The sequence below is a fragment of the Pongo pygmaeus genome, chromosome 6 (assembly GCF_028885625.2).
Source record: "Pongo pygmaeus isolate AG05252 chromosome 6, NHGRI_mPonPyg2-v2.0_pri, whole genome shotgun sequence".
Taxonomy (NCBI): Eukaryota; Metazoa; Chordata; class Mammalia; order Primates; family Hominidae; genus Pongo; species Pongo pygmaeus.
Window position 1 is genome coordinate 119100047 of NC_072379.2, and position 1088230 is coordinate 120188276.

General features: G+C 36.2%; 4 protein-coding genes and 2 non-coding genes across 18 annotated transcripts; 4 read left to right on the top strand and 2 right to left on the bottom strand.

Moving 5' to 3' along the window:
- Window positions 1-29763: 29763 nt before the first annotated feature.
- KCND2 (potassium voltage-gated channel subfamily D member 2) lies at window positions 29764-521236 on the top strand. The gene is made up of 6 exons (XM_054495780.1): window positions 29764-30878; window positions 503644-503806; window positions 512277-512372; window positions 513258-513350; window positions 516496-516743; window positions 518581-521236. Exons 1-6 carry the CDS (start codon window positions 29764-29766, stop codon window positions 518756-518758), a joined length of 1893 nt encoding a protein of 630 aa, XP_054351755.1. The 3' UTR covers window positions 518759-521236.
- On the top strand, window positions 430991-431097 carry LOC129041770 (U6 spliceosomal RNA). Its single transcript, XR_008503923.1, has one exon. It is a non-coding gene; the product is annotated as a U6 spliceosomal RNA (small nuclear RNA).
- Window positions 521237-560039: 38803 nt separating the features above from the next.
- On the bottom strand, window positions 560040-629520 carry TSPAN12 (tetraspanin 12). Of its 7 annotated transcripts, none has more exons than XM_054495642.2 (9): window positions 629429-629520; window positions 629018-629184; window positions 627907-628042; window positions 611190-611272; window positions 609936-610071; window positions 586876-586950; window positions 581609-581716; window positions 577713-577856; window positions 560040-561616 (listed from the first exon to the last, which is right to left on the bottom strand). In XM_054495642.2, the coding sequence occupies exons 3-9, from the start codon at window positions 627970-627972 to the stop codon at window positions 561311-561313; spliced, it is 918 nt and encodes a 305-aa protein (XP_054351617.1). In that variant the 5' UTR covers window positions 627973-628042; window positions 629018-629184; window positions 629429-629520; the 3' UTR covers window positions 560040-561310. The 7 variants fall into 7 exon arrangements, with proteins under 7 accessions (XP_054351617.1, XP_063523865.1, XP_054351616.1 ...); XM_063667795.1 differs by lacking the exon at window positions 629429-629520 and adding an exon at window positions 629399-629416; XM_054495641.2 differs by lacking the exon at window positions 629429-629520 and having other exon boundaries at window positions 629018-629355.
- Window positions 629521-721722: 92202 nt separating this feature from the next.
- On the top strand, window positions 721723-749270 carry ING3 (inhibitor of growth family member 3). 4 transcript variants are annotated; one of them, XM_054495645.2, is made up of 12 exons: window positions 721723-721934; window positions 722174-722245; window positions 724322-724422; window positions 726579-726644; window positions 739096-739192; window positions 740975-741046; window positions 741894-742013; window positions 742299-742456; window positions 743368-743561; window positions 745051-745243; window positions 747569-747607; window positions 749089-749270. In XM_054495645.2, the coding sequence occupies exons 1-12, from the start codon at window positions 721907-721909 to the stop codon at window positions 749203-749205; spliced, it is 1257 nt and encodes a 418-aa protein (XP_054351620.1). In that variant the 5' UTR covers window positions 721723-721906; the 3' UTR covers window positions 749206-749270. The 4 variants fall into 4 exon arrangements, 3 of the variants coding, with proteins under 3 accessions (XP_054351620.1, XP_054351621.1, XP_063523867.1); XR_008503729.2 differs by lacking the exons at window positions 739096-739192; window positions 742299-742456; window positions 743368-743561; ... (1 more) ...; window positions 747569-747607; window positions 749089-749270 and having other exon boundaries at window positions 721780-721934; XM_054495646.2 differs by lacking the exons at window positions 739096-739192; window positions 740975-741046; window positions 741894-742013; ... (3 more) ...; window positions 747569-747607; window positions 749089-749270 and adding an exon at window positions 727182-727998 and having other exon boundaries at window positions 721726-721934.
- A 12915-nt stretch (window positions 749271-762185) lies between these two features.
- Window positions 762186-1077471, top strand: CPED1 (cadherin like and PC-esterase domain containing 1). Of its 4 annotated transcripts, none has more exons than XM_054495963.2 (23): window positions 762186-762599; window positions 763078-763557; window positions 790354-790537; window positions 821556-821662; window positions 839053-839128; window positions 872951-873083; window positions 875071-875239; window positions 900158-900300; window positions 901648-901720; window positions 902917-903084; window positions 904194-904298; window positions 905878-906047; window positions 909577-909647; window positions 911788-911838; window positions 916591-916777; window positions 917739-917907; window positions 1014616-1014733; window positions 1021754-1021890; window positions 1043841-1044061; window positions 1044322-1044423; window positions 1044829-1044916; window positions 1049044-1049190; window positions 1075461-1077471. In XM_054495963.2, exons 2-23 carry the CDS (start codon window positions 763309-763311, stop codon window positions 1075671-1075673), a joined length of 3081 nt encoding a protein of 1026 aa, XP_054351938.1. In that variant the 5' UTR covers window positions 762186-762599; window positions 763078-763308; the 3' UTR covers window positions 1075674-1077471. The 4 variants fall into 4 exon arrangements, with proteins under 4 accessions (XP_054351938.1, XP_063523869.1, XP_063523870.1 ...); XM_063667799.1 differs by having other exon boundaries at window positions 762356-762599; window positions 763402-763557; XM_063667798.1 differs by lacking the exon at window positions 762186-762599 and adding an exon at window positions 762609-762962.
- Window positions 971193-971296, bottom strand: LOC129041754 (U6 spliceosomal RNA). The gene has a single exon (XR_008503910.1). It is a non-coding gene; the product is annotated as a U6 spliceosomal RNA (small nuclear RNA).
- Window positions 1077472-1088230: the final 10759 nt, after the last annotated feature.

The window sequence follows — 1088230 nt, forward strand, 5'->3', positions numbered from 1 at the left end:
CATCAGATCACAATGTAATAATTAAGGATTTAAAGACAGTTACTGCAAAGCATTAAACCAGAATGATACAGTTTGCACAGGTCACATTCCCATAAAGTTAACTGTAATCTAGAAGCATGAGGGAGATGGAAAAAGGGGCATGTAACATAAGCATTTAATGATAGTGCAAAAAAATGCAAAATCCATAATGCAGAAAAATCCCACCACATCTCAAAAACTAATACTTCAATGTTGTCAGACACCTGTGTTTCTCAATGGTAACTTCAAGGGGGAAAAAACATACATATATATATATATATATAAAATTGAACCTGATATCCAGCATATGAGTTTATCATGTAATTCCTCTCTACTAACCAGTGTTTCTTCAGTATACTCAGGGTAAACGTCTAAGTACTTGTATGGCCACAACACCCTATTGATCTGAACCTGTCTCTCTTACCAATTCGTCTTCATCCTGTATCATTCTGTTCCTTTCTTACTCATTTCCAAGCATGCTGGTCTCCCTGTTCTTGCTTAAAAATGCTAATGAGGCCCTTTTCTCTTGGCTTTAGCATTTTCTCTTATCTTCCTGGAATGCTCTGTTTCCAAATATTCACGTTTACTTTTCTCTTACTTCTTTAAGTTCTCTGCTTGACTGGCACATTACTGGAGGGGTCCATCCTGACCTCCTTAGCTAAAAATCACTCTCTCGTGTGTGTGTGTGTGTGTGTGTGTCTGTCTGTCTCCTCTTTCTCTCTCCATTCTTTCTTCATTGTCTTCATAGAATTTATCCATACTTTTTGTATTTATATTTATGCATTTATTTGTTTATTTACCTGTTTATTTTCTCATCACAGAAGACTATGTACTCCATGAAGTCAGCAACTTTATTTTGTTCACTGCTGCACCTTCACTGCATAGAATGCTGTCTGTCACGTAGCCGATGCTCAATAATATTTGAGAGAGTATATCAAAAGTCTGAAGCAATATAGTCTTGAGGTCATTTAAGTGTCAGGCTCTGTGTTAGACCTTTCTGGAAGCCACCCCCTTTAGCACATTTAACAGGCAAGGAAATGTGGAAATGGCAGGGACTAGATAACTTGCTCAAGGATGCTACTACTGCTCCTCAATGGAAACATTTTAGTAGAACATTAAACCACAGAACAAGAAGAAAACATTCTACTGAATAGTGGGAAAAAATCTAAATCATATGTTTATATAATACTAAGGCTGAGATATTTTACATGCTATGGAAACGACTTAAAATTCCTTTTGTTCTGTAAATGTCAGTGAATTCACTAAAAGGCAAAAAACTGATAAGTGATCTCTGGTGCTAAAGCCCCAGATTTTTCTTCTCCAATTTATCCTATCTTCATACTAATGTTCATAAAACAAATCTTTTATCATACCTTGTCCCTGTTTTTGAACTTTTTATTTTTTAACTTAAAACAAAATGAGATGGTGTCTCACTATGTTGCCCAGGCTGGCCTCAAACTCCTGAGCTCAAGAAATCCTCCCCCATCGGCTTCCCAAAGTGCTGATATTACAGGTGTGAGCTGCTGTGCCCAGCCTCTTGAACTTTTTATTAACAATTACATCAAGGCCAGAAGTCCTTGCCTGACTTTCAAGATATTTCATAAATTCAATCCCATTTTTCTTAGTATTTTCAAGAAAGATAAATCACACTTTAGTCAGATCAGCGGCCTCAATGTTTCCATCATCTCCTCCTGCTCCAAAAGAGATACACGCACTATACCCATTCTCATGATACAACTTTTAATCTTTTCCATTTAAAAAAACAAAAAAAATTCACACTTTAGTGCTGTGGTAGGTAGAATTCTAAGATGGCCTTGAAATTTCTCCATTCTGGGGTGAACACACCATAATAATCCACAGAACCATGTACATGATGGATTATAGTCCATCATTGTGTTATGTGGCACAGTGGACTTTAAGAAAGTTAGTTTACCCAGGTGGGCCTAACTTACTCAAGAAAGCTCTTTAAAGCGGAGAGTTTTATCTAACTGGTCACAGAAATATAATTCACAAAAAGCATGAAAAACATGAGAGAGACTTCATGCACTACTGCTGGTTTCAAGATGGAGAGGACTGTACGACAAGGAAAATAATTGACTTATAAGAATCGAGAAAGCACTGGCTCACAGTCAGTAATATGGGTTTATCAGCCTTATATATGTCAAGGAACTGCAATCTACCAACAGGAATGAGGTTAGAAGTAGATTTTTCCCAGAGCCTCCAGGCAAGAATGTAGCCTAGCCAATGACTTGATTTCAGCTTTGTGATACCCTGAGCAGAAAACCTGATCACACTGTGCTGACCTTCTGACCAGCAGACTATGGTATAATAAATAAATATTATGTTAAGTGCTAAATTAGTGGCAATTCGTTATTCAGGAATAAAAAATTAATACAGTGCCTAATTGCTTCCACTTTACCACCACCATTTCATAAACATTTTGGTTAAGACCAGGCTGGGCATTCAGCAAAGTAGCCAGAGGATCAGTGCCTTAGTAGTAGTGCTGAGCTCTCCCTAGAACAAAGCCTATGCTAGCCACGCACGAGCAATGAGTAAATACAGACTTCAAAGGGATCAAAGAGTCTGCAGATAATTTAAATACATAAAAAGTTAAAACTGACATTCTTTAAAGAAGCAGCAAAATCTAGAAATACAACTATACGACACTCACAATCTACAGCATACAATCAAAATATACTATGAAAGCAAAGAAGCGAGAAATGTGACACATAACCAAAAGAAAAAAATCAGCCAATAGAAAAAGGTCCAGAAGTATCAAAGATGGTGGTACTAAAAGACAAAGATATTAAAAAATTTATTACAAATTTGTTAAAATATTTAAATAAAAACATGAACCTACTGAGAAAAATAAATGGAAAATATAAGAAATGCCTAATGGAATTTTTAGATGTGAAATATACAATAATGAGATAGGATTTAATAGCAAATTAGATATTACAAAAAAATCAATAATCTTAAAGACAGCAATAGAAACTATCCAAAATGAAACAGAGTAAAAAAGAATGAAAAAGGAACACAGTTTTAGTGGCCCATAGGAAAATATCAAGTTGTCTATCATATATACACATATATTCTTAGGAAGAAGAGTTGGCAAGAAAGTATGTAAAGATGTAATAGTAAAAATTCTTCTAACTATGCTAAAATAATTAGTAAATCCACAGATCCAAAAGCTCAATGAGCCCTAGGCAGGGCACACACAGATACACACCACAGCAAAATTAAATTGCTAAAACCAAAGATAAACAGAAATTCTTACAAGAAGCCAGAAAAAAAAAATACTAAATCATTATGTACAGTGAACCCTATATGAAAAATAAAAATAATCACAGACATCTTAAACAAACTATGCAAGACAATGGAATAGCTTTAGAGTACTAAAAGCAAAAACCTGGCAAAATAAAAGTCTTACAAATTGAAAAAGAATTAAAGTCAACTTTATAGGCAGACAGGAATGTGTACATTGAATACTGTATATAATAAAAAATTACTTCAAAAATAAATGTGAAGTAAAAAAAATTTTGATAAAAGCTAAATGGATGTGTCATTGACAGACAAACATCACAAGAAATGTTAAAGGAAGTTCCTTGGGTGGGAAGAAAATGATACCAGGTGGAAAGTTGTATTTCCTGAAAGGAATAAAGACTGTTAAAATAATAAATATGTGAGTAAACAAAAATAGCTTTTATTATTTCTAATTCCTTTAAAAGGCCCAAAAGTATACGTTGAAGATCATGTCACTTAAGTAGAAACAAACATTGTGACAAAAGTTGGGTGAAAACAGGAGGGTAAAAATTGAAGTATGGTGCTTAAGTATCATATATGAGAAGTGATACAATATTTCAAGGCATACTGTAATTAGGTAAAATGTTTGTCTTACACTCTTAAACAGTATTAACAAAAAAATTTATAGATAATAAGTTGATAATGAAAATAAAGTCAAAAGTTAAAAATAACTTAAAATACATTAACCTATAAAACAATAGTGTAAATAAAATTATATTTGAAAAATACTAAAGTCATGAAAAAATAATATAGGGAAAGAGATAAAGTAGAAAATGCTAGTTAGAAAAAATGAAAACAAAGAGCAAGATGGTAGATTTATACCTAACCACATTCAAAGTTACATTAAATGTTAATGGTTTGAAAATTCCAATTAAAGGGCACAGATTTTCAGACTTCATTTAAAAAGTAATCTCAACTAATGCCTCTGAAAAAAATGCATTTTAAATAGAAAGATACAAATAAGTTAAATGAAAAATAAAAATATAAAGTATGCAAATGCTAACATAAAATGTTGGAAACACTATATTAATATCAGGCAAAATATAATTTATTACAAAAGTGTTAACATAAAGTGATATTTCATAATGACCAAGAGATCAATCAATCAAGATGACAATATAATCCCAGTTGTGTATGTACCAAATAAGTGAGTTCCAAAATACATAAGCAAGAAGGGACATAACTGAGGAGAAATAAACAAATTAAAATTATACTTTGAGATTTCACCACCCTCTCTTCAATAATGGATAGAGTAAGTACAGATAAATCAGTAAGAATATAGCTGATCTGAAAAAAGTAAAAAACTATCACTCAAACTGTCTTAATTGGTATCTATAGGACATTCCACCAAAGCATAGCAGAATACAAATTCTTTGAATTACACACGGAACACTCACCAAAATAATCCATATTCTATTTAATAACATAAATCATAATGAATTTTAAAGAACTCTAGCTGTGCAATGTATATTCTCTAACCAAAATGGAATTAATCAATAAATCAACAATATATTACTTGGAGAATTGCCAAATTTTTGGAAATTAACATACTTATAAATATCATGTGGGGTAAAGAGAAATTCAGGAAGAATTAAACTCAATTAAACTGAAAATTTAATATAACAAAATTAAATTTTGCAGCTGAAGCTGGGATGCAACTAATGCCTTCTCTATAAGAAAATTTATGTTACATATACTTACATTTAAAAATAAGAAATGCATAAAATAAGAAACCTGATCATTTGCCTTAATAAGATTCTTTACAAAGAAAATTAAACCTAAACTAAGCAAAGAAAAAAAATAGTAAATAGCAGAAATCAATGAAGATGCAAATGAGTACACAGTGGAGAAGGGTGATAAAAAGCCCTCAAAATTGAAAAATCTGTACAATTTATAAACCTGTAGCTATAATTGTCAAGATAAAAAGAGATGACACATTTTTAATATTAAGAATTATAGACAGAAGATCACTACAAATTCTGCTCATATTGGGTGAAATAAGTATAAGCAAATTTATCCCTAAAAACTGTTTGTAACTTTGAAGATTATAGACAAATTACTTGATGGACAAATATTATTTCATGACCAATAGATACAAATACTTTCTATTTCATATAAGTGAAATATCATACAATTGCTTATCTTTCTTTCTTTTTTTTTTTTTTGAGGTGGAGTCTCACTTTGTCTCCCAGGCTGGAGTGCAGTGGCACGATATCGACTCACTGCAATCTCCGCCTCCCAGATTCAAGTGATTCTCCTGCTTCAGCCTCCCAAATAGCAGGGATTACAGCCCGCCACCACACCTGGCTAATTTTTATATATTTAGTAGAGATAAGGTTTCACCATGTTGGCCAGTCTGGTCTCGAACTCCTGACCTCAAGTGATCTGCCCACCTCAGCCTCCCAAAGTGTTGGGTTTACAGGCATGAGCCACCATGCCTGGTCCATATAATTTTGTATACATGATATAGAAAGTAATAGCTTTATACATAATTTGTAATGAATTTGTAATTAAATACTTCCTCCCACAGAAAAAACTCCATACCAAGACAGCTTCACTGGTGAATTTTATCAAACATTTAAGGAAGAAATAATAATACACTAGTAGATCTCTTCCTGAAAATAGAGGAAGAGGAACCAGTTCCAACCTTATGTGGGCAGCATTACTTTGATAGCAAAACCAGATAAAGCTATTACAAGGAAACAATTCTATAGACCAATATCTTTTACAATCACACCCTTTCATGTTCTGTGGTGTGACCTCTACTTAGGCCAGCGCTGAAGATGAGCTGGTTTTCATAGCCCCATTTTCAAACAACCCATCTCTCTACCAACATACCAAGATACCTCAAAATACAAATATTAGACTTAGCAGAGGAGAAAACCTATGTCTTCATGGCATTCCTGCTGTCATGTTTCCTTCAGAAATAAATTTTCTGCTATTAAAGTTTATATTTAGAAGAGATACTCTGTTCATGGTATTCTTGCTTTCTACTGTATATGAAATGAAATTAACCTGTTTGAGTATGAAAAGAAACACAGATGTCATTAGAACTCTGTAAATGTCCCACAGTTAGACTGTATCCAACCTGAAAAATATTTTCATGGGAATTGATAGAGATTTATGGAGATATTTTATGAAAAATGTTTGAATTTCAGTTGCTTCCAAATATTTGCCCTTTCTCCTTTCTGTTTTCAGAAATTACCACCTTTGCTAGGTCCATAAGCATTGAACTAATTAGGAGTCAGTGACTATGGCAATATAGGTTAGACTAGAAAAGCCATATAATTACTATTTGCATATAAAACATTAACTTTTACTTTGTTTCCATCAAATTAAAGTCATCATAATAGTTTTTTAATGATTACATTTGCTCTTATTAGAAGTGTTTGCACATTGTTATATAAGCCAAAAACTCAGGCCAGTTTTACTGATATCCCATCAGAAAATGATTTGAGGACTAAAGCACAGTGCATCCAGGTTTTTACCCCATAAAAATGAAAACAGTATGTTATGAGGTGCTGATTACTTTCACTCTTTAATGTGTTATCTAGACTATCTGTGGCTCCCAGTTGAATAATACACATATTAAAATGATTTTGTTGGACTGGGTCGTTTACAATCTGCTGTATTTTTTATACATCTCATTCAAAAACCTTTGGTAAGTTGAGGATTAGTCATAGTAGTTTTTATTAAAGACTTTTAAAATATACATTAATGACTGCTTATATTATCCACTTGTTCAATTTTTCAAGCTCCAACATTAGTTTTATGTGTTGTATGCTCTCTGAAGATTTTTCTATTTTGCTCAAATGACTGTAAAATTGTATATAGCTGAATATATCCCTCTTGACATACATATGAATGGGCTCAATAGCTTAATGTAATCCGCCTAAAGATTGTAAGAGTCTGCCTAAACATAAAAATTCAATGACAAGTATATTTTATAAACAGAAATTGATGAGAGAATATATCTATGTAGAGTCTAGACAATCTGCAGTTTGTGACTTGAAGTCAAATTATATTTTTCTTTCCTAAAATACATTTTTTTTACTATAAGTGGAAATTCACTAACAATATTCTATTCATGGGTGAGAGAAATGCCACCAAAGTGTTGAAGACAGAGAGTTTCACACAAGTCTAATAAATTTGGAAAAGATAGCATTACCATTCACCATCCTGAATTCCAGTTCTAAGTAACTTAGCTAATTGTGAAGCAGAAATCCACATATAAGCAATGAATGTTTGTGTTAAACTTATACTAGTAAATTATTTTTATAGTGCCATTTAGGTCATTCAGTTAATTCCACATTCTCTCATTAATATCTATGCCTATAAACGTGGCTTTAAAATGATGGATAGAGTCAAAGTTTTTTTTAAGATGATGTTTTATTACCTTTTCATAACTTGGCTTGTTTTAAATTATGTTTAGTCACTTGATAAATGCTTCCCCTGTTTTCCTGTTTTTAAGAGATAATGTGGCATGAAGCAGTAAAAAGTACTGTACTTAGGGTCAGAAGAAAGCACCTATTCTGCCTGTCATGTGAGGTGCAAAGACAAATACTATTTCATTCTTGCATAATGTAAAATATGATAAATACGATTATACAAATATAAGGTTCCATGGGAGGAAGCACACAATGTAAGGTTTTGAAGAAAAAAAATTAAAGAGTAGGATATATATGAATAAGAAGTTGCCAGGTAGAGAAAGGAGAGGAATGGCATGAAAATGAGAGGAAATCAGCCACAATGTGTGCAAAGAAGTAAGAAACAAACAAACAACGACAACAACCAAAAACAAGACTAAAATCTGCAGTGTTGTGATGTGACTATATTACAGCATGTGTATGTTAATGGTGGTTTTGGGGTTGTGGGGAAGAGGAGGGAGGTGCACAGTTGCAAAAAATAAAGTGGGACCATAGCAGATAATATTGTAACTTTATGCTCCAAGCGATGGTGAGCTCTTAAACAAAGATTAAGTGGAGTGAAGTAAAACTTTTTTTTTTAATCTTTAATTTCCAAAATATCATTGTGCACTGCAGACTTTATCCAGGAGGAAAAAGAAACTGTTGCAGGAAGGCCAATTTTAGAAAGCTAAGAGGGTTCATAGTAGAATAGGAATGAAGAAAAATTAATAGATTTGAGAGTAACTTTATACCTTGTTACAAATAGTTTACCTTTACTTAGAAGGGTAACTACTAAATTTTAATTGCCTTAACACAGAAGAAATCCAAATTCAAATTCTTTTTTTACCCTTTTATCATAGATCCAATGGCCACACTGTTATTTTTGAAAGGAATGCCATTTTCCCTTCACTCCAAATTTCCCACTTCATTATCTAAAAATCGTTCCTCTCATTATTATCCTAACACTCAATCTCAACGGATGAACATATTTATCTTCTTACCTAGGTCAGAATTCATTTTTTCTTCTCCTTGCTCCCATGATATTTTGCTCATATGTTCCATTCTTATTTTTTTGCTACCTTTACCATATTATAGGAGCCTTAGAGGTAGGGTCCCTGCCATGTCTGGCAATCTGTGACAAACATTCCCTTGATCATAAACACTCAATAAATGTATGGTGAAAGGAAAAATAATAACTCAACTACAATCTAGATAATGTTATCTTCCAGTGATAAGACATTGACAAATGATATTTTTGGTATAATATAACACAGGATCACTATTTGATTTTTATGAATGTATGCATCTTTACTCATGTCTATATGTAAAAGATAAACCTAGTTTAAAATCCCACAAATAAATGTTAGTGTTGACTCTTACAGTCAAATGTATTAATATATATCCTTTCATATTTATTCTAACTTTGTGAACTTTTATTATAATGTCTATCTTTCAGGCCAGTTTATTCAAGTTACCATTTCTACTAATAGTAAACCATTACTCATATACATTTTTACCACATTTAAGCAACCACATCCTTTCAATGACTAAAATGGAACACAGGAATGGAGATTTATACTTGATTTTACCTGATATGGTTTGGCTCTGTGTCCCCACCCAAATCTCATCTCAAATTATTATCCCCATAATCCCCATGTGTTGAGGGACGGACCTGGTGGAAGGTGACTAGATCATGGGTGCAGTTCCCTCCATGCTGTTCTCATGATAGTGAGTGAGTTCTCACCAGATCTGATGGTTTTATAAGTGGTGATTTCCCCTCTTCTCTCCCCTGCCGCCTTGTGAAGAAGATGCCTGCTTCCCCTTCCACCATGATTGTAAATTTCCTGAGGCCTCCCTGGTCATGTGAAACTGTAAGTCAATTAAACCTCTTTCCTTTATAAATTACCCAGTCTCAGGGAAGTTCTTTATACTAGTGTAAAAACAGACTAATACAATATGATGGTTTATGAATAAGTATGTGAGTAATGAGTCCTGATGTGTTACTATAACTGCACCTCCTCAGTAAAGACCATTTTTGTGCTATAAGACCTGGTGTTTTTTGAAAAAGTTCAAATCTTTAGTATCTGTTCATTCATTATTTTATAAACATTACAAAAACTTATACCTCAGAAATATGGTAATATTTTCCCATACATTGCAGTTGTAATAGATTGTACTTTTCAGAAACAACTGCAATAATATTTCCAGTTTCACATCATCTTCTAGAATCTTGCCACTCTGCCATTATAGGATAGTGTTGAACTCCCCTCGCTTTGACCTTGAATGGGCCTGTTGAAGCAATAATAAACTGATAGTGACACTATGTGACAGCCAAGATTAGTCATCTAAGCAACATAGTTTCTGTCTAGCTCTTGCTCTGGATAGGTGCCCTTGGAACTCAGCCATCACACTGTGAGGAAGCCCAAACCACATGGAGAGATCTGCATGGAAAGGAGGTGAGGCTTTGAGCCCTAAGTCCTGCCCAAGCTCCCACCTGAAAACTGCAACCAATTGTTATTTACATGCATGTATCACATGACTTCCTCACCAATATGTGTATAATGTGACTTCCCACCCACATTATGGAACAATGAACAAAAGAAAATGACTTGTAGTTTTGGGGCATATAGTATTGAAGTGGTTAAAAGGCAATAGTATTCTGAACAAAGTAAATGAAATTATTCGTAAGAGGTACATCTTGCATTAATAGAACATTTCCTTGTAATGTGAATGTGACCTCCAGGACAGTCAAGCTTATTCTGTTTAGTTGGCTTTTGTATTATGAGTGCTTAGAACAGACCTCGACCCAAAGTATGGACTCGGTACATAAAACAGTGTATTTATAATGAGAGATGGATATGGTTTGGATTTGTGTCCCTGTCCAAATCTCATGTCAAATTGAAGGAGGGGCGTGGTGGGAGATGATTGGATCATGGGGACAGATTTCACCCTTGCTGTTCTTGTGATAGTGAGTTCTCATGAGATCTGACGGTTTAAAAGTGTGTGATACTTCCCCCTTTGTGCTCTCTCTCTCTCTCACTTTCTCTCTCTTTCTTTCTCTCTCTCCCCTGCTCTGCCATGGTAAGATGTGCTTGCTTCCCCTTTGCCTTCCATTATGCTTATAAGTTTTCTTTTTTCTTTTCTTTTTTTTTTTTTTTTTTTTTGAGACAGACTTTCACCCTTGTTGCCCAGGCCGGAGTGCAATGGCATGATATCGGCTCACTGCAACCTCCACTTCCCAGGTTCAAGTGATTCTCCTGCCTCAGCCTCCCAAGTAGCTGGGATTACAGGCATGTGCCACCACACCAGGCTAATTTTTGTATTTTTAGCAGAGATGTGGTTTCTCCATGTTGGTCAGGCTGGTCTCAAACTCCTGACATCAGGTGATCCACCCGCCTTGACCTCCCAAAGTGCTGGGATTACAGGTGTGAGCCACCACGCCTGGCCGCTTGTAAGTTTTCTGATGCCTCCCAGCCACGCTTACTGTTGAGCCTGTGGAACTGTGAGTCAATCAAACCTCTTTTCTTCATAAATTACCCAGTCTTAGGTAGTTCTTTATAGCAGAGTGAGAACAGACTAAATTCAAAAATTGATACCAGAAGTGGGGTACTGCTATAAAGATACCTGAAAATGTGGAAGTTACTTTGGAACTGCATAATGGGCAGAGGTTGGAGAACTTTGGAGGGCTCAGAAGAAGACAGGAAGTTGTAGGAAAGTTTGAAACTTCCTAGAAACTTGTTGAATGGTTGTGACAAAAATGCTGATAGTAATATGGACAATGAAATTCAGGCTGAGGCCTTCTCATATGGAGATGAGGAACACATTGGGAACTGGAGCAAAGGTCATTCTTACTATGCTTTAGCAAAGAGACTGGCAGCATTGTTCCCCTGCTTTGGGGATCTGTGGAACGTTAAACTTGAGAGAGATGATTTAGGGTATCTGGCAAAAAAAATTTCTAAGCAGCAAAGCATTCAAGATGAGACCTGGCTGCTTCTAAAAGCCTATGCTCCTTTGCATAAACAAAGGAATAACCTAAAACTAGAACTTACATTTAAAAGGGAGGCAGACAAAAGTTTGGAAAATTTGCAGCCAGACCATGTGGTAGAAAAAGAAATTTTTTCCTGGGGAGATATTCAAGCAGCCAGCTGCAGAAATTTGCATAAGTAAAGAGGAGCTGAATGCTAATGACGAAGACAATGGGGAAGATGTCTCTAGGGCATTTCAGAGATCTTCACAGCAGCTCCATCCATCACAGGTCTGAAGGCTTAGGAGAAAAAAAATGTTTCTTGGGCCAGACCCAGGGACCTGCTATCCTTTGCAGCCTTGAGACATGGTGCCCTGCATCCCAGTCACCCCAGCTCCAGTCATAGCTAAAAGGGCCAAGGTATAGCTCAGGTCATGGCTTCAGAGGGTGCAAGCCCCAAGTCTTGGCCGCTTCCACATGGTGATGGGCCTGCAGGTACACAGAAGGCAAGAATCGAGGTTTGGTAACCTCCTCCTAGATTTCAGAGGATGTATGGAAATGCCTGGATGTCCAGGTAAAAGTCTGCTGTAGGGGTTGAGCCCTCATGGAGAACCTCTACTAGGGCAGTGCAGAGGGCAAATGTGGGGTTGGAGCCCCACACAGATTCCCTACTGGGGCACTGCCTAGTGGAGCTGTGAGAAGAGGACCATTGTTTTCCAGACCCCACAATGGTAGATTTACCAACAGCTTGCATCGTGTACCTGAAAAAGCTGCAGATCCTCAATAGCTATGGGAGGGAGTGTACCCTGCAGAATCACAGGGGAAGAGCTGCCCCAGGCCTTGGTAGTCCACCCCTTGCATCATCATGCCCTGGATGTGAGACATAGAGTCAAAAGAGATCATTTTGGAACTTTAAGATTTAATGACTGACCAGCTAGGTTTCAGACTTGCATGGGGTCTGTTAGCCCCTTCATTTTGGCCAGTTTCTCCCATTTAAAATGGCATTTATCCAATGCCTGTAAACCCAGTGTATCTTGGAAATAATTACAATAACTTGTTTTTGACTTTACAGGCTCATAGGTGAAAGGGACTTACCTTCCACCAAAGTCTTAACTGAGACTTTGGAGTGTAGACTTTTGAGTTACTGCTGAAATGAGTTAATACTGGGGGACGGTTGAGAAAGGACAATTGTATTTGGTAATGGGAGAGGGACATGAGATTTGGGAGGGGCCAGGGGCACAATGATATGATTTGGATTTGTATCCCTGCTCAAATCTCATGTGTCAAGTATGAAGAGGGGCCTGGAAGGAGGTGATTGAATCATAAAAGTGGATGTCCCCCTTGCTGTTCTCTTGATAGTGTGTTCTCATGAGATCTGATGGTTTAAATGTGTGTGGCACTTCCCCCTTCATTCTCTCTCTCCTGCTCTGCTATGGTAAGTTGTGCTTGCTTCCAACTGGCTTCTGTCATGATTGTAAGTTTCCTGAGCGCCCCCGACCCAGTCATACTTCCTGTTAAGCCTGCAGAACTGTGAGGCAATTAAACCTCTTTTCTTCATAAATATTCAGTCTCAGGTAGTTCTTTATAGCAATGTTAGAATGAACTAATACAGAGATATAGAAATCAAGGCTAAAAAAGAATAATAAAGGCTTTTGAAAAATATACACAATCAAAATTTTTGCAAAGTGAAAATTGTCAGAATGTTATCTAAATTTATGAAAATGTTAATATACCTAAAAATTAGAAAAAATGTGTATTTAAAACTATAAGAATCTTAAAATCTAATATACATTACTTTCCCATTCATGTTTAATTTCAAATATATGTTATCTTATGTTAACCTTCAACATCATTGTTAAGTGTGTATGTTTTTTATTTAGTTGTCTGTATTTGCTTATTTAATATTTTACTAGTACCTAAAATAGAGGAATTGATTTAACATCCCCAAAATGTATTTTCATCTGTTTTTTAAATATCATATAATATTTGCAATTTTGATTCAAAAAGTACTAAGTTACTTTCTCTAAAGCAACTATCCTCGTGATTTCTTTATTCATAATATTGATTACAAGGTAGGTTGTGTCTTTCTTAATGTTTTCTCCTAAATGAAAAGGTCCCTGCAGACATTATAAATCCAAAGATTCAGATTCAGTCATGTATTTTCCCATTTTACTGACCTGCAATGAAGCACATCTTTTCCAAGCAACACATAAGGCATTTGGGGAAAATTCCATAACTATAAAAAATGTTTATTATTTACTCTGCATTGTGTTGCATAGCTCATTCAAAGTATGACTGACAAGAAGACACATTAACTCAATAGTCAGGGGAAATAAAAATCAGCGTGAGAAAAATTATTGAGTGAAAAGTCACTGAGTACCATATTATTAGCCATTTTGTATTTCTATAATATAAATTTATCTGTGATAAATCTTGGAAACTTCCCACAAAGAGATTCATGTATGTCCTAAAAATTAACAAAACTATTAATTAGTGTCATTTATAATCACTGGGCTCAATCAATTCAGATAAAATAATGTGGGTTACATTTAAAAAAATTATTAAGACATGTAAAACATCATCTCATTTAGGAAAATGATATCTTGGACAAAAAAATTTATGAAATGATATAATATTCTATTAAGATAATATTTTTTATTTTATTTTATTCAAGTCATTAGATATAAGTTCCTTAAAATTTGTCACGTGATAACATTTATGGTTTAAACATTAGAAACACTCTATGGTTGATGTTAAATCGAGGTTAGTAATATACCACTTTGAAATTATCTCCTACGGGAAATTCCTGACATAAAAAAATTAACCCACCACCTATGAATTTACCTCTTCTATTATCAAAATTTATAAATAGGATAAAAATGTGTCATAGTCTATTGCAACTATTAAGCTGAAAAGCACTTTGATATGATTCAGCATCTAAAAATGTAGAATACCAGATAGCTCCATGGTAAATGAATTTCCAGTGTATTAATTACTTACAATAATAGCACCAATAAGTTTGCTCAAAGGTATGACTAATGATAAAAGCCTTTTTCATTTTACCAAATATCCATTGATAATATCTTAACATTAGTTATTCCTCAGCCAGAATACTTCCTAAAGTGTTAAGAAGCAATATTTCTTAAGGACCTCTGAGCATTGCCTTCTGCTTATATTTTATGACACTGCCTTCCTTTAACATAATGCTTCAGAAATGACAAATTATGTGTGGATCCCACCATGCTCCTCAACATCGAGTGTATTCTTACTTCCACGCTTTATCCTATACTGTCTTCTGCCATTTCTGGGCAGCTTTCTCTCCTGAATTTCATCTTAACTTGATAAAACTGGACTTAGTTTTAAAAACTCAGTTGAGGAGTGCGTTGGCAGTCTCCAAGACCATCCCCACATTCATAGATTCCCTAGAAAGACTCACAGGATTCAGCATTTGGGTGTACTCACCACAAAGATTTATTACAGCAATGTAGTAAGGATACACAGTTGGATCATACTGGGAAAAGGTACAGTGTTAGGAGGAATCCATGTGATTTTCTTACGCTTTCTTCTTCCCATGAGGTGTCACACAGTATCCTCTTCCAGTAACAAAATGCAGCAATATGTGTGATGTGTGCTATGTTTCTGCCCAGTGAAGCTCATTAGAGACCTAGCTGGAGGCTGGTCATGCAGGTATCCTCTGCTTAGAATGTACTAACATTACTGACTCCCAAAAGAAAAGCAGATGTTCAGTATAAGCCATATTGTTTGCACAGACAAAGCACAGTGAACCACCTTTATCAGTTAACTACTGACTGGGAACCAAGTTTCTAGATGTCAACCAAGGGCCAACCTTTTAAATAGTCTTTCTAATTTATTTTATTTTATATTTTATTTTATTTATTTTATTTTATTTTATTTTTTGGGGAGGAGACAGAGTCTCGGTCTGTCGCCCAGGCTGGAATGCAGTGGCGCGATCTCAGCTCACTGCAACCTCTGCCTCCAGTTTCAAGGGATTCTCGTACCTCAGCCTCTTAAGTAGCTGGGATTACAGGTATGCGCCACCATGCCCAGCTAATTTTTGTACTGTTAGTAGAGACGGGGGTTTTGCCATGTTGCCCGGGCTGGTCTCGAACTCCTGGCCTCAAGTGATCCGCCCACCTTGGTCCTCCAAAGTGCTGAGATTACAATCATGAGCCACCAAGCCCGGCCTCAAGTTACCTTTCTAAAGATAGCAGTCTTAGGCCTGCTATATTAGTTTTTGTTTTTTGTTTTTGCTTTTTTTGCACAGGAAGTAATCCTCTAAAGAATCTGTTTCTGATTCCTGGAAAGTTAGCTGCTGGTGTTCAGTGCTCCCAGACTTAAATATTTCATAGCATTTTCTGCTTTGGAGTGCAATAGCCAATATATTTAGCCTTCTCTCCCATATTACTCCTGAATATCTTTTATATAGAACTTGGAAAATATAACTCACTTGGGAAAAGTCTCTTGAAAGGATCAGAAAGTCCTATTTCTACTTAATTTAGTATTTATATCTTATCCCCTTTTCCATCCTATTCTCTTCCTAAATAATTCACTGTGAATATCATTAAATAAGTAATTTATCTTCTTTGCCATTGTTAGTACCATATGCAAATATGTGTCAAGGTGTCAAGTAGAAAGGAGGTAGGTTGAGCTGTGGTGGCCTGAAGTAGGGTGTTAGAGCTGAGTCTGGTAAGCAGAAAATCCAGAGTAGGAGCAGACCAGCACAGGATGCTGGAATCCAAGTAGGATGAGGATGAGGAAGGCATCACTATTGGTAGGCACCCCAGCATGTTGTGCCAGAGCCCAGTAGGGTGGGAGGGCATTCAAACAGAGGGAGAACCAAGGCACAATTGTGGATCTTGGGGCAGGGAAAGGAGGGTGTCTACACAGGGATGAAACAGTGGTAGCGGTGGCTGGCAGAGTATTGGAGGCTAAATGAAGAGTGGCAGTAGTGGGTGTATATTTAGAAAGTTAATATAGATGTAGATATATATTTACATGTATATATTTGACTTATATATGTATGATTTAAAAGACTATATATAGCATATTTGTTTCTATTCTCCATGGTCCTAATATATAACAACAGAATTTTTTAAATATTGTTATATTCTTTAAATAAATATTCCGCTGGTTATTTTGATGAGAATGTATTTCTCAGTTAGGGAGAGAGAGGTTATAAATGTATTATTGCTGTTGATATCGAACATATGTTTAAAGCACTCCCCCACCCCCACCCTGCCAAGATAAGCTGACTGCATCTAAGAGAACTGGAAGTGAAATTGAGGATGTAGAACAAGACACTAATTTCCAAAGGTTTAATATCAAAGAGCAAATTTCTAGAAGATCTAGGACAGTAACCTCAAGTCTTTCATTAAACTCTTCCATCTCCTGCATTTAGAGCCTACTACAACAGCTATCTTAACACACCAGTATGAAAGATAGCCATCTTTTTCCCTAAATACATTTTCCTTCTACTTCCTGTTTGTAATAATTATTCTTCCAGTCACTGGGCTCAACATCTGTCACTTATCTTTTTCATCTTAGCCTTCCATACCCAACATTCAGATCATCATTCATAGCAACATTTTTTCTCACAAGTCATCTTATGCACATTTCATTTACTTTTTTATTGCATCCTTCAGTTGGAGAAGTCTCTTTTTTTCTCTTAGTTTCTTATTTAGATTTCTTCTGCACATAGCTGTAATAAAATGAAGAATTTTTTTTTAATTTTCTCTAAAAATTGGTTAGAGAAATAAACAAAGAAGAAGTATGATCAGTGTTGGAATCTTTTAATTCCTTTCTCCTCTAACTTTGCCATTTCTTTTACCATGCAAGCAATACTTGCTTTTTCTACAGTATTTTCACCTCACATCATACAGTGTCCATGTGTCTTTTTTCTGGTTTTTTTTTTTTTGGAGATAGAGTCTCACTCTGTTACCAGGCTGGAGTGCAGGGGTACAATCCCAGCTCACTACAACCTCCACCTCCTGGGTTCAAGCGATTCTCCTGCCTCAGCCTTCCGAGTAGCTGAGATTACAGGTATATGCCACCACGCCTGGCTAATTTTTGTATTTTTAGTAGAGACGGGGTTTCACTATGTTGGCGAGGATGGTCTCGATCTCTTGACCTTGTGACCCGCCTGCCTCGGCCTCCCAAAGTGTTGGGATTACAGGCGTGAGCCACCACGCCCTGCCATCTTTTTTCATATTTTACACGTTTTAAATATGTTTATTGTAAAATATTTTTAAAATATGTTTAAAATATTTGTTATTTTTTCTATCCCCTTTTGACTATACAATCCTTCACTAGGATAAAAAAGCTACACTTTCCAAATGTCTTTATTCAGAGAAAAACTTATATTTCAAAAAAGTGCTATTGAAAATGAGACACATATAGACAAAGAACATCAAAGACAATTACTTAATAAGCATTCCAGGTTTGTTGCTCTCCACAGATCCTTTCTGCATGGAACTCTGTTTAAAATCAGTTGGAGTTCTGCCCCCACAAAGTTTCACACAAGGGAAAAAGAATAAGAATTTAAACATAAACAAGTAGAACAAACTTTAATAAGCTCTCTCAATGAGTATTTACCTGAGGGACTGGAACAGCTGCAATGTAAAACCTGCTTAATAACCCTCTATTAAATAGTTTTCTTGGTTTAAATTAAAATCTAAATGCAGGCTAAGTCATAAACAAAAAAATTACATATTACCATTTTCTAAAAGTGGGGTAATTAAGGACTCTTCTTTTAACTAAATAATTTTAAGTATTCTATTGTTTTGCTTTTCTTTAAACTCTACTACTTTGAGTGATTTATTAAAGCCGACCACATAATGGTGTACAAAAATAATGAATTGAATATACTTTGTGTATCAAAGTGGCTTGATAGAGCATATCAACTGGTTTTAAAGAAAGTAAACAAGCAAATTAATCGCCAGTTTTCTCGCAGAATGTGGCTTCTTAAATGATGAAAACCTTGTAAGACTTCTTTCAGGTTTTCAATGGCCATAAATGATTTGGAAGTAATTTATCTTCTTCGCCATTGTTAGTACCATATGCAAGAATTTGCTCTTCTCCAGTTTTAGAAAAATAAGACTTTTGTTTCTTCAGAACCCTTGCAGCTTCATTCTCATTTGTAGTCACAATTCTCAGTTTATGGCACTGGAATTTTTCCATAGCAATTAATCCCAAAGTTATAAATATAATAATGAGTCCGAGAAGCAAATTTATATGTTCCTACTTATCTTTCCTCTTTTCCCATTTCTGACAAATAAACAGTTTCTTGGAGAATGAAACATTTAGGGAACAGATTCTGAAATGAAACTCATAAGCGAGATTACTTTTGTATTAAAAGAGATTTCCATGTTCTCTCTTTCTCTCATTTGTTTTCCCCCAGATGTCAAGCTCCATCAGGGCAGGTTGATCTTGAAAACTTGGGTCATTCCACTATTCAACTTGGTGCCTTGCACATTGCGACTGATCAATAATAATCATTTAGAAACCGATTTTTTCCTTCTAATTTGCCCCCTGCATTCTTAAGTCATAGGCACAAGTGCATCAGCATTCATGATACCAAGAATATTTTAATAACAAAATTATTATTTTTACCAGATTTATTAAAGTATGGTTGATGTACAAAACCCACACATATGTAATATGTACAATTTGATGAGTTTGGCCCATTACCACAATCAAGTTAATAGACATATCCAACACCTTCCGAAGTTTCACTGTGCCCTCTGTTTTGGGTGGTAAGAACAGTTAACATGAAGTCTACCTTCTCAACATAAATATTCTTTATATTAAAAGAACCACTGAGTTCCTTCATAACAACAGTCATCTCATGAGGCAGAATTGAGACTGTAACATGATGGTTAGATTTTGTATACCTATTTTCAAATTTGCTAATCTTAACAGAATTCCAATCACATAGTTTGTGACAGATTCTCAGAATAGCATTGTGGGAACTTTGAGAATTTAGTCCATTTCATTATATAAAATATATTTAAGACTTTCTGTATATGAAGAATAAAGTCCCTGTAAATGGGTTATTTTTAATAGGAACTCTTCAAGGTCTAAAACTTGAAAAGGGGAAGATCTTTTGAAGAGGACTTTGCAAAAGACTTTGACGGTATTAATAAATGGGATAAAAGAAGTTGAGCTCAGGTTGCCAACTCGTCTTTTTAATAATAGTCTAAAGAAAGACACAGGGTCACTGCCCTTTCCCTGAAGACCATATCCTAGGGATACTGTGAAGTTTTTGAAAACTCAAATATGGTTTAAGTATTTAACTAGCCTTAGCTATGCTGTGACTTTTATATGTACCCCTTATCTTGCTAGTATATCAGATTTTGTTTCCCCAGGGAACAAAGGTTAAAAACAAACAAACAAACAGACAGACGGCTGTGTATGTTTTCCAATGAATAAAGAGTACAAAAAAATTACCATAGGATAAAACTCCTCTGCCAAACCCAAAATAATATGGAACCCAGAAAGTAAATTAAAAATATACTATATATTTTTTCTACATAGTCATAGTTTTTATGAAATGTTTACAGTTCATGATCAAATATTTTGGTATTTTTCCTTGGTAGTTTTTTCTTTGGTAGTTCACAATATAAACAAATATAGTGTTTTATGAAAAAAATTAATACATAAAAATTTGAAGCTGCTAGCCTTCAGTCAAAAGTTAATGTCCATAACTCAATGACTGGCTGAAGGTTTTGCTCATTTTACATGTTGACTGAATTTCTTTTTTAATTCAGAACTACTATCTTTCAAAATTAAGATGAAAGTATGTTAAAAATAATCTAATAGAGACTCAAAAAAAGAGTCATCTGGAAAGAGATTCTAAGAATGTAGTCAGGTATACTAAACTTATCTTATTTAAAATAGATCATCTAGAAATTTAAATCCATCCTTCTGGGAAGTTGGTATAACTGGTTAAAATATGGGATGAGTAGATGTGGTGCTCTCCTTCCCTATGAGCACAGACTTATTTCCTGCCCTGTCAAAGACCTCAGAGAGATACCTGGGGGACAAGTAAGAGAGTTTACACCTATCTGTGCAAATTTATCACCAGTATTGGGAAAAACAAATTGGCATGCAGACTTTACTACTGCAGACGTCTGTTGATGTATTTATGGAGCTAAAATAATATATACTTTAGGGTCAGAAGTCCTGGCAGTGAGTCAGCTTCAGCCACTTAGTTGTATAATATAATCCTGGAAAATGATTTAACCTCCTTGAGCTTTGTTTCCCTTTGGGAAAAATAAGCATTGGAATAATACACATCTCACAAAGCCTTTTTGAGAATTAACTATAGTAAATACATTGAGAAAGTACTTTTTACAGAGTTGTACAAGTGTGGCTCATTGCTAAGGTAAATTTTTTTATCCACTGAACATCTTGGTAGTAAATCAGGTTGATTCTTTATGAACATTTTTCTAGAGAGTTAGATTAATAATCTCTAATGGAAAAAAAGGTATATATTAACTCTCTAATTAGAGTATTTATTCACTCATTCAACAAACCTTCACTGTATTTCTACCATGTGCCAAGCATGATAACAAACACTTAGGATCTAGAGCTAAAAGGCCAATGCCTTCTCTCAAGGAAGTTACAGTGTAGTGGCTAAGAAACAGAATGACACAAACAGGTCTTATTCGAGCTGTTACAGACTCTGACAAAGCAGATAAGTTGGACATCATTTTGAAGAGGTTAGTCTGTGGTTCCTGGAGGATGTGAATCTTGAGCTGAGTAGCTGATAACTGCAGGAAAGGATGCATGTACCAAGACCCAGGATCAAGGTAAAACACATTAAATTCTGCAAACTAAAAACAGCTGAGCCAGACTGTGAAGTAGGTTAACGTTAAAATATCATGAGATGAGGTTTACAGAGTAGAGGAACTAGAGATCCTGAACAGTCTATGTTCTCTTCTAAGGATTAATTTAGGAAAAAAAGGAAGGCTATTGAAAGGGGTGAGATATGATTATGAGTTCATTAAAACATAACACTCTAAATAAACGGTATACACATTGCAAAGAAAGAAAACTGACCCTATTTGCAGGCTGACATGATTTTGTACATAGAAAACTCATGCATTAATAAGGAATTACAACAAAATTGCAGGATACAAGATCGATACACAAAAATAAATTGCATTTCTATGTGCTAATAATGAACATATGGAAATTGAAAATTTAAAAAACACAATACTATTTATAATTGCTCCAAAGGTAATAAAATATTTAGGCATAAGCCTAATAAAAACATATATAGCATCTTGAAAGTCACAAAATGCTGACAAAATAATTTAAAAAAAATGAAGAAACATACCATGTTCACAGATTAAAAGACTCAAAAGACATAAGCCTAATAAAAACATATATAGCATCTTGAAAGTCACAAAATGCTGACAAAATAATTTAAAAAAAATGAAGAAACATACCATGTTCACAGATTAAAAGACTCAAAAGAAAGATTATTAAGGTCAATTTCCAAATTATAATATAATATCTACTAAAACTCCAGGAAAGTTTTTTTGTTTATAAAAAAATTAACTCAAAATAGATCATAAACTTAATTTTAAAATGTAAAACCATAAAATATTTAGAAAAAAGCAGAGAAAATCTTCGAGTCTTGGCACTAGGAAGAGTTCTTAGACTTCACACCAATAGCATGATTCACAAAGTAAAAAATTTCTAAATTGGAGCATATCAGGATGAAAAAAAATTTTGTTTTTGCAAAAGTCCCTGTAAAAAGGATGAAAAGACAGGTTACAGACTAGGAGAAAGTATTTGCAAACAACATATGTGACACAGGACAATTATTTAGAATATATAAGGAACTCCCAAAAGTCAACAGTATAAAACAAAACAATCAAAATAAAATGCGCAAAAGGGTAACACATTTTACTGAAGAGTATATGCAGATGGCAAATACGAGCATAAAAATATGTTCAACAAAATTAGCCATTAGAGGAATGCAAATTAAAACCACAATGAAATATCACTACTGTCAAAGAAAAACCTGTCAAAGCTGGAAGGACACTAGTTATAGCGGAGATCAATTTGTACAGAGGTCACCAGGCATTTTAAAGGAAGAATGAAGGAATGCAGGGCTGGTGAGCAGAGACTCAGTAAAGTCAGGGAAGTGGAAAAATTACAAAAATTGGAAAGGGGGGTTGCTCCATGTTAAACCCATCTGAATTTGTTACTGGTGCTTATAGAAAGCAGGCTCCTACCCTCCCACAGAGGCTGAACCATAAAGCAGGCCCTCAGCAAGCACTGAATTTACTGGCTCCTTTACCTTGGATTCTCCACCCTTCAGAACCATGAGAAATAAATTTCTGTTGTTTATAAGACACCAAGTTTATGGTATTTTTTATAGTAGTTTTACTGGACTAACAGAGTATCAGTGTTAATTTCCAGTATGTGATTCTATACTATAATATGCAAGATGTTACCTTTGGGAAAAACTAGGTGATATACATAAGGAATCTCTATTATTTCTCACAACTGCATGTGAATTTATAATTATCTCAAAATAGGTTTTTTGTTTGTTTTAATTCACTCTAGGTGCAGCGTAAGGATAGATAGACGGTAATGAGGGTGGAATATGTAAGACCTATTGGGTCATTGGCTATGTCTGGGTGTTTGCTGGGGGGGAGGGGGTAGTAAAGAACAGGATGACCACCAGGTTTCTTTGTGGGACTTCATTGATCAAAAGAGAAAAGAGGGAGTAGATGATTGGAAGAGAGAGATGATGCATTCAAGTTTGATCTTGCTGAGTTTGTTTTCCTTGTAATCAACCAAACAGAGTATGTAAAATGAGAAGAGTAAAGAATAAGAATCCCTAAGCAAGGGAGATATATACAGTGCTCTTCGAGAATTTGTATGCCTACTTTTCATATAGCATTTCAATGCATGAATGAAGACTAAAATATCACTATCATCTGAATATCAGAATAAGGGGATTTTTGAATTCAGAGGGAAGAGTAAATACAGACAGAAATATAGCAAATAACGACATTTCAGTCAATGATGAATCCCATATACACAGTGGTTCCAGAAGATTATAATGGACTATTGTGAATGGAATTGCATCCTTGATTTGACTCTCAGCTTGGATGTTAGTGATGTGTAGAAATGCTACTAACTTTTGTACATTGATTTTGTATCCCGAAACTTTGCTGAAGTTGTTCACAGAGACAGGAGCATTTGGGCAGACTATGGGGTTTTCTAGGTATGAAATCATATAGTTTTCAAAGAGAAGTAGTTTAATTTCCTGTCTTTCTATTTAGATCCCTTTTATTTCTATCTCTTGCTTGATTGCTGTGATCACTGTGGAAAGCAGTCTGGAGATTTCTCAAAGAATTTCAAATAGAACTACCATTCAACCCAGCAATCTCATTACTGGATACATATCCAAAGGAATAGAAATTGCTCTGCCCTAGAGACACTCGCACGTGTATGTTCATCACAGCACTATTCATAATATCAAAGACATGACACCAACCCAGATGCCCATCAATAGTGGACTAGATAAAGAAAATGTAGCACATATGCAGTATGGAATATTGTGCAGCCAATAAAAAAACAAATCATGTCCTTTGCAGCCACATGGATGGAGCTGGAGACCATTATCCTAAGTGAATTAACACAGAAACAGAAAAACAAATACCACATGTTCTCCCTGCTAAGTGGGAGCTAAACATTGAGCACATATGAACACGAAGAAGGAGACAGTGGACACCGGGGCTTACTTGAGGGTGGAGGGTAGGAGGAGGGGACTATTGAGTATTATGCTGATTACCTGCATGACAAAATTATCTGTACACAAAACCCCTAAAGCACACAATTTACCCATGTAACAAACCTGCACATGGACCCCTTGAACCTAAAATAAATTTGGAAAGGAAAAAAACAAAAAGATTATAAGGGAGTTGAAAAATTCCTGCTGCCTACTGATGCACAGCCATTGTAATGTCCTCGCCTAATGTGTTAGTTACTCAGGTGTTTGTGAAGATGCTGCTGTGCTGCCAGTCCTGCAAAAGTACAGCACATACAATTATGTACAGTATATAATACTTGATCATGATAATAAACAACGATGTTACTGGTTTATATATTTACTATACTATACTTTTAATCATTATTTTTGAGTGTACTCCTTTTACTTACAAAAGAAAGCTAACTGTAAAACAGCCTGAAGCAGACTCTTTCAAGAGGTATTCCAGAAGAAGGCATTGGTATGCCTTGGTATTGCATGAGTGTTACTGTCCCTGCAGATAGAATGAAGAACATTCAGTAGGAAAAGATGTGGATATGGAAAACAGTAATACTGATAATCTTGCCCCTGTCTAGGTCTGTGCCAATGTAATTGTGTCCTAGCTTTTAACAAAACATTTAAAAAGTTTAAAAAAAGTGCAAAAATACCCAGCACTTTGGGAGGCTGAAGAGGGTGGATCACAAGGTCAAGATCGAGACCATCCTGGCTAACACGATGAAACCCCATCTCTACTAAAAATACAAAAAATTAGCCAGGCGTGGTGGCAGGTGCCTGCAGTCCCAGCTACTCGGGAGGCTGAGGCAGGAGAAGGGCGTGAACCCGGGAGGCAGAGCTTGCAGTGAGCTGAGATCGCACCACTGCACTCCAGCCTGGGTGACACTCCGTCTCAAAAAAAAAAAAAAAAAAAAAAGTACAGAAATAGAAGAAAACTTACAGAATAAGGATATAAAGGAAATATTCTTTTGTACAGCTGTATAATGTGTTGTGTTTTAAGCTAAATATTATTACAAAAGAGTCAAAAAGTTAAAAATTGAAGTTTTTAAAGTAAAAAAATAGTAAGCTAAGGTTAATTTATTATTGAAGGAAAAATAAGATTTAAAAAATAAATTTAGCATAGCCTAAATATACAGTGTTTATAAAGTCTACAGAAGTGTACAGTAATGTCCTATGCCTTCACATTCATTCACCACTTACTCACTGATCACCCAGAGAAACTTCCAGTTCTGTAAGCTCCATTCATAGTAAGTGCCAAATAAAGGTGTACCGTTCTTAAAAATATTTTATACTGTATTTTTACTGCAACTTTTCTGTGTATAGATATGTTTAGAGATTCAAATACTTGCCACTGTGTTACAAATTGCTTACAGTGTTCAGTACAGTAACATGATGACAGGTTTGTAGTCTAGGAGCAATAGGCTGTACCATATAGCATAGGTGTGTAGTAGGCTATACCACCTAAGTTTGTGTAAGTACACTCTATGATATTCAGACAGCGATGAAATCCCCTAAAGACACATTTCTCAGAATGTATCCCTGTCATTAAGCAACACATAACTATGCAAAAGTATCTAAGGGAATTCCAAATACAGGCTGGATAAAATGAATTGCATTAGCATTATGCATTACAATAAAAAATAACCAATATTGAGTACACTCCACGTGCTAAGTATTTCACTGGTGTTCAGAAGTATGATCCTGTTTCATCTTCACAACAAGCCTGAAAAGTTAAATTTCATTATCTATAATTTCTAATCATAGAAGTTAAGTAATTTGCCAAATGAAACAAAGCCAGTAAGTAATTTCTTAAGCAAGATTTTGAATTTAGATGTGTTTAAGTTCTCAGCCCACATTCTTTCCACTATATCAAGAAGCTTGTTGAAGATGCAGGAGGGCAGATCCCCATACCTTCTTAAAAACTGTACATATTATGTTCTTGCTTCTTTGGGGCTTTTGTGAAGTTAAACTCCTACTTTTACATTTGTAAGTATTCAGGTTCCTACACAGTTTTAAAGGCTCTATTTAGATTCCTCGCCCCATCTTTACAGGAAAGCATGCCATTATTGGCATTGATTAAACATTCATGGCTCTCCACCCTCTGGATTCCATGCCCAGCACCTGTCATAGTGCCACCTTACTGTCTGGACTAAGGAGGGGTTGGTTTTCTTATATTAATTGGTAGTAAGCCCCTCATTTCCATTTTCCAGGTAACATGCTCGTGTGTTTGTTTTCAGGTTTGCAGGCTATATAGATTGGTTAACAAGCATCTTTCACTTAAACAAACAGATAAAGAGCAGGTGTCTTCAGTTCCTTGTCCTCAAACTTAAATGGTGCATTAGCTCTGACTTCATTACTACTGACGCAGGATTCCTTAAATCTCTATTCTGTAAACAAATAAACAAACAAAAAATACCTTTTTATCTCTACAGAAAATCCTGTACATGATAAGGATATTTTAAATTCTCTGGTTATTCTCTATACTCATTTTTTAGTTTATATATTTTCTTTGACGTATCCCATTTCAAATTTTCAAGGTTGACACATCATGCCTATAATTTCTAGGGCTTAAAAGTCAATTTCTGTAAAGTACAACACACAGTCCACTTATTTTACAAACCAAGGGCAGTCAAACCAAGCCATGAAAAGTAATTTTTAGGTAGAAATTAGGCTACTATTCTTAATCAATACAGATGAAGCCTCATTATTGCCAAAGATCTTAATTACTATGATGATCATGATTCAGTAATCTAGATTTAATTTTCAAAGGAATTTCAAAAGGAAACTCTCCACATCTCATCCCACAACTATCCAAATGCAGACTCAAGCCTAAGTAGTACATGTCACATAAACACAAAAAAGGTGGGTGGCAGCGAAGGGGACTGGGGATGTTTATGTGATCTGACTCTCTGTTGGACCAGTTAATTTTGATCCTTCACCTTCCTAAAGCATCCAAACCTTAGGTGCAGATTTAACTTCTCGCCATCCACGCCATCTAGTGGCTTGTATGTGTTACGTTTGGTTTTAAGGATGATTCCTAATGACTCGGGGGCAGGGTACGCGAAAAACAAAAAGGTTGGTCGCGACAATTTTCCTGTGTCTCTCTACCTCAGTATCCCCTCATACGAACACCTTTAACTCTCTTAACTATTTTAAATATGCGCAGTGATGCGCAGAGAGGATGAAGGGGACGCAAACTTTCAGAGACGCACGCCCCTTGACGATGACATTTAGAAAAGGGCTCCACATCCCTGTTATTCGTAAAGGACGGGAAAAGGAGTTGTGTCAAGACCTCGATCGAGGAGAGTCTCTGATTTTTTGGCAAGTTGGGCAGATGGCATATTAATCCCTGCAACGTTAACAATCTGGTTTTGAAAATAAATAAAAAGAGAAAGAGGAAATGCACTTAAAAATTCCGCGTCGGGGCTTTGCGGGTCTTGCCTTCCAGTCGCCCCCAGAAGACAACCAATTCCTGCGCATTCCGCTCCGCTCACCCTCCTTCCCAGCTTCTCTCGCTCTCTTTCCCCCCATTTTCCCACGCTCGCCTTGAACCGGGACTCGGGAAGCAGAAGCAAGGCACGGGTCCCCTTTCTCCTCTCCTCCACCAAACCACTGCAGCCCAGCGCTTGAAGCTTCCCTTTGTTCATCCGAGGCTCGCTTTCCTCCCCAGCAGATCCACCTGGATGCTCTCCCTCGGTGACATTTTGCGCCGGGGCTGGTGGGTGGCTGGGGTGGAGCGAGAGGAGCCCGAGGGGGCGGGGGCGGAGAAAGGTCAAGCCGAGGGAAAGGCAGGAGACGCCTTTCCTAACCTGCGTGGCGGGGCGTGCGCGCGGTTATTTATTTATTTTCTCCTTATTTATTGATCGCACTAGCAGAGCAGCGCGGGGAGCCCGGGGAGATGCAGGACCACCCACTGGCGGGGAAGCAGCTAGCAGCCCTCCCGCGCCCCCGCGCTGCCGAGCGCCTTCTGCCTCCGCGCTCGGACGAGAGCCCGTGCCGGCCCCGGCCCCGGCCCCGCCGCGCCGCCGCCGACCGCCCGGCCGCCCCGCAGCCCCGCCGCCCCGCAGCCCCGCACCGCGCTGGCCAGGCTCCCGCGACAGTGGCCCCGCAGTAAGTTGGCAGGAGCGAGTCCCCTCCGTTCTCGCCTCCCCCGCACCTTTTGAACTTGTTGCTGCTGCTCTGCTCGCCTGCGCCTGGCTTTTGGAAGGTGAAAAGGAGGAGGGAGGCACGGAGGGATGGGGGAAGGGGAAGAAGAGCTCGCTTGAGCTTTATTTATGCTCCCCCGGCGGCGCATCGGATTCGGCTGCTCGCGAGCTGCTTTCTCTCCTCTTCCCTTTCCGGGTGCACGGCGAGGAGAAAGTCTCTATGCAACTAAGCCCCGGCGCGCACTTGGCCAGGTATGTACCGCGGGCGCGGCGCGTTCTGCGCGGAGGCAGATGCTGCTGCCGCCACGGCGGCGGCGGCTGCCAGCTCCTGGGCTCTGTAACTGTCACACTGCACCTGAGCTGAACTTGAAAAGAGAGTGAAGGGGTGATTGGGCGAACGCTTTTGGCAGACACAGAGGGTGTTTGTAGACGTGGGGGAGGAGGATCTGTATTAACGCCCCCCACCGTAACCACTGCACATCACCTCCATCTCTGCAAATACAGCCCGAGGAGTAGAGGCAGCAGCAGCTGGACCCCAAAGAGAAACCTGGGGCAGCGGCTGTGACCGCATCTCCCGAGCTACAACAACAGGTCGCCTTTTTGAGACTCCTTTGGCGGGAAGGGCTACTTGGAAAGGAAGGTTTGAAAGAGTGAGAAGGGTAGGTGTAAGGGTTCCCTAATTCGTCGAAAGAATTCTATTGGGTGACTCTCGTTCGTCTTCTCTATCCTACACTCCACAAACTGACCCCGTATTATCCAGACTGTGCCGGGGAGAAATCAAAGACACCTGTTTGAAGAAACAGCTGCACCTGTGTGCTTATTTGTGCCAGAGGGTGGCCTGGCTCACCTGCTGGAAGAGATTTGGCTGGGTTCTGTTGGGGGTGATTGTTAGGACGTTGTATTTTGTTGTCATTATTCCAAATACCTGTCTTGGAGGGAAACTTGCCCTTCTGAGAACTGTGACTTTACCAGGAGCCCTATCTTGGAATAAGAGTGACGCCTCTGGACCACGTTTCTCACTAGTACTTTGCTTGACTGGAGGAAGTGGGTGACTTGTGGCTGCTTCGGTGACCCATTGTAGACGTCTCGTTACCCTTCTTCTCTCCGCTTCAAGGAATCATGGCGGCGGGGGTGGCAGCGTGGCTGCCTTTTGCAAGAGCAGCGGCCATCGGGTGGATGCCTGTGGCCTCGGGGCCTATGCCGGCTCCCCCAAGGCAGGAGAGGAAAAGGACCCAAGATGCTCTCATTGTGCTGAATGTGAGTGGCACCCGCTTCCAGACGTGGCAGGACACCCTGGAACGTTACCCAGACACTCTACTGGGCAGTTCTGAGAGGGACTTTTTCTACCACCCAGAAACTCAGCAGTATTTCTTTGACCGTGACCCAGACATCTTCCGCCACATCCTGAATTTCTACCGCACTGGGAAGCTGCACTATCCTCGCCACGAGTGCATCTCTGCTTACGATGAAGAACTGGCCTTCTTTGGCCTTATCCCGGAAATCATCGGTGACTGCTGTTATGAGGAGTACAAGGATCGCAGGCGAGAGAACGCCGAGCGCCTGCAGGACGACGCGGATACCGACACTGCTGGAGAGAGCACCTTGCCCACCATGACTGCAAGGCAGAGGGTCTGGAGGGCCTTCGAGAACCCCCACACCAGCACGATGGCCCTGGTGTTCTACTATGTCACAGGGTTTTTCATTGCCGTCTCTGTCATCGCGAATGTGGTGGAAACAGTGCCGTGCGGATCAAGCCCAGGTCACATTAAAGAACTGCCCTGTGGAGAGCGGTATGCGGTGGCCTTCTTCTGCTTGGACACGGCCTGCGTCATGATCTTCACAGTTGAGTATTTGCTTCGCCTGGCTGCAGCGCCTAGTCGTTACCGTTTTGTGCGTAGTGTCATGAGTATCATCGACGTGGTGGCCATCCTGCCTTATTACATTGGGCTGGTGATGACAGACAATGAGGACGTCAGCGGAGCCTTTGTCACACTCCGAGTCTTCCGGGTCTTCAGGATCTTTAAGTTTTCCCGCCACTCTCAAGGCCTGCGCATCCTGGGGTACACACTGAAGAGTTGTGCCTCAGAATTGGGCTTCTTGCTTTTCTCGCTCACCATGGCTATCATCATCTTCGCTACAGTTATGTTCTACGCAGAGAAGGGGTCCTCGGCTAGCAAGTTCACCAGCATCCCTGCAGCCTTCTGGTATACCATCGTCACCATGACAACACTAGGGTAGGTGCCATAATGGGAAATGGGATGGAGGCTGGGTATGGGTGAGGCGATTGTGGACCCATTAAGGTTACATGATAACTCCGGGGAAATCATTTGTTTTCTTTCCTGAGTTTAGGAAAGCATTATCTAAATGGTTTGGCAAAACTCTTTTGATCTGTGAAATGGGTATAATACACACGTTGAAGTATTAAGGCATTGCTGGCAAATGTTGATGATTGATGCCTGAAAGTGATAAAGATACAAAGAAATTTTAGAATTCCTGAATAAATGAAAGTAGTAGCAATATTTATATTAATACACAAAAATATTATGACAATGAAAAACAAAATCTATGCCCTAATAAAGACACAAATATATACAATGTATATTGAAATGTCTAGAAAGTGGTTCAATGCATTTAAATGAAAAGTTTCCAGGTATACTTGAACTATTATTTTCATATGAATAGATACTTATGGTGTACATTTTTCCTCTAAGAACCATAATTCTTATTTTACATCATAATACATAGATTGTAGATGTAATTATCAAAGTATTTTATAATATATATGCACCTATTCATATGTATGCACTTTAATTATGGTTGATAGGTTATTCAGTGTTTTAGAATATCAGAGCTGAAACTGATCAACTCTACAATATGCAGTGGAATTAAATTTGTAACATATTTCAAACTCTAGGTTCATAGTTTCAAAAAAAGAAGCAAAAGACTGTCATCCACACATTTTTTTTTAGAATCTACAGATCCCATCAGGCAATGGGCCCACACCCATTAAATACACATAGAAGATAGAGCAGTATCTGGTAAGATTGATGGTCACCAAGGCTGGCTGTATTATAAAATTTGGGGTCCTAATTTCCTTTTAGAATTTTTTTGTGCGTTCTTTTTTGGGGGTATAATGAAGTTCTGCAACCAAAGGGACAAATTTCTAAATTCATGCTGTTGTTTTTAATAGACTTTTAGGGCTAGAATTGAGTTTTTTTAGGTAGTAGAGAAAAGGAAAGGAGGCAAATGATTAATAATGTTAAACTGCCGAAAAGTAGCAGCATTTTACATATTAGAGAATCTAATAAAATAAAATGGTTAGATCCTTTTACTTTTATGAGTTCTTAGGTAAGCTGGAGAGTGATGTGAGTGCCTTTTCTTCAGCTTTATGCTACTATTCTTGCATGGGTAATCAGTTCAGTGAGGATTTGGTAATGGCTATAAGAAAAAAGTTATTCCCAAGGCTACTCTTTAAGCTTTGTGTTTCTGGATAATTTAATTGGCTTCTTTAAATGACATTGTGGTTAAAGTCAACTTAATTTTATTAGACATATTGTGTTGTACAGAATTTCTCATGTCATATGGCCAACTAATGGAATATTTTATATATGAAGAATTTTAGGCTAGGTTAAACAAGAAATTGTGGTAAAGAAAAATACAATGATTTATGATTTTTATTTAGTCTCATATTTTTTGAAGACCTACTGGTACATTTAAAAAAATGAATAGTGAAAATCCATGTTCTACTTCTTATATTTCCTTTTTATCTTGTTTGCAAATTTGTGACAGTTTATAAGGATAAGGATGATGCAGAATGCCTTCGCAGTGTAGGTGCTTATTCTTTATCAGAGAGGTTTGTTTTTGTTGTCTTGTCATTTTGTAGCAGGAGATCCTTATTAAAGACAAATGGGTAGTGCAAATCACCATCATGACGTCAAATTAGAAGTACACCTGAATAAAAAAGATTCTGTTTTAATAGGAAGGGAGAACTATTAAAATGAAATACACTTTAAAAATTTGGTACATATGGCTGTGTTTCTTGAGGTATCAGTGAATCATTTTAATGCTATATAGTGTCTATATGATTGAATATAGGTATAAAAAGAATGTTGATGAGAATTCTGATTTCATGTAGCTAATAGTTCTATACTAGACTTGAGAAGTTAGCATTATTTTAAAACTTGTTTCTGGAAATGATTTTCCAATTTTTATTTTATTTTGAATCTTATTTTTGTTTCAAGGAAAAAATGAGGCAACATTAAACATTAGTGATAATTTTTTTATTATGTAAATAAAATACTTAAAAGCACCCATTTTTGAAAATATTTAAGAAATTGAATTATAATGCCTGAGTAAAATCTATGCAGTGGATTTAGTTCACATGTTTCATAGGTAAGTAAGTGGATTAGAAGCATTGAATACACACACTTTCTCAGAACTTGGAAGCTAAGTGGAAGTTACTTTAAAGACTTAGCTTCACTGAAGTTGAACATTTTAATTTTCAGGAAATTAAGCTAATTAATGATCCTGATGGAATAGAGCAGTCATACTTTTAAGATGTGGAAATGTCAATGTAATCAAAATGAGAACATATATGGACACTTGACAAATCATATGCTTTATAGTATAACAGAATTTCATAGAAAAATGTCTTTAATTTCTCAGCAAAATATATTATGTATTGTACCCTGAAGAAATAGATTCTTATAAGCCCTGCCTTTTTGGTGCCATCTTTGTGACTCAGAGTTATTTAATAATACAAAATATTCAATAAAAGCCATTGCCTAACTTTATTGTTTAGGCTGTAGTTCTACACTTAGAGGATGAAGTGTAAGGTGCAAACTTTCTGGGAAATAATAGTTGAAGCCAATATCCAACTATGTCTGAATGATTATCAGGAGTTATCTGAGCTCTTTTTATGTGGCTATTAATTTTAACGGAGCTAAATGTTCTTCAATTAGTGATAATAGAAGTGAAAATGTGATTGTAAACAGTGGTTATTGAAAGTTCCAGCTCATATGAACATTATCTACATGAGAATAAATAACCAAGAGCTTTGTCATTCAGGACTGGCAGAATCATTTGCAGCTTCTAGACTATTTTAGACAATATTCAGTTGGATTTATGATCTAAACAACTGAGTGTGTCTATCTTAGAACCAAGGTGTATTTGTATCACCATTTTATTTGCTCCTTGAAATATCAAATATATCAGTAGACTATAATTTGACTATGCTTACTGTATAAGTCATTACTTAATCTATCAGAAAAATGAACGCTTTAAAAATAGTTTTCAGGCTACTTAATTTCCTACTAAAGTAGGAAACATAGAAAGAACAGTTTAAAAAAATGAAAAAATAATGTCAGAATTTTTTTTAAGTGTTTAGATTGAGTAATCATGTAGCTCTGTTCCTCCATTTCATCCCTTCTTTCTGAGCACATTTCATAGGTCCCTGAATCACCCTTTTATCCACCCGGCTCCCCTTTCCATAATGTAAACTCTAGTTACTGCCATTAACTGCCTTAGTAGAAAAAGAACCTGGAACTCCTCTTTTGTCCTAAAGTCCTTTGGAAAATAACATCAAGTTGTTATTTTTCATTTAGATTGTAGTACTCAAATCTTGCTAAACTTAGGAAATTTCCAAGTGTTCACCAATAATCAAAAACTATTTTGTAAAAATATACTAAACAGTGTCAACCTTCAGTTTACTATTGCACCTCATACACATGATCTGGAAATTAGAAGTGGTACCAGGTGGCACATTAAATAATTGAAGGGTTATTATTATTAAGTAATATAAATATTTGCATTCTTGGTCTTATTACCCATTTAGACAATTTCTTTAAAAGAAGGGATCATATTACTCATAATATAAAACTTAAGAATTTCAGAAGTGTTATTTTTGTGGTCCATATCACTTTAATTTTAAAACAAAATTGTTTTCATCAAAGTTTTCAATATGGGAAAGTTGCTATATGGCATTTCTGTAAAGTTTATGTTTAGAGAGAAATTTTATTAATGATATAAATTATATTCTGATTTCAGAACAAATTTGGGAAAGTAAAAATTTAATTTATATTATATATTTATCTAAAACAAATACGGTGGCGTTACATCTTTGCTGCCAGAAAACTTAGCGTAATTGCCATATTTCAATTTTTGTGTGTTTGGTGAATTACTATTTTAAGGAACAACAAAAAAGCAGAAAAGTTTTCACTGAAATTTTCATAGCAATGTATCAGGGAAATTCCTTTTTTAGAATGGCATACTTTGAAATAATTTATCATATGTGTATATATGATCATATGTATGATATACGATAATATTATGTTATAATTATATATTACTAAAGAGAAGGATAAACTTTTAAATACTATTCTCCTGATACCTGTCAGTATTCTTATTATATATCTTTGGGTAATGTTGGGAGTATATCTTGCAGAATCATTTATGTAGAGACTTAAAGTTTACCCAGCTGTTACTGGAATGGGTGAAATTATCTTCCCTTGTGCCAACATCTATACATAAATATTGCTAGTGCATTAATATAAAACTCTATAAAAGGTAGGAAGTACCAAAATTTATCTTTCTGGTGAAGAGCCATAGTATGAGTAACATCTATTTTTATTTTGACATACTATGACATATTTGTGTAAAGTTCTTTATAGAAAATGTTAGTTGATGGAAGTTGAAAATGAACTTTTAAAGAAATGTAGAGAAATGTGGTATGTATTCCTCTTTTAGCATTACAAGTAACCAAATCTTGTGTGTCTTAATTTTGTTTTAGCCATCAGTTGAATTAGAGACAATATTTGATGTGGAATTTAAAAATATGTATGTTAATCCAGACTGTAGTACTTTAGCATTTACTTGGTTGCCAGACAGAGGTATTTCAGAAAAGGGTTAATATGTGTTGTTTCAACATAGTACCCTAGAGAAAATGCTATTTTTAAATTTTCAGTGGGTCTGTTGTGCTATTCTTTTTTATTTTTAATTTTCCTTTAGACTACTGATAAACTGTCTTATTTTTATATTTACATCATTTACTTCTGAACATTCCTCTCAATTATACTCATCTTTGAAAATGAGTCACTAAAGTCCAAATTTCTTATTACCTGATTTCTACATTCCTAGTGGAAGAAAAGTGACCCATCATTTATTTAAAATTCATAATTTTGTACATTTAAGAATTGTGTGGCTTGTCCATAGTTACATAGTTGGATAGCAGCAATATTTTTTGAAATTTCACTTTTATACTCATTTTCTTCTGAAGACCCTAAAACATTATCTAGAAATATGTTATAATAATTATCGGGACTGCTGCTGATTATACAGGGATAAGAGAAGGAATACATTTGCTATTTATTCTATTAATGTAGTGCATTTCTCTCTTAGTTCTATTGATGTGACTCATTCCACATTCCTCAATATCACTGCTGGCTCTGCATTTATTCAAACAGCACTGGGGTTTATCATGATGGTGCCCATCTGATATAATACAACCTTGTATTCTCATCCAGTGAACTTTCAGGCCGTTTGGCGGCAAACTACTCAATGGTGAATCTTTTACCTGGCCTGATGGAAAAGAATTCAGTTATTTTGCCCTAATTTCCTAAAAGGGTTGGCCTATGAGTCATTAAAAATGTGCAATTTAACTTCTCTTTCATTGAAAGAACACAAATGGTGAAATAAACATTCACTGAAAAGGAAGTATATTTTTTCCTTTAAAGCTGTGATAATGAATTCATTCCCTTTCCTCCCTTCTACTCTCCATATGTCTTATGTTGTTTTCTAAGCAGGGATACACACACACATGTATGAATGTATGTATGTATTTATGTATGTATGTACGTATAAGCATTACTCTCCCACTAGCTTCTGCAGCTAGGTTTGATGATGTGGGATAGCGTCTGATATTAAAAAAAAAAAAACCCAGGGCGAAACACCATTTTTGTGCATATTTGCACTGCTCTTTGAATGTTTTGCCCTTTAGTTTTCTCCTTTGAGAGGCAGCCTTTACATTGACCTTCTCCATGAAGGCTTTTCAGCCCCCTAAGCAAGCCTACGTCATCTATAGTTGGAATTGTGCTTGATATTAGTAAGTGCCATTTTTATATATAATTTATGTTTTTACCTCTTGACTTTCTAACTAAATTGAAAGGCTTTTGAGGTTTGAGTGTATACCTTCTGGGGAGTTATTACCTAGTTCGGTGCTCAAATGTAGGAAAATATCTATGTTAATGTGTTGCTGATCATGGTGTGAGATGGCACTTGTACACCATGGAGAGCTCCTTAGCCATGGAGCTGTGCCATCTCAACATTAGCAATAATCTGCTACTCTTAAGCCAAATTATTTTTCTTTGTTCAATGTTAAAAGCATTTACATTTGTTATTTGAACATTTTGTCCTCTCATCTACTAAATCTACCCTTTTAATTTTTCTCTTTTTGACTGGAAGGGCTGTGAGACCTCAACTTTTTCATCCATAACTAACTACTCTGCAAAGGCTAGAATTAATGGCTGCCAATTGCCATTTTCTTGAGCAGTTTGATTTCTGGTGAAGTCCAGGTAAATTGCAGATGCCTTTGGGAAGCATATGGAGATGTTTCATGATATAAGTGAATCAACATAGAAATATACTACCTTCCCTTGAAAGCCCAGTTCCTTATGTAAATACGAGTAGCTTAAAAAGCCCATGGGTCAACAGATACTTTGATGATGCTTCATCACTAGAAAGGTGTTCTCTCTTACCAGTAACACAAGTGGGAACTCTTGTTTTTCATCCAGGTTTTCTCATTTATGTATAAAATAGAATTGTTTAAAATAGGGAAATATTGTCTGTAAATGACATAGGAGATAGATGCAATTTCTGTCAGGAAAAGCTCAATGTAATCACCATCAGGAAGAAGTTAACTGTCTAAGAAATTAAAAGGCAGATTACAAAATGTAAAGATAAATGTAGGTATATATTCTAGCATAACGCAATCCACTTTGCCTTGGGAATTTTGACAAGTCTATTATGTAATGATCTAAATCATTAAAAGTGTGGGGGGAGTAGGGAATGAGTTACTAGAGGTTAATAATGAGAAAAAATAACATTGAAAGAGTAGGATGACAGTTGAGATAATGTCAAATAGAATGGGAAGATTTTGTTCTAAAAGTAAAAGGTCTTGTCTTTTTTCGCTTTTATGTGGACCTAATTCTTCCATCTTCTTCATTTTCTTCACTTTTAACAATATCAGTAATAGTGCTCTTGGAAACCCAAAATAATACCGGTAACATACACTCTCAGGGAATCAAACTGTGGCTCACAGAGTTCAATTCAACGTAGTAGATCTTTGTTGATCACTTGCTACCTGTCATTGACCACAGCAGTAACCAAAAGGTCAACTTTCTCACCTTAAGAACTATTTAAAACTAAAATAGTGGAAGAGTCAGAAATAAAAACGTAAATATATGATATAATGCCACATAGAGATGAGTGCTATGAACAAAATACATCTGGGTAACAAGCCTGCTATTTTGCATAGGGGACAAACAAGGCTTTTCCAAGGGGTTGGCATTTAAGCCAATGGCTGATTGAAGTGATGAAATGACTTTCTGACTATCTGGATGAAGAGAATTAGAGGAAGAGAGAAAAGGAGTACAAAGACTTCAAGGTGGGATGAAGTTTCATCAATTCCATCTAATGTCCCTGTAATAGAAGCAAAGAGAGTAAGGGGCTTAGTAGCAAATGGAATCTGAAAAGTAGTTAGGACTAGACTATGTAGGATATGATAGACCATAGTAAAGACTTCTGATTTCATTTAAGATGAAAGGGAGCCATTAGAGAGTTGTGAGCATGGTAGGGATAGGGTATGATTTCTGTGTTAAAAGGAGCACATGCTCTAAAACATTTAAAACATTTTTAAATGGTCAAATTAAAATTATTTACCATGAATAAATTTTCATCCTTCATTAGTTTGTTATATTTACCTTAGCTTAAAATTTATATCCAATTATTCAGGAGATTATCTAAAAAATGAGTATTTTCTAATACATAAGTAAATTGTTACTAATAACACAAATAAAACTAGTTCAAATGAAAACTGAATTCCATATTTTAGCTGAAAAGACAAGGCTAGTGCTCAATGGATATGGAATTATTTGGGAACTGATACAGATAATTATTTCTTTTGAATACAGATTTGCATACTTAATAGTTGCCAATTCTAATATTAGTGTTCAACAATATTATACACATTTTGAATTCTAGTTAAAGGATTTTCATTCCTTTTTTGTCACTTTGCAGTAGGTACATATATATCTTTTCCAGGTGTTTTGTTAGTTATATAAGCCTGAAAGACAAAATGGCTTACATATCTTAAAATCTGTGAAGATTGCCATAGGATATGTATTTTTCAACACAAAGTAAATTGAGACCATGTTTATAGCAGATGTATGATGAAAACTTGCAGAAGCAATGCTTTGATAAGAATCACCATGCTGAAGAATAAACTATAACCATGAATGGATAATTGGAAATACATGGGTTTGGAGAAACAAAAATTGGATTAACATCATAAAAATGCAAAAAAGGGTATGCTTTCCAGATAAACAAATTGTGAAAATAGTTTTTGAATCTAGAGGAATTCAATGTGGCATCTCACTTTGGCATGCTGTTTCCATGAAGACATTTGCCCTCTAGATAACTCTGCATCTTACCCAGAAGTTCTTTCCAGAGGCCTATTTCCTGATAAGGAAGCAAGGATTCATGGGGACTAACACACACACACACACACACACACACACACACACACACACACACACGCACTCCAACCATTCGCTGGTTTCCTTTCGTCATGCTGTAGAAATTAAGGCTGTCTAACCCTATACCATCTTAGTGCACTTTGGAAAAATGAAATTCTTCTCCATATTGTTTTAGATAGCACATTCAAACTTATGAAAATATGTCTAGATTGTATCAAATGAGGTGTTTTTGTATTCTTCTTAAATTAGATCAACCTAATAATGCACATTAGACACAATATTGAATCAGAAAGGAATGTGCCCTATAGGCTCTTCCTAATGTTTGATTTTTTGCTTTGGTCTAGAAGTATTAGAGTCATGGAATTTTGACTTGCTAGGCTCATTAGAAATCATTTTGTAGAAACTTCTCAGTTTATACTTGAAGAAACTAAGGTAGAGTGTAGTCATGAAATTTATATAAAATTATAGGGTCTAGTTAGTGGAAGAATCTAAGCTAGATTTCTGGAAGATCATTTCAAGTCCAGTGTTCTTTACAGCACAATACATGGGAGGGTTCCCCCATTATATTTCTTTCTCTACTTTATGCCTATCTCCACCATTAAACAAAATATTAAAAACATAACAGAGCAGCATCACCAAGCAGTGTATGTGCAGGTCTAAAAGTTTCCCCGTGTTATAATTAAAACTCTGATGATGACTTTGTATTTTATTTGTAATATTTAATCTAATGAGAGACTGAACTAGTAACAAAGATAAACAAATTCATGTAATACATAACAGGAGATTAAGAATATTGTTCCACTGGTAATACTTCTACTGTGACCTTTTTGAGCTGAGAAATAAAGTGTAGCAGTTGTAACTTGCATTTTATTCAACTCATTGATTTGTCATTGGATTCCTTTTATTTTTTCAACCTGAAAATATTTGCTCTGGTAATAACACTGTATTTATATTTTCACAATGCAGAATATTTTATTGTCTTCAGTTATGTGTTTAAATTCAAGGCTGAACATATCATAGCCAATAATACAGAAAACATCAAACCTGAAAATATCTCACAAGACTAGTTTACTTATTCTTGTGAAATTAGGTATGAGAATTGATGTTGATAGTCAGTTGGTTTTCAGATACTTTATTGTACCTGAATATGCAATCAAGAAAGTATTAACAGTCTTTTTGTTCATATTGTCTATTTTGTTAGAACATTACTATAGTTAGAAAAAAATGCACTAATTTCAAAACATCTCATAGACATTCACAAGAGGATACATCACTGTGAAATAGGACATAAGAATAGATGTCAAAAAGAAATTACTTCCATTTCAGTAAATTCTTAATTACAGAAATTCAAATGAATATTTTTCCAATCTTTTATAGATTGCCTTGCATTTTTTTAATGTTTACAATAAAGGGCAGTTGTTTTGAAAAACATAATTAACTTAGAAGTATACATGTTGATCTGTTGTCTGCTATTACTTTTTTAATATAGAATTTCTGCTTTTGCATTTAAAATTGTATTAATTTGATGCAAAATCTCAGAAGATAACACAATAAATATCCTATTACAAAGAGAAAGAATGTAGTTTAGAAAATGGCTCTCAACTCTTCTTTATGGAAATAGGACACTTTATTCACTTTATTCAGGGTTGGCATGGTCCTAGAGTAGTCATAAGTAAAGTGCCTATCAATTTAGCAAAGAACTTTATTATTTTTATGGAAAGAGTCCAAATACATTCATAGTTATCTAAATGAAAGGTAAGATTTTTTTATTTTAAAAAAACTAAAGGGAGGATTTCTTTTTCAGTCAAGTAGCAAATGTTGGCAATATATTCTGAAATACACTATATTAAGCAAAAACTATGAATAAATTAAGAAATCACTTTATAGACCACTCACATTCCTTTTACTTCTGTTTCCTTTATTATTTTCCACACTATTTAATTCACAATTTTTGGATCTGTACATATTGTTTTAATATTACTAAAATATGTGTGAATGTGTAATGTGTACTAAAATATGCATTTTGGGAAGCACACACATATACACCAATACAAAAATGTACAGATGTGTAAATAAATATTATATACGGATGCATATGTTGATATATAGCTATATGCCCAATCTTATTTTGCTGGGAAGACATAACCTATTGATGATAATATTTTTAAGAAGATTTGGGGTTGTGGGAGATAGGAAAAGCCATTTTAAATTTCACTTTGCAAAAGAGCATTACAAATAGGTGCTATATGAGGGATTGCTATTATATTGTTATTACTATTGACTATATAACAGTATTAAATATAGTACATATTTGCCTTGCATTAGAGTAAGTCTCTAGTGTATCACATCAGTAGACAATTAAGCAGGAAATAATTACTGAAGAGTTGTTGATTGATGACACACCATAAATCAAAAGGAATTTCCTATTTAGAAATTGGAATTTTGAGTCACCATACAAAACATATTTTTAGGTTAGACATCCAACATTTAGTGATTTTGGGTTACCAAATTATAAAAATCTTATGACTCTAACAGACTTGTTTTGAAATTATATACTTAGTCATTCCTTCGTTACTTTTTTACTCTGTGCATTTTCAAGGAGGAGTTGCAACAGTCTATTGTCAAATAAACAGAAATGATTAGGCAAGCATCAAGTATTAAAGGTGACAGAAAATGATGGAGAATAAAAATTATGTTGAATAAAACATTGCTGAGCATAAAATCAGCTTTGAAATTCCTGGCGGACAAAGAAAAGCAGGAAGTATAGTATTACATGTTTCATAGGTATTTAAGAAAACAAAGTATCTTATTTCATGAAGAGTTTTTTAGAGAATATTATCTAATAGAAATTTGGGGCAAAATCAGTACAAGCAGGTTATTTAACAACATAATGAAGTGTGTCTGCACCAGTAGTTTCACAAAATATTTAGAAATATTTATAAAGCAAAGTGAGAATATTGTATACACATAAAGGTGTTTTCATAAGAAATATACATAATTATCAAAATACATAACTCCCAGATGATTGTGAGATTCATATATAGAGTTTAGTAAATCTAGAGTGATGTGTCTTAATATAGACTGAGGATCACCAGGATTAGGATTACCTGGAATACTTATTAAAAATGAATATTCTGGGAGTTCACCTAAAGCAATTTAAATAGTCTTTGGAGGTAGGAACCATGATATCAGCATTTTCAATTCTCACATCAAATATAAGAACCACTGAAGAATGCCCTCTCAGCCTATTTCTATCATTATCATCCTATTTTGACTTGAGCTGGAAGTTTGAGTGGCAGTTAAAGCAAACCATTTAAGGCTGGATGTGATGGCTCACACCTAGAATCCCAGCACTTTAAGAGGTGGGTGAATCACTTGAGATCAGGAGTTCAAGACCAGCCTGGCCAGCATAGTGAAATACTGTCTCTATTAAAAATACACAAGCATGGTGGAGTGCACCTGTAATCCCAGATACTTGGGAGGCTGAAGTAGGAGAATCACTTGAACCTGGGAGGCAGAGGTTACAGTGAGCCGAGATTGCACCCCACACTCCAAACTGGGTGACAGAGTGAAACTATGTCCCAACAACAACAAAACATTTAAAACTATGATCTAGTAGCTAAAGTGCTTGTTTTCAATTTTATTTATTAGATATTATAGATAGAAAATCAGAAGTCTTGAATACAGGTAAAAAATCAATGCTTTATTGCAAAAGCCGTATCTTATCATGGCTAAGGTATAAGATTTCAGAGATAACAATCATTAGTCAGTGTTTAGGAGACCAACTGGACTAAAGAAAATACAGTTGCTTCCTTTTGGGAATTTAGGATTGTGAGCTTTTAAAGTTACTGATTTTCTAACATTGTCAAGGATAGGTAGACTGAGCTTTCTTTAGTGGAGGCAGAAGATAATGGACCAATTGGTCGAATAAAAGTAAAGAAAATGGACTTAGATAAAAGCCTCTGAACAAAGGAGGAGCTTACGAAAAAGAAGATGGCACAAAGTATGAAGACACTCTAAATCTTATGAAACTAGAATATTCTTTGGGTATGTTTTTTCTCCTTTTACTCTTTCTTTCTTTTATATAAACAGAAGTTGATTTGAAAGGATTTACTTTCCAAAGAAGATAATTTTTAATCACATGTAAGGGCTTTCAAATGTGCAGGACCTAAAGATAGAAAACAAATTACTGGTGGATTCTTAGATTATAATTGAGCATAAGGGAAGTTTTATGTAAAAATCCACTGAATGGCTGATTTGATGTTGAGATGTTTAATTGGCTTTTCATGGATGTTAGCTTGTCCAAAATGATCTCATGTTCTTTCTTGATAGACATATGAAATATACAATAATCTTTTTCTCATGAGGTCCAGGTGTAATGAGAACTGTCTTACAAAAGGCTGATTGAAGATTAATATGGCCAGAAATTGAAATTCATTTCCTGTATTGGAGGATGCTGTCTAATTAGTTGTGGTTACAGGATTTTTGAACATTAGGTTTGGTAAAAAGATGAAACCTATAGTCAAAAGTTATGATCATAGAAGTCTGGTTAAATATAACTTCATGCAAACCCAAATGTTACTTAGTTAAAATCAGGAGGCCTGATGTAACAGTTTTGAAATCTTGGTTTGAAATGAGGTTAGTTAGATGATGCAGGTTTATCCCAAGTCAGATAAATAGAGAAGAGTCTTATAACCCACTTGTAAGGCCTCTCTTCCTTAACAAAGTATATATGGTGGGAGAGAGGAAGGCAGAGGTGGGAGGGCAGACACACACACACACACACACACACACACACACACACACACACACACAGAGAGAGAGAGAGAGAGAGAGAGAGAGAGAGACTAGGAGAAAGAAAAGTAAAGAGAAAGAAAGTGGGGGGGGGGGTAAGGAGATGATTTGATTCTTACAATGGGACAAAGAATAGAGTATACACATATTGGGCCCCTATTCTGTAGCAGGCACCATACCTTGTATGTAAGCTGTGTTATGTTTTCATGCTGTCCGCTGACTGTCCCCCTTATTTGCCACATTTCAATTCTCATTGGCAAGAGAGCTAAATAAAAATAAGCTAAATATGCAATAAAATGGAAATATCATAAAATAAGGCCACTCCACTAAAAATTTGTTTAAGTTTAAACAGCCAGGGCTAACCAAAAAAATCAAGCAAACACTTTTAGTTAAAGTAAAAAGGAACCAAGAACAAACAACAATAGAACATGGCCTGAGAAGCAAGTCTGAATTTTGAAATATGAAGTATTTCTGGGAGGATAACAGGGAAAATAAAAGAAAAACCTATGTACTTAATCTCATGTCCCTTATCAGGTATCCTAGTAAGAGTTACCTTACACTTCTACCAAAGATTCGAGTCTTGAGACACAAAATAAACATGTCCTCCTACTGTCCTGCAGAAATGATCGGTGGGCTTGCCAAGAACAGCAGCTATTCTTTCCCTTCACCTTAGGCCAGACATAAACGTCAGCCAAGTACCACACACCATGCCTGGAAGCATCGACCTGCATTTTTAATTTGGGATATTAAAAACAAAATGGCTTCCAACTTTTCATCCAACATCTATTTTGATTGGATCTATGATTCTTGTTCACCTTTATTTTAGTTGGTTTAGAGGGAACTGTTTCACTGAAGCAATGCACATACAATTTAATTTTAATAAGTTGTTTCGAAGCTCACATTGTGTTTTTGCTTGTTTGTAGTATCCCTAGGCACCAAATAAGAAAATAAATAGTTCATAATTTTATAATGCTCTATCTGGGGCCTTGTTATGTTTTAAGCTGCCTCAATATGCGTGCTGACAAAGTTCTCTCTTCAAAGAACTTCACACTTTAGTTAAAATCTCCCCCACAGGTTTTTTAACAATGCCTAGAACATTGCTTTGCCGATCACAGATGCTGAATAAAGATTTTTTTTTATTTTTACTGTAGAGTTTAAAGGTCCATTCAATTTTAGAAATTTATATCACTCATAACCCTTTCTAGCCACTTCTTCAACCACATATCCTCTGACATACAACTACCTACGTACAGAAATAAAGTTTCCATAGAAGCAAAGTCCTCAGGTCAATATACATTAAAATAATTATACATGAAATAAACTTAGAATTTTGAGACCTTTTTGATATGCTGACTCATTCCTCTGCAAAACTCTCTTCCAAATACTTATTTATGCTCTTTCACCGTTGAAAGAAATCCGTTACATTTCTGTGCTATTTTTCTCATCTCTATGCTTTTGGCTCGTAGCTATACATATCTGTCCCAGACCATTCTTATGAATTTCAAACAAGAATTTCCAGCTTTATGTCATCAGGAAATATTATACCCTTGGCTTTTCTGGACAATCAGTGGAAACAATAGCCATATGGAGAATATTTCCAAATCTAATGGAAAATCATTAGACATAGAATATTGTCTAGCTGACATATTATTCAATATCCTGTACATTAAGAGGTACACATATATGGAAATATATATATGCTTTTTTTTCTTGTATGCCAACTTTATTAAAATTTGGATGCTTCCTGTTGTGGCTAATGAGAAGATTTCTCAGGCATATACAGGGTCACCAGTAATGGGTGCCATGACCAATTAGTGCTGTTATCCATAGGTTGGGGATAGAAGAAAATTTTCTTACCTGACATAAGCAAAATCTCAGTGGCAGAAAAATGAAGAGTGTATTCTGGGCACAGTAAGTAGATTTATTTGGCACTCATATATCTTTTGAATATTGACTGAACAAAAATCTGAAATCAGTTGTCACTTTTTGAATCTTAATAAATTCTGCTATGAATGGATTTGAAAGTAATCATTGTAGTACAAGTAATCCATTTATAAATTATATTTGCTCATGTATTTGTATTTTATCTATGTGATTTGCCCATCATAAGCGCTCAATAAATACTGGTGTAAATGAAATAAAAATGAAAAATTATCTTTCTGTATGCATAGAAATTTGATTCATTTATGAAGGTGGAAATGTAATTTTAGCAGGAAGATGGAACAGATTGCATTAGATGGTATTTGAACTTTATTTTATGGTCTTAACACTTGAGCCCCCCAAAAATCTGTGATATTTGACATGGCATTACTTTATGTCTGTAGTACTGTACTGTTTAACTATCTTTTGCCATCATTAAGATTATTATTTATTAATAATCTGAAAAATTGGTGTATATTAGGTGTTGAATAGAATTTAACAACTTGAACACAATTGTTTAGCAGAAACAAACGAATATGATGTCCAGAAACACAGAACAACAAATGCTCAGTCATATACAAAGCATAGCAGGTAAACACAGAATCCAGATTTCAGTCAACCCAGTGTGCTGTTTCTATGTGCTATAGAATATACATGACACTATGAAGAAAGATATAAGTATAAGGGATTAAGTTATGTGCAGATCTGGGATTTTGAACCAAAGACCTGTGACTTTAAATCCTGACTCTTCACATTGGCTGATTCTACAGAGCCTGGATGCAGTTAAAAAACGTGTTTATGTTTTTATGATAGAAAATTTGTGGGGTCCTGTTTAAGGCTCTGAAATGACCAATTGTTTTCTTGAGTTGAAAAGAATAAAAGTCAACCATCAATTTTTGTAGTCAAATTAGAGCTCATGGAACATAGAAATTGCAATGACGTTTGAACCTGATTTTCCTTCTGCCAGATCCTCCTTTCCTTCTTTTAAACCTGTCCTAGCAAATGTCCAGGATACATGTAAACTAAATTTTCAGCTGATTTCTATACCTGTTGTTTTTCTGTCTCTTATTTCTTTGCTAAAACATAATCAGTATTTTTGCCAGATAGTTTAAGATCCCCCATCGCTGTTGTAGTTTAAATAATGTGCAACACAAAATGATAAATAATGCAATATTACCGTTGATATTATATATTTTTTATAATGTAAATCTGTCATTTTGTAGATAATTATACTGAAATATAGTAAATGAATATTTAACCACTGTAAATGTTCTACTTGTATTTTGACACATTTCTCTGATAAGAAAGCAATGATTTAAATATTACTTTTTATTTTTTTAAGTGCCCATGCTGTCTTTGTCCTAATTGATATTAATTCATTTACAATATTATCCAAATACCTTTTGTTTTACCTTAGTGGCAAGTCATTATATTCTATCATATTTACCTAAATTTAGTGACATGTTTCACAGATATAGACTTGTAAGTGAGATTCTTCAAGTGGGTAGTTCTTTTTCTTCAGAGAATCACAGGATCTTGAAATTAAAATTTTCCTTAGAGAAAACTTTTCCCTGTTCAATCTTCTACCCATTTAAAGTTTCTCTTTATACTGTATTTTCTACATTTATATAGCCTTCTATGAACTTTTCAAAGATTCTGTGTAATTGGAATTTTAAGGCAACCCATTTCTTTGCAGCACAGCTCAAATTTTTATCAAGTTTTTAAAAATTGAGCCGAAGTGTACACCTTCTACATTACCCATTTATTCAAATTAGGTATTAAGAGGTTAAACTGAAATTGTTTTCATTTTCACATCCTTTCCAAGGTGATACTTGGAGAAAACTATTATGTTCCTCCTTAGGCTTTTTTTACTGGGGTTATCTTCCCTAAGTCATTCAAACTTTTGTTGTATAATGTGATTTCTTGACCTCCTGATTGCCTTAATTTCAAGTCCTCTGAAGCTGATCTGACTGGAAGAGAGTACATTGGAATCATGACCTACCATGACACCAACTCTGTATCTCTGAGTAGATTCTAAGTGCATTGACTTGTATGGGTCATGTGGTAAAATATCAGGTCTTTTACTTTTATTTGAAATGCTATAAAACCTTTCTGTTCTCTCCTTTCTTTATACTGTTGATTCATAGTTGAGAATAAACTCTAACATATTTTTAAGAAATTCTTGTAAATTTCATTCCGTGAACTAATAAAAATGTATTGTTTGTGTGCTACCTAGCTGCATAACTCAAATGTCTCCATTAGTCTGTTTAATTGGATTACAAAAATTAAACGGAATACACAATAGACAATATTCTTCTGGAAAAGCTATAAAGGAGACTCTTCATTAGTGGAAGTGTTTGTCCAGATCATTGTACCTGAAAGCATTTGCCCAGTGCAACCAGACATTTAAAACCCAGAAGGGAAGGAGAAGAGAAGGAAGACTCTATAACAAATTCTAATTGAATTGTTCTGGCACCCATGTACTGTTCTGGTTCTGCTTGACCAGAGGCTGAGGATAATTCAGCTTTCTGATGATTTTTCCCTTCACTTTCCAGGAGGCTCATTATTGATGAGCCTATTAGGACAACTGGGATGGACAGAGGAAAAGGGTCAGACACATATGGCTTTCCTGTTTCTTTTCGTTTGACCAGATTCATTTGAAAGGATGAAATGCAATCATCATTATTATCATCGTTATCACAGAAGCTCTCACTTAATGAGTAATTACCCTGAGTCTGCACCATACTCAGCTCTGCTTAACATATATTGCCTTTGATTATATGTTAATCTACAACATAAGTGTTACCTTTATTTTACAGTTAAAAAAATGTGACTCAGAAATGATTGATGTTAGTTCTGTCTCCCAAACATGTGCATTATCTGTAGAACCACATAGGGTCAGCAATTATTTATATTTGTCAAATAATTAGTAGTTGTAATGTCAACTGTGAGTCTAGATGTAGAAATGCTGTTTAAAAAAGCTTGGTTCAAAGTATGTTACAACCAGCAATGACAAAACTAAATTCTCTGCTCTTGAAGTATATTTAGACACCACCATAATATTCTACTCTTGCATTCGTTTGTGATTTGCAAAGTTTAATATTTCTAATTGAAGTCACTCAACATAAAAAGGCAATTCTCAATACAACCATTCTAAAATAATTTAGTGAAAAGGTGGGTAGATCATGGAGGCTTGTTTATTTCATCTTTGTACAGAAGGAAATAATCCTCTAAGGTGTTTTGGATGTTTGAAGTTATCTAAGCATCATTGAAATAATACATGACTGGTTAAAATATACATTCATTATAGCAGAAAGGACTGATTATGTTACTACTTTAGAAATTGAGTTTATATTGAATACAAACAGTTGTAGACTCTTATCTGGATTGCTTATTGGTCATGTCAGCAATAATGAATATATTTATCAAGTATGAAATTCATTTCAGCTTACCCTTGTTAAATGGATAAACACTATTTTTAACAACTGTAATCATTTTTCTCCTATAATTAATTGTATTTATTATATTATCTCTCATTTATAAAATCACTCGATCTGATTATTAGTGCCATATAATATAAAAAGTTATGATTATGAAATACATTTACATATTTATAAAGACATTTTTATCTAACTGAAAGTTTAGAGAGAACATACATATAGGTTCCACCAAGCACCTTAGAATGGTTTCAGAATTTACTGAACATTAATTAGGACTTGATTAAAAACCATTCCTATAATGAAAGAATTTTAAAAAATCATTAATGTGACATAGATTTGAAGAAACATATTCTTATTAGCCAAACACTTATTCATCTTATTGTATGTTTACCTTGTTTATGTTTCTTTCATCTATCTATATAAAGATATATACATACACACATATACATATATACACATCTATATACATACACACATATATACACATACATATGGGTGTATGCCAATAAAATATGTTTGCAATGTATCTTTAATTATCTTGTACTCTTGCCTATGTTAGAAACTCTTGAAGGTCAGGACGTGTATCTAACTTCATTTGTTCTGATACTCTGGGCATTGAATACATTCTTTTGCTGAGTTTTATGTTGGTTTTGATGAAAATACACAGTATTTTATTTATAAAGGGGAGTTATCTTGACTTGTAGATAATGATTTTCAATATGTAGCAGTAAGAATTCATATTGATGCCAGGGAAGCAAATTCAATAAAACACCAGTTTAGTTCGGCTTTGGCTGCAAGATTATTGTAATATTCTGTTTCAGTATTTATTAGAAAATATCAAGATCTCTTCTTTCATTTATTCAGCAAATATTTGAGTGCCTACACTGGGCCATGTGTTCTTTCTAAGTGTTAATGATACAAAGATTAATGAGGCATATTTTCTGCCCTGAAAAAATATGTCATAGAGTAGACACACACACACACACACACACACACACACACACACACACATTATACATTACAGTGTAAAGAGTAAGGTAATAAAACTTATGTCAGTAAATTATGGTGCTTGGGGAGGGACACCTAATCTCGTGAGGAGTTTCACAGAAGGCTTGCTAATGGTAGGTTCTGAATGAAGCATTTGAGGATGAATATGAGCTATCAAGAGGAATGGGAATAAAGAGTGGGAAGAATATTCCATATGGAGAGAATGGCAAATCAAAGGGATAAGGAGAATATTTTTAGCCATAATATACAAATACCTGTTATTATGTGTTAATTTACTAGTAATTCTACTAAGATTTTTACCTGGATCCTCTAATTTATGCCTTACAGAAACTTTATGAATTAAGTGAAATTTTTCTCACTATTTTGCAGATGAGATAATGCAAACTTGAGGTGCAAGTGTAGGGGAAGCTGAGAGTCAAATGCAGTCAGTCTGACCCCAGAATCCCTGCTGTTAAACACCCCTCTATCTACAGTCTTACCATCTTGGGTTGGGACATTCCAAAATTCAGAGTCACTATTAATTATTTCCCAAGGAAGAATTCACAAACAATTGGACTGGAGTCCCACAACAAAGGTTCATGGGAATATTTGAGGTGAACACTGAATACTCAAGTATAATCTACAAAAATTTGAACACTTTCTAATGTATAGTATTACATATTTAAATATGTTTTTCACACATTGAAAAATTTGGCCTATCTCTTTTTCCTGCTGGAAAACTTATATATAGTCATTCAGTCTCCTTTTGGCAGGGTCAGGATTTCAGTTATGTATGATATGTAAAAATTTTGAGTGTTGTATTTCGGGTTGACATTTCTTCCAACTTTGGAAAGCTATGTTTTACATATCATGCTTTTCCAACTGGAGTGTTTGAGGTTATACTTCTAATTGTGACTTTTGTCCTACAAAATTTCACAAAGTTTCTAAGTACTGGATCTCATTAAGTTTAATTCCTAGGACCATGGAGAGAGGAAATACCTATTTCAATTTAATCTCTCAAAAATGAATTTTCTATTTCAATTAATTCTCCTGAGAAAGACTTAGCTCTAATAATTAGTTTCACATTATATTACATTTTTATAAACCAGAATTCAATATGTGCCAATAGTATGATCATATGGGAATGGTAATTGTTTACTTAAGAAAGCCTTTTTAGTTCATAGTAAAATGGTCTAATAATGAATTCTTTATAGTCATTCTCGTTCTCTGAGTGGTACTCATTACAGCAATTGGGAAGATCACTTTAAATGCAGTACCGTATTACACATAGTTGCTAAGAGAAGCAGTTTTCCAATATTTAGAGAAATTAAGCGTCAAGCATTTGAAATAGTCATTGGATCTGTTGGCTAGGGTAGAATAAAACACAGCCAGACCTGTAATTAAGATATCAATTTAAAAATCAAAGAATAAACAATTAGAATGCCGAAAACACTATGCTTCTTATCCATTTAGCAATTATTTTCTAAGAATTTTTAAGCAATTTTTTTTAAGAATTGTAGCTTTGACATGAAAAGGAGGCATGATAACACAACTCTTTTTATTAGCTGAAAGCTTTAATTTGACATATTTTTATGATATTGCTTTAAATCTTTTTTTATTTTATTGTTTATTTGTATAATTTTATAGGTACAAGTGTGATGTTGTTACATGGATATATTGGGTAGCAATGAAATCTGGGCATTTATATGTATCCATTACCCACATCTTGTACATTGTATCTATTAAATAATTTGTTATCATTCACTTCTCCCCCAGCTCTTCCAAATGTCTATCCATCTGTCCAAATGTCTAGCCAATGAGATAGACATCTCTAATGTCTATCATGCCACTCTCTATGTCCACATGTACACATTACTTAGTTCCCACGTATAAGTGAGAACATTGGTATTTGACTTTCTGTGTCTGAGTTGTTTTGTTTAAAATAATGACCTCCACTTACATCTGTGTTGTTGCAGAAGACATCATTTCATTCTTTTTATGGCTGAATAGTATTTCATTGTGTACCTATACCACATTTTCTGTATGTGATCCATCGATGAACACTTAGGTTGATTTCATATCTTTGTTATGGTGAATAGTGCTACAGTTAACGCAATGCTACAGTTAACACAAGAGTGCAGATATCTTGTTGATACGATGACCTATTTTTCCCCTGAGCACATACCCAATAGTGGGATTGCTAGATGGAATGGCAGTTTTATTTTTAGATTATTTAAAAATAATTTCTCTGCATCATTATTATTTTTTAGAAACTTAAATTTTAAACATTTCTACTCATATAAACTTCTATTTAACTTCTGTTAAATGCACTTCTGTTCACAAATGACTATGATTTCTCATGAATTTTCAAGCCTCTTGTGCTCTAATTGAAATATTTTGAAGAACTTTTTTGGATTTTATGTTTGTTCTGTTGAGTAAAAGTCATCGTAAATAATATTAATTTTGCATTTTTAAATTAGTACTCTTTCAAACTGTGTTAATGCCTGAAAATTTAGTTTAGCACTGTCCAGTAGAACTTTCTGTGATGATGGAAATGGTCTACATTTGTTCAGTTCAGTACAGCAGCCACTAAACACATGTGGCTGTTCAGCATCTGGAATGTGGCTAGGGTGATTGAGGAATTGAATTTGTAATATTGTTTAATATTACTTATCTTAATTTAAATGGTTCTATGTGGCTAGTAGCTGCTATGTTGGATAGATCAACTCTTGTTACTACATCTTAACAGAGTGACTAATTAAGTTTTGTATTTCCAAAGATGCATAATTGAGATATTAACTTACACAGACATACACATCAAAAAAGAGTCTCTCTACACATGGGTATTACAGACTTCTCTAGGTGACATCCTCTCCCTCGCTAATTTTATGGTAAACAGTCACCAAAAGGGGAACTCATTTAGCTGGAACATCCCAGTCATGTTACTGTGTTATGATGGTATTGAAAACTATAGTAGATTTTCACATTGAGAAGAACCAGAAATGTGAAATATACCAGTCTAGTGACTAAAATTTTTGACCAACTGTACTTTTCAGTCCAGGTGTTTGGTGATTGATGTGTTCATGATTTTAAACTGAATATCAGCGTTATTTGGATGATGGATGATTGGAAGTGCTTCTTTGTGCAGCCATACATTTCTGGTGTTCCTGCTAATAATCTCTAAAAATAAGTGTTGAGAACCAGTCCCAAAAAGTTTTCTGTGATAAGAACATTGATTTAAACATTTATTTTAGTATCTTCTTAACTGAATTCAAAACAATATATGTTAGACCAAAGTAAGAAATGTTTCTGTCAAAGCCTAATCTTGGAAAAACTACATAGAGAATTAAAATCCATTTTTCTTCTGCTCATGCAAATTAGTAATACTTGAGCACTACTATTAGAAAGTGTAGCAAAGTCTTACGCTTTACCTGTTATTGCATTGGTTCTTGCTGAATCACAGGTGTAAGTAAAGAAATTGAGAATGGAGGCCTGGCGTGGTGGCTCACGCCTTTAATCCCAGAACTTTGGAAGGCCAAGGTGGGTGGATCACTTGAGGTCAGGAGTTCGAGACCAGCCTGGCCAACATGGGTGAAACCCCGTCTCTACTAAAAATACAAAAAATTAGCAGGGGGCAGTGGCAGACGCCTGTAATCTCAGCTACTCAAGAAACTGAGGCAGGAGAATCACTTGAACCTGGGGGGCAGAGGTGGCAGTGAGCTGAGATTGCGCCACAGCACTCCAGCCTGGGCAATAAGAGCAAAACTCTGTCTAAAAAAAAAATTGAGAATGGATTCACTGCTTAATAGTAAAGTATATCATTTAGTCTTGCTTGTTATTATTATTTTCTTACTAAGACTTTTTGCTGTCTGGTAAAAGAAATAAGTAGACACATGCCATTCACTAACATAAATAAATGAGTCATGATCAGTGAGTTAAGAGCTTAATAGGAAGTGAGACTTATTGTTACCAGATTTTCACCATTCTCTCTTTTGTGTGAGTGTGTGTGCGTGTGTGTGGTATGACTTGTGTGTGAAAGTTCTCCTGGATGTCTAAAGTTTTCACTACCTTGTTCTTTTAATAATAGTCACTCATTTCCAAGCATAACATCTATGTAGTTTAGAGTTAGGTTCAGCTATGAGTAATAGAAAACCTAAAACTAAAAATTATTTAAACAAGAGACATTTCTTTATTTCTCAAATAAAATTGATATTCTAGAGCTGCTTTGGTTATTTCTTCATCAGAGACAGAGGCTTCTTTCATCAAGTTCTCTACCAAATGAAACATATGATTTTCACCTTATGATCGAGGTGGCTAATTGAGCTCCACATATAATATCTGCATTCCACAGAGTAGAAAGAAGAAAAGAAAGGAAAAGAGGCAAAGTCCTATGATACTTGTCATTGAAGAGATTTCTTGGTAGTTTCCACATAAAATTATTTTTTTCCAAGCCTGAATATAGCCAGGCCTACTTGCAAGGTGGCTGATCCAGAGGTTTTTGACAGAAAATATGAAGTATTAAGTTCCCAATAGTAAGGTTTTCTTTGAAGAGTAATGTTGAAATAGAATGACTTTTCTGCCTTGTTGTAGAAATAGATGATTATTTTGGCATATATTATTACTATTTATAGTATATATAGCCAGAGCTCTGCCAGTAAACATGCAGAAATTTTTAAAGATATGCCCTAGGTTTTAGCAAAGTTAACTTTAAGGAAGAACCATTGCAAAAGAGGTTGGTGACATTGAGTGGGACAATGACACCGGGCTCTATAAAACACCTGGTAAGGGACACAATTTTTTTCAGAACAGTTTGAAAGAGATTCATTCCATTAGATTGACTTAATTTGGAATTGACCAATTCATGTTAGTGGGATATTATAATTTTATGCTTCCACTGTGTTGTGTCCAGAAAATGCAGGTGTTCAGGGGAAGTCAAAACCCTAGATGAACTCTTTGCAGCAAATACATGAAGGAACTAACTAGTATGTCCATAGGAATGGATTATACATTTATATTAATATCTTTAAGCCCTGGATTTGCATTCTGATTGCTGTCTTGGCAGAAAACCTTAGAAAATAAATAAAGAGCATTTGGATTCCTATTTTAAGAATACTGGTGTATGTTGTTTTCATTTCAAAATTATCTGAAGCATATTGTTTGTGTTTAAAATATATAGTGAACATGGATATTATTCAGAGGAAAAAACACTGAGTAGTGAACAGATCTAAGATTATATTCTTGATCAAGTTATTTTTATAGCGATTGATGCATTATAAAATATTCTCATTAATCTAACAAAATGTAAAGTAACTGTAATTAGAGTGAAAGTTTTTATGATCATCTAGACACTTAAAATCTCTTCTCTTCCATATTGTTCATCTTCACTAAGATTCTGATTTTTATAGGCCAATTTTGCCCTTAGACACACTAGGCACAGTGTCTGTGGCCCGTATTACTTTTAAAGGATTCATGGAAATAGTTTTCTTACATTTAAAACAAGAAGGAAAAACTGAACTTTTAGGTCAAGAAATTATTATTTAGTATTAATATGCTCATTTTTACACCAATACAGTTGTAAAGTATGATTTTTAATTGCTTAAGGGGGGAAGGGGCCCACAAAGGTAAAAGTCCTCAGGGCTTCAAAAGTTATAATGCAAAGTTGTAATACACACCTGGACAGCCAAATAAGAATCTGTAGCAATATCTCCATTTTTCATGGTGAATTATATACAACAATAAAACAATAACAAATAAATAATAACTAAAATGTCTATAATATTACCTATGGGCCAAATGTTGTTTTAAATGTTCTACAAAAATTATCTAATTCAATTTCTACAACAAGATTCTGAGGTAGGTAATATTATTATAGTTATCTTCATTTTACATAGTCTTTGCCACTCACTTCTAGGCAAGATCATGGGAAATCTGCTTAGCAGATATTAGCATCTGCTTTTGAGCAATAAACATACATATTCTGTAACCACTGGCATTTTCCCCTCAGTAAACAAATGAAGTAGAATTTGTCTTCAGGTAAATGTCGAATTTCTCCTGTCATATTTCTCAAAGTTACGTTTTTGATAAGTCACCATCTAAAATCTTTAACAGGTCTTAAAGGTTTGCAGGGTTTTTTTTCCATCTTAATAATAAGTGCTAGATTCCTGCAAATTTATTTAATTCTGGAATTGCATACTTTTTTATAAATAAATACTATGACTATTGCCACACTGTTGGGCCTGGTTGCATAGCAGCCTAGTTTCTTTTGAGGAATAATATGTTGTAACTTCCACAAAAATATATGAAAATTTTATTATTTCAATGATATTTGAACTTTTTCAACTTAAGAATTGTGCTTGAGTTGTGAGCTTAAAGGAGGCATTTGTGTGAGCTAAGATTCAAACAGAAAACATAAGTTAAATCTTCCTTAAAATAAATAACAAGAATGAAAAAATACTTTTTCTGACATCGTTTTGTGCATCACCCCTATAATACCTTCCTAAGAGAACATAGAGAACTGAGAGAGGTAACCATATGATTACTTTTTTCCAAAAGGTGTGTTTTCTGGAATCATATGTATGATTTCAATATCCCTGCATTATGTGTTTCATTTCTATATTTTTAGTTTACTTGTTAGAAAATGGAACACCAAGCTACAGACACATTAATATTTTGACATGTTACTGTGAGATCCTATCATCTACATTATATATTTACATGTACAACATATGGTATAAAGAACTTTACCTAGTTAATTCATCCACAATAATCAATATCAGTAGTGAAGACTACCTAAAAGTTCAAACCAGTTATGTGATTACTTATCTAGTTACATTATTACTTTTATAGAATAAATGAATTATTTGCATGAACTATGCACTTTAAGATTTTTTGTTTGTTTGTTGCTGTTGTTTGAGACAGTCTCACTCTTTTGCCCAGGCTGGAGTGCAGTGTTGTGATCTCAGCTCACTGCAGCCTACGCCTCTGAGGCTCAAGTTATCCTCAGACCTCAGCCTTCCAAATACTGGAGATTAGCGGTGTGCACCACCAGGCCTGGCTAATTTCTTTGTATTTTTTGACGGGGACGGGGAGGTGGTGGTTTGCCATGTTGCCCACACTAGCCTCAAACTCCTGAGCTAAAGCCGTCCTCCTGCCCTGGCCTCCCAAAGTGCTGGGATTACAGGCATAAGCCACCATGCCTGGCCAGCATTATTAAGTAACACATTGAACACACTATTAAAAGGGTGTCTGAACGATGTTCTATGTATGGTTAAAATGTCGGAGTTTAAAAGAGTGATATACAAACAACTTATTTCAGTTGTATCACAATATAAAATTCTTCTTGTTAGGACTTGTGTACAAACTGTATTTAAAAACGTATTTCTGAAAGAGGAATTTTTCAGTGGTCTTATCTGGATTACCTTTCAACCTTTACCTATCTTAGGACCAAAGCCAGATTTTCAGAATGAATCACTAATTCAGAGAACTTGAGTAGATTTTAGAGATTCCCTAGTCTAATGCTCTCATTTTATATATGGACAAAATGAAATATATAAATGTGAAATGATCTCTACAAGGTCATACAACATTTAGAGGCAGAGATGGAACTAAAAGCAAAATATTAGAACCTCAGTTTCATCCCCATCCTCTACACTTCACTTTGTTACCTGTACTGCATTATACGATTCAAAGTTCTATTGCTAATAAATTTTGCTTTGTTTGGCAGACAGTTGTTATAAAAAAAGGTGAGAGATGGATATTACAAGTCAAAATGACTAGAAAAACTGTCTTGTCAGTAACATTTCCATAGATTACAGAAGAGAAAGGTGAAATAATTACTTTATGAAGAGAGATACTGCAGAATTTGATAAAGAGTAGATTATGAGTTTTGTTTCTAGAGATACGCAACCAAAGTTACCTATAATTGTGAAAGTAGTCTATGTCTACATATTATGAAACAACAAATTGGCTATCTTTGGCCATAGAAGTACAGAAATGTATTTTCAGACAGAGCTGTTATTTCCCTTTTTTGAAAGAAGAGATCTAAGAAGTTAAAGATAAAATCATTAAATACCTGTCTTTGAAAACCTGTATAGCATATGTGCTTTCTTCTAATGTATCATCTTAAATCATGTTTAGCCTCCAAAGTAATATTTAGAAAATAAGTTAGTTTATCCTCAATAGTCTGCCAAAGACAAAATTTTTACTTCAGCAGGATTCGGGGAAGTGCATTTCCCAACTTCATGCTCTCTTTGGACATTCCAACATTTAAAACTATTCTCAAGAATGTTCATCCAGAGCAGCGGAAGACAAATTGAATCTCTGCTCTCCTGATCATCCTTATGTGGGTGAAAGAGAGAATGTATCTCTCTACTCTCATTCTGAATGCATATACATATCTTTCTTCTGTTTGTCAATGTATCCTTTAAAATAATGACAGCACAAGTGAATAACAGGAAAATATTGAACTGACCAACAAAAAGCACAGTGGGATCTTTTTCCTTCTCTTCTGTCTGTGGGGAGTGTTAAATATCATAACACGTGTACAACATTTAGCCACATGACCAGCATAGACTTAGTGCTCAATTACTGTTGTTATTAATTGTGCTTCCAATGGTGCCTTTAGTTGCATTAATAAAGCTTTTGACAGAGAGTGTCAAAAATTATTCTGAAACAACTAGACCAAATTATACTTGTACCAGCAATGAATGAGAATGCCTGTTAGTATGGTAGGATAAGATCTTCAGGGCCAATCTGTCACTACCACAGTGGCATAAATGTCACTGCTCCCTGGGGCTTTTTGATTTTGTTCTTTTTTAGCATGTCTTATATGTGAAGAAATAGAAAGCACATCTATTTAATCATTGCAAACATATACTTAATAATGATTCTAACAAATATATAGGAAGGGGAAGTTCGGTATTTTGAAACTAAAGAATATACAGCACACAGAATAAATAATGACTTTTGGAAAGATGTTTTCTGAGACAATTTTCTTGACAATGTAAAGACCAAACTGAATTACGTAAGATTTTTCTTGGTGATACTGCATATTGATGGAGACCTATAACACAATCCTCAATGTGTGGCCTCCATGCCGGCAGCATTGGCATCAATCACCTGGGAACTTGTTAGAAATGCTTGCTAACATGCACCACACCAGATAGACTGCATCAAAAATGGTGGGTGGGGCTCATCAATCTTCGTTTTAACGTGTACTCCAGCTTATTCTGATGCCAGTTAAGGTTAAAAAGCACTGAAATACAAATCAACTCTCTCTCTTTCTCCTTCCATATTTCTCTTCTTTCCTCTTTTTCACAGTCTCTTTCTACATCTTTATTTCTCTCTCTATTCCTCCCTTTCTGTTCCTCCTTTCTTCCCCTGCGAATTGGTGGCTGAAACTAGTCATTGCACTGTTGTTAAATTAGAGAAGTCGCCTAATTTGACCTAAGTATTCTGATGATTCCAAAGAGAGCCTGGGCAGGCGATAGGAGTACTTGTCTCTTCATCTCCAGCTCGGCATTGTTTTCACTGCACCGAGTCTGCTAATAGGTTGAAATGCTCTTGAAGAAACCTTCTTCTATTGTCAATATTATTGTCCTTGGAGACATTGTCTCTCTGAATATAATAGAATTTCAAAGCTTACTGATTTAATCTTTCATGCTTCAAATCCAGACACTGTTCTATTCTAGGTGAAAAACTGCGATTTCTTTATTATTAAAGGAAGAATTGTGTCTTCCTAGCTATAATTAGTTATATCAGCCTTCACATCAAAAGGGTAGTAATTTTCTGAGCCAGAGCTTTGCAAAGTAGCAAGAAAATAATTTTACAAGTGTCTTTTTCAAGAGCATGAAAATTATGAGGCTGTAGGTTCAAACTATTCTGTTGAAAATGTGCCCAAGTTTAACCAGACATAAATTCATATTTTACTTTTTTCTTGTGGGCCTAGCTATGTTGCTATGACATTTTATCTCACCTGAAGTCTCCATGAAGAGATGGCTAGATATAAGGTAAATTAAAAAAGTAGACAACCTGCAATAAAATAAATTAAGTAGGTGACAGATCTTCAACCGAGAGACAATGAGGGATTTTTTTCCCGTAAGTCTTAATGAAGCAATGATAAAGGCTTACCTGTTTTGTCTGTTTACTTTTGCTTCCCATTTCAGTTTCCCTTATTCTCAAACACATCTTTTAAATGTGTCTTTCAAAGCACATTTCTATTTGCATTTTATATTTTCCTATTCAAAATCCTCAGTGGCTTTGCAAGGGTCTACAGATTCCTCATTCTTTCCCCAACCTTCCCAAGTATTTCTTCCTGGATTTCAAGCTTTAAGTGGTACTTCTCTAATTGAATCCAAATGTGTCTGTTCCAAGCATAGGCCAGGTTTTCCCAGAGGTATTATGTAGAATTACAGTATTTATAAACTCTTAGCAACAGACTTCATTATTGCTGACTGAACTTTGATTTGGTGAGCAAGTTCTCAACATGCTGATTTTGAATCCATTTTAGGGGTCCAAACCCTTGTGGCAATGCAGTGTGTGAGACTCCTTAGACTTACCTGGCTTCCACCTTTGGCAAGTTTCCTAACATCTATAAGAATGGTACTAATCTTCAAGTGGGGATAAATGGCTTTACAGTAGAATTGTTTGGAAATTCGTTCAGATAACATAGGTAAAGTGGCTAGCATAGAGTGGACATACAGTCAGTGGTAACTGTGACTGTTTCCTGCATTCAAGACTTTCTCTAGCTGGATCCTCCACCAAGAATTTTGTGTCTCTTACCTTATCATCAGAAATCCTATATTGCCTTAATATTGTGGTATATCTCAATCCCACCTCCTCCATAAAACAGCGCTTAGTTAGACATTGCCGTACAAAAATTTTAGATCTTTTATGACCATATTTCTTTTTATTTATTAGTAATCAACTGTATTTCTTTCTCAAACTCATCCTTGATTTTTTTTCTTTAAAACTGATATTTTTGAACAATGGTTTAGTCTTTGTTTTGAGCTCCTTGTGGTACTTTGTTTAAAACAATTCAGTAATGAATTAAATGAAGTTTTAATTTTTTTAAGAATAGAGAAAACAACAAAGTTTAGATGGCAGTGAAACAAAACAAGTTGGAATACCCCAAAAATGATTCTGGTCACACTGATTATGCAAATAGTTTAATATAAATAATTAGTGATATTTCTTCTTACCATTATAAAAAATAGATATGTTTGCAAAAATGTCTCTAATTTTATAAAGCCATATTCAAAATCGACTAATAATTGTCATAGTCCTCAGAAACTTTCTCTATAAAACTCCGTGTTTATATGTGTATATAGAGCTTTTTCAAATATTGACTTCTATACCGTTATCATATTTCTCTTGAGCATTATCTAACTGCATTTAATACAATTGAATAATTTTTTTAAAATTCAAGAGAATATTATTAGTTCATAAATAATATTCAGTATCAAAATTAGTGAAACACAGATGTAGTGACTATCCGCAGAGTATTGGACTGTGGTCTCTCATACAGGTTGTGAATCCAAGCAGCTCTTCTACCCTGACTCCGGCAAAAGATAAGATATTTACTCTTTGAGGAAATTCAACTGCATTTTAAATTGTAAAAAAGAAAGAATATTCAGGCCTAAATAGCATTAGATCACTCTAAGGTTTTGATTAATGTTAAAGTTTATTCATACGTTTGCTTTTAAATTTTATGCTGTGATAGTTTAGAAGTAGATTTTCATGTCTAATATAATATTTTCCCCATCTACAATTTTTTTCCAAACTCTGATGTCATTTTTTTCTATCTAATAGACACAAACCCCTTTGTTTAACTTCATTTTTATATAGAGAAAAAAAAAACCTTCACATCAAATAAGGGGAATAATAACTAGTATTTTTCTAGTACTTATTTTTTCAGTGAGGGGAATTTTCAGCATAAAGTGAAATTTTTTAGAAAATAGCAAATGAGAGCTTTTTTTGATGCTGTTTTACAAGGTGGTAAAAGTACACAAATTTGGGGACGGTGATGTACCTACCTGTGACTAGCTTACAGGCTTCCTGAAACTTGTACCAAAATATTTTGAACATAGTGTATTCACAGTGTTGTGAAAATTGGTTAAGAACTACAACAGGCAAGATGCCTTCCTCTTCTTGAAAATAATTCCAAGAACTGGAAGTTCCATATCCATCTCATTTCTGAAATGAGACAGTCTTCTCAGTAATAGAACAATGTTCAACAAGTAAGTGTTTAGATGTGCCTGTGTGGTCAGATGTATGTTTTATCACAGCATGCATTACTCATGTTGCATATTCTATTCAGAAAGCATGCCTCAGCCATCTGAGTGGAACATATCAACGTGTAAAATTGGAGTTACTCTTTAGAACTGAAGCAAGCTTTAATAGATGCTGCGCAAGCTTCTGAGACTAGACACCGTGAAGATTCTCTGGGCTATTTCATTAACAAATTGTATCTCTGCAGCCTGCATTTCTCTACATATTTATTGAACAGATAATAGGAAATAACTTCTTTTTTGTGAAGTCGTAAATAATATGGCAGAAGGATATTAAACCCACTGAGATGTGACAGAACTAAAGCTTGTGGGTTTTAGAATTTTATGATACAAGCCTTTTTTTGTTCCATGAGTACATGTAGAGTAAACAGATACATTTGAATTGTTTATGTGGACAATTATAAATTTGACAATGCAGCTGCTGAAATGAGACTATCTCAAACCCAGAACTCTTTCGTGTACTTTTCACTGAAATACCACTTACTGAAGGGCTTTACTAAAGAGAGAGACAGAAAAAAAAAAATCTTTCTTAGCCATATCCATAGTGCAGCTTCAAATGACGCAAAGCCTTTTATGATTATAAAGGTAGTTTTATGGCCATGCTTCTCATAATCACTGTATGGCTCCTATAAAGGTCATAGGAGGGCTCTGGTTTTTCTAGTCTAACATAGCTTTATCCTGTTTACTGAAATAGTTCCAAGCAGTGCCATGCCGAGATGATACATTACAATTCTTACTGTTATCAGCATGAGAGCTCTTTCAGTTTGTCTTTTGAGAACTTAGCCGGATTTTACAATTATTTTTAACAGTAAGTGAAGAAAAACTCAAATAGAGATAAAATCAGAGAGTTAAGGTTTCAAGTGGCCTAGGCATTGTACTTGTTTTTTTTATTATCACAAACAATTGCCTTGAATTATATTGGTCCACACAATTTGTTGACTCAAATGTTGTTTTCAGTTGTTACTGATTAGAGATACATGCCCTGGATATAATCATTTTGGTTTTCTCATTAAAATGTCATATTGGTCTTGTTCAAAGAAGTGTGGGACAGGAGAAAACTGCCTTGTAGGCGGGTATATCTAGAATAAATTTTGTCCATGGCCAATTATCAGCTGTGTAAGTGATAAGTTGTTTAACTTCTCTGAGACTTAGTTTCTTCACCTGAATAAAGCAAATAAAGAATTCTTGTTTAACAAATTAAGTTGAACATATCTCTACCCCCTTTCTGAGTTTCTCATTACACTAAAAGCAAATGAATTTTGAACTGTACAAACCTACAAGGAAAAAGAGACTTAGGGATAGAAGATAACAGCAAATGAATGTTTATTATAAGATTTTAAAAAATGGGCTGGGAAATATATGGGCAGTGGCAAATTACTCAGTGGATTAGAACCAAGAAGACCTAAGTTCTTTTTACAAGGAACACAAAACAAGACACCAAAGGCTCAATAAGTGGAGATATTTGGTATTTTGGAAGACATGAGTGGGTAATGGCTTAAAGGTCATTATTGGGAAGAACTAGACCTTGCGATCCCACTGACTCACCTGTGCATTCACGCAATCACTCTTCGCAGATTCTGGCAAAAGTTAAGATGTTTATTCTTTGGGAAAATCCAAGAAAACCTTTGAAGGAAAAGAACAGAGGTGAGGCACCATACTGAAAATAAGAGTATTTACAGAAGGCATACTTAATATTTTATATGTGACTGGATGTATCTCTAGAATAAAAGAAAGCAATGTGCATGAGAATGAGTTTCTCTGGTACATAGTTTAAGTATAATAGAAAACATATATATATGTGTATATATATATGTATATATATTTAATTTAGTTGAAAACACCCCCCATATATATATATATATATATATATATATATATATATAATTCTGACACAGATCATTATGTGCCAGCTCTGTTCTAAGTACCTCACAAATATTAACTCATATAATCCCCAGTATCACCTTATATGGTGGTGTTATTGACTGGACTTCTATGTTCAGATTCACTTAACACCTCTAATCCAATCTCTGATCTTGTCACTCTCTAGTTAAAAACTAGTCACTAAAAACTCTCTGTATACAATAAAACTGAAACTTTAAATTTTGGCATACATGATCCTTCATTGTCTACAAACCAGTCACAGAGAATTTCTTTCCATAGGCCAAAGTCTCTCATAATGATTTGCCTTTACACACACTGTTCCTTCTAGCTTTTACTCTTTGAAATCTTGTGTACTTCACAGATTTTTACTGTGTCTCCAAATCTCAATTTTTACTTCTTCTTTGATTCCTTTCCTGACTCCCTCAAGAGGGAACACTGAGTACTTTACTTCCATGCTAGCAGAACACCTTGGACATGTCCCTATGATAGCACTGATGGCACTATCACTGTACTCCTGAGAGAGGGGATGGGACAGAGGAAAAGATAGAATCACGTTAGTAACACACAATGTTAATTTTATAATGAAATGCTTTAAAAATATGTAAATAAAGGATAAATGTTCTATTAAAAACTAAGTTACTTGTGTTAGTCTAAAATTGCAAAAATTATAGGATAATATAAACAATCATGCAACTGCTAATTATATTTCAGTTAGTAGCACACCATATGTTATTTACAGAATCTAAGGACAATGAAGAACAATTTAACTTGATTTATCCTCCATTATATTTTTCTTTAAAAGAATTTTTTTCTTATATTAAGATAATTGGCATCTGTCAACTACAATTTGCAAAATACTCGTATAAATGTCTGGCTCACAACATGCAGAATAATATATTCAGAAGACTGAGTCTGTTTCTGTGCCTTTATTTCATACCATAGAATCAATGGTAAATATAATTGTGTTTAATGTGATTAAAGAAAAACTAATGTGGATTATAGAAAGCTATATAGAGTGGTCGTGGGGGCTCATGCCTGTAATCCCAGCACTTTGGGAGGCTGAGGTGGGCAGATCACTTGAGGCCAGGAGTTCGAGACCAGCCTGGCCAACATGGTGAAACCCCATCTGTACTGAAAATACAAAATTGACTCGGCATGGTGGTGCATGCCTGTAATCCCAGCCACTCGGGAAGCTGAGGCACAGGAATCACTTGAACCTGGGAGTTGGAGGTTGCAGTGAGCTGAGATTGCGCCACTGCACTCCAGCCTGGGCAATAGAGGGAGACTCTGTCCAAAAAAGAAAAGAAAACTCTGTATTACATATATTACTTGTATTTGTATGTATGCACACATGTATGTATGTATATACATGTATATGTGTGTATATATAATAGTGAAGTATATATTACAGTTTATATTTTGTTAAGTTGGCAAATATCTTTGATTGATTGTGTTCTCATTTTCATGACATATACGGTTTGTTTCCTTTTCTCTATTTAGGTTCCTGATTAACAGAGCGTAGACATATGCTGTATCTTCCTATTAGCAAAACTGTGCTCTTTAAGAATTTTTGCTGACATAACCAGAATTTTTGTGGCATCCAATAAAAATGCATGTTTTAAAGGAGGTATTTTGCACAGTTTTGTAAATAATTATCCAAATTGCCTTTGTTACAAAAATCAGAGAAAAGAAGAACAATAGAAGTAGTTTAAACATTTGCCAACATTTTTCATTACAATGATAGTAAGAATTTTAATTAATGATAGAGGCAATTGGGATAGAATAGGACATTGAGGAAACAGCATTAATCTGAGGAAGACTGGGAGTGAGCCCAGAGTTTGCAAAATGCCTCCTTTTAATAAAAGCAATGACTAATATTTATTAACCACAACATTACAGTAACTATTCTGAATGGATTATCTCCTTTTTAAACTTTTATTTTAAGTTCAGGGGTACATGTGCAGGTTTGTTACATAGGTATACTTATGTCATGGGGGTTTCTTACACAGATTGTTTAATCATCCAGGTATTAGGCCTAGTACTCATTAGTTATTTTTTCCGATCTTCCTCCTCCACCCTCTACCCTCCAAAAGGCCCCAGTGTGTGGTGTTTCCCTCTATGTGTCCATGTGTTCCCATCATTTAGCTTCCGCTTGTAAGTGAGAACATGCTGTATTTGTTTTCTGTTCCTGTGTTAGTTTGCTAAGGATAATGGCCTCTAGTTCCATCCATGTCCCTGCAAAGGACATGGTCTCAATTTTTTTTTTCTTTTATATTTTGAGATGGAGTTTAGCTCTTGTTCCCTAGACTGGAGTGCAATGGCACAATCTTGGCTCACCACAACCTCCACCTCCCGGGTTCAAACAATTCTCCTGCCTCAGCCTCACGAGTAGCTGGGATAACAGGCATGCACCACCATGCCTGGCTAATTTTGTATTTTTAATAGAGATGGGGGGATTTCTCTGTGTTGGTCAGCCTGGTCTCGAACTCCTGACTTCAGATGATCTGCCCACTTCGGCCTCCCAAAATGCTGGGATTACAGGCTTGAGCCACTGTGCCCGGCCCTTAGGTATTTTTTTTTCAAAGACTGCATAGTATTCCATGGTGTATATGCACCACATTCTCTTTATCCAGTATATCATTATTGATGGGCATTTAGATTGATTTTATGTCTTTATTATTGTGAGTAGTGCTGCAGTGAACATGCACATGCATGTATTTTTATAATAGGAAGATTTATATTCCTTTGAGTATATACCCAGTAATGGGATTGCTGGGTCAAATGATATACAACAGGTAATTTTTAGCCACATTTTATAAGAAAAGCAAACTGACTCGAAATTGGAAAAGTACTTACTAAGTTCATGCAGCTAGCAAGTGATTTGTAGAAGATATCTGGAAAGGATATTTGATTCAGATTTTGATCTTTCTAAATTGACATTCATGGCTATGGCGACAAAAATTCATACATTCAGCCTCAAAGAATTACTTGAATTCTTCACTATTTTTCCCAGGTGTTGTTCATGGCCTAACTCCTTCAGTAGTAGTTCTAGCTTAGCCTTGAGTGAGTGAGCATAAAGAGGCATTATCATCCATGAAATTACAGAAGATAACACTCAGATACATAGATACTGGTAGTCCTAGAAATAATAGCCACAAAATAAGTTGGATTTGGAGATATGGATGGATTAATGGGTAGTTGGCCTACTGTTCACCAACTATTTTAAGACCAAAAAGGAAAACTTTTGGCATTTTCTTTTTTAGAAAAAGACTGATGACATCCTTCCCAACATTTGTTGTAGATCTGACTTCTAGCTCTGACAGCATTACCCATTCTAGAAGCATCTCTAATGTGACAGTTTAACCAGTATGAGGGCTTTTCCGTTGCAGGAATCCGATGATGTGGATTTACGTAGGGAGTCTGTTGATGCACTTGGAACTTTTATTAACCCCATGGCTCCCATGGGGCCAAACGTTGTCTGCTCTATTTCACACTTTCATTGTTCTTTGTGATCTCATGAAATTTTCTTTATCTGGCTTGCCATAAAAGTTGGATTGAAACATATTTGATGATAAGAGATGCCTGTGGTATAGAAATTTAGGTTGCTAATACTGACTGGGAAAGTTATCTTAAATTGATTCATAAAGATAGTTGTTCGTCTTATTATCATAATAGATAAAATATTTCTATTGTATATGTATATAAATGTATGCATGACAATTAAATAGATAATAGGCAGCTTGTTTCATTATAAAGGTAAAGACATTTTGGGAAGGAAAGCCTTTGTTATTCAATTTTTTTTGAAAAGAAATATTATTAAAATTTTAAAACTACATTGTGATAATTTTGAACATAGAAAGCATAGACCAGATTTTCCGTGTCTCCCTCTTTCCTTTCAGTTAGTCGCAGAAAGATCTGAATGGCAAGGATAGAATGACGCCTTGAAGTAGTAGCAGCTGGGGCTGTGTTGAGTGCCATAGGCTGCCTTGTTGGTAGTTTCCAAATTACTTCTAGGTCTGTCTCTGCTGGTAGAATACTGAAGCATTGCTCTTCTTTAGAAAACTCTGCTCAAGATGTCTCCTGGGATTTTTTTTTTTTTTTTGTAGATTTAAAGAACAGTATCCTTCTTTGGAAACATGCAGTATTTTTAGAATCCTGTGATATTCTACTGTAAGACATAAGCCAACAGTTTATACATCCCTGTCCAGGAAGTTGAATAATAAGTAATCCTGGGAATTTAAACCTCTATTTTAAACCTTTGTAAGGAGACTTTTATTTCTTCAGTATAAATACAAAAAAAAAAAAAAAAAAAAAAAGCCAACATCATCTGAGCTTCTACTTGCTTCAAAAAGAGTCCTATACTAGGGTTTAAAAAATCAACAAATACAGTAAGGACACTTTTATTTCTTCAGTATAAATAAAAAAAAAAAAAGCCAACATCATCTGAGCTTCTACTTGCTTCAAAAAGAGTCCTATACTAGGGTTTAAAAAATCAACAAATACAGGAGGAAAGAGAAATATTCAGATTCAGTGAATTTATTTCTTTTTGAAATTACTTTTGTATAAAATGTATAGGAATTATGTTTATTTTCAAAATGCATTGAACCCGGGAGGTGGAGCTTGCAGTGGAGCTTAAATTGCAGATCGCACCACTGCACCCCAGCCTGGGTGACAGAGCAAGACTCCATCTCAAAAAAAAAAAAAATGCATTTTTTTGGTTAGATTAAGGCAAAGAGAAAAGACAATATGGTTCTCTTTGTTTTTCCCTAACTCTAGGTTAAAAGACTAATTAGTAAAATTGATAATGTATGGACAGTGTGGGAGAATAAATGCGTAATCAAATTAGTGCTTAGTAATTATTTGGCATTTCATACATTTTATTGTGTTTATACCACACTACCATAAAGAAGAAATTACAAATCGTATTTTATGCACAGATAAGCAGACTTTAGAGGCTTGACTGGTCATTTATACAGCTAATATATGTCAGGGCCCATATAAGCGATGGATCTGTATACAACATAAAGGATGCCTGAATAATTACAAATTTGTTTTCTCTATAGTATAATATTACAATGCAAAGCAGTGAATAATAGTAGTCCATTGTCAAGATAAAGGTTATGTAACTTGAAATATATAGTAGTCTCTACATAGATGTGGATGAATCCACATTGAATATGAAAGTATACAAAATGTTATTTTAAAAAATTCAGTATGTTAAATTTCATCTCCTCATTAGCTGTTATACCTTGCAAGCTTAAGTCATAGAGCTCTTTCTTTACTGAAATAATGCATGTTATCACCACTGAAACTTTTTTTTTAAAGGAAGCATGCACAGCACACACATGTACACATACACACACATACACGATCTATGGAAGATATAAAAAGTACAATTGTTGAAAGATATATGGAAGTAAATTATCAATTTACCAATTGATTACAGCTTAGTTCAACTTAAATTGCTTTGTAAAGGGGAAAAAAAGCATCTATTAATATGATTTATTTCAGATCCATGCAAGCTTGAAAGAATCGAATCTCTCTGAGCATTTCATTAGGGTTTCTGCTGTCTTCCACCTTCCCCACCACCATTCATTGACATGCTTAACTCAACCACGACGGGAGAGTTTGAACAGACCCAAGAGTTTTCTGTGGGAATTTGTGCATCTGTGGGAAACAGTACTTGACTTCATATTTACTAAACTTGAATCTGAAAAATCCTTTTTCTACATAGCATGGATGCTTCTCAGTGTCTCTAGGCGGTTAAGCCCTAAGGGTATCTTTAACACAGTGGAACCAGAAACAATGTAAACCTTGAATTTTCCACAGGAAAGCAAAAGGCTAAGGATCAGGATGACACCTACATTGTATACTTCTCCAGTGAATCTCGGTATTGATTAGTTTGCCAGATACAGAAAATAACACACGTAGTACCTATGAAATTTTCGACAAATTCTGGTGCCACCCTTATGGGGATAGTCCCTAAGGCCCCCAGAAAGTCAGTCACTTGAAATAGTTCCCCTCTATCAGCATATTGTAAATTTCATAGTCATAAATCATTGGTGTCATTGTAGGGAAAGTCAAGCAGTGAGACACAAAATGTCTTGTGGTTTTTCCATAAGCTGTGTGTGTGTGTGTGTGTGTGTGTGTGTGTGTGTGTGTGTGTGTGTGTAATATTTGAGATTTTTAAGACATTGTGAGATGGACTAAAAATTTGATCCATTGAAAACTGATGAAAATTGAAGATGATTGAATCTTTAGGTAACATTTCCAAAGGTGTTTGTGGATGTATCAGAATTCCAGATTTCTGGAGGGAGGAGGCACACATTGAAACATAAAGAAGGAAAGTATACAAAAACAAATTCATACATACCTTAAAAATTCATTGATGGTGCTCAAAGGAGGAAAAGGTGGAAATATTTGTTTATTCCAAAAAACTAAATACATTCGTGGTTCATAATAGATCATAAAAAACTAAAATCTGGCGTTTATCTTCCATTTTAGAAACCTAAAAGAAAAAACTATACTCTTTTACATTTGCCTTAACATCTCTGTCAAGGGTTGGAAATCCAGGTGCTTCTGCTTTCTGTACCACTTTTCTTTGTGTCTATTAAAATTCCAATTTTGCTTTGAGAGAAAGAAGAATGACTCTACTTCTCAGAATATTTAGCTAGCTATGTGATGCAGAGGCAATTTTCAGATTTACATTCTTATCACTGCTTCTGTAAGCTCAATTATTTTAACAAGGTCTTTCCAATTTCCCCTAATGTTTTTCATAACTACCTTGAACTTACATTTAAATCAAAACTCATTTGTGAAATAACTCATTTCTCCTAGACTTTTGAAGCTTTCAGCATCACACGTGTAGGAAGTTACTGTTTCTATGTGTAAAATGGGTGCAGCGCACCAGCATGGCACATGTATACATATGTAACTTACCTGCACATTGCGCACATGTACCATAAAACCTAAAGTATAATAATAATAATAATAATAAAAGAAAAAAAATAAATAAAAGTTTGGTATAAATGTTTCCTTTTTAGTCCAATGAATTTATTAAGTGTTAGCCAAAGCGACTCATGTAAATTTTAGGTTTGCATTTTTATTAGTTTATTTTCAATTTGTGTTGACATATTGGCCACTTTTTCTGATTACGATGAAAAAAGACTAAACTAAGCCTTTAAAACAAGTGTACTAGAAGTGTCCATGTGTAAATTTTTTCATTTGACCAAGAATGATATCTTTTTTTGTTGTACTGAATTATTGTACTTTATGTTAAGGATTTAAAAAAAATCAGATTGTGACATCCTAATTGCAGATAATTTTTTTTCTTTTTTTTTTTTTGAGATGAGGGCTCACTTCATCACCAGGCTGGAGTGTAGTGGTGCAATCTCAGCTCACTGCAACCTCTGCCTCCCGGGTTCAAGCGATTCTCCTGCCCCAGCCTCCCAAGTAGCTGGGACTATAGGCGCGTTCAACGATGCCCAGCTGATTTTTTGTATTTTTAGTAGAGACTAGGTTTCACCCTGTCAGCCAGGATGGTCTTGATCTCCTGACCTCGTGATCCACCGACCTCAGCCTCCCAAAGTGCTGGGATTACAGGTGTGAGCCACCACGCTGCGCCCTAATTGCAGATAATTTTTATGAATCATTTATATATTCAATGCTTTATTGAACAGAAGTATTATATGTATCAAACTTCTTCAATAAACTGTTAGGAATACTTTGACCTGCTTTTATTATGAATTGTAAATGTTCTGAAAAAAACATCAAAATGATGGCATCAAATTCTCTGACATATGCATTAATTGTAAATTAGGTAATTTTTGTATTAATATTTCATTAACCTTTACAGTATTTCAACCACTATGTATATATATGTATCATACCTAACTCATGGCAATTGTGTCTTTAATTATTAATTGTCTTTAATTATTACATTTTTCTCCAAAAAAGGAATGCATTTTTCTGTATTCAGTGTGAATTATGTATCTTTTACCAACAACATCTCATTCTAATTAAAGGTACCTATTACATTATATTATTTAGTTCTAATATACCTTATTAGTTACTAGTTACCCAAAATTTAAGGATAGGTTTAGAATACTGCAAAGTACAACAAATTGGTTTTCATCCTTATACTTCATCCCCATTTGATTTGTGTGACTCTATGATATGGCTGAGATTACAGTACATGGCTTCAGAAATTAAATTGTCTTTAGAGATTATTGCTTCTGTGCATGTGTAATTAAGTGTACTCATTATTGTCTATAAAGCCGTAAAACCCCACAGTTTTATGGGAAGAATATAAAGCCAATGATTTCAAATCAATCAGTTGGAGAAAATTCTGAGATGTTCCAACATAGTTTTGTGAAAAACTGTAAGATACACAATCTTCCTGCAGTCCGCCTAGACAGATAAAGTAGTAAAGGCTCTGCCGTATTCATTAAACAAGCATTCATTAAGCACCTGCTGTGTATTTGCCACCATGTTCTCTAAGGTGTGAGGGTTGATGTCAGAGATGTCAGAGGGTTATGAAATATTAGATTTGAAAAGAATTTTAGAGAAAATCTTGTCTAATTTTTATTCTTTATTGCTGAGACCTGGAAAATGCAAGTGACTTCAGTTCTCACATCTAAAATTAGTATCAACACTAGAATTAGAATGCACAAGAGAAAACAAAATTATATTGAGTGGACCTAAGAGTCGGAGTGGGTGTTGGGTCGACTACAAATAGTAAAGTGTAAACTATACAAATTACATAGTGATGCCATAGGAAGCAAAGTCAAAGAATGATTACATATAAAATTTGATTTATATCACTAAGTCTAGAACATAATCCTAGGCTCTTTCAAAAATAATGTCGAATACTCTCATTGATTCTATATGAAAGATGAATAGCATTCTCTGTGAATTGGGGCACTCATAATGACCAAAACTGTGCTGAATCAATACTTTTATAATACTTTAAATTTAATAAATTATAACATCAGTCACAACACTTATGTGTTTTGCAACATATTTATTTGCTTTGATAGCATTGTTACTTGTTCATTTGGCCTGGAAAATTCCTTGAAATAACTCCATGGTGTTCTAAATCCAGAGATTGAGAACCAAATAAAATCTGATGAGAAAGTTTTTTTCTTCAGTGGTGTATTTAACATTTTAGTGCTTCAGGATTAACTTCCAGGTCTCATATTATGAAGAAATACCAGGAAGGAAATACTTTTTACCAATATAAACAAATGAAGTTCATATTGAATACTAGCATATCAGATTCAGAAGATGGCTTTCCACATGTTTATACTGATCTTTGGAACAATGCATTAAACATTTAGAAACAAATAGAACATCATTCACTTGTTGGGTGAATAGGAAGATTAGACATAGCAATAGGAAGATTAAACAAACTAACCTTATGGTAAACTTCAAATATCGTAAAGATGATTTGTAGTTTAAAATATTCACCTATAATTTTGTACTATTATCATCACTAGAATTCAACAGATTTGCTCAGTTTTCCTTTCACCTATTACTTCTCACCCCTCTCCTTCCCTATCATAGTTTTACTACATGGAAGCATCAGAGCGTTTAATTTTATATTTTCTAAGCTACGTTTCCTTCCCATTAAGCTAGTTAATAGAGATGATTCTATTATCTTTCTTCCTGAATGAACTCTAAGTTTGCTATTTGGTTTTTTTCTTATTTCCTCTAAGGCCCTAAAATAATCTCAGGCATCCCTCCAAAATCATTGTGGAGTAACAAGGGCATAGCTATAGAGGTACTTTTTATTTTTAATAGACAAGTAGAAAAAATTACACATTTTTAAGCAAAAAAATCAAGTAAAAAATGGGACATATACCTTGCATTTACTCTTCCATCACATATACTTTCTATATTAGAATAGACATTCTTATTAACATTAGGCACAGGCTCTGGGAATTCAAATTTCTTCATACAGTAGATAATCTTTCAGACATATTGGTTAGGAAAAGGAAGGAGAATTGGATACAGTAACCCAGAAGCAAGTTCTTTTTCTGCTTCTAAAGGCAGGTCAAAATAAATAACACTTTTGCCGATATATCTAAAACGTACCATGTTTTTACCTCTTCTTGATTTAAGCCATTGAAACAACACAGTAATTTCAAACATTTCGGAATCATTTCAAAAATATTGTCAAGGTAATTAGATAGCCAAGAAAATAAGTTGTGTCAAGAAACTAAAGATACAATTTAATGTAATTATGGTATTTTTTCCATTCTTAATATAAACATTTTACCATCCATTTAACATAGTAGAAGCCATATAATCGATATTATATTTTATGTTTTTAATCTATATATTCTAATTAGTATCATGCTACTTTTAAAGCCATGCAGTTTTTTGTTTTTTGTTCTTCTTTAACATGCAGAGTTTAGTTGGTTAGCATTGAATGGTAGACAACACGTATTAGTTTAGGCCTATGAAAATGCAAAAGTGCAAGATTGTTATTAATTTGATTTAAATAAATACTGAAATTAAAATGTATTGAGTCACTCAGTCTACCTGAGTGGTCCTGTTTCATCTTGTGCTTGTCGGTTGGTACCACTTGTACAATAACAAACATTGAAAAAAATTTGAATTGGGAGTATGTGCTAGACACTGGAGATACACAGAAATTGAGTAGGGAAGACAGGCACATAATATAGTAATATAAGTATAATAATGGATTGCATAGAAGTACAGAGGTGTTACAAAGCAAGTTATTGTATCTGCAAAGGAGAGTTAAGGAAAGATTAACTTCTATAAGGAGTGTCACTTTGGTCTAGCCTAGTACTATGGATGTGACCCTACCATTGTTTAAGGTTGGAATGGGCACCCAGGGACTAGCAGATGTGAAACCTGTAAGTGTGAGAATTTGGTATGTCTAAGGAATGGCAAGTGGTTCAGTGTGTGTGAAGCTTATAGTGCAGCCAGGGTGAAGAGATGTAGTTGGCAAATTAGGAAAAAGGCCTTTCCACTCTACAAAAGGACTTTCTCTTTATCCTGTCAAAGACAGGGGATCACTAAGGAATTTCAAGACAAGAAGTAACAATGTAGCTGCACTTTGGAAAATTGATTGAAGCAGGGTTGACACTGAAAGCAGGAAAGCCAATTAAAAGTTTGTTGTAGTGGTTTCAAAGGAAGAAAATGAGAGTGAAAATGTAGTAAAGAAGAGAGACGCATTTAGAAAGCAAAAGCAAAGAACTAAGAGTCTAAGTGGAAATAGGATTTAGAGGAAGGGAGGTGATCGCTCTGTCGCTAACCTGGCTGATAGAGTCAGGGGTAGAACCATTAATCAAAATACAAAAATGCAGGAAGAGCAAGTTTATTGGAGGAGATAAGTTCACTGGGGGTATATTAAGGTTAAAGCGTCTGTGGAAATGTAAGCTTCCTGCAAGGAAATAGCTTATGAATGAGTGAAGAATTTTTCAGTGGGCTTTTGTTTCTAAGCTTAGAATCTAGGTCAGAAGTGAGTGTTTGACAGTGCCCAATTCATAATACCTTCCCAGCATTAAATGCTAACTTTTTTTTCCTGTATGTATGCATTTGTAAATTAATCCATTCAAGATATTTTTGTAGATTTTTGCTATGTAGGCACTGTATATGTATCAGTAAAGAACACAGTCTCAGCCCTCCACTATTTTAATATAGTAGGAAATACTAAGAAGTAAACTAATAATCATAATAATGTGTGACAAGTACAGATTTACTACATTCTCATATGCAGTTACATCTATCTATGTTTTTTCTGTATTCATCTTTGGATTTTATTTTGTTTTGTTTTGTTTTTGTGTTGTTACATTGTTCAGGGATGTCTTGAACTCCTGGTCTTAAGCAATCCTCCTGCCTCAGCCTCCCCAAGCTTCAGTATTATAGGCATGAGCCACTGCTCCTGGCCTAGGATTATTTATTTATTAGAAAGTTACTGATTTTTAACATAATTTGTCTAAGGGCTTTATATTTTTGGATATCAGTATGCTTTGTTAATTTAAAAATTTATTATCCACTTCTTATATTTGAGTATTATTTGTTTTTCTTGTTATTGAAACTATAAAAATGTGTTTATACTTTTAAAATATCTCATATTAAAGATTACAAAGGTGAAAGTACATTGCATTGTGCCTAGCATGGAATATACACACAAGCAACACTTTTTTCTTCCATTTATTGACTTTGCTCTGGAGTCCTTTTCTTTACATATACTGCCTAATGTTCTTTTTATGTCCAACACACTTGCTGTTCCATATTTCATGATTAAGTCTTTTATAAAGGAAACCAAATTTTGGGTATCTTTCTGTCCTCACCAACCTAATCACAGTTAATCATTTCTCAATAAGCATTTGTTGAATACAAATGTTGAGTATAACATTCGGAAGATGCTAAAATACATAAAATATGTTCCAAGTGCAGTATGGAATCTCAGAGAAGATGATGTTAATATTAATGAGAAAATATGAGTAGGAAATTCCCACAGAAATATCTACAAAAAATGATAAGGATATTGCAAGTAGAGAGAACAAGTTGATGATTCATAGGCATTAAATTATGTGTATTAAAAAAAGTAAAAAATCACAAATACCTTTAAATTTAGAAAATAAAGAAAACAATATCAAGTAAATTAAATATTGATATTGCAGTAAAAAACCTTTTTTTTTAAAAAAAGCATAATTAAAATCGATGGAGGAAATAAGATGTTCTAGTTCATAGCACTTTTCTATGTCAAGTATAAGCTACTTGGATTTAATAGGCATATAACATTTAGAAATATAATGTAAATCAGCAGCCACTTGTTCTATATTACTTTGCAGATGGGGAAACTGAGACTCATGGATATAAATTGCTTCACATAGGTAGCACATCCTCAGTGACAGGGTAAAAACAAAACCCAACTCCCTTTTTTTGTCTACTGCTCTTTCTGCTAAACATCATTGACAGGTATAGCATAAGTTAAAGTTTATAGTATTTTAAGGAATACAGTTTATAAAGCAAACAAAATTATTTCTAGTTATTTCTAATGTAACTTATGGTTGTGATTCTACAATTTTGCATAGTTTGCATAATGAGATGTTATGCATATTTCAGATATTTTTTTCATTTACAAAGGAAATATTTATTTTAATTTTGTCACTGGCATTGTCTAACATTTAAAAAGTCTCCATATTCTGTTCTCTGGGTGTTAACTCCGGTTAAGAATGAAAGATGGCACTCCTCTGTGTTAGCTAGTTGTTAGCATTTTCTGTGTCTTGAGTAAAACTCAGTAACTTTGTCTTTTGATAACAGAAAATCTGTTTGAATACATGGTATTTAAGGGTGAGATCAATCAATTCTTGGCTTTTTATCTAGTGCCATTAAATTGAAAATTTTAAATTAGATTCTAGATATTACTAAAATGAATGCTTTACTTTAATTATAATTTTCTGATTTATAGTATAAAATAAATAGTTTTAAAACAAAGTCATTGATAGCACAATGATATTTTGTTTTTAAGTTCTGGGATACATGTGCAGAACGAGCAGGTTTGTTACATAGGTATACATGTGCTATGGTGGTTTGCTGCACCTATCAACCCATCATCTAGGTTTCTAGCCTCATATGCATTAGGTATTTGCCCCAATACTCTCCTTCCCCTTACCTCCCACCCCCAACAGGCCCTGGTGTGTGATGTTCTCCTACCTGTGCCCTGTGTTCTCATTATTCAACTCCCACTTATGAGTGAGAACATGCGGTGTTTGGTTTTCTGTTCCTGTGTTAGTTTGGATTAGCACGATGGTTTTAATTAATAGGTGAAAGTAATAACTTGGAAGAAAAACTGATGGTATTTTAAAAATAGAACCAGCCATTTAAAAAAAGTGTTGTTGGTTTGAGTTGAGATTTTTGGAGTTTATGATCACTGAGGTGGCATTGATGTGTACTGCTATGTGGGGTCAAACTTTGGTCCTAAAGGAACCCTGTATTCACAGCAGGAGAAGAAAGCTGACATCAAAGGGAAAGCAGGAGACTAATAGTTCAATTACCAGTGAAATTAGGTACACTGGTTTTCAAAGTTTTTCTTAATTGTACGAATTGATTTTTTAAAGACATGAGCTTGATAAATGACATGTGATTGGGCTCACATAAACATTTATAAATGAAAGTATCTTTGGGATCATTTTGTTTACTTAAGTTAATGTACTATTAAAATATCATTGTATAGAAATGTAAATACATTGAGTAAATATAGAACAGTTTATATATTAAATATGCACTTGACTGGGGAGGACTAATGAAGAATGTACCTATGAAGATGTTGCCTACTCTTCCTTTGGGCTGCCTAGAAAGAGCACTCTGATAAATTCAATGTAACCTTTTTAATACAGTTTATTAATAAATGTTTTATTACTTTATGACAGAGAGTGGAGTAGAGAAATGACACTCATTTTGACTTTGTTCATTGACAGCTGGTAAACAAAGAGGCAGACATTTCTGGCTTAATTACAAAAAAAGAAAAGTGATTACAATAATATTCATAATAATCTATTTTTAAGTGACTTTTTCTATTACAACAATGTGCATAGATGTGCATAAACATTCATGCATATTTATAAAGTAAAATCAAGACTAATTGGTAGCTCATTGTTGAAGGGAAAATATATTCTATCTTGTCTTCAAAATAGAGAATTAGAAGAACACTTCAAGAAAGTTGTGCAGATAATTATATTCAGATTATATGAGAATATGGATATAAAATGATTAAAATAAATATTAATATTTTTCTTCCACATGTTCTGCAAATGTGTATGGAAATATAAATATTTGTATTTGTTTGTCTTTATCTTTTGTCTTGCCTACAGGAAAGTAAACTGCAGGAAAGCAGCAATATGGTCTGCCTTGTTTACAGCAGCATAACCTTTACTGCTAACAGTGTCTAGACCTTGGGGGTGGTTCAGTAAGCACTGATAGGTGAATGAATGATGTACTGAACTATCTAATAAGTGCAGAACAAAACAAATGTGATCTGTTGCCTTCATGTCTAATAGATGTGGCAGGGCTAGGATTTAAAAAATCAAATACTTACATCAATAAATATTTATTTACAATTGTTAAGTGATGAGGAAAAATGCCATTTTTTTAGATTTGAATGTTACTTTCTGTTGACAATAAATCTTTCTTACACATTGTAATAAACTATGCAATCTACAAAGCTTACTATATTACTTAACTTTGGGATCAACAAGAGAAAAGATTTTAAACATGGACTCTATTACTTTTCTGGCAATTTACATTCTAGAATTAAGAGTGTGAGTTTGAGTATGGTTACCCATGGTGACCTATTAGCATAAAAGGTCTTTAGAGACTGCAGATGGTGTAACACAGGATGTACATTAAACCTTTTGGATGTAGATGTGCCAACATAAGTTTTCACACACAAACTTAGGAGGAAACTTAATTATTACTAAATTCAGAATGTGTTTGTAAATGTTTTTATCTCCACATTTATCTAAAACATTATTTAATAGAGACAAGTTAACATTTAGAATTCCACCTCCTTCCTACCTGTATGAAGAGTGATTCTCCCAAAACTGTAAATAGGAGTATTCATTATTTCAACACTATAGACAAAACCTTGCTAGAACCAATCCTGAATTGCAGCAACTAAAGAAATTTATGAATTAATAACACTATAGGAAGTAATCAATTCTAATATGAGGTGCATAATATACTATTTGACATATTTATAGCCTTCCTTGTATCCTTGTATTTATTCAACTCTGTTTCATCAGGAAGGGATGGAAGATATGCAAACTCAGATCTTTGAAAGGAAGTACATTATAGTGCATATTGTCTAATCACTCTCACTGCAGAAGTTGCCTTTTTTTTTTTTTAGAAAGTTTTAAATATAACCTTCTTTTAAAAGCAAACTGTTCTTGGTCACTTAAAAGTTCTTGGGATTTATTTTTTAACTGAGTTACATGTAAAACTTTTTGAAAATATTTATTCTATAAGATGTTCCATGTTCTGCTGAGCCTTTTCTTCCTTGGTTGAGTTTGAGAACATGCCGTAGCAACTATGTCCCTAAATCTATAGGTTCAATATTGTCTCAGATCGCAATGAGAACCTACCAAGCTCTACAGCACATAATCACCTATGGAGAACTTTGTCTTAATTTCTCAGTTACTTCCTGTCATTATTCTGCCTGCTACAGCCCTTGTGTTTCATGATACAATGTCATGTTATTCCCAACTGGACCTGGTGGTGGTATTGTTCAATAGCTCAGTCTTTATTGATAGAGTTTCCATTGCTTAGTTCCATACAGAGCTCTTATGAGGTATTGTTATTGAAACAACATTCCATGTCAATAAATATTCATCTATAAAAAAAAAAAAAAGAGTTCCAGAGTGTTTAAGTAGGCAAATTCATTATTAATTTTTTACTTGATACTTGATAGTATTTATTGGATATTAACTTAGTGCTAGGCTCTGTGAATTATCTAGTTTTTAGGAAAAAACAATTGGGGTTAGCATAAAAGGTCTTTAGAGATTACATTTTATTATCCTCATTTTATAGATGAGGATTCTGGCAGTTACAGAGTTAAAGTAACTTTCCAACAGCCATTCAGCTAGTAAAATCAAAGTTGACAGTTTAACCAGGATAGTCTCTTTCCCATGTAAGCATGTTTAAGGACTATACTATTAATAGATGATGATGATGTGTTACAACCTCAAGAGAAAATATTTTATCTTAAATAATGAATGAGTGAGTGAATTAGTACATGAAATGTATCTTAACACCAAAGAAAGGGAGGAAAAAATTATCAAAATATGATGATAAATTTCTGATCTACAGGTAGCTTATCTTTCATTTTTACATTTTCTTCTTATCTTCAAAATAAGGAAATCATTTTCTGAGCTTATGTATAAGAAACATAGATTTTAAATATACGTTAGAAATTATCTTAGTTATATGTTCTTGATTGTGTAAATTATGCAAATTAGCAGATGATATTTCAATAAACATATATTTAATAATGGTGAAACTCAGCTTTCAGTATTATTTGACAAATCATGTTTTTATCTCTCTAAAGTCATTTGGGAAATACCATAAAAATATCTTGCTATAAATTGTTCAATTGGTTACTTATTTGCCCTGTCTTAATTCAGTTTTAAATTCCCTTAATCTAGATAATGGGCAGCTACTGCAATCTACTGTCATGGAAATAAAATAATATTTTGTGGAAAGATAAAACTGAAAGATAATTAAAATATAACTAGCTTAGTATTTTTTTTTTTTTTTGAGACGGAGTTTCACTCTTATTGCCCAGGCTGGAGTGCAATGGCATAATCTTGGGTCACTGCAACCTCCGCCTCCTGGATTCAAGTGATTCTCCTATCTCAGCCTCCCGAGTAGCTGGGATTACAGGCGCCCACCACCATGCCCAGCTAGTTTTTTGTATTTTTAGTAGAGACAGGGTTTTACCATGTTGGCCAGGCTGATCTCAAACTCCTGACCTCAAGTGATCCACTCGCCTTGGCCTCCCAATGTGTAGCTTAGTATTTTTTTATAACCACCCATACCTTCTGAATCAGGACCTTAATATGAATTTTCCTTGCCACCTGAAAATTAAGTTAAATCTCCCAAGTGTTTATTCTGATGCTATTTTTATTAAAACGGTAAATTTAATAAATTTTGAAGGAAAAAAACTGTTGCATTTCCTAGTTGAAAATTGAGGAATTTTGTTCAATAAAATGAGGGCTAATATATCTTTTTCTGGTCATTTTGTATTTTCTGAACTGACACTTGCTTTCTCAAGATTTTTTTGACAATGAGGGAACTATTCTTAGCTCTAGAAGTTGCGGTGATTTGATAAAATTGTTTCAAACTACCCTTAAACTGGATATTTTAGGTACCAAATAGTTGAGTTACTCTAGGCAGTGAAGGAAGTACTTTCTGCTGTTATCCATATGATTAAGAGTTTTAAAGAGTGCAGTGAATTTCTTAATTTAGACAAATGTGGAGAATGCTTGCTGATTGTGCTGCAAATTTGTCCAGGACTCATGTTGTTTAATTATTCATGACTTTAAAAGTAGCAAACATTACAATTTTGCATCTGTAGATTATTAATAGAATGCTCTTTTAATAGGATGTTCACCACTGAGAAGTGTTTGTCATTTGTTAGTTTGCTTTGTTTTGCTATAAATTAAAAAAAGATCTATAGAGGATGTATAGAATAATCAATCCAATGTCTAGATTGACACTGCCTGGGTTGAAAACTCAGCTCCCCATTCACTAGATATGTGAACCTTAGGTAAGCTTCTTAAACTTTTTTTCTGTCAGTTTCTTCCTCTCTAAAATGAAGGTAATAAAATACCTACTCTAGGTGAACGTAGGGAGAAAAAAAAAAAGAACTAATCTATCTTAAATACTCAAGTGCCTGGCGCATAATAAAAAAAATAGGCCAGGCGTGGTGGCTCACACCTGTAATCCCAGCACTTTGGGAGGCTGAAGCAGGTGGATCACCTGAGGTCAGGAGTTCAAGACCAGCCTGCCCAACATGGCAAAACCCTGTCTCTACTAAAAATACAAAAAATTAGATGGGCATGGTGGCAGGCACCTGTAATCCCAGCTACTTGGGAAGCTGAGGTAGGAGAATCGCTTGAACCTGGGAGGTGGAGGTTTCAGTGAGCTGAGATTGCACCACTGCACTCCAGCCTGGGTGACAAGAGCGAAACTCTGTCTCAAAAAAAAAAAAAAAAAAAAAAAAGCATTAGCTAACATTACTCTTCTCAATATAGTCCTTTTCATCAAACTCAAACAAAAGCTTCAGAAATAAGAAAAAAGCACCAGAAGCTGTGGTACTTATATTCATTATTCTATCAAAGGCAATGGATGGGTACCATTTTAGAATGAAAAATTATAGAATAATCTTGCAGGTGCAGAGCAATTAATATATGTAGATGTTTGGTTGTTTTATTATTTTTTAATGCCACTGTTTCTAAAAATGCATGGTGCTTTCAAGACCTCAATAAGGATTTTAAAAATACCTTACAAACTATCAATGTTGTTAGTTATGTAAGATCCACAAAAACATCTAAATGAAATTAAAATGAGGAAGAAAAAAATTTCCAACTGAAGATTGAAATAAAAAGAAAATGAAGCTGAAAACGTTTTAAAGAAAATAGTTTTTGCGTGATTCTTTGTTCTTTCTTAATCATTGTGTAAGATTTCAAAACAATATTATTTTCTTAGGTTTTGATATATTACGTTCTGAAAGTTAATCAGTCATAACAGTATAAAACATTTGAGGATATGTTTTTCCAAACTTATATTTTAACCATATGTTCCATTCCTTTTTCACTCTCATAATTAGAAAGATAGTCATGTTGCCCAGAACTTAAATTAAAAGAAAGAAAAAGAAAAATAGTCATTTTGAAGCAAATTAATACCTTTTGGTTAAAATTAATCATTTTTGTGATTTTAATTTGTAACAGAAAAGGATCAAGGTAAATGCCCTTTGCTGTTCCTTTCTTTCTTTTGTCTTTTTTTGAAAAACAAATTCTTTTTAATTTTGATGTTTGTACCTTTTTACCTCGGTAGTTTTTAAAATTATTTTATCTGTATCCTGGGATCCCAGAGATGCATTTTAATTACAAAAAAAAAAAAAGGAAAAAAGAAAAAGAGTGAGAGAGAGAAAAGAACTTGTGCGTGCGTTATATTTGAGGGAGGTATGAGAAAAGTAAATTTTGCTGTCATATACCATATTAGCAGAAATGATGAGATGATTGATTTTGTTTGTGTTAGTTTTCATAACCCCACAAGTAAGTGAAGAAATTAACAGTGATTATAAACTAATATCTATACTTATAATTTATCTTCTAGAACAATATATGAAAAGTTGTCATATTAAAGGAAAAATGTCATCATAATGAATTACCTTGTGGGTAACTTGGAAGTGAAAATCTCCAAAGAACTCTCAAAAATCACCCTGATGTCTCGGCTGCATATTGTGTCATATCCTAAGACTTTAAAATACCTTTATTTTATCCCATTATTTCTAGTCATAGGCTCCCCACTCTCCTTTTTTGTTTCTCTTTTAAAAAATTTATTTGTATTTTATTCTCCTGTTCGACTTTCAATTTATTCACTCCATTATCACCACCTCTTTGGAGAAGGGGATGTTGTAAAAGCCTTCTTCTACATCTTCCTCTTCCCTAGACTTTCGGTTGGCTTTAAAAATATCAGTGTCTGTCCTCCCCTGCAACCTCATTCAATTGAAATTGATATCATTAGTTATCTCCAATACCTATTGCAATGGCATTAGTAGAATGTAAGTTAAGCAAGTTAGCTTCTGAAGCAGCTCTTGAATTCTTCTTACCAAGTTACAATAATGATAACAATTATTACACCTTAAAAGACTAGAGAAAGGCAAATATACACTTTTGGGATCATTTTAAAATGTTCATAACTTTCAGTCTATTATCAATTCCTATTGCAGTATTTCCAAATGTGAGTACCAAGGCAATACACCATGTATATTTTATTCATATTTTAAAATCAGTGATATACATTTACAAACCAAGTTTGAAAGGACTAATTATGTCAAGTAACAAAAAGTAGGTAGATGTGGTTGACATCTCTTAGAATGTTCTTTATTAAATGTAAGAAACCCAAATGCAGTTAGCTTTTCATTTAATCAAGCAGTGTTTTTAGTATAAATGAATGGCTATTGAAGCCTTTATAGCCTGTATGCTTTCTTAAATGCCTCGCTGAATGTTTAGCACTCCGGCATTCCAATTTGGAGCTTCTTTTAAAGGAGCCTTTCATAAAACTTTGGACAGAAACCTGCTCTAGAGGACCATATGGCTTATTGTACAAAAGAGAAACAAATTATAAAAGCTCATTGTTACTTGATTGCTTAACATTTTTCTCTTCTTTTTATAAAAACAAAGATTAATCAGTGACCTACTTTTGCTTATACGGCCCAGAAAGTCAACAATTTATACAAAGCTTTATATTTAAATTATTTTATAACAAGCAAAAAGAGACCTAGACAAGCCTTTTAAATTAAGCAAACTCTTATCCAAGATAATAAACTTATTTAACCCATTCAATATCATTTCACCTTACATACAGTTTAGAATTATTTAGATCCATCTACCCATCCAGAACTGTTGTGAGTAGTCTTAAGAGTCTATGGTATCTTCTATAATTTGTCTTCATGACATTCCATACAGCATTGTCTGATGATTGGAAGAATATGAGTCTGGAGAACAGAGATGTGGATCTCTTTCTGTTTCAGTCACTTAGTTACCGCGTTATTTGGTGTGTTAAGAAAATTGAGGCATAGTAGGAATGAGTTATTTATAAAGGGGGTTAAAGTTATTCCTTATTTTCTTCATAGACTTATTGTAAGGAACAAATGAAATACTGTTTTCGAATTGCAAAGGGCTTACAAATATATGAGTTATCATACTAGAGATTAATTGATGTAATTATGTTCAAATGAGTTTTTGCTACTTGGCCTCATCTCACCCAGGGTTAGTTTCTCTTTACACTCAGGTTAGCCATCTTGCAGGTTGTTACTATCAATTACCAGAAGAAATAGAAAATATAACATGGACAGATTCTAAGAAATTCAACTCCATTTGTTCAAAAACAGCACAAACCTTACTCAAACCAACAAACCCTGTTTATGATAAAGCACTTTCGGATTTTTGCCGTAATGGCACAGTTCAAAGCGTAAGAAAAATTCAATAAAAATTTGTGGAAATGATTTTAATAAAATTATTTGCAGAATACAATGTGCTGATTGCATAAAATTTGACACTCTAAGATCTATTGACTTTATTATTATTATACTATTATTTTGATCAAAACAGATATTTTAGCTAGCCACTTCCATTCATAGCAACACTTTGGTTCTAGATTCAATAGAGTTATCTATTAGCATTCATCAAAATAAATTATGGTTGCTCAGTATTACATTGTGGCATGGGTTTGTAGACAGTCTTTCAGGGCTGGTTTCCAAAATATTTTTCAAACATCTTTCGGCACTTTAGATCTTAACCATATGTGACTACGTTTTTTAAAAATATATTTTAACATGTCATGTGTATATAATCATTTTGATTTTCTGTGAATAAATTATAATCAGAATTTTGTATGCTATAGTATAAAGGCAGAAATAGAAATTGGGTTCTTGAGGTAATACCTTTGTTTATGATTTTTAAGCCAGTTTTATTTTTGTTTTCTGTTTCAGTGGACAGCTCTGTAAGAGGAACATAAGAAAACCTGAGTGGGCTTAAAAAAGGTGACAAGGGGTCTTGAATCCATGTCACATGAACATTAAGAGGAGTAAAATAGTTATGGCTGTTTAGCCTAAATAGAATGTTCAACTATCAAATAGAAGTGTTGAGATGTTTGGGTTGCCATTTCGAAGAGTGATTTTACTTATGTACATATTAGAAAGGCTAGAACTAACACAACTCGATGGTGGTTGCAGGGACATTAACATCTCTTTAACAAAATGATGGATTTTCCAAAAATTTCAGTCTCATAACTTAGAATTGCTTTATTTTTCTAATAATTCTCATTTATTTGGGATAGATCCTCTATGTTTCTGCAGTAATGAATATGTCCTTACTAGAGTTGATAACTAACTGTCCCTGACTTGAAAGATACCTATTTCAGTCAAGGTCAGAAATAAAAATTACTTTCTCAGAACCTGCAGACAAACCACTTAGTAACACTCTGTAAAACCACACTTTCCATATACGGGTGTTTGTTCTAACAGTCTAGGCATCATAGATGGTATGCCAAGGCTCCACGGAGGTCACATGGTTTTCAATAGTGCCAAGGTGATATATATTTCACCTCACCTTAAAATTCTAGTAGGGTACTGGGTTCAGCAGTAGAAACAGTTTATTTGCATCACCCCCAGGATGCACTGTGGTAAAATACAATGAGTCTTCTTAATATGTAAGCAATTCAGGCATAGGATTTAAATTGTATTACAGTAAACAGAGAAAAGTTAGCATTTTTTCCTTTTGCCAGTTCTTTCTTCTAGAATAGGATAATGTCATGGTTCAGTAATCCATTCTCCAACATGGATAGGACAAGCACTGGATGTGGAGATGACTCCATGAAGAGTACAGCTTGACCATGTTAAGTCTGTCAAGTCATACTCACATCCCCACTGAAGAGGAAAAGGCTAGGGGAATAAAATTGAGTTTAAAAAGTAATCCTGGCTGGGTGCAATGGCTCACACCTGTAATCCCAGCACTTTGGGAGGCCAAGGTGGGTGAATTACCTGAGGTCAGGAGTTTGAGACCAGTCTGGCCAACGTGGTGAAACCCCGTCTCTACTAAAAATACAAAAATTAGCCGGGCGTGGTAGTACATGCCTGTAGTCCTAGCTACTCTGGAAGCTGAGGCAGAAGAATCACTTGAACCCAGGAGGCAGGGGTTGCAGTGAGATCATGCCACTGCACTCCAGCCTGGGTGACAGAGCGAGACTCTATCAAAAAAAAAAAAAAAAAAAAAAGAAGGATAGGAACCATATAAATGAACCTGATAGCAGGCCTTGGTTTGTCCATGGCTTTTTAAATTTTATTTATTTATATATTTATTTATTTATTTATGTATTTATGAGACAGAGTCTTGCTCTGTCGCCCAGGCTGGAGTGCAGTGGTGCAATCTTGGCTCACTGCAAGCTCCACCTCCAGGTTCACGCCATTCTCCTGCCTCAGCCTCCTGGGTAGCTGGGACTACAAGCACGCACCACCACGCCCAGCTAATTTCTTGTATTTTTAGTAGAGATGGAGTTTCACCGTGTTAGCCAGGATGGTCTCAATCTCCTCACCTCGTGATCTGCCCGCCTTGTCCTCCCAAAGTGTTGGGATTACAGGCGTGAGCCACCGTGCCCAGCTGGCTTTTTTAAAGAAAAAATATTTCTTCCTTTTCTTCCCTGGCAGCAATAGTATGGCGATTGCCATTTACAAGTAAAATTTCACCAAACTTTTTACATTAGAAACACAGATTAATTACTAGACTCTTTTAAATATTTTTTTTCTAGTATGCTCAAATAGTTAATCAAACTTAGGAAAGAACAAATAAGCAATATCACAAATAATATTACATAAAGAGTAAAAACATTCTAATGCAAAAACTCAAAACCATAATTCCTAATTTTTTTTGGCTAACCATTATTTTTTAAGGTGGGATAAACATATAGTTATGTATTTTTTCTTTTAAAAAAATTTTCATCACAAGAATTAGTCGGAAGTAACCAAATGCACTGCTCAAGAATATTGTAGAATTTATTTAAGGGCAATGTTGATAGCTAAATCAGATAATGTCTATAGATATTTTCAAATCTAAGCATCCTTCATTCTGTTAATAATTACCCTGCTTTCCCAGTCCCAATCTCTTAAATTTGGGATTTTCTGAAGATTGGTCATATTGTCATCCAATTTGAAAATGCCAACTCCTCTTTTTATTTTTCTTTTCAGGGTCATATATGTTTTAGAGTGGGCTTTTTCCAAGTCTCTTGATACGGTCCATCTTGTGATTGCATGTGTAACTTCTTCCTTATGAAGACATTGTTCTTTGAAGCTAGGCTCTATATATTGTAGAGTTGAATTTTATTAGCATTTATTACTTTATTAGTATAGGGATGTAGATAGTAGCTATAGTATTTATTTTATAAATGGATAAATAATTACATAAACCATTTGGATTTTAAGTTTTAATGAAGCCAGTAAAGTCCTTCTCCATGTAGAGATAGCGTTATTCCAGTTCTTCGCTGATTATCTTTCTGAAAATAAAATCAGTTGTTCTAATGGTAGAAGCCCAAAAGAGATGAGAAAAAAAAATCACTCTTATGTGTGCAGACATAAGGGTGCATACATATCAGCTAGGATGTGTGTTAAAATCCTCAAATAAGTGGAAGATTAAAGGAGAAGCCCAAATCAGGGTTTTTAGAAGGATCTCTAGAAGGCCACTCTCCTGAACCCTAAAACACTAAAACTGAATTTTAAAAAAGTGGTCTAATAAATTAGTTTCTCTCTAGCAAGGCTTCGTTTACAACTTAAACTCTCTATCTCCACCTGAAAGGGAAGATTGACTATACACAAAATTTAGTTAACTTTTGTTTGGCTGTTTTTTTCTTGGAAAATTCATATGAAAAGTAAAACAAAGAAAAATAATAGATGCCTCTCCACATATATACCTTTAAGGTTTCTCACAATTTTGAGAGCTTACCATGCTACAAGGTGGAAGCCATTCCTTTAAAAAAGTATACTATTTAATTTTGAAACAAGAGGAACTGGGTAATATTATTTTTCACCACCTAGAAAACCAAATAAGGTTCTTTTTATTTATTTAGTCTTTGCAAATAGGTAATTTAACACATTCAGGATATTGTGAAAGAATTGCCATGCAGGTAGTAATTTTGGCAATTGAAGTTGAAGTCATTTTTAAATCTCCTATTCAAGCAAAGATTATCAAACCTAACATGTATGTAAAAACATCAGGGCCTAGCAAAGATTTTGTTTAGTGAGGCTCTCTCAGCTCAGTGTATACAGTGGAGCAGTGTGGAATATTAGAACATTGCCACTAGGGGCAGGAGACCTGAGTTCTGTTAATGAGTAGGTATTTTTAAGACTTTCACTTCTATTTCTCCGTCATCAAAACCAGGAGATTGTAATAGACTATAGTAAATTCTCTTCCCACCCTAAAGTCGTATATCTGTAACTTTAACTTTCTAGATCAAGAAACTAATAGGTGTATGTGTATAAAGATGCAGGTAAGCAAACACATGCAAATACCATGTGCATATAATGAAAAATAAGCACAAGTCTAGAAAGAGCAAAAGGAAGAAAGGTGGTAACTGATTATTCGTTTATAGAAGTTGTAATGAGGTGTGATTACTGTTTTGGAAACAAACTTTATATATTTTCTGACATTGTATCAAGAACTTTCTTCTGAGAAATGATCCTAAGACACTGTATTCTTTTGAAGTTTTAAAAGTTTTTATTGAGCTGCCCAGAAAAAAGTCTATTTGAACATAATATGCTGACATGGTGCATCAAAAATGTCAAGCTGTTTTACATTTCAGAGTTTCACAGTAATAAAAATTGTCCTTTTATCCATTAAATATAACATCTTTACACAGGAAAGCTCTGATATGAAGATCTTTAGAAATTTTAAGAGTTAATGGGTACTTAGCCGTTTGTTATTCCTGATTGCTGTGCTGTCGTTAGGCATCATAATTATGAATATTTCATTGTCTCATGTCATTTTATCACTTTTTAAATTCATTTGTGTCTTAGTGTGGTATACTAATCACAATTTCAGAACAACTAAAATATGAAAAACCTTTACAATTCAGACATAGTGTTTGGGTTTTGTTTGTATCCAGTATCTCTTACTTCTCACTAGGTAATAGAAAGTACAGTGACTTTTCTAAGTTATATAGCCAATCTTTCCCTGACTTATTTTGGGCTTTGTTTTTTATCTAAATTTTGTACGTTTTTGCTTTCATTCTTTTTTAAGGGCTTTGTTTTTTATCTAAATATCGTATGTTTTTGCTTCCATTCTTCAACTATTTAATGTGAAGATAGATTTTTTAAAGCATAGTGAAATGGTATTTTGAAGTTAACTGTAGAATCTTCTACCATGTTCTTTTTTATTATTTTTTTGTTGTCTATAGGCCTAGTATTTCTTGGGGATATGATTTTATCAACCGAAATTTTTCTTATAATGAGAAAACTTACAAAATAATTTTAAATTTAAAATTATGTTTTAAATTTTTTGAAGTTTGTCTACATCTATAGACATTTGATGTTTTTTAATTGATTTTAGTTGTATAATTGTTTTAAAATTGTCAGTTAATAAAATAGTTATTTGGTTTATTTAGCAAACATATATTTATATACACTTATAATTTTCTATAGAGAGTTGGGTGTAGTAAAGAACACTAGTCTACTAGAAAAGAGACCTGGTGTCACATTCTAACCTTGCTACTATCTTTTTTTTTTTTTTTTTTTGAGACAGAGTCTCACTCTGGTGCCCAGGCTGGAATGCAGTGGCACGAGCTCAGCTCACTGCAAGCTCCACCTCCTGAGTTCATGCCATTCTCTTGCCTCAGCCTCCTGAGTAGCTGAGACTATAGGTGCCTGCCACCACACCTAGCTAATTTTTTTTTTTTTTTGTATTTTTAGTAGAGATGGGGCTTCACCTTGTTAGCCAGGATGGTCTCGGTCTAACCTCATGATCCGCCCGCCTCGGCCTCCCAAAGTGCTGGGATTACAGGTGTGAGCCACAGCGCCCGGCCCCTTGCTACTATCTTTAATAGCTATGTAATCTTAGGCAACAGTATATAACATTGACTTTTAATTTTCTCATTGCAAACCATGTAAAATGTCCCCCATTACTGCAGTATTCAAGCACAGACTAGAAAACCAATATGAAAAAAAACACGTAGAAGAAATATAAATATTGCATGCATTGTTGGATTATACCACCTTTAAGGTTCCTCACAAATTTGAGAGCTTATTATCCAATATACATAATTATTAATTATCCTTTAGATGTAGGCTGTCATATTTCAATTAGTGAGGACAGATTTCCAATTCTCTTTAGAAGGCTGTGTGTGTGTGTGTGTGTGTGTGTGTGTGTGTGTGCGTGTCCAGGTGAGTAGAATATAAGTTTGAGCAAGCTTATGCTTCACTATTTTATATAGTAAATATTTTCTGAACATCTACCAACTGTCTGGGACTATTCTAGGCACTTGGGTTACATTAGGGAAACCCACACATGAGCGCACATAGACATGTGCACACACACACAAATTATTGAGATAGTAGAGAGTGGTCAGTGCTGTTGAAAACACAGAGCAAAGGGAAGGGAAGGGGATCAGGTTGCATTTTTAAATTAGGTGGTCAAAATTGGCCTCAGTGAGAAAGTGGCATCTGAGCAAAGACTTGAAGTTTAGGGGAATATCTAAGCAGATATCTGGAGGACAACACTCTAAGGACTAGTAGCAGTGCAAGCCTTCAAAGCATGTGCATGTCTGGTATGTTCACTGTATAATAAAGAGGACAGGTGGCTGAAAGTAAATGAATGAGGGAGCCATTAGGTCAGAAAGGGAGTCGAGCCTAATCATATTCACTGTAGTGTTTTGCGGTGCTTGTAATCACTTGACTTTTACACTGAGATGAAGAACTAGTAGGGGATTTAGAGCAGAAGAGAGACTTACATTACACAAGGATCACTGTACCTACTGGGTTCAAAAGTAGTTTGCACATAGATAGAAGAAGGAAAACCAGTTTAGAAAGGAATATAGTAATCCAGGTAAGTGATAACTGTGACTTGGTATCAGGGTGGTAGCAATAGAAAGTTTGAGAAATAACTGGGAATTCTGCATATATGTAAAGATATTACAATAGGATTTCCAACAAATTGGATGTGTATATGAGAGAAGGGAAAGATCTGAAATGAAGCCAACATGTTTGTTTCATCAACTGAGAGGATGCTATTGCCATCCACCTATATGAGAAATGAGAAAGAATCTTAGTGGAGTAAGTTTGTAGGGGGCAAAGGAAATGAAAACTTCAGTTTTGGGCATGCTAGTTTTGAAATATCTGTTTGACATCTCAGTGAAATGTCAGGTAGGCAGGGATAATAACGTGGTTAGAAGAGAACAAATACTGTGGTGTCATGGAAGCCAATAAAGAAAGTATATCAAGGACAATGGACTTGATGTTGATAAGCCAAGTATGGTAAGAATTGAAAAGATGGCCATTTGATTTTGCAATCTGGAGTTCATTGGTGATCTTGACAAGGATACTTTTGTTGTAATTATCAAAGGAAACACCTGATTGGAAAGGATTACAAATTATAAGAGGATGGAACTAGTGTTACTAGCAATGGTCAACACTCTTTAGCTATTTTGTTGTAAAAGGGAGAAGACAACTGGAATTAAAACTAGTGGGCAAAATGTAGTTTAAAGCAGGATTATGTTTCAGATTGGAGAAGAATAACATTTTTGTTTTGCTGGTGGTGATTACTGTGACTATATAAGGAAAAAATAGTGATGCAAAGAAAAAGAAATAATTCCAATGTGTAGTTTTAAATAGGTGAAATGAATTGTATTTGTGCATAAGGGAAGGTTTTACTGAGGAGTAAATATTTTTATCTCAAGAGACTTGATAGAGAACAGAGTATATGAGTTCGGTTGTGGGTAGATATATGAGGCAGTGAGACTTTCTGAAGCTTCTCCCTGGTTACTTCAATTTTATCAGTGGAAAAAGCAGCAAAGTCATGAACTGAGAACATTAGGGTGGAGGTGTTCAGAAGAAAGGAAAAACTGTGAAATAGTTCTCCAAGATAGTGGAGAGTACATGGACTGGTTAAATATATTATATTGTGGGCAGCTGTAGGAGTCCTCTAACAATTTGTCAAATTGAATTTAAAGTGAGATCATTAAGACCTGTGTGTTTCTCTGTGCATCTTTAATTGCACAGGTGCAGGTGTTGAAGAAACAGTGAGTTAGATTTATGTAGGGCTGTAATTTTGCCTAATAAAAGATGTTAAGGGGCCTTGAAAAATATGCAGGATCAATTGATTGAAGGTCATGTTGGCATCAAATGATTGTTAGAGTTGGGATACTAGAGCAAATGAGCTAGAAAGATAGAAGATGATGGTCAGAGACATAGATGCATGAAACAGGAATTATAGAAGTATGGACACTACTGGTAATGGATATGTCTATAAATGACCTGGACTTATTTGGCTGCAATAGAGTGGAGGACAAGATGTTATAGGAAAGAAGATGAAGGAATTAAGAGGCCAAATTTTAGGAAGGATAACATATATGTGTTTATTGAAATTGCCAATAACTAAATTAGGAGTCATGTTGAAGAGAGTGGCAGTTAGGCAGGAGATAAAATAGTTGAGAAACAAGAAGGGGTTAATTGCAATATCATTAAATGGTTGCAACAATGAAGATAATGATCAATATAATCTGCTGACCGGAGATTGAAAGCTGGGGTTTACAGGGAGGAGAGGAATATAGTATAGAAACAATAGTAACAATAGAAGTGGCCATGTGTCAATGTGATCCCATCTCATGTGATTTTTAAAATTTTATTATATTTATCATACTGTAGGAATCATTAAGTAATGAAATCTATTTGACTCATGTGTTGATATTTAGAATGGGGAAGTAAAAGTAAGTACAAGGTGTAATGAAAGAGTACATGGATGAGAATCTTTGGAGAAAATTTTGTGCTAGAGAGAATTTGCATGAAAGAGTAAGTTAGATGTGGGTTCCAATCATGGCTCTGCCATTTATGAATTGAGTTCTTCATTAAAGTGTTTTGTCTCTGGAATGGGATAAAAATAACTAACTCTCAGAGTTGTGAGCGATAAGTACAATGATGTATGTAAAACACCTGGCATAGAATAAGCATTTGGTGAATGCTAGTTCTCTCTCACAAAGGAGAGATTCAAATATTGAATGCATTTACAGGGTACTGTAACAAAGATAGACTTCTGAGGTAAACAATTTCTATTTCTATCACCACTGATAAATGATTCATGAACTCATTCATACACCAACTGTGTGTTATTTCAGTGACTTGAGAATGTGTTTTTGGACTCTCAAAGATTTTCTTTTCAATTTCTGGCTTTGTATTGTATATTAAATGTATAAGGTACAACAGTCATAAGAAAATCAGGACATTATCATTTTCTTTTGTAGTAAATACTAAAGCATTAATTTCTTGTATTTTTAAAATGTGTGGATATATAATAGCATTATCACTGAGTAGAATCTAAATGCATAAAATGATTATTTAGAGTATTTTATGAGTAATAGAATGCATATAATATAATAATATGGGAAATTTAAAGACAATGCAAATTTTCTATTAAACAAATACTCATGTTGAATGAATGTTATTAAGTAATTGTAGTTGCTTATAGAGATAATTTGAAAAAGCATTGGGATATATTTCCAGTCTTGCATGATCAATGAGAGAAGTGAAAAATGAACACAGAATTATAAGAATATCTTAGAAAGTGGTCTATTGGGGTGGAGAAAGTAGCTCTATTCCATATAGTTATTGAGGCACCTATGATCTCTGCCATCCACTAGAATCTTTTCATCCTTGTTGAATCCTCTGTATGTGGCCATTCGAAAAGTATAAAGAAGGAGGATGCATAAAAGATTTAAAAAGGTTTCAGGGTTATGTCTCAAAAGGATGCACACTGTTTTTGGCCACATGTTGATGGCTAGGACTAGTCAACTTTGTGGGCCATCCAGATGCAAAGAGGCTGTGAAATGCAGTCTAAATATGTGCCAGTGTGTGCCAAGGAGAAGAATGCCTGCATATGGATGAACTAGCTAGTCTATTCCAGAGTTGGTGCATTACTAGATGCTAAATCAGAAGTTATATATGGACTCTGTGGCGTAAAAAATGTAGAAAATGGGTAGAACATTTTAAGCTACCTCACTACCAGATAGCCAGGTAATGCTTCACTTTGGTGGACTATCAGAGTAGACCTTAAACGACACATCAATGTGGTTTGTCACAAAAGGCTGGAATACATTTTTTAGGGAGCAGGAATTAATCTGTAGTGTATTCCAACAACATGATTAGTCTGAAGAGGAAATAGGCTTTTATTGGTGAAGGAAATCCTCATATACAGATAGCAAAGGTAAGTGGGACCAGACCAGGGTCTATCTTGGATATCAGGATGAGAAGTTGTGTTATTATTTGGAAACTATCTTTTCAGTTATGTTATTTTAAGCCATAAGTAAAATAATGTTGGTGATACATTTAATTAAGAGGTTTATAGCAAATGCATTTATAATACTGAGTTCTACAGTTGGAATTTTTTATTTTATATTACCCAGAATGGAACACTATTTTCACATGATATTCAGGGTTGCTTCTGTTTATGGAAAGCACTATGTAATCATATGCATGTGCACTTGCAAATGAGCCTTTATGCTTATTGCCATGAAAAGGTTTAGCACCACAAGTATCATTCTAGACATCACTGATAGATCCATAAGGTCTTTACGGCTGCAAAGAACTTTCGAGCTAATGCAGTTCAAAGCAGTCAGATGATTTTTCGAAGGAATCATAGATGATCTTAAATCTAGATCTATATACAGTTCTCCTAAATTATGAGGTTCAAAATTGTTAAGAAAGGAATCATATTTCCTATTTTCATAGTTATAGCAACTGAAGTGTGTATATTGTACATAGAAAGGATCTGGACTAGATTCTTATTACTTTGAAAAATAGCTTATTTTAGCCACAGTTTAAGATAAAAATAATAATATGACACACAAGTGGATATACATTAGAAAACAAATTGTGGAGAATAGACTGTACCGCCTACTCAGAACTGAACCAGACAAGATAACACATAAAAGAACAGATATTGTAGTAATGAGAGCACAGCTGCTTAGGATTCTACTGAAATGTGGGAAACATTATTCGTGGAACAAAGAAAAACAACTAAAGAGAACAGCTTTAAACCAGCACCTTCATATTTAGCCTCATATTGCATATTTTACATATTTTAATCATAGCCCACTTCCTTCCAAAATAGGCTTGAGGCCGTTTATAAGAAGATAATGTTGCAATAGCAGCGACTCAAGGATGAGATAGGATGGGGTAGTGGTGCAATAGTACCACATTAATCGTACTAGATTACTAACACTAGAGGTAAACTTTTATTTAGGATAAACTTTTGGCATTTAGCTTCTTGGCACTCAAGTCAACAAAGAAAAATAAAATGATACTCGTATTGTTTGGTAGAAAGAAGGAGTGTGTGGGCTTTTTCTTTCTTTCTTCTTCACAGTTCTGATCTCTAAGAGGAACTTATTTTGCAATTCTTTAATAAGGCAGTTTTACAAGACATGACTTCAACATCATCCCATAAATAAATACTGAACTTCTATTTCCTGCCTAGCTCTCTACTGAGTTCTTTGGACACATAGATGAATAAGAAGCATCCTTACCCTTAAGGAGCTCACAGCTAGGATAAACTTAATTGGGCAATAAATGCAATAAATAAGTTCCTTGCAAGACAAAATGGTGGCCCAAAGGAAAAAGTGGTCAGCAAGGTCAAAGAGAGAAACCCTCATAGGGGAAGAACATTGAACTGATCTTAAAGTAGGAGTGTAGATCAAGGATTAAAAAACAAATGAGAAGAACTTACTCTAATCTTAAAACAAAACAAAACACCCACAATGTATAATTTTATGCAGACATTCATAGAGAATTCCTTCAGAGGGCCAAAACAATATAGTCCAGGTGCCTAAAATGTAGGATAACTTGTTTGATTAAAAATACTGAAATTTGAGAAATGAGTGGTTAATTGGTCCCTTCAGCTCTGTTTGAACGTAATTGATCATATAGTGTTCTTCTGGTGGTATGTCTGTTCATCACATAACTAGTACGATTAAGACATTTGTCAAAAAGTAATTTTTTAAAGTGAAAGTCTAGATTAAAAAACATTGTGGTAACATCTATGTAGCATAAAATTTACTACCTTAACCAGTTTAAAGTTACATATGTTCACATTGATGTGCAACCAACCTCTAGCAATTTGTCATCTTACAAAACCGAAACTCTGTATCTATTAAGCAACAGCATCCCATTTCCTCCTCCCCCACTCCCTGGCAACCACCATTCCACTTCTTCTGTTTCTATTAATTTGACTAGGTCTCTCATACAAGTGGACTACCTTATTTCACTTAGTATAAAATCCTCAAGGATTATTCTTGTTGTAGCATGTCTCAAAATTTCCTTTCTTTGAAAGGTTGAATAGTATTTTATACATTTTGTTTATACATTTATCCATAGATGGACACAGGGTTGCTTTCACATTTTGGTGATGGTGAATAATGCTGCTATGAACATAACTGCACAAACATCTCTTTGAGATCTTGTTTTTAATGCTTTTGAATATATACACAGAAGTTGAATTGCCACATCATATGGTAATTTTATTTTTAATTTTTTTCAGGAAGCATCATACTGTTTTCCATAATGATTGCACAATTTCACATTTCCAGCAACAGAACAGAGTTCCAGTTTTTCTACATACTCACCAACACTTGTTATTTTATGTTTTTCTGACAGTGGCCATCTTGATAGGTATGGTGATATCTCATTATGGTTTTGATATGCATTTTCCTAATAATTAGTGATATTGAACATCTTTTCATATGCTTCTTGGTCATTTGTATATCTTTGTTGGAATATCTGTTGAAACCCTTTGGCCATTTTTTAATTGTGTTATTTTGTTGTTGAGCTGCAGGGATCCTTTCTATATCCTGGATATTAACCCCTTATCAGATATAATGATTTGCAAATATTTTCTCCCATTTTGTAGGTTGCCTTTTCACTTCGTTGAATGTGCCTCTCAAAATTTTTTGCCTTGAATGAGTTCATAGAAAATCCATTACAGTATTTGAGATTCATGGAATAGGGAAGATAAGTCATTGTCCTGGGAAAGAAAATGGAAGTATGAGTTACTAATTATATTCATTTCTGTTTTAAAATATTAGCTATTAATGCTCATTTTGACAAGGATAAGGTTAGGGGCTTTAAGTCCATAAGCCCAGGACAGATTTTGGTGCTTCTTGACATATTTAATAAAAACAAAGACATTTTAAATAAACGATTAACTTTTCAGAAAATGAGAAAACTGTATATTTGTGTCTAAATTTAGTAGTCTCTTTAATTTGTTTTGCTTTTTCTCTTTTTCAATTTTCTCTTCTCTCCTCTCTCTCTCTCTCTCTTTCTCCTCTTCTCTCTGTTTCTTTCTCTAAATCCCTTTATATTGCTCTTGCTTTACCAGTTTCTTGACCTTCTTGTTAGGTAATGTAGCACAGTGCCTTGATGAAAAATGTGACAGAAGCTTCTTTTAGACATTCCACTGATTGACATGAAAAGAATTATTAATAACAGCTGTCATTTTTGTAGCAAATACTAAGTGCTATTTTGTTCTCTGCTCTGGAAAAGAGGAGGATGTGAGAGGTTACTTCCCACATAGTTCCTTCCCTCTAAGGGATTATAGTCTAATGGGAGGACAATAAAATTGGGTAAAATATGTTTGCTAGCCTTCAGTGTCTCATGGCTCTTTTTTTTGTTTGAAGCTATAATATGAGCAACATTTACCTTAACAGTTAAGCCAAATCTTCACACTGTTTTGAATAAGTTACTTCTAAAAGGGTTTAAGCTCAAAAAATGTTATCTTACTTTTGTGATCTGTATGGGCTGTCACTTTGATGTCTTTCTTTTTATTTCTTTTCTGTTTTTGTCTTCCAGTAAATAGTTGTCATACCTATAAGCAGGGTCTTTAGCCCTTAACTACTTAAGTATTCAGAACAGGTTTCAGACTGTGTATATATAGTTATGATAATAAACAGGCCCTATTCTAACCCAGCTCTTAAACTTCTGCATCTGGGCATGCTACTTATGTGTAAATGAAAACTAAATAGAACTGCATTAAGGAGCTAAGTAATCTCAAGAAGGAAGCGCTCATGTTTGACAGTAAGAGGTACATTTTTCAGGCCGGGTGCCGTGGCTCAAGCCTGTAACCCCAGCACTTTGGGAGGCTGAGGCGGGTGGATCACCTGAGGTTAGGAGTTCGAGACCAGCCTGGCCAACATGGTGAAACCCCGTCTCTACTAAAAACACAAAATTAGCTGGGCATTGTGTCATGCGCCTGTAATCCCAGCTACTTGGGAGGCTGAGGCAGGAGAATTGGTTGAATCTGGGAGGCAGAGGTTGCAGTGAGCAGAGATCACACCATCACACTCCAGCCTGGGCAAAAAATGTGAAACTCCGTCTCAAAAAAAAAAAAAAAAAAAAGCTGCATTTTTCAGATAAAGATTATCATAGTCTGTTCAGGCTACTATAACAAAGAACCATAGACAGAGTGGTTTATAAAGAAATTTATTTCTCCCAGTTCTGAAGGCTAGAAGTCTGAGATGAGGGTGCCAGCATGGTGAGGGACCTCTTCCAGGTTTCATACTGCTGAAATCCTAGTGCATCATCACATGGTGGAAAGAGAGCAGGAACTCTCTGGGATCTCTTTCAGGAAGGCACTAAACTCATTTATAAGGGCTCCACTCTCATAACCTAATTTCCTCCCAGAGACTGCACCACCTAATACCATCACATTGGGGGTTAGGATTTCAACATATGAATTATGGTGAGACACAAACATTCAGTCCACTGCAAATATAAACAGGGAATCATCAGATATGCTATAATGCTATCTATTTGATTCCAAATATTGTAGATAAATCTCTTAGATGCCCTACAATCCACCGTTTAACAGAATAGTTATTGTTATAGATGAATCTGGTTAGTTTTCCTCCCTAAACAAGCTGATAGAGGCATGGTTTCTGGGGAGGCTGAGTTGCCTTGAAGCCCTTTCATGATAGAACTTTAAGCAGTCATTTCTGATTGTTTTTATGAAAGCCTATCATGATTATTTTGTTGTTCAAATGATATTAAAATATTGACAAGACTATCAATTTAGAACCAAGGTAGGCACACGTACCTTGACAAAGATGCCATATATCTTGACAAAGGCTACGTCATCTTATCTAAGACAGGAACACTAACTAACTACCTTTATACGTGCAACATAGCTAAGCAATTGTTTCTTTGATACAAGTAGGGATTCACATAGGCAAATTACTCTATGCTCTATGAGTTCTGATGGAAACATGCATTACAACTTCTTTGTGAGCAAACACATTCTCATCAAAAAGGAAAGCTATGACCTCATAATCGTTTCCTGCTGTACTGTAAGATAAGATGCTGTAGCCATTATTGAATATATTTTTAGGGATTATTCATATCTTTACTTTTAGAAATAGAATATTGTGTATTTCTAAATTTATATAGTGAAAGTATTTGTTTTACTGTTGCTACTTAATTTCTGTATTTTATTATAATGTCCTTAGTAGGTAGGTGTCACGTCTTACTCATCAGCATTTCACTGGCAGTAGAGTAGGATTTGCACATAAGTAGCTTACCTAGGGGGCTCATAATAATATACCAAATAATATTTTCTGAATATATGAATGAACATGTTTACATATCTATCTGTGGTATAGCTTCCCAAGAATAATTTTAGTTAGCCCACTACAGAACTAATACCATTATACTCCATTAATATCTTACCACCCCTCATAAATATGGGAAACTTATACTACTTGCAATTGCCACTTTCTTAATTCTACAAAGAAATTAACTTTTGCTCTTCTACATCCACTATGGAAGACTCACCATGCTTTTCTGATGCCTTTATGTGGCTGATTAGATGGACATCTGAAGTAGTGAGAGGGACATAAGACCACCACCATTGCCACCACATCTAAGCTGCTATACACACACACAAACACACACACACACACACAGACACACGAGGTTGCTTTCCTAGGGAATGTGAGCATTTTAACAATGTCTTTCTGGAATTAATGCACCTGTCTTTGTTGTTTAACCCAGTGAGATAAATTATTAGTAAAATGTCCTGAACTACTATTACTAGAGTTTCTGATAATATCCTTGCATGGATTTTCATTTCAGACCACATTCGATTTTGGAATTTTTTTTTCCTGGAGTAAATAGCTTTCATGCTGATAATTCAGATTTGACCTGCTGTTAAATGTTTCTCGGAGAACCTCACTATCAATTAAGGGAACTTTTGAATTTTTGTGTTATTGAAGATATCATGCAAGTTAATTCATTACACAAATGTTTTTTGAGCCCCTGTTATAGTCCAGATATCTTTTATGTGTCACTGAACAAAATATAAAAGGACTCTGGCCCCCTTGGATCTTTAATTTTGTTAATTTTCTTATTCATCTTATTCATTTATATTATTGTTTTGCTGTCTGTTAATCCTTTTACTTTAGTCCACTGCAGATATAATAAGAACAATGAAATCTTAATGATTTTTACTACTTATTCTCTTTAGTATCTTTTAAGTTCCTTTGTGAATGCAATGTAGTTGAATTAATTGAATTAATTATTTTTGATATGTATATATGCTATATAGTAAATGAATGTGTCTACATTATTTATTGGATAAGACTTTTATAACTTTATATAACATAAAGAATGTTTTACAGATTTTTCAGACATATAATAATATCACTTTGTGAGGTAAATGTATCAGGGTTTATGAAAACTATGAAATCATTAAAGTTTTTATCTGCTGCCTTTAAATTCAGATTCTATAAGTGTTTCATTCAGGAAAGCAGACATCATTTTTATTGAATGAATATAGTTCATTTTCTCAACAAGTTTATTTTATTAAATTGCAGAATCCTATGCTAATACAGTGTTAACACTGCAAATTTTAACCTTCATAACTCAAGATAGTGAAAAGGTTTTCATAACAGCATTAATGTTCCTACATTTCTTATGCCTTATAATAAAGTGTACATTTAGCACACTAACCAGCAATACAGGAATTATATATAATCAATGTTGGACAAGTTAATGTTACAAAGAGGATCTTAACTTTCATATCCTGTGATTTGTTTTTAAATTTACAGCTTTAACAGTGCACTAATGGAATACATTGCATTTAATTTTCTGATTTTTATGAAGCAGACAAGAGCAGATAATAAAGATGGAAAAGTTGATAAGTATTATTTCAGTACAATGACTATTTTCAGTAGTGAATTTAAAGATAACCTTGTGAATTTTTAATCAGTGCATTTGATTTCAGAATATTTTGCTTATAGCACATCTATGTTGTTTCCAACACAGCTTGTTAGTCAATTTCAACCTAAGGACAGATTTCTGTTCCCATGATAGCCTATAACTGAACACTTGTTAACATCCACAGCAAGTGAAATCAATTGCCAACTTCTAAATTGTGTTTCCAGTCATACTTCTATTTTGACAACCAGGTCCACTGGATATATTTAAACATGAAATTACTTATAAACTGAAACACAAAAATAAGTCTAAAGAAAAATCTATCTTAAACCAACATCTCTATTGAATGTTTGTTATAAAAAGTTTTAAGTGTAGTTATTGAAATATAAATGTCTTTTAATTATTTACAGAGAATTACTTAATCAAGTGGGTTTTTTTGGTTAAAATCTTATAGAATTATTATCTACATTAAATATGTAGATTATTTTATTACCATAGAAGAATCACAGAGTTGTAGAAAGCTTATTATATATTTTGTATTATGCATTATATATTAAACTTCATTTTATATTGCAAATTATATTTTATATTTTATACTGTATGACAATACACATCATATTATATATTTATATGTGTGTATATATATATATATCCAGTATATTATTTCAGGATATATATTATGTATCATATAATTTTTTAAAAATCATTAGTTTAAATGGGATCATCTCAAAAAAATCCAAGAGCATACACACACACACACACACACACACACACACACACTCTCTCTCTCTCTCTCTCTCTCTCTCTCTCTCACATCGCAAGGTTATAATCATTACAGGCTCTTCCTAAGTCCCCAGCAGTGTTGACAACAAACACAATGTGCACCAGGAAGAAGCATGCAGTAAAATTGACAGTGTGATTTAAGGATGTTATTTATTGGCTCTTGTTCAGGGGTCAGATACGCAGGTTCAGAGTTGGGGACTTCATATAATTTATTTTCAACGTTTATATAAATGTAGACCTCGTAGGCAGTTGCCTTCATTGTGTGATTTGACATGTTCAAAAAATGTCCATGCTGAAAACTATATCTCCTCCAGTCTGTCATGGACCCTGCCATTTCCTGGCACTATATACTATATTCTCTGCTATTTTCTTTTCTTTTTCTTTTTCTTTTTTTTTTTTTTTTTTTGAGACAGTGTCTCATTCTGTCACCAGGCTGGAGTGCAAGGGCACAATCTCAGCTCACTGCAAACCTCCACCTCCCAGCTTCAAGCAATTCTCCTGCCTCAGCCTCCCAAGTAGCTGGGACTGCGGGCACGTACCACCATGCCAAGCTAATTTTTGTATTTTCAGTAGAGACAGGGTTTCACCATGTTGGCCAGGATGGTCTTGATCTCTTGACCTCGTGCTCCTCAGCCTCCCAAGTAGCTGGGACTATAGGCGTGCACCAACACACCCAGCTAATTTTTATATTTTTAGTAGAACTGGGGTTTCACCATGTTGGCCAGGATGGTCTTGATCTCTTGACCTCATGATCAACCCACCTCAGCCTCCCAAAGTGCTGGGATTACAGGCATGAACCACCAGGTTGGGCCGTCTCTGCTATTTTCTATAACAGTGGTCATTAACCCTGTCTATATCAAAGATTTCTTATGAAAATCTGAAGGAAGCAATAGTTTTCCCAAATACATACATACATATATATTTTTCCCAAATACATACATACATATATATTTTTCCCAAATACATATATACATACATATATATTTTTCCCAAATACATACATACGTATGTAAATACATACATACATATGTATGTATTTACGTACATATATATGTATGTATTTACGTACATATATATGTATGTATTTACGTACATATATGTATGTATTTACGTACATATATATGTATGTATTTACGTACATATATATGTATACATACACATATATTTACGTACATATATGTATGTATTTACATACATATATGTATACATACACATGTATTTACATACATATATGTATACATACACATGTATTTACATACTATATATGTATACATACACATGTATTTACATACTATATATGTATACATACACATGTATTTACATACTATATATGTATACATACACATGTATTTACATACATATATGTATACATACACATGTATTTACATACTATGTATGTATACATACACATATACACACATACATATATACATACATATATACATACAAATATATACACACACACACACATACACAACGTTCATGAAACATTGCATATATTTTCATGAATTTTATAGAGCATCCCTATCCTTCATAAAGCCTACTTATGGGAAGGTTAAGACTTTTACTGTTATATGAGTCTTTAGAAGAAATGTGTTTTAAAAAGTGAGCTTAGAATTTTGCCAACCTAGGGACAATATGTTAGCAGGGTAACCTTGTTATACAATTTAGCTTACATGTGTTAAAATATTACAATGTATTTTAAACTGGTAATTCGGTAGGATTTTTAAAAATTGAGAAATATGACTGAAAAATGCAAACAGTAATAAAACTAATTCAGTCTACATTTGTAGATAATTTAGAGAAAAATTCTCATCAGTTACTGATAATCATTATTAAACATCAACTATATTTCAGATATTGAAATAAGTGAATATAAATTAAAGTTGAGAAGATCATATTCTAGGAGTGAGAAAGACATGTCAGATTATATTTACAATAGAAATGGGAGAAAATTTTAAGAAGCGAATTGACAAAATAATAATCACTAATATTTATTAATTGTGTGCTAGATTTCAGGCTTGTATTAACCCTATAAAAATTCATCTAGATAATACTGTATATGAATTTCTGATTCTATTTTTGTGACAATATGAGATAAATACTTTTTTTTTTTTTTTTTTTTAGGCAAACTATAACACACAGCCTGAGTAATTTGCTAAGGTTGCTCATCTGGGAAGGGATGAAAGTAGGAATTGAGACCCTGGCTGTGTGAAACAGAGCCTTCGTCTCTGAATATTGTGTCATCTAGATTTGCTTCTTCAAAACCTACCTATAGTAGGACAATGGAGACTGAATGGGAGGAGGAGACTAAGGAAGGAAATGAGTTACAGGGAAGTTTGTTTGTTTATGCTACAGGCTTTTAGTAACTCAATCTTTATGTTAGACAGAAATGAAAATACGTAAGAGATTGTACTGAGTGACTAATTAGATGCAAAGGATTATAGAGAATGGAAAAAGCAATAGTGACTCCGAGGTTCTTGACTTAAATGACATGGAAAATGATGGTGTCTGAGATAGGAAATGAAAGAAGAGCTTGGGGAAAAGGAGGAAATGTGACCAAGAATCAGTTAAGATTCTTGAAATAGGACTATCTATAGGGCATCTAGTAGACCATTAAACATATGGGTCTGTAGCTCAAGAAAGGGTTCAGGAATGCTCAGACTGTGGGCCATAGACCTATGGGGGTCTCTGAGATACTTTTAGAGGATCCATAATGTCAAACTAGTTAAATAATATTCTAATACATTATTTGCCTTTTTCATTCTATTGATATTTGTAGTGATGCTACAAAGCAATAGTGGGTAAAGGTGCCTTAGACAATTGAAAGCAGTGGTACGAAACTGTTATATTCTTCATCTCCACATATTGTTTAAAAATTAAAAACTAGTTTCACTTAAGAATGGGGATACAGCAAAAGTTATTAATTTTATAAAATCTCAACCTTTGAGATTTTAATATCTTAATATTTTGTGTGACAAAATGGGAAATATGCATAGAGTACTTCTGCTTCATATGAAAGTACACTTATTGTCTCGAGTAAAACACTTGTGCCCTTATTCAGTTGACAAACTGAACCAGCCATTTTTTTAATGCAATACCATTTTTTTTCTTGAAAGAACAACTGACATGTCAACTATGGTTATTCAGACGTGGGCATTTGGCAGACATTTTCTGAAAAATGAAATGAGCCTGTCACAGCCACTACTATGAGTTTTGCAACTTTCCAATATTTAAGGACTTTTTTGATAATATTGGTGGTGATGTTGAAGATGTGTTTTCTATATAGGCATTATATAATGAAACTTGTCAACATTTCAAAAATTAGTACGACTGGGAGGACCAATATTTTACAGATGTCCAATATAGGATGTTACAAAATTGTGCATGATAAAACATATATTCAAAGTGCAAGCTACAAGAGTGGTTTAAAATGTAAGAGTATGGAAAGCCCATTGCTATGGTTTCAGAATCCATGTTGTAACTACACTTTTGGCAACGGACACTTGTCAAAATTTGGTATGCTGTCGAAGAAGACTATCCACAGTTATCTGAGAAAGCTATAAAAGCCATGCATGATGGCATGGGCCTGTGGTCTTAACTACTTGAGGGGGAGGTGAGGTGGGAGGATCACTTGAGGCCAGAAGTTCAAGGATGCAGTGAGCTATGATGGCACCACTGTGGCACTTCGGCTTCCACCTGGGTAACAGAGGGAGACGCTGCCTCCAAAAGAAAAAAGGAAGAAAAGAAAAGAAGAAACATTTTTGCTTTAGTAACTTTAATTAGAAATTATCAAAAGAAAACCCATAACATTGAATATATGAGATACATTATATAAACTATAATATTCTTCAGCTTTGATAAGTATCTAGGTGTATGTTTAAATGAGTAACATTAAAACACTTTTTAGGGGAAAGAATGAAGAAATCAAGTCAATATGCTAGTAAACTTAATCATTCTTCTTGAATTATATCTGTCCAGACTATGAAGAAATGACCCTCCTCTCCTGCACTTGCTTTTTCATTGAAGCTCTCTAACATACATATACAGATATTCCTTGATTTACAATGGGGCTACCTCTCCATAACCCCATTTTAAGTGGAAAATATTGTTAAGTCAAAAATACCTCTACTACGCCTAACATTGTAATTACCCAGCCAGTGTTAAATGTGCCAGAACACTTTCAGCAGAGTATTCAATAATTACATGAGGCCAGGTACGGTGGCTCATGCCATAATCCCAGTGCTTTGAGAGGCAGATGTGGGTGGATCACCTGAAGTGAGGACTTCAAGACTAGCCTGGCCAATATGGTGAAACCCCATCTCTACTAAAAATACAAAAATTAGCTGGGCGTGCTGGTGTGTGCCTGCAGTCTCAGCTACTCTGGAGGCTGAGGCAGGAGAGTCACTTGAACCTGGGAGGTGGGGGTTGCAATGAGCTGGGATCATGCCACTGCACTTCAGCCTGGGTGACAGAGTGAGACTCTGTCTCAGAAGAAAAAAAATTACATGAGATATTCAGCACTTTATTATAAGACAGGCTTTGTGTTAGATGATTTGGCCCAGCATCATAAGAGAATATTGTACTATATACCACTAGCCTGGGAAAAGATCAAAATTCAGAATTTGAAGTACGCTTTCCCCTGAATATCTGAATATGTATTGATTTGCATCATCATAAAGCAGAAAAAGCATAAGTCAAACCATCATCACTAGGGGACTGTCTGTATCTTCTATGAGGAAATTCATGCAATAGAAACCACGTCGTCATCGAAATTTATTGTTATTTGGTATTTCTGAGTAACTTTCACTTGATATAACTTCTAAATCTTCCATGTAAATTCTTTGTAAATTATAATACCTCTATCTCCTGAGTAAATTTACATAATTAATGTATACCTAAATAGATAGAGAACATCGAATCCATCTTTGTTTTCTCTAATCTTGTATAGTAAGGAGCATTTAAAGTGTTATAGTTCAGAGGCAAGAGCTCCTGGAATATCAAATAACACATTTAGATGAGAAAAAGTTATTAGAAAGGACAAACCAGTCTCGATGGGAGTATGAATTGTGTGATTCCTATGTGTTAACCTTGAATTGAGGGAGGGCACCTAATTTTTTATGCCAACCCCGTATGACTAATGCTGTAATGGAAAACTACTGAGATGCAATATACTCCCTGAGCATAAGGAATGCTATCCCTGGTGATTATATGATTATAACATTTTTTACAAAGTCATGAAATAATGTGTGCTCCCCTAGGTATGCCTTTAACATCATGTAAACTATAGTTACACTGCTGAGAGTGTAGCTACTATAAGGATAATAGCAAGTGTTAGGTTCTTTATAAACATAAAATCTGAAGACGTTGTAACAGGAATGCTAAATCATAAATAAATACTTTGAATGACCATATGTCCTGCAGTAGTATATCATGATAGGTGAGAAATGATATGATCATAAAATTGAAATCCTGTAACCATGATTTAATTGAAACATGATTAATCAGGGTAAAGGGGCCCAGTCTGGCCCACTGTTGGGGTGTAATCACATGTAGAATTTGGGGAAGCCATAATATTGGATAAGTCAAGAAATAACATAGTAAAATGGGAGCATGAAAACAACCACAATTTCCATTTCCTCATTATTTCTTGCTATTCGCAACTTCTTGGATTTTCTTATCCAGGATGAACTAAGGATCTATTTCACAGAAATTCTTACTAGCACTCTCATTCTCTCTATATCATTATTATTTTCTTTTACCATACTCTCCAGACTAATCACAAGCTCCATGTGAATCCAGTCTTTCTCTCTCTTGTCTTATTATTTCCAGGCTGGTTAGCATTACTGGGGTTGTGAGAGGAACAAACTACGTGACCATGTGCACAGGTGTTATTAAAAAAGACTTCCAGGCTGAGCTGTGCTTTTCAGTACTGCTTTGCAATCCTTTTGTTTTTCCCATAGTAAGCTCTTTATTTTCCCATCCTCCATATTTCATGAGCTTCTTCAGATCTCTTGTAATACATTCACCCTTTTTTTCAGGTTAATTTTTTTTCACTAATTTATTCTTTTTCTAAGTGAACACTAAAAATCATCAAAATAACTAACATTTATTAAGCAAGTGCCACCAGAAATTAAAATCAGTGCTTAAGCCTCTTTTACTTCTAATAATATTGAAAAGTAAATGTTATTATCCAAATTTTTAAATGATGAAACTGAAGACCAATATACACAGTTACTAATTGAAGGAGACATGATTCAAACTCAGGATTTTATGACTCCCAAGTCAAAATTATTTTCGTTACAATGTGTTTTTCCTATTTTATACTGGTATTTTAAGTGATTTTTACCCTCCTATCCCATCAGTAGTTTAAATCTTCCTAAAGAATACTTTCGTCTATAAGAATTTGAATTTATTTGTTTATTAATGTATGCCTACATGCAATCATCTTATGTTATTGCAATAAATAAACTATTCCTAGCATTGTAAGATATTTTTAGAAATTAGATAATTTTGATTCATGCACTCCAGAGGATCAGAGTCAAAGAAGGAAGAAAAGATCATTATTTAGTAAATACAGGCAGTATATTATTTTGCCAGGCTTGCCATAACAAACCAGATGACTTAAACAAAAAAAAATTATTTCTCACAGTTCTGGAGGCTGGAAGTCCAAGATCAAAGTACCAGCTGGTTTGGTTTCTCCTGAGGCCTCTCTGCTTGCAGACAGTCCTAAGTATACTGATGGTGCCTCTTTCTCCTCTTATAAGGATATGAGTTCTGTTGGATTATGGACCCACCTTATAACTTCATTTGACTTTAATTATCTCTTTAAAGGACCTATCTCTCAATACAGCCGCATTGGGGGTAGAAGCTTCATCATATGAAGTTTGGAGGGACATGGTTCAGTCTGTAATTGACAGCAAGTATAATCCTTGTCTTCAGTGAGTTTTAAAAGTATTATGGGTGTTCAGAAAATTGGAATATGGTGGAGGTGAGGTGATTCTGATAACATGCTAGAACAAAAAAAGATATAAGCTAGAATTTGATGGATGGGTATGATGTGAAAAAGCTGACACAGAGGACAGAATATTCTGATATAAATTAACTACAAGAGCAAAAATACTTATTAGGAATTAGCAAGGTGTGTATAACAGGTGAATAAGATGTGTCAGTACAGATGGTGATGACCTTGAAAAATCCTCTCGAAGTTGTCATTAGGATGCTCCTTGTAGTTAGAATTATTTTTCTCTCTCCTTTTTTAATCATAGCTAAGTCTAACAGAGATTTAGGGGTTTTGTTTTTATTTTCAATGCATAAATCTGCATTGGATTGATGTGAAACTAAAATGATCTGCTGGTGGTACACGGGATAAGCAGTCGTCATTGTCTCTTGCACTGAATTCAAACTTTTCAGATTTTGGTGCTTTAATGACTTCAATTTAAGATTTCCTTTTTTTTTTGTCTAATCAGTTTTCTTCCTTTCTCCTGATATGAATCTTGTGTTTTTAATCAGCTTAATATCAGCAATATTGCTGATACTGCTAATGTACAGAAAATACCTAAGTCTACCCTGATGCATTTGCTCATCAATTTCTCTTGCCCGAAAATCTCTACCTAACTTCTCTTTGTGAATCCAGTTGTTTTGTTAAGGCTACCTTCAAACCCAACTACTGCAGAAGTCAGCCTTGCCTAAGGTTCGTAACCAGTGAATTTCGAACTATGTGCAGACTGTACTCTTCTGTAAAGTATTTGATAATATGCTATCTTGTACAAATCTCTGGATATTTCATACAGGTAAGTTATGTTTCCACAACTATATGCAAATATTTTCTTTTTTTACTACCTACATTGCTTAGCATTGCATTGTGCACAAAATGCATACATTGTAAACTTAATATTGACTATAACAGCAGAAGCTGTTCTGTGGAATAGGTCAGATACTTTAAAATAGAGAGAAAGAGAAACCCTTACAAGCCACAGGTGGCATTCGTTGATCTTTATAGTGTGACCCTTCCTATTGTGCTTTATTTTGGATTGATATTAATGGTATTTTACAAACTGGAATAAGTCAGGTTAGCATGTTCAGTGCTTCATATAAGGAAAAAGATTGAGCTCTATATGAAGCCTACCTTTTAAATGGCCATTTTTGGAAAGATTTTGTGCTCTGTGCACAATTTTTTTCTTCATTCTGTTGCCAAAGAAGGCACCCTTCCTCTCTTCATAACAAAACTTATTCTGTATATGTAATAAAGATAATACATGTGCGGAAGGAAATTGTTAGAAATTTGCCTCTCTGGTGGCCTTTGACCTTTTCATTGTAGCATGACTTGGACCACCACCAATATGGGTTGCAAAATGGGTGACATCTCCAAACATTTTAGATAAGACTTTATAATATGGTAAGATCTTATGTGTCCTTGCAATGTTTAATACACATACAATTTGAAAAAAATCTCATGTTACATCTATTTTGTATAAATGGTAAGGTAAATGTAGTTCCTCGTTATTCCCTTATCTTTTCCAAAAGAGGAATTACCAACTATAAATTAAGAAGGTAGACTGTAAGAACTTCTTTTGATAATAAAAAAGACTTAATACGGGAAAAGTTTCTGCATCAAAAAGCTTTTAAGCAGAGGATCTGATATAGTTAGGCTCTGTGTCCCCATCCAAATTTCATTTTTGAATTGTAATCCCCATAATACCCACATGTCGAAGGAGGGACCAGAAGGGAGGTGATTGGATCATGGGGATGGTTCCCTGATGCTGTTCTTGTGATAGTGAGTGAGTTCTCATGAGATCTGAGGGTTTTATAAGGCAGTTTTTCCTGCTCTTGCTCGCTCTCTCTCATCTGCCACCATATAAGCCGTGCCTGCTTCCCCTTCTGCCATGATTGTAAGTTTCCTGAGGACTCCTCAGCCATAAAACTGTGAGTCAATTAAACCTCTTTTCTTTATAAATTACTCAATCTCAGTTTTGTCTTTATAGGAGTGTGAGAATGGACTAATACAAGATCTAAGTGTGAAAACTATTTAATATAGCTTTTTCTTTTGGAGGCAGTATAACTCTCCATGCAAAATTCTGGTTAGGCTGCTAAGAACAATGCTGATTATTACTATCACCAGCTCATTTTCACTAAAAATTAATTCAATACATATAATTTACTGAACTTTATTATCATCTAGTACTCTTATAGGTTTTGCAGGGAAAGGGCACAAAGGTACATGTCTTGATATCAAGGAGCTTTAAAAGGTTATCCTTTGGTTTTATAACTTTTCTGACCAAAAATTTCCAGTGATATCCTAATATTGATTGGGTTTATCAAAGCCTATCTTTGATCTCTATCTGCCCTTTCTTCATCTTATTGCATATGCCATGCTCTTATCACATCATATTTTGCCTCAATGTTTGATCTGGAGGCTTTGGAAAGACTATCCATTTTAAAAACTGCAAAATTTAACAGGATATACTTAAAGTCTGTAAAAAGATTAAGACTTTGTGCCAGTACTCTGTGGCTCTATAATATTTACTTTGAAAATAGACTGAGTATTCTAAATAAATTTTTAATGAAGCATCCGATTTAGATAATTTGAGACAGAGTGAAGTTGTATTTTGGGTATTTTTCTTTCCTGTCATTGACACTTTTAAACATATTTTCACTAAAAATATGTGATTTGGCTCTTCTTAATCTTGATGCCAGTGTTACATACTTTTCAATTTAAACACACCAAAACTAAAACTTTAGATATAAGAAAACAATGGATGGAAACGCATAGCTTCCAAAAATGGAAATAGACTTTTACTTATTTACTTCATCAGAGACTTGATATCATTTTTGTTTTTCTTTTTCTACTTTGTGCTATTTATGAGTATAATCTGTAAGCAACAGGTTACATTCTTTTAAAATACTTTTGCAGTCAATATAATATATATTTGTTTAAATGAAATTCATGTCAGCTCAAATACTCCTCTTTTCTCTGTACCCACACATATGATAAGACTTTCAATACTGGTCCTTGTGGCTTGTCAGTGTAGCTCTATACAAGGGTGGTGAGTTTTTCAAAATCCCCAAAGTAGTACCTCTGTTTTGACTGTCACAGAAGCCTTTAGTTTGGCAGGAAACAGATTACCAGGTAAGCCAAGTGTGAAATGCCTAACCTTAACCTTGAAAAAATGGGGCTGCTTAGTAAGTTCTCTTTAGCTTGTTCTAACCTAAAAATTCTCCTTTCTAGTTCTGAAGCAAAAAAGATCTGTTTCCCACTCATTTTTATAAGCAGAGCTCAGTCCTTAGGAACAATTTCTTGTTTCATTCTTGGAAATGGGACAAGTTCTCTCTCTCTCACTCTCTCTCTCTTTTTTTTTTTCCTAATGAGATGAAGCTTAGAAATAAAACATAAGTCAATTTCTCAGTAGATTATCTGCCTACATTAAATTTTCAATATATCACCTTCCTGTGCTTAGAAGGGCAATTTGTAAAAGCCATTGATTTGAGGATGGAGAGTTGGGATTTGAAGCATTCAGGGCAGGTGAGAATTATGAGCAACAGCATCATATGGTGAGTGAGTTGCATGTTAAGCATGTTGTGAGAAAAGGAGAAGGCCATGATAGAACTTTGAAAAGCAGAAAGGCGAAGGCAGAGTGTTTAAATGTACAGCTTCAAAAATTTTACATATTGATTTGCTATTAAATATAATCACCATTAATCCCTATTTGACTCATTAATGTAATGAGAGAACCTGGTTGAAAGTAGCTTCCAAAGTAAGTTCTAATTCTATTTAAAGATTATTGTGAAGCTAAATATTTAATTACCGTAAAGAAGTCTAGGCTATTTCTGTACTGTCAGAACTGAATAGGATTTACAGCTCCCCATGAATCTGGTGCCTTTTCTGTGGATCCAATAAACATCAATGATTTTGGGAGAATTTTCTGAAGAAGATACAGAAAGAAAGCTAAAAAATTATAACCAAATCCATAATCTTTCATTTTCTATAACTAGGAAGTTATAATTAAAGCTATTTCACCTTACCTACCTGGGTGAGATTGCATCTCTCATTTGATCACAAGACTTTCCATATGAAATTACAGCTAAGCCTGTAGTAGAAGAAAGAGCTGCTGCAAAATCTTAAAGAATTTTTTTCTAAATTTTTATTGTCCATTTCCCTCTCCATAAATAATTTTTGGAAATATTGTAATGTTATCATTTTTATATAGCCCAACTCTACTCATGTAAATGGCTTTTGAGGTAAAAAGTTTCTCTAGTTTAAATCTCAGACTATCTTACTGGTGTAAATCGTTTATCTGCTTGACATTTTATAAGCCGTCGTATTCATCTTGAGGTTAACTGAAGGTCTCCAAAGACATCTAATTAGGAAAGGAAGGAAAAGACAAAGTTTTGTTTTCAAGGCCAGGACAGTGGTGACCCTATGCTAAAAGTCTGGCATTTAATTGTATTTCCAAGTAAAAATATGTAAATAGAATGTGAATGTTGCAGTGTATGAATTATAGCAAAAGCAGGAAATCAGCTGAGAGGCAGCATGCTCTAATAGCTTACAGGAGCTCTGGGTTCTAGCTCGAGCTCTGTAATAACTAGATGACTGACCTTTTGAAAGTCATTTATCCTCGGGCTTCAGCGTTCTCAAGTATAAAGTAAGAGGTTGCTGTAGATTCTGCCTAAGATTCTGTAATTTTGTGACATAGGCTATACTTTATGGCTTCCTTCTAGCATCAGTTCAACAATGAAATATATTTTATCTTTGACAATTTTTCAGTATGTTTTCTGTTTTTCCGTTGACCACCTCTATAGGTTGGATGCAGGGTGAACAGAACCAGGAAGGTCCAAGCAGAGTATTTTCCCTAGGAAAGTATTAATTGGGAGATAGAGAGGAGTACAGCTGGAGAAAGAGGAAGGAGAGAAGAGAGTGATAATGTCTTTTAGAGTGACTCTTGTATAAACCCTTGGATGTCAGGCTGGGTGTCGTGGCTCACATCTGTAATTTCAGCTTTGGGAGGTCGACGTGGGAGGATCACTTGAGCTCAGGAGTTTAAGACCAGCCTGGGAAACATTGTGAGACCTTGTCTCTACAAAAATATGTTAGCCAGGTATGGTAATGCATGCCTGTAGTCATAGCTACTCGGGTGGCTGTGGAAAGAGGATGACTTGAGCCTGCGACATAGAGGTTGTAATGAGCTTTAACTGTGTCACTGCACTTTGGCCCTTGAGCCTGGGTGACAGAGCAAGATCCCATCTCAATAAATAAATATATATACATATATTTATATGTATATACATATACATATATATGTGTGTGCATACATCCTTGGATATCTAAGAATCTGTCAAACCACATATGCCCAAAACTAAATTTCTGATATTCCTCATAAAATCTCCTCTAACCACATTTTAGCAATATTAGGGAATAGAAACCCCATCCTTCCAATTTCCAGGAGAAACATCTTGCAGTTATCCTTGATTCCAAGCTCTTTCTCTGACACCTCATGTAATCTATGGCATTATGTTTCAAATAATGTATCCAGAGAGCAACCACTTCTCCTTGCTTCCACACTGGTCAGCTATTTTGATCTCTCACCTGGTATTACACTAGTTGCCTAACTTGTGTCTCTGCTCAACCCTTGCTTCACTTGAACTGCCAAAGTGATTCTGTCATACCTAACTTTGATCATGTATGTTACCTCTCTACTAAGGACCTTGTGATAGCTTCCAGTTTTACACAGAATAAAAATCAAACTCTTTACAGTAGTCAACATAGCCCTCCCTGATCTTCTCCTACCCTTACGGTCTTATCTGACATCACATCTTTCTGTTCCTCTGATAGATCTCCTCCAGCTGTTTCTCTTGCTCACTCTGCCCTTCTCGCTGGCATTCTTACTGCTTTTCTTATTCCTGGAACACAGGAGAGGCCTCTGCACTCAGATGCCTTTGCCTAGAACACTTTTGCCCAGATATTCACTTGGCTTAATCTCATCCTTTAAGTGTCTGGTTTGCCACTCTGTTTAATCCTCTGCCTTTGTCTGTTTTGTTTACTGATGCATCCCAAGCACTTAAAACAGTGCCTGGCACATAAGAGATACTCAGTAAATATTTGTTGAATGTATTGTTCTTAGATTCCATATTTCTACCACTTTGAGTTGACTTACTTTCACAATTTCTAATCCCATCTTAGTGTATCTGGTTTATGAATTTAACACTGACATCAATTTTGTACTTTGTTTTAGGGCCAAGTTCTCTGGGGGGAACCCCACCATTTCCCTCTGTGTCATCAACCATACTATCCTAAGTGCTCTCCAGAAAGAAGGCTGGTTTAGTAAATGGAAGTATTTTTGGTACTATTAACTCCAGAGAAAAGCAGTGGGAAGGGTAGTAGGTCAACTTTCAAAGCAAAACCATTCACAGACTAGGAGGCATAATTTATGGACATAATAAGCTGGGATAATGACAGGAGGATTATTGAAGATAAAATATCCAGTGGTACTTGGTAAAACACAATAGGGAATAATTTATTTAGGATTAATGCAATAGGTATAGGGAATGTGAGGTTTTGCAATGGGGGAGAGAAATTGGACTCAGCTCCCAATATAGCATGGGCAACTGGGAATTTATAGGAAAAGAGTGGGGTAGAGGTTATTGGACAGACATTATCTAAGAGGAAACATCATTATTGGAGAGACATTATCTAAGAGGAAACATCAAGGGTAAGGAGGATTCTGGCTAAACTGACCCCACAGTATTTTTGCTGAAGACAGGCCAGCATGATCAAACATCACCTGGGGGGTGGTAGAGGATGAGGAACCTAATCAGACATCAAAGATGATCAGATATTGAGGATGGGGGGTTCTTGCCAGTCAGACTTAGCAGGGTTATTTGCTAAAACTGTATTTGACAAGGAACTGCACAGATGGGCCTAGGAGAAAATTCAGAAGCCTAACTAAAGTTTGGCCCAGCAAACAATTTTGTAAAGAGCAAAAAGATTATAAGAAACAAAATAGAAAAGTTATCAATTGTAAAAAGAAAAATGTTAAAATGCAAAATTGATATTGTAGACAGGTATAAAAATGCATTTAAAGACAAAATAACAAGATGGTGAGTATGTGAGAAAGCCAAGGTAAAGCTCATAGTTATTATTTATTTCTTCGTGTTTTGCTTTGAGATGAAAGTAAGGAAGGGAAAATGGAGGGTGGGAGGGAAGAAAGAGAGGAAGGAAGGAAAGAAGGAAGGAAGGGAGGGAGGGAGGGAGGGGCGAGCTAATTCAGGGATACTAATTGATGAAGCCTGCTTTTGAGATGTCTCCTGAGCCGAAGTGTCATTTGTAGGTATGGACAGGAAGAATGTAAGGTTAGGCAGAAAGTTAAGACCAAGGATCATGTCAGACAGTAGCAATCTAGCAGGTTTTTTACTGGGTCAGGACCTGAGGAACTAAGAAGACTGTAAGGCCATGTATACATAGGTCAGTGTATCAGCAAGAGCTCCGTTTTCTCTTTTCAGTCCCTATTCAGGGAAGACAGAAGAGGCAGAAATGTATTTACGTTTATTACAGCCAACGGTTTAGTCAATGTCCTGAACAAGCCTGCGTGCCCCTGATTAAGGTAAGGGCAGAGGTGCTGGACCTATGGGGAATGAATGCAGAAATGAGAAAATATTGAGATGTCAATTGTACAATTACTAAATACTTTTTGACATGCATGGTTAAGGTTATAGGAAAGAAGGAAATTGAAAGATGCACCTACAGGAAAAGATAAATGAGATTTTTGAGCAAAATGCACATGTTCTAAATAGAAGCTCCATGGATAGTATTAATGTAAAGTTCTATAAGTAAGTGAAATGGATGTTCAGGTAAGTAATTAAAACAACATAAATATAACTGAAAAATGTTGAAACTTTGTACAGTTTACATAAGAATAAAATATTTAATAGAAATTTTAAAATATTATTACAAACTTTAGTTAAAATGTTCAGATTGAGAAAAAACTTTGAGGGGGTGGATAACTGTGCCCTTTATCAGCAATTTTAGACAATTGTTAATTATAGTAGAGATGATTCCAGTTAGTAAACAGCATTGTGGTGAATCGCAGAGTCCCATGAAAAGTAAGCTTTTTCTTGATAGAAGAGAGTCATTGAGTTATGATAACTAAATACAAGCAGGGTAATGTGTATAGGAAACATTAAGCTAAGAGTTAAAGAAATTTTGGCTGGGCACAGTGGCTCACGCCTGTAACACCAGCACTTTGGGAGTCCAAGGCAGACATATCACTTGAGGTCAGGAGTTCGAGACCAGCTTGGCCAACATGGTGAAACCCTGTCTCTATTGAAAATACAAAAAATAGCTGGACATGGTGGCACATGCCTGTAATCTCAGCTGCTACTTGGGAGGCTGCTACTTGGGAGGCTGAGGTGGGAGAATTTCTTGAACCTGGGAGGCGGAGGTTGCAGTGAGCTGAGATTGTGCCACTGCACTCCAGCTTGGGTGACAGAGCAAGACAGAGGGAGGAAAGAAAAGAAAAGAAAAGAGAAGAAAGAAACTTTTTTCTCCCAAGCTCTCAGTGGAATAGATTCTCTATATGGTGCTGCTTCCCTCCCTTCCTGCTGGAACCCAACATGTGACAGAACAATGCTCTGTGGTCAGAAAACAACTTTCCTAAAAAGCAGGACACCAGTTTGGTTCTAACTTTCTTACAGCTACCTAAACATTGTCTATTCATTTTAAAAGAACAGATTGGACCAAATTATTTCTAAAATCCGAATCTCTGTCATTACTATGTGACCTTGGGTGTAATACCAACTTTTGTGTCACTTTTCCTCATCTGTTAGATTGTTAAGTGGGATAATAGTTGTTGACCTTGTCTATCCATTCCTTTCTTCCTCCCTTCCTTTCTCCCTTCTTTCCTTCTTAGAATCAAATTAGATAATATACATGAGAGCACTTTAAAACTTAAAAAATGTGGTGTGTAACCACAGGCGTAGTTACAGTATCTAAGGGAATGTAGGTTTGCCGCTATTGCGTGCGTATTATGTGCCAAGGCCAGTGCTATGTCTTCATAATACATTATCCTTCCCAGATTTACATAAGGTGGTAGTCATACACCTGCTACAGACAAGAAACCTGGAATCCATGGGAGTAAAGGGACTTGTTTAAGGTCAAAAGACAAATAGAAGAATTTAGGATTTGAACCCAGGTCTGCCTAATTATTTTCTGTGGTTTTAAGAGAAGCAGTTATGAAGCGAAGCAAAATGATCTATGTATGCGGTTGTTTTCCTGTTGTGTTCTGAGAAAAAGTAATGATGACTTTTCTGTTTCCTTTAAAAAAAGACTAAAAGGGTCTGACTAGCTGCCTCTATGGTTTAGAACCAGGAGATAATTTTGAGAACAATATTCCTTTTCCCTTATTATATTTGCATTATTACAATATCTCATCACTAGAACCTGAAGTTTTAATAAGGCTCATAAAGTAGGTGTTGAGGAGGGAGTGCCTCTATGGGAAATTTCAGAAAATCCGTAGTTAAAAATAATAATAATAATAATAATAATAATAATAATAATTTAAATAGGCCCTCTTCCAAATAAGAACTTCTGTGGTTAACATCTTTTCTTTTTCTTTTTTTTTTTAATGAAGGAGGGATTTATTGCAAAATTTTAGAAATGTTATTCTCATTACTAAATAGCTATGGGTTTGCTTCTCAGAAGAAAGCCAGGAGATTCAGCTTGTAGTGTGAGTTAGTTTCAGAAACTAGTGACCAATTACTTTTATAATCATTTTCAAAAGGACCAAGTAGCAATGAGGACACAGCTGATAATAGCTAAATATTTCGGTTTCATTGTCCTATCAAGGTGACTAGGGAAGGACTGCATTCTTCCTGATAAATATCTGCTTTACAGGTTTAAGTTCCTTTGGGATCTTTGTTGCCAGAGTGTAAAAGGCCTGGGATAGTTGTTTTATTTGATACTAATTCAGCCCGGCAAGCCATAACCAGGAGTGTCACATCTAAATGCCTGGACACACTGCTCATCTTTTCTCTGTGATTGGTCTCACTTTATAGTACTGTCAAGGTTCATTTGATCCGAAGCATTTCAGCATCAACTTTTACTTCTCCCTGGCTTCAATGAAAGAAATTTCTGTGATGTAAAGATTGAGGATTTCTTAGCCATTAATAATTTTATTTATATTACTCTTCAGATTCTTCTGGCGGATCCAGCGATAATTTTTCTTCTTAGTGGTGAAACTGCTAATTGCTAGTTGAGGATAAGATGGGGAGTTTTTATTTTTAATGTAAGTTTCTTGGGTTTTAAGGTATTTCTTGACAGTTTAAGTATTTTTTTGTATGGAAGCCCAACTACTACACTGAAAAAATAAAAAATAAAAATAAAAAACTAACCCATGTATCCTTTGTATAAATTTTAAAAATCGATTAAAGTGCTTCTTAGTAAACATGGGAATGACCAATCATCTTTTTCATTCTAAAAGTGACTTTTCTCTACCAATGGAAATCTGATTGTAAGTTAAAAAATATTTGACAGCATTTTTATTTAGAATACAATTTGCAGATTTAGCCTATACTAAGTGCATAAGCTCTCCATACATTTCATTTAAATTTGCAGAAGTATTCCTTTTTACTAATTCTCCTTTATCATTTTCAGTTTGGTTGATAATATGAAGATGTTTATAGGAAATTTGACTGTAAGCCAAATCTCTTGGAAATAATTATTGTCATCCATAAAGAATTAAAAGGTTGAAATGTGAAGAAGACTGCAATAAAGACATAGAAGCCTTTCATGTAGGATAAAGGACAGAATTAAATTAAATATGGCAGTGAGGAGAAGTTAAACCACTGTGTTTTACTTCAAACATTTTTACTTAATCAGATTTCAGTTATTCGTTGTCCTTCAAGATTAGGTTTTCTGTGGATAACCTGCAGTTGCTCATTTGCCAAACTAAGCTGGAGCTACTGTTTGTTCACACCAGAGTTTGTTAATGGTTGTTGTAGTAGAGATGGTATTTGGTGTTGTTTTTGTTATCTTTGATCCTTCTTTGATAAATGTACAAGAGTTAGAGTTTGAGAGTTAACAATTTTGGTGGGTTGAGATAATTTTTTTTTTAAATACAAAGTTTTGACAAGCATAAAAGTTTCAAATTAATACTTTTTAGGATCATCTCAAAGTGTCAAAATGTGCAACAATCAGCTTTGTTGTCCTAAAAAAAGAAATCTGCAAAGCGTGTGGTTAATTAGGTACCTCTTATACTTTGCTTCAGTTTATTTTCAACTCTAAGTTAAAAAGATGTCCCATCAGTGACTGGTTTTATAAGAGAGAAGATACTATTTTAATCTTCAAAAAACAACAGCTTGCGGGGGTCAATCTTTTAAAGTACATGCTTCACTGGTTGCAATTATTAATCAGTTTCCTTCAGGAAATATATGAAATTAAATATTAAAGTACAGATCTAAACAAAGCTGCAGTCTCAGGGCTTCTGAGGGCGTGATTTCCTTATTAGCTTGAAATAGCTGACCTTCCTCAATCCAGATGTAGAGTCTGCATGAATATGAAATCCCTCATTTTATCTGTGTACTTCATCATTTGGGCTTTATTTACCTTTTGGCACTTTCTTTCTTTTAATAGGCACTGTTTCTTAGACGTTAACTTTCCATAATGGCATTGTTAACTGCTAACCAGTTTTGTTTATTAAAAAGAAACTTTCACAGTATGCTCAGTTTGTTCATTCACTCAGACAACAATATTTATTTACCACCTGTTATGTACCAGGCAGTACCTAGTTACTTGGAATCAGTGAACAAAACAAGAACACTTTCCTCATAAAGCTTGCATTTTTGTGGCAGATAAAAGATAATCATGAACATATATCATACATATATCACATTACATACTATGTTAAAAGGTAAGTACTGTGACAAAAATGAAAAAGCAAATGTAGATGTGAGTCATAGGGGCCAGAGTATGTATGGTGGATGGGGAAGAGACTTGCAATTAAAACAAAACAACACAAAAGGATGGTCTGTTTGCCTTCCTATGAAGATGACATGTGGATAAAGATGTGAAGAAGGTGAAGAACTTGGCAGTGGGGATTCCTGAAAGAAGATCATTCCAGGCAGAGGACTGAGCTAGAGCAATGGCCCTAAAGTAAAAGCATTTCCTGGAGTGTTTAAGGACAAACTGAGCAAGGAGAACAGCTGCCTGGAGTATAAAGTAAGCAGAGGAGGAATAGCAAGAAAGGAGATCAGAAAGGGGCAGAGGAGGCGTGGCCAGATGCAGATCCTGGAAGGCACAATTGGCTGATGTTCTTACACTGAGATAAATGGGAAGCTACTGCAAAGTTTTGGGCATAAGTGATGTCATCTGACTTATTTGCAATCAGGATGCATTTTGAATGTAGAGTCAACAGAATTTTCTAATGGATTAGAATTGAATTCAGACAGACACAAAAGTACATGTGTTACCTACAGAAGCCATGGACACCTTGGCAAATAACATTCCTAGCAAATAATAATAGTGATATTAATGGTAAATAATGACATCCATATTATTGCCATTGCCAGATACTCTCTATTTTACATGAGAGAGTAAACACTCAAAACATCCTGTAAAGGATTAATTGTTATTATTCCCATTTTACAAAAGAAGCTGCAAAGCACAGAAAAATCAGTTCCTTGTCCAAGATAACAGCGGAAAAGGGACAGAGTTGGATTTAAATCTTGGCATTAGAGAATATGTGCTCATAATCTGTACTATTCATGTTTTGAAACAAAGATTATACCAGAGCCCCAAACAGGGAAAGGTAACAAATACCTCTTATTTAGAATCAATTTTCTTTTGCTTCTTTACAAGGAAAAAAATAACAGAGCTGGTAAGTGTTGACGGTGCTGAAGGTGAGTGATTTTATTACTCCGGATAGGTTAGCTTATGCTGTGGGAACAACCAGTCTGTCAACAGAGGTTTATTTCTCCCTAGTTGCAGCTCTGCTTCTTACTGCCTTCATTTTGGACCTCAGGCCACTGAAGCAGTCCTTGTCTTGGGACATGTCTGTATCATAATTGATGGGAGAGAGAACATGCCACACCATACACTTTCTCTTTAAATCTTCTATCTGGTAGACCGAATGTGCCTCTGCCCACCTTTCATTGGCCAAAGCAAGTCATGTGACAATCCCTGAGTTCAGCAGAGCCTTGCTATATACATGTCCCACAGACAGGACCCACAGAGAGGGAAATGAAATAATTTCTGAGTAGATTCTGATCTACCACAGGGGCACTGCCTTATTTTTAATCATGCTTACATACTTTGCAGCTGCTAATCTGCTGACGTTTTCCAAAGGTGGCAAGGACTATAAATAAAGAAAAGATAAAACACAGTTAATGTATTTCTTGGACTGGAAGAATTCTTAGACTATCTAAACCAGTGCCTAGAGGCAGAGAACCCTTGTGAAGAAATTTGATTGATACGTTTCCTGATTGAGGCCATGGAGTTGAGTGGGAGGGAGCCTTCTGTGGATTTTTTTCAACAAGTTGATTTTAAGATTCCATAAGACCGTTTCTTCACATTCACTCAACGTTCACTCACTGATTCACCCAGAGCAACTTCCGGTTCTTCAGGTTCCATTCGTGGTAGATATTTTATACAGGTGTACTTTGTCTTTTATGCTTTATTTTTACTGCATTTTTTATATTTAGAGACATAAATACTTACTATTCTACTACAACTCCTACAGTATTCAGTAGAGTAACATACTATGTAGGTTTGTAGCCTAGGAGCAATAGGCTATACCATACAGCCTAGGTATCTAGTAAGCTACAAACTCTATGTTTGTGTATGTACAGTACACTCCAGGAATGTTCACACAATGGCAAAATTACATAACAACACATTTCTCAGAACGTATCCCTGGTGTTAAGCAACATATAACCGTATATACCACCTTTTCTTTATCTCTTCATGTGATGAGGACACTTAGGTTGATTCCATATCCTTGCCATTTTCAATAATGCTGCAACAAACATAGGAGTGCAGATATCTGTTGGACATACTGATTTTATTCTTTTTGGTTATCTACCCAGTAGTGGGATTGCTGAATCTTTGGCATTGTTTCAGATATAAGGTATAAGATCTGTGACAGAAATTTTCTTGAGATTTAGGATAATTTGATGATACTCTTATAAGTGTAATTTACTCCCTTTCTTCAAGTACTATTTTGCTAGAGATTCTCCAGTGTGCAAGGCATTCACTCTAATTTCTCTTTAAACTCCATTCCTCAACACTGCTCCACTTCTCTTATAGATCTAGAAGTGGTATAAATCAAATTGATCTGAAAATGGAAAAAATGCAGAATTCTCTCATAAACAGTTGGTTTCAAAATGTAATATTACAGCTGTTAGTTCACTGGGCAATGAGCAAAGTTTGCTTTTTAAAATCTGAATTCATTTTATTTACTCTTTGCAAATAATTTACTTCAATACATTTAAAAACTCAAGTTTTGTTTTGTTTTTGATTTTAAAGATAAAAACATTCTCATAGTTTTCAGACCTAGAAAAACAAACTTTGTATTGTATTGTAATGATTTTCAGTTTTTTACAAAGAACTACCTGTTTTATTAAATTGTAGGCCCTTTATGTAACAAATCTCCTTTCTTTTCCTTTATTTGAAATGATAACTCTAGAATTTTCACACAAATAATCAAAACTGTGAATAGAAATTCATCTTTTTGTTTAACTATGAACTTCTTTCTTACCTGATAGGTTTCTTTTTCCAAAGAGGAACAGGACTGCTAAATTTAGTACTGTCAAATACCCCAGGATCAAAGCTCTCTGCTAAGTCCCCAAAATGGAATAGCTGCCACCAGCCTTTCAACTACAAGTCTTTATGAATCTGGACTTTTTGGACTGAAGTTAGTCTGTGAATTGAATTTCCTTTATAAAGTTTTACTTCGGATTTGTGCCCTTAGCTTCATTTCCCCTCAGGGATCCTGTAACTTCACAAGAATATTCTCTGGAAAATGATACCTTTCAGTGACTTGTGCCTGAGTCCTCTCAGAATGTTCCTATTCATTGCCAATGCTCCAAGACTTCCTAGTGTAATTCATTATTAAATTCAGAATATAACTTATTTAATTTTTATAGGGATTATTTATATCCTGGCATTTCCTCATTTTGTTGTTGCTTTCCTCTGATCTAAGACTAGATTTTTGAATATAGTATTGATTTACTTCATTTTTCTTCCATAAATAAGGTAGTAGAATACAACAGTCTTTTCTCTTTGGTAGCTAGAGAACAGAGCCTGCCCCTAGGCCGTGCTCCTATTTCTTACTGGTATAAACTGGCACAATACAATCCAGAATAGCCAGTGTACATTCATCATATCACATTGGAAAGCAGGAAACTATGTTATAAGAAGTGATTCATATGCAAATCTGAAAAGCTCTTTACCTACTCCTTAGAAATGACTTAGCTTTAAATTGTTCCTCATTTATGAGAACAATAATGAACTTAATTGTTCTTCTGGAATATCTGTGCTGTTGTAAGGAGGAACCTTCCATACTTTTAGGATGCATCCAAGAGCTATCTCCACACTGGGAAGAAAGTGACCATCAGTATAAACACTTAAATCCTTAGATATCTAATACCTTTATAATTTTGAATGTATAGACCCATGGATAGACCTGCCAGTATACATAGACAAAATTAAAATGTTCCATATGTTAATGAAACTTGTTTGGCTTTTTCTTTAAAAATTTATTTTGTGTATGGAGGAGAGTATTAAATTTGAGAAAATTTGCTGACAGATTTTTCCTACTCACTATTGAAGAATTAAGGCAGTACCATTCAAATTACACAGCTTTGAAGTTTATCTGTTTCCATTATGGTTTTTTAAAAAAGATTTGAAATTACATGAAAATCAAATATAGATAGTAATTATATATTCTATTGCATTTTGGGGCTATTTAATAAATCCAGAAATAAAAGCAATTAAAATAGTTGATCCTACTGCTAGCTTATTTATATTTTAAAAAGTTGCTTTCATAATTACCATATTTTTTGAAAGTGCAGTTTGAAAGTAATTCAAAAGGTGGCTTACAAATCCCTTTTCCAGGAGGTTTTTATCTTATTTTGTCTGTGATGAAAAGAAACCTATCTATTTTTAACTTGGAACTACATTATTATATTTTGATTAAATGTAATTTTTGGTACTTATTCACATGATTTTCACACTATTTTTAACTCTTAAAAAAATTCTAATGCTTATGACAATTTTTACCTCATAGTAGATATTCAAGTCCAAAAGTTATGGATTTGTAACCACTCAGTTAAAGCTTTTGTATTTTAAAGAAACATTTTACAATTCTTAGTCGGCTTACTTTTTTTACAATCCAGTTTGGTGCCTCCCACTCCCCCAACCTCCGCAAAAGTGGATTTGAACTAGGGTTAATTACGTTTTCTGTGATAATTTGAAGATATTTCTTAGTTGAATTACTTGAAGTACCTCCATATAGGTATCTTTCTCAGCCTTGCTGTACATGGGTTTCATCTTTGAAGTTGCCAACCAGGTAAGCTTCTTAATATATACTTTGATCTTAATTAAGAGACTTGCTTTAACGATTTCCCATTGATTTTCAGATAAAATTTAGACTGTTTAATGGGCAACTCAAGTCCTTCTTCATGTGGCTTTGCCTTTCCTTCCAGCCTCATAGCCTGTAGGGCGTATTCTAAATTACTAAAGCACTTTTCTTGTCACAAACACACTTTGCCCTTTGGCATTTCTGGATCATTGCATTTCTTCTGCCTGAGTGTGCATCTTTCCCTTCACCCATGCTGCTAGATTTTAGTAATCTTTTAAGGTGTATATCTGATATTTTTTTCTGATGAGCTTCACCAGTTGTCTTGTATTTAGGCCAAACCACTAGCTCTTTTCAGTGTTTACACTGTCTCTGGCCCTTCCTGGAAAAGGAGCTAGTCAAATCTCTGCTTTACAGTCTTCTCTCCATGAGAACTTGGGCTTCTTTAAGAGAGATGTCTCTTGCCTCATGCCCAGCTCTTGAATAATGCCAGGAACATATTAGGTACACAATACATGGTTTTGTTTTTGCTATTTATTGATTTATTTTGTTGTTGTCATTTGATAAATAATCCACAACCAGTAAATTAAAATCCCTGAAGTATCTTAGACTATGGAATTTATGATTTGTGTAGATATTGCTTGTTTCTAGCAGAACAAACATTTTTGCAGGAATAAGTGAAATAGCTACCTTTTCCCCCACAAAATACTATTAAAAATATCAGCGTATTGAAAAGTTATTCACCAAGGATTTCTATCCATGCCACTTCTAATCAAGATACTTGGAAATTTAGACTCCTTTCAGTCTCCTCTATGTAAATACCAGGTGGCATAATGCTTATTACATACCATACAGAATCTTTTTAGATCAAAGAATCATTGTTCAGTTCTATTTCTTGTCAGTTTAAACGTACCATAACAGTGGAAATATGCCTTTTCAATATGCTGCATGAATTTATATCAAGGCTTGATAGCTGAACTGTCAGAAATCCTAAATTCATCAGAGAGGGCATTATTTTTATATAGATAAAAGGATATGGTTCTTCATTCTATTACACGAATTGTCATCATAATATTACAGTTAAAGCTAATGAACCATTCTCTGGCATTTGAAAAGCCAGTTAACATGGTGTTTTCCTGATGAAGCTCAAGTTTATAAATGAATTAAATCTATTTGCGTGGGTGTTGTAATGATTATGATATTATTCCTCAATGTTATAAAATAACTACTTTCTGCCCCCAATTAAGGCCAGCATGACCTACAAAAGGAAACAAGTCATATTCATTTAATCAAAATAAGATGTGTAGGGCTTTAGTGGGAAAATAATCCTATAAGGAAAATTAGTTGTCATAGCAAACATTTCTTATTGAAATCTGAGTTGTATATTGAGCTTAAAACAGAATTTGCTGTCATTCAGTGCTAACCAAGCATAGACAGAGCCACACCCTTGATAAAGTTCTAGGATAAGTAAATTCATGTTCAATATCCTTTGCTTATCTCCCAGTCAAGAAACTATCAAAGAACAGTATCAAAAATAATTCCCAGTGACTTTTTATCTGTATTCTATCTCTTTTTTTTTGAAAATCCATTGAATTTTAGATGAATTCTGGTTGTCATAAGAAGGGCTGTGTTGGATGGAGGAAAGGCATGGTTATACTATGAGCTAAGAACAATTGTCAGTCCTTGCAAGCATCTTCTGCCAACTTTTAAAGAACTAATTTCGGATTTTCTTTGACTTCTTAGGTGAATAAATGATTTAAAAACCTCAAATATGTTCACTTACTGGTACTTGCTCTCTGCCTATTGTTACAGTTTTTAAAATATTTTGACTTATATTTTGATATAAAATAAAATATAAATACATAGGCACAAAATAGAAATATTAAATAATCTATGAAGTGAAAATAAATATATATGATATGTATTTATATATCATTATAAAATATAAAAATACATTTGCATTCTATTAGTATCCCTAGTCCTAAACTTACCCTCTTTGAAATATTGAACTGAATGGTGATATTTAGTTTTAGCCAAAGCTCATTGATCCATTTAATTCAATTCAATAGCAAATTCTATCTTTCAAGAATCATGAAAAACTTTAAGTTCAATCCATTTTATCTCAACTGAATGCTAAAATGACAGCATTAAAAAATCACCTATCCTGAGTTTTTCAAATTTCTGTATGTTAATTGTGTTCTTTAAAGCATTCACACAACTCGCTATTTTATATTTGCTCAGCTGTTCTGATATTGTATTGGAAGAATCTATAGCCCAGATTTTTTCTCTCACCTAGAGAGATGTGTGTCTTCAGTTCACACAATTTCCCTTAATGTTTCACCTGAAGTTGAAGTTAGAATGTTTTCAAATTGCAATTTGATGTTTTGTTTAGCATTAGATACAGTGTTGAAGAAAGTGCTGAAATTGAAATCTGAAAAATTGGGTTCAAATTCTGACTCAGCTATGTATCAGCTGTGTGATTTTAGATAGATCACATATCGTATAAAAGTTAATTTTGTCCTTCTAAAGCTGAAAGTAATAATGCTGACTTAACTCCCTCTGAGGATTTTTTAGAAGGATCAGAGAAATATAGGATATAGATTTATTTTTGAGTGCAAGTTATGATATAGAGCTGAAGTATTTATCTTAGAATATTATAGTTTGTTCCTTCATTTACTGTGTGAAAAATACATCCAGAGAAGGCAAACTACTAGAAGTGTAGTGGGCTCAAGTTTTGACAGCCAGAAAGAGTTTGTGGTGAGATTGTTAAAAATTTGATTCCCTCACCTCTTGAACAGATTTCTAAAATATTCTGTTTAATCATTGAGTGGTATGTTGTTAGATGCTTTCATAGATAGGACAGAATTTTTAAGTTTATTGGTTTTGCAAATAATTGTCATTTCTCATTTCCCTCACCCCAATAAAAAAAAAAGAGTGTATAGTGTTAAGGTAACAGTTTAAGGAGTCAGACAGACATACATTCATATTCAAGCCTGACATTTAGATTCTTGAACTCTCAGCTTATTTTTATTTGTAAGAATGGGAGTCAGTGTATTATTTTATATTATCATTTTAAATGGCAAATATTCCAGGAATCTGCTGCATTCTTTCATATTTCCATAGGTTGACACATGCTCTCCCTTCCTGGAAGGCTCTTTCCCAGTCTATCCACCCAGAAAGCCTCTGTGTGTCCCTTCAGCTTAATCTCAGAAGCTACATTGTACTCAGCAATGCCTTCTGTGACGCATCAGCCAGCTTATATGTCCCTTTTTGTATGCTCATGTCACATATGTAATGTGACCCCCCACTAAAGCTATTAAATTATTGGCTCATAACTTTTTATTTGATTGTTTTTGTCCAGTTAGGCTGTATACTGTTAGAGGAGAGAGAATGATGCATAGGAGGTAGCATATGAGTAATGAATGAATGAACACAGGAAACACTTAAGCCTAGAACATTTAAGGCAAACAAATGTTTCTCTCTTTTCTGTATGTATATATGTGTGTATTTGTGTGTTTGTGTAATTTTAAATATTAAAATTTATATTTTAAAAGTAATTATATATGCAATGTTTTAAAATTCATCTTCTGATTGTCACATGCCATGATTAATATTTTGAGGGCTGAAAAGATGACTTATACTAGTGGCAGAATCATGAAAAACCAAGTATGATATTTCTTTCTTTTAGGAAGTGCAGATTTTGATAAGAACATTTGAAATGTAAATTTTACACCAGGAATCACAAAGTTTATAGGTTTTCCATGATTAAACTTACCCAAACTAAGGTGGAAGTTTTTTTCCATGAAATATTTGGTGGGAGTTAGGAATAAGCTGCAGAATTTCTTTAGTGGCTGCTGTATTTTCCCCAGTGACACCTACTGCATGGGATTTTAAGTGAATTAGTAACTAAATACAGTGAAAAGCCTTTTGTTAAGTGCATAAGATATTTGAGATAATCGGTATTATTACTACAGCAAAACTACGTGTAAAGCAGGTTCATAAAAATGTGACTCTTTACTGGATTGCCTTGTCATATAAATCTTTAGGGATGATTTCTGCTTTCAACATAACTTTAAAATTCATTAAGTAATAATTCAAAAATGCCAACATCTCAAAAATCTGGCAAGAATAATTTGCCTTCTTGTTAGGACTCTTACCTTTTGAAAAAATATAGAATCTCATATACTGGAACTATTCTAAGGACTGAGAGGGTGATAAAATCTTAGTTGTAATATTACCTTATAAGTAGCAAATGGCTCATGTCTTCTACTTTAATCTATGCTGGAAATTTATATGCGTGTTTCAGAGAAGAACTCATTTGTAACTGAAAATACAATAAAACTGAAATAAGTGGCCAGAAAATTTTAATAGTTATTTAAAGGCAGACAGATCTCTACTCATGCACAATTTTTATATATGAAATGCTTAATATAAGTTTTCTTCAAAGTTAACTCTTTCTTACGAATGGAATAAAATGATTCTAACATACATCATAGCCCAGGAAAGTAAAACAGTGTATTTTCTATGTACCATGGAATTTCCAAACTTGATATTATAGTTAAGATGAGTTTGAAAATCCCACAATAATATTTTGGTTATTGGCATACCAGCATAGAAGAAGTCTTTCATCCATATGTAATAACATATGTCAGGGAAATAGTAATGATTAATGAATAATTCTTGTCAGTATTTGGTTGAGGGAATCGTGGTACAGATACATTAGATAGTGTGTTGTGTTTAAGGTCACAAATGGCCTTCAGTTTAAATTCTGTAACCCTAGCTTCTTTATTAGCTCACCATACTTATTTGAAAACCATATTAAATATAGTTGATTTCAATAAAATAAAATATACTCAAACATCTCTGGGTGACTGACAGAGAAACTTCAAATTTGCCTTTCTTTAAGTCATTCTTAAAACGTGTCATCCTCAACTTATTTATGTCTGTGGCCCATTACTCTTTTTAAGAGATTTGATTCTTATTCCTCCTTGTTGAGTATAATGAAACTAGAGTTTACAAAGATCTTGAGTTAGACTACATAATGTTCTGCCTAATGTGACTGGGGCAAATATGTCTGATGTCTGGGCAGGGGCAGGGAAACACTTCTGCCCTGTTTTTCAGCCTCTCTCTGCCTGCTGTGGCCAACTGAAAGATTCCTGTCTAGATAGTGAAGCCACAAAGTCAAGGCACCTGAGATTACTGAGACACACTATTTAAAATAGCTGCCCTGGAGTTTTGTAGATACAGAATTTACTTTATGTCAATGAAAGTTAGATATTTTATTAATACATATTATGATACTCCTATGATATGACACTAGGCCTTGGAGTTTGTTTGTTACTACAGTATAACCTACTCTATCCTGATTTGTACATATTTTCATATGATGTATCAAATAAATTACAATCAATAAATATATCCAATACATGAAAATATGAATTTATTAGGAAATAAAGTTATAGCAAGTATCATAAATTTGGTCAATATTAGATAACTTTCAGAAACAGCTACTGCACAAAGAAAAGAACACTGATACCCATACATATTTTATATAGGAATATTATAAAACCTTGCCAGAATTACTTTACTAACATAATCATTAATAATACTAGAAATAGAACCAAGGTGGACTGCATTTATGTGACACTCTATGTGCTGTAGAATGTCATTGTCTTTGTCCATTTATTTATGCCTTTCCTGTTTCCATTTATAAAGCACTGTATTTGTTCTGAAGCAAGTAGGGTCCTAGGTCAGAGAGTGTGTAGATGATGAATTGGAACCTGCCAACTGGGGACCTGAAGTGGCTTCTGATACAGGACAAATTCCAAAGTAGTATAACTTTGGGAAGTAAGAAAAATAAAAGACAATACCAAACAATTGAAAGAGTCACATAATAGCTTTTTAAGCCTAATTCATCATTAGATAGATAATATTTAATAAACCTAATTTCTTTTTGTGTGTGGCTTTGCTTTTTTGTATATAGTTTAGCATTTTATTGCTACACATTTACTAATGTTATGACATTACATATTTTTCTGAGAAAAATATCCAGTTGTTATATAGATGTTCACCACTTCAGAGAAAAATTATTGACCATATCGTAAAAAAAAGATAGGTGTAAGTTGATTCCCAAAACCCAAACTGAGCCTGCATTCTACCCTATATACATAATCAGGAATGCAGAATTAAGTGTTCATATTTATGTGTTATTAAAAATTGTTTTAGATGTATTTACCTCAAGAGCATTGATAACTTTTTAACAATAGTGAATTAGTTAAATAAATTATTTTAAATTTACAAAATGGTTTCTTAAAAAGTTTTCAAAACCAGCAAAGATTTAAAGAAGCTTTTTACAGGCTGGGGTTGGTGACTCACACCTGTAATCCCAGCACTTTGGGAGGCTGAGGTGGGAGGATTACCTGAGGACAGGAGTTCAAGCTCAGCCTCGCCAATATAGTAAAACCCCATCTCTACTAAAAATACAAAATAGCTGTAATCCCAGCAATTTGGGAGGCTGAGGCAGGAGAATCGCTTGAACCCAGGAGGTGGAGGTTGCAGTGAGCTGAGATCACACCACTGTACTTCAGCCTGGATGATGGAGTGAGACTGTGTCTCAAAAAAATTAAATAAACAAGTAAAGATATTTCTTACAACAGATTTAAAGTTTTGAAAAATTCTCAGCATGCGTTGCTAAAGAAAGAGGTAACAAAATATTACACATAATACAATTCTTATTTTCCAAAAGGTAATTATATTCTGTAAGTATTTTTTGCCCACGGGAAGCAACTTCAAGTTTTATTGATAATAATATGATAGACAATAAAAATAAGACATGGTGAATTTATTTCTGGCTACATTCTGCTAAATGCTTTATTTTCTTTTTAACTTGATATAATGTGAGGAACAAAAGAAAGCCTTTTTGGCATTACATGGACAAATAAAAATAAATTAATGGGGTAGAGTAATACATAGAACTGTCATTTGTAATTTCAGTTATACCCGGGGAAGATTCGATTATCCTCAGAGAGAAGTAAGATCTCCGAAAAGTTAGCCAAAATTAGAGGTTAAAATGATAAAGAAACAAAACATGCCAAAATTTTGAGCAAATGGGTTCTATGATATGTAACTATAAGGTTTGATTTGATGGAATATTTCTGGTAAAAAGTCTTTTTAAGTATGTACAAATTTTTATTTAAATGACTTTTCCCACTCAATTTTAAGAAATGAAAAGGAGAAAACAAGTAATTTCTTACGAGGTTTAACAGTAAACTATTCAAAAAGTGATAAAATTCAAAAGTCAAATCTGTCATTTTTGTATTTACAGAGATAAGAGCATAGTTGGTAATTTTGTGTGCTTTATTTACTTTGTAGTTCTATCCAGAATCCAATCACATTTGTTATGCTGAACACGTTTTTATTTTTTCTTGAGGAGTTTGAAAAACATATAGCTGATTTGGAAGCATATTCCAACCAGGAGAAAGTGTTGTTTTCCTTTCTTTTTAAATTCAAGGACATAAGGACAAGTTTTTAGAATCTATTAGTAAGGGTATCCAATACTCTTCAACTCTCCCCACTTAATCTTCTCATTGTCTAAAGTTTGAATATGAAGCCATGATCCTAATTATTCAGATACTGAATAGGACACATAAGAGCACAAGGATGAAAATTTTATAGAGCGTAGATTTCTATGTTCTGAACAAGAATATGGTAAATTATGCTAAGCTACTAGAAGAGTACAAGCATAGAAAAACATTCTATTCATTATAGAATAATTCTAATACATTTTTGTAATAAATGAACTAATAATTTCTGTCATTATTATAATTCAAATATAAATGTAATCATGGTGATTTTTGAAAAATCTTACTGGCACATGTTGATAAAATTTTACTTTAGAGCAGAACAGGATGTCTGCTGTATTACTCTTGTTAATTTCTTACCTTTTTGTAATGCTAAATTAATGATCAACATTAACAAAATGTTTATAAACAACTTTAGTATCTTTTCTTGAGTATATTTTCTTACCCTAACAAAAGCTAAGGATCAATTTAAAAATATCTTCCACTAAGTAACAGTCACAATAGAATTATACTATACTATTGTGAACACTTTGGGGGTACTTGCTCAAAATAAATCCCTTGGAGTAATTCCAAGGATTACTCTTTGATTATGTTTTAGATCACCTTTCTTTGTTCTTAAGAGTATATTTTGGTTTTGATATGTATTATGTTACTCACAGTCTTTCTACTTTTCTTCTGTTCAGAGTTCGAAAATCAGCAGTCAATATTTTTCAGTGGAGATGTTTACTAGAGTCCAATGTCAAGATCAAACGTTCTCATAATCTTAAATGACATTACCTTTCCTGTCACTAGTTAGCTACACCTAAGTTTGCAGTTCTCACCTATGACCCACATGATTTTAAGGCAAATTTCTCATGAAGAAGATTATTTAAAAGTGAATCCAAAAGTTTAGATGATACAAATTGTTCTGAAATTAATTCTGAGTGATATCCTACCACTCCTCATTCAATAATCCCCTTTGGATACAGAATGCATTATTTAAGTTACTACCTTTCCTATTTCTTTTTGCTCTTTTTCATTGGCAGATTTTCTGTCTGTCTTATCCACTTCTGTATCAGCCAATGGCATCTAGGCTGCAAAGGTTGCCTTTCTGCCTGCATTTATTCTGAATTGTCTTATTTTCCATTTGGCACCTTATAGTCGTTAATTTATTTGAACAAATTACTTAAGAGAAGAAACAATATATGTGAATAATATTCAAATTAAGTTTTTCTTCTTTTTAGTTAGAAAATAGAAATTAAACTATTGGAGAATTTTAAATGCATGTGAAGCATTATAGTGCACTCACTATATGGAATTTTAATACTAATATGTTCTAAAGCTTAGTCAAAAGTCACCAACTTGTTGACTTATGATTACAGAATGAGCAAGGGGTCTTAACTTTAGTAAAACATTGTTGAATATACCAAAATAAGCAACATTTGATCCCACGTTCGATGTATACGTACATGTAACATGTAAATGTCTGTATACACCTCCCCACACATGTGTGTGAACTGGCTTATCCCTTTATATCTCAGCTCAGAAGAAAAAAATTCAGTGTAAAGCTTAACTACAGGAACAGTCTCTTGCAGTGTCAAATAAGGTATAATTATTTAAAAGGCAAAATATACTTCACAGTGCACCTTATAATCATTTTAGTGGCGTGCTTGTTTATATGTGAGAAAGACTGGATTAGTGAGACAAGACCTATCTGCGTTATCAATCTAATTAAATTACATCTGGCAAATGTACAAGGATTGTGTATATCCCAAGTCAAACCTTGTTATCCAGGAGAGATTGCTTCTGGGACACCTGCAGATAACAAAATCTGCGAATGCTCAGGTCCCTGATATAATATGGTGTGGTATCTGCCTACAACTACCCCATCCTCCCAAAGACTTTAAATCATCTTTAGATTATGTATTATACCTAATGCAAGGTAAATACGATGTAAATAGTTATGTTGTATTGTTTTCTTATTTGTATTTTTATTGCTATAGCGATATTTTCATTGTTTTCTTCCCCCCAAACATTTTCTGTCCATAGTTGGTTGAATCCATGGATGTGGAACCTGGACAGAGGGCTGACTGCAAGTTATATCTAAGAAGTTATACACATAACTTATTAGTTGTACATCCATTGTAACTTTTCTTATTAAATATAAACAGGAAGCAAAAGATTGTCAAAGTGGGTATTATTTAAATATATGAGTTACCACTAGCTCCATCAGCAAAAACTTCTCCTTGCTCTCCACCAGTGACACACATATGCTCTCAGCATGCATCTTAAGCTCCTATCCCTGAATAATATGTTCTGTAGTGTTAACTTGAGTTTCTGTAATTATGTCACTATAATACAGCACATTGCATACACATGAAATATCATACCTTTATAACTATGTCCACTTTTTTACTGGATCTAAATATCTTTTACACAGAATACACATGATTTTTTCTAGAACTTTCATTTTCCTGCCCAGAAGATATCAAACAAAATATACCTTAAGTGAACCCTTGTTTGAAAATAAAACTCTCAACTATTTTGAAGGAAAAAATCCAGAACTAGCTGATATGAGTGCCATTTACATTTAGCTTGTCAGAACTTAATAACATGGCTATGCCTGGCTGCTGAGAAGGCTGGAAACAGCCATACACAAGGAGAAATTGTGCCTAGCCAAAACTCTGTTCTTCTGGAAAAAAGATTGAGTTTTGGGAAGACGAGCAGTCTTTTGTAGTCTTTTCTACCTTCACAGTTTGTTTGGTTACTCTTGGTTACTCTGCTTTGTGTAAACAAAGCGATTTGTATATAACTTTTTTTTTTTTTTTCTGAGACAGGGTCTCACTCTGTTGCCCAGGCTGGAGTGCAGTAGCACAGTCTTGGTTTACTACAACCTCCGCATCTCAGACGCCAACAATCATCCCACCTCAGCCTCCCAAGTAGCTAGGACTACAGGTGCATGCCACCACGCTCGGCTTTTTTTGTTGTTGTTGTTGGTAGAGACAGGGTTTTACCATGTTCAAGAACTCCTGAGCTCAGGGTCATCTCCCTGCCTCAGCCTCTCAAAATGCCGGGATTACAGGCATGAGCCACCATGCCCAGCCCATTTGTACACAACTTTTAAAACATAAATCCCGTCATTTTGTAAAGATGAATATCTTGAATGCACAAATTCCTTATATGTCTCTGAGTACCCCATGCAAAAAATTAAAAAGTAGGGACTTAGTAAATGTTGGTCGAATAAGTGACTTTTCTGAGTTTAGAATCATCCAAGTCGTCACCAATCCATGTTTACCCCCAACGTAAGTAAAACATAGCAAATAAATAGATGAATGCTGAAAAGGGGGAACATTTAACTTATAATCTGCCATAAGAGAAAGGTCACTCGGTTATTCTAAACTCTTGGCCATCAAAGCCAATAACTTATGTAGATAAACAGAAACAAAAACAAAACCGTATACAGTTTCAAAGGACATGATGTTTTCATTTGCAGACTCATTAATGCTTTATAAATAGCCAAACTATGAATGATGTCTAATTCAAGACAACATTAAAGGTTTTGAGGAAAGAAAAATGTTCTTGATATACACAGTTTTCTCTGCCGTATAACAGTATTTTTGTAGGATCCTCCTTCACTGTACAATTGTAGCTCAGTTGGCTTATGCATTGGTTTCCAGCCGTTCTTCATTGAGCTCTTTTCATTCCAGCCCATAGTTATTTTCAGGCTCAACTGGAAATGAGTGCAGTGATCACCTGATGATACTAATTCCATCTAGACTTCTTTGTATTCTGAGACTGAACACACATTATTTTTGGCTTGACACTTTTTTGTATTGATCCTAAGAATTCTGTGCAAGGCTCACCTTTTCTGTCTAGCCTCAGGAGTCTTTCAGGATGATACAGCCATTAAAATGTAGGTTTGATGATAGGGCAGACAAAAGTCAGAAGCATTTGTATAGTGCATTATTTACCTCAGGAGTCATTGTACTTGGATTTCAACTTGAAAGAAGACACTAGAATATTTCAGGATATGGAAACATTTTGCTATAATAAAAATCATATTTATTTTTATTTTTCTCCCACACCATTTTATTACGTTCACTCTTAAGTGGTCTGCTTTATATGATTATGTAGGAGTGATGCATCCCAGGTTAATCATTTATCTTGCCCATGCATTTCTCCTCTCTGCCCTTCTTGCCTCTTCCCCCTCAATGGTGCTTCGGAGCACAGGGTTACCTTGGAACTCAACAGACCTTTTTTTTTGTCTGTCTGACAACCACAGGTATCCATGAACAGGCCCCTAAAAAGGACCCAACAACAGAGTAAATACAGTTACAAATATTCTTTGGTACTCAATTAGCAATGCTTCTTAAAAAGCCAAAAGAATTAGAATTATGACATCCCTTTCTTCTATATTTAGAAAATCAGAAATATTTGTGAGATTCAGTCTTCCTTTCTTAGTTTTTTAACCTAATAAACACGATTCATCACATGTGTATTCTACTAACAAATGTTGACAGTTCCACAGATTTCACTGTTACATGAAACATTTCATCACTCTTAGCCCCTCTTTATTGTCTTAACCTTCTTTATGTTAAAGCTACTTTCCAGAAGTTTCCTTGAAAGAAATGGAGGAGAAAAATATCAAGGAATTATATTCTGTGCAACATTATTTTAACAGGTATCAACATTCAAAGTATGACAATAGTTAAAGGATGTTTCTGTCCTCACCGACTTCAGTTCTTTATTCAGTGCAATTATTCCAGTGATGAGACCACTCTAACAAAATTAACTAAATCATCATGAGCATCATCACTTGCTTAATTTTTCTTCAGAATATTTATCACTGTCTAACATACTATGTTGCTGATTTGTTATTTTGTTTATCTGTCTTCCCCCACTAAAATATAAGCTCCTTGAAAACAAACACTTCTAATCTGTTTGGATTACCACTAAATTCCCAGCAGCTAGAACAGTGTCAGCCACATAGTAGACTCTCAATAAATATTTGTTTGAATAACTGAGTGACACAGTGAATGAATATGCATATGATATATATTTAAAATGACACATTAGTTATGAGGTTTTCCAAATTACCATAAAAATATTCTGGTATAAATCAAAATTTATGTAACTTTGTTTTGCCTGTTAAAGGAGGTAAAGATGATGGCTTGAAAACATAGTCAAAAATGTGAAGATTAAAATTGCTGTTTTTAAAAAATAAATAACTTAATAAAGAGTATTTTTAATCATTTTTTTTTTACATTTGAGTGACTATATTTATTGCCTATATGTCATCTCATAAACGAAATAGGGACTTTTACATAAATTTTTAAGCACATGGTATTCCTCATAGCTCTACCCCTGTGTCTTCTCATTATGGAAGCTATTAAGAAAGCAGCGTGAAATCCAAACTGTATTTTATAAATTGATTAGGAAAATAATTATTTAAAATGTTCTTTTGTGAATGACAGGTGGGGAAAACGTGATTTGCAGAATGTTGGACTAAATGGCTATACTCTCTTAACTTTCTTTTCTTCCACAGTTGAGAAGTAAGTGGTGAAATTTTGTTTCAGTTTTATGATAGAAAAATAAATCTCAACTGAATCAACGCCCTGTCCCTTCTTAGTAGGTTGCTGGTGATAATACATTAGTATTTTAAAAAATATATTATTGCTAACACTAATGAAGATTTTACAGTGTCTCTAGGTCATCATTCCAAACAAACACAAATCAACATATATTTATATAATCAAAAAAAGATTCTTAGGGTAAAACTCTGATACAATTTTGTTAACTGGCTGTTGCCTCTTTTCCATAAAAATAGATTTTTGTAAATGTGTTTATACTTTTAAAGTTCTGATAGAATAAATTGATCTATTGAGTCAATTCTTGTTTGAATGTTTACTAATTCTTGCTGGGAAAAATAAATGGAAGTTTAGAGCATCTAGCATCTATTTTGAATTTCTGGTGATGTAGAAAATTTTATGATAGTATAGAAATTAACTCCTCCTCCCAAGGAACCTTTTTTTTTATATAATTGAATAAAATCCAAGTTTTAAGTTCAACTATAAATCCATAGTTTTAAGTTCAACTGTGTAGTGTTGTCTATATTCATTGAGTTGTACCTGCTTATGCAAATGAAAGTTTAGTAGATATTTGGGTCCAACAGTATCTGCATAATTCATAGCTCTCTATTCAGTAACAACATGGGGTATTGTACAAAGTAGATGCCAACAAATATATGCTAAATGAATATATGTGTGAATTAGTTTCTTCTTAGCAAACCAGAAGCCTAGGGCTCTGACTCAGACTGGAGTGAGAGAGGAATAAATAATAGAGATGGAGGTGGAACCCATTTGTGATTTCAGGGAAAGAACAAAAGGGAACGAGAATCTCAAATACAGTTGGAAAACTTTAAATCCATGGGGGCAAATTGAGGGCCAGACTCACACTTCAATGAGGGTTCTGCAAGAGAAACCAATCCAGATGAGCTAGAACCAAGCTCCCCATGTGGGCATCCATGGGCTCTGTGTATTCTCTACAAAACTTCTGTTTTGGACTGAGTGGTACATTTTTGTTGATAATCTCAAATAAATTAATATAATCCTGCTGTGGATTACTTAAATGGTTATATGTTATATATAATAACTGAAAATTTTATAATATATTATATTCTTTACATTATATCATTTATATATACATGTACATATATATATACACACACACACATACATATAGTAAACTGCTAGATTTTATTTCTGAATTTCGCATTTGCATGTATAAATATTTTGATGCATATACATTTTGTTGCCATGCTGGTCTACTTTAATTGTCTAAGACTATAGAGAAAAGAAGTAGACAACACATACATAATTCAGTTCCACTAAACACAGGCCAACTGGTTTTAATCCACAAAGAAGATAGTACATTGCCAAATAGGGAAAAAAAAAGATGAGAAAATGATATTCATATAGTGCTTTTGGTAGGATAGGCTTACTGAAGCCAAAAGGTCCATAATTTAGCAATTATTTACATTTCAAGTTGCTAAAACGTTTCTTTTTATTATATATATGCCTAAGATATACATGATGTTTTGATACACATAGTGAAATGATTATTACACTCAAGCAAGTTAACCTATCCATCATCTTACATAGTTATGTTGTGTGTGTATGTGTGTGTGGCAAAAGTCCCTAAAATCCACTCTCTTAGGAAATTTCTAGTATATGGTACAATATTATTAACTATGGTCCTCATACCATACGTTAGATTTTTAGGTTTATTTATCTTATACATTTGCAACTTTATTCCCTTTTACCTCCATCTCCCCATTTCAGTCCCGCCATCCTCTCCCTACTCCTAGTAACTACCCACCTTTCTATTCTGTTTCTATATATTTAAGGTTTTTGGTTTGTTTGTTTGTTTTAGATTCTGTATATAATCATTCTTTACATTAACTTATTAGTTTTACTCATGTTAACCTAACTTTTGTTGGTATTTTAAGTATTGTTATATTTAAATTCTGCCATTTTAGTTATTTTAGGTTTGTGATAATTTTAAGCAAAAGATTAACGTAGATTGACATTGAAGGATAGTTATGAATATAGAAACAACTAAAATGTATCCTGGATTGTTGAATAATTTTTTAAACTTTTATATAGATCCCCAGACATTCTCAAATTTCTGTTCAATAAATGGAGCCCTAAGAAACTCCCTTGATCACCTATTAATGAGAGAGAACTGGTTTGGACACTATAAACTTATGTTCACCATAAACTTATGTTCATGGTCTTTATTGGATAATGGATAGAAATGATTATTTCCTCTTAGAATGTTTTAAGTTTACATTAATTAATGAGGGGAAAATCAGCACATGTTGGTAATTCCTTGAATTAAATACTCTATTTTTTACTACCTGGTTCCATAAATATAGTATGTACTAGCTACTAATGGAAACATAAAAATAAATAAGACACAATCAGAATTTCAAAAATAATATATTCTTTGTTCATAAGGATAAAATTTTTACTACCTGGTTCCATAAATATAGTATGTAGTAGCTACTAATGGAAACAAAAATAAATAAGACACAATCAGAATTTCAAAAATATTATATTCTTTGTTCATAAGGATAAAATTTGTAATGATGATGATGGTGATGATGGTGATTTCCATCATTTGTGGAAGATTTACCACATGCCAGTACTTATGGTCAGCACTTACATATGTTATCTAAGTTTAATCCTCACAGTACCCTTATGAGATACCTAAATTATTTTCCCTATATTACAGATAAGTAAACCAAGTCTTAGAGAGCTGAGGGGATTGAGCCAAATCACACAATTCTTGCAAAGTGGAATGAGATGGGATTCAGTTCAATTCCTATGCTATATACTTCTCCCATCAAAAGTTATGTTAAAGCATTTCAATGTTTAAAATTCATTACTAAGTAACATAGCCCAAATAAATAATTATGATTTGTTTCCTTCATTTTGTTTATCAAAAAATAAGTTTATCTTTGTTCATCATTTTTTACTTGCTCAATAATAGATATATAATTTGTCATTCCCTGGTTAATTTAAATGTAAAATTTGTATGAATTATAAATATGTTTCTTCCCTATGAATCCAAATGTCTGAAGTCATACTTAGTCAAAAACTTGGTTATGGCAAACAGAAAGATTTTTTACTGCACTTTTAAATTTTTTTAAATTTTACTTTAAGTTCTGGGATACATGTGCTGAATGGGGCAGGTTAGTTACATAGGTATACATGTGCCATGGTGGTTTGCTGCACCTATCAACCCATCATCTAGGTTTTAGGCCCCGCATGCATTAGGTATTTGTCCTAAAGCTCTCCTTCCCCTTTGCCTCCACTGCCCAACAGGCCCTGGTATGTGATGTTCCCCTCCCTGTGTCCATGTGCTCTCATTGTTCAACTCCCACTAATGAGGGAGAACATGCAGTGTTTGGTTTTCTGTTCCTGTGTTAGTTTGCTGAGGATGATGATTTCCAGTTTCTTCCATGTCCCTGTAAAAGACATGAACTCATTCTTTCTTATGGCTGCACAGATACCTTGGTGTATATGTGCCACACTTTCTTTATCCAGTCTGTCATTGATGGGAATTTGGGTTGGTTCCAAGTCTTTGCCATTGTAAATAGTGCGGCAATAAACATATGTGTGCATGTGTCTTTATAGCAGAATGATTTATAATCCTCTGGGTATATACCCAGTAAGGGGAGTGCTGGGTCAAATGGTATTTCTGGTTCTAGATCCTTGAGAAATTGCCACAATGTCTTCCACAATGGTTGAACTAATTTATACTCCCACCAACAGTGTGAAAGAGTCCCTATTTATCCGCAAGCTCGCCAGCATCTGTTGTTTCCAGACTTTTGAATGATCACCATTCTAACTGGTGTGAGATTGTATCTCACTGTGGTTTTGATTTGCATTTCTCTAATGACCAGTGATGATGAACTTTTTTTTCGTGTTTGTTGGCCACATAAATGTCTTCTTTTGAGAAGTATCTGTTCATATCCCTCGCCCACTTTTTGTTGTGGTTGTTTGTTTTTTTCTTGTAAATTTGTTTAAGTTTCTTGCAGATTCTGGATATTAGCCCTTTGTCAGATGGATAGATTGTGAAAAGTTTCTCCCATTCTGTAGGTTGCCTGTACACTCTGATGATAGTTTCTTTTACTGAGAAGAAGCTCTTTAGTTTAATTAGATCCCATTTGTCAATTTTGGCTTTTGTTGCAATTGCTTTTGGTGTTTTATTCATGCAATCTTTGCCCGTGCATATGTCCTGAATGATATTGCCTAGGTTTTCTTCTATGGTTTTTATAATTTTAGGTTTTACATTTAAGTCTTTAATCCATCTTAGGTTAATTTTTGTATAAGGTGTAAGGAAAGGGGTCCAGTTTCAATTTTCTGCATATGGCTAGCCAGTTTTCCCAGCACCCTTTACTGAATAGGAGATCTTTTCCACATTGCTTGTTTTTGTCAGGTTTGTTGAAGATCAGATGGTTGTAGATGTGTGGTGGTATTTCTGAGGCCTCTGTTCTGTCCCACTGGTCTATGTATCTGTTTTGGTACCAGTATCATGCTGTTTTGGTTACTGTAGCCTTGTAGTATAGTTTGCAGTCAGGTAGCATGATGCCTCACACTTTGTTCTTTTTGCTTAGGATTGTCTTGGCTATGCAGGCTCTTTTTGGTTCCATATGAAATTTAAAGTAGTTTTTTTGTTTTTTTTTTTTAGTTCTGTGATGAAGAAAGTTGATTTTACAAAAATTCTTTAAGTGTTTATTATCTTCTTCTAAGAATAAAAACCTTACTTTTCTTCAAATCTAGACCTACTAATAGTTTTGAGATTTGTTATTTGAATGTTATGAATAATTTTGGCCTTATATTTACTTTTTCTCTAGACCATGTTATGTAAAAATACGTTTTTCACAACCAAGCCTGTGTTAATGACTTCAAACTTGTTTCCTTACTGGAGTGATTCTTTTGCTAATCCAGAACTGCTCCCCCAGAACTGTCATAAGCCACCTCTTGCTGCTGCCATGTTTGTGCTATAAGTAGTTAGTTCCCAGGAACAGGGCTAGTTATTTTCATCTAACATTAATGTATTTAGGATGGTAAAATATCAATATCATAAAATTTAGGAACACCATTATCCCTAAACTATCCACCAATCACTATGTGTACACTGTAGAGTCTAGCATTAAGAATATATATTTAAAACAATACATTTATCAGATAAAATAGCATGAGCTTATTATTATATTACATTGTTTCCGCTCTTTTTCTTCAAACATTGTAATAAGGATGTTTGATACAATGTGAAAAATAACAGTTAATAAAATTTGATAGCCTCACTGTCTCTTATGTTTTCTAAACTGTCCAAAATATTTAGACCTTTTGAATGAATGATGTTGAGTTTGTTTTTTTATCCAATGGCACTTACAAACTGTATGACCTTGGGAAAATATTTAATTTCTGTGAATCTTAGTCTACATGTATTTTTAAAAATAGGAATAATTGTAGATAACTGTCAGACTTGTTGGGAGAAATAAATCGTACCAATATGTATATTGCCTAACACAGTGCCAAACTCATCGAGAGCACCATTAATGTTAGTTCCTTCTACCTAATAATCCATGGAAAATCATTCTAAACTCTTTACTTTTAACTCTTAAACTTAGATACCTTTGGAAAGATAACTTTTTGATAAGTATCATCTAGAAATGCATTCACTTCTCATTGTTCTTTAGCAGGTGAAATGTGTGTGAACTGTTTTAAAGTTTTATGTGACGTCTACAATGTTGTAGGTTCTTTCTTCCCTCTTTATTGTATACCCATGTATCCTTGGTAAACTATGATTTATTTAAGCACCATCCATCCTGTGCTAGCTGATTATGGAAATATATGAAGATTTAAAATTTAGAGATTTCAGGCTGATCACTTTGTCTTGGTGTTTAGGTTACAAATTGGTTCATGTAATAATTTTCTTAATTTCTCCCAGAACTGTCTCCAGATAATGCCATCAAGCAACATGGTGAATAAAACGTATTACTTTTGTTTTTTAGATTCTAAAACATATTCTGAGAAAAATATTTGCAATTCTATTGTGTGTAGCAATCCAACGACAAAATTCTCTAACCACCATAGGCTTAAAAATGATGAAATTTTTGGAAGTAATTTTTTAACTATTTCACAAAACATATCATAAGAGAGAGAAAAATGTGATAAATTATATCAGGCAGATAACTTACTGTCTTTTTCAGGCCGTAAATTATGGTTTTAAGTATGTATGTACCATAATGAATTTATGTTAAAAATAATCAGAGATGGGAGGGGCTCGTAGTGTAATCATCCGATGGGCTCTTCCTGCCTGCTGCATAGACAAAATCAATTCACTGAGACCGCATCATTGAAGTAAAGAGTTTAATTGATACAAGGCTGGCCACATAGCAGATGGAGTTATTACTCAAATCAGTCTTCCTGAAGGCTCAGAAGTTCGGGTTTTTCAAGGATAGTTTGGTGGGTAGAAAACCAGGAAACTAGGAAATAGGTGTTGCAGATTGGCTGGGGATGCAATCATAGGGGTGTGGAAAAGGGTCTGTTTGCACTAAGTCTACCTCTTGCTGGAGGGGCCACAAGACTAGTTGAGTCGTGAGTCCTGATGGGGTCAGCCTGAAAAATATCTCAAAAGACCACTTTTAGGTTCTATAATAGTGATGTTACCTATAGGAGCAATTGGGGAACTCACGAATCTTGTGACCTCTGGCCACATTACTGAGTAGAAAGGGATTATAGAAACTAGGCCTACATTTTAGCAGGCCTTCAGGACCCTCCCATAATCCTAATCTTGTGGCCTTTCATTAGTTTTACAAAGCAGTTTCAGCTCCAGAACAAGGAGGAAATCAGTTTTAGGGAGGGACTATTATCATTCTGTCTTCAGAGCTAAACAATAAACTAAATTTCTCCCATGGTTAGCTAGCCCTACACCCAGGAATAAGCAAGGGAGAGTAGTCAGCCTGTGAGACTAGAAGCAAGATGGAATCAGTCATGTTAGATTTCTCTCAGTGTCATAATGTTTGCAAAGGCTGTTTCAGTAGTGACTATCAGAACTTCCTGCAGTCAAGTAACCACTTAAACCACCTAAATCAAGTGACTGTTCATGTACATTGGATGAGTGAGAAAAAAATAAGTTTCTTTTAATTTTTCTGGGAATAAAACATATTTCTCTGGCTATTTGGTGTCAGAAACATGCTACTCTATACCACTCTACACCTTTCAAATTAAGGATACCAAGTTTAGATTCCCTGTCATTGAAACTCTCCTATGATAACTCCCCAAACATTTATATGCTGGATGTTTAGCCATGAAGAAGTTTATTCTGGGAAATTCCCAGTTTTGTATATCATTGGAGGTAACATTGTTTCTTCAATAACATAACTGTTTTGTGTCTTTTCAAAATAGTCATTGTATGGTAAACTCTAAAAGAGTACTTCCTGTTCTTTAGTTACAATTTTACATTGTATGTAGTACACATTTGGGGCAGCTTTCCGTAGCTATTATTTAATTTCAAACTCAGTATAACTCAGTATAAATAAATGTTAGCTAGATGGATGGTTCTGGTTTTATTCCTATTTCATTTTCAAGGTAGGAAAATTAACATTGGCTTGGAGTACTGAAGAAGTAATTTTTCCAATTACATGGAAATTGCAGTTTTCCTTCTCTTACTACAGTCACTCAAATTTTATACAAAATTGGGGCCTAGCCTGGGAGAGTTCTTGGCTTCACCAGGAGATAATTCAAGGGTGATCTGGTGATCAGAGAAGCAATTGTTATTGAACTGGTACTGCTCCTTGTGGAGCAGGACTAACTCATAGGCAGTGTGCCAGGGCTGTTGGCACGTGTATTTATACCCACTTCTAATTATATGCTAATTAAGAGGCAGATTATTTTGAACTTTCTGGAAAATGGTGGGGAGTTTCCAGAATCACATAAGGTAACTTCCAGGCTGTTGCCGTGGCCCATTGCCATGGCCATTAGTAAACTGTCATGAGGCTGGTGGGAGTGTCATTATGCTGAGCTGTGAGGACGCTGGAGGTTGCTTTCCTCACAGTCTCCTGGGGTTGCTGGCCTCTTCACTGCATGCTATTTTGACCAGATCCTGCTTTTATCAAGGTGTTGGTGACCAGAAAAAGACTCCTACGGGCCTCCTACCTCGTCCTCATGCAAGTAAACTGCCTGTTTTACCTGGGACTACATTTTATGTTCTCTCAGACATCCAACAGAGCAAATTCCAGCAGTTCAGCCATATTTTGTGTAAATAGATTACACAAATTTAATAGCTGAACTTTTAAATAAAGTCAGATTAATAGGTACAAGTCCAGGGCCTGATATGGCCACTTGCTGGCAATTGCTTGTTTAATTTGATTCATGGAGACAGCCAAGTTGGTCAGTGTCAAACCCAATATTCACCCTTTGACCTAAACGTATATCCTGTGTTGGTCAAATTAATTGTAAGATCTGTTGGTTTTCCTCCTAATTGTTGAGGACAATATGTGAGACTCTGTAGAACTTCACAGAATCGACTGGCGTGTCTCAGCTTAGAGTTTCCTGATTTACATCCTCAGGGTCAAAAGGCATATTTTATGTTAAATGTCCATGGCACACTCCTAATTTAGCCTTGACCAACTCCAAATGATCTACTCTTTTAGGTTAGTTGTAATTGTTGTATTTCGACATTAATATTAAGACTTTATACTTTGGTTTCTTTTTTAATAGGAGATTAGTCAACTGACTTGAATTTTTCACTGGGTTTATGTTTTAATTGGATACATTAATTATTATTTGTGAGTTTCTACTAACATCAGAAAACAGAGGGACTTAGAGCCATTTCAGTTAGAGAGGATAATATTTCAGTACTCCTGGGTTTAAATGTGTGTGTGTGTGTGTGTGTGTGTGCACATGTGAGTCCTAATGTTGTAAACTTAATGATTTCTGTATGTTTAACAAATGTGAGCCATTGGTCCTAGGTAAAGACAATGGTAAAAGCAAGAACTCTCCAAGTTAATGCCTTACATACCACAGACATTATGACCATATATTTCCACAGAGCAGACACCAGTGGGTTTTTGTTGTTGTTATTTTATTGAATGACTTGAAGCTTGCTAAATGACTTTACTGTCTTATTTTATCAGTATTTAGGCTGATAAAATGTCCCTCTAGGCTTTGGGAAGTTAAGCTGTCTATTTTTAATTATTTTCAATTTGCTTTAAGTTAATCTTCCCAAGTTGTTCCTGCATTGCTTATCTGATTTTCTTTCTTAGTTTATCTACACGATCCTAGGAAAGAAGGCCCTATATCTATGAACACATGCCTACACTGTAGAATAAATACTAAAGTATTACCTTGACCCTGCACTAGGATGAAAGAGACTATGGACCAGCCAATATGATTGTCCATTTAAACAACTAATATTAGCACAAATCAAGTTCAGTTTGGTGTCTTCCATTAAACTCATTCATCAAAATAGAAAATGTCATTTCAGTAAGAAGCAAAATATACCCAAGAATATTTCTACAGTCCCTGGTAGGTATGATTACAAATATCAACAAATTCTCCACTTATCTGGTCGGTAGTTGATGCTACTTTCACTTACTCCACTGATATAGTTAAGGTCTTTTGGCCACAACTACAAAGTACGGATTAAAAAGTTAGAAATCATAAAGATTGTTTCTTTATTCTGCATGTGTGATGAGCCTCCCAAAGTTATTGACTTTAAAGTTCTCAATTGTAGTATTATGTCACTTCTACATTTTGCTAAGTTTAGTAATATTCTTCAATTTCTTTAAAATGTGTTGATTAACAGCTGAATCATAATTTTTGTTGCTCTGTTTACTTGATGATCAAGGCCAAAGTCCAGTAAAAAGTGACAGGAAGTGTATATTCAGGTTGTAGATTTAGCATTTCTGTTAGATGAATTTTGTAACCTACAGTTTACTTAACAATATATAATTAACATTGTTCCCCATATGATTAAATATTTTTCTATATTGTCATATTGGTAAGATATTTCATATGTTTTACCTTTCTACCTATTTAAATATATTTGTGTAGTAAATATAGAGTTAAACAATTAAAATTATTTACTGTTAGCAAATTCCTAAATTCCTAAAAATTGATTGCTGTTTCCAAGGACTTGTATAATTTTGAAAAAAAGCACATATACATACCTATATGTGTGTGTATATAAGTGTGTGTGTGTATGTGTGTGTATACATATACATATATATGTTTGCTCTTTTTCCAGCCAAATATGTTTTAGTTAATTATATTTCAGCTAGCTGGTTGTAAAGTTGGCTATTTTCTGAATGCATAGCATGGCAATACTAGGAGATTTTATATGTATATACATATATACACACACACACATATATATATTTAACAATAAGATGACAATGACCTCATAGAAGTGGTAATTGAAAATAAGAACTAATACATCTTGTAAATGAAAAATAGCAAAAATATATATTGAGAATTATCTTGGAAATCATATGAAGCTTCTCTTCTATGATCATTAATTCATTCACCTTTTCAAAAAATTATTTACTGAGCACCTACTATTTTCCAGGCACTGTGCTAGATGACTAGGATACAAAGACCAATAGGCCATGATCTCAACTCTGTGTCTGTACAGAATATGTTTACATAAAACAGATTCACTTCTATAAAATGGCTGCAAGAGATGCCTGAATGAAGTGTCTCTAGAGGGAGTGAGTGGGGAAGTTTGTGGAGGCTTTACAGAAAAAATAGTATTTGATCGAGCTCTACTAGTGTAGGTAGGAGTTTGTCAAAATGCAAAGATATACAATGCAAACAGTAAAAGGTGTTTTTGTTTGATTTGTTTTGTTTTTAATGAAATGAGGTGGTAGTCAGAAGCATGTTTTGTGTCTACCTTGAATGTGGAATCACCCACACCTTGCTAAGAAGTTCAGTAATTTGTGCAAAAAGTGAGAAAAAGTTTTTCAATAAAGAAGTGACAAAATGTTTGTACAAGGAAAGTACCCTTAATGGACTAAAGTAGAGGAGAAACTGGTGGCAAGGAAACAATAGGGAAGCTGTTAGAGTAGGTCATAGGATAGAGGTCATGTCTTAGACGTGGTGAAAATGAAGAGAAACTGATAAACCAACCAGCTTGATACACTGCCCAGTTCTCTCCCCTCCATAAAGCCTTTTTTAAATCACTCCAGCTGAAGCCAATCTCACCTTTTGCGCTCTTTGCTTGTACTTCCTCTTAACACCTACTTTACATTATTTTAAATTATAATACGTATGTCTTTTTCTCATCAGCTTACTGGACATAAGGCCTTTATTCATCTTGTATTCCTGTTAGTGTTGGCTATTGTATATACTATATAGTAGAAGCATAATATTTTTAAATATTTTATATTTAATATGATATTTAATGATTAGTAGTTGTAACAGCATATTTGGCTCAGTGATAACTATTATAGCATTCATCACATTATATCATCTCCCTGACAACATGGGATCAGACTCTGTGATCAGAGCCTATGGCGTATTCATGATGCTTACACTACATAAGAGAAAAAAAAAATTAGAGAAAAAACATAGAGAAAAAAACATTAGAGGAAAAAAACAAAGGGCATCTTGCATTTGAGAAAATATAGGTTTTACTTTACTACTTAAAAATAAAAAATATTAGCTATCCTGTAATTTATGTAATCTGATATAAAACCTTAAACTTCTCTATATATAGTATTGTGATCATTGTATTAAAATTTCCCATGTTTCCAAAAACTCCACTTAAACATTTGGAAATACTTAACAATAAATAATGTATAGATGCTTCAAAGATTTGTTTTTTATAATGTTATTCTTCACGTAATAATTTTCATATATATTTGTCCAATAATTTATCCCTAGCTAATTTTATTTTTACCTTATTTATTTATATATTTATTTATTTATTCATCTGAAACAGAATTTCCTTGTGTCACCCTGGCTGGAATGCAGTGGTGTGATCTTGGCTCACTATAACCTTGGCCTCCCAGGTTCAAGCAATTCTCCTGCCTCAGCCTCCTGAGTAGCTAGCTGCAAGTACAGGTGCCTGCTACCACGCCTGACAAATTTTCATATTTTTAGCAGAGACAGAGTTTGACCATGTTGCCCAGGCTGGTCTCAAACTCCCGATGTCGTGTGATTCTCTTGCCTTAGCCTCCCAAAGTGCTGGGATTACAGGCATGAGCCACCGCACCTGGCCTCTAGCTAATTTTATAAATTAAAATTTCAGTGACATTGTGTCCAGGAAACACCAAAACTCAATTATATTATTTCAAAACATGTTATAGTGCCTTATGGAACAGCAGCAAAAATAGGGGTCAAAGCATTTTGACTATTAACATGGCTCTTTTGTTTTGACTTTTTAGGTTACACCTGAACACAACAATTTGTATATTAACACATATGACATATTCAAATATCTGAATGCAAAAGGGTTCTACAATAAGGAGGAGTACTTTAGGCTTCTTGGAGAAAATTTTAAAAAATGTATTTTATAATTTTTTTTCACTATAAACAGCAAACAACCATACTCTAATAAAGCAAAGTCATGTCACTAAAGTACTCAGCTATCAAACAACTTTTCAGAATCACCAGAACTGAAAGTAACACCTGTCCATGTGTATCTATTGACTTGTCTGTCTTTCCCACTGGAATGTAATGCACTTTTTTCAAACTGTCTTTATAATCCCATAGCCTATTAAATGACTGGCACCTAGAAAGCAACAAATTGTTTGTGAAATCAATTAATAAAGTAAATAATTATTTAATTAATTAAACTACCACTGTGTTTACCAACAATCCTCAAACTTTAATGTGAATAAAAGTTATGTGCAGAACTTAATTTTAAAATGCAGATATCTAACTCCTGCACATATAGATTCTAATTCAGTAGGCTATGCAGTCTGTGACTGTGCATCTAAGAAGGACACCAGTGTTTCTGATTTGGAGCAAAGATCACTCTTTAAAAATATTGATATAAATAACACTAATGTGATCAAGAAAACTTCTTGATTCACATAACCTTTAGCAAATCTTTGGGCAATTAAGTGTTAATTGATTGTGAATAAAGAGGGTCAAATTAAATGAGCACTGCATGTACTATTAAAAAAAAAAAAAAAAGAAGAAGACCTAAAGTAACCATGGGGCACTCTGGTAAAACTTGTGGCTCTAACTTCTCTGATTCTGTGCCTCTTAGATTTGTGAGGTCAGCATGAGTAGAAGGTAAAAGACAAATTTGGTAATATGGACAGATTACAGGACAGCCTATGGATCCAGTGTTCCAATTGGACTGCATTTGGTGTCACTATCCCATGGTTCAAACCAAGAGAAAAGCAGGGAGCAAAAAATCTAGGACGGATAGCAGGGTAGCATCTCAAGATACAGACCATGCAGCGGTACTGACATCAAAAAATGGCCTGAGTGTGACATCTAATCTCAAGACAAACCTGTCTTTTTTCAGTTCCTATTTTAAGTTGCCTTTTTCATGTTAGTAAATGGGAACTAGGGAAGTATGTGCTGTTCCCAGAGTTAGATATGCTTTTGAGGTATTGGCCATTGTGGAAAGTTAGGTCTAAAACATTTATACTTTCTAATTCACCATAAAACCTTTTAAAAATACTGTACAAATTTATGGACTCTGAGCCAGTTCTACTAAATCAGTATTTCTAGGGAGTACACAGTGGGAATCCATATATATGAGCTATTTAGGTGATTCTGATGATTGACCAGGTATGGGAGCTGTGGATTTCAAAAGCTTTGATAGATATTTCATTATTAGAAATGTTACTTTATTTATAAGGGGTCAGTCCTCTTCCCCCTATCTTTAGCCACACATTTCTGCCTCTGACACAACTCCTCTCCTCATCTGTTGTCTTAGTAGCCTTCTATCCAAAATTATCTTGTTGTAGACTTGCTTTGTTAGGTATTCTATCCCTTTCCTATAGTAGCACTTTCCTCTATTCAGTTTTCCATCAATTTTGAGTCTAAGACTTATTTTTCTATCCTTTCTTTCTCTCTGAATAACTTATATCCTAAAGCACATTGAAATTGCATGTCATATTGTTATACATACCCCACCACTCTTTTTAAGTATATCCGCATTGGTAGTACATCAGCTGGGCTTAATTTCTAAAAACAAAATTAGGGCCCGATGGCTCAATGTTTCTGAATAAGTAACCAAAATTGTTATTGCTATAAGAATGTAAGAAAAGGGTGACAAAATGGTGAATTGCTTTAACAAATGGAAAATGAGTTCAGAATGAAGCAGAATGCCTAAGACATTTTACATCTTGACTTGTTTTAACAAGATTCTAATGTTTTGTAATTCATTTATGGAATAGTTATAGCTTCCCATTGGCTCCGTGCTCCCATTTACTCAGCTACTGTAAATAATAGCCATCAGCAAAGCTTTTGAAATCTTCAGATGAAAGGAACTTAAATTAAGGAAGCTTCCCGTGTCATCCCTTCCCCCACAAAAAATGATGCTAAGAAAACAAAGAACGGGGAGCACAACGGAATGATATAGTAACTGAATGCATTCCAGCTTTTGAAAACGATAAACATTTATTTTGTGACCTGAGTAGTTGTTTTTAATTTTTTTAACTTTTTTTTCTCAGTTGAAGCAGGCGATAGTGGATATTATCTTAAGATATGAAAGATATTGAAGGAGGCAGTATCAAGTCAGTTACACTATGTGGATTAATGTTGCAGTAGTTTCTTTCTTTGGTTATTGCCAAGCTAGTTGCTATTTTAAGAGTATTAGTCACGTGCTTCTGTACCTGAGAGTGAAATTTTTCTTTTCCCTCTAAAGATGATTCATTTTGTTTCTTACAGGAAGAACTTTGATAATAAATTCCAGTGTACTTTTTAAAATGTTCCCAGGACTTAAAATGAACCTGCAAATATTTAATTTTATATTATATTTTTGACATAGTTTGCTTACATAATCTACATATTTTGAATAGATGATTAGACCAAAGGAGCTTGCAGTAGATAAGGTTATAATCTTAATGAAGATTAAACATCTTCTTTTAAAATCTGCTTATATTACTGTTGAGTGACAGAATAGATATTCAATCCTTTAAGCCAAGAATGTATAATGGGACCAGTATGTAATAAGTAAACTTGGGAAGCATAACTGGAAATACAGAAGATACTGAACTTACATAACAATATGTTTGAAGTTTAAACGTTTTCGCTTTCCACAGTCTGGCTTTCTCTCCTGCATTGTCCATATGTAAAGATGACTTAGCCAAAGCTCCCAAGCTCCCAAGAGTTGACAAATTCTCCCTTCCAGGGATTAACCCAAACCAAATTATAATATCTTAATCCCAATTCCAAGTTCCTAAAAGAGAGAATTTGTGACTATGGAGGATACTCTTCTCCCTCTGCCAGCTAAGATGTCTGAAGAGATGGAAGCTACAGACTGGCCCAGAAATTTAGTCAAATCACCTTATTATTCATGTTTTGTTTGTTTGTTTGTTTGTTTGATTTAGAGACAGTGTCTCCCTCAGTCACCCAGGCTGGGGTAAAGTGGTGCGATCTCGGCTCACTGCAACCTCTGCCTCCCGTATTCAAGCAATTCTTCTGCCTCAGCCTTGTGGTAGCTGGAATTACAGGCGATGGCAACCAGGCCCAGCTAATTTTTTTTTTTTTTTTTTTTTTTGTGTGTGTGTGTGTATTTTTAAGAGAGGCAGGGTTTCATCATGTGATCAGGCTGGTCTCAAGCGTCTGACCTCAAATGATCCATCTGCCTAGGCCTCCCAAAGTGCTGGGATTACAGGCATGAGCCACCATGCCCGGTGATTTTTTTTTAATGTAAGACTTATAATTGAAAACAATTTCACATTCAAAATTTTAATTTAATTAAAACAACATGAAATACAAGTAAATAATTTTGGGGAAGAAAATACATTTATATAATTATATAACAACACATATGTCTAATTTTATTGATCAGAGTGACATTTTAAAAAGTTTTTTCCAGATATAAACAATGACTGTTTTCTGTTTAGTGAAATAGAAATTTAATTCTTCTTCTGCCCATGAAAAAATAAAATATCAAGATTTTTAAAAATAATCTCAAGGTATTTTTGCACATCATTGAGACTAAAGTGAAGAAAATAAATCATTTTCAGGATTTTTGTTGTGAAAATACAGACATGATTTTTTTTTCTGTAAAGCATATTCATTAAAACTATGCTTGGAAATTAACATTTCAGCAGAAACCATACATAAAATTTCAGTTTATTAACACAAAAAAAACTAGAGAGTTTGGGCTTTTTTGTTTTCCTAATAATGACATTCTGTTTTATTTTCTGACAAGTTTACTGACAGAGCTTTAGAGGTAACTTAACAGTATCTGTACTTACCTGTCAGCCAGGAATGAGTCACTCCTGAATTTACTAAAAATGATATTATCAACATGGTTTAGTAATGAACCTTGCGGAAGATTTTATGATACTGTATGACACCAGACCCTCTCATTAGTGCCATGGGTTTCATTAGTACATGTCATTTTTTCCAACCTTTGCAGCATCACTGATTGAATACAGCATATTCTGAACATCTCTACATTTGTGACATCTCTTAATGTCACATTTCTTTATTTTTACGGAAGCTGTTCATAGCTTGTTGGATTATCTAAACATGTTTAAAAGATGAGGAAATACTGTAAAGCAAGGAAAATGAGAAAAATTCATAGATTTTGCAGGGAAAAAAGAAAGAAAAACTACACAGATAAATTAGGCCAGGGAAGTGCTTGTTTCCTGTTAGTCCTGATACCCGTGGAAGGCAAACTTCTATCAGGGCATGAGGCTGTGATTCAGGCTAGGGTTCTAAACCCAGCTTTGCCAGTAATAACCTGTGTTACTCTTAACCTTTCTTAGATTCATTTTTTGATGTGTGTGATAGAGGATGAAAATTCTCGGATTCTCTTTTATTAGCATTGATTTTTTGGGGTGACCTTTGTGAATCTTTTTCTATTTTGTAGCTCCTCCTCCTTCCTTCCGTTTCTTCTCTTTCACAAATATTGATGGAGCAAATAACAAATGCCCTGTATCATAATGGGCATTGCAGATAAAATTAGGCACCTCATTTTATATATGTAAAGATAGATAATATAATTACCATACACAAGTAGATTCAGTCACTCCAAAGTCACATTTGACTATGGAAAATCCGTTTGGGAATGAATTTAACAAAGTCTGGATGCTGTTGTTTATTTGCAGTTAACAAGATAATGAAGAAAAATTGTCAGATTTGTGATTTAAGTACTTCCATTTATATTTTATGAATTATCTTAAGGAAGCAAAAGATCTACATTTTTTTCAAAGGGGCCAGAATTAAAAATGTCCAGTACAGGTTTAGTCTTTTAAAAGCCAATGCAAGTAATAAAGGTTGTGTTAAATTAAGTCCAGTCCATCATTAGTCATTTTCAATTTTAAAGCTAACATTTACCATGTGCTAGTTCAAGCCAACTTTACAAAGCCTGTCACTGCTGATATCTAATGTGGTGAATCCCACTTGAGTTTCTAATGTCTTCTCCTGACATTTCTTCAGGAGTGACTGATAGTGCCACAGGTCCAGGTGGACTGAATAGTGGGGATTGATACTGATACAACTGAAGTTTAGAAACAAGAAAGAGTTATGGAAAACACATCTTAGTGAAAGATCATGTCTTATTCTGATGACTTGCTTAAAATACAGCATGATTTTCCCGTGATGTTAGAGAAATAACACATTTCCATGTATATTTCCATAAATGTTTCAAGTAAAAATGGATAAATAAGCACTAAAAGATACCATTCACATGCACACAGTTATAAGGTTATATCTGCAAAATTTATAACTATAGATGTCACATCAAAATCAAAATTAAGAGAACAGATATTTTTAAAAACCTTGTTTGTCAGGTAGTTACTGAACTACTTGTCGTCATAGGACTAATTTGTCTTTCTAAAGGCAAAATCATGAGAGATATTAAGTGTAGAATGAAGGTAGGAGTATTCAATACATTTTGTAGTATTGGTTTAGACATCAGGAAAGCTCCTGGGAAAATTCCATATGCTAGTGAAACTATAAATTGCATTGAGTGTTTATTGGTTTCTGTCATGGTATAGTAGGTATTGGTTAGTGATTTTTTAAAAAAGGAAAATTCATTTGTAGCTTTCATTTCTCAGTTAGGTGTTTTCAGGAAGGTGCATTTGTCTTATGAAGGTGGTATAAAGGGACTACTTTAGCATTCAATTCTTATCACAAACAGATATTCTAATGTAATATATATATTTTTTCCCAGGGAAACTAGAGAGGCATATGATATCTGGTGAATAACTATGGCCCACCAATAGTTAAATAGAATGGACACAATTTACTTTTACTTCTTGAAAAAAATTTTCCCCATCGAAAGGATCATTATTTCAAATAAAATTCAAAGTGGTGTATTTAAAATACACACTTTTTTCTTCTAGTAATCTCAAAATAAACCTAGTTTGTACAACATAAAAGATGTAAATAAACTCTCAATCATATGAAATTTTCTTTCACTGCATTAATATTCAGTGAAGCTTGTGATTTTAGCGAATCTCTTCTGCTGGTTTAGAAGGAACAACAAAATATCAGGCTTTTATGGTGTGCTTCCAATACTGCCCTGGGTAGACATGGGGAGAATTCAGGTCATAGAATTTAATGACTTTTTTTCAAAAGCAAAACACATGCACACTAATAATTTAAATAACCTTTCTTGTCAACAATAGAAATATGTGACACAGCAGTAGCTGATTAATAGTAAAATTAATGGTGTAGGCAATAATTGCTAAAGGAGTTCATAAGAAAAGATTGCTTCGCTGGAGAGTTGAGATACACATTAATGCAAAGTTAGGAATTGAGCTGAGAAATGAAGAATGGAAACAGGGCCAGAGAGTCATTCTAGGATTAAGAAGTGCGAGAAATGCCCACAGCTAAGGCAGAGGGATAAGAAAGTAAAATGATCGTTTTTAAGATAAGAATGAGCATGGCTATATGAAGGGTATCTGTATAGAGTAGAAAAACTAGAAAATTAGCTTAGAGTCAGGATATGATGACTTTTGAATGCCTGGCTATGTGATTTTGTCTTTATCTCTTAAATCAGAATTTCACAGAGCACAGTCTTCAAAACAGTAGTTTCATAAGATGTGATAGCTATTCCTCGGGGATGCAGTAAGGGCATGAGTGAGATTTTGAAGTTCAAATATATTTGGGAAATTCTCAATGAAAAAAAAATTTCCTGTAATACACCTTCATGGGGCTATGGTTGTATTAATGTGCATTGTGCAACTCCAAGAGGAAGACAGAGACCAGATGAAGCACCAAACACATTTGAATGTGAAATATTTTTCCATGAATCATCCCACAGCATAGATGTGTACATAGAACAAAACTTAGGAAATACTGTTTTTTTGTCGCTGTTAAGCAGGAAGGTGAAGAAGTTTCATTGGCTCTATTGTGTGCCAACAGTTTATTAGAGAGTAAGAACGTAGAGATACATAAGAAGTAGACATTATCTTGAAAGAGCTCATAGTGTAGTTATAAACAATCCCCCAAAAGTGTGACAGCACTTGATGCATGCAATAATAAGACTCCAAAGGGAGAGGCAGGCATACTGTAGTGTTTAGGCACATGGACTTTGGATCCAGACCACTGATGCTTGAATTTTGGTTCCATCACTAACCAGCTATGTGCTATTGGATAATGTACTCTGCTTCCTGTGCCTCAGTTTTTTCACCTGTAAAATGGACAAACTAAGACCAACTCCAGATGATTGCTATAAAGTTTATAGTGCACATAAAGCATGTTAACAGTGTCTGGTATGTAATAACTTCTATGTAAATATTCAGTTATTATGTATACATGATACATTATGATAGTTATTATGTATATATGATACATTATGTATTATGTATAAAAACCTTATAAAATATAATAATATAATATAGAAACCTTATAAAATTATAATCATATTATAAAAACATTAACATATAAAAACATAAATGCTTTCATGTCTTCCAGAAATATGAAATAATTGTACATTTCTCAAGCATACTATATGAAGAGTTAAGAGATGAAAGATGAGGCTGGAGAGATGTAGATGTTTTACTGAAAAGTTTGCACTTTATTGTGTAGGTGAAGAGGAGTCAAGGAATGATTCTAGGAAGAAAATCATGATCAGATTTACAATTTCAAAAAGTTATTCTGGTGACAAGCCAAGAGGCTCTTGCTCTTGCAACACATGTTTGAGAAATGGGGGCCTGTACCAAGGCTGGGTCAGGTAAAATGGAGAGAAAATATCTAGTCCAAAAATATTTAGGGAATATAATTTTAAACCCATCATGATTGAAGGGATTTGAAGGAGAAGGAAGAATTGAGAATACATGTTGAGTTTGTAGCTCGAAATACTAAATGAAAAATATCATCACTAATCAATTTTGGAGAACAAAAGAGGAGCAGAATGGGATGTGGGTTAGGAACAGTGCAGGAAGACAAACAGTAAGATTAAATTTTTGTCCTTTCAAGTTTGAGGTCCTAATGGTACATACAGGGGGATCTACCTAAGAGATAATTGAGACATATATCTGGAGCCGTGGAGCAAGATCTTATTATAGCTAGAGGTAAAGATTGGTAAGTCACTATGATACCACAACATATAACATGTAAAGACAGGGGAAATGATGAGAATGCCTTCACAGACCATATACTCAAGACAGAAGGATCACCAAGGGTATGATCTGAGAAAAAGAAATACACAACAAAAAGTTTAAGACTCAAATTATGCAAATGGTGTTTTAGAAGTTGTCATATGCTCTATTAATGTTCAATTCAAAATGGGACTTCCATTGTTCCCTCAGGAGTCATTGTAATCAGCACTCCCCTGCCCCCCAACAGACACACACACATGTGCACACACACACACATACACACAGAATCCAACGTTCTTACTTATTGAGGGACAGAATCAGAGACAGGGTACTCTTTGTCCCTCCTTCTTGACATTATTATATAGATTTGTTTCTTCAAATAATTCCATAGTACATATTTGAAGACCACTATCTACCAAACACGGTGACTTGAATATGCAATATGTGGATTATTTAAATTACATGATATGAGTGCAAAAATACCTTAAGGAGAAAAAAGTATTAGAAAAAAAGAGACAATGATATGTCAAGTATTACTCTGTACATGTTTCTTAAGAAGGAGGGAGGCTGGGAGGTCACGCTAAGAGCAAATGCACATGCTGCTCTTTCTATGTAAGTCTCAGGGTCATTGCTACATATTTTAGTAAGACCAAGGAAACGTATGTGATTTATTCCAATTTGGAAAACAGAATCCTGCTGGGAAATGATGTGACATAGTGGAACAAGGCATTGGTGTCAGAGAGATCTTAGTTGGTTTTATAGCATCATCCCTTTCTTGGTAAAGAACTTTGGAAAAGATATTTAACCACTGTGTGCCCCTATTCCTTCATATGAAAAAAGTTACAATGTAATATTCACCTCAGATTGTTTATCAATTCACTAGCTGATGATCATTTGGCTATTATGTTATATGCTATGGTTCTATGAACATTGATAAACATTTTTGTAGACATATTCATATTTTTCTTCATAAAATATCTGTTTGAGATTGCTAGATAATATCAAATGTTTAACTCTATAAGAAGTTGCCAAACCACTTTCCCAAATTTTTTGCCACATTTTGCATTTCTGCCAACAATGTATGAGAGTCTAGTTGCTGTAACATCCTTGCCCAAATTTGCTGTGGCCAGCTTTTGTAATTTGAGTCTAAAGGATGTGTAGTGATCTTTCATTGTGGTTTTAATGTGCATTTCTCTAATGATTAAAAAATGTAAGCATCTTTTCATGTTTTTTGGCCATGCTTTTTTTTTGGTCAAAATGATGTTTAATCTTTTGACCATTTATTTGATTGGGTTGTTTGCCTTATAATTATTCAGTTGTAGGAGTTCTTCATGTATTCTAGATACAAGTTCTTTATCTAATACATGTTCTGCAAATATTTTCTCCATCTGTGGCTTGCTTTTCATCTTCTTAACAAAGTCTTCCTAAGACAAAATTTAAAAATTTTGATCAACTACGGTTTATCATTTTTTGTTTCAAAATTTTTGCTTTTTAATCTTGTTTTGGAAGTATTTACCTGATCCAAAGTCACATAAATCTATGTTTTTCATAATTTTTTGATCTTGGCTCTTATGTTTAACTTTATACTTCATTTATAGTTATTTTTATGTGATATGAGATAAAAAGTCAAGGTTTATTATTATTCCTTTTTGCATGTGGATATTACATCCAACTATTGTAGTGACAGTTGTTGAAAAGATCATCATTTTTTATTGAGTATACATTTGCCATTTGTTGAAAATCAACTGACCAAATGTATATTGGTCAATTTTCAAAGTGTGTATTGTTTTCCATCAGTCTATATGCCTGTCTTTATGACAGCATCACACCATTTTTACAATGTAGCATTATGTTATGTCTTTAAATGAAATAATGTAATTTCTCTAATTATGTTCTTATTGTTTAAAATTCTTTTTTGGCTGTTATAGGTTCTTTGGGTCCATGTAAATTTTAGAATCAGTTTGTCAATTTCTATAAAAATATGTTGAAATTTTAATTGAGATTTTATTAAATATGTAGATCACCAATAGTAGTATCTTCGTAATAGTGTGTCTTCTAATGCATGAAGATGGTATATCTCTACATTTATTTATGTCTTCTTTAATTCTTTTATTTATTATACTTTAAGTTCTAGGGTACATATGCACAACGTGCGGATTTGTTACATATGTATACATGTGCCATGTTGGTGTGCTGCACCCGTTAACTCATCATTTACATTAGGTATATCTCCTAATGCTATCCCACCCGCCTCCCCCTACCCCACAACAGGCCCTGGTGTGTGATGTTCCCCATCCTGTATCCAAGTGTTCTCATTGTTCAGTTTCTACCTATGAGGAAGAACGTGTAGTGTCTGGTTTTCTGTCCTTGCAATAGTTTGCTCAGAATGACGGTTTCCAGCTTCATCCATGTCCCTACAGAGGACATGAACTCATCCTTTTTTTATGGCTGCATAGCATTCCATGGTGTATATGTGCCATATTTTCTTAATCCAGATTATCAATGATGGACAGTCGGGTTGGTTCCAAGTTAGGAAAAGAGGAAGTCAAATTGTCCCTGTTTACAGAAGACATGATTGTACATTTAGAAAACCCCATCATCTCAGCCCAAAATCTACTTAAGCTGATAAGCAACTTCAGCAAAGCCTCAGGATACAAAATCAATGTGCAATAGTCTTCTTTACATTCTTACAGCAATGTTCTGTCTTTTTCAATGTAAAAACCTTGAGCATTTTAATAATTTATCTCTATACATTTCATGTTTTTAGATGCTACCATAAGTGGTGTTTTTTAATTTAAATTTTCAGTTGTCCACTGTCCTTAAAGATCATTTATATAGACCCTATGAGGAAATGTCATTTTTTTTCTCATTTTTACTTTGTTTGATACCTGGTCACTAGTTCAACCTATTCTTTTGCCATGACTTTTTTTCTAGAACTTTACTTCAGATCCAGATTTTGGTGGCCTCAATACATTTCAGTTCACATTTAACAATGATACAAAAGTTTAAAAGAAGAAATATTTCCTTTATAACTATAGTTTTCTATCAAGTTAGGAAAATTAATTGGAAAATAGATAATGAGAGCCTGATGTCAGGGGACTCAGATCTACGCTTTGAGTGACTATGTGTATATGTGGGGGAAATATAAGGAAATACATAATTTAAAAACTTTGTAAGAAGAGGAAGGATGAGTACCAATACACAGAAAGTATATGAAAATATACTAGAAAGAACATAACAACTAATATTTGTTTTTTACTCCAAAACTTTCACAGTACATTCTTGAGCATCATGTAATCTGTAAGCTATGTTACTTATTATTTTACAGATGAAGAAATTGAGTATTGGAAATATAGTACATTTTTTAATATTATGGGAATAGTAATCGGTACCTAGGCCTTGTGAGTGTTAGCTCTTTTGACCAGATGGGTTTCCTCTCAGTTTACCTAGATAGGACTTTTGCAACTCATGTACCTAATTGCATCTTTCAAGATGTATATGTGGATGTATTTATCCCTGGCTAAGCACCATCTAGCAACCAGATGGTCAGATAGGTAAGCTTTCATTAATATATATGAACTTCAAACAATATTGTACTACATTTTATTTTTTACTTTTGTTCCATCTGGTCCAAAAGTATCTTAAAAAGAAGGCTTCCCTAGGATTGTTCAATTTTCTCATAAACAATAAAGGGACTGATTTATAATAGCTTAATTGGATTATAGCTGAACTTTATAATTGAGTCACTGAGAAGTTACACATTTAAATCAAACAAACAAATGCAAAATAAATTCAGAGTTATTGCATTAATATAAGCTTCACACAGGTTCCTGTCTTGAAAATTCAGAATGGTTGTCTTGTGATTGGGTTATTCTCAATCTTACTCTTAAGAGTCTCAGTTCTGTTCGTGTATTGTAAAGGTCTTGTGCCATTTCCTTTTCATATGTATTGCAGAGAGCTTAAGAATATCACTACACTTTATGAAACTGGCAATTAGTCTGTTTCCAAGACTTTACTTTTGTATTTGGACTCAAATTCATTATTTCCACCTTTCTTACTCCTTTAAAAAATTACATATAGTATTTGTATTACATCAGTCCTCCTGTTCCTCCATATCTTTTCCTTTTCTGTTTCTGCTTTTTTCCTTTCAGCCTGAAAGATAATTGTCTGGCTGACTTTCCTCTAACCCTGAGCTTCCCACCCTGTGTGGTCATCAAGCCTTTTTGTATTGCTAGCTTTTAGTAAGGCTATACGTTCACTGAAGCTGTAGTGTTTGAAATATATTCCAGAATGCTTTCTCCACACAGTTTGGGAGCTGTTAATTTTCTCAGGAAATTTCATCAGTTTTGCTTTCTGGTAGAATGTTATTCTGGAACACCAGCCCAAACTCCTAGTGCTTCCATTTTAAGATTTTTTAGGCCACGCTAAAGCAGCAGCCCTTTAAAGTCTAGAGCTTCCAGGAAGCTTTGCCAGCACTCCCTTACTGGCAGATCACTTTACTCCAGATCACTTGTTCTTGTGTTCACATGTTAAACACAAATTCTCAGCTTTTAGTTAGTTTTGTTGAAATCTTAACTAATGAAAATGTGGCAGTTGCTTGCAGTAGAATTTTGATATTATATGTGTTAAGTAGATATTGTGACTACTAGCACCAGCATCCCAATACTGTAATTATGAAGAATGTTTATTTAAGAAGTAAGACATTTAAAAGAAGATTCAGTATTCATAACATTGATATCATTGATAGTGGCTAATTAATAGAAATCCACTAAGCAATCCATTGAAATTATAAGGTACTATTTTAGCATAATAAAACATTGAAGAATTAGTGAAGACTATGGTTAGATTATCTACAGCACCAAATATTAATATTTCATTTAGATAAATTATTTTTTAACTAAAATTATTTTTCAGCAGAATCATCAAATATTAACTAAACTGTAATTTCTTCTGGGTTAATTTGTTTACCTATGTCTACCTTTGTATATTATTAGAAAAAATGTGTGGTTAATTTTTCTAATTTTTGATATATAATATCAATATTTGTGTTCAAAATATATGTACATATGCATACATACTTATGTATACACATACATAAATCTAGAGAAAGAATAATCTCAAACTTTTCAGTATAACACATGTAAACAACCAGATTATATATTTTTTATTATAGCTTAGTAACAAATTAATCCCTTTTCATGCAAATTGTCCTTAAAATTCTAAAGCAGCATTGTACTACAGTTTATAAAAAAACACCAAAAAAAGATTTTGTAGTTGATTGGAAAAGAGAAATTTATGTTACTGCTTGTTAGTAGACACTTCCTATCTGCATATTTTAAATAAATGTTTCTTGTTAGCTGACTAACATTGGCTTACTAGGAATTTTTTTTTTCTATGGAAGGCCTAGATGAATCAATGTTTCCGAGATGCTTTTATGGCATTAGCATGTTTGGCACTGTTTTAGTCCTTAAACTAATTGATTATGTTTCAGATATTTCCTAAGACAATTTTCTTTTTTTTTTTCAGAACATGTACAGTAAGTTAATCTATTAAACTGAAGTTCATTTTTTTCCTCTTATGTTAAGTCTGATGATGAGGTTATAAGTCTCTAGTGCTAGAAAAAGAAAACAGAAAATACAAATAAAACCTTCTACTAATGGATAATTTCATCTCACTTTATCATTATTGATGCTTTTTTTATTTTGAGAATGGTATAAGTTTGCCATGCTTTAAAACAAACAGTGACAAAAAAGACACACTGTAATAGTTAATTTATACAGAGAGTGTAATTCCAAAGGCAGAAAATTTATGATACTCTATATTTGAAAGGAGTTTAAATGGATTATCCTACTTTTCACCTGGATCAAAAGCCATTTGAGATTGTTCCAAAAAATTTTCAGTCAACTGTCAAAAAATAATTACCAATTGTCCAATTACCATTACTCCCATTTGACTATTTTGTTATTATGAATCATTTAATTAACATTTATTGATTATACATATTTCAGTTTTCCTCTGCAATGCAATTCCTTCCATAATTGTTGGTGCATGTTTAACTGAATGGTCTTATGATAACGTAACTGAATGGTCTTATAGAACCTTGTATCACATTTTGATCTTATCTCTCATAAGCTTCTCTGCTACATTTCAGGCAGTCTCACAGCCATGCTCTGTACTTATCAAATATCATGACATCTCCGCAAATCACTAATTTAGCATTTTACTTTGTAGCACAACTTTGATTCTTGAAGTACCCTCCCCCATACGATCATTCTTTCATTTTGTTGTCACCACTTTTTCCTTGATTCCATTGTCATCGGCCTCTCTTCGTCCCTTAGTTTGATTGTTGAAGTATCCACATTTAATTATTTTTCCACTTCATCATGTCATCTTGTGCCTTCATACTACCATCATAGGCCTTTCCTGATTCATTAACTTCTCTCACCCTTCCCTTCTGCCTTCTTTTCCCTTCTTAACCAGCTTAGATTACATGGATCATTATGTCAATAAATACATGTCAATATCCCAATTTCCTTTGCCCCATTAGTTCTGGCCTTCCAATCAAGAAAATCATCAACCCCCAATGAAATCAACTACCTGTGTTTTCTGTCCTATGTCAGTGCAGCGTAGCTTAGCTAGTAACAATAACAATGTACATTAAACTACTACCACTATAACTACTTTATATTTGTTAGCTTTGACAGGACTATCAACATTGCCATGTAATCATACTATGTTTTGTCTCTCCTACCCTCTGAAAAGATTATTTCAAGCTTGCTCTATTCTCTACAAAACTCCAAGTCCCTGTTACTCCCTTCGTTCTGAAAATGACCTGGCCTGAACAAAAACAAAAACAACACCAAAAAAAAAGTTCTTGTAAAAGCTTTCAATTTTATATGGGAGACAAATGAAGTTACAGGGAGCTCTTCAAAGCAATTTTCTTAAAGTGTTGCTGTCATACCCCCGCCTGCATCTGCACTATCCACTCCTTATCCCAGAGTTATTAAATCCAATAAAAGTTTTTGGGTATTCTGCCTACTTTACCACAACTTCCTTCTTACAACACTGTTTTATTTTTTTCTATACCAAGGTAAATTTTTGTTCGGCTCCTACCTCTCTGCACCGATTTTAACAAGGCCTTTGCTTGCCCATTTTTCTCTACTTTTCTGTTGAGTGTTGGGATCTTCTAGGCTCAGTCCAGACTCTCCTTTCCTTTTCATTCTGTAGTCTTCTCCAGACCAACTAAATTGATGAATGGCATTAGGTCAAAACATGTCATTCATGCCAGTGACCCATGATTATATCTCCAGTCCAGTTCTCTCCTGACCTTCAGAGGAATATATTCTTTGTCTTCTAGATATTGTCACAGATGTTCAGAAGCACATCAAATTCAGTTAAGTTCAAAGCTACACAATACTACACCCCTACCTTCCTTGTGTGTTCCATTCTTAAAGAAAGGGACAGCCATCCATCCATTTACAAAATCAGAAACCGAGAAGTCATTCTGAACGTCATTGTTTCTTTTGCCCTTTATCCAATCCACTAGCAAGCCATATTGATATATTTTACCTCCAGAGATATCTGAGTAACTGTTTCTCCACATTTCTACCATTATGACACCCAAGTACAGCTGCCATCCATCTTCTCTTGCCAACATTGCTTCAATAGTATCAATAATGTTCTCTGTAACCTGCCCATATCTTCTCTTGGAGCTCTTTTTTTATACATATATAACAGCCAGAGAGAGTTTTGAAAAGCTAATATTATTACTAACCTGTTTATTTCTTAAAACCATTCTGCCCCACTTCATTCTCCAGCTACATTGGCCTTTAATCAGCTGTTTAATGTGCCAAACCTATATCTGCCTCAGAGCCTTTGCACATATTTTTGCCTCTACTTCAAGGGCACCCCTACTCACACACACATAGCTCCATTGCCACCACCCTTAGCTATCATTTTTACATAGCTCAAAAATCACTTCTTCATAGCAATCTCCCTTGACACTCCAGATGAGATTAGTCTCCTACAATTGACTTTCATAGTATTACATATATGTTTTTCATAAAAGCTGGTTTAACAAGTGTGTATTGATCCAATGATAAAGTTCCATGGCAAACAATCAGTTCAATTCAGTAAACATTTACTGAGTGCCTACTATATGCCTGACCCAGTGTGTTGCTCTCACAATCAGAGAAGACAGCCACATATTTTAAAATAAGGAAAATTATGCTTTAAAAGTACAACCCTCATTTCAACTGGCTGAATGTTTATCAAGTACTTATCATATGCAAGATACAAGGGAAAGAAATAAACCCTCTCTGGAGGGACTCATAGACTAGCAAAAAAAAAAAAACAAACAAAAAAACAGGTACATTAAAAATAATTATAATCAGTTATATATGATGCAGGTATTTAGAAAGCCTTGTTTTTCCTTTGAGGCAGAGTCTTGCTCTGTTGCCCAGGTTGGAGTGCAGTGGTGCAATCTCAGCTCACTGCACCCTCTGCCTCCAGGGCTCAAGCAGTTCTCCTGCCTCAGCCTCCCAGGTAGCTGGGACTACAGGCATGCACCACCATGCCCAGCTAATTTTTGTATTTTTAGTAGCGATGGGACTTCACCATGTTGGCCAGGCTGGTCTCAAACTCCTGACCTCAAGTGATCCACCTGCCTCAGTCTCCCAAAGTGCTGGGATTACAGGTGTGAGCCACTGCACCCAGCCTAGAAAGCTTACAGATCAGAAAAGCTCAGGTCAGTCCTGATAAATATTTTAAAATAAATACCTCTTAAATAGATAGGACGTCTCATTCCTAAATCTATGTTATCACAGAAAATATTGTGCCCCTCAGGCAAGAAAAAGTTTAGTCTGTGGAAATCAAATTTCAAAGAGACTTATACAGAATCATACATGTGCTTTTTCCTGCTTGTTAGAATAAATCTGAACTAATCATGCCCCATCCCCCTCATTTCTCCTAGCTTTTCATTTTTTCAGATGACTGAAAAGATTTATTGAGACCTTACGGCTGCTCACTGCCTAATAAAGTTCTCCCTCAGTCATCCTGCTAATTTGGTTGACTGGTCTATTTTTAAAAATTAGCAGTTTTCAGAAACAGCCTCCAGTATTGTGGCTGTGAAAAATCTGTTGAGAAGAAATAAAAGGCTAAAACAAAATTTAATACTGTAAGCAAGTATAAATTTTTTGGAATGATATACGATCCTGTTTTGTGGCAGTTTGGTCCCCGAGGCAGGAAAGAAAGCAATCTGATTTTCTGAAACATTCAAATTTCTCACCTAAGCTCAGCTAAGAATACATCATTATGGGAAGCAGAGTGGAAACGCACCATTTTATCCTTTAATTTACAGTGTCAGTGGGAACAGCACAACACAGAATCCAGAGTTCAAAGAGAGAAAAAGATCTGGCTTATGGTGGATATAAACTTAATTTCTTTGAACCGGGAGTCCAGGCCCTGCTGTGTAGATTTAACAATGGGCATTCTAGACTTCTTTTAATGGCCCTTTATTTTAGAAATAGGATAAAATATTCATGTTAAAAAACCCACTAAATATCCACTTGGTAAAAGCCCGATTCAAGAAACATTTTTTGTTGGATAATCAAGTATTTTACTTGTTTTAAGATAGAACAACTTCTTTAGATTGTCCTTCATTTAATATAGAAGGTCAATTCTGCTTTCTACCTCAGTTGTGATATTAATCTCTCTATTTCATTCTAAATCCTATTAAGAGAGTAGAAGCTTAACTTTATCATATTAATGCCAAGATCTGGGCAAGCATTTATCTAGATATAAACAAGGATATACGCCTTTCAGAAGGTTATATCCTCATTGTGATAATGAAGAAAGGGGCTTATATGTTAACTACCGTGATTCCACAAGACAGAGTGTTTGGGAAGCCCCCTTTCACATTTTTCTAACCTGATAAGCAAGAAAACATAAGAAGAAATTATTTTGAAATACAAAAAAAACAAAAACAAAAACGAAAATGTGGCTCAAGTATAGGCTACTTTCAGCAACCCTAACTCTGCCTTGTACTGGACCTAAGAGGCATCTGCTGTTCCAATGGGTCTCAAACCAGGCGGTTTGTTAAGATCACCTTGGGCAGGGGTTGGTTTTTAGAAATACTCATTACTCAGATGACCCCAACACAGAGATACTGGTGAAATTTTCTGGGTGGGGACCCTGGCATGGGTGTTTTTTATTAGTTCCCAGGTGGTGTTTATATTCAGCCAGGCTTGAGAATCACTGGCATGTCTGACCCCAATTCACCAATCTATCAATTAAGCAAGGAGCAACGTTCAGGTTAAATAAACAGCTTAGAGTATCAGAGGCTCAACTCTGAGAATGCCATGTAGCCCTCATCCGTACCCCACTCCATGAGTGGCTGTACTCTTTTATTTACTGAATTGTTCCACCAAACAGATACATTGTTTTGGTATTTTAACTATTGCTGGAACAAAGCATTAAGTTATTCAAGCAGGCGAGAAATTCAGTGGAAAAAAAATCATGTGTTAAATCACTTGCTTGGCTAAACTGACAGTTGGTTTCTGCTGAATATTGAGTCGGGAAACCCTTACCCAAATCCTCTGTTGATGAAATAATATATCACTGTACCACTGAATCTCTCTGTCTTTTAAAATATATATGTATAATTGAATATGAGCAAATCTCTGCATTTATATTTTCTTCCAAAAAAGTACTGTTCCTGTTGTCAAATTGGAACATATTGTACTTCCTATATATATATATCACCCACAAGTCATTTTTAAACCTGGATCACTGTCTATCCTGAAATAAAAGGTCTACTACTAGGAAGGGGCGGCTTTATCCTCCTCCATTCCTCAAAGCTTCAAATTCCCATCTGCTATGCATTGCTAAAGGGCCTGATGATGAATTTCCCATTGCTTTTGCATTTTTAAAAAAATTAAAAGAATTGGTCAAAGAAAAGAAAATCCTTTGTCTATGACTTATATGAAATCTAAGTATATTTAGAATATAGTCCAATCTCATTTGTACTGGCAATGTGTTACAAGTCTTTTTGTATACAAAGGAATCTCTTTGTAATCCATTTGACCAAGCAGCAGGATCCAATATGAGACCGCTCTTGGTGCTCCTCCAAATGGGTGCAAAACCACTAGAGCATTTTGATTCACAATGTGGGGAAGATGTTATATATGTAAAACACACATATATGTACACATGTGTATATATTTTACATGTACATGCGTGTATGTGTGTATATATGCATATATACATATTACACATGATATATATAGAAAATCTGGCAGGCTAGTAACCCAGTGTATCCTCTCCTGTGAGGACACAGAAAAAGATAAAAACCAAAAACACGATAAAAAGCTAATGGTCACAACCTGTAGTAAGAATCTAAAAATTCCACTAACAATCAGGCTTTTGGAACCAGATTAAGGAAACTAAAAATGGCTGGCCTAAATAAACTTCACTCCCACTGCCCCTCACTGCCTGACAAAAAATAGTAGGAAGATAATATTTTTTTCTTTCTTTTTTTTTCCCTCCCTTCATCTTACTAACTAGAGAATCAAGTTTATTCTACAAAAAAAAAAAAAAAAAAGAAAGAAAAAAAGAAAAAACCGAAGGGCTGTTCAGTTTTTCCATGATAGCTCTGAATTTCCTAGTTTCTAAACCTGTTTCTTTTTTTTTAAATGATGGTAAAAGTGAGGTACATTTGTGTTGTTATGAGTACTACATGTGATTAGTCTATGCAAGGCCTTTAGTTAGTGCTTAGCATAGAATATTTACTGTATAATTATTAACGATTAATATTGCACTGCAAGAAGCATACTTTCATAAGCAGACGTTTTACTAATTTTTACATCTACTCAGAGATTAAAAATTACAGAAAACTGAGAGAAGCCACAAATTTATAAAGAAAAGACCCACTACCAGTGGTTCAATAGAACAGGCTCAATAGAGCAGTGCCTGGCAGGGTGGAGGTGCTCAACAATTATTTGCAGAATTAATGATAATAGGTCTTGATAGAGAGGGAAAGAAAAACGAAAGAGCTTGGTGATGGTGCGTGTTGAAAGAGCAGTTTTCTGGGTACTATAGAAGTTTAGCTTGCTGGAGACAATCATGCCTCAGTACAGCAGAGAGGTACTGGGTGCTTACTTGTCAAGTACAGTTTCAGAAGGGTGCATATCCATCAAGGGTGAGGAGTAGGGGGAAGGGGTGTCTATGAAAGGAATCTGCTCAACCTGCAAATAGAGAGTAAAATCCGTCATTTGTCTCTTGATGACTATGGAGGCTGGATAAATTTTCATTATTGGAGTATAGGTAAGAGGGAAAAAAATTAATTCAAACTTTTTAAGAAATTATAAAGACCAAGGGAAGAGAACATCATTTTGAAGATGATTGCTGGCAAAATCATACCTCTGAAAAGTATTACCGTCAGAATCACGCATTAGTAATCATTTGACATACATAAAATCATGAGCTCTATGTGACATCGGCAGAGATTTGCAAGAGAACAAATTGAACTGTGGAGTGATATTGCTGTAATAATAACAATATATGTAACAGTTACAGTGAGAAGTATGATTATTAATAATGTGGCAAGTATTTGTATTTGATCCTATCAAAAATAAAATGCATCAATAATGGTAATGATTATGTCACTGAAATACAGTTAAAATTATGAAATTATCTTGCAATTGTTATATTTCCTAATCATAGCATATGCAAGTCAAGTGCCTGCCACTTCTGTTAATGTCAGATATGACTGAGGGGTGATGCTCAACTATCAATAACAGCAACAATGTCAGCTGTCCTTTCTATGTGTATTGAGCATGTTAGCACTAATGTCATGGCAGTTCTAAATGTAGATAACTACCTCTTCTCTAGAGATGATGAAACTGTGGCTCTGAAAGGTCAGGCAATTTACCTAGAGATAATGATGCAGGAAAAAGCTGTGTCTGTGGCCAGGACACTTCTGCATTTTCACTGAAGTGACCTGCACACGCACAACACTCTCTGAAACTCAGGTTTCTATTTTGCATAATGGAAACATGAACACATTCATTGCAGTGCTATTTTGAAGACAGAATGAGAAAGGCAGTGTGAAAGTGTTTTTAAACATTTCCATGCTGTTGGATCACACTCTCTGTGATGACACCTAAGCATCTGCATTTCCCAAAGATTCATAGGTGATTGTTAATTTTCAGCCACCATTCGGAAATGCCTTTTGAAGAGAATCTGGCATGAACCACTCAGTCTCACATACTCCCAGAGTTTGATTTATATAGTATTCTCATTTTTAGTTATGGCAATACAAATACTAGTCATCATTTCAGGCTGTTCTCTCAAACTTTGAATCGCTAGGCTAATTACAGGCTACATAGCAAAATAAGGCCCCTCCATCCACAATCCTGGCATGAATTAGCAATGTTGGCCCACTTGCTCCCTGCAAGAAAAGTGTTAGGAGCTGGTGGACTAGTGGCCACTTTTCAGGGAGCTGGGCAGTTGGAGATCCCATACCAGAAGGATGGCAGCTGGGAAATTCAATATAGACCCAGCAGGATGGAAGAAGGGCAGAAGGTTGTTCAGTACCTCTTCCTTACAAAAGCTTTAGGAAAATCATTAAGTTTATGAAATGCTAAATGTGAAAAAAGGAGTGAAGGGGTGGATCCTCTCATCTGGGCCTGACATATGTAGCAGGGTTGAAATTGTTAATTTCTAATGCAGATATGCCAAAATCTGTACCCGCTTTCTGTAAGTTGTCTAAGTATCCTCATGAGTCTTACCATTCTGGCTGGTAGAAAAGAACATAAAGTTCTCAAGCTTCTTTTAAAATTTAAAACTTTTTGTTGTTTTTCTTGAAAACGTTTCCAAAGAATCTCAAGAAACTCTGTGATGAATTAAAATTCCAAATCCAACTTTGAGCTGTTTTTTCCTTTTCTTCTTCCTTCTTCAGCACGGTTATCCTCATGAGATTGGCGAAGGCCTCGTCTTCCTGGCCTGTCATCTGGGTTTGCGCTGTTTCCACCCTCAAGTGGAATGGTGGTTCTCATCTTTTCTGTGGGCATCTGGCATTGGTGGCTACTGAGGCTTTTTTATCCCACTTGTTTGTATATATTCTGTATTAGCAGCTCCAATTGCTGAAACTATCCACTGGGAGAACCATAGTATCCCCATCCTTTCCATCCTGTTTTCTGGACTCTACCTCTTCTTTCACAGATGCTGTAAAACAGGCTCAGAACCTTCTTCCGTCTGCCCTCCACCTTGCTCCGCTTTCTCTGGGCTTTCTCACCCACAGCCGAGGCAGTGTGGTTATTCCGCTGTCTGTGAAGGTAGCTCCAAGGGCAGCCATCTGGCTCTCAACACAGCTATTTTTCTTGTACCCATTAAAACACTGCAAGATTGGAAATTTCTTCTACTCCAGGAGTCAAGATAGAATATCAGAGTAAAGTCATCTTACTGTCATTTTTCGTCTGCTTAGGATGTTCCTTGTTTACAGGGAGCACACTTCAAGGCAGTTTGTCCCAGGTCTCATTCTGCATTGAGACCCCCTTCAGACATTTCTGAACTGCTGCTGTATAGTGTCACTGCCTGCTGAATATGGGACTTCTTTCAGCAACTCATGATCAACATATATTGCACCTTGATATGAAAGAAGCAAATTGCCTACAACAGGGCTTTCCCAGACTTATTTGTTCAGTTTTCACTACCTTATAGTTTTGATCCCAAATGGAGGGCTTGGTGTCTGACCTCTGGCTTCACTCTTCTCTGTTCCAGCCACCTTTCCTAAACCAGAAGGGCATTGATATACTTCACCTTCCTGTATTATGAAATTTCCCTGATTAGTCTCATTGCCTTCTCCAAATGTATCTTTCACCCTTCTTTTAACTTGGGATCATAACACTGGAAGGTTTGAAGGTGAATACGATTTATTCATCAGTTCAATGCTATCTAAAAGATTTTCCTTTTACATTAGATTTCATGCAAGAATTTAGGAGAGGCAGTTCTTTGGAGGTGTCAGAAATTAATTGTCACTCCACATCTTCCGCTATCTCCCAAAGTAAGAACATGCTGCCCTCTTAAAGTCAAGCCTCATAGTTTATAGCTAAATAAATGAGTGCTTGGACATTGTTGTTTTCTCCCATAAAGCTGTGTACCGTGTCTCTGAATGGTCTGAATATAAGAATCTACCCCATTTAAAATGGGACACAGTTGAAACTGGACTAACTGGTCTTCTTTTACCTTCCTTGACAGGCAGGAAGTATTTCTGTCTCTGGAAGAAACCATTACAGTCATACTGCATTACTGGCTCTTGTAGCAGAATGATACATTTTATTGCCTTGTTTACTAACCCTTCTTGTTCTGGTAACACTGCTGGCATTTTAAAATTTGGCTTTCTATCAAAGCCAAACTGCTTCTTTTAGTGGTTTTCTTTATTTTCTATCAGAGCATTTTAACCCCACTTGAACAAAACCAGATATAAAACTTTTGAATAGAGAAATCCTCACAACCTTTATAAGACAAATGTGCTTTGTTTCTCATTAGGTTTAGCTATAAGGTACTGTCTCTAGTTCTTCTAAAGGGATAAAAACATAAAATTGGTAGATTATCCTATAGGCCACTCAGAAAACGGCTAATTACTTTGTAATTTTCTCTAAATCCTGGCTATCACAGTGACATTGACAAATTATTTTCAGTTTTGTTGAGATTGATGACAAATTTGATGTTTGTTCTAATATAAACTTGAATATAAGGGAGTGATAGGTTAGTGGTTAAGAAGTGGGTTTTGACATCAGATCATTGGCATTCAAGTCTCAACACTACCACTGTTGGGTCTGTGATCTTGGGCACACTAATAATGTCTGTAGTAAGATTACCATCTACAAAATGTAGATAATATTTACCACTTGATAGAATTGAACTAAAACAACATGAGATAAAGTATGTATAGAATCTGGTTCAGCATAAGATCTCTATGGAAAGAGTGAATATGTTATCTAATGGGTTATCAGATACAATTTGCAACAACTAATTAAGATGGTAATATCAGCATTACTATGTAAACCAATCACCACAAATTAAAGTGGTAGGATATTTTGGTCACATTCACTTCTGTTAATGGTCATAAACCTAGTTCTAGAAGCCAAGAACAGATTTTGTAGGAAAAAAGACGTATTTGATATGGAGCTGTAGAGTTTCTTGAAGTGTCTCTTGAATTGTATTCCCTGATTAATAAACAGTGCCTTCCTACACATGGATTTGATTTCATCTTCTACTTCATACTCAGAGTCCACTAATCCCCTGTAAGACATTTGAACCTAGCTACTAGAAAAAATAATAGGAAGCGTAAAAACTAATGAAGTTACAAATAAATTAACAGCTTACTTGACAATAAATGTGAAGTCAAGTTTAATCTACCTCTTAATCTAAGGAAAATTAGTAAGAGACATTTTTGTCTGCACAGCTTTGACATTGAGCTATATTTGTGCTTTCATGCAACGCAGATTTTGCTAGTTTATTTCCACAGTTAATATCTGCCTCTACCATAGATTTGGCCTGAAAAAATATTTCCAGGAAAAGTTTACTAAAAAGGGTAACAAATGGATTTCATTTTGTAGTGAAACTTCAGAATCATTTCTCTCTTCCTGTTTTTTCAAAGGGATACATGCATAATTCGTTTACTTTGTACTGCATATTTTTATATTCTTTTTCCTCTCCTTATGCTCTTTACTGCTATGTTTATATTTATATAACAGGTGCAAACTGAGCATATAATGGAATGAAAAATGCAGTAATTTGGCTCACCCCTTCCATCTAGGTTACTAGAAATGCAGCTTGCCAACTCACTTCCAAAGTACAGAATATTTTGCCACCTAGGAAAGACATATTGGAATGAATATACAAAATATAACATGCACATGCACATGCAAACACTTACGTAGCCAAGGCCACAGATACGCGATGCTTGCCTGCGACAATATTTCTGAACAGCCATTTAATCAACAACTATATTTGAGGAATTAATATGTTCAGAAATGTGACATACGGTGATCATACACTTGTAATAAACACAGGAATTCTGCCTTCGTGGTGATTCCAGTGCCAATATCACCCATTTCATTTCCAGCTACTGTTACTGAGTACTTCAGCTACTATTTTACTGTAGACATTTTCCAAGCCGAAGGTCTCTCGCAGGGTTTTCTCTGTAACTCAGTTCTACTGGAATTCTCCCATTGCCTCTTAGCACAGCAACACTGTACTGTAAGCATGCTACGAAGACCTGTTCTCTGGTTGTAGACTGCACCATTCACTGAAGTGGCATTACTCTCTTCATGAATGTGCTAGACCTGGCCCAGCTGCCATGCTAGAGCACGTTTTCCCCTGGCTTGTGGGGGATAAGCAAACTGACCTTCTCAATCATTTTGACTGCTACACCTTTCTTTTGTTGTCGTTGTTGTTTTAATTTCCTCTTACATTTCTGGATTCTTCTACTTTCCTCTTTCCCCTATATTATTTTCCCATTTCTATCTTAAGGAATATTATAAAACTAGCACCTGTTAAGTTCCCTCTTTATATCACAATTATCCTAGGTGTATCAATAATTAATTGTATTTTTAAAAATGAATAAGAAAATATCTTCTAGGTCTGAAATTGGAAGATCACATAATTAAATTTGTATGTAGTTATAATGCTTCACTAAATGGAAAGAAGAAACAAAATAAAAATTAAGCTGAATTCCTTAAACATATAATATATCCTTAAATTTAAAATATATTTTACAAACTTTGACCTCCCAAAGATATAAAAATCTGTCCAAACTTAATTTGTATAACATTCTCTTATGTCTCAAAGATAGGATTCCCATCTACTAGAGATCGAATGGAAGAAAAAAATAGGATTTCTTCATGTTCCAACAGATTTATATAACTTTGAAAAAATTTACATTTTTGTGTTTCCAAGATTTTGATGATCAATTTAATTTGGATTTGACTCTTAAAGTTTAACTGACAAAGCTAAATTAAAATGTTTTACCCACATTTCCACATTTTCTTCCTGCCACCTTAGAATGCACTACTCCCTTTGGAGACTGTTGTAAAAGCTGATGTATTTTTTTGTTTGTGTTTTTTTTTTTTTTTTTTGAGTTGGAGTCTCACTCTGTTGCCCAGGCTGGAGTGCAGTGGCACAATCGCAGCTCACTGCAAGCTCTGCCTCCCAGGTTCGTGCCATTCTCTTGCCTCAGCCTCCTGAGTAGCTGGGACTACACGCGCCCCCACCACGCCCGGCTAATCTTTTGAATTTTTAGTAGAGTAGATGGGACTACACGCGCCCCCACCACGCCCGGCTAATTTTTTGAATTTTTAGTAGAGATGGGGTTTCACTGTGTTAGCCAGGATGGTCTCGATCTCCTGACCTCGTGATCCGCCCTCTTCGGCCTCCTAAAGTGCTGAGATTACAGGCATGAGCCACCGCGCCCGGCCCAACGTACTTTTTATTGGCAAGTTTCCTTTGCATTTCTAGTATTACTCCTGGTGAGTGGAAAATTCTCTAAAGGAAACGTCTTCATTGTCAAATGCACCTGATGAATACAGAAAAATCCTAGACTGGTGTTTTAAGTTGGTCATGTTTTCTCAAGCTTTCTTTGATGTAGACAGTGGTTTCAGAGTAAATCCTCCAGTGTTTCTCGTTGTCTTCCTTACAGTTTGTTTCATGTTTGCTTTCCCTAAGCCAGTGCTATTTTACTGTTTTGATCATACGCCAGTATCTGTCAATATTTCATACAAACCTATAACACAAAAGGACACCAACTTCCTAGGATATAGCACGTAGTTTATATCTCTCACCCTTTCCTCACATCCCCTGCCATTGTTCAGTTACACCATTTGTAAGCAGACCCTTGACAGTTTGCCCCTGTGGACTGCACTGTACCATTCAAGTATCATTCAGCCAGTCAGTCAACTTGATGAATTTTAGCATGAACCTCGGAATAACAGTTTTTTAGTCTCTACATGAGAACATTCTTCAGACTATTAACATCTGCAGAGGGGAAGAATGGCCATAAAAGCTGGGCATATCAACATTTCAACCACTACTATTAACAGTGCCAAAGCTCTGGTATCAAGTACAATGAATTGTGAATAGACTATTAAAAGCTGACAGCAAATGAATAGCTGTGACTCTTATCTAAATTGACAAAGATGCCTATATCTCTCTCTCCTTTTCATCTTTGACATTTATGAAAAGTCTTTCAAGACTATACATTTTTGTAGTGATAGTATCCTTCTGTATGATCATAAAATTGTGACTTTCTATTTTGTATAACGATAGGGTACATATATAGAGTACATCTGGCAAACTCTAGCTGATACAATTGGTTTACATCTTATATGAAAGTTTGGGGAATAGGAAAAGGTATACATGTAAAAAAATTCCTATTAAATTATCAGAACTATAATTTTAATTTGAATATTACAATCACTTGAACATAAAGTACATTTACCATATTCCATTTGATGGAATAAATATAAGACATCTGCCAACTCATTCTTTAAAAATCGATGCTATAATTGTGATTCCAAAAAACCAAGTCAACACGTAACTACTTTAGTTGATCATTTGATGACTACTAATAATACTTACTCTTCTATTGCTTAAGATCTAACATGAGCCAAATGCAATGGAACAATCAATTCCAATGTGGTGTAATAAATGCTATAATGAAACAGGTGCGAATACTATGGAAACAGAGTTAGAAGATGACTAAGTGTTAACTAAGGTGAAACCACAGCATTAGGGACCAGAGTAGGAAGTAAGCATTAGGAGAAACAAGTGAAGAATGTTTCACTCAAAGAGACACCATGACTAGCAATCTGAAAGAAAGATCATATTTAAGAAACTGAATATTTGTTTGCTTTTCTAATAAAGTTGATGTAGGTGTGGCAAGTGGCAGATGGCAAAAGACTGAAGAATTAAATAGGGTCAGATTACAAAGCTTTAACTTATGATAAGTCACTTTGGACTTTATACTAAGGTCAATGCTAAAGAGTAAGTGAATCAGTGAACTTTGGCTCTAGGAGGAAGGCAAGACCAGCACAGTGCATAACATTTAGAGATTATTAAAGTAATCGAGTTCAGAGATGTTTTCTGAACAAATGAGCAGCAATGGTTATAGATTTTCAATCAAAAGAAAATTGAAATCAATTTAAAACTTAGTTTCTTTTAATTCTGGGCTATGACAAAATACATAAATACCCCTTAAATATGCCTTAAAGGTCCTTTATTTTTACCTCTCCAATTGTTGCTCTTTACTACTCCTGATTTTCCATCACAAAACCTCAAAATAAGGAATTGAGATGTTGCCAGGTCCTAAGGAAATAAGTGCATGGGGATAATTGTCAAGAAGTTGGGAAGAAGGGAGAGGCTCAGTCCTAGAGAGAAGAAAACTAGTTCAGTGTTGTAGCTTTTGAATGTTAGGTTTGTATAGAAGAGCCGAACTCACGGTGTGGTACACAGACCTCTAGGGGGTCCCTAGGACATTTCAGGGAGTCCACAATATCAAATCTACTTTTATAATATTACTAAGGTGTTATTTCTTTCCGAGAGGTTGACCTTTTTACTGATGGTGCAAAATCAGTGGTGGGTGAAGCTATTGGCAGTTAAGCAGTAATCAATTGTTGTAGTCATTGTATTCATCACTTACAATAAATAAATAAACAAAAAACAGTTCACTTAACAATGTCCTTGATAAAGAAGTAAATTACTAATTGTATTAAATCTCAACCCTTGAGTACCTGTCTTTTTAATCTTATGACCAAATGAAAGTTACACAAAAATAGCTTGTGCTGCATGCAGACAGTCTCCAGGAAGGAGGAAGAGGTGGAGGAGGAGTGGGGCAGGAAGAGGGGGTTGGAGAGGGGGGAAGGGGAAGAGGAAGAAGAAGAACACCTGTGTTATTGTCTCAGTCAGTTGTGAGTTGAACTCATCAGTTTTTCCATGGAGTGCCATTATTGTGTGAAAGAACTAGTGAATGACAAACTATGGTGATTTAGATTTGGGTATTTGACAGACATTTCAATACTGAATAAGGTGAACCTCTCACTTCACAGAAAACCACTGACAGTATTTGTTGCCAATGATAAAATTTAAATGTTCAAGTAAAAATCAGAAAGTTGGAAAATTAGTGTCTGCCACCATAAGCTTGACATCTAATAGAGACTTTCTTGATGAGATGGGAATGATGTTTTAAAAAGATATATTATTTTGATTTAGTATAATAAAATAAGTCAATATTTGGAAGATGCGCATAACATAGTAAACTAATATGTTCAAAATGATCTATGCATGATTATGCATGGATAAAAAATCCATTCAAAGAGAATGCTATACCAGCAGATTTTAATATTACACAGTTATGTGTTCTGTGTTATTGACTTAAAAGTTCTTTGTATTAGTTTCTTAGAGTCTCCATAAAAAATACAACAGCCTGGGAGGGTTAAACAGAAATTTAGTTTTTCACAGTTCCGAAGGCTAGAGATTTGAGATCAAGGTGCTAGCATGCTTGGTTTCTTCTTAGGCCCCTCTCCTTGGCTTGCAGATGGCTGCCTTCTCCCTGTGTCCTCACATGGCCTTTTCTCTGCGTGTGCCTCCCTGGTGTCTCTCCTTCTTCTTATAAGGACACCAGTTCTACTCTAGAGTGCAACTATTATGACCTCATTTAACTGTAATTCCCTTAGAAGCCCTATGTTCAAATATAGTCACGTTTAAGGATAAGACCTCACCACTTAAGGTCTCGAGTTTGAGACCAGCCTGGCCAACATGGTGAAACCCCATCTCTACTAAAAATACAAAAATTACCTGGTATGCACCTGTAATCCTAGCTACTCAGGAGGCTGAAGCAAGAGAATCACTTGAACCGACAGAGAAAGACCCTGTCTTAAAAAAAAAAAAAATCTGATTATAGATTTCATGTTGAAATCAACTTGTGAGAACCTAGCACTTGTTGAATTTTAGTGTAATATCAAAGAAGAATGCTTATAATTACCTGACAAATTATTGAAATTCAAATTCCTTTCCCAACTACATATTTTCATGGAGAGATGTTTTATTCACATACATTAACCAAAACAGCATATCATAGAAAAATTCAGTGCAGATATGAGTATACAGCTGTCTTCTGTAAGCCACACATTAAATTTGCAAAACTTTACAACCACACCACTATTCCACTATTCTTTTTCTTCAGAGATAGTGTTATTTATCACAAAGTGTTATGTTTATTTTAATTGGTAAAGGAATTTTTATTATTTTTAATGAATGAGTTAATAAATTTCTTTATGAATATCTAATGTGGCAAATATCAATAAATATATCACACATAACCTTAAGCTCTTTGGGTTCTCAATAATTTCTAAGTGTCCAAAGAGTTACTGAGACTAATATGTTTAACATCTGCAGCTTTAAAACATCAGCTTGGATTTTGACTGTCTGTGTTTAGAACTTGTGATCTTCCTGAAGATGATTCATCAATGTCAAAGCACAAGTAAGAAGAAATTAGTAACTGGTAAAGAAGCCTGAGGAATGCCTGTATTTAAAGCCAGAAAGAAGAGAATGAGCTGGCAAATAATGATTAGTAATACCTACCTTTTTAAAGTACTATACTAGGCTCTAGGTACACAGAAATGAGCAAAACAAATGCAGCCCATGCCTTAACGTAGCTTATGGTCCAGTGGAAAAAGAAAGGGAAAACACCTTTTCATGGACGACCAGAAAAAAACAATTTCAAGGAGGGAGTAGTGAGTACCAATTATTGCAGGTAATTCAATTAGATGAGGACAGAAACATGGTCTCTGTGACATCAGGGAGTTTAGTGAAGGTGGGCTTGCTGAAAGCAGTGAGTTAAGAATGCACATGACTTCTCCACACCTGCCTTTTCAGCATTCAGGAATGGATTATCTCGCAATTCTTGTGTCAGATGAGAGAGGAAAGTTGTCCAGAGCCATTGGAGAAAGGAAAGCTTCTTGATTACTTAGCCTCAGTATTATTTTTTGTTTCCCATACTCCTAAGATGCATATTAACCATGAATTAGCAGGACTTGTACTTTTACATTATCTAACCCTGCATTTGAATTATGTCTGTTGACAGACATCAAAAATATCCCACTTAACTGTCCCTTATGTACCTCTCCTCCCTTTCTTTTACTCTCCCTCTCTTTTCTCTATCTCTCACACACGCTCACATTTGCACACACACATCCACGCACATAATCTTCCATACTCTACTGTTTCTGTAACCTTGGATATGTGTAGTAGTAGGAGGGTTATCGCTTCATGCAACAGCATAAATCACTCTTGATGAGTTCTAATTCCTAAAACAAGTGGCTTCTGGATGAATCTGCATTTAACTTCATTAAATAAATGCTCATGTATCCTAGATATGTCTTCTGAATCAATCAGAACATGAATATTTTCACTGTGACAAACCTTCAAATATTTGAAGATTGTCATTACTTGTTCCTTGAGTATTTTGTCCCCCAATGTAAATATCACCATTTATTTCAAGCAATTCTCAAATGACAAGATTTTCATTACTATATCCATCCTGGTAACTCCCCTCAGGACATATTCTAGTGTACTAATATCTCCGTAAATATTGCCCCAGAATGGCACAGTGTGTTTTCAGGTGTGTTCACAGTAGTATATGTACATTGGGATTCTTGTGCTTCTTGACACAGACACTTCATTGCTTTTAATAACCTAAGAAAACATATCAGTGTACTGTATTTGTCTAGTATTGTGTGGATAATGCTTAGTTTTGGAGAGGCATGTGGTAAAACAGGATACTTATTCATACTTTTTATGTGTTTGCATGTATGTGAATACACACACACACACACACACACACACACACCCCCCTCATTTTCTGAATGTAACTTAAAAATAGCTTTTAAGAGAAATGAAAACAACTTTTTGCCAAGTGGCACTACTACTGATAATTATGGGTATAATTTGTTTTGGGTTTTTTGTTTGTTTATTTGTTTTTTTGAGAGGGAGTCTCACTCTGTCTCCCAGACTGGACTGCACTGGCACGATCTCGGCTCACTGCAACCTCCACCTCTATGGATATAATTTTTATCAAAGGGAAACTTCCCTGGGGTTGCCTTGCTTGGACACCCCTCTCTGTCCACTAGAGAATTATTCCTCTCATCTGCAGTCTCTTCCTTTTCAGTCTGTCTCCTGTCTTTCTTTCAGATCTGTCATTCTAGGTCCAAATCGACTCACTTCACTGCACCACTTCAAAACCCTTCACGGTTGCCCATCAATTTCAAGGCCAAATCTCAACTCCTCATCTGACTTCCATGGCCTTTTACACTCTGGCTCCTGCTGCTGTCTCCCTCCTTGCTTCAATCACACAGGATGTGTGGCTCTCCTACCTCTTGCTGTGACTTTTCAGACACACAGGAAGGAGATTTGGGGAGGTTGAAAAAGGTACAATAATCCATATCATCTGGAAGCTTTTTCAAATGGTACATGTCCTTCTCACTCTTCTCAGATATTTCATATTTCCCAGCAGGGTTGAAGAACCCTGTTGAGCATGACTGCAGCCCCCAGGCACTGTTAATACTGAGAGGGTGCCACGTCCCCTAGCTGTATGAAAATAGATAAAAGATGGAACAGTGCTGCTCTACCTGTATAAAATCCAAATCTTTCTTTAGAATTCTACTCAAATATTAAGGCTTCTCTGATGCCCTCTCTGTCTCCTATTATCAGGAGTTATGTAGCACATTGTGTTTGGTTAAACTATTTCAGATGACTGATCTGGCCGTTTTGGCCCACAAGAAACTCACTGTAATATGCTTCAATCTGCTGGTAGATCCATACACACACATCTCACTGCATGTTATCCTTTGTTTATAAGCCTGTCTTGATCTTAGACTGTTACCCCTTGGTGTAAAAAATACATCGCATCCCTGACAACCAGCACTATTGCCTGGCATGTAGTAAATGCTCTGTACGTATTGAATAAAATGATATTTTCTATTAAAAAAATTAAACCTAATATCCAATAATAGTAGAATAATGATACTTTGTAGCCATGAAAAGTATAAGTTGAGCATTAAAATCATGAACAGCTTGCTGTAGTACTTATAGTCTAACAACAAGTTTAAAATATACAAGAATGTTTATGCAAATAGACAAAACATGAAATATAAGAAGTTTTAGGGTGAGTGATGGGATTTTTTTTCTCATTTACAAGTATTTTTTAACTTATTATACATAGCAAGTATGTGTCATACTATTCGCTCACTACCAAGGGCATAGCATGTCTTAAATCTTTGTACATCCTTGCAGTTAGCACAATACATGTGTGTTACAGATGATCAATAATGATCTGTTGAATGAAAATTTTAAGTGCCCTAGTGTAATGTAAGGGAAATCATAGTCAGAAAATATTTTGTTAAGGGACCTCAATGAGCCAAATCCAAACTTGCTTTATTGAATTAAGAAGCACTGGTGAAAGAAGTAAAAATGGGTCCTATACCATTCACCTTCTTATTCCCAAACCCCACAACCTGTATACTAAGGGTGATTATGAGGCCAAACTTCCTAAGACAGTTTGACTAAAACACAAGAGGCATGTATAGGAGGAAAAATTTCAAGTTCTTGTTGATTTTGCTTTTTGACTTTTTTGTCCCCTTTGTGCTGTGGGTAAAATTATCAAAAGGATAAAAGCAGAGGTGCCTATGCCTAGTACTTCCATTTCTTTGAGTGCTGGCAATGTACAGTTTTCTTGGATACCTGGAGCAGCTTAAGAATCCACTCTTGACCCCTGTTTGTCAGCACTCTGTCTCCACTCCAGAATGAACAGAGGCTATGTTTCTAGAAAAGCCAACTTCTTCTTTGTTGCTATTTTCTTTCTCATGTCTTCTTCCTCCCTCTATACTAATTTTCTCCGCTGTGAGGCTCGCATGAATTAAATCGCAGTGAAACGTAGTGGCAACTACAGTGAAAGAAGAAATGGTTAAATCAAGAGCTCCTATTCTGGTTGGAGTTTATTACTTCCTTGTCTTTGGACAGTGGCCTCTTGTGGGGACACAACTGAGAGAGATCGTCATAGCTCATGGGTCCCAATGTGGTGCTTTGACCTAATTAGTTTATTTTCACTGCTGTGTAAAAAGATCCTAGAGGAAAAAAAAATAGACTTTTCCAGGTGTGAGCTATTACCCTAAAATAGCATTTCCCACCTGCACTAGTCTGTGATCATTGTCCATTAGTAGATGTCAGAGGACACATTTTCTTCTATCCAAGACTCACAGGATTGGAAGACTTGAAGAAAAAAAAAAGAATAATGGTATATTTTCATGGTAGGAAACTATTCCTATGTAATCTGTAGGAGGAAAATATAAAAAACCTATCTTGCACATTTTAAAACTAGCATATAGAATAACAAACAATAAATTTTATTTATTTATTTAGCGAGACAGAGTCTCATTCTGCCACCCGGGCTTGAGTGGAGTGCAGTGGCTTCATCTCTACTCATTGCAACCTCCACCTCCTGGGTTCAAGTGATTCTCATGCCTCAGCCTCCCGAGTAACTGGGATTGTAGGCGTGCACCACCATGCCTGGCTATTTTTTTTTTTTTTTAATTTTTAGTAGAGACAGGGTTTCACCAAGTTGGCCAGACTGGTCTTGAACTCCTGACCTCAAGTGATCCACTCACCTTGGCCTCCTAAAATGCTTGCATTACAGGTGTGAGCAACCGAGCCTGGCCATAAGCAATAAATTTTAGACAAGCTACCTCTATTCTTTCCAGTTTACATTATGTTTTAGAAAGCCATTTTTTTTAACATTTAAAAGTAACCAGGTACAGAATAAGAAAATCATCTCATTTTCTAAGGGGAACAGTATAAAGCAAACTGTAATGATGATTAAAACAAATGAATAACCCTATTACAAAATTAATTGTGCATTTGTACAATTCAGAATCAATCAAGACTTAGATTTTACATTAATAATAAGAAAAAAAATCAAAAGGGATCTGAACCACCAAACAGAACCGTAATATCTTCTGGCATGTCTAACCAGTGGATATATATATATATAGCCAGTCTCAATGAAGCTCATCTTCTCTGCCTTTTCTCACTCTCTCATTCCAATGGAGTATGTTTGTTTGTTTGAGTGTTTGGGCAATTGATGTGTTTTTCCAGTTCCCCTAGTAGAGCTGATTGCACTGTTAAGCCACTGTGCAGTATATTAAGGAGAATTAGATCCCAGAATTTAGAATTTGCAGCCATGTGGTACCTTTTCTAATCAGATGAAAATGTCAAGAAATTGGTCTAAGAGTAGAGTATGAGAGCCGAAATGCTGAATATTCTCAATTTCAATATAAATAAAGATTTGAGAATTATAGTGTTTGAAACTAAAGATACAAACAGTAACAAAAGGGAAGATTTTAAAGCTTTATTTTTGCATTTGAGGTTTATAAGCTATTATTGCTACTGTATATTTTAAAAATATATTCTTTCCAATAAAAATATTGGCCATCATTCTTGTTGCCAAGAATAAGAAGAATATTTAAAAAGTGAAGTATGACATGAAGTAAACAAATATTTTCATAATGGACTTTAATATGTACTCATCATTAAGAAATTAAAGATAATCTGTAAATAAAACAATGATGATATAATGGTTTAGAGGGTTAAGATTTAGGAAGTAGTAGAGAAAATAATTATCTGCGTTATGCAAATATAATCCTTAGAATGCAATATTTGATTAATAGGAGTTGTCCTATATGTCATTCATAAACTTGTAACAGAGAGAAACCTCTGCATAAGCTCAGGTGTTCAAGTATGCAAGAAACACAGTTTTCTGTATTTTTGCTCTTGCTAAACTTAATTTGTATTCTGGGCCCTGGTTTCATCAAGTGGCAGAAACTCAATCTCAGTCAGCCCTAACTGACTATCCTCCAGGACTCTGTCTACAAAATGCCAGGTGGGGGGGCCATCTGGCCCTCAGTGTCATCAGCCACCCCTGCTGGCACCCAGTGAGACTTCCTTATTCCAGTCTGCTCTGTGGTCACTGGTCCTTGTGGGTTGCCACTGCAGCCTCCTTGTCCTCATTCCAAGGACACATTAGGCCTTCTGGCTCTATGAGTATTTTTCATTGGAGAAATTTTGCTTCTGCTGTACTGCTTCAGGCTAAAGGAAACTCTGTCAGCTGTCTCAGCCCACATGCCCCGTCAAACTTTGCTCTTTGAGAGACCCAATTCATCAAAGGTTTTAGTCATTCTCTTTCAGTATGGAGACTTGATCTATGGATATCAGTAAAGCACTCTCTTTCTCAGTGATGTCACAAATGTCTAGACATTTCATTTTTGCTGCTCATTTTCTTCCTCTTCTCAGCCTATCGAACTTTGCCCTGGAGAGAAAGCAAATACGGGAAGAACAACTTCTTTACTATGAATTCTTCCAAGTAATTTTGAATTTTTGAACTCAAAATCTAATGGGTAATTTTATTTCTGTTGAATTTTAATGTATCAGCCACTACTGGAGACAATCAATATACAACTTTTTTTTTTTTTTTTTTGAGTCAGAATCTTGCTCTGCTGCCCAGGCTGGAGTGCAGTGACTCGATCTCGGCTCACTGCAACCTCTGCCTCCGAGATGCAAGCGATTCTCCTGCCTCAGCCTCCGGAGTAGCTGGGATTACAGGCATGTGCCACCATGCCCAGATAATTTTTGTATTTTTAGTAGAAACAGGTTTCACCATGTTGGCCAGGCTGGTCTCAAACTCCTGGCCTCAGGTGATCTACCCACCTTGGCCTCCCAAAGTGCTAGGATTACAGGCATAAGCCACCGTGCCCAGCCCCAATATAGAACATTCTAACTGCTGTCTGAATTAGGGGGAGGGCCATAAGCTAAAAAAAAGATACTAAGTGCAGAATTAGCATTGATAATATAATGATAAACCAACCCCCTAGAGATAAATGTTTAGGTAGTCAGATAAAATTAATTAAACCTATGCTAATGTATTTATACATATGATACTGAACAGTATAGTGACGTTTCACTTATTTCCATACTGGATACTGACTGATATAGAATATATGTTTCTAGATTTGAAACTTTTTCTTGTAGTAACCATTGGAAAAAACTGAAAACATCAGCCTCACAACAGAATGAAGCTCTGTGTAATCAAATTCTGAAAGCCTAAAGAAATGTGATCTGCCTTTATCCAATAATAAATTTTGAAGTGCCTCTGAGAATTAATGCCTCTTGGATGATGCTCCCTAAAAACCGCTTCTCTGACCTGAAGAATTAGATGTTGGAGAGCAGAGATTCTGGATTGCAGTACATGATGAAGGTCTGGAAAGTTTGGCTTTTATTTTGGTCATTGAAGTTAAGGCACATGCTTTGGAAACCAGATGAGTGGCTGTCATTTTTGGCAAATGATTATGAAACTGAAGATACTTTAGAGACGACCAGCCCATATCCCAACAAAGGTATTCATAGGCAGCCTTGTCATTTTTCTCCAAGAAACAATTTTAGATATTTGGCAGCACATGATCAAGTGCTTAATTTAGTACCCAGAATCTCACAACATACATAGTATTAGTAATTGAGAAAAATTTAATCCGGGTATTGTCAGGAGTTGGCCATGGGGATGGAACAGTTTTCGCAATCCTTTCTTGTAACATCCTGTACTTGCTGGTATGACTCTTGGTATAGCCTCCTGATAATAATGTGTTCACTGCATTCAGCCTTAAATGGAATCATCTTATATAGGCCAATTTAAGTAATATTTTCCAAAGATAAAGGCAATAATTATGTGTAGAATAGTTACACTAGAGAAATAACTAATAGTAAATAGATTGATAGATATATGGGATGGATGGATAGATGGATATATGGGTCTAAATATCACCTTCAGAAAATAATTTGATAGGCATTAATACTAGTGGGTTTTTTTTGTGGCTGCTTCGTGGTCATAGTAATAAAACCATATGATGTGCATTGCAAGAATTCCTGCATATTAATTAAATCTAAAATGACTTGACATCATAATGTCACACATGAAAAAATATATTATGGGAAGGGGAAAGTAGTGATCTACCAGGATGTCTTTGCTTTGATTCCTGTGGCATTAATAATCAGATTTTATTGTGCTCATTCAACCTGACCCAGCTTGTTTCTTTTCATTTTCTAACTAGATACAGGAAAATCTTCTACAGGTTAATTGCATGTTACATAAAAGAGAGTTTTCTATGTCCCATTTTCTCTGAGTTGTCTGTTACATACACATTTATTTTTAGAAGGCATTTATTATTTTACAACTATTATAAAGCTTATATTAATCTTTACATAATAAAAATGCAAACAAAGCCCACTCTGCCATTCATTCTCAGCATTAAAAATAATCCTGACTTTGAAAAATGAGCCTCAAAATCAAAGAGCTATTTCCAGAAGAATTAAATGAGTAAGACTGTATCTGTTTGTTGCTGCCACAAATAAAGAGAATATACATATACATGCCCTACTATGTGCCATATACATGTCTCTCAAAAATTTCATACCAATTCAATTTTCACAATAACCTGTAGGCTTGTTTTACTAGCATAGATGAGCAAACTATGTAAGAGACCAAGGTCATGAAGCATTTTCTCTGTATTTTCTTCTGTTAGTTTCATAGTTTAGGACCTTACTTTTAAGTCTTTAATCCATTTTGAGTTGATTTTTGTGTATGGTGAGAGACAGGTTCTTGTTTCATTTATCTGTATGTGGATATCCAGTTTTCCAAGCACCATGTATTGAAGAGAGTGTCTCTTCCCCAACTGGTAAGCTTTCATATATCCCTAGTTTACATCTTTCCATAATGTCTCTTCTCTGAAGATATCTCCTATTATTTTATTCTTGCAAAATAATCTCTGTAATATCACAATCTATTTTTCAATAAGCCAGTTTTCAGAAATGCTCAAAATTTGAGACTATCAATTATTTCTGTTTATAGTAATTCTTCAGTTGGTTGAACAGTAGTTAGGAACCTTCTTGCTGTTGATTCATCTTCTAATACCCACACAGATGTAGGTACATGAAAATAGAACAATGCAAGAACACCTCACATTACATCACAACTGATAATTTCATGGAAAAAAAATAAACGATTTCCTTAGCTTTGGAAAAGATGAACTAGTTAATGAGGTACTGGATAATTTTATATAAATTTTTAAATTGTGCACTGTTCTGTAGAATCAAAGAGACCTGCATTTGCATCCTGAATTTTTCTTTTCTAGATGTATTAAATTGCACAATTCCTATTAACATCAATGAAATTCATATGGTAAAATTAACACTTACCTCGGTGGAAACATGACCTCAACTGTCATTGGGCATGTTACTTTTCATGGTGTGTGCTTTTCTCCTTTAATTTCAGGCAATTTAATTTTCTGCCCACTTCACAAAGAAATGTCAGGCTGAAAGACTAGAGCATTGATGTTGAACATCTTTCTTCACACATTGTACTTACAGTAAAATTGATTTTGTTATCCTTGATATCACTAAATAAAGGCAAGAGATGCAATATTCTTTCATATAAACTCACCTTTGAAAATAGGAATTTGAGGACAAATGACAGTCATATTCATAAAACATCTTAGTAGAAATGTGAAATTTTAAAAGTAGATTTTAAGAAAAGTAACAAATAAGTAAATTATAATAAAAGTAAACAAATAAGAAAAGCCACTATTGAAAAACAGTAATATTTTTGTGTTCCTCTAAAATTTCAGGATGGACTACATAGAAATTCAAAAGTGATGAATACATGGATTCTGTGTTTCTATTAATTTTCATAAGTCAAATAGAGAATAATGGTTAGGAGGACAGTCTCTGAATCTAGACTGTTCACAGATTGGGTCTACCAGTTACCACCTCTGTCATCTTAAGCGAGTTACATCATGTTGCTGGACCTGTTTCCTTATTGAGTAATTGTAAATACTGGAATTAGTCCTTCATAAGATTGTTATGAAACTGAAATAAATTAATTTAAAACACTTTTAAGACTGCTTAGCACATAGTGAATGGAAAATAAATGTTCATTATGTATATTATCTTATTTTAAACATGATAGAGATTTTATTGGAAGAAATGAAAGATAAACCAACAGTTATCACACTAGTTTCATTGTTATGCTCTTTCAAAATATATCTGGCATGATTATTATTTTTATTATATATGAAGGAAAAGGAAATCAACATAACATGTATGTTATATAATTATTTTTGAGGACTTGATTTGTAAATCTCAGTAAATAACCAAGAATGGAACCTATTACTTTATCTGTATGAAATGTTTTATCTACTTACCGCTCTCTTAACCCAAGACAGCTATTCAATCAAGCTGCTTGAGGACCATTTATTATGAAATTTTGCATGCTTATCACCTAATACTACTGGCTTGGCACTAGTAGGCACTCAGTAAATATTTGTTTAATCCATTAACTTTTATCAAAACAAATATTCCAATTTATTCATATATCACTCCATCTAGCCAGTGCACCCAAGCATCCTTAACCATGTCCTGGAGTCTTTTCTCTTTTGTCTTTTTTATCTGAGGAGCAGTCTGAGCTTCCCTACCTCCTGATTTGTTTGCAGTGCTGCTAGTCCACCCTAATCTCTGCCTGCTCAAGCTTCTCTCAATGCAATTCAGAGCAATAGAGTTTAGCACTACAGTGACTTAGATGTATGTTGAATTTGATCTTTAAATAAATCATATGCATCTTAAGGGCACAGATGAATTTGATGATTCTTTTGTGACATCTTGCAGTTGATCCTTAACAAATAATTATTAGTTGATAACAATCAACAACCAATCCAGTGTTTATTCTTACCTGCCGTGTTAATCTCTCCATGTGAATCTACTTGAATTATTCTCTTTTTGTTTCAGTGTTGGAGTGTAATTGTTCCAGCATAAAAGAAAGGAAGATTTCCCATATTATACCATATTATAAACACACACACACACACACACACATACACTTATACACTCATACATACAAACATATACGTACACATATATATTTTCATGGGAAGTTATGGCAGGATTTTAACTACTGATTCAGGAACACTAAATGAGTGCATATTTCCCGTATACTCATAGATGAACTGGAGATTAATTCAGGTTACACTGTACTCAAGTTTCTCTTGTTATAGGGGAAGGCGGATGGCAGAGCAAATACTTTGGAGTTCACTATGGGTCTAACCTAGCTAATAATTAGTTGTAAAAATCATTAAGATGGAATCGACATAATTTCACTTGCCATTCTAACATGGCATTTTGCATTTCTAAAACTTGATTTAGCTGGACCGGAGTTTCTAAAGAATTACTTAAAGAGATTCAAACTTCCGTTCAGAGTTATGAAACAGTGCAGTGTTTTACTTTATGAATTATAACCAAATATTTTATAATAAAGATAGCTGACATGAATTGAAGGAGAAACTGTTTTATCCCCATTTTATATGTGAGGAAATTAAAAGCCCAAGAAGTTAAATAATTACTCAAGAAATGGATAAGCCAGTACTCAAACTTAGGAAGTTGGCCCCAAAGCCCACACTTATACAATACTGACACTACTGGCAGATATCACTAGTTACCTAAACAAGAATCCATGCCACCCAGTTCCTTTGTGAGATCCCATCTGTGTGACATTCACATTCTTAGTCTCTCTAAAGGCAAGAATGGATATATAACTTAGTTCTGGCCAATGGAATTAGAAGAAATGCCTTCTAGGTCTTTCATTTTGTACCCTGGTGAAAGAAAAAAAAAAGAGAAAAAGAAAGACTTGTTAAAAGAAGCTCAGTTTTCCCCCTAATTTTAGACATTGATGTGTGAAGATGTAATACTTGGAGCTTCTGTAGCCATATTGTAACTGAAAAGAAGGTCAAGAAAATTATGGAAGAAGTGACTCAGAGGCCATACATTTTTAAGCATCTGAACCAACCCTGTACCTCTTTTCTTATGAAAGTCCTGTCTGTGAGAATAATCAACTTTATTGCTTATTGCTATTTTTTTATATTCTTATCTGCAGCTCAAAACCGCCTAACAGATGAAAATATGAATTTCTAATTTCTAAGACATTTTACATTTTCAGTCTATAAATATAACATTTTATTTATTCTTATAAACAAAATTAGTATTCCCAAATGAATATTTCTAAGCATCTTAAATTCTTTTGGGTTTTCAAATGGATATGATTATATTTTTAAGACTGATTTTTTTTTATTATTTGTTTTTCTATATATACTTTATTATCTTGGCCAGACATGGAATAAACACAACAATTTTAGTTTTTGAAGTTCAGGTTTTACTAAATATTTTTGAGATTAGATAACCACCTTGATTCATGAATTATTAGTTTGAAAAAATGATTTATATTGCATTGAGAAACTGGACCAAAAAAACCTTGATTTTTTAAAAATTATTATTGTAGTTTAAGTTCTAGGGTACATGTGCACAACGTGCAAGTTTGTTACATATGTATACATGTGCCATGTTGGTGTGCTGCACCCATTAACTCGTCATTTACATTAGGTATATCTCCTAATGCTATCCCTCCCCCCTCACCCCACCCCACAACAGGCCCCGGTGTGTGATGTTCCCCACCCTGTGTCCAAGTGTTCTCATTGTTCAATTCCCATCCATTAATGAGAACATGCAGTGTTTGGTTTTCTGTCCTTGTGATAACTTGCTCAGAATGATGGTTTCCAGCTTCATCCATGTCCCTACAAAGGACATGAACTCATCCTTTTTTATGGCTGCATAGTATCCCATGGTGTATATGTGCCACATTTTCTTAATCCAGTCTATCATTGATGGACATTTGGGTTGGTACCAAGTATTTACTATTGTGAATAGTGCCGCAATAAACATACGTGTGCATGTGTCTTTATAGTAGCATGATTTATAATCCTTTGGGTATATGCCCAGTAAAGGGATGTCTAACTAATTTTATGAGGCCAGCATCATCCTGATACCAAAGTCTGGCAGAGACACAACAAAAAAAAGAGAATTTTAGACTAATATCCCTGATGAACATTGATGCAAAAACCCTCAATAAAATACTGGCAAACCGAATCCAGCAGCACATCAAAAAGCTTATCCACCACAATCAATTTGGCTTCATCCCTGGGTTGCAAGGCTGGTTCAACATACTCAAATCAATAAATGGAATCCATCATATAAACAGAACCGAAGACAAAAACCTTGATTTTTTAAATGTGGATCTATTTGACTTTTTATTTCATATAAGAATCACTGTTAGGAATATGAAAGTATATTTCAGCTTAAATGTAGTGACATTCTGCTACCCTATATTTAAATTGAACCTAAATTAAACTTGTATTAATCAGTATCTGTCACATGAACTCTACCAGCTCCCTTTCACCTAAACAAACAGTCACACACAATGAAACAGAAATCTTTTCTCAGCCGGGCGCGGTGGCTCATGCCTGTAATCCCAGCACTTTGGGAGGCCGACGTGGGCGGATCAGAAGGCCAGGAGATCGAGACCATCCTAGCTAACACAGTGAAACCCCATCTCTACTAAAAATACAAAAAATTAGCCAGGCATGGTGGCAGGTGCCTGTAGTCCTAGCTACTTGGGAGGCTGAGGCGGGAGAATGGCGTGAACCCAGGAGGCGGAGCTTGCAGTGAGCCGAGATCACGCCACTGCACTCCAGCCTGGGCCACAGAGCCAGACTCCGTCTCAAAAAAAACAAACTTTTCTCCTCTTTAAAGATTTCATCTTCAGATAACCCCATACTTACCCACATTACCCTACTGGCCTTTCTCTGACCGGATTGACGATAAGAATTAAAATCATTTAAGGAGATTTTAGATCTGTGTAAGACAGAGTAATCTGTTCCTAGTTTGTCTGAATTTGTGTTTGTTTTCATAAAACATTGGTTTATTAAGAGATAAACATTTTAAATATTTGAAAATACATCTTCATTTAAAGCTAAGAGTTTAATTTCATTGTGGTAAACTGGGATGTGAAGACTTACATTTATTAACATTAATAGAAGCAAAGGCATAATTTCTAAGCCATTAAGATAAGATAATCATTCCTTCCAGAGAATTTCAACTGAAGATCAGAAAGTCCTTAGTTAAGCCTGCCACTCACTCTATAATTTACTTACAGTGCCTGACTACCTATGACATCAAAGTACATAATGCTACAGCCCATTTCAAATATGAATCTTTAATGACAAAGTGACAGTTGCAGCCGTAAATAAAAGCATTATTTTCTGTAAATAAAAGCATTGAGCAAAACTCAGAGGTTTAGATATATCACTGCGATCACTCTTTATAATATGAAATATTGAAGAGAACAAATTGATAAGAATGCCAAAGGCAAGACATCATATGGTGTCTTCTGAAGATTCTATTAAAGACACACTTAAATACATGTATTTGACTCCAGTGAAGAAAGCATTTAACTCTAGTGAAGATCCCATTTGGGAGTTGAAGTAGCACTCATTCTCTACCTAAGTACATAATAGGGGTTCAATAAAAATTTACTGGTTTGCACCGGGCACAGTGGCTCATGCCTGTAATCCCAGCACTTTTTGAGGCCGAGGCGGGTGGATCATGAGGTCAAGAGATCGAGACCATCCTGGCCGACATGGTAAAACCCCATCTTTACTAAAAATACAAAAATTAGCTGGGCATGGTGACATATGCCTATAGTCCCAGCTACTCGGGAGGCTGAGGCAGGAGAATCGATTTAACCTGGGAGGTGAGGTTGTAGTGAGCCGAGATCGCGTCACTGTACTCTAGCCTGGTGACAGAGTGAGACTCCATCTAATAAAAGAAAAAAAATTACTGGTTTGAACTACATGGGGTGATGGAGTGGAAAAGGAGAGGGGATGGGTTGGGAAAGGTGTAGCCTCAGGAAAACTAGCAGAGAAGGAGGACTAAGACCTCACAGACAATGGAGAAACGTCCTTCATGAATTTATGTGGGAAAGACACTAAACAACTATGTATGTACACCAACGGAAACCCTGTATTCAGCTGCAGCATGCATCCTAAAGTCCGTGCCACATGATCTGACTTAGAATCATTAAAAGAAGACAAAGGAAATACAATTTGGCCAGCATAACTGTGGAAACATTTAAAGGAGTAGGCTTTAGATCTTGTTTGGAATAGAGCTAATTTCCTTTGTCTGATATTTCCATAAAGAAATGACCTACTGATCTACTGCCCAAGAGAGAACAATATTAAAGGGAATTAATATTGTTGCTGACACCTCTCCTAATCAGCCTTCCCTTAAATGCAGGTGGAGCGATTACTTATTGATGATATTAAGGAGCCTGACGTCCAATGGCCATGCCACAAGAATCAGTGGAATTTCTTTGGGCCAAAAATAGAAAACAGTCCTCTAATTCCTGGACTCATTCTCACTCTCCTTCCTTCTCTTCTCCTATCCCTCTCTTTTTCCTTCTGTCTATTGATTCTTCCTCAAGCAAAGCATCACCTACCCTCTTACCCACAGTGGTCCATTTGGGATTTGAAGTAGGATCCCTGAGTTTTCCACTGCTGCATGTAACAATTACAAAGCCATACTTTATCTAGATTGTTATATGGCCCCTGAGTCTGCCTGCAATTTGGTTAGAATCTATAGGAGGAAAAAGGTCAACAGCTTGACTTACCCTAATGTCCAGTAAATCACCAAATCCTAGGAAGCACGAGTTATTAAGAAAAATATATATATTAAGAATAACTCTGTTGACAGAGTAGGGCTTTTGAATGACAGGCATTTTTGTTATATAATTCTTTGCAGAAGAAGTGAGAAATCAATAAGGCCATGTAGCTTATTTAGATGTTTCTTATAAACAATTGAAACAATACAAATAATAATAAACACTATTGATTGAATATATACCATAAGACAGGCACTGTACTAGGCCCTATACATTTATTACATCAATTTTTCCAAACGCTTTCAAGCTATAGATTGACAAACTCTAATTCCTAAGTAATGACTATGGTTTTGCGCAGACGTAAAGGCAAATGAATGACATAACGTTTATAAATAAAAAACACATGGCTCACATGATCTTACCTCCCCTCCATGCCTATTTCAAGCTTTCCTCATCAGTTGCAGCACAATCACTACCAATCAGTTGGCACTGACCAAGAGAGATGAAATTTATTCACCATCCTGGTGCTGTTGTAACTCGTGTGGTCTCAACTCTTGATGTGCTATGCTCCAATGTCACTGAAAATTCCAGAAATCTCACCAGCTTAGAAGAATTTTCAAACAGCAGGTCACAGGCTAAGCCAATAGGTACTGATTAATCAAGAGTCAACTTTAGCACTCTTCCTGTTTTGTGAACTATTTAGGTAGTCTATAAGGCTGATTATTCAAACTACAACAGAAATCAATAACACATTTTTAATGAAAAAATATTTTTAAATTTGATCACTTTCTTCCTATTTAATCTTCTTATTTTACGGACTATGAGAGACAAGAAATATGAGTATATAGAACATATAAGAATATAATGGAAACATAATTGAACTGCATAAAGTTTTAAAATTGAAGAGCTATCAAGCGTAGTGACTTAGAGCATAGGCTTTGGTATCAAGTAGCTCTGGATTCGTGTTCTGGTTCTTTCTTTCTGCATCCTTGTGCAAGTTACTTAATCTCTGTATTCCTTAACATCTTCATCAGTAAAATAATCAATGACAGCCATTGCATACACTTGGTGGAAAGATTGAGTGAAATAAGGTATTTAAAAGGCACTTACACTTGGAGCCAAGATAGCCAACTAGACACAGCCATTTGGAACATGTGATGCTGAGGGACTGGAACATCAGGTAGACTGGCAGATTCCAAGCAGATCTTCAGAGGGAAGGCACTGGGAGTGGACAGAGGGAGGATACAGACACTGGGCCAAAGGGGAGGGAAGCTGGGAAACCTGCACAGGGCTACTGAGCACCAGGACCTGTTCCTGGTCTCCAGCGACTCCTGGGGAAGAAGTGAGTTTAATAGATAAGGAGTGGCTTGCTCTCACAATGAACTTCTGGAATCTGGGCAGCAGGAAGCCATGACGCCCCCATGGACTCTTGAATTGGTGATGAGAGATGCTTAGAGCAGTGCTGAGAGCGGGCTCCAGCTAGTGAAGATCACAGAGGGTTTGGTGTGTCAACGTTAGCAGTGAAGCATGGCCAATGATACCCATCGTCCAAGGCTCACCATGTTCTCTAGGAGACTTTAGCCATGGGGTAACTGTTGGAACTAGGTAGAGCAGGACAGTCGTGCACCTGAGATGGAGCCAGTGCCATATGAGCCCCCTCTGTCTGCTGGCCTCTCCTGGGGCCCCAACCTGGCCACTCCTGCTAGACAGCATGGCCTCAGATGCCCAAACGGAGTGCTCCTCAAGAGTCCTCATCGTAGCTCCTTTGCCAGTGACTATGCCTGACCAATGGAGAGCTCCAGTAGACCAGCCGTTGCCAGTGTGCACCAGCCCACCTGATCATCTCTCTATTGCAGCCTGTACCATGCCACTTTGCCCGCACACACTCATCCAAAGCCACTCCCCAACTGCTTTGCTGGTGCATGTGTTTGGACAGACCTCGCCTCTTCTCCCCCACCAGTGAGAGCATGTACCATGTCATACCACCACTGCCAGAATGAGTGCAACCCACTGCCCTCCCCCAACTGATTTGTGAGCACTCAGCCATAACACCATTGTTGGCATGAGCACACATATGGACTCCAGAAACCCTGTCCCCTCTCCTCACTCCAGTGTTTCTGCCACCACAGTGAACCAGCTCATGACACTGGGGGGCCCATCCTCCCTGTACCACCAACGTAAGTGAGAACATGTGCAGGAATGCTGGTGACCCCACCCAATCCTGCACTACCACTGCCACCATTGTGAGTGTGCATACAATCCACCGTAAAACGATCCGTAGCAAATTCAAAAAACCAAATTCATACCAAACACATGCTCAGACTACAGTGCAACAAAAATAGAAATAAATACTAAGAAAATCACTCAAAACCATACAATTACATTGAAATCAACCTGCTTCTTAATGACTTTGTAGTAAAAAATGAAATAAGGGTAGAAATCAAGAAACTAATGAGAATGAATATATTACATACTAGAATTTCTCGGACACAGCTAAAGCAATGTAAAGAGGGAAGTTTATACTTCTAAACACTGATATCAAAAAGTTAAAAAGATTCTGGGTGCAGTGGCTCACACCTGTAATCCCAGCACTTTGGGAGGCCGCTTCAGCAAAGTTTCAGGATACAAAATTAGTGTACAAAAATCAGTAGCATTTCTATAAAGCAACAACATCGAAACTGAAAGCCAAATCAAGAATGCAATTCCATTTGCAGTAGCCACAAAAGGAATAAAATTCCTAGGAATACAGTTAACCAAGGAGATAAAGGATCTCTAAAGCAAGAATAATGAAACACTGCTGAAAGCAATCAGAGCCATCAAAAACAAATGAGAAAATATTCGATGCTCATGGATAGGAAGAATCAGTATTGCTAAAATGGCCATACTGCCCTAAGAAATTTATAGATTCAATACATTTTTTTATCAAACTGTCAATTATATTCTTCACAGAATTTAGAAAAAAACTATTTTAAAATGTATATGGAACCGAAAAAGAACCTGAATACCAAGTTAATCCTAAGAGAAAAGAACAAAGCTGGAGGCATCAAGTTACCTGACTTTAAACTATAATTACAAGGCTACAGTAACCAAAACAGCATGACACTGGTACAAAAACAGACACATAGATTAATGGAACAGAATAGAGAGCTTACACACTACTGGTGAGAATGTAAATTAGTTCAGCTATAGTGGAAGGCAGTGTGGCAGTTTCTCAGGGAAGTTAAAAGAGAATAATCATACAACCCAACAATCTCATTATTGGGTATATACCCAAAGGAATTTAAATTGTTCTACAATAAAGACACCTGCACACGTATCTTCATCACAATGCTATTCATAATAGTGAAGACATGGAATCAACCTAAATTCTCATCAATGGTATACTGGATGAAGAAAATGTGATACATACACATCATGAAATACTACATATCCATAAAAAATGAATGAGGTCATGTTTTTTGCAGCAACATGGATGGAGTCGGAGGTCATTATCCTTAGCAAACTAATACAGGAACAGAAGACCAAATACTTCATGTTCTCACTTAATAGTAGGAGCTAAAGACTGAATACATATGGATACATATGTACTTCAGGGTTAAGGGTGGGAGGAAGGAGAGGATGGAAAAACTACCTATTAAGTACTATGCTTATTACCTGGTTGATGCAATAATCTGTACACAAAACTCCTGTGACATGCAGTTTACCTATATAATAAACGTACACATGCACCCTTAAACCTAAAACAAAAGTTAAAAAAAATAAAAGCACTTAGCATGGGGTCTGTACACTTATGGGCAATTATTATTATCTATTATTGTTGATTATTACGGAAAAACAGAAGTTGCAGAGTGCAAAGCCTTCAAACCATGAACCTTATAAAGAAGGTCAACAGGCTCCTCAATGTTTTCCTTTTCAACTTGGCTTTTATCTGACTCACATGCATGAGTTTGACTATAAAATTTCATTTGAATCAAGAATAATATGATACTTTGTATTTTAAGATGATTGGTCTAATGAAAGTCTATTTCTCTAGAAGTAATGACTAGGTGGGTGACATTGGGCAATTTACCTAACTTCTCTAAAATGAACCCATTTCTATGAAGTATTGGCATCAGTTTGGATAATATTGAATAATCTGTATGGCTGTCAAGGTATGTTCTTTAGTTGATATTATTTGGCATTGATTTGGCACCTTAAACTTCAATTCATTTGTACTTATATTTGAGTTTTACAATATTAATATCTTCATATCAATATAGCACCTAGAGAAATTCAACTATTTATTTCTGTTTTCTTGGCTAATTTTCTACCTGATAACATCACAATAATAATGCAATTTCATTACTATACTGATTATTATACTAGCTACAAATTTGAAATCATATGCATGATAATAACATGTATAAAGCAGCACAGTAAAAATATACTTAATCTTGCTATTTCACCTTTTAGACTGTGTTGCTTTTACAGCTGGCATTGAGTGTCTGTGGCTTTTCCAGGCACAGGGTACAAGCTGTCACTGGATCTACCATTCTAGGGTCTGTAGGACTGTGGCCCTCTTCTCACAGCTCCACTAGGCAATGCCCCAGTGAGGACTCTGTGTGGGGGCTCCAACCTCACATTTCCCTTCCACACTGCCTTAGCAGAGGTTCTACATGAGGGCTCCACTCCTGCAGCAAACTTCTGCCTGGACATCCAGGTATTTCCATACATCCTCTGAAATCTAGGTGGAGGTTCCACAACCTCAATTCTTGACCCAGGTGCACCTGTAGGGCCAACACCATGTGGAAACTTCCAGAACTTGGGGTTTGCACCCTCTGGAGCAATGGCCTGAGGTATACATTGGTCCCTTTTACTCATGGCTGGAGCAGCTGGGATCAGGGCATTAAGTCACAAGGCTGCACACATTAGGGGATCCCTGGGCCTGGCCCAGGAAACCTTTTTTTCCTCCTAGGCCTCTGGGTCTGTGAAGGGAGTGACTGCTGTGAATATCTCTGACATACCCTGGAGACATTTTCTCCATTGTCTTGGTGATTAACATCAGCTCCTCATTACTTATGTAAATTTCTGCAGCAAGCTTGAATTTCTTCCCAGAAAATGGGTTTTTCTTTTCCACTGCATCATCAGGCTGCACATTTTTTCAAACTTTCATGCTCTGCTTCCTCTTGAGTTCTTTGCCACTTAGAAATTCCTTCTGCCAGATACCCTAAATCATCTCTCTCAAGTTCAAATTTCCACATATCTCTAGGGCAGGTGCAAAATGCTGCCAGTCTCTTTGCTAAAGCACAGCAAGAGTGACATTTACCTCAGTTCTCAATAATTTTTTCATCTTCATCTGAGATCACCTCAGCCTGGATTTTATTGTCCATGTCACAATCAGCATTTTAGTCGAAACTATTCAACAAGTCTCTAGGAAGTTCCAAACTTTCCTACATCTTCCTGTCTTCTGAGCCCTCTAAGTCTCTAGGAAGTTCCAAACTTTCCCACATTTTCTTACCTTTTTCTGAGCCCTCCAAACTGTTCCAACCTCTGCCTGTTATCCAGATCCAAAGTTGCTTCCACATTTTCAGGTATCTTTACAGCAGTGCCCCAATCTCTGTGGTATCAGTTTACTGTGTTAGTTGGTTCTCACACTGCTAACAAAGGCATGACCAAGACTGGGTAATTTATAATGGAAAGAGGTTTAATTAACTCAGAGTTTCGAAGGGTTGTGGTGGCCTCTGGAAACTTACAATCATGGAAGAAGGGGAAGCAAACACTTCCTTATTGATATGGTGGCAGCAAGGAGAAGTTCAGAGCCAGGAAACCATCAGATCTCATGAGAACCAATTCACTATCACAAGAACTTAAAACAATTGAGATGTTTGGTAAACCAAGCATGTCCCTAAGCTGCCAAGAAATGTACCCCCAAATATGCAGCAGAACTAATATCATAAAGAATGTGTATCTAACTCAAGAGACAGAAGGAAATATTAAGTGTCTGCGCATCTTATATACTAACTCTTTATACTATGTTTTTTGTGTAGATCCTTGCAGGGAGACTTCCAGGTCACAGGTTTGGGTCTAAGACACAGGAAGGCTGAAGAAGCAAGTATTTAACATTTTTACCTTTACAAAGACAGTTTTTGATACCAACCAAGACTCAATAGATGAGAAAGTTGTCATAACTAGAAATAAATTCAGATTCTAAATGGTCAGAATAAAAATGCCCACCATAACCACATACAGTGTGTCAAGTCTTGTACCTACCCACAGAAAATGGAAATGAGCAGTTCATATTCCTTGATTTCCCAAGTAACTGTCTAGATAGAGTGATCCTCAAATACAAAACTTGAATCTTATGTGATAGGAGCTATGAAAATATAAAAAGAGAATCCAAGGCTGAGAGGGTGAAAATATATGCCAGAATTATTTGAGAATCATCCAGTTATTAACTTTAAATCAATAAACTGAATGGGCAGTCATCCTGCATAGAAAATCCTTAATGTCATTCTTTAATGTTTTCTTTCTCTCATATATCATATCTAATCCCCCAGGAAATCCTCTTGACTCTTCCTTCAGACTATATCCAGAAAATAATTATTATTATTATATTATTAGCATTATTATTATTATGGAAATACAGTAGGAGAACAGGTAGGAAGTAATAATTATTAGATTATTAAATCATATATAATTTCTAGGAAACATTATTTCCTAGTAATATCAGTATCTAATATATTATTATTTTTTTTATTACTTCCTACCTGGTCTCCTACTGTCTTTCCATAAGAGTTTACTCAAAATGAAACATTTAAAGTTGAAATGCATATACCTCAGAACCTTCCAATGGCCTGCAAACTCTCCCAGAAAACAAGCCCAAGTACTTAATATGGCCTGTCAGGCCCTACAAAATCTGGCCTCAGTTGCCTCCACCATTACTACTTCCCCCCTCATTCCCTGAACTCCAGCCAGTTACTCCCTTGCCGTTCTTCCGACATAGGATCTGTGCTCCTGCCTTACGGTGCTTGTTCTTAGCTCTTATTGTGTTCTTATCTGTTCCCTCTGCCTGGAATGCTCTTCCCCCAATTATCTGCGTAGCATGTTCCCTCACCGCCTTTAGTCTTTACTGAATTACACTTTTTTAGTGAGCCCTTCCCTGGACACCCTATTTCAAATTTGAATGGCTGCCTCTGCCCACAACTTGACATTTGCCATCCCACTTATTTGCTTTAGATTTTTCCATAGCATTATCACTTTCTAGTCTTTTATATCATTTATTTATTTTGTGTACCCTTTGTATACCTCCTCCTTTAACATGTAAGATCAATGAAAGCAGGATTTTTGTTAGTGCTGTGTCCACATTGCCTAAAATAGTAAGTTCCTGGCGTATGGTGAATACTCACAACTATCGTCAAATAAATGATTGAATAATAAGCGTCTACCAGTTATGTGAACAGACCCCAAATGAAGGATAAAAACACACAGAAATTCTCCTTTCAGCTTTACTTTTTCTTTTTGTGCCTCAGAATTTATTTTCCTAGTAATTTCAGTATCTAATATTTGGATGTTGTATTTCTATCCTCATCCCTGTGAACTCACAGTCCAGGAATCCTTCTTCTTCTTCCCAAAGTAAATGCCAGTGTAAAGACACTTTTTGTCTGCCAAATATCAGAGAACATAGAAGAAGGAGAAAGCTGAGAGTGCATCTTGTACTTGTTTCTTTTTCAATGCCTTCTTCCTCTTACATTTTTTTTTCTACTAATGATTCTCATCTTCAAATTTAATGTAGGCAGAAAGATAAAAGCTCTAGGAGAAGGAAATGCTTTCCTTGCTCCAACTTGAAAAGAGAGAAATCCTTTTCCTAGCTATATTCTAGGGTACCAACTTCCTCCATAACTAAGCATGTTATTGTTATCTCGGGGTAGACTTAGTTGAGCTCCCCTTAGACAGTGTTATTAAATGTGTACTATAGACCAGACACTCTTTAGGAGTTTTCAAAGCTGGAATGTAATTTAATTCAAACAACAATATTACAGGTCTAAATTATTATCCCCACATTATAGTTTAGAAACTGAAGTTGGACAAAAATAGGAAATGTGCCTAAGGTCATCTATCTAGAGACGGAGCTTATATCCAAACTCATGTCAGCCTGACTCCAAAAATGGCTCTTTTTCCACTTTCTTGCATCCTGATTGCAAGTATCTCTTCAAACATCAGGTCTTCTTTTTCATCATTTCAGTGTTATTCTCAGCCCCCAAAGGCATCCTTAGGTTACTAAAAACTTAAAGAGAATTTATTTCCCCACCAAGAACTTTTTTTTTTTTTACATTTTAAAATTGGAATCTAGAATATAAACCACAGAAACAATTATCCATTTATTTCGAACCTGTGTAGGGAGGTAAGTTACAAAAAGAGATAAAAACAGCTTGTGAAGGTATCGGAGGCACTTGCATACTGATGCTCATTTTATTCTATTAGCTAAAGAGAAACTAGAGGCAGTCACACTAATTTGAGGTTCAGTCTGCCCCTGACCACTTTCTTTCTATCTAAACAAAAAGAAACGCATGGAAGACAAAGATCTAAGAGGCTTGGCACTCTTCTTTACAAATTCAACCAAGAAATGTAATTCTCTTTCTTATAGACCATTAGAATAAATTAATACCTTCCCAGATAGTTAAGGGAGACTTTTTTGTTGCATTGATATATTACTTGGAAAAAAGGAAAAATGTGCCCCTTGTTTCTACTTCATGCTTTATTGTTAAACCTCTGTCTGCCTTTTGTTCCACTGTCGCCCTGTACCCTGGATGTTCCTAGATGCCAAAATTCACATGAGACAATGTGCTGCCTATTGTTAAACATATGCCTGCCTCCTTGGTTGCGGCTGTGTTGTCATTAGTACCTTTGCCCTGAGCACCCTAGCTTAAAGAGGTTTCTGTTGCAGCTCCAGCTCCTACAATGATTTGTACCTATCAACAGGATCGCAGATAATTAGCATTGGTGGCTTGTCAGCTGCCACTGAGATCACTCTGATTCTCTGTGGAAAATATCCACAAGAGCAGACACTTTTTCACTAGGGTTTCTAGAGCAAATTATAATTACTTCTTTTTTCAAATAAGAGAAAACATTTCTTCCATCACTACTGTGTCTTCAAGCAGTGAAAAACAAATGGTATTTCAGATATTTTGCCCTCCATCCCCTAGCCACGTTTCATTTTGAAGACCCACAGATTCTTACACCAATGCCCTATTCGAGACTACATGGCTCTGTTTATGAGCTTCCTTTTCATTCATGTTATTTTTTTCACCATGTGTATGATTTTAGATATTTAGGGATGCTGCTAAATATTTGAGGTGCTGTTTGAAATTGACAGAGACTTTACTAACTGTCAGGGTTTTCTAAGAGGTTCAGGCTGCTTTTTCAAAGAAGACTAAAAATATGTATGTAGATTAATGGAAATTGTGTTATTTTTGCAATGTAGAATGCTATTTTCATTTTTTTTTAAAAAAACAGATTTCTGTTCCCATTTAATTCTGCTTTTGTCACCTTTCTAAAATCATAATCTTCCCACTCCTGTACTTGTAGTTTTCCATTGCAGAGCTAACAAATCAGTGGGTATGCTTAGTAAATGCAAGAAATTTTAAAATATACTCAAGAAAGTTGGATTCTTACATTCATTCCTCTTTTAAAATAACCAACAAATTATTTTCATCAATATAAATGGAGATTAAGGCACTTAGATATAAGAAATGTCAAATATAAAATTATAAAATTAAATTCCTCTTACAATGCCACAGGATGTGTAAGAAGTGCTAACAGGTTTTTAGTATTATATCTCTCTTTAGTATTGTATTAGTATCTCATATTGTATCTCTCTACAAATGATTTCATTAGTGTTATTTCCTTAGCACACTTCAAAATGTATTGTCCCATAAAATCCTTCCCCAAAACTTGGATTCTTTTTTTTTTTTTTTTTTTTTTGGTATGCAATAGTCTAAAGAGTTAAGGCCTTCAACATTTATTTAAAATTTGATACCTGAAGTTGAATCTTATAGGCAAGGTTATTAAACCTGAGAAAATTAATAAAAATTGAGTATCATCCTTTTTTAAAAGAAACATGTTCAACATAAATGCCTGCCACTCAACTCTCTTGTACAAATTCTAGATTCTGAGATTCATTCAACTTTGCCTTGAGAATAAATTTACAGGTAACAGTAAGCATACTAAAGAGCACAGACATTGAAAACCCTAACTATGATGGGTTTCTGGCCAAGAGGAATATTACTATTTCTAATAATTCTCTTTTAACAGAATAATATTTATGAGTACCTAAACCTTTAAAATGATTTTTAAAATGTAATATTAAAGGAAATAGGATAGTATATAATCTCTGCCCTGAGCCCTTTCCCTTGGCTGAAATAATCATTTACCTTGTTACCTTATCCTATATTGTGATAATAATTTCTATTTTTCATATACCTTACAACTTCTTTCCATGAAAAGAAATAAAACAAGACTGTAACTACTATAAAGGCATAAGAGATGAAAAAATAAACTTTACAAATAAGAACCATAAGACAAAAATCATACCACTACAGTTGATTTTTATATTTTCAATGAAGTGTGCAAATATTGAATATAAAAAGCAAATAACAGAATACTAATCATGGTTGTACTCTGCTTTAATCCTGTTTTCCATATACCTGTTTATCCAAACTTACTTTTCTACCGTCTGTATGTCAAGCAAAGATAGGCCATGCTGCAGTAACAAATCACAGCGTCTCAAAGCATAGTATAACATAAGCTTATTCATTCTCTTTTGAAGTCCTATAGAGATTGGTGAAGGTAGCATCTAACTTTCTAGTTTGTTTTAGTATCCACTTTTTTAATGTATTCTTCCCCTACCCATACAGACTAAGATGATTAAACCATGACTTTTAAACCTTGGCAAGTATATTTCATCTTTCAAGACAAGAAGTATGTCCTTTTTTTTTCAATTTTGATGACATAGTATGGAAGAATGTAATAATTGAATCTCTCAAAGTAAATGCAACTGATACCCTCCTTCTTTAAAGTTATTTTAAGAACTTTAATTTTTCACATGTATAATCTCTAAAGTTAGATGCATAGGTATATAAGCAAGCATTAAATTTTTATTCATTAACTTTTGCAAACTACTTTGTATTGAAAAGTATTGCCAGTAATACATTGTGTTAAGTGTAATTTTTCTATACATTTGGGTCACTGATTCTTTCATGTTTTGATGTCACTTAGTCTAACATAAGTGGCATTTTTTTTAACTAAAGTGCCTAATTTGTATAGTAAAAACAAAATTATTCAGCTGTCAGTCTTTTCTCTTTACTCTTGGGTTGTAAATTATAGGTTGAAATTTACTAGCAGCCACAGTATTTGATTTGCAGAAAGAAGCAAAGGAGGCATCTTTGATCACCACATCTTTTACCATTTATATCTTGCTTTATCAAAATTGAAGGTGACATCGCAGATTATATTATTCCTAGAAAAGGACTGCAGGTTTGAATAGCCATAGGTCTGGCTTTCTACCATAGAAGGGAAATCTTTGAATACAGAAAACTATGCACGTTTATTATTGAAGGGTAAGAATTGAAAGGTAGATAGATGATAGATGATAGATAGATAGATAGATAGATAGACAGATGGACAGATGAATAGTAGAATACCCTGACTGACTACATTGGATAAATAAAATGTTTCTTAGTTTTGTTTTGTTTTTTTTTCTGGCAGTTGAGCCTTTTGCTTTCCGGAAGAGCATATACCAAGCCACCCCAAAGCACGTCACAGGATTGCCTGGTTTCCCCCTAGCTATCATTTAGACTATACTGCTATATCAAATTGTATTGTCAGGGTTTTTGCCTCTCGATGAGTCTGTTCTTGCAAGCTAGTTGGATATTTTGATTTGACTGGTCAAGGTAAAAAAAAAAACAAAAAACCCTACATTTCCAGAGAGCCAAGACAATAGGATGACTATTAATGTCACGTGATTTTAAAATTCTCATTTATTTATTTGTTCCTTAGACGTTATGTGAATAATACACAATATCTGTCTTTGGGGGCTTAAAAGCTAATGGTTGAAGAAGCAGAGATATGTAGAAGTCGTAATAGCTCTATGAATTTTAGGGGCACTTCATTTGCTGAGGTGAAGGAGATAGTTGGAGCAAGCTTAGTGTATTCATTTCTTTATTGATACCCAACAAATTAACATAAAATTAGCAGCTTAAAATAAACAATTAGTTATTATCACACAATCCTCTACATCAGAAGTCTGAGTGGATTTGACTGGGTTTTCTGTTCTGGGTCTCAGAAAGCTAACAAAAATTTTGGCTAAGTTCAGCTCATATCTAGAGGCTCAGGGGAAGAATGCACTTACATGCTCATTCAAGCTAATGACATAATTCAGTTATTTGTGGCTGTAGGTCTGAGGTCCTTGTTTCCTTGCTGCCTTGGGGCCAAGGGAGCACTTTCTGCTCCTGAAAGCCACCTGCCTTCTTTCTCATGTATTCCCGTCCATCTTCAAAGCCAGCAACAGCACTTGGAGCCCCCATGTTTCAAATATCCCTGACTTCTTCTGTCACCAGCCAGAGAAAACTCTCAACTTTTAAAGGGCCCATGTGATTAAATTGGATCCATCTAGATAATCTCCTTATTTTAAGGTCAACTGGCTGGCAACTGTAATTACAACAGTAAAACCCCATAACATAATCATCAGAGTAACACCAGCGGCGAAGGTCACGGAAGACGTTCCAAAATTTTGCACACCACACTTGGAGAAGTCTTTTTTACAGAGGTAGGTAGGATTGAACCCCAATAATTTGGAGGAAAGGACAGAGACAATGGGGCATGGAAATTTATGTCGTATTTTTAAGGAAGGTGGGAAAGTCCACTGTGCTTATCTCAAGACAATCAAGTGATACTTATCTTGGGTTCTTATGCAGTTTCCTAGATTTTCATTTCTATGTAGCGAAGAGCTAATAACATAAGGCAAAATGTGTAATTGATGTACCAAAGTCTGCTATAGGATCATAGAGAGTAAGCACAGAGAAAAAGGGCATCTGATTCAGCCCTCAGCAACGGTTGGAGGTATTAGGAAAGGTTTCCATGAAGAAACCTGAACTGAATTCCTATTAAAGAATAGGAATATTTGCCAAGTAAGTAGATGGAGAACAATAAATGGGCCATGAAAAAAAAAGAAACAAAGATCAAAGACATTAAAGATTTAGAGAAGAAGAAAGTGGCAAATACAAGAAGAGTTTCAGTGAAAACCTGATGTTTGATGAGATTAGTTTGCATGTGTTCAGTTTAAGGTGTTTGAAACAAAGAAGTGGAGCTGCCTAGCAGTCAGTTAGACCTGTCTGTCTGTCTGTCTGTCTGTCTGAAAACCTTCAGAAGTAGAGCTGGCTAAATATATTTAAAAATTAAGTTAAACTAAATGATGTGAGCATCACCTTGTATTGGTAGTATTTCAAGTCTTAAGTATGAAAGAATTACCCCAAAGGAAAACATAAGAATATAGGAGTGAGAATCAACTTGCTATAGTAAAAGAGTAATGGGAAGTAAAGAGAATAGAAATATGGGTGGAGACTACTGTTTCATTAAGCTTGACCTGGAGGGAAATGAGTAATACAATATTAGCTTTAAAAGGGTAGATCCACTAGAGAAGGATTTCTCAAAGCCAATGGCAACACTGTTGACATTTGGAGATAATTATTTGCTGTGTGGGGCTGTCCAACGCATTATAAGATGTTTAATAGCTGTCTCTGAGTCCTACTGTCTAGATGTCAGTAGCACCCCCTGCAACCCCCATGATGAGACAACCAGAGCGTCTCCAAACATTGCCCAAATGTGTTCTTGGAGAAAAACCACTCCTGGTTGAGAACCACTGCTCTATGATACTCATGTTAATTAGGCAATCAATAATACCGCAGTTAGAAGAGGATAAGACTGAATATTGTGAGTGATCCAATGGGGAAACAAAAGCATCTGTTGAAAATAGAAACGTTCAATGAAGGAGTAAAATAAACCTAGGAAAAGATAGAGAGTAATACTGTTCACAGGCTTTGAATAAAAACTAAAATAGGTTGGCAGCCAGTGATAGCATAGCCAGTGATTCTTTTATCATTGGAGATAAAGAAATGAAGCCAAGTATCTTTTTTTCGACCTGAGGACAATCAGCACAATACTTCCAGGTATGTCCTGGATCCCAGCCTTTCTTGCAAGCCTTTTTTGCCTTCTCGAGATCATTCCTTTAGCAATGCTTCCTTTACTCTCTCTCTCATTAACAAATTACCCCTCTCTACAGCTTATTTCTGTACCAAAATAACTCAAAATTCTGAGAAACACTGCTTGTGCCCCCAACATTAAAGGTATATGCTTTCGTTTCCTATTGCTGCTATAACAAAGTTTCCCAAACTTAGTGCTTAGAACACAAATTTCCTCTGTTACAATTCTGATATCCAGAAGTCTGAAATGAGTCTTGTGTGTCTAAAACCAAAGTACACAGGAGTCCTGCATTCCTTCTGGAGGTTCCAGGAGAGAATCCACTCTCTCGTCTTTTCTAACGTCTACCTATCACCACATTTCTTGGCTTGTGGCCCCTTATCCATCTCCAGAACACGTCATTTCAACCTCTGTGTCCATCGTTCCATCTCCATATGTCTTTGTCTTTTTTGCCTCCATCTTAGAAAGACATTCATGATTCCATTGGGCCGACCAGAATAATCCAAAAGATTCTTTCCACCTCAAAATCCTTAACTTTATCACATCTTCAAAGTCACTTTTGCCATTTAAGGTAATGTAGGTTCCAGGATTAGGATGTGAACATCTTTTGGGGAGCCATTACTAAGCCTAACACTGTATATTAAAAAGGAAAACTGTGACAATATGATGAGAATAATATAGGTCAGAGACATAGGTTAGAGGAAGAAGAGTTAGACTTAGATGACATTTCAACTGAAAATAAGCCAAACCTTGGTTGTGATATATGGAATAAAAGAGACTGTCCTTTCCATCAGTTTCTTGATTCTCAAGACTAAACTAGAACAGAATCAGTGTCCTTAAGAGAATTGTGCTGGGGTGGTTGGTATTCACTGCATTTTATTTTCATTTTTATCAATCTACTAGAAAATCTAGCTGCTTAATTTCTGGTGCGTTTGGAGGCCATCAGGTGTTCTTTAAATGCAGCCTCTCAAGAAAATAAAGTTTCATCAAAATCATCTGGCAAGTCTACATTTACAAGGGAACAGAGTGGCAGACCCAACCTATTTGGGATACATATTTCATGCAATATGGTATCGAGTTAGGCACAAATGCTACTAATCTCTTGTTTGAAAATGGTCAATGGAGGTCGCTTTATTGCTGCACGTTCTATTATTAGCCATATAAAATTTGCAGTCTGTTTACTCCTTTTTGTCATCTGTGTTCAGTTTCATAATAAGCTATACACAACACACGTTCTACTAAGCACTGACACAGGAAAGAAAACGATTGTAACCAGAAGTGGGTGTTGATGCCTAATACATGTAAATGTAGCAAGAAACCATTAGACAATGAAAGTTAGCTCCCAGATGGTACCACCATCTGGGAACATAAATCCATAAAGGTACTTTTGTAGTATTTTTGCAATAAAAAATCAGGCCTCACTGAGAATTTTTAATAGCCACTTACGAAGTTCACTGTTAACATTAGTGTTGATAAATGACAATTATATGTATATATATATATATACAAAGTTACATTTATGAAGGTAGGCTCTAGAAGCTTTAGGCCTCTGTTAAAGGAAAAGTGTATCATAAACTAATTGGTCTCTAGGAGAATGTTTGCAGCTGGTTTAGTAACTGGGATGTGAAAAATTTTAATTCCATGTAGTATAGAAAACAATGTTTGTATATAAAGATTTTTCTCTTTGTTTTCCCATTTAAATCCCTCCAAATATTAACTAAGTATTTAATTTTATTTTACATACTCATTGCAGAGCCAGGTGAATAAGAAAAAGAATTAGTAATTTATTTTCAGCTTTAAAGTAAATAACAAATTAAGTCCTTCTGCTGTAATATGATTTTCTCTACGGCGGGTTGGAAAATGAGAATGACTTCGTCTGAACATCATCATAAAAGGTGTCCTTCTTAACATCATTAAGTTAACCATGATGTAGACCCATGGCATTCCCCAGACAGTATGGTAGTAATTGTTCTCTCTACGGATAATTTGCACAAAACTCCCAAATTTATACTTGTGATATTCCTTTTGGAAACAATACAAGTGACGTCTATTTAGAAACTTATTTTCTGTAGGCTATTTTTAGAAAATTGTATTCTTTAATGGATATTTAAAAGGCCAAAGCAACAACAAGCCTATCTATATGCCACGATTTTATTTACATGTTTATGTATTTTTTAACACTGAATTGGTTCCACTGTTGCCGTTTTGTATGGAATGAGAGTTGAAGAACTTAAGGGCTGAATTTTAATGTGATCTGAGAAATGTGCAATAAACAGCAGACAGATTGATTTCCTGGAAACCTGTCATAATGCGATTGCACAGGATATAGGCCCAGCTCCAGGCTTATTCTTCGTTGATTCCCTGACTGCAAGCAGGGATACTGCTGACCATGAAATCCCCCTTGTTTCCATATTAGAACTTATTTAGGAAACATGACACTTGTTGGGAGATAACAGCAGATTCTGGAAAGATCTTTGTGGTTATAGTGTGGATACACACACACACACACACACACACAACACAGTACCTCTCATTCTCAGAGTGCCACTCTCTGGCTTCAAGTCCCTATATTTGAAAATTAAATTGAAAACTTACTAACTTTTGATCCATTATGTATTTTATTGGTATAAATTCTTCAAATGTCAAGCATGAGTAATTCACAAAACAGATGAATTGGATCCTCTCATTTGTGAAGCTCAGCACTTCATCTTTGTCGTAGCTCTGTAATGGAATAGGTTTAGTTATTAGCTGAATATAATTTTATAAAGATGTGTATTTGAAAGTAAAATGGAATTCATGATTTCATCCACGAGTGGCATATTTAAATTCTGCTCACAGCGAAGTGTTACATATAATTTCATCTTGGAATTTTAAACATCTTTAGTAGATGCACGGATTTTTAGCATTAAATATGTCCTGTGTGTTCATTCTTAGCTCCCCAGTGCCAGAAACATCAATAAAAGGATATGGGAGAGTCTAACAGCACTAACGTTGTTAGAGAAATCAGCATTAGTCAATGCTCTGTTTCAGCAGCCTCTGGTGAAACAGGATTGGAAGCTCAGGAACCGGTTCCATTTCTGTCTGTTTTTGTCTGCCAGATGCATAGGATATGTCCCCAGAAAGGTTTAGTGGGATATGACAGAGTCGAAAACCAAATTAGCAGCCCTGGACTGTGACTGTGAACTGGGGTGAAATAGATCAGCACAAATTTCTCCCATCTTCCCTGTTAGACCAATTGTGAGTGTTTTTCTGTTTGAAATCATTATAAATCTGAAACGAGTAGGCTAAATAAAAAACTACCAGACTAACTGCATGATACTAGTGTCAGTTTACTCAAATGCAAGACCAAAAAACTATCTTCTGGTTCATAAATAAGACTGAAATTTTATCTCCTATAAGTAGCATAAAAATGTCACGCAACGTGTTGTTTCATTTTATAGATTAAGAATATCGGCTGAGCATTACTCTTAAGAGTTGAGATTATGGCTAGTAATTTATCTCTGATGGGGTGGAGTACAGTAGAATTTCACTTCTTTTTTTCACTTGCTTAGTACGGGGCATAGACATGGTATCTAAAATTGCTTTCCTTTTAGTTTCAAGAAGATTAATATTTATTCTACACTTGCATATGAAAATTGGTACACAGTGTCTCATGTTCCAAGACACACTCATGTAGTAACAAATTAATAAAGTTCAAGGTTTGAATAGCACCTTTCACCCCTACCACTAGACGCTATAACTAATCAAAATAAAGAGATAAAATTTATTTCTAAATGTTAAATAAATGAGTTGTACACCAATGAATGTGTGACAACTAACAATGTCCATAAGTCTGGAGCATTTCTTCTTGTAGGCTCTACCTTTCATTTTCTACTCTGCTATCAAGCACTTTAGCATAGTGTGCCTTGCCTTCTCATCTAGGTGAGCTAGTATCAATGTCTTCTTTATGCATATTAATGTTTTATGTCCTAGATCTAGTGCAATTATATCATTTTTCCTAATTTAACCATACAAAGGATGTTCTCCTCTCACAGTTCCTTATTCAATTTTCATAAACTTTTTAACTATCTGCTTTGTTGTTGTTTGTTGTTTGTTTGTTTTTGTTTTCAGAGAAAATAGTAAATTGAAATGAGGAAGGAACTAAGTGACCTTTAACTTCCAAAGATTTAGAGAGTTGATGATTCTATAAGAATTAGTAACTATTCTAGAAAAGGCATCGAACAGGAATTATTATATATAAGGAGGGAAAGAGAGGGATGGATCTCATGGAAACTCAATCAACTTGCTATAATATTATGTATTTCATATTACATGATATTATATTTAAAATATGTAATATGAGTAAATCCCATCCCAATTTTCACTTATGAATTAGTGTTTCAGTTATGACTGAATTAAGCCAGTTGGTAAGTTTTCACAGAGCTTAGTAACTTCCCATACAGTTCCCTTTAACTCAAGAAAAAAATGTGTACTCTGGGTGTGGATAATATTAAAATCATTATACATTATAAGTAAACAATGAATAAACATGCAATACACCTTGGTTGGTTAATATGCTGATAGAAATTTCAAGTTACTGGGCTGTCACCCCAAATTCTAGGCAAACTATACTTAACTATTATATAACATGTAAGTAAGGAAATTCTTGAGTGGGCCACTATGTTTTAATATCTTAGGAAAGATTACACTTCTTCTTTTCAATTATTACCTCTTGGGGATCAACTGGAAACTTAAGTTATTATCTTTGTCATCATCATCTTTCCTTGAATTGCAGACAGCATTAATTTTTTCATATATGGTATTAATCCTCAAAATAAAGGTAACTTATTGTGGCAGACGTGCAAACGGCAGCAAGTTATGATTTGCTTGACTGGAATATGAATTATACATTCCTCTAAATGTGTAATTGGAGAAAAAGATTTTATTAAAGACATCTTCAAATGATCTCTAAAATAGTACATGCAGGAAATATTGATGCCATGGATCTGGAATCACCTGCATTTGATATTGCAGGCAAGGTATACACCTTTTTTGACTTGGGTAGCATTCTAATAATGAGTGGACAGAAATTTGAGCTCTTTACTGTCACCGCCTATTTCACTTGTAGCCTATTTAATCTCTCTAAGACTTTAATTTACTATCACCTCACAATCACTGTCCTCAGGGTCTATGTCATGAGGAGACTGATGATGACAATATTACATTATTTCTTTGAAAAATAATCCTGTTGGACAGGATTCTTAATTCTACCCTCAATTACAGAGTACTAGAGTCAACATCAAATATGCTTTCTATTACTTTTTGATATTGAATATTATAGAATATTGGAGCAAACTGTAACCATATGGTAATACTCAGTAAAACAAAATGTAAGAAAAGCAATGACAAATTTTTAGAGGGGTGACGGTATCATGAATTGAAAAAACCTCAAAGAACAACTAGACTATAAGAATATTTATTGTGTGTCTCTACGCCATGGAATACTATGTAGCCATAAAAAATGATGAGTTCATGTCCTTTGTAGGGACATGGATGAAATTGGAAATCATCATTCTCAGTAAACTATCACAAGGACCAAAAAACAAACACCGCATGTTCTCACTCATAGGTGGGAATTGAACAATGAGAACACATGGAGACAGGAAAGGGAACATCACGCTCTGGGGACTGTTGTGGGGTGGGGGGAGGGGGGAGGGATAGCATTAGGAGATATACCTAATGCTAAATGACGAGTTAATGAGTGCAGCACACCAGCATGGCACATGTATACATATGTAACTAACCTGCACATTGTGCACATGTACCCTAAAACTTAAAGTATAATAAGTTTTTTAAAAAAAGAATATTTATGTGTCAAAGATTATCTCAGTTAACTATCACTTTAACTCTTACTGTTATTATCTCCATTTTAGAAATAAAAAGAAAAAACCAGATTCTGGAAGATGATGTCATTTACCTGAGGTTATATTCCAACTATATAGTTGGGGGTTACCTGAGGTTATATAGTTGGAATATTACCTGAGGATATATAGTTGGAATATAACCTCAGGTAAATGACATAATCTTCCTGAATCTTGTTTTATTCTTTTTATTTTTAAAATGGAGATAATAACAGTAATAGTATATAGTATAGTTGGAATATAACCTCAGGTAAATGGCATATATATGTAGCAGTGGGGCAGGGCAGGATTCTTGCTAAAAAGAAAATGCTGGAATAATGTGAATGCAGGGATGGGTAAATAGTGGAACAGGAAAAATGGCAGATTAGAGAATACCTGGATTTAGAGCTCATTGTGCTGTAGTGGAAGCTGCATGGGTTTTTGAATAACATTGTTCTAGTAGTGAATCTCTGTCATCAGCTTCTGATCATGGGCAATTTGCTTTATCAAACCCTAAGTTCTTGTAAAATAGTGTTAATATTTTTCACCTGATTGTTGTGAGACTTTAAATACACACACATACACACACACAGTTTTTTGTTTGTTTGCTAACTTGGTTGGTTGGTTGATTGGGATTGGCTGTTTTGTTTTTTTAACTTTATGGAGGAGACCTGGAGTCTTAGGAAACACTCAAGCTTTGCAACAGACTCAACTCAGTGAACCAGGATCTTGACACTTAGGAATCACCAGGACACAGAATGGTATGAACGATGGCAGATCCAGGATTGGCAATAATTGTAAGTTTGTGAAGACAAAGTGGTGGAACTAGGGAAGACATACAGGAACAGCTCCAGCCATGGACGTGGAAATAAGCATGGGGCCGAAATCCATAGCAGGAGAAAATAAGGGCCCATGAAGAATTGTGAGCAGTTAATAAAGACTCTGAAACAAAAACTAAAATAAAATTCACCTGTCAAAATGTGACAGTAGTGGATAGGAGTTCACCGACAGCAAGGATGGCTGGAGGCTGACCCTGGAATGTAGAGCTTTCTGGTCACAACTGGCCCTGAGAGCTTGGACCGTAAGGACCAGCAGATCAGCCCAGCTTTCAGGGTGGAAGGAGTGTCCAGCTCAGCTGCAACACCCACAGAGGGAGAAAACCATGGTTCTGCGGGGCATATGAGAGACGAGGATGGAGCTTGTGATTGTGCTGGTGTAGCAGTGTATAACTTTCATGGATAAAAATATTCACTATGTTAGATATTCTTCCCTAACCTAGAATAAGATCCAGAGCAGTACTGGCTTTAACCACAGCACTCATCGTCAATCTCACAGGAAATAACGTGTCTGGTGACAGCAACAAAAAGCATCATTATAGGAGAGGATTTGGGTCTAGTTTTGTGTCTCAGACTCTACACTCTCTCTGACTGAAAGGCTTTCCTCCATGATCATTTGGCTGAGTCTTTCTAGTCATTCAGAACACTGCTCAAATGTCATCTTCTCAAAAAGGCCTTCTCTGATCATCCCACCTAATACTATCTCTTCCTCCACCCCCAGTTATTCTTGTATCAGGATAGCAAATTTCACTCAAACACCAACTCCTGCTTAGCAGCAATGTAATTTTTGTGTGTGTGTGTCAAGTCTATAATTAACCAGGCCTCCGTCTGGTGTACTCTATGCACTGGATAATGAGAAAAAAACAAATAAAATAAACTTTTAATCCAATCCAAAGTTTTTTTTTAAATGAAATAATCGTTACAGTGTATAGGATTATTCAACTTTCATGGATAAAAATATTCACTATGTTAGATATTCTTCCCTAACCTAGCTTCCCTCCCTAAGCAAATCACTGGATATACTGGGAGAGAAAGGAGGTTCTGTGGCCAGGTAGTAAGAAGGGAGATTCAGGAGTCGTGGGAGGAATCAGCAACTTAGGACTTCAGGGTAGTGTTCTTTATCCAGGTAGTTGCTGCTTGTCCTGTTGTTATTCTTGACTGAAACCTGCAGTGGTGTAATTTGTGATGTGATCTAATGGTGCGTCTTGCAGGAGCTCTACTCACCTCAGCTGTCGCTTCCCTGTGGCACTCTGTGGTCTTGCTGGGCTTCTTTGTCAGCCCCAGCTTATGTGGAGTACTGTCCTCTCTAGGAAGCCACCTGCCCCCATTCTCTTTGGTGAGGCCCTCCTTGGTGATTCCCCAGCACAGCTCTGAAGTCAGTGGGCACTGTGGACACCACATGGCAGCTCAAGCATCCCACTGCCTGGCCATTCTGCTCTGCCAAGCTTGTGTGGAGGTGCATGTAGGGTCATCTGAATGGTGGCTTCCTTTCAGAATTATTCTTTTTGTTGTTGTTGTTGTTTTGAGACAGAGTTTTGCTCTTGTGGCCCAGGCTGGAGTGCAGTGGTGCAATCTCGGCTCACTACAACCTCCGCCTCCCGGGTTCAAGCAATTCCTCTGCCTCAGCCTCCAATGTAGCTGGGATTACAGGCACGCGCCACCATGCCCAGCTAATTTTCTTTTTCTTTACTTTTTTTTTTTTGGCATTTTTGATAGAGACGGTGTTTCACCATGTTGGCCAGCCTGGTCTCAAACTCCTGACCTCAGGTTATCCACCTGCCTCAGCCTCCCAAAGTGCTGGGATTACAGGCCTGAATTATTAATGAGGTGTAGAAGCAGGAGCACTCTCTGCCCTTCCTGTTTCTCTGATTTACCTAACACCCTCTATCTAATACTATCCCATTACCTCAGCACGAATGCCCTCATCTAGCTTCTCCAGGGAAAGATCCCAGGACACATAAAGCTTATTTGTTTCTCTACATATTGTCACTCTAGTCTTTGCTAAGCAGAAGCATGATCATCTTCATCATCTTCTTACATCAAGGTTTTCAATTTTTTTTTTTTTTTAAGATACGGAGTCTTGCTATGTTGCCTCCGAACTCCTGGGCTCAAGCAGTCCTCCCACCACACCCTCCCAAGTACATAGAACTATAGGTGCACAGCACCACGCCTGGCTAAGGCCTTCACTTTTAACAATTAAGGGCCTGTTTTTATATATCACAACTGAGCAATTTAGATTTCACTCTCTGTGAAATGTTGCTGTAAGAAATCCTAATTGCCTTCAGACATTTTGTTCAGAAAAGTCTTGTGTTCACAAACACAAAGGAAAAAAAGGGAGGGTTGATCATTTTCAAACATTTTGCCCTTAAGAACCAAGAGGTAATTGTATTTCTCACTATTTAATTTAGTTCTGAACGTTGAACATAAACACATAGGGATACATTCCAGTGTATATGTATCAAGAGAATGATAAAGTTAACTAACATTTGTTGAGTGACCACCATGCACATTGTACTTTTCGTCACTTCCTCTTCCCTTAAGTAAGGATCTGTATAGCAATCTTGCAAAATGCTAACCTCGTAGTAGGCTAAATGCCCTATCCCTTTCTTTATTTGTAACTTAAAATTTAAGTAAATTTTTAAATGTCAAGGCATTTTTTATTTCCATTTTCCATATCTGATGTTCACACCAATCCTGTTGGTATAAAGCAAGGTTGCTAGTAGGTCTCCGTTTTACAGACGAAAACAGGTTCACAGAGCTTAAATGACTGATTCTGATGTCAAATAACAACATGGTGGAGCTATGAATAGAATGCATGGAAGGAATGCCTTTTTGCTCTTCACTTGCAAGCTGCCTCATGTTAACAATTATCATATGGTCATGTAGCATTATAGTAAGCAACAGAAAATTAATTGTGCCCATATACAAAGTGTGTAATGCTGTGGCAATATAATTCTGAATATCACTCTTAACACAGATCACCAATTTGGTTAAATTTGGTTAAAAATAAGCCAGAATAAATAGAATATTATAACATTCCCACTAAATCACTTCCCTGTTCTTCAAATCACATACTGACAATTGCCAGAAAATGACGATGGTAAGATGGGAAATAGATGAAGTTTCAAAGGCAAATACCTGTCACCACAATCAATCCTTAAAAATGCTTCTGACTTGTATTAGAAAATAATGCATCAGGTTTTAACATGTAGTTACTTTATAAGTGTTTTCCGTTTTGAGTTTCTATGAGGCCCCAGCTATGCACAGAGGGAAAAATTAACCTGGCTCAAATTCTCCCACCACAATTTCCTAGTTGTGTGACCACAGGCAAGTCACTTAATCTTTCAATATCTCAATATTGAAACCTTTCAGCCTTTCAATACCTTTTCTCTTCTGTGTTATTAGTCTCTATTTGATGGGCTGGTTATGAGGCTTAAAACACATAAACCAACTTACAATGGGCCTGGCACAGGGTAAGCAATTCTTAGCTGTTCCTAGAGTATAAGCTGCTGAGAACAGAAATTCTTGTCTTTGTTCAGTATCATAACTCCAGAGTCAATAACAGGCACTTTCAAATACATGTCAATTAATTAGATACCTAGTGTTTAACCAAGTAAGCAAAGTAACCAAGTAAACAATGTGGAGCTAACTAGCCACCCTAGTCATTTCATATTATGAGCCCTCTAAGTCAATTAATACATTAAACTTGACCTCCCCTTATTCATATTAAATTATTGTTTTCCCACTATATGATGTATGTGCCTGTGTGTGTGGGAAGGGAGAGGGGAGGTAGGTGGCAAATATTGCTTTTATCCATAACCTCACGAATTTCATCCTTACTCCTACTTTCAAAATATCCATTATACTCTCTTTCCAAAAGAGATTTGTGTTGACTCATATTATAGGACAACACAGCCTAATAAAATGGTAATAGGAAACTACAGCCAATAAAAGGAAAAGAAAGAAATACCTAAACTATAAGAGGAGCCGCTGGGTTTGAGCATCACAATTGACTCTAAGCTTTTGCACCACCCTTAACTTTTCCAAATGCCAGCGAGAAAGGCTGGCCTCATCTGTTGACTAGAGTGGTAAATTAGGTAGTCATCACCACAGACCATTTTTTAGAAGTGGTTGGATTGTTCTGCAACACCAGTGTATTTCTCACTGTGGCCTAGCATTGGTGCATAATGGTAAGCTACAGATATGTAAGAGAGCAGTGACAGAATAGCTTGGATTTGTTTAGAAATGCTCTTACTGTGCACTGTTATAGTATGTTGACTAGCTTACTGTATGCTTACTATGCACTGAATAGCTTAGAGTGGCATTCTGAGCAATGAAGCACTACCATTTAATTTTAAGAGACAGAGAAGAACACCAAGCGAACGCTAATGTAAACTATGGACTTCGCGTGATAAAAATGTGTCAAATGTAGCTTCCTCAGTCGTCACAAACATACCACTGAGGTGCTGGATGTCCATTGTGGGGAAGATTATAAGGGGGAGGAGACAAGAGGCTTATGGGGTCTCTTTGTACTGCTCAGCTTTGCTATAAACCTAAAGCTGCTCTAAAAATGAATGTTTATTAATCTAAAGAAAAAATTCTGAATAATTTACAAAATCTATTGTAAAAAATTACAAAGGGGGCACTCATCATACTACCTTCATGTGGCTATAGTTTTAATTGTCTTTTTGGTGCTTGCTTTTAATTGTCTCTTTTGTTTGCTTGAGATTCAGTAAATTTATATGGTAAATATTAATTGGCTGAAAAAAAAAGAAGAGGGGGAGAAAGAACTATATAGAACTGCTTACACTCTAAGGCGGTTGGTTGGGAGAAGGGTCTGCAGTCAAGCATGCTACACAAATTGGGACAGTATTTATCTGAACTTGAGTTGACTGAAGTAAGATAGAGCCAGCTGAATAGTTCAGCAACACATGTTGGATATTTGTATTCCATGCTTGAAAGGTAGGATCAGCATGAGTATCTATAATTATTACAAGGCAAACAAACTGAAGTCAAAACTGGTAAGAGTTGCTTTCTTTTTAAAAATTATTGTCACAAACCTCTCAATTTATTTCTCATCACCAATGTTTTTCTGTTCAAAATTCTTTGAATGGATTCTATCCATTATATTTGAATGCTAACAATGTAATAATGATAATAATAATAATGTTATTCTAACCATTCATTCATCATGCATTACACATTAATTCAACAGTAATTTGGAACAAACATACACAAGAAATACACCTTATAAAGTCTATTTGATTTATAATTACTCTATTAGGTTTTAGGATCACCCCTAAATCTAGCCCAAATAAGAAATATGTTCTAAAACATTTGCACTGAAGTATACTAGAAGGATAATAGATATGGTAATATCATATGGTTTGTGACACTTTTAAATTGTCCTTTATCGCCCATAAATTTTCACTTATGTCACACATTTAAATTGACTCTATATCACCCATAAATTATCACTTAGTCATACTACTTATACCGTTGATATCAGTAAGTTCTGATAATTTTTAGGCAAAAAACCTTGTCGATGAAGTAGCATTTTCCTTGGAACCAAGCACTGCTAGTATCATCATCTTTTCTTTATTCCAAAGGCCCATGGAAAGAGTGGAAATTAACTTACCTTCAGTGTAAATAATGAATCATGAAAAAAGATTGATTTTTCCAGTGTAGTATGAAAAATGAAGAACTTTTTTAAAAATTTAAACCTCTAACAGGTGGAGATTTGCATAAATATTTTTGAATAATGTAATTATAGCTATAAGAAAAAACTGAGTTGAAGTAAAAAGCCCTACTAACAATTCATATGCCTGACTCTATAGCAGTTTCTTTACTGGCCTGTAGCTATAATGTTTTCTATCATGCTAGAGGGACAGGGTCTTTTATCTCTTTCTTAGACAAGCTGGGAAAATAACCATCCTGAAGATTTTGTAAGTATAGCCAAGTGAAATAGAAGGAAAACTTGATTCTCTCTAATTTAATAATATGGTAAACCATTAACATTTTCTCTTGATTATGTGTTTTTACACAAAGGATAGGACCTTAGAGTGTTCTCCTTGGTTCAAATGATAAAATTCATTTGAATTTTATAGGAACCAGGGAAATAAGTATTTTCTGCACCTTTGCTGTAGGGAACAATTGAAATAAATGTATTGAAATTCATGACTCACACTTGACTACAAGCAATATCAACATAAAATGCGTGGTTGTAGTGTTGCAGATGTGTTGTGAGGCATTATGCTTATAGTCTCATCAGCTAGAAACAAAGGAAAAGCAAAATCTCCTAACTTTTTAGCTAAGAAGCTTACAATGTGTCCTCCGCTACCTTGGGATTTGTTTTTAAGAAAAAAATATAAACATATGTTATAAATTCCTGAGTTTTTTAAATTTCAAATAGGTAACATGCTCGTAGAGTTTAAAAAGGTAATATTTATGTTTCAATTAAACATTTAGAAGATCATTTTCATCTTACACAAATTTTACCAGTATACATGTTTGATTAAAATATTTATATATATATGTTTAACATTATGTTTAAGGTGAAAATTATACCAAATGTTTATAAAATTTCAGCTTTCTTGTATAATAACATTGGCTTAATATTTTAAAAGTAGATATATTATCAAACATTCAAATCTCTGGTTTACTATCTACTCATGGAAATAAAATGGTGTTTTCTTTACCTTGATTTTGAAACGCTTTTTAATTTTAGTGAGTTTGTGAACTGATAAGAAAGAAGTGGCTTGGTGTGGTGGCTCATGCCTATAATCCCAGCACTTTGGGAGGCCAAGATGGGCTGATCACTTGAGGCCAGGAGTTCGAGACCAGTCTGGCCAACATGGCAAAACCCCATCTCTAAATATATATATATAATACACACACACACACACACACACACACACAAAATTAGCCTGGTGTGGTGGCACGTGCCTGTAATCCCAGCTATCAGTGGCTGAAGCACAAGAATCACTTGAACCTAGGAGGCAGAGGCTGCAGTGAGCCGAGATCGCGCCACTACACTCCAGCCTGGGTGACAGAGTAGGACTGTCTTAAAAAAAAAAAAAAAAAATGAAAGAAAGAAGTATGAGCTTATAGATTTACAAAGAAACTAGAAATGTATTTAACTGCAAAGAAATGTTTATTCCTTATAATGAACTTATAACATCAAAATATATATTATTATTTTCAACAGTTTTTTTATGGTATAGATATGAAAAATATGGTGAAAATATAAAAAATTATCTATTTTTAAGAAATATTTAAAAATGTAGGCTAGAGATCTCTAAAATGTTTATTCTGATAATTCTCAATATGAATTTTCTGTCTGGTTTGCATAAATACCCCCTCTCTTAATGGAGAAATAGAATACTCAAATATAGAGGAAATATGTAAGCCATTATTACATGGGGGCAATAGGAGGATGAAGAATACTGATACCGGCCCCCAACAGAAACTCCTGTATTCAATAATCAAGAATTTTATTCATGAAAAGACTTTAAGGTTTAAACTGATGAGATTACCATGATTCTTTGACAATAGAGATCAATTTTCACATGGCAAATAAATGAGCAAATTGAATATCGACTATATATAATGAGTTCTGCATCTGTGCTAAATTATTCTTTTACCACACTGAAGACTGAATGGATTAATCTATGCAGAATGGATTAATGCTGTTATTGCAGGAGAGGGTTCTCTGGAGAGTGGATTCCTGATAAAAGGATCAGTTCAGGTTTTATTTTCTCTGTTTCATGCATGCACTTCCACCTCCTGTTTTCCATCATGGGATGACTCTTGCCAGATGCCAGCACCACACTCTTGGACTTCTCAGCCTCCAGAACTGTGAGCAAAATAAACTTCTGTTCTTTATAAATTACCCAGTCTGTGGTACTCTGTTATAGCAGCAGAAAATAAACTAAGAAAGAACATCGGTACCAAGAAGTGGGGCTGTTGCTATAATGAATACTTGAAAATGTGGATGAGACTTTGGAATTGGGTTATAAGTGGTGACTAGAAGAATTTGGAGGAGTGGGTTTAAAACAGCCTAGATTGCCATTAGTGGAACATCAAGTATGATTCTGTTGAGTATTCAAAAGAAAAGAAAACTAAGGAATGTCTAAATCTTCTTAGAGATTACTTAAGTGGTTGTGAACACAATGCTGGTAGAACGCCATACCAATGCTGGTAAAGGCCAGTCTGAGAAGGTCTCAGATGGAAATGAGGAATACGGTATTGCAAACTGAAGTAAAAGCTATCCTTGTTGTACAGGAGCAAAGCGCTTGAGTGAATTGTGTTCATGCCTGAGGGCTTTATGGAATGTGGAATTAAGAATGATGAACGAGGATACCTGGTGGAAGAAGTTTCTAAGCAGCAAACCATGTAGGCTTTTGCATGGCTACTTTTAACCGCATAAAATGAGATGAAGAAGAAAGGAATGACTTAAAGGCAGATTTTTATAATTAAAATAAAATTTAAGTGAAAATGTTTGGAAAATTTGTGGCCTGGCCATGTAAAGAATGAAAAGGCTGTTTAAAAGGAAATACTAGATATTATTGACCATTTACTAAAGACATTACCTGGGATAGAAGGGATCAAGGTGGTATTCATTAAGACAATGAGAGAAAGACACTGAAGGCATTTTGGAGATCTTCTAGGCCACTCCTCCTATCACAGGTCCAGAGTTCTAAGAGGGTGGAATGGTTTTCATGGGTGAGCCCTGGGTGCCCTCCATGAGCTCATTGTCAAAGCCCATCTCAGAACTCTGCTCCCTGCATTCTGGAGCAGTGCTTTTTAGCTTCCTCATCTTTGGCGCAGAGGGACCCAGGTGTAGTTCAATCCACCACTTCAGAAGGTACAAGCTGTAAATTTTGGTGGTGTCCATGTGGCACTAATTCTGCAGGCATGCAGAATTCAAGAGCTATGGGGACACAGCTACTTCACCTAGATTTCAAAGGATGTCACAGGTATTATGGGGGTTTAGGAAGAAACCTGCTACAGTGGCAGAGCCATCACAGAAAATTCTCATTAGGGTAATACTCTGTGGAGCTACAGGAACAGGGCTACTGGCAACAACACAGAACTATCAGGTCACCAACGTGCAACTCCAACCCATGAGAGCTGCTGGATAGACTAAGCCCAGCAAAGCTATAGGGGCAGGGTTGCCTGAGGCCTTTGGGGTCCATCTCCAGCCCCACTGTATCCAGGAAGTAGGACGTGGGGCCAAAGGAAATTATTTTCCAACTATAAGCTTTAATATTGTTTGTTGGGTTTTAGACATACTTGGGACGAGTTAGCTCTTTCTTTTTGCCCTTATCCCTGCTTGTCATACCATTTTATTTTGGAAGTAGATAACTTGTTTTGGCTTCATAGGTCAAAAGCTGAAGGCAATTTGCCTAAGAATGAATCAGTCCTTGAGTCTCACCCATATCTTACTTAGATGACACTGTGGATTTTGGACTTTTGAACTGGCGCTGGAACCGGTTAAAATTTTAGGTCTATTGGGATGGAATGAATGTATTTTGCATTGTGAGAAGGACATAAATATTGGGGGCCAGAGAAGAAATGATATGGTTTGAATATGTCCTCAAAATTTCATGTGTTGGAAACTTATTCTCTCATGAAACAGTGTTGAAAAGTGGAAACTTTAGGAGGTAATTAATCCATGAAAAAATTAATGCTGTTATCATGGGAGTGGGTTAGTTATCTTGGGAGTGGACTCCTGAGAAAAAGAGAGCTCTCATGTGCTTGCTTCTTCCTCTCACCTTCCACCACAGGATGACCCTTGACAGATGCTGGCACCATGCTCTTGGATCTCTCAGCTTCCATAACTGTGAGCCTAATAAGTGTTTGTACTTTGTAAATTACCTAGTCTGTGGCATTCTGTTATAGCAGCAAAAAAAGAGGCTAAAACAACACTTTAAGAATTTTTTATTTTATTTCTAATAATAATTGTTGTTGCTAGCACTTACTATGTTCTGAAAACAATGATAAATTGCTTATGATTAATTGTGTCACTTATTACTCATGACCCTACTATTGACCCTGACTACTCATGACCCTTATTATTATCTTCATAGTGCAGGTGAGAAAACCAAGGCTTGGCAAGGTGAGGGGACTTGAGAAACTTCACAAAATTTCTAAAAGGTATTGTTGGGATTCAAACCCAGGGAAGCCTGATATGAAAGCGTAAGTTCTTAATCTATGTCCTATAGGGCTTTTCTAGATAAAGGCTTTATGCTTTATCGATTATGGATTGAACTTCAAAAACCCTCAATTAGCCTTTTTTCCTGACACTATCAGAGTCTTTAAAAATAATGTGTTATTTGTACCAGATCGTGAAAGGTATGTGGCTTTCAACAAAGGGAATGTTGAAGAAAGAAACACACAAAAAGGGAAACATGGTGATTTAGAGTTTGTACGTATCAAGTTTGAGATGCCAGAATGACATCCAGGAAGAAAAGCTCAATAGGCAACTGAATGGGAATCTGGGTCCCTCATCAATTTAAAAGGTCAGAGCTAGACATATAGATCTGTGAGTTGTTGGCATGGAAGTGATAGGTAAAACAATAGAAATATCTGAGATAGTCTGCAAAGAGAAATCGGAAGCTAAAAAACAAGGCTGATGAAGGATTCCTGAAAATATCTGCATTTGGAGAAAGATGGAAATAAAGAACTCAGCAATGGTGACTGGGATGATTCATCGAAGTGAGAGGAGGAAAATCAGAAACATGAAGCGTCAAAGTAACCAAGAGTAGGAACAGTAGAACAAAGAAACAGTAGGAGAAAATGTTTTGGAGATGTTTAATAGGGTAAAAGAGTCAGTTGTTGAAAATTAGAAAGATACTGCTAGGCTTAAAGAAAGCAATTTCATCAGCTGGTAAAATGAACGACTGATTGTGTTAGAGTGGTTAATTAAGATGAAGTATTAGACATGTCGAGTGTAGAAAACTGTTTCTAGAAGTTTGACCAGAAAGAGAAGCATGGGTATGAGCAGGTTTCTGAGTGGGAAGAAGAATCTGGAGAAGATTGTTTTGCTTTGCTTTTTAAAATTAGTATTAGCCTGTAGAAATTTGAGTATGTGACTGCTGAAGAGAAAAAAAGCTTGTCAAAGAAAGACTGAATGAACAAACCTGGAGATAAATAAAAGACAAAAGAGATTGATGAGGAGCAAGATCCTGGAAGACACAGAGTGAGAAACTCTCAGCAAAAAGCAGGAGAGGTGAGCTTTAAATGTGAGAAGGCAGTGCCGCCTTGGAGATAGGAAATGAGGGCAAGACACGTGAGGATACAGGATACATTCATGGGAGTCATGAATCTGTTTCCTTTCCAGTAGTTATGATCAACTAATCATAAGTTTTTACTTTTAGATTTAGGAAGGATTTATAGATAGAACTACAGGTGCATGACACTGTTCCCAGCTAATTTTCTATTTTTTATAGAAATAGGGTGCCACTGTGCTGCTCAGGCTGGTCCTGAAGTCCTGGCTCAAGGGATCCCCTTGCCTTGGCCTCCCAAAGTGCTGAGCCTCTGTTCCTGGCCTCTGATTTATTATTATATAATACAAATATTTTTATATAATATAATATCATACAGAACCTCCAACTAAGAGATGAAATCTGCTATATCTGTGGCCCCTCATTTTACTACAGAAACTTGTCAAGGTTTTAATACTAAAAGTAAAGCTACCAAAATGATAGCTTTAGAGGCTCTTTTCTTTCTAATAAAATAAATTATACAAACACACATACACTCCTATTTTAAGATTCAGGCTTACATATATTACACACACACACACACACACACACACACACACACACACACACACACACACAAAGAATTTCCTTTGTAATGAAGAAAAAAATAAATTGAGAGATTATCCAGCAAAAAATTAAAAGTAAAATTTTTGCATTTTATTCAACACTAAAAACTTGTTTGTTAATATTTTTAGTTTTAACTGAAGCAGGAAGTAATCCTTCATTTAATGTATTTTTTTTTAAGAGACAGGGTCTTGCTTTATCGCCCAGGTTGGAGTGCAGTGGAACCATCATAGCTAACTGCTCACTGCAACCTTGAACTCCTGGGCTCAAGTGATCCTCCTGCCTCAGCCTCTTGAGTAGCTGAGACTACAGGCAGGTGCCATCACTCCCAGCTAACTTTTTTTTATTTTTAGTAGAGATGGGGTCTTAGTATTTTGCCCAGGCTGGTCTCCAACTCCTGTGCTCAAGTGATCCTCCATCCTCAGCCTCCCAATGTGCTGAGTTTATAGACATGAGTGACTGCACCCAGCCTCATTTAATGTAATATTTGCAGCTATTAACATATTGTTACAATAATGAGTGAGTTTAGTATGATATTAATGGTGAAATTACTGAGTTTGCATTCTGGACATTATTTCAACAACTTGTAAAACTCTCACCTAGATAACAAATCTTAAAATGCCCAGAGTTAATTATCCTGGAGTAAGAATATCTCAATTGTCCCCTCATATAATGCCAAGAAGGAGCTGACTCCATGGTAACATATCAAAGTTTAGAATGGAAATACAATTCCTACTCTACAGGTACCTGGTAATGACATATGCCCAGTTTTTCACGAAGAAGATAAAAGTGTAGTCCTTGATTTGCTCAGACCAAAAGGTGACCTCAAGGTGTTTCACAGATGACCTGACTCTACTGAATTTCCTATGGACAAAAACCATGTGCTAGTTATGTAGATGACAGTAGAGGATGCTTTTTAAGTCATACTGGCTAAAAACATTTTTAAAATTCAGAAAAATTACCACCTCATCATAAAAGCCTACTCTAGCTATTCTTTCTAAAATATTAACTTTCAGACCCTTCCTAATGGGTCTTATTTATTATTCTTCCTAGATAAACTGCACATATAACATGTTTTTTGTTTCTCTTTTCTGTCTCTCTTCTCAAGAAAGTAAGCTACATGAAAGAAGGGACCTTGTGGTGGTGTTTACTGCAGTATCACTAACACCTGGAATACAGAAAGTGTTTGATAAATATTTTAAATGCATAAATAAACGCATGAACAGGTCTGAACTGTTTAGAATTCACTCACCCAAGAGTTATTGTGTTTTTGATGTATATATAACATTAAAATTTGTGACAGGCTGACTTTTAAATATATGTTATTTGATGGTGAAAACTATACCTAATATATTTGATTGCTATATATATAATCTTTGGTGGGAACAACCCTTATGCAAATTAATACTAGAGATTTTTGGTGTAAGTGAAGATATATGCTTAGCTCTATTGTATCCTGAAGGCCCAGAAAGATTGTGATAAAATAGATGAAAACATAAAACCAGGGAGGTCAAAGAGAATGGGATGGAAAATTATGTATGAGAAATACAGAAATTTTGAAAGCTGAAGAGGCAACCTAGGAGTGGTAGCTGACTTTGTAGAACTAAAACCAATAAAACCTGAGCCTTCAGGGGGTGGGAGCCAAGAGGATGTAAGGTGATTCATGCTGCCAAACCTTAGAAAAACTCAGGAATTGTAGCTACCAAATTCCTGTGAGGGTGAAAAGGTAAGGTAAGGAAGATTGATTGAAAATTAAGATAGGGGTTAGTTAGCCAGCCACCAAGGGTACAGGGGAAGAGGACCAGAGGTTTACTTTCCTAAAAGTTTGAATCACAAAGCCAATATGCAAATTCATGGACTCCAGACCCAGGTAGATCATCAAGATGAAAACAAAGGGGATGCATTAAAATTTCCATGCTTAAAAATGAGAAATTATAGGCCTTTTTCTCTGTCTGGTTGACTTGTTTGTTGTCTTTTTTTTTTTTTCTAGTTTGAATAGCACTGGACTTAATCTGAGTCAGTTACAGTAAGTGAGACAATGCAAGGGGAATTTGTAAAATACTACTACCTACCAAAGCTGTTCTTTTAAACATATGTATAATAAGCCCAAAATATATGGGACTAGAACTTGAGGAATACTAGATGTTAAAAAGGAAAATCAATGTTAGCTTTCAATCCCAATTTAAATGAATTGAACTATTAAAAAATCAGAGGTACAAAGGAAACATGCTGCCACGGAACAATTTCAGTGTTCTTAACTGACGTAAGCAAATTGGAACTATAAGAAGGATCAAGGCTGCAAATGGCTTTGAAAGCCATAAATTGTAAAATCAATATGCTAAGCTACTGGAAGCCAATGTGAAAAACACAGTGCAGGAGCACTCTCGCCATCCTGCCTGGCTCTCCCCAATGCCTGGCATCTGCATTTGTAAATTAAATTTCAACAGGTTTGGTTTTCTTGCCAAATAGATCTACTGCCCTTACTAGAAAAAAATAATGTTCTTTAAGTAAAGATTTTTTTTAAAAAAAGAAGGATACCCTTAATATTAGGACAAGCAACAATTTAGCTCTCAATAACAGAAACTGAGCTAAATAACCAAAGCTCAGGATAGAATAAAACAAACAACAGTTTAAAAAATGGAATAACAAGAAAAATGAAGAAAGTGAAAGAGATGGGATAGAATGAAAAAGAAATTGAGAAGAGGGAGAGAAAGACAGAGAGACACAGAGACAGACACAGAGAGACCGAGGGAAACTCTGGGAAATAGAATGAAATAAAATGCCATCAACTATTTGCAGTAAAGCTGAGGCTCATAGGACCCTCTTTATATCAGGATCAATAGTGTTCTAAGGTTGGGTGAGATCTCTGAGGCTTTGTCCTGTTCTTCTCCATCTGTCTCCCTACCTAGGCGGGAGGTCCAAATGCAGTGACCATGTGTGGTCTCCCCAGTCCCTCTCCTTCCAGAGCAGATAATGATTCATGTGGGAAGACTAGTTAGTATTTGGACACATCACCATCACTGTCCCTGATACTCTTAAAAGGGCAAGGTAAGGAAATATTGAAATTACACCTCATCCCATTGCCTAGACTTCACTTCAGCTCAGGCTTTTTTCAAATAACATGGAAGATATCCAAAGATTCTACATAACAAGTAAAAACCAAATTCAAAATTAGTTATGTACAGCCAGGTGTGGTGACTCATGCCTGTAACCCTAGCACTTTGGGAGGCCCAGGCAGGCAGATCGCTTGCGCCCAGGAGTTTGAGACTAGCCTAGGCAACATGGTGAAACTCCATCTATACAAAAAAAAAAAATTAGTTCGGCATGGTGGCAGGTGCTTGTAGTCCCAGCTACTTGGGGAGCTGAGGCAGGACAATCTCTTGAACTAGGGAGGTCTAGGCTACAGTGAGCTGAGATTGCACCACTGTACTCCAGCCTGGGCAACAGAGTGAGACCCTGTCTCAAAAAATAAAGTTATTCATTATGGAAAAAACCCATATAAAAGGCATGAAGTAAAAAGGCCAAGAAAATAGTAACAATGGCTTTATTTTTATAGAAGCATTAAAAGTGTATTTTATCATTTAAATGTTTATAAAAGATTATATTAAATATTAAAATGACATTTGGCGATATAAAATAAGATGTACTATAGATTTGTTTTGTTTTGTTTTCCATCCCTCTGCTTCAGGACGAATGTGCTCTTGATTTGGAAAAAAAAGTTACCTCCATTCTTTTTATTTAATTTTTTTTCTTTAAGTAAAATTTTAATTGATGTGTGATACATAGAAAGAAAAATGCAAAATGTGTAAGTGTACAGTTCTATGAATTTTGTAAAGTGAATATATTATTGTAACCACAATGGTAACCAAAACATTAACACTATACAAAAACTCTTTTGTGACCCCTCACAGGTTATTTAACCTCTTTCATGTTTATTTACTCATTCTGTGTCCCCCTTTATTATTCTTTTCTAGGGGTTTAAAATACATCCTTTCCTGAATTGTCTTTTTGGTTCATTTATTTTTATTTGAAAGAAAATATTTAAAAATCTTATTTATTTAAATGAAAGTAATATACATGGAAAAACTGACACATCAATTATGACTTAATTTGGGCTCCTAGCCTACTGGTTAAACTACATTATATTGTCTAGACTTTTGAAAAAATAAACTCATATTCAATGAGTTTCTCCAAGGAACCTGTCCAATTTTCTCCTACCGTTTCAGAGTATAGAATGTTAAATCATTAGGATAAATAGACAATTACAGGTAAATGTTAACAAGCATCACAATTAGAATTACTACTCTGCTAGAAATAAATTTAGTTTTTTTGTGTATGTATTAATATTCTGTATGTTAAACATGGGCCAAAATAATACTATGTTCCCACTGAGAATAGTTTATATTTGTGTAACTAATACATCACATCTTCTCATCTAGAACATGTAGCATACATGGGAAATAATTCATACATAAAAAATGCCTTGTATATCTGTAGATCAGTCTGTTATTATAACTCTATAAGTGAATACTCTTAATTTGATATATGCATGAACTAGGTATATGCATAAGTCATATACAATGTGTTAATATGATACATGTAATACATATACAATATACAAATTTAAAAATTAATAAATTTAATAGAAAATATATTTTTTGATTAATGAATTTCTTTTGAAACATACACATTCACACAGTTGTTGGAGTTACAAATGTTAAGCCACAACTTCTAACTGAAATAAAATAGTCATCATAATATGCTCTAAATGAATAACTTTCAGAGAAATCCTGTGATCATTACAAAGATCTCCCTCTGTTCCTGATGGATCCTCCAACTTGCTGACACAGACATGTTTTATAAAGTTATTTTTTCATATTGCATTTACAGTGATTTCCATAGAGATTAAAATGCTTTCATTTAAGTTGCTATTATTCACTCACTCACATCCTATCAAAAGCAGTGTTAATCTTGAATTGGTAGTATTTCATTCAGTTAAAGAAAACACTTGGCTTCATGCCCCATCCCAAACGTACATAGAGGCAATGTCTGAGTTTTAAATTTATAAATATGTGGGTCTTGAAAACTTGAAGAAATTAGTGAAAAATACTTACATTTCTATTGTGGGCCTGCTATGATAATTCTAGCATAAATAGAGAAAATTTCTGAAAACATTTTGGAAATTTTAATCCAACACCTACCCTGATAGGTGGGCCAGCCAGATGCAGCAAAAAGAAAATGGAGAATGGGGCAAGTCGTCGTTGTCACTCCAAAAAAAAGAAGTGTCCTCATTAAATGAAGCTCAAAGCCTAGGCTTTCTCAGAGTGGCCTGGAAGTCTGATCCCTGGAAGGCAGACCAGAATGACTGTCTTCACAGCAACCCTGGGCTGAACAGCAATCTGGCCAAGCATATTACCAACAAAAATCAGGGATTTCAGTAATACGTTAGTATCAGTAATTTGGATGGAAATGAAATTACAACAATTTTCCCCAAAATTTCCTTGATATTTAGCAGTTCTTTCAGTTATGAATCTAGGCAACAAACACATTGCTAATCACCATACAACTATACCATTGTATCAATTGTACTGTAGTAGTTGCATATATCTTTAAATTTCATTTAAGCTCATCACGGTTTTGTGATCCCAGTAGTTATTAGACCAACTCTGAGAACTTATTATATAATTTGTTGATAAGCATATCACAATTTTAGTTCTTGATAAATTTATAACTGAACTTCAGTATTACTGTTTTTGTTTTTGTAATCTTATGTATTTTACTATATGGACTTTAAGAACCCTATTAAGAGAAGGAATGCATAGATTTCACCAAAATACCAAAGGTGTACGTGGCTCATAGTCAAGGCACTCAGAATGCAGACCACAAGTTAAGCAGCAGCATCATATCACATAAAGTCTAAGGTGCAGGGTGATATTCATGGCATACCTGTGTGGCTCTAGTCAGTACCTTAAGCACTCCCTAGGAGGTTGCAAAATGTCCACAAAGGGATTGGGAGTGATTGGGTGAAAGAATTATTTACATAAAACACATATGGATAGCTCAAGAAATATTATTTCTCTCCCTTGTCAGCATTAGTCGTCAGCACCTGGTACAAAATTCCTGCTGAAGTAAGTAAACCTGTCGTCTCATTGCTGAAGTTATAAGGAGATTTTGGGAATCACAGCAGAAAGTACTTCCCCCAGAGGTCACCCTTTCAAACCAAAAGTGGGATTTAGTGAATGATTAGTGACTGCTAAAGATCCAGTGACTGAAGTACTACTACCATGCTTTCACGTTGCTGAGACAGAGGTGAGAAATCCTGCCACCCATGCTTCTAATATAGGAGCATTTAATTGTACCCAAATCCTCAAAATTAAGCAGAAAATTTTGATCAGATAGATTTACAATTAGATTCTGAGTCACATTTAAGAAACATGAACACGTATTACATACCAAGTGTTGGGGTTCACTAAGTTGAAGATACCACAAGGAGTAAGAAAACTGTCTTACTGGGTAAGTCCATATTCCCTAAAATTTAAGTGTACTAATTAATTTTGTGACACGTAGTTATCGGGTGCCTACAGTGCACAAGGAACTAATGTGTTGTTCCTACAGAAATAGTGCATATGTACGATGATAAGAATTATAATATCATATAGAAAGGTTTTCTAGCATTATAGAAAAGTTTTTCTTCTTCTTGTAGTGATAACATATTGTAGTTGGTAGTCATCATGCATAATCAAAAGGTAATTTTCTTTAGTAGAACTATATGTGTTAAAAGGTTTACCTAGGCTGATGAAGATACTAGCCTACATTTGTGGCACATAACAGAGCAAATTCTGTACAGAGAATCACAGGAAACAGTCGTATCTAAGTATTAAAGGCACAGGGATAGTATTAAATCTTAGCAAAATATGTGTGGGTGTTAGTGATATAAAAGCTAATTTAAAAAAATGAATTCTGAAAACTGTCCAATTTCTTCATTTTTATTTCAATCTTAATTCACATTTCCTATATTTAAAATTTTAGAAGCGATTACGAGAAGTTTGAAAGTGTTACTACCTATTTATGTGATTAGTGCAATTTGGTAATTAATGTAAATAATCACCATCTAGCAATTGTGGTTTGTTATGTTTTAATAAGATATCTAGAATGTAAAGAGATTTTATGCAACAATAACATTTTTAATTTAAATCTCTAACCATTTAATTTAAATCTAATCAAACTTTTAATTGACTGTACCTTGCAAACTGATGGTTATAGTTCCCTGTTTTGAAATGAAAAAGTGTTTTCTTTGTGTCTTGTATAAGCTGATTCCAGACATCAGTATTTGCCTGACCATGCTATTTCATGGCCATCAATCAAAAGAAAGTAATTTATTTCTCTGGATCTTGGAACACTTCAATTCCCATCACTACTCATTCCTGTGGAATGAGAAACTAGTAAAAGGCAAAACACACACACACAAGTCTGTGTTCTCTGTGGTAACATAAAACCATAATTTAATATGTTATTTAGAAAGAAAGTCTTAAGGTAGGTGAATTTCTTGAAGTCACTTTTAGACAAACTTTTGAGTACCACACCAAAACTTGATGTAATCTTTCTACTGAACCATTGTCTTCCATATTGTGTGTGTATAGTACATACATGTATGTACATGCATACTCATATGTACATATATGTATATATGCCTTAGTCTATCTGGGCTCTTATCTTTTAAATACCATAAGCTGGGCAGCTTATAAACAACAAAGATTTAGCGCTCACAGTTCTGGAGGCTAGGAAGCCCAAGATCAAGACACCAGTATATTCAGTGTCTGGCAAAGGCCCACTTTGTAGTTCATAGATGGCACCTTCTGGCTGTGTCCTGAAACGCAAAGCAGCTCTCTAGGGTTTCTTTTATAAGGACCCTACAGATGCTCCTCAGCTTACCATGGGGTTACATTCCTATAAATCCATCATAAATTGAAAATATCATAATCTTAACAAGCATTTAATACATCTAACCTACCCAACAACATACCTTGGCCTAGCGTGCCATAAATATGCTCGGAACACTTCCATTAGCCTACAGTTGGGCAAAGTTATCTAACACAAAGCTTATTTTATAATCAAGTATTGATGATCATATTTAACTTATTGAATACTGTTCTGAAAGTGAAAAACAGAATGGTTGTATGAATACTTGAGGTATGGTTCCTATTGAATATGTATTGCTTCCCACCATTGTAAAGTCAAAAAACTGTAAGTAGAGTCATTGTAAGTCAGGGTCATCTGTAATCTCATTCATGAGGGCTCCACCTCCAAAGCCTCCATCTCTGAATACCATCACCTTGGGTGACACTAATGCCTTGGGGGCTTAGAATTTCAACATATGAATTTTGAGTGGACACAGACATTCAGACCATAGTAATATTTGTATAAATAATTCTTATATACAATTAGGTATATAAATAGATCTATATCATATATATATATATCTCTCCTAAAGTTTCTGTTCTTTTCCCACACACTTCCCTACTCTATTATCCCTTAAGCATCCTTTAAAGCAATGATAAATATTTTCCTTCTTTTCTTAATGATTTAAGATTTTTTGGTAAAAGGAACATGCTAATATCTGCAAAATAGAGAACTGTATAATTGAATTATGATACTGATCGTTGGGGATATAACAATGAAGAAAGTAATGTCTTTACCCTCAGGGAACTTGAAGTTTAATGGGGGTAAACAGATATGAGAAGAAATAATATGCAATTTCATGAAGAATTCTTGCAAATACATAAGAAAAAAACAAATAACCAAATAGAAAATTGACAAAGGACATAAACAGGCATTTCGTTTTCACAGAAAAACACAGACACCAGAAACCTATAAAATGATGCTCAACATTATCAGTAATAAAAGAATACAAATTAAGATCATAACAGGATTCCATATGACACCTCCTCGATTTGCAAAAATTGAGAATTTTAACAAGGCCAAGTGTTGCTGAAGATGTGAAATGATGCACACTCATATATTGCTCATGGGAGTGGAAACTGGTACCACCACTTTTGAAACTCTTGCACATTTCTATTAGGAGACATGATCAAAAGTGTTCATAGGAGCATAATCCACAGTAGTGTTAAACTGCATATATCTAAATATGCAATTGGTAAATAAATCACAAAATATTTACATAATGGAATTTTAAATAAGCAGTAAAAATTGCTGAACTACAGCTAATTATATTCAACTGAATAAATCTTATAAAATGGTGAAGTCGTAAATAAATGAAAAGTGTCATTTGATAACAGAACGATATTTTTAGGAAGTTTAAAGATAGGATGAACTAAACAATATATTATTTAGGAAAATATGCATATGGAGTAAAAACTATATTTTAGAGCAATAAACTAATAAGTAAAGCAAAGTTTAGCATAGCTGTTTCTTCTGGTGGGGAAGGTGGAAGATGGAGTACAGAGGCAGCAATCAGGTGGCTTCCAAGACCAGTAATTTCTAGGTGTTAAGTTATTTTGATGGGTTTTCTGATGTACACTTTATCATGATGCCTTATACTTTAGTATGCACTGCATATGTTTATTTCTATATATTGTGACACCATGCTTGAAACAATTTAAACAAAGTCATTTTGTCACTTGAAAATGACTCAAAAATAGCAATCTTTAGATCACATTACAGAAGGGTTGCAGTTCTACTGAAGAGAGAAATCACCTGGAAAAGCTATATGTAGGTCAGACTAACATTAAAGATAGTAACATGTTAGGCATGGATCAATATAGGAAGTCATATCATGTCTTATGAACACAGTTTTTGTTTACCTTAAAAATATGTTTATGTTTCCAGAAAAAGCCTCTTTAAACAATTCTAAAAATATTCAAATTCTCTATTAAATAGCCCTGCTGTGAAATCCAGATGATTTTGTAATCTGCTAAAGTATGGCTGGAGATATATATTCTAATGCAATTCAAATTCTACAGAAATTTGTGTGCATGGCATGCTATTTTATTTTTCAGTGTTCTGGACTAATGCATCTTTATGGAAAATGATTATATCACAGCATTTTAAAGTAGATAACATGTCTTAAAATAGTCAAAATATATGTAAATCAGTATATCAAGTAAGACCTAATGGAATCATTTAAACAGGCTTATTGAAGTTTGACCCATAATTGTGATTGTACCAGTGTGTTGTCAATTTTACTTCCCACTGCTAGTTGATCACCAGAGAACATAAATAGCCATGGAGTGTATAATTGGTGCTGTGTTGCCACAAGTAGTTATTTAAATTCAGCTTCTTTCTACTCCCCTGAAATCATGTGCATTAGTAATAATAAACCTGGATGCTTTGGAAATATAAACAAATCTTTGAAAGATGTAAGGTTTTTTTAATATTTTTTTTTCCTGAGCCATACTAACCTGTAAACATTCTGTGTTTACATTTTATAAAAGCTAACATTTAAGCCTATTCTATAGGAGTAGGTAATTCTGCTTGTTTTTAGGCACTGCACTGTTTTAAAAATTACTGAGATCAAACATTTCCTTTTTTAAAAGGTATTAGAAACACACTGTTGGATATTTTAAAGCAGGATAGAATGACAGCTTTTTTTTTTTTACCCCAATTCAGTATGATCTAGCTCTTTGATGAGACTTACTTTATCATTGTGAGATAAGAAACAAGCCTGTCAAACCAATTTGCTAAGGTCACTGTGTCCCTTTCAATCAAGAAAGTTGGGGCTATAATGTTACTGACCCAGAACTATGCAGGTTGTGCATTAGCATAATGGCTGATCAACCTAATGCATTTTAATGCCATTAACTTTTCCCCATACCCTGGAAGGAAAAGAAAATATAAAAGGTTACAATTTTAGATTTGTCGTTGGTAGATTATCTTTTTCCTAAATTTCATAGACTAAAAGTGAATGAAGGAAGCTGCATGCACTTATTCTGGCTAAGGTCCAGACTGAGAGGTAGATTACTGAAAAGAAAGGTGAAGACAACAGTTCAAAATATCTCACCCATGCCCTGCCCCACCTACCTTAAGCTTAGTAGGCAAAAATGAGGTCTCACAAATAATAATTCTGTTTTTAAGGCAGCAAAAATGGTTTAGAATTTTCTGGGCTTTGAAAAAGTAAAATGTGTGTCTATCATATGGTTGTTTAACAGGCCACATTCCGGGGACCAGTAGCAAGCATGTGACATAAGCAAATGCTGGGAGGAGGTTGAACTAACATGAGAAATGGGCAAAAATCCCATTAAAAAAACAGATTACTATAGACAAGCAGATTCAGAATTCATACAAGTAAGATGAGTTATTATCGAAGGCTGTTGAAATTAAGAGGGCAAAACTATTGGCTATTTGAAGCAATAGTTTAGTAAGAGGAGGTAGAAGCATCCACTCTGAGGCGGAAATCTGTCTCAGCAAAACCCGTCCTGTAAACCTGCAACACTCTCCCTGAAGAAGTTGCCCTGATGGGTTTGGAGCATTTGGATCTCTAAGCCTCAGGCTTACTAGGTAGATCGTAACCTCTCTCTATACCCTTTTTGTGTCTTCCTTGCTTCTGGTAAGGCCACAGTTGGAGTCAGATGAGAAGGCCACATACTCTAAACTGACTCCACGTTGCACCAATGTGGTACTGCCACCTACTTCTTAAAGCTTTTCTGTTACATATATACATATATTTTTATTTTTTTATTTTTTTTGAGATGGAGTCTCGCTCTGTTGCCCAGGCTGGAGTGCAGTGGTGCCATCTCAGCTCACTGCAGGCTCCGCCTCCCAGTTTCATGCCATTCTCCTGCTTCAGCCTCCTGAGTAGCTGGGACTACAGGTGCCCGCCACCACACCTGGCTATTTTTTTGTATTTTTGGTAGAGACGGAGTTTTACCATGTTAGCCAGGGTGGTCTCAATCTCCTGACCTCATGATCCGCCTGCCTTGGCCTCTCAAAGTGCTGGGATTACAGGCATCAGCCACCATGCCCAGCCTTCTTGAAGCTTTTCTTAATTCCACTCATTGATTGTGGCCTTTCTCTTTTCCAAATCTCTGTTGTACTTTGTAATAAGTATTATACTCCAGTTTGTGTTATAATTAGTTTTGTTTTACCTTTACTAAAGATTCTAGCTTTCCCAAGAGTTGGAATTGCAGATAACTTGTATACTCATGCTGTACTACCTAGTACAATGGCCTGTTGAGCTGAATACAATTCATTATTCAATACCATGAAAATATATTAATCTGGCTTAATGATTATGATAATGGCATTTGAGTTTGTCTAGGTTCTTCTTAAGATAAAGATAATTTACAAGAACTGTCATATGTCTGAGACTATAATAACATCATTTCTCTGATAAGTGTTATGTGTAGCATATAAAAATAGTAATTAATCATTTCCTTTTTTAACTAGACTGAAATTAAAAATAAAGGATATTGGTAACATTCAGAGATAAAAATAATAAGCACATCAGAACACCCAATTCTATCATTAGCTCTTTAATTGCATTATTACTGGCTGTGGACAAGCTTTCAATGTCCCTTTTGTTTGACATACATTTTAAGTATTTATCTTGCCCTTAAAAATCCCTTGGAGAGTCAATATGGCCACAATTGGGAAATAAAATATTCATGGGGACGCATACGTGTTATTTCTTAGTCTTGGAAGACTTTCTGGAAGAGGTGAGTCCTTGAAACATTTAACAAGATAGGTTTTAACAAGTTATATTTCATAAGATTAGTTTTACATGTTTATTTAAGTTAGAACTTTCAAATGATAGAGGTTTATACTTCCCTAATTTCAGGAGGCAAGTATAGCTCTGCTCCATAAAGTGCTGAGGGCTCCATGTACCTTCCAGCCATCCACTTGGCCACCCTAGGTCTAGTCTTTGTTCTTATATTCCAAGTTTGTAAATGTAGCTTCAGCCATTACACTCAATGTCCATTCAGCAGGATAGAGGCAAAGACAATTTAAACAGCTACAGAGGTCGGAGCACTAGTGTGGTTTAAGGAAGCACTAGTGTGGTTTAAGGAAGGGTCCCAGAAGCTGACACACAGGACATTTCTAATTGCATTTTTTGACCTAAATTAATCACATGGTCATACAACACAAAACAGCCTGATAAAATAGTTTCACTTCAGGTGGATATATGTACTCAGGCAAAACTCAGGTGTTTTACTTTTGTGGAAGGAGTGTGGATATTAGAGGACACCTAGCAGCCTCTGCAAAACACAGTACACATTAAAATAAAGTACTTAAAAAATAAATTAATGGAATGACAATAGAGGAAGCAACAAGATCTTAATGACTTTTGCAATTTATAATACCAGATTTATTTACTGTCACTTGAAAGAGATATCCATTTATCAACATTTTAAAAACTATCAGGTAACACTTCTATTGAAATAGGGATACTATACCTTACAACGGACAGCAGATCCCAGGGCCTATTGGAAAATCATTTAATAAGTAAAATGGTAGCAGTATATTAAGGCCAGGTGTGGTGGCTAACAGCCTGTAATCCCAGCACTTTGGGAGGCTGAGTCGGGTGGATCAAGAGATCAAGAGATCGGGACCATCCTGGCTAACATGGTGAAACCCTGTCTCTACTAAAAATATGAAAATTAGCTGGGTGCGGTGGCATGCACCTGTTTTCCCAGATACTCGGGGTGCTGAGGCAGGAGAATCACTTGAACCCGGGAGGCAGTGGTTGCAGTGAGCCGAGATTGCCCCACTGCACTCCAGCCTGGCAACAGAGAGCAAGACTCCATCTAAAAACAACAACAACAACAAAAAAAACACTCGACTGGGCGTGGTGGCTCACGCTTGTAATCCCAACACTTTCGGAGGCCAAGGCAGACGGATCACCTGAGTTCAGGAGCTTGAGACCAGACTGGGCAACATGGTGAAACCCTGTCTGTACTAAAAATTCAAAAATTAGCTGGGCATGGTGGCAGGCACCTGTAATTCCAGCTACTCAGGAGGCTGAGGCATGAGAATCGCTTGAACCCAGGAGGCAAAGGTTGCAGTAAGCCAAGATCGTGCCACTGCATTCCAGTCTGGGTGACAGAGCGAGACTCCATCTCAAAAACAAAAACAAAAAAGTAAAATAAAATAAAATAAAAGGCACTGTGGAAACCTGAGCATGTTAGCATCTATCTACAGGAATTAAACGTAGTCCATGAGGATTAAGCTGACTGATATATACAATTTTGTATTTTGTTTAAGGAAAATGAATTGCACTAGATACTATTTTCAGCATGATCACTTGAAGATGTAAGTAAAATATTAATATAATATTCAGTTCATAGGAAATTTTTCTTCTGGTCTAGCATAAGAAATCTTTGATTTGACTTGCATTTTAAATTATGGACAGGAAGCAGTTCATATGCATGATTCTTGTATTATAAATTATATTCTGATTGCCTAACCTGTCAAGTTTCTATACTGCTAAATATTCAGGGGAAGCAAAGGGAAGAAAACCTCATTATATACAGAACTGTATTTAAATGAATTCTCTGATAAGGGAAAGTTTACAAAGCCAGCTTCTATGAACTTATGGAAATTAATGAGTATTCAAAAATATATTTGTGGTTTTTTATTGTAAATAAATTATAGCTCAATTATAAAACAAATAATAAATCATTTGTGTTAGCCTATTCATTTCATTTTATATTTAAATTTCCAAAATAAGACAGAAAACCATGTATATTTTTCTTATTTTCACCATCAGTAACAACAAGACATTTTATTTCTATTTTGTACACTGTGTTTGGGATTTCTGCAAAGTACATTAAAAGAAGCATTGAGCTGTATTTCCCAAGAACTTAAAGTCATTTTCAAGTAATAATTTTCATCATGGAAATTCTTATAGGTAGCATGGAGCTTTTACTCATATTTTCTTTATCTAGAATACTTTTCTCAGTCTGCTTCAATTCCCTTTGCTCCTGTCGTGCCTCCAACATACACCCTTTTCTTAAAGCAAATCCTACTTAACTTTCAAGATCCAGCCGACATGTCATTGCCAAAATGTTTTATGCTGTCCCCACCTAGAAGCCACGCCTGCCTCTTTGCTCTTCACATAGGCTATATGATAGATTAAATAATCTACTTCATCTATCATATAGCACAAAAATGTTTTTTTTGTTATAGTACTTTTCTCTTCATCTTATCTGTCCTATTAGATGACTCATTTCTTGAGCACCAGTCTCTACGTGATTAACTTTGGTACCACCATTGTCCCCACCTAGCATGGGGTGCCCAGCACATAGTGAATGCTCAAAAATGAAATGCAATAGCCATAGATGCAAAAGAAAAAAAAAAGAACTTAAATCAATACTATCTTTAATTTGCATCTTCATAAAATTATGTATGTGGGCTTTCTTAGTCCCAAATGTTTTATTTCCTCTGAGTGTTCTATTATAATAATTTTCTCAATTAGAAACTACTGTAGGAGGTCAGAAATTCTCTCTAATATGAATTTTTGGTATGAATCAAAATTTTATTTGGACTAAGAGCATAGTCCAGAAGTGGGAAGTGATTACTTATTCTGTGGCTTACAAAATTTCAGAAAGGAAAGGCAGAGATAGGTACACACCGTGCTTAGCATATAATCTTCACCAATCATCTTTTACATAAGTAAATGTTCATGTCCCTTAGGTGCTTTGCATTGCCATGAATATTTTAATAGTACCTATTCTTTTCTTTTCTTATCATGTGATAAGTACAGTGTGTTTTGGGGGATAATCTAACTTGATGTTATGCCCTCACTATTGGGGCATTAACGCAAAATTCTTGAATGTAGTCACAATTTTCAGTGTTAGAAATTCCCAGGTATTTGTACTTCTTTGAAATTCTTCCAAAGAACACTATTTGAACAAGATGTTGGAACACTTTAAATATCTAGGGTGAGTCAATGCAAAAAAGAAACGAACAAACCAACCAATCCAACAAGCAACAATAACAACAGCAAAATTAAACTAAAATTATGTTTGAGTTATACAACATTATAAAAAATGCAGAATTTCACCAGTTAGATAACTTGCTATTTTTGCTTCATTTGGTTGATCAACTTTGCTTTTCTAAATATGTGTCTGTCTGGGAGTTATGATTTAAATTATATTTATTTATATTATAGATTTAAGTTAAATTATATTTAAATATATGGTTTAAATATTATTGAGAATATTCTACCTATAATACCAATGTCTATGAGTAAATATTTACTTTTGATTCACTTTCCATTCTATTGTACTGTAAATAACGGTTAAATCCTATATTTGACTTCTGGCTAGAATGTGTCCTTTTTGTGTGAAAAAAAATACAATGCCTAATCTAATAGGCTTCATAAGAACTCATCAAATATATACCCTAAAGCTATATTTTGAGGGTTTTGTTTGTTTAAGTAAGATTACTTACTCTAGAATCTGTTAGTCCATTTTCTTTGTTTCTTGGCTATACCACTCTTTGTGCTTTGACATACATCATCTTGGGGAACAGACTCACAGCACAGTAATGACCTTGCCAAGGACCAAGAGGTGTTTCTTACAGAATTATAATTTCTTGTAACTCGATTTATGTGATTACTGTGTAAAACAGAACTTGTTCAGCAATGATGGATGGCAATGCTGCAGGTGTTGACTGATCTTTAGAAATATTTATATGACAGGTCCCTTAAGATTTTGTACATTGTAGAAGAGAATAACTGCACACAGGAAAGATATGAGTTGTGATTGAGGTTCCTGAGCAATGCAATTTATTATCATATTTCTTCCACGCCCAGTCTGAAAGCTGAACATTTGCCAACGCAATGGCAACAAGCAGCATTTAAATAAATGCCCTCTGCCCTTTCAGAGCATCACCTTCACAAGAAAATACTTATAGTTTTGAAAAACATAAACTGAAATTATTTGTAAAACTGAAGAATATATTTAAAATAAAAATCTGCTTGAATTATTTAGCTTATAGACTTAACATGTCCTTTGATAGGTTCCTTGCCTGGGGACTGCAGATATGCTTAGACACACAAACATAAGAAACTCGATAAGCCAATCCTGACAATTCTACTTTGTTTATAGAATTTCATTCCTTGCTCTAGGGGATAATATATTTCCTACTGTATTCCCCTGGGTGTTTCAAATTTTAAAAAATCTTCATTTTTAAAATTTAATTTTTCGTTAAATATTCATTTGGGGTGACTAGAAGAAAAATGTTTTGACTAAGTTAAAGTTTTTCAGAAGCATATACTTTGATATTGTTTCCTCCAATCAATTAAGCAACGGCATAGTCACAGAAAAACAATCTGTAGAAAGAATACAGTGTTTTTAACAAGTTCTTTGAGTCCTCTGGACAATGAGATGTAATCAGAAAACATCTTTTAGTCCCTAATGCCTCTTTTAAATTTGTTCAGTGGAAAGAGTTCTCTAGCCAACGGTTGGAAATGTGGGAAGCCTATGGCTGTTACTGTGTTTATTAGCAAACTCGGTCCCATATAATATCCAATTCTGTATATCAAAACCCTGATTTATTTATTTTTTCCTTCCCAAGCTGGGTCCTGCTAAAAGCTGGCTGTTAGCTTAGAGACCATAGGGTATTGCCTTTCTCCTCTCCTTCCCCTATGCTAAGCTTTCACCCCTTTCTTTCATCCTTTTGTTAACTAAGATTTCTGGCCTCAATAGGGTTGCAGAAGGATTAAGAGGAGAGCAGAGGGGAGGGTTAGGACAGTTTTTACTAGACTGGCAAGAAGGCTCCATCTTCCCTAGGTCTAGCAGGTATTTAAGCTTTCTTATGAGAGACTGGGGACTGTCACCTATAGTTCTCTTGGTCTAGATGAAAGTTTCTCTAGGCCAGTTGGTTGCTTACTCCTTCAGCAACATCCAGGAACTCAGCAATACATTTCCAGCTTTGGTCTGCAGTGTCTTGCCCCTTCAGGTAGCTCTGTGGAAGAAGACTGCATGTTCTTTTCTTGAACAAAACTATGAGTATGCAAGCTAATTGCCACACATCGGCTACTCTGCTAAACTCCAGCACCAAAGCAGTTAGGGAGCTTCTTTGCTGCTAGATTTCCTGAGTAGGTGCTGGACTCTAATTTTATTTGTATCTGCCAACTGCAGAGGACACACATACAGGCTTTCCCAGTGGTACCATTGAATCTTGTCTCTCTTGATGTGAGGTGAAGTGGGAATCGCTCTTCCTTCTTCCTTGGTGGGAACAGTTAGACTCACAGCACAATTCCGTCCAGGAAATAATCTCTGCATATCTTGTACCTCAGATTTACTTTCCTAACCATTTTATATGTTTGAAGTAGGTAAAAGGAAACTGGTTTTTCAGTTTTTATTTACCCAGTTTGAAGTACTTGCAAGGAATGCCCACTAATCTGTTATCTATTGCCTTAGGGTCTAGACTGAAACATCCATTTAAGAATCTTGTTAAAGTAAATATAATCTACTGAACCTCAGCCTTTTAGTAGTGCTTTTGCAAGCATCCTAAAATGGATCACATAAGAAAAAAGCAAGGGAGGCGGAAGAGGAAGTTCATATGTTGGAAGCATATTGTGTGATTTTGCTACAATTTTCCATTTTATTTATGAAACAACAAATGACATTTAAAATGTGGCATTAAATGCTATGGTTAAGATAAGAGTGAAACTAATCCATGCTAATATTTCAGAGTTTACATTTCAAAATTTGAGATTACAAATTAGTCTCTAGAGTGAGAGAGAGAGAGAGAGTTGAAAGCCATGGCCAAGAAACAAGGAGGTGAATGCAGAGACTTATATGTACTTTTTTCAGTCACTTTCTAAGTCTCAAATTCTTTTAAACATAAGTGTTCCAAACTTTCTGTCTCCCTTTGCAACATCCTCCCTCATATTATTTTTCATTTTTCCACCACTTCTCTTTCCTTGACCCTTGTGCATTGTGTCCTTTGCCTTCATTATTTATTTACGAAGATGATGAAAGCTTGCCCACGATTCTGCTCATAATTCCTCAGTATCCTCTATATTTAGTTCCCTCTTGATCCCAGTGCCCCAGCTCTTTAAAACTAAAAAGAGTCTAGATGTTCATACATACACGTCAGTAGGTCTACTTTATACGAAGCCTGTGGCTTATTCAATTTGTGGGGAGTCACTTTATGCAATAGAATACAAAATAATGAATATAAAATAATGTTCAAGGCCTTTGGAAGGGACCCTTTCAAGCAAGGGGCCCTGAAGTTTCATTAGCTTCACCGCAAATCCGCCTCTGCATCCATATATAAAAAATCTTGAAAAATCTTTTGCTCCTTTCTTGTATCTTTCTAAAACAGTCATAATTAGATAGCTGCTTTGCTATGCCTTCCCTTAGGTTATATAAGAATAAATAATGAAAGAGATTTGTTAGTTCAGATCTTCAAGATCTGATTCTTAAGTGGGTGTTAAATATAAAAGCTATATCCCAGTAATTAAGTAACTCTTTTTGGTATGCACAAATATATTATAGTGTACAAAAACATAATTTTGGCTCATTCAACACCCTCACACTTATATAACTAATAATGGTGCCAAAGTGGTATTACTATGTCTCTTAAAATAATTCTTTAGTTCAAAACATGCAATAAATAGAATGATTTTTGAGTTATCAGAGAGTCCCTTATTTGGCTAACAAAATTACTTCAACACAGTGAAGCGTGGAACATGCTAGCTTTCTTTTGTTTCGTTATTATTTTACATAAACCTTAAAATTATAAACTCAAGTATGTGGATCTATTTTTATCATTCATTGAAAAAAAACCTTTATACTGCTTCTTATTGTAAATACCTAAATTTACAATGCTTGTCCCTCATCATATATTTGATGGCAGTTAATTGTTAGTTGGTTTTAATTATACATCATAGTCTTTGTTCTGGAGACAATCCAAAGAGTAGATCATCTTGGTGTGTAATTTACTGAAACAGTTTCTAGGCAGCCTGCCATACTAAAGACCATGTGGTACAATTGTCATTAAAATTAGAAAAATATTGGTATACATGTTTGAATTAAGGATTAGAGGGTGGCTCTATAAATTATGGAAAGCTCTGCAAAGTATTAATAAGGTTTGAATTCAGCCAAAGCCTAATTTCCAAATATCTTTACAATACACAGATGCATTTTTTTTGTACCTATGGTAAGTTTTTGGTGAATGCTGCTTCTGCTTGTAGAATTCCAGATCACTCATGAATATTGGTATACTCTTTTTTAGCACGTGAGTAGGTGGGTAAATATTGTTAGTGTTTGGTTATTGGATAAGACACTTAGAAATATTGTTACACTACAAAATATAAAGCACTTTTGCTTTTAAAAATAAAGGGCCCAAACTCTGGTTAATATTTTCTTTAGTTACAGGTAACATTTTTGCAAATTTAAAAAATGCTCAGACAGTATTTAAAGTCATAAATGTATTCTCATGAAATATAAAAGAACTGCTCTGCTAGCTACCATTGAATAACATAATTAAACACTATTTTATTTTCAAAACTCAGTGAAAGTATGTCAGGTGAAGACTGGCATGAGGTGGCCAAAGATAACAGCATTCTATAACCTTCTAAATAAAAGATGAGTCCTCCCTCCCTCTTCCCCTTAACATCTATCTTAGGAATCTTCAAAAGCAAATCTCAGGGCAGAGTACGAAGGAAAAAAAACAAGACGGAGAAACAGAATCTGTAGTAAAGCATTCAGTTGCAAATGAAACACTGCTAAACTTAAGGGTTTTTCTTTATTTTAGTGTTATGCCGAAGCTATATTCTTTTATAGTAAAATATAAGGAAATATAGAGAAACGGCATGTTTGTAATAAAGTAACAACAACAACAAAAAAGAAACCCTGTGTATTTGTGTTTCCTAAAATCAGATTTTATCATGTCATTGAAAATGCTAAGTTTCAGGGGTCTTTTGATATGATCTCTTGCCCATGGACCTGTTTTAGCTGACACACTCTCCAGCTTTGATGGTTACTCTATGGGCCTTGCTAAACCCAGAGAGATATTAGAATAAGCTATGAATAGCTGTACAGTGGTAAGAATTCTGGACTCAGAGTCAGTGCAACACAAAAATAAGAAAAAAGTACTGTTAGAGAAGAGTAGGGTCATAAGGCCTGACCTACTCACTTCTGTCTAATTTTATGGACCATTATGTGGCTGGATGCAAGTTGTTCTTATAACATATAATCCCGTCTAACCTTTTTGAAAACAACACATTTGACATTCAAATATATTTTATTTTCAAGAAAATTAAATACATTTATTATTTAATTTAATGTTTTTATTATTTAGTATTAATAAAACAATTTCAAAAGTATATTATTTATTGTATTTTCTTCCAATACTTTAAACTGATTGTTAATTTTAAACCATTTAAGGAAAAAATACAATCTTACCTTCCTTTTCAAAGCCAGAGGGAGGTGTAAGCTATGATTTTTGAAATGTTTTTTTTTCTTCTAGTTTAAAGAGGAAATACATAGAGAGTAGGTATATTAAAAAGTGAGTAGTATGGAACTCTAACTTCATGTAATAAATATTGAGTTCGATCCAAGTGCCAAAAATATGCTAGATGGTGGGTACACAAAGATAAATATGAATCATATCCTTAAGCAGCATATAGCCAAAGACAGTGGCTGGTTAATTAGATTACAGCACCATACGAAATGATGCTGAGATCAAAGATTCCACTTACGGCCCAATTAGCTCTTCTTTGTTCTATGGCCATAGATTGCATACAGATGAGATACTTTCATGGTTTTGTGCATTTTTACTCTATCTCCTGCCAAAAAGAATTTGAAAGAGCATACAGCAAAGACAAACATAGTACTAAAACTCTGTAAGGTAATAGAAAAAGCTTTCGAGACCCTATTTCATAAGACCAAACTTAAAAAAAAACACTTATTTTCATTTCAGTCTATGGAAGTCATGGAAACAAACGTACTGATGAACTTAGTAATCTGGAAAATATTTAAAGCTGTCAAACGGTTGTAGTAAAGAAAGTGAACAATTCCCTAATTCATTTGTTAGGAAGCGAGTGATAAATATAGAATCTAGTTTTCGTATAACAGATACAATACAAAGATAACACTTTGCAGAATTGAGATTTCTTAGTTGTAGCTAAACTATCTGTAGACAGAATTTTTTTCACAATAGAATTTCTAGTTAAGTCCTCTCTAATTTTTTTATTTAATTACTATCTATGTTGTTTACTGAAGTCTTTAGTAGTCATCCTTTTATTTATTTATTTTCTGAAGAAAGCCCACAAAAAAGAAGGAGCCAAGGATTGTATTTCTGACTAAATTGTATAGGGTACACCTGTGCATTTACATGTATATTATTTATTACATGGACATTATGATAAATTAACCAGTTTATTCAGTCAGTTCAGTTGAACATTTATTCAAAATGGTTATTCAGTCTTACTTAAGTAGAACACAAATGATCATAGACCACATTCTTCCTCTTTTAATCAATATATTAAATATTTTAAGGAAAGAGAGTTTTTCTTGGTCTGGTTCTTCTAACACAGACTTCAAAAGGATAGCAGGATGGAGAAGCTAGATATATAACATATACTTTTATGAATAGGATTTATAGTACTTTACAAAATATATGGAGAGTGGAGACATCTGTTGACTTTTCTGTGTTAACCTATGTGGCAGAGACTTCTAGTTACCCTCAATACCTGTGCTCTTCTTCACTACTAATACTGCCTTGCTTTTCAGCTGGGCTTATGGCTACATGGGTAAAGACTACCTCTTTCAGCCTTCTTTGCAGTTAGGTGTCTCCAAGGGATAGATTTCTGGTGAATGGGATGTAAGCAGAAGTCTTGAATGTGCAATTTATAAGTTTTCCTTATGGAATGTGAACCTGCCCATTGCCCTTCCTCCTTCGTCTTGGTTGGAATGCAAATATGATGACTACTGCCGCAACAACTATCTTAGAATACGAGGTGACCTTAAGAAGACTACATGTTATGCAGTATCAAGATAGAATATGTCTGAATTTCCTATACCCTCAGGCTCCTACTAGCCCTATACCTCCTGAATTTTCAGCCTTTGGGTGAAAAGAAATAAATTCTTATCTAACATAAAACACTGTTTTTTTACATTTTCTTTTGCTTTCACTAAAACCTGATAATTAAACAACACATTAAAAACATTTCTACATAATGTGACTGTATTATTTCCTATGTTTAAGTTGATTTTTATGGCATTTCATAAAAAAAAGCTCACTGGGAGGGTAAATGCCAGATATTTGAAAGTTTATTCTGAAGCTGTGTTTTCATTAATTTAATGATAAGCTTATCTTCTTTAGAGTTAAAAGGTATTAAGAGTCTATATTGCCATTTTGATCATTTTAATGAATTTCAAAGGCTTTTTTTTTCTTTATTAGCTGCCGTGAAAACTAAGGCACATTTACAAGATTTTAATTAGTGTATTATTGTGAAACAAAACTAATCAGCAGAAAGAATTGGACGTGTTTTTCTTCTTTTTAAATTTGTTACTTTAGAACAAAAATTTCTTATAATTAAAAAGAATCACACTTTTTATTATGAATATCATGTTCTTTGCTGATGTCTAGAGTTTAATATTCTATTAGAAAGCTGCCTTCTAAAAATCATTGTTACATATTTCTATTATCTGGGAGTTGAAATTTCCAATCAGAAATGGGTATATAACACTTTCTGAATCTTTGTTATTTTTTTGTAGCATCCCAGATGAGATGATAGATTTTGGTTTCATACTCGAAGGAGATTGCCAGAAAGATGTTTTCAAGGAAGGTAGCTGTAGATATAATTCTCCCATTTATTCTGCCCTCTGACTATAACACACTACTTATTCGCATTATGATGAAAAGAAATAAAGTGTTTTAAATATTAAATTATATCTTCCAAAATGATTGCTCTAGTACCTTTAACTAATGTTCTAAAAGGAAGCCAAAGTCAAAATCAATGTGAAAAAAGTGCAAATGCCTCAAGTTTCAAAAGGCCTGTTTTAATTCTTCACTGCATAATGTTAATTTATTTAAAAATTGGCCTGAATAATATGTAAAATAATCCTTATGGATTATAGAAAGCCTATTTTGCCACAAATATGACATATTTTTTCTGCCAACATTGTGGCATCTACCGATGCTGTCACTGAGGCAAAATAGATGAATCCACTTTTATCCTCCAGATACACACTTTTAGATTGGAAGTTGCCTTTCACGATTTTTTTTTTTTTTTTGGACATCCTTTTTAAAGAAAGGAGTGGTGAACAGACTGCTTTGCCCTCAGCTGCACCATTTCCAGAGACTGGTGCTGATTGCAATATTAGAAACAAAACATATTTGTGAATTTGCAAGTAATATAAACTACCAAAATGGGAAAGAGGTGTTACTGCCAACAGTTTTCCAAGCAGCATATAGACTATATTAATTTAAAACTGATTTTACTTGTAATTATATTCATAATGTAAGAGTGTTAGGTAACTGTCACAACCAATGGGAACTGAAGGAGTGATGACTACTAAATGTGATGTGGTATTCTGGATGGGATCCTGGAACAAAAAAATAATATTAGGTAAAAAACTTAAACATTTGAGTAAAGTATGGACTTCAGTTAATAATAGTGTATCACTATTGCTTCATTAATTATACAAATGTGCCATAAGAATATAAGATGTTAATAATGGGGAAAATTGGGTTTGGGGTATATATATATATATATACTCTCTGGAATCTTTGTAAATCTTCAATAAATGTAACATAATTCTAAAATGAAAAGTGCGTTTTAACGAATACTTTATTACATTATCCAGAGATAGATATTCAAAAGTAATCTCTTATCCGGGGTTGAATTGCCATTTAAATTTACTAGCTTCACAGAGCTCAAGCTTCTTACTTCTTTTGGCAACACACCACAGTGGTTCTGTGGCTTTTTAACAGTCAAATGCTGTCTTAATTTTGTTGTTGATTTTGACATTTATTGTATTTGTACATGGAATAAGAGTTGTGCCATGAGATATTAATAAGTTTCTACAATAGTTTTTTGTTGTTTACTTCAATGCAGCTGAAACAGAATTTTCAGTTGTAAAATTATTTGCCAATTCACTTCTATTCGTGTACTTGAAATGGATTTTGCCTTTTGTTGTGAAAATAATTTCCACGATTCCTTCAATAAGGAATATAATACCTAGGAATCAATGTTTTGATACCGTCTATTATAGGATCAGCTTTGGTTCATTCTTCTAGCCAAACACTTGCCAAATAATGGAGCTGTGGAATAGCTGTTGTGCAAATACTATCTCTACATCATTGGACATCTAGCTACAAGACCCTACAGGAAGCAATCCCTTTTTCCCCTATCATTTCTTGTGCTTCAGTATTTGAAGTTTAATATTCACACTTTCCTATGTGACACAAATCCCCTAGTACATGCTTCACTAGCACTAATATTCTTGCTGAGAAGGCTTAAGTCATTCCTAACCCTAAAGACTCTCCTGTCAGTGAAATAGGTTGATTATAGCATATTAAGTACAACATATTCTAGCTGTCAGAGACACTAGATGCTGTTCTAAGCACTCCGCATACATTAAAGTTCATGTTTAACAAACTTCTTGGCATTGACACTACTATTAGCTAAATTGTAGAGAAGAAGAAGCTGACTCCAGAATGTTGAATTCACTTGCTTAAGATAACCAATTATGAAGTAGTGGAGGGTTTTGAACCCCTGTAGTCAGAGTTCAGATTCATGTCGCACTTTGCCTCCCAGAATCTTGTCAATCCAATGAAGATGTGGAGGAAAACATTATTTAATGGACTTAAAACCTAAATTCAAACCCAACCTTAGCTAAAAAGTCTTTAAAACACTTTATATACATTTATTCATTAATAAATGTATGCAAGTTAATTAGATGCCAGTCTCCTAAAGTTTTCTTATGAGGAGGGTGATTTGATGTCACTTTTAACAACTCTCTATGAATTACACAAATTCTCTACCTAAGGAGCACTAAATTATTTCCTACATTCAAAACTATTCGACTACTGTAGCTGTGGGTATACTGATTTTTAGAAGGGTTTAAGATGTCAGGCATAACATTCACAAATTACAAATTTAGCCTTCCTAATCAGTTTTTTCTACTTCAGCTTTTCTCCTCCGTCAATTCTCCATGCAGCAGCCTTGTCCCTCCTCCTTCTACCCCCAACCCCTGGCCACCTCCCCTGCCCCATGAGTCTTTGAAATCCAAAGCCAATCCAATACCCATGTCTTCCTACGGCTTCACATTTCATAGAAAAACCCAAATCCTAAAATACTCTGCATGGCCTCCCATGACTTGACACCTTTCCCCATCTCTCTCTCTCTCTCTCTCTCACACACACACACACACACACACACACATACACACACACACTTCTCAGAGCTTCTTTCTAACTACTGACTCCTTACCAGCCCCCCTAGTCTCTTGCTATTTTTTGAACGTGTCATGAACACTACAAGTTTGTTCCATTTTTTGGAGCATTTTTTAAATCTGGAGAACTCCATGGTTCACTCTCACTTCCTTCACATCTCCTCTCAAAACATCGTCTTATCAGGGAGACCTTCCCAAATCTTCCCTCACCCTACCCACCCAAATTCTTATTACCATGCTTTGTTTTTCCCCAAAAGACTTAACACTATCTAACATATGACTCTACATTTAATTGCTCATTTGTTTATCTGTCCTGTCCCCAAGAATGTGATCTCCTTGAGGACAGAGACTGGTTTTGTTTGCTAGATATCTCTAGCACCTGGCTCACAGTAGGCATTCAATAGTTATTTGTTGAATGAATAATCAATGAACAAATCCAAAAAGAACTGTACAATGTATGAATTGTGTAGTGAGATACATGCAATAATTGTTTTTATTCTTTGGTGATGTATACATCCCCAGAATGATTTTTACATAATTTGAATACAGTAAATTGTTACTTTGTCATTTTCTGCAGGGGAAAGAATGTTTTAGATTCTAACTGTGCCATATTTTATCACTGGGACAATATTTACCTGTTTCATCTTTTTGATATTGTTTTCTTGACTGTAATTTGAGGATACTGGCACCTATCCCTATCTCGCAGATTTTAATGAGGAGAAAACACTTAAAAGATATTAATTTAGTTATATGGAAATATTAGGCTAATATACAGCTGTGCATCATTGAGAGCATTTATGCTCCTAACAAAACTGAATTTCAGCCCACTTGTATTATATCAAAATAGCACCAACTCCGCACCACTTCCCAAAACTGGCACAAGTGGAATTTCTCCAGTTATGCTTCCTTTTCATTCAGTTCTTGGAGCAATGTGAGATAAATTGCCTTTGTCCTAACCCGAATGTGTGAATTACCAACTAGCATTATTTATTCATACCAATGCTTCCCTTCATTGACACTGAATAATTGAGAGTTGATTGTGTTTAGGAAGATCAACAATCCCATGGTTACGTTCACTTTTGAGAGCAGAGAACTCACCAACCTTGAAAAGAATTAATGTATTTCAAAAAGCACAATGTAAGTGCCCAATTTTTAGCTACACTAAAAATTAATTATATTAATGAAAAATATAGATTAAAAATTAAGAACTGGTAGAATTATAAATAATAGTGGTAAGTGTATGTACAGTTGTTTATTTTAACTATTACATATAAACATTTATTAAATATAAATAAAAACATTTTTAGTAGCTATTATGGTCAGGTTTTTAAATTTTTTTATTTGTTAGTAAACAAAAAAAAAGTCATTGAAGCCATTGGGCTACATTAGCATCACATCAACTTCTCCTAACTTTCAGGAATTAGGAAAAGGTAGCAATTATAGTCTTAACAATTCACTTTAGAATCAAATAATTAATCATTCATTGCCCATGGCACTAATAAGTCATAAGTCTTGTGGAGGCTCATTATGAAGAGAAATATGTAGACGGGTTCATTTAGGTAATCCTTTCTGAATGTTGATGAGGTTATTTGTAGATGATACTTGCATGTTAGGATCAATTATAACAAATTAGTGAGGGATTTTTTTCCCCTTTTTCATAAAGGCAGGGAGGATAGAGTCTGTCTGAACTAACTAAGAATTATAGTTTTAGGATGCCTTTGAGGTTTCTCTCTATTTTATTATTATTTTTTTTTTGAGACAGATTCTTGCACTGTCTCCCAGGCTGCAGTGGGGCAATCTCAGCTCACTGCAACCTCCACCTCCTGGGATCAAGACATTCCTGTGCCTTGGCCTCCTTAGTAGGGGGGATTAGAGGCATGCACCACCATGCCGAGCTAATTTTTTCTATTTTTAGTAGAGACAGGTTTTCGCTATGTTGGCCAGGCTGGTCTTGAACTCCTGGCCTCAAGTGATTCACCCACTGCCTCAGTCTACCAAAGTGCTGGAATTACAGGAGTGAGCCCCCGCACCCGTCCTTCTTTGAGGTTTCTTCACAGGTGAAGTGAGTAATGAATGGAGCAATTTTTTGATGAAACACAATTTTTATATCTTAATCTATTAACCTGATCAGCTCATAAAATTCTAATAACTATGCACAAACATGCTGAAGCAGGTTTTGACATGTGTACCTGAAGCATGTTTTGAGACATGTACATTTGGAAGCTTTTAACCTTAAAAGACTTTGAAGTCAACAAATACAATCATTGTTGACATTTTATCATTATTTTTCTTCTCACAAGGAAATAATATGTGCTTTTGAATTCTCTAAATTCATTTAACTTTTTAATTCTCTATCCCACTTATGATACAGATTTAGGTTGTATCTATGTGAAAATTAAAATTTTTGCATTTTTACACATTTGGATACTCTATTTTGGAAAACAAATTATTGGACTGATTGATTTCACTAAAGTGATCCTCCGGTTACATTACTTGGAACTGACTAGTTGTTTTGGTTTAGAAGGATACATTTAAGTAGGTGAGTATAGTATAAAGATATGAAAAAACCATGTTCTGTTTTAAATAGTTATAATAGTTGAGAGTTTGGTTTGTTGGTTTCGTTTTTTGTTTGTTTTTTACTTTTTTTTACTTTTCTAATTGTCAAATTTTTGTTTTTTGCACATGTAAGTATAACAGAATGTGTCATTCTGGTAAAATTCACATTTAATATGAAAACATTTATTAAGAAACCAACAAAGCCACTTAAAATATCCATCCAAAGGTCCTACAAATTAAAACTACTCTATAGTTCAGGAATTGTTTTAAAGACAATTTGATTTAAACCGTGCCACTACTCTAGCAAAACACACAGGCTAACATTTAATGTGTTATTACTAACAATTTAAACCCACTAGTGAGCACTTAAGTGTGAATTCATTAATAATAATGTCCCAAACTTTGGCCTTAGATGCTCACATGTAGTTTTCATTGAGGTCAATGGGATATATACTAGAAGGACTAAGCAACTGATACACTGATTTATTTTTTATCTATCACCTACTAATGCTTACAAGGTGTAAGTTCCTGGAAAAGATGTGGCAAATCTGAATTATATAAGTTAAATCTGATTTTCACATTCAAAAACTGAGGTGATTGAAAATTTTGCTCATGACCGGTGACCTGCCCATATTCTTACCTGTCCACACCAAAAACTCAAAAGACGTGCAGTGCTTTGTAACTGTCAAAAATATTTTTCTAAAAAAACTGTCAAAAATACAGGAAATCAGTTGTGAGGCAGAAGTCATCGTTCAGGTTTCTCAAAAACAGTATATAAATTGCAAATGTCTGAATACAAACACCCCACAAATACATGTCACACTAAGCCCAGGGAATTCATATCCAGATCCTTATGGTTTAAACCAAATATTATAGTAGTCAATTCTAATTTATATCCCTATCTAATATAAGTATTTATAAAATGTGTTTAAATAGGACATTTCAGTACACAATCGTGAAGTTTTTTGGTTGGTTTGTTTGTTTTTTACTGATTTTTAAAGTAGTATACTTTTATAGCAGTGGTCCCCAACCTTTTTGGCACTAGGGACTGGTTTTATGCAAGACAATTTTTCCATGGACAGGAGCTGGTGGGGAATGGTTTCAGGATGAAATTGTTCCACCTCAGATCATCAGGCATTAGTTAGATTCTCACAAGAAGCATGCAACCTAGATCCCTCTCACCTGTAGTTCACTATAGGGTTCATGCTCCTCTAAGAATCTAATGTGGCCCAGTTCCTAACAGGTCACAGACCTGTACTGGTCTGTGGCCCAAGGATTGGGGACCCCTGTTTTATAGCAACAAATTAGATAGTAATTGTGTAGTACCGTAAATGAGTTATTAAGTTAGGAATTTCATTCCTACTTAAAATGCATTCTTATTTTGTTGCATTTTTTAAACTTTTTCTTTCTTTGTAATATTATTTAATAATATGAAAGTCCTCCAGCTTACACTTTGCATTTTTTTCATACCCAAAATGACAGATATAAATTGCTCTCACTCTTCCCCTTGGGTTAACCACCCTCCAGCCCAGTTGACCTACTCATCTTCCCTATACTTGCTCCTGCTTTCCTGCCTCTGCCACTTCCTCTTCTGTTTTTCTCACCTTCACTGTCACCTCACATCAAAGTATTCCTTCACGGCTCAGTGGAAACACATATATTTTGTGAAGCCCTCCCTGATCTCTCCATCTGGAAGGGAATATTCCTGTCTCATGAGTTTTTATTGCTGTATCGGGCAGAAAAACAGAATCCACACCAGTTGTATTACAAGAGATCAGTTATATTAGAAATTGTTTAAATAGATGTGAGAAGGTTAAAGGGAAAGAGGAGAACCCTAAGGTTATGAAGAAATAGTAGTTGCAAGAAGATATCACCTCTAGGACTGGGAGAACAGAAAAAAAAGATTGGGGGTATTAGAACCTACAATCTCTGACGAAGGTTCCCGTGGAGCTGAGACCCACACCTTTGGAGGGATATGTTCCCCTGCTAATGCCTCAGGAACTCAGAGACTCCCACAGAGTTGGAACTCACCACCCCAAAAAGGAGGCATCCCAGCTGGCTGGGGCTTGTTTCACCTCCGGGATTGAGAGAAAAATGAACTATGGAGCTAACAGATGCTGTGAAAGTGACAAGCATGAGGTGATGCCGAGGTGAGGTTGATAGGAGCAGGAAGCCAAACATTGAAATGGCAGATCCTTTCCCCTTCCTTCAGCCAAGTCCTCTCTTCATGAGATAAAACTAATCAAGAATCAGAAGAAGAAGAAGGAGAAGGAGAAGGTCTGATAGCACAAAACAAAGTATAGGAGGGTAGATTTGACACGCGAGATAATGCATAACCAGCACCTTAGCATTTTAATTATACCTCTTCTCAGCACTTTCTTTCTTCTGATGTAGTCTTCTGTATTATATTATCTCCCGTCAGTCTCTAAGATACTTGGAAATAATATCTGAGTAGGATTCATATTTTGATCTTCCAAATTTCAAGTAATACTGTTTAATAGGGAATATATGAATTCCACCAAATTAAAGGCCTTTCCTTTTCAATTACAAGTACTGAATGTTTTATTATAAAATAAGAGCACTAGAAAATTAGTTTTATTCCTTTATTTGGCACTGAAAATAATTTTCCTAGGATTTTATTATGTTTATTGTAATACACTTATCGAAACAAATACACCCCAAAAGAGTGTCCTTTTTAAAATGTATCTTTTAGTAGTCCATATAATTATACAGATATTGCTTCAATTTCATGAAAGATTGTTGTTTCTTAGTCCAGTCTTACTTTTTTCTCCCTTTTCCAATAAGAGAAAGTGACACTAGAATCAGAAAGACACCCTGATGGCTTTCTAAATCTGAATGAACTGAAGAAAGAGGCTTCATAGGCTACGGCATGAAAAATCTGGGGTTCAAAATGAAGATCTTTATGTTACTCACATCCAGAAATGACTTACTTGCAAAAGTCTGTGTATTTACTGCCTGACTCTCCAAGTGCTGAAAGTGGATCATATGGGGTTGGATTGGCCAAATTCCATTAATAAAAATTTCCTGAATTTAATTTGATAGAAAACGGGAAATCTAGAAACAGTAGGATTGAATATCTACATATATGAAAATACAAATACAAATACAAATACATAAACTCATGCGGGCTTTTGTATTATACTTCTGAGCTTTTTAATAGAGGGAACATGTTTTAATGCATAGAAGTGTTTTACGATGAAATCTTTCTGTAACAACTAATTTGAACAGGCTCTAGAGAAGTGTTGTGTAAAACTACATAAAATTCTGGACATCCTGGAGTTGTTCTGAAAAGAATTCAGCATTAAAATATATTGTCAAAATTTTATTTTCTCCAAAGGAAACTATTGGATCCAGTAAAATAATTTTATGTTCAGCATGTCAAGTTCTACTTTACGAAATAATGGTAAACTAGGAATTGATTATTCATTTTACAAATTATTGACTATGCAATTACTTTTATTAAAGTAACTTCATTGTACATTTAAAAAGCAATTCCATTTACCAAAATTGGATTTGCACACAATTTTATAGTTAGTGATTTTTTTCTGTGAATTTATCTGTGTTGACGGACAATCATAGTTAGAACTGATGAGAATCAGACTCTGTTAATGATATAGTCAGTATCCTTTTTAGATAAAATGAGTAGTATTTTATTCTTAGTATATTGTTGAGTCAGAATCTTATATTCTATGACTATTTTTGTAACTGTTGTTCACAAAAGCTATACATAGCTAAAGTTCAAGTAATAATATCAGTAAACTGTGAGATGTCAAAAAGTGATTAGTATTCGATTGCTACAATAAGGAGTGCAACATAATGGTAAAAAAGTACAGGATTTAGGTTAAAATGCAATCTTTTTGACTTACAAGCCGTGTGACCTTAGAGAAATTAATTGATCTGAACCTCTCAGTGTACAAAGTAAGGAAACTAATATCCATCTCTTAAATTTGTTATGCAGATTAAAAATATTAGTAGACCAACTGCTTAGCACATTACTTCAATAAAGGGGAGCTATTTTGAATTTTACCACTACTGCCAAATTTAACCATTTGTTTTCATCTATCTTCATTACATAGGTATACATGCATAACTTATTAGGTTTTCATTTTAGGAGTGCACTTAGATATAAAACCTCCTAAATTTCATGCCAGTTTTCAATCTCCTACTATTCTCCTTACCTGAAAGCATGATGTGCTGGTCACGTAATACATCGTTTGAATTTTACACTGGCATGTACCAGATGTCTTCTTAGAACACATAAGCGTGCATTTTGTTCTCTGCATTCCTTACAGTTACCCTTTCTGGGCCACAGTACTTTCAGCTATTTGTTAATAATGTGTTCTTTGGGATCCTCATGGCCCAAGAGTATACAGTTATTCATACCTGAAGAAAGAGTTGTTAAATAGGGATCTGTGGCCATGTCTCTACACAAAGTGAACATCGGGTCTGGGGAATTAAAAAATGAACAGGAAAGCACACTTGTGGCATTGTACTAGACCCTTTACACATATTATCTTATGATCAGAATGTATTATTATTCTGCTATACATTTTTCTAAGGCAAATCTATTCCATTATTTCCATCCAGAGATGTTTTCCCAGTAAAGGAAATTTGACTGACTATATAGTGTTAAGTCACAATAATTTTTATAATGGAAATCTTTTTAAAAATTTGAGACATTGTGGTAAATGTCCACAACTTAAAAATAAAGTTACCTAAAAAATGAAGCAAATAGCTTAGGTATCAAACAAAAGATGTTAAATCAACAAGTTCTTGCAATTTCTCCCATGAATTATCTGGAAAATTATGATGATTCTTTACTTCATTTGGTAGATTTTTCCTAAAATTATCAGAACACTAAATCATCAGCTAGAATGAGATTCAAGAATAAAGTTATGTGTACAGTTTATATTCATTTATTTTATAAACACGTTGATATGAAGTTAAAAAGCAATGTTAGAACGAATCTAAATTTCATTATAGCTGCTCTATAGGCAAGAAATGTGGAATATAAGCTAAAGAAATAGCAATTGAAGAACTGAAACAATAGTTTGTTTCAACATGATCGCTTTTTGCCATAGGTTTACCAAAATGTCCACACTTTAATACCCGGAACTTGTGGATATGTTGGATATGTCCTTTACATGACAAAAGAGACTTCGCCAACATAAAAAAGATTAGGGAGCTTAAATTAGGGATGTTATCATGATTTATACAGGTAGACCCAATATAATCACATGAGCTTTCAAAAGCAGAGACCTTTCTATGACTGAAGGAGAGAGAAACAGAAGAGAAAGTATGTCAGATTTGAAGCATACGGAGGACTAGACATGTTGTTGCTAGTTTGCAAATGGAGAGGCAATGTGATACAGAATATGGTGGCCTTGGCAGTACGTGGTGGTTCCCGCCTGTAATTTCAGCACTTTGGGGGCCAAGGCAGGAAGATCACTTGGGATCAGGAGTTCGAGATCAGACTAGCCAACGTGGTGAAAACTCTTCTCTACTAACAATACAAAACAACAATAACAAAAAATTAGCCAGGCCTGGTGGTGGATGCCTGTAATCACAGCTACTGGAGGCTGAGATAGGAGAATCACTTGAACCCACAAGGCTGAGGCTGAGGTTGCAGTGAGCTGAGATCGTACCACTGCACTCCAGCCTGGATGACTGAGTGAGACTTTGTCTCAAAAAACAAACAAAAAAAAAAGTGCTGGCTCTAAGTAGCCGAAGAGCAGCTGCCGGTAGCTGACAGCCAGCAAGGAAACAGGGACCTCATCTCTACCACAGTGAACTAAATTCTGCCCACAAGCTATCTGAGCTTGGGAACAGATTCTTCTCTAGCATCACACCTCATAATTCCACAGAGTCCAGGCTAACACCTTGGTTTCAGCTTTATGAGAACAGGAGCAGAAGAACTATCTGATCCCACCTGTGCTTCTGACGTAGAGAACAGTGAGATAATAAATTGTCTTTTAAGCCACTGACTTTGTGATAATTTGTTATGTCAGCAGTAGAAAACTAATTATATATATTTCCCCAATTCTCTTTCATATGAAAGTGTTATTTCATTAATATAGCCACCATAATTTAATGGATATTTTCCAATAGGCAAAACTTTTAAAACAAAATGAAATCTATTTTTATGTACTTGGGATTTTTACACTTGAGCCTGATCCATTTGCTTCATATTTATTTAACATAGTTCCTAAAATTCTTACGTGATTGAAGCTAATGTAATATTTATGCAATCAAAGTTAATATTAAGACATATAATGATTTTGTCAGGTAAGCCATGAATATAAATTACAAATTATCATGATTATTAAAGATCATAATATTTGCACGAAGAAAATATTTTTTCAAAAGTAATGATTGCTGTCATTAATTTGGTGAGTATACTTTCACAATGAATATATTAACAATAGTTCTTTATGATGAATAAGTAATACTAGCCATATAACACTGAGATAAAAATATTTACATCATGAAAGGAAAGCACTTGTTTACATGATATTGTCTACCATTTGTGTATAATATTTATGTATAAGTAGCAGTGGATAAGGTATTTAAAGAATATTGTAATTTCAGTAATCCTAATTGTGATAATCTATGTTTATGAAATACTCCTAAATATAAAAAAAGTTACACATAAGAAAAAATTTAAAAAGTTACACATAAGAATACCTTTTACTTTGATATGTTGATATTCATTGACTTCTGCACAAAGTGAGAGAAAAATAACTCACTATATCTATATGTATGAGAATAGAAGTCTTCATTTTACAAATGTTTCCTGAATGGGATAGAGGGATAAAGAGAGTCCTTGACTTTGCGCAGGTTAGAGGAAATACACATGAGAAATGGTGAATAAAAGGAAAAGAAATAGCAATGGAAAGAAATAAAAAGAGTATATGAGCTCAGGGATGTTCCTGAAGAAGAATAGAGAATATATAATAGAGGCAAATGGATACACCTGAGTGAAGAAGTGTGATAGTAAGCAGATTATGAGACATGAGGCAAAAGTTCACAATAAGTTGCTAGTAAATGAAAGAAAAGATGAAATAGAGACAGACAGACGAGAGACACAGAAAGAGTTTGCACATGTGCATTAGCTAAGGTAATCCTAGCTGTTATTACAAATAATTTCCACATTTTTAATGGATGAACCCATTAGTTTCTTTAGACCTGATGTGTCAAGGTGAGTGGCTTTCTTCCATGTAGTGATTCAAGAACCCAGATCTCATTCATCTTGTGGTTCTACCAAACTCTGCATTGTCTCTAATGAGACAAAAGAGAATGGAGAAAGTATACTCACTTAGTAAGCAATCTGTACATATGCCCTTGGTGGAAAATAGTAACAGGACCAACCCTGGATGCAACATAGAGTAGGAATTGTTGTCTATAAAGTACACTTTAGAAAGAGAGTCATTAAAGGACAGTAGTTTTCTGCAAATTAAGCCCTGTTAAAATCGTATTGCTGTACGTGAAAGCAAAACCTATAATCTTAGCACCACAGCATAAAAATACTATAAATGTAGTGAGAAGAAAATAAATATATTCTAATTTAAAATAACCCTAAAATGTATAATATTCAGTTTCAAGGAATCATAAAACCTAACAACTTTGTTTTCAGACTGCAATGTAAGATGTCCAATTTTTTTAAAATTATTTTAGGGTTATATTACAAATGTTTTTCTTATTTTTCAAGTATGCCTCTCATTCCGAAAATTCATCTTTTACCTGTGTCAGATTTATTTTGTGAGCCTAATCAAATTTTGTGGGATATTTTATTCTTCCTTGGGCCTTCAAGTTTTAATGCATTATTTTTAATTAAATATTCAATATATTTAAGTCTACATATTAAGTCACATTCAGCAAAGGTGTCGATAAACTTGAATTTTTAAATACAGTCAACTGTCATTTTGAGGTGTTCATTTCTCAATCTCTAAATTGAGCGTAATAATATATGTCTCCTTACCTCATAGTGCTGTTGTGAGATTCAAATGAAGAAAATATAGGAAAGATATTAGAACATAAAAACTACTTTATAAATGCAACTCTTTTTCTCTTTCAATATTTTCCATCTGTAATATATATGTGAGTGTGTATATAGTTCGTATACACTCATACACATATATAAACACATGTATACCTAAAGTGTACTTGTAGTGTTATAGCAAAACACAGAAAAATAATCTATTGTGTAGGTTGGGCGAAAACTCTGTTTTTTTGTACTGGGAGTTGTGACATTTCTCGATCCTGTATCATCAGCTATTCAGTTGCCTGAAGGCAAACTCTACACCCAGTGATCTCTCGGGTTGCTGTCCAACTCTATTACTCTCTGAACAAATAAAGTCATAATGATATGGAATTGCATTTCACACACAGTTGCAACAACTCACCCTTTCTAGTCTCAGCTTCCAATCTGACTTTTTGTGGCTTCAGCTCTGGGCCTCCCTTTATGGTTTTCTCCACCACTCTTCCTAATCACTCTCTCCTGTAACTCCATTTGTCCCTCTTGTCCTCATCCTGTTGGCAGGAAGTGAAATTATTTTCTGCTGCAGTCCTGTATGTTAGCTTTCGTTTGAGCTTTTTAGAAAAGGTCTTGTGTAAGCATGATTCAAAAATCCAAGGTAATCTACCCCGTTGGACACAAAGTACAGTATTAGAAAAGAATGCACAAAGACTGACTTCTCAACCAAGGACTTATGGCGTGACCCTGAGAGAATCATTTAATCTCCTCAGGCTTTCGCTAAGGGAATTACTTTAGTTACGCCTTCCAAGGTAGAGATATTTAAAGATCAATGGGATAATATATGTAAAGTGGCCTTTGGAAGAAAGCAGAGGGGTAAACAAGAGTTCTCACATCCTCTCTTTACTTTTACATTCTTTTCTTTTACTTTTACATACTTTTACTTTTACATCATTCTCACATGCTCTCTTTACTTTTACAAATGAGCACTCTCTTGTGCTTTGTTATGATTACCATGTAAGTTGTTCACTTTCAAACACTGCTACAAATCAGAAAAGTAATTGTTCAGCAAAAGTTATAATAACAATCCTGAGAATCATTCCTGATAGCCCAGAAAGTGTAAATAAAAGTCATGAATATTCAGATTCTTTATATTCTAAATCTCCAATTTGATAGAGCTACTTTATGACATTAGACAAATCATATCACTGCCAAGTCCCAGGTTCTATGTCTCTGAAATATGGTAAATTTAGTGCTGGTTTCATGAATAATAAAGTGAATCTCTGTAAAGTGCTCACTTTATGGAAATACTAAATAATAAAGGGATTCCTTGCATTCTGCCAATTTTCAGTAATGCCTTTTGCCTTCGTTACTTAGACATACCTGTCTTTTGATTCCTATTCTCAATTTGTAGTATTTTTTACTAGACTGGGCAATTGAAGCAACCAGAGATAGAAGACACAGAGCCCATGTAGGTGAATGATACAGATGAGGTGGGCAAGTGTTTCCAGTTAATCAAATTTTGCAGTTTTAGGAAATGCAGTCTGTGTGCATAATGGACTTTGAACATAAAATCACCCGCAAAACTGAGGGAAGCCAACTAGTCCCTACTCTAACCTGGCAAGGCTTAGAGTCATTATGCTTTAACCATCAGCTAAACCTGGAACATTTTCACAAACTACTTTGTGAGACTGGACTATGAAAAAATAGTTTATTGGCAGGGACAATTCAGAGTGAGAATCACCCCTGATTGCCTTTGGGTTGCTAGAAACACTTGTTAATCTTATAACAGATACACAGTTCAGAAGGTTTGCTACTGTCTAGTTCTCCTTTTTTCAACAATTAAGTTGGTAGGATCACAAACATAATCATTTATGCTAATTATTTCCCCTGCCTGAACAGGCGTATTTTTCTAAGTCTTGACAAAAAATGGGGTTTGAACATATGTGGAATTCAGAAATCCAACTTGTCTAATCAAGAATGCTATGGTATAAACTGTAGCTTTAAAAGTCTTATTGAACTTTTATTTTCATTTCTTTAATCTTTGAAGATACCAATTAATTTTGTGCTTTCTAATGAATATCATATGGATTTTTAAACATTTATAAGTAACCAAGAGGATTAGTAAGTTATCCCTCTATGTAAATTTGAGCCTCTTGGACTACTGAGTACAAAGAGACTATGTAGATTCAAACCTTGGGTCTCAGGCAAGTTCACCCCAAATGCCAGATCTTGCATAAAGGCTTTTGCAATTCATCTGGTAGGGAGGAAAATAACATGCAGTTACTGTATACGTGTCTAATCTCGTCTTCCACTAGTCTATAAAGTTCTAAAAGTTCAAAGCCATGATTTCTTCATCCCTGTCTCTTCAGATAAACCAAAACTTGGCTTCCTACTGCATGTAGACTGACAAACAAATCTTTATTATGACTTATAAGTAAAGAAGACATAGCATTTATCTCGTCTTTCTGAGTGAAAGGAGGCACAGTTACTAATTACTTGTGTGACAATAGCATCAACTGCTAAACTGCCTAACAGTCCTGGGCAAACTGGGCTATACAATGACTGTACTTATACTGGATTCTCCATGATTTGAGCACTGCCTGGTTCCCAGACTCATTCACATCACACTCCCCGTACACACACTGAGCTACACTCATGCTAAATTATTTGCAGAGCCCACAGGAATGATGATCTCTCTCATGTGTAAACGTCTGAATAAGATTCAGCCAAAATGGTAGTTCTCCACAATCTCTTCTTTGACTCTCAGAGAAAGCAAAGTGAAATTACCCTGTCAATCATGGTTTTAAATATATTGTTATATTCTGTTCTATAAATGTCTGTTGACCTCACCATTAGCCCTACAGCATTCTGTGAAAGTTCTACATCTTTTCTTTTTCTGTTACAGATTTTTTGGCATATTGTGTGCATACAATTAATTGTGGTGTTCAGTGAAATAATTATTTTAAAAATTTATGGTAATCCAAACTGGAACCCAAATATTATGTTCTGTCTGAACAATGGAACTAGACCATAAAATTAAATGGCATCAACCTGCCTTCAAATTTTATATCTCGGAAGTGACCAATGCATGATCTTTATACACTGACTCACCAATGATGTCTCATAATTTATTAAAGGTAAGCAATTAAATATTTGTAGAAGGTTACCACCTGTTCTTAAACTGAGCCGATCCCATTTCAGAGTGGTAAACCATTCTGTGATTGTGTTGTTTCCACTATCCATGTTTAGACACTAACTTCATTTCCTAGAAGCTAAATTCTTTAACATTAACACTTATATCCTAACTGTGCTAGTTTTCCTGCCACACAAATAATTTTATGCAAAAATACATGGAAACAAAATTCTGCATGTGTTTTTAATAATAAAACAGATTTCCAGATAATTCAGAAAAAAAGTCTTATTTCATTAAAATAATAAACTTTAAAATACTAATATAATATTTTATATTTAGTAGTTTATATATATTTAGGTAGTTTTTTAAATGGACTCAGTCATCCATTTAGGTTTAATATAATTCTTTAGAGTTGACATGATTTTTATGTCACAAGTTTAACATTTTGAAACACCTCAGTGAGAAGTGGAAAAAAATTGCTATTCTTGATAAGCCAAAAAAAATACACACACACACACACACGTGTACACACATATATGCACATATACACATATATAGTATGTATATACAATATATACATATTATATATTGTCCACATATATTTATACACAGATATACACACACAAACACACACACACACACTATGTGTATGTATGTGTATGTCTTTGGCCTATCAAGAATAACAATTTGTTATATATGTGTGTATATATATTTTAAAATTTATTTATATATATATATTCAGCAACATATATATGGAGTAAAATGTAAAAAAGTATAGAAAGTTCAAGAAAAATATTGTTAAAAATCAATATTTTTTCACATATAAAAATTAGAGATTCAGCAATGTCTAAAAAGGTCAAAATCAGGCCGGGCATGGTGGCTCAGGCCTGTAATCTCAGCATTTTGGGAGGCCAAGATGGGCAGATCACCTGAGATCAGGAGTTGGAGACCAGACTGGGCAACATGGCGAAACCCCATCTCTACTAATATACAAAAATTAGTTGGGCGTGGTGGGATGTGCCTGTAATCTCAGCTACTCAGCAGGCTGAGGCAGAAGAATCACCGGAACCCGGGAGGCGGAGGCTGCAGTGAGCCGAGATCACACCACTGCACTCCAGACTGGGCGACAGAGCAAGACTCCATCAAAAAAAAAAAAAGAAAAAAAGCCAAAATTGAGGAGAACAACTAAAGACGTATACTAAGAATAATAAGGTAAGGAGCTAAAGATAGGAGTAGAGTCTGATAGCAAAATAAATTGTATAACTATTACTTTGCTTTTAAAAGTTTTTGTTTCAATTCCACGCTAACTTTTAAAATATATTTTTAAAGGCTTTTTCTTTGACATTTAGTCTTCAGACAGTATTAATATGACTATAGCCATTATTTGTTTAAAATGTAATTTCATTTTCCATAATTACCATTGTAACTATTGTGCTTTTACCTTAGAGTCTTGTTAATTCACAATAATGACAGAAAGATAATTGCTGAATTTTGAAAATTACTAAGTATCTGAACAAATATAATAAAAGTCATTGATATTTTAGCTCAGGATATACTTTATTCACTCATGTTGGCAATTTTAAGTTAGCTTTTAATTATTCTAACACTTGGATTAGTCAATACCCTAATGCACATTCTATGAAGCTTAAAATACTCACAAGAGATACTTTCTTGCCAACAAATTGTTTGGGTTAGCTAACTTAGGATACCAAACATCTCAAAGGAAAATTAATGAAATCTGCTTTCTTGGGAATGTGTTCAACGTCGGGATAGGAAAGATATTTTACACCACGTCTGTCTCTGAGGACCTCACACTCTTGTTTTACTTGGAACTTATATTTCCTTTTAATACTTATAGATCTCTATTAATTCCCAATTCAGACTTTGCGTCTTTAGTCATTCTGAGTTAGTGAGTTATTATTATGATTTATCTTGAACTATATTTTAGCCTAAATAGCTTCTACCTCATGTTGGTTCCTGCCAGTGTTCCTATCATTGTTTTAGATAAAATAAAATAAATTCCCAGGCTCCGTGATGCCTACTAACCCTTTCCCCAAATGTTTGTTTGCTATTGTATTCAAATTCAAGTTGCCAATCACTTGAAAATTCTTAGATATTATAATTATAAACTATTCTTTGGGGAAGAGGCTTTAATGTTTGGAGCTGACAATGGAAACTGAGATGTTTACGTTCTGAGCCTAAGTCATGAAGTATACCAGGGCATGCAACTTACCTGCTTTGAACCTCCCTAGTTATAAATAGTTCTGAATTCTTACCTTTTTTCTGGGAATGTTCTTAATTTATTTCAGAAAACCTACTTGTATTCAGAATGCTATGGCTATATAGTTTTAAATCAGCATAATAGAAGCTAGTGTAAGTGAAATAAATTCAAAATTCCTGCTTACAATTCTGAGGGCACAATTAAGTAGCTGGCAGGAAATCCCAGTCTTTTCCCCAGGTGGCCACAGACTTGGTGAATTCATGCCTTTGCAAGATTTGAACTGACTCACAAATCCCTCTATCCTTCATATAATTCTCCAACAATAACTTTATACAAGCTTTTGCTTGCTAAGGCAAGTGAACACAATGTGCTTAGCGTAAAGCCATTTATCCATTCAATAATCATTTACTAAATGAATTAATGGAAGAAGTAAACCTATAATAAATGCCCAGTTGACCTACACCACCTCAGTGAAGTCAAACTGAGACTTCTTATGTTTGTTTTTAGGTACACAACCCTGTCCAAATGCTCCTTTAGAAATATTTTCAATTTCCTTATGTTAATAACGTCGTTGTAACCTCATGGTGTTTATTGTGTTATGCCAGTACTGTGGATTCTGGCCATGCATGTTTGGTTGCTGTTCTCCATCTTTCCTTCCCTCTTTACAAGTGATAATCACCCCCTACAAGCATGGAATTTTCCACACTCGCTAAAGCTTTTCCCACAGTATAACATAAGTCACTCCCTTTTATCTTGACCCAATGCACTCTCCCCAGGTCAGGTTCTTTAGTATGCTGACATAAGACTGTGAACTATATATTCTCTTTTATGAATTTTCATGTACAATTCACCAGACATCACTTTCTGAATCTGATTTGATTCATAATTCAACTGATCTATTTTGATTTTGCATTTTAGAAAAACAGCATAGTGTAGAAGGAGAAATGGATCTTAAATCAAAAGGTTTCAGATGAATCTCAACTAGGAAATTCATGTGGCTTTGGAGAAAAATAATTCCATTAAACTCTCCTAAATTTGACTCCTAATATACAGAAGAAAAATTACACATGAAGTTAAAAAAGTAAGGATATAAGCTTTATCTTATAATGACCTACTTAAGGAAATTTCTTATGATCTTCTTTTGTTCTGATTATACCCAACAAAAGACTCCAAATATAATGATCAGTATCCCATGCACTCCAAAGGAAACAGATGGAATTATTTTGAGAAACTTCAAAAGAAAGAACCTGATATTCTGTTGATTTATTTTTTAACATATTATGTTGCCAATAAACAATAAAAACAACTAAGAAATCAAGCCTTGCAGGGAGGAATGATTTAATTTCATTATTAAATGCCAAGTTTTGATAATTCAATGTGGAAAAATGTTTATCTACATATATAATTGTTTTACGTAATTTTTAAATGCTATGATATTCACACTGGACACAGCTCTATTTTTCAATATAGAGAACTCTGATTTTTTTCAATCTTTCTATTTCTATTGACATGTCATTAATTTTTAGAAGGAAAATAAGCTGAACTAAATAACTATCTGGAATCCATTTTGATAAGGTAATACGACTTCCTTATAACTGGAAGTTCATAAAATATTTGACATTAATTCAATAATCACAACAATGGATCATTTTAACTTTCATAACCAATAGAGCTCATGATAATATATTGAAGTGCATCAGATTCATTGAGTAATTATGATGGCACTTTATCAGATCTGCACAATGTACTGGCGGAGGAGTCACATCAATATATTTACCCTAACGTATATCGTTACACAGTATATAATAAATTTTCTATTTTATGGTGTTCTGGGAACTGAGGGAAATGATTCAATTAGCAAGAACACGTGAACTGGGGGAAATTAAATCAACTTTAATAAAAACATCTATAAAACATGTTGCAAGCTAAGTATAGTGGTCATTAGGGACCTCATTCCTGGAAATCAATAAAACATTTCCAGGGTTATATGTTTATAAGTTCTTGCATGTTGGTTGGACTCAGCTCAAGGGCATCCTTAAAACTGCCAGACACCTGAGGACTCCTGACTTTAGGTACACTACATCTCTAGTGAGGTTGCTAAGTATACATTAGCCCTTTGTGTGGAACTGGGCATGAGAAAGCTTCCCAGCGAGTGAAATGTGAATTTAACACATCATTGGTAGGTAATGCAGGCAGAAAGAACTCAGGAAATATTTTGTTTTTCCTAAACGCCCAAGTGATCAGATCCTGCTGCTCGTTCATGATTATGGGACTGTGGATAGTTTCTATTACCTCTTTGTATATTTGTGTATTTTTTCAACTTTTCTAAAATAACTACACCTTTTTAATTGCCGTTAAAAAACAAATAAATAAATTCATGTACATTTTAAAGAAAGCAAAAATGCAAGTATAATGTCTGTCTTTACTGCCTCCTCACTCTTCCCAAATTCCTCTTCAATTCTATTTCCCTACATATAGGGAAGTATAAGGACATGTTTATGAAATGAATAAATGGATGAATGTATACATATCTTTGCAAAATAGGCTAAGTCATAGATCCCTAGGAACAGACAGATTCGTAGAGCAGGGATATTTATCCGTCTGTTTTGATCACAAAGAGTTGCTGTGACCTAATTGTGGAAACTGATAAAATAAATACATTTTTAAAATGTAGTCTTGATTTTTGTTATTGTACTATACAATAAGCTATTACAACAATTCATATATAGTTACTTTTTTCTGTGATTTTATTACTTCTCTGCTACAAAGACAAACATTGTTCCAATACTCTCAGGCCCACAGGGAAGAAAGAATGATTTTCACAGTAGTTTATACAAATATTACTCTTTAAATTGGATCAGGAAAGCTTCTTTTAAAATGACAGCAGTTATAGAATTGAGACTCTCAATTGTAATATAAAATTAAATTTTAAAATTTTCTTAGCTGTGCGGAATGATTTAGTGGTTAGAATGGAAAGGAAAAGAACTTGTTACATATATAGAAGAATTTTTTAAAGTGATTCATTATTTAAAAAAGCAAATTGATGACACATTTTAGAAGATTGCTTAGCAATAGATTCTTCTAGTTTGGAGTTATTAAATCAATCCACTTAAAGGTACAATTTGCATAAAATATTAATTTATGGTCATGTAAGATATTATGTGTCATTTAGAAGTAAATTAAATTGAGATAGGAGTCAGTATCTTGTTTTCAGGACTCTGTTCTTAGTATACTCAGAGTAACCAGCAACTTTTAGAACACGGGGCAGAAATTAGCTAACCCAGTAGAGATAACACAAAGCAAATAAATGAAACACAAAGATGATACACATTTTGCTGCAATGATTACATCCTTCTATGTAACCATGGCTACAGTATAACAAAATTTTTCATTCCCATTTTGGAATTCGCTCTTTCCTAGTAATGCATAATGATAACACCTGTTCCATCTACCACTTTCTCAATTTCTCTGTCTCTTAACTTCAATGTGCTGACCTATGATTTATATAAGAGAATAAGGCTATAGGATTTTTTAGACCTCCAAATTGACAATCATGTTAATAAACCTGTATAGCTAATTGCTTCCTACAGTTATTTTTTCTACTAGTAACTAATACATGATTAAAAGCTGGAAAAGTATATCTTATGAATTGATGTCTCTTAAAAAATATTTGGACAAATTCTCTGCTTAATATTTTTCTTCCTTGGCTCTTGGTAGCTTTCACTACAACCAGGATCTCCGGTGAAGGTAGAACAGAGCAAATGGGAGAGTGAATGTTTCTCTGGGAGCATCTTGACCTATTTGGAAAATAAGCCGAGGGCGTGCTTTCTGTCTCCTTTCTTGCCTACCCCTCTTGAGATTCCCACAATCTCAGTTGTATTAAGGTTTGACATTAGATAGAATTGAAGTTTGTGCTTAAATGAGAAAGATGTTCTTCTAGGAGCTTATTCAGCAATAAAACTGAACATTCTGAAATATTGGAATGTAAAAGATGCCAGGATTTCAGATGAGCTTGGGCCATTTCACCTTCACCCTGTTCTCCTCTTCTAGAAAGTTTTCATAGCAGCATTCCAGCTGTGTTTCTTCCAGTTGAGTTTGAAATGCCCTATTACCTTGGCTAAATTTCAACTATGTCAGTAAAATCCCTAAGAGCAAATCAAGCTAGCAGCAAAAGTGTCTTTCCTAGATAAACAGACTGTTGACCCCTGAGTACGAGAAGACACACTCTGCCATCAGGATTATTTCATAGTCAGGTTTGATGAATACAGTCATTTTCTTGTGCATAGGCATTCAGTTTTGAACTGAAGTTGAAAATCACTTTAACCACCTGTGTCCTTGGACTAAACAAAGTCCACAGCAGCACGTGTGGCGCACACTCCTATGCTCTAGTGTGACCCACAACCAGATTCACCACTCTAAAATTCCCGAGACTAGCCTCAAAAAGGAGGCTATCCATGTTCCTCTAGGAATGATCAGGCCAGGCATGGTGTCTCATGACTGTAATCCCTGTATTATGGGAGGCCAAGGCAGGAGGATCACTTGAGCCCGGGAGCTCAAGACCACACTGGGCAACAGGATGAAACTCTGTCTCTAAAAAAATTTAAAAATTAGCCAGGCACACTCCTGTGGTCCCAGTTACTCAGGAGTGTGAGGTGAGAGAATCACTTGACCCCAGGGGGTCAAGGCTGCAGTGAGCCATTATCATGCCACTGCATTTCACCAGCCTAGCAATAGAGCAAGACCTTGTCTCAAAAAAATAAAAGAGAGAAATAATTAATAAGATGTACTATTTGTAGCACAACAGAGTGACCATTGTCAATAATAGCTTAATTGTACATTTTTAAATAACTAAGAGTATAATTGGATTCTTGTAATACAAAGTGTAAATGCTTGAGGGGATGGATACCCCATTCTCCATCATGTATTGCATACCTTTATCAAAATATCTCATGTAACTCATAAATATATATACCTATTACGTACACACAAAAATGTAGAATAAAAAAGAAAGATCAGGACTAAATCCACCATGCAATACAGGCTCAATTACTTCAGCTTCTATAAAAGCCCATTTCTTCTACTCCTGAAACAGATTATTCAGAGCAGGTGATTTCTCATTATTACCCGCCATCCTTCTTTGAAGTAGATATCTAACATTGTCATTGCTTCCAAAGACATCATCTATTAAAAACTTAACCACACTGCTCTTTCATAATTCTCTCGGGTAACTCATGAATATCTTCCAACTATTATTAGATTCTTGGTCATTTCTTCTAAGGAGCTTGTCTTTTATCCTACTGCATATATTCACTCAGGTTTTCCCTGTACTAGGTCAACACTAATCATCAAACGCAATATGTCCAAAACTTTATTTTTTATATTTTACTGTCTACCTCTTATTATATTTCTACCTCACTTTATTTGACCATTATTCAAATAATAATAGAATAATATCAACCATTATTCAATCCCACAAGTACCTGCAATTCATTGACACTACCATATTATTATTATTATTGTTATTATTATTTTTACTGTCTCTCACCCCATTTAACCTCACTTACTGCCCTTTTACATCGCTCAGGGTACACGATTCATCATTAGAATACTTCCTGGTGTCCTCCCTCATGTTCTTTGCCTGTTTTTTCCGTATACAACTCACCTGTCAAGTCTCAGCTTTGGTTAAATCTATTTCCACTCTTACTGCCAGCCTATATGTGAGCGGCTGAACACTGTTGGAGAAAACCAGCAGTTTTACCAATGGATGTTAAATTTATGGCCACGGATTTATGGTTCAACACTGCTCAGAAATCCTACCGCATTTCTCTAGTCAATTCACGATTCTAAACTATGAAGCAACTACTCCATACCTTCTCTCCTCCAACATCGTGTCTCCTCCCCACTCCTGATTCACTCAGCTGATTACCTTGATTTTTATATCCCTTAAAAAAAGGCAATTCAATTAGAAGTTTATAATTCTTCCACAACCAAATCTATGAACCTGCCTTTACCCATGCACTTCCCTATTACTCTTTCAATAGATGAACTGCCTCCAAAGCTATTGAAATCTAGCAACTTAAACTACATCCCATCTGTTCCATGCACTTAAAGTCCTTGTGCTTGCCATTAATTCCACCTTTCTCCTGTTCTTATCAGCATAAAAACTTTCTGTAACACTCCCCATCTTAGAAAAGACCTTCCTTAGAAAAGACCTCCACAAATATTCCTCTCCAGCTGCCACCCTTTATAGAAAAACTGTTTCTATTTGTATTACGGCTTCTATTACCTTCTTTCTCGATATTTTTACAATCAGGCTTTGAAGCCCACTCTCCTCTTGAAGGTTCTCTTTTCTGGGTCACCAGTAACATCAATGCTGCTCATACCAGCGGTCAGTTCTCAGGCTTCATCTTAATTTGTATATCACTTTTATTCGACACAGTTAATTACTCCTTTACAAAAGACTTTATATACTTGTCTTCTATGCCACCATGGTTTCCTGGATTTTGTTTGATTTGTTTGCATACTTTATAGTTTAATTTCTTGTTTCTCTTTTCCTTTCCAAGAAATGCTGTGGTTCTACTTACCTCTTCTCTCTTTAATCTACATTTATTCTCTAGGTGATTTTATCTAGTCTTGTGGCTTTAAAGATTATTGTATAATCTGTCAGGGCTCCAGATTCAAATTCTCCTCTGAGTTTCACTGAGCTGATCATTGACTGGGCAGGTCAAACAGAACTCTGATGTATGAGATGAGGAGGACTAAATCCTATTTTTAAAATTTATTATTAAAAATCAGAAGCAAAAATGGTGATTCTAGCTAAATGTATGCAATAATTATTCTAATGTCAATCATATTGTAAAGTTTTCTCTATAATTTAAATACATCATTTCTTTTAAATTAAAAAATAAAATCCATGTTTTCATTCTTTATATCTAGTGAATATTTATACATGTGAACATGTGATATAGCTACATGGAAATCAAACAAATAAATACACATATAAACAAGTTTTAGTTTAAAGAATAGACAATGAACTTTAAAATCAGTTAAACCTATAGTTTATTTTTACTGCATATTTTAAAACAGTTAAGCCTATAGTTATAAATAGTTATTTTATATATCCTAATATAATTGCTGGTATAACACAAAAATTGTTATAATACCCTGGGTCTAAAATTTTGTATTTTGTAATAAAAATCTATATGTCACCAAGTCAGTTTTGACATACATAATTTGAGGAAACTAGGATCAAGTTAGTACAACAAAAACAAAATGAAAATGCCAAACTGAAATAAAAAGATCATGTATTCCTTCAAATCACTACAGAAACAAAAGATAAGCCAGATTACTAAAAGTTAGTTGAGAAATGATACGAAAAAACCATGAAAATACAAATATATTAAAAAGCAAGAAGAAATCAATCAGTTATGAAAATAAACAAATGGAATAAAATACCCAATTAAAAAAAGATATGCATGTTATCTGAGTTATATATAAAATAAAATAGCTCTAAAATAACTATGAATAGTCATGATAGAGGCAAATACTCACAGGGAAATATAAAATGAAGATATAAGATAAGCTGCTATATTGTCATAATGTCTTATTGTATTAAAGAGAATAAATGCATATGTAAACACACATACTCCCCTGAAAGGATGTAAAGTAAATTTTACAGTAGTTCTCTGATAGAAATTTGACAAGTGATTTTACTCTCTTCCTTTTACTTCTCTGTAGTTTATTATTTTTTTTGTCAATAGCATTCTTTAACATCAGCAAAGGTTAATATCAACACACTATTTAAATAAATCACTGCCCACTTTCAAAACCTTCAGTCTCAACTCATTTACAAATTATTTCACCTTAAATTCAAGGACTTCAAGAGTCTACTCCACATCTCAACTTTCCAATTATTTTTTTGACCTCTCTGTTATGTGAAAACTTTTCTAACCAAAGAAGTCTACATTATGATCTTTATACATGGTGTACATTCTCACCTTTTGCCGAACTTGCAATACCCTCAAAAGCCAGCTCAAATTTTGTTTTGTCCATGAAGCCTTTGAGATTATCTTAACCTTTGGAGATGTCATCGCCATAGTTTCTCATAGCATTTTTAATACTATTGATCTGGCACTAGGCTAAGGATTTCTAACATTTAAAAAAATTTCATATGTGCCCTATTTTTATGGTGTATGATTAAGACAATAGAGCAAATATGTTGCATCTGGCTCAGAGCTCTACATGCTCTTGTTAATGATGGTACTGCTCTTAAGAATGATAATATGTATGTGGACTAACAAATTTATTACTAATGTAATGGATATATAACTCTGTAATGTATGGGTTTTATGGCAAACTACTATTGGTCATATTAGTTGGATAATTGGATCAACCTTGCCTCTTCCTGCCCAGATCTGTACATGATGCCCTCCGTCTTGACACATAAATGATTCCACAGTTTTTTACTTGTGGTCTTTCAGCCAAAATAATGGAAGCTAATAGCTTGAATATCAATTAGATGATATTATTTTGGTTAAATAATGACTGGCACAGAATAAGTAGTTGTCTCCTTTTGAACGTGACCAGTTTAAAGAAGGATTGATAGTTATCCCATCCATCAAAGAATGGTGAGGCCAAGAAACTTCGCTAACTCCCTGATGTGTTTGATGCACTATGTCATCCACAACTGAACGATTTTGAAAAGAGCCTGTTTTATTTAACAACATTCATGAAAGTTTAGAAAATGGATATTAGGAATGTTTTTTGTACAAATCTACACAGAGCAAGTTTAAATAATTTGCTTAAATAATTTGTGTAGATATTCCCACCTCGAAGAGGTGAAGTTTCATTACTGCCCCTTGAATGTAGGCTGTGCTTGGTGAATCCCAAGAGTAGAGTCTGAAAAGGGGGAGGGGCTGATTTTACAGTGGAGAAGCTGGAAAAACATTATCTTATCCATGTGATCAAGGTTAACATCCTCACTGATAAGTCATGTCGATAGCTCATACCATTGCATGATGTAATATGAATAACACTTACCTCCTTACCTACCTAACCCTCCTTACCTAACCCGGTTCATTCTCCTTACCTAACCTGGTGTCAATCTAACCACAAGACAAACTCAAACTCAGGACATTCTAAAACCACCAAATGAGTGTTCCTCAAGGCTCTTAAGGCCATCTAAACAAACAAAATCTGAGAAACTGCCCCAGTGTAGAGGAACCTAAGGATGCATGACACCTAAATGAAAGGTGGTGTCCTGAGTGGGATCCTGGAAGAGAAATGTTTGCATTGGGGAAAATTAACTAAGTCCCACCAAGTGTGTTCTTTCAGTTGATAGCAATGTATCAATGTCAATTTCTTAATTGTGACAACCTATGTACTATAGTTAATGTAAGACGCTGGCAATAGGCAAAACAGAGTGAGAGGTACATACTAACTCTCTGTGTTATCTTTGCAACTTTGCCATAAATCTAAATCTACTCTCAAATAAAAAAAAGGTTATTTAAATTTAAGGATGTCTCTTGTACTGTCTGTTATAAAATACTGTTCAATGTTCATAGAAAATACTCCACATACCACAAGTGGAATGATAAAAGAAATAATTTTGACATTTTGTAAGTAATATTTTTAAATGAAAAATGTGCTGGTTAAAGAAGAATGTATTCTGGAAAGTCATCCTATCACTCCAGCAAAATTGTTTTTTATGTATAGTCTTTGATTTTAAAGAGTTGTAACTGATACAAATATAGTTGAAATACATGTCTCAATAAATAAGAGGGAAAGTGGATGAATCTCAATAAAACCTTGTTATTATAGTAATCTTCTGGAGAATTATGGGCTGCTCTATATCCTTTAGATGTCTTCATTCTGCTATGGTTAAAGCATGACTTACTTCCATCATTGTTCCTTCTTACAAATAACAATATATACACATTCTGTGTGCTTTTCTCATCTGACATACATAGCTTCAGAACGTAAGTTTATTCTGCTTATTTGGACACTTTTAGTCACAAATCATTTCTTATTATTTTCCTGCCTACCATTTCATTACCGTTTCTGGTTTCTTTGAAAAAAGTAACTATAGGTAGACTGTCTTACACACCCTTATTTAATAGGTGTTTTGTGGCAACATTTAGATGAGGACATGCTATTGGTTTCTTGGAAAGTTTAGTTTGGAGGTGGAAGGTAACATCACTTACTACAAAATTTTTATTTTTATAAAGGAAAAAATTGAAACAGAGAGGGAGAGGTCACATACTTAAGAGTACATACCTGATGGAAAGAAGGTCTCAGAAGCCTGCCTCCCACTGCCGTGCTGTCATGCACTGCTCACAAAGTACTATTCATAAGAGTTGTGTTCCCAATGTTTGGGATTTTAACAAGACTATTTAAATTTCTAGTTCTTATCATTTCGAACAGCAATACATTGATATTTTGACAAAAGGGGCAACCATTCTAAAATTGTACCCAGCGTCATTTGTGGCTGAGAATAGGAAATAAATGAATGTGCTATCCGTAGCAGGATGAAGGCATCCAGCTGGAGATAGGCCGTGATGCTCAGAAGACCCTTGCGTATTCCATAATGCTAGACTGTTTTCATATGCATGTGTATGTGTGTTGTGGGGGTAGGCAGCTGCAATATAATTAAAAGAAATGCAGGCCACTAATTTTGGTATTTTATTCAGTCTCCTGCTAGAATCACCAGGTAATGTGGCCACTAGTTAAGCTAGTCATCCATTTAAAGCATTTTTGAAGTAGAAAATAATAGGCATACCTGAGAGATACTGTGTGGTTCAGTTCCACACAGCCACAATAAAGTGAATATCTGAATAAAGCAAGTCATGCAAATTGTTTGGTTTCCCAGTGCATATAAAAGCTATGTTTACACTATATTGTAGCCTATTAACTGTGCAGTAGAACTATGTCTACAAAAACAATGTATACACCTAAATTTTAAAATATATATATATTGCTAAAAAATGTTAACAATCATCTGGACTGTCAGTGAGTCTTAATCTTTTTACTGGTGGAGAGTCTTAATTGATGTTGATGGTTGCTGACTGATCACGGTGGTGTTCCTGAAGATTCAGTGGCTGTGGCAATTTCTTAAAATAATGCAACAATGAAATTTTTCATACTGATTGACACTTCTTTTCACTAATGATTTCCCTAATAGCATGTGATGTTGTTTGATAGTATTTTTCCAAGAGTAGAACTTCTTTTAAAATTGGAGTCAATCTTCTCATACCCTGCATTGCTTTATCAACAAAATTTATGTAATATTCTAAAGCCTTTGTTGTCATTGCAACAATATTCACAGTATCTTCACCAGGAATAGACTCCATCTCAAGAAACTACTCTTTTGCTCATCAATAAAAAGCACATCCTCCTCCACTGAAGGATGCCATCCTTCAATCATAGGATGGCAGCAATTCAGCCATATCATTAGGCTCCACTTCTAATTCTAGTTCTCTTGGTATTCATGGTACATCTATAGTTACTTTCTCCCCTGAAGTCTTGAACTCCTCAAAGTCACCCATGAGGGATGTAATAAACTTCTTTCTTTTTAATTAATTATTTTTTTCAGATATGATGATGATTCACAATATTTTCTTTTTAATTTTTTTTAAATTTTTTTTCTTTTATTATTATTATTATTATTATTATTATTATACTTTAGGTTTTATGGTACATGTGCGCAATGTGCAGGTAAGTTACATATGTATACATGTGCCATGCTGGTGCGCTGCACCCACCAACTCGTCATCTAGCATTAGGTATATCTCCCAATGCTATCCTTCCCCCCTCCCCCCACCCCACAACAGTCCCCGAAGTGTGATGTTCCCCTTCCTGTGTCCATGTGTTCTCATTGTTCAATTCCCACCTATGAGTGAGAATATGCGGTGTTTGGTTTTTTGTTCTTGCGATAGTTTACTGAGAAGGATGATTTCCAATTTCATCCATGTCCCTACAAAGGACATGAACTCATCATTTTTTATGGCTGCATAGTATTCCATGGTGTATATGTGCCACATTTTCTTAATCCAGTCTATCATTGTTGGACATTTGGGTTGGTTCCAAGTCTTTGCTATTGTGAATAATGCGGCACTAAACATACGTGTGCATGTGTCTTTATAGCAGCATGATTTATAGTCCTTTGGGTATATACCCAGTAATGGGATGGCTGGGTCAAATGGAATTTCTAGTTCTAGATCCCTGAAGAATCGCCACACTGACTTCCACAAGGGTTGAACTAGTTTACAGTCCCACCAACAGTGTAAAAGTGTTCCTATTTCTCCACATCCTCTCCAGCACCTGTTGTTTCCTGACTTTTTAATGATTGCCATTCTAACTGGTGTGAGATGGTATCTCATTGTGGTTTTGATTTGCATTTCTCTGATGGCCAGTGATGGTGAGCATTTTTTCATGTGTTTTTTGGCTGCATAAATGTCTTCTTTTGAGAAGTGTCTGTTCATGTCCTTCGCCCACTTTTTGATGGGGTTGTTTGTTTTTTTCTTGTAAATTTGTTGGAGTTCATTGTAGATTCTGGATATTAGCCCTTTGTCAGATGAGTAGGTTGCGAAAATGGTCTCCCATTTTGTAGGTTGCCTGTTCACTCTGATGGTAGTTTCCTTTGCTGTGCAGAAGCTCTTTAGTTTAATTAGATCCCATTTGTCAATTTTGGCTTTTGTTGCCATTGCTTTTGGTGTTTTAGACATGAAGTCCTTGCCCATGCCTATGTCCTGAATGGTAATGCCTAGGTTTTCTTCTAGGGTTTTTATGGTTTTAGGTCTAACATTTAAGTCTTTAATCCATCTTGAATTGATTTTTGTATAAGGTGTAAGGAAGGGATCCAGTTTCAGCTTTCGACATATGGCTAGCCAGTTTTCCCAGCACCATTTATTAAATAGGGAATCCTTTCCCCATTTCTTGTTTTTGTCAGGTTTGTCAAAGATCAGATACTTGTAGATATGTGGCATTATTTCTGACGGCTCTGTTCTGTTCCATTGATCTATATCTCTGTTTTGGTACCAGTACCATGCTGTTTTGGTTACTGTAGCTTTGTAGTATAGTTTGAAGTCAGGTAGTGTGATGCCTCCAGCTTTGTTCTCTTGGCTTAGGATTGACTTGGTGATGCGGGCTCTTTTTTGGTTCCATATGAACTTTAAAGTAGTTTTTTCCAATTCTGTGAAGAAAGTCATTGGTAGCTTGATGGGGATGGCATTGAATCTGTAAATTACCTTGGGAAGGATGGCCATTTTCATGATATTGATTCTTCCTACCCATGAGCATGGAATGTTCTTCCATTTGTTTGTATCCTCTTTTATTTCCTTCAGCAGTGGTTTGTAGTTCTCCTTGAAGAGGTCTTTCACATCCCTTGTAAGTTGGATTCCTAGGTATTTTATTCTCTTTGAAGCAATTGTGAATGGGAGTTCACTCATGATTTGGCTCTCTGTTTGTCTGTTATTGATGTATAAGAATGCTTGTGATTTTTGCACATTGATTTTGTATCCTGAGACTTTGCTGAAGTTGCTTATCAGCTTAAGGAGATTTTGGGCTGAGACAATGGGGTTTTCTAGATATACTATCATGTCATCTGCAAACAAGGACAATTTGACTTCCTCTTTTCCTAATTGAATACCCTTGATTTCCTTCTCCTGCCTAATTGCCCTGGCCAGAACTTCCAACACTATGTAGAATAGAAGTGGCGAGAGAGGGCATCCCTGTCTTGTGCCAGTTTTCAAAGGGAATGCTTCCAGTTTTTGCCCATTCAGTACGATATTGGCTGTGGGTTTGTCATAAATAGCTCTTATTATTTTGAGATACGTCCCATCAATTCCTAATTTATTGAGAGTTTTTAGCATGAAGGGTTGTTGAATTTTGCCAAAGGCCTTTTCTGCATCTATTGAGATAATCATGTGGTTTTTGTCTTTGGTTCTGTTTATATGCTGGATTACATTTATTGATTTGCGTATATTGAACCAGCCTTGCATCCCAGGGATGAAGCCCACTTGATCATGGTGGATAAGCTTTTTGATGTGCTGCTGGATTCTGTTTGCCAGTATCTTATTGAGGATTTTTGCATCAATGTTCATCAAGGATATTGGTCTAAAATTCTCTTTTTTGGTTGTGTCTCTGCCAGGCTTTGGTATCAGGATGATGCTGGCCTCATAAAACGAGTTAGGGAGGATTCCCTCTTTTTCTATTGATTGGAATAGTTTTAGAAGGAATGGTACCAGCTCCTCCTTGTACCTCTGGTAGAATTCGGCTGTGAACCCATCTGGTCCTGGACTTTTTTTGGTTGGTAAGCTATTGATTATTGCCACAATTTCAGCTCCTGTTATTGGTCTATTCAGAGATTCAACTTCTTCCTGGTTTAGCCTTGGGAGGGTGTATGTGTTGAGGAATTTATCCATTTCTTCTAGATTTTCTAGTTTATTTGCATAGAGGTGTTTGTAATATTCTCTGATGGTAGTTCGTATTTCTGTGGGATCGGTGGTGATATCCCCTTTATCATTTTTTATTGCATCTATTTGATTCTTCTCTCTTTTTTTCTTTATTAATCTTGCTAGCGGTCTATCAATTTTGTTGATCCTTTCAAAAAACCAGCTCCTGGATTCATTGATTTTTTGAAGGGTTTTTTGTGTCTCTATTTCCTTCAGTTCTGCTCTGATTTTAGTTATTTCTTGCCTTCTGCTAGCTTTTGAATGTGTTTGCTCTTGCTTTTCTAGTTCTTTTAATTGTGATGTTAGGGTGTCAATTTTGGATCTTTCCTGCTTTCTCTTGTGGGCATTTAGTGCTATAAATTTCCCTCTACACACTGCTTTGAATGCATCCCAGAGATTCTGGTATGTTGTGTCTTGGTTCTCGTTGGTTTCAAAGAACATCTTTATTTCTGCCTTCATTTCGTTATGTACCCAGTAGTCATTTAGGAGCAGGTTGTTCAGTTTCCACGTAGTTGAGCGGTTTTGAGTGAGATTCTTAATCCTGAGTTCTAGCTTGATTGCACTGTGATCTGAGAGACAGTTTGTTACAATTTCTGTTCTTTTACATTTATTGAGGAGAGCTTTATTTCCAAGTATATGGTCAATTTTGGAATAGGTGTGGTGTGGTGCTGAAAAAAATGTATATTCTGTTGATTTGGGGTGGAGAGTTCTGTAGATGTCTATTAGGTCTGCTTGGTGCAGAGCTGAGTACAATTCCTGGGTATCCTTGTTGACTTTCTGTCTCGTTGATCTGTCTAATGTTGACAGTGGGGTGTTAAAGTCTCCCATTATTAATGTGTGGGAGTCTAAGTCTCTTTGTAGGTCACTCAGGACTTGCTTTATGAATCTGGGTGCTCCTGTATTGGGTGCATATATATTTAGGATAGTTAGCTCTTCTTGTTGAATTAATCCCTTTACCATTATGTAATGGCCTTCTTTGTCTCTTTTGATCTTTGTTGGTTTAAAGTCTGTTTTATCAGAGACTAGGATTGCAACCCCTGCCTTTTTTTGTTTTCCATTTGCTTGGTAGATCTTCCTCCATCCTTTTATTTTGAGCCTATGTGTGTCTCTGCACGTGAGATGGGTTTCCTGAATACAGCACACTGATGGGTCTTGAGTCTTTATCCAATTTGCCAGTCTGTGTCTTTTAATTGGAGCATTTAGTCCATTTACATTTAAAGTTAATATTGTTATGTGTGAATTTGATCCTGTCATTATGATGTTAGCTGGATATTTTGCTCGTTAGTTGATGCAGTCTCTTCCTAGTCTCGATGGTCTTTACATTTCGGTATGATTTTGCAGTGGCTGGTACCGGTTGTGCCTTTCCATGTTTAGTGCTTCCTTCAGGAGCTCTTTTAGGGCAGGCCTGGTGGTGACAAAATCTCTCAGCATTTGCTTGTCTGTAAAGTATTTTATTTCTCCTTCACTTATGAAGCTTAGTTTGGCAGGATATGAAATTCTGGGTTGAAAATTCTTTTCTTTAAGAATGTTGAATATTGGCCCCCACTCTCTTCTGGCTTGTAGGGTTTCTGCCGAGAGATCCGCTGTTAGTCTGATGGGCTTCCCTTTGATGGTAACCCGACCTTTCTCTCTGGCTGCCCTTAACATTTTTTCCTTCATTTCAACTTTGGTGAATCTGACAATTATGTGTCTTGGAGTTGCTCTTCTCGAGGAGTATCTTTGTGGCGTTCTCTGTATTTCCTGAATCTGAATGTTGGCCTGCCTTGCTAGATTGGGGAAGTTCTCCTGGATAATATCCTGCAGAGTGTTTTCCAACTTGTTTCCATTCTCCCCGTCACTTTCAGGTACACCAATCAGACGTAGATTTGGTCTTTTCACCTAGTCCCACATTTCTTGGAGGCTTTGCTTGTTTCTTTTTATTCTTTTTTCTCTAAACTTCCCTTCTCGCTTCATTTCATTCATTTCATCTTCCAGGGCTGATACCCTTTCTTCCATTTGATCGCATCGGCTCCTGAGGCTTCTGCATTCTTCACGTAGTTCTCGAGCCTTGGTTTTCAGCTCCATCAGCTCCTTTAAGCACTTCTCTGTATTGGTTATTCTAGTTATACATTCTTCTAAATTTTTTTCAAAGTTTTCAACTTCTTTGCCTTTGGTTTGAATATCCTCCCGTAGCTCGGAGTAATTTGATCGTCTGAAGCCTTCTTCTCTCAGCTCGTCAAAGTCATTCTCCGTCCAGCTTTGTTCCGTTGCTGGTGAGGAACTGCGTTCCTTTGGAGGAGGAGAGGTACTCTGGTTTTTAGAGTTTCCAGTTTTTCTGCTCTGTTTTTTCCCCATCTTTGTGGTTTTATCTACTTTTGGTCTTTGATGATGGTGATGTACAGATGGGTTTTTGGTGTGGATGTCCTTTCTGTTAGTTTTCCTTCTAACAGACAGGACCCTCAGCTGCAGGTCTGTTGGAGTACCTGGCCAGCTGTGTGAGGTGTCAGTCTGCCCCTGCTGGGGGGTGCCTCCCAGTTAGGCTGTTCGGGGGTCAGGGGTCAGGGACCCACTTGAGGAGGCAGTCAGCCCGTTCTCAGATCTCCAGCTGCGTGCTGGGAGAACCACTGCTCTCCTCACAGCTGTCAGACAGGGACATTTAAGTCTGCAGAGGTTACTGCTGTCTTTTTGTTTGTCTGTGCCCTGACCCCAGAGGTGGCAATTTTTTTTTAATTTTTATTTTTTCCAGATCAACTTCTGTTAAATTCCTGATAACATCAATATTTGACCTCTTGCAAATCATGAATGTGCTTAATGGCATTTAGAATGGTGAATACTTCCAGAAGGTTTTCAATTGATTTTGCCAGATTCATCAGAGGAATCATTCTCTATGTCAGCTATAACTTTACAAAATGTTTTTCTTAAATAGTCTTGAAAGTCAAAATTACTCCTTCATCTATGGGATGCAGGATACATGTTATGTTAGCAGGCATAAAAACAGTGGTGATCTTCTTGTACATTTCTCTCAGAGCTCTTGGGTGACCAGGACCATTGTCAATAAGCAGTAATACTTAGAAAAGAAACTTTCTTTTTTTTCTGAGCAATATGTCTCAATATTGGGCTTAAAATATTCAGTAAACCATGCTGTAAACCCATATGCTGTCATCAAAATTTTGCTGTTTCATTTCTAGAACACAGACATACTAGATTTAGCACAATTGTTAAAGGCCCTAGGATTTTCAGAATGGTAAATGAGCATTGGCTTCAAATGAAGTCACCAGCTGCATTATCCCCTAACAAAGTCAGTCTGTCCTTTGAAGACCTGCTGCCAGACATTGACTTCTCCTCTCTACCTATGAAAGTCCTAGATGGCATCTTCTTTTAATAGAAGGTTGTTTCCTTTACATAGAAAATCTGTTGCTTAGTGTAGCTACCTTCATCAATTAACTTAGCAAGATCTGGAAAACTTGTTGCAGCTTCCATCTATATTAGCAATTACTGCTTCACCTTGTACTTCTATGTCATGGAGATGGCTTCTTTCCATAAACCTGATGAACCAACCTGTGCTAGCTTCAAATTTGTCTTCTGCAGCTTCCTCACCCCTCTCAGGCTTCAAAGAATTAAAGAGAGTTAGGGCCTTGCTCTGGATTAGGCTTTGTCTTAAGGAAATGTTGTGGCTGGTTTGATCTCTTAGCCAGACCACTAAAACTTTCTCCATATCAGCAGTAAGGCTGTTTCACTTTATTATCATTCATGAGTTCACCAAAATAGCACTTTTAATTTTCTTCAGGATCTTTTCCTTTGCATCCACAACTTGACTGTTTTGGGCAAGAGGCCTAGCTTGTGGCCTATTTCAGCTTTTCACATGCTACGCTCACTAAGCGGAATCATTTCTAGCTTTTGATTTAAAGTGAAAGACGTGTGACTCTTCACCTTATTAGAACACTTGAGGACACTGAGTAATAATTTCAATATCATTGTGTCTCAGGGACCACAGAGGGCAAAGGAGAGGGAGAGAGTTAGGGGAATAGCTGATAGATAGAGCAGTCAGAATATACACATTTATTAAGTTTGCCATCTTACAGGGACACAATTCGTGACACCTGAAAACAGTTACAATAGTAACATCAAAGATCACTGATCACAGATTACAGTAACAGATATGATAATAATGAAAAAGCTTGAAATATTTTAAAATTTATAATGTCACACAGAGTCACAAAGTCAGCACATGCTGTTGGACAAGTGGTGCCACCTGCACCTATACCACAGGCCACTGGGACAACTATGAGTGCCACCAAAAGCTGCATGGCCATGGTGGGGCAGGAAGGCCCTGTCTCTCTGCCTCTGAGGGATGGTCCCCAGCTAATAGCCCACTCTCTGTTTGAGCTCTTGGGGCCACTAGCACTGGGCACTGCTGGCAGCTGGGCTTTTGATGTAGACCCACCCTGAGCTAGGTTCTTCTTCCCCATGTTTTATACAGATGGACCAGAAGCCACCTTCTTCTTCCCCTGCTAGCCAGGGGCTCTACACAGACTAACCTAGGCACTATAAAGACCAGCCAAACCCCATGGGCAGGGGGCCGATATGGACCAGGGGACTTTACCCTGACTGATGCACTTCATGAGCTCAGTGAGAAGGGCCCTATATTCACCTCCACTGCTCCCAGGGTCTGTGGATATATGGGCTGGAGGACTGCCCAGGCTCCCACCTGTTTATTTATTTAACTTATTTCAGTGCTTTATAATAAAGGAAACACTAAACAAAAAGAAAATGGTGCTCATTAGTCCTGCTCAATGCAAGGCTGCCACAAATCTGTAATTTGTAAAATCTGTAATTAGTAAAGTAAATAACAAGAAATTGAGATATATAATATATTAATTATAAGTAATGTATATCCATTATATATGTTATTATAGATAAACACATATAGACTATATAACCATATTGTACCTAATAAAGCAACAATAAGAAGGGTTGATTATAACCAAAAAGTCAACTAGATAGACAATTGATAGATAGATATTACATAGCATATGCATACATCTTTATACTTTCTCATGAACAATTAAATCCTAGTATTACTGTTTGTTTCAGTTGATTTGCATACTGCCTTGGGAGTTCAGAGACATCTCTGGCAGCCAGCTGGATTTGGTTGCCAAAAGCTTTCAAACTCATGGAATCAAAGTCATCTCTGAAGAGAGCTTTGGGGCTTATGATCAGTTTGCTGATTTCTTGCAAGGATATCAATGTCTGCAATGCACATGATAGAAAAACAGGGAGCTCACTCTGAGCCTGCCAGAACAGTGCTCACAAGGCATCAGAGCCACGAAAGGAACACTGAAAAACAAGGCTCTCCGTGGCACTTGCTGGCGTCCCTCCTGGAATTGACAAGGATATGACTCAAGCATTTCACAAACTGGAACCCATTAATGGAGACACAGGAACAACCTTTAGCTATAAAGTATTTTAAAAAAGAAATTTATTGTATATATACGTTACAACATGATGTTTTGATACACACATAGATAGTGAAATGATTAATATATTCTAGCAAATGAACATGTCTATAATCTCTTAGTTACCAATTTTTTGTGGCAAAAGCACATAAATCTACTTTTTTTAGCAAAAAATCCCAATCCCAATACAATATTATTCCCATGTGATTAATTAGTTCCCTAGACTTACTCATCCAACATATCTGCTACTTTGTATCCTTTGTTAACTTCAAATAGCATTTAGAATAACTTGGTATCCCAGTTAACTCTGAAATCTTAATATGACAACTCAATGATGCATGCCATGCCAGAGACGAAGAGGGCTTAAAATATGGAAAGGTAAGGGCTAGCTTACTCTTGAAGAAAATTTTCTTCAACAAAATTAGCCACCATGCCTGGCTAATTTTTGTATATTTTTGTGGTGACGGGGTCTTAACATGTTGCCTAGGCTGGTCTTGAGCTGCTGGGCTCTCAAGTGATCCACCCGCCTTGACCTCCCAATCTTGTTGGGATGGGAGTTAGAAAATGAAATAGCTAGAGGATAAAATGAAATAAAGTGTACTTGTAACACTGTTCAGCAACAAGTGTTATATAAGAAGTAAAATGTTATTTAAGCTTACCTTATGATACAATATTATTAAAATCTCTTTCGGACTATCTCCACGAATTTCCCTGTTTTGATATGGGTATATAAACTTGATATATCTATAAATTTACAGTATATTTTATGTCTTTAAGTTTCATATCTCAATATAGTTACTTAAATATTATCCAGCTGGTTTGAGAAGACCCATAGAGAGCAGCTTTTCATCATACCTTGTTGATACACTAGCTTTGACTATGTTTTTAAAACATGTCAAAATTTAGGAGTGACATTACATTTTTCTTAATTAGAGCTTCAGACATTTGAATGATGCCAAAATCTTAGATAAGTATTTGTATATGCAGTGATACTCAAATTTCCCAAACTTCTTAAACAGGTCAACTGTAAGAGAAGTTGTACCCAAGGAAGCTGCCTTCTAGAAGGATTGCTGTGTCTACACAGGCAACTTCCAACCACTATAATAATAAGTCAATCAAAATAATGGATCAAATTTATCAGAATAAATGTTCACATGTTTGACTGGTTTCTTTGAATAGGATTCACTCTCTAAAAAAAAAAATAACAATTTTAAGTACTTTCAGTGTCCAAATTTGTTAGTTCCTGTTATATAACTAAAAAATATTTTGTAAGAGTGTAATGTTAACTTACTGACTTGATAGTTTCAAATTGACTCGACTATTCATTTTTAAATGTCTTTTCAATTTATTGAACATTATTTTATTATATTATTAAAAATAATTCAGGATATGAAAACGTAGAACAATATCATTCCTTTATCCTTCTCCCCACCCTAGCCCGTGCTCTATTTCAGATTTCCCTCCAGCACTTTTGTAAATATAGTGAAAAAATAGTAGAAAAATACACAGTCATAAAATAGTCCCTATTATTGATTCAAAAATCATGAAAGTGCCCATCGGGTTGCCATGAAGTTTTTAAACCTAGACACCCAATTTCTGTCCTTATTTTAACTTAAATAGATGGAAGAGAGAGAACTCTAGCTCCTTTGAGTTACTACTGCTATATAATAGATCAATTGTTCCCAAACCTCACTGATAATCAGAAACAACACTGGGAAAGCTTTATTGAAAAAAAAAAGAGGTGCTCTGATTGACTATATTTATTAAGATAATGAAGGAAATGAACTTTTTTTTCCATATAGACCAGGTCATGGATTGCATCTTTAATGTGGGTCTTTCTCTACCTATGCACATACCCACACTAACAGTAGCTGCAACAGGACCTTGTGAAAGAAAGACCAGAGAGTTTACAAATTCAAATTCCAAAATCCTAAGTCTGGAGAAGGATTTTCTATGCTCATGCATGAGACTAGCAAGTTCCAAGCACAAAAGGTCCTTCAGTTGGCTGCCACCAAGACAGACCATGGTCAACTCATTTTCCAGCTGCCTTTTTAGCTGCATGTCTGGAAGCACCAGATAATCTGAGAGCAGGAGGAGGATCTTGGTCTCAGTGGATTGCATAAGCATGGTGTGATAATTCTTCAGCTCAGGAGCAAAGAGAAATGGGCCATATTATGTCATTGATCATCAACTTGTATGTACATGTGTATGTTTAATAATTAATTTATAGGCACCCAGGGCAATTCATTTGAAAGTAGTTTATAACCTATGTCATATTGAATCTTCTATTCAGCATCTTTCTTTATGATGAAGGATAAATCATTATAATGTTCTGAATGTTTACATTAAACACATAAACCATTTTGCAGTCATTTATTGATTTAATGTAATGTTTCTATGACCTATTTTATTAAATATTTTTAAATACTTTGACATCAGTAACATGGGTCAAGTATTTGCTTAACACAAGTGGGTAAATTAATGGTGCTATAAATATAACCTGAAACTTTAGATCATCAGGACTTTGTCCTCCAGTTTAAAAGGCAATAAAATTAAAGACATTGTCACTGTCAATTTTCAGATGATAATATCAATACATTGGATTAGATTCAAATTTATTGCAGTGTGTGCTTACCAAACATTGAGTAATTTGATTGCATATTCAAGTGGTCAATAATTTTTAAGTAATTTAGAATAAGTTTTTTAAGAGGGTTTTGGAGAAACAGTCACACTTGACACTATTCATCTGGCTCATTTTTATGTCACCTTATTAGGGTGAATCAGTTATAAAATAAATTGATTTATTTTATTCTTCTCCAAATGTATATGTTTTCAACTGTATTGATCCTACATAATTGCATGTAAAATAATAAAATTACCCATATAAGTCTCCCAACTTCTCTCACATCTACAGCATAAGGAGTGTGACCTAATGCTAAAGCAGCTCGAATTGAAATGCCCTAACCATTCATCCATGTTCTATACCATTCATGTCAACCCGATTCCCTTTTATTATGAGATTTGTCCTCTCAGTGCCTGATCCCTCAGGGAACCAATTGAATACTTTTATTTCTAAATAATTGAGGAGACAACATTTTCCGATGGTCTATTGGTAGCCATTGCTTCAACTTGGAAACCTGAGCACATGGCTTAGAAGGGATGGTGAATACCAAAATGATGTCTGTTTTAACAATTCCTTGCATTACAATGTAGCAAATAGCAACTATTTATTGCTCACTTGCTGTCAGTCAGGCAATGTAATAAATAATTCTGTGATAGCAGTCCAGCAAGGTAAGGATTATTCTTGTTAACTGGACCATTTGACCCAACTTACTCTTAAGGAAAGTCAATTTTGGTAATTTTGCATCCAGAAAAAGATAATACACACTTCTACATATGCACACATACACACAGCCCTCATACAGTATTGACATATATTTCAGACATTCACTAAGGTTTTATTAAGGAGGTAAGTGGTTTCCATTGCATGTTTCATGGAATTTCTTTAAAAATCCAAGCAACATAACCTCAAAATATATATATATAACAGATGTTATCTTCCAGCTTCTTTCTTTGATCTGCCAACATCAGTCCCTATGGTTTTGCCCTTTTTTTTTCACTTCCTCTCTGGCTACTTCTGTCTCCTTCTCACTCCAGTTTTATGACCTCCAGGGTTTCCTTGTTTTTCTCCAGCAGAGCATGCCTGTTTTTGTCTTCTTTAGTTATCCTCTTACTGCGTGTCGATTTTCCAATTAGGACTAACAACTTTCCTCCTTAAGAGATACACAAAAAAAAGAGAAGAAATTAAAATATTTTAGAATGATTTTCTCTGTCACATTTGCACTTTACGGATAAGAAAAATGTAGTTAAAAATGAATTTCTGAGAAGTCAAGTAGCTTGTTCAGCTGGTTAAATACTTAAAATACTACTTTAATACAAATTTGAACGGATGATTATATTCCAAAATTTTGTTTTTTCCTAATATGTAACATTGTCTTATTGTGGTACATCTTATGTCTAAACCTATGAGCTTTAAAAAACAGAGACTATTGTAATGTATGTATGATGTGTGCTTTATTTGAAACCCCTACTGATTTTCAAAACTAGTCTATTCCTTTTATCTTTCCTTTTTAAGTAAGGAGTACATTGCCCATATAAGCACCTACTCTGCAAAAAGTTTGGAGATTTGTTTTCAGCCAATCTGTCTTCTGAATAGTAACTATTACTGGACACAACTGACTCTCATCCATTTTTTATAAGAACCCACATTTTTTGCAATTATTATCTTCTATGAATTTTTTGATTATGTGTATAATTGGGATAGACCATGGACCTAACCAACTAGTCTGGAAAATTGTGAGAGAATGGACATGGAGATTACTACATGACTCCTGAGAAAACAAATGTTGATGATTACTGTCTGCTTCCACAACCAACTTGAATTATGAGTTCTGACAAGAAAAACATTAGAATTAATGGGAAAATGTTTATTCCTCTCTGAACAGGCTACCAAGAAAAAATGAAGATGTTTTTATTGAGACAGGAGTATACCGTAGAAAACAAATTTCTTAAAAGAGGTGAGGTTATATGTTAAGGCAAATTACAATAGGTTAGGAGCAGCAGGAAGCAAGACAGAAAGGTAATTACAGCTGAGAGGATTAATATAAATTATTATAAATGGCTCATGCTCGGATTACATTATGTGAGACCTAGAATCTTATCTTGTACATAGTTTTGAGCAAAGATGTCATTTAATTTACATCTGTACTCTTAAGATTTTATTCCCTAAAATGGAGTTACAAGAAGTACTATCATCACTAAAATATTTATTTTATCCCAAATTGAAAATTATCTAAGGAAAGAATTTTAAAAGTATAACCATTCATAAACTAATAATCACTATGCAATCACAGGATTCTGGAATTATTTTCATTAGGGATTATAATTAACCTAAAATTAGCAGTGGACTCTTGACCTTGGCCTTGCAATTGGTTGATTCTTAAAAATGTATGAATCATGGCCACAACTGCAACAATAGTTCAAACACAATCAAATTCTCATGGCATATTTTGCTCTTTGATCTTGGTAATAATTTCTGACCTTGATAATCATTACACGTTTTCCCACAAATTCATTCTCAATGACTTTTGCTCATTTCTTAATTCTTCAGTGACTGAAAAAGCTAATTCATTAATGTGGGAGTTCAAAATCACCTGGTTTTCTTGGGAAATTAAATGATAAAAGATGATAAGAGATACTGAGCCTAAGACTGCTGAGAATTACCTTATTTTACCTTGGAAATAAGTGCAAGTCTGATTATTAAAATATTGAGTTAACTTCTACTTAGAGAAAACCTCTGAGAATATTCAGTACTAGTAGTTCCTTCTTGCTCCTGAAAATGACTTTAGAGATCTTTTCACATTTCTGTAAACTCCTTCACTCCCTTCTTCTCTTATATATTCAAACAAACATTACCATAGGTGTAAATATTTAGATTCTAGTCCTAAAACATGTATTTCAAAGGAAAAATGTCTTGCAAAAGAAACTAGATTTATGCTGTCACCATGTGCAGAAATTACTTCTGTTTCCCACCCATCAATCTCAGCCATTTTTTGTGCCTACCGCTACAGTAGATAGGTTCTGAGAATGAGATAGTACAAGATCAGACAAAGCAGACATCTGTCTTCTCAGTCTAATATCATTGATGCTAAGCCAGGTCCCATAGAAAAGACTGGAGAGCCCCAAATTATATGGAGTTATTTGAGTGTTAAAGTATGCCTTATTCAGAAATAACAAAATAAGGATTAAATATCTGGAGAAAGGTTTTCATTCTGTAAATTATATCAGTAAAATCTTCTTTTCTGATTCTGTAAAGCTTTATTTTTGAAGATGAAATAGATCCCAGGTCAGCAATGAAAGTTGTTCAGGGAAAAGAATTGGAACAATCTCTGCGATAAATTAGTCATATAAATAAAAATTTTTTCATACTTAATTTTTCTCATTGATCTGATTTAAATTCTAGGCGTACTCTGCGTATCTCTTGTTGCAGAAAGCAGTTCAGCCAGCAGAGAGTTGGTAGACAACGAAATGTGATGTAGGGTCTAACAAGCATAACTTTAGAAAACAAGATAGAATTTATGGATGTTGAAGCAATTTTTAAAAAATATTTGGAGGGAGTTATAGAGAAAATGCCATTCTGAAAATAAATGAAGAATATGGTATAACTTCTCATTCAGTGACTGTTGTTCAAAAAAAAAAAAGAAGAAGAAGAGGAAATCTGATTTGAATTAAATCTTCAGGTCATTAATTTGTGAATTCATGGGTAGCTGCCTAACTCTGAGCTGATCACATACCAAAAAGTGTACTTAAACAAGAAATGAAATGATGGTCTATAAGGAGAGATTGCTCAAGAAACTTAAATTGAAACATGCAAAACTAAAATATAAAATAACATTCACAATATATGTAAATGCTTAATTATTTTCCCAGTTATATTGAAAAGATAAATATCAAATAGTTATCACCTGGTTTCTGTCTACCCCTCCACGGGACACAAAATTCAGGAAAGTAATGATCTTCTTTACTTTTGAAAATCAGATGTATTAATGGGTCTCAATACATGTTGATTGAACACAGTTCTAACCCTGATACTGTAGTGTATATGGAGTGGCAACGTGGAGATAATTGGAATAGGAACATCAGCGTAATGCTGTTCTTTCCGTGAATTTCAGCAAAGGGATCTACTTTCTAATAAGAAAGAAATAATTTTATATTCAGTTTTTAAAGTGACTCACATTTATCATTTCATGGCCCTATCAATAACCTTGTGAATTAAGAGAAGGAAGGCTCACTTATTTCTGTTTTTGAGATTAGAAATCCAAGACTCAAAACATTTAAGTGATTTTTCCAAAATCAAAAGACTACTAAATCTTAGATGCAACACTAGAAACCATCATGTTCTTCTGCCATACCCTTCCATATACATTCGTGTCCTTTATTTGTATTTTTCAAAATTCTTCTATCTCCTGGGAAACATCTCCTCACACAAGATCTAAGATCTTGGAAATGTTTAAGTTACGATTTGGAGAGTTGGGTTGACAAATTATTGGACAAGAAATCATTCATCAAGTTCCCAAATGATAATTATCTACGTGGCTAGGAATGTAAAACACAATATAGATTTTAAGTTATATTCAGCATATGAGAGAAATTATTCACTCTACACATTTGTACCTGATATAACATGTATTTCATGCTATCTGCAATGTAATATCAAATATAAATACTTGTCTTTAAAAATTGTGCTCTCATCATTTGGATTCTCAGTGAATACCAGACAATATTTATATTTTGTTTTACTTTTTCTCCTCTGTCTCACTATGCCCATGAGATCTAGATTATGTTATCAAAATCAGAAATGATAACAGCTGTCTCACAACTGATATTCTTAAGTAATTGTAAACTATAAACACTGGCAGTAGATTCAAAACAATTAACTAAAAATAAAGTATAAAATATACGTAGAATTATAAGAAACCTACCTGATTGCTCTGTAATTGCTTATATTTAAATTTTCCTTCTGTTAAATAAAAACAAATCTTAAAAAGTCAAAGATAGAGAGGTAAATTGTGAATAAATCAAATTTAGCCAGCCTTGGAGGTACTTGACCAAAATCCCTTGGGCTTGCATCATGAACTTCAATAAGAGCTCAATGACGGAAATCATTCTCCATTCTACTCTAATGTTAACTGAAGAGGTTCTGCCTCTGACTTAACTTTCTGTAAAAGTCGGTTTTTGTAGGTCATATTGTCCCTGAGCCTCCATTTACTTTTTGACCCTCGCTGCAAAAGAATCTTCACTTCTCCTATTGCTCTGGCAAAATGAGAAGCAGAAACTCATAGATATGTTTGTTGTGGTCCTAATAGAAGCAATTAGAACTCTCTGTTCCCTCCAATTTCTCTCTGTTGTTGCTATTAAAGTGTCCAGTACATCTAAGGGTGATATAGGTTTCACAGTCAGCCTGAGGATGTGAATAAATTATTTACCCATCTTAAAAAAAAAGTTCTCTACTTAAAATAACTCTAGGCAACTAAGAATGATGCTGTTCTTCTATGTTTAATTTTAAGTGCCAAAAAGACTAACAGGTGCTTCCTACATGTTCTTTGTATTGTCTGTGTTATAGAATGTCATCACGTGATTGATATGCATTAATATTGACTTGAGACATAAGTAATATATTAAGAATGTGAGGCAGTCAGCTTTGTTCACCTTTATATGTCTTAGAGATTTCTAGATACAGCCTTTCTCAGGACAGAGAGAAGCGGCAGTATTTCAGAGACAGACTCTGACCTCAGATTCTGTCACAAACATGTTGTATATCAGAGACCAAGAGCCCTTAACTCCTGGGAACTCATTTGCACATTTCTATGATAAAGCAGTTGTTCTGGCTATATGATCTTTAAAGATTTTTCTCATTTCTACAAAGAAAAAAATGTTTCTCTAGCCAGTAACTAAATGCTCCAGAGAATTGCCTGAAGGAAGTGGCTAGTAGGATTTCCAACAGAACATGGGTTTATGTGGCTAATCAAGATCCACTTTAGGAGCCATAGGAAAAATCTAGAGATGTGTTCAAAACAGCCATGCTCTCTCACTTTTGTGGAAACTGACCTAAATCACAGTGTTGGATGAAAGAGAAGAAATACAGGAAGATAGTCTTATTTCTGACTCGTGAACCAGTCAAAACCATTGCAGAAACCATTTCCTTCTTTTCCTTCATCGACTACTAGGGAAGCAAGTAGAGTTCTTCTTTAGTTTAAATGGCATTGTCAATCCTATGCAGGATGAGTTAGAAAAATCTAAAAGCCCTGCCTCCTCAAAAAATGGCCTTCTCTCCAGCCTGCCAGAGTAACCACCTGGCCAACCTGGAATCCCTAAAGAGATTGATTTCTTCTCAATCAAACAAGGAAGGTCTTGCCTCCCAAAAGCTCTCAGTGCAAAAAGAGGATTCCACGACAGTACCCAGCAGTACAATGTGCACATTTCGTATTTGTCAAATGAATGAATTCAACAGAAATGAAAGAACAGGGGCTCTTGTAGCTTTCCCTCAGGAAGTATGTTATCAGATTCAATCACTTTACCACAGCCTGATGAAGGGAAGTGATACACACATAGCATTTTAGTGAGTTGCAGGGAGGAAAATGGAACTGTTATTGGTGGCGTATCCATGGCTGATGAAGACTGTAAAAAGGGATGGACCAGAGAGGCAGACAAGGCAGATGCTGAGCATCATACAAAAGTGAGGGATACACTTTGGGACTGACCGAAGAGAGGTGCATAGCTCATTGACTCTGTGGCACCATTTTTGTTTCAATGCCTGTTTCTGTTTGGCTCTAGCATTTAGATGTAATCTTTTTATTGGACTTTGGATTCAAATAAAAGTACTCTGATGTAGGAGTTGAATCTTAACAAGATTGGTATCTGAGTGAAACTGACCCCACATCCATTAAGATGTCAGAAGCCAGAGAAACAAGGGCTGACCCTTTTGAAGAGAAAGCAGAAGTTGCACATCGGATTTAGATGTGGAAATTTTGAAAGGAAGACACATTCAAACTGTATTATAATTGAGCGATATTGGAAATTAGCAAGCATGCCATTTTAAGGGGGACCTCTATCATGTTATTGGATTTAATAAAACATTGCTTTCTGCTCTACAGATCAGTCACAAGGATTTATAGAAATTAGCTATTTTCTATTGAGGACATAGATGAAATATGTAGAAAAATTAAATGGGAGGTGAAAGCAAGAGAAAACAGAAAGGTGAAGAGAGTCACTTTCTCTAAGCCTAATAACACATTCCTGCCCAGACTTCAGTCTTTGCACACTCAGTGTTTGTGTGTTGATTAGCACTGTTGTAGTTTCGTCTGTTATTACTTAACTGACATGTTGCTGCAAATTATAGCTAGAGCACAGTAGTGGGTTACAGATACAAATAACATTTAAAATAATTTCTTTCCTTTATACCTAGAGGAATTGTGAACTCAACAGCAGGTTTTCCCTTTACTCTAAAAGCATCCGTCCTGCTAACTGAGTAAAATAGCTGTTTTTCAGTTCATGCTGAGTTTTAAATGTAATGTGTTACAAGGTGTTTATTCTCTCACCGATTAGATCCCATTAGCATTAATGGGAGTTGCCTGAACAAGTGCTCCATAAAGTAATGAAAATATCATCTTAGGATGCTTTTTTGTGTAATGCTTTACTTTTTAGAGAAAATTCTTTTCTTAACCTCAGCTATTGTAGGTGCCACATCATTTGTTGTACTGTCAGATTTTTTAATAGTATTAACAAAATGAAATAGAAATAGTCATAAAAGCATAAAGATAAAGGAGAGTTGGGAAGAATAGATCAAAGCATGGATAATTTAGCAATCTCCTCCAAGTGCAGAGCCAATCTCACATGTAGCTGGAGTTAGAAGCTGCCTCTATAGAGGGATTTTAGGTTCGTTCAGCACTCATCATCTCACCACCCTGCCACCCCCACTGCACGCCATAACCAATAATTACAGGTTCTGCTTGCTCTAGTGCCTTTTTTTTTTAATTTTAAAACTGGAGTTAATTTTCTCTTCTTTTTTAAAGTTTGAATATCCCTAAAAGGACAGTGTATTTTCAAGATAGCTTAGTGAGGCATGCAGTGAATAGAATTATTATTTCTATTTTACCAATGGGGGAAAAAAATGAGGTAGCACAACATTCAACGGTAAGTCAGAAATTGACCAGAGATTGTTGTCTCTTAGCCCAGTGATCAGAATAAAATGATTGGAATTGCCCATCACCCCATTTCATATTTTGCTTTAAATAAGGATACCCACAAGAAGTGGTCAAAGGAAAGATGCAGAATTAATCATGTTCAGTTGGTCAAATATCATTGCAGGCTGATATACCTGCAGATTTTTCTAAATAGTGCTTGACGTTATTTGATTCCATTTTATGTAAAGAAACAGGAAATGGTTTTACAAGCCAGCACTTTGTAGTCAACCACAGAAGGCTCAGGCTGTTTGTATTCACACATGCTCTTCTAGGTCTCCAGGGAGTCATTTCAGGATAAAACATGCCTTCATAGCTCCCTGCCTCTAGAGCAAGAACAGTTTGCCTTTATGTTTGTGGATCCTATCAGTTTGAGAGAGAACAAATTCTGAGGGAAGAGGCAAAGTAATATGTCACTTTCATATGGACTTTCCCAAATAAGCACATGAAAGGAGTTGGAAAAGCAACCCGGAAATAGCACTTCTCAAATGGAAATACCTTATTTTAAACGTTCAAATTGGGGTGTTAGGATCAGCAGTGGACATTCTCCAAAGAGAAGATTGTGTTATGTTGAAAGTCCACAATGAAAGAGAAGTAAAGAATAAAGAGAATTTGCAACTATTTATTGTAGAGAACCAACCAATTGGCATTAAATTTCAATATAGCCTCACGGCTTTCTTTTTCTATTCATTTAGAATTTTAAATAAATGTGCAGAACTCTTTCTTTTTATACCATTTTCAAGAGAGATTCTCTGGGGAATAAAGGGAATAGAATAGTTACTTGAAAATATTTGAACAATTTAAGAAAAAAATGATTCCCACCATTTTAAGCATATAAAAATTTTCTACTTACATAAAGTGCTATACAATTATAAACCATTTCTTTCTATTAAAGGTAGTTTCCTAAAAACCCCTCATAGTGAGCAGCTCAACATATGGATATATAATTCACAAGTTTTCTTTATTTGTTCATATTTGTTCAGTCATTCGTAAATAGTTACCGTGTACCTTCCTTATGCCAGACAGTATCCTAGGTATTGGAGATGTAATTTTGAATCATTCAAAGTGAGTGGAGAAAATTTGAGATTGCATTTCCACCTGGTAGTGACATTGTACCTCCGAGTCAAGGTTTTTCATGAAATGGAAATCATCACATTTTCTCAGTGCAGAGAAAGATATACTATTGCATTTGTTTTATTGCAACTTAGCTTTCATACTTAAAAAAATTGTCACAAAATACTGTTGTAAAAGTCAAATGATTCCTTAATAGGTAAACCATGAGAGGTTTGGATTTATAGCATTCTTAATTTTCCTGCTATCAAACTGTGCCTGTTTTTTAAAGTATAGCAATGTATGATAGCCACAGCCTGTAACCTGTGTATCTAGTCATTCATCCATCTAATATTCATGGGATGTTCATTTTGTGCCAGCCACTTGCTGTGCTCAGGAACTCAAGAAATGAAGATGAATGAGACAAAAGCCTTTGCCTCTAGTAGCCTCTGGAGTTATAGCACTTTCTGGAGGTCATCAGAAAAATCAGGAGACAGAATGCTAGTGCTTGTTGTTGCAATGCATTTCTCTTCTACCCTCAGGCATCAAGACATTCCAGTTTGACAAAGAATACAGGAAACCTAATGGGAAATCAAATGAATATATCTGAGAAAATAGATTGCAATAAATGTCTTCCCCCAAGAGAAACAAAAGTATCTTATAAGAATATGCAAATTCTAGTATGAAGTTTTCCTTATAATCCCATATATGTGATTAATAGTGAGACCCAAATATGTTAAAATTTCAATCATATTGTACCACAAGAATTTACAAAAGTTACTTTCTATTGGATTAAGAGAATAACCATTGTGTTTATTTACTGGATGTGAAAGAGTAACTAATAGTGAGAACAGATTTCTAAATTTCACACATTTTACAAATTAATACTATGTTTTCCTGCCACTTATCCCTGTAGGGGAGGAAGAATATATTTTCTTTCTACCTTTCTAGTTTCTTGTCCGGGTTCTGTAACAAAATGCAGATTAACAAAAGAAAAGCATACAAATGTATTTGATATGAGTTTTATGTGACATGGGGGCCTTCTTAAGGAAAAGAAGACCTAAGAAAGAAGACCTAAGAAAAACCTGAGTGTTTCTGTGCTAAGTTTGATGAAAAATGAAAACTCATGGAAAAATGTGATAGAACAAAGGAGTGTGAGCTAAGAGCAGTAAACTGAGAGAAACAGAGCAAGGCTTGTTCATCGGGATTCCTGTTGGTGTCCTTGCATCTTCAGAGATAAGGGTGCCCTTCCCCTCTGAGTGTAGGGAGGTCACCTCTCACATGAGGGTCGCTCCAGGAGAAGGTTAGGGAGTCCTGCATACACCTGCAATTTCTTAAATTGATTCAGCTTGAAATAGTCACTATGCCAGGACACCATATTTTTGGGTAGCATCTTCTAAAGCCCATCACTACTCCTTTGAATATTTCACTCTTTTGTCTATAGTTTTAAAACATTTGTAATTTTTTCCCAGCTTTATTGAGGTATAAGTGTCAAAGAAAATTGTGTGTATTTAACATGTACAATGCGATGTTTTGTTATACGTATACAATGTAATTATCACAATCAAGCTAATTAACATATCCATCACCTCACAGTTACTTTTTTCATTGGTGAAGACACTTAAAATCTATTCTTTTAGCAGATTTCAAGTATGTAATACATTATCATTAACGTGTTCCTCCTACAACCAAAAGCCTGTATTCTCTGACCAAAATACCCCCATTTCCTCCTCCCATTCAGATCTTGGCAACCACTAATCTAACCTCTTTCTATGAGTTTGACTTCTGTAGATTCCACATCTAAGTGAGATCACACAGTATTTGTCTTTCTGTGTCTGGCTTATTTCATCTAGCATGTTTCCTAGGTTCATCTATGTTGTTTCAAATAGCAGGATTTGTTTCTTTTATTAAGGCTAAATGACATTCCATTCCTGTAGCTGTATCTAAGATAGATAAAGAGACAGATAATCACATTTTTCTTATCCATTCATCCACTGATGCATACTTAGTTGTTTCCAAAATCTTGGTTATTGTGAATAATGTACTTGTTTTAAAGCACCACTTTAAAACAAGTTGTAAAACACTTTGTTTTTACAACTAACTTGTTAGGTCCCTTGACTTCGTGGCTTTGTACCTAGAAGGTATCTTGCAATACCTTCTGTATACTGTGTATTTCATATACTGTTTCTGCTGCTACAGCTGCTGATGAGGTTGATAAATTATCATCTCCATCTATTTCTAAATGGAGAAACAGCTTGCATCTGTTGAGATGATTGTAGGTCATCCTGTGAGTACAGAGATTAGATCACTCAGGAAATGAAGATGATTCTCATAATACTTATTGGCTGAAGTGAGATTTTAAAGCTATGGACTGGAATTATACACGGGAGAAAAGGAGATTTCTAGCAGGTTTTTACACCCACATCATATGGCTCAGAAACTGTTGTGAATTGGGCTTCCATACTAGGCATTACTAATGTCCCTTCTCTCCCTCAAGAAAAAAGTTATCATACAGATCAGTTAGACAAAAGCTTGGAGGTGTTCTGGGATCATCTCTTCCTTTGATTTCTTGACCTTGGTAAGCAATTCACATCCTCAAGGACCTATATATTTAATGTACATCACATGAGAATTAAAAGTGTTTTGTCATTACTCCCACTAGGGTTAGCCTATTTTCCTGCTGACCTGGAGATGATTCAAAGCCCAATCTTGGCCACAAACACACACCAAATATTAAATAGGAGTTTAGGATTCAAAAGGCAGTAACTCACATAGTAGTTAAGAAAACTAACTCAATCATATCTTTTAGTGTAAATATGATGATGTTCTTCCTGCTATTCCTGGCCAGTTTCACACCATTTCAAGTATAGGTTAGAGCAGCGGTTCTCAAACATTAACTTGCATCAGAATCACCTGGAGGGCTTATTAACCACAGGTTGCTGGCATCCAGCCCCAGAGTTTCTGGTTTACTTGGTGCTGAGAATTTACATTCTTTTTTTTTTTTTTTTTTTTTGAGACAGAGTCTCTCTCTGTCGCCCAGGCTGGAGTGCAGTGGCACGATCTCAGCTCACTGCAAGCTCCGCCTCCCAGGTTCAACTGATTCTTCTGCCTCAGCCTCCCAAGTAGCTGGGACTACAGGCGCCCGCCACCACAACCGGCTAATTTTTTGTATTTTTAGTAGAGATGGGGTTTCACCGTGTTAGCCAGGATGGTGTCGATCTCCTGACCTCGTGATCCACCCGCCTAGGCCTCCCAAAGTGCTGGGATTACAGGCGTGAGCCACCGCGCCTGGCCGAGAATTTACATTTCTAACAGATTGCCAGGAGATGCTGATGTTATCTAGTCTGGAGACCATACGTTGAGAAGCTCTGGATTAGAGAAAAGTCTCATGAATCTATGGACTTAGCCATAGAATTATACATAGTTAGCTGCTGATTCCTCCATAGATGGTTCCACCTTTCCTTCTTTGCAGTTACCTGGGATTTCTCAATGTCTTCTAATCCCCTTTCTTCACTCCCATACTCAAAGGAAATGGATCTAAGAATGAAATATTGAAAATCTATGAAGTCCTGATTGGTGCAACAGTTAGCTCTATGGTACTCTGCTTTCACTATAATCTGAATGCAAATTTAAGTATATGGTAAAGAACAATTCTGTTCTGTTAATACATCCACCCAGGGATCTGCAGGTCTTTTATCTTCTGATTCCCACACAGGGGCAAGAGTGCCTCATATTCCCAGTGTCTGCTGACCCCTAGTGGTTTGTTATGCCTCCTGCTACACCTAGATTAACTTTTATAAACTAAACTCATAGAGGATTTGGGTTTGGGGTGATTGTAATAGTGAATAATTCACAATATTGACCATCATATTCAATCTGGGGGTACATACATATTCATATTTTTTCCTCCTTTGAATATGGTTTTTGAGACAGGGTCTGGCTATGTTCCTTAGGCTAGTCTTGAACTCCTGGACTCAAGCAATCCTCCCATCTCAGCCTCCGGAGTAGCTGGGATTACAGGCACATGCTCCTGCAATTGGCTCTTGCTTTGAATATTCTTAATATAAAGTAACAATTGATTGACAAAGCTTTCTACTTCTTGAAAATACAATCTGTCAGGTCAACTTCTTGCAAATTCAGCACAGTGAGTTCTCTAAAAAATCCAACTGTTTGCTCAAGATTTATTTTATATAACTGTAGAGATTAAAATCTGAGTGTAAAAGCAGACTTTATGTAGTTCCAAAGATGTAATTTAAAGGCATATTTAAATAGGTATACAGTGTAAATCAAATGTGAAGATAATGACAGTTATTTCAGGGAACATTTAAGTCAGATTAAGTTTCCAATTGAGCTGCTCAATATCCCTGAATATGAACAGATCTGCCAGAAAATTTGCTGGCTGTACTACAGCACAGAGTTGTTAAATGAGTATACTTATAAATAAACAAAATCCAGAGAGATATTTTCCCTGATGGACAGAAATGATTCAAATAAAACAAAATGCATTAAATATGCCATATTGCTTATATTTAAAAATTATAATTTTCAATGTTTAAAACACAAAGGAGTTTAAAACTGAGAAGAACAGTATTAGAAATGACTGGTACTTCAGTAATTCTTGAATCAAACGTAAACCTGAATTCTTGACACATGTAAGTTATTAGAGAGTACTGATTATTTATACAAATGTTTCTATACCATCATCTTGTGTATTACTTCAAAGAGATTGATATTAGGTGAAAAATAATGCCAAAAAATCCCTCCAACACTATTTGTTGCCCTTCCATCTCTCAATGCGTCCAAAGTGAGGGGCATAGAGAACACTAAAATGAATAAATTCCCCTGGTGAGCCAAAGAGAATAAATAGTCTTCACAATGAACAATCTTTGTATTAAGTGTTGGCCTGATCACCCCACAGTACAAACACGCAGAAACTCTCACTTCCTACCAGATTAAGGTGACCCAGCCATTCTGCATGCATAATTACAGAGAAGAGAACTCAATAAAGAGCCTTCTCTCAAGAAGCACACAAGAAGTCAGCTCAGGGAAAGCAGAGAGGTCTTACTGTGTGTACACTGTTTCAACATATAAGGATCTCTCTTTAGACAGATAGATCACTAGCCAGGAATTTGCTTCCCTTTTATCCCTATTTCAAAGTCTTTTTCTGGCAGGTTCTTTTAAGATCTCATCAGATATGTGGGTATAGTGCTTTACTCACTATGACGTTTTACTTTTTTGGGAGGCAGAATGAGGACTTGCTACTAAAGCACAAATTGTGAAGAGAGAGTATTTATTACACTTTTGCACAGAGAAACAGTATTACCCGAAAAAAAATATGTACCTGCAAATGACCTAGACTTACAATATTAATAACAGATTTACCTGCTTAAGAGACATGAAATATAAATCACTGTAAGGAATTTGTGATGCATTAGCGTTGCATAAAGCAGGGTTATCTTGGATAGAGATTTGTCTCTCTAGTATCTTCATTTCAGTTGGAGATTTTGCAATGTTGTTTACTAATGTTTCACAAATGTTATAGTGCATATTGATAAACCAACAATGTGAATCTCTAAATATCCAGCTCTTGAAGTTTACAATCCAGGATTTTATCTCTGAACTTTGTAGGATGGCTGCTAGTCTTTCATTTTTTCTCTATGTTGCTTACTCCAATCAATGAGAAATGCTTATCAAAACATTTTGTGTGTTACTTAGAAAAAGCTATACAGATAGATTTCTTAATTGATACATAACAGATGTACATATTTTGGGGGTACATGTAATAGTTTAATACATTCAAATAATGCATAAAGATAAAATCAGGGTAATTGGGAAATCTCTTACCTTAAATATTTATCTTTTCTTTATGCTACAAGCATTATAATTCATCTTTTCTTGCTATTTTGAAATTTACAAGGGATTATTTTTAAGTACAGTCTCCCTATGATTTATTGAACAGTAGTTCTTCAAATATGTAATTAGACAGAAGAAATAAGACTTAGTGTTTTAGGTATCTTTAACATCGTATACAAAATGATGGTATAAAACAATTCATATAATTGATATTTCGGTTTCACTTCCCTGCCTTTAATCATGCTGTTGGTCCCACTTGAAATATCCATTTATTTCCCTCCTCATGTAAAAAGTCAAAATTCACCTTTTCCAAGGAGTTCTCCCTAACCTATCAACACCTATAATTTTCTTCTTTTTATGACTGATAACATACTCACTATTTGTGCCACCAACTTTTTTACTACATTAGATCTATATTGTTAATTGATTTGCAGGTCTCTCCATCTGCAGTGTAGGCTCCTTAGAAGGTTCAGAACTTTGTTTTCTATTGTTCCTGAATTCCAGCTCATGGAATGGTAACACTTAATAAGTGCTCAGTAAAAATTATTTGAATTAAATTTAATGTCAACATCCAGTGTCATCCTAGTTTTGCTGGCAGATGTAGAGGCCTCTAAGAAGTAATGAGCAACTGAAAAAGAATAATTCTTACATAGTGGTTCCTAAATACCAAATTCCAAACTCCTGATGAAATATATGATTTGAAATTTACAATAGTCCTAATTGGCTAACTTTCTGCAACCTGGCAGAGAAAATTTACAATACAGCCCTCTTAAATTTTTATTAATGTTTCCCCTGATATCTTTATTATTAATAATTTTTTCACAGATGTCCAACTTTTTCAGAGACCTTTCAAAATTGTCATACAAATTTTTATGGCATGTTTGGTTATGTTTTCATATAGCTTGAAAATCAACACCAGGATACAACTCCAACCAATTATGATCTGATTCTTATAAGGTAAAATTTTATTTCAGGCTTAAATAAAAGTAACTAGAAAACTCTGCAAGGGCAAGAATATAAATGGCCCTGATGAATCACAAAAGGAGAGGCATTGCGATCATAGGTACTGGGATACAACAGTCAAGAGAGGGACAACCATCACACCCTTAAATTATAGCATTCTTGGTGATATCAGAAGCTCCAGAAACCTATTCCTCCTACACACAAACACATCCTCACACTAACTGTTCACCCACAGTAATGGAGGGGAACATTAATACCTTATTTTCAGCTCAGAATTAATTTTATATATCTGTGCATAACTGGATTCCAGGAAGAACTAAATGGGATCTGTAGGATGTATGTGAACAACTAATTAGCCACAAAGTTTCTTATAATATCTTCACTTGAATGATTCTTTCATTGAAAATAATGGTCTACATCCTATGGTGAAACAGATTGAGTCAGCTGTTCCCTCTCTGAGCTTTTCAAGTGGTGAGCTGATGAATTTGTCCTTTATAGGTGGGATAATTTGGGCCTTAAATTTCTGTGTTTTTTCCTTTCTAACGGTTGCCTGTTTCCTTAAAATATCTACTCTCCTTGGCTGTGTATACTCAACCTAGTCTGATGAGAAGCAAACTAAAATATCTAGGAAATTATTATATCCAACAGGGAATAATAGTATAAAAGGAGATGAATAGTCCATAGCATCATGATAAGACCCTTTGGTCTACAAATTATCTGAGTATATGAAATATTGATAAGTGAGGTAGCCAAAGTTCACAGAGTAAGTACTGTGTGTGTGTGTGTTTCTGTGTGTGTGTGTGTGTGTGTGTATGTGTACGTGCATGCACGTGCATTACTGACAAGTAGACTTAAGCAGTGGTTGAAAAAAATTGGAAATGTTAATACATCCCTCAGAAGTTGAAGCACCTTTTATGAGAATATGATTAGCTCTAACTGCATAACTGTGTTCTTTGATGAAATGATAATCATACCACTACCAGAAGCAAAACTTGTATTTTCTAATAATTTTTCAAATGATTTTCATGGTGATAACCATTCAACTACAACCAATGATAATAGATAGAATTAGCCGAGTGTGTTGTATTTGCCAGGCATTGTGCACACACAATCTCACTTTTCATCTACCGGACAATTCCAAGTGGTCAGCAACTACGCTTGCAGAGTAGTCAGTTCTTCTCATTCTGCAGATGAAAACACAAAGGCTTAGGCAGATGAGCGAAGCTTCTGAAGATCATCCAGGTAGAAAATGGAAAAGCAGAGACTCAGGGCTGAATATTAGCCACCAACTAGAGGATAGGATTTATGCCAGAGGCTATTCTATGATCATTTGGTATCTGGTTTTAACAATATTTTCTGAATTAAAAAATTAGGAAAATAGCCTGATGGGAACAGCAATTTATACTCAGGAGGAAATGAAACAGCATGTTTGGAATTCTAATTCTATTGGATAATTATTACACTATAATAGTTTATGCTTTTGAGCACAGGGCAGATTCCAGTCTATGATACAGTGAGCTGCCATACACTAGAGTTTGGCTTTAGTTAAATGTGATCTTTGAAACATGATACATAAGTCTTCTGCATCAGAATGTGAGTTCATGAATTGATTTTCTCTTGGTAACCAAGAGAAAATTAAGCAAGGCCTTAATGAATAGTAACTTTGATTTCCTAAGGACATATTGTGAGAAATCCACCGTCCTTTGGAGCAGAAAGTTCTCAGATGAAGGGCAATGCTAACGTGAAATAGATGATTTCATGTTGTATTCAAAACAAGTTTCTATACACTGTGGTAGAACTGGAATGACTTTCCTATTTCTCTACTGAAATCATAATATGAATGTCTTTCATAAAATAATAATTTTAAGCAAACGGCATGTTGGCCAAAATTGTTGGGTTGTTCTCTGTTAAAATTTAGCATTAATATGGCTAACTCATAAATAATTCAACATTGACATACACACTGCTTAGTTTCCACAGAAAAATATTTTTCCAAAGTCCCAGAAATCATTTTTGCAGTTCATTTTTATTGCACAAAAGCTTGCCATATATTAATCAGCAGAAGAAATTTTAACTATTCAGTAGTTTTAAAAGGCTACATTTAAGACTTGCTACTTGAAGTGGAATGATGAATCAAATTTGATGTAAAATATTTTGCCTTTAAAAATCCTCCAATGAAATAATCAGAGGGAAAAGCGACAGTAAAATGTAGAACTTGTCATTTTTAAGAGCCAATATCATCTTAAATGATAGGGATTCAGTTTCTATGGAGCCCTTCTTGGGCTCAAGTTCAACACTTTAATGTGATAATCAGCTTAAGCTAAAATTTTTTGCACTTTTGGACCGAAAGGTTTGGTGTTTGAAACAGATGCAAATTAATGCTAAGACAGGAGAAATCTTGCAGAATTCAATTTAAAGAGCTACCTTCCATAAAATTCCGTCTACCGGCCTGTCTCATCGAACGAAGCAACAGGCAGGGAAGCCAAGGTTGTCAGTCTAGTATTCTCCTGCTTGAAATTTTCTACACCATGTGTTCCTCTCAGTGTCTCACATTTTAAGCATTGAGTAATTGCTCAAATTTATTGGACTCATAAATGTTAAAAGATTATCGAGACAATTCTAATCCAGTTTACTAATTTTAGAGAAGGAAATCGAATTCAGAGAAGTTGTATGTGACTAGCTCAATGCTACAAGAATTTGACCAAGTTACCAAAATGTTCAATTGTTATACTGAATGTTGATTAGTCTGTAAGTTAGCCATTAGTACTGTCACATTACTGCAATTTTGCAAACAGTAAAACTAATTAACAAATATACCAATATGTTTGTGACCAAACAATCTTTTGAAACAATTACCTCAAGAGGATATAGAAACAGTCTAGTAATTGGCAAAATGTTTTGAGTCACCTTTTCAGAACCAGATTTTATTACACTAATCCATTAATTTATTTATGACAACAGCAATTGAGAGCTTACTCTGCATTCAGCACTGCAAATAAAGAAGTAAAAGATGGTGTGTCCTTGTTCTTATGGACAGCAGGAAAAGTAAAAACAGATGACAGGAGAGATGAGTAGGAAATATGGTAAATAAAATTGGAAGATTGATTAGATATAAGCTATGCAAGTGACAGCAGAGAAGGAGAAGGTTATTGATAATAATTTACATATACTATATTAGGCACTGATCTAAGTCTTTATCAAAACTAATCCTCAAACCAATCCTATGAGGTATAACTATTATCATCTGTATTTTACAGGTGAGGAAACAGAGACTCAGAAAGGTTGAAAAACTTGCCCAAAGTTGCAAGGCTGGGCTATAAACCCAGGAAATCAACTATAGGGTCCACATTCTTAAACATTAAGCTACCTGATTTTTTTTTTTTTTTTTTTTGAGATGAAGTTTTGCTCTTGTTGCCCAGGCTGGAGTGAAATGGCACAATCTCGGCTCACTGCAACCTCCGCCTCCCAGGTACAAGCGATTCTGCTGTCTCAGCCTCCCAAGTAGCTAGGATTACAGGTATGTGCCACCACATCCAGCTAATTTTTTTGTATTTAGTAGAGACGGGGTTTCACCATGTTAGTCAGGCTGGCTGCGAACTCCTTACCTCAGGTGATCCACCTGCCTCGGCCTCCCAAAGTGCTGGGATTCCAGGCATTCGCCACCGCGCCCGGCTGCTATCTGATTTTGATAGACTACTTATGAAGGCTTGAGAGTCTAAGCATATAACAGTATTTCTGAAATAAATTGGGTATGAAGGACTAGAAATCAGTAATGAGGAAAGGAAAAAGATGGTCCGTTTCTTTATTTGGACAGATTTAACGTATCTGTTAAGGAGTCAGCATTTGTAAATATTCATCAAGGCTGCAGACATCTCTTTGAAAGTTATAAGCACAAGAGGACAAGAGGTAGCAGTTAAAAATATGAATATGGCCAAGTTTCCTCAGAGAGCATATTGAGTGAGAAATGGGGTTCCCTGAAGTACAAACACCAACATTTAAGGAAATATAGCAGAAAATAAGACAACAAAATTAACTGAGATAAAGATGTCAAAAGGAAAAAAATAATAAAACATGAGAACGTTATATGAGGAATTCAAGAACAAGGGCATGTTTCACGGTATTAACTTCAAAGAGAATTCAAGAAAGACAAGGACTAAACATTGGGAGTTGATAACAAGGAAATTATTCCAGCGAAAGAGTAAAAATCTATTCTGTGGTATGTAGAAGCATGATTTTGAGGTGATCAGGAGTTAGTGACAAGATGACCTCCTTTGAAGAAACTTTATTACCAAGTGAAAAAAATAGAGTGAGGGGAAGCAGAAAAGGATTTTTTTTTCTGAGTAATCAAATCTTGATGTTTGTATAAAAGAGACTGCATCAAGTTGATATCTCACTTTTAAATGATAAACTTTAATTGTATTCACAAACAAAAAAGTCTCTTAAGGGGAAATTACTTGCCAACATTTGAGACATTTAAAAAAGTATGTTGCAAACCCTAAGATTAATTCCATAAAATAAAACTCAGATGTATTTTAGTAAATGTACATAGCACCGGAAACTGCACTTGGCTCTAAAGGTCAATAATAAGCAAATACAGACACAGTTCAGAAATGAATTTTGGTAAACAAAGATAATATGCCAAATTACTATAAGATAATGAAAGAGAGCATATTTCATTAATAAATTATATAAGGTATTTTGTGAAAGGATATTTGGCAGCTGCAATAATATTTAGAAAAAGAAATGCTTCAATCTATCTGCAATACAATTAAATTTGGATTAGAAATGTCGCGCAAGTCATGCAATATGGAATTTGTATATTCTTGGTTTATTTTAGACCCTGATTAAGCCATATCTTGTTTATCATAGTTAGAGGTTCTAATGTTATTAACGTTTCTTCTAAAATAGGATTCTGACACATCTATAAGAGAAAAGCTTGATCACCATTAGACAAATAAGTAAACATTCCCCCTTTCCATTATTATAAAGAATACGCACATTGTAAGTTCAAGAATAGTTTAGAAAAAAAATACTGAAGTAGTAAAGGGCCCATAAAACACTTCCTCTTGTATTTTCTATCTCAGATTACAACACTGTTCACTTAATTGCCCAACATGTTAGAAACTGTGCTATACCCTTCATTTCCCCATTGCCTGCATAAATCACTACTCCCATTCAGTTCTACTCCTTGTGTATACATGAAGCCTAGCTATCATCTAGATTTGCGTTATCATTTTCTTTAGTCTTAGAACAAATCAAACTGCTTTCAATTCTGCTCTGTCTCGATCTCAATCCATTCCACAGACCTAGGGATCATTCTGAAATGGAAATCAATATCTTCAATGTCTTTTGATCATCAACAGATGGAAGCTCAAGATTCTCAACATGATTTTAAAAAGCTTAATGATCTGACTCATGGTTTCTTCCATCTCTGCATTCAGGCCAAACTGAACCCTCACAGTATTTCAAATACTCCAGGCACAATCCTATTCCAGCCTTTGCAGAAACTGGCCCGTCTCCATGTAATACCCTATCCCCATCTTGCCAACTTCTTTACCAGGCTAATGCCTACTCTTCTTTCATTTGCCCAGATAGATATCTTCTATACAAATCCTCCCTCAAAGTTACCAGAATGAATTAGGCATCTCTCCCAAAGTTCCCCCTTGAAGCCTGTACTTATCCCATCAGAACATTTATAAAACTATGCTGAAATTACCTCTTTACATATAATCTTTCTACATGAGGCAACTTAAAGACAAAGAGTTTGTCTTCTTTACTTTTAGGCATATACCAGCAGAAGAATAAACGAATAAGAAAAACTCATTTTTATAATATACCAATAAATTTGGACAAATAACTTTCTCTCCACAAGCCTCTGTTTACACATCTGTAAAAGCATAGAATTATAGAAAAGAGAAAAAGATATAATAAAGCTAGAACCCATCAGTAATAAGGCAAATTTTAATATATGCTATATTGTTGAAATTTTTGTAGTAATGATTCCTTGTGAAAGCAATATCACAGATAAAGCTGCTTTTATAAGCAGCTTGAAACAGCAACATGATATTCTTCTTGTGCAGGACTCCATATTCCAGATTTGAGCTTTCCTATCCACATTTTGACAGTCCATCAGTCAAAGAATTCCCTGCAGAAAGCTACAATAGTAACCCAAGAATTACTGGCTAGCTACTAAGAGTTTGATTCAATAGATTAGAGCTGTTTGAATAATAAAGATGTTACCCAGCAAATATATAAATACATATTCTTCTGCAATAGAATTCTTAATATACAAGAGTATAATAGAATAAGACAACCTTAAAAATTAACTTAACTCTTTGGAGATTTCTGCATAGAATTGCTTGTGGGTTGTATTCATTTTACCAAAAAAAGTATATAAATTTAAGGGAACAAATTTGTGCTGTATAAAACATGATAAATATTAAGAATTGTGTTTAATAATTCTTATGAAATTGTATAAGCCTTAAACATCTTACCTCTAATTTCTGTGCCTAATAATTATATAGAGTTTATAATAAACTATACAATTTATGTTCTCACTCCTAGAAATTCTGAGTCAGTACTCTGGTTCAAGGCAGAGGAATTTACGTTTTAATGAGCACCTCAAATGATTCTGGTATATCTTTCAATCAGTTCACACTTTAGTATCCTCTCCATGAAATATGTGCATCTTTGTTTCTTATTTTAGTTAATATACTGTCGAATATACCTACTCATGTAGAGTAACATTTGTATATTCTTGTAATGCGAGGAAGGGGATTCTCATTTTCCATATTCAATTTGAGTTCCAATAATATTAATATATTTTCTTATGTTTTAACTAGAACTCTACATATTAGGAATAGGTAGCTACAGAACAGACAATGATAATGATGTTTTCACATGACTGTTTGCCAAATACTGGTATTAAATTAGAAGATGGAGTGAAAAGCACTGAAAGGCACATGAGAAGAGCTGTTCTGCCGTGCTTTTCTGTGACCTTAGGCAAAGTATTTTTGTGACCTTGGACAAGGCATCTAATGGCTGCGGACCCTAAGAGCCATATCTGTGAAAATGGATTGGAGTTGTTTAAAAAGTATAATTGTATTGTGTATCTTATGTAATGTAGTCTATTCGTAACAGAAAAGAGAAGGAATGAAACTGTTAGGGAAAATAAACATTCTAGGATGGTACCAACTTCTCAGTCTGCATCTTTAGTAAAGGGAATGATGGCAAGGCCTTATCAGATACTCATCCAATAGATAAAAGTATTAGTTCATAATCTAGTTGTGTAACAAGGTTTCTATGAAAAGCTGAATTAGGATCCATTAAGTGCTAACCAAGTTGATTTGGGGAATTCTGGATATAAGAGTAATTCTGCATAGGTGTGAAGTCATAGTCCATTCTCTGGACACAGAGATTCCGTGGTTTTTAAAATAAAGTGAATATCTATTAAGTCAGTGAAAAAGGGTCATGAGACTTCTTTCTACAGTATTCCTTCTTTGAAGGATAGAAGATATAATTGAATATCCTTGCAGAGGATATACCTGAGAAGGAATTTGCAAGATTCTGCTGCTGTTCTAGACTTGGGAAATACAAGTATGAATCGTTGACAAATATTTTAACTTTCAATAGTCCCACAAGGTGAGAGTGATTACTCAGTTTTTCAGTGATCTAACACAAGGATTACATAATTGTTTTCTAATTCCTGAATCTAGAAGTCATCCTATTTATCAAGCAAAACTTAAGAGACTTAATAATGAGTTCTCCCAGACCACAACACCTATCTTCGGGGATAGCTGATGGTTATCATAAATAGAAACAACCCCCAAGGAACTTCTGGTACCAAAAATGGTGCACTTGCTCAAGGACTTGTACATTTTTTTCTACCTATTACTGACATAGGTATGTCAACTCTGCCACTTTGGCATTAATAATATTTTACCCTGAAATAACAGAGTTGTTCATGGATTGGGGAATAGGGAAATAATTAATAGGGATAAGAGACCTTGATCTCATTATTCTAAACTGCTTTAGGTAAAACAGTCTGGATATTAATACATCTTTTAAAATATTTGTGTCACCACTTTTTGTGTGTGTGTGCACGGGTATTTTGCCTTTTTTTCCCTTTTAAGATGAGGTCTGGCTCTGTTGCCCAGGCTGTAGTGCTGTGGCACAATCGTGGCTCACTGTTGCAGCCTCCACTTCCCAAGTTCAAGAGATCCTCCCACCTAAGCCTCCCAAGTACCTGGGGCTACAGGCACATGCCACCATACCTAGCTAATGATTTTATTTTTTATGGACACAACAGGGTCTTGCTATGTTGCCCAGGCTGATCTCCAACCCCTGGGTTCAAGCAATCCTGCCTCCTTGGCCTCCCAAAGTGCTGAGATTATAGGCATGAGCCCGGTCTTGTGTCACCTCTTTAGCAAGAATTCCCATTACTATTTTTGTAAGGGTCACTAGGCTCATAACAGTTAAATAAATTGACATGACAGAAATACAGATATGTAAAATATATATTGTATATATTATTATTATTATGGTTTCTAAATCTTGTCCCCCATATATTTATTATTTTTGTTAAGACACTTAATTTTTAATAACTTTAAGTTATGTATCTTTCTTCACATGATTTTGATAGAGCTTTAAATATATTTACATTTATACCTAAAACTATCACAATGGGCTAAGTTGCTGGCTCATTTGTTAAGTTGATGATTATGCTTCACAAATGAATGCTTTTAAAAAACAGCAAACATTTTGTCTGTGTATAAACCTGTGTTGCATTTTTAGAAATGGAAAATCATTTTTCATCAGAACATCTATTATCAGATTTATTTATTTGAAGGAAAAAAAATGTTATGAAAGAATCCCCATGTTCCTGCTCCTGTGGTGTGCTTATCAATGTTCAAGGATCATTGAAACTAACACTATTATTTTCCCTTCAACAATTGAAATGATTGCTGTGTTTTTGCATGGGAGTAGAAATGTTTTTCTTTCTTAAAAATCTATAAATATTACCATACTTCCAGCCTGTGGACAGTCATACGTAATTATATATTCTTAATATAATTTCCTAGTAATCCCAAATCTCAGTAGAGATGGTATTCTGTTTATATTTGTTGCAACATCTCCCTCCACTTAATACAAATGACTGCATTGTGTGCCTTTATTGTTTTGAAATCCATGTATCTGTCATCACAAAAATAGCCCAGGATGGAGATGAACATAAATTTGTCAACATTTAGAAACTTGAGCTGCAGATCTCTGTTTCAAAGAGCAATGTGGTAAAGCACTTCCAGAATTTTAGCTACCAAGGTGAGGACATCCCATAAACTTCTGCAGTCACCTATTTTTATATGTAAATGCTTTCAGAGAAGCACAAATATCTAAAATGAGCAAATGCTTTTATCCTCCCAGTATAAAGCATTGCTTATAATTGCTTCCTGATATGATAATTATGCAGTGTATTATTTTCATTAAGATTTATGTTTTTTATTAAGATTTATATTTCTGCCTGCAAAGCTAGCTACAAATTTTAAATCTTGCACACCAACATCATGGGGGTCATCATGCCAGAAAAGAAAACGAAACTTTAGAGAATAAAATTAGATATTTGTAGATAAGATCACAGTCCATAACCTCAAACCAGGTAGGCACACAATTCTTTCATCTTTCTCTCTATTTAGATATACTTTGCATCAATGATGCATGTAATATTCTTGAATTTAAGCAGTTTTTGCACAAAAGATTAATTTAGCACTTCCTTATGTGTGTTTTTGGTAATAGCCTTAGAAGAAAAATGTTTGTCACAAAGCAATTTCCAATTTAAAGCATCAAAAAAAATTCAAGAACACTTAAATAAGCCTTTTCTCAACATAAATAGAGGAATTACATTTAATGACTGTGAGACAGACAGCAAATAAACTCTGTTCTAATTCTGAAGATTAATATTGTAGTAAATTCTGTGGAGTTGCATGAAGACTGCTGTATATTAAGCTAAAAAATTATCAGGCCTAAAGCTCCATAAGTATTTTGTGATTAATTAAAAATTATTGGACTCTGGAACTGCTGATACTAATGAAACTTACCAGATTCCTGTTTATACTTAGCAAAATGTGCAATTTCGTTATTAGGATAAAAGACCAATCGAGAAAAAAATATCTTCTTGAACTTCAAATAATTTAATTGATATACAGGAAGGAGAAATTAAGGGATTCTATTTTCTTTCAAAATACATTTGTTTCTTACTTTAGGGCAAAGTTTTATTAAAATTAAACCCCAGGACTTCCAAAAGAGTTGCTTAAAATATGTGGCAAATGTTCCAACCATGGAAATATTGCTTTAAAGTACAATTAATAATCAGGATTAGAACACCTTGCCTTTGTGTTGGGAAATGGATTAGTGCATGGGTTCTGAGCCAGACTGCCTGGTTTCTAACTTCCCTTGATTTGTTCCCTTTAGTAAATTGCTAAACCTCTCTCTGTCTTCAATCCCCTTATCAATAAAATGAAGGTGGTACTTCATAGGGTTGCTTTGAGGATAAAATAAGTTAATTTAGAAAGTGCTGTATAAGTGTTTGCTATGGTGAAAATGATCATTATTAATTTCGTATTTTGGAATTGATTATTTCATAAGGGCAGGGGCATAATTTTTTTTAAATTTTGTTTCCCCTCGCAATTCTTAGAATAAATATTCAATAACTTTGGCTGAAAGAATGATCAGTCTTTAACCTCTGGTCGCCCTGTCATTTACTAACACCCCCAGCACTTGCAAAGGGTAAACAAACAGGAGTAGAGTGAAAAATAAAATGTTAATGTTAGGACATAGTTATGATTTCAAACTGATCTAGGAGGAAGTTTGCAAAAACAAGTACATTTATCTTTAAATGTACCCGTACTATGCCTATTCCTTCTACATAAAGATATTTCTGAGGTGACCACATCGTATGTTCCAGTTGTCATCTTCCTCAGCACAGTGTAAGCAAAGACTACAAGTAACTGAATGCTCTGGTTTCAGACTTTCTTGATTAATGACAAGAGAAGCAAAATACCTTCCACTGGAGTATTACTAACAATACAATTTCTAATGGTTAATCATTGCCTCTGAAAATTATCTAATTATTTCCTGATTGCGTCTCCTTACTTATACAAAGTAAAACTTAATATTCCGAATTATTTGTCTTATTTTGGAGGATTTTATATTGGTACAAGTCAACATTAAGAACTCAGAAGAAAAGAAGTTTTAGCCTTCTGCCTATTTACAAGCCTGCCTGTGCCTGCCCCACCAAAATTCCCAGAACACATGCAAAATGTTCCTGAATCACCAAAGAGAAACCATTAATTGTTTAAAAAACAAAACTGACTTTGGATCAATAAATACAAAATACTGTCATAAAGAAAACTTTCTTTATGTTTTCCAACCTAGTGTTACTTAAAAAAAAACGGAGTCGGAGAATAGTAAAGAAAGTAAACAATAATTTTAGCTTAAATTACCTTTCCAGTAAAACACAGTATAATATTTCTCTAAGATGCTTTTGTAAAGTCTGTTTATAAACTGAGATTCTAAGACAGAAGATAGTTAAGGTTGATTTGTAATTGTCTGGCAGCTTGCACAAGACCACAACAGTGACAGGTTGATGGAGCTGTAATAGGGACAGGGGATCTTTCGGATGGAGATTGATTTTTATTTGACAAATGCTAATGATGCTCAAAACGAAACAAAACAAAACAAAAAAACACTGAAGCGCTCCAAGCAGTGTTAGGTAGCGCATTAAGGATATTTAGAGAAGTGTCCGTGTCCCTTTTTGTGTAAATATTTATTTTTATTGATTTTCCTCTTCTTAACATTGTGTAAATAACTTCTGTTTGAACATAATTTTTGAATATCTGCACAACAGAAAGAAATTAGATGTTTGCAAATAGACAGTTGAGCCCTAGTGATATTTGGGGTTCTCCCTTTTTAAAAATATTTGTATTTCACAGAGTGAAATAACAGACCCTGGAGACTCCCGAAAGTGGGATGATGGGAGGTGGGTGAAGGATGAAATATTACCTATTGGAGACAATGTTCACTGTTCAGGAGACTGGGTAAGCTACAACCCAGATTTTACCACTGTGCATTATATCCACGTAATACAACTGCACTTTTACCCCCTATATCTATAAAAAGTTAAAAAAGAAAAAACAGCTTGTGATCCTCTGTAAGAAAGCATGCTTACACTTGCCTTGATAGCTGCATATGTGTTGAACCTATGTAGTATGAACCAATAAAAAAAGAAATGCTTTAATAACAAAAAAAGTCTATTTCAGATAATCTTCATGTAATTTTTGCATTTTTCTCTTTCTCTGTCAATGGCAATTATTTTTTCCTAAATCTCATCATATCCTCTTCTATACCCAGGTATAAATAACATATTACCTTTCCTATGAAAGATGCTTCTCAGGTGAAGGACTCAACTACTCCATTATTTAATATAGTTTTATTTCTATAATGATTTTCTCACAGTGTCACCTTCATCTTCAGATTTCTTAAAATTCCAGTCATCAGGCAGTATTTTTCTCACAAACATAGCACCACCAGCCCTATTCTTAAAGCTAAGAGTGACCTTTCTTTTTCTGTCCAGTATCCAAAGCGGTATAAACAGTTGGTGTTTCTTAAATATGTCTTGTGTTAATAATGTTATAAATGCTTGAAAAATAAAAGTACCACTGTGATACTAACAGTTCCTCAACTTTGTCTATATGAGGAGTCTCTGCACGCTGCTCAGATCTCTACCGTCTTACCATGTCTGTGAGTAATGGCTCCTGGTAGCCCTCAGCTTCCCACAACTACACCCCCACGAGCTTCACCGAAACAGATCGTATAAGTACTTCTTCACAGCTGCACACATTCTGATATCTACATGGTTGGTGTACAGACTACATGTCCCCAGACATCTTTTCCTAGTTCAGCCTTTATTATGTTTAGCCTTTATTTGTGACTTATCCATTGATCTAATTTTAAAGTTTTGAATTGTAGAGAGAAGCCAAAATATGAATTAAAGAGAGAAAAAGATAGAGAGAAAAATATTATGAAGTCTAATAAATGAATTAAAACCGAAATCCAAAAATTGATATGGAGGGAATCTTGGCTCCAATTTGATGCCCTCAAGTTTTAGGCTCTGTGCCTTCCACATAGCAATGATTCAATAGGGGTTTGTGAAAGGAACAGAGGGAGAGAAAGACAAGGCAGAAACCTCGCTTTTCCTAGAATCTGTTACTGCATTGAGGATATCTTACCTTTCCATGCTTCTCACGCTCTATTCTAGAAAAATGTGAGGAGGAAACAATTTAAGTTTAGATTTTTATTTTACATAAAGCATCATAGCAAGAAATTACTCCTTGGGGCCCCTCTGCATGTTTAACATCTGTCTTCTCTTTAAAAACCACATAACTCTTTCTCAATGAAGCATCTTCCACAATATACATTACCTAAACATCTGGCTAAGTAAAACCAATTATACTATTAAAAATAAACCAGGATTTGCCAACAATATGATCCAGTAGTGTAGTCTTCCTCAAAGTCAGATATTTGTACTCTAAACACAATTGTCTGGAATCCTGATTGGATTTTTCAACTAGAATACTTTTTCTTCTTTCTTTTCTATAATATCATTTAATCTCTACTTTCAAAACCTGATTAGAATGGTAAAACTAGGAATACTGACAGAAACTGTAACAACAGTAAGCAGACATGCCTAGCTTGTTAACTGGGATTTTTCCAGCTTTATTTTCCTGGCTAATTCCTTTATTAGTGTTGTGTATCTGATTTGCTTTCATGTGCCTATCAGCTGGTTAATTGAAAAGAATGATTGCCTTGATCCTTGTCATGTAAGTTCAGTCAGAAGCCTAGGATGGAGCTGGTGCTTGCCTTTTCCCATCCTAACTATGAATGGTTTTTTTTTCAAGTAAATTAAAATACAGCCCATTGATTATTTAAAAATTGTGCAAAGGCCATCTGTTCAAAAAATATTTTTCTACATTAATGTGAAAGAAGTGAATGTGTAGGTACATAGGTTGTAGTATTGGACTGCAGAGTGAGTTCAAAGGCAATTCATTCTATATTTTCACTATTTACAAAAACAATGCAGAGTTGTATGGTTTCTACACAGATGATTTTTTTATGGTTTATTACTTATAAAATGCCTTATGCGTATGTCAGGCAATACATTGCCCTACTTATTGTGACATTTGATGATTTATCACCATTTAATAGTTTGAGAAAGTGTGAACATAATATATATATATTTTTTGAGACAGTCTCACTCTGTCGCCTAGGCTGGAGTTCAGTGGCGTGATCTCGGCTCACTGCAACCTCCAACTCCCAAGTTCAAGTGATTCTCCCACCTCAGCCTCCTGAGTAGCTGGAATTACAGGTGTGAGCCACCAAACCCAGCTAATTTTTGTACTTTTAGTAGAGACGGGGTTTCACCATGTTGGCCAGGCTGGTCTTTAACTCCTGACCTCAAGTGATCCACCCGCCTTGGCATCCCGAAGTGCTAGAATTATAGACGTGAGCCACGGTGCCCAGCTAAGTGTGAACATAATCTATATAACCAGTTTAATAAAATAGTTTGAAATGAAATCTAAGGAGGGAGATTAACAATTCCACACACACACATATGCACACCCACAAACATATGAGATATTTTTCTTTTTAAAAATGCTATTATTCTCTTGATTTGTAAACTATTTACATGTTTAACATAAAACATGCTTTGATTTTGATAAAATATTATTTGTTAGACTATAAGAATCCTTTTTAGATTATATGACATTCAAAATAAAGTGTACAATCTGGAATTTTATGGTATTTTCCCAATTACAATTCTCGAAATTCTATCTTTAAAAATTCTGCTAAAACAGCAAGATTTGAGTATTTTCATCTTCCATAGCAGTTAAAGTTGCACATAGGAGCAAAATAAGTACTTTATGTCAGTAATTTTAGAATGCTTTACTTTTTTCTTTTTTGTGTTTTATATTATACATTACCACAGACATTACCAATCAGATTTCAGATGCAATTGTAAAATACATATTCAAAATAGCAACAAGTATTGTTCCCAATGCTCAGGTTTGACTAAAATGTTCAAAGTCTCTATCAGAAATATGGAAAGAAACAAATTTCCGAGGTTAGCCCATCTGAAGTTTCTATAGCACTGTAGACTGAAATGAGGCCTAGCCCTGAAACAAGTGTTTCCCGTCTTGCATTTTCCCCCGTTAAGCTTACTTGAAAACTCCTAAGCTCTATGCACTAAAGTGGGCTGCTCCTCCTAGTAGTCCAGAACATTTAACATTTTTCATACCAAGTGAAGGAAAAGGGTTTGGGAAATAGATCTTAAGTTGGCAATTGGAAGGACATTTCATTCATTAAGAAGTTGTTTAGTGCTATCAATTTGACAGTTTGGTAAATGCAAGAAGCCTAAAAGGGTGAACGTCTTTATCAGCAAAAGAGACATTTGCATACCAGATATAGTCACAAAGTACTAACTTTAATAAGTAGTCAAGCAAGATACCAGACATTGATAAAAGCACCAATTCTATAATAGCCCACTTTAATAAATTACAGTTGAGAAGTTATTCTCAAATTAAAAGAAGAAAATTTAGAATCCTGTGACAAATCCTGTCTTCACTTTTCTGTATACCATTCATTAAATAACTTAAAATTAGGTATTAAAAATACATGTACATCATTTTAACAAGTAAATCTCTGCACTTTTGTCCCTCTGCACTTTTGTCCCCTTTGTTAAGTGTATTAGACACTTAAAAGAAGACTAAGTTAATGATCCTTTTAGAATGAGGAAAAAATAGAACTAATTTGAATGAATCCTAGGAAACATTAAGGTTTAAGATGCTTGACTTTTTCTTGTTCTTTCACTAAATAGGTAAAGGATACAATTTTATTTTTCTACAGTAGAATCTAATCTAAAATGTGGCAAAATGACATTGTTGACAGTTGTTTATAATCCAGTTAAATGTATTTTGGGTGTATATTGACCACCTTAGCTTGAACTCAACCACTGTAAAGTGTCTTTGACCATGCAATGAAAAGAAATATTTGTCAACAGCCAAGACTTGGATATCATATGTGAAAGGTGATTTAAAATTCCAATGGCAATACTTGACAAGGCACAAATGAAAGCAAAAATAAAGGTAAATGTGTCCAATAATGCCATTGGTTACAATATCTGCTAAAGCTCGCATGGATTTAAAAGGAGAGAATCTTAACATTTAATAAGAGGCTATTCTACACAATATCAAAAAACTAAAATAAATTAATCAAAAACTTCTAGACGGGTGGTTCTCAAACTTAGCTTCACTTCAAATCATCTGGAGCATTAAAAAAAATACCAGTGTCTGAATCTTACTCTCAGGTATTGCTTTTGTTAGACTGGGGTGCAGCCTGGGCGTTGGAATTTTTATAGCTTCCAGGTAATTCTAATGTGCACCAAGGTTAAAACTCACCATTCCAGATTTTTTTTTCTCTCTCTCTGCCCACTCCCCTTTCTCTATCTTTCTTCAAATCACTTTTGCAACATCAACAAAACAAATAGCTGTTGTTTGATCTTTGGGCAATCTATGTATGATGGTTTTCAGCTATTTTTACAGCTATTTTTTTCTATGTAAACAATGTAAAAAATACAGCTTTTTTGAATTTTTAAAAAATTTCTTACTTATAAATAAATATGATCTTTAATGTGAGGACAATTCCATTCTTTACACTTACAAAGACATATAATTAAAAAAATAAACAACTACTCTTATAGTGTGTATTAGAGTTCTCTAGAGGGACAAAACTAAGAAGATAGATATCAGTATCTAATAGATAGATATTAGTATCTAATAGTATATATGAAAGAGTGTTTATTAAGGAGTATTGACTCACATGATCACAAGGTGAAGTCCCACAATAGGCCGTCTGCAAGCTGAGGAGCAAGGAAGCCAGTCCAAGTCCCAAAACCTCAAAAGTAGGGAAGCCAACAGTGCAGCTTTCAGTCTGTGGCCAAAAGCCTAAGAGCCCCTGGCAAACCACTGGTGTATGTCCTAGAGTCCAAAAACTGAAAAACTTGTCCAATGTTCGAGGGCAGGAAGCATCCAGCACGGGAGAAAGATGGAGACCAGAAGACTCAGCAAGTCTAGTCCTTCCACGTTCCTGTGCTTGCTTTTATCCGAGCCACGCTGGCAGCTGACTAGCTGGTACCCACCCAGATTGAGGGTGGGTCTGCCTCTCCAAGTCCACTGACTCAAATGTTAATTTCCTTTGGGAACACCTTCCCAGACATACCCAGGAACAAACTTTGTATCCTTCAATCCAATCAAGTTGACATTCAATATTAACTATAGCATAAAGTCTCCTTACAAAATAATTCCAGCCATCCAAAATTTGTACACCTGGCTATATGATGCTCAGAAACAGCTTACTTAAGTAGCTTACTTAAGGTTTGGGTACTTAAATCAAAAGAATACGCTCTTTTTTAGCCCTGAATGTCTGGCTATGTTTGGTTTGACCAGAAGTAAGCTGGTGACTCTGGTATCATTATATGGATAAGAACACTCTTCACATGCCCTTGCAAGAATATTTTCCAACTCTATCCCTCAGCTTTCTCATATCTAAAATAAATGAGTTTAACAAAGTCATGTCTAAGGTTCTTAAAAATTCTCAGGATGTACACTCTATTTTTTTCACATTAGCAATTTTTTCCTTTGTATATGCATATAAAGGTATACATTCCTCTGTTACAAAACTAAGCTCGTGATGTAGACAAAGTTGTATATCCTGATTCTCTCACAACTTTATGTCATTGCTGGTTGTGAGTGTTATGCATGTTGTGGATATAGAAAAAATTACCCCCCAAAAGTCAATAATCATGCTATCTCACCACAACCATTTTGATATATTCTTCTTCAGCAATTTTTCAGAGTTACTTAGATTTTATGCATGCACACACACACATACACACCCACACAATATTTGAAAAATAATTTTGTAGTAGGAAAGATGAAAAAATTTTGAATGAATTAATATTACAAATAGTACTAACACCAGCAATTAAATATTTAGTAGAATTTCTTTCTTGTTTAATGTTATAACAAAAATATTTTACAGTGCCATACAATTATAAACCGTATTTGAAATGCTACACAATTTTCCATTTTACAAAAGGTTAGCTCTTGCCCTACTGCTAAACATTTAGGTTGATTCCATTGTTTTAATTTTGTAAATAATGTTATGTAGAACAACTATATGTTTGCCGTTGATTACCTCTAATTATTTCCGTGAGTTCACAGAGCATGAAAATTTTTAAAGTATTTTTATTCATATTGCCAAACAAGTACAAATGTAAACTTCCTGTAGCAGAATGTTAAAAATCTCACACTAACCAAAATTGAGTACTATTTTTTTTTCAGTTGTATGAGTGAATGAAGGATTTACTTCTAAATCTGTTTTCTTCATTCTTCCAAGAAACTGTATCCTCTATCCTTAGGCCAATATCTGAAGGTGAGAAGAATCCACAGATGATTACAGTCTGATAAAGACTGATGTGCTTATTGCTTACTGTTTTACTCTTTTAAGTAAAGTGAAAATATGAAGATATACAAAAATGTAATAATGATTTCTTAAAAAAATAATAATGGAGAGGCTGGGCGCGGTGGCTCACACCTGTAATCCCAGCACTTTGGGAGGCCAAGGCAGGCTGATTGCCTGAGCTCAGGAGTTCAAGATCAGCCTGGGCAACACGGTGAAACTCTGTCTCTACTAAAATACAAAAAATTTGCTAGGTGTGGCAGCGTGCACCTGTAGTCCCAGCTACTCGGGAGGCTGAGGCAGGAGAATTGCTTGAACCCGGGGGGTTGAGATTGCAGTGAGCCAAGATCGTGCCACTGCACTCCAGCCTGGACAACAGAGTGAGACTCTGTCTCCAAATAATAATAATAATAATAATAATAATGGGACATTTAAAGATCAATTTAATATTTTAAGAAAAAAACTAAATGAAAAATCTGAGAAGAAAGAAAGAATAATAATATTACTGGCAATATGAATTAAAAGCTTCAAAAGTTTTCATACTTTGAACTCATGGAAATAGAGGTGATCAATTATTGCAGAAGATGATTTTCTTTTTATTTAATTTATTTAAGTTTTATTCATAACTTACTATGAATGTACTGATTGTGGAAGATATCTTTCCTGGAACACACATCATTTCTACAATTCTATAAGTGACTTTCTCATACCTCCAAAGATAAGAGTGAAGATCTGCCTGCCTACCATATCAGCCTGTGTAAGAGAAACTAAGTTAACTCTGCCTCCCTGGACTCAAACAACAATAACAACCACAAACAAACCAACACCAAACCTTGTTTTTTTGGTTTTGTTTTGTTTTGAGATGGAGTCTTGCTTTGTCACCCAGGCTGGAGTGCAGTGGTGCAATCTCGGCTCATTGCAACCTCCGCCTCCCGGGTTCACACAATTCTCCTGCCTCAGCCTCTCACGTAGCTGGGACTATAGGTCCCTGCCACCACGCCCGGCTAATTTTTTGTATTTTTAGTAGAGACGGGGTTTCACCGTGTTAGCCAGGATGGTCTTGCTCTCCTGACCTCGTGATCCACCTGCATTGGCCTCCCAAAGTGCTGGGATTACAGGCGTGAGCCACTGCGCCGGCCAAAACCTTGGTATTTTTAAGAAAAAATACATTTTTGGCCAGGCATGGCAGTTCACACCTGTAATCCTAGCACTTTGGGAAGCTGAGGCAGGAGGATCTCTTGAGTCCAGGAGTTCAAGACAAGCCTGGGCAACATGGCAAAATGAAGAAGGAGAAGAAGAAGGAGAAGGAGAAGAAGGAGAGGAAGAGGAAGAAGAAAAGAAGGAAGAAGGAAGAAAAATTAGCCTGATGCAGTAGCATGTACCTGTAGTCACAGCTACTTAGGAGGCTAAGGTAGGAGGATCAATTGAGCCTGGGAGGTCAAGGCTGCTGTGAGCCATGATCAAGCCACTGTGCTCCATCCTGGGTAATGGAGCAAGACCCTGTTTCAAGAAAAAAATAATAATAATAAATTTTAGTTAAGATTATATTCATTCAAAAAAATCCTTTTCCAAACCAAAGAAACCGCAACTTAAAATTTAACTCATTTTATATTGCCTTTAAAGTGCTAATCTAGCACATTAAAACCTATCACTTCTGGTTGCCCCATGAGTTCATGAGTCTACCATTGGCCAATTAATCACATTCTGTCCTCAACAAAGTAATAAGATATGTCACTTAAGAAATAAAGTTTGTCCAGCCTAGCAAACATGGTGAAATCCTTTCTCTACTAAAAATACAAAAATTAGCCAGGCGCGGTGGTTCACACCTGTAATCTCAGCACTTTGGGGGCCAAGGTGGGCAGATCACAAGGTCAGGAGTTCAAGACCAGCCTGGCCAACATAGTGAAACCCCATCTGTAATAAAGATACAAAAACATTAACCTGGCGTGGTGGTGCACGCCTGTAACCCAGCTACTCAGGAGGCTGAGGCAGGAGAATGGCTTGAATCCAAGAGGCAGAGGTTGCAGTGAGTGAAGATTGCACCATTGCACTCCAGCCTGAGTGACAGGGTGAGAGTGAGCCAAGATTGCGCCACTGCACTCCAACCTGGGTGACAGAGCAAGACCCTGTCACACACACACGCACACACACACACACACACACAAGCAAAAGAAAAAAGAAATAAAGAAATAAAGTTTGTAAAGATATAGATTTCTTTCTTATAAAATAAAATTTTTTCCTAGATATTCACTCCAAATCAAACGCTTTAATAAGGAAGTTTTTCCAAAGATATACAGAGTCCATATGTTTCTAATGTTATTTAAGTTAAATAAAAAACATATATTTTAACCATAATAAACCATAAATAAACTATAGAAAGAGGATAGGGATAAAACTGGGCGATTTTCCTCTGCTTTACCTCTCCTTTTTTTTTTCCTTTTAAGCAATAAAATAAAAATAAAAATGACTTTTTGACTATACTATTATTATTCTTTTCTTTATTCTCAGATTTATCTTTTAGTTTTTTTCTTAAAATATTACATTGGTCCGGGCACGGTGGCTCACGCCTGTTATCCCAGCATTTTGGGAGGCTGAGGTGGGCGGATCATGAGGTCAGGAGATCAAGACCATCCTGGCCAACATGGTGAAACCCATCTCTACAAAAAATACAAAAATTAGCTGGGCATGGTGGTGCTTGCCTGTAATCTCAGCTACTCAAGAGGCTGAGGCAGGAGAATTGCTTGAACCAGGGAGTCGAAGGTTGCAGTGAGCCAAGATTGCGCCACTGCACTCCAGCCTGGAGACAGAGTGAGACTCTGTCTAAAAATAAATAAATAAATAAATAAAATTAAATAAAATAAATAAAAATTAAATTGTCCTTTAAATTCTCCCACTGTTTTTTTTTTTAAAAAAAAATCATTATTACATTTTTATATATCTTCATAAGGACCTTGGAATCAAGATCCATTTTTTAAAATAGTAAAACATTATACAATAAGCACATCAGTCTTTACCAGACTATAATTATCTGTGGATTCAGTTTTTCTCTGTTAAGTATGGTAGAGCCCAAGAAAAGTTGGGCTTTTGATAGGATTGTGGAGGGGATTCACTGCATAGAGCATATGTTGGAGAGCTGGTAATGCCTTTAGTGGTCTAAGCTGGCCATCCTGGCTCCATTTCTGATACTGAGAAGTCTGTGGTTGAGGATTAGTCTCAGATCCCTCACACTTCCCTTGATTATACTGATGCCTATGCATAACATTTCACATGAAAATCCCAGTCTCTGTCCCATCGCTCACAGATATTAATTGGTTGTACTAGTTCAATCAGGATTTATGTATCAGCACAGCATAACCCTCTTACACTTTAAGATTTGTCATCAGGCATTAGGAATTTCCAATGAGGGAAAATGTTTTCATAGAGTAAGAAAGACACTAAACGGAATTTTAGTGTTTGGGAGAACAACTCGTTATCCAACTAAGCTATTAAACCTATTTGGCATAGCCCTCTTAAAGCATAACACTTTAGGTTTGCCTAAAAGGAGAAAGAAAAGGAGAAGGTGACATGGTGCTGGAAACAGGCAAACCGTCTCTCTTCCTTTCCCCACTTTCCTCTCTCCTCCACCCCATCTTCCCTTCCACCTTCTGCTCCACAAGCTAGCAGACAGCAAAACCGGCCGGAAATTTGAAAACTGGCAGAACCCACCAATCAGAATCAGGGTACTGCATACTCAGGTGATAATTATTCAGGCAGTCCTGCATTGTTTACAAACACCTGCCTCTGTACCAAATGTCTAATGTTCTCTTTTGATTCTTGAACACATTTACAATTCACTTTTTCTTAGAACTTGTGTTCTGTTAATAAGAAAGATATGGTTTTATTTTATATTGTAAGAAACTATTTTTTATGCTTGACAAGCTACTTTACTATCTTATACTTTCTGCCTTGTAATATGAAGTTGGAATCTAAAAAAAAAGCCCCCAAAACTTTCATAACTTGTTTTTATTATGAACTTGCTTTTATTATGGCACAATGATCAACTTCTAAAGCTAGTGAGTTTTCCATCCCTAAAAGGAGTCAAAATAAAAGGCCAAATCACCTTAGTGTAAGGATAGTTGAACATGGATTCTTAAATTCAGTAGAAAACTGGACTAAATTGTTTCTACATTTTATTTCAACTCCAATAATTCATTTAAGCCACCTATTTTCAAAATTATTTGAGATAACTTTCAGTAAAATATATGTGGTTGGTTGATTCAAGTGGAAATTGAAACTACAACTTCTGAGAACTCAAGATTATAATTATTCCTAATATAAAGTCTTATTAGAAGATATAATAACGAGGCATACCCAGCTAGGCAGAGTTTTCTAAGCTTATTCGTACATTCTGAACAAATTTGCCAAATATGACTAGTGTCAACAGACTGCAGATTTTAGAGCCAATTGAATGTTCCTCTCTCTAAAAGCAAGTTTCGTTTGTTTCTTGCTTTCCTATAGAAACCTTATTGAAATATTTAGTATCTGAGTTTGATAGTTTTATATCATAGGACATTCTTAGCAGACAGTATCTTGCACCCAGTAGGTAGTACGTATAAGTGTATGCATTGAATCGAATATCCTGGAACAGACAGTCCTTATCCAATTCTGTCTTCAAATGTCTTATCTCATTCTGAAGAATGGATATAAATCCTGATGAAGTCCTAATTAGATAGTAAAGGAGGGATAGAATAAAACAATAATGAGCACAAATAGCAACAATCTAGTGCCTGTCTGTTTGGAGAGAAGCAATCTTCCACCTACATTATTTTCTTTACAGAAGAAAAATGTAGTTTGTAGCTTTAGTGTTATGTTCAAACAAAGATTAGGGAAGAAGAACAGGCAGCAAGCTAATTGCCTGGAATCTAAAATTGGTAGATCTTAACAATTTTTTTTTTTTTGATGGAGTCTTGCTCGGTGCCCAGGCTGGAGTGCAATGAATGGTGTGATCTCAGCCCACTGCAACCTGCACCTCCTGGGTTCATGCAATTCTCCTGCCTCAGCAGCCCAAATAGCTGGGATTACAGACATGCACCACCAAACCCAGCTAATTTTTTCATATTTTTAATAGGGACAGGGTTTCACCATGTTGGTCAGGCTGGTCTCAAACTCCTGACCTCAAGTCATCCACCCGCCTCAGCCTTCCGAAGTGCTGGGATTACGGGTGTGAGCCACCGCACCGGGCTGATCTTAACAATTTAACAAGGTACAAATGAAAAAGAAAAGAAAACCTTCAGTCCTCTTAATATTTAAGGGTAATCTATGTCACTCTTCATCTAGAACATTCAATGTAATTGCTTCCAGTCTTTTCTCATTAGATTTTTTCAGAACCTTCGCCTGTGGTCACTCTGAGCCCCAGTTCTACAGCAGTGTTAATCACTTCCTCCTCGCTGTCTCTAAAAGATCCCAAGACCTCTCCACTGTGATTTTTTAAAAAAATCAAGTAACCCTTCTCCTACTAGCACCTCTTCCATTTTCCTCCTTTCTAGCAAATCTAAATGTTCCCAATTAAGTTTTTCTCTCCTTTATTTTGACCGTTATGTATACTCTCCTCATTCTTAATATTCTGTAGTCAAGCTGTGCCCTCCTTCTGTACTGATAACTGTTTTAAGGACACAATGATCATTTGTTGATTAAATTAGTGGTTGTTTTCCTTCAACCTCCTGCTGTGTTTTCTACTATTGGCCACTTTCTGCTCCAACCACACCTTAGATTGGTGTAGAATTTGTCTACTGCAAGGCCTTAGGTCTCTTTAAAGTACTCTGACTACCCCTCCTCTGCCTCTTTCTCCGTCCTCCCATTCCATAAAGTGGCTTTTCCCTCAAGATATAGACCCAAGCAAATCTTTAAACAATTATAAACAAAATATATTCTAAGATATATAATTAAATAATTCTCCGCTGACATCATCTCTTCATCTCTTGGTCAGTTTTTGTTTTATCCTTGGGCCCAATTATGGCCCAGCAGGTATTTTATTATTTATATCATTCATATATTTTTCTTCCTTTCCAGTCTCATTTTTAGCTACTACACACCTATAGAGCTCTCAGAAGGACTTCCTGTAGTTTCTTTAGCTTATGACATTAGTTTCTCATCCTATCTGGTTTGCATTGCTCTGTGCGTGCGTGTGTGTGTGTGTGTGTGTTTTATGTGCACATATCTTGTTTCCTCAACTTCCCTGTCAGCTCCTGGAGGACAGAAAGTATATTGTACATTTACAGTGTAACCAGTAGTTCTGGCAGAGTCTCTTACTTATAGTTAAGATGGTATAGATACTTGTAATCGCGAGGGCAGTGGATAAGTACTCAGTCACTGTCAGGAGCATGGATAAGGAATACAGCGTAGCTCTTTATCCATTGCTTCAGATCTCTACTCAGACCAACACATCCTACAGAGCAGGACCTACCGACACATTCATCGCCAGTTTTGCTAATTCTTCTTGATGACTATTTTCATTTCTATCCCAAATTTCTATTCAAATATTGATTTTTTCCTAATGAATTTTATAATATGGATATAATGTTAGTCAATTTTTGAAACTGAACAACAAATTGTTGATTTGGAGCATGTATATGTGTGTGTGTGTTTTATATTGTATTAGTTTGTTAGAGCTGACATGAGAAAGTACCATATACTGGGTACTATGAAAATCTATTTCCTCACAGTTCTGGAGAAAATGCAGAGAAATTGAGGTCAAGGTGTCAGCAGAGTTGGTGCCTGTGAGGTCTCTCTCTGGCTTATAGATAGCGGTCTTCTCCCAGTGTCTTCCCATTGCCTTCCTTTTGTGCCTTTCTGTGTCTAAATGTTCTCTTCTTATAAAGACACCGATAATATTAAATTATGGTCACCTTAATGACTTCATTTTCACCTAATTAGCTCCTTCAAGGTCCTTTGATATGTCCAAATAGTAACCTTCTGAAATACAGGGGTTAGGAATTCAGCATATGAATTGTGGGGGGGACACAATTCAGCACATAAAATTTAAGTGGAAAAGTAATTGTGTGAAAAAAAGCAATATAGAAAGAGAAGAGAAGACATTGAACTTTGACGAAGAAAAAAAAAAGAATCACAAAAAATGTAATCAGTCATCTACCCTAATGTCTGAAGAATTCAGCAGGGAAGGTGTCAACCACAGGACATCAGGGATGTCATGGGACTCAACACTGCCATTTCAGTGAAGAAAAGGAAGTAGCTAATGTATCCAGTGAAATTCCAAAGGGTGTTAATCATATCAGTTTTTATTCCCTTGAGAAATTCTCTTGAAACTGAGGTAAACATCTGGAATGCACGATTGACAGAGACATATGGAGCTCATGCTTTAATAATATAAATATGCTTTTTATCCTCTTTGGGGGCATAATTTACGTTTTGAATTACCTCATCACACATATGCTGCCTTTGTGTATCAGCAGTTTAGCATTCCATGCAGATCTGAAACTGTGCCTAGACCTGGGTGATTTATTGATTGTGTTCGGTCATGGTTTTTACTGATCATTTCTAGTCTCACATTCAGGTGGCTCTTTCAGCACATTTTAAAGTTTCCTTGCTGCTATCCCTGCTGTTATTTCTTAGGTGACTCATGTTGTAATTTTCCAAACTGACTTTCTTCACAGTGAGAGGAAAAGCATTCGCACAGCTAAAATGGATTTTATGTTCAATGTCATTCTAAACTATCAGTGAAAAAAAGTTGAACAGGTTAGGTTTTGAAACAGGTACATGGGGAGCATTATAAAGGGGTTCATTTAGGAATTAGCTACCTGCAGAACATCTTCATGTCAGAAAGATTCCTCGAACTCACAGAAGCGTAATGGGACTCACAGCAATACTAGTCCTTAGTGGCAATCCTAAATACATGGACCCACTTTCTCCCATATCACTATATGTGACATTCTGCAGACTGTGCACACTCACGTGTGCACGCACACACATGCATGCGTGCACACACACACACTTTGGGTGAAAGATGCAATATTAGTTAAAGCAAAAAAAAAAATCATAAAATATGCAATTGTATTGGGTTTGTAAAAGAAGAATACCCTATTAATTATCATGATTGACGTTGAAATGACCAAAAAATTCAACAATAGAAAAAGAAGAAAAATAGGGAAACATGATTTTTTCAGTATATTTGCCTTAATTAGAAGAGTGACTTTTTCCAAGTGGATGATCATACTCTCTTTGGGGTGGTGGCATATAAGAAGATTGAGTTTAGACAGGGCTTTTTCTAACTCTGAAGGCATCTCATAGTTCCTGACACACACTTAGGTGTGCCTCTCTTCTTGAGAGTTACCAGGTATAATAAAGGCATTATTAACACTTGCTTTTTCTGCCTAAGGGGAGTGTAGAGACTTTTTTTTTTTAAAAAAAGAAAATCTCCTGGGAAATATTATATCACAAAACTCACCTCTGTGAAGAAATGTCTTTGGTTGGATGATTCTCAAGAAAATATAGATGGAAGAACAGAGGCAGAGAAAGAGCAGGGGATGGGGCGTGGAGTGCGGGACAGGAGATAGTGAAGGTAAAGAAAGTCATCATGGTTGACAAAGGAGTTTGATGTGGTCTGATTTGAAATTATTTAAGCAGATGAGAAAAGGGAGGTGCACAAACTTACATACTTCCTAGGCGTGTCTTGGGCAGACAGAATGAATAGAGAAAAGAATGCAGAGAAACATATCGTGCTAGGACATAGTAGAGAAAGCATGGGTCTGAATTCAGGTAGATAAAAAGAGCATCAGTTTGCACCATACATTAAGTAGGTCAGAGATCACACATTAGGTATCAAGGGGAGAAAAGAGAGTAGGAAATAAGTAGAGGGCAGGTGTCATCCATATAAATAGGTAAAGAATGAATTCCAGGAAGCAGGGCAGGGAATCAAGAATCTGGGCCAGGGCACTAAAGAGGAAACAGGATCACTGACACATCTCAGTGCTCAGCTGTTTGAACCAGGGACCTGTACCAAAAGTAATATTTGAACGCAACGATAATGAATCTTAATCCCGTAAATGCTCATCTCTAGGAAATTAGATGATCTTTCCCGGTGTCTATGAGCCACCATTGTCTATTCATTTAGTCCACATTAATGAGAAAATTCTCCAGGTTTCACCGTGGAAAATTGGCAGCTTTTGAAGATTGATCCTTCAACAGTCATATGGCTCAGTCCAGCTCAATTGGTAAATTCTGAGCTTATTCTCATAATCCTTTCTCAAGAAAAAATGCTACAGGCTGCTTGACTTGATTTCTATAGATTGTTTTTTCTATATAGGAACTATGTGGTCAGATTTTTATAAATTTTAGGTATCACACAATATGAAACACACAGTAGCTGTATACTCACACACAGACACACACACACACACACACACACAGGCATAAAATACAGATGGCTACAGAATGATGATAACATTGCACCTTCTTATGAAAAGTGCACCCATATGTCCTAAAGTTAAATTAGTGCTATCCAGTGATGTTTGACCCTCATGTATTTTTTACTGAGGTCTTTTGATTCTCATTTCCTCCATTTAAATAATGAACTCCTCTTGTTTTTGTCAAATGACAAAAAAAATTTAGTCACACATAAAATTCATCAAAATCTTTGTTCATTATCAAACTTGTAAGATAAGGTTAACATTATTATCAAAAATTATTATAAAGGAATCCTGTATTCTGTAATTGATCTTGCATCAAAAATTGACAGGCACAAATGAAGGATTTTTGTCACTTTAAGCTAGTAATTCTCCCTTTTCTTTACTGTATGAGACCGTATTATTGCACATTTTGTAGACTGTCAAATAAGCAAAGATACTTTATTAGTGATTCGCAGCATTTTATTGTTAAGATTTTCACTGCTTTCTCAAAGGTTTCCTGACATGCAGGGATTTTTTTCTTCTTCTTCTCATTTCCTACCAGTGTAGCATTTTAAGTAGGTGTTATAAATCTCTGCCAAAGGCACATTCATAGCCCTGCTTGAATAGTTTCATTTAGACTAGAACTACCCTTACTTTTCAAGTCCCTTCAAGATCTTTATCATAGTGAAATAACACTTTGTTTTCATTAAAGGATAAAGCACAACTTTATAAGCCCCCAAAGTAACGAATACAGATTTCTTTAATTTTTGGAGTAGATTCAATATTAAATCTTATTATTAAATTAATTGTAAATGTCTACTTGAAATCCAAATAGGGATTTTAAATTATTTTTTAAATAGAGAAAGGGACATGTATATTAAGTATATTTTAATACATTTACTATTTTAGCTCTATAAATCACTCTTGATGACTGCATGCTGTAAACATTTTTCACAAAGGCAAACAAAATGCTCATGTCTTCTTTGGTAATTTTAGTCAAATGTGCTCTAATAGACTTGTGACAAGTATGTTTTTCCCTAATCCAAGACTTCTAATTCAGGCCACAAATATTACTTCAAAACATACCAAATCCAGCAGAGAAATATATTGAGCTGGAGTTTCCAGAAAGGAAAAGTGGAGATAGAAATCTTTCACAAATTCCATTTACAACCTTGCCAAGTAGACACCAAGAATACTAATCTCTTGAAAGGTGTCATAACTTTTCAGAATTTTAGCCGGAAGGCAGCTATATAGTATTCTTCTTGATCTGTTTCATGATCAGTAAGAATGGTTTATTCATGTGGTTATAAGTGACCGGGGAACGCATCTCCTAATGACTTACAGGATTTTTTTTTTTTCCAGACGAATAGATTTCCTAACAGATATATCTTTTGGGGAAAAAAATCAAATGTATCAGACATAAGATGACCTTTCTCTTTCAACATTTCTTTTGTAACATCAGTCACTCTGTTCTCTTCATATAATGATGAAAAACCACCACTTTCAGTTTTATAAAAGCTTCTATCTTCACAATGAGCCATTTTCATAAAGCATTACACTGCCTTTAGGATAAATGCATGTGGTGCATGTTACAGCCCCTACTGTGTGCTGATGCATTTATTCTTTTTGCTTTAATTTTTAGTGTTTCAAATGATAGAAAAAAATATATAGTAGCATTCATAAATTCAACAGGCACCTCCTACAGGTTTTGCGGTAAACTCTCAGATCACCTAAAGTCTGGAACCTATGTTTAGAATCCTGGGGTCTTTTGCTTATACAGTATGTTATAAATATATTTATATTCATGTTCATTTGTAAAGCCTAAAATGTCAGTCAGTGAAAGGAACTCTCTTCACCCAGTAAATGACAAAACTACCTGTTTTTATCTTAACGCATGCTCTTCTCTCCTCAGTTGAATATTTTTACAGATATAATTCATAGGATATGTTTCTGTGGTATTTATGTAATACAAATTTACATTATATTTAATTAAATCTTTACCCAAATAAAGTGAGGAATTAGTGGCATCCCTTGGCTTTATATTCTAACAGGTGTGTGTGAGGTTTAAAAGTTCCTATATCATTTTAACTGATATTTTGTAATCCTAAATTCCAGAATTAAAATGCTATGAATGATTTTATTTACCCTTTCATGGGGCGTATACCGTGATCATTGATTTTTATTGCAGCCAGGAATAATAGAGGGAGGCAACTGTGCAATGTGTGTGTGTGTGTGTGTGTGTGTGTGTGTTTCCTTGAGTGGGCTGCTCAGACAAGAATCTAGGATCAGAATCTGAGATCACCTACTTTGAACCCATAATCTTGAAATAGAATCTAATAGAAAGCTGCTTGTAGAAAGATAAGCAGAGCACTATTCACCCTGCTATTTATTGGGGAGGATGTAACTCGATTCTGTTTCACAGCTGCATTTACTCCCACCTCCTCCTGACATCTGTGGGCTAAGGGAACACAAGCTTGTGAAGAAAACTGTGTTCAGTCACCAATTACAATGAAAACTCTAAAAGAGGGTGGAGGAAGGAATGGCAAAATAGGAACTGGAACAGGACAGGAACAGGAAGAGGACTGAATTAATTTTATGCCACTGCCTAATGTATATTTTTAAATTTTCCTTATCTGATTTCTTTAGGCTTGGGACATAATTGTCCACCTGCCTATCTGATAGAATTTTACTCAATAAATGCCTCATATAGCCATGTCTTGAGGTTTGAGAATATTATCTCTTGTGCTAAGTTGAATAAACCAAAATTACTCCTTACCATGGAAATGTGTGTTTTCATAAATGAAAGCAATAAAACATTAACCAAAAAAGCCAGATCAGAAAGATTTTTCTGAGGACACAGGTCAAAGTGGACAAATATTATGTAACCCTAAATTTGGAGCTAACACACATGTTTATTATTTTACAAAGCTGAACTCAGTCATGCAATAGCTGTAGACTCCATCTTTCTAAGGTTAGAAAGTAAGTGAACATAAATAGGAATAACAGAATTATAAGTGAATAGTAGAATTATAAGTACACTAGAATAAATGTGTACTAGGATATGACAGATTCACCATGTCAAATAAATAGCGGAAGTGAATGATAAGTATACAAAACACAAGAATAAATAAAAATTTAGGCCTAAAATTTAGTTTTTACCATTCTTACAAAAAATACACATTTAATAGGCAATAAAGTATACACAAATATATTAAAGAATTTGGTAAGGTGTAGATGTTTTTTAAACTTTAGGATCAAGAACACTCGGCATGCATTTACTATAAGTGTTAAGACTTGTCAAGGAGACAGACAGAGTTGCTATTGAAGTCCTTTCCAGCTCATTGAGCCTAAAACCCTTAAATGCTGGGACAAGGCAGCTGGCAGTAAAATAAATTTAATGATCATTAACTTTGCTATTTTGATGTCTATTTTAATATACCAAATTTGTCTTTTATGAGTTCAATTTATTTTTAAATAATTTATTCTCTAGGAAAAATAAATGCCGTATTTTTTAAGTGAAGAACAGAAATTGTCTTTCTAAATGAATTCTATGAATGAATTTATCATATCTGGACTCAGACTTTGGGCAAGTCTCCTAAACTCACTATGTCTCAGTTTATTCCTATGGAAAATGGGGTTAATGGTAGTGCTAACATCATAATGTTGAGAGGGAACCTGAGTTGGAACATGTAAATGCTCAATAAATTACTATTATTATTGTTGCCACTTTATGCACTTTCAGTCAGAAACAGAGCTCTAAAGTTCAAGTCTTGCTTGTATTCCTTAATTTTCACAAAGGCTCGTAATTTCCTTTTTTTGTTTTTGTTTTTGTTTTTGTTTTTGAGACGGAGTCTCGCCCTGTCACCCAGGCTGGAGTGCAATGGCGGCGAACTCGATCTCAGCTCACTGCAACCTCCGTTTCCCAGGTTCAAGAGATCGTGCCTCAGCCTCTCGAGTGGCTGGGATTACAGGCGCATGCCACCATGCCTGCCTAATTTTTGTATTTTTAGTAGAGATGGGGTTTCACCATATTGGCCCCACTGGTCTCGAACTCCTGACCTCAAGATATCTGCTCGCTCAGATTCCCAAAGTGCTGGGATACAGATGTGAGCCACTGTGCCTGGCTAGGGCTCTTAATTTCACCTACTTCACAGTGGTTTGCACAGTGTATCTGGCAAGAAGATACAGCTTCTTGCCAGAAATTGCATGCCCCAAATCCCTGCTGTTAATCCTTACCAAAGTCTGATTGTGGCAAATAATATTAATAAGAAATTGAAACTATCTATTCATTTTATTAGGGGAATTCTGGATGTAAGGAAAGCGCTTCCAGGAGTGAAAATGTCACTGGATTTTCAGATTTACATTTTCTTTCATTAAATATATTGCAAATGTAATTTTGTGTCTGTATTTTTGGAGAGAGAAGTTCCAATCAGAGCTTTCATCTGATTCTCAAAAGAATATGCAGTCCCAAAGCCACATCTTTTGTGAGACATTCTGAGTATTCTAATTTTATCCTAGCATCAATTCAGGCCCTCAGAAAATTATATATATAGCTGTACTGGCTTGTTCTTTTCTAGAATTTTTTACTGAATCACACTTTAGTGCTATGGATTTCTTATCTAGTTTCAGTTGTATTCATTATGTAGATCCTTGTCTAGGATAACTTGTTATGAGAACTTCATCAGAGAAATTTTTTATGTTTCAGTATCAGAAAAAGTTATGAAAAACTGTCTTGTGTTTATCTTTTAAATGGTTGAATTTTTTTTTTTCTTGGGCTCCTAGAAAATCTATACTGCAGGTTTTCTGTGTTAACCTTATTCTGGATTAATTATTTTTCCTACTATGATAATGCTTCATCTCAATTTCCCACACATTTTCTTTGGAAAAGTAAAAAATTGGTAGCTTTTTTCCCAGTATATATCACCCAACATGTTCAATGTCTTTCGGTAAAGTAATGCTTCAACTTTTAACCTACATAATTAGAATTAGAAATGAAACACGTTTTTACAAATTTGGTGAATGCTTATGAGATAATTGGGGATTTGGCGTTAAAATAACATATTGGTACATTCATAGTTTGCTGTATTCTGAATCAGTATTCACTGAGTATCAGCGGTAGTGAAAAAGTGGATTGGCCTACAGAAAGAGGCAATATGATTTCATCGAAAGTGTCCTGCTCATGAAATTAGACTTACTCTAGTCCAAGCTCTGCAGACTCAGAAAGAAGTTTATCCGCTCCATGGCTAGAAGATAATAACACCACTACACCTATTCACCTCACAATACTGTGTTAGGATAAATAAAGTAATGCAGTGGGAAGTCCTGTGAAAGGCACTATAGAAATACAATGTGTTTATACCTATAATTTGAAGTACATGTACTCAACTACCTTGCTTCATACAGAATCATAACCATGCTCAACCTTACACTTTTAACCTAGAGAGCTCTCAAGCAATATAAATTTATTCACTCCATTCAGTCTCCTTTTACTACCTATTAGTTATATAATATTGGGCTAGTCTCTGAGCCTCCCCATTCCTCAATCTTCTCACAAGCTTATGAAGAAGGATAAATAAGATAAAGCAAGTAAAATGTGATACTTGCCACTATGTGTGAAATACGGTAAATCTTGGCCATTATTATTAACATTAATTCCTTCGACGTAATAGATGTTACAAAGCAAAAACCTATTTCATTAAGTAAAAAATATGTACACTCCGTGCAAATGGTTTTTATAGAATAGCAACTGGTGGCTGACAAGATTTTATAAACAATATTTAATGAGATTCTAGGCGCTGATTAAAATGTAATGAAAAAAAGCTTTAATGTAAATATTGCCATTCTAGGTATCCTAGTCACCCAATTTCAGTTTAACGGCAGTGGATATAGTTGAGAGCCTTTAATGAGGCAGCTGCTAATTGATTGTGCTGTCAAGTATGTTTAGTCACCAAGTGCGGGATCCGGCCGCATGCGACAATTCTGACAAGACACCGTCCTGCAACAGTAGAGACATGTTTTTGTTGTTGTTGTTGTTGGTGGTGTTTTCTCTAACATAAAGAAGCAAATAAGGCTGGGTGCAGTGGCTCACGCCTGTAGTCCCAGCACTTTGGGAGGCAGAAGCCGGTGGCAGATCACTTGAGGCCAGGAGTTTGAGACCAGCCTGTCCAACATGGTAAAACCCCATCTCTAAAGATACAAAAATTAGTGGGCGTGGTGGTGATCCCAGCTACTCAGGAGGCTGAGGCAGGAGAATAGCTTGAACCCAGGAGGTTTCAGGGAGCCAAGACCATGCCACTGCACTCCAGCGTGGATCATAGAGGGAGACTCTGTTTCAAAAAAGAAGAAGCAGCAAATAGACCAGAATGCTCTATCAGTCTATCAATTAATTATACAATATTTGAAAAAGTTTTCTTTGACAAAATTTCTTATCGAGTCAAAAAAGCACATTCGTCTTTCTTCATCATGAATCAGTATGCATGCCTCAGCCTTTGTTCACAGAGCTCTTTACTGCACGTGTGACCTGGTTGGAAACAAGTTACACAGATTGTAAAGACTAGTAAAAAACGCTGATATTTACTAATAAATTTAGATTCATTTTTATCTAAAGAAAATTAAGATATACACTTAGAGTGTTCACAGTACTACTCAAAATTTTCACTAGTCTTTTTAAATACATTTAGTTTATGAAAATATTTAAGAATTTTAATATCTGGTGGGATGATAATATAATCCTGATAAACACTATTCATGCTCATATTTTCTAGGAGAATAGAGAGATATCTGTTGTCAAAACTTACTGAGAAATATCAAACATTATAAGCAAACAGTTTTTGTTAAAATGATCACAAATAATGGCCAACTTGAATACCAGCAAAATATTTGATTCCATAAGAACAAATATTAAATAGGTTCAAAAGGACTCTATGAAAACCCTATTTCATTTAGCTCAGCACTAACACAAAAATGAAAGAAAATTTTGCACCTATTAAATATTCCTTCTCAGAACAGACGTTGGAACCCAAATAAGATGCAGTACGTGACAGCTGATCCAATCACATACTAATTTATCTCTTCATTGTTTCTAAGAAGTACTTGATTTGGGGTAGAACAACCTCCTGATTGATTCACCAAACAGAATTGATTTCAAAATGCACATTCAAGGAACTAAGTAAATTTCCCTACCAGATGAGGTCAGTCTACAGACATTGTCCCTGCATATATTGGAAAAGAAGAATATCACAGAATCCTATCAAAAATAAACTTCCTGTCCCTTCCCACTGTTATTAAGACCAAGCCAAGCAGTTGACTATCATAGGAATGCCACCTCCTAGCTACAAACCCAGCTAATAGACAGGCAAGAAAAATTCATGCAAACAATTTAGGCAGCGAGAGAGCTCCCCACCATGATTATTATTAATGATTGTTCTATGGAAATAACTTTACTGGACTCCAAAATGGAATGATGCTAGAATATATATAAATGACCATGCGTAAATAAATAAAAAGTGTAAGCAGACCATTGTCCGCACCTAAAGTATAAATATGGCCCCACAGAGAGCAAAGGGTGGTTCTCTAATCCCTTACCCACTTCATTAGAAGGAAATCAATCCTTTTGCTGGAAATCTGGCCCTTCACTCCAATTATTCCTCAAGGAGAGAGAGGGAACGATTTGTCACATATTACCAGAACAGTGCTGTACCTCTACTCAGATGACACATTGACCACCATGTCCTGCTGCCTCTGCTGGGCTGCCCAGACCAGTACAGCCTCTGCCAAACTGCCAGAGGCTTGGCGCTCATCTCTGTGACTCACCAGGGACTTCTACCTCTCATAACCAACCAGGTAAGTCAGAAGGCAGAACTTTTGGAACTCTGATACATAAAGGTATGATCCCAGGGATTTCCAAACCTCATTGAACATCAGGATCATCTGATAAACTCTTTTCAAAATAGACTTAGAGATCTCATCTCCAACTGACCAAATATAAAGTTCAAAGAGTAGATTTCATGAAATCTGTGCTTTGAACAAGTTTCTCACAGTAAAGGCACACACTAAACGCACAAGTAGTTATTAATTCCTAGGTAGATAGTGGAACCCCCTTGTCTGTAGCATTTCAGGTTGCTTTCACAAATTACCATAGACTGGGTGGCTTAAGCAACAAGCATTTATTTGTCACAGTTCTGGTGGCTGTAAGTTCAGGATCAGGAAGACAGCATGGTCAAATTCTGGTGAGGACCCTCTTTCATGTTGCAGACTCCTGACTTACTGTATCCTCACATGGTAGGGAATGGACTAGAGAACTCTCTGGAGGCTCCACTTTCTTGATCTAAATTACTGTCCAAAAGCCTCATCTATTTCAACGTGTGAATTTTCGAGAAACACAAACTTCAGCCCATAGCACCCAGCATACAGATTGGCATTGGGAAATCACAAATGCCACAGCTCTTTTTTGCCTGTGGTAGAACAACAACTACTTCCTTGCCCCAAACTTACTGAGACAGCTAAAGAAGTTCTTAAGCGTTCATTAAGAGAATGGAAGCCGGGTGCTGTGGCTCACGTCTGTAATCCCAGCACTTTGGGAGGCCAAGGCGGGTGGATCATGAAGGCAGGAGTTCGAGACCGGCCTGACCAACATGGTGAAACCCCGTCTCTACTAAAAATACAAAAATTAGCTGGGCGTGGTGGTGTGTGCCTCTAATCCTAGCTACTCAGGAGGCTGAGGCAGGAGAATCGCTTAAACCCGGGAGGCAGAGGTTGCAGTGAGCCGAGATCGTGCCACTGCACTCCAGCCTTGGCGACAAGATTGAGACTCCGTCTCAAAAGAAAAAAAAAAGAGAGAGAGAGAATGGAAATCTATGTGTCATAAGTACCTAGCATTAACTCTACAGAGAGATGTTGCCTAAGTCTCTTCCATCCCAAGCATCACACTCATCCACCTCAGTTCTACTAAAATCCATACATAGGCCGGGCGTGGTGGCTCATGCCTGTAATACCAGCATTTTTTGGAGGCCGAGATGGGCAAATCACTTGAGGTCAGGAGTTTGAGACCAGCCTGGTCAACATGGTGAAACGCCATCTCTACCAAAGTACAAAAATTAGCCAGGCGTGGTGGCACACACCTGTACTCGCAGCTACTCAGGAGGCTGAGACATGAGAATCACTTGAACCCAGGAGGTGGACGTTGCAGTGAGCTGAGATTGCACCACTGCACTCCAGCCTGGGCAACAGAGTGAGACTCTGCCCCAGAAAAAAAAGAGAAATGTAAACCAGAACTGTTAAAGAAATTACTGTGTCATTGCTAATATCTCAAATACTGCATTGGGCTTACAAGTAGCTAAGTCCAAACAATCTCAATGATATTTTTAATCCCATTTTTGAGGGCCCATTGTGTAAAAATAATTGAACTTTAAAATGATGGACTGAGTTTTTCTTTAAGCTACACTGTGAATTCCTCAAAAGGTGAAACTTTCTATAAATAGCAGCCAGCACATAAAAGACACTCAAATAATATGAGCTAGAAAGAAGAAAGGAAAGAGGAAAGGAGGGAGGGAGGGAGGAAGGGAGGCAGACAGGCAGACAGGCAGGAAGGAAGGAAGGAGAAATGGGGGAAGGGATGAGGGAGAAATCTCTGAGTCAATGAATGAATGACTTCATTAATGTTGACCTTATATTTGCCGTTTTGTTAGTCTTCGTGAAACCAGACCCCAATGTTTTCGGCCTCTTTATTACTGTGATGTCAAATGAATTTTTCCAGGTGGTCTTTGTTTTGATAAGGGCAACTTTGCCCTTATTTTGTTTACTTAGTTTCACTGTATTTCTCAAAAATGTAGGTAAGGATATATCCAATTTTTTTAAGAACTCTTTTATAATTATATTAACTTTTGGGCTTTTAAAAATGAACTAAATATTGGCCCATCACTGCCAAATTGTTACTTATATAGATAATTATGATACCAGCCAATGTCTGCTTAAAAAGTAATAAAGCAGGAATGCATTTGCTTCAGAGTTATGAGGGATCAGTTTGTGTAACTGTATATGAGTTAAATGTTAAGAATTTGTGTAATTGTGTATGAGTTATATGTTAAGGGTGAAAGTAACATTTTATGTTAAAGTTATTTAAAAATTGTGTGTGTCGTAGAGCTTGTTATGCCAGTTTTTGTTAAAGGAAGGAGACATAGAAAGGTTCTTAATCTCCATAAAGTCGCACCAATTGTATATGCCAAAGACAGATTTTGAACTCAGTGTGTTTGATCTCAAAGCATACACTCTTTCTAGATAAATATTATTAGGAATCTGGATCAGCATTGAGAAGAATATTCACAGATGTCTGGTAAATAAAATCTATGTAATGGTACCTGATAAATATTTATCACATCCTATTATGGTTACCATACTGTTAGTTCCTGTGTAATTGTTATATACTAAAAAATCAGTAAGATTCAGTGTCCACCCCAATGAAGTTCATGGTCTACATGGAAAAATAAAACAAGTGCACATGTGATTATACTACATTGTGCTGAGATCTGACAGAGAGATAAATAATCCTCGTTAACATATTTTTAGCAATTCTATGTGTGAGGCACTGTGCTGAAGAATATATATCAACTTCACAGGAAAGTCAGAAAACTTAGACTTGAAGACACTAAGTGACTAATCTATGACTGAAGCTCAAAATCAGGACATCTATTTCTGGCACACTTAAACTTAATTACTGTTTTATATTTCTTCCTGGGTAACAAAGTGGAGTACAGACTGGAATAAGGGAGATCAGTTAGTTTACTACAATAATCAATATGAAAGATGGTAAGGACCTGAGCTAGGAACGGCAGCCCTGGTGGAATTGGAAATGAATTAGACAAAAGACACTTGACAGAGAGAAATGAGCGCATTGATATCTGACTGGATGTAGAGGAAGCAAAGAGGGGTATTGATAAAAGACAGGGAGGAGTCAAAGATCAAAGTTGCTAGCCCAAACAAAGAATGGTCTGAGTTTTAAAAAATATATTCCAAGAAGAAATTTATAGGGAGGAGAAATGGGTTTAATTTTTGATATGCTTCATTTAAATAAAAGATTTCATGGATTCAATAAATTGGTCTTTCTAATCAGTTAAGACTCAGGAATAAAAATAAACGAAGACATATATGGCTGGAATGTCAGCTGATATAAATGCTATCAGCTGTGGAAGAACACATATATTATTTCATTTTCCTTAATGAAATTCTGAATGGCCAATTAAAGTGCATCCCTTACAAGGGTCTTATATGCTTGGGCATGCAGAACTTTCTGAACCTTAAAGAGCTCTATAATTCTAATTACACCATGACCAACAAAGATGTGGGAAATATCTTTTGGGAAAGTGAAACAACCTAAGTGATTCCCATCCTAAAGATCTTGGGAGAGTATCCCCAAATCCACCATTCTTTTTGTTTTAAATTGTATGCAGAAGAAGGCTATTTGGGTAATATACATATTGGGTAATATACATATTGGGTAATATACATATTAGCTAATATACATAGGAAATTAAAGCCCTAGTCAGTCTTGTTTCCTGAGTTGACATGTTGTCTTAGAAAACAGTCTGTGCTAAATTGCCACAGCTGTGATTTAGGTATCACAGCATCAGCCTTCTGTCCCTAGGGGACTCTTCTTTAAGTCAAAAGGACTATCTGGGCTGGAGTGGGAGATTTGTTTGTAGATTCTAAAAACCACCTCCACAAGAGCATTTAGCCTCCCCTGAAAATGTGAGTTTTCCTTCAGAGAGACAGCATTAACCCCAAACCACTACTTTGGCATGTCCAGTTCTGCAGATAAAAAGCCTAATTTATTTATATTTCTTTTTCTTCAGTAACTATTTGGAGAAAAACTAAAAAGAATGAAAATTAAGAACTAAGAACAATTAATTGTTCCATTGAAGAACAATTAAGTGGTTTCAATGAGGAAAAGTCAATTCATTCTTTATGACTTAAAATTTAATATCATTTATTTTTGTGTAAAAAATCGGTAGCATTAGTGGGAATATTAGCTCTAATCCTACAAGGTAATTCCTTTTACTGTTGAATAATGGAAATATATTACTGCTCAATGTTTAATGCACTTAAGTGGCAGCTCTGTATTTGTATTGTTAGATTATCATTTTATATAGGGAAGAAACATGGTTTATGTAGCTCTTCTTTATATAGGATTGCTAGATCATTTGATAATGGTATATTTAATTTAATAAACTGCCAAACTATTTTCCCATGGGCTTCCATATTCTGCATATTCACAAGCCATGGATGAGTTTTCCAGTTGCTTCACTCTCTTGTCACCACTTAGCATTATCAGGTCTTGGTGGGGCAGGGGGGAAGGGGCGGGTGGCATTGGTTCGTTTCATTGTGTTTTTCACTTTAGACAAGTAGTTTTTCAGATTTTTCATGCATTTTAAATAATTGGATTGTTTGTTCTGTTTTTGTGGTGAATAAAGTTATTTGTATTGTCTGTATACATGTCTTTATTGCATATTCTCTTGCAAATGTTTTCTCCCAATCTGTTGCTTGCATTGTTACTTTCTTAACAGTCTTTTAAAGATAAATGTTTTAATTCTTAATGAATATTTAGATAGGCAAATAATCCATCAGTTTTTATTATGTTAATTGATCATGAATTTACTGTCATATTTAAGAAATCTTTTACTAATCAAGGTTACTTTTGTCTGTGTTTTGTTTTACCAGTTTTACAGTTTTATGTTTTACATTTAGGTAACTGATCCATTTTGAGTTAAATTTTGTGTATGATATGATGTATAGATTGAGGATCACTTTTTGGAATGTGAATGTGCAATTGTTCCAGCACTATTTGTTCGAAAGATTATCATTTTTTATTAAATTGCCTTTGCACCTTTGTAGAAAATCAGTTACACAGATATATATGGATCTATTTTTAAATTGTAGTTGGTTCAGCACCACTGTGTCTTGAATACTGTAGCTTCATAATAGGTCTTGAAATAAGACGAATTCTCTAACATTCCTCTTCTTGTTCAAAATTAATTCTCTAACATTCCTCTTCTTCTTCAAATGGATTATTTGCCTATCTAAATTAATTTTTGGAATAAAATTATTTGTCTCAGAAAAAATCTGCTGAAATCTTTTCTAGTATTGTATTAAATTATTTGACAGGCTTGGGGAGTTGGTATTTTAATGGTACTGAGTCTTCCAGTGCATGAATTCAGTGTATTTCTCCATTTATTTAGGTATTTGTTTCTTTTATTAATGAGTTTTGTGTTTGTCAACATAAAAATCTTGCACATTTTGCTACATTTAAATTTCTGCATTTCATAATTTTGGTGTGTTTGAATATTTTTTAAAAGAAATTCCAAGTGTTTCTTGCAAGTATACAAAAATAAAATTAATAATTTTCATTTTGCTACCTTGTTAAACTCACTAGTTCTAATAGCTTTTATGTAGATTTTTGACATTTTTCTATGTAGAAAATCATATATCTGTGAATACAGGCTATTTTATTTCTTTGTCTTTGATCTGCATGCCTTTTTATTTCCTTGCCCCATTCTACTGACCTCCAGTAAAATGATGAATAGGAGTAGTGAGTGCAGACATTTTTGCCTTATTTCTGATTACAGGAGGAACGTGTTTTTCTTTCGCAGTTAATTATGATGTTGACTCTAAGTTTTTTGTAGATATTCTTTTTCTAGGTTGAGAAAATTGCCTTCTATTTCTATATTGCTGAGAGTTTTTATCATGAAAGAATGTGAATTTTGACATTTTTCCTTGCATCTAGTAAGATTATCATATTTTTTTAATTTAGTCTATTGAAACTGGATTTTTTCATTTAAAGAACAGTAAGAGTCCATACTGGATAATCACAAGATGAATGTTTCATGGGAGAAGGTGGAGCCTGTTTTCAGAGGTTTATACACTATATATTTATGGAATGAAATCAGACTTCAACCTTTCAATGACACTCCATAATCCATCCCTTGTATATACTGAGGAGACAGATACCAAAAAGCTTTTTTAGTCTCTGTAAGTCTTAAAGAAATTCATCCAAATATTAATTTATTAATAATTTAGTTCTGCTCTTTCAACTTCAAAATTTAGAATACTAAAATTAAACACAGTGCCATCAACTCTTAGAGTTACTAGATGTGTAAAATCTTAAAATGTGTCTCACTAGAATAAGTTCTACTAAAACCCAACTTCTGTGGACAGAGCATTAGATATTTCAGAATGCCACATTTCCAAATGAACCTTAAACTTCATTAACTTTTAATGTCAGTTAATCTACTAAGTTTCCATTCAAAAGAAAGCCAACCGACTGTGAAAGTAAGTTTAAAATTGATTTTTCAAAAGAAAAGGGACAAACAATGATTTGTCTAATTACCGGATGAGCATCCTTGCTCATAGTAAGACATCATTTGCCTTTATTTATTAGAGATTTGGGGAAATTGATTATAAATTTCCTTGGTTTTTAATTCTAAATAACTTCATACATGATTTTCAAAATTTGATATAATATGCTGATATAGCAAATATGTTATTGTTGTTTATGTATTATCTCAATGAATGTTTGTTAACTGAACAACTGAATGAAACAGTAAATCAATGGTCGTGTATAACTTTTTACTGATAAAAATATAAATACCCCATTATGTATTATACATTCCTAATTTTTATTTATTCATAATTTTAGTGCAACACTATTTAAGTTTTTTATTTGTGTATTTTCCTTAGGATTCACACTTTTTCTTATGAGTCAGATAATATGTTTTAATAACACTTAGTTAATAATCACTATACACATTTCTTAAATTTTTTTCTGTGCAAACCCTTATGCTAGGTGCTGAGAAGAAAAAGATAAACGAAACAGTGTATACCTTCATGGAGTTAATATGCTATTCTAGAGGGGGGAATTAGATACATAAATAAGAGTTACAATATTGTAAACACCTTCAAAGTTGGTACTATATTTTATTTACTCATATTTGTGACCATTGTGCTAAACCAATGCTTACCCCAGAATGCACTAACATGCTTGATGCTGCAGTGATAGAACTCTTAAAAAACTGTGAAGGGAACACAAGGGAGCCAATGAACAATTATTTATATTAATAAAAAGTCTGTTCAGAGGAAATAACGTATTAACTGAATCCCACAGGTGGAAGAAGGATCGAAAGGACATTCAAAGTAGAATGGCATAAGTAACGTGTTTTTTTGTGCCAAAGAAAGCAGTTTTGAAGACACAGCTGACTCTATCATGTAGGACAATGGTTGTAAAAACTGGCCATTGTTTATAAGAGTTAATCTCTGGACAGCAAATCGAGATTTAGCCTTCTCTACAGGAAGTGCAGGTGGCAGCTAAAGAAGTCTAACTCTATGTTATGTTGCACATTTTACAACATGTTAAACTAGCAACAAATGATTTGAGAGTTGACCTTGAACTATTGTGACAGTCCTTTAGCACTGCAAAGCCACCCTGACCAATTCTTTCTACCTCTGCCCACAAAAATGTGAAATTTAGTTGAAATTGTCAACTAAAAGCATTAAAACTCTCTACCCACACTGAACTACACTGTCCCTTAGAATATATAACCCTTTCTCACCTAGCTAATTTATAGATTCACCTGCTCACGTGTGAGGCCAATATAGAATTCCATTCAATGATTTTTGCAATTTGATCAGCTTGAAGAGGTGGATAAAGGAAATCTTCAAAAATGAGACTGTCTAGTGAAGATAAAAGCATATAATGTAGGATTTGCAGCAGCAGCCATCATTAGTTATTGCTCTTCCCTACAAACTGAAAAAAAGCTGCAGACTTCCATACCAACTGACAGAATGATTGCTTCCATCCCAAGCCTCTGTGGTACAGATGTAAGTAGTAAAGTCATGTAAATAGCAGTAAGGGAAAATTTCAACATTCTCTACATTTATCACATTTCCTCATTTTAGAGAATTCATGAGTATTAAATAGGATATTGTGAAAAATGTTCATTCTCAATGATCATCAAAGTGTGGCAAAATTCATGGTGATGAGATTAATGTCTGTTACCTCGTTTTTTTCCACAAGTGCACCACTGAGCTTTAGTGTACATTTTTCTTGTTTGTTTTCCTCTTTGCCATTCCACTCCAGTCACACAGGCTTCCTGCAATCATCTATTCAATATGCCTGGACAGAGGTATATGATGTCCAATTTTCTATGACCCAACCTCAGCATTGGGAAGCCAGTTATGGAGATGCTGAGCAGAGAGAGGGATTCATGCAGGTAACCCAGATTAGGACACCCCCTTTCAACTACAGCAATAAAACTAAAATGTTACATAGTATTTGGAGTTTTTCATTAAAATTATAGAGTATAAATTTATAACCTAAAATATTCAAAAGAAATGTGAAGAGAATCTCCTTTAGAAATGTAATCAGCCCCAAGAAATAACTACTTCACATCTCTTGAGGATTGAATGTCCAAAATTCAGAAAGACATTGGCTGAGAATGTTACATAGTTTTCACTTTCTTCTCCAGTTGTTTCTGTGGATACATTTTAAACAAATTCTTGAAATAAAGTAGAGAAGATAGGAATAAAGACTCACATACAGAAGCAGTTTGTGAGAGTAAATGTTTATTCTTAGAAATCTATTGAAATGTTCCCTTCTACTCCTGGAACAAAGATGAGAAGGAACTCAACACAAATTGTGTGAGGAATTCAATTATTAAACTAGATGGAAATGCTTTAATACAGCACAATATTTCCTGGAAAAATATTATGTAGCCAACTTATGGAGCCTGATATAATAGAAATAACACTACTAAATAACACGAGTAAACGGAATGAAAAGATCTACCTTACCATACTCATTGATATGTGACCTATTAGAAGTTACTTAAATCTCTGATTCTTCATCTTTTCATTTGTAAAATTAAATCATAATAGAACATAGTTTGCTATTTCATGGATTTTTATGAAGCTCAAATATAGTAATAAATGTGGAAGCAACTATAAGTTCTTTCTAGCTCCTCAACCCCATAGTTTCTTTCTAGCTTCTCATCCTGGATAGAATATATGAGACGTGCCCCTTCTGAGTTGCACTTTTTCAAATCCCCCCAAGTGGGCTGCACCTACATGTGCTGGAGCCCCAGACTAGATCATTTCTGTAAGTTGGGCTTCTAGATTTTCTGAGCAGTAAACAGAGATGGCCTTGAGTTCAGTCTATACTCATGCCCTGTATATGCAGTGGGGTCTGGGACTGCTGCCCAGCACTGAGCTTGATATGTATGACTGTTTAGTAATCCAGGGAGAAGCAGCATAGGGCAGTAGAAAGAGCTAAAGGTCAGCAATGAGATAGGCATGGGATCAAATCCTAGCCCTACATTTATTAAGCATTTCTGGCTTTGACCTCCTCCCCTGACTCCCTGGGGAGAGCCAAACATCATATCCCAGCCTTCATCAGACACCTCACAAATTCCAGTATTAAAAGTTTCCATGGTCTGTGTCATGTGAAAACATATTTTTGCAAGATATTCAGCGTAGTGATTTTTATCTCTACTGGCAAAAATGGCATTGAAAATTTAGCACAATGTAATAAGAAATGCAATCCAAATCATACCCTTTGTCCCACACTGGTTCTTCTTAAGATCTGACTATTTTTTTTAAATAGGGAAAAAAGTTGGTATGATACACGGGTTTTGTCATTAAACAGACCTGGATTCAGTACTGAATCTCACCACTTGTTGCCGGTCTGTCCTTAATCTTTTTAAGCCTCAGTTTCCTTAGCTATGAAATGGGAATGACTCCTTGAGCCATAGCTGGTAGGATCATGTAGAAATTAAATGTAATTTAAAACATTTAATAGAGGGTTTTGACACATTTAATAAATTCTGAAATGTTAGCAGTTACTGCTACTCTATAAGTGAGGCTTGCAAGGAAGTCCTACCTTTTTGGCCATTTTGCTTTCATAATATTAAACTAAGGCTGGGCACGGTGGCTTATGCCTGTAATCCCAGCACTTTGGGAGGCCGAGGCAGGTGGATTACCTGAGGTCAGGAGTTCGAGACCAGCCTGGCCAACATGGCAAAACCCCATCTCTACTAAAAAAAAAAAAAAAAAAAAAATACAAAAAAGTAGCTAGGCAAGTAGTCCCAGGTACTCAGGAGACTGAGGCAGGAGAATCACTTCAACCCGGGGCGGGCAGTGGAGGTTGCAGTGAGCTGAGGTCATACCACTGCACTCCAGCCTCGGTGACAGAGCAAGACTCCATCTAAAAATAATAATAATAATAATAATAATAATAATAGTCTTAAACTAAGGTAGTGTCGTGTCTTTAGAGAATCCAATTTAAATTCAGTGTTCTCTCCGGCAATTAAACTGGAAACAGGTGCTTCTTGCATACCCTTGTCTTGAATATGCAAAAGTTTGATTTATTTTTATTTATATAATTATGCTTTAATCATTGTGGAAACAGACTAAATATTTTTCAATACTGTGTTAAGTACAGAATGTAACAAGAAAAATATCTTTTTTATGGTGCATCATCTTTCATCTAAGAACTATAAAAAGAAAAACATTCATAAATGTAACCTCTTAATCATTCTGGTATACCTTTGATGTGAGTAGAATATTACAACCTATTATTCATATAAGAAAGTTATGTTGCACATTATTCCTACTCTATCCAATTGTAATTTTCTCCTCTCCTGAAGTGAAAGCAATCTTTGAAGTAAACAGTGCATTTTTATTGTTCTGTATCTTTTAGGATTATTACTATTAATTAATAATCCACTTCAAGATGTTTTCACATCAGTACATATAAGTCTGCAGCAGTGGTTTTCAAAGGGGTTATTTTGACCCTCATGCTACATTTGGCAATGTTTGGAAACAGTTGCACAACCATGACCACTGCCTAATTCCAGAACATCTTCACCACCCCAAAAAGAAACCACATACTTGTTAGCAGTCACTCTGCAATCCTCTCTCCCCCAAGCCCCTGTCAATCACCACTTTACTCTATGTCTCTATGAATTTGCTTATTCTAGACACTTTATGTAAATGCAGTCATTCCATATGTGTACCCTTTTGTATCTAGAATCTTTCATCTAGCATGTTTTCAAGATTTATCCATGTTATAACATATATGAGTACATTGTATTCAGTGATACAGATCAATAATGTTCCATTGTATGAATATACCACATTTCTATTCATTCATCAGTGTATAGAAATTTGTTTCCATTGGAGGCTATTATGATAAATTCTGCTTTTGACGTTCATGTATAAGATTTTATGTGAATATATATTTTCAATGCTCTTCAGTATATTATCTAGGAGTGGAACTGATGGGTCATATGGCAACTCAAGGTTTAACTTTTTGAGGTACTTCCCAATTGTTTTCCAAAATGACTGCAACATTCTACAATTCTACCAGCAATGTGTGAGTGTTCCATTTCCACAAATCTTCCCCAGGACTTGTTATTATCTACCTTTTTGATTATAGTCATCCTAGTGGATGTGAAGTAATCTATCATTGTAGTTTTGATATTCATTGTCCTTATGACTAATGATATTGGCCATCTTTTCATGCTAATTGGCCATTTCTATTGATATAGTGTGGTTATGTCCCCACCCAAATCTCTTCTTTAATTGTAGCTCCCATAAAGTCCACATGTCATAGGAGGGACCTGGTGGAAGGTAATTGAATTATGGGGATGGGTTTTTTCCATGCTGTTCTCATGATAGTGAATAAGTCTCATGAGATCTGATGGTTTTATAAAAGGCAGTTCCCCTGCACACACTCTCTTGCCTGCCACCAGGTAAGATGTGCCTTTGCTCCTCCTTTGCCTTCCACCATGATTTTGAGACCTCCCCAGCCATGTGGAACTATGAGTCTATTCAACATCTTTTTCTTTATTAATTACCCAGTCTCAAGTAGCAGTATGAAAATTGACTAATAGATGTATAAATTCAAATCCTCTGCCAATTTTAAATTACTTTTATATTGTTGTATTGTAAGTGTTGTCTGTATGTTCTAAATACAAATTTCTTATCAGATATATAATTTAAGCATATTTTCTGAGCCATCTTTTCATTTTTTTGTCCTTTGAAGGACAATACTTCTAATTTTGAAGAAGTCCTGTTTATCTTTCTTTTTCTTCTGTTGCTGGTGCTTTTGGTGTTGTATCTAACAAATCATTGTTTAATACAATATCACAGAGTTACACCTATATTTTCTTCTATTACTTTTATGATTTTAACTGTCACATTTAGATATTTGGTCTATATTGAGTTAATTTTTATATATAGTGTGCAGAAGGGGTCATTACTTTTCTTGAGGATCCAACTGTCCCAGTAGTCATTGAAAAGATTGTTCTTTCCTAACTGATTTGTCTTGGCAGCTGTGTCAAAAATCAATTGACTATAAATGTGAGGGCTTATTTCTGAACTTTTAATCCTATTTCATTGATATATGTGTGTGTAATATAATATACACAAAAGATAAATATATAATTTTTATGCCAGTACCACACTGTCTTGGTTACTGTAGATTTGAAGTAATCTTAAAAATGGAAAGATGTTCAGACCTCCAACTTTGTTCTTGATTTTCAAAATTGTTTTGGCTATTCAGGGTTTCTTGAATTTCTACATGAATTTTCATATCAGCTTGTCCATTTCTGCAACAACAGTAAAAGCTAGCTTGGGTTTTGCTATGGATTGCATTGAATCTGTAGATTATTGTATCTTGGATTAATTGATATTTTGTACTACAGTGACTGACTTTCATATGTTAAACTAACCCTGCAGTCTTGCCAGGATGTTGGCTTTCATCATGGTTACAAGACTATTGGTTTTTAAGGCTCCTAGGGAGCTGGGGAGAAAAGAATGAGAACAAGTAAAGTTAAAACACCAGAAAGCTAATTTTTCTTATGGAGATTAAGGTTGTTTTTTTTTTTTTCTTGACTAAATGTTGTGGATATTGTTGTTGCAAGCCTTTGGTTGATTTCCAGACTTCTGAAAAATTGAATTTTGACAATTTTGGTCAGAGTTCTCATTGCTTTTATGAAGGAGAGGTTTTCAGAGGGCCTACTCTGCTATCCATGCTGATGTCTTCCATTAATGCAGTTTTAATGAAGATATTAAATATTCATGGACATTCTATTTAAAAGATCTGTAGGGTAAGAAATCTATAGGTTCTCAATTTTATTTTCTGGTACTACGCACTATCTCATAAACCATAGTAATTTTCATCTCTATTTCTTTATCTCAGCTAAATATTCATTCATCATACATACACCATCAAATGTATATTCAGCGACTTCTGTGCTTAAGACACTGTGATACCCTTTTAGGTAGGTACAAAATTAATAAATACAGATTATTCCCAATGCAATAAATAAGATGATTGTAGCTAATACACAAATTAAACTTGATAAACATCAGAAATTGGATATAGATCATGAGATTTCAAAAAAGGGTGAGGAAAGACTGCTTGAAAGAATAAGTAGGGGAAGATACACAAGGGCTGTGGTGTAAATTCTAGATATAGCATGAGTGGTATTAGAATATGCAGGATGGAGGAAGAACATTTTTTAGACAAAGGAAACAGAAAGAAAAATAACATGGACGTTAAGAAAGCAATAGTCCACGATTCCTCAGGGATCTAGAACTAGAAATTCCATTTGACCCAGCCATCCCATTACTGGGTATATACCCAAAGGACTATAAATCATGCTGCTATAAAGACACATGCACACATATGTTTATTGCAGCATTATTCACAATAGCAAAGACTTGGAACCAACCCAAATGTCCAACAATGATAGACTGGATTAAGAAAATGTGGCACATATACACCATGGAATACTATGCAGCCATCAAAAATGATGAGTTCATGTCCTTTGTAGGGACATGGATGAAATTGGAAATCATCATTCTCAGTAAACTATCGCAAGAACAAAAAACCAAACACCGCATATTCTCACTCATAGGTGGGAATTGAACAATGAGAACACATGGACACAGGAAGGGGAACATCACACTTCGGGGACTGTTGTGGGGTGGGGGGAGGGGGGAGGGATAGCATTGGGAGAGATACCTAATGCTAGATGACGAGTTGGTGGGTGCAGTGCACCAGCATGGCACATGTATACATATGTAACTTACCTGCACGTTGTGCACATGTACCATAGAGCCTAAAGTATAATAATAATAATAATAATAATAATAATAATAAAAGAAAAAAGAGAAAAAAAATTAAAATAAAAAAATAAAAAAAAAAATAAAATCTTACTCATGGCAAAAAAAAAAAAAAAGAAAGCAATAGTCCTAACCAGGAAAAGTGAAGTAGGTCTACTAGGCTGTAGCTTAGGGTATCTAAGAGATGTGAGAAATAAGGTTTAAAGATTAAGCCTTAGTCAAGAAGTACTTTCTTTTTTTTATTATTATTATTATACTTTAAGTTTTAGGGTACATGTGCACTTTCAATGTCAGCCTAAGGAATGTGACTGTTTTTTTTTTTCTGTAGGTGGTATAGAGCCACAAAAGATTACAAAATTAGACCTATGTGCCAGAAAAGTTTATCTTTATATGTGTATAAATATTTGAGAGAATTAAATCAAGTTTATACTCTCATCAAGTGTAATCCAACAACAGGATAAACGACAGTATTATAAAAAGATGGGAAAATTATAAATTAAAATCCAGACTAGCGATGGCAGGATGAAAAAATGAAAGCACTAGACTCCTGATTATTTTAAGACTTACTTGTTTTAGATTTACTTGTTTTTCAGAAGTTCTTAGAACCAATAACTTTATAGCAAATGTATAAGAACCACTGAAAGTTCTAGGAAATAGGAATACAGACAAAGAAGAAATTCCTCCAGTATCCTCATTTTCAAGTAAATAGAAAAAAATGTAATGGTATTGCCACATTTTCTATTTACACTGTCCTTGGTTATGGCACCTTCTTCCAGTTTCTTCAGCCTAACTTATAGTATCTCTGGTCCCAGAAAAATAGATTATTTTGTCTCTCACCTTTTGTTTCCAGAAGTACAATGCTGAGCTTCAGTATAATATTCAATGTATATTTGTCTTGTTTTCCTCTGACGTCCCACTTTAGCTGTTTGGGCTTCCCACAATCATTTATTCTTTATGCCCAACCCTACGAAGCGGCACGGTTTTATTCACCCAACCATGGGGTAGTAATCATTGACAGTTAAATATAGAGTTAAATATAGCACCAAAACACCTCAAACACCTCAAAACACCTGAAGTTGAAAAATTCAAAGTTTAGACGAGAGGCTGATGTTGCACGATAGATCTGCTAGCCTTCCAAACACTGGGTTGGCTTTTGTGATTAAATTGCCTGCTTAAAAACAAACAAACAAAAACAAAACAAAATAAAGCACACCAAGTAACTGACCAGTTAAATGGTATTCCTCCTATGGAGTCAAGTTTATGTGGCTCAGCTATCTGTAAAACAAGGAAATATGGCTCTTCGTGGGATTTTTCCCTACTCAGGCTGGAATATAACCTTGGTTTTCAGCAGGTTAATCATCTTTCATAACATGGTTAACTGGTAGTGCAAAACTGTTCATAATGTTCTGATTTTTTTTTCTATACAGTTAAGAATAAAGTAATACAGTTGCTACCTAATCACTGCCTTGAGGACTTTGCTGGTGTCCGTAGCCTACTAAGCCGAGGCAAACTAAGGTTATATAATTTAAAAAGCTTCCATTTCCCCTATGATATCTTTGAGTACAGATTAACTGAAATCATTAGCTAACATTTTTCACTCCACTGATGAGAGGCGGGATGGGGTTGCACAGCACTCTGTCAACCTTGACATAACTATTCATACTATTTTGGAGTAGACTTGGGAACTTACTAAATATTTCTTGGCTGTCAGAGTTACTGAGGCTTTGCCAGAAACCGATCCACTCATATGGTCTAACCATCTTTGGGGAAGGCTAATGCATACAGTGTGGATATCTTGACATCACCCACTATTTTCCCGTAATCGCTATGTTGCAAAACCTTTTGTGTTTGAGTTTTGTGAACTTTTGAAATTAGACACTGCTGATTTTGTAGCACAAAATCCATACCTGAAAAATGCTCCCATCTATAGTATTTGCAGTGATAGAACTTAAGAACAGCCTATCTGTTTTTCGTTTAAGAAACTGGCTGTGCCTAACCACCAGATCTCTTCCACTCAGGTTCCCAGCTATGTAATTTTCAAAATGAAAATACAGGGCCCCTTGTACAAAAAATTATTTAAAAATTTCAATACAGCTACAGCTGAGCTTTCAACCAAGTGTGGGGCTCTTGTAAGTACAGGGCCCTCATAAATCCAGCCCTTTTCTCACTCACCCTTTAACCATAGTGAAGAACAGTATTAAATTATCCACCTGGAACTTAAGGAGTCCACATGCTGCTCGTGTAAGCAGAAATACTGAGTGTTTGGACATACAATGCTATTTTTCGATAATTTGAAAAGAGTATAGTAATTATTCCACAAGTAATACATATCTATTTGGGTGCCTGCTACTGGCTGAGTGTTATCACATATGTTATTATATTTACTCTTAACAAAAACCCAAATACTTAATGGCATGCGTGACTAAACTACAGAAGATGTCCGATTTTATTGCCCTTAACTTGAAGCTACAGGAAAGATGATGAAAGCAGGTGAGGCAGATCTCCATAACACCTCTTAGGCGACCTAGCCATACTTCTTGGGCTCCCTGAGGATTACAGAACCATGACTGAAACATTTAAAATAAGAATTGAAGAAACATTTTAAGTATATGAAACGATCATTGAAACATTTAAGATACCAGATATTTCTCCTCGATAACTGAATAGCTCACAGTGCTAGAACCATGTTTTCTGCGAGTGACTGAGTTTACCCCCGTACCAAAATGAAGGGAAAATAGAGAATCTCCTGGACTGGTGGACTAGTGTTTGTCTGACTCCAATATGCACATGAGTTATTTGAGGTTATCAATAAAATGCAGATTCTGATTCCAGTGTGGGGTAGGACCTGAGATACTGATTTTCCAGTAAGCTTTCATGAGATGCCTGTACTGCGGGTCTGCAGACTTGTACAAGGTCCTAGAGGAAACAAGTAAATTCCCTTCCCCCAAATAACATGAAATAGATATACTGTGCAATCATTATTCAAGCGGAAACTAATTACTTGCAGAGTTTTGTGTTGTCATTCACAGTTATATCATTTTTAAAGAAGCTGCATTCTCTCTTTTAAAAAAGTGCATGCCTTCACACTGATGGAGAACATTAACAGGGTACTACTCATCTGCTCACCTTGTTTTTATTGCTTGGTAATGCAGAGAAATGTGTATTTTCAGGATTCTAAATGCAGCCTGTCCTTTTGTTCTCTTCACCCACTCGGCTATTCTCAGAACAATTCCAGCCTCACATCTACCAAAAGCCATTTCTCACATCAGTTCTGAAAACGCCCATCTTGCTATCCCAAAGAAATAACATGTTATCTAAGTTTTACCTTGATTGTTAAGGGAGGATAATTGCTTACTGAATGCAGTGTCCACAGCCTCCAGCAGCCCTCTTGAAGTCCTGTACTGCACCATTAAATGAAATCTTGGTAAATAGACAAGCCTACCCCGATGACGAATATTTGGGTTCCTCTATGCTTTATTTAATTAACTCAAAACAGTTTGCAGATATTGTTTAATTATTACGCATTTCATTCGTCAGTGTCTTTTTGTGCTTTTTAAAAATGTGAAGCTACAAACACTTGTTATAAATTCAAAAGTTTGTGCTAAGAAACTGAATTGTAAAGAAATCTTAGGTGCTGGGACATGACCTTTCAAAGGTAATTTGCTGCAGTGTACAGTCTTAATCTGATCCAGCCATGGGAGATATGTGATTTGGTGCCCTACATTTTCAGGGGGTGTAGGTTAGCATAGAAATGAACTTTTGCTGTCAGAATGTGAGTGGTTTTTGCGATTTTTATTTGCTTAGAGTAGGGGTGAAGGGTGTCAAAGTGGGAGTGGAGAAAATGGTTCTTAAAACTCTAGTTTGTGTCCAGAAAACCCTGATTGAATTGGTGAGATTAGAAAGGAACACATGAATCAGGATGCAGAGTCTAAAACCTAAGAGATACCAATATAAAAAGATTTCATTTTCTGCTCTCCACAATGAAGTGAAAAATGGACTTCATTCCAAGGTGAATCTCCTGATAAAGTGACCTTTTAAGACTCCCTTTGACTGATATTTAAAATATCATCAAAGGTTACAAAACCCTGGAGTCATCACAGGGCTCTTGCCTCAGCTTCTCTACGAAAACCACTAACAGATGGTAGAAGAGAAATGGATGTTTCACAGGAAGAAATCTTTGGCTCATGGTGTTTAGACTCCACGGGTAGTACTCTGCAGTAATAGCTCTGCTGAATTTTCTGTTACCAGAAAAAGTGTGTTTAAGCACAATCATTCTGGGTTCTCCAAACTCTGAAATGCACTTAATCCAAAATGAATGCAGATAATTACTTCTTACAACTCTCCTAATCCACCTCATAGAACATTTAACCAATAGCACTCTCTACCCAAGATATGACTTTTGTGAATTGCTTACTACTAATGAGAAGATAGAAAGCTGTTGCATCATTGCTAATTTGGCCCTGAATTTGTGTGTCAAGGGTTGGTGAACAACTCAGGCTGAATTTGAACAAGTAACGATACTTGAAAAAATACCATAACTCATCTTTCCAATCCCCTATGCCCACACACTTTAACTTTTAGTTCACAAAACAAAGACCTAAAGTTGTATTTTGGTTCCATAGCTGTGTCTCTTCACAACACTTTCATTTTATGTAAAGTAGTGTTTCCCATTAAATAAAGCAATTAAGAATCATTCAGCAGTGAAGGAAATAGCACATAAGTTGTTTTGCTTAGGTACTAAATAAATGATGAAGGAATATGTTGAAAGATGAAACAGCCATGTCTGTTTTACTGCATTTCATGTGAGACACGGATAATTGTTTTACAAACTTTGTTGTATTATTTTTCAAACACAGCTTTTTTCCTTTTATAAGTATATATCAAATATTCAGACTATTTTCCACAGGCACACACTAAGATCCAAATACCCATAATACACAGGGAAACTCCAAGTCTTAAAGAACATGCCTTTCAGTCATGGAGTTTAGTTCCTAAAACAATAAAGCACTTCTTATTGTGTACTTAATGAATTTTTGTTATTAGTTCTTATAATGTTTTATTGTACTAAGAAAATTGATACATTAATGAATACTGTAATTACATGAGTCTCATATAGTTACTTTTGTAGGCACTGTAAGGAAGATGGTAAAATAATTAAATTTCTATTGATTAATTGGAAAAGGGTCAAATGTGATTCCCAAGGCTTGTTTCATTAATCATGCTATAAATTTAAATTGTAAAATAAAAGAAATCCCAAGTGAACTGCTCATTATAGAATAGTATGTGTGTGAATTCAGGAAAAACACAAGATATCCATAGAATTTGGGAGAGGTATTCAGTATTTTGTATAGTAGAAAACTGGATGTTTAGCCTAATTTTTAATTTTTTTTCTGGTATGATCTGGGATTAGGGGATGTCTACTAGCTATTACGCAGTGATTCAGACAAACAGCATACTATAGAAACTCAAAAGGTCGGTTTTCGTAACTCTCTGCTTGCAGATAGTTGAGTAACTAAAGCCTCAAGAAAGAGGGTTGTGGCCAGGCATAGTGGTTCATGCCTGTAATCCCAGCACTTTTGGGAGGCCAAGGTAGGCAGATCACATGAGGTCAGGAGTTTGAGACAGCCTGGCCAACATGGCAAAACCCCGGTCTCTACTAAAAATACAAACATTAGCTGGGTGTAGTGGCGCACGCCTGTAATCACAGTTACTTGGGAGGCTGAGGTAGGAGAATCACTTGAACCCAAGAGGTGGAGGTTGCTGTGGGCCGAGATTGCGCCACTGCTCTCCAGCCTGGGAGACAGAGCGAGACTCCATCTTGGGGGGGAAAAAAGGAAAAGAGGGTTGCAACCATTTGTACAATTAAAAACAGTTATAATTTAGCATTTGTTTTTTTCCTCGTAGAATGAACAGATCTCTACTCCTTGAATTGTTCCCTGCAGTATACCATTATGTAACTCATCCCTGATGTAGTGGGGACATTCTGGCTGGGGAGGTCCTTCATTTTTCGTAGGTGCTTTGTCATTTTCAGGAGTAGTCCTGCAGTCCTTTCTGTATTTTCTTGATTGTTAAGATGCCTAAATGGTAGCTCCCACTTCCTCGCTAATATACTAACCAAAGTTGAATTCTACATTTCAAATTCCAGTACATATACATATTAACTGTTTTTTGCCAAGCTCTAGAAATTGCTTTGATGAAATTATGCAATTTTCACTATTATTGTTGTTGAAGTCTACAAATTATTTATGTATAAAATGATTTTTAGATAAACAACTCTCTAACAAAGCATTTTAATCTTTGTTGGAATTTTTTTTTTTTTTGATGGAGTCTTGCTCTGTCTTCCAGGTTAGAGTGCAGTGGCACGATCTCGACTCACTGCAACCTCCGCCTCCTGGGTTCAAGCCATTCTCCTGGCTCAGCCTCCTGAGTAGCTGGGATTACAGGTGCCCGCCACTATGCCCAGCTAATTTTTGTATTTTCAGTAGAGACAGGGTTTCGCCATGTTGGTGAGGCTGGTCTTGAACTCCTGACCTCAGGTGAGCCGCCCTCCTTGGCCTCTCAAAGTGCTGGGATTACAGGTGTGAGCCACAGAGCCTGGCCTTTGTTGGAATATTTTTAAAAGATTAAACTTAAAGCTCGATGCCTTAAACAATTGGCACAGAGAACTCCAATGAAGAGTTATTTCGAGGTTTGCTAGATTTGACCTCAGCTCCCCTTCAGCTATAATAAAGTCTATGGAACTGAAAATCCACCTCATCTAGTTTTATTTGCAATTGTGGAACTCTGCCGCTTCATTCAATTCCTTTGCCAACAATCTCCTGAATTTCACCTCACAACACCATCTCCTCTTACACACATATTCCTTTCTCACTTATATTTATGTTCCCCAGCTAAGCCCAATTAAAATGCAATAAGCATTAGAATGAAACTTCATTTACTAACCTAATGTCTACCAAGAGATATTAAGCATCACAGGATAAGTATGGTACAAATGCTTTATATTGATATTTTTCTAATGTTAAGTAATTATAAAACATTACTTTGTATTAAAATGAACAAGGATAGCTTATGGAGGAAAATGCAAAATTTGCATAATTTTTAAGATAAAACAAGAAACTTCAAAGAAATTTCTTGAAGGAGATATTTACCATTCTTGGCCTAGGAGAAACTTAGTGGAAAAGTTTGATTAGTATTAGGCTTTCAGTGTTATCCCAGGAGCTTTTCTTTTCAGACAACATACACTAACAATTTAAATCCATTCATCATACACTCAAAGAATTCAGGGTAAGAAAAGACATGTAAGGTAGTCCAAACTAGCCTTTATCTACAGAGGAAGAAATGGAGACCCTGAAAACCTGAGTGATGTTTTTTAACCAAGATCACACAACTACGTACCATCAGTAACAATATGAGGGCTCGGAACCTTAAGTCAAATTCCTATTCTTTCAACTACACCAGAATGCTTCAAGGAAATGCTTGCTCTTCTTCTTTTTTTTTATTCAGAAATCTGTACACAGAAGGAAAAGTTACCAGAATGATCAGTTATGACATCGCTGATAGTCTTCCACCAGAACCTGGCTTCAAGATCCTTTATGAATGGAATCTGAACGACAAATACTTTGTAAATTCTACTGAGAGTGCTTCAGTTTCTGAAGGCCAAATGGTCAAATTATAAGATAATTTTACATATAAAGATTTCACTATATTGCCCAGGAAGATAATATTAATGATGAGGTCAATTTTATTACTCTTTTAAAGGATAAATAAATGGCAAGAAACGTTCTTCATTCCAAGGCAATATGCCCTTTGTCCTCCTGGAGGCTGACTCTTGTTCTGGCTTTCCTAGGGTGCATCCTTATTTGATAAGGGGCAACCCCATCTCAGAGTGACAAGTGTCAGAATCACCTAAAGCACTGTTGTTTCTTCCCAGTTGCCAAGACTGTCTCCATGTTCTTTATCACCGTTTTGTTCAGCATTTCTCTAGTAAATTCTGCCTGTGTTAACCAGAATTGAATTCTCCATAAATCGCCTGCTTTACTGCTCTGCTACTGTAGGCAAAAATAGGAGAAACTAAAATGTAGCAAAAATTGCTTCTCTAGGACTTGGGTTTTCTAATATTATAGCTTAATGGTTGATCTGAAACTGGGTCAAACCACATGAACTCTTCTAAAACAACCGTTTTCAGGGAGTTTCATGGTCAACTTGTGTCTGGTTCTGCTTTTCTGACTTTTAACGGTGGTTTTGAAATGTCCCTCAGCCTTTACTTCTGTTTATCCTTCACTAGACTATGAAGGGTATCAGGGCAGTGTCAGTTACTTTTATGTTTTCAGTGTACGACACAGTGCAGGTCATGAACGCATATTTTTGTTGGAAGGAAGGGAAGAAAAAAGGAAGAGAGGAAGGGAAAGAGGAAAGAAGCAAATTAATTTACTGGATTTCACAGGCTTAAAATCAAAACAGTTCTGAAGTCAAATTACCTGTATTGAAATTGTTTGCCATTTACTAACTATGTAATCTAAGGAAAAATCATTTTACCCCACTGACCATTAATTTTCTCAACTAGAAAATTGAGATATATTTGTAACAACTCAAAAAGGCTGTTATGAGGATTAAATGAGGTAACACATATAAAGGTTTTAGCATGTCCTATGCACTATTCTATATAGGGCTAACCATAAATAGAACTATATATTATTTAGCTGTTATTATCTTGAAGGAATGTCATGAAACCATTTGAGAGTCTGATAGAAATTGATCATCTCTTCAAATCATTTCATGGCTCCAACAAACTCTTCAAACACCTATTCATGTACTTCATATTAAGAACCACTCATTAAGACTAGTCACATTTTTTCCCAGATACAGATCATTACAAATTTGTGAAGTGAAAGCTTCTTACTTTGTAGGGACCAATAATATTTTCAATAAAAGAGTATACAATATAGAATATACTTTGCATCTCAAATTTAGTAAATGAAGGTAAACATTTTGTGAAAATTTCCTCCAGATGTGTGTGTGCATGCCTTTGTGAGTGTGCCTTGTGTGTGTGTTGGGTTATAATGTAGTTTGCTTTTATCAAGATGGGTGACAATTCAGCATCCTTCAGACCTTAAGGCGTAATCATCTTAGCCCTTTCTGTTCTTAGTTACATTCAGTTTTCTTCCTTCTCTGCCCTTTGTGTTCTCAGTTCCACCCTGTTTCCTTGATGTCTGAGACATTTGAGCACAACAGACGCATTAGCACAAACAACTGATCATTGGGGTCACAGTCGTTTACAAAATGGATTAGTTAACCCAAGTGGCCACATTAATCATTGTGTATTAACCCCATCAGTAGCATAAATGTCACATTCAGAAGACAAGATGTATGCATCCAAAATTCTAGATGTGCCACATGGATAATTTATATTCCAGAGTTTCTTAGGCTATGACCTGGGAACATTTTGTATGTGAAACAGAGATAGCAAGGTGCTCCTAGTCATCACATTCCTCTGGATGACATCCAAAATACCAGTTGTATGCCAGGCTTTATGTGACAGCATGATGTCTTAGAGTGAAATTATAATGAATATATTTCCCAGATTTTTGTAATGAAACTGATTTAAACCAATCTACTCAATGAACAGACACTTCTCAAAAGAAGACATACACACGGCCAGCAGGTATATGAAAAAATGCTCAACATCACTAATCATTAGAGAAATGCAAAGCAAAACCACGGTGAGATTCTATTTCACACCAGTCAGAAGGGCTATTACTAAAGTCAAAAAATAACAGATGTTGGAGAGGTTGCAGAGTAACAGGAATGCTTATACACTGCTGGTGGGAATGTAAATTAGTTCAGTCACTGTGGAAAGCAGTTCTCTTTGGAGATTTCTCAAAGAGCTTGAAACAGAACTACCATTCGATCCAGCAATCCAGTTACTGGGTGTATACCCAAAGGAATATACATCATCCTACCAAAATGACACATGCACCCATATGTTCATTGCAGTGTTATTCACAACAGCAAACACATGGAATCAACCCAGATGCTCACCAACAGTGGACTGGATAAAGAAAATAGGGTACATGTACACCATGGAATACTATGCAACTATTTAAAAAATCATACTATGCAGCTATTTAAAAAATCATGCCCTTTGCAGCAACATGGATGCAGCTGGAGGCCATTATCCTAAGCAAATTAATGCAAGAAGAGAAAACTACCGCCTGTTCTCACTTATAAGTGGGAGCTAAACATTGAGTACACATGAGTACAAAGATGGGAACAACAAACACCAGGGCCTACTCAAACAGTGAGAGTAGGAAGAGAGTGAGGGTTGAAAAGCTACCTATTGAACAGAAAATAAAAGTTGAAATAAAATAAAATAAAATAAATAAGCCAATGTACTTTCTTAACATTAAACCAGAATCCAAATGACTGAAATATGAGTTAAGTGCCTTTCCTATAAAACATAATTACATACCTGTATACAAAAATATTTTCTGTTTGTATTTTAGATATCAAAGACTGTGTTCCCAAGAGCTTAAAATGCCTGTAGATAATGTGGATACTAAATTCTCCATTCCAATGATCATTAATGTATTTGTCTTCATCCTAAAATAATGTCTCTTCAAAAAGGATAGTTTCACACTGAGTCTCTAAATTGAGTTACAGCTGCACTAACTTTATGGTGCCTCTTTATAAATGTCTTACATCTTATAGATGTTTTCCAATTGTTAATATAATTAACACTCATTTTTTTTGTTTCACAAAGAAAATACATAAAATTATTTTAGAAAAGTGCAGGCTTTGTATTGTCTTCCTGCTCGTGTGTATTTTCTCTAATTATCACATTAGTGATTAATTTACACTGAACTATGAAAGGATTTTTCAGTTATTGTTTAATTTAGGGTAAACTGATTTTATTCAGTAACACTTTGCAATATTTCAGGCTAGACAAATCAATTTAAAAAACATATAAACAAAGTATTTCATTGTTATATTCAGTGTACTAAGAGATTTTTAAATTTTTTTCAATTTTTATTTTTATTTTTTTTAGAGATGATGTCTTACTATGTTGCACAGGCTAGATTTGAACTCCTGGGCTCAAGCAATCCACCCCAGCCTCCTGAGTAGCTGGGAACACAGACATGCATCACCAGGTCCAGCTATTCGTATTAGACATTTTAGAAAACTTGCCTGAGTAATTTTAGAAGTTGAAAATCATTATTTATTTACTTTCTCTTCATTATTTATTTACTTTCTCTCCCAAGGAATGTTTGGAAATATTTACAACTCTATACTACATAAGTAGACTTATCTTAAATGTTTGTTGAATGACTGAATGAAGAATGAAAATTATTAACATGGCTGGGCACGTACCTGTAATCCCAGGACTTTAAGAGGCCAAGGCAGGCAGATCACTTGTGCTTAAGTTAGATACCAGCCTGGGAAACATGGCAAAACTCCATCTCTACAAAAAATACAAAAATTAGTGGGACATGGTGGCATGCATCTGTAGTCCTAGGTACTCGGGAAACTGAGCCAGGGAGGCAGAGGCTACAGTGAGCCGAGATTGTGCCACTGCACTCCAGTCTGGGCAACAAAGCCAGACCCTGTTGAAAAAAAGAAAAAAGAAATTATTAACATGTTAGAAAACAAAAAACATGACTAAACTTTTTACTCTAACAGTAACTGTTAACTATCAACTAAGGTGAATGGATCTTCCATGAGAGTCACCTTCTTTAATAAGCTTTGAAACACAAATGTTCAAAATTTTTAATTCTATTTATCCTACTTCAGTAGGTAAAAGGAAAGAGTTCACTGTTCATGCAGACACTTAAGACACTAGAAAATCAACCACTGAGGTAATGAATAGTGTTTTGTGCATGCAAACTTAGAAAATATAATTTACAGGCACAAAATAAAATTTGTAACAATGGCAACGGAAGTGAAACAACCAGAATATAGTCACATGATATGGTTCCTTAAAGAGCATTAGCCCAACAGCAAGGAAGCCTTAATTTTATTTTTCTTATTGTCATAACTATTCTTGGCTTATGATCTTTTGAAAATTGAATATCTGATTATAAACTTTTAAAACAAAAATACAAAAGCAAGATTTGTATCATCCCTAGTCACGATGGTATGTGGAAAAGAAGAGGCTGAATAGAATATGTTTTGCAAATAAGCTACTCAAGTGGTTGCTTTATTCACCAAGCTAATATGTAGACTGTATTTAAAATTAATATTTTCTGTCCAATTACATGAAATAATTGTTTATAGTACCTCAAATGATGAGATTCTTAAGAATAATTTTGTAAGTACAAAAATAAGTCCATTAATTATGAGAAGTAAATAACTTCAAGTAATATTTAAAACTTGCTGTAATGAGTTTTTTATTTAAATGCTACCATTCATTCTCTCATATGAAAAACTGACAGAATTCCAACTGCAAAAAAAAAAAAATCTTACTTTTAAGAGCACTCAGACACTTTCATTCATTTACAATCCATAACATCCAGTTCAAGAATCTAATTTGGAGTTCAGAGTAAATGTTGAAGGCGGGAACCATGTTTATCTTGTTCAATGCTATATCTTTAGTAGGAGTTCAGTTAATATATTATGAGTAACTGAAGAAACAAAACTCAGTCAAAAAAATAAATAACTATGGTAAAAGCGTTTGTGGTTTTCATACAGAAGAACAAAACTTCCTACCAGGCATTTTCCAACCAAAATATCCTGATACAAAAGGTTAAATTTCTTGGGGAAACTAAGTAAATTTGTAATCAACTTATTGTCCAGGAATTTAGAAAATGATTTTAAGAATTAAGCTAATTTTCTCCATTGATAAGAAGAGGAAGAATTGACATGCTAAGTCATAATTTCTTGATCCAAATAAGTGTGATGATACTAGGCAAGTAAAAACCGTGGTGTACAAAGGTCTGGATCCTGGGGCAAACCCCAACTCATTTCAAAATTTCAACTTTATATATGCTACTTGAATAGGTAAAAGGAAACAGCTTACTGTTCATGCAGGAACTTAAGACACTGGAAAACCAGCCGCTGGTGTAATAAATAGTGTTATGTGCACCCAAACTTACAAAATATAAATTAAAGGCATAAAATAAAATTTCTAACAATGGCAATGGTAACTAAACAACCAGAATATAGTCACATGATATGGTTCCTTAAAGAAGAACCATATGGGCTGGGCATGGTGGCTCACACCTGTAATCCCAGCACTTTGGGAGGTTGAGGCGAGTGGATCACGAGGTTAGGAGTTCGAGACCAGCCTGACCAACATGGTGAAACCACATCTCTACTAAAAATACAAAAATTAGCCAGGCATGGTGGCATGCGCCTGTGGTCCCAGCTACTAAGGAGGCTGAGGCAGAAGAATCACTTGAACCCAGGAGGCGGAGGTTGCAGTGAGCCGAGATCATGCCACTGCACTCCAGCCTGGGCAACAGAGCAAGACTCCATCTCAAAAAAAAAAAAAAAAAAAAAAGAACCGTATGGTGTCCTGTCACCTGGGTTCTCTCTCCTATTCTTATTCTCCCAGTCCACTTCATAGCCTTTTATCTGTGCTTCTTTAAACACATTGAAGGATGGGGTGCCAATTTTTGCACTGTGCTCATGGTGATATATCTACCTGTAGCATTTAACCCAAGAACTCCCAAATACAGGTCAATATATTCTGAAGCCTTTGATAAATATTTGAGTTATCATGGGAGCAAAATTAAACAATACTGACAGTGAAGTAAGCTTTTCATTTTTAAAAAAAATTTAAGATCTACTGATTATTACAAAATGTTTTTAAGTAACATAGTCATGATAATAAATATCTGATTTTTTTAATAAAAAATGAAGTAGGTAAACTTTGCTGTCACCGAGTACAAATAATTCAAAACTTGTAGACAGTTGGTAATAGAAAAACACAGTCTGAGACTCAGTAACAAGAAGAGGAAACATTGCATGTGTGAGAAGAAAACAAGATTAAAGGAGCAAATTTCAGTCTGCATTTACAACTGTCATTGACTGATAAGGCAGAAAGTCTAGGAGTGGTATGAATAGTCCTCGTTCCTCTTTTAGTCATCTTCCTGAAAGAACCCAGGTACCCCTGATATGTCTGTGAAGAATGCCATTCAACTATATAAAAAAGAAGGTTTTTTGTTGTTGTTTTGGTTTTTTTTTTTTTTAAAGAAACTAGCCTTGTTTCTCAAAGACTCTTTTCTTTCTTCTTTAATTCACTAATCTGACCAAGTTATGTTTGAAAGTCTTACAATATACTCTATATATTGTACGTGATTATATGGAAAAGGAGAATGTCACTTATCCCAAAATAAATAGTCCTCTACTTAGGCAAATGGTTTATTACGATGTTATGCGCGATTTTAATCAAGTTAGAACTGATGTGTCTGAGTTTGTTCTAAAAGAACTCAACATATGTTAAACCACTCTACAAGAAGGGTTTAATTATTAAGGCATCAACTTCAAAGTTCAGAGATGCATGAAGACTAATATATTTGGATTCATAGGATTCACTTTTATGAGAGGGAGCCTACTGCTGCTTCAGAATAGATATGACAGGTTTGCATCAGACCAGTGAATGGGAGTTTTTATCCAAAGATTATTTGCCTAGGATTATTAGGTAATGAAATTAATTAATTAACCATGTGAAATTGTTATATATATACAGTCTCATAGTTTCTCTTAATAAGTAAACAAACAAATAAATAAATATATAAAATATACCCCAACTCCACATAATATTCAAGGAGTTATAGCAGAATCATGGAACCATCAAGCTAACGTCATTACCATCTTTTCTCAGACTTTAAAGTAACACTTCCTTTTCCTTACACACACACACACACTCTCTCTCTCTCACACACACACACACACAAACACATGCACATGCACACATTTTAGACCCCCTTCCTTTTCCTGTAGACATCTGTGGCTAAACCAAACCACTATATGCCCTTTACTATCAAACTTGAAAAAAATTCTCCTCTGGGGAACTGTTAATTTTCAAATATCAATGAAATATTTATTTAGTGCCTTCAATCCATTTTGTAGGAGAATCAAAGAAACATAAAGTAGACTTAGAGATTTAAAAGGTTTTGCACTCAAATTTGGGAGACATTTTACATGTTCAATGGAAATGTAGTATATTAATAGTAATATAATAGACAAGTTTGGACAAAAGAATGTCAAAAAGTTTAAACAAAGTTAATAGACATGGGTTTAAAACCTGACCCAGAAGATAGTGGTTGGCTAGTGTTTAACTTTTTGTATTCTATTTTTCTGGTATGCAAAATGCAGATATTAGTTACTATATACCATGGTCACTGCCAAGATTGGAAACAAGTCATGTTAAATGCCTAACATTGGACCAAATATAGGCATTTGAATCAGAAAATAAGTGCGTATTATTATTAATGGTATTTCATGGCATTAATAGTTCAATCATGTTTGGTTGTGATCTGCCCTCCCTTCACCATCCGCATCCCCTACAACTTCGTTTATACTTCTCTTACGACGCTTACATTCAGTCTGCCGTGATTATTAAACACTGTGCTATTGGTGAGCTGTATGAAGGCAAGTGTTATGACTTGCTTGTGTTTGTATCCTCCAAAGCAGAGCTTTTCCAACCTCATACCTGGGGATCTTGCTACCATAAGATTTGATTCTGTCTTAGCAGTATAGATGAGGTTCTGAGTCTGTGCGTTTTCAACAATGCTACTGGTTCCTCTAACCAAACTTTGAGTATTAAGGTTCTATAGCACTTAGAACAATGCCTTACATTTGGGAGACAGTCAATAATATTTATTTGATTAAAAATATAACATTAAACACATTATTTAAATTGTAAAATGGATGATAGAAACAATAGTTTTTAAAATATGTTCAGAGGGAGGAGGTATAAAAAGTGTTGTGGTATAAGAATTTAACCAGGTCCTGAAGAATTACAAAAATGTGAATGGTTGAAGTGGAGGGAAAGCAATTCTAGATGTGTAGAAGAATTTGAGCCAAACTGTGGATGGAGCAATGTACAAGGAATGTTCAGGGCTTAATACAGCCAGTGTGACTAAATCACAAGATTTAGATTAGATTAAAAATAATTAGAAAATGTTAGTTGATGCAAATATTGTCTGATAAGCAATGCACAAAAACAGAAAGTTTTTAAGCAGAGTCTGTGAAGTAACCATTTCGTTTTAGGAAAGTTATTCTGTATAAAATGGTTGATGGCAAAGAGAAAAATGAAAGATGTATGGTTCAATAAGGTCTTAACTATAACTTCTAACTGTATATTCAATTAAGCTTCCAGGATATAAATTTAACACCAGTGTAAAGCATCCTTACACATCCCTCCCTTTGTTATGTTAAATCACATTCTAACTAAGCCTGAAAACAAGTAACCAGGAGTATCAGTATATTTCCCTCTCGAGATAAATTTGCTCATGGATTTTTCCACTGAAAGTACACATTAATATGGTGCAGCTTTCCTGGATTTAGCCATCTCCAGACTTTTCAGATCTCCAGCAAATTTATTTATTGCATTATATCAGAAGATGCATATTTAGCACATATTGTCATTATTTTTGTATCCAATAATATTGCAGTTAGACAGAAACACACAAAATTATTAAAAACCCATGGTGGGCTGGGCATGGTGGCTCAAACTTATAATCTCAGCATTTGAGGGACCAAGGCAGGTGGATCCTTTGAGCCCAGGAGTTCAAGACCAGCCTGGACAACATAGTAAGACCTTGTCTCAAGAAAAAAATTCAAAAATTAGCCTAGCATGGTGGCCCATGCCTGTGGTCCCAGCTGATTTGGCGGCTGAGGTAGGAGGATCACTTGACCCAAGGAGATCAAGGTTGCAGTGAGCTGTGATGGCACCACTGCACTCCAGTCTGAGTGATAAAGTGAGACCCTGTCTCAAAAAAAAAAAAAAAAAAAAAGTGGTGGTGGGAGGTATCAATCAAGTATCTTCCATAGTAGATAAAAATGTGAAAAACAGAAATGACATTTTCTTATAATATATTCAATGGTAGAGCAAGCAAGCAGTCATTGCAAAGCAGTTTTGATTATATTGTAAAAGAATTGACATAAGTTTTGATTATAAATTTATGAAGTTCACAGCTGAGAAAAATCACTCACTAATGTATATCTTAAAGTATCTAATTGCAATTTTGACTATTATGTGATTCATTGCCGAAGGGAAACTAGAATGAGACTTGGCCCATACTCTGTAGTATTAACATCTAACTATAGTATATAGCTGCCATAAAATTAACCAAGGAGTAGCCCTCATAAGTGATGTCTAAGATCAAGTGATTTAGTGTATTGCATCACTTAGATCCGATGAAGCAGAGTAACTAATTGGCAGAGGAAAAAGAACTAAAAACATAGTAAAATAGCAAAGTAAGGCAACTGCCATTAACAGAAAAATGTAATGATCTCATTAAAGACATTGCATGCAGTCTCCATTCCAATTTTCACAACTCTGGATTTTTCTCTAAGCTTTGCAAAAATATTATCTACTATCATATAATTTTACCTTTAATTCAAATGCAAAATAATGTATTTTAGAACTTTATTATTGGTTTCATACATATGTTGCGGTGTTTCATGTACAATGTTAATCATTTCAATTGATTTCTTGCCCCTACTTTTAAAATCTGAGATAGAGTAATTCATTTAGTTAAAACAGAAAAGTCCTAAGGTCCATTAACTCATACTATATATGTGGGAGAAAATGTTATTTTACTTGTGGAAAACTCAGCAGAAATCATGGAGAAATTCAAAAGAATATTAAAATAAGGTACATTCATAAATGTATCTAAGCTTTTTGAATTATGAAATCTGACTGAAAAATGTATGGGATAACTTTCTTATGAGAAGGTTGAAGAAATCTTGGATATGTCAGACAAAAAGAACAATAATAAGAAACTTGAAAACCTTTGAATTCAGTGGTGATATAGGTTTTATAGTTTACTATCATTGATTAAAATAAATCCTTGATAAAAAATTTTGTCCTAACTTTGAAAATTGAAAAAGTGAAAACTTAAAGTACCTTCATAAAATTACTTGGGAAGAACATAATTTTAAATATGTAAGCAAGGACAATAGTGCACTTTAAATTTTGGAACATTTTACAATCTAAACAAGAACCCATTTTCAATTATTCTAAGAACATTTATACTTATTACAGTTTTTGTTTTAAATTTAAGATTACTATTAAGAATGTGTGATCTGCATTAATATTTGATCATGTACTTTTCTTGAATTTTCTTTTTTATTGCTTCATAAATACATAGTTTGTAAATTTGCCTGGTCCATTTTTGTTTCCACATAGAAAACCAGATTGTAAGAAGAGTAAGTGAATGTTCTAGATATAAAATAAAAATATTTATTCAAAACCTACATCATCTTTAAGCATTCTAGTGGGGAAGACATACAAGAGTAGCATGGCCTCTTCTTTTAAATATCATATGCTCACTTTAGATGTAGGAATGATTCATAAAAGTATTTCCATTATCATTCTGTATTTTCGAGTATGTATTTCTAATGAAAAGTGGGATAAAAGGGTGATCATAATTAGGTGGTACTCACCAAAATGATTCCTGAGATTAATGAGTTTGGTAACAAGGCCATGGATGTGTGGCTGTAGTATAAGTGTCATAGTCAATCAACAGTATTTAAGTCCAACAATAGCAAAGAAAAATGACACATGTCTAGATCAGGCTATAATTGATGGCACCAATCTCTTTTGGAATATTGGAATTAATTTCAAAATAAATGTTACAGTAGTCTACATTGCACATTAAGATGTACAGATTCAAGATTCAAATCTGATTCACTGCATGACCTTGGGCAAAGCATTGCCTTTCTCTTTGTAAGATTTTCTTCCTATTTTTAAAAATTAGATTATAGTTTCTGCCCTACACCATTCATAATGTTCTTTGAAAGACCAAATGAAGCTTACGGCAAATATACTTTGAAAAGCATAATATGCTAAAGAAGTGTCTCACTCCAAAAAGTCCCTAAAGAAATCCTTGGGCCTGTTTTCTCATGATCCCTAAGTTCCTTTCCATTGCTGTGATGGGCACCACACTGTCTTGGTCTCTTTGAAATTCTCTGTGATTTTTATCTACAGTTGGTTAAGATCCAGTCCCACTTGTGCACAGTATGGTGTCCATCATACACCAAGAGGCTATTGTATTTCAATGTTACTTCAAAGAAGTACTTAGTACAGCAGGAACCTGGATGCAACTGGAAATTAAGTTCGCCATTTCCACAAACCCTTATTAAGCATCTGTCACGTGTCCAGCATTGTGCTCGTTGTGAGAATACAGAGAAGGACAGCTCTGTCTTGTGGAAGTTTTTTTATGTAGAAGAAGAGAAAGGCAAATAAACATATATTAATATTCTACTTTCAATATAATTATTTTTAAAATGAATATGAGAATAAACATATGAGAAATGTTATTCTTTGCTAAAAGGAATAAACATATAAGGAGTGTTTATTCCTTTTATCAGTAGCTATGTGATTTAATTTATTATCATCCAGTTCATGAAAAGAAGTTTCAATTAATAATATGATTCCATTCAAAGTACTGATTTATGTCAAATTTTCAAATAATTCCCTATTTTGGAAAGTAAAGTTCCTATTAAATGTTACCTACTACAGTTTATTTCAGTCCTTTAAAAATTACTCTTTAATTCATTTGTCCATGTCCTTCTAGCAGTCACATATATAAGCTTCCTGATGAGTTAGCCTTTTCTATTGAATTAAAATGACATGTTTTGGTCTATACTAAGGCAGGAAGAGTAAAGCAGTGGCCCAAATAGTCTAATCAATATTTCATGCTTATAGAATTGTACATAGCAGTTACAATAAAGTATCTATAAACTAAATAAATTATATAATTATATAATTTTAGGTGAATTTATAATACATAGAACACATATATGGATTACATATAAAATATTAAAACCATCTATTAATGTATTATAAAGAGGAGAAAAAAATCCATTTATTTGCATACATATAATATTTGCCGTCACCATCACCTTGGCTGGGCAGGCCTTAAGGAGTCTAATATTAAGGCATCAATTAATCTACATTAATTAGTAATTTTTTAAATGTTTAAATACTTTGTTAGATCAGGAAATTTAATATTAAAAAAATGCACACTTTGGTTCCAAGAATCTTCAGCTCTAAGGAAATATAATAGCTTTTTTGATTTTATTCTAAGAAGCACCGATAGCAATGAATGTTCAAAGATATAGAGTAGAAGAGAACCAGATTTTAAGATGCCAATGCATTATAAAAAATAAACGAACACTCAAATAACTTAGGCAGATTCTGATTCAGTCTCCTCTCATGAGTTGAGGACAGTAAGCAGAAAGCTAAAGGTCAAAAATCTAAACTATAAACCACATTCATGCTATTTTCTGAGCAGCCAGGTCAATTTTGGGGTGAAACTTCGGTACTCTTAGTTACTGTATCAAAACACAAAGTGGGCAAATCAGTGTTTCACAGTCCAGGGATCAAGGGAATATGTACGTTGCCAGGCACTGAGGCAAAGTTAGCTGCAGCACTGCCAACCAAATATAACTGTCCTCACAGGAAATCCCCTCTGAGGTAATCCTAATTTTCCAATGATTGCTTCTCCATGTGAATAAGTCAAGATTTGAAAGGAGGTTCAATATGTAATCGAATGAACTAAAAATGCTGTTTCTCTTGGCACATATCTGTCATAAGTAAGAATACACTAATGAAATCAGAACTAACGATGTCCCTAGGGTAGAAAGTTCTTTCCCTTATGCGCCTAGGAATTCTAGAGGCTATTGAAGGATCCTATTCCTTAAGCCCAAGTGCCCGGTTCCAGCCACCACATAAATGGATAGCACCCCAGGAAACTTCTATAATTAAATCCATATTTACCACATTCTCCACACCATCCCTTCATGCAGCTTTTCTGAATTAATTCAGTAAATTTTCACTGTGTTCTTACTTTGTGCAAGGCACTGTTTTATGTGCCGATGAAACCACAGTGAAAAGGCAAGGTTAGAGAACTCGGACTTACATTCTAGTCAGGGAATAAAGACAATACATAAATGATGAGTGATATCAATAATGCTATTAAGAAAAATGGACGAAGTAAGGGGTTCACGGAAGAACTCTCTGATAAGATAGATGTCATTTCATGAATGGCTTAAGGAAACTAAAAGAAAGAACCATGCACAAAACTATGGGATGAATTTTTTCAAAGCAGGAGAAACAAGATGAAGGGCCCTGAAGGGAGAAACTGCTCAGTGTATATGAGTATTAGAAAGAAGGGGCCTGGCGCGGTGGCTCACGCCTATAATCCCAGCACTTTGGGAGGCCGAGGCAGGCGGATCACGAGGTCAGGAGATTGAGACCATGCTCGGTAACTCGGTGAAACCCCGTCTCTACTAAAATGCAAAAAATTAGCCGGGCGTGGTGGCTGACGCCTGCAGTCCCAGCTACTCGAGAGGCTGAGACAGGAGAATGGCGTGAACCCGGGAGGCGGAGCTTGCAGTGAGCCGAGATCCTGCCACTGTACTCCAGCCTGGGCGACAGAGCGAGACTCCGTCTCAGGGGTGGGGTGGAAAAAAAAAAGAAAGGATGCAAAACAAATGACACAGACATTGTAAGCCATGCGAGGAACGGTTGATTTTATTTTAAGTGAGGTGGAAATTAACTAATCAGACATATTAGAAATGAATTGCTCTTTCTATTGAACGATGGGGTCAAGGTGGACGCTGCAAGTTAGATAGCAGGCTGTTGCAGTAGTTCAAGTGAGAGCAGTATTGGCTGACATTGGTAATGCAGTTGGAGTGGTTAGACTTGACCAAATTCTGGATATATTTGGAGGCTTCTGGACGGGCTGTGGTGTGTGTGAGAGGGTGAGGAATAAGGGATGATTCTAAAGTTTTTAGTCGGAACAACTAGAAAAATGGAACTATATTGGAACAAATAAGTGGAAATTAAGGGTCTGGTTTTGAATATATAGAGTTTGAGGTGTGGTTTTAGCATCTAAATGAAAATGGTAAGTAAGCTGTTGGCTATACTAGTCTGGAGTTCAGGGAAGAAATTGAGGCTGGAGTTATTAATTGGGGAGTCAATGGTGTAGATATCATAATTAAAGGCCTAGCAGTGAGCACACCAAAGGAAAGAAATCCCAGGGCTGACATTTAGGGAAGATAAATAAGATGGCCAAACAGCCCTGGCAATTCTCTCACTAAGGAATAAGGTCTCAAAAGACAGTGTAGATAAGTAATTAGCAAGTCAGTTTCATATTGATGCACCAGACACAAAGAGTAGTGATCTCAGTACACTGAGGCAATCAGTCTTTGGCAAGTAAAAATTCATCAAAATTTTGGAATTGACCAAGGCACTGTAGTATCCTAGAGAAAGAAATGTGAGACAGAATCCATAGACAGTGATTTGAAAAGTTAAAGTTGCTGTTGCATTTCTTCAATGTGAAAAAAAGCCTCCTTTTTTCCCCCAAACTATTTAAAATTTTAGATATCAGTTTCCATTGCTTCAGTTATGAAATATCCAGCTATGTTCAACTAGGTCCATTCCTTCAGGTATGTATGGTAGAGAAACTGTTATACCAAAGTGTTCGGATTTTTAATATTTCATAACAGCTTATTATTAATTTTAAATAAAGGAATTGTGGGGAAAACATAGTTAATACAAATATCTATAATCTATAATCTATAAATATCTATAAAATACTAGTAAAGCTCCTTCTTAGTGCCTATATCATTAGGGAATTCCCTGACCATTAAAAGAATGACAGAATTGTGATATCTCGCTTAAAAGGTATTGAGTCATATGGTTTTCACAATTTGGCTTTCTAAGATAAGTTACATGAGTTTTAAAACATCTAAGTTGAAGTTTTGCATTTTCATTTGTTTTTATGTTAATATGAAAATTATTCTTGCCAGAAGCAGACTACAACAGTCTTTTAAAGAAGAAATTGAAATTAGGTATATGTGCTTGTTAATGTTATGAGAATCGCACTAACTGCATCTGCTAAATAAGTCTGTAAATTAGAAAATCTTTGGTTTAGTGATTACATCAGCCTTAAGGAGCTGCAGTTTAAAAGAGATTAAATGTATTTCTAACAACTGCTTCCAAAACTGTTGATAGCAAAGGAAATGAACACCTACTATCTTAAGAAATGTCTGAAAATTTTATCAAGGGAATCTTTTGATTTTCTTGCATTCACATGGCATTAAATTGAATGTAAGGTATTATAAAATAATACTGTTGCAACTATAAATAATACTCTTATCATCTTTATCTATTGAGTCGTTACCAATCCAAATATTTTTCTGAGATGCCATTGTACTTGTCATGAAAAATATGAACTATATTCATAAAAAATGAATATAGTGTATGAAGTAGGCCAGTATTCAGATAGTCAATTTCAATTTGAGCCTCAGTGATTTTAATAATCAAAACTAGTGTCTAATGTTATTAAAAATAATAAGTTTAAAAAATAAAGTTGTAGGGACTCATTACTTTGCGAAGGCTTAAGATAATGCAAATGTGAAAGACCATGTAAAAATCCAAGCTTTTGTATTAGCATTTTTCACTTCTTAGGAGGATAAACAGAGAAATGAACATTGGGATTTTCCCCTGGCAAGATATAAAATTGCATATTCTACTTGACGGAATGCTTTCTAAAACAGCATATTTAACTATTTTATAAAGTTGCATTTCTGGATGATATACAAAAAGGAACAACTGTCATTTGAACTGCATATTTCATCGCATAGATTGGCTTTTATATCTGTAAATAGAAAATCTGGACAAGTAATTTTATATGTACATAATTTATTTTATCAGCTTGTGATAAGAGCATCAAGTACAAATAGTTCATTGTTTTCAATTTAACGTAGAAATGGGGATTGCATATTCTTCATTATACAAATGTACAGACTCCATTTTGAAAATTTCTTACTAAGGAATAACAGAGAAAGATTAAAATGATAGATACCCTATGTGGTAAGCATTGTCCTCATTTTATTAATGTATTCAGTATGTTGTGGCTTCACAGTGAAATCATCAGGCTAGTGTCTCAATTCATGATGTCAGGACTCCCAACGTGATTTTAGGTTCTTGTCATTACTCTAAGACCCCAATTTCCTGGGAAGATAAATGGATTTCTATATATTTTTGTAACCTCTCTGGGACATAGCATGGTTTCTATATGATTAGAGAAGAGCAATGCCAGTAAATTGTATTCATAATGCAGCATCTGCTATTAAAGTCTCCTAATTTTCCATTTAAAAAAAAGATGGTACAGAATATCTCATAATTCCACAATTTGCTGTCATTAGTATGTAATTTCAGCAGTATATATGCACACGTGCTGAACAGCGAGAAACAAGGGCATAATTTCAGAAAATAAATACTTCTGTCTTGCACTTGTATACACCTTGCATCTGAGAAATTGAAAGTAGTTTAAGGAAATGAATTTTCAAAGCCAGAGACAACAATCTGTAAATTACAGTTACTACTTTTTTTAGAGAGGTGAAGTACACAATGTAGAGAGTAAGAAAATGGCTCTCTCTGGAGTTATTTGGAGAATGAAGAGTACATATTGAAGGTATCTTTTACTACGGATATATGATAGTCTTTCCATTTTATAACAAGATTTTTAAAAACTTGGACAAAATCTCCTATACCATGTCTGTTTATTTGTTTAATTTTACTAAAAAATAATAAGCATGATTTGTTTGTTGTTCTCTATATAATGGGCACTATACATAAATAAGCCCACTAAATCCTCACAACACCATGAGTTGTTTTACCATTTTAACAGATGAGGAAATGGGCATGGGGAGGTTAGGTACTTGCCCCAGATCGCATAGTGAAAAGCTGGAGTTAAAATCTTGCTCTCTTACCTTCAGAGGTAGCTTTTGAGCTTAGAAGGATTCCGTGCTAGACAAGCCAACATCTACCTCATTGGTGGTCTAGAGTCTGTTTGCAAAGAAACATGAAGAATCTCCCAATACTGGCCAGAATTCTCTCTCATTAAGTTAAGGTGAATCTCCAATCTTGGCATAATGAGAGGCTTTAAAACCTGCAACAATTCTCAGAAATAATTCCACAGTTAACACATTTACAGGCTTGATTAACCATTGTTAATCACACACGTAAAGCCCTGAATTATCGCCATTTCAAATATTGAGAGAAATGTCTCATTTACTTCTTGGAGGAAGTAAGAATCAAGAGGAGATAGGGCAGAAGATATCATTCTTTTATTTGAGAGTAAGTCAATTTGTCCCCTACTGCTTTTGTAACCAATTGCTCTTTTATTAGGACTGCTTAAAGGAGAACAGCGCTACTTGTTGTAAAATTTCTGTTTAAGCAAAGTTGGCAGGTAGGCCCAAAGAGATTGGTTCATTTTGAGAAGCTCTTTACCAATGGAGAGAAAAATCACATTTCAAGAATGGACTGCAATATTGAGACACAACCTGAATCCACTATATTTCTAAATATGGAAACCAAGTGTAAGGCCAGCATTTAGTGGATAGCCAAGAAAAAGCAATAAACATTTGAAAGAAAAAGACATGACATATTCCTTTGACAATAAAATACAACCCATGCTAACCCATCCAAATCGTAATGAAAGCCAAATTTAAGCACATATTTATCAAGATTGTCTTATATAATTCTCCCCCCAAAACCTGTGGTTTTTAATATTCCCCATTTTACAGATGAGGAAACTGGGATTGAGAAAGTTTGGTGACTTTATCAAAACTATTTGCAAACTGTAGGCCCAAGATTAGAACACAGAGAATTCAAATCCGTAGCCCACATTCTCAACCATTTTGCTACTCTGAATTTATCATATAGTATATAAATGAAAAAACTTACTAATAACTCATGACTTCTTACGATATGGCAACTTTTGCACTATGGTTAAGCAAATTTATAAGCCTGAAAGAGAGCCAGGATCTCATGTTGTTTAGAGAATATATACAATTTTAAATTGGGTAGTATAGCAAGGATTTTAAATTGCAGCATTTGGCAAATATTTTAAAGCTCATTGAGTAAAATGGAAAACAAATTTTGTCAAACACATGAAAGATACGGTCATAAAGATAGAGTCAAAAGTTCTAATCACTAGCTAATGTCACCATGATCTAACAGGCATTTATAGAATCTTTTTTCATTTTAGACAGTGTGATATTGATCAAATCAATAAAGTATAAAATTTGGAGCCATATATTCTAGGCTCGCATTTCAACCCGAGGCAAGAAACTTACTTCAACTCTTTGAGCCTTAGCTGCTTGAGGATGTTCAACAAGCAAAATATATGTATTGAACAATAATACTTATTACAATGCCTTCTTACACCAACATTTTATTTATACTTTTATGTGAGAAAATATTAATAAAAATTTTACGTAATGATTGGATAGTATTATTTCACAATACCAGGGAGCCTTACCAACTGCTTACTTGTCATCCCTACTTGAATGTCTCAAACACATTTTATACTAAATACAACCACCACTGAACTACTCCATTCAACGTGTTTCCTAGCACAGGAACTGGTACCGCCATACACTCAATACTCAATCGAGAACCCTGGGTGTTATACTTGTGACCTCCCTCAACTCACTTGCCATGCCCTGTTCACCCCAAGCCTGTTGCATGTGCCCTAGTTATTGACATACCTACTATCACCTTCATTTCTCACCCAATGCTTGTAAAAGTTTTTAAGCAACCTTTCGTGTTTTTTCTTGACCATCTCCTTTCTATCCTCCACTGCACAGCCAAAGTGAAATTTTAAAATTACAAAAGTAACCATGTTATTCCCCTTTCTAAAACCCTCTAGTAGTTTCCCACTGGTCTTAGGGTAAAGTCCAAAGTCCTGATGAGACTCCCAAGACTCTTCCTCACCTTGCAGGCTAGAACTCTTCCCCTCACCTCACAGGCCATTCTCACCTGTGGCTGCTGCCCAGCATTTCTGTCTAGATGTCAGCAATTCCCAAGGTTCTGCCTCACACCACCTCTTCCTCACATCTCAGCTACATCATGCTGTTCCCCTATCCTGGTGAGAGGTGACAGCATGCTGGCAGTCCTCACAGCCCTCGCTCGCTCTCAGTGCTTCCTCTGCCTGGGCTACCACTTTGGCGGCACTTGAGGAGCCCTACAGCCCACCGCTGCACTGTGGGAGCCCCTTTCTGGGCTGCCCATTGTAAACACACCAATCAGCACCCTGTATTTAGCTCAAGGTTTGTGAGTGCACCAATCAACACTCTGTATCTACCTGCTCTGGTGGGGCCTTGGAGAACCTTTATGTCTAGCTCAGGGATTGTAAACACACCAATTGGCACTCTGTATCTAGCTCAAGGATTGTAAACACACCAATCGGCACTCTGTATCTAGCTCAAGGTTTGTAAACACCAATCAGCACCCTGTGTTTAGCTCAAGGTTTGTGAGTGCACCAATCAACACACTCTCTAGCTGCTCTGGTGGGGCCTTGGAGAACCTTTATGTCTAGCTCAGGGATTGTAAACACACCAATTGGCACTCTGTATCTAGCTCAAGGATTGTAAACACACCAGTCGGCACTCTGTATCTAGCTCAAGGTTTGTAAACACCAATCAGCACCCTGTGTTTAGCTCAAGGTTTGTGAGTGCACCACTCGACACTCTGTAGCTAGCTGCTCTGGTGGGGCCTTGGAGAACCTTTATGTCTAGCTCAGGGATTGTAAACACACCAATCAGCACCCTGTATTTAGCTCAAGGTTTGTGAGTGCACCAATCAACACTCTGTATCTAGCTGCTCTGGTGGGGCCTTGGAGAACCTTTATGTCTAGCTCAGGGATTATAAACACACCAATCGGCACTCTGTATCTAGCTCAAGGATTGTAAACACACCAATTAGCCCCCTGTGTTTAGCTCAAGGTTTGTGAATGCACCAATCGACACTTTGTATCTAGCTGCTCTGGTGGGGCCTTGGAGAACCTGTGTGTCGAAACTCCGTATCTAACTAATCTGATGGGGACATGGAGAACCTTTGTATCTAGCTCAGGGATTGTAAACGCACCAATCAGTGCCCTGTCAAAACAGGCCACTTGGCTCTACCAATCAGCAGGATGTGGGTGGGGCCAGATAAGAGAATAAAAGCAGGCTGCCCGAGCCAGCATTGGCAACCCGGTCAGGTCCCCTTCCACACTGTGGAAGCTTTGTTCTTTCACTCTTTGCAATAAATCTTGCTACTGCTCACTCTTTGGGTCCACGCTGCTTTTATGAGCTGTAACACTCACCACGAAGATCTGCAGCTTCACTCCCGAACCCACAGAGACCACGAGCCCACCAGGAGGAACAAACAACTCCAGATGCACTGCCTTAAGAGCTGTAACACTCACCACAAAGGTCTGCAGCTTCACTCCTGAGCCAGCGAGACTACGAACCCACCAGTAGGAAGAAACTCCGAACACATCCGAACATCAGAAGGAACAAACTGCAGATGTGCCACCTTAAGAGCTGTAACACTCACCACGAGGGTCTGCGGCTTCATTCTTGAAGTCAGTGAGACCAAGAACCCACCAAATTCCAGACCCACTGGGATATTCTGTCTTCCCTTGGTTGATTCCTGTCGATCTTCAAAATCTAGTTGTTGACATCATTTTCTTAGCAAGTCCTTTTCCAGTCCATTGAAATAGGGTAGATTCTTCTGCTAGTAAATAACTTTTACTTTTACTTTCCATCTGCAAATAGTCATGACACTTACATTTCTTATTTTATGAGCTTGTCTCTCTTGTTCACAGCTCTAGCCCTGGTGCCCATTGTGATTCCTGATATGTAGCAGGTCATCCATAAATATATTGATATTTCAAAAACTGATGTAGCAGATAAGTGAAGAATGAAATAACAATACTAAGCATTCAGTTGTCTGGGATAGGAATCAATATATTTCATCTTGAGACCTATTGAGAGGACTGCAGCATTGGCTGTGGGTGCCACTCCAACTTGTCAACTATGTTGGAATTTCATGTAAATATTGAGTGCAGTGACAGTACCACATTTCCTTCTATCTTTAGATGCAATAAGAATATTGTAAGAACTACACAGATTTGGTAGATATAAGAGAATAAGTGAGATTGTTAAAATGTAAAAGATTGAAAGTACAACAAAGATCATGTAATCAGGTGAGTGTTTATTACTTCCTTCAGAGTAGATACTCTGAAACACATATGTATCCTAAGGAATGTTTCCATCTTTTATGATACTTGAGAATTTTTCTTTTTAAATTTTATTAAGGGCAATAAAAACTTTCTTTGGAATGTCTCCAATGATTACAAATATTTGATCTTTAAGAACATCTTTGAATTTTTAAACCATCCAAATTTAAGAACTACATGATGAGGATAATTGCCGGGATAAAATGTTATCTTTGAGTTTGAAAATAAAAGTAGAAAAGTAATGAAATTGAATTTGAAGGATGAGTCTTAAAGTCTCCAAGAACAATTCTTAAATAACTTCAAAACATTTAAAACAATGGAATAGGAAGATTTCAAATGATGAATATTCATTTGTTTGCCTAGGGCTAGGGTTATTTATATAAAAATCTGAACTATGGGCCCTAAAGTTAAGTGCTGAAACGCAACTGTGGCCTTCCTGCTCCAGAAACTACTATCTTCTGTCCAAGTAAAGTGGTTCCTCTACCTCCCTCTGATTCCACAGCTATTCTGTAGATTGATGGGTTTATTTATTTGTTCATTTATTTCCTTATTCATTTATTATATTTAACATATATATTATGATCAAAACTTATGTGTTAGAGAAGGGACATATAATGATGATCTAAAAAAACTCAGTTTGTGGGGTGTGTATCAGGGCAAAATTCATGATTATAAGCACAGACAGCAGAGGTGATGGTGTGTAAGGGTGTTATGGAGGTTTACTTAAAGGAAGAACTTGAGCTAGCTGCAAAATTCCCATTACTATTATAATAAGTGCTGTTCCTCATTATGAAATATTTATGTTTGCACTAAAGAGTCTATAGAGCATGTTTCCTTGTATTTTAATAATGCTTCATGGGCTATGTTTGCTGTGGATGCTATTATTTTTTGCATAATTAAGTAATGAAGCAATTAGCACAGCAGGCACATGTCAACTAGATAGTGGTTAAAATTTGTGATTAACTAGAATTTTTTGCTGTGCTTGCCAATATTCTCCTTATTACCAAGTGAAGCTGTACTTTTCTCACTATGAAGAGATTGGGTTTCCACATATTTGAAGCTTTGCCTATGTAAGTCGATGAATCTTAGCAAAAATGTCTTGATGTGAAAGTATGCACTGAAGAGCTATCTGTAAAGATCTGTGAAATAAACCACTAAGAAAGAACATTAATTAGGTCAAACAAAAAATATTAAGGAATAAGCATTTTTCAGATTGCCTAAATTGGCAGGTTTCTCCTCTACAATCTACTAAGTGATATTATAGCTCTTCAACTGTTTTACAGTATGCCTATATACCCTCTGACAAATAGACAATCTGATACTTTAAGGTTAGGAAGTTGCATAACTGTGATTGGGGAAACTGACCCTTATGAATTCTGACTTTGTGGCTCCGTTATGTAGACAAACTGGAAAGAAAAGGTAATTTATCCAGGCTCAAGGTCCATGTGTAATTTTATTCAACAGCCATACATTGTGTACCTGCTCTTTGCCAGCACTTTGCCCTATACTCTGAGCCAAAGATGAGTAAGAAGTGATGTTCCAAAACACGTAGTAAGTGCCAAAAAAAGTTTGCTAAATTTTGACAACTCTTCAGAGTTTTCAAATTGAGTGTTCATAATCTGGAATCTAGGAATATTTTTTCAAGATTTCTGAAGGAGAGTAAAATTAAATAAGAAACTGGTGAGAATAAAAAGTCCAGGCATTAAGTCTAAGGATTAAGTTCCTCCTTTGCTTCTTACTTGCTAGATAAATCCAAAACTTCTTTGAATTCAAAATATGTGGATAATTCCTGTCCTGCCAAGATGTAGGAATTTAACCAGACTTAAAATAGATAATGGATTTTAAAATATTATTCAAATTTTTCTTTAAAGAAGTTTTATTTTTAAGCCATTGCAAGGCAATTGTTCACTTAAAGAGCAAGAAATAACTCTTAGTGTAATTCTTTCATTGACATCAACAGTACTATACAAACCAAAAAGATTTCATTTCTATCCATTTCTGATGTAAGCATTAACCTAAGGCCACAATTTCTCTAGCCATTCCAGTGCCTATTCTGTATGTGGATAAGTAGATTAACTTGATTTAATCACTGTTAGGTGAAAAAGAAATCCATCTATGGTGAATTTTTATTAAGTCAGAATTGGAAAATATGTTCTTCACATTTCTCAAGGTGATTTAACAGCTCGAAGTGTCTTAAATCCCTATCAATAGTCTGGCAAGTACGATAAACATCATAGAGTTCTAGGACCTAGTTCGAAGAGCTTAGCTCCTGTGTGACTTTTGCTGAGAATCTGAAAATGAAGACCCAGTGGAATCCTTACCTCAAAGCTAAAATAAAGTATAAAGAAACCAACACTGGAAGATAACCATTTTGCAAAAGTACAGACCTAACTGATAGAGGAAACGGTAAAGAAAAATCAGAAAAAAAAAATACATTAAAATTGTGGTCTTAGATTATATTGGCTTAAATGGAATAAGAGAAAGGGGCTGCAGTAAAATAAAGGTTGGATCAAAAAGTTTCACAAGTAAATTTGGGATTAGGATCTTCCACAGAATTTCTTAGACATGTGCTGGTGAAAAGGATCTTTACTACATGCTCATGAGATGTTTTTATATTTCCCATTTTACTGCCTTTGCAATATCCAAAACCAAATAATAGAGTGGTAAAATGTATCCAGCATGGACTCTCCATAATCAGTACTCCATCTGAGCTCCTACTGATTTAGTATCTGTAAGGCACACTGAACGAGAAGCCAACTGAGGGATGGACAAGTTTGGTGTCAGAAGCTTAAAACAAACTGCAAATGCACTTCTAAGGATGTGGCAAATTCCATAATAGATTTACTAGAAGACTAATTTGGAAAAAGCAAAATTTCCCCTGCCATCTGGGGAGGGATTTGGGTGCTTTACCTAATAACCAGATATTTGCTTTACCAACTTTCAAGCTTATTCTCTCAAGGGTTAAATTTTATGTGGATCCTAAAATAGTGTCTTGGAAAAAATATGATATTATCCCTAAGGATATGTGTGATTTTCAATTTGATGACAAATGATTACCTCCCTAAGATTTTGAGAATAATAAGTCTCGTTTGTAGATAGTGCTTACATACTGAGCGGGCCTACACATCTCCCTCTCTAGTTCAAGATGGAAAGTCCTCTCTGGAAATCAAAAGAGTACTTTCATGCAGAAGGTATTCAGACCTGCGTTGGGGTTGTATGGAAATGAAAAAGACTATTAAAAGTAGTAAAGATGTATAGATTACTTAAAGTTACACCTATCGTTGATAGAGGAGACTTGTGGGATATGTGTGTGTGTGTATGTTTGTGTGGAGAGAGAGAAACTTTTAAAAGTGAAAACCAAAAATATGCAGGTTATCACTTTGCCAAATTCCTCTTCAGTGATATTCTCCTGAGAGTGTTTTAAAGTCCATTTTTCCAAAACAAATTTATAGAATGGTTTTCTTTGGTGTCTCATATATACTGGAAAGGGCTTCAAATGCTAGTGTGCACACATACCTTGGCATTACTGAATAAAGCCTATAGAATGAAATACTGCAACATCTTTGATGGCATTGATTTGGGGAAGAGGTCTCCTTTTTGGCAGTAGAAGATAGAAAATTCTATCAATTTTTCTGACTTTATTCACACAGTAAATGAAAGTGAAAAAGAATACCTCTGGAAGAGCACAGAATCAGGAGGTCTTCTTTTACTATGGGAACTTAGGAAACTTCTTTCAATATGATACATTTTTATGTAACAAAGAACAAAGCTTAAGAAATAGTACAACTGGTCTTTTATAGTGAATAAAATGGTTTCCTCCAAAAGACATGAGGTTCACAACCATAGGCCTCTGTCCCTTCATTTTAAAATATGGTACTCCCAGTTCTAGCAGAGAGCAGTGCAACTCCACCCCCTGGGAAAAAAGCTGCGTGTTCCCTTTCTTCCCGTTTCTGTTGCTCACTTAACACAGCATGGGCACAGTAGTTTTTTAATAGATTAATGTCAATACTTGTCCATCATACTGAAATATTAAAGTCAGTTCAATCTTAGGAGAAATACAAGCAACCTTTATGCTAATATTGAGTAGCATATGAGAGTAAGGAATTTGTTTAATCTAACTCGCCCATTCTTAAAGCTGAAAAGTTTGTCTGCCTTGTCGTGTTATGTGTTTCAGCCGTGTGGGTAATTCTTCTGTGCCAGCAAGTGTAGTGCCTGGAAATGAACAAAAGCTTCACACAAAAGGATTTTTCTATCTTCCACTGGTAGAATTTGTACCAAAGCCTTAGTGTCACGAATATCCCATTGTACATTTTCTATTTTTTTTACCTAATAGACTTAATAAACTGAAAAATAGGAGGAAAGGAAAAATGTTTCTATAACTCTCATATTTACACATATGCATCACACCACTTCTGACACATTCTGTAGACTTACAGACATTTTAAATGTAGCTTTTTTAATAACATTGAATGCTTTCAAATATTGATTATTCAGCAGTATTTCTTCCTTCCCTCTGTGGTTTTAGCCTATCCTGTGGTGTGTGTTGATGAAAAGTCTTGTAATAGATTGAGCCTTCACTGAAATTTATTGTCCTTTTTAGATGATATATATAAATATCCTAAATGAAATGCTGGCACCACCACCGAGGTACTAAAATATGTCATCATTTCTCTCCAGCAACTTCATATTTTACCTGTGTTTGATGTTAATGTGAATGTTATATTTGGGCTTAATAAATATATACGTTAAGAAGAAAAGTAAATGTCAGTAGGCTTCTTGAACCCTTTCATTAAATGGTTGTGTTGCATGAAAATACATCATAAACATAAGAGGCATTGTAAATCTTGTTTATCAACATTTTGGAGTACCGTATATTTAAAGGATTTATATTTGCATCAACGTGCATTTCCGTAAAGAACAGGCTAAAGTTCTAACACAAATTCTTCAAAAATGTCTTAGAGGAGGAATAATTTTATGTTAGTCATTTTGTGAATGTGGTTACTACTAATAATAGTATTTTTAAGTATCAAATGTCCAAAAAAAAGAAAATGTTCGGAAAAGTTTTAGTAAGTTTCTTACTTTAAAAGGAATATCCAGCGTTTAAAAGCTCAATTCAGTGATGTAATAATGCCGCTAATAGTTCCTCTACTTCATTTCATTGCCTTGCATGGATATTAAGCAGTGACACTTTGAAGTTTTATTCATCAGCCCACTGCATCTGGGGGGCCTTTCTCCTGGGGTGCTTCTCCAAGCCCATGTAGAAGTCCAGTTAAAGTCAGTGGGAGCTAGGTACCCAGACTTGGGTGTAAGGCTTTCCTTTGGTGTAAGTTTTGGTGTAAGTCTTTCCTTTGGCTTCTTGCTCTGTAAGATACTGTCCAGCCATTGGAGAGATTTCATTGAGGACTGTGTTGGTGATATAATTTGCATTTTTTGCTATTCATTTCTCTCAGGAGGACTATAGAATGAAGACGAGAGAGAGCTGAGGAATGCTATTTCTACAATCAACATAGACTTTCAAATTATCCAGACAATTAAAATAAAATCTGATATAAGTCCTCAAGGTTTCACTTAAGCCAGCTGCTTAGTTAACCCAGCAGATCCAATTACCTAGACTCTGTAAATCTGGCATCAGCTCATTCAGGGACTGTCATTTTGGCAGCCCCCAGCTAATCCTGTAATGTTGAACTAGAGGAGAACACATGGGGAAATTGCAAAAAGATGACCTTTCTGGAATGGCTATTTTAAAAGGCCCTGTAGCCCTCTAGTGTCCCTGGAGAGAGGCAGGCAAGAAGATTTCCAGCCAAGCCTTCCCCTCCCCGGTATGCTTTTAGAAACCAAACTACTCTGTGACCTTGTGTAAATCACATTGATAATGGACAGTTTCTCCAAGTTCCTGCCTCTCCTGCCCTCTGGGTACCTAGCTCCCACTGACTTTAATTGGACTTCCACGTGGGCTTGGAGAAGCACCCCAGGAGAAATGCCCCCCAGATGCAGTGGGCTGAAGGATAAAACTTCAAAGTGTCACTGCTTAATATCCATGCAATGACATGAAATGAAGTAGAGGAACTATTAGCGGCATTATTACATCACTGAATTGAGCTTTTAAACATTGGATATTCCTTTTAAAGTAAGAAACTTATTAAAACTTTTCCAAGCATATTCTCTTTTTTTTTTTTTGCACATTTGATACTTAAAAATCCAATTATAAAAAATTTCCTAGAAAGAAAAACCAGTGTTATGAAGCATAAAAAGATAATTAAAAAAAAAAGAAGAAAAGCACAGCGCTTTCAAATCCACCTACTAACGCATAGCCTTAAAAACCAGCCATTGTCATTCTTTAACAAGATTAGAGCTCTAAGAACTTCTCTGTTCTTATGGTTGTTAGGATTTTGATGCCTAGTTTAAGTTCACATAACAAAAATATTACTGAATAAAAATCTAATTAAAACATTTCTGGATGTTTGCTGTTGAAAGCCTCCTTTAATAGGGTTTCATTTTCTCGGTATTCTTACGAGAGCTATTACCAGTTCTTTTGACTCTTTTCTATTTATATCATGAATACATCCCAGAATCAAATATATTGATCTTAACCTCAAAGAGGAATCTACATCCAGATCTTTTTCATTACACTCAACATGTAGACTAATTTTTATTACACAAAGTTTTATGGCCGGGCCCGGTGGCTCACGCCTGTAATTCCAGCACTTTGGGAGGCCAAGGTGGGTGGGTCACCTGAGGTCAGGAGTTTCAGGTGTTCGAGACCAGCCTGGCCAACATGATGAAACTCCCTCTCTACTAAAAAAAAAAAAAAAAAAAAGCAGAGCGTACTAGCGCACACTGTAACCCCATCTACCCAGGAGGTTGGGGCACAAGAATCGCTTGAACCCAGGAGGTGGGGGTTGCAGTGAGCCGAGACTGCACTCCAGCCTGGGTGACAGATTGATACTTCGTCTCAATAAAAAAAAAAAATATATATATATATATACATATGTAGATATAATTAAGCTTTTGAAAAGGATGTTTCAGATAGTTTAAAGGGTTCTTTTTCCTCCTTTGTTAGATGTTCCACCGCCTTAAGGCAGGAATAATGTTTTAAAATAATAATGAATATTTATAAACTACTTCAGGATTTACAAAACATTTTCACAAACATTATCTCGTTTAAATATACTATTTCTTTATGAAGTAGACATTGCAGATTGAAAAGCTGGGTCTGAAACAGGTTAAGTGATTTGCCAAGATTTCACGACTAGAAAGCAAAACAACTAAGGCTTTAACCATGTCTTGTGATACCAAAATTGCATGCCTTTTTCCACAACATGTATCAGAATTTCTGCAATAAAGATTTCAACTCTATGGAAAGAACTTCTATTGTATGGCATACTCCAGCTCCCACAGTGTATTATTCCATTGGATTTGTCACAAACATCCTTCCAGAAGCAATGTTACTGAGCTTTACACAAGTGTGAAAAAAAGTTTGCTAATTAAAGGAATTACAAATTCAGATCAGTACATACTGATATCTTTTACAGAATAAGGTGCTATTTTTCTAATGCCATTTAGTTTTCCACATATAAGTGTTTATTTGTGCCTAAGTAAGGAACTAAGAATATTAACCATGGGGAATGCAGTTTTAATCTCATGAATGACATTAACATAATAAGAAAAAAATGTAATAGTAGCTGTATATGATAGGCTGTAATTGCTGAATGTCAACATAGAATGAGAAATATTCTAATTTGTGAAGTTAAATTTATCATACAGTATTGAAAACTTCCATATGTTTTTAAAAACAATTAACATAAAAATATATATAATACTCAAATGCAAAAGCAAGCTCTGTTGCCACTGGTATGTGATTTGATCAAAGTAATAGATTTTTATATCTTAAACCATTTAGTGTTTCATTTTGAATGTTTATGAGGGATTTTAAGAAAGTGAATGACGTGCTATTTATTTACACAAATGAATGACTTTGGGTAAATCATTTAGGCATATTAGAAGCCAGAGTCCTTTTAAAGATCAATCATTGCCTGGAAGACTGATAAATAAGGATCACAACAACTTATTTCAAAAAATTTATTTTAAATACTCTTCCTAGTCTATATTACATACATACAGTGCAATAAAATGTCAAAAAATATATACACACAGCACACTACAAAATAATCTAAACTATTTTAACCATGAGTGAAATAGAAAAAAAAAATTGCTACTTACAAAAATAGGATGTTTACATGACATTCATTTTATATATATGAATTCAAATAATATTTGCAATAATTATCCTTATATTAATATAATAATAGTTTTATATGTTATTATTTTTAGCTATTTTCAGGGCATATTATTAGAATAACATAAATAACTAGGTTTATTTCCTCATGTTACCTCATCATAAACCATCTCAAAATGAACTTTGGTGAAAGTGTATGTGTGTGATATATTTAAAGCTTAGCTAAATTATATCCCATTCTCATTCTTAAGAAAATGAATGAACTCTCTACGAGACACAACTTACCTGGATTGAGAGTTTCAGGTAATATTTAAAGTCTAGGACAAGAATTTCAGAATATTATATGCAGAGGAAAATAGTATGGTAAGAGTATCAGATGACCATTATGTATGGAAGATCCTCCATTTCAGGGGCATTCCTGTTTTCACCTCTCCTGGAAAATGTTCTGGTCTCATACTAGAACTCAGCTCCATTTCCGAGACCCAGAAATATCAGCCAGACTATACTACAAAATAAGATTTAACACATCTAGAAAGGTAGATGCTATAAATGATAGACCTGTTCACTTTACCAAGGAAACTGTGGGATAAATTACTCAAAACTCAATTTCCAAACCTGTAGAAAAGAACGAACTACCAGGATATGCCCATATTTAATTTCTGTAATACAAAACTATTCCATTATAAAATATAGCAAAGAAATTAGTAGCAAAGATTTTGTTTCTCATCAAAATGACAGCATCCAACTAGTATAAATATTCGCTCTGGGCAGAAATTGATGTCATTCCGACAAAGATAGGGATATGCACATCACAAAACGTCAATTAAGAATTTCATGATGTTTTTGGTTATATTTACCGATAAATACTCACTATTGTCAGAAGCCAGGTTTTATATTTTGATATTAATTAGGAATATATTTACTTAAGATCAAGCCCTTCTACAGAAATTATTTGTGTGTCTAGTATTTATCTCTTATCCTAATATATCCTGGACTAGGTATAACTTTTGTTGATAATCTTTCTAAACCTTCATACGCGCATGATAGATAATGAATATTTATTGAATGAATTCACAGTTATTCTATGTAATGTGTTGCTGGAGTTTTTTTTTTCCTATAAAGTTTTTCTGTGCTGCCTCTCTCTAAACTTTTTATATGTCCTGTATCTGCCTTTAATGGCTCTCTGTGCCTACTGCAATGATGTGTATTCAGACAGCATGTGTTATAGGTTGTTAAATGACTCAGGAAATTGGTTTAGTAAAACAGATACAAGTTCAGAAGTAGTTTGAGTTCTCACAACTAAATAAAGTGATGGAATCAAACTGTAGCCCTGAGCCTCATTGCTATAAAAGCCTGCGTATAAGCCGGCCACTTGATAAATGGCATGCTAATATATGATTATGTGTCTAGTGGCTGACCATGTGCCTTGTGGCATGCTAATATAGGGTTCTGTGTCCCATGACTAGTGGCATGCTAATATAGGGTTCTGTGGCCCATGGCTGGCCATATGACAAGTTGCATGCTAACATAGGGTTCTGTGTCCAGTGGCTGACCACATGACATGTGCCATACTAATACAGAGTTCTGTGTTTCACGGCTGGCCACATGACAAGTGGCATCCTAACAGAGCATGCTGTGTCCCATGGCTGACCACATAACATGTGGCATGCTAATATAGCGTTCTGTGTTTCATGGCTGGCCACATGACAATTGACATGCTAATTTAGGTTTCTGCTTCCAATGGCTGGCCACTGACAGTTGGCATGCTAATATATGGTTCTGTGTCCCATGCCTGGCCATGTGACAAGTGGCATACTAATATTGGATTCTGTGCCCAATGGCTGGCCACTGAGAAGTGGCATGCTAATATGGTGTTTTATGTCCAATAGCTGACCATGTGACAAATGGCATCCTAATATAGGGTTTTGTGTTCAGTGACAAAATAGCTTCACATTCATATAGATAAAGACATGAACTCAGTGGACACTTAGCAAGTTATGTCTCCCTCTCCTTTAATAAACACTGGAAGTCCTCATATTTAGCAAGGTGAGAAAATAGATACCACTATCTAAGCATTCACCACCAAGATGTGACTTTGTTGTCTTTTGTGCAGCTGTGGACCAAAAATCACTTCTCTTCAGAAAGATAAAAATGTGGCCCTAGGAAATAAACTGAAGTCTGCTGGAATTATTTTGCAATCCTGACACTACATTATGACAATCTGTCCCAAGATTTCCTTCCCACAACCATATGTGACCCATTTAACGCAGCCCAATAAGTTATTCTCTGTTTCTGAATGAGCAATGAAGAGAAATTTGAAAAACATTCATCTCTGCAACAACATTGCTATGGCATTAACATCCTTCTTCTCCATGGCCTGCCTCCTTCCTTTCCGTCCTCACTGTTAGCTCCTTCTTTTCTCTTTTCCCAATAGCTTAGATTTGTTTTAACTCCTTGATGTAATCATGCCCTAAGACATCTTTTTAAAAAGTAATTTTTCTGTTAGTGATTTTATTGATTATGGTTTATTTAAAATTAGATATTTGTCTTTCAATTTTGTTTATGGTGATTTTTTTCTGTCAACTCTTATATTTGCTTTGTATGCTTTCAAATCTGTCATCGCCTTTCGTCATGGTTTTTGCCTATGGCAACATGCAGTGAACAGGTTTTTCCACTTTAAGGTTAGATTAATGGACAAATGGCTTCAATTTTGCTGAAGGGGAAAAAAGAAAAATGAGTATAAAGATTAGTTTCTAAATAAATAATTTATTTAAAAAACTGTAAAGTAATTTACAGATACCCTACTAGTAGGGAAAATAATGAAATAGTTTTGTCTTTCATTTCAGCAAAGATTCAGTACTGAATTGGTACAGACCATATTCCTTTTAGAAAGATAACGATTTAGAAAGTATATTTTCTACTAGTGAAAATACAAGCCTCACTTTGGTTTTTAAATCTTCTCCCTTGGTTTTGTTTACTCAGATATGTTTGAACTTATGGAAAGACAACTCAAAGAGTCACTTTTTCTTAAACTTTCAGATCCATTTTTCGGATATGCAGAGTAGTGAGCAATTTCGCCTAAGCAATAAAGAGTTCACTGAAAAAGACTTTAGGTTGAAAGTATTTCTTTTACCTGAAATATCATGAAGTAATAATTTCTATAATACCAGGTCTTGAACTGTTTTTACAGTGTGGTTTAAGTTTCTTTGTTTCTGTTTTTTCAGTCTAATCTTTGTGCATAGTACTCTCTTCATTGACTAAACGTATTTGAATTCATAAGTCTATGATTATAATGTGCCTTAAGTTAAACATCACATTAACCTTCAGCGCATAGAGTTTGCTTTTGGTGTACTAGCAACAGGCTGCCTGGCAGCCCTGACTGCCCTTGAACTCAGTTCTCTGTGGCTGGCTGGAGTTATAAGGATGGAACTTTCAAACAACTACACCACAGCTGCTGAGCCTTTCAGATAAGGTGGGGATAGACCCATTAACCTCATGTCATTATCTTTATTTTATGGCTGATAAAACTGTTTCTTTTGTGTGTCTTACTCTCCAAGACCCCTCTCACCTTCCCCCTTGCTTTAAAAACACGTTAATATCATAATCTAGTTAAATTAGTTTGTTGCCATATTGAAAATAAGGCTCTTTTTGTTTCTAGTCAGGTTGAGACAGCAAGAGTTTATTGACAAGATGTGGCTGCGGAAAAGAACGGCTAATTATTTTCATTTGCATGAATGGCTTACTGCTTTTGCCTAATTACTGTTTAGTACAATACTGTTAATGTTCTCCATTAAATATTTGCCAAATTAACTTTGCTGTAAGTTTTCATTAGTTTTAACATTCAACTCTGAATATAGGTATGCAGGCATACTGTGTAGTATTATGCTCGCTGAACATGGAAAGCTACTCTAAAATTTTAATACATTTAACAGTAACGTTAGAATACACAGATTTTATTCCCACATATACAGTATATGCATAGAAGTATGTATGCATATAGATATAGATATTTATCTTGTTACACATAGATGTGTACAATAGTCTTGCCTCGCTTTGTAGGCATGTCTAAGTACAGTAATATTAGCAATTGTAATTAGTTGGTTTTTTCTTAATAGAATGAATAAGTAGATGAAAGATTTCTACTTCTAAAAAGAAATATGACAAAAATAGGTTTTTCTGTCCTCCTAAAAATAGGTTTTCCTGTCCTCCTAAACTATCTGTTTTGTTCTTTAATATTTTGTCCCCGTGGAGAGAGATGGAAAAACCTAATGGCACATAGTAGAGACAAAATAAATATTTATAATTAAAAAGATGATTAAGGAAAGGTAATGATAATCACAGATGGGAATGAAAGAGTTTGGATATTGCAGGTCAAAAAAAGAAGAGAGAAAATGAATGAAAAAATATAATAGAGAAATTGGGGCTAAACTAAGGGGTGCCGTGGAAATGGAGGGAAAATTATGTGGAGTAGTAGGTAGAAGAGAAGGAGAATAAAATGAAGGAATATATGCTAATAGACATCGAAATGGAGAAGAGGAGTGTAAAAAGGCAAGTAAGAAGGTTAGAAAACAAGAGTACAGTCAACAAGATGGAGAAAGATGGAAGAAGGATCCTGAAAGGAGTAGATGAGGCAAAACAAGAGAGGTGAGCAGGCAAAGAAGTGAAAAGGACGCCTCTGTGCAAGAGTGAAGGAATTGGGGTCACTGTGTTAGCTTTGCATTGCCCATATATATTAATGACTTTTGGTTGATTTTAAATTTCAGATTTGATATTTTCCTTAAGCCTATTAAAATTGCAAAAATCCATGTAGAGTTAGACTTCCATGCACACTATGAATCTAGTCAACTACAGCAATCCAATAACATAACTCACCTTCGTATTTCAACTGGAATAGCATTTCATCTAAATGGCTACTGTGCTTCTTATAGCCTAACTATGTCTCTTGGCAATACTACAAAGTCATTGTAAATTGTCTTCTAATTTCTCAAAAGTTCATTTTTATTAGAAGACTTGATATTAATTTAAATAAAAATTAATAAGCCATTGAATCACACTAGTAAAGTATTTGCATAGCAAATTGAAATTCACCTATTATAAAAACACGTAGATTCATAGTCTCGTTGACACAGGAAGAAAACATCTTAAAGATACACTAATCCTAACCTCTCATTTAATTTTTGAGAAAAATAAGCCTAGAATTATTGAGATAACTAATTACTGGCAGAATTTCAGACTAGACCTCAAAATAAGACTTCCTTTCTCAATTTAAATCAAGATATTTTGTCTTGTATTTTTTTTTCATTTCAGTCTATGTTATTATCCAAGAAATGCATCATTACTCACACATTAGCACTGATAGGATTTTTTAATCCTGTGCCATTTTTTTTGTACTATGGCTAGAGTTAAAATTGAAATTCATTGCAGTGGGGAAAAAATCTAAAATAAGTAAGACTATAATGCTCAAAAGATAAACAACAGAAGAGTTCAAGAATGCCAACTTTAAGTACATAGTTGTAGAAAGAAAGAATTTTCTCCCATTCTGTAGGTTGCCCTGTTCACTCTGATAGTGGTTTCTTTTGCTGTGCAGAAGCTCTTTAGTTTAATTAGATCCCATTTGTCTTTTGGCTGCGTAAATGTCTTATTTTGAGAAGTGTCTGTTCATATCCTTTGCCCACTTTTTGATGGGGTTGTTTGTTTTTTTCTTGTAAATTTGTTTGAGTTCATTGTAGATTCTGGATATTAGCCCTTTGTCAGATGAGTAGATTGCAAAAATTTTCTCCCATTCTGTAGGGATGGTCTTTACAATTTGGCATGTTTTTGCAGTGGCTGGTACCAGTTGTTCCTTTCCATGTTTAGTGCTTCCTTCAGGAGCTCTTGTAGGGCAGGCCTGGTGGTGACAAAATCTCAGCATTTGCTTGTCTGTAAAGGATTTCATTTCTCCTTCACTTATGAAGCTTAGTTTGGCTGGATATGAAATTCTGGGTTGAAAATTCTTTTCTTTAAGAATGTTGAATATTGGTCCCCACTCTCTTCCAGCTTGTAGAGTTTCTGCCGAGAGATCCACTGTTAGTCTGATGGGCTTCCCTTTGTGGATAACCTGACCTTTCTCTCTGGCAGCCCTTAACATTTTTTCCTTCATTTCAACTTTGGTGAATCTGACAATTATGTGTCTTGGAGTTGCTCTTCTCGAGGAGTATCTTTGTGGCGTTCTCTGTATTTCCTGAATTTGAATGTTGGCCTGCCTTGCTAGGTTGGGGAAGTTCTCCTGGATAATATCCTGCAAAGTGTTTTCCAACTTGGTTCCATTCTCCCTGTCACTTTCAGGTACACCAATCAGACGTAGATTTGGTCTTTTCATATAGTCCCATATTTCTTGGAGGCTTTGTTCGTTTCTTTTTATTCTTTTTTCTCTAAACTTCTATTCTCTCTTCATTTCATTCATTTGAACTTCAATCATTGATACCCTTTCTTCCAGTTGATCGAATCAGCTACTGAAGCTTGTGCATTCATCATGCAGTTCTCGTGCCATGGTTTTCAGCTCCATCAGGTCATTTAAGGACTTCTCTACGCTGGTTATTCTAGTTAGCCATTCATCTAATCTTTTTTCAAGGTTTTTAGCTTCTTTGAGATGGGTTCGAACTTCCTCCTTTAGCTCAGAGAAGTTTGATCGTCTGAAGCCTTCTTCTCCTGACTCGTCAAAGTCATTCTCTGTCCAGCTTTGTTCCATTGCTGGCGAGGAGCTGCGTTCCTTTGGAGGGGGAGAGGCACTCTGATTTTTAGAATTTTCAGCTTTTCTGCTGTTTTTTCCCCATTTTTGTGGTTTTATCTACCTTTGGTCTTTGATGATGGTGACGTATAGATGGGGTTTTGGTGTGGATGTCCTTTCTGTTTGTTAGTTTTCCTTCTAACAGTCAGGACCCTCAGCTGCAGGTATGTTGGAGTTTGCCGGAGGTCCACTCCAGACCCTGTTTGTCTGGGTATCAGCAGCAGAGGCTGCAGAACAGCAAATATTGCTGAACAGCAAATGTTGCCACCTGATCGTTCCTCTGGAAGCTTCGTCTCAGAGGGGTACCCAGCTGTGTGAGGTATCAGTCTGCCCCTACTGGGGGGTGCCTCCCAGTTAGGCTACTCAGGTGTCAGGGACCCAGTTGAGGAGGCAGTCTGACCGTTCTCAGATCTCAAACTCCGTGCTGGGAGAACCACTACTCTCTTCAAAGCTGTCAGACAGGGACATTTAAGTCTGCAGAGGTTTCTGCTGCCTTTTGTTTGGCTATGCCCTGCCCCCAGAGGTGGAGTCTATAGAGGCAGGCAGGCCTCCTTGAGCTGTGGTGGGCTCCATCCAGTTCGAGCTTCCCGGCCACTTTGTTTACCTACTCAAGCCTCAGCAATGGCAGGTGCCCCTTCCCCAGCCTGGCTGCCGCCTTGCAGTTCGATCTCAGACTGCTGTGCTAGCAATGAATGAGGCTCCGTGGGCGTGGGACTCTCCCAGCCAGGCGCGGGATATAATCTCCTGGTGTGCTGTTTGCTAAGACTGTTGGAAAAGTGCAGTATTAGGGTGGGAGTGACCCGATTTTCCAGGTCCCACCTGTCACAGCTTCCCTTGGCTAGGAAAGGGAATTCCCTGACCTCTTGCGCTTCCTGGGTGAGGCAATGCCTCACCCTGCTTCAGCTCATGCTCGGTGGGCTGCACCCAGTATCTGACAAGCCCCAGTGAGATGAACCCAGTATCTCAGTTGGAAATGTAGAAATCACCCATCTTCTGTGTCACTTATGCTGGGAGCTGTAGACTGGAGCTGTTCTTATTCGGCCATCTTCCTTTTTCTAAATTTAAATTTGAGTTTATAAATCATTTAAAGAATATTAATCAAGTCACATTTACCTCCACCTTAAATCAAGTATCTTTATTTATTTAAGTTGGCCTGAAAGGTAAACATCTGATATCCATAGACCTCCTGTACTTTTCTGACTTTGCCAGTATACACATGATTTTGCTTATTTTTGGTTAAAAATATGCCTCAATCCAGCTAACTGAAGCTATGGGAAATCTCTTAATTTTATTGTAAGGCAATCTACTTCTCTGCCTTCCAAATGAACCAAAATTCTCCTATCCCAGATAGTGCAGTCTATCTCTATCTATTTTTTTTCTTTTTTTTTTTTTTTTTTGAGATGGAGTCTTGCTCTGTTGCCAGGCTGGAGTACAGTGGCACAATCTTGGCTTACTCCAACCTCTGCCTCCCGGGTTCAAGTGATTCCCCTGCCTCAGCCTCCTGAGTAGCTGGGACTACAGGTGCGCACCACCACACTCAGCTAATTTTTTGTATTTTAGTAGAGATGAGGTTTCACCATGTTGGCCAGGATGGTCTTGATCTCCTGAATTCGTGATCCACTTGCCTTGGTCTCCCAAAGTGCTGGGATTACAGGTGTGAGCCACTGCGCCCAGCCAGTGCAGTCTATCTTAGGGGACATGGATCAGAGTAGGAACAAGAAAAACTGAAGTGTGGAGAGACACAGTGATTCTCCTCTGGATGCCCCCATGCACTTTGGTCTCAGCTGTCCATGTCCCCGAACAATAAAAAAGGAATAAACAATGAAATGACACATTGTTAACTCATAATACAGAGACTGTGATAGCATATATAACTAATTAGAAGCCCACCTCTCCTTGTGTGGTCCCAGAGAAGAAATTTTGAGAACTGTAAAGCTATTTCTGAGAGTGATCTTAATTGGATTACATATGGGATAAAGGGAGGCAAACTGTCTTTATGGAGAACATTGAGCTACCTTCTAAGGTTGGTGTTTGGATGGCTCATCACTTCAAAACTTGTTCATCCTAACACTAGTTTTAGCTCTTTCTGCTGGAGAGGGGAAATTAGGCATGGATTAGATCTGAAGAGAGGACGAAACTGCGATATCAAGATGACATTTAAAAACAACTTTTAAATATCCCAGAAACTTTGTAATTTCCTTATTTTTATTATAATTTTTACTCATGTTCTTTCTTTTAGTGATTAGCAGAAAATCTTTTAGAATGTTGAGGATGGATTTTTGGTGACTGCAAGACCTGAGATGGATGGAAGAGCTGATCCACTAAACAGTGGTGTGTGTGTGTGTGAGATCAGGTCTCACTCTGTCAACCAGGCTTAGACTGGAGGGCAGAGGCATGATCTTGGCTCACTGCAACCTCTGCCTCCCAAGCTCAAGCAATCCTCTCACCTCAGTCTCCCAAGTAACTGGGACCACAGGCACACACCACCATGCCTGGCTACATTTTTTTTTTTTTTTTTTTTTGTATTTTTGGTAGAGATGGGGTCTCTCTATGTTACCCAGGCTGGTCTCAAACTTCTGAGCTCAAGTGATCTACCCTTCTCGGCCTCCCAAAATGCTGGAATTATAGATGCAGGCCACCACATCAGGCTCCTCTTTACAATTCTGCCTCATTGAAAAGAACCCCCAGAGACAGTGGAATAAAGAAAAGATTTGAAACCAAATCTTAGCGACTCTGGGACTTCGATAAACAGCCACTCAGTGACCTAGATTGGACCTGAGAGATGGCTTCGTTAGTTCATCTGTTCCCTAAGAGGCAATGTCTTGCCTTTGTTCCAAACCATGTGTTTGGTATCTGAAAGTCTTAGGACCCTGCCCCTGCAACTAACTACCTATATGACCTGGAATATGCCAATTGCCTCATCTATAAAGGAGAAACAATAATATTATTTACATCATATGTTTATTGTAGGGATAAAAAGGAGATGTTGTTCAGCATCCATTTATTCATAAAACAAACAACAGTAACACACCTACTATGTGGCAATTGTTATGCTGAATACTGAGGATATACAAAATTTGAGTTCCTGATCTCAAGATCTCAGTCCAGAGGGATTGCTGAGAGGCCAATGGATATACACAAAACACAGTGAGAAGAAATACAGTGTAGACAGAGCATTATGAGAATATGGAAGAGGCAGCCATTATCTTTGCTTGGAGAAAGTTAACAAGCAGCAGGCTTGTTTCCCCACAGGGAAAGTTGAAGGCATGTTTTTGAGCGTTTTCTCTCTACCCAGCTTTAAATTGTGGCTTAAATGCATTCAGAACATGTCCAATTCTGTGTTCTCTGTATAGTGTTTCTTGTATAAATGTTTATTATTTGCAATGATGATAATGTCCTTTTCTATTATTTGATGACTGGGAAAGCAGGGGTGGCTGAAATCTCACGTGGTTGTTCAGCCAGGTTTAATAGCAAGTTGTTCCTGATTGTTTCTTCCTAGAATGACTCCAAGAATGCAGGATATTTGATACTGTCAATGAGAAAATATGTTTTCTACATAACATCAAATAACATATTCATAGTCATATTTAATTAAACAGGTATTCAACTGGAGAGACATAAAGCTTTCAATATAAAACAGTTTGTGAATATGAGGAGTAATAGATACTTGTATCTTGCTGGCTAGCATGTTAATTGTTGCAATTTATATGGAAAGTAATTCAGAAACATCAATCACAATTAATTATTTACAGAATCTTTGACTCAGCATTACTAATTCTAGGAATGCATTCTGCAGACATATTGGCCATTTGTGAAGTAACATGTATGAGAATATTTACTGAAGTGATTATAATAGTAAAAGGTTAAAAACCACATAAATATTCAACAAGATGGGGGAACCGGGTTATCAAACTATTAGATAAATTTTATGCATTGTATATGTAATGTATGTTCAAATAATTACAATGGAGCGATATGCAATGGTTAAAAAGAATAAGACAGCAAAATATGTACTGATACAACGCCAAGCAAATCGGTAAAGTGCTACAGTAGAGTGCACAACTGTGTATGGAGTACATAATCATTAGTGGATGGAGATATAGATTTTTAGATATAAATATAAACACAGCTATGGATATGGATATACACACATACATTCATATGGATTTTTTATATAAACAAGCTATCCCTAAAAGGATACACAAGAAATAATCACAATGGTACCAGAGAAGGAGATGAAATACAATATTCACTTATTATACACATCTGTGCTTGTTGAACATATTATGTGTATGTATTACCTAGTCAAAAATGCATTAAATGAATCTAGAAAATAAATACCTAAAACACAGAATATCATCCACAACCATATTTATAATTGTCTTGATGGAAAGAATGTTTGTAAATTCACAAGGGTTATACATGTTAATTCATTTTTATATTTATGTTGGGAAAAGTTTGAATTTTTTCTAAAGGGAGAATATTTTTAAAATTCTTTAATTTACTTTTTCCCCCAGGAAGTAAATAAACTTCAATTACTTTACACCAAAAGAGGCAGCATCAGCTATAAAAAAGGGATGAATCCTGTATTTGATAGCATAAATGAGGCATAATAATCAAAGAAAAAAACTTTTGAAAAGAAGAATGTTTGAGCTACAGGATCCTTGGGATGCCAGCAGTAATTTACACACCATTACTTATTCAGGGTTGCATTCCTAATTACTCTTTGGTAAAAATATAATTATTATACTATAGTGATTACTCCTTTCATCACAGAAGAGAAACAATGCTGATATAGGCAAATCTTAAAGAAATAGAACTCTAGTTTGTTGATAAAGTTGTTTATATGCAGTAGTTGAAGGGTAATATAATAATAGCAAAAACATATTTCTTAAAGAGCATTGAGTTTTCCAGCAAACTCTCGTGCTCAAGTATTTCTACAAAAATGTACATAAACCAAGTCAATTTTAAACTTGATTCTAGATTGTTCATGACCTACTCATTTTCTCACACATTTGTGAAAGCACCTTTAAAAAGCAATGAATTAAAACTACTGAGCTGTACCCTCACCCAAAAATGATTGAAAAGAGGAAGAAAGATTTGCCTTCCTTAGTATGAATAATTTATCTACATTCTAATTTTAAAGATCCTAAAACAAGCACTATCATTTTCCTACAATAATAATTGCGATTATGTACATCTATATTTCTAGTCAATCTAATCAAATAAGTCAAAATTAAAGAAGAAAAGCCATGCCTTGATTGCATACACTCAATCTACAAGCTTTCCTGAGTTTTCATTTGTTTAAAATTATATTTAGTTCATTCTTTTATACAAGTGTTTTAACAAAGTAGGAGAACTTTTAGTATTCTATCGACTCTTTATTGACATATGCATTATCTGTATTACGTATTTAATACTGAAAGAAGTTTTATACTAGCACGTGTCCCTTTTCATGGCTGGCCTGGCGTTCCTGGCCATTAGTTGTAATATACTTATAAATGCAGTTTTTTTAACATCCTAAGCCAAGCAAAATTCAGAAGGTGGAACATACCGAAAATACTTAAGGATATACTCTAAAGGCAAATGTGTGTTTGTGCTTTTTAGATTATGCATAGCACTGCTTCCTTATATTACTGTGGACTGGACTTGACTCATAGGTATTTTACCAAATGAACCATGGAAGACTATTTCCTTTTATAATTCATCACTGTAAAGCAAATGTCTAAATTGGAAATGGTAAAAACGGATCTTTCATTATATTTCTAAATACACAGAGCATACTGAGATTAAGTATTTAAGATTCATATCCAAGTGTATCTATAATGTGTTTTAATAAGGTCATGAATAATGGAGTAATTTTATACAATGTGGAAAACCTGTGAAGTGTAGCACTCAAGTGATATTTATCTATGAGATGTATCCATTTTATGGTTCCCTTTTCATAAATTTCATTTCTACTTGTGGAGTTGTGTCATATGCAGACTAATTAATATGACTTATCCTGTGGCTAAGCAGGAATGTTTTTCACCTTTCCTTTATTCTTTCACCTTGTGCAAAATTATTATTCCCCTCAACACCTCATTTATCTCTCACATTCACCCTAGGGAGTCCCTCGTGCAGAACAACTAGGAGGTGTATAAAGGGGAACAACAATCTGGCAGCCTCATCATAAAATGTGATATGTTAGTTATTTCTCTTTCCAAGGGACCTATCCAGCTGAGACTGTATGAGGCCTCTGGGCCACACATGCAAATACAGCAAACTCACATCCCAAGAAAACTTTTTCGGCAAAAAGACAGAGGAAAATAGCTTTGTAACAGAACTTGCCTTTTAAAGGGGGTCAAAAAAAATTCTATTTTGGGGAAGTTATTCATGTAGAAGAAATAAACAGCTATAGCCGTCTGTCAAGAAGAGACATTGTTACTAAGCTAGATATGCATAGAAATGGAATTAAGTTCCTTCATTCACACTGCTAACTCTGGGATGATTGTTCATTTCCAATAAACAAACACCATTTTTAAAAATTTGGTCAAAAACACTAAAGAATAATTTGAACTCATGTTATTATAAATAAACAGATGACTTTCTCATAACAGACGTGAAAACAGGCATTGATATCTATATATCTATATCTATACAGATATATATCAGATTTTATCTGCCATTATTATATTGGCCCTCATTTGGGTCTATAGCTGGCTCTTGCTAGGTAGAAGAGTTTACCCTTAGGCCTCTGTTATAACAGGGTCTAGTTCTGCACAAAAGATTGAACTATTTGTGTACATGCTAGTGTGAAATAGCCTTATCCCTAGGGCCTTCAAAACCAGCAAGTTGAGGCCAGGTAAGGTGGCTAATGCCTGTAATCCCAGCAAGGCTGTAATTTCAGCCAAGGCAAGAGGATGACTTGACTCCAGGAGTTGAAGACCAGCCTGAGAAACATAGCAAGACCCCATCTCTACAAAAAAAAAAAAAGTTAAAAATTTGCGGGGCATGGTGGCATGCCCCTGCAATCCTAGATACTCTGCAGGCTGAGGAGTGAGATTTGCTTGAGCCCAGGAGGTCGAGGCTGCAGTGAGTTATCATCACATCACTGCACTCCAGCCTGGACAACAGAGTGAGACTGAATCTCAAACAAAAAAAAGAAAGAGAGAGAAGATTTTACTCTTAATTTATGTCGTTTATCCATGTGCTTTGCTTTGTGGCTAGTTTCAATAGTGAATAGATTTATGAAAATTCATATTACCTAGATTTATTCTTGACCAATAAAACTCATTCTAAAGGATTTTTCTAGCATATATAAGTAAATTTATTAAGAGAAACTAAGTGGCCTGCATGCTGGTTAACCTAATAATTAATCCAAATTTCCACCAGAATTTGATTAATACATCTAATCAACTTCACATGAAGAAAATTGCATGTGGGTTCTTGATATTTCACACAAGAGGAAATTTTTTTTTCCAGAAGGGAAGGCTTATCAATAGTGACAGTTTTAAGCTCCAAGTGAGCGAGAAATTGAGTCTCCCCTGTTCCTGCTATATCTTCAACATCTAGAAAAATCTCTGCATTTGTACTCTTTCATGGATTAGATGAAGACCACCATGCAGAATAAGCCCCAAAACATGAAAACAGATTCGTTATTTCATTGTTTTAATCAAATAAATTTAATTTTGCAATTGTTTATGGTATACATAATGTCTACTAAGTGACATGGGATTTAAGCATAAGTGGTAAGCAGTTCACATAAGTGATTGAAATTAGCATGATTTTAAAGAACCAAACTTGTTTGTTTGTTTTCAGTATTATTCTCCCTTCATTAGACCAGTTTTCTGAGCTTTATTTTCCACCATTACTGTTTTCCATGACACTATGTGAAAATGAAATCATTATCCACATCAGCAGCACCATCATAGACACCAACATTCAAACCTTGAAAGAAAAAGGTCCCAGTTATTTACTTCCAAACAGCTAGTTACCACTTGACCGGTACGTAGCCCCAACATGCCAAGGACTGGTATTCATTCTCTTAATCATTATTATAATCATCTTACTGCCTTACATCAAAATACTATGTTACATGTCAGTACAATGCATTAATTGAAGATGTACTTCTTCCACACACCCACGTTAACTCAACAATTATGAAGCATATGTTAGGCACTGTGGGATTGGTCTATACCGGCAGAACTGTGTTGAGTACTGAGAAAATAAAAAGATGAACTAAACTTCCTTCAAACTTAAACACCTAGGAGAGATAAAGTATATAAAAAAAACTTGAATCTTCCTAACTTTATACATAACAGTCCTCCGTATGTAACTAACTGAATAATAAATTTTTGTTTGGATTAGAGAGTTAGAAAACAAGAAAGTTCTGGGTGCCTAAAATTCAGGGGTCAAGAGTGCAAAAGGAGAAGCAGCAAATATACTACCAATGGAGGGAAAAGGAGAAACAGAGAAGATCATCCAAACTCAAGAGACTTCACAGTTTCCCTCTGGCCCTGCCATGTCTTCACTTGTGCAAAGTTACATAGATGGCATGTCTTTGGATTCTACCTCTAAGATGAATGGATCCCAGCTATCATCCCACAATAGGGCTAAGAGGGGAGAGCTCCCTCTTCCAAACTCTTTATTAACCTTTACTATGAGTCAAAATTCTGCTACAGATAACACAACCATGCAGTCTCCTTGACTAGAGTCCTTAATCTAACAAACACGGCAATAGCAAAGGCACCATCTGGAAGGAAATATTTGTGTGTGGAATTATGTGTCATATTTAAATTCTGTATATACAATAGTAGAAAATTACTGGAAAATGCATGGTTACCTCATACATTTGCATTGCAATTGTGTAAGTTTTCTTTGATTAAGATGTTGTAGTGTTCATTGCATACCAGGAGTAGAGAATAGTAAGTAAATTTGCAACTGTCCTCTTATGACAGTCCAATGAGACATTTACATTTAAACATAAAACTGTAGCCATCCCTCAGTATACATGGGAGATTGGTTCCAGGAATCCCACGTGTAACAAAATCTTCACATACTGAAGTCCTGTAGTCGGCCCTGCAGAACCCCACAGAACCTGCCTGTAGGAAAACTAGGGTTTTGCATCCCACAAATACATTTTTGTAATTAGTGTGTTTAGTTGAAAAAAAAAAATAGATATAGAAGCAGACCCATGTAGTTCAAACCTGTGTTGTTCAAGAGTCAAATTTAATTAAGGAAAATATATCAAGAAAGATTACTTTTAGATTTTCTAGTTGCTGCAGAGACCAGTAAGAATACTCATCACCTCTGACGACACACAGATTCTGTAGGTTCAGTGTGGGTGGGATGTTATGGGTGGGCATGGTTAATATATTTGTTACAAGAAATGTAATAAGTTGTTATAATTTCCCCCCTTCTGCAACATATGGGCATGACTTACTGCTACTTTCAAATATATTAACCAGATTCTACTATTATTTTAAACTTGGTAACTGATGTCCAAGAAGAAAGCAACTTTTGACTACTATCATCAGTTCTGAAGTCTTTCTTCCAATTAAAAGCAGTTACCAGTGAACATCCAGTCTTATGACTAAAATGCATACATTCTTTCTTTTTAATTTTCAAAAGAGAAACAATGATTATATAAAGAAAGCTTCCTAATCAAGAAAAATGTCTTTTCTCTAACTAAAACAAAAGTGAATGTGGAAAGGAATCTTCAATTAAGAACGGATCATTTATTTTCCCTATACATTATTACCTCCTATTTCTTTCCATTTGGTTGGATTTCAATAGAAATAACTTTTATGTTAAGTTTGTTTAGCCTTAGTTTGCTATAAAAACATAAACCATGCCATTATTATTGATGAGGATAGGGCAGCCAGGATGGTCTTGAAAAACCATTATATTCAAATGTGCAAATGCACATCATTATATGAATTAAGGCTTGCTTATGTACAAAATTATCAATGGGATTAGTATAAAGTCATTAAAGATTTTTAGGAAGAATATGTTGTATTATAACATGCTCTGTAGTTTCAATCAAGGAATACAGTGTTCTTGGCCTCAGTTAATGGTTTATTTGTAAGAAATATATTCCTATTGCATAGCTTCCCTCTAGCTCCAGCATTTAAAAAGAAACCATCCAATAGGTCTTTTTTCTAGAAATTGAGATGGGTAAGAGAAAGAGTGTTAAATGTTACTTTCTTTAAGTCCTATCTTAAATGAGGAAATTTTTCAAATGATGTGTAGATAAGGCTTTTATTTATTTTGATTTTTGATTTTTAATTTTTATATATTTAAGGGGAACAAGTGCAGATTTCATACATGCATAAACTGTGTCATGGTGAAGTTTGAGCTTTTAGAGTACCCATCACCAGAATAGTGAACATCATACCCAGTAGGGTTGATATCTCAAGCTAAATAATGATATGGAATCGGGGAATGGAATAGAGTTGACTCTCCTAATCACCCAAATGGATCATCTGTATTGCTCCTGGAAGCTGAGACCAAAACCTCTGTTTCTCTAACACTTTACAGTCAAGAAGCAGTTGAACTGTTATTTTTTTTTAATAATAAAATATTCTAAGGCATCATTAGTCATGATTATTAGTCATGGCCATAGGTTCCTGAAGCTTAGAGGATGAACTCACCTCAGTAAAAGAAAAAAGGAGGCCAGGCACTGTGGCTCGCACCTGTAATCCCAGCACTTTGGGAGGCCGAAGCAGATGGACTTACCTGAGGTCAGGAGTTCAAGACCAGCCTGGTCAACATGGTGAAACCTCATCTCTACTAAAAATACAAAAAATTAGCCAGGCATGGTGATAGTCACATGTAGTCCCAGCTACTCTGGAGGCTGAGGCATGAGAATCGCTTGAACCTGAAAGGCAGAGGCTGCAGTGAGCCAAGATCACGCCACTGCACTCCAGCCTAGGTGACAGAGCTAGACTTCGTCTCAAAAATAAAAAAAGGAGAGCAGGAGATCTGTGAGAAATACTCAGGTTTTCAGTGAATGGCACTGTTACACGTTTCTGAGAAAATTAAATAATATGATGAAGACTTTCTTAAGGACAACCTACTCTGTGAGTGGACTTTAAGTTTTGCCCATTGTTGGAATAGTGCCCGGAATGATATGCTACAGCCAAAATATGCCATTTTGACGTTAGGATAACACTGAGCTACAGGTATTTTTAAACAAAAACAGCAAGTACACAAAGGGTTCCATGAGCCTCCCCTTTTTGTTCCTGAAAGCAGGACATTAAACTAAAGGGTATCCTCCCTGTACAATTGCTTTTCCTTTTTCAACCTATTATAAAAGTATTTAGGTTTTGCTAATTCTTTGGCTCTTCATTTCCTTATGAGGGCACCCATGTCAGGCAAAACTTATATTAAGTAAATCTGTGTGCTTTTCACCTGTTAGTCTGTCTTAGATCTGTTTAATTTTTAGGCCCAGCTGAAAAACCCCAAGAGAGTAGAGGTAAAATTTTGCCTCTCCTATAGTTTTTATCCTTGTCTACACAGTGTTTGCCAAAGAGAGGGTTGGTAAAATGTGGCCATACGTTTTTACTAAAATTTAATTGAATAAGCATTGTAATCTTCTCCTAAACGCCTCCAAGCATTTAGAATAGTATTGTTTTTAATCAGGTAAAAATAAATCTCATTATAACAATTGTCATTTTTATTACCAGAAAGTTCTACATAACTAAGTCATATCTATATTCCAGCATATCTCTCAAATGAACAAAACTTCAATGATAAGATTCATTCCATTCTTTGTGACACAGTTCTACACAATGGATCTCTCTATTGCATGTCTCTCCAATAGCCATGCTTTACAAAGAACATAAAATGTGTGTGCTATTTGTGATGTGTGAGGGGAAGCACACCGAAGTAACATATCAAATAGAATATTTATTCTTTATTTTTTTGGTTCCTAAATAAAGATGAAATTATTCTTCAAATTCTCTTTGCCTTTCTTACTTCAGATAATTCAACCACCTGCATAAAATGCGGCTTAGGCACCAAATCAACTACCAAACCAAAAGCACCAAAGAAAAAGATTTAAAGCTGGAAAGTGAGGATGGAATAAAGATCTGTACCTGATCCTGATTTCTGTTACCTGCTCATTTTCTTCAATAGATCCCAATGCTTTCGAACTCACTAAATGACGGCCAGCACATTGGTTGATTCATCTGAATGCTTTCAGGCTAGGAAAACATTTCAACAGAAGCCTCACCCTTGTATATAAGAGTCCTAAGCAGGAATATGACTAAAACTATTGATCCTCAGCTGTCCTGTGCAGCTCTCCAAATCCTCTGGGCCTGACCTCGGTTGCAACACAACAAGTGCCTCTAGACAAATACCTGATGTATATCATTTGGAAGGGTACATTTGTACCATGTAGCGGTAAATGGTAGGTTGAACGTAATTTAATTTCTTCTTCTTATGCGTTCTTGAAGCATTTTCTTAATACAAGTATTATTACATATCTTACTACCAGAATTCACTCAACTGGTTAGATTAACAACAAAAAAGAGGTTATAGATGAGATTAGTTTATGATCAGTTGAGCAATCAGCAATAAAAAGACCAAAATAACAAAAATGCAGAGATTTTTTTCACAGTGATTTTTATGCCTCCCACCTGCTTTAGTTTTTTGAAATAATAGGATAATTAAAAAGATGACAACTCATGATAGTCTTCCAATTTTATGGTGGTTTTGCTAAACATGATAAATGAAACCTTAAAAACTTTAATTTTTTAACTTTCACTTTTTAAATTTACTAAATTATTTAATTATAGAACAGATATAACAATAGAAATACAAAATATAAGGAAAAAATAATAATTTACCTCCACCATTCTACTCTAGCTTCATCTCCCTGAGATAACTAATACTAACCAATCTATATTTATAGTTCTTATTTTTCTCTATGCTCACAAAAATGTGCTTACATACAGATGATTACATGATTACTTTTCTGTAATATGACATGTGTTTCTACTTGATACTATGTCATGGATACAATTCCAAAATAATGTGTCTACAGGAGAGATTGTAGTGAAAACATGCACCACGATATTCCCCAACATTCAGCTGAAGTCTCTTTCCTGTCTTTCAAGAGACACCAATTAGTTTCCTCACCATTATTATATGTCACAATTAATATTCTAGGTACATTAGACTTCTTGTGCTCAGTGATTCAATTATAGTTCCAGGATATTTGCATAGGAGAAAAGAGGTCTAACCATGTCAGGCAATTTCTCCATGACCTTTAATGACCTAGAGTGGTGGCCTTGCTTTCAATACCAAATCTCTTTTCCCAAACTGACACTTTTGTGAAGGCATATGCATGCATGTTTATGCGTGCATGTGCGCACACACACACACACTTTGAATCGTGGGTGGTTAATCTTAGGCAGTTTCCACTCTTTCTGTGTTTTAGTTTTGTTGGTTGGTTGGCGTTTCGGCCTTCTTTTCATCATAAATGTCTTTGGCTTTAGAAACAACTGCTTTCGCTTATTTGGCACACTGCTTATGTATTTTTCTGCCTTGGCCAAATTACTTTGTAAACCAACCATCAGCAGCTTTGAGTATAGTCATTAGTACATGTAAAATTATACATATGCCTTAAATCTTCACCAGACTGATCCAAATTTGTATCTTGGTATTTTGAATATAATACACTGCTATACTCGTGGTATAATTCATATAATAACTTATTTAATAGGAGAGAAGAAATGAAGGGAGGAAGGGAGGAAAAGAAGAAAGGAAGGAAAAGAGAATGGGAGAAAGAAAGATATAAACAACAAAAAATACATATTTAGCATCAATATTTAAAAGATAATAATTATCTAACTAGCAGAGGCCACAGATAGAGCTCCCAATATTTTGAGATAGTTTCATGTTATAGGTTTTCAAGCACAAGTAAAATTATAAGGACATGTGTCAAGGACAATTATGTTGGCGAGAAAACAGAATTTATGAACCCTTGATTTTCTTCCAGTCCCTAAAGCTTTGATTCCATGTTGCATCTACAGCTTTCCAGATGCCTTGGCTGTCACATTAATGATTCAGTAATTATTCTAAGCAGAGAAATCTGTAGGCGAGATGTGTGGAGTTAGGTAAACTTTACTATAATGCTCAAACCACATAGTAGAAAAATATTTACCAAATTAACGTCTTAGAGTCCCAGATCTAATCCAGAGAAAAACAAAACATACAACTATCTTCAGAGATATAGCATATTGTATTTAATTACAATTTGTTCTGGCTTATTGCTTTGCATTTTACAAAATCCATGATGATGTGGTTTACTTAACCAGATTTTAAAACCCGGGGACCCAAAATGCTGATTATTTTTCCAGAAAAGTGCAGTGGCACTCCAGTTTATAAACCTAGTGACTTCTTGCTGCTCATGTTATAGTGCAAAGAAGTAGATATTTAAGGGACATTGAAGTGGAAGTAAATAACTGTTGTGTATCATCATAATAAAACCATTGAATAATTGCTGAAATAATCTGATTTTGTTTAAGAGTTGGGTGATTGATGAGTTGGCAGTTATTTATGTCTTTCTATAGGTCTAAATTTTAAAAAACACCAGATATTTAAGTTGAATGTGACATATTTACCTCTCTCTTAGGCAACCTCTAAGCTTAATTTATTGTACAAGTACAAATTTACTTAATATATCAATGCACTTTTCAGTATCTTAAATTATTTCCTCATTAACTAGTTTTATTTTACCGAGTTGAATACCTGTATAGCACAAAAACAGATTCAAGTTCTTTATTTTCCTCCAAGTAATGTCAACAGCTTTCATTCCTTTAGGGTATGAAGGCAGGGTGTTGTGTATGCCTGTGGACTGGTAGCAATAAAAACAACATAAAATTAGTTAAAGAGGAAGAAGGAGAATTGGGAGATTTTCTGTGCTGCTTTTACTAATCTAAAAGAAATTGTTAAAGTCATTTAATTTACATTCTCTTTACGATAATTGACTCACACAACCCATCTTTTTTTCCTCAAATAATTTTGCAGTGATCAAAGTAGATTGGATCTTTCTGTGGCTGTATCTGTTTATTACAAGCACAATTATTCAAGTAACAAATACGGAAATAATTCATAAACATGCACACCCAATCAGGTATAAATCTGCAGATGCTCCATTAGTAATTAAAGATAATATTTCAAATATGGTCCATATTTTTTACAAATAACAATGTATTAAATATTAAGTTTTTGATTAGACAAATAAAATTTCAAATCAATCAAAAAATAGTACTGGAAGGGAAGGCATAATTATTATTTTTTTTTTTTTTTTTTTTTTTTTTCTTTTATTATTATTTATTATTATTAAACTTTAGGTTTTATGGTACATGTGCGCAATATGCAGGTAAGTTACATATGTATACATGTGCCATGCTGGTGCGCTGCACCCACCAACTCGTCATCTAGCATTAGGTATATCTCCCAGTGCTATCCCTCCCCCCTCCCCCCACCCCACAACAGTCCCCAGAGTGTGATGTTCCCCTTCCTGTGTCCATGTGTTCTCATTGTTCAATTCCCACCTATGAGTGAGAATATGCGGTGTTTGGTTTTTTGTTCTTGCGATAGTTTACTGAGAATGATGATTTCCAATTTCATCCATGTCCCTACAAAGGACGTGAACTCATCATTTTTTATGGCTGCATAGTATTCCATGGTGTATATGTGCCACATTTTCTTAATCCAGTCTATCATTGTTGGACATTTGGGTTGGTTCCAAGTCTTTGCTATTGTGAATAATGCCGCAATAAACATACTTTGATGGGACGTATCTCAAAATAATAAGAGCTATTTATGACAAACCCACAGCCAATATCACACTGAATGGGCAAAAACTGGAAGCATTCCCTTTGAAAACTGGCACAAGACAGGGATGCCCTCTCTCACCACTTCTATTCAACATAGTGTTGGAAGTTCTGGCCAGGGCAATTAGGCAGGAGAAGGAAATCAAGGGTATTCAATTAGGAAAAGAGGAAGTCAAATTGTCCCTGTTTGCAGATGACATGATAGTATATCTAGAAAACCCCATTGTCTCCGCCCAAAATCTCCTTAAGCTGATAAGCAACTTCAGCAAAGTCTCAGGATACAAAATCAATGTGCAAAAATCACAAGCATTCTTATACACCAATAACAGACAAACAGAGAGCCAAATCATGAGTGAACTCCCATTCACAATTGCTTCAAAGAGAATAAAATACCTAGGAATCCAACTTACAAGGGATGTGAAAGACCTCTTCAAGGAGAACTACAAACCACTGCTCAAGGAAATAAAAGAGTATACAAACAAATGGAAGAACATTCCATGCTCATGGGTAGGAAGAATCAATATCATGAAAATGGCCATCCTTCCCAAGGTAATTTACAGATTCAATGCCATCCCCATCAAGCTACCAATGACTTTCTTCACAGAATTGGAAAAAACTACTTTAAAGTTCATATGGAACCAAAAAAGAGCCCGCATCACCAAGTCAATCCTAAGCCAAAAGAACAAAGCTGGAGGCATCACACTACCTGACTTCAAACTATACTACAAGGCTACAGTAACCAAAACAGCATGGTACTGGTACCAAAACAGAGATATAGATCAATGGAACAGAACAGAGCCGTCAGAAATAATGCCACATATCTACAAGTATTTGATCTTTGACAAACCTGACAAAAACAAGAAATGGGGAAAGGATTCCCTATTTAATAAATGGTGCTGGGAAAACTGGCTAGCCATATGTAGAAAGCTGAAACTGGATCCCTTCCTTACACCTTATACAAAAATCAATTCAAGATGGATTAAAGACTTAAATGTTAGACCTAAAACCATAAAAACCCTAGAGGAAGGCATAATTATTAAGAAAACTATTATTGTAGGTAAGTCTTTCAAAAAATTTAAAGGACTTTATTTTGAAAGATCAGGTAGGTTTGACAAGTATTTACATGTGAGTGCATCATGCCTGTCCAGCATTATATCATGAAATATTTTACATCGTGGATCAATCTGGTAAACTGTTAGCCGTGATTCTAAGTATGCCCTTTTGGGTAGGGAGAGGAAGAGGGGACATTTGAGATCTAAAGAACATTGTGATCTATGGTATTGAAAAGCAGGAATAAAGAGAAAGAGCACAATCAGCATGGAGAAATACCAAATCCCTTCCACAAAGGAAAGATAAATGTAATTGGCCAGTTTTGAATACCTATGTGTCAGGACCCAGTTTCTTTCTAAAGATAATAAGGTAAAAGATGCCATTGTTTTACTTAAAGAATCAATAATCTAGTATGAACATAATACAATTTTGATAAAATAGAGCCACGGAATGTAAATGATACTTTAGGCCACCCTTGAGAACTTCAGATTAGGATTTTTTTTACCCTGTATTTACTCAGTGAGAACTCAGCATAGATACAAGTGAGAATGTTGCTATTTCTTTGTTCCTTGTCCACACTGTGAGACATGCATATGCTCTTGCAAGAGCATCCCTCAGGCCTGCCCTCTGGACCCAACCCTAAATTTGCTAGGCTAAATTAGCACAGTTAGCCTAACTTCTAACCACTAGGCTCCTCCACTGAACAACGAACTCCATCAAAGGATAATGCTTTGATTTGCCTCTTTTTACTTGCCACTCATATATGTTCTCTAAGTAATGCAAGGGAAAACAAACAAAAATGGAAAATAAAAAATAAAATACAAACCTCTATAGTTTGGAAATTAAGAGTAAAGAAATTCTAGGTAAAAATTTATTCAATATATCTCAGTTCTCAAATTTATTCTTTTTATTTACACTGAATCAAAGAACAATTGCAGAAAGGGTAAGAGGAGAGGGAGAGAAAGACAGAAGGAAATAAACAGAAAAAAGAGACTCTAAGTCATGCAAAAGACTTCATAAGGAGGAAGTACATCACAAGCTGAACTTCAATCAGCAATCACTTCTTGGGTGTAGAGTAGCAGATTTATTTGAAGTCTAGCCTCTTTTTCCCGGGGTGGAATAAGACTCTTACTATAGCAAAGCGTTTGATTTCTTATTTTGAATGTGATAATGAAAACATAGTATGGCTGCCAGTTAGAGTGATGTGGTCCATTTACAAAGATTCTTAACTTTGGGAGATATTTAAGATTCTAATAAAAACTGTGTACCTCCCCAGAAAACTGTAGGTACATGTACTTATAAAGTCTTTTGTACATAGCTTCAAAGTGGTCTCAAAATCCTTGCAGCCATCCAGGGATCAAGGTTTGGAGTATCATGTTGTCTTTATCTCATCTTCATCTCCAATAATTACAGTAATAAAACAAAGAAGAAAAATATGAACCCCATACTGTGCGTATATAAAAATCTAAGGAGTGGCATCTGACTGGATCAGATCGATGCATGTGTGTCATAAGAATCTAGGAAGCACCAAGTTGAGTGAAATTAATGAGCCCCCAGCCCCATATTCCATTCGTAAGAGTGGTATTAAGAAATACTGGCAAGCATGAGACATACCCTCATGGTTTTCTTCTTAGCTAAGAGGCATTAGCATTCTTCAACCAAATATGTCTTTCTCATAGTAATCTAATTTCTGTCCCTACTCAGTAGACGAAAATATGCCCAAACTTGTCTCTTTATTGAGCTTCAGAAGGAGAGTAAAAATAAAAAGAGAACAAAGAGATGGTTGTGACAGACATGTCACTCTACCCTGATCTCAGCTTCTTTTTCCCTCACAAGAAACAAATATTCTTCTCAGGTGTGAGAAGGTAAACACAACATGTAATACCAAAGTAAACTCATTGTATTCTGATAGCCGTAACCGGAAGCCAGAAAAAAAGAGTACATTTAAATATCTCATTAAAAAGTTTATTATTATACCTGAGTAACTCAGAGGAATCATGCACACATTAAAATGTGTGCATCTCTTAACTCCAAAATAAAATCAAAATTCACTGAAGCACTCTCAAATAATGGTTTACTAGAGAAAAAAAAATTAAAAACTGGGACAGGGTTGCGCATTTAACCAGTGTGCTTATATTATCAAAGTGAATGGATTTTCTTCCTTGAAAAATTTCACACATCGATGGTAACATAAAGTTCAGTAATTATATTCTATCTCCTGTCTTTCCAACACTGTGTGATGCGGTAATTCTTCTGTGTCAAGATGTAAAGCAGTAGGGAATTGAACAAAATTAAAACACATTTCACTAAGTCGTGAGCTGAGAATACCTCTTTTGTCCAAGTGAAGGCATTGAGGAAAAAAAGAGTGAAAGGGTTTTCTGAGAAAGGAAAGTCTTTATAACAACAGGCCTTTAAAATAATTATCCTTGCATTAAAAATGCCAGAAAACAAAATTCTAATACATCTGAATTGTCCTTTAATTTTTTTCTGATTTTTCAAAATGTTTCTTAACATAAAACATCAAGGTGGTTGGTTGAATAGTAAAATTACATTGCATCAGTTTCAGGATATTAGTTCAGGTCTAATAAAATTTTAATAGAAATATGTTTAATGACTTTAACTTACTGTTGAATGAATAGTATTCTGCAGGATTTGATAGTATATGACTCGAGAAAAGATTATTAATAAGAAATATAAGGCACTTTTATAAAAGATATTTGCAGGAAACCATTAGATGATACAGAAAATCAATAATGCCCTAGTGCCAATTTCAGCAACATTAAAATTACAGTGCTCGTTGATATTTATGACGATAGAGCTACTAAATCATTTCATTTTTGTCTTTCACTACATTAGCATTTTTCTTTGTTATATAGGACCAGTTGCAAAATTTGATCCGTTCCTTTAAAAAATGTTTTACAGATGATCCTGTTTCTAAACAGCTCTTCTAAGGAAGAACTTTAACAGTCTATTCTTTATACTTTCAGTGTATAAATGGATTGGTAAAGTTATTTCCTTTTAGGGAAGGCATAATAATTGTAAAATATTAAGACATTCAAAATGGATCTTAGTAGAAACAAATAAATAGGACTTAATAAACAGAGTTGCTTAGCTTGCTTTTTTCCAAGAGGAAAAAAGTGGTGATAGTCTAGCCTCATTATCTCACATGTTTAAAACTGAAGTCCAAGCAGTAATGAATTGTTCAAGAGTGAAATTGTGTATAGAGTACAAATAAATATCTTGATTTTTCCCATGTCCTTCTCCAAGTTCACCCAAATTATCATGCAAACAGGAATATAGAGCTTACACTTATTTGGCTTTTGAAGTAACCCTGTGATTTTTTTTTAACTGGCTAGACTATTATAAACAATGGAATTTAGATAAATTGATAGAATCAGAAGAAAAAATGATGAATGGTGAAATATTGTTGCCACCATTTTTTGACTTGGTGCCCTGGAGATATATATATATATATGCTATTTAACTACATATCCCAGCTAATAGGCTTCTCCACAGGTAAGGAGACACAAAAAGATAACCCACTGGAAGGCTGTCTACAATTGCTGTCTCCAACTTTAAAAGGACAAAAAAAGTTTAATGATTTCCGAAACCCTGAGCTCCTCGAGTTATAGAATATAAAAATAGAAACTGCCTGAGGCAATGTCATCTCACTGGTGGCGTCCATGAATTGTGAAGTCTGCGCCAGTGATAAGAGGCTGGGAGAAAACTTTCAGATCTTAACCTGTGCTAAAACTCTTATGAGTCAACCTTTTTCCATAGTAGCCAATCGGATACATTTTTAAGCATTAAATTCACATACACTAACACATGTAATAGCAAAAACAGTAATAATAAAGGCTAGAGGGAGGGTACACATTAACTCTTAATGGAATCTGTTTCAAAAGATGAGTCTACTACCTATAAAGATAAAGATAAAGATATGTTAATTACATACAAAGCTTTCTGCAGGACCATAGTCTTCTTGAACTTAGAGTGGGTGAGGGATAAAAGGCTACATATTGGGAACAGTGTACACTGCTCAGGATAAGGGGTGCACTAAAATCTCAGAAATCACCAGTAAAGAACTTTTCCGTGTAACCAAAAACCACCTGTACACCAAAAACCCTGAAAATTAATAAAATAAAATAAAAAGTCATTCGTAATACTGCATTTTGGCTTAAACATTTCTCCAACGTATTCTACCATCCAGACCAGTGTATCATTTTTTCAGGATCGTATAGAATTTCCCAGACTTCGTTTTCTAGGTCAATCTGAGAGCCAAATATAAACATGTGAAATATGTGCTAATGCTTACCATTTATATTTTCTGCTAGTTGATAGTTATTTTTTTACTTTGAATGATCATTCCTTGGATAGTGTTAAATCAGACATTGGCAACCTCCCAAAGATGGAGAAGGGGTGGGCTTTCAGCCTGTCATAGGCCCATGGATTTGTTGCTAACCAGATCCCCATTCCTGCTGCTGTCCAGAGCCACCACCCGCTTCCCCAAGAGTCTGATTTATCACCCTGAGTGAAATCAGAAATTCGCTGTAAAACCATGCCCCACCTCCCTCCAGCTTCCTAGGGTCTGACTTTTGAAAAGGGATGAATAGGGCTGGGCGCGGTGGCTCATGCCTGTAATCCCAGCACTTTGGGAGGCCGAGGCGGGCGGATCACGAGGTCAGGAGATGGAGACCATCCTGGCTAACACAGTGAAACCCCGTCTCTACTAAAAATACAAAAAATTCGCCAGGCGTGGTGGCAGGCGCCTGTAGTCCCAGCTACTCGGGAGGCTGAGCCAGGAGAATGGCATGAACTCGGGAGGCAGAGCTTGCAGTGAGCTGAGATCAGGCCACTGCACTCCAGCCTGGGCGACAGAGCAAGGCACCATCTCAAAAAAAAAAAAAAAAAAAAAAAAAAAAGAGATGAATGTACAACATTGGTGTTATTATTACCTCTGAAAAGATTGCTAGTCCTTAATCTACACTATAATTATGTTTGTTTACATTTAATAGCTGTTTTCCAACTACATAAATTTCCCCATTCCAACTTATGTTTGTGCATGTAAATATGTTCATTTTTAATGAGGTAAGATTCGTTTTCTTTTGAATTTGTTTACCAAGTGTGCTAGCCATAAAATTCTCCACAAATGCCATAGATCAGGGGTCCCCAACCTTTTTGTCACCAGGGTCCAGTTTCGTGGAAGACAGTTTTTCCACTAGTTAGATTTTCATTAGGAGCATGCAACCTAGATCCCTAGCATGTACAGTTCACAATTGGGTTTGTGATACTGTGAAAATCTAATGCTGCTGCTGATTGGATAATCTGATTTGACAGGAGGTGAAGCTCAGGCAGTAATGCTCATACGCCTGCTGCTCATCTCCTGCTATGTAGCCTGGTTGCTAACAGGCCACAGACTGATGATGGTCTACAGCCTGGGAGTTGGGGACCCCTGCCATAGATGATCTACCTGAGATCTGGATACAGGAGCCACTCAGTAAATATTTGTCACATTAGATAAGCCAACTCACTGTACAACAGCAACCAACTCACTTCCTAGGCAACCACACCATTCAATCATCTCCACTCCTTTCCTCACCACTGTCGTACGTAGGAGACTCCTCTCTATACCAGATCTTATCATCATTCCACAGCATTTTAACGTCCACATCTGTGACCCATTCACCACTAAAAACTAGACACAGCTCATATCCAATGTTGCACCCTTTCAACCACTGTTTTGCCAGTTTTTTCTGCCCCTTGATCTATTTCCTCAATTAGAACCCTAAACCTGCATCATTCTACGTGTTCCTTCTTCACTCAATTCCACTGAAAGTGGGTAGAAGAAATAATCACACAGCAATGATCTCATGATTTAGTTGATTCTCGTTCCTCAAAATATGCTTGCTAAAACTTCCTCAGCTTATCCCCACCCTTTTTTTTTTTTTTTGTAAATTTATCTGCATCTAAGCCTCTCATGGTCTTCCTATCTTCAAAGAGCAGTCTTTATTTCCTCAAAGCCTATCCTCACCTGTTCTTTTATTTTCGTCTCCTTCTGGTTCCTCAGGGACCTTCATTAATGGATTATCTCCTAGTTCTATCGTATGTTCAACCTACTTCTGTTCAGTGATTCTTTCACAATAATGTAGACATCTGCTTATTTAGAAAATATTTCTTTGAGTCCTGTTACTCCTTCCTTTTCTTCCTGACAGAAAAAAAAAATCATAAAGGAAAAGTTCACTCCAATATAAAGGAAAATTTTTCACTTCCTACAATTCATTCACTCAAACTCTAAAATTCTACTCCAAAAACCACTCTCACTACAATTGTCAATATACTCTTTGATGTTCTGTACAATGGATATATGTCAGACATGTTGGTGACATTTTCAGAGTAATGAAAGCTACTGACCCCTCCTACCTGCTGAAATGCCTTTGTTGGCTTTTATAACACAGTTTTCTCCTAAGTAATCTACTGCTCTGACCCCTCTGAAGTAGATAGCTCTGTTAACTCCTCTCTCTGCACCCACAATAACATTTCATTGGTTCCTTCTCAGCCAAAAATTCCCCTAGTTTTCACAGTCTCCCTGGGTGTACCATCCATTGTTGTTATGCTTTTAAATTACCAACTATAGTCAATGAGCCAGATCTATCAGCAGATCAGATCTGTGATAGGCTGACTTGTGTCTCCCTAGAAATTCATATGTTGAAACCCTAGCCCCCAGTATTTTAAAATATGACTGTATTTGGAGATAGGGATTTTAAAGAGGTGATTAATAAGTTAAAATGAGACCATGAGGGAGGAGCCTCATCTCATTTGACTGGTGTCCTTATACAAAGAGGAAATTTGTGCTCTCTTTGACAGCACATATACTAATATAGGAAGGATACATAAAAGATTAGCACAGCCTCTGTGCAAGGTTGACGTGCATATCTGTGAAGTGTCTCATATTAAAAGACAGAGAAAGAAAGAGAGAGAAGTTTGAAACTTCTTGAAATCTGAACACACGGAGAGACAACAGGGATGTGTGTGTGCACAGAGGAAAGACCACGTGAGAACACAGCGAGGAGGCAGCCATCTGCAAGCCAAGGAAAGAGCCTCTGAAGAAACCAAACTGGCCAACACCCTGATCTTGGACTTGTCGTCTCCAGAGTTGTGAGAAATCAATTACTATTGTTTAAACCATCCAGTCCGTGGTATTTTGTTATGGCAGCACTAGTAAACTAACATGAGATCCTTCTCTTGAGCTCCAGATCCCTCAATACAGAAGCATTCTAGTTAACACAAACTGAATGTTTTGTAACTTCCCAAATCCTTGTTCACAATTATATTCATTTTACTTCCCTCAAAATCTGACTCTCTTCTTTTATTCTTATACTGATAGTTGGACTACAGCTAACCAGTTTCCCAAACCAGAAACCTGGGAGTTATCACTGGTACATTCAGTTTTTTTCATCCACCAATTTTACTTGTTTACCAAGTCATGTTCATGCTGCAAATCTAAAATCCATCCTCCTTCTCCATATCATTATTTCCCACTTAAATGTTGTATCAACCTCCTTGCTGGTTTCCTATCTTACTACAGCCAGAATAAACTTACCAAAATGCAAATCTCATTATGTCATTCCTTTGCTATAATTTTTTCAGTGGTTTTTCATAGCCTACAAAATAAATCTTAAGTCTTCAGTATGGCATAAAATGCCCTCCTTGGCCTAGTAATGGCATCCACTATCATCTGCCTTTCCAAATCTATAGTCCAGGCATCCTGAATCACGTGGAGTTTTTGAAGGTTGAATAATCTTTCCTTCCTGCCTTTTTCCAGCTTTCCCCTCATTATCTGCCTCTTTTTTTTTTTTTTTTTTTTCTACAGGAGCCTCGCTCTGTCACCCAGGCTGGAGTGCAGTGATGTGATCTCAGCTCGCTGCAACCTCTGCCTCCCAGGTTCAAGCGATTCTCCTACCTCAGCCTCCCAAGTAACTGGGACTGCAGACATGCGTCACCATGCTGGGCTAATTTTTGTATTTTTAGTAGAGATGGGGTTTCACCATGTTGTCCAGGCTGGTCTTGAACTCCTCACCTCAGGTGATCTGCCCACCTTGGCCTCCCTAAGTGCTGGGATTACAGGCATGAGCCACTACACCCAGCCACCTGCCTAACTGTCATTATTCTCCAAAAGTAAACACAGACAACATTTGTGGAGAGTCTTACTTAAATGACCTGCCACAGGCTAGCCTAATCTAGGCGCTGCTCCGGTAACAGCCATGAGAGCTTTGTGTATATTAGTTCCCTATCACACTAGCATTGCAATAGACTCTTTACCTGTGAGTCTAAGGCACTGGATTTAAAGTCTTTGAAAAACCGTGTCTTTGTATCCTGAGGGTCCGGTATGAATTCAATAAATGTAAATTGGCGGAAGAATAAATGAATGAATGAATGAATATATGAGTGCAGGTTTAGGCATGTCAAATTCTACATAGAATTTCCTGAGGGATAAGCCATTAGTAGACACAGCTATATTCTGAGTCTGAGAATTTTCTTAGATAAATATTTTCAGATAAACACCCTAATCCCTCCAGATATTAAATTTTCCCAACTCTTATTTTTAAAATATAGCCGCATCCTACAGGCAATTTATTGGCATATCTACTTACTTCTGCAGTTTCACAAACATCTAATGTCATGGTCAAACACATGTGCCCATAAGGCCGAGGTCCTCAAACTTTGTATTTCTTTATATTAGTTATATTCTACCAGGTGAGTGTGTGTTGGAGGGGAAGAGTTCTTCTTTTCTCAAAAGAGTAAAATAGTAAATTATACCTTTGTAATACAATTGATTCAAAATAAATAGGCCCTAAGTGTGCATCACTTTAGAAAGCAATTATTTTGATTTTCACTAAAGTTTTATAATTACTATTCACTAAAATTTCATCTTATTCCAGCCTCCAACAGAAGTTAAAAAAAAAAACTTTTTCTCCCTACCTGCAGCTTTTGTTGAAAATATGAGTTTCTTTTCCTGTTTTTCTTACAAGTCTCTCAAATTACTCAACTTTCTTATCTAGTAATTCTTATCTAGTAATTTAGAGTCACTACAAATTGTTCAACTCTGTTCATACTACTGCGGCTTGCTAACTTCTTGGGTTTTTAACTTTATCATTCTTTATTGAGTTTCTACTGCTTTTTGTTTGTTTGTTTGTTTTTAGAGACAAGGTATTGCTCTGTCCCCCGAGCTGGAGTGCAGTGGCGTGATCTCAGCTCACTGTAATCTCTGCCCACTGGGTTCAAGTGATTCTTGTGACTCAGCCTCTCGAGTAGCTGGGATTACAGGCATGTACCACCATGCCCAGCTAATTTTTTTTCTTTTTTCTTTTTTTATTTTTGGTAAAGATGGGTTTTTGCCATGTTGGCCAGGCTGGTCTCAAACTCCTGGCCTCAAATCTGCCTGCCTGGGCCTCCCGAAGTGCTGGGATTACCAGTGTGAGCCACCACACCCTGCCAAGTTTCTGCTGTTTCTTAATGGTGAATGCATGTTTATATGAAGCTTATGCCCAAGTCTCTGGAATACGTATAAGAATGAGTTACAGAAAGACTTCCTGTCTGCTATAATACTTACCTATTTCTATCTCAGGCCTGTGTGCATGCAGCTAGAACTGTAGATGTCAGGAATAGGATGACCTCTCAGGTTATTATGCTTGCATAAAACTTTGTTATTCCTCAATTATCTCATTTATCATAGTATTATAATGAGTGATAAAACTGTTGTCCCCTTGACTAGTTTATAAGTGAGCATAGTGTCTTCCTACTTGTCTTTCTATTCTTTTTTTTGTTTTGTTTTGTTTTGAGACAGAGTCTTGCCTTGTCTCCCAGGCTGGAGTACAGTGGTGTGACCTCAGCTCACTGCAACCTCTGCCTCTTGAATTGAAGGGATTGTCATGCCTCAGCCTCCCTCACGCCACTACATCCAGCTAATTTTTGCATTTTTAATACAGACAGGGTTTGGCCATCTTGGCCAGGCTGGTCTTGAACTCCTGACCTCACGTGATCTGCCCACCTCACCCTCCCAAAGTGTTGACATTACAGGCGTGAGCCACCGTGCCCAACCTCTCTTCCTATTCTTAGCTCAAGGAACAGCCTAACATTTATAGATGTTCAACAAATGGCTGTTGTTTAAATTGTTTTAGCCAGCTTCTTATCTCTTGTCAATGTTGAAATAATTTTCTTTAACTTTTTGGTAGGGTGGAATCTTTTTTTTAAGTGCTTCCCTTTTATTTTTGCAATTAAATGAATATTTAATCATTAACTGTAAACCCATTTTGGATGTATTTTACCATGTTTAGTTGCAGTTTAGACATCACTCAGTCCCACCATACTCTGCTCTGCATCACTGAATTTATTGCACCAAATTCAGTGCCTAGCTGTCTTTAAACTATATGGACTGTTAGTATTTCTCAGTTATCCATATAGTTTGGAAACCTGTCTAGTATTTTCTTTCTCTGGCTCAAAACTATATTTATACATTTTAGAATGTAGTTATTGTATATTGGCCAAAACTTCATATTTCTATTGATTATTGTCATCTGATTCATATTAAGATAGATATATTTCAAGGTATCAAAGATGAGTTATGAAGTGAACAAAAATCCTGATCAATGATTTACATTTCTCCTCAGAAATACTGTACATCTATTTGCCATGGTAACCAGGCTTGTTTTCTTACACCATTTCTTTCCCTTGCATCGCTGGCCTGTTTCGAAACATAATGACCAAATTGCCAACTAATACACCATTTGATGATGCTGGACAGGAAAAAGAAAAAAAACATCTGGGTAGCCACAATCTACATAAGAACTAAGCATGCGCTTTCTTTTAAAGGGCTTATCTGAAGTTATCTAATTGGCTGTGTTGTTGAAGGACAGAAACCTGAGATCATGAAATCATAACTAGTGAATTTGAGTCCTGATTAAATAAACATTCATTAAATCCAATGGGTAATACCCACGAAAAATCAAGCAAGTGTATAATCACAGTAACTTGAAAACTGCTATTCTTAATCTTGGGAACTCTATCAGTGATCAGCCTGTCAGGACTTAAGAGCAGAGGGTGACTAGCACAAAGCCTTTGGAATGGAATAAAGGCAAGAGTCACAAGTAAAGGACCTGCTACAATTTAGAGACAGTGCAATAGAGACAGTGCTAACAAAAAGATATCTGTGAATAAATGGAAATGCAAAGTATTTACATGACTCATATAAGGGGGTCTTTGATATCCAGTCACCTTGGAATGAATCAGTACCAGGGAAGAGTAAACCAGTAAACCAAGAAACTGATGATGAGAACTAGAGAAGAGTCATAAAATAAGGTGATGAACAGACCATTTGTGAGTCCCAAAGGTTCCATATCCAGCTAGTCTTTGTGAAATAGTTGAGGATAGAGGTGGATCTGCTGTTGAGTTTCTGTGACCATTGGTGGTAAGAATTCGAATATATATATAAAATACTCAATGCTAATTTAACTGTTACTTTAAATTATAGAAATCTGAATATCCAGAAGATAGAACATAGGATCCCCTCCTTCTGGAGACATCAAGAGTATATATCAGATGAAATCTGTCAGTCTTTGAGACATCACCTCTGATGATTACATGTGGTGTTAATACTTTCATTTTTGCTTTCAAAATGCTGTTACTTCAAAGACTAGCTTTTGAAGGAGAAGATGGCAATATAAATGAGATATTTAATTCCTAAGGTGCCTAATGTAGGCTTATGTTTTAAAAGGAGATTCAAGCTTATTTCTAGGTCAGTAAGAACATGTATAGCAACTGTTATTTTAGGGTTCATGAAACTAATCGGTAGTCCATATACTTTAATCAATGTTGCATCTATATCCTTTATTGAAAACATAATCATTGATTTGTGGGCCATTTTTGTGGAACTGTCAGTGGAATAGATGGCTTTTATGAATTGAGACCAAGGCTGATCCTTCAAGCCATTTACTGAAAATAATAAGCCTTATCAGAACAGAATACATTCACTGTGTTACATTTAAACATCATAATGATTCTTGAACATAAACTCTGAGATGGTTAAGGGGATCTGACCTTAGCAAGAACATCGCTTACATTTATACTAGCATCTAAATAAGCATGGTGCATTCCCAATTTCCTGTATGCATTCAATTATGTAGGACTCAGTACTGTAAAACTATGTTTATTAATCCACGGAGCTCTTCTACCGTGGATATGATTATTTTTATTTATATATATATATATATATATATACGCACACACACACATATATATACACATACACACACATATACATATGTGTGTACATTTACAGTTCATTACACACACACATATATACACATACATATATATACATACACACACATATACACATTCATATGTGTATGTATGTAAGTGTAAATGTATATTTACATACATACACATAAATATACATATAAATATTACATATACATACATACACATATAAATATACAAAATGTAAATGTGTATGTATATAAATGTAAATATACATTTACAGTTCATTACACACACATATATATACACATACACACATATATATACACATACACACATATATACACATTACAGTTCATTACACACACACATATATACACATACACACACGTATACATATGTGTGTACATTTACAGTTCATGTATCTATAGCACTTACGCTATATATAATGTGGGTGTGTGAGTGTATATATATATATATACACACACACACCATACACATCATACACGCATTCCCTCTCGATGGGGTCTTATTGTGAATACAAAGTCCAGTTTCAGCTTGAGTTGTGTATATGTTTACATTCACAACATAAAGAGTTCTGAAGCTTGACCCAATTGTACTTGACTTTACTGTTATAGTAAGGTAACAGTACTTTCTAAAATATTGATATTGCTCTTAAACATTAAACTCTTCGAAGATACTAAATGTGGTACAGAATATATACAGACAACATGATGAGGCAGTTACATTGCTTACATAAACAGTGAAGTTTCCATATTTGGATATATTTTCATTGTGTATGTATTATTCCATCTGGTAGCCTACCCTGAGGCTTTATTTTATCACCCTACTTGTCCCATAAAGCTTCTTGAGATTTTTATTGAAAGAAACAATGAAAATGCTAATTAGTTATATTTTTCATCATAATCTTTTTTTTATACTAAAGGATCTCTCTCCTTTTTTGTTTCTGCTTCTATATGCTATTTCCAATGAGTTTTGTTGCCCCAAAGCTATCATTTTTAGGCTTCTAATATTATTTTCTGTTCACAGGGCTTAATAACTACTTTTTAATGGATTCTGTTTACCTCAGAGGCAGGCATTTTGGAGAATTCAGCTTATATTAGGGCAGAATTTAAAAATTCTATGTGGCTTTGGGGGCTTCTTCCCTCAGAAAATTAAAATGGTTTAATCTTTTGACTGAAAAGGGAACTGACATGATTCCTTTTAAAATGAGACATTGGGATTTGAAATGGATCACAAAAGAAGACAATCCTGCATGTATTTAAATGCATAGACAGCATATTTTATGCACATAATTATTTTAGCTCTTTTAATTATTATTTCTTACCTGCTTAAAAAAAATGGCTGCCTAACCAAGCACTGGAAGTTGAGGTTCTGTTGCTTCAATAAAAATAACCATGGAGTCCAAGTTAAACATCCTTTTTAAAAGCTTCTTTTTTGACCTAAAATTTTCTCCATTTCTCTGTTCCCTTTAGTCATGAAAAGTCCATTTCATAACTGAATTAAATAATGCTAAATTTAGTACCCAAAAAGGGGTTCTTTAATTTATTCATTTGCTCATTTAAACACGCATTGCTCTGTGCCCCTAATACCTGCATAGATTGATGGGAGGCACAAAGGGTCACCTTTTCATAGCGTGGTTAGTGATACAATAAGGTAAAGGAAAAAGTCAGAGACAGTTTAGGCTTGAGTAGACATAGATAAGAGAATTAAAAGGGAAAGCTGCATTTAATTTTAGAGATGATTAATTTGCATGAGAATTGTTGTCGCCTACAAGACAATTTAAAGGAGAGTGTTCATTAACTGATATGAGAAACAACAGTCATCATCTACCACAAATTTTTATAGCCCAAACAAGGTACAAACAGGGAGGGCATTGTGCTAGAAGTTGGAATAGAAAAATATATGATCCCTGCCTCTTTGCTATCTGGCTGGGAAGACAAGATTAATTCCAGAAAGCATTCTCTTCATTTTCTGTCCACCTTCTCACTCCCTGGCCCTTTGTCAATATTTCTCTTCTGCACTCATCACTATCTGCCTTGTTTTAGTTATTCCTACATGCACATGTGATATTCGTGATACCAGACTGTCAACCCCATGAGGGCAGCAACTGTTTCATCGCCGTATAAATAAAACCAGGCAACATTCCTTGCAACAGAAAACACATAACAAATATTAGTAAATGAATAAATCAAACTGTAAAGCAGGATAACATATGCTAATGCCACATAAATGGGACCTTTGATCAGATGTCATGTTAGCGAGGCCTTCTCCAGCCACCTGATGCATATTGTTCCTCTGGCCTACCATCTCTTTAACCACTCACTCTGCTTCATTTGCAAAATTCTTATTGCTGCCTTTCATTATAGTAAATATTAACTTATTTTCAGCATAATGCAATGTATATAAGTTCTTTGGGAGAAGGGAATTTGTTTGATCCACTGCCATAAAAATCCCTTCATTTTAGACCACTGCCTGACACAAAGTTGCACTTCAATATTTGTTGATCAAAGAAATTAAGAAATAAAAGTATAGGGAATAGTGATAATTTTTGTTTTAGATAAGTTGATTTAAGCCATCCAGATATATTTAGCTAATACCCAAATACTAAATGAGAAGGAGCAGGTCCCTTATGTTCTTAAAAATCCTGAGTGACGTGCTAACATAATACTTACATGTTGGTTTAGGTATTGAACTATCAATAATATCATTCTTTAAGGAGAATTCCTGTAATTCACATCCAAGAACTGTTTTCATCATTTGAACAATTTATTCACATGTAGTGTATCTGAAGCCATATAAACAAGCAACTCCCCAAAGGAGACTTATTTCAAGCTAGCATTTGGCTGGGATGCGTAGTCCCTGAAGAGTTGACATTGCCCGGGAATATTCATTTCAGAGTGCTGGACTGAGGTCAGGATTCCAGGACCTCTGCTGCTACTAAATAACAGATGTTTCAGTGTCTCAACTTCCTCTTCACTAGCTAGGAGTATGGGGGATATAGGGATGGCATAAATGGATTCTAAAATCCCTTCCAGCTGCAATGCTTACAGATTCTATTATTGATAGCAAGGATGATTTTGATGGAGGAATGGGGAAGGTGATGGGAAGCAGCAGGATAATCACATTCCAACTAAACACATGTGCTCTGTAACCACAATTGTTTACCTTTGCCAACATCTGGTGACATTTCTGATAGAAATACTTAAAATGCATCAGTAACAAATAAGTTCTCTCTCTCTCTCTCTCTCTCTATATATATATATATATATGTGTGTGTGTGTGTGTATATATATATATATATATATATATATATATATATATATATATTCACCAACCACAAAATGAAGAAGAATGTATTGCGGTTTCAATAGAAAGTTAATAAACTTCCTTCTACTAAATTTTTATGTATATAAGTGAGTTTTAGGCTTTCTAATTTCTCTTCATCTTTTAATCATAACTATTCACATTTTCTTGTTGAATATCAAGAATCCTGCTTATCAGCAGAATACTATGAAAAAAACAGTTGAAATATGTGAATGCTGGTTTTATATCAGAAATTGAGTATTATTTTTAATACCATACAAAGAAATGTCCTTTATCGAATGTCCATATAAAATGGCCTTTTTTCATTTCCTAATAACATAATTAGGCTAACTAAGCAGCTAATACTAACTTAAAGATAATTAAATGAAACTCCCAAAAAGGCGTAGTTTAAGTAGATAATAGTGCAATGGGAAAGATACTGTTTAAAAGCAAATGATAAAATCCTATAAAATGTAATTAATATGAATTTGCTTTAATTGTAGTTGATTGTCTCATTTTCAAAAACATGCTCTCGAATACTGAGAGAACATAAGTTATCATAACTTGAACTTATTCATTTGATCAACGCAATAGTAAACTTCCCTGATTTTCTTTTTTACAAGTTAAGGAACATAAATACAATTTCACAAGATTTTTATGTTTTCTCTAAGTGCAGCTTGTTTTCATTACATAAGTTATTTCTCTCAGGGGTGTATGGGAGAATTAAAGATATTATTAATAAACATAGGGGTATTAATACACAATAAATTATATTATTGAGATATTTTACATAAAAATAAGTAGTCATCCAGGTACATTTTCAGTAATGGTCACATTTCCTAATTGATAGAATACAGTGTACATTAAAAGCCAGGACTAGTAATTGAAAAAGAATGTAAAATGTGTTAAGATTCCTTAACTGTGCTATTCTTTCTATAAGACACAAATACATGTTCAAAAAGTGCAAAAACTCCATTGAATCAGCCAAAAATTACCAGTGTTCTCCAAGAATAGTATATAAACTGGTCCTACTAATCAGCCATTTAATGATTATTGAAAGACACTGCAGTCTTTCTGTACTGCAACATTATACAGTGAAAGCTGAAAAAATACTTCAGAAATGAAGCAATGTCAAGATTATCTGAATGGGAAACATGTTTCTATTACACATTCGTTAAAACGCTTTAGCTATATGTAACACAATAGCCAGTTAAAAGTATTTTAAGAAACAGTTGTTTGTTATCTCTCTTAACAAGAACTCTGAAGTTAGGCAGTTTCATGGTTGATTCAGCAGCTTAAGAATGCTTGTTCCACATTTCTGCTCTGCCATTATTTGGTTGGTTGGTGATATTCCTACTCAGGGTGTTAAAATGACTACAGCAGCCACAAGCATCACATGTTCATAGAACAACTTGCAAAGAATAAAGGTCAGCCTTCCCAAGTGTCAGGGACTTCTAGAAGACTCCCCAACTATGCTGTTGTCTAAAACATCTTTACTTGTCCATTCCTAAACAAATCATTGCCAAAGACAGATGGGATTGGCATGACTGGCTTAGACAATATATTGATTTATCTCGTGAAACACTGGTTGAATACTTTTTTTCTGAGCAAAGTTTCATATCAAGCACCAAACATCATGCCTGTCATCCTGTGCATTTTTGATGAATAAATGAAGAAATCCTATGGTTTTTTAATTTGCTTTTTCTAATGGTGTCATTACAAATGGAGATGGAGGAGGTAGTCCAGTCTACTATGATCTTACTAGTTGGCGTTTATTAAACAAGTCAGCAGGAGGATACAATAGTAATGATGAGTATCCTAGAGACCCTGTCGTGTAGTGTTGAAAGATGTCAGTAGAACTCAGAAGAGCTTTATCTTCTGCAAAAAGAAACCACAATAGAAGCACTAATTTGAAAGATGCTGGTAGCACTTCTATAGTCTGTGCAAGAAATAGACACTCAAAACCAATGTGAAAAGTTCTGTTTTTTAATATTCTTAGCAAAAGGAACATTTAATGTATTTAAGTAATACCATAACTGGCATTTCATGCATGTACAATTCTAATATCTAAACATGATTAGGACATACTGTGCCTAGAGAGAAAGTGTGACTTAGAGGCCTGAAAATTTGAGGATACCAGTATAATCAATGACCAGATCAGAATAGCATAGTTACAACAAAAGTAAGTTATAATCCAAAAAAATAGAAAAATAAAGGATTAGAATCACCTATAAAGTCTAGATGATCAAAAATGCAAACTCTTTTATTTTTTTTCTTTAAGACAAATGAGAAGTGGAAATAGCATTTCAGAGATCCATGGACTTGAAGTCTTTTTTTTTTATTTTTATTTTTATTTTTTTTTAATGTCTTAAAAACATTTTATTATGGAAAACTTCAAAATGTACAGAAGCAACAATAGAATAATGAGCTACAATAAATCCATCAACCAACTCTGACAATAATCAATATATATATATATTTTTTTAATTATTATTATACTTTAGATTTTAGGGTACATGTGCGCAATGTGCAGGTTAGTTACATATGTATGCATGTGCCATGCTGGTGCGCTGCACCCACTAACTCATCATCTAGCATTAGGTATATCTCCCAATGCTATCCCTCCCCGCTCCCCCCACCCCACAACAGTCCCCAGAGTGTGATGTTCCCCTTCCTGTGTCCATGTGTTCTCATTGTTCAATTCCCACCTATGAGTGAGAATATGCAGTGTTTGGTTTTTTGTTCTTGCGATGGTTTACTGAGAATGATGATTTCCAATTTCATCCATGTCCCTACAAAGGACATGAACTCATCATTTTTTATGGCTGCATAGTATTCCATGGTGTATATGTGCCACATTTTCTTAATCCAGTCTATCATTGTTGGACATTTGGGTTGGTTCCAAGTCTTTGCTATTGTGAATAATGCCGCTTAAGAGCTTAAATTCAAGGGAAGTAATGGTAGGAAAGGCACAGTAAACAGAGATGGTTCCATTGCTGCTTGCAGGAAACAGCCTTGTTCTTTCTCTTTTCTTTTCTTTTTAATGATTCTCTGGCTTCTTACTTGAGCCATTGGGTTAATAGGGACCATCTCCAAATAGAGCCTTTATTTAGTACAATAGTTGTAATAAGAAAATGGAGTACTTCGTCATCACCTGAAAGCAAAAGGGATACTGCTGATTACAAGGAAAGCCTCTGTCATCACAGAGCCTAATTCTGCACATGAGATTAAGCTCTGTGTACAAGCTAGTGTGGCCTTATTCCTGGGGCCTTCAGAAACAGCAAGTTCACGTTTGCTAAAATACATTTTATGAAGTTAAAGTTAGCACATTGTATTTCAGTGCCTTAGGCCTCATGACTTAATCTAGTACATGTAATTAGAAGTTATTTTCAATGAAGACAAAATTAATCAGAAGAAAAAAGTACAACATGTACTTCTGGAATATTATAACAAGATATGTAAATTTCTTTCTTGGTGATAACTGTAGCAAATTGCTTTATATTTTTCAATCTATTTCCACCAGTTTTCATTTTAAGAAGTTAGAGGATTTTGCAATACAAGCAACTTTTGGCAACACATAGACTCTGGGTAGACCTTAAGCGTCTCTAGGTAGTTACTTTGAGTAGTATTTGGTAGACCTTGAGGTAGAGCTTAATGCTTAGAAACAGTTTACAGCAGGGCTCCTCAATTACTCGTGATGATTTTGCAATACAAGCGACTTTTGGCAACACATAGACTCTGGGTAGACCTTAAGTGTCTACCTAGAGTAGTCTCTGTTAGACCTTGAGGTAGAGCTTAATGCTTAGAAACGGTTTACGGCAGGGCTCCTCGATTACCCGTGGGTCCAAGGCCTATTAGGAACAAAGCTGCACAGCAGGAGGTGAGCAGAGGGCAAGCCAGAGAAGCTTCATCAGTATTTACAGCCACTCCCCATCACTCGCAATACCACCTGAGCTTTGCCTTCCGTCAGGTCAGCAGCGGTTTTAGAATCTCATAGGAGCACAAAACCTATTGTGAACTGTGCATGTGAGGGATACAGATTGCACATTCCTTATGAGAATCTAATGTCTGCTAATCTGTCACTGTCTCACATCACTTCCAGATAGGACCATCTAGTTTCAGAAAAACAAGCTCAGGGCTCCCACTGGTTCTACAGTATGGTGAGTTGTATAATTATTTCATTATATATTACAGTGCAATACCAATATAAATAAAATGCACAATAAATTTAATGCATTTGAATCATTACCAAACTATTATCCCATTCTTGGTCTGTGGAAAAATTGTCTTCCACGAAACTGGTCCTTGGTGCCAAAAAGTTTCGGGACTGCTGGTTTACAGCAAGGCTCAGAAGTAGCAACATAGATGAGTGCTGATAAAGTTGGAAACTCTGTACATGCCTAAAACAAGACTAAGAGAGAGATAAGAATCTGTCTTTCTACGACAAGAACTATCACCCTTCCAGATTTGGTTGTTATTAACTGGACAGTTACCTAAGCACTGAGATCATATAGTCTCTGAAGATTCTTCAGGGTCATTAGAATTTTGAGGGCTAACATATATACCAGCGCATGAGTCTGTCCAGGTTCTCACAAACACTTCCCTCTTATCAGATTACATGTATAGGGATATCCATCCGACAATAGAAGTGGAGCACTGCCATCCGACAATGGAAGCGGAGCACTGTGGCACTAACTAGGAGGTTGATATGTTGATAGCGGATGCTGCAGTGTCAGTGGCAAAATTTGGTACTCTAAGATAAACGATTTCACAGCTGAAGACAGGAAAATTCAAAGTTAGGTGTAGTCAGTACCTGCTCTATGAGCTATTTGTCACTGTGGAATCTGGCTTTCTTCAGAATGGCAGTGTCAACTACATATTTGCTATCACAAAAGCAGTTAAATTTCTACTCCACAGCCTTACTTGAATCCTGATAAGATATATTTTGTTTTACATAAGGGAGAAAGCTCTCTAAAAATGAAGAAAGAAAAGTTCTCTAAAAATGAGGAACATTCTGACAAAGACAAATTATTTTAGAACTTTCTCCTAATATGAATAAGTAAAAAGCAATGCTATTCTGATGCCAAGAGAAGCTCTTTCTTCCTGAACCCTGGTGGGCAGAAGTTGTCCTGTGAAATCTGTTCCTGCCTTTATCTATGTCCCTTAGAGGAAAGAGAAGCACAATTCCTAGATCTCACAGAGTATATTCAAGTGACTGAAGATATTACCCTCCTCCCCACTCCCCAAACACATGCCTACGCTAAACAGAATGCAGTCATAAAAGTTTCTCTCTGGCAAAGAAAGGCATTAATACTTAAGGGATATACCTAAGGATATTTAAATGGAATATGTTTGTGTTTCTGGCACCCCACATAAGAACCCGGATTCTAAATTTAGATTAAATGGTAAATGGATATTTAGATTTTTTCCATATCTTGGCTATTGTGAATAATGCTGAAATGAACATGGGAGTGCAGATATCTCTTAGAGATCCTGATTTTAATACTCTTAGATACATATGCCCAGAAGTAGGATTGCTGTATCATAGTGGAGTTCTAGTTTCAAATTTTTGGAAACCTCCATAATGTTTTCCATAGTTGCTGCACCATTTTCCACCCCCACAAACATAAAATGGAATATTATTTAACCTTGAAAAAGATGGAAATCCTACTGTTAGCAGCAGCAAATCCATACAGTTCTGCAGCAACCTCAGTTCTTGCCTCCTCAGAAGAAATGGAGAGGCATAAGACAGAGAGTTGGAGGCAAGTTTTAGAGCAGGAGTGAAAGTTTATTAAAAAGTATTAGAGCAAGAACAAGAGGAAATAAAGTACACGTGGAAGAGAGCAAAGTGGGGGACCTGAGAGATTCGAGTGTGTGGTTTGACCTTTGACTTGGGGTCTCAGATGCAAGCATTCTGCATGCACAGTGGCCTGCCAGCACCTGGGAAGGGCTACAAGCACAGGGTGTTTACTGGAGTTGTATCCATGCTCACCTGAGGCATTCTTCCCTTAACAGTTGAGTGTTCCTAGAAAAAGGTCATATACCAGTTAAACTCTGCCATTTTGCCTCTTAGTACACATGCTTGAGTCCATTACCCAGCTCCTGAGATCTTATCAGGAAACTGCTGATCACTAGTTTCATTTGTTTCTATCTATTGGAAGACTGCCTTTCCTTGGCACCATTTGTGAACAATTATTATTTTAGAGAGATAGCATAACAACCACCTGACAATCACCTGATGGTCACTTGACATTTCTAGTATGTGTGTGTTTGTGTGTTGAGGGGTCATCTCCTACCCTGCTTATGTCTGCTTGACTACCTACTATAACACTACCATATGCAACAACATGGATGAACCTTGAAGACATTATATTAAGTGAAATAAGCCAGACACAGAAGGACAAATACTACATGATTCCATGTTCCTCTTCTCCCCCTAAGCCTTGGCAACCACTGTGCTACCCTCTGCTTCTATAAGTTTGACTGTATTAGTATCCAGTGGTTGCTGGGGGTTAAGGGGAGGAAGAAATAGGAAGTTGATCTTCAGCAGGTATAAACTTTCAGTTATGATAGACTAATAAATTCTAGAGATCTGCTGTATAACATAGGCAACAGTACTGTATTGTACACTAAAAATTTTGTTAAAAGGATAAATCTCATGTTAAATGTTATTAACACAATTTTAAAAATTAAATGATAAGTATCTAATGAAATGCATGTGCTGATTAGCTTGATTTAACCAGTCTACAGTGCTTACATATTTCAAAACATCACGTTGGGGGCAAGCACTGGGGCTCATGCCTGTAATCCCAGCACTTTGGGAGGCTGAGTTGGGTGGGTTGCATGAGCCCAGGAGTCTGAGACCAGCCTGGGGAACATAGTGGGACCCCATATCTAAAAAGAAAAACAACATAAAAAAAACCCCATCATGTTGTACATAATAAATATATGCAATTTTTATTTGTCAATTCAAAATACATATTTTTAAAATGATAAACCATCATACTAATCAAACTAATAAACTAAAAGTGTTTACATAATAATGTTACATAAACATATCATTATAATCTTTACAGTTAATGAAATAGGGATTGAGATTTACATTGTAAAACAGACCCTTCTTTCAAAAGTATCCCTTTTGTTATTGAAGTTCAGCAATTTAATTGTACTCTTGATTGCGTAATAAGGGTAGACAGGTAAATATGCAGTATGGAAAGCATTCAGTGTCTAGTTTGGACTGTGAGGCTAAATCCCCACTGCAACCTGGTGGACACATTCTTGAGTCTCAGATTCAGTCACACACATGGGTGAATGTGGCTTCCTTAACAGGTAAAGCTGCAAAATTAAAGCCACACTATGTACAGATATACTCATTCCTAGTTTGTATTTAATGTAAAAAATTGCAAATAACTGAAGTGTCCACTTTAGCAAAGGATTATGTAAATTATGCTCTATACTAAGGGTCTACATACTTTTTCTGTTAAGTACCATATAGTAAATATTTTCACTTTTGTAAACCACACTGTCTCTGTCAAAACCACTCAGCTCTGCTGTTGTAACAAGCAAGCAATCAGAAAAGATGCAAGCAATCAGAAAAGATGCAAGCAAACATGGCTGAGTTTCAATAAAATTTTATTTATCGATGCTGAAATTTGGATTTCATGCCATTTTCCTATATCAGCCATTTAAAAATGTAAGAATCCTTCTTAGTTTTCAAGTGATACAGAAACACTACGAGGGCCAACTTCACCCACGGTCTGACCTTTGCCACTCTGCTCTATAGAGAGGACCTTCCCAGGCCCTGGAGACCTGACATCGCACAGGTAATTTGTTGTCCTGATCTCCTTGAAGCTTCTGAACAGCAAATTAAGCTGCCACGGATTTGTTAGTGTTGATCACTTGTTCAGCACAGTCTTGTCTGATGGAGCAGAGGGAAAACACTTACCTTGTCTATCATCCTCAGTTTTTGTTTCAAGATTCTTCCATCTTGATCTCATGGCATAATCCTCTAAGAAAAAAAAATGTTAAAAGAACAAGACTTAAGCCTGGTTATGATTACCAAAATAGAAGTAACTGTACTGCTCTAAAGATGTACTTTTGTCTATATTTCCAAGTGTTAAGAGTATCAAAAATGATCTCCTTTTATAAAACTGAGCAAGAGGAAGGGAAGCCTTACCTCATGGATGCCAGTAACCAGACCCTGAAAATGAAAATAAGATTTTTGCAGATGAGATAACTCTGATGGATTCAAAAGCAGACTCCACATACTCAATTCTCTCTTCCAATTGGTGCCCCCTCTGCATCACTGTTCTTCAGTTCTTTAGAGAGCCTTATCATGACTATAATACACACAGAGTGTCACTATAGTACAGGGTCTTATGAGAAACAGGAGTGTGAGCAGAAAAATGCACAGTAGTGGGCCGAATTCGGATATTCACTTCCAATATCACATTGCATTTTTAGTTTCTGGACAAGAAAAATGCAACATAGGACACAAAATAAAAATATTCCACAAGCACAATACAGAATAAGAGGAAATAGTGGCATTGTTTTCTTTTTGTGTTATCAATTTTGAATCACAGTAAATTATGCTGCAATACAAATTTGATTTTTTTAAATGTTGATGCCTTAAATACATAGATTGAAATAGATATTTAATTTTATCTTTAAAGTAAAATGGTTCCATCTCAATAATCTGATTTCATAGATTGCTTTCCTTTTGTTTATAAAAAGACTATGTTTATAAAGTCACCATTTACATAATTTAAACCTAATATTTACTTGAAATACACATAACAAACCACTAGTCATAAAATGTAAAATGCAGGTTGTCCTTTATTTTATTTTTGGATCAATAATCTGGTTTAGTAATTATGATTTATATGATAATTTAGACATAAATCTTCACTATCCCTTTCTCTGAAACTACTTAGATAGCATGCTTGAACATTGCAATAATGTGCTTCTTTGTAGCACAGAATATGCATAAGCCCAGTTCCTTTTGCAGTCCCATTTTTTTCTCCTTCTAAAGAGAGGTCATACTGCCTACTGAAGAGGCAAATGAAATGAGGGCAAGAGACTAAACAAGTTTTAATTTAGGGAATATTCTCCATTAACGAATTCCCCAGAGTATCCTTCAGCTAAGCCACAGGCTTCTCATTCCTCTGTATCAGTATTGGGGAGTTGAAACACTTACAGAGTATTTGCTAGTGCCTGTCTCTCAAACCCATTTTGCCAGCTGGAGAGAAGTGTGTAGAAGTTCTAGTCATTGGTAGCTTGATGGGGATGGCATTGAATCTGTAAATTACCTTGGGAAGGATGGCCATTTTCATGATATTTATTCTTCCTACCCATGAGCATGGAATGTTCTTCCATTTGTTTGTATCCTCTTTTATTTCCTTGAGCAGTGGTTTGTAGTTCTCCTTGAAGAGGTCTTTCACATCCCTTGTAAGTTGGATTCCTAGGTATTTTATTCTCTTTGAAGCAATTGTGAATGGGAGTTCACTCATGATTTGGCTCTCTGATTGTCTGTTATTGATGTATAAGAATGCTTGTGATTTTTGCACATTGATTTTGTATCCTGAGACTTTGCTGAAGTTGCTTATCAGCTTAAGGAGATTTTGGGCTGAGACAATGGGGTTTTCTAGATATACTATCATGTCATCTGCAAACAAGGACAATTTGACTTCCTCTTTTCCTAATTGAATACACTTGATTTCCTTCTCCTGCCTAATTGCCCTGGCCAGAACTTCCAACACTATGTTGAATAGAAGTGGCGAGAGAGGGCATCCCTGTCTTGTGCCAGTTTTCAAAGGGAATGCTTCCAGTTTTTGCCCATTCAGTACAATATTGGCTGTGGGTTTGTCATAAATAGCTCTCATTATTTTGAGATACGTCCCATCAATTCCTAATTTATTGAGAGTTTTTAGCATGAAGGGTTGTTGAATTTTGTCAAAGGCCTTTTCTGCATCTAGTGAGATAATCATGTGGTTTTTGTCTTTGGTTCTGTTTATATGCTGGATTACATTTATTGATTTGCGTATATTGAACCAGCCTTGCATCCCAGGGATGAAACCCACTTGATCATGGTGGATAAGCTTTTTGATGTGCTGCTGGATTCTGTTTGCCAGTATCTTATTGAGGATTTTTGCATCAATGTTCATCAAGGATATTGGTCTAAAATTCTCTTTTTTTGTTGTGTCTCTGCCAGGCTTTGGTATCAGGATGATGCTGGCCTCATAAAACGAGTTAGGGAGGATTCCCTCTTTTTCTATTGATTGGAATAGTTTCAGAAGGAATGGTACCAGCTCCTCCTTGTACCTCTGGTAGAATTCGGCTGTGAACCCATCTGGTCCTGGACTTTTTTTGGTTGGTAAGCTGTTGATTATTGCCACAATTTCAGCTCCTGTTATTGGTCTATTCAGAGATTCAACTTCTTCCTGGTTTAGTCTTGGGAGGGTGTATGTGTTGAGGAATTTATCCATTTCTTCTAGATATTCTAGTTTATTTGCATAGAGGTGTTTGTAATATTCTCTGATGGTAGTTTGTATTTCTGTGGGATCGGTGGTGATATCCCCTTTATCATTTTTTATTGCATCTATTTGATTCTTCTCTCTTTTTTTCTTTATTAATCTTGCTAGCAGTCTATCAATTTTGTTGATCCTTTCAAAAAACCAGCTCCTGGATTCATTAATTTTTTGAAGGGTTTTTTGTGTCTCTATTTCCTTCAGTTCTGCTCTGATTTTAGTTATTTCTTGCCTTCTGCTAGCTTTTGAATGTGTTCGCTCTTGCTTTTCTAGTTCTTTTAATTGTGATGTTAGGGTGTCAATTTTGGATCTTTCCTGCTTTCTCTTGTGGGCATTTAGTGCTATAAATTTCCCTCTACACACTGCTTTGAATGCATCCCAGAGATTCTGGTATGTTGTGTCTTGGTTCTCGTTGGTTTCAAAGAACATCTTTATTTCTGCCTTCATTTCGTTATGTACCCAGTAGTCATTCAGGAGCAGGTTGTTCAGTTTCCACGTAGTTGAGCGGTTTTGAGTGAGATTCTTAATCCTGAGTTCTAGCTTGATTGCACTGTGATCTGAGAGACAGTTTGTTACAATTTCTGTTCTTTTACATTTATTGAGGAGAGCTTTACTTCCAAGTATATGGTCAATTTTGGAATAGGTGTGGTGTGGTGCTGAAAAAAATGTATATTCTGTTGATTTGGGGTGGAGAGTTCTGTAGATGTCTATTAGGTCCGCTTGGTGCAGAGCTGAGTTCAATTCCTGGGTATCCTTGTTGACTTTCTGTCTCGTTGATCTGTCTAATGTTGACAGTGGGGTGTTAACGTCTCCATCAAGCTACCAATGACTTTCTTCACAGAATTGGAAAAAACTACTTTAAAGTTCATATGGAACCAAAAAAGAGCCCGCATCGCCAAGTCAATCCTAAGCCAAAAGAACAAAGCTGGAGGCATCACACTACCTGACTTCAAACTATACTACAAGGCTACAGTAACCAAAACAGCATGGTACTGGTACCAAAACAGAGATATAGATCAATGGAACAGAACAGAGCCGTCAGAAATAATGCCACATATCTACAAGTATCTGATCTTTGACAAACCTGACAAAAACAAGAAATGGGGAAAGGATTCCCTATTTAATAAATGGTGCTGGGAAAACTGGCTAGCCATATGTAGAAAGCTGAAACTGGATCCCTTCCTTACACCTTATACAAAAATCAATTAAAGATGGATTAAAGACTTAAATGTTAGACCTAAAACCATAAAAACCCTAGAAGAAAACCTAGGCATTACCATTCAGGACATAGGCATGGGCAAGGACTTCATGTCTAAAACACCAAAAGCAATGGCAACAAAAGCCAAAATTGACAAATGGGATCTAATTAAACTAAAGAGCTTCTGCACAGCAAAGGAAACTACCATCAGAGTGAACAGGCAACCTACAAAATGGGAGAACATTTTCGCAACCTACTCATCTGACAAAGGGCTAATATCCAGAATCTACAATGAACTCCAACAAATTTACAAGAAAAAAACAAACAACCCCATCAAAAAGTGGGCGAAGGACATGAACAGACACTTCTCAAAAGAAGACATTTATGCAGCCAAAAAACACATGAAAAAATGCTCACCATCACTGGCCATCAGAGAAATGCAAATCAAAACCACAATGAGATACCATCTCACACCAGTTAGAATGGCAATCATTAAAAAGTCAGGAAACAACAGGTGCTGGAGAGGATGTGGAGAAATAGGAACACTTTTACACTGTTGGTGGGACTGTAAACTAGTTCAACCCTTGTGGAAGTCAGTGTGGCGATTCCTCAGGGATCTAGAACTAGAAATTCCATTCGACCCAGCCATCCCATTACTGGGTATATACCCAAAGGACTATAAATCCTGCTGCTATAAAGACACATGCACACATATGTTTATTGCCGCATTATTCACGATAGCAAAGACTTGGAACCAACCCAAATGTCCAACAATGATAGACTGGATTAAGAAAATGTGGCACATATACACCATGGAATACTATGCAGCCATAAAAAATGATGAGTTCACGTCCTTTGTAGGGACATGGATGAAACTGGAAATCATCATTCTCAGTAAACTATCGCAAGAACAAAAAACCAAACACCGCATATTCTCACTCATAGGTGGGAATTGAACAATGAGAACACATGGACACAGGAAGGGGAACATCACACTTCGGGGACTGTTGTGGGGTGGGGGGAGGGGGGAGGGATAGCATTGGGAGATATACCTAATGCTAGATGACAAGTTGGTGGGTGCAGCGCACCAGCATGGCACATGTATACATATGTAACTTACCTGCACATTGCGCACATGTACCATAAAACCTAAAGTATAATAATGATAATAATAATAATAATAATAAAAGAAAAAAAAAAAAGAAGTTCTAGTCAAATCAGCAATTCTCCTGGACCCTTTCTGATTTCTGATTTTTTCTCCTGTACCTTGTAAATCACAGCACAAACCTTTCTTTGTGATTCTGGTATTAGAAAATGTTTCTTTTTTCAATGATCACTTTTTTATTTAAGAAATGGAAATATTATTTATTGGTTAAATGACGAGCATTCAATAAACAATTATGTGCCCTAGTACTTGTCTGTGAAGGGCTAATATATGACACAAATATAAGGCATACAGAAAAAAAATACCTTCTTTAGAATGGCTTTTAAATTTGCTCTATTATTTTTAAAATACATACATACATACATACATACATACATACATACACACACACAAATATAGTTCTATTACTTTTTATGTAATACTTCTTATAAAGAAAGAAAATCCACCAACAACTCTCAAAGAGGTCCTGGCCTTGAGTATTTAATTATTTCCAAATATCACCAAACAAGTGGCATCAGGGCAGAGAGGAGAACCACGTGCTTGCACAGACATGCTGAGGTCAGCTAACAGTGGCACCAGAGCTATAACACCATCCAGTGACATAACCCTGTTTGCATCACTGACACCTTTTTCTTTGCCTTCCCATTCACCTGGTGAAGGGCAGGACACTGGAACAGATGGGAATAGGAAGTGAGGTAGAAACACATTGAGAAGAGTTAGAATGCATTTTAGAGTCACAAATAACAAGTTTTATTTCTAATAATCACATTGATCATATTGATAAATATTTATTGACCACTTCCATGTGCTAAGCACTATTCTAAGCCATGAGAATACAGCAATGCATAAAAGAGACAAAACCTTTGCCCTTATGGATCTTACATTCTAGTGGGAGGTGGGAGGGAGGACAGATGTATGCAAAATAAAAAAGTAAAATGCATAGTATGTTAGAGGGTAATGCATGTTAAAGAAAAAGAAAACGAGAATGAGGATAAAGAGTGGTAGGGAGAGCTGTGGATGTTGAAATTTTAAGTAGTGTGGTCAAAAAAATCTACACCAAGAAGATGACATTTAAGTAAATACTTAAAAGCGGTGAAGAATGAGCCTTGGATATGTAGGGAAAGAGAAGTCCACGCAAGTGCAAAGGTCCTGAAGCAGTAGCATGTGTGGGGTCTATGAGGAACAGCCAAGGAGTTGTGCTAATGCGTGGTGGGACAGGGAGTTAACCAGATCAGGTAATGTATGGCCTTGTGGACAATTCCAATGACTGCTTTTACCTACAGCCAGATTGGAAGCCAGTGGAAGGTTTGAAGCAAAGAAGTAACAGCTATACAATATTTCTAACATCTGCTGTAACAGGATCTCTTTGGTTACTAGGCTAAACTAGACTTGGAGGGACAAGGCAGAAGCAGGCAGAGCACTCAGAAGGCTATGACAATCACCATGGGGGGAGAAGATGGTGGTTTGAACCAGGGTGTTGGCAAAGGAAATGTAGGGAAGAGATTGGATAGTAAATATATTTCAAATATTAAGCTGGCATAGTTTTCTGACAGATTGGACAGTGACTGTAAGAGACAGAGTTATAGGATGACTGAGGTTTTTGGACTGAGCAACTTACAGATGGTGCTACCTTCAAGTAAACTGGGGGAGACAGGGAGGAACAGAATGAAGGGGAGGATTAGGAGTGGAGCTGTGGATATGTTACTGTTGAGATGCCTACTACACACCAAGTGGAGATGACACATAGGCAGTTGGCTATGCGAGTCTAGAACCTGAGGAAGAGGTCTAACCTGAAGGTACACATTTAAGCATCATCCAGGTATAAATATTATAAAGCCAGTGACTAGATGTGATCAACAAGGGAAGGAGTGTGAATATCACAGAGAAGTGGTGCAGATACTGGGAGCCGAATCACTCCAGTGAGAAGAAGTTGAGGCAACAAGGAGACTAAGAAGCAGAGACCAGTTAGGTAGGAGGAAAATAAGGAGAATGCAGAGTCCTAAAATCAAATGCAGAAAGAAAATGTTTCAAAGAGGACCTTGCAGTCAGCTGTGTCAAATTCTGGGTCAAGGGAGAGGAGCACTGTGAACCGACCTTCAGATTTAGCAATTTAGAGAACCTTTAAAGGAGCAGTTTTGGTGAAATCGTGGGGTAGAAAGTCTCATTGGAATGCAACAGAGAGAGAATGAAAGGAGATGCATCAACAATGACAATTCTTTCAAGGAATGTGCTGTAAAGGGAGGGAGACAAATGAGGAGGTAGCTGGGAAAGGAAGTGAAGTCAAAGGAAGCTTTTTCATTTGTTTGGTGATGGGCAGTGAGAAGAGATGTAACATGTTCGTGCCAATATTACATGAAGGCCATCTCCTAGTGCAACAAAGATCATTATGGCTGAATAATCTGTACCAAGGGCAACTTCCAAAGTGATGGTCCTTGACTGTGGTGCTTGGGGATCAGTTAACTTTAAATTCCTTAATACAAACTTTTTTTAGTTATCTTTTATTTTTCTCCTGCAAGTTTGTCCATAATATAGTCATTTATTATAATGACAGAAAATGTTATACTACATTATGTTGATGTAAGATAAACGCACCAACAGGACCCAAATTCCTCAACCTTGGCAGACTGGGTGAATAAGCAAAAGAGGTTTCCCAGGCACAGTCCTTTAATACAAAGTTAATCTCATCCTAGATTCCAAGGCCCCCTGCAAAGAACCCATCTTTTCTAGGATTAACAAGAAAAGAATTATTATTCAATAAAAAAGTGTCCTGCTGTTTGGGACTGCTGACTCCTGTCACTTTGCAGCAAGAATGCTCACCTCGATGGGGACTTTGAGTTCTCTATTCTCTCCAAGCCAGAGGGCCTGGGAGAGGATTCAGCCCCTGTGGGGCATTCCACACTGTGAAGCTGCCTCAGCTCTACTCATTAAGATGAAACTCCTATGAAAGAAGGTGCTTTATTTTCTATTGATTGGTTGTAATGTGATTGAACTTAGAGTTTCTGAACAACCCACTCTTTTGAATTCCAAGGTACATTTTCCCCGCAAAGGAACAAAGGAATTATTATTCATTTAATCAAAGGAAGAGTAAACCTACCAAATCCTACTAAAACAACTACTCACAAAAAAGGCGAGCAAATGAAGCATAAAATAGAAACATGAAGTAGAAGTATTTAGGTTGTGATGTCCCTTATTCAACTTCCTGATTCTAGGAATCTCAAAGTACAGGAGTACCAACATTCATGTATTTTCAAGCTTAATATACCAAAACATAAACATTTGCATTTTCTATTCATTTTCTGAGTTCTACTCTAGCATAGTTTATTTTTCTGTTGGTATATATTGAAAGGGAAAAAGGAAAAGATATTAATAATCCTACTATTCATCCTCAGAGCACCATGTACTTCCGCTTCGTACTTAACAGGTATAATTCATTACTTTTATTCATGCACTGCTTTGATTAATGTTTTTCTCTCTTATTAGATGGTGAGCTGATGAGGACAGTGATCATTCTCCCTCCTCAAGGCACTGATTTATTTTTAGTGCCAAACATAGTACTTAGCAAATGGGAAGTGATTAAAAATATTTTTAAGTAGATAATGAAAAAAAAATTGAGAGGAAGGAACCAAAGAAAGGAAGGATAGAAAGAAGGAGAGATGAAGTGGAGGAAGAGGGAAAAAGGAAAGAAGCAGGGAAGTTAACTGGCTTCCAATGTGTGATTATTGCAGATCTAGCTCTGTATTTGCTATTTTTAATTCACCACCCCAATTAATCCTCACAAAAAAGTATTAGCATGCCTATTTTACAGAATTAAGAACTGAGACATAAAAAGATTGCAGTCACAGCACTGGCATGTAGCAACTAGGCCATAGTCCTGTCTGAATCTGCAGTGGATCTGCCTCTCTCCTTTCTGCTGTATTGGAGCAACAGAAATAGCAACATGGCAGAGAAAGGCCAGAAAGGAGATGAAAAATATAACCATCTGTAAATAGAAGGATGCGTGCAGTGGTTCATGCTTGTAACACCAGCTCTTTGGGATGCCGAGATGGGTGGTGGATGCCTGTAGTCCCAGCTACTGGGAAGACTGAGGCGAGAGGATGCTTGAGCCCAAGAAGTTGAGGCTGCAGTCAGCTGTGATTGCACCACTAAAAGAAAATAGACAAAAAAGGATCTTTCCTGTCTGCTTTGAAGGAATTAGACTCAGAACCAAAGCTTGACAAGCCATGTTGATGCCTCCTTTCCTAAGCCTATTTGTGCGTAGGGTCTCCGGCTTCCTGCAATAATTGTCTACATTTCCCAGAATTCTGAAAAAGTTTGGCTCTGTTTCTTATCAACACACTTTGGTGGGGCGGAGCCACCTCAGCTTGATATTTTAGGATACAACCCTTTTCAAGTTGGACACCTATATCTAGATATAGATGATCTTTACAAAGTATTGTCACGTGCATGTAGACTGTATAGCCTGGCACCTGGGTTTAATTAAGACAGGCACAATCCATAAATAAATAATGATGACTTATAAATCCTTTCTTCTATTGAAAAGGGCTAAATACGGAACCAAGTTGGAGGACAGGTTATCTCTTCCTATGTGAGCCTGGCCATGTATAATGACAAGTCCAAATGAAGATGCCTCTGTTCCAGTGGAACTATAGATATTTTTTTCATAATAATGTTGTACTGCCTCCAATTATGAAATGACTACATCTAAAAGGGGTTAGAAGGACCACCATAATTCTATTTCACGTTGACATTATTACCCCCAATGATGCCTACGACACTCTGAGGTGTTTGCCCTTGTGCTGTGCTGGTAAACTGGCTAACGCTGAAGTTGACCCTCAGCGTTGGGCATACTCAGAAGTATGACCTAGACTACCACTACTCCCTAAACCCATTACCTGTCTGTGCAGTGACACCAATCCAGCCGTGTTCTATTCTGTTTCTCTACCTTTGCTCCGGGTTGGAATACTGTTTAATATTCCTGTCATTTCTCCCTAACCCTACCTCAACCTCAAGTTCCAGTTTAAATCTGACCTCCCTTCTGAATTACTGTAGCACTTTTGGTCTTCTCCTCCTTGGCCAACCTCCTCTGCCTACCACACACATTTTAGCAAATACTATAAACTGGATTGATGACTAGATCCTTGATTCCCAGCAAAGTTTGCAAATTCCTTAGGGGTATAGTTCTTATCTCGTTACTGAGTACTCCACGATGCTAAATACATGATGTAGCATGGTTTTGTTTTATAAAAATTGAAACAGAAAAAAAGCTCAGTTCAAACTGTTAAGTATGCATATTAGTTTTATATATTATATATATATATATATCAGTTTGAACTGAGCTTGATATTTCAACAGATTGTTTTATATATGTATCCCATAAATTTTCTGCCTGGCTTGCCCACTTTAATTTTAAGAAACAACAGCAAAATGCAGGAAAAGTATGTTTGTCCTTAATTATAAGAAATATTTGGCAATAGAAAACATGCTAAGTTTAATATTTTATATTTTCTCTGCCAATGAGACTATGAAATTTCACACTTTATATAAGACATATTTTGTGAAGGAGTGCCAGTGGATTGTCACATAAGCTGGTTGTCTACTATAATATCTGATGCTTTTTAAGAAGGAGAGTAACTGGGTTAGATTTAAATTAGTGTGTTTTTAGTAATTCTCAAATGTATATGCCTTCAAGTGAAACTATAATGAAGAAAAGGAAGAAATAGCAAATGCATATGTGAACTTAATAAATACATTTGTTGATTATGATGATGGTGATGATGATGACAGTGGAAATGGAAATTTCATTTTCTTCTTCTACAGAAAGCCTTCCAATCCCTTCCCTCTGCACTTAAAGCTATTGATTTATTTATTTTTTACTAAAGTTTGTGATGATATAAGATTAATCAGAATGCAAAGTATCTCAAAGTAGAAGGACACTGAGTAGTTTATAGATGGAAATTGATTGACCACACTGCTATGAGTTGATTTCAAAAAGAGGTGTAAAATGAAATGCCAAAATAAATCAAACAGTCAACTAATCCTGATATAAGGGGCACCACTGACTTGAGTTTCATATTACATCAATCCTTTTATTTAATAGCTTCAATGGAAACCACTCCTGGGAGCATCAAACAAGGCAGCCAGCCAGAAATGTCATTATCCCAAGCAACATTTCTATTGCATAAAGCTACTTAACTGAAACTACAATTTATTTTCAGAAAAAGCTGGTTTTACTTTTCCTGGACAACCCAATATTATATTATTTTCCATATAGATTGCATACAAACATACTTGGTCGGTAATGAATAGGTAAAAGGAAATCATTTCACTGTATTAAAATATATTTTTTCCTCAAGAGAAAAATACAGTCTGAGCTGAAGGCTAAATGAGCATTTTGCTAAGAGTGCCAGGGCCAAGTTTAATTTAGTCATTCCCATGGCCAATTAGGAGTGTCCTTCAAAGACCCTACCTAGAATGTATTCTTTTGATGGAAGTATTCTGTGACTTCTTAGGTTATACTGCCATACTAAATTTGGCCATGTTACAAAACTGTGTGAACTAAACCTAAACCATAAATTGTATTGTTTAATCAATGCTGTGGTTTGAACGTGTTCACCAAAGTTCATATGTTGGAAACTTAATACCCAATACAACAGTGTTGGGAGGTGGGGCCTAAAAAGAAGTGATTAGGTCATGAGTGTTCCGCTATCATACATGGATTAATGTCTTTACCATCAGACTGCATTAGTTATTGCCAGAGGTTCTTGTTATAAAAGTGAGTTCTTTAGCCACCACTTGCTCTCTTGCTCTTGCGTTTTCTTGCCCTTCTGTCTTCTGCCTTAGAATGACAAAGCACAAAACCCCTCACCGGATGCCAGCACCGTGCTCTTGGACTTCCCAGCCTTCAGCATCAGGAGCCAAATAAACCTCTATAGTTTGTAATTTCTCAGTCTCAGGTATTCTGTTACAGCAACACAAAATAGATTAAAACAGTAAATAAAATGCTTATAGATCATCAAGTAAATCTAATTAAATATTTTAAAACTTAATAGTTCCATACATCTGCAAATAATGACATTATCTTCTTTTTAACTTGAGAACATTCTATTTTACACAGCTTTTGAATCTCTGAGTCAGTAAAACAGTCATCATTTTTTCACACAGGAAGAGAACATGTTGAGGGGATCAATCTTCCCTAAGCACTAATAAATGTGTGAGTTTGCATTCTAATTACAGATACGGTTTATGTGTTTTCTCCTTTCAACTGTGATTGCTATAAGGTAAAGAAATCAGAGGATAACTTTTTATACTGCAACCAATAATTTTTGCATTACTTAACTAAGTATCTTTCCAGTTTTGATTTCTTAAATGCCAACCACTTAAAAGTTAATATTTTTTCTTCCTAGATGGGTAAAAGAATTCCCTTTTAGATTTATCTAGGTTTGTGAATTTTTTTATTATAATTATTTGTTTTAGAAACTAAAGTAGAGCTTGAGGATATTTTAAAAGAACACCAGAATACCTCATAATAAAGAGTCCCTAGTCTGATATGCTAAACAGGATTTAACAGTTTTACAGAGTATAATTTTTTTGCTGTATACTTTAATATGAAATTCATGCATGTGATGTTATACAGATTATCCTTCAGAGAGATTTCATAAAAACATGAAAGGATATAAAATGCAAAAATGCAGGGAAGCAGTAAGTTTACCCCAGTGGACCAACTGCAAGAGAATAAAAAGTAGAAGCTGTGGAGATAATGATAAGATAATGCTAAGAACAATTAGCAAAGCTATGACATAGAGTTAAAGTGGAAGTACCATGCCACTGAACAATAAAATATAATTGGAAGGACCTAAGATTGAATAAATATTTTTAACATTGTGTATCAAGTGGTCTCAAATAAAATTACTGGACATTTTAGAAAATAATAAAGAGACTTCATTTACTGGTCACCCAATTGTGGTCATAGATTTTTAAACATCACATCACTATATGTATTTCTTTTAAAAATGTTAAGGAAAATTTATTTATATTAACTGTAACCCTCATATTTTAGGGAAGCATATTTGGGTATATAGATTTTCCCTTTTTTTTTTTTTGGCCTGTTGCCCAGGCTGGAGTGCAGTGGTGCAATCTCAGCTCACTGCAACTTCTGCCTCCCAGGTTCAGGTGATTCTACTGCCTCTGCCTTCTGGGTAGCTAGGATTATAGGCATGTACTACCATGCCCAGATAACTGTTGTATTTTTAGTATAAATGGGGTTTTGCCATGTTGGCCAGGCTGCTCTCAAACTCAACCTTTTATCCTTTTAATACATTTGGAGACCCTTTGTCTCTCACAGAGCATCTATAGCAAATTACTTAAGATCATGCATACTGGAACCAGGTGGTGGGCTTAAGTTTAAGCTCAATTGCTTGCTAATAAGGAAATTCTGGACAATGTTCTAAAACTCTTTGTGGCTCAGTTTCCCAATTTGTTACACATAAGTAATAATAATAGTGTCCACTTTACAAGCTTGTTATGAGGATTAAATGAGATGATACATATAAAACAGTAAGAAACAGTGCCTGGCATGCATTACACTGTCAGTCAGTGTCAGCTATTTGTGATTACTATGAGCTATAAGCTAGTCTACATACTATTTCAGGTTGAAATAATGAAGGAAATTATTCATGCACAAAATCATTCAACAAATATTTGGTGAGTACCTACTGGTACTAGACTGTGTCATTAATTGAGCAGATTAGAGCAAATCCTAATGTCAGACCCAAAAGGTAGACCAGCTTTCCAATCACAGTTACCCTACAAAAGGAATTTGGCAATAGATTCTGCTGTGTATTTCATCCTTATCACCAATAAATCAGCTGTGTTCTTTGGGTTCAAAAGATGGGAAAATAAGAACATACTACTGTGACTTTTCAAAAATTCATGTAGGTATTTCTGTTATATTTAAAAAGTCTTTAAATTTAATAAGAATTTAACTTATTCAAATAGGAGACTTGTTGAGATGGGAGATGATTAAAGTCTAGCACATGAAAATGGTATTAAATCAGCTGGGCTCAGTGGCTCAGGCCTGTAATCCCAGCACTTTGGGAGGCCGAGGCGGGTGGATCATGAAGTCAGGAGATCGAGACCAACCTGGCTAACACGGTGAAACCCCGCCTCCACTAAAAAATACAAAAAGATTAGCCAGGTGTGGTGGCGGGTACCTGTTGTCCCAGCTACTCGGGAGGCTGAGGCAGGAGAATGGCGTGAATCTGGGAGGCAGAGCTCGCAGTGAGCCGAGATCACACCACTGCACTCCAGCCTGGGCAACAGAGTGAGACTCCATCTCAAAAAAAAAAAGTTATTAAATCAATGAATAATATGTCCAAATTATGGATCAATTTGCAAAGGTTAAGGAAACATTTATTCCTTTATTCCAGAGCATTTCTTGAGCTTCTTATTTGTATGAGTCACTGTGGTAGGACCCAAATATACAAAGACAAACAACCAGAAGCCTTGCTCAACAGTGACTAACAGTGGAGTGGGAATGTTTTACAAATAAATTAGTGACAACACAAGGTGAAAATATTAAACACAAGTATTAAGTTGTTGTTATGGAGACAAAGAGTAGGAGGACAGGAGAGAAAAATCCCCCAAGAAGGTCAGGAATTTCCAAGAAGAGGTGGAATTTGTTATTAATCTTAAAGGATGAATGAATTTTCCATAGCAAAGAGAGATAGAGAAGGAAAATGGTGATGTCAGAGAAATGTCAAATGGTGATGTCAAAGAGAGAATACCCTTGAAGGAAGAGGAGGCAACAGTTTGACATTTGACATGGGTAAGTTCAGTCTTAGATTGGTAGGTTTTTGTTAATGAGTATAGAAATACAACTGTCAATTTCAGGTAATAGAATGTACAATTATGAGTCATCAGAAAATACATGTTATGTGAACCCTTGATATACATGTTTATGTAAAAGATATAAAGAAACTCACGGTAGAACCCCAATAAAAACAATATTTCGGGCATGGAGGAAAAAAAGATACAAGTAGATAAGAATAGGGTGTGACCGCTAAGTTGGAAGAATCAGGACAAGAGCTCTCATGGAAGCTGAGATTTAAGAGAGCTTCAGGGGTGATATTGAAAACAGTGGGAAATGCCATAGATTGGTCAAGAAAAAAATAAATCAGAAAAAATATGAGTGGGTTTAGAGTAATCTTTTACAAAGTTTATCTCTAAAGAAAAGGATATAAATAGAACAGTAGAGTAGATGGGCATTGAATGGTGAAAAGAGGGTTATTGTTTAATGGCAATGTTTAGAGCAAACATATGTACTGAAAATAATGAGCCAGTATAAAGGGAGAAAAGTCATATGGCTAATTCATATAAGTTTAAACACTTGTAAAGTTATCTTTGTTCAACTAACTCCCCTGAAGTTGCCCCAGACCTTATTGAAGCTGGTGTGACACATTATCCTGAGAGACAGCCTGCTCAATTTATAAAGCCACATTTCTATTTGTGGCCATCACATAAGGCTTAACATCATAAACAGGCTATCTCTTAGTCTTTTCTTTGTTTGAAGCCAATAGCCCATTTAGATATACTCTTACAACCCATGACATAAATAATCATCAACACATTATGGCCCCTTTCAACATCAAACTTTGGAGAATTTAAAAAATAGAAAAAGTTATTAAAGTTAAGACAATTTTAATTGCTGGGCAAGGTCCTTCATGAAATAAACAAATGTTGAAATCAATTCTTTCAGTTCTCTAGGTGTAGTACAAGCTGTTTTTTGATGGTTAAGATTTATTTGTTCAGTAAGTATTTATTGAACATAGATTTATAAAGAGTCATACATAGATTTCTAAAGAATCATGAAAGGGAAGACAATAGCTAATAAATGTAATGCTAAAAAATGTCTGTAGAATCCATTATGCTCTGTGTCAAGATTAGTTTAGGATGTGTAACATAAAAAAGATAGAAGTATATTTGACTCTTACATAAAGGGAAGAAGTAGACAGCTGATGTGATGACTCCATAAAATCTTCAGGGCCCCAGGCTCTTTCCATGTCATTACTCCCCTACCCTCAGGGTGTGGCACTGGTACTCGTGGTGAAGTAGGATGCGGGAGTTCCAGCTTTTACATTTGTGTTCAAAGTAGCAGATGATAGAAAAGAGAAAAATAAAGAAGTTCCCTGTCCCTTTTAAGGGTAGTTCACAAAAGTTCTTTTCAACATTTCTGCATATATTGCACCAGCCAGAGCTTAGACCCATGGTCATAGCTAGCTGGACTAATAACCTAGTTGAATGGCTGTAATGCCTAGCTAAAAAAAAAAAAAAAAAAAAAAAAATTAGAATTCTAGTTCTGTTACTAAGGAAAATATGTGTTAGTTTTATTAGGAGGTAAATAGCAATTTCCACCATATTTAAAGTTTTCAAAGCTCTTCCTGCCTGATAGGGAGACTGGAACAAGAAGCAAAGTAGGCGCTAGGTGAATTTAGAATGGAAATTAGGATAGCCAAGTGCTCATATTCAAAAGGAGGCTCGTCTTTTCTAAATCAGTTGCCTGGGAAATCCTAAGCAAAAAGAACAAAGCTGGAGGCATCACGCTACCCAAATTCAAACTGTACTACAAGGCTACAGTAACCAAAACAGCTTGGTACTGGTACAAAAACAGACACACAGACCAATGAAACAGAATGGAGAGCCCAGAAATAAAGCCACACACCTACAACCATCTGATCTTCGACAAAGCTGACAAGACAAGCAGGAGGAAAGGACTCCTTATTTAATAAATGGTGTTGGGAAAAGTGGCTGGCCATGTGCAGAAGATTGAAACTAGACCCCCTTCTTACACCACATATAAAAATTAACTCAAGAAAGATTAAAGACTTAAATGTAAAACTCAAAACTCTCAAAACCCTGGAAGACAACGTAGGCAATGCCTTTCTGGACATAGAAAAAAGCAGTGATTTCATAATGAAGATGCCGAAAGCAATTGCAACAAAAGCAAAAATTGACAAATGGGATTTAATTGAACTAAAGAGCTTCTATACAGCAGAAAAACTATCAAGAGTAAACAAACACTCCACAGAATGAAATAACATTTTCAAAAACCATGTACCTGACAAATGTCTAATATCCAGCATCTGAGAGGAACTTAAACAAATTTACAAGAAAAAAAAACATTAAAAAGTGGGCAAAGGACATGAACACTTTAAAAGAAGACATACATGTGACCAACAAGCATATGAGAAAAACTCAACATCAGTGATCATTAGAGAAATGCAAATCAAAACCACAGTTAGATACCATCTCACACCATTCAGTATGGCTATTACTAAAAAGTCAAAAAATAGCAGATGTTTGTGAGGTTACAGAAAAAAGGAATGCTTATATGCAGTTGATTGGAGTGTAAATTAGTTCAACCCTTGTGGAATGCAGTGTGGTGATTTCTCAAAGAGCTAAAAACGGAACTACCAGTCAACTCAGCAATCCCATTACTGGGTATATTCCCAAAGGAATATAAATCATTCTCTCATAAAGACACATGCACGTGAATGTTTATTGCAGCACTATTCACAATAGCAAAGACATAGAATCAACCTAAATGTCCATCAATGGTAGACTGCATAAAGAAAATGTGGTACATATACACCATGGAATACTAAGCAGCCATAAAAAAGAATGAGATCATGTTCTTTGCAGGAACATGGATGGAGCTGGAGGTCATTATCCTTAGCAAACTAAGGAATTCCAAATACCACATGTTCTCACTTATAGGCAGGAGCTAAATGATAAGAACACATGGACACATAGAGGGGAACAACACATACAGGGGACCACTGAAAGGTGGAGGGTGGGAGGGAGGAGAAGATCAGAAAAAGTAACTAATAGGTACTAGGCATAATACCTGAGTGACAAAATAATCTGTACAATAAACCCCCCATCACAGGTTTACGTATATAACAAACCTGCACATGTACCCCTGAATTTAAAATAAAAGTTAAAAAAAAATCAGTTGCCTGGGAAGTAGTATTAATTAATCATTGTGATTATTTATTATCTTTGCTCTGTTTACAGAATTTCAATATGCTACTGGAAACAATAGAAAATAGCCTTAAATGTGGAAGGTGTAATCTTGATGTCCTCAGTGGTCCCGTGCTTGAAGGGTTAAATAGCAATGTTTAGAAATTCCTGAATGGCTGCTGTCAAAGAGAGAAAGTATCTGAACAGGAGTCAAATTTTCACACATGCCAACTTTCACTGGCACATCAGCTGGATACCCTGCAACCAACTCCCTATTAAATTCACAACAAAATCATAGCTGCATCTACCCTTCATCAGCAATTTCCTTCGAGAATTATCCAAGGTCAGCGCTCTTCCATCTTGCTACTTCATGACAGGAGTCAGCATTTTGCCATCAACCTCCAGATGGTGATGTTCAGGACCTTGGCAAACTGCCTTTCAAAGGTTGTGAACCCTATTGAGAATAATTATCTAGATATTGAACGATATTTTTCACTCTTTATGGTTAAAGTAATTGGGAGCGATGTGGCTATGTTGGCAGAGCATTTGGCTTGCCAGTTTCCCATTTTAGAAAACTACAAGTGGAGAGGAGCCAAGATGGCCGAATAGGAACAGCTCCGGTCTACAGCTCCCAGCGCGAGCGACGCAGAAGACGGGTGATTTCTGCATTTCCATCTGAGGTACCGTGTTCATCTCACTAGGGAGTGCCAGACAGTGGGCGCAGGTCAGTGGGTGAGCGCACCGTGTGCCAGCCGAAGCAGGGGCGAGGCATTGCCTCACTCGGGAAGCGCAAGGGGTCAGGGAGTTCCCCTTCCAGGGGTGACAGACGGCACCTGGAAAATCGGGCCACTCCCACCCGAATACTGTGCTTTTCCGACAGGCTTAGGAAACGGTGCCCCAGGAGAGTATAGCCCGCACCTGGCTCAGAGGGTCCTACGCCCACGGAGTCTCGCTGATTGCTAGCACAGCAGTCTGAGATCAAACAGCAAGTCGGCAGCGAGGCTGGGGGAGGGGCGCCCGCCATTGCCCAGGCTCGCTTAGGTAAACAAAGCAGCCTGGAAGCTTGAACTGGGTGGAGCCCACCACAGCTCAAGGAGGCCTGCCTGCCTCTGTAGGCTCCACCTCTGGGGGCAGGACACAGACAAACAAAAAGACAGCAGTAACCTCTGCAGACTTAAATGTCCCTGTCTGACAGCTTTGAGGAGAGCAGTGGTTCTCCCAGCACGCAGCTGGAGCAGCTGGAGATCTGAGAACGGGCTGACTGCCTCCTCAAGTGGGTCCCTGACCCCTGACCCCCGAGCAGCCTAACTGGGAGGCACCCCCCAGCAGGGGCAGACTGACACCTCACACGGCCGGACAGGTACTCCAACAGACCTGCAGCTGAGGGTTCTGTCTGTTAGAAGGAAAACTAACAGAAAGGACATCCACACCAAAAACCCATCTGTACATCACCATCATCAAAGACCAAAAGTAGATAAAACCACAAAGATGGGGAAAAAACAGAGCAGAAAAACTGGAAACTCTAAAAACCAGAGTACCTCTCCTCCTCCAAAGGAACGCAGTTCCTCACCAGCAACGGAACAAAGCTGGACGGAGAATGACTTTGACGAGCTGAGAGAAGAAGGCTTCAGACGATCAAATTACTCCGAGCTACGGGAGGATATTCAAACCAAAGGCAAAGAAGTTGAAAACTTTGAAAAAAATTTAGAAGAATGTATAACTAGAATAACCAATACAGAGAAGTGCTTAAAGGAGCTGATGGAGCTGAAAACCAAGGCTCGAGAACTACGTGAAGAATGCAGAAGCCTCAGGAGCCGATGTGATCAAATGGAAGAAAGGGTATCAGCCCTGGAAGATGAAATGAATGAAATGAAGCGAGAAGGGAAGTTTAGAGAAAAAAGAATAAAAAGAAACGAGCAAAGCCTCCAAGAAATGTGGGACTATGTGAAAAGACCAAATCTACGTCTGATTGGTGTACCTGAAAGTGACGGGGAGAATGGAACCAAGTTGGAAAACACTCTGCAGGATATTATCCAGGAGAACTTCCCCAATCTAGCAAGGCAGGCCAACATTCAGATTCAGGAAATACAGAGAACGCCACAAAGATACTCCTCGAGAAGAGCAACTCCAAGACACATAATTGTCAGATTCACCAAAGTTGAAATGAAGGAAAAAATGTTAAGGGCAGCCAGAGAGAAAGGTCGGGTTACCATCAAAGGGAAGCCCATCAGACTAACAGCGGATCTCTCGGCAGAAACCCTACAAGCCAGAAGAGAGTGGGGGCCAATATTCAACATTCTTAAAGAAAAGAATTTTCAACCCAGAATTTCATATCCTGCCAAACTAAGCTTCATAAGTGAAGGAGAAATAAAATACTTTACAGACAAGCAAATGCTGAGAGATTTTGTCACCACCAGGCCTGCCCTAAAAGAGCTCCTGAAGGAAGCGCTAAACATGGAAAGGCACAACCGGTACCAGCCACTGCAAAATCATACCGAAATGTAAAGAACATCGAGACTAGGAAGAGACTGCATCAACTAACGAGCAAAATATCCAGCTAACATCATAATGACAGGATCAAATTCACACATAACAATATTAACTTTAAATGTAAATGGACTAAATGCTCCAATTAAAAGACACAGACTGGCAAACTGGATAAAGACTCAAGACCCATCAGTGTGCTGTATTCAGGAAACCCATCTCACGTGCAGAGACACACATAGGCTCAAAATAAAAGGATGGAGGAAGATCTACCAAGCAAATGGAAAACAAAAAAAGGCAGGGGTTGCAATCCTAGTCTCTGATAAAACAGACTTTAAACCAACAAAGATCAAAAGAGACAAAGAAGGCCATTACATAATGGTAAAGGGATTAATTCAACAAGAAGAGCTAACTATCCTAAATATATATGCACCCAATACAGGAGCACCCAGATTCATAAAGCAAGTCCTGAGTGACCTACAAAGAGACTTAGACTCCCACACATTAATAATGGGAGACTTTAACACCCCACTATCAACATTAGACAGATCAACGAGACAGAAAGTCAACAAGGATACCCAGGAATTGAACTCAGCTCTGCACCAAGCAGACCTAATAGACATCTACAGAACTCTCCACCCCAAATCAACAGAATATACATTTTTTTCAGCACCACACCACACCTATTCCAAAATTGACCATATACTTGGAAGTAAAGCTCTCCTCAATAAATGTAAAAGAACAGAAATTGTAACAAACTGTCTCTCAGATCACAGTGCAATCAAGCTAGAACTCAGGATTAAGAATCTCACTCAAAACCGCTCAACTACGTGGAAACTGAACAACCTGCTCCTGAATGACTACTGGGTACATAACGAAATGAAGGCAGAAATAAAGATGTTCTTTGAAACCAATGAGAACCAAGACACAACATACCAGAATCTCTGGGATGCATTCAAAGCAGTGTGTAGAGGGAAATTTATAGCACTAAATGCCCACAAGAGAAAGCAGGAAAGATCCAAAATTGACACCCTAACATCACAATTAAAAGAACTAGAAAAGCAAGAGCAAACACATTCAAAAGCTAGCAGAAGGCAAGAAATAACTAAAATCAGAGCAGAACTGAAGGAAATAGAGACACAAAAAACCCTTCAAAAAATAAATGAATCCAGGAGCTGGTTTTTTGAAAGGATCAACAAAATTGATAGACCGCTAGCAAGATTAATAAAGAAAAAAAGAGAGAAGAATCAAATAGATGCAATAAAAAATGATAAAGGGGATATCACCACCGATCCCACAGAAATACAAACTACCATCAGAGAATATTACAAACACCTCTATGCAAATAAACTAGAAAATCTAGAAGAAATGGATAAATTCCTCAACACATACACCCTCCCAAGACTAAACCAGGAAGAAGTTGAATCTCTGAATAGACCAATAACAGGAGCTGAAATTGTGGCAATAATCAATAGCTTACCAACCAAAAAAAGTCCAGGTCCAGATGGATTCACAGCCGAATTCTACCAGAGGTACAAGGAGGAGCTGGTACCATTCCTTCTGAAACTATTCCAATCAATAGAAAAAGAGGGAATCCTCCCTAACTCATTTTATGAGGCCAGCATCATCCTGATACCAAAGCCTGGCAGAGACACAACAAAAAAAGAGAATTTTAGACCAATATCCTTGATGAACATTGATGCAAAAATCCTCAATAAAATACTGGCAAATCGAATCCAGCAGCACATCAAAAAGCTTATCCACCATGATCAAGTGGGCTTCATCCCTGGGATGCAAGGCTGGTTCAATATACGCAAATCAATAAATGTAATCCAGCATATAAACAGAACGAAAGACAAAAACCACATGATTATCTCCATAGATGCAGAAAAGGCCTTTGACAAAATTCAACAACCCTTCATGCTAAAAACTCTCAATAAATTAGGAATTGATGGGACGTATCTCAAAATAATAAGAGCTATTTATGACAAACCCACAGCCAATATCATACTGAATGGGCAAAAACTGGAAGCATTCCCTTTGAAAACTGGCACAAGACAGGGATGCCCTCTCTCACCACTTCTATTCAACATAGTGTTGGAAGTTCTGGCCAGGGCAATTAGGCAGGAGAAGGAAATCAAGGGTATTCAATTAGGAAAAGAGGAAGTCAAATTGTCCCTGTTTGCAGATGACATGATAGTATATCTAGAAAACCCCATTGTCTCAGCCCAAAATCTCCTTAAGCTGATAAGCAACTTCAGCAAAGTCTCAGGATACAAAATCAATGTGCAAAAATCACAAGCATTCTTATACATCAATAACAGACAAACAGAGAGCCAAATCATGAGTGAACTCCCATTCACAATTGCTTCAAAGAGAATAAAATACCTAGGAATCCAACTTACAAGGGATGTGAAAGACCTCTTCAAGGAGAACTACAAACCACTGCTCAAGGAAATAAAAGAGGATACAAACAAATGGAAGAACATTCCATGCTCATGGGTAGGAAGAATCAATATCATGAAAATGGCCATCCTTCCCAAGGTAATTTACAGATTCAATGCCATCCCCATCAAACTACCAATGACTTTCTTCACAGAATTGGAAAAAACTACTTTAAAGTTCATATGGAACCAAAAAAGAGCCCGCATCGCCAAGTCAATCCTAAGCCAAAAGAACAAAGCTGGAGGCATCACACTACCTGACTTCAAACTATACTACAAGGCTACAGTAACCAAAACAGCATGGTACTGGTACCAAAACAGAGATATAGATCAATGGAACAGAACAGAGCCGTCAGAAATAATGCCACATATCTACAACTATCTGATCTTTGACAAACCTGACAAAAACAAGAAATGGGGAAAGGATTCCCTATTTAATAAATGGTGCTGGGAAAACTGGCTAGCCATATGTAGAAAGCTGAAACTGGATCCCTTCCTTACACCTTATACAAAAATCAATTCAAGATGGATTAAAGACTTAAATGTTAGACCTAAAACCATAAAAACCCTAGAAGAAAACCTAGGCATTACCATTCAGGACATAGGCATGGGCAAGGACTTCATGTCTAAAACACCAAAAGCAATGGCAACAAAAGCCAAAATTGACAAATGGGATCTAATTAAACTCAAGAGCTTCTGCACAGCAAAAGAAACTACCATCAGAGTGAACAGGCAACCTACAAAATGGGAGAAAATTTTCGCAACCTACTCATCTGACAAAGGGCTAATATCCAGAATCTACAATGAACTCCAACAAATTTACAAGAAAAAAACAAACAACCCCATCAAAAAGTGGGCAAAGGACATGAACAGACACTTCTCAAAAGAAGACATTGATGCAGCCAAAAAGCACATGAAAAAATGCTCACCATCACTGGCTATCAGAGAAATGCAAATCAAAACCACAATGAGATACCATCTCACACCAGTTAGAATGGCAATCATTAAAAAGTCAGGAAACAACAGGTGCTGGAGAGGATGTGGAGAAATAGGAACACTTTTACACTGTTGGTGGGACTGTAAACTAGTTCAACCCTTGTGGAAGTCAGTGTGGCGATTCCTCAGGGATCTAGAACTAGAAATTCCATTCGACCCAGCCATCCCATTACTGGGTATATACCCAAAGGACTATAAATCATGCTGCTATAAAGACACATGCACACGTATGTTTATTGCGGCATTATTCACAATAGCAAAGACTTGGAACCAACCCAAATGTCCAACAATGATAGACTGGATTAAGAAAATGTGGCACATATACACCATGGAATACTATGCAGCCATAAAAAATGACGAGTTCACGTCCTTTGTAGGGACATGGATGAAATTGGAAATCATCATTCTCAGTAAACTATCGCAAGAACAAAAAACCAAACACCGCATATTCTCACTCATAGGTGGGAATTGAACAATGAGAACACATGGACACAGGAAGGGGAACATCACACTCTGGGGACTGTTGTGGGGTGGGGGGAGGGGGGAGGGATAGCATTGGGAGATATACCTAATGCTAGATGACGAGTTGGTGGGTGCAGCGCATCAGCATGGCACATGTATACATATGTAACTTACCTGCACATTGTGCACATGTACCATAAAACCTAAAGTATAATAATAATAATAATAATAAAAGAAAAAAAAATGTAAAAAAAAAAAAAAAAGTTAACCTCTAAAAATAAAAAATAAAAAATAAAAATCAAAAAAAAAAAAAAAAAAAAAAAGAAAACTACAAGTGGAAAAATGATATGAGCCCACTCATCTGCTGTAACATTCAGAAGAACAGTTATTACACAGCACTAGAACCTGAATTGGAGCCCTAAGTTCAAGAAGAGGAGAAACCAAAATGCATCCCCAGAGTGAGAAAGTAGCTATTTATTAGAGGTGTGTGGCACCTGCAGGAGGAGAAATGCTGACACATTGCAGGTGACACTGGCCACACTGTGGTGTCAGCGATGTCACATCAGTAGGTCAGACAGGACTTCCACAGTAATCAACAAGGGCTGTGCCATGGCTGGCACAAAGCCAGATGAAAACCAAATCCCATCTTGTAGCAACATAAAACCACTTTATTTCACTATGAGCCTCACTCACTTGGACATCTCATGACACATTTGACAAAATGCTCTGTTCATTTTAGGAAGTCATCCACATTTCTGATGGTTTCCCTGGCATCTTTCTATGGCCGATAATAAAAATAGCAGTGGCTAACTCATAGTGAGCTTTTACTATATGCCAAGCACTATGCTAAATTTATATTCATTTTATCTCACATAATAATGGCTATTGGCCAAACACTATCCAGTCCTGTCTACTCTCCTTCTAATAGAATCTTGAGTGGAAAAGTCCAGATAAAGAATATTACCTTTATAACCTCTATCTGTTTATTTAAGAGGAACAAAAATCAATATCAGTGTAATCAACCATAGCGTAGCCAAGGAGCAATTTTAGAAAGAGACATTTCTAAAATATCAGAATTTCGTAATATTCTGGTTTATTTTTGGATGATACATTATTCAGGATGGTAAAATTTTCAGGTTTTTTTTTTTCTTACAGGCTTAAATAAATCTTCTACATCCCTGGACTTCAGCTTAAAATACAGAAATGATTCTTAAATCTTAAAGCTCTGGTCATCTGAGTTGTTTCTCTTTTAATAATCTTTTCTTCAAAGGCAATTCCTGCTCAGTGGGAAAATTCACAGCTCCTAAGTATTTATGTACCAAGGTTTCTGTTCAAGGAATATTTAAAAGCTATTGACCAGATCACTGATTTCAATGGCAAGCTATAATCATTTTGCAGATAGTAAGAAAATAAACACCTAATAACAAGGGAATAATATGAGCTATGTCTAAATGACCACATTTTGTATCTTATACGTGTTAAACTTCAACAAAATTGGTAAAATACTTGTTATTTGTAGTCAGCCTGACCTGGGTTAAAAATCCTGTTTTGCCTTTTATCATTGGAGCAACCCTGTGTAAATTACTCCATTTATCTAAGTTTTACTGTCTCTCTAAATATCATTACTACATTGTGGGTGGTTTAGAAATAATGCATGTAGAGCATAGCAGGTATTTGATAAATGATAGCAAGTATTTCTATCTTTCTAGTTTTAAAATGAACTAAATGATATAAAGAGTAAATCTTAAAATAAATGAACGTGTAGAATAAAAAGTAAACCCTTTTTAAAAAGAATTCAGATTTTAAGTCCTTTAATACTGCCTATGAATGTTCTCTTTTGGAATAAAAAAATGAGTTATTAGATATGAGTTTACCAGAAGCAAATAGTTTTTAATTCAAGCAGAATAGTATTAGGCTATGTCTGATATTCTCTCAAGCTATCAGGAGAGGTAAAATTGAATGAAAGGAAGCCAGGAGACCCAAGTGCTTAACTCTGCTGTGACACTTATTCTGGAATCTTGGGCTACATTTTTCTAAGACCTCGATGATCTTAATGTAAACACAAGTGGTTGAATTAGATGATCTGGATGGCTTCTTCTTGTCCTTGCATTCAAAGATCATGTGCTCAATATGATGTATAAAATGCCACCAGCAGAAAGTAATTTATTTGGCTGTAGACATTGACAGGCAACATGGTAAAAGGAAAGAACACACAGTTTGAAGTTAGACTTAGCTGAGTTCCAATCCAGCTTCACTTTCCGGTTATGTGACCTTTAGCAAGTTACTGACCTTCTCCAAGGCTGTTTTCTCACTTGCAAAATGTCGATAATAATGGCTACCTGCTGAGAATGTTATGAAGATTAGAGATGGTGTAGGTATTAAATAACTGAGCGGGCATTCAATCAATCATAGTTATTATTTTCCGGAGTCCTCCAATAAAATGCAAATTCATCAAGAAGGATTATTTTGGGGAATTTTCCTGGTTGCCAGGAATGGAGAACCACTCAAAACTCAATTAAATAAATGAGAAATATAAAGCATTAGTGTTAATAAGGTTACACAGCGTTTCATGAATCTCAAGACTGAGAGTCTATGGAACTGGAAATTGAAAAGGACGTAAAGTCTCTCCCTCTCACTATCTCTCTGCCCGTAAGATGTGTCCCCTTCTATCAGTGCCTTTGATTCCTTCTCTCTCTCTTCTTTTCTCATTTCACCCCTAATGTCCCCAGCTCCCTGAACTCCTTTCTGTCTCTCTTCTGCCCACAGAGGGTCCCTTACTGACTAACTTCTATTTCACTCCCACCTGTGGGATACCAGTACATCCAGAGCGCAGGGCCATGCAGTTCACTGTCTATTTCATAGGGTTAGACTGTAGGAAGACCCTGGGATGAGTACATAGGAGAGGATAGTACCCCGACATAAAACCAGTACAAAAGGTCACACAAAATGCTTGTTACCCCCATAATACTAATTTTCTGACAATAAGGTATATAGACTTGGAGTCCGGGATGGATACAGCTTTTGTGAGTACTGAAGATCATATAATTTTAAGAACCCTCTTTTAGACCAAAAAATAAATAAATAAGGTGATTTTTTTAACCCATGTTGTGCTGCTACAACAGAATATCACAGACTGGGTAATGAGTAAAGAACAGAAATTTATTTCCCTCAGTTCTGGATGCTGGGAAGCCCAGTATCAAGGTGCCTGCAGGTTTATTTGTCTGGTGAAGGCTGCATCCTCTGAAGGGTAGAAACTCTGTGTCCTCACATGGCAGAAGGCAGAAGGGCAAGCTAGCCAAATGCTGCATGGAGCCTCTTTTATAAGGATCTTAGTCCCATTCACAATGGAACAGGTCTTATGGCTTAATCACCTCTTAAAGCCCTCCTCTTTTAATGCTATCACATTGGCCTGAATGTTGAAGGTGACACGTTCGAAAGATAGCAGGTATGAATACAGAATTACATAGAAGAGTGAATATTTGCTTGAAATTAGAAAAGAAAGTACAACAAATTATACATTTTAAGGAGGTTGAACGTAACACAAATGTCACAAAAGCCAGAAAATACTTTCTGTGAATTAATTAACACACATCTATAATACTTTTTTCCTCCATTTTCAGGCTGTATACTTAGTGCTCACCACTTTGTGTAACAATAATATTAATAATGTTTTCTATAGAGAGAATAGAAAAATAACTGTCTTTAGCATAGTTGATCAAAATTTATTTTTGTCTGTCAAAATGTATTTTGTCTAATTGATAGTTGAGGTACAAAACACAAGCATTTTCATCAGGTGTAGTACTATTACAGGTTTATTTTCTAAAAAGATAGGAACTCTGATCAATTCTATTTTATGATTTCATAAAACTTGCATAATGCAGCAAACCCTGCTCTATCAATTCTATGACTATCAGGAGAGAACTTCTTTTTTGGTTTGGCGTCAGAACTGAACCTTTTGTTTACCAGTTTACAAATATGATGTTTGGAAGAATTTTCCACAAACCAGCTGTTGGCTAGTCTAAGAAATCTATATACTTGCAATGCCAGGTGATTTATAACACACTTATATAACAATACAGATTTTAGCATTTGTACCTTTGTGTCAGGTGCAGGGAGGGTGGTAAGTGTCAGTCTGGAAAAATTCATACACTAGGACAACTGTAACAATAATAACTATTCATGGAAATGACTGCGAGTCACTTAAATGTAGCCCACAAAACTCAAGCTGAATGTATACCCAACTTTCCCCCTTAGTCAGATCCCAAAATACTCCAACACTGTCTGTCCATAGGGGAAATAAGGAGCAAAAGTTGAAGTGAAAAACAATAGCAATACTAACCTACAGTAGTTGTAATATCTTACTTTGGAGAATTAAACAAGTATGTATATGCACGGTGAACGCATTGCTAGACTCCTCGGGGCACTTAAGCTTACGATTTATCAACTTCATTATACATCTGCCTCTGGTTGGGGTGCGTGACAGATTATGATAGGTCAATCACTTAAGATGCTGTTGAGAGATGACAACCAAGGCTGAAGTAGAGGGACATTGTTTCTGAGAGTTCAGCTTGAGGGCTCTGGGTGATCAAGGAAGGAAGACTATAGGAGAACTACTGATAAGGTAGGCGAAGTGACAGCAATGACCAACTTCACCTGTTAAGAGAGTTTGCCCACAGATAATTCTCCATTTGCTAGCCTTTCCTGGGTACCTCCTGTGCTTCAGAAAGAAACTAGCTAGCCTGCACTCAGAACTGGAGCTTCATTAAGCAAGATGATACAAGAGGTTTTTTTAGGTAAAAAAGGTAAAAAAGCTTCATTAATCAAGATGATACAAGAGGTTTTTTTGGTACAAGAGACACCAATAATATGATTGTCAGAAAGGGAAAAACAAAAGTGACAACTCAAAGAGCAGAAAGACACTCTTTGAATTTTCATAATAGTTGTTAAAATCAGTGACAAGTAAAAGAAAATGGAAGACAAAAAAGAAATACCTTCAATAGCTTTCTTTGAAATGCTGTTGTATACAATGCAATGAAACATAACTCAATCAGGTGACAAGTATACTCAGACCATAAATTACAAGCCTTCTAGGTAAGTTCATTAGAAACTGATATGTGTGCATGAGAAGAGCTAAACGAGTAGAGAATTAACAGAATGTAATTGTATTATGTACGAATAGGTCAGCTAAATACCATTAAATGAGTGATTTTGTCAATAATGAACTTTCTAGAAAAATATTTACACACATGTCTAATATGGATGGATGGTGAAGGTAAAACTAAATATCATCTTACAAACTGACTAAAAAGGTTATTACATAAGCCTTTGAGTAATTATAAAATGTATTATGTATTCACTTTTTACTATTTCCAGGACCACGTTAATGTTTCTTGTACACATCATATAATCATATAATTTTCATAGATGTCTTGTGAGACAGGCATTTGTATTTCTTCCCTTTCCCAACCCTTTTCCCAGTTATCTTTCCTACTAATGTTTTATAGCTGAATTAAAATATTTCACCACCCCAAATAAATAAATTTAATACCCTCCCAACCTGCTTAAGAGATGCTGGTCTTTTTCATAGCACATATCATAATGTGCAACTATGCACTTATTTTTTTGTTTATAGGTTTAATTTCTGTCTTCCTCTCTACCATGTAAACTCCATAAGGGTAGAGAGTCCTGTTTTGTTTACCCAGTAGGCTGTATATACACAGATTGGTTAAATAAATAAATAATGAGAAAACTGAATCTTAGAAAAGTTAATTAAGGCCATAAGTAAGTGGCAAAACATCATTTAAATCAAATTCTCGGTGTATTCAAAGCCCTTGAAATTAACCACAATGTTACCCTGTCCGTGCTAGCAAGGCTGCGTAATTTCCAGGGCCCACCACACAATAAAACCAAGAGCTCCTGTTCAAAAAGCAAGGAAAATGTGCCATTAAAGTTATTAAAATATAAATCTTTTTTCCTTTCTTCCACAGTTTTCTCTTGACTTGTGATATTTTTATTTGCTATTTAATGTGGTTCTAAGTAAAGAAAACAAATCTTCAAATTATTACCATGAATTTTACCACTTATCTTTATGTTGTATAATACCAGTTTTAAATGCAAATATGAGTATTTAATTTGTATGCAGAATCACCAAAATTACACAATTCTTATTTCATAACTTGGACATGCATATGTATTTTGTTCTTACCAGAACAGTAGAAACACTGCATAGAACTAACGCAATTGTTTTTATGTCATTTCTTAATTATGCACATATTAGACAAACATTTTCTACCTTCAGCTTGCTGGTGAGCAAGGAATGGTTGAAAGAAAAAGAGACTGAGGGTTGTTTTATCTTTCTCCTCTCCTCTATGTTGTCATTTCAACGTAAGTATTTGGTTAGTAAAGGAAAGTAACAGGAGTAAGAAAACATGTGGTAAGGGTACCTTGGTTGTTCATGTTTCTTTGAATGCTAGACCTTCTTTATATGTTTGAAGCTAATTCTAGTTCAAGAAGAAGGTGTGGCTTTTCAGGGCTGTCAGCTCTCCCACTTACTACGGGCAGATGTGACACACTTACCTAGCGCTGGCTTGGACTCTTACTGAACTCTTACATACCATGGGTTCACCAGAATTCTGTGCTCGTTTGACATTGTAAGTGCAAATGGGGCAGCAAGGAATGGTTTCCATGCGTGGTGTGTGCATTTCTCCTGAGTTTGTGCCTGTACTCCATTGTCCCATTGCATTTCACTTGCAAAACACAGCTCAAAGATAAAATTAAGAATTTCCAGACAGCAACAGCAGACCATTAAACAAAGCGTGAGGCCTTTATGAGCTTACACACCCACGAAGCTGGCCCTGTATACATTCACCATCTAATGCATCTTACTGCTTTGTGCCTAGTGACACTATATCCAAACTCCCTCAGTAGTGAGTCATATTTTACCAAGATAAAGATACTTGATTTCAGTACACTATGAGGACAGTGAAGGATGACAAGTAGTTCCCAAGATGCTTTTCAAACTTTTATTGTAACTGGCAAAGGAGGCATATACATATGTTTGCACACCAGGAACAAGGAATTATTTTTATTTGCAGACATTTATAATTGCTTTGCCATTGATTGAGCTATTAAATATTCAAATCTGTGCAGGGATCAGGTAATTTAGTGCAGCTATATTTTCTCCCCCACTTCATTATTGAAATTGAACAAAAGTTGAATTATACAATCATATAGCTGCAAATATTTTAGCCAGGAGAAGAACCTTGTACTCTTCAGCCTGTTTGGAAGAATAAGACAATCAAACAAGGTCAATATCTTCACTGTTCTTTGAGTCTGGGTTCATTTTCCATTTTTTCCCCAGTTTCTCCTGACATAATCCCAGTTCAGAAGGCATATGTTCTAGCAATTATACTAAAGTTTATCTTATTTACCATCACAGTTTGGAATTGTCTTGGCCTAAGGAGCCAATCTAAGGTTGGTACTTAGATTGTATAAAAAAAAAATTAAACAAGTTTTTAGGTCTGTCTGACAGATGAGAAAACCTAGTCTTATAAACGTTAAGGAACTCACATAGCTAATCAATGGCAGCATTATAATTTGCATCCAGGGCTGGCAAAGCATGCATTCATACCAAATTCATTCTCAATAAGCTCACTAAAGCCAAAGATAACGTCTGTATGCTTTGACCAAACTAGAACTATTATATCTTTTTTATAATTTTCATTAGTCATTTAGCTCCAGTATATTCTTATGCCCTTGATTACACATTTTTATTCTGTATATGTTGTTTCTTATATATTTTCTACTTTTCTTCCACAATTTATTTGGTGATATAAAATATACAAGTGTATTTTCTTAAACTACATTACAATTAGAACTATGCATATGATACAAAAATATGAAATGTAGATGATATATATTTTATATACATTTATGTTACATAATATAAACATGATTAAATAAAAGATGACAAAGTAGATTTTATGAATTGTGTGAGATGTCATATCTCACATAAAGACACTGAATTTAGCATTTGATCAAAAATTCAAAGATACAGATTTCATCAGTACATTCCTTATACACATTTAAATTTCTGAGTTTATATTTTACATTCTATGTAATACTTATTGTTTATTCAGTAAAACCAAAGATTAGTATATGTAAAGCAATGAATTCAACATTGTATTTGCAATGACTTGCATTCCCTTTACAAAGATGCTTAAAGCAGTTTAACATCTGATAGCTATGAAGATGACCTTTTTCAAACTTAAGAAATTCTAGAGGCCCACGTTGAAAGATATTATATTCCCTTATGAAAACAAGTAGAACTAAATAGGCGATGGAGAATGTTAAGCTAGAAAGGGGACCCAGAGGGCTCCCTACATTGAATCACATGAGGAAATATCCTTTGTTGTAATTGAAGACTTGACATTAATTATTTGTATTTCTTTATGAACAAGTAAAAGGCTTTAAATAGTTTTTGTAATTTATAGAAGTTCTGTTCAGGTTTAGTTGATAGAATATTCTGGTTCTATTCCTTGAGATTTCAGTTTCTGAGCAAACGGCAGTTCATAAATGATTTGTAAGAGTGAATTTATTTTTTATTTTAATGTAAGTGTTCACCAAAGTCCATATTTATAGTTAGAATCATAACTTATTTAAATACCAGGTGATAATCAGGCAAGTCAATAAATGAACAAATCAAAATACACAGGCTAAAGTGAGTAGTAAAAGAGCTTATTGTGTAACAAAGACTAAAAAATTTAAAGCAAAATTAAGGTGAGTACTATGCTTCCTTCAATAGTTGCTGTCTCAGGTGCTTCCTCCCAATTCAAAAGATGAAGAGAAGCTGACGTGATCGGTCCTAGCTGATGTTCCTTGTCCTACCTTCTGTCAATGTGAACCACAAAAGCACTGAAATAAGAAAGCGTTTTTTTGTTGTTGTTTTTTTTTGTCATGGTAGGTCTAATTCTTATTTGTATCTGAGGAGTCTATTTAATTCCTAAAACTATTTTGTGGGTTTTCTTTGAATTTTGGATCTCTGAAATTTTTTTTTTTTTTTGAGATGGGGTCTTGCTCTGTCACCCAGGCTGGAGTGCAGTGGCGTGATCTTGGCTCACTGCAACCTCCACCTCCCCAGTTCAAGCGATTCTCCTGCCTCAGCTTCCCAAGTAGCTGGGATTACAGGCGCCTGCTACCACGCCCATTCTTTTTTTTTTTTTTTTTTTCAGTAGAGGCAGGGTTTCACCATGTTGCCTTGGCTGATCTCGAACTCCTGACCTCAGGTGATCCACCAGCCTTGGCCTCCCAAAGTGCTGGGATTATAGGCATGAGCCACTGCGCCTGGCCTGAAATGTGCTTTTTGATTTAGTTTTGTAGTATAAGAGGAATACAAATGAATAAAAGACTAATAGATAAGGAGAACAAACAAAAGTCCATAATGAAAATTGCAAAACATGTCCACCTAAGAGAATAAATTTTATTTGGTTTTAAAATAGAAGGAAAAGAAAAGAAATAGTAATCTTAAATTAGAAGTTCAAAAATCAGCTACAGGTTTCTGAAGTGATGGCTCAGCCTAAATTTTCTGAACAAATGTGTAACCTATCCTGATTTCCTTCTTGAAAGACTTTTATTTTCACCTGCAAGGTCCAGAATGCCTGGGTATGATTTAAGCTCTGCCATTAATAAGCATGCACAACACCTGTAGATGTAGTCTCATTTATAAATAGGATCATAAGACTACATATCAGCTCTTTTAAAAATGTGAGGTCATGCCCACATAGCCCTTGTCACCTCTCCTGTGATTATCCCTGCAAGAATTTAGCCTTGCTAAGCCTCCTTTCCCTTACCTGTAATAAAGGTGTAATATTAATAGCCACCTCATTGTGAGGTTACGAACTTATTATAAATGTATTTTTCCATATAAGGTTCTTAGCATAGTGTCCAATAAATGTTATTTATTGTTTAGCCAAGGAGGACTAAAGCTCAGCCCTTTATAAGAGAAGCTCCTGGGAAGTCCATGAACCTTCATGCACCAACTCAGCCTCCAAGAGCAGAGTCCGCCTGGATCTGAATAGGACACTTTGGTGTAATAATCTCCATCATGAACTGGGAAGTAGGAAGTGAATATTTGTATCTCCACATTTCAAACACAGGAAACCATCTTAAATAAGCTAGATTATTGAGTACAATGTCACATGGCTAGCAGGAGACAGAGCTGAACTTGACCACAAGTCTTCTGATTTCATGTCTTGCCAAATGAGAAAAACTCACAGTCAGGTTCCTTCAAATAAAATGTCATCAACTGTGAAACAGTAGGAAAGAGCTACTCTGGTGTTTGGCAATCAGTAGCAGTAGGCTACTTTTCTTAGCAAAATTCAAGCAGAGCATAAATCTGGGCAAATATGACATCAGAGGTGGACATAAATAGTGACAAGTGCCTCCACATAAAACCACCATTCAAATGATCCTGTTATCTTTTGCTAATCTGAAATTTAGTTGTATCAGATTTTCCTGAAACAAACTAAAGTAACAACTGGGACTTGTAGATCTCTCTGTCATTGAGAGGATTTGCTGTTATATTAGCTATGTGAGTTAGTCTTAAATGTGAGGGTATGGACTTTGGAAATTCTAGATTGTTTTGACATACTAGTCTTGTTTTGGTTTGGCTTAATTTTTCTGGAATATCAGAAGCAAATTCATATATAGCAGATACAAACAAGCTCAATAATAATATTGGCTTCGTGATAAACATTTTTCTCTTTGCAATAATTTATTCAAGAAGGGCTAATGAGTAAAGAAATATTTTGCTCAATGGAGGATACCATATCTTTTGCAGTGCCCAGTTGAGCACATCAATTATTATTTAATCTCTAATGATAATTGATATACAATTAATATAAGAAAATCAAACATTTGCTATATAATTCAGTTCTACAGTGCCTCAGTCTCCCTTAAGAAGCTCGCTTATTCAACTTCAGCAAAGTCTCAGGATACAAAATCAATGTACAAAAATCACAAGCATTCTTATACACCAATAACAGACAAACAGAGAGTCAAATCATGAGTGAACTCCCATTCACAATTGCTTCAAAGAGAATAAAATACCTAGGAATCCAACTTACAAGGGACGTGAAGGACCTCTTCAAGGAGAACTACAAACCACTGCTCAATGAAATAAAAGAGGATACAAACAAATGGAAGAACGTTCCATGCTCATGGGTAGGAAGAATAAATATCATGAAAATGGCCATACTGCCCAAGGTAATTGATAGATTGAATGCCATCCCCATCAAGCTACCAATGACTTTCTTCACAGAATTGGAAAAAACTACTTTAAAGTTCATATGGAACCAAAAAAGAGCCCGCATCGCCAAGTCAATCCTAAGCCAAAAGAACAAAGCTAGAGGCATCACGCTACCTGACTTCAAACTATATTACAAGGCTACAGTAACCAAAACAGCATGGTACTGGTACCAAAACAGAGATATAGATCAATGGAACAGAACAGAGCCCTCAGAAATAACGCCGCATATCTACAACTATGTGATCTTTGACAAACCTGAGAAAAACAAGCAATGGGGAAAGGATTCCCTGTTTAATAAATGGATAAATGGTGCTGGGAAAACTGGCTAGCCATATGTCGAAAGCTGAAACTGGATCCCTTCCTTACACCTTATACAAAAATTAATTCAAGATGGATTAAACACTTAAATGTTAGACCTAAAACCATAAAAACCCTAGAAGAAAACCTAGGCATTACCATTCAGGACATAGGCATGGGCAAGGACTTCATGTCTAAAACACCAAAAGCAATGGCAACAAAAGCCAAAATTGACAAATGGGATCTAATTAAACTAAAGAGCTTCTGCACAGCAAAAGAAACTACCATCAGAGTGAACAAGCAACCTACTAAATGGGAGAAAATTTTCACAACCTACTCATCTGACAAAGGGCTAATATCCAGAATCTACAATGAACTCAAACAAATATACAAGAAAAAACAAACAACCCCATCAAAAAGTGGGTGAAGGACATGAACAGACACTTCTCAAAAGAAGACATTTATAAAGCCAAAAAACACATGAAAAAATGCTCATCATCATTGGCCATCAGAGAAATGCAAATCAAAACCACAATGAGATACCATTTCCTACCAGTTAGAATGGCGAGCATTAAAAAGTCAGGAAACAACAGGTGCTGGAGAGGATGTGGAGAAATAGGGCACTTTTACACTGTTGGTGGGACTGTAAACTAGTTCAACCATTGTGGAACTCAGTGTGGCGATTCCTCAGGAATCTAGAACTAGAAATACCATTTGACCCAGCCATCCCATTACTAGGTATATACCCAAAGGACTATAAATCATGCTGCTATAAAGACACATGCACACGTATGTTTATTGCGGCACTACTCACAATAGCAAAGACTTGGAACCAACCCAAATGTCCAACAATGATAAACTGGATTAAGAAAATGTGGCACATATACACCATGGAACACTATGCAGCCATAAAAAGTGATGAGTTCATGTCCTTTGTAGGGACATGGATGAAATTGGAAATCATCATTCTCAGTAAACTATCACAAGGACGAAAAACCAAACACCACATGTTCTCACTCATAGGTGGGAATTGAATAATGAGAACACATGGACACAGGAAGGGGAACATCACACTCTGGGGACTGTTGTGGGGTAGGGGGAGAGGGGGAGGGATAGCATTAGGATATATACCTAATGCTAAATGACGAGTTAGTGGGTGCAGCACACCAGCATGGCACATGTATACATATGTAACTAACCTGCATATTGTGCACATGTATCCTAAAACTTGAAGTATAATAATAATAAAATAAAATAAAAAGAATCTCGCTTATTTTCTTCCTAAAGAAAACGTCTTTTTATGTGCTTCCATTGAGAATGCTACTAAAATGTTCAATCGCTGGAAATTTTAATTTATCAGCTAAAGTTGGTGAGATAAACCTTTCTTTAGATGATAAGTAAGTTTTGACAAAAAAATAAATTACTGCTTCTATCTGATTGTGCAAGTAAAAATAAGTTGGTTGTATAAAACACAATGAAACTAACATATAAAAAGCATTCAGCTATAATTTGTAGATTACTTTGTATGAATGAGCATTGCAGAATGAGCCAATATTGTGTTTGCAAATATCTCTCCACAGAAACAACAAATCTTTGCACTTTTTTCAGCAGTGTATATTAATTTAGAATAATAAAACATCAGTACTATTCAGATATCTGCTCTTTCTGTGTCATATTCTTTGCTCACATTTAATATTTATGTCATTTACCTTCCCCTGGGGTGACAATGGCATAATGAAATAGAACATAAAATTAGAAAATCTCTTTATGGTAGCATTCCTATCCTTTGGGAGTCAAGACATCCCTCTTTTCTTTTCATTTTATAGCATGCACCCATTCCTAATTAGATAACAGAACACCGTATATATATATGACAAGTGCCTCCACATAAAACCTCCATTCAAATGATCCTGTTATCTTTTGCTAATCTGAAATTTAGTTGTATCAGGTATATATATATGTATATACCCACACACACTTTTCAAGTTAATTAAATAAAATTTAAATCACAGAACAACTTGTTGAAATACTAAATATACTGGGATATCAGAAATTAGTGATTGAGAATCAAGCACTTACATTCTAAAGATAGTGTACGCCAAACACCCCACATATACCTCTCACTCATTTCTCTGACTTCCCTTGGCATTCACCTTCTGAAGCATTAGAGAAAGAGTACAGCCTTTGCTGATCAAAGTTGATTACAGAGACTCTTGGCTGGTAAAGGCAGTTACTTTGGATGACTCACATCTTTCTGCTTACACATGGCAGGGATTTGGCACAGTTTTTACAGTAAGACTGTTTCTGTCATCCCCAAGATTTTTGTTTTTCTTTTTAGAAATGTTAAGATTAATTCTGAAAAAAAAATATGATAGTTGTGTAACCATGTAAGGTAAGTCATTGCTCAAGGGTAGTCCTGCCCTTCTAATACTACTTGGGCTTTAAATATCCAATTTACGAAAGAATAAGAAATATTGCTACACTAACCTATTTATTTCATGTTAATAACAACTTCTGCGTGTTCTTATTATCTGCATCCATTACTCCATGATAATGAGATGCTCCTGCTCTCAGAAGATATTACATCTGAAGGGTGGATGTTCCGTATATAAAGGCACAAACACAGCTAAAACAAAATAGTTACATTTATTTTCAAAGTCATTATGTTAGGACCCTAGAATTACTGTTACCGCAAAATTGTGTTGGTTTTTGAGCAAGAAAATTGAGAAATTATTCAACCTAGCCATCCCACTACTGAACAGTACATCACACATATCATGAGAAAGATAAAGATCTTAAAGTTAACACATCACCACAGTTCTACATCCTTTTTAATTAATGGTATTATGTTTGAGTAGGTATAGAGTGACAACACTTTATAGGACTCAAAATGTTTTCTGACTTGATATTAAAGCCAACATGCAGCTTCTCATGTGAGTTCTCTACTCTTTCCTGAAAACCAGCTGTAGACTTGTTTGACTTGTTTCATTAATTACAAATGAGGGAGTTTAACTTGTATCAGTACCTAAACAATCAAGTTAAAAAGACAATTACTTCTTTTTTTAATGTGAAATTTTTGTTCAAGCTCACTCAGACAAATAATTAGCTAAGAGAACCTTTTTACTTTTTCACTCAGCAAGGCTAAGCCAAATTCCACTTAAGATTATCATATTTCTAGGCTAGCAAGAGCTCGTAATTACCTAGTTCACTCTTGTGTCAAATCTTCCATAATCTTTTGGGATGTTTCAATAAGAAAGCCTCACTAAGGTAAAGGAAAAACTTTTTTCCACATTTTATTCCTTCTAAACTGTAAAATAATTAGCAATATACTATGTATAAGCAGTAAATCAAAAAAATGAATAAAATTAAAAAGTTATATAAAAATTGCTTTTTCTGATTTTATTTCATAGAGTTTAATTTAAGAAAAAAAATGGCCACTTATGGCTTTCCTACATTAATCTGTTTATTAGGTTCTTTGCTCTCTTCTCCACACAGAGGGAGGTTTCATAAATGCATATTGACATGCCCACTGTAGGCTTGTGCGGAAAGGAGAATTAATCCTCCATTGTGTAGCAGTCAAGTCCTATTTAGTGGTTTGTCCGCTAAGATCAATACAGGGTCTCTAAGTCATAATGGCTGGCTCCTTTCACTCTTGCTAGACAAACAAATACCCCTTTTAAAAAAGTCAGTTCACGAAGAAGAAAAATAAAAGCTTTTTCTCGGCATAACCAGCCCTGGCTAAAACTTTTCAATAGCCTCAAGTTTGGATTTCAGTGCCCCAGTCTTCATTTCTAGGCCCTTTTCCCTTCTTTAAATGTGACTGCTCTTCAATCTCTCCCAATTAAAACCTGTCTTCAAGAAATAATTTAATATACATATTTAATCCCAAAGAGATGCCTGTATGAATTCAAAGTCTTAATATGCTACAGTTCTCAGGAATATAGCAGTCCCCCATTATCTGAGGGAGATATGCTCCAAGAGCCCCGGTGGATGCCTCAAACCAAGATGGTACTGAACTCAATATATTCTGGTTTTTTCTATACATATATATCTATGATAAAGTTTAATTTATAAGTTGAGCACAGTAAAATATTAATAACAATAATTAATAATGAAATAGAAAAATTATAACTATATGTTTTAGCAAACATGGTTTTTCTCCCTCATAATATCTCATTATACTCTTCTTCCTCAAGCAATGATGTGAGATGATAAAATGCCTACATCATGAGATGAAATGAGGTGACTAACATAGGCATTGTGACTTAGCATTAGGCTACTATTGACCTTCTAGCAATCATCAGAAGGAGGATCAAATGCTTCGAGTGATCCTGGATCATGGAACCATGACAATGTCAATGGTTTGATGTCAGGAGCAGACAATGTCAATGACTACTGGGCAGGTAGCATATACAGTGTGGATACGCAGGACAGAAGGTTAATTCATGACTCAGGCAGGACAAGTGGGGCAGAGTGGCATTTCATCAGTAATGACATTTCATCATTCTATTTAGAAGTGCATGTTCCTTAGAACTTATGAACTGTTTACTTCTGGAATTTTCCATTCAATGTTTTTGAACCACAGTTGACACGGAGTAGCTGGAACTATGGAAAGCAAAACAGTAGATAAGAGAGGACTAGTGTAACTTTGACAAAGACAAGAATTCTTAGGCAGAACTAGTCTCTGTGGAATTTATGTAATACAGGTAGACATTTGAGACATGGAGTTGAAAGCAAACCATTTCAATATCATCACAGACAGCAACTTACTCCACCTACTTGTAAGATTATCCTGTAGCTAGGAGCTGCCTGGATGCCTCTTAAAAACCACATCTCTTCTATTTACTGCTTGGCTAACTTCTTTTTATTCTTCTAGATTCAGTTCAAATCTTGCCTCCTTATGGAAGTATTTCCCAAGTACACTCAGTTCCCAAGGAATCCTACCATCATTTCTGTTATTAAATGTTATTACTCTCAAATGTTATTTTCTGTTTGTCTCTCTCTCCTAGAGGTCACTAACACCAAGGACTGCTGCTGTTAATTTGTGCCTTTCCACACTTAGCACAGTGTTTGGAGCATAATACCTTCTCCCTTCTCCCCACTGCACCAAATATTACATAAGTGGTAGGCAGCAACCAGGGCAGTCAGCTCATTCTCCCTTTCATCTTCTGTCCACCTGTTGACGGAAGGCATCCAGTAATGGTGGAGAGGGGCAGTGATAGGAAAGAGGCAGATGAGCTAAAAGTCAGAGATGCCTCTTTTCGCTTCCCCCGAAGATGTATTTACTAAAGTCAAGAAGCATGAAATGTTTGAAGAAATACATTTTACAGTATCAGTGTTTCGTTGAGTGGTTTCAAACTCTTCTAGAAGAAACAACACAACACTTAACCTTTCCAAAGTGAGTTGATTACACAGTGATTGTTCCTTCAAAGTCAGAGTTTGGCCAACTACATACGGCCCACAGGTCAAATGTGGCCCATCTCCTGCTTTTGTACTGCTTACAGGCTTAGAAGAGCTTTTAAATATTTAAATGGTTAGGAAAAAAATCATATTTCTTGACATGCAAAATTAGTATAAAAATCAAATTTCAGTGTCCCTCCATAAGGTTTTATTGGATTACAGTGACTCTTGTTCATTTATGGATTATCTAGGCTTGTTTTTGCATGACAAAAGTAAAGTCGAGTAGTTGTGACAGAGGCAGTGCCGTTCTGCAAAGCCTAAAATGTTTGCCAGTTTGCTTGCCTTTTACCAAAGAGTGCTCTAAACGGGCATATTAGGAACAGCACAGGCACTCTAATGACATTATTTACAGCACTTAAAAAAATAATTTAGAAACAATTGAGAGGAGAAAGAGATTCACTTAGGCTTGAAGAGAGTAAGCCATTGGGGCATTCCTCTTTAGGGTGAATAGCAGAGACGTAAATGAGATAATTAACAATTGTTTTCAGGAGGAGTTAGATCCCATAGAGCAGGGAATGTAAACAATAACCTTGGTTGTCTGGAAAGTAGAACAAAATACATCAAAATATTTAGAAAGCTGAGATCATGAGAGTTCAGTTATTTGTTTATTGCTCTAACTTCTTTCCTTCACTGGAAGATCCTTTTGGGGTGATTCAATAAATTGAACCAAGTGTTCAATTTCTGATCAGCGTCAAAGTTTCCAACTCACTATAGAAACCAGACATATTTTTGAGGAAGGAAAGAAGGGAGGGAGAAAGAAGAAAGAAAAATATATTCGAGAGGATTATTTGCTTTTAGCTTTTACCATTTACTTTATTTTTCACTTTTATATGTGGAAGTTCACTAATTTAAGTGCTTTTATCTAACCAGACAATTTTATTTGTATTTATAAAATCACTACCAAATGTTTCAAGGAATGTACTTCTGCTGTTTCAAGTTTTAGCTTTGTTTTCTCATAATGAAAATCAGCCACCATTGATCATGTAGTGACTGCTCTTAGAGGTTAGTGAAGTAGTGAAAACCCTAATAGGCCTTTACAACTATAAATAAACCATTATCATAACCCCTTATTAGTGGTAGAAACATCAAGTTGTCAAACAAATTCTGTAAGAGTAGTCTAGCTATTCACATTAATGACACCTATAATGGAATCACTATGTTCTTTCTTGTTTTTAATTTAAAGCACACATTGTACATTTCCATTTTATTGCCAAAACCTTCATCTGCAATCTTATAATCTCCTTTAAACACAAGAATATTTTTCTTTATTTAAATTTATAACTAACAGCCAGGCTCTGACATGTTTAGCTATAGACTTTCATCGGCATGATAAAAAAAAAAAAAAAAACACCAAAATAAAACAACAAGCAAAACAAAAGCTCCTGCAACAAAAAAGACTCATGAGCAATTGAACTCAGAATAGTATTCATTTTTAAAGGCAACTTGGTTTTACATTTATTCACCTGCCCTTAAAATATGGCTTTAATTTATTACTGATGGCATTTTCAGTGATCTGTTGAAGGATTTAACTCTGAAATGGTTTATTCTAATTAAGAGCCTCTTGCCAACACTTAGTCACCATGAGGCTTGGAAGCCCCAGGGACCAGCTTTCATTTCACTTTGTGCCCATTTCATACAAGTAGAACATTTTACAATCATCAGATCTAATTTACATCTTTATAATGTTCCCTTATTTAACACTTTTTTTCTCACTCTGTCAAAACTGATACTTTGGTTCTTTAGTTTGTTCTCAATTTACAGTGGATTGAAATGCACAGCTTTGACAGAAACTAAAAGGCTTCGGGCCTACCCTAGAAGAAGGTCCATCTTACCCTTAGTTTTTAACATAGTAAGTCTGATTTGCTCGTGATCATTCAAAACACAGAGTGACATGACACAGGAAACTGCTACCCAGAAAGGTCCCATCAGTCTCACTACTGGGTTTCCAATCTGGATAAAATGCAATTTTCTGCTTTTAAGGGGAGGGCTGGAGACAAACAGCAATATAACAGCTCTGCATCTGCTTCATAATGTTTTGAAACCAGGATGGATCTTTGTAGTGAGCTGTCTTAAGGTGAGCAGAGCACGGCTTTGGGTGGAAAAGCCCTGGGTTCCTGTTTGGTTATGCCTCTTACTAGTAGTGATCCAGATGCCAGCAGGCTGCATCTCCCAAGCTGGCTTGTCATCTGGTTTCCTGCCAGTTGTGCCAGTGGAAAGCACTGGCAGGAGATTGGAGAGGGGCTGGGGAAGGAGGCAGTGTATTTCTCCTCTTTCTTTGCATCTTGTAAGGCAGTTGCTCACACTCCTTTATGGCTCTAGTATTTTCTGCATTGAAAGACTGTTGAAGTTCCAGCCTCCATGACACTCTGCCCTAAAACTGAAAAACTTCCTCCTCCCTTTGCCCTGCAGCCTCCTGCTGGTGGCAGCTTCCTGCTGTTGCTAATTCCTGGGTTATCTTACGGGATGAGAATTTTCTTCACTTAGTCCATTCTGTTGTAAACACTTGAAGTGATTTTTATTTGTCTGCTTAGACCTTGAATACGAGCAATACTGTTTTAAAAGTAAGGTACTCTGCTCACAATCCAACCTCATTTCCAGAAAATTAAGTGTAGAGAGGAGCATACAAAGAGATGTAAGAAAGTATGCATTGAATGTACTTAGAAGGTGGGATATATGCTGCATTTAAAAAAAAAGTTTTCGAGTATCAACATATTTTCCATAATTTGTTTCCTCTTTCTCCTTAAAATGAAGCCTGATGCAAATAATTTTTATGGAAGGTTCTTTTCAGTTGGTTTATGTTTAAGCAGGTGTACTTTTTGGGTCATCTTTGTTTTTGTTGTGTGTTGTTGATTTTTCTTAACTACGTAGAGTAAGAATACAACCACAGAGCATGTTCATACAGAATTCTGACCAAGTAGAACTATAGAGGTAGAGTCATGAATTTTTTAAGATCCTCTTCATGTATATATTTTTTCTGGATATGCCTTAGTTTGTATAGTTAATAAAAAGAATGACCATTCAATCGGTGCTTTAATCTCCTAAGAAGAGGCAAAATAATCCAAACACAAATCCATAAAGTATACTCATTTAATTTTAGGAGATAACTTTGTCTCACATTGATTGGAATAGAATCTTTCTTCTAAAACATAACTAATGTAAACATAAGCTCCCGGATTCTCATCAAAAACAATGTTTGTTTAAGGATGTAGAAACTTTCTAGGTTAAATTGAACACTAGAATTTTAGTGGAAGCCCCTGGCTGTCTTTGGGAGGTTAAATCACATTTTCTCTAATCTCATCTCCTTTTATATTTAAACAGCTGTGACTATTTACATGAAGCATCATCATATTAAATTATTTATACTTAAAGAACTTTGGAATCGTTAGCAGGGAAGAAGTCCCTCGTTAGTGACTAAGCAGAGAAGTGCACACATAAAGAAGAAAAAAGGTGATATGGTTTGGCAGTGTCCTCACCCAAACCTCATCTTGAATTGTAGCTCCCATAATTCCCACATGTTGTGGGAGGTACCCGGTAGGAGATAATTGAATCATGTGGTCAGTTTCCTCCATACTGTTCTCATAGTAGTGAATAAGTCTCAAGAGAGCTGATGATTTTATAAGGGGTTTCCCCTTTCACTTTGGCCCTCACTCTCCCTTTGCCAGCTGCCACGTAAGACATCCCTTTGCTCTTGCTTTATCTTCCTCTATGATTGTGAGGCTTCTCCAGCCAGGTAGAACCGTGAGTCGATTAAACCTCCTTCCTTTATAAATTGTCCAGTCTCAGGTATGTCTTTATTAGCAGCGTGAAAATGGACTAATACACAAGGCCAGCCCATGACCTGGCTGTATGAGTGGTAAGAAATGGCCCTCTCATGGTAAACTCCAAGGTGGCCCTGTGCTTCCAACACAGGACAGGAGAAGCCTAGGCCCTACCTGGAGTGGTCAGTTGAGTGAGAACACCAGGCCTTTCATAGAACTGCCATCAGATCATGTCAAGTATTTGGGAACAGGAATAATATAGGCATGGCCAGACCCGCCAGGAGGGATACGACTTGCACTCATGGTACCATCATCTCAGTCAGACACTGCTGCTGCCAAAAAGGAGCCTAATTCTCTGCCACAATAAAGAGCCAAGTCTTATCTCCCAGGCACTTAGAATTTTGTGCATTCTTTTCTGTGATACTTAAGGAGTAGATAATAGGTGGCAAAATTATCAGGACTTCTTTGGCAGAATTAGAAATAAAATATGTATTAGGTCATTACTGGATAATCCATAGGTAATTTTAAAAGTACAGTCAAAAATAAAATAGGTAAATACAACTTAAAAATGCCATGAGACCTCTAATAGCTAATGGATTTTAGGCTGTGTAAACTCACATGAGGGAAAAAAATTTGAATTAAATAGCTGCACTTCTTGCTTTAAGGCTGCCTAACTGACATTCTCCCCTAAGGCTGGCACTGCAGGCATACACCTGGGGACCAGCTTCTCTGTCTTCCCCTGGCAAAGGCACTTAGGAGTCTTTGAATAGATTGTAAGCAATGAACAGTTTCAGGGGTGTCAGCAAGTGAGAGTGGTGGCTGGTTATAAGAAAAAAGGCTTATCAACAGCACTGTCAAAGTGGCAAGGAATTTGGCTCCTTGGGTGACAGCCTGCAGGGCAGCAGCAGTGACTGGAACCATGCACCGTGGGGAGTTTCATCCAACAGAGTTACCTTTCAAAGGCCGGGAAGAGATGGAAGCAATGGCCACAGGTAACTAAAGAAAGTCCCCAGAGTGAAAGCAGCCCTGACAGTGTTGAAGATGAAACCTCTTGGGACGGAAAACCAAAACATGCATCTTAGGGAAGCTGGTGCCATCAGCCCAAAGCCAAAGTGATCAGGCATTCACTGGGACTTTGATTTACTTGATGGACTAATTTTTTTTTCTGTTGGAAGACAAACATGTCTCCCTCAATATACTCACAAGGTTTAACCAGAGAGGATCTTGTTAAGAAAAATAACTACCACACGATGGAATTTTCAGATAATTGCCAGTGCTCACTATCTAAGATTAGTAGCATCCAAGAGAAGAATAGATGGTTATGGAACAACTCAGCCACTTCACAGGCTGATGATGAGATTTAGAGAACAGAGTCTATATTTATTTGAATTGTTGGATATTTGAGAGGACAAAATCTGCCAAGTTGGAGTTATTTGTATTTTAAAATGATGGCCAAGCTGAGCATGGTGGTACATGCCTATTGTCCCAGCTACTCTGGAGGCTGAGGCTGAAGGTTCCCTTGAGTCCAGGATTTCTAGACTGTAGTACACTATGACTATACCTGTCAACAGCCACTGCACTCCAGTCTGGGCAACATAGTGAGACCTTGTCTCTTAAAAAAATTAAAATTAAAATCAACAAATTCTGGCCAGATTTATAGATTCATGTTTGTTAAGTATGTGACCATGGAAAACAGGTAGAAACTGGAAAAGTGGCAGGTCTTGCCACTTCTATTTTCATTTCAAATCATCTAGGTTAAAAATGGATTTCTCTGAGTATAAAAAGCAGGAAGCATAAACAGTGTAGAACCAGGTTATGCTGGGCATTTGGTCTAAGTATTGGAGAGGAATTTTAAAAAATTGAGATGGTGACATGGTGTTGGGCCTGGGGAAAAATAAGAAATCTGGTTCAGGAAAAAAAGAGGAAGAGACCTTTATTTCCCCTCACTCCCTGCCATATGTATTGTTTACCTTCAGACCTTTCCCTGAAGGATGTATTTAAGCAATAAATATTTATTGAGTTCCAATTATTTGCTCAGCACTGGACAAGGTCTGTGCTAGACCTGGGTTTATAACAATGACATGATCCTTGACCTCACCAAACTCATGACCTAGCAAGAGAAGATAGGCCTGTAAAAATCTAATTCTACTCTCTCAGTTGCAAATAGCATTGAAGGCATAGCAAAGGGAGAGTGGATACTCTTATTGGATAGAGATAAAATTGTCAGGAAGTTTTTAAATAAGAATTGACATTTGAGCTTCATCAGTGTAAATTGGAAATTACTCAAAGGATTTATGCAGTAGGAGTGCCAAGAGGAATATTCTGGAAAGAACAGTATTACAAGACATACAGAAACGGAAAGACATAGTACATTCCAGTAATAGAAAGTTATTTGTTCCAGTGAGACTATGGAGTGTATGTGGGTGAGCAGTGGAGGATGAGGTGGCCAAGTCATGAAGAGCTGTGGTTATCATGCTAAAGAGCTTGGCTCTTTCCTGCAGGTGATGGAGAGACACTGAAGGCTTTTATGCAGGAGAATGACATGACCAGACTCACAGATATGTGAGAGTGAAAGGATAGCTCCAGGCAACAAAGACTAGGAACTCAAAGCACAGAAAAATATTTCCGGTGGCTCCACAGCTGGGAAAGCCAGTCCCTAGTGGGTTTTTTTGTTTGTTTTTAATGTGTACCTCTCATTAATCAGTTGTATATCTATTTTCATAACTTCTTTAAAAATCATAATCTTATAAAATGAGGAATAAAGTGTTAAAAACATGGCTCTGAAAGTCATATTTTGAATATAAAATATTCTGTAAAGGAGACTATATAGTCTTTTACTGATGGCATTCATTTAGGTAAAAAACACTTCATTAGAATGTTAGGTCAAAATCATATGTTCCATTTATAACCTTTAAAGCCTTGCCATAATCATATAATAGGCTAAAAGCAAGAGGAAAAAAATAGGAAACAGGAAAGAATTTTTTTTTAAAAAAAGCACACGCTAAAGAACGCAGTCAGTAAGCCCTGCTGAAATCCCACATTGAGGGTTTACTGTATAAATGTTGAGAATGTTGAGTAGATGTGCTAAAATCATCTTGGTTCTTTCCTTGATTTCTTCTTTTCTATACACAAATCTTAATCCTTTAATTTCATGTAATTTTCACACTAAGGGTCCTAGTTAAGGGTTTCTTATTTAAAATTGTGCCTTAGAGATACCTAGCATTACAGAAAATTACCTATCTTTGTAAAAGAAACACAAAATGCTGTCAGAATTATTTTAGCTCTTTTTGGAAACACCTTGAAAATAGATAATGTATGAAATTTGTGGGGTAGGGGTCAACTATTTCCAGAGGAATAAGATGCCCAAAATATATCCTAAATATTGCATGTGTGCAGGCAAAAGATAAGGAATCGGTATAGGCAATTTACTGGAAATACTTTTCTCGCTCTCAGCTTGTGAAAACCAGCAAAGACCTGGTTTGTTTCCAAACTTTCATTTAGGTTTTTATGCCCCCTAGTGGTTATTTGGTATTTCTGCAATTATAAAATAATGCTGATATTTTTCAACAATTCCTTCGTGCACTGTGAGTTCAGACCCTTTATGTTGACAATATTTAACATCGATACTCCCTTAAGTATCTTAAGTATTCAAATGAGAAGTTTTAAACATTATTTGGGCTATAACACTTTGGATAATTTAATAACAGCTGTGAAAACACTTTTCATGAAAATGCATATGAAAACATATAGTATCATGGAGTTCCCTGACTCCCTTGAATTTATCCACGCAATCCTTGAAAGTTCATAGACTCCGAGGTAAAAATCTCTAATTAGGGTGTGGAATCCTCTAGCTTCCGCTTTCATTTAGTGGGCACTAATTAAAATTATCAATGCTGTGAATAGTGAAAAGAGTTTTTTTAAAATACACTGTTAAAAGTTAACAGTAGCTCATAATTTGGCTGAAACAAGAAATAACACAGAATACTTTAAACAACTATATACATTAGGTGATCAAAAAAAATGTTCTTGGGCTTTGATCGTATAGTAATTGATCCTCCAGGCAAGAGAGGTGGAGACAAAATCAAGGCAACTTTTTAGGCATATATCGATTTTAAAATGTCAAAGAGAAATCTGCCTATTGTGAAGTAATACCAGGGCCCCTCTGGCAAACAAGTTCAATACCACAAGCAGGTGTTATGTAACAACACTCAAAAAAAAGGTCATTTGCTATTTGCAAACATTACGGCTACTATAAAAATTATCCATCAAACTGTGATCCTTCTAGAATACCAAGCTGATGGCAGAAAATCCGTGAATAACATAGATACTCAGACCCTAAGTGGTAGAATTACTAGTTACAAAGTGATCCAGCTTCCAGGTCAGAAGAAATTGTTTCTTAGACCTCTCAGACTAACACTCTGGTCAAAGGGAAAAATTCAAAGGATAGGTCAATAATTTAAATGCACATAGACGTACACACATAATCAACTAACGGCTTTCACCAGGGCATTATACACATTACTTACTTTCATCTAACTTTTTAAAGGATACCTGCTTTTCAAATACTTACACTCCAAATACTGATTTATGTCCCGTGTGAGTTTCTTTTAATTATTGTAGTAGTTGAAATGCAGTGTTTTTTGAACAAGCAACTGCCCTATACAATGTACAGAATGCTCCTGAACTTCTGTGCACCTGCACAAGATCTGCTCATTCGTTCTATTCCTTATACCTAGTAATTCACAATTTTTCCTTGTAAAAAATGAAAAAGATAATGTGAGAGATTGAGTTACAGTAAGCATCAAGGTTTATTTTAAAATCAGAATTTTCTTCCTGTTGTACAAGGATCTCTTCTATCTTCATGATTATTTATCGATTACATGACTTTTGTTTTCTCTTTTAGTATGTGTGGGACATACTTTCAGAGATGGAAAGTCATGCATTAGCTGGGGAGATTTGCCTTATATAACATTTGTACTCTATCAAATGAACATACATTTATACCCATCAAATAAAAAGAGAAAAAAATAGAAACTATATGAATAGGACTAGGAAGCTAACAGTACTGTTTGAAGATGGTGTAAGAAAATTCAAGGAATGTTTCTCCATTTGAGATGTAAAGACAGCCACACTCTAGTCATGCAACTTCTGAAGAAATACTAAACAGGGAAAAATTTAGTAAGGTATCAATAACATTTGGTTTACAATGAATTATGTTTTAAAATTATGCATATTTTCAACCTATCAATACTACTTGATAAATAGGAAGATGGATAGATGGACGAATGGATGCATTGTCTGCCTGAATTAATCAGATTTCACCAGAGTTAGTATTAAGTAGAGTGCATGCCAGAATTCAAGAACTTTGCATGAAACTTTTTCATAATATTTGAGACTGAAATCTTTAATAGCCAAAACTTAAATCTCTTCTGAGGAATTGGTCTTCCACCCAAAATAATCTTCAATATTTGGCAAAATATAAAATTTTAGCCAGTATTTTTGGGAAGTGTGCAAATTTATAATTAACATTTTTATGCAAAAGGCACTTCCATATTGTACCTTGTTAACCGATATGAGGAAGAAAGGGAGCCGTAAACATGAGGTCTGGCAGATGTCCAGGGTGAAAAAGGAGCAGAAGGAAACTGGTGGCTCTACTGACGTAGTAAATATAGGAGAAAGAAGGAAAACTTAAAAGCAGGGGAGAGTAGAAAGAGTATGGGGGGCCAGGCACGGTGGCTCATGCTTGTAATCCCAGCACTTTGGGAGACCGAGGCGGGTGGATCACAAAGTCAGGAGATCGAGACCATCCTGGCCAACATGGTGAAACCCCGTCTCTACTAAAAATATAAAAATTAGCTGGGTGTGGTGGCGTGTGCCTGTAATCCCAGCCACGCAGAAGGCTGAGGCATGAGAATCGCTTGAACCCAGGAGGCAGAGGTTGTAGTGAGCCAAGGTGGCACCACTGCACTCCAGCCTGGCAACAGAGGGAGATTCTGTCTCAAAAAAAAAAAAGAAGAAAGAAAGAATAAAGAAAAGAAGAGGATAGGGAAAAGTTTCCTTTCAATTAACAATGTTCTATCTAAAATATTTGATAGTTATTCTCTCATGATATATTCTCTTGTTTCCTTCTTTTTTTTTTTTTTTTTCTAATTTTGAGATGGAGTCTCGCTCTTGTTGCCCAGGCTGGAGTGCAATGGCGCCATCTCGGCTCGCTGCAACCTCTGCCTCCTGGGTTCAAGAGATTCTCCTGCCTCAGCCTCCCAAGTAGCTGAGATTACAGGCATGTGCTACCACACCCGGCTAACTTTGTATCTGTAGTAGAGATGGGGTTTCTCCATGTTGGTCAGGCTGGTCTTGAACTCCTGACTCAGATGATCCACCAGCCTCTGCCTCCCCAAGTGTTGGGATTACAGCTGTGAACCATCACGCCCGGCCTCCTTCTTACTTTTTTGCGAATTCATTCTTTATCTTCTTAGACTTTAGGGGCTTCTTATAGTCTTTTAATCAATCTTATTAAATACAGAAAAAATATATATACGAATATAAACCCCACATTATGTCATGTTTTGGTGTAACTTTTTTGGGAAATGATTTTTCAAAGACTGCGTACATAATATAAAACTCTGAAGAAAAACAGAAAGAATGAAATAAATAATCCTACTGGGCTTAGCATAAATTTACAAACAAGGAGTCAGGAAAAATGAGATGTATTTTTTTTATAGTGAATGTAAATAATAAAGTACCAACAGGAAACCAAGTTGCCTAGGATATAAATAATCATTAAAAGGTGGCAGTATTTTAGAAACACTTAAACTTTCAATGATCATTTCACCACGGTAAGTGTCACTTCTCAATATAAGCTTTCTATTCTAAGCCTTTCCTCCACGGAATTTCAGAGAGATGTGATTCCTGAGGTGTATAATGCTGTTTTGCTTCTTGCTATGAGTTTGAATACTAGTTAGAAGATCTTTTGTTAAACAAAGAAAAGCAGCTGCTTTTGCCAATGAGATATATCCCATCCCTAGCAGATTCTGTGCTTAATTACAAGTTTGCAGATAAAAATTACCCATTTCCATTTCTCCAGTTCACTACTAAATGAGAAGAGAGACAAAATGAGTAATGTAAAAACAGACATGAATCATACTATATTTTTTGCTCTTCTCCAACATATTCAAATAGTGAGGTATGCTTAAAATATTACAAATATCAACAGCAGTCAACTTTAAACTGGTAAAGGGAGCAGGGAGAAGGACAGAGAGAGTAATGTAAATTGTACCAAGGAGTATGAGGAAGCAGGCAGCTGGTGTTCCATGGGAACCAGCCAAGGGCTCAGGCTGTCCTTACATGAGAAATTGCAGGACAGCCTGGACTGTCTTAGCACCCCTGCCTGTTCTACTTCCTTGTATTCTCTTACCATCTCCTCTGCTTTCTCTCACAACAGCAGAGCCTTGGAGACCATCCTAACGGGCTATAACATGGGGAAACTCTGTGTCTCTACCCAAGAGTATAAACATGAGAGAAGATGTACCCACTGATGAACACTTTGTGCCCCCTTCCTCTTCTCACCATAATCATTGCAGTCCTGCCCAGTCCTTGCAAATACTCACCTGTGCTTTCTCAGTTGTGAAGGAATGTTGGATTATAAAACAAAGATGGTAGAGCTAAAAAATAAATATTTTATTTGGTGTAGATTAGCATAGCTTTATGACACGAAGCTTCACTTATGTATCTGCAACTTCTTTTACCTTATGAATCCTTCTAGACTGTGAATTTGCTGCCTTTCAATAAACTGGTGTATCTCCTTACTTTTCGTAATTTTCTCTAATAATTGCAAGTATGCTAAGCTTGCCTATCCTATGACATAGTGAACCTAGAATACAAAAAGTAAACAATAAACAATGATTTTTAAAAATCTTTCAAGGGCAACAGAAACTATATGATGGATTCACTTAGCTAGTTTATATATTTATATTTTAAAAGGTTTATTTTAATTACATGGACTCAGTCCTTGTATTCTTTAGCCATAATAAATAATTGAGTTTTTATTAAAAATCAAATCCCTTTTTTAAAAGCCGTGTGTGTGTGCGTGTGCGTGTGTGTGTGTGTGTCTGTGTGTGTGCCTTCTCTGGGGCTTACTGCATAATCAGTGCAAAGAGAAAAAACATTGTGTATGGGGCTTACTGCATAATCAGTGCAAAGAGAAAAAACATTGTGTATAAAATATGACTGGACATTCAATGTGAACTGTGACAGATACATAATTTGGCTCATATGTACACAGCATTGTATAAAAAGGAGTTGAACTTCCAATCCCACTGATATACCTCTATAGTAAGAATATCCCCAAGACTTTTAAAAATCATCTTCTAAATTCCTTTAGCTTTCACTGTTTCTTCACTAACATAACCTTTAGATTATAATTTAGCTTCCCAGATAGAAGGAGATCATGTTTTATATGAACACAGCATTCTGGTTCTTAGGTTATTATTTTTGTACTATAAATTAATACTGTTATTCTGGTGCCAAAGCCTTGTGGGAGCTTCAGCTATGTTAAATTAGCCCAACTACTGATCACCCACAAACACCAACAGGAATGAGTACCTGGATCTTCACATCAAAGGACCAGAGCTCAGAATAGGGTCACTAATTGTGGCACTAGATAGTATCACCTTCTGTCTCTCTCAACAGTTTTTCTTCAGCCAATTCCTCTCCATCTCCATATTGACACACATATGTTTTCCCACAAAACAACGTTAGAGTGACTATTGCCTAGGCTACCTCTCAAGATACAATATAACCCCAACTCCTCCTAAACTCCCTTGAGTATGGATTCTAGTATGTGAGTTCCTTTGATCCCTGTCTCTCAGGACTACACTCTCTGAGCATTGAGCTCTCCAAAGCCCCAGAGTGAGCATGGAGTAGTTGGAGCTCAGGCACAGCTGGATAACTTCTGCAATAGTAAGATGGAAAGCACTCCTCCTTGTACCCCGCCCTGGGAGTGCACTCTTAGACAAAGTCTCCATCAGTAAAGAAGAGAAAGTGTATTCATTCAACTAATATGTAGTAGGAGCTGGCCTTATGCTCAGGAAACACAAAGTAGAACAGCTCCTGCTTTAGCAAGTTTACATTCTAATGTCAGTAGGGTGGATAAGGAATGAAAAAATAAATCAATAAATAAGAAAATCTTACTTGTTAATAAGTACTCTGAAGATAATCAAATGAGGAAATGTTATAGAGAATGATTAGGGAAGAGAATAAGACTACTGTGAATTAGGTGGCCAGAAAATCACTTGGAGGGAGACATTTAAATGGCACCCTGAATAATCACCATCTGGGGGCTGCACACAAAACAGAAGGCCAGATGGCCAGTGTGGCCAGAGGCCAGTGAGCTTGGTGAAAGGTGGTGTAAAATACAGGCAGGAACTAAATGAGGTAGGCCCTTGGAGGCAAAACTGAGGAGTTTGGATTTATTTCAGTTTCAAGTCCATTTCAGGGTTTAAGCAACATAGCAGTAGTCTAATCTCCATTTTTAAAACCAAAGTTCTGGCTGCTATGTTGGCATGAATTGGAAAGTGGTAAATGTAGAAAAGAGAGTCAGGTAAGAAGCTATATCTATGGCTCTGGCAAGAAATGACCATGGTTTGGTTTATTGTCATAAAGAGACTTGAATGGGATACAATTTGGTTTGCCCAGAGACAACAAGACCAGCTAAGAGACGAAATGTTGATACTGGCAATCAGGGCGATGGCTCTTCCAATTTTGGTGTGAACAACTGCATGGTGGTGGTTCTGTTTAATTATAGGTGGCAGAATTGTGGGAGGAAAAGATTTGAGAGAGGAAGAGGAAGCTAGGGAAATAAGAGTTCCATTTTGGTTAATTTAAATTTTAATGGGCTCTTAAGCATCCAGAGGTAGAAATAATCAGACCAGACCACTCAAGATATGAATCTGATTTTCAGGAGAGACATCATGGCTGTCAATATAAACCAAAAGCATCAGCTGCATAGAGATAGTTTTAAGCTATGAGATTGGACAAAGTCACATAGGAAGTGGGTTTATATGGAGAAGATAAGAGGACTGAAGACTGAGACCTAAAGTACTCTAAGGTTTAGAAATCAGATAAGGGGAAGGGAGGCAGAAAAAAAGATGGAGAAGTGGTGGCCAATGAGGTAGGAGGGAGAATAAGAATATTTTCTAATACTAAAGCCAAGAATAAAAGGAGTCTTTCAAGGAGAGAATAGTCAACTAATAAGCTACAAATGAGAGATTGAGTTAGATTTTTATGGAGAAATGGCCATTAGATTTCACAAGTGAAGGTTAATGGGGACCTTGAAAAGTTTATTTTTTAAATGATGACATCTGGTGAAAGGAATGTGATGTGCTACTTTTTCTACTTAAATTTCATAACCAATTGAATGTTGAAAAAACTAAGTGGAAAATTGTGTTATCCAGACTCTAAATTTCAGCATAGAATTATTGAGTATTAAACAAATGTAAAGAACTATGTCACAGCATATAAAGGAAAAATTGAAGAGCTATCATTACATTATCTGACTTAAAATATTTTGCAATCAAAAAGATTCCTTAATGTTAGAATCACTTTCTACAAGGTTGAAAGGTAATTTTTATATTCAGATATTTATAATTTCTGACATTAAAGTCTGAAGCCATGTATATTATAGTCACAAAGTAGAAACAGATATGTCCAAAAAATCATTTGACTTAAAGGAAAAAATTCTTTGTTTCAGGTAGAAATGTCTTTCTGTGACTTAAAACAATATATATATATATTTTTTTCTTTAACCCAGGTATGGTGACATGGTGCCAAAAACCATAGCAGGGAAGATTTTTGGTTCTATCTGTTCGCTGAGTGGGGTCTTGGTCATTGCTCTACCCGTTCCAGTGATTGTATCCAACTTCAGTCGCATCTACCACCAGAATCAACGAGCAGACAAACGAAGGGCACAAAAGGTGCGTATTCAACTCTGTGCAACCATGGTTTAGCACTTCCCACTTTTTATAATGAGCTTTAAAATTTCTTAATGGTTATTCAGTGCTCTGGATTGGTCAGTAGTTGCATCAATCAGGACCGAGTAGGTTATTCTACACTAAAAAGAAACGTAACATCTCAGTGGCTTAAAACAATAAGCAATATTTCTGAATCATGCTACAAGTCCATTACTTGTCCAGAGAATAGAGAGTCCATCTTGACAGTGTACTTCTGCAGTCACTCCAGCAGGAGTAAAGGGCATGATGAATCACACACTGCTTCCTAATGTCCCTCCTGGAAGTGGTTTGAGTCACTTTCTTGTGTATTGCATTAACGAAAGCAAATCACACAGCAATGTCTAATTTCAAAGTGGGCAGGAAAATACAATTCTACTGTGGGGCCAGAAGCAGAAAATAAGAAATATTTGACGAACAGCACTAATGACAGTAGCAAAATCAGAAACAGATTCTTGGCAAATTTTATTAAACTCAGATTTCTAGATCTGATTCATTGAGTCTCTATCTATCAAGGGTCAAGCTGGTTCCAGTAGATGAGGGTTATTAAAGGGCACCAAGATGTGTCTCAGATATTTTACATAGTTGACACAGGAAGTAATCTGATCATCTGTAGCTGAATTTCATTCTCATCCCAGCAGCTTACCGTTTGTTTGAACTTCATGCCAGGTAATTAATCCCTCTAAGAATAAGCATAGTGTACACTCAACTATAAAATGGGGAAAATAATAAATAATAAGATTAAGATTATATACAAGTATATATAAATTTATATAAACACATCATATTATCAATATTTAATGTTTACTGATGGTTTATATGTGTCAGACATTAGCCTAATGTTTTTCACAAAAGAATTCATATGTTAAAAGACAAACCTTAGCCAAATTAAATTGAAAAGTTTAATTGAGCAAAGAACAATTCATGATTTGGGCAGCCTTTGAAGCCAGAGTAAGCTCAGAAACTCCAGCACAGCCACATGGTAGAAAAAGATTTACAGGCAGTAAAAGGAAAGTGACATACAGAAAACAAAAGTGAGGTACAGAAACAGTTGTACTGATTATAGCTCAGCGTTTGCCTTATTTGAACACAGTTTGAACAGTTGGACCCCTTTGATGGGCCAAAACTCAGCGGTTGGCACAAGAGTGGGTTACAGTCTGTTTACTCCTCCATATAAGTTACAGTTCACTATGCGTAGAGAAACTTTAAGCTAAACTTAAAATATGTAAGGAGGCAACTTTAGGTTAAACTTGAGTCAACACATGCAACCTTCACAAAAACTCTAGTGTTAGTTACCATTATTATCCTCATTTTATAGATGGGAATCCTCAAGTACCCCCAAATTAAGCAATTGTAAGGTCACATACCTGTTAAGTTGGAGATCCACCATTCCATCCAAGCCAGTCTGGCTCCCAGGTTCATATACACAAACACTATGATAAGGTGCCTCTCAGAAAAGCTAGGTAAATGTTAGTATACTTCCCTTCCCCAATCTTTGTCAAAATAGTCACCTTGAGAGGCAGGACCCTTGTTGCTTAGAAATAATCTTGGAAATCTCTTTTGTAGTTTCCTTTGGACTTATGGCACTGTATTTCCAGCATTCTTCATGGTCATTATATTTTTGTCCTTTAAGGATAGATTCATTTTTTTAAAAATATCCAAAACCATTCATAATCATGACTAAAGTGGATGCAAAACCTGGGTGATGTGTTATAACTACAAAATATCATGAGAGACTTTGGTATAGTTATTCACTGGCTTTGTAGGTAATTCCAGAACCGGATCTTAAGCACGCATATGAACAATGTCAGCCTCTTAAGTAAAGTATACAATCTCATAAAGTCAGTCTTTGGAAAGTTCTAGTTAATCAGTGTGGCCACACAGCATATTTGTCCAGAGAACTAATTTATGCCCACTGTCAAAGATCTTCCTTTAGCAAAGAATCACTTTTTCAAGCTCTGTAGTTACTTGCTTTATGGAACCCTTCATTTTTGGACAAATGCCTAGCCTTTAATTATTACAGAGAAGAGTTAGAAATAGTCCAGTCAACGTGGATATAGAGAACTGATCATCTAACAAGTAAGGAGGAGTAGAAAAAGTCACCCTGTGGACAGTTGTAGTCTTATGTAGGGAATACATACCCTTGGCAAGCAGAGGTAAAGGGATTTCAGCCACAACTGACCCCACCACCAGGGACCTTCAAGCGTCACAATCATGATGCTGCCCATACAGTACAGTCCCTCTACTGAGTACAAATACACATTGTCTAAAATAACAGGATCCTACCAAAAGTTTAACTTTCAACCACCCATCTATCTCCATTCTAGAAATTTCTCCTTTAGTATAGGAGCCAACTGTATGAAAACTATAGAAAGCACAAATGTAAATTTCTGATAAACCAATTTCCCAAACACCTGTATTTCTTCAGAGTTTGTCATCTGCAACAAAGAAATCAATAAAGAAAACCTTAGAATATTTTAGAAGCCTTTTGGTCTACTAAATATTAAATACTAAAATACATTTAGAAATCAAAAGTAAATAATGTGACATTCTAAAAGTACACTAATTGAAAAGTATATTTTGTGAATGCTTTTTGGTATCTTTAAAATATTTGCTATATTTTTAGTCTCTGCCATAATGCAATGAATTTTAGAGTTTTACTACTGAAAAAATTGGATTAATAAAGTCAAATATAATAACCAAGTATAATATGTCCAGTATGTAGACTGTGACCAATAAACTGAACATAATCTTCTAAGAAAGAACAGTGGATATGAACTAAATAAGTTACTGGGGGATATTTTCTATTTTTCTTCCCAAGAGATTAGGGGGAAAAAAAAGCAGAACAAACACCCATTAGGCTAAGACAGTTTATTTATCTGGGACTGGGCTATGTGCCAAATATTAAAGTTATGCAAAAATGACCAGCTAATTCACTCAAGCAAGCATTCAATTCAGTAAAAACATCAGTCAAACTGACTAATAAAAGTAATATTCCAAAATGGTTTTTTAGACCATATTTTTGGTGTTTAATTCGATTGCCACGCCAAGACCAAGCAAAAGCATGAAATAGACACAATATTAATTTTAGAAAATTCCTATCATCATCATCAGAAATACTTTCCTTCTTCTAAGTTCTTCCATTTGCAAGTACTCTTCCTACTTTTGCTACCCACTTCTGCCATTTACAGGGAATACATCGTTTACCCCATTTCTATCAATCCTTGATAAAGTCTTAACTAAATACTGACATGCTGGTGGGTATAGGTCTAAACCGTGACACCTCTCCTCTACTCTCACCATTGGTAATTATATTTTAATAGATTTACTGATTCTCATAGTTATTCTATAAATATTTACTGAGTATAATGTATTAGCCAAAATAAAACTAGATTAATGCAATGACAAGGGGCAGGTTGACATTTTGAAGCAGCTCTTTTAATATATGGATCACATCACCTAATCATCTGCACACTCACAGGCTAACCTGTGAGTAATTATCATATAATAACCACAGTAGTAATTATAGTTATAATTTAATAATACTAATTGCAACAACAAAAACCCTCACTAGTTTCTAGAATGTCCCAGGTGTTTTATATCTGTTTTTTTTTTTGTAATATTCATGATCAACTTGCAAAGGAAGTATACTATTTCCATTTTACAGGTAACTTGCTCATGCTCACAAACCTAGTGATTAAAGTCCAAGGCAATAAAATTCTAGTATTATTTGAACTACGAATGTTTTAGGATATTCCTATAGATAATTCTAAATGCAGTGAGAAGCTTAGAATCAATAAGCCAATGTATAGTGTAATATTTTTAATTTTCACATTAAAATTTTCACATTGACTTAGAAAGATACTACCCATATGTAGTCTGCCATTTACCACACCTTGCTAGGGTGGTTTTCAAACTTTAGATTCATTAGAATCATCTGGAAAGCTTCTACACACACACACACACACACACACACACACACACAAACAGATTGTTGAGCCCTACTCCCAAAACATCAGACTCTGTAGTTTTGGGTTAGAACCTGAAAATTTGCTAATAAATTCCCAGGTGATGCTGATATTGCTGTTTGGGAGACCACATTTTGAGAACCACTCACTAGTACATTCAGCAATGTCCAAATCAAAGGTTTTTTTTAAGTAGAATAATGAAAAAGCAAGAAATAACTACTTGCTAGAACCTGAGAATAATCTCTTAGGTTATCTACTATTAAAAACAAAATTACCCAGTTCCTAATTCCACCTAAGAATTTGGTCTTGGATGCCCTCCTATATCCTCTTTCAGTTCTCGCCACTTCCAACATGGAATCCTCTTGTACACCTCTCATTGCTTAGCCTCTTCCACTGACCCAAATCCTAGCCCTTTTTCTGCTTAGCCCTGCCATCTCCAGGATTAACTAAGTTCTGGACCTAGGAATATTGCATTGTCTGCCACTGACTTCTTTCCTCTCTTTTTATTGTTGTTTGGTACTAACTTGTCTCATTTCTAGCACAGTTATTTTTCTTTGCAAGTGAAAAGATTCCAATAAATGCCTTAAACTTCTAAAAGGTGATAAAGTTTACTATGCTACCTCCAACTGAGACATTTTACTAATCCTTAAATGAAAGAAACAACTGTAAGCATAATTTCCAGAATGCACGTTACAGGGAGTGTGGAGGCAGGTATTTGAGGAATAAGGAATTACCAAAGAGAAATACCTTCTTTACCTCACTTTTAAGTCTGCCTGGGATACCTTTATTTGTCAAAATATTTTGTGATTTGGTAACAAGATGGCCCAATAAATTCCTTTAATCTACCTCATACCTCATCTAGAAATGACTGACCGTTTAAAGAAATCAATGTCTCAGTGGTGTTTGGCTTATAGATCCTTCTCAGATTGACTTCCACCCTCTGTTCCACAACATACCCTATAAAGTTTAGGTCACTTGGTGTAATTAAAAAACAATCTACTTGATAAAACCCATTGTGTTCCACTGCATTCTAGCCTGTGAGTACTTCACAATACAAGATTTCTATGTCAAATTTGTTTGAGGAAATTTGCAGATTATATATCCCTGTTCTTCTCACAGTGATCATCCACAATGTCACATGGTGTGAGGAACCCAAGAGCAAAGAAACCTGTTCAACACCTCAGCATTTCCCAGCCTTTTCTTGACCACAGAACCAGTCATTTGCTTCATCTGTTTGATTTAGATTTTACTTACTACACTTACGAATTCCTTGGAACCAACTTTGAGAAATCCTGCTAAGATTAGATGATTAGACAAACACTGCAGCTATGAAGAATTGGGATGCATAGGAAGAATATGTTTATGAGACAGACAACTTTTTTTCCAAACACCATCACCATTTAAGGCAAATAAATTATTTGAAAATAACTATAAAGTTTTTTTTACACTGAAAATGTAAACCTTGCTTTAATTAAAATTTAAGAATTCTCCTACTTTTCATACAGCTAAGATAAAGTACTTACTGAAAATTTTCTCTAACTTTCATATTATTTGCTGGTACTTTGCCATGCCAGAAGTTGTGTGTCCTAAAAGGGTCGGGGGTAAGACACTGAAAGGAATACATTTATTTTTACCAGCAGATGGCTTTCTTTTAACCTCCCAATTACATAATTGGTGCTGCCAAGATTGTCATACTGAGTGGGTCAGAAGTAAAATGATTTCCTAAAATATCTTTGTAAAATAATTTCCCTCAATTACCTGCTGGAACCAAAGAGGTAATCACAAGTCATAAAGGCTAGCATTCAACAGGCATTTGTTGTGGTGCTCCGAAAGACCAATTAAACCAATTAACTCCTATGGAATTGTAGTCGGGTCAAAGAAAAGCCATGATTGAAATTGAGATGGGAAGTTCTTTTTCTAACACACTGCATGACTTAGCAAAAATGAATAGTCTGTCTCTAAAGCAACTTCTTCTTTTTCCCTAAGCTTAAAACTACTTCTGCAGTAGTGTTTGCTACCGTATGTAGGCTTTCCATTATATGATGAGAAATATGTGTCATTTTATTTCGCTGGACAGTATTTTTGGTTAATGTATATGTTTCCTTAATAAAAGAAAACAGTTTTACCCAATGCTGCTGCTGAATGCTTAGAGAATGAAGGGAGGGAGGGAGGAGTTGGGAGTCAGGAGTAGAAAGGCAATGAATGTTCCAGGAGACTAAAGAGACTTTAAGACTGAAATTTCAACAATAATCCCTTTTTGGAAACCAATATATAAATTGCTTATTTCTGAATTATTAAGCTAATTCTGAGTTGTTTCCAAATGTCCTTGTCACTTGCTACTGTTTCACTGAGTCTGATCTGAAATCCTGAAACTGCAGCCAAGCTTTTGAAGTTAAAATTTTTCTACCTTCCAATTTCATTCTCTACTATTGTGTCAGTATTTTGAGTGATCTAAACATTATGTTTCCAACAAAGAATGAAATTTGTCTAATTTTCTCATCATTTATAAATATGGTCTTTGTACAAAGTATATTATTTTAACCTGGAATCAGCACACAGGAAGAATAAATTTAGGAAGGAAGGGAGGAGGGGTGGAGTTAAAGACAGATGATATCTTAATGCGATTTTGAGAGCTTCAGACATCTCAGTGCTACTCTCAAATGATATGTGTGAAAGGCATCTTGGTACAATAACTTTGGAGGGAGATTTGGTAAGACTTAACAAAAGAAACACACACACACACACACACACACACACACACGTGCACTCCCTTTGGTCCAGGAATAATTTTGCTTTCAGAAATATGTCTTGTTGATAAGCTCATCATCATATTCAAAGCAGGCAGCCTTGCTTATAGTTGCCAAAGATGCTTTAAAAATTAATTGGCAGTTGGCCTGGTAAATAAATAATTATTTGTTTATACCATGGTGTATTATACATTCACAAAAAATGAGGTGGATCTTTATATGTATATATGGAAGGAGTTCCAAGATGTAATTTAAAAACACAACTAAATGCAGAAGAGTGTGAGGAGTATTCTCTGGAATAAAAATGTATATAAAAAATAATAAAAATGTAGATACATGTGAATATATCTCCTTGCTCTTTTATGCTTAGCAAATTTCTCACAGGATTCTCTAGAAATATTACCAGTGATTGATTCTGAAGCCTAGGAGTGGGATGGCTCCAGGGTCAGAGACAATTGTTTGCATGCACTTCTGTAGTATTAAAAATTTTGTCATATGTATATATTTATTTTTCATTTAAAAAATCTAGATAATTTTAAAATTTTTATTAAAAAGAGCATTCCAGGACTTGAGACTAAAGATAGTATTTTTCTAGGTTGTTTAGAAGGGAAAAAGAAGGAGTTTTGTGAGATAAGATTACAGGAAACTTATCTAAGTCATCCCAGTCTCTGTTTTATATACACTTGCTAGCTACATGTAATACAAATAGAATGGTCACCAAAATAGTGCTCTCCAGGAAGGGAAAACGAGACTCTTTCCATGACGGTCTAAATGCACATCAACAACAGCAGTTAGAAAGTAGAATGGAATATCAGAAATCTGGCTACACAGCCAGATCCTTAGTACTTTCACTTTAGGGCTCTCACTGTAACTTAAAGGAACAATTGAACTGGCCACCTAAACCCTCTACATTGAAGGATATTCTCCACAGACGCACACACACAAAATGCTTTAAAAATGAAAAACAATGTTTAAATCTCTCTGGATAGGCTCACTATGTTCTTCATTTCAGCCAATTCAAGAATGAAACACAAATCAGATGCACATACAGTTGTGTGGACCCGTGCCGGTAGACAAAGTAGATAAATTCAGAGTTGTTTTTGTTTGTTTGTTTGTTTGTTTGTTTAGAGAGAGAGTCCATGTTGTTTGGCATGGGATCTACCTTGGCTAATTTAAAGGATAATTGCAAAAATATAATTTTATATTGGAGGATGAAGATATAGATGAATAATGGTTCTTAAAAAAAAAAAGAAAGGAAGGAAGGAAGGCAATCAGTTCTTGGTACTTAGTTACTAATTTTTTTAAGGACATTAGTTTAAACGAAAAGGAGTTGGCAGCTGGTTTCCTGAGCTACCGGTCTTCATTTCATTAAGTTACTCAGATCGGGATAAATGAAAATATAAGTAAAGTAATACTGCTATTTTTATTTTGACAGAATTGAAAGAAACAATAATGAAATAACTTGATCTTACTGTAAAGACTTAATTATAATTTTTAAAGGCATAAGCCAGCTCCAAGGTAGTTCATTGATTTTACTGATAAATATTAACTGAAATAAAGCACTTAAAATGGTAGAGAGGTAATTTTCAATAGTTGCATTTGAAAAGCTGGCTTACTTTTAAAATACCTAGACTTACAATAGGATTATACAAGAGTTCATTCAGTGTTTTAAGGAAACAATTTATAAATGTTAATGGGATATTTATTTTTCTTCTCCTATAGAAAGCTAGACTGGCCAGGATCCGGGCAGCCAAAAGTGGAAGCGCAAATGCTTACATGCAGAGCAAACGGAATGGTTTACTCAGTAATCAGCTGCAGGTACAATCAATTACATCTCTTTTTTTAATGTTTAATTTCTTGGTTTAATATTGATTTAGTTCTACTTCCATGTAATTTTATTATGGCTAATTATGACAATGGCTATCCAAACAACAAAAGTGTGTTGTTGTTTTTTTTTTATAACTTCACCCTACACATCCTTGTTGGCTGTAGAAGGTTAGAAACTGCACTATGAAATACTGCCAGTGAATCATGATGCCTATTCATCATTGGGCAATATTTCTACACTGTCTCTTATTAACATGGTAAAGGTAAAAAAAAAGGGCTTAACAATTCAAATGCCTAATTCTATTTTATTTCAAATTTATCTTCCTTAACGTTCATTTGGGTCAGGGGTTGGGGTGGGTGGCTAAGATGATGTCTTGTTTTACTTCATAACGAAGAGGGAATACTATTCAGTGTTAGGAAGATCATATGGCATAAACTACAATTTGAGAAAATTTATTTTTACCCCAGAATTTTCCTTTAATATTTAGGATTCCAATCTTTACTTACAAAATAGCTTTTTTTAATGTGCACATGATTGTGGTTTCAAAATTTTCTAAGCACTACGCTAAATTTGATCATCAAAACATAACAGATTCCCATCTTACAAACATAGTTGCTAGTGGAATGAGTAAAAGAGATTTAAAATTTCAGTTCAAGGAGGCATGTCTAAAAGACCAGACCATTCATTTGATGAAATTGTAAATGCCGATCATCCAACTTAACAGGAACTGCACATTTGTTCCTTTCTAGTTAAAAAAAAAAAAAAGTAAAACGTTGCCAGTTAATAGAGCAGATCTCTCTGTGGAAATATGTAGCTGAGGTTCGAGTTGTTTGCAAATAAAATAGAAAGCTCTTCTGTCTTCTCTTTGTTAACAGTCCTCAGAGGATGAGCAGGCTTTTGTTAGCAAATCCGGCTCCAGCTTTGAAACCCAGCACCACCACCTGCTTCACTGCCTGGAAAAAACCACGGTAAGGAGACAGCATGACTGCCTTCCCTTGCTCTCTGATAGTAATTCCATTTGCTTTTGTGCATACTTAATGCTTCCGAGTGTGATTTCACTGTCTGCATTACTGGAAAACATGCTAAAAAACAAACAGACCAAAACCCCACAATATTTGAAATTACTTTGAAAGACTGTAATGACATTTCAATTTGGAAAGTATTTTAGAAACTTATTTAGAATGTTTTATTCTTAGCCACTGTCTTAACTCTAGTCTAAGAAGTCAGTTAATGCAGATGAAGAGTGGTCTTCCAATAGTAAATCCTACACAATATCATTTTCTGTGATTCTTAAAATGCTGATTATACAGAAGAAAATTAATGGTGCTCGAGGGTCCCTAGCATCTAGATCAAGAGAATAGCAGCTGCAATAACAAAAAACAGAGAACAATGGAATATAAGCATTTGTTTCATTCACAACCATAATGAATAGAGATGGATAATAGAAACTATTCTCATTAGAAAAATGACTCATGTAATCACTGGTATGCCCTTGGGTGCTAAGGAGTGAGTCTGTATTTCTCCACTTAGAAGCTCTCGTTTGGACCTCCTCATTGGCAAATCTACCAATTTCTTAACCAGTTTGTAAATAGGAGTCATAATCTATGATAATCACAGAGCAGAACAAAATCTTCACCATATTTGGATCATGTCAGCTCACTCACTCTCGGGTGACACATGATTTGTATTCTCAGTTCCAAAGTATTGCTTGTCCACGTACTTATTTACCAATAGAGTCATTCAGCAAATATTTACTACTTGCCTGCTATGTGCCCAAGAGCGAGCCAGACCCAAGAAACGCCATGAAATGAGGTGTGGCCTCTGCCGCCATTTAGCCTCCATTTATAAAACAAAACCCCAGACAGGGCTGTTACTGGAAAAGAGCAGCGAACATGGAAAGCAGTCAAGAGAGTAAAGAGGGAAGAGCCATGAGGGGACAGGTCAGGCAAGGCTTCCTGAAGGAACTTGAGTGGAGACCTGCAGGGTGACTAGGAGTTAGCTAGGCAGAGCAATGAAGGGGCTAACAGGTGATATAAGTACCTGAAGAAGGAAAGAACTCAGCCTAGGAGGAAGTGAAAGGATTTGAGGGTAGTCAGAAGGAGAGAGTGTAGCATGGCAAAAGAGGAGGTGAAGGGAAAGGCAGTGTCCAGATAATTTTAGGCTGTGCAGGCATGTGGACAATTTTGATCTTTAGTTCATGGAAATTATTTAAGTGTTTTAAAGAAGGTATTAACATGATTATACTTGCATTTTTAAATAAAGATATGGACAGGTCTATAACCTAGTAGGGTAAATTCGGAAGTTAAATGATACATCAATAATAAAATGTTGGCCGGGCGCAGTGGCTCACGCCTGTAATCCCAGCACTTTGGGAGGCCAAGGTGGGCGGGTCAACTGAGGTCAGGAGTTCAAGTCCAGCCTGACCAACATGGTGAAACCATGTCTCTATTAAAAATACAAAAAAATTAGCCAGACGTGGTGGTGGGAGCCTGTATTCCCAGCTACTTGGGAGGCTGAGGCAGGAGAATTGCTTGAACCCGGGAGGCGGAGGTTGCAGTGAGCTAAGAAAGTGTCACTGCACTCCAGCCTGGGCAACAAGAGCCAGACTGTGTCTCAATAAATAAATAAATAAATAAAATATTTTTATTCCTATCTTTTTTGTTCCCTGTATTTTCCTTTTTTGAGGGCTTTTTTTTTAAATCAAAAATCACTTAACACCAACTAATATAAATTATGCTACCTACAAAAGTACCCAGTAACTAATAACAGAATGACTCCTGCACTTTCAATCACTGATGAGATAAATTAGAGTCTCATGCATTATAACTTAGATATGTGAAACCATGCATTGTAAGAGAAGGAAACAGATTGTGAATCTTTTCTGCACCATTTTTTCTTTGAAATTTAATATTTAACATGAAGTTCTGTCTTGTCTGATTATATTATTCTGTAGACTTTAAAGAGTAGAATGTTAAATTTCATTTATTTCAAAATGCTTGTCTCAGCAAAGAAATGACAAAACGAGTAGCTAAAACATAATCTATTTCTTATTAGCCAGTGTCTTGCTTCAGTTGTTTTACTCATATTTTAGGATGAGAGATGGTTAAGTGGAATTTGGTATGTGCAAAGCCTTCCATTATAAGACTATCCCTACCCACGCAAAGAAAAACAAAATAGTAATTGAGGTCATTCTCTAGTAGTTCAGACCAAAAATGTTTTCCTTTATATTTCTGAGGTGAAATTCTTCCATAGGCATTTCAGGGGGTTTTTTGTCAAACATTTTAAAAGCAAAATTGATACCACGTTTCAATAAAATATGATACGTGAAATGATGCCTATTACTATTTGCTACTGGGCTGGAAGTTAGGAAATAGTGACGGAAAAACCCCAAATGGCATACAGAGATCATGAGTACAGCCGGTGATGCCAGTGATACATCACGCAGATTACAAAAAAGGCCACAAAAGTTCAATGCTAATCCCTTCTGGGTCGAACACAAAGTGACACATTTGGCAGACAATTATATTTTACTTATGTAACTAGTAAGTCTTATTTTTCTGTACTGTGCATTTTTAGAGGAACATATAAAGAAATGGATAGTGTCTTAGGGGTCTCATTTTCTAATTTAGAAATGTTTTCAATCCCATATGAAAATATTTGCTAATATATAACAGACAATCTAACTTGGGGCATCCTATTAAAATAATCTCTTTTCCATAACTTCAACCTTTTTAAAAAATAAAGCCAGTGGGAATTTATAACTTCCCTGTGGGTTTTATCTATATGCATTTTTTAGGGTTTTTTTTTTCCTTAGCTTATACCTTCCAGATTTTATGTTTAAATAAATAAATGATATTTCAAGATAAAGTTAGTCTATAAAGGGACACTAAATCAGCCTACAGATGTCAATCTCTAGGTTTAACTACAGAGCTATTTCCAAATATGCCAAAAAGAAGTGGTTTTGATGTCAATCTTTATGAAAATGGTTTTATTTAACCATTGTATCAAGTCTAACTATACTTGGGCATATTTGAGCTTTAAAAATAAAGCTATGTATTTCATTTTTAAAAATGTGCTTCTCTGTTTCTTCATTTACTTACAACTGTGGAACAGAATCATGAGTTTGTGGACGAACAAGTTTTTGAAGAAAGCTGCATGGAAGTTGCAACTGTTAATCGTCCTTCAAGTCACAGTCCCTCACTGTCTTCACAACAAGGAGTCACCAGCACCTGCTGTTCACGACGACACAAAAAAACTTTTCGCATCCCAAATGCCAATGTATCAGGAAGCCATCAAGGTAGTGTACAAGAACTCAGCACGATTCAGATCAGATGTGTGGAGAGAACGCCTCTGTCTAACAGGTACCTGAGATTAATCTGTGTTGTCTACACACCTTTGCTGGTTCCCAGGGTGTGTCTTCTGCACTCATGTTGTCACTTATGTGACATTTAGGCATCTAAATCCCTAGCTCCTATAGTTCAGGAACAGACAAAAATGGTAGCGTAACAAGTAGGAAAATGGTTCTGCTTGCATATCCATTAAGAGTTAAAAGTAGTGGTTATATCAGTATTAAAAGAGTCGAAAGAAGAAAAGATGATTGGGTGCACACAAATGTGTCTTTCTCTCTTCTGCTCCACAACCTTTTCTTATTTGGGCAAGGACTTTTATACTCAGGAGTCTGTTATATATTCAATAGCCTGAAATGATGGTAGACACTACTAAAAGAGTCAAATGAAATTGAGATCAACATGGCTAAACATTATTGAACAGCACATAAAAATATACAAACATACTCTCTGTAACAGTAAAAATGAAAACTTTGCCTACACAAATCATTTCTATCAATATATAATTTTGATCAGAAAGGTATTTTTGACCATATCAAACACAAAATCAACATAATACAAAAAATAAGTGAAGTACTAAAATTGTTTGCCTCTGGTTAGTTTATGAACAAGTTAAGTAAAACTTCCATATTGATATTCTTCCTTTGCTTTTCCTTATTCACTGTTTTTACCACAAATGTGTAAAAATAAAAAGTTGTACATTTAAACAATATATGTCATTAAAAATCAGTTTCTGCCAAAATAATTTTATTCTGTTTTCAAACTGAACAGCATATATTGTTAGAGTGAGAGTCTGTAAATTCAGTCCTCTTCTTTGTTGGCATTCAGAAGTCTTTGTTGAAATCTGGATGGGATTCTGAATTCAGGTGATGTTGATTTACAAAAATTGGATGTCTCTGGGACTAGAAAATTAAAATTAGGAGCCATAAGACTTCTATCTTCAAGATATTTTAGCTTTGCAGTCTTATATCCTTTATAAAATAAAGTCGACAATGGAAAAGTATCTAGCAAGAAAATCTTAGGACATAAACATCCTAATTATGTTTTCCATGAAAATAAAATAATTAGTTTCAAGCTTCTGTGTATATTCTTCTCTCTCATTTCCCTTTTATCCCCTTCCCCACATAGAGTATACAATTCATCCAAGAATACCATTTGGGAAAACCTTGAAGTATTAGATAGTAATAGATAAATTTTTTGATTTTTGTAATATGTGATCATCATTAAGTTAAGAGATTTGAGGGCATTATCTATCCCAAAAAGACATGAAAATAAAAATATTCTGTGGTCAAAAGAATTAAGAAATCAATGTGATATGGCTCTTTCATAGTGGTTTCTCAAACCTCTCAGAGGTCTGCCTTAAATAAAACTTCTTTGCTTAGCCCAGGCTGTCCAAATCTTACTTGAAGCTCGCTCTTTCTTACATTTTTTTATAATACATTTAGTTTGATAAATACTTGATGGAACCAAGTCAAACTGTCTTTTAGAAATTTATTTAATGTTAATTACTGACTATGTTCATCTTTAACATAGATTAAGATTTGGTGTTTGATATTTTTAATTATAATAATTTATTTTTATATTTTATATTTATATTTATATATTTATATATTATATTAATATAATAAATATATTATTATATATTATATATTATATTAATATAATAAATATATTATTATATATTATATATTATATATTATAAATATATTATATTTTATATTTATAATAATCAAAATAATTTCCTTAGATAATTAAAATATTTTTATAAGCATTACAACACATATTCTTCAGTTGTATGAAAAAAATTTTAAGTAAACAACTTACTTTCCTAAATATTTTTTTTTTCTATCAGCCGATCCAGTTTAAATGCCAAAATGGAAGAGTGTGTTAAACTAAACTGTGAACAACCTTATGTGACTACAGCAATAATAAGCATCCCTACACCTCCAGTAACCACACCAGAAGGAGACGATAGGCCAGAATCTCCTGAGTACTCAGGAGGAAATATTGTCAGAGTTTCTGCTTTGTAAGACAATTGGAATAAGGTCTAAGAGAATTCGAGCCCTGGCTGTGAAAAGAATCTCAACGTAGAAGAAAGAAGAAACAATAAATATTCTGCAGATTAATGCAGCAAAGCAAGAAGGTTGGTAGTGAAACAAAAACAAAGCTTCCAATCTTAAGGATGTGAATAAAACCACCAAATGGCATTTCTAGACAGTTTGACCTGTTATACAGAGTAATATTCTGTAGCCCTTTGACTTTGTGAATGAGCACAATGAAATGCCGCCTATTGATGCTTCTTATGATCAGAACTCTTTTTTAATAAAATAAATAAAATAAATCTTTGAACATAATGTTCCAGTTGAATGCAAAACAAAAAAATATGGAAAACATTTTGATAAAATTTTTTCCTGTTAAAACCATGAACATTGGCTATGATGAAGATTATTACATATGAAAAAAAAAACTCACACAACATATTTGTATTGACTGAAGGAAACCATCATAATGCATGCTAGAATTCTTTGAAGCAGTGATCTCAGTTTCCTTATGTTGTCTTCAGAATAGGCATGATAAACTATAATTGTAGAAAGGGGTAATTTCTGTGCACTTACAACAAGCTGAGTGTTCATGTTCCATGGTGGGCTGTGCAAATAAACTCCTTTTAGAACTGCAGTATTTCTCATGGGGATGCTCATTAGTAAATCTAAAGTGTTCAGATAGTTCAGTATTCATTATCGTTTAACTTTGCACCTAGATACTGTTACAACTGCAATAATTCGTTGTACAACTGTTGTATCAGGAATCAGGATTTTTTGTTGTTGTACTTTCCAGATCTTTATAGATACAGTAAGAGCCACATTCGTAGAAAAACTTCTGGTGTGGCTAGGTTTTAGGTAACTTTTTAATCCAAAACTATTGTGCCATAAATGTTTTTCAATAATATTTTTTGGTCCACTGTATTCCTGTGACACAGTGCATTATCTGTTCTTGTATTTCTATAGCACCTCTCTATTGGGTTTATCATCATCAACAAGACTAATGTTTACTGTAGTTCAAGTGACTTTCCTACTTTTGTATTTCCAAAAAAAATTATCTTGTAAGTAGATTGTCATCAATCCCCTTGTCGAAAACTAGAAAAAAAGGAGTTGACCCATATAAATTATCTCTAACGTCTTTGTTGTTTATGGAAAAGCCCAGATACTGGATATATCACTATGTATTTTATGAACAGAATTGACTGGGACTAATATCACAGGATCAATCATCTCAGAATCTTACTTGATGTATTATTTATTTTGCTTTAGATCTTGAATACATTTTGAGAATAACTAATGTGGATTGAAATGTAGAGATAAACTAGAGTGCTTTATTTAGCAATATTTGATGAAAGCGTGCTTCCTACGCCATTCAGGAAGGCAGCACAAATTTATCTCAGAAAGATTCCTGTGTATTGCAAGGTACAATTTTCTCCAATAAATCAGGAGAACAGGAGTTTGATGATGCAAAGTTGATCTCTGTACATTTAAGTGAAAAGTTTTTATAACTTTTCACCCTTAAAATATTTCAGCAGATATGTCTGCACATGACAGTGTAAAAAAGTTTAATGTCAAATGCAAAGTTTTTATTCATTCCAAGCCACCACTGTAAGGAATAAAGCTTAGCTTCTGTACATGGAAAGAGTTAATAATTATCCCTCTATTAGAGATGAGATTTTTAAGTGCTTATGATATTTAATCATAAAAAGGGATTAATCCAACCATTTTCAAGTAAAGCCAGAAATTCTTGCTTCCCATTTCTAGAATAGCTTCTAGAACAGTGCTATGCACATATTAGATCTTAATAAACATTTGCTGAGTGAAAGTAAGATAAACTCAACTATCTCTTGGGAAGAACTGGCTTCATTCCTAGTACATCTTTTAAAAAGTTACTAATCTTCCAGCAGTACAAATATTAACAATTATATTAACACCTGCCTCATGTCAGTTTATGCTTCTAGAGCAATGTCTAGTGAAACTTATCTGATGGCATTTATTGAAAACTTTCTAAAAAGTAGACTAAGGAAACCATTATCAGAATTACTATGTCTTTTGATTCCCAATGAGAAGTTCTATTTTCATGTTCTTAATATTACATAAAAGAAAATGCAGTTATTTCAATTGACAATTCTGCCTCCTCTTTTGATTTATCACTTACCCAAAATTATTAATTTTATTAGGCTTTTGGAAAAGAAAAAAAATTTTTTTGATGTTTTAGGTGATTTAAAAATATACTGTGTTGGTGGTGAATGACTATTGATGACTGTGTTAAGTGCATCTGTATTGTAAGTGAAATGTAATTATTTCTGTGTACCATATGGAGTAACTAAGGTCATTGTTTTTGACAATTTTGTTTGAAATTCATATATCTTATTTCAAAGGATAGCATAATATCTGCATTATGCTGGAAAAAAATAGACCTTTGGAGAATACTTAAATAAAACATGTGCATGCTTGAACAGGACAAAATGTTGACTGTTGCCCTATTTTCTTAGATTTCATTCCTTTCCCAAAATTAGGATATGCCACACTCATAATACACATGTGGGAGGACTTTGTGAGACATACAACTCAAAGGACACAGCAATTGAAAGTAATGCTTAAATCTCATCTGAATGGGTGGAGACAGTAGCTTTTGCTAGTAATGGGAATTAAGGCAGAGACTTTAACAGAAAAGATAGTATCAATTAAGGAAAGCCAGTCCCTGAACCTTATATACTTCTTAAACACCACTACATGCATTAAGAAGAGAAGCTCAGGGGTAATGGTTTTGGTCAGAACTTAACTAAATTCTTAATCAAAGGCTTTATTCTATCTAGGAAAGCAGGGTGATTTATTTGTCTAGCTCTTTGTGTGTATGTATGTGTATATGTAGATATAAATTTGTTCATACACATATACATAGATTTTCATTCATTTTTAATATGCAACTGCTAATGGTTTCTCTTAATATCCTGGAAAGGATAAAAAGCAAGAAAATGTTAAGAGTTTATAGAAGAAGGAAAAATACAAAGGAAATTATTTAGTAGAAAGACTGATTTTAACTGGTGATATATATGATCCTCTTGGTGGATAGTCTCTATCTTTTCTTGTTAATTATTTTCATTTATAGCCTTTGATTTATTAGGTATCAATCTCGCATTAAAAAGTTCAACATGCCTCCCTATTCCTTCAACTTAGTCACAATGTTGGCTTAGAAATAGCCTCTTGGGAGCTATAATATGTCTGCCAGTAACATTGCTCAAAAGAATAAAAAAGGGTTCTTGAAATTAAATTGATGACTCCTCAGAGTTTCATAAGAAAGGCATCTTCTCTTACCTACAGTGTCATTAAGGTGTTTGTTTTATTAACTCACTGGAACAAGAATGGTTTTTACTCTGCACTGTGTAAACATCTGAATTTTCAACACAATTGTGTAGGCACACAGTATTTTTTTAATAAAGGTTTAAATTGTATCTACGAAGGTTTAAGTCCTATCGACTTCAGCTGGTTGTATTAGGATACTAAAATATTCTTTACAGTTTGATTTTTTTACTTCTAAGAAATTACTAGCTTTGAACAGCAAGTTTGCTTAAGATAATTATAAAATATAATTTTACAAAATATTTTTAGTTGAAAATAATATTAAATACATAAAATACCTTTAATCTTTCTCTTTACTGCCTGCCCTGCCTTTTTTCTCCTTTATCTTCAAGCATTAATTATTATTGTAGCAGATCTTTGCCTTTCCCTAATTACTTTTTTTCTCTAGCTTTTCTATGGAAATCCTTTAGGTTACATAACTAATATTCATTCTACATATAATCCAGTTTATTGAATACAGATGATGGGCCAGACATGATGATAGAGAAATTCAGATTAAGAATCCAGATCAAATCCTTTTTAAGGAATTATCTAGTGGAAAATATCTCAACTCTCTTCTTTACACTACTATTCATAATCTTACACTTCAAATCTTCACCTTTCCATTTTGACAGTCACTCTTCTACTTCAGTCTCCTGAAGACATCTCTCCAACAGAGGTTACATAAAGATACTATTCTTCAAGGTGCTTTCTAAAATATTTTCATCACGTCATTAAAATCTTCCTTCACTAGGCAATGATTCTGTGTCTATGGGGTCTGGCAGGCAGGGCAAATGAATTCCTACCTGCCCAGAGAAAGAACAGGAAACAATAAAGGTAAAACAAAACCCAAAGGAAGAAGAGCTTCATGTTAATGCATCACGTTAAAGTTAAAAGAAAAAAAACTTTCTCAAGTATCCACTCTACCTTTTCAACTGTAATTTCAGAGAATGTGAAGAACACTATTAAAATAGTTTTGCAGGAGGACTAATACGCAATGCTTCTGTGAATCTGAACACCACACCTCAAATTCTATTATCTGATGAATCCTATTGAAATATCTGAGTAATTGGGACAACAGAAAGGTAAGTCTGTAATCAGGGGCACTCACCAATAAGGCGGGCCTAGTTGGTTCACATCAATTCCAAAGCAAGAGGATGGTTGAAAAAGGGTATTGAATGAGTAGATAACAAATATCTGGAGACAGATTTGGAGGAACACTGGAAGACAAAAGTAGGCTATTGGCAAGGGCTACAAGATGGTAGAGACATCCTTGGGCTTTGACTCTAATTGAAAATACAGAATTTTGGCCTGACGCAGTGGCTCATGCCTGTAATCCTAGCACTTTGGGAGGCTGAGGCGGGTGGATCACTTGAGGTCAGGAGTCCAAGACCGGCCTCACCAACCGGTGAAACCCCATCTCTACTAAAAAAAGAAAAAAAAATAGCCAGATGTCCTGGTGCATGCCTGTAATCTCAGCTACTCAGGAGTCTGAGGCAGGAGAATTGCTTGAACTCGGGAGGTGGAGGTTGCAATGAGCTGAGATTGTGCCACTGCATTCCAGCCTGGGTGACAGAGGGAGACTCCGTCTTAAAAAAAAAAAAAAGAAAGAAAGAAAAACCAGAATTTTAAAGTTCAATTTAGATCAATTTAATTTCTTGGTTAGAGCTACAAATTTCAGCACCAAAAATTCTCTTAACCTGTTACCAGTTTTTAATAGTCATACACCAATACTGCTCAGACATCTCCTACACTGCCTGCAAGATGAAGAACAGAACCCTAAAATTAACAGAATAAGCTATTTCTCCAAGACATGTGAAAGGGAGTTGAAAGAGCCAAGACTTGAGTGGACACTGAATTGGGTAGAGGGGTTTGTTAAATTTCCCAATCAAAGACACCTTCTTGGAGAGGCAGAAGATTTCATTACAGAGGATATAACAATTTTGAAAGTAAAAATGTCATGTGCATCATAATTTTACACAGCAATCATTCTGGACATGCATTAATTTATTGCCAATCAATCGGGTAAAAAAAAAAAAAATGTAAACCCACAGAAGTAAAATCCGAATGCACCCTTTTCATTTTACGCTTTCTTCAATAGATTAACAGTGAGTACTAAATAATGATGATTACAACCACCACGGAAAGATAGCAATAATGACTGTTAACTTTACTGGATATTAAATATAGGCCAAGCACTGTGCTAATGACTTCACATGTATAAATCCATTCAGTAATTATTAGCCACATTTCCTGATGAGAAAACTTTAACACTGAAAAATTATGAGTGTGGGTTTTCCTAATTTAGATAATATAAAATTTTAAATTAAGTTATGTATTTCTATGACAGAGTTCTATTGTATAGAATTACTGATGTTATTTCTTCTTTTAGGCTAACAGATAAATTAAAAGAAATGGGGGTGGGACACAGAGGGAAGCCTAGGCATACCTGTGCTCTGGTGATTGCAGTCATTATCAAGGAAGATCATTTTTTCTTTCCATTTGCTTTGGTCCAACACATTTTATCATCTTGTTGTGTTCTGAAAATAACTGCTTCCTAATTGACTATTGGTAAATTAAAATAAAATGGGACCTGGCTAGGAAATATATTACTGTCCTAATTGACAAATATTTTACCAACAACTCAGTAGAGCATATCAGTAGAGCATACACATTTAGTTAATTTTCTAGTAACAGAGATAATTATGTGTTAGAGCATCTATTATTTCTCACTTGCTCCCCTTTTTTTAACCAATGGTGACCAGGTTGGCCTCTAACGTATAGCCTCACCTCCCCAAGTTCCAGGGCAACCAGCCTGAGCCACCGCGGCTCCCGCTCCCCTTTTTAAATATGGTCTGCCAAAATTTTCAAGGTTGTTTATTAGGGCTGCAGTTATAGCCTGCAGCATCTAGTTGGTGCACAGTCCAAGTCCTGGAGGCTGATCATGAAACAGAAATATTTTGGAATTAATATCAATAACCACAATTCTCATCCTTCATTATCTTTTGTATCTTCCTAAATTCTTGCCGGCAAAAGTTTCGGAGGATAGGAGCAAAGTGCCTATTGGCATTTAATACCACATACAAAATAAAGTGCAGAGATTCAGATAGGCAAAATAAGTGCATAATTCAGTATCCCAAGTTAATATAACATAATTTAAAATATGATTGGATTTTTTTCAATCCTGTTGTTGCAATCCATCCTCAGAAACATTTCCAAAATTTTTCTGAAGGTCATTGAAAATTTTTATTCGTTCCTAATAAAATAAAACCTCCAATAAAGGTGTAAACGTAGACATTTGATTTATTCAGAACTGTAGAAAATTTAATGTACCTTTTAAAATGGTACTTGGGATGTAAGTACTTCCCATAAAACTTCTTATTTGGGCTTCATCGTTTGCTTGTTTTATGTTCCAAAATAACACCGGCCTATTAATAATATCTCTTTACTTTCCACTTCAATCTTTCCCTTTCTACTTCTCAAATGGTAAATGTGTTATTCATTGTAAATATTAATATTGTGTCCAAAACTTTCTTAACATGAGAAATTAAGAGGCAATCATGATTTAAAAGACATGTATGGGAAATTAATGTCATATATAGCTTATTATTGTCAAATTCTGATGATAAATTATATAAATTTAATATAATAGATTTTGTATGATAAATTATATTTTCTAAAATTATACACATTTTATTATAAAATAATAAAAGTTCCCCAATTTGTCATACAGAAGGATAAAAATATAATTTTTGGTTTTTTCCAAACTGCTAATACACAGCAGATAGACCCTAATACAAAATCACACTACACTATGAAAACAAGGCCTACATATATACGAACACAAATACATACCGTCATGGGCCACATAGCAATATTTCAGTCAATGATGTACTGCGTACATGAGGGTGGTCCCAACAGATTATAATACTGTATTTTTACTGTACCTTTTCTATGCTTAGATTCACAAATACTCACCATTGGGTTACAATTGCCTACAGTATTCAGTACAGCAACATGCTGTACCGGTTTGTAACCTAGGAGCAATAGGCTTTACCATAAAGCCTAGGTGTGTAGTAGGCTATACCATCCAGATTTGTGTATATACACTCTGTGATGTTTTCACAAGGACAAAATTGCCTAATGACGTGTTTCTCAGAACTCATCCCTGTTTTGTGTGTGCGTGTGTGTAAGTGAGTGTGTGTGTGTATCAGACGGCTCTACTAATATCTAAAATGAAATGAATTTATTCATACAAATGTGCAGGAGCCGACTAATGACAGATTAGTGAGAGAAATGGATTTATGAATGACTCGAAGAACTTGAAACCATATATCATTTGGAAGAAACAAAGTTTGGAAAACCAGAAGAATTCAATGTCATGCCAGTTTCTCTGGCTATCTTATTTAGAATTCAGTTCATTAGCAAAGATTCTGAGAATTTAGTTGAATTGTACTGCAATTATTTACTATTAGATACAGACTTAATGAATTTTGTAGGATTATCTGAAATTAATTCAAGACATTTCTCTCATCATCTATATCCTCATAATAGGTATTTCAACCTAAACTTAGGCTGAATACCAAAATGATTATAATAAATTTACCTTAAGAGACTAAGATTAGGGGCTGGGCGTGGTGGCTCACTCCTGTAATCCCAGCACTTTAGGAGGCCGAGGCGGGCAGGTCATTTGAGCTCAGGAGTTCGAGACCAGCCTGGCCAACATGGTGAAACCCCATCTCTACTAAAAATACAAAAATTAGCTGGCCGTGGTGGCGGGCACTTGTAATCCCAGCTACTTGGGAGGCTGAGGCAGGAGAATCATTTGAACCCGGGAGGCAGAAGTTTCAGTGAGCCAAGATCACGCAATTGCAGCCTGGGTGACAGGGTGAGAGCATAAATGCCTAAGTGTCTGTATCTGAGTATCGCTGATTCTAATGAAATGTTTTCTCTGTAATTATTGCTGACTGCAGTCTAGATTTAAATACAAATGAACTATTGAATGACTGTGGCTTATTTATCATCAGTTGCACTTCTCCATTTCTTCTCATAACTAAGAGAAAAATGTATTCAATACTCAAAGTTTATCATAAAAGCACCACCTCAACTAAGGTTTTTTAACAATATAATAGAAAGCCAAATAAATCAGCTAACTTAAGCTTCCAGTGCATTCCTCATAATGTAAATACATAAAGTAATATAATAAAAACAAATTTCTTGTGCATATATTTATATTCTTAATCATAGATTACCATGTAGTTTACATACATGTTTTATTATCAAATCTCTTTCATTTTTCAGATAAAAATCAGGAAAGAAAACATTGAAGGAAAGAGTGAACACATAGACACACACACACACACACACACACACACACACACTGCACACAAATCAAGGCAGGCGCAATGTGGAGTTTTATTTATTTTGCTGCCTGAGGAAACTAGAATTTTAGTGAAATCTGAAAGAAGACTTTTTCTTGCCATAATCATTATACCTCCTGATTTTTTTCCTTTGTCAATTATAGAAAATAATAACATAGCAGTGTTTAGGCTTTCAAATGAATCTTTCCAGAGGTATCATAAGTAGCATTCTTATGATTACTAAAGGCATTATCTTTTTTCTAAACTTAAATGGTTTAGAATGCCTGAAACTGCATTAGCTAGTACAAGAAAGAAATAAGATAGCAGTGATTTTGATGTACACATGAAAAAGAAAAACTCCTTGTTTGTTAATTAGGAAATTTATTAAGTATCTGTGCTCTTTCAGATCCTTAATAAATTTTCATAACATTTAATCAATTTCTTTGGTAAATTTGTTTTAAACTTTAAGGTAAATATAGCTGGCAGTGGGTTTCTTAAATCAAACCATTCTTCAATTGTATCCTCATGAAATTAAAAAGTACACCAAGAAATTCAAATTCTTGTTTACGAAAATGTATCTGTGAGCTACTACCCTATTATCCTTCCTACTTTTCAAGTGGCTAAGCCCTTTTCTTTGGGTTTTATAATTTATAAAGATCACACATGTATACATATGCCCATATCCTCTGGTTCATGTTAATCATTGTATATGATACTATGTAGAGAACTGGGGACACACCAAAAGGAAGCAGACAAAAAGCCCTTCACACAATGGGAATGCTAAGTGTATCCTACATATTAAACAGTGTGAGATACAACTTAAGAAAGGTATTATAAGTTCCCTTGATGGACAGCATAATGCCTGCAGCTGAAAATTACATAAATTTCAAGATATTTTCTAAAAACAAGATTTTTTTAAGGAATGACCCTTGCGTTTTGCTTCAGCTGTGGCTAAAACAATATGCCAAAGGGGCTTAATGACACCCAGGCTATGTAGCTATTCTATTTATTCATTTTCTTTGTGAGCACATTGTACACTCTAGGTACTATGCTCGGTGCTGGGAATGGAACATAAACAAGACCCTGCCCATGGTGTTATTTGTAGTGTATTTGTTGACTTGGACCCCAAACAGGTAAAATTATAACTAAACAACCTAAGTTCAGAGCAAGATGTATACAAGGGAAAAACATGCAGGATGCTCAGATCAGCAATAAAATGGTGGTATAGGGATGCTTAACATAGTGGTGAAGGAAAAGCCTCTAGGAAAAGACGTGAGAACTGAAAAGGGAACAGTCAGCCAAGTAAATAACAGTCCAGATCTGGGAAACACATGTACATTTGCTTTCGTAATGTTAAGAACCAATCTATTTGATTGTGAACTTATGGATTATATCAGAAATTAAAAAATAAAAATATAAAAGAACCAATCTGTTTGATTTTAATAAAATTCATGGGTTTTAAATTTTTCTACTCTCTTGCCTATTATTTCAGGCCTTTATATGATTTGGGGGCCATAAAAGTTTTGAATATGGGCTGGGCATGGTGGCTCATGCCTGTAATCCCAGCACTTTGGGAGGCCGAGGTGGGTGGATCACCTGAGGTCAGGAGTTTGAGACCAGCCTGGCCAACATGGTGAAACTCCGTCTCTACTAAAAATACAAAAATTAGCAGAGCGTGCTGGTGCAACCTGTAATCCCACCTATTTGGGAGGTTGAGGCAGGAGAATTGCTTGAATCCAGGAGGCAGAGGTTGCAGTGAGCCAAGATTGCACCACTGCACTCCAGCCTGGGCAACAAGAGTGAAACTCCATCTCAATTTAAAAAAAAAAAAAAAAAAAAATTCGATGTGATAAATAGATCAAAAGTTTATTATTCTTGATTCCTATGTCTTTCCTTTTCATAGTTAAGTGCCAAAAGAGAGGTTTTATTCAGTACAAATGACAGCTAACATTTATTCATTAAGCAACCAACATGAGCCATTTACTTCATTTCAATTCGCTGCAACAAACATATAAAGGTGGTGCTAGGATGACCATTTTCTAAGGAAGGGACAGAAGCTCAGGAAAGTTAAGCAACTTGCCCCAGGCCATACCACTGGTAGATAAGGATTCAAATTCAGATCTGACTGCAAGTCCATGTACTTTAACATAGTCTTCCATTGTGTTAACAATACAATTTAATAGTATCGAAGTTGTGTACAACACACAATTCTAGATTTCATCACTTAACACAAAAAGTTTAGAAACATCTTGTGACTTATATATGTCTTAATTACAGGACTAATTATATTTAATCATTGAAATGACTATTAACTATTTATATTGGCCACAGTTGATTTATTCACTTTATTAATTCAACAAATATTGATTAAGCACCTTCTATGGGCCAGATGCTCAGCCAGACACTTGGGATGAAACAATTAACAAGACAAATATGATCCCTGTCATTACAGTGTTTGCGTCTAGTCAGGAAGACTATCATTAAGCAAATAAACACACGGATTGGAAATTTTGGTAAGTGCCATGATGGTAAATAATGAAGTATTACAAAAGGGATAACAGAGTGTTCCTCAGTTAAAATTTAAGGTTCAGAAAAATTGTCTTAGAGGAATGTCATTTATTGAAAACCCCAAGGAGGGGTGAAAATTATCCAAAAAGGGGATGAAAACATTCCAGGCATATTCTAGAGGCAAAATTATAATCCACAAGGTAGAAAAGGTCTTGCAACATTTGAAAGCCTTGAACCACTGTGAGTGAGGGAAGGACTGACTACAGGGACGAGGCCGTGCATGAACTCACAGACTCTTCCACTCAATGATATGAGACTTTGTTCTCATGTCCAATGGGAAACCATGAAGAATTTTGAGCAGAGGAGTAACATGATCCAATGTATGCTTTAAAAAGGTCACTCTAGTTGCTATGTATTGAAGAATGAGTTCGGAAAAGGGCGCAAGAGGAAGAAGGAAGACTGATTTGGAAACCATTACAGTAACCTAAGGGAGAGTCAAGGTATAGCTGATTTAGGGTGGTCTATGAGAGAATTGGAGTTAAAGTAATAAAGACTTGATAATGATTGGTATCAGTGTGAGAAGTATCTAGGGAAGCTGTCAATTTCTGATTTAAGCAGCTGAGAAGAAAGTGTCATTTGCTGAGATGATCAGAAGTTCTGATTTGAATATATGTCTATGAATCATCTAAGAAGAGGGTATAAATGGTAAGAATAATTTTTAAAAAAGAATTAGTAAATACTTATTAAATGCTCACTGTATGGCAGGCATAGTTTTTAAGTGCTTTAAATGTATTAATTCATTTATTATCAGAAAAGCCCTGTAAAGGATATGCTGATTTAGAAATAAACAAACAGAGGCACTGAAAGGTCACATAACTTATGTAGGGTCGCACAGCAAGTACGTTACAAAATTGGTATTGAACTCTCTGTTTCTGACTCTGACTCCAAAGCCTGAAAGCTTAACCACTCCAGGGATTTCTCCCTTTCATCTTTAAATAAGCAGCTAGATATAAGAGAACACTGCGCAGAACAGGATTCCAGAGCTATTCATTTGGGAATCAGCAGCACAGAGGAGGAATTTAAATCCAAGGCAATGGAATAAAGTGTAGAATAAGAGAAGGATCCCTGGAACGATCTGGGAAGAGCCACAAATAAGTCTGAAAAAGAATGGCCAGAGAGCTGGGAGGAAGCCAAGAGAATGTTGAGGGATTTCAAGAAGGGAAAGGGCCAATTTATTGAATGCTGATGAAACGTCTCATAAGATCTGAGCTAAGTGTTTGAGGATTTGACACACAAGAACTAATAGTGTTTGAAGGTTTGGCACCAAATTGGTCATCATTCAACCAAGCAAAAGCACCTGATGTGATGTGTTGAGCACGAAACCCAAACTAGATTAGAGACACCAAGTGTAGAAAACATTCTTGAGCTGCCAGGCTCTGAAATGCAACTCAGAGATGGGGAGATTTCTAAAGGGAAATCTGGGGTGAAAGAGGTAGATTTTTTTTTTATTTTCTCAACTTACGAGATATAAACTGGTATGTTCACATGTTGGTAAGAAAGATCTAATAGCTAGAAAAGGAACTGCTGAAGTTGCAGGAAAGAGAAGAGAAATACAAGGAACAAAACCTGAAAAACAGAGGGCAGAGAGTCAGAGGGGTGGAGAAGGAAGGGGCCCTGACGAGAGATGGGCCACTTCTTCCAAGGCACATGCAGGCAGGCACCTCTGGAGGGTCCCATGGCTGGCTATGTGTGACAGTGCATGAAATAGTCACTGAATGTGCTCCCTTGCTGTCCTCCGCTTGTGCTCACCGAGAAGTGACTGTGTCTACTGGGAACAAGTTTGCCTTTTCACTGTTCTAAATAAAAGGATCAATGACCTCAAATCTAAAGAGCATCAGGAAACCTCTGAAACACAGAACTGTACCAGGCATGTCAGGCATTCAGCAAAATTTAGGAACAACTATCTTTTTCATTCCCCACCATTGCCCAGTCCAATAGAGAAGGGGAAATTCCTATGATCCAGGAAGATAATCCAGGAGATGTCACCTCAGCCAGTAAGCCACCCCCCGAGAACCCAAGTATCTCCCAATTTCCTGTTCTGAGGCCTTTTCACTCTTTCTTATCTCTGGTTTGTTTTAAGTACTAGGAGGAAGACAATGTAATTATAATACTCACAGGAAGATACAGATGATGATGCAACTCCCAGGATATTTGCAATCGACAAGAGACCACTTAAACTTAATGAGTCTCTAGAGAAATATAAAGAGAGAAGATGATCTGTGGTCCATGAGTACTTGCAAGGGAGCTATCTATTCTGCTCATTCTGTCTGATCTGCCTATCAATCAGGATGGCCCTGTCTACATGGGAACACACCAGATACACACATCCAGGCACGCGTGCACACAAATATATATACTCGACACATTCCTAGACACATACTAACACATCTATCCACACAGCATGCACATAAACACACATGTACACACAAACGTAGATACACATGCACACAAAGTTTGGGCTACCTTAACTAAGTAACATGTATGGTGAAGACCAGTGTGGCTGACGAATGGACAGGAACAAGAATATGTAAAAAATTCTAAGTCAGAGCAAATAGTTTAGATTTATTATTCTAAATGAAATAAAAAGCCATAAGGAGTTTTAAGTGGAGGAGTGACCTGAACTGATTTTATTTTCAAAATGCTCCGATGGCTGTAACGGAGAATACTTACAGGGGCCAGAGAAGGCTTACTAAGCAAACCTATTAGGAGGCTATTACAGTGATCTAGGTGGGAAACAGAGGAAGGTTGAACTGGACTGGCAGCCATGGAGAAGAAAGTTTGGTAGATTCAGGTAGATTATTTGGTAGAAAGACATGCTGACAGGACTTGCCCAGGGATTAGAAACAAGATAAGGAACAGTTTAAACAAGTGGGTAGGCTGGGCACGGTGACTCATGCCTGTAATCCCAGCACTCTAGGAGGCTGAGGCGGGCGGATCACTTGAGGTCAGGAGTTTGAGACTAGCCTGGCCAAAATGGCGAAATCCCATCTCTACTAAAAATACAAAAATTAGCTGGGCGTGGTGACACATGCCTGTAGTCCCAGGTACTCGCAAGGCTGAGGCTGAAGAATCACTTGAACCCGGGAGGCAGAGGTTGCAGTGAGCCAAGACCGTGCCACTGCACTCTAGCCTGGGCAGCAGAGAGAGACTCTGTCTCAAAAAACAAAACAAAACAACAACAAAACATAAACAAATGGGTAGATTTACTTAGAAAGAGAAAGCTGGGAGAGAAGCAGGGAGAATCTAGAGTTCTGTTTTAGCTGTGGCTTATTTTAAATTCATGTGATCTATGTGACAACGTTAAAGAGAGGCTGGATATATAAAACTGGAATTGCAAGGATAGGTCAGGGCTGAAGATAGAAATACAAGAATTACAAGAACAGAGATGGTATACAAAGCATGCTATTGGACGAAGTTGTAAGGTAAGAGTGTCCATAAAGAAGAGTCCCTGAGCAGCTAGAAACCTCCAACATTGTAAGGCATGCAGAGGAGGAGGGGGCAGCAAAGAAAATAGAAGGAACTATCAGTAAAGGATGAGAAACAGAGAGAAAGCTTTTATCCATTTTCGTCAGTTTTACCAGGATGTAAACGAGTTGAAAAAAAATTATTTTATGTGGTTTCTCTTGCAAAAACTGAGAATTTGGGCAAGCAAAGTTTTAAAGATACGTCCACAAATTATTTGATAATCCTTCTTCTAAGAAATGGAGTTTAATTTCCCTTTGCTTGTATGCAGGTTACATTGAATGACTCAATTCTAATTGAATCTGGCAGTGGTAGTGGGATGGCACTTCAGGATTAGATTATAAAAAGACTGTGGCTTCCATGGAGAGGTGGCCCATGTGGAGAGGAGCTAAGATCCTGGACCAGTGTTCACTCAAGGCCCAAGGCTCTTCATTCAGCTGCAGTGAATGCTGCTAGTCTTGAGTCTCTCCCTTCAGGGCAGTGGGCTTCCTTCTGGCCCAGGGAAAGTCTGGAAATGCCTTCCAGAGCCAAGGCCTGGAATAGGGGACCCCAAGAGCCCACTTGGTGCTCAACCCCACTGTGGCAAAGCCAGTACCCAAGCTGCAAGGCAAAGTCCCCTTTATCCTTCCCTCAGGCAGAAGGAGTCGCTTCCCATAGCCACCACAGCTGGGAATGTGCTGGGTCACACCTGAAGCCAGCTTGGCTCTGACTCACAACCAAGGCCCAAGGTCAATACTGCCTGGCGACCATTGCCCACTATTCAGGGCCCAAGGGCTCTTTAGTCAGCAAGTGATGAATCCTGCCAAGACAGGTCCTTCCCTTTAAGATGGCAGGTTCCCTTCCGGCCCATGATGTGTCTAGGAATATTTTCCAGAAGGTAGGGCCTGGAATGCAGGCCTCAAGACTCTGTCCAGTGCCCTATTCTACCGTGGCTGAGCTGGTATTCAAGATGCAAGACAAAGTCCTCTTCAATCTCCCTTCTCCTCTCCTCAAGAAGAGAGAAGGAGTCAGTCCTGGAGCAGCAAGTTGCATTTCCTGGGGTTGGGGGAAGAGTGATGCAAGCTCTCTTGGACATCTCAGCTGATGTCTCAGTAGGTTGTGTGTACACTAACTCCACTGGCTTCAAACCCAGCACAGCACCAGGACTTGCTCAGGAATTACAATCCTTGTGGTCTAGACTGCCTTTCAAGTTTACATAGAACCCCAGAGTATTTCAGCCTGTGGTGATGAACCTTGCTCGAACTCAGCTTCAGACCACTTTCTCCTCTGGCTAAAGCTGGTCTCCCTGTTCCCTCCATGGGTGCCAGCTCAGTTCAGCCCTGTGTGTGCTTTCTGCTGTGATAGAGCAGCTCTGAGTTCCAACACAAAGTCTGACAATCACTGAGCTATCCCTCCCCTAAATACACAGATTCTCTCTGTGAGCCTCACAGCCACTGCCAGGGAATGGGGAAAGGCTGATGTATGCGATTCAAGACTGTTTTTCCTACCCTCTTCACTGACTCTTTCTTTATTATAATGTTAAAACCAGGCACTGTGATTGCTCACCTGATTTTTCATTCCTATGAAGGTGTTTTTGTTGTGTGAATGGTTGTTCAATTTGTTGTTCTTGTCGGGAAGACAACCACTGAAGGTTTCTGTTTGGCCAACTTGCTCTGCCTCCTCTCCCAGCTATTCTTGTATTTTACTTTTCTTAGCGTATTTTACTTTTCTAAGTGAATATTAAGAGCTATTCTTTCTACTTTTTAATAATTTTTGGCATGAGTTTGTTTTTTGTGGGGTGTTTTGTTTTGTTTTGTTTTGAAATGGAGTCTCACTCTGTCACCAGGCTGGAGTGCAGTGGCATGATCTCAGCACTGCAACCTCTGCCTCCCGGGTTCAAGCAATTCTCCTGCCTCAGCCTCCCAAGTAGCTGGGTTTACAGGTGCCCACTACCATGCCCAGCTAACGTTTGTATTTTCAGTAGAGACGGGGTTTCACCATGTTGGACAGACTGGTCTTGAACTCCTGACCTCAGGTGATCCACCCGCCTCGGCCTCCCAAAGTGCTGGGATTACAGGTGTGAGCCACTACGCCCGGTCGAGTTTTGTTTTTTAATCTTAAAGTCACAGAAAATCTCCGGGCGTAGCTGTGGAATCTGAATCAGGATAGCTAGTTTCTTCAGCATCCGTTTTCTACTCTTGTTTTACTCTATTGAAATAATTGAAAAGGACAATACTAATATGTCTTAGTCCATTTGTGCTGCTCTAATAAGATACCTGAGACTATTTTATAAACAACAATTTGTTTCTCATAATCTGGGAAGCTGGCAAGTTCAAGATCAAGGCTTCTGTAGGTTCAGTTTCTCATGAGGGCAGCTCTCTAAGTCCAAGATGATGCCTTTAATGCTATGACTTCACATGGCAAAAACTGGAAGAGCAAAAGGGACTATCACTAGTTCCCTCCAGCGCTTTTATGAGGTCGATAATTTCATTTGTGAAGATTCCACTCTCATGACTTAATAACCTCCTAAAGACCCCACCTCTTAATGCTGTCACATTGGCAATAGAGCTTCAACACATAAATTTGGGGGAATATTCAGACCACAGCACAATCATAGCATCTAGTTATAATCAGATAATCAAATTTTTTAAATTTCCCTCATAAACTCACACTTTGAAAAATCTCTTACAAATGAAAATAAAATGCACACATAAGCAAAATATATGTGCCCTTCGTTATTGAGATATCTGTGGTATTAGACATAAGTTTTTCGTTTCTTTTGCTTTCTTCTCCCCTGACTTTCAATATAAAGGAGAAAAATGACATCCCTAAAGGAGGCTGCAGATCTCCAGGAAGAGATGAATAAAACCATCATAATGGCAGGATTGGTCTTGTTCACTTAACTACTTAAAGAAATGTGCGTAATTAGCAAGTCTCCATAAGAAAATTAAATTAGAAACAAATTTCATTTATTAATTCCCTTTTGTCTTTGCCGTCTTAGAAGGAGCTTTTTTGTAATCAATTTTTAAGGGATTTTATTTAGCTTTGAATTTTTTAATTTTTAATTATTATGGATACATAATAGCTGTACATATTTATGGGGTACATGAGATGTTTCAATACAGGCATCAGAGTATAATCATCACATGAGCACAATTGGGGTAACCATCGCCTCAAACACTTATCATTTATTTGTGTTAGTAACATTCCAATTCTACTCTTTTAGTTATTTTAATGTATACAATAAATTGTTGTTAACTATAGTCACCCTATTGTGCTACTGACGGCTAGATCTTATTCATTCTAACTGTATTCTTGTATCCATTAACCATCCCCTCTTTATCTCCACACCGCCTCCCAGGCTACCCTTCCTAGCCTCTGATAACCATCATTCTAGTCTCCATGAGTTCATTTTTTACCTCCCATATGTGAGTGAGAATATGCAGTATTATTTGTCTTTCTGGTTTATTTCACTTAACATAATATCCTCCAGTTTCATACATGTTGTTGCAAATGACAGGATCTCATTCTTTTATATTTCATTGTATATATACCACATTTTCTTTATCCATTCATCTGTTAATGGGCACTCAGGTTGTTTCCGTAACTTGGCTATTGTGAATAGTGCTTCAATAATCATGAGAGTGCAGATATCTCTTCAATATACTGACTTCCTTTCTTTGGGGCACATACTGAGGAGTAGGATTCCCAGATCACATGGTAGCTCTATTTTCAGTTGTGTGAGGCACCAACAAACTGTTCTCCATAGCAGTTGTACTAATTTACATTCCCACAAACAGTGTACGAGGGTTCCCTCTTCTCTACATCCTCATCAGCATTTGTTATTGCCTGTCTTTTGGATAAAAGCCATTTTATCTGAGGTGAGATGATATCTCATTGTAGTTTTAATTTGCATTTCTCTCATGACTAGTGATGTTGAGCATTTTTTCACATACCTGTTGGTTATTTCTATGTTTTTGAGAAATGTCCATTTATATCTTTTGCCAATTTTTAAATTAGACCATTTTTTCCTAGTGAGCAGTTTGAGCTCCTTATAATATTCTGGTTATTAATGTAAGGGCCCTCATTGTAAAAATCACCTTTTCTATATTCAGAATTTTTTGTAATGTGATCAAACATATTTAGTTACAACTGTTAGCTTCATCTCAATTGTTTCAGTTTTTAAATATTATAATATTAAATATTTTGAAAATACTGAAAAGTAAAAAGACTAAATAAACATTTGTGTTCACACCACTAAGATCCAACAAATGGTAATATTTCGCCATGCTTTGAACATTTCAATTTTTCTTAAAACATGAAGAATTACAAATACAAGCGAAGCTTCCCTGATTCTAGTTCCCTTCTTCCTCTCTATACATAAACATTATCCCGAAATTTGTATGTTACACTGTTACATTTGTGTTCTAATATTTGTTCTATATATATATGTATGCAAATTAAATAAAGTTGAGATGCCAGTACATCTTTGGTACATAGTGGATGAAGGAATTTTAAGGTTTAAAGAAACAAGAATTTGGGGTGAATTTATCATGCGTTTGGAGTGAATTTATCATGTGTCTGGAGTAAATTTATCATGTAAGTGATGAAAAAAAGCAAATTGTTTTCCTACTCTCACACACTGCAGAACACTTCACCTCTGGTTCCCATATTTTATGGAAACTTCTCCCCACACACAACAAAGCAGTTCTCTAGTGGACACCAACTGGGCATTCTACCATTTAAATTCTGATGCTATCTACCTGGAGTTAGCATCAGATCCCACAGGTTAAAGTCTCAGTCCCACAAGACTGTCTCCACTTCAGATGCCAATCAGAAACCGCAGGGTATGATTTATGCTTCTGCCCACCTATAGTTGGCTACAAATTGGGTGTTCCCAAAACTGCCTCCCTGGGTTTAATTAATTTGCTAGAATGGCACACAGAACTCAGGGTGAAACACTTTATTTACACTTATCTATTCATTATTAAGGATATTACAAAGGATACAGACGAACGGCCAGATGGAAGACGCATTAAGCAAGGTATGGGGAAGGGACACAGAGTTTCCATGCCCTCTCTGGGGAGCACCCTCCAGGGACCTCCACATGTTACCAATCCAGAAGCTCTTTGAACAAATAGAGGCTTTAATGTAGACAGGATTGATTAAATCATTGGCCATTGGTGATTATCTCAACCTTCATCCCTGCTCCCCTGCCTGGAGGTTGGGAGTAGATGAGACTGAAAATTCGAACACTCTGATCACAGGGTTGGTTCCCCTGGCAACCAGGCCCCACCCTAAAGCTATCCAGGAGCTCCCAGCTATCACTCCAATCTTGGGAAATCCCAAAATCCCAAGGGTTTTACTAGGTGTGTGCCAGGAACCATGATCAAAGACCAAATATTAGAACAAAATATTCTCCTAGTGCCCCGTTTACAAAGGTTATAGGAACTCTGTCTCAGGATCCGAGATAGAAACCAATTTAAATATTTCTTATTATGGTTAACCACTCACCCACCCACTAACTCTGTTCCAAAAGAATCCCCAGGGAATACTACAATACTACCTCTACCAATGCATTAAGAAATATATTGGTAAGTAAAGAACCAACATCCTGGAAAAGTTCAGTGGCTTCAAATCAGTGATGGTGTTTGAAAATGATCCCCTTGACATGGCCTCTCTGATTCCCAATCTTAAGGGACAGTTGGTAATTGCCAAAATGGGCAACAAGACTAGAGTACCAGCCAAAACCTTTTTATCCACAGACATCACTGAGAGCAGCTAATTGATTATGGTATTGCTAGAACAAATATAGATATCTGTACCATCTATAACATATAAAAAAATTATAACTTTCATTTTTGTTAACAGAGTCTTAACTCCAAGCAAGACAATGGAGAATCACAACTTCTCACTAAATTCCCAGACTTGAGTCATTTCACAGACAAAAGTCCCTTCAATAAAAGGAGGACCAGATACCATCAAGACTTCCCACTGTTACACTAACACAAGAAGTTTGTATAAAATTTCTCTCTTGAGTTCCTTCTAAGGCACAGAGCAAGGACCTCACTTAGGTGCCTTCCAGGCCTCTCCCAAGAATGGAAATAAAGGAAAATCTTGAGTTGCTTTGAGAGAAATTTTAGGCACCTAGCGAGCTCTGAGAAGTAAATGAGCAACTTGATAAACAAAAAGGTAATAGTAGCTGTAAACAATAGCCAAGGAAGTTAGAGTCACAAGATGTTTGGTTCCCTGAAGAAACTAAGAATAACATGTTCACATATGTCCTGAGTTGTGTTTCAGAAACCTGGGCCCACACTAAATGGATCCATTGGTACGTAGACCTCAGATAAGAAGGAATTGCGGACTGAACTCCAACTGCTCTTCTTTCTAAGGTTCTTCCTAAGGGGCTTGGAGGTAGTCACACCCATGAGCCATACCTAACGTATCTTTCTGCTGATCCCAAATTTTTAAACAAAGCTTTTCTTCCTTAACTCGTTGCAAATCAGAAAATCTTTCAATCTATCTACGACCTGGAAGCACCTGCTTCAAGATATCCCACCTTTTTAGTCCCAACCACTGTATAACTTACATGTATTGATTTTGAATTTTGCCTGTAACTTTAGCTTTCCTGAAATTGACCGCTGCCTTTAAAAACCTGTGCTTGCAAGCCATCGGTGAAGTCAGGTATTAAGCAGGAGCTGCCAGATTGCCCTTGCTTGGTGCCCTGCAAATAAATGCCCTCCTTTCACCTGCTACAAACTTCAGTGTGTATATTTGGCCTTATGCAAGTGCTGAGTAAGTGAACCCCAGTTCAGTTTGGTAACAGTAGTGTGACTGTACACTGGAGAAAGAGAAATACTCAGATTCTTCAGAGATTATTGCACTTGTTCAGAGCTTACAAATTCCCACAGATCCTATATGTCAGTGTGGTCCAGTATTCAGGGTGGGGGCTTACGGAGGCCAATGACCTACATTAAATAAAGTTGAGAAGGCAGAAATTCTTTGTTGCAATGCAGAAGAAGGAATACAACAATCAGAATCCATCTCACAGTTGAATGAGTGGCTCTGTGAACCCCCTCGTGCTTAGCTAACTATTCAGTTTCTGAATGCAAACTGTACATTCAACAATAGGAAGTATACCTACTTCAGCTCCTTGTTTTATGAAGTAAGGGCTATAAGGTAGGAAGATTAGATGAAAGTGGCTGGAATAGCCCCTTTTTTGAAAATAGAAAGTCACAAAAAATATTCCAGAGATTACCGCCACGATCAAATTTGAAAGACTAAGGGGTAAAGATTTCTGCCGCCTCCTTGTTTAATTCACCTATGTGGCCCATGGAAAAAAACAGATGGCTTTTACAGAATTATGTGCAATATCATAAATGTGATCAGGTAGTGTTGCTACTTGCATGGTTGCTCAAGATGTGATTTCTTACTGGAAACCTAGTATGCCATTATTAAATCCGGCAAATGCTTTTTCTCTAGACTATTACTTGAGACCATAGAAGCAATTTGCTTCATGTGGCAGAAACGGTACTGTGAATTCCCTATATTAACGCAGGAGCTTTGGCAGCTCTCTGGCTCTTTGTCATAACCAAGTTCCAAAGATCTGGATCGCCTTATCCCACTGAACATTATGTTTGTCCAGGATTTTGGTAACATTCTTCTAATTGCACCTGGAATTAAATGTGTAGAAATACCAGCCAGGTGTGGTGGCTCACACCTGTAATCCCAGCACTTTGGGAGGCTGAGGAGGGTGGGATTACCTCAGGTCAGGAGTTCCAGACAAGGCTGGCCAACAAGGTGAAACCCCCGCCTCTACTAAAAATGAAAAAAAAAAAAAAAATTAGCCACGTGTGGTGGCACACACCTGTAATCCCAGCTACTTGGGAGGCTGAGGCAGGAGAATTGCCTGAGCCTGGAAGTCGGAGGTTGCAGTGAGCCAAGATCGTGCCACTGCACTCCAGCCTGACTGACAGAGTAAGACTCTGTCTCAAAAAAAAAAAAGAAAGAAAGAAAGAAAGAAAGAAAGAAATACCATTACACTAAAACTGAATTTGTACAAATCATCATTCACCTTAACAAATATTACACCTTCTTCTCAGTGTGCAGTTTCCCTTTCTCTGTTTTGTCCCTTTACCTGAAAAATCCCTCTCTTGCCTCACAGTTTTACCTCATTTGGCTTCTATTAAAGGATGTGCTCATTTTTCTTTCTTAATTTTCTGATCTTTTTTTTCTGTGACTTTTACTGGTTCTATTTCTTCTCCATTGCCCCTCCCACCGACACACATCACCAATGTTAGCCATTGCTCATATTCTCTTTACATGATACATATTTTTGTCTAGAATTTATGAGGAAAGTGGACTCCAGTCTAGGAATTTTGAGGAGAAAGAGATTTAATACAGGAAGTTAGAAATGTACACATTAGGCCGGGCACAGTGGCTCATACCTGTAATCCCAGCACTTTGGGAGCCTGAGGCGGGTGGATCACGAGGTCAGGAGTTCTAGACCAGCCTGGCCAAACATAGTGAAACCCTGTCTCTACTAAAAATACAAAAATTATCTGGGCATGGTGGCGTATACCTGTAGTCCTAGCTACTTGGGAGGCTGAGGCAGGAGAATCGCTTGAACCTGGGAGATGGTGGTTGCAGTGAGCCAAGATTGCACCATTGCACTCCAGCCTGGGCAACAGAGTGAGATTCCATCTCAAAAAAAAAAAAAAGAAAAAAAAGAAAAATAAAGAAAAAAAGGTACACATTTGTAAGGCTGGAGGAAACCCAAATTATTCCAGAAAGTGGCTGGAAATCTAACAATGAGAGTCCACAGGGGTGAGGTAAGGCCACCAATGAGAAGTCAGACAACAGTTGCCAAGGGATGTAAGGACTGCACCCTCTGAACATCATGAAACTGCCTCACCTTGAAATAATCTACCCCGAATCTATGCAAGAAAGAAATTCTGAGGAATTCATTCCAGGCTTCTTTCTTATGAGACAAAGGAGAAGGAGGAAACAGACAGGAGCACTGCTGAGTTGACAAAAGACAACCCAGTTGTTTTCAAGGATGTAAACCCACCATCCTAGAAACATTCATCCCTAATCTGAGCCTTAAATTAAAAAAAACAAAACAAAACAAAACAAAACAAAACAAAAAAACTGTATCATTCTGATTTTGCCAAGATAATCTCAAACTTGAATCCGAACCAAAATCTTTACAATAGTCTGTCTCCCACTTTTCTCTTCTGACACTGGGATTGTATCCTCCAGAGTCTTTGACTTTTAAATCAGGAGGTCAAACTTTATTTCTTCTTTTTCATAATCTGTGAATCTCATTGTTTTCCACTTTCCATAGTTGATTTCTTTCTTCTCAACCATGCTGCAAGCATAATACTTCAAGTTATAATTACCCATTTCCTATATTTCTATATTCAGATCTCCATGGCTTTGCAGTATATTTGTCAGCCTTTCTGCATGCTATGCAAGTCTAGATTCAAAAATATGGCTCTGCTGATAAAAAACCCTTGTGTAGTTCTCCATGTCCTCAGAATAAAGTCCAAAATTCCCATAAGGCCCTCTGTTCTGCTCCAAATTACCCATGTGTTGTTATCCCTGACAGTCATAATGGGCTTCTCCCTGCAGAGAACACACTGTACTAATGTCCATCTCTTTGATTTATTTATAATTACCATGAACTACAATGCCCTTATTATCTTTTCTCATCAAAATCTGCCCCATCTCAAGTGTGATCTTCCCGTGATCTGCCAGAACTTCAGCCTGCTTTGATGCTTTGCTTTCTCTGAAATCCCAAATCTGTCAACACATACTTTTGCATTTATCCTTATACTATTGTTCAGTGTTGTTCAATTTAATTCACTCATTAATGATTATCATCACTGTGCCAGAAACTGTACTGGGCACTACTTAAATACTCCACGTTCATTTGCTTGGTCTCTCCAACTAAACTGTCACTTCCTTGAGGCCAGGATTATATTTTACATGTTTCTTCTGATCTGTATGTTGTCCAGCCCAACTTATTCTACATACAAGATGTTCAACAGATCTTATTAAATTGGTCTCAAATTTGGCAAGAGAAAATAAGAAGATGAATTTATTGAATTAAAAGGGGAAAATAGAATGGAATTAGGAATCATCATCAGACCTCTCATTGTCAGATTGGTTCATATTAAACCTCAAGCAGAATAATAGCACAGCCTTTACCACATTAATTTTCTTCAAATTTTGCCCAAACATAATTTTCCAGAAAGAAAGAGATTTTTAAGTTATGCATGTGTGGACAACTTAACAACACAGGGCAGTTAAATTCTCACATGCTTAGTTCATAATATATAAAAGGTAATAGCCCAAAGCTTAATTTTGAATTCTGAAAAACACATCTATTATTTTTCCTTTAACTGTTCTACCTAAAGGACCCTGCCCTTTGACAAGCTTGTGAACAATGAATTATAAAACAGAGAGAACTTTCTCCTGTCCCGGTAAGTAACAAATGCTTTCTATCTTTCCTAGTAGATCAATCAAATATCATTATGTATTGGCCTACTTTGTTAAATCTTCTTTTAATAATAATAAGGTCTCCCATTTTTTAAAGCTTTATTGACATACAAAATGCACAAATTTAATGTCTATAATTTGATAAGTTGTGACATATGTATACACCCATGAAACCACTACTACAATCAAAATAGTGAATATAAACATCAACCCCCAAATCCTCCCGGAGCCAACCACTGATCTGTTTTAGTTACTATAGATAAATTTGAATTTTCTAGAGTTTTACATAAATAGAATCATGCAGTATGTACTATTTATTGGTTAGCTACTTTCACTCTGTATAATTCTTTTTATTTTTCCCACATTATGGTATATAACAATGGGTCATTCCTTTTTGTTGCTAAACTCTTTTCAATCAGCATTATACTTTGAAATTTATCCATGTTGTTGCATATATCAGTAGTCTACTCCCTTTTAGTATTGAGTAATATTCTATTATATAAATATTACACAATTTCTTTATCCATTCATTTGTTCATGGCATTTAGGTTGTTGCCAATTTTTTTGGCTATTGCGAATAAAATTGTCATAAACATTATGTGTAAGCCATTTATGGAAATACACCTTGTTTTCTCTTGGATAAATACTTAGGCTGAGTAATATTTTAGGCATATATTAAACAATTTAAGAAATTGTCAAACTGTTTTTAAAGTGGCTTGGCCATTTTATGTTCATAGCAATAGTACATGAGAATTCAGTTTCTTCACAACTTCACTAACACTTGGTATTGTCAGACTTTTAAATTTTAGCCTTTCTAGTAAGTGTATAGTGGTATATTGTGATTTTAACTTAAATTTACCTAATAAATAATGATGCTGAGCATTTTTATAGGTCTATTTTCCATTCGTGTATCTTCATTGTGAATTTTCTCTTCAAATATTTTACCTATTTTAATTGGAATTTGTTTTGGTATTATTGAAGTTGGAGAGTTCTTCATATATTCTGGATATGATTTGTAATCAGATCTTTTTCAGATATGTGTCTTGTAAATATTTTCTTCTAGTCAATGACTTTTAAGATTTTCTCCATGGAATCTTTTAATGAGCACTGTTTTTAAAATTTTGATAAACTATTTACCAATTTCTTATTTTATGGACTGTGCTTTAGTATCATGTTTAAGAAACCTTTGCCTAAGCTGAGGTCAAAAAGATTTTCTAATACATTTTCTTCTAAAATAATTATTGTTTTAGTTCTACATTTGTGTATGTGATTTGTTTCAATTACTTTTGTTCATGTTGTAATGTACAGATTACAGTCCTTTTTAAAAAAACATTTTTTATATGTGGATTTCTAATAGTTCTGGCACTATTTGTTGAAAAGATTATTCTTTAACCAAAGAACTGTGTTTGTATAGTTGTCAGAAATCAGTTGTCCATGTATGTAAGAGTTTATTTTTGTACCCCCTATACTGTTTCATTTATCTATCTTGACACCAGTACCAGCATCACGTTCTTGATAGCATCACAAGTTTTGAAATTCATTAGTATTATCCCTTTATTTTTTTAATTTTTCAACTTCTTTATTTATTTTACTGTCTTAGGTCTTTGACATTTTCATATGAATTTTGGAATTAGCTTGTCAATTTCTACAAAAACACATGCAGAGATTTTGATTGGGATTACTTTGAACCTAAAGATCAATTTGGGGCAAATTATAATCTTAACAATATTAAGTGTTTTGGTTCATGGACATACTGTATATGTCCATTTACTTAGGTCTTCCTTAATTTCTGTCAACAGTGTTTTATAGCTTTCCAAGTGCAGTATCCTGCACATCTTTTTTTTAACCCAGAAATACCTCATTTTATTTTATATTTTTGATATTAGTCTAAATGGTATTATTTTATGTAATTTCAATTTATGGTTGTTTATTGATAGTGTATAAAATCATATTTTGGCATATTGGCTTTGCATTTTTGTACCTTGCTAAAAATCACTTATTAGTTCTAGTAGTGCTTTTGCGTTTTCCTTTGGATTTTCTACATAGGGGATCATGTTGTCTGAAAAAACAGAGTTTGGATGGCCTTAATTTCCTTTTCTTGCCTTATGTAATAAGAAAATAGTCCTATATATTTACACATCTAGTTACCATTTCCACTTCTTTTCGTCCCATTTTGTAAATCCATATTTCCAACTGCCATCATTTTCCATAGATTTCTATTAATATTTCTTATAGTATGATCTGCAGGTGATTTTCTTTTAGTTTTTGTGTGTCTGAAAAGCTTTTTTTTAAAATTATTTTTATTTAAAATATATTTTCACACAGTAGAGAATTCTAGGTTGACCTTTTTTTTCTTTCAGTGTAAGATGTTATCCTGCATACTGTTTTTGTCAAGAAATTGGCTGTCACCCCACGTTTGTTCCTCTGCATATCACATGACTTTTTTCTCTGAAGGCGTTAAAGATTTTCTATGTATCACTGGTTTTGAGCAAACTGATTATATTTTGCCTTGGTGTACTGTGACTTTTTGTATTCTTGGATCTTTTAATATCAATTTTGAAATGTTTTCTAGCATTCTTTCTTTAATCTTTGCTATGCTCCTCTCCCTTGAAGACTCCAATTACTTCTATATTAGACCACTTGAGGTTGTCATAGCTCAATGATTCTCTTTTCACTGTTTTCCTTTTTCTCTCTCTCTCTTTTCTTTTGTATAATTTATGTTGCTATGTCGTAAAGTTTCTTAATCTTTCATTCTGCAGTGGCTAATCTGCTTTTAATTCTATCCAGCATATTTTAATGCCACACATTGTAGTTTCCATTTTTAAAAGTCTGAGTATTTAAAAAATTATCTTTCCCATTTCTACTTAATACTTTGAACACATAGAAAACCTCTATGATTACTCTTTTTAATGTTCGTGTCTGCAAATTTTAACTTTTGTGTCAGTTATGGGTCTATTTCGATTGATTATTTTCTTCTCATTATGGATCACATTTTCCTAATTTTTGGAAGGTCTGATAATCTTTGATTGGATGTCAAAAGTGAATTTTTTCCTTCTTGGGTGCTGATCACATTTTCCTAATTTTTGGAAGGTCTGATAATCTTTGATTGGATGTCAAACACGAATTTTTTCTTTGTTGGGTGCTGAATATATATGTATTTCTATAAATATTCTTGAGCTTTTTTCTGAATACAGTTAAATTATGTGGAAACAAAATCTAAGTTCTTGTTTTCATAATTTGTTAGATGCCAGTAACATTTATTCTAAGGTTAATTATTTCCCGTTACTGAGATGGGACTTTTCTGAGTACTCCACCCAGTGCCTTGTGAATTATGACGTTTTCCAGTGTGGCTAGTGAGAATAGGCACTATTCCCAGCCCTCTGTGGTACCAGTAGTTCTTTCTCTAATCCTCTTGGATGTGCTAATCAGTACCCTGCGAATACTCAAAGAGGAAACTCCACATCTGTGGAGTTCTTTATTTATGCATGCTGTTCTTTATTTAGGCACCTGGGCTGTACCTAGGTTCTCCCTCCCTTCACCACATCCTGGAAACTCTCTCAAAGCAACAATTTGGGGAAGCAATAAGACTCATCTCATTTGTTACTAGTTAATTAATTAAAAGTCACTGTCCTTTATTCCCTGATGGCCGATGCTTTAAAAATTATTGTTTCAAGTATGTTAATGTTTGTTCTTTGTTTGTTTGTTTATTTCAAGCAGGAGGGTAAATCTGTTCCTTGTTATTTTATCTTGGTTGTAAGTAGAAGTCCTATTTTGCTTCTCTTAATGTTGATGGAGATAAATAGATTTAAGATATTTTTTATCTTAGAGAATTAAAGATGAGATATATATACTTGCCAAATTCTTAGAATAAAATAAAATAAAAAAATAAACATATGACAGGATTCTAGATTGTCCTCAATATAATATTTTTCAAAAATAAATGTGTTCAGACACAAAACAAATGAATATAACTGTTGAATATACACACAAAAATTCATAAATACTAGTTAGCAAAAGGCAGAAATATATTAAAATAACAATACGTCATAACCATAAAATTAAGAATTATTTTGGACATCAGTTAACATTGTAGTTCTCTTATAAAATATTTGAGTACAGACTTGGAATTTTAACAAAACTTGTTCAAATCCCAACAATATCATTTACTTGCTATGTAATTTGGGGCATGTTTCTTATCTCTTTTCATAGGCACTTTATCTTGGCTAAAAAATTGACCTCATTAAGATTATAAGAAGAGTAAATAAAGCACTGTTTGGTGCACTTGAACAGAAGTTTTGGAATGCCACTTTTTTTTTTAAGTTACTTTCTAGAATTGTGTAGAAATTGCAAAGTTAGTGGTGATCTGCTCCAATTTCTTGCTCTCCAGGGATTTTTTTTTTCAGAGATGTGCACTCAGCTTTTACTTTCTACACTACCAGTCAAAGAAATTTGTATATTTAAAAGCTAAAGGATTTAGGGTTAGGTGTGAAAGCGTTTTATAAATCTAGGACACTATTATAGTGTTAGACTAAAAGTACAATTTGATAGTTCACTCAGACATTTATGAGAATTGACTAAGCTTTAAATGCATTCTGCAGATGCAATCTACAACCGTTTACAGCTAAATGAGTACTTAGCCCATGCTAACCCAGTGTCCTCTGTCCCAGTCAAGAAGAACAGATGGCCTCCTTTACAGCTGTTTCTCCTTGTTGGAATCATTTTAGGCAATGGCTTTTACTTCATTTAACTGTCTCATAATTCATGCATATATTAATTTATACACACAATGAATAGATATGCAACTGATACATAAGACGTATTGCCTAGGCCTATGCAAAATGCTGAGTGGGAAAAAATAGCATGATGTTTGTTCCGAAGAAAGACCAGACAGACAAGCAAAGAAAAAAAAAAAAAAAAAAGGCTGGGCCCCAGTGGCTCACGCCTGTACTCAAGTACTTTGGGAGAAGGAAGTGGGTGGATTGCTGGAGCTCAGGAGTTCAAGACCAGCCTGGGCAACATGGTAAGCCCCTGTGTAGCCTGGCATGGTGGCTCATGCCTGTAATCCCAGCACTTTGGAAAGCTGGGGCAGGACGATTGCTTGGGCTCAAGAGTTTGAGACCAGCCTGGGCAACATGGTGAAACCCTGTCTCTACCAAAAATATAAAAAATTTGCTGATGTGCTGGCACGCGCCTAAGGTCCCAGCTACTCAGGAGGCTGAGGTGGGAGGATCGCTTGAGCCCTGGGGGGGGCAGAGGCTGCAGTGAGCCAAGATCATGCCAGTGCACTCCAGCCTGGGTGACAGAGTGAGACCCTGTCTCAGAAAAAAAAAAAAAAAAAATATATATATATATATATATTTCATGCGCGTCCATGTGAAGAGACCACCAAACAGGCTTTGTGTGAGCAACAAGGCTGTTTATTTCACCTGGGTGCAGGCGGGCTGAGTCCGAAAAGAGAGTCAGCGAAGGGAGATAGGGGTGGGGCCGTTTTATAGGATTTGGGTAGGTAAAGGAGAAAGGGGGGTTGTTCTCTTGTGGGCAGGAATGGGGGTCACAAGGTGCTCAGTGGGGGAGCTTTTGAGCCAGGACAAGCCAGGAGAAGGAATTTCACAAGATAATGTCATCAGTTAAGGCAGGAACAGGCCATTTTCACTTCTTTTGTGGTGGAATGTCAGCAGTTAAGGCAGGAACCGGCCATCTGGTGTGTACGTGCAGGTCACAGGGGATATGATGGTTTAGCTTGGGCTCAGAGGCCTGACATTCCTGTCTTCTTATATTAATAAGAAAAATAAAACAAAATAGTGGTAAAGTGTTGGGATGGCGAAAACTTTTGGGGGTGGTATGGAGAGATAATGGGCGATGTTTCTCAGGGCTGCTTTGAGCGGGATTAGGGGCAGCATGGGAACCTAGAGTGGGAGAGATTCAGCTGAGGGAAGATTTTGTGGTAAGGGGTGATATTGTGGGACTGTTAGAAGAAACATTTGTCATTTAGAATTATTGGTGATGGCCTGGATACGGTTCTGTATGAATTGAAAAACTAAACGGAATAAGAGAAGGAGAAAAACAGGTATTAAAGGTCTAAGAATTGGGAGGACCCAGGACATCTGATTAGAGAGTGCCTAAGGAGATTCAGCATAGTCCTGCCAGCAAAGATTATTTATTTACTTTAAGAGTTAAGAGTGGCAGTTTGGGGATAGCACCAGGAGATATCAGCCGTGATGGCTTGGAGAAACAGTGTAAACTGGCAGTGTGAACAAGAGCAGGGCATGTATGAGTAGTTGAGAATGGTGAATAGGAGTATGACTAGACAGAAGATAGTAGGGATGACAAGTTTTTTGGGGCACAGTCCAAGTTGGTCTGGTGAGACTGGGGCTTAATAAAAAGGAGCGTCCATACAGGAGCTCAAATGGGCTGTACCTTGTAGCATTCCAAGGACAGGCATGAATTCTGAGAAGGGAAAGTAGTAAAAGTATTGTCTAGTCCTTTTTAAATTGGTGGCTGAGCTTGGTGAGGTGTGTTTTTAAAAGACCATTAGTCCGTTCTACCTTTTCTGAAGACTGAGGACCGTAAGGGATATAAAGGTTTCACTGAATACCAAGAGCCTGAAAAAATGCTTGACTGATTTGACTAATAAAGGCCGGTCTGCTATTCGGACTGTATAGAGGTGGGAAGGCCAAACCGAGCAATTATGTCTAACAGAAGGGAAGAAATAACCACGGTGGCCTTCTTAGACACTCTAGGAAAGGCCTCTACCCATCTAGTGAAAGTGTCTACCTAGACTAAGATGTATTTTAGTTATCTGACCCGGGGCATGTGAGTAAAGTCAATTTGCCAGTCCTGGGCAGGGGCAAATCCTCGAGCTTGATGTGTAGGAAAGGGAGAAGGTCTGAACAATCCCTGAGGGGTAGTAGAATAGCAAATGGAACACTGAGAAGTGATTTCTTTGAGGACAGATTTCCAGGATGGAAAGGAAATGAGAGGTTCTAAGAGACAGGCTAGCGGCTTGTAACCTACATGGAAGAGGTTATGAAATGACGACAGAATAGAATGGGCCTGTGAGGCTGGAAGGAGATATTTTCCTTGGTCTAAGAATCATTTGCCTTGTGTGGGAAGAGATTGACAGGTGGAAGTTTCAGCGGGGGAGTAGGTGGGAGTGACTGATGTGAAGGAGAAAAACTGGCCGTGAGGGACAGAAGTTGGAAAGCTAGCTGCTTGTCTAGCCACCTTATCAGCATAAGCGTTGCCTAGAGCAATGGGATCTGATGCCTTTTGATGGCCTTTGCAGTGAATGACTCCAGCTTCCTTTGGAAGTAAAGCGGCCTTGAGCAGAGTTTTTATTAAAGAGGCATTAATAATGGAGGACCCTTGCATAGTAAGGAAACCTCTTTCAGCTTATATAACAGCATGGTGGTGCAGAATATGAAAGGTATATTTAGAGGCAGTACAAATATTGACACGTAGTCCTTTTGCAAGAGTGAGGGCCTGAGTTAAGGCAACTAGTTCGGCTTGCTGAGAGGTAGTGGAGGGGGCAGAGCGGTAGCCTCAATGATAGATGTGGAAGATACTATAGCATAGCCTGCCTTTGCTGGTGAGTGGCAATTAGGCCAGGTGGAACTGCCATCAATAAACTAAATGTGATCAGGGTGAGGAACAGGAAAGAAGGAAATATGGGGAAATGGGGTGAATGTCAGGTGGATCAGAGATACAGTCATGAGGGTCAGGTGTGATATCCGGAATAATGTGGGAGGCCGGACTGAAGTCCGTGCGAGGAACAATGGTAATTGTGGGAGACCCAACAAAGAGTGAGTATAGCTGAAGGAGCCAGGAAGCAGAAAGTATATGCGTCAGGTATGAGGAAGAAAATAGATTTTGGAAGTTATGAGAACTGTAGAGAGTGAGTTGAGCATAGTTTGTGATTTTTAGAGCCTCTAAAAGTATTAAAGCAGCGGCAGCCGCTGCACGCAGACATGAAGGCTAGGCTAAAACTGTAAGGTCAAGTTGTTTGGACAGAAACACTACAGGGTGCGGTACTGGCTCTTGTGTAAGAATTCTGACCACACTAACTATGCCTAGGAAGGAAAGGAGTTGTTTTGTAGAAGGGATTGAGGTTTGGGAGATTAGTCGGACACGATCAGCAGGGAGAGCACATGTGTTTTTACGAGAATTATGCCGAGATAGGTAACAGATGAGGCAGAAATTTGGGCTTGACTGAAGTAATGGGGACTGTCTGTGAAGCTTTGCAGCAGTACAGCCCAGGTAATTTGCTGAGCCTGATGGGTGTCAGGGTCAGTCCAAGTGAAAGCAAAGAGAGTCTGGGATGAAGGGTGCAAAGGAATAGTAAAGAAAGCATGTTTGAGATCCAGAACAGAATAATGGATTGTGGAGGGAGGTATTGAGGATAGGAGAGTATATGGGTTTGGCACCATGGGGTGGATAGGCAACACAATTTGGTTGATAAGGCGCAGATCCTGAACTAACCTGTAAGTCTTGTCTAGTTTTAGGACAGGTAAAATAGGGGAAATGTAAGGAGAGTTTATAGGCTTTAAAAGGCCATGCTGTAACAGGCGAGTGATAACAGACTTTAATCCTTTTAAAGCGTGCTGTGGGATGGGATATTGGCATTGAGCGAGGTAAGGGTGATTAGGTTTTAATGGGATGGTAAGGGGTGCATAATCGGTCGCTAAGGAGGGGGTAGAGGTGTCTTACACTGGTGGGTTAAGGTGGGGAGATACAAGGGGAGGATGTGAAGGAGGCTTTGAACTGGGGGAAGAGGTGGCAATGAGGTGTGGCTGTAGCCTTGGAATAGTCAGGGAAGCAGATAATTTAGTTAAAGTGTCTCGGCCTAATAAGGGAACTGGGCAGGTGGGGATAACTAAAAAGGAGTGCTTAAAAGAGTATTGTCTGAGTTGGCACCAGAGTTGGGGAGCTTTAAGAGGTTTAGAAGCCTGGCTGTCAGTACCTACAACAGTTATGGAGGCAAGGGAAACAGGCCCTTGAAAACAAGGTAATGTGGAGTGGGTAGCTTCCGTATTGATTAAGAAGGGGACGGACTTACCTTCTACTGTGACAGTTACCTGAAGCTCGGTGTCCGTGAGGGTTTAGGGTGCTTCCGAGGTGATCGGGCAGTGTCAGTCTTCAGCCGCTAAGCCAAGAAGATCTGGGAAGGAGTCAGTCAGACAGCCTTGGGCCAGAGTTCCAGGGGCTCTGGGAGTGGCTGCCAGGTGAGTTGAACAGTCCGATTTTCAGTGGGGTCCTATACAGGTGGGATGCGGCTTAGGAGGAATCCCAGGCTACGGGCATTCCTTGGCCCAGTGGCCAGATTTCCGGCACTTGTAGCAAGCTCCTGGGAGAGGAGGTTCTGGAGGAACACCTGGCTGCTGCAGTTCAGGCATTTAGAAGTTCTTGTGTGTGGGAGATGTGGCTGGGGTTTGTCTCACAGTGGAGGCAAGGAATTGCAACTTTTTTCTATTATTGTACACCTTGAAGGCGAGGTTAATTAAGTCCTGTTTTGGGGTTTGAGGGCCGGAATTTAATTTTTGGAGCTTTATTTAAAGTCGGGAGCGGCTTGGGTAATAAAATGTACATTGAGAATAAGACGGCCTTTTGACCTTTTAGGGTCGAGGGCTGTAAAGCGTCTCAGGGTTGCTGCCAAACGAGCCATGAACTGGGCTGGGTTTTTCATATTTGATGAAAAAGAGCCTAAACACTAACTGATTTGGGAGAGGTCTGATAAAGAAAAAGGAGCATTAACCTTGACTATGCCTTTAGCCCCAGCCACCTTTTTAAGAGGAAATTGCTGGGCAGGTCAGGGAGGGCTAGTCGAGGAATGAAATTGTAAGCCGGACCGAGTGTGAGGAGGGGAGGTGATAAAAGGATTATAGGGTGGAGGAGCAGAGGCTGAGGAAGAATTGGGACTTAGCTCAGCCTGGGGAGGAGGGGAGAGGTCAGATGGGTCTGTAGAAAAGGAAGATTAGAAAGACTCAGCTACGCTTGGGGTTGGGACTGAGGGGACAGGTGGGAAGGAAAGAAGGAAGATTTGGGACGAGTTGCATTTGGCACAGAGACTAGGGAGGGACTGAAGTGTAAAAGAATGCCTGGACGTCAGACACCTCAGACCATTTGCCCATTTTACGACAAGAATTATTTAGATCTTGTAGGGTGGAAAAATTGAAAGTGCTGTTTTCTGGCTATTTGGAACCACTGTCGAGTTTGTATTGGGGTCAAGCAGCATTGCAGAAGAAAATAAGGCATTTAGGCTTTAGGTCAGGTGTGAGTTGAAGAGGTTTTAGGTTTTTAAGAACACAGGCTAAGGGGGAAGAAGGGAGAATGGAGGGCGGATGCTTGCCCATAGTGAAGGAGGCAAGCCTAGAGAAAAGAGAGAGTAGAGACACAGAGAGAAGGGGTCGGGGGGTTCTTGCCCCCTAGAAAAGCGGAAAAGGGGTTGGGGTGTGGAAATAAGGGGTTGGGGTGTACAGATAAGAGGTTGGGGCACGGAAATAAGGGATCGGGGCACAGAGATAAGAGGTCAGGACTTGGAAATAAGGGATTGGGGGTTTCTTGCCCCCAGAAAAGCAGAGAAGGGGTAGAGACACGGAGAGAAGAGATTGGGGGGTTCTTGCCCCCTAGAAAAGCGGTACTTGCCACTAAGGGTGAAGGAGAAGGGGTTGGGGGGTTCTTGCCCCCTAGAAAAGCGGAGAAGGGGTATAGACACGGAGAGAAGGGGTTGGGGGGTTCTTGCCCCACAGAAAAGTGGTACTTGCCGCTAAGGGTGAAGGACCAAGGCAGGCGTCCCCGCATGGTCAGACACCTCTGAAACGTGGGTGAATAATCAGGCAGGCGTCCCCGTGTGATTAAACACCAAGGGAAGACTGTCTTCCCGAGTCCGTGACCGGCGCCGGAGTTTTGGGTCCACGGATAAAACACGTCTCCTGTCTCTACCAGAAAAGGAAAGGAACTGAAATTAAGAGAAGGGAGAGATTGAAGGGTGGAGCCAAGATTGAAAGGAGAAAGTGGTTGAGAGATAGTGACAGAGGTTGGAGAAGAGAGTAAGAAGAGGCTGCTTACCCGATTTAAAATTGGTGAGATATTCCTTGGGCTGGTGGGTCTGAGGACCTGAGGTCGTAGGTGGATCTTTTTCATGGAGCAAAGAGCAGGAGGACAGGGAATTGATCTCCCAAGGGAGGTCCCCCGATCCGATTCACGGCACCAAATTTCGTGCGTGTCTGTGTGAAGAGACCACCAAATAGGCTTTGTGTGAGCAACAAGACTGTTTATTTCACCTGGGTGCAGGCGGGCTGAGTCCGAAAAGAGTCAGCGAAGGGAAATAGCGGTGGGGCCGTTTTATAGGATTTGGGTAGGTAAAGGAAAAAGGGGGTTTTACTCTGGCGGGCAGGAATGGGGGTCACAAGGTGCTCAGTAGGGGAGCTTTTGAGCCAGGACGAGCCAGGAGAAGGAATTTCACAAGATAATGTCATCACTTAAGGCAGGAACAGGCCATTTTCACTTCTTTTGTGGTGGAATGTCAGCAGTTAAGGCAGGAACCGGCCATCTGGATGTGTACATGCAGGTCACAGGGGATATGATGGCTTAGCTTAGGCTCAGAGGCCTGACTATATATATATATATATAAATTGAAAATACAAACATCAAACTAGATGTCATGGTAACAACGCTGAGCTCCAAGAAGAATGAATTGTTGTGGACTGGAGTAGTCAGGAGAAACTTTATGTAATAGGTGGCTGCTGAGCTGGGACTTCAAAGTTGAGTACAAGCTGAAATTGTGGAGATGAGGTTATGCCAGCGAAGAACCATGATGAGAGCAAAATCAAAGAGACACGGGATATATGGCATGTTAGAGGCAATGAGTGGACTAGGATTGGTCCCGCTGGCTGGTTTCTAGTGATATTTGGGAAAGTATTAAGGGAGATGGATTTGGAAAAATAATCAGGTAGTGGAAGACTTTATTCTGCAGGTACTGAGGAGTGTGGCAGAGATTTGCTAGTTGACACCAATACTCATTACCCATTCTTTCTGTGTGGTCATTGAAATTCCTGGTTTAACCGGATGCATGGATGTTCGGAACAAAAAGCATTTACGACCCTTCCTTGTAGCTGTGTGGTGTCAATGGAAGTGGTGTGTGCTTCTGAGTAGGTCCTTAAAGGGAAGAGGTATGCTTCCTTCCCTTTAACTTTCCCTATTGTCTGGCCTATTGTGTGAAATGTGGAAGTAGGCTGCTACTTGGGTCCATGTGAGCAAAGCAAACACCTCAGCGTTGCAGAGTAGCCAGAGAGAAGGATCCCGAGTCCCAGACACCTTCAGGCAGCCATAGTTCGGGTTACTCACATATGCATTTTATGAGCTAAAATTTCACTTCTATTTTGTTTAAGCCACTGTATTTTGAGATCTCTAATGTAGCAGCCAAAATTTTGAATTGAGCTATTGCTTCCTCTTAGTCCTCATGGTAGCCAGGAAAGGCGTAGGGTGGCCAGTGGCCCCTGAGCTTCACGTATCCTAATGTCTCTTATAAATAACATATACATGAATGAGTTGGGAAGCTCTGCCTTTCTTACAACAAGGAAACTCTGGAAGTGTTCGAGTAAGGAAGCAGCAAGATAAGAATAAAGTTTCACAAGAATTAATCTGAGTGATAGTAGATCAGTGTTGCCTGGGGCTAGGAGAGGGGAATGCAGGATTTATCACAGATGGGCAAGAGGAAACTTTTTGACATGATGAAAATGTTCTAGATCTCAATTGTGGTTGTGGTTACATGAGTATATATAGTTGCCAAAACTAATTAACTATATACTTGAAAGGGGTATATTTATTAGGGGTGCGTGTGTGTGTATGTGTGTGTGTATATATATATAGTGTGTTTATATATATATGTATATAAAATCTCAATAAAGTCGATTAAAGAACTTAATTTGGGCTGGGCACGGTGACTCATGCCTATAATCCCAGCACTTTGGGAGGCTGAGGTGGGCAGATCATGAGGTCAGGAGTTCAAGGCCAGCCTGGTCAACATAGTGAAACCCCATCTCTACTAAAAATACAAAATATTAGCCAGGTGTGGTGATGTACACCTGTAATCCCAGACACTTGGGAGGCTGAAGCAGGAGAATCGCTTGAACCTGGGAGGCAGGGGTTGCAGTGAGCCGAGGTTGCACCACTGACTTCAGCCTGGGTGACAGTGAGAGACTCTGTCTCAAAAAAAACAGAACTTAATTTGCCTGTGTGTGTATGTGTGTGTACAAGATACTTTAGATAATTTATACTTGTTCTTGGGAAATAATAGTAGGAATGAGGTTAGACAAGAGCATCATTTTGATTAGGCCTGGTGATATTGATTTACATGTAGGAGAATTTGGCTTTTCTAGGTAAAGAATCATCTGAGCTTCACCACAGGCTGGTGAAGATACCATGCCGCAAAACGGGGAAAGTGGAAGTTTCCCCATATTAGTGAAAGTGCCACATATTAGCTAAGTAAATTTATTCAGTCTCTTGGAGTCCCTCTTGTTCATCTGTAAAATAAAGTGGGGTGCCTGCAAATTGCAAATGAGTTGTGAAGAACAGAGAAAATAAGTGTAAAGCACCTCCTACATGTGTCTGGTACCTAGTACGCACCCCTGAAAGTATGAGGTAAAGAATGATTGCAATTAACACATAAAAATAGAAAAAGAAAAGCTTTCAAGATCAAGAGGATACCAAAGATTCTCCTATATATGTTTCCAGGATGTGAGGAAATGAGAACTCAGTTCACGGGGGAGACGAATCTGCTTGTAAATCTCAGGATGACAATAGGAAGGGGGTTGGGTGAAGCAACATAGCAGTTGGCAGTGTTTTAAAAAAGGGGCAGCTTCTTTGCCAAAGAAGATTCAGTAGTATAGTGATTTCTCCTTTCTTTACCTCCCTTGACTCATCCACAGGAGTGGGAGTTCAGACAAAAGGAAGCTTCTGTGGCAATCTATTTAAGATTCTCCTCATATAAGATTTGGTTCCCAGCCCATTTTCTGTCAGGCTTCCTGAGATGGGAAAGCAATGCATAAAAATTCTCAGGCTTGACAGTGAATTCTCCTGAGCTCCAGACTGAAATTTACAGCTGCCTGTAGACATCTCCATCTGCATGTCCTGCAGGCATCTCCAACTGTGTGTCTCAGACCAAATTAATTACCCTCTCATACTCGTTCCCCTCCAGTCTTCCATTTAGGTTAATGCCATTGCCAATTTGCCAGGCGCAAAATCCAGAAATTTCAGTTCTTTTACTTCTTGTCCCACACTCCCTGAGGTCTATCTACTGCCAATTTTTGTGGATTCACCCTGTTGTGATCTGTTTTATGCACTCTGTTTTTTGACTTCCATTGTACTGGTGAGGATCCTTCTCTCTCTCCAGGACCACAGCAACAGCAATCTATTCAGTCTCCTGCCAGGCCCTGCAGTGTGTACAACTCTCAAGCACTCCACTTACCTAGACTGTGGCCAATGGTGGCCCACCCACCCAGGAGTTGCAAAACGAGTATAACTGTCTCCTGGTCCCCTCTTTCTCACTTGGCTAATCCAGTTAAATTAATGAAATTTTCATCATTTCTCTTTCTGAAATTGCTTCGGTGACTTTACTTTGAGCCTACAGAACAAAGCACCCAAACTCAAATTTCATTCATTTCCTCTCCCGTGGCATCTCTTCAAGCATTCTATGATCTAACCACATTGAATCCTAAGTCGTAACTCCAAAATAATGTCTACTTTTTAACCTCAAACTCATGGCTCATGGAACGTTTTCCACGAGCCAGCTAGACTCCACTGCTCCTTCTGATCCAGCTTGAAGGCCATCTCCTTGGCATAGCTGCCTTAATTCCTCTCTACTCCATCTCTTATTCTTAAGAAGGGCCCCACTCACTGCATATTCCCTTATTTATTTTTCTTGTGGTTAGCACAAGTGTCTCTAACCCAGATTCTACAGTGTTTAAGGACAGACATCGTCTCTTGTTGCCATCTCTGAGTCTCCAGGGCACTTTGAATGGACTGTTAACCAGTCTAAAAATAATCTTCTTAAATTTCTACTTTTAAAAAATGGTGATTTTTTTTTTTTTTAACTAAAGAAAGCTTTTAAAAATTCCCAAAGAAACAGTTAACAGTTTTGTTTGCAATGTACCCAAACAGTGAACTCCCTCAGCTCTACTGCATTAAATATACTTTTTTAACTCGCTTGCAGTTTTATTATTCCAGGTGCACTGCTACCATAAGAGGCTTTGTGGGCTACTGCTATAAATGTCATTCATTCCCATTAAGCAAGTGTATTATATATAAAATGATTGTCTAAATTTATGTTGACCATTCCAGAGGGTAGTACATCAGGTAATACATCAAAATATCTGAGGTCTAAAAATGTAGAAAGCAACTTTTATAATTTGAGGACTTTTTATTTTACTGAGCCCAACACATTATATGCTTGCTCTTGCCGTGACTGTAAGACATATCAAAAAAAGAAGCAGCTAAATCTGACCATTATACAAATAATTCAAAAAAACTCATAGATAGCTATCTCAGTTATGTGGGTATTTTAGGTGAAATTACAGGGATTTGGGGTATTGAGGAAGTTATTAAAAGGGATGCTTTTGGCTCTGATTGAACAAGTAATGTACTCAGTTTTCATTAAAATCTATGGACTATTTTAAACATGGCAGTCAATTTCAAGGATTGTATTCCTTGACTCATTTGAAGAGAATTTGAAATTAACTGAGACTCATAGTCCCTTAAAAATTAATAATAGTTATAAAACTGTGATATGCAAACATTGAAAAGATAACACAAATGGGCATATTTTTATATTATCTCAAACAAGTATATTATTTAACATTTAGGTAAAACGCAAAAGTGAAAAATGGGCATCTTTTTGACTCCTCTCAGTGAAAATACATATTCTTATAGGTCCATTCCGGAGTTTGGAAATCAATATTAATACTTTATGCAATCATTCTTTCTCATGTTTTTCTCCCCTTGATAATCTTCTCAAGTGGCATAAGTGCTTGTAATGTATTAAAAAGTAGGCAGAGACAAATCACTACTCTCTAGAAAATATTTATTGACACATTTTAATTTTCTTTCCATATTCTGAGAAATAAACAAAATACACAAAATACAGTAAAATGCACTTTTCCCATTTCAAATAAATATACTATACTCTTGTAAAAAAATTTAATAATCTGTGTAATTTGCCACAGTATATTAATCAGTGAAATAAAACAAAGAATCTCTAAATTGTCACATGTTTTAATGATTCTCACAAGCATTCTTCTGGAGAAAAAGAACACTATTTTCTGTAGAATTTATATTGACTTGGAGACTATTGCTTCTTGTTTGGAGAAGGCAAAGATAAGCTTTTTAAAAAGTGTTTAGTGTCAAAAAGAGTCTTCATTTGGGAGAAAAACAGCATACAAGTCCTTTCTGAATCAACTAAGTTATGTGCAAATTTTCTTGTTAATACTTCCTAAAGACCAGACTACATTCTGAATAATGATTCCTATGTATCACACTGATAATTTTCAAAATTAGTGGTTAAGTATTTAAATTAACAGTTATATGTGTAATATAAGCCCAGGACAGAATATTAAAGCTCTATTAACAGGAAAGGCTAAAAATAATGATGCTATACAGGACAAATTTTCCTTTTCATAATGGTTATTCTTAACATTATCAGAACTGAAATCGACTGAATTATACAGATTTAACACAGACTTATATACAAATAGATCCCTGATCAGTTTAAGACAATGTGTTAGCTTGCTCTTTTAAGTGGTAAGAATATTTTAGTAACCAGCAAAAATCACATTTAGGTAGTCACCAATATTGAAAGTTTTCTGATATATAATTTATTTAGCATCAAAAGAATAGATCACTGAGTAATAAAAGTTATTAGTATTTTCTAACTTCCTATGTTAGCATTTAATTAGTACTTTATATACTAGTTGGTAGAAGTAAATCAACCTTTACTATAGCTCCAGTCCCACCATATGTGACTCATTTGCATGGATGCGGAAATGCTAATCAAACCATGCTGCCTCAAAACATAACTGTGTTCAGTAAAAGTCATACACAGGCTACATAGTGGGTATGACATCTGTCTTCAGCATTTTAAGTGCATCAGTTATTGTCCAGGTGGTGATTTATGACATGAAACTTTTCCCTCCTCATTTTAAAGCATAGAATAGTATATGCTTAGGTGTTATTTTATGGCAACATTTTTATTTCTACATATTTCTGAAACACATAGTGTACTCAAAAATTCACAAGTCCAATAAAACAAGTTTGTGGTTTTCTTCTGTGACATTTCTTTTTATAACTCCTCCATCTCAAAGTGTGTATTAAAGCTGTTTGCCATGGATGTGTGTTCAAAGATTCTTGACAGGCTTGGTTTCAACAGTTCTACTGAGGGACATGACAGGTGCTGAGAGTTGTCATTTTTCAAGGACATCATTTGGTCTGTCCCAGGCTCCCTTCTATCATAATACAGAGCCCAGAGCAGAGTAATGGTGAGAATCATGGCCAGGATTTGTGTCACCCCAATGGAGATTCCCAGAAACCTCAGCACCTGCAGTTGTTTGGTTCCTCTCAAAAAGGAATACATTTTCTTCCCACAACCCTGTAAAAGAAATACATGGTCAACATTACTTTAGATATGTTACAGAAGGCCAAAAATAGTTAATGAAAGCAAAAAATCTGTATCAGTTAATGAAATCAGACTATTTGGATCATAAAGTTTAAGACAGTGGTTCTCCTCAGGGAAAGCTGATGAGAAGAAGGAGAGAGGGAGGTGTGTAGCTTTTGAAAAGCCTGTCCAGTTGATTCCGATGAGCCAACCCCTTCTTTTGTCTTTCTCAAAACCTGAAATTGAGACCCACTGACATAAAACCCAATATCTAAAGCAGGGGTTGACAAACTTGTTTTCTTTTTTTAGAGAGCCAGATAGTAAATATTTTGGGATCTGTGGGCCATATGGTCTCTACGGCAACTACTCATCCCTGCCACTGTCACAAGAAAGCAGCCATAGACGGTAAGTGAATGAATGAATGTGGCTGGGTTCCAGTGAAACTTCAAACACATAAAAAGGCATTAAGCCAGATCCAGCACACAATGTTTATGATTTAATAATACTTAACACTGGTTTGGTAAAGTCGCTTCTCTGGCCACCTTAACCTATTTGATACAAACACAAGAAATTTGCACAAACACAGACATGCACATACATTCTGTGGGAAACTAACACAGACATCACAAAGACAACTCACCAAAATTTAAGTATTTTTCAAAGAGTTCCACTCAAGTATTCTATGAGAGCTCATTCGCTCTTAGGTTTATGTGTCATTTTAATAAGCATCTTTATATGACACAGTGATACAGGAGATATAAATTATTTAGGCAGATAGTGAAGGTAAAAGAGTCCTCAGTGGAATTTCTCTTTTAACAAAAAGCAGCTCCAAAATCATTAAAAGAACTGCCTGAAAAATCAAGCTGTAGACATAAACAAGCGAGCTGGAAGCTTGCACAGGTGAATACCAGCAGCTGTGCCAATAAAAAAGGGCTACCTGGGAGCCAGGTATGTTCAACATGGAGGCTCCATCGCCCCTTGTCTTTGTGTCTACAGTAAAGAAACAGGTAGTATGGTGCCAGCCAAGTAGAGGACCATCTGCATAATAAAAGATTAGGGTGGGGGTGGCCAGATTTTCATGCACTATGCGAATGGTACACCTGGTCCGACGAATCTTTCGTGCCCTGTGTAAATCAGACTCTGCCTCCTCAAGCTCATCTTTAAAACCCGTTGCATTTTGCTGTGGACCAGAAAACCCACTCGGGAACCCTCTCTGCAGGAGAGAGCTCTTCTCTTTCTTGCACCTATTAAACCTTCACTCTTAACCTCACTCCTTGTGTGTTCACATCCTTGATTTCCTTGGCCTGAGACAACTAACCTTGGGTATTACCCCAGATGAACGATGCCACTTCAACAGTATAGTATAATGGTTAAGATCATGAACTGCTATGTGATTTGGGGCAAGTTACTTAATCTCTCTGTGCTTCAGTTTTCTTGTCTACAAACATAGATGATAATAGTGCTTACCTGTCTGAGATGTTGAGAGGATTAAATGCACAGACACATTTTAACACTTAGAATAGTGCCTCATACATGTTAAGAACCCAATAGGTACAATCTCTTGTCTGATATGTCAGTTCACAGGTTAGAAAGCAGAAAGATCAAATTAAAAATAGATGGAAAATCTATGATTAGCAGATATTAATGGAAAAGTACAAGACACAACACTTCATGAAAGAGTATGAAAACACCAGAAGCACAGCATTATGTCACCAATGAGTACCTCGGCACAGCTCTACCCTACAAGAGCAAGGTGGCTGCCACTGTTTTACAGGACAATGAGATAACTGTCCAAAATGATTACTTGCTCTGGAGACATTAGATCATTAGCTTCCTGATGAAGCAGAGAAATATTTTACATATTTTGGGAAGAGTCATCTCAAAATTTGTTAAGTTAAAAAGGTTTGGCTTCAGACATCTGGAAAATTAATTTGCATGGCAACTTCATTTAACATCATTACCAAATAATGTGGCACTATTTTCTGACATCTATCTTTGAAGAAATTGATATAAAACAGCCTTGGATCATGTTTAGCTGATTCCTTACCTATGTGCTCAGTACTTAGTACAAAAATGGATTTTTAGTGAATGAAGAATTAGCATGAATATATTAATATTTTAGTAATAATAATTATAATAGATTTCAGAATTAGAGGTAAACTGGCTGGGCGTGGGGGCTCATGCCTGTAATCCCAGCACATTGGGAGGCCAAGGCGGGCAGATCACTTGAGGTTTAGAGTTCGAGACCAGTCTGGCCATCACGGTGAAACACTGTCTCTACTAAAAATACAAAAATTAGCTGGGCATGGTGGTGCATGCCTGAAATCCCAGCTACTCGGGAGGCTGAGACATGAGAATTGCTTGAACCCGGGAGGCAGAGGTTGCAGTGAGCTGAGATCGCCCCACTGGACTCCAGCCTGGGCAACAGAGGGAGACCCTGTCTCAAAAAAAAAAAAAAAAAAAAAAAAAAGATTTAGAGGTAAACCATTCAAGGATACAAAATTTCAGTTAGGAGGAATAAGTTCAAGAGGTCTACAATACAAAGTGGTGACTATAGTTAATAACAATGTATTAGTTATTCAAAAAAGTAAACCATTCAATAAATGTATACGCTGATGATTCGACTCTGTGAAATGCTGTCAGTCAATTACTTGATTTTTACCCTTTCAATAGTCTCTGGGGCTTAAATTGTATCTATATTGGCTTAAGATCTCCTACCTCTTTAGACTAATTCATTTTAAGCTAAGAAACTGTGCCAGAAAAGTAATGTTTCCTTTTCAAATCTGTGAATAAAATAAGGCAGAGGTTGATAATTAAGTACAGTTTATTATGTTTCATATCTTGGCACTGTTTAAAGTCTATTTCAGTTTATCTTAAACAATCACATTTATTTTTAAAATGGTACAGTAAATTCTATCACCTAGGATGGTTGGGGAATGAGACCTATTAATACTGAACACCCTAGAATGGGAGGGGTCCTTGGAAGTCATGAATTCAACTTGTTATCTTTTAAAAACATGGCAAAAAAGCACTTGTAGAGTGACATAGCTAAACTGGTATGGGAAGGACCTCCAAAGAATCTCTACTCATGTAATCAATGAAAACACTGGCAAAAAACCTGTTAGCCTCAATTTTTCTAGAATTCTGGAAATTAACCAAAGTCTGCGGCAATCTGAGGAGCGTTTATTCACGAAAAGCCGCCGAATCTCATTAGGAACAGCAAGTGCTATGGAATTTTCATTTACCCTATTCCCATCCCTGCTCCCCTCAGTAGCCTGGAAAGCCAAGAGCCTGCAATCCTGGTGAGAACTGGCAGCCTAGCTGCCACCAGAGGGCGCAGAATGGGGTTGCAGCTCCTTCAAGGCGCCTTTCCTGGAGGATTGTTACTATATGGCTGGTCTGGCCTGGAAGACCCCACTCAGCAGGATGTCTTTATTTGACCTGAACTTGAAGCTCGACTAGGGAACAGCCTCTGGTCCCTCCCTCCCCAGGAGGTTACCAACGACAGTTAGAGGTAACTACTGATCTCTGAGGCTGCCTAAGGCAGTTGGTAACAGTTGTGCACATGGGGGCTTGACAAAGCTCTGACATATTCGTGGGGATCTTGAAAATTACACACATGAATAGGGCTGTGCTTAGGTTCAGGGGCTGTGCATAGTCCCAGGAAAGACCTGCAAAGATCCTAAGATCTCTCCTCTGGCTGACCTTGAAGCTCTGTGCACCCTTGGTAAAGGCTGGGAGACTCACTGGTTCTAGGCATCTAAGGAAATCTCTGTCCATTCATTAACTGACCACTAAGCTAACCGAGCAGAAACTTCAATGACCACATGTGACAAAGAATACAGCCTTTACAGAATTAGTTTAGAAAATGCCATTGAACCAATAAATAAACACAGCAAATGCTGGAGAGGTGGAAAAATCTGATTTTCAGAGCTGTCACATTATATTATTTAAAATGTCCTGTTCTCTTAAAGAAAAACAGTTATAAGACATGCAAAGAAACAAGAAAGTATGACTCACAGGGGAATAAAAAAACAATGAATGAAATTGCAGTTCTAATGAGAGGGACTCCCCGACTCACTAGACAGCCCTGTCCACACCGGAATAACACTAATTTTTAACAAGCACTCCCTTGTTGGAAACTGCCTTCTTTGTAAGGATGCACTGGTTCTTAGTCTGCTCTTAACCCTTCCCTTTTCCATAAGGGAGACAGTCATAGCTGAAGAATCAATTATCCCTTTCTCTTTAATTATTCTCCTCTCCAGGCTAAATAGTCCTAGTTTTCAAGTTTTCCAAATACGTACACTTAATCATTCTGTTGATCCTTTTCTAGACTGTGTTGATTCTGTCGATGTTTCTTTGAAAATGACATTGATTTGTAACTTAAAAAACTATAAAATGCAATGAAATATTAAGACAATCAAGGTTATTGAAAATGACTTTGGATTCCAATGACAAAACAGCTTTTTTGGTTGCCCAGAAATGTAGACATGCAATTGTATTGACACGTCACATAGTTGGGACTTGGTGTCCTTCCAGATCACTGGTCCCTTAAGATTATGTTCACACTCAGGTAGGCAAGTATGCTTTGTTCCAAGCAAAGGTCCTACCTAGTTAGACTCCTCCATTTATATAGCAAAATATCAGGTGATCATTTCCTCATTTTGTTTAAAAAGCATACAGGTAACTCCTCAAACAAGGCAGAACGTCAGTCCTTAAATTTGTCATCAGAATTCATTAAACTATATTTTATGCTTCTCTATCAAGAGTCTCTCCAAAAGAGGTGTCAACTACAGATTATCTAAAAGAAATGAAATCAGTTGACATCTCAGTACTTTATGTCCATCCATCAAACCAGGTCACCAAAATGTGCCAACTTGCAATATATTAACTTATGCCCTTGCATATTATTTTCCACCAAGGTGTACTTAATGATATGTATTGGAAAACACCATAAGAAACTGCTCTGTAAAATTTGTGAAAAATGGTATTGAAGATATTTTTTCTCGATAAAGTAGTAGATATAAAATCCCACTTGATAAAATATTTAGAATTTTGCTCCCTTTGAGGTTGAATTACTTCAAAAAGAGAGAATGTTTGCTCTCCTAACATTAGAATTATGGTGATGATTGTACCTCCTTTTCACCTGGGCTGTCAGAAAGCTGAGAGGCAAAAAGGACACTCAACCACAGTAACTGTCTGTCTTCATGTTAAGCACCTCTGCTTACTCTTTCCTTTAACCTTGACTTTCCAATTCTGTTTATATTTTATTATTAATTTACTGTATTTTTGTTGTATGCTGCCCTATATCCTTTAATAAATTCAATTTTAAAAGACACAGAGTATAATTATATAAGTAAAAGCACAAATTTCTCTATAGTACATGCAATTAAATATTTCTTTGCTGACTCTTTAGGCATGTAGAAACTTGCAGCAGACAGGCGTTGATATAATTAGCAGATTTGTCCCCACCCAAATCTCATGTTGAAATGTAATCCACAGTGTTGGAAGTAGGGCCTGGTGGGAGGTGTTTAGATCTTGGGGGTAGTTTCCTCATGAACGGCCATCCTCTTGGTAATAACGGAGTTCTCCCAAGATCTGTTTCTTTAAAAGTGTGTAGCACCACCCCCCATCTCTCTCTCCTGTTCCTGCTTTGGCCATGTGATGTGCCTGCTGCCGCTTTGCTTTTTGCCATGCGTCAAAGCTCCTTGAGGCCTTCCCAGGGGCAGATGCCATTATCATTTGCCTTTCCTGTACAGCCTGTAGAACTATAAGCCAATTAAACTTATTTTCTTATAAATTACCCGGTCTCAGGTATTTATTTCTAGCAATGGAAGAATTGCCTAACACAGGTGTCATGCTGAATATCAGTGAATCATTTTCACAAGTACTTAAGTTAAGAACCAACTTTCCAAAGAATAGTTCTCTTCTTGAGAGATAGTCAGTATTTTTCCAGATTTGTCTGTATGAGATGATTGACCTCCTCAGTCACTCTGTAAATTCTTCATTGAAATAGCTCCAGGGTTTTCTGTCTGTTCTGAATCACTCTTATTGAAGTAATTCAACCTGAACATAACCCTGAGCATATTTTGAACCAGTCAAATAATTATGCATAAGGTTTACATTTTTCAGTGTAAACTTGTCTTGAAAAGTAAGACATTAAGTCTAGATAAAAAACATAGATGTGTTTATATGTATTTATTATACTATTTACAGATATTTAGCTGCATAAACAAACATTTCTGTAGAGTAAAAAGAGGAGACAAATGATAAAATTCAAAACTGCATTTCATTTCACAAAGAGTATTTTATTCAGAATAGGAAAGAACTGAAGTGTACTTGTTTGCTTTTCTCAAAATAAAACACTGAATTAATTTTACTTAAAAATGTTTTCTTCCTAAATAAAGCTAGGTTAGCCCTATGTTAATAACTTCAGATAATTCAAAGGTATGAATGAGACATGTTGGCTAACCTACTTTATCTGCTACAATATTAAAATTCTGGTCAACTATTAGCTGTAAATAATAACACTACCTTTATCAGAGAAAAATCACAAATCCCCTACATTTCCTGGAATCTATTTGAAGCCATGTCAGGATGCCTCATTTCACTTGAGGAAATTATACACTTGAAATTATTCTCTGATCTATCTCCAAAATGAGTTTCTAAAATTGGAAGAACACCCATGGCTTTTCAGTACTCAATATTCACAGGCCACATCAAAAAGTCGGGAAGCCTTTTAATGTACTTATGAAGATAAAGTGTAAATAAAATCTAGGTGCCAATACATGCCAATATTAATGTTTTTGTAAATAAACATGACTCTCATTTGAAATAACTATATTGATTATCAGATGCAAATATACAGTCTTCAACCCTCTTTCTTCTAGAATTGAAGTAAATGACAGCAGTTAATGAGCTCACAAGATTTAAACAGGTTAGACCAAAAGTTCTCCACTGATAATCTTAAGCTCTGCAGGGAAATAATGCTTCCTTTAAAAAAAGCAGCAAGCAATAAAATTCACTACAAGACTTTCTGTTCTTTAGCTCTCTCTTAGGAGAACAGAAAGATAACTAAATCTGTGCATAGAAAATGCAGTAGAAAAAAGTCATCTTATTATTTCTTAATATACGAAAGGTCCTCATATCTCATTTAACCCTCGCAATATCCCTATTACATAGGTAGAATAATGAAATGTAAAAGACTGCATTTACTGATCATTTTTCATTTTTACCAAAAAAATGTAGTTACAAAGAGGCTAGAGTCAGAAAACCTGGAAGGCTTCTTGCTCACTAGTGAGGCCAGTTCCAGCAGCCTGAGAGAGCAGAGTTTATTCACAAACCCCTCCTGCAAATATTTTCTCTCTTGGGGGCCCATTTGGGCACCTTAAATTTGCATCTATAAGAAGTTAGAGGGTGTTAAAACAAGCAAAGTGAGAGACTGGACCAAGTCCCAAAAACTTTGACCTGAAAATCTACCTTCAGCAGCACAAACGCACATAACCAGAAAATACATGCTTCACTGTCATTTCAAGCAAAACTAAGGACAATTTAGCTAGTTAAAAATCTAATCATATCCCTTTATCATTTTTTATTGCGTCTATTTGATTCTTCTCTCTTTTTTTCTTTATTAGTCTTGCTAGCAGTCTATCAATTTTGTTGATCCTTTCAAAAAACTAGCTCCTGGATTCATTAATTTTTTGAAGGGTTTTTTGCGATCCCACAGAAATACAAACTACCATCGGAGAATACTACAAACACCTCTATGCAAATAAACTAGAAAATCTAGAAGAAATGGATAAATTCCTCGACACATACACTCTCCCAAGACTAAACCAGGAAGAAGTTGAATCTCTGAATAGACCAATAACAGGAGCTGAAATTGTGGCAATAATCAATAGCTTACCAACCAAAAAGAGTCCAGGACCAGATGGATTCACAGCCGAATTCTACCAGAGGTACAAGGAGGAACTGGTACCATTCCTTCTGAAACTATTCCAATCAATAGAAAAAGAGGGAATCCTCCCTAACTCATTTTATGAGGCCAGCATCATCCTGATACCAAAGCTGGGCAGAGACACAACCAAAAAAGAGAATTTTAGACCAATATCCTTGATGAACATTGATGCAAAAATCCTCAATAAAATACTGGCAAACCGAATCCAGCAGCACATCAAAAAGCTGATCCATCATGATCAAGTGGGCTTCATCCCTGGGATGCAAGGCTGGTTCAATATATGCAAATCAATAAATGTAATCCAGCATATAAACAGAACCAAAGACAAAAACCACATGATTATCTCAATAGATGCAGAAAAGGCCTTTGACAAAATTCAACAACTCTTCATGCTAAAAACTCTCAATAAATTAGGTATTGATGGGACGTATCTCAAAATACAGATACAACCGCAAGTCACAGTCAACCAGATCCCATCAGCAGCTACTTGCAGAGGAGATAATGAAGTCAGTAGAGAGACAGGAAGGAGCGTCTTTGACTTTATATAAAAGAACCCTGAGAATGGAAATTCTTGGGGATATTCCATCTAAATAACCACTGAACCTGCAAACTGCAAACTGCCTGCTGTTGACTATCTGAGCAGGAGGCTTTATGGATGTTTACCTGAGAAAAAAGTTTCATTATTAAAAAATCAGAATCCTATGACTACATTGTCCTAAACCGTCTTTTTATAGTAATGCCTCAAATTTGTGAATATGTTTCCCTTTTTATTCGGCAACTATTCGCAGACTTCAGTATAAAATACCCACGTATTATCAGGACATACAGGACTCTTCAGAATCCAACCCCTGCCTTTGGTATCCCTGTAAATGTGGCCCTTCTCACACCCTGTGCTCTAGCTGTGCTCTCTTGCTTCCAGCTCTAACTTTGCCCCATTGTTTCTTGGCTGGGAATGCCCTTTTTCGACCCTGTGCCACCCTGATATTTTCTGCACGTGGCTTACAGCTACTTATTCTTTAAGATTAGAAGCCCAAAGAGTTACTACCACTGCTATGTGTTCCCATTGGGTATCTCAATCATAAAGATGATAGCAATTAAGGATTGCCTGCTCTGTGTCAGCCTCCTTTTTTTTGTGCCCCACTTAAATATTTTCTAATTCCTACCTTTTCTTTTAGCTACTGATGTTGGGAATCTGTTCTATGCGGACTTGACCAACTTCTATGTTGGTGTAACTAGCCAGTACCTAGCTGGAGGTCTAAGCTATGACTTCTCACTCCCTGCCTCGGCCTTCTCTTTTAATACTTGCCCCTAATTTTTTGTTTCAAGTGTGGCAATTTACTTGGTCTGAAGTAGAATCCTACTAATAACTGGAGAGCTGGGTTGTCTGGGAAAAAAACAGTTGACCTTATAACTAGATGGAGCGTGCCAGAAAGGCCACTCCCAACCATGGCCTTTTATTCCCACAACACTCTGTCAGATCTCCACTTATGGCTCAGGAGTGATGAGGAAACATTTATGATAATAGAATGTTGTATATGAAAATTGCAAAGCAAAAGTTATTTCTATCAGTCAAAACAAATACACATACTGTATTGGCTCATCTTTCTAATTGGTCAAAGATGTTAGCAGGAAAGAAGTGTTAACAAAAAGTGTTGAGAACTCAAATATCGCCCAGAAAAAATAATATTGGTTATAAAACAAATATCATTTGCCAAGGACAGCAGAGTATAGAGGAGACAGGTGAGAGCAGTATTTCTAATCAGGATGAGGGCTCAGAGTGTGAATTCATGACTCTCAAGTCAAATATCATACAACACTCAACTGAGAGAATAAAACCCTCAAACAGCCCATCCCACATGGTTCACCACTGATACAGTTTCTCTCCATGACCAAACTCTATTCAGGCTCCACTGAGTTCTTTTTCAAAAGAACCTTGACGTTTGGACTTTGGTGTTTGTCTCTGCATTGTCCAATTTTAGCAGGAATCTTGGTAAGTAGGTTTAGTGAGATTCCCCATTCTTCATACTTGATCATCCTTGATATCTAACTGGCTTCTTCCTTCTCCACCCATTGTCCAGCTGATGTCTGATCACCCTGGCCTGCCTTCAGTAGGAATCTTGTTAGGTAAGGTTTGCTAGAATCCCATCCCTCACCACTATGCTTCCTCTTAATGATTTTCCATCCTCTGACCCCCAGCCTGCTCCTTGACTATAAATTCCCACTTGCCCATGTTGTATTCTGAATTGAGCCTAATCTGTCTCCCCCACTGCAAGACCACACTGCAGTGGCCTTATTCCTATCCCGATAATCCCCGCTGAAATAAAGTTTTCCTTATCTTTTTTTTTTTTTTTTTTTTTTGAGACAGTCTCACTCTGTCGCCCAGGCTGGAGTGCAGTGGCACAATCTAGTCTCACTGCAACCTTCACCGCCTAGGTTCACCTCCCAGGTTTAAGTGATTCTCCTTCACCTCCCAGGTTTAAGTGATTCTCCGGCCTCAGCCTCCCAAGTAGCTGGGACTACACTCATGCACCACAGCATCCAGCTACTTTTGGTATTTTTAGTAGAGTTAGGGTTTCATCATGTTGGGCCCGTCTAGAACTCCTGACCACAAGTGATCCACCCGCCTCAGCCTCCCAAAGTGCTGGGAATACAGGCATGAATCACCGTAACTGGCTTCTTATCTTGTCTTTAACAAGTGTCATTAAATGATTTATTTTTTCTTTAGCAACATGAGCTACCCTCACTTTTAATCTGGAGGAGCACCTCTACAAGTCTGTTTACCTTCTGTGAGCACTGGTAACCCATACACACTTGTCATTATGAGGTTCTTTTTCCTGTAAGCCAAGACTCAGAGAAAAAGGTCACATCCCTTCACAATCACACCCCCTGTTGTTCCCAATTTCCTTTATTTGTCAGTGTTTTCTAGCATTGGGAGAAGAAATAAATAAACTTCTAAAGAGGTATAAATGGGTTTGTCAAAGTGGAAATTATTAAGAATATTTAAAACTCAAACCCAACACATGGAACATAGAAAGTATGAGGGTCTAAAGGAAAAGTGTCCCAAAGGCACACAAGTGTGGAGGACATGTCTGTGTCCAGCCCTTACATAAATCTGTGGGAATACTACTTTTCTGAAGAAGCAGCCAATATATTTGAATAGTAGTCTTTCTTCTAACTACTAGACAAAGAAATGTGTCTCTGGAGGTATATTTTAGTTGACGTTCTGTCCCTCTTTGTTTTACATTTTGAGTCAGTCCATTTGAAGCAGGGCCTGTTGTGAGCCTGTTTACTTCCATTTATTTTTCTTGAGGTAGCACACAGAGGAGTAAAATGGCATTTCAGCCTTTTTGAGGGGCTATTTATGCTAAGTTTCCTATCTGAGACAGTAAGTGCTGCAACTATTCTTTACAACTGTGTTTTCTCATTCTTTTACATATGGAACCCCAAGAAGAGTTGATGAAAGCTATGGCTCTTATTTCCTGGAAAAAAAATGGATATAAAATATTGAAAACAATTTTTGCAGTATCATTTTTTCCTTGAAGTCCATCCAAGAAGAGCCCTGGTCCATGGGCAAGAGGTTGAGTGTCCCTGCTCTATAAAGACTTATTTTCTAACTGCCGTCTTTTATGTCTTTTATTTATGCTTCTCTTCTCCGGATCAAGTCAAGACATTGCACTTCAGTAACTGATATGATGAAAAACTCAGCAGGTGAGAGAAGACAAGAGATACCATAGGCTTGTGCTTTGCCAACTTAAACTCTGAGTCTGATATTTTGCCAAGGCCAAGTCTTACACCTCGCATTTAGAGTGTGGTTACACAGGTGATTCCAAAGAACAGGGGAGTGGGCTGTCAGTAATCACGGGCCCAGACCACCCAAGGGTGGGCCTTTATACTTGCAGTTTCCTTGGCCAAAAACACTGTTCCCCAGCATGGGTGCTTCCTTTTCGTCAACTGGTCTCAGTTCACATATCACCTCCTAAGAGGGCCTATTCCTAACAATCTAAGTAACTCCCTCCCAACAAAGCTCCAGCACATTACCCTGTTCAGAGTCTTCAAAGTGCTTACCACCACCTGAAATTATTTTCTATTGCTGTTTTTCTCTTGTTAAACGTATGTATCCATAACTAGAATATAAATTATATAGGAGAAGAGATTTTAGTCTGTAACACTCTCCACTATATCCCTAGCATTTAGAAGAGCAAATGGAACCCAGTAGGCAATCACAAAATATTCTGAATGAATATTGGTTATCGTATCATTATTTTGAATGAGTGAATGTGATAGATCCAAACTGAGGGTCAGAGGTATTTTCATTATAGATTTTTAAACCTATACTTTAATACAAGTTTGAAGCTTATTATGGATATTTGAAGAGCTGTGTGCCAAACCTAACAAGGCTCCTGAATGTTTCTAAATGTGCAATTGTCGCTATATTTCTGCTGTCATTTTTCACAGGTTTCCAAATGCGTCATAAAATATTATTGGGTCAGGGACCATGCAGGCCACCAGATGGCTGAGAATGATTTATTTCCTTAACTTCAGACTACTGAAGAATGATTGCAGGAAGAAAGCCAGTTTTTATCTCTGAGCTTACAGAATATGAAAGATAAGAGAGACCTTGTGGTTCATCTAGTCTGGATTCATTCTTAATTTAAAAACCCATTCTACACTACCAATGACATGGTTATCTGACCTTGACTTCAATATTTTTAGTGATGAGACACTCATTATTTTACAAGATAACCTGTCTCACAATTGGATGGATTTTGATGAGCAAGGTCTTCCTTCTATTGATTCAAAATTTCCTTCCTGTAACTTCTGGCCCTTGGAGCAACAATGTGTAAGTCTAGTTCCTGTTCTGAATTATGAACTTTGAAATATTTGAAGACATCTCAACTATCTCCCTTCAGTACTCTCAACTTCTGAATAAACATCCCAAATACCTCCAGCTGTTCCTCACTTATTTCTCCTTTTAGAACCTTCATCTTCCTACTGAATGATCTCTGGACACGCTGTAATTAGGAAACATATGTTCTCCAGGGCAAAGTGGAATTATGTCTTATTTTTAATCATGGATTTAATTGTACTTATGCCATAAAACTACTGAATGATCCTCTTTTGTAAGTCAACTATGCATATAATTGCATACTATATCATTACCAATATCAGCGTATGTTATTAGTTGTAAAATGCAAAAGCAGGTTACTCTGATATAATAAGCCCCCATCTTAGCTGGAAGTCTGTGTCTAAAGAACATCTCATGGCTGACAATGCCAGCTTGCTATTAAAATTCTTCAGATAAAAATATGAACAAATTTCAAAATAATCTGGGTTATCAACTTGTACATGCACAATAGTATGGCTTGTTTCAATTTCAAAATTCATGGAGCAAGCAATTATAGATATCCTAAAAGTAAAGCATCCCTTTATAAAGTAGTATTATTAGTGAAAACAATCTAACAAAAGTAGTGAAGATGAATTGTATTTTTACAACAATAAAATTATATTAAATGTATAATGTGGAACAGTCTTCAGCTAAATAAAGTAAAACTGAAGAGAATTAGTCCATATTCAGACTTTATGGGAAGATCTGGTAAGTTGATCTCATGATCAATAGTAGTTATAATCATATCATCAGTATTAATCACTAAAGCAGATACAAATTATACCATAATGTTGTGGCCCAATAATTATCACATTGACTTGCTACTGGTAAAAACTAACAAATGGACAATTCACACTAGGAAATTTGGTAGGTTTCAATTTACACATCTATACTTCTAACTATATTGTAGCCATCTGTTCTTTTAATGTCTAATAGTGAGTTATAGTATATTGGAATATCCATAATATGTTTATATGTAATACTACCTCAGAAATATTAGTACTGTTTTCCATTTTATGGAATAAGTAGGAGTTTGCTGCATTTATTAGTTGATGATTCCTACTACAGACACTAGCCAATATTCAGCTTTCACCCAAAACAAAAGAACTAGGTTCAGTGCCATAATCACTGAAGAACGTACAGACACTAACCTACAACAACTTTCTGTTCAATAAACTATATTTTGTATATTCCTTTTCATTCAAAGCCAAATGTTTCTAAACAAAGTATGTATAAAACAATAACATCCAAACACAATGCTTCTCAGCAGTGTGAGCATGACAAAAAGTATTCTGATCATCTTTTAAAATAAAAAGCCTGAATTATTCAATTGTTTGAATAATTCTTGTGATTGGTTGGATTATGTCCTCCCAAAATTCATATGTTAAAGAGCTTAGTACCTCAGAATGTGATCTTATTGGAACATAGGATTGTTGCAGATGTAACTAAGATGAGGTCCGACTGGAGGACAGTGGGCCCCTTGTCCAATATGACTGTTGTTCTTATAAAAAGGGAAAATTTGGAGACACACAGACAAGGAGAACACCATGTGAAGATGAAACAGATCAGGGTGATGCTTCTAAAAGACGAGGAACTGGGAAAATTGTCAGTGCACCACCAGAAGCTAGGGGAGAAGCATGAAATAGATTTCTCCTCATGGCCCTCAGAAGGAATCAACCCTGCTGACACCTTAATCTTGGAGTTAGCCTCCAGAACACTGTGACAATAAATTTATGTTGTCAGAGCCACTCAGTTTGTGGGACTTTGTTATGGCAGCTCTAGGAAATTATAACAATTTTTAAACTCCTAAAAAATACTTGGCACTCTCATTTGGGGCATGCCTTCAGAGTCGAAAGCACTTTATTTTGGATATCCTTAAATGGTGACATATTCTTGTCTTCTGAGATATGAGTAACAGCCCAGAGTGACTCATATCTAGGACATGAATATAATGGATCACTTGTATAGGTAGTACAGCATTATTTAATTAATTACAACATCCAAATTAATTAATTTACAATATAAATTGACTGCCCATCTCAACAACTGACTTTGGCAGACAGTCTAAAAGATGTTTTGAATGGTAGTATTCCTAGGGATAAAAAGTATAACCTCCTAAGATGACCACCTTGAAATATATCAAAATGCAAGTGTTATAAATCCTGATGTGTTTTGTTTTAAATTTTCATTCTTTATAGCCCTACTATATATACATGAGTTATATTATGAATAGTGTGAGCAGTGCCTTGTGATACCAGTACTTGACTAGAGATGTATCTGGGGAATGATCCCAACCCCTTAGCCTAAGCAGTTTCCCTTCTATCTGATTCACATTTTGCATTTCCATTCTAGATAAAGACTGCCTAACAAAACTTTCTGTGATGATGGAAATGTCTTATATCTGCATTGTCCAGGACAGGGGCCACTAGTCACAAGCGGCAGTTGAGCACTTGAGATGTAGCTAGTGCAACAGAGGAACAGACATTTTAATTTTAATTAGTTTTAATTCAAATGGCCACATGTAGCTATTTGGCTACTGTAGAGGACAGTGCAGTCTTAGATTTTAATCTGAAAATAGAATTTTACTGCTAACAAAGTCTGAAAATCATCAGTAAAAATGAATGAATAGGAAAACTTCTGCTAAAATGGAGTAATTGATTATTCTGATCAATTCTCCCAGAAAACACAAGTATGTAAATTTCCTGGCCACATGAGGATTGACTTTACTGCCACTGAGCATAAAACTTCAATCAGTGAACTGAAACTGACATCACTAATCATTAGCCAGCAGGGGGAGCTGGAGAGTAGCACGGTAGCATTTTCTTTGGAGAGGTTCTTTTTTTCCCCTCCTATGTGTTGGTGATCTATTAGGGGCTCTTAAAATACGTATTCTGTCCAGGAACTCCAAACCCTGCGTTTCTTGCATATCCAGTGTTAGCTACATACTCTGCCTGTGTCTGTTTCAAAGGATCCCCAAGCGGTCGGAACTTGATTCAAAACAAAACAGTTCAAAATCCAATTAATTACAAAACCTGGTCTTTCCCACTTCCCTTTATTAAAATGTGATTAATGTTTAGATTTTTATGTTGTTTTTTAGCTTTCTTCTGCTTCTCCCCATATCAGAGAAAAATTTTAAGGCCTTTTATATTTAGACAGAGACGGAAAATTTCATTGGCATATTGTTGATTCTTTAAAGTTATTCCTAAGAAAACATCTATCCATAATAAATGAACCATATATGGCCTTACCTCTTGATAAAGGTCACTGAGATCTTCCTGGTGGGCCTGTTTGGAACATCCTGGGAATTCTCTAACACAGCAGGAATCTGGGGGCCAGTCCATCTCTGTCATTTCCAACCAGTCGGTGAAATATACCACTCCACAGCACTTAAACTGCAAAAAAAATCACTAGTCAGCCTCAGAAACCACAAAAATATTTTCTTAACTTATAGGAGATTAAACATCAGTTTTTTTAAATTTTTGTACCCAGAGCTATATCTGTCATCACCTAATGATATATGTACAGTCTATGTTGATGATAGAAATGTAGTAAAGGAACACCATGGCTAACGATTGCATAATGGAAGAATTCTGAGTAATAATGCCCATAACACATAAAAACAAATCAGGCATGACTGAGACTCACTCCCTAACTGTAAGCTTGTCTACAAGTGACTATACATAGCAACAGATTGAACATACACACTAACAAACCCAAGTAGCTGACACCTTACCTTTATCATTAAACATCTAACCACCAAGGGCCAGTTAATCAAATTTTTCTATTGCCCAACATATTCAAATATTATATTAAAAGTTTCTGTAATCTTTGTAAAAACATGTGTTGACCAAAGCCCACATCACAAAAAGTTAGCAGACATCGATTCCTCAGCTAGTAAAATATCCAAAAACTTTAAGAAATAAACATAGGTCTGGCCAACTAATGTTTATTCAACTGAGCAAGATTCTTGAAATAAATGTTCATATTCTATTACCATAATCTCAGAAGAAATGGTGTGCCTTTAGCTTGAATAAAATTGGATTTAAGAAAAACTATATTGACATTTTTTCTTTTTTATCTCATTTCTCCAAAGATTAGCAAAAACTTTCTCTGATCAAGGTTTGGAAACACTGCTTAAGGACCTCTATAGATTAGATTCAGAACAATTAACTATGATGAATAATTTTCTGTCCTTGAGTGGAGAGGGAGGTTGCTCTTTCCCCTCTAGCCAGAAACAAGGACTATGGGCAGTCACTGAGAACTTTGCCAAGAGTGACTGGCTATGCAAATTATGCAGTCGAACAGATCAATCTATGTCCAGGTTTGACATTGCATCATAAAATATCACAATCCCCCACGATTTCAAAATTTAACTAAAATTAATTTTGAAGAATTCTGAACTTCTCGTGCAAAAGGAAACAATGAAAATACCACAAAGTATTCTGCGTTGTTACACTGGCCTAAATGTCTGATTTTTAAACAGAAAAAAAATCATCTTAAGAGTATTACAAATGATGAATTACTGAAAGCTATGGGTAATACTAAAATTTTGAGAAACTTAAAAAATATATATGTTTTTCCTTTTTAAACTTGCTCTCAAGGTCATGAGTATACTATAAACATCACAAATTTAGTCAATAATTTGACGTCACATATTTTACATAAGACATTAAATATCCTTAAATAATATATGTAGTATAAGGACTTCATAAAAATCATAAACAAGGAAAGGTTAATTTTCCAAGTCCATCTTTTTAAATTCTTGCACTCAAAGAAAATCCATTTCTCTCCTTTGCTAATGACATGAGTCCTTTCTGTGTTGATGACAGAACAGTTCTTGGAACTCTCTAACTCCATCCAGCAAGGAACAGCCTATCGATATGGCTTTGTCAGGAAATAAGATATTCTACATAAATGACTTTCTCAAATATAAGTATATAATGTTCTTTCTCATTATAAGTATACAATGTTCAGTGCTGAACTTACTTTTATTTTAGAAAGCATTTGTATATAATTGTCCTTCAACAGAAGATAATGAATTTATTCTGAAACTTTTTCTGAAAACTCCTTTAAGTAAGCCCAACATCATACCAACATATTACTGTGGTCTACATCTCCTTGTCATTTTCCTGTCTACTTTAATATCGTATTGTGAGATAGTACTACTCTTGCTAACGTGTCAAGCTCTAGAAAATACCATCCATTTTACATATGAGTAAACTGAGGCCTTTGACGGTCAAGTAGCTTGCTAAAGTTACAGGCCAGAGTGTGGCACAGTCTATTCCAAAGCCTATGCTCCAACTACTATGTTAAAATAAATAAATAAACACATTTTTTAAAGTTAGTATTCTAAAAAGGTATTAAACAAACGTCATTGGGGCTTAAGTGAGAGTCCGCTAAGTTGAGGTACGTGCATAGAATTGCACTGAATGAGGAGCAAAGGAGACTGGCACCTGATAAAGTTGCTTTCTGCAATATAGGTTATTCTAGAATTGGGTCCCCCACCCAAATTCGTATGTTGAAATTCTAACCCCCAGTACCTTAGAATGTGACTGTATTTGGAGATAGAGTTTATAGAGGTTGTTGAGTTAAAATAAGGTCATTATGGTGGGCCCTGATCCAATATGACTGATGTTCTTATTAGAAGAGGGTATTTAAATATATATATATATGGAAGACAATGTGAAGACACGGGGAGAAGATGGCCATCTGCAAGCAGTCATTGCAAAGTAATATAAGGGATATAAGGGATTTAAAAAAACTCAGGTTCTTAGAGGTCTTCACCATCTCCATTTACATAAAATAGTCTTATGATAATGGAGGAGGAAACTTACCATGTAACAAATCTAAAAATAAGTGAGCTATCATTTGCAGTACTTGTACATTGTCCATCTAGGTGGAGCTTCCATCAGAAAAAAACTCACTTTGTTTTTTAACCTGGATTATCACTATCTACATCACAAATTCCAGAAAATAACGAGCTCTGGGCAGCATCTACTCAGGACGGTAGCTGACATAACTTACTATAAATTTCCTAATGCTTATTTTCTCTTTGTGTTGTTTTTAGCACAAATATACAATAAATAAACAAAGTTAGGAAGCACTTAAATAAACAGGAAATCTGTGTTACAATGATAATTTTTACCATCTCAACAGTTGTACACAGAGAGCCAGATTTGGAGATTGTCCTGGACTTGAACCTCTGCCCATATCCAGGACAAAGTAAGTGAGCAGAGATCTTGCTATCACGTAAGACACTAATTCTCAAATGCTTTGCGGCCTAGCACTAAGATAAATTAAATGAAACTGAAATACTTATCCATCCGGGAATGTCACTTCAATCACAAGGAAACTGCTTGGAAGAAGAGCTTGGTTTGAAGCAAGATCAATGATTAACTTCAAGTCACCAAATTTTAAACATCTGAATACAGTCCTCACTTGAGAAGATGGTTCGGTGCAGTGCTACATGGCGGTTAGGTAAGAAATGCTAAACGCACCTATACTTTGTAATGTTATTGTTAATAACCATAGGCTAAATGAAATCTAACTTATGACATCATTTAATCTTCTCAACAACCTGAAGAGATAGGTATTTTTATTATCACTATTTTACAGGTGAGAAAACCAAGACTTAAGGGAGTTATGTAAATTATAGAAGCTCACTTAATACTAAGCAGCACAGCTATGATTTTAACCAAGGTCTTTCTGAACAGATCATGCCATTAATAATATACTGACTTCAAAGTCCCAAATGAGAACAATCATTTTTTTAAAACTAAAATTATGTTTAAAATATTGAGAGCTCTAAAAGTCATGAAAAAATCTATTTGTCTGGAACTTGGATATTTATCAAGTTAACTCTCATAAAAGGAAAACTTCACAATAATTTAGCAAAATGGCTTTTCAGAAGTTCTTAAATATATGTGAACCATGTGAAATAAAGGGGAAATGGTATATATGGGAAGAAAATCAGGCTATGAAGTTACTTAAGATATTTTTCAAGAAAGAATTGCACCAGAGGTTACTGAATCATAGGCTTAATTTTTCAGCACAGAGGAAATTACCAAAGCCAAAGCTTTAAACGTCTGGTTTGAAGGTGCATCACTTACTTCACTCTCTCTACCTCAGAAATTTTAGCACTTACCTCTCTCTGAAAAAAATTCCAAGCATGAGTAAGCCACCGATATCTAGGTAATCCATAATTTGTCATCCTGGCTTTCAAAGTGACCATATCTGACCATTGTACTGGAACCTGGTGATAAAAAGCAAAATATCAACAGCTATAACACACACACAGACATAGATTCACACACACACACACACACACGTACACACACATACTCGGAATGTCTTATAATTGACAAATACTATTTTAAATTTATATTTGCTCATGGCCTAAATTTAGCTCAGAGTATTCAATGTAGTTATTGGACAATCTCAATGTATAGATTTTTGTGATAAATGAAGAGGTATTTTGTACTAAGGAAAAAAATGAGAAATCACTTTAATGCTCAAGGAAATCACAAACAAGTAATTAACTGTACATCCCACAGACATACTGAAGACTTTCACATAACACATAACCTCTGCAGAGAAATGTCCTTAATTTGATTTCAAAATGCTATGAAGTTGTTGCTCTTTGAAGCAACTGCAGATATAGTACTAAAACAGAGAGGAAAAAATTAAGAAGGGAAAGAATTTGGCTCAAGTCAAGCCTCACTCTGGGATAATTTTGTCTATACTTTTTCAAAAGTTGTAATTAAGAGGTATATTAGAATTTTAGAAACAACAGTTCTCCACTTTTACACCGTTGGTGGGAATGTAAACTAGTACAACCACTATGGAAAACAGTGTGGAGATTCCTTAAGGAACTAAAAGTAGATCTACCATTTGATCCAGCAATCCCATTACTAGTTATCTACCCAGAGGAAAAGAAGTCATTATATGAAAAAGATACTTGCACACTCATGTTTATAGCAGCACATTTCACAATTGTAAAAATGTGGAACCAGCCCAAGCCCATCAATCAATGAGTGGATAAAGAAAATATATATACCAGCCGGGCTCGGTGGCTCACACCTGTAATCCCAGCACTTTGGGAGGCCAAGATGGGCAGATCACGAGGTCAGGAGATCGAGACCATCCTGGCTAACACAGTGAAACCCCGTCTCTACTAAAAATACAAAAAAAATTAGCCGGGCGTAGTGGTGAGTGCCTGTAGTCCCAGCTACTTGGGAGGCTGAGGCAGGAGAATGGTGTGAACCCGGAGGGCGAAGGTTGCAGTTAGCCGAGATCGCGCCACTGCACTCCAGCCTGGGTGACAGAGCGAGACTCAGTCTCAAAAAAAAGAAAAGAAAATATATATACCATGGAATACTATTCAGCCATAAAAAGGAAAAAAATAATGGCATTCACAGCAACCTGGATGGAATTAGAGACCAATATTCTAAGTGAAGTAACTCAGGAATGGAAAACTAAGCATCGTATGTTCTCGCTCGTATGTGGGAGCTAAGCTATAAGACACAAAGCCATAAGAATAATACAATGGACTTTGGGGGCTCAGGAGGAAGGATGAGCGGGGTACGAGGGATAAAAGACTACACATTGGGTACAGTGTACACTGCTCAGGTGATGGATGCACGAAAATCTCAGAAATCACCACTAAAGAACTTATTAATGTAACCAAATACCACCTGTTCCTCAAAAACCTATTGAAATAAAAAAATTAAAAATAATTTAAAAAGAAAGAACAGTTCTTAAAGTAAAGCATTTTTGTGCTTCTATTCTCCAATCACCTGGCACCATGTCTATTACAGAGTATTTAATCACGACAGAGATTTAGGTATACAGTACCACAGTGATTGTTGCAATACAATACAATACAATACAACAGTCATTACTGGCCAGAAATCTGGTCAGTATATCAAGCTATGATTTTACTGCAGGGCCATGAGAAATTGAGGTATACAAATGCAAATCTCATTAAACACATAGTATTAAAGCAACTCTGGGAAACTGGATGGACATTCCCATCTGATCTATGAAGTAATATAGACTGGGCTTAGTAAAGCAAGCTTGACATTCAATATATCACACAAAGACTGAGAACCGAAAAGGAAAAAAGGGAGACGTGAGCAAATAAGGCTCCAACAGAACTAGAGATTAGGATTATTATGAAATCTTATTTTTTAAGATAGTCATATCAACAGAAGCAGTTTCAAAATTCCTGACCACAGAAAATCTTCGTTTTTTTCCTTTGTTAACTTTTTTTTTTGATTACTTGGAAATATACAATAAAACATCCAAACACTTGGGCACACATTTTTTCCCCCAAATAATGGGCTAAATGGGTGTACTGTGTGTTCATATGCCTTCAACAAGGTTCAGAGAACTAGTCAAAGTTCAAGCTACTCGCCATAAATTAGTATTATCTCATAACCTTTTGGGCATAAAATAAATGGAAGTGAAATAAATTATCTAGAAATGTACAATCTGAAACTCTATCACTGACAGATTTTATCTAGAGAAGGAATAATGGGTAGAAGATGAGCAGTACAAAAAAAACCAGAAATAATGAGAAAACAGATTATCTGATGTCAAGTTACTTGATTTAGTTAATATATCAATTTTTTTAAACTTTACCTTCTAAAATAAATACAGGTTGTTTCCTTATTGTGACCACGATCAATCTGAGACCAAATGTGGAAGAAAACAGAGGAGACCATTGAGGTTCTGACACAAATACTGAGGTCTGGTCATAAAGTAACACACAGGTTGATTGGTTCCTTGCATGGAACAGCTAAAAGCACAAAGCCCATTCTATGTAAAGGCTGGGTTCTGCAAAATTTGGCAGATAATAAACTTTAATGGTACTTTTCACTCACACTGCTATTAGTGCAAAAGCAATAAAAAACCTGACAAACTTTTTTTAAAGAACTGCTTTTACATTTCACTTTTAAATAGCCCTTGCTCCATCCTGGTGATGTAATGGGAAAGATTTACGAAAGCAAAACAGTGATGTGTGCCCTCAACTGGAATGGTAGTGGGCACCTATTTAGTACTGCAGGACTCAGGAGTTATTTGCAGATGGCCTCTTAACAGAATAGAAGAAAGTGTCTAAACAAGTATACATTCATTTCAATTTCCTCATATTTCTTAGAATTACTTTAAAATCAAAACATTTTGTTTCAAATATCTTAAGTTAATTCATTTTGAACTTGCTGTATCTTAGAAGATTTACCAAATATTAGTATGGCATATACACTCTAATGCCCATGTTTAAAATCCACAAGAAAGTAAACCAATTGCTAAAATCCTTTTAATTACCAAACAGAACACAATAAAAAGTTGAGGTAACAGGATCCAGAACTAATGATAAGATGTACTCTCTATGGCTTAAATGTCAAGGAGACACATTTATCATTTGAAAACAGAAAAAAATAAGAGAGACAATCTCTTGACCAGTAAACCACAGAAACTGATTCCCTGGAGCCAAGTACTTTTTCACTCCCCTAATAAAGTTTCCAGAGACAGGGAGAAAATATGATTTTCAAAGACAGCAAACAAATTCCTATATTAATAGGAGATTTCATATTAATAAAAGCTCTTAACTTTATATTAAACTAGTTAGAATCTGAGCTAACTTTTCACCTTTTCAGGAACTCTCTCTTCTTACTTAGTGTCATTGTACATTGGAAGCATGAGTGTCTTCACAGAGATACATATGTGTGAGTGTGCCAAAGCACCACTGACATGTAAATTGGAGTGTGTAGAGTAGCCACTAGTCTGTGGTTACTACTTAGTATTCAAAACAGTCTCCAAGCACAATAGTAGATTCACCAAAGAATCTTTGAAGACTACATCAGCACCAGAAATGACTTCTATTTTACTGTTCAATTGCCAAATGACTTTCTTCGCTCTGAAACAAATACAATATAATCTTTCTCTCTTCTAGAGAGTTACTAAATTTTAAAATGTTGAAGATGCACCAGGGAACTTGTCACAGATGCAAATGCCCAGTCCTTGCCCTTTCCTCCCTGCCTTCCCCTCCATTCTGATTGAGCACATCTTGGCTGGAGCCCAATAATGCATATTCTTAAGAATCATCCTGGGTGGCTCCTACTGCAGATGGCCCAAGAACTACACATGGAAAATCACCATTTTACTAAAACAGAATTACTCTACAAAGTTTATGGGGAAAAAGTCTGGCCTCCCTCCATGAAAACAACCAGCATTCACAGACATGCAAAAGCGTTCGACATCACATCACTAGCAGTAAATGCACTAATTTCCCTCAATGAAGTAAGCAAATGTTAATAAGTAATAATACCCAGTGAGTGCAAGGGTAAAGTGCGAGTGGTAAGCCAAACATGACTAGTAAAAATCTTAAGACTGAGAAATGTTATGCTCATTTATGCTAGCTATAAAAGTTGTCCCAGCCATTTCAACGGCTGAAATAAAAGATAAAAAATGATGAATAGCTATTTTCAAGTAGCCAAGTGTGGAACTGTGAGAGTGTTTCTAGATTGTGCTAAACACACTTCAAATACATCTCTTACTTAAGGTGGAAAATGGTTCTGCCTGTCGCAAACAGGAGATGTAGGCTTCCTAGTCATCTGTTCACTATTGCAGTCAGCATTTTATAAGGCTTTATGTAGGTGTTCAAGAATTTTCAAACTAATCATCTGCGAATGTGAATCTTTTCTATTATTAACTTCAAAATTGGTAAAATTATTTTAGAACATATACTATATTTAGTCTATGATACCCATGTTTAAGCAGCCTGTGGAATTAAAGACATATACAGAGTATACCAAATAAAATTTTACAAATTATGGTTTGGAAATGTGCTTTAGACACAGAAAAGAAAATGCTAGTTTTCAGAAGTATTGGGATTATTAACTGTTATCATGTAGCATAAACATTCAAATTAATAATCATGTGCCTAAATTACTCTAAAGTACTGATATGGTTAGGCTTTGTGTCCCCACCCAAATCTCATCTTGAGTCGTAATCCCCCTATCCCCACATATCAAGGGACAGACTAGGTGGAGGTAATTGAATCATGGGGCGGTTTCCCTCACGCTGTTCTTTTGATAGTGGGGGAGTTCCCAAGAGATCTGATGGTTTTATAAGGGGCTCTTCCCCCTTCGATCAACAGTTCTCCTTCCTCCCGCCATGTGAAGAAGGTGTCTTGCTTCCTCTTCACCTTCTGCCATGATTCATCTTCCAAGAGGAAGATGTCTTGCTTCCTCTTCACCTCCCCAGCCATGCTGAACTGTGAGTTAATTTACAAATTACCCAGTCTTGGGCAGTTCTTTCATAGTGGTGTGAAAATGAACTAATACAAGTATCTAATTTAAAAGGCTGAACTGTTGTTTTAGATTGTGATTATATCTATTTTGAACTCACCATAAGTTCCTGTTCATATGTCCAAACGCCACAAGCCAGTTCTACACAGAAAATGACAAGCAAACTTCCAAAGTACTGTAGAAAAACAGAAAAGTATGCTGTTATTATAGTATCAAAATAAAATAGGCTCCTCAAAGACAGACTTGGTATTATGTTTACCTAGTGAACAAGAAAACAGAGGCGAGTTTTCATGAAGCCCCTCAGAAGCAGATGGGGAAATTATCAGCAAATTTAGAAATATCTGCAGATAACATTTAATATTCATCTCAGTGAGCCCTAATTTATTAGCCATCTCCTGAGAAAAATCTTTTATAAATGCCACTACTTTCATTAGGATAAATAATAATTTACATGTTCTAGTTTGATAAACTTTAACCAAGTTCTCCAAGAAAGGGGACCTAATTCCTTTCAAAGTGGAGGAGGTGAAGTCAAGAAGTTCAATGCTCTGCCCCATGAGAAGATTTTAACTCATTCTTCTAGGCAATGGGGGTTGGGAGGTTTCCTTTGCATTCTTAGAAAAAGCACAACATAGAACAAAATCTCAACTACTGTTGACACTTTATATAGTAAGTTTCTATTATGGGGAAGGCACTTGGGATGTAGAAAAGAATATCAAAATTCTGATAAGGCATGCATAGGCAAAAAAATAACACGAAGTTGAATACAGTGTCAAAAACAGGAATGGAGATAAAAATTCAAGATTCCTATGAAATAGAGAAATATGCAGTGTTCCAAAAGGTGAAGAGGATTGGAACAAAGAAGAGAAGAGAGAATACCAGGCAAATAAAAGCCATGAACAAGTGTGCAGTCAGCTGCAAAGTCAAGCAAAGAATCGGGGAACAGGAAACAGATCCATCTAGGTGGAGTGGGGTGGTCAGAAAGGGGAATGAGAAGAGATCAAATGTGAAAGATGGACTGAAGCCAGATTATGGTGAGCTTTAAATAATACACTAGTGAATTTTAAATCCAACATGTAGGCATTAAGGTAGCATCTTTCAAAGGTTCTGAATAGGGGAATGACATTATAAACTGATAAAATAAAGGCAAAGTGCTCAATGATTTGGAAAAAGGAAGGCTAAGGGGGACGGTGAAGATCCCTTAGAAGGCAGCACAAGAGGAGGCATGAAGTGAGCAGCTGAACTTAGATGGTAGCCTTGCAAACAGGCAGAAAAGAATCATTTTAAAAGGTATAGGAAAAGAAAATTGACAAGGCATTAGACTCATTGAATTTAGAATGGAGGAGAATGATGTATTTCACCAAAGCAGATAAATTGTCAGGGGTAAATAGCTCTGTGGGAAGATAAAAAATCTAATTTTATTTTTATTAACATAAAAAATCTAATTTTTATTTTATTAAAAAAATTAACATTCTGATATTAAGTATCAGAAATGTAGATTCGGCTGAGTGTGGTGGCTCAGGCCTGTAATCTCAATGTGTGGGTTTTGGGAGGCAGGAGGGTCACTTGAGCCCAGGAATTCAAGACCAGCCTGGAAAATATAAAGAGACCCCATATCTACAAAAAGAAAAAAGAAGAAGAAAAGAAAATTAGCCAGGCATGGTGGTATGCGTTTGTAATCCTAACACTTTGGGAGGCTGAGGTGGGAGGATCACTTGAGCCCAGGAGATTGAGGCTGTAGTGAGCTATGATCATGCCACAGCACTTCAGCCTGGGGGACAGAGGGAGAACCTGTCTCAAAAAAAAAGTGTAGATTTGAAGCCCACATAGCCAAGGGTGGAATTGAAAACCATTATTATGATTAGAAAAAAACAGCAACTTTTGGATAGTGCTGTTTATCAAGTACTTTCACAATTAATTCACTCAAGAATCCTGTGAAAAATAGATAAGGCTACCTCCTTTTACAAACAAGAAAATTAACACAAACAGCAGATAATGTGACTTTCACAAGAATGTGCATAATGAATTTGAGAGGACTGGATCACTGTGGCTGTGTTCCTGTGTCATACCTTGCCCAGTTGTGGTGGTAATTTTACAGAGGCAAGCAGCAAAAATATGAGAAAGAACGAGCTCTGTGAAAATCATCCTACTAATTTCAGCAGGAATAAAACTTCATTGCAATTATGACTATTCCATTCTATTTACAGTGGGAGGTCAGGGAGGGAGTACCAGGTAGTGATGATTTGTGAATAGCCTCCTTCACTGGACTGAAAGCTCCACTAAGGGCAGGTACTTTCTTGCATTCCTCATCACATAATAGGTGTTCAATGAGTATTTGTTAAGTAAAAGAATAAATGCAAACAAAGTAGAAAGGTATGATAGTGAGTAGGACTGGGAGCTACCTTGGCCTGGGTGATTAGGGAAGGTCTTTTTATAAAGGTGATCTTTAAAATGAGTCAGTACAGACAAGAAAGAAGCAATGCTGTTAAGACTTCAGAAAAAAGCAATCCAGGAAGAGGAAATACCAAGTGTCATGTGGCCTTACATGGTGAGCTAGCTAGTTAAAAACGCAATGGTAACTGGCACACAGAAAGAGTGGGATGGGGTACAGGGTATGCAAGTAGACGTTATGACCTGCCAAGAAACAGATCATCCTGAGCCATGGAAAGGATTTGGGATTTTATTCTATGGGTAATTCAAATCCATTAGCAGGTGGTGTGATCTAATGTACATTATAAAAACATAATTCTGGCAATTTTGTGAAAAAATGACCTGTAGAAAAGCAAGGTGTGATGAATCTAATAAAAGATTGCAGAAGTAGATTGAAGGCAAGAAAATGGAAAAAGTGGACTGAATTAGGATTGTGAGCCATCAGGATTCAAACTTAAAGTTTCTTTGTTCATAATATTTGCTAATAAAAGGGGGAGTGGAGTATAAGATATAGAAAATGGGGCTGATTTTCTACTACCATAACATACCTCCTATGATTTAAAAATATAAATCATTGCCATTAGTTTTAATCTGCTTCCTTCATATTTCTTTCATATAAAAAATAAAGAATATATAACTGCATAATCTCTCAGACAATAACACAGTTTCAAAATAAGTGTTGGTTCAAAGGATAAAGTACTATTTTGTTAAGGGGCTCTCATTTTGCAAGCTACTTTTATTTTTGGCATACATAGTACTCATGGTCAGCTTTAATATACTCAGATATCATTTCAAAGTATTGTTATTTCTAGGCCTTACTTTAAAGATTTCAGCCTTGAAAGTATGATTAGAAGAAATTTTGTGAGCATAGTACTTCAAGCCAATTTTTATCCAAACTTTCCTTAATGCTTTACTTAAGAGATTTCTAGACATAAAAAATACTATATTTGCATCTTATGTTACAAAGAGACCAAATGTTCAGTAACTACATACTGGATCACTTTTCTAATCTTTGATACGAAAAGACCCTTAGAGAGAGTGAGATTCCAGAGAAAAATTAAACTATGAGACATTTTTTGTTCTCTCAGATTCTTAACCTAAATTTGTTTCATATTTGATGTCTGGCTACAATGAAAACCAAAGCATCCCTGAAAAGGCAAGATATGTTTATCAATAAAACATGGACATGCATGATGATTATAAAGAAAAGAGGAAATGCCCTGACTTTGCCTTGAGGATAACCATGTAAATTTCTTGACCGGTTATATAACTTTTTAAATCGTACTTGAATAGTCTCTCATTTTCTGCCTCTTGGAGTCATTAATCAGTTTGCAAATGTAGCCTGTGATTGGTATGCAGGGGCTAAGTTTCCTATGAGCTCGACACCCTTAACTCTGGGAAAACTCCAAAGTGACTGTATCTTTCAGATTTCCAATGGTTTCATATGATGCCAGTTCTCCCATACAAAATAATTTTTTTCTTTATTCCACTAACACTCAGGAACACTGATTTGTTTGACTTTGATGTTGAAAAGACAAGTTTCAACAACATTATAACATGTTCTTGGAATAAATTAAGTTTAAAATTTGATTCAAATAAAATATTTTAAAAATGATGTTGCAGCTTCACGGTCAGCTGTCTTTTCTTTGTTGTTACTGCTATAGCCTGAAACATCTAGTCTTCTAATTCCAAGGAAAACATTAAATGTCAAATTCATCCTTGATACAGGATAAAGAGACCATCTGCATCTACCCCTAAATTTTCTTTTGTGGTGAGATCTGAGTCCTTGATAAAGTCATTCTCATACTGATTATTGCACTGAGAATCACTCAGCTGCTATTTAGTTTAAGAGCTAGATTTGAAGCATCTATAAAGCATGATGCTAATCTTAATTTCAATAAAACAAAATTAGCCCAGAATTAAACAATAGTTCCTGCTGAGCTGTGTTGTGGTATGAAGTGTACATCCCTATCAATGTGACTACACAAACACCTGTTGTCTTCAACATTACTGGGAACAGGTATGTATCTCCCGATGGTGGCAGCAAGTGTTCCTCGTGTTTCTTGCTTTCCCAATGCATATGATCTGATGAGATGGTCTGTACCAGTCTAGTTTGCAAAGCAACTCACCCTCTCTTCTCCTAGTGGGTTTTCTTTCTAGAATGATGAAAAGTGCTCTGAATTTGGAGTTAGATTTAAGTTCAAAACAAGCTCTGAAACATATTGTGTGACCTTTAGCAAACCGTTTAACTGTCCTTGTGTCAGTTTGCTTATCTATCTGATAAAGATAAAAAAAGAACCCCCTTTTACAGTTGCCATCAAGGTAGATTTGATATATGGGAAAATGCTTTGGAAAATGGAAAGCATTATAAAAATGCTATTCTGTACTAGTCTGTGAAACACCATCCATAATGACTTGTCCTCTCTTTCCGTATGTAGCCTTCATTCTCTGCAGTGTGCCGCAGTGTCTTCCTCATTATTGTTTTCCAGTATTTTACCTCCTATTCTTTATTTTTTTACTTTTCTCCCTCCCTCTGTGTGTCGGGGTTTCCTTGTCTGCTGTATTTCAGGTCTCAGAGACTTTAGCATATAAACCACTTGGCTGTCCTACTCATAAGTCACAGTGCTCCCTCCACTGCCAGATCATCAGTTCTGGCTGGCAAGGATCCTGTTCTTAAACATTATTTTATCCCCAGTGCCCAAGCAGCACCTGTCACACAGCAGATATTGGGTGGAATGTCAGTGGAAATAATGACCAGTTTACCAACTAAGACCAATTTCAGTATTCCCTTGGGTTCCTCTAATTTGAACCTTGAGTGTCTTATTAACATTTGACTCCCCTTGATTTCTGCCTACACATTTCTATTTTAAATATTGCCTCTCTTTTACCAGTGTCTTTTCTGTAGATTATGCTATAATAATCCAGTATGCCTTTAAACATTTAACACAATTTACAAGTGAAAGAAAGGGAGTAACGTGCAGACTCTCCCCATCTCAAGCTACTACCATCTAAACATTTTAAACGAATGAAGAATGAATAAATGTGTGTCTATAAAGGAAAATAGAATGTCATTATTTCCATTATAAATTATTTTACTTGCTTTGAAAAATTGTTCAATACAGAGTTCCTAAAAATATCTAAGCTCCTCTACTACAGACCAACTAAAACTTGTTTTCCACAAATAAGTTTTATTCCTAAACCTATGTTCACGAAAAAAAAAATTGCATCTAACACAGCATTCTGATAATAGGATACACCCCCTAAATGATGTAATCAATCAGAGATTTTTTCACCAAGTCACTGAAGCTGAGAATAAATAACTTCCAGTTCAAAGATGAGCGCCTTCATGTTTGAGGTAATAGAAGATTAAATAAAACAATGTACGTGAAATTGTCTTGTTGACTTAAAAAAAAAAGCTGTAAAAATGGAAGAACATAGGCTTTGAAATAAAACAGACCTGGCTTCAGATTTTGGCTACTTGACATATCCATTGGCTAGTCTTGGGCAAACCACACCTCAGTTTCCTCATTTGTAAAGTGAGAATGTTAAAATTACCTTGCAATGCTGTGCAAAAGATTCCATAAGGTAAAGTGCTGCTTCCTTGTAAGCACTTCCTAAAAAGTAGCCATTATTAACAATATCATAATTTCTACTAGAGCACAAACTGCACGTGAACAAGAGCTATCATTGTGTTTTAAATACTTACCACACTACCTGGCACATAGCAGACACTCAATATATGTCTCCTGAGTAGAGGTAATTAGGATTAGAAGATGAGAATGATGGTGTATAAAATTGCTCATCCTCCTGAGACTATCAGTGTCACCCCCACAAAAGGTGTCTAATCCCAAAGGCTATTACATGAACTTTTAGTAAAATCCCTGTCCAGTGAGACTGTCTTTGGTATTTTCCAAAACATCTTTATTACAAAACTAAAGCAGGATGGGTGTGGAGGGTGGGGAACACAACTTCTTTTTTAAAAGTAGTGAAATCAATTTGTCTGTTATCTTAAACAAACTGAGGTTGGTCACAGAATGACCAGAATGACATGTTACTAGTCCCTTTGTCCACTGGAAGTATCTGAGGAGGAAAGGAAGGGCATGACACCCACCTTCCTATTTAAGCCCTTGGGGACGTGTGGGTAAATGCATCCCTTCGTAGAAACAAAGAGGATTAATCCCCCCAACTTTTAAAGTTATTCACATCACTATATGTATACAGACAAAATAGTAAAATCTCAAGGAAGGCCCTTTTCTTGAAGAAACATTTATTTATAAAAATGATCTGCTTCCCTGATACCATCACCCCCTAGGATTTCCCCCTAAAGAAAGCAGATTTAACACTTGCCCTTATTCATTCTTCCCTTTGAAACTTCACTAAAACAATAGTAAAGGGATATGTTAAAAGGCATAATCCCAGAGAAAACTGAAAAAAGGAAAAAGAGACAATAGCGAGTATATTTTGGAAAAGTGCAAAGCAGAGAGCAGAGTGGCAAATTTCTCATCAGTCCCCCAAAAGCTGAATGCTAAAGCAATAGTGGGAAGACCTGATTCACATCACAGAGTCCCCAAAATACTCAGGTATTGGCAGCCCTGAGGTGGGGATAAAGAGAGTAGAACTTGTTGAAAACACCATTTAGGAAGAAGTTAGACCTCCTTCAAACACAGGCCCCTCTCCCATCCTATGCAGCAGGGTGACTACCCTACCTTCACCAATAGAGATGCTCGAGGAAGTGGAGACACTAAAATAGAGTCAGGATTGGGGACAGCAAGTATAGTAGATGACAAAGTACAGTACTAGAAACACAGAATTGAAGGTCAAATTTACATACCTTTCCTACAAAGGTTCAAGACACAAATCAAACCAAAATAGCAGTGGACTTCTAAAGGACAGCAAACGAGTGTCTTCAAAATTCTGAGGAAAAAGTTATTTGCAATCTGGAATCGTATAGCCATCAGAATTAATGCATGAGGGTTTATAAAGCCATTTTCAGGCATATATCCTTTAAAAAATTTCCTATGAATGCTTTTTCCGGAAATTACTGGAAGACATGCTTCCTAAAATGAGAGACTAAACAGAGAAGGACAATGACTTGGAATCCAGGAAACAGAGGGTCTAAAATAAAAGGGAGGCAAAGGAAATTCCAGAATGGTAGTAAAAGGATATCCTATGATATCCTTTTACTACCTGAAGCAATAGCTTCAGGAGGCCTAGGCTGGAGCAGGTCTAGAATGCTCTGAGATATAGATATATATATATATCTATATCTCCGATGAAATGCCCAATATATTTGACTATATAAAGAAAAAACTTACACCAGAAGGAAGTAATTCACAGTTGAATTAAACATAAATACGTAAAGCAACAAAACAAAGAAATTGATGAATTTCAAGAAAAACAACAGATCGTTCCAGAAAGAAAATGTAAACCCAGTACTTTATCAGACCCAGCTGTAAACAGCATTTACATGGTCATAATCATGTAAACACCAATCTAACCAAAATTATGAAATGTCTGGGTTGAGGTGAGATAGGAAGTATGGTGGGTGAGGCACAGCAGGAAAGGGTGCCAGTTCTTTATCTTCCATAAGGGGAAGCCAATGGATAGTGCCCAAAACTAAAAACTAAAAGAAGAGTTACATAAATATATGATTTAGAGATATGGAAGTAAATTCCAAAGGAATCTGCTCAAACAAAATTGAAAGCAATTGCCTCTTGGGTGTGGAAAATGCCAGGATGAATGACTGCAATGTTTCATCATAAGCTTTTTGGAACTAAATTAGCTCTCTCAATTACGTGCTTGGAGCACACTGATAAAAGTAAAAACAAAATTAAAACAAACAATAGACCTCTGGAGGCCTTGACACCAAAGAGAAAAGACTTGGTAGCTGAAGGACTTTAAATATGTTTTACACAGAAAATCATAAGAGGCACAATTATACTTCAGGGTTATGGGAGGTAAAGGAGGTGAGTGGAGATTGGAAATATTCTAACTACACAGGTACAGTCTTCTTTTCCCTAAATGTATCCTCAGTAATTCAAAATAGAAATGGTATAACAAAAATATAAAAAATGTATACCCAGGCTAGACCCTGCTTTGAAATGTGAATTTCTTCTGCAATATTGCCCATTAAAATTATACACTTGGGAGGCCAAAGTGGGCAGATCACAAGGTCAAGAGATCAAGACCATCCTGGCCAACATGGTGAAACCCCATCTCTACTAAAAATGCAAAAAAAAAAAAAATTAGCTGGGCATGATGGTACATGCCTATAGTCCCAGCTACTTGAGAGGCTGAGGCAGGAGAATCGATTGAACCTGGGAGGCGGAGGTTGCAGTGAGCCAAGGTGGTGCCATTGCACTCCAGCCTGCTGATAGAGCGAGACTCCATCTCAAAAAAAAAAAAAAAAAAAAAAAACCTATACATACTGTTTGCTCAAATCAGTGTAAGTTGAATTATTTTCCATGTTCGTTCATTTCAGTCACAAAATCATAGAACCTAGAATTCTGTTGTTGTCAATTTCATTCAATGATAGTCTGAATTTTGTTTATTTGTATTCTATTGCCTCTCAATGAATGAAAAAGTGAATTTTTTCTTTTTACATCTTTACTTCTTTATTGTTAATAATGGGTATTAACAAACTTTCTAAAAAGACAATATTTGCTTTTGTATTAAATATTTCCAATGATTTTCACTTTGGGGAAACTTGACTTTTTAAAATTTTCATTTCTAACTTTTATTCATTTAATGAAGGCAAAAAAGCAATCTTCTCTAACAAAGCCAATCAATTTATTGAGTGCCTATATTTTGGAAAGTATTAAACTTGGTAAAAGCAGTTGAAAAACATAGGAAAAGATACTTTCAATTACTAAGAGCATGTTTAGAGAAAATATACTCTCTACATGTAAAACTTAACACCGTCATTCCTTTCAACTTTACAAAGAGAGGACTCTATGATATATATTATCTAAAGAAAACAAAAAACCCTATATCTAACTCACCACAAATAGAAAAGGCAATTGTTTTCCAAACTGTTTTTCTATATAAATGCCGCTGCAAAAGAATTTTTACATTAAAAGAATTGTAATGTTTTCCTTGAATACTTTTACATAAGTTTTTTTTTTTGTGCAAGCAAGCAGATAATTAACCAAGTATCACAGAATCCCCCTCAACAAGAATCTGCTACACTAAAAGAAAAGTAAAAAGTATAAACAATATAAAAGTTATTTTAACTTACTGTTCTCTGAATTTATAACTAAAAACTCAGACAGTTTTTTCATAAGTAACATTCAACATGATTTAAAACCACAAAAGTCAGATTTGCTTATCTTGTAAAATTGATACAACCTGTGATTCATCTCCCCCCAACTAAAAGTTATTTCAAAATATAACATACTTTACTGGACATTTTAATATTTTTAAAACATGGTGCCTTTTGACTCCTATCTACATGCTACATAGCCAATACTTTTAATAAACAAAAAGTTTGATGAAAGGCCTACATTCACTAAATGATAAATGATAAACTCCAGTCTCTATCCTGTCAAATACTAAACTCTGCAAACTTTCAGTGCTAAGTATCTTTATGGCAGTTGTTTATTTTTCCTTTCCCAGTGATTGGAGGTTTAAAAATATTATGTTACTCACAGTTAGTAAATAAGGGAATTCCATTGCCAAATATTTGTACAAGATAATGGAACAGCCGTCCTTCTATTAAGAATCCATGGGGACTAAAATACTAACAGCCTCAAGAGTACTTGCTGCTGAAAACACATATACACACAGAGCCTCTGTTTTAGCTATAGCAGACACACACTTGGTAATTTCTGAAGGTCAATCATTCACCACGTCAATATCTCTCTACAATTTTTTTTAAAAAGTCAATACAATCAGGTCAGCCTGATTTAGGAAAAATAAATTAGAACTATAGACCAATGGTTAAAGAAATAGTCTTGTCTTAGAGACCGTCCCAAGCCCACCAGTATCAATAACTACTCAGGACATGCAGAAATTTAAGCTCAGATTAAAAATTTATGGTCCTTTGTGCATGCTTGTACTTGAATAAATATTGAATATTTTTTCTAAAATTATATCTTAATTTACTCCCCTTTTCAGTTTCATTTACATTAATAATTGCTGAGCTAATTTCTTATTAAAGATGTTGGTGAAATTCAAATTAGTAAGGGTTTGCTTCATGTGATGTTCAAACTACTAGACAGAGAAATGTGTTATGCCAGGATGTGCCAGTCTAGCTGAGGGCTACAAGTTCGCAGGGTCAATGATGTACATCATGAGAGGTAAGGCATTAAGGGTCAGTCAATAAAACATCTAAACACACTAGAGAGGTCACCATGCATATGGTGTCTATTGCCTGGTAAGCTAAGTCAGCTAAAGTGTGCAAGCTCAGCCCTATCTCAAAAGATTTACAGGCTGTTACTGGTTTCTGAAGAGGGTATCCACACAGATTATTGGGCCATTCCTAAGAATGTGAGACAGGGGTCCCCATTACCAAAACCCATACATGAACATGCAAACAGGAAGGAGCCTTAGCAATATCTCAAGCAACACAGCCAAAATAATAACACACGCAATTCTGACCCTTATCGTGCCTCTCACTCAGACCTAACCAAATGTGTCCAGATACTTCCCAAACAAAAGAGGGGAATGAGTTCACTATAGTCAGCATCTTTATTTTTATTAAATTTTTTTTGGAGACAGAGTCTCATTCTTTCACCCAGGCTGCAGTGCTGTGGCATGATCTCGGCTCACTGCAACCTCCCCATCCCAGGTTCAAGTGATCTCCTGCCTCAGCCTCCCAAGTAGCTGGGACTACAGGTATGCACCACCATGCCCGGCTAATTTTTGTATTTTTAGTAGAGATGAGGTTTCACCATGTTGGCCAGGCTGGTCTCGAACTCTTGACCTCAAGTGATCCACCTGCCTCGGCCTCCCAAAATGCCGGGATTACAGGTGTGAGCCATTACGCCCCGCCAATAGTCAACATCTTTATGAAAACACTTTTATAAGACAACAAGTTAGGAAATGAGAAGTTTTAAAAGACGTTTGATTAGGTGAAAGAAAACTTGTACTATAATAGCTGTCAACAACTTTTTAGCTTATCTATAACCCTATGTCTGCGAAAGTATCTCCCTCTAAATCACATTTTTTGCTTTCAAACAAGATAAATACTTTATTTTTGTATATTCTCCAGAATGACCACAAACCCTATTTGTTAAAAAAAGGTATTAAAGGAAATAGTTTCCTTTAAATTTTACAAATCCACATATATAAATATGTATTACAAGTAAACAGCTTGTTCTTTTCATTGATAAATATATTCATGCAAATACACTTTGTTCCTAAACCATAAATATTGTTATTCCCACAGAAAAAAGCATAAGAACATAATTATTTGTGAATGTTACACTCTGATTCACAGTCATGCTCAATGTTCAGAGAAGAAAAATGATGTATAAACAATGATAAAATTATTAAATCACCGAAGTTGCCAAAACATCAGTAATTCAGTCTAAATGATAGAAGGAAGTTTGAATTAACTACAAATTACAGAATAATTGTAAAGAAATGCACTTTTGTTACAACAAATATTTGAATATAACAATGTTGAAAAGTAAAGACCTGCTTTTATAAACAAACCAATGATGATGTGAGGAAAGCATATCCATTATCTCTAAGTAAATGTTTTTAACATTCTTGAAAAGTTTATTCGTGAAAATTTGTTCTCCAAGTTTGTCTAAGCAGTTCTACCACAGTCCTCTGACACTAGTTGTTTAAGAAAAGTCTTTTCCCTGAGGCTGAAAAATCGCTGCAGCGTTCCAAAGAACTAATGTTGTAACCCTCAGCAAGGTTCTCTTGGTGCTGGCTTGTTTCCCTAAACTCACCTTAGCCCAGCACCCAGTGTCTAGATGCCTAATTTAGCTTAGTCACTATATTTTTAGTATCAAATCTGAACTAAAGACATCTAGATTAATAGAATTTTATTTATAATGAGATCTGGAAAAAATCTAAAACATTAGATGGACTTCCCCACATGAGTACCTTTATTCGCTCATCAATAAAGGCATATTGTCAGTATTAAAGCATCTCCTCCATTCTCTCTTCTATCATTAAAAAAGGTTATCAAAACGTGATTCTCCCTTACTTATCCAAGAGTAATAAGACCAGTATCCATTTCTCCCAGGTAAATGAGCAGAAGGTCCAGGATCAGGGAATAGACACTCCTACCAGGGATACATAGCAAAAGATAGATCAGATTGTGCTTCTGCTCACAAAACTTCAGATCACAGAGTATGCATGACATTCAATTTGGCACCAGCTCACACAGCCAAGTCTCAGCCATATCTGATACACATCTACCCTAAGAAATACATGTGCCCTTCTCCAAGCCCACTGTGAGCTTTCCAGTATTATCACAATTGTTCCTTCCACCAGCCTTTTGGTCCTCCAAAGTGCCTTTCTCCCCTGGGCCACTGTCCACCAACCACTCACTGCCCCTTGCCCTTCCCCATCACATCTCAGCTCAAACACTTCCTCAGGTCCCTTTGTTAAATGTTCTTAATAGAAGACAAAGATTGTTCCTTAGTGTTTTTTTCTTTGTTTTTTTTTTTTGTTTTTTTGTTTTTTCTTTTTTACAGTACCTTTAAAAACACAGAGAGAACTTATGGAATGAAAATATTTTCATAATAAAAGGTAAAAAAACCTTAATTGTCTCATTAGAAGTTCTTAGTCTGTGCTTCAACTCAGCTGTGCAAGCCCTACACAGAATGTGAAACTGTAAAATATTTTAAATGCTTGTTTACTGGAAAAGACACTGCAATGATTCATATTTTACTTAATTAGAAATTATTTTTAAGTTGCTATCATCTAATAAAATTCTGTTATTTTATTAACTCTTTAGAATTGTATTAATATTCTTCTTAAAGATAATGTTTCTAAAATGTCATTATTTTAAGGAAATTTGTTGTTTCTAAAGTTTAAAGTTTTATAATTAAAATAACGGCTATATAAAGAAAATTCAGGAATAACCACTTATTTTAGAATAATTCAAATGCACTGCTTAACAGAAATACAAAGTGATACAACTACAGTTGTATTTAAATACATTTTAAATACAATTTAAATTATTGTTTCTGTCATCTAAGCTGAGAAGATTTATCTTAGCCTTAGCATGTAACCTGAGCCTATCACCTTTTCTCTGAAAAAGGGAAAAGATACACGGATTACAATTCTAAAAATGTGAGTTTTTAAAATTTATATAGTTTCAAGAAAAAGCTTACTTTAATTCATAATCTTATTTCGCCAACAACTTCATTAGACATTGCACATAAAGCAAATACTAACCATGATTTTTTTTTTCTAAATATTCCATCTAAAAGCTGCTTTCCTCACTGGCTTAAATGACTTAATTCTCTCATCTTTTACAAACGTTATCTACCCTCTTGTTTTAACTCTCTTTACATTTAGGATACTGTTTCCTGAGTCATCTCCTTTTAAATGAATGTTTTCTGGTTTATGTTTGCCAAAGGAAGTTAGTAGAGAGACATGTGGAAGTAAATGAGAAAGTGAAAACACTGCACAATTGCTGAATTCACCTCAAGGAAGCATTCGCTGAATTGGTGACCAGTATTCACAGGTGGAATGAACATTTCAATAGCATGTGCTGCCAGAAAAATACCTGACTTTGAACTTTGCACAAACTCAGGACAGTCACCAAATCAATGGATATAGAAATATTTGGCTTATATTTAACTAAAATTATCTCAAATGTATATATCTAAAAACAACCTATAATAAGGTTTAAAATGCTTACTGTGACATAGTGCACCATACAAAAACTTGAATCATTCATATTTCAAACCCTGAAGAAAGACAAAGGTCCAATGAACAGCCAAAATCCTGTCATAAAGACCCAACACTAAGGCCATGAATATTACACAGTTGTCCTGGCCCCTGTCTCTGACACAACATTTACTTTTGAAGACATCAGCTGACATACTTTCCTGGGGCATCAGAAGCCATAAAATACTTACAAGTAAATTTAACTGAGGAGTTAAAAGATTGATATGCTGAAAATTATAAAATACTGATGAAAGAAATTGAAGATGACACAAATAAATAGAAAGATATCCCATGTTCATGGATTAGAAGAATTAGTATTGTTAAAATGTCCATACTATTCAAAGTGACCTACAAATTCAATGCAATCCCAATCAAAACTCCAATGTCATTTTTTTACAGACACAGGAAAAAAATCCTAAAATTCCTATGGTACTACAAATTCCCCAAATAGCCAAAGTAACCTTGAGCAAAAACAACAAAGCTGCAGGCATCACACTACCTGATTTCAAAATATATTATGAAGTTATAGTAATCAAAACAGCATGGTATTAGCCTAAAAACAGACATATCAACCAATGGAAAAGGACAAAAAGCCCAGAAAGAAGTAAACTGACACATTTACAGCCAATTGATTTTTTGACAAAGATGCCAATAACACATAATGGGAAATGGAAAGTATCTTCAATAAAGGGGAACAACTGGATATCCATATGCAGAAGAATAAAATTACTCTTATTTCACAGCATAAGCAAAAAAACAACAAAAATGTTTTAAAGATTTAAATGTAAGACCTGAAACTGTAAAACCAGTAGAAGACAATGCATGAGAAGAGCTCCAGGACACTGATCTGAGCAATGAATTTTTTAATATGACCCCAAAGTCACAGACAGAAAAAAAGCAGAAATAGATACATGAGAAAATATTAAACTACCAAGCTTCTGCATAGCAAAAGAAACAATTAGAAGAGTGAAACCCATGGATTAGGAGAAAATATTTGCAAACCATGTATCTGTTAAGGGACTAATATCCAAAACATATAAGGGACTCAAACAACTCAATAGCAAGAAAGTAAATAACCCAATTAAAAAATTAGCAAAGGACCTGAACAGACATTTCTTAAAAGATGATATGCAAATACCCAACAGAAGACAAACAGATGAAAAAAAAATGCTCAACATCACTGTTAGGAAAACACAAATTCAAACCACAATGAAATATCAACTCGTAGCTCTTAGAATGTTTACTATCAAAAAGACAAAAGATAACAAATGTTGGCAAGGCTGTGAGGGAAAAAAATCCTGGTACACTGTTTGAGTAAATACAAATTAGTACAGTCATTATGGAGAGCATTATGGAGGTTTTCAAAAAATTATAAATTGAATTACCATATGATCCAGCAATCTCACTTCTGAGTGTACATCCAAACGAAATGAATAGGAATGCCAAAGAGATATCTGTATTCTCATGTTCATTCCAGCATTATTCACAATAGTCAAGACATAAAAGCAACCTAAGTGTCCATCAACAGATGAATGGATAAAGAAAATGTAGTCCATATATACAACAGAATACTATACAGCCCTAAAAAACACAAGGCAATTCTGTTACTTGTGGTAACATGGATAAACCTGGAGGACATTATGTTAAGTGAAATAAGCCAGCACAGAAAGATACTACATGATCTTAGTTATATGTGGAATCTAAAAAGTGTTGATCTCAGAGGAATACAGAGCAGAATTGTGGTTACTAGAGGCTGGTAAGGTGAAGAGGAGGAGGGTGAAAGGATGATTAATGGGTACAAAGTTTCAGTTAGATAGTAGGAATAACTCATAGTGACCTATTGCATAGCATGGTGACTACAGAATGATGTATAAGTTGTATATTTAATAATGATAAGTTGTATATTTCAAAATTGCTAATATAGTAAACTTTAAATGTTCTCACCTCAAAAAATAAGTGGGTGCAGTAGATATGTTAATTAGCTTCATCTAAGAAACCCATCATGTATACATACATCATTGAAACATCAAATTGCACCCCATAAATATATACAATTATTACTTGACAATTACAAATAAAAATTTTTAAATTATAACTTCTAAAGAATTCTAGCTAACAAGTCAAAGTACATGTATTGAGTAGATATGTTTCTATTATATAAAAAAGTATAAATGCTGAATAATTTTTCATTTCCTGATATCAAGCAATACAAACATTACCATCATGCAATGCTTTATCCGTAATTCTACCTCAGCAAGGTTTAGTGATTTCAGCCACCTTCCTCCAGTCCCTAAGTCTTACTTAGTTCATACCCTTATCCATGGCTTCTGGGGATGATAATGTAATCACTAACAGGGCTTTCTATTGTCTCCCGCTTAAATGTGAATTATCATTTCATCACAAGCTGGAAACACCCACTGGTTCTTTACAGCCCAAAGAATAACGTCTAACTTTTTGATGAAGACCTTCACAATTGGACTTAACTTCATTTTCTTCTCACTGTGCACCAACACCACAGCCACACTGACTTTCTAAATTTTGCCTAAGCTTGCCCTGTCCCTTCACTCCTCAGTGTTTATACACGCTCTTCATATTGCTGTAAATCTCCTTCCTTCCTCATCTCCACTGGGAAACCCTTATGTATTTTCAACATTCAGTTCAAATAAAGACTCTCCTGTGAAACATTCTGGAAATCTCCATTTGCTCCTGATTCTGGGTTCCCACAGCAATTATTTATAAATTTAATATTATATTTTGCTTTGTGATTTTCTTTCTATTCACCCCTTTCATCTTTGTTCTCTCAAGTATCTATCACAGATGGGTACTCAATACACAATTAAGGAGGGCAAAAGGAAAAGAAAGAGGAGTGAGAGGTGAGGAGGGTAAAAAGGAAAGGACAAACTGCTTGATTGTTTGACGAGATAAGCAAAAATGATAACTACAGGAATTTTAAAGTTCATTTTGTAATAAGCATACCAAAAGACCATATTTTTAGAAATTAAATGACTACCGAATGCCTTGGAGTAATAAATGAAGCATAGTTAAAGTCTCCTAGAAACAATGCCAGTAATTAGTTAAATGCCTTATAACAGTACTGTGGTGTAGTGAAACATGCATGGTCTTTGAGCACAGGCTGCATTTGAATGCTAACAACAACTACCAGCTGTGTATCTTTGGGGATTCTACTTTTCCTCATTTGTAAAATTAGTCTAATAGAGTTGCTGTGAGTATATTTTGAGAAAACAAAGGTAAAATATTGGGCAGATACTGAACATATGGTAAATGATATGATGAATCTTCATTTAGAAATAAAGTTTAGGCTATCAACCAAAAATATAAACAAAATAATAAAGACATACAACTTCATAGATTAATTTTAACTTAAGGACTTATGACTGGCTATATAATTATAAAATTCATGTCTATGTAAGAGAAGGCCTTAAACAGAGACTCTTTAGAAAGTCAATTACTACTTAAATATATTCTGATTTGCATTATGATTTTAAACAACAAACAAACAAAAAACAAGGGGAAATTTCTCCAAGGCCATTAAAATTTCATTTGATTTCCACTAAGGAAAGCATTCAGATCTGGTTCAATCACTCTATATTTAAAGAAAGTTTTAAAAGTGCAAGCACACCATCAATAGTTATATTCAAAGTCTCTGGAAAAATAAAATTGAAAAAAAGCACTTCTCCTTTAAAAATGATTCATTTGTATTAAATACGTAAGGTACGTCCAACTTAATTTCTGACAAGCGCTTGACTACTTGTGGTTTGCTAGCAGTTGAGCATATATTTGCATCGCATCCTGACAAATGATGATCTCCTGATGGTGACATTCAGCTGTTGTCAACATCATAAACATGTCTGTTCAATCTGTTTACATTCCCCCTGAGCTGGCACTACTTTCCTAATGCCTATGTTAATAGCAAGGTAGAACTGCAATAACAAATGAATTTCATTTTGTCTACAGCTAAAGCCTTGGGAAGTACCCATCTAAGGCTTAAAACCAATTTCAATTTAGCTTCAATTTCTCTTTTAAAGGGAGAAGGAATTTCTACTACTGAAATTACTGTGAAAGGCATGGCATATTCCAGTTTCTTTTCTTAGTCATTTTTGGCTTGTTTTCCCATTATAATTAGAATTTAATTATTCTTAAACTCCTCATATAAATACATAAAAATTTCTGTTCTATGACAGTTTCACACTTACTAAGAACAAATCTAATGAGTACATTTGCCAGATAAAGCAAACAAAAATACATATGTCCATTTAAATTTAAATTTAAATGAATAATGTTTTAGTGTATGTATATTCTAAACATTGCATGGGACATACTCATACTAAAACATTATTCATTGTTTATCTGAAATCAAATTTAACTGGGCATCTTGTATTTTATTTGGGAACCTTAAATTAGGGTGCTTTAACAACTTACATCTATAAATCTATCATTCAAAAGAAGGATGAAATTCACGACCAAGGTTTCTCAGAAATGTTTTCCAATAGGTGGCCTCTTAGCTTGTAGAAGTTTTCTGTTGCTTTTTGATGAGGGCTGCGGGGAGGTTGGTTATAAAGACCTGTTTTGAGGGAGGCTCATTTACTTTTTCTTGATCAGTCTGTTGAATAATGGCATTTTTACTTTTGCTTGGACAGCACAACAGCCCAGTTGCCAGCTCTTTTTTTTAATATATATAATCATTCAAGAGATATGGCAGCTCTCGGAGATACCAATTGTCTTTTGAAAAATAGCTTTCTCACACTAATCTGTTTTACAGGTCTTAAAAGTAAAACAAGACTTTGAATACAGGGAAATGGACAAGTTGGATGAATGCATTCTGCTTGTTTAAATATTTACATCCAAAATAAAAGTAAGAAACTTCCTTAAAAAATTGTTTTTAATTAGGATAAAACGCTAAAGGGCACACAAAAAATACTGTAAGTTACTTTGCAAATATTTGCCAAAGACCTTACATCATGTCACATTCTGCACTATTTTACCGCCCACCCCCCCATGAGCCATTCCCCTTGTAATCTAACCTTTTCTAACAGCCAAATTCCTCTGTTAAAATCTCACTCTCATCACTGCCTTCCAGGCAACATCTTTAATCTGATGTGCTGGTCGTTCCTACTTTCACTATTCTAATTTACTGTCTGTTATTCAATGATTTAATAAACACTTATTAAAGCAATGAGCAAGGTGAATGGTTCATATTACTAAGGTTGTTTGTAGTCTGGTAGTCTGGGCTGATTATTAAAAAGAAAAGGAAGTTTATAATAAGGGAAATACACTAGGCTTCAAAAGTTGGGAAAAGTCTATTAGAGACATCAGTAAAGGCCCAGTGAGAATGGGCTTTGCAATCATGAACGCCGAGGTCTGAATCCAATCCCACCCTTATTGCTGAATGACTTGTGGCATATTACTGACCTCTCTGAACCTCATTTAATAATTACCTACCTCAGATAATTGTCATCAGGTTTAAAATGAAATGTTTTATACATTACAGGACACATTTGCAAACACTTAGGAAAAAAATCAGCTATTATAGAGTAAAATGGCAAAATTGTTACAAATATTGGAACTAGACTTCCATGGCCTGAATATTAGATCCTCTCTTTACTAGCTGTGTAGACTTACGCAACTCACTTAATCTTTCTATGCCTCATTTCCTCATCTATATTAAGTGAATAATAAGGGTAATTCAAAGTTTTAGTCCAATTTTATACTCAGCAGAGAGGATAAAATTGAGTAACTCATGTACAAGAACTCTTCATTTAAAAAAAATTCAGGTAAAACTCTACAGTGTCTGGCACTGTAAGTACTCAAGAAATGTTAACTACTTCAATTATCATCAGTGTCATAATTATTATTTAAAGAGGTAGCATTTCAGATAAGTCTTCATGGGCTAGTAATATCTAAATGAAAGTACTGAGAAGAAATTTCTGGCTAAGAAGACAGCAAGAATAAACGTAGAGAAGAATGGAGCAAGAAAGTTTGTTCAGGGGTCAGAAAATACAGAACCAGAGAATAATGAAGTAGATAAAAAAGCAAAAAATGGCAGATGAAGGCTCGATTGTAGAAGGGCTTGGTGCACATTTGAGGTGTTGGTACATACTTCATTACCCAATAGGGAGTCTCTGCACCTGTCTGAGCAGGAAGTTAGGAAAGCCTGAACTTGGGCATCTCAGAGGAGGACAGAAAAGGGAGGACAACTTCCCATGACTGTAGAATCTGAACTGAGAGGAGTAGGCAGCTATTTAGAGGAGGGGGGTGTGAGGAGGAAGCCAGAGAGGAAATTGCCTGAGAAACAGACCAGATGCAAATTGGTTGTGAGTGATAGATACATGGGAGTTGAGACTACAGATCATTCTTCAGCAAGAAGGAAGCTGTGTTAGGTGTAGACAGAGTAAGGACTAGAAACCTGCCATGAGACGAGAGGCACCCCAAAGGGAATGGAGAAGGAACAGCCAAAGGCAATCAACAGGAAGGAGGAACCAAGATGTAGATGTCACCTAGGGACATATGGAACAGCAATGCATAAAAAGATGCTTTGTAAAAAAGAGTACATCCAAGAAGCAAAGTAGGGATGGAAAAAGGCAAAATCAATCTATCCTCATCATCTTCCCAGAGGGTAGCACTGAACCCTTCGGGCTGAGCTCAGAGTTCTTCCTCTCTGGCCTCAATAGCACCCAGTGCAAACCCTATTAGAGGTCTTATCTCATAAAGACAGGTCTGATCGCAAAAATTGGTGGTATACATGATCAGTAAGTATTTGGAGAATGAATGAATGAGTAAATTAGTGGCCTTTAGAACCTCAGTCATCCCTGCCACTTTTGCATTATAATGCTCTTTCCAGTATTACAAACCAGACTCTCATTCATAAGTCCAAGATTTGCTCTAATTCAAGTAGCAGGCCACATTACTTTGTTGTTTGTCAATTTGCATTACTAGCATTTAAGCAGCCTAAGGGAATGCAAAAAGAGTTTTCAAAATGTGTTTCCAAAGCCTTTGTGGTTCCATGAAATACCTGACCCTACTTGCCCCGCCTCCTATCCAGCATCCCACTGCATAGGGACTGTGCAGAGTAAAAGTCAGGAGGAGGCAGGAAATGGCAGTCAGACCTTAATTGGTTATGCAAGAGAGACATCATTATAAGACTGCGTTTTAAAAAAGAATTCTGAGACTCTTTACTTAAAGCTTGAAATATGTTATACTCTACTCAAATTATAGAAGGTTCATGTAAAGTAAGTCCTTTTGTTTATGTTTAAATTATTGCCCAAATATCTAAAATTGCAAAATAAGATCCCAAACTTCCACCATTCTCCCTTTCACTGTATACCTATATGAAAAGAAATAAAGCAGTAGGCATATTTCCCCATCTCTGAGTGTGGTTTATTTTATTCATTCATTTATTTATTTATTTTGTGAGATGGAGTCTCGCTCTGTCACCCAGGCTGGAGTGCAGTGGCGTGATCTCGGCTCACTGCAACCTCCGCCTCCTTGGTTCACACCATTCTCCTGCCTCAGCCTCCTGAGTAGCTGGGACTACAGGCGCCCGCCAACACGCCCGGCTAATTTTTTTGTATTTTTAGTAGAGACGGGGTTTCACCGTGTTAACCAGGATGGTCTCAATCTCTTGACCTTGTGATCCGCCCACCTCGGCCTCCCAAAGTGCTGGGATTATAGGCGTGAGCCACCGTGCCCGGCCTGAGTGTGGTTTATTTTCTATAGCATTTTGTGTTTTTCAATATTCAACCTAAACAGTTACCCTCCAAGAAGCTAAGTAATACATTAACACAGGTTATACTGTGAAATTCAAAGCTTTAGTTCAACTTCACACTAAGATTCTGTTTTAATTGACTTGGCATGGGAGCCAGTCAAGCACGAGTGTGTGGGAGCTGGCTCCTGGAGCCGATTTGTACTCAGCTGTCCCCAGCTCCACATTCAGTGATTTCATGTTGGTAACTTAAAATTGACCATGCTGGGAGAATTTACCCCACGGAAATCCCCAAATGCTACAAATCTGAGCTTTTTTTCTGCCCAGTGATCCAGCTTACCAGCACACCACTCAAATTGTTTAAGTTCTTTAAATGAAATTAATGCACAGCCAGGGCTGAGACCTACTACAAAAAAAGCATATACTCAATGAATTAGTTTTTCAGCCTTATATGTCTGCAACTATATGTTAGTAATCTCATTACCCGGTGCCACTAGTATATATTTTGCACATTAAGTGCTCTTCTAAAAATATCTATATAAACAGTATTTTAATCAACTCAATTTTTTAATGTTAAAAATGTTTGCCTGTTTTTGAATTTAAAGACTAGTCACAGAATTTGAATGGTGAAACTAATTTAAAAAGTACCTAGTGCAACTCTCAGAGTTAAAAAAAAAATCTAAGATTATAGAAACTGAGACTCGCTTATGTTCTCTAAACCATATAAAGGCAGTGACAGGACTATTACCTACGTCTGCAACCTCACAACCTGAATTTCCACATGAGCTTACAGGGTGGATTTGTTTAAAAATAGAAGAGAAAGAAACAGTTCCTTTATGGCTTCTCAGTTCCAGTCCCAAGGGGCCCTTTTGAGTGCTAATAACTACAAGGACACTAGAAAGAACTCATACTTTCAAATGAAAATGTCAACACATAGCTGGAGTGAAATAATTAAATTGCTTATATATATTTCCATACCTCATCGGGTACAGCAAATATGTGTATTCAAATAATCTCTTGTGAAACGAAAGCTTCCCTTCTTACAGGATGTTGTTACTGCTATCACTGCTCCCTAATCTTGTGAACTGATTAAAAAACAATACATTACTGGTTAATCTTTTTAACTATAATAAAGAGAAAATATAACATCATACCCATGCAAGAAGCAACAGATTTCTTTTCACCGTTCCACAATATCCTAACATCCCCACAATGATAAGGAAACAGCAAACAGCAATCATGACCGGATGAACCACAGGAAAGTAAGTCAAAATGACTGCTTCCTCTACCCTGAAAGAAGAAAAATAATGTATTAGAAAGAAAATATAATCAAAATGCACCCAAGACATAGCAGAAGACACAACTGTGATTTGTGTTAATAATTCTTTCAATCATGATGCCTCAAAACTAGTGACTGTATTGTTATTTTCAAAATCACTGTGCTATTGTTTTTATGTTTATTTGCTCGGTTGCTTTATTTTTGGTTTTGCAGTGTTTGTTTTTTTTAATACAAGTGGTAGCTTTCCTACCCCAACTCATTTAATATATAATATACAGGACCTTGATAAAAGGTCCATCTATTATTATCTCCGAAGCCTTAGCCTAAGTAAATCACATGGGAGCCTTTGCTATTTCCCAGCTGGGAGGAATCTCCTTCCTCTTCTCTAATCTTTGACCCCATGTGCACTACGTTTCTTCTCCCTGACAATTGATCCTCCCCCAAAATGTAAAAGACTGCTATGCAAAGGCAAATCAATCTACATTTAAAGAAAGGAATAGGTAGAAATGATTTTTGCTAGAGCAGGATGAAAAATTCATTAACTGAAACCAGTATTAATGATAAAAATTAACCATTATTAAGCTAAGTTCCCCTGTGTTAAGGACTTGAAAAAAATGGTTTTCATTTAATCCTTACCACAATTCAGATGTCATATATTATAATACAATCTCCATTCAGAGATGACGGAGTAAAAAGGAATTTGTCCCCTGTGATGTTAGTAGATTAACCCTTGAAATTTGAGGAAAAAAATCATTGTGGTATATGGTTTTCATTAACCCAAGAATATGAAGGTAAGAGGAAGCTGACGGTAATTTTCTTACGGAAAAGTAACTATGCTGGTTCTTTACACGCACCTATGACATGGCTGACACACAATCAGGAGGACAGGCAACTGCTATTACCATACCCAGAAATGTCTGTATAAACATGCTGCCACCTGATCCCCTGCTAGGACCAGAGGCACACCTTAAGGAGAATTCTGGAGGATGCAAGTGCCTGTGACAAAGGTTGCTATGGGCAGGAAAAACTTTTCCAAAAGATCAAGGAAGAGCACTACCATATAAACAGCTGAGGGCAAAGTTACTTAAAATCAGCAAGAAAGAATTCAGTCAATAATTATAAAGTATACCTCGTTTCTGCAGTTAAAGTGAGAACATTATTTAGGTAGTCCCTCATCCAAGCAGAAACTGCCAACACACTGATGGACATTAACTGGGGAAAAAAAAGTACAAACTCGTTACCAAAGATTTACGTAACATTCACTGCAGGATTAATAATAGGAAAATTAAGGATTTTGTTTCATAATGCCTTTCCCAATTACCATTTGCTACATCTTGAAATTTACTATTACTATAAATAACTGCCATTCCATTTTGTAATCATGTCGTAGGCACCAAATGGAATACCACCCAAATGGGACACAGAAAACAAAACTATTAAGTGGCTGATCCCAGGTTCAGGACAGAAACTGCACAAGATAAGGAGGCCACAGAACAAATAAATTATCAAACATATAAGATGTGTCTAAAACACATTGTCATTCTTAAAGGCAAGGAAGTAATTAAATACTATTACTGAACAATTAAATATTGTCAAAAAAAAGTCACAGGAGTTAATTTAAAACGACTTCTATTGGCTAAAATTCAAATAATTTAAGCATTAAAATGACAGTAATAGTAATAACATTAAATGTAATCCTTTGATTCATAAAGCGCTAAAGTATATAAACTCATACTAACACATATATGTGCTGAAGTATATAAACTCATAATGAACAAAATTCTCTGGTCTTTGTAGAAAGTTGAATACTCAACTCATTATTCAGAAAACTGACAAGAATCTATCATTTCTATTTATCCTACTTTTCCTGTACAAACTAAAGGAAGAACCAAGGACTTGATTAAACTTTTTATGGAAGAATTTCTGTAATATTTGCAGGAAGCATTCCAGAGCATCACCATTTAACAACCTTTTCTCAAATAATGGATCTCTAGAAAAAAGATCCTCAATGGCTGCAATTTTATCAGGTCATTGGTTCTCAATCCTGTCTGTACATTTGAATCATTTAAGACTCAAAAAAATTACTGAACACAGGTTTATCCTGGACTAATTCTAGGGAGTACAGCTTGGGCATCAGAAATGTGTAGCAGCTTCACAGATTCTAACAGGTAGACAGGGCTGAGAACCACTGCATTAAATGAAACGCTGGTGGGAAGTCAGAATGGAGAGAGTAGGCTGATGATCCAGACCACACTGGTCATTCCTAGTGTCACAAAAAGAGACATTTACACATAATGTGTCTCCCAACATGGTACGGTCAGAAGCACACAGAAATTCCTATGAAGTATTTTCACCAGAAGGTCAAACTTGAATCAAATCAATCCTCCCGCCCTATCAGTCAATAAAAAAATACATGAAATAGATTTAAACATGTTAAATGCCACCACGGGAAGCAATTAGCAAAATCAAGCATATGAGAAATTTTACGGAACAAATGACCTGCTTTCTTGAATTGAAAAAAAAAAAAAAAAACTGGCAAGTTAAAACAAAAAGGAGAGAAGGAGAAACTCTCTAGTGTAGATTAAAATAGATTTAAGAGATTACCCAATGCAATACATTGACCTGGTTTGGATCCCTATTCAAACAAATCAACCACATAGAAACATTTATGATACAACTGAGGAAAGTTTAACCCTGAATGAATGTTTGGAAATATTAAGAAACTACTTTGATTATTTTAGGTGTGAGAATAGATTAAGTTTATTTTTTTAAAGGTCTTTATTTTCTAGACTTATATACTGAAGTAATTTTAAACAAAATATATTGATATCTATATTTGTAAGAAAAAAACAAAACATAATGATGACTGGGTTATGGTTTAATAATTAATCATGACCGGTAGAAGTTAGGTGTGAAGTAGAGAAGGGCATGTTGATAATTGTTGAAACTGGGTAATGAATAATTGGGGATTAATTATACTGTGTTTTTCTACTTTGGTATATGTTTTAAATTTTTTCATTATTAAGAAGAAGTCTTCCTGGGAAGCTTTCCTAAAACCTGCATATTATTAACCCCTAAGTTCTGAATGTCTTTCCTATTTTGATGGAAATCTTTTTGAAAGGTGTATTTATCTTCTTAAGTACAATGTAGTGAAATTCGACTTACCCTGATTTTTAATAATTTCTGGCATCTTAATGAACATCACTTACCATTACGTGCTACAGCTTTAGCTTTAAATGCTGATATAATGAATATAATGAATATAGAGAAGGTAGAAATGAGTCTGAGCTAACTCAACTGGTGGCCATGAAACGTGCTTTCTGCATGAAAGCTCCAAGGTAAACAGACTGTGTAGCGCTCTACAGCTTTGAACAGTAAATTATGGCTATCTGCTTGGAAAATCAGCTAGTGAATTCACACTTCCATCATTCATTACAAATATTTACCCAACAATTACTATGTGCCTTGGACTGGGCAAGATTCAGAGACTGACAATAAATAAGAGAAATAAGATCCAGGCCTTCTTGGAACCTCTTGGGGAACACAGGCAATAATTATACAAAGAAGACAATTACAAACTGTTTAAAAAAAAAAAAAAAAGTGCCATGAAGCACAGAAAAGGGAAATACCCTGTTGAAGGTCTCTCAGATCCTGAGTGGTAGAGCTGGGACTCAAATTCAAGCTGTTGGGCTTCGAAGAGCCAGGGTTAGTCACTGTCTCCCAAGTTTAGAAATAGGCATGGCATGTTTCACAGAGGGTGAAAACACTACCCTACACAGCATGTAGAATTCCTTTTTAGAAAGATGCGCAATGGGTCTCCTGTAGAAGTCAGGTTCAGTCTAAATGTCTGAACTACTTTCTTTGGTGAATGGGAGCTCAGTGGTTCTTAACCTGTAAATACAAATGTATTTTGATATAATTAATTTCCTTTGTGAGCCAATACATTTTGTTTTGTGGATTAAAATACAGATTAATAGTAATATTATATTAATTATATTAATCTTTTATGGAAGAATTTCTGCTAATATTTGTAGGATGCATTCTAGAGCATCACCATTTAACAACCCTTTCTGAAATAATGGATCTGAAATAAAATACAGATTAACAGTAATTAATTACTATTAATTAAGTAATTAATAGTAATTACTATTAATATTACTATTAATCTGTATTTTAATCCACATATTAGAATACAGTTGAATATTCTGAAAATTATAAGACTGTCAAAGGCGTCAATGGCCTACAAGTTAGGTTAAGAACCCTGGGACCACATTCAAGAGTAGAATTAGGCCAGTTATTATTATTCTCATGTCTGTTTGAAGTGAACAGATTGTAAACCTCATAAAAGTTACAAGTGAGTCAGTCGCAGTGACTTAGCCATGTTTCTAGCTTCTTTTGGTGCATTAACATCTGTTCTGCATACATATGCCAGACACATCCTGCTCTGGAGAACCAAAAAATGTGCCTGAGTCACCTTGCCTTGGCCTGCTGCCTCCCTTGTTGCTTGTTCCATCCTCAAGAGGAGATGTTCTCCCAGGGGTGCACTTTTCAAACACAAACCATGCAATCCAGAATCCACACTCCTAAGTACCTCCCTTATGGGGCTCTCTCACTTAGGGGCCACTACACACCTGCCCTAATTACCCCAAGGCCAATTGTTCAAACTGGCCAATCCTAAACCCACTTAACTGCCTCACCTATACCTTCCCATAGAAACCATGGTATAAGCACTTGCCCACAGTTCCCATCTCTCTTTCTGCCTTGTGACTGATCCTAGTGTTTCCCCTCTTGGCCCTCCATAATGAGATGTGTACTCCATGTCTTGGGATTTATGGATATAATAAACTATCTTCTCAATGGCAGCCATCTCCTGGTCTGTTGGCCTCAGCATACCTAATTGACAGCAGAACATATTAAAACACACAGAGCTAGCAGAAGACTGTTGGCTCTTTGAAGAAATCTGTGGGCACGTGTTCTCCCTCTACTTGGCTATATGTGGGTCCTTAAAACCTTGTAAGTATCGCCAGGACAGAAAAGTCTATTAATATGGTGTATTAGTCCATTCTCACACTGTTATAAATACCTGAAACTGGGTAATCTATGAAGAAAAGAGGTTTAGTTGGCTCATGGTTCCTCAGGCTGTACAGGAAACATGGCTGGGGAGGCCTCAGGAAATTTTTAATCATGGTGGGAGGGGAAGCAGGCACATCTTACATGGCCAGAGCAGGAGAAAGAGAGAGCAGAGGAAAGTGCTACACATTTTCAAACAACCAGACCTCATGAGAACTCACTCACTACCAGAAGAACAGCAAGGGGAAAGTCCGTCCCCATGATCCAATCACCTCCCACCAGGTCACTTCCACAGCACTGGGGATCACAATTCGACATGAGATTTTGGTGGGGACACAAATTCAAACCATATCATTCAACCCCTGGCCCCTCCCAAATCTCATGTCCTTTTCACATTCCAAAATACAATCATGCCTTCCCAACAGTCCCCCAAAGTCTGACTTGATTTCAGCATTAACTCAAAAGTCTACAGTCCAAAGTCCCACTTGAGACAAGTCAAGTCCCTTCTGCCTATGAGACCGTAAAATCAAAATCAGCTAGTTACTTCCAATATACAATGGAGGTACAGGCATTCACTAAATATTACCATTCCAAAAGGAAGAAACTGGCCAAAACAAAGGGGCTACAGGCCCCATGCAAGTCCCAAACCCAGCAGGGCAGTCATCAAATCTTAAAGCTCCAAAATAATCTCCTTTAAAGCCATGTCTCACATCCAGGCAAAACTGATGCAAGGGGTGGGCCCCCAGGGCCTTGGGCAGCTCTATCCCTGTGGTTCCGCAGGGTACAGTCCCTGTGGTTGCTTTCTTTCACAGGTTGCCATTGAGTGCCTGCAGCTTCTCCAGGCACACAATGCAAGTTGTCAGTGGGTCTATCATTCTGTGGTCTGCAGGAGAGTGGCCCTCTTCTCACTGCTCCACTAGGCAGTGCCTTAGTGGGGACTCTGTGTGGGGGCTCAAACCCCACATTTCCCTTCTGCACTGCTCTAGTAGAGATTCTCCATGAGGGCTCTGTCCCTGCAGCAGACTTTTGCCTGGATATCCAGGCATTTGCATACATCCTCTGAAATTGAGTCAGAGGCTCCCAAGCCTTAACTGTTGCCCTCTGTGCACCCACAGGCTTAACACCACATGGAAGCTGCCTAGGCTAATGGCTTGCACCTTCTGGAGCAGTGGCCTGAGATGTACCTGAGCCCCTTTAAGCTACAGCTGGAGCTGAAGCAGCTGGATCATAGGGAGTAGTGTCCCAAGGTTCTGCAGGGCAGCAGGGCCCTGGGCCCAGTCCATGAAACCATTCTTTCCTCCTAGGCCTTTGGGCCTGTGATGGGAGGGTCTGGTGTGAAGGTCTCTGAAATGCCTTTGAGGCATTTTCCTCATTGTCTTGAGTATTAATATTCAGCTCCCCTTTGCTTATGCAAATTTCTGCAGCCAGTTTGAATTCCTTTCTGGAAAATTAGTTTATCTTTTCTACCACATGGTCAGGCTGCAAATTTTATAAACTTTTATGATCTGCTTTCCTTCTAAATATAAGTTCCAGTTTTAGAACATCTCTTTACTTACATACATGACCATACACTTTTAGAAGCAACCAGACCAAATCTTAAACACTTTGCTGCTTAGAAATTTGTTCTGCCAGATTACCCTAAATCATCACTCTCAAGTTCAAAGTTCCACAGATACCTAAAGCAGGGGCACAATGCCACAAGTCTCTTTGCTAAAGCATAGCAAGAGTGACCTTTATTCCAGTTCTCAATAAGTTCCTCATCTTCATCTCAGACCACATCAGTCTGGACTTCATTTGTCAATATTACTATCAGCATTTTTATCATGACAATTTAACTAGTCTCTAGAAAGTTCCAAACTTTCCCTCATCTTTCTGTCTTCTGAGCCCTTCAAACTGTTCAAATTTCTGCCTGTTACTGAGTTACAAAGTCACTTTCACGTATTCAGGTATGTTTATAGCAATGCTCCACTCCTGATACCAATTTTTCTGTATTAGCCCATTCTAGCACTGCCATAAAGTAATACCCGAAACTAGGTAATTTATAAAGAGCAGAGGTTTAATTGGCTTATGGTTCCACAGGATGTACAGGAAGCATGGCTGGGGAGGCCTCAGGAAACTTTCAAACATGGTGGAAGGGGAAGCAGGCACATCTTACCTGGCCAGAGGAGGAGTGAGAGAGAGAAGGGGGAGGTGCTACACACTTTTAAACAACCAGATCTCTTGAGAACTCACTCTCTACCATGAGAACAGCAAGGGGGAAATCCATCCCCATGATCCAATCACCTCACACCAGGCCTCTCATCCAACATTCAACATGAGATTTGGGCAGGGACACAAATCCAAACCATATCATGTGGTATTTTATTTCATTATCTAAAATTATTTTACAGTTATAAAAAACTCCTCTATTTATCACCCTTCAAAGTAATGACTGCTGTTGGTTTCTCTATTCTATACTGGCTTTACAGGCTGTTTAGCCAGTTTTCAATAACATAGGTTTTAGTCGTGTCAACACATTATTTCGTTCTTCATAGTGTACAATTCATTATCAGTGTAGTTACTACACATAGTTCTTCCATTTTTAACAAAAAAAAGTGTATATCTTTTAAATGGTGTATTCCAAGACATTTCTTATATGGCAGGATGATTAAAAGCCTGGGCTTTGAAGTCATTCTTTCATTCAAAAATCACATATTGGTCACCCACTCTTTGCCAGGCACTGTGCTATGTGTTAGGGATACACTGATGAACAGTAACAGACACTGCCTCTGTGGTGCAATTAACTAAGTGAAGAGGACACAGGTTAATCAACTCATCCGAGATATAAATATGTAACTGAGAACTGTAACATGCGCTGAGAAGACATAGTACAAGTTTCTGTACAAATTCCTTTTGGAGGGCCTGACCCATTCCACGGGGTCAAAGGAACTTCTCTAAGAGAGCTAAGATCTAAAGGATAATTATCAAGTTACTCAGGAAGAGGAGGGTTGAAAATAACCTTCTGGCCAGAAAGAACAAAGGCCCCACGAGGGAAGGCAACATGACATGGTAAGCAAAATTGGCACATGGTGAGAAGGAAAAAGCAGGCAGGGGTGAGACTGCATGGAGTCTTGGAAGCCATTTCAAGGTATATCGGCTTCACCATCATGACAATGAGAAGCCACTGAATTTTGAATTTCAGCTAGGAATTCTAGCTCTACTGCCTTTTAGCTATATGACATTCAGCTTGATCTTTCCTATGCTTCAGTTTTCTCACCTCTAAAATGATATAAAAATAAGTCCTACTTCATAGAAGATCTACATGACAAAAAAAAAAAAAACAGAGTGAGACTCTCATATACATTACTTATAATTACTGCAAGTCACTTTAAACTTAAAGGTTTTCTCTTAATCTTTCTCAGTCAGTCTGAAAGATTAGACTACTCCTAAATCAATTCAGAAATGGAATCTTCAGCTGTTTGAAGGTCTACCAGATGGACAAGAGAGGAAGCTCTGGGGTTGATCATACTATCACGGTCAATTTCAACATCTCTAACACTAAACTTATCTCCATTCCTCCAACACCTGCATGTCCCTCCCACTGTTTTTCCTGTAAATGGTATAATCAATCCTTCAATCATGACTTGCCAGAGAGGCTGAACCTCTCCCTTTTTCTCAGCTCTATATCTAATTAGTCTCAAGTCCTTCAAATTGATCTGGCAAGGCGTTGGGTGAATTCCTTCCCCTTTTCTGCCACGACTGGCTAGTTCAGGCCTTCATCCTCTTTTGCTATCCAATTATAATTACTTTATAATAGAACTCTTCAGCTCACAGATTTCACCTCCAATTCACCCTTCGGTTACTTTTATAGAACATAGGTCAAATTCTTCAGCTTATAGCTACCCTTTATAGTTCTTCTTCAACTACTATTTATTTCGTCTTCCCTCAACTCCCTCTGAGAGAACAAAGTTTAAACTCTTGAGCAGGGCACACCAGGCCCTCTTCAGCTACCCCTTAAACTTTTTCTTAAACCATGCTTCCTGCCAGCTGTTTCCTACATATATTCTATATATGGAAAACAACAAAACTGCTTGCACATCTCCAAAATGCACCATGCACACCTCCCAGTGCCTATACATCTTCACTCCTGCAGTGCCTTCTGCCTGGAATACCATCCTGCCCCAGCTTTCCTGTTCTCATGTGCTAAGCAACATCTACTTCTCCTTCAAGGCCAGCCTGAACATCAACTAGAGTGTAAAGATTCTCTCCCAACTCCCGCCTTACCTACAGATCTTTTCCCTCTTCATGCTCTTTGCACAGACCCCATAAAGCAGTTATCCTATTGTTCTTGTTTCTGTCCATCCATCTCATCCCAGTAGAGGGCACAGAACATGGCTTATCTCCCCATCACACAGAAAAGTATCAGGTTCGGTAGTGGTGCCTAATATATGTTAGGTGAGTGAATGAGAAAATAATTAAATTAAAGGGAGATGGTTTCATCCTGCTAGATAAGCTGTTAGAGATTTTTAAACAAATTAGAAGATGTTTTAATAAGAACTGAGCTTTCTATCACTGGAAGTTTTCCAGTAGAAAGATGGTTTCTGAAAAACAAAGTCAAAGATTTATATATCAGATTAGAAGGTGGCTAAAGTGTTCTCAAAAGTACTTTAAACTAAAACTTTGCATTATACTCTGTCCCAATGTTTTTTTCACAGGAGTATACCCAAACATTGCAGCTGTGCACAGAACATTAGTCAAAAAAATAATAACACCAAGCCTTATTCTATAGTAAACAAGCAACCCTGGGAATAAAACGGCTTTTTCTCAAGGAATTGATTCCAGCAACATTAAATGTCTGAGAACAGTTTCATCCTCAACAAGTGAGGCTTTACTCACTGGGCTTGAGAAAATGATAACAATAAAAACATATAGTGCATGCCTATAGCAAGAAACTGAACTAAAACGAGACTAGGTCAACTCAATAACTAAACCTGATATTAAACCTAGAAGCACAACTTATGTGAGGAATTCAGGACTCCTTGCTAAACATGTTATTTTCTGCTAATTTTCCAAATTAACTATGAAAATAATCCTTCAAATGCCACTCACATTGGCTAAATTATTAGGAACATTATAGTTATCATATGTAGCTAGGCTTTATAGCTCCTTTTGTTTTCTCCAGTATTGCAACATGTTACTTGAAGCTCAAGGAGATATTTTAAAACTAAACAAAGTGTTACTTGATAGAAATACATTTAATATACTATTTGGCAGGACATTTGTCACAGTGTCTCTTGCAAAATACTTAGAAAATGCTAGCTTTCAACAAATATTTAGAAACATAAAATTTGCAGTGTTGAGGACATGGTCTGCTTTTGCTTGCATCTAATTCTATAAAAACAAGTCTTGAATCAAGTTGTTTTCTGAATCAGAATTGTATGTGTATGCGCATTTCCTAAGTGTATTATGAAATGTGTACCTATAATTTCCATAAAATAGCAAGGTCACAGTCAAGAAACAGTCTTTTCTGTCTTTCAACTGTCTGCCATCTGTAACATATAGTACCACATAAGATGACAGTGACACAAATAGTTTCTGTTCAAGGATGACAGCTGTCTAAAACCACATACCTAAACTTTTCATGTCAAACCTGTTAGCAAAGAGAGGAACATAAAAGAGAGACCTGAATCTTAGTTACAGCTTTGTCTGTAATCGACAAATAATTCAAACTTTCATAATTTTTATTGGCTAATCTTGAAAATGGAAAAATTGGACCAGAAGCTTTCCTTCTTTTAAAAAAGGATTTAAATTTTTTTGGTGTTTTTTTCTGTCTCCTAGGCATGATCATAGCTCATTGCACCTGGAACTCCTGGGCTCAATTGATCCTCCTGCCTTGGTCTCCCAAGTGCTGAGGTTACAGGCATGAGCCACCATACTTAGCCTTTAAATTGCTATTTGTTAAAATGTAAAAGTAAGATCTATCTAGCCTTGATTATTTGGAGGCTGGTCACACGAGGTGAGTCACATATGTGTTTCATGTTGCCAGGCCTGCTCCCTTTCGCCTTTTTGTGAGTCTGTGCCTTCTCAGCTTCCCTCTACCAGGGGATGGGCAGAAGGAAAGAGAGCAAACAGGTAACACTATTTGCTAAAGCTGTGAAAGAATAGGCAATGTAAATGATGGCTGAAATACAGTCTGGAGATTACTGGTGGGTATCATTTCAGAATGAACATCAATTGATTAGAGCTGAATAAACCAATATCACCCTGGAGCTGTTCTGACTGACAGTTTTTCTAGACCACCATGTTTTCCTATAGATAGGGTGACCATGCATTCTGATCTGACCACAAGAGACCCACTATAAGCCTCTGTTGTTTGGGCATAATTCTTAGCAGAAACATCCCCTTTTCTTCAGTCTCCACATTGTCCTGGTTGCCATGATAAAGTATATGATCAACCTATAGTTACTATAGGTAAAAGAAGAGTAAAACTGGTTGCCATGATAAAGTATATGATCAACCTATAGTTACTATAGGTAAAAGAAGAGTAAAATGCCTCATTCTACATGATAGTTTCTGTGCAGTCTAACTGCAGTAAACTCCACTTCCCCAACATCCCAGCTCAGGATTATTTCCTGAGTGGAGTCAATGAGGGAGGAGCCTATTGCTCAGTATGCAGCAGAATGTGCTGTGAACAATCTTCCATGTACTTCTCAAAAAACATTCCTTAAGAAGCATACAGCAGCTCAAGTCTTTGCTCAGCTAAGCCACAGTGTATATATAAAAAAGTAGATCAGCTTTGCTCTGAGACTAAAAGATTTTTTTTTGTTGTTTGTTTTTGAAATGGAGTCTCACTTTGTTGCCCAGACTGGAGTGCAGTAACGCTATCTTGGCTCACTGCAATCTCCCCCTCCCAGGTTCAAGCAATTCTCCTGCCTCAGTCCCCCTAGTAGCTAGGATTACAGCTGCATGCCACCACACCCAGCTTATTTTTGTATTTTTAGTAGAGACAGGGTTTCGCCATTTTGGTCAGGCTGGTCTCGAACTCCTGACCTCAGGTGATCCACCTGCTTGGGCCTCCCAAAGTGCTGGGATTACAGGCATGAGCCACCGCGTCTGGCTGACTAAAGGAATTTTTTATGGTTAAAATTTATTTTAAAAGACCACAAATATTTGTTGGAGGGCTTTCCACTATTCCTTAGGAAGAGTTCAAAAATACTTGAATACCATTCATGGCATAAAGTTGGGGACACCAATTTAAAATGTAGTATTTTAATATGATTCATAAATGTCCTTCCTGTGAATTCAAACTTCTACTTGCCAAGAATCTAACTCTTCAGATTCTGTGTGGATCAAATACCTAAGGTTCACTACGGATGGCCAGAGAAAAAGAAAGAGAGCATTGAGCCTCCTGTCATTTCATCTGCCACGCATATATCTCAAAAGCATAAACTAAATTTCCTACTTTTTTAGACTTTCTGAGTTACTTTTCATATTTAATCAGGGTAGTTCTTCTCTGTTGCTATTATCTTTAGTAATGGTAAGTAAAAAACAATGGCTCTTATATAATGGTGAGATATGGGAGTTTATATTATACATTTAGAAAATTAGAAACAAACACATATTTGATGAATTTTAAATGTTCACCAATGTCAGAAATTTTCAAGGAGAACCATATTTATCTATATTTGTAATAATAGACAATTACCATCTAAGAAAGACAAATGACCAAAAAGCTACAGAAACTGTCTTTAAAATGGTAGAAAGCTCTCATTTCTTTAAATAATATGCCATTTAAATTTTACTAGCAATAAAAGCGTATAAATTTGAAGGAAAGGTAACCCACGTCCTTACTCCACCACGGAGAGAAGGTGAATCATGGTCTCAAAAGAACCCTCGGGCAGTTCACCTACCCACACCATCTCCTGTGTGCTCCTTCCCATCACAAACCCACAATACTCGCGACAAACCTAGAAGGCCCAATACTTCTGTACCAACCCCAGTACAACAGTACTAGAATCTGGCTTCTTCATGATGTGGAAAAGACACTCAACAGATGGCAAATCAAGGTGACTGGATCCATACAATAAAGAGAATGCAGAGCGTGTGTGATCTTGAATATGCTACAGATTGTTTCTTCTAAGATACATTTATAGCTTACACTTAAAAACACATCTATGCCTTACATTTTTAAAAAAATACTCAAGATACACTTTTTAACTTGAAAAAAAAAACTCTCAGTTTGATTTTTGACTCTCAGAACAGGAAAACAAAATTGAAAGGGTTCCCAATGTTTTTGTGATTAAGATTAATTTTTTTTCCCTAAAATCCTAGTGGGGTAGAAAAGGTAAGAAGGTACCAATATAGTAAAAATAGATTTAAAAAAACTAAGACTACTTAAAATGCCAGAGGAGAGTAAAAGCCTATAGCTTTTCACCTCATGGGTAATGGGGACAAGGTTGTCAATCTTGCAGACCCAGAGGGAGGAACAATCTCCCTCTCCACAGTCAGAATGTGAAGTCTGGTTTAAGAAGTGGGGTTCATATGCCACACTGGTTTGTTCTACTTGTAATTCCAATGAGAACTAAAAGCTAGTATTAAAGCCTTGCTCCTCAGGGTGTGACGCTCAGACCAGCAGCACTGGCATCACAGAGGAGCTTGTTAGAAATGTACTCTCAGGTAGAACTCACGACATAAGAAATCCGAATCTGCATTTTAACAAGATCTCCAGGTGTGCATGCACTCTGAGGTTTTAGAAGCACTGTTCTAGAGAACTTGGAATGAGCAGGTGGACAGCTAATCCCTTCCTTCTGAGGATGTTTGCTTGACTTCTCTCATGCAAATAAATCCACCATTGTTCCCAGTAATTTAACTTCTACTACACTTGGATAAAAAACAAAACTGGACTTTCAATTCCTGTTCTGCTACTTACTAGCAAGTTATTGAACTACTCTGAGTACCAGTTTCTTTACCTAAAAAAAAGAGAGAGAGAGAGAGAGACTAAGAAAGAAATCTATTTTATGGGTCTATTATGAGAACTAGATGAGGGTAATGTTAACAATGGCCAGGAATGTCTCCAGCACAGGCTGAAAACAGCTTCTGACTTGGTAATGATAGGATCTGCAAACATTGCCTTAACACTGAAGAAGTAAAATCAGTTTCCCTAAAATTAGCCTATTATACATTTCATAGTATTCTAACAAAAATCCCAACAGATTTTTTTTTTTTTTTTTTAAATTTGAGACAGAGTCTCACTCTGTCGCCAGCCTGTAGTGCAGTGGGGCAATCTCGGCTAACTGCAAACTCTGCCTCCCAGGTTCAAGTGATTCTCCTACCTCAGCCTCCTGAGTAGCTGGAATTACAGGTGCATGCCACAACACCCAGCTAATTTGTGTATTTTTAGTAGAGACAGGGTTTCACCATGTTGGCCAGGATGGTCTCAATCTCTTGACCTCGTTAACCTCCTGCCTTGGCCTCCCAAAGTGCTTGGATTACAGGTGTTAGCCACTGCACCCAGCCCCAGCAGACATTTTTAATTGGATAAAATAATCTTAAAGAACATTTTTAAAAACAAACCTTAACCAAGTCAAGAAATGCAGATATATATATATATATATATACACACACATATTTAGACATATATTTATTTTTATTTTTATACATAATATATTCATATTTATACATATAAAATCCTGTAGAAAATTATATTACAGGCCGTGCACGGTGGCTCACCCCTGTAAACCCAGCACTTTGGGAGGCCGAGGTGGGTGGATCATGAGGTCAGGAGTTCGAGACTAGCCTGGCGAATATGATGAAACCCCATCTCTACTGAAAAATACAAAAATTAGCCGGGCATGGTGGTGCACACCTGTAGTCCCAGCTACTCAGGAGGCTGAGGCAGGAGAATCGCCTGAACCCGGGAGGTGGAGGTTGCAGTGAGCTGAGATTGCACCACTGGACTGCAGCCTGGCGACAGAGTGAGACTCTGTCTCAAAAAAAAAAAAAAAAGAAAAGAAAATTATATTACAAAGAATATAGAAAAGTTTGTTTAACTATTTTATAGAAACAGATAACATAAATGAAATTAACACTTAAAATATAGGGCAAACCTAAATGATAAATATGAAATAGTTAATGATGTATATGAAAAATATATATAAAATGATGCCCCTGCTCACTGGTAGTGGGGTAGGTACAAAATAAAGTAACAATGAGATAATACTTCAAATGTTTCAGATTGGCAAAGATTTAGAAATGCCATATTACCAACAAGATGGCAACAAATATTTTTGTACATATAATGGGGTAATTACTGCTTTTATTTCTAGGGAACAGATTCCCAGAACAAGACTGCTGGGTCAAAGGAATTGCAGTAGTGGTAGCAATAGTAGCAGTATTAATCATAACAATAACAATTACTATGATTAGTACCATAATGATAGTAGCAATCCACCTCCTGGTAATCTGCTAGAACATCATCATTATTGTAGTAGTTATAGTAATAACTGCAATACTGCTATTGCATAGACAGCACTTATTATGTGCCACTGCTCTCAGCGCTGTATAAATGTTAACTCTAATCCTCCTCACAACATCTCTAAAAAATAGAGAACTATGATTCCTACTTTACAGGCTAGGAAACAGACACTAAATATGCCTGGCAAACATAGTAAGAAGCATTAGCTATTTTGTATGTTCGTTAGATAGGTCAGCTACTTTTGTTTTTGTTGTTGTTATCACATACTTTTTTACATAGCAATTCCACTCCTATGACTCTAACCCAAATGAGAAACTAATTTAACAACAAAAAAACCAAGAATTTACACGTATAGTATTGTGTATCTGTTGTGGACAGGTATGAGTAAATCTATCTTTGTATGAAACAAAATACAGAAAAATGTATACAAGATGCTTAACCTGGATTATTTTGTTGAAGCGTAGGTGATATTGGGAGAAGAGGAGGGCTGGAGAAAGAGGGAAACAATCTAAATAAGCCAATAAATCAGAACACACTCACACACACACACCACACACAAACATAGAAAGTTAGAAGGTTTAAGTACAGGGTAACAACAAAGAAATAACATTTACATTCTCTGGGGACACAAAGAGCCCTGGAAGAGTTTCAGGAATAGGTGCTTTTATGCAAATTTCATTTCCAAGGGGAGTGATACTTTTGTTGAATGATTTGGTTATTTTTTTCCCACACAATATAAAGTATTAACAAATTTTTCAAAGCTTTATTTTTTATCAAACAACAACAACAACAATCTTAGTAATTCTAAGGTTCAAAACTCAGTAAGGGTCAAGTTAAAGACACTGTCTAGGGGCAAGAAAGCTGAGTTCTGTTCCTGGCACTGCCACCATTGGACTATTTGATCTTTGGCAAGTCACTTAATCTGCACTTAATTTCCTCACTCACAAAGGAAGGAAGTTCAACCAGGCCATCTTTAAAGCTCCTTTAAGAAGTGGAATGTGATGATTCTATAATTAAAAAGCACAATGTAGAAAAGTGAAAAAAACTAGTAAACAGGAGTGATAATTATCATACATTTTAAAGAAATGGAGTTTAAAATCTTAATAACTTTTAATTATCCAGGTAATTTAATGATTCACTTAAAAATCGAGCTTTTAAGAAGTATAAACTACAATAAGATCAACTTGTGATTTTACATTTCCAAATGGTGAATTTAACTACTCAATGCTTTAATTTTGAGAAATTAATGCTTTAATGTTGAGAAAAGGAATGCTGCCATTTTAGATATTTTCAGATTACTCACTGAAGTAAGACTTAATTTGTCCTTTAAAATGGGGCCATCTATAAGGTGCAGTTCAACCAAAATGTCATCTTCTAGAGACCACATGTAATAGCCCTATGAAAAAAAGGCTGGGCAATGCCAGCCAGTCAGCATGGCAGCCAGTCAGCCACATAAATAAATTGCACAATAAAATTTGTAACAGAAAATTTTGAATAAAATTATTAATAGAACACAAAAAAATGGGAAGAACAATTTGCTTAAGAGTGGCAGCCTCCTGAAGCAACATTCACGGTTTAAATTGTTATATTTTCCTAAGTTTTATAAGTAATAATACGATTATTAATCATACTTTATGAAAATTTAAAGCATAAAAAGTCATTAACTCATAGGGCATAAAGATTTCCATGAGCTTGTTACATTTTATGTATTTTATTTCCCTAAATGGTTATGGGATTTTCCAAAAGCATACACACAATTCCTTAAACTTTGCCAACTTAGAGTTAGTTACATAAAAATCACCCTTCAGGCCGTATGGAATCCCCTAGACAAATCTACTCAGCCTTTTTATGATAGGTTATCTGGGTGTGAATTCCACACCCCCCCCCCCGGCCCCCGCCCACAAAAAATATATTAAGACTTGGCCCAACTAGATTTTACAGGCGACAGAGATGTAAAGAAACAATTTATGGCTTGCACAATTATCTAAAATTCCCGCAAACACGCGGTTCCCTAAGTAGTATGTCATAATTTTCTTATCTATGAGTAGAAGCATGTGCATTTATTTATATCCCTAGATTAACTTCAAGTCTAATTTTACTGCCAGTAGTATCCAGGGGTGGATTTCTTTGTTCTAATTACAAATGGAACTTGAGCTAGATCAAAGGCATTTTAAGAAGGTCAAATTTTACTTCTCTGAAAAATAGAGGGTGTTATCCCATGTAATTAATTAATGCTTAGCCATGCCCTTTGGCGCATTATCCGGTGGCTGCAGAAAACCAGAGCCAGCCGTCCCCACCTGTTGGTGCAGTGAAACTTACTTACCCAAAAGAGCAGATTGAGGGCGTAGAGCAGGCAGCGCAGACACTTCACGGAATCTTCTCTGGCCATCGTGAGCCCCGTAAGGGAGAAGCCCCATCCTTTCACCACATCCTACTCCCAAGGGCAAAACGGCAGCGATCTGCAGTGGGCGGGGGAGAGAGAACAGGGGACATCTCACCATCACGCTTCCCACCGCCTGCCCGTCCCTCCCCCACCAGCCCTCAGCAGGGTTCAGAGGGTCCCGAAGCCCAGTGCATTCGAGACATCGCCTCATCAAAAATCATTTGTTAAAGTCATAATGGTAACTAAACTCCCAAAAGTTCCAAACCGGCTTCAGATAACACCTGCTGGGAAAAGAAAAGAGCAACTATCCGGATGAATGAAGTCGCACAGTAAACTCGCGTTCTCAGGGGACACGCGGCGGAGCCCTGTGCATTCTGATGAGACGCTCTTGAAAACCTCCCTCACTCCACGCCCCTCCTCGGGGACAGCTCTGCTCGGAACTGTCCTGAAGGTGAGACACCACACTGCCCCCTACTCCGGACACGTCAGAGGCGCCACCGGCAAGCCCGAGAGCATGAGCGCCCTTCTAGTTAGGACAGTTCCTGGGCACTCCAACTCCGCACCCCTCTACCCTGCCCCGCAGCTCGGGTGTGAATGCAAGGGACTGGGGCGGCGGGGCGGGGGGTGGGGGGTGCAGCGCGGAGTTGAGATTCCGCCTGGCTACTAGGGTTTCTCTGGGAGAACGTGAGAAATGATGTTTTCGGCCCCAGAATGATGGATTAGCCTGGGACAGTGGGCGGGGGGCGGGGGCGCCGGGGAATTAGGGCCGATGCAGCTGTGCAGATGCCCGGTTAGTCATTCAAACCCCGCTTCCCTCACCCCGGCCGCTCCCGCGACCCCTCGCTCAAAGCCGCCCGCGGAGCACAAAGCGAGCGCGGCCACCGACCCAGCCATCGCGTCCGCGCGCCCCCGGCAGGGCGCGAGGGGAAGCACCGGCGGCAGGGAGCCCCAGAGCCAGCCCTTAAGTAGTTTAGCACACAGCGCGGAGGGCAGCCTTCGGCGGGCTGGCGGGACAGCGAGCAGGAAAGGCGACAGACGCGCGGCCACTTACCGTCGGCGCTGGGCCCTGTGCCCCACGCCCGCCTGGGGACAGTCGGGGACGCACGGCTGGGGCTCATCGGGGCAGGGACCTTCTTCGCGGAGAGCCGGAGGGCTGCATTGGCTTCAGCTGGAGGCGCTTTTCTCTTCCTCTCCCCCCACCGCCGCCGTCGCCGCCTCCTGGGAAAAAGAAAAAAAAAAAAAAAGTCCTGGGCAGCAGTTGCTGGAAAGTCTCTGCTAAGCCACCTCCCAGCGCCGCTGTCCCTCCCAAGTCCTCTCCGAGTCCGGACGAGGCAGCGGCGGCAGCCAGGGCCAGCTGCACAAACTCTCAGCGCATGCTCGAGCCGCTGGCTGCCGGGGTTGGGTCCTAGTGGGTGTTTCTTGTCCCTCTCACCCAGCGAGAGTCCCCAAATGGACGCTTCACCTCTGCAGGATAGGGTCCAGAAGATAATGCCTAGGAACTTGGGAGAAGTCCGTACAGTAAATCCCTTTAAAATGGTGGTGTCCAAGGAATGGAGGCTGGGTTGTAAGCATAGAGAAGCAGGCTTTTATTATATGATAATATTTGTGTTTGAGAAGGGGGGTGAAGGGGTGGCCCAACCCAATTCCTGCGATGAGAAACTAGTTTTCACAACCTTTATGGAGCCACCTCCTGTGATTTGTTATTAACATGGTGCCCTATGATCCTTCTTATTGCTTTGTTGCCCTCCCTGATTTTTTTTTTTTAAAGTTTTTTGCTACTTTCATACTGCACTAATAGCATTTACGGAAACATCAGAGTAATCATGTCCAGTCTGACATGCAGAACAGGAGGAAAGAACATTTTTAACTCTTAGAAGTAACTCAAGCTTTCCAAAATTTCTCACGATAAGATTGTTTTGAGTTAACTGGGTGATTTATTTTGAAATGTGTACATAGTAGTGGATCTTTGGAAAATCTAATTTTTTTAAACTAGAAATTCACGAAGTATTACACAGCAGGAGACCATCCTTCCAAAAGAATCTTCCCTTTTAGAAGACAGAAGTTTCACACTACATAAAATGCCACTGGATCATATCCTCCACATAAAATGTGGATGTGTTATGCTATGCCTCACAATACTGCTCATTTCTAGGATTACTTTTGTGGGCACTGCATGGCAAATAAAACTTCACCAACAAATATGAATTACCTGGAATATGAGCAACATCTTTGACCTAATAACTGGAGTCCTTGGATTTCCTTGCAGAAAAAAAAAAAAAATGGAATCCTATGTCCAGGACTGCCTGTCTAGAGTCAGTTGCTGCATGACTGGAGTGACAATAAGACGTGCAGTCTCATATGGAAAGAAGCAAAGTCAAGACCAAAGACAACATGGTTGTTCTGGGTTAGGCTAGGAAAATGATTGGTAAGCAAGTCACTAAGCAGTATGTAAGACAGCATCCCAAAAGAGTATAAAGAAGTATAGCCATGCACAAAAAAACACCAAGAAAAATGTCCAGATGACTCCAACTCTGATAATGAAGCAGCTTCTAGAATATTGGGGAAGAGCAAAGAAACCCACTTTTATCCTCTGCCAGCTTCTTCTCAAATTAGGGTGCATGCCTATTTTAAGCAAAGGACTGCTGAAACAACCAGCCATCCAAATGCTGTTGGTGCCACACATTCCCCGGAGAGGTATAAACATCCCCGCATTGAAAGGAGTCCATGACTGCTATGAAAACTGAGAAAAAGAGTGCCAACAATACCCACGTGTCAAAGCAGAGATCCTCTTCTACTCCTAGAAGGTAGTTAAGTGCCCTTTCCTTAATTCATAAACCTTTAAGGGTCAACTGCCTTAAAGTAATAAAATACTAGAGGAAGTTACTTTAGAAGTATGCATGTCCTCTTCTTCCTGGTAAACGAGAAATGTAGATCCAAGAGAAATTAAAGTAGTTGCTCAATGTCACATCTGTAGTCCAACCTAGATTCCAAAGTAAAATCCAGAATAATGGCTCTAACTTAGTACACTAGTTTAGTGGTTCTCGAAATTGTTGTACATGAGAATCACTTGGAGAGCTTTGAAACAACCCTAATTCTCTGGCATGCCCGATACCACTTACATCGGAGTCTCTGCAGGTGAGGCCTAGACACACAGGTTTTTCCAAGCTCCGAGGGTAATTCTAGTTTGCAGCAAAGTTTGAAAACCACTGCAACTAGGGCTTTACAGCTGCCTAAAAACTAGCAAAAGGGTCTCTTTAGATTTCATTGGATCAAATCCCTCTCCTGTGAGTCGATAAATTGGGATTATTATCCCCATTTTACAAGTTAAGAAGAAAACAGAGCTGTAGTTACTGCTCTAATATTCCTGATAAATGGTCATCAGAGACAGTGAATCAACATTTCAGTAGAGGAGACCTCACCACATTTGAGACATTGCAGTAATGAGCAGTTTTTATTCTTAAACTTGACCATACCACCTTTTAACTTCTACCCTTCAACCTTAGTTCCGCCCTTGGAGTCCGTGGCATGAGCAAGCCTTCCTCCCATATGACAGCCCTTCAACTACTTGAAGGCCGCTGTTCTTTCCTCCCTCTCCAATTCTTCTCTTCCCCAGAATTATGGAAGCACAGTAAGACTTGACATCGCAGCTGTCATTCTGAGGGTTCTATATTTTTCTCTGTGAGATCTGTTTTTGTGTGTGTGAACGAAAGGAGGATAGAAATATCATAATATGCACATAAAAATTTGAATATGTAATAACATATTAGGAAAATTTTATGGTCTATTTACTATCCATTAGTCAGGAACCCAATTCTGTGGCCAGGTGTGCGCCAATAAGTATCATTTCAGTGGTGGTACCTACTGTGCCTCATGCTGAAGATACTAAGACAAGTTCTTACCCTCCAAGAAAAGGCAAAACTATCCTTTCTTATTATATAATAATAATAACAATAATAATGACATCAAAAAATAATAAAATAAGCATTTATGAGGAATCACATACATGTCAGTCCCAGTGTCAGGAGTAAAACTCAGCTATACATTAAGAGAATACAAGTTCCTCACTCCATAAGGCACCTTGTTTGTTCATATCTTGTTCTACTCATTCTGCTCAAGTTGTGGAGAGAAAAAGGATAACATGGGAGTTTGGATGTATGAGTTGCCATTCCTTCTTAGTACAAGACCCTCACAAGTACTCCTAAGCCAGTTCTTTACAATTAATATGGGATAGACACCTAATGTGTTTTGAACAAATTATGTGTCTGACATAATAGGTGCTTCTCACAATTTATCTTATTAATTCCTCATAACCATATGTTGAGATACTTGAAATCAATTCAGATAGCTGATTTTTGCCAGACCCACACAGGTAGTAAATAAAGAAGCTGAGATTCTAAGATCTGTCTGATTCTTTCCACTGTTAATCTGCATTACAATAAAATTTCAAATCTGGTTGGACAAGACATAAGAGGAAAATTTTCGAGCTTTTTAAAGTTAGTTTTTGAGAATATGAAGCTGAATTTCAAATATGTGTAATTAAACTATGACTGGTAAATCTACTTTTACCTCACTTCTAAAAGAGTATACAGACCTAATAAGACCTGAGAAAATCCATTCATTACTGAATTAAGTAGACTGCTTTCTACTGTAAGCTTAGGGTTGCCAGATAAAATACAAGACACCTCATTAGATTTAAATTTCAGATAAACAACAGTTTTTTATTTTTTGGTATAGGCATGTCCCAAATGTTGCATGGGACAAATATTGCATTGGACATACATATACTAAAAAATTATTCAATGTCTACCTGAAATTCAAATTTAATTGCAAACCCTACATTTGTATTAGTTGAATCTGGCCTCCCTATGCAAACTAGCAAATGCACTCAAGGAGCCACAAAAACAAATATGTTTCACATAACAATGAGTCCAGGAATAGCGATTCATCTGCCCAGTAGTGATATCAAGGAATCAGTTCTTTTTCCTCCTTACTCTGCTGACACACACAATGAGTCATCATACTATCCTCAGCTACCTCCTCTCATGGTCACAAGATGGCTGTGCAAATTCAGGCATCATTTTCAGTTACCATTACTTCCAAAGGAAAAAGGTATTTCCTCCTATGAGTTTTCTCTTAGGATCAAGCAAACCTCTCCCAGGAGTTCTGCAGCAGATTATCCCTTTGATTGATTGGCTAGAACCTGATCACATACTCATATATCTACCAATTATTCACAAGAACTATGGTTCTACCATAACTGGTTTGTTTTGTTTTGTTTTGTTTGAGATGGAGTCTCACTCTGTCACCCAGGCTTGAGTGTAGTGGGTCCATCTCGGCTCACTTAACCTTTGCCTCCTGAGTTCAAGTGATTCTCATGCCTTAGCCTCTCAAGAAGCTAGGACTACAGGTATGCACCACCACGTCCTGCTAATTTTGTCTTTGTAGAGACGGGGTTTCACCATGTTGCCCAGGCTGGTCTCAAACTCCTGTCCTAAGGTGATCCACCCACCTCAGCCTCCCAAAGTGCTGGGATAACAGGCATGAGCCACCATGCCTGGCCAGGTTTTAAACCAATCAAGATGTATTACGTGTGCCTAGGACAGCCCTTCTCTAAAGCACAGGGCCAAAGAGAGGAGGGTAGATAACTGAACACGGTCAGATTTTTATTTGAACTGAGGGATAGAGAAAGGAAGGCATAGTACCATCCTCTCTCCTGTTCACTGCTAGGACAACCCAGCTCTCAGCCAACCATTTTGGGGCACTACTTAGCAAAGTTTCTTAGTTATTGAAAGAACCACTGAAGCAGGAACCTCATGGCAACAGCAAAGGACCCTGAGAAAACTCATATCACATCATTTCCATCCCATGCCATAAGCTTACTTTCAGCATCGTCATTTGCATTTACACACCACGTAATTCTTTAAAGAAGTGCCCAAATCAGTACCCTCCTATGAAATCCTAGAACACTTTTCTCTTAAACTTTATCAAAACCTGACCTTCATGCAAAGTTTAGAAATTTGGACTCACTTCACCCACAGATTTAATAAATATTTATTGAATTGTTACTACAAACAGAACTGTGCTAGGAGATACCAAGAGTTCTACCATAATTTTGACTCTCAAAAATTTATAACTTCATTAGCGTGCTGCCTCTTCAGAAAGCAAAATTTATAGAATATAAGAGATCTTTTGGCCAGACTTGGTGGCTCATGTCTGAAACCCCAGCTCTTTGGGAGGCTGGGCCAGGAGTTGGAGACCAGCCTGGGAAACATAGCAAGTCCCCTGTCTCTACAAAACATAAAGACAATTATCCAGATGCTGTGTGCTCACCTGTAGTCCCAGCTACTCAAGAGTCTGAGATGGGAGGAGCTCTTCAGCCCAGCAAGTCGAGGCTGCAGTGAGTCATTATTGCACCACTGCACTCCAGCCTTAGCAATAGAGCAAGACCCTCTCTCTCTCTCTCTCTCTCAAACATCAACAACAACAATAACAGAGAACTCTTTCTCTTAATTTTCAGTTATTTGAAACAAAATGTAAGGAAAAGGAAGGAATACACATCTATTTACAAACAGCTGCCAATTTCTACTTTTCTCAGAAAGATCCCTCAGGAATTATACTGTTATTCCACTACATCAGCTTTTTGTCATGCCCACAATACAACTGGGGAAAGATAATCCAATAGTTACCAAGAATATTAGATATTTGTCTTCGCCTGCTGCTGTTTTCATTCTCTTGGTGTGTTTTAAAACTTCCAGCTTACTCCAATGCTGTACTAAATGAAACACTTGTTTTTGACACTAGATAAAATCTTTTGTTTTTAAAATTATTTCCAGCTGGCTAATTCGAACTCACAAGTGTCCTCATCCTACCATGTGTAAAACAACCATTTTATTATTATTTATGTGTACGTATACTAGCAATAACCATGTATGGAAAACTGGAGATGTTGTAAATTCTCATTTCAAATTTCATGGTTTGAATGTAGAAATGATTGACTGATGAAAAAGAAAAAAAGTTAGTGTCCTTGGTTTCTTCTAGAAGAATGCATTTCTTCTCAATGCATTTGTTTTCGCTGCAAAGAATTATTATTTCTAGCAATTGCCATTATGTTCTATTAACTTTGTATGGTCAGTTTTCTTTTGTAGAAAGCGATGTTAACTGATTGATTACTACTCACAGCAATAAAGGAAGATATATCATGTCAGCAACATAAGACACCCATAAATAAAACGCATACGGTTAGTTTTATTGACTATACATATTTCTATAATTTTAATCTATTTCTTGGCTTTATCAGCAATATTATTCCCTATAACTGACTAGAGAAAATACTTGGGATATAGTATGTTTGATTTAAGAAACATACATATTTTTCCAAAATGACTGCTAGAAATTAAATTATACATTTTGTTGTGAGTTTTATATTGATGGTGTTTTATGAGTCACTGGTTCATAGAGAAGAGTCTTTCCTATTCTGCCAAAATGGAGATGAGCTGGTTCTCACTTTGGCTTAAAAAATGGCAGCAGCCAGCTTGGGCTGCAAGGCTGACCATATGTTGACTTAATTAACTAGGTCTCAACAGCTCTTCCTCAGGTGAGACATAAAAACTGAGAATATAGCTACCAAAATCATGTTACTCAAGTCGGCTCTCTTTCTTGATCTTTTCTTCCTTTTATTGTCACCAGCTTGCACATATGCAAATGACATCATAAATCATTTCCCCTTTTTCCTTTTCTCCACAACTTTCCTTCTATTCAGACCAGTGTTCCCAACTATCCCATGAATTTATCACATTTGCTAGACATCCAAGTTTTTACAAACATGCCTTATTCAGTTATGGGAACAGGCATGGATGGCCAGAACCTAAAAACTAGACCAATCAATTAGGGTGTGACTGGAATTTGAGTGAAGACCCATCAAAAGGCAATGTAAATCCAGGCAGTCAAGCAGAACCAAGTATGAAGGGAATGTGTTGGCAAGCACTAGGTGGAAATTATGGCAGGAAGACAGATGGCAATGTCACAGAATCCCAGCAAATGGTAACAGAACTCAGTGGCACAGGAATCGGGCAGCAAAAAACATGAAAAGTGTCACTCAAGTAAGGAAAGACCCCGGTCCATTTCAAGACGAATTAGCCAGTCTCTGCCAACACTCAGTTGGTGAAGTTGATCCAGGGAGGTGAACTTAGGTCCCTAGAAAAGCAAGATTCAAAAGCAAAAAACACCATCCCAGAGAAACTTCTCTAGACCCTAGTTTTAAGAGTGGTAATGTTAAGATTTTAAAAGTTAGAGGTTTCCAGATTAAGGAAGATCTTAAAGGCTGGCCTGAGGAGTTTGCAGTTTATTCAGAGGCAATGACAATCCTGAAACATGTTGATATGAGCAGAAGAATGACATAAACAACAGCAGAAGTTTGAAGTCAGACCTGGATTTAAATGCTGGCTTTACCAAATGTTAGTAATGGGATTATGAGCAAATGATCTCATGTCCACAAGCCTCAGTTTCCTTATCTGTATACCTACCACCTAAAGTGGTCATGAGTAATATGTAATTATGAGCCTAAATTTAGCTGGGGTCACACTGCCCTTTAAGGTTTAAATAGAATAGGCCAGCCTCTTTCCCACAAGCAGTGGGTGAAAATGTTTTCCCCTTGCAATCCCTCTGGGGATTCTAGAGATGGGGAAAGAAGGAGGAAACACTTTTTCTCCAGTTCTGAATCCATTTATGGATCATCTTTCCAACTCATACGTGCTGTTCTTTTCTCTAAAGGGTGAACAGTCTTCAAGAAAAGATTTCTTCCCTGTCCACAAGCCTATGTTCATAGCTGCCTTTGAGCGAAGTCACAAAGAATCTGAAAGTATTGCTGTAGCAGCACCACATACAACTCAAAACCAAATATCAGAAATTCTCTAGTCCTACTTATTTCTTCCTTGTAGTCTTTCCCTGCAGTTCCCATGTTGATTGGCTGCCTCTTCTCTGATCTCACTCACTGTTTACACCCCACTTCTAAATTCCTGGTAACTTCTCAGGCAGACAACATAGCTATCTTTTTTGTTTTACTGTCTTCTTTCAGTCTAGGCCTCAGGGATCTCATCTTTCACATAATTCTCTCCCTGCAAGAAATTCTGGTGCTTTTTACTTAAAATAACAACAAAAGAAAGAAAGAAAGAAAAAGCCAGTTATAGTGCTTACTATATGCCAGAAAGTATTCTAAGAGCTATACATATATTAATAATTTAATCCTCGAAAAAGCCCATATTATATATGAGAAAAACAAAGCAGATCATGCAGTTAGTAAAGGTCAAGCCAAAATTCAGTGTGGGGTGCTGTGGCTCCGGAGTCTTGTGATAGCTGATAGCACCAAACAAGTGCCTAGAAATAAATGGCTGTGCGATTATTAGGAAGATTATTCTGATAACCATATGTAGGGTAAACTGGAGACAGGGATAACAATAGTGAGACAATTATTTGGCAGTATTTAACAAAGAAGATTCTGTGGAGCACTAAACTTTTGAGCATTCTATAGGCAAATGCATTTAGGAAATGCTAACTATTATATTTGCCCCCTAGAACTTTTGCAAACTCTAGCATAGTAGAGATTCTGAGAGCTCCTATAAGAAAGCAATTTCTTTCTCTTTGTATAACCCAGCACTTCCTAAATACATTTGATCAAGTAATCTCTGTGTATCTCCGTGTGTGTTTGTGCCTGTGTGTGAGAGACAGAAAAAAAGACAGAGAGAGAAGTTCTTACTAATAGTGAATAGGCTTAATACTCAATTGCACATATTTTGAGAAATATCAGTCTACAAAGAAATACAGAGCTATTTCAAAGGTCTTAGTAGCTAAATAGATGTGAGGCACAAAGATATAGAAATACAGGGGAAATATAAGTGATATATAGTTTGAATGTATGTTTCTGTTAAGTCTCATGCTGAACCGTAATCCCCAGTGTTGGAGGTGGGCTGTGGTAGGAGGTGTTTGGATCATGGGGACGGATCCCTCAAGAATGGCTTGGGCCATCCCCTTGGTGATAAGGGAGCCCTTGCTCTGAGTTCACACAAGATCTGGTCATTTTAAAGTATGTGGTGCCACCCTTCAGCTTCTGTCATGATTGTAAGCTTCCTGAGGCCTCTCCAGAAACAGATGCTGGTGTTTTGCTTCCTGTATAGCCTGCAGAACTGAGAGCAAATTATACCTCTTTTCTTATAAATTACGCAGTCTCAGATATTTATTTATAGCAAGGCAAGAACAGCCTAATACAATAAGGAACTTAAATTTGACCACAAGCATTAAAGTACCTCCTCATGTCTACCGTGCCCTACCCCAAGGTCCAGTTCATTCGCTTGGAGGATCCAATGATCACTATCAGAGCCTGTGTAATATACATCTATTTTAAGCCACTGTCCTCACTTCCACACTCCATTACAAACTTGAAGAAAACAGACACTTCACAACACCGAAGCACTTTTGCAACCAGTTCTTCATGCTTGAATATTTTTCAAATCCTTGTTTCCCTGCCTCTATCATTGTTATTTGTTTCTTTTTCATCTTCATTTGATCTTTGGATTTGACACTAGGACATTTCCTTAACAACAAGCTTTATTTCTGTCTTTAGTCACAGTATTTATTAACTCCTCCAAGCCATCATAAGTGACCATCTTTCCTAGTCTGGGCCAGCCCCAGAACTGAACCCTCCAAGCCCAGCCGTTCCCAGCACTAGTAGTGGTGTCCTTCCAGACTTACCCTAGAAGCTCATGTGACACAGTCATAGAGCAAAACTGCATACTCAGGAAATTATACTATATTTTTAAGCATATAATAGGTTATAGAAAGAGATTTAACTGAGAGAGAAATATACATAGCAAATATTACAGATACTTTGGCAAGGCTAAAGATCTCATAAGAAGCTCATAAGAAGCCTTGTCATCACTGGGCTTAAAAGTAGTTTCACAAATGTCAGAAGGTGTAAAGACAAGATTTGGGAGGGCAGGAGAATTCCTGAGACTGTCAGTGCTTAAATTGCTGCATTTCCCCAACATATTCCTTCTTTAAAAAGCAACCTCCTTTGGTACATATCCAGTGGCTTGGATACCTAACACAAACTAGAAGTAATTAAAAAACAAAACAAGGCATTTTTTTTTTCTTCTCAGGACCATATTCTCTGACATCATGCCAATGACATCTTATCACCTTTCTCTTCCTCTTTCAGACTCATCCAGTCCCTGAGTGTGGTACAGTGTGAATACTGGGTCCTAGTCATCCTTGCCCAGTCACCTTTGCCCCAGTCACCCTTGCCCAGTGCGTGAGATTGACCAAGGGATTCATGCTAAGAGAGGCAAGCCAAGAGGACCTCAGGCTATTGCCTCCCTGACACATCTCAGCTCCTAGAGTATGAGTATCATTAAGAGAAGTTTACCATTGTCCTCATCCGCATCTCCAGAGCTCTGTCTCAGCAATTTTTCCTGGGCATAGAAGTAAGACATAAAACAGATAGCTTCTAATCTCTTTCCAGAGGAACTGATTTTATTTGCAACAAAGCATGGACAAGTGTAGGAAAACAGCCAGTTGCATGGAAAGAGTGACACCATCTTGAATTAAACAACCATGATGACAGATATTTGACTCCTGTATACCAACGTATTCTACAGCAAAATGTTTAAACGATGTTTGTAGCATAGATAACCCCTCATAGAGATGCTTTCTAATTTCCCCAGTGGTCACAAATTTCAGCAAGAAAGTCTGAAGTGTGACCCCTGCACATGCCTTTTCCCTAAAAGCTTGCTATATAAAGGATACTTTCTAGGCAGGGCGCGGTGGCTCACTCCTGTAATCCCAGCACTTTGGGAGGCCGAGGCCAGAGGATCATTTTGAGGTTGGGAGTTCGAGAACAGCCTGGCCAACATGGTGAAACCCCATCTCTACTAAAAATACAAAAATTAGCCAGGCGTAATGGCAGGTGCCTGTAATCCCAGCTACTCAGGAGGCTGAGGCAGGAGAATCGCTTGAACCCAGGAGGTGGAGGTTGCAGTGAGCCGAGATCATGCCACTGTACTCCAGCTTGGGTGACAGAGCGAAACTCCATGTCAAACAAAAACAAAAACAAAAAACAACCAACTTTCTAGAGGGCTGGACACAGGATCAATCTTCTTGAAGCTGGCCGAGAATTTCTTTGGTTCATAAGTCCCTATTAAATATTTCTTGCTGAGAAACTGGATTTGTCAGCCTTTCTTCAGCTTTCCAACTTCCTTGGCCTTTCTGGGTAGGTTTGCATATACCTGCTTACCAGGAAACAGGAAGTTAGAGCCTAAGGCTGCTCTCAAAAACAGTGATGGTTGTGATAAAAGGCACTCATAAATCTAATGAAGGTACAGCCTAAACCATATGGTCTAGGCTGTACCTTCATTAGATCCATGAATGAAGAGAGAATCGGGGTTTTAGACAGCTGGGCAGAGTCATTCTGCAGTCAGAACAAATATCAAACACTGACCTCAGAAACTATTCCTTTGAAGAAGCTACATTTTGATTGGATTAATTTGTAGAGGAATATATGTCAGAGGCATTGTTAAAAATGATACAACAATCAGCCGGCAACTTTCATTTATTTTTTATTCATTCACAGGCATGATCATAGTGCACTTCATAGGCCTTGAAATCCTGGCCTCCTCAGTAGCTGAAACTACAGGTGCATGCCACAGCACCAAGTTAGTTAGTAGAGTTTAACAGCTGACTGTAGTCAGGAAAAGAATAGAAGAGCCTCCTATTAGGACCATTTTCATCCCAGGGTGACTGTGAAAAAAAACAATGTTGTGCTTCCCTACAGAGCAACCTCAGAGGCTTCACAGTATAGGAGAAAATAGATTTCACAAAAATAATGTGGCCAGTTACTAAAACTAATAATAATAATAATAATAAGCTCCAAAGGGGAAAAGAGGACCAATATCCAGAGTTGCTAAAATATATTATCTAAAATGTGCAGTTTCCAATAAAAAGTTTTGAGGCCTGACAAAAAATAAGAAAGTATGACTCATAAAAGACCTAAAACAGACAACAGAAACTGCCTGTGACAGTGACCTGCTGTTAGATCGAACAGAAAAACATTTCAAAGTAGCCCTCATCAATATGTTCAGAGGTCAAAAGAAAGCATGAGTAAAGAAGTCAAGGAATGTGTGATGGCAATGTCATATCAAATAAAAAAATCTCTATACAGAGATTTAAACATTACAAAACAGAACAAAATCCTGGAATAAAAAAGTACAAGAAGTTAAATTGAAAAATTCACTGGACGGACTCAACAGTAGATTTGAATTGGCAAAAGAATTAGCAAACTTGAAGGCAGATCAGTTGAGATTATATAGCCGAAGAGCAGAGGGGAGAAAAGAATGAAGAAAAACTAACAGCACCTCAGAAAAATATTGGAACACCATTAAGTGCACTAACATACACAACCAAAGTGCCCTATCATACACATAACGAAAGTGCCAGGAGGACAGGAGAGAGAGAAAAAAGATGAAAAAATGTTAGAAATAATGATGACTGCAAACTTCCCATATTTATTAGAAAATAATAAAATACATGTCCAGAAAGTTCTAGTGCATTTCCAGAAAGCACATTGGATAAGTGCAAAGATACTCACAAACAGACACAGCATAGAAAAATCCTAAAAGTCTAAACATGAAGGAAATCTTGAAAGCCAAAAGAGGAAAATGGCATGTTCTTTACAAGGAAACCCCAATAGGCTTAGCAACTGACTTCTCCGAAGAAACAAGAGAGGCCAGAAGACAGTGGGATAATATATTCAAAGGGCTCAAAGTAAAAAATAGTGAACCAAAAATTATATATCTGGTAACACTATCTTTCAAAAATGAAGGCGAAGTAGAGTTCCCAGACAAACAAAATTGAAAGAATTTGTTGCTAGCAGACCCTCCTTATAAGAAATACAAAAGGAAATTCTTCAGGCTGAAGATGATAACAGAAAGTAATTCAAATTCACACAAAGAGCACCAATAAACGTAATATTGCATGATTATAAATGACAATTTCAATACCTATTTTTCTCTTTTCTTCTCTCAGTTGATTTAAAAGCAACTGCATAAAATTATATCTATATACTGAGAGAGAGCAAGAGAGAAAATTGTTAGGCTTATAACATATAAAAACATAATGCATGTAAAATATATTTGCCAATAACATTACAAAAGAAGTGAATGGGAGCAAAGTTGTAATGGTCTAAGAAATGACTACAGAGGATAAAGTAATAACTAGAAAGAAAAAGAGAGAGAAAGAAAAGAAGAGGGAAGGGAGGGAGGGAGGGAGGGAGGGAAAGGGAAATGGAAGAGATGGGATGGGAAGGGAAGGGAAGAAATAAAGGAAAAACATTGCCCATGCCTGCTTCATCAAAGTTAATAATGCCAGCCCTTATCTTTCTTAGCAGACACTTGTTAAGTTCCTGATGCCCCTCTTCTGCATGCTGAACCCCTAAAACAACCCTGATGCTGTGGACAGTATAACAGGAAGGACAAGCCCACTTGCTGCCAGGCCTTCCTAGAATCTCTTTGTCTCCCAGTTATGGCTTGCCCTATTTGCCCTACACTATCAGCCAAACACTAATTATGGGCTCCTGCCTCTACTTTCCCTGCCTAACACTGCAGTTTAGAATCCTATTTGGAATCAAAAATCTTTCCCAAATTCCATCTGCTCGGCTAAGCCTCATTACTATTCTTAATATTTCCCTCTAGAGGGTAGACCTTGCTCCCTATAATTTAGTTGTCTTCTTACTTTGCAGGGACCTGTTGAGAAGGGACCTTTAAACCACTATAGTGTTACCACTTGCTTAGTGGCAATTTTTGAATGTTGTCTACCATCTGCCCCCACAACTATGACTGACCACCCTTCAACACACACACACACACACACACACACACTCACACTCATACTCAGTGTTGAATCTCCATGGATACTAAAACCTGCAAGAAGCAAGCCAGGGTCTGCTTTGACCTTTCTGACATGTCCCTCAAGCCCTAGAGCTGGGGTATTTTCCCAGCCCCTGCCTACATGAACCTGTGGAGATTAGCATGGTTTTGTGACTTTGTTTTTGTTTTGCCTAAATGTGCCTGAATTTTAACAGTGAATACATTAAACTGTTTTCTCAGTATTAATCTCAGAGCTGATGAATGTGAGTGGCTTATCAGCTTCTCTAGTAAGTAAATTTATAATATAATTTTCTGTATCCTCACTCTCAAGATTTTGCTGATTTATTATTTTTGCTGATCATAGGTGTGCTTGCTGCAAGCTACATAGCTCTCCCCTTCCCTATCTCCTGCTCTCTTTCTTGCCAAAAGCAAAGGAAAAGATTTTGTAATCTATGTTGGGCAGAAAATCAGGAGAACCAAGATGATAGAATAGAACTCAAAGTCGGAAGAAATACACTCTAATGAGAGTCCTGAAAAATTAATGAGCTTTAGTGTAAGGATTCTGTGATGTCTGTTTTTGCATAAGGGTTTAAAGTAAAAATATTGTGTGGGTGTGTGTTTAGTCATCTATGTTTTGTGTACTTAAGGTTCTAAGATAAGTGGCTCCTGGTCATTAAAGAATTATTGAGCTAACTTTTTGAAAAAAGACTGAGAAAATATTTCAAGGAAGTTTTACTTTTAGCAGATCATTTTATTTCCAAGTCTAATTTTGTATCTGAGCTACTTCAAGTCTACAGTCAGCGAAATGACCAGTAAACTGGGAAGAAAACTAAGGTTCTAATCTGGCTTTTTCCTGAGCCAGGAAACCTAGAGGGTTTAATAGCTCTCCATCCAGAGGGATAAAGAGCTTTTCATTTCTAACATTCTATTAACTTATTTAATTTCATTATTATAGTTTCAATTTTGAGAAATTAGATCACATATTTAAAATTCTATCCCTTCTAGGTGGGAAAGATAATTTTTTGTGTAATTTTACAGTATCATAGTAATTTTTTCAGAAGTAAAATATCCGTGACCTTACAGCCTTTTCTTAAATCTAAACACTAAGTGCTAATATGGGGAATGTCCTTCAATCCTATTGATAACAGTAGTTCAGTGTTTTGAAAATGACAAAGTACATCTCAATTTTTAGGGGTCAAAGTTAGGTTTATAATATTAGTTTATATATGTTGTTTGGTCAAAAAAAAATAATAAAATCAAACTCCTGTTTCTAAGAGAGCTTTGGAAATAGTCCATGTGTTATAAAAATCAAATACTCAAGTTTCCTCTGGGTGTATCTACATTAATAAGTGTTAGATTTGCTTTCTTATTTTTATTTTTTTGGTTTTTCAAGTTTGAAGATGGTTGTGATTAAAACATACAATTGTATTATGAATCCACATTCATACGTAGTCATATAATTATTTTGTACATTGAACCTTCATTGCAGGTGCTAATTGGTAGCTACTAATTTCCTTTGTTAACTTGGATTCAAGCCCATAAATCTCGATGCATTTAACCTATATTCTTTCATTTGCAGAATAAAAATAACAATATTTTATGACTTACATGACTTGATAGTCATCACAAAACAATTACTGTGTCAGTAAATCAATAATAACTCCATACAAGTATTGCAATTCTCAATTGAATAGACTGAGTGAAAGGTGTGATTTTTCAAAAGATATGTTTTCTGCTAAAACTAACAGTAGTGTCAAATGTTTTAGAAATTTTTGTAATGCAGATAATGAAACTGCGATGAATTCAACTAGAAATACCAAACTCATTTCAAATAGCTGGCTCATTCTTAAGAGTCACATTCCTCACTTTGCACTTTGCATTCTCCACATGAATACTGCAAAAGAAACACTTAACACGCCCTGATGAATATAACAATTATAACACAAAAGCGATCATTAATGCATCAGAACAGAAGAGCATGGTCTCTTAGCGTCTAATTAGGCTTCTGCTGTAATTATCTTCCATTTGATAAATTTTCTTCATGTAAAAATGATAAAACAAATCATGGGTATTCACTTAGTTTAATTAGTTAGCAACACTAAGACAAATTTAGTTTAATCTGTACCCTTTTATGTACTTTTTTCTAAAGATCTTAACTATAGAAAAGCTGAATATTTTAATGGTTTAAGTCTTTCACAATACCCACATCATAAAATCTTTCCTACACACACTTACCTCCTATCCCAAACAAATTCAAACATTGTGCATGGTTATATGTATTGAAACATTATCAAGCAGAGAGGGGATTATGGAAACATTGTGTGACTGGATTTAGAGAATAAAAGGGGGGGGGGAAGAAAGGAGAAGAAAAGGAGAAAGGAGGAAGAGAGGAGTGGGGAGAAGAACAGATACTGAGAAGGAAAGAAAGAGAAGAAAAGGAGAGTGGAGGAAAGGCGAAGGTAGGGGAGGAGAAGGGAGGAAAGGAGAGGAGATTTAAACAAAGAAAGGAGGCATCAGAAAAAGAAGAGTTAATGAGATGACTGGAAGGAAGAGAATCAGGAACACAAACATTGTTTTGCATTCATATCACTCATTGGTGTCCAAGCCAGATTTTAGAAAATTATCTCTCTAGCTATCTTGCTACCTAACCAGCTAGCTACCTACTTACCTACCTACCTACCTGGCAGTGGAAGTTGTTTCGTTAAATCATTTTCCTATCTCTGAGAAAAAAACACATGAGAGAGGACTAAATTCTGCCTATAATTCTCCAAAAATTCTTCAAGTTCCCTAACAATTTTTTCTCTTCCTTCTGTAACCAAGAAAACTTTGGGCTATCCAATTGGACTGATTTAGTCTTATATCCCAGGATCAGAAGTTCTTGCTGCCCCCTGGAAAATGTGGCCTTTGATCCCCAAGAGGGTTGCACGAGGGAAGAAGCAAACTTCACTTTGGTGCTGAAAAGCAACATATGTGTACGCTTGATTTGGGATGGTTGGGACATCTGCTCCATCTGGACATGCTGGAGAGAATGATCAATGAGATCAGTTCAGGAAACAAAGCATCTGTATTAGTCTGTTCTCACACTTCTATAAAGAACTACCTAAGATTGGGTAATTTATGAAGAAAAGAGGTTTAATTGACTCATAGTTCCACAAGCTTAACAGGAAGTATGACTGGGAGCCCTCAGGAAACTTACAATCATGGCAGAAGGGCAAAGGGGAAGCAAGCACCTTTTTCACATGGTGGCAGGAGAAAGGGCAAAGGTGGAGGTGCCACATACTTTTAAACCATCAGATCTTGGAAGAACTCACTCACTATCATGAGAACAATGAGGGGGAAATCTGCCTCCATTATCCAAGGACCTCCCACCAAATCCCTCGATGAAAATTGAGAATTACAATTGGATATGAGATTTGGGTGAGGACACAGAGCCAAACCATATCAGCATCCAACTGCATTTCCTTCCAACTTGTTTGCAACATGGAAAAAAAGGTCAATCTTCCTCATTAATAATTTTTAATCATTTATTATCAGCTAAGTTTATATGCTATTTTGATTGTCTTTTTTAAAACTGCTTGGAAAGGCTATGCTAAATGAGTTCTTCCAAAATATTTATGTAGAAGCATCCTGAGATATTTCAAATGCATATCTACATTAAAATGTTGTTTCAATACATAAATGGAATTTTGATTTGTACCTCTGAAATCCATTTGATAGTAAGTCAATTTTGATTATAGATCTGAGATATAAAGAAAATAGTGGCTCTAAAATCTCTTCTACTATCAAAATTAATGTTTAGTAAAATAAATACCTGATAAATTACCCAGGATGCATGCTGAGATACATTGATTGAACTAAAACATAAAAAATATTATGCACACCATTGATTCAAGTTTTCAAGAAGAAGAAAACATTTGGGAACTGCTATCTAATTTTACTAGAGCTTATATTCATCTGGGAAGCATTGATCTGGCCATAAAAGTCTTTGAAATATTGAATTCTGAATTCTTGGTAAATAGCTGCTGCTCTGCGTCCGCTGACTCCCTGGTTACTCTGTCCAATCTTTCAAAATCTTTGTGCTATCTAGAAAATAAAGCATTAATGTTGGGACACCCTGTGTCTTCCAGTATCTGTTCCAATAACTTGGAACATCCAACCCAAAATTGTTGGTGCCTGGACCATAATGGTATCAAATATGTTTTAATATAACCCTTGAATAGAATATGTATTTCAGTTTCACCAACATGAGAGAATATGTTTTCAGGGATGAATGGGGTTATTGAATAACCATGGGTTTTTTATTATTTGTTGGTTGATTGTTTTTAAACTGCAAGTTTTTTTATACCTTTCTTTTCTTTGGCAAGGCCCAGCCTATCTCATTGAGTCTCTAGGCATCATTAAAGTTTGTTTTACAGACACAGGTGCTAAAATAGTGACTCAACTTCCATTCCCTCCATTGGCCTGCTTTTCTCTGGTGATGTAGGCAAATCAGGGCATTTTGTCTTCTTTCTTCCATGGTCTTTTCCACCTCCCTCAGTAAAAGAAGAAGGATGTATAATGTGTAAGCTGGTCCTCCTCTAACCAGCACAGCAGTTCTTTAAATAGGTTAATGAGCAGAGAGGCTGAGGATCCCAGAATTTTCTTGTACAAATTTTGGATGTAAATTATTCATTTAGTTTCCTGGGGCAAACTTCCTTTGGATCTGGGTTGAAGGTACCACAACTAGCAGAGATCAACCTTTCTCACTAATAATTCCTTTCACAGCTCTAACATTGAATAGCTTTACCCTCCCCTTTTCATATTGAATCCCCTGAAACAAAGACCACTGTTGAGAAAAATCACACTGCTCTAGAGCCTCATCCCAAAGCCTCATTTCAGTTTAATGTGCTCAGACATCATTCATCTTCCAGGAGATGAATAAAACCTTTGGGTGCACCAACCACCACCTAGGCATGAAATGATGCCCAGGAGATGAAAAACCAACTCCGTCTCCACCACAGACACACAATGGAGCTGGCTACAAGCATGTACCTCCTTTCCTGGTTTTCTTATTAAATCTAGCATCTTCAGTTTACTTATTATCCATAATTGTTTCATCTTAGTCAAAAACATATTCAAAATAATTGCATGAGTTTATATTTTACATTAAAAAATACAGAGGTGCTGAATAAAATAGCACTGTCTCTTCTTTCTGCATTTTGTGAAAAGAAAAAATATTTTGCTGACATAAATTCTCCACATTTCAAATTAGTTATTTTGTTATCTCTCTCTTCTCTGAGTTAAAAGGGCTACAGGTGAGAAGTGATGCAACATTGATGTGTCATATGAAACTTTCCCTTTTCCACTCAGCACTAAGGAAAATATTTGTCTTCTACTTAACGAACAGGTCTTTTCTTTAAAACTTGCTGAACTTGTTTTTTAACTTAGTAACTTCAGTGTGAACCAAAACAGGGATGTTTTAGATTTTCATCTCTTTCATGCCTAGGAGAAAAGAAAGAAAAAAAGTTCCCGAGCTTACAGGCTAAATAAGTGGAATGAAGAAAAGATTGTTTGTTCACAAAATGATCATTTAAAACTATCATTGGCTTATTAAATTATTGCTTTCCAATAAATACCAACCAAAAATCACTATCACAGACATAATATATGTAAACTGCCAATATAATTTCACTTTACTTAACAGCAATGTGTAAAGAACAAATAGAAATGATCATTCATCATTAACAGATACATAGTGCTTTTAAATTTTAATAGTAGTATTTGCTCATTATGCTAACTCAAACTGAAGCGTATGGCAAATCCAAGTTTCTTATACTCTAAAAACATTTCAATTCTACCTGAAAATACCCGTCTGTAAATCCACCCATGAAGTTTTTAAAAAAATTGGTAAGACGTAAAAGTATACACAGTTGAGCATAAGAATATTATAAACTATTTCATGTACTCCACAAAATTATGCTATTGAAGCTAAATAGTTATCAAATTACTACCCAGAAGAGTCAGCAGCTGCTTCTATTTAAGGCTTTCATATACGTCTTTGCTGTTCCCTCCCTGCTCCCCCAAATTAACCCAGGATTAATTTCAAGAGCTCTTTCTCCCTGTAGGGCACTGGGAGATGATGGAATGGGGAGCAGCTGCATTTTCTGAGCCATTTTGTCCCTTCTAGCTATTTCCCTTCCTTTACTTTCCACAGTCTCTCCCTTCGCTTGTACAATCTCAATCAGTTCCCAAGCTTTAAAATACATTTACTGTATATCCTGATGATTCCTGAACACACGTCTCTAGCCTGGAATCCCTCTACTGTGAACTTGAGACTCTGTATCCAACCAACTATAGGAGATCTCAAGCTGAATGTGCACAAGATGAAGCTTTCCTGGCTAGAATATCACACAACTTTTCAGTAAGTCAGGAATAGCATCTCCTTTCATTCAAACCATTCTTTCAACCAGAAACCTAGATTTTATCCCTGATTCTTCTTTACTTATTTCTATACTGTGTTCACACTAATGGAAAATTCTATCAATTCTGCTACAAAACATGCTTCAAATCCATTTCATTCTCTGTCTCCATTGCCACCAGCCTACTCAAGAAAACTGCCATCCCACCACTGGACTACTTCCACAGCCTTTGCTGCATCCATATCTGCTCTGATTAGTTCATTCTCCATAAAAAAAGTACAGCAATATTTATAAAATACAAATAAAATCAGATAATGTATGTACTTAAACAGTGAAGCATGTTTTCACTGTATTTAGAATAAATTGCAAACTGCTCACTATGGTTCACCCTGCATGGAATTGTCCCTATATGTACCTCTAACATCTTTCCCTCAATCACTGTACTAGAACCTCACTAGTTTATTCTTGATTTCTCAACTGTATCAATCTCTTTTCTGCCCTGGGTTTTTGATATGCTGTGCTTTTTGCCTGAAATACTCTAGCTGCTGACCTTCTCATGACTATTGACTTCTAATTTTCAAAGCTTCCTTCAAGATATCATGCACACTGTCCTTACCTAAAGTAGGTCCCATTCCACAGCTATTGTTTACCTCAGCTGTTATATTTTTTTTCCGGTAAACAACTTTTACTTATTTCACATGTACTATCTCATTTAATTCTCCTAAGTACCATGTGCAACAGATATTATTGAGCTCATTCGACAGGTAAGAAAACTGAGGTTCCTGATGGCAAACAAATTTGCCCAAGGTTGCAGCCAATAAACAATAGAGCTGGAAATTTAAACCAGTTGAACCAGCTCAGAAGTTAAAAAAATCTACCTCATTTCAGATAACTAGAAAATGGATCTGGCTAGTTCTAGTTAAGAGTTTTGAGTTCTTTTTACTGAACTATGCTGCTGCCCTATATCTAAAGGAATAGTGGCTAGATAAATACTTTTCATGTCCCCCAACTTAAAACAGACCAGAAAACATATACACACACACACACACACACACACACACACACATTTTCTATATATTGTAGACACTATCAAAATGGTAAGAGATTATGGGAAGGGGAGAGCAGGAGAGAGGTGATATGATAAGTAATTTTATTGTTTCATCCATAATATTCTGCACGTTTCAAAATTTACTACTAAAAACATATCCTGTCATAATTAGAAAACCACAATAAAATGTTAAATAGGTCTGATTATATCAAAAACATAATTAAAAAAGTAAGTTAAATGGAAACATCTGATCCTTTTGTGTTAATTCTATGACTAGTTTTTCATTGCTTTCATATGTTTTATTAATTTATTGGATTTTTTTTACTAATTTTATAGATTGTGTTATGAGAATTAGTCAAAAGGCTCCATACAACTGAGATTAGAAACTACAATCTTCTAAGACTTTGCTTCCTGTGTGTATTTTCCTGAGCCAATTCATCATCAACATTTTTTTATTAATTCTAAAGCCACCCTAAGTAATATTTATATTTAAACTGTATATTCATGTATACCTGAAATTAATTATAAGGAATGGTACATTATTTACACAAGTGACAAATGCTTCTCAGAGATATTTGATTTTTTCCATAGTTGTGACTATTCCCTGGAGTTCCATTTATAACCTTTAGTCAGTCTAAAATTGCTGCACCATAAATCCAGCTTCCTACTGACAACTCACTGGCATTTCTACAACAATAGGCCTAAAAGAAAACTCTTTACAGCCCCAAGCTAAATTAAGTGCCCCTCAGTGATGCTCCCATAACACCCTACGTAAACTTCTTTCAGCATGTACATTGTATATCACAGTAATTTTTTGTATAGTCCTTACTAGACAATAACCTCCTTAAAGGCAGTCCTGTTGTTCATCTCCTTAGTATCTAGCAATGTCCTATAGGCACTCTCTCAACATATTGTTGGACTTAAAAAATTGACTTCTTTAAAATAATATAATAAAAACCAGTAGTCTTTCCTCAATCAAAATCTACATCATAAGAAGTATAAAGTTAGTCAACCAACATATGTTTTATCCCTAAAAGATTCAGTTAACTGTAGGCCAGATTGGGAAAAGTTCAATGGAACAGTTGATCAGCTGGAAATTTTTGACTTTTGGTACACCAAACAGAAGATATCCACAAAGTGTATTTGGGATGATGGTCAAGTATTTGATTTCAGTGTTCTTTTACTGCATGGAATTGGTGTCAGTTTTCTTCTGTTATTCATTAGATTCTATCTCTGTTATCCCATTTAAAAGGTGTGTTTAGATGTACAAAGACTTCATTGAAAAATAGTGAATTTCAGTAAGGCTGTAAGTGCAGGAGATATCTTTCCACATTTATATAGTTCAAAAAAAAAAAAACCTCACCCTTTTTGCATCCAGATCTTGTCAGCATCTTTGATCTTTGCTCTCTCTCTCTCTTCCAGGTCATCCTATTTGATTCTTTTAATGTTGTTTAGAGTTGGGGTCTGATATAAAATGTCACTTTCAGAATTTCATCAACCAGGACAGTAAGTAGAAGATAATGTTTTTAGCGTTTCCAGAGAGGAGATTCGAAGTCTGATGCTTTGCCTCAAATAGTCATAAGGACTGGGGGGCACAAGCATCCACTGGCTATATGAACAAAGGAAACACTTGAAACTATGGCTGGTGAAAGAAGGAGATCCTAAGGAATTAAACAGACAGCCCAAAATCTATATAGACAATTGTATCGCTTAGGGGTGTAGGGTATGCAATCTCTGGGAGATTGCATGAGGCCAGAACTTCAACTCTATGACTTAGAGTTCTGGCAGGGTATTATTTACATTATGTAGACCATTGGCTAACTTTGCAGAAGGGTCTTTGGAGCCTCCATTTGGCTGCCAGCCATGATTCACTGCAGCAGCATGTTGTCAAGGCAGCTAGTCTTTCATCCACACACACATATGCTGACCCTTCTGTAGAAACTAACCTTTTCTCACCTAACAACACAAACAACCTTATTTTCACACTACCATTAAGAATCACATCTATTATTTATAGGTTGTTATGTAACAATATTTTTTATATAATACTTCTAAGCTTCACCACAATAATTGTAGTGAAATAAGTATTATCATCCCCAATTAGAAAAGTAAGAGGTTACATATGTTGTCCAAGTTCTCAAATCTAGTACAAAATTGAACTGGGATTCAAACCAAAGTCTGTCTGGTTCCTCAACCCCCTTGTCACTGATAACTAGTGATCTATTCAGTCATCACAATAAATTCTGGAGAAGGGACAAAAGCCATTTTGAAGTGCAAACTCATGAAAAAATCATTAAGTAAATTACATTATTAAAGTTACAATCCTGTCTTCATTATTAGTAGAACTGACTTGCTTATCGTAAGAACCTATGATTATCACTGAAAGTGTGTGCTTTAATCTTTTTTTTTTTTTTTTTTTTCAGACGGAGTCTTGCTCTGTAGCCAAGGCTGGAGTGCAGTGGCGCGATCTCGGCTCACTGCAAGCTCCACCTTCCGGGTTCACCCCATTCTCCTGCCTCAGCCTCCCAAGTAGCTGGGACTACAGGCGCCCGCCACTGCGCCCAGCTAATTTTTTGTATTTTTAGTAGAGACGGGGTTTCACCGTGGTCTTGATCTCCTGACCTCATGATCCACCCGCCTTGGCCTCCCAAAGTGCTGGGATTTGTGTGCTTTAATCTTGATGATATGTTGTGTTTTTAAATATTCAGTTATTTAAAAGATAATGTATTTTAATGAGGCAATAAACAAGTTATATTAATTTTTTTTTTTTTTTTTTGAGACAGGGTTTCACTCTTGTTGCCCATGCTACAGTGCAGCGGTGTGATCTCACTCACCGCAACCTCCGCCTCCGGGGTTCAAGCGATTCTCCTTTCTCAGCCTCCCAAGTAGCTGGGATTACAGGCATGTGCCACCACGCCTGGCTAATTTTGCATTTTTAGTAGAAACAGGGTTTCTCCATGTTGGTCAGGCTTATCTTGAACTCCCAACTTCAGAGGATCCACCAGCCTCAGCCTCCCAAAGTGCTGGGGTTATAGGTGTGAGCCACCGCACCCGGCCACAAATTATATTAATTCTAAAATGGAAGGAATTGCTAATAATGCTATCAGAATGTAGTATGTTAAAGGTCAGTTGTCTGCCTCCCCAGTCATCCTGGGTTAGCATTATCTTGATGGACTCCCATGGTCTGATCTAGAAACCTACCTCAATTTTTTAACATCAGAAACTTGATTTGTCTGCATGCTAAAAGTGATTCCTATTAAATGAGAGTTGTGTTTCTACCAGACTAATTTTTATGTCGTAAAAAATTATTAACAGATTATGTTAGTTTCTTTATTCAATTTATTCATGTCATAATTAAAAATGATTACTTCTTTTTATCGTTTTCAGTTCATTTTATAAGCCTTATTATTCCATTTACAAAGCTAGCAAATTTTCAATCACTTTAAAGGAAGCCCTTAGTAACTATCTAGAACCAGTTATAAACCTTGTTAATTAAACTCCTTTTAACATTTTAAACTACATTAATACCTTTATATACTCAATTTCTTTCTACACATACATACATTTATCTAATAAACTTTCTCAAATATTAAGTAATACTTATAAAATTAATAAATAAAACTTAAATGGTTTCTTTTAATTTTCCTTAAATAATCAAATATCACATCTATACTTAATTGTATTCAGTCTACACATACATTTCTAAATCAACTCTCAATTAGATATTTTAAAATGGTGTTACAAGCTTGATCTGTTATTCTAACAGTCTTTAATACATTATGGAAGCTTATTATAGCAAATACATGCATGTTAATTAATGTAAAAATAGTAATATTACATTGTGGTTGCCTTAAACATATCTACTATTAATTCTAAATCTCCCCAGATATAAAAAATGCTTTTCCACAAAGGAAACATACCATCTCACAACATTTTGGGGGTTAGATCCCTACATAATTTTTGGAGCTGCCTTCTCAGCTTTTCAATGATCTGAGGATAGTTGAGGAACAAGACTGGATCCTGTCTCTGATATGGATGGAACATATCGACTCCTATAAATTATAACACACTGTTAATAAGGACTTCAAAAATCAAAGAGAAACATTTCATGTGGCTCATATCCATTAAAAATGAGTTACATTATTATCTAATTTTCAAGTCAGGCTAGAATCCATAACTTCCACCTAGGTGGCCATATCTCTTAATTGGATTTTGTTTTCCTTAGTTCTTAAGGTAAGTAAATGTATTCACACCTAGGGATAAAGACATTTGAGTGTAAGGCAATCCTAGCTTTTCTCACTTTAATCAAATCATACAACTCTTCCTAATATTAAACGCATATTGGATTGTAATCTGAACTCTCTTGGAGTTTTGTCTATTTTGATCATAAATTTCAAGGTCATTAAAGTGATAGATCTATCTCTAAAGGGCAGATGAGTATTAACCAGACTCATAAAAGAAAACTATCAAAACAAAATGCCAATGTATTCATTTATAAGGAGAAACATAACAGTTAAGGAGGACAAGCACTTAAAAATATTTTGGTGTACACAAGATTTTCCTATAAACAAGCCTCAAAAAGTGGCAAGTTATTATCTGAAAGCTGCCTGGTGAGTATGGAATCAGAATAAGAGGAGTTATGTATATTATTTGGATAATTAATGACCTCAGCATGAAATAATCTGATATATCTGTTAGAGTTGGGAGGACACTAATAGACAGCAGCCCTTCCTTCCCTGCCAAGTTTGGTACCAACTAAAAGGCAAATATGGAGTTAAACAGACAGCGCTCAAAGTGTCAGCTTTATTACTGATTAAGGCTAGGTTAGAGACACAACTTTAACAATGCAACTAAATGAAGTTGAAAATATTTCTTCAATAGATTCCATTACTAACCTTGTTATGATACAGCTCTTCAAACCAGTTACGTCCCTAGCCATGCCCTTGACCACAGGGCGGTAGAGGACCAAAATGCATGTAGCATCCCACCTGTGCTAAGAGACTGCTTTCTGGAACGGGGTGGTGAGAGAGAGAGAGGGAGAGAAGAGAGAAACAGATAATATGAGACAGAGAGCAAAGAATGTCATTTTTCTTTCACAAATTTCACTTATTAGATAAGACTTTTATTCTCTTGTGGGAAGGATTAAGAGTTAGGACTATTTCTCTTACGGAATCCTTTCACAGAAGGAATGAAGAATAAATGCCTCCTAAGTCCTAGCAAGATTCGTCTTTACATAAAGGATATATATGCCAAAGGGTCAGGAAAGAGTTGTGCATCTGGATCAGAAGTGCTTCTACCCACAATGGAGTCAGGATGAGACTGCTGTTTTACGCCTCTGTGATTCTCAACTTTCCATGCTTCTATTGCAGTCCAATCCCTTTTCTCGTTTGCAGTTTTTTTAAGTTCTGTTAATACATTAATCCAGATCGGTGTCAAGTTTTGTGAGCCTGGAAGCTACCTGGCCTCTCTAAACAGTCTTTGCATGTCTCTGCTTTGATCCATTATCTATATATCAATCTAAATTCCTTCAATTCCAAATTCATGAAGGATGCTCCCCATAACTCCACCAAAAAACTCATACTTAGTACTTCTATTATAAGTACTAAAAGTTGTAATATAGAGAATATGTCTGAATAGAGTGAAAATATGATCAACTACTGATCATCTAAGAACTATCTGATTTGCACTCTAAGCATGCGTCTTGGTTCTTTCCTACCTCCTCCTTCTGTGCACATTTTAATCAGTTATTTTTAGACTGTGTTTCTACCATGAAGGAGAATTCATGAAATATTTTACATGTTTCTTACTAGAATGACTTTTAAAAGGTATCTTTCATATAATTTATCTATATTATTTCTGTTCCTGATAGCAGAAACTCCAAATGTTGTATTTATTGAACTCCTGTTGATACATAGAATTCCATAGCATGGGTTTAATTCCTGAATGGTTCCTACCTGTTGCTTTACTAGCAATTCTTTGAAAAAGGAAACAAGGAAAATAGATTTAAAAATTGGATGATAACAAGAGATGAGATCTGTGTTCTCATTTCCATTCAACAACAATTCACTTATGACATTTGAACCCACTATGAGATCCTAATGTTATAATAACAAAAATGAATGTTTTATATAACATTGCGTCTCCCAAATGAAGTTCCACTGAACACGAGTTCTAAGGATTAAACTATGTTACATAAAAATAATTTCTTAATCAAATAGGTTTGGGGAAGGGGTAATTAGACACACTATTTTTTTTTTACAAGACTTGACAGCAACTTTAATGTTCCATTAACAATACTGTATTTCATTTACCCTGACTTCCTCTTAATTATATGATGAAGAATTAATTTATGTTCCATTAATAAATGAAAAATACTGCTAACTAAAACATGGCACTGGAGTCAGGTACCTTGGCATGCACCTGTAGCCCCAGCAACATGGGAGGAAAAGGCAGGGGGATCACATGAGCCCAGTAGTTTGAGGCCAACCTGGGCAACATAGCAAGGTGCCTTTCATGTGCGTCCATGTGAAGAGACCACTAAACAGGCTTTGTGTGAGCAATAAAGCTTTTAATCACCTGGGTGCAGGCGGGCTGAGTCCAAAAAGAGAGTCAGCGAACGAACGGAGATAAGGGTGGGGCCGTTTTACAGGATTTGGGTAGATAAAGGAAAATTACAGTCAAAAGAGGGTTGTTCCTTGGCGGGCAGAGTGGGGGTCACAAGGTGCTCAGTGGGGGAGCTTTTGAGGCAGGATGAGCCAGGAGAAGGAATTTCACAAGACAATGTCATCAGTTAAGGCAGGAACAGGCCATTTTCACTTCTTTTGTGATGGAATGTCATCAGTTAAGGCAGGAACCAGCCATCTGGAAGTGTACATGCAGGTCACAGGGGATATGATGGCTTAGCTTGGGCTCAGAGGCCTGACATTCCTGTCTTCTTATATTAATAAGAAAAATAAAATGAAATAGTGGTAAAGTGTTGGGACGGTGAAAATTTTTGGGGGTGGTATGGAGAGATAATGGGCGATGTTTCTCAGGGCTGCTTCAAGCGGGATTAGGGGCAGCATGGGAACCTAGAGTGGGAGAGATTCAGCTGAAGGAAGATTTTGTGGTAAGGGGTGATATTGTGGGACTGTTAGAAGAAACATTTGTCATTTAGAATTATTGGTGATGGCCTGGATACAGTTCTGCATGAATTGAAAAACTAAATGGAATAAGAGAAGGAGAAAAACAGGTATTAAAAGTCTAAGAATTGGGAGGACCCAGGACATCTAATTAGAGAGTGCCTAAGGAGATTCAGCATAGTCCTGCCAGCAAAGATTATTTATTTACTTCAAGAGTTATGAGTGGCAGTTTGGGGATAGCACCAGGAGATATCAGCCGTGATGGCTTGGAGAAACAGTGTAAACCAACAGTGTAAACAAGAGCAGGGCATGTATGAGTAGTTGAGAACGGTGAATAGGAGTATGACTAGACAGAAGATAGTAGGGATGACAAGTTTTTTTTGAGCACAGTCTAAGTTGGTCTGGTGTCTGGAATGAGACTGGGGCCTAATAAAAAGGAGCGTCTATACAGGAGCTCAAATGGGCTGTACCTTGTAGCATTCCAACGACAGGCCTGACTTCTGAGAAGGGAAAGTGGTAAAAGTATTGTCCAGTCCTTTTTAAGTTGGTGGCTGAGCTTGGTGAGGTGTGTTTTTAAAAGACTTTTAGTCTGTTCTACTTTTCTTGAAGATGGAGGACCGTAAGGGATATAAAGGTTTCACTGAATACTAAGAGCCTGAAAAACTGCTTGGCTGATTTGACTAATACAGGCTGGTCTGTTATCAGACTGTATAGAGGTGGGAAGGCTAAACTGAGGAATTATGTCTGACAGAAGGGAAGAAAAGACTGCGGTGGCCTTCTCAGACCCTGTTGGAAAGGCCTCTACCTATCCAGTGAAAGTGTCTACCTAGACTAAGAGGTATTTTAGTTTTCTGACTCGGGGCATGTTGAGTAAAGCTAATTTGCTAGTCCTGGGTGGGGGCAAATCCTCGACTTTGATGTGTAGGGAAGGGAGGGGGCCTTAATAATCCCTGAGAGTAGTAGAATAGCAGATGGAACACTGAGAAGTTATTTCCTTGAGGACAGATTTCCACGATGGAAAGAAAATGAGAGGTTCTAAGAGGCAGGCTAGTGTCTTGTACTATAGCATAGCCTGCCTTTGCTGCTGTGTGGCGATTAGGCCTGGTGGAACTGCCATCAATAAATCAAGCGTGATCAGGGTGAGGAACAGGAAAGAAGGAAATATGGTGAATGTCAGGTGGATCAGAGAGATACAGTCATGGGGGTCAGGTGTGGTGGTATCTAGAATAATGTGGGAGGCCGGATTGAAGTCCGGGCCAGGAACAATGGTAATTGTGGGATTTAACAAAGAGTGAGTACAGCTGAAGGAGCTGGGGAGCAGAAAGTATATGCATAAGGTATGAGGAAGAAAATTGATTTTGGAAGTTATGAGAAATGTAGAGAGTGAGTTGAGCATAGTTTGTGATTTTTAGGGCCTCTAAAATATTAAAGCAGCGGCAGCTGCTGCACGCAGACATGAGGGCTAGGCTAAAACAGTAAGGTCAAGTTGTTTGGACAGAAACACTACAGGGTGCCATCCCAGCTCTTGTGTAAGAATTCCGACCACACTAACTATGCTTAGGAAGGAAAGGAGTTGTTGTTTTATAAGGGATTGAGGTTTGCGAGATTAATTGGACATGATCAGCAGGGACAGCACGTGTGTTTTTATGAGAATTATGCCAAGATAGGTAACAGATGAGGATGAAATTTGGGCTTGACTGAAGTAATGGAGGCTATCTGTGAAGCTTGTGGCAGTACAGACTAGGTAATTTGCTGAGCCTAATGGGTGTCAGGGTCAGTCTAAGTGAAAGTGAAGAAAGGCTGGGATGAAGGCTGCAATAAAGAAAGCATGTTTGAGATCTAGAACAGAATAATGGGTTGTAGAGGGAGGTATTGAGGATAGGAGAGTATATGGGTTTGGCACTATGGGGTGGATAGGCAAAACAATTTGGTTGATAAGGTGCAGATTCTGAACTAACCTGTAAGCCTTGTCTGGTTTTAGGACAGGTAAAATGGGGGAATGGTAAGAAGAGTTTATAGGCTTTAAAAGGCCGTGCTGTAACAGGTGAGTGATAACAGGCTTTAATCCTTTCAAAGCATGCTGTGGGATGGGATATTGGCTTTGAGCAGGGTAAGAGTGATTAGGTTTTAATGGGATGGTAAGGGGCGCATGATTGGTCAATAAGGAGGGAGTAGAGGTGTCTTATACTTGTGGGTTAAGGTGGGGAGATACAACGGGAGGATGTGAAGGAAGCTTTGAACTGGGGGAAAAGGCAACAATGAGGTGTGGCTGTAGCCTAGGAACAGTCAGGGAAGCAGATAATTTAGTTAAACTGTCTCGACCTAATAAAGGAACTGGGCAGGTGGGGATAACTAAAAAGGAGTGCTTAAAAGAGTATTGTCTGAGTTGGCACTAGAGTTGGGGAGTTTTAAGAGGCTTAGAAGCCTGGCTGTCAATACGCACAACAGTTATGGAAGCAAGGGAGACAGGCCCTTGAAAATAAGGTAATGTGGAGTAAGTAGCCTCCATATTAAGAAGGGGATGTACTTACTTTCTACTGTGAGTGTTACTTAGAGTGTCTGTGATGGTCCTGTAGGCTTCTGAGGCAATCGGGCAGTGTCAGTCTTCAGCTGCTAAGCCGAGAAGATCTGGGAAGCAGTCAGTCAGAGATCCTTGGGCTAGAGTTCTAGGGGCTCTGGAAGTGGCTGCCAGGTGAGTTGAACAGTCCAATTTTCAGTGGGGTCCTGCACAGATGGGACACGGCTTAGGAGGAATCCTGGGCTGTGGGCATTCCTTGGCCTAGTGGCCAGATTTCTGGCACTTGTAGCAAGCTCCTGAGGGAGGAGGTTCTGGAGGAAACTTTGGCAGCTGCGGTTCAGGTGTTTGGAGTTCTTGTGTGCTGGAGATGTGGCTGGGGTTTGTCTCACAGTGGAGGCAAAGAATTGCAACTCAGAAATATATTGCTACTTGGCTGCCTCTACTCTATTATTGTACACCTTGAAGGCGAGGTTAGTTAAGTCCTGTTGTGGGGTTTGAGGGCTGGAATTTAATTTTTGGAGTTTTATTTAATGTCAGGAGCGGATTGGGTAATAAAATGTATATTGAGAATAAGACGGCCTTTTGACCTTTTAGGGTCTAGGGCTGTAAAGCATCTCAGGGTTGCTGCCGAACGAGCCATGAACTGGGCTGGGGTTTTCATATTTGATGAAAGAGCCTAAACGCTCACTGATTTGAGAGAGCTCTGATAAAGAAAAAGGAGCATTAACCTTGACTATGTCTTTAGCTTCGGCCACATTTTTAAGAGGAAATTGCTGGGCAGGTGGGGGAGGGCTACTCATGGAATGAAACTGTAAACCAGACCAGGTGTGAGGAGGGGAGGTGATAAAAAGATTATAGGGTGGAGGAGCCGAGGCTGAGGAAGAATTGGGACCTAGCTCAGCCTGACAAGGAGCAGCCTGGGGAAGAGGGGGGAGGTCAGATGGGTCTGTAGAAAAGGAAGATTGGAAAGACTCAGTGATGCTTGGGGTTGGGACTGAGGGGACAGGTGGGAGGGAAAGAAGGAAGATTTGGGACGAGTTGCACTGGGCACAGAGACTAGGGAGGGACTGATGTGTAAAAGAATGCCTGGACATCAGGCACCTCAGACTATTTGCCTATTTTTCAACAAAAATTATTTAGGTCTTGTAGGATGGAGAAATCGAAAGTGCCATTTTCTGGCCACTTAGAACTACTGTCAAGTTTGTATTGGGGTCAAGCGGCATTGTAGAAGAAAATAAGGCATTTAGGTTTTAGGTCAGGTGAGAGTTGAAGAGGTTTTATGTTCTTTTTTTTTTTTCTCTAAAAGAATTGAAGCACTTGATTCAGTGAAATATTTGAACTTAGAAAACACCATGGTATGTGATCATCAAAGCAGATTATGTTCTTAAGAACACAGGCTAAGGGAGAAGAAGGAGGAATGGAGGATGGAAGGTTGCCTATAGTGAAGGAGGCAAGTTTAAAGAAAAGGGAGAGTAGAGACACAGAGGGAAGCAGTTTGGGGGTTCTTACTTTCCAGAAAAGCGGGAAAGAGGTCAGGGCACAGAGATAAGAGGTTGGGGCATGGAAATAAGGGATCGGGGCACAGAGATATGAGAGGTCGGAGCGTGGAAATAAGGGATCAGGGCGCAGAGATACAAGGTTGAGGTACTTGCCCCTCCCCCAGAAAAGCGGGACTTGCCGCTAAGGGTGAAGGAGAAGGGGTTGGGGGTTTCTTGCCCCCTAGAAAGGTGGAGAAGGGGTAGAGACATGGAGAGAAGGGGATGGGTACTTGCCCCTCCCCCAGAAAAGCAGGACTTGCTGCTAAGGGTGAAAGACCAAGGCAGGCGTCCCTGTGTGGTCTGACAACTCTGAAACCTGAGTGAATAATCAGAGAGGCATCCCTGCAATGATTAAACACCAAGGGAAGGCTGCCTTCCCTAGTCTGTGACCGGCACCGGAGTTTTGGGTCCACGGATAAAACATGTCTCCTTTGTCTCTACCAGAAAATGAAAGGAATTGAAATTAAGGGAGAGATTGAAGTGTGGTGCCAAGATTGAAAGGAGAAAGAGGTTGAGGGATATAGTGAGGGAGGCTGGAGAAGAGAGTAAAAAGAGGCCACTTACTGGATTTGAAATTGGTGAGATGTTTCTTGGGCTGGTCAGTCTGAGGACTTGAGGTCGTAGGTGGACCTTTCTCATGGAGCAAAGAGCAGGAGGACGGGATTGATCTCCCAAGGGAAGTCCCCTGATCCAAGTCATGGCACCAAATTTCATGTGCGTCTATGTGAAGAGACTACCAAACAGGCTTTGTGTGAGCAATAAAGCTTTTAATCACCTGGGTGCAGGTGGGCTGAGCCTGAATAGAGTTAGCAAACAGAGATAAGGGTGGGGCCGTTTTACAGGATTTGGGTAGATAAAGGAAAATTACAGTCAAAGGAGGGTTGTTCTCTGGCGAGCAGAGTGGGGGTCACAAGGTGCTCAGTAGGGGAGCTTTTGAGGCAGGATGAGCCAGGAGAAGGAATTTCACAAGACAATGTCATCAGTTAAGGCAGGAACAGGCCATTTTCACTTCTTTTGTGGTGGAATGTCATCAGTTAAGGCAGGAACCAGCCATCTGGATGTGTACGTGCAGGTCACAGGGGATATGATGGCTTAGCTTAGGCTCAGAGGCCTGACAGTACCATCTGTTAAAATAAAACTGACACTGTTATGCAATGACTTTCTTAAAGATGAAGGTCTCTTAAGTCTCAGTATTTTTATTTTATGCTTACTAAAAGCCTCCTTAGACTTATTTAGGCAAAGATTTTGAATACATATCTTTCTTGTATTTACATTAAAAGGAAAATAAACTATATAAGACATTCCCAATACAATTGACCTTTGGACAAAATCTCGCAAAGTCAAAAAATCTGTATATAACTTTTGACTCCTCAAAAACTTAAGTACTAATAGTCTACTGTTGACTGGAGACCTTATTGATAACACGAACAGTAAATTAACACATATTTTGTATGTTATATGTATTATATAATGTATACTTACAATACAGTAAGCTAGAGAAAAAATGTTAAGAAAATTATAAGGAAGAAAACATATATTTATATTCATTGAGAGGAAGTGGATCATCAAGAGGTCTCCATCCTTATCATCTTCACATTGAGTAGGGTGAGAAGAAAGAGGAAGGCTTGGTCTTGCACAGACAGGAGTGGCAGAGGCAGAAGAGATGGAGGAGGTGGAAAAGGGACAGGAGAGGCAGGCAAACTTAGTATAACTTTATGGAAATACATTTTCATTCTTGTCTGACTTTTTTGCTTTTTCATTTCTTTAAAAATATTTCTATATGGTACCAATCTTTCTTCCACCATTTGCTTTAGTTTCAGTGCCCGTATTATAGAAAGGACCATGTCTTAGAAAGAAGTCAAGGCTTTCTTGAATCACTGAAACTTCTCCCAGATTGTCTTGTTTTCTAGCATGGTTTCTTCTACAATTTCTTCCTCGTCATCTGGCACTGGTTTAGAAACACTTATCTCCATCAAGTCATCTTCTGTTAACTCCTATGGTGTGGTGTCTATTAGCTCTTGAATTTTTCCAGGATCTGTATCTTAAAATCTTGCACTTCTCACCTTTTTTTTTTTTTTGGCCATATCCACAATCTCTTTCATGATTTCCTTAATTCGATCTGTCATAAATCTTATGAAGTCATGCAGAACATCTAGACACAGTTTCCTCCAGCAGGAACTTATGGTTTGGGGCTTGATGGCTTTCACAGCTTTTTCTGTAATGATGATGGCATCCTCAGTGACGTAATCCTTCCAGATGTTCAGGATGTTCTCTTTATTGGGGTCTCTTCCATAGCACTGACAATCCTTTCCATAGAATAGCCCTTGTAATGGGCCTTAAAGGTCCTTATGACTCTCTAATCTGGACTAAGGCTAAATTATATGTGTTTGGGGACAAGCATATCGCGTTGATGCCTTCAGTGTTTAACTCATGGATTTCTCGGTCACCAGGGTTATTGTCCAATATCATAAGAACTTTAAAAGGCACTCCCTCACTGGCAAGGTACTTCCTGATTTCAGAGACAAAGCATTGGTGGAACCAATCCAGAAAAAAAGGTTCTCGTTGTCCAGGCCTTCTTGTACAACCAAAAGAGTAGCAGCTGGTGTTTATCTTTTCCCTTCAAGGCTCAGGGGTTAGCAGCTTTATATATAAAAGTAGTCTGGATTATAAACTTGACTGCCTTTGTGCAAAACAGTAGAGTTAGCCTGTTCCTGCCTTAAATCTTGGTGCTTACTTCACTTTCTTACTAATAAATGGCCTTAGTGACATGTTTTTTTTCTAGAATAGGGCACACTTTCATCTTCATTAAAAACTCTTCAGGCAGATATATCTTCCCCTTAATCATTTTCTTAACAGTGTCTAGAAACTCATGTATTGCCTCTTGGTCAGCAGAAGTTGCTTCTGTTATCTTGACATTTTTACTAAAAGTATCAAACCATCCTTTGCTGGCACTAAATTCTCCAGCTTTAGATCTTTCACCTTCTTTTTGCTTCAAGTTGTCATATAATGACTGCTTTTTCTCAAATCATATTAGAGTCGATAGGTGTGCCTTTCCTATAGAAATCCTGGACCCACATAAGAGCTGCATTTTCAATGCAAGATAAAAAGGTATTTTGCAAAAAATGCATGATTTTTGTGCCTGCTGACATAGCTGCAGTGACCACTTTATGAATTTCTGTTTCTTTTTGTTACAATATTCCTCACAATGGATTCGTTTATCTTGAAATAGCAAGAAACGGCATCTGCAGACCTCAATCTAAAGTACATATCAAGCAATTCAACTTTTTTTGTAATGTCATCCTTTTCTCTTTTTCTTGGGAACACTTCCAGCATCACTAGCAGTGCTTAATATGGGTCCCATGGTGTCATTCAACATTTACAATATTGCACAAAACATGATGAAAAATGCACAAGAACTGTGAGGGACAATTTTTTAATGTGATGTGCAGTTTGCTGGAGAGATGAATGGCTCACATGGAGATGATTAGCATCACATGGCATTTTAAGCAGATACTACCAAAACTGGAGCTCACTGCCATAGCAACAGGAGATGGCTATGAAATTATTACAAAATTACAGTATGCCTACAGTTAATTTTATGCAGTTATGATTTAATACTGCATCTTTACTTTTTCTTTTCATTTCTCTTGACTGCAAATGGTACCATGTATGTATGATCTGTAAGCGATGTGTGTAAGTTTTGATAAATTTTAACTATTATAATAGAGCTGTGCATATTTTATGGTAGTAAATGATAAAAATAGACTTGTGTCTTCATGTATTTGATGCATTTATGACATACATAACTTTTTCTGAATATTTTCTAGATTTCTAGGCTAAACAGTTTGCATGGTTTTTTTTTTTTACAAATTTTTACAAATCTCCAAAAAATTTCCAATGTGTTTATTTAAAAAATACACAAAAGTAGACCCATGTAGTTCAAATTCATGTTGTTCAAGGGTCAACTATAGTATTTTACACTCAAAATTTAACTATACTAGGTCACTTTTTGGCCCAGTGTCATTGATACTCATGTTGTTCCGCATATAATGTCCTCTGTTCCATCAACAGCATCAAGGCTGAAACGTTTCTAAGGAAGGATCTAAGATTTTCTTCCAAGCCAGTGACATTTCTGTCTTAGTTTTGATGATGTCATATGATATGGTTTCACTGTGTCCCCACCAAAATCTCATCTTGAAATCCCACGTGTTGTGGGAGGTACCCAATGGGACATAATTGAATCATGGTGGTGATAGGTCTTTCTCATGCTGGTCTCATGATAGTGAATGTCTCACATGATCTGATGGTTTTAAAAAGAAGAGTTTCCCTGCACAAGCTCTGTTCTCTTGTCTGCCACCATGTGAGACATGCCTTTCATCTTCCGCCATGATTGTGAGGCCTCTCCAGCCACGTGGAACTTTAAATCCATTAAACCTCTTTCTTTTGTAAATTGCCCAGTCTGAGATATGTCTTTATCAGCAGCACGAAAATGAACTAATATAGTAAATTGGTACTGAGAATGGGGTGCTGCTGAAAAGATACCCAAAAATGTGGAAGCAACTTTGGAACTAAGTAACAAGCAGAGGCTGGAACAGTTTGGAGGGCTCAAAATAAGAAAGGAAAATGTGGGAAATTTTGGAACTTCCTACGGACTTGTTGAATGGCTTTGCGCAAAATGCTGATAGCAATATGGACAATAAAATCCAGCCTGAGGTGGTCTTGGATAGAAATGGGGAACTTGTTGCGAACTACAGCAAAGGTGACTCTTGTTGTGTTTTTGCAAAGAGACTGGTGGCATTTTGTCCCTGCCCTAGAGATTTGTGGAACTTTGAATTTGAGAGGATGATTTACGGTGTCTGGCAGAAAAAAATTTCTAAGAAGCAAAGCATTCAAGATGTGACTTGGGTGCTGTTAAAGGCATTCAGTTTTATAAGGGAAACAGAACACAAAAGTTTGGAAATTTGCAGCCTGAAAATGTAATAGAAAAGAAAATTCTATTTGCTGAGGAGAAATTCAAGCCAGCTGCAGAAATTTGTATAAGTAATGAGGAGCCGAATGTTAATCCCCAAGACAATGGAGAAAATGTCTCCAGGGCATGTCAGAGGTCTTCACAGCAGCCCCTCCAATCACTGGTCCGGAGGCCTAGGAGGACAAAATGGTTTCGTGGGCCAGGCCCAGGGTTCCTATGCTGTGTACAGCCTAGTGACTTGGTGCCCTGTGTCCCAGCAGCTCCAGCCACGGGTGAATGAGGCCAACATAGAGTTCAGGTTGTGGCTTCAGAGGGTGCAAGCCCCAAGCCTTGGAAGCTTCTATATGGTGCTGTATCTTCCAGTTCACAGAAGTTAAGAGCTGGGGTTTGGGAACGCCTGCCTAGATTTCAGAAGATGTATGGAAATGCCTAGATTCACAGGCAGAAGTTTGCTGCAGAGGTGGGGCCCTCATGGGGAACCTCTGCTAGGGCAGTGCAGAAGGGAAGTGTGGGGTCAGAGCCCCCACACAGAGTCCCTATTGGGGCACTTCTTAGTGGAGCTGTGAGAAGAGGGCCACTGTCCTCCAGACCCCAGAGTGGTAGACCTACTGAAAGCTTGCACCTTGTGCCTGGAAAAGCTGCAGACATTCAACACCAGCCCATGAAAGCAGCTGGGAAGGTGGCTGTACCCTGCAAAGCCACAAGGGGTAGCTGTTCAAGACCATGGGAACCCACCTCTTGCATCAGCATGACCTGGGTGTGAGACATAAGGTCAAAGGAGATCATTTTGGAGCTTTAAGATTTGACTGCTTCACTGGATTTCAGATTTGTATGAGGCCTGTAGCACCTTCATTTTGGCCAATTTCTCCCATTTTGAATGGCTATATTTACCCAATGCCTATACCCCAGTTGTATCTAGGAAGTAAGTAACTTGCTTTTAATTTTACAGGCTCACAGGCAGAAGGGACTTGCCTTGTCTCAGATAAGACTTTGGACTGTGGACTTTTGAGTTAATGCCAAATGACTTAAGACGTTGGGGGACTGTTTGGAAGGCAGGATTGGTTTTGAAATGTGATGATATGAGACTCGGGAAGGGCCAGGGACAAATGATATGGTTTGGTTGTGTCCCCACCCAAATCTCACCTTGAATTTCCATGTGTTGCAGGAGGGACCTGGTGGGAGGTAGTTGAATCATGGGGGCAGTTCTCTCCCATGCCATTCTTGTGACAGTGAATGTCTCATGAGGTCTGATGGTTTTAAAAAGGGGAGTTTCCCTGCACAAGCTCTCTTCTCTTGTCTGCTGCCATGTGAAATGTGCCTTTCACCTTCTGCCATGATTGTGAGGCCTCCCCAGCCCTGTGGAACTGTAAGTCCACTAAATTTCTTTCTTTTGTAAATTGTCCAGTCTCAGGTATGTCCTTATCAGCAGCATGAAAACAGACTAATACAGCCTATTTTTAATTTTACCAAATATGTCAAAGACATGTTTTCATACAGCAATCAGGAGTCATATTCCTTCTCCCAAATGGTCTTTGAGTGGTTTGTTGACTGACACACTCATGGGTTTGAGTTGTCACTAACGCCAGCAGAAATAAGAAGCAGGTTCAAGTATGTGTAGGTAATGAAAAGTAAGACCCTACTGCCACTCAGCCAGAATCAGAAGATGCCACCAATTAAAATTTAATGGCACTAAAAATGAAAAAATATGTGTCCTAGAATTGATAAAATATGATGTGTACTAAGTACCTACTCTTTACCAGGCATTGTCCTGCATGATAGGGGAGCACGATAATGAGCAAACCAAAGTCCTTACCCTCATAGAATTTAAGGCATTTCCCAAGTATATTTAACCATTGAATACTTTTGCATGGAGTTATGTTTCATAGAAGACACTACAAGAAATATTGGTAGAGGGTTTTGCAGTTTACAAAAGCCTTTCTCTAATGTACTTTCATCTATAAATAGAACAATGATAAAAAATTTGCAAAGTACAGAAAAAGTAGAAGGAAAAATCACCCATAGTCTAAACCTAGAAACAATTCCTATTAAGATTTGGTGTATTTCTCTTCAGTCTTTCTCTGCTACCTCCCCCCACGCAACCCAAAGTGTGTCTGGACATAGCTTAAATATATCAAATAAGTGTTAAAAGTTGGTTCCTAACTTTTTATAAAGAAAAATGGTTTGGAATCTCTAATACATGCCTGAAGGTTTATGGAAGGAAGCTAATGATAATCTATAGCCTATTTTAAAAATATTTCAGTGTCAATATTAAAAGACTATTGGGTTCCAATTTAAAATGAGATAACACAGGTATTTAATTTTGTTACCCTCCTTACACTTTGCTAAAATTAAAGGAAAGAAATTTTTTAAAAATTAAATCCACAGGAAAGGAAAGAACAGAAAAATACACACCTGGAAATAAAATAACAATTAGAAAAGCAAATTGATAAGTAGAGGCTGATTTAGTAAACTGAAGAAATTACAAATCTCAGACAATGAGAAAAGCTAAGAAACCCCAATTTACATTTCAGGGTACTTAAAAATACAGGATCTTCCAACAATAAGTACCTCTGGAACTGGGAGTAAAATAAGCTCACGTGTCTAAAATAGGAATAAATGGATAGTAGCTATTAGAGCTGCCCTAGTCCTTAGTTCAATCCATACTCCCTTCTCAATTCCCAAGCACTGGGATGCTGCCACTCTGACATCCTAGCTGAACAGTTGCTTTGGAGAGGCACCATTGAAAAAGCAAGTCCTCTACCAAAAACAGGAAGATTAAAAGGCTATGATGGAACTAAGTGTCAAATATAGAGGCTCCCACCCCAGTCTTCCAGCATCCTTTTCTTACTGGGCTCTCAGAATGCTGACTCTAGAATCCCATGTAGGCCACTAGGAGATTCTTCTCTGAAGAATCTGTCCAGCTTAAGAGAGAAGACTAAAGATTTTGTTGTGAAGATTGTATTATGAAGGATTTCTGAAAAATTTGTGGAGCACACTCTACTGTAGAGGTCAATATCAGCAAACCTGTATGTGCTCAGAGTTTCCAACTACATTTTTAGTCTCCCAGTCTTAAGGTAACCAAATCATACTGGTAACATTGCCAGATTTAGCAAATAAAAACACAGGATGATAAAATTTGAATTTTGAATAAACAATGATTTTTTTTTGGTATAAGTAGATGTCATACTTATTTGAGACCTATTTACACTAAAAAAAAAAAGTATATATTTATCTGAAACTTAAATTCAAACAGGCATTTTATTTCCATATAAAATGTATCCATTTTATCTGGAAACATTACATAGAGGTTATCCAAGAAAATACTATAACATGGAAGGGAGACAGTATAACAGAAAGAAAAATGAAACAATAATATCAAAATCCTGATGGAAAATTATTACCAATCTAGTAGTCTAAACTCACTGAAATATCAACTGGGAACGAGAACAGAATGTTTTCAGTTTCCATCAAGTCATCAAAATGTTAATGGCAGATCTCTCAAGATACTAATGTTTCAAATGGCTTAATAAGATTTTGACACAGAAAGTCAAAAACAAACTCTGTTTCTTTCTGTGTAAATCAGTGTTCATATGATAGGCATATAATTAGAAAAATCAATAAAGCTCTTTTCATTTTGAATAAAAACTCCTACACACAAAAAGTCATTAAATGAAATTATGTAGGTAGCTTTATTTTTCCAAATTGTTATTAAATTGTATTCCTACACATTTATTTTTCTCTAGTTAAAGTTAATACCCAGTATATTGTGTGCTGCATGAGTTCAAAGCCCACTCATAATCAAAATCTGTATTATTTTTCTGAGTCTCAAGAGCCTTTTTTGGACTTCCATCCAAATACTAACCAGGCCTGACCCAGCTTAGCTTTCAAGATCAGGTACATTTGGGGTGGTAGGCCCATGTATTGTTTTTCTGTTGTAGCTGTAACAAACTACCAAAAATTCAGTGGCTTAAAACAATACAAATGCATCATCTTAAAAATCTGGAGGTCAGAAAGCTAACAGGTCTCACTGGTTTAAAATCAAGATGTCAGCAGGACTACTCTAGGGATGATCCATTGTTTTGTCTTTTTCAGTTGGTAGAGGCAGTCTCTATGTGTTGTATTGTGGCGCCTTCTTCCATCTCTCTGACCATTCTTCCCTTGATTCTCTCTTTATCCAGAAGGTTCTTTTAAGGATTCACGACATTAGATTGGGCCTACCTGGATAATCCAGAATAATCTCTGGATCTCAAGGTCCTCAAGATTAACTCCCATCTTCAAAGTCCCTTTATTCATGTATGGTAACAGATGCCAGGAATTAGAACAGGGATACTTGGGTGGCCATCATTCTGCCTACCATAACTGGCTTGCAGATACAGAAATATAGTTCTGCATTTATCCATGTATAATTTTCTCCTGATTTTAAAAACATATAAATGTATTTTAAACCTCAGGAAGCATATTGTCAAGTATGAACATAATTTATTAAAAATAAGTTCTAAACAAAAAATGGAAAACATTGCTATGATAATGATCCAGTTAAAAAAAATAGGTACTTTTCAAGATTTGTCAAAGAAAAATGCAATCATGTAAATACTAAAAGTAAATAATTTTGGGTTTTTAAAAAATAGGGTTTTTTTTCAATAAACTTTTAACACGGACTATAAAATTATACTGCTACAAAGGAGGAGTAAGAATTATTTTACATACTATCTGTATCCCTAAACCAGGGTCAGCTCTCCAAACAGGTGAAATGAGTGGGAGGCTGTTGGTGCACACTATCCCACCTACTTCTGACCCTCCACGTATTATCTGTGTTAAAAGTTCCTCCAACAGGAATCCATTCCTTTGGATTCAAATCCTCCATTAAAATGCTAGTCCCCAGAATAAAAGCTAACTATTAGCAAAAACCTTGGCCTGGATTTATTCAAAACTAGGATAACAATTGACATTTGAGGAAGGATATGCATCAGAAGAAAGCTATCAGAAGCTAGCAGTGGGCCACTGAAATAGAAAATACAGTAATCATACTTTTCCTTATTTTCCATTTTTTAATGCACCACCCTCTACCAACAGTTAGACAAGTCATGCCAGCCAGCTAGTGAAAAAGAAAATACATGGATATAGAGGTTTTTTATTAAATTAAAAAAAATTAATGTCTTGGACAGAGAGGAGATTGACAAGGGATTCTTGATGAAATAATATGAAAGCTAGATATAATTTTAAAGAAATGAAAAGAGATACAGGCAGCCTATAATAAATCATTGATCATATTTACACCTCATTTTTATAACATTTCCTGCAGCAAACATTGTTTACTCATAATAAAAAATAACCTGAAATTAATGCCAAATGCCCAATGAAAATATTGCAAAGCAAGGACATTACTTGTAAGATTATTTCTGCTTCTGCTCAGAAGCGTTTGAAAGCTTTATATCACTTGGTGGCATATTTCATTCTAAGCAGCCTCATCTACTTTCATCTCTGTGCTATGTATAACATACTGAACTATCTTCATAAGATCAAAGGGAAACTCACTGTACTTTATTTACAGAGGCAAATTTAATGCGTAACCAGGGTACTTATTTTACTAAACTGACTAGTCCCTTTGAACTACTGTCTTCACTGATCCATAGACCATGCTCTAAATGTGTAGAAGGCTTCCTTGACTCTGGAAAATGTTCTTAGCCTAATTGGGGTACTTCCTTTGAACTGCCTGCTGTGAGTTTTACTATGCTGTTAAGTGCTCAACAGAGGTTGATTCATGAGGCATGACTGCAAAGTCCTTTAGAAAACAAAAAAATAAAAAAATAAAAAATACAACCAATACAACAAAATTGAAAGTATCTTATCTCACTATCAATAGTGAATAAGAATGACTCATTTCGAAGTACATAATTATATTAGTGGTTCTTACAATAACTGGTACACTTCTGTTTATCTGGCTATGAAATAAGCTATTATGCTCACTTCTGCATTGATTGAAGCAGGGAATATACTTGCTTTGTGTGTTACATTAATACAAATATGAAAGAAAATATATGTGAAGTGACATGATGCAATGGAAAGAACATAAATTTGGGGTCTTTGCATTCCAATATAGCATTAATGAGCAGTGTGATTTTGCCCAAGTTGCTAAATGTTTCTCTCAATCTGATATTCTTCACCTTCAAAGTAGGAAGCCACATTTTGTGATAGACATCATGCTGCTCACCAGTATTTCTGGCTCTCATGCCTTGAGCCAAAACGAAGGAATGTTATTCTCTTCCCCATTGAGTTTATGCATGATGCCATAACTTGTTTTGGGCAGTGAGGTACAAGTGGAAGTAATATGTCATTTCTGGAAAGAGGCATTAATTGGCATTGTGAAACTTTACAGATATATCTCTTTTCTGGAACAATTTTGGAAGCATGTGTTGATATGATATAGACTTGCAAGGCTGTGCCACCAGTGAAGGACAAGTGCCTATGAGAATCACCTGGATCTGTGAATCTTCTATTTTAAGCTACTGAGATTGGCTTCTACAGGATAACCTACCTTATCCTGACTGAACATCACTGTAGGATTAATGCAAGTTTTAAGTGAAATAAGGTACATAAAGCACATAGCTGACTGCTTGGTAATGCTGATTAATAGGTGCTGGTTCTTTTTCTTCTTTTTCTTTAAGATCTTGTGCATTAAAAGAAAAAAGTGAATCTGCTTACAATAATATAAACTTCATAAGGTTTTCCCCTCACTCACTCCATTCTTTCCTATGACCTTGGTACCTCTCCTACCTTTTTCCCTGGCTCACAAAAACCAGCTATTATAGCCAGAGGTAAATATAAAATAAAATAAAATAAAACTTTATAAACATTTCCTCATTCCTCTTAGTGGCAGTCTCAAGAACTTACAGATGGTTAAAATCACCTGAAATTGCATTTTTGGCCCCCAAAGCTGCAAGGGTAGCCCTCTCTGGATTATCTTCCTTCAATGCCATGACTTGTTGAGGGACTGTAATCCTGTGGTACAGGTACTGGGAATTGGTTAAGAGTATGGACACTGCAGTTGAACTCCTTGGACACTCATCTCTGCTTACTTCATTATGAGCCAGGGATGTTGATGAGTTAGTTTCTCTAAACTCAGCTTCACCATTCTTAGATGCAGTGACTATTTCATAGAAATAGGCCACTTCCCAAGAACCAGAGCAGTTCTGAAGAGTATTTTCTGAAGAGTGTTTTCCATTATGTTTACTTCAGGGTCACAATTTCCCTTGGTCTAATTAGTCTGAGAATTAGCTATATATCTGTTAAACTTATTTTGGTCTTAAATAAGTTTTCTTAAATTTATTTGCAGGACATAGGAAATGAAAGCATAGGTGGTCCGTTCCAAGATGGCCAAATAGGAACAGCTCCGGTCTCCAGCTCCCAGCGTGATTGACACGGAAGACAGGTGATTTCTGCATTTCCAGCTGAGGTACATGGTTCATCTCATTGGGACTGGTTGGACAGTGGGTGCAGCCCATGGAGGGCAAGCCGAAGCGGGGGGGCATCACCTCACCTGGGAAGTGCAAGGGGTTGGGGCATTTCCTGTTCCTAGCCAAGGGAAGCCGTGACATACTGTACCTGGAAAAACGGGACATTCCCACCTAAATACTGCTTTTTCAATGGTTTAAGCAAATGCCACACCAGGAGATTATATCCCATGCCTGAGACGGAAGGTCCTATGCCCACAGAGCCTTGCTCACTGCTAGCACAGCAGTCTTGAGATCAACCTGTGAGGCAGCAGCCTGGCAAGCGGAGGGGTGTCCACCATTGCTGAGGCTTGAGTAGATAAACACAGCAGCCAGGGAAGCCCAAACTGGGCGGACGACACCACAGCTCAGCAAGGCCTGCTACCTCTGTTGACTCCACCTCTGAGGGCAGGGCATAGCTGAACAAAAGGCAGCAGAAACTTCTGCAGAATTAAACGTCCCTCTCTGACAGCTCTGAAGAGAGCAGTGGTTCTCCCAGCTTGGCATTTGAGCTCTGAGAATGGACAGACTGCCTCCTCCTGACCCTGTGTAGCCTAACTGGGAGACACCTCCTAGTAGGGGCTGACAGACACCTCATACAGGCAGGTACCCCTCTGAAACGAAGCTTCCAGAGGAAGGATCAGGCTGCAATATTTGCTGTTCTGCAGCCTCCGCTGGTGATACCCAGGCAAACAGGGTCCGGAGTGGACCTCCAGCAAACTCCAACAGACCTGCAGCTGAGGGACCTGAAAGGAATAGCATCAACATCAACAAAAAGGACATCAATACCAAAACCCCATCTGTAGGTCTCCAACATCAAAGACCAAAGGTAGATAAAACCACAAAGACAAGGAGAAACCAGAGCAGAAAAGCTGAAAATTCTAAAAACCAGAGTGCCTCTTATCTTCCAAAGGACTGCAGCTCCTTTTCAGCAATGAAACAAAGCTGGATGGAGAATGACTTTGATGAGTTGACAGAAGGAGGCTTCAGAAGGTCGGTAATAACAAACTTGTCTGAGCTAAAGGAGGATGTTCAAACCCATCACAAGGAAGCTAAAAACCTTGAAAAAAGATTAGATAAATGGCTAACTAGAATAAACAGTGTAGAGAAGACCTTAAATGACCTGATGGAGCTGAAAACCATGGCACGAGAACTACGTGACACATGCACAAACTTCAGCAGCCGATTCGATCAAGCGAAAGAAAGGGTATCAGTGATTGAAAATCAAATGAATGAAATAAAGTGAGAAGAAGTTTAGAGAAAAAAGAGTAAAAAGAAACAAACAAAGCCTCCAAGAAATATGGGACTATGTGAAAAGACCAAATCTACTTTTGATTGGTGTATCTGAAAGTGACAGGGAGAATGGAACCAAGTTGGAAAACTCTCTTCAGGATATTATCCAGGAGAACTTCCCCAACCTAGCAAGGCAGTCCAACATTCAAATTCAGGAAATACAGAGAACACCACAAAGATACTCCTCAAGAAGAGCAACCCCAAGACACATAATTGTCAGATTCACCAAGGTTGAAATGAAGGAAAAAATGTTAAGGGCAGCCAGAGAAAAGGTCAGGTTACCCACAAAGGGAAGCCCATCAGACTGACAGCAGATCTCTTGCAGAAACTCTACAAGCCAGAAGAGAGTGGGGGCCAATATTCAACATTCTTAAAGAAAAGAATTTTCAACTCAGAATTTCATATCCTGCCAAACTAAGCTTCCTAAGTGAAGGAGAAATGAAATCCTTTACAGACAAGCAAATGCTAAGAGATTTTCTCACCACCAACAGGCCTGCCTTACAAGAGCTCCTGAAGGAAGCACTAAACATGGAAAGGAAAAACCGGTACTAGCCACTGCAAAAACATGCAAAATTGTAAAGACCATCAATGCTAGGAAGAAACTGCATCAACCAATGGGCAAAATAACCAGCTAACATAATGTCAGGATCAAATTCACACATAACAGTATTAACCTTAAATGTAAATGGGTATATTTAGAAAGCCCAAAAATCTCCTTAAGCTGATAAGCAACTTCAGCAAAGTCTCAGGATATGAAATCAATGTGCAAAAATCACAAGCATTCCTATACACCAATAACAGACAACCAAATCATGAGTGAACCCCCATTCACAATTGCTACAAAGAGAATAAAATACCTAGGAATCCAACTTACAAGGGATGTGAAGGACCTCTTCAAGGAGACTGCAAACCACTGCTTGAAGATATAAAGGAGGACACAAACAAATGGAAGAATATTCCATGGTCATGGATAGGAAGAATCAATATCATGAAAATGGCCATACTTCCCAAGGTAATTTATAGATTCAATGCCACCCCCATCAAGCTACCAATGATTTTCTTAACAGAATTGGAAAAAAACTACCTTAAATTTCATATGGAACCAAAAAAGAGCTTGTATTGCCAAGTCAATACCTAAGCAAAAAGAACAAAGCTGGAGGCATCATGCCACCTGACTTCAAACTATACTACAAGGCTACAGTAACCAAAACAGCATGGTACTGGTACCAAAACAGAGATATAGACCAATGGAACAGAACAGAGGCCTCAGAAATAACACCACACATCTACAACCATCTGATCTTTGACAATCCCGACAAAAAGAAGAAATGGGGAAAGGATTCCCTATTTAATAAATGGTGCTGGGAAAACTGGCTAGCCATATGTAGAAAGCTGAAACTGGATCCCTTCCTTACACCTTATACAAAAATTAATTCAAGATGGATTAAAGACTTAAATGTTAGACCTAAAACCATAAAAACCCTAGAAGAAAACCTAGGCAATGCCATTCAGGACATAGGCATGGGCAAGGGCTTCATGACTAAAACACCAAAAACAATGGCAACAAAAGCCAAAATTGACAAATGGGATCTAATTAAACTAAAGAGCTTCTGCACAGCAAAAGAAACTACCATCAGAGTGAACAGGCAACCTACAGAATGGGAGAAAAGTTTTGCAATCTACTCATCTGACAAAGGGCTAATATCCAGAATCTACAAAGAATTTTAAAAAATTTACAAGAAAAAAACAACCCCATCAAAAAGTGGGCGAAGGATATGAACAGACATTTCTCAAATGAAGACATTTATGCAGCCCACAGACACATGAAAAAATGCTCATCAGCACTGGTCATCAGAGAAATGCAAATGAAAACCACAATGAGATACCATCTCACACCAGTTAGAATGGTGATCATTAAAAAGTCAGGAAACAACAGATGCTGGAGAGGAGGTGGAGAAATAGGAACACTTTTATACAGTTGGTGGGAGTGTAAACTAGTTCAACCATTGTGGAAGACAGTGTGGCGATTCCTCAAGGATCTAGAACTAGAAATACCATTTGACCCAGCAATCCCATTACTGGGTACATACCCCAAGGATTACAAATCATGCTACTATAAAGACACATGCACACGTATGTTTATTGCGGCACTACTCACAATAGCAAAGACTTGGAACCAACCCAAATGTCTATCAATGATAGACTGGATTAAGAAAATGTGGCACATATACACCATGGAATAGTATGAAGCCATAAAAAGGATGAGTTCATGTCCTTTGCAGGGACATGGATGAAGCTGGAACTATCATTCTGAGCAAACTATCACAAGGACAGAAAACCAAACACTGCATGTTCTCACTCATAGGTGGGAACTAAACAATGAGAACATCTGGACACAGGTCGGGGAACATCATACACCAGGGCCTATCTTGGGGTGGGTGGCTGGGGGAGGGATAGCATCAGGAGAAATATCTAATGTTAAGTGACGAGTTGATGGGTGCAGCAAACCAACATGGCACATCTATAGCTATGTAACAAACCTGCACGTTGTGCACACGTGCCCTAGAACTTAAAGTATAATTAAAAAAATAAAAAAGAAGCTGAAAAATTAAGACTCAGGAAAGGAAAAAGAATTGTGCCAGATCCCAGTGTTGGCAGCAGAACTACAACTAGAATTTAAGTTGTCTGACTTCTGATATAGCATACTACATTTGCACCATGTAGAGCTACCCATGTGCAGTGCAAAACCTGAGCATATTTTAGCAATAAAATTTAAATGAAAAAAAAAAAAAGAAAATGAAAGCATATAGAAATAGTGCAAATTTTCCAGTTCAGTGCATGCAAGAAATGGTCCTGAACATACATAATATCATTAAGAGCTGACATATATAGATCACTGACTGTGTGCCAGGTACCATGCTTAGCACTTTCCAAGCACCCTTTATGTAACCTTCACAATTCTATGAAATACGTACTGTATCTAAGAATGATGAAGTTGAGTTTGAGAAACAAACTCAACATCCCTAGCTCATAATGAAGTAAGCAGAGATGACTGTCCAAGGAGTTCAGCTGCAACGCCCATAGTCTTAACCAATTCCCAGTACCTGTACCACAGGATTACAGTCTCTCATCAAACCATCCTATAAATTATCAAGTTATATGGGTTACCGATTTATATATGCAGATCATTCTAAATTGATTTCTTATATACTAAGCTGCATTCTTCAACTCCCACTGATTAAGGTGACCACATTTCTCCCTATAAATGGAAAGTCCATATTTATGTACAGGAAAAAGAATATTTGTACCTGTAAATTTACAGGAAAGCAGAGGGATTACCTGAAAATCAAAAGATATAAAAGGGAATACCTTTATTTTCTCTTTGTCAGCTGGGACTCAAGTAGCAATTATTTGTTTACTATCTTCTTGGGTTATTTACAGAAAATATTTACAAGGAGGTATTTCTGAAACATATTTATTGAAGTATTGAATATGGCTGTATAGAAGACAGACACCATACCAGGAATTTTATGAAAGGCAAAGATCTGATCTTTGCCTTGCCAAAGCCAGCTTCAGAAGACAAGTGGTTGAAATGGATGCTAGACTTTATTGTTGTTGTGGAGCTATGGTCACCTGATGTGATGGGAAAGGGAATAATGCTGCTTCAGTTTTCCTGGTAGAATGCTTCAATTTCATTTGACATTCAAGTTAATTAAAAGTGTTATGAAAAATTATCTCTAGTGCCTTATGTTCTCATTCCTCTCATAACAGAAAAGGAAAGAGAAGACATTCATTACTCTAACTATAAATTTCCTTAACCCTATTTTTTGTGTAAGGAGGGTGCTTAGAGTACTTCAGAAATTCTGAGACAGAAAGGAAATGTTATGTAAAATGAACTGAGAGAGTAGGATAGAATAAAAAAGCAAATGAATAGTTATAGAGTTTTCCATATTAGGAAAAAATATTTTAAAATGCCAAATAGCTTCATCATTTTCCCCCATCCTCTTTATTTCTACCATCATTTGCACATATATGTTTCTGGTATTTCTACGTATATGTTTGAAGAATAAGGGCTATTCAATTTGTAAATATTGGCATTCATGGAAATTTACTAGAGTGGAATTTCTTGATTATTTGTCATCTACTGAAGTCTCCCTTCTAAATACTCTCAGTTCTACAGAGACAAGTAGTATTATATGGGGGAAATATTTGAGGTTAAAATGGGCCACATAGTTTCATATAACATGAATAAATAAATGTTCATATAAATGTAAGTATATGCACAGAGTCAAAAAGAATTTGAGAAGACATCTGCTTCATGGCATACCTCTAGGTAGGGAAGTCTTGAAATTATCAAAGGCAGACAATTACCTAAGGAGTTTTGCTTGACTGACCAAAAATTTGCTGCAGGGAGAACAGCTAGATATAGAGTGACAAGTAAACTGAGATTTCCTCAGACAAAAACTTTAAAACTTAACTTCATTCAAGTTTTATAAATTATCACACTATACCTGCTGGTTTTAACAACTGAACAAGGCAAAAACTTATATGAGGATTTTGAAAAAAAGATACACTAGCTCTCATTTTAAATACCCTTCCCCCAACCCAACAGAAATAACCTGCATTTCCATGTAGTTGTACCAACAAATGAATACACACATATTCTCTCTCGTTTTTCCCCCACTCCTCCCAACACACAGTTTTTGTTTGTTTACTATTTTACAAAAGTTAAGTAATATAAATATGCAATTTGGTTTTTTTCTTTAATAATACATCACCTGCATCCTTCTGGGTCAATAGATATAAACAGAATTCACACTTTTGACTAACTGTGTTATGTGGATTAATTAAAATGTGTTTACCCATTCCTCTATTAATGACATTCAAATTTTTAATAGTTTTTGACCATTAAAAAGTTTCAATAAATACTCTCATGTGCAAATATTTATGAACTATTTTATGTTTACTTATTTCTATGTGATAAATCCTTTGAAATGATATCAGCCTAATAACTATCTTGTATAATAAAAACTCCTAATATTCATTTCAGCTCCTTGGAACCCACAGCTCTAAGTCAATTCACCTATAGCTAGTTGGCCTATCAGTATTTCCCTTAATGATCAATTTGTCTAAAACAAGGTCAGATTAGGTACATGGTATACCATGTAAGTTCATTATTTGATTTCTCCTCTTTAAATATTTGTTCAATATTAATGTAGTGGAAAGCTTATTTTCTACTAATGATAACTAAGTACCAACTTTGTGTTCAAAACACTTATTACATGTCCTAAATATCACAAAGCATCTTAGTTTTTTGTAACTCTCTTTCATTTATAAATTATTTTGTCCATCCTTCTTTTAATTTTATTTTCCTTTCATTGTGAAAGAATAGTCCCCAAATTATCAACTCATCAGGAGGTGTTTTAAAGATATTTAAGTTAAGATAATAAAATAAATCACTTGTTCCCAGACATATTGTATGTCTGCAGAATTAGGAGACAGAGAATTAAAATGGAAGGAAGACATAAAAATAACAAGTAAGTTCAAAAGACTGTGACTTATTAATGTTGGAAATAAAGTGGAGTGAAATATAACAGAGTACACTGTTTAGTTCTTGGGTTCTTGCTGTTTGTACACACATATACACATATTGGCATACGATTTAGAAAAAAATTATTGAAATCATCATGCACAAGGCACTATGCTAGATGACATGGAGTACCATATAACTTAGAAGACATAGTCCCAACCCCATATTTGTGTTATACATATATAGGTAAACCTCTGCCTCCCATGGTGATGATTTATTTTAGTGTCAGTCAGCTGCTCTTCAAAAAAGAACACATTATACATCTTCCATTTTATGCTTCTCTGATCACTTTGCCATTAACATTCTGTTTTTTTGCGACCTAAAAGTCTTCTGATTTCTATCATAGAGTTTGTCTTTTAAGGAGCAAGCATGGACATATTTTAATACTTTATATACACAGGATATATTATGTAATATGAGGACAACTGTGTTTCAAGTGGATGTAAATCATAATTTTGGCCTAAGCAACAGAGGTAAATAATTTCTAGGTGACAAAGATATTAGACAGGAAATGGCCACCTATTCCTTCACTATAGAATATATTACTTTGTTAGGAGCATATCTCCAAAAGATCTTTGCTATAATGCTTCCACTGGAGTGAATTGTTATAGCATTCCCATTCCCATGAATTCTCCTCATTCTAAATGCTTTGAAGTTTCAGAATACAGTAAGAAAAAATGAAACTATATTTCACTTCTGCTGTGGCTGCAAAAACCCAGTATAGGCAACTCCTCCTGATGACAACTTAAAACGTTGGACAAAATACTACCTGAGGACTCTGCAAAGCAAGACAGATTGTGGAGGTGAGCCAGAAATTGCTAAAGCAATCCAAACTGGGTGGGTGGTGAGTCCTTTACCTTTGTTTCTTTTCTCTTGATAGAGAAACAGTAATTAATTAATTTCTCATCAGAAACCATGGAGGCTGGGAAACAGTAAAGAAGGTCTTGAAGATGCTGAAAGAAAAAAGTTGTCAGCAAAAAATTCTTTATCCAAGGAAAATATCCATCAGGAGGGAAAATATAGAAATTTTCATATGAAAGAAAATGGATAATTTTCTTTAGCAAACTTGTTCTAAAGGAACACCAGATGAAATTCTTCCAGCTGAAGAGAAATGATACCAGAAGAAACGGATATTGAGGAACGAAAGAAGAGTAAGAAAAATGGTAAATATGTGGTTAAATAGAAAAAACAGCATTTTTTTTCACTTCTTTAAAATATATGTAAATATTGAAAGCAAAAATTATAACATTCTTTGATGGAGTTTTCTGTGTATGTAGGCATAATATATATGACAGTTACAGCATAAAGGTCTTGGAGTGAAATAAAAAGATTGATACAGTAGCAAAGCTTTTACATTTTACTTAAAATAGTGCAATGTTGACTCCAATTATATTATAAAATGGAAGTATCTATAATGTAATACCTAAAGGAACCAGTAAAAAATAATGCAAATAAATATACCTAAAAATCTAATGTATAAATTAAAATGAAATACCAAATAATAGTAAAATAATCCAACAGAAGGCAAGAAAAGAGAGAGAGGCTCTAAAATAGAGGACGAGCAAAACAAATAATAAAGTGGTAGATTTCAACTGTTTCACTTAATGCATTAAATATAATGGTATACATACAAAAAATCACAGACTGTGGATTAAACAAAAACAACATACATCCATATTACCCTCCTTAAGTATAAAAATATAACTAGGATCAATGGTTATATTACTTTAACACAAAGTAGACTTTTGACAAATAATTTTACCAGGGATACATAGCAACATTACCTCCTGATAATGGGGTCATACATATACACTTATGTGTATGTTAAGTACTTAAATGTGTATGCACTTAACCTCAGAGTTTCAGGTTACATGAAACTCATATTTTACAGATAAAACATTCCCCAAAAGATTGAATTTTCTGGGTGAAAAAATAACAGATTTAAAAAAGCAAAATTGGCTGGGCACAGTGGCTCACACCTGTAATCCCAGCACTTTGGGAGGCCCAGGCGGGTGGATCACGAGGTCAGGAGTTCAAGACCATCCTAGCTAACATGGTGAAACACCATCTCTACTAAAAATACAAAAAAAAAAACAACAAAAAAAATTTAGCTGGGCATGGTGGTGGGCGCCTGTAAGTCCCAGCTACTTAGGAGGCTAAGGCAGGACAATGGCATGAACCCAGGAGGCGGAGCTTGCAGTGAGCCCAGATCGTGCCACTACACTTCAGCCTGGGAGACAGCAAGACTCCATCTCAAAAACAAACCAAAAAAAAGAAGCAAATCATACAATTCTTACTGTAACAATTAAACTAGAAATAAGTAACAGAAATAATTAAACTGGAAAACAAATATGTGGAAATTAAACAACACACCTTTAAATAACCAATACATCAAAGAAGTCACAAGGGAAATTTAAAAAATACTGTAAATTGAGTGAACATAAAAATATAACATATCAAAATTTGTGGGATGCTGTTACAGCTGTGCTTAAAGGGAAATTTACAGCATTAATGCATACATTATGAAAGAAGAAAAGTTGCAAATCTAGGATCTAAGCAAAAACCTTAGAAAACTCTTAAAATTAGAACAAGTTTAAACCAAAGTATGTGGAAAAAGAATACAAAAAAGAGTGGAAATACATAAACAGAAAAATAATTGAAAAAAATCAATATAACCAAAAAAGTTTTTGTGACGATCAATATGATTTATAACCTCTGGTAGGACTGACCAACACACACACACACACACACACACACACACAATTTATCAATATCAAGAACAATAAAAGAAGAATCATTACAGATTTTACAGACACAAAACATATTGTAAAGAAGCATTATGGGCCAGGCGCAGTGGCTCATGCCTGTAAACCCAGCACTTTGGGAGGCTGAGGCGGGTGGATCACAAGGTCAGGAGATCAAGACCATCCTGGCTAACATGGTGAAACCCCGTCTCTACTAAAAATACAAAAAAAATTAGCCGGGCATGCTGGTGGGCGCCTGTAGTCCCAGCTACTTGGGAGGCTGAGGCAAGAGAATGGCATGAACCTAGGAGGTGGAGCTTGCAGTGAGCCAAGATCATGCTACTGCACTCCAGCCTGGGTGACTGAGCAAGACTCCATCTCAAAAAAAAAAAGCATTATGAACAATGCAATGCTCATAAATGCAATAACTTAGGTGAAGTAAATGTATTCTTTTAAAAAGAACTTTCAAAATTCACTCAAGAAGAAATAGATAACCTGAATAGTCCTACATATATGAAAGAAATTGAATTTTTAGTTTAAAACTTTCCAGTAAAGAAAACTATTAAGCTCAGATGGCATCACTGCTGAATTCTACAAAACATCTAAGGAAAAAAAAACACACACACCAAATCTATGCAAGCTCTCTCAGAAAACAGGAGAACAATTTTCCAACTTATTTTATGAGGTTAACATTATTACACTAAATCTAGCTAAAGATATCATGACAAAGAAAACATCAAATCAATATTCCTCATGAATATATATTCAAAATTCATAATTTGTATTCAACAATAGAAATAAGTGATAATACTTAATAACCAAGTTGGGTTTACCTAAGAAGCAAGGCTGGTTCAAAATTTGCAAATCAAACAATCGAATACATATTATCAATAAATCGACTGAAGAAGAAAAACTATATGTTAATCATATTCCATGCAGAAAAAATATTTGATAAAAATTCCACATTTATTAATAAGAATTCTGAAAAAACTAAAAATACAGAAAACCTCATTAAGCTTACCAAAGGCACCTACAAAAAAGCTTCAGTTAATATAATTCTTAATGGTGAAAAATTAAATACTCTCCTCTAATACTAGGAGCAAGGCAAGAATAATCTTACTCCTATTAAATATTGTATTGGAGGTCCTATTCATTTCAATGAGAAAAAAGAGTAAGATAATTTGAAAAGGAGGAAATAAAACTGTCTTTATTTGCCTGATTTATAGGGCTGTCTATGTAGAAAATCCCCAAAAAATCTACCACAAGAAAAAATAATTCTCCTATAACTAATAAGTGAATTTAGCAAGAATATAGGATATAAAGTAAATTGTATGTCTATATACAATCAACAAACAATTGGAAATTTAAATTTTTAAAAAATTAAAAGTACCTTTACAATAGTGTCACAGAACATAATGCACTTTCTAACAAAAGGTGTTCAAGATCCATTAGACAAAAATAGTAAAATGATGATGACAGAAATCAAAGACCCTAATAAATGGAGAGATATACCATGTTCATGGTTTAGAAGACTCAGTATTTTCAAGATGCCAGTTTTCTCTTGTACTGCTTTATAGCTTCAATGAAGTTCTAATTAAAATCCCAGCAGATTTATATTTGTAGAAACTGATAAGCTGATTTTACAACTTACATGGAAAGATAAAGGAACTAGAATCACCAAAGAGTTTTGGAAAAACAAACAGCTGGAAGACACTAATTGCCTGAATTTAAGTAATCAAAACAGTGAGATATTGGTGAATGGATAGACATATATGTTAATGGAATAAAATTGAGAGCCCAGAAATAGATCTACAAAAGTGACAAATAAATTGATGGAGAAAAGGTAGTCGTTCAACAAACAGAGCTGGAACAACTTGACATCAATATGTAAGAAAATGAAACTTGGCTCATTCCTCATGTCTTATAAAAAAGTTATGACAGCCAATCGAAAAACTTGAAAGGTAAAACCTACAAGAAAACATAGAAGAAAACCTTTGTGATCTTGGATAAGGTAAAGATTTCTTAGATATGACATCAAAGCACTATACATAAAGAAAAAATGTTGAATTTAAATTTATGAAATTTAAAACTACCTGCTCTATGAAAGACAACTCAAGAGAATGAAACAAGCTGCAAAGTGGGAGAAAATATTTGCAAAACACATATATAACAAATAACTTCTATCAAAAATATATTAAAAACTTATGTCTCAATAATAAAAAATAATCTATTTTTTCAATGCCAAAGATTTGACATACACTTCATTGAAAAAGATATGGAGATGACAAATAAGCTCATGGAATGGTTGTCAACATTGTCATTAGGAAAATGCCAATTAAATTCACGATGAGATACTGTCCACTTCTTAGCATGGCTAAAAATTTAAAACAACAGTATCAGGTATTGGCCAGAATGGGAGCAACTGGAACTCTCATGTATTGCTGGAGAGAACACAAAATGATACAACCACTTTGGAAAACATGTTGACAGATTTTTATGTACTTAATCATACAGTTAACATACAATCAAACAGTTCCAGTCCTAGCAATCCTGCCCCTGCAAAATGAAAACTCTACCAAATATTTCTAGAAGTTTCATGTATAATTGCCAAAAGTTGGAAATAACCTATATGACCTTTAGCTGATGAATGAGTTAATAAACTGTGGTACATCCATCAGTAGAATATTTCTCAGCTGTTAAAATAAATACACTCCTGATATACACAAAAACACTAATGAATCTCAAATTCATTTTGCTAAGTAAAAATAGTTTGACTCAAAAAGTTATATCATGTCTGATTCCATTTTTATGATACCCTGAAAATGTCATAAAACTGAAGAGAAAACAAATCAGTCATAGGTTGAGTATGCCACGGGCTGCGTATGGAGAGGGCAGATGATGACAAAAGGGGCATAAGAAAGTTTTGAGAAATGATGGGCCAGTTGATTGTGGTGTATTTTTTGAAACACAAAAGCAATGATTTGCATTGTATGTAAGTTATAACGCAATAAAAAGTCAACATTATCAAGAAAAAGAAAAATGTTTTCTAGTAACTACAGAACATACTGCAGTTGAACCAAATGTATTAACTCTATCAAAACCTGATGCATTAATTTTTATGGATTTCCCTAAGGTACAAGATGTAACTATAGTTTGGGGCAGAATATTTTTTAGCATTTCATCCACAAATGTCTACATAAACATGATATAAGGCCCATATGTCTGCCTCTTAAAAATGTATGCTTTGTGTGGCATATGCAGAAAGTTGAATGGATAAGTTGGCAGCTGTTAGCATTTGTTCAGTTTTCATTATCTGATGTACATGGGAAATAAATCTTTTCTTTTGCCAGAAGTAGCAAAAAGGTTCAGGTTTTGCTAATTCGTTTAAATAATATTTTTTGAACTGGAAAGAGCAAGCAGAGTTTTCTCATCGTTTTTAAAATAAGGGAATTAATTTAAAATTGTACTTAAATTAAGTGTAATACAATTTCAATGACATAAAATTTTAATATTTCAGTGGAAACTATATAAAATACAAATCATTGCTACAAAAAATATAAGATGTGCACAAAAAAGGACTTGTTTTATAAACCTGTTTGGAAAATAGTGGCATTACTTGAAAAGAGGAGGTAGCATGAAATGAAGCCATTAAGAACAGACATTCATTAGATTTCTGAAATTTTTGACTCCCCTACTCTCCTTCCTAAACTGACTATGTGAAGCCCATTGCCAACCTGGGCCTCAATCCATAAAAATACAGAGCAGATAATATCAAATCCTGTCCTACATAACATTTTTCTACCAAAGCATGCTTTAAAATACATTAATGACCTCTCACAGTGATGTTATTTAAAATAATACGTAGAAATACATTAATCTGTTTCTTTTCTGATAATGTTCTTAAGAAATGTATGAACGAATTAACGTGGTTAAATAAAAGAAAATATCCTTAGCATATAGATTTATCCATTATTTATTTCCAGTCATGATGCTGGAAAATTTCATCATTTATTACAAATAAATATAGATCTAATTAATTATCATGAATCTGTCTTTACATTAGCAAATTGATTCAAAGGGAGCTACACCAAAATCTAGGATATGTGATAAGATGCAATTTCTTACAGAAATTGAGCTAATTCATCAAATTTTCAATTTCTCTAAAAATAAATTTTTTTAAATGTTAATTCTTATTTTATGACTTTTTAAGCCTATATTTACCTATTTCTATTTAGCAACAATCTTTCAATTGAGAAAAGAGAACATGATATATACAATATTAGGAAATAAATCTTCAAGAGACAGCTGGGAATGTTATCTGATATAGATATTCTATACTGTGTAACTGTTTTATGTTCAACAACCACATAGTGTAAATAGCACAGATGTAAGTGAATGAATGAGTCACTTACTAACACCTTGTTAATTAGAGAAGGGTCTCTTATTCAGCAGCATCTGAAAATTAGATCTGAGTAACACGCGGCTCATTTAAGTATATGGAGTCTGTGGAACATCTCAGTCTCTCAATGCTACATAAATCCTAATACAGTAGTGAAGCCTGGAGGTATTCCCCTCAACACAAGTTGTGAAGGGAAGATGCTCATATTGTAAATACAATCCTTCAGATTTAGCCCTCACATTCAAACCCCACTCAAGCACAATGTTATGGTCTCAGATCCTTGCAAGTTGTGGAAAATGGTGAAATAAGCTAGCAAAATTAAATGTAACAAAACACTATGTTCTTCTGAATGGCATGACTCTCTGCTGGATGGAGGTATGGAAGTCATAATTAAATGTCCTGGTGGCATCTGTTTTTCTTCTCGGAAATATCATATACCACAGGAAATTGGAAATGAAGGGAAATGGGAAGGGTGACGCAGAGGTGGAGGTGCCTTGGGAAACAAAGCCATTCAGACACATTCTCACTGGAGGAGTGACCAAAGACTGAGAGATAATGCATCCAGTTCAGCTGGATGAAGGTGTCTCCCACCTTACCAGTGTTCTGTTGGAGGTTTGAACCACATACTCTCAAGGAGGAAGAGAATCATTTGTGACACTATCTCTCCCTCACCAAAGGTTCCAAAGCTATAATGCTGCCTGAATGATACCTTAAGCCAACACAGGAGTCAGTTCCCTGCCTCTGTCCGAGGATGAAAATCAAGAACTAAAACTCCATCTAAAGCTACTTCATGTAATCTTTTTTTTTCTTTTCTTTTCTTTTCTTTTTTTTTTTCTTTTTTTTTTTTTTTTCCTTTTTTAGAGAGAGTTTTGCTGTTGTTGCCCAAGCTGGAGTACAATGGTGCAATCTCGGCTCACTGCAATTTCCGCCTCCTGGTTTCAAGTGATTCTCCTGCTTCAGCCTCCCGAGTAGCTGGGATAACAGGTGCGCACCATCGCGCCAAGCTAATTTTTTGTATTTTTAGTAGAAACGGGGTTTCACCAGGTTAGCCAGGCTGGTCTCGAACTCCTGACCTCAGGTGATTGGCCCGCCTCGGCCTCCCAAACTGCTGGGATTACAGGCGTGAGCCACCGCACCAGGCTCTTCATGCATTCTTAATCCTGAAAGTAGACAAATCATCTTCCTACAAGAGATGTTTTTATTATAATTAGGGCTGAGACAAAAGATTGTATTTTTGAAAAGGTGGGCTGATAAGTAAATTGAACTGAACTTGTGGAACATTTCTCAGGGAAACTTGTTGATAGGAACTTCTATGAGACTTTCCATGGAGAATTAGGGATTGGAGTGCAAAGAAGGGCTCTTGTCAGAGGGAGTGAAGAGTTCACCTTGGTTGACTAGTTCACTTTTGTAGAAAAGCAAATAATTGAGTGAACAGGTTTCTCGGTTGGTCTCCTTATCTTCAGAAAGGTTCAGTTGCATACAAGAATTGATGGGAGAAGAAATCTCTGACAGAAAATTGTGTGTTCACATAGTATATCAGAGACCAAATTTGGAGAAACTTTACTATCCATTATCTAAAGCCCCAAGGAAACTTGAGAGAGGCTCACTTTAGGTTTAGGAATAATGGAAAGGACAAACTCTAGAGCTGTCCTTTATATTTATCCTTTTGAAATACGCACTCCAGTCATAGAACATGGGTGCAGATCCAGGTAACTTGCGCACGTTGTGCTACCTCTGGCAAGACCACCGAGCAAATGGGAAAGCTGCTCTATATAAAACGTTGCTGTTGGAGAACCAACCTGCAAATAACCCTATGCTGGACATAATCAGGCACCCCCACAAACAGTTCCTTCTCCAGCAGGGTTTTAATAATGTTAATTCAATGCTCTGGTTCCCCTGTAGCATTTTATGGTATGGAAAGTCTTTATATTTGAGATCCAATTAGACATAAATATAGCTATAAGAAGCTAGGCTCTTTAACTTTAGCTAGGCCTGTTATCAAATTTACTCACCTCAGGCTGGGGAAATATTGAAGTTGAATTTTGCAGGACATCTAGGCCTTTATTAACTATTTTTAAAACGGCAGGATCCTTCTCAAAATGGCTAAAATTATGAGGCTTAAAGAATTGCCATCAACTGTTTGGCTTTGACCAAGGAAAATGCATTATTTATCTTTCTTACTGTCACCTTTTTAGCTGTGACAATAAATAAAGTGTGTGAGTGTGTGTGTGTGTGTGCGTGTGGGTATGATAGAGAAAGAGAAATGGCGATGGGGAGTGGAGGTGACTGGGATAGTGAAGGGCTGTAACTGTGTATGCATATTGTCTGGCTATTTGTATTTTGATGTGTCTGCGCATCTGAAACCTATGCAGATGTGGGAGGAGAGACGAAACTGTAGTTGAGGTGGGCAGTAAACATTTATGAAAAATAAAATTTTTGAAACTATAGTAGTAGTTTCCTAACTGTAGAGGTCATAGGTTTAAAAATTCCTGTGTGAGAAAAGGTATAGTGGAGAAAAATAAAATGGAGTAACTGAAATCAAAAATTAACCAATTAAAGCTTTTATAATTTTATGTTCACTACACAAAGCAGAAAAGAAACTATTAGGCTCCCTCTCTTCACTGCAGTCTCAACAGGATGCATGCACAGCTGTTGCATCAAGTTGAGAACTAGGTACAAGTCAATGCAATGTTTATAGAGTCTGAGTACATGAGGTCCAGGGTCAGCTTAGCCATGCAGCCAGACAAAACAACCAATAAAGCTATTTTTAAATAATTAAAGTTCATATGGAATTTTAAAAGTCCATGAAGAAGACATATATCTGCTGCAATACTTAAAATCCTCCTTTTCTCTCTCATCAGCTTCTCTCTCATATGATAACTTCTGTGCCTCTCTCTTCAAACTGTATCTGATAAACTTTCATGAAAGTTTTAGTCCTTAAACCCTGCTAGTATGTAAATTTTTCTCTTTCTGCCCACATTCCTTCTTCTAATATGCATAATGAAAGCCTCAAAGACCAATCAAGCAAGACAGGACATTATTTGGGAACCAGTATGGGTGGAAAAATTCACTAGATAAAGCCAGAATTTAGTTTAGTAGATAGGAAGAGAAAATAGGTCAGTATCATTTATTGTTTAATAAATTTGCCTCTCACATTCCAACTTTTTATTTTTTCTTTATCCAAATGCTTAATGTCTTTCTGATTTGATGACGTAGACACGCTGACATCTACATGCCAATTCCTTCCTTCCTGTATCCATGCCCTTATATCCCTAGTTCGTGTTCATCAACTTCTTTGGTACATGAGGAAGCTCATTCATGTCACTTCTAGGGACTAAGTTTTCTTCCTTTAAACATGCCTTATCTTTTCCAAATCTTAACTGCAAATTAAAGCATTTTTTCTTACTTTTTATTTACTTCCCTTTTCTATTCCTAACCCTAGTTCTTTCTTCTTTAGCAATCAACAAGAGTGATTTGAAAAGTCACATATACTAGAATTCCAAATTGAACAACGAACACAGATATATACATAAATAAATTAACAAATTATCAAGTTTTGCCAAAGGAGAACTTCTTCTTGGGAAAAGACTACTATATTTCCAAGACTGCCTTAGCTGATACAAATAAACTTTTTAACAGGATGATTATGTTTTGTTGAAGGCATTATTGCATTACTTAAAATTGGGTGGTACAATTTGCTATGTGTTTCTTCTGCCCAGTGATCGCAAATGCCCCCTTTAACTTTACTGCAACAGCTGCTTCAACATCCTGTTCACAGTGGTGTTGGGTTGCATCAAGGATCACTGAAATGCCAGAAGACTGGCTGTGGTCCTGGATCTTGGTGGCGGTGATATTATCTGGTCATTTTAGATAAAGTATGCCTTCAACTGATGGTGATGAAATATATTATGAATAAGATACAGTAATTATAACAGATGAGATCTCACAAATATGCAATAGGCCATAATCTGCCACTATTCTTTAAGCCTTAGTTTGGTTAGAAATCTGAAGCCAATATCATAGACTACTCTGCCTTCCAACCTAACCAATTTTGATTTACTGTTGCACTGAGTGCATTATTTCACAATGTGTGCTGCCTAAGTGTGTGTGTAGCGATAGCTTTAATTCTAGTTTGGCTGATATAAATATTCAATGCATGTCATATGTCCATAGCAAAGTGTTCAAAAATGCCACATTAACCCTTCCAAGCAGTCATTTAATGCTAAATGGAATAGCCAGAACTAGTTTTTGCATGCATGTTGCCATGCTTTGTGTCACATGCCTCCAGAAACCCAACCAAACCACATTGGATCATGCAAAGATCAATGCCTGGCCACAGAAGACCTGGCCCAACAACTTCTAATGACTGCTGATTAGAGAAGCTGTTGTTTGGGTAGAGAGTAAACGTGATCATGTGATTCTCTTTTTCAGACTATGAGTGCAATAAAGAGGCTGCATTTCTTTTTTTAAAAATAAACAAACAAAACACAGAAGCAAACTTTGGTGCTGTAAAAGTGAAGGAGACAAAACATTGAGAAGAATAGGACCACAGAGTCAAAGTTCAGATAAAGACTTGGCAACAAGGAGGTGGCCACAGACTAAGGTTCCTTGACTGGCCTTCCTAGGATTACCGTTTAAATTCATGGAAAATATAGATTTTATGTTACAAAGCATATTTATCATGCAAGATCTGTGGTGTTGACTTATGAAAAGCTGTTGTTTTTTCCAAATAATAAAGAAAGAAGTAGAAAAAAAACTCTAGCAAGCTTCTGAAAATGAAATATTTACATATAATTTGCATTTTTTCTGGTAAAAAATACATAACCTAAAGTTTATCATTTTAACCATTTTTAAATGTACAATTTAACGGCATTAAGTATATTCACAATGTTGTGAAAATTAAAGAGGGTCAGGGCAGAGTAGGGCAAGGTTGGTTTGAAAACCTCACCATAATTTTTATTGTTTTACAACCAGGATTTTTGCTATTGGGCATGATTTAAAACTGCTACCTAAAAAAAATAACTTGTGGTAATTAAGCCACTTATTTATTACTTGGCCTGTGGCCTATTCTTATCAAACCAGAAGTTAAATTTACTTTCTGTGAGCCTAAGGCTATACTGGAAAATACAATTCTTGTTCAAAACAGCTTAATTCATATATATTTTAACAACCTAGAAATACATACATATAGTCATTCTCTTTCTGGTTATAGACACATCTACACATTCAGAAAAAAGTTTAAACTCAAGGTTTTTAAAAAATTTTCACCAATTGGTGTTTCATTTTTTAAAAAAACAAATACCTTTTAATTGTTTGATAGAAAGACATCTTTTGAATAATCAACCACAACAGGAGAACCTGAGATATTTGAGCACCATTTTAATTCAAAAAACTATGCTTTTTTAAATCACAGTGCTAGGGGCTCTTTTGAGAGACTAAATCCTGAATCTGTAAAATAAAGATAACTGCATCTGTTAAAATAGAGTTACTAACATTTATTCATATTCAAATTTCAGTGTCTATTCAATACCTCAGACCAGTAGTGGTGGACACTGAATAAAGCATGCATAGTTTTGAGGTCCCCTCTAAGAAACATAATGTAAGTATACAAATGCAAAAGTCACTATTTATTCCAAATGAAAAAGAAACCACAAGTTTACTTTTTTTAAGTGGCAAACACACAAATAAACACCTAGAAATATGGGCTAATATTTGTACTGATTAGTCTGACCCATCTCTGAATTATTTTTTTCGCTATGCTTTTGGCTATATGCTTTTGATGTACTTTTCATATAAGGATGATTTTGTAATATTGTTTTCTATTGAGAAGTTAGGAAGATAACTCACTCTTTTCTCAAATGGACAATATTGTGGGGTTTTTTTGTATTAATAGTACAGGTAAGCATCTTGCAGCTTCACAATTCTTTACTTCATGTCACATAAATGTTTAGGATTTTTTAAAAACTTGAGTAAACCTCTACCATGTTTCTGATTTCATCTATGAGCTGTGTGATTTCAAGGCAGGTGACATTTTCTTTCGTAGTTCCAATCTTAAATGTTCTTGTACATTGACAATACTCTTTAACCAGTTTGTCACTGATGTTCATATAAATTGTATCTTCACTATTTCTCAAATCAATATTTTTTCATTTCCTATTTAAAAATTTACAATTTTCATAATTTTCTATGTTGTTACATTTTTATTTTTCAAAGTTTCTTGGATATTCTGATCCTAAAAAAAAAAAGACAAAGTCTCGTTCTGTTGCCCAGGCTGGAGTTCAGTGGTGTCATGATAGCTCATTGCAGCCTCGAGCTCCTGGGCTGAAGCTCAAGCCATCTTCCTGTCTCAGTCTCCTGAGTAGCTGGGACTATAGGTGCACATCACCTTGCCCAGCTAATTTCTAAAAAAAAAAAAAAAAAAAAAAAATGTAGTGATGGGGTATCACTATGTTGCTCAGGCTGGTCTTGAGCTCACGGCTTCAAGCAATCCTTCCGCCTCAGCCTCCCAAAGTGTTGGGATTACAGGCATGAACCATGGCACCTGAACCCTTTTTCTTATCTTCATAATTTAGGCAATCAGAATTTTTACTATGAGATAATAAGGATTTCTGACATTTTGAAGTGTCTTCCATTCTTCTTTAAGTTTACTTGTTTTTTTGTTTTGCTTCAACTGGGATGCTTCCTGAAAATCATATTCGAATTTTGATGAGATCAATAGTTTTCAACAGAAGAAGCCAGATGCAGTGGCTCATGCCTGTAATCCTAGCACTTTGGGAGGCCGAGGTGAGGGTACTGCTTGAGGCCAGGAGTTTGAGACCAACGCAGGCAACATAGTGAAACCCTGTCTCTACTAAGAATAAAAAAACTAGCTGGGTGTGGTGGCATATGCCTGTAGTCCCAGCAACTAGGGAGGCTGAGGCCAGAGGATCACCTGAGCCCAGGAGATTGTGGCTGCAGTGAGCCATGATCATGCCACTGCACTCCAGCCTGGGTGACAGGGTGAGACCTTGTCTCACTGACTCAAAAAAAAAAAAGGAAAGAAGAAAACTAAGGTGAAATTAAAGAAAAAGCCATTTTTAAACTGACAGTACTGTACTGAGGTATATAATTGTGTAAATTAATACTACACACATTGGCTTATTGATGGACGTTGATAAGAGTTTTTTTACTGAACTAGTATTTCTTCAGGTCATTTCACTGAGTCAGTAGCAATTTACATATTTTGGATGTAACAGCCAGACTTCTTCAGTTCATTTTACAGCAAACAGGCTAAGATACAATCTAATATATTTGAAAACATAAGGTGTGTGACTTCACACAGTTACATTAATTGCTTATAGTACTACAAAACTTTGGTGACTCACAAATAAGAATTCTGATCAATATAATTTTGCTGAATCTCCATATTGAAAAAAGTATACGTTGTGCATTTATAATTCTACATATTTCACCAGCAAGTATATTGCTAATAAGGGAGACTACTTTTGACAAGGCATTGATGAGAACCGAATCTTTTGCTTTTTTTTTTTTTTTGAGGCAGGGTCTCACTCCTGTCACTCAGGCTGGAGTGCATGGAGTGCAGTGGCACGATCCATGGATCACTGCAGCCTCAACTTCCTGGGCTCAGGTGATCCTCCCACCTCAGCCTCCTGAGTAGCTGGGACCACAGATGCATGTCACCATACCTGGCTAGTTTTTCTGTAATTTTAGTAGAAACCGGGTTTTGCCATATTGCCCAAGCTGGTCCTGAACTCCTGGGCTCAAGTGATCTGCTTACCTCTACCTCCCAAATTGCTGGGATTACAGGTGTGAGCCACCGCAACCAGCCTGCTCATAATTTTACACATCACATAATTGTAAGAAGTTTCCACATACTTCTTGTTTCATCTATTTAAAATGTGTCCCTCAAACCTCCCCTGCCCCTGACCCCTCTGTTTGATCCATCTACTTCCAGTGCTCATTGCTACAGCACACATCTATAGGATGGTATGGGTATGACCCTGCACCTTTGTGTCAGAACAGTGTGAGTCAGTACAGCAGGCACGAAAGTATTCCTAGAAGCCAGCCCTACAAACTACATAAATATATCTTCCTAGATTCACATAAAAGGTATGTCTTACTCAAATTCCCATCAGATCCTCAACTTGCTCAGAACTCCAAAGCCACCCAACCAAAGGATAAGTGTAACAGAGAGAATGTTGAAGTGGAAAGAAAGAGGTTTTAACCAAGTGAAAATATTTCATTGCAAATTTTACAAAAATCATAAAACCACATGTGGTGGTGGGTTGAAAGGTGGCCCCCCAAAAGATATGCCTATGTCCTGGTCCCCAGTCCTATAAATGTGACCTTATTTGGGTAGAGTCTTTGCAGATGCAATTTAGTTAAGGATCTTGAGAGGAAACCATTCTGAATTACCGAGGTGGACCCTGAGTCCAATGACAAGCATCCTTATAAGAAAAGGGAAGGCAGGCGTCTTTATGAGAGAAGATAAACATCCTTATGAGAGAGGACATAGACTCAGAGAAGGCCATCTGAAGATGAAGTGACACAGACACAAGGAATGCCTACCGCCACCAGAAGCCAGAAGAGGCAAGGCAGTGTTCTCCCCTAGAGCCTCCAGGGAGAGTGCAGCTCTGTGACTTCTTGATCTTGGACCTCTGGCCCCCTGAACTGGGAAGAAATTTCTGTTGTTTTAAGTCGTCATGTTTCTGGTAATTTATTACAGCAACCCTAAGACTAACACTCCATATCAACACTAGAGTCCTTTCCAGAGCCTTATTAAGAGATTCAAGTCAGTGTGGGGCTCTGACGCTGAAGCTTCCTGGGCTCTACAGTAGATTTCCTCTGCCTTGAATAAAAGGACAGCCAAACTTTTCTTGTCTAATGTTATATTTGAAATAATTTCACATTTATTCTTCACACTGCTTCCCCAATTATTGATATTTGATAACATTTTGATTTATATGTAGAGAATAAAAAACTGTTTAGAAAAAAATTGTTCATAAAAACAAATTTCTGTAATTGTTCAAAAAAAATGTGTTGTTAATAGCCATGATTCTCTCTGCTCCAAATACTTCAGCACATAATCCCTAAGAAAAAAATCATTCTCTTACATGTCTACAGTTTGATACAAAAATCAAGAAATTAACAATGATTCAGTAATATTATCTAATTTAAAGACTATATTTTTTTCCCAATTGTTCTAATAACGTCTTTAAAGAAAAATCTGGTCAACATTGTAATCAAAGATCATATATCATGTCCTTTGGTGTCCTTTAGTTTGAAATTATTCCTTTTTTTTTTTTGGCTTACAATTTTGAAGAGTATAGGTCAATTATTTTGTAGAATATCCCCTAATTTGGGTTTGTCTGATATTCCCCTATGATTAGATTCAGGTTATACATTTGTCTATAGATTGTTACAGACTACTACATTTCTGTAGAATGCTACAGTAGTAATGTTGGGTTCTTTCAGAGCATCGTATTAGGGGCACATGATATTGGTTTGCCTTATTTTTGTTGATGTTAAACATTAATCACTTGGGTTTCAGTATTAGACAAGTACTTGTAAAACTGCTGTTTCCCTTGTATTTAATAAATATTCTGGAGGAGATACTTTGATACTACATAAATATCCTGTTCCTCATCACATTTTTACCCACTTGTCCTAGAATCAGCTAATCATACCTGTCTGAACTGATTATTAATATGATTGCTCCCAAGTGATGATTTTTTCAAACACCATCATTCCTTCAACATTTGTTAATGGTTGACATTATACTTAAGAAAGAGTTTTTGCTTCTTTGTCATTTATCTCTCACAAATTTGGCCAATGGGAGCTCACTTAAACTGGTTCATAAGGACATCATAAACTTTTTATGGGATCTAATAAGACCTGAGATGGGTAGATATGGTATAATAAAAAATATATTTGGTTTGTCTCTGATTGCTGGCACAGAGCTCCTAAAACCCTTGGAATTTCTTGAGTGGGAGGAGTACCTTTTGTTATTTATGACAAGCACCTTTTAACTCCACCTGAGCTATGTTAATTAGGTGACTTAGCAGTCCCTAGATTGCTTCATGATGGGGGCTAATCACCAGAAAAACCAACAAGGTGGTTAAAGAGTTAGAACTTTCTAAACTCTCCTCCAACCCTCTGGGAGGGAAGAGAGGCTGGAGATTGAGTTCAGTCATCAGTGGCTAAAGCTTCAATCAGTCATGCCTACAAAATGAAACCTGCATAAAAAACAAACAAAAAACCAAAAAAACCTTAAATAATCAGGTATGGAGAGTTTCCAGGTTGGTGAACATATCAAGGTGTCAGGAGGGCATGGAAGCTCCATACCTCACTTAACCCTCATTTCTTGCCCTCTGCATCTCTTCCATTTGGCTGCTCCTGAGTTGCATTCATTGTATTAAGATGGCAAACATAGATAGTGTTTTTCTGAATTCTCTGAGGAGTTCTAGTGAATTATCAAATCTTGGGGAGGGATGTGGGAACCCTTCAAGTTGTCACCAAGTTGAACAAAAGTGCAGGTAGTCTGGGGACCCAGGACTTGCAACTGGCATCTGAAGTAAGGGCAATTTTGTGGGAATGAGGCTTTAAACCCATGGAGGCTGACACTAACTCTAGGTAGCGTTAGAATAGTACTGAATTGTAACAGACACTCAGTTGGTGTCCACAGAAAATGGAAGAATCATTTAGTGTCAGAAAAACTTCAGAGTAGGGATAAGCCAGGCTCCCAAAGGCTAGACACACAGAATCAGTTTATAACCTTTTCCTAAAACAAGTCTTTGAATAAAAAACAGATCTAGGACGAAAACAGTTTCCACAACCCTGGACAGCGATGAGGAAGTTAGGAGAAAGAAATGAAACTAAGACAGTAGGGGATTTTACCTTTCATACCTGGTCCCCAGCCTAATGTCCCCTCTGCTGTTCTGAGGATCTCATGATCTTCCCAAGTCTCCACTGAGTCATCATGGAAAATAAAATGACAGACTCACATTTTACAGCTGGATTTTGTCAATTACAAGAACAAGAGAGATATACGCAAGCTCAATGTGACTCCTCACTACACCTTAGTTTCTTAGTCGAACTTGGTAGGTATGTGATTTATATCCAAAATACAGTCAGGGATTGCATTTTCAATATTTAATTCTATGAACTTCCAGAACAGTTTACTAGCAATTGCCAGAAATAAACTTATATAGCTTGCGCAATGAGCTGTTTCAGGAATTTTTAATGGGAAATGCTATCTCCTGTGAATTTAACTGAGTCACTGATATATAGTTTCATAACATCTTCTAAGGATTCCAACTTTAAAGCAGGAAGCTATTCCTTAAAAAGAATTTTTTTTTGCTGTACTTTATTGTGTATTCAAAGATTTTAATAGGAATTTTAGCAAATAAAATTAATTATGAGAATCAATTTGTACTAGCTATTGTACAGTTATGCTAAAATATACATTTATAACTAATTTTGGTCATTCATTACTGTTTAGTAAGGTTTTAAAATTTAATATTTACCTAATGAAATTGCAAATCCAAAACCAACATAGTTCATTTACGTAATCTATCTTTGTTTTTGTTTTACAGAATTTAAAAAACAAAAAACATAAATTATGTTTTGTTCTAAAGATAGTACCATATTCTTTGTATAAATACCTGTCCTTAAAGAATTCTTTCAATCATGACACTCTGATCAAATCAGTTATAAAATTACCACTTTTCCACATTCTTGTATAAATACCTTGACTCATAAAGCTATGTGCCATTAATCATTTCATTGTTAGGTAAAATGGCATCTTATCAAGGAAAACTCATGCTTGAATCAATAAGAGTATCAAAAAACTTACTTTTTACAAAAGCAAATAATAATACCCTCCACATAAGGCTTGTTCTGTAGAGTAAATCTGGATTGAAGAGCCACAATCTATGACCCCAATAAGTGATAATTTTGAAGAAAACTGGTGTAGAAGCGCAGGATCTAAAAATTAAAAGTTCCATTATTGTGGTTAACCAGACAATATATATTTCAATAAAGTTAATTTTTTTTTCTTATACCCACACATACTTTATCCAAGAGAAGGGGATTATATACAACTCCAATTGACTATGAAAAGGATTACACTGACTAGCACAGTGCTATTAAGCTTGAAATTAACTATTGAGATTTAACATATTGTGAAACAATAGATACATAATGCATATTAAAATCATTATTAAAATAGTAGAGGAGGCCAGAGCAATAACAGTAGATGAGGAACATTCAATGTTCAGAGCATAAGTGTTACTATGATGGTGACTCATATCTGTGGCACAGGGTCAGTGTTAAATGAGCAGAAAGAACTTGAGAAAGAAATGCCTAAATACATGCTACGGAGACTGCTGTGCTTTGACCAAGGTACTAGAAGAAAACTGAGAATACACTTGAGAGACAAGTGCTCCAGTTTATAGAGAAGAAATCTAAGGCTCTGAATTAGTCATAACCATAAGATCCTTCCTAATACATATATAGTATAAATTTGAATAGAAGTCATTCCTCTCACTTTTTTGGATAGCACTTTAATTTAATGTAACTTCTGCGAGTCATGTTCCTCTTTGTACTGACCTCTAGTCCTGAATTTGGGTGCCTTTTTTCCCAAAAGTTTATTTTTAGCCATCATGGAACAGGAACTCTTTTAAAGTTATGATTTCTTGACCTATAAATTGCAAAATTGTACAATAATTTTCAAACTGTGGTCAATTATTTTCATTCCTACTGTGTTTTCAAAATATAAGTATTTACAAAAACAGTAATTAATTTGGGGTTTTAAATGTAAAGAAAAGTACATCTAACACTTTTCAATCATTGTTACTCTCTGAGTTTCTCAGGGCCTAGAAAATCAACTGAGTTTTTGAGATACTCTTCATTCTGTTCCTCGTTAAAACTTTATGCCCTGCTCCTCATTTAATTGTTAAGAGATAATAAACCAATTCACAAAACATACTGATTTCTGACAACTCCCAAATAACAGGCATTTTTACCAGGAACAATGAATTGAATGGTGGCTTGTTTTGGTGAAGCTACTTTTGGAAGGAGGGCCTTCCCACACAAACACTTGCCAACCCTACAATAACCCAGCCTTGGGTATCAAAATCATAATGGAATTATTCTGTGGATAAATGAGGACATTAGGACCAAATGGGCTTTAAAGTAAGAAAAAAGTGAACAGTGCTGTGTTAATTCAAATCAAAGTGATTTTTATTGCTGTCTACCCCACAGACTGATATTTTAGGAAGCGATATTCCTTTATTGCCCTGAAAGTGCCATTGACTATAAACTACTTTGCTTTTTGTTATTTTCTTGCCTCTCCTCACCTTAACATTAAACCTTACTCTTTAGTTGCCATAAAAAATGTTTGAAAGGCTTTCTAAAATATATTGGAAATATCTGGGAACTATTAATTGAGTGCTTACCACGTGGCAGATATTAAGTCTTTCATCTTATGTGCTCTACCACACATAATATATATTATCATCCTCACCAGATGGAGAAGACAGGAGCCTACAGAAGAGACCAAATAAATTACTCTCTAGTTCCCAAATGAACGTATGTGGTAGAACTGGCACTGGTACCCAGACCCAACTCCAGTGCCCATGACTTTAACTACTCCATTATAATGCTTCCAAAAGCAGACCCTCTTCTACAAACTTTACATATATCTACTCTTTTAATCTTTACAACAACCCTATGAAGTAGGAATTGTTACTATCCCCACTTAGAAGTGAGGAAACTGAGGCAAGGAAAAGTTAAATACAGTCAGTGAGTTATGGATGAAACATTTACTCTCATGTTGTCCAACTCCTAAGCATGTGCTGCTAACAACTGCACCAACAAAAGTGTTAAATAAAGCAGAGTGTATTTTGAAGACATGGCAATATATAAAGTTTTAAGATAAAGTCAAAATGTATCTCTAATACTTTCATAGCATTAAAAGCAATAAACTATATTTAACTGAAAAATTTTGATAGGAATCAGTCTTCAGAGATATTTTAATATTTGAATGATCCAAAAGTACCCCTTCAAAATTACATTATATTTTAATTTATACAAGAAAATGCAAGGATGGGCCTTTAAAACGTATATTTTTTTACTATATACACTAATAAAATGTTAAGTTAAAAATTGATCTTTTTAACTTAAAGGTTAATCAATTTTAAAGATTTCTTTTGTGCTAACAGTAGATAATGTGTAAACTCATTTAAACAAATTTTGAGAAAATAGAAAGTAAATGGTTAATTGCTGATGATGTATTTGCAGACTGCAAAAAAAAAAAAAGGAAATTATGACTAATTCAGCTGCAGAAAAAATTAACTGAAAGAGAAGAAGGTGTGTATTTGTTTAAATCTGGGCTAACAGTCAAGTTGGAAGACATACGGAAATTCTATTTTCCTGTTGAGGAATCAAACACATTAAAGATTCTGATTTTGAAATATATGTTACTATCCATAATTTACTTCTTCAGTTGAGAATGCACACATAGTTTAAAGTAAAATACCACATGTTTGTGGTAAAGGGCCATAGTAAAGTATTCAATATTTATCATCAAATTTCATTTATTGACATAGCTATCGCTAAAAGTTTACAGTAAAAATGAATAACACTGGTGTTTACTTTTGAGAAAGGAATGTAATAGCTACTAATGTTAATGATACTAATCACCATCCTAAAAGCCAAATTGAACATGAGTGTGTGTTTGCAATGTAGAATAGACAGGGAAGATAAGAGGTCAATTTTATTAGATGTAAGTTTATGCAAGTGGTCACTTTTTAATGGGAGTTGAAGGATTTTCTTAAATAATTCAATGAACATTGACTTTAAAGCTCTAAGTTTTAAAGGAATGAGAGAGAGATGAACAAAGAACTTTCCATTTGAACAAAGAACTTAAAAAAAGGGGGCCAGAGAAGATAGCTCTAAAAGTTGTGAAGGCATAGAGGTTGCCATTAACTCTTTTTCTACCAGATTATACTGCTTGGCTTTAAAGCAGACAGCACTGTAAATGCGAGTGAGAAAGAAATCAGTTTCTCCTATGAAGAGAAATTAGTTAGGAACCCTCACAAGAGAAAATAATGTATTATATTTGATGTATAATCATTAACAAAAAGTGTCCAAAATGCTGAAACAAAAGCTGGAGTTAGGAATCTAGGGAGACTGTATATGATTGTGGGGATTTGACACTAAGAAAGTTTCATGGCAAGTGTTGTCCTTAATTTAGAAGGGAAAGACAGAGTTTATGTTAAACAGTAATTGCTGCAACTGACGACAAGGGAGAAAAAAATCCTTAAATAATTTATGCTTCTTGAAATTGTGCTCTAAATATTTATTTCTTGGCAAATTATAGAAAACAAACGAAACATCAAAAACAGAAAACGGTATGAAGTTAGAACTAAATCTCAATGTAATTGTCATATCATGAGTGAAATCTAATACACTAATCTATTAGATTGGCTATAAAATCAGTTACAATATACAATATAGAGATATAATATACAATATGCGATCAGATACAAGAGACATATTTAAAATAAAATGATCTCTAGGGAGATTGAAGGTAAAGGGCAAAAAATACTGACCTTGAAAAATAAGTTACAATGTACAATATACAGATACAATATACAATCTTATTTATATTTAAATAAATATTTAAAATAAAAGGACTCAAGGGTAAAGGGCAAAAAAAATACTAATCATGAAAAATGTTGAGTTTGTAAAATTAGTATCAGGCGGTTATGAAATTAAAGCAAAAGGCATTAAAGAAAAAAGTGAATACTTTAAAATGATAAACAATGCAAGTCACAAAGATCTCTCTCAAAGATCTTTATGCATCAAATAACAGCTTCAAAATTCAAAATGGCTAAGCTGCAGAAACTAAAAACAGATACAGCAAAACAATAATACCTAGCTCAGAGTATGATAGATTAAATAGAGATAAAAATAAGTTAGGATGTAAAGGCCCCAAGTAACAACACTGTAAGACTTTTAGGCAGACATTGAATACAGCATCCTCAAAATATATATAAAGTAACTTTCCAAAAATTACTTTAAGCTTTTAGGAAAATTGACCATATGTTAAGCCACAAAATTGAATAAACTCTAAATTATAGAAACAACACAGAACACATTACCTGATCACAGGCAATAAAATTAGAATTCAAAAAATATACAGAAAAATCTTCACAACTACCTAGAAATTCAAAATTCTAATTAAGCAATCATAGAGTGAAATAATGTCAAAACCAAAATTTTAGAATATTTGGAATATATACTAATGACAATAAAACATACATAATTACTTAAGAATGAATAAAAATAAATGAAATATGTATTGAACTCAAGAATTTGAAGAAAGAATAATCAAATAACATGAAAAAGAAAATTGTTTTCAATAGTTTTTTGGTTAAAACAAATAGATTCTATGTTTAATCAATTCAGGCAGTTTATACATTTTATCAGAAGACTTCGGGAAGCTCATTAACCCTCCAGCAGGACTCATAAACTAGGCTTAGAAGCTCCACAGCCAAGAGCAACATTAAAAAATCACAGCACTGAACTGAACACACAGTCATCACTGCTAAATAGGGAAATTGCAACTTGTACCATCAGCTCTGCACTGGATGTGAATGCTGCCACTCTTAGAATGAATTTCTCATGATGTCAGCTTCCTCATCACTTTCTGATTCAGTCTCCTGTGAGTCCATCTGATTGGGAGAGCTGAGGTCACATGCTGTGCCATAGTCTCAGTGTTTGTGCCCCACCCCACCCACAAACTCATATACTAAAATCAAATCCCCAGTGCAATAGCATTAAGAGGTGGGGTCTTTAAGAGGTGATTAGGTCATGAGGGTGAAGCCCTTATGAGGGGATTATTGCCTTTATAAAGAGGACTAAAGGATCTGGTTTGCCCTTTATACCCTATGAGGATTTACTAGTGCTTTGGTCTTGGACTTTCTAGTCTCCAGAACTGTAAGATATAAATGTCTGTTGTTTATAAATTACTCACTCTGTGGTGTTTTGTTATTGCAGCCTGAAAGAATTAAGGCATGCTTTAAAGAAATCTGGGAAAGCAATAATCTATCTGGCTTTTGTTCCTGTAAGATAAAGAACTCCCCAAACCTAGAGACTGTATTTCATAACAGCTCAAAAATATGACAAATACTCACCACAGCCCACTGCATTAGCTTCTCAGCACTAACACATACCTTTATCAAACTGAAACTTCTGAAAACTCATCAACAAAAGCAACTTAACATATTGCAACATAATGCCATTATTCCTCATATAATGAAAGCAAGTTCACCCTCTAACAAAAAAGGAAACAATTCAGGTCTTATAAATTGCTACATCTAAACCAGCAAAATCACAGGATTGGAAATCAAATATTTGGGAAGCAGATCACTCTCATTTGAATTCTTACATTCTAGGACTCAATATATTCTGGGTACTAGAGAAGCAGTTCTATATATTGGTTCCTAGTTCCAAATATATAGATATAAATATACAGTGCATCCTATAAGACAATACACCAACCATATAAGGTGTCTCCCAAGTGGCACTAAATCTAAGTTTGAAAATTCTACCAATTCATAGAGCGGACTCTTTTGAGATTATTATAAGGTAAGACTTGTGAATCCTATAAATATTACCTCATTGCTTTATTTATTTCACTGTGAAATGAATTATTGAGTCAGATACAATGACTGTGATTAGATATTTAGTCAATCCATAGATGGTGGCAGGGAAAGTGAATCAAAACTGACTTTATCCCACTAAAGAAAATATAATTGCTCCTTCTAACTTGGAAGATGTCCAACATATTCACAAGCTGGGCATAATTGGTTGCTGTTGCTATTATTTCTGGTACATAGTAATCACGCTACCAAGTCAATCTGGATGAGGAAAAATTCCTGTTGAGCTCAAGCAAAACCTCTGTCCTTGCCACACGTCCATTGAGCAAGCCTCAGGGTTGAATAGGAAAAGTAACTGACAACATCCACAGAGTTGGGCATCTTGCTCACCTGATTAAAGAAAGCCTATTTTTCTGTGGAGGTATTTTTGTAAACATTCGTATGAGACACAAATATTCTCATACATTGGGTTTAATACATATCATTTCCCCCAAAGTCCTCGTTACCAATCTTCCAACGTTGCCTTTCCCAAGTCCCAGATCATTTAGTCAAATCATTAAACCATAATCATGAATTGGTATGCCTAGTTCCTTATCTCAAGTCATCCCACTCTACAATTCTTTTTTTTTTTTTAAGTGAAAGCAAATTTACTACAGAAGTAAAGAAACAAAAGAATGGCTACCCCATAGGCACAGCAGCCCCACTCTACAATTCTGATAATTAGCATTGCTTCCATTCTGTTCAGTTCTTATGGCTACAGCCTAGCCCAGTGATGCACCTTTTATCTGACTTTACTGCAAAAGAAAGTGTCAGGAATCATGATGGAGTAGTCCATGATGGAGTCTATGGCTTATTTGAAATTATACTATTCGGCAATAAAATCCAAGAGAGTACAGGTGAAAAAATAAAAGGGTATGAGGGAAGAAGGCACAGATAATATAAGAGGATGATGTTTTGACCTGGCCACTGTTTAGTTCTACTGCTTGTCCTCAAGAAGTGTATATCTAGAGCACATTTCTGGATAATCACTGGGTAGGCTGGGAGGTGGAGAAACTCATTGGTTGCCACTCTCCAGTGGTCAAAGATTTTCCCTATAGTGTTAACTTTTCAGCAGGGTGTGCATGCATAGATGTGATCATGGAGCAGAAGCAGGAGGTAGGAGACATGAACCACAGGCTGGAGGTCAGAACTGCATGATATAGACAAAGTGGAAGAAGCCCATTGTGTGACAAGGGTACAAAGCATCCCTCTGATTGTGCCTAAGTGATGTCAGTTAAATCTCAGGCAGTTTGGAAAAATAAACAGATGCCAGAAATTCTGATAGAATTCATCAAAGTTGTCTGATATACAAAGGCTCACAGCTGTAACTTCTTTATATCCAGTCCTGGAAGCATTATTTTACCATATAGTGAGCCAGCATAATGTCCAGTAAAACGCTGAAATGATCAAGGTCCTGAGGGATTAAACTATGGCATGGAGCGGAAGCAAAATAATAAAGGTGCACTGCTGTCCCTTCTAGATGAAAGACACCTTCTTTCAATGTTCTGGCTTATTGGGATATAGAAAAAAAATAACATTTCACAGATAAATAGTTGCATACCAGGTCCCAGAGTATGGGCTGACTTGCTTCTATAAATAGACCACATCTGAAACAACAGTAGCAATTTGCATCACCATACAATTTAACTTTGAAAGTCTGCTTTCATTCTTGCAAAGATGTCTTAGGCTCAATGGCAATGTAACAAATATCAGAACCACTAAGATTCTCGTTATTCCATAATAAATAATTATGGAGCCATTAATATATGCCGGATACACTTCTCAGTAATTATGTACAACAGTTAATAAAATAAAAATCCCTGTCCTCATGGAGTTCACATTCTAGTGAGCAAAAGACAAAAACACAAATCAATAAGATATATGTCTAATCTTATATGTTGTATAAGATATAGCTATATATAAATAAGATCTGTATCTTATTTATATGTAAATTTATCTATATATAAAATATATGAATATATTTACCATATATAATCTTATTATCTTACAAATAAATTTTTTATATATATATAAAATCATGGACCACATAATGGCATTTTGGTCAATGACAGACCACATATGCGATGGTGGTCTCATAGTTACAATGGAGCTAAAAATTCCTATTGCTTAGTTATTTGTATTACAGTTTCCTATAGTATGCAGTACAGTAACATGCTATAGAAGCAATAGGCTACATACTGAATAGCCTGAGTGTGTAGTAGGCTATATCAACTATGTTTGCGTAAGTACATTCTGATGTTCGCACAATGACAAAATCGCCTAACAATTCATTTCTCAGTATGTATCCTCATCATTAAGTGACTGTAATAAAGAAAAGAGAGCAGGAGTACTTGGTTGGGCAAGGAATTGGGGGGGTGTTGAAACTTTAAATAGGGTTGCTAGAGAAAATCTTACTTAGAAGGACGTAATTTGACTCACATCCAGAGTTGTAGTGGAGGAAGCAAGTCATGCAGACATATCTGGAGGAAACAGTTGACAGAAAAGTCCTTAGGTAGACACCTGCCTGGTGTGTTCAAGGAAGAGTCAGGAGGTTGTCATGGCTATAGTGCAGTGAATGAGGTGGAGTAGAAGAAAATGACAACAGAGAGATGACAGGAAGTCAGGTCATTTGGGGCCTTGTGGGCCATTCTAAGGACTGTGGCTTTTGCTGTGACTTAAACGGTAAACCACTGGAGGGTTGTGAGGAGAGAAGAAAGGTCATTTGACATACCTTTTAGGAGGATAACTATGTGCTAGTCATGTAGAGAATGGATAGTAAAGAGGAAGGGGAAGAGGGAGGCAGGAAGGCCAGGTAGCACACTGCTACAATCATACAGAGAGATTATGGTAGATTTGTCCAGTGTGGACTAGACAGATGTCTTCAAGGTTTAATGGTAGCATTGATCTCTCTGGTATTCCTGAAATGTGTTATCACTTGAGAATTGGATAGTGCTCGAGGGATAAAGTAATTTCCACTGGCCCTTTCCTAGTATTGTTTCAAAGCAGAGATTCTCCCAATTGCGCAGTACGTGAATATCTATTTCAACATTACATTAAGGAACTGATGAATTATCAAAGACTGAGTTCAGAGGAGTAGTAGGTGTTCTATGAGGCAGAGTTCCTTGAAAACTACATTACTCACATGAATCCTAGAAGTACCTACATTCATCTGTGAACTGTAGAATTCTTTGTACTCAGGAAGCAACAATTAGTTAAGAGCAGTATCCAATAGTCTCGCAAAAGGTAGGTATATTTCACCTAAGTGCAAATTGTGTCTTTGGAGAAGGCTAGAAAAAAAAATTAATAGCATGGCCTTACAATGATGCAAAGTCCCTTTTCAAATGCATCAATCTCCCCACCATTAAAGGTAATCTAGATGTATAAACTAATTCAGGTCTCAGAATCTAATATGGTGGTTCCAATTAAGATCCTGTTCTCTCCACATCTCGAGTTTTTGGTTAGAGAGAATAAAGACAGCCTTAGTGTGTTGTCCATCTACTAATTTATATGAACCTGATTAACATTCAGCCATCAATCACCGAACATTACTGAAGGTCAGATCATTCAGATTACCACTCAGGCCACGGAGATATTAAGAGGACTAAGCCCACTTTGCCCCTGGTAGTTAAATGTGGCTATTTGGCCCATGCTATCTTGGATCCTAGCATCCCTGCTGCAATCAAAGAGTTCAAACCAACTGCAGCATCTTCTACCAGTTTCCTTAGCCTACAAAGAATGTTCCCCTAGAACATTTTTTAAAGTTACTGATGTGCTCAAAATACATTTCCCAGTGTCTTGATAAAGGGAAAGTCTTCAGACATACTCAGCAGATGTCATTAGGAGGAGGGTGAAAGAAGAGTATTTTATAAATTCATTCCAAGCTTCCTATCTCCCTAAGTCTTGGGTTCATCTCTCCAAGGAATTTTTGGCACCTCAATCCATTTAATGTAGGCCACCATTAAATACTTATTTAGTCAACTAGCCCAACAGAACTGCTTCCAACTGCTTAAGCCTACAAGAACCAGATTCACTGGCATATGCCCCCATATGGAAAAATTCAGCCCAACCTAAAATTGTTTCTCTTGTCTTAGTTGAGCATCTTCACAATGCATTTACAATTCCATTCTCCCTATTTTTTTTGCTGATAAAAGTTAGAAAATCTTGCATATGTGGGTGCATTAACCTTTTCATCTTAAGTTTGACCTTGTATTTGGCCTTCTCTAAAAAAAAAAAAAAAAAAGAGGTGTTTTTATTTTTATGGCAGTGTAAGCTCAGAAATATTTGAAGATTTGGGGTCTCTGAGTCGTCCGAAACCTCTCACAGGACCACATTTCTGTTCTTCATGTCCTAACTTTCATGGAAAAAAAAAAGGCATTGTGTTCACACAAGAGATATGGTAGGGCTGTGAATTTTTCTGATGCTACAATCCTACAACCGATAGGATCTACTTTGAAGTTTACTGGTTGCAACATATTATTATTATTTTTTGTCACAGTCAGACAAAAATTTTGGGAATGCATTGAGAAAATAGTTTTCCACTATTATTTTTTAACTTATCCAGCACAATGTTAAAAGCAAACACCTGATCTTTAATTCTTCACAGCCTTCACACTTGAGGACAACATAACTGATACCTAAATCAGAGAAGGCAAAGACTAGAAAAGAAAACTACCAGCCAATAATCAATAATCCTCATGAGCATAGACACAAAAAATCCTCAAAATATTGGTAACTCAAATCCATTAGTATATAAAAAGTATTGCTATAGTATAACCAAGTGGGGTTTACCCCCAGAAACTAAAATCCATTAGTATATAAAAAGTATTGCTATAGTATAACCAAGTGGGGTTTACCCCCAGAAACTAAAATTGGTTTAGTCATCAAAAATCAATCAATAAAATTTACCATCTAATCCGAATAAAGGAGAAAAATCATATGCAATACGTGAAATTTAGATAAAGCATCTGACAAAATTCAACACTAATTATTTATTTTTTTTCTTTGAGACAATGGAGTAGATGGCATGATTGAGAATTACAAGGTAGCTGAGGATGTAATAAAAGAAAAACAGAGGAATTACAAACTACAAAAACAGAGGGAAAATGAGTAATAATTAATGGTCCCAATATAAAACAAAGTAAAAAGTGGCATGATTTTGAGCATGTGATGGAGTGTCATAAAACGGAGTTGAAAACATTTTTCTTCAATTGCCCCACAGTTGTGATATTAAACACCCAGAAGAAAAGGTTCTTTGCCTTAGTATTAAAAAAATTGTATAGTCATAGTGATATAAATGTTACTTATTTCTAAGCTTTTAGAGTTATCCTATAGACATCCCAATAAAGACTCCGGGGTAATCTTGTTACAGAGCAGAACATATTAACAAACATGACAATGTAAAAGGATAGTTAAAGGAGGTAGAAAATTGAATGGGAGGAGATAAAGATAGGACAAAAGTTAGGTGCTCTAATAACTATCTTCTGAGGAAGAGTCAAGAGAGCCTGTCTCAAAATGATGGAGTTAGGGTTGTGTTACAGTTAGGAGTAGGATTATACATACATAATTAACATTAAAATTGCAACCAATAAAATAACAAATCATAGAAGAAGCAATGTATCTCATCTACAATTAACAAATTAAGAACGTTATAAACATATAATTTTGACTTCTGAAGGCAACTCTCAGAAGAATGTAAAACAGAAATAGTAATTACCTCTAGGGAACGGAAGGGAGATGAGGACGAATAGGGCAGGAGTCTGTTGCATTTTACCACAAGCTCTTTTACACTACTACTTTGTTACTACATTCATGTACTACTCTGAAAAAATATCTATCATCTGTCAACTCTTAATTTTATAATAAAATTGGGGTGATAATTAAATGACCACTTAGAATATAAGTATTTCAGATTACTGGTCTTTCATTTTACCATGATATTTGTTACTATAAATATAATATTTTTATAAACCAAGAGTAAGGGTAATAGTACTGAATTTTTTAAAAGGGCCTATCAAACTATCTTTGACTTTTTGTTTTTTCTGATGAGTTTTTAAGTTGGAAAAAAGACTAAGTATGCACTTTAAAAGTTCTTTAAGCACACAGAGTACTAATATAAGGAGAATAAATGCCTCTGAATTTCACGAAATCAACTACAAAAGAACATATGCTTATGGTAAAGAGTATTGGGTCAGCAGTACAAAAGTAGAGATTATAAAATACTAGAACAGGCTACCAATAAAACTATGATCAACTATACATTAGTATTAGGTGATATATTTTATTTTCTCAATATTTATATACAATTTTTTTTTCTTTCAAAAAAAAAGTGAAACATCGGAGATATCAGTACTCAGGATATACCTTAAGAAGGTAAAAAAAAGTCATGGTTCCTGTATCTGTGGAACTTGTATTTTAAAATCTTTAATACATCTTTGCATAAAATGTGTTTTTTCCTAAAACATACAAAATTATTTTCTTTTGTTTTATTGTTTTGCATCTACTATTACTTTTGTTTTAGGAATTAGAGAAGTAGAAAAAGGAAAAAAAAATCTATGGAGGACAAATGATAATATAACACAAAAATTTGTTTATCACTGCCCTCTACTGTACAATTTTCTCAAACCAACATTGATTAAGGAAATGACAATGTGACTGATAGGCACGGAACACTAACCCAAGAATGTTGGGTATTCTTCAGCTATAATATCTATCTGCAGCAGAGTTTCTTAATCTCATCATTATTGACGTTCTGGGTCCCGATAATTATTTGTTGCAGGTGGCCGTACTGTGTATTGTAAGACATTCTGGCAGCATCTCTGGCCTCTACTTAAAAGATGCCAGTAGTACTTCCACAAGTTATGACAACTAAAATGTCTCCAGACATTGCCAAATATCCACTGAAGGGCAAAATCACTCCTGGTTGAGAACCACTGATCTATAGGTTAGCAGTTCTATCTGTAATTCGGTTTCATTACAAATCGAAGCCCTAGGCATCAATGTTATCTGTTCCCATGGATCCACTTATAAGCTATATCTGGATGGCATACAGAATTACTTGTTTACTCCATCAATTTAGTTCTGAAAACACACCCTCACATGTTGAACTAGATGACTAAGCTACTCAAATGATACCAAAACACTGATGGTGCTATCCTCTTTGTATCATCTTCTCCTGCTATCATCACACAATCATCCCAGGGTGAGTATGTGCAAGAAACAGGACTTTACCTGGCATCCAAACATACTCCTCTCTCTACAATTACTTAATTCCAAAACCTGAATTACGCTGTTTCTGCTACCTCAGATGACCTTAACCTAGCATTCTGAATGTTGCCCCATGTTCCAGGATTTGTCTTGGCAACTAATTCTTTCCTCCACATGTTTTTAACCTCATTTCCTATTTGTGTATCTTCTTCCCCCAGATCCCTGACCTTTATGCGTCTGACCCAAGGTCGGTAATGGGACTCAGAATCCTAAATGCTTCATTTGCTTGATGACTTGGCTTCGTATTTTGACACTTGGACACCATCTGGACCCTGACAGCAATATTAACCCAGCATGAAAGTCTTTTGAGAATAAAATAGTTTTAAGAATAGTTGCAAAATATTGGACCAATTTTTTTAGAACTTAAAAAAATTTCAAGACACAAAACACCACATAGGTTGTCAATCTCATTGCTTTCATTTCATGTGTGTGTGCGTACAATATATTTCTGATTATAAAACAATTTTAAAGTTTGAAAAATATAGTAGATAAAATACAATCACCTAAAATTCCACCATCATTCAGAAATAACTACTGTTAACTTTTAAAATGTAGATGAAGCCTAAAGTATAAATATGTCTCATGTATCTATCTATCCACATATACCTTTTTTTTCATAAGTACTATCATATGTCACACAGTGTTGTGACCCACGTTTTACTTCATAATGTATTCAGGAATGATATCCAAAATAATTAGCAAATCATATAGCAGAGGCTGGCCTCACTGATGCAAAGTTCCGGGGTGCCATGTTTTAACTCCATGGGAGCTACATAATGAGAGGCCCAGAAAGTCTCATAGGAAGGGTCAGCGCAGACAGGGTGATATGAGACACTGCAGTGGCTCAGAGCAGCTGCTATTTAGAAGCATCTCAACATTTTAACAACTGGTTAGGGTTGTACCAGTGTAAATATTCTGATTAGCATCCCTGTGCATACCGCATATTAACATATAGTTAGTAATCAAAAACATGGTACTTAATGACTACAAAGTCTGACCTGTAGATATTTTATGTATTGCATCTTTATATTGGTCTCTATCACTTTTTCCTTTTGCTGGATCAATATGGTCATTATCCATTAAAAAAACTCTACCATATCTCAATAAAATTTATGTAAATTCCTCTTGATGAATCATCTAGTCCCTTCCTCAAAATTTCACCATATCATAGCATCTATTACATTATGTTTAAATCATTTCCTGAACCATCTATTTGTCCTAAAAAGTTATATGTTCTGCAAGAACAGGGACTGTGTCTTGGTCACATTTTGTATTATTGGTATTTGTTGTTCAGTAAGCATTTACTGAAATAAACTGTAGTAATATTATTTCTCAAATTCCCTAGATGTCTTATTTATTAGGCTATGTTAATATTTACAACTTCAAAGAGTTTTTTAAAAAATATAGAGCTTCATGAATTACCATATTACTTTCATTTTCCCTCTGCCTATCCTTTTAGGTTAGCCTAATTAAAAATCACTGTGAAGGGGGTTGACCTACTTCTGTATTTGAGAATTCTTCAAAGAATTCTATTTAGAATATTCTTCTCAGCACTCCAGTCCAGCTACTTGGATGACAATTGGAATCCCATTTTCTTCATAGAGCTTAATGGTTAACAATCATGACAACTTTATGTTGCCCTCTCTATTCTGAACTTGGAATCTTATGAACTTGTGCTTAATACTCATGCATTCGTTCATTCAATAATTCATCACATCTTTATTGAACTCATATTACCTGCCAGATCTGTGGATCAACAGATGAATAAAACATGGTCTCTGCTCTTGAAAAATTCCAAATTAGTTAGAAATGCAGGCTCTAGACTACAATGTAGTAAGTCTCATAAGATATTCATGGACAGAGTGTAAAAAAAGCACTATATTGTCATACTTCTACACTCTATTTCCTCAATGGTAAGAATACTTTAACCTACTTTATAAAAACACTTTTTACCCTACTAGCAAAATAAGTATTCCTAAGACTCTACTTATTTGGATTCATTGAAGACAAGGTAAAAAATCAAAATTAGAAAAAAGTTAAAATTTTCCAAACACCACTTCTTGTCAGTATCATAGAGTACCTGTGTGATACTGGAGAGAAGACAAGGAAAATCTTTGGAGCATTTCCAGCAGTGTAAAAAATCCTTATAGTCACTGAAATATTTTCATATTGTGTTACAAAGAGAAGATGCTTGGTAATTTATATTTACATTACCAGACTCACAAAAATGAATGCTAGAGAGCCTAAGTCTTTCAAAATCAAACCTGGGGAAATAGATACAGACAATTATGCCATTGTGTATAAATATACTTACACCTGTTTCCTGTGAGAAGTATTTAATATTTAAATATACTTACCTAGCATATCCTGCACCTGAATCATTTAATTTTAATATGCTCCTCCTCTGTACAAGAATATTATTTTTCAGAAATAATCATGAAATTAAAGGAATAATGATAATGAACAAAATAAATTCAGAAAAGGCAAATTTTCTTTTTCTCAAACTTCATCATATAATCATGCTTGTAGTGAATAATTAACAATTAATAGCATTGAAGAAAAAAGTAATGATTAATCTTTTTAATTAGATTTAAGCATTTTTTGGGAAAGAAACAACGGCCTGTTACACTAATGAGTCACTACATTAAAATGTTATAGCAATTAAATAAAAAACAAGAAGAATAACAATCCTAAAATAATACATTTCCATTTTCAAAATATTCAATTCAGTAATGTGTTTCACATTTAAACTAAAATTTGCATTTAGTAAACAAAAAATCCAAAAATACTACACCTAGCAGTTCAGTTTCACTATTTTAAATTTAAAATACAAACAAAAACTCCAAGTGATCATATACAACTGAAAGAACTCAAGTTGTATCTTGTCTTTTATTTCTAACCAACTACTTACATAATGTCCCAGTTATTAAAATTTCAACAGAACTGAAGCTAATGTTTAGATCTTAGACTATCAGAATGTTTTTTCCAGGAGAAATATTTCATCACTGACATTGTTTAGAATTGCTGGCACATGGTGGTAATAAAAAGCAGGCTGTAAAAGTCAGTTTTATTATTGTTTTTAAATCCTCTAACTACAATACATCCCTTTATTTGCCTTCTCTGGGGTGACTGCTTCCACTGCAGTGCCCTTGGCATGGCACTTACTAGATCATTTATCTCTGTACTGTCAATTCTACAAATAATGTTTTTCCTGATTACATTTATGTGCTGGACACTGTGCTAGGTACTCTTCAACACTGTCTCCTTTGAGACTTGTCACAATCCTACAATGCAAGTGTCCTTTCTTAATCTCATTTCATGAATGAAAAATCAATTTAGGGACTTTGAGTAACTTGGCACAGGTCATATGAGTAAATAGAGACAGGAGTCAAACATAGATATGATTAAAAAGCCCATAACCACCCAATCCTACATTCCTTATTCATGCAACAAATATGAACTCAGTGTCTTCTGCAAGCTTGTAACAGAGCAGTGCGTAAGAAGCAATCCCTATTAGCCAAGGGATCGAAGATGAGTTAATCACTCCACTTTTCCTAGAGGTGGCCACTCTCCTATATCTATCATCATAGATTACTTTTACCTACTCAGAAACTTCATCTAAATGTCATCCTAGAATATGTACTCATGTGTGCCTCCACTTTTTTTCCTATTCTCTCCTTCTGGAACTCTTCTGAATCAGGTATTGGAAATTTCAAATTGATTCTCCAATTGTTACTTTTTTTTTTCTTGTTTGTTCTACATCCTGCGTTAATTTCATCAGTCATGACTTCCAGTACTCACATTTGTAGAATTCCTTATTATTCTATCTGCAACAATTTATTCACGTCTTCTTTTCTTTCAGTGTTTTGCAATGTTTCAATGTGAGCTCACCATCAACAGTTGCTCCACTCTGTGTCCTAGGATGAGGAACATCCCTAAAGGATATTATTATATATTATTGTATTGGCCTTTCTGGGGGGCCCCTCATCTTTTGCCAGGCCAGACCAATTTTTACTGTCTTGTTTAAAGGGTCTCTGCACCTTGTGTGGAGTCTGAATTTGGATTCCACACCCATGCATGGTACAAGTTTGAGGTCTAAATTCCTCTGGGTTGCCTTTTCACCCATGATCTCGGGTGGATGGTCAGAAAGCTTTATTGTTGCTTCCCCAGGCAACTTCATAGGAGTAATCCTTCATGATTACTGGTTTATTACAAGATGGTTAGCGTTAGCTCCCTGCAAGCACAGTACCTGAGGCTTGTGATATCTTTACACAGTCAGAACCCAACAATTAAAGCCCATAAACTATCAAGTTCTTTCAGCTTAAGCTCTTATTCTCTACACCGACTTTGAATTTGCTCTTATTTCTGGTACCTGGAGATTTCATTCTCTGTTTTAAGTGTTATCCTTACATTTTATCCAGAATTTCTATTTGTTTTGAGGGAATGGTTTTGTGATGGCTTTGTATCCAGTAACCCACCATCTATCTCAGTTTTGTCCCTCTACCATCCACTGAACGCATAGGGAGCAGTCCCCTTGGCAAAACCTCTTTAACTATCCTCCCGTTAGACACTTGCCTTCTTCCTCTCTCTCTTTTACTCCAGATTCTCCATCACCAACACCCAGCAGCCAGCCCAGGAAATTAGAACTTTCATAAAGAGGTTTCTTTAGTAGGTATTAGGGGAGGGGGGAAAGGCTGAAAACATCCACAGATGTATAAAGGGAAGACTACCATCCTATTGATGCTGCTTATAACCAATCCAGTGAGTGACTCGATGACTTTCAAAGATGTAAAAGTAGGTTTACGTCATGACAACATTTTACTCTTCTTTCTTTCCACATCACAGGGATGATGCGCACTGCCTGGTGCAAAGTTTTAAAAATTTCACTTCAAAGTTTTAATAGGTTTCAAGATGGTAATTTTCTTTGTAAGATAGGGACGTGTTAGAACCTTAAGACTTCAAGCAAGGGCTCCTCGAGAAACATGCTATGTTAGGGATTTAAATTTCCCCTTGTCTTAGACTCTGGTAAACAGTCATATTCTGTATCTACTTTTGAATCTTTTCCCTAAATTTTAATTCCTTTTATTTTTATTTACCTAGTAGCCTTAACTGCAGCGGTCTTTTTTTTTTTTTTTTAAGACAGTCTGGCTTTGTTGTCCTGGCTGGAGTGCAGTGGCGCTATCTCCGCTTACTGCAAGCTCCGCCTCCCAGGTTCATCATGCCATTCTCCTGCCTCAGCCTCCAGAGTAGCTGGGACTATAGGTACCCACCACCATGCCCGGCTAATTTTTTGTACTTTTAGTAGAGACAGGGTTTCACCGTGTTAGCTGGAATGGTCTCCATCTCCTGACCTTGTGATCTGCCTGCCTTGGCCTCCCAAAGTGCCAGGATTAAGGCGTGAACCACCATGCCCGGCCGACTGCAGTAGTCTTACACAGCCTTCCTGGCTTGATTTCTCCCTTGAATTCAGTATGACAGTGGCAGAATCACACCTGTAGGTGAGATAATTCTAGAGTTCTGGTGGTGTCCAGCCTCAAGAGAAGCAGGGGCACAAGGTACAACTAACAGCAGCAAAAAGGAATATCTGCAATAAGAGTAACTTAGGAGGACACATATGATATTAATAATCATGGTAATAGCAGCTGACGTTTATTGAATCATAACATTTACATAGCATTAATATAAGTGTTTGCATAGAAAATACTTCAATCCACACTCCTATGATTCTGCAACTGTTTCTATTTCCCATTGACAGATCAGGAAACAAAGGCACAGAGTGTTAAAATTACTTTCTCAAGTTTATACAGCTAGTGTTAGAGAAACTGACAAAGAAAGGGGAAAGGCAAGGGAAAAAGTAGAGCTTCTCTGGGGGCTCTCACCAGCAGGAGTTTGTGGGCCATGTATTTACTGTCCTGTACTTCTGTAAGGTTGCCAGTCTCTGTGTCTTTTCATTCCCAATTTCAAATCATAAGAAAATAAATCTGATAGGTCCAGCTTTGGTCAATCTCTGATAAATTAACGAGTTTTGATACAGACATGATCAATTCATATGAGGGGCACTCCCTGGAAATGCAGTATTGGTTTTAAGTAGGCAGCCACTCAAAAATTGTATCTACTGTATGACCTAATTATGTAAGAAGTTATCACAAGCCTATGCAAACATAATTTCTGCAGCTCAGCTGATACATGTTCCAACAATAAGAGTTACATTATTTAACTAAAATATACAGTGTGTAAGTTTTATTTTGGTTTCTGTGGAGTGTGTATTTATACTGACTGAATTGGGAACCATTTATTATCTCATTTCCCTTAATAGGGAACACTCCCTGAGGAAGCTCAGTTTACACTGAAATGATGTACTTCTATTTATGATAGCACACCATTTTAGCTACTCTGAAAGAGCCACCTGGCAAAAACAACTAAAAGTGCTAGATTTAAAAAAATACACTGATGAACTAGCAGGAAATTAAGGAATTTTCCGAAGGAATATAAAAGGGGAAAAAGAAGGAAAATGAAAATATCCTGAGAAATAAGTGCAAGCCAAAGTAGGCTTTTGTTCAGAGACTATCTGTCAAGTTCTGGACACCTAGAGCTCTTACTTTAATAGCTGTGCAGCATGCCAGGGTCAGAAGATAAACCCAAGTATTAGTTCAAAAGGAAGAGTCTTATAGCAGACAAAAATCTGTGGCCCCAATGGACTATACTCTCCGTGTAAGGGTAAATGACATACAAGCCTCATGTACAGAATAGGCCAGTAATGAAATATGTCTGTTTTGGCCTTGGAGCCCAGTAAAGAAAGAAAAAAAAAATTCTTCTCTGAGAATCTGTAACAATCCATTTGGATAGAGGCCCAAATTCAATCTATCTGTGCAATACAATAAACCTCAAGTGGACAATTTAATCTGGTCCTAGGGGTTTATGATGTCTCCAAACAAATTGACAAGCAAATTCTAATGCTCTCCATGAAAACTCAATTTCAACTCCAGCCTCAAAGAATCCTTATGCTTGTAATCCCAGAAACAGGAATTCAGAGTCCAAAATCACAACCCAACAGGAAAAAGGCACCATGAGCAAAAGTGCCCATTTCTGAAGAAATAGCACTAAAAGGCCCATAAATGTTTCAATATTAGGTTTAACAGAAACAAGATACAGACTAAATAATTTGTATAAGAAATTAGAAGATGTCTTGAAAAGAGAACCGAATAGAACTTCTAAACCTGAAAAATTCTGAAAATTCTAAAATAAAACATATAAAAGAAAGATTAAGATAAATAAGAGAATAAAGAGAGAAAGTCTTAATGGAAAAAATGAGAAATAAGCAATACTGAAAAGACAATCGTTGAGAATTTTCTGGAATTGTTGCTGGGCACCAATCCTGAAATTCGGGAATCCCCTCAAATCCTAAGCATAATTTTAAAAATTTAAGGAAATAAAAGGGAATAAGGAAGGAATTCAGACTTAGATCACTGCAAAACTGCAAAAAGATGTCAAAGAGATGTTAAAAGCAGCCAGAAGAAGGAAGGATGGGAAACGAAGAAAGGAGGAAAAGAAGGGAGAAAAAGATCGAAAGTACTTGATTTTCGATGCAAGTAATGAAAAAATTAACTAGAAACCATAAAATTCTAATTCTTATTAGGATCGAAGTAAGGTTCCATTGAGATTCATCATGATTCATCATTCACGACAGGAAAGTTTCCTGCTTAAGAGCAGTGAAAATCTTGAGTACAAGAGTATGTAACGGAGAAGGAAAGCAGGAAACACACACACACACAGTTTCAACTGCAATTTGAAAAATAGAAAATGAACAATAAATTATGAACTAATGACAATTCCCCCAGAAAAATCGAAGAGTTAAGAAGGGCGGAAAATAACAATACCTGGTATTTATTGAGTCCAAGAGTTTTCAATAAAAAACAATTTAAAAAGAAACTGAGTAGGGACGTACTAAATATATCACAGGAAAACATTTGCTGGGAGAGGTCGAAAAGTAGAAACTAAAGAACGCCGAAGACAACCAACCTCGAATATGGCCTATTTACTCAACATAAAGTTACTGCTATTAAGAGCCTATGCGAAATCAAGGCTCCATCCGTAATTCATGGCTGCTCACTATGATGATGAAGATTATTATTATTATTATTTGCGGATGCAGATTGTATGTATAGATCAATTACATTAGAATGACGATTAGATGGACCGCAAACTAGAATATGTAAGTGGCTATTGACACTATTTGTGCATCTTTTAATCTGGGAAATGTATATCACTCCATAGTCTCAGTATAAACTATTTTAAAATTACATGTAAGCCAACTAGGTGTCTCTTTTATATTTTAGGAGTGAATAATGAGGATAAATTCCAGCAGAGAGCTCTATTTTAAGCAATCCAAATCCCCCGAACTTTGCTGATTATTCTAGTGTTTAGAACCTTTGCTATTTGCGTGGCACTTCTTGAAACCCGTAACTCACAAACGCCGGGGCATGGAATCACACCAAAGAACAGGTGAAAAGTTGTTCCTAGTTGTGCTAGCAGGCGCATACAACTCCCGCCATTCTCTGTGCAAAAATCAACAAATAAACAGAGGCACCGCATTTCGGATTCTGTTACGCACTGTTTGCAATGGTGCCTGGTATTCGTAGTTTCTACGAGGGAAGCCGCCAGTGCGCCAACCCTCGCTGAGGAGGAAGAAAACTACATTCCCCACAGAGGCACGGGGGCGAACACCGGCCGGCTTACGTCATTGCTTCAACCAACCAATAGCAGCTCCGGGCGGCAGTGAGGCAAGCGCCGTCAGGCGCCAAAGTGGTTTTTTTTTTTTTCTTTTTTTTTTTTTTGCCGGAGTCGAGCGGGTGCTGCTAGCGGAGGCGCCATATTGGAAGGGACAAAACTCCGGCGACAGCGAGTGACACAAATAAACCCCTGGACCCCCTTGTTCCCTCAGCTCTAAGGGCCGCGATGTTGTACCTAGAAGACTATCTGGAAAGTGAGTGCGCGGCGCTGGCGGCGGCTGCCAGTGGGACCTGCGGGCGGGCAAGAGCGCGAGTGGACGGGTAGCGAGATGGCGGGAGGGAGGGGGCGGCGGGGGATGTTTCTTTCTCACGGTAACTGGCAGCCTCGTTGTGGGCTGCCGGCCCCCTCGACCCCCCTGACGCACGCGCGCAGTGACGTAAGCGCGTATTTCGCCGTTGGCCCCGCCCCTCTGACGGACTCTCCCTTTGACAGTGATTGAGCAGCTTCCTATGGATCTGCGGGACCGCTTCACGGAAATGCGCGAGATGGACCTGCAGGTGCAGAGTAAGTCGGCGCGTCTACTACTCCTGTTCGCTGCGCGCGTTCAGTGCCAGACTTGCTTGTCATCACTGCTAGCGCCTAATGCTCTTTCACTGTCCTCTGGCTCACTCCGCTAGTGCATAAGGAGTTGTCAAAAAGAACTGGCAGCCCTGAATCTCGCCTTCTCCTTCCCTCCCATGCTAATTTTTTCTGGCTTTTGCAAGAGCAGGAGGCATTGGGACACGTGTATTCCTTTCTAGAATGTGGGATTGTGCAAAAAATATTTCTCTACCGTCATTGAGATAGTTATCTATGTTTCAATGGACGTCAGCATAATAAATGTTGAGATGTTGTCTTGAGCCTTTTCGTATCGAACTTAGATTTCAGCATTTATACTTATTTTGAAGTTCATCCTATTCACAGTTTTTCCAGAGTGGAAAGCATAGAAGCACAGGTTATATATAGCTCTTTAGAGACCCTGGCAAATGTCAAATTTTGAAAACTTAGTTACACATTATAAGATACATTTTAAATTGTAACAGAATCGTCATTTTCTTGGTTAAAATGAATGACAGAAATTAGATTTCACTGTAAAGTTTCTTATGTGCAGTACTAAAAATTTTAGCAGTTAGTGAACATTTCTTTTTCTTTCAGTGATAGCCCGGTAGTCTCTGTGACTTTTTCCCCAAATTAACTTTGCTCTTTCGTAGAGCAAGGACTAAAAATAGGTGGCTCAGGGACCACTTGCTGCAGCTAAGAACCTGTCCTTTTCACTGCTCCTGGCTTCTCTGCCCATGACCACACACCCACTTCTATACCCTTTGTTTATGAGTATATTTTTCCGGTAAGTTTCAGGTGACACATAATAAAAAGTGGTGGCATGGAAGCCACCTTCTGTTCAGTGGATTGTGGTATGAAGTATGAATTGTGTGTGTGGTTCTCCAGCTATCTCACAAATTCATTTTAATTTTAGTGTAGTTGAAATGCTAAAGATTTGCTGAAGTAGTGTTCCCTGCAGGACTGAGCACAGACATTGATGTCAGATCTGAGTTTGTTTTAGGGCTTTACTAATTTACTCATTGACTCTGACTGTATTATCACTTGTGAGGGGCTTACATTGTCTATAAAAAGGGACTCATCCAAGGATTTAAAATGTTACAGATGGATTAGAATTTATAGTATCTGATACAGAGTAGGCATTAAATAAAGGGTAACTTACTTTAAATTTAAATTATTTTTATATTTTATTGTTTAAAATTTTAAATTCTCTTGTAATTTGGGCTTACATTATACGTATTACAGGCTTTTTAAACGTGCATTTCTTTACAGTAACTAGAATTTTCTAAAGTTAATAGGTATTATGGATTAACAGAACAGTGTGCCAAATAAATTCAGAAATGCTTATTTAAACAAAGGAACATACTTCTAAAAATTAACCATAGGACTTCATAGAGTCTTTAAAAGGCTATTGTGGACTGAAAATCTCCAAAAGAAGTATATTATGAAAAGATTTTTCTCAACTTACGTAACAACAGAATCTTTTTAATTAATTTTTCCTTTTTTTTTTTAGCAGACATCCAATGAGATGATTAGTCTTAGCATATAATTTGGGGAAAACTTACCTAGAATTAATGTTCAAATGATTGTACCTACTACTTTCAGTTGGGATATGACATGATGAGATGTTTAATGCCATATACCAAATATTTTTATCACTTTTTCTTGTTAAAAGAAATGTTAGGATTATCTAATGGTGTTTTAATTGTGTTTTGGTACATTTGTCTGATTTAATACCTTTAGCTTCTGACCTAAAGGCTGTATTGCTCAAAAATTATAGTATAGAGCTGATCTACTTTGGCTATTGGAAAAAATTTTGAAATAACAAAAACAAAAATAATCTGTGAATAAGGAAAATTGTAACTTTTTAAAGGAAGGTAATTGAGGCATTATATATTTACATAATCAAAGCATAACATATTTAAGTTACTGGCAAGGTGAAAGAGTGTATATTGTCAGATTTTTTCCCTCCCTAAATCAAACCATGTATATTTAGTATATGAATTTGGTCATTTAATATGAATTTTTTTTATTATGTCATAGATGCAATGGATCAACTAGAACAAAGAGTCAGTGAATTCTTTATGAATGCAAAGAAAAATAAACCTGAATGGAGGGAAGAACAAATGGCATCCATCAAAAAAGTATGTGGAACACTTTGGATAATTTATCAAGAAATATTGGGACCCTCTGAAAAAGATATTTCAAAATTAAATAGTGGTCTGGATATCAAAATGAGGGAATATTATCAATGACTCTTTAGAATATAAATAATTTATTGTGGTTTAGAGCTTCAGATAGGGATTTTTAGTCATTAAAGCATTTTGGTAATTAAAAATATTGTTTCAATAATTACTGAGTATTAGAAAGTGACAGACCATTTAAAAGTTACATTTTTTTCTATTAGTTTGTTTTATTCTAGTTGAGATAGAGTACTGTATTCCAGTTTTGGCCACAAACTAGGTAAATAAACATGAGCAGACCTTGAAGAATATTTTATATATTGCTAGGTACTTAAATTAGTGGACCCACAGAAGAACAAAATCTTAAAAGTTAGAAGAAACTTAAGAAAGCCTTCTAGTTTAAACTCTAAATTTGCACATGAATTGGTCTGGAAACGTAGAATTCTTTGAGGTTTTGTTAGTTTTATAGTGGTTATAGCTCTCTTCCAGAATTGAATGAATATATACGCACATCTCAAAGTTTGCTTTGCAAGTATGATTGAGTTCATTTAGGGATGGATACATTGGAAGAACAACTTAAAAGACTTGAGTTTGGTCATGATTCTGCTATTTAGCTGTGTGGTATTAAATCTTAATATTTCTGAATAATAATGCCTTCCTAAACCCAATGTTCATAGAATTGTTCAAGGGTCAACTAAGAGGCCGGGCATGGTGGCTCACACCCATAATCCTAGCACTTTGAGAGGCCGAGGTGGGTGGATCATCTGAGGTCAGGAGTTCGAGACCAGCCTGGCCAACCTGGTGAAACCTTGTCTCCACTAAAAATACAAAAATTAGGCGGGCGTGGTGGTGAGCACCTGTGATCCCAGCTACTCGAGAGATTGAGACAGGAGAATCACTTGAACCCAGGAGGCGGAGGTTGCAGTGAGCCTAGATCATGCCACTGCACTACAGCCTGGGCAACAGAGTGACAGAGTGAGACTCCGTCTCAAAAAAAAAAAGGGTCCACTAAGGAAGAAATTTGGAAACTACAAATTGAGTAGTTATGTTACGACATGTTATTTATTCTACCACATGGATTGTTTCTGTTAGGAAAAAAAAAATCATAATCTATAACAGAAGTGGTCCTAGCTTGGAAGATACCTGGAGGGACATGTGTTTGTGAGTAAAGACATGATACATCCACATCCCAGAGTCATTAATCATCTCTTTAACCTAATAAATTTTTGGTGGATTGCACCTTAAGTATACCCTGAAAAGTCTAGTACCCCGTGGAAATTCACAGTATCATCTTTCCCCCTCTTTTTAAAAAAAAAATTTAATAAGTTGAGGCAAAATCTGAAATACAGATTGAGTTGTATGAATATATACCTAATTTAAAGTGGGAGTTATAGAACAACTGGAAAATGGGGAAATGCAGATCAGAATCCTTTCAATAGCTGAACTTTAACAAAAACTTTTTTAATGGAATGCAAATGTACTTTACAAGTTAGATCAATTTTAGTTAACTTTTTATTTTAAATACTGTTCATTAACTCATATAGCTTTTTCTAGACTTAACAATGGCATTTACTTTTAATTATATCCTTTCTAGAAATTCTGAACATCTCCCTTTTACTCTTGGGCATTGTGCATAGTTTCTAATCCTTTACCATCCCCACCCTATTTCTAACAGGTTTTTGTTTTGTTTTGTTTTTTGTTTTTTTGAGACAGAGTCTCGCTCTGTTGTCCAGGCTGGAGTGCAGTGGCCCAATCTCGGCTCACTGCAACCTCTGGCTCCCGGTTCAAGCAATTCTTGTGCCTCAGCCTCCCGAGTAGCTGGGATTACAGGCGCCCACTACCATGCCTGGCTAATTTTTGTATTTTTAGTAGAGATGAGGTTTCTCCATGTTGGCCAGGCTGGTCTCAAACTCCTGACCTCAAGTCATCCATCCTCCTTGGCCTCCAAAAGGAATTACAGGCGTGAGCCACTGCGCCTGGCCTCTAACAGGTTTTTTATTACTAAGGTAGGATGACTGTGATAACAAGATATGATAATGAAAATGCAGTTATATGGCCTGCATATGAATATTTTTAAATGATTAATGTATTTTTGAAATGAAAATGTTTTCATTCAGGACTACTATAAAGCTTTGGAAGATGCAGATGAGAAGGTTCAGTTGGCAAACCAGATATATGACTTGGTAAGTAAAAGTAATGTGCATACTGTGCCATAAGTACTTGAATAATAGATTATATCTTAAATTTTATTGACTTAAATGTAGTAGGAAGAAGCAACTAAAACTGAAGTATTGCTCTCTTGATCACATCTAATTTGACATTTCAGTGTCCATTTTATGGTTTATTTGTGGAAAAGTCAGAGTCCACAGTGTTAGTTAATGTGGTGAGAACTGTACATTTTAGCAAGTCTATACTGCGGTAAGGTGGTTTCTGATAGATATTTTTTAAACAAGAATTCATGTTTAACTTTATTTTACTAATCCCTGTCTTCTTAAGGTAGTGTGTTTACTTGCCTTATACTTCATTTTGAGATTGTTTCTGTGGTAAAATACACCTGAGAAGACTGCCTTGACAAGAGTTCTTGGTAGTCTGATTAAAATGAAGAAGAATCATTTGAATCAGTGTTTATGTGAGTGATGTTAAAAATCGTATGTAACAGCTGTGTCAGTTGTTTAAGCAATACAAGATGACAAACTTTAAACAAGATTCTTTTTTTACAGCAGCACTTCTAAAAGATTGAAAACACCAAGAAGATAGATAGAATATTCACTATTTCTCATATTGATGCAATTATGGTGCTCTTTTTCATTTGAAACATCTTCTCCTAAAATACATACTTTAAGAAATAGTCATTTCTGTTTTTGCATTAAAGTAAATTAAAGCAGAAAACACATGCTCACTTTTGGCTAACTTCAGTGTATAGATTTCATACTTATGTTGTCTTTCCTGGGTACAGATTTCTTACTGAACAAGTATGTGTAAATAAAATGTCATTGGTGAGCAAGACACAAGATAAAAGGTGAACACCACATATGGTGTGAATTGTAAATGGTTATACCACAAACTTGAAAACATGTGTCATGTAGAGCCATGGAAAATGTTTAGTTGTTTTTATGTAGTACACACATTTTAATGGTGCTAATAACCTGGGCTCTTTTGTTCATAGAGTTATTCTGAAAAAAATTTCATAAAAGACACTGCCTAAAGATAGGTAGAATAGGCTGTAGCTTGATTTACTGTGGAATAAAAACCAAAAAAAAAGGTCTTAATTGTTTCAGTCTTTAATTATGTCTATAAACTTAGAAGAAGGCATTTACATTTGAATCTAGACTAATTTGTTCAGTAACATTCCTCCTCATATTCAATGACTATGTATCAGTCCTTATTTAGAGAATGCCTGCTTTTTAATTCATATAGCTCTTTGGTTCTATTCTTTGTTTTGTTTATTATTTTGTTGTTTTACTGCTTGTTAGACCTCTACTAAAGATACTTTGTGTATTTAGAAAAAATATAACATAAATATATGCTTTTTAAATATGTGTGTGTGTGTGTATTCATCTCTTATTTAAAAACCACACTGTTCATTCACTCTGTGCCTAAAAAAAAGGGAGCTTTACCTGGGTCTAATGGAGGAATAAAAAGTAAATACTAGGCTGGGCGCAGTGGCTCATGCCTGTAATCCCAGCACTTTGGGAGGCTGAGGAGAGCGGATCACGAGATCAGGAGATCGCGACCATCCTGGCTAACATGGTGAAACCCTGTCTCTACTAAAAATACAAAAATATTAGCTGGGCGTGGTGGCGGGTGCCTGTAGTCCCAGCTACTCCGGAGGCCGAGGCAGGAGAATGGCGGAATCCCGGGAGGTGGAGCTTGCAGTGAGCAGAGATCGCGCCACTGCACTCCAGCCTGGGCGACAGAGAGAGACTCTGTCTTAAAAAAAAAAAAAAGTAAATACTAGAAATGGCTCTTGTTCTCAAGGTGTCTGTAAACTACTGTAGCGGGGCAGACATACCTGCAAACTAAAGTGGAGAATCCATACAGAAACATGTAATAAACATTAACCAGTTGAATATTAAGGGGTGTCTGCTGCAAAACATTGAAGTAAGTCATGCAGAGTTACTGATTTCTTAGAGGGTATAGGAAGAGTTTTGAACAGAGTTTGTTTAGAAAGTCAGGGTCCTGAATTAGGTATTGTATTGAGGGGAAAGCATTTCACTCAGAGATAATGGCATAAACAGAAGGAAAGTACAGATTCAGAAATTAATTGAGAAGGGATAAATTCCAAGGCTAAAGAGTGAAGTAATGAAGGCGAGGTAGTAAATTTAATAAAGCATAAGAAATATAACAGAAAGCAAGTGTCCATAATGGATCCATGCAGATGTGAGTTCAAACCCTCGCTCAGCCATTTCACTGACACCATGACTTTGGAAAAGTTATTTAACCTTGAACCTCAGTTTCCTGCTGTAAAAAAGCAATATTAATTTATACCTTACTGGAGGGTTTGCATTAGAATACATACAATGCTATTAGTTTGCCAGATAGTAGGATTTGCTCCTTCTTTAAGAACTCAGTCCATCTCATTTCCTGAACTGGAATTTTCTATTTTCCTGAAGCCACTGCTTCCCTTTCAACTCTGCCGAGTGGAAGCTGCTGTCTCTCACTCTCCTAGTATCTCTGAGGCTTCTTTTTGTCTTTTCTTCTTTTTCTTCCCCCACCCTTTCTTTTCTGCCCCCTCCTTTGCTCTACCCTCTTCCTTTTTATTATTATTTTTTCTTTTTCCCTTTCTCCTTCCCTGCCTTTCTTTTTAAATACTTTAATCCTATTGCAGGTGAACATTATGTCCTTAATATAAAAAATCCCTTCTCTTTCAGACTTAGTGATAATCATCTCAGTTACCCTCTACCTTTTATCAGTATAATTTAATGGCTTCTAGGTGAGGCTCAGATTGAAAAACTGGCACCTGGTTCACAGTTCTCTGTTGCAATCATCTTATGCTACCTAGTCATCTACTTCTTTGGCTTTTGTAAATACTAATCCACTTCAGTCGCCACAGACTAAACCTAATCATCACTTGGAATTGCCCTGCCTCTGATACTTCTTGTGTCTACACTTCATTTCCTCCTATTTTATCAGCCCTTTCCTATTCAATCAAGAGACTGAGCTCTTGATCTCTTTTCTTACAGCTATCTTCCACATTGTTGCTGCCTTAGGGCATGTTTTTACTTGCTGCATCTTTGCTTCATCACTTATGCCTTCTCTTTTTAATCTTTAGCCTCTTTTCTTTCTATTGGCTTCTATACCACAGCATTTAAACATGCTGAAGTCTTCCTCATATTTAAAAAGAACCCAGATAATCTAATATAAATCCTGTCATGACCATGACTCTGCTTTAGCTAGTGTAGTCTTTCTTAATTTCTCATTCAGACTCTTTGACACTCCCTTACCTTCGATTTATTCCTAAATTTATGGCAATTGGGGTTCTATTTACTAACCCTCTATAACTTCATTTAATGAATTCTTTATTGTTAAATTCATAGACAGCTTCAATTCTTTTTAACTGACCCTATTGGTAAATTTAATGCTTATTGCCATTCGTTTTGTCTTGCCATTCTTGACCTTGTATTACCATGTGACTGCCTGCTCTAGATGCTCCCACCTTTGTGGCCTTTCTTAGTCTCCTTGGATACAGCTCATAATGGTGGTGTTCCTTAGGGTTCTGTCCTTGACCTACGTGGTTTCTTACTCTTCAAGTGGTTCTCACATGAAGGTGATTGTCTTCCCCTCTTCTACCTGCTAAGAGGGCCAGGAAGACCAAATTCCACAGCGTAAAGACCTGTTCTTTCAAATGCAAGTTTTATCCCCAATCTTTGCACACCACCCAAGTTGGGAAACACTCGTGTATTGCAATTCCATGTGTTCTCTTAGTGTTAACAATTATACGTTAATTATTCCTGAAGCCCAAGCTGTTTGAGTCTTTTAATCTTAGCTGAATATTCCCGGGCCCTAGAACTCAGTGTTTTGAAATTTAAAACTCAAAGCATCTCCTTTTTCTTCTCTAACTACCCTCCCCTGCCCCACCACCAACTTTTTGTTTCTAAATCTCACATGAACCACTGACCTTGTAGCCATTCAGATTAGGGCACTGAAAGTCACCCTATACTCCTTGTCACTAACTTCCTCACATTTAATTAATCACCATGTGTTGTTCATTTTACTTTATAAATACCTCTAACTGTCCCTTCTTCACCATTGCTGTAGTTCAAGTACTTAAGAAATGTAATTATAGACAATATATGTACATGTCCTAAGTGTACAATTCATATTTTGACAGATGTATATATTCTTGTAACCAGTACCCCAATCAAGATACAGAACATTGTCATTCACCCTGGAAAATTCCCTTATATCATTTTCTAGTGTCTGTCCCCTCAAGTACGCTTCATCTCTTACCCAAACAACTATAGTAGCTTTTCTAAATGGTTTTTCTGCCTTTGATTTATCACTGTTTTCCTAAAATACACATTTAAGCATGCTTTCTCCTTGTTTAATTTTTTTTTTTGAGGCAGACCCTTGCTCTCTGTTAGCCAGGCTGGAGTGCAGTGGCACAATCTCAGGTCACTGCAACCTCCCAGACTCAAGCCTCCCAGATGCTGGTGCTACAGACACTTGCCACTATGCCTGGCTAATTTTTATATTTTTTGTAGAGATGAGGGCTCCCTATGTTGCCCTCAGGGTTGGTCTTGAACTCCTGGGCTCAAGGGGGAGGCTTTGGCCTCCCAAAGTGCTGGGATCACAGGTTTCAACCACTGCGCCTGGCCTGAAATTCTTAAGCATTTTGCTACTGACTTGTTTTATCATGCCATGTAGAAAGTTCTTGATTTGGTTTCTGCCAGATCTCTAACTGCATCTCTTTGTTGTCCTCTGTCCCTCACCACCATCCATGTGCCCGATCCATGGTGAACATACTGTGTATGCATGACTCTTCCTGACTGGGATGACTTTCTTTTTCCTGTTTGCTTGGTAAACTTTTCCCTATCCTTCATAATCCTACACATGCCTCTTTATTAACATAGTCTTGATAACCTTCATATTTGTATCATTTATATCTAGGAGAAGAGATTTGACAGCTTATAACAGGAAAGGCATATAAGAGTGGTTTTTACAAATGCATTTATTTTTATCTCATGTAAAATACCTGTTGGAGGAGGCAGACCAGACTCCTCCAACATGATCCCACCCCAACACGATCAGTGTCCCAGGCTGCTTCTAATCTGTTCCACCATCCATTCTGGGCAGGAAGAAGACTTGCAGTAGGGGATTACTCAGAAGGGCACATTTTGTAGTTTAGTCAGCTCTTTGAAAGAGTCTTCCTGAAAATCTTACCTACTGCCATCTTATATCTTATTGGCTCCCTCTAGCTACATGGCCACCCCAGATATGTGAGGTTCTGTCAGAAAGAAGGGGAGAATAGAAACTATGCAGATAATTAGCAGTTTGTGCTTTACCCTATCCTCAGACATGTCAGCCTCCAAATCACTCTTATTCACGTGTTATTATTGATCAAATAACATTGTAATTATATATTTACCTTTGCTTTTGTGTTTGTCTTCCCTAGTATAAATGTTAGGAACTATGTATTTTTATTTTAGTCTCTTCAGAACCTAGCATAGCTATTCTTCAATAAATATTTGTTGAACAAAAATCACCTGAATATGTTAATAGAGAAGAAAAAGCACTCATATGACTCCCAAGTTAGGAGTCTTGGCAAGAGAGTTTAATGGTGTTATTGTTGGTGGAGATATATTTTCGTTGGGAAGCAGTTTCTCCCAGGGTACTAGAGTATGCTGAGATTGGTTCAGTTTTGATGGACAGACTAGGATAGACTGCAGTATACAAATAGCTACTTCTTTTCAAGGTGTGACTTCAAGAAGTAATACAATTCAGGTGAGTTTAGTTTCCTTTATAGCATCACTTTGAGAGAGAAAACACACAATCTTATGATCCTTTTCTTTGCTGCAATCTTTTTGGTTTCCCTCTTACTAAATTGCTCTCATAATTTTGTTACTGTCTTCAATTTGGATAGATTTCCTTTTCTGATATATAAGGTCATTTTGAAAGTTCTTGTAAAACAGGATTTGCAGATGAGCATTCGGTAAAAGGAATATTTTTTACAATAAAAACTTATAGTAATAAGTAATATGTATGTTTTGAGCATTTTAACCAAAAATATCTTCAACTTTGTAATACTTTTTCTTCCTATTTTTAATTAAAGAGCGTCCCCTTTAATGACAAAACAGATTTATTAAACAGTGAAGTGAACATTACTATTCAAAGTAATAGGCCTCCAGTTAACATGTTCCCCAAACAATCTTGTTTTTTTTTTTTTTTTTTTGAGACGGAGTTTTGCTCTTGCGCCCAGGCTGGAGTGCAGTGGGGCAATCACGGCTCACTACAACCTCCGCCTCCCGGGTTCAAGCAATTCTCTTCCCTCAGTCTCCCAAGTAGCTGGGATTATAGGCGTGCACCACCATCCCCAGCTAATTTTTGTATATTTAGTAGAGACGGGGTTTCACCATGTTGGCCAGGCTGGTCTCAAACTCCTGACCTCAGGTGATCCACCCACCTCGGCCTCCCAAAGTTCTGGGATTACAGGCATGAGCCACCGCATCCGGCCATTTTGTTTTTTGTTTTTTATAAAATCAAAAATATTAGCTCTCCTGACCAGGGGGTCTGAGGGTAGGTGAAGTTTTTGGTCATTCTGTACCCCAAGAGCCTGACATAGTAGATTAAGTGAACAATGAAGAGAAGGACAAAGGTTTTCAAGGTAATCTATAATCTAGTGTCTTCCAACCTTAATCATCTCTTTCATGCCTTCATGATTTTTACAATACCTACATACTAAGTAAATTTTTAGATGGTATATTTAAGAGGAAAACTTACTAATTTGGTACTACAAATATAAGTAAAACACTAGCTTCACTTATGAATAAATAATTACCAAAATGTCAAAAACAATTATGTACCTTCCTGGAAGACTTGTGCTTTGTGTAGCACATATCAACACAGCGTCTTGTAATATTTGGGCACTTTATGCCTGAGGGTAAGAAATTTACCTTATTACCCTTACATGTAATTATAGTCAAATATAAGGGAATTATTGACTTGTTCAATTGGGAGGTCACTAAATGGAGTTACCCTGTCAAATTAGTTATCTTCCCTGAAATAACAATAGTAAACATCCAAATGAAAGTTGATAAATAATAAAAATGACATTCCTATAAAACTTAACATTTGAGAACTGAGACTGCTAGTCTGCTTTAAAGGAGAGTGGATGGGACATAATGTAAGTGTAAAACTACAGTAAATTCTGTTTTGAGATATTTTACCCAAAAAACAGTGGTATACTTGTATTTGTACAACTTTATATAGTGGGAGAGTATGACTTTCATTCATTCAGCAAGTGTTTATAGAGCTCCAGCTATGAGCAGTCACAAGTAGTAGGTGGGCAGTAATGACACAAACAATGCTTAGGCAAAATGTTTTGTTTGTTTGTTTGTTTGTTTTGAGATGGAGTTTCACTCTTTTTGCCTAGGCTGGAGTGCAATGGCGCAATCTCAGCTCACTGCAACCTCCACCTCCCGGGTTTAAGTGATTCTCATGCCACAGCCAGTAGCTGGGATTACAGGCATGCACCACCACATCTGGCTAATTTTTGTATTTTTAGTAGAGATGGCGTTTCACCACGTTGGCCAGGCTGTCTCGAACTCCTGACCTCAGGTGATCTGCCCATCTCAGCCTCCCAAAGTGCTGGGATTACAGGCGTGAGCCACTACACCTGGCCTGGCAAACTATTAAATAAAGACTATTTTAGATTTCGATAAGTACACAGGAGGAAATAAACATTGTAGAAAGGAGAGAGGAAGGGGGAGAAAGGGAGAGACAATTGAATAACTGATGAAGGCTGTTAAGAATGTAGTCTAAGGAGATGACATTTGAGGTGGTACTTGGAAAATGAGAAAGAACCACCTGTTGGAAAAGCTAAGGGAACAATGTTTCAGGCACGTCGTATACCAAGGGCAAAGTATGGAGTGGAAAAGACTTGGCAAGTTGAACCAAGAGAGAGGCCGGGGTGGTTGGTCTGTGGTCTGTAATAGGAAAGGAGCAGCATGAAAGGAAGCAGGCAGGAGTAATGCATGGGGGCTTTGTGAGCCTGTCTAGGAGGAGAGTGATTCTTAGTCTAAAGCAGTGGGAAGCCAGTGAAGGACTTTAAACTGAGGCGTGGAATATAGACCTTAAAAGAGATTTTGTGTATGTATGCCTTTGCTTAAACATTATATTATAGGAATTTTAAATAAGCATGTATTACTTTTACAGAATTTATGGTACGTCACCATAGTATGTAATTGTGTTTGATTTTATCCCTCAGTGTTTTATATGGCATTGCATTTCGTTGTATTTTTTCATTGAAATATTTTATTTACTTTTAAACCAGTAGTAAACATTTTTTTTTCCTATGACCATCACTGCACTGCTCAGCTCATTTATTAAGGAATAAACCAAACTACATATTATCAACAAATGAAGAAATTTGTTTTAGGGGTCTGGTAGAAGAAACTGACAGTTTATTTTAGTAGCCGTTTTAGTGAAATTTGACTAACACACACAAAATCTATCCTTTTAAAATAATTTTGTTCTAGAAGCATGATACTCATAAATAGTCGTTAAATACTTATTTGTGTTTCTCAGCCAGGTGTCACTGTCATAAGGATGTATTAGATTGCAATACCTAATAAAGTTGATTTATACGTACCCTGATAAAATTTGAGCTTTTAGTTAATACTTGAATGATTTTAGCAGTCTCTTGCAGTGCTCAATACCCTTGAACTTGCTTCTTTTTTTATATCCTGGCCTGTTCCTGAGATGATTATATTTCAGATGCACATTTTACCTGTAAATTTGAAAGTTTTCATCTGATACTCTAATTAAGGAAATATATTATGTGAGTTTGACCTTTTGATTTCTGTCCTGTCCTTATTGTCTTTCAGGAAGATGATTAGACAGAGTTATATGCTAAGGCCTCTTAAGTATTTGTTTCAGCATAACAATAGGTCACATTTTCATCTAGTTTAAATGTAATTTAGAGATATAAAGAATCATTTTCATGACCTGTCATCTGAGAAATACTTTGCCATCATGGTTTCTTTTTCTTCCCCAATTTACCCTCCTTACTCGCTATTACTAGACCTTTTCATGGATAGAAATTTAACTTACTGCTGTCTATTTCAACTTAGAATGTAACAGACTTGATTGCCTATTCCGATAGGGCAAGCTAGACATCTAAATTTTATAAATTGTATTGGAAGCAGTAGATCATGTAGAGACTTTAAAAAAGCTGTATTTAGTTTTGTTTGGGTCCATTAGTGATACACTTTAAATTTGAATATTGGAAAACCAGAGAGTCAAAAAAGAAAGAGTCAAAGATTACAACTCTATGCAAATATTATAGGATGAAGGATTTTTTGTTTGTTTTGTGCAGAGGGGCCAAGTATGACTTAAATTTGCTATGATCATGAGTATGTTAACAAGTAATGTTGGTAGAATATCCTTTGTCTTTAAAGAGGCTAGAAAAATTATAGGAGTTTAAACTTAAAGCTGTTATGATTTGGGGTTGTAGAATATGATTTGGGGTTATAGAGCAAGGAAACTTTGTTTATAGCACTTGTTGACATTAACTGGGAAAAAAAGAAATAATTAGACTCTGTGGTTAGCCCTGTTTTAGGAATCTGTGGCTAATGGAAAATCTCTCAATTGGATCAGTACCCTCTTTACTATTGTAAATCAGTCTTATGAAAGCAGATGTTTGTGGAAGGGTGAGGTAACTTACGTCCTTGCTTTGCTTGATGCCTGTGGGGACAACATGGTGATCAGCTAGAAGAGGTGCTTTAACCGTTCAGAATCATGTAGGTTGAGGGAATGCACATGATGGATTTCAGGCAAGTTCACAGCTCTTATTATGGCTGTTTAACATTGTTTAAATATCCTAGTGCTTTATAGCTTAAGTTAATTCTTGTGGTCAATGGGACTTTCCAACTTCTAATTTGAGTTAGTACAGCAGTAGTAAATAGAAGAAAAATAATTCTCATTGCCTAATAATTGCTTATAACATTAATCAGGTCATAATCTCTTTTACATATGAGGAAGTGAGAATGATTGGAAGCCATCTTATAAAGATGCCTACCACAAGTGGTTAAGGCTTTTCTGTCTTTGTTCATTTTAACTGTGAATTTGGTTTTTAGAGTTATTAACCCTTTAGGTTCTAGTGCGTTTTCTGAGCTATCTAGTATTGAAAGTCTCATCATTATTTTTCACATTTTCATATGTAGTGAACTTTATCAATAATATATTTAATAAAATGAAACAATCCTTAAATGCAGAGGTGAAGTGAGTTAGGGCAAGGTGTATGGTATGAAAAAGAAAGGTCTTTATCTCACCCTGACACTACCCCCTCAACCTGACATTCTTGCTCACTGTGCTTTATATACATATTACACGCTACATCATACTTTGTTTTTCTCTAAGCATATTGTTTGTCTTCCTGTCTCTACATTTTTTATTGTGATTCCTTTTTTCCTTCTATTTGAATACAATCCATCTTCACTAATTCGTACCTCCTTCGTGTCTACCAGTGTTACTTTTTTATGTACAACTTCTGACTCTTTTTGAACTGTTGCTTATTTGTGACATCTAGACTATATTTTATCCCTTATTATATTAAAAATCATATGCAAATCTTGATTTGTCAGCTAAATTCTAATTCCTATGAAGGCAACGATTCTCTTCCATTCTTCATATATCCTCCATTTAATCCAGCACCAAGCACATAATAGCTCAATATTTATTATTAGTATAATTGTAGGTACAAAAAGCAGTGGAGTGTGTTCATTGTATTAGTGGTCTTGGAACTTAAATATGAATATTTTTTCTGATTTCCCTTGAGATTAAATTTTGACAATGAAAGAGGTATGCTCAAATAACAGACGTCTGTGTTCACACTATTATTGGAAAGGAAGTTCCATTAAAGGATGCTCAGTTACCTGCAGATTCTTTGAATAGGAGCAAGTATCCATAATATGTGATGTTATAGGTTTTTAAATATTCTAGAACTCTGAAAAGTAATGTGTGTGTAAAGGTGGAAGGAAAACTGGCTTTCAGTTATTGAAAAAATCACAAACCAACACCCTAAGGATTGTTGTTAATATATAAAATACAAATAATAGGACAATATTAGTAATTTTTATACTTGAGTTATATTATTCTGAAGAATGTTTTTCAAAAAAAAAAACAGTTGTTTTCTGCATGCAGAAAGTTCAGAGGTCAATGTCAGGTAAATGGCAAAGCACAATTTGTTACAAATAAAGTTAAATTTGGTTTCTGTAATGCATTCGCTATGTGACTTTGGGCATATTACTTAAGTAACCCTTCTGAGCCTTAATTTCTTCACCTATAAAGTAGAGACAGTAATAACTTCAAAAGATCAGATTGAGGGCTAGAAAAGATAGGTCATCTGATGTGTCAAGCACATTACCTCCTCTTCATAGGCATCTAACCCATGCACATTGTGTTTTGCTACCTTTCTCCCCTTCTTCCTCATGTTAGTTACACATTATTTAATTCTAAACCTTACTTAAAATGTTGCCCTGATAGAGTATCATATATCATAGCACATTTTGATATCTGTAAGAAAGTTATTTCTAATTCTAGCAGTAATCCAGTGGGAAACTAGACTTGGAAAAGGATGTTGTCAATAATGTGACATGAATATTTTTCAAAGAATTTGTGTATTTTTTGGTTTCACTTCAAAGTAGTGAGTTTGAAAAAATATTAAAATATTTAATATTAAGCTTAAAAAATACATTAAGACATTTTTTGTTAGTTTGAGGTGCCATATAATTTTCTGAAATTAGTCAAAAGATCTCAGTGACAAAATAAAATTTTGCCAAGTTAACTAGGGAAATAGTATTATAAATAAAATAATTTTAACCAGACCCTTTGAGGAATGGAGTTTTCTGGCTAACAATCCCTTTTGTTTCACCTCTTCACATAAATGTTTACAAGCATTATGATTCACTCTCATGCCTTAGAGTAATAGATGTATAGAATATAGGAACTTCTTTGTAGACTGAGGATCTTTCATCATTCTAAATAATAGCTTTTATCGTATGACAGTGTGGATGATGGCCTTATAAGCAGGAGGAGATTAGGCTCTAAGTAATCACAGGGCATATTATGAAAAGTGACCAGCCTCCACCATCCCCTCCTCCCATTCTCTAATCCCTAATCAGTTTTACTTTAATTTTCATGTCCTTACTTCTGAAAATGGAGTATAGAACGTTTCCTAACAAGTTGAGAGTTTGGGTCTTAGAACTTAAAATTTATTGAAGGAGACTTGGGAGATTATTTAGCCTAACACCCTCATTTTATAGATTAAAAATCTCTGAGGCATAGATTAATTGACTTGCTCAAGGATACTAAGCAGATTCACTAAAAGAAACAAAAATTTAGGTTTCCTCATTAAGCTGACACTTTAACAGTGTCCCAAATTTTGGTGGTTATCTTTGATCTTCTTTGAAACAGGTAGATCGACACTTGAGAAAGCTGGATCAGGAACTGGCTAAGTTTAAAATGGAGCTGGAAGCTGATAATGCTGGAATTACAGAAATATTAGAGAGGCGTAAGTAAAATTTACAGTTTTCCATCAATATTGGACAGTACATGTGCAAATTGCTGAGAAGACCTTGTCCCACACAGGCTTTTGAAATCCTGCCCTTCAGTGGATGGTGGCATCCAGGCCAGATAGCTTGGACCCTAGCAGTTGGAAATGTTTGGGTCATGGATACTGAGAGAGATAGTATAGGATATCATCCACTCACTCTTTATGAAACAACATATTAAATTATTTTATATCCATATATACTAGTAAGTTGAGTGGTAAGAACAAATTTAAAGAAACGTAACCATCGGGAGACAAATTAACCATCTTGCATTAAGTGTGTTGACTTTACTCTGCCTCTTTATACACTTAAGCTTTGAGGAAGGTTGTTAGTTTCTCTTCTTAAGAATTACTTTATGGCTTTTCCTTAACTGCATATACTGAAAAAGACTCACATTGGTTTCATAACACTACCTCTTTTTCTTAAAGAAGTGTTTTCTTCTTTCCCTTATCAGCAAGAAACCATTTTAATATTTCTTTGCAAGGCTCTATTTGATCTCCTGCTATAACTGACCCCTGTCACTTCTTTGGTGTGACTTCCCAAAAATGGAAGCATGAGCACTGTTTCCTTAACTAATTTAGCATTTCTTCCAACCTAAATAGGTAATTTACATAAATCAGTTAGTGTGGTACTAGGTGTAGAGTAGGCACTCACTAGATGTTAATTGAACCAAATTAATATTATGGCTAATTTCTACTAGAATTTAATTAAAACTTTCAAACATATTTTTTCTTGGTGCATTTCAACAGTAAAGAATATGTACCTGTTTCTACATACAGATGAAAGATTTCTTTACAGTGCCAATCTATGTATCTCTCTACTCACTAGAAGTCAGCTAGGGAAGCCAATCCCAAATCTGTCTTGGTATCCATAGTTGCATTTTTGTGTTCAAAAGTAGATCCATCACTTTAGATAATCATCCTATTTATTTGTGATACTTTTCTTCTGGAGGAACCCTATATAAAGATAATAAGTATTTTGAGACAAAATTAAAAATTCTTTAGCTGCTTTGATTTTTTAAAAATGCTGATGATAGCTGTGAGTAGTGATAATTCATGCCTATTCAGTACTGCAGGAAGGTTAATAAAGCATCCTCTGTAAGGACACAGACATATGAAACAAAATTGGATCAAGTTATAAAAATTGCTCCACCCTGTGCCCTGCCATAATTTCATCTCAAGGGATCAAAAATAAACCCAGAAAAATATATTTAGAGGTATTTTAAAGCTTGGTGTTAGAGATTCTATTCCTCACTTTTTGCGAACAAAATCCCTAACTTCTTTTAGGAAGTCTTTATTATCATAATGTTATTTTAATGATCAAATGATTTTTTTCATATAGTATTGTCCCCCATCACGTAGAACTTTAGAATCTCCCATTTCTTCAACTCAGTAAAACTAGGTTGACTCTTACCAGTAATGAGATTACAATGTCCATTCATCCATTTATATGGCACCCACTGTGGTGAATTCCCTAATTAGTCACGAGTATGCCTTGAGCCATTTTGTACTTAAGATAAATATTGGGAAAGGGATAACTTATTGTTTAGAGAGAGGATAACTCAGTGTGGGATGGACAGTGGTGATCCTCTAACATATCTGGCTAAAATAAATACAGGCATATGCATCACAACTTGCTAGTCCTCTGCTGGGTAAGGTAACTCATTGCCTGTAGTTGAGTGACATGTGAAGTTCTGCGGTGACATTTAATGGTGGTGTATCTCTGTGCCTCTCTTCTTTTAGGATCTTTGGAATTAGACACTCCTTCACAGCCAGTGAACAATCACCATGCTCATTCACATACTCCAGTGGAAAGTAAGTTTGGTGTAGTGCAGCTAAGTTTTAAAAACAATGAAAACCTTATTATATCACCTGTATGTTCTCTTTTTTTAACTCTACACAACCAATTGAGAAATAAATCCCTTCTTTTTTTTTCATTGCAAGTACTGGCGGACTTATCTTTTTCCTTGGGGGGAGCATATGTGATTCGGAAATGAGTATTCTGTTTTCTCTTAAGTGCATAGAAGGAGAATGTGTAGTACTAATAGCATATATTCCCTTCATACACATACCTGATTCTCCTTAGGGAGCTTTTCAACTGAGCATTCTCCTTAGGGAGCTTTTCAACTGAGCCAAACAATAAACTATTTTATAATAGGCCTTTGTCTTTTTCATCCTTGCTTCTCCAATGCTTAACCTAATGTTTGGCATATAATTAAGTCTGAATGGTTGGTAAGTCAGTGAGTGGATGAATTGTTAGTTAGATGACTGGCTGGCTGGTTGATAACAGTCAAAAAATGACTGTATCAGTGCATCTTTTGACACATCAATTTGGTGGGAAAAGATAGTTGACTGAAAACTATTTTAAGTGGTAGATAGTGTTTTGAAAACAAAATTTCCCTCACATTGTATATGAGCCCATGGTGTATCTTGGGTTATCTTTAGTACTTTGCTAGAAGTTTTTTAAATGGTGGAGAAGTCTACTCTTAATAAACATGTGACACAGAGTTCTGCTTGTCCTGCCTTCTGAGGAAACATCATGTTCTGTATTTTATGAGGAACCCAGATCATACTGTTTCACGTTATAACTGGATATAAGTATTATGCCTTGTCCATAGTTCTCTAAAGTTTAAAAACACATGAATTCTTTATTTATATTTAGAAAGGAAATATAATCCAACTTCTCACCATACGACAACAGATCATATTCCTGAAAAGAAATTTAAATCTGAAGCTCTTCTATCCACTCTTACGTCAGATGCCTCTAAGGAAAATACACTAGGTAAGTTAATTTTCTTAAATATGATTGCTTTGTTTGTTTGTGTTAGAATAAGGGGAAATAAAGTCTTTCAGGATTAATGAATCATACAGTTTCTTTACCTGGTTAAAGTATACATATGGAGAAAGAAGAAAAAGGAAAACCAAATACATTATTCAGTTGACTTAATGTACAAGTGACATTAAAAATTTTAATGATGATATGTCTGTGCTGGGAAATAATGTAATTTAGACTCACTAACATTATGTTCTCTGCAACCATTTTTATTTCTTTTTTACGTCTACACAGGTTGTCGAAATAATAATTCCACAGCCTCTTCTAACAATGCCTACAATGTGAATTCCTCCCAACCTCTGGGATCCTATAACATTGGCTCGTTATCTTCAGGAACTGGTGCAGGGGCAATTACCATGGCAGCTGCTCAAGCAGTTCAGGCTACAGCTCAGGTAAAAAGTAAAGGGTTTAGAGACAAAATGTTACATTTTGTCAGAATCATTGGAAACCTAATAGAAATAACTGGATGTGAACAAATAGTTTTCTAACATTGTATATTTTCATTTTTAAGTCATGATTTCATGATGTGATATTTTAGTTAATGAAATAATATGTAGAAATTACCTGATTGATAATGAAAACTAAAAAATAGGTTTATCATGCGGATTATATGCAGACCCTTCTCACAATAACTGCTCATGTTGCCCATGTTCTTGACTGCAGTCCACAGCACATGCTAGCATAGTTCTTCGTTCTTTCTGCCAGTTCCAAGGCTTCCCCTGTAGCCTTAGACTTAGGTCATCTTGAGTGTGTTGACTTCTGTATAGTTTGTCTATATTCCAAATTAAGAAGTTGCCCATCCCATAGTTTATATTCTAACTGCGTAAAATCTTATTTTAAATCTTTAAATAAAAAAGGTTAGGCTGGGCATGGTGACTCACACCTGTAATCCCAGCTGTTTGGTAGGCCGAGGCGGGTGGATCACTTGAGGTCAGGAATTCAAAACCAGCCTGGTCAACATGGTGAAACTCCATCTCTACTAAAAATACAAAAAAAGTAGCTGGGTGCGTGGTGGGTGCCTGTAATCCCAGCTACTCGGTAGGCTATGGCAGGAGAATTGCTTGAACCTGAGAGGCAGAGGTTGCAGTGAGCCAAAATCGTGCCACTAGACTCCAGCCCAAGCGACAGATCGAAACTCCACCTCAAAAAAAAAAAAAACCTTAAATTCCAGTGATGAAAATAATAGTTTAAACAATATAAATTAACATTTGATAAACCAAAATAAAACTATAATTTGTAAAACTTGAAAAAGAAAATCTACATATTTACATATATTGATGCTATCAATGAATGTCTATTTAAGATGAAGGAGGGACGAAGAACATCAAGTTTAAAAGCCAGTTATGAAGCATTTAAGAATAATGACTTTCAGCTGGGAAAAGAATTTTCAATGGCCAGGGAAACAGTTGGCTATTCATCATCTTCGGCACTTATGACAACATTAACACAGAATGCCAGTTCATCAGCAGCTGACTCACGGAGTGGTCGAAAGAGCAAGTAAGTTTTATTGTTACAGTAGCCCTACACGTTTACTGAACACTTGGTCTACTTGACACTTCAGCCAGGCCTCTTTATGTTAAAGGCAGGATATAACGGATTAAAATTAACCTTGCAGAGGTAGGGAGACATGCAGTTTTCATTTTATAGTGCCATACTTTGAAGGGGTCAAGTCTTTAAAAAGTGTTAGAGTTGTTTTTAATTTTTCTAGAGTCGTAAATTGAGTTTGTTAATACATGACTTCTATTTATCTTCTTTTATTCATTAAGATAAATCATTTTATGGAACTGCTTTTCATTTATTACCCTTTATTTTGCCATGTGTTTCAAGGTAAATTAATGCAATGCAAATTATATCTTGGTGATTTTTTTTTTTTAAACAAGATTTTTCATTTTGATTAACAGCAAGCAAGGCATCTTCATTCTTAGTCTTGGGTCCCAAAAACTTGATAGTATAAAAATATCCCTAGATTTTATATATGAGACTTGGGATGATTTTATAAGCTTTAAATATGAAAACTTAATAGCATTTATCACTGTCTATCCCAGGTAACTGAATATGCTGGGTGTTTATACATAATGAAAGTTCAAATGCTAGGCCAAAATAATTAGTTACCTAGTAGTTATATTTTCTGTATTTTTAAATATGTTATATTTTTTGTGAATTAATCCCTTAAAGAATGATCAATATGAAATAACCACGACAGAAGTGTCAAACATCTTAAAAATTAATTCATCTTAATGGTACAAGTTTAATGTAATTTCTTATGATAAAGTTCTATACTTTTAGAATTTAAATAGCATAGGGCTTAGCAGTAAATTACTTGTGAATTTTTACAGTCTTGGTTCCCTGCCATACTCATGGTAGGTATTCACACATCAGTTGATGGTTATAACCACTTTCATCAAATGTTTTTGTGTATGTGTGCTTTAGGTTTTGATGAAGAGTATTCAGTTTACTTAAAAATACAAATAATGAGTGGCTGGGCGGGGTGGCTCACGCCTATAATCCCAGCACTTTGGGAGGCCAAGGCAGGCGGATCACGAGGTCAGGAGATCGAGACCATCCTGCCTAACACGATGAAACCTCATCTCTACTAAAAATACAAAAAATTAGCCGGGCATGGTGGCGGGTGCCTGTAGTCCCAGCTACTCGGGAGGCTGAGGCAGGAGAATGGCGTGAACCTGGGAGGTGGAGCTTGCAGTGTGCAGAGATCGTGCCACTGCACTCCAGTCTGGGCAACAGAGCGAGACTCCATCTCAAAAAAAAAAAAAAAAAAAAATACAAATAATGTCTGTAAAGTAGCCAAAACTTATATTAGTTCTTCAAAGTACTACCTACAATTTAAGTCCTTGGTAAATCCAGATTACTTTAGCTTAGACTTTAATTTATACATTTGATGTAATTTCATTTTATACTATTTATTTAGGAGTTATTCTCTGGTAACTTCTGGATGGTGAGCAAATAAAACTTATACTATTTTTTTCAGAAACAACAACAAGTCTTCAAGCCAGCAGTCATCATCTTCCTCCTCCTCTTCTTCCTTATCATCGTGTTCTTCATCATCAACTGTTGTACAAGAAATCTCTCAACAAACAACTGTAGTGCCAGAATCTGATTCAAATAGTCAGGTTGATTGGACTTATGACCCAAATGAACCTCGATACTGCATTTGTAATCAGGTAAAAGTCTGATATGTCTATAAAAGTATAATCTGAATAAACTAGAAGGAAGAGAACTATTTCATTTTTAAGCACTTTTTTAAACTCACTTAAAATACCCTTGCTTTATTTGTATACTTTTCTCCCCCTTCTTACAAAAGTGACATTTGCTGTAAATACTGAGTATAAAGAAAAATGTTACCCATAATCCTAGCCCTCAGATACAACCTGTAACTAAACATTTTTGGTGTACCACTACCATATACCTCACGTGCACATTGGCTGCCTTAATAAAATACAACAGACTGGGTAGCTTAAACAACAGAAAATAATTTTCTCACAGGTATGAAGGCTGGGAAGTCCAAGATCAAGGTGTCCACTGACTCAGTTCTGGAGGAGGGCTCCCTTCCTAGATGCAGACTGCTGCCTTCTCACCGGGTCCTCACATGATAGAGGGAGAAAGAGTGTGCTCTGGTGTCTTTTCTTATAAGGGCACCAGCCTTGTCAGAGTAGGACCCCACTCTATGACCTCATTTAACCTTTACCACCTCCACACAGGCCCTGTGTCCAATTACAGTCACGTTGGGGGTTAGGACTTCAACATATGAATTTTGAGACATAAGCATGCATTTCATAACACATGTCTATGCAGATTTGCACATGCATGTGTGTATGTAAGTTTGTCAGTAGGAACCACAGTGTATACTTTCTTGTTACTGGCTTTTTTCTCTAAATCAGGTATACCGAACATGATTTTTCTTTAAGATCATGTTTTTAATCTTCACATAGTTATCTCTTATGCCATCCACTGTAGTTTTTTTAACCAATACCTAGCTATAGATTATATTAGTGGTTTTAATTTGTTTGAAATTAGGGATAATATTATGATAGGCATTTTTTAAATGTAATCCATTTTATACATATAATTTCTTGGATAATCTTTTAGAAATAAAATTAGGCTCTAAATGTTTGACAGACTACCAAAATATATTTTCTAGAAATTTATTACCAAAAATTAATAAACATACCTGTTTACTAAACCCTGTCCAACACTGGATATTATTTTCTTTTAAAAACTAAGTACCAATTTGGTAGTTTTATATTATTGTTTTAAATACACTAGTATTATTGAAGTTGGACGTTTTTTGACCATTTTTGTTTTTTACATTATGAATCGACTCCTAATGGTGTCGGCTGATTTTTCTATTGTTTTTGTTATGTACTTTAAATATTTGCTTAATTTAGTTTTTTTTAAATAATTCTAAAATTTTAATTTTATGTAGTTATGACTGTTAATTTTTTTTTTTTATGAAGCAAGCCATGGATTATATACTTAGAAGGGCTTTCTCTTTGGCTCTTCTTTCTACAAAAAATTGTCTTGTATAATATTTTCTCCTAGTTTTTACATGGTTTTGTCTAGTTCTTTGCATGCTTCAGTTTCTTCACATTTAAGACAGTCTATCAGCAGATTATTGTGTCTAACAGTATGAGTTGCCAGTCTGATTTTTAAAAATTTTAACAATTTGTTAGCTGTTCTACTATCACCCGATAAACATTTTTCAGTACAAATGATAGAAAAGCGTATCCCGTATCCTGACAACAAAAGTAGATTACTTGCAAAAGAACAAAATCAGACTGAACCTAGAGTTTTCCTCTGTAACACTAAAACACTAGAAGGTGATGGAATATGTCTGTAGAGCTTTCAGGGAAAAATTAAGAGCCCCCAAAAACTTGATATTCAGAGAAGTTATTTCTCTGCATAGGACCATGTAAATATATTTTCACTCATGCAGAGAATCAGAAGGTATGCCATCTAGTTAATCCTGTCTGAAAAATTATTCAGTCCACTGAGAACTTCAGTGAACTCAAGATTAGCAAGTTATGCCCTAAAGTGCTGGTGATGAAGACCAAAAGAAAAATGAGAAAGGACATAAAATAGATAAGTTTAGAAGTTTCAAGGAAGTGGACTATTAATTGCAAAAATATAAATGACCTAATGTGACCCAAGAAGTAAAAACTTTCAGTAAGTAAATAATCAAGAAAGAAACTTAAAATTTTTACAATAAGAACTACCCAGAAAGATGACTCCTTCGTCCAGGTGATTTATATAGCAAGTTCTTCCAGACTTCTGAAGGGCAGATAATTCCTGTGCATTTCTTCCCACCCTTGCCCCACCCCGCCCAAAAGAGTATTTTAGGAAAAAACTATTATAACTTGATTCTCAATGTAATTGTATATTCAGTGTATTTCCCTCTATTTTCCAGCAGTATCATACATAAACAGTTCATTGGGATTTAGGTGTTTGTTACATAGTCATAATAAAGACATTTAATTTTTTTTAACTAGGTATCTTATGGTGAGATGGTGGGATGTGATAACCAAGATGTAAGTATTACATTTTTCTATTTAGGAATGAAAAAAATCACAGGTTGTTATTACTTGAATATTTGTCTTATTTGCTGTATGGCTTGGTCTAAGAAAACAGGTTTGCAGGTATATTAGTTATGTTGTGCTAATGCTAGAATATTCCTCTTCAAAATAGGGTAATGTCCCTTAACGTGTTCCCTATTTTAATTTTTAAAGCTAATTTTATGGTTTTATGTGCAGATTGTCTCAGAAGTGTTATGTTGTATGAAAATTATAAATACCCTCCTTTCCCTTTACTAAAAAATACTGTGTTTACTAGAATCCAGTTCATTTATCACATTGAAGAAATGGAATTTTAAAACAATTCATTCTTTCAGGCTGCACTGTGCTAAAGTGAAGGGTGGGATAATTGAGGATCTAATGTGAGATTATCTTCCTCTCATGAGTATAATATTTTTTCCTGTACTCTGCAGGTGTCAGCTGATAAGAGCCACCTCTGATCTAAAAAATAAAGGAAATTTGAAAGGAAGGAATTCTTCGTTTTTAGGAGACTTAATTTTAGTTAGAGATATGTTTTTTATTCAATACTGAGAATATTGTTGTCTAGTAATTTTGACTCCCTCCTTATTTAGTAGTGACAGGATCCTAAGATTAACAAGAGTTTTAAATTTGTAAAACAATCTGAAGATTGAGGGAGCTGGCTAGGTGCATTAAAATGTGTACTTTTCCTAGACCTGATAGGGTTACAGCAACATGCTCATGTAGATTGGGACAGAGCCTCCTTCTATTTCCCTATCTAGAATCCCTTGTAGGCTGTTTGTGGTTATTGCAAAAACAATATTACCCAACCATTTCAAGAACATCACTGTAAACTCTTCTGGGGCAGTTAGTGAAAATGGTGAATGAGATTTCTATGAGTACCAGCATCATGCTTGTCTGATTCTTCTTATTCCCAGTTGTGCTCTTCTGAGTGCTAAGACTTTCCATGAAAGAGTTTTCTGCTTAATATGTTTGAAAAAGGAATACTTTTTCTCTACATTTCTAGGAATAGAAACACCCACGTAGGAAATCCAGGGCATAAGACATAAATTAATGTCTTTAATTACAATCAGCTTATTCTACTTTATGAGACAGCAAATAAGGCTATTAAATAAAATCTTAAGATATATTTACCTTCTACATAGAAGACTCATCCCACTTCTTTTTGCCCTTGAAGGTTGAAAACTAGTGAATTTTCATTCATTAGGATGAGGGGACTAGATTACATGGACCTCAGGGTTCTTGAAGATGCATAATTTTTCTGTACCTTCATTTCCTCATTCCTGAAGCTTATCGTTTAGTCTAAATGATGTCTAAATAATCTAGATCTAAAAATTCTGATGTCACACATCTAATTATTGTTAAATTAAATGGATTATTCGGTCTCCTGAGCATATTTTAATATACTCTCTTGTCTTCAGAAGTACTGAAAACTTGTTTTTTGCAATTTTGCTTTCTAGTGCCCTATAGAATGGTTCCATTATGGCTGCGTTGGATTGACAGAGGCACCAAAAGGCAAATGGTACTGTCCACAGTGCACTGCTGCAATGAAGAGAAGAGGCAGCAGACACAAATAAAGGTGGTCCTTTTGTTTGAGGAAGAAATAGACTTCAGCTGAAGATTTTATATAGGACTTTAAAAAGAAGAGAAGAGAAAGAAGAAACAATGCATTTCCAGGCAACCACTTAAAGGATTTACATAGACAATCCTGTAAGATCTTGAACTTGAATTTTATGGGTTGTATTTTAATAATGTAAGTAAATTATTTATGCACTCCTGGTGTGCTATGAATATTATTCCAGTTAGCCTTGGATTATTTCAGTGGCCAACATATGCAGACATTTGTACTCCTCAACCATTTTCTCAAAGTAATGGGCATTCTATGATTTAGACTTCAAGGAATTCCAATGATGAAGATTTTAAGGAAAGTATTTTATATTCAACAGGTATATTCTGCTGCATGTACTGTACTCCAGAGCTGTTATGTAACACTGTATATAAATGGTTGCAAAAAAAAAAAAGTCAGTGCTTCTAAAAAGAATTTAAGATAATGGTTTTTAAAATGCCTTTATAATAAGCTTTGTTTCTTTGTGAAACTAATTCAGCAGGCTGAAGGAAATGGTTCATGTGATAAAGTGGGCTGGTATCCTCTAGAGTACCTGGGTACATAAACAGAAACTCCTGTAGGTAAAAAGTAATTTGTGCCATTAGTCTTTCTATGTTTCTGCATCCAGATAGAGTGCAGTTCATGAGGGAGGGGGCGGGGAACTGAAGGGGAAAGGGCGTTAAAGTGATACATTTTTATACCAAATGTGTTTATTTTTTTGTGCAAGTAATCCTTAAAATTGCAATTGTATTAGGTGTTAAAATAAAGTTTTTAAAAAATTACTTGTATTTATACTTTACGTACTTAATAATGAAAATTTCTGAATTCCAATTAACTTTCAACTTTCATAATCTAAAAAGAATCAGAGGCCCAGGACACAGAATACTGTGTAATCTGTGATGTCTTTAATAATGTTTAGAGTTTGTGATATAAGAATACAGGAAAGACATTTTTAATGTAAATTTGAAATGCCAATGTATTTTTTTTAGAACATCTTCTGGCTTTTCCTTCAGTCTAAAAGACATGAAAGAAGTGTAAGTACAGCAGTTAAAATGAAAATAATGGTTATGGGTGTTTTGACTGGAGGCAATGTAGCCAAATAGAGTAAAGAGACCCCCCCTGGTCGGGAGCTTCAAATTCAGCTATTTTCGATTCTACCACTTACTGATATGACAGTTAATTCAAATTTTGTGTCGCTCTGAGCCTTAGTACACCAGGGTGATGCTGACTACAGAATAGGTCTTATTCTGAGGTGCTATTTAAATTATAAATTTGCATAGTGGAGGTTTTATTTAAAGTATAATATTGAGTCTGATCGGTAGAAAAATCCTTAACTTTTAAGATACTTATTATATCATATATATTTTATATTGAAACTTACTGGGTCCATCAGATTTTTGCTTTAATTAAACCACTTATGAGCTTCTTAGAACTTATTCAGGTAACAGTGTAAAATCTATGCAGTGCTACCCAAAGGGTGTGAGGTAGATAGGGGATTTCAAAGATCTCTTCCACCTTTGAGATCCCATGATTCTGAGCTGCCACAGTCTGATTATACAACTCTGCCAGCCCCCTAAACAAGTTAGGTTCATTTGTGAGTACTCATCATTTCATAATATCATGATTATCATGATTTCATGATACTCAATATTTTGAGATTTTATAACCCCTTAAGAAGTGATAAATAATGTAGTATTCAATTCATTTATCAAAGTATATTGCCTGGAAATGCTCACATGTATCATTTACATTCTCTATATATTATGACTATTCCAAACTCCTTCATTTTATAGAAATGGTCAAAGGAAAAAGCCTTGTGTACAGCCTTATTTGGAGAGAAAGTTCTTTGTCTGAGTCAGGAACATCCTGTTTTCCAGCTGCTACATCCCCTTTCAGTGTGAATCACTCCTTACCAAATCACTTAGAAAACACTTTGACAAGTTTTAAACTCAAACTGAATATTTTATGAAGCATGTGTAAAGAAAGAAACCAAAATTTGGTGCAGGTATTTAGTAATGGGTAGAACCTGTTAATATCTGAGTCATATATAATGGGCCCAAATATGGAACTACCTCATCACCCCCCCAAAAATGTGGCCAACTATTAATATTCTTTGTGACATTTACACCAAGGGGCATAGTAAGTATTTTTGGTATTATAAAATACACATTCAAAATTGTTGTATAAAACTCATGTAACAGTTGGTGGGACAAATTATCCAAATGTGGGTTCACAGTTCATAGGTGGTGAAAATTGAGGCCTTATTGCTATGGAGTGTATATCAAAATGTTCATGGTGACACATTTGAAGCAATAAATGGCTTAATTAAATGCCAAAATGAGGCTGAGTGTTTGATAAGCATAAATCATTCTTTTCAAGGGCAGTTTATATTTTTTTGCTCTCTTCTCCTTTAAAGCAAATTCCACGTTTTAGGTTTTTAACCATCTTAGGTTTGTGCAATATTAGTGCCCTTTGTCTTTAGACTTTAGAAATGGTCTTGACCTAATGGTATTGACCTAATTAATTATTTTAATCTTATGCAAATAAATTTCTAACAAACTTGGGTTATAAAGGGGTAAGATACTCTTTAATGTGTAGACATTGCAATGGTTTCCCCTCAGCTCTCACAGATAAAAATACATGTATTTTTTAGCAGATGGGTTTTAAGAGAAAAAAAGACCCTCAAAAATATTCTTTAACTTTACAAATACTAAGCACCTAGATGCTGAGAATATACAGATGAAGGTATTATATGTATGTGTGGGGGGAGTTGGCGGGGGCAGACATGTTAAATGTGTTATCTTGATAAATGCTGTAATGGAGATACAAAGCACTGGGAGAACACTGGGAGGCAGGGAAATTGATTACTGAAATATTCAAGAAGACTTAACAAAGGAGCTATCATTTGAACTGAGTCCTAAAGACAGATGTAGTAGAGATGGTGTTCAAGGCAGAAGAGACTCTTGAAGGCCACATGCATTCTGGAACTTAAGGCAGTCTGGAAAGAGTGGCCATGAGGCAGGTGGACAGTGTCAGGGAAAGAAGCCAAAAGACAGCAAGAGTCTATTCATGAAGAGCAGGAACTGTTTGTTGTAGGAGTCAAGGGTGACATTTACGTATTGTTGGTTAACTATAGTTATGATTATTTTAACAGTTCAGTGAAATCACTGATTTAAGTATGTTCCCTTATTAAGATTATAAAGTAGGGATGACTTAAAATTAACCTGTAACTTGGAAAATGCTAAATTTAGGTGGATCTTTCCCTTGATTTTTGAAAGACAAAATTGCTGGTCAAGATTTTTAGATTTCCTTATTTAGATAATAAAATCAAAACTGCTGAACTAGTTTATAGTTTCTGATCCAGGATCTTAATATTCATGATCTGATTGTGCTACAGAGAAATAAAGTTTAAAGTGATTTAAAGATGAACTAACTTCAGATTTCTGGGTTTTTCCTTTGAATGAGGATCTCACTCTGTCACCAAGGTTGGAGTACAGTGGCACAATTACAGCTCACTGCTGCCTCTACCTTCTGGGTTCAAGTGATCCTCCTGCCTCAGCCTCCCGAGTAGCTGTGACAATGCCGAGTAGCCGTGACAATGCCAAGTAGCCAGGCATGGACCACCAATGCCTGGCTAATTTTTATATTTTTTGTAGAGATGGGCTCTCACTTAGTTGCCCAGGCTAGTCTTGAACTCCTGGCCTTAAGTGTGTGTGCCCAGGCTAGTCTTGAACTCCTGGCCTTAACTGGCTGTTTTTTTTTTTTTTTTTTTTTTTTATTGTTTTTGTTTGTTGGTTGGTTGGTTTTTGAGATGGAATCTCGCTCTGTTCCCCAGGCTAGAGTGCAGTGGCATGATCCTGGCTCACTGCAACCTCCGCCTCCCAGGGTCAAGTGATTCTCCTGCCTCAGCCTCCCGAGTAGCTAGGATTACAGGCACGCACCACCATGCCCAGCTAACTTTTGTATTTTTAGTAGAGACAAGGTTTCACCGTGCTGGCCAGGCTGGTCTTCAACTCCTGACCTTGTGATCTGCCTGCCTCGGCCTGCCAAAGTGCTGGGATTACAGGCATGAGCCACTGTGCCAAGCCGGCTGTTTATGTTTTAAGCAGTAAGTCACATATACCTTCTAAGTCTGTGTTTTAACTAACAGATTGTTAGATGCCTTCGCATTATTAAAATATTTATTTGAAAGCAATTTAATAATTTCTTAATAAATTCTCCAGAGCTGTATAATTCAGTTTTTAGTTAATCAGGTACCACTTTTAACTTTCCTCACTGTTAAAGGAAATTACAGAAGAGAACATTATAATCATTCATCTTTCTGCTGCTTATTGAAAGTTGAAGATTTGATGGAACTTATTGCCAGTGTGGGACATGAGAGTGTGGCTGCGTCCGTCTGTTGATGTGTTGTTTATTCACTTTCTCCACCTCTACCTGCCTACGTTAATTAATACAAATAGCTCTACTTAGGAAGGTCTATACTAGTATGCTGCTAGTCTCTGAGGATGGACTAATTGAAAACATTTACAGGTTTAATATCAGTTGTAGGAAAAGTTAGTGTTCATATGTTAATTATTTTTTGTGTAAGTCAGATGTAATGCCCCATACATTTGAGTTGAGCATAAATATGAGGCAATCCATTAGAATGATTTAACTAATATTATAACTAGTTTTAATATTTAAACTATTTGGTTTTAATAAAACTAGTTATAATGTTAGTAAAATCATTCTAATGGATTGCCTCATATTTATGCACAGGTAAATATGAGGTATTAGTAAAATTGAATTCTAATGGGATATAACCTCCCTAGTATATATCCCGTTAGAGTTTATCAAAGTTTATGATTATATCCTTGAAGTGTTTGTGTATTTATCTTAACATGGTCATTCTTTTTTTCTTGAATACTTTGAGGAACTGGTTGTAAAGATAACTTTTGTGGGTTTCCCAAATGTGCCAAAACACATTTTCACTTTACCAGTGGTCACCATGCATAAATGTTTTTAAAAGAGTGATCTATTGAAAAAAGGAAAAAAAAAAGCTTATATATTGTTAGAGATCATACGGTTTAGATTAGATATAGAAGTAACCTTTTGACTTTATATGGTGGAATGTGACCAAAGGGCTATACTCAGTCAAGGAATGTTTCCTTCTTACCCAGCCGGATTAGCTCTGTGAATGCCAGCATTCACTGAAGTGATGAGACAAAACCTTTCTCCCTCCCATCCACATCACACACATCAATTTTCAGATAGTCAAATGACACTTATATAAAAGTTTCAAAATACCTTTTATTTTCTGAAAATGGAAATGACTGAATTGTGAATACATTAAAAAAAGAAAGCAAGAAAAGAAGAAAAGAAAACAAGAAAAGAAAGCAAGCTAAATTATGTGGCTATCTTGAGACATTTAAAAAAATGTATACAGTTTCCAAAGAATCTTGTTTTGCAGGTTTACAGAGAAGACACATGAGATTCTTCATGGAGAACATTGTTTGATCTGTCATACAACAAATGAAAGTTAAATATTTTCATGTTTTATATATTATTGAACTGATTAAAGCAGAAATTCTGGCTCTATACCAAGGTATAAATTTATGTCCTGAAGAAAGTAATGAAAAAAATAGTATAATTCATTGGGTTAAATATTTACCCCATGAAATGTTTACCTCATCTCTCCCACCCGCCCTGATTTTACATGTGTGCCCACTAATTGAAGTGATTCTACCTGTCTCTCTTTTAGAATGTGTGTATACATATATACAGATGTATCTCTATATCTGTATATATAATCTTTTAGAGGATGCAAATTTCAAAGACAAATTTGAGAGGCTTAAAGGAAATTATATGCCCAAAGTTGCATTTGTTTTGGGGAGCAGTATAATTACACATTCGAGAAACGGCTAAAATTCTAAGGAAGTTAATCACGTCATTGCCATAAGCTGCTGAAAGTAACAGACAAATTTCAGGCAGCCGTATGTAAAAAAAATGTGCAACAACTATTTGTTCAGTTAATTTTGAGTTTCTTTACCTTAGCACTTTAAATAAATGCTTATTTTTATAGGTTTTGGGGGTACACGTGCAGTTTTGTTACATGGCTCTATTGCATAGTGGTGAAGTCTGGGCTTTTAGCGTTATCTGTTGCACAAATAGTGAACATTGTACCCAATGGGTAATTTTTCAACCCTCAGTCCCCCTCCACCTCACCACCCTGCTTTTGGGCTCTCCAATATCTGTTATTCCACTCTGTCTGTCCATGGCGTGGCCATTGTTTAGCTCCCACTTATAAGTGAGAACGTGTGGTATTTGATGTCTTAAGTTATTTCACTTAGGAAAATACCCTCCAGTTCCATTCACATTGGTGCAAAAGACATTATTTCGTTCTTTTTTTATGGCTGAATAGTACTCCTATGGTGTGTGTGTGTGTTGTGTGTGTGTGTGTTACATTTTTAAAATCCAATCTACTGTTGATGGACATTTAGATTGATTCCATATCTTTGCTATTGTGACTAGTGCTGCAATAAACATAGGAGTACAGGTATCTTTTTAACTAATTGTGTCTCCTGTCCAAGGAATAATCAGGCCTGATGGCCTGACCCTGCTTAACTTCTGAGATCAGATGAGATCAGGTGTGTTCAGGGTGGAATGGCTGTAGACTGATATAATGATGCCTTTTCCTTTGGGAAGATACCCTGTATGGGATTGCTGGATCCAATGGTAGTTCTGTTTTTAGTTGTTTGAGAAATATCCATAGGGTTTTTCATAGAGGTTGTATTAATTTACTTTCCCACCAACAGTGTATAGGGTTCCCTGTTCTCTCTGCATCTTCACTAACATCTTTTGTTTTTCTGTTTTTTGTTTTGTTGTTTTGTGTTAGACAGAGTCTCCCTCTGATGCTCAGGCTGTAGTGCCTCTCAGCTCACTGCAACCTTCGTTCGCCTCCTGGATTTAAGCAATTCTCGTGCCTCAGCCACCTGAGTAGCTAGTATTACAGGCATGCACCACCATTCCCAGCTACTTTCTGTATTTTTAGTAGAGATGCAGTTTTGCCATGTTGTCCAGGCTGATCTCAAAGTCCTGGGCTCAACTGCCTCGGCCTCCCAAGGTGCTAGGATTATAGGCATGAATCACCATGTTCGGTCATCTTTTGTTTTTTGACTTTTTGCCATTCTGACTGGTGTAAGATGGTATCTCACTGTGGTTTTAATTTGCGTTTCTCTGGTTAGTGATGTTTATTTTTTTGGTATGTTTTTTGGCCACTTGTATGTCTTCTTTTGAGAAATGTTCATGCTCTTTGCCCACGTTTTGATGGGGTTGTTTTTCTGTCGTTGTTTGAGTTCCTTGTAGATTCTGGATCTTAGCTCTTTGTTGGATGCATAGTTTGCAAATATTTTCTCCCACTTCCAGGTTGTCTGTTTATTGATTATTTCTTCTGCTGCCCAACCTCAGCACTTTCAACATTTTGTGCCAAATGATTCTTTGCTGTGGGGGCTGTCCTGTACATTGGAGGATACATTTAGGAGCACTCCTGGCCTCTATACACTAGGAGTCAGTAGCATCTCTGCCACTGCCTTACCACCCCCTGCCAGTTGTGACAACCAAAAATATCTCTAGAATTACTAAATGTCTCCTGTTTGGGGGGACAAAACTGCCTCTACTTAGTTAAATGTTACCATAATGTGAAACCTTGTGGAAAAATTCAAATAATAATGGAAAATATTTGAATTTATGATGTGTAGAATTCCATAAATATAAATTTTTTAAACAATCACTTGACAAGGGTGCTAGATGCTCCCAGGGGATGGAGGTGAGTAAAATCTTCCATCATAAGCAGTTTATATGGCAAAGGATTATAAGTACACTAGTAACTAAAGTACAGCACAAATGTAATGAAAATAATTCTGGTACCGGTGCAAGCAAATTCAAAATGCCTATTAAAAAGAGTAAGTTGTGAAAAATAAAGTGACCCATTGAAAACTGTGGAAAACTGAAATATGTATGTCCCATTTAAAACAGGCAGCACCAAGTGTTAACATAGGGGAACTCCAGGTGATTTGTATGCTCAGAAACACAGGTCTGATGTACAATCTAAGATTAAAAGCATTTAGTTTGGAGGATTTGGTCTATCTGGACTGTTTGTTCATCTAGAAACTTACAAAGAGATTGGCAAACAAAAACTAAGTAAGGAATAGTGGCAAAATGAAGATTTTCACTGTGGCATTGTACTTCCACGTGTAAATTGGACAAATGCTGTGCTCAAGGGGAGTCCTGCACATTCTTCCTATCACCCTTTGACACAATTCCTGGACCTTTGCCATATCCTCTAGCACCTTTCACAGCCTAGGGTGGATTTAGGACCACTGAAAAGGAAGAGGGAAATCTTCGTTTTTAAAAAAATGCATAGAAAGTGTCATAAAAGATTCAGGCATCTTAAATTGAAGTCCATAGTCTGTACAAAAGTTACACTCTGTGTATACATAACTCTGCGGAATAATACATCATCAGGCGTATTTGCATATACCCTAATTGAATACAGCATTTGTCTCTTAAGGGACAGTGAAGGACTCTAAGGCAGGAATCTGACATTTTACATAGATTTTAAGATTAAATCTTACATGTGTTTTGCAATAGAATAAGCACGTGTATTTGACTTATGTTGTTCTTTTCCCACCTATAAAACTAGGAGACTTTGCTTTGTGAGTTTACAATAGAAGGTAATGGTAACATAACAATATTCTCAGATAATTGGAGACAATGGTCACCCTACCCTGAAAACTACCATATCTTCATTAATAAATCTGGGAAAGAATTTTTTTTGATTCCTACTGTCTGCAGATAAAGGCTAAATAAACTGTTAAACTTGGAAATGATAGCCCTCCTTGATCTGTACCTAAACGTAACACTCTTTTTCGGCTATATCTCGGTGGTCTCCTACTAAGACGTAAGACCTTTATTTTCCCTCTTGCAGGAGTTGAAATCTTTGTGACTTGTTAGGGCCCAGTTGGGAAGTGGCTACTTTTTTCTTATCACCTCTCAAAAGATGTGAACTCCTTATTTTGATTCTCCATGGTGCTTGGAATATATCCATCTTAGTTGTGGCTGGGACTGCTATCTGTTTATCATCCTTATTTTCCTTTTCCTCCTGGGCATGTAGCTAGGTCTCATTTCACAACTCTATTTCTGTTAGGTGGGTCCGTGTGAGTAGGCTCTGGACAATAGAATATGGCACAAGAGATATATGCCAATTTGAAGCTTGGCCCAAAAAAGACCTCCCACAAAATTCACCATGCCCTTTCTCATCCATTGTCTGCTAATGGGAGGCAGAGGATCCCAGTGAGTACCCAAGATTCTAGGTTATGGAAAGTCACCAGGTGGAAGGACCTTAGGTACCAAATGTCTTAGAGAAAACTGACAGACACTTAAAAATGTTGTGAGTGAGAAATGAGCTCTTATTGTATCAAGCCAATGAAATTTTACGGTTATTTTTACGGTTATTTGTTTCAACAGTTATCCTGCTGTGACCCATTCATCAGTGTGTTTCTTATATTTCAGTTGTTCATAGTATTTGTCATATGTCTTCTGTTTTTCCCAGCACCTAGGATGATGTTTCTGCATAGTAGAGATTCAATGTGTCATTCAGGGTTTAAAAACCTCATCTTAAGTTCATAGCTTATGGGGCAAGTTCTAGAGTCAGCATTAGATAAGAGGTAATAGGAGCTGAGAAGAGGGCTGTCAAACTTTCTAGGGAAGAGGAACTGGAAGGTTAGGGACCAGGCATTGCTGATAAGACTTCCAGCACTTAATCCATGACGTCACTGCTAGTAACTACAGCTGGATTTTACCTTATCATAGTCAGATAATATCTTGAAAGGGAAAGGCTGTTCCCTGCAGGAAAGCAACAGAGCCCAGAATCTGAAGACAGAGAGGAAATCCATGTCAAAATGTATCCCTAAAAGCATACATTTTCGTAGCCTAGGGTGACCTTTGAGGTCATCAGTTGATCCCTGAAAACTCCTGTTTTATGAGAAAGATGGGACTCAGAGGGATAGAGAGATATATTACTTTCCCAAAATTCCTAATCCAACACTGGAATTTTATGTTAAGAATACTTTTATTCCCTTAGTTAAAAAAAAATTTAAAAAAATACCTTCTGCAAACAATTATTTGAGTGCATACTTTCCTCTTACCCCTACTCCATACCAAGAACCAAATGAAATGTGTGGGAAGGGAGTGTATATTTTGTGTTGGAGAGGTTTGGGGAGAAAGATTGTTCTGTTTTGTCTAAGCTCGAAATGATAGGATCCTGAAAGGCCTGTTAATCTATTGTCCCAGATTAATCTGCTTAAATACAGGCCCTTGAATACTGAAATTATTTAGTGTAAAGTGTACTTTATGAAATTATATGCACAAAAGTATTTAGTCTGAAATACTGCCAGAATCTACAGCCTCGTGGTTCTCATGAATATTTACCCTCTCACCCCATCCCTAAACTAACTTGTTCTCTGTCTTTATTATTCCCTATTTTTTTGTTTGTTTGTTTTGTTTTGTTGTTTTTGAGACACGGTCTCACTCTGTTGTCCAGGCTGGAGTACAGTGGCACAATCATGGCTCACTGTAGCCTTGACCTCCCTGGGCTCAGGTGATCCTCCTACCTCAGCCTCTTGAGTAGCTAGGACCACAGGCACACACCAACAGGCTCGGCTAATTTTTTGCAGAGATGGAGTTTCGCCATGTTCTCCAGGCTGGTCTCAAACTCCTGGGCTCAAGTGATCCTCCCACCTTGGCCTCCCAAAGTGCTGGGATTACAGGTGTACGACATCGCAACTGGCCTCATTCACTCTTCTGACTCCTTCAGGCTCTATCATTCCATTCGAATGTGTATAACCTACTGCTCAGGCGTAAATACCTCTCAGGTAGAGTCTCCACATGCTGCTTTCATGCCACCCTTGCCCTTGTCCTCCCAAACCAGCATCTGCTGGTGGGTGCACTTCTATCTCAAAGAGGGAAGGGAAGAGAACTAAGAGCTCATGTTTGCTTTTGGTGTTTAGATGTTCCACGGGACTCATTATTTGATAATTATCTTTTTATGTGTCTGACACCACATCTCCCATAAGCTCAGTGAGGACGGAGCACAGCCTCAGGGTTCAAACCTTAACATACATGCATTTAGCATTCATTTATCCAGCAAATACAGAATGCTTAGTTGCTTTCCATATATTATCTCATCTAGTTGTACCAACAACCCTTCAAAGGAAACATTAGTATCCTTATTTCACGAATGAGGAAAGCTGAGACTTCATTCAAACCACTTGTTTAAGAACAGCTGATAAAAGGCAGTGCCATGAATCATATCCAGATTGGGTTTACTCTAAAATCAGATGCTTGTAGATTACCTTAGTCTATTTGGTGATAATTCCTGCTATATCTCCTTTCCACCTCTTGTTTGCACCTTCTCAAGCTACCTCTTTTCTCTCTCTTGCAAATATTTCCTTACTGCCTTCTTCCACTCCCTTGGACTCAGTGGTTAAAATGGGAAATTGGGTTCTTTAATCTACTAGAATTATTTCTGGGATACTAATTTTCCACCTTCTTCGCAATTCCCATTATTTGAAATCTAGCTATATCATCTTAAAATTTTCAATACTGTTGTCTTTCATTTATCCCAACGGAAAGACAATTTTATTTTAGCATCCGATTACTCTTTCTTCTGTACCTTGTTCTCAACAATTTAATAAAGCATAAGAATGACTCTTCAGATTCCCCAAACTCTGTTTTTCAGACTTCTTGCCTTAACAGAACTTAGTAGAACTGTCTGCCTATTCCTTATCACTCAGTAACAGCATTGTCACACCCTGGATTCCAATTTAGAAATCTCATAATTCTTATTATCTCTCAAATCACATTGCATCCACCAAAACGATATGTCCTACAACACCATTGTTCAGCTGTTTTCTCTTAAAAGTGTTTTGTCTTCTAAAAGTGAAGCATCACTTTATTTTTCTCTATCCCATTTGTCATAAGATTAAGGACTCTGAACCTATACATAAAATAATATTAAAGCCACTGGAGGCGATACATGCAAGGGCTTGGGATAAATCCAGCTTCCGTGTGAATATTTCTTCTGTAATGTGTTAATTAATTTGTTCTATAGGATGTTAAAAGGGTTTCTCACAAGCAAGGAACTCTAGATGCCCATTTCTCTGAATCTGTGATAGCTGGGCACCCCTAGGGGGCGCTCCGTCTCTCAAAATACAAGGGGCTGACAGTAGCGTGCCTCTGGGTGAGGCTCACTCTAGGGGTGTGGCCTCACGGAGAACCTCAACCCACAGGAGTTTGGCTTAGAAACAAGTTTGAAAACCTCTTCAGGTCCAGAGCCTTTAAATAATGCCTGCTATGCGCTAAGACAGCCCTGGGTATCCAGAGTTCGCAAAGCAAGGACTGATTTCCAGACTGATTTCCTTTCCCCTTGACAGCCTCAGCAAAAGTGGAAGGGGGTTTGCAGAACTGCACTATTAGCTGCGTCCACCCGAAGGTCTGCACAGAATTAGATTGAGCTGATTCTGGACAAAGCCCACTGTGTACCTTTATCTACTGGGCAAAAGTTACCCCCAACACCTGCTATAATCAACTCATTTTAGGAGCAAAATGTCAGGCCATAAAGCATCAGATCATTGAATGACCCAACTAATTAGTCCAGGAAAGGAGTAATAAGAACATCTGTGATCTGAGTTCCATACTAAGACACAGAGAGACGACTGAGTTATTCTGGTGCTTGCTGTCTGAGGTCCAGACAGTACTTGTGACCACCTTATCCTCAGAAGAGTAACCACAATTCCCTGGAGTGAAAAATATCCCAATTCACTCATGGAGTTCACTTGTCTCATTCTCGACCTTTGTCACCAATTGGCTAAGGCTATTTGTTTTTCCAATTCTGTATTAGGAAAAAGAAGTTGCATAGAGGATCAGACATCAGATACGTTTCTAAATTCTGCAGCTCTGGGTGGGCAGCCTCATTTGGGGAAATGCTAGCTGCTGTTTCCAACGTGGGGAAGCCCACGGTTTCAGACCCAGAGCTGACAGCGCTGCTCCAGCAGCCCCCAGGGCCAGAGGAACCCGGCCTTAGCTCCGCCCCGCTCTGCCCGGCCCCGGGTGGCTGCGATGCCGAGGTCCTCTGCTCCCGCCGGGCTTGCAGCGGGCGCGCGCGCGTGTGTTTATGTCTGTGTGCGTGTGTGTGTGTGTGTCTCTGTGTGTGTGTGTGAGATGAATTGGAGTCATACGACTGGGTGTTTCCTTCCGAGTGGTTTTCATCAGCAATCCATTAGGAAATCATGGAAACTTTTTTTTTCTGGCTGAAAGGATGAAAACTGAGTAAGTACATAGAACTTTGAACTTGAGACGGAATGAAACAAATTCAAGCAAAAACCCTGACAGTAACTATGTCCATTCAAATTGCGTATGCCCTTTCTATGTTAAAAGCCGTGAATACTTACAGGACAGTGGGAAATTAAAACTAAATGAAGGGAAGCGTACAAAAGGCTGAAAGCAAGACTGCTTTAAAACCGGAGGAAAATTGAGGAACTGCTAAGGCAACCTGGCCTGAGTTCAGCTGTGCAACAGGCACTTTGGGTTTTAATCTTTTGCGTTCTTCAGTGCTGTTTTCAGACTCCAGATTTACTTTGGTATTGTTTTCTCTCTTCCTGCAAAGCTGAGGCAGAGTCGGACTCCTTTACTGTGAGTTTAAAGATGTGAAAATAAGGCATTGCTGGAAGCAACAGTTTGGCAGCCTGGGGTACACTCAGGTTATTCGTTACAACTATTATTATTTGATGTCTTTTTTTAAACTCAGGTCATCCACTTTTGACTGTCATCCATGGAAGAGCTCTTATTAAATGCCTCAGACTTTCGGGACCTGTGATTCTTTGGCACAACCCTTTGGAAAATTCTTAAGCAGGGGTGAAGCAAACTTGATTGGAGTTCGGGAAAAAGAAGACAGATTAGTATTTTTCATGCTGACAAAAAATAGCTGCTATGACTTTTCCCGCAACGTGGACAGGGGCCAAGTGAAGCTGAACTGGTCATGGTCTGTCGCCCAGTGTTCCCTTGTCGTCGGCGATTTTGCCCCCGACCCTTCTTGGTGGGCTTAGTGGTGGCAATCTGTCTCTTCTACCAGACTCTGACCCTCCGAGGGACGAGGAAGCTCACAGCCGCTGCCCCTGGGGCTGTCCCACACACATCCACTGAAACCCAGGCAAGCAGATGCCAGAAAGGATTCTCCCAGGACAAACAGTGCTTCCATCTCTCTGGTAATGCCCAGGAAACCGGAAAGGTAAGACTCTCATAAACTTAACGGAGACAGTTTCTGCAAAGACAGCAATCTACTTCTCTGTCCTTTCTACAAAACTAAAATCAACTTCCATGAGGTCTGAAAGGGATCCAGAGTGTAAACAACCTAGAGAGTGACCTGATGACAGGGAAACACGTTACATAAGCTTCAACTTCTTATAGTTACTTCCAGAAAGTTCTGGCCTTACTTTATCTCTTAGGATTTCACTTCATTTCAGTGGAATGAAGTCGACAGTTTGGAGGAGTCATAAAATGATATGGATTCTTTCTAAAATATCAGGATTCTAAGAGATCTGAGGATTTACAATTCAAAAACATAAATCAAAGATTCAAAAACTTTGATAAACTTTGAGTGTCTCTTTTCTCAAGGCAGTTAGTGTGAGTGCCCAGATCATTCCAGACTCAAAGATTCTCCAAAGTTTCATTTTGTAACTAGCTAGATTGATTCTTAATTGGTGACCACATTTCTAAAGCAATATATTTACTTCGAAAGCATTAAAATAATAGGATAATAGGTTTCTTCAAAAGAATTGATACAATGTGTTTTATTGTTTATAGGATCAGGGAAATACAGATTATTCTATATTTATACTATTCAGGTAAACTTACTAATCTTACTTGTCAAATGTTGAAAAAAAAACGCAAAAAGCACACAAAGTAACATACGATTTCTATTTTAATGTACCACTCTCCTCATGCCTATCAGTAAAATAATGACCTGTAACATAGTCAAGTGTAAAACAGAACATGAACAAATAAAAAAAAATCCACGCAAAAAAAAAAATCACGGTGGCAAAGCTACTAAATTTTATGTTACAACAAGTAGTATTGTAGCAAAAAAATTGAGGGCTCTGTAAGTAGCATCTTATATCTACAGTAGATTCTTGTCGATCTTATGATGCCGGTTACCGTTTGAAGTAGAATTTCTACTTGAACACCAGCTCCATTGCTACCATTATTACCAAAACCTCTACGATTGACCAGCACCACTTCTTTTAAAAACTCTTTTATTTATTTCGTTTCAGACTACTGCCCTGTGAGACAGGTACAGTAGATATGATTATTAGCATTTTATGAACAAGGAGCCTGACACTGAGTGCCATTTAGGTAGGTCACATGATTAGCATTATGACATGATGCATCCCCAGAGCAATAGCTATCAAGCTGCTTGGTTCCTACTGCAGGGCTGATGCTCCAAATAAAAGTCAATTCAAAGCCCTTGTAATAATTTTTGAAACCACAACTAGAAGAACTTATTGAAATACAAAATAACATTAAGTTAAAACAAAGAAAATTTGAAACTTTTAAGTGACTTCATTTGTTATCCGTAATGCCAAGAAACATCTTGACCAAGAACTATCTTATGACAAAGAATAGTAGGTAATATAAGTTGAAACATTTTAAAATGAAACTGCCACTGAAATTGTACATCTATTTTTAGGCACAGTAAAGTGATTGAAGAATGTGTATTTTTGTTGTTGTTGTTCATTTATACTAGCATTAACTTTTGTTCTTTTCCTGAATATATCACAGTTACAATGGATGTAAACTGTGACTGTTAAAGTCATTTCTTGTTAGTTTCCAATATTGAGAAAGGCAATTTCTTCAAAAATAGTTGAGATAGTCTTGCTCTTATTTAATGCCTAAAATTTTTGCTAAGAATTTTGAATGAAAAGGTTTTATTCATGAACTTACAGCTTTCTTATTCCCCTCGTTCACTCTGTGTGATTCCTGCTTTGTTTGTAATTTAGGCATATGTTAGCTGTTATTTGTGGGCTGTCATAGAAAATTCTATTTCAACTTTGAATCTCCTACTACTTATAAACCATCTGAAACTTACTGGCTGCTGTTGTAAAACATTCACTTGAGAATTTTCTTCACCAAAAATGCCAAACACATGATGAATTTGGTTTACAAATGATTCACAGTCTTAAGTAGTTTAACTCTAAGCAAGATTCTAAATTTACAATTATAGTTCAGGAGCCCAGTGGATATGAAAAGTAGATTTCCAAACATTAGCCGTGTCACTCCATTTTTAACCTATGCCAGCCTCTGGATTAAAGCCACTTTTTATTTGAGACAGAAAGGAAGTGAGAAAGAAAGTATCATACACATGTTAATTAAAACCAGATACAAATTAATTCTACTTATATGTTTTGAAAAAAGAGTCAAATCATACTCCAATTTAAATTATTAGATACTCTTTCAGATGGCTAAAATGAAGAGAGAAAGCTTTTGGGATCAATATATTGATCATTTTCTAAAGTAACTATTTGTGAAGTTCATTTAGAAAAACTGATTAGATGCTATATAGGTTTCCTGAAAACCTACAATTAGCTTTGAGGCATTTTACAGAAGTAGCATTGTTTCTATCTGTAAATTTTGGATTTTGTTATTACTTTTATTTAGTCAAATCTTTGCTTTAAGTGTTTTTAAAAGTTACTTAAAGCAGCTGATTTTGACCTAGGGTTCATGGATTCCAGAATGTATTTAGATGTATAAAATGTGTACATCCATGACATTTTATGCAAAATACTGTAATGTAGGTGTATGTGAAGATCTTTGGGGGGAAAATTATAGATTTCTGTCAGATATTCAGAACTTAAAACGTGCTCAGAACCACTACAAATGCTTAACAACCAGTATGTTTACATGTTAAACTAACTGCCCCACCAGGATGTGTAAATTGGATCTAGATTTAAAAACCTAAAAGCAAAAAATCATAATTAAAGGCTTCAACTGAGCATATTAGAACAAGTGTTTCAGTGAATGTTTTAGTGTTTGCAGGGATAAACATTCAGAAACCAAAGTAAATACACAGAAATAAAAACTTCTTGGATCAGAGTTTTTATTCATTGAATAAGTAATACATATTTCCCAGCCTTTTTTGTTTCAGTTATATCTATGAGAAGACCTTTTGTACTTTGTCAGCCTCCTAATGGAGGGTTCTGTACTACCAAATGTTTGATCGTGGGTGACTTTACCCTGCACACTTTTACACATGGGATCTAGTTCAATGTGTAAAGCTGTTTTCAGTATGGATTGAAATCATGGTATAGTATATGCCAACTTTCCATAGTGAGGAAGTACTTTCCCTCTTTCTTGCCAAACTTTAATTCATTTTTCCATTTGAATAATCCAAAGGGCTTGGCTAAGCAGATGTATTTTTGTCACTTCTTTCTGAGTTTTCTCTCAACATCAGTAGTCTGAATATTGCCTGACTATCTGCCAAGTCTTAAAATTATTTCAATTTAATATATAAACACAGATGTGTTGTCTTCATCAAAGTAGGTCACTCAATAGATTTATCTATTTTATAGCATCTAACACTTTAACATTTCATAGCACAGGAAGCACATTAAATTAGAAACAATGAAAGAAAATCTCCTTAATATATGCTCCTTTAATGGAAACTTTGCTATTTGGGGAATACATTTATACTCACCATAGCCATGTGTTTCTGATTACCTCCTGTTGATGGCTTCAAAATGAGAACTACTATTTTGTTGACTGTTGCTTGACTATTCATTTCCCATGTCTTCTTGACCCTCCCTTCTCTTTAAATGACCGTTCTATATGGCATCTACTTTCTCAAGGATCGAAACACAGCCCAATGCAAATAAGTGGATGTTCTCATTGAAAATGATCTAATTAATCTTGTTTGCATTTCTAATAGTAAATAGTATATTTAACATTTGAAAATTTCTACAAAATTCCTTACTTGGCCCAGGTTTTCTAGAAATAGAACTGGGGCAAACACCTGCATGCTAGCACTTTATTGGAGAATGCAATCCCAGGGACACAAAAGTGAGGAAAGAACAGAGAAGGGAGAGCAAACAGAAGGGAGTACATTATTGCAAGTTATTTCCAGAGAGGCTTTCTTCAACGACCACGTCTCAGTACAGGTGCCAGATGAAAGGAGCAGAAAGGACAAGCAATTTATCGCCTGATCTCTTCTCCTGCCTTTTATTGATTGGAGTCCCTCTCATGGTACTTACAGGTTGAGTTTTTTGGCTTCTCAGGGCAGCCACTAGAGAAGCTAGCCCCTGGATGGGGGTCGTACTGCAGGTGCAAAGGTGAGGTGGACCCTCCTTTTCAATCAGTACTGTGAGTAGGAGCTTCCAGGTCTGTTCTTCAGAGACAGTGAAAACACTGTCCTTAGTTTGATGACCACAACAATGGCGAGTAGTGCACACTAGAGTAGTAGATGAGGCAATGTGACCTACTCACTACTGTGGCAGTAGTTTGATAACTTTGCTTTCTAGAAATCCACCAAAAATCCAGCAAAAAATGCTTGCACTCTTGGGAATAGGCCCGTCTTCTTTTATATAAAAATGTTGTAATTATCTCACTGAGAATCCTTCTCTTTAAATAAAAAAAATCCCCCACAGAACCTTGCTTCATCTCTACCCTTTCTCCTCCTGATACCTTTCATTTATTCATTTTCATTCATTTAGTAAATATTTATTGAACAATTTGTATGTATTAGCCTCTTTATGAGATACAAGTTATACAGAAATAAAAGCTTCTGTGAGACAGACAAGTAAATTAACACGGTGATAGGAAACTGATAATTAGAAGACTACTTTTTGAATGTTGAGAAGGAACTAGAGAGGGCAGAGAAAGAAAAAAGTATTACATGCAGAATAGCCTGCATATGCAAATAAGAAATGAAATAGCCAGATAGCCTGATACATTTGGACAATTCACAGTATTCGTTATACCGTGTGTATGTGTGTTTGTGTGTGTGTGTGTTGTTGTTGTTGTTGTTTTTACTGATGGAAGCAGGAAGGCAAATACACCAAGTAGAAAAGTCAGCAGAGTGAATGTTGGAAATGTGCACATGATAAGGAGTCTGGATTCTATTCCAAAGGCAACAGAGAATCCCTGAAGAATGTTAAGCAAAGACTGGCATAAATACCTAAGTGTATTAGAGAGAAAGTGCGAACACACATTGCAGAATGGACTGGAGTAGAATTGAAGGCAGGAAGACCAGTTGGTAGGCTGTTTCAAAATGCCTCTTCTTTGCCAAATCTTACTTTCCATGTGTGTTCTTGAACACCCCCTTTTCAACCTTTTTCAAAATTGGCTCCACCGTTACCCTCTATTACTTATAATATTGCCAATTTCAAATCTTTCCTCCTGCCAGCAAATATGTGTAGAACTAATTCCACAATAAGCTTTCTTTGTACCTGGCAATCTACCTAATATGATATGCTCCCTGTCTCTCTACTTCCCTTCAGAGAAACTGTAACTGGTTCTCTTTGCATGTACTTCCTTGTTACCTCTCCCCATTCCTTATTCTTTTCATTTGTTCATTTCTATTGAAACCTTTCTTGGTGAACCCCTTATTACCAAATCTAATGATCTATTTTCAATCTACATCCTTCTTCTCTGAGGCATCTTCTGCTATTAGGAAGTGACTCTTTCTTGAAATTTCCTTTTTGAATTCCACAACACAACAAGGTTATTCTGAAAAACTTGTGGTCTCTTTTTGAGTTCATTTCCTCTCTCTGATGACACAGGTAGACATTTCCAACTTTAGGCCCTTGGATCTTTGCCTCGTTTTATACCTTTCCTTGATGAATATATCAGTTTTGCCTATTCTTAATTTTCACCCTTGGCAGATGACATATCACCTACCTCTTCAAATTCCTGCTACCTTTTTCTAGAATATTATAAAATACTACAAAACTTTAAATAATTTATTTCACAAACTTCATGCCCAAATCAATGACTCCTCTTAATCTCCCTATTTCCATGAATAGGACCTGACACCCAACCACCATTTTCCTAGATGCATAGTTTTTACACCTTTGATATTTCTTTCTTCTTCCCCATACCTTGCTCCTCACCAAATCCATCTGGACTGGCTCCTTACCAAATCTGAGGCCTGCCACTGAGTGACATGGCGAGCTCCAAATTAGAAAGGCCACAACATTCTTCAGTTTTTTTTCTTCTTCTTCCTCTTCCTCTTCTCTTCCTCTTCCTCTTCCTCTTCCTCTTCTTCTTCTTCTTCTTCTTCTTCTTCTTCTTCTTCTTCTTCTTCTTCTTCTCCTTCTCCTTCTTCTCCTTCTCCTTCTCCTCCTCCTCCTTCTTCTCCTTCTCCTCCTCCTTCTTCTTCTTCTTCAATAACTCTGAGAGTGGTGGCTCATATCTGTAATCCTAGCACTTTGGAAGGCTAAAGCTGGAGGATCACTTAAGTCCAGGAGTTCAAGACCAGCCTAGGCAAAATAGGGAGAGCCTATCTCCACAAAAAGTAAAAAAAAAAAAAAATTAGCTGGGATTGATGGCATGTGCCTGGAGCCTCCCAGCTACTCGAGAGGCTGAGGCAGGAGGATTGCTTGAGCCAGGGATGTCAAGGCTGCAGTGACCTGTGATCATGCCTCTGCACTCCAGCCTAGGTGACAGAGCAAGCTCCTGTCTCAAAAACAAAACAAAACAAAACAAAACAAAAACAGGAATTATCCTTAAAAAATTTTAATAGAGGTAAAAAAAACCCCACATATTATAAAATTTACCCTCTTAACCATTTATAAGTATACAGTTAATTAGTGTTAATCATATTTACATTGTTGTGCAAAGCCCAAAACATTCTTGCCTTGTTCACAGCCCTTATTCAGAAACATTAGTCTCAACCAGCTTGCATGTTGCTTCCTCTTCTCCTTGGCATCTGGCCCAGATCTGGATTTCCTCCTTGTGGTTTATATATTGCCTGTAGACATGGTGCTCCTTTTTTAGCTCTAACTTCTAATTTCTCTCGGGGACCATGCTGTGCATTTAGCCCTTTATTATACTATTATAATTTTAGTAAATGTCACATGAGCACAGCCTTTATGGCTATGTAAAGTGGAATTTTCTCTAGTTCTCCAAATTAATTCAGATAACAGTTCATCAGATTCCAAAATCTTAGCATCTACCTTCACAATCTCAATGCTGTGTCCTCGTTGTCACTAACCTAGACTCGTTCAGTGGTTTAACCAGTTACCCCTCCATCTGCCTGCATATTCTAAACAGTCTGTGCACAGGTCCCATTAATACCTCTGCTGAAAGCCTTCAGGAGTTGTAACGTTGAGCACGCTCAATTGAGTAGAAACCAGCCTGATCCTGGCATGTTCCAACATACTTTTCCAGCCTTATCTCTACCCTGTCTCTATGTGTAATCTATAATCCAGCCAACAGCCTATTTTCTAAACTCCCACATCTCTCCTTCTGTCAGGAGTCTCCTCCAGGGAGCCTGCTCTACTCAATACCTCTAGAAATCTTCATGATCATTCTTAAAGCTTTTGAGAACCTATGAAGTTTCACCTCCTTCATCATAGCAGCCCTTATCTCCATAAGTGGATGTGTGCTTAAATGTCCCTAACAAAACTTATGTTTCATTGTAACTATTTAAGAGTGAAGGAACATTAGAATGTTAGAACTGCAAATAAGTTAGAGATGATTAAGTTCAACATCTTTTTTTGTTTAATTTTATTTATTAAATTTATTTTCCCAATTTGCATGCCATTGTTGTCATGTAAATTCTTTTTTCCTTTTAAACCCTATAAAACAAGTTATTGTTATTTTTGGTTTGATTTATTTGGTTTTTTAGTTATTATTTTGACAGTAAATATTTGTTCAAATGCACCTATATTTTTTGAGGCAGAGTCTCACTCTGTCACCCAGGCTGGAGTGCAGTGGTGCAGTGTTGGTTCACTGCAACCTCTGCCTCAGGGGTTCAAGCAGTTCTTATGCCTCAGCCTCCTGAGTAGCTGGGATTACAAGGGCATGACCACACCCAGCTTTTGCTTTTTTTTTTTTTTTTTTGTATTTTTAGTAGAGATGGAGTTCACCTTGTTGGCCAGGTTGGTCTCGAACTCCTGACTTCAAGTGATCTCCCCACCTCAGCCTCCCAAAGTGCTGGGATTACAGGTGTGAGCCACTGCTCCTGGCCTAAACTCACCTACATATTTACTGTTACATTCACTTTTGCATTTCAGACCCTCTATCTGGGATCATTTTCTTTCTGCCTGAAGTATATTATTTAGAATGTATTTAGTGAAGTTCTTTTGATGGCAAATATTCTTCTTTTTTTTATTTGTCTGAAAATGCTTTATTTTACCCTTATTCCAGTAATAGAATTCTAGCCTAACAGTTACTTTTGCTCAGCCCATTGAAGATAGGTTACTACTGTCTTTGGGCTTTCACTGTTGTGTGTTTTTTTTTTTTATGAAGTATTTATTGATGATTCTTGGGTGTTTCTCGGAGAGGGGGATATGGCAGGGTCATAGGATAATAGCGGAGAGAAGGTCAGGAGATAAACACATGAACAAAGGTCTCTGGTTTTCCTAGGCAGAGGTCCCTGCGGCCTTCTGCAGTGTTTGTGCCCCTGGGTACTTGAGATTAGGGAGTGGTGACATCTTTCTTTTTTAAGTGAAGAGAAAGAAGGCCACAGAAAGAAAGTGGCTCTCTCAAAGTAATATAACAAGTTGACAGTGTGGACAGGACTGGACTGAGACCTATGTCCTTTCTATTTTATTATAACCCCATATGCTAACTCCATTCATTGGTATTATGGGTTGAATTGTGTACCCCATCCCTGAGAAGATATGTTGAAACCCTAAACTCCAGTACCTCAGAATGTGACCTTACTTGGAGATAGGATTATCGCAGATATAATTAGTTAGGATGAGGCCACACTGGAGTAAGGTGGCCCCTAATCCAATACGACTGGTGTTATAAGAAGACACTAGATGGGGCGTGGTGGCTCACACCTGCAATCCCAGCGCTTTGGAAGGCCAAGGTGGGTGGATCACCTGAGGTCAGGAGTTCGAGACCAGCCTGGCCAACATGGTGAAACCCTGTCTCTACTAAAAATACAAAAAACTAGCTGGGCGTGGTGGCGGGCACCTGTAATTCCAGCTACTCAGTAGGCTGAGACAGGAGGATCACTTGAACCCAGGAGGCAGAGGTTGCAGTGAGCTGAGATTGTGCCACTGCACTCCAGCCTGGGTAACAAGAGCGAAACTCGGTCTTGAAAAAATAAAAATAAAAATAAAAATAAAAAGAAGAGGACAGCATAGGAAGACAGAGACACACAGGGAGAATGCCATGTGATGTTGAAGGCAGAGACTGGAGTCATGCAGCTGCACACTGAAGGACACCAAAGATTGCGGCAAACCGCCAGAAACTCGAGAATCAAGGAAGGATTCCACCACAAGTTTCAGAGGAACTGCTGACACTGTTATTTCAGGCTTCTAGCCTCCAGAATTACGAGATTTAGTGAACAAGCTTCTCTTGTTTTAAACTATCCAGCTTCGAATACTTCGTTACAGCAGCTCTAGGAAACTAATAAATTTGGGAAGGCAGAATAGTTAAGTACATGAACACTGCATTCAAATTAATACCATTTATTAACTTGTTACCTTGGGCACATTTCTTGACCTCTCTAGGATTTAGTTTCCTTACCTGAATATGGATATATTATCACCAACTCCCCGGGCTAACATGAGCCTTAAATGAGATAAATCACATGAAGCACTTAAAGTGTCTGGCAGATAGAAAGCACTCAATAAATATTAACTATGAAAATAATTATTATTTAATTTCCTTGAAGACTCACTCCTCTCTGTGGACCCTATAGACCCTAACATTTGGCCTTCACAAAGTCAGTGAGCAATAAATAATTGCTGCAATGAACATAAGTCTTTGGATAAGAAATGTCTGAGATGAAAGCTTTGTTGAGTTTCTCTCTCTATCCCCAAGCCTCTAAGCTGTTGCCTTTTCACAGTAAAATGAATCTTTTGAATCAAGACCAAACTTAGGGAGCCTGATATATCACTCAACGTCAGACTTGCTTATCTATAGGCAAGTCTTCAGTTTCGTGGAATCTTTTTTTGTTTTTTTTTAAAGTCTGAGATGCTGAGATGAACAGCATGTTATAGCTGGGGATGGGGAGGAGTGAGTTGAGTGCAGATAGGAGGAAAGAGATTAAGATTTTGGACCTAAGTAACATCTCTATTCATTGGTTTACTGTCTTTCTACATGGAATATAAGCTCCTTCAGATCAAATGCTTTATTTGATTGGCTTACTGCTACATCTCCAGTGTCAAAACAGCCTCTGATACATAGTGAGCATTGAATAAATATTCAGTCAATGAATGAATAAATAAGTGAATGATGAATTTGAATTTGCCAACTCTAGAGCAGGGCAAGATATGAGAGGAACTCCTTCTCCCTCTTTTCTTTCTCTTGCTGAACTCAAAAGTCCTCCACTTCTCCTTCTTCCTGTACAAGTATCCGTTGATCTCTTTACTGTACTATCTCTTGGACTTCTGGCTAATTGTAATCATCATGCCACTTCTACATTAAAGTTGATTAATTATCTTTGATTAATTAACTATCATTGATTTCTCGTTATCATCAGCTCCTTTGTCTCATTGAAATCCTTAGCCTATAAACATTCTCAAGTATCTACCATAATAATAGTAAAAATAACATCCTTTCCTAATCATTGTGCCTTTCTAATTACATCTCTTCTTTCTTATCCTCATTGTCACCATCATCTAACCTCTATTTCTGTTAAGGAATTTCCATTTTTAACAGATTGACCCTACCTAAAATTGAGTCATTCGTTTTATACATTTTTATATTGCAACTGGATTGGAAGATGTGGATTTAAAAATCTTGCTGATGGAATTTAAATACAGGAGCTTATGTATAGGAGGCTCTCAAGAGATGTTATCAACACACAAACAGTTATGCAACTTACGTAGAATTAGTTAGGCTGCCTGATGAGCATTTAACGCTTGTGAATTTATCTGAGACAGTTGATTAGAACGATGTTAAATTTTTATAATGAAATATGCATATGGGTGAAAAATTGCTCATACTGAGAGAATTTAAACAAATTCAAATTTGTTTACATTAGACACATTTTAATGAAGTCTTGATGAAGCTCAAATTTCAACAAGTTATATTAAATGTCATATGTATCAAAGAATTAATCATTTTATGTGTCGTTCTCTCTTGTTTTTTCAGATACTGGCAGGAACTTCTGCTTCTTTCTCCCTCTAAGCAATTCTGTTTCTTGTTTAAATGGAATTGAAAATTCATATAAGATAAACCCTCTGAAATGGAAACCACTAAATACACTGACATTATAAAAAGTGCTTCCTGTTATCAACTTTGAGTCTGTGGCCTTTTGGGGTGAAAGGAATGTTTTGGTTTCATTTTCCCCCTTGGCTTCCTTTAGATATTTTTTCCAAGGGATCTGTTCTCACTAAAAGAATGAGCTCATGTTCTAACATAGGATTTATGTTCTGTGGCAGAAACTACACCAAATTTGGAAATTTGCAAGGTAAACAGAACTTTGTCAACTTTTCCACTTTTTGGAGACTTATCACGTATGGAGTTCGGAAAGAAATATGACAATAAAAGACTGAGTCGGCCATGTATAAGGATCTTAAAAAAATTTATTCAACTTTCAATTAAATTCACTAACAGAAGCTAGGGGTATTTATGATCCAAAATAATAGATGGATTAAAATAATTATTAAGAAGAACACATGGATTTGGAAGTGCAGAATGGGCCTTATCGTGTTCCTTGACATGTAACTACCTTTGGTGTCCCTAATCTTTATCTGGGTGTTCTCAATAGGAACTCCTACCAGTTCATTTATAGTGCAGGCCAATCAGAGTAACTTGGTAAGAGGGAAGCCCTGTAACTCTGCATATTACTGTGGAGAATAGATCTTACAATCTTCAGCACAGCTTTCAATCTCAAGCCTGTTAAGTATATTGAATAAGAAGCCTAGCAGATCACGCGTATATTGTGAAATACATTGGTCCAAATTCCAGCTTTATCCTAGCTATGGACAATTGGCAAATTTTATCTACGTTTTTAAATCCTCAGTTCTTTTATTGGAAAACGTAACTAACCCCTATTTGTGGGAACTGAATAAAATCATATGTTTGAAAGCATCAAGCATGGTTGTTGGCCAGAGTCAATGTTCAATAAATATTATGTGTGTCCTTTCTTCCCCTGAGAAGCTGGGTTTAAGCTCTCATCTCAAAAACAAGCACTGGGTATATGTTACATTATATCTTCTTCAATAATGCATATATAGCATGTATTTTTTATTGTCACCCTGTGTTTTCTTCAGTACATTTTGCTCAGGTAAATGTTTGAAGCTGCTTGTCCACTTTCCTTTTTGGCACCTATAGATACAGTCAAATGCAAGCATGTTCCACGGGGTTTCCAGGGATATGTATAATACTTCCTCATCTGCTCAAGAAAGTCACCTTGACTGCCAGGAGTCAGAATGCAACATATCTTCCCTCATTTATTAAACATAAATTATTCACAAATTTTGATATTTTAGTTCTTTTCATAGCCAGTCTCTTGTAACATACATCACAGCTGATCTTGACAAATTAAAGCTGGTAATTGCTGACCTGAGCATATTTTGAGTATGCTTGAGAGAGGGATTTGGGGTAGCCAATCTAGGAAGAGAGAGTCAGGTGGAGGAAGAAGCCTGATGGTAATGTGTAACTATGGGAAGAAAATGGAATTTACTTAAAAATAATATTGCTCCAGGGTCATAATATTTCTTATTTCTTTTGGCATAGGAAAAAGTAGGTGGTGTTAGGGTGGTGGCATAGACTTCTAGAAACCACCAGAACAACCTGTTAAATTAGTTCATGTGTCTGAAATAGATCCTGCCGTGACCCATTCACCCTTTCCAAGAGAAAGGGAAATTACCTGGGACTGAAATGGGGAATCCCAGTTTCCATAATGAAGAGTTGAGTGACCGTGGACAAGTGACTTCTTTGGGTTTTATTTTCCTAGTCTGTGGTCCAGGGATCGAAATGCCTGTCACAGAGGTGCTATGGGATCTAATTAGACACTTTAGCTGAGAGTACTTTGAAAAACATTGAGATTATAAAAGACAGGGGAATATATATTTTCATATCCAAAAGAATGATATCATTAAAATATTCTCATTGCATTTGGTGCCTCTTGGGAAAAGAAGACACACACACACACACACATATATATATAAATATGTATATTTATATATATATTTATATAAATATATATTTATATATATATTTATATAAATATATATTTATATATATATTTATATAAATATATATTTATATATGTATGTATATAAAACACAAATGTGATTACTGGACTCTTTTCATTAAAAATTTATAGTATAGTGTGCTATACAAATGCCAAGTTATAAAGTTATGTTTCAAAATGCCACTAGGAGTCCAAAATTGTGCTGCTACAATTGAGTTTCCTCTTGATGTTTCACTATTTCTTTAACAAGCAATAGGAAGTATAATAGCATTCCAATAGCTACAATTCCTAAGCCTACTTCTTCCCTAGTGGAAAATCTAGTATTAATTTAGCCAAAGTGCACAAATGTTTCAGGAAAAATGCAACAGGAAATTAACTTTTCTATAGTAGTGAAGGAACTACCCGACCTTAGCAAAGCATCAATCAGAAAGCTGACTTTCATACTGAGCAGTAAACCTTCCCTACTGGACACACCCAGAGGGCAGAAGTGATTTTGAATGTTTCCCTTTACTCCCCTCTCTGTTATTATCTTTAAGAACTATCTTTTGTTTTTCTGAATAAACAGTGAAAACATTAATAACACATCTGAAACTCCCAATCTTACAAGCTAAACCTACTTATCTAAGTATTTTAGAACTACATAAGCTATTTTAAAAGCAGATAGGTTTGAGGCAGAGTTAGTTTTCTTGTGGGGGAGTATATGAAGATAGGGAAGAAAGGAGGTGAGTGTACTATGTTTCTTTTAAAAAACAACGATTAAAGTATGACCATGTTTGCTTTTAACAAACTTGTTTTGCTGGAGAGCAGATAAACTGTATTTGTGGAAACATATTCTGTCAGACCTATAAACTTCAAAAGCTAGAACTGTCTCCTATTTTTCTTGTAAAATAATATCTTAAAAAGAAGCCCCTTTTCTGGGATATAAATAGGAGTATGTCTCATTATCCAATAATGTGTACATAATCCTAAGCACATTTCCAAAGTAACCAAGCATTTATAGTAATGTAACCATACCCTGTGAAATCTAGCATTAAAGCAAAACTTTCCAATAAATTACTGTTAGCTGGATCAGGGCAGAGACCAAGGTTACACAATACCTGGCACGTAATATGTCGAATGAATGGATGAACGAGATCTAGTGTAAGTTCATGTTGTATATTCAGTATAGAACTCTCTGTGGCGGTCAGCAGTCCTTGGATTCTTCTTTCGTACTTTCCATTCAGCTCTTAAACTCTGATTATTCCCAAACAACGTCCCCACCCAGGTCTTCCTTCATTCAAATGATGTCTTCACCTCCTGCCTTCCTAAGAAGACCAAAGCAATTTGTTTGACCATCTAAGAGATGGTTTCCACTTTAGACCTGACTGAGACCTACTGCTAGACCCTTTGAGAATAAACTAGAACTCTAGGAAAGGAAATTCCTTTTCCAGCCAGCCACAGAAGAAAGCCAAAAGCTATTCTGCAACACAATTGGTCCCATAAAGAAAGGATTAGAGAGTTTAGGGACTTGAAAACTTGATATCAGTATTAGATGATGTATTATTCCTTCCTTTAGGAAACAGTGCTTATATTTGGGAATTTTAGATATTGGCATTTCCTGTCAATTTTTGATTGTGAGAGCAAGAATTTGGCCATCTGATATTTAAACATTCTAGAATGAATATGTAATTTGGAGATCTCCGGGGCTGATTTCGAAAGAATATGTGAGGTTGTGTTATGATATGTTAGTGTGATTGTGCAGCATCTGGCAACATGAGCAGGATCAGGTAGACAGGGTAGAGTGGGGGGACCTCTCGAGGGAAAGCATGGGAGGGAGAGTTCTTGGAGCTCAGTCAGGTTGGAGAAAGTGTTACCCAGGGTTGTCTCAAAGGATAGCCAAGGTTGCATGTCAGTAATGGCCAGTAAACTGAAAGGACCAGATAAGAAGGCCACGGAGAGTGAATAGCCATGAGGATAATAAGAGTAAGCAAGAAAACAGAACAAACGCCCAGGCATAAATGTGTGCTGAAGGAAACTTGGTCTACTTCTTTTATGTGGAGTGTGGTGCCTCTTCCCCACATTCTTCTTAACACCATGGTCCCCCCATGAATAGGATAAGGCAACATTTCTCTGGGTTTGCCAGGTATGTGCCTCTATCCTGCAGCCCTTCATTCAACAAGAAGTGGAGCAGATCTTTACTGCCCTGGAGATGCAGGGCCACCTGCATGAAGGATGTTGACTATCCATCCTTAACCATCTGTTCAGCTCAAGGGAGCCCTGGATTTCTGGGGAAAATCCGGATGAACTGGTTGCTACATGCATCTGAACGCCAAGGGGAGAAGGCAGGAGCCAGAGATGCTATGCATGGGATTGACAATGTTAAACAGTTGAAATGGGCTTAGAACCTATCCTCCTCCTCTAGGGGGTATAAATGTGGTGACTGGATAGGCAGTGGATGGAGAATCTCTTAATCCCCAAATCAGTGCCTGAATTCTGCCCTTACATCCGGCAGGTGTTCCATTAGGCTGGACTCTGCCCAAAGGAGGACATGTTTGCTCTGTGCCAGAAAGAGATTCTAGGCTGGCTGCCACAAGTTCGTTCATGATGACCCACTGCAGAACTCTGGGCTGTGTGTGTGTGTGTGCAGAAGTGAAATGCAAAGGGGACAGCAGAGCTAAGAGGACAACTGAGGTCACAAGCTGGGCAGGATGGAGGTGGGAGGATGAAGAGCACATTTTGTGGTTGGGAAAGTAGATAGAGAAGAATGAAAATTGAATGGAGAATGAAAGCAAGGAATTCAGGAATTTCTAGGGGAACCTTTGGAAGACCCTAAGAATAGACACTGGTGACCACATTTTCTGAGCCATAGACAGAGAACGTAATGTTTCATAAAGGGCTAATATCCTAATGTGTGAATTTATTTATAGAACATTATAATAAAGTAAAAATGAAGTCATATTTAGTTGTACAATTAACAAATGGCCTAATTTCTGGTCCAGCCCCCAAATCTAAGAAGTATGTTCATTGTATGTATGACATCATGCCCCTATGCATTTTTATAATGATATATTTGCTCTAGCACTGAGTTTTTATCAGAGAATAATCAGAGATGGTGGCTCATTTAGTATTTTAAAATTATTTAATGTCTCATATATAAACACTACCTTTTTGTATCCTACATGTAATTTGACAGAACCCTTATGAAACAATATGATTAAATTTTAAAGGCTTGTGTTCTCATTGTTTAACTCCCACTTATGAGTGAGAACATGTGGTGTTTGGTTTTCTATTCCTGTGTTAGTTTGCTGAGAGTGATAGTTTCCAGCTTCATCCATGTGCCTGCAAAGGACATGAACTCATCCTTTTTTATGACTGCATAGTATTCCATGTCATATATGTGCCACATTTTCTTTATCCATTCTATCATTGATGGGCATTTGGATTGGTTCCAAGTCTTTGCTATTGTGAACAGTGCTGCAATAAACATATGTGTGCATGTGTCTTTTTAGTAGAATGATTTATAATCCTTTGGGTATATACCCAGTAATGGGATTGTTGGGTCAAATGGTATTTCTGGGAACATCACACACTGGGGCCTGTCGGTGGGTGGGGGGCTGGGGAGGGATAGCACCAGGAGAAATACCTAATGTAGATGACCGGTTGATGGGTACAGCAAACCACGATGGCACGTGTATACCTATGTAACAAACCTGCACGTTCTGCTTATGTATCCCAGAACTTAAAGTATAATACAAAAATTCAGAAACAAACAAACAAACAAAAAAGCTGTTGTTCCCCATTTAAAAAAAATTTAAGGGCTTTTACTTAAGCTATGTTAATTTTTCAACATGTTCTTTTGCCTGACAATTCTTTAAGATCTATTTCTTTAGTAATATCTTACGCTTGTGTGAGACTCCATATTTTGGAATGCTTTTGTCTAAACTGAGTCACTTTGGATTCTTACAGTAGCACAAAAAGTAGATGGAAGGTGTCAGTGCTCATTTGCAGACGAAGAAAATGAAGTTCTTCAAGTGGAACTTAATTAGTGTCAGCTGATCATGAATGGGGTTGGGGGAAATAGAGACTTGAGATTCAGGAGGCTTTGTGTTGTGGCTGGAAAAGCCTCAAACTCAGATTCAGAGTCTCTGGCATCTGTGAAAATGTTTGGTCGACCGCATGATGCTTAGGTATTGATATTGTTGTTGTAATTGCCCCAATGCTCTTTCCTTTCTGCTATATTGCCTCTGTATAGACTTACTATTTTAAGGCTGAATTGCTGAATTAACTTGTTGTTTTGGCATCAGGGGACAGAGACTTGCTATTATATTAACATTCTTCAAAAGAACAAGGTCTTTCCTTGTCCTCTGCTTGTTATTTCATAATTGTGGATTGTCAATTCTCTATTTTTTTCATTACGGACATCCTTTAACTACTGCTGACACTGTGGTAAGACTCAGAGGGCAATAAGGAACCTCATAGAGTCAGCTGGAGAGCATTTACTTTAACATCATCAAAAGCAATCAGGGCTTGGAGATAGAAAGAAAATAACTTCTTCCTCCTGTTAAGTGCTACGTGAGTGTCTGAGAAAGAGAGGACAGGGATAGGGGAAGAGTCTAAGGAAGAGGAAAGCAGAGGGAAGAAGAAGAGACTAAAGAGGGACACACTCAGGAGTGATTTTCATTGGCTCCAAAATAGGGAATCACATCAAATTGTGTCCAAAAAAAAAAAAAAATAGCAAACTACATTCTCTTTATCTTTTCAAGTTCTATCTTATTTTCAAGTTCTGTCTTATTCTTACAGATATAATGAAGGAAACTGTCAAGACCACCATCTCTCAGCTATCCCTGTGTTTTTGTAATCTCAGTTGGATCTGTGTTATGTCTGTGAGGTTACAGTAAATAGTAAACTGCTGACCCACAGCTGTGCAACGTGGGTGGCATCTCAAAGGAGTCTTGAAGAGGAGGCTGAAAAAGATGCTTTATACTACTTTTAAAAACAGCTAGAAGAGAGAAAAGGGAAAATTTAGGAGAAGCAGAAAAGGAAAAGAGTATAGGTTCCCTCATATTGGTTGAAAAGAATGAGCATTCCAGGGGAGGTGGAGGTTGGCAGGCAACAATGAACACCAGGCACAGGAAGGCTAGAAGTCACAGCTGGTGATCCCAGATATGCACTTGAGGAGAAAAAGCTGTCCTTGTGTTCTTAGTTTTGCCTTTAATTTCTTTCTGCCTCCAAGATTCACCCTATGCGTAGGGGTTAGTCTGGAGAAGGAAGGAGCCTCACTGGAGCCGAAGCTACACCCAGCATGATTCTGCATTTGCTGGAGTTTGAAGCGTTGCAAGACTGTTCAGGTTGCATTTTTTATTTTTTTTTTGTCTTGCAACTTGCACTCTTCCATTCTCCCTTCTCTCCTCCTCTCTTCTTCCTTCAGTTACACAGCTGTGTGTTGTACACCTTTTTCAGAAAGGCACTGTATGGTCCCAAAGTTTTGAGTGAGGAGAATGGGCATTAAACATTGGGATTACCTAGGAGTTCTCAGAGTTTACCTTCAGATTATATGTTTACTGTTTTATAGATTTGATGGAAAGTCTTCTGATAAGGAAAAATCATGACCAATCTCTAAGGTATCAGTATTTCAGATGTGAACTAAGGCAACTAAGGCATTACAGCATTTATAATTAATTAATTTGTAGCCTGGGATGTCCAAGTCAGGGTCTGCCCTACTGTTCCTTCTGTTTTCTTCTTTTGTGCCTTCTTCCCTTCTAATAGAAACTAGGCTTACAGACTCCCTTTCTGTTTACTGAGTGTCTTCACAACAAATTAATTTTCCTGAAATTTTCTCTCCAATACTGGAATGTTTTCATTCTCTGTACCTTAGCTCTCTCTTTCTAAGTTACACATAGCATTATTTGACCATCCTGTTGCTGCTTCTCTTTGCTCTTTCTACACCAGATCAGGCTCCATAGAACAGAACTCACTGCTCAGGCCTTCACAGTTCTCTCTCTTCCCAGGCTTCCCCTGTATGGTTTAATGCCTCCTTAGGGCAGGTCTCAGGCATCCCTCTTATGGCTTAGTGACTCAGGTTACTTTCACTGTTTTCTTTTCTTTTCTTTCTTTCTTTACCTCTTTTTTTTAACCTCTTTTCTGCAATATGGAAGGGACGGCTTGTGGTTTTTAGAAAATACTGAGATTTAGGTAGTAAAAGTCTTGCCTTCTGAAATTCTGTCAGGGTACTCATCCACCCAGAAAACAAAACAAGAAAAGCACTGTTTTTCTGTCTATACTAAGTCCAGTTTTCCTCATCTGCCTCCTACCTGACATGGCTTTAGTAAACCGAATCAAAGTTCTTCAAAGTCGGACCTACGTATAAAGACCAGCATAGAGTTATCAACCTTTAAATTCTCCACTACTCACTGCATTTAGGTTTCCTACTAGCTACTTAACAAGATAATAAGTAGCATTGCATTGCTCCATTTTTATCCTCATTGCCAGTCATTTCTTGTTTCCTATCTGACCCTATTTGCCACTCACAATAAAAAGTATTCATGGTACTGGCCTTCAAGGTCAATAGCAAGGACCTTCAAGAGAAAAAAGACAATTCTTCAAGGCAAGGAAAAGACAGGAAGATAAATTACTGATTTAATTTAATTACTTATTTTCTTTCATACACAATATTCACAATATAGGCAAGCAATAACACCAAATCATCTAAAAGAGCTCCTGGGTCATTCTTTAACAAACCAGAACCCTTATCTCCATAGGAAATTATATGACTTCATTAATGGTTTATTGCTCTTCTTGCAAAACACTAGCCCTCCTAGTGAGGGCTAGAACCTGGATAGGATGCTTCACTGTTGCATTCCCAGACCCTAAGACCATGCCTGTTACATAGAAAATGCTCAAAAATGTTAAATAGGCAAATGAAAGAATGACGAGAACAAGCCAGAGGACAGAGGCAGAATCGGTTTTGCCATCCAGAATCTGTCCCACTGGGTGCTTTTCTTCAGTAGCTCTCAGCAATCCCAGCCCAGGTGCAGGACAGGCAGGTTGCTGAGATCTCCCTCAGGTCCCTTAGCTCAGTGTTTCCACAGCATCCTATGCCTCCTGATTTACTGGGTTTATCCTAGTTTATTATAACTAGTTGCTTATGTCTGATTTTCTCGGTGGGCTGTTAGCTCCTTAAAGGCAGAGGATTTACTGTGGAGTCCAGGCTCTTTAATGTTTGATGTTTTGTCATGTGGATGTGAAGGAAGTGCAGCAGAGCAAGGAAATTTAATATATTAGATAGAGGGTGGTTGGAGTGTTGGACCATGGAATCTGAACTGCAGAGAGAGAGGCTGAGGAAAAAAGAGGCCAGTAGAAAGATAAGGCTGGGCACAATGGCTCACACCTGTAATCCCAGCACTTTGAGAGGCCGAGGCTGTTGGATTGCTTGAGCCCAGTAGTTCAAGACCAGCCTTGGCAAGGTGGTAAAAGCCCCATCTTTACAAAAAATATAAAAAAATAGCTGGATGTGGTAGCATGCGACTGTAGTCCTAGCTACTTGGGAGGCTGAGGTGGGAGGATGGCTTGAGCCTGAGAGGTGGAGGTTGTAGTAAGCCTAGATCATGCCACTGCTCTCCAGCCTGAGTGACAGAGCCAGCCCCTGTCTCAAAAAAAAAAAAAAATAAAGTTCAGATTAGGTGAAAAGACTAATGACTGAAGAACTAATAAATTGGAAATAAAATGAGAAGAGCCAGACACTTCAGTGCAATCAAAGAATGGAATGTTTCATTTTATAATTTCAGGGGAGGGACTGTTCTGAGACCACGATGTCTAAGATATGGCCATTGGAGCGGGTGTTTGAAACGAAGTGGAGGAGAGTCACTGGAGATGAAGAGGTCATGATTATTTTATGGTTTGAGATGCAAATATTGAACCTTTGACTGAAATATTCTGATAGATTTTTTTCCACCTAATAGTTAAATAATTAAAGGGCATGTGTGTATTTATAAAAAATAAGCTCATACTTTACATTTATGTATTCATTCATTTGCTCATTTATTCATCCATTCTCTCTTATTTAGAACCTGGCAGTAAGTTGCATACACAACAATGGCCAAAGCAGACAAATCTAGGCCGTCATGGAACAGAGTAGTAGGAGAAGTGGACATTAAACAAATACTATATAGTTATACGTTGTGAAGTGTGCCCTTGGGAAAATTACATTGAGGGATATAGGTGATAATGGGGTTTACCTATATACACAGGTGATGCCTGTTTAAGTGGGTACTATTTCATCAAAGCTCTATTGGGAATACATTTTCTTTTAATTTTTAAAAATTTTCTTGAGACAGTCTCGCTCTGTCACCATGGCTGGAGGGCAGTGGCACGATCTCAGCTCATTGCACCCTCCACATCCCGGGTTCAAGCATTCTCCTGCCTCAGCCTCCAGAATAGCTGGAATTACAGGCACACCACCATGCCGAGCTATTTTTTCTATTTTTAGTAGAGACAAGGTTTCACCACATTGGCCAGGCTGGTTTCGAACTCCTGACCTCAAGTGATCCTCCTATCTTAGCTTCCCAAAGTGCTGGGATTACAGGCGTAAGCCACCACGCCCTGCAGGAATACATTTTTGATAAGCAAACTTTATTACTTTTTTATCTCTCTTATTTGTATATAAATCCACAGGTGAGTGAACTTGCCTATCATTAGATGTTGAAGGTTGGGATAGCCCCAAAGTACGGTTTGGGAGTACAGTCAGAAGATGCTCAGTGACCTGGAGTAGTTCTGAGAAATGTGTAGCCCTCCCATCATCAGTTTGAGATTCAGTTAAGTCAGCTGTAAAATGCAAACAGAAGTACACTAAAGCTTCATTTGGAGAGGGACATCCTTTCAAGCCTCACATTGCATATCCAGAAACCTGTGGTCCCTAAAGTGTCCTGCAATTATAAGATAAGTTTTAAATAGAAAATGTATATGATATAGGTCCTAGAAAATTCCTTCCATTTACTTCTTACATTCCCTAAAATAAGAGTACATTTCACCAGTGGGGAAAAGAATCTGTATTTTATTCTTACAGTGCAAAAATGAACACATAATTCACTATGATAGACTCTATAATATTTCTAAAATGACAAAATCTGGACCAGGAAGGCAATTTAACTTTTAGTCATATATGACACACATCCAAAGTCTACTATATGATTTGTATTTGAGCATCAAAAGATGTCATAAATACATGGCTACTTTAATAAATCCAGAAAAAAACTTTCTGCTATGTGAAAAAAAAAACAAGTTTTAATTCAGCCTTACTATATTTTGAAGAGCTATATTTCTTGACTTCATGGTAAGTCTTAGTAAAGATTTTTAAATGTGTAAGTAACTGAGAAATATAGTACTTTTATAACGTAGCTCTTTATTCAATTTTTTACTGTAAATTCATTATTTTGCTTAAATATTTAACTCTATATTTGTCATTCTTGCTAGTATTTACAATTATATTGAAATAAATTTGTTAATACAAGTCTTAACCACTTTCTATTCCCAGTCTTCCATGGCTGTATTTATAACAAAGACTTCTACACATTGAAGGAAAAGATGTTTGTATTCACTCATTCAAAGAATATTTATTATGTGTCTCTTATATGCCGAGTACTGTTTTTAGGCTAGGAAAGCAAAAGTGAACAAAACAGTCAAAAACATATGCTTTCATTTACTTTCCATCCTGGTATGGAGAGACAGAAAATAAACATAATAAGTTTCCAAGATGTGGGAGGCCCAGGAAAAAAATCAAATAAATGTAATAAGTAAACAAATTATATTTATGCATTAAAACATAATCGCTCCTATAGAGGAAAACATATATCAGGTATATGGAATCATACACATTATTGCAAAAATGCTTTTTAGGACATAGATCAAAACATATTAATTGAAAAGCTTATGGAATTTTGAATATAAAGTTACAATATAATATTATTACTCAGTTTTATTTACATATATTTAACATAGTTTATTGGTGAGACACCATGTTGGACCCTTTCATATTGAAAATTCATTTAATTCCTAATACAACCTCATACAGTAGGATTTGTTACTTCATTTACACATGTGAGAAAACTCTGATGTGGGTAGATTAAATAATTTAGCTCAGTAGATAAAGCAAGCAAGTGATGGAGCGAGAATTCAAATCCAGATGTTTGATTCCCAATCTTCTCATTTTACTCTACATTGCTGCATCCAATGCTCCCAGTACTTTATGACAACATTCTGTCCTTTGCTTTATCTCAGATGGCACAAAGTTTTCAGATTTTGACATCCTTTCAGTAAAAATAAAAAGTGTCCAGTTATAAAACAACTTTTATGTAGTCTAGCAAAGGGATTTCTAAGGAAATATTTTGCAGCTCTCCAGATGAGAGAGAGGCAAGTGAACACTCAGAATTAACATTATGTAACACTCATTCTTTTCTAAATTCTGGGCCAGCAGGGTTGTGTCAAGTGAAGTTGTTGTAGTGGTGGCCAGTGAAATGTATTCTTCCATTAAAAATATACCTTTGGAATTGTGGGAATAATCAGGACCTATTTCTAAAAGTGCTGCTATTAGCATTTGATGATCTCGCACTTGCTAGTGCGGTTGACATAATTGTTCACATCGTTTTAATTTCACATACGCAATGTGTGCACCTGTTGTCAGACTGGCTAAAACTGTTCTTGCCCTTTGGTATTGGGCCATTCTGCTGATACAGTGTGTTATAAATATGACAAGGACAGCAGCAGTTTGTATTACAGGATAATACAACATAATTCTACCGACAAGCTCATTTCCTATTTACTCTCTATAGTCTGAGATGTGGGTTAAAATTTCAGTCTATGCTATGACTTTTATTACCAAATATGGCCAATAATTATACTTTATTTAGAATATGCCTTCTACAGGGTATATTAGTAAAAGTTACATTGTTCTTGCTTAAATTGATCTTGACTGGGGGAAAAGAGGATGGTATCTTTCAAAATAAAAACTATTCAAAGTTTTAAAGTATACCTTCCTTGTGTGATATCCCTTTTGTACTTGAGCCAGCTGTAATAGAGAGGAGCACCCTGTGATTACAGAAGAAAATGTGACATGGGAATTCTGGATACAGTGGGTTTGCTTGAGTGACACTGATATATTGGGAAGCATCTGTCTTCCCTTTTCACCTAGACACTTGTTTGTTTACTTTGGCTTTCTACAGGCTACTCCGTTCCCTCTAACCCCTGTGTCCAAAGGCCCAACGTGTATTTGGTTTCAAACACCCCTTATAAATTTATTATTGCCAACATTTATAACAATGGGGGAGAATTGTGTCCCAACTTTCACTTAAATTGTTGCATTTAAATGGTTTTCTCATCAATAAAATGCAGTGTCTTTTAACAAAGGAAAATATTTAATCAATCTTGTTCTCCCAAAGTAGCACATACAGAAGGTATGATTAGCTACAGCTCTATTCTTTTTCATTACATTCATCACACATATAGTAAGCTACTATGTTAACATGTGCCAGGCAGAGTGCAAACTCAGAAGCAGTTTTTCCAGACTCATTGTTCTTTGTGATATATTATTATTAACAAGTAATACCTCATAGCACCTCCTATATAGCAGGCATGGTTCTGAGCACTTTACAAGTATTGACTGTCTAATCTTCATAGCACCTTAGGAGGAAAGTATTGTCTGAAGTCACACAAATAATGCAGGTGCAGCCAGGTGATTTGAATCCAGCAGTTTAGATCCAGAGTTTGTGTCCTCCTGAACTACTCTATGCTTTGTCTATGAATTTTCAGCTAGCAATAGTTTGTACGCAATAAAAAAATAGGATATGGTTCCTGACCTCAAATGATTTACAATCTAACCCTGTTTCTTCTTTCTTTCAATATGCATCTTCAAAGATTTTGATAGATGCTATGATTCATTAATTTACTAAATATCTTCGTTTATTAAGCATGTATCAGATATCATGTCTTGGGATAGACATTTGAGAGACATGAACAATGCAGGCCTGGCTGTTAAGGGGCTGATATGAGAAAAATGTAATTTCCTTTCATGAGTGCTAATGAAAGTATGCATTTCAAATAAAATTTCCATAAGAGATAATGTTTGACTACTGAGAGTTGATTTGGAATTTGATAAGTGAAATAACGAAAAGAGGAAGGAATTGTAGGTGGAAGGAATAGTGATGTATAAAGGAGCAGGTTGTGGGTCAGGAATAAAGATGATTGAGTGTGATGTGATCTGACCAGAGAAGGAAGGCAGGGTATATGTTAAATGATCTTGTGTTCCTTGATAAAGATGTAGAATTGGGACGGGTGCGGTGGCTCACGCCTGTAATCCCAGCACTTTGGGAGGCCGAGGCGGATGGATCACGAGGTCAGAAGATCGAGACCATCCTGGCTAACAAGGTGAAACCCCGTCTCTACTAAAAATACAAAAATTAGCCGGGCGTGGTGGTGGGTGCCTGTAGTCCCAGCTACTCGGGAGGCTGAGGCAGGAGAATTGTGTGAACCTGGGAGGTGGAGTTGCAGTGAGCCGAGATTGTGCCACTGCACTCCAGCCTGGGCGACAGAGCGAGACTCTGTCTCAGAAAAAAAAAAAAATAATAATAATAATAATAATAGTAATAATAATAAAATAAAATAAACATGTAGAATTGATTCTATCAGTATGGGAAATAATGAAGACATTTAAGTGCTGAAAAACATGGCATTCACAACATTAAAAAGATTGTGTTTTAGGTTAATAAAATGGACAGGTTGACTCAGAGCTGTCATTGCAAGTAATTTAGATTCCCAATTGTGTTTTTTACCAAGTCCCCCTCATCTTCTCCACCACCTCCTTTGGCTCCTCTTGTTCAGCCTCTCTCCTGGTTTTTGCTGACCTCCAACCAATCTCATCACTCCTTCTAGTAATAAAAATCATCTGTACTTTATTGAGGTTTAATGTCAAGTTTTCAGAAAAAACTGAGTATCTGCCTTTAAGCCTTATAATGAATTTAAATTTCAGCCTTCTTTTTCCTTGTCAATTCAAAAATCCCCTTTGTTATTAGAATTTCAATTTCCATTGTGAGAAAGAGGAATATTTATATGAAAGAACAATAAACTATTGAGGGAATAACGTAGAATTATGATACTTCAGTAGTTCTCCTCTCCTCACATGTGAAGACCCATTCTGCCTCACTGAGATGCGTTCCAGTTTTGCTACAACCTAATCGAGAGAAACTGCAGCATTGTTTATCTACAAAGAGCTCTGGATTGCTTCTCACCTCGACCTCTTCCTGACTATGTCCTTTCCATACAAAACCCATCCTCTCTGAGTGTTTTCTCTACTATGTTTACCTAAAAGAGCTATTAAAAGATAATGCAGCTAGAACTACTTTATAAAAGCACAGTGCAGATTAAAGGCATTGCTATTAATTTGTATTTTCAGCTAGAGTTGAGCTCTGTATTTCTATGCATCAGTATTCCTCCAAGGACCTCTATATTTTATGGCCTAAAATTTTCATCTTTCTGTTACAGTGAGGACAATTCAGTTGACCTTCAGTTCTTGCATATGAGGTCATCTTTGTCCTTGTCAGCCTTTCAGAGAAACTGTCTTTCACTTCTAGAGAAAAAACTTTAGAATAACTTCCCAAATAGCCCTTGATTTGCATTCATGATGTCCTTCAAGGGAAATGTACTACTTTTTTATATTGAATTTTTTATGCCTTCTTTTCTTAGATTGAAGAATCAATGGAGACACACTTTGGCAGCCATGGCCGAAGGGCCATGCTCTACAGGCCTCCTTTCTACAGCAAAACAGAGCTTCGGCTACACCAGCGCATTCTGACTCAACATGGCTATACGGTTGTCATCGCTGAAGAAAGGCTCAAAGCTGGCCTAGGGCTGGGGCTACTAGAACAAGGTCAGAATAGTAAGAAGGAACTGCCAAAGTCACTTGACATATAATGTTAAACAATTTCTAGAATGTGCTACTATCTCCCTCTAAAAAAATTTATAAAAACAAATATTTATCCATGACCAACTTTCTCACATCATAGAAAACTTCTCTTTTTTTAACTTCCCTTCTATTTTTCTTTAACTATATCTCTTTATTCCTGAAATTATTTTGTTTATATTTTTATAGCATTTTGGAGTTGCATAGTTCATGTTTAAATGCTACATAAAAAATGTTCATGTTTATGAGACTGAATACATGTTCTGCCCAGCACCCAAACTGCTTCATATTTTTAAAAAATTGCAGCTTCATCTGACTGCAAGTAGAATGTGCTGGAAATTGTTTCCAGAAGCCAGCTTAAATGTGATTCACAGATTGGCTCTAAATAGGAAAGAAGTATGGATATTGATCATATGTACCATTGCTTGTCAAGTACATTATTTCTGTCATTTGGAGAGAATAATAAGAGACAAGTTTTTAAACAAGTTATTTGCAAAGAAAGTTGAGTAAATAATGAGAGTCAAAAGGGCAATAACAATAAGACCTAACATTTCTTGAACAAGTAACTGTGGCAGATTCCATGCTATACTCTGTATTCATGATCACATTTAACCTACACTATAGCTGCCAAGCATCCTAAGATTAAGAAATATTAATTCCAACCCCTAACCCAGATTGCAGAAAGGGAAACTGAGGCTTTACCAGCTGAAGTGACTCACCTTGCATCTTACATCTGGTGTGAGGGATGGACAGATGGTGATACTTGTGTTTCAACTCTCACTTTCTCTGCTCTGGCTTTTCACCTCTTTGATGCTTCAATCTCTCCTTTAGTCCATAATCCTGCACTTACCTATCATTATGAGAGCTACAATAATGCAGAACCCTCATTCAGAATAAGCAAATCAGATTTTTTTTCTTTATGATTGTACAATATATCTATTTTCCTATTTATTAAAAGGGGAGGAGGAGAAGCAATTTGAGTTCAATGCTCTCAGCCATTGGTTCCTTTGGGGGAGAATAGTCTGATCCTGGTATTACAGTAGTTTTCAGAACAATCTTGCCATCATCACAGCACTCCTTCAGTTAGGTGCCCCCTTGCTGGTTTGTGCTGGCGAATGAAGGAAAGCAAATTGGGAAGATGTTTCTGAGAAGGTTGGGGGACTATTTAGCCATGGCCATCCTTTATCACATTGGCAGTGAAACTGTGAGCTACTTAGAAGAAACTCTGAGGGAATAGAGCCCAGAAGATCTGCTTTGATGAGAAGAAAGAAGGTCTTAAAATATGCAGAGCCTGGGTCATGGGGACACAGACATTTGTTTATTCTGTTTAGTCATCACTGCCTTCTAGGAGTAGTGTGGAAATCTAAAGCACTGAGCTTCTGGAAGCAAATAAGGAAAAGAAAACAAAATAGGAAAGCTCTGGAGTATTAAGGAGATCTGAAAAGAAACTTTGCAAACCTTATAGTTTCACTGGTGTTGCCTCTATTATGTAAGACCAGTCTAGAGTTCTGGGATACCCATAAATGATATTTAGAAACCTATTTATCAGAATAGCTATTAGTATAAAGAAAAAAATATGAAATTTTTAATATTTCTTTCATTCAACAAAATATTTCATCTCATCACTGAAGGGGTGATTGTATAACTACTGCACACTGCCATGGGACCCATGCTCTTGGAGCTGTGCAGAATGGCCCTGATAACATGCTACTGTTTTCTAAAATTCCTAAATTTCCCTGCCTTCTTGGTACTGCTACTGACTTTCTATGGGCCCAACATGGATTATCTGTACGTTTCAACTTGAATTTAATTTTAGTTTTCAATTTTCTCCAGCTGCAAAACAGATGGATTATATCTCCTCTTTCCCTTGATGTTCTTGGGTCAGTTTTACCAGAAAAAAGAGAATTACCCTGCAGCTTCCAAATATCAAGGAAGTGCAAAAACAGCCTGAAGGCAATAGAATATGGCAGCAAAGGAACTGCTGGGCCCAGCGGCACAAGATAACTATATAGTGTCCCTAGAATTTGTCAGTGTAAATGCTGATTTGGCTTCCTTTTCCCACATTCCCACAGCTTTTAAAACATCTAAATCCTACCTCTGTCCTGGCATTCTTTTACTGTGTATAATAAGATATTATTACTGGATAGGTCTCAAGAAAGGGTAGCAATTTCACAATTTCATGAGTATGGAACATTGATTTTTGTTTTTTTGTTTGATTTTGTAGTTTTTACTATGAGAACAATATGCACCAAAAACCTGAAATTTTTTTAAAAAAGAGTTGTGACTATAATCTAACATTTCCTTGATGATTTATTGTATAGAAAGAAAACATTTTTATTGCAGCCTATTTTCCATGCCACAAATTTAATCTATAAATTTTGTTTGAATTGAGGCACTTGCTGCAAAACAATATTTCCTAGAAATGTGATTCTTACAGAATTTGTTTTGCTTTAGTTTCACATATTCGTCTCATGGTTATTTTTATCATGTGTTTATCAACAGAGAATATGAAACTATAGTGGGAATATTTAAACGAAACCTTCCCAAGTTGAGCAGCCTGGGGGAAGAGGAAACAATCCAGAATAATCCAGAACCCTACTCCACTTCCTTTTACCTCTGCATTTGCTGCTGTTTACTAACCCACAATTTGAAAATATTATATTAAAAACAAAACAGATAATCTAACAAATGTTACTGAGTACCCAGGTGCAGTGTTGACACTTTGAAAAAATGTATTTTTCATCCTAGGACAATAAATATAGAAGGTATTTTCTCTATTTCACCTGCTTTCCTGTCCTCTCCTGATCCATCCCATTCACCTCTAAAATCTACTTAGAGTAGATTCTATCATTGGATCTAAATTATTTATGTATACTTGAAGAGTAGTACATATTTAGCAATTTTCTGTCAATTTCTGAATACATATTGCACTTTCAAATTATGCATATTATAATCCACACGAAAAACAAAATGCAAACCTGCAATCAAGCTACAGAATTAAAGTCACTCACTTTGCACCATCCTTTGAAGGACACGTGGCCCCTTTCCAGCTTGGAGCCATTCTTTTTTAACGTTTTGAGGAACATAAAAGGATAAAAATCAGCAAAACTAAAATGGTCATAGGCCAGATAGGAAATACTCCACTATTAAATATAATATTTACTGGTAGAGTAACTTTGAGTTTTGTATTTGATTTAGTTTTCCTATGACTTATATACTAGACACTTATTGAAAAGGAAGAAGTAGGCAGTTTTGAGTCCTACATTAGAATATGGGTGTTATGTCACCCCACCCACTGGTTAATTCCTTTCTAGTGACATAAGAAAAGTGATGTCTCTATTGGCAGAGATTTTAGGGCTATGAACATATGACTTACGCAAGTTAAGTTCTCTGAGTCCTAGTTCTCTTATCTGTTAAAGGCATTAATGTTCTTAACTTCAGAGTCATATGTGGTGGGGATTGAATCACTTTGTCCAACCTTATCAGAGTTCTAGAAGGAGACAAAGTAAAGTCCAGTCAGTGTTTTATCTCATGCAGTAGCCAGAGAAAGTGACCCAGGATTTTACATGTTAAAAACAGCCACAAGTAATTCTTATGTGTAGCCCAGTTCGGAAAGCACTGTTCTGAGGGACATATTATTGGTTCAAAGAGTAACAATTTTTAGAGTTAATTTTGGGAGTAAAACAATGCAACAGTCTGCTTGCTATTATGCTATTACATTGCCTATGATTTAACTGCATAGATATTTACAAACAGCATTTCATCTTTAAACTGATTTTGAGAACAGTATGAGAACAATTGTCTTTACAGATTTAGGCCTACAAAACGTAGCAGAGTAAAAACATGCACTATTATGGTTCTCCCATCCCTTGCTTTGGAAAAATATATCTTATGCCCCTGCATTTGTGAGAACATATAATTCTCTAAAGGAAAAGATAGAAGCACCATTCAATTATTTTGTTTCCTATCATGTAAGTGCTGTTTAGTAAATCAATGCTTCGGTGCACAGTGGTCTAAAAAGGAAAGTTTTTATCCTACTCCAATGGTAAAATCCAAGTAGTATGTCGTCAAGGACTCTGACTTAGAGTAGATTTTATCATTGGATCAGAATCATTTATGTATACTTAAAGAGTAGTGGATATTTGGCAATTTTCTGTCAATTTCTGAATACATATTGTATTGAAAAGGATATACAAATAAACAAATTATGTATATTATAATCCATGTGAAAAACAAAATGCAAACCTGCAATCAAGCTACAGAATTAAAGTCAGTCTTGCAGTTTAAAATTGCTCTTGTTTTTATAACTTGAGGGTTTCACATAGAATGTTTTTTGAAGAAACACAGAAAGTAAAAGACCATATAGAAGTCCTTGCCAAGGGCTGGCAAACTATAGTCCACTGGCTAAATCTGGCCCACTGCCTGTTTTTGTAAATAAAGTTTTATTAGAACACAGCCACTCTCCTCTGTTTTTGTATTGCCTTTGGCAGCATTTGTTTTACAAAGGCAGAGTTGATTAATTTTAACAGAGGCTGTATGGCTTTTAAAGCCTAACATTTATATTATTAGGCCCTTTACAGAAAAAAGTTTCCTAGCTCCTGTATCCAGAATAAGCCTATGTAACATGATGTCATACCAAGTTGATGATTCAACTCTAGAACTGAGATGTTTCATTTTTTAGCTTACACCAAATCTTATTCAAAAACGATTTGATGGGTTACAATAAAATATATAATAACAAAATTAATAAAATGTACATATAAAATTAGGGGCCAAACTGGTTATTCCACTTAGCTACCATAATTTAGGCTTAGTTTTGTCTGTGAGCCTCCAAGCACCTAGAACAAGAGAAATAATAGAAGTTTTACTCTCAGGAAGAAGGAACCATTATGATTCATCCCCCTAACTTCCCACATGCTCAAATGAGATATTTAAAACAATTTTTTTCAAAGGGAGTATTAAGTAAACAACAGTAAGTTATGCAATGGGTCAAAAGCCAGAGCAACATTTGTATTGGAAATGAAGTAGATGTCATATCTTGGTTCATATAGCAACATTCTAATATGAGTTGAGAGTATAACATTACAGCATGATATAGCGAAGACATTTCTATAAAGGGCTACAGTTAATACTACAATAAATAGTATTTATTGGAATTTGTATTGATATTAAACTTGATGCAGTGTGTTCTGGAGAATAGTATTTAATTGATGCTGCTTCACAGCTTTTCACCTCCTAATAAGGACACTGTTATTTACCCAAACGTGTTCTTGGGAAATACTATTAAAAGATATAGTTAATAGAGCAAGAGATACAGATCACTACTGAATGTTGTGGAAAATATAAAAAGGAAGATCTATTTCCTTCCTTGTTTATAATTTAATAGATTTCTATCTTCCTATATTTTATTTACATTCACTTGCACTCTAAAGAATGTCCAACATCAGTATATCACTTGAAATTTAGTCTAATTTTGAAGGTTATTTATAGTGGCTACTTGCCAAAAGCTGTTTCTGAAGTTTGTGTAGAAAAGAAACATCCACGACAGATCAATCTTAACCTTTGTAATGGAAAACATATTTCACATTTTTATTTTTATTTGTAATAAAAAAGAAGCTATAAAGAAGTCGAGCTTTAAATTGCCCATAAGTAAGATGAGTTTAACCACAATAATAACTTTCTTGGGGAGGTAGTAGACTTTGGGAATTAAAAAGTATAAGCATTGAAGTAAGACAGAACCTAGGTTGGAGTCCTTAGTGTTACCTTTTAATGGTTACATAACCTTGGGCAAGTAACTTATCCTCTGAAAGTCTTGGTTTTCTCATCTACAAGTTGATCCTTTTGAGGTTGTTTTAAGAATGATACGTAGTAATCACACCATAAACGGGAGATAATATTGTTACTGCTGTCAAGAAGTAGTTACAGAAAGGAGAATATGACATTTCCCCCATAGGGAGGTGTATTTAAAATATGCAGTAGTATAAGAGTGCTGCTGTTGGATGTTATTGTGGGTAAAATGAACTTGATGGGTGTTTTTCAATTTAGCCTTCTCAACTTATGTGTTCTCATTAAAAGGTCTGGGTTGTAAATCCTCCTGAAATTCTGACATACTCTCCTGGATTATTTCCTTGGAAAAATCTCACATAAAAAAATCTGTAAGCTTCCTAAGGTCAGGGACCATGTCTTTTCTGCTTATCATTTATAACCACACCTTCCACATATGGGCATATGATAAATATTTATTAAATACATTAACAAAGGAAGATAAAATAGTACATCAATATTTGGGCTCCTTAAACAGCAAATTCACTCAGGAAACTCATATTAAAACTTATTTCATAAAATTTTTATTTTATTTGACTTTAGAGGAACACTGATATTCTACTTAGACTTAAGTCCACTCGTACACCAAATATAATGAAACCATAAATATAGTATTACATAGGGCTGATAGTTTATACATCAAATGATTCTATACTGCTGGGGCTTTTAAGTACTTGAGTCCATTTTTAAGAATTTTACTCTTTCCTTGCTTTCAAGGCTCTCCTGTTACATTTGCCAGGTTACTTGACCTATTGATTTTGGGACAGGTTGGATGAGTTTCGTTCTATACATATTCAGTTATAGGTGCTGTGAACTTTTCATAGGGATGTATTTAGCAGAAACTCAAGCAAGCAGGAAGACCAGGTCAGGAGATGTAGATTTGTGAGTCATCTGCTGAGAGGTGATAATTGATTTACTGAAGGTTCAATAGCCTATAAAGCAGTGTAACACATAGTGTTACCTAAGGATGCTCTCTGGTAAAAGTAAGTATACAGCTTTTGCTACTTGCAAACATACAAAGCAAGAAGGAGGACAGTCAAAAACCGCGTCATATCACTTAGGTCCTATCTGCATCCTTTATATTATGCTCTGTAGTTCATTTCTTAGTGTAATGTAAGTTTTATTGGCCTTCCAGTTCTTTGCTTTGAAAAAACATATATTATGATCCAGAATTTTAATAACATACTTCTCTAGAAAAAAAAGACACCATCAAATTATTATCTTTCCTATCATCCAGATGCTGTAAATCATTGTTTTACTTCACAGGATAGTAAGTGGCCAAAAAAAAAAAAGATACATATTTTTCTAAGTTTTTAACCTGCTCCTGGGGTCAAGTCTCAGTAATATGTAGTTCAAAAGACTCTCACACAGAGTATATTTTATCATTTTGTCAGCATTATTTACGTATACTTCAAGAGGGTTTATTTCTACAGTTGCAGCAGAAGCCAGAACTGTAGCAGGAATGAGAAAACGGATTGTTCAACTGAAGAGAATGTTTCTGGGAGGCCCTATAAGTAGTTGAACCAATATTTTTGTATTCCCATTGTTTAACAAGGTGCTTGAATGCAAGATTTATTTTTGGTAACTCAAGAGGGCATCACTAGGACCAGTTTATGGAAGGACATTTTATCTGTCAGAGTTGTCCAGCAATAGAACAGCCCAGACCAAAACGTAGGAAGTTTGGTTGCAACAGAAGCAACTCTGGGTTGCTGTATTATGTAGCAGAATGAGTGAAATGACCACAAAAGCTTTTTTTCAACTCTACAGTTCTGTGGTACAATGTAAGACTCAAACACACAGAATGAGAGAAAACAAGACAAAAATGTGAATCTCTATCATTGCAGGGATTCCTTTTCTTTAGTCTTTGCTTTGTCTGGTGTTGCATGGGTGGAAGAGAGAAACAGCAGGCAAGGAAGAGGTGAGAAACACCAGTATGGAGCAAATCTGGAGGTGGCCCTCTTGGACTAGTAGTGCACGTTTATAGCAGATGCTTCTGCTGATAATTTAAGACTTGAGAGCCTAATGAACTTCCCTTCTCATTCCTTTTCCCCCTCTAGCCCCACACCAGCACCCTGCTGCTTTCCTGAATTTAATATGCTCTATGGCTATTTAGCAGGAAGACAAAAGAGTAAAGGTCACATTTAAAAGGCACTGTGTGTTTTGCCTTGCTGGTGTTTTGCCGAGAACACGTTTGACATACGTTTTTCATTATGCAAGTAATAGGCTTTGGACGGTATCAGAAGTGCTTCTGTACTTTATTTGGTTAATCAAACTGGGGGGAAAAAGGAATTGAATCAAAGAAACATGTAAGACTGCGCTATTCTATTTTATTGTGTTATGACACACAGTAATTGTATGCTCAGGTTTATTGTTATTTTCCTCAGTGCTTATAGATTTACTGATGTATTTACGACCAAACAGAATTCATTCTTTAATTGGCTCACTGGAGCTCAAGGAATGTTTATTTAACCTTAACTCAGTTGAGTTGTTTAGACTACAGGGACTGGAGTTCAATTTACTTTAATTTTTGAAAAAAATTTTCTTATTTATAAAAGTTGAGCTTAGAGTGACCTCCCTATTCTGATTGATGTTTTCTTTACCCTTCGCTGTGCACAGAGAACAAAAAGCCAGTGTCTCATTTTTACTCCAAAGAAACTAAACTGCTTCCTTAAATGGGTTAGCTCTTACAACTGAAAATGGCAACCAGATGTTTACCAAAGTCCCTAGCATTGCCCCTTCAAGCCTAGCTTCTTTCTAATTGTTTGATCTTTTTAAGTTTCATAGAAACCAGACTGGGTATTTAAATTGTCTAAAGCTGGGAAATGTTTAAATATAGCTTTGAAGATACTTTCTCTGAACTATCTTGTTAGATGTACTTCCTTTTATTTTTAAGGAAAAATGCAGCATTGAAAATTTGATAAGTAATTTACTTCGGGTCATTGTTCTTTTTGTATGTCTTTAAAATGGAAAACAGACTATTTTTTGAAAAGAAATTAGACATTTTTGTTTGGTTTTGCCTAAACTGTGCTTTGAATGGCAGATTTAATTTGTAAAAACACATAATATCCGAATTACATTTAGATTGAGGAAGGACTCCAGGAAAGATAAACAAGCTCCTTCATATGGGAGCTTTCAAATGACAGTTTGTGGATTAACTAAAAAGGGAGTTTGGAGACTCCAGGTACAGTGTGTTTGCTACGCCAATGCATTATCCAGTTCAGCTGCTTGAAGTATTTTTGACATTTTTATCAATTTGGGAGGAGTTTGGGAGCTTCTAACTATAGTTTCCAGATTCTTTTAATGATTGTACAAATTTTACTTTCTACTCTCAATATTACAAATATTGTTGAAACCTCCCAACTCACTTCCTTTGTAGACTTGACGTTTCCCAAAATAATTAACATTTTCCCCTGAAGGTCTTTCATCTTTTTTAGCTGAAGTTGCTTCCCTCTAACACTGTCTCTTGGTGGACTTACAGACTACCATTTGGGTAATAAAGCCTTAAGAAAACGTAGAATTTTTTTCTTAGCAATCTCTCCCCAATTAACTGTCTATAATGACTTTTGCCCCCACCTATCTCCTAAAATTGCACCTTCAAAATTTACCAAGAAACTCCTTTTTGTTAGGAAATTCAGTCACTATTGAATTGCAATATTTTTGGTATGAGAATAGATTTGGGTGTGAGTAGAATATCAGTGTTTCTCAAAAGTTATATAAATTCTATTTAAATAATGAATTAAGCATTGATGTGAATTCACTGAGGTAATTTCTCAGTTTCTTTTTTCTTACTCTAGCAGTGTTTTCCAAACTTGATGAAATGCATGAGCCGTAGCAGAATAAACACCTTGCATGTGGTATGGGTTGGGAATGTTCTTCCAAACCCTTGTCTCTCTTAACCTCCTGAAAGATGCCTTAACCTGCATCTCCCATCTTTCAACCCCTCCTTCTTTGTGTTCTTTCTCCAAATATGGACATTCTCCAAGACATTTATCCCTAGTCATTTTTTTCCTTTTCTTGATACTCCCTTCAAGAATTTTTTCTACTCTGCAGATGCAATATCCCCCTCAGGAGATATAACCTCTAAATAAGGTTGAATCCTACCTAATTTGTCTCCTATGGGCAGAATTTGGAGAGTCAAGATTGTCCAGGTACCTGATAGATGTTTTGATTTGTGTGTCCTTCCGCCTCAACATGTATAAAACACAACTGATGGTGCTATCCCAGCAGTATCTATCATTCTTGCCTGACATGTTTCTGTTGCTAGTTCTATATTCCCTCACTCTCTCAGCTCTAAAGCTCATCATCACATCCCCCACCCCTGTTAGGAGATCACTATGATTTGGGCAGTCTTCCTTAAGCTCTGAGTGATCATTTCTTTCTTAAAAACATGTTAATTTCAGTGATGCCAACTTTATATTTCCATTGAGCAAATGACAGTAGTATAACTGTCAAAAAAACAAAAACAGAGGACTTGCTTAGCTAGGTGAACTGGAATCTCAAGTTTTCAAGAGAAACTGGCCTGTTCAGGGATCTGCCTGCTTCCTTACAGTTTCAGTTTCTTTTTCCTGAAATCACAACACACATCTGTTACCAAGCCCTGTAAAATGTGCATCTGCTCTGCCCTGGCTCTCCTTTCCCTACAGCTGCTTTGCCTCATCCTTCTGCTATCATAGTGGCTATTAAACACTCTGCTATTATTTTCTACTAAACAGAACACATATTTCTTAACCAGGCATTCAATACTTCCCCTGCCATGGGGTCAGACACTTCCACGTCCCTGCTATAGCCATGGTTCTCAGGCCTGTCCACACGTTCCAATTACTCAAGGAACTTAAAAATTTAAAAAGCCAATGCCCAGGTGACACTCCAGAAAATTAAATCAGAATTTTGGGGGAGGGAGACAGACCAGGACATCATTATTTAAAAAAAAAAAAAGTTTCCCAAGTGATACTAATACATGGCTAGGGAGGCTAGCTATAGTAATTGGCCTGCTCACCTTTGCCTGATCACATTTCAAAACTTTCTGCCTTGCATTGGTGTTGAAGTTTTTGTTTCCTAGAGCTCCCTCCTTTCTGTCAGTACTTTTTTTTTTTTGAGACAATCTGGCTTTGTTGCCCAGGCTGGAGTGCAGTGGTGCAACCATGGCTCACTGAAGCCTTGACATCCTGGCCTCAATGGATCCTCCCACCTCAATCCCTGAGTAGCCAGCACTACAGGAGCGTGCCACCAAGCCCAGCTAATTTTTCTTATTTTTTTTTGTAGACAGGGGAATCTCACTATGTTACCCAGACTGGTGTCGAACTACTGGGCTCAAGCAATTGTCCCGCCTCAGCATCTCAAAGTGCTGGGATTACAGACGTGAGCCATCTCACCTGGCTCTGTCATTTCTTAAAGTTCAAATGAATATATAAATTCCCCCCCTCAATTCTTCTCAAGCTAGAAATGGTGAACAAATTTCCTTAGACCTCATCACACATTATTCACATATCTCTGATGCCTAGGGTATGCTTTGTGTCATACTTTTTGATAATTTTTGTGTGTTCATCTTATCTCCCCTTTTGTATTATAAACTTCTTGTGAATCAGGGAGTATTTCATTCATCTATTTATATGGTATTCTGCATAAAACAATGCCGTGCATATACCTAGTAGATACACAATTAAATGTATATGCAATTGAAAAAACAAACCTACAAATACACTGATACAATAGCTGAATCTCTCCTTCAGATATTCAAGTGCCATTTTCTTCTTTGGACTTCTGGAAAAAAAATTAGTGATGATAATAAGAAACAGCTCTATGGTAGAGCAAAATGAAACGTGCTCAGGGCTGTGTCTGAGCTCAACCAACTGAGGAACAGAACTCACATCCCCCTACCACTAGTGAAGTCTCTTTGTAACATTCTTTCAGATTTCATCAAGCCAGTGACATCTCTGTTGCCAAAGAAAGAATTCCACCAACAAGTTAATTATAACCTTTAATAATAATAATAATAATAATAATAATAATAATAATAATAATAATGAGTTTCAGCTCTTTCTCGAAGGAAAAGTAGGAAAGTCACATGTGAATCTCACCATTTATATAATAAAATGTTCCATTTAGAGTGGGGAACTCTTGGAATTTAAAAAATCGTGTTTAACATTCCACCTCCTTATCAGAGTCACTAAACAAGCGATTAAGGGATGAGGTGAGCAGAGGCGACTCTCGGGGACCTGACTAGCTCTATATTTTATAATTATCAGAAGCTAAAGGGAATCCCTGTCTGGATGTTTGCCTGAAAACATAGTTTTGGCAAAGCTCTACCATGGTACCTACTGATTTGCTAGGATGGTGATTTTCAAATTTGGCATGCGTCAGAGTTCTCTGGAAGGCTTGTTAAGTTGCAGACTACAGATTGCTGGGCCCTACTCACAGTAGATCTGATTCAGTAAGAATGGAGAGGCAGGTTAAAAATCTGGATTTCTAACAAGTTTCTAGGTAATGGTAATGTGCTGGTCCTGGGACCACATGTTGAGAATGACTGTGCTAGTTACTTTTTTATTATGGTTTTTCAGCTTTTCTTACAGAAGCACAAGGAACTTCTGTGTATTTCCTATTTAAGTAGTTAGTAGCCAAACAATTCCTCATTTGCCTTGCCAGAACCCTGAATCAACCTTTCACTTTGGTGAGAAGCCCCACTACTGAATTTGCGTAGATGCTGAACCCATTAATTATGAGTTGACTTGCAAAGTATTTGTACATATTAGCTTCTTTACAGTCAAAGCCAATGATCTCATTTTAAAATGATAGCACAAGCAGCTGAATTTAGACTGTCTTTGGACAAACTGAACTTTCTGGAAGAGAGTAGGATCAAGGCAAAAATATGAACACATGATTTATTGCACATAATAATTATAGGCCCCAAACAGAAGCAAGATGATACTGTGGAAAAGAACATTGGCCTAGGTTGCATTGTCTATGTGAAACCATGTCTAAATTGCTTAATTTCTCCAGATGCTTTTCATTTGCATAAAATGGATATTTTTGGATTAAATGACCTTTAAGGTCCATTCCATTTGGAAAGTGCAAAAAGAAGTACACTAATGGATGAGAGGGATTACCTGTAACCCGCCAACAATGATAATTAATTTTGGATGTTTCTTTATGAGCTTTTATACATTTTATGCAGTTTTCTAGCTTGCTTTTTTAGCTATTAGTTTAATAGCTAATAATAATAAAGCATTTTTAGCTTTATTATTATCAGAAACACATACCATAAAAACTTTGTAAACATTATTTCAATGGCTGTATAAAGTTATATTATATAAATTTATTTAATACCTCCTTAACCTAATTTACCTAATTTTTCCAACATCATTAGATAATTATATTTCCCACTGTTTTGCTGTTGTAAATAATGCAATCATAACATTATTATATATAAGTCCTTGTCCACATTCCTAATTATTTTTAGCATAGATTTCTGAAATTAAAGTTATTGGAATAAAGGGTGAGAATCATTTCTAAAGCTCTTCATTTGTGTTATCAAAATTCTATCTGAAAAGGTTAAGTCATTTCTCATCAGCTGCACAAGAAATTTCCCATAAGAAACAAATGTCTTATTTTAATAAGTGAGGCTGTTTTAAGATTGAGGACTTTACCTATTGTTCTATGGAAGTATAGAGTGAGATTCCAAATTCATAGTTGTAGTATAAGACTGATGAACTTTCTTCTGGAAAATTGTTTTTTGTATCATATTAGAAATGCTGGGAATGCTGGAATGGCAGGCACATTCCACAGTTATCTGAAAACTCATCCAGATAGCAAATGTGTCAGGAATAATGAGGGTTTACATTTTCATGGGTTTGTTTGCTCAAATATTTCTGTTCATTATTTGTCCACCTTCAGGAGAGATAGCATATTAAGGTTAATCAGCAACAATTTATTTTGTGTGTTACCTGAAATCTCTACTTTATAATTGTACATGACATGATTACCACATGATAAAATTGATTTTTATTTCTTGTCTTATGGAAAGAAATCTTATTATCTTGTCTTGTCACATTGAGTATTTTTAAGGCACTCTGTCTTGTATCAGAGACATTTTGAATTTTAAAATGATCAATGTCCAGGTTAATTTTATATACATTTTCATATCTGTATAATTTTTTTTGGCATTTTATAGTGCTTTGAAAGACACAGTGTGTGCCAAGACAATTTATGTTTTAGAGAATGATGTTCCTTACCTTGATGCATAGTCTTCCTGTTCATAAAGATGTTACATGTTTATGGTGGAATATTCAATCAAATACTGGTAAACACAAAAATAAAAGTGAAAATTACTCCAAATTCCAGAGATAACATGGTTGACAATGTTGTGCATATTTCCAGGAATCTTTTTAAGCATCACACGTGCACACACAGGCACACACACATGATAAACACACACATTTATGTTCTACTCTTTTACCTCCTGCCTCTTTACAAACAGTACATGATAAAAGACTTGCCATATTAACAATTTTAAACAATTAATACATTTTTAAATCAATAGTTTTAAGCTAGCCTTTATTGAGTACAGTATTCTTCCCTTATCCATGGTTTCACTTTCCACGGTTCCAGTTACCCGTAGTCAACTGCAGTCCAAAAATATTAAATTGAAAACTCTGAAATAAACCATTTGTGAGCTTTAATTGTGCATCATTCTGAGTAGCATGAAGAAAGCTCAAGCTGTCTCACTCTGTTCTGCCCCAGGACATGAATCGTCCCTTTGTCTAACATCTCCATGCTGTAGATGCCCCCTACCCTTGAGTCACTTGGTAGCCTTCTTATTTATCAGATCGACTTTCATCTCAGTGCTTTACCCAAGTCATCCTTATTTTACTTAATGGCCCCAAAGGGCAAGAGTAGTGATGCTAGTATATTGTTATAATTATTCTAGTTTATTATTAGTTATTGTTGTTAATCTCTTAATGTGCCTAATTTATAAATTCAGCTTTATCAAAGATATGTATATATAGGAAAAAGTAGTATTTTATAGTGTTTTGTACTATCCATAGTTTCAGGCATCCATTTGAGGGGGGAGGTCTTGAAACATATCTCCTGCAGATAAGGGGGACTACTATATTAATTAAATGCATTGTTCTATGCACTTCATATGTATTAACCAATCTATTTCTCACTTCTAGTCCATAAGGTAGATATTTCTATTTCAAAGATGAACTGAGGTTTAGGCAGCCATATATCCAAAGCAGTTCATGTCATAAGTGGTGGAGTTGACGCTTGACCCAAGGGTCAGTTTATCATCAAACCTGAGCTTTTAACCAGAATATCATAAAAATTTCCTGAAAGTGTATAGAAAATGCATGCTTCATTCTTTTTAGCGTATTATTGTATGCATACACCATATTTTTAAACGAATTCCTTCTTAATAGATAATTAGGTTTTTTCAACTTGTTGCTATAAAATACAACTTTGCTGTGATATTCATTTATATTATATTTTGGAGATTTGAGTTATAATACAAAATTATTGCATCAATGGGTAAAAATATTAAAACTGTGGGCCTGTCTGCCAACTTTTTTCTATTTTTTGTTTTTTTCGAGATGGAGTCTTGCTCTGTTGCCCAGGTTGGAGGGCAGTGGCGCAATCCCAGGTTCAAGCGATTCTCCTGCCTCAGTCTTCTGAGTAGCTGGGATTACAGGTGCCTTCCACCACACCCAGCTAATTTTTGTATTTTTAGTGGAGATGGGGTTTCACCATGTTGGCCAGGCTGGTCTCGAACTCTTAAACTTAAGTAATCTACTTGCCTTGGCCTCCCAAAGTGCTGGAATTATGGGCATGAGCCACCACACCCAGCCAGTCTCTGCCAATTTCTCTATAAAAAGATGGTTTCTGTTTTTGCTTCCACCAACAGTGCTGATACCCTATGTGTCTTCAGTATTAGACATTATCACATGTCTTCAGTATTGTATATTTATCTCATCAGACTAAAAAATGACACAAAATGTCTATTTTTAATAAAAATTTTGATTTGCACATCAGTTGAAATTATTCACTAAATACATTTAAAATAATTTTATTTGTAAAACTTTTAATACTATGTATATATGAATACACAGTTCATAGAAAAGGAAATTTAAATGACAAAATGAAGAAAAGATGCTGAACCTCATAAAAACTTAAGGAAAGATAATTTAAAGTATAGTGTATTACTTTATATTCATGAGATTGGCAAAACCTAAAATTAGTGATATCACCTATTGATGGTGAGGATTCTGAGAAAGAAAACTCTCATACATTGCTTGTGGAAATGTGAAATATTATGGCCTTTTTTTGGGAAAGCAATCTGGAAATATCTATACAACTTTAAATATACTTTTAAGCCAACAATCTTATTCTTGGGAACCAACATGATAGAATTGAAAGCATCAAAACATTATAAAGTATATATCTAAATCTTAAAATTAATAATGTTAATGAAGTAGGAAAAATGATTTTAAATAAGGACAAACAAAAGAAGCAAGATTGCTATACAAATTTTTAGTAGTAAACAATTAGAGATGAAAACAGAAAATTATGTTCTAAGCATTTCTGGAAAGGTAGAAAATTAATGTTATGAGACTAAATGGAACTATGATTTGGCATAATCCTGTTAAAATATGTGAGATAAAGTGTGCTTCATCATTCTCAGCAAACTAACATGGAACAGAAAACTAAACACTGCGTGTCTCATAAGTGGGAGTTGAACAATGAGAACAAATGGACACAGGGAGGGGAACATCATACCGCGGGGCCTGTCAGGGTGTCGGGGTGGTGGGGTGGGGAAGGGGAGGGAGAGCATTAGGACAAATACCTAATGTATGCGGGGCTTAAAACCTAGATGACAGGTTGATAGGTGTAGCAAACCACCACGGCACATGTATACTTACGTAACAAACCTGCACGTTCTGCACATGTATCCCAGAACTTGAAGTAAAAGAAAAAAAAGGAAAAAAAAAAACCACCCACTTCTTAGAGGCGTAGGAATGATGCAGTTTAATAATACTTGGCATAGTTTCACATTGGCCTAAATATTCTTCGTCTCATAGATGACAGAATTATTAGCCTTAGGAGACACTTCTGATATATCCTTGGCTGCTGGGAACAGGGCCAATTTTAGGAAAACTGTGAAGTGGATGAAACTTGTCTTAGGCGACAGCCCTGATTACTCATTACCCAGCTTCCTCCGTATCTAAAGCATACACGTTAGGATCCAAGGAGACTTGGCCTGGCTTACCAGGTAGCACCTACCACCTGGAGCTTGTTGTTATTTACTCATGAAAAGGTACCTTCCTCCATCGTATTTCAGGGCTCAAGATGTCACCTATTCTAGCAAATAAGAGAAAACTGCTGAGCCTGGTTCTAGGTAATATGCATACATTTTAACTGAGGCCAACTACTATGAGGTCCTCTCTTTTTCTTAGATTGAAACCACTGCTGAGTGTCTATCAAGTTAATATTTCTTCCTTCTGTGGGAGGAAGGCCTGCTGAAGAAACATGAGGGTGTGGGTCAGGGTTAGAAGAGAAGATTATTGTTTTCTGTGTTTTCTTCAAGACACTATGTTATGTCACTGTGTTCAGAAGCCTTAAATAATAGGCTGGCAAGACACATAGAAGTCACATTTTGTTACTTGAAAGTTCCTCACCTAGATGTCGGATTTATCTGCCTGTATCTACCTACCACCTACCTAGCTATTCATTAAATAAACACTTATATAAAGCTACGAAATACAGACAGTGTCCTACACACTTTACAAATATTAACTCACCATCCCTGTAACATCCCCAAAATGTGAGTATTATCATTCCTGGGAGGTCTGAGTTTTATGCCTCATATCCTCTATTTGAAATGACCCTGAACAAGCTCATTAGATTATCTATTGTTTGATTTTAAAATGGAAGATAAGACTTCCTTCATAAATATCTCACAGTAATGTTATGGTTGGGTTCAATAAATCTCCAAAGATTATTGAAAATAATGCTTATGAATAGATGTGTAATCCTAAAATACTTGTGGCATTAAGTAATAAGCCATTGAGAGAGTTGATTCCTTTTCTCATGTTAGTGAATTATATTTTCTCAAGCCTTAATTCTCATCTGTGCTGAATTAGTGTGGATTTATTCTTGAAATAAATTAGAAATCAGTGGTTCTCTCCTCCCTCATAGACTTCTCCCAATCCCCAATGCCTTATTATACAATGTTAACCCAGATATGATGAGGTTTTATTCATTGCATTTCACAAAAGTCATGAAAAATAACATTTAGTAGAACAGGAAGAAGGAATAATATTTGGTTAAATGAAGTGTCGTAACGCTAATTATACACTAAAACCACTTTTGCTGTTCTGCAGAATTTGGCATCAGGAATGTCTATCAAAAAGCCATATTATATACTCAAGTAATACAAGTAATAAAAGAAGCCAAGATAAAGCATCAAACTCAAAACAAGGATTATAAGGAGGACATTATTATAGCCAGATATCAAGTTTTTTTTTTTTTTTTTTTTTTTTTTTTTGAGACAGAGTCTCGCCCTGTCGCCCAGGCTGGAGTGCAATGGTGTGATCTCGGCTCACTGCAACCTCCGCCTCCTGGGTTCAAATGATTCTCCTGCCTCAGCCTCCAGAGTAGCTGGGATTACAGGCACCCACCACCATGCCCAGCTATTTTTTGTATTTTTAGTAGAGATGTAGTTTCACCATGTTGGCCAGGCTGTTCTCAAACTCCTGACCTCGTGATCTGCCTGCCTCTGCCTTCCAAAGTGCTGAGATTACAGGTGTGAGCCACTGCGCCTGGCCGACATCAAGTATTTTATAAGTGACACTAAACACTCAAGTTTTATCCAACACACTCTTATTAAATAAAAGCTATATGTAGGACCCTATAATTGGTGTGGGTAGGGGAGGGAGTATTACAAATGTGAGACCTTTCAAAGAACAATTGGGCAGAGGTGTATATCAGTGTTTCTCGAACTTACTTGTGTATACCAATCATCTAGGGAGCTTATTGGCAAATTCTGATTTGGTATGGTCAAAGATGGGGCCTGAAAATTTGCATCACCACCGAGCTTTCAAGTCATGACAATATGGATCCATGGAGCATTTCTGAGTAGCAAGGCTGTACATGTTTAAAGGTAATATCAGGTAAAATAGAAGCAGTCTGAAGGGCAGAAATAAAATGTTTTGGGAGAACAGAAAAGGAAATGGGCAATTCTGAATGTGGGGACCTAAGAAGGTGTCACAAGTAGAACACTTGGTGTGTAAGAATGATTTCTTAAGCAAATATTGGAGGGAAGAGCATTCAGCAGTACGAGCGCCATACTAGAGGCACACAGGTTTGTAAGAGCTTGGAGTTTCAGGGACCAAAAAAAGGCAGGTGTGGCTGGAGAACAGGAGTGTTTGTGGTAGGGAGGGGCTACTTCTGGGGAAAGGAGACTAGAAGACTGGGCTGGAGTAGATGTGCAGGGACTTGGTTGCTGTGCTAAGGAATTTGACCTGTATTGTTCTGACGAGGATGAGATCTGTATTTTAAGAGAATAACTCTGACTATAGGAAGAAAAATAGATTCTAGAAATAAAAATAATTAGAAGCAGGGAGACTAGCTAGAAGACTTTGCAGAGATGATATCTTAGATTTAGAGAATGGGATAGGATTTAGAAAGGCCAGGAAATATTTTAAAAATTTAAATGTAGAATTGATGGTGTTTGAAATTAATAAGATTTGGGAATGAGATATGAGTACCAGTTGAAGATGTCCTTATACCTTCTAGTTTGAGAAAGAGTGGCTATAGCTTTGATGATTAAAAGAAAATGTAGGGCTGGGCACAGTGGCTCAGGCCTGTAATCCTAGCACTTTGGGAGGCAGAGGTGGGAGGATTGTGTGAGCCCAGGAGTTTGAGACCATCCTGGGCAATATAGTAAGACCCCTGTCTCTACAAAAAAATAAAAAATAGCCAGGAATAGTGGTGTGCAGATGCAGTCCAAGCTACTCAGGACGCTGAGGCAGGAGGAACACTTGAGTCCAGGAGGTCAAAGCTGCAGTGAGCCATGATCGCACCACTGCACTCCAGCTTAGGTGACAGAGTGAGACCCTGTCTTAAAAAAAATAATAAAAAAATAAAAATAAATAAAAAGGAGGAAGAGCAGGTCTTTTGGTGGAAGATAATGGGTTCAAATTTGTACGTTTTCAGCAGGGCATCTCTTCTAGAGTGTTACTGGAAATGCCTCTTGAAACATAAGAAAGATTAAGAAATGTGAATTTGTGAGCCAATGACAGAAGCAATAGTTAAAACCATATATGTCAATAAAATGCCAAAGGAGTTGTTAAATTTAGAGGGAAATAGTAATAAAGGTAGGGACTTGAGGGGCTGCATGCATTAAAAAAATTTATTTCAACAGGTTTCTGGAGAACAGGTGGTGTTTGGTTACATGAATAAGTATCTTAGTGGTGATTTCTGAGATTTTGGTGCACCCATCACCCAAGAAGTGTACACTGTACTCAGTGCATAGTCTTTTCTCTTTCACCATCCCCTAGCCTTTTCCCCAAATCCCCAAATTCCAGTGTATCATTCTTACACCTTTGCATCATCATAGCAGCTCCCACATAATACTGAGAACATATGATGTTTGGTTTTCCATTCCTGAGTTACTTCATTTAGAATAATAGTTTCCCAGCTCCATCCAGGTTGCTGTGAATGCCATTATTTCATTCCTTTTTATGGTTCAGTAGTATTCCATGGTGTATATATATATATTTTTTTTTTTCTTTATCCACTCATTGATTGATGAGCATTTGGACTGGTTCTATATTTTTGAAATTGCAAATTGTGCTGCTATAAACATGCTTGTGTAAGTATCTTTTTCATATAATGACTTCTTTTCCATGGGTAGATACCTAGTAGTGGGATTGCTGAATCAAATAGCAGATCTATTTTAAGGGTTTTAAGGAACCTCCACACTGTTTTCCATAGTGGTTGTACTAGTTTACAATTCCACCGACAGTGTAAAAGTGTTCCTTTTCACTACATCCATGCCAACATCTATTTCTCTTTTTATTGTTTATGGCCATTCTTGCAGGAGTGAGGTGCTATCACATTGTGGTTTTGATTTGCATTTTCCTGATAATTAGTGATGTTGAGCGTTTTTTCATATGGAAATTTATATATCTTCTTTTGAGAATTATCTATTCATGTCTTTGGCCCACTTTTTGATGGGACTGTTTGTTTTGGTCTTGCTGATTTGTTTGAGTTCCTTGTATTCTGGAAATTAGTACTCTGTTGGATGTATACAATGTGAAGATTTTCTTTCCCTCTGTGGATTGTCTGTTAATTCTGCTGATTATTTCTTTTGCTGTGCAGAAGCTTTTTAGTTTCATTAAGTCCCTTCTATTTATCTTTGTTTTGGTTGCATTTGCTTTTGGGTTTTTGGTCATGAAGTCTTTGTCTAGTCTTTGTCTAACCTAATGTCTAGAAGGGTTTTTCTGATGTTGTCTTCTAGAATATTTACGGTTTGGGGTCTTAAATTTAAGTCTTTGATTCATCTTGAGTTGATTTTTGTATAAGGTGAGAGATGAGGATTCAGTTTCATTCTTCTACATATGGCTTTCCAATTATCCCAGCACCATTTGTTGAATAGGGTGTCCTTTCCACACTTTATGTTTTTGTTTGCTTTTTTGAAGATCAGTTGGCTATAAGTATTTGGGGTTATTTCTGGGTTCTCTATTCTGTTGTATTGGTCTATGTGCCTATTTTTATACTAGTACCATGCTGTTTTGGTGACTATGGCCTTATAGTAAAGTTTGAAGTCAGGTAACATGATGCCTCCAGATTTGTACTTTTTGCATAGTCTTGCTTTGGCTATGCAGCTCCTTTTTGGTTCCATATGAATTTTAGGATTATTTTTTCTAGTTCTGTGAAGAATGATGGTGATATTTTGATGGGAATTGCATTGAGTTTGTAGATTGCTTTTGGCAGTTTGGTCATTTTGACAATATTGATTCTACTCATCCATGAGCATGGGATGTATTTTCATTTTTTTATGTCATCTACGATTTCTTTCAGCAGTGTTTTGTAGTTTTCCTTGTAGAGGTCCTTCACGTCCTTGATTAGGTATATTCCTAAGTATTATTATTATTTTTGCAGCTATTTTGAAAGGGGTTGGGTTCTTGATTTGATTCTCAGCTTGGTCACTGTTGGTATACAGCAGAGCTACTGATTTGTGTACATTAATTTTGTATCCTGAAACTTTGCTGAATTCGTTTACCAGTTCTAGAAGCTTTCTGGATGAGTCTTTAGGGTTTTCTAGGTATACAATCATATCATCAGCAAGCAGTGACAGTTTGACTTCCTCTTTGCCAATTTGGGTGCCCTTTATTTCTTTCTTTTGTCTGTTGCTCTGGCTAGGACTTCCAGTACTATTTTGAATAGAAGTGGTGAATGTAGGCATCCTTTTCTTGTTCCAGTTCTCAAGAGGAATGCTTTCAGCTTTTCTCCATCCAGTATAATGTTGGCTGTGGGTTTGCTGTAGATGGCTTTTATTACCTTAAGGCATGTGAGGAGCTGCATGTATTAAGAAGGGGCTTTCAACTCCAAATTTGATCTATTTTTCAGTCCTCTGAATTTCTTTAAAAATTGGAATTTATATGTGGAAGAATGCATGTTGCATAAAAAGTAATTATTTTTACTTTCAGCATTATAATGCTGATTGGTTTTGTGATACAACATTCTAAGTATAAAATACTTTGGTGAGATGTATAATTAATATGTGAAAGTCTGTGTCTAGTTACTACCACATAACAATCATCATCTTATTTCTTCTGGAGAATTCATTTATTCAGACTTTTTAAAAACTAAAGTCCATACTTTGTTCAGATTTTCTTAGTTTTCATCTAATGTTCTTTTTCTGTTTCAAAATTCCATCCAGTATACCATATTACATTTAGTCTTCGTGTTTCATTCAGCTCACTCCTCTTGGCTGTGACAGTTTCTCAGACATTCCATTTTTGATGACCTTGACAGTTTTGAGAGGAACTGGTCAGCTATTTTGATGTCCCTCATTGGGAATTTGCCTGACGTTTTTCTCATGATTAGACTAGAGTTATGGTTTGAAGGAGTGTGAACACAGAGATAAAGCATCATCCTTATCATGTCATGTCAAGAGTTTGTAATACCCACATGACTTAGCTCTGTTCATGTTAACCTGATTATCTGACTGAAGTAATGTTTGCTAGGTTTTTCCACTATAGTTATTCTTTTATCCCCTCTTTCCGTTTTGAACTATTTGGAAAGGTGTCACCATGTGCCATTCACACTAAAGTAGTAAGAACTTATGCTCTACCTCCTTGGAGGCAGAGTAGCTACATAACTGTTTTGGAATTTTTCTGCATGAGAGATTTGTCTCTTCATCACTATGTATTTGCTTATTCAGTCAATTATTTGCACCATTATGGGCTCATGGATATTTATTTTCTACTTTAGTTTATAATTCAATATTACTCTATTTATTTAGTTGCCCAGATTGCTCCAGCTCTAATCATTGACTTCAGTGTGTCTTTGACTTACCTTTGTTGTTACTTTTTTGATGGTTTGCTTGTTTGTTTTTGAGCACTTTCTTACTTTCTGACACTGCAACAGTCTAGGCTTATCTTGTGTATTTCCTGCCCCAACCCTTGAATCAGTCATTCCTCCAACAACATGTTTCCTTTTATTGGAGAATGGTATTATAAACCAACATTTTGCACTGGGAGTTTTCTGATTTTTAAATTGTTGCAGTGTTAATATCTTTTAAGGTGTTTTAAGCTACTGAGCATTTCAGACATTTAGAAATTTCGTAAAATGCAGTAATGAGAGTGTTGTCCCAGACAGACGATAGTCTTGAAAGCAGTAAAAATGTAAAAACACATACCCACACATGTATATAGTCAGTTACACTTCAAAAGAAAATGACATAAATGGCATGAACACCTTTTTAAAAAAATCATTTTAAAAAACTAGGAGGGAACTTTAGCAAGCCTTCTAAAGTGAACATTTCTTAAAGGATTTATTTCACAAAAGTAAACTCATTGATTTCCTTTTATGCTTTTTTAAATGGCTAATTTCTTCACAACAAAAATCTTTTCTTTTGCAAAATTTAAGAATAATGTCACTTTCTTGAACCTATGAGTAGCTTAGAAAAATTTGGGGAGCTCAAAACTCATCACAGATACTATTATATCTCATTGATCTTTACAACCTCTTGTTGGGCAGAAAGAGGGTAGACATTAGGACAGGAAAGCCTGATCCCTAGTATGGGTTTAGGCCATTCATGGAGAGAATGGTTTAGAATTTCTCTGTTGTGTAACATAATATTTTCATTAACCCTTAAAGGATATGGAGCCAGAAGCATAGCAAATAAACACCCATGACCAGCCACTTGAGGTGAAGAGACCAGATTTATTTAGATTTTGTGGCCATGTTGTATAGTTCATTCAGGATCTCAAGGTTCCGTACATACGATTTCTCTTACATTTAATTCTGAAAATTAAAATAGTCAACCCAGTAAACATCTACTAAGTGTCTACTATAATCAGTGTTAGAAACAATAAGGTGACTGTTTCTTGTCCTTAAAGAACAATCATATATAAAATTAATTATGGGTGCTATGATACTGTTCCACAGATCTCTTACATGAAGAGTGCAGAGTAAGGAATTGGTTAATGCAACTTGAGAAATTTGGGAAAAGATAGAGGAATTTGCAATGGTTAACTTACATCCAACTAATCTTGTAGTGGAATCAAGTATAGACCCTAATTTATCATCAATAAGCTAAAAATGTACTCATGAACATAATACTATGCACTAATCCCGATAAAGGATGGATACAGGTAAATACTTTGTTATTTAATAGGGATTTTATAATTTAGTTGTGAAAAGAAGGGTAATACAAATGAACAGTGAACAGATAAAATATCCTCACATATTATATTATAAAGGAATATTATGAATTACTAAAAAATTAAACACCTTTAGTACTTCACCTTAAAGGAAAAAAACTCAGGAAATCATCCTTGTTGTATCCTTATGGAATATGACAGTTTAATATTGTGAATAAGTAAATGAGGCTTGGCTTTTGTAGCTTTGTATTCTAGAAGCTCTTGGACATGTTTATTTTCCAAACTATATTTTATAAATCTGTTCTGCCTCAAATTAATGTGTAAGTGTTTACAGAAAATTTCTAATATGTAAAGCACTGGAATCTCCCATTTGTTTTTATAATTTAAGCACAATGAATTATTAACTTTGTTCCTCTCATGTTTATTTCTCCTCTTTTATCCTTACCAGCTAAGAACCAAAATTATATTTATTTCCTTTTTAAAAAACTAATGTTTTTCTATTATTCTATTTTTAACTTATAGAATAGAATTTCAATATACTTGCTTTTGATTTAATTATAATTGTTTGCTGTTCACATGCAGTTATTCACTGATTCACTCATTTATGCATTTTACAAATAGGTGGCAAATGCTTTACATTTCAGCCACTATTGTAGGTACTGAGAATTTAGCAGTAAACAAAACAGATATAGTCTTTGCCGTCATGGAGCAAATTTTCAAATTGGGGGAACCATAATAAACAAATACAGAAAAAAATATATATATACAATCTGTGAGATGGTGGTAAACACTGGAGAAGAATAAAGCAGGAATAGACTTAATATTCTTAGATTTTTATTACCTGTGCCAGAAAATTAAAGTTGTCCTTCCTTGAGAATAAACAGCATTTGATGCTAATATGAACGATGCTATCTCAGATTTCTCTGTTGTTCTCTGGATTAAATTACGGATCTTGCAGATGTTATCAGTGAAGGAGGTCATTTGTGAGCCAGGAAGTGAGTGTTTGCTTTATGGCAGCCTGTCTATGAGAAACTGGAAATATTCTAAAGGCAGCTTCACTCCTTAGGGCAGATGCTTCATTTTAAAACCAAACCAAACAAAAACCTCTAAAAATTGCTCTTACTTTTAACATGAACAGATGTTAGCTGGTTTCTGAGAACACTTAGAGAAGGATAAAAACTATAGTCAGTGCCATTTTATATCTGAATTAATTGATCTGGACCCTGACGTCTCCTTCCAAAATTGTCTGAGAAGTTTTCATCTTTTCCAGAGATAACACTATGAAGGCATGATAGTGGTTCATGTTATCAGCAGCTTTGCTTCCACGTGTTTGGGAGGTGCCTGTAGCTTTTTCACATTCTGAGATGGGGACTGGAGCATCCACATCCTGTTTTCCTAGAATTATGCCCTATGACCTTTCTATTTAAGACCTTGGTAAGCCTGATCAGGAAGTTCTGGTTTCTCCGCAACAGGGAAAGAAAGAATTTTAACCGTTAAAAAAAAAAAAAAAAAAAAAAAAAAAAAACTAAGAAAGTTTTAAGGATATATTTTCAAAAATAGGTAGAGGCCAAGTACATATTTCTAGTTCCTCAGTACCTGTGAGGTAAGTACTAGCTCCTTTTATATAGGAAGATTTAACTTTGATTACCAGTGGTATTGCCAATAGTATGATGGGGCATGATACCCAGGTGAGGGTCTAGGGATACATGAGTTATACCTGCTGTAGTTATTTCTTCCTCTGAGCTTCCAACGAAAAACAGATGCACTGGACAGTAAGAGAGAAAGGCTAGAGCTGGGTAATTTCTGTGTCTGTTTCCTCACTTGTAAAGCACATATAATAACATGTAATAATTGTTTCTACTCCACAGGGTTGTTGGAAATATTACATAAATTAACACATGTAAGGCATCAATAGCTAAATTTCTTTGTTGCTTCCCTGTTTTCAAAGGAGATAATGGTGTAATGTTCAAGAACATCGCCACTACAGCTAGTTGTTTGCATCCAAATTCTCTTCCCACCACTAACTGGAAGGGCGACCGTGGGCAAGTTATTTAACCTTTCTGTGCCTGTAAAAAATAGAATAATCATATCAAATAGATTGTTGTATGGGATAAATGAGATAATACAAATACGTGGAACAATATTTGGCACATTGTAAGTTCTGAAGAACTATTAGCTATTCACATCATTGTTACTACTATTTCTACTACTAATTTATTTGTAGTGGCTTTGGCCCCCAAATCCTAATGCAGTATTCTAAAGAGCAAGGCTAAATCATATAGAGTTGTCCTTTTCCCCATGCAAGGAGAACCTAAGAAGTCACCATCCAAATTGACCAGGGGCTTTGCCTGTTTTCAGCTAACACAAATATGATGTCTTAGCACTTCTTACTCTAATGTCAACCTTCTCAGTGCAGAAAAGGCACATCGAGAAAGACATACACAATGAGCGTTTACTCCAGTGCTTGGAAAGAGCCTGTCCTAGGCCATTTACAAGTATGGCAACAGCGTTGAGACAGGCTCAACATGGAAAAAAGTGTAACGAGAGAGTGTGAATGAAAAAGAGATGAGGCAAGGCCCAGGGCCCAGGTAGGAGCAGATTCTGGGCCACTTTTGCACTCCAACTGGGAAGAAGAGATGGAAGAAAAAAAAAGATGATCAGAGACCACTCTTGATTTTTCCAGGCTCTGAAAGGAAGGAACCCTAAGAGGCTAAGTTGCAGCCCTTGCCACCTTTAATGTAACCAACAAAATGTCCTTGGAATTGAATGATCTTCCCCAATCTTATGGAATAGCATGATAAATCTAGAGATCAAAGGGTATATTCAAACATCCCTCTAGGGCCAATTAACGAAATAGCAGTTTACCTGATGTTATCTTAATAAAACCAGTTTATCTAATCAACAACTCTAATTCATTAAAAGCTAATACACGGAACATCAATTTGTCAGATGGCCAACTCATGGAAACCTGGAACACTGTTATTTTATGGCAGGTCTAGAATGGTGTGCTGCTACCAGAGACAGAGCCCAAGCAGAGTTAGGGCCAGGTGTGGGGGTAAGAGACCATGGCAAACTGGAGAACATGTGGGAAGTGGCTCCAGCCAGTCACTGCCATGTAGGATATGGACCCAGTGTTACCAGAGCTTCCAAGTTTTCAAATAAAGGCTGAAACTGGAATTTTCTATGTGAATTGTGCTGACATTTGCATTTTGGCAAATACTTAAAAACAAAACAAACGCTGTGCAGGCCAAATGTATCCCATCTGAGGGCTTGACTTGCCTGTGTGCTTTTACTTTGCAATCTCTGCTGGAGACCTTGGGCATTTGCCTCCTCAATGCTCATGCTTTCAGCTGTGAAATGTGGCTCCAAAGCCCCACAATATATACTAATTTGTAATTGTGCTGAGGTACAAATTTGTATCCCAAATGCTCCAAGGCTAACTTCTCAATGTGATTTACTTAGCTAGTGAAAGCGCTTTGATCTCTGCCCAGTTTCTACATTTCAATGTGGCTTTAGGGTTTCTTTAACTAAATTTTAATACATAGTAGCTCCCATGAAACAAGTGAAACTTCATTAAAAAAAGAAAAAGGGCTTTGGAAAGCAGGGGAGGGAGCTGACTTCTAATGTTGGAAATAGAAATGAAGACAAAATGAAAAGGTCTACTAAATGTTTAACTAGGAAATAGCTTTGGGGACATTGAGGTGGGATTCAATGCGGGTAACAGTGGGGGTTTTGAGTGGAAACAATCAGCATTTTTAGACCGTGCTAGCAAGCATTTGGGAAGAAGGTATATGAAGATATTATTTGAAATTTCAGTTACACTTTACTCCATTTTAAGAGGAGATTTGTGGACTATACAGTATTTTTAAATTATTAATTTAAAATATTAATTAAATATCTTTGAGGGATGAGGTGGTCACCCTTATGAATGGCAAAAAGCTGTGTAATGCTTTGTAAGTTATCTTACTTTCTCTTACTTCGTTTTTAATGTTTAGATCCCTCAAAGAGATTGCTGACAGCAGTGACTTTCTGCTCTTTTTTTTTATTTTTGCTATTTACTTTCATGCTTTGAGTACAATGTTCTGTTCGTAGAAGGTTCTTAATAAATTCAATGCTTTGAATTATTTAAATGTGTCTTCCCATTTTAAACATTTATGGCTTAAATATATATTTCTCTCAACTCTAGAAATTATGCATGTGCCTTGAATAGTAAAGAAGGGTATGCTTTAGACGTAGAGGAATATAAAACTTACTCTAAACCAAAACGCTGCAGGTCATGATTTGAAATCCCTGTTTGCATATCCTTATCTTCTTAAAATATTTAGTTGGGAATCATATGACAGGAGGTTTCTTCTAGGGTTCTAGTATTTCCTGGGCTAGAAATGATATAGAATAAAACAGTCTTTGTGTTTCGCTTTGAATCCAAATCAAAAAGTTTGGGATGAAAAAGCCAGGTGCAATTTTAAAATAAAGTATTGGATTCATCATATAGTATTTGGTTTTGTCTGTAGGAATCTATGGGAACTTTTCTTGAAAGTGAGAGTGTATGGAGCAGGGTAGATCTTGCAAGCCTAAGGCCTGATTTTTGCTGCATGATGAGATTTCTCTCATCCCCAAATCAACTGCTGCACATCTCCTTGCCCCTTTGCCTTATTGTGCTGTCTTCCAGCATCTTGAGATACATCAAGCAAACACAGAAGTTCTAGGATAAGAGCTTGAGTTCAATTGCCTGGATTCCTTGTTTGGCAGAAAGGTTTCCCTTCCAGCAACAGGACAATCAAAAACAGAGGAACCACTGGCCCAGACAGCACAAGACTTGTGAAACTGAAAAAGACTTGATTGGTGGGGAGTGAAATTTCATTTCTAATTTTCATAGATCCTTCTTCCTTATTAATACTTTTCTCATAAAGCCTTTCTTTGGAAATATTATGCTTCTCAAGTGAGGAATTCTTTTGAAAAATTTGAAAAGAGAGGTATTTAAAGAAGTTGGTTACTTTGTAGCTTTTTAGAAGCTACTAGACTTAATGCAGGAGATGACTGGTGAGGTCTGGCATAAATAATTACTCAGAATATTTATCTCAGGACTGATCAACAAAAGAGGCAATGTATACAGAAATTGTTTGTTTTTTAAATTGATTTTCATCCAAAATGAGGACTATTTCCTAAGTAATACCAATTCATTTAGACATTACCCAGTGGGGTTTTTTCCTGGTTATTTTTGAGATACCTATTTCTATATTGTCTTTGAATAGCATTAAAAATTGAAATACATTTCTTCTGTTGCTTTTATTGTTGTTTTTTCTCCATGAGGTAATGTGTTTACCATGCTCTCAAGGGGTGGTTATTCATGCATTAGTCAAGAAATATTTTTAAAACACCAATTATATGTAGGGCATGTGATCTATGTCTATATCTGTATCTACATCTATATCTATATGTAGACATAGATATATAGCAATATATATAAATGAAAGTGAATAAAGAAAAATAAACCCATGTATACACACAAATGTTAACTTTAAAATGTTTAGAGATTAGGCAAGAATGTACCCTTCTGAGATTATTTTGGCAAGTTACTATGATTTATTGGCAAAGAGCTTTGTCCTTGGTGAAATAGCTGAAATATCATTTGCTTTCGTCCGTGTTACACTCCATAGTTTGAACTGAACTCTGCTGTGTATAACTAGATTACAAATTTCTTTTAAGCAAAACCTGTCGTTTTTATTTTCATTGAATTTTATTTTCTGTCTATTACAACATTTTCTTTTATGAAACATGACAAAAGTAAATTTGATGTTTGATGTGTAAATCTATGAAAAATAGTGGGAATACCTAAGCCCAGAACAAAATATTTGATGTTTTCATTTCTTGTCATTATTAGATTTCACAGCTTTTTTCTATCTTAAAAGATTTTATTATTTTTTCTCCCAAATCTACAAAAAAGACTTTATTAATTTTTAAAATAAGTGATTTAAGGTATTCTCATTTCAATCTTTTAAATGAATTTTATAATGTCTTTTAAATGAATTTTATAATATGTATAATATAGACAATTACTTTTTCTATAGAATAAAATACTAAATATAAAAATACTAGAACTTCCAAAATTTAAAAAGTTGAATTTTATTTTACTGACATTTCATCTTAAGTATATTTGAGATCATTTACTTGTGTTTCAGAATTTAAATAATTACATTTTTTAATCTGAAGAATTAAATATTGTTTTAAAATATCTGATGAAAACTTATTTGTTTTGAATATTCTTTTGCTTTTAGGTGATCTGGGCTCTTGGGATCTGCTCATTTGCCTGTCTTCTAAGAAAGCAGAAGGAACACCCTGTATATCCAAGGAAGTCATGTGCCAGTTAGGTTTACATCAAAAGGTAAATACTCTCAAAATGTGCACAGATTTTATCAGCCCTACAGATACTAACACTGGCATTTCCTGGTCTATAATGTTTAAGAATCTTAAAGAATTAGAGTCATTATATCTATGGAGAATCTTCCAACTGGCCATGCCTTATATACTTTACCATAAAATAGTCACCACTTTTTGTTTGATAAGATCTACCTCAGCTTCAGCTGCCGCAGATATTGTTGTTTTACTCAGTAAGACCCAACTTTATCTAGAAGTCTGCAGCCTATGAAATGTTGCTTAATCTGACCACTTGTTCACCGAAGTGGTGAAGTCTTTATTTTTTAGATGCCTTTTCTAATTTTTTTTCTAACTTAAGTTGGTATCTTAAGTTACAATAAAATTTATAAAATTTCTAATTACCTTTTAAAATTGACATTTAGTACTTACTGTTTATATTGTGTGAACTTTTGTAAATGGTTTTAGAAAACTTAACCAAAAATTATCCAATGTTTACCATGTGCTAGTCACTGTGCTGGAAAATTTAGATATTGTTGATACCTATAACGAATCTGTACAAAAAGTGACAAATCCAATAGCTCTTATACAGCCCCTAACTGGAGATGGAGTATTGTACCCAGATCACTTGATATTCCTACAACAATTCGCCATCTAGATAGCACCTTTCTTCTTCCTTTTTTTTTTTTTTTGAGACGTAATCTTGCTCTGTCGCCGAGGCTGGAGTGCAGTGGCGCGATTGCGGCTCACTGCAAGCTCCGCCTCCTGGGTTCAAGCCATTCTCCTGCCTCAGCCTCCGGCGGTAGCGGGCGCCTGTAGCTGGGACTGCGGGCGCCTGTAGCTGGGACTACAGGCGCCCGCTACCACGCCCGTCTAATTTTTTTGTATTTTTTAGTGGAAACGGGGTTTCACCGTGTTAGCCAGGATGGTCTAGATCCCCTGACTTCGTGATCCGCCCGCTTCGGCCTCCCAAACTGCTGGGGATAACTCCTTTCTTCTAACTCTTCACTTTTTTGGCATTTGGGCTGAGCACACGCTTTTGTGACTCTATGTACATTTCTGGCCATTACTCCTCTGTTTTCTTTACAACCAACTTTTCTCTGCCCATTCTTCGAATCCCTGTGTTCCCTAACACCAATCCTGAAATTTCAGCAACCATTTGTAGTTGAGATTCCGAAATCTACCTAGGTACAGAGCACGTTTCCAGGCTTCAGGCTTGAATATGCAACAGGCTGCTGAACATCTGCACTTGGATGTCCCACAGACATATCAAACTCAACCTGGCAAAAACTGACTCATCCTTTTCCTCAGTAAATTCTCTCCTGCTCTTGTGTTCAGAAGCTTCAGTGCTTCTGTTTTGTTTGTTATAAGCAGAATCACCCAGTCTGTCATCTCCCAAGATAGAAATTACCCACTTTGTCATCTCCTAAGATAGAAGGGCCATCACCCTTGAGCCCTTCCTTCCTCTTCCTTGGCATTGATTTTCTATTAATTTCCAATACTACTGAATTTAACCTCTTAACATGCTTTTTTTCTTCTGTTCTTGTTTTTGTTGTTTTTTTGAGACAAAGTCTCCCTGTGTCACACAGGCTGGGGTGCAAAGGCGTGATCTCACCTCACCGCAACCTCTGCCTCCCAGGTTCAAGCAATTATCGGGCTTCAGCCACCCAAGTAGCTGGGATTCCGGATGTGCACCACCACGCCTGGCTAATTTTTATACTTTTAGTAGAGACGGGGTTTTGCTGTGTTGACCAGGCTGGTCTCGAACTCCTGGCCTCATGTGATCTACTTCCCTCGGCCTCCCAAAGTGCTGGGATTACAGGCCTGAGCCACCATGCCAGGCCTATCTCTAAACATTTCTCACATCTGTCATCTATTCTCTGTACTTACTACCTTTATTCTGGTCAGGTAATCATCATCTCTTACCTGGTTTATTGCTAAATCTTCCTCAATGGTTTTTCTGAAGCAAATATTTTACCCCTGAAATGTATCCTACTCACAGTTATGAGATGAAAAATATAAAATGATGAACTAGCCTTTTTACATCTATGCTTACAATCTTGAATGGCTTCTCATCAACCCTAGAATAAAGTCTTAGTATTTGCTTTGTATTAGGCTTCTGGGAAGAATCAAATGCCATACTCGTAAAGGTGTATCTGAAGACAAACTAATAAAGAAACTATTTATAGAGGTTTTGGCAGGGAAAAAGAAACCAAAAGGCCTAGTGAGGCACTTGGGAACTAGCAATATTATAAAAGTTTCACCACACTGGGTCGTAAGAGGGATGTGTAGAAGGTAGGGCATAGCTAGAATCCAATGAGAGCTGGAACCAAGAAGGAGGCGTCCTTGGAAAGGTGTGGTAAACTTAGGGGAGTGTAGCTTTTGCCATATCACAGACCTGCAGAGAGGGAGCCTTGGGGATAAACACCCCACCTCTCTCTACTCCTGCCCTCCAATCTCTTGCCAGTGCCTCCCATTGGTCCAAGCTAACTGCTAGTCAAAGGGCAAGAGATTCTCTGTGATGCCATCCACAAAAGTCAGCCTCCTGGGGGACAGAGCAGGCGGCAGAGACCTGGAGGGCCAAGTGGTGAATATTTAGCACAATAAGCTATTCAAGGTTTTTTGTGAGTGGCTTTTGCCTAACAGTACCCTTCTCTTATCTCTTTCTAACTGGGTGTCATGCTGCAAGTGATATGAAACTGCTTATTATTCCCTAAATGCCTGGGCTGTTTTCTGTCACATACCTTTATTCTTACTGTTTTGTCTGCCTGGAATGCTCTTTCTCAGTCCTCTTTGCCTCAGTGATTTTCAATCAGGGAGAGATTCTGTCTCTTCTAGTAATATTTGGTGATGTCTAGAGATAGTTTTGGTTTTGTCACATCTGGGGGGATGGTTGGTACTAAATATTGTATAATGGTACTAAATATTGTATAATGCCCACAACAAATACTTGTGTGGCCAAATATGTTCATAGTGGCAAGGTTGAGAAACCTTGATGTGTTCCCTTGCCTTAAAACCAGCTGCTTAAGTCTGTTACACTCAGCACCACTATCACCTCAGAAGCTCCAAAGCTTCTGTTTTGTTGGTTATAAGTGGAATCACCCACTCTGTCATCTCCTAAGATAGAAATCTGGCCTTCATCCTTGAGCCCTTCCTCTTTCTTGTCATCTACAATTGCAAATACTATGGGATTTAACCTCTAAATATTTCTCAGATCTGTTATCTATTCTCTGTACTTACAACCTTTATTCTGCTTACCTGGATCGCAGGCAGGGCTTCCTTGCCTTTCTCCCCCTATATACTCATACAAATCCTCATGCATATCTCGAATTCTATACTTACCACATGGTTTATTTTTTTCTTTGTCGTCCGCAAATGCACATCAGGCTTCACCAGCTAATGAGGACAAATGAGGTCACATTGGCATTAGTATTGGTATTTTGGGGGCAATATAGGTGTTTTTTTTTTTTTTTTTTTTTTGAGATGGAGTTTCACCCTTGTTGCCCAGGCTGGAGTGCAATGGCACGATCTCAGCTCACTGCAACATCCGCCTCCCAGGTTCAAGCAATTCTCCTGCCTCAGCCTCCGGAGCAGCTGGGATTACAGGTGTCTGCCACCACACCCAGCTAATTTTTTTGTATTTTTAGTAGAGACGGGGTTTCACCATGTTGGCCAGGTTGGTCTTGAACTCCTGACCTCAGGTGATCCACCGCCTCGGCCTCCCACAGTGCTGGGATTACAGGTGTGAGCCACCGTGCCCAGCCACAGGTTGTCCTAAGAAGCTTTCTGGTGGGTGTCAGCAGCTCGGGCAGCGGGAGGAGCGGCAGCAGCCAGGCAGCCCAGCTTCGCGAAGGCTCTCGGTGCGACGAGGCCTGCAGGCACCTGGCACATGCCCTCCTCGTCACCAGGATGCTCAAGAGGAAGGTCATGAAGGGACCACCAAGGAAGAGCCCAAGAGGAGATTGGCGTGGTTGTCAGCTAAACCTGCTCCTGCAAAAGTGGAAGCGAAGCTGAAAAAGGCAGCAGCGAAGGATAAATCTTCGGGCGAAAAAGCGAGAACAAAAGGGAAAAGGGGAGCAAAGGGAAAACAGGCCAAAGTGGCAAACCAAGAAACTAAAGAAGATTTACCTGCAGAAAACGGGGAAATGAAAACTGAGGAGAGTCCAGCCTCGGATGAAGCAGAAGAGAAAGAAACCAAGTCTGATTAATACAGTATACCATGTCTTATCAGCGGTCCCTGACTCCCTTCTTGTACAATCCAGAGGAATATTTTTATCAATTATTTTGTAAATGCAAGTTTTTTAATAGCTCTAGAAACATTTTTAAGAAGGAGGGAATCCCACCTTATCCCATTTTTTAAGTGTAAATGCTTTTTTTTTTTTTTAAGAGGTAAAATCATTTGCTGGTTGTTTATGTTTTTGGCACAACCAGAAAATAGCGTGGGATATTGAATTATGGGAGGCTTTGACTGTCTCGGGTGTCAGCTTAACATTCCGTAGATGGGCGGTTAGTTTTTATATCCTATAAAACAAAGCATATTAAATGGAAATATGAAGTCAGTCCTGCATTTAATGTCTTGAACATTTTAAATTACTTCTATTCCCTTGTTTTTTAGTAGAATTGTTTGCTAAAGAAAACCAGTCCTTGATCATGGCTCTCCCTGTCAGAATTGTGTGCACTCTGTAAGATCTTTGGTTGTGGTAGTCCTGTTTTCCTAATAACTTTGTTACTATGCTGTGAAAGATTAAAAATTTGAATATGTAGTGTATATGCTATTCAGTTGTGAATTGGTGAAATGTATGTAACAGCTTAACAACATGTGAAGATATTGATAGCCTCAAGGAAAATTTGCTTCCAAATTTTAAGCTGGAAAGTCACTGGAATAACTTTAAAAAAGAATTACAATACACGGCTTTTTAGATTTTTGGTATGTATGTTAAGAATTGTGTACAAATTTAAGTGTCTGTACTGATCCACATCCAATAAAATCTCAATTATGAAAGAAAAGAAAAAAGCTTTCCCATCTATTTCCCTAGCAAGTGTCTTCCATGTACTTAGAAACAGTGTTTTTGGTATGCTGTTCCAGACCATTACACCAAATGCATTGAGGAACACCCCATACTACTTTGGCTGCCACTGATGGATCCTGTGATAGTTATGTTCCCAGCCTGGGGTGCAAAATCTCTCCCTACAGCTGTAAAATTTTTGAGATGCCCAAAGTCCTTGCATTCATCAGTCCTATCTGAATTGAAACTAGACTTCGTTCAGTATAGATCAAGGTGAACATTATTCTATTTAACTCAGTTCTTCACTTTGTTTCCTGAGCCCCAAAACATACGGTTGGCACCTGGACAACACAAAGTCACACAAAAACTCTTCCCGTGACTCTTTTGTCCCCTCTCCTTGGGCTTTTGCGGTCAACCCTTGCGCCATCACTCACTAGCTAAAGGATTTTGATCACGTTATTTAATCTCTGTAGCCTTCACCGTCTTTTCCTGAAATAAGAAGGCTTTAGACATTGGACAGTCTCCAAGACACTTGCTAGCTTTAGGTTTGCGTGAGTCACTGGAGGCAAGTGGAATATGTGATGAGAAGAGAACAGAGCAGATCAGCCAGCGATGGCAATGGAGAAGGCAAGAAGGGGGTTATGGGTGAAATAGGTAGAGAAGGAAATTATAAAGTATAGCGTCAGTTATGCTGATATTCTCTTTTTAAATTTAAATTTTTATTGTTTTTGGGAGACAGAGTCTCACTCTGTCTCTCAGGCTGGAGTGCAGTGGTGTGATCTTGGCTCACTGCAACTGCGGCCTCCTGGGTTCAAGTGATTCTCACACTCAGCTTCTCGAGTAGCTGGGATTACAGGCATGCACCACAACACCTAATTTTTTTTATTTTTAGTAGAGACTGGGTTTTGTCATGTTGGCCAGGCTGGTCTTGAACTCCTGGCCTCAAGTGATCCACCCACCTTGACCTCCCAAAGTTCTGGGATTACAGATGTGAGCCACTGTGCCTGGCCTTAATTTTTAATTTTGTCATAATTTTAGACTTACAGAAAAATTGCAAAAATAATACGAAGATTTTTCCAAATACCTTTCACTGAGCTTACTTTAATGTTAAATCTTACATAACCATGGTACTTTCATCAAAACTAAGAAACTAATATGGATACAAACTGTTAACTCAATTATAAACGTCATTCAGATTGCATCTTTAAAAAAAAAAATGTTTGCCCCTTTTCTGCTCTAGGAACCTATCTAGTAACCTTCATTGCATTGAGTTTTCATATCTCCTTACTCTCCTTCGATCTGATGCAATTTTTTTTTTTCTTTCACAACCTTGACATATTTGAAGAGTACTGGTCAGCTGTTTTGTAGAATGATCCTCAATTTGGATTGGTCTGATGATTTTTTCATAAGGTTATGAATCTTTGGCAAGAATTTCTTGGAAGCAGTCTACCCTTCTCAGTGTAAAATATCAAGGGGCATGTGATGTCCTTGTCTCTTGTTACTGGTGATGTTCACCTTGATCACTTGGCTAAGGTGGTGTTTGTTGGATTTTTCCCCATACAATTAATAAACATCTTGGGAGATAATATTTCAAGACTGTAAAAAGATCTTGTTTTTCTTCAAATTTTGCCCTCTAATTTTAGGATCCAGAGGTGGATCTTGCTCACAACAATTTTTATTCTGGTGTTCTAATGGTGATTTTCTATTTCTCATATTACTTTCATAATTATTAATTGGAATTCTTCTGTAAGGAAAAGCTAGTCTTTCTCCTGAATTTATTTATTCAATAATTTATTTATGTCAGTATGGACTAATGGATATTTGTTGTATTCTATGGGTTATGAATCAGTACTATTGTTATAAATATTTTTGTTGTTGCTCAAATTGTTCCAGCTTTGGTCGTTGAGAGCTTATTCATGTTGGCTCCTGGACCTTTTGACATGTCATGTGTTCTTTTCTTGGACACTTCCTTGCTGTTTAGCACCATGAGATACTCCAAATTCATCTTGCATTTTTCCTGTCCCAGGCTGGAATTAACCATTTATCCAGGAACCCCATTCCTGTTATTGCAGAACGATATTTAAAAACAAAGATCTGGGTACTAGGTGTGCCCATTGCTACTAGGGTGTCATGGAGTTTGGGCTCTCTCAGCAGAGAGAGCTTGGAAATGTCTGTATGTATACTAATCCATACAAACATACACTTGTATTTATTTCTGTGTCTGCCTCTATATGTACATGTTAAAAAGCTGATTCTTACCATACCCCTGTTTGTCGTCCAACACCACAAGGTTTATTATAGCCTTCTGCTGTTCTCATTTGTAACTTCTTTCTCAGACAGTGAGAAAATTGGATCTTATTTACATCATATTTCCCTATTGTTTAACCCTAGCATACCCAGACATTAGTTTCAGAATTGTTAACCTATACCCCTGTGAGAAACAAATTTACTAATAAAAGTGAACGTTTTGTGTGTGGTCTTTTTGTCGTTTTGTCTAATAATATTCAGTCAAAATATTATTTTCTGAAGGTAGGGCATATCTTTTCTCCTCGCTCCCTTCAGTGTGGCTATGTCATTCAGTAATAGGGTCTTTTGCCGCAATTTATATATTATTTGAGTCCCCAACCTTCACCCCCACTGCAAATCAGGGTTGAGGTTTTGTTTTTTTTTTTTAATTTGCATGTGGTAAAATTCATTATTTGTGGTTTATAGCTCCATGGGTTTTGACAAATGCATAGAGTTAAGTATCCATCTTCACCCCTCAGTCATGGCAGAATGGTCCCATTATCTCCAAAATTCACTTGTTCTGCACCTTTGAAGTCATCCCCTCCTGTGATCCCTACCCTTAAAAGTCACCACCGACTTATTTTCTGTCCCTATTTTTTTTGTTTTTGTTTTTGTTTTCTGTTTGTTTGTTTTAAATAGAAGGTCATATAAGTAGTGTCATATAATTTGTAGCATTTAGGTCTGGCTTATTTCACCTTAGCAAACTCATTTAAGATTCATCCCTGTTGTGTCAATTAGTAGTTTATTCCTTCTTATTGATGAATAAGATTCCATTTTACGGATGTACCACAGTCTGTTTATTCATTCAAAAGTTAAAAGACATCTGGATTTGTTCCAGTTTATGGCCATAATGAATAACACTTGCCATAAACATTTGCATACAGGTTTCTGTATGAATATAACTTTTTCTGTCCTAAGGGTGATTCATATGGTAAATATATGTTTAACTTTAAGAAACTTTAAAAACTGTTTTAAATTTAAAAATTTTAAAAATGTTTTAACTTTAAGAAGCTGCCCAACGTTTCTATAAATGTGGCAAGTTGCAGTTCCTTTTATTTAAAAAATAGAGGAAGTCACACATGAGAAATTTCCTGCCTTCAGGGTTACTTTACAGTAAATTAATTTTTTAATCTTTCTGTAAGCACATCGTTTATTTCATGCTTTTATCTGATTATGAATCAATATTTACATAGCAATCACAATAGTTAATTACACTAAATGTGGGTATATTACACAAACACTAACACAAATTACAGGTGTGACATAAAATATATGTATGTGTAAAAATATAGATATAATATATATGTGTAAAATATATAGATATAATAAATAATTATGTATATAATTATATGTAAAAATTATATGTGTAAAAATATAGATATAGATATAGATATATTATAAAAATATAGATATAATAAATAATTATGTATATAATTATACATATAAAATATAATTATACATTCATATAGTTCAGTTTTTTTCTGTTGTTGCTAGTAAAAATTCACTCTATTATTTGTTGATCACAAGGTCCATAGTCAATACTTTGTTTTAATGAATGACTTGAGCAGCAAAGCCTATAAGGCACATTTATTTAAAGACAATTGTTTTATAGAGATATTTTGGAAACTGTTAGAAAACACAATTTCTCTCAGAAATGAATAGAAGTACACTTGTTTCCTGGATATTTCAAAAAAGAAGAAATCAAAAATAGAAACAAAAAAATCAAAATTTTGAATGTGTTTTGTCTAATAATTCTATTTCTTGGAATTTACATATTATTCTTTCTGGTCAGAGGATTGAACAATGATTATGCTAATAGTGTTACTTATTATAGTAAAAAATTGGAACCAAAATAAGTATTTTGGAAAAATAAATAATGAACATGAAACTCATTAATACATGATTAATCACATGGAAATGCTCAGAATATGAATAAAATAAGCAAATCAGAAAAAATTTGTATGTTCCAAATCCAAATTGTGTTTTTTAATATGTGTAGAAAAATACTGAATAACTGAAACGTTAGGAATGGTATTTATTTCTGGTTGGAAAAGTTATGAGTGATTACTGTTTTCCTCTTTACATTCAACTAAATATTCTGTCATACATGTAGGTTAATTCTACCATCAGGAAAAATACTGTTTTAGGGAAGGGCAATGCCCTATTTAAAATAAGTTTACCCTGCTAATTCTTATTAAAAAAGAAAAAAAACAACAAACATTCATAGTTGAATTGATTTGGCAGTTGGATGAGGCAATACCATTATTTTCTATTCATTTAAGTATGCTAGTTGTGAATCACTGCTTTAGCAGACAGTCCTAAAACCTTTATCCCACACTCAGTACCTTTTCCATTCTCTCTCCACATCCCCTTTTTACTCTTTACTGTGTTCTCCTAATTCTTATAAAACTATAGCTAAAATAGTGACAATGAAAGTGTCAGTAACATTTACCATTATAAGTTTTCAAATCTCCTCTGGGATATGTTCTTATATTATTTCTTTAGTCATTTCTCCATTCCTTTTCCTCTTTTTACTTTCTGGAACTTCTGTTTGTCATGGGTTAAACCTCTTGGTTTGCTCTCTAATTTTCTTTATACCTGCTTCACTTTTAAAAAATTCATACATCATGTTTGTACATATTTATGAGGTACATGTCATATTTTGTTTCATGCATAATATGTGCAATAATCAAGTCAGAGTATGTAGGCTACTCAAAACCTTGAGTATTTATTATTTCTATGTGATGAAAACATTTCAAGTTCTCTCTTGTAGTTATTTGAAATATACAACACATGCTCTCTATTTTTTTTTTGAGACAGAGTCTCGCTCTGTTGCCTAGTCTGGAGTGCGATGGCGCAATCTCGGCTCACTGAACCTGCACCTCCCAGGTTCAAGCAATTCTCCTGCCTCAGCCTCCTGAGAATCTGGGATTACAGGCGCACGCCACCAGACTCAGCTAATTTGTTTGTATTTTTAGTAGAGGCGAGGTTTCATCATGTTGGTCAGGCTGTTCTCAAACTTCTGACCTCGTGATCCGCCCGCCTCGGCCTTCCAAAGTGCTGGGATTACAGGTGTGAACCACTGCGCCCAGCCTCTATTTTTTATAATAATTTCAACTTTTATTTTAGATTCAGGAGTATATGTGTAGTTTTGTTACATGGGTATATTGTGTGATGCTGAGGTTTGGGGTATGATTTATCCTGTCACCCAGGTACTGAGCATAGTACCCAATAGTTAGCTTTTCAACCCTTGCCCCCCATTTCTCCTCTGCAAGCCCCCAATTTCACTCATTGTGATCTTTATGTCCATGAGTACCCAGTGTTTAGCTCCTACTTATAAGTGAGAACATGCGGTATTTGATTTTCTGTTTCTGACTTAATTCACTTAGGATAATGGCTTTATACTAAATTTAGACAAATACCATTTATCAAGATGAAGGCCACAAAAGGCCTGAGAGGCTTGACTTGCAGAATGTCTCAGTAACTTTATTCTTGGTTTTATTGACTCACTCATTCATTCATTTATTCATACATTTATTCATCTATCCCTTCACTGTTTCTACAATTATTTATTAAACATATTTATTTAGCTCTACTTTAGGTGCTGGGAAGATAGCAATTAACAATACAGACAAAAATATATATTATTGGGAAGCTTAGACATTTATGGGTAGACGGGGGAAAATAATCGCTAAGTAATAATATGATAGATGGTAAAGAGCACTAAGGAGAAAAATAAAGCAAGGAGACAAAATATTGGGGGATTGAGTTTAAGATCACCGAGAAAGTGACATTTGAGTAAGGCCTGGAAGACAGGGTGTTCCCCATGCCAGTGTCTGGGGTAAATCCACCGAGACTCAGAGGAGAGGAACAATAGGCCTACAGTAAAGGGAGAAAATCTTGGTTCTTTGAGGAACGTAAGGAGTTCCATGTGACTGAAGTAGAGCGAATGTAGTAGGAGGTGAGGGCAGAGTGGTACCTGGAGCTGGGGAAGCTCAGCGATGGGGCCATTGAAACCATCATAAGGACTGCGGGCTTTTACTGTTGGTAAGTGGAGAGTAATTGGATGATTCTGAGCGCGCAGATGACAGATAACATGAGTCCATTGGCATTTTTACAGGATTGCCTTGATTGTTTTGTTGAAGTAAGCTATCCAGCAAGCAACGACCAAAACAGGGAGACTAATTATTGTAATAATGTAGGTGTGAGACGAGAGGGACGTGGGCTAGCAGAATAGCAATGGGGTGGTGAGCTGTGGCCAGGTCCTGAAGACATTTTAAAGGTATAAATGACAAATAATAATAGCTCACACTTACATCTCCTTACTGCTTGCCAGGCACCATCCCAAGTACTTACATGTTTATTTATGTCCATTCTTTACAGATGAGGAGACTGAGGCACAGAGAGGTTATAAAACTTGTCTAATACCTCCTAGCTAATAAAACGACCAAGATGCAAACTCAGGCAGTCTCATTTCAACTTTATGTTTTCTTCATCATATCAATAGCACCTTTTGATGTAAATATTTAGGCAAAGCACTTGCAGCCTAACCTAATGAGTATTCTTAAGGAAACACAGATTCTAAATGATACATGTAGATAACTGTCACTCTATAACAGGAATAATTTGAAGCTTTATGGACCATGACTTTATTATGTAAACAACATAGATATTCAAAACAGAAGTTGGTTCAAATTTGTTGATGTTGTAGAATTGTCAATAACCTTATAATGAACAAAGAGAGGACACTGGCTCAAATTAAGATTACTAATCACATTAGAGCTTTGTAATTTTAGAGCTTAATGAAAATGGTCATAAGATCTGTTATTGAAAATAAACTGCCAGGAGTCTCCCCAGTCAGCAGAATAGTAACATGAATTTAAAACTATTAGTCTGTGTGATGATAAAAGTGAAGTGAGATCCATTATTTGGGGTAACACTAAGTTTAGTAATTGGGGCTGTATCTCACCGCAAGTAGACAGGTGCTAGTGTTTCAAAGGCAGAGAGATTGACTTCTAGCTCTAAATTGTTGTAGGATTAGCAGTCCCTAAAGCTAGGATGCTGTTCTTAGGACATAGGAGTACTGAGAACTACCAAATGGCTCTTATTTTAAAGCATCCCAGGGAATTTTCAGGTGAATTTGATGGAATGATAATTGCACTTGAGACATGGAGAGAAAACACATTTTTCTTTTGATTAGCTGGTTCTCCTAATTCCTTGTCATTAATTCTTTTCATTGTGGATGATAATGAACAGCTTTGGGAGAAGTTCTAATTTTTGTTCAAGTAAAAGCATGAACATTCGTACAGATATGAGAAAAAGAGCATTTCTCTAAAATGCAACATGATGTGTGTGTCACTCTTAATGTTCAGGAACAATAAAAAAAAATCAATTCCTTCCCCCTCCAGTGTTTTCTTACATTTTATAACTAGTTCAAATTCAGGTGTCCACTCTCCCTAATAAATTAATAATATTATTGTAGTTTTAGTTTTTTTATTTATAAGCACTCCATAAATGGTTATAATTAATATATTTTTGCTCTTATTAATAGACTGTCTCAAAAGAATATTTTACTTTTGCTTCTGACAATATGTAATAGAAACAATTTAGATGCAGATTATCACACATTAGTGAGAGGTGACAGCGTGCTGGCAGTCCTCACAGCCCTCTCTCGCTCTGGGCGCCTCCTCTGCCTGGGCTCCCACTTTGGCGGCACTTGAGGAGCCCATCAGGCCACCACTGCACTGTGGAAGCCCCTTTCTGGGCTGGCCAAGACCGGAGCCAGCTCCCTCAGCTTGCAGGGAGGTGTGGAGGGAGAGGCGCGAGCGGGAACCCGGGCTGCGCGCGGCGCTTGCGGGCCAGCTGGAGTTCCGGGTGGGCGTGGGCTTGGCGGGCTCTGCACTCCGAGCAGCCGGCCGGCCCTATCGGCCCCGGGCAATGAGGGGCTTAGCACCCGGGCCAGCGGCTGCGGAGGGTGTACTGGGTCCCTCAGCAGTGCCAGCCCAGCGGCGCTGTGCTCGATTTCTCCCCGGGCCTTAGCTGCCTTCCCGCGGGGCAGGGCTCGGGACCTGCAGCCCACCATGCCTGAGCCTCCCACCCTCTCCGTGGGCTCCTGTGCGGCCCGAGCCTCCCCGATGAGTGCCGCCCCCTGCTCCACGGCGCCCAGTCCCATCGACCACCCAAGGGCTGAGGAGTGTGGGCGCAAGGCGCGGGACTGGCAGGCAGCTCCACCTGCAGCCCCGGTGCCGGATCCACTGGGTGAAGCCAGCTGGGCTCCTGAGTCTGGTGGGGACGTGGAGAATCTTTATGTCTAGCTCAGGGTTTGTAAATACACCAATCGGCACTCTGTATCTAGCTCAAGATTTGTAAACACACCAATTAGCACCCTGTGTCTAGCTCAGGGTTTGTGAATGCACCAATCGACACTCTGTATCTAGCTACTCTGGAGGGGCCTTGGAGAACCTTTGTGTCTACACTCTGTATCTAGCTAATCTGGTGGGGAGGTGGAGAACCTTTGTGTCTAGCCCAGGGATTGTAAACGCACCAATCAGCGCCATGTCTAAACAGACCACTCGACTCTACCAATCAGCAGGATGTGGGTGGGGCCAGATATAAAAGCAGGCTGCCGGAGCCAGCAGCGGCAACCCACTCCGGTCCCCTTCCACGCTGTGGAAGCTTTGTTGTTTCACTCTTTGCAATAACTCTTGCTGCTGTTCACTCTGGGTCCATATTGCCTTCATGAGCTGTAACACTCACTGCGAAGGTCTGCAGCTTCACTCCTGAAGCCAGCGAGATCACGAGCCCACCGAGAGGAAAGAACAACTCCAGACCCGCCACCTTAAGAGCTGTAACTCTCACCGCGAAGGTCTGCAGCTTCACTCCTGAGCCAGCGAGACCACGAACCCACCAGAAGGAAGAAACTCCGAACACATCTGAACATCAGAAGGAGCAAACTCCGGACACGCTGCCTTTAAGAACTGTAACACTCACCGCGAGGGTCCGCGGCTTCGTTCTTGAAGTCAGTGAGACCAAGAACCCACCAATTCCAGACACATTAGGATTGTGAAAGGTATATTGGGATAGAAATCTCTTCTAATGCATATTCCCTTTTTCAAAACTTGATCTCATGGAAATATCCTAGGGTTTAAATATTATTATCATTTTATCAGTGCATTGTAATTCTTTTAAAGATATGAAAGGATTTGTGCTAAATAAAAGTAAGTCTGTGTATAAATATACACACATACACATAGATGCATATTGTATATAAGGCATTCAAACCTAACACAAGATCTGTATATATTAAAAATGATAAAAAATGATAATTTGGATGATAATGATGTGTAGGTTCATCAAGTGTAACACATGGCCCACTCTGGTGGGGGATGTTAATAATGGAGGAGGCTGTGTGTGTGTCGGGGCAGGGAGTATATGGGAAATCTCTGTGTCTTCTGCTTAATTTTGCTGTGAACCCAAAACAGCTGTAAGAAATAAAGTCCATTAAAAAATAATTGCAATGTTAAGCTGGAGAAGCTCACCATATAAAAATCAGTTAATCCAAATTAAAACTCCTTTGATGATGTTCCACTTAATAATGATACAAATCTTATACATTTTATGATACATGTAAAAGTAAAAATACAAAGCAGTAGGATATAGAAGAGTATTACTAGGTTTAACAATTAAAAAGTTATAATCTGTGTAATTTAGTTGAGTTACTACAGCTGTATGACACGTGACCCTTGAATGTTTTTACTTCTTTGTGCTGTTATTTTACTCAGTTTAACTGCTTAGTTTGGTGCTCAGTTCCAGAGTAGAATAGAGGTGATGTTTCTGGTGTCACATGTTGCTACAGTCATGTCGTCAGCCACACTATTAATTCTAAAGATGAACTTTGGAGGAAGGAACACAGGGAGAAGTCATTGTTTGGGGGACAGGAAAATAGAAGGCAGAAGGATAGAACGATTGTTTCCCTTGGCTTGGCTCTATTATTTTGAAGTACTTTGTTGGTTAAGAGAAGGTTAGCAATGGATCTGAGTCAGTCCATAACCTTTAATGCTACTTACCCAGTGCTGATTCTCTTTCTGAATTATATTGTTAAGGATTCTATTAATTCACCAGCAATGGAATGATTTTGCCCTATTTAGGGAAAATGGCTCAATTTCATTGATTTTTGAAGCTTTTCACAGACTAATTTAGAAAGATACTTTGTGAACTTAAAAAAAACTCTATTACAACACTACATTGTAAAAGTCTATACAGACACCAAAGTGTGTATTAGTCCTTTTTATTAGTCTATTATGGGTTATCTATACTTTTGCAATGCTGTTTGTTCCCTCCAGCCCTTGTTAAATTCTGCATTGAAGAATTCAGAGTTTATGAAAGCCCTTCTTTTTCTACATTTAGTTTCTGAGATTTCTCACTTTCGGGTTTGAGAAATCGAGACAACCTTAAGATCGAAAGTGTACTGCACTTACAGCCTTTTCTCAATTCTTAGTGCAAATGAATGTCAGTGACGTCCACTTTGATATGTTCTGGCTGTGTCCCCACCCAAATCTCATCTGGAATTATAGCTCCCATAATTCCCACGTGTTGTGGGAGGAACACAGTGGGAGATAATTGAATCATGGGCATGGTTTCCCCCATCCTATTCTCGTGGTAGTGAGTAAGTCTCACGAGATCTGATGGTTTTATAAGGGATTTTCCCTTTCACTTGGCCCTCAATCTCTCCTGCCTGCCACCATGTAAGGTGTGCCTTTCACTTTCTGCCATAATTATGAGGCCTCCCCAGCCACGTGGAACTGTGAGTCCATTAAACCTCTTATTCTTTATGAATTACCCAGTCTCGCATATGTCTTCAGCAGCAGCATGAAAAAGGACTAATACACACTTTGGTGTCCTTGTGGACTTTTACAATGTAGTGTTTAGGAATGCCACTGGTGCAGAATCACAATAATAGGTTCTGCTGAAGCTTGGCTTCATTCATACAGGATCTAGGCTGAACTTTGTCTTTCTTACAGCAATTATTGGGGAAAACAAAGTTTGCTGAACACATGAACAGGGTTAATAAAGTAGCAAGGATTGGGGAAGATTTCATCGATGCACGGTTCCCAAGCACTTTAAATGAATCAGTTTTTAGAACTGTATCTTATTGATTTGGTAAAAATCTTAGAGCAGAAGTGGAACGTAGAGACTAAAAGCTCTAAATGCTTTATTTTGCAAATGAAGAAACTGAAAAAAAAAAAAAAAGAGCAAATGATGATTCTCTTAAGTGCCCGAAGCGAGCTACCACCCCTGTTTCCAGTTGCCTCTCTTCTCCAACTGCAGCTGGGTTATTTCTATCAAGTCATGCCAGCAGGACATAGTGGAGAAACTGCAATACTTTATTAGGTTAGAGTGTGTTAATTTGAAAGTAATCAATAATGTCTCAAAAATGAATCTGATTTTCAAGCTAATTTATACTGACCTCTCTTGGTTTTAACAAGGTTTTCTCATATTGGATATTAGTTTGGGGATTAAGTGGATGATGTTAGTTAATCAATTTGTAAATTCACAAGAGAAGGGAAGAATTAAAGTTGTATCTTTTCTCACAATCTCTTCAAATTCCATATATTTGAATTTATGATAATATTTACAAAGCTGTCTACAAACAAGTTTTGGTTGAAGTGAAGTTTTGTGGGTGACTGGGTTTTATATTTAGAAATAATAATGCCCTTCAGTATGAAGTGAAGAATGTTTATGAAATTTTGGAACAGGTTTAACACTGAATTGCCACTAAATATCAAGTTATTTATGTTACTATATTTGTCTCAAGTATTTTCTTTTATATTTAGCAAATATCATGGCTTCAGAATATGAAAGGGTTTTCAAAAAGTGGTCCCAAGAACCACTTTTAAAGCTTCCCAGGGGCAAGTTTTAGTTTTATGTTATCAAATAAGCTACTTCATTATTCTGGATTTGCATATTGACTTGCAGAGATTTGAAGGAGGGGTGTGGGTGGTTTAGACAGTGCATCCCATCTATACTCTCTGGGTTTTTTGTGTTTGCTTGGTTTTGCTTTAGCATTGATGAATGCCTCACTCACTAGAATCTTTTTCATTCCTTTTAGGCAAACATATTACCAGAAATACAGCAGCCACTTTGCAGAAAGGAAGGATTATGTCAAATAGTTAGAAGATTCCCAGGTAATCTTTCGTTTGCTTCCTTAGGCTTAAACACGTGAGATATGCAGGCTTCCTTAGCAGACAGCAGCTAACGTGGTCTCAGGTCAGCATCTGTTGCTCCTTTGTCTATCAATTCTGCAATCACAGATCTTCCGCAGTTCACAACGCTTTGCCAATGAAAAGACCTAAAATGAGGAATAACAACCGTAACACTGGTGTTGTTTTAGTTTTGCCTTCTGATTTGCCAGATGAATATATTTCTTATTCTCCTTTCTATTTGTTCTTAAAACAATTGCTGCTTTATTTTTAAAGTAGTAATTACAGTAGTTCTCAGTTATGTAACACTTGGGGGTTTTTATCAAAGTATATATTTCTTTATGATTAAATTATTCTGATCCTAAAAACATTGTTTCTCCTTTCTGGAATCCTCTCAATTTGTCTGTGTGTTAAATACAGGACACTGAATGAATAAATTCTGTGTTTTAACTGTGTTAGGAATTTGGGACAAAAATTACCATCTTCAGTTTCCTCATAGGTACCCAGAGTGGAAAAAGCATCAGAAGGTATATGAGCCCTCATAGATGAAATAAGACCTCATAGAAAAAATGATAGCTTACTTTAAAAGCCATCAGTGAAAGCGTTCCTCAAATTTCTTGTTTAAAACACATTTAATGTTTAATAGTTTATGTCCCCAGAAAGTTCTTTACTACATAATTAAAACTTAGATCTACATAGCTTTAATTTTGTTTTGTGTTAATTTGTCTCCTAGTTGAATCAGGAAACAAATAATCTATCTTAATCCATCAGCTTTCCCATTGGGGTTTCTGCTCCCACTCCAAACATAAACCACACTGGCATGTTCCACTGTAAAAACTGCAGTCATCGACTGATATTTACTGAGAATTAAAATAAAATAATCTCAATTCAACTTTCAATTTAAGATACATATCTAAACTAAATAGCTATGTAAATTTGGTTCTGTAGTTACTGTTTTATATGACAATTATAACTGACTACATAAGCTGAGTGTTTTTCTGTTTTTGTAAACTCTAGCTGGAGAGTTTTTCAATCATGAAAAAAGTAATGTTTTGGGGAGAAGCAAATAAAATAATTATTTTCATTAATACAATATTAACATATCCAGAAATTCTTTAGAAAAGGCAATCTGAAGAAATTATTTTTACTTTTGACCAGAACCTACAGATTTTAAAGTGTATTTTTCTTTGTTGCTATTTACATTTCAGAATGGTTGATCCAGAACATTGTTTCTTCAGCTTTGTACTTAACAGAATAAAATCATAGAAATGAAAGGCTGTTTATGGTCAGAAATAGATTACCAGTTTTTTAAAAAGTTCCCCAAGCAATTCTTATATAAGTTTATATTTTACATTTGCTTCTGTAAAACTAAGAAGTATTTTCTATCTTCTTTTGCTTCAAACATTTTTTTATTCTGGAGAACATCTAAGTTCTAGGCATTTGTAGTTCTTTCTACACTCTGTTTAGTGCATTAATTTTGTATTTATCTCTGTGAATAACAAGATAGTTTCACAGAATGCACAGCTTTTTAAATGGAATTATTTCTACCATCGTGTTATCTTTCTCTAGATGAAGATAATTTTCTTACACGTGTAGCTTTAAAGAAATGTCTGCAGCATTATTTTCTGATCTAAGTTTTATGAATAGTAGCTTTTGTTGTAGACTGTTGGTATAAATATATCATATATAATAAATTCAATATTCACAAAATTAAAATTTTATTTGTTGTGAATACTGAATATTTAATATTGAATACAGATTAGGTAGTGACATGTCAGTACCTAAATATAGGGTATGATTATAAAGGTATAATAGTAAAACTAAACATAATACTATATAATCTAGACATATCAAAAGCCAAAACGTCCTGTGTAATTTTAAGCTGTGTTTCATTTGGAGGTTAACAAAACACAAATTTTGAAGCCAGAGATTTTAGCTCTGCCACCTATTCTCTGTGTGACTTCAGGGGTTTTTTGTTTTCTGTTTTTTTAATCCACAAAGTGGAGTTAAGAACAGCCATTTCATAGGTTTAATTTTAAAAGTCAGGCAGATTGTATATGTGTGTATATAAAACTTAATTTGAAGAATAAAGCATATTATACATTATTCCTAACACATAATGTCCAAATAATGGTAACTGGATTACCCTGGATTTGAAAAATCAAGCAGGCAAAAATCTAGAGGCAAAAGGCCTCAGAATACTCCCTTTACATGATAAATTATCACTAAGATTTTATCTTTCGGTCAAAAACTGTGAAGGGTTTGAGATCTTACCCCCTCTCACAAGCTTACAGGTCAACCTGTCTCAGTTTCATGGTTACTGGTAGAAGACATGAGATGCCTAGTTCAGAGACCAATGATTTTTTATTTATAGCAATAATGGTAAGCCAACTGTCAGCACATGTACCAGTTCACTGAAGCCTGTTGGCCCTCTCTATCTGTGGGTTCCACATCTCTGGATTCAACCAACCATGGATAGAAGTATTAGGAAAAATAATCTCACAAAGTTCCAAAAAGCAAAACTTGAATTTGCTGCATGCTGAGTATTACATTGAATCCATGGGAATGAAGTGATATGCAGGCATTGTGTTAGGTAGTATAAATAATCGAAAGATGACCTAAAATATACAGGAGGATTGCATAGATTGTATGCAAATACGACATCATTTTATTTCAGGAACTTGAGCACCCATGGATTTTAGTATCCATGACTGGGGGGCGGTAGGGGGTGGGGTGCAGTCCTAGAACCAATCAACTATACTTAGTGGTTTGCATTTCTTTTTTTTTTATATATACTTTAAGTTTTAGGTTACACATGCACAACGTGCATGTTTGTTACATATGTATACATGTGCCATGGTGGTGTGCTGCATCCATTAACTCGTCATTTAACATTAGGTATATCTCCTAATGCTATTCCTTCCCCCTCCGCCCACCCCACAACAGGCCCTGGTGTGTGATGTTCCCCTTCCTGTGTCCATGTGTTCTCATTGTTCAATTCCCACCTGTGAGTGAGAACATGAGGTGTTTGGTTTTTTGTCCTTGCGACAGTTTGCTGAGAATGATGGTTTCCAGCTTCATTCATGTCCCTACAAAGGACATGAACTCATCATTTTTTATGGCTGCATAGTATTCCATGGTGTATATGTGCCACATTTTCTTAATCCAGTCTATCATTGTTGGACATTTGGGTTGGTTCCAAGTCTTTGCTATTGTGAATAGTGCCACAATAAACATACGTGTTCATGTGTCTTTATAGCAGCATGATTTATAATCCTTTGGGTATATACCCAGTAATGGGATGGCTGGGTCGAATGGTATTTCTAGTTCTAGATCCCTGAGGAATCGCCACACTGACTTCCACAATGGTTGAACTAGTTTACAGTCCCACCAACAGTGTAAAAGTGCCCTATTTCTCCACATCCTCTCCAGCACCTGTTGTTTCCTGACTTTTTAATGATCACCATTCTAACTGGTGTGAGATGGTGTCTCATTGTGGTTTTGATTTGCATTTCTCTGATGGCCAGTGATGATGAGCATTTTTTCATGTGTGTTTTGGCTGCATAAATGTCTTCTTTTGAGAAGTGTCTGTTCATATCCTTCACCCACTTTTTGATGGGGTTGTTTGTTTTTTTTCTTGTAAATTTGTTTGAGTTCTTTGTAGATTCTGGATATTAGCCCTTTGTCAGATGAGTAGATTGCAAAACTTTTCTCCCATTCTGTAGGTTGCCTGTTCACTCTGATGGTAGTTTCTTTTGCTGTGCAGAAGCTCTTTAGTTTAATTAGATCCCATTTGTCAATTTTGGCTTTTGTTGCCATTGCTTTTGGTGTTTTAGACATGAAGTCCTTGCCCATGCCTATGTCCTGAATGGTATTGCCTAGGTTTTCTTCTAGGGTTTTTATGGTTTTGGGTCTAACATTTAAGTCTTTAATCCACCTTGAATTAGTTTTTGTATAAGGTGTAAGGAAGGGATCCAGTTTCAGCTTTCTACATATGGCTAGCCAATTTTCCCAGCACCATTTATTAAATAGGGAATCCTTTCCCCATTTCTTGTTTTTGTCAGGTTTGTCAAAGATCAGATAGCGGTAGATATGTGGCATTATTTCTGAGGGCACTGTTCTGTTCCATTGGTCTATATGTCTGTTTTGGCACCAGTACCATGCTGTTTTGGTTACTGTAGCCTTGTAATATAGTTTGAAGTCAGGTAGTGTGATGCCTCCAGCTTTGTTCTTTTGGCTTAGGATTGACTTGGCAATGCGGGCTCTTTTTTGGTTCCACATGAAATTTAAAGTAGTTTTTTCCAATTCTGTGAAGAAAGTCATTGGTAGCTTGATGGGGATGGCATTGAATCTATAAATTACCTTGGGCAGTATGGCCATTTTCACGATATTGATTCTTCCTACCCATGAGCATGGAATGTTCTTCCATTTGTTTGTATCCTCTTTTATTTCATTGAGCAGTGGTTTGTAGTTTTCCTTGAAGAGGTCGTTCACATCCCTTGTAAGTTGGATTCCTAGGTATCTTATTCTCTTTGAAGCAATTGTGAATGGGAGTTCACTCATGATTTGGCTCTCTGTTTGTCTGTTATTAGTGGTTTGCATTTCAAGAGAGGAACCCAGAACTTAGGAAGTTTGAATCTTTAATAATGTGCAGTGAGTATGCCTACCCTTTGCCCCAGAGGGAGACATTAAATTTGTTATACTGGACAAAAAAATAAACGTTCCTTTGCTCTGGAGTGAGGCACCATCTGTATTTTTCAAGGATTTCCACTGTATAAATATCTTTGAAAAGCTAGTTCAGAACAAATGTGGCCAGTGCCTCTGTTTGCAAAATGTGCAGAAATATGAAAGAGCAGTGTCTCCAACAATTTCAGAGAGGAATACCTAACAAGTCCTAGCTCTAAGGCTTAGTCATTGTACAATTCTGAGCAAGACTTAAAACTTACTTGTACTTCAGTTTTCTTATCTCTAAAAATACAAAGTTTGGCAATGATCAATAATGCTGAAATCCCATAATTCTGCTGTGCCTTTTCCCCATATAAGCTTGTCACAGAATTTATCTTCAGTAGTAGGCAGAGACAGGAATGCTAAGAAAGGAGAGATGATCATGCTGGTAAATGTGGCTGGAACCCATGCAAGTGAGGCAGGACAGAGTGTTGGCTAGATGCAGAGAAGTGATTGGAGATAGCACGTAAGGCTAACACAGTCTGTTCCATTCCATAGGCAGAGTGTACCTGACATTAGACTTGTGACTCACATTGAAGGGCACACATCCACGGAATTTTTACTGGCTAGCACAAAGATTTATTTTTATCTTACCATTTAATGCTTTGCCTTTTGAAAAAAAAAGTGTCATAGTTTTTAGTTGGCCCAAATTTGTTGCTAATGTTTTTTTGTTGCTTTTTATTAAGTTTGCTCATTTTGATAAACAGGAATTTTTCACCATATTTGAAAGACAAGTATAAAACAAAACATAAGAGAACTGTTTTGCTTGGGCTGTGAGTTGTTGTTTTTGTTCTTTTTAGTACAGCATCACCATCTAAAAAATCCTAGTTAAAAGTTTGCCCAATTTTTGGCCATAACTCATTCTTTCCAGTAGTTTTATCTTAGCTCTGAGCACTGAGCTTCATGTGAAGCTTGAAATATACCAGGACTTGTATTCAAAGATAGCATTTCGAACATTTTAGGATTTGTGTCCTCATTTTAAAAGTAACATGTGAGTATATAAAGAAAAATGAAAATAATAGGTAAAAGATAACACCTTTTGTTGTATCAAGAACAAGACAGAGCTTTAAAAATTATAGATAGTATTTACTACCAAATATAAAATATATCTTCAAAATAATATGATTAATATATAATTTATATTTAATATAATTAAAATAATTTTTAAACATTGTCCAATAATAGTTATTTATTTTAGGTGGCACTGATGATTGCTGTTAATATCCCAGGTCTAACATTCTAAGCAAACTTTCAGAGAAGGTTAAAGTTTGCTTGTTCTCTGTGTTCTCAAATCTTGATACCCCCTCTCTGTGGATTCTGTGGCCTCCTTAATGCTTCTGTCATTCCAAAGAATCTCACCTCTGTCCCAAACGTGATTATATTCCCTATGCAAAACATTCCACTCCCAAGTAAAATTCTCATCTCTTTAGTATGACTGACTTCAGCTAGGTAATAGCAGAAAGTAAGCTGATGGAACTAATTCAGACTAAATTATACCCTCACCCCAGTTATAAGCTTCTTAGATGTATGTGCATTTTTATAAAAGAAGCTTGCAAACCCAATGAATTTCTAATTGGTAGAATTTCTGGAAGTGCATTCAAATTCCTATTTAATTAATCAGTAAGCCAACCATCCCCAAAGCTTGCCGAATTCATCCACTTTTCTCCATCTCTACCATGACCAGCCTAGTCCAAATCCGTAGTCTCTCATATTCTTCTCACTTCCTTTCTTGCTCCTAAATAATCCAGTCCATTCCATTATCCAGACTCTAGCCAGATTGATCTTCCTCCCACCATTTCGTAAATAACTGAAGCAAGTTTATTAGGTCTGCTCACATAAGTCTGTTTAGGGACTGAAACAGTACAGCCTAGGTCACCAACTCTTTGATGTTCTGACATGATCCAGGGACAGATTTTATCTAGAATAGGAACCATAAACCCAAATGCTCACAGGGCCTTGGCAGGTGACATAACAAATTTCCTAATAAATTCAGAAGCTTTAGAGGCCAGACAACCTGCACCTTTTCAGTATTTGGCCTGCCATCAAATGTAGAGACTTTAACAAAAGCCATTTGGTCTCCAAGAAAAGAAGAGTTGAAGATACAGGAAAGTACAAGACAGGAGCAAGTGGCCTCACTGAGACATCTCTCTCGGCAAGGTTGGAAACCTCTGGATAAATTTCCTCATGTTTCTTATCCCTGTAAAATTCAGTAACCATTAGGATTCAGATCCCATCCAGTGGTCTAGTCCTTCTTCTCCCACTTCCTCATTCACATGCTTTCCTATACTCCTTTCCCTCAGCACATTCCCTTAGCCCTTGGTAACTTTAGCTGCCATTTTCCCTCACAAAACAGAAATTTTGCTAGCCAAGGATGACAATGAAGCTGGGTTTTTTAATTAAAACTTTACTCTCTGGTATTAGCAGGGATTTTTCAACATATCTTTCCTACTTTTTCTTACTGTCATCTACCAACTTTTGAACCATTCAACTCTTTTTTTTTATTATTTCTTTTGAGATGAGGTCTCACTATATTGCCTAGGCTGGCCTTAAATTCCTGGGTTCAAATGATCCTTCTGCCTCCACCTCCCAAGTGGCTGAGACTAGAGGAGTGGGCCACCATGCCTGGCTCATCCAACATATTTGATAAGAAACTTATCACCTGGGTTAATTTCTTCCTCTCCACTTCAAATCTGCAATCGTTCTTGTCAGTTTCAACATCTGTAAAGATGGGCCTTTAATTTCATCAGCCTAATCTCATAGCTCTTTGAGTTTATCCATGATCTCATTTCTCTTCAGCTTCAGCCTCCCACCTCTGTAGCCCTGCTCAGTAACTTTTGTCACCCACAACTCTGTGGAAGCTCAAACTTACTCACCACTTTATAATCACATTCTTTTGGCCTTCCTCATTCCTTCTGCACCACCGATCATGGAAACTCAGATGACATTTTTGGTAATCTTAATTCTGTCACTTTCCCCAAGTCCAACAGTCATTTTTTAAATCATAATTTCTTTGCTACCAAGCCTGGACCATTTAATTTGTCAGCTGAGATAGAAACACCTGGAACATTCTTTCACACTAGCGCTTAAGCCACCAACCAATTCTACATTCTGATTTCTCTTTTCCTATACAAAAAAACATGGGAGTAAATTGCACAGTGTGCTGTTCTCTCCCCCTAGGATGCCTTCCTCACTTACTAAAATAGAAAAAATAAATCACACTAATTCTGCAATTGTCAGCTCAACCACCATCACCACCACCAAGAAAAGTGGCTAGTGGCCACGGAATTAGCCTCACTTAATTACCCTCTAAAATACTTAGGAAAATTCATACCAAAAAATTTTAAGAACTACTCTGAGCATTCATAGTATAGAAGAATCTGGGATAAATTTCCATGCATTCCAAGGCTGATGGAACTAAATTTTAGTTCCTAATGCTTTGTTCAATTCAGTGTGGGTAGAGGAACTCTGTACCTCCATGATCAGGATGTATTTTAAAAGAAAAGCCAGCAGAATGTGCTGATGGTTGAGATGTGGTTTATAAAAGAAAGTATCCTTAGAGTTTTTTCCAGTCATTAGTTGAGACAGACAAATTAGACAGTGGGAAATAGAGCATTAATCTGTCAGTCAACCATAGGATTAAGAGAAGACACATGGCAGATCACAGACACATTTCTTCCGATTTGAGCATATTGGTTTTAAAATGAAATATATATATGAAAATGAGTATCCCAACCAAAGATAATTACTAGAAAAGTTTTTGTGTATACATTTCATACGAAAAATTTAAACTTGCTTTTTTAGACATTGACTCAAGGGTATCTTCAGAGTGAAGTCTACCTAATTGGCTGAGATTTACACTGTTTCCTCTGTGTTCTTATTATACCTTGAAAAGCCTCCATTGTAGCAGTGTCATAATGTGGCTTTGTTGCACAGTTGACCCTTGAACAGTGCCAGGTGTTAGAAGCACTGACACCTCATGCACTTGAAGACTTGCCCATAACTTTTTACTCCCCCAAAAACTTAACTACTAATGGCGTGCTGATGACTGAAGCCATACTGATAAAATAAACAGTCAATTAACACATACTTTGTATGCTATATGTATTATATACTGTATTTTTATAATAAAATAAGCTAGAGAAAACAATATGTTATTAAGAAAACCATAAGGAAGAGAAAATACATTCACTGTTTATTAAGTGGAAGTGGATCATCATGAAGGTCTTCATCCTCATCATCTTCGTGCTGAGTAGATTGAAGAGATGGAAAAAGAGGACGGTTTGATTCTGCTGCCTCGGGGAGGCATAGGCAGAGGTGGTAGAGGAGGTGGAAGAGGAGGCAGAGGCAGGCACACTCAGTGAAACTTTACAAAATATATCATAATTTCTGTCTGACTTTTTTGCTTTTTCATTTCTCTAAAAATGTTTCTACATAACACCAGTCCTTCTTCTACAGTTTACTTTAGCTTCAGTGCCCGTATCGTAGAAGGGTTCATGTTGTAAAAGAGGTCAAAAGCCGTATTGTGTAATGCGAACCCTTCTTCCAGGTTGTCTAACGTCAGCTTGTTTTCTGGCACTGCTTCTTCTACATCATCTTCTTCGTGATCTGGTACTTGTTTGGAAGGACTCATCTCCATGAAATCATGAATACTTCAAGTTATCTTTTGTTAATTCCTCTGGTGTGGTGTCTATTTGCTCTTGAATTTCTCCAAGATCCATATCTTGAAACCCTTCACCTCTTCCCATTTTTTTTTTTTTTTTGCCAAATCCACAAATTATTTCACAATTTCCTTGACTGGCTCTGTCATTGATCATGTAAAGCCATGCACAACATTGGGACACAGTTTTCTCCAGCAGGAATTTATTCTTTTGGGCTGATGGTTTTCATGGCTTTTTCTATAGCAACAGTGGCATCTTCAATGGTGTAATCCTTCCAGATTTTCATGATGTTCTCTCTGTTGGAGCTCTCTTCCATAGCACTGACAATCCTTTCCATAGAGTACTGTGTATAATGAGCCTTAAAGATCCTATGACCCCCTGATTTGGAGGCTGAATTAGAGACATTGTGTTTGAGGGCAAGTAGACCACTTTGATGCCTTCAAAGTATAGAGCTCATGGGGTTCTGTGTGATCAGGGTCATTGTCCAATGTGAAAAGAACTTTAAAAGCAGTCTCTTACTGGCAAAGTACTTCCTGACTTCAGGAACAAAGCATTGATGGAACCAATCCAGAAAAGGGGTTCTTGTCCAGGCCTTGTTGTATAGCCAAAAGACTGGCAGCTGGCATTTATCTTTGCCCATCAAGGCTCAGGGGTTAGAAGCTTTATAAGGACAGATCTGATCCTAAACCCAACTGCACTTTCACAAAAGAGTTGAGTTAGCCTACTCCTCCCTGCCTTAAATCCTAGTGCTCACTTCACTTCCTTACTAATAAATTTCCTTTGTGGCTTTTTGTTTGTTTTTTGAGGGCACCTTCATCTGCATTAAAAACCTGTTCAGGCAGGTATCCTTTCTCCTCAATGATTTTCTTAATGGTGTCTGGGAACTCGTCTGCTGCCTCTTAGTTGGCAGAAAATGCTTCTCCTGTTACCCTGACATTTTTTAAGCCAAACCTCTTTTTGAAATTATTAAGCCATCCTTTGCTAGCATTAAAATCTCACTTTGAGATCCTTTACCTTTCTCTTGCTTTAAGTTGTCATATAATGACTGCTTTCTCTTGAATCACATTAGAGTCTGTAGGCATGCCTTTCTTTTAGCAATCCTCCACTCACATAAAAGCTGCATTTTCAATACAAGATAAAAAGGTGTTTCACGAAAAATGCAATGTTTTCACACCTGCTTGTGTAGCTGCAGTGATGGCTTTATGAATTTTATTTTCTTTTGTTTACCATGGTCCATATGCTGGATTCATTTATTTTGAAATGGTGGGCAACTGCAGCTACAGACCTCAATCTATGGTACACATCAAGGCATTCAGCATTTTCCTGTAACGTTGTGGATTTGTCTACTTCCTGGGAGCATTTTCAGCATTACTAGAGGTACTTTGTATGAGTCCTACAGTGTTATTCAAGGTTACAGCATGGCATTAAACAAGATGAAAAATACACAAGAACAACAGGAGGTGTTATTTTATTTTATTTTTTTAGTTTTTACTGCAATACACAGTTTACTGGTCTGACAAATTGCTTAGGAGAAAATGATTAGCATCACAAGTCATTTTAAGCAAACACTGGAAATACTTGTGCTCACTGCGATAACAACAGGAGATGGCTACAAAATTATTACAGTAACATGGTATGTACTACCGTTAATTTTATGCTGTTATGATTTAATACTGCATTTTTACATTTGTTTATCTTTCTCTCTACAGTGCCATGCATGGTCTCAATATGTTCGTATGTGTAAGTTTTTATTTATTTATTTATTTTGAGACAGAGTCTTATTCTGTCACCTAGGTTGGAGTGCAGTGGCGCGATCTCGCTGCAACTTTCGCCTCCCAGGTTCAAGCAGTTCTCCTGCCTCAGCCTCCTGAGTAGCTGGGATTACAGGCATGTGCTGCCATGCCTGGCTAATTTTTGTTATTTTTAGTAGAGGCAGGGTTTCACCATATTGGTCAGACTGGTCTTGAACTCCTGACCTCATGTGATCCACTCATCAATAAATTTTAACTTTTTATAAGATTTATGTACATTGCATGATAGTACGTGATAAAATAGACTGAAATCTACATGTATTTTACATTTTCATGGCATATCTCACTTTTTCTTAATTTTTAAAATATTACTTGGCTGTGTGGTTCAACTTTGAGCTTTTAAAAAAATTGTTGCAAATTTCCAAAATTTTTCCCAATGTATTTATTGAAAAAACAATCTGCATATTAGTGAACTCATACAGTTCAAACCCATGTTGTTCAAGAGTCAGCTGTATTTGTATGTGTTTGTCTCCCCACAGTGACTGAGATGCCCTGAGGGTGGGATATTATTTTTTCACTTTTCAATTCAGTACATGGTCATAGTCCCTAATATGTAATAGTCACTCTAATAATTTTGAATGAAACATGCTAATGAGGGGGGCCAGAGTTAAGGAAGGGGAACACTGCCAATTATCAGACAGTTATGGCAATGCCTGTACTGATTTCTCTATGTAGGCATTATGAGCTCGATATTGAGCTGATGCTGTGGCGCAAATAACAAGGGTAGGATAAATCAAAAATGTAATTCCCCACTCCTGCGAGACATAATTACCCATTTTAAATAATAAGCTTTCTACATGTGTGAAAGAACTAGAGAACTAGTTTTAATATTATCCATAAACTAGGTAGGAAGATAGCAACAGATTTCATAATATAGGATCAATTTCTGGGTGGTTACCATTGCAGCCGAGAGACTGTTACTTATATCTAAAAGGACAGGTTTGACCCTTTCTCACATGGTGGGTTGATCCTTATGCATGTGGTCTGGAGATGAACAAGTAATTTTTTCAGGCCGACTCATAGTTTTGTACATTTCAACCCAAGTCTTTAAGTATTCGTTCACCTTTCATTTGAGGAGAAGCTAAGTGCTGACTGCCAGAGGATGGAATAGGAAGACAATGGTGAGAGTCTTTTCTCTTTTCTTATCCAGCAATGTTTTAGTACTTCTTATAGATTAGCTCTCTGGGCAGTGTCTTCATCCTAATAGTTCTGTATTCAGGAAAAAGGGAATAAATCTGCTATTTCTTGCTGACTATTGGGCTTTAGCTTTTCTTCTCCACGCATCTTGTAAAGAAAAAAGCGAGGGTGTATGATATATAGCCAGAAAAACCTAAATCAGAAAGAAAAAACATTGATCTAGATTGCAGTGGATATTGGTGGATTTTTTTAAAGCTCTGAACTTTAAAAAAAAATACTCAGGAGTCCCATATAACCAAGAAGGAAATAGAATGACTGTGATAAAGGGTAGGATCCTCTCCCCTTTATCCTCCCCTTTGCCCTTTATTTTCTTCCTCCTGGTGGCCCCTGGAGACTCCTGCTTGACACCACTCCATCCCCCACGAAACTTGGGAGAGAGTTCAGTCTGAAAATAATGACTCCAGATAAGGAACTCTAGAATAGATTAACAGCAATCAGTGGTGGTGGATATATTTTCTACCCCCACTTTTTTGTGATTCTCTCTATTTATCAAAAATGAAACTTAGTAGACATGTTCTTCTTTTTCCTTCCCGTATCCTTTTTAGGTTTCTGGCCATCCACGAGAAGGAAGTTAATGAAAATGGAAGTCAAATTTTAAAAATGATTGAACATGCATTTTTTCATTCCTTTTAGCTTTTGCTTTTATTATGTCTTTATTAAACAGTAAGACACATTCATTATGAAAAGAACAGAAAATACAGATAAGCAAAAAGAAAGCAAAAAAATGAATTTAGTGAAATTACATACCTTTCCCATTCATGTGCAATTTTTACATACTAGAATGCTACATAATTCAAGTGTGAACAAATTATTGCACATTTATTGGTGGGAAACTGAAGACATTATAAATAATGGAGATCTACATTTAATGTTACAAAAATGTTCCAACCATATTGTTGAGTTAAAAATAATAGAAAGGAAAGTAGGCTCAATAATGTATACATTATATATATGTATTAATATATTTTATATATTTTTCCATTTATACAATATGTATTTAAAATGTATATTAACAATATGCTTTGTTTTAAAGTAGATACACTTACATATTTACAAACATACGAATTTTTTAAAATGTAAATACATGCTTGTCTTTTACCTTTGTTTATGGTATTTCTAGGCTCACATAGGTTTAAAATTTTTATATAATCAAACTATTATTTTTAAAGTGGTTTTTACACCTCACTTTCAGGCTTAGAGTATCCTCAGAAGTAATTAGAATTTACTTTGCTCAGTTAGTTTTTTCTTTTTATACTCCGTTGTTTAGTACTTTATGATTTGTTTTTCGCTTCTTACTTTTTACTTCATACTAGTTTATTATTTGTATTTTTTGTTTTGTTTTGTTTTTGTTTTTGAGACGGAGTCTCACTCTGTCGCCAGGCTGGAGTACAGTGGCACGATCTCCTGTCATTGCAATCTCCACTTCCTGAGTTCATGTGATTCTTCTGCCTCAGTCTCCCGAGTAGCTGGGACTATAGGTGTGCACCACCACACCCAGCTAATTTTTGTATTTTTGGTAGAGACAGGGTTTCACCATGTTGGCCAGGATGGTCTCGATCTCTTGACCTTGTGATCCACCCTCCTTGGCCTCCCAAAGTGCTGGGATTGCAGGTGTGAGCCACCACACCTGGCCTGATTTGTTTTTTAATTTTTAGTGGAGCATTACATTTTCATAAGCCATTTCTTAGTTTTGAAGTAAATGACTCTTCTAGCCAGGTGGAGCAGTAGCATGTACTTGTAATCCTACCTACTGGGGAGGCTGAGGCAGGAGGACTGCTTGTGGCCAAGAGTTCAAGACCAGCCTGTGTAACATGAGATCCTGTCTCTGGGGAAAAAAACAAAAACAAAAACAAAAAAAAACAAGACTTCTATTATTGACATACTAGTTGAAACTCTGATCATTTTATGCTTGAATTGCATATATCCTAACTATTTCTGTATGTTGGCCTCATTCTCTCTTTCTGCAGATGGGCTTTCTCCACATGATGGAGAAGATGGCTGCCAGGTACTGCCTGTTCAGAAATGCAGCCACTTCCCTTTCACCTCCAAACTGGGAGAGCAACATGTGTCAGCAGCCCACTCTGCTCAATGGGCCTCCAGCAAGCCCGTTTACTCATGTAGATGGTAAACATAGATACATAGCAGTGTGTCTGTATAATACCAAAACAGCTGGCTAACACGTAAACTTCAAGCAATTGATACTGGATTGCTTTGCATTACATAATAAACTAAGTATACCATGTTTTTACTTTGCAGATTTGGTTATCCTGTTCACCTAGCCTGAGTCTATTAATCAATAGTTTATTCTTAGTTGTGTGTAGACATATTCCATGTCTCACCCTATAGTCTATGAAAATAAAGTATACTATAAAATAAAGTCAGCAGTCCACTCTGCTCAACACTGTGACCAGGAGAATAGCTCCTGGGAATGATTGGGCTGAGGCTGCTCCCATGGGCACTGTATTAGTTTGCTAGGGCTGCTGTAACAAAGTACCACAGACTGGGTGGCTTAAACAAAAGAAATTTCATTTCCACAGTTCTGGGGGCTGGAAGTCTAAGATAAGGTGTCAGCAGAGCTGCTTTCTTCTGGGGCCTCTCTCTTTGACTTGCAGATGACCGCCTTCTTGGGATATTCTCACATGTTCTTTTCTTTATGTGTAAGCCTATGTCTGTGTCCTGTTCTCCTCAGGACATCAGCCATATTGGATTAGGGCACACTCAAGTGATTTCACCTTACCTTAACTACCTCTTTAGAGGCCCTAGCTTCACATACAGCCATATTCCCAGGTACTGGAGGTTAGGACTTCAACATATAAATATGGGAGAGGAACACAATTCATCTGATAGCAGCCAGGGATGGGTGGAGAAGACAGAAGACAGAAGGCTGCGAGTGGCAGATTCATGATATCACATGGAAACGGGAGAACAGATCCCCAAAGAAGAAAGAGATACTGGACAAAAACAACAGATGTGTATTAGTAGAGGTGTTTGAAAAATGTTTGTTGATTGCTTATGGTAAAGCCCATGGAATTCTTAGGCAGATGTAGTCCTTTCAAAATCATTTTAAAGTAAGGAAATATTAATTTTTCCTTCCCTTCAGCACCAAGAACTCTGATACTGCCCATTGGCTACCGAAGTGCCCATCTGCTGGTCTATATGTAGAATTGCCTTTCTGTGTCATGTTTGGTTCTTTGTCTCACAAAAGCTAGACCAAGCTCACTGAGCCAAAGGTGTCTCTTGCTCCTGTGTTGCTCATAGCTTTATACTTTGCTTATCTGGCATCAGGCCAGTTTAAAAGTCCATTTTCCAGAAAACGTGTAGCAGTTTGCTGACATCTCTGAAGTTGTGCAAAAGACTGATTGGCTGAGAAAGCCGAATAACCTCTCTGCTCTTTGGTAGAGTAAATTTCGAATACCCCAGTGTTGAACTGATTTGGTAAATTTTACGTTTCTGGTGTTTGACTTCTATACCTATGTTGTCCTGTATAGACACTTACCTATTTCACTTAGAGAGTTTGTCATCTTGTGCCAAACGTCACTAGAAATTAGGGGCAACATTGGGTAGCACGCTGACAAGTTGTAGGATTCTGACAATTAATTCTGATTTTCAATAGACCATAAAAGAAGAAATGAAAAGAAAGATATTCACTTTTGTGGTCTAAATCCCTCCAGCAAGCCCGTTTACTCATGTAGATGGTAAACATAGATGCGTAGCAGTGTGTCTGTATAATACCAAAACAGCTGGCTAACACATGAACTTCAAGCAATTGATACTGGATTGCTTTGCATTACATAATAAACTAAGTGTACCATATTTTTACTTTGCAGATTTGGTTATCCTGTTCACCTAGCCTGAATCTATTAATCAATAGTTTATTCTTAGTTGTGTGTAGACATATTCCATGTCTCACCATATAGTCTGTGAAAATAAAGTATACTAGAAAATATACTACAATTGTTTCGATCTTCCTCAACTAATACATCGCCCAGTGATTGTGATATGATATTTGCCCCAATAAATTCTTCCTGAGCCACTATGTCTGCAACAGAAATATTAGGAGTTAATCTGAAACCTGGATCAGATTTCTAAAACACATTGCTTGCTTCAACATAGATGAGAAATTTTTTGCAGAAGTGGTCAAACTTTTTATTTTGAAGCCAGCAGGGGCTCTGCCTGGGGATTATGAAGACCGAGTTAAGGGTACAGAGTACAATCAAGTTCCAGGAGTTTGCTGCTGAGGTGGTGAAAATTCACCCTAAAATTTACGTACCTGCTTTGTGAATAAAACCAATAAGTGAAAAAGACTTATTGGTTTTTTATACTTATACTGTACTGTAATTTTTATTATTTATTTATGCATTTTAAAAACCTTCATTTTACACACACATACAGACATATACCCAGAGAGAAAGAGATTGAGAGGGAGAGAGAGAGTTTGGTGTTGGGGGATATACTGTTTTGAACTTCAAGATGATCACTCTTCCAGTCTCCTTCTGGTGGTAGAGACAGATATTGAACAACAAGAAACTTACAAGTGTTATAAAAGAAAAACAGTATTAGTAAGTTTGCAGTGCTCAAGGCTGTTTTCATTTATTTTCACAAAAGTCCAGGGCTATGCACTGATTTCTGATTTGCAACATATCATCAATATTAGAAAATAAAAGCCCACTAAAGTGATGCATTAGCTGAAATGCACAGAACTCCATAAATTGTATGCTATAACATGTTATTCATGGAAAGGCGATGCTCATTATGACTAGTCTCTTGAATTTACTTTCCATTTTAACCATAATTAATAGGATAAATGCATTGTCACAGGTGTCTAGCCTCTTCCAATCCGACACATCCTATTGAAAAATATATTGATAAAGACTCAAAATGAGAGTTGCAGCAAACTATAAACAAAGTGCAATACATTCGTTTTCCGTAATAGAATCTGAGTCTTTCATTTGCATTTGAAGTTGTGGTTAGAAAGGAACATGTCTTGGCAGAAGTATAATTAACTGAATAAATAGGGTAGCTTTGGAAGATGTTTTACTCTTTGATGGGTTGGGTGTGCTCCTTTCTGGGAGAGAAGCATGAACTCTATTATATAGAAAACCCCATTCAAATCTTGTGATTCATTGCATCAATAACTTTTAAGACCATTTTCTTTCCACTTCTCCTAGCACCATCTAACGGTGAAATATGGAACTTCCTCTTTTCTTCTGCGTCACTTTCATTAACATCATAGGGTTAGAGCAGCTGTGCAATCCCAGTGTTGATACTCATTTCACAAGCAAATGTGTTGCATTTGAGAAGGCCAACTTTTGCCCAAAAGGAGGTACTCTGATTTAGAAAAATAGGCAAGTAAGTGCAACTTAGAGATTGAGTGCAGTCAACAAGCATAATTAGTACTCGCTTTTGGCTTGTTGTGTAGATAATTATGGTGGGCTTTATAATTTATGCCGCAGGATTATTTTATAGATAAGTTACCCTAAAATAATAACAGGAGAGAACATTAATTTGTTGAACTTATCGTATGTCAAACACTGTGTCAGGCACTTTATACACTTCCTTCTTTCAACCCTCTATAGCAGTTAATTCATCCACATTAGCTGAGAGGGCCTTTTCATGGCGCATTTTGCCTCACGTATTTCTGAGCATCTATAAGAATGTATGTATGTATGTTTTGATATGAATTTTAACCCTAAAGGAAGGAATTTACAGTGATGGCAGGAATCGGGAATCCTATGGCCCAGGTTTGCAGCAACCTAATTCCAGTTCCACCTAGCTGCTAAATATAGTCATGCAACTTTGGGAAAAGTCCTTAGCCCATTGGGAAAAGTCCTTAGCCCATTGGGAAAAGTCCTTAGCCCATTTGAGCCACTTTTCTAGACTCATAAAATGGAAATAATTAAACTGACCATTCTTTTCTTATAGAGTTATGAAAATGCTTTATAAAAGAATATTATGAATCTATGAAAGTAATATATAAGAGATTATGTCTATATTACTCTGGATATCCATGGATTGATTTGCAGAAAGCAATTGAATGAGGTTTTCTGTTTTCTACCTCAACATAAAGCTGTCACAATAATATATAATGTGCTTTTTTGAGGCATTCTGATTTAGAAAGAAATAGGCAAGTAAGTACAACTTAGAGGTTGAGTATAATCAAAAAAACATAATTAGTACTCATTTTTGGTTAGTTTTCTAGATAATTATGGTGGGCTTTATGATTTTATGCTGCAGGATTATTTTATAGATAGATTACCCTAAAATAATAGCAGGAGATGACATTAAATTTTTAACTTATATGTCAGACACTATGTCAGGCACTTTATATACTTCCTTCTTTAAACCATCTATAGGATAACCATCTATAAGATAGATATGTTCATGCCTTTTTTAGATGAGTAAATGAAGCCTTTGAGAACCTCTGGGCTACACAGCTATAAAGCAGCATATCCATATCTAAAGTATTATGCTATAACTTTGTGATAAACTTGAACCACTATACTGTATTTTAAGTCTGTCTTATAAACAAGAAAATAAGAAAGGAGCTATTTAAAGAAAATTGTTTCAGCTAGGCCTAATAAGAAACTGAATTTACCTATTCTATTATTATTTATTATTCTTTCATCAATTAAAATGATCTCTTAAATTTCTTATTTATAATAATATTTATGCATAAGCAGAAGTTAAGTGAATGTGCTGAAGGCAGAAGACTGATTGTCTTTCTCTTGCTTTGTCTTAGTGTTTGTATAGGGCATTCAACAGCAGACGGGAATGACCAGCCCTGGGAGAGTCAGAAGCACCAGTCCTCAGCTCTCACTGGCACTCTCCTCCTTGAGCGTCCTCCTTACCCTTTTCTGTTATGTCTTTTCTGATGTGCCTACTCCAGACTCAGCTCCTCAAACCATCTACAGCCTTTCTAGGCAGCACAGAAAATTTACCAATGCAAACCTCACAGTGCAGTCTTATGCCTGGGATTCATGATGAGTCAGATGTGGGTGTAGCCACCACCAGCATTAGGTCTGGGCCTCCAGAATAATAGTGACCCCCTCCCACATGGGGCACTTGGAAGGGCCAAGAATTAGTTGTCCTAGCTTTTTGAAGCTGTTCTTCTGGTCTTCTTGGGAGGGTTTATGATAGTCTTTAGAATTCACTGATTGTGCTGCCAAACTGATTTGTATAGCACCAATCTGGGAATGTTAATTAATGAATGCAAGTAGAGCCAAATTATATTTTATGGGAAATATATGATTTCTGTGGAATTAATGGTTGTTGAAAATAGTTTTCAGAATGAGTAATTGCTTTGACCTGATTGCACAGGTGCTGGAGGATAGCAGGGAGGTACAGATGGAGCCAGGCTGCATATGTGTAAATCCTGTCCTGACCACTTGATATCCCAGTCTCCTTGGGCAAGTTGTACCTTCTCTGTGCTTCGCTTTTCTTCCATCTAAGTACTGACCAGGCCCGACCCTGCTTAACTTCCGAAATCAGACCAGATTGAGCGCTTTCAGGGTGGTATGGGACTGTAGTCTGTGCTTCAGCTTTCTGTCTACAATGTAGGAATGATCAGGACTCTGTCTCCTAGGGTTGCTAAGAGGACAGAATGAGTTAATACATTTCAAGTACTTGGAACAATGCCCAGAGTGAACACCCCATAAATGTTGAGTATTATGATTGTTTTTTCAATAAGTATCTCCAGAATTGTTAGTTTATAATTAGTAGCTACGACTTTAATCTAGTTTGGTGAGACTCATGTTTTTATGACTCGCTAACCTGGAGATAGAACTTGGATTCTAAAATCATCACAAAAGTATTTCTTTGCCTCTACCTACATTTGCTATTTTCAGGCTCCTTCCCCTTAACATCCTGTTACTAACCACTACTGAGTCATCATAAAGCAATTCTCTCACTCCTATCAGACTCCAAATTCTCTTTTGAAAATAGATATATATTCATTGACATCTGGTTGATCCAGAATGAAATATCTATAACTTGCCTATCCACATAATTTTAACAAATCAGTATAATACTCCAACTCTTTTATAAAGGAAAATTAAGGTGAAAGGAATTTATAATATAACAACATGTATTTCAATGTGTAAACATTTATGCATGATGACGCCATAGGGTGTAATGAAATAGTCAGATGCTTCTGCTCATCTTTAGAATCACCGTGAATGTGACAGCTACAAATTCAAATTGCTGTGGTTGTATCGTAGAGGGAAACTAAGATTCCATAGGTCACATTGCTATTGGTGATGTGCCTTTCCAAAATGGAAACAACTCTGGAGAAAGTCACAAATAAAGCAAAGCTTAGTGTCCCCTTGCTTGGCCATGGAATTTCATTTCTGCAAAATTCAGTGTATAATAAAACTGATTAAAATGAGTAAAACTGAGTTTATATGCAAAACCACATCAAGCTCTAGGTTCAAATAATTACCAACTGGCTTTTCATCCACATCAATATCCACTGAGACATTCAGAAGTGATGTGGGACAGGGGACAATGTGTTGTTGCACAGGGTGATACTCAGCATAGTAGCAGCTGTTGTGGTATGAGAATGAATGCCTAACCATTTAAACAGATGTTAGAGTTTATACCTTACCAGTGCATTCCAAAGAAATACCAGATCTATCTTGCACAAGGCACAAATCTATTTGTGGCCTTTATCCATTAAATTTCAGTAGCATTGCTCATCATGGTGATGGCCCCAAATGCTCCCTTTGTCTCAGAGATCATTTCCTATGTGTTCATAAGTACAATCCTCTCATACTTGTTACAGCTATTCACCATTTACTCCACTTCTGCTGGAGTCCCCCATGGCCATCTGCTGCTGATGTACACCACTGCTCATGCCCACCAAAGGCACTCTGCCCCGGGCTCCATGTGGCATCGGTCCTGCTGCTGCAGCTGCCTGTGTCTGTGCTGAGGTGCCATGTCCAGGGCCAGGGACACTGAGATTCATGCAGTACCTGCTTCTCCTCCTGCTGCTGCTGAAACTGAAACTGCTGGTGCACATCCCATTGTACCAGTCACTGTCCTGCCCAGGGCCTGTCATCTGTTTGGTTTTCCAAAGCCTGAATAAGTCAAAAATAAATTGGATTTTTTCACTTCAGTAGGCAAAATCCTTCCTTATTTTATTATTTGTTTCTATTGTATGTAATATTATAGTCTCAACCTCTCACAGATGACTTGAAAAAAATGTTTTAGTATTGTTTTAGCTTTTGACCTAAACCCTGGAGTGGAAGTGGAGCCTGTGGAATACAAGAACAGCATACAAAAAGGTGCCTTTCTCTTTTGTCATCCTGGTATCCTTGGGCTTCTCTTGCCATCTACTTCTTTTTTCTTTAGGAGAGATTCCTCACTATTACCTCAAGCACAGTTCTGCCAGTCAAGGCCAGACACAGTGGACTCCTTATTGAACATGGATTAGTTTCACACTAAACTGCACTACACTGATAAATAATAACCGAATAGCATCTTGTCATCTCTCATTGACGATAGGGTTTAAAAGAACAACAACAAAAAATAGATGTATTTTCTACCATTTCCTATTTTGGGGGTTGTCGTCGTGTGTTTAGTACCCCTGGGTTTTAACAATGTCCCAACTGAACCTGAAATATTTCTCCCAAACAGAGTTTGGATACAGAGCTATATTTAACCTTCACATATAAAGCCATAACTATTTATATCCTTGTGATCCAAATATTGCAGAAGCAGGAAGGTTTACTTTGAATCTAAATACAGAATTGAGAAGAAAGGGAAGAAGATGACATGGTTGAGTAGAAAGGTTATGCTTAATCTGTCTTCTTCAGTTCAGTATTTTGTAATGTTTCTGTTTCTACATTCCTTCCCTCAGTCCCGTGTAGGTCAGCCCAACAGCCAATTTTAGAACAGTTTTGTGTCATTTGAGGGAAAGAACTTTCAACTGTATTTGTAGCAGGCTATAAAAAGCAAAGATACCACCCACAAAATGATATCTAAATTTTTCCAATTACGTGATTTATTGGTAAGTCTACACATTTGTTGTGCTAAGAGCAAAATGAGAAATGTGCCAAGTGTACTCAGAGTTTTTAATTAAGGAAACCTTACCTAATGGACAGATTTTAATAGGGTATTTTGTTGTTTAAAAGCCATTGAAACAACATTTTAAGCCATTTGTCGATAAAAAGCCCTCAATTATGTAGAATATGGCTCATGAGGGAAAGTATACAAACTGGAAAGAAAACAAAAAAATTTGAGTCTTATGTTGATTTTGAAAATATGTAGTCAGAAACATGTGCCCAAATGTCAACTCAGGCTCCTGGGACTAGTAGATAACTGCAAATTTTTTACATGATTTGGGTTGGAAAAGCTAGATTCAGGGGATAGAAGAAAATACTGAGTAAATGGCAACATTCTCCAAGATAGTGGCAGTCACTGCAAGTTGGAAACGAGGTGAGTGGTTTTGAAGCACAGTGCTGAAAACCTGAATTGCAAATCATTTGATGGATAATGGTGGCCATGAACTTTTGCCACTTTTCACTCCAGATCCATGAAATTGAATGAACATTCTTGAGTTTACCCTCTCTCCTAATGGAAACTTCATGCACTTTTGCTCTAAATCTGATTTTGCTTTGCTGCCAATGACCACCACTCTTCACTGGCTGGCCTCAGAGGCAAACTTGGGCAAGGGAACCTAACCCCAGCCATGAGGGCATGAGCCAGGCATAGCAGGGGACCTAGGTAGAAATGACCCCTTAGAGAGAAAGCTGAGCATTACGTTGTATTAAGCAAGTAAATAAATAAACAAATTAAAACACTCAATCCCGTCTCCACCCAATAACAACAGATCTGATTCCCAAAGTCTTGAATAAGAGTTGGAAATTTTAATATAGTTTTTTTTTCTTTGGTGGGGGGAGGGAGAGTGCAAACAAAAAGGCAGCAAAGGGGGAATTAGCCATCCTCAATACACAATAAATTTTTTGCCAAATTCAGTTTTTATAACCCTCTTCTCCTACTAAGTAACTCCCTCTAACTCACTAAAACACTATCCTGCCCAATATCTCTCTTCATTGGTCTGTTTGTCCAATCTTCTCTCTCCAACAAACTGATATAGATTAATCAGCTTATTATTTCCCATTACTTCAAACAACATAATAAAGACTTGGTTCCCAAATTAGCCTGTATCCTTCTTTCTTAGAGAGGGAAGGAAGAGGGGTATCTGTATTTTGACTTTTTTTTTTACTGTTATCCAATAATTTCCCTTTTTAACTTAAAGCTATCTTGAATTATCTCTACTACTTACAATTCAAGCTTTTATTCAGCTTCCACTATCTGGGTCTGCACAGCCAAAATATGACAAAGAGTTCAAGCCCAAGGATTCTTTTTCTTTTTCTTTTTTTCTTTTTTGACACAGTCTTTCTCAGTTGCCCAGGCTCGAATGCAGTGGCACGATCTTGGCTCACTGCAACAACCTCCACCTCCTGGGTCCAAGCAATTCTCTGCCTCAGCCTCCCGAGTAGCTGGGATTACAGACGCCCGCCACCATGCCTGGCTAATTTTTTTTTTTTTTTTTTTTTTTTAGTAGAGACAGGGTTTCACCATCTTGGCCAGGCTGATCTTGAACTCCTGACCTCGTGATCCACCTGCCTCAGCCTCCTAAAGTGCTGGGATTACAGGCATGAGCCACCATGCCTGGCCTGAGCTCACAAGATTTTTAAAGCTAGGACTACACTTCCCTAATTTATTGAAAATGACTGTGACATTATTAAGTGCTCCAAAATTATTTTCTCTAAGATACTTAATATATTTGACAATAAATAGCAAGATATAAATGACTTCTTATCCATCATTCACCTATTCTTAGGCATTTATTTAGCAGTTTAAAACAGGAAGTTCAAGTCTAGGATTGTTATACAGGGCCATGCAAACAAGTGGTGTTAACTGAGACAAGGTGCTGATGTCAAAACCCTAAAGCCTGGGTTAGCGTATGTTAAATTTGTGAAAAATAATTCATACATATGTATATCGTATATATGGTAGAAGCGTCTTAGCAGCACAAATGATAAGAGATGATTACAGAAAACTTGGAAGAATATCCTTACAGAAATAGTCATTTGAGGCCGGGCGCAGTGGCTCACGCCTGTAATCCCAGCACTTTGGGAGGCTGAGGCAGGCAGATCACGATGTCAAGAGTTCAAGACCAGTCTGACCAACATAGTGGAACCCCGTCTCTACTAAAAATACAAAAAATTAGCTGGGTGTGGTGGTGTGCACCTGTAATTCCAGCACTTGGGAGGCTGAGGCAGGAGAATCGCGTGAACCCAGGAGGCAGAGTTTGCAGTGAGCCGAGATTGTCCCACTGCACTCCAGCCTGGGCGACAGTGAGAGACTCCGTCTCAAAAAAGAAAAAAAAAAGAAAAGTAGTCATTTGAATGTAATGTCCTGGCTTAAATTCTACCTGGAAAAGAAACAGGTTAACTTCAAAAGTTAAAATCTAGACAAAAATAGGCAAAAAAAAAAAAAAAAAAAATTGAAAATATAATAATCTCATTAACATCTTTAAAGACCAGCAATTATTTACCACTTCAGATAGGAAGGCCCTTCCCCTCTTGGCTCAATAAATTGGATAATTCTTTACTCATATACAAGATATAAGATAGTCAGATGTACCTGGCTAATGATGGGGATAACTAGCTAGGGCTGAGAATTGAAACACCATTTCAGAAACTCTTCTCAGGTTCTGCCTGGCTTCTGACTCAGGCCCTTGGGTCCTCATCTATGAGGAGTGAACTCTTGTGTTATATGTCACTCAGCCAAACCTGAAACCCTCAGGTTCTAATCATATCACTGAGCAACTTGAGGGAAAGAACCTCAAGGCAAAATGGTTTAGTAATCCTATCAGAACATCTTTTCTGACATATTTCCATGTTCTTGACCTATTTCTGGCATTTGGAGCTCTAACCCTCATTAGATTTCATTGTGGCCATTGGCTCTTGCCTCTCCATGGTCTATATTCTTACCTCCTTTTGGGAGTCAGATATTATAAAAATCTTGATATTTTAAATATGTACTTGGTTCACATATGTTTACTTTTAAATAACATAGAAATAGAGGTAAATGAACAGGAATATTGTGTGCATTTTATTATACCAAAAATACCAGGTAAAAATTGAAGGTTAAATTTGCCTGTGAAGTTGCCATTAAGTAAAAGATATATTAACACATGGTTTCATTTAAATAGGAGCCATGACCCCTAGTGTTTGTGTGTTACATTTAAATTAGAATTGACTTTCATATATATACATACATAATTTGGAATCACTGTTATAGGGTTCTAGTAAGTTATTATTCTGACTTAAATTATTTCGATGATATCTGATAGTTACTGCAGAAAATATTCCTGAGAAAAAAGTTTACTATTAATAAAATGATAAACTACTTTTCACAGTGGGTGGGTTTAGGCTGCCATTCTATTATCATATTTGTTTCACTCTATGTGTTAATATTTTTTGGAGGTTGTGTTGTAAATTGTTATTAATGATGCTCATTAATTTATACTAAATTATCCACCTTTGGTCTTGTTGCAGTAGTCAAGCAGTTTTCTTTTTTTAAAAAATGTCATTTCCCCTGGAAAATTCATGCAGAAAACCATCAAAGGAAAATTAAGCTGCCATAAAGTAATAAAACAATCTTTCATGCTGTTTGGTCATTGCAGTGAAATCATAGGGCAAGAAAATTGAAATAGTAGTCTAGACACAGCTTTTATAACCGACAAGAATGAGCAGAACTCAAGGTTCTTATGTGGTCATGGTCAAAACATAGAGCGGTCCATGGGGAAAATTATTTCTGTAGAACTGCATGACTTTGACACTTCCACTGAAAAAGACTGGAAAGAAGAGCGTTCATGGCTTCCATTTACTGAGTGCTCCATAAGCATTTGATTGAGTGGTTAGTTGGTGGAAGTTTTATACAATGACTACCCCTTTAGAGCACATTGCTGTGTCATTGATCTGGTCACTTTTATGGGTCAAATTGTGTCTCCACTTCCACTGGGACATGGACTACATTTCATTTCCTATAACAAAGTGAAAGTTACTGTTTTTCTGCCAAGAGTACTGTATAGAAATACCATGCTATTCGTATTTGTAGTTTGATGTACACTGATATGATAACATCATATGAAAGATATTCTGAAAGCATAGAGAATAAAATATTGTTATCAAAGTCATACAAGTAGTAATACAATAATGTCAGATCTTGATAAATGAATTATGAGTTGCCTAGGTTAAGGCTAGAATTCTGTACTAATATACTTTTATGTGTTTGGTGTATCCATTCTCTCAAAGATACTCTACTCAATGCTATTTGCATAAAATAAAAGTAAAAATTTATTAAAGAATTGATGTGTTTAGGCCAGGCGTGGTTCACGGCTGTAATCCTAGCACTTTGGGAGGCCAAGGAGGGCAGATCTCCTGAGGTAAGAAGTTCAAGACCAGCCTGGCCAACATGGTGAAACCCCGTCTCTATTAAAAATACAAAAATTAACCAGGCATGTTGGCGGTTGCCTGTAATCCCAGCTACTCGAGAGGCTAAGATCGCTTGAACCCATAAGGCAGAGGTTATAGTGAGCCGAGATCCTGCCACTGGCACTCCAGCCTGAGTGACAGAGCGAGACTCTATCTAAAAAAAAAAAAAAAAAAAAAAAAAGCATAGAATTGTTCAGAGTATACAGATCCCCAAATTATATTATTTAAGCTGAAGTGTAGGTCTGAAATAGTTCTTGGAGTTTTGTCTAGGTGTCATAAATCTGTTGACTACAAACTATTTCTGTTTTAATTTGAGTTGGTTGCTTGACAAGAAGTATGTCTCTGAACAAAATACAGAGGAAGAGACTTAAATACTGCAGTAACTGAAAAAAAAAATTGCAGTAACTGACTCAGTCCTAGGTTTACTCCATCCATAGAACCCTAATACAGAATTCCTTCAAAGAAGTGAAACGGAACAAGAAATGAATTCCTTTCCTGGGATACTACAATGCAAAATTTGAGGAGGATCACTAAAAACACAGTGTGTCTTTACAGACCATGTATAAGTAAAGATACTGTGTTTTATTTTGGTCTTGTTTTTAAGAGAGTAATGTCAAATACCAGATGTTTAAAAATGCCATAAGAGGATTCAATGGATTCGCTTTTATCTGATAGTGAGTAGTGGTGGGAACCTCTTAGTGTTAAACTCAAAAGGAATAACATTGTAGCTACTCTTTGAAATTTCCAAAGTTAGAAACAAGATTTCTAGATTATTAAAAAATCTATATTAAACTACTATTTAATAGTAGTAACTGTGTAACACTTCTTGAGCATATAAGTCAAAGGCTGTGCAAAGCACTTTAGGGGAACTTCATATTTAATTCTGTCAGCATCCACATGAGGTAAGTTCTTCTTATTATTACTATTCTTATTATTCTAATTTTCCAGATAAAGAGACTGAATTTTAAAAAGTAAAGAAATTGACTCGTGATTACACTTATATAGGCATCTATTAATAAGCAGGAATTCGTATTTTTAAAATAAATGTTATTTATAGTATTATTTGTAAAATATTTTTGGAAAAATATTATTTAGCAGCTATCTACAATGTGCTGGACAAATTAGATTATGCATCTTTATTGGTTTCCCTCACATCTTCTTGGGCCCAAGTTCAGGCAATTTGGTAAAACAAATGAGCCCTAGGCCCCCAAATCCTTCACTTTCTCAGTGTCCCGGTAAGGAGCAGCCTTCCTTTTGGCTGTCTGCTGGTGACATTCTCTTCTATGCTTTCCCATGCTCACTGTGGGTTCCAGGGGGCTTTGCTGATATATTAGGCCTCTTGGCCTTAGATAGTTAATCTATCAGCTGTGGATCCCTTCCTGAGACTGCCTTGGTGCCATTGTTGCAACCCACTCTTGTGTATGTAGTATTGTGCCAATCTAACACTACATTGTGGTAGCGAGAGAAAACCAATCCCCACCCATGTTATACACATTTCCTAGGCCTGAACAATAAGTTTGCATTGTACAAATCCAGTGAAGTTGCTCAGCAGTTGGCTTGTTTACTCTTTTCATTTCTGCACATACATCTGGTTATTTGGGTAAGAAGAAGTGGAGTTCACTTATTAAGTATAGATTTATCTGAGATCCTATATTAAGTGCCAGGATGTGTTTGGTGCTTGGCACTAGTCATTCAGTGGAGAAAAAAAATTAGAATCTCTGCCGTCATGGAGCTTATAGTCTAGTGAACTGAGAATACCCTTAGATGCACTCAAAATAACCCTTCCCTTCTAACTTCCAATGGGTGATCAAGCTTGTAACCTTGACTCTACCTTGGGATATGTTTTCTCACCATTTTATACACTTTTTAAGAGGTGAAAGGGTGGTGGATGCTCCTCAAATAGTAGTTAGGGGGTAGGAGCTTGTTCAGCTAAAGCCTCTTCCCATGAGGCTTGTTGAGCCTCACTCAAATGAAACTGGAGCTGGTTGACCCTGTGGAGCACTCACAATTACCAGAACATGAGAAATTAACAGAGGGACTGCATTTCAGCTCTGGTGCTGAGACCCTGGCCACTTATCTTCTCCATTAGGCCATTTATAGCACATATTTAAATCATAACTTCATATCGAGGATCACAGAGATTGAAGATTGCAAAGGACCTTAGACACCATCTACTTATTCTTTTAGTCTACTTGCTGCTAGACTTTTTCATCATCATACAAAGAGAAAACAGATTCAGAGCTGAAGATTTTTGTTCTCTTCTAGCAACTGGCACAACTTAGACTAGGCTTCTATTGTTTTCAAAGCATAAGCCAAACGCTCATTGAGTGATTTCAAGATCCCCCTTTTGCCATTTTTACCCACTGACATTCTAGCCACTGGAACTGTTTTTCACAGTAGTATGTTTTGTCACTGTTTCTTCCCCACTGTAGGCATTATGGTGAAGGAAAAAAAAATTTGGTTGAACATTATGAAATTGCTGATATTTCATCAACATTCAACAAATTTTTACCTAACAAAAGGCAATTTTATGTGGCTCAACCTGTGCTATCCCTTGCTGCCACATCTAAATGCTCTTATTTGAAATCAAAGCTAATATTGCTCCCTTTTTCTGTACACACACACACACACACACACACACACAGTTGTTTGTTTGTTTGTTTCTCTAGGACATGTGGCTACTGAGAAGACTAGGGCCAAAACTTGTATTTACCAAGTACTGTGTAGAGTTTGTGCTGAATATTCTCTATTTCCCCCTCAGATTCACTCTACACCCCTCTCCAGGGAGCCATCCTCCACAGACTGCATCCACAGGGCATCCTTGTCCCCTGGCGTCTAGCGAGAGATTGAGGACAGGAGAAATAATTTGGGAATATTTGTTGCCTGGCTCCTTCCCCTCTGGACCCTGGCTTGGAAGTGGCTGTGTTCCTCTACCTGTAGCCATAGTCTTTCTTAATGGCCTTTCCTATAACAATGCTTTTTACTGGTTCTGGAAACTTCTCCTTCCTGGGCTAAGAGTGGTAAAAGCTTCCCATTTTGTCGGCCCTGGGGAGCTCCTCTACCCCTTGTTGATTTTCCTGAACTATACCCGTGTGTTTGTTAACAGTCCCTTCTTTAATAGTCTCACGGTTAATAGTCTCTTCAGTTACTCCTTTGACTCTGCTGTCTTCTGGGGCCCTGACTGATAGAGTGATTTCCTGGCTATGACTTCAGTTTGTGCATATATTAGTTTCTATTTGCTATATGTGAAAGTTCTGATGTTATATTTGCAGAGCTTTTATACCTGTAGGCTAAGTTCTAAGACTTATTAATGCCCTCAGGCAGGAGGAATGATTAATGCACTCATAAATGGTACTTATTTACACTTCTAATCTCAAAACTAATTGCTAATTATTAAGTAAGGACTTTATCTTTTTTGAAAATTTTAAAATAAGAAAATGCTGGCTAAATCTAGTTTTCTAATATCAAAATGCAAGACAATATTCAAACATCTGTGAAATATAATTATACTTTTATTATTACTTCCCTATTAATTATTAGTTGTAAGGCAAAACATTAAGTCAAATGCAATATAAATTTGACATCTAATCTTTGCCAGTGTAAGTGTTTTTTCAGTGTTTAATATTTGACTGTGGTGTATATACTCATATGTCACATAGAAGGGAAAGAAGTAATCAAATAAAATGTTTTTAATTCATTGGAATATGATTTTGTTCTCTAACCATAGATTGGCTTATCCCTCCAAAACAAGTTCATTGTTAGAACAAATATTTCAAATATTTCCTGAGCACTTATTTTAGTGCTTATTTTAGTCAGTATAGTGTTCAGTGATATGGGAAGTTCAGAAGATTCATGGGATTTACGTTCTGGGTTTTAGAAGGCTTCCTAACAATGTCACAAGCCTATTAATTGTTGGTTGACAAGAACCAAAATGAAAGCCCAGGTCTCCTGTTTCTGGTTTAATCATCGTTTTCATAATACTTTTTCCCCATAAGCAGGCACTCAGTATCTAGCCAACCAGATATTAAAAGATATTGAAAAGCAGGTTTCATGCATCCCTAACAAATTTTTCACTTTTATTCTGGGTAAACTTTACTGATCATAAAGTTACAGGCTTCAGGGCTCTCTAAAATAAGCTAAGAGTAGCCAATAAATAAAAGTACAGCACTATTCACCATATGGTATTTCACATTTTAATCTGTTTTCCATTCACTCTGCATATTATGGGGCAGGAAAGCCCTAAAGAGTCATGCTAGGTATTCCATATTAAGTTACTTTAACATTTTTAACAAGTATATGTTAATGAACTAGGCTATTTGGAAGACTACGTCATACAGCCTCATCACCCAAATCCCTTCGAAAAACAGAAGGTCGTTTGAGCATTGTTTGTAGGAAACTTCTAGGCTCTTTGAGTGGGTTGGTTGGGCCATGGAGAAGGGGAATGGAGTAATAAATGGATTAGACCGGACTGTTGAGAGAGCCCTTGAAGGCTATGCCAGATGAAAGATACAAGAAATAGTGCTCCAGACATACCTTTATCTGTTAAATGATAGCCTAGGACACTGAAATGTTTACACGATTATTTATAAAATTCCATAAAATGCATTTGCAGCTTTTAAAGATATGAATGAAGCTTATATCTAAGTTGTGGCTATAATAAAGTTAAATGAGAATAATTTTAGAGGGGACAGCTAATTACAGAGTTTTTTTTTTTCTTTTAGAGTAATAAAAGGTAACATCCAAGCCTGGAATAATATAATAGGAAGCCTAGAATTTATTGATATATGTATGAATATAAAAATAAAGGTAAAGTTATTTTGCTCAGTATTCATTTCCATTATCCGATCACAGTTTCAGAGATTCATGTGGAAATCTGACATAGTCTTGGCAATTCCTTTATTGAACCCCTTCAGTTTCATGTATGGCTCCACTTGAGCTAAACCACAAAAAAGTGACATAAAATTGTTTATTCTTTTGACATGTTTTTTGACAACTTCCTCAAAACCACTGAGATACTATCTTGGCAAGAAACTTAATATGTCTAGCTTCTTTAATGTCAAATGTGCTTGGATTTGAAATCAATTCTGTGTTTTTCGGCAGCAAGGTAAGAGGGAAATCAGAGTAGATTACACTTTTCTCATACTATATAAAAGAAGCCTCCAAATCAGCTCTTCGGAGAAACAAAACTTGTCCTAGTAATATACTCTGAAAACATAACTCTATTTAGTAAAATTTTAATCAAGAACACGTATTTTATTACTGCAAATTGAAAAGCTTACATAAACATTTCAACTTTTTAAAAGTTGTGATTCCCAAGAAAAGAAATTAACTGAATGGCTGTTCATTCATCACCTCCAAAACCAAAGCCATTTGAATATTTCCTTTATTATGATGTATTAGAACTTCATTGAAAGGGAAAACTTACAAATAAGTTATCATTTTCGGAGCAAGATCATACTATGCTAAATAATGAGATATGGGAATACATTGAACAGCTTGACTTCTGCTGACTTTTACTTAAGAGTGTGAAGTGTTTTAAATTAGACTATGTTAGTATTGATGAAATGTGCACAAAGGGGAAAAATAATTTAAAGGCTTTGTTCTATTTTGAGAGCTAGATATATTATTAAAAAATAAAGCACTGTGACCTGGGATTAAGAAAACAACTTCTAAATACTGTTGGAGAGAGTGGAAATTGGAGCAACCACTTTGGGAGGCAATCTGGTCATGTCTAACAAATTTGCAGTGCGTTTACCATTGACCTGGCAATTACACATACCAGTACAAATCTGCCACCAGACAAACTTGTAAAAGTACACCAAAATAGATGTATAAGAGTATTCATTGCAGTACTTTTGAAATAGCAAAAGAAAAACATTACAAAAATAATGTAAATACACAACAATAAAGAATGGCTAAATCAAATGTATATTTATTTAATGAAGCACCCTAAGCTATTAAGAGGTATGTATGAAATAACTCTGAATATGCTGATATGGAAAGAATGCCAGGATGGGTTAGTAGGTATAAATAAGCCAGACGTATATTACTATAACACCTCTTTGGGATAATTAAAAAAACAAACAGGAATACCTACATATATAGGCTCATGTAGATACATTGACATTTATATTAATTACATCAACTTTTATATTGAAGAAATATATGCATCTGACCCAATGTGCTTATTCAGATCTTACAAGTTAATATGTAAGCATTGGTTTTTGATGGGAAGAGGTTCTAGATAGAAGTGAATTGGAGGATGCTTTTTCTGCTCATTTGATTGTTTTCTGTAATATTTGATTTTTGTAATCATGTATATGCAATACCTTTATTTTTAAGCGTGTCAATATGAGTGTTCTTAAGTAAACCATTATTATTGTTCTTTATTTTTATATACCTTAAAACCCAATAATTAATATTTTATAAGACAATAAAGCCCTGTTGTTGAGATTCCCAAGGTTACGAAGCATAACAAACTTTAGTATATCAGCATTGTATTGTCAGGAAATCAGCTCAAGTTTTCTATGTAATATTCTCATCACAAACAAAAGTCTGCTCTTGCAGCCACCACCCCCTCATTGAGAATGCATCCCTTAGCTTTGTAGGATAGATCAGCCTGATGTTGGACAGTTAGAGACATTGTATCTACCTCCCCTTCTGAGCAAGAAAATGAAATCAATTATTACAATTGTTTTCCTCCTCTGTAGTAAGAGAACATATGGCAAACAAAGGCCTCTCTAAATATGCATTCATACTTAGTGGATCCAATTTTGATTCAGAATGGGGAGAAAAATGGTTGCATATTTCTCATGCACCCTGCAGTTTAATACAGCATACTGTATTTTCAAAGCAGTTCCAAAAAGAAACAATAAAATGACTATCTTCTGCTCTCTTGAATCTTTTCAGAATTGCAACTTCCAGTGAGTCCCTCTGTGTGTCTGGATCAGGGAATACAATTAAAGCCTAGTACTTCGAGTCACCTTTTAAAAACAGTGAAGCCACGTATGTGGAAACCAGGGGACTGGAGACGTGAACAGCTGTAAGCTAATCATTTTGAATTGTTATAACCAGCATGCATTGTAGGAGACAGCTAACAAGAGAAAAGCACAGAACAGATATGGGGGTTTCACATATGTGAATTATTAGTTTCTCTTACATAAATTTTCAGCTCTCCTTTTTAAATAAAGAATGCCATCATTGACTTTCTCCTAGATTAATTCAAGCCTGTCCTGCCAGAAAATAAACATTTGGGTAAATTGGACTCTTATCTAATAAGTTACATTAAAGGAAATTGAATTTAAAACCTTGACAATGCAAAACTATAAAATTTTAACTTCCATTTTATACTCAAATGACTTTGCCTTAGACTATGAATATGGCTGGATGCATTTTTTTTCTGCTATTTTTTTTTTATGGCTCTTAGCATCTAAGAAAGCATCTGCTGTGTATCAAGTTATCCAAGTTTCCTCCAGGGAAAGGATTTTGTAATGTAGATAAATTATAGTTAAAAATTAAGAGATTTTAATTATCTTATCCAAGACACAAATAAGTTTGCCTCATCTAATTTTATAATTATTAAGTAGTATTTAAACTGTTAATAGTATTTATTGAAGAATCGTATGCGTCTTGTGCCAACCTAGAATTTTAAAGTTTAAAGTAGGCCAGGTGCAGTGGCTCATGCTTGGAATCCCAGCACTTTGGGAGGTCAAGGCAGGAGGATTACTTAAGCCCAGGAGTTCAAGACCAGCCTGAGCAACGTACTGAGAATCCATCTATACAAAAAATAGAAAAATTAGCCAGGCACAGTGGTGCATGCCTGTAGTCTCAGCTACTCAGGAGGCTGAGGCAGGAGAACCAATTGAGCCCTCGAAATGGAGGCTACAGTGAGCTGTGATCGCACCACTTCACTCCAGCCTGAGTGACAGCAAGACCTTGTCTCAAATATATATACATATAAAAAGCACAATCCTTTCATTGATCAAACTTAGATATTTAACATTTAGAAATATGATGTAGAAAAGCAAATAATTATACATTATGGTATCATTTATGATGAAAGCATATTTGTTTCATTACAAAATTTTAAACTGGTGTTACTTTTCCTTTGTAGCCTGAAGTGTTTTTTTTTAATTTTTTTTATTTTTTAATATTTCATCCCTTAAGTTAACTCTTCATTATCTGGGAGTAGGGACATTAGGTAAGATTGAACTAGTGGGGAAATTATTTTTCCACATTCTTGGTGACCTGTCCACTATTTAAAAACTTAACATGTTTTTCTAGAGAAGAAAAAATAGAGCAAAGGTAGGCAGGGGTAGAAGGTTTTAGAAAGTTTCACACAAACTGTAATTTATATCACTTTTGTTGCAATGGTACCATGCATCTGAGGTCACGGGTACTGTGACTAATTTATATATTTATTTTTTAAATTCAACTTTATTCTATATACTACCTTTCTACCTTTTTAATTAATTAATTAATTAATTTGAGACACAGTCTCACTCTGTTGCCCAAGCTGAAGTGCAGTGATGCATTCTCAGCTCAGTGCAACCTCCTTCTCCCAGGTTCAAGTGATTCTCCTGCCTCAGCCTCCCAAGTAGCTGGGACTACAGGCCCGTGCCACCGTGCCCAGCTAATTTTTCTATTTTTGGTAGAGGCAGGGTTTCACTATGTTGGCCAGCCTGGTCTCGAACTCCTGAGCTCATGATCCGCCCGTCTCGGCCTCCCAAAGTGCTGGGATTATAGGCATAAGCCACTACGCTCAGCCACCTTTTTTTACTTTTTAAAAATACTTTGATTAAATCTGCCAGAGTGGGGAACTATTACCAATTTGACTCCTTCTCGCTGTACCTCTCCACCACCTGGTGGTGATGCTAATAAGCAATTGAAATTGTTCAAGGAAACCCACACACTGAGGGCGGGCATCCTACAAAGGATAGAAGCAGTTTACAAAGCTTGTAGGTAATTTACAAATTATGTACTCAACCCTACATTATGGAGTGCTAACTATGTTGTTTTATTTTTTTTAGGAATGAAACGACAGTCCTTGCTCCACATGAAACAATCTTTCAAGCTGAAGATCTATCTGTGATTCTTAAAGCGTATGTGTTGGTGACATCCTTAACCCCTTTGCGTGCATTCATTCATTCCACTGGCACAGTTTGGAATCCACCAAAGAAAAAACGCTTCACTGTCAAGGTAAGCTCTTGGTTGAAGCTATTATTTCACATAAGTACACTGAAGTAAAGTAAAGTGAGTTGGGCTGCCATTTTCCCACCTTTATGGTTATCAAATCCCATTGAACAAAGATCACATCTTTTTTATTGCTGCAAGAAAAGATTTTCACTTAATAGGTGCAGGTTTAAAAATGAACTGGAAGCAGCTTAGTTCACTAGGGATCACAAAGGCTACATTCTTTTTTCTCAATTCATCATGATAGTTCAATTCTTTGATCTACTTATTACAGAGCTAGTTCACAGCTATACTCTGTTTTTCTTAATTTTTCACTTATTCAAGAAAAATATAGTCAAGGCAACAAATGAAAATACAATTTCGCCTTTGTGCTTTTTGCTTCACCCTTAGGAAGCATAATGCTAGTTCATCACACCAGTCAATATGGAATATTTGCTGAGTGAAAAATAAAGCTCTCAAGTGTGCCTAATACAGCAAGCTATGACATAAAGGATAATAGGGAAGATTTCAGGGAAGAACTTAATAATAATCCCAAAAAGTTTAGTAAGTTATAAAAGGTAGCTCAGGTCAACTTGGCTGAAAATGAGATCTAGTGACAATATGTTTGATAAATTTTAAAGAAATTTTGATTTTACAGTATTTTATTGTTCTGCATACCAAAAAGAGGAAATAGAAACTGAAAGAATGCATAGGCTCTCTCATAGTTTCAACAGATTAAAAAATGACTGAACTTGATTTTTTTCAGAATTTAGCTTCATAAATTTAATTTTGAATTTTGGAAAATCTTCTACCTCAAGAAGGCATGAGTGAATTGTTAGAATTTATTTCTGCCGTCTTATTTTTTTACTTAGTATGCTTTCTTTTTCTCCTCTTAAACTTTGCTTTTTCACTGAAAAGCTTAAATATTCTTGTGTAAGTTTAAAAGTTGTACATTCTTTACATATATAACATACAGTGGTCACTGTTAATTTAAAACATGCACTCATGTTTATGTTTTCCTATGATTTCTTAGACTTTTCAATATCTCTATCTGCTTCCCAACCTTGCCTTCTCAAGACTCTTTCGGTCTCTGTACCATGTCCCCAAATCCCATTATCACAATGTAGATTTTTAGTTTTAGTTGAAATAATCACTTGTTCCTTTTTTTGGTCTTTTTTCCCTCAAAAACAAAACAAAACTTTATCAAGACACTTAGACCATCCTTACTTCCCCACATTGTTTACAATGCCCTCCTGGATTTATTTCTTTTATTATTTGAGTGTTTTCAATTTGGGTCTGATGTCTTTAATCTTTAATTCCAAAAATTTGTTTTCATGATTTCTTGAAATATTTTTGCTCACTGTTTTTATTCTTCCTTTTTCTGTTGACCAGATTTGATCCTTCCATTTCTATTTATATTATTTGGCTTTTCTTATCTGCTTTCTGGAAGCATTTCTGTTTTCTAAGACAGTTCTTCAATCTTATCTTTCGAATCATACAATCTGTGTCAGTCCATTTTTGCATTGCTATAAAGGAACACAGGAGGCTGGGAAAGGTATAAAGAAAAATGTTTATTTGGTTCATGGTTCTGCAGGCTGTACAAGCATGGAACCAGCATCTGCTTGGTTTCTGGTGAGGCCTCAAGAAGCTTCCACTTATGGTGGAAAGCAAAGTGGGAGCAGGCATGTCACATAGTGAGAGAGGGAGCAAGAGAGGTGCCAGGCTCTTAAACCAAGCTCTCCTGTGAACTAATAGAGGGAGAACTCACCACAGGGAAGGCACCAAGCCATTCATGAGTGATCCGCACCTACAACCCAAATACCTCCCAGCAAGCCCCACCTCCAACATTGGGGATCATATTTCAACATGAGATTTCGATGGGGCAAATATCCAAATTATATCAAAATCCTTCTTACACTATAGCTTTGCTGCTATCTCATCAGTTGTTTCTTGTATTTCAGTTATTTATTTAATGCTGCCTGTAAAACTTAAATGCTCGTGCCCCTTCACTTAAAAACTATGTATATTTTTATTTACTTCTAATATTTTTTATCATATTTCCTCTTTGTTCTTTTTAATGACTTCTTTTTCACATTTTATTTTGCTACTATCTTCCATTATTTCCTTGAGTATATTGCTGGCATGCTTATTTTAAATTCCTCATCTATCAGTTTTGGTAGCATGATATATATTGTTCAGTTTGTTGTCTTTCTTTTGAAGTAGCTGTATTTTTTGTGCATTCTCTATTTTGTCCTTTGAGCTTAAGTCCTCCTGCAGACATTATTTATTCCAGCTAGTACGATGTTTGGGGAAGGTCAGTCCTTTCAGGTGAATCCAAGGAGAAGGGACAGAATGTGCTCCAAACATGAAGAAACCACTTTTGGTCACTTCCCTTTGTAGCCAGGTAACTTCCCTGGTCAGAATTTCACCCCCTAAACTGTCTTAGGCATAAAAGCACTGGGAGGAAGCACATCTTCCTCCATTATATGTCATCAAGCCTGAAGGTTGACAGGCAGTAGGGTGGAGGAGTGAATGCCACATGTGACCAGTAACTCCATACAGTTTTTCCTCCTTTCTCCCAAGAAATTCAGCAATCTGAATCCTGGGCCTGGGCTTAGCATCCTTAACAAGGAAGGAACAACCAATGATTGCCCTAGAGGAAGACAGGGGAGAGTCTCCCCAACAACTCCCCTCCCCCAACTCCACTTATCCCTGACCATGGCTACCACTGGTCACACCAGTTCACAATAGCTCTAGACTCCCTTTCAAAGAGGTGTTTGTTATTTGTTCTTTGTTATCAAATTCTTGCTTCGTTCTCATTTCACCTGGGCTAGTGAATCATCTTAACAGGAAACTGAAGCTCTTAGGTATTTTAAATAATTTTTAAAGTATTTTTCCTCTTTTTATGTAAGCGCCGCTCCCCCTACCCTGATACAAATAACAGGCTAATTTTTATGACTGTTTTTATTTATGTATTTCCTGAAAATAAATGAGAAAATAAATCTCCTTGTGATCTGGTTTTCTTTAGATTTTCACGCTTCATTCACTATTTCCTTTCTTATTCATATTTTTGTCTTTTATGTGAGACAGATGCAAGCTGCGGTTGTAGCATAGGAAAGCATGCAGTTCTTGTCATTTTCATCCTCTCCTTGGGATTTATCTTTTCAAGATCTTGCCTGATTATTCTGGACAATACTGTTATCTCCTCTCAGAGGGAGGTAGTGCAGCTTCCTGGGTCAATGTGGAGAAAGTGATTGTTTCCTTACTAGTTCAAAGTTACGCTTGATGATACAGATAAGTTTCAGAAAACAAGAGGATATTTATTTACCCTTCAACTGATGTACTTGTTATTTCAGTTAAAACAAGTAGATTATAACTCATGTGTTAAATTACTTAACCATCCTCAGAAATACTGCTTTCTCCTGGTATTTTTAGATGTGAAAAAATACACGGAAACTTCTCACTGCTAATGTGGAGGACAAAACCAAAACCCATTTTAAAAACTACCCACGCTATACCGGCTTGTTATTAAACACTGTTCTCAAATTCCACAAAACATAATTTTGTGTGTGTGCATGTGTGTGTGTGTACTGAGTCCTGAATTCAAAGCCCAAATGACTTAGTTAAATCAGTAGTGATTTATGTACTGTGTGATGAGGCAAGCCCACTAAACTAGTTATCAGTGAACATTTATAGAACATTCTGGCAGCTAAAGAAGGTATGAAGGCAATAACAGATATAACTATGAGCTCATTTATTTCCAATTAGGTCTTCTGCTGAGATACTTTATCTGTTAAAGCTTTGGAGAGAGTAAAAAAAAATCAAGAAATGCAAATTTGAGGAATAATGGAAAATAGAAGCTTTGTAAACTATTTTTAATGCCCTTCTACAGAATAAAATATTTAAAAATTTAAGTGTTAGATGTTTCCCAAGGATGTTCAAACCTAAAAGCAGAGGAAGTTGTGAAAGGGAAAAAAATCGCAAATGTAATATTTGCTTACTGTACCATTTGATCTGATTTTAAATCAATTCTATTTGTTGCTGTTAAGACAATATCATTTACTTGATAAGTATAATAAATCCAACTTTAAGAAATATTTTATTTAAAAATGTCTTCCCTTAAAAAGCTCTCGACTTAATTATAAAACACTTCAGTTCGTATCTATAAATTCACGAGTAAAACTCTTTCACAAATATTCTAACTATAACTTTTGGTTAAATGTGTCTATGTCTGTCTTAAAACACAGGTCATATAGATTAACTGCAAGAAATGTCATAAATTTAAATTTGGTTCTTAGAGCAAAAAGTCACAAGTCATCCCTTCATCCATTGTAAATCACAAAAGAAGTTACCCAACAGAGAGGCAACTGTAATATCTGTAACTTTTTATGATGTCTGAAGATTCTTTATACTTCTGACCATAGTTGACTGACTGTTTTTATGAAAATGTATTGCTGAAGAGATTTGTGACTTCTGGCAGAAAAGCTTGTCCAAAGCCTTATTTTGTTCAGTCAAGACATAAATTAAATTAATTCATTGTTTGATCAGCCATCCCATATTTGAAGATGTTAGATTTGTTGCTATTCCATATTTGACATCAGATATAAAGTTATATGAAGATGATTCCTTGCATATAATCAGCTCCCTATAAATGTCTCTTCGATTGAATTGAATCAAAGGTCATTAAAAAAATTTTAACTGCATGAAGAAATTGCCTGAGTCTACTTTATCCCTAACTGCTATAAGCCAGCCACTCTACTTTGCAACGATATATACATGATATAGGTAAATATTATACAAATGATCATTTGTTTTCCAGTAAATGCAATAGACAGATGTCATAATCTGAATTTCTGGATAAGGGCCACTTTGATAGAGATAGGGAAATCTGGGATACCATAGCCTTTTTTCAAGTCAGATTTGTGAGTTCTAAATCACCAGCTCTCTACCACCACTGCACTGGCCTTCAGGGGACCATTCTTCCATCTCCAGTGCCTGCAGTTCCCTCTCACATCAATACAATCAGCAAATGTGCACAGAGGGCAGAGGAGAACTGTGGCAAAGAGAGGAATGGTGTTATGTCCAAGATTCCTTTTAAAAAGATGCATATATCCCTTATTCATTTTGGAAATATGACACAGTTGCAGGGATGAAGTTAGCCTCATTTGTCATCAATATTTATGCACTGCCTTTGATAATGTTGGGTGAGATCGCTTATATATTCCCAAGGTAAAAATGAGTAATGTCTTTGGAAGAAGGTATAAAGTGACAGTATGGTTTTTCAACCTTAGGAAGTATTCTTCTCCTCATCTTCATTTTATGTCCAAAACTGCAGGCAATGAAGCAGACCTTGTAAAAGGCTTTTGACTGAGCATCTGGCCCTTCACTAGGCCCGGGAGATTTATGTCAGCTGTAGAAACAATGTGAATAAAAGTCTTCTCCTGACAGTTTGTAAAAAAGAGTTGATGTATTACTTAACCTACATTTGCTTGAATTAAATTTTAAAATTGCATCAGGGTGTTCATTTTAAAGTATGATTTTATATAAATAGAAATTATAAATAACCAGCATGTAATTGAATAAACTTGTGACCAAAGCTGACTTACTTTAAAAACTTTTATAATAACTGCAAAGTAATCAGCCCACATTGATGTTAGATTGCACTAATACTCTTTATAGCAACTTTGTGTCTTCTTTAAAAGCAATTCATTCACTCATTCATTCATTCCTTCATTCCCAACTTGGTTCTATTAAAAGATTTCTCAAGTCATTTTGTATATTCATTAATTCCGAAGGCTGAACTTGGATGATTATCCTAAATGTAAAGAAAACTATTCATTAATGATGATCATCTTTATTTGGCCAAAATGATAACTTAAGCTGATGACCCCAAGCCTCAAAAAGGCAAGCAATGTGTTTGCATTTCCAGAGCCTCACAGAATTCCTGGCGCATGGCAGATGCTCAAAAATGTTTATCAATGAATTGTTGTCTATCATCCTTATTTTAATTAAAGGTACCTCATTAATAATAACTTATTAAAAACTGCCATTTGGGGAAAATGTGATTTAAGAGCAGGTTCTACAACAGAAGATAGTATTATGGATTTACATATTCTGTCATTGTTAATTCAGGCATATTTTCTCTTCTGAACTAGGGTAATGAATGCATAGATATATGCAAATATAAGTAACTAAAATAATGCTTTATATAGGTAGATATATGTATATATATACACATATATGGGTATATATACCTACATATATATAAAATGTATTATAATGACAATGTAAAGGTAAAACCTAACACTAATGAATAAATTTGCTAATTATTATGGCCTTTAATACTAGAAAATGAGTAGGCAAGTGTTAATTATATATCCAGAAAAATGGAGGTGAGCTAATAATACTCAGGGATTTCAGTGTGAAATCAGGTGAGGTAAGTTCATTCCTTCTTCCCTCCTTCTGGATGCTTGAAAGATGGAAAAGTTCCTCAATAGTACTTTGGAGGATAGAATGTATGTTTCCCTTCTCAGCGCCTCCCCTTCACCTGTCCTGTTCACAGCCTGCTTCTCCCTGGAGCCATCAAGGGAAGGTATATGCTGGGATGAGGATGGGTCCCGGTTGAGGAATTGAAAAGAGCAAGTGTTGTTTCTCTGAACTGGATCCTGGAAGTGTATTGCCCGTGAACTTCACAGAAGCTCTTAAAAATTAATCTCTACAGGCTCTTCCTCTTTCTGCCATTGCCCAGCACAGTAATGTCACTCTGATTTCTGTTACACCTTGCCGATCACAAGTTTATAAAATAAACAAGTGTTTAGAGTAAAAACCAAGCCTGGGAAAAGAGGTCTAGTGTAAGCAATCTTTCAAAGCACTTTAAGCATCCATAGAGAGCAGAACCATCTTAATTTTTTAGTTTCTTATTATTTCTTTAATAGATGAGCCAGCTAAGCCATAAAGATGTTTGAAGAGAGAACAGCTGTATTCCCTTTCTTCACTACCCTCCATGCAAGAAAGGATTGTTAAGATGGGTCTTTGGGAAATGGACCATGAATTAAGGCGAAACTCCCTGCAACCTTCCTAAATGTTTTCATTTCTGTACGGACACCTAGAGAGTTATTGAATTTAATTTTATAAATCTTCATCTCTAAGACTTTAACAACAAGGCTTAACTGAGTTTTTTATCACTGTGGTAATGTTAAATAACTTCTGATGACAGGAAAATATATTGGAAGGAAAAAATCACATAAAGTCAGCAAACGAGAACAAAAACGAAGAGGAAAAATCTACTTGCCTAAATCTTTTTGAAATCCTTAAAAGAAGAGATTATGCTTATTCTTTATTTATGTAGGAAACAAATCTTCAGTGCCTGGCATAGTACCTAGTATTCAGCAGATTCAGGGAGAGAGAAATGGATTAGAATAGAGACTCCACTCATCAAATTGCTGAAAAGAATAATTAGTAATAAAAATAACTCCTTTACAAAGTGGTATGTGGGTGCAAAGTAATAACAGTGAAAATAATGGCAGTAATTGTCTCCAAAAATTAATTGCTTTAATGCTTAAGTTTATTACAGAATATGTACTCGATGGGGAAGTTAAATGATTTTAACACTTTTACTTTGGGTATAGAAAAAAAGTAAGTTTTTACCAGTACATTTTGAAACTTATTAAATGTATATCATTTTTGAGATTTTTATTAACAATATCCTTTATTCCTTGAGATCTGTCTCAAAGGCTGACAAATTCTAAATATAAAATATCCTCAAATGTGCCAACTAGGTAAAACTGATTTGTCTGCTAAAGGAAGACAGGGTTTTGCTCCCTTCAGGAGAAAATCTGACTTGCATTTGTCTTATGTGATTTATTCATTGTAAGTTTAAAATGAAATACAGCCTTTTTCCTTCCATATATTAAAATGTGGTTTCAAATTTAGAAGAAACAGCAATCTTTTTTCACTAAGGAAGCCTACATAGCTGTGAGATGGAGCAAAACAAGTAGTGTATTGCCCCCAAGTGGTCTTTTTTGCTATTGTACAAATAGTCTGAGCTGTCCAATGGCAAGATGAAAACAGGCAAAAATGCTTAGCAAAGCATGGAGCATTTTTCCCCCATTGGATTACACATATTTATTTTTAAAAAGTTATTTTATAACCCATACTTAGTAAGAAAGCTATGCTTTTAAGTAGATTGTGAATGATGATAATTCCTCAGTACAATTTAAATTACCTAGGCCACACAATTATTTGGAATGATTTCAGGATTTGCCAGCCACTGGACATTGTTTTTTCACTTAAGAACATTTTGTAAAATGTAATATGCAGTGCTATTAAAGAATGATATCCCTCAGATGACTATATGTTAAGAAAATTCATTCCTCCAGCTCAAATTCATATCATAAAATATAATAATCTTATTTTTTTTCTATGGAAAAGTTAAGCCTATTAGTCATAAACTTGTGAGTATACATTTAAGTGAAGAAATGTACATTTGATAATGATTTTTTTCGTATAAGGAAATTCAATGATATTTTCTAGAGCTCTTTCTCCTCAAGGAATTTACTTGAGAGTGGTATAAATATGCAAAGTACACAAATATAGGATACTTTTATGGAATATGGAATGTTGACTTTACTTAGAAGAAATGACTTATAAACATGCTATACTGTCTTATGTGTAGGTCATACAAAATATGTCAGGGATGTTGGACTGATTTCCATAAAACTCTAGTCTAAGCCAGTCACCACAAGCTCAAAAACACCACCCTGTCCCATTGCCCAAAAATTAAGACCTAAACTTTTTTCCATGGAAAAACAACAACAACAACAAAAAAGATTTTGCAACACATAGTTTTAAACTTACTACACAATACCAGTTTTAAAATTACTATACAGTTAGAGCTGGCATTTTATACTTAACATGTAAGACTGCACTACTGTACCCATGAATCTTTTGTGTTACTTCTATTTGATTACAACCTGAGCCTCAAATCTGCTGCTAACTGGAATTCCTTTAAATTATCTACATGACCTGATATTATGATATAGAACTGAAAATTTGCATTTTATTTCTCTGAGTGCTACTGAGGCAGCAGAAATGGATTCTCTCCCAGGATTCTTCAGATATATTTTGTATTCTCTACCTTCTGCAACATAAAGACGTGTTTCTTTGCTTTTGTTAGATCTCTATGGAGCGTCTGCCTATAGGGCGGTCATTCTCTCATTGCCTCACAGACTGACACAGAGCATTCCTATACACATCACTCTGTCTTCTTTGTCTCAAAACAATTTGTCCTTTCACTCCCTATTCCTAGCCTGTAAAAGCAGCTCTTAGAAGCTCGATGAAGCAAGTCTTTAAAATTTAGAGAAAGGGACTTCAAACAGGAGAGGAAATTCCAAGCACCCCTTTATTTACATATATATCCGCATCCATATGCACTATGTTTCCCCTCTACATCAGCTTCTTCATATGTGGTCTCTAGTTTTCCGGAATCTAACAGTTCCGGGTACCATAGCCTCATCAATCTGTTTAAAAAACATACTGTTCCAAACTGATGCTTTGGTAGAAATTTCTAGTAGAATAACTTCTGAATAACTTCTACTAGAAAATTTTTCAGATATATTTGAAAGGTATAAGAATTTTTCTATGTTCTTGATTACTCAGATTATCTACATGAAGAATATTTGTTCAAATCACACACAGAGAAATCATTACTTTAAACTCAGAAGTCACAGAAGAAAAACATTATGCTAAGGAAATATATTTCATTTTCATGCCTTCAAGGAGTTACTGTTAAAGAAATGTGATTTTAAAATATGAATAGGACGATGATTACATCCTTTCAGGCTGGGTAATAAGCAAATATCCAATTGCATTTTTACTTTAAAGGAGAGAGAAATAAATCACCAGCATTAGATCTATAGCACTAGATATGCAGGAAAGAAAAGAAAAATCCCAAGCCATACTTCTACAGGTCTGGGGATGGGTGTGCAGTAGGAAAGTCCTTGTACAAACTCTATGACCTTAGACAAATCTGCTTACATCTATGGACCACTTTCCATGTCTATAAAATAGGGATGGTTTTCCTATGAGTTAAATTAGCGTTTTGATTCCTGCTACAAGTATTTACCGGCTACCTCTTATATGCTAGACGTTATGTTAGGCTCCAGTAGCATAGCAGGAAACAAGGCAAAGTCCCTGCCTTTGTAAAGTTTATTCTTGTATGGAATGACAGATGAAAAACAGATAATGAATTAATTATACACATATAAAGAAATTCAGATAGTTACAGGTATTTAATATATCTAAGAATGAAGTGAACAGGATGGATGTTGACTAGGAACTAACTGGTCTGCCCACTTTATGAGAGGTAGAAAGATTGCCCTGTATAGGTGATATCTCAGCTGTAATTCTGTGATGAGACTAAGTGCCATTTGAAGAGATGACAGTGAAATACTCCCAGCAAAAGGACAATTCCAAAGGTAGGAGAGTCTTCACATATTCACAGAATGCCACAACCACTGACTGTGTAACATGTTGAACACAGGGTGACTGGTAGAGAGACTGAGAGAAAGGCAAGAGCCCAATCACACAGGAGTCAGGAAAGGTAAGAAATTGAGTTTTTTCCCTATGGGCAAAGGTATGCCTGTAAAAGATAGTGAACACGAGGTTATCATAATCTGATTTACTTTTTAAGCCCATTCTGCTGCTGTGTGGAGAACAGATTGAAGAGAATTGTGAACAGAGGCAGAGAAACCAGTTGCAAGGCCATTCAGGGGTCCAGGTGAGGAGCATGGTGGCTTGATCTAGGTTGGTGAGATGGTAGTCTAAAAAAGGAGAAAAGTGGATACGTTTTGAAGGTAGAAACAAGAATTGGTGTTGGGGTGTGAGAGGCTAAAGAGAGAGGGTTCAAGGATGACTCTTCAGCCATTATTTGAATGGTGATGCCACTGACTGAGAGATCAGATGGGGGAGCAACCAGTCAGGAGGAGGAATGGGAAAAAGACATGTGAAATGAGGAGATGGAGAGGCACACAGGTTCCTGTTCATACAGCAGCTTACCTATTGAGTCTGGTTCTTATTCATCTACCCCTTCTCAGGCCTTGTTTGCTCTGTAACCTGACTGAACACCCTACCAGAAAATTTCTCTCCTGGACAATTTGGTGATTATTTTTCCATTCACTTCCTCTCTCTGCCTTTCTTCTCCCCAGTCACTGCAACCCCTGTTTCCAACAGAAGTATCCTACCACTTCTAAACGAACAGAAGAATAACTGTAGCTATTTGCCCATCCTAGTGTGACAGGGAGGTTCCCACAGCTCCAGGTACCATTGCTATAAAAACAGCCCTGGCAGAGGTGCCTGTTTCTCAGCCACCATAAAATCAGGGGTTATTTTCAAACAGATGGTGCCTCAAATCACAAGTCTAATCTTTTGAAGGATAGTAGAGTGGTCCAGTGTGATGTATTCAGATAAGAAGGTGAGAACATGCTTAGGAAAATGCTTACCCTAAAAAGGGTTCAATCTATTCAATGTTTGGGATGGAAGCCAGAGTGAAGGTAGAGAAGTTTGAAACGAAGAACTCAAATCAGAATCAGCAAGCCTTAAGTTGCTTGTAAGCACTGAAAATAAAAAAGAAAAAACACATGAGGTTCTTAGATCACCTTCTCCATATGAGAGGTTCGTGTGAGAAGGAGATGCAGGCTCCATTTCAAAAAGAGGAGAAATGAAGACAAAATTTAAACAATGATAAAAGGTAAATTGAATCAGTCAGCGTTTGCAGAGCAAATCACCTCTGAACTTAGTGACTTCAAATAAAACAATTATTATTTCTCATGGTTCTATAAATTGTCTGGACCAGCTCTCCTCATCTCTATATGCAGATGGTGGCTAAGCTTGGCTGGGTAGTCTAGCCTGCCTTCACTCATGCTCCTAGATATTGGCTGGGTATCAGCTAGGGCCATTGGGATGACTTGGCCATGTGCCTGTCATCATCTTGTAGTCCTTTTCAAGTTTTTGCTTGTATAGTAGATTGAATGGCCACCCCCAAAAGGATATGTCCATATCCTAACCTCCAGAACCAGTGAATATTACCTTGTTTGGACAAAGGGCCTTGGCAGCTGTAATTAAATTAAAGATATAAACATTAGATCTTCCTAAATTATCCAGATGGGACCTGTGCATGTCCTTGTAAGAGAAAGTCAGAGATTTGACACAGAAGAGAAGACACACAAAGGAGAAGACACATCTTCACATCTTCACTCATGTGAAGATGAAGACAGAGATTAGAGTTTTGCACCCACAAGCCAAGGAATGCGAACAACCACCAGGAGCGGAAAGAGGCAACGAATGAATTGTCCCTAACAGCTTTAAGAGGGAACATGGCCATGTGGACATCTTGATTTTTGGACTTCTAGCCTCTAAAACTTCAAGAGAATAAATTTCTCTTGTTTTAAGTTGTCAAGTTTGCAGCAATTTGTTACAGAATTCCTAAAAAGCAAAAGGAGTTTACATCACATTTGCTAAATATCTCGTTGGCCAAAGAACATCACATGGATAAGCCAAGATTAAAGGGGTGAAAAAATAGACTCCACCACTGGATGTGAGAAGCTGCAAAGTCACACTGCAAAGGGGTGTGCATACTGGGATAGGAAGAATTTGTGACCATTTTTTTGCAAACTGCCACACTAACGAAAGACTTTCATGTTAGGGTAGATTACCAGCAGATTTGGCAGGATGTAATTTAAATGTGAGAATAGGGAAATATTTAAATTGGGGGCAAAGGAAAACAAGAGAAGTGGGAAGTGGGAACGAGTATCTTGACTGATGACTTCTCGACTAAAAGAGAAGTAAGTTTATAATGGTTATATATCCTTCATCAAGTAAGGTATAGAAACAGTATAATTTCACCCACAATAAATTGGTTGAAAATTCATGCATTTAATCTATCTCTTTTTGCATATATAAGTTTGTTCATATGATCATGGAGCTAAAACAACTCAAGGAAAAGCAATATTGAATATTTCAGTAATCATTCGCAGCTAATTCAACTCAGTCGTACTCCAGAATTGTTTGGGAATTCTTACTATGTGCTGGGCCATGTGAAGAAAGACTCAAAGAGAAATATTTGTTCTTGCTTTCAAGGAACCCTCCAGTGGGGGAGAGATATATATTTATAAATAACTCTAACACAGGGCAGAATGCAAGGCATGACTCACAGTTGCAGAGATAGTGAAGAGTAGGAGAGAATTATTCAGGCTGGAGAAAGTGAATAGGTTTCATAGAATGGATGGTATTTTAGCTGGGCTTGGAAGAATGAGTTAGGGTTTCTTTAAAAATGAAGAGGGATGTTTACATTTGCTTTGCCAAGACAGCATGAATCATGCAGGTGAAAACATAGGTTATAGTCTTGGAACTATAAACTGCCTTATTTGGCCAGAATTTGAATGTCTGTAAGAGAAGGGAGAATCCTAGGGTGGCCTGAGGTGAGAGGGATGGGGAAGGAAGAGAAAAAGACACGGGATTTGTGGAGTTGGTTAGACCAGATGAAGATATACTGGAGATGAAACCTGAAGAGTTTGAATTTCATGGAATGTAAAATGTAAAGTGACACTACTGTCATTTGACACTTCTGAATGTATTCTCAGATATTATTTGAAACTTTTTTTTTTTTTCTTTGAGACAGAGCCTCTTTCTGTCGCCCAGGCTAGAGTGCAGTTGCACCATCTCGGCTCACTGCAACCTCCACCTCCTGTTTTCAAGTGATTCTCTTGCCTCAGCCTCCTGAGTAGCCGGGACTATAGACGTGCACCACCATACCTGGCGAATTTTTCTGTATTTTTTGTACAGATGGCCTTTCACCATGTTAGCCAGAATGGTCTCGACCTCCTGACCTCGTGATCCGCCTGCCTCAGCCTCCCAAAGTGCTGGGATTACAGGCATGAGCCACCACGCCCAGCCTTATTTGAAACTTTTAAGAAACCTAGGAGATAGGTTGATGTTTCTATCCACTCTATGGATGAGGAAATAAAAATTCATGATTTAGTGAAGAGGACAGAACTAATAAATGTGGTTAGGATTGGGACTCAGATCTCCGGTGACTAAAATCTCTCTTAGTTACCACTGACAGCTTATAGTACTGCTCTGCATTCCCCCATAAAGCTTGTTGACTGCTGAACCCAAGAGCTCAATGCCTGAGGCAAAGATGCTACCTTCAAGTTTGTCCCTTACACCCTTGAGTCTATGCCTACCTTCATGAACTGATGAACTGTAAGTGCAAAAAGAGACAGACTTGCTTCTGTAAAAGCAGGTCTTTATATTCATATTTATAACATCATCAATATAGGACAATCGAGTTAAAACATTTCAGATGAATTAAATGTGGGTATAACAATTTTCAAAATTTGGGGGGAAGCTGTAAAACCTAGAATGATTCTGTCCTGGGATTTCTTTGCAAGTGTGTTTGTGTTCTTGGTCTAATTGCAGTTAAGTCCATGCCTATGGGTAAAGTTTCTGTAAGTTAGATGACTTGCAATTCCAATTAGTTCACCCATAGTCAAAGGCCTTGGCCATATGTCAAAAGATTGACAAAGGAATACAGGTTTAATTCTTTTTTATTTTTTTAAAAAAGTTTAAGAATTGGGTGTATCACTTTTTGAGTTCTCATATAAAAATAATGCACTTTTACAGTAAAAAGGATAAAGGTACTTCTACTGTTTACTGTGTGCATAAATGTACGTGTGTGCATAATCGTCTATTGATTAATTGTTATGTCCTTCAAGCATGAATGAATTAGCACCTTATAGTTTTATATGCTGACTTGGAATGTTCAAGGTAAGTTCAGCTACAATTGATTCATATCCTTTTGTAAATGTTGGGGACTTCTGTTCTTTATGAGCAGGGGACTGACATGATTGGAACTGGCCTTCATAAAGATGACGACTGGCAGCAATGGAAAAAAAAAAATTGAGGGCAGGGAAGTCAGTAGTCAGTACTCAGGGCACATGGAGATGACATGAATTTGGGCTATCTAGCATTATATTTGACTAGATGCTAAATCATGAACTTTTAAATTATGCATAATTAAGCATAATTGAAAATAGCCCATGTAAAAGAATGAAATATTGTTTGGTGTGAGAGAGGTGTAAGGTAACTGACATGAGAAAGGTGTGAGAGAACAGCAGAGAGTTGTCATAAATTTCCTTGGATTCAACAGACTTTAACACTACAGCCACTTAAAAGTTAGGGCAAATTGCTCTATCATGTTCTTTATTGTACAACCAGAACCCATTTTTTTTTAATGATGAATACATTTCCTTTTCTTTTGTGATTGACCAGGAGACTTAATAAGACCTAAAATAGATACCCTGCATAAAATATCCAGAATATAAATTGAAAACATTTTCCCTTTTTACTTTCTTACTTGTTTGAGAGTATTTAGAGATATGAGATCGGTATCTTTCTGCCAAATGAATCCTTATTTGCAAATTTTTGTACTGCCTGTAACAAATATTACTTAGTAAAAATATTGCCAGATTTCAATGCCATCTTCTAGTCAAGATAATTAATAAAATAGGGATTGTTTTCAAACGAGCTGTCAGACAGTATTTTATTGGAAGTTCAAAGAAGGCTTGGTTTTAACTTTAATAGAAATAGTTGTGACCTGCTCAAACAATGGCATTCATATAAAGAAAATGAGCAGGCATATACGTAGAGAGTTCAATGATAAAATCTTTACAACTTTAGCTTTTGCTCTTTGCTGTTAAATCTCTCTGCTCCTTTATATCCCACTGAGAGATTCCAGAAGGGATAATAAAGAAAACCTGCCAGTTTTCTAAGAAGGTTGAATATAATGCAATCAAGGGTCTATCATTCAAAGCAAATAATTAAATTTTTATTCTATTCACAGCCTTTTGTATTTCTGTACTCTGCTTCTGAATAATTCCCTTATATGCTTGTGGGAGAGTTTAAAGTTTTCAGCTGTGAAACTGATTAAATTGTATAGAATCTACATTCTGAATTTCCAAGTTTAATATATGCTATAAAGTTTAGGGCTGTTAAGAAGTACGAATGAGTAAAATTGTACATGTCACTGGAAACAGAAAACTTATTTAAATTTTGGAGTTTTTAATATAATTCCAAGGAATGAGTAAAAGTATCCTAATTTAGGTTCAGCCAATTTGGTTTTCTGTGGTTTACCCTAAAGCAAGCCAATTTTCAGTGAACTAAAACAAATGATGAGAATATTTATATTCTTAAATCATTTGAGTTAACATGAATTTTTTTCTTGATCTAGGCAATTTGATTTAAGTTACAAAGAAATATTCTTAGTTTTTCCAAAAGGTAGTTAGGCTACATAAATTCTCAAGTTGTTGAGTTGTTAATTGTGTGGGTGTAAAGGCATGTGCTTGAGAATTGTGACAGTTTCAAACATATTTTAGATGAAAGTAAAAATACAGATGATTCATTCTTCTGGATTTCAGGGTCCATCCATAGTCCTAAACCTAATATGATCAAAAACACAAAGGCAGAAGTAATGCTGGGGTTTTGCAGCAAAGCAGATTGGCTTCAATACCCATATTGGTTGCCCCCAGCTGTATAACCTTAGGCATGTACCTTGCATTCTCAACCCCAAGTTTCTTCATCTATAAAATGAGAATGATGAGTACCATCTTCATAGCATTGCTATGAATACAAACAAAGCAGTGCATGTAAAATGCACAGTGTCTGCCACATACTCAGCTTGGCTAAGGGAAGTGTTTATTATTAAATACAACATAGAAACTCTCTCTCTCTCTCTCTATATATATATATATATGTGTGTGTGTGTGTGCGTGTATATATATATATACATACAAACACACACACACATATATATATATTTGAGATGGAGTCTCGCTCTGTCACCCAGGCTGGAGTGCAGTGTCGTGATCTCAGCTCACTGCAACCTCTGCCTCCCAAGTTCAAATGATTCTCCCACCTCAGCCTCCCGAGTAGCTGGGATTACAGATGAGTACCACCATGCCAGGCTACTTTTTGTATTTTTAGTTGAGACGGGGTTTTGCCATATTGGCCAGGCTTGTCTTGAACTAATGACCTCAGGTGATCCACCTGCCTCAGCCTCCCAAAGTGCTGGGATTACAGGCATGAGCCACCACACCTGGCTAAATTATATTCAAATACAACATGTGCATCAAATTAAAAAATTATATCACTACTTAGGTTTGTAATTTAGTCATTTTTCTCCATTTCTCTAATCTTTTTTTCTCTTTTTCTTCTATTGTTAAAAATCTGGTTTTTTTCCTTCTAAATCACCTTTCTCTTCCAAGGGTCCAGGATGTTCACTAGCACTTCATTTTTGGCCACAGCTCTCTCAGACGCATTTTGGAGTGGAGGCAGGCAGCCATATCCAGAGCTGGGTGTCATATGCCTTTGGAGATCCCTGATGACTCCCCAAGGGGCTCAGAGGCACATGGACAATTTTGAGAGGGTCAATGCCCAGAACTTCACCTCTCATATGGATCATACATTCAAACTTTCTAAAGTTTGATCTTGCTGAAAAGATACCTCTAAAGCAGTTTGTTCTTTCCCATTCTTTTTATACATCCTTCTGCTCTTCAGAAGAAAGACCCAGCTTTTGCTGGCTCTGATATTATAATGATGGTTACTTAAAGGTGAAAAAACATTTGCCAAAAAAAAAAAAAAAAAGAAACAGACAAATTTAACTATGTTGTTCTTTAGAGCAAGTGAAGGATGCTAATCACTAGGTAACAAATCCTTCACAATTCAGGTTGTTTTCAGTTCTGTGTTTTTAACAAGATTGAATATTTCATGATAAACCACTATGTAATTTTTAACATATACCTTGGAGGGAGTTGAAAGAACTGAGCCATATTGCTATAACTAAACCCTACCATCCACGTCTGTGTATTTATGTGAACAAATTTTCTTCATGCTTATATTTAAAATAATATTAATACTGATGCTGAAGTCTTCTTGTTCTAGCATTAAGTGGCATTCTTTTAATGGATATATGAATTAATTGAATAAAAAGAAACCAGCTGGGCGCGGTGGCTCACACCTGTAATCCCAGCACTTTGGGAGGCTGAGGCAGGCAGATCATGAGGTCAGGAGTTCAAGAACACCCTGGACAACATGGTGAAACCTGTCTCTACTAAAAATACAAAAATTAGCTGGGCGTGGTGGTGCATGCCTGTAATCCCGGCTACTTGGGAGGCTGAGGCAGGATAATCACCTGAACCAGGGAGTCAGAAGTTGCAGTGAGCTGAGATTGTGCCACTGTACTCCAGCCTAGCTACAGAGCAAGGTTCTGTCTAAAAAAAAAAAAAAGAAAAAGAAAAAAACCATATCTATCTGAGAGATTGCATTAGGTCATTCTTGTGTTGCTGTAAGTATCTGAAACTGTGTAGTTTATAAAGAAAAGAGGTTCAATTGGCTCACTGTCCTGCAGGTTGTACAGGAAGTATGGTGCAGGCATCTGCTCAGCTTTTGGAGAGGCCACAAGAGGCTTTTACTGAAAAGAGAAGGCAAAGGAGGACCAGGCATCTCACATGGTGAAAACAGTAGCAAGAGGGATTGGCCGGGAGGCACCACACTTTAAAAACTAGATCTCCTGAGAACTCATTCACAATGACAAGAACAGCACCAAGCCATGAGGGATCCGCCCCCATGACCCAAACACTTCTCAACAGGCCCCACCTGCAACACTGAGGATTACAATTCAACATAATATTTGGTGGGGACATATATTCAGACAAATCAGAGCTGCATTTCCAATACAATTTTACTTTTTATTCTATAAATTATTTAATATGATTTGTAATGTATTTCTCTTGTTCTGACTAATTATGTACAACCAATAATTTTAACTATTTGGAAGGACTTTTTTTTTTTTTAACGTAGAGCCATACGGTCACTGAAATTCTAAAGTTTAAATTTACAAACTTTTTTTCTATTGAGAAATATAGGACAATCAAAAAAAGACATTTTTTCGAGACGGAGTCTCGCTGTCGCCCAGGCTGGAGTGCAGTGACACAATCTCGACTCACTGCAAGCTCCGCCTCCCGGGTTCAAGTGATTCTCTTGCCTTAGTAGAGACGGGATTTCACCATGTTGGTCGGGCTAATCTCTAACTCCTGACCTCGTGATCCACCCGCCTCGGCCTCCCAAAGTGCTGGGATTACAGGCGTGAGCCACTGCGCCTGGCCCCAAAGATTTTCATATATAAAAATATTAGGATGAAATTCTGAGGTATTTGGATTACTTCAGATTCATTTTAAGAGTTTTGGCCGGGCGCGGTGGCTCATGCCTGTAATCCCAGCACTTTGGGAGGCCAAGGCGGGCGGATCACGAGGTCAGGAGATCGAGACTATCCTGGCTAACACAGCGAAACCCCGTCTCTACTAAAAATACAAAAAATTAGCCAGGCGTGGTGGTGGGCGCCTGTAGTCCCAGCTACTTAGGAGGCTGAGGCAGGAGAATGACGTGTGTGAACCCAGGAGGCGGAGCTTGCAGTGAACCGAGATTGTGCCACTGCACTCTAGCCTGGGCAACAGAGAAAGACTCCATCTCTAAAAAAAACAAAAACAAAAAAAAAGTTTCACAATAGGCTGAGAGACACACTGGTTAGGTCAAAGTCAGACAGATTCCCGTTGATTTTGAAAAAGACAAAATAATAATATGAATTGATATCAAAACAATAGACTTAAATTCCAGCTGTATTACAAATAGGTAGATTTGAATGCATCCTTATTGGCCCTTTAATTTGGGCAAAGAACATGGAGTCTTGGATTTTATATATTTAATTAAGTGCCCTTAGCTTTACCCATGGATATAGGTGGGTCTGAGCTCTTACCTCATCCTTCATTTTAAGCATTGACTAAAACCTGAAATGATCATCCCTTAGATTTTGTGTTCTATCATTGATTTGCCCTCTTTTCTAGCTCATTCTTATCAGTATTCAAGCTTGCTGTTGATATTTCACGTCCTAAAAAAATGAATAAAAAATTCAAGGATAAAAAGGTGTTCAAGAACAAAACAGAGACTAAAAGTAGGTGGCATGAAAATAGAAAATATTTCCACTATTTGTGGGAACTGAGAAACAGAGTAATGAAGGGGTTATTTTTTGTTTCATTTTCTTTTGCAAAATTTCTAACCTTGAAATAATTGCTTTTGGGGACTTCGGTGTTATAAAATTAGCAAGTGGATAAACATGATAATTGGAGAAAATGCAGCTGTGAAGACTGCAAAGTTATTTTTAAAAGTTTGAATTGTAGTCATATACATGTAACGTGAAATGTATCATAATAATTTCTAAGTGTATACTTTAGTAGCATTAAGTATTTTTACACTATTGTGCAACCAATCTCTAGAACTTTTTACACAACTGAAATTATATACCCAGTAAACATGTCCCCATTTCCCCCTCCTCCCAGTCCCCAGCAACTACATTCTACTTTCTGTTTTTATGCATTTGACTACTCTAGATACCTCATATAAGTGGAATAATCCAGTGTCTTCATGACTGGATTATTTCTCTTAGCGAGTATTGTCAAGGGTCATTCATGTTGTAGCATGTGTCACAATTTCCTTCCTTTTTAAGGCTGAATAATATTTGTTGTAGGCATATACTACATTTTGTTTATCCCTTCATCTACTGATGCATGTTTGGGTTGCCTTCAAATGTCAATAATGCTATTATGAACATGGGTGTGTAAATATGTCTTTGAGACCCTGCTTTCAATTATGCTGACTGTATACCCAGAAGTGGAATTGCTGGATTGTATGGTAGTTCTATTTGTAATTTTTTCAGGAACCACCAAATTGCTATTCAAATGGCTGCACCATGTTACTTTTCCACCATCAAAGCACAAGGATTCGTCTCTTAATATCATTACCAATGATTATTTTCTGTTTTGTTTTTGTTAGTCACCATCCTAATGGGTGTGAAGTAATATCTCACTGTGGTTCTAATTTGCATTTCCCTAATGATTAGTGTGATATTGAGCATCTTTTAATATGACGTTGGTACAAAATGACCTTAAGTACCAATATTCCCTCATCTGACTTAAGTACCAATATTCTTTAATCTGAGAAGATGAAAAGTTCTTTGACACACAGTAACATCGAGAGAAACCCTGGTATACTTTAGTAAGGTGCAATGCTGTTAAACATGACATTCTGCTATGGTTTCTCATTCAAGAACATTACTTTGAAAAACCCTAATATTAGTAAATCTTTCATCCTCCATTCTAACTCATAGATTAAATTTTCTTATCTCTAAAATTCTCTCAAACAGCTGTAGGCTTCTATTCTTCAAAGGTTTTATTACAAGACACCAGAAAAATGTATATTCTCCCTCTCATGAGATGGGAGCAAGAGATAAGCATGCCATCCTGAGGAAAGTGATGTTACCCAGAAACTGCAGTAAGGTGTTTCTCTTATCAAGGTATCTGTGGTTTCTGTAATGTCATAGGTTTGTTTATTCAGCAATATTTACTGAATACCTACTTAGCATTAGGCACTGGAATCCAGAAGATAAAATGGGACAGTTCCTGACCTAAAACAAAACAAAACAAAACAAAAAAAACAACTCACAGTCTAGCAGAAAGAGCAGACAAGAAGGTTGGCAAGTTTAACACGGAACAAGCGACATGTGTTGACATTGAGATCAATTCACCCAAGCAAGGTCTTATGGGAGGATGGAGAGAAATAATGAGGCGGAACCCAGAACATAACATGGGAGGAGTTGTAAAATATGTGGTGGAATGAAGTAGGTAACAAGGATACCTTGGAAAAGATATCAGACATGATCAAAGTTTTTCTATATACCTTTAAGTGCATTCTGTTGCTCTTGTCCTTCCATTTTTAATTAATTGAAAATTTTAGTCCATCCACTTGTATCTGAATAAGTTGCTTGAATGGATCAATGCTGTAAAAATGTAAATACCTTAATAGTTATTGCTTGAATTTTACACAGGTACAAACAAATGATGGTGCGTTAGCTGACTGGTTTTACAACCATGATCTTACAAAGTCATTTTCTATATAATTTATTTTGCCCTAAAATTTACACTGAAGGAAGAAAATTTATAGTTTATAAAATAGTTTCCTGTCATGTTAAAAGTTACAAGATGTTCTTTTATTCATATTTATTTTATGGCCAATGTACCGATTTCCTTGCGAACTTATATTCTCACATTTATTTAATTCAAAAACATTAATTGGAAGTGTTGATATGGAGAGAAAGAAGTCTCCTTAATATTTGAGTTCATGGCTTGACTGTTTTAAATTAGCAGCAAAGGTGAAGGTGCTCCTTCAGGTATTTGTGAGTTAAGAAAGTGCATGGGTGAAATTGTTCAGGTTCTGGTGGCATTTGAATGGAATTAACATCAAATAATTTCAGATTTGTCATTGTCTCATGAGATCATTGAGCATAGTTCTGTCATTCTGCACTGAGACTCTCAGAACTCATGTAATTTGACCAAGGAAATACAATTAGAGTAACAAATTGCAATGTAACCGGACACTCACTTAGTTCACTTAGTTAGTCTAAGTGAGTTAGTTACAAGAACTGATAAAAGTTGTGCCTTCTTTGGGAGACTTTGAAAGTTTATGGTTTTTAAAAAATTCATATTAAGCACTTGCATGATTCTACTTTCATTTCTAGCATATGTAGTTTCCTTGCCACTATACTGAATGAATTAAAAAGAAGGAATCACACTTATCTGTATTTTTTTTTTTTTTTTTTTTTTTTGAGACGGAGTCTCGCTCTGTCACCCAGGCTGCCGTGCATTGCTGTGATCTTGGCTCACTACAGCATCTGCCTCCCTGGTTCAAGTGATTCTCCTGCCTCAGCCTCCCAAGTAGCTGGGATTACAGGTGTGTGCCACCATTCCCGGCTAATTTTCATATTTTCAGTAGAGATGAGGTTTCACCATGTTGGCCAGGCTGGTCTCGAACTCCTGATTTCAGGTGATCCACCCGCCTCTGCCTCCCAAAGTGCTGGGATTATAGGCTTGAACCACCATGCCCGGCTGTCTTGTTTTAATTAATAAAAAATAAAAGGAGCTGACATGTACTGAATACGGATGTGATGGGTGGTGAAATTCGTTATGTACATTCTCTCATTTAATCTCAGCAATACCTCTATAAAGTAGGCACTGCTATTAATCCCACAAAGTCTCACAACTTTGGCACAAAACCAAAATTGAACCTGGACCTTTTTACCTCTAGAGTCTATAGAGATAATACCTATGTACTATGCAACTTGTCTCCCAAAGCACAGAACACAGGGCTTTCTAAAGGCTACAGTTCTCTAAAAGTTGAATTGAATGGCATCCCATATTTAAATGCTCACTGTTACATTAAGAAATTAAGAAATAATCATTTTCATTTTAGAGAAATAAGTACAACCCTAAGACATTAATTTGCTAATTATTCTTCCTCATGGAGATATAATCTTATAATTTATCTTATTTATCTCATATGCTACATAGACATTTCCAACTTTCATATATTATTAACCTTAACCTCTGTGATATTCAGGTAACATTGAAATAGAAAAATGCAACAATGTCACACATAAACCTTTCTACATAATATGGTGAAAGGAATGAAATATGATGAGTTACTTTTACTTGGAAAAACATAGTGTTACTCTGCTTTGAATCAAGGGTGTTAACATTTTTAGTGTTAGCAATAATTTGTTTTCTTTCAATCATACAATTATTACATTTATTTTCCTTAGTAAAATGGAAAAACATCCCAATTGCCAAATACTAATGACGCATTCTTAGGGTCTCTATGTGTAATCTTATTAGGTTTCTGTTTTCAACTGGAAAGTTTATGAAGCCAGTATTTGTTTATCTTGGGGGAATTTTGCTTGTGCATTGAGAATACACATTTACCATTTTTCCACAGGCAATCCAGGCCAATATTTGTCCTTCTTTATCATAGCAACAAAAGTTTTTCACTTTGCAATCCTGTGTAGTCTGGATAGATTTAGTCTGTTTTTCCAAAAAACATTAATAGAATACCTGCTGCATGTTTTTTCAAAAAATATTTTTTGTTCTTCATCTTTAAAAGAGTATGTTTATCCAGAGAAAGTTTATGAATCAATATGAGATTTGTTTTATATTTTTAAAAAATATTCACTTGAACTTTGATATGAAGCATCCTCAAGAGGTAGTTTTGTTTTTATTATTTTAATATTTAAGCAAATAAAAACAGCTATTTGTGATACTAACAATTGTGTTTTTAAGATGACACAATTGAGCTTCATTTCCCCTTTTTTGTAATACTGCCCTATCACATGAAATAATTAAGAATTAAAACATTGACAGGACACTGGGATTCTCTCAGAGTCTTTTCTGGTTGTCTAGATCTTGCACAGAACAATGGCATGAGGAAGAAACAACTTTGATATATTTATTTTTGTTCTAATATGCCCCCAAAATTGATAATAATAAAAAACTAACATTTGAATTTCATACTTTAACATGACTTTCAAATACGTTTTCTTCTAATTTGGCTTCACATCTCTCTTGTTGGTAGATATTAATCCCAATGTAAAGAGAAGGACACAAAGATTCGGAGCAGTGGGAGGCAAGCCCAGCTTACCTAGTTAGTAGAGTTACAAATGAAACTTTGGAGTTCTGATGACAAGACTTGCATTTTCCATGATTAGATGCTGTGAAATGAGGAAAATAAAATGGACTAAGCATTTCTAAAGAAATTTAAATTACAAGATATTTAAACCTTTCTCTTTCAATATACCTGTATCTGAGATTACCAAACTTACTGATTAGGTGGGGGTGGGGTTTGGGTGTGACAAGTAGAAATAACCTAGAGCAGTCCTTCAAATTGGTCACCTTGAAAATGATAGACAAACTGAGGCTATTGTTTTAACACGTGAATCCTTTACTTTGTTCACAGCTGCAAACATTTTTTGAGACATTCCTGAGAGCCAGTTCACCTCAGCAGGCTTTTGATATTATGAAGGAAGCAATTGGCAAACTCCTGCTAGCGGCTGAAGTATTCAGTGAAACATCTACTCTGGGACCAAAGACCTTCCATAGGTAAAAAACAAATTTTAATTTAAAAAAAAGAAAAGAAAAGAGAGAAAGAAACCTATCTTTTAAAAATTGGTGGTGGAAATGTACCTTAATTATCATAAGTAGGTGGTACTTGGAAAATTTTATGTCAATATACAAATATGATCTAAACATATGTGGCCATATTTATAGATCCTAAAACTTTAGAACATGTGACAGACTCAGTAGTATCTAAATAGTGGTAACAAGAAGTAAAGTACACATTTTCAAAGTTAATCTTTTAATTGCAGCCCCCTTTTCAAGTGCAACTATTTCTATCATAGATACTTGGCATTGACTAGGTATAATTTTACTTATACATAATAAATTTCATTCTCAAATATCCCACTGATTTCATAATGCAGAGGAGAAAATGAAGAACTTTATTAAGAAAAATCAGTAACTCCTATTCCCATATCTGTTTACTTGAATATAACTTTTATTGCCTTTGTTCTAAGGAAATGTTAAATCTAGTATGTCAAAAAGTGGGGGAAGCACATCAATTTAAACCTTATCATAATTTATATGTGAATAAGTACCTAGCATGTAGGAGTAGGAGAGTTTTCTTCTTCGTATTTAGGTTTCCATGGATTAACTTTATTGCTTAGTTTAATGTGTTATGAATATTTAGGTATATTTTTATTTTCTGTAAGAAATAAAACAGAATCCAAATACAAAAATTTATCACATGTAATTTTACATTATCCAAGCCACTGCTCTTTTTAATTAGTAGACATATTGAAAATTAACAATAGTGATTATTAATATGACACCAAATAAGAGTAAATGTAGCAAGAGAATATAGTTTTTATTATTATTATTTTACTTTAAGTTCTGGGATACATGTGCAGAATGTGCAGGTTTGTCACATATGTATACATATGCCATGGTGGTTTGCTGCACCTATCAATCTATCATCTAGGTTTTAAGCCCTGCATGCATTAGGTATTTGTCCTAATGCTTTCTCTCCCCTTGCCCCCCACCCCCCAACAGTCCCCGGTGTGTGATGTTCCCCTCCCTGTGTCCATGTGTTCTCATTGTTCAATTACCATTTATGAGTGAGAACATGCAGTGTTTGGTTTTCTGTTCCTGGGTTAGTTTGCTGAGAATGATGGTTTCCAGCTTCATCTATGTCCCTGCAAAGTACTTGAACTCATTCTTTTTTATGGCTGCATAGTATTCCATGGTGTGTATGTGCCACATTTTCTTTATCCAGTCTATCATTGATGGGCATTTGGGTTGGTTCCAAGTTTTGCTGTTATAAATAGTGCAGTAATAAACATACATGTGCATGAGTCTTTACTTTTATGGTACCTTGTGTTTTCATGTTAGATGCAGATTCTGCTTTCAACTTCTAACTTTTGATATTGGTTATGGCAGTTTCATGTACCCTGTAGTGCTCCAGGTCAGTATGCCAAAGGCCTCATGTGAGCTTCTACCTTGTGGTGAAAGATCAGTGTGTGTGTGTTGTTGTTGTTGTTTTCATTCATAGTAACCAATCAATAAATAGCAATTTGCAAAAGTAATGTAGGCTTATATTCACTGTGGTTCAGAGAATTAACTAGTATGTGGAGAAACTATGAGTCCAATCCTGCCTATGTGTCTCTGTAAAATAAACATGAATTTTTCTATGGTTCAAGTACTATTTGTGAAATAAATGTGGTATGAAGTCAAGTATGCATTAAAGGAAAAAAGAGGATGTGTGGATAATAGAAAGTAACAGATTATCTGGCGTATTTACATGAGGTTATAAAAAGATAACTTTTATTTTTTACATATAGATATTTAGTTTAAAATTGGTTTATAGTTAGTTTAAAAAAACCATGGGAATTTTTGAAATTTTTTTTCTGATATAGATATGTGTAGAGTGAAGTGTTTTTGCCCATTTTGATTCTTTTCCTTCCTCTCAAATTAAATACACTCATTCATATTATCTCCCCCAACATATTTTTTTTCCTCTAACATAGCTCTTAGAGGCAAAAAGATAAAAAATAATTTATTAAATTAGTTTATAGAAAGTTCTACCTTGGAATACAGGATGGGAAAAAAGGAAGAAGGGGAAGATAAAATTATATATAAGTAGAATATAGCTTCGTATAACATTTCTATGTCCTCAAACTATTATTCCGGTAAACCAATTACATTATAGATGGCTCAGACATTTGGTTAAATAATTCCAAGATTTCTCCATAAAAATTTAAAATTTTATTAATTGACACTTTAAAATACTCATTTTTTCATTATTTTGCATGCATACCTAATAATTTGTATTATGCTTTTTAAAATCTGTTGTTCAGAAAGAAATGTTATGTATTATCTTCCATGAAAGCATATTCTTCAGCTATAAAGGGTATTGAGATAAACTAATGTGACTTTATATTAGTTAATTTTCTTATACTGTACATTAAATAATTGTGTCTTTAAATTGTATCTTTAAAAAAACATTACTCACATTTATAAAACTGTTGACTTCCAAAAAGACCACTAGATGTCAGTTCTGATCTATAATCCAACAGGAAATAAATCATGTCTTAGAAGTAATTCCATTGTCTTAAAAGTAAATCGATGAAAAATATTTGCTGTGTTTTTGTTCTTTCAAAGGTACACGAGCATTTAAATTTTCAAGATTATAATAACATGGATTTTGAGGACCAAAATACAGAAGAATTCCTTTTAAATGACACTTTCAATTTTCTCTTCCCTAATGAATCATCACTTTCCATATTTTCTGAGATATTTCAGAGACTTTATAGATCAGATGTTTTTAAGGTAAGTGCACATTTGTGTACTGATAAATTTTTTTTCAAGTCATTCCTTAGAAGGTGTCATTCTCTTTATTGTGCAATTCAGCAACTTGATAATTCACTTCAAATTAATTGGTATCTATTATATCACACTTCTTAATTTTTTTCTGACCTCTGGACTAAGATTATTTTTATGTCAACTAAGTATGTAAGTGACTGATTATGATAAAATTATGGGTTGAAAATTGAGTATAGTGTTCATAATTTCTTATTTTTTCTTTTTGTTTTTCTTTTTTTTTTTTTTGTGAGACAGAGTCTCGCTCTGTCACCCAGGCAGGAGTGCAGTGGCACGATCTTGGCTCACTGCAACCTCCGCCTCCTGGGTTCAAGAGATTCTCTTGCCTCAGCCTCCCAAGTAGCTGGAACTACAGGCATGCACCACCACACCCAGATAATTTTTGTATTTTTAGTAGAAACGGGGTTTCATCATGTTGGCCAGGCTGGTCTTGAACTCCTGACCTTGTGATCTGCCTGCCTCAGCCTCCCAAAGTGCTGGGATTACGAAATGTTTGTGGATATTATGAATAATATGTATTGTATGCTACAGAATACTTTTTTATTTTTTAATTTTTTTCTTTCATCTTATAAGTTCAGAGGGTACATGTGCAGGTTCGTTACATGTATTATAGTATACTTTAAAAGAAATGTTAGAACTCTTTGGAGGCAGTCTAGAATAGCAGTGAGTGCTCCAGATTGACGTCAGAGGACTTGAATTATAATACTATTTTTTTTAAGCATTCATATCTATTGTCACATTTGGGCAAATGCCAATGAATAGAGCAGAGTGCTTCAAAATAACATAGATTGATTTTTATAACACGTTAGCATCTCCCCAACCTCACTACCAAAGCATCATTGAGCTATTTTATCCAGGTCCTCCCTGTCAAATATGAAGTTTTCTTATATTCAGACACCACTGTGACAAGTTGAAGTTGCTATGTATTATTTAACATTAATTAGCTCAGTTGTTTATAGAACTCAAAATTTGATTGGTTTATGAAATGGGAGGTAATTGGGTTGAACATGGTTTGACTTTTTAACAATTGCTTAAGTTCTTTCCCCCTACCAATACAGGGTGAAAACTATCAAAAGGAACTAAATCAGTGTCTATCCTTAGAAGAAATTAACTCAATTATGACTTTCATAAAGGAACTTGGAAGTCTGGGACAATTCCAACTGGTAAAGCAAAAGTGACATTTGATTCTTTCTTGGTGACTGGGATTAGAGTAGATCACCGTAAGCTACCTGATTTTGACATCAAACTAGATTAAGTATTTCTTTCAGAAACAGAAATCTTTATAAGCTACTTTGCTCTTTTCAGAGATCTAAGTAGCAAAATGAGCAAGATTTATATGCATTACTTTAAGAGTTTGCAAACAATATGTGACTTATTAAAGGTAAAAGAATATGGGATTAGCATAGCTGCCAGAATTTGACAGTTCTCAAGGGGAAAATGCCAACATTTTTCTGAAGAAGTTTTACTTTTAGCTTCAGAACATTTACACGCAACCAAAAGTTATTTCTGCTTATTATACCCTTGTTATTTCTGCTTATTATACCCTTTTTGTTTTTGTAAAATCATATAGAGTTGAAAATAATATTTTAGAAGACTGCCTAAACCTTAATTTCTTATAACTCTTTATCAAACTTCAAAGAAAGAAAATGTAAATAATTATAACTTTTACTGGCTTATATCTTTTAAAAAAGGCATTCATTTTATCTTCCATGTATTTTGTTAATTTCTTGGTTAGTATCAAAGGATAATTTATTAAATGTGAAATGCATGTTTAATACTTGTTTTCTTTCCAGTTCTGATACTTATATAGACTAAAATGATTGGTATTTTTCCACCTAAGATTTGTTTATATGAAATATCTTCTTGAAATAGCATTCTTAATCATAAATCATTTCTTATTACCCTGATGTTTCACTCAAGTTTTTAATCTTACTTGTAAAAAGTATATGTGTATATATATATATGTATATACATACGTACACTACTTGTATGAGTTTAATCAACTTACTAAGTTAATTAAGGAGTGTTTGGTACTCCTTTTTGTAATTTGGTCCCAAATTTTGGAGGATTCACAGTAAGCTAATTTCCCCAAAGATAATTGAGTTGGCACAATATCATTTTAACTATTTTAAATGTATAAGTATTACATTCACGACAGTTTGACTTAATACTATAAAAAGATAATAAAAGGGATCTGGCCTCGTTCTTCAAGAATTTATAACTTTAGATACTGTTAATATGGAGAACATTTCTCACCATAACTTGAGGAAGAACTAAATAATTATTTTGCAAGAGAAAGAGAAAATTCCAGTTTCCTGGTTCTCACAGTAGAAAGGAGATAACCACAGATTTTTATTTGCGGGGGAAGGAGGGGAAGATTAATATTTCTCACTCTGACATAATTCATTTGTAACCCAAGAGGCTCTCTCATTCTTCCTGCTGCCTAACTCTGTTATTCAGGTGTCTTCTGGTATCTGTAACAGGAAAGAGAAATCTGCTTATATTCAATGAAAAGAAAAAAAACTCACCCTATTTGGAAATATGATAATCAACAAAATTAGTTTCTTATAAAAAGTGGCATTTACATCAACAACTTCACAGAAAACTAATTTATGGTACTGACCAATGGATTTTTAACAAATATCTGATTTTTTAAATAAATGACTAAGTATAAGGCTGTTCATAGTAATACTACATTATAATTTGTTTTCCATAACTTATGCTGATATTTTGTGTTCTCAGCTCTTCCCATCTACTACTCCTGGGATTCAGTCACTGATGCATGAATTTTATGATGTGGCAAATCCTGTGGGAAATCCTGGCTCAGTCCTGACCCAATACTGGTCTCTTTTAAAAGTATTTGAACAATTTCAGTTCATGAATAAAAAGACACAGCCACTTCCACTGGAATGGTAAGATAGCCACAAATTTGAATTGTACAATCCAAAAAATCTCTAGTTTACAGATTGATTTCAAAAGGCTTTGCCTATGTTAAAGCAAGCAGCAACAACAAAAAAGTGTGTCCAAATTTCCATGCTCAGGAAAATAAATGTCTTTAAACATTGAAACCATAATGATTCTAGTGGTCTTCAAACACTTTAATAAAAATGTATCCAACAGTTTTTTAAACCAACATGACTTGACTCCACTATAATGTTTAGAATTGAAAGTTTCAATCTAGTTTTCTTCTGTGATATATATTCTTGAATTGTGAGGGTATCAGACAGAAGTAATTAGGTGAGATGTGTTTTATGAACCATCAGTCAGAGTGGCAGCTTGAGACAGTAAAATTATTTATTTAGAAAGTTTTTGAGGTGTGACTTTTTTCTGAGCAAAACCCATTGAATGTATATACATATGTTCTGTCTTTGTCACAATTGATTCCTATTTTGGTTTCAGAAGGTAGAACTTTGGGGTTTTTCTTTTTTTAGAAGGTAGAATCTCAGAGGAAAATATTTGGATAAGATAAAATTTCCCACCTTCACTTCCATTCTAATGAGAGGTAGTAATTAGGGAATAAGAGAGAACTGAGACAGATAAAATTTTACCTCCACTAGTTAGGGAAAAGGGGCAACACCTAAGGTTTTTTCTGCTTCTCTTTTATATGGATGGAATTACGGGAGCATTTGACTTTTCTACTGGCAGCAAAACAGAAATAAACCTAAACCTCCTAGGGAGATGAAAGACTAAATGGCCCTGCCATAATCATTTAAGTCTTTTGCAGTCACCCTAGGCCATGGCTTCAGCTCTATTGACTTACATTTCACTTCTTTCTGCTCAGGATTATAGTGAAAACAGTTCTATAAAAACTTTATTTTTACAGTTCAAAAATTTGAATAATCATATATTTGAAGAATTCTTAGGACATCTCCCGGGATCAGAATTCACTTTATTTGCCATGGCTTTAAGAAGCTGGTTTTATTTCCTCAATACCTGGAAGTAGTAGGCCCAGCAGAAGGTTTTGTTTATGTGTTTGAAAATTAGGTTTTAAATAACATACTTCAGAGACACTTTGTACTTTACATGCACTCAAATAATCTAAGACTGTCTCATTTATTATAGATGGGTGAAAAACAGACTTGATTTCCACAGGAAGCTATTTCAAAGTTTTTTTTTTTTTAACTTTGAGGAAGTTCCCTGAAGATACTCAAACTTTGGAAAGTTTGTTCCCAAGCAAATTTTTCTCAAGCGCCATGTATGTTGTAAGGTTAAGCAGTGTTCTGATCTTAAATTTAGAAGATTGAATTCTCTTCCAATAAGAAAATTTACTAATGGTCAGTGTTGAGTATAGTTGGAAAGGGTAAGGACTTTTTTGAATCACAGAGACTATATTCAAAAATCCCAACTTTAGAATTTATGAAGACAGGTTTGAACCCCTCTGAGACTCAGTTTTCTTATCTGCAAAATATACATTATACTATGAACTATGTATATTTCAGTATGATTACATAAAATAACTTTCATTTGCTACATAGCATCTGATATGCTGTAGCACAGGTAGATGGTAAATATCAGTATACTTTTCTTTCCATGTTTCTATTCAATAATCATTTTAGCTTCTATAGTGGGGGTAATGTTTTTTTTGTTGTTGTTGTTTTTTGTTTTAATGGGAAAAGCAAGACAAGTTTGAAATATTTAAGTTAATAGTGAGACAAGTAAACCTTACTATGTTTGTCAACAAGCAATTAGTATATTGCTAATTTCATTTGCATTCAAGAAAAAAATTCCCAAATCTAATTATCTTCAAGGTTACCAGTGAATGTGTATATATTTAATTATCATTCATGCCATATTGCAATGAGGATGCATGTTATATACCTGTTCCAGATGAGAAAATGAAGTGCTAATAAGATGGGTTGTTTGCTGGGGTTACAAAGCTAATAGAAATAGAGTTGGAATTAGGACCCTAGCCTTCTCATCCATGGCCAAGTGCTTTGGTCCAGGGCTCATTGATGATCCAGTACATCACGCAGACAGGGAGGCCATCATTGTCCTTATCTTCTCAATGGTTACCACAGTTTTTTTCTATAGAAAATGTCAACTTTATGGATGTACATTACCTGTGTTCAATGACTTCATCTTTCCTTTTAAGGAAAGATCATTGTCTTGTAGCAATGAAGTGAGAAAGTCAGGAAAGCATGACAATACTCGGTAATAGTTACATGTTTGTCCTGAGGCTCAAAATCCAGAGATCTCAACAGAATTAGTGTAAATCTGAACAGAATGAAAATCTTAAAATCAACATGGTGCACCATGTGCTAATTTTACCTTCCTAGAAATACAGTTGCATTGTACATTGCTCTAAGGAAATGCTTTCAATGAAAATCCACATGGATTTGAAACAATGTATTCACAAAATTATGCAGAAAATCACTGCAAGATGCCTTTACATACAAAGTGTCTCATTCCATTAAGATAGTAACCTTTCCAAACTTCAGTTTCTGTAACTTTTGTAAAAGTCACCTGGAATAAACAGTTTTTAAAATAAAACTGCAAAATATTATCATGACTTCCAACATTAGCAATAATTTTAATTCCTTGATGCTTTTAAATTTCCTAGCTGATGTTTATATTTGGAGCTGAATATGTCTTATTCATCTCTTCTCCATTACAGTACCCAGCACAATATCTGGGACAATACATATTTCTAAAATGTTATTTAACAAAGAAAATTGTATTTAACTCTCATAGCATCCCTGTGAAGTAAGGTAAACATTGTTATCTCCATTGTGCTGGGGTAGAAATGGAGATTTGCACCAGCACAGGAAAGTCTTGTCGGGGCCTGCGGACGATCCTGCCTGCTGTTCTTTATCATCAGGACCAGCAATTTTTCCGTCTGCAATTTAAATTATTTTGGTCCCAAATTTGAGGATTTAAAGGGCAATCTGGCCAAGTATTTAGTTAGTTATACAACAGAGAAAATTAGGTGAACACACCAGAATTTAACTAACCCTTACTATTCACTACTGTTAATTAGAGTTTAAGGGTAGAAGACTTGGCAAGGCATAGGTCATTTTCTGCATGGTATACTTATATTTCTTCAATTAAATGTATGTTCTTCTCAGGCTGTGCCTCGGTGATTCCAAGATTTTTTGCTCCAAAACAGTATAACTATAGCCAAACAGATTTCCAATAAGAATGAGTATTCTTGAATCACTTCTATTGGACCCAAGCTATCTGAGATTCCTCAGATTTGGACTGAGAGGGACTATTTACCCTGGTTTTCTTCAAATATGCTTCTACTGATTAGGGATGATGAGATTTCCACCTACTTCCTTTGAGGGTAGATTGCCAGTTTTGAGGATTGAAATGCAGAAAGCGTTTTTTTGTGTTCATCAAAGTAACTGTGCCCATACAGAAGAAAAGATAGTGTGTTAGATGTAATTTCCACGCGTTTTGTTCATTTCACTAATCCAGAGTTGTTTGGCATTGCATTTGCAGGAATTCTTTCACAGAAGAGAAGAACATTGAAAAACCACAAGTGCCATTTGATGCAATAGAAAATAAAAAAGGTAAAAATATAGATATTCCCACTTATTTCAACATAAAAATAAGTATTTCCTGGCAAAAAACGCAAAAATATTTAGCTTCGTTAGCAGTCAAAAATGAAAATTAAATGAGGAAATGCTATTTTCCCTTAAATTTGGAAAGGATTTTCTTAAAATAATAGAGAGGGAATCCAGCAATCCTACTACTGAATATCTATCCAAAGGAAATGAACTCCGTATGTTGAAGAGATATTTGTACTCTGATGTTAACTACAGCACTACACGCAATAGCCAAGATATAGAATCAAACTAAGTGTTCATCAGTGAATAAATGGATAAAGAAAATGGGGGTATATATACACAATGGAATACTATTCAGCCACAAAAGAGAAAGAAATCCTGTTGTTTGTTATTTGTGACATAGATAGTCCTGGAGAATGTTAAGTGAAATAAGCCAGACACAAAAAGATAAAAAACCCCATAATCTGACTCATGTGGGATCGAAAAAAGTTGATCTCACAGAAATAGAGAGGGGTTACCAGTTTTATGCTCTCATAGAGAGTAGAATAGTAGTTATTAGAGGCCAGGGAGGGTAGGAAGGGAAGGAGGTGGCCAGAGATTGGTTATAGTTAGGTAGAAGAAAAAATTCTGTTGTTCTATTAAAAAGTGGGATGACTATCGTTAACCAATATATATGTTTAAATAGCTGGAAGAGAGGATTTTGAATGATCTCATCACAAAGAAATGATAAATGTTTGAAGTGATAGGTATGCTAATTAGCCACATTTAATCATTACACAGTGTATACATGTATCAAAATATTTCACATTATACCCCAGAATTATGTGTCAATTAAAATAAAACTTTAAAAAAGATAGTAGAGTTGGAGAGAGTGTAGGGAAATAAGTATTCTCATAGTGCTGGTGGATGTATAAATTAGAACAACCTCTATTAAGGGGCCATTTAAAATATAAGAAAAGCTTTAAAAGTTATTTTTATAGATCAGAAATTTTACTTCTAAATGTTCATTTTAAGGAAATAATATATACAAAATTTAATTACATAAATTATCAACAAATTAAAAAAATAGAGTTCATTACTTGCAATAAGAGTGGACTGGACACACAAATTAAGCTAGAGTCATCAAATAAAATGTTATAAATCCATTCTTCTGTTGTGAAAGAATATTTATGACATGAAAATTGTTTATGATCTATTGTTAAACCTAACAATTGGCTACCTCACCGTGAAGCTCAGGAAAAATTAAAGGTGATTTATATTTTTCCCCTTTGGCTTATCTCTATTTTCTCATTTTTTCATTCCAAAGAACATCTGAGCTTTTTGTTACAAGAAAAAAAAAATACTTCTAATTTTAAAAAGAAAAAAATGAAAAGAAGTACCCACCTATATGTCTATAATATTTTTTTTTTAGTTCAAAGTTGTTCTATTGTGAAACAGGATTTAGCCCAATACAGTGGTTTTCAATGTGTGTCCCCCTCTCCCCAGAATCACCTGGGAAACCTAGCAATTCAGAGCTACTCAATCAGAATCTTTGGTGATGAGACCCAGCAATTTGTCTTTTAACAAGCCCTTCAGATGATTCTGAGGCCAGAATTTGAGAATCACTGGTTCAATAGAATGAATCAGTAGGTGCAGTGAAGAGCTGAGAGAAACTGCCTTTCTTTTGCCCACCAGTTTTTTCCTCTATAAATGAATGATTTAAGCACCCTGAGTGTTTTATTCATTTGTTTCATAAATATGTATTAAGCAGTTTTTAAAATAAATATTTGGTTGAATTAAAAAATATAGAGTAAATACTACTGGAACAAACTGGGTGGCACTTTTATAATTCTAATGATTTGGGAAATTATAGTCATAGGATATAGAAACTATAAGGAACCTTGGCTGATCAACTTCAGGCAATAAATGGCATTTAGACCATTCATTTTCTCTCTTAATATTTTTCTATTTGAAATAATAATTCTTCTGAGCTTTGAATAAAATAACATTTTATTGTAGTTTACAGTTTTACTTAGAAGTGTTCACTAGTATAATAAAAGTTAAATAAAAAACATGTTTTATTAAGTTATCTAATAGCTAAATGTATATTTTAACATTTTGATTAATGGTTTTTATTTTAAATTTACATTTCTTTTTTTTTTAGCTGCAGTTCCACAAATTAAAAATGAAAATAAAGAAATACATTGCAGTGATGGTGAGTTGAGATTAAAGTGTTGTAGCAGCATAATAAACAATTAGGGAACAGCCTTACTTTGAAAAAAAATCCATCATTTTATTATATGTGGGTATCTTAGGCTGATAATTGTTAAAGTAAATTTTAGAAGTTATTAGATTTCTGATGGAGTCAGTATCTATCACTTTGGCATAAGAACATAAAATATTACATTTTTTTGTTTAAGGACAATGACTTCCAAACCCACTTTGAAGGGTTTTAGGAGTTGTAGGGCATTGCCTTGGAAGCCTTTCAGATGTAAGAGCTTGGCTTATCAGCTTTATACACTGATCTTTAGGGGTCTCACTACCTGGCGGTGATTTCTTTCTCACCAGATTGTTGCTGTAATGATTAGTACTTGAGTAGAATTTTCTTTTTAACAGTTGAGAGTTTTTAAGCCAATTTTCAATTTTTTAAATTCATTTTTTAACCAAGACATAATAGGAGAAAAGTAAGTACTTTTAAGTTTGTATTAACTTTAAATTTAAAAATTATTTTCTTCATTGTGGTCAGCATTATTATTACGATGGTCTCGCAAATATATCATCTTAGAGAGTCTAATTGATTTTTCCAAAGTCACAGGGTTATTAAGTGCCTGAACTGTATTGCAAAGCTAGATCTTCAGATTCCCTGTTCAAAGCTCCTGAATTTAGGCCGGGCACAGTGGCATGCACCTATATGTCCAGTGCTTTGGGAGGCCAAGGCAGGGTGATCACTTGAGTCCAGGAGTTGGAGCTTACAGTATGCTATGGTTGCATCTCTGTACTCCAGCCTGAGTGACATAGCAAGACACTGTCTCTAAAAGAAAAGAAAAAGAAAAGCTCCTGAGTTTTCTTAATATTCTATAATATATTGTAGAAAAATTGAGTTCTATATAGCAAGATTTTTCTTGATAATGTATACCTTAAAAAATATATATATATACGTGTGTGTTTGTATATGTATATATATAGCTGTATGTATTTGGTGCTAAAAATCAACTTAGAAAATTTAGTTTTCCACAAATAAAAAATCAATTTCAGTAAAACATTAAAGCTGAAAAAAGTATAGATATAGGTTTAATTTATTATATTATTTGTTTATTTATTTATTTGTTAGAGATAGGATTTCACTTTGTTGTCCTTGCTGGAGTGCAGTGGCACCATCATAGCTCACTGCAACCTCGACTTCCCGGGCACAAGCAATCCTCCTCCCTCATCCTCCCAAGTAGCTAGGACTATAGGCGTGAGCTACTACATCTGGACAATTTATGCAATTTTGTATAGAAATGAGGTCTTGCTACATTGCCCAGGATGGTCTTGAGTTCCTGGCCTCAAGTGGTCCTCCCGCCTCAGCCTCTCAAAGTACTGGGATTACAGAAATGAGCCACTGTGGCTGGCCTAATTTATTATTAATAGACGTCTTTGAATTTAATAAAATCTAATTTTCATCTAAAATGCAATTTAATTCATTCATGATGTTTTATCACTATTGTTAAGGTCATGGTAGGCTGAGATGTTATAATAATATAGTTTAATAGAATTAACATATATAGCCAATTAAAGAAAATGGCATTTTAAATAAAGTATTGCTAATAGAGAACAAAGATAGCAAGTATTACTTATGCCATTCCTTCCCTGCACTCACCATCCAATCTCCTACCCCCAGTAAAATACATGCTACTCCATTCTCCTGGAAAACTGTTGTCTAGAGTATGGTGGCAAAAGGACTAGTGAGAAAACTAGGAGCAAAATTAGAATGAACACTTGTTGAGGGTCCACTCTGTGCCAGGCCCAAGGCAAGATGCAACATCCAGAAAGCAACTTCACCTCTTTGGGCTTCTATTTTCTCATTTGTAAAATGAAAGGATTGCATTGGATGATCTCACTTTTTTTTTCCGGTTCCCAGGTGGTATGGTGTAGATGATGTGAACATGTTAGATAGGCACTTTAACTTTGTTCATGTTTTTATGCTGATAAAAATTAGTCCTGCCTGGATCTTTAGTAATTAATCTTCCTGCTTTTATGGTATAAAATAAGATTTAAAAATGATGTGAGGATGCCTCAGAACAGGTGGGATTATCTTTAAGAGTCTAGGCTCTTCTCATGTTCAATATGAGTTATGATTATTCCTCAAGAGAGCAATCAAATTCTGTGGTTAAAAGAAATCCATTAAAAGCGACCAAAACTTCAAACAGCTTTCCCATATATACTTGCCAAATAGGTTAAGCAGCCTGCTTCCACTGTACCTCGTGCTGGGTTCTCCGTAGATCTCAGGTAAGCTGGCCTGAGACAAGTTGAGACTGGGATGGGAAAGATGCCAAGCAAACACCAGGTGTTTGTAGGCGGTAACACTGATACTTCAGTGGAAGATGATGCCAGAACTAAATCAGCTTTCAGACAGGGGTTTAGGAGATAGTGCTCACACCAGAGGTGGAGACTTTCTGATGAAACCAAAAGTAAGCACTTGCTGAAAAGAACGATTGCACATTTATTTCCTGTCATCTAGGGCTGTTTCAGTTTCTAAGGAGGGCAGACCCCATTGAAAACCGTGACTATTAAGTGAAAGTATAAACTGCAGGGAAATTAACTCTCAGAGAATCTTTATAAAAATGTATTCTATCAAGTTAAAGCACATCTTCTATGTTTTATTTTGAAAAAAGATCTTCCTCTTTGTTATTCGCTTTGCTAGTTCTGAGCAGAAAAGTGCGACTGTTTATATTCCCTTTGTGCCTGGGCAATGGTCGTTTCCAAAGCACAGCCTGTAACTCAACTCCAGCTCGTTTAATGTTATGTTGGGTTTGCAGCCATTTGAATCAAATCTCATGATTAATAATATCTTGTTTTTATTGTGCTTACCTCAGGGTCTTTAACAGAGAAAATTCTGGAGAAAAAACTTTGATGAAAAAAGAATGTATTATTAATAAGTGGTTGAATTTGAATTAAAAACTGTGGTCCTTTACAGAATGACTTCTAATAAAAACAATTTCTGCCTTCATTCTTTTTTCTTTTTTATTATAAGAAAATTTCAGGGGCTGTTAGGATTGTTGAAATTATAGATGTAGTCCACCTACATCTATCAGCCAGATACTATCTTTGGTTGACCATTAGGTCAAATTACAAGTAAAATTAATGAAGCAGACAGTTTACCCAATTCAATGAGTTATTCGACCAACATTACTAGTTGTTTATTTTTTATTAAGATTTTTTATGAAATAAAATTACAGTATATCTATTGTATTATTATTGTTCATAATTTATGCCTGAATTTGTTTTTCTTCCATAGCCTGAGAAAACTATAGAGCATAGGTCAGAAATATATAGGTTTTTTTTTTCATTTTAATTGTTTTAGTCCATAATGGGAGCTATACAGAGACCTAGTCCCCAGAACTAGAATGATGCATCCATATGGGTTGGTGGTACCCATCGTCATGGATTTGGTGGTGCATCTCCACGTCCATCAAAGAAAAATAAAAATTTTGGTCTTGTTGAAGCACAAAGACTGGGCAAAATGGGCAATGCAGCTGGAGAGCAAGACAAGGAAGGGATTGTGAAATGCCTTGTTTGCCTTATTGGGAGCTTGGACTTGACTCTGGAAATGATGAGAAACCACTAAAGAATGGAAGACAAATCATCAGATGTGATTTTAGGAAAATCAATATTATAGCTATGTAAAAGCAGAGGAAAAAACAACAGTTAATAAAATAATCTCCTTTCTCTAAGTTCAGTTTTATAGCTTTCTGTAGCAAATTCTGTGTTATCTTTTTTGTTGCCATGTTGTTAAATGTCACTGAACATTTTATGTAAGGCAACACCAAGATACTTTAATTTTACTGATTTTTATAGAATTTTGTATGTTTATCTTTGTTGGCATTTTGTTGACAATTGGAAAGTATTGATGGAATGAAGTGCTCCTTGACATTTCTTTGAAAAACACTTTGTTAAGCTTTTGGGTAATTTGTTTATTCTAAACATTAACATTGAATATAACTTAACAGTAGCTGATGTATGTGCCTATAAAACTATTTTTTCTTTTTTTCTCACTGAAATAAAGCTGTAAATAATTGGGCTAACAAAGAGAAAGTTTTTTTAATGCCTCAGAATCAATGGTATGAAGTAATATTCTAGGTTCTATGACAGGATGGAGCAGAGTATAGTATTTCTTTCTTATACTTTATGGTACTTTCCCAAGTAAGGTGGCCTGGGCATGGAGCAGTTTCAGGATGCCCTTGTTTTTGTGTCTGTTTGGTGTAATACTGGAGTTTGCAGTCTTTGCCCCACACTGCCTATAAGATACTATATCAATCAAGTGGTATTTCAATGACACTCCATATTAAGAAATTTTCCTCATTCCTTGCTGGTCCCCTTCTGCCACCATCCCACAGAGCCATCACTCCCACTTACATAGTTGCTTGATATATACAGTAAATATCACAAAAATGTTATCAATCCACAGGAGAGACATTTTCCCACCTTGTGTGCCTTTAAACTTTCAAGGGCTGAGCAGAAAATACCATCTATGTAACACTGACTAAAGTCAACAGCTGTTATATGAGGCAAATTCTACAAAATCTGATGAATTGAAAAGCCAGCTGCAGCCACAAATCACCTATGATCAGCGTACTGATTGGAAAGTCAGCAGGGATCATTGAAGTTGTTCAAAGGAAACAGAAAAAGAAAAACCTAATCATATATTATTTAAAGATATTTACCCAATTCACAGTTGTCTTTGTCATTGTTTTTGTTTTTTTAACAGATAAAAACACACCATGTCATATCAAGCAGATCTTCACACATCCACATTTGGAACTAAATCCTGACTTTCATCCAAAGATCAAAGATTATTACTCTGAAGTCCCATTTGATGTGGTAACAGTGACAATTGGAGTGGAGACTCCTAAGTGTCAGTGCAAGGTGCGCCTGTACGAGCAGGCAGGGCCAAGGTATGAGGATGTTGACTGGGGCTGTGTTGAGACACCATACTGGGAAGTAGACATTTGATGCAAAGTTTGAAAGTGGTTCAGAAAAGTTGATTCATAAGATCAGTTGAAAGATTGCCAGGGTGTGAACTTTCCCCTTCTCATTTGTTTTTAAAAAAGATTTGCAACCTTTGCAGCTCATCTTTGTAACAATATTTTAACAAGAAAGGATCTTGTGATATGAAATATAGAGAAGATCCATTAAGGAAAAATTTTAGTTATTGTTGTCTTCATGTTTTAACACTGTTGAAGATGTCAAGTTTTTGAATATTCAAAAATTGATTGCTTAAACCAATTGGTGCACAATTTGTGGACACAGTGCCACTAACTTTCCTAACCTCACTGGCTTTTTTGCCTATTGATTCTTTTAAAAGTCAGCAACTCTTTTGTTTATAATTTTAAAAAGAAGATAGAACCTTGTTCTGTGCTGTGTCCATAGCAAAGAAGATACTCATGGTTCCATGCTGTAGGGAAAGAAATTTACTTGGAACCCTCGGGAGCCACATCTAGTAGAAAGAAAGGATTCAAGTCAGGACAACCCGGGTTCCAAACCCTGACTCTTCTATGTGACTTTGAATGATGTGTTTACCAGTTCTAGGTCATGGTCTCTATATTTAAAATGGGGACAATCCTATTGTATTAAATGAGATAATGTGTGACCCTGGCAGGTAGTTAATAAATATTAGTTTCCTTCGCTTTAATTGTGGAAGATATAACTTGCCCTAAAAGAACACTCTTGGCATAGTAAAGTACTGTGAAAGAGATATTTATTTATTTTCATATTTTAGGTTTCTTATGAAATTGTACAGACCTTTCCTGTTATTTATTCAAATAGGTATTTAGTAAATATTGATATGTCAATCAGTTTGGGCTGAATAAATCTCCCCTATTCATATTCTATTTCTCTCTCCCTCTTTCTTTCTAGCTTTGCCAGCTACCCTCTGGGCTTAGGAATGAACAAAATCTCAATATTTGTTGTGGATGAATCTCCAGCACACGGTGAGACCCTGATCACGTACAAACTCACCATCTATAGAGAAGACCGCCCAAGTCTGCCCTTGTTTGAGGCCTTCACAGCATGTGGTTTTGTGCAGGTAAGTGAAGTTTACATTTGCATTTGGGTTGAATTGGGAATGATCTGTTAATCCAGGCGAAAAATGCCAAATGAAAATTATTACAAGAAATTGTATGCCTTGAAATCAAAACTGTGGTCTCGTTTCAAAAAAGTGAGAATCCCAGCCAGGTATCTAAGGCACCTCGTTGTGAGTGATTTTCTTTTTAGTGTGATGGCTACTGTCTGTGCTCATTGTTTTCAGTGGACTTATTGTGGTTAATGTTCAAAAAAAATGTCTGAGGACTCACACTTAGTTGTGAAATCGGTTTCACATTTTCCTTTTAAATTGGGCTATTTTTCTTGGATTTGTCCCTGGATCTACTTTTGAAATTTTAAACTAGATTTAGTAGAATTTACTTTGAAGAATAAGAGGAAAATTTATGAAACTGTTTTACAGAACGGATACTGGATCAATGAAACTAAATTTGCTTGGGATAGTTATATTTCTCATTCACTTCTCATACAGTAATCATTTCACAAGGCTGTAGTTTCTCTTGTGAGCAACACATACCATTTTGAAACCTTGTTCATTTTGGAGAAGGGTGAATGTTACCCTAACACTTTTGTTCCATGGTTTTTCCCTATTTTTGCTCTTTTAAGGATCCTATGTATAACTTTGTACATTTCCTCATATCATATACTGCTACAGGTGATTCCAGGGAAGTAGTAATTGGTATTTTTATCACATATCTACTAATTCACTCAGAAAGTATACTTGCAAATATATCATGTCAAATTATATGTTACTGGGAGCTTTGAAGAATAGCTGGTTAGTAAAAGAGAGGTATTGCTGACTGGGCCTTGATAGGTAGTATGGTTACCATGTTTTTTATAAATGTAACAGCCAGGCACAGTAATCACCCTGCCACCGTCTTATCTGTTTCCAAGAGCTTTAAAAATCTCAGGGATTGGTATAATTTTTATTTTTTAAGGAAAACATATCACTAATTTAGGAATGACCACTAAATCAAATGGAATTTCACATTGGTCTGAAGATTCATTCGAAGAAAGACAAATATGTTATTCTCAAAGATATTAATAAGCATACTTAAAAAAGAGTAGAATAGAGTTACATGGTCAAGTAAACCCATTGGTTGATGAAGCAATAAGCTAAACAAAGTTAAGTGGATGTCTTTACTATAGGACTTCCCTGAACCTCTAATATACTAATTTAAATGATGGTTCATTTATAGTATGGAAAATATATAGTATGTTTCATTTCCAAACTTATTTGATATGGTTTTAATAGAATAGCTACTAATATTTTTTTGTGGGACAGATTTGAGGAAACACTGATCTACACTATGGAGAAGACTTTAAAATATGTTCCTCTCAGGTTTTGACCTTTCAATTTGCTTTCTTTGGATTGCTGTCTCAACTTGCTTCTGAATTGAAGAACAAATAATATAGCCACACCAAAAATGTTTAAAAAAATAAACAAAAACTTAGAGGGAGGTGTGCTTTTGTATATTTGTGTATATTTATGTGTGTATAATTCTTTCTAAACTAAATATTCTTACCCTTTTTGGTGGAGCATTTTTTTCATACATTGATGGGAGAAGTGTGAATGTTTGACCACTTTGGAGAACTTTGGCAGTATCCACTAAAGCTAAATTTACATAAATGATTCAGCAGTCCTTCTAGCTATACACCTAAGATAAATGAATTCATATGCCCATAAAAAGACACACATACACAAAATCTTCATATTGGTTTTATACATAGTAGCTAAAAGTTGAAAATAATTCAGTGAGAAAGGAAACAAATCCAATATTATACTATTGGGGCATTAAAAATAAATGAAGTACGGATACACACAAATATGAAAGAATCTTCAAAACCTTACATTCATAAAAACAAGCCAGACATCAATAATGAATGATAGCAAGGATGTGGAGAAAAGAGAATCCTTGTACTCTGTGGGAAAGTAAACTAGTACAGCCACTATGGAGAACAGTATCAAGGTTTCTCAAAAAACTAAAAATACAACTACTGTATAATCCAGCAATCCCACTGCTGAGTATATTTCCAAAATAAAGGAAATCAGTATATTGAAGAGCTATCTGCATTCCCATGTTTGTTGCAGCATTATTCACAATAGCCAAGATATGGAATCAACCTAAGTGTCCATCAATGGATGAATGGATTAAGAAAATGTGGTACATATATACAATGGTGTATTACTCAGCCATAAAAATGATATCCTGCCATTTGCAACAGCATGGATGGAACTGGAAGATATTATATTAAGTGAAATAAGTCAGGAACAAAAAGACAAATATCACATGTTCTCAGTCATATGTGGGAGCCAAAGACAAGTGGATATCTGGAGATAAAGACTAGAATGCTGGTTAACCACAGGCTGAGTAGGGCAGTGGAGGGGCTGGGATGAAGAGTGGATGTTAATGGGCACAAAAACACCAATAGAAGGAATAAGGTCTAATGTTCAATAGTATAACAGGGCAACTGTAGTTAGCAGTAATTCATGGCATATTTCAAAACAACTAGAAGAGTGGAATTGGAATGTTCCTAACACAAAGAAATGACAAATACTTGAGGTGATAGATATCCCAATTACTCTGATTTTATCATTACACATTGTATACTTATATCAAAATATCACATGTATCCCATAACTATTATGTATCCACAACAATTAAAAACAAAAAAATTAAAAGAAGCCAGATATATAAAGAAATACTGTATTTCACTGATATGATGTTCAAGAATAAGCAAAACTAATCTATGTTTATAGAAGTCAGAATAGCAGTTACCTAGAAGGTGTGGGTACCACTAAGCATGAGGGAACTTTCTGGGCAAATGTCCTATATCTTAATCTGGGTAGTGGTTACATATATAACTAGGTGCTATATAGATAGATACAAATTTAATTAACTGTGCACTTAAGATTTTTGCAATCTACTGTTTAAAATTATACAATATATCAACTATACATGTGTATTTGTGTATATATATAAATTATGTATACTGCGTATAAATTATACCTCGATAAATTTAGAAAAAAGATTGGTGGGAAAGTTATGTATTCCTTTCTTCCATGACATGTTTCTCCAATGTTATATTGATCAGAAACAAGTTAATTATCACGCCATTACCTCAAAGAATAGATTATGTCAGGAAAATGTTACTATAATATCAAGAAAAATATTAGAAAATTCTTGTGGGATGAATCCTACAGACGATTGCAGAAAAGTATGTCGGTAATTTATAAGAATCCTTTCCACAAGGTCTTAATTTACAGTTTGTGTGTGGTCCCCCAGTAAGTATTATATTTTATAACATGGAAAACTATCTGATAAGCACTAGTACTTTTTAGAAAGTGTCAAATGAGTGAACCCAAAAATGTGGCATGAATAATACGGACTGCTTTAGATACTTTACTAGGCACAAGTGGCTTCATGAGCTGGGGGAAGTCAACAGGAGGGATAAAATTTTCTCACCATAGATTCCACTTAAAATTCTAACCCATAGACTTTTCTATTATTTCTCTTTTATATTTAATCTCATTAGTGTCTTTAGGTTTCAAATTAATAGCTAAGCAGATATACATCATGAGACTTACAAATTTTTACTTTTCCAAGCTGTTCTTTTTTTTTTTTTTCGTTTTCTGTCAACAACCACAGTGTCCTCACTATATTCGCAGGGCTGAAATCTAGAGTCAAACTGTTGCAGATTAAATGGCAAGCTGTTACATTTGAATCCCCAAAGCCTATGTAGGCAAATCTAATTGAAAATGAACTAAACTTTTATTATATTTTATTTATAGGTCAAAGGGAAAAATTGTAATTTCTCCCTATATTTCAAATTAGATTTTGGCCTAATGAACCCCATTATTAAAATTTAAATAAACATTGTCTTAATATATTTGTGCTGCTCTAACAAAATACTTGAGACTAGGTAGTTTATAAAGAACAGAATTTTATTTCCTTTAGTTGTGGAGGCTGGGAAGTCCAAAATCAAAGCACTCGCCTTTGGTGTCTGGTGAGGTTCTTCGTGCTGCATCCTCACATGGTGGAAGGGGGAAATGAGCAAAAAGGGAAAATTCTATGTCCTCACATGGGGAAAGATGCAAAGGGCAGCAAAAGGGTCTAAAGTATTTACCTCCGGCACTTTTATAAGGGACTAATCCATTTATGAGAGTGGAACTCTCATGATTTAATCACATCCTAAAAATCTTAATACCATCACAATGGGGATTAAGTTTCAACACACGAATTTTGGGGACATTCAAACTACAGCAAACTTAAAAGGCCATCCACTTCCAAATAACCAAAGAAGAAGAAACCAATTTAAGATTAATCAAGCTTCCTAATTTCTCCTTCTCCTATTCTCTTACCTTCTGAGCATCAACTCTGCATGTTACCATTTTGCCAAAAGACTAACATGGCAGAGTAAGCAAAGATAAAGCATACCAGTCAATTAAAAAATCAATTACAATAACATTTTGATAAATAGTAAGATAATTTGATTAATTTATTAATAGACATTTTATCAAACGTTCTTAAGTACCTACTTAGCCATAGTGAACTATTTGAGTTTATTTAATGTCTATATTTCAATTATTCTTATGCCAATTAGAATTTGTATATGATTGTCCCAGAGACAGCTCTGAGTTTAATTAGCTCTTAGTTTAGTTATTACCAGTGAAGGAGAAAGAGTTAATTTACATAACATATAACCAGATTGGGATTAGAGTTTCTCAATATCAGCACTATTGACATTTGAAGCTGGGTATTTCTTTGTTCCGGGGAAGTTATTCTCCTTATTGTTGGATGTTTAGCAGCACTCTTGGCCTCTATCCACTAGATTCCTATAGCAACCCCCTCCGCAAGATGTGTCAACCAAAAATGTCTTCAGACATTGCGAAATGTCTGTTGAGGGACAAAGTCAACCCTGATTGAGAACCACTGGTTTAGACAAATGGGTTTCTGTATTTCTACTGTCCTATGTGTTTACTAGGAGTGTGAATAATTTATGAGTAATGCTTCAATGTTGTATGTTGTAGAATCATTCTTATCTTTCATCTTTGTGTTTTAAATCATTTCTGTAGACGTGATACTATTCTGACAGCTCTTTATTCTATTCATTAATCTGTCTTCTTTTCTGTCCAATGTAATTATTACAATCAAAAACATGCATTCAATTACAGAAAAGATTGTTCATGAAACTTAAAACATCATATAATATAATGAGTCTGTTATTTCATTTTGATTTACCCATAAACAGTATAATGTTTTGCTGTTAGGAAGAAAGATTTAGAAAGTAATAAACTGTTATTGTGGCTAAAATATGTCAGGTTTAGGAATTAATAAAATATACTTATGTTATAAGGAAATTGCTATACACATAGGGGAACATTTCTTTTAATACCCCTTTCCAAATCAAAAATTTTTGACATGGGGAACAATATAATATTCACACAAGTTGATTTGTATAGATGATCTATGGTGTCATATACATTTTGCCCTCAAAATGTTGCACCAGAATAGGGTCATAAATAAAAGCTACAGAAAGGTTATATATAGGAGAAGCCTGGAGACTACATTTCACAGATATGTTTGAAACGGCTTTCATTTTAAAACAGATAATACCAAGAAAGGAGAAAGTAGGATTTAAAAAATTCTCCAGCATTTAGTTACACATTTGAAATTGACATTTGATGACTTATTTTTAAAAAATCAATTAGCCATCTAGATTCTGATATATTAAATGATGTGTGAATGACTTCAGTTATGATATTTTGAAATGGTTTAGAACTCTCTCATTTATTTTTTGTATCCTTCCAACACCATAGAGGGCTATTATAAATTAGCTCAAGTGATAGTTATCTAATAGCAAATATCCATAATAAGAGAACAGGGAGTGCATTTATCAGTAATTATTTAATAAAAACCTATTAGTTTCCAAAGTTGTACTGTCAATTAAATGCCTATTTTAATGGTTATTAGTTACCTTGCCTACTTCAATTTACCAGAGGAATATGATTTAATTTTTTAACAATACAATATATGCTATAGTGAAATGCTCTCAACTAGTAATGCTTATTAAGTACCCACTATGCACTTTGTTCTGAGAAATATGCTATGTGCTATAGGGGAATACAATAGCAGCAACAGCAGCAGCCGAAGTAATAGGTGTAGTAGCAGTGAAGCATTTGTAGAACTTTTGTTATGTGCCAGGCATTATGTTAGGCACTTTACCTTCTTGCCTTATTTAATCTTTACCCCAACCTTGAACATAGGTGATTTTTTAATCCTCCTCTTATTTTTTAACATATGGAGAAACTAAGGCTTTAGAAAGGTTAGAAATCTTGTCAACCCTTTCTATGAAATAGGTCATTAGTAAAGGTGGGGTTTGAATATAGGTCTTGCTGACTTCAAATCGAGGAAGAAAGACAGAGAACAACTAAAGAAATAGGAGCAGATAATACTGAAGATGCCAGGCAGGAAGAACTTGTTGGGAATTGGGGAAGAGAGATGAGAAGAACCGATTGGGAGTCAGAAATGAGATTGAGTGATCTGGGCTGCCCCATAGATTGTATTCCTGACATTTGTGGGTCCTAGTCACTTTTCCCTTTGTGGACCCTTTGTTCCAACAAATAAGTAAATAAATATTACATTTTACAATAGTGTTGATATAAAGACAAACGTATTTATATTACAGATGTAGACTATCTTCTCTGACTGAAAAGTTTGTTTTCTTTCTGCTTTTAAAGAAAATAAAAATTTGGGGGCCCCTAAAATATCACATGCTGTATGGACTGTGGCTACTGTGCCTAATAGAGTAGTTGGTTCTACTCTTACTCTTCCATTTCACTCTAAGAGATCTTTAGCAGTGGCACCTACTTCAATATCAAATGACCTGGGCTGTCGGCATTCTTTCAAGTCTTGTTAAGTGCCCTTGATTTAAATGCATAACCTTTGCAGGTATTTCAGATTCGTTGCCCATGGACCAGTGAGCCATCCTTTACCATCATTTACCAAGAGCCCACAAAGCACCTCGGGAAGCGAAATGTTATTTTCATGAGCAGCAGGTGCATGGAGACATTTTGAATGCATAGACCTCCCCAGTGGCCAGGAAGCATTTGCACACATTCAAGGCTTGGGAGGTTTTGTTTAACATTCAGTTTTCTTATAAAGCAAGCAAAGATCAGAGTGGCATGTTCTTTCAATCATGATCTGTTTCAGCACTTATACAAATTATCTTTTGTGTTGATGAAAAAGAGTCATGTTAAACACTCACCTCATGAGGTCATGCCACTTATGATCGGATAGATTACCATTTGCATAAAAACTTTTGCTCAGCACATTTGTTTTGCATGTTTCTCCAACTCACATCTGCTTCCTCTGCTAGAAGAAGCAAACTTTTGCTACCCAGCAGAGCAGCAGAGCCAATACAATTTGCAGGAGAATTGGGTCTTCCTAGCTTCTGACAGCATCCAGAGAAGTTTCTCTAAGTACTGCTTCTGCAGTATTCCCTCATTGTTGCTTCAAGTTTATGTTTTGACATTCTAAGAATTTGTCTTTTGATTTCCGAACTGGACACAGAAATATAAAGGAACCCTGAGAGGTTTTTTCCTAAAATATTCTGCTTGAGTAGCTAGATTTCCAATGTGACATTTGAAACTTTGAAACAGGTTGTAGCTAAAACAGAAGTAGAGGGAATCTCTTTTTGATAATGCCAGTCCCTGATGCCCACGTCTTTATGGGCTTTAATTGCTCCAAAATTTTATCTTTTATCTATCTTTCTTCACTTCCTTCCCCATTTCTCAAGCCAAACTAACTCAAGCAAAGGTATATAGCAGCATAGTGAGGATGGTGGCGAAAGAAGAGATCTTCGACACGAAGTACTTTGTTTTCATAATTTCAGCTTTTATTTTAGATTCGGGGGTACCTGTGCAGGTTTGTTGCATGAGTATATTGTGTGATGCTGGGGTTTGGGGCACAATTGAACCCACCACCCAGGTAGTGAGCATAGTACCAAAGAGGTAGTTTTTCACCCCTTGCCTCCCTCCCTTTCTCCCCCATCTGGTATTGTCTGTCATTGCCGTCTTCATGTCCATGTATGCCCAATGTTTAGCTCCCACTTATAAGTGAGAATATGTGGTATTTGGTTTTTTTGTTCCTGCATCAATTCCCTTAGGATGATGGCCTCCAGCTGCATCCATGTTGCTGCAAAGGACATGATTTCTTTCTTTCTTGTGGCTGTGTAGTATTCCACATGGTGTATATGTACCACATTTTCTTTATCCATTTCACTGTGGATGTGCATCTAGGTTGATTCCATGTCTTTGCTATTGTGAATAGCACTGCGATGAACATACAAGTGCATGTGTCTTTTTGGTAGAATGATTTTTCTTCTGTATATATACCTAGTAATGGTATTGTTGGGTCAATTGGTAATTTTGTTTTAAGGTCTTTGAGAAATCTCCAAACTGTCTTCCACAGTGGCTGAGTGAATTTACATTCCCACCAACAGCATAAGTATTTCCTTTTCTCTGCAGCCTCAGATCGGGCATTTTTATAAGTCCTTTTCCCCACAGCCAAACCAAGTCTAAAACGTTATTATTATTATTATTATTATTATTATTTGAGATGGAGTCTCGCTGTGTCACTCAGGCTGGAGTGCAATGGCATAGTCTTGGCTCACTGTAACCTCCATCTCCCGGGGTCAAGCGATTATCCTGCTTCAGCCTCTCCAGTAGCTGGGATTACAGGCACCTGGCACCACACCCGGCTGATTTTTGTAATTTTAGTAGAACTGGGGCTCGCCATGTTGGCCAGGCTGGTCTCAAACTCCTGACATTGTGATCCGCCCACCTCAGCCTCACAAAGTGCTGGGATTACAGGTGTGATCCAGTGGCCGGCCGATGTATTTTTTTTTTAAGGATATTTTTGGCTTTATCAAACAAAGTTTGACTCTATATAGGATAAGTTAAAGCAAATGATTCTTCTGGGCCAGTGGTTCTTAATATTTTGGAGGAGGCAATGTGCCGCTTAGAATATCTGATGAAAGTTTTGACCCCTCATCTCAAGAAATAATGTATGTATATATGCCCAATGCCGTATACAATGTCAGAGGTATGAAAAGTGCCAGGTAAAAATTCCTATCCTAGTAACTCACAATCTGAAGCAGAATATTACTAGCAGTGACACACATAATAAGGACAGTTTCATTTCTGGCATAAAATATACATGATTATAATTCAGTTTATTGAGCACTTGCTTTGTTCCAGCAACGGCACTATTTATACACATTGTTTCATTTGTAGTTTTAATGATAAAGAAATTAGTGTCTATTTAACAATATAACATTTTGGAGTTGTGTGCTTTTTTCAATGATCTGTATTAGCACAAAGAATCAACAATTGATATATTTCTCAAGGCAAATTGCCACCAAATCTAATATTTGCCTTAGAAATAAATATCTGTAAAGGGCTACTAGCCCTTGCTTTCTTCTTACAGGCTTAAAAAGTGGTTATGAGATATAGGTAATGGTGCTCCTGAAAACCCAGAGAAATTAAACAGTATATCATTTGGACTATTTATATTGTTCTTATTAGTCAAAGCCATTGGTGTGCTTTCTTTCAGCAGGCTATAACAAATTGTTTTTTGTTCAAAGAAAGGTTGGCCCAATGTTTCAATTAGGTAATGCTGAGAAAATTTCCACACGCATTTGACCAACTGTGACATTTCCTTCAATAGGCATGTGTTGTAGGAACAAGACTGGGGGATGGAGTATTCCTTGCAGATGGTTTCACTGATTGCAGAACTAACTACAGGCTGATTTGATATATGTTCCCTGAAGACAGAATTAGGACACTTTTCTGCCTGACATATTTAACTTCTTTTGAAAATGATGCTAATTTGTCCTTTTTTTCTTTTTCACCCACACCCTTTTATAGGCAGGACTGATGAGTTTAAAACATTGAGCATGACCTCATTCTTCAAAGCAGAGCAGGCCCCTACCCAGTACCCTCCAGCTCTCAGGACCTCATTCTTTAGCAATGTGGTACAGACGTTCACTGTGTTTGCAGGGTTTTCACCTCCTCCACATCCCCCGGCTCCCCACCCCTCCACATGCTTGAAGATAATCTTTCCAGACCTAATGATTTGGAAAATAAATATTGCATGTGGGCTTCTTGACCTGACAAATTATTTTAAAATTAAATTGTTGATAAAGAGACCCAGGTTTCAAAGGTTTAAGAAATAACAGGGAGGGAGAAATTTTCTTTGAGTGAAATAATCCCTCTTAAATACTTTGATCAAAATACTATTTATATTGTCTAGATTTGAGTCACAGCTCAACCCTTACTTGTCAGAGACTTTGGACAATTTCTCATCTGTCATACATGGATAGTAATGATACTGATGCTCTAAGGGAGTTTTAAGGAAAAATTGAGTTAATATTGTGAAGATCTTGGAACAGTGCCTAGGCACATAGAGTCCAGTGTCCATGTTTGCAAAATGTATATTTTAAAAGAGACAGATAAATAAAATATGTCTTCAGATTGGCATAAGAGGAAAGTTTAAAACATCAAATTTTATTTTTCCATTGAAGTCTAGTAAAATGTATTGGAGATTTTCAAATTTCTTAAATTTAAGTTTAGATTTAATAAGATGCAAAAATATGAAGGACTTTGTAGCATGAATCACCTGTGCTAAATTATACAGTACATTTTTGTAATGAATATGATTACAAACATTTCAGAATTGAGTGTAAATTTTGCCTTAAACATGTATTTTAATTTTGACAGTTGCATGATTAATGGTGGATTTCATTTTATTAGCAGTCTCAGCTGAGAGACTGGGAATTTAATAATTATTTAACAATAAGAGAGAAAACATTTCTTTACTAAAACCGGAAACATCTTTCACAGATTCCATTTGGTAGATTCCATTAAGCATAAGGATGAGGGGATCAATGTTCTCTGTGCTGTTTCAATAAATTAGTAGCAAAGGATAAAGATATTACCTATGTTTTATCAGGAATGAGGCATAACCATAATGTAATTTAATTATTTTGTATCCGTAACCTCTAAAAAATACTATTATTCTAAAAGACTATAAACTTGTTCATAAATTATAATAAACTAAATGAGAAAATGAGTCTTAGCCTACATGATTTCAACCAAAACTGCTAAACTTTTCCTCACTTTTTTGAAATCAGATTTCATTCCAAATGACTTTTAGATATTTCCCAAATGCTAATACATCTTCACGGATTAGAGAATTGTCCCTCCTGAGAACATTTAGATGTATTGCATCTGATAATTATTTAGCACTTATTGTGTGTTAGGTTCTATTCTAATTGCTTTCCACTTATTGACTCAATTCTCAAAACTAAACCAAACACTTAAAAGGTAGATACTTTAATAATTCCCTTTTCACCGATGAATAAAGGGAGGCACAAAGAACTTGCCAAGGTCACATAGCTTGTAAGTAGCAGAAACCATTTTTGAACCCAGACATCCTGGTTCCAGAGCACTGCTAATTACAAGCTATAAGCCACTCTATCACATACCAAAACAAGATTGTTAAAGTAAGTACAGTTGACCATTGCATAACACAGGATTCAATTACATGGGTGTAGTTATAAGCGGATTTTTAAAAATAAATATATTGAAAAATTTTTTGAAGATTTTGTGACAATTTGAAAAAACTCACAAACCATCTGGCCTAGAATCATCAAAAAATAAGAAAAAGTTAGGTATGTCATTAATGCATAAAACATGTAGATCCTAGCCTATTTTATCACTTACTGCCCTAAAATATATACAAATCTGTTATAGAAAGTTAAAAATGTATCAAAATGTACCAAACCCTTACAGACCATACTTGGTGCCATTCCCAGTCCAGAGAAATATAAACAAATGTGAAGATGAAGTATTAAATCAAAACTACATAGAATGAACTGTAGTATGTACTGTGCTACTGTAATAATTTTGTAGCCGGTTATTGCAGTGAGCTCAAGTGTTGCAAGTATCCACATAAAATGTCAACTGACACTAATCATCTCCATATGAGGAGTTTAACTCTCCAGTAAATTGTGCATCACAGTAAAAAGTGCTCTCTCTTTCTTTCTAATTTGGATGCCCTTTATTTCTTTCTCTTGTCTAATTGCTGAGACCAGGACTTCAGAATTACATTGAATAAAAGTGGTAAAAGTGGGCATCCTTGTCTTGTTCTAGTCCTTAGAGAAAAGGCCTTTAAATTTTCTGTTCAGTACAATGTTAGCTGTGGGCTTATCATACATGGCCTTTATTATTTTGAGGTATATTCATTCTATATACATTTTGATAAGGATTTTTATCATAAAATATGTTGAATTTTTTGTTTTTATTTTATTTTTATTATTTATTTTATTTTATTTTTGAGACAGAGTCTCACTCTGTTGCCAGGCTGTAGTGCAGTGGCACAGTCTCGGCTCACTACAACCTCCAGCTCCCTGGTTCAAGCAATTCTCCTGCGTCAGCCTCCTGAGAGCTGGGATTATAGGCACCCGCCAGCACGCCCAGCTAATTTTTGTATTTTTAGTAGAGATGGGGTTTCACCATGTTGGCCAGGATGGTCTCGATCTCCTGACCTTGTGATCCACCCGCCTCGGCCTCCCAGAGTGCTGGGATTACAGGCGTGAGCCACCGCGCCCGGCCTAGAGATGTTGAATTTTATCAAATGCTTTTTCAGCATTGAAATAATACGGTTTTCATTCTTGATTCTGTTAATGTAATGTATCATGTTTATTGATTTGTGTTCACAGATGACATGATCTTATACCTAGAAAATCCTAAATACTCTATCAAAAAACTTAGAGTTGTTAAACAAATTCAGTTAAGTTGCGGGGTGCAAAATCAACATACAAAAATCAATGGCATTTATATATGCCAACAGCAAACAACCTGAAAAAGAAATCAAGGAGGCAACCCCATTTATAATAGCTATAAAATATAAAATAACTAGGAATCAATCTAACTAAAGAAATGAAAGATCTGTACAAGGAAAACTGTAAAACTCTGATAAAAGAGGTCACAAATAAAATGGAAAGATGTTCCATGCTCATGGATTGGAATAATTAATATTGTTAAAATGACAATATTTTCCAAAACAATTTACAGATTCAATGCAATCCCAATTAAAATACCAATAACATTCTTCACAGAAACAGAAAAACAATCCTAAAATTTATGTGGAACCAAAAAAGATCCTGAATAGCCGAAGCAATACTTGGTAAAAAGAACAAAACTGCAGACATCACACTACATGACTTCAAAATTAACTACAAAGCTATAGTAACAAGAACATCATAGTACTGGCATAAAAACATATGCATAGACCAATGGAGCAGAATAGAAAACCCAGGTATAATCCATGCATTTACAGCCAATTCACTTTCACTTAAGATGCCATGAACATATAATGGGGAAAGGACAGTCTTTTCAATAAATGGTGATGGGAAAACTGGATAACTATATGCAGAAGAATAAAACTAGACCCTTATTTCTCATATGCAAAAATCAAATCAAAATGCAATAAAGGCTTAAATCTGAAACCTGAAACTATAAAACTAGCAGAAGAAAACATTGGAAAAGTGCTCCAGAAAATTGGTCTGAGCAAAGATTTTTGTATAAGACCTTAAAACCCCAGACAACCAAAGCAAAATTAGACAATCAGGATTACATAAAGCTAAAAAGCTTCTGCACAACAAAGGACACAATCAATGAAGAGAAGAGATAACCTACAAAATGGGAGAAACTCCTTGCAAAGTGTCCATATAACAAGGATTCAATAACTAAAATATGTAAGGAACTCAAACAACTCAATAGCAAAAAAAAAAAAATCTGATTTTAAAATGAGTAAAAGATCAGAAAAGACATTTCTCAAAAGAAGAGATACAAATGGCCAACAAGGATGTGAAAAAATGTTCAACATACTAACCATCAGAGAAATGCAAATCAAAATCACAATGGCATATTATCTTATTCCAATTAAAATGGCTTTTATAAAAAAGACAATAACAGATGCTGGCAAGAATGTGGAGAAAGGGGAACTCTGGCACACTGTTGGTGGGAATGTAAATTAGAACAGCCACTATGGAGAACAGTATGGAGGTTCCTCAAAAAAGTAAAAATAGAACTACCAGATGATCCATCAACCCCACTGTTGAGTATATATCCAAAAGAAAGAAAGTCAATATAGGTAAGAGATATTTGCACTCTCCTGTTTATTGCAGCGCTATTCACAATAGCCAAGATATGGAATCAACCTAAGTGTCTGTCACAGATGAGTGGATAAAGAAAACATGGTATTATACACAATGGAATATTATTCAGCCATAAAAAAGAATGAAATCATGTAAATTGCATCAGCATGAATGGAACTGGAGGCCATTATATTAAGTGAAATAAGCCAGGCACAGAAAGACAAATGTTGCATGTTCACGTTCATATATGTGAGCTAAAAAAAATACATCTCATGAAGATTGAGAATAGAGTGATGGTTACCAGAAGCCAGAAATGATAGAAGGAGAAGGAGGGAAGGAAAAAGAATGTAACTGTACTTATTACCACTGAACTGTATGCTTAAGAATAATAAAGACAGTAAATTTTATATGCATATTTTATCTAAATAAAAAAATTAAAAAATAAAATGTGATCTCTCATGGCTCGTACATATTTTTATTGTGTTTAGTGCAATACTGTAAACTTGAATAACACCAGGGCACCCATACAAAGTGCCACCACTAATGACGCTAGAAGTGCTCCCAAAAAGCAGAGAAAAGTCATGATATAACAGAAAAAGTTGAATTGCTTGATATGTATTGTCAGTTGAATATGTGTTAACCAATTGTTTATGTTGTTAGCAAGGCTTCAAGTCAATAGTAGGTTATTAGTAATTATGTTTCTGGAGATTCAAAAGTTATACTTGGATTTTTGACTGCCTGGAGGATTGGCATTACTAACCACCACCCCTCTTCTTACCTCCTGCTGTTCAAGGGTCAACTATATATACTTTACATAGAGTTTTGGCTCCAAGAGTTTATTTGTAGGTTATTGTTTGGAACTTGTCATTAATTTCTGGTGGGTGTGTAGAAGTAAATTTACATATGAGGTTAGGTTTTAGGTAAGCCTTTAAAAGCCCACTTAATATATGATATCATTAATATAGTGACGGGGGCAGTCATAAGAAAGGGGTCGAGTACACCAGGGAGCCCTGCAACAATTACGTGTGGGGAAAAGGTTTGAGGGGCCAACGTTGTTAATGGGGAAGATACCAGTAGAGGAGGGTGTGAGCAATGGGGTGTGTTTCCAGCTGTAGGATTGACCAGTAGCTCTGTGGCCAGTAGCCAGTTCATGGTTAGGCCATTGGTGAGTCTTGTGTTCCAATGTCACACTGAACTTTAGAGTTAGGAGGATCTTTGACATCTAACACCTCACCCTGCATATCATTCAACCTCAATAATTTGCCAAAGTCCACCATCAATAATTGACCAAAGTTCATTGCCATTCAATGGCAGAGTAAGGATGAGAACCCATCAATCAGGTGTTAAACCTGCTGGCAGTTTGTAGTTGTGCCTTATGTAGAAGGGCTATTGGGATCCAGACCTAGACACAGTTCTTGAGTTCCTGAAAATGAATAAAATGAATGAATAAAATGAGTAAAATGAATGCAGAATTGCCAATTCACTGACAATTTACCTTCCCTGACTGAAAAAGTTCCCCATTTCTTCTTTAGAATATTCTTTAGAATATTGACTTAGCTGTTCTATACCCTTACTGTTTAAATCTTAGTGGCATTGTCTTGATATCACAAAATATAAAACTGTAAAAAATTTTTTGATGAAAGGGATACATTATATGCACAATTATAATTCATTACTTTAATAACCCTCCTTCAGTGATATCTCCAAGGATGAGACCTACATTGGTAATCTGCAAATCTTCAATAGCCAATCAGCAAATAGGAAGTAATTATTGGGTCATGGTGTCAACATATAAGAGATAATTGTTATATTAAGTTCTGCTGCTGTTTAAGGGTTTGCATGTTTGTTAGAAATTAAACAAATACATTTGACTGAGGCAATACTGGTACAGAATGAAAAAATAATGATTTGTGTAAAGCCCCCAAAATAGCCGCACTGACTGGGAGTCTTTGACATCCTCTTTCCCATGCTAAGTCCATCTGTGATCACGATAACCCCAGTCTGGCATTCAGCCCTCCCTGCCAACTGGACACATGCCGCTGATGAACAGCTTCTCACCCCCTTTCATAACCAGAGCGCAAATATTAGATGAATTTCCTTCGACCCCTGCTTCCTCTTGGCTCTTAACATAGTCTAGCTCCTTAGAAGAAACATTTCAGGTTCTGGGAGCCACAGAGTCCCTTATTAATCATCTTTTTTTTTTTTTTTCTGGAGGAACAAATATTAAAAAAATTTTTATATTTCTCCAAGGTAATAGATACTGTGTATCATGATTGGAAAAGATGTCCCACTTCTTAAATATTTAATTAGAATCTGTCACTGCAGTATATGGAATATTAACCATCTAGCCCTTAAAAAGAGTACTAAGATTTCTCTGCATAACAATAATACTATTAATAATAAGAAACGATAGTCATTTTCTATTAGATGCTTCTTCCAAGAACTTATTTCTTTAGACACTTTCATGTGTAACTAGCCAGACAACAGCCAATCCATATTTAAATAACTCCGTGTAATAATGTTTTCCATGTTAAGAGGAAAGATTCCAGAATGTTATATTCTTTTTAATGCCATTATCCAGTTAGAACACTTTTAACCATAACAATAATAATTTCCAGCTATCCCAATTCCTAACATAAAGTGCCAACCCCCCCAAATATATTTCGTTACTGAAACATGTGTAAACAATTATGAGTATCTAAACCATACTGGTATTGGTTTTCAGACTCTCTCCAAAACTGTAGGGAAAAATGCCCCTAATGAGTATGTTGATAAATATATTCGACTTCAAAAGTTGCTTTTGCAGACCCAGAGAATAAAGACTTCACTTTTTATTGGGTATGTAAAAAAATGGTATAAATTTTAGATTTTATGTTTCAGAAAGAGAAAAAGACATCTATACAATTTACTCTTCTGATTTGTAAAACTCAAGTTTATTCAAAACTGCACCAGAATCTGTGAGTAGGGCGTGATCAATTGGAGTTGAGATTATAATTTGGGGGAGATCAATGAGGACCTCTGACTTGATCAAAAGTTTTTGTTTTTGTTTACCTCTTCAAAAAATTGAATAGAAATACATGGATTTGTTATGCCGGGTACATGGATTCATTATGATAAGAAAGAATTTGAAGTTAGATATATATTTAAATATTAAAATGTTTAGTTCAAAAGTATTTTTAAATGAACCTACCTCTTATTGTTACCAAAAGAGGCAATCCCAATCTTATTTAAATGGCATGGATTCCCCAACCCATTAGCAAAAATATTGTTCAAGATGGTGAAATAATTGTGGTATCTTTTTAAAAACTCTACAATTAGTTAACACTCTGTTCTTGTATATTACTCTTGTCTCTCTCCCTCACTCGCACACATACATGCACACACACAAACACATACATGGTAAACTTCTCCAGGCCAAAGCCTAGGTCTTTTATCATCCTCACTTAGCACAATGCCTGGAAAGTTCTTAATATTTGTAAAATTAAATGATACTGTTCAAACCAAATACAAAATTAAATACATGCCCTATTTTAAAAGTTATGATCTAGGTTACATTAATATGACATTCTTGAAAGTGTTAAAATGCATGATTACATTTATGAGGTTTTTTGTATGTATAATTTTTAAATTGTTTTAGCTTCGTGTTTTGAAATAATATTGAACTTATGAGTTGAAAAACAGTATAAACAATTCCTATACACTTTACATCCAGATTCACCAAATTGTTTTTTTTTAAATTTTTATTTCTTTATTGAATTTTAAATATTTATGGATATATAATAGGTGTATGTATTTATGGGGTACATGAGATTTAAAAATGCTAAATGCATCATTACATTACATCACTATAACATTATATCACTATGACATTACATCACTATTGCATCAGAATAGTGTTGATATCCCTGTGCATGAAGGTTGTATGTGTATAGTTCCTCTTCTCCTTATCTCAGTAAAAGAAGGCCTCCTTCTTAGCCTCAGACTTTCATATATTTGGCTGCAAGAGAGATATGAGGGGATAGAGAGTGAGAAGAGGTGAACTTTGGGGAATGTATTGTTCATGAAGAGAGACTATGTCCCCCCAACCTGCTCCCAGAGGGGGAAGGGAGAGGGGTCCATGATTTCTCCTCTTAAGGTAATCACCTGTGAAGCTTAGAGATGACTTCAAGAGGGAGAGAAAATTGCTTGTTTACCTGGCTGAATATCTGCTTTGTAACAGGGTCTGAGGCCTTGTACTGCCAGAAAGGGAGAAACAGCGTGCTGAGATACTGCTGCTGGTAAGGTTCGCCAGGCTAAGAAGGGGCAAGGAGCAGTCCCCTGAGTTCTCAGGAATTCGAGGTAGAGCTATATCTGTCCCAGGCCACAGTCCCCAGAGTTAAAGCTGTAGAAGGTAGAAGAAATGCGGTTCTGTATGTAGGCTTCTCAGGGACCCAGAAGGAGATGAAAAGACATCCGAGGCTTTTAATCAGGATCAGCTGGAAAAGGTAGCTGAGCCTCTCAATGCTCCAGACAACTGCCTCAACATCATGGCTTTTTTGAGGCTACCCCCCAACAATGAGACAATGAGTGAGGTCAACAGGGATGACCCCCAAAAGAGATTTATTTTGCCATCTTCTCCCACCTTAAATCAAAAGGAAAAAATTTAGGAAAGTTATGAGGGAACGGACCCCATTCACCACCTCCAACCCTTCAGTGTTACTTTTTTTATTGCTGTGCAACAAATTACCACAAATGTAGCAACTTAAAACAACATCCAGTCACTAGGTCACGTTTGGTAGCTTAGAAATCCAGAGGCAGTGGGACGGTGTTCTCTGCTCAGAGCTCAAAATCTAAAATTAAAGTGTTGGCCAGGCTGAATTCTTGTCTGGAACCTCTGGGGAAGAGCCCACTGACAAGCTCACTGGGGTTGCTGGTAGAATTCCCTTACCTGCAACTGGAGGGCTGAGGTCCTTGTTTCCTTACAAGCTGCCAGTCCAGGACTGCTCTCAGCTCCCAGAGGCTGCCCACATTCCTTGCCACCTGGTTCCTTTCATCTCCTAAGCCAGCGATGGGGACTCTCACACCTTGAATCTCTCTCCCAGGATTTTTCTCTCTCTGTCTTCCCTGTCGCTGACCTCTAGACCCAGATTTTAGCTCCCTAATTTAAGGTCAACTGATTTGGGAATTTAATTACATGTGCAAAATCCCTCCAGGCAACACCTAGATTAGTGTTTGCTTGAATAACTGGAGGAAGATGGGTATACATCAAGGGCCAGGAAGAATAAGAGCTATCTCAGAATTAGACCTGTCATACTTCTCTGCCTACCATAAAGTGTGGGAGCTGCAAATCTACATTTCCCTGGGGGAAAGCTTTGCATCAAAATGAGAATAAAGTTTTAGTGAAAATGAGACTTTTAATAACTGGCAATTACTAAAGTGTAATGATACAGGACTTTAGTATCACGAAGGGAACCAGATCCATTAAGAAAGGGGGTAGGTTTGTCAACATAGCAGGATAGTAGCAGTTATTCAAAAAAATAAAATTATTTATCATTTATTTATTTACCTTACAAGTTGAGATTCTTCAATTAAAACTATTATCTATGATTGGAGTAACCTCACACAGTAGTGCAGTCTGTTGTAGTAAATGCCTACACTGTTCTTGTCAGATTTTATCACTTTAATGTATAAGACAACCATATGTGATGGGCAGTATCATCACAGAAAACAAGTGGCAGACCTGGGACTTAAGTCCATAAAGTGTTGCAAACACAAATGTTTTCAGACATGGCTAATATAAATGACAGAATTAGGCCAAGTGTAGGCAATAGGAACTGGTGGGGACTATGGCTAAGTGGAAAGCATATGCCCTGTTAAATGTGAACAGCAACTGCTCAGCTCAAGATATTTGCTGCTACTTTGGAAGGATGATTCAGTATTGTGGAATCTCCTAATTCTTCCAAAGAAACCTAACATTTGAATTTTAATGAAAGACTTCTCAAGTTTTACATGTTGATAACTAATTTTTAAAAGGGAAGCCTCTGCAAGGCAAACAAGTAAATAAAATTCTGTGATCAGATTCCACACAGAGAACATCAGTTCATGTCTTCTGATATAATCCAATGCACTCATACCATAAATGATAAACTTAATGTGTGTGTGGGAGGAAGGATGGTTAATTGAAGAGAAGGGATACAATGACTAGAACAATTTATATTGTTAATTCAAAAAAACCTACTTTGGTTTGTTTTTTAAAATAAAGAGGATTTACTAGCAGATTTCACTGAAAAAATCCAGATATTCCAAGCTCCAGGTGAAGTTTGGTTCAGTGCTTAAACAATGTCATCTGTTTCCTCTCCATCTCACTGTGGTATATTTTAGTTGTTACTTCACCCTCAGACTCCACATGGGAGCCTTCAGGCAACTGCAGGTTCTCTCAGATGTGCACACATGTGGTCATGCTGAACTTCAAAACCTCACATCACTTTCCTGGGAGTTCCTGTAAAATATGCATAAATATCATTATCACTTATTGGATTTTGTACCCAACTACTTACTACTGATTGATTTAAGCCAATGAAGTCTAACCCTAGAACTGGTAAGAGGCCAATTCCTCCAAACCTCATAGCTAAGCATAAACAACAATCAATTCCCAAAGGAAAATAGAAATACTCTTTTAAGAAAGACAGATGCCGGGAAACAAAGAACAAAGTCTACCTGAGGTTTATCTTCTGAATAACTCCTCCAGTTCTAGGACTTAAAAGATGTCTAGAAATATCTACTTCCAGTCTCAACTCTCCTCATGGACTCCAATCCATTTATCCAACTGCATTTGAACCACTTTTACTTAGATAACCAACCTTCAATCAAACATCTCTAATGTCATTTCATCATTTCTACCCCACTCCCCACAACATTCTATTACATCTAATTTCTTAGTCAATGTTCTTGTGCAGGAAATAGAAACCAATTCTGGCTAAACTAAGCAGAAAAGGAACTTTATTCAAAACATATCTGGTAGCTTACAGAATTGAGCTATCGTGGGAAGACTATAGAAGCAGAAAATAGACAGGAATCAAGGGAAATAGGAGGAGCTGCAGGCAAAGTACCATCCCGACTCTCACTGTCACTGGACACACTCTCTTCTCCAGAGCCTACAGGCTGATGCTTCTGCCTTTGCTGCTGAACATCAAGGCCATGAACAGTTTCTAAACTGTCCCATCTTATTTGTGTCATTTGTTCCAAATTTGAAATCTTACGGTGGGGCATCCAGTTAGCCACATTTAAATCACATGTTATCGTTCTGCTCACTAGACAGAGCAGGATTACTTGGCATTTATAGTACAGGATTCCTTCTAAATAAGAGAGGGTTGAACAATGGGCCATGAAAAAATGACAAATGTCCTGAATTCTTATATTTTATGGAGCCTCACAAGACAGCTACCAGTTCAATATAAATAATTCCATTCTCATACCCATAGCTCTCCAAAGATAAAATAAATATGCCCTCTCAATAGGCAATATGTTCGTCTTTAAAGTGTCCAAAGAATAGACTCATTGACCACTTGGTGGCAATATTAAAGAAAGAATTCAGGCATCACAGGGTTGGATAGACCAAATGATTTTTTAAAACCTCAATAATCTAAACATTTTAGTTAGAAGTATGTCCTCAGTCCCAATTTACTGCTAGGTTCTCTGCTCTTTCTTCCACTATTTGTGTGTTTGTAAATATTAAGGAACAAAAGCTCAGAACATCACAAATCTGATCTGAAGGCCCTAATAAGATCTTGTGATCACTTCTTTCTCCAGATGCCCCAGGGCATGGCCCACTGCTGGATACTTGGCCCAGGATTTAAAGGGGCTGTGTGCCGCTGTGGATTTGGAGGATTGTATCCACAATTTGCCACCCAATTCCTCTCTGGTCTAGTACACTTCTTTAGTTCACTTCTTAAGTTGCATCTAGGCCTTAAGTGTTTCTGACTGATTATGAGCAATGTAGCAACTGAGGAATCCCCTCCCTGAAAGACAGTAGGACTATGTTGACCAGGGTACTGGCTTCACTTCTTTCATTCCTCTCTTGTCACTGCTTTTTCTCATCCTAGTGATTCTCAAGCTTAAGCATGCATTGAAATTTCCCAGAGGGCTTATTAAAACACAGGCTGCAAAAAAAAAAAAAAAAAAAAAAAACACAGGCTGCTGGCTTAAACCCCAAGTTCCCACTCAGTAGGTTTAAGATGAGGTTCAAGAATTTGCATATCTAATGACTTTCCAGCTGATGCTGATGCCATGCCTCTTGTCCCCAAACTGCAATTTGAGAACCATTGTCTTTTACTACCCCTAAGCTGATGCCTTTTCTTTTTCATATAAAAAGCACCTGCTTTTACCATTATGTAGCTCAGGTGCATTCTCTTTTCAATACATTTCTTCCATATTCCATTTATTTGTCTCATAGGAAAGGCTATTTCTTTACCTCTCAAAATACCCTATCTTTGTGTGTGAAAAGACTAAATTTCAAGTAATGTTACCAAGGAGATAGTTTTATTAGGGAATAAAATAAACACCTTTTAGTGGTACTTCCCAAAACTTCTAATCCTATATTGTCCACTCTGTATTCTTTACGACATAAATGTGTCTTCATTTTCTCAACTTTTCTGACTCTTCCTATAAGTGATTCTGAACATCAAAGGTATTGTTCTAAGTTTCTTCTTAAACTCTCTGAAATTTTAAAATTCATTCATTATTTTCTTACCTTTGAGTATTTCAATGATTGTTTTGCTAACATAAATTACTATGTTTCTTAAGTTTTATTTGCCCTTGTTAAACATAATTTAAATCTATAAAAACAAAAAGGAACAAAAAAGGAAAAGTAATATCAAGCATCAGATAAAAGACCTGCCAAAGTAGTATATGTTGGACATAAACTTCACTTAAATATCCAGTGTGTAAACTTCACTTAAGTATCCAGTAAGTGTTTTTTCTTGTTTCTTTTTGTTGTTTGTAACTGTTTTTGAGAAAGCAGTGTCTAAAAGCAAAAGTAAATTTCTTTTTGTCAAACTTTAAAAATTAGAAACTCATTAACTGACCAGTAATGCAAATAAAGGGTCTGTTCATTAATGACCAAATTCATGTTTAAGGACACAATTTTGTATGAGTAGCTTCAAATAATCTTTACCCCAGTCTTCCTACTATTCAATCATGAAAGAGTCTAGTATGTTTAGTAATCATTTGACCAAGTCATACATCATTAAACATGTCCTTTTCTTAGAATTAACACCCTCTATACTTTAAGTTCCTTTCCTTTCATTCTGTCTCCAATCTTTAGAGACCTCATCAGAGTTCACAATATGTCCCCACCCTACTTCAGTCCCCTGGATGATTAACCACCACTAAGTCTGAAGTTTCCAAATTGTTATTTTTCTTCTTTTTGGCATGTGTGGGGGGAGAGGTAAAATTTTTACAATTCAGAGAAAGACATATTTTAAGATTGGAACTGATAAAGATCAAGCATTTCTTTTGATTCTGGCTTTCATTTAAATCATTTGCATTCTGATTATTTGTTAGCTTTCTAAATGGTCTCTTCAGCATCAAACTAAAATATGATTGGATGTATTTGTGGCTTTTATAAACTCTGTACTATTGAGGGTCATCCAAGTTTTAGAAACATTATAATGTATGTGGCTATTTTGACAAATCAACATCCTTCTTATTGAATCAGTTTAATATATCTGTTTTTGCTCACATTAGAACGCTAATTATGTAAACACAACTTACCCAACAGCTGTGCCACAAGGGCCTGTTTGAGTGCATGGCAAAAAAAAAATTACATTTCACCAGAAGACCACATTTTGTATGTTATTCAATAAGATACATGGATTGGGTGTGGCATCAGAAGATTTGAATCTATGTGCTAGCTTTATCTCTTATTACCACAATGACACTGAGCAAGCCACTTAAGTTCTCAGAAAATTGCTATGATGTGTAAAATGGACATAATTTATACTTGCCCCAACCTATTTCCCTGGATTGTTATTAAGAATAAAATGATAATGGATGAAAAAGACTTTTGCAAGTTATGAAGTATTATACAGATGAGACATATTATATTATATTTACTTATATATTAGACATACTGATACATTTTAAATGATTCCAGCTCATCCTTTTTTTGAATTTCAGTTAAATACACATTCTAACATCTCGCTCAGAAAAAAGGCTATTGTTTTCTTTGATAATAAACTGAAATATGTAACTAAAATTGTATGAGCCTGTATTGTAAAAACAACTCATGATGCTCTTCTCCCTGCTAGTTCCCAAAGGATAGTTATCTTAGAATTTTAAGAAGTAAAATTATTTTGGTTCTTCTTATCTTTGGAGTAATGCTGTTTTTCTCATTCCTTTTAAAGTTAAGAATCATGTAGCATTAAAAAATATATACAGTAGGCTATGGCATTTTCCTAGATGCTACAAGAAATAAATGTAGGAGAAAGTTCTTTAATGTAAAAATTCCTAACTGTTAACAGATCATGAAAATCAGCAACAACTGTTGTGCTGAGGATCATGATCTACAAGTAGAGGGCAGATAATTCCACTGAGATGAAAAGAGTGCGTCTGGTGTTTGAGCTGTGGCCACATTTGACTTTCATGTCCTTTTGGGACACGACACACTTTGTGGAAGAAGAAAGTTAATGCAGCTGCCTTTGCTAATCATTCAGTGTGACCCAGCCCCTCAGGGAGGAAGGTAAAAACAGCTACACTCTGAGACCCACCAACCTTGCTGATTAACAGCAAATGCTGGTAAAGTGACCCTCTAAGTCTGTCTAGTCCATCAGACCTAGAAATGTAATTTAGATGATTATCTCTATGCCCATTAAACCTTGTGACCTATTGCAGTCCGTTTGAAGTTGGCCTGCTTACACTTGTTAATAGGAAAAAAAAGAAGGATTAACTCAGAGGTCATGAAATCAGAGTGCAGCCAAGATGATGGCAAAAGAGCATAGGAAACCTTCCTTGGCCCCTGTAGAAGAGAGGAAGAACCCTGAGAATAAGGGGCTGCCAACAGAATTCATTTCTTTATGGAAAAAGGAGTTCTTTGGAATGCAACCAAGATTGAATCCTTCACCCTCCACTAGTTCTGGAGAGTTTTGTTTAATTTATAAGCATCATATTCTAACAAGGTGAGCAGTCATGTTTAAGATCATGGGACTGATGAAAGGGATCACAGCATAAAGTCTGCTTGAGAAACTTAATGAAGAGAATAGATGCATTGTCTGCATTCTATAACAATTTGAAACAGACACCGTAACATATTTGAGATCTGATATAAAAGTTTATTCACAACAGAAAGAGGATAAATGTGAGCAGTGAGACATTGACATTTATTATATATCATATATAAAGAACCCAATTCAAAAAAAAAAAAAAGTTTAATCATTTTGTGTAAGTTGTAAGGTCTGAAGGAAACTACTAGAACCCATTAATTTTAGTTTACCTTTTAAGTCTATTTTATTTATTTATTTATTTTTTGAGATGGAGTCTCACTCTGTTGCCCAGGCTGGAGTGCAGTGGCGCGATGTCGGCTCACTACAAGCTCTGCCTCCCGGGTTCACGCCATTCTCCTGCCTCAGCCTCCTGTGTAGCTGGGACTACAGGCGCCCACCACCACGCCCAGCTAATTTTTTTTGTATTTTTAGTAGAGGTGGGGTTTCACCGTGTTAGCCAGTATGGTCTCGATCTCCTGACCTCGTGATCCACCCGCCTCGGCCTCCCAAAGTGCTGAGATTACAGGCGTGAGCCACCGCGCCCGACCCAAAAGTCTATTGCTTTTAAACTTGAAAGAGCTGAGCTTAGTTCCTGAGGACCTGGTTGGGCGCAGCTTCTCTATGTATGCAGAGCACTTCATTACTGGCTTGCATTCTGAACACCATCATAGCGGGAGGCTCTCTTACTGGTCAGAGCTTTAATATGCTGAGAATGTTGCTCAAATAAAAGCTCCTATCAGCTGACCTCTTTACTCACTGGATATTTAAACTTTCTCTTTCACTTTAAGAAAACCTGAAATAACTTTTAAAACTTACAATTCTTAAAAAGTGAGTGACAAGGTCTTAATATTTTAAAAGTAGCCTTCTCTATCTAAAGAATCGAAACTTTGTATTCTCTTAAATATCACTTTTAACATATAATTTCATTTACTAAAACATGTTTCTGCATAATTTTAATTTTTAAAAATTTTTAAATTGTTGTGGGTATGTAGTAGGTGTATATGGGGTACATGAGATGTTTTGATGCAGGCATGCAATATATAACGATCACATCATGGAGAATGGGATATCCAACTCTTCAAGCATTTAACTTTTGAGTTACAAAAAATCCAATTACACTCTTTAAGTTATTTTAAAATGTACAATTAAATTATTATTGACAATAGTCAGCCTATTGTGATATCAAATACTAGGTCTTATTCATTCTATTTTTTTGCATCCATTAACCATCCCCCAGCTCTCCTCCAGCCCTCCACTACCTTTTTCAGCCTTTAGTAACCAACCTTCTACTCTCTGTGTCTATGAGTTCAATTGTTTTGATTTTTAGATCCCACAAATAAGTGAAAACATGGGATGTTTGTCTTTCTGTAAAATTTCTTAGAAACAAGACTATTTATAAAGGTAGACACTTTAGTATGGCAAACTCTGCAAATGTTTCAGAGTTATAGGAAAAGGAAAAATCAAACAAGTTTAGAATCTCAATGAAGACTTTACTGTATACATTTATAATGGCTGATAACAGGAACCTAATATTCAAATACAACATAAATATGTGTATATGCTTATAAAATATTCTAATGAAACAAATGCAATATTACAAGCTATTTAAAAATCTGAAATGCAATTGATAGGAGTTCAGAATGAATGTATAAATGAATATGTATACAAGTTTCAACATTAAATAGGTTCCGAGTCACTGTATTTTATAAAACCATCAAACACATTAACAAGCTGCCTATAACTTTTAGAGATAAGTTAAATTAGCTAAAATTACATTCATAAGACAGTATTAAAATGATTGAATGAAAAACTAAGTTCTATAAAGAAGGTAATTGGGAAAATTAACTTTAGGAAAAAGCAACTTTATTGAATATGAAATTTTTGATCCTATTTCCCGTTTTAAAAATGTATTTTTGTTTTTAATGGAATTTTCTGTTTTATATTAAGAATAGGATGGCATTGAATTAGATTTAATTTTATTGGGAAGCAACAGATAATCCATGCTTTTTTGTTTCCATTAAGTTCTGATAATGATCAAAATGTCATTTGATCATCTGATCATCTGATAATGATCAAAATATCATTTTGCTGAAATTTTTTACTTAAGAATATCATCAAATTTTGGTAGGCTGCTGAGAATACTAATGGCTAGCCTTTTAAATTTACCACTCTTGTATCCCAGTGCCTGACATAATAAACATGCAATAAATATTTTTTGAATGAATGGATGATCTTATTGATCTGTGGCTAGTGAGTTTAGAGAGAAAAAGTGGCAACTAAAGTGATTCTTTTCACTCTAAATTCAGGATAATAGTGCTGAAATGTGATTTCCTCCAGGGACTGATAAAATAATTTTGAGTTAATCTCTAAGGTACATTCAAATATTTTTTACGTTGAAGGAACTGTGTTTGGATTTTTTTTTCTTTAGCATGGATGGCTCCAATAATGCAAATGGTTTAATCAATGTCTGTGGGAGGAAATCACTTCTTCCTTTGATCCCCACCTTACACTTACACTTCCTTACACCTTACACTTCCCTATTTTACACGGACTACACCTTAGTGACACTTGCTTACATGTATATCTCCCCTACATTTTTCTTCCTTGTCTTGCCATGCCTGCCACCTCACAAAGCATGTGGTGTAAGGTTGATAGCCAGTGAATGTGGAGTATGTGAATGATGAAGAGTGAGTCCATATATAAGAAATCTGTCTAGTTTTTGCAGCAACTAACTCACTGCATCTCTCTTCAGATACTCTAGCTCAGTGGCATCAGACACATCATCAGGACATACTGGAATTTGTGACATTTTTTCTGTGGCTTTAAGCAGGTTGCCTGTACCTCTCTGAGCCTTGGTTTAATCATTTTTATGGACTAGCTGAATTTTTCTGGCCCTTCTCACCCTGGGCCTCATTCTGCTTGGCAAAAGTTCTTTTGTGCTTCTCTGTATAAATTTAGGGTCTTTTGATTCACTATAAACTTTACTTGTTAACTTAATAAATATAATTAAATGAACTTACTAGTAAGTTTATTTAATAAGAAAATGCTTATTTTCTTATTAAAAATTATTTTCTTGTTTAATAAGAAAATGCTTAACACAAGGCCTGATGAATAATAAGCACTCAGTAAAAGTTAACACTTACTGTAAATATTATTAGTACATACCAGCTACAGGGCTGATTAAAATAGATATCATCCATCTTCTCATGGAGCTCAGAGTCTAGTGGGTAAAACAAATGTTCAACAGATTATACAAATAATAAATTAGTTATAATTGGTATAAATGCAATGATGGAGAAGATCAAAGTTTAATAAGAAATGAGTTTCTATCCTTCATTAAAATTCAAAAAGAGGCCAGGCACGGTGGCTTACGCCTGTAATCCCAGCAGTTTGGGAGGCTGAGGTGGGTGGATCACCTGAGGTCGGGAGTTCGAGACCAGCCTGGCCAACATGGTGAAACCTCATCTCTACTAAAAATACAAAAATTAGCGGGTGTGGTTGCCCATGTCTGTAATCTCAGCTGCTTGGGAGGCTGAGGCAAGAGAATCGCTTGAACCTGGGAGGCAGAGAACCCAGTGAGCCAAGATCGAGCCACTGCACTCCAGCCTAAGTGACAGAGCAAGACTCTGTCTCAAATAAATACATAAATAAATAATAAGAAAATTCAAAAGGAGATCTTCATGTCTCTTAGTCTACTGGTTTTGCCTACCAAGGAGGTTTTCTGTCATCATTAAATGATTTGTAAAGTGATTGTTAAATAATTTCTAATTTACTCAGTAAAAATGCCCCTACTACCATTTAAATTTAGAATATCTCTATGACAAAACATTAAAATTACTCAAACTTAAATTCCTGCCTTTAATACGTCTTTACATATTTTCCAAAGACTGAGTTTGTTTAATAGAAGGAATACTTTACAATATCAAATGAAAAATGTAATGTCTAGAGTTAGAGGAATCCATAAACACTTATTGTCCAATTAGCTAGTAAATTTTCCCTGATTAAAAATAGCTGTATCTTCATTGGCAACATACCATTTTCCCAATTCTGCTTTTATTCATATGATTGCAGATGTCACTAGAAGAATGCATTTTAAAAATATACAGTGCTGTTATATCCATATACCAGCCCCAACATCTCCTGAGCCTGTCCCCTCAGTGGTTTCTCTGGAACCTAAACATGTTATTAAACATAATATATTATAGCCTAGTTGAATCATCTTTGTAAGTCACATTCATAAAGTAATGTTATGAAAATATTTGAAAAACCCTGAATATTTTCTTTCCCAGACTTTTCCTAATTTCCTGTAAACACATCCTTTGTATTCCTACCACAATAGATAAATGGGTGTTTCTTACTGTTTTTAAATCTAACAATGCCTAGGAATTGGATATCTTGATTTAACCTTTCCTAAATTAAAATGAATTCATTATAAAATCAGTGAATATGTAACTATTAAATTGATTTCAAATGGGCAATAATATATTTTCAACTATGACTTTGGAATCTGGAATCAGAAAGTCTTGGTTTGAATTCCTTTCTCTTTTAAAAATCTATTTATATGAACCCTACTCTGAATAGGAAGGCGCTGAGGTGGCTTTCAATGACAGCTATATAAAAAATAGATTGGTGAAATAGAGCTGGAAGGCAGGAAAGGTAAAACAACTTGTCAAGGTCAAACAGCTTGTGGTCACTCACAGATCACATCCCCTGGTAAGTCCCAGTTCTTTCTGTACACTGTTGAGGGTCATTAGGTCTACCCCGGAAAAGGTTGTGCTGGATAGGTAGTAATCAGTATCTTATAGCTTGAATGCTTGGAGAGACATATATTTATAGTATTACAGATAAATGATGATTTTTCTATAAAACTAGTGCTTAGTTTACAATGCTAAGCAGAGAGTATTTCTATCTCAGTTTCATTAACCATGTTCTGACTGAAATACTCTTGTTTTTTTGTTTTTGTTTTTGTTTTTGTTTTTGACGTGGAACAACTAGAGATATTTTTCATCCTTTAATATAGTTAATAAACTTCACATGACACTTAAAGATTATAGACTGCTGCTTCCTTCTAGAAAGGTAAACCAATTTAAATAAAATATGTTTAAAAACATTGTATGTTTTCATTCAGAATTTTGATTTATATATCTGCCCTTATAAAACATAAGGAAGACCTGACATAAGTGGATGGATGAATGAATGGAGGAATGGTTGGGTGGGTGGGTGGATGGATGGATGGATGGATGGATAGATAGATAGATAGATAGATAGATGTATTAGTTAAAACTCTTGTATATTTTAGGACTTTAATATTACATGTCTAATTCTGCTAAAAAGTCAGTTCCCAGCTGGGATATAAATTAAGGAAACCTAGAGTAAATGCATATGATCAGTTGCTCAATGTAAGGACAGATCCAGCTGGTTATGAAGAAGGCTTAGAAGAACAAGACAGATTTCGTATTGACAGCTTACAGATGTCCAGTGATTAATAGCTTCAAAGTTTATACTGAATGAAAGATTCTGAAGAACACATATCTACTGCCCTATGATAGTCATCTTTGTGTGTATACATATTTGAATTTCTATCTAAAAGTCAACATCCTTAAAGGCAGAGACTATTTTTGTTGGGCAGCTGAAACGGGGTTGGTATCTTATCATTTGGCTCAATGAACTGGCAGTTCTTCAGTAGTTCTTGTAACTAAATTATAATTGTAACAAAATAATACAAAATAATTATAAGAAAATAATAGTGTTTACACGTCCATACTCATTTACTTTCACTACCCTGTGAAATAGATACTTTTATTAATATCCCCATTTAATTTTTTTTAACTTTTAGGTTCATGGTTACATGTGCAGGTTTGTTACATAGGTAAATTCATGTCACAGGGATTTGTTATACAGATTATTTCCTTACCCAGGTACTAAGCCTTTGTACCCAATAGTTATCTTTTCTGCTCTTTTCCTGTCTACCACTCTCCATCTTCAAGTAGGTCCCAGTGTCTGTTGTTCCTCTCTTTGTGTCCATGAGTTCTCATCATTTAGCTCCCACTTATAAGTGAGAAGATGTGGTATTTGGTTTTTTGTTCCTGCATTGGGAACAGCTCCATCCATGTTCCTACAAAAGATATGATCTCATTCTTTTTATGGCTGAATAGTATTCCATGGTGTATATATACTACATTTTCTTCATCCAGTCTGTCATTGATTGGCATTTAAGTGGACTCCATGTCATTGCTGTTGTGAATAGTGCTGTAATGAACATTCACATGCACGTGTCTTTATGGTAGAATGATATGTATTCTTCCAGGTATATACCCAATAATGATATTGCTGGGTCAAATTTCAGTTCTCTTTTTAGCTCTTTGAGGAATTGCCTGACTGCTTTCCATAATGATTGAATTGATATACACCCCCACCAACAGTTTATAAATGTTCCTTCTTTGCCGCAACATCACCAGCAAGTGTTATTCCTCAGCTTTTTAATAATAACCATTCTGACTGGTGTGAGATGGTATCTCATTGTGGTTTTGATTTGCATTTCTCTAATGATCAGTGATATTGAACTTTTGTTCATTTGATTGTTGGCTTGTCTTCTTTTGAAAAGTGTGTATTAAAGTCTTTTGCCCACTTTTTAATGGAGTGATTTGTTTTTTCCTTGTAAATTTAAGTTCCTTATAGATGCTGGATATTAGACCTTTGTCAGATGCATGGTTTGCAAATATTTTCTCCCATTCTGTGAGGTGTCTGTTTACTCTCTTGATAGTTTTGTTTGCTGTGCAGAAGCTCTTAAGTTTAATTAGACCCCATTTGTCCATTTTTGCTTTTGTTGCAATTACTTTTGGCATCTTCATCATAAAATCATTGCTCATTCCTATGCCTAGAATGGTATTGTTTAGTTTGTCTTCCAGAGTTTTAATAGTTTTGGGTTTTACATTTAAGTCTTTAATCCATCTTGAGTTGATTTTTGTATATGGTGTAAGGAAGGGGTCCAATTTCAATCTTCTCGATATGGGTGGCAGTTATCCTTGCAGCATTTGTTGAATAGGTAATCCTTTCCCCATTGCTTTTTTTTGTCAGCTTTGTGGAATATCAGATAGTTGTAGGTGTGCAGTCCTATTTCTGAGCTCTGTATTCTGTTCCTTTGGTCTATGTGTCTGTCTTTGTACCGGTACCATGCTGTTTTGGTTACTGTAATCCTGTAATATAGTTTGAAGTCAGGTATCATGATGTCTCCAGCGTTTTTCATTTTGCTTAGAATTGCCTTGGTTATTCGGGCTTTTTTTGTCATTCCATATGAATTTTAAAATAGTTTTTTCTAGTTCTATGAAGAATATCATTGGTAGTTTGATAGCAGTGGCATTGAGTCTGGAAACCTCTTTGGACAGTATGGTCATTTTAACAATATTGATTCTTCTCATCCGTGAACATGATATGTTTTTCCATTTGTTTGTGTCATTTCTGATCTATTTGAGCAGTGTTTTGTGATTCTCATTGTAGAGATCATTCACCTCCCTGGTTAGCTGTATTCCTGGGTAATTTATTCAGTGAAAATTGTGAATGGGATTGTGCTCCTGATTTGGCCCTCAGTTTGGCTGTAGTTGGTGTAGAGAAATGCTAGTGATTCTTGTATGTTGATTTTGTATCCCAAGACTTTGTTGAAGTTGTTTATCAGCTAAAGGAGCTTTTGGGCTACAACTATGGGGTTTTCTAGATATAGAATCATGTTGTCAGCAAACAGGGATTATTTGACTTCCTCTCTTCCTATTTGAATGGCCATTCTTTCTCTTGCCTGATTGCTTTAGCTAGGACTTCCAATACTAGGTTGAATAGAAGTAGTGAGAGGGCATCTTGTCTTGTGCCAGTTTTCAAGGGGAATGCTTCCAGCTTTTCCCCATTCAGTATGATGTTGGCTGTGGATCTGTCATGGATGGCTATCTCAAGAGATGCAGAAAAGGCTTTCAATAAAATTCAACTTCCCTTCATGTTACAAACTCTCAATAAACTAGATATTGAAGGAACATACTTCAAAATTATAAAATCCCCATTTTATTGTGACAGAAACTGAGGCAGAGAGCATTTAAGTGTCTCATCACACAGGATAGTGGATAGAGTGGCTTTCAAATGTAGGTAGTTTGGTTCCAGAATCTTGTACTCAAAGCCAGTCTTCTATTCTACCTTAGCTAAAAAGCATCAATGTATTACTGAAATAACACTTTTGTTTCTTGAATTCAAATGGGAGTATTTCAAGGAAGTTCCAAAATTGAAGATGAATTATATTTAAAACAAAGGTCAAATTTTTAAGTTAAAATAAACTTTGAATTAACAACTACCACATTTTGGAACTTTTCAGTACAACAAGACTGTTGACCCACTGTAAGAAAGCGCGATAGAGGAAGGCTGATGCTGGCACCGGAGTGAGCCAGTGAAGGACAAGAGAAGCTCTGCAGCAGTTTTCTATAACAAATAGATTTGTCAGGCAAGGCAGCTGGACCAAGGGATGTGGTTACTCTTTTTTTCAGAGAAACAGTGGCAGCAGGGGTCCAAGAAGCAGCAAATTAACTTGAGGTGAGTGCCCTCCTATAACGGACAGTCTGGAATGTATACCCCTTGGTGATTTAGTATGACAGGCAGGTGTAAATTACTTAAGGAATTAGTCTACTACTAGCAGGACTCTGGCCATAGGGATAGGGTTAAACAAATAATCCGAGAGTTTTATGCGCTAAAAACAATAGACAAACAATATCCCTCCCTCCTCCCCGCTGAAAAAAAAACAAAAAACAAAAAACCACCTCTGGAAATAACTTGAATTGCATAGTTAGTTAAATAACTAATAGTAATAAGCCTCCTATAATTGAAATCAGGTAATATCCATAAATAAATCACAAAGTTGCAACATTAATAGGAGCCCTTACTATTTCTTTCTCACTATTTCCTTTCATTTTCTCTGATTTCTTTTTTTTTAAACATGTTTTACAGGGAATCAATAGCTTTTAAAATATCACCTTTGTAATACTGAAAAAAAACACAGTTAGAATATTACATTTAGTTTTGGTTTGCACATTACTAAATACATATAAGCCAACTGGATGGAGTTCAGAGAATAACAAGAAAAATTAAGAGGATGAAAGGATTGATTTATTAGCCACGATTAAAGGAGTCAAATATGTCTAAAGGGAAAGGTGAACGTCATGACAATAGCTCAAAAATATCTGAAAGGTGTAAACTCCCCTGAAGAGGACCATTTTTAAATTTGTATAACAGCAAGTATATCTTGCCAAACAGATTTGGTTTAGAAAGAAAATTGCTACTTTATGCATTTATACAGGCAGTGGAAAGAGCCGCTGTAATATAACTTATTGTTTGCTTTCTCCTATTTTGAAAAGGACCAAGGCAATCTGAAGTAAAATACAGGTTATTTATATTCTTTCTATCACAGAGATTTCTGCCATCCTTGGAAAGGAAGCATCTGTGATAATAGTGACTAGAAGTACTCCAAAGTATAGAATTGTTGATAGCTTTAAAGTAAATCTGTCATGCTCTGACTTATAGCTACTTAATTTGACTGCCTAGGAAGTAAGAGAACTCTGGCAAAAAGAGACTTGCTTCAAAGCAGCAAAGAATGGCAGTAGCATACATTTTGGTATTTTGTTTGATCTGTTTGTTTCTATGCATTCTCATTCCTGGAAGGTACCACTGAGATTTAGATGCATTGGGACTACATTCTTTTCTCGCCATTTCTTGTTTAGTGGTGTGTTTTCCTTGTGAGAGAGATGCAGGTTCCTGTCCTGTCTCTGTCACCTACTAGCTTTTTGACATGAGAATAATAACATCTTACCTCCCTAACTTCAGGGATTCAATGGTATGTGTGTGTGTTCGTGTGTGCAGTTGTCGAGCTCATAGAAAGTGCTTAGTTGATATTAGTTCTGTCTCCTTGCCTACTCACCATGTTTCTCTATCCAACTTTACAAGCTCTATTTAAGTCAATTTTGTACAAGTTCCTGATGTTGCCAATTTTTTATATTTTTCTTAAAAAGCAGAAAATGTGGATTTTATGTGAAAATTCTCAATTAAAAAACACTTTTTAAAGGTTTAAGCCAAGCCAAAGAAATGCATATATTGTGTACCAGCCAAACAAAATGCATATATTGCCCATATATTTACCTAAAATAATTCTTTCCATAAAGAGTTACACACATATAACAGTGCAACGGCTAGTTCCTTCCAAAGAGCAGTGAGGAGAAAGTGCTGTACTGCAGCTTGGCAATAATCCTCTCCGAAGTGGTCTTTAAGTTCTGCTACTATAATGTCATGACATAACATTTTGTAATAAGCTATGCTTCTTTCCCCCTTTTTCCTTCTGCCCCTACCTGCCTTCCATGCAGGAAGCATCTACTGTGTTCTATTCTTATGACCAGGGGGTAAGGTTGTTATAGCATGAATGCAAGTAAGAAAATAAAGTCTGTTAGATAATCTGGATTCTTCCCTACAGGAAAGGATTCTAGGATTTAATCCCTTATTGTCATACCCAAGATATTACAGTTCTCTGAATTGGAGAACAGAAAGAAAAAGCAATGGGGAAGTAAAAGAGGTAGGTGCTAGGAAGTATCCATGAGGAGGGGCTCTTGAATCCAGATCTTTTTGTCAGAAGAACCACAAAGAGATTGAGGACCTAGTAGCAGAGAGGACCTCACCCTCACTTTTCGGCATGCAGCCTCCGAGGAGGGGGCAATGAACCAGCAACTGGTGAAAAGAGGAGAAATGACAGTGTGGAATATTGGGAAAACAGCATCGGAGACAACACCACTGAATGAAAAAGCATCTAAAAGTTACCCATCCTGACTTCCTTGAGGAATGGGTATTTAACTAGAAATTAAATTTCTTTTCAGAGAAAGAAAGTTATATTTTACACACCAAGTTTGTGGTCTTTGAAACTTACACCTATTATACACACATGTATTTTTGTTGTTGTTGTTGTTATGGCGAAGGGCATTAACTTTGTGCTGTAATGTGGAGGTAAACAGGGAATGGGGGACAGCTTGATGAGAAAGATCCACTTCAAGTACAACTGATGATGAATCATATGAATCTTAAACATGGACAAAAAAGTTGTGCAGACAGGTGGTAAGGACTGTGCAAGATGTTACAGCCTACACTACAATGGCAAAGTACATGTGTCCCAAATTAAAAGTGGAGGAATGGAATGCCAGGAGTGACAGAACCAAAGCAGTCAATCATGATAGAAGCATTTGAACTTAGATGACTGAGGGTGAATGGTGCCTCCAAAAATACACAGGGAAAGCAAGAAGAGCTGACCTTGTAGAGAATATGTGAATGTTCGCAGGACAAGTTGAATTTTTAAAATACAGGTAGGTCATGTAGCAGAGCTGTCAGGCAACTAAATTGAAACCTGAAGGGGAATGTTGAGACTGGGGTTGGAGATGTGGGTGTCAATGGTATAAATGTGATAACTTAGCTTGTGAAGCCAGGTGAGACTACCTAAAGAACAGGATGCAGCAAAGAGGTCCAAGGAGACAATCTGTATTTAGAAGGTAGGAGAAAGTTTGGAGCCAGCACATACAGCAGAAAAACAAGGTCAGCAATATGGGAGGAGAACAAAGCTGTATCGTGTGTTGGAAATCAAAAGTGAAAGATGTTTCAAAAAGGAGTGATCAGTGAAGTCAGACCCTGCAGGAAAATGATGGGGTACGGGTGTTAAGACTATGAGCCAACCTGTTGGCCTAGTCATTTAGAAGGTTAGAGACCTTAAGATGAACTATTCCCCTGGAATGGTGAGGGCAGACACTCGGCTGCAAGCCTAAGAAATTAATAGCTGTGGAATTAATAGCTGTGGATATAGATATACTCTGTAAGAAGTTTAGCACTGAATGAAATAGAGAGTGATGGTTGGAGTAAGTCAAGCAAAGCATGTCAGGAAGTATCCAACTTAACATAGACCTTTATATCCTAGTGTATACATGTAATAAATTTAAAGGGTAGGGAGGATTATTCTGAAGATAAATTTATTCCCTAGACCTTGCTGAAGTACTATCACAATAGTATGCAGAATAGAATGTTTCTGGCACCTTCTTCTAAGCAGAAACAGAAGTTTTTTTCATGTGTCTATACGTTTAAGCTTTTAATTATGAAAATCACTTTATTTTGTTAATATTCTTATTTGATTTTCTATTGTTTACATGAATTGAAATGTGTTCAAATGTATAAGATTTAGGATGAATAACAGTTCAATGGTAATGACTTAGAACCCAACGTAACAGTTTATAGTTAGCTTCTTAGTCAACATGTATTAAAGGTCATTGTTACTTAGCCCTGCCCCAAAGTAGTAAGGGAAGTAGTACATATTAATTAGTATAATACAAAGACAAATAAATTATATTGCTTTGATAGTCTGAAGTTTTGTTAGTAAACATTTAATGTTTTAACTTATTCACAATGTATAATACCTTGCAGTTTTTTAAGGGAAAAAAATGAAACTAACAATGATTGCACTGTGTTCTGTGATACACACTGGGATCTAAAATTTCACTTTTAAAGTATAAAACCGATTTACTGTTATGTTTTTCTTTTTATTGTATGACTTTCACAAAGTACACATCATTTGGCTATTCTCTCAATGAATGAGACTGCTTGGATTTTCAGAATCTTGGAATAGTATCATGTGGTGGTCCAGGTAGCTTTCTTCCTGACAAATTCCCAACGATTTTGCACTTGGGCAAACTGCAAGAGATGTGTGTGATGATTCTTAAACTAACTCATTGTGTTTTCATGTGAGTAGATTTTCACACTGCAGGAGAGACAAGTATTTTCAGCTGATGGCCTATTTTTACCTTTTTCCTATGTTTTAAAAGGTAACACATAAATGGATTCCCCAGATTTTAGAAATATATTTTTTTATGGGAAAATATCAATAATGAAATAAAAATAGACTTTTAATGTGGTAGCTAATTTGATTTTCTTTAAAAAATTCTGAGGCTCTTAGTTTTTCTCCATTATACTTTGAAGACAATGGGACAATAATATCCTGAAATAATTATTTTAATACATCATGGAATTCATGACAAAATCTAGAATTACATGATACATTATTTGTACACTCTTGTCTCCAGGGTTCTCTCAGTGGGTCACACCTTGACACACACTTTCTGTTCTTCTTTCATATATTATTATCAGCTGGAGATTTTCAATGCTTCATCAATTTTTCTTTACTACACAATGGAGAAGAGAAGAGAGAACAGGAAGAGACTTAAATGCACCCTTTATGATAGGAACAGAATATGATTTTTAGATGATCTACCTATAGGCTTTAATATTAATACCTCACCTCCAATACTTCCAGCGTAGCCTGAGACATGGAAGGTGGTTACTTTTAAAACTAACTAAAAGTAATGTTCTTAGTTACTTTTAAGACTAATGTGATGATTAGCTGGGACACGTCTTAGCATTCTCTGACAGGATCGGATCATGGTGGTCAGCCAGGGTTAAAACTGTGACTGTGTGACATTTGATTTGGGCTTTATTTCATCTCTAAATGGACTTGAGGCTTTTTTCACAAAATAATATTTTAAACTATAATTTTTTTCATTCTGTTCAAGAAATAGTCAACAGTAAGGGTTCTGTTGTACTCAAGGAAACTGTATGAGATGAAGTGTGATGATTCTTAAGTGGATTTATTGTGTCTTTGTGTGAGAGATAATCATACTGCAGGAGAAACAATGGTGTTCAGCTGATGCTTGTTTTATATATCTGTAAAAGGTTTCCCCAGTTTGCTTGACATGCAAGTATATTCTTCAGACAGTCTGTAAGGTTTACGAGCATTTCACTCACCATCTAAGAATAAAGAATATTCCACACAGAAGGAACAATACAAAAAATACCCTGTAACTTGAAGTTTCCAGTAGCTAAAATTTTGAAATATTTACATATCAGTTGGTAAAGAATGACTTTCCCCAGAAAAATTAAATCATATTAGAATCTCAATTGTTTTTTTGGATGGAATTAAAGATACTTGTTTGAAATACATTTCTCAAAAAATATTGCTGTGATCTGTACATAAATACATTATTGATTTTTAAAGATGTTTAAAAAATTTATGTCAGCAAGATACCCATAAAAATTCCTCTTTAATTTTCTCTCTAAGAGATGTTCATCATTTCTTAACCAAAATGTCACCTTGACTAATATTAAAATTTGCAAATATTGTTGTTTGTATGAATAGATTTCTAACATTTTAGTCAACCTTTAGTAAAATTGTTAAAACCTATATCATCCATAAGTATGAGAAAGGTTCAAGTATTAAGTTCCTTTTACAAATAAGAAAAATAAAACATAGAGTGGTTGAGTGACTTTCCACAGGTCACACACCTAGTTCCTGGCAAGGCTGGCATATTGTTGTCAGATAACTCTAAATCAAGGAATATTAGATGCATATTAATTGGGCATATTGTAGTCTTACAACTTTTAATATGGTTCTGAGTTAGATATTCTTAGAGGACGCTAGTACCTGGAAATTTAAAAGTCACGTTTATTCCAAAATGAACCTGGGAAACTAGGGGGACATTTGTGTCTGTATCAGCTGTCACACAAGCTTACTTCCCTCATAAAACTTTTTGTGCCCCAAACCCTTCTAACGTTGCATATTTCTGTTATTTTAGACAATAAGCTATAAAAGCTTTATAACCACTATAAAAGCTATAGTACCATTAAAATATGTCAGCCCATGCTAAACACTTAAATTCAATGAGAGCTTTTTTTATTTTTTAGTTTTAATGATGTTACATTTCCCGAAAAAAAAAATACTTATAAAATTCATAGAAATTGTGTCAGAAGAGTTAGTAGACCATGTTAAGTAGTAGACCATGTTTTTACTGCATTAAAAACAGACTAGCTCTTAGCAAAATTAAAGAAGTTCACTTAATAGAGACAATGACTGGTAATAGTAGGAGTGACATGGCATTTCAGCAGCCTGCCTTCCTTCCTTCCTTTCATTCCTTCCCTTCCTTCCCTTCCTTCCTTCTTTTCTTCCCTTTCTTTCCTTATTTCTTCCTTTCTTTCCTCCTTCTTTGCCTCCCTCTCTTCCTCCCTCCCTTTTTCTCTCCCTCCTATCCCCTTTTCATTTCTCCTTGTCATTATTTGTTCTGTGGTTATTGAATGTCATTATGTTTCTAAGGCTGAGACTTCTATTTCAACTGATGTTCAGTGTAGCTTGAAATGACATGCCACAGAGGAATAATGCTGGTCAGATTGTAAGTTCTATAGTCAGCTACCCAGTCTGGGTTTAGATTCTAGTCCTCCACTTGCTATTGGCATTACTTTGGGCAAGTTACTTACCTTGTCTCTGTGATGGAGATCGTAGTACCTACTTCACTGCGTTATTGCGAACATTAATTAGATAAGACAAGCTTCTATGTAGCTTGAGGACCACTGTGCCTGGTACATGGAAGGTGTTTGAAATATTAGTTTCCTCCTTTTTTCCTGACTCACCTTTATGCTAGCATTTTTTCTTCAAAAACTTATTCCTATTTATTATCCTGAGTTCCTATCTTTGTCTTTTCAAAGAAAAAAAAACTCAATTTTTTTTACAGAGCCTTGCAAAAATGTATGAATCATCCAAGAAACTGCAGTTATTAATAGTCAGATAATTCATAGTAATTAGGTGCTGTAGAACCTACAAGCTTTCCCCAAGTGCTGAGTGCTTATCTAAGCTCTTTGAGCCTAGAAATCATTGGGCTTATGACAACCCAATGGGCTTTATCCCTGAAGACGTAAAGCTTCCATTCAGCTTAGAATTCTTTTTCACAACTGTCACCAGGAAATAAAATGACATATGGCAATAAAAATTCGAAATTTTAAGTAATATTTGCTTCAAAGTTTTCAAAACATTTGAAATCTAGAGTTGGTGACAGTTGTCAGCCAAGAGATATTTGTTGAATATTAACTTGAACATAGGTTTGAGAATATAAAGGACCCTTGACCTCAAAGGTTTCCCAAAGAAAGAGAGGAGGACAGTATATGCTCTCAGAAATTCCAGATGTCCACAGAGTATTTTAGAAGACTGAGAGTCTTCTGTAAATTCCTCAAGGTACAGATTTTGTTTCCATGTTCTCTCACAGATCTAATAGACCAGGTAATAAGCAGTGGATAAGTGGATGAATAGCTATAGCAAACTGTTCAAATAAATGTTTAGATTATGTGAAATACCTCAGATGTTAGTGGGGACTGGATATGAATAGAAGAACATAATTATTTTAGTTTTCTATGTATTTTAATTTTCAGGATTTCAATTTTGCTGGTTTATAATATAAACTGAGAATAAAGCACAGAATTAGTTTAAGTTCCGGTAACTGAAAAAGTATTAGACTGTTGATGATTGAAGATTCATACAATTCACTTGGGGGTAGAGAACGACTGTTTTCCATACTTCTTTAAAAATTATTTCTTCACTTTGCAAGGCTGAGACGGGCAGATTACTTCAGGCCAGGAATTCAAGACCAGCCTGGCTGACATAGTGAAACACTGTTTCTACTGAAAATACAAAAATTAGCCAGCCATGGTGGCACACGCCTGTAATCCCAGCTACTCAGGAGGCTGAGGCAGGAGAATTGCTTGAACCCAGGGGACGGAGGTTGCAGTGAGCCAAGATCGTGCCACTGCACTCCAGCCTGGGTGACAGAGCAAGGCTCTGTCTCAGAAAAAAAAAAAAAAAAAAAAAAAAAGTCTTTTGTGTGATTCTTTTCTTTCAAAAGGAAGGAAGGAAGCAGAACCACAGTTGTATTTTTTAAGTGGATGTGGGAGTTTTGATTTAGCCATTTTTTTCTACTATTTAAGTGATAGATTCCTCTAATAAAAAGGGGAAAAGAGTGTCTTAAGTTTGCTGAAAAATCTGAGGGCAAACCAACAGTTGTGAACAGTTTCAATAGTAATGTAGTTGAGATTTTTGTTTCATTTCATATAAATGAGAAATAAAAAATATTGCTACTTTAGTTTAACCCTAAAGCTGCTTTTAATTATTTCTGAATTTCACCACACCTATCAAAAGCCATATAGTGTTTAATCTCTCTTGCTAAACTTTAGAAGGAACTCATTTTTCCTCTTAATAAATTTTGCATTATATTTCCCACAGAAAACTAGTGAGTGAGTTTTCTATTTCTTCCAACTTTAACAATATTAAAGATAATTCTGACTATTTTCTGAGCTATACTCTGTGTACACTTAACAATTGCCTTAATCAAATTCTGGCAATAAAAGTAGAGTAAAAACTGCAGGTGAGTGAACAAAAAAAATCATTGTAAAATAGATGCAGAAGTGTGCTTAGTTCTCACTAATGGAAAATTAATGAGAAAATAGTAGCATAAATAGGTTACTTTTGCTCTTTAAAACAATTAAGTTTCTTTAACAAGGTAAACTTGATCAAACCTAGAGAAGGGAACAATATTCAATATTGGATTGAGTATATACTTGAAAGCATAAAAATAATTGTTGCTATGTCTGGGACCATTTAATTCCTATGGTTAAATGAAGAGTGAAGCAGACACAGAGATTTGTTTATGAAGAGACTAACCTCACTCACAGCTTGCAGCAAAACCTTTCAGACATGGACGCTGTTTATCATAAATGATCTCACAATGGGAGCAAGCAGAAGTATGGCTCAGTACTATCCTATCACCACTCCTGAGACCCAAAGCAGCATCAAATCCTCCAGGTTAATAGCACCAGTTCTGTGTGTGAAGAACAGTATAAGGTTCCTGGAAATTGTTAAGTGGCACAGACAAAATATAAATATTCACTAGACTGAAATTATAGCAAATGATGTATCTCTATACAGAGATGGCAAAAGATGCAATAAACAGTCCACTCACTTATTCTTTAGTAAATATACCTATATATTTCATAAATGACTGTGACAAATAGCATAGAAAGACATTCATTGTAGAATTATTTTAAAGTATCTATTTTTACCCCAAACAAGTTTAAATTTTAATTCTAAAATCTCTATTAAATCACAGGAGATAGGATAAATAAATGCACAATATACAAAACTTGATGCCTATAAGGCATCAAAAATTGTTGTTTTATTAGTAATAATTAAGGACATAATTTTAAGCTGTGGAATCACTAAGTAATTCTGGAGGCTTTAGTATAAAGTGGATGGAGAAAGATAATGTTCAACATGACTACTTTCTGCCTTCATTCCCCATCTCTACAAAGCACTGTAATTCGGGAGTGCAAAACTCAGCAAGCAACTACACTTGGTGAACGTAGGCAAACTTTGCATCTACTGGGGGTTCTTAGGAATGAATTGCTACTGCAGATGTGAGTCCAATTATCACAGTTTCCTAATGGATTTTTAGATCCACAGCATGCTGCTGCTAACTGCGATTCTATGCTTAAACAATCCATAAGTCTCATTCCAGTGAGAAGAAAGGAAGCAATGTGCTGGGAAAATTTCAGTGGTCAGGTTGTAATCTGACATGGGCATTTTAAATGTTTTGCAAACAACTGATTAGTCATGTATCGTGTTTTAAAGTATTGAGAGTTACATCCAATAAACTGGATATAACACTATTATAATAATTATAATTTTTTTCCACTGGCCATTCTTCCATAAAGACATTTAAAAAATGGACTAAGAAAAAAGGTATTTAGTTTTATCTGCCTTAATTTGCTTCTCTTCCCAAAATTATTCTGTATTCAAGACCTTGTTATTCATACTTTTGAGCAGATAGGGAGACAAATTTGCAAATCTTGTCCATACTTTTATCACAGCCCTTTATTCCTTCTCTGTCTTTGGTAAAATATGTTTCAAATTTTACTTCAATACTTGCAAATTACCTAAACATTGTATGCATGGGAAGTTATAGAAAGCTGCTTTCTCCATAACTTTAAAATTTTATTAAATAATATTTGAATGTTGTGTGTGGGAAACTAGCACTTATCTGTTATTATAAAATGAGTCCTCATAGCTCTATTTGAAATTCCTGCTATTTTATGCATCTATGAAAAAGCTGTCCTTGGGCCAATATAATTTTTTAATTTCCTGGTCCCTAGAAAGCCGAACACCAGCATAATACATATTCCTTACAAGATTTCCAACATATAGGACACTATACACACATCTACCAAGATTATCAAAATCAAATATCAAATGTTATAGATACCTGCAATTTATTGAAGAAAGTCTTTTGTGAGACCCTAAAAAATAAAAAAAATTATGCATCCTGTAAATTTGCTTTAAATATTTTTATCTTAAAATTATCTTACATGCTTAGCAGTCTAGTGGTTCTGGTTTCATCAAGCAATCAATAGCTGGATTTCTTACCCAATATTTCAAGTTGGTTAAATTTATCTTGTCTTTTCTAGAGGAGAAAATATTATTGACCCAGTTTCTCAAGAGGGTCAAAATCCAGGATATTTGTTTAAACATATAACCATTGTGCTGGGTCATCGTGCTTCAAGAGAGTCTGCACATTAGTGTGGTCTACTCTGACACTTCCTGCTTCCCTGCAGCATAGGCTATAAACTGGCCAAACCTGGGCCTGCCCCGGGCTCTGGAGCACATTCATTCATTCTAGATGCAATTTTCTAGGGTACAGTGGGTACCCACAAGAGTATAAAGGTAATCAAAATAGACATGATTTTTCTCTCCTGCTCTTGTGGAGTTTATAATATATTTTATGATCTAGACATTAAATAAGGATCCAAAATAATATAATAATTACAGATTATGCTAAGTGCTGTAAATGAAAAGAGCAGGTTGCTATAATGGACAATGGTAAGGAGCCCAGTAGGTCGGTAGGATTGTCAGAGGACATCTTACTGTGAAGGGTATATTTCAACCAAGAGGAAGCCAGTTTTGAGAAACGCTGGGGTAAGAAAATCCCAGGTATAGAAAACTGCTGGTTCAAAGGTTTGTGGCAAGAAAGAGCTTAGCACTTTTGAAAACAAAAACAAAAACGAAACAGAAAGACCAGTGTGGTAAGTGTGGTTGAATAAGGGAGAGGGTGATATATGAAGAGGATGGACAGGTAGATGGGGACAGATCACATGCGCTTTGTAGGTGATGGCAGGAGTGTTAGGTTTTGTGTTCATTGCATCTAAAGGCACCTCAGCCTCATAATCTCCAAAATTAAATGATCTTGTCTGCATCAAGCAGTTCAGCCAACAGCAGTAAACACTCAAGAGCAGTAAACACTCTAGGTCTTTCAAACAGCTTTAATTTAACAGAGAAAATTACTTGCAGGTGACGGAAGAGTTGAGAAGCAAAACAAAGTATAGTTTTGCAACCCAGAATTATAAAATCTCTACTAACCAGCAGGGACAAAGAGATGAGCTGGCTTTTCAGGCCCTGTTGCCCTCTCACCCCATTTTACAATGTGGCCATAAAGTTGGGAAACATAGACTTTATTTTATTTTACAGATGATGCAACTAGACATTATGTGCCTCTTGATATGATGCAATGAGAAAGTTCACAGGACTTCCTAAATAAATGTAATGTTCACATTTTGTTAGGCTCATAATTCAAACAAACCAATTGTTTAAAAACATAAACAATAAGAGTAATTTAAACACTGGATATTTGCTTCTATTAAGTAACTATTATTTTTTTCTAAATTTGATTGGTATTTTAGTTATATAAAATAGTGTCTGTCTTTTAGAAATATATATCGAAGCATTTATAGATGAAATGATACAATATCTGGTAATGACTTTACAGTAACCCAGTGAGAAGAAATCAGGGAGTAGAAGTTTAGATAAAATAAGATTGACCATATGTTGATAATTGTTGAATATGGATGTTCAATCCAAATTTATTATTTTTTTATTCTATGGGTACATAGTAGATATATATATATATATACGGAGTACATGAGATGTTTTGATATAGGCAGGCAATGTGAAATAAGCACATGATAGAGAATGGGATATCTGTCCCTTCAAGCATTTATCCTTTGCATCACAAACAACAAAATTACACTCTTTATTTTAAAATGTACAATTCAGTTATTGTTTACTGTAGTCACTCAATCTAAATTTAATCTTGTTTTGTTTGAACTTTTCTACAAATAAAACGTTGAAAATAAATACATTTGTGGGAATGAATGACACATCCTAAAGAGAGATTGTGAGGAGAAAAACTAAAAGATTCCAAAACTGAGCCTCGAGGATCATAACATTTAGAGATGGGGAAAGGGGAGAATCAGAAAAGGAAACTTAAATGGAGGGGTAAGAACAAAGAAAGAAAATCAGGAGAGTGTGGCATGGCAAAGCTGAGAAGGAATGGGAGGCGTGGTAAAATATGGGAATGTAGCTGAGAAATAGAGTTAAGATGGGGACAGAAAAATCCTTTTCATCTCAAGTGTGACTGAGGCTCAGATACGCCATTATGTCACTGGCAAGAAGGTGTAAAGAGGAGAGAAGAGAAGACTAGGATCTGAGCTTAGGTGAGGGAGGTAATGCTCCTTGCACATGAGTATTTGACTCTGCCAGGTTTACTACTAAAGAAAATTGAGGCAAAGCCTGGGCAACAGTAACCTTGCTTCCGATTTGTCATCATCCTTTGTCTGATTATTTCAGGAGCTGCTAACTAGCAGAGTAGTGACTATGCCTTATAGCAGAATCTGGGCATTTCTGAGTCCTTCAGACATATTATCACATAATGGTGTTCCGTTCTACCTTTACTTGCAACATCTTCCTTGCTCCAAGATAGCTTTCTTCATTTATGAAGATGAAGGATACTTTGAAGCCAGTATGAAAAAGTCCTGTAAAATCAATGAAGGTGTATTAATCCATTCTCACACTGCTATAAAGAACTACCTGAAACTGGGTAATATATGAAAAAAAGAGGTTTAATTGACTGACAGTTCTGCAGGGTGTACAGGAAACATGGCTGGAAAGCCTAAACGTACTTACAATCATGGCAGAAGGAGAAGGGGAAGCAAGCACATCTTCACATGGCAACAGGAGAGAGAAAGAGTGAAGGAGGGAGTGCCACACATCAGTTCTCATGAGAACCCACTATCATGAGAACAGCAAGGGGGAAATCCACCCCCATGATACACTCCCCTCCCACCAGGTCACCAGGTCCCTTCCACAACACTGGGTATTACAATTCAACATGAGATTTGGGTGGGGACACAGAGCCAAACCATATCAGAAGGTTTGTTAGAAAAATTAATTTAACCACGATGCCTCTCAATTTATGAAAAATAATGAGTTTGCCCATAGGTGATTTTTAAAGTCACCACAATTTTTGGAAAAGAAATGACAGTGCTTCTAGCCATATTCTTATTCTACTTTCGTATGAGGTTTATATATGTATATAATTTGTATTTATTGCCTACTTTATCATCTTAACTCTGCATCTATTTAGGAAATAGATACAAAGATTTATTTATTCATTCCACAGGTATAAATACTTGCAACAAGTATTTCCTGAGTGCCTACTGAGCATCAGGTACTATTATAGACACCAGGAAACAACAGTGAACAAGACCTAGACAGCAAACAAAAAGAGACAAAAATCTCTGCTTTTGTGAAATTTACATTAGAGCTGAAGAAACAGTTAAAGAATTGTAACAAGTAAATATACAATAGGCCACATAATGATATGTGCTCTGAAGAAAAATTAAACAAGATAAAAAGTCAGAGAATGAGAAGGGACACTATTGTAATAATGGTGAGAGAAGCCCATTTGATGAGGTGACATTTGTGCAGAGACCTGAATGAAGTGAGAAGGGAAGCCTTTCAGCTATCTGGTACAGGCACATCCTAGGCAGAACAACAACAGTGAGTGCAAAAGCCCTGGGGTGTGCACATGCTGGTGATTTGAGAAACAGTGAGTAGAAGGGGCATTGTGACTCTGGCAAATAATGAGGTAGAGAGTAGAGAGAAAAAAAATGAGACGGGTGCATAGACGTTGGGCAATGGAGGCAGATCATGAAACACCTTGCAGACTATGCTAAAGACTAGATTTTAGGCCAGGCACGGTGGCTCACGCTTGTAATCTCAGCACTTTGTGAGGCCGAAGCGGGTGGATCACAAGGTCAGGAGTTCCAGACCAGCCTGGCCAATATGGTGAAACTCTGTCTCTAGTAAAAATACAAAAATTAGCTGTGCATGGTGGCACACATCTGCAGTCCCAGCTACTCGGGAAGCTGAGACAGAAGAATTGCTTGAACCTGGTGGGGAGGTTGCAGTGAGCCGAGATCGTGCCACTGTACTCCAGCCTGGGCGACAGAGCGAGACTCTGTCTAAAAAAAAAAAAAAAAAAAAAAAAAAAAGACTAGATTTTATTGGACAGGGGTCAGAGGGATAGGGTGATTTTGAGAACAGGCATGGCATAATCCGATTTAGTTTTTAAAAAGATATGTCTGAATATTTTAAGCTGGATAAGACCAAGATTTTCTCACTTCCAGACCTGTGTGTTCCAGACATTAAACTGCCCCTAATCCCAAATATTATTTTCAGGAACTAATTTCAATTCTAACTTTAGTAAAATTAGAGAGGCAGTGTTTTCCTAGACTCAGGAAAATTAGAAAATAAGTAAAGAAAGAAATAATTTTTAAGAAAATATTTCTATTTTATCTACTTTTATTTTCCAGTATCAGAGAAATATATATCCTTTTTTGACCATCAAAAACTTCTGTTTCAAATAATACAGTCTCACAAACTCTGAAGAAATGAAAGCAGCTCTGGATTATTCTACCACGTTTAGCAAACATATAAAATCTGAAACCTGAATGTGATGACAGGATTTTATTAAATCCTAGTGAAGTCATCTAAGTTAAGTTACAAATTATTTTACAAAAGTCGCACACATACAAATCAGATTTTCCCCATCCCAGAGTCAGTGCTGAGTTTTAAAGCCTGTCTGACCAGTCTTGGCTGTTATAGTATTGTTCCTTTAGCCTATAAATGCCAAGGTTATTTGGAGGTAAAGGCCATGTGGTTATAGCAAAATAGAGAATTAATGGAACGAGGAAAATGTTCCAAAATATTAGAGGATAGGTTCTTGGGGGGAAAAGTAAAAGAACTGTTTTATTAATGCTTTTTGCCACCTTTTAGAATGTAAACCGCAATCCAAACTCTTCAAAAAACACCGAGCATAGAAAAAGACAACGTTTTTAGAGTTTAACAAATAGTTTGCAGATTTATAGGGAAATTCATGCCCTGGTGAGCAAAGGACACCATAAGCCTACACCCTGCAGTCTGCAATTAAGCATATTAGAGGAGGCTTCTTGGAGGAAGTGACATCTGAGATGATTTTGAAGGACCAGTACAAGGCAGGCTGAGGAGAAGAATATTATTTTTGCTAGGGAGGCCTTTGAATTGAAACTTGGGGTTCTTTCTATGGCCTTTGAAATAAGAATACAACAGCACAATTATGCGTTCATTTTTTATTCTCTCCATCAGTTCTCCAGATCCTTCTGGGGTGGTGGAATGCCTGTGGCTTTCGGACTAGTGTGGCAAAACGGAAAAGTTCTAATTCACTCAAATTTGGGTGGTTATTGGTTGCATGCCTCTGTGGTTCTTTTTCGTAGTTTTGGGACCAAAACTCTGAGAGGTATATCAGTTTCAGACCTTGATCAAAATGTATTTTTAATTGGTGAGCTCATCACAGAAATTGAGAAAGATGGTAGAAAGAAAAAAAGGAAATGCTATTATTTGAACAATTCAGTTTTTGAACTTTCCTTCAACATTATTTCCCTGGCTTACCAACAAACTGGCACTACAGTTAGGTCCACGATAAATATTTCATTTTAATCGAAGTGTTGTTTGATCTCGTCTAGATGGCAGCAAACCAAAACACTTCCTTGACAATAAGTGATATAAGTAGACCTTACAAATACATTGAAAATATCTTGTGCAGTGATCCCATTTCTGGCATTATGAGTAAGTTAGAGACCCAGAAGCAGAAAGTCATGAAATTGGAGAGGGGAAATCTGTGAAGCTTTGCCATTATATTTGAATCTGCAACTATTAACTACCATGTCCACTGGCCATTTCCTAAATATAATTGGCTCTTTCTTGGGTCATCTTATTCTTTCACCATTTCCCCTCATCCTTTCCTACAAGTCATGTATGCATATAGAGTTCGAGTATCCCTAATCTGAAAATCCAAAATCTGAACTGCTACGAAATTCAAAACTTTTTGAGTACTGACATGAGGTTCAAAAGAATGCTCATTGGAGTGTTTTGGATTTCAGATTCTTGGATTAGGGCTGCTCAACTGGTAAATATTTACTGCAGATATTCAGAAATCTAAAAACATCTGAAGTCCAAAACACTTATGGTTCCAAATATTCTGGAAGAAATATACAACCTATAAGATGGATGATATGCATGAGTGTACATGCTGCTTTGGGTCTGTGCTCTCTAGAATCAAGCAGGACATCCCTCGAGTACCAGAGCTAACCCTAAGTTATTCTTTGTACCCGACACATAGCTTAATATGGTGAACAAAATGTTTGGCACATTATGTTCAAACTTGAATAACTGCAGGTCAGGCTTTGAGGGGTAAAGCAGACCAATAGTTATTTAGAAGTCAAGAGAATACACAAAGAATGAAAGGATAGAGAAAATTTCCAGAGAAAACTATCTTTTATTCATTTCCTCACTTGAATACAACATACATACTGTAAAATAAATAAATATTCACACCTGATGACAAAGAGAAGACTCTTATATCAAAATTTTAAGACAGACAAAATAGATATGATTCTTATGTTTTCTGTTGAGGAGAAGCAGAGCACTTCCCCACTGACTTTCTGACAATTTGTCATCAGGCTCAACCATGTATTTTCTGGGAACTTGATCAAGTAAAATCATTCTGGGACAACAAAGTGCTTTCAAAACCTAGATCAGGTTTCCTTTTGGATCGGGGATCTGACTAAGAGCATATAGAACTCTTAAGATGGATTAACTTTTACTCTGTTCTTCTGAGCTGTTTCATTTATCATGTAATAAGTTGACAAAGGGACTGAAATACGCAGAGACATGGAATTTTGGGGTTACCCAGAAAAACCTCCGCTGACTCAGTCAAATTTGTGGTTTATATTTTAGCCATTGCTATGATTAATTTCTATTTGTTTTTACAATGCATATGAACAAATGTTTGATGAAAAAATTAAAAGAGAAGAAACCAAAAGTGAAATGTGAGTGCTGTTAGACTGGCCAACATTTATTAAAGATACCAAGCTAAATGACGGAAAATTTGAACAATCTGGGTTACTTTAGTTGAAAAAATAAACCATTTATAGTACCCTAATACCTTTTAGGCTTGTTTGGTAGATATAAAAGTTTTGCTTTCTTTTGTGTCAAAGTTCCTATTGGGTCACTTAAACTAATAAAATCAAAATCACATTAATTCAATTTCTTCTTTAATTGCTTCTTCTCATGGATCATCTGAAAATTTCAGCAATGGCGTGGTATGTTCCAAGATTCTAAAGAGTGGGTCAGAAGCAAATGAAGGGCAGATGAAAAGTAGGAAAATAGAGAGAAGTTGCCATTTCTGAGCAACTACTATGTGTTAGTAGATGCACAGCCTTTCAATAACCCCACTATGTAAGTGTTGTTAACTCTACAGAGGAGGAACTTGAAGTTTTAAAAGGCTAGTAACTTGCCCAGGGTTACTGGTAGTTAAGATTTAATCCTATTTCTGATTTATGTCAAATTTCTACTACTTTATGTCTCCTATAACACTCAGGTGTAAGATTAAGACATGCCTGATAGAAAATCTCAGAAATAAATCAGAAGTATTTTCTTATATGTATACAATGAAGTAAGAGTTAGAAATTAACATCCGTGGACTTCATTTATCTGTACAGTCATGGCCTCTATTAACATGGATTAGCAAGCACTCTCTCTCTCTCTCTCCATATATATATATGGTTTGTTTTTTTTTTTTTGAGACAGAATCTTGCTCTGTTGCCCAGGCTATAGTGCAGTGGTCTATCTCGGCTTACGGCAACCTCTCCCTCCCGGATTTAAGCAATTCTCCTGCCTCAGCCTCCCAAGTAGCTGGGACTACAGGTGCCTGCCACCATGCCCAGCTAATTTTTATATTTATTTTAGTAGAGACAGGGTTTCACCATGTCGGCCAGGCTGGTCTCGAACTCTGACCTCAAGTGATCCACCTGCCTTGGCCTCCCAAAGTGCTGGGATTACTAGCACGAGCCACTGTACCCGGCCTATAATATATTTTGAAATGATAGCAGTAAAAAGTGTTCATGGCACTACCTGGATAATGCTGATTAAATATAATTTAATTAAAATGGACCAAAGTATAGATTTATTTTACCATTTTTTTCAGGTGATTGAAGCAGAGCATATATGATCTCCACATATCAAGACTGTAACTGATGATTATTTCATTTACCAGCTGTATGGTTTGGGGTTTTGGTTTTTCTGTTAAATCTGTCAAGCTTTAAAGCTCAGTATGTCTCATTGCTTATTTAAAAATGTAATATGATGTGAAGGATAGAAATGAATTCAAATGTGTGTATTGGGACTTTCTAATGTCTCATAAAATAAGTTTTTAATTTTTATAAATTCATTAGAGAGAACTAAAATGATCTGTTTTTAAAAACATCCCTTTCTCTCATTAGTTGTTTGTTTTTTGTTTTTCTGTTTTGAGACAGGGTCTTACTCCATTGTCCAGGATGGAGTGCAGTGGTGATTTCACCATTCACTGCAGCCTCGGCCTTCAGGGCTCAGGTGATCCTCTTGCCTCAGCCTCCTGAGAAGCTGGGACTACAGGCTTGTTCCACCATGTCAGGCTAAATTTTCTGTTTTAAAAATATGGAACGCTTCGTGAATTTGCATGTCATCCTTACACAGGGTCCATGTTAATCTCTGTATCATTCCAATTTTAGTATATGTGTTGGTGAAGTGAGCACCATTAGTTTTTAATATTATGATTTTCTTGCTTAGTATACTACAATGTATAAAGTACCATACTAAAGTCTCCTGTTTTGTTTATTTGTCCATTAATTCTTTCAAAATAGGAGATACAAATAGAAACATGTAAGACCCCAGACTTTTAATAGACATGATGAAATATCTACACAGATATCTATAATACTAACCCAGGAAATCTTTGTGTAGAGTTAACAGCTTGATTTTGAAGAAACATAAGATAATTTTAAAATATTTTTGCTTTATTCTTTCCATAGTTTAATTGCTATCATTTTAAATCACCTTTCATTATACGAAAACACATATTGAAACAAAGAACTGCTCATTTTCTAGTGATTACAGATACATCAATATAATGTTGATAATTCCAGCAAAAATTTAATTTTAGAAATCTGATCATTTTAAGTCAAAGGAGAAGTACATTTAACACACTTATGCTAGGTTGAGAATATGAAGTACTGCTTTAAATGTTTGCTCTGGAACCAAATGTAGAAAAGTTTAGACGAGTCATGGACCAATCCTTACTAAATTCACCTCAAGGATATTTTCACTCTTCTCTACTTGGTAATAACCACTAAGGGAATACAGAAATTTACACACATATCTAAGGAATGTGAAGGACTTCCAGACAGATACGCATTTTGAAGAAAACATTTATATTCAGTGTAAAAACATTCAGTAAATATAAGTTAATTTTTCTTTCAAAAACACAACTTGCTACTTATTACCGGTATCTTGACTTCTAACAAAACCTCAAGCTTGGTTGGTGTTTGGTCTGAATGTGTGTTCCTATGAGTGTGCTGTAAATTGGCCTTGGAGAAATAGGGGTTTTCTTGAATCCAGGAAGCCTTGCTGTGTTGTTTGGCTGTTAGTTGGTGCCTTGACTATAACACATAAAGGGACTATGTGGCTTAGGTTGCCGCTTTCCTAGAAGGCGGGGGGAGATAGTGTTTAGTGGGTCTGCTGCTTGAGTAGGCCAAAGAAAACCATGTTGTAAGTAGCGCCTCAGGGTGGAATAAATTCTTTGCCAAGCATGTCATTCAGTTTTCAGAAATAATTTAGCTGCTTTGGGATGTGGAGAGCAGGAAGGAATTTTGCTATTGGCTGCTGGAATAGTCCTGGTGAATAAAATGGCGGGGAGAAGATTGCTGAGAACAATCTGTTGCTAGGAGCTGGGGAGAATTGAAACTTCAGTCTGCTCAGTTGGCACTAGCTGTATGCAGTCTGTTGTGGGCCCTATGAGAAAGCTACCTGCAGGCTGCTACTCAGTAAGCAAACAGCCTCCATTGTACCTTCTGACTGCTTGCAACTGTCAGGCAAATGCTTAATCAGCAGCTTTTGAAAAAGAGCATGATTAATAAACCCATAAAACTCTCTTCTCTGATTAAAGCAGCAACTGTGTGGCAAAATCTATTAGAGCTTAGCTACAGACCATTATAGTAGAGAAAATAAATTATTGAAGGGCAGATTTGTAGGCACTCTAGGAAAACAGATTTGGCTGGACTTACTCCTGTCTCCCAGCTGTGAGAATTAAATAGGCGTCTGGGGACATGTAAAATTTAGTGCAGGACATACTTATAAGACAGCGGGGAAAACGCTATGACTGAAAGGCAGCAGCTCTCTATGAAATGCACATTGATTTTCAAAGGCTGAAGAGTGTTTCTTCAGTTCCCCGTGCTACTGTACGCTGACAGAGAATAGATGAGACCGAATTTTAGATCACACTAAAGTTTCTTTTTTTTTCAGCTTTATTTTTAAACCTTTTCCCACAAGTCTAGCTCATTAGAGCAAGAGAACTTTAATGAGATAATGGGCACAAAGTCAATCTGGAAAGTTAAAAAACACCATTTGGTTGCCATTACTGGACTGAACTCAGTTTTTGTTTTGTGTACGTTTATTAAAGTTAAGGATATCAAATATAAATGTTGATCAATGTTTGCTTCTCCAGAATTGCACACTAAAATAATGCACTTTCATAAAGCAGCTAATCCACAAGTTTCCAGTTCATAGAGCTTCGTTTTTACTTTAGTTATTCCTTAAAAATAATCTTTTTTTTTTTTTCTAGAGAGTACCCAATAAGTCCTGGTACTGTTAAGAGAGCATTCCTAAAGCAGGTTTTAAAAGTAATAGCAAATTAGTGCATTGACTCTCATTTTAAAATGTATTACTTTATGCTCATTTACTTACTGCTTTACTCTATAAATGTTTGTTGATCATGAGCAATACATGAGATCACATGAAAGTACTGCCAGGGATGAAAAAATAACAACAGTACCACTAATACCTTTACTATGACTGCTGCTATGGATAACACCGAATTACTTACAAAGGGCCAACTATACATCAAGTACTGTTCTCAGCACTTTACAGAAACTCATTTATTCCCCACAAAAACCTTTAGAAGTAAGTCCTATGATTATCCTTCTTTTCATACTTGAGGAAACTAAGGCACAGGGAGGTTAAGTAATGCCCCATGTTAAACAGCTAGTAATGGGCAAAGCTAGGATTTGATTTAGGCAGAATAATTGCTACAGTAGAGTGTGTGTATATGGGTGTGTTGTGTGTGTGTGTGCGCACGCGTATGTGCTTAATAGAGGTAATAGTAGAAGAATGCTTAGAAAAATGCTGAGGGCAGAGGCTGTAGAATTCTAGCTATTGAGAGAGCCGTGGAACTGACTTGAGCCATGAACTTTGAGTAGGAGCTGGATGTGCAGAGATGGACGCTGAGCCTAGCAGCACAAGAGTAGCAAAGCAAGCTGTCCAAATTGCCTCATCTGTGGAGTATCCAAAGTTGATTATGGATGATAAGGCCAAGCTAGTAGATGAAACCAAATTGTAAACTGAAGAATCAGACTAGTAAGTGTGGCTTTTGTTTAATGCCAATGGTAAATCATTGATTTTTTAAAATATTGGGGAGATATGTTCAGAAATGTGTTTCAAAGTTTAAGTCTAATAACAATGTGTGGTTAGATTGCAATAGAGAAAGACTGACGTGTTTAGAACAAGATTACAATAAAAAGTCAGAAAATAGTGTTGGGGGTAGCAGTTATTACGCAAAAGACAAGGTGGTGTCAGCAGAGTTTAATGTTTAGGAAAAAAATCACTCAGTACCTTATACCTTGGCATTTATAAACTAGACAATCTCAAAAAATGTTATTGAACCAAACTGACATAATAAGAAGGCTTTTTTATTCAAATACAAGCTTCTGAGTGTCATGAGCACACATCTTTTTTGATGCCTTTTTATACCTTCTTAGATAAAAGCTCATTTTTATGGTTACATTCGGTATGGTTTCTTGTGCACATGCTATGCTTCTGTGTGAAAGATGAGTAAATCAGATCCATTTTCATTGCAGTTTTCCTCAGATGGCAAGTGTGAATGGAGCAAGCACACTTTTGCCTGATTGGAAGCACCTGCAGTTTATTTGCCATGGTGTTGTTCCCTGTGTTTTTGCCCGGACTCATACTTTACAGAGTGCTGCCCAATCCTGCTTATTTTCCTCTCACTGCAACTTTCATATCAGCTGCCATTGGGGTTGTCTTCTTACTACTCTCTGAAATTCACTACACCAGAGCCTTCTCTGCAGCTCATGTGAAATGCAGCTAACTCAAAGCCCTTCATGTAGCTGTAGATTCAGGTGGTTACAAGATACCACGTGCTGGCATAATGATTTCACAGATATGGTATGACTTATCAAAGCATGTGATTTTATTTTAAGTTTCATTCCTATCGGTAACGGAATACACGGTCTCTATCAGTTATTTCTGAGCCTGTTACATGGACCTTCAAATCTGGGAAGATTCCTCTGAAGCAAATGTGATAATAGTAGGGATTTTGACTTCTGCTTTTTTCCCCTGCCCACCAAGGAGTGGTATTTTAGGTCATGAGAAACAATGATGATGCCTTTGGCAAATTAGATTCAATGCCAGGGAATAACTCTACAGTCTATAAGTGCCCAAAACTATTGAAATTCACAAAAATGACGTCGGAATGATTGCTTTGAAATAGGAATTACAAGTGCACTTTAGCATTTGTAACTGGGGAGCTAAGAAGAACATAACAAGGGGTCTTAGACCATCTGTAGAAGCACAGCATTACCACGTGTGGTTCTCTATGATTTATAGGCTGAAGTAGTGAATGGACAGTAAGAACAGTCCACACACGGGGTATGATAATGAGTAAGAGTGTGAACACCTTGGAGAATAAGATTCAACTCACTGGCTTTCCTAACCATAATAATTTAGTCAACAATGTTGAAAATGTTTTCATTGGGTATATGGTCTTTCTGTGTGCTATAGAAAAAATACAAATGTAGGGCCGAGCGTGGTGGCTCACACCTATAATCCCAGCACTTTGGGAGGCAGAGGTGGGCGGATCACGGGGTCAAGAGATCTAGACCATCCTGGCCAGCATGGTGAAACCCGTCTCTACTAAGAATACAAAAGTTAGCTGGGCGTGGTGGTGCACGCCTGTAGTCCCAGCTACTCAGGAGGCTGAGGTGAGAGAATCGGTTGAACCTGGGAGGTGGAGTTTGCAGTGATCCGAGATCATGCCACTGCACTCCAGCCTGGCAACAGAGCGAGACTCCATCTCAAAAAAAAAAAAAAAAAGAAAAATACCAATATAGAAAAAAGTTTCTATTTTCTAAGGCAGTGTCAGCCAATGGAAAGATAATGTGAACCACACATGTAATTTTAAATTTTCCTGTAGCCACATTTTTTAAAAATAAATAGGGGAAGTTAATTTAAATAATATGTTATTGGACCAAATATATCCAAAATATTTTGTTTCAATATATAATCAATATAAAAATTACTAGTGAGAGAGTTCACTTTTTTTTTATATTGTCTTCTGAATCTGGTGTGTATTTTACACTTACAGTGCATCTCATCTGAGACTAGCTGTGTTTCAAGTGCTCAGTAGGTTACATGTGGCTCATTACTACCATATTGGGCAGCACAATTCTGGGTATTTAAAAAGCCAGCTGGTATAAAAGGTTTTATATGATGATAAACGTGCATACATCTAAGATTTTCATAACATTATCATATTCATCATTTAATAAATCAATTAGGGCAATGTTTCCAAGAGTGTGGCCTGAGAAACATCACTTTTCCTATAAGGTATTATGTAAAAAGTGGTGTGCAAGGATATAAAATCAGAAAATTCTGGGTTAAAGAAATTTTCTTCAGCCTCTCTGCTGGTGAAAACCTCAGGTGTGTCAATGCATACTGTGGATTTCCAAGAGGAGAATGTGTATACATTTCCTATTCTTAATTGGTCGTGAAATTGTTTTTTCACAGAGCATCTCTTGGGCCTAGTGTTACAAGGAATACACTGTGGAAAATGCTGATTTAAGCCTCAAATAAGTGATGTAGGAATTTGGAAATTGGAAAAAGGCAAAATGGAGAGGTTCTGGGAGCCTTTTTGGGAATGTGGGTATACCTTCAGTTAATTCTTCTCAAGTGTGTACAGCAGAACTTATTACAATATTTGGGTTATACTCTGCACTTGGCTGTCTCCCCACAAATTTTAAAGTTTTTTAAAAAAGAAAGAGTCTTACTTACATTTTTATCCCACATTGGACCACGCACAATTATCAGCAAATATTTGTTGAATTGAATGAAACAGAAAGTTCGATACAGACCAGTGCAAAGTGGGGAACCTAAAGAGAAACAAACTTCTCTAGCCCAAGAAGAGAAACAAATCACACCAAGAAGTTAAGGTCAATGAGGAAATGACAGAGAGCAATAGTATCATTGTAGCAGCAAAGGGTCTCTCAGACATTCAACCTCAGAGTCATTCACAGAAGAATATCCACATTAAAGGCAAATCAAAAGAGGAGAGAGCAGTGAAGAGAACGTTAGATAGGGCAAGGCAGAGAATCACGTGTTGAAAGCTAATAAAAACCTCCCTTCACTGTAACATGTGTGGGTGTTTCTGCCTTTAATAGAGCAATCTCTAGGTTTTTGAGAAAATCAGATCTGAGATACAAGGTAGGAGGAGGTGCACATCAGATGGGAAGGTCAAGAACCAGAGCTTAGAGAACAAGCTCTAGAAAATGCACTTATCTATTGAGACACCCCAAGAAAGACAAAGTTATAGAAATAAATTATTATCAAGACCAGCCTGGTCAACATGGTGACACCCCGCTCTACCAAAAATACAAAAACTAGCCTGGCTTGGTGGCACACACCTATAATTGCAGCTACTTGCGAGGCTGAGGCAGAAGAGTTGCTTGGACCTAGGAGGTGGATGTAGCAGTGAGCCGAGATCACGCCACTGCACTCCAGCCTGGGCAACAGGGTGTGTGAGATGTCATCAAGAAAGAAAGAGAAAGAGAGAAAGAGGGAGAGAGAGGGAGAGTGAGAGACAGAGAGAGAGAGAGAGAGAGAAGGAAAGAAAGAGAAAGAGAGGAAAGGAAGGAAGGAAGGAAGGAAGGAAGGAGAAAATTTAGAGAGGAATGCCCAGAAAATTGATTTCTTTGCAGCTTTTTGTTGCTTTCCTCACACCTAGATAGGGAGCAATTAGCTCATACCTCTACCTGGTAAGCCCTCTAGGAGTCTAATTTCTGAATGCAGTTATACAGCCCTTCACAGAGGAAGACAGAAAGCAGAAGGTAAAGCAATTTCAGTTTCATCTTCTGTCTTCCTCTCCTCTACACCTAATCTGCAGTTTATATTTTTTTCTTATCTGACAAATCCTCCTTTTAGAAGTAGACTTCCCCTTAGCCTGAACACAAAAGAAGAGAAAGATTTCCTCCATTTCCTCCATATTCCACCACTGATGGCAATTTTTTAATGTTAGATAAAACAGAAATATGGAACAAAATTGTATGCTAATGAAAGTTGAGTATAGTATAGCAAAATTAATCCTGCAGCCATAATTGTAGTGAGAGACCATTCCCAGAACTTCTGGATACATTTCAGAGAACAATTTTTCCTATTCTAGACTTAGACATCAAAAAGAAAAGGCAATTTTCTTAATTCTACTCTCAGAAAGCATCTCCAGAACATTACCTCTGACCTGGCTTCCAAACACCAGGCATACTCTTTCAGCTTGTCCTTCCAAAGTTTTGGCCACCCAAAGAATGCACCAGGCTGAAGATCAAAGAACTCTGCTGGTTTACACTTGGCTGCTGGGACAGCTCTGTGTTGTGCCTCTGCTGGAATTAGCGCTGTCTTCATCAGAGGAGTCAGCCACAGGAATATGGCAACCAGTCACTGGAGACAGGAGGAAGTGGAGAGGATAGCCTCAGTGCGGTGTAAAAGCTAGGCTCCCTGCTTCCCAATGGGAGACAATGGTTGCCGTAAGAGGGTTTAAGCCTGGGAGAGCCGCGGGCATCTTTTGGAGGTAGTCTTCTATCTGGAAATTGTGATCACCATTAGGTCATGATCACAACAAGACAGTTGTTTCAAGAAAAAAATTACTTTTCTCTAGATTTTTTCTACAGTTGGGCTCCAGAATTTTAAAAACACATTCTGACTTATTATCTCAGTTGACCCTCCCAGTAAATGAAGCAAGATTGGGAGTCACTAGACTGATGGAAACTTGAGGACAGAGTATCCTGTTTCTCTTGTACTTGCCATCCCTAACACAGCACCTTGCAGTAGTGAGCAGTCTGTAAGTATTTGTTGAGTAAATTAATAGATACCCATTTTGCAAGTGGTGAGCCTGATTGGGAAATAATTAACAATCATGCCAAAAATAGGAAAGATGTTAAGTAGCTGAGTCAATGCTATAACACAGGTCTTCTGGTTCATTTTCCAAAGAGCCTCTAGGAAGGTTTATAGACCCAGTGAGTTTTCAAAACATGTGGTGGTTCACCGAGTGCCTTTTTTTCTAGAATTATTCCCTCCTTCTGGCTTAGGCTGTTACTAATTTCTGAAGCCAGTTGTTCCTATTTTAAGACCCACTGACTCGCAGCCCATGATAAATAAATATGACACACCTGTCTCACCACCAAAGGACATGATACATCCTTTCCAAATCTTTTCCACTCTCCTCACGCTTTCATCCCTATGCCCTAAGTCTCAACAGATTGTTAAGAAGATCAAAGTCAGCTGGTATAAACCTACATCTCCAAATCCTTCTATACCTTCACAGATCCCTTCTCTAAGACAGAGCTGTCTATTCTCTCAGAGGCTAATCCCTCCACTTTCCTCAGACCTATTACCTCCTTTCTCCTGGGAGCCTGGCTCCACCAATTAATTATTCTTCGAACTTATCCCTTCTACTGCCTCCTTCTTTTCTGTCAGCAAACATACAAATCACCCCCATGTTAAAAAATAATCTTTATCTTTGTGACTCCTGGTTATGTCTTACCATCTTTCCCTTTCCTTCTCTGTCAACAGATAGACCCGTCAGCATGGCTTCCACTCTGACAACAGACCATTCTATACCATCTCAAAGGCCACAGTGGCTCCCTAACTGCCCCTGTGGGCCCTTTTCCTTAGTTAAGACGCCAGTTGCTCTCAGTGTAGTTGAGCAGCAAGGCCATCACCCTCTGTCTCCCTCCTGTGCTGCTTCTGCCTTCATGGTACTGAGGAAACTGAATTTTCTGTCTGAGGGAAACAGGGCCACTGAAATTGTTAACAAGTGTATAATAACAGAGGAATTCTGACTAAGTGTCATGGAGGGAAAGGGTAACTGTATTAAATGAGTAGATTATGAGGCTGTGTTTTGTTTTGGTATTCAAGAGCAGAGGAAAAGAAGAAGAATAAAGAAAGAAAAAGGATGGGAAGCTGCTTGTCAGTTGCGTGTCACATGGCAGGGTTGGCTCTAGGTCTTGGGGCTGTCCACGCAAAGGGCCAAAAGAGGCAAGACACCCACTTCTCCACTATAGCGCCTGCATTTGCTCCTGCACTCAGGGAGGGTTCCCAACCCTCGCTTTCAGGGAGGTGAGGAGGAGGAGCTCAGAAAGGAGAGATCCACCCGAGTCAGTATTTCCTCAAACACCCCACATTTCAGAATGCTTGCAGGAGAACTACCTACTCTAAAAACCTCTTTTGCCTATGTAATGATGCCTCCATTTTAAACTCCATTTTAAACTCTTTGTTCCAAAATTGGAGAGGGGGCCACTGGTTTGATTACGGGTTAGGTTAAAAAAAAATTATATCCTTTCCTTTCTTGCTGGGGTGGCCAGAAGAGACTGAGCAGATTAGAAGTCTAAAAGTCCATAATAATTTTACAAAGTAGAAGCCCCTGAATGAGAAAAAGGATCAGAAAAGGGATAAGGATACTGAAGGAAAACATCTCTAAATAAAAAATATGGGAAAGGCCCAGCCTCACTTATTGTCATCATAGAAAAGGCAGAGGAAATTGTATACAAGTATATTTCAAGTCTACCAGTCCACACACACCTACAGGCAGCCATATGTCAGACTTTGTTCCTATGGGTGAAAATTAGGTGCCCTACCTGCCCAAATCTGAATTGATCCTCCAGAATGATGGGCAGAACAAATCACAGAACCTGAACAGTATCCACATTGTATTCCTTGTCCCTTCACAGAAGACTGGTCAGTAGCCCCAATGATCCAAAAAGGAGAGGCACATTATCTCATTTCCCCTGGATACAATTCTAGTTAAGAGTGGAAAGAATTATAAACAGAACATTACAGCTTCATTAAGCCCATGATGCAGGTCAAGTTTCCTGGCAGCCAATTCTGCCCCAGGCTAGTGCTAGACATGTAGTCATTTACAGGCAGAAATAATAGAGGATTATATAGTCCTCTCTGTGCAACATGTGTTGAAGCTTTATATAGCTATTAATGTTCCTTTCCTGCAGAAAACGGTCAGATAAATATAACCAAAAGAGGGTCATTGCCTAATCCTGATGATTCAAATGGGTGCTGCAGGCCACCTCCATAAAATAATTGGTTTTCTTTTCTGGGATGCAGTTCCTTTTCATTATTAAGTAAAGAAAAGACTTATCTCTCTGGAAAGCAAGGTTTATTTTGCTGATGAGGATTTCAAATGAATTTTAAATACTAAGAAAACTAAATTGTTAAGCCTGTTGATAGGTATAGTAATTATAATTTTTATTGATTTTGAAGATTTTTTCTTAAATTTATATATGTCATCAAACACGAAAAGTCTTTCCATGTTTCATGAGTGCATTAGAAATACTGTCCTTTATTAATCAGAACTGGAAAAATTATATCTTTTTTACAATGTGGGATTTTATACATCCCACTCATCTGTCAATGAAGCAACACTTACTTCCATTTTTAGTAAGTTAATTATTTCATCCCTCTTATATTTTTCACCCTATAAGTAATTCTGAGTCTTTTATCCACTTTTCACACTGTTGAAAGATTTCACAGTCACTCCTCAGTTAATATTTAGGAAACTCCATTTTAGGTACTTTTGGTATTATCTTTTCTTTGCACTTTCAGAGATTTCTAGTGTTGTTTTTGTTGTTTTTACTTATTTTCTCTTCCTGAAAACTCAGCTTCAATTAAGACAGATAGTTTGTTCTTTTAGGAGTCCTGAAATGGAGAATATAATTACATATTATTTTAAATAAATAAATAAATACAATTTTATTTATTTATTTACATACATTCATTTTGCTGAATTTAAATACATTCATTTTGCTGAATTTTCTTGAAACTCTCAGCAGCGCTCAGCTCTAGGATTACAAGGTTTGAGCTAACATTTTTCTCCCTTTGAAAATTTTGCAAGCACAAGACACTGTAAGAACCTGTTCAGTTCAAATGTAATTAATGTAATTTAAATGCTCAGAAATTAAAAGGCTCTTTAAAACATGGATTGGAAGCAAGTAGAAAGCTGAAGGTTACCCAGCCAATTCATTTACTACCCTAAACAGGATGATAAAAGCTGATTTTATTCCAAACGTAGGTCTTAATGACCATGAGAAAGGAAGTTCATTCCATGGACAGGGAAGCCTCCACTAGACAGCTGCTTTTTCAGGATTTTTGTATTCAGGCAAATGTAGTAATCTGCTCCCTCTATGTAAGTACAGGCAACAGTAACCTCCCTTCTTCTGCCTTGAAATCTAAGTTATGTCAACATTCAAAGAGTTTCAACTGCTAAAGATAAATACCCCCCATTCAAAAAGGAAAAGAGGGACCAAATGCACAGAAGTGGGGCACACAGCCTTCCTTGAGATGCTAAGGAAGACAAAATAATGACATTTTCTCAATAAGTTTTAGACAGATAATTAAGAAACTTTGACCTCTATTTCTCCAAAAGGCAAGCATTAACTAGGCCAAAATGGGCAGCCAGGCATTGTGAATATTAATATCACAAAAAGTTAATTCACTTTACAGAAGGATATTTTGCATAATGGGAGATGCTACTGATCTAATTAGAATATAGTTTTCTTTACTAAAATCTATTAACTTTTAAAGCACATTTCTAAGATATAAAACAGCCATGATGACCTTTTATTAATGGTTGTTTTAATATTTTATTGTTTTTATTACAAATAATACAAAATGTATGTAATAAATCACTGCATGTTCTTTCTAATCTTGCCCCAGATATCACAGTTTGGTATATATCCATCTAGCCTTTTTATTATTATAAATATTTGCCAAGAAATGATACAATTAAATACAAACTTTTGTTTGTAACCTCCATTTTTTTACTTACAATATTATGAATATCTTTCTAGATCAGTACATACTAATTTGTTTTTAATGTTTTTTAATGGCTGAAAAAATACTGAGAATCCCTGAAGAAAGAAATACAAATTACTCATAATCCCACCACTTAAAAAAAAAAACATGTAAAATGCCTAGTGAACATCTGTTCTCCACCTATCCCATCATACTCGGTCACACTATGCTCCGAGGTTAAAGAGCATATAACAGTTGAGGGCATATTCTTCAATATTTTGCCCAAACTGACACTGACATATTTATATACATACCTACATACATTTGTATTTTAAAATAAAAATGAAACAGTGCTATAATAGTGGCCTGCCGCTTTCTTTTTTCTCCAACTTAATATATTTTGCACATTTTTTCAGGTCAGGAAATATGAAATTACCTTCCTCTTTTAAATGACTACATAATATTTCATTTTATGAATATACTGTATTTATCTATTTAGTCATTAATTGACATACATTCAGATTTTCTTATGCTTTGCTACCATAAATATTGCTACAATGACCATCATCTTACAGATAAATCTTTGTATTCTTGTACTCATTTCTCTAGTAAAGATTTCTAGAAATGGAATTTTAAAAAATTTTAAGTGAGAATTGTAAACTTTAATATGCTCTGCTAATTACTGTAAACAATGTATAAGTGTGCCTGTTTCCCCACACTCTCAGCAACTAATGCTAGTTAACATCATTTTAAGTTAAAGTAAAAAATATAAAACAAATGGTCATCCCAGTCCTATGACTCAGTGACAAAAATTGCACAGGGGAATGCTTCATTAATTTATATGTGTCGCTTAGAGCTATTGATTCTTCTTTCCAATAGCACCAATTTCAAGTTTTCTTATTTCCAAGGAGGATATCCTTATATGCCAAGAAGCTGGAAGAGAATTGAAATTTAGTACTGATAAAGTATATGTCTTAATACATATCATATATTGAACAAGGCCAACGTGACTTAAAATCTATATTTATTCAGCAGATGCTATTGTCTGTGTACTGTCCAGGTTTTTGAGGTCTTGGGAAAAATCCAAATATATTACAATAGAGCACAATAGGTCTGATAAAAGTGTTATAACACTGCAGCAAAGAGAACACAAATTCCTTTGGTCGGGAAGGGGAATGGATGTGTTTTTGGAACCCCAAACTCTTCTCATTTGTCCAGCCAGTTACCCAAAGATTTCCAACTTATCCTAGATTATTCCCCCTCTCCTTCAGTGCTCATAACTTCCTTTTACATAGCTCTTGTATCCTGGCTCCTTCCCCACCAACCTAATGCAGACTTTTATCACCTTTCCCCTGAACAATTATAATAGCCTCCTAACTCACTTTCCTACCTCTAGACTCACTCGTCTTCAGTCTAGCTTTTGTATTTTTTAAGTATGCAATTCTAATTATGTTGAGATAGCCCACCCCACCCCCATCATCATTAAAATCCTCCCATGATGTCCATGGCATATTATCAGGATATAAAATAATAAATGGCTACAGTATGTAATGTATAGCTTAATTTTATTTTATATATTACATATATGCATATGTAATAGATACCATGTGTATAGCATGCATATGAAACATAGTACTAATACCAGATAAATTCCTCAAGCTCTATAACTGCCATTTGTTCAGAATATCTATTAAATGAAACTTACACTATCTAATTCACAGATATGTTGTATAAGGTACACAGTGTGATTAGTGGCACAGAGTAGGGCTTTAATTCCAATCATGGTCACATTTATTGAGCCCTCACTATTTGTCATGCATGGTTCTAGGTCCTTTACATGTATCCCTTCATTTAATCCTCTGAACAATCTTATAAGGCAGCCCTTCACAGAGGAGGAAACTGAGGCAACAATGGGTTGGATTTGTATGGGGTCACAAAGAGGGTGAATGGTAGAGTTAACATTTGAATTGTTTAGTCTGACTCAATAGCCCCACACTTAACCACTGTGCTACTAATAATATTACATCTGAATCCTTCTATTCGCATGTCATCATGCCAGCCTTGTCACAACGACTCTGGTTTCCAGTGTTCTGCATTCAAGTGAGTTTCACAGGCAAACTCCACAGTGTGTGACCAATGTTAGGGGTCCAACAAGGGGCAGCATCTGATGCAGCATGTAAAATATGATTAATATTTTTCAGAAAAGGAATCCTGTTTCAGAAATTGATTTACTAACATAGTTCACAGTCTGAATAATGATGTGCAGGAAAATTGCTGTGAATGAACAAATGGGTGTATTCGCAGATTACATGAGTATAGCACATGCATAATGTGTGACCTATGGAAAAAGGAAAGCTTGCAGCTCATTCGAGATCTTATTCATTCCCAGGAGTAATTTTGTTGTTGTTGTTGTTGTGCCAGATAGATGTCTGTCATCACAAAATATTTATCTTGTTTATAATTTTAAGAAAATAGTAAATGGATGACAATTGTTTCCATATAGCTGTGTGGTATTTTCTTTTTGTTTTTGGTCCCTGTTGCCACATATGAGTTTTTCACTAATGATCCATCATCGAATAAATGGTCTCACATGATTTCTCAGGTCATTGTTTTTATATAACTAGTCATTGGAACAGCTGACTCAGTTATATGTGTTTTTCTGGTCATGGGTTCTTTAACAGATAGTTAAAGATATGTCATCAAAAATTACTGTCTCCTCAGGAAATTAAAATTCTCTGAGATGGCTGAATTAGCTTCCATATAAGCAATATCAACTTGCTTCACATATTTTTATAGTCAGCTTTATGAAACTATAAAAATTTGTTTGTGGAACATCTTACTATTGACAGTGAAATTAGGTAACTATTTAAAAGTGTTTGCTAAAAGTTACTTTAGTTCTGGATATCTATATGTAAAGAAATAAAACTAGACCCCTATCTCTCACTATACACAAAAGTCAAATCAACATGAATTAAAGACTTAAATCTAAGACTCAAAACTATGAAACTACTAAAAAAAATTTGAGGAAACTCTCCAGAACATTGGTCTGGGCAAAGATTTCTTGAGTAATTCCCCAAAAGCCAGACAACTAAAGCAAAAATGGACAAATGGGATCACATCAAGTTTAAAAGCTTCTGCACAACAAAGGAAACAATAATCAAAGTGAAGAGACAACTCACAGAATGCGAGAAAATATCTTCAAACTATCCATTTGATAAGGAATTAATAACCAGAACATATAAACCATATAAACAACCCAAACAACAATAGAGAAAAATCTAATCATCCAATTTAAAAATGGGCAAACAACAATAGAAAAAAATCTAATAATCCAGTTTTTCAAAATGGGCAAAAGATCTGAATAGATATTTTTCAAAAGAAGACACACAAATGACCAACAGGTATGTGAAAAGGTGCTCGACATCGTTGATCATCAGAGAAATATAAACCAAAGCTACAATGAGCTATCATCTCACCCCACTTAAAATGGCTTTTATCCAAAAGATAGGTAATAACAAAGGGAGGCGAGGATGTGAAGAAAGGAGAAACTTATATGCTGTTGGTGGGAATGTAAATTAGTACAATCACTATAGAGAACAGTATGGAGGTTCTTCAAAAAACTAAAAGTAGAACTATCATGTGATCCAGCAATCTCACTGCTGAGTATATACCCAAAAGAAAGGAAATTAGTATATAGAAGAGATAGCTGCACTCTCATGTTCATTGCAGCACTATTCACTTTAGCCAGGATTTGAAATCAACCTAAGTGTTCATCAACAGATAAGTGGATAAAGTATAGTACACATACACAATGGAGCACTATTCAGCCATAAAAAAGAATTAAATACTGTTGTTTACAACAACATGGATGGAAATGGAGGACATTATGCAAAATGAGATAAACCAAGCACAGAAAGACAAACTTCACATGTTGTCACTCATTTGCAGGAGCTAAAAATTAAAACAATTGAACTCATGGAGATAGAGAGTAGAATAATGGTTACGAGAGGCTGGGAAGGGTGGGGGCTTGGAGAGTGGGAAATGGGGATGGTTGATGTATACAAAAATGTACTTAGAATGAATAAGATCTAGTATTTGATAGCACAAGAGTGACTACAGTCAACAATAATCTATTATACATTTTTAAATAACTGAGGGAGTACAACTGAAATGTTTCTAACACAAAGAAATGATGAATACTCAAAGTGATGGATACCCTATTTACCCTGATGTGATTATTACACATTGTATGGCTATATCAAAATCTCATGTATCCTACAAGTATTGTATATTAGTATCCTACTATATACCCATACAAATAAAAAAAAATTAAAACACACAATAAAGAAAAAGTTAGTTTAGTTGATCTACACCATTGTTTTTTTACTTTGCTAACTTCCAAAAAAACTGTATTTCATGGAACATAATTTGGGAAATGTATGACCTTTCTAAGAATTATTGTATCATTCTTATTTCCATAAACGTTTTAGAGTACAATTAAAATAGGCTTTTGAAACTTTATGTAATACCATAGGGAAAGATAAAAAATAATGACCAACCTATTGAACAGTTTATCTTCCTAGATAGTATTTTTCCCCAATTAGTAGCCTCAGCTGTTAAACTATTCCGTCATATACACATTGCCAATTAAAAGGAACACCTGGGGCAAGGCAGAGGGACTCACTGGGAATCAGTAGTGTCTAATACTACATCCATTTTGGTTTTGACCTGTTGAAATTAGCGAAGTCAGTGGAGCCTTAAAACACAGTTGGCCTTTTAAAGATAAAGCAGAAGAGCCACATAGTATCCGATCTGGACAGAGTAACAACTACAAAATTCTGAAACACATCCAGGCCTCTGTCTTTAAAGCAGTGTTAGCTCAGTTCTGCTAGGCCAGGCAAGCATATCTGATTGGGACAGCAGGATCCCAGAGCAGCTATGGACCAATGCAGATACGTGACATATTCTGGAGATCAGCTTGAACTACCACGGGGCTGTGGATTGTTGAGAATCAATGGCAGAAGGCAGATCTGCTGAGCATGTGACAGAGGAGGGAAACCTGGTGACTTCAGCTGAGTGGAGAGAGGCAACCTGGGGTAGAGTCACAGCATCAGCTTTTTAAAGTGAAAACTGTGGAGACTTAGAAATATGTGATCTATAAGAACAGACTTGCCAGACTTGATCTTGAATAAAAGAGTCATTTTATCCTACACAGAGAATTGTGACAACTGCTTAATAGTAATGATCAAATCACAGCAACAGCATTCAAGTTCAGGAAATAATGAGCTAAAGTAAAACCAGGAGGAATTTAAGACAAGCTAAAATGACACTCTTATATCTTGACATTTCTTCAGTACACCTTATTTTATAACTGGGGCCATGGTGTCTTAAGTTCCTCCATTAAGGCAGACAACCCCTAATTTTGCATTGCATGGCAAAGATGATAGCCTATTTCCCACAGGAAAATGCCAACACCTTACTGGGCATGCTTGATGATAACTGACAATATCAGAGCCTGAACTGATATGGCTGTGTTGGGTTCTGAACAAACTGCTTCAGAGTTTTGTAACTGATACCATATGCTTTACTCAGTCCCCAAATGCAACTAGACAAAACCCCTTGCCAATCTGTTCCAGATTGTCTTGTGTATTTTATGGCTAAGGACTGAATTGCAAGGTAACATTCACAGCCAGGAAGAAAATATTGCAATTTATAAATCAGGGTCCGGTAAGTCTAAGAGACAAAGGATGCCGACTGCTTTGCAGGCAGAGGTATAGGAGAGGATCAATTGCTTTAGGCCCCACTTCCCCTGTCTCTGTTGTTTCCTCTGCTTAGAAAGCCTGTCAGCCTCCTATCCTCCTGGTGAACTTCAATATACTTCAAGTTTAAACTAAAGCATCTCGAGTTGACCATGTTCTTTTGTGCCAACACTGTGTCCAGAGCAATCTTCATTACAGCATTTATCACTCTCTACAGCAATCAAGTGTTTACATATGTGTTTTCTCTTCTAGAACTCCATGAGGGCAGGGGCTATGGCAGGCTCACATAGATGTTAAACAAATGTCTGTTAAAGGAATTCATTGGAAAAAAAATGAATAAATGTCATAAACTGTAAACTTCTTTGGAGAACTAAAAACACATGACAAATGAGTACTGATGATTTTCAAAATCATATTAAGGCAAATATTTTCCTTGATGACAGGCACAAACATGTAAATACTTTTTTCATTGCCTACCATGAGAATTTATTTTAAATCTTTAGTTAATAAGTAATTGCTAATGGACTATTATCCAAAAGTGGAAATTATATGAGTGACCCTGCATGAAGTGGAAAGATGCGTTGAGGCTTTTTTCCAGGGGGGTGCGGGAGGGGATGCATTTGGCCTGATTTATGTACACGCTGGCTTAGTCTCACTTTTGACCAACTGTAAGCATTTTAAAGTGCAGCTGGTTATGTTTAAAGATGCCATCTGTAGCCATGACAAAAGAGTCTTCCCTGATGAAGATTTAATTGGTCCATAAATGTTTCACAAACACAACCTTTGTTTCTTAGTACAGTGTGTTTTGTTCTATTTTGTTTTATTTTTCAGTCTATGAAGCATGGATTTGAAGTCAGATAAACCCATGGTTCAAACCCTATTTGTTCCATTTATTAAGCTGTGTGCCTCCAAGAAAAGCTTCCCTCAAACTTTCCAAACTTTTGTTTCCTCATCTATTGAATAAGAATGATAATGTCTACCTCAAACAGCTGCAAAGATTCAATGCCATAGTGCATTTGAAGTTCCTACCCTGGGGCTTGGCATAACCAAGTTCTCTATAAATGGCGTTTCCCTTTCTCCTTGTCAACTCTTTAGGAGACACTCTTTAAGAGTTAGGTGTACCTTATCTCTTCTTTAGCTTATTGACTGTCCTCCTGTAATTTCCACAATTTTTAAAGAGCAAATGCTTGTAGATCACAATCTATGCAATGGATACCCATGAATGCCAATAAGATGTGACTACACAGAGCCATTACTCTGCTGTAGGAAACCTCACAAAACTGTGTTCTTACAGGTTAGAATATCATTCTATTGTTAATACATTTTTACCTTCAAAAGAGCACCAAAATATGACTATCAAATTGTGCTAATCTTTTAATTTTTAATATTAATTTAGAGTTACAGAAACTTTTCAAATACTCTTCCCCAGTTTCTTCTAATGTTAACATCTTGCATGACCATGGTACATTTAGCATTCCTAAGCTGTTAAACTTGGTACAATTTATTTACTTAACCAAACACCTTATCTGGATTTCACCAGTTTTTCCATTAAAGTTATTTTTCTGTTCCAGGATCCAGTTTAGGACCCACATTACTTTTGGTTATCATGCCTCTTATTCTTCTCTAGTGTGTGATGATTCCACAGTCTTTCCTTATCTTTCATGATCTAGACATTTTGAAGAGTGAAGGTCAGTTATTTTGTGGAATGCCTCACAGTTTGGAATTATATAATGTTTTCTGCTGATTGAATGAACTTATATATTTGTGGCAAGAATGCTAGAGAAGTGATATATTTCTCTTGCCGACATGATGAGGGTAGTGTTTGCTGGGTTTCTCCACTGTAAACTCACATTTTTCTCTGTGTCGTTAATAAATATCATAGGATAGTGACCTTTAGGGCTGCTCCTTAGAGTATTTTATCATTATTATTAATTTTTTTGAGATGGAGTCTCACTCTGTCACCAAGGCTAGAGTGCAGTGGTGCAGTCTTTGCTCACTGCAACCTCCGCCTCACAAGTTCAAGCAGTTCTCGTGCCTTAGCCTCCGGAGTAGCTGGGATTACAGGCATGTGCCACCATGCCTGGCTAATTTTTTTGTATTTTTAGTAGAGATGAGGTGTTGCCATATTGGCCAGACTGGTCTCGAACTCCTGACCTCAAGTGATCCACCTGCCTCGGCCTCCCAGAGTGCTGGGATTACAGGTGTGAACAGCTACACCTGGCCTGTCTTTAGAGTATTTTAAAAATATTATAAACATGTATAAAAATGTGAGACTACACATAGAAAGGACTGTCATGTCATAGATACAATTATGCTTCATAGGTTTCTAATTTTTACATTGTTAGAATATGTTTGAACTAAAAATGAATATGAACTTTTAATTTCACAATGCCATAGTAGTCTGAATGTTCAGTTTTGAAAGCATTAGCTTTTCTGGGCGGAATTTAGCTCCTTTTAGCATGCTTTGAGCTTAACTGTGGATGTACAGCATGTGATCAGTGAGTAATCTTTGAAAAATTATTCAGCTCTAAGTAATTACTAGTAAAGCTTCAATGAGAGATGCAATTTATAACATTAAGACATGTAATGGGTTACATTTTTTGCAGCAGACCATATTCCATATGTCACTTGGTTGCATACACTTAACTTGCATTAATAGTGGATGGCAAGCCTTTACTCTTCTGCCTTTTTGTGTGCATGTAGACTACTGGGCCCTTTCTTCTACCCCTCTGTGTCTAATTTTCAACCATGTTCCGATGCCATACATTTATGGTTATGACAGGTGAGCTCTGCTAGTGACAGCATATTCCAGAGAAGCCTAGTGTCCCAGCTCCATCCTTTTGGCTCTGTTTCATGTGTCAGTTGCACTCATATTTCTATCTGTTAATGCAATAAACATGTAATAAACACCTGTAAGTCAGGCCCTATACTCAGTCATTAGACATAAGTGGATTAGATGAGAGACTATAAACAGTTTAGGAAGTATTTATTATTGCAACTGGAAAGTAAAGTCTATGAGCAATATAATTTTATTTTCATAAATTTTAAAAAACAACATATTTAAATGTAAAGAAAATTAAGAAAATTAGACTCCAAGGCCAGGGAAACTGCATACTTTATCTTGGAATATCATCCCAGATATGTGGATTGCACAGTAACTGTGATTTGAAGTTATATATTTTTAACAAAGGTAAACTTTGGTTGTTGATGTAGCAAGGGTCTAGAGCACAGTTTTTAATAAATGTATTAACTGAGATTTGTCTTCATATCATTATTTATTTGATATGACATATAATTTGAAGTAGTCCAAATCTCTTCACAAAAAGTGTTAGTATGGGAGAATCCCACCTGACACCAATCCTTTTAATGAAATTTAACACAAAATTAAGATTCAAGGATTATTGTGAAATTTAAAATTATCTTAATTTACTCATAGGCACCAGTGAGTTTTTAAAAAGATGTCTTACATATTTTTTAATTATAAGCTTTTGGCCAAGCAAGTATTAAGTGGGAAGTTCGCTTCAAAAATAATAATGACGGTAATGGCAATAATGATAATATTAATAATAGTAATAATAATACTCGTATTTTCCCAATTTCACAGACAAGAAAATTAAGGCAAAAAGAGACTAAGCAACTTGCCCAAGACCACACAGCTACTAAGTGGCATAGCCTTGGCTCAGGTTTGGGCCATGTAACCTCAGTCTACACTCTTAAATTCTTACCCTCTACAACTTTCTAGATAGTTAGGTTATAGGATAAGTTGGTATAATGAAAAGTCCTACATTACAGTGATTTAAATAAGATAGAAAAGTATTTCTCTCTTGTAACAGTATAGGAACGAGTGGCCCAGGGCTGGCTAGACAGTTCTGCTGTCTTGTGTGCATGGCTTCCATCTCTGGTCCAAACTGTCTGTATGCCTTGTTGCCATCTCCCAGCCATAAGGAAAAGGAGGAGGGAAGTCAAAGGCAAGCACCCTCCTTTTGAAGGATGTGACCAGAAGTTCACTTCTGCTCACATTCTGTTATTCAGTACTTGGTCGCAGGGCCACACATATCTGCAAGAGAGGTATGGAAATGTCCTCTAATTGAGTTGCCATGTGTCCAGCTAAACCTCCTGGGTTAAAAGAAAGAAGGGGAGAAAGAATACTGGGAGGAAATTAGCAGTCTCTGCTAGAACCTTCCTCTCTGGTTTTAGACTCCCACCTACCCAGAGAGGTGGGAGTCTATATAGAACTCTATATAGAACCCCTATTCTCCCCAAAGGAGACCACCCAGTTCAGAGTCTAAGATTTCTGGGAGATGTACTGGATGCTGCATGTTTTTCCTTATGGTCCAATCACCTATAGCCAAAAAGACAAATTATGTGCCATATCCACTTCATACTCTATATGGAGAATAACCTCAAAGATAACTCTCATTCAGATAAGAAAGGAATGGTAAATATATGGTGGTCCATTGTCCACAGAAATTCTCAAATTCGGTGGCAGGATTTACAGACTCCCTGTTCCAACATGGAATATGTTCTTTGGTTTGCTCAACTGTTACACTTTTTGGAGCTTTTTGGTTTGCTCAGCTGTTATGCTTTTGAACATTGCCTTTTTTTGGAGAGTTATTCCTTACTTATTATCTGGAGGTGGTTTGAGAATATTCCCTAATTGAGAGGTTGCACAGTTTTGGTGGCTTTTATTTTTATTTTTATTTTTATTTTTGTCTCCCTCTGCCACCCAAGCTGGACGATGGCAGTAATTAAGTTACATTTCAACTGTGCTCTCCAGACTCAGTAATTCAAGATACTAAATTGTAACATAAAATTCTTATGAAATTACCTCATTTCTAATTTTAGCAAACTAAATCATTAGCTACATTAAAACCTGGATTTCCCTCCTTAAAATGGAATATCTGCTTAGTAGAAACTTTCTACTATGATCATAGATCACCTTAGACTCAAACTCCTTGGATCAAGCAATCCTCCTTTCTCAGCCTCCCAAGTAGCTGAGATTACAGGCATGAGCCACTATGCCTGGCCACAGTTTTTGCCTCCTCCTTTCCACAAGTGCAGGGGTAAGACCCAGATTTGTTTTAAGGGTCAAGCAGTCAGAGGCTTTTACAAGCCAAGCTTGTGATTTCAATGGAAATATGATTCCATAAAAAATGTAGTGGACATATATATGTATATATATTTGCATCTAGACAGCTCCATGTAAATATGCTATTCTATGTTAACTAGTTCGGCTTTTCTCTAAGCCAAGATATATCCTTGGAAGATGTCATTGTTTTGTATTTCCCAGTATTTTCTATAACCATTTCCTAAAGGCATCTGTTGGCCATTTAATCATATTAAAGCATTAAATGGACTCTGGCATATGCTTCAGTTCACTGGTTAGTCTGTTTTTATTCTTAAAGTTTTGGGGGTATTCATGAAATGCTTTGGAAAGCTTGTGACAGACTTGATAGGGCATGATGTCTGGCTGGTGTCTTCAGCAGTTAACACAATGATTCATTCCCATATGTTCTTCTTAGTGCACTGGCCTCATCTGTATTACATGGGCCAGTACCTCACAGCACCCGAAAGCCTGTATAGAAGAATTTAATATACCACTGTGACTGGAGAAAAGTAAAACTTGTTTGTAAATGTTTGTTTCCTTCAAATTTCAAAATTCCACAGTTTAAGGGTTACTGGAGGTGTATACCTGTGTGTGTGCATCTCATCTATATTACATGGGCCAGTACCTCACAGCACCTGAAAGCCTGTATGGAAGAATTTAATATACCACTGTGACTGGAGAAAAGTAAAACTTGTTTGTAAATGTTTGTTTCCTTCAAATTTCAAAATTCCACAGTTTAAGGGTTACTGGAGGTGTATACCTGTGTGTGTGCATGTGTAGATGTGTGCATATAGGTGTGTTTGTGTAGCAGTTACCAAGATATTTGGTTGGTGCAAAATTAATTGTGGTTTTTGCCGAATTTTTTTTTTGAGACAGAGTCTCACTCTGTCACCCAGGCTGGAGTGCAGTGGCACAATCTCAGCTCACTGCAACCTCTGCCTCCCTGGTTCAAGTGATTCTCCTGCCTCAGACTCCTGAGTAGCTGGAATTACAGGCACCCTCCACCATGCCTGGCTAATTTTTTTTTTTTTTTTTTTTTTTGTATTTTTAGTAGAGACAGGGTTTCACCATGTTGGCCAGGCTGGTCTGAAACTCCTGACCTCAGGTGATTTGTCCGTCTTGGACTCCCAAAGCCCTTACTTTCAATGGCAAAAATCACAATTACTTTTACACCCACCTAATAATTGTAGACAGGAAATGTCCACATGGTGCCCAAAACTAACGTGACTGCATCTTTTATTAAATATTCAACTCTCTTAGTAGTGCCACTCAAGCATAAGATTCCCCACAAGTTACATCTTTAAGGATTACAACCTCATATGCTTTATTAGCAGACTATTTATATGTGGGACAGTCCATCCATTCTGAAGTATTTATAACAGCAATTATTTTGAGTATGAGTGATCAATATCTCCTGGGCAAACCTACTTACTGCTTAACAGGTGGCAAACATCTGTTGTTGTTTGGTGTCATCATTTTTGGCAACTATACATCAATTAAAAGTTTTACTCATAAGTGGGAGTTGAACAATGAGAACACACGGGCATAGGGAGGGGAATATCACACACTGGGGACTGTTGGGGGACACGGGGCTAGGGGAGGGATAGCATTAGGAGAAATACCGAATGTAGATGACGGGTTGATGGGTGCAGCAAACCACCATGGCATGTGTATACCTATGTAACAAACCTGCATGTTCTCCACATGTATCCCAGAACTTAAAGTATAATCTAAAAAATGAAAAAAATAAAGTTGTCTTTTAAAATCTCTGCAGCCTATTACCTATTCCCAATCAGTACTATTTCTGCTTCAACCTACAAAAACAGGTTTGCTCCTTTGGAATATGAAATAAGTTTTTCTTGTTGCTATTATTTTGTCACTTCCAAAACTGATCTAGATTCGTCAAAGTATGACAGAACGCAAAGTAGTAACACACAGATCCAACACTATATTTCTTTGTTCACAAGTCAAAAAGAACTGAATGTTGTATCTAAGCATCTAAATTCATTCTTTTGTTCATTTGTATTCATATTTACCCTTCTGGATTCCATCTGGAACCAAAACCAAAAGTGCAAGAAACCACAACAAAGGCTGCTTTCCCTGGGTTTTCTACCTCACTGGAAGTGGGCAGCATTAGGCATTTCACAGGCTTCCTCTCACTAGATTTTCCAGTCCAAATCCTACAAAGACCAGAGACTCATACATTTCTAAATGGAGAATACAGGGTGTCTTTCAGAATGGACTTCAGCAAGCAGGACCACATTGGCCCCATCCTGGCTAATTTGAAGGCCATTTAGGTTGAAAAAGAAAAAAACTTTATATTAGCTCAGAGATTTGGAATGCATGAGAAATGTAAAGAAATATTTCCAATATTAATGTCATATTAATACATTTAATTGAGTAGAACTAATTCATTTGCTCGTAATTTGTTTCAATGTCCTTCCTTCCTGAGTTCCTTGCAGACTAACTTAAAATTCTTTCGTAGTATAATGAATAGCCACTTTTCAGCTGATATATGTTTAGGGAAGAAACACACAACTGTGTCACAGTCTACGATGGCTCATTACTAGGTGGATTCTAATGTGTTATAAGTAAGATTATCCATTCCAAACATAGACAGCAAGGGAAGCCGTATGTACTGTCCTCTACCCAACCTCAAGTTCCATTATTTTTAATAAAACTAAAACGTATTTGTAATTTCTCACTAAAACATAATAACACCCAGCATTGAAGCTTATCAATTTTTAAAGCCATATTTTTAGGAAAATTTTCTGCACAAAAAAATAGAATAACTTAAGTAGCTGTACATTTTTCGTAAAACTCAATGTAAGGTGATTACTTAGGTAAACCTTGTTCACTGCCAATTTTTATTGGAATGAATTGTAAGTGAATGTCAAAATGTTTCCTACTCCTCAGTAAAGATGTTTAATTTTGTCCTATATTTTTAATAGCCAGCTACTTAGTAAAAGTTTTTATAAGTTTTATAAAAGGAAATAGAGTTTAGAGACTTACCTGGTAATAATTTTTAAACATAACAAAGTTGAGGAAGCTTAATTTGTTGTCACATTCAAGAACTCTGTGTCATTAGAATGAGCCAAGCATGGAAATCATGATTCCAAATTAATGTGACTAATTTCTAACCACTTCCTATCCCAGTCTCTGAGCATCGTCTACTCTGAACTTCAGTGGCCATGTTTTCACCCAGCTCTAGCATGTTCCAGGTGCTCATCCCTCTACCTGGAACACTTACTTAACTCACTCTTATGTTTCCTTGGATAAATTATAAGTCTGCGAAACAAGACAGTATTAAATGTCTGTACAGGCTGCTAGTCCTTCATAGCCCTTAGTAGGAATCAAACCTTCCACTGCCTCCATTTTGGACTTCTAGCCTCCAGAACTGAAAGACAACAAACTTAGATTTGTTCTAAACCATATAATTTATGGTACTTTGTCACAGTTGCCCTAGGAAACAAATACAACTTCAAAGAGCTATCAGTTACCTTCTTTTCTATTATTCTGCTTTAACATCTTAAATAATATTTTTAAATTGTAGTTTTAAAAATACAACCATAATTCATACTAATGGTGAAATATTAAAGCATGTAAAATAAAAAGTAAAAGTGCATTTTGCCTTTCCATCTCTGGCCTTCTATTCTTAATCTTCTAAGAGATCCACTGTTTAGAATTTCTTGTGTATCATTCCAGAACTTATGTGTTCACAATCAAGTATATATACGAACATTTTATTTTACTTAAATAAGATCATGGTATACATCATGTTCTGCAATTTGCTTTACTGCTTTTAATAACTTATATATATCTCCATATCTTCACTCTATATCCATCTTTTTTATTATACTTTAAGTTCTAGGGTATAAGTTCACAACATGCAGGTTTGATACATAGGTATATGTGCCATGTTGGTTTGCTGCACCCATCAACTCGTCATTTACATTAGGTATTTCTCCTAATGCTATCCGTCCTCGAGTCCCCCACCCACTGACAGGCCCCTGTGTGTTATGTTCCCTGCCCTGTGTCCAAGTGTTCTCATTGTTCAATTCCCACCTATGAGTGAGAACATGCAGTGTTTGGTTTTCTGTCTTTGTGATAGTTTACTCAGAATGATGGTTTCCAGCTTCATCCATGTCCCTGCAAAGGACATGAACTAATCCTTTTTAATGGCTGCATAGTATTCCACAGTGTATATGTGCTACATTTTCTTAATCTAGTCTATCATTGATGGACATTTGGGTTGGTTCCAAGTCTTTGCTATTGTGAATAGTGCCACAATAAACATACATGTGCATGTGTCTTTATAGTAGCATGATTTATAATCCTTTGGGTATATACCCAGTAATGGAATTGCTAGGTCAAATGGTATTTCTAGTTCCAGATCCTTGAGGAATCACCACACTGTCTTCCACAATGGTTGAACTAATTTACACTCCCACCAACAGTGTGAAAGTGTTCCTGTTTCCCCACATCCTCTCCAGCATCTGTTGTTTCCTGACTTTTTAATGTTCACCATTCTAATTGGCCTGAGACGGTATCTCATTGTGGTTTTGATTTGCATTTCTCTGATAACCAGTGATGATGAGCATTTTTTAATGTGTGTGTTGGCCACATAAATGTCTTCTTTTGAGAAGTGTCTGTTCATATCTTTTGCCCACTTTTTGATTGGTTTGTTTATTTCTTGTAAATTTGTTTAAGATCTTTGTAGATTCTGGATATTAGCCCTTTGTCAGATGGGTAGATTGCAAAAATTTTCTCCCATTCTATAGGTTGCCTGTTCACTCTGATGGTAGTTTCTTTGCCATGCAGAAGCTCTTTAGTTTAATTAGATCCCATTTGTCTATTTTGGCTTTTGGTGCCATGGCTTTTGGTGTTTTAGTCATGAAGTCCTTGACCGTGCCTATGTCCTGAATGGTATTGCCTAGGTTTTCTTCTAGGAATTTTATGGTTTTAGGTCTGACATTTAAGTCTTTAATCCGTCTTGAATTAATTTTTGTATAAGGTGTAAGGAAGGGATCCAGTTTCAGCTTTCTACGTGTAGCTAGCCAGTTTTCCCAGCACCATTCATTAAATAGGGAATCCTTTCCCCATTTCTTGTTTTTGTCAGGTTTGTCAAAAATCAGATGGTTGTAGATGTGTGGTATTATTTCTGAGGGCTCTGTTCTGTTCCATTGGTCTATATCTCTGTTTTGGTACCAGCATCGTGCTGTTTTGTTTACTGTAGCCTTGTAGTATAGTTTGCAGTCACGTAGCGTGATGCCTCCAGCTTTGTTCTTTTTGCTTAGGATTGTCATGGCATTGTGGGCTCTTTTTTGGTTCCATATGAACTTTACAGTACTTTTTCCAATTCTGTGAAGAAAGTCATTGGTAGCTTGGTGGGGATAGCATTGAATCTATAAATTACCTTGGGCAGTATGGCCATTTTCACTATATTGATTCTTCTTATCCATGAGCATGAAATGTTCTTCCATTTGTTTGTGTCCTCTTTTTATTTCATTGAGCAGTGGTTTGTAGTTCTCCTTGAAGAGGTCCTTCACATCCCTTCTAAGTTGGATTTCTAGTTATTTTATTCTTTTTGTAGCAATTGTGAATGGGAATTCACTCATGATTTGGCTGTTTGTCTGTTATTGGTGTATAGGAATATTTGTGATTTTTGCACATTGATTTTGTATCCCGAGACTTTGCTGAAGTTGCTTATCAGCTTAAGGAGATTTTGGGCTGAGCCGATGGAGTTTTCTAAACATACAATCGTGTCATCTGCAAACGGGGACAATTTGACTCCCTCTTTTCCTAACTAATACCCTTTATTTCTTTCTCTCACCTGATTGCCCTGGCCAGAACTTCCAACACTGTTGAATAGGAGTGGTGAGAGAGGGCATCCTTGTCTTGTGCCAGGTTTCAAAGGGAATGCTTCCAGTTTTTGCCCATTCAGTATGATATTGGCTGTGGGTTTGTCATAAATAGCTCTTATTATTTTGAGATACGTTCCATCAATACCTAGTTTATTGAGAGTTTTTAGCATGAAGGGCTGTTGAATTTTGTCAAAGGCCTTTTCTGCGTCTATTGAGATAATCATATGTGTTTTTGTCATCGGTTCTGTTTATGGGATGGATTACCTTTATTGATTTGTGTGTGTTGAACCAGCCTTGCATCCCAGGGATGAAGCCAACTTGATCATGATGGGTAAACTTTTTGATGTGCTGCTGGATTTGGTTTGCCAGTATTTTATTGAGGATTTTCGCATTGATGTTCATCATGGATATTGGTCTAAAATTCTCTTTTTTTGTTGTGTCTCTGCCAGGCTTTGGTATCAGGATGATTCTGGCCTCATAAAATGAGTTAGGGAGGATTCTCTCTTTTTCTATTGATTGGAATAATTTCAGAAGGAATGGTACCAGCTCCTCTTTTTTACCTCTGTTAGAATTTGGCTATGAATCCATCAGGTCTTGGACTTTTTTTGGTTGGTAGGCTATTAATTATTGCCTCAATTTTGGAGCCTGTTATTGGTCTATTCAGAGATTCTGCTTTTTCCTAGTTTAGTCATGGGAGGTGTATATGTCCAGGAATTTATCCATTTCTTCTGAATTTTCTAGTTTATTTTCTTGAGGTGTTTATAGTATTCTCTGATGGTAGTTTGTGTTTCTGTGGGATCGGTGGTGATATCCCCTTTATCGTTTTTTATTGTGTCTATTTGATTCTTCTCTCTTTTCTGTTTTATTTGTCTTGCTAGCAGTCTATCAATTTTGTTGATCTTTTGAAAAAAACAGCTCCTGGATTCATTGATTTTTTTGAAGGGTTTTTTGTGTCTCTATCTCTTTTAGTTCTGCTCTGATCTTGGTTATTTCTTGCCTTCTGCTAGCTTTTGAATTTGTTTGTTCTTGCTTCTCTAGTTCTTTTAATTGTGACATTAGGGTGTCAATTTTAGATCTTTCCTGATTTCTCTTTTGGGCATTTAGTGCTATAAATTTCCTTCTACACACTGCTTTAAATGTGTCACAGTGATTCTGGAACACTGTGTCTTTGTTTTCATTCGTTTCAAAGAACATCTTTATTTCTGCCTTCATTTTGTTATTTACCCAGTAGTCACTCAGGAGCAGGTTGTTCAGTTTCCATGTAGTTGTGCAGTTTTGAGTGAGTTTCTTAATCCTGAGTTCTAACTTGATTGCATTGTGGTCTGAGAGAGAGTTTGTTGTGATTTGCTGAGGAGTGCTTTGCTTCCAATTATGTGGTCAATTTTAGAATAAGTGCTATGTGGTGATGAGAAGAATGTATATTCTGTTGATTTGGGGTGGAGAGTTCTGTAGATGTCTATTAGGTCAGCTTGGTGCAGAGCTGAGTTCAAGTCCTGGATATCCTTGTTAACCTTCTGTCTCGTTGATCTGTCTAATATTGACAGTGGGGTATTAAAGTCTCCCATTATAATTGTATGGAAGTCTAAGTCTCTTTGTAGGTGTCTAAGGACTTGCTTTATGAATCTGGGTGCTCCTGTATTGGGTGCATACATATTTAGGATAGTTAGCTCTTCTTGTTGAATTGATCCCTTTACCATTATGTAATGGCCTTGTTTGTCCCTTTTGATCTTTGTTGGTTTAAAGTCTATTTTATCAGGGACTAGGATTGCAACCCCTGCTTTTTTTTTTTTTTTGCTTTCTATTTGCTTGGTAAATATTCCTCCATCTCTTTATTTTGAATCTATGTGTATCTCTGCACGTGAGATGGGTCTCCTGAACACAGCACACTGATGGGTCTTGACTCTTTATCCAATTTGCCCATTTGTGTCTTTTAATTGGGGCATTTAGCCCATTTACATTTAAGGTTAATATTGTTTTGTGTGAATTTGAGCCTGTCATTATGATGTTAGCTGGTTATTTTGCCTGTTAATTGATGCAGTTTCTTCATAGCATCGATGGTCTTTACAATTTGGCATGTTTTTGCAGTGGCTGGTACCAGTTGTTTCTTTCCATGTTTAGTGCTTCCTTCAGGAGCTCCTGTAAGGCAGGCCTGGTGGTGACAAAATCTCTCAGCATTTGCTTGTCTGTAAAGGATTTTATTTCTCCTTCACTTATGAAGCTCAGTTTGACTGGATATGAAATTCTGGGTTGAAAATTCTTTTCTTTAAGAATGTTGAATATTGGCCCCCACTCTCTTCTGGCTTGTAGGGTTTCTGCCAAGAGATCCGCTGTTAGTCTGATGGACTTCCCTTTGTGGGTAACCTGACCTTTCTCTCTGGCTGCCCTTAACATTTTTTCCTTCATTGCAATCTTGGTGAATCTAACAATTATGTGTATTGGGGTTGCTCTTCTTGAGGAGTATCTTTGTGGCGTTCTCTGTATTTCCTGAATTTGAATGTTGGCCTGCCTTTCTAGGTTGGGGAAATTCTCCTGGATAATATCCTGAAGAGTGTTTTCCAACTTGGTTCCATTCTCCCCATCACTTTCAGGTACACCAATCAAACATAGATTTGGTCTTTTCACATAGTCCCATATTTCTTGGAGGCTTTGTTCATTTCTTTTTACTCTTTTTTCTCTAACCTTGTTTTCTCTCTTCATTTCATTCATTTGATCTTCAATCACTGATACCCTTCATCTACTTCATCGAATCAGGTATTGAAGCTTGTGTATGCGTCATGAAGTTCTCATGCCATGGTTTTCAGCTCCATCAGGTCATTTAAGGTCTTCTCTACACTGCTTATTCTAGTTAGCTATTTGTCTAACCTTTTTTCAAGGTTTTTAGCTTCCTTGTGATGGGTTTGAACATGCTCCTTTAGCTCGGGGAAGTTTGTTATTACCGACCTTCTGAAGCCTACTTCTGTCAACTCATTAAAGTCATTCTCCATCCAGCTTTGTTCCATTGCTGGTGAGGAACTGCGATCCTTTGGAGGAGAAGAGGTGCTCTGGTTTTTAGAATTTTCGGCTTTTCTGCTCTGGTTTCTCCCCATCTTTATGGTTTTATCTACCTTTGGTCTTTGATGTTGGTGATCTACAGATGGGGTTTCGGTGTGGATGTCCTTTTTGTTGATGTTGGTGCTATTCCTTTCTGTTTGTTAGCTTTTCTTCTAACTATCAGGTCCCTTAGCTGCAGGTCTGTTGGAGTTTGCTAGAGGTCCACTCCAGATCCTGTTTGCCTGAGTGTCACCAGCCGAGGCTCGGTTGGAAATGCAGAAATCACCCGTTTTCTGCATCGATCATGCTGGGAGCTGCAGACCAGAGCTGTTCCTATTTGGTCATCTTGGAATGGATGTCCTCCACATCCATCTTTTCTAAGAATTACAAAATATTTGATTATCTGGATGCAGCACAAGATATTTAACCGGTTTTGTATTGATGGACACTTGAGATGTGTTTAGTTTTGTGTTATTAATATTTTATGAAGTGCTCCAGTCAGTTTCCTTGTACATCTATCTTTGTGTACTTTGTAAAGTAGATTTGTAGGACGAAGTCTTAGCAGTATAATTGCTGGTTTAAATTTATATGCAATTATTTTTGCAGATATTTCAAATGCCCTCCATAAAGGAGAAAAATCTCTCTTAATATTAATTTACATAAATTGCTCTCTTTTCTTCTTGAAAAACATTCAATTTTGGGATAAATGTGATATCTCAAGGGCGATTTTAGATAGATTATCATTAATTATTTATTGCTAATGTAAATGTAAGCTAATTATTCTATAAATGTTTATTGAACGTCTGATACTGTGAATCAGACAACAGCTACTCAGTATTTTATGGCTGATTGACTACAGTACAAGGAGAGTTGTTAAATTAAAAGACCATGTAAACACAGAAAATAATTCATTCCTTCAGAACAAGATGCCAGTCTGTACAAGGAATCCATTTGGAAATTTCTCAAAAGGGAGAACCACAAACACAAAATTCTAGAGCTAAATAGATCATATGGGAATTATTTAGACAATTATTCTGTAGAGACTCAAAAACATTAGAGCCAGAATTATATTGGAGATCATTCCAGTGCCCCAAATATCCATGCTAGCAGGAACCCAGCATTGGCCATATAGGTCATGTTTACCCTTATGTTCTCCCCTTTTTTCTCTATTCCAGTGGCCCTTTCTCTGCAGCTGGGCCCCACACCTACATCCATCCATTTCTTCTCCTTCCATTGATCCTATATACTGACAATAGCTTCAATCAGGAGCCATGTTTTGAATGTTTATCACATGCCGAGGACTCTGACAAGTGCTAGAAACAGAAAGATTGTAACACACTTTCTGATCTGAGCTTACATCGTGGATGGATTTATACCAAAAACAGCCTCGGTGTGACTGTACCTGAAAAGACATAAAGCAATGCAAGTCGATTTTAAGGAACCAACTTTCAACTGGGATTGGAGTGGAGATGGAGTAAAGGTGAAAGAGAAAGTATTGATTAATGCACAGGAAGATTGAAATTAGACTATAAAACCAATGATTTGCTCTGCTTTTGGGAAAGTCAGCTATACAGTAAGATGAAGTAACAGAGGTATAAAGTGAGATGGACCTCCATTTAAAACCTACCTCTCGGTAATTTAGCATTTCTATTTTCTTATTCCTAAAATGAAGGTAGGAGTTGTTGTGAGAAAAATAAGATGTGTAAATAACTTACATGCCAGGCATATAATAAATGCTTAAAAAATATATCTATTTCAATTATCATTATGCTCCAGTTTTATCCCTGAGAAGCTTGACAAATCTATACTAGGTTTCTGGTAGGTTGGAAGGCAGGTTAGAACTCCAAGTAGCAACTAATATTCATCGTGAGATTTGCAAAATATTTTTGGAATAAACCTATAGCAGAACAGACAGTTCATAATTGGCAAACTACTTAAGATTTGTCACAAAAATCAACTCAAAATGGATTAAAGACTTAAATGTAATCCCAGAAACTGTAAAAATACTAGAAGAAAACCTAGGGAAAGGTCTCCTGGACATTGGTTTAGGCAAATAATTTATGATTAAGACTTCAAAATCACAGGCAACTAAACCAAAAATAGACTAATGGGACTTAATTAAACTAGAAAGCTTCTGCACAGCAAAAGAAAATCAAGAGATAACTTGCTGAATGAGAGAAAATATTTGCAAACTATTCTCCTGACGGGGGACTAATATCTAGAATACACAAGGAACTCAAACAACAAGTGAAAAAGCAAACAATTCCATCAACAAGTGGGCAACTTATAGAAATAGACATTTCTCAAAAGAAGACATACAAATTGCCAATGAGTACATGAAAAAATGCTCGATATCACTAATCATCAGAGAAATGCAAATGAAAACCACAGTGAGATATTACCTAACTCCAGTCAGAATGACTATTATTAAAAAGACAAAAAAAAAATAGATGTTGGCAAGGAGGTGAAGAAAAGAGAACTCTTATATACTATTGGTGGGAATATAAACTAGTACTGCTACTATGGACAATGATATGGAGATTTCTCAAAAAAAAAAAAAAATCCAAAATAGAATTACCATCCAGTCCAGCAATTCCACTACTGGGTATCTAACCAGAAGAAAAAACATCCATTTATCAAAGGGATACCTGCACTCATGTGTTGCAGCACTATTCACAATAGCAAAGATATGAAATCAGCATAAGTGCCTATCAGTGGTTGAATGGATAAAATGTGGAACATGGACCATTACTTGGCCATAAAAAATGAAATAACTTCATTTGTAGCAACATAGATGGAACTGGAGGTTATTATCTTAAGACAAATAAACCAGGCACAAAAAGACAAATATTACATGTTCTCACTTATATGTGGGAGCTAAAACGTTGATCACATGGTGGTAGAGAGTGAAAAGATAGATAACAGAGTCTGGAAAGAATGACTGGGGATGAGGAGGGAGGATGAAGAGAAGTGGGTTAAAGGGTACAAACATACAGTAAGACAGAAGGAATAAATTCAATGTTTGATATCAAAGTAGGGTGACTACAGCTAACAAAAATGTATTATACTCAGATGATGGACAACTTAAATACCCTGACCTGGCCACTAAGCATTATATACCCATGTAAGACTGTTGTGGGGTGGGGGGAGGGGGGAGGGATAGCATTGGGAGAGATACCTAATGCTAGATGATGAGTTAGTAGGTGCAGCACACCAGCATGGCACATGTATACATATGTAACTAACCTGCACATTGCGCACATGTACCCTAAAACCTAAAGTATAATAAAAAATAAATAAATAAATAAATAAAAATTAAAAAAAAGAAAATTTCACATGTACCTCATAAATCTGTACAAATTTTTAAAATAGATTTGTTAATGTCTCCTTCCCAATTTGTGAATATGATATTTTTAAAAGAATAAAAAAAAGTGAGAGAGACAAATGCTTATATCCTAAATAGCATAAATGGCCGTATTTGAATATCTCCTAAAGTTATGCTCTATATGATATATTTTCCATGATAAACATCTTCAGTGTGAATCACAAACAACTCAGGATGTGTTATCTTGCTTCTCAGCATATGTCTAAGAAATCAGTCTTCTTGCCAAAAGGAGAAAAAAGTTTCAAAATCAAAATTATGAGTCTCATAGATTGATTTTCATAGTAGAAATGAAATGAAGGTCCTTGTAATGGGAAACAATTAGAAATCTCAAAATCCAAATATTTCATGATTTTCACTTTACAGTACTTATATATGGCACCCAGGAAACTTCTCAGTTGACCATAATTAATTTATAAGAAAATATGAAAAATTGAAATTTTATTTGTTTATGGCAGGAGCTGATGAAACATTTTCTAATGATGGAAGCTAAAATTCCCTAACACAATATTTGTGCATCTTATACTAAGTTCATCTTTCGATGCAATTTAATTTTTCTCTTATTCTAAAATGTTTGTTTTTTTAGTGCACATCCTAAAAAAAGAAATGTGAGTGCTTCAAAACAGACCTTGAGAATGAAATGCTTTCAGTTAACCTTATGGAAACATCATAGAAAGTAGCACTGGACAAAGTAGAAGTTATTCAAGTCAAGCAGAGTATGGAGTGAAGACTGGATGGAGATTAGCCAAAGAGGAGGACCGCAGCCAAACTTTACCCTGAATGCAATGCAATCTCTTGAATTATTTCAAGCAACAAAGGGAGTTTAAAACTTTTGCATTTCAGGAAGATGACGTTAGCAACAACATGGAAAATAGACATATGGGTGGTCCATAGAACTGTAGCAGAGGAGACCCATTAAGAGGTCAAGGCAATTCCCATGATAAAAGAACATAAAGACACAGATCAAAATAGTATCCATTGAAATCAAGAAAAAAAGAAATCAAGAAGAGAAAGTTGATATGAATATTTGGTGATTGATTGGCTGCTAGGGGCAATGAAGAGAAGGGAAACTTGGAAAACTGAAATGTCTGGCTTGGGCACCAAATCTTCCAAGCTCAACAGTATTGAGGTTATTGGGGATGGAACAGATTTTGGAATGATTTTTAAAGTTCAATTTCAGCTGTTTGGTGAGTAACAGCAAACCTGACTAATAGTAGCTTAAACAAATAAGAGATATTTTCTTCTTATCCAATAAAAAGTCCAGAATTAGACGTTTGCAGCAGATCAAGAACATCAGCACATATCAAAATGGTTTCAGAAGATCAAGAATGTCAGCACAGATCAAAATGGTTTCAGAAGATCAAGGATGTCAGCACTAAAGTCTCCACAAAGTTTTTGGCCTTTCTTCCATAATTTAAGATAGTTGTTGTTCTTCCAGCTATCAATTTCCTGTTCCACAAGCAGAGAAGAAGAAACAAGAGAGGAGAAAGGAACAGCCTCTGTACCAGAAAAACAGGCTTTCTCTGCAATTCCCTGAAAGTTTATACTTACATATCACTGACCAGAAATGTGTCAGTGGCCACTCTTGGCTGTAAGAAAAACAGGGGAGACATGTTATTAGTGTTCTCTTTAGGAGAGCAAAACAAGGAAAAGTAAGATCAGAATGGGTTTTGACTCAACCTATGATATCTGTCATAGTTATATTGAAATTGAGGTACTTCTGAGACATCCAAGGGAGATGTCCAGGAAGCAGATGACTATGTGTCTGGAAGCCCTGAGAGTGGCCTAGACAGGGATCCAGTTTGGGAGTCGTGATCATTCAAGCTGTGGTTATGCCATGAAGATGAATGATCTCTCCCAGAATGCAAAGTAAGAGCACTAAGGGCATGACTATAGAAAGGGTCAGACCTTAAGGGCTGGGTAACAAAGAATCTTCAAAGGAGTTGGTATTTGGTAATAAGGAGTGTTAATAAAAGCAAAAGGTGAGCATTTCCAGAAGTAGAAAAGAATGAGATGAAAAATGCAAGTGAAAGAAGCAAACCTTCACAGATGGAAGAAGATTTACTTTACTACCACATAAGAAGAGATATCTGGGCTGGTTGTCTTATTGTCAGATAGCACAAATTTGAGCAAATTACTGTCTAATGGGTTCTAATTTTTTATGAAGTAGAAGACAAGGTCATCTAATGAGACCAACAGAGATGTAGAAATGAGGGAGCTTAAGGAGAATGATGAAGGTTTGAAGTAGCCTTTGTGAAGAGTGGGGAAATGTTCCAACTAGGATAATAGAACCAAGATTTCCAGACAGTACTGAGAGACCATCAGGAAATGTGTCTGGCATTTATCTTTATATTTGTGTGATTTTTGCCAGTGTCACTGACAGGTATGTAGAACGTTGGATGGAGATAGATTGGATTGTTCCAGGATTGGAGAGCTGCTGTGTACCATTAGTAAAATAAAAAAAGGAAGATGTGGATTGTTGAGGTATAGAAATGAACAGTATAGACACAAATTGAAAGAGTTAGGAATCATGGGAATGGAAGTTCTGCATGACTGCAGAAGAGGCAGGAATAAGGTAGAAGAAAAGTATATTTTATTTCAAGAAAAGGAAATAGAATTTAAAATTACAGATGGAGCATCCCTGGCTTTAATAAAATATTCTAGCATTTGTACAAAAATATGGTTGAATGAAATAGAATGAATCCATATAGACCTTTCAGAGCAAATTGTGAAATGGAGAGAATGACAATGGCTAAGGTGTTCCATTGGTATGTGGAAGCATAATTAAGATGTTGATAGAAGATTGCCACAAGGAGGAGCCAGGTGAAATGAGCCACAGCTGAGGGTAACACAATGGAATAATGGTTTGAAAGAGGCAGTTGGAAGACAAGAAGAAGTAAACTTCCTGACTATGCAGGCAGCCTTCCCTGGAGATGGCTACAGAGAAAGAGGGCAAGTTGTCTTTTCCCACACAGTTGCAGGGCAAGTTTTCTTTCCATTCCCCCTCACCTGTTTTCCCTGTGCCGGGATGGGTTTTGGGGAAGGTGAGGAGATGGAGGGAACATTGAGTGAAGCCTTTGAGATTGTAGAAGGGTTTGCTTACCATGGATGGGAGTAGCAGAAGATCAGTGAAATTGGATTAGAGGAGAGATGAATAGCAGGTCTTGCATTTTGGTCCATGCATGAGGGTGCTAAAGATATGAGATGTGATGGGATCTGCTAGTGTCCAGTCACATGGCCTTAGGCTTAGTAAGTGTTCAGGCTCAAGAGAACCAGCAGACACCTTTGATCAGCAGTTCATCAGAACATTGGGGAAAATACATCATAAGATCTCAAATATATCTTACTTCAGGTGGGCTAAGAGTGAATTTATCTCCCCAGGAATGTCAGTTCTTGTGGGGAAAGGAACAGCCCTAGTCTGGAAGGGGACTCTCTGCCTTTCCAGAGGGATTTGGCCATGCCAGAATCATCACGTTTTGAGAGATCAGTTACTAACTTACTGGAAATGGCAGTAGCCCAGGGAAAGGGGAGGAAATGGGTCTCTTTGGAAGGAGCTATGTGCTGGAGGGAGTAATTGCATATTTTAAAATTTAGGTGGGCATTTAAAATTGTTTAGACAGAGAAGGGAATAATTCTTTCATCTCAGAGAAATAATTCCATGGGGTCAATAGAAGTAGGTAAGATTTAAAGACACAGATCAGCTCAAATAGTCCAATTCAGTATTGCTTTAAAAATATAGCAATATCGCATTTAAAATGAGAAATATTACTCATTCTTTTGTGGACAAATAATTCTGTAAGGAATGAAGTGGGTGTCCAGAGGAATAGATAATGAGAAACTGATCAGGCAGGAGGAAAAACCAAGAACATCATAATGATTCCGGTTAGTTACTCTAGCACCTCATGAAAAGTTAAGTAAATTTTTTGAATTATGTACTAAGCATATTTACTTTGCACACGTATGAACAAGAAAATTCCTATTAAGTATACTGTTGCACTCAATTGAGAACTATGACAATCTACTCTGGAGTTTGGAGCTTCCTTTTGAAGTCTCCAACAAAATGATTCACTCTAAGTGTGAAGATTTCTGGAGCTAATGCTGTTTTACAGAACTCTGCTAAATACTACATTTTCTGTGTCTATAGATCTGTGGCTCCAAGAGATGACACTTAAGACCAAAAAAGAGCTGTTAGCTGGGCACAGTAGCATGTGCCTATAGTCCCAGCTACTTGGGAAGCTGAGATGGGAGGACTGCTTGAGCCTGGGAGTTCGAAGCTGCAGTGAGCCATGATGGTACCAGTGTACTCCAGCCTGAGAGACAGAGGAAGACTCTGTCTCAAAACAACAACAACAACAACAACAACAATACTGTTGTTTATTCTTTTTAGTAACTGAAATATTCAATATGCCTAAACCTGACCAAATTGCTAATCATCCCAGTGAAGAAAGAAATGAGAGACACTAATGAGAATTTTCCTTTTTTTTAATGTTATTACTGTGATTAATCACTTTTAAGATCTAAAGAAATACTCAAAAAGATTCATGTGGCACTTAAATTATAAGTTTCAGAGACCCCTTGAGGAATAGAGAAATTTGGCTGCATCTTACGTTTCTATAGTGGCTTGACCAAGTAGGAGTTTGTTTTTCATAGTAAAAAGTGTAGAGGTAGCTCCACAGCATCACCAATACCCTAGGCTCATTCTATTTTTTCTGCCTATGGTTGCTTCATGGCCACAAGATGGCTGCTCATTCTCAGGCTTACATTCATATTCTAAGCAGAAAGAGGAAACAGAGTGATCAAGAAAAAGTGGCATCAGGAAAGTAAAACTTTTCCAGAACTCCCTAGCTGGTGTTGACTTACATTTCTTTGACTAGAACTATGTCTCCTGACTCCTTTTAGCTACGAGAGACTGGGAAATCAATTTTTTTAATGCTGGGCACATTACTCCAACAAAATACGGGTTTTTCTGCTAAAAGGAAGAAAGGAGAATGGATATGGCGTAGGTACCTAAGGCAGTCAGCGTCAGGACTTGAGCTCACCTAATGCAATTCTTTGCCTTCTCCTCTCTCCAGCCTTCACCATTTTGTAATGATAAATCTAGATCAAGTGACTTAGTGTCACACAGCCGGTTCATGACACCGCTGGAACTAAAATTCACAAGTGAAACTCCCGGCACAGTGGTGCTCTTTCCTGTGTATCTCACCATTGTCTTATTCCATAAAATGTACACAAAGCCCACCCTGCTGTACTGATAACCACCTTTTCTTCTCTTAACTCCCTCAGCTCTGTCAACCAGTCTCTGGACTTGGGTCTGCATTTGGCCATATGCTTTGGCTCATTCAACTTTCAGGGTAACATTGTTTGGCCACAGCTCAGAAGGTGATTAACCTTCACTCCAGTAAGCTGCCCTGGCTCTCTAAAATAGTGAACACTTTAATGGAAAGGCTTAGGATATGTAAACTGCAAACAAAGATTAACTACTAAGGGGAAATTCAATAGGAAGCACAGAATGCCATAGGATATTCTTTGGCCTAAACTACAGAGAAAAGGGTATGGCTCGAAATTTCATTTACCTCAAAATCTGCTGTCCTCCTCTTACTCTCTGCTTTGGTCTGTCCTTTGAAATATTGCTATCATTCTAGTCTTACCTCAAAACTTACTGGTGTCACTGTTTAGTTAGAACTAACAGGGCTGACTGACCAACTGTCACAGAACAGGTACCCAGTGGGAACCTCCATATGAAGGGAAAGACAGCACCATTTTTATAACAATTCAAACACAAAAACATCACAAGGTTCTAGGTAGCAGGAGTGGTCACTTGCCCAGGACAAGCCCTCAGCACACAAGTAGCAATATGTCTTTCTGATTGATAGATACTTGCCAATTACATGTAGCGCTTCAACAGAAGAAATCAGTTAGGACTTTGGTTATCTGTGATCTAGACTCTGTTTCTAATGCCCTTTGGATGAGTAGTGGCACATGATCACACACACACACACACACACACACACACACATCACAGAAATCTCAAAACAAACAAGAATTTTCAGAAAAAGTTTAATCTAAATCCAAACTTTAAAAAATGTTTCAACATTATTTGCATGGGTATGTTAGGAGATATACCTAATGCTAAATGATGAGTTAATGAGTGCAGCACACCAGCATGGCACATGTATACATATGTAACTAACCTGCACATTGTGCACATGTACCCTAAAACTTAAAGTATAATAATAATAAAATAAAAAAATAAATAAATAAAATAAAATAAATTGAAGACAACATCTCAGTCTGAAGTACCCAAGTTTAGATGACATTATAGCATATAGAACTATAAACAGATAAATACTTTGCATTTAAAAGTAACGTCCAACATGGTACCTCCTAGAATGAAGGAACAGCCAAGTCTCCAGCTGAGGTGGTGAAAGTTGTTTATAATATTTCAAACTAAGATTGAGTTTCACAAGTACTAGAAGAATAATATTCTCCCTAAATAAAAAGTAAAGCATTCTAGATACAGCTAAAGCCTCCTTGACATCCACTGCCAGTCCAGGAACACATTCTACAGGTAACTACCATCATCCAGATTTCCTTTTATTCTCTTAACAGAGACATACCTGTTCCCACAAAATCAGTATTTAGTATGTTGTTGATTGCGTGAACACACACGTACATGGTATTTCAGATAGCATGAATTGTTCTATAACTTTTGGATATTTTCTTACCCATATGTCTTGAAAATATCTCCATGTTAGTTAGTTCATTTAGATTTATCCTTATACATATCCCTTATGTTTTTCTAGAGTAGACCCAGAAGGCTCCAGGGTTGCAGAGCCTCTGCACTTTTTATTTTAGTATAAACTGCCCTCCAAAGCAACTGAATTAACTTGCACTCCCATCAGCAATGTATAATGGTAATTGTTTCTCATTGCTCCCTCTAACATTTGATATAAAAATATTTTTGCAAGATGAATCATGACACTTTTTTATAGCCTTATAAAAGATCCAGTCTCCACTAAAAATAAATGGTTGGATAGATATCACACACATACACGGGTATACTAACAAGTATCATTTATAGATGTTTATTTAGACTACATCTCCCCACATTATAATAAACTTTGTGGTTTTTATTGCTGTATTATAATAAGCATTTTAATACAAATCATTTTTCTAATTTTAATCAGTATCTTAAACTCCATGTTTAGTCATAAATTAAGAAATGAAAATATGTAGACTGAATCAAGATTTTAAGTTCACTCACCCCCACCATTCCTCTTGTTCCTTAATATCCTGGACCTTTTTGTATGAGATCTGGGAATCTGAGGTTAGGATAGTTGAGAATATGAGAGAATGTAACCATAAATTGCTGATTAGAACCAGAGTTACACAGCAAAGAAGAGGTCAAATCCACTGTTTCTCCCCATGGTTGAGAATTTCTGATATAAAGAGGGACACGATAAAGTCTAACTTTTTATGCATTCAATAAATGTTTACTGTTTGCTGTATGATAAGCACTGGTTCCATATGTGAGTGGAATAATTATTTGTTCCCATGGCACATTCAGTATAGCAGAAAGGACCCAGACAAATAATAAACAAACTAACAAACAGTTATCAAATGGTGAAGAGCATAAAGGAAACAAATGGGGTGCTGACATGAACAAAAGTAGGGAGACATAATTGTGCTAGAGTTTCAGGAAAACCTTGCTGAGACCTAAAATATAAGATGTCTCCATGCAAAATTAGGGGGAAAGCAATCCCAATCTAGATGATAGGCTTTTAACATGCCCTAAATTGTGATAGACTGAGAGAACCCAGTGAGAAGAGTGGTAGTGGAACCACCTGAAGTAGGATAGAAGGACATAGGACAGGTACAGGGCCAACAGCTTTGCAGAATAAGCTAACAGAAAATGAGAGTGGTCCAGCCTGAAGGTGCAGCTCAGTGGATGGGGCAGAGGAAGGAGAAGGAGAGAAGTTTCAGAGACGCAATACACTATCGTTCTGTTCTACATCTGTCAGACTATTGAAAGCATTGCTTAGTGTAGCACATGCCTCCATAATGATACTCAGTGCAGTGAAATGTTACCCACTGTTGTAAATATAAGAATGTGCTTTGAATAAAATACATGCATCTGATTCCACTCTGGTGTATCATGAATTCTTAAAAAAAGTTTGTTAAAATGAAATTCATCTGTTAAATTAAATTCTCTCCAAATAGTTCCCATTTCGCTTCTCACATTAACTGTCTCTTCCACTTGCTGTGTTGTCCTCTATTATAGTTTGTTTTGTTTTTAATGAGTTGACACAGATATATTTTTAAAGTAAAACTTGCTTTCATTTTTTAATTGGCAGAACAATGACATGAATATCAATGTCAAAATAAAGATTAAAATAAAGTTATCTACTTTTAGCACAAACAACTATTGGTAAGCCAGCAGGGGAAAGATAAGGAATATTTGCTCCCTTTTATCCATAAATGTTATTTGCCACATAAGATCTTATTGTTTAGATTTTATTATTATGCGTCAAGTTAATTAATACGACAACTAATATCTATTATTTTAATGCAGGATTGTGGTTTGCTGATTCATCCAGAGGAAACCTGTGGGTTGCAGCCTATTTCTTCTGACTACATTGAAGCCATTTTACAGTCTGAACTAAAAAGATGTCCATCTGGGGACATGAAAGGTGATTATCACATTGGATATCACTTCTCTAAAAAAAGAATAATTTGGTATAGATAAGTGTATGCTTATTTAAACTATCCTTTTATAAAAAATCAAGGGCATTACTTTTTATTGACTATGAACTATAAAGCATATAATTAATGTAAGTGCATTGTTTTAATATTTGAAATACTTTGATTAATCAATTATTTTCTTCTCCCCTTTTTACCCAGTTAATCCATATTCATCTGCAGATCTGTTACCCATGTTACTTTTGCCAGAGAGCCTTCCTTGAGCCTCTGATTTGTTTCTTTATTATATAGTTCATAGCACTCAGTAATTTTCTTTCATAGCAGTTACCGCAATTATTTAAATGACCAAGTATTGAATTAATTGTTTAATGTCAGTTTTCCCAGGATGTCAGCTTCATGAGGGCAGAGAGCCTAACTTTGTTTGCATTACACTAATTCATTTGGCACCATAATCTGTACATAGTAGTTAGAAAATAAATATTTGGTGTGAACCAAAGAACTGCAAAGTATGCAAGTTCAGTTTTAAATTATTTCTTTTCACTAAAAAAAAGTTAGGGGGCATGATTACTAGTATCCCTCATATATCGGTCATTTATATAGGCAAGAAAATTATGACATCAAATTTAATTACTGTGTTAAATCCTGCCTAAGCACTGAGCAGACCTGGAATGAGATACTTCTTTGGTGCCATTCTCAACATTCCCTATTTCTCTCCTTCCCCAGCAATCTTCTTTCAGTGGAGATGGTGGGGTCAAGCCAAAGTTGGGACTAAAAATGCCTTCAAAGCCATTAGAGGAACAGAGAGCATCTTCTCCAAGTTTCCTGGTTACTGCTCTGTCCTCCTGAACCCAAGTCTCCCTTCCTCTAAAAAGTCTGAAAAAACACTCAGGAGCTTTTCTACCCTTGCCATGAACTTCACACCACAGCTTGAATGGGAAATGAGTTTCCCAAATGGGCAGGACAAATTGCAATTTGGCATGCACAGTTAACAAACGTGGGCATGTCCCCATTCTTGAACATGTGTTCCAAATAATAAATTACAGTCAAGGAATAGAGAGGGATTTACCCATTATGGTGTGTCAGGTGGTGTGATTTGTGATTCTCTGCTAAATGAGATATATACTCTTCCATACAAAGGAGACACTGATATGTCCAGTTAAATATTTTTTATCAGATGACAATTTATGAGAATTCATAAAACAATTCTATTCCTCCTACTGCACCAAGGCAAAAGTTCTTCAACAAAAAGTTCAAAGTACATTACTGGGATTCTTCAAGACGTGGCAGCTTGTTCTGTTCGCTATATGTACGCTAACTTATGTTGGGCTTTGTGCCTGGACATTGTGGGTGAGGCCGCCGTAGAACAGTGGCCTTCTGGTACTTAAGGAGTTAGGCCTCCTTAGAGAAGGCCCCAAATTGACTCACAAGTCAAGTGCATGCTCCTTAGCCTGATAATTTGAAGCCTCCATAATCTGGCCCATTTCTGTATTTCCAGCCTCCTCCCAGCCTCTTTGCCTCTCTTTATGTTGACAGTGCCCCTTTAGAATTTCAGGTTTTTGTCCGCACTGTTCCCTCTACCTACAAGTCCTCTTCCCATCTTTTCCCAACTTCTGATGCTGGAAGTCCTCTCCGGGAAGCCTTTTTTCACCACCAGATTCCCAGCTTAGCTTCTTCCCAGTGCATCCTGGGCACATCTCTACAACAGCTCTTACCATATTATGTTAAGTATTTATATGTCTCTCACTTAGTCTCCAAAATGAAATGATGTTCCCTACGAAGAGGAGGAAGTAGCACAGGGCCATTCATAGGGTGAAGCCAGTAAAGATTAAAATACATATGCATTTATATTTTACCTGATCATTTTTCTTTTTATGTTTTATAATTGATAAAATATATAAATATAGGAATATATATATATATTACAGTGTACTCATTAATACATCAAGGGTGCATGAGCAATACGTTTTTACTGATGGCTTACCTAGATTATAGGCTTCTCTAGAGAAGAGATTGTCCCTTATCCACCTTCCAATGTCTAATATATGAATTTAAAATGGTTGCTGAACTAAAACCAAGATCCAACCTCCCTCCCATCCACAGAAGACTATGAGCAGCCAGGGCACAATCATGACAACCAACTGCTCCATCCTGAAGCTCCAAAAGGCCCAAAGACTCAAAAACTTAACAAGTGAGGTCAGGGTAGCAGTCTGCAAGAATGTATCATTTGCTGCTAGAGATCATTTCCTTCCTTAGTAGCAGGATTCCCTCCTATTGAAAGAAGTTATAGTGGACAAAACTGGGAGAAAGTTTATTTAGGAGCTCTGGATTTAGTTTTAATGGCCAAAGATAGACTGCTTTGAAAATCTTATTTTAAAAACACATTACAGCTATTGGGCAAAACTGGATCTTTTTTTTTTTTCACTTTGCCTATGTATTGATCTCAAGATATCATTTTCAATAACACCAGCCATTAAACTTTTGAATGACTATATTTTTTTAATTCTTAAATTGATTTCTATTTTTTAGGAAATAATTTAACTGTAAGATACAACCTAGAATTAAATCTGTTGCTTAAGAAAGAAAAAATAATTATTCTAATTAGGAAAAATAAAAATTTCTACAGTGGTCATTGAATGAGAATTAACTTTAAGGAAAATATTTCAGATTGCATTTTATGATATGTAAACAATTAAAAAAATTTATCCTACCTTATTTTAGCAAGGAATTATGACAACTTATACTTTAATACTAATATTGAAAATATAGATGTTTTTGTCTTCTTAAAAAAATGGTTTGTATTATAACATTACAGAGTCAGGAATTAGTGCCAACATTTACATGATTTCCTATCTCACCTCAACCCTAAATCAGAGTTGAACTTTTTTCCTCTGTTGTATCATTCAATCTGATTCACTGAAATGGCTGAAATCTAACTTGCATTAAATACAGAGCTATAATTATAAATCAAATGACTTCTCCTAAAAGACAGTTTCGTTCCTCAGAATGTTGTTTCCTAAAACATATGTCACACTTTACTTCAGAAATCACAGCTTTGATTCATTCAGTGTTCAAATATATAACATAGAATTTATGGTACTTTTTTGGACAATTTTAGTAAAGAGCTGGTATTATTTAAAATATCAAGAGCACCAGTTTTGCAGATGTTATACAGATGCCTATTTCAAGCAGTATTTAACTCACAATAAATAAAAGGAATTGTTAACCAATGCAAAAATGCAGAGTTATGGCTGTATAAATATAGAGTAGTACGAACCACTGGGGCCAAGTTTTCAGAGACCCAATCAGGGTTCCTTTTTATGTGCATGCACTTTCATGTCCACAAACTAATTGCACCCATATTTGAATCTTTGTGCACGCAATTAGCTACTTGTTTCTTCATCCTTGGCAGCAAGTGGCCAAAGTGGGCCTCAGTTTGTACAAAATTAGCTGTCAGCAAGGTTGAGGGGTACAGTGTCTGAAGTACGGGTGGGATGCATATGCTCTGAGATTCTGAGATCTGCTGAAAACAGCCCTTCAAAAGATTATTAAATAGAATCTCATTAGCAGAAACATATTTATGCCCTCAACATATCATTATCCTATTAGAAAGAAAATTAACAATCTTTGCTTAAACATAGTCTCTGTCCACACAGGAGCTCACTAAGTAAATTCAGCTTTTTAAAATAAATTCATTATAACAATCAGTTTGTGAGTTTTCCTATAAGTGCTACCAAAGAGGATGTGGGGCTGTATTTCATTTTCTGCTGATTATTTTGTGGTGACCTAGCCTAATATGATAAAAGGATAGGCAAATTGAAGACTCAGAGGCCTCAGTTCTGGGCCTGCCCTGTCATTAACAGCATGATCCCACTTCTGTTATTTAACTCTTTGGGCCTCAGATTGCCTCTTCTGTTAAAAAAAAAAAAAAAGCGACGGGGAGGGGAGGGAGAAAGGACACACTCTGAGGCCTCTTCTAACCTCCATCCAACGTGATGCTACACAGCCACTCAATGTGAACCTCTGTGAAGGAAAGACTATCATTTATCTAAGGAGGTTTGCTTGAGAAATACATCAACAAAGATTAAACTTTAGGCTGTGTCTATATCAAAGATGTGGAGGAGGTTGGTTATTAATGACAAACCATGCTTGCCAGAACAGAATTAGAATTAGAAAGCAAGATATATTCTGAATGAAAAAGAAATTATAAAACAGAATTGGATGGAAAAATAAGCACTTTTGAGGAAGATAATCTTTATTTTGCCATTCAAAAACCAGCATCTCTCCTAAATTTTCTGTGTTGTTTCTTTTAGCAGTACAGCCATTCTCTACAACCAGAAACTTTAGAAACATCTTTCACATAGCAGACCCTCTTTTTCTCCAATATATGCAGTCAGTGCTTCAGTCTCGCTCCTGTCAGGCCCATCTCTTCACTGTACCTAAAGTACCACTCCTTCCAGGTCTTCAAATCTTATCTGTCCCTAAAGGCCTGTTCACATATTATCTGCTTCATGGACCCTTCCAGAAAACTCTGACCTCCATGACTCTATTTTGAACAACTGTGGCTCACTGAGGGTAGAGGTGGGAAAATACATAAAATATATATGTTGACTATTAGGTAATCAGGCACTATGGCAGGTGTTATACATATTTTCCTTATAGAGAAGTAAATTTAATCATGAAAAGATTAAGTAATTTGTCCAATTTAAATAGTGAGTTTTATCCTTGGCAGCATATTGGAATCAGCAAAGAAGCATTAAAAAATACTGATTTCTGAGCCCCATCCCCACTGATTCTGATTCAATGTCTGGGGTACAATCTGGGCATAGGAATTTTTAAAAGCTTTCCAAGTGACTCTAATATGTAGTCAATGTTGAGGTCCGCAGGGCCATTTGGAGATAGAGCCCAGGTGTGCATGGTCTCCAAAGCCCCAACTCTTTACCACACAGATATTTTTACTCCATTATGCATTACTTGTTTTTATGCTATAGTTATTCTATATTATGTATAAATTATAATCTTCTAACCTGATTACAAATTTTTGAGGTTTAGCATTATAGTTAAGAGCATGGACTCTGGAGCTGACTGCCCTGCTCAAATGCTAGTTCTACTACCTACTAACTAGAGGATCTCAGACAAGTTCCTGAGCCCTGGTTAAGGAGATGATAACAGGGTTGTTGATGTTTAAATATGTTGATAAATTAAAGTTTTTAGAATATTCCTAGCATTTGGGAGGTACTGAAAAATGTTAACTATTTTTTAAAAATTATTATGATATTTTAACACCAATAATGCCTAACACTTCAACTGAGTATATACTTAATGTATTAAACTTAAATCCTTCTGGAGAGTCATATGTATATGGAGACATAAAGGTTAATTTATCATTCCTGAAATTGCATAGAAAGTACTTAGTAGATAGACATTTAATAAAGCAGTTTTCTGGAATTCTCATTACATGTAAAAATCAAAGAAAAGAAAAAAATGTGGTAAGAAGAACAAATGAGTCTGCATTCCTTTTGAAAATTTGGTATTTCTCTTGCAGTTGACATTGTACCCCAAAAAGTTATTGTTATTTTCTTTCCTTTCCTGGAATTCATAATTTTCTCATCTCCTTTCCCTCCTATTTTCTTTTATCTCTTCCAGTTTCTCTCTCTTAATATACCTACATTTCTTTCTCTTTCTGTGGTCAATCAGTAAGAGCCATAAACTATATCCTCTTTCATATTTTATTATTTATAACTGTTTCCACATACACAAACACATTCACAATTCTAACATCCCTGAAGTCATGAATATAAAATGCACTATATTCATCTCCTAAAAACAGAAATCCTTTCCACTAAAATTAATATAACACCAGATACCATTATTAGCAGTACCACTAATCAAAGCCAGAATGGACAAAGTTTTTAAGTTTTTTCCTTTCTAACTCAAGAACTATCTGGGTGATATTTAGCTCCTCAGTTTTGAAGGGTAAACATATACTAGTAACATAAGCAAGATATTTAGGGTAAGGAGAGTGATTATCAGAGATATCATTGTATATGTTCTCCAACAAGGAGAGAAATAACCACTCCATATTTGTTTATATGATGTGCTATGTTCACACTCAATTCCTGAAAAGATGAACAAGGAAAAAAAAAACAAAAAAAATTATATTTTTCTACCACATTATTAATGTATCCACTCACACTAAAAGCTGAAGTGTTTTGCATGAATGTTGTTTTATCAATAAAACAGGAAAGATCTTAAATGCATAGAGAATATTCATTTATTTTATAAACATTTGCTAAAGCTTGGGACCTACTTTCTACCCGAACTCTGTTAGTAACAAAAGATGAATACAATATTGCAAATGTGTCTTAAATACATTATTCCATTACATCGTTACACCAATCATGTGAGAAGAACTGTACACACCTCATCTAACAGATGAAGAAATTCAGGCAACAGCTAGAAAGAGGTGAAGAGATTCACACCAAAAAGGCCATCAATCAAATTGAAGAAAAATAACTAATCTTCAAAATAATAAATTATCATCATACTGAAGTAGTTCTCTTGTATCTTAAATCTCTTGAGAGCAGGGAATAGATCTATTATACTTATGGATGGAGAACCTATGCATGTGTTAGGCTAATAAATATTTGAGGCTAAATGCCAATTTGAGGGGCTCCCAGTCTATTAATGCTTTGGTCTTACTGAAGTGCTCAATGTACTGTTTAAAAATAGGTAATGATTGAGTAATACTTAGATTTTTAATAAGTATAAGGTTTCATGGAACAGAGCTCATACTTGATTTCAGCATGAAATGTGTTATTTCAGAACATTACTTAATGTTGCTATTCTATTTGGTTGGCAGGAAGCCATGCCTTCATTATTCCACTAGATTTAAAGGATAAGGATGGTCTTGCTATAATTTCTGAAATGGTGTGCCATAGCTGAATTTTAAAGTTACTTACAAACTTCACCAGCAGAAACAGAACCAAAGAAAGTTTTGTCATCTATTCCAGGCCAGTGGATTGTGCCTTGCCTTAGTTGTTCAGACAACAGGACGTGTGACTGGAGAGAAATAACCTGGCAGCCCCACAATTGCCAATATGGTGTCCTAACTAAGCCTCAACTCCAGCAGTGCCTGGGAGGAAGGAAGGTAGGTTCTGGATCTCGTGGGGGAAGCCTTTAATGTATGCCACCTGAAGTACTAAAAATCATATAGTTGTATCTACTAGACCAATTCCTGCTGTGTCACAGCAGAGGAAAACTAACAATGCAATATGGCTTTTTGAATCATGTATAGATGTTATCATAGAATAGCCTGAACAATTCCCGCTCCAAATATTCAGTTTTCTCCAAGTAACTCTGTTTGACAGATGGAGGATATTAAAGTCTTGTCCTATGCTGACCCGATTCCATGCTGTTTTCTCAGCACAAATTGGTAGGAGCTTGCCACGTCAACTGACAGTTGGCAGTTGAGAGCAGCTGGCCTTGTCAACTGCAGCTCTGGCAAGCACTGCTGTGAAAACAGACATCTGCAGCTCAGCACAGGAAATCAAAAGGTCCTGCATGTGAGACTCACTTCTAGAGCTTTCCAAGTGCATGGGATTATTTTTATACACTAACCTTACTGATCTTCTTTCATATTCCTGGTCAGGTCTCACATGGACCTCACTAGGCTGATTTTTCCTTTAGTGAGGCTTCTAAGCTGATTTCTGGGACATGCAGTGTCTTCTTGCTAGGCATGCTCTGACTAGGTAGAGTCTGGCAGAACTCTCGGATATGCAAAATGGGCACATAGACTGAGATGCTTGGTTAACATCAAGTAAGTAATCCTTAACCCAATTTTCAAAGTGCTTTTTATTAGATAGACATTTCCTTATACAGTTTATAAGCTCTCACACATGAGCAAGACTGATTTCAAAAGTGGATTTTCACAAAGCTCTATTAAAACACATAGAAAAAAAGCCCTGGGCAGAATGTATGCCAATTTACTAGCAAATAGTTAAGGAAGAATAACAGGAGGTGAGGGGCAGGACAGGAAGATGGACCTCTTCTTCATGGTGATTTCAATATAAATGTTCCAATTTTCATGATTGAGAATGTCTCTAAAGATCAATCAGTAGTGTTAGTTCCTTTTTTAAAAAAAGAAGGGAAGAAAATCATTTAGAAACTTACGTTGCACTGTTATTAATTGAGCATTGATTTTGTGCTCAATTAATTTTGTTAGCAAGAAACTGTTTCTTGCTAACTTTGTTACAATTTAAATCCCACCAGACTGTAAGCTTCATAAGGGCAGGGAATGTGTTTAATCCACCGCCATAATCTCATTGTTGAGCATAATTTTTGACACAGAATAGTAACTTAATAAATATTTGTCAAGTAAATGAATAAATTAAAAATGTATTTATTCCTAATCACAGCTAAGGTAGATATTATCATATCTGTTTTCTGCTTAAGATAAGTAAAGCTCAGAGAGATTGAGTAATTCACTGATAATCATACATGTATGGGTGTGGCTACTCCACAGGCATTTTTTTTTTTTTTTTTTTTTTTTTTTGTCTCACACTGTCACCCAGGCTGGAGTGCAATGGTGTGATCTCGGCTCAATGCAACCTCCACCTCCCAGGTTCTGGCGCGTCTCCTGCCTCAGCCTCCCAAGTAGCTGGGATTACAGGCACCTGCCACCACGCCTGGCTAATTTTTTGAATTTATAGTAGAGATGGGGTTTCACTATGTTGGCCAGGCTGGTCTCGAACTCCTGACCTCAAGTGATCCACCCACCTCGGCATCTCTAAGTGCTGGGATTACAGGCATGAGCCACCATGCCCAGCCCTCCACAGGCATTTTAAACCATCAACTTGGATAATCCAGCCTCCATATCCTATAAATGTTGCACTGGGAGCAATGACAATAGCTGTTGCCACACAGCCAGACTTCTCTAAGCTCAGAATACCATTCTGACCTCAGAATTTAGAGTGTTCAGAAAAATTCCAAGAAACTGTCACAGTCTATTAACCTGAAAAGCAGTAGATGTTCATTTAAGTTCATCACTAAATTCTGTGGTTTTAGACACGACACGTCTTGTTTCTCAGGCTCATTTTCTTCATCTGTAAAATAACCCTCTGTGGTAGATTAATCGACTTTGTAAAAAGCTAAAGGCCCTCTTCCCTGTTTGTCTTAGCTCGAGCTGCTATAATAACATACAATAGACTGGGTGGCTTAAACAACAAACACTTATTTCTCACAGTTCTGGAGGCTACAGGGTCCTAGATCAGGGTGTCAGCATGGTCAGGTTCTTGGGATAGCCCTCTTCCTGGCTTCTGTTGACTGCCTTCTTGCTTTGTCATCACACAGCAAAGAGAGAGAAAGAGTTTTAGTCCCTGACTCTTCTTATAAGGAAACTTCTTATAAGGAAACTAATCCCATCATGAAGCCAATGATAGGAAACCAATCCTATCATTATGACCTTATCTACACATAATGACCTCCCAAAGACCCCTACCTCCTAATAGCATCACATTGGAGATTAGTGTTTCAACATATGAATTTGGAGGAAACATAAACTTTCAGCCCACAACATTATCTTTACTAATTTCTAGGCTGATTGTTAATAATTCTACAAAGTAATGGTTAAAAAAAAAGATCATCGTTCATACCTGTTAATGAGAGAGGGTATTGCAAAGTTTGAAAATAAAAGTCCGTTCTTAGATGAGACTTCAGAAGACCAGTTAGCTCGCTGCACAGCAAAAGGGCTTATCTTTGTGACTCTCCTAGTTTGTAGGTGTTCTTCAGAACTTGCATGCTCAGAAACTCAAATTTGCCAACACACTGCCAATAGGTCTACATAGCCTGATGTATTTATCAAGACGCTAATTTATTCTATATGCAAAAGGCAAGCATTATCCATTTTTAACAGAGAAGTGACACAACCAGCATTAGAAAGGCCATGCCGCAGCGGTATGGAGGCTCTCTAGGGGTAATAAAAAATAGATGCTAGAGAGGCAGAGGCTGTGTAATGGGAAAATTCCAACATGCGTAATTGAGGAGGCAAAGCAATTATAGACTATATCCAGAATAATCTCATTGATGTAAAAACCAACGCATACCTACAAACATGTTTACATACATAGAGAATTTCTTGAAGTAACAAACAGTTAAGAGTAATTTCATAGGTGGAGAGGAGTGGGAGAGGGGCAGGGTGCAAAATAAAAATACAGGATCCTGTGTTCAAAATTTATTAAGAGTTTCAAGACAATAGTAGAACAAAAGGTGAACAAGAGCGCCAGTGACATAACCAAGAAATGCCTGAGAGAGATCAAGGTTTCAAGTAAACCACATTTGGACAGATCTTTGGAGAGAAAACGCCAAGAGCAGATGGCAATGCAGATGCTAAGGCTGAGGAGGGAGGGGGAGGAGGCTGGTAACCCTGTCCAGGGTACCCAAACATTGGGGCTAGTTCCCAGCCCTGAATGGGTCCTGGGGAATAGATGAGTGAAGGAACTGTGGGACTACCCATACTTGCTGTGGACTTCTGGATTCCTGGCTACAGGGGACCCAACATACCCCACGGACATTTGAGCTGACAGGGGAATCTGTCCAGAGAGTAGACATAGATGGTACCTGAGCCAGTGCAGAAACAGGGGCCTTAGTGCACAACACATCCCTGGCGGAACCCATCTCTGGCTATAGGCACCCATCCCCCAAGGTTCCCTGTCTCCCTCCAAGAAGTTTTAGCCCCAGCCTACTGCTTAGCCAGAAGAAAATAGGGCCAACTTCCCCACGGGACTGGGGCACATCTGTTCTGCAGGCCCTCCTGCCCACTCTGCCTGGCTTCTCTGCAGGAGCATGTGCACAGCAGACTCCACTGCACAGCTGGATGCTTTGCTCCACCTGATTATGTTCCTGATGGCCTGGGAGCACTTTAGATCCGCTAGTGCACCTGAAACCTAACTCCAAGAGTTCAAAGGATAGAGCCACTAGCTGATCCTGGTGCTCAAGGCTGCAGTGTGCAGCTCAAGAGTGCTGAGCCAGGATATGTGGCCAGCACTCAAGTGGGAAACAAACCCACATTCTCAGAGCACTAAGAGGGATGACATGTGTGGTTTCATGGGCTGGAACAGGAGCAAGGCATGCCTCCCTCCACAGGACCAGCCTGGAAAGAATGTGGCCTATCTCCTTGCCGGAGCCTCTGTTCAGGGAGCCCCCCAGCTTGGACCATCTAACAAAAGAAATGCAGACACAGTACCAGTGATTAAAGGGGGCTCCGCAAAGGTGTAGGAGCAGGACTAATGAGAGGAGGTCACCTCTCTCCCCACCATACTACAGAGCATGGCTGCAAACTTGAATAAATACAGAGGAGCCCTGTGGCTGAGTAAGGACCTAACACACATTACTCTTATATGCCATCTACTGGATCATAGCCCAAACTGCCACACCAAAAAGATTTTGCTAATATAGCACCGTGTGAAACCAAAAAAAAAAAAAAAGAAAGAAAAAGAAAGCATTAAGCCACAAATAAAGAGGCCATACAGAGCCTTTACCCTTTGAAAACATCCAGAAATAAAGCCAAGTGACTATACTCAACTCACACCACATTTAAAGCAACACTAATTCTCCCAAATAAGAAAGAATCAGCCCAAGAATTCTGGCAATTTAAAAACTAGAGTGTCCTCTTACCTCCAAATGAGTCCATAGCTTCTCAGCCATGTTTCTTAATCAGTATAAAATGACTGAAATGATAGACATAGAATTCAGAATATGGATGTCAAAGAAACTCATCAAGATTCAATAGAAAGTTGAAACTCAATCCAAGAAATCCAGTAAAATGATTCAAGAGTTCAAAGATGAAATAGCCATTTTAAGAAAGATTCAAATTTAACTTCTAGACTTGAAAAAATTCACTGTAATAATTTCATAATACAATCAGAAGTATTAACAGCAGAATAGACCAGGCTGAGGAAAGACTCTCCAAACTCAAAAACTGGTTCTTTGAATCAACTCAAACAAGAATAAAGAAAAAAATACTTTAAAAAATTAAACAAAAACTCCAAGAAATATGAGATTATATAAACAGAACAAATCTGCAACTCATTGGCATTCCTGAGAGGGGAGAGATAATAGACAACTTAGAAAATACATTTGATGATATAGTTCATGAAAATTTCCCTAATCTCATGAAAGAGGTTAACATGCACATTCAAAAAATATGGAGAACTCCAGCTATATACTATATGAAATGACCATCCCCAAAGAACATACTCATCAGATTCACCAATATCAATATAAAAGAAAAAAATGTAAAGGCAGCTAGCTAGAGAGAAGGGTCAAGTCTCATACAGAGGGAACCCCATTAGGCTGGCAGCAGACCTTTCAGCAGAAACCTTACAAGCCAGAGATTAGGGGCCTATTTTCAGCATCTTTAAAGAAAAGAAATTCCAACCAATAATTTTATATCACACTAAAATAAACTTTATAAGTGAAGGAGAAATAAAATCATTCTCAGATAAGCAAACACTGAGGGAATTTGTTTCAAATAGACCACTAGCACTACAAGAGGTCCTTAAGGGAGTGCTGAACAAGGAATTAAAAGATCAGCACCTGCTACCACAGGAAGGCCATTACATAATGGTAAAGGGATCAATTCAACAAGAAGAACTAACTATCCTAAATATATATGCATGCAATACAGGAGTAACCAGATTCATAAAGCAAGTCCTTAGTGACCTACAAAGAGACTTAGACTCCCACACAATAATAATGGGAGAATTTAACACCCCACTGTCAACATTAGGCAGATCAACAAGACAGAAAGTTGACAAGGATATCCAGGAATTGAACTCAGCTCTGCACCAAGCAGACCTAATAGACACCTACAGAATTCTCCACCCCAAATCAACAGAATATACATTCTTTTCAGCACCACACCACACCTATTCCAAAATTGACCACATAGTTGGCAGTAAAGCACTCCTCAGCAAATGTAAAAGAACAGAAATTATAACAAACTGTCTCTCAGACCACAGTGCAATCAAACTAGAACTCAGGATGAAGAAACTCACTCAAAACCATTCAACTACATGGAAACTGAACAACCTGCTCCTGAATGACTACTGGGTACATAACGAAATGAAGACAGAAATAAAGATGTTCTTTGAAACCAACAAGAACAAAGACACAACATACCAGAATCTCTGGGACACATTCAAAGCAGCGTGTAGAGGGAAATTTATAGCACTAAATGCCCACAAGAGAAAGCAGGAAAGATCTAAAATTGACACCTTAACATCGCCATTAAAAAAACTAGAGAAGCAAGAACAAACACATTCAAAAGCTAGCAGAAGGGAAGAAATAACTAAGAGCAGAACTGAAGGAAATAGAGACACAAAAAGCCCTTCAGAAAATCAATGAATCCAGGAGCTGGTGTTTTGAAAGGATCAACAAAATTGATAGACTGCTAGCAAGACTAATAAAGAAGAAAAGAAAGAAGAATCAAATAGACGCAATAAAAAATGACAAACGGGATATCACCGCCTATCCCACAGAAATACAAACTATCATCAGAGAATACTATAAACACCTCTACGCAAATAAACTAGAAAATCTAGAAGAAATGGATAAATTCCTCGACACTTACACTCTCCCAAGACTAAACCAGGAAGAAGTTGAATCTCTGAATAGACCAATAACAGGATCTGAAATTGAGGTAATAATTAATAGCTTACCAACCAAAAAAAGTCCAGGACCAGATGGATTCACAGCCGAATTCTACCAGAGGTACAAGGAGGAGCTGGTACCATTCCTTCTGAAACTATTCCAATCAATAGAAAAAGAGGGAATCCTCCCTAATCCATTTTATGAGGCCAGCATCATCCTGATACCAGAGCCTGGAAGAGACACAACAAAAAAAAGAGAATTTTAGACCAATATCCTTGATGAACATTGATGCAAAAATCCTCAATAAAATACTGGCAAACTGAATCCAGCAACACATCAAAAAGCTTATCCACCATGATCAAGTGGGCTTCATCCCTGGGATGCAAGGCTGGTTCAACATACGAAAATTGATAAACGTAATCCAGCATATAAACAGAACCAAAGACAAAAACCACATGATTATCTCAATAGATGCAGAAAAGGCCTTTGACAAAATTCAACAACTCTTCATGCTAAAAACTCTCAATAAATTAGGTATTGATGGGACGTATCTCAAAATAATAACAGCTATCTATGACAGACCCACAGCCAATATCATACTGAATGGATAAAAACTGGAAGCATTCCCTTTGAAAACTGGCACAAGACAGGGATGCCCTCTCTCACCACCCCTATTCAACATAGTGTTGGAAGTTCTGGCTAGGGCAATCAGGCAGGAGAAGGAAATAAAGGGCATTCAATTAGGAAAAGAGGAAGTCAAATTGTCCCTGTTTGCAGATGACATAATTGTATATCTAGAAAACCCCATTGTCTCAGTTCAAAATCTCCTTAAGCTGATAAGCAACTTCAGCAAAGTCTCAGGATACAAAATCAATGTGCAAAAATCACAAACATTCTCATACACCAATAACAGACAAACAGAGCCAAACCATGAGTGAACTCCCATTCACAATTGCTTCAAAGAGAATAAAATACCTAGGAATCCAACTTAGAAGGGATGTGAAGGACCTCTTCAAGGAGAAGTACAAACCACTGCTCAATGAAATAAAAGACGATACAAACAAATGGAAGAACATTCCATGCTCATGGGTAGGAAGAATCAATATCATGAAAATGGCCATACTGCCCAAGGTAATTTATAGATTCAATGCCATCCCCATCAAGCTACCAATGACTTTCTTCACAGAATTGGAAAAAACTACTTTAAAGTTCATATGGAACCAAAAAAGAGCCCGCATTGCCAAGTCAATCCTAAGCCAAAAGAACGAAGCCGGAGGCATCACGCTACCTGACTTCAAATTATACTACAAGGCTACAGTAACCAAAACAGCATGGTACTGGTACCAAAACAGAGATATAGACCAATGGAACAGAACAGAGCCCTCAGAAATAATGCCACATATCTACAACTATCTAATCTTTGACAAACCTGACAAAAACAAGCAATGGGGAAAGGATTCCCTATTTAATAAATGGTCCTGGGAAAACTGGCTAGCCATATGTAGAAAGCTGAAACTGGATCCCTTCCTCACACCTTATACAAAAACTAATTCAACGTGGATTAAAGACTTAAATGTTAGACCTAAAACCATAAAAACCCCAGAAGAAAACCTAGGCAATACCATTCAGGACATAGGCATGGGCAAGGACTTCATGTCTAAAACACCAAAAGCAATGGCAACAAAAGCCAAAATTGACAAATGGGATCTAATTAAACTCAAGAGCTTCTGCACAGCAAAAGAAACTACCATCAGAGTGAACAGGCAACCTACAGAATGGGAGAAAAGTTTTGCAATCTACTCATCTGACAAAGGGCTAATATCCAGAATCTACAAAGAACTCCAACAAATTTACAAGAAAAAAACAAACAACCCCATCAAAAAGTGGGTGAAGGATATGAACAGACACTTCTCAAAAGAAGACATTTATGCAGCCAAAACACACATGAAAAAATGCTCATCATCACTGGCCATCAGAGAAATGCAAATCAAAACCACAATGAGATAGCATCTCACACCAATTAGAATGGTGATCATTAAAAAGTCAGGAAACAACAGGTGCTGGAGAGGATGTGGAGAAATAGGAACACTTTTACACTGTTGGTGGGACTGTAAACTAGTTCAACCATTGTGGAAGTCGGTGTGGCAATTCCTCAGGGATCTACAACTAGAAATACCATTTGACTCTGCCATCCCATTACTGGTTATATACCCAGAGGCTTATAAATCATGCTGCTATAAAGACGCATGCACACATATGTTTATTGCGGCACTATTCACAATAGCAAAGACTTGGAACCAACCCAAATGTCCAACAATGATAGACTGGATTAAGAAAATGTGGCACCTACGCACCATGGAATACTATGCAGCCATAAAAAATGATGAGTTCATGTCCTTTGTAGAGACATGGATGAAGCTGGAAACCATCATTCTCAGCAAACTGTCACAAGGACAAAAAACCAAACACCTCATGTTCTCACTCACAGGTGGGAATTGAACAATGAGAACACATGGACACAGGAAGGGGAACATCACACACTGGGGACGGTTGTGGGGTGGGGGGAGGGGGGAGGGATAGCATTAGGAGATATACCTAATGCTAAATGACGAGTTAATGGGTGCAGCACACCAACATGACACATGTATACATATGTAACAAACCTGCACGTTGTGCACATGTACCCTAAAACCTAAAGTATAATAATAATAAAATTAAATTAAAAAAAGAACATAGCTCACTGGCACTATAAAGCAATTACGCAATCTAGTCTACATAACAACCAGCTAATAAAATGATGACAGGATCAAAATCTCACATATCAATACTAACCCTAAATGTAAATCGGCTAAATGACATATTTAAAATGCACAGAGTAGCAATCTGGGTAAAAAGATAAGACTCAACCATTTTCCATCTTCAAGAGACCCATCTTGATGTTAAGAACACCCACAGGCTCAAAGTAAAGGGATGAAGAAAGTTATACCATACAAACAAAAAAGAGCAGGAGTTGCTATTTTATATCAGATAAAATAGACTTTAAACCAATAAAAATTAAGAAGGACAAAGAAAGGTATTATATAATAATAAAGAGTAAATCCAACAAGGAGATTTAACTATCCTAAATATTTATACACCAAATATTGAAGCACCTAGATTCATAAAACACGTTCTTGTTGGCCTATGAACAGATTTAGACACAATAATAGTGGGAGACTTTAACACCCCACTGACAGCATTAGACAGACCTTCAAGGCAGGAAACTAACAAAGAAACTCTGGACTTAAAATCACTTGACCAATTGGACCTAATAAACACCTACAGAACACTCCACCCAACAACCACAGAATATATATTCTTCTCATCTACACATGGAACATATTCTAAGATTGACCACATGCTTGAACATAAAGCAAATCTCAACCGATTCCAAAAAAATTAAATCATACAAAGCACATTCTCACACCACAGTACAATAAAAACAGAAATCAATATCAAGAAGATCCCTCAAATCTACCCAAATATATGGATATTAAACAACTTGCTCCTAAATAACTTTTGGGAGAAGAATGAAATTAAGGCATAAATTTAAAATTTGTTTGAAATTAATAAAAATAGGACCTCAATTACCAAAATCTCTGGAATACAACTAAAGTTGTGTTAAGAGGACAGTTTATAGCACTAACCACCTTCATCAAAAAGTAAGAGAGGTCTCAAATTAACAATATAAGTTTCCACCAAAAGGAATTAGAAAAAAGAGAATAATATAACCCAAAACCTAGCAGAAAAAAATAAATAACTAATGTTAGAGAAGAAGTGAACAAAATAGAGATGTAAAAATCCTTACAAAAGATCAGTGAAAACAGAAGCGGGTTCTTCAAAAAGATAAGTAAGACTGATAGACTAACTAGATTAACAACAACAAAAAAGAAAGATCCAAATAAGTACAATCATAAATGACAAAGATGATATTACAACTGATTCCACAGACATACAAAAAAGATCATCAGAGAATACCATGAATAACTCTTTGCACACAAATTAGAAAATCTAGAGGAAATAGATAAATTCCTAAAAACACACAAACTCCCAAAATTGAAAAGGAAAGGAATAGACCAATATTGAGCTCTGAAATTGAATCAGTAATAAAAAAAAATTACCAATCAATACAGGACCTGACCCAGATGGATTCACAGCCAAATTCTGCCAGATGTACAAAAAAGAATTGGTACCAATGCTACTGAAACTATCCCAAAAAATCAAAGAGGAGGGATTCCTCCCTAACTCATCTATGAAGTTAGCATCAGCCTGATACCAAAAGCTGGCAGAGACAATGAAAATAGAAAACTTCAGGCCAGTTTGCCTGATGAACATAGATGCAAAGATTCTAAACCAAATACTAGCAAACCAAATTCAGCAGCACATCAAAAGATTAATATACTACAACCAAGTAGGCATTATTCCTGGGATGCAAGGCTGGTTCAATGTATGCAAATCAGTAAATGTGATTCACCACATAAACAGAATGAAAGCAAAAGTCACATAATCAATACATATAGAAAAAGCTTCTTATAAAATTCAACATTCCTTCATGATAAAAAAAAAACTCTCAACAAACTCGGCATGAATTGAAAGAACATACTTCAAAATAATAAGAGCCCTCTATGACAAACCCACAGCTGACATCATACGGAATGGGCAACAACTGGCACTATTCCCCTTGAGGACTGGAACAAAACAAGTATACCTACTCTTACCACTCCTATTCAGCATAGTACTGGAAGTTCTAGCCAGAGCAATCAGGCAAGAGAAAGAAATAAATGGCATCAAAATAGGAAAAAAAGTCAAATTATCTCTCTTTGTTAACGGTATGATTCTATACCTAGAAAACCCTAGAGATTGCCAAAAGGCTCTTAGAACTAATAAACAATTTTAGTGAAGTTTTAGGATACAAAATCAATATATAAAACTCAGTAGCATTTCTATACACCAATAATGTCCAGGCTGAGAGTCAAATCAAGAACACAATCCCATTTACAATAGCCACAATGAAAATGAAATACCTAGGAATACAGATGAGCAAGGTGGTGAAAGATCTCTGAGGATAACTTCAAAATACTGCTGAAAAAATCAGAGATGACATAAATAAATGGAAAAACCTTACATGTTTATGGATTGGAATAATTAATATTGTTAAAATGGCCATACTGCCCAAAGAAATTACAGATTCAATGCTCTTCCTATCAAACTACCAATGTCACTTTTCATAGAATTGTGAAAAACTATTCTAACATTCATATGGGACCAAAAAAGAGCCCTAATAGTTAAAGCAACCCTAAGCAAAAAAAAAAAAAAAAAAAAAAAAAAAACAAAACAAAACAAAAAGAAACAAAGCTTATGCCAAAGACATAACTATCCAACTTCAAACTATACTATAAAGCTGCAGTAACCAAAACAACATGGTACTGACTCAAAACCAGACACATAGACAAATGGAACAGAATAGAAAACTCAGAGATAAAGCTGCATATCTACAACCATCTGATCTTCAATAAGGCCAGTGAAAGCAACCAATGGCGAAAGGCTCTTTATTCAATAAATGGTGCTGGGGTAACTGGCTAGACATATGCAGAAGAAAGAAACCGGACCCTTACTTTTCACCATATACAAAAATTATTTCAAGATGTATTAAAGATTTAAATGTAAGACCTCAAGCTATAAAAATCCTAAAAGAAAACAGCAATAAGATACCATTTCATACCAGTCAGAATGGCTATTACTGAAAAGTCAAAAAACAACAGATGCTGGAGAGGCTGCAGAGCAAAAAGAACGCTTACACACTGTTGGTGGGAATGTTAATTAGTTCAGCCACTGTGGAAAGCAGTTTGGAGATTTCTCAAAGAACTTAAAACTGAGCTATCATTTGACCCAGCAAACCCATTACTGGGTATATTTATTTATTTATTTCCTTCCCAAAGGAAATAAATTGTTCTGCCAAAAAGACGCATGCACTCGTGTGTTCATCACCACACTATTTACAATAGCAAAGACATGGAATCAACCTAGGTGCCCTTCAATGGTGAACTGGATAAAGAAAATGTGGTACATATATACATACCATGGAATACTATACAGCCATAAAAGGAACAAAATCACATCCTTTGCAGAAACATGAATGCAGCTGGAGGCCATAATTCTAAGCAAATTAACACAGGAACAGAAAATAAAACACTACATTTTCTCACTTGTAAGTGAGAGCTAAACATTAAGCAAACATGGACATAAACATGGGAACAATAGATGCTACAGACTACTGGGGACGAAAGGGAGGGGCTATAGGTAGAAAAATTACCTATTGGGTACTGTGCTCACTATCTGCATGGCAGGATCCATATATCTCAAACCTCAGCATCATGCAATGTACTCATGCAGCAAACCTGCACACATACCCCCATATCTGCAATAAAAGTTGAAGTTTGGGGGAAAAAAGACATAGAAGAGCAATGAACCAAGCACAAGACCCTTCAAAGCATGTGGCCCTGCAAGACCGTCCAGGTCACATGCCCATGAAGCCAGCTTGGGTGGTAAAGCATAGTTGGTTAAGCATGAAGAGATATTTTTAAATATTTCTGTATGATTTTCATTTTTACAATGTGTGAGCATTGTTTTCTTAATCTAAAAGTCTATATTTGAAAAGGTTATATAAATTAGAACCAAGGCAGAGGCAGTGGAAATGCAGAGGGGAGAGCCTGAGAAAGATATTTTTTTATTCAGAATCACAGAAGTTAGCCAAAAACAGTCAGGTGTATACACTCATATTCCACACAACACAGAGATAATTGTGTAAACATTCACAAATACAACTATGACTAGCACTTATTTTAAGAAAGCTTCACTTATGAATAGGAGTAGGTGAGCAAAGGGTTTTCCCGGTACATCTATTTCTTACTTTCCATGAGAATGATAAAAATATACAAAACAGTCCTGTAATTTTTCTCTTTCATTACTAAGACAAATAAGTTCTCATCCTACCCAGAACGTTCTATAATCTCCAACCCATTCCAAAGACAAATAAATGTTAAAGCATAACAGTTACAAAAATAGAAATACAACTCATGTTTTGTTTTCTAAACACATTATATAGTGACTTTTTTACCTCTCTTCCTACCATGTTATATATTCAATGAAAGTGACATTATTTGAGCAACATTATACAGAAATTTCTTCCACATATACATAAGGGCAGCAGGGTATTAATGGAGTAGGAAAAGTCTCAGGCTGGCAATCAGGAAACCTAAGCTACAGTTCTGATCCCACCAGATGAAATGATTCTTTTAGTTATTAAACTCATCAGATTAACTCTGCTGCCCCATATCAGAAATGTTGCAATATCAGTTACCCTAATATGTTACCACAGAGTAGAGTCCAGCTGAGCACTTAACAAAGTTAACTTTTGAATACTTTTTACAACTTTTTTGATGTCATGTTTTTCATTCATTCAATGTTTGTTGAACCAAATATCTGTTCCAGGAGCACATATATGATCCTTCAAGGTGCTCAATTTCTAGTGGAAGAAGACAAATGAGAGAAGCAATCATTGCAATATAGCACAATAATTGCAATAGTAGAAAGTAGAGGTGGGCACTGGATCCAGCCTGGAAAGATTTAGAAAAGTTGCCAGAAGGAAATTGCCTGGGCAGAGTGATGTTTGCGGTTAGAGGCAATCTATGAGTCACATTACTTTGAAAGAGGTTAATTGAACTAGAAAAATAAAATACGGATATTTATTTTTTGCAAAAGCATCTACTGTGAGAATCCTATCACTCAAGCCTTAATGCTGTCTTTGATTTGCTTCCTAAAGGAAGGAACAGACAATGGAGTGCTAAGAAGGCAGGAACTACCTATGAGAAGGCACTAGAGAAGATTCTGAGGTTCTCACTTCAGTGTGCTCCAGTTCACGTATCTTGGATTATATAAAATTGTGTACGCGCCTAAATACACAGTTTTAACGATATAGTTGCCTTCCTGAAGACTTTCAATTAATATGTAAAATTCGAATTTTTAACAGTGAGAATCCAGAAGTTTCACTGTTGCCAGGAATAAATAGTTCAAAATATTGTGCTACAAAAACTTTATTTTCAATGCTAATCACATCACAGCAAGTTTCTACTTTGGGAACATATTAAAGTGAATTGTCTCTCTTTGAAGAATTGAATTAAAAGGCAATGGAATTTCACCAGGGCATTGAGAATTATTAGAAAGTTAGGCCTTCAAATAGTGCTCTGCTTTCTTTAGAATCTCCAAGTAGTAATTTCTTTCAGTTGAATTTCCTTATGTTGTTATTGTGACCTTTTATATGTTTTTCCTACTGTTGTACATTGATGAATGCCAAGACTGTACTTGCAAATAGAAGCCCACCTGCCTATAGGGAAGGAACAAGACACAAATCAGTGGAGATCTGAAAAGGTGCTCAAGCGTCTAGTAATTTTGACCAGGAATCTAACCACACTTAATGGCCCTTGAGCAGGATCATACTTTATATACCTCAGTCATCTGTCTTCATTGCAGCAACATGAACAGGAGGCTGATTTTGGGTGGAAAGTTGGAACAAGTTTTCCCCCTCTGAACATTAGGTGAATATGGGACACTTTTGAACTCTAAATGTATCCAAATAATTTCATTTATAGGTTTATTTCACTTATAGGTTTTTGTATATGTACATAGGTTTTGTGATATACAATTGTGTTGAATTAAAGGAAAATCAATTGAAAAAAGCAAGCTATGTATTAAATGATACGTTCACACATTTCTTTAAATAGATACCCACCTCTTTATAAATGCTGAATGGAACACATAGAAATTATGAGAACATAATTTTGTAATCACAGGGTAAAATATGTAGGAAATAGTTTAGAAATATGACAGTCAAATTTACAACTGCAAAAACTTAGAAGGTTGACCTAACTGAATTAAACAAGCCTTTATTTTGTTTGTCAGTGGAAAACAGTTCAGAATTTAAGCCAGTAATAAAATATCTGAGAGGAGGGTGCAATTAAGAAAGGGAAATATAAAAAGGCAATATTTACAAAAAGTACTTAAACTCAGCTGTTAAAACAGGGAATGTAACTTATATTTTTAAGTAATGTTTTCACGTTAAGTAGTGTCTTGGACTTAAAGGTGTTTAAATTTTCAAAGTGCGGCTAATTTAAAATAATATGTTCTTACTAATATGTGAATTCCATTATGGTTACGTAATTCATTATTGCCTGTCAGTTTCAGTAAATCAGTCAGATATAAGGAAAGAGTGCAACTTGCTCTTACCAGGAAATGATGACTTACACATGATGCCCTCCTTCGCATTCAATACGTACTACAACAATCCAGAGATAATGGCAATGTAGACAAATAATTTTGTTCCAAGCAGCTAGAAGAGCTATGCCTAGGTGATGTATAGTTGCTTGCTCTGCTCTTTTTTTTTGCCAAATTTTATGTCTGAGAGTGATTTGCCTAAGTGTCAATCTTACATTTGTTTTTGACTGCAAACATCAGTTTGGCTGCTCATCTACATCCAACTTAATTAAAATGCACAACTGGAAAACATTTATTGTAACCGCATCACATTTCACAGAGGGATGCTTTGTTGATCTAGTTTTTCATCATGACCTAAGTATCATTAGCCGTTTGACCAGTCTCAGCTTCATGTTACAACTGAACCACCCCATTCATCATTTAGAAATGCATGTTTATCTTAGGAGATCAGTGGTTTTCAACCTTAGGGCTCATCAGTATCACTGTAGAGCTTTCTAAATATGTGGGTTATGCTTGGCTCTGGACCTAGATGTAACAAATAAGACACTCCTCACCTCACTTTTATTTCCCTTATCTGTAGCAATGTGAAAGCTCTCCAGTAAACAGGTATTACCTGGATTCATGGACAATTAGCTCTTACTGCACTCCTATATAACTTCCCCTTTGGGAAGGTTCTAGTGGGTTCCTGTTAACTAGGCTCAGTCTTGTGTTGAAATCTACGTGCACTTTATTGGATCCAGAGAAATGCTACCACTTCTGTAAATATTGACGATAAAAGTGATGCGATGCAGGAGGAAAGACAGGAAAAAGGAAAATGATTTTAATTTTTTTCTTTTTCTTTTCTTATCTATTAATACTACATTTATCCAATTCTCTTCCTGCCGCAACAGATCAGAAGACTCTGAGAAGCTAACGAGTTATACTACCTTTGTATTGATTCAACCTAGATAGCCACCAAATCTCCATTTCCAACTTGATTCTTTAACTATGTCCTGGTTACTTTTGGTGATGCTGGAGTAAAGAGGTTATGGATTAAAATATTTAAAAGTCTAAGTATTATCATTGTTAGTTCCCTTCATGAAGAAACAAAATGAGATAAAAATCATTTCATTGTACATTTAAATTAAAAGTTCCCAAAGTCTTGCTTGTATTTTTACCGATAAATATTTCTTGATATTATTCATGTCAGGAAACCAACTTCTCAAAATAGAAGACCTTTCAGGCATCACACAAATTAAAATTTAGCCTTTCACATACTTCCCATTCTGCTAGTTCGTAGGTGGAAAAATCTGAACAGAGGGTTTAGTTTTTCCCCAGGAAGACTTAGCATGTAAGAGAATGTAGTAGAGAATAACTAAGAAGTCATCAAAGTCAGTTTCTCTTCTCCATAGCACACAACTTGACTATATTTCTCAGTGTCTCCTGACATTAGGTATTTGGCCATGAGACTGAGTTCTAACCAGTGGAATATGATCAGCAATGATGTGACCAGCTTCCAGGGCTGGCCCATAGAAAACCTGACAGCTTCTTTTTTCCTTCCTTCAGTTGGGTGTCAATGTCCAGAGAGTTCCTAGAAGCCGTAATTGAAGATACAGTCCATTCATCCTGGGACCTTAAATGACCTCCCTGCCCCACCCCTGCACATAAACCTGACTTGAATCACCCGGACTATTTTTCTGAGAGAGTAATAAACCTTAATTGGGTTTGAGCTATTCCAAGTTTTTTGGGCTATCTGTTACAGTGCTTAGCTTATCTCACCTAATACAGGGAATATGCAACTAAGAAACTGGAAATAAAAACAAAGATAATTAAACCATTTTATAATAAGCCTATTGATATAGTTTGGATGTTTGTTTCCTCCAAGTCTCATGTTGAAACGTGATCCCCACTGTTGGAAGTGGGACCTATTGGAAGTTGTTTGGGTCATGGGGATGGATCCTTCATGAATAGCTTGGTGCCTTCCCCACAGTAATTACTCACGGTAATTAATGAGTTCTTGCTTGTTAGTTCACATGAAAGCTGGTCATTTAAAAGAGCCTGGCATCTCTCCTGCTCCCTCTCTTGCCCTGTGATATGCCTCCTCCCTCTTCACCTTCCTCCATGAGTAAAGGCTTCCTGAGACCTCACCAGGACTCGAGCAGATGCTGGTGCCGTGCTTGTATAGCCTGCAGAACTGTGAGCCAAATAAATCTTTTATCTTCATAAATTACCCAGGCTCAGGCATTCTTTTATAGTGATGCAAGACAGACTAATATAACAATTTTAAAACAAGCTTCAAGCTTTTGTAGAGCCTAGGAATAGTACCTCCTTTTAGGTCCTACAGTTCATGATGCTATGAAAAAGAACGGGAAGAATACCAATTCCTGTATACTCTGTGGTAGCTCACAGTGCATGCAGAGTCGTGAGAGTAGAACAGATGCAAAGCTCTTCTAAACATATCTTTGTGTTTAAAACCACATCACATTTTTTCTCTTTGCTTATCCAAAAGAGAAAAAATACCCACGCATGCTAACGTAAGGCAGTAATTTTCACAGGGAAGAGAAAGAATTATTTATAAATTGTATGCCTAGTCATAAATATTTGTTATGATAATCTAGGCCTTTTAAAACAGAAGTTCTTCCTCAAAACAAATAATCTGCAAATTTCCTTTTTAAAAATCTACCAGACTGAATGGCCTAAAATATATAGAGGTTGAATAGGAATCATATAACTGAAACAAATCACTCTAATTCCTGACAGTATTTTCAAATTGTGTGATATGCACATTAAAAAACTGACATTTTGAAGTTAGACATCTTTTAGTTAGAAATATCAATCTCTTACAAAAATTGCTTTTCCAACAGAACAATCAATCTTAAAATTACAACTGAATTTTCATTGTAGTTATACTTTATTATTTCCATCTTTCGTGAATGGAAAGGCACTAGAATAACATAATCCTCTAGAAATCCCAGAGCTATGTCTGCTAGATTCAAATTTGTTATTGAGATATTTGCGATTTAGAAGAGCTTGTTGTGCAAATGACAGTGGTGATGCTTCCTTCTCCCATTCAGGTAGCTCTTGCTAGTCACTAATCAGCAATGGGGCCACCTGGGACCCATTCTGAGAGCATTGGTTTGCTCAGGATGGCGTTCTCTCTTCGAGTCCTCCGTACAGAACTTTCCAGCCACCCTTCAAGTCCTGCTGGAGATCAGGAGGAGATTTGGTAGGGCAGGAGAGAAATAGCTATGACTTAGACATTTCCTATTTTTGCTGCCATTTTCTTTAGAGGAGCTAACAAATTTTAAGTGCCTAACAAGGTGGCATACATTCATTTTGTGCTTACATTTTGTGCTGCATACATTTTGTGCCAAGAATATGAAAAGTATTTAAAATCACATTTAAATCCTCCTATATGGACCTCTGTTTCTCCCCACAGTACACATAATGAAATGAACCCTTGGAGAGGTCACATAATTTGTCTAAAATCATCTAGTTAATAAATAATAGTACCTAAGAATTCTGAAACAGGACTGTCGTGCCTCTGACATGCTTTGGTGGGCTGCATTTTCACATATAAACACACAGAAAATACTGGAAATCTAGGAATTTTGTTGTTGTTTTTCTCAGTAATGTATAGCTACTTTGATTTTTCTCAACCTTTGTGTTGTTCTGCATAGCCCACAATACAGATATCTAGGGAGCTTGCTGGCTGTCTGCGGATACCCTAGGAGGGACTGCACCTTGATACTGAAATGAAAAGAAACTACAAGAAAAACCCACACTGGCAATTTAGTTTAAAAGCTGGATCTCAAAGGTCCTTTACTATTGTTGTGGACTGAATTGTATCCCCTCCTCCAAATTCATACACTGACATTCTAACCCCCAGTACCTCATAATGTGCTGTATTTAGGAACAGGGCCTTCGAAGAGTTGATTAAGGTAAAATGAGGTCCTATGTGTGAGGCCTACTTAATCCAATATGACTGGGATCTTTAAAGAAGAGATTATGACATAGACACAGAGGAAAGACACAAATAAAAGATAGCCACCTACAAGCCAGGGAGGGCCTTGGAAGGAACCAACCCTACTAGCTACTTGATCTTGGACTTCTAGCCTCCAGAAATAAGAGAAAATTAATTTCTGTTGTTGAAGCCACACAGTCTCTGGTACTTCCTTATGGCAGCCTTAGCAAATCAATACTAATGGAGTTGCATAACTGCTGATATCTAAAATTAACAGCATTCCTAATTATACAATGTTCTTCTTTAAAAATCAGAAATGTAGGCAAGAAAATCAAACATAAACAGTGAAACGTTGAATGTAGTAAGAAGAAATTCAAGTTATTTCACAAGCTATTTTATTACGCTGGAATGTTATTGTTCCAAATGCAGCCTGGCTGAGAGGATCTATGACTGAGTCCTTGAAATCTTGTTATTCAGGGTAGCCTAATGATGCTTAGCATAACACTACTTGAGCTGAAGGCAAATTGGAGAAGCTTTCTAGATTTCTTCATGCAGCTACTTGGATACGCTCACCTTGTAAAGAGTTTAAACTTTTGCAGATTCTCGCTAAATTTTCTGCAGATGGACAAATACAGAAGTACCTGAGAAATGATGGCAATGCCTGCTATTAAAATCAGAAAAAAAAAATGTGCATGACTAATAGAAAGAGAAATCTCCAAAGAAAGAAAAAGACTGAAGAATGAATTAAATCTTATCCAAAGACATTAGAAGGGATTGTCTATGACAAAAGTCCTTTTGACTTTCAAGTCACTATTTATTTTAAAAGTGCATGCATGGTACTATAGGGGAAAATTAGAATTAGAAATTGACCCTGACCTCAAATATTTCTTGATAGGCTATGAGAAAAAAGATGCAGACACAAAAAGCCATAATTTCATGAGGCTTCTGTAAAATCTGTAATGGCAGTCAAAATGTAATAAAATCAAAGAGAACAGGAAAAGTAATTGTGGCTAGGGGCACTGGATGAGACCTGTTGGTAGAGGCAGCATTCACGTAGGGTCCGGAGGGTGACAAGTGGGATTGCAGAGGAAGAACTTTCAAGGCAGACAGACTAACATAAGGAAAAGCAGATGTTGAATGCAAATCATGTTTAACAGAAAAGTAGAAGTCTAACATGCTTACATAAAGGGAAGCATTAAGAGGATGGGGCCATTCACCTTGCACTTGGAGTTAAAGGACCTGGATTTGAATCCTGGTTTCTCCATTTAGTAGATTTATGTCCTCCATCTTCCTGACCTTCAAATTCCTCATCTGTGAAAAGGAGATACTGAATCAAACCTCACAATTCTGAAGATTAAAAGTGAGGACCCTGTGTGAAATCTCCACCTAACAAAGACTGATACGCAATAAAAACTGAGTATATGTGAGAGGAACCTAGAGGATTATGTAAGAAACAAGGAACCAATAAAGTTTTTGAGCACACGAATGAGATGACCAGAACTAGACATTTGGAAATTTATCGCAGCAATATTGTGTGTAGAATGAATTAAAAGACAGCCATTGCACAGGAAGGAAGACCCAGTAGGAGAGTATTACACTAGTGCAAGTTTGAGGCAGTCAAAACCTGAACAGTGCTGCTGGGAATGAGCAGGAGGGGATGTGGGTAAGAGGCTTCATTGGAGAGGAAATGGCACTGGGATAGGCACCCTGGGGCATGCACTTCTGTTCAGAAAATTAGATTCTGGTTCTGTGGTTCTTTCGTCAATTAGACACGACCTCTATTGAGCTACCTCTGTGAATTCTCAGTTTGCACATCTATAAAATAGAGACTGGAAAATCCCTAAGTATTCCTGGAGCACTAAAATGCTTCATGCCTATTTGAATCAATAGAACTTGTTAAGCTGATTAAATGAGAAAGTAAAGAGCATAAGGGAGATACAAAAATTGAAGATAACCTGAAACAAGTGGTAAATATGAGTTAGTGGGTCAGTAGATGATGGCATTATTAAGAATATGGAAGAGATGGAAAGGACCAGGTTTGGGAGAGAATATAATGAATGTTATTTCTAACAGTTTGAAGGGCTGTCCTTCAAACAATTAGGTAGTGGTGTGAATATTCAAAATTTCATTATTTTAAACTGTCTCCTGTACCATGTAAACATAAGCTTTTAAACAAATGCTTTCTCTTTAACTTATAGATTCTGTTCATTGGAGATTCAACCAACAGAGGGATCATGTACTATCTTATCGAAAGGCTGAATGAAACGTTGCAGGAATGGCAGAAAGTACATGGCACTAAATTCTATCACAACATCAATGGTGGGAAGACTTTGATCAGTTATTCCTACTATCCCCAGTTCTGGATAAGCCCTTCATTGAGACCAACATTTGAAAATGCACTTGAACACCTCTTGCAAAGGTACAATGAAACTATAATGAAAGACACAAAACCCACAAAGTATTGATGTTCTACTAGCAGTCATCACTGCTCAACTGCTCACTGTACATCAAATGTGCTCAAAAGGTTAGATACCAAGTAAAGCGGCAGAAAACAAGTTGGAAATTACAAGGAGTCTTATGATCAAGATGCCAGATACAGTGAAATGTGAGGCAGTGCAGTTACAATGTTTACTTTTTGTTTTAGGGCAACATGTGTTGTTTTTTCTTTCTGGATTTCAGATCACGTCCCCTAGAGAATACTGGCCAGACTGTATTGGTTGTTGGTGGCGTTCAGTGGCTTAATTCCAATCACCTGCAAATTATTCACAAAGTTTTGAAGAGGTAAATATCTGCAACAATAATTGTCATTAGTATTCTAAGTCAAAAAAGTTACTATGGATGTGACTGAGTTTTATCCAGATTTTATTTAAAGAACAACTTATAATTCAGCATTAAGTACTTAAAGTCTAGTTTAAAATACTAAAATAAAATAGTCTTGTATCCAGTCACAACATGGTTGTTCATTATCCAGATTTACATTAGTACAGATCAAAATGTGTCTACTGACACCTGAAACTCTATCTTAAAAAAACTGTAATATACATCAAATATATAAAATGAGCACTTAGTCTTATATGCCAATTATCACATTCTGAAAGAATTCTATGGTATTTGTTTATATAAACAACAAACATCTAAAAATGTAATTAAAGTTACTGACTTTAGAATTATAATTATCTCATTCAGGGAAAATTTACTGAATATCCTAGTGATCATCAAAACTTTGGGAATTGGATTTCATCTGCCAGTGGATGGAGTACATTTCTTAACACAGGTAAGCACATTTCCTCTGGGCTAGGTGAATTTCATGATTCCTATAAGGATCCCTGCTGGAAAAAGACCTGTAAGGCACTATATAATATTGAGCAACCTTCATGAAAGTAAAAAAAAAAAGAGAATATACTTAAGGGTTATGTTTGCAAATAAATTATAATTAATTTCATGTAGCCCACAAATATGTTGTAAATAATCCATTGACTTTATAAAAGAGGAAACAGCGTGTTGAACTATGCAAAAATAAAGAGCTGAGGGGTATATGAGAAAGACTGTGCTTTAAGTTCCCTTACCCCACCAATTTTACATGCACCTTTAAAGGCTATATTAAAAGGATTTCCTTTTGTCAGGTTCATGCTGAAACCACAAAAAAAATTATCACTATCATGAGTCCTTTGGGAAAGAGTGGTCTTTTTGAAGATGATTTCAAACTGATTGCTTTATTTTAAAAATAGTCTTTGAAGTAGTATCATTGGTTTTTCCTGTAATTGGATATTCATTAACGAAAAGAGTAGGGGTCTCTGGCCAGTTCTTATAGAAGATAGTAAATTAGCCTCAGCACTAAATAGAAGTCTCAGAAAAGAAAAGAAAGATAGGATCTGTAGGGAAGAGAACCAGCTGCTCTTGCTCAAGTGAAGGGACTTCCGGAGCAGCCAGAATTATTGGGCAATTGCAGAGTAATGACTCTGGTGAGCACTGGGAATTGGGGAGAAAGGAAGCTGTCCATTTAATATGTAAGAAGGTTGAGATTTATATTTTTATGTCTCTGTTGAGTGCTACTACCTTTCCCCAGCACAGAACACAAGACCCTCAATTATTTTCTCAAAAATGTATCTGCCTGGATAGCAGATCTTCTGTGATGCAAAAACAGGAGAAATGGTAGGAAGTGGCCAAGGTACAGCCTCTAAATTCAGCATCTGGGAGTTAGCAGGGGTTAAGTTAATTCAAAATGAGTTGAGGCATTTAACATCTGGGAGAGCCAAAGGGTTTAAGACTATTGGGGATCAGGAGAGGGGACCTTTGATAATGTGTTCCATGGATTGAATCTCTTTAATGTTATTTGAAGTCTACAGGTCGAGATCCACAATTCATTCTTGAGGACTCCAGTAGCTCCACTGTGCCTCTTTGGTTGCAGCTCCTCACAGTAATTGGCATACCTGTGGCCTTTGCTTATACTTAGGTTACAATTCAGAATCAATTCATTTCAGCAAACATTTCTTCAGCACTTACTATGTGCCAGATATTGTGTTAAACATTATGACTGCCACCTGAACTTTGATGGTGCTCATCAATCTTTTCAAACTGAGTGAAGACAGAAGGAGAAAAGAAGAGGAAGGGCAAAGAATAGAAAAAAGGAAAAGGGGATAATTGCAAGTGAAGGCAGAAAACAAATTCAAACTTCTCATCATGTGCTCATATAGCCATTCAGTGCTGGCTTCCGTCTTTCTCTGTAGACTTATCCCTTGCTACTAGTGCACGTGCACACAAGTGTGTGCACACACACACATTCACACTCACAACTCCACTGAGCTCAGTCAGGCTGAGCATATTTCAGTTTCTCAAGCACACCATGCTCTCAGTCACCTCCAGACCTTTGAAAGAAATCCCTGCTGCTTCTACTTGGAGTTAACTCCTCCACCACTCCCTCCTCTGGGTAACTTCCAGTTACTTTTCAAATGTTAGTTTACATGCTAGTTCCTCAGAGAAAACCTCTTGACACACTAGACTGGGTTGGCTGCTCCTGCCATGAGCTCCTGTAACAGTGTCTTATGTCCTTACTCATGTCATTCATATACTCCTTGGCTGTCTGTCTCCTTTGCTGGATGGTAATTGTGAGAGCACCAAGGGAATTGTGGGTTAAGGGAGTTTATATGGCTTACACTGACAGCCCAAATGCCAAATACAATTCTCAGCACATAGAAGACCCTCAAAAAATACCTGGTATTTTTTGTAGTGTAGCAAGTGTAGTATCTAATAGGTAATTTTCCAACCCTTTGTCCTCTCCCTTCCTTCCTCTTCTTGTAGAACCCAGTGTCCATTGTTTCTATCTTTATGCATATCCAATATTCAGCTCCCACTCATAAGTGAGGAGATGCAGTATTTGATTTTCTGTTCCTGCATTATTTAGCTAACGGAAGGCTCCAGGTGCATCCATGTTTCTTCAAAAAAACATGATTTTATTCTTTAGGCTGCATAGTATTCTGTGGTAAATATGTATCACGTTTTCTTTATCTCATCCACTTTTGATGAGCACCTAGGTTGGTTCTATGTCTTTTCTATTGTGAATAGTGCTGTGATGAACATAGAAATGCATGTCTTTTTGGTAGGATGATTTATTTTCTTTTGGATACATATCGAGTAATGGGATTGCTGGGTCAAATGGTAGTTCCATTTTTAGTTCTTTGAGAAGCCTTCAAACTGCTTTCCACAGTGGTTGAATTAATTTATGTTTCCACCAACAGTTTATAAGCATTCCTGTTTTGCATGGCCTCACAAACATCTGTTAATTTTTTACTTTTCAATAATAGCCATTCTGACTGGCATGAGATGGTATCTCATTTTGATTTTGATATGCATTTCTCTGGTGATTAGTGGCATTGAACATTTTTTCATGTCTGTTGGGTGCTTGTATGTTGTATTAGTCTGCTTTGCATTGCTATAAAGAAATACCAGAGACTGGGTAAATTATAAAGAAAAGGGGTATTTTGGCTCACTGTTCTGCAGACTATACAAGAAGCATGGCACCAGCATCTGCTCTGGTGAGGCTTCAGGAAGCTTACAATCATGACAGAAGGCTAAGGGAGAGCAAGTGTGTCACATGATGAGACTCATATAATGACAGAGGGAGAAGGAGGGGGGGGAGGTGCCAGACTCTTTTAAACAACCAGATCTTGCGTGAACTCATTACTGTGGGGAAGGCACAGAGCCGTTCATGAAAGGTCCACCCCTAGGACCCAAACACCTCCCTAAGCCTCACCTCCAACACTGGGGTTCACATTTCAACATGAGATTTGGAGGGGACAAATATTCAAATCATATGTCTTCTTTTGAGAAGTGTCTACCACTTTTCAATGGGTTTGTTTGTTTTCTACTTGCTGATTTAAATTACTTATGGATTCTAGATATTTGAACTTTGTCAGATCCATAGTTTGCAAACATTTTCTCCCATTCTGTAGATTGTCTGTTTGCTTTGTTGATAGTTTCTTTTGCTGTTCATAGCTCTTTAGTTTAATTAGGTTCCACTTATCAATTTTTGGTTTCAGTACAATTGTTTTTGAAGTCTTGGTCAAAAATTCTTTGCCAAGGCCAGTGTCCAAAATTGTATTTCCTAGTTTTCTCCTAGGATTTTTATAGTTTAAGGTCTTACATTTAAGTCTTTAATCCATCTTGAGTTAATTTTTATATATGGTAAGAGGTAAGAATCCAGTTTCATTAGTTTGCATATAGAGATCCAGTTACCCCAGCACTATTTATTGAGGGTCCTTTTCCCATTGCTTGTTTTTGTTGAGTTTGTTGAAATAAGTTGGCTATAGGAGTGACTTTTTTCTGGGTTCTCTATTCTCCTTCATTGGTCTATGTGTCTGTTTTTATACCAAAACCATGTTGTTTTGGTTACTGTAGCCTTATAGTATAGTTTGAAGTTACTTAATGTGATGTGTTGGCTTTATTCTTTTTGTTTAAGATTGTTTTGGTTATTAGGGCTCTTTTTTGGTTCCATATGAATTTTAGAACAGTTTTTTCTAATTCTATAAAAAATAACATTTGTAATTTGATAGGAATAGCATTAAATCTGTAGATTGCTTTAGGCAGTAATGTTAATTTTTAAATTGAGAATTTTCGATATTTTATGAGTCTTTGTGGGCAATAAATTTAACCACTTTTTACTGAAGAAGTTCAAAACTGTGTGTCACTATAGATGTTGCTGTTTTATACATAAATGATTACATGTATGTTTTGAGTAAAAAAAATTAGAACACATCTTTATTTAAGAAATGCATGTGAAGTTCCTTATCTTACACTATGACTAATCCCAGTAAAAAAGACATTTACATAATTTCCACCTAACTTATTGAATCATAAAACAATCCTCTGTTAATAAAAATTTTCATTCTTCTGCTTTCCCATCAGAGTGAAGTACAGAACTTATGGAAAGAAAATTTGATTATTCTGGATACTGCAAAAAAATATGGCTATGAAGTAGTTGACACATTCACTATAACAATGGGGCGTTACAAAGAGTTTCTGCAGGGGAAGTGTGGTTGTCATTTCCATGAGGTATTTATGCTGGCTCTCTGAGTTTTATAGCTTTTGATCTTTTAAAATTGTTTGTTATATCTTTAATTGTATTGTCAGTCTTATTTTGCATGAAACAAAAAACAATGTCAGGTGGAAATTAAATGATATATATTCATCATCACTCAGCCAAGGCATGTAGTAACCACAACTTTAGCTCTACCAAATGAGATGTTAAAAAATTTATGTTTGTTTAGACACTTCAAAACTAGAACAATTGGTTAATGCAGGCAGGAATATGGGAACCTGGAGAGCACTTATTTTCTCTAATAGACTTCAAGCCTTCCCATCAGAAATTGCATCCAAAAAAAAGGTGGCAAAGGTTTTCAGTAGCAGCGGCTTGCAAAGCACGACTACTTAATGTGCTAAACTAATGAATGACCTTCTTTCATTGCCTTGTCCAATGCATAACAGGAGGACCGGGTCCCCCCAACCAGAGTGAAAATGATTTCATTTTAACCTATAAATAGGCTAAGCTGATAAGGTGATAGCCTAAAACTATTTTATTCTTTTTTCTCCTGTCCTTTTGAACCCTCTGTGGATTACTTGCTCCCTAACCCTTGAATAAAAATCTTGGTCAGGTCCCATAAGTTTAATATCACTTTCAGATAACAAAAGGTCTCCAGTCACCTTCAGGTATAGGAGTATCACATCAATACTAAAATTGTCCCATTCTGAGTCATAACTACATAAGTCATTTCCGTCCCCCAGCTTAGGTTTCCCTCAGTCTCAAAAGCCCAAATCAGGGGAGAGAAGGCAGGACACTCATTTGCCATTTCCCCATCTTCCTTCTCTACTTTTATTCTCCTACATTTTTCTGCATTGGTCAGAGTAGAGATGGGATGCTAAGGACAAGAAGAGTCTTATTTGACTAGTACAAGCATAACCCAGTGATGCGCTCTCTGAGTCTAGCATGCTACTTCTTTCTTTTATGAGTGCTTTTGTGAATTGCCTTGGAGAGCCCCCTCCCCACCAGTGGAACTTTCTGGCTCCAACTTCCTTGATGGTGGTAATACATCTCCTCCAACTAGATTCCTTTTTGACTCCTTGGTATCCAACTGTCCATCACTCTGTTGAGAATCATGTTGCTCCTCCAGGCATCCTTTTGAAAAATATTCAAAATGGCACTAGGCTTGCTATACTTTGAACTATAGAAATATATACATTTGATCTACAGAAATATTAACGCATTGTTGCTCTGTTATTGCTGGAAATACAGTTAGTTCCCAGTGAAGCTTTCTTTCTCACTCTCTCTGCCACCCTAAAGCTGATCTGTAGCCACAGTATATCATACCAGTTCTAATGCTTCCCAAACCCCAAGAGACATGTGCTTGGCTCTGTTGAAGGCTCCTCTTGCTTGGCTTAAGGCAAAAATAAAACAACACCCCAATGGGGAAGAGGGCCCCAAAACATTGGAAAGCTCACACAGAAATTCCATCCCTTCCTTCCTTTTTGTCTCACAACTCTTTTGGTGAGGCAAGGATATGGAAAACTGGATTTTGTCCATACTTTTGCAAGTCTTGTATATGTTGTCCAGAAATTTCTTGGAATATGATTTTTTTTTGGCTTCTGTTATTTGCTCTAGATTTCAGGAGATTCAGCTGAAACTGAGATGAATAGTGCCTCATTTTATCTTTCTATTAGATATTGATTCACTCTTTCTTGCTTGCCTTCTTTTGTAAACCAGGATGCATTTTTTAGTGGGTTGACTCGTGAGGTGACAACTAAAGTCTCCTTCTGATTCTGTTTTTCAGCCCTTAGCTGACTGTCAGAATCCATCTTGGTGGGCCAGGTGTGGTAGCTCAACCTGTAATCTCAGCACTTTGGGAGGCTGAGGCGGGTGGATCACTTGAGGTCAGGAGTTTGAGACCAGCCTGTCAGCATGGCGAAACCCCATCTCTACTAAAAATACAACAATTAGCCAGGTGTGGTGGTATGTGCCTGTAATCCCAGCTACTGGGGAGGCAGAGGCATGAGAATCACTTGAACCTGGGAAGTAGAGGTTGCAATGAGCCGAGATCACCACCACTGCACTCCAGCCTGGGTGACAGAGCAAGACTCCGTCTCAAAGAAAAAAAAAATCCATCTTGGTCCCAAGAGTTTTACCAATACTAAAAACGTTATTGACACTGCAGTAGTTGCTCTGTATGATTTATGGGTGGATTTACATTATCCTTTAATATGACCGAATGGAACTGCATTTCAGAGAAGTGAAAGCCTGCAGCCACAGTACAGAACATGACATTTTAAATTTTGACCTAGCAGCTTGAAGCTGGATCATGCTGTTGCAGAACAGATTTTAAGCTGTAGGATACTGTGTGTCTACTGTCTTCCACAAGAAAATATACAACCTTTAGAGTACTTATCCTATTTGCAAAAGTCAAGACTTAGAAATGCAAGGGCTGTAGCCTGGAAGAGAAAGAAGCAAAGATCTTGCAGCTGAGCCAGCTCAGGATCACAGCTGGCTAAAAAAGCAAGCCAGTGGTTGCCAAACCCACAGAAAACAGGGCTTTTGAAAGACAACATACAGATTGGTTTTATTCCTATTTTAGAAAGAATTTTTATTTGTTTGTTTATTTATTTATTTTTACATAATGTGTCTTCAATTCATATTTTTGCAGAAAGGTGTCCACTTTTTTTAGCTTTAGTGCTCTGAAAGTCTAAAAAGCAAAATGTCCTCGAATAATTTCAACATGGCTCCAATTAAAAACAGAAGTGCCCTTCCCACGTGGTTACATGTATCTCCTACCACAGCATCAACCAGTTCACATTAATAGCTGTGGTATTCAGAAACCACAAAAAAGGCTTTTTGAACCATCAGCACTAGAATATTGGCTTGTAATTATTACTGATTAAAATTATCATTAACTTGCATAGTAACAATGTTTCAAGTATGTTCAGGTAAAATCATTTTGCTTATTTGACTTTATAGTTTTTGGTGTGTAATTATCACATATAACTCGCTTTTTCTTAACTCTATTTCTGATGTAGGCTGTCTTGATAGCAAGCCATGTAGGTCTCCGCCAAATTATCTTAATTGATTTCAGAGTAGTGTTATCTATTTTGAAGTTTTAATGTTTAAGCTAAAATAAGCTTCTGGGAGCATTTGCTGTTCCAGTCACAACATACAGCTGATATGATCATCTTTCTCAACTGACTCCCTTCCTCATAAAGTCTCTAAATTCATTCATTACTTAGGCATAATTATTGCTTAACTCTTGAACAATTTGTACCCCTTGTAACTCAGCAAGTCTCTAGTGCTGACACTGACATTTTATAATCTTTCTAAATCATCACCTAACATATTAACAGTGATGTAATGGCAATGTTAGCTTATTACAAACAATCCAAAAAATCTAAAACTCTTTATAGAGGACATTTGATAATGAATGCAGCAAGCTGGAAAAAAAGTTGGTGACTGCTCTCATGTCTAAAAAGTTAAAGGGCAAAAATTGTTGATAACCTTTTCTTCACCTCTGTGCTCATCTTATGAGCCTGGCAAATAAAGCTTACCATAAAATACTAGCAAGAGTTGAAAAAATTGTGTTAGAACCATAAAAATTCTGGCTTGGGGGACTTTTATCTTCTGATGTTCAACTAAACTATTCCCACAATAGATTCAAGGATACCTGAGAAGGGTTGGTATAATCATTACAGTAAGATATTGATGTTTTTTCTTTGGTTTGTGGTTAGAATTCTATCATAGACATAACAAACTTGCTTCAGTGAGCTCTCACTGCCATAGGTGAGATTAAAGGTCTTGAGGTGTTTCTTTCATCTGTCAAGGCACCAAAAGAGAATATGTTGTCTCAAGAATCTATAAACAATTTCCCAACTGGTGTGCATCAATTTTGACTAACATGTTCCTGCTGATTAGAAAAGCAGCTGTTTCTTTTTATGAGTGGAAATGGATTATGTTTTCCTAATGTTTACATAGGACAACAAATAGGATCCAGGTAGCTCTTGCCCGAGAGAGGTTTTGGATGGTGCCTTCGGTTATGTGGCAAATACCTACTGTGAACAAGCTAAAACCTGGAAAGAATACAATAATGTTATCAACACAAACCTGGCTGCAGAACGGACAAATTCATAACCAATTGATATGTTATTATTCATTAGTCTAATCAATTATGCAGACCTTATATAATATCTTCCTTTTTTGGCAAATGTAGCTACAGCTTTTGACTCAGTCAACAAAAACTATCTGGCATCAAACTACCACTAATACCAGCAGGTTTCCTTTGATTCTGGTACTACAGAAAGAAGAAAAGAAGGGAGTTTTGGTTCTTTGTCAGAGATGGTTTTCCACTATTAATTAATTTTAACCCTATAATCTTTACTATTTAATCTTAATTAAATAAAAGATTATTTGGCCTAGAAATAAAGTGTTTTACTTTCTCCTTTAAACTTTACAAGTTTACTATCTAACCACAATTTAAAAATTAAAAAGAAAGAAACTTTAAATTCATCTGGTAAAAAAAAAAAAAAACTGAAATAATGACTTTTAGGGAAAAAAAAGATACAAATATGGTTAACATAGTTAGCTGATATAGAAGAACCCAGAATTTAACTTTCAGCATGGCTATTTTTAATGAATTAGTATGGAAATTTAATTCAATAGATATTTTTGAGTATCTACTCTATGCAAGCATTGTACTACTGCTGTAAAGTGAGTTAGAAGAGCATTTTATAGGACCCCATAAGTATCTCAAAATCAGCCTGTCCTTAGAAGGAGAATTAATATTTCCTTTAAACTTTCCTCCCCTCTAGTATTCCCTAATTTACTCTATCACACTACCATTTATAAACTAGAGCAATCTTCGACCTTTGCTTATCTTTCTCCAGCCGCTTCACAACCCTTAACCAGCCAGTTACCAAATCCTGTTTACATGCTATATATTTTCCACATCTTTCTCCTACACTACATTCCAACTGCCTTGACCTTGTTTATTCTTTTACTAAATCATTCAACATTTATTTTGTGAGTCCAGTTCTTGAACTAAACAGTAGTAATATAAAAATAAATACGACATACTCTATGCCCTCAGGACATTGCAATCAGGGTCAGGCCTAAAAACCCATATTATGAAACAATACCTATGATAGCACATCAGATATATGAATAAGATATTGTGAAACACCAAGAAGAGGCACTCAATCTGAGGATTAAGTGTTTCTCCTTGAATTACCATCCAAGTTAATTGTTGAAGGATGAACAGGACTTAATCAAGGTAATAAGATAATGGTAGAAGGAAGGCCATTGCAACCCCATAGGATAATGTGAACCAAAGTAGCCCTGAAATACCTGATGTTCTCATAATCACAGGCAATCCTGTATATAGTAGAACATAAATCACAAAAGAATATTTGAAAAAAGTAGGTGAGGGCAAGATCATGGTAAGAACTGGATGATCCTGTAGGTGATGGAGACCCACTGAAAGGTTTTCAGGAGAGGAGTGAGATGGTCATGGTTTTGTTTCAAACAATTAAGACTAATAACAGTGAGCAACGAAGATTTGAAGAACAAGTTAGAGAAGTTAGGAGATTTTTTTTTTTCCAGAGGTCAGGTGAGGGATTGTAAAGTTCCACCCAAACCAGGACAGAGACAGCAAGTATAAGAGAGAAGTGGACAAAAGCAAGCCTTGTTTTATAAAATGATATCTATAGATCTTATTTGTGGCATGCGGGAGTGGGAAGAATCAAAGATGACTCCTAACTTGAGTGATGGATTAGGGAGAGAAACTGGCAATTGAGACAAAGAATGACTGAAAAGTCACCATCTTAGGAAAAGATGATGAGTTCAATTTTGAACATGTTGTGTTTGAGTTTCCTGTAGGACATCCAGGTGGAGATCTCCAATGGGCAGTTGGATATACAAATATGACACTGGAGGGACCGGTAGGGATGAGAGATGGCACAGGGAGTCATAAGAAAATAGGTCGTAGTTGAAACCATGAAAATAGATCATCCACAGAGCCCAGACTCATTGACATCCTGCGTGAACTGCAGAGTTTTGGTAGAGGTGCAAGTGTATTCTGTGTGGCAGAGAAGATGGCAGGTGGTGACGGCTGCATTGCCTGCACGTCATCAACAACCCACCTCTTCTTTCCCATCTTAATCCACTGTGCGATCTCTCAAGGGCTTTAGGCACTTAGCCCTGAATCCTCCTCTGAGCCGGCTTTGCCTCCTGCTGTTCCCACTGAGTGAATTAAATAAGCCTTTGCCCTGTGCCCACTGTATGTGCGAGGTCATGCAGGTTACGTTTTTAACTTCCAAACAAAAAAAGAAAAGAAAAGAAAATAGGTCATCCAGAGAAAGTGAGTAGAGTGGCTGAGAAAGAAACTCCTGGAAACACCAATATTTAAGCAAAGTCTGGAGAAATAGGAGCATTTGAACTTAGAGCATAAACTAATAGCAGGAAAACTCTAGTAGAAGGTGATGCCATGGAAAGCCACAGAGTAACCATTTGTGAAAAGGAGAGATGGAGACAGGTCAGTGTTGTCAAATGTAATAGATAGATCTATTAAGGTGAGGATTCCAAAATAATGTTTTTGGCATGAAGCAGGGGAGTCCTTTCTGATCATCTTAAGAGTGGTTTTGGTAAAATGTTGGGGCAAGAATTAGACTAGAATAGTTGAAGAGGTATAGGAAGTGAGAAAGGGGGCTGATAACAGCTTTCAACAAATAAAAATAAGAAAAGGGTAAAAATATTGGATTTAAAGGAGGAAAGACTTTGGCATGTTTTTAAACAGAGGGGAAAGAATCAATACCAAGAGATAGAATAAAAAACAGGACAAAGAAGGACAATTGGAGAAAGGCCCCTGAGGAGCAGGTTGAGGATTCAGGTAAATAGTGTGTGGGGTGGCAAATGAACAAGGTGGGGAGGAGGGTCTCTCCTTCCCTATGATTTCTTTGCCCTCAGCTATTGCAATATTTTTATCTCAGAGCCTCCAGTGTCAACTACTTGAATCCATACTTCTTACCCCCCACCAGGAGGATGTTCGTATACTTCACATTCGGTGTTGTCATTTAAAAATCTTTCAATGACCCTGTGCTGAAGATGAGTCACAGATTCCTACACTCCTTTTTTAGAAACATAGTTTCAAACAGTTCTTTCTGTGTAAAATGATTAGTGCTCATTCAATCATCTGTAAGTGAATTCTACCCTCTGCTACTAGCTGATTAGATTAGAGATCAGTGCCCAGTGAAAGTGAATTCATTGGTCATGAGGGAGCCCAGCCTTTTCTAAGATGACTTGGTACAAAATCCTTGTTTCAAAGTGAGTACCCTATATTGAATGGTGATAACACCAATTAAATCAGGGTCTCTCTCTTAAGAAGGATAATTAAATGGAGGATCAACAAACAGTGAAAGTAACTTATGTTGAACTACTATTATGACTCCATAAGGCAGCTGTACTACCCAGCCTTTTCAATACTGAAACCTAGAATGTCAGTGTGGCTAAAAAAGAGATGCTGACTCATAAACTCCTTCATGTTCTTTGCAATAAACCCCCATGTCAGGGAGTTTATTACTAGCCTTTAAGAACCAAGCTAAGCCAGAGTTTGAACTATTTTGATTACCATTTCCTACATTAAGGTTTAATGTTCTAATTTGGCAAAAACAGGTTTTTGGTTTGAGAAATACTGAATACGCCTCCAACTTATGGGTTCTCAGAAAATTATATTAGTATATTAAATAATCCCAAAAGCTCTTACACTAAAGAAGCTGGTTAGCTTAGTGTGACCCAGTTTTTCCCCAGCATTTTTGACCACAGAATGACTTTTCCTTTTTTTTTATCACAACTATTAACACCCCACTAAACACACTTTGAGAAGATTGGCATAAGGATAATGTCTAAAAAATCATGCATGAAGTACAGACTAAATGAGGCAGATTGACCACAAGCATTTATCTTCTCTTCCACTTGAAACCCCAAGAAAAATACTTTGAAGACATAAAGCTACTCACTTACTCCACACCTCCCACCGCAAAGAAAAAACAGAATAAGAAATAACTCATAACAGACAAGAAATCTGAATTCATTTGAATTCATTCTATGAAGTTTGACTTAGCAGGCAAAATAAGGTACAACTGTAAGTGCCTAGAGAAGAGAAATACCAGCTGTGAGTGAGGCATACTTGCTGTTCAGATCCTATGCTGAAAAAGATAAGGCTGAGACACAGGTCAGAAAACAATTGGCTAGAAGTCTATGTGCAAAATTGGTAGACCCCTGAATTCCTCACCCCAGCCCATACAGTCGGGAATCTATATCATCACATACAATATCTTTTAAAATGGAACTGCAGAAAGTCTAGACTCAGAAACACAAGTATAGTAAAGAATAAATTAATCTAGAGGCTGAAAACAGAAAGATGAAGGTGAAGTTGGTGTGTGAAGGGAGGAGCCCTGAACTTTTCCCTAGACCTCCTAACATTCCACAGTCAGGCAGAGGGTCCCTCAGACAGGAGGCTGGAGAGCTCTTCTGGCAAGAAACTGAATGACCCACCGGAAGATCTTCTTTGAAAAGGCCAGAGTAGTGCTGAGCAAATTCCTACAGTGAAGTCAGCAGTTGGAAATGTTAGTCCTCACACAAATTGTGTAACATTTAGTGCCTTAATCTTAAATAAAATATTTAAGTTCAAGAGTGTTAGATAGAAACAAATACCTGTGTGTTAACGTCCAATAGACTCCAAGACCCAAGATGCACATGTAAATAGAGAAAAAGTGGAATTAGCTTATACTAAGACTAATACAGGTCATTCCAATAGTGTAAAAATTCGGCAACATAGATATTCAGCCACTTGGGAAATTGAGTTTAAGACAGGGGAATTTAGTATCTGGGGAACTGCATGAGACTGTAAGATAGAACCAACAGTTTAATATTAAATTGGTAAACTTCTGGTCTGGAGCTCCTTACAATCAGTCTCCGCACCTCAGAGCAGAATTTGTTCCCAGAGCCAACGCTCAGCTTTGTCCAAGGGCAGGAGTTACAAAGGCTCAGCTGTCAGAGTAAGAAGGGCTGGGGATTAGAGGAAGGGTGGGAGACAGACAATATGCTGACTGCAAATCTGGAAACACCAAAACAAAACAAAACAAAACAAAATTCATTCCTAAAGAAAATTTTAGTCTTGCCCCCTAATCCCCAGCATCTTTGACAGATTCAGAAGTTGGATTCCCTTCAATCAAAATACAGTTTATTTCATGTGGCCATAATTAAATATTTGGGGGCTAAGGGATGAAATGAAAGAATTCCCTATTATCTGTCAAAATTGCATGATGTCCTGAAGTGAAATTATGAGTTATAAGGACTAACTTCTAGCTATTGTTTGTCACGTTATTTTTATTCCACTTTTGTGAATTCTTAGGCTACTTTTTCAGCTGGTCATAATTTGGTGACTGGATCTTGGATTGAACGCCATCTGCAGAATGACTACATCCAACAAAAAGTACTTCAACAGTATACATTTGTCTTAAGACTAACACATTTGCCTGGCCAATCTCATGTTTTCCAACCTCAGAAAGCCATTACCCTGTCTCCTCTTCAGACCCCATCCATGATCATGAAACATATTTGTAATCAGAGCATCCTCTAATCCAGTATAGGACAATTTTGGAACACTTGCCCCATGAAAATTGTTTTCTATTTTATTCTGTGGATCTGGAACCACATCAGAAGTTCTTTGTGGGTTATTCAGGTCAAGATCAATTTTAAGAAAGGTATTTGTTTGTAATCTGCCTGACACCTTTCCAGTTCACCAAGCCTTCCCTTTTGTACTGGCTTTTTGGAAATTCAAAGTTATTTTTAGAATCAGCAGTTAATTGACATGGCAATACACACGTTCTGATGACGGTTTATGTGAAATCAATTTTGAGTGTTGAAATTACCTACATTTAATAGTGAAAGTTGCAATGTTAAGTTTGGTTTCATAATTCAAACAATTTTTTGTTTGTTTGGGAAGTCTTATAATTCCCATAGGCCAAATCCAGTCAAGTTGAATTGTGACCATTTGTATGCCTTCTAAAATGTCTCTGTACCCACGTTTTTAATGGTGTAGAGATGTGGAAAGATCTATAATTATAAACTGGCAGATCCCTTACCATATAAGGAATCTATAAAAAAGTAAATGTTACGTCTACACCCCAAAGCACAGAATTTCAATTCTTGCTACACTGAGTCACAGAAAAGTGTGATCATTTAATAGCCTATAAGATCTTATACTTATAAAACTCTATTTTAGCTCCAAAATTGTTTTCCTAAATTTCTGTAGTCAGTATATTAAAAATATTTGTCTTTGAAACACTGTAATCTTTACTTGAAAGTCTTACGTGTAACTTAATCAAATGTGAACATTGCTGTGAGAAAAACCATTTTTATTATGAGACTTACGGAACAATGCTGATCTAACAGATTGTCATGCAGCATGGAGATAAATTGTCCTCCACTATCTCTTCCTACTTTAAAATGTACTTCAGTGTAGCAAATTCACAAAAAGAAAATAAACACAAAATAAAGAGGAGTTACTTCAGATTAAAGTGGCAAAATAAAAATTGTCCTTTAACTCTCATATTTAACATATTACAAACATTTGCCAAATCACACATGTATGTATTATTAACCATATGTAGTAGCTCCTTTCCTCTTAGATATACCTGTCTCTTTTTCAGTGGTCAAGTCATCTGCACCCAAATTTAGAGAAGCATTTGGATGTATCAAGCCATTAGAATTTGTTTCTGATTAAGGTAACCACGGTATACAAACATCTGAGGCCTTTTGTCTCTGTGTCAAGGCCTAAATCTTTCACTGATGTTTTCTAATGGCTCATTTTGTTGTTTACTATTATTATTATGCCTCAAAGGTAACCTAGCATGTGTATTGCAAGCAGCTTTCTTTCCAAGTCACATTCCAGTCGACACTTTAGTTGGATTTTAATAACCCCAAATGGCTCTCTGATTTTGGAAAGGACCCAAATGGGCACATTTCCACCCATGAGATCAAAGGAAAGGAGCAATTTGCTCCTTACTGTACAGGTATCAAACATCTTTCACTGGAATAACATTTCCAAACCTTAAAAATGTAGCTAATTCCTTTTTCTCCACTTTAGAGCCTATAAGAGTAAGTAAAATAAGGTAATATTTCGAATCTCAGGGACTCAGAAACAGCAGTTTGACAGCAATGCTGGACACTGAATTTTACACATATGTTCAAAGGAATAATAGCTGTGTGAACAGATGATCTTGCCCACCATAAATTAGCACTAAGTCTTTTGAACGTACTAAGGAACTATTCATAACATGGAAACAACATGGTGCCTGACCTTGGGGAACTAGTCTCAGACAATGTCTTTGAAGTCACTTCATTCTTGTTCTTACTTCAAGTATCTTAGACATGTGTCTTTATATAGTCCCCTTGAGGGTAGGGACCATATCTGAATTACTCCATGTGTTTCCTGACACAGACAACTCTGAAGATTGAAAGATGGATATTATATGGAAAAAAAATCATTAAATTTTAATTCTACAAGATACAGAATCATTTTGTTTCTCTTCTACTTTTTCATTACAAAAGGATTCCGTGAATTCTTTTTCACTATAACAATTAAAAATAAGTATATACAATAAAAACAAAAACTCCTTTCTTCTACATTAAAGACTCAATTAGCTCTTTGGTACATAGTTCTGTTTTAAATCTACATTCCTGATTTTAATCTCACTCAATTAAAAGTATTAGGACCACATTTATGGTCACTGGATTTATGTAAGATTGGGCTTTATATAGAACTACCTTATTTCACCATAAACATTTTAGGGAACAGTAGTTTAAACCTCATTTTAATCTGTAGTGTGGATTTTCCTATTCTTCTATCTCAGTATTGAATTCTCCTTGTACTCAGCTTTTAATTTATATTTTGCCATCAAGTTCTAGAAAGCTATCTACAAAGGAATTTGCACCCTTAATCTAGACAAGAACACAATAATGTAAGAAAAAATATACTGGCCAGTTTAGCTAAAATGTATGGAGCATGCAATGCTTTCCAGCTCCTGTGCTAAGCTCTATGTTTACATTTCTAGTCACTAAGAGTGGGGAAGAGAGACGTACAGAAACTTTAAATACAATATATGTGACCCTCTTTACCCTGACTCTGTTCCTCATCTGCTCATGTTGGAACTTTTAACTCTGTGTAAGTATTATAGGTCCTCCCAAACAGGGGCTCTGGGACAAGCCCACTCCCATGGGCTCAGAGCTGTTCCAGCACACACTGCTACCTCTGATTTCTTGTTGCCTGTCTAAGAGCACACACGCTGCAGCCACCCCAGGCACTAACCATGGTGACTGTCTCCCATGGTTCTGCCTGATACATGCCCTCATGGTCCCAAATCTGCACAACTGTCTGTGCAGAGCCTTATTCTGTCCCTTTGTGTATTCTCAGTTGGTGGGTTTCCAAAGCCTGGGCTCCAATGAGTTATACTGTTTAATGAAACACTTTTTTCAGCATTTACTTATAGTTGCTCACAGTATCATAGAACTCAGTTACTCTCACTGTATTAGTCCGTTCTCATGCTGCTATAAGCACATACCTGAGACTGGGTAATTTATAAAGGAAAGAGGTTTAACTGACACACAGTTCAGCATGGCTGGGGAGGACTCAAGAAACTTACAACTGCCAAAAGGGGAAGGAAACACGTCCTTCTTTACATGGCGGCTGCAAAGAGAAGTACAGAGTGAAGTGGGGGAAAAGTCCCTTATAAAACCATCAGATCTGGTGAGAACTCATTCACTATCATGAGAACATCATGGAGATAACCATTATTAATACCTCCCACCAGGTGCCTCTCATAACATGTGTGGATTATGGGAACTAAAACTCAAGATGAGATTTGGGTGGGGACACAGCCAAACCATATCATTCTGCCCCTGGCCCCTCTCCAAATCTCATGTCCTCACATTTCAAAACACAATCATGCCTTTCCAACAGTCCCCCAAAGTCTTAGCTAATTCCAGCATTAACCCAAAAGTCAAAGTCTAAAATCTCATCTGAGACAAGGCAAGTCCCTTCCACCAATGAGCCAGCAAAACCAAAAGCAAGTTAGTTACTTCCTAGATAAAATGGGGGTACAGACATCGGGTAAATACACCCATTCCAAAGGGGATAGATTGGCCAAAACAAAGGGGCTAGAGGTCCCATTCAAATCCAAAATCCAGTGGGGCAATCATTAAACCTTAAAGTTACAAAATGATCTCCTTTGACTTCAGGTCTCACATCCAAGTCATGCTGATGCAAAAGGTGGTCTCCCACAGCCTTGGGCAGCTCCCCTGTGGCTTTGCAGGGTACAGCCTCCATCCCAGCTGCTTTCACAGGATGGCGTTGAGTGTCTGTGGCTTTTCCAGGCACACAGTGCAAGCTGTTGGTGGATCTACCATTCTGGGGTTTGGAGGACAGTGCCCTTCTTCTCACAGCTCCATTCAGCAGTGCCCCAGTGGGGACACTGTGTGGGGGCTCTGAACCCACATTTCCCTTCTGCACTGTCCTAGCAGAGGTTCTCCATGAAGTTTCCACCTGCAGCAAACTTCTGCCTGGACATCCAGGCGTTTCCATACATCCTCTGAAATCTAGGTGGAGGTTCCCAAACTTAAATTCTAGTCTTCTGTACACCCGCAGGTCCAACACCATTTGGAAGCTGCCAAGGCTTGGGGCTTGAACTCTCTGAAGTAATGGCCTGAGCTGTGTATTTGTCTCTTTTGGCCACAGCTGGAGCTGAAGTAGCTGGGACAGAGGGCACTATGTCCCGAGGCTGCACAGAGCATGAGGTCTTAGGCCTGGCCCACTAAATCATTTTTTTCCCTCCTAGTCCTCCAGTCCTGTGATGGGAGGGGCTGCCATGAAGGTCTCTGACATGCCCTGGAGACATTTTCCCCATTGTCTTGGTGCTTAACACTTGGCTCCTCATTACTGATGCAAATTTCTGCAACTGGCTTAAATTTCTCCCCTAAAATGTGTTTTTTTTTTCTGTTGCATCATCAGCTGCAAATTTTTTAAACTTTTAAGCTCTGCTTCCTCTTGAACACTTGATGGTTAGAAATTTCTTCTGCTAGATACCCTAAATCATCTTTCTCAAATTCAAAGTTCCACAGATCTCTAGGGCAGGGGCAAAATGCCACCAGTCTCTTTGCTAAAGTATAACAAGAGCCACCTTTGCTCTAGTTCCCAACAAGTTCCTCATCTCCCTCTGAGACCATCTCTGCCTGGACTTTATTGTCCATATCACTGTCAGCATTTTGGTCAAAGCCATTCAACAAGTCTCTAGGAAGTTCCAAACTTTCCCACATCTTTGTCTTCTGAGCACTCCAAGTCTCTAGGAAGTTCCAAACATTTTCCTATCTTCTTCTGAGTCCTCCAAACTGTTCCAACCTCTGCCTGTTAGCCAGTTCCAAGGTCACTTTCACATTTTGGGTATCTTTACAGCAGTCCCCACTACTAGGTACCAATTTACTGTATTAGTCTGTTCTCACACTGCTGTGAGGACATACCTGAGACTGGGTAATTTATAAAGGAAAGAGATTTAATTGACTCACAGTTCAGCATGGCTGCGAAAGCCTCGGGGAAACTTACAATCATAGTGGAAAAGAAGCAAACACGTCTTTCTTCACATGGTGGCAGCAAGGAGGAGTGCGTGGTGAAGCAGGGGAAAGCTCCTCACAAAACCGTCATGTCTCCTGAGAACTCACTCACTATCATGATAACAGCATGGAGGTAACTACCCCCATGATTCAGTTTCCTCCCACCAGGTCCCTCTAATGACGTGTGGGGATTACAGGAACTAGAATTCACGATGAGATTCGGGTGGGGACATGGCCAGATCATATCACTCCTCTTTGTAGAGGTGAGACATGCCAAGTTGCATCTGAAATTAAGTAGAAGACACAGCCTCAAGGTTCTTTCCCCAGGGGTTCCTCAGTCTCATAACTAAACAAGCATGGCAGGAATGCCCTACCTGTCAGTGCATTACACAGGCCCATGTATTACTGAATCCCTCAGTCCAAACCTGGGGTCCTCCTAGAAGACACACTACTTTTCCCCTGGCATTCTTTCTCCTACCCCTGGGAGATTCTGAAGGGTTATAAGATGAATGGCTGATCAAATTTGATTTTTACAAATCTAGTTAATATCTAGGATGATAACAGGATTACAGATGTGCTCAAGAAGTTGGTGGATGGCAGCATTGGAGAGATGTTAGAACAAGTTAGCACTGGATGACATGAGTCCCCAAAGAGCAGGATTAAAGGCTACAGATGGAAAAGTGGTGTCCTTGAAGTGGCACTAGATGTCCAGAGAAAACTAACTACACCTGGTGTATTAGTCCATTTTCATACTGCTATAAAGGACTTCCTGAGACTGCGTAATTTATAAAGGAAATAGGTTTAATTGACTCATAGTTCAGCATGGCTGAGGAGGCCTCAGGAAACTTATGAGCTTGGCAGAAGGCAAAGGGGAAGAAGGCACCTTCTTCACAAGGTGGCAGGAAGGAGAAGTGCCAAGTGAAGGAGGAAGAGCCCCTTGTGAAATTATTAAATCCCATGAGAACTCACTCACTGTTATGAAAACAGCATGGAGGAAACCACCTCCCCGATTCAATTACCTCTACCTGCTCTCTCCCTTGACACATGGAGATTATGGAGATTACAATTCAAGATGAGATTTGAGTGGGGACAGAAAACCTAACCATATCACTTAGGATTTAAAGATCATGAACACGGTAGGACAAGTAGCACCACCATCAGTGCCACCCTTTTATACCCCCAACCTTCTCCTGCCACACACACACAGACACACACACACACACATTCACACACTCACACGCGAGAGAGTTATGATGTCTTCCTGGAGAAGCAACATTTTAATTTTGGCAATGACGCCAAGGAAACCTTCAGTGATGATGGTGACTCTCTAAGAGACTGTTTACCATGGAAAAGAGGTTTCCAAAGGAACAACTGAGAGGTGTAACAGCCAGGGAAGGTATCAGAAATCAAAGAGGAAGCACCAAGTTTGTGACCACTAGCACTCCTTCAGTTCCCTGATGGTAGATTCAAATCATAATGATTCATGATTGTAGACTCCATTCATAGTGATTAATGAATATCTGGTATTGAAAGTCTCCTCTCATCACTTTTTTTCCTTTCAAATGGTCTTGACTATTTTCCTACATTTATTCTTTAAGATGTATTTTAGAATTTCTTTTTCATGTTTTCCCCAAATTCTTCTGTGATTACAACTGGAATAGCATTTTAATTAACTTGGAAGGATTTGACATGACATGTCTGCATTTGTTCATGTGCTTTTTAATGACTCATTAAACTTTTGATATATTTTTCACCTGCATCCTGTATATCATGGTTGAATGTAGTGAAGTTGTTTCAGTATTGTAATGGGATCTTTTCTCTAATTTATTTCTTACTAATTATTTATAGACTACAGAAAAGCTATACAATTTTCAAATGTTAACTTTATAATATCTAATTATTTTTCAGTATATTCCTTGGATTTTCAGGGTAAATAATCATACAGTTACATATAATTGGTAATTTTCTAAAATGAAATATTTCATAATATTGAAACATTTTGCATTCCTGAAAAAATTGTATGGGCTAGTGATACAGCATATAATACTACCAGATGTTTTTAATGCTTCTGGATTCAATTCACAATGGCAAAGGAATTTTTACATCTATATTTTCACAAATCAAAATTGAACTAATTCTTTATAGTATCAGGATGATAATGACTTAACAAAGGGATTAGGAAACATCATCTTTGATTATTTTCTACAAAATAGTTTCCAAGGGAAACCAAGTGAATTAAGTGTTGTTGGGCCAGCCACTGGCCTGGGCATGAAGGGTTCCATTTTGAAGAACATATGGGAGCATTGACCCTGTAAAAGTCATTAGCCTGGTCCTCAGAAGCTACAGGTAACCCCATCATCCTGATTTCCTTTCTCAGACATCAATTTAGTGGTCTCTAAAAATAGAAATAGGTTATCAACCTTCCATTGAGATCTGTCAAAATACTGACACTACTCCCAAATGGAAGCCATATGCTTCAGCAGTTACACTGGAGATCTATATTTTTGTATATCCCATTTATGAATCACATTTAAGATTGTTGTAAGCATCTACACCAGCATGATCCAATGGTTGTAATGCAACTTTAAATTCAACCCTAAAATCACACAAATATTAAAATAATGTTTAAAGAACTATAACCTTTTTCAGTGGGATAGACCCTTTTCTGTTTTGCATGTAATTAGTATGCAGACCATCAGGCACTTGCAAAATCCAGAATTCTAGATAAAATCGTATAAACAAAATTAACCTTATTTTGGCTTCAGAACACTGGAATAATATTATTTCAAGGTCGAATGTTATATTTATGCTTAAATGTTTTCTTAAATAAACTTCCTGAAGACTGCTCACTAGTCTTGCTGTTGAGTACAAACCTCCTCTAAAATTGACAAAACTTTCAGGAAAACATTGATGCACCTCTCCTGTCTATCATATTTAGAGTTGCCATATAACCAAATAAGGATGGAAAGAGCTGTACACAGTAGAAACTTTTGACCCTGGGACCTAGACTATTAATCAGTGGTTAACCGCAAACTGAGCTCTAAACTACGATCCACAGGGATTCCTCACTACAACCTCCTGATATCACTGGATTTCTTAAGAGTTACCTGACCTGAGGGCCAGATCAAGCAAAGCCAAACCTTTCATAGCTACAGGAAAACATTTCTTTGGGGTTAGCAGAGTATAACTGGTTTTAAAACATATTATCGTTTCATTTTTTTCTTCAAATGTGAATACTTTCAAAATTTTTATCATTACACAATAATGCACATTCATTGTATTATATTAAAGAAAAAAATCAAGCCAAAAGTTACAAGAATACATTAAAAATGTCCTATAATTCCTCTACCAAAAGGTCACTACTGTTAATAGTTTGGTATAGATCTTTACAGATTTCCTATTCAAATAACTTTTCAGAAATGGTTCAAGCTCATTTGCAATGTAACAAAAACTACTTCTCTTCCGAATAGATATCATGTGATTTTTTAAAAAATACTCAATTTTGTTTATATGGAACTGTTTTCATTGCACTACCTTATATGAGATGAAAAAATATGTACCTAAATTGTTATGAAGAACTCAAAACAATTTTTAAAAAACTGTGTAAGCTAGAATTACTTTCATTAGTCACTGATAATAGTTTATATGTCCAAATAGTGACAGAAAAAAATATTTTATAATTGCATTAAAATGATGAAATTCATAATTTGTTATTCTTTTATTATTTTATGTATTTTTATTATACTTTAAGTTCTGGGATACATATGCAGAACTTGCAAGTTTGTTACATAGGTATACATGTGTCATGGTGATTTGCTGCACCCATCAACCTGTCATCTACATTAGGCATTTCTCCTAATGCTATCCCTCTCCTTTCCCCCGAACTCCTGACAGGCCCCAGTGTGTGTTGTTCCCCTCCCTGTGCCCATATGTTCTCATTGTTCAACTCCCACTTACAAGTGAGACCATGCGGTGTTTGGTTTTCTGTTCCTGTGTTAGTTTGCTGAGAATGATGGTTGCCAGCTTCATCCATGTCACTGCAAAGCACATGAAACTCATTCTTTTTTATGGTTGCATAGTACTCCATGGTGTATATGTGCCACATTTTCCTTATCCAGTCTAACATTGATGGGCATTTTGGCTGGTCCCAAGTCTTTGCTATTGTGAATAGTGGTGCAATAAACATACGTGTGCATGTGTCTTTTTAGTAGAATGGTTTATAATCCTTTGGGTATATACCCAGTAATGGGATTGCTAGGTCAAATGGTATTTCTAGTTCTAGATCCTTGAGGAATCACCACACCGTCTTCCACAATGGTTGAAATAATTTACACTCCCACCAGCAGTGTAAAAGAGTTCCTATTTCTCCACATTCTCTCCAGCATCTGTTGTTTCCTGACTTTTTAATGATCGCCATTCTAACTGGCATGAGATGGTATCTCATTGTGGTTTTGATTTGCATTTCTCTAATGACCAGTGATGATGAGCTTTTTTTCATATGTTTATTGGCCACGTAAATGTCTTCTTTTGAGAAGTGTCTGTTCATATCCTTCACCCACTTTTTGATGGGGTTGTTTTGTTCTTGTAAATTTGTTTAAGTTCCTTGTAGATTCTGGATTTAGCCCTTTGTCAGATGGATAGATTGCAAAAATTTACTCCCATTCTGTAGGTTGCTTGTTCACTCTGATGATAGTTTCTTTGGCTGTGCAGAAGCTCTTTAGTTTAATTAGATCCCATTTGTCAATTTTGGCTTTTGGTGCCATTGCTTTTGGTGTTTTATTCATGAAGTCTTTGCCCATGCCTATGTCCTGAATGGTGTTGCCTAGGTTTTCTTCTAGGGTTTTTATGGTTTTAGGTCTTATATATAAATCTTTAATCTATCTTGAGTTAATTCTTGTATAAGGTGTAAGGAAGGGGTCCAGTTTCAGTTTTCTGCATATAGCTAGCCAGTTTTCCCAACACTATTTATGAAATAGGGAATCCTTTCCCCATTGCTTGTTTTTGTCAGGTTTGTCAAAGATCAGATGGTTGTAGATGTGTGGTGTTATTTCTGAGGCCTCTCTTCCGTTCCATTGGTCTATGTATCTGTTTTGGTACCAGTACCATGCTGTTTTGGTTACTGTAGGCTTGTAGTATGGTTTGGAGTCAGGTAGTGTGATGCCTCCAGCTTTGTTCTTTTTGCTTAGGATTGTCTTGGCTATACAGGCTTCTTTTGGTTTCATATGAAATTTAAAGTAGTTTTTTCTAATTCTGTGAAGAAAGTCAATAGTAGCTTCATGGGAATAGCATTGAATCTATAAATTACTTTGGGCAATATGGCCATTTTCACAATATTGATTCTTCCTATCCATAAGCATGGAATGTTTTTCCATTTGTTTGTGTCCTCTCTATTTCCTTGGGCAGTGGTTTGTAGTTCTCCTTGAAGAAGTTCTTCACATCCCTTGTAAGTTGGATTCCTAGGTATTTTATTCTCTTTGTGGCAATTCTGAATGGGAGTTCACTCATGATTTAGCTCTCTGTTTGTCTATAATTGGTGTATAGGAATGCTTGTGATTTTTGCACATTGATTTTGTATCCTGAGATTTTGCTGAAGTTGCTTATCAGCTCAAGGAGTTTTTGGGCTGAGATGATGGGGTTTTCTAAATATAGAATCATGTCATCAGCAAACAGAGACAATTTGACTTCCTCTCTTCCTATTTGAATATGCTTTATTTCTTTCTCTTGCCTGATTGCCCTGGCCAGAACTTCCAATACTATGTTGAATAAGAGCGGTGAGAGAGGGCATCTTTGTCTTGTGCTGGTTTTCAAAGCGAATGCCTCTAGCTTTTGCCCATTCAGTATGATACTGGCTGTGGGTTTGTCATAAATAGCTCTTATTATTCTGAGATACATTCCTTCAATGCCTAGTTTATTCAGTGTTTTTAGCATGAAGGGGTGTTGAATTTTATCGAAGGCCTTTTCTGCATCTATTGAGATAATCATGTGGTTTTCGTCATGGTTCTGTTTATGTGATGGATTACATTTATTGATTTGCATATGTTGAACCCACCTTGCATCCCAGGGATGAAGCCAACTTGATTGTGGTGGATAAGCTTTTTAATGTGCTGCTGTATTTGGTTTGCCAGTATTTTATTGAGTATTTTCACATCAATGCTCATTAGGGGTATTGGCCTGAAATTTTCTTTTGTGTGTGTGTGTGTCTCTGCCAGGTTTTGATATCAGGATGATGCTGGCCTCATAAAATGAGTTAGGGAGGGGTCCCTCTTTTTCTATTGTTTGCAATAGTTTCAGAAGAAATGGTACCAGCTCTTCTTTGTACCTCTGGTAGAATTCAGCTGTGAATCCATCTGGTCCCGGGCTTTTTTTTTTTTTTTTTTGGTTGGTAGGCTATTAATTACTGCCTCAGTTTCAGAACTTGTTATCGGTTTATTTGACTTCTTCCTGGTTTAGTCTTGGGAGGGTGTATGTGTCCAGGAATTTATCCATTTCTTCTAGATTTTCTAGTTTATTTGTGTAGAGGTGTTTATAGTATTCTCTGACGGTAGTTTGTATTTCTGTGGGATCAGTGGTGATATCCCCTTTATCATTTTTATTGTGTCTATTTGATTCTTCTCTCTTTTCTTTTTTATTAGTCTGGCTAGAGCTCTAAGTATTTTGCTAATCTTTTCAAAAAACCACCTCCTGGATTCACTGATTTTTTGAAGGGTTTTTCATGTCTCTATCTCCTTCAGTTCTGCTCTGATCTTAGTTATTTCTTGTCTTCTGCTGGCTTTTGAATTTGTTCACTCTTGCTTCTCTAGTTCTTTTAATTGTGACATTAGGGTATCAATTTTAGATCTTTCCTGCTTTCTCATGTGGGCATTTAGTGCTATACATTTCCCTCTAAACACTGCTATAGCTGTGACCTAGAGATTCTGGTATGTTGTGTCTTTGTTCCCATTGGTTTCAAAGAACTTATTTATTTCTGCCTTAATTTCATTATTTACTGAGGAGTCATTGAGGAGCAGGTTGTTCAGTTTCCATGTAGTTGTACGATTTTGAGTTAGTTTCTTAATCCTGAGTTCTAATTTGATTGCACTGTGGTCTGAGAGACTGTTTGTTATGATTTCTATCTTTTGCATTTGTTGAGGAGTGTTTTGTTTCCAATTATGTGGTCAATTTTAGAATAAGTGCTATGTGGTGATGAGAAGAATGTATATTCTGTTGATTTTGGGTGGAGAGTTCTGTGGATGTCTATTAGGTCCGCATGGTCCAGAGCAGAGTTCAAGTCCTGAATATCCTCGTTAAGTTTCTGTCTTATTGAGGTGCCTAATATTGATAGTGAGGTGTCTAATATTGATAGTCTCCCATTATTATTGTGTGGGAATTAAGTCTCTTTGCAGGTCTCTAAGAACTTGCTTTATGAATCTGTGTGCTCCTGTATTGGGTGCATATGTATTTAGGATAGTTAGCTCTTCCTGTTGCATTGATCCCTTTACCATTATGTAATGCCCTTCTTTCTTTATCTCTTTTGATCTTTGTTAGCTTAAAGTCTGTTTTATCAGAGACTAGGATTGCAACTCCTGGTGTGTTTTTTTTTTTTCTTTCCATTTGCTTGGGAAATATTCCTCCATCCCTTTATTTTGAGCCTATGTGGGTCTTTGCGTGTGAGATGGGTCTTCTGAATACAGCACACCAATGGGTCTTGACTATCCAATTTGCCAGTCTGTGCCTTTTCATTGGGGGCATTTAGTCCATTTACATTTAAGGTTAATATTGTTATGTGTGAATTTGATCCTGTCATTATGATGCTAGCTAGTTATTTTGCCCATTAGTTGATGCAGTTTCTTCATAGTGTCGATGGTCTTTACATTTTGTTATGTTTTTGCAGTGCTTGGTACCAGTTTTTCCTTTCCATATTTAGCGCTTCTTTCAGGAGCTCTTGTAAGGCAGGCCTGGTGGTGACAAAATCCCTCGGCATTTGCTTGTCTGTAAAGGATTTTATTTCTCCTTCACTTATAAAGCTTAGTTTAGCTATGAAATTCTGGTTTTCTTTAAGAATATTGAATATTGTCCCCACTCTCTTCTGGCTTGCAGGGCTTCTGCAGAGACATCCACTGTTAGCCTGATGCTTCCCTTTGTGGGATACCTGACCTTTCTCTCTGGCTGCATTTTTTCCTTCATTTCAACCTTGGTAAATCTGATGATTATGTGTCTTGGGGTTGCTCTTCTTGAAGAGTATCTCTGTGGTGTTCTCTGTATTTCTTGAACTTGAATGTTGGCCTGCCTTGCTAGGTTGGGGAAGTTCTCCTGGATAATATCCTGGAGAGTGTTTTCCAAGTTGGTTCCATTCTCCCCATCACTTTCAGGTACACCAATCAAACGTAGGCTTGGTCTTTTCACATAGTCCCATATTTCTTGGAGGCTTTGTTCATTCTCTTTCTTTTCTTTTCATTCTTTTTTCTCTAATCTTGTCTTCATGCTTTATTTCATTAAGTTGATCTTCAATCTATGATATCCTTTCTTCCGCTTGATCGATTTGGTTATTGATACCTGTGTATGCTTCACGAAGTTCTTGTGCTGTGTTTTTCAGGTCCATCAGGTCATTTATGTTCTACTCTAAACTCGTTATTTTAGTTAGCAGTTCCTGTAACCTTTTATCAAGGTTCTCAACTTTTTGCATTCGGTTAGAACATGATCCTTTAGCTCGGAGGAGTTGGTCATTACCCACCATCTGAAGCCTACTTCTGTCAATTTGTCAAACTGATTCTCCATCCAGTTTTGTTCCCTTGCTGGTGAGGAGTTGTGATCATTTGGAGGAGAAGAGGCATTCTGGTTTTTGGAATTTTCAGCCTTTTTGTGCTGGTTTTTCCTCATCTTCGTGGATTTGTCTACCTTTGGTCTTTGATGTTGGTGACCTTCAGATGGAGTTTTTATGTGGGCGTCCTTTTTGTTGATGTTGATGCTATTGCTTTCTGTTCGTTAGTTTTCCTTCTAACAGTCAGGCCACTCTTCTGCAGGTCTGCTGGAGTTTGCTGGAGGTCCACTCCAGGCCCTGTTTGCCTGAGTATCACCACCAGAGGCTGCAGAACAGCAAAGATTGCTGCCTGCTCATTCCTCTGGAAGCTTCATCCCAGAGGGGCACCTGCCAGATGCCAGCTGGAGCTCTCCTTTATGAGGTGTCTGTCGACCCCTGCTGGAAAATGTCTCCCAGTCAGGAGGCACGGGGGTCAGGAACCCACTTGAGGAGGCAATCTGTCCCTTAGCAGAGCTCTAGTGCTGTGCTGGGAGATCCTCTGCTCTCTTCAGAGCCAGCAAGCAGGAACGTTTAAGTCTGCTGAAGCTGCACCCACAGCCACCCCTTCCCCCAGGTGTTCTGTCCCAGGGAGATGAGAGTTTTATCTATAAGCCCCTGACTGGGGCTGCTGCCTTTCTTTCAGAAATGCCCCGCCCAGAGAGGAGGAATCTAGAGAAGCAGACTGGCACTGTGGTGGGTTCTGCATCCAGTTCGAAATTCCCAGCGGTTTTCTTTACACTGTGAGGGGAAAACTGCCTACTCAAGCCTCAGTAATGGTAGACAACCCTACCCCCACCAAGCTCGAGTGTCCCAGGTCAACTTCAGACTCCAGTGTTGGCAGCAAGAATTTCAAGCCCGTGGATCTTAGCTTGTTGGGCTCCATGGGGTGGGATCCATTGAGCAAGACCACTCAGCTCTCTGGCTTCAGCCCCGTTTCCAAAGGAGTGAACAGTTCTGTCTTGCTGGTGTTCCAGGCACCACTGGGGTATGAAAAAAAAACCTCCTGCAGCTAGGTCAGCGTCTGCCCAAATGCCTTCCCCATTTTGTTCTTGAAACCCAGGGCCCTGGTGGCATAGGCACCCAAGGGAATCTCCTGGTCTGCGGGTTGTGAAGACTGGGGGAAAAGCATTGTATCTGGGCTAGATAGCACCATCCCTCATGGCACAGTCTCTCATGGCTTCCCTTGGCTAGGGGAGGGAGTTCCCCAACCCCTTGTGCTTCCTTGGTGAGGCGGCGCCTCACCCTGCTTCTGCTCGCCCTCCATGGGCTGCACCCACCATCTAACCAGTCCCAGTGAGATGAACTGGGTACCTCAGTTGGAAATGCAGAAATCACCTGCCTTTTGCCTTGTTCTCGCTGTGAGCTGCAGACTGGAGCTGTTCCTATTTGGCCATCTTGCCAGCCCCCCATTTGTTATTCATTTATAAAGACACCCAAAACATCCTTACCAGTACTTTTTCTCCTTCCCTTCCTCTCTTTTTCTACTTCCCAACCTTTCCCCCGATCTCTCTCGGTCCCCCTTTTGCTCTCTAGTGCTAACAACCTGAGTTTGATTAACTCAGTAATTAAAGCTGATAATTATATGATTTCACTAGGACAACATTTGCAAAATGTACAAGTAGACTACAAATGTAGCCTCTTTGTTTGGATGTGTCTGTATATATATTCATAAAGTAACCATGAATGAAATCACAAGAAATGAACAATATATTTGGGGAGGGAATTTAGTGGCTTGGGGTGAGGAACAGAAATAGGAAATAAACTTTTTATTATATACCCTTTTATAACTTATGAATGATGCTTCTTAAAACCGCTGTTCTCTGTAGTGGGCAGATCTATGCAAACCTACCCCCAAAAGTTCAGGAAGCTGACAGGCTGAAGAAAGAAACCAACAAATCCATTTTCTTAGAAAGAAACATTTAAAAGGGAGTTACAAACAGAAGCCATGTCTGTGTCTCAGGTGGCAGCAAAACAAGATGGTGGATCCCTGCACCATTATAACCCCAGACCCAGGGCTTATATGCCATTGGAAAATGGTGATTCAGAGGGATGTGTAGGAAGATTGAAGTATGATAACATCAAGGTTGTTTTGACCTAAGGGCAGGATTTACCGTAAGTGTGCTCTTACACAAGGAACAATAGATAAACTGGAAATCTTACAGACCTTCCTTGGACTGGGGTTAATCAGAAGTCAACATGGCAGATTAGCATCCAAGATGGAGTTACTTTAGCCTCCTAAGCAAAAAAAAAAAAAAGTCTAAAAGTAAATCTACATATATATCTCCAAATATACAAAGTTATTAGTTTAATAGTGCATAGGCAGCTCCCCAGATTCCATAACTTACTAAGTGCCCAGAGCAACAAAACCACTAAAAGTAACAGTTAGCTTATAAGTCTGCAATGGAAAAAAAATTTTTCTTTTCTCTGAAAATGGTTTTAGTTGCCATTTTATAGAAGACTGCCATGACACGTTTAGGGTACCATGTTTGAATCAGTGGCCTGGCAAAGGCACACTAGTGCCTTTCCTATTGTGGTACTATGTCAAACTCTGTGTTAGTATGCCTGGCCTGAAAACACACACACACACACACAAAGATTGGAAGATAAATCATCTGAGACTGTTCCTTAGTTGCATTGGAGACAGCTGCAATGAGGTAAGAAAAGTGACAAAGTTGAATTTTAACCTTGGTCTTTTTTGAAGCATAAGTTACAGCCATTCCTGGTTATGTAAGTCATATTCATACCCTTTTGGCAACATCTGTGTGGCAGAGATGCATGTTCAAGTTTGAGAGTTAGTTATGCAGGGATCGGATATTCTTGATTTTGCCTCACAGTTTTCTTGCTCTTCATTTACAGGTAGTGAAATCAAAGTTATCCAAAGAATATAACTTTATTAAAATGAAAAGATCAAGAAATCATATCATGGGAAGATATTTCAGCAATCAAAGCAAACTACAACAAGGCACTGTAACAAATCTTCGATCGCCATATCATGTCAGAGGTCCAATAAATCAGGTTTGTTCTGAAATCCTTCTCAGCAGGATGTGTGCAAATAAAAGGACTATGTAGGCTCCCTGCAGGAGAGCTGAATCTGGAGCTGGAGACAAGCTAGTCACCCGGACAATGGTCTAGGAGCCAAGCGCTGCGCATCGCACACATTTGGGATCGACCACACACACTTGTGCACACCAGCACATGCATGCACACCAGTACACACACAGTTAAATAATGATAACACTTCTTACAGCTTTATGAATTCAAGATGTGACCTTGAACAGCAATCCATTTCACAGTGAAAGACATACCTAGAAAAACGTTACTTGAAGCATAATTATTAACCAGAACCACTGTGGGCCAGGTATGGCATTGTGATAATAAAGAGAAATATAGACACTTAAAATTATGTGAAAAAAAGGATAATGCTCTTTCGTGTTGTCTTACCATCTCTATAGGTACATCAATATTGAAAAGGAGAAAAACCAATGACATTCCACTGGCAAGTAGAGGTTGTGCTTGCATTCTTTACCAGGAGAAAATGTGGTGTTTATGATGGCTTAGGCTTTGTGAATCTAATGCTTATGAAAAACATTTCTTCCTATACTTTTTAAATTTTATTACTGAAAGGAAAAGAACAGGAATGTTCCACAGGGGAATTTGAAGAGATTCTGTGAGAGAGATATAAAATGAAATATTTTATAGTTAAAACACCAATATATTTAACTTTACACTTCTTGTGTTCTTCATAAACATTCCCTCTTGTCCTATCTGTGCACTTCGATGGGTAACTGCAGTCTGAATTAATGAAATACATAATTTTAAAGTAAGTAACAAAATGTAGTTCCTCATGTATTACTTTACTATGTTTCATTGATGATATTACTTAAATCTTGTTTGCCATTACAGCCCTATGTAACTTAAAATTACAATTATATTTTATGTAAATATTTTGCAAAGGACTATACATTCTCAAATGCATAGGTGCTTTTTCCCATCAAGAATTTGCATATGTCCACAAATAGTATTATGTTACTAGTATCTATATTTTGATTTTCCTGAGCAACTGTATCAAATCCAAATTTAGAGTAGACATAAAATTATTATTTTAATTAAAACTGTGGCATACATATAATACATACCTAATTATAGTAGTGAGAACTATCTCTTCTATCTCTTTAGGTTCAAAATGGTGAATTTCTTTATTATACGAATGCTTTGTTGTGAGATAACATCACACAGTTACAATGGATTTTAGAGGTTTGTCTTTCTTGGGTGGGGTGGGAAGCTGAGAGGGTTAATTGAATACATGGCTGAAATTACCAAATGTATAAATACCTCAATTTCACTACCATACAAGAAAAAAACACCTATTTTGATTGATCAGTTCTTTTGTATGAATATCCACCTCCTTTAAATACTCTATTTTTATATATATTTTTATATGAAGATAAACATGAATTTATATTTAACTGTTTTAAATTATATTTACATAAATGCAAATATCACTTGATATAAACAATACAAATCTGCATCTTACAGATGATAATTTTTTTAGAAGAATGATACAGAATTAACTTTAAAAATAAAAGACTTTTCTAATATACACTTAAATGCACACATCATTTTTAAGTTTTCAGTGATTTTTTTAATGACATAAAACGTTACCAATGTGTGCAGCCTCTCCATCATGTTTTAACATACTGTATACTCTATAGCAGTATTACAGTCAGTATTTCATATAATTTTCTTTAGACCTAACTGTTACCATCTGACTGAGGTTACTCTGGTATTTATCTCTTCACTGCTGAAATAATAATGGATTTTAGAAACAATTGTAATAATATCGTTAATAAATGTCTTACTAGTAATAGTCTGTGTTTGTAGAGTATCTTTTATTTTCTTTTTTACTGAAGATGTACAACTATGCAAACAGTGACCACTTGGCAGGGATATTATCATGTGGCTTCAAGTATTATAGCGTGGTTAAACAGGATTAACTATATAGTTCCTTCTAAGCCTAATATTCTTTAAGTTTATGATCAGATGAACTTCCCACTGTGCAATGACCAAGATGTATGAAGATAATGTATTGTAGTGACAAGCTTTTTAAAAATAATAATAATAAGACACTTAAATGCTAGGAATCATTTTAATTGCTCCTTAACTGAAACTGCATTTTATTTTACCTAGGTGTATGTGTATGTATATGTGTTTGTGTATCCGTGTGCATATGTGTTTGTACATATTTAGCAAGTTCTTAATTTCAATGGGAAAAAATGGGAGTAGGCATTTTAACATATTTTTAGGTGTAAAACTTACAGGAAATGTATTATTTTGGTAAGAATTTATTAGAATCCAATCCAAACTAAACTAAAGAAAACATTTATAACATTAAAAGTCAAGAATAACTGCATAAACATTTCCAAGCATCACTGTTGATCTTGTGTGTGGGTGGGCGTGGGCGTGTGTGTGTGTGTGTGTGTGTGTGTGTGTGTGTGTGTGTGTGTGTGTGTTTAAAGGCACAGTGTACTATTTGTCAGCCACCCAAGTAGGCAGATAAGATCCTGCACAGACATGAAAAAGAAGGGCTCACATTTGCCTGCTGGTTGGGTTTACATTTGGGTCATTCAATTATCCTTGTGTTATTTGCCCATGTGCCTAGAAGTCTTCTCTACAGAGTAGTGATTCCTACTTAAGAATGTGTTGGAAGAAATTACTGATTTTTGAGATAGAAATATTTCCCATGATGCTTATGGAGAAAAAAACTAATACTATTCTCCATTTGAAATGCCTTTTAGTTTCCTTTCACTGAACAATTCCAAGAAGAAATATAGAAATGGCTCAAAATTATGTAACCAAATAAGAGTTATTTCAAAGCTATAATGCTTTGGCAGAGTAGGGAGGGGTATCTAATATAGTGGTGAGATTAAGAGCCTAGATAGTTAATCAGGGTTAGGATCTTATTAAGTATTTTCCTAAGGGCTCCTCCATGTGAGTAAATGCTGAAACAATTCTCTTTATCTAAAATTTATCTGAATTTTTATCTTATAAAAATCCCCCAAATTCACCAAGACCAGTGGCTATTAATGTATTTAAAGTGAATAAAAATGACTGAGTAAGCTCATATAAACTGATAACTTCAAAAATACGTGTTCAAGCACAAAATGATAGCATAGCAGATTCCACCATTTTGAGTGGATCAAGGAATAATTACTCTCCAAATGCTACTGTAGTTTTTTTTTTTTAATGTGTACTTACAGTTGAAATGATTTTTATTGCTCTTGGAAACTAAGGCATTTTAATAGATCACTTCAGCCTAAGGGGATGAACCAGAAGTTGTCGGGAACCTCCAAAGACCTACTAAAAACAACAGGATATTGCCAGCACCTACAAACAAGATTTTGTATTTGGCACAACTTCCAAGGTTTCATACTGTCAAAAAGCCTTTTATCATGTTTTTATTGCTGCAGTAACTGCTATTATCAGCTTCCATATTTCTTTTATGATTCATTCACTTGGTATAGGGGGATGTAGAACTCATTTTTTTCTAGTTCATATAGACCATGCAGTCCTCCTAAAATGGTATTCCATTTGTTTTCTTTATGCTTGCTGAAATGTAAAGAATTTGTTTTATGGCCCTATTAAATGTCAGATCACTATGCTTTAACATAATAGATACATAATCAAATATTACGGTGAAAACTTATCAAGAGTATTTAAATTGTGTAAGTCTATTTGAAAGGCAAATAAAAATAATTACTTAAAACCAACTAATAGTAGGGGCAAAATAAAAACCGTCACTTTTAGAGAAAACACCATAAAAGGATTCCTACAGTGTAATACTATTTAGGTAGCTTAAGTTTTGGATTTGATTTATGTTGTGTGATATTTTCTCCCAAGTCTGTAGCATTCTCTGCAGAGGACTTTTTAAAATTTTGTTTTTCAAAGACTTTTTTTCTAGCCCTTTTTGTAATATATCTGGGAAAAATATTCCATTGTAGATTAGGTTATGAGTAGACATATAATATCTCTAACCAAGATGTCTTCTTAAGGTGATTTATGTGTAGCATCACATGATTCATTTTATCATATAAAATAAAAAAAAACTTTGTATAATATGAAAGAGTGATTCCTATGAAATCCATTAAAATGTTTAGATATGTTTTAAAAGCAAAATGTTTACAATTGATTATTGGTACACAAGAATTCAGAAGTAACATGGTTTCATAAATACAAAATGTATTCAATTGATTCTCAACTATGTAGTGACTTATTTTAGGGTTGGCTGGTGAAATGCAGCTATTTGATGTAGCTTTTGGGGCTACGCTACACAGTTTAATGATGGTGTGTGATTTATTTATATATTTTGTTCAATTGTATTTCCACTTTTTTATAATAAAACCTGTTCAAAATATGCAGATTGAAATCTCAGAGTATGCCATCCAGGTAAACATTTTAATTTTCTTTCCAGTCTCAAATTTTATTTGGTCTATAATTGGTATGCTTTTAAAATTAAGTCATAAATTTGAATATTAGAAAAAAAATTTAAGGACACTAAAATGAAACAAATAATATGTTGTAACTTGTAATATAACCATGTATCCACTAATCTCCATTTAGATATAAGAGGTTGTTTGGTTTCCAGTAGATCTTTTTTACGTTAATAGCTGGATATCTGGGGTTCAGAATTCTTGTGTCCCTTTTCAATAAATACACGGAAATAAGAGTGCAAAATGCTGACACTGAATGCAGTGCAGGCAGCCAAGGATAGATAGTCCATGAGGTACATCATGGTCTGTGCAGGATTGAAAGGAAGCTACAGTGTAGGCCTTCACACCAGGAGAAGCTCTTCTCCATTGGGTTTGGGGATGGATATATATGAGCACCTTCTAGCTACCTTTGACAGCTCTTGGACATCTCTTCAACTTCTTCTTAGTGTAAATCACATTGGAGGGTCCAATTTCCAAAGAAAAAGCAAATAATAATTTTAAGTCTTTAGTGGACCAAAAATTATAACCTAGATTAACCAAATAGCAAGTGAATGTGACTCTGATGATATTTTCTGAGTTAAAATCAGGAAAAATAGAAAATGTGCTCTAATCATCAATATAGTATATCCTCAAGAACTTGAAATAGAAACCCATTTTTTACTAAATTGATTTTTTCACCGAAGGGCTCACTCATCTACTGTGATCATTCCTGCTTGTCCTTACCTTTGCCTTTGAAATGGAACTTATGCAGTATTTTTCTGTGTGCATTTAATATGTAATACAAGATACATTTTAAAGCTTACATTTTTATGTTCTCCTTCTTGCCTTAATTACATGTAACATGAAGCTTATGTTTTAACGGGCACGGGCTCTCCAGTTTTACAGTATCATAAAAAGAGTTTATGAGCCTTTTGTTAAAAATCGGTGCCTATGTCATTGGCAGGGCATGGAATTATTTATAAGATAAAATTCTTCTACTTATAAGATAAAACTTCTTCTACTTATAAGATAAACTTCTTCTACTTATAAGATAAAATTTGGTCTGAATTAAAAATATTATGAGAGAAAACTGAAACAATGCCTTTGTAGCCCAGAATGAGTTTAGTCATCAAATGGCACAAATTTGGGTCCATCAGTTTCTACCACATGTGCATACCCACTGGGGAAATCCTGATCTCTGTTCACACTTGCCTCTATAGAATACCCATTTCAATGTTCATATTAGTTATGCAAAATCAATGGCATGTTTTTAAAAGGGTGTGGATACACCCTTAGCTCAAGTTACTCCTGCCAAGAACAGGAATTATTTCAATAGGATGGAGTTTCCAGAGCCATGCTATTGGTAAACAGCCGGAAGTCTCTCTTGGCCACCTATCCTATAAATAAATTGATATCTTCCATGAATCATTTATGGATTCTGAGATGAGGCTGATACAGACATTGCATCTCAGGTTCTTATTTCCCAGAAGAATGGACAATCACAAAGTGGGTGATTGGCTTACATGGTGTTTTTCTCTTTCCTGGGGTCATCATAAGTCTTTGAAGTACTGAGCTTCTTGAAGTCGATTTCTCTTCCAATGGAAGCATCCCTGGGCAGTCATCTTTAGTAAACTATTATCAAATACAGTGAAAATAAATCCCTTCCCTTCACCACTGATCATGGACTTGTTAAGCTGCCTCTGCAGGCAAGAAAGTCAAAACTGTTGGGTCAAAGCCAAACCTTCCCTGGTTTGTGTCTGGGCAGAGTGTGTGTCAAATAAAAGACTTGAAAACAGGAATTCTGGATTATTTTCAAATAAAAACTCATCCATACTGTATAAATACATGTGTGTGTGTGTGTATGTATAGATAAAATGTATGCACACACACACATACACACACAATGAAATAGATAATGGAGCAGTATCAAATAATCTTATATCCATCGAATTAGTTCCTTTAAAACATTCCTCTTATTTTTTATTTATAGCAGTATGTAAAACCTTTAGTATAACAGGTTCTATATCTCTGGATGCCTTTACCAAGTGCTCGTCTGAACATGTGGGGAATGCGCTTCGAGGCCTCTGCCAAGCAGTGACGGAGCAGGGAGGGACGTGTTAGGGGAGATGTTTGCTAGATGCTTTTCTTAAGAGGTGACAAGTAACCCAACTGCCGGAAATCACCAAAATAAGAAGATACTAGGAAATGTTGGACCGTGGACTCACGAGGGCTCCAAAACTAGAGAGAACTATAAACTATAGTTTAAACTTTAAAACTATAGAGAACTCGGGGAAAGAAAGAGAGCAGGGCAACTCTGTGCTCTGATGAAAGTAAATGGATCAGTAAAGTTCACTTATGGGAATCACTCTCAGTAGGGACTCTGGCCACATGCCGTGCCTCTGCCCTCTGATCTCACAGGGCCTTGTCACTGGCAAATGCTGAGATGGGTGGCTGAGAGGTAAGTCATATCCCTCAGTATGACTCAGTATGACCCTCAGTATGGCTGAGGGGTAAGTCATAACCCTTAGTTATGCGGCAGCATAACTAAGTCCTGTAAACTGTGGCAGAGGTTCCGCTGGGTGGAGGACACCCAGCACGATCACAGTTCTACAGCTCATAACTTCCTTCCTCCAAATCGAATTTCTAGTTGGCCTCCACCCGTTTTCATTTCCCCTTTTTGACTTAGATGGTTTCTGTGTCCACCTCCATTATTGCATTTTCGCAGTATAATTACCTACAATCATCTATTTGATTACCTTGAGCCATTCATCTTTCTACTATCCAATCTCTAATGTAGAGTAGGGGCTCAGCAAACATTGCTCTCTTGCATTCTTTTCTCTGTTCACTAATTCTTAGCTCAGATGCCATCTCCTCTAGGAATCTTTCTCTGATTCCTCATACACTGATCAAAGTATTCTTTCTTTGCATTCCTTTAGCGTTCCCTGTTTACCCCTAACCCAGCCATTTTCTCTTTGTCTGTTTAAGTTTGTCCTCCCTAGAATGTAAACTCCATGCGGAAGAGACTGAGTTTTTTGTTTGTTTGATTGTGGATATGCAAAATTTTTAACTGTTTTATTGAGATAAAATTTACCTACATGAAGTTCACTCATTTAAAGTGTAAAATTAAGTGGTTTTTGGTATATTTACAGTTCTGCAGTCATCAAGATAATCTAACTTTAGAACTTTTTTATCATCCCAGAAAGAAACATAGCAGTCACTCTTCAACTTTCCCCACCTCCACTCCTCAGACTTCAGTGACCACCAATCCGCTTTTTGTTTCTATGGATTTGCCTACCTTGGATGTTTCATATAAATAAGATCACACAATATGTGGTCTTTTTGGCTGCTTTCCTTCACTTAGCATTATTATGCTTTAATCTTTGCACTCTCAGTTTAGAAACAAATTACCTGGCACAGGAAAGACACTCATGCATTTTTATTAAAAAAAAACACACAAACAAATGCACTAACAAACTCTAGCGTTTTCTGGAGTTAAAAATTGTGCTCGAAATAGAAGTTATCTAAAAGGCTTTGACAAAGCACTATGTTAGAAATAGTATTAATATCATCATTTCCTGATACCCTGTTTAGCAAGTACCAAATGTTTGTTCCCATTGTTTATATGTATTATTTTTAACTGTTTTATTGAGATATAATTTACCTACCATGAAGTTTACTCATTTAAAGCACAAAATTCAGTGGTTTTTAGTATCATTACAGCCAGGATTGAGGTGGAGTACGGAAGAAGTAGTTGGGGAAGATCTCAGGTACATGTGGAAGTTGTCGTCCTGGACTCAATGGGGAGGCTGCTAGAAGTTCAGGGAGCTGCTGACACCCGGTGCTGGGCCCTGAGGCTTGCAGTTTGCACAGGGCTATGGTGCTTCAGGCCTGCTCTTTGCCGTACCCCTATACCTCGTTCATCTCAGAAGAAGCAGATGTTCTTTCCACCCTGCCCCTAGCAAAACTGGAAAGGATTTGATGAAGTTATGCCCATGTCTAAATGAACCGTATCTCAAGCCCTCATAAGGGAACTGAAGTTTTAAGAGAGGACAAAGTAAGACATTTCTAGTTGTGGAATTTCAGGTATCAGCTAGCCAGAAATGAGACTATTAAAAGAAGCAGGGAGTATCATATAACTAATCTGGAAGAGTCTGCTATTTTGACACCAAAAATTGAGGAGCCAGGAAAAAAGCTATACTGATTGCCCCATTTAGAGATGTGAGTTATCGGAGCCTAAAGTGTATGGGAAGATACTCATGAAGGCCCTGCCCTTCCAGCATATAGACCAGTGGGCATGGCTTCTGATCCATAGAAATATTTCTACTTGCTTTCTTTTTCTACCATACTATCACCAAATGCAATATTAATGCAACATCAAAATTCAGTTTTATGTTATAAATCTTCCCTTAATTTTGTATATGATAAGTGCTTACAGATGCAAATCATGTTTAAATAGAAGACATAATGGTTAAAAGAAGTATGCCATATTGTAATAATTTTGCAAACAGCTGTTTCAAGTTAGCATATGTGTATTCCCAGTCTTATGTATATGAGATATAAGTTAATGTCAACAGTACATTAACAATGCAACTGAATTTAATTATGGAACTGGAAGTGCTATGGGTAGAGAGATCACATTTTCACTGAAAAGTAGAGGTAGGAAGACATCTGTTTCTAGTGAGTTTCAAATAGGTACTTGTGTCTTTTACACTCACCAATTCTATAATTTTTTTGCAACAGTGCAGTAGCTAAAAGATTTCTCTGCATATTTTTTCCTAAACAAAGACAGTAGGTATATTCTTCAGCAATTTAATTTTGCAAGTGGAATTATATGTGATTTTGAAATATGAATCTGGGAAGTAAAAAGAGGACTGCAAAGCATAAGACTGATACTCATACTTTTGTACAAAGCTGTGTCTGGTATTCAGAGCAAATGAAAAGCTTTCTTGCTTTGTTACCAGATGACTCCCTACTGTGTCCAAAATTCTTTATTTTACTGCATTCTACTGTTTGAAATCCTTTCAATTAGTGAAATCATTTAAATTAACCTCCAGGCTCTCTTAAGATGCTAATATCTTTGGGAGGGTTGGGGCTGTTAGACATTTACGATATGAGTGAATTTAATCACATTGTTTTTCTACCAATAGCTGGCTAAATTCCATGCACTGAGTAAATAAGGGGAATGGGGTGTAATTTTGAAGAGAACCCTTTTAGGAAAAAGATTCCTGTGGGGGAAAGGGGAGCCTGAGAAGCAGAGGGACATTGACTGCCTAAGGGTCAGTGTGACCGAGCGCTATCCTGTGCCAAGTTCACCTCTAAAGACTGAACTTTAAAATCACTTACAGTTGAGCAATGGATTTGGCATATAGCTTCTCTGAGGAATTGCTAGAGGAATTTGAACTATTTACTTGGGAGAGCAGAAACTTCAGAGATGACCTGATTGGGCTACTCCCATCACCCACTGTTTTGCATTTTATCAATACAGCATAGTCAGAAGACCTAATAAACACATTTCTTGAGCCTCCATCTGGCCATTTCCTGGTTTCCACCATGGCAGAAAGCAGCAAAAGATTTTCCTTTATAGCACTGCACTTTCAAGCAGAAGTCCACTGCATCTAAATGCAGACCACCTAGATGGTTGCCAAGGAAGAGAAGCAATTATTAAAATGGAGACAGTTACCTGCTTAAAAGCTGATCGAATTTAAAAGTTTATATTCTTCCTTTATTGCTCATAGAATCTGAATACTCTTTCAGTGCAATCTGGCTGAGATGCCAACTGTCTCATGCTATAGAAGAATATTTTTCTCTTCCTTTTTCTTTTTTATTTATTTTTAGTTTAATTTTTTGAGACGGGGTCTCAAAAGACTCGTGAGACCCCGGGCTGGAGTGCAGTGGTACAATCACGGCTCACTGGCAGCCTTGACCTCCTGGACTCAAGCGATCCTCCCACCCCAGCGTCCTGAGGAGCTGGGCTGCAGGTGTGTGCCACCATGCCCAGATAATTTTTGTATTTTTTGTAAAGATGGGGTTTCATCATTTTGCCCAGGCAGGTCTCACACCCCTGAATTCAAGTGATCCTCCCACATCGGCCTCCCAAAGTGCTGAGATTACAGGTGTGTGGGAAGAATATTTTTCTGAAAAACCAGGAAGATTAAAGAATGCAGTGGTGGCCTTCTATCTTCTAAAGGATTTTCTAAATTTGACTAGATATGCTCATTGTCTTTGGCCTCCATAGACAGAAGGCAGTTTAGTGACTTGAGGATAAACTACAAAAATTCTATCCTTTGTCTCTAGCATGCAAATAAAAAGCAAAAGCATAACTGTTACCTAAACAGAATCTGCTCCACTTTGCCATGTTTATTTCTATATTGTCATAAAATGCCTGCTGGCTAAACTCTTGTGGGGAACAGGATTCAAAAGCTTAAAGCACCATTCTTATGGTTCCAAAATAAAAGACAAAGGAGATAGTGAAAGAACATGAGAAGAATAAGGAAAGGGAAGAAATGACAGCAATAAAAATTAAAAGGAGAAAGAAAGAGGAGGTTCAGAAACCCTAAAGAAATGGTGGCAGATGTCATTTGGTGTCATGATTATCAGTCAGCAAGACTGGTCTAGAATTTAACCACAGTTCAGCAAGTAGATTTTGGAGGTTGCCACAAATGGGCCGCGAAGGGTCACTAAAATGTTTAATTATCCAGATGTGTGTCTGGCTTTACAGCCATGAAGTGACTGCATTGTCAACAGGATACAAAGATGCTGTTAATCAGGGACAGGACAATGGTAGTCACAAAAGGAAAATAAATGTCATATTTCATACAAACTAATCTGATTAGTCGTACTTTTGGAACTGCCTTTTGAAAAGAACTAATGCTTTTCTCAGTTTAGTCATCAGAATCATGAGTTTGTTTGCTTCAGAAATAAACCTAACCACTGTAACTCATTTGCTTACTGTATTTCTCACATTTCTTAGTAATAAAAGTTGTCCTAAATTCTGATTCAAATCTTCCCAGTTTAAGTTATCAAACTATTTCAGTAAGTACTATATTTTCATTACTTGGTCATGATTCAACTTTCTCTCAAAGATACTTTCCTAATTGCTTTACACTGAAGATGATTAGTCTGGAAAGCTAAATCAACACCTGAAAATTCATTTCTGATTTTATCAATTGCCAGTACACATTTAAAACAGAAGCTATTTTCAATAATCATGATTTGAAACATGGAACTACCAGATCAAATATGATTGGCCTCGTAATGTACCAGACAGTGCATGCAACTACTAGAATTACTGTGACTGAACATCAATACCAAAGAGCAACTGCTGTAGGCCGGGCAAATATTTCAATAGCTGACATCAAGTCTTAACTGGCCATGGCCCTTAGGCAGTGATCCTGACAAGATCAGCTGTTTCCCAGCACTGCAAACTTACTATGCGTGGATTTCTTGTCCATTGTTCTTGTCTTCCTGTATTCCTGGTTTCAAGCTAGCAGACTATCTGGAGTGAAGATGGCTGACGTTGCTGTATAGTCAACCTGCTTAGATGGTGTCAGAGCAAATTACTGCAATGTAATTGTAGGAAAGTGTAAAATTGCACACTGTGGATAAACACTCCCTGGCCAGACTAGGTGGCATTCTAAGGACATTCAACAAAGGAAACAGTATGCTTGCAAGACTTCAAAAAAAAACTGCCACAGAGATGAGTATGATCAAACAAAAAAATAATTTTATGTGGTGGATTCTTGCTGAGGCCTCTAAAGCCTCTAATAGATGCACTGAGAGATGACAGAAGACTTACAAGCATGGCTCAGTTCAAAGAGTTAGGATCAAGGATTTCCAAAGTATTGTGCCCACCTACTCATGAAGCCACAAAACTGAATAAAATCCTCACAATCAAAAACAACATGTTGTTTTGAAATATTAAATGAAAAACAGATTACTAAAGCAATATGTACAATATGATACTTTTGTATAAAATATACAAAATTGAGGACAAAAATCAAAGGAACACATTAAAGTGTCAACAGAAACTCTCTCTGGTCCTGGGATTACAAATGATTTTTCTTTTTGTTTATTAGAATATTCTAATCTTTCTACAATGAATATACATTAAGATGGTTAAAAGTTTCGAAAGAATAATCAAGATATTTTAAAAATCAGATT

Coding starts and splice junctions, on each gene's coding strand:
- KCND2 (XM_054495780.1), top strand. CDS start 29,764: ATGGCGGCGGGGGTGGCAGCGTGGCTGCCTTTTGCAAGAGCAGCGGCC. Junction 30,879..503,643: donor GTCACCATGACAACACTAGG/GTAGGTGCCATA, acceptor TCTTTAACCCAG/GTATGGTGACATGGTGCCAA. Junction 503,807..512,276: donor ACAAACGAAGGGCACAAAAG/GTGCGTATTCAA, acceptor CTTCTCCTATAG/AAAGCTAGACTGGCCAGGAT.
- TSPAN12 (XM_054495642.2), bottom strand. CDS start 627,972: ATGGCCAGAGAAGATTCCGTGAAGTGTCTGCGCTGCCTGCTCTACGCC. Junction 581,717..586,875: donor CATATGAACAGGAACTTATG/GTGAGTTCAAAA, acceptor TTTTATCACCAG/GTTCCAGTACAATGGTCAGA. Junction 577,857..581,608: donor GGAATTTTTTTCAGAGAGAG/GTAAGTGCTAAA, acceptor TTTTTTTTGCAG/TTTAAGTGCTGTGGAGTGGT.
- ING3 (XM_054495645.2), top strand. CDS start 721,907: ATGTTGTACCTAGAAGACTATCTGGAAA. Junction 722,246..724,321: donor GATGGACCTGCAGGTGCAGA/GTAAGTCGGCGC, acceptor ATTATGTCATAG/ATGCAATGGATCAACTAGAA. Junction 745,244..747,568: donor GATACTGCATTTGTAATCAG/GTAAAAGTCTGA, acceptor TTTTTTAACTAG/GTATCTTATGGTGAGATGGT.
- CPED1 (XM_054495963.2), top strand. CDS start 763,309: ATGGTCTGTCGCCCAGTGTTCCCTTGTCGTCGGCGATTTTGCCCCCGA. Junction 917,908..1,014,615: donor CAGCATGTGGTTTTGTGCAG/GTAAGTGAAGTT, acceptor ATTTTAATGCAG/GATTGTGGTTTGCTGATTCA. Junction 1,044,917..1,049,043: donor GAGTACATTTCTTAACACAG/GTAAGCACATTT, acceptor CTTTCCCATCAG/AGTGAAGTACAGAACTTATG.